The sequence below is a fragment of the Scyliorhinus torazame genome, chromosome 9 (genome assembly GCF_047496885.1).
Source record: "Scyliorhinus torazame isolate Kashiwa2021f chromosome 9, sScyTor2.1, whole genome shotgun sequence".
Taxonomy (NCBI): domain Eukaryota; kingdom Metazoa; phylum Chordata; class Chondrichthyes; order Carcharhiniformes; family Scyliorhinidae; genus Scyliorhinus; species Scyliorhinus torazame.
The window spans coordinates 229,887,270-230,887,606 of NC_092715.1; the positions used below are offsets into that span (position 1 = coordinate 229,887,270).

General features: G+C 46.8%; 1 protein-coding gene and 2 pseudogenes across 11 annotated transcripts; 2 read left to right on the forward strand and 1 right to left on the reverse strand.

The window, feature by feature from the left end:
- Window positions 1–6,445: 6,445 nt before the first annotated feature.
- On the forward strand, window positions 6,446–973,680 carry LOC140429759 (nuclear factor 1 B-type-like). 11 transcript variants are annotated; one of them, XM_072517147.1, is made up of 12 exons: window positions 6,449–6,542; window positions 441,501–442,032; window positions 699,590–699,643; window positions 753,399–753,467; window positions 792,879–792,993; window positions 795,215–795,330; window positions 815,933–816,061; window positions 816,869–817,056; window positions 836,248–836,416; window positions 839,291–839,376; window positions 908,395–908,483; window positions 966,568–973,680. In XM_072517147.1, exons 1-12 carry the CDS (start codon window positions 6,468–6,470, stop codon window positions 966,695–966,697), a joined length of 1,752 nt encoding a protein of 583 aa, XP_072373248.1. In that variant the 5' UTR covers window positions 6,449–6,467; the 3' UTR covers window positions 966,698–973,680. The 11 variants fall into 11 exon arrangements, with proteins under 11 accessions (XP_072373256.1, XP_072373250.1, XP_072373248.1 ...); XM_072517148.1 differs by having other exon boundaries at window positions 6,450–6,542; window positions 836,248–836,389; XM_072517153.1 differs by lacking the exon at window positions 6,449–6,542 and adding an exon at window positions 431,688–431,937.
- LOC140430167 (U2 spliceosomal RNA) lies at window positions 439,549–439,753 on the reverse strand (annotated as a pseudogene).
- On the forward strand, window positions 744,103–745,879 carry LOC140429937 (small ribosomal subunit protein uS2-like; annotated as a pseudogene).
- Window positions 973,681–1,000,337: the final 26,657 nt, after the last annotated feature.

Here is a 1,000,337-nt window from a genome sequence, read left to right on the forward strand (position 1 = left end):
TTCCAAATATTGACTGGAAACGCCAGTACTTTAGATGTGTCTGTTTTTGTCCAATGTGTGCAGGAGGGTTTCCTGACACAGTATGTAGATAGGCCAACGAGATGCGAGGCCATATTGGATTTGCTACTGCGGAATGAACCAGGACAGGTGTTAGATTTGGAGGTAGGTGAGCACTTTGGTGATAGTGACCACAATTCCATTACGTTTACTTTCGTGATGGAAAGGGATAGGTATACACCGCAGGGCAAGAGTTATATCTAGGGGAAAGGCAATTATGATGCGATGAGGCAAGACTTAGGATGCATCGGATGGAGAGGAAAACTGCAGGGGATGGGCACAATGGAAATGCGGAGCTTGTTCAAGGAACAGCTACTGCGTGTCCTTGATAAGTATGTACCTGTCAGGCAGGGAGGAAGTGGTCAAGCAAGTAGTCAAAACACTTGTCAAGAGGAAGAAGGAGGCTTCTGTAAAGATGAGACATGAAGGTTCAGTTAGAGCGCTCGAGAGTTACAAGTTAGCTAGGAAGGACCTAAAGAGAGAGCTAAGAAGAGCCAGGAGGGGACATGAGAAGTCTTTGGCAGGTAGGATCAAGGATAACCCTAAAGCTTTCTATAGATATGTCAGGAATAAACGAATGACTAGGGTATGAGTAGGGCCAGTCAAGGACAGTAGTGGGAAGTTGTGCTTGGAGTCCGAGGAGATAGGAGAGGTGCTAAATGAATATTTTTCGTCAGTATTCACACAGGAAAAAGACAATGTTGTCGAGGAGAATACTGAGATTCAGGCTACTAGACTAGAAGGGCTTGAGGTTCATAAGGAGGAGGTGTCAGCAATTCTGGAAAGTGTGAAAATAGATAAGTCCCCTGGGCCGGATGGGATTTATCCTAGGATTCTTTGGGAAGCTAGGGAGTAGATTGCTGAGCCTTTGGCTTTGATCTTTGTCATCTTTGTCTACAGGAATAGTGCCAGAAGACTGGAGGATAGCAAATGTTGTCCTCTTGTTCAAGAAGGGGAGTAGATATAACCCCAGTAACTATAGACCAGTGAGCCTTACTTCTGTTGTGGGCAAAATCTTGGAAAGGTTTATAAGAGATAGGATGTATAATCATCTGGAAAGGAATAATTTGATTGGAGATAGTCGACACGGTTTTGTGAAGGGTAGGTCGTGCCTCACAAACCTTATTGAGTTCTTTGAGAAAGTGACCAAACAGGTGGATGAGGATAAAGCAGTTGATGTGGTGTATATGGATTTCAGTAAAGCGTTTGATAAGGCACCCCACGTTAGGCTACAGCAGAAAATACGGAGGCATGTGATTCAGGGTGATTTCGCAGTTTGGATCAGAATTGGCTAGCTGGAAAAAGACAAAGGGTGGTGGTTGATGGGAAATGTTCAGACTGGAGTCCAGTTACTAGTGGTGTACCACAAGGATCTGTTTTGGGGCCACTGCTGTTTGTCATTTTTATAAATGACCTGGAGGAGGGCGTAGAGGGCGATGTGTGAGTAAATTTGCAGATGACACTAAAGTCGGTGGAGTTGTGGACAGTGCGGAATGATGTTACAAGTTACAGAGGGACATAGATAAGCTGCAGTGCTGGGCTGAGATGTGGCAAATGGAGTTTAATGCAGAAAAGTGTGAGGTGATTCATTTTGGAAAGAATAAGAGGAAGACAGACTATTGGGCTAATGGTAAGATTCTTGGCGGTGTGGATGAGCAGAGAGATCTCGGTGTCCATGTACATAGATCCCTGAAAGTTGCCACCCAGGTTGAGAGGGTTGTTAAGAAGGCGTACGGTGTGTTAGCTTTTATTAGTAGAGGGATTGAGTTTCAGTGCCATGAGGTCATGTTGCAGCTGTACAAAACTCTGGTGCGGCCGCATTTGGAGTATTGCGTGCAATTCTGGTCGCCGCATTATAGGAAGGATGTGGAAGCATTGGAAAGGGTACAGAGGAGATTTACCATAATGTTGCCTGGTATGGAGGGAAGATCTTATGAGGAAAGGCTGAGGGACTTGAGGCTGTTTTTGTTAGAGAGAAGAAGGTTAAGAGGTGACTTAATTGAGGCATACAAGATGATCAGAGGATTGGATAGGATGGACAGTGAGAGCCGTTTTCCTCGGATGGTGATGTCTAGCATGAGGGGACATAGCTTTAAATTGAGGGGAGATTGATATAAGACAGATGTCAGAGGTAGGTTCTTTACTCAGTGAGTAGTAAGGGCATGGAATGCCCTGCCTGCAACAGTAGTGGGCTCGCTAACACTAAGGGCATTCAAATGGTCATTGGATAGACATATGGACGATAAGGGAATAGTGTAGATGGGCTTTCGAGTAGTTTCACAGGTCGACGCAACATCGAGGGCCGAAGGATCTGTACTGCGCTGTAATGTTCTATGTTCTATCTGCAACGACTGCAGGAAGAAGGGGCATTTTGTGAGGTTCTGCCTGGCCAGAGAACAAAGAACAGCTGACCCGAAAATCAGGCTCTCAGGCCCGCAGGCCTCGCAATGCTGCTGCGCACCGACCCGACACGCCTCCTTCTAATGCGTCATCAGCCTCGTGCGAATCATGGTCGCGGCCATCTTGTCGGCGGCCATCTTCTCGACCCGACAGGCGCAGCCGACTGCGGCGGCCATTTTACGAGTCCGACTCGGCTGAGGACTCGGACTACCCGCGAGTGGGAGCGATCGCCCTCGACCAAACTCGGACAAAACATCTGCAGAACTCTAAGATGCAGGTCCAGGTCAACGGGCACGATACTGCATGCCTCTTCGACTCCGGGAGCACGGAGAGCTTTATCCATCCTGAAACAGTAAGGCGCTGCTCCCTGCGCACCCATCCTGCGTCCCATACCATAACCCTCGCATCCAGGTCCCACACGGTACAAATCAAGGGGTACTGTATCGCGGATCTCTCGATCCAGAGCGCCAAATACACCCGTTTCAAATTTTATATCCTTCCGCACCTCTGTGCCCCCCTGCTGCTCGGACTGGATTTCCAGTGCAGCCACCGAAGCCTGACACTGAAGTTCGGCGGGCCCTTGCCCCCCCCTCACGGTATGCAGCCTTGCGACACTGAAAGTCGCACCCCCCTCGCTCTTCGCGAACCTCACTCCTGACTCGCCACCAGGAGCCGGCGGTACAATGCTCAAGATATGACTTTTATCAAGTCAGAGGTCCAGCGTTTACTGGGAGAGGGGGTCATTGAGGCTAGCAACAGCACTTGGAGAGCACAAGTGGTGGTAGTCCGGTCTGGGGACAAGAAACAGATGGTCGTGGATTATAGCCAGACCATAAACCGATTCACGCAGCTTGATGCGTACCCCCTTCCTCGTATGGAGTGCAAACCGCACTTCTACCGGCCAGACAAGGCTCAGTTCGTGAAGGCCTCGGGGCCCTTTGAGCGACTGAGCGTGGACTTCCCATCCACCAATCGTAATGCCTATTTCCTCACCGTTACCGATGAGTTCTCCCGCTTCCCATTCGCCATTCCCTGCCCCGACATGACCTCAGCCACCGTGATTAAGGCACTGCCCAGCACCTTCACTCTGTTTGGTTTCCCCGCTTATATCCACAGCGACCGGGGTACATCGTTCATGAGCGATGAACTGCGTCAGTATCTGCTCAGCAAAGGCATCGCCTCGAGCAGAACGACCAGTTATAACCCGCGGGGAAACGGGCAAGTGGAGAGAGAGAACGCAACAGTGTGGAAGGCTGTCCTTCTGGCCCTACGGTTGAGAAGTCTCCCAACTACCCGCTGGCAGAAGGTCCTGCCCGATGCCCTACACTCCATTAGGTCGCTCCTCTGCACGGCTGCGAATGAGACCCCTCACAACCGTTTGTTTGTCTTCCCCAGGACGTCTACCTCCGGGCTCTCGCTTCCACCTTGGCTGATGGCTCTGGGACCTGTTCTTCTCCGGAGGCACACGAGGAGCCATAAAACGGACCCCCTGGTCGAAAAGGTCCGATTACTCCACGCCAACCCCAGTTACGCCTACGTCGAGTACCCCGATGGCAGGCAAGATATGGTTTCCGTCCGGAATCTGGCACCCGCTAGATCCCTCACTACAGGCGCCCCTTCCTGCGCCGCTCCCCTGCAGGACCCGGCAACCCCTAAAACACAGCCCCTCCCGGCCCCACTTCCTTTTGGTGAGCACCTACCACGCGCACCCCCTAGCGCCCCCCCCCCTTTACACACCCTGCCAGCACCGGCACCGCTACCCCCGGCCCCACCTATTCTCCCTGTGCCCTGTTCCCCTGCCCCGACCCAGACCGAAGCTCCGACTGCCGTGTTCCCGGACATACCCTCAACCAAGACGTCCGTGTCCACCGCACCACCGCCCGAACTGAGGAGGTCGATGAGGACGATCCGCCCATGAGACGGATGGACGTATGATGGCACTTCACCCCCGCCGGACTCTTTTTTAAACAGGGGGTGAATGTGATGAACGGTTACTGTAACACTGTACCCTTGTCATCATGTAAGGTGATGTTCCCTTTAAGACAGGGCTTGGAACCCTGGGGAACTCCGCCTCCGGCTCCACCCATCTGGGACCCGTATATAAGGGGCCCCCTTGTGGGCGGCGTAGCTGTTAGCACACGTCTCGGCACCAGTCTAGTTCTTTGTTTATTAAAGCCTTCTTTACCGTTTACACTCTAAGCGTCATTATTGAGGGTACCACAAGCAGTCTCACCATATTAACAAATTCTCATTTATTCCTTTTTCCCTTTCAATAAAGACAAGTGTAGAAAATTAAACAGATGGAGTATTTTTTGTGATCCGCAGTTGAGTTAAAACAAGAGGTGATTGTTCAGAATCTCAGTGCAGAAACGGTCTTGTTGTTTTCGGAGGACTAAGTACTGCTTTGAAGTACATTGTTGCATTTGTTCTTATTTACCAAAGAAACAAATGTATGGGACATTTTTCTTTCCTGCAACAAAGAGTGAGATTGTTCGACAAACTGCTTCTCTACTTTGTTATATGGTCCTTCATTCACAATCGCTTTTAAAACTAAAAATTTCTAAACTTTTGCATATTGTACTCTGGCTTTATACAGGTAGCATTTATTAAGTGTATTTTTAGATGATTCATGTGTTAAGAATTTTAGTGTGCAGATGACTTCGAAGATCTACATTATTTATACTTTCTGCATCTCACTTTCAGTGATGTACTGCATTCCATATTGTCTGCAACACGCCAACATCATATTAATATTAGCAGGCACCCTGCTGACTGCGCTTGGCCATTACTGAGAAATTAACTCTTACAGTGTCATTCCTGCATTTCTATTTGTTTCTTCTGTTACCATGGGGAACTTTTACCCACCAATAGTAGGAGAACCAAAAGAAGTTCATTAGCAAGGTCAGAATTAAAAGCCACTCCTTAGCTTAATTGGCCTGTGTTCACATTGCTTCCATGAAAGCTGAAACCGAAAGAACCTGACTGTTACGCTTGAATGCGAGCAAAATAAGGCAGAATAAGTTAAGGAGTGATCAATGCCTATGTACTTCTGGGATTAAAGGCTAAGGGCAGTCTGCTCTTTAGCAGCTAAAGTCTGACTCCTGCTCCTATTCTGAGGAAAACTATGGAAGAGTTGAATACTCGCAAACAATTAGACTCAGATTAATATATTTATTTATAAAACTTGGCAATTCAACTTTCAATGAATACTAGGGAATGCAGTTTGTGAGAAATGAAAAGTTTGACAATACACACATGCATGCAGATACATAGGCACATATGCACATACTCACACACAAAATAAATCTTACTTTGACTTTGTGGTTACAGGTATCCAGAAACAAAGTTGAGTTCAAAAGTGCAATAAAATCGTTCTGCAGACCATGATGAGTACTACATTGTTGCTTCCAGTGCATTTGAACTTCTGTGCAAACCAGTTCCATCTGTCACCTCTAAATATGAAGTAGTAGCCTTTGGCAAAGCAATGTTGAGTCCTGCTGCAGCCACTACCTGTGTGTTCTGAGCTGAGTATATGCTATGTCATCTGAACCATGTCCTGCCAGTGTCACAGAAACTCTTATTTATTTGTGAAGGGATATTAATTCCAGGCAATTAAAGACTCGCTTTGCCATATCGCCCAGATCTCGCAACACTTTTAACAATAAACAAAAGACAAGCATGCAAACAAATGTAGGCAGTTTGTCTTCAAATCCAATGAACCACCCACTCACAAGAGTTTTCAGTCCTTATGCACACAAAAAGCAATTGCCAGCTTTCCCATCCACCCACCTCACCCCCCTCCCCTTCACTGCTACCCCACCACTACCTCAAAAATTCAGATCCATGTCATTATATCTGAGTTAGTGATATTGGTAGTGAGGAAGCTTTTCCCATGATGCAGCCTGATAAGGATTGGCCTACATGTGGCCCAGCATGCCACTGCTGATATTTCCTTGATTAGGTGTCTTATCTTCCACAAGCTGCATCAGATGAAGGCTGCTGACAACGTAATGGCTGGGAAAGCAGCGGACGGCTCCATAAAATGGCAGCTGTGTTATGACATGTCAGCCAGGACTTGGTGGATGGTGAGTTGGCAATGATGAGATTTTTTTTTGTACAAGTGTTTCCCCCCTCCCTCATTGTAACAACTGTTATCAGTCGAAAAGCAGAAGTACACACTTTCTAACTTAGAGCTATGATTCCGTACCGACTTCCCTAAACCACTCGTGGAGTCAGAGTACTACAAGGCTTTGTTTTGTCTCGTGCAGAGGCACAGAACCTTCTATTTTTTTGAAAGGACAGGGAAGACATTAGATTTCTTGGGAAAAATTGCAAATTAAACTATATGCTGCAAATTGGCTAATAGGAATGAGGAGTGGGACTGACTCAAATCAGAATTCTAAGTGTCATAACACTTTTGATTAATTGGTCCTGAGCTGTTTGGCTCATTTTTGGGTCAATGTTCTTCCTGTTATTTGCTTTGAGTGCTATATTCCAAGAACCCCCCACCCCTCCAACTCTCTCTCTCTCACTTACTATCTCTCTCCTTTCTCTGTCTCTCATTCTCAGCTACTATTCAGTGAACTTTACTGGGACTGTGCTGTACAGCCACTCGGTTTGTATTCTGTCATGCAGCCCCACGCTTCAACTAATTTAATGTGCTTTCCTTTATAATGAGAATGGTATTCAAGCCATCACTAATTAATATGCTGTTTGGCCTCATTATTTATTTGTTAATGAGGCCATGTATATTCAGCCTGGGTGTCTTTGTTGTTGAAGAGCAGCTTTAATTGTTTCGAGCTCACATAACCCCCAAACTAAGTCCCATATTTGGAAAGAAAAAAAGCAAGTTGAATTTTAACAATGGTCAGTAGAAGCAAAACTTTTCTTCCTCACACAAGCAATATGTTACATTTTCTGCATGTTCTCATTTGTAATGCACACAATCGTCCCTTGTATACTCACTCTGATTGTGAATGAAGACCTTCTGTCGGGTGACATTCCCTTATGAATATTAATTTCACTCTTAGGCTCTCTATGTCCAAAGGAGTAATTTTCTAATTCCTTCTCACTGAAATTGCTTGTTTGCCTCGATAATTATTATGCTTACTGCATCGTCTGTTTTTTTCACAATTAATACTGTGTTGAGACAATGGGACTTTTATCCCTGTCCGGTTGGTAAGGAGGGGACAAATGGGCTGTGCAACCAAATGCCTATAGGTGGAATGCATCTATCTCTCTGACTGTTATCTTCCTACATTGTTCCAGAAAAGATTGCTCTTGTTTTGCTAAATGCTGCTCAGAAATCTTGTAATATGGAACTTGTGTTTATGGGTCTTTGATTCAATACCTTTTTCTGTTTTGTTGTGTGCACATTGGTTAAAGTGCCTGTGTAAAACCAGACAAGACATGGAATGAGGGGATCTTACTGCCTGTTGCTTGTTGAAATGCTAGAAGAAATTGTTCCCATTCAATACATTTGCATGGAAAAAGCCATTTCAGAAGGATGTAATATTACTTTCAGTTTTCAATTCCTTGTGTTGCGAAGGATTGTTAAGTAATTGGGTGATTGTTTGGATTTTGTCTTTTCCTTTTGATAATGTTCTTCTTTGAAATTTTCAACAAATGCCATTTTTAACTCTGCATGTCGTACTTTGGATGCTGTAGACTTTTCTGTGATATTTGAAATGTAAGTTTTATAAAAGCTTATTTATGCATTATAATGAAATGACCTCTGCAACAAAACTGTTAACACTGCTGATAAATTGCCCAGGTTTAATGAGTTGTGTTCGAAAAGTGCAATTTATAACTATTTGTTACAAACATATTAGATTCACAGCAATGTAGGGCAAAAATTAACCTCATAATTCTCGCTTAGTGTATTTATTTATCAAAAGTTCATTAGTTAAAATTAATGTTCTGATTGTTTATGTTGAAGGTACTGCAACCAGCCAATTTATTTTTGGCTTCTTATCTTTATGTAGGCTGGGTACAATTGGTGAATTGTTCCGTTTCTTTCTAAATTTATTATTTTCTCTGAACTGGATATTGAATTAATGAAGTTACAACAAAGCCCAATTGAAAACTTGAGCACTACTCGTTAGTGCTAAAGTGCAGACCTTGTGGCAGCTTAAGGAAAGTAGATTGAGAATGATTTTTCCTTGTCAACAACTGAGTACAATAATTCTGCCACTTGACAAAAATGTGCTTTGTTTTAAATTATCACCTTGTTGCAGTGTTTAGACATTTTTGTAGAGAATGTTCTTTACCAATAAAGTTCAAATAGTGAATCACTTATTTCTAATTAATCATTCTAAATATTTGCCTTGTATTAATTAGCACACAATGTTATTGGTAAACACACCAAGTATTTAAAGTGGAGCTGATAAGAATGGAGTAACAGAATAATACTTGCATTTATATAACACCTTTTCTCATTACAGCATATCCAACTCTTTACACAGTGAATTGCACCTTAAAGTAGAAGCAAACTTTATATATAATTAATCATATTGATTAATTCTCACTCTCAAAAACAAAACTTTGAGTCATAAAATTTTGTCTGCTAAATGCAATTCATTATTCATTATCTGAACTGAGTTTGCTTTATTTTTGTTTTTGCTCAAAATTGGACCAGTAAGTGGATTAAATTAAAGTGTTGTGCATGAGGAACTAATTTCCACCAATCAATGCTTTATTAATAATGCAGAAAACTACAGAGTGCCCCACATGGTGATAAATTCTAATTTAAACAGGTTAGGAAAGCAGTCATATGGAAGGTTTACTTTCGTCTCCCTGAGGTTAATAATGCTTTCACCCTAGCACTTAAAACACAAACTTGCTTTATTTGTGCACACCTTTCTCATAATGACAACATTCACTCGTGTCTAAATGCCCTGATAATTTTTGGAGGTTAAATAAAGCTGATTTCTCACTTGGGGTGCTTTTATTTCAACATTGTTAAGCTGAAATACCCTGATGTTGTAAAATACCTGAAACAGTAATCTGCAAATTTGGCGTATGAGTGCTTGTGTGTATATGCATGAATGTGTCTGTGCAGAGCTTCCAGGATCAAATCAATGTCCCGAGAATTTCAAAAGAATAAATCATTTGGCAAAGCAAAAGCAAATCTGACAAAAATTGACAAAATGTAATTTACTGGATCACAGATATTTTTAAAAGAAATAAGCACTTTTTAATTTAGTTATTGTTTACTAGTTTATGCCTGTAACCAGAAACCAAAAGAAAGAAATCGGCAAGAAACAATAATATTTCTTCCACTGAAGCATTAATTAAAGGGAGTTTAAATTAATTTTAAAAAAACCTTTTTTGCTCATTGTGTGCCCACATCAAATTTGTATCACTCCAAGAACTTTCTGAAGTCAATTTTCTCATTCCTGTGGAAATCAATGAAAATAAAATAATTTGACTCAAATACAAAGCTTTTCAAAAATTTAATCAGTACTATTTTATGAATATATTACACAATTAGGTTTGATAAGTTTATTATTTCTGTATAAATTAGCAAATTATACCCTTCATAACACTGTTATTACCTTGATTTTTGATCATTTCTGGCTTACAATGTTAAACACTTGCTGTGTTAAGTAGCATTTTCCCCAAACTACTCATTTTCAAACTCATGAGCCGATCTTGTGATAAGTTTTAGCGGTTGATAATTGTGCCTGAATTTAATGCTTTTTATTGTTGCGTCTGGTGATGCTAAACCCCATTGTCTAAAGAATGTTGTTGATGTCCAGTTTTATTTCAATGAGTTTTGAAGGAAGTTGTATGCATCTTCCATCCTGGATTTACAGGATTTCGAATGATTCTGCAAAGCCACAAATCCCTTCGTGAAAGTGCCCTCGCATGGAGGGCAGGTTGGTGACATATCTTTGACACTGTAACTCCAATTCCTTAAATTGCACTTCATGCAAATGTGACCTGTTTCTGGGAGTAATTCTGAGAATTACCCGTGTAACGGCTTGACAAGTCAAAGCATTCCAAAGCACCGCTTACCTTTGTGACCTTGCATGAGATGAATGATCAGTTAATCTGTTTTTAAATATAAAGCTTTAGGGAGGAATGTTGGTTAAAACTAGATGGAGATCTTGACTTCTTTTAATAGTGTCAGGGACATTTACCACTGGAATTGGCATATTTTTTCTTCATGCTCCCACTTGAGAGTCTCTGCTGCAATGAATATCAGAAAATGGTGCCAGCTATGCATTTGAATTTTCAGTCTGGACTCCTGGTGAGCAAGTCTCCCATCCAAGGGCATGAGGATGGAAAATTACCTGTAAAAACCTGCACTTTCTACGAGGGTACTTTTAATGAAGAATGTGTGCCTTTGTAATACCATCGTAGCTCAGTCGTAAGTCCAGAGTGGCACAGAACAGCCACTTCAAAGGTCCTTTAATTGAAATTGGAAAACCTCAAGTGATTAATATTAGAAGTCACGAATTATCACGTAGCAATGGTGACAGGAGCAGTTTTTCTTTATTTAAAAAAAGGACCTCCTTCGGACTATTTACTGACAGCCAGCTTGCTCCTTGCTATTCATATGCAATGCTATGCTGTGAATGTTGAAAGATTCAATGATCCTGACATTAGTTTTCAAAAAGGATTGTTACTAATTAGAAAGAAATCCAATGGCCAACATGAACTGTAGGTGTATGTCTGCCTAAATAACAAAAGTCACTGCATTTGGAGATAACACATGTGTCAACGTGTTTTCAAGGCGGATGATACAGCACAGTAGAAATACAGTTTTTGCTTAACTCTATTATGTGGCTTCTTGCAGTTTTGGATGAAGATCTGCATTATAACAACCAGTTTGCTAGGTAGATACGAGAGTTGTTACAATAATTATTTTCTCCCCTAGTAAATTGTAAGTACCAATATAACATGAATGCTGTCGTGCACAGATTCCTTTTAGGCAAAAACAAATCAGATTATTTCCTCATGGTTCTCATGAACAAGATTAATCAATAAAGGCTCAGTAATATTCACAGCTCATATTTTTGTTTTGTGTGGTGGCAGGTACAGCACCTATAGGAAGTATTAACCTTTGAACAGATCTCCTCCAATCTGTGGAACACAGATTTCCCACATTTACCATCTGTAGCTGGGAGGTGAGAATATTCTGAGGGTGTAAATTTAAAAACTAGCTTTGTATGATTGCTTCATGAGCATTTGACAACATTCATATGACTATCCTTATAATTATTGACAGTGGGTTGAGGAGGATGAATTTGATCTTGAGATGAGCTTCTGACCATATACTAGTACCATCACGAAAACTGCCTATTTCCGCCTCTGTGACATCACCTAACTTCCGCCCTGTCCCACTTCGTCTGCTGCAGAAACTCTCATTTATCTCTTTGTCATCTATAGACTTGGTATTCCAACTTACTCCCAGCTGGCCTCCAACATTCGACCCTGTGTAAAGTCATCCAGAACTCTGCAGCCGATGGGCGCGATCTAATAGCCACGCCCAACTCGGGACACGGCGCAGCTGGTCAATCTTGTGAGAGGCCTCTCATGAGATTTATCCATCTCGCGAGATGTCGCGATCTGGATCCCACCCACAATGGGCAGGACCCAAATTTACATGTTCATGTGTGCAGTCAGGCTCACTTGAATATGCTCTTGCCGGAGTTAAACGCGCGGGATCTAACCTCTGCGCCTTGGAGACCCCGAGTAAGTGCCATTTAGCAGTGGTCTCCACCAATGTGGACCAGGCGGAACTGCACTTGGGTGGGGGAGGGGGTCTCTCCCAGGTGATCAGAAGCCCCTGAGTGGTCAGTCTCTGGGCAGGGTGGTACCCTGGAACCTTTGATGCCATCTGGGCACCCTGGCACTGCCACCCTGGCAGTGCAACCTGGGCACCCTGGCATGGGCATTGCCAGGGTACCAGGCTGGCAGTGCCATGGTGCCCAGGTGGTATACTGCACGTGCTTGGGATCAGGCCGAGGGGTATCCTACACTTATGAGGTGGGTTTTGGGGGGGCTCAATGACCCCTTTATAGGTGAGTTGGGACATTTGGGGCGTCTGGAGGCTGCGGTGGGTGGTCTAGAGATCAGGGCACCATTTTAAAATGGTGCCTCGATCTCCTCCTGTACTGGTGAGCGGAGCTCGTTAGTGCAGGATATGGTATCAAGTGCGGCCTCACTGAGGCCTCAAAATGAGGCAGATAATAAGCAGTTAATAGCGGGGTCGTTCTCGATGCTGGCAGCGCCTGGAAACACTCGGATAAACACGCTGAACACGGGACTCTGTTTCATTTCTGTTAACTCTCGTCCTACATCTCAACTTGCACCTATTAGTCAGGGCACATCCTCATTTCCAAATCCCTTCATGGTCTCACCGTTCCACTCTGTAATCTTCTCCAGCCCCACGACTCTCCGAGACATCTGCAGTCACCTAATTCTGGCTGCTTGAGCGTCCTCAATTATCTTTCTTTTCTTTTTAAATTTAGAGTAACCAATTAATTTTTTTTCCAATTAAGGGGAATTTTAGCGTGGCCAATCCACCCACCTACCTTGCACATCTTTTGGGTTGTGGGAGTGAGACCCACGCAGACATGGGGAGAATGTGCAAACTCCACATGGACAGTGACCCAGGGCTGGGATCGACCCTTGGACTCCGGCACCGTGAGGCAGTAAGCATCCACAATTTTCGACACTCCATTATTTATAGCCATTCCTTCAGTTGTCAAGAGCCTAAGCTATGCAACACCCTCATTGCAGCTCTCGGCCTCTCTGACTGACTTTCCTCCGACCATACATTTCATCGTCGAACTTGAAATCTCCTTATGTGGCTCTGAGTCACATTTTGTTTTATAATGCTTCTTTGATGTGCCCTGGGACATTTTATTATGTTAAAGAAACTATATTAATGTAATTAATGTTTGTTGTTACTGCTGTTGTTAAACTATCAAAATGGATCACACATTACACTGGGTGGTTGATGCCTGATACGGGGAGGCTTGAATTTCCCTGTCATGCAGTTTTCACAATGTCTGGAATAAAGCAAGCAGCTCACATTTGTCTGTCCTGATTTGAGACCAAATCTGCAAGGCTCTCTTGTTGTGAAACATTTAAACCAGGATGATTAAATTGTGCCAAGTTGCAAGCAGGTTGCACATGCAGCTCCTGCAATGGGTCTCCAGTTTTCTCAAAAAGAAACATCTGTAGTGTATACAAACACAATTTAAATTTTGCTGTCAAATAGCATCTTTAAGCTCATTAGATTCTCTTTTAAAACATCGTTGCTGGTCATTTTCTTTGTCACAATGGGTCTCTGTGCCCCGAGCACACTATCATTACCACCATGGAATTAAGTGCAATTTTCCAAGTTACAATGGGCCTTTATGCTACACAGAACACTGCTGTTAACCTTTGAAAATCAACAGGATGCAGGCGGTAGCAGTAAAGGTAATGCTGCTTGAGGCTGAGCGATTGGCAAGAGTTTATATTGTACTGAAGGCTGCTCATTTAATCCAGCCACAAGCTACGATGCGTTTGGCATCCAACAAGCTGAACCGTATCTGTGTTGTGATGCAGGTTCCTGCTCTCAGTTGGTCAGCTTTGAACTAATGGATCAATGCACCCTCCTAAAGGGCAATTTTGGATGTGACTGAGTCACCGCAGCAAAATGTATACTGATTAGAACTGTCTGGAGAACGACTTGCGGTGGCGGCCATGGAGTAAGGGGTCAAACATTAGGTGGCTCCTCCCTGAGGTGGAATTGTTTTGGTCCTTTTACTTTTTTGTGGGGGGCAGGGGGAAAGTGTAAAAGTACAGATTGCAACAAATAAGGGGCAACAGTCAGACCAGGAGAATTCTCGAAGTGCGACAGAGGGACAGACGGCAGAGAGTTCTGTGACGTTGTTGCCGGCACAATGGTCAACGGAACAATTGGTGACTAAACAGAACATCGGATGGCTAAATTTCAGCATCAGAGGAAGGAGGCAACAGAAGACCTGGCCAGGGTGGCCCAGCCAATCCGGGTGGCCATAATGAGTGTGGAGCAAAGGCTGGAGGCGCAGAATGCATCGCTCCACAAAGTGGCTGAATCAGTGGCTGGCCTCGCTGGAGACAGAAGTGCTGCTGATGGCGGAAGGCCAGAAAAAGTTGTTCAAGGAGGCAGAATCTCAGGGTCGTGGGGCTGCCTGATGTGGACTGGGTGCACAGATCGCCAAGGAGGAAGCCAAAAGCGGGAGGGTTGACGAGGAGGATCATTATGCAGCTGCACCGATATCTGGATAAGGAGAAGACTTTGCGTGGGCAAAGGAGACGAGACCATGTACCTGGGAAGACCACACGATTCACACTCACCAGGACCTGGAAGCGGGGTTGGCCAAAAGATGGGCCGGGTTCAGTAGGATCAAAGCGGCCCTATTCAGGAGCAACGTGCAGTTCAGGGTGTTGTGTTTTTGAGGGACAAGGGACTGGGGGACTTGTGAGAACATGTGGGTGGATTCACCTCTGAAACAGATGGACTGTAGGTGCTGGGCTCAGAGAGGGAAGGGAACTGTTTACATTGATGCCGAGTTATAATGTTTGATGTTGTTGTTCTACCTACTGTGTTTAATTAGTAAATTGAGTTAAAATAGAATATGTTGTATCTATTTTTACCCTCCCAGTGGTGGGAGTTGTGTTAGATATGTATGCAAATGTGGGACATTTGGTGGGTAATGGGGAAGAGGGGTGGTAGAGGGGGGGTAACGGAGGAACTTCCCTTCCCACCCACCATGTTTGTCTTGTGTGTGTCTGGGTGGAGGGTGGGACAGGGTTTGGGGAAAAGTTAGACCAGTAGACCATTGTTCTATTATTTTCATTACCTGTTTATCTCTTCTCTTATCGATAAACAGTTTCTTTAATATTTTACTTACAAATCTGGTATCTGTAAGTCATTGGAGCAGTTGAGGCTCAAAGATCTCAGGAGGACATACAAATTAATGGTTAATTCACTAAAGTTGGGACTTTGGGGCCTGTGGAGCTGGAATTGGCCACACACTAGCCCAGGGTTTTGTAAAAACAGCAACCTAAACCAATCCACAAATCCCTGTCCAAACCCAAATCGCCCAACACCTCAACCAAATGCACCTATTCAACCCGGTCAAACGCTTTGTCTGTATCCATTTCCTGGCCTCCCTGAGGCATCATAATCGTCTAATATTAGACAACAGCTATAACCCTTTCATGAACCCAGTTTGGTCTTCCTCTATCAGGACGCCCAGCCAACCCCTGCACCTTCTACTCCTTAACCATCGGGAACTCCAACCTATCCAAAAACCTGATTGCCCTCAACCCCGCCGGGGTCTCTGAACTATACAATTCCCAATGAAAGGCCTCAAATAGTCCATTTACCTCCCCAGACGCATTAACCACCCTGCACCTCCAACCCCCCCCCCCCCCCCCCCCCCCCACCACCATCCCGGTCCCTCATCCGCCCAATCTCCCTCAATGCCGGCTGCCTCCTCAACTGTTGAACACGCAGCCGACTGACTTTTTCCCAAAATCCATACATTGCCCCCTCGCCCGGCGCAATTACCCACTGCCTTCCCCATCGACATGAACTCAAACTCCATTTGGAGTGTTTGGAGGTATGGAAAGGTGGTATAGTGCGGGGTGGGATAGAGCATAGGGTGTCCTTATATGCCGATGACTTATTGTTATACATGTCGGAACCGAGTGTGTCAATAGGGGGAATACTGGAGATGCTTCAGGTGTTTGGGTCTTTCTCGGGTACAAATTAAATCGAGACAAGTGTGAATATTTTGCGGTGTCTCGGCCGGGAGTGGGGGCAGGGGTTGGGGGGCTGCCATTCCGCAGGGAAGGGACTCACGTTAGATATATGGGGGTGCAAGTTGCTTGGGATTAGGGGGGGGTGGGCTCCGTGTGTGCAATATTTCTACTTTGGTGGCGAGGGTGAAAGCTGATCTGGCAAGGTGGGATGATCTCCCTCTGTCACTGGCGGGTCGGGTACAGGCGGTTAAAATGAATGTGTTGCCACGATTCCTGTTTATTTTCCAATGCCTGCCAATTTTCCTGCCAAAGGCATTTTTTAGAGAGATTGAAGGGATGATTACCTTGTTCATATGGAGAGGGAAGGTGGCCAGAATTAGAAAGGTGCTGCTACAGAGAGGAAGGCAGGCAGGGGGTTTGGGTCTCCCGAACCTGATGTATTATTACTGGGCGGCGAGTGTGGAGAAGGTGCAGAGCTGGGTCAGAGGGGTTGATTCCCAGTGGGTCAGAATGGTCAGTTTGTGTAGGGGGTCGGGATTGAAGGCACCAGCAACAGCGCTGCTCCCGACGGCCCCGGAGAGATATTCAGGGAGTCCGGTGATAATAGCTTCGTTGAGAATTTGGAGGCAGTTTCGCCAACACTTCAGGTTGGGGACAGGGTCAAGGGAAATGGCGATTCGGGGGGAACCATAGATTTGAGCCAGGGAAGGGGCATGGAAATTTTCGGAGATGAGAGAAGAAAGGAATTAGGACACTAAAAGATTTATTTCTTGGGGGTCGGTTTGCAGGATTAAAGGAGCTGGGAGCGAAGTCTGGGCTGGAGCAGGGGGAAATATTTAGATACATGCAGGTTCGAGACTTTGCCAGAAAGAAGATACAGAACTTCCCTGTAGAGCTGGCTTCCACATTGCTGGAGGAGGTGCTGACGACAGGGGGACTGGAGGAGTGGGTAGTATCGGCGGTTTACAGGGCTATTTTGGAAGAGGAGAAGGCACCGCTAGAAGGGATCAAGGCAAAGTAGGAGGAAGAGTTGGGAGAGGGTATGGAGGAGGGGTTCTGGTGTGAGGTGCTCCAGAGGGTGAACGCCTCCACCTCCTGCTCGAGGTTGGGGCTGATACAGCTGAAGGTGGTATATAGAGCATACCTTACAAAGGGCTAGGATGTGCCGGCTCTTTGAGGGATTAGATGATGTGAGTGAACAGTGCGTGGGGGCCCCGCAATAATGCCAAGCAAATTGCACCCCAGGTATCTAACGTGAGTCCCTTCCCTACGGAATGGCAGCCCCCCCAACCCTGTCCAAAACTTGAGGATGACCGGAAGGAGGTTATTAGGGTAATCTCTAAAGTGGTGAACGTGAAACTGGACCCAGGCCCTCAGGAGGCCATGTTCGGGATGTCGGACCAGCTGGGGTTGGAAACGGGTGCAGAGGCAGAAGTTGTAGCCTTCGCCTTGTTGATCGCCCAAAGGGCGGGTCCTGTTAGGGTGGAGAGCAACCTCTCCACCCTGTGCCCTGGCGGGGGGGACCTGCTGGAATTCTTGACTCTTGAGAAGGACAAATTTAAACTGAGGGGAAGGATGGAGGGGTTCTGCAATTCATGGGCGTTACTCATTACGCAATTTTGAGAATTGGATTACATTGAACATTGGGGGGTGGGGGTTTGGATGGTTGGGGGGGAGGGGGACTGTACGTGTTCATGGTGACTATGGGTGATTCCTGATTCCTTTTTGTCATTTGTTTATGTTAACATGCAGGCTAATGTTTGGGGGTTTAGTGGGAGGATGGGATCATTGTTATTGATATAGGGATTGCCATTGCATTCGTTACTGATTGCTTATTGATGGGTGTAAATTTGTGAGAAAATGTAAAAAAGGTGGAGAATAAAAATATTTAAAAAAAAACTCTATTTGGAGTTATCCGGGCCGGGAATATCCGCTATCTGGCGGGGCGGAACGTACCGGCGCCGAGGAGTGGCGTGAACCACTCTGGCGTTGGGCTGCCCGGAAGGTGCAGAATCCTCCGCACCTTCAGGGGCTAGGCCGGGGCACGCGGGGTTGGCGCCGTGCCAACTGCGTCGAAGAGCCTCCGCTGGCCTGCAAGTTGGCGCATGCGCGGGTGTGCCAACTGGTTCTGGCGTGATCTCAGCGCATGCGCCGGGGGTGTTCTTCTCCGCGCCAGCCATGGTGGACCGTTACAGCGGCCGGCGCAGAGGGAAAGAGTGCCCCCATGACACAGGCCCGCCCACAGATCGGTGGGCCCCGATTGCGGGCCAGGCCATCATGGGGGCCCCCCACCCCGGGGCCAGATCCCCCCACGCCCCCCCCCCCCCGAGGACTCCGCAGGCCGCCCGCAGATCCAGGTCCCGCCGGTATGGACCTTATTTGATTTACATCGGCGGGACTAGCCGGAAATGGGCGGCCACTCGCGGCACGAAGAATCGCCGGGGCGACCATCGCTAACGGCCCCCGGCCAGCGCGATAAGATTCCCGTCCCCGCCGAAAAACTGGCGCCAGAGAATCCGGCAGCCGGCGTCGACGCGGGATTCACGCCGCCCCCGGCGATTCTCTGGCCCAGAGGGGGGTCAAAGAATCCCGCCCCTTTCTCTTAACAGGTTCCTTTAAGTAGCCTACTTGCGAGCAGGGTAATCCCCACCCGAACATACATAAGAACTAGGAGCAGGAGTAGGCCATCTGGCCCCGCGGGCCTGCTCCACCATTCAATGTGATCATGGCTTATCTTTTGTGGACTCAGCTCCACTTTCCAGCCCGAACACCATAACCCTTAATCCCTTTATTCTTCAAAAAACTATCTATCTTTATCTTAAAAACATTTAATGAAGGAGCCTCTACTGCTTCACTGGGCAAGGAATTCCATAGATTCACAACCCTTTGGGTGAAGAAGTTCCTCCTAAACTCAGTCCTAAATCTACTTCCCCTTATTTTGAGGCCATGCCCCCTAGTTTTGCTTTCACCCGCCAGTGGAAACAACCTGCCCGCATCTATCCTATCGATTCCCTTCATAATTTTATATGTTTCTATAAGATCCCCCCTCATCCTTCTAAATTCCAACGAGTACAGTCCCAGTCTACTCAACCTCTCCTCTTAATCCAACCTCTTCAGCTCTGGGATTAACCTAGTGAATCTCCTCTGCACACCCTCCAGTGCCAGTACGTCCTTTCTCAAGTAAGGAGAACAAAACTGAACACAATACTCCAGGTATGGCCTCACTAACACCTTATACACTTGCAGCATAACCTCCCTAGTCTTAAACTCCATCCCTCTAGCAATGAAGGACAAAATTCCATTTGCCTTCTTAATCACCTGTTGCACCTGAAAACCAACTTTCTGCGACTTATGCACTAGCACACCCAGGTCTCTCTGCACAGCAGCATGTTTGAATATTTTATCATTTAAATAATAATCCCTTTTGCTGTTATTCCTACCAAAATAGATAACCTCACATTTGTCAACATTGTATTCCATCTGCCAGACCCTAGCCCATTCACTTAGCCTATCCAAATCCCTCTGCAGACTTCCAGTATCCTCTGCACGTTTTGCTTTACCACTTATCTTAGTGTCGTCTGCAAACTTGGACACATTGCCCTTGGTCCCCAACTCCAAATCATCTATGTAAATTGTGAACAGTTGTGGGCCCAACACTGATCCCTGAGGGACACCACTAGCTACTGATTGCCAACCAGAGAAACACCCATTAATCCCCATTCTTTGCTTTCTATTAATTAACCAATCCTCTATCCATGCTACTACTTTCCCCTTAATGCCATGCATCTTTATCTTAAGCAACAACCTTTTTGTGTGGCACCTTGTCAAAGGCTTTCTGGAAATCCAGATATACCACATCCATTGGCTCCCCGTTATCTACCGCACTGTTAATGTCCTCAAAAAATTGCACTAAATTAGTTAGGCACGACCTGCCCTTTATGAACCCATGCTGCGTCTGTCCAATGGGACAGTTTCCATCCAGATGCCTCGCTATTTCTTCCTTGATGATAGATTCCAGCATCTTCCCTACTACCGAAGTTAAGCTCACTGGCCTATAATTACCCACTTTCTGCCTACCTCCTTTTTTAAACAGTGGTGTCACGTTTGCTAATTTCCAATCCGCCGGGACCACCCCAGAGTCTAGTGAATTTTGGTAAATTATCACTAGTGCATTTGCAATTTCCCTAGCCATCTCTTTTAGCACTCTGGGATGCATTCCAGCAGGGCCAGGAGACTTGTCTACCTGTAGCCCCATTAGCTTGCCCATCACTACCTCCTTGGTGATATCAATCCTGTCAAGGTCCTCACCTGTCATAGCCTCATTTCCATCAGTCACTGGCATGTTATTTGTGTCTTCCACTGTGAAGACCGACCCAAAAAACCTGTTCAGTTCCTCAGCCATTTCCTCATCTCCCATTATTAAATCTCCCTTCTCATCCTCTAAAAGGACCAATATTTACCTTAGCCACTCTTTTTTGTTTTATGTATTTGTAGAAACTTTTACTATCTGTTTTTATATTCTGAGCAAGTTTACTCTCATAATCTATCTTACTCTTCTTTATAGCTTTTTTAGTAGCTTTCTGTTGCCCCCTAAAGATTTCCCAGTCCTCTAGTCTCCCACTGATCTTTGCTACTTTGTATGTTTTTTCCTTCAATTTGATACTCTCCCTTATTTCCTTAGATATCCACGGTCGATTTTCCCTCTTTTTACCGTCCTTCCTTTTTGTTGGTATAAACCTTTGCTGGGCACTGTGAAAAATCACTTGGAAGGTTCTCCACTGTTCCTCAACTGTTTCACTATAAAGTCTTTGCTCCCAGTCTACCTTAGCTAGTTCTTCTCTCATCCCATTGTAATCTCCTTTGTTTAAGCACAAAACACTAGTGCTTGATTTTACCTTCTCACCCTCCATCTGTATTTTAAATTCCACCATATTGTGATCGCTCTTTCCAAGAGGATCCCTAACTATGAGATCCTGAATCAATCCTGTCTCATTACACAGGACCAGATCTAGGACCGCTTGTTCCCTCGTAGGTTCCATTACATACTGTTCGAGGAAACTATCGCGGATACATTCTATAAACTCCTCCTCAAGGCTGCCTTGACCGACCTGGTTAAACCAATCAACATGTAGATTAAAATCCCCCATGATAACTGCTGTACCATTTCTACATGCATCTGTTATTTCTTTGTTTATAGCCTGCCCCACCATAATGTTACTATTTGGTAGCCTATAGATTACTCCTATCAGTGACTTTTTCGCCTTACTATTCCTGATTTCCACCCAAATGGATTCAACCTTATCCTTCATAGCACCGATGTCATCCCTTACTGTTGCCCGGATGTCATCCTTAAATAACAGAGCTACACCACCTCCCTTACCATCCACTCTGTCCTTCCGAAAAGTTTGATACCCTCGGATATTTAACTCCCAGTCGTGACCATCCTTTAACCATGTTTCAGTAATGGCCACTAAATCATAGTCATTCACGATGATTTGCGCCATCAACTCATTTACCTTATTCCAAATACTACGAGCATTCAGGTAAAGTACACTTATGTTGGCTTTTTTTACCTCTGTTCTTAATCTTAACACCTCGATCAGTAACCTCTCCTAAGTTATATTTCCTCTTAACCTTTCTCCTAATTTTCCTTGTCGTCGAACCCACATCTTCCTGTAACAACCTGCCGCGTCGCTTACCATTAATATTTTCACTTCCCGTTTTATTTCTTTTAGCATTCCTGGTCCTATTCACTGAGCTCCCCTCAGTCACTGTACCTTGTACTGTCGCCCTTTTTGCTTTTTGACTATGGCTTCTCTGCCTTACACTTTCCCCCTTACTGCCTTTTATTTCTGTCCCTGTTTTACTACCTTCCAACTTCCTGCATCGGTTCCCATCCCCCTGCCACATTAGTTTAAACTCTCCCCAACAGCTCTAGCAAACACCCCCCCTAGGACATCGGTTCCAGTCCTGCCCAGGTGCAGACCGTCCGTTTTGTACTGGTCCCACCTCCCCCAGAATCGGTTCCAATGTCCCAGGAATTTGAATCCCTCCCTCTTGCACCATCTCTTGAGCCACGTATTCATCCTCTCTATCCTAACATTCCTACTCTGACTAGCTCGTGGCACTGGTAGCACTCCTGAGATTACTACCTTTGAGGTCCTACTTTTTAGTTTAACTCCTAGCTCCCTAAATTCTGCTTTTAGGACCTCGTCCCGTTTTTTACCTATATCGTTGGTGCCTATGTGCACCACGACAGCTGGCTGTTCACCCTCCGCCCCCCCCCCCCCCCCCCCCCCGCCCCCAGAATGTCCTGCAGCCGCTCCGAGACATCCTTGACCCTTGCACCAGGGAGGCAACATACCATCCTGGAGTCTCGATTGCGTCCGCAGAACCGCCTGTCTATTCCCCTTACAATTGAGTCCCGTATCACTATAGCCCTGCCATTCATCTTCTTGCCCAGCTGCGCAGCAGAGCCAGCCACGGTGCCATGAACCTGGCTGCTGCTGCCTTCCCCTGGTGAGCCATCTCCCTCAACAGTATCCAAAGCGGTATATCTGTTTTGCAGGGAGATGACCGCAGAGGACACCTGCACTGCCTTCCTACTCTTGCTCTGTCTTTTGGTCACCCATTTACTATCTCCCTCAGTACCTTTCACCTGCGGTGTGACCAACTCGCTAAACGTGCTATCCACGACGTCCTCAGCATCGCGGACGCTCCAAAGTGAGTCCATCCGCAGCTCCAGAGCCATCAAGCGGTCTAACAGGAGCTGCAACTGGACACACTTCTTGCACGTGAAGGAGCCAGAGACAGTGGACGTGTCCCTAAGCTCCCACATCGCACACGAGGAGCATGACACGGGTCTGAGATCTCTTGCCATGTCTTAAACCTTTGGTTAACTTCAACAATTTCAATTTCCCCCGCAAAAAATTTAAATAAATAAATAAACAATGAAGAAAAAAATAAATAAATATACCAATGAAAAGAAACAGAAAAACAGAAACACTACTTACCAGTCACTTACCAGGGATAAAAAGCATTTCCTCCCCACCCAGCTTCCAATTCCCACCTCGATTCAAATTCCCAAACTCACTCTTTGCTGTCTCACTCTGGCTGTCTTCTCTGTCTCACTGGAAGCAACCGCTTTGTCCATCCAAATGCGACCGTTTCTTGTGGCCTTGATCTAGGTCCCCTGGCCTCTGCATCGGCTGCTTTCCAGCCTCCCCCCCCCCCCCTTTTTTCTCCGGCCTCCCCCCCCCCCCCCCCACCACCACCTCCCCTCCCTCCCCTGTCTGTTCCCTGCGGGCCTGATTGCTCTCGTGCACCCGCCTTCCCCTGCTCTATTGGCTGTTGGCTTCGAACAGGTCCTGGAACAAGTTGGTGAATGGCCTCCACCTTGTATGGAAGCTCTCCTCTGTTCCTTGGATAGTGAACTTGATCTTCTCCAGGTGGAGAAATTCTAACAGGTCTGCCAGCCAGTCTGCAGCTTTGGGTGGTGCTGCTGATTGCCAGCCAAGCAGGATTCTCTGGTGGGCCAATAGGGAAGCAAAGGCAAGGATGTCGGCCTTCTTCCCCATGAATCATTCTGGCTGGTCCGATACCCTGAAGTCTGACACTCTTGGGCACAATTCCATGTTAACACCTACCACCTTGGGTCATTGCCTTGAAGAAGACTGTCCAAAACCTGACAAGTCTGGGGCATGCCCAGAACATGTGGGCATGGTTGGCTGGTCCTCCCTGGCACCATTCACATCTATCCTCCTCTACCAGGAAGAACCTGCTCATTCAAGTTCTTGTCAGATGTGCTTTGTGCACCACTTCCAGCTGCATAAGGCCTTGCGTGTGTGGAGGTGGAGTTGGCCCTGCTCAGTGTTTTGCTCCAGACTCCCCACCTTATTCCCGGCCCTAGCTCATCCTCCCAATTTTTCCCATGTTCGTCCAGTGGTGTGCGCGTCCCTTCTAAAAGTCGACCGTACAGGTCCCACAATTTCCCTTCCCCAGACTGTCAGCATCCAGTAACTCCTCTAGCATTGTGCTCTTCGGGGTTCATGGGAAAGCTAAGCTGTCATCTCCTTGGGGAGAAAGTTTGTGACCTGTAGATGTAGTAGTTAATTTCTGTTTGGTAGTTCCAGTCTCTCCGTTAGTTCCTCTCAGGTCACTAGTTGGCCCTCAGTGTAAAAGTCTCTAACCATCAGTGTTCTCCACCCCCCCCCCCCCCCGCCCCGTCATGACTGGTGCGAACCTATGGTTGCCGCAGATGGTGGCCATGGAGGACATTTTGGTCAGATCGTGCTGACTCATTTGGTTCCACGTTTTCAGGGTAGCTATCACCATTGGGCTTGTTGAGTGTTTTGTGGCGAGGAATGGAAGCGGGGCCAAGCTAGGGCCCAGAGGGTTGTTCCTGTACAGGAGGTCTCCTCCATCCTCACCCATTCCGTGTCTGGCTCCTTAACCGATCCCCTCACTCTTTCCGCCATGGCTGCCCAGTGGTTGTATTGTAGGTTCAGAAGGTCCAAGTCCCCCAGGTTTCTTATTCTTGGATTCTCCCCGCCCTCCCCTCACACACACAAACGGCATTATCATCTTGTCTATTGAATGAAAAAAGGCCTTGGAGATGTAGGTGGGTATGGACCTGATAAGGATGAGAACTCTGGTCAGGTCACCGCATAGGGCAAGACTTTGTGCTCTCTGTCTCCTCTTCAGATTCCCTTCCAGCTTCTTGCCACTCTCAGGGCAATCAGCAGCGACTCAATTGCCAGGGTGAATTGGAGTGGGTAGAACATGCATCCCTGCCTTGTGCCTCTGTGCAGCTGGAAGCATTCAGAGCTGCTGGTGCTGGTCCGTACGCTCACCTTGGGTGCATTGTACAGGAGGTGAACCCATGAGGTGAACCTTGTCCCCATCCCGAACTGCTCCAGTACCTCTATGAGGTATTTCCACTCAACTCAGTCGAAGGGAGACGATCACCTCTGGTGTTCTCTCCCCAGGTGGTGTCATTATCATGTTCAGCAGTCATCTGATGTTCGCAGTTAGCTGTCTACCCTTAGCAAAGCCTGTCTGGTCCTCTGCGAACTCTTCTGGCACACAGTTCTCCAGCTGCTTAGCCAGGATGTATGCGAGTATTTTCGCGTCTACATTGCGCAGCAAAATGGGTCTGTATGACCTGCATTCTATTGGGTCTTTGACTTTTTTGTGTATCAGCGATATGGTGGCCTGTGTTAGCCTTGGAGGCAGGGTGTCCCTCACTCGAGAGCCTGCAAACATCTCCCTCAGGTGCAGGCTAGGGCCGTCGCAAATCTTTTGTTGAAGTCCGCCGGGAACCCACCGGATCCTGGCGCCTTCCCCGCCTGCATGGAGTTGATGCTCTCCATGACCTACCCAGTCCTAATGGTTCTTCCAGATCCCTCCATCTGTTATCCCCCACAACTGGCATATCCAGTCCATAGAGGAACTGTTTCATCCCGAGTCCCCATCGGTGGGCTCGGAGCTGTAGACGTCCTTGGTAGAAGGCCTCAAATGTTTTGTTGACTTTTTTTGGTTTGGCTCCCAGTCTTTTATCTGGGCTATTTCCCTCATGGCTGCCTGCTTTCTCAGCTGGTCAGCCAGCAGGTGACGAACCTGGTCTCCATGCTTGTAAAAGGTCCCCGTTGGATTTCGGCGGCAGCGGTGCACAGGGGCCCTCTGGGAGGTGAGTAGTGAATTTAAAAACTCTTACCTTTACAGGGGCAGCCCTTTGGATTTCGGCGGCAGCAGTGCGCAGGGGCCTTCTGGGAGGTGAGTACTTACTTTAAAAAGCCTTGCCTTTACAGGAGCAGCCCTTTTGATTTCGGCGGCAGCGGTGCACAGGGGCCCTCTGGGAGGTGAGTAGTGAATTTAAAAACTCTTACCTTTACAGGGGCAGCCCTTTGGATTTCGTCGGCAGCAGTGCGCAGGGGCCTTCTGGGAGGTGAGTACTTACTTTAAAAAGCCTTGCCTTTACAGGAGCAGCCCTTTTGATTTCGGCGGCAGCGGTGCGCAGGGGCCCTCTGGGAGGTGTGTAGTGAATTTAAAAACTTTTACCTTTACAGGGGCAGCCCTTTGGATTTCGGCGGCAGCAGTGCGCAGGGGCCTTCTGGGAGGTGAGTACTTTAAAAAGCCTTACCTGGTCCCGTGTCTGTTCTTCTTTTCTGTTTTATTTGTTTTTATATAAGGCGGGAACCGGAAGTTCGACCCGCGGACCTCTGGGAAGTCCCCCCCCCCACCAACCAATAAATTCTGGTGGAGAGGAAACCCGAGACACTACACGTGTAGTGTCTCCCACCCGCCCTCCTCCTCTAACCTAATAATAAGACCCATTGGTGTGAGGTAAGTGCCATATTATATTATTATTATATTATTAGCATTGTGCAGGTCAAGGTTCGGAGGTGGAGGAGCAGTCTCTGTCAGCAAGAGAACCTGAGAACATCTAAGACACTCAGAAGGTAAGAAGGTAAGTAAGTGATTTTTACTTATTTTCACTTTTATACCTTTTTTCAAATTGTGTGTGTCGGGGGGAAACTGAAGTGACATCACAGAAAAGCTGTGGCCAGAGTGGCTGGTTGGGATTCTACCCTAAATTTTAAAAAAAATTTGAGTATTTGGTAACTAATTAAACATAATAACTTAATTATAAGTTAGAGGGATATCTAAGCCAGAGATCGGAGAGTATTATAGTTAGCTATCGCATTTCTATTAGAAATCTAGTGCTAGGAAACAGATAGTTGACAGTAACTTTGAAATTTAAAAAAATATATATTTAAAAAAAAAAAAGACAAATTTTAATTTTAATTTTAATTAATTGACGCAATGTCAGTTAGAGGGGTGCTGTGCTCTGACTGTGAGATGTGGCAGGTCTGGGAGGCTTCCAGCGTCCCGGATGGCTTCATCTGCAGAAAGTGCACCCAACTGGAGCTCCTCACAGACCGCATGGTTCGGTTGGAGCAGCAATTGGATGCACTTAGGAGCATGCAGGTGGCGGAAAGCGTCATAGATCACAGTTATGTAAATGTGGTCACACCCAAGGTGCAGGCAGAGAAATGGGTGACCACCAGAAAGGGCAGCCAGTCAGTGCAGGAATCCCCTGTGGTTGTCCCCCTCTCGAACAGATATACCCCTTTGGATACTGTCGGGGGGGGGGATAGCCTATCAGGGGAAAACAGCAGCAGCCAGAGCAGTGGCACCACGGCTGGCTCTGATGTTCAGAAGGGAGGGTCAAAGCGCAGAAGAGTAATAGTAATAGGGGACTCTATAGTCAGGGGCACAGATAGGCGCTTCTGTGGACGTGAAAGAGACTCCAGGATGCTATGTTGCCTCCCTGGTGCCAGGGTCCAGGATGTCTCCGAACGGGTAGAGGGAATCCTGAAGGGGGAGGGCAAACAGGTAGAGGTCGTTGTACATATTGGTACTAACGACGTAGGCAGGAAGGGGCATGAGGTCCTGCAGCAGGAGTTCAGGGAGCTAGGCAGGAAGTTAAAAGACAGGACCTCGAGAGTTGTAATCTCGGGATTACTCCCTGTGCCACGTGCCAGTGAGGCTAGAAATAGGAAGATAGAGCAGATAAACACGTGGCTAAACAGCTGGTGTAGGAGGGAGGGTTTCCATTATCTGGACCACTGGGAGCTCTTCCGGGGCAGGTGTGACCTGTATAAGAAGGACGGGTTGCATCTAAACCGGAGAGGCATAAATATCCTGGCCGCGAGGTTTGCTAGTGTCACACGGGAGGGTTTAAACTAGTATGGCAGGGGGGTGGGCACGGGAGCAATAGGTCAGAAGGTGAGAGCATTGAGGGAGAACTAGGGAATAGGGACAGTGTGGCTCTGAGGCAGAGCATACGGGGAGAAATTGCTGAACACAGCGGGTCTGGTGGCCTGAAGTGCATATGTTTTAATGCAAGGAGCATTACGGGTAAGGCAGATGAACTTAGAGCTTGGATTAGTACTTGGAACTATGATGTTGTTGCCATTACAAAGACCTGGTTGAGGGAAGGGCAGGATTGGCAGCTAAACGTTCCAGGATTTAGATGTTTCAGGCGGGATAGAGGGGGATGTAAAAGGGGAGGCGGAGTTGCGCTACTTGTTCGGGAGAATATCACAGCTGTACTGCGAGAGGACACCTCAGAGGGCAGTGAGGCTATATGGGTAGAGATCAGGAATAAGAAGGGTGCAGTCACAATGTTGGGGGTATACTACAGGCCTCCCAACAGCCAGCGGGAGATAGAGGAGCAGATAGGTAGACAGATTTTGGAAAAGAGTAAAAACAACAGGGTTGTGGTGATGGGAGACTTCAACTTCCCCAATATTGACTGGGACTCACTTAGTGCCAGGGGCTTAGACGGGGCGGAGTTTGTAAGGAGCATCCAGGAGGGCTTGGGGGTTTAGACGGGGCGGAGTTTGTAAGGAGCATCCAGGAGGGCTTCTTAAAACAATATGTAGACAGTCCAACTAGGGAAGGGGCGGTACTGGACCTGGTATTGGGGAATGAGCCCGGCCAGGTGGTAGATGTTTCAGTAGGGGAGCATTTCGGTAACAGTGACCACAATTCAGTAAGTTTTAAAGTACTGGTGGACAAGGATAAGAGTGGTCCGAGGATGAATGTGCTAAATTGGGGGAAGGCTAATTATAACAATATTAGGCGGGAACTGAAAATCATAGATTGGGGGCGGATGTTTGAGGGCAAATCAACATCTGACATGTGGGAGGCTTTCAAGTGGCAGTTGAAAGGAATACAGGACCGGCATGTTCCTGTGAGGAAGAAAGATAAATACGGCAATTTTCGGGAACCTTGGATGACGAGTGATATTGTAGGCCTCGTCAAAAAGAAAAAGGAGGCATTTGTCAGGGTTAAAAGGCTGGGAACAGACGAAGCCTGCGTGGAATATAAGGAAAGTAGGAAGGAACTTAAGCAAGGAGTCAGGAGGGCTAGAAGGGGTCACAAAAGTCATTGGCAAATAGGGTTAAGGAAAATCCCAAGGCTTTTTACACGTACATAAAAAGCAAGAGGGTAGCCAGGGAAAGGGTTGGCCCACTGAAGGATAGGCAAGGGAATCTATGTGTGGAGCCAGAGGAAATGGGCGAGGTACTAAATGAATACTTTGCATCAGTATTCACCAAAGAGAAGGAATTGGTAGATGTTGAGTCTGGAGAAGGGGGTGTAGATAGCCTGGGTCACATTGTGATCCAAAAAGATGAGGTGTTGGGTGTCTTAAAAAATATTAAGGTAGATAAGTCCCCAGGGCCTGATGGGATCTACCCCAGAATACTGAAGGAGGCTGGAGAGGAAATTGCTGAGGCCTTGACAGAAATCTTTGGATCCTCACTGTCTTCAGGGGATGTCCCGGAGGACTGGAGAATAGCCAATGTTGTTCCTCTGTTTAAGAAGGGTAGCAAGGATAATCCCGGGAACTACAGGCCGGTGAGCCTTACTTCAGTGGTAGGGAAATTACTGGAGAGAATTCTTCGAGACAGCATCTACTCCCATTTGGAAGCAAATGGTCGTATTAGTGAGAGGCAGCACGGTTTTGTGAAGGGGAGGTCGTGTCTCACTAACTTGATAGAGTTTTTTGAGGAGGTCACTAAGATGATTGATGCAGGTAGGGCAGTAGATGTTGTCTATATGGACTTCAGTAAGGCCTTTGACAAGGTCCCTCATGGTAGACTAGTACAAAAGGTGAAGTCACACGGGATCAGGGGTGAGCTGGCAAGGTGGATACAGAACTGGCTAGGCCATAGAAGGCAGAGGAGTAGCAATGGAGGGATGCTTTTCTAATTGGAGGGCTGTGACCAGTGGTGTTCCACAGGGATCAGTGCTGGGACCTTTGCTGTTTGTAGTGTATATAAATGATTTGGAGGAAAATGTAACTGGTCTGATTAGTAAGTTTGCAGACGACACAAAGGTTGGTGGAATTGCGGATAGCGATGAGGACTGTCGGAGGATACAGCAGGATTTAGATTGTCTGGAGACTTGGGCGGAGAGATGGCAGATGGAGTTTAATCCGGACAAATGTGAGGTAATGCATTTTGGAAGGTCTAATGCAGGTAGGGAATATACAGTGAATGGTAGAACCCTCAAGAGTATTGAAAGTCAAAGAGATCTAGGAGTACAGGTCCACAGGTCATTGAAAGGGGCAACACAGGCGGAGAAGGTAGTCAAGAAGGCATACGGCATGCTTGCCTTCATTGGCCGGGGCATTGAGTATAAGAATTGGCAAGTCATGTTGCAGCTGTATAGAACCTTAGTTAGGCCACACTTGGAGCATAGTGTTCAATTCTGGTCGCCACACTACCAGAAGGACGTGGAGGCTTTAGAGAGGGTGCAGAAGAGATTTACCAGAATGTTGCCTGGTATGGAGGGCATTAGCTATGAGGAGCGATTGAATAAACTCGGTTTGTTCTCACTAGAACGAAGAAGGTTGAGGGGAGACCTGATAGAGGTATACAAAATTATGAGGGGCATAGACAGAGTGGATAGTCAGAGGCTTTTCCCCAGGGTAGAGGGGTCAATTACTAGGGGGCATAGGTTTAAGGTGAGAGGGGCAAGGTTTAGAGTAGATGTACGAGGCAAGTTTTTTACGCAGAGGGTAGTGGGTGCCTGGAACTCGCTACCGGAGGAGGTAGTGGAAGCAGGGACGATAGGGACATTTAAGGGGCATCTTGACAAATATATGAATAGGATGGGAATAGAAGGATACGGACCCAGGAAGTGTAGAAGATTGTAGTTTAGTCGGGCAGCATGGTCGGCATGGGCTTGGAGGGCCGAAGGGCCTGTTCCTGTGCTGTACATATCTTTGTTCTTTGTTCTTGTTCTGGCAGAATTGGTGCATTGCCTTCCTGTTGGATAGCAGGTTAAAGTCCATTCGTAGATTTTTCATGTCCGCCAGAAGCTCTACGGTTGGGGCCTCCGCGTACCATCTGTCGACTTTCAGAAAGGAGTCAATCAATTGTTGCCTAGCCGCCCTCTGTTCTCTGTCTCTACGCCTTATAGGTGATAATTTCTCCCCTAATCACAGCCTTCAGTGCCTCCCAAACGTGGAAGGTGAGATGTCCCCATTCCGGTTGTTTGTAACTTGCCTATGGCCTGTGATATTTTCTGGCAGAACACATTGTCGGCCAAGAGGGCCATATCCAACCTCCATGTGGGGCATTGGGCACGGCTTATCTGCAACCTCACAACCATGTAATGTGGAAACATGGTCAGAGATTACAGTCGCGGAGTATTCCACTCTGACTAACTCTGAAAGAACCGATTTCCCCATTGCAAAGAAGTCGATACTCATGTAGACCTTGTGTACTGGCGAGAAAAATGAAAACTCCTTCTCACCTGGGTGCATGAATCGCCATGGGTCCACTGCCCCCATCTGTTCCATAAACTCAGTTCCCTAGCCATGCCTGTCGGTTTCCCCATTCTGGGGTTCAAACTGTCCATCAGTAGGTCCTGTACACGGGTAAAGTCTCCCCTCATGATCAGTCGGTGGAGCAAGTTATTCCCAATCAACGCACAGGGGCAGGGAAAAAGCTTGGAGGAAATGCAATTCCAATTGGTAGGGGTGAGCTTTCAATACAAGTGGTGCGTGACTCAATACCCAGCTGCACAAGTTGAATCTGGCAAATTTGGGGGAGGACATGAAGGGGGTTTTAAGAGGTGGGACATTCTGCTGTAATCTTTGCTGGAAGGGTCCAGACAGTAATGATGACGTTGTCGCCAAAGTTTCTGTTTGACTTCCAGAACCTCCTGATCTTTGTGCCCAAGTCCGTTTTCAGTAGGGTCAATAAAATGATTTCAAAGTTCATTTGGGTGGGCAATGTACCTCAGTCTAGGAGGGTGTTCCTGAAGAGAGATAGACATAACTGGGGGCTAGTGTTGCCAAGCCTGCTGAACTATTACTAGGTAGCGAACATCACTGAAGCCAGGAAGTGGGCAGTGGGGGAGAGGTTGGTGTTGGGCCGGATGGAGGAGACCTCATGCAGAGGATCGGGTTTAAGGGCACTGTTGCTGGTGCCTCTTCTGTTCTCACCAGCTCCATAAGTCCTGTGATATCAGTGTTGAGGGTTTGGAACCAATACCGGCAGCATTTCAAGATGGAAGACATTGTGCTGTGGCAATCATAGGTTTATCCCGCTGGATAATGGTGTGGGAGTGAGCGGGGTTATAATGCTTCAGGGACCTATTCACTGGGGGGGGGTGTTTGGAGAGTTGGAGGTGGAGTACCAGCTACCGATGGGGAATTTGTTCCAATACCTGCTATTTAGGCACTTAGTTAAGAAGGAGCTGGATTAGTTCCTGAAATTGTCACCTCCATTGCGACAAGACAAGACTCTGTTGGAGGGCGAGATAGGAGAGGGCAGGATCTCGGACATATATGGGGAGCTGATGGAAAGAGAGAGGTACCCGATGGAAGAAGTCAAACAGGAATGGAAAGAGGAGCTGGACGGGGGGAAGGGGATGGGGGTTGTCTTTGAAGCCGGGAACTCAACCTCGTCATGTGCGAGACTAAGTCTCATTCAGTTCAATGTGGTGCAGAGGGCATATATGGCTGTGTCAAAGATGATTCGGCTCTTTCTTGGCATAGAGTGCAGGTGTGGGCCACGTGCAGAGGAGCTGGTGAACCACGTTCACATGTTATGGACATGTCCTAAGTTGGAGGAGTTCTGGAAATCTTTTGCAGAAACAATGTCAAAGATTCTGGGGGTGAAGGTAGCTCCAAGCTCTTAAGTGGCAATATTTGGGGTTTCGGAGGACCTGGGAGTGCAGCGGGAATAGAGGCTGACATCTTGGCCTTTGCCTCCCAGACAGCCCGAAAGCGAAAATTGCTGGGGTGGGGGGGATCCGGCGCCGCCTAAAGTGGGGGTATGGGGGTGAGCGACTTGGCAGTGTTTCTGCACTTAGAAAAGATTGTCATTAGAGGCGGAGATGAGGGGTTCTTCTCGAATTGGAAGCTGTTCATCAACTTCTTTAAGGAGTGATTAAACATCAGCTGGGGGTTTGTTACTATCATTAAAAAGGGGGGCTGTGGGAGTGAGCTAGGATGGAGAGATGGGGTAGTTAAGATATGGGTACTGTTTTATGATTATTGGTTGTTGCTTTCTCTTTTTTCTCCTGCATACATTTGAAAATGCCTCTAATAAAAACATTATTTTAAAAAAAGAACTGTCTGGGACATTGAAAAAAAGAATTAAGGAGAGTAATGGTTACCAATTAAAGTATCGACAGATAACATTACCAGTAGCTATGTTAGTGGACCGGAAACCCAGGGTTTTGAGCTCAAATCCTAACCCAGTAAGTTATGTAGAATCCTATAGAATTTACAGCACAAATGTATTTGACCTATTAGGTCAAACTGATCTCTGGTGGTGCATTCCACTCTGATACAGCTGTTTAATGCTTGGAGGAGCATTAAGTATTTAAGAACAAAGAACAAAGAAAGTTACAGCACAGGAACAGGCCCTTCGGCCCTCCCAGCCTGCGCCGATCCAGATACTGGACGAGATTCGCCGACCCCCCCGTCGGGTCGGAGAATCGCCAGGGGCTGGCGTGAATCCCGCCCCCGCCGGTTGCCTAACTCTCCGGCACCGGAGATTCGGCAGGGGCGGGAATCGCTTCGCGCCGGTTGGCGGCCCCCCCCCCCCCCCGGCGATTCTCTGGCCCGGATGGGCCGAAGTCCCGCTGCTAGAATGCCTGTCCCACCGGCGTGGATTAAACCACCTCTCTTACTGGCGGGACAAGGCGGCGCGGGCGGGCTCCGGGGTTCTGGGGGGGGGGCGCGGGGCGATCTGGCCCCGGGGGGTGCCCCCACGGTGGCCTGGCCCGCGATCAGGGCCCACCGATCCGCGGGCGGGCCTGTGCCGTGGGGGCACTCTTTTCCTTCCGCCTTCGCCACGGTCTCAACCATGGCGGAGGCGGAAGAGACTCCCTCCACTGTGCATGCGCGGGGATGCCGTGAGCTGCCGCTGACGCTCCCACGCATGCGTCGCCCGGCAATGTCATTTCCGCGCCAGCTAGCGGGGCACCAAAGGCCTTTCCCGCCAGCTGGCGGGGCGGAAATCAGTCCGGCGCGGGCCTAGCCCCTCAAGGTTAGGGCTCGGCCGGTCAAGATGCGGAGGATTCCGCACCTTTGGGGCGGCGCGATGCCGGACTGATTTGCGCCGTTTTTGGCGCCGGTCGGCGGACATCGCGCCGATTACGGAGAATTTCACCCCCTTTATCTAAACCTGTCGCCTTTTTTCCAAGGATCTACTTCCCTATGTTCCCCACCCGTTTATATATCTGTCTAGATGCATCTTGAATGATGCTATCGTGCCTGTCTCTACCACCTCCGCTGGCAAAGTGTTCCAGGCACCCACCACCCTCTGCGTAAAATACTTTCCACGCACATTTCCCTTAAACCTTCCCCCTCTCATCTTGAAATCGTAACCCCTTGTAATCGACACCCCCACTCTTGGAAAAAGCTTGTTGCTATCCACCCTGTCCATACCTCATAATTTTGTAGACCTCAATCAGGTCCCCCCTCAACCTCCGTCTTTCCAACGAAAACAATCCTAATCTACTCAACCTTTCTTCATAGCTAGCACCCTCCATACCAGGCAAGATCCTGGTGAACCTCCTCTGCACCCTCTCTAAAGCATCCACATCCTTCTGGTAATGTGGCGACCAGAACTGCACGCAGTATTCCAAATGTGGCCTAACCAAAGTCCTGTACAACTGCAACATGACCTGCCGACTCTTGTACTCAATACCCCGTCCGATGAAGGCAAGCATGCTGTATGCCTTCTTGACCACTCTATCGACCTGCTTTGCCACCTTCAGGGTACAATGGACCTGAACTCCCAGATCTCTGTACATCAATTTTCCCCAGGACTCTTCCATTGACCGTTTAGTCCGCTCTTGAATTAGATCTTCCAAAATCTGCCTGGATTGAATTCCATCTGTCATTTCTCTGCCCAACTCTCCAATCTATCAGTATTTTGCTGTATTCTCTGACAGTCCACCTCGCTATCTGCAACTCCACCAATCTTAGTATCATCTGCAAACTTGCTAATCAGACCACCTATACCTTCGTCCAGATCATTTATGTATATCAAATAAGGTTGAGATTTCTGCCCCCATCTGGCCCTATGGAGATGCAGGTCAATCCAATTGGCAGACAGTTCTGTAGGCCCAACAGCACCAAATTTACGTGGTGGCCCCTGCTAAAACTACAGGCAGTCTCTAAGGAAGATACTGAAGCAGTCCTATGCCAAAACAGTGAGGCATAGACAACGTCTAGGCTTGGACTGAAATGCAGCAAGTCACATTTAAGCCACTGAATCCCCCACTATCAATATCCTGAGGGTTACTAAAGACTAGAAACTGAACTGGGCTAGCAACATAAAGATTGTGGCTACAAGAGCAGGTCAGAGGAAGGGAATTCTGCAGCGGGTAACTCAAAGCCTGACTCTCCAAAACCTGTCAACAAACTACAAGCCATAAGTTAGCAGTATGATGGAATACGCTCCACTTGCATGGATGAGTGCAGTTCCAACAATATTTCAGAAGCTCAACACCATCCAGGACAAAGCAGCCATCCCATCTACTATCTTAAATATTCACCCCCTCTACCATCGGCACACAACAGCAACAGTATGTACCAACTACACGAGGCACTGCAGCAACTCACCAAGTTTCCTTTGACAGCGTGTTATATACCCGCAAAATCTACCACCTATAGGAGGCCAAGGACAGCAGATGCACGGGAACACCACCACCTGCATGTTCCCCTCCAAACCGTTCACCATCTTGACCCGGAAATGTATCCCCGTTCCTTCACTGCCGCTTGGTCAATATTCTGAAACTTACTCCCCAACAGCATTGTGGGTGTACCTACACAAGATCGACCACAACGGCTCAAGAAGGTATCTCACCACCACCTTCTCAAGGGAAATTAGGGATGGGCAATAAATGCTGGCCAAGCCAGCAATGCCTGCACCCTGTAAAAGAAGGAACTATAAATATTGAGGAGATTGTGGAGGCTGGACTTCAGCAAAGTCTGTGGTATTGGCTGCGCCAGGCTAGTTGTTTCCAGGATGGAGGCAAGAGTGGAGCAGGACTAAGAGGCCAGCGGGAGAGCACAAAGAGGAGTATGACCATGTCGGAGTATTCCCCTCTTGCCCAACACCGGCCTGCACCTAGCATGGGCCTCCCTCTACTGCAGGCTAAATAGGGGCAGGGATGGAATGAGGTACTTAAGAATCACAAAATCATGTAAATACTCTGCAGAAGGGGCCCTTCGGCTCTTCTCGTCTGCACTGACATAAAAAAGACCTGACCTGCCTACCTAATCCCATTAGCCAGCACTTGGCCCATAGCCTTGAATGTTATGATGTGCCAAGTGCTCATCCAGGTACATTTTAAAGGATGTGAGGCAACCCACCTCTACCACCCTCCCAGGCAGTGCTTTCCAGACCGTCACCACCCTCTAGGTAAAAAAGGTTTTCCTCAGATCTCCCCTAAACCCTCTGTCCCTCACCTTGAACTTGTGTCCCCTCGTAACTGACCCTTCAACTAAGGGAACAGCTGCTCCATATCCACCTTGCCCATGCCCCTCATAATCTTCTACACCTCAATCAGGTCATCGCTCAGTCTTCTCTGCTCCAGCAAAAACAACCAAGCCGATCCAACCTCGCTTCATAACTTAAATGTTCCATCCCAGGCAACAGAGCAGCCATTAATTGGCCACTTATGAGCCTCAAAGGATGCCAAGAGTGACGGGCCATCCGATGCCTTTAGACCTGCCCTAAATTGGGAGCCAGGGCTAGTCAGGTGTTTAGGTGGCAAATACTAGGCTAGTTGGCCAAATATTTGTTCAGTGAGGTAGGTTTTAAGGAGCCTTGTTAAGAGAGAAAGAAAGATAGAAAGTTGGAGTCATTTAGGGAGGCAATTCCTTGTGGCCTAAGCAGCTAAATGCATAGCCAGCAGTGTTGGAGCAATTAAGATCAGAGATTGCTTAAGAGACCACAATTATAGGAGCAAAGGTACCTCAGAGGGCTGTGGCACTGGAGGAAATAATGGAGATAAGAGTATTGAGGCCTTGCAGGGATTGGAAAACACGGATCTAAAGGAGATAGCTGAAGAAATAGTGGAGGCGTTAGTTATGGGGCGAAATTCTCCAGAAACGGCGCGATGTCCGCCGACTGGCGCCCAAAATGGTGCAAATCAGACGGGCATCGCGCCGCCCCAAAGGTGCGGAATGCTCCGCATCTTTTTGGGCCGAGCCCCAACCTTAAGGGGCTAGGTCGGCGCCGGACGAATTTCCGCCCCGCCAGCTGGCGGAAAAGGCCTTTGGTGCCCCGCCAGCTGGCGCGGAAATGACATCTCCGGGCGGCGCATGCGCGGGAGCGTCAGCGGCCGCATTCTGCCTCCGCCATGATGGAGACCGTGGCGGAGGCGGAAGGGAAAGAGTTCCCCCACGGCACAGGCCCTCCCGCGGATCGGTGTGCCCCGATCGCGGGCCAGGCCACTGTGGGGGCACCCCCCGGGGCCAGATCGCCCCGCGCCCCCCCCAGGGCCCCGGAGCTCGCCCGCGCAGCCTTGTCCCGCCGGTAAGGTAGGTGGTTTAATTTACGCCGGCGGGACAGGCATTTTAGCGGCGGGACTTCGGCCCATCCGGGCCGTAGAATCGAGCGGGGGGGGGGGGGGCCCGCCAACCGGCGCGGCGCGATTCCCGCCCCCGCCGAATCTCTGGTGCCAGATCTCTGGTGCCGGAGACTTCGGCAACCGGCGGGGGCAGGGGGTCGGAGAATCTCGCCCATGATCTTTCAAAAGTCACTGGAGTCAGGGAAAGTCCCAGAGGATTGGAAAATCGCTGTTGTAACCCCCCTGTTCAAGAAGGGAACAAGAAAAAAGATGGAAAATTATAGGCCAATTAGCCTAACCTCGGTTGTTGGCAAGAGTCTAGAATCCATTGTTAAGGATGAGATTTCAAAATTCTTGGAAGTGCAGGGTCGGATTAGGACAAGTCAGCATGGATTTAGTAAGGGGAGGTCGTGCCTGACAAACCTGTTAGAGTTCTTTGAAGAGATAACAAATAGGTTAGACCAAGGCGAGCCAATGGATGTTATCTATCTTGACTTCCAAAAGGCCTTTGATAAGGTGCCTCACGGGAGACTGCTGAGTAAAATAAGGGTCCATGGTATTCGAGGCAAGGTACTAACATGGATTGACGATTGGCTGTCAGGCAGAAGGCAGAGAGTTGGGATAAAAGGTTCTTTTTCGGAATGGCAACCGGTGACGAGTGGTATCCCACAGGATTCAGTGTTGGGGCCACAGCTGTTCTCTTTATATATTAACGATCTAGATGACGGGACTGGGGCATTCTGGCTAGGTTTGCCGATGATACAAAGATAGGTGGAGGGGCAGGTAGTATGGAGGAGGTGGGGAGGCTGCAGAAAGATTTAGACAGTTTAGGAGAGTGGTCTAAGAAATGGCTGATGAAATTCAACGTGGGCAAGCGCGAGGTCTTGCACTTTGGAAAAAAGAATAGAGGCATGGACTATTTTCTAAACGGTGACAAAATTCTCCAAAGGTAAACTTGCAGGTTGAGTCTGTAATTAAGAAAGCAAATGCAATGTTGTCATTTATCTCGAGGCTTGGAATATAAAAGCAGGGATGTACTGAAGCTTTATAAAGCACTAGTTAGGCCCCATTTAGAATACTGTGAGCAATTTTGGGCCCCACACCTCAGGAAGGACATACTGGCACTGGAGTGGGTCCAGCGGAGATTCACTCGGATGATCCCAGGAATGGTAGGCCTAACATACGATGAACGTCTGAGGATCCTGGGATTATATTCATTGGAGTTTAGGAGGTTGAGGGGAGATCTAATAGAAACTTACAAGATAATGAATGGCTTAGATAGGGTGGACGTAGGGAAGTTGTTTCCATTAGCAGGGGAGACTAGGACCCGGGGGCACAGCCTTAGAATAAAAGGTAGTCACTTTAGAACAGAGATGAGGAGAAATTTCTTCAGCCAGAGAGTGGTGGGTTTGTGGAATTCATTGCCACAGAGGGCGGTGGAGGCCGGGACGTTGAGTGTCTTTCAGACAGAAGTTGATAAATTCTTGATTTCTCGAGGAATTAAGGGCTATGGAGAGAGAGCGGATAAATGGAGTTGAAATCAGCCATGATTGAATGATGGAGTGGACTCGATGGGCCGAATGGCCTTACTTCCGCTCCCATGTCTTATGGTTTTATGGATAAGAATTTCAAAATTGAAGTGTTATTTGAATAGTCAATTCTTAAAGTAACAATGCCATGAATGAGTTTTTCAGCAGCAGCGGAGCTGAGGCAAGGTGAAGTTAGCCCACAATATAGAGGTGGAAACAGGTGGTTTTCGAGATGATGTGAATACGGGGTTGGAAGCTTATTCGGAGGTCAAGCATGACAGCAAACTGTCTGATTTAGTTTCAGACAGTTTCTAGAGGGAGGGATTGAGTAGGTTGCCAGGAAACGGAGTTTGAAGTAGCTACAGAAGACAATAGCTTCAGTCTTCCCAGTATTTAATTGGAGGAACTTACTGCTCATGCAGTTGGATATTGGATGAGCAGTCTGAGCACTATGGTTACATTTAAAAAAATGATTTTAACAGATTACCTCTATTAAATTGAAAGCATAGCTGACAGTCACGTTTTTACTGTCCGCTTGAGAATGAACTGATTGTGCCAACACAAACTCTGATTTGGAGTTTCATTGCAAAACTATTTCAGACAAGATTTCTACAATCTAAGAAAAGATCATGGGCGGAATTCTCTGATAATAGGGCTATGTCCCCACACCCGCGGGAAAACAGCCGCAAATCACTCTGGACCTCCCTGGAGAAAGTCCAGAGTGATTCTCCATTTTGCAGGGGGGTGGCAGGGCCCCGGAGTGCTCCTCGTAGCTCCGGCTGCACGTCTGGCCGGGGGTTCACGCATGTGCGCGGCAGCTGCCCGTGGCGGCGGCTCCGCGCAACATGGCGGACCCACACCGCGGGCCGGCGCTGAGAATATAGCCCCCACCCAAGATCGCGCATGCCCGCCGATTGGTGGTCCCCAATCGCGAGCCTGGCCATCCTGGAGACCCTCCCGGTGACGATTCCCCCCCGCCCTCCCACCACTCCGAGCCCTCGCCGGGTGGAACCATGAATGAACCACGGCGGAGTGAACTCGGCCAGTTGTTGCCGGAGAATCGCTACGGGGGCCTCTTTCAATGACCCCCGACTTGCATTGCGTCAATCACGCGCGCCCGACTGGTGGTGATTCTCCGGTTCCCGGAGAATCGTGGGAGTGGCGTTGGTCCCGATTGCAGTTCTGACACCCATTCTCTGCCCCCGCGCCGAGCGCGATTGCAACGCGGAGGCTCGGAGAATCCTGGCCCATGTTTCCCACATTTCCCGGGCGCTATTCAACAAAAAGATTCTGGCCGTGATTCAACAACAAAAAAAATCTATGTCCGTTTTCGGGCCTGTTGAACAGGGCATTTCTCGATGTCTGCAGCGCCAAGAAAGACCCCGCAATTCAACGGCACTTTTCTGGTCTTTTTTGGCTTTGAGGAACGCCCCTTCGCAGCTACACTTTAGTCATTTCCTGGTGAGGTCAGCTCCTCGCGGATCGGGGCGCCATTTTTAAAGGCAGCCCCAACCGATAAACCTCTCAGTGACCCCACGATGAGCTCTGGACCCACCACTTCACCCAACTTACCTCTTCCAGGGTGCTCTTGTCCCCTTCACCCCACATCTTTTGGGCAAGAGCCCCCTGGGCCTAGCCCCTGGCACAGGCAACCTGTCATCTGAAAACCATGGCACTGCCAGCCTGGCACCATGGAAATGCCCCTGGAAGCCTGGCAGTGCCACTGCGCATCCTGGCAGTGTCAGGGTGGCACTACTGTGGTGTCCAGGTGGCTGTGCCAAGGTGCTAGGCTGGCAGTGCCAAGCTGCCCAGGTGCCTTCAGGAGTGCTAGTGCGCCACCTTGCCCAGTCCCCAACCACCCAGGGTTCTGCAATGACATGGAGACCCCCAAGGTGGCATTATGACAGGTCTATGCCACCCTGGCAAGGTCTCCCAGGCACAGACAGTGAAAATCAAGCGAACTCATATCCAGCGAGGGCGACATCCTGAATGCGACATCTCATGAGGATCCATTGAATTTTGTGAGACAGCTAAATCTCAGGAGAGGCCTCTCACGAGATTCAAGGGCCTCACTGCAACACCAAGCGGGCTCAGAGAGACCATTATATCGGCATCTGTAATGCAATTGAAAAAGTTTGAAGTGGGAAAACTTCAGGTGATCTGAACAGTGGGCCTGACTTAACAGTGAAAAAACAGTGTCCCGTTTTGCCCATGTTTAGCCGTATCTTTTTAAAAATAGAATTTACAGTGCAGAAGGAGGCCATTCGGCCCATCGAGTCTGCACCGGCCCTTACAAGGAGCACCCTACTGAGGCCTACGTATCTACCCTAACCCCATAATCCAGTAAACTCCATTTAATATTTTTTGGATGCTAAGGGCAATTTATCATGGCCAATCCACCTAACCCGCGCATTTTTGGACTGTGGGAGGAAACCAGAGCATCCGGAGGAAACCCATGCCGATACTGGGAGAACGTGCAGACTCCGCACAGACAGTGACCCAGCCGGGAATCGAACCTGGAACCCTAGAGCTGTGAAGCAACTGTGCTAACCACTATAATACCGTGCTTACCCCTATGCTACCGTGCTGCTCCCTCTGCTACAGTGCTGCTCCCTCTGCTACCGTGCTGCTCCCTCTGCTACCGTGCTGCTCCCTCTGCTACCGTGCTGCCCCCTATGCTACCGTGCTGCCCCCTATGCTACCGTGCTGCCCCATTTGCTACTGTGCTGCACCCTATACTACCGTGCTGCACCCTATACTACCGTGCTACGCCCTATAGAACATAGAACATAGAACAATACGGCGCAGTACAGGCCCTTCGGCCCACGATGTTGCACCGAAACAAAAGCCATCTAACCTACACTATACCATTATCATCCATATGTTTATCCAATAAACTTTTAAATGCCCTCAATGTTGGCGAGTTCACTACTGTAGCAGGTAGGGCATTCCACGGCCTCACTACTCTTTGCGTAAAGAACCTACCTCTGACCTCTGTCCTATATCTATTACCCCTCAGTTTAAAGCTATGTCCTCTCGTGCCAGCCATTTCCATCCGCGGGAGAAGGCTCTCACTGTCCACCCTATCCAACCCCCTGATCATTTTGTATGCCTCTATTAAGTCTCCTCTCAACCTTCCTCTCTCCAACGAAAACAACCTCAAGTCCATCAGCCTTTCCTCATAAGATTTTCCCTCCATACCAGGCAACATCCTGGTAAATCTCCTCTGCACCCGCTCCAAAGCCTCCACGTCCTTCCTATAATGCGGTGACCAGAACTGTACGCAATACTCCAAATGCAGCCGTACCAGAGTTCTGTACAGCTGCAACATGACCTCCTGACTCCGGAACTCAATCCCTCTACCAATAAAGGCCAACACTCCATAGGCCTTCTTCACAACCCTATCAACCTGGGTGGCAACTTTCAGGGATCTATGTACATGGACGCCTAGATCCCTCTGCTCATCCACACTTTCAAGAACTTTACCGTTAGCCAAATATTCCACATTCCTGTTATTCCTTCCAAAGTGAATCACCTCACACTTCTCTACATTAAACTCCATTTGCCACCTCTCAGCCCAGCTCTGCACCTTATCTATATCCCTCTGTAACCTGCTACATCCTTCCACACGATCGACAACACCACCGACTTTAGTATCGTCTGCAAATTTACTCACCCACCCTTCTGCGCCTTCCTCTAGGTCATTGATAAAAATGACAAACAGCAACGGCCCCAGAACAGATCCTTGTGGTACTCCACTTGTGACTGAACTCCATTCTGAACATTTCCCATCAACCACCACCCTCTGTCTTCTTTCAGCTAGCCAATTTCTGATCCACATCTCTAAATCACCCTCAATCCCCAGCCTCCGTATTTTCTGCAATAGCCTACCATGGGGAACCTTATCAAACGCTTTGCTGAAATCCATATACACCACATCAACTGCTCTACCCTCGTCTACCTGTTCAGTCACCTTCTCAAAGAACTCGACAAGGTTTTTGAGGCATGACCTACCCTTCACAAAGCCATGCTGACTATCCCTGATCATATTATTCCTATCTAGATGATTATAAATCTTGTCTCTTATAATCCCCTCCAAGACTTTACCCACTACAGACGTGAGGCTCACCGGTCTATAGTTGCCGGGGTTGTCTCTGCTCCCCTTTTTGAACAAAGGGACCACATTTGCTATCCTCCAGTCCTCTGGCACTATTCCTGTAGCCAATGATGACATAAAAATCAATGCCAATGGTCCAGCAATCTCTTCCCTGGCCTCCCAGAGAATCCTAGGATAAATCCCATCAGGTCCCGGGGACTTATCTATTTTCAGCCTGTCCAGAATTGCCAACACCTCTTCTCCACGTACCTCAATGCCATCTAATCTATTTACCTGGAGCTCAGCATTCTCCTCCACAACATTGTCTTTTTCCTGAGTGAATACTGATGAAAAATATTCATTTAGTATCTCGCCTATCTCTTCAGACTCTACACACAACTTCCCATCCCTGTCCTTGACTAGTCCTACTCTTTCCCTAGTCATTCGCTTATTCCTGACATACCTATAGAAAGCTTTTGGGTTTTCCTTGATCCTTCCTGCCAAATACTTCTCATGTCCCCTCCTTGCTCGTCTTAGCTCTCTCTTTAGATCCTTCCTCGCTACCTTGTAACTATCCATCGCCCCAACTGAAACTTCACACCTCATCTTCACATAGGCCTCCTTCTTCCTCTTAACAAGAGATTCCACTTCTTTGGTAAACCACGGTTCCCTCGCTCGGCACCTTCCTCCCTGCCTGACCGGTACATACTTATCAAGAACACGCAGTAGCTGATCCTTGAACAAGCTCCACTTATCCAGTGTGTCCAACACTTGCAGCCTACTTCTCCACCTTATCCCCCCCAGGTCACGTCTAATGGCATCATAATTTCCCTTCCCCCAGCTATAACTCTTGCCCTGCGGTGTATACTTATCCCTTTCCATCACTAACGTAAACGTCACCGAATTGTGGTCACTGTCCCCAAAGTGCTCACCTACCTCCAAATCCAACACCTGGCCTGGTTCATTACCCAAAACCAAATCCAATGTGGCCTCGCCTCTTGTTGGCCTGTCAACAAACTGTGTCAGGAAACCCTCCTGCACACACTGTACAAAAAACGACCCATCTAATGTACTCGAACTATATCTTTTCCAGTCAATATTTGGAAAGTTAAAGTCTCCCATAATAACTACCCTGTTACTTTCGCTCTTATCCAGGATCATCCTCGCCACCCTTTCCTCTACATCCCTAGAACTATTTGGAGGCTTATAGAAGACTCCCAACAGTTTGATCTCTCCTTTCATGTTTCTAACCTCAGCCCATACTACCTCGGAAGATGAGTCCCCATCTAGCATCCTCTCCGCCACCGTAATACTGCTCTTGACTAGCAGCGCCACACCTCCCCCTCTTTTGCCTCCTTCTCTGAGCTTACTAAAACACCTAAACCCCGGAACCTGCAACATCCATTCCTGTCCCTGCTCTATCCATGTCTCCGAAATGGCCACAACATCGAAGTCCCAGGTACCAACCCATGCTGCCAGTTCCCCTACCTTATTTCGTATACTCCTGGCATTGAAGTAGACACACTTCAAACCACCTACCTGAACACTGGCCCCCTCCTGCGACGTCAAATCTGTGCTCCTGACCTCTATACTCTCATTCTCCCTTACCCTAAAACTACAATCCAGGTTCCCATGCCCCTGCTGCATTAGTTTAAACCCCCCCAAAGAGCACTAACAAATCTCCACCCCAGGATATTTGTGCCCCTCAGGTTCAGATGTAGACCATCCTGTCTGTAGAGGTCCCACCTTCCCCAGAAAGAGCCCCAGTTATCCAGAAATCTGAATCTCTCCCGCCTGCACCATCCCTGTAGCTATGCTACCGTGCTGCCCCCTATGCTACCGTGCTGCCCCCTATGCTACCGTGCTGCCCCCTATGCTACCGTGCTGCCCCCTATGCTACCCCTTATGCTACCGTGCTGCCCCTTATGCTACCGTGCTGCCCCTTATGCTACCGTGCTGCCCCCTATGCTACCGTGCTGCCCCCTATGCTACCGTGCTGCCCCCTATGCTACCGTGCTGCCCTCTATGCTACCGTGCTGCCCTCTATGCTACCGTGCTGCCCCCTATGCTACCGTGCTGCCCCCTATGCTACCGTGCTGCCCCCTATGCTACCGTGCTGCCCCCTATGCTACCGTGCTGCCCCCTATGCTACCGTGCTGCCCCCTATGCTACCGTGCTGCCCCCTATGCTACCGTGCTGCCCCCTATGCTACCGTGCTGCCCCCTATGCTGCCCCCTATGCTACCGTGCTGCCCCCTATGCTACCGTGCTGCCCCCTATGCTACCGTGCTGCCCCCTATGATACCCCTTATGCTACCGTGCTGCCCCCCATGCTACCGTGCTGCCCCCCATGCTACCGTGCTGCCCCCTATGCTACCGTGCTGCCCCCTATGCTACCGTGCTGCCCCCTATGCTACCGTGCTGCCCCCTATGCTACCGTGCTGCCCCCTATGCTACCGTGCTGCCCCCTATGCTACCGTGCTGCCCCCTATGCTACCGTGCTGCCCCCTATGCTACCGTGCTGCCCCCTATGCTACCGTGCTGCCCCCTATGCTACCGTGCTGCCCCCTATGCTACCGTGCTGCCCCCTATGCTACCGTGCTGCCCCCTATGCTACCGTGCTGCCCCCTATGCTACCGTGCTACCCCTTATGCTACCGTGCTACCCCCTATACTACCGTGCTACCCCCATGCTACCGTGCTGCCCCCTATGATACCCCTTATGCTACCGTGCTGCCCCCCATGCTACCGTGCTGCCCCCCATGCTACCGTGCTGCCCCCCATGCTACCGTGCTGCCCCCCATGCTACCGTGCTGCCCCCCATGCTACCGTGCTGCCCCCCATGCTACCGTGCTGCCCCCCATGCTACCGTGCTGCCCCCCATGCTACCGTGCTGCCCCCCATGCTACCGTGCTGCCCCCCATGCTACCGTGCTGCCCCCCATGCTACCGTGCTGCCCCCCATGCTACCGTGCTGCCCCCCATGCTACCGTGCTGCCCCCCATGCTACCGTGCTGCCCCCCATGCTACCGTGCTGCCCCCCATGCTACCGTGCTGCCCCCCATGCTACCGTGCTGCCCCCCATGCTACCGTGCTGCCCCCCATGCTACCGTGCTGCCCCCCATGCTACCGTGCTGCCCCCCTATGCTACCGTGCTACCCCCTATGCTACCGTGCTGCCCCCTATGCTACCGTGCTGCCCCCTATGCTACCGTGCTGCCCCCAATGCTACCGTGCTGCCCCCCATGCTACCGTGCTGCCCCCATGCTACCGTGCTGCCCCTATGTTACCGTGCTGCCCCCCATGCTACCGTGCTGCCCCCCTATGCTACCGTGCTGCCCCCCTATGCTACCGTGCTGCCCCCCATGCTACCGTGCTGCCCCCCATGCTACCGTGCTGCCCCCCTATGCTACCGTGCTACCCCCTATGCTACCGTGCTGCCCCCTATGTTACCGTGCTGCCCCCTATGCTACCGTGCTGCCCCCCATGCTACCGTGCTGCCCCCTATGTTACCGTGCTGCCCCCCATGCTACCGTGCTGCCCCCCTATGCTACCGTGCTGCTCCCCATGCTACCGTGCTGCCCCCCATGCTACCGTGCTGCCCCCCTATGCTACCGTGCTGCCCCCCATGCTACCGTGCTGCCCCCCATGCTACCGTGCTGCCCCCCTATGCTACCGTGCTACCCCCTATGCTACCGTGCTGCCCCCTATGTTACCGTGCTGCCCCCTATGTTACCGTGCTGCCCCCTATGTTACCGTGCTGCCCCCCATGCTACCGTGCTGCCCCCCATGCTACCGTGCTGCCCCCCATGCTACCGTGCTGCCCCCCTATGCTACCGTGCTACCCCCTATGCTACCGTGCTGCCCCCCTATGCTACCGTGCTACCCCCCTATGCTACCGTGCTACCCCCTATGCTACCGTGCTACCCCCTATGCTACCGTGCTACCCCCTATGCTACCGTGCTACCCCCTATGCTACCGTGCTACCCCCTATGCTACCGTGCTACCCCCTATGCTACCGTGCTACCCCCTATACAGCATCAAGAACGACCCAGCTATCAAACGGGACTGTTTCTTTTTCCCTTGGTGGGCTGGTCTGTGCAGGAAGAGATTGAGGTGCCATTTATAAGTTCCACCCCGATCTCACAATCCCCTTGGACTCCCAACCTTGGCCTCCAAACCATCCCTCAACACCCAAATTACAGATTATGAGGTCCTCAGACCTTCTCTCGACTCACCTCATAAAGGGCACGGCACCCCTGGTACTGCCAGCCTGGCAGTGCCCCTGTCAGCCTGAAAATGCCACCCAGGCACTCTGGCAGTGGCAGGGTGGCAGAACTGCAGTAGGGGTGCTAGGGTACCACCCGCCCAGAGCCTGACCACCCAGGAGTCTCCAGTGGTCTGGATGACCCCTCCATGTGCCACTACACCTGATCCACGTTTGCCATGACAAATTGCCCTTTAGTGTCCAAACAGTTAGGTGTGGTTACTGAGTTTCAGGATTATGATGGAAGCATGGGCCTGGGTAGGGTGCTCTTTCAGAGGGTCGGTGCAGACTAAATGGACCGAATGGCCTCCTTCTGCACTGTGGGGATTCTATGATTCTATTCCATGATATTTAAGTGAGCCTAACTGCATAACTGATATATCTCCACGATCTCACACAGAATATACAATAGGAAACATCAAACTAGCCAATTGATTTAACATGACAAGCCAGGCATCAAACTTCTCTGTTATTGAGACAAACTGTGTATCCATTGCTTCTCCAGTTGTTCCTCTGTGAAGTAAATGCTTTGCAGTAGCTGAGTTAAGTACAGCATGTGCTGAATTCTCCGTTTTGGGATTGGGCAGAAAATCCAGCGTTGGGATCAAAATGATCCCATTCCGATGCTCTGGTCCACCGCTGGTGGCGATTTAGAGGTTCAAGCCCGGGCATTATATTCTCCAAGCCGGTGTGAATCTCTGGTCCTCGGGGCTGGGAATCACATGGCCAAGAATCAGTGCAAGTGTTTACAAATGTGGTCCTGACGTGGTCTCGTGGTGGGCTAAGGGGGTAACTCTTTAAGGGAGTCTTCACCAAAGTCCATCGGAGGGCCACCCTCCACACCATGAAGCAAATCCTGCTGACTCCACCCACAACAGACCCACCCACCGCCTCCCAATTACAGAGACCCCACAAGAGACCCCTACCAGAATCCCACCCATTAGAGATACCCCCACCAGAGACCCCCTTCCAGAGACCCTCACCAGAGATCCCCTGACAGAGACCCCCACCAGAGAGCCATCATAAGAAATTCCCTTGCCTGGAAGTCCCCCATAAGTGAGACCCCTGCCTGGAAGCTAAAGAGCAGTCCAGACAAAGCAGAAAAAAAAAAATCATTGCTTTAAAACTCACCCGTGAAATACATCTGCTGGCTCAGGCTGTGGAAGTAGCACCTGTCAACTCCTGGAAAAGAAAACCAGTAGCTGTGTTTCAACCTCCTCAGATATTTGATGTGTAAGTCATTCATTCACACCTGTGAAATTGCTTTAACTAGGCTCTGATTGACACACCCAGCTGCCTGCCTTGTTTCATTCATCTCCCTTCATGCTTGAGTGACTTTCAAGTAGTCAGCTCTGAAGCAAATCAGTTAAGTGCTCTCACTTCCTTTTTTTCTCTGAAGAAAGCACTCCAGTGCCTTTGATGTGGTTCAGGAGCTGTCAATTATAGCTAGATATTTATAAACATTGCCATTAGTTTCAGGGGGAAGCTAACAGGGATTATGAGAAAAAACTGGCAGCCAACATAAAGTGGAATGCCAAAGTCTTTTATAGGAGTATAAATAGTAAATGGGTGGTAAAAGGAGGAGTAGATGGATTAAGGACCTAAAAGGGAACTTACACATGGAGGCAGGGGGCATGGTTGAGGTATTAAATGAATACTTTGCATCTGTTTTTACCATGGAGATAGATGCTACCCAGGACATGGCGACCGGTGAGGAAATACTGGGCGGAATTCTCTCCGTGACCGGCGCGAATCGCGCCACGCCACCCTGATGCCGGGACGTGACTCCCCACAGAGCAGGGAATCGGCGCCATTGGCGCCAGCGTGGTCGGCGCTGCGCCGGTCAGGGGCCGCTCTACTCGGCTCCCCCGTCGGTTTTCGGCCCGGGAGACCGTAACAAAAGTCTGAGTTCCGCCGGCGCCATTCTAACCTGCTCCTAGCCAGCGGGAACTCGGTGTGGAAGGGTCTGGGGGCAGCCTGTGGGGGGGAAGGGGGGAGGCGGGTCCGACCCGGGGGGGGCCTCCGTTGTGGCCTGGCCTGCGATCGGGGCCCACCGATCGGCGGGCCGGCCTCTCGGGCTGGGGGCCTCCTTTCTTCTGCGCCAGCCCCTGTAGCCCAACGCCATGTTGCATCAGGGCCAGCGCGGAGAAGGGAGCCACTGCGCATGCGCGTGTTGCCGCCGGTACCACTGCGCATGCACGGACCCAACTGGCGCCCAGTTGACGCCAGGATCAGCAGCTGGAGTGGCGAGGGTCGCTGCAGTGCCATGCTGGCCCCCTGTAGGGGCTAGAAATGCTGATCCTGAGGCCATGCTGACGCCGTCAGGAAATACGACGGCGTTTCCGGTGGTGTCAACACTTAGTCTCAGGATCGGAAAATCCCCCCCACTGTCCCTAGAAGGGTTCAAAATTGATAAGGAGGAAGTGTTAATTTGAACTGACAGTTGACAAGACACCGAGACTGGATGTGATGCATCTAAAAATATTGAAGGAAGTGAGAATGGAAATTACAGGGGCACTAGCCATAATCTTTCAGTCTTCCCTAGACTCAGGGAAGGTGTCCAAGGACTGGAGAATTGCAAATGTTATGCTCTTGTTTAAAAAAGATTGTTAGGACTAGTGTGGCAGGGGGATGGGATCCCAAGAGTAGGATCAGATAGGTCAAACTCAGATCAGGAAACTGGAGGTAGGACTTCAGCTAGTGATGTAGAGGATATAATGATAGACTTGGAATTACAGGAGAAGCAATGGTTTAAAAGGGAAAATGGCGGGCTTGAACTGTTTCTACTTAAATGCAAGGAGAATTACAAACAAGGTCAATGAGTTAAGAGCACAGGTAGACAAATGGCAGCAGGGTGTCATTGCTATAACAGAAATCTGGGGGGGAAAAAAATGGCAGCTCAATATCTCTGGATATACAGAGTTTTCAGGCAGGAGAGAGGGGAGATAAAAATGGAGGGGAATGGTTAAGGAATCAATTCCAGTTGTGAGAAGGGAAGATATACTAAATGGGTCAACAACGAGGCTTTATGTGTTGAACATAGAAATAGAAAAGGGGCAGTCACACTACTGGGAGTATACCAGAGGCACCCAAATTGTGAAAGGGAGGCAGAAGAGCAAATGTGCAGGTAAACTTCTGCCTGTAAAAACAAGAAGGCAACAATAGTCGGAGACTTTAACTATCCCAACATCAACTGGGAATCAAACAGCATAAGGGGAACTGGGGGAGAAAAAAATCATGCAGGAAAATGTTTTCAACCAATTCGTGACAAACCCAACGAGTGGAGATACAATTCTAGATCTAGTCTTGGCGAATGAAGAAGGGCAAGTGAATTAAATGACAGTTGGTGACCATATTGTGGATAGTGATCACAATTCAGTTAGAAGCACCAAAAGGAGAGCTCCTAAGTGTGCAAAGTAGACATGTCTCCTCCCAAAATAAGAGTGGTACTGTCAAATCGAGACCCCCCCTGCCCCCCCCCCCGGTTGTCCAGAGGAATACAGGGGAAAAACAAACAGAAAAACAAAGCATCTGATAGGCCTAAAGTACTAAGCACTGCAGATAGCCGGGACGAGTATAGGTAGAGCAGGACAAAGTCAAAAAGGAAATAGGGGAATCAAAGCGTTGGCATGAAAAAAGATTTGCAAGTAAAGTTAAAGAAAACCCAAAGATGTTTTACCAATATGTTAATGGTAAAAGGTTAGATAAGGAAAAAATGGGACCTATCAGAGATGAAGGGGGAAACTTGTGTGTAGATGCAGAGGTTGTGGGAAGGATTAAAAATGAGTATTTTATCTCCGTATTTACAAAGGAAATTAATGATGCAGATGTAGTAGTTTAGGAGGAACACTGTGAGATATTGGATGGGATAATCATAAAGAGAGAGGAAGTACTCGAAGGATTGAAATCATTAAATGTTGATAAATCGCCAGGGACAAATAGATGGTTTCCGAGGCTACTGAAGGAGGTCAGGGAATAGATGGCAGATGCTCTCAGAATCATTTTCCAATTCTCACTAGACACAGGGGAGGTACCAGAGGACTGGTGAAATGTAAATGTGGTTTGATTGTTTAAAAAGTGTTCAAAGGAAATGCCAAACAATTATAGGCCAGTTAGTCCTACGTAAATGGGTAAATTAGCAGAATAAATCCACAGAGATAGGATTAACTGTCACATAGAAAGGCATGGACAAGTCCGAGATAGTCAGCATGGATTTGTTTTTGGTTTTTTAAAAATATATTTTATTAAAGTTTTCAAACACAATTTTTTCCCTTACAAATCAACAAAAATGGTAGCATGATACCTGCTATATAACATTGTTTAAATAATATAGTAAACTAACCAAATAACACGAAGTAATGCTCCTCCCACCCCCTCTCCCCATCTAGAACACAAACCCTCCTCAATCTCCTCCCCGAGCTCTTCTTCCCATTTTCCCTTCAGTTCGTCCACCAGCTCCTCCCCATCTTCTCTCAGATGTCTTCTCCCGGTATATCTCGGACACTTTGCCCTCCACGACCCACACCCCCGAAAGCACCCTGTCCTGGATCCCTTGTGTCGGGAGCAGCGGAAATTCCCTCACCAGTTGTCTCGTGAACGTTCTCACCTGCATATACCTAAAGGTATTTCCCAGGGGCAACTCATACCTTTCCTCAAGCGCTCCCAAACTCGCAAACGTCCCATCTATAAATAAGTCTCCCACTCTCCTGATTCCTGCCCGGAGCCAGCTCTGGAATCCTCCGTCCAACCTCCCTGGGGCAAACCTATGGTTGTTCCTGATCGGGGACCACACCGAGGCTCCCAGCGCACCCTTCTGTTGCCTCCCTTGCCCCCAGATACTTAATGTTGCCGCCACCACTGGGTTTGTGGTAAACTTTTTCGGGGAGAGCGGTAATGGCGCCTTCACCAGCGCCTGCAAGCTCGTCCCTTTGCAGGACTTCATCTCCAACCTTTTCCACGCCGCTCCCTCTCCCTCTATCATCCATTTACGAATCATCGCCACGTTGGCGGCCCAATAGTAGTCGCCCAAATTCGGCAACGCCAGTCCCTCTCTGTCTCTGCTACATTGTAGGAACCCCCTCCTTACCCTCGGGGCCTTCCCTGCCCACACAAAGCTCGTGATGCTCCTATCTATTTTTTTAAAGAAGGCCTTAGTGATCAGTATAGGGAGACATTGGAACACAAATAGGAACCTCGGGAGGACCATCATCTTAATTGCCTGCACTCTGCCCGCCAGTGACAGCGGCTGCATGTCCCACCTTTTGAAATCCTCTTCCATTTGTTCCACCAGCCGTGTCAGATTGAGTCTGTGTAAGGTTCCCCAGCTCCTGGCTATCTGAATCCCCAGGTATCGGAAGTTTCTTTCCACTCTCCTTAGCGGTAGGCCATCTATCCCTCTACTCTGGTCCCCAGGGTGTATCACAAAAAGCTCACTCTTTCCCATGTTAAGCCTATATCCCGAGAAATCTCCAAACTCCCTCAATGTCTGCATGACCTCTGTCATCCCTCCCACTGGATCCGTCACATACATCAGTAGGTCATCCGCATAGAGTGACACTCGGTGTTCCTCTCCCCCTCTAACCACCCCTCTCCATTTTCTCGAGTCTCTCAGCGCTATGGCCAGTGGTTCAATTGCCAGCGCGAACAGTAATGGGGACAGCGGGCATCCCTGTCTTGTTCCCCTGTGTAGTCGAAAATACTCCGACCTTTGCCGATTTGTGACCACACTTGCCGTTGGGGCCCCATAGAGGAGTTTAACCCAGCTGACAAACCCCTCCCCGAACCTGAACCTCCTCAGCACCTCCCATAGATACTCCCACTCCACCCTATCAAATGCCTTCTCTGCATCCATTGCCGCCACTATCTCTGCCTCCCCCTCTGCTGGGGGCATCATTATCACCCCTAATAGCCGTTGCACGTTGACATTCAATTGTCTCCCCTTTACGAACCCTGTCTGGTCATCGTGCACCACCCCCGGGACACAATCCTCCATCCTCGTTGCCAGCACCTTTGCCAGCAACTTGGCGTCCACATTTAGCAATGAGATAGGCCTATAGGACCCGCACTGCAGCGGATCTTTATCCCGCTTCAAGATGAGTGATATCGTCGCCTCCGACATTGTCGGGGGTAGGGTCCCCCCTTCTCTGGTCTCGTTAAAGGTTCTTACCAGCAGTGGGGCCAACAAGTCCACATATTTTCTATAGAATTCCACCGGGAACCCATCTGGTCCCGGGGCCTTCCCTGCCTGCATGTTCCCCAGCCCTTTGGTCACCTCGTCCACCCCAATTGGCGCCCCCAGGCCTGCCACCTCCTGCTCCTCCACCTTCGGGAACCTTAGTTCGTCCAGAAACTGCTGCATCCCCTCTTTTCCCTCCGGGTGGTTGGGACCTATATAGCCTCTCGTAAAAGGTCTCAAACACCTCGTTTATCTTCCCTGCTCTCCGCACCGTGGCTCCCTTTTCATCCCTAACTCCTCCTATCTCCTTCGCCGCTGTCCTCTTTCACACCCTTTTCCCCATATTCATATCTCATCCCCTGTGCCTTCCTCCACTGTGCCTCTGCCCTCCCTGTGGTGAGCAGATCGAGCTCCGTCTGGAGTCGTCGCCTCTCCCTGTATAGTCCTTCATCTGGGGCCTCCGCATATTTTTTATCGACCCTCAAAATCTCCCCCAGTAGCCTTTCCCTTTCTTTGGCCTCCGTTTTCCCCTTGTGAGCCCTGATGGAGATCAACTCTCCCCTGACCACCGCTTTTAGTGCTTCCCATACTACTCCTACTCGGACCTCCCTGTCGTTGTTGGCCTCCAGGTATCTTTCGATACATCCCCGCACCCTTCCGCAGACTCCCTCATCCGCCAATAATCCCACATCCAGTCGCCAGAGTGGACGCTGCTCCCTCTCCTCTCCTAGTTCCAGGTCCGCCCAGTGTGGGGCATGATCTGAAACAGCTATGGCTGAGTACTCAGTTCCTTCCACCCTCGAAATTAGTGACCTTCCCAAAACAAAGAAATCTATCCGGGAGTACACCTTATGGACATGGGAGAAAAAGGAGAACTCTTTTGCCATCGGCCTAACAAATCGCCACGGATCCACTCTCCCCATTTGGTCCATCAACCCCCTAAGCACCTTGGCCGCTGCCGGCCTTCTTCCGGTCCTAGATCTAGATCTATCTAACCCTGGGTCCAGCACGGTGTTGAAGTCCCCCCACCATTATCAGGTTTCCTACCTCCAGGTCCGGGATACGTCCCAGCGTCCGCTTCATAAATCCCGCATCATCCCAATTCGGGGCATATACATTAACCAACACGACCTTCATTCCCTGCAGTCTGCCGCTCACCATCACATATCTGCCACCGCTGTCCACTACAATGTTCCTAGCCTCGAATGACACCCGTTTCCCCACCAATATGGCCACCCCCCTATTCTTTGCGTCCAGGCCCGAGTGGAACACCTGCCCCACCCATCCTTTCCTTAACCTAACCTGGTCCGCCACCTTCAGATGCGTCTCTTGAAGCATGGCCACGTCTGCCCTCAGTCCTTTTAAGTGCGCGAACACTCGGGCCCTCTTAATCGGCCCATTTAGGCCTCTCACGTTCCACGTGATCAGCCGGACTGGGGGGCTGCCCACCCCCCTCCCCTGTCGACTAGCCATCACCCTCTCTGGGCCAGTCCCACGTCCCGGTTCCGCGCACCCACTCGTCCCCCAGGCGCGCATTCCCGCCCCGACCACCTTTTCTTTTACCAGTTCCTTCTCGATCTCCGCAGCAGCAACCCAGTTATCCCCCCTCCCTCCACCCCTTCCCCCCCCTCCACCCCCCGCCCCCCGCTAGACCCCCATCTAGCATGGTTACTCCCCCCATATTGCTTCCGAAAGTCAGCTGACTTCAACTGACCCCGGCTTCTCCCGCTCTCTCCTTGACTCCCCCGTGTGAGGAACTCCCATCCACCTTGCGCCTATCTTACCGCCATCATCTTTCTGACGCGGGAACAAGAAAAAGAAACCTTGTGTTCTCTAGAGCCGTCCCGCCCCTCGTGGCGCAGCTCCCTCTGCCGCCCCACTCCCATTCCCCATCCCCCGCCTGAGTCTCTTCTTCCCCCTCACCGGCGCCCACATTTCTCAATGTCCCCCCCCTCCCCAATTTACATTTCTATATACATCAGCATTGTCGTTTCCCCTCCAACATCAGTCCCTCAGTTCTGATCCAGTTTCTCGTTTTTAATGAAGGTCCATGCTTCTTCCGCCGTTTCGAAGTAGGAATGCCTCTCCTGGTGCGTGACCCACAGTCGCGCCGGCTGCAACATCCCGAACTTCACTTTCTTCTTGTGCAGCACCTCCTTGGCTCAATTGAAGCTCGCCCTCCTTCTCGCCACCTCCGCACTCCAATCCTGATACACTCGTACGACCGCATTCTCCCATCTACTACTCCGTACCTTCTTGGCCCATCTCAGAACCGCCTCTCTATCATTGAAGCGGTGAAATCGCACGATCATCGCCCTAGGTGGTTCTCCCGCCTTTGGTCTCCTCGCAGGGACCTGATGGGCCCCTTCCATTTCCAAGGGGCCCGAGGGGGCCTCAGCTCCCATTAGCGAGCGTAGCATCGTACTCACGTAAGCCCCGCCGTCAGCTCCTTCCACTCCCTCGGGGAGACCCAGGATCCGGAGGTTCTTTCTCCGTGATCTGTTTTCTAGGACTTCAATCCTAGAATGTTCCTCCTGCAGGATGTTTGAGGTGAGGGATGCCGTTAGTGTCCCTGCTGATTTTACCTGCAGGAAGTGCAGCCATCTCCAGCTCCTCCAAGACCGAGTTAGGGAACTGGAGCTGGAGTTGGAAGAACTTCGGGTCATTCGGGAGGCAGAGGGGGTCATAGATAGCAGCTTCAGGGAATTAGTTACACCAAAGATTGGAGATAGATGGGTAACTGTAAGAGTGACTGGGAAGAAGCAGTCAGTGCAGGGATCCCCTGCGGTCGTTCCCCTGAGAAACAAGTATACCGCTTTGGATTCTTGTGGGGGGGGGGGACTTACCAGGGGTAAGCCATGGGGTACGGGCCTCTGGCACGGAGTCTGTCCCTGTTGCTCAGAAGGGAAGGGGGGAGAGGAGCAGAGCACTAGTAATTGGGGACTCGATAGTCAGGGGCACAGATAGGAGATTTTGTGGGAGCGTGAGAGACTCACGTTTGGTATGTTGCCTCCCAGGTGCAAGGGTACGTGATGTCTTGGATCGTGTTTTCTGGGTCCTTAAGGGGGAGGGGGAGCAGCCCCAAGTCGTAGTCCACATTGGCACTAACGACATAGGTAGGAAAGGGGACAAGGATGTCAGGCAGGCATTCAGGGAGCTAGGATGGAAGCTCAGAACTAGAACAAACAGTGTTGTTATCTCTGGGTTGTTGCCCGTGCCACGTGATAATGAGATGAGGAATAGGGAGAGAGAGCAATTAAACACGTGGCTACAGGGATGGTGCAGGTGGGAGGGACTCAGATTTCTGGATAACTGGGGCTCTTTCTGGGGAAGGTGGGACCTCTACAGACAGGATGGTCTACATCTGAACCTGAGGGGCACAAATATCCTGGGGGGGAAGATTTATTAGTGCTCTTTGGGGGGGTTTAAACTAATGCAGCAGGGGCATGGGAACCTGGATTGTAGTTTTAGGGTACGGGAGAATGAGAGTATAGAGGTCAGGAGCACAGATTTGACGTCGCAGGAGGGGGCCAGTGTTCAGGTAGGTGGTTTGAAGTGTGCCTACTTCAATGCCAGGAGTATACGAAATAAGGTAGGGGAACTGGCAGCATGGGTTGGTACCTGGGACTTCGATGTTGTGGCCATTTCGGAGACATGGATAGAGCAGGGACAGGAATGGATGTTGCAGGTTCCGGGGTTTAGGTGTTTTAGTAAGCTCAGAGAAGGAGGCAAAAGAGGGGGAGGTGTGGCGCTGCTAGTCAAGAGCAGTATTATGGTGGCGGAGAGGATGCTAGATGGGGACTCGTCTTCCGAGGTAGTATGGGCTGAGGTTAGAAACAGGAAAGGAGAGGTCACCCTGTTGGGAGTTTTCTATAGGCCTCCAAATAGTTCTAGGGATGTAGAGGAAAGGATGGCAAGGATGATCCTGGATAAGAGCGAAAGTAACAGGGTAGTTATTATGGGAGACTTTAACTTTCCAAATATTGACTGGAAAAGATATAGTTCGAGTACATTAGATGGGTCGTTCTTTGCACAATGTGTGCAGGAGGGTTTCCTGACACAATATGTTGACAGGCCAACAAGAGGCGAGGCCACATTGGATTTGGTTTTGGGTAATGAACCAGGCCAGGTGTTGGATTTGGAGGTAGGAGAGCACTTTGGGGACAGTGACCACAATTCGGTGACGTTTACGTTAGTGATGGAAAGGGATAAGTATACACCGCAGGGCAAGAGTTATAGCTGGGGGAAGGGCAATTATGATGCCATTAGACGTGACTTGGTTGGGATAGGTTGGAGAAGTAGGCTGCAAGTGTTGGGCACACTGGATAAGTGGAGCTTGTTCAAGGAACAGCTACTGCGTGTTCTTGATAAGTACGTACCGGTCAGGCAGGGAGGAAGGCGTAGAGCGAGGGAACCGTGGTTTACCAAAGAAGTGGAATCTCTTGTTAAGAGGAAGAAGGAGGCCTATGTGAAGATGAGGTGTGAAGTTTCAGTTGGGGCGATGGATAGTTACAAGGTAGCGAGGAAGGATCTAAAGAGAGATCTAAGACGAGCAAGGAGGGGACATGAGAAGTATTTGGCAGGTAGGATCAAGGAAAACCCAAAAGCTTTCTATAGGTATGTCAGGAATAAGCGAATGACTAGGGTAAGAGTAGGGCCAGTCAAGGGCAGGGATGGGAAGTTGTGTGTGGAGTCTGAAGAGGTAGGCGAGATACTAAATATATTTCGTCAGTATTCACTCAGGAAAAAGATAATGACGTGGAGGAGAATGCTGAGACCCAGGCTATTAGAATAGATGGCATTGAGGTACGTAGGGAAGAGGTGTTGGCAATTCTGGACAGGCTGAAAATAGATAAGTCCCCGGGTCCTGATGGGATTTATCCTAGGATTCTCTGGGAGGCCAGGGAAGAGATTACTGGGCCTTTGGCTTTGATTTTTATGTCATCATTGGCTACAGGAATAGTGCCAGAGGACTGGAGGATAGCAAATGTGGTCCCTTTGTTCAAAAATGGGAGTAGAGACAACCCCGGCAACTATAGACCGGTGAGCCTCACGTCTGTAGTGGGTAAAGTCTTGGAGGGGATTATAAGAGACCAGATTTATAATCATCAAGATAGGAATAATATGATCAGGGATAGTCAGCATGGCTTTGTGAAGGGTAGGTCATGCCTCACAAACCTTATCGAGTTCTTTGAGAAGGTGACTGAACAGGTAGACGAGGGTAGAGCAGTTGATGTGGTATATATGGATTTCAGTAAAGTGTTTGATCAGGTTCCCCACGGTAGGCTATTGCAGAAAATACGGAGGCTGGGGATTGAGGGTGATTTAGAGATGTGGATCAGAAGTTGGCTAGCTGAAAGAAGACAGAGGGTGGTGGTTGATGGGAAATGTTCAGAATGGAGTTCAGTTACAAGTGGCGTACCACAAGGATCTGTTCTGGGGCCGTTGCTGTTTGTCATTTTTATCAATGACCTAGAGGAGAGCGCAGAAGGGTGGGTGAGTAAATTTGCAGACGACACTAAAGTCGGTGGTGTTGTCGACAGTGTGGAAGGATGTAGCAGGTTACAGAGGGACATAGATAAGCTGCAGAGCTGGGCTGAGAGGTGGCAAATGGAGTTTAATGTAGAGAAGTGTGAGGTGATTCACTTTGGAAGGAATAACAGGAATGCGGAATATTTGGCTAATGGTAAAGTTCTTGGAAGTGTGGATGAGCAGAGGGATCTAGGTGTCCATGTACATAGATCCCTGAAAGTTGCCACCCAGGTTGATAGGGTTGTGAAGAAGGCCTATGGAGTGTTGGCCTTTATTGGTAGAGGGATTGAGTTCCGGAGTCATGTGGTCATGTTGCAGCTGTACAAAACTCTGGTACAGCCGCATTTGGAATATTGCGTACAGTTCTGGTCACCGCATTATAGGAAGGACGTGGAGGCTTTGGAGCGGGTGCAGAGGAGATTTACCAGGATGTTGCATGGTATGGAGGGAAAATCTTATGAGGAAAGGCTGATGGACTTGAGGTTGTTTTCGTTGGAGAGAGGAAGGTTGAGAGGAGACTTAATAGAGGCATACAAAATGATCAGGGGGTTAGATAGGGTGGACAGTGAGAGCCTTCTCCCGCGGATGGAAATGGCTGGCACGAGGGGACATAGTTTGAAACTGAGGGGTAATAGATATAGGACAGAGGTCAGAGGTAGGTTCTTTACGCAAAGAGTGGTGAGGCCGTGGAATGTCCTACCTGCAACAGGAGTGAACTCACCAACATTGAGGGCATTTAAAAGTTTATTGGATAAGCATTTGGATGATAATGGCATAGTGTAGGTTAGATGGCTTTTGTTTTGGTGCAACATCATGGGCCGAAGGGCCTGTACTGCGCTGTATCGATCTATGTTCTATGTTCTAATCCTTTCGATGCACTTCTTATGGAGCGCCTCGTGCGTCTGCATTTTGACCGCCAGGCCCAGGATCTCGTCCTCATTGTCAGTCACCTTCTGCTCCACCACACGGAGCTCTATCTCCTGGGTCTTTTATGTCTCCTTAAGCCCCTCAATTGCTTGTAGCATCGGGGCCAGCACCTCCTTTTTTAGCAGCTCCACACACCGTCTTAAAAATTCATCCTGGTCCGGTCCCCATGTCGTCTGGGCTCCCTCCGCCGCCATCTTGCTCCTTTCTTCCTTCTGCCACTGCCCTCGAGGATTCTTCGAGATCTGGCCCCCGCTGCCGATATTTTTCTTTTTCGCTGGGGGGGCGGGGGGGGGGGAACACCCTGTTGTCTCACCCCACACCGGGTTTTGTCCCGAAAAAATTCCCCGTTGGGGCTCTTAAAAGAGCCCGAATGTCCGTTCGAGCTGGAGCCGCCGAAACCTGCTGGTCATCGCCGCAACCGAAAGTCCAGCATGGATTTGTTAAAGAACAAAGAAATGTACAGCACAGGAACAGGCCCTTCGGCCCTCCAAGCCCGTGCTGACCATGCTGCCCGACTAAACTACAATCTTCTACACTTCCTGGGTCCGTATCCCTCTATTCCCATCCTATTCATGTATTTGTCAAGATGCCCCTTAAATGTCACTATCGTCCCTGCTCCCACCACCTCCTCCGGTAGCGAGTTCCAGGCACCCACTACCCTCTGTCTAAAAAAATTGCCTCGTACATCTACTCTAAATCTTGCCCCTCTCACCTTAAACCTATGCCCCCTAGTAATTGACCCCTCTACCCCGGGGAAAAGCCTCTGACTATCCACTCTGTCTATGCCCCTCATAATTTTGTAGACCTCTATCAGGTCGCCCCTCAACCTCCTTCGTTCCAGTGAGAACAAACCGAGTTTATTCAACCGCTCCTCATAGCTAATGCCCTCCATACCAGGCAACATTCTGATAAATCTCTTCTGCACCCTCTCTAAAGCCTCCACATCCTTCTGGTAGTGTGGTGACCAGAATTGAACACTATACTCCAAGTGTGGCCTAACTAAGGTTCTATACAGCTGCAACATGACTTGCCAATTCTTATACTCAATGCCCCGGCCAATGAAGGCAAGCATGCCGTATGCCTTCTTGATTACCTTCTCCACCTGTGTTGCCCCTTTCAGTGACCTGTGGACCTGTACTCCTAGATCTCTTTGACTTTCAATACTCTTGAGGGTTCTACCATTCACTGTATATTCCCTACCTGCATTAGACCTTCCAAAATGCATTACCTCACATTTGTCCGGATTAAACTCCATCTGCCATCTCTCCGCCCAAGTCTCCAAACAATCTAAATCCTGCTGTATCCTCTGACAGTCCTCATCGCTTTCCGCAATTCCACCAACCTTTGTGTCGTCTGCAAACTTACTAATCAGACCAGTTACATTTTCCTCCAAATCATTTCTATATACTACAAACAGCAAAGGTCCCAGCACTGATCCCTGTGGAACACCACTGGTCACAGCCCTCCAATTAGAAAAGCATCCTTCCATTGCTACGCTCTGCCTAGCCAGTTCTGTATCCACCTTGCCAGCTCACCCCTGTTCCCGTGTGACTTCACCTTTTGTACTAGTCTACCATGAGGGACCTTGTCAAAGGCCTTACTGAAGTCCATATAGACAACATCCACTGCCCTACCTGCATCAATCATCTTAGTGACCTCCTCGAAAAACTCTATCAAGTTAGTGAGACACGACCTCCCCTTCACAAAACCATGCTGCCTCTCACTAATACGTCCATTTGCTTCCAAGTGGGAGTCGATCCTGTCTTGAAGAATTCTCTCCAGTAATTTCCCTACCACTGAAGTAAGGCTCACCGGCCTGTAGTCCCCTGGATTATCCTTGCTACTCTTCTTAAACAGAGGAACAACACTGGCTATTCTCCAGTCCTCCGGGACATCCCCTGAAGACAGTGAGGATCCAAAGATTTCTGTCAAGGCCTCAGCAATTTCCTCTCCAGCCTCCTTCAGTATTCTGGGGTAGATCCCATCAGGCCCTGGGGACTTTTTAAGACACCCAACACCTCATCTTTTTGGATCTCAATGTGACCCAGGCTATCTACACACCCTTCTCCAGACTCAACATCTACCAATTTCTTCTCTTTAGTGAATACTGATGCAAAGTATTTATTTCGTACCTCGCCCATTTACTCTGGCTCCACACATAGATTCCCTTGCCTATCCTTCAGTGGGCCAACCCTTTCCCTGGCTACCCTCTTGCTTTTTATGTACGTGTAAAAAGCCTTGGGATTTTCCTTAACCCTATTTGCCAATGACTTTTCGTGACCCCTTCTAGCCCTCCTGACTCCTTGCTTAAGTTCCTTCCTACTTTCCTTATATTCCACACAGGCTTCGTCTGTTCCCAGCCTTTTAGCCCTGACAAATGCCTCCTTTATCTTTTTGACGAGGCCTACAATATCTCTCGTTATCCAAGGTTCCCGAAAATTGCCGTATTTATTCTTCTTCCTCACAGGAACATGCTGGTCCTGAATTCTTTCAACTGACACTTGAAAGCCTCCCACATGTCAGATGTTGATTTGCCCTCAAACATCCGCCCCCAATCTATGTTCTTCAGTTCCCACCTAATATTGTTATAATTAGCCTTTCCCCAATTTAGCACATTCATCCTAGGACCACTCTTATCCTTATCCACAAGCACTTTAAAACTTACTGAATTGTGGTCACTGTTCCCGAAATGCTCCCCTACTGAAACATCTACCACCTGGCCGTGCTCATTCCCCAATACCAGGTCCAGTACCGCCCCTTCCCTAGTTGGACTGTCTATATATTGTTTTAAGGACCCCTCCTGGAGGCTCCTTACAAACTCCGCCCCGTCTAAGCCCCTGGCACTAAATGAGTCCCAGTCAATATTGGGGACGTTGAAGTCTCCCATCACCACAACCCTGTTGTTTTTACTCTTTTCCAAAATCTGTCTACCTATCTGCTCCTCTATCTCCCGCTGGCTGTTGGGAGACCTGTAGTAAACCCCCAACATTGTGACTGCACCCTTCTTATTCCTGATCTCAACCCATATAGCCTCACTGCCCTCTGAGGTGTCCTCCCGCAGTACAGCTGTGATATTCTCCCTAACCAGTAGCACAACTCCGCCACCCCTTTTACATCCCCCTCTATCCCGCCTGAAACATCTAAATCCTGGAACATTTAGCTGCCAATCCTGCCCTTCCCTCAACCAGGTCTCTGTAATGGCAACAACATCATAGTTCCAAGTACTAATCCAAGCTCTAAGTTCATCTGCCTTACCCATAATACTTTTTGCATTAAAACATCTGCACTTCAGGCCACCAGACCCGCTGTGTTCAGCAACTTCTCCCTGCCTGCTCTGCCTCAGAGCCCCACTGTCCCTATTCCCTCGTTCTCCCTCAATGCTCTCACCTTCGGACCTATTGCTCCCGTGCCCACCCCCCTGCCATACTAGTTTAAACCCTCCCGTGTGACACTAGCAAACCTCGCGGCCAGGATATTTATGCCTCTCCAGTTTAGATGCAACCCATCCTTCTTATATAGGTCACACCTGCCCCGGAAGAGCTCCCAGTGGTCCAGATAATGGAATCCCTCCCTCCTACACCAGCTGTTTAGCCACGTGTTTATCTGCTCTATCTTCCTATTTCTAGCCTCACTGGCACGTGGCACAGGGACTAATCCCGAGATTACAACCCTAGAGGTCCTGTCTTTTAACTTTCTGCCTAGCTCCCTGAACTCCTGCTGCAGGACCTCATGCCCCTTCCTGCCTATGCCATTAGTACCAATTAGTACCAATTAGTACCTCTGCCTGTTTGCCCTCCCCCTTCAGGATGCCCTCTACCCGCTCGGAGACATCCTGGACACTGGCACCAGGGAGGCAACATACCATCCTGGAGTTTCTTTCACGTCCACAGAAGCGCCTATCTGTGCCCCTGACTATAGCGTCCCCTATTACTATTGCTCTTCTGCGCTTTGACCCTCCCTTCTGAACATCAGAGCCAGCCATGGTGCCACTGCTCTGACTGCTGCTGTTTTCCCCTGATAGACTATCCCCCCCCCCCGACAGTATCCAAAGGGGTATACCTGTTCGAGAGGGGGACAACCACAGGGAATTCCTGCACTGCCTGCCTGCCCTTTCTGGTGGTCACCCATTTCTCTGCCTGCACCTTGGGTGTGACCACATTTATATAACTGCAATCTATGACGCTTTCCGCCACCTGCATGCTCCTAAGTGCATCCAATTGCTGCTCCAACCAAACCATGCGGTCTGTGAGGAGCTCCAGTTGGGTGCACTTTCTGCAGATTAAGCCATCCGGGACGCTGGAAGCCTCCCGGACCTGCCACATCTCACAGTCAGAGCACTGCACCCCTCTAACTGACATTGCGTTAATTAATTAAAATTAAAAGTTTAAAATGTTTTATTTTTTATTTTTTTAAAGTTACTGTTAACTATCTGTTTCCTTGCACTAGATTTCTAATATAAATGCGAAAGCTAAATATAGTACTCTCCGATCTCTGGCTTAGATACCCCTCTAAATTATAATTAAGTAATTATGTTTAATTAGTTACCAATGCTTAATTTTTTAAATTTAGTGTGGATTCCCAACCAGCCACTCAGGTCACAGCTTTTCTGTGATGTCACTTCAGTTTCTCCCCGACACACACAATTTGAAAAAGTATGAAAGTAAAAATGAGTAAAAATCACTTCCTTACCTTCTGAGTGTCTTAGATGTTCTCAGCTTCTCTCCCTGACAGAGACTGCTCCTCCTCCTCCGAACGGCTCCCGAAACTAGGCTGCGATCTTTTAAAATCTGAAAAAGAGGAGTTATGAGAAAGGATGTCTGTCATTAAGGTTGATAAATCACAAGGATTGAATGGAATACATCCTGGAATGTTGAGCGAAGTAGAGGCGGAATCTGCGGATGTTCTGTTTATAATCTTCCAATCCTCCTCAGATATGGGGTGGATCCAGAGGGCTGGAGAACTGCAAATGTTAGACCCTTGTTTAAACAAAGGTGACAATGATAAACTCAGCTTGTTCATTTAACCTCAGTGGTGCGAAAGCTGGTACTCCAAGACAACATTTACCATCAATTGGACAATTGTGGAAAGACAACACAGAGTTGTTCAAGGCAGTATGTGTTTTCCCAACGTAACTGAGTGTTTGACAAGGTAACAGGTTGATGAGGGTAATGTGATTGATGTGGTCCGTACGGAGGTCCAGAAGGCATTTGGTACAGTCTCAAGTTGAAGTGCATGTAATAATGAACAGTGACAGAATGGATATAAAGTTGGCTGTTTGACAGGAAACAGGGCGTAATGATGAACTATCGTATTGCGGATTGGAAGGTGTTAGAAAGTACACAATCCCCTCAGTCAATTGCTCTTCCTGATTTATGTTATTGACTTAATTTGGTGTACACGCCACAATTCCAAAATTTGCAGATGACACAAAACTTGAAAGTATTGTTAAACATGAGGAGCGTCGAGATGTCCTGAAACTGAGATAATTGACCTCCAACAACCATAACCATCTTCCTTTGTGAAAGGTAATACTTCAACTAGTGGAGAATGTGCCCCCAATTCCCATTGACTCCAGTTTGCTAGGCTCCTGGATGCCACACTCGGTAAAATGCGGCCTTGATGTCAATGACAGTCAATCTCACCTCACCTGATATATAACGAATATGTGAGAAGATTCTTCTGCTGGAAATCCATTACTCTCCCTACCTATCATCTGAACCCCTTAATAAGGTTACCAAGGCTGTGTTATGATTTCAGACAGTCATTTTGACTTATCTCTCTATTCATTCATCCTGACTTGGATCTTGACACCATTTTCCAATTAGTACTGTACTTCCATTTTCATTGCTAATTTCTGTCCATTCTGCTGCGAACATCCTCTCTTCTGCTGTTCTGTCAGCTTTTTACTGAGCTGTTTTATCAGCTTTTACTGAATAATGTCACTCCTCCACACAGTCTGGTTCATTTGGCCCTACCTCAAGTATAGCTTCTGCTTGCAGCCATTTCATTTTGTGATGGGTATCACATCAGTATTTTAATCTTTGCACCGCCCCTTAAACTTCTCACTATCTTATTTCTTTCATTACTCTGAAGGTCATTATTTCCTTATTACTTCTGACCAACAATGCTGGGAAAAATAATATTTTTTTATCTTCATAATTCCCAAGTTTCTCTTCGCCTCCACAAGTTGCTGTCCGATCTGTGTGTTGTATCATTCACATGCCATAATCCTTTAAGAAAATGGTGGCCGGTTATTCAGGATGCGCTACAGTCAAGGATCTTAGAGCAAAGTCCAAAACTTGACCATCCAGTCCAAAAACTAATCTGCTCAGGAAGTAGTTACTTCTATCAGGTGTAGTGAAAAGTAAATATATGTATTGTGCAATACACCAGAAAAAATACATAACCATAATGCCATGGTCTCCCAGAGAGGTTTCCAACTTCAAGCTAAAACATAGCAAGCAATAACATAAGATGCTTGGAGTTCCTGTAATCCACCTGCCATTACACACTGTTCACTATACAAGGAAGGAGAGTGATCATCACTTGCTGTGAGGAAAGCTCTGGTGTTCCTCATTTTCTGCAAAGGTCTGACTTTCTGTTGACAGCACGCTCACACCCATCCTTTGAACGGGTTCTGCCTTGGGAGCTTTTGATCTTGGACCACTGTGCCAGGTTGGGGGTTGGGGGGGGTGGTGGGGAGGGGCAGTGGAGGGAGCAGACGGGAACAGGGGGTCAGGGTGCAGGCAGGCGCCCAGTGAAGATTAATGTGACAGAGGCTTCACATGTATCAGGCGTTACATATTTTAATAGTGAAATTTTACAGTTCCATTCCCCAGCTACAGGTACTGAAACCCCAGTGCCCACTCAGTGCTCCTCATCATCTTGATATTGCATGGACTACTGCCACATCTCGGTGTGTCTCCAGGTTGCACATCAGAAGTAGAGGCAGCCTGCTCCTTTCCGCAAATTGTGACATTTGATGCCCTTGGTGGACGTCCTCTGGAGGACCTGGAGCCGGAGGGCCCCGGCCGACTTGCCTGTGTCACAGGCTTCACCGTGCTTCCCTGTTCTGCGCCGGACTCAGCTGAGTCTTGGGATCCAGTAGACCTCCAACAGCTGTATTCCTTTGATATTCCTGCCTCCACCTGATGTGTATCAGCAACCGTTTGGTGCTCACCAGATTCTCCCCAGAAGCCAGTCTCTTAATGTCACCCACCGAGGTGTGTGTATCTGCACTGGTGAAAGGTGAGGGTGAAAGCTGTGAGTCATTGATGGTGGTCTCCTTGGAGCTCTCCTTTGAGGCGGTCTCTTTGCTGGCGGGAGAGGAACGACTCCGGATCCCCAGCTTCATCAGAGAGAGATCCTGTGAGACAGTGGACCTGTGGTCAGTGAGAGGGATGGGCCATTTTGTCTGACATGAACTACAGGTCATCTGGGTGAAGGGGCAGTGGGTCCTCATCTCTGTGGCGCAGGCCAACCTCGTTGTCGATGAATGATCTCTCTTCGGACAACCCCATAATATCCAGGGCCTGTTTGTCATAGGGGATGAGGACTCAGATCTCTGACATCCCGTCCTATTAGAACATAGAACATAGAACAATACAGCGCAGTACAGGCCCTTCGGCCCACGATGTTGCACCGAAACAAAAGCCATCTAACCTACACTATGCCATTATCATCCATATGTTTATCCAATAAACTTTTAAATGCCCTCAATGTTGGCGAGTTCACTACTGTAGCAGGTAGGGCATTCCACGGCCATCAGCCTTTCCTCATAAGATTTTCCCTCCATACCAGGCAACATCCTGGTAAATCTCCTCTGCACCCGCTCCAAAGCCTCCACGTCCTTCCTATAATGCGGTGACCAGAACTGTACGCAATACTCCAAATGCGGCCGTACCAGAGTTCTGTACAGCTGCAACATGACCTCCCGACTCCGGAACTCAATCCCTCTACCAATAAAGGCCAACACTCCATAGGCCTTCTTCACAACCCTATCAACCTGGGTGGCAACTTTCAGGGATCTATGTACATGGACACCTAGATCCCTCTGCTCATCCACACTTTCAAGAACTTTACTTCATCTTGCCCTTTTCTGCTTATTATGAGCTATTTTCTCCTGCGGGGAGAAAGAGAGGGCATTGTGAACAGCACTCGTAATGGGTTGGAGGTCTACAGTAGGCAGCATGTGTGGGCACCGCACCTGGACATGAAGGGGTTGTGTTGGTGGGTGCCGGGGGAACAGAATGTCCTACCTCACATCCACAGCATTGAGAAGCCTTGCCAGGTCAGCATCGCCAAAGTGAGGAGCAGGTCTGCGCCCTGCCATAATTCTGTGTTGACTGGGAGTGAGTGGTAAGCGAGCGTTTAAAAGAAGCTTACTCTTGTTAGTGGCGAGAAGCTGAGGTGTGAGTTCAGTGAATCAGATGGCGAGGAAGCCAGTAATGGTGAGAATCGCGTGGGGGATCATTTTTGGCACTAAGTACCATACGGGCCGCGATCTGGTCAACGCCGCTGCCGAGAAACACCCCGCCAAACGTACCCAAAATTACACTTATAAATGTTTCTGTTGAATCGCCCCCATAGACTTTCTGAAATTGTGTCAAATTGATTGTAGCAAATTGTTAATCCATCTTACATCTCTCAAGATTGCTTTTCCCATTGCCTTGAATGGAAAGACCAGGGAAGATGGAAATCTAATGTCATCTAATAAAAAAATTCCATCAAGTTAACCGAACATGATTTGCCTGCATAACAAATCCTTGTTGGCTCTTCTTGAATCATCCATGCCTTTCCAAATGAAAATGTTTTGGGTCTCTGATAATGGTTCCCAATACCCTCCCACCACCAATTGATGCCGTGTAGTTTCCGGTTTATCCTTCTCACTTTTCTTGAATATTGGTAGAACATCAGAAACTCCCCAGTACTCCAGCACTATTGCATCCGCTGGGTAATGAGGGATTCTAACCAACATCTCAGTTGTTTTTACCTTCGCATCTTTCAGTTATCTCAGATACATTCCATCTGGACCAATAGGCTTAACAACTTTTGAGATTATTTTTTATTCGTTCATGGGACATGGACACTGTAGGCTGTGCCAGCATTTATTGACCATCCCTAAGTGCCCTTGAGGGGGCACAATGTAAGTCAATCACATTGCTGTGGGTCTGGAGTCACATGTAGGCCAGACCAGGTAAGGATGGCAGATTTCCTTCCCAAAAGGACATTAATGAACCAGATGGGGTTTTACAACAATCGGCAATGGTTTCATGGTCATCATTAGACTTTTTTTAATTCCAGATTTTTATTGTATTCAAATTTCATCCTCTGCAGTGGTGATGTTGAACCTGGGACCCCAGAGCATTACTCTGGGTCTCTGGATTACTAGCCCAGTGACAATACCACTATGCCACTGCCTCCCCCATTTTTTTAAACCATTACTATTACACCCAGAATTTCCCTTTCTTTTCGACCTCATTTGCTTCCTTCATGAAGACAGTTGCAAAATATTAATTTAATTATTTTGCCACGTAATCTGCCTCAACATAACATCATTTTTTGGGCCTTCCCTAGCTGATCGCTAACAATTTATCTGCTCAAAATATGTTTTCAGATTCACTTTAATGTTGTCCATTAATTAATCTTTCTTTGTAAGCTGACTTTATTTCCCGTATTAATTTTTCAAATCCCTCCTGTGCAATCCGGAATCTTTCTGGTTGTTAATTGAATCTTACTCCTGACATTTATTATAAGCTTCCTTTAATTGTTGCATTTTAACTTTTATTTATTTTACCATCCAAATATTAATTTTGGATGATCTACCCTTTCCCTTCAAATCAACTTGCTTAGTTTTCACCTGAACTATTTCTTTCCGACAACTCTTGATTACTGCCTTAGACGTCTATCTCCTTTTCCAATCGGTCTGTGCTCGGTGCCTCATTTAAATTAGCTTCCCTCGTTGAGCATTTTTACTCTCAATATTTTTTTGATCTATAATTACTTTAAGTAAAATGATGTCATAGTCATCTGTAACATTGTTACAGTTGCCCTGCTTCATTTCCCCAAAATAGCTGCAGCACTAATTCTTTCTGTGTTGGACTGGAGTCATATTGATTGAGAATGTTTTCCTGTACACGCATCAGGTATTTCTCTTCTTCCCGATGCTCTTCTGAGTCCATGTTAGGGAAAAGAAATCTCTCCTAATATTACCACTTTATTTCTCTTAAACAGCTTTGAAATTTTCCAACAGGCTTGCTCTCTCCTTTTCACTATTTGGAGCTCTGTGCAAAATAATCTCTGAAATGACACCCCCTTCAACTCAAGTCAATGATATTTCCCTCAAGCCATCTCGTATACCCTTCCTATTCAGAACTGGAACACCATCATTTATTAATACTGCCAGGCCCCTTCCCACTTCTTCCTTCTCATTTCTGAATACTCGATAACCAGGAATATTACAAACCTGACCTTGTTTGAGTTATACGACCATGTTATGCAAATTAAGCATGCAGCTAATCAAACTTATTGATTGCATTCATGGATGTACATACAATTCAATACATTTTTCATCAATTAAGATATTTTCCTCAATCTGGTCCTTCCAATTTTTGGAATGTTTCTTATTTACCCCTGTTTATATCTCTCTACTCAGATCTCAACTTACAGACATAAAAACACTAGCCGGAATTATCCAGCCATTGCGATTCATTTTTCTCACCAGCAACGCACCCCTGCCCGTGGGTTTCCTAGCGGTGTGGGGTGGCTTCAACGGGAAATTCCATTGGCAAGTGGCGAGAGTAGTGAATCCCGCTGCCAGCGAACGGAACACTGCCAAGAAACACCTGACTGGGGAACTGGAGATTCCAGCCCACTATTTCACTCCAGTTCTGATCAAACACAAATTAATTTAGAGTCCAGGCCTGGATTTTCATCCTCGAGGTAGTAGCAGAATTTGGGAAAATTCCCTGCTTGGCTCGCCGACCTTGGGAGAAATTGGCTGCAAAGAAGGAGTTTTCTTTGCATGGGGTTTAGTGCGGGCTGCGTTTCACCCAGTAACCCAGGAAAGATGTCAGAGGGGCTGCCGTGTGCCAAGGTGTACTGGTTTAAAAGCCTGCCTCGGTACTATGGGACTTTGTCCCTGTTGTATTGAGAAAAGTAAGGCCCCCTAGTTCTCATTTCTCACACCCCTTCATCCCCACACTTCCCATTTTCAATCCATGCCATGACCCCTAATGCCCACTATGCCAAGCGGTTCCTCCATCCACCCCTTGGTTCCTCATGCCCCCATGCCAAGCTATGGCACTTCCATGCCTATTAGTTTTATAGAACTAATAAAATCTGATTGGAGGGCTGTGTCTAGTGGTGTTCCGCAGAGATCAGTGCTGGGACCTTTGCTGTTCGTAGTACATATAAATGATTTGGAGGAAAATGTAACTGAGCTGATTAGTAAGTTTGCGGACGACACAAAGGTTGGTTGAATTGCGGATAGCAATGAGGACTGTCAGAGGATACAGCAGGATTTAGATTGTTTGGAGACTTGGGCAGCAGGATGGCAGATGGAGTTTAATCTGGACAAATGTGAGGTTGTGCATTTTGGAAGGTCTAATACAGGTAGGGAATATACAGTGAATGGTAGAACCCTCAAGAGTGACAGTCAGAGAGATCTTGGTGTACAGGTCCACAGGTCACTGAAAGGGACAACACAGGTGGAGAAGGTAGTCAAGAAGGCATACAGCATGCTTGCCTTCATTGGCTGGGGCATTGAGCATAAAAATTGGCAAGTCATGTTGCAGCTGTATAGAACCTTAGTTAGGCCACACTTGGAGTATAGTGTTCAATTCTGGTCGTCACACTACCAAAGGATATGGGGGCTTTAGAGAGGGTGCAGAAGAGATTTACCAGGATGTTGCCTGGTATGGAGGGCATTAGCTATGAGGAGGGTTTGAATAAACTTGGTTTGTTCCCCTGGAACGAAGGAGGTTGAGGGGCGACCTGATGGAGGTCTACAAAATTACAAGGGGCATAGACAGAGTGGATAGTCAGAGACCTTTCCCAGGGTAGAGGGGTCAATTACTAGGGGGCATAGGATTAAGGTGTGAGGGGTAAGGTTTAGAGGAGATGTACAAGGGAAGTGTTTTACACAGAGGGTAGTGGGTGCCTGGAACCTGCTGCCAGAGGTGGTGGTGGAAGCAGGGACGATAGTGACGTTCTAAGGGGCATCTTGAATGAAAAACGAAAATTGCTTATTGTCACAAGTAGGCTTCAATGAAGTTACTGTGAAAAGCCCCTAGTCACCACATTCCGGCGCCTGTTCGGGGAGGCTGGTACAGGAATTGAACCGTGCTGCTGGCCTGCTTGGTCTGCTTTAAAAGCCAGCGATTTAGCCCAGTGTGCTAAACCAGCCCCAACAAATACATGAATATGATGGGAATAGTGCATATTGCAACAGGTCAGAGTGCCAGAGCTGTCAATCATGCTATGTTTCCCCTGGGGTTCAGCTGTTTCCACATTCTAATGGATGTCTGGAATGCTTAATGAGGCTTGGCTGAGAGTCCAAAATCATAAACAAAGTTAATGTTTCATATTGATGACTTTCCAGTCACAGATATTGCCTGTCCTGAAATTTTACATAATTCTGAAGTAACTACATAACCCTGGCTCAACAAAAACAAAATATCGCAGATGCTGGAAATCAGAAATTAAAACAGAAAATGCTGCAAATACTCAGCAAGTCTGACAGCACCTGTAGAAAAAGAAACAATTTACTGACTCAGTTTTAATCACAGATTGCCAATCCTGATGCAGGTTTGAACTCTGGGTCGGGTGCCCGGAAGTGGTCATGGCAGGACCTTGGAGGAGATTTTTGGGAAGGTGGCCAATTAAGAGGCCGTCTCCAGAAGCTCACTCCAATTCTGAATGGCAGACAGGCTCTGGAGGTGGGAAGAGCACTGTGGAGTGCCCAAGGCTCTGGGTGGCTAGCAGCCCGACTGAGTGAGGTGGATTCTGCCATTGTAAATGTAAAACCATGAGGACACCTCAAATGGAGGCACCTTCTAAAGATGTGTACAAGGAAGAAAATATAACGTGGTCACAGCTGCCAGGCCATCACTGCAAGAGCACGGAAACCTTGCCACAGCATGGCATGTGGCTGCAGCCGTGGTGCTGGTCTGGAACTGCTTGTGTCACAACTTAAAGTAGCATTGGTTAATAAAAAGAAATTAAACAGATGACAGGTTATTAGTTCCACTTCCTAACTCCTGTTTCGATTTTCACTGCCTCACACATTTGCATATATGGCCAACACTAGAAGGATTGAGCTATTCAAAAATTTGAGAGGGGCATTATTATTACCAGGTAAAAATCCACAAACTGACGGTGATCACTTCAACCTTAGCTACAAAGATCAGTCAAATTCCTTCCTTCTGTATCTCGAAGCGAACTTGCATGGCAAGCACAGAAAAGATAAAACAAACCATTTATCAGTCACCTTGGAAGCAAAATGAGGCTTTTCCTACATTTGGATCAGTTTTATCTAATTTGCATGCACTGTGCGTCACTTAACAAATGGTCAGGAGGAGCAGACAGATGCCAGCAGGCGGATTTAGGCACAGCTGAGGTCACCTTCATGGTTTCTGCGTTGCCAGACAATCTCACTGCATGTTGCAACAGGAGGATTGACTGCAGCCCAAGATAGCATATGCTGTTTCAGCAACTGAGGTGGTGTATTTCTATGCTAATATGCTTTCAGAGCACAGTGTTGGTTGGCATGTTAAAGACTTTGTTCGTGAGTCCTATGGAAACACAGACATAGAAAACAGGAACAGGAGGAGTCCATTCAGCCCTTCATGCCTGCTCGGTCACTCAACATTATCATCTATCTCAACACCATACACCTGTGCCTTCCCCATACCCCTTGATACATTTAGAGTCCAGAAATCTACCGATTTCCTTCTTAAATATATTCAGTGATTTGGCCTCCACAGCCTTCAGTGGTGGAGAATTCCACAGGTTCATCACCCTCCGAGTTAAGACATTTCTCCTCATCTCAGTCCTAAATGGTCCACCCTGTACCCTGAGACTGTGACCCCTCCATACTCCCAGAACGCCTTGATCCACTGCAATTCGCATACCGCTGCAACCGGTCCACATCAGACACCATTTCACTGGCCCTACACTCATCCCTAGAGCATCTCGAAAACAAGGACTCCTACATTAGACTCCTATTTATTGACTACAGCTCCGCCTTCAACACCATAATCCCAGCCAAGCTCATATCAAAGCTCCAAAACCTAGAACTTGGCTCCCCACTCTGCAACTGGATCCTCGATTTTCTGACCAACAGACCACAATCAGTAAGAATGAACAGCAACACCTCCTCCACAATAGTCCTCAACACCGGCGCCCCGCAAGGCTGCGTACTTAGCCTCCTACTCTACTCCCTGTACACACATGACTGCGTGGCAAAACTTGGTTTCAACTCCATCTACAAGTTTGCTGACGATACGACCATAGTGGGCCGGATCTCGAATAATGATGAGTCCGAATACAGGAGGGAGATAGAGAACCTAGTGGAGTGGTGTAGCGACAACAATCTCTCCCTCAATGCCAACAAAACTAAAGAGCTGGTAATTGACTTCGGGAAGCAAAGTACATACATAAGTACTGTACACACCCCTGTCAGCATCAACGGGGCCGAGGTGGAGATGGTTAGCAGTTTCAAATTCCTAGGGGTTCACATCTCCAAAAATCTGTCCTGGTCCACCCACGTCGACGCTACCATCAAGAAAGCACAACAGCGCCTATACTTCCTCAGGAAACTAAGGAATTTCGGCATGTCCACATTAACTCTTACCAACTTTTACAGATGCACCATAGAAAGCATCCTATCAGGCTGCTCGGCCCAGGACCGCAAGAAACTTCAGAGAGTCGTGAACACCGCCCAGTCCATCACACGGACCTGCCTCCCATCCATTGACTCCATCTACACCTCCCGCTGCCTGGGGAGTATAATCAAAGATCCCTCCCACCCGGCTTACTCACTCTTCCAACTTCTTCCATCGGGCAGGAGATACAGAAGCCTGAGAACACGCACGAACAGACTCAAAAACAGCTTCTTCCCCACTGTCACCAGACTCCTAAATGACCCTCTTATGGACTGACCTCATTAACACTACACCCTGTATGCTTCATCCGATGCCAGTGCTTTTGTAGTTACATTGTATATGTTGTGTTGCCCTATTATGTATTTTCTTTTATTCCCTTTTCTTCTCATGTACTTCATGATTTGTTGAGCTGCTCGCAGAAAAATACTTTTCACTGTACCTCGGTACACGTGACAATAAACAAATCCAATCCAATCCAATCCAATCCTTGTTCTAGACCCTCCAGCCAGAGGAAAAAACATCTCTACATCCAGTCTGTCCAGCCTGGGCAGAATTTAATACATTTCAATTAGATATCCCCTCATCCTTCTAAATTCCAGTGAATACATACCTATCTCTCCTCATTCAACAATCCTACCATCCCAGAAATCAGTCTGGTGAACTTTTGTTGCACTCTCGCGATTGCAAGAATATCCATTATCAGGCAAGGCTACCAAAACTGCACACAATACTCTAGGTGTGGTCTTACCAAGGTCATGTACAGTTGCAGTAAGACATCCTTGCTCCTGTACACAAATCATCTTTCAATGAAGACCAACATAACATTTGCCTTCCTAACTACTTGCTGCACCTATTTTCAGTGACTGGTGTACTAGGTCACCAAGGCCCCTTTGTGCATCAATATTTCCCTGTCTATCATCAGCTAAATAATACTCTGACATTCTGCTTTTCCATCTGAAGTTGATAATTTCACGTTTATCCACGTTATACTGCATCTGCCATGTATTTGCCCTCTCACTCAATTTGGCTAAATCACCTTGAAGCCTTTGAACATCCTCCTAACCACTCACATTTCCACTAAGTTTCATGTCGTTCGCAAACCTAGAAATATTACGGGCTGGATTCTCCACAGCCCTGCGCCAAATTCGCATTTGGCACGGGGGCGGAGAATCCAATTTCATGCCGAAATCAGGTCCGGCAGTTCTCCGGGACCTGAGAATCAGCATGTTCGCAGAGTACTCCATGTGGCTGACGGGCCATTGCCAGAGGCCCACCCAGCGATCCTCTGCTCCCGGCCTGCCGAGTTCCTGATGGCATGGTTCTAACCACCTATCGCCGTTCGGGAAGCTTGCGTGGCAGCTTTGGACTCAGTCCGGGGCGGCCCTGGTGGGGGGGGGGGGGCGGGGGATCATATACCAGGGGGGCCTTATGGGCAGCCGGGGGACAGATCGGGCCGGTCGGATCTTCGGGCGTGCGGCCAATTGGGAGGGCCTACATTTTGCAGCTGCCTCCGTGGTCCGAGACCGGCGCAGCGGCAGGAGACCGCCGCCGTGCACAAGCGCAGACTCAAAACTGGAAGTGCGGGGTCCATTTTTACACCGGCGTAGGGACATAGTCCCATTTTGGGAGAATCCAGCCCGACATATTTTCCTCATCTAAATCATTGATATATATTGTGAATAGCTAGGGCCTAAGCAGTGAACCCCACTAGTCACTGCGAAAAAGACCCATTTATTCCTGCTCTCCCTTTCCTGTCTACTGACTAATTCTCAATCCATGCCAGTATATTACCCCCAATCCAACATGTATTAATTTTGCACACTAACCTCCTCAATGGTTGTTTATCAAAAGATTTCTGAAAATCTGAAAATAAGGTTAATTCTGAAAATATTTGTTGTGTTTAGTTCTTTGTACTATTCAGAGGAACTCACCAAACACTTTGATCTGTGCAAACCAAGATCCTTTTATTGTGTCTCGGACAGTAGGAGAGCACGTTATCAGGGAGTCTTGCTACTCCTCTGGAACTTAAGCTCTTTCTTTCTTTTTCTTTTTTTTTATCTAGAGGGGATGACAGGGAAGGGAGTGCAATGTTCCTCCTGCAGAACGTTTGAGGTGAGGGACACCGTCAGTGTCCCTGCTGATTTCACCTGTGGGAAGTGCACCCATCTCCGGCTCCTCAGAAACTGTGTCAGGGAACTGGAGCTGGAGCTGGATGAACTTCAGATCATTCGGGAGGCAGAGGTGGTCATAGATAGAAGCTTCAGGGATGTAGTTACTCTGATGAATAAAGATAGCTGGGTGACGGTGAGAGGGTCTGGGAGGAAGCAGTCAGTACAGGGATCCCCTGTGGTCGTTCCCCTTAGTAATAAGTATACCACTTTGGATACTGTTGGGGGACTTACCAGGGGTAAGCCATGGGGTACAGGCCTCTGGCACAGAGTCTGTCCCTGTTGCTCAGAACGGAAGGGGGGAGAGGAGTAGATCATTAGTCATTGGAGACTCCATAGTTAGGGGGATAGATAGGAGATTCTGTGGGAAGAAGAGAGACTCGCTGTTGGTGTGTTATCTACCAGGTGCCAGGGTGGGTGATGTCTCGGATCGTGTTTTCGGGATCCTTAAGGGGGAGGGGGGAGCAGCCCCAAGTCATGGTCCACATAGGTACCAACGACATAGGTAGGAAAAGGGGTAGGGATGTAAGGCAGGAATTCAGGGAGCTAGGGTGGAAACTTAGATCTAGGACAAACAGAGTTATTATCTCTGGGTTGTTACCCGTGCCACGCGATAGCGAGATGAGGAATAGGGAGAGAGAGGAGTTGAACACGTGGCTACAGGGATGGTGCAGGAGGGAGGGTTTCAGATTTCTGGATAATTGGGGCTCATTCTGGGATCGGTGGGACCTCTACAAACAGGATGGTCTACACCTGGACCAGAGGGCTCCAATATCCTGGGGGGGGGGAAATTTGCTAATGCTCTTGGGGAGGGTTTAAACTAGTTCAGCAGGGGCTTGGGAAACTGAATTGTAGCTCCAGTATACAGGAGGTTGAGAGTAGTGAGGTCATGAGTAAGGTTTCAAAGTTGCAGGAGTGTACCGGCAGGCAGGAAGGTGGTTTAAAGTGTGTCTTCTTCAATGCCAGGAGCATCCGGAATAAGGTGGGTGAACTTGCGGCATGGGTTGGTACCTGGTACTTCGATGTTGTGGCCATTTCGGAGACATGGATAGAGCAGGGACAGGAATGGTTGTTGCAGGTTCCGGGGTTTAGATATTTCAGTAAGCTCAGGGAAGGTGGTAAAAGAGGGGGAGGGGTGGCATTGTTAGTCAAGGACAGTATTACGGTGGCAGAAAGGACGTTTGATGAGGACTCGTCTATTGAGGTAGTATGGGCTGAGGTTAGAAACAGGAAAGGAGAGGTCACCCTGTTAAGGGTTTTCTATAGGCCTCCGAAAGGTTCCAGAGATGTAGAGGAAAGGATTGCGAAGATGATTCTGGATAGGAGTGAAAGCAACAAGGTAGTTGTTATGGGGGACATTAGCTTTCCAAATATTGACTGGAAACGCTATAGTTCGAGTACTTTAGATGGGTCTGTTTTTGTCCAATGTGTGCAGGAGGGTTTCCTGACACAGTATGTAGATAGGCCAATGAGAGGCGAGGCCATATTGGATTTGGTACTGGGTAATGAACCAGGACAGGTGTTAGATTTGGTGGTAGATGAGCACTTTGATGATAGTGACCACAATTCCATTACGTTTACTTTTGTGATGAGAAGGGATAGGTATATACCGCAGGGCAAGAGTTATATCTGGGGGGAAGGCAATTATGATGCGATGAGGCAAGACTTCGGATGCATCGGATGGAGAGGAAAACTGCAGGGGATGGGCACAATGGAAATGTGGAGCTTGTTCAAGGAACAGCTACTGCCTGTTCTTGATAAGTATGTATCTGTCAGGCTGGGAGGAAGTGGTCGAGCAAGGGAACCGTGCTTTACTAAAGCAGTCAAAACACTTGTCAAGAGGAAGAAGGAGGCTTATGTAAAGATGAGACATGAAGGTTCAGTTAGGGCACTCAAGAGTTACAAGTTAGCTAGGAAGGACCTAAAGAGAGAGCTGAGAAGAGCCAAGAGGGGACATGAGAAGTCTTTGGCAGGTAGGATCAAGGATAACCCAAAAGCTTTCTATAGATATGTCAGGAATAAAAGAATAAAAGGGTAAGAGTCGGGCCAGTCAAGGACAGTAGTGGGAGGTTGTGCGTGGAGTCCAAGGAGATAGGAGAGGTGCTAAATGAATATTTTTCATCAGTATTCACAAAGGAAAAAGACAATGTTGTCGAGGAGAATACTGAGATTCAGGCTACTAGACTAGAAGGGCTTGAGGTCCATAAGGAGGAGATGTTAGCAAATCTGGAAAGTGTGAAAATAGATAAGTCGCCTGGGCTGGATGGGATTTATCCTAGGATTCTCTGGGAAGCTAGAGAGGAGATTGCTGAGCTTTTGGCTTTGATCTTTAAGTCATCTTTGTCTACAGGAATAGTGCCAGAAGACTGGAGGATAGCAAATGCTGTCCCCTTGTTCAAGAAGTGGAGTAGAGACAACCCAGGTAACTATAGACCAGTGAGCCTTACTTCTGTTGTGGGCAAAATCTTGGAAAGGTTTATAAGAGATAGGATGTATAATCATTTGGAAAGGAATAATTTGATTAGAGATAGTCAACACGGTTTTGTGAAGGGTAGGTCGTACCTCACAAACCTTGTTGAGTTCTTTGAGAAGGTGACCAAACAGGTGGATGAGGGTAAAGTAGTTGATGTGGTGTATACGGGTTTCAGTAAAACGTTTGATAAGGTTCCCCACGGTAGGCTGCTGCAGAAAATACGGAGGCATGGGATTCAGGGTGATTTAGTAATTTGGATCAGAAATTGGCTAGCTGGAAGAAGACAAAGGGTGGTGGTTGATGGGAAATGTTCAGACTGGAGTCCAGTTACTAGTGGTGTACCACAGGGATCTGTTTTGGGGCCACTGATTTTTGTCATTTTTATAAATGACCTGGAGGAGGGCATAGAAGGATGGGTGAGTAAATTTGCAGATGACATTCAAGTCGGTGGAGTTGTGGACAGTGCGGAAGGATATCACAAGTTACAGAGGGACATAGATAAGCTGCAGCACTGGGCTGAGAGGTGGCAAATGGAGTTTAATGCAGAAAAGTGTGAGGTGATTCATTTTGGAAGGAATAACAGGAAGACAGAGTACTGGGCTAATGGTAAGATTCTTGGCAGTGTGGATGAGCAGAGAGATCTCGGTGTCCATGTACATAGATCCCTAAACGTTGCCACCCAGGTTGAGAGGGTTGTTAAGAAGGCGTACGGTGTGTTAGCTTTTATTGGTAGAGGGATTGCGTTTCGGAGCCATGAGGTCATGTTGCAGCTGTACAAAACTCTGGTGTGGCCGCATTTGGAGTATTGCGTGCAATTCTGGTCGCCGCATTATAGGAAGGATGTGGAAGCATTGGAAAGGTGCAGAGGAGATTTACCAGAATGTAGCCTGGTATGGAGGGACGATCTTATGAGGAAAGGCTGAGGGACTTGAGGCTGTTTTCGTTAGAGAGAAGAAGGTTAAGAGGCGACTTAATTGAGGCATACAAGATGATCAGAGGATCGGATAGGGTGGACAGTGAGAGCCTTTTTCCTCGGATAGTGATGTCTAGCATGAGGGGACATAGCTTTAAATTGAGGGGAGATAGATATAAGACAGATGTCAGAGGTAGGTTCTTTACTCAGAGAGTAGGAAGGGTGTGGAATGCCCTGCCTGCAACAGTAGTGGACTCGCCAACACGAAGGGCATTCAAATGGTCATTAGATAGACATATGGACGATAAGGGAATAGTATAGATGGGCTTTCGAGTGGTTTCACAGGTCGGCGCAACATCGAGGGCCGAAGGGCCTGTACTGCGTTGTAATGTTCTATGTTCTATGGTGAGAGTGCAGTGAAAATTTACCATGTTGATTCCTGGGAAGGCGGGACTGTAATATGAGGAGAGACTAAATCAGTTAGGATTATATTGATTGGAGTTTAGAATAATGAGATCTCATAGAAATGTACAACATTTTAACAGGATATGAAGGGAGATTCAGAAAGCATGATCCCAATGGTGGGGAGTCCAGAACTTGGGGTCATAGTTTGAGGATAAGTGGTAAACCTTTTAGGACTGAGGTCAGGAGAAATGTCTTCACCCAGACAGTGGCGAATCTGTGAAATTCACTACCACAGAAAATAGTTGAGGCCAAAACGTTGTGTAATTTCAAGAACAAATTAGATATAGCTAATTATCGGCAGGAAGCAGCATCAAATGAGATATTATTTACATGAGGATGTACTGCAAGTAAAATGCCTGTAAGTTTCAACAGAGAATAATTGAAATGTCAAAAGAATTTTGGTGAAAGAGGTTTAAGTACAGTTGCACTAGAGGAATTGGGTTATCAGTAACTGCATTGATTTGACATTTGACCCTGGGAGTCACAGTACAGCAAAGACCTGGAGGGAATTGTACCACCGTAGCTGAAAGGCTAATTAACAACTGGTGTCCAAGAGACCAAAGATTATGGTGCAGCATAAAATCTCTCATGAATTGAGGATTTAATAGGCCTTCTCGGATAGCCCACAATTGCATCAAAATTTATTTTCAGAGGCGAATGAACATGTCCAATTTTCATTCGATTTGCCTTTGTATGTTTTATTTCTGTAGGTAATTTATGGCAGTCGTGAATGAAACAATTCAACACAGGAACAGGCCCTTCCGGGCTCCAAGCCTGTCCCGGTCATGATAGCAACCTTGGTCAAAACCCTCAGCACTTCCTTGTGCCGTATCCCTCTTTACCCATCCGATTCATGTATTTGTCAAGATGCCTTTTGATCGCCGCTAATGTATCTAATGGTGGTGGACAATTAAACAACTGACTGGAGGAGGAGGCTCCAAATATATCCCCATCCTCAATGATGGAGGAGCCCAGCACCTATGTGCAAAAGACAAGGCTGAGGCATTCGCAATAATCTTCAGCCAGAAGTGTCGAGTGGATGATCCAACTCGGTCTCCTTCGGAGGTCCCCAGCAACACAAATGTCAGTCTTCAGCCAATTCGATTCACCCCATGTGATAGCGAGAAATGGCTGAGGCACTATAGCAAAGGCTATGAGCCCTGACAATATTCCGTCAACAGTACTGAAGAATTGTGCTCCAGAACTTGCTGCACCCTTAGCCAAGCTACAACACTGGCACCTTCCCGGCAATGTGGAAAATGGCCCAGGTGTGTCCTGTACACAAAAAACAGGACAAATCAAATCTAAACAATTACCGCCCTATCAGTCTACTCTCCATCATCAGTAAAGTAATGAAAAGGGTCATCAACAGTACTGTCAAGTGGCACTTACCAAGCAATAACCTCTCAATGATGCTCAGTTTGGGTTCCACCAGGGTCACTCAGCCCCTCACCTCATTACAGCCTTGATTCAAACATGGACAAAAGAGCTGAATTGAAGGGTGAGAGTGACTGCCCTTGATATCAAGGTAGAATTTGATCACGTTTGGCATCAAGGAGTCCCAGCAAAACTGGAGTCAAAGGAAATCAGATGGAAAATGCTCCACTGGTTGGAGTCAAACCTGGCACAAAGAAAGATGGTTGTGGTGGTTGGAGGTCAGTCATCTCAGTCCCGGGACATCACTGCAGTAGTTCCTGAGGGTAGTGACCTAGGCCCAGCCATCTTCAGCTGCTTCATCAACATAAGGTCAGATGTGGGGATGTTCGCTGATGATTGCACAATGCTCAGCACGATTTGCGACTCCTCAAACACTGAAGCAGTTCACATGCAAATGCAGCAGACTTGGACAATATTTGGGCTTGGGCTGACAAGTGTCAAGTAACATCTATGCCACACAAGTGCAAGGCAATGACCATCTACAACAAGAGAGAATCTAACTATCCCCCGCTATCAATATCCTGGGAGTTACCATTGGCCAGAAACAGAACTGGGTGCGCCATATAAATACTGTGGTACAAGAGCAGGTCAGAAGCTAGGAATCCTGTGGGGAGTAACTCACCTCCTGACTCCCAAATGCCTCTCCACCACTTCCAAGGCACAAGTTATGAATGAAATGGAATACTTCCCGCTTGCCTTATAAGTGTAGCTCCAACAAAACTCAAGAAACTCGACACAATCCAGGCCAAAGCAGCCAACTGGTTCAATTCCCGTCTTGGGTGACTGTCTGTTTGGAGTTTGCACGCTCTTGCCATGTTTGCTTGGGTTTCCTCCGGATGCTCTGGTTTCCTCCCACAGCCCAAAGACGTGGTGCAGATTAAGTGGATTGGTCGTGCCAAATTGTTCCTTAGTATCCAACTTATATAGGTTAGCTGGGGTTACGTGGATAGGTTGGGGGAGTAGGCTTAGGTAGGGTACTCTTTCGGAGAGGCGCTGCAGATGCGATGGACCTAATTACTTCCTTCTGCACTGTCGGGATTCTATGATTCAATGAAGTGGTTAATTTAAATGGCACCACTTCCTCTGCAGGGAACCTGTGTTAACAAGGCAAGAAACTGTATCTCTTGTTACAAATATAAAGTTTGTGAGATGGTTATTTTTTTAGACTGGCTCATTCATTTAGGGTAAAAGGGAGGAATTAAGGGGTCAAGTGCCCTGTTCGGTATACTGCGCGACAACAAGCCTGGGTGGCTTGGCTGCTATGGGGTCTGTGAGGCCCAGGCTCTACTGGGAAGAAGGTTCAAGATGTTTAACCTGTTGACAATGGCAAGAGCATTTGTGATGACAGTAGGGCGGGATTTTCTGACCGTTTACGCTGGTGGGAAATTCCAGTCCCACGCCGGCGCATGGGTTTCCCAACGGCGAGGGGTGCTGTAAATGGGAAATCCCATTGAAATCCACGAGACCGGTAGATCCCGCTGGCGGGCCGCCACCCCCACAGGAAAAACATGCACCGGGGTGGTCGGTGAATCCCACCCTTAGTCGCCATCTCTCACTGGGAGGTGTTAGGAATGTTAGACAATTTAAACAGTTATAATCAAAACTGTCTATTTAATTTCAAGACAAAATGGTGGTCTAGGTGGGGGCTAATTAGGCATTTCTATCTGAGTGATTCAAGGTGCCTGGGAGATGTGCTTGGAGAGGGGAAGATTCCATAGCAAATGAGGTGCCATGCTGCTGGCCAGGGGAGCTTTAGCGAAGGCTGAGGGAATTGATGGGGGATGGCGAGGGAGTGCTCAGGAGTGCACGATCTGGCATGTTGGGTCCGTGCACGGCTGCTCCATGTTTTACGGCGCAACCGCTGCAGGTTATTGCCGTGCTCATGCTCATGGACTCGGCCATTCTATAGAACATAGAACATAGAACATAGAACGATACAGCGCAGTACAGGCCCTTCGGCCCACGATGTTGCACCGAAACAAAAGCCATCTAACCTACACTATGCCATTATCATCCATATGTTTATCCAATAAACTTTTAAATGCCCTCAATGTTGGCGAGTTCACTACTGTAGCAGGTAGGGCATTCCACGGCCTCACTACTCTTTGCGTAAAGAACCTACCTCTGACCTCTGTCCTATATCTATTACCCCTCAGTTTAAAGTTATGTCCCCTCGTGCCAGCCATATCCATCCGCGGGAGAAGGCTCTCACTGTCCACCCTATCCAACCCCCTGATCATTTTGTATGCCTCTATTAAGTCTCCTCTTAACCTTCTTCTCTCCAACGAAAACAACCTCAAGTCCGTCAGCCTTTCCTCATAAGATTTTCCCTCCATACCAGGCAACATCCTGGTAAATCTCCTCTGCACCCGCTCCAAAGCCTCCACGTCCTTCCTATAATGCGGTGACCAGAACTGTACGCAATACTCCAAATGCGGCCGTACCAGAGTTCTGTACAGCTGCAACATGACCTCCCGACTCCGGAACTCAATCCCTCTACCAATAAAGGCCAACACTCCATAGGCCTTCTTCACAACCCTATCAACCTGGGTGGCAACTTTCAGGGATCTATGTACATGGACACCTAGATCCCTCTGCTCATCCACACTTTCAAGAACTTTACCATTAGCCAAATATTCCACATTCCTGTTATTCCTTCCAAAGTGAATCACCTCACACTTCTCTACATTAAACTCCATTTGCCACCTCTCAGCCCAGCTCTGCAGCTTATCTATATCCCCCTGTAACCTGCTACATCCTTCCACACTATCGACAACACCACCGACTTTAGTATCGTCTGCAAATTTACTCACCCACCCTTCTGCGCCTTCCTCTAGGTCATTGATAAAAATGACAAACAGCAACGGCCCCAGAACAGATCCTTGTGGTACTCCACTTGTGACTGTACTCCATTCTGAACATTTCCCATCAACCACCACCATTCTCTGGCTGTTTATTCCGTGGAGGCCAGGTGTTTTACGTGGCGCGGCTGCTAGCCCCTCACCGGTCGCAGCACCGGTGAGGGGGTGACGCCATTTCTTTCCATGTAAAACTCCATGATATATTACACTTTGTGGTAATATGTCGTTATTCTTTCATTCTTTGCCTTGTGATCAGCTCTGATCTCCGGGTAAGCGTTCTCCAAGGGCCGCCCGACAACGAAAAATCGCCGAGCAGAAACCTATGGCCAGGTTCCGCACACATGAGTACGGCCTCAACCGAGACCTTGGATTCATGTCGCATTATATTCAGCCCCCACCATCTGGCCTGGGCTTGCAAAATCCCACCAACTGTCCTGACTTGAGACAATTCACACCTCTTTAATCTGGGGTTACCCCTATCTCTGGATCTGTAAAGACTTAATTACCTGCAAATGCTCGCATTCAAAGCATTGTCTGGCATCTTTGACTTTGTCTATATATATGTTTCTGGAACCTACTCCTTCATTCACCTGAGGAAGGAGCAGTGCTCTGGAAGCTAGTGATTTGAAATAAACCTGTTGGACTTTAACCTGGTGTTATAAGACTTCTTACTGTGCTCATCCCAGTCGACATCGAGGATGAGGTAGGAGGAGGGCATGGAGGCTGAGGGCGACGATTGCAGAACATTGAGTTGTACAGCTCCGGTTGCACAGGGTTGTGGCTGGGAATGGCACCGAACTGAAAGATCTCATTAGGATACCATTCATGTCAGGGATCATTTGATTCAGAAACATTTCAGCTGTGCGTTCCGATCCAGGGTGAAGGATATTCTGGAGCGGCAGTCTGACGTCCCTATGCCAGAACCTCCATTCAAGATGCAGCCATCTATTCAGTTATCGCCAATGAAGGATTCACATCTGACCTGAGGTGTTGCCCTCATTATGAGGGGATCCTTGATTTCTTTCATCATCTCATATATAATTTTATCATATTACAAACCAGACCCCAACATTTGCTAGGATACCGGACAGGAACCCCAATAGGTTTTCTTAATTTGTAAAACTGCGAGGAAAGGATACTTTGCTCCAGGGGTGAATTCCACACATGAATAGATATGATATATAAAAACAAACTTTATTATTAACACTATATTGAACAATATCACAGAAATATAGCTTACAATTACCAGTTAAACAATGCTTACCAAAAGAAGGAAATACTTTAATTTCTAACTGATACCTTCTCCATCTCCAATCAAGCAAACCATCACAGGTCAAAAAACACTTTTAAATAAAGTTAGCAAACAGAATTACTTCCCAATCTCTGGAAAGAGAGAATTTTTTGAAAGAGTGCTTGAAGAGAGTGCGGATTCCTTTCAGTAAACAATATGCATTTTCCTGTCTGTCAGATTAATGCTGAACCTGACAGTTTTCTGAAAAATCTGTTGTTTAGCTTACAGCTTACAGAAACTAAACTAAAACTGTCTGCTACAGACCTGGCTCCTCCCATTACTTACATCGGCTTTGTCCGACTCAAATACCGTGATCTAGTTCCTTAAATTTAAACACAATGCCACTAATTATCTACACCCCAGAGAATCCCCAGAAATCATAACAAAATCCCATCAGGCCTCTGCTTCTAACTATAACATGGTTGGACAGAATGATGACCTCATTTTTATGACATCCTAATTCCACTTTTTTCAGCCACAAAGACTACCTGTCTTTTAAACCATGATTCAAATATATATATATAACTGCAGCAGCTACATGCACCCGCCAACACAGGCTTTTAAAACATTACAGCAACCAATACATTTAATTCATGTCGGCAATAAAATGAGTCTCAGAGGTTTGGCTTAAAGTGTTATTATTTATAAAGTGCAAATAAATGGACATTGTGCTCATAGACAAGGAGAGCATCTACTCAGTGCTCTACACTACATGGTGACCTTCACGCTGGACCGCTCTTATAACCTTGGATGAGATAGAGTCAGCCCGCTTACTTGCCATGCTAGTGACTGAGATGTAGGTGGAAGTCGGGATCATTATAGAGGTGCCTCTGGGGCATCTCCAGAGATTTATGCACCTGCATCATTGCAGGGACAATGTCTGTAACTTGGCCCTGCAGCACAGACACTTCCACTGTCAGAGTAGCCAAGGAGGCTGAGGCTGATGATGGTGGCCCGAGAGGGGTGGCACTCACATCCTCATCCATGTCATTCTCAGCCCTTGGCTGCACACAAGATTCCAGAGATGGGGTGCAACTGGCATCCACTCCAGTATCACTGTGCCACCAGCGACATTGACCCCACCATGCTACACATTGTGGCATCCGTGCTATGCATGCCAGTGTGCTGATCCTGCATCCAGTCAGAGTTGCCACAAATACATCTGCATGAGGTTGGCCACACACTCAAAGGCATGCTACATGCACTCAAAATCCCTGAGCATTGGACTCCTCCATTCTCAGCCCATGACCTTGCACTGTGTGGGAGCACATCTGCTGCTGCTTTTCCAGGTATAGTCTCCTTCCTGTAACTTCTGACTTTTGAGGTCTGATATCTGTGCCCAGCTGAGCATAACAGTAACTGTCCTCCATCCTCTGACAGGAACTAACCACTGCCTCCTATGCCTCCAATATCTCTACCTGCCCATTCATGCCATGATCCTCCCCCAGTGGCAAACTTACATAGAACATAGAACAATACAGCGCAGGACAGGCCCTTCGGCCCACGATGTTGCACCGAAACAAAAGCCATCTAACCTACACTATGCCATTATCATCCATATGTTTATCCAATAAACTTTTAAATGCCCTCAATGTTGGCGAGTTCACTACTGTAGCAGGTAGGGCATTCCACGGCCTCACTACTCTTTGCGTAAAGACTCTGTAATCACATGTGAGGATCCACCAGGGGTAAGAGAATCTGAATCTGAATTGGCAGAATATGAGTTTGGAAGGTGTGACGGTGCCTTTTCTGTTTCCGTTTGCTGCTCTTGAGCTGCTGCTTGGGTGAGAGAGGATCCTATGGATGGATATTTGCATCTGTGGGAGACACAAGTAAAGATCATGAGAATTGGCCTTGGAGAGCAGAGGTCTCTGCAGTTCTGAGGCCTTCCAATGGAATTCAGTGTTTGACATGCTATCAGAATGATGACGTGCACTGGACCTCCTCAATGAGCACATTGTAAAAAATGTAAATGTAAATAATCTTTGTTGTCGCAAGTAGGCTTACATTAACAATGCAATGAAGTTACTGTGAAAAGCCCCATTGTCCTCTGCAATCAGCAATCCTGGAGATTTACATTGTTCAATTCTCCAGGGGTGTTATCACTTCCCATCCGGATTCTCTCTTTCTCTCTCACACTGTGTGCTTATTTCTCCTGCAAGGTCAAAACGAGATGAGGCACTGCTGTCATGTCTGGCCAATGCAAGCTCATTCTGTACCTATAGCTGCATATCTCAATGGTGACAGGTCCTCTGCAGCACTATGGCTCAGAGGGGTGATTCAGTGCCTTGGCCATGCACTGCTCCCCTGCTCAGGAGCTGTATGTTCCCTGAGGCTCCGCAGCCGCTATGACTGCTGGACAATGAACATCTAAGGCCTGTCCTGAGGGTTGATGGTACCACTCACTTTGTCAAAGTTCATGAGCTTATTGAAGTACTCCTGACACTAAATGCTGGATCGACTGGTGACTCTTCTGCTGCTCACGTTCACAGTAATGTACTACTCGTCCTGTCTCCTTTGTGTAGATGACCTCCTACCAAACTTTCCCTAACAGTCTCCATTGTTTTCTCCAGCTTTGAATGGCAGAACCAAGGAGCAACTCTGCTTCAGGCTCCAGACCTACTCCCGGCTCCGGACCTGCTCCGGGTTCCAGATCTCCTCTGGGTTCCAGCTCTGCTCCGGACTCCAGACCTGCTCCAGATTCCAGATCTGCTCTGGATTCTGGACCTGCTCTGAATTCCAGATCTGCTCTGGGTTCCAGCTCTGCTCCAGGCTCCAGAGCTGCTCTGGGTTCCAGACCTGCTCAGGACTCAAGATCTGTTCTGGGTTCCAGCTCTGCTATGGCTTCTAACTCTGCTCCAGGTTCCAGACCGGCTCCGGGTTTCAGCTCTGCTATAAGTTTCTGATCTGCTCGGAGTTCCAGATTTTCAAGATTTTTGCTCTCATGAGACACCTGAAAAGGAAAAGCAGGCTGGTTTAACCAGGAACCACAGTTATGGCTGGTCTGAACTGTTTAAATCAGGCCTGTTCTTTCAAGGTCCTGCGTCCATTTCCCTCCCCTCCCTGTGTTGACTAATGGGACATCAAAGCACTTACCCCTGTGAATATAGTGCATCCTTTCCATTTCCCCCTGTTCCCCCACTACCCAGGAGCAGATTGTAACCTGGAAATAGTCCCTAATGTTCAAAAAATCAGCTGTATATGAGAGTAAAATGCTTCTCTTTCACATGATGAGCTGACTGGCCTGGAGTTCACCAGAAACGTGTAGCTGTAACTGTAATGTCCAGTTTCTTCCTGAGGAAATTGAAAGAATTGGGAAATAACAGGCACAAATGAAAGCAGTTGTAACTTTCTGTGCTATTATCACACATCTTTTAAGGTTATGGACAGCAAAGTAAACATCATTTGAGACAAGGAAGATCTGACTTCCATTAACTATGAATGGCAATACCAGCCTGATTATTAGAAAACACCGTCTCATTGAGCACAGCAGTTATTATCAATGAGAGTGACCCAGTTTGCAAACCCATTCACGCATGTGGAGCTGTGATTATTTTAAAGAATGAGATATGTCACATTCTGTAATAGCTAACCTAAAATGCGGTGCTAATGAGTGGCACATAGCAAACCAACTCACGATTTTACACGACCTTCTTAAACACTGCAGTCTAAGGGTTAAGAGGAACTTTACATTAATGAATCAATTATATGATCTGTAGAAGCACCGTAAAGGCAATTACTCAGGACCAATTTGGGTTAAGACACAACAGGGAAGAAAGGAAAAAGACAAAGAAATAAATGGACACCGGCTTTTAATTTAATATATTCTGAGCAAAAGCTTACATTTTACTCTCAGGCACATAATTCCCAGTTCCAGCACGAAAGAAGGCTGTAACTGGTGAAACCAGGTGTCATTGGGTCAGTATTTATCTTGTACACACTAGTTTTATCAGTAACCTTTTGTTGTGACAAATACTTTCATTAATGAACTATCCAGGATGTAAATATGTTGTCCTTTTTATGTTAGGCGGCAGAATATTTGTGCGCTTAAGCTCTGTTGAGAATGCATAACCACTGGACTCACCGATATTCAGCATTTATATGACTGAAGACAGTTTAAACCTGTGTTTATAACTTCCCAATGCACTTTGACCCATGCCCAGATTGGGGAGTGTGCATTCCTTTAATCTAGTTTTCAAAATTACTCGGAAACGTGCTACATAAGTTTCTGCTATTTTCAATATACACTGCAAGTTTTATGTTCATGATCATGTAGCTCCACTCAAAGTTGAAGCACCTTTTCTATTATACTTTAATTATATTTACTTCATCTAAACATTGACACTGGCTATTTGCTTTGCAGTCGCATGTTGAACACTGGGAATGTTGTAAATATGGATAAAAGTCAGATAGTTCTGCAAATGCGTGACAGGTCAGTTAGTTTCAGAAAGAGAAAATGGAGATTATCAATTTGGAGGCGATCTTTATCAGAGTTGACATGGCAAGGGAAGGGAGAGCTTTACATTTTGGACTGCACAACAACCAGATTGTTAGCCGTTTCAGAGGGAAATGTTTTCTTTCAGTTTCTTATCTGACGTGTCTCTTAGATAATCTGAGAACTGAACTGCTAATAATTTACAACGTTATTATGGAAGTATCTCAATTTTGGTTAAAAATTGTTTCCACTGATTAATTAAAAAAGTGTTAAGGAGAAGAACAACTGCAAAATAGCTCACTGCTGGGATCATTTTACTCAAATCTCATCCTTGTAATAAGTCTTTCAGAATTTGCAGCAAAATATTCCATGATATTCATGATCATCATGAGTCTCATAATTATAAGCAAATTATCATAAATTTTTTGAAAATATGGGTTTTTAAGTTAACTTAAAAGTTTAGACAATGACTACTTGTTATCATTTTTCAATGAATGGTTGTTTCAATAAATGCTGAATTTGCAGTTAAATAATTTATGGACAGATAATAGAAATTGTTTTGAGATGTAAATTATTTTTAGTTAAATGGAAAATTTTAATTAACTGTTTCCCTCATGACCAGCCAAAGCTCTTCTAAGTCCCGCTGCACCAGGGGCAAAATTCTCCGAGCCTCCACATCGAAATCACGCTCGGCGCAGGGGCGGAGAATGGGCGTTAGACCCGAGATCGGGTCCAATGCTGCTCCTGCGATTCCCCGGTCCTCGGACAATCGCCGCCAATCAGGCGCCCATGGTCGACACGGTGTCGGTCGGGGGCCATTGAAAGAGGCCACCGCGGCGATTCTCCAAGTGCAGCTGGCCGGTTCCCGCCGGCGTGGTTTTCTCATGGTTCCACCCAGCGGGCACTCGGCGTGGCAGCTGCGGACTCAATCCTGATAGCGGAGAATCCAGCTCCGTATATTTCTTTTTCAAGCAAATCTCTCCGCTTTATATAATTTTGATAAAGAAATAACAAATGGGGATGACAATTCTTGTTACGAGCTCATTAACCGCTTGTTGATATCTACAATTTACTCCTTTTGAACTTGCTGTTGTTCTCTTTGCTTCAAACATGCTGTTAAACTTCGCATGTAAGTGAAGCTCTCCAACTCACAGCTGGATGATTAATTTCTGGAATGAATTTATCTTTAGTAAGATTTGTTCAAAACCTAGCAATAGGTCCAACTGAAGAAAGCGTGAGGTCTGATATCTATATTGTAGTGGCTACAGCCAAAAACGGCTAAAATACCTGTCGTTCTAAGGGTATGATTCCTGCTGACCTTAGTTAATGCCAGGACCTCATTCATATTTCTTTAGCTCCGCCTTCCACCTGCTACCTGGGCAGATGGATAATCAGACCTGTGGGTCATCAGTGACAGAAGTGGGTTAGCCCTGCTGCCTCAGGGAGCAGATGTCCCAGGTTCGATCATGGCTCTGGGTCACTGTCCATGTGGAGTTTGCACATTCTCTCCTTGTTTGCGTGGATTTCACCCCCACAACCCAAAAATGTGCAGGGTAGGTGGATTGGCCACGCTAAGTTGCCCTTTAATTGGAAAAAAATAATTGGGTACTCTAAATTTATTTTTTAAAAATCAGTGACACAAGACTGTAATCAAAATCAGTGGCCAGAATTCTCCAGTCATTGCGATTCAATCTTCCCGCCGGCAGCGCAGCTCTGCCAGTGGGTTTCGTAGTGGCATGGTGTGGTTACAATGGGAAAACCAATTGACAATAGATAGAATCCCGCTGCCGGTGAACAGCCTGTGGTTGAGGAACACGAGGCTGGTGGACCAGAGAATCACACCCAGTGTTATGCAATCAGAGCGGGGCATTGTGGCTAGGGGAGATCAAAAGTTTTCTTGAAATGCTATGTGAAGCATTCCAGCTTAATCTCGCCCACATGGAGTATTAAAAGAGGCACTTATTTTGTGGAGCTGGAAGCTCTCACCTTTCACTGTCATGTTTTTGATTTGATTTATTATTGTCACATGTATTGGTATACAGTGAAAAGTGTTGTTTCTTGCATGCTGTACAAACAGTGCATACCGTACATAGAGAAGGAAGGAGAGACTGCAGAATATAATGTTACAGTTATAGCAAGGTGTAGAGAAAAGATCAACTTAATACGAGGTAGGTCCATTCAAAAGTCTGATGGCAGTAGGGAAGTAGCTGATCTTGAGTCGGTTGGTACGTGACCTCAAACTTTGGTATCTTTTTCCTGACGGAAGAAGGTGGAAGAGAATATGTCCGGGGTGCGTGGGGTCCTTAATTATGCTGGCTGCCTTTCCGAGGCAGCGGGAATTATAGATAGAGTCTATGGATGGGAGGCTGGTTTGCGTGATGGATTGAGCAACATTCACAACCTTTTGTAGTCTCCTGCGGTCTTGGGCAGAGCAGGCTCCATACCAAGCTGTGATACAACCAGAAAGAATGCTTTCTGTGATGCATCTGTAGAAATTGGAGAGAGTCGTAGCTGACATGCCAAATTTCCTTAGTCTTCTGAGAAAGTAGTCGTTGGTGGGCTTTCTTAACTAAAGTGTCGGCATGGGGGGACCAGGACAGGTTGTTGGTGATCTGTACACCTAAAAACTTGAAGATCTCGACCCTTTCTACTTCGTTCCCATTGATGTAGACAGGGGCATGTTCTCCACTACGCTTCCTGAAGTCGATGACAATCTCCTTTGTTTTGTTGACATTGAGGGAGAGATTATTGTCATCGCACCAGTTCACCAGATTCTCTATCTCATCCCTGTACTCTGTCTTGTCATTGTTTGAAATCTGACCCACTACGGTGGTGTCATCAGCAAATTTGAAAATCGAGTTGGAGGGGAATTTGGCCACACAGTCATGTTTCACATTCTTTTAGAATCATATGCACCTGCAGTGAATTTTAAATGCGTCTAATAAATGTACTGTCGGAGCACAACTTTAACATGTGAATTTGGAGTCCAGTGTCTTCATCATGGGACACCCAGTCACAATGATATCTCTGTATATAAAAATTAGAGAGAGTGTACGGATTGGGGTTGCATTGCACATATTACACATTTTAACTGACCCTATCCTGCCCATTGTGGGAGAGGGTATTTAACATTGAGACCCCTGAGGGCTTTCTGATGTGCACAAGTGATCATCCCCAAGCTCAACCATTATTCCATACGTGACCATTGCCTCCCTGATGAAACACAACAAGATTGGATAATGCAGCAACTCAGTGCATGGGCTATAGTACACTCTGGTAATTCCTTTACAGGTCAAACATACTGAAATAAAATATATATGGAGAAAACTTCTGCAGGGGCACTCATGAAATATATAAGCCAGCAGTGTCCACTTCTGAAATATGCTGCTCGCAGGCACAAACTCACACGCAGAGTTCATTTTAACATGTAATTTAATAATTAATACTACTGCACTGTGCATGTGTGATTCATTCACTCATTTTGATTCAGTGTATAACCTGACATCAGAAAAGTCTCCAAGTCATATCTATACAAGTTGCAATGTGTTTCCTGTTACAAATCCCAAGTATGCTCTCGTAATTATTCAGGTCCACCATCACCAGTCTTTCCCCATATCTCGTCAAGTGAGACAAGCTGGATTTTAAATAATTGAACTGGATTTTTAGGGCAATTGATAGGATTAAATTGAACACGGTTTTCTCTAAATTTAGTATCCATTGATAACATGGGTACTAACAAAATACACCATAAAATATCTTTTAATGGACTAAACTCATTTTGCAGGTGAGCACCCGTTGAAACTAGCCAGGACAAATCCCTTATATAATGTGCATGGTTATATATCAGCCATTAGACTCTCCATATTTCATAAGCTGTTGAAACAATGAGGGCTCTCTGACTGTTTTAAATCAAAATGTATTTGCTCCAGCTTAGGAGGGAGATAAAAACATGGGACTGAATTCAAAACGTGGGACTGCCGTAGTCCCAGGCAAAGGTAAAATCTGGTGTCATGACACCGTATGGTGAATCTAATGTCATGACACTGGTCTGCCATAATACAATAGGCAGGTGGGCACCAAAATCACCCACCCACTGCTACGGCTGTGACATTTAGCTGATGTTGTTGATCTTGCTTTTCATAACACATATACATCCAATGGGCATTTCCAGCACCCCTGAAGAGTTTGATGGAATGGGTGGAGAGGTGTTTGGAGGTGCAGGGGTGGCAGATTCGGGAGATTGAAGGAGTGATTCGGACCACAGTGATCGTGACGTGGCTCTGGAGGTGGAGGTGGGGCTCCTCTGGGGATAATCTGTAAAATGTTGAGAGCAAAGATGGGGAAGCAGGAAGAAACCTCAAGAAGGCAGACTTGGATTTCCAAGGGGTAACTTGTGTTTAACTAACTTGCTAGAGTTTTTTGACGAAGTAACAGGAAAGGTTGATGAGTGTAATGCTGTTGATGTTGTCGATATGGAATTTCAGAAGGCATTTGGTCGAGTGCCACACATAAAATAAGGAGTAAAGTTCTTAAAGGAGTGCAGAAGCAGAGGTTCAATGGTGTTATTTTATATTGTCTCTCCATGTCCTTTCTGGCAAAATGCATCACCGCATTGAAACTTCATCAGTCACCTATCTGGATTCTATTAACAAAGCCCTGAAAGACAGTGGGATTTTGGATGTATGAGAGAGTGAGTGTGTGTCTGAGAGAGAGTGAGAGAGGGTGTCAGAGTGAGTGGGTGTATGTGAGAGTAACAGTAAGAACCCTGAGGCTGGCAGCATGCCAGACACACAGACACAGGCTACAGAGCCTGCTCATTTCAGGGACACATTTTCATGCATCCTCTCCTCAACACCCCCCACTTCAAACCCCTTACTCCCTCCCCAAAAACAACAACACGAGGAGGAGGAAAACCCAAGCTGAAAGGCAACCTACTTCCAATCCCCGTGGTCATACTAATTCCATTGAGTCAAGCTCGGAGTGTGTGTCATCAGTGGTGAACGCAACGTCAGTGTTAGTTAAACCCAACTCCTTAGCTCGGCCCTGGTCCCCTATCTCTACCCTGGTAGCCAGGATTAGGGTGTATCTGTCTCCAGCTTAGCTTCATAAGCAAAAAGGCAAAATGGATGTTATTAGTTAGATTTGATGATTAGCACTTTTCAATGGGAATTATTATTAATTACTTTTGAGAAAAATGTTCAGTTTATTGCTTTGCCGTTGTTGTTTTCTTCATATCTTGACTTTTCTTTTTGAAATTCATGTTTAATTTTGTGTCAAACCAGGGGCGGGATTGTCCAACCCGGCGGGGAATCGCCGGGGGCTGGCCTGAACCCGCCCCCGCCGTGTCCTGAATTCTCCGCCACCAGAGTTTCGGCGGGGGCGGAAATCACGCCACACTGGTCGGCGGGCCCACCCCTGGCAATACTCCGGCCTGCGATGGGCCGAAGTCCCGCCGCTGTCAACCCTCTCCCGCCGGCGTGGATTAAACCACCTACCTTACCGGCGGGAGCAGGCGGCACGGGTGGGCTCCGGGGTCCTTGGGGGGGGGCACGGGGCGATCTGGCCCACTGATCTGTGGGCGGGCCTGTGCCGTGGGGACACTCTTTTTCTTCCGCCTTTGCCATGGTCTTCATGGCGGATGCGGAAGAGACCCCCTCCCCTGCGCATGCGTGGGGATGACGTCAGCAGCCACTGACGCTCCCGCACATGCGTGGACTTACGCAGGCCAGCGAAGTCCTTTCGGCCCTGTCTGGCGTGGCGCCAAAGGCCTTTGGGGCGGCTCGACGCCGGAGTGGTTCCCGCCACTCCATCACGCCGGGACTCCCCCCCCCCCCCCCCCCCCCCCCCGCCCCCCCCCCGCCCCGCTGGGTAGGGGAGAATCCCGCCCCAGATCTGAGGCAGCTGCTGCTGGGTTTCTTGTTGAAGGAAAATGAGAGGCTCACAAGAGGCTGATTACATTTTGAGGGCAAAAAGGTTTTGTTTTGCTTCAATGGAAATGGGAAGTGTTGGAAATGCTCAGCGTATGTGACCGCAATTGTGCAGAGTGAAACAGAGGTCAGTGACCCTTCATCAGAACAGATGCGGATTGTGGGCCTGACGTGGTTACTCTGTTTCTCTATCCAGAGATGCTGTCTGGTCTGTTGAATATTTCCAGTTTTTTCGGTTTATATTTCAGATTTCCAGCATCTGCAATTTTCTGCTCTTCTATTACATGGTCCATGCTGGGCATTTGTAAATGTGGTTAGCTTCAGAATCGGAACCACAGAATAATACAGTGCAGAAGAAGTCCTTTGGCCCATCCAGTCTGCACTGATGTATGAAAAACACCTGACCTGCCCACCTAATCCCATTTGCCAGCCTTGAAAGTTATGACGTGCCAAGTGCTCATCCAGGGACTTTTTAATGGGTGTGAGGCAACCCACCTCTACCACCCTCCCAGGCAGTACATTCCAGACTGTCACCACCCTCTAGGTAAAAATGCTTTTCCTCAAATCCCCCCTAAACCTCCTGTCCCTCACCTTGAACTTGTGTCCCCTCGTAACTGTCCCTTCAACTAAGGGGAATAGCTCCCAATCCACCATGTCCATGCCCTCAAAATCTTGTACACCTCGACCAGGTCGCTCCTCAGACTTCTCTGTTCCAACGAAAAAAAAACAAGCCGACCCTACCTCTTTTCATAACTTAAATCCTGATGAATCACCTCTGCACCCCCTTCCAGTACAATCTAAAATAAGAAAATATTTAGCGCTAAATGCAAAGTGTAGTTTTTCTGCTAACTAAACCCACTGGTTTGGATGGAAATAGTACATTATTGCTGGTAAATTGTTTGGTGTTAATTCAGTGGACGATATTGCCATTTTTAAACCTATAAGTGAAACCAAGAGTCATCATGTATGATGCTCATGCCACGGATCTACCTGCGCTGGCTCCAGAAGATGTTGTTCGCGTCCAGTTGCCTGAGGGAGGCTGGTCAGCCCCAGCTGTTGTTGTCAGACAGGCTGCCCCCAGGTCTTTCATTGTTCAACTGGCTGATGGCTCCATTCTACGGCACAACAGGAGGGCGCTGTGCACAGTTCCCTGCCCACCACCTGACCGCACTTCTCCGCATGTCATCATGTGGCCTCAGGACACCTCGCCCCACATGGCCACCGATCTGGCAGCTATCCCACCTGTCCAAGTGCCAGCGTCCCCCCCTCCACCTCTGAGGCAATCGACAAGAATTTGTCACCCGCCACAAGGACTGAATCTATAGACTTAAATCTTGGAAATGTTGTTCAGTTTGCTCTGTATCTGCACACTAGACACCTTCCCATGTACATATGTCCATTCATTCACCACTTGTACATAGTCATGCATGTATATACCGCCACGTTCCAAAATTTATTTTAAAAAGGGAGATGTCATAATATCCACTCATGTATATAATGAGATGCAGACAGGCAGTGATTGACACATTGGATAACCAATGAACACACACAACACAAAACAACCAATCACCAGACAGGACACCACTACTATAAAGCCCACAGGGCATTAAGCCACTCCCTCTCTCACAGGACACAGCTACTGAGATAGTTAGAGTGCACAAGCCAGGGAGCACCATCTCTATGAGGTAGAGAGCTAGTCTGGTCAAGCCAGTAGGAGGTTATCAGTTAGATTAATGGAGCATTAACTCACAGCAGATTATGTACAGCAATCAGGGAGTTCAAAAAAACAGTGTTGGACCATCTCCTGTGTTGGAAGCCTGTTTCTAGTTTCATTGCATCCAGTTGCAGTCAATGTTGAACCAACTCACATAACACATCAAAGACTGTGTTAGTGCTCCTGCTAATAACAGGTAAACCCTTACGAGCCCAGTTCAGTGGCCCGTACAGAGTAGCAAAGAAGCTCGAGGAAGTTAACTATCTAATCGATGCCCTGGATCGGGAGAAAACGTCAACTTGATAAAGCAATGTCACAGCCAGAATTATAACAGTCTGTCCCATTGCCACTGACCTGAGAGATGAGGGTAACAGTGGGGATGGATTGGAGGGAGACATGAGTGAGGCCTACATTGAACCACATACTACCCAGTTAACCAATACGGAAATACTTGCCAACTCCTTGTTCTCTCACCTTGGTGCATAACAGCGAGCAGGTCTGGCAATGCTCTTCGCTGCATTAAAGGCTTATGCAGAGACAAGCCAGGCTGCACAACTATACAGATGCACTTTCTCAGACTTGGTTAGTGAACACAAAACGTATTTATTAATAAGTATCTACAGCAGTCGCATGGCTGTAGCTAGCTCCCATAACGGCTCCGACTTGGAGCCTTTCTCACCATAGGATAAATTCACACTCGGAGTCCAGATTCGTCACCCAGGCCAGCTGACCCTTACTCTGCTGTGTTGCCCTTAATGGGACAATCACTGCAACCACCCTAGCCCTACATGATGTGGATGTGGGAGAGGCCCCTCCAACAAGGCATCATCTCCTTGGCCAAAACCCGGAAAAGAAGGCCAAAGTTGGGGAGGCTGATTGACTGCATGCTCAGGATGCCTGGAATGAACCGATTGACTGAATTTCAGTTAGTCTGAGGCAATGCACCCATCTAACACACAGATGGATTCTCCGATTGCCGCGCCAGAATTGCATTCATGCCAGAGAATCCGTTTTTACGGCGAAATCCAGGGTGGCGCCGTTTTTCAGATGCTCCGCCCCTTAAAAAAGGTGGCATCGCTGAGTATGCCGCATGCCGTTGGGATGGCCTCAGGACGTCACCTAAGGCCCTCCCTGCTGCTCCGCCCCCGATGGGCCAACTTCCCAACGGCCCCTGTGCTCTGAGTTTTCATGAATCTGGCGTGGCGGCTGCGGACTGTGTCCAGCGCCGCCACAGTCGGCGGGGGAGCCATTCCACTGCCAAGGGGGGCTTTGGTGGGGGCTGGGGGACTGGTGGGGGGTGGTCTGGGGGTGGTGAGGGCAGTTACAAGGGGGCACTATCTGGCAGGCTGGGTCCGCATGCAGCCGGCGCCATGTTGTACGGCACGACCACTGCAGGTAACCATCATGCGCATGCACGGCCACAGATCCGGCAATTCTCCATCAGTATCTGCAGGTAAAACCGGGGGCTGCTAGCCCCCCACCGGGCAGAGCATCGGACTTTTTGGTCGTAAGACTAGACATATGCTCCGGACATAGCCTCAAAATCAGAGAATCCAGCCCACTAAATATGAAGCCACTGTGGCTCTCCCACTGAGCCCTGGCATGAAAGAGTCCCACAGCAACAATTCAGCCCTCACACAGACATCCATTACTTGTCTTTAACCTGTGTGTTAGGAAAGCAAAAGTAGTTTTATGGGATTTATATTTGTATTGGTAGACATCAGAAATATGGTATAGTCTTAACTGTGTTTAATTTAACATTTCTGTGCCCAAACGGATAAACGTCTATAGCTAGATTTATGCGGGACAAAGGTGTTTGTCTGTGTGGGGGTTGGTTCCAGTTCCCACTGTGATTCTGTTATGCTTAGAGGTGTTCAGGCGTGAAGAATTAATAGAACTAGCAGGGGTTGCTGAGCAACTGGAAGCACCTGTAAGAATAAAAAAAGTTTTAGGGAGTGAATTTGGAAACTCTCATGTGACAATCATCTGGGCTATTCTGAGAAGAAATCCAGACACTAACTTGAGTTCGGAGAGGAATGTGTATATTTGACCACAGCCAATCTGTGTGCTTAAAATTGATTTTCTGTTAATGAGACAATTACAGTTTAAGATTTACTTTGTAATCTGTGTATTCTTAAAATCTGTGTGTACTTGTTGGACTGAAGGGGAGTAAATGAGTGCTGTATAATAATCCAACTTTAACAAATATTTTTTTCTTTTTAAAACTAATTTGCAGTGTAACTCTGTCCCTCCACATTTTATAAAAAAAAGGTTATAATCTTTTGAGCCAGGGTTCCATTCTGGAATCTTCCTGTCCAATTATAACATCAACTGGGATTGTAACACTAGTCATTCTGTTACATAGAATTACATAGAACATACAGTGCAGAAGGAGGCCATTCGGCCCATCGAGTCTGCACCGACCCACATTAATCCCTCACTTCCACCTTATCCCCGCAACCCAATAACCCCTCCCAACCCTTATGGACACTACGGGTAATTTATCATGGCCAATCCACCTAACCTGCACGTCTTTGGACTGTGGGAGGAAACCGGAGCACCCGGAGGAAACCCACGCGGACACGGGGAGAACGTGCAAACTCCGCACAGACAGTGACCCAGCGGGGAATCGAACCTGGGACCCTGGCGCTGTGAAGCCACAGTGCTAATCACTTGTGCTACCGTGCTGCCCAGATAGGTGGCAGGTAAAAATGGACAAAATGGAAAATGCTGAAAATATACAGCAGGATAGGCAGCATCTGTGGAGAGAGAAACAGAGTTAATGTTTCAAACAAATGACCATTCATCAGAAAGGTCATTGGGACAATGGAGGTTCATGAAATGTAATACGCTTTAAGCAAATTAAAGGAGAAATGGTGGGGGAAAGAACAATAAGGATGGTCTCTGATAGGGTGGACGGCATTCAATGATAAAAGGATTTATGAATCCAGGTCAGAGGGAATGATACTGGGTCCAGTATAGAAGTAAAAAATGTGTCTATCAGAGAATTACATAGGCACAGAAACCGGCCATTCAGCCCAGTCTATTCTGGTATTTATTCTCCACTCGAGCCTCTTCTCATCTTTCCTTATCTAAATCTAACATCCTAACCATCTACTCTCAACACCATTAAATGCTTGTTCAGCTTGCATCTTTTTTAATTACTGGGGAGCTTGGGGATCCCATGGTTCCAGTTGCTTTCTCCCAGGCAACGCCTTAGCCAATCAGAGTCAATTTTCCAACCAATCAGCAGCCTTTTCTCCTACTTTGTAACTTGTTGGATTGTTTGTAGATGTTGGGCATTAATTTGGAATTCACTTGAGCCTCTTTTAAGTAGACACATATGTCCATGTTCTGCTATTTCTGAACATGGACATTTAGTGTCCATAGGCATTCTTGAGACTCTCTGCAACTTGTGATATCTGGGAGGACTGGAGAACATCATTGATTCCGGGAGTGCCATGCTAAACTTGATTTGTTAAGTTTCCTTTGAAATTTGGGGTTTATAGTGAGCTACTGATACCCTTTTCAAATGGACACTTAGTTCCTGTTGATTCTTAATCTTTACGGTTGCTTCAAAAGAAGCATAAATAGACACAGATTAAAACTGTGGTGGTTGGGTTAGGAGGTGTCTGCTTGTAATCTGTAAATAAATATAAAAGTGCATAAAAATTGGCTGAAATTCTATTCTTCAGTCACTGCAATAGAACATTCAGCATCTAAATAGTTAACACACGAGTGTTGAAACAAACTATTTCTTTGTTTCGCATAATAACAATCCTACATTTGTACCAATCCACTGTTGATGACAGAGAATCTTACTTACCTCCTACACAGAACATAAGCATGCATGCTTGTCACGCAAGCATCCATTGAAGTCAAGTTTTTCAGATAATGTTCACTGGTGCTTGTGTTTGACAAGCATAAGAGAAAAAATGAACTCAGTGTCCTTTTCGAGTGATGCAAAGATGGGTGAGATGAGCATTATTTGTGCCTATTAAGGCTAATACTCGTCTTACTTAATGATGGATGAAATACAGAAAGACATTTTGCTATGTTTTTCAATCGAATTATTCTATTATTTTGTCCTATCCTTTTCCACCTGTCCCTCCAACTCTGAACTTATCTTTTTTAATTAGAGGTTTACAAAAGTTTTTCCTGCAGTTTTATGGGGATACACTCAAATTTAATGGCATAATAACAATGAAACTTTATATCTCAATTTATTCAAATGTAAAACCTCAAGAATGGTTTCCATTTAGAAAAGCTGGTGGTAACCATAGAAGCTATATCACAACAACACTAGCCATTATGTTTAAGGTTGAATTGACAGCTAGGAACTTGAGATAAAGATTCTATTGTAATTATCTAGACATATATTATGGTTATGGTTAGATTCAGCTGGGTCCTTACAAAAATCTGTTTCTTTTAAAAAGCCAATGTATGATAGTGTTAAACTTGTTACTTCATAGAGATACAATTATCAAGCTCCAAATCAATATGCCAGCTTTAATTTTCATTAAAGAAAATCCCAGATTACAATGAGCAGTATTTCCTAGATCATGTTGACACAAAAACTATGCTTAAGGGTGCGATTTAATGTCCTTGTTGCGCTTAAGTTAGAGAGCAACAAGGCTATTAAATCACGGGAGAGGCCAAAATCGAGAACCGCACCAGGCACCTTAGCGTGGCAAGAAACCAAGGGCTGAATTCTCCGACACCCCCCCCCCCCCCGCCCCCGCCGGATCGGAGAATCGCCTGGGCGGGTGGGGGGGGGGGGGGGCGTGAATCCCGCCCCACCGCCTCGACGCCGGCTGCCGAATTCTCCAGTGCTGGGGTTTTGGCGGGGGCGGGAATCACACCGCGCCAGTCGGCGGCCGCTGGTAGCGGCTCCCCCGGCGATTCTCCGGCCCGCGGTGGGCTGAGCGGCCACCCGTTTTCGGCCGGTCCCGCCAGGGTAAATCAAACCAGGTATGTACTGGTGGGACCTGGCTCTACGGGTGGCCTGCAGAGTCCTCGGCTGGGCACGGGGGTATCTGGCCCCCGGTGGTGACCCCACGGTGGCTTGGCCTGTGATCAGGGTCCACCAATTCGCGGGCGGGACTGTACCATGGGCCACTCTTTCCCTCCGCGCCGGCTGCTGTCAACCTCCGCCATGGCCGGCGCGGAGAGGACCCCCCTGCGCATGCTCTGGGATGACACCAGTACACGCTGGCGCTCCTGTGCATGTGCCAACTTGCACCAGCCGGCGGAGGCCCTTCGGCGCCGGTTGGTGTGGCGCCAACCTTGCCGGCGCCAGCCGCACCTTCCGGGCAACCCGATGCCGGAATGGTTCATGCCACTCCTCCGCGCCGGCACGGCCCGCCCTGCCTGGTTGGGGAGAATTCCGCCCCAATAATCACTACTTAAGCCTAATCTCCATGCGACCCCCTATCTAATGTCCTCCCCAGCAAGAGATCACGTGGGCACCGATTAGAACACCTTTGTAAAAACATGAAGCTGCCGGAGGGGCTTCTGCGGAAACCAAGGAGGTGAGTAGCCATCTTCGCTCCCAGAGAATGAGCCCGGGGCACTGGGATTGCTGCCCCACTGTTTGGAGGGGGCATGGGAGTCCCCCCGGGGTGTCAGCCTCGGTCAGGGTGGGCTGCCATCGGTGGGTGGGGCTGCGCAACTGGGAAGTGACCGCCCATGGCCTGGGCTGGGCTGGGGGTGTGGAAAAGGGTATCTCAGTGCCCGTGAGTTCACCAGGTCAACCCCTGGATTGTGTGGTCCAGTTCTGGTGGCAAATCCAGTCCCTGATCACCTACCCCACCAACCACCCATGACTACGGCTGACCGGGAGGCTCTGGCTGTGTGGCTGATGGCTCTTGCTAATTGGGAATTTGTCAATCATAATTAAGTGAGCATTTTGCACATCCCAAGTGGATCACCATGAGTAGGCGTGCCATGTATCATGTGGTGACCCAGCATACCAATCAGAGCATGATGCCTGGACACTGCATGAACACTGCAGGAGGAACACCACCGACCCAGGATCATCCGGGGGTGCATGGGCAGGGCATGCTGGGTGGGGAGGGGGGTGCTGGGGGGTTGGGAAAGAGGCATCGAGGACCTCCGTGTCCAGGGAGATGGGACATAGATTTGGATCGTCGCCTGCTTTGCAAAAGAAAGTTGGTCAAGGTCAACAATTTTTATTATTTAACAAATGTGTTCTCAACTGCCCTAATCCCCATACTCCCAAATCCTCCCGCACTCCTCCCCACCTCCCTTACCCCATCCCCACTCCCCCTCCCCCACTGGGAGCGCCAGCGTTCCCTCAGTGATCCTCGATTTGCTCAGCAGTCCATGCTCTACCGTTGCATCTAGGTGTGTCCCCAGGATGGACATCAGAGGTGGAGGCAGCCTGCTGTCTATCATGTCCCTGGCCTTTGATGCCCCTAGTGGGCATCCCCTGGGGGCTCTGGGACTGTAGGGCCCTGAAGCATTTGTCGGCGGCACACGCCCCGCCGTCTGCCCTGTTCCGGGTGCTGACTCTGGGATGCGCTGCTGTTAGTGGGCTGGGTCTCACAGGAGCGGGTGACCACCATTGGCATTCCATAGGGTGGCTCTGGGTTCGCACTCAGTGGACCTTCCAGCCGGTCGGTGCCTATAGGGCCCTAGGTTCACCTTGGGATGGAGGGGCAGCTGGGTCGAGCCCCGGCTGCTCCTCCCGTAGAGGAGGAAGTCCTGGAGTGTATAGGGGATGGTTTTCTTGACCAATATGTGGAGGAACCAATTAGAGAGCAAGCCATCGTAGACTAGGTTACTGTGTAATGAGAAGGGAATCATTGCCAATTTGGCTGTGCAAGAGCCCTTTGGTTGTGCAACCATAAAATGATAGATGTTTTTATTAAGGTGGTAAGTATTTTAAGAAACAAATTTGCAATTTTTATAATAATAACAATAACAGCGATATAAACATAGTACCATAAATATTTCCACCCCCATCACAATCTTCACACGCTCCAACCATAAAACCCCCGCCTTTGCCATTCTGCTCCTGCTGACATTTTCATTTTCCCCGAGAAAGTCGACGAACGGCTGCCACCTCCGGGTGAACCCTAACATTGACCCTCTTAAGTCAAACTTTATTTTCTGAAGACTGAGAAACCCAGCCATGTCACTAACCCAGGTCTCTGCACTCGGGGTCTTCAAGTCCCTCCACATTAATAAGATCCGTCTCCGGGCTAGCAGGAAGGCAATGGCCAAAACGTTGGCCTCTTTCGCCTCGCGGACTCCCGGCTCTTCCGACACTCCAAGGATCGCCACCTCTCGACTCGGCACCACCCGTGTTTTGAGTACCGTGGACATCACCCTAGTGCAAGCATTGTCAAACTTGGGGGCACGACCCATGGGCAGGTTTCGGGAGGGTCGAGGAGCCGCCTGTCGCGGCGCTCCCGATCGCGCAAACCTGCGCGCAACAGCCACAGTTGGTAGAAATGGGTCCCCGGAAAAAAAGTTTGAAGAACACTGCCCTAGCGAAACTCTTCCAAAACCCTCTAAGCTTCGGGCATGCCCAAAACATGTGGACATGATTTTCTGGGCTTCCTGCGCACCTCGCACACCTGTCCTCTACCCCACAAAACTTGCTCATCCGGGCCACCGTCATGTGTGCCCGCTGGACTACCTTGAACTGTATCAGACTAAGCCTGGCACATGATGAGGATGTGTTAACCCTGCTTAGGGCATCTATCCACACACCTGCCTCTATCTCTCCCCCTAGCTTGTCTTCCCACTTGCCCTTGAGCTCCTCCACCCGATTTACCTCCAATTCCAAAAGTTCCTGGTAGATATCTGATACCTTCCTCTCTCCCACCCAGGTACTGGAGACCACTCTGTCCTGTATCCCCCATGGCGGCAGCAGCGGGATGGACAGAACCTGCCTTCTCAAGAAGTCTCGTACCTGCAGATACCGAAACCCAATCCATGCTGGCAATTCAAATTCATCCTCCAAGGCTTTCAACCCAGGCAAGCTCCCGTCTATAAATAGGTCCCCCATCCTCCTAATTCCTGCCCTTTGCCATCTCCGGACCCACCATCCAGCCTACACGGTACAAAGCGATGGTTATCAGAAATCGGGGTCCAAACCGATGCTCCCTCCACTCTCTTATATCTCCTCTACTGCCCCCAGATTCTCAGAGCCGCCATCACCACCGGACTTGTGGGGTATCGGGCCGGCGAGAATGGAAGAGATGCCGTTTTCAGTGCTCCCAAATGTGTGGCTTTGCATGATGCCGCCTCCATTCACTCCCACACCAACCCCTTCCCCACTACCCACTTCCTAATCATGGCTATATTAGCTGCCCAGTAGTAATTACAAACGTTCGGCAGCACCAACACACCCTCCCCCCGACTGCGCTCCAGCAACACTTTCTTCACTTGTGGGTTTTTACCCGCCCACACAAAGCCCAAAATAACCTTATTTACCCATTTTAAAAAGGCCCTCTGGATGAAGATGGGGAGGCACTGAAAGGCAAACAGAAATCTGGGGAGAACCATCATTTTCACTGTCTGTACCCTCCCCACCAGTGATAGCAGGATCATGTCCCATATCTCAAAGTCGTCTACGAACCGGGATAGGTTTAGCTTGTGCAGTGCCTCCCATTCCCGAGCCACCTGGATTCCCAGATATCGAAAGCTCCTTCCTACCATTCTAAGCGGCAGTTCTCCCAGTCTCTTCTCCTGCCCTCTCGCCTGTATCATGAACATCTCGCTTTCCCCCATTTTCATCTTATACCCCGCAAAATTACCAAATTCCCCTAGGATCCGCATAACTTCCCCCATCCCCTCCAACAGGTCATCTGTGTAAAGCAATACACGATGCTCCACCTCCCCCGGAACCAGCCCTTTCCAGTTCCTAGAGGCTCTTAACGCCATGGCCAGTGGCTTTATGGCCAGAGCAAACAGTAGTGGGAGGGGGGACACCCTTGTCTCATCCCCCGATGTAATTTAAAATACCCCGACCTCAGCCGGTCCGTACGCACACTCGCTACACTGGTGCCCGATAGACAACTGCACCCAGTCAATGAAGCCCTCACCAAACCCAAACCTTCCCAGCACCTCCCACAGATATTCCCACTCCACCCGGTCAAAAGCCTTTTCCGCATCTATCGCGACCACCACTTCCATCTCCTTTTCTTTTGAGGGCATCATAATAACATTTAAAAGCCTTTGAACATTGGCCATGAGTTGCCTGCCCTTAACAAAGCTCATCTGGTATTCCCCTATCACCCCCAGGACACAATCCTCTATCCTTGTGGCCAATATCTCAGCCAGCAGTTTGGCGTCCACATTCAGTAGAGAAATTGGCCTGTATGATCCGCATTGCTCTGGATCCTTCTCCCATTTCAGGATCAATGAAATCGAGGCCAGCGACATTGTTGGGGGTGGACTGACTCCATTCTCTCTTGCTTCATTAAATGGCCTCACCAGCAGTGGGCTCAATATCTCCAAAAACATCTTATTGAATTCTACCGGGTAGCCGCCTGGCCCCGGGGCCTTGCCCGACTGCATGCCCTCCAGCCCCTCCATTATTTCCTCAATTTCAATTGGGGCTCCCAGCCCTTCCACCAGATCCTCATACACCCTCGAGAACCTCAACTGACCCAAAAACTGCCTCATCCCCTCCACCCCAGCCGGGGGTTCTGACTCATATAATTTGCTGTAAAAGTCCTTAAACACCTCATTCACCCCACTGGGTCCAGGATCGTGATCCCACCTCGGCTCTTTACTCTCCCCATCTCCCTGGCCGCCTTCCTTGTTCTGAACTGGCGCGCTAACATTCTGCTTGCCTTTTCCCCATACTCATAGATTGCCCCTCTTGCCTTCCTCAGCTGTTCCACCGCCTTCCCTGTAGTCAACAGCCCAAACTCCATCAGTAACCTCTGCCGCTCACTCAGTATCCCGCGTCCGGGGCCTCCGAGTATCTCCTGTCCACCTAGAGTATCTCCTCAACTAACCTATCCCTCTCAGCCCTTTCCCCCTTTTCTCTGTGGGCCCGTATCGAGATTAATTCCCATCTGACCACTGCCTTCAAAGCTTCCCAGGCCATTGCTGCAGAGACCTCCCCGTATCGTTTGTTTCCAGGTACTTCTGGATGGACTTGTTCACCCGCCCGCAGACTGTTTCGTCTGCTAACAGCCCCACATCAAGCCTCCATAGTGGGCATTGTCCTCTCTCCAAGCTAACCCGTGGATCCACCCAATGTGGGGCATGATCCCACACTGCGATTGACAAGTGCTCAGTATCCACCACCCCCGGTATTAGAGCCCTGCTCAGAACAAAAAAGTCGATCCGAGAGTATACCTTGTGGGCATGTGAGAAAAAAGAAAACGCCTTCGCCCTTGGCCGTGCAAATTTCCATGGGTCTACTCCCCCATCTGTTCCATAAACCCCTTCAATTCCTTTGCCGCGGCTGGCACCCTCCCTGTCCTGGATTTTGACCGGTCCAATTCCGGATCGATGACTGCGTTAAAATCTACCCCATGATCAAGTTATGTGACTCTAAGTTTGGGATCTTATCTAACACCCGCCTCATGAATTCCACATTGTCCCAATTCGGAGCATATACTTTCATGAGTACCACCCGCACCCCCTCTAGCTTCCCACTCACAATTATATACCTGCCCCCCCTGTGTCTGACACGATTCTCCCTGCCTCAAATGCCACCCGTTATTAATCAAAATCGCTACCCCCCTGATCTTTGAGTCCAGCCCTGAATGGAATACTTGGCCAACACACCCCTTCCTCAATCTAGTCTGGTCTGTAAACTTTAGGTGTGCCTCTTGTAACATTGCCACGTCCGCCTTCAGCCCCCTCAAATGTCCGGCTCGCCTCTTGGCCAAATCCGCGCCCAGGTCTTGATAAATGCGCAGCTCACAATTCTCCCACCTCCTGCTCCATTCTTTCTTGGCCCACCACAGAACGTGTTCCTTGTCCAGGAATTGGTGCACACGTATCACCATCGCCCTCGGCGACCCGTTAGTTCAGGACTTCTTCGCGAGGGCTCTGTGCGCTCTCTCTACTTCCAGGGCCAAGGGAACGCCTCAGCCCCCATCAACTTCTCCAGCATGTTTGTCACATAGGCCCTCGCATCCGATCCCTCACTGCCCTCAGGGAAGCTGATGATTCTCAGGTTCTGCCTCCTGGACCTGTTCGCCAAGTCCTCCAGCTTCTCCTGCATTCTTTTCTGGCTGTCATTCGTCATCTCCACCTTGGTCTCCAGCATGATTAGGTATTCCTCATGCTCGGACACCTTTTTCTCCACCTCCTGGATCGCACGTCCGTGGATTTCTTGATTCTGCACAACCTGATCAATCGAAGCTTTGATCGGGTCCAGCGTGACCTTCTTAAGGTTGGCGAAGCAATCGTCAAAAAACGTCACCATCTGCCCCGTCGACCACTGTGCCATCTCCCCGTTGCCAGCTCTGCTCGCGTCTTTCTTGAAGAACTTTGTCTTCTTACACGGCCACTTCTGGCCCAATTCTCCATACATTTGGGTAGGGGGAGATGGTTCTCCTCATCATCTCACTCTCCACCGATTCGTCCAATAAAATCCGGGGGAAAACGGGAGAAAAAGGTCCAAAAGTCAATCACAGGCAGGAGCTATCAAATGTGCGACCTACTCCTCCAAGGCCGCCACCAGAAGTCTCAAGATAGAAAGTTAAGTAGTTGATTCGGAGACTAGGGTGCTGAATCGTAATAAAGGAGCTATGAAGATATGAGGCGTGAGTTGGCCTTGATAGATTGGGAAGAGTTACTTAAAGGGATGACAGTGGATAGACAATGGCAAACATTCAAGAAATGCATGGGAGAACTACAGCAACTGTTCATTCCGGTCCGGCACAAAAGCAAAGGGTGTAAGAGGGCCATTCCATGGCTTACAAAGGAAATTAGAAATAGTGTCTGATCCAAGGAAGAGGCATACAGATTGGCCAAGAAAAATAATAGGTCTGAGGATTGGGAGCAGTTTAAAATTCAGCAAAGAAGGACAAAGGGGTTGATTAAGAAGGGGAAAGTGTGATACGAAAGGAAGCTTGCAGAGAACATAAAGACTAACACAAAGAGTTTCTATAGATATGTGAAGATTGGTGAAGAGAAATGTAGGCCCCCTACAGACAGAAACAGGGGAATGCATAACAAGGGTCAAAGAAATGGCTGAGCAATTGAATACATACTTTGGTTCTGTATTCGCAAAAGAGGACACAAATCAGATCCCAGAAATGTTGGAGAATGAAAGGCTTAGTGAGAGGGAAGAACTGAGGGAGATCAACATTAGTAGAGAAATGGTGCTGAGAAAATTGATGGGATTGAAAGTGGATAAATCCCCAGGGCCTGAGAATCTGCATCCCAGAGTGCTTAAGGAGGTGCTCTGGATATAGGGGATGCATTGGTGGTCATCTTCCGGGATTCTATAGACTCTGGAACTGCCCCTACAGATTGGAGGGTAGCTCACGTCACTCCGCTATTCAAAAAGGGAGGTAGAGAGAAAGCAGGGAATTATAGACCAGTAAGCCGAACATCGTAGTGGGAAAAATGCTTGAATCCATTATCAAGGACATTATAGAGGAATATTTAGAAGACAGTGGCAGGATCAGTCAGAGTCAGCATGGATTTATGAAGGGAAAATCATGCTTGACAAATCTGTTGGAATTCTTTGAAGATGTAACCAGTACAGTTGCCAAGGGGGGGGGGGGGGCAGTCGATGTGGTATATTTGGACTTTCAGAAGGCATTTGACAAAGTCCTGCATAAGAGATTATTGTGCAAAATTAAAGCGCATGGGATTGGGGGAAATGTATTGAGGTGGATAGAAAACTGGTTGGCAGAGAGGAAACAAAGTGTAGGGATTAATGGGTCCTTTTCAAATTGGCAGGCAGTAACTAATGGGGTACCACAGGGATCGGTGCTGGGACCCCAGCTATTCACAATATATATTAATGATTTGGATGAGGGAACAAAATGTAGCATCTCAAAGTTTGCAGACGATACCAAGTTAGGTGGGAGGGTGAATTGTGAGGAGGATGCAGGGATCCTACAGCATCATCTGGACAGGTTGGGCGAGTGGGCAAATCAATGACAGATGCAGTATGATATGTATAAGTATGAGGTTATTCACTTTGGAAGCAAAAACAGGAAGGCAGATTACTACCTGAATGGTTGTAAATTGGGAGAGGGGAGTGTGCAGCGGGACCTGGGTGTCCTTGGACACTGGTCGCTGACGGTAAGCATGCAGGTGCAATGGAGGACAATGGTATGATGGCCTTCATTACGAGAGGTTTCGAGCAGGTATGTGCTGCTGCAATTACACAGGGCCTTGGTGAAGCCACACTTGAAGTATTGTGTGCAGTTTTGGTCTCCTTCTCTGAGGAAGGATGTTCTTTCTCTCGAGGGAGTGCAGCAAAGGTGTACCAGACTGATTCCAAGGATGGCGGGACTGTCATATGAGGAGAGATTGACTAGGTTGAGATTGTTCTCGCTGGAGTTCAGAACAATGAGGGGGGATCTCATAGAGACTTATAAAATTTTAACGGGACTGGACAGGTTAGATGCAGGGAAGATGTTACCAATAAGACCATAAGACATAGGAGCAGAATTAGGACACTCAGTCCATCGAGTCTGCTCCACCATTCAATCAAGGCTGATATTTTCTCTTCCCCATTCTCCTGCCTTCTCCTCATAATCCCTGATCCCCTTATTGATCAGAAACCTATCTATCTCTGTCTTAAAGACACTCAGTGATTTGGCCTCCACAGCCTTCTGCAGTAAAGAGTTCCACAGATTCACCACCCTTCTGGCTGAAGAAATTCCTCCTCATCTCAGTTTAAAAGGATCGTCCCTTTCATCTTAGATGGTGTCCTCTGGTTCTAGTATTTCATACAAGTGGAAACATTCTCTCCACACCCACTCTATTCACTCTATCCAGGCCTCGCAGTATCCTGTATGTTTCAATAAGATCCCCCCCCAACCTTCTAAGCTCCAAAGAGTACAGACCCAGAGTCCTCAACCGTTCCTCATTCGACAAGTTGTTCATTCCAGGGATCATTCTTGTGAACCTCCTCTGGACCCTTTCCAAGGCCAGCACATCCTTCCTTAGTTACAGGGCCCAAAACTGCTCACAATTGTGGGTGTGTCCAGAACCAGGGATCACAGTCTGAGGATTCAGGATAAATCATTTTGGACAGAGATAAGGAGACATTTCTTCACACAAAGAATGGTGAGCCTGTGGAATTCATTACCACAGGAAATAGTTGATGCTAAAATATTGAATATATTCAAGAGGCGGCTAGATATAGCACTTGGGGAGAATGGGATCCAGGGCTATAGGGAGAAAGCAGGATTAGGCTATTGAGTTGGATGATCAGCCATGATCGTGATGAATGGTGGAGCAGGCTCGAAGGGCCAAAAGGCCTCCGCCTGCTCCCATCTTCTATCTATCTATGTACATCACTTGGCTCTGCCAGTCCTGGCAGTTCCTGAATGTCTGCAGCACAGTGTTGACGCCCTCAGCGATGCTCCTCAGTGACTGGGACATTCTCTGGAGTATCTCCACAATGCCCACCTGTGACTGGGACACGTTTCCCAGCAACTGGGACATGCTCTGCAGCACCTTGGCTATGCCCATCTGATAATAGGGTATATTCCGCAGTGCCTTGGCAATGCCCACATGGGACTGGCTGACCTCCCCGAGGACTGGGATATGCTTTGGATGGCCTTGGCAATGCCCACCTGAGACTGGGTCATGATCTGCAGTGCCTCATCATTGTCCACCTTGTACTGGGTCATGTCCCCCAGCAACTCAGCCATGGCTGTCACTGACTGAACCACGCCTTGGACACCTCTACTGATGCTGCCGCCATCATGCACCAGTCTCTCCACTGTTGTCACCATCCCAGCACTTTTGGCCTCGGTGTCATGTATTGCCAGCACTATCTCCTGTGCCCGTAGCCTCTGGGACTCCTCCAATCGGCGCTGGACATGCTGGAGGTTCACTGACGTCCCCTTCTTCATTTTACGGCTGCACCCTAGAGCCTGCATCAGCTGTGGGTAAATCTGGTCCAGAGGCTCAGCATCTGACTGGGACCCAGCTGGGTCCTGGGATCCAGCAGACCTCCAACTGCTGTCTCACCTGGGCATTCCTGCCTCCACCTGACATGCATCAGCAGCTGTGTGGTGCTCACCAGAATGTGCTCCAGGAGCCTGTCCACGGCCATTGCCCCCGAGGTGTGTGTCCCTGCGCTGGTGGAGGGCAGGGATGACATCCATGACTCTTCGACGGTGGCATCCTCAGAGCTCTCATCTGAGGTGTTCTCATGGGATGCGCGGGGGAGGTGGGGAGGGGGGGGGGGGGGGAACACCATGGATAGGCTGTCACCGTCAGATGGAGATCCTGCGGGAGAATGGGCATGTGGGAGGGATGAGTCATTCTGTATGGCATTAATAACTCCCGAGCGACAGTTCATCTGGGTGGAGGCCGGTAGACCCTCAGATCTGCACCTTACTCCAACCTCTATGTTGATAACAGATCTGTCCTTGGCCACCGCCGCGACCTGCAGGGACCGTTCCTCATGGGGGTTGAAGGCTCTGATGTCTGGCAACCCACTGCCCATCAGGGCCCTTTCCCATCTTTTGTGGGCAAACGTTTCCTACGGGACACAGAAGGGGCATCGACAGTCATAGGCGTCATTCATCGCAGGAGTGGGGGGAGGGTGCTCGGTGCTTGGGAGGCCTTGGGGGGGTGGAATGAGGAGTATGGGGAAGAGGCATGGGTGCACTACAGGATTTGGGTGGGCGGTGCCAGGCACACACTCCTGGGGTGGGGGTGGGGGGTGGGGGGTGGGGGTGTCTGGCTCCAACTCGCCCATGCAGCCCGGTAGAGGTCGTTGACCTTGGTGCGGCACTGGGTGCCGGTCCTGCTGGTCTCCTTGGCGACATGGCTGCGAGTTTTGTGGGGTTGACTGTGTACGATCGGTTTGAGTGCTGCTCTCCCTTGTTAGCCGGGGGGGCTGGCGTGCGCGGTCCCAGACAATCAGCCGGCGGGACCATCATTTGCGGCATGAAGCCTGTGGGACCTCGTTAAGTGAACCAATTAACATTTTACAGTGGTGACGGCTTCGCTGTGCCGAGCTCCGGGAGCCTTGCGGCAGGTCCCGCTCGCTACCACACTTGGAAAACATTTGGTTAAATCATGCCCTAAATCTTGAGCAGTTTTGCCGGGAGGAGGGAATTATTCTTAATGTATTCAATCGCAACATTAATGTAAGCCGGAATGTCAAAAACTGGCATGAAATAAGTGTATAGGACCCAAGAAAAGCATGAAACATATGTTATAACTCATTTTTTATCTTACCGATGTTCTGGAAAATAAACTCTTAAGCCATTGAACCATCAAATTGGCAACGGTCATCGGAAAGATGACTTTGTGAAATGTTTTCATATGACAGTTTCTCAGAACAATGTGTTATGGGCCAGGGTTTAGAGAACCCCACAGTGTATCATGGAGTTCACCTGACCCACAACTTTTAATAGATTGTGGTATGGGGAATACACGGCCCACTCTACAGGTATGGTACAGAAGAAATGGAAAAGTAATTTTTAAAGCAAAACAATGTTTATTCTATGAACTCAAGTTAACCTTTTTAAAACATGCAGTGAACATCTGAGCAACCATCACTTCAAATACAACCCCCAAAGAATACAACACTAAGTAATCCTTAATAACTTCCCAAACAACATCAAAAAGACAAAAGAAACACCTTTTAACAGAAGCACATTAGGTTTACATTCACTGCGGAGAACATTTATAATTCTGAATTCATCAAATGATCAAGAGATAGTCTTTTCATGGCAGAGAGAACAGCAGTACCCCTGATTTGTCTGGCTTCAGCTCCAACACTCAAAACGAAACTAAAACACACCCCGCAGCAAACAGCCTAAAATGAAAGTAAAAAGCTGACAAACAGCCCAGCTCCACCCACTCTCTGACATCACTGCAGTAATATGAGCAGCCAAACATTTCTTAAAGCAACATTCTCATGACAAATGCATTTGGAAATCAACCCGGGATCAAGACCCACTTTAGACAGCATTGTGCATTAAAAGATCGCCTTGAACAATGTTGTCATGACAAATTTGAATTAAAAATTAAGTTTTAAAAGACATGTTTGAATCAAAATCAAGAATTTTAAATTTCAACTAAGCAAATTACATCGTTCTGAAGAGAGAGCTGGCTAATGATGATTGGATAAATGGACTAAGAGTGTGCTGGTCAACAGTTAAAGAAATTGCTAAATTTTCAACAGTAATACATCTCAGGAGAAAACAAAAACTGAGCAAGAAAGATAAATCTGTAGCTTATTAGGGAATTTAAGGATCATATTAGGTTAAAAGAAGAGGCTTATAATATTGTCAAGAATAAGAGTATGCCTGTGGAATAGGAGAGTTTTTACAACAAACAAAAGGTGACCAAAAACTTGATAAGGGATGATGTGGAGATGCCGGCGTTGGACTGGGGTGAGCTTGGTAAGAAGTCTCACAACACCAGGTTAAAGTCCAACAGGTTTGTTTCAAATCACTAGCTTTCAGAGCACAGCTCCTTCCTCAGGTGAAGGAAAAAGTAGGTTCCAGAAACATATATATAGACAAAGTCAAAGATGCCAGACAATGCTTTGAATGCGAGCATTTGCAAGTAATTAAGTCTTTACAGATCCAGAGATAGGGGTAACCCCAGGTTAAAGAGATGTGAATTGTCCCAAGCCAGGATAGTTGGTAGGATTTTGCAAGCCCAGGACAGTTGGTGGGGGGTGAATATAATGCGACATGAATCCAAGGTCCTGGCTGAGGCCGTACTCATGTGTGTCGAACTTGCCTATAAGTTTCTGCTCGGTGATTTTGCGTTGTCGCTCGTCCTGAAGGCCGCCTTGGAGAACGCTTACCCGGAGATCAGCGACTGAATGCCCTTGACTGCTGAAATGTTCCCCGACTGGCAGGGAACATTCCTGCCTGCCGATTGTCGCGCGATGTCCCTTCTTCCGTTGTCGCAGCGTCTGCATGGTCTCGCCAATGTACCATGCTTCGTCACATCCTTTCCTGCAGTGTATGAGGTAGACAACGTTGGCCGAGTCGCACGAGCATGTACCGCGTACCTGGTGGGTGGTGTTCTCATGTGTAATGGTGGATGATCTGCCACGTCTTGCAGAGATTGCCATGGCAGGGTTGTGTGGTGTTGTGGTCACTGTTCTGAAGGTTGGGTAGTTTGCTGCAAATAATGGTTTGTTTGAGGTTGCGCGGTTGTTTGAAGGCAAGTAGTGGGGGTGTGGGGTGACTTTGGTAAGATGTTTGTCTTCATTGATGACGTGTTGAAGGCTGCGACAAAGATATGGTAGTTTCTCCAGTCCGGAAGTACTGGACGACGAAGGGTATTCCGTCGGTTGTGTCCGTGTTTGTCTTCTGAGGAGGTAGGTGCAGGTTTTTGCTGTGGCGCGTTGGAACTGTCGATCAATGAGTCGAGCGCCATATCGCGTTCATATAAGGGCATCTTTCAGCGTCTGTAGATGTCTGTTACGCTCCTCCTCGTCTGAGCAGATCCTGTGTATACAGAGGGCTTGTCCATAGGGGATGGCTTCTTTAATGTGTTTAGGGTAGAAGCTGGAGAAGTGGAGCATTGTGAGGTTATCCGTGGGCTTGCGGTAAAGCGAAGTGCTGAGGTGACCGTCCTTGATGATGATGACTGTGCCCAAGAATGCAACCAATTTTGGAGAGTAGTCCCTGGTGAGTCTGATGGAGGGATGGAACTTATTGACATCATTGTGTAGTTGTTTCAGTGATTATTCGCCGTGGGTCCAAAGGAAAAAAATGTCATCGATGTATCTGGTGTATAATGTCAGTTGAAGATCCTGTGCGGTGAGGAGGTCTTGTTCAACCTTGTGCATGAAGATGTTGGCATATTGGGGTGCGAATTTGGTCCCCATGTCTGTTCCATGCGTCTGGATGAAGAATTGTTGTCGAAGGTGAAGATGTTGTGATCCAGAATGGAACGGATGAGTTCCAGAATTGGGTCTGGAGATTGGCTGTTGGCGGTGTTGAGTACTGAGGCTGTTGCAGCAATGCCATCGTCATGGGGGATGCTGGTGTAGAGTGCCAAGATGTCCATTGTGACGAGGAATGTTCCTGGTTCAACTGGTCCATGGGTGCTGAGTTTCTGTAGGAATGTCCGTCGTGTCATGACAGAAGCTGGGCGTACCTTGTACGATGGGTTTCAAGATGCCCTCTATGTGACCAGAGAGGTTCTCACACAGGATCCCATTGCCTGATACGATAGGATGGCCTGGTGTGTTGGCCTTGTGTATTTTCGGGAGGCAGTAGAGATCTCCAATGCGGGGAGTGCATGAGATGAGAGCACATAGGGTGCTCTGAAGGTCTGGATCACTTTGGGAGCAGTGACCATAATTCCATTAGTTTGAAGATAGCTATGGAGAATGATAATTCTGGCCCAAAGTTTAAATTCGAAATTGGGACAAGGCCAATTTTGATGGTATTCGGCGGGAACTTTCAAAAGTTGATTGGGGGTGCCTGTTTACAGGCAAGGGGATATCTGGTAAGTGGGAGTCTTTCAAAAGGGTGTTAACAAGGGTTGAGAGTGAGCACATTCCTCTTAGAGTGAAGGGTATGACTGGTAGTAGTAGGGAACCCTGGAAGACTCGGGGTATTGAGGCCATAGTCAAAAGAAAGAAGGAGGTGTATGACATGCATAGGCAGCTGGGATCAAGTGGATCCCTTGAAGAGTATAGGGCTTGTTGGAGTAGAGCTAAGAGAGAAATCAGGAGGGCAAAAAGGGGACAAAAGATTGTCTTGGTCGATAAGGCAAAGGAAAATCCAAAGAGCTTTTACAGATACATAAAGGGTAAAAGGGTGACCAGGGAGAGGGTAGGGCCTCTTAAGGATAACCAAAGATGTCCATGTGTGGATCCACAAGGGATGGGAGACCTCCTAAATGAATATTTCTCATCTGCATTTACTGTTGAGAAAGCCACGACCGTTGGGGAAATTGTGGAAATAAAAATTGGTCTCTTGAGGAGTGTACATATTACAGAGAAGGAGATGCTGGAGGTATTAAAGCGCATCAAGGTTGATAAATCCCTGGGACCTGGTGAAATGTATCCCAAAATGTTATGGGAGGCTAGGGAGGATATTGCCGGCCCCCTAGCTGAGATATTTGAATCATCGACAGCCATAGGAGAGGTAGTTGAAGATTGGAGGATAGCAAATGTTGTGCCCGTGTTTAAGAAGGGCTGTAGGGATAAGCTTGGGAGCTACAAACCAGTGAACCTTACTTCTGTAGTGGGTAAGTTGTTAGGGACAGGACCTACAGGCATTTAGGCAGGCAAGGGCTAATTAGGGAAAGTCTGCATGGCTTTGTAAGGGGAAAGTCATGTCTCACAAATTTGATTGAGTTTTTTGAAGGGGTAATCAAGATGGTAGATGAGGGCAGTGCAGTCGACGTTGTCTACAAGGATTTTAGCAAGGCTTTTGTCAAGGTACCGCATGATAGGTTGTTGCAAAAGGTTAAATCTCACACAATCTAAGGTGAGGTAGCCAATTGGATCCAAAATTGGCGATGGAAGCCAAACGGTAGTTGTGCAGGGTTGTTTTTCAAACTGGAGGTCTGTGTCCAGCGGTGTGCCTCAGGGATCGCTGCTGGGTCCACTGTAATGTGTTATATATATATATAATTGATGTTGATGAGAATGTAGGAGGCAAGACTAGTAAGTTTGCAGATGACACCAAGATTGGTGGCATAGTGGATAGTGAAGAAGGTTATATAAGATTGCAACAGGATCTTGACCAATTGGGCCAATCGCCGATGAATGGCACATGGAGTTTAATGTGGATATATGTCAGATGATGCATTTTGGTAGATAAAATCATGGCAGGACCTACTCAGTTAATGGTAGGGAGTTGGGGAGAGTTACAGAACAAAGAGATCTCGGATTACAGGTTCATATCTCCTTGAAGGTGAAGTGCCGGTGGACAGGGTGGCTAAGAAGGCATTCGGCATGTTAAGTTTTATTGGTCAGAATATTGAATACAGGAGTTGGGATGTCTTGTTGAAGTTGTACAAGACATTGGTAAGACCAGACATAGAATACTGTGTTCAGTTCTGGTCACCCTATTATATGAAGGATATTGTTAAACTAGAAAGTGTGCAGAAGAGATTTATGAGGATGCTACCAGGACTTGATGGTCTGAGTTATAAGGAGAGGCTGGATAGGCTGGGACTTTTTTCCCTGGAGCGTAGGAGGCTTAGGGGTGATCTTATAGAGGTTCATAAAATAAAGAGGAGCATAGATATGGTAGATAGTAAACATCTTTTCCCAGACGTAGAGGAGTCTAGAATTAGAGGGCAGAGGTTTAAGGTGAGAGGGGAGAGATACAAAAGAGACCAGAGGGGAACTTTCTTCACACAGAGGATGGTGAAAATCTGGAATGGACTGCCAGAGGCAGTGGTAGAGGCAGGTACAGTTCTGTCCTTTAAAAAGCAGCTGGACAGTTACATGGGCAGGGTGGGTATAGAGGGATATGGGCCAAATGCGGGCAAGTGTGACTAGCTTAGTGATAGAAACTGGGCAGCATGGACAAGCTGGGCTGAAAGTCCTATTTCCATGCTGTAAACATCTATGACACTATAATGTAAGAAATAAACAAATCCAAATCCATATGAAGTTAGTTCCTAGTTTGGGCTATACATATATATATATAGTATGTGTTACCAATAAACACCGCTGTTCAAGACAGTGCACAGCAAGTTTCCACAAACAGCAGCACGAGGGTGAGCAGATAATCTATTCAATGTAGCATCGGTTGAGGGATAAATTTTGGCCTTGACACTGAAGACCAAAATGCTCTTCTTTGGAATATTGCATGTGAGAGGCCTCAGTTTAATGTCTCACCTCATAAACAGCACCTCCGGCAGTGCAGGACTCATGTGGTACTGCACCATGCAAGTGCTTCCCCCCCCCCCCCCCCCCCCCCCCCACCCTCTTTGTATTTTCTGATCATTATGGTTTGAGTGTAAGATGAATTGTGGTTAAAGTTAGCTGGAGGGGGGGAAAAAAAATCAGAATTCTGTAAATAGAAAAATACATGGTCCGCATTATTACAATGACTTTACTGTAACATCCTGAATAACATAAAAGCACCCCAAAATAAACATAGGTTTCAGACTGCTGGCTGTGCCTTATCCTGTGTGTGTTTTCCACAATGGCTGGATTTGAGTAATAAAACCCACAGACTATGTAATTTCATCAAATGTTTATACACAAGTGGCACTTGTTATCCAATAAACCCCACATCAGGGAATAAAAATATTACATTTCAACAACATTATTTAAAATGCAGAGAATGATGGATTCTGATGATTTCTAGTCATTCATTTTTCAAATGTCACATGAACCAGCCTAAAATAAAACAGTTGTACAAAGTTATGATTAGCGTCATATTTTTCTTTGATTGATCCACTGACTTAAAAATATCTCTACTTTTCAAGCATGATGTATTTTTACAAAACGAGTTGAAATAAATTGTTCAAATTACCAATGAAGAGTGTGCCATAAGCGAGATACTGTAGCATTGTTATAATTCAAACACCTTTGAGATGGTGAGTTACATGGTGGATATCACTGGGAAGTTTACTTATATCTGAATAAACCTTTAATTCCTGATTCTTTCATATTCACTGCAGAACTTTCTACACAATTGAATTTCTCCTTCAGTTAACTCCCTCCCCCACAATGACTGTGCTCTGTCTTACTGCCTTTTCCTTCTGATTTGAATTCTCTTGGCTTGTTCCACAAACCTCCATTGCTTCTTTTCTTATAGTGCAGAACAGATACTGAAAGCTGCGATTGAATTTTACCAGTGTTCTGGGAGTGGGTTGAGTGCAGATAGAGCTTAGAAAATGGCACTGGAAAGTTGTACAAAGAACAATACAGCACAGGAACACACCCTTTGGCCCTCCAAGCCTGTACCGATCGTGATACCACCCTTGCCCAAAACCCTCAGCACTTCCTAGTGCTGTATCCCTCTATACCCATCCTATCCATGTATTTTTCGAGATGCCTTTTGAACGCCATTAATGTATCTGCTTCCACAACCTCCCCTTACAGCGCGTTGTAGTGTAACGTTTTCAGGCATAGCAAGTGTTAACGTGGGACTGGAGAACAGCACTGCCCACAATATGATGTAGAATGGCACCTGATAGTAGACAGGAGATGGAGTTGTTTGTAGAGTCTTGGGTAGAGGTCCTCATGAACCTTCATGACCTCCACCAACACCTAGAGGTCCTTCACGTTGTGTGTTTCATGTTTGCCCTATTATGTATTTTTGAAGTGTTGGGTGCTCTGAGGTACAGACGAACCAACACGGTTGCGATTGGTACAACGCAGTTTTATTCCATTTAACTATTTATACATCAGACTTGGTACTCAGCACGTTGTGACGGTGTGAGTGTCTTGCTATGAGGTCCTGGCCCTGTGCTGTCTCCAGATGGACTGCCCAGGAAGTGTTGTGTTTCTTGTCTTATACTGTGTCTGCTCTTGTCTGTGATTGGCTGTCGTGTTATGTGTGCTAATTGGTCCGTTGGTCTGTCTATCATTATGTCTGTGTTATGATGTATGTTTGAATATCATGACAACCTCCATCAACGCCTAGAGGTCCTTCACGTTGTGTGTTTCATGTTTGCCCTATTATGTTTTTTTTTCATGTACGGATTGATCTACCTGAGCTGCACGCAGAACAATAATTTTCACTGTACCTCGGTACACATGACAATAAACAAATCCAAATCCATATGAAGTTAGTTCCTAGCTCCGAAGTGGCCAGTTGAGGACCTCCACTAGCATTTTACCAGCATCAGGGAAGGGGTGGGGGTTGCGGTCTCCAATGTGTGGAGAGAGCACCAAAGAAACCATAGTAGCTCCCTGTGGGCTCCAGCGATGTGGAAGCCTCCTTTTTGGACACTCTGGCCCAGGGAAGGCTACCACAATGGCAATGGCCATGCCCACATCATTTACCTGGCTATGAGGGTGCACTGCCACTGATGCACTCTCATCTTGGAGGTGTAGTCCCAACTGGGATGGCTGAGCTGTTCACCCTTTGATTGGCCAGCTACACTCAGAGCCCTCTTTTGGCTGACTCAACCCTGAGTGCCCCTGACGATGGAAATGTGTTCATCTTCGTATTGGTAAAGACCAAGTCCAGTCCTTGCAGTGCAGTAAGTGTAATATTGCTTGTCATCTTGCCATGCCTGTTATTCAGTACTAATAATGACCATGTTTTAGCACTAGTTGTGCCTGCTTTGTCAGTACTCTCATGGCTTTTTCGACAATATCATGCATATCAATAATATACAGGACCTGCAGTAATAATTTGGAACAATGAGCAAAAAAGCTGGAGTCAGGCTCATTGGATAGCTTTTTCAAAGAACTGTCACAGTCATCATGGGTCAAATGGCCTTCTTATGTGCTCTGTAGAGCGGCACGGTAGCACAGTAGTTAGCATTGTTGCTTCACAGCGTCAGGGTCTCAGTTTCAATCCCCTGCTTGGGTCACTGTCTGTGTTCGCCTTGTGTCTGTGTGGGTTTCCTTCGGGTGCTCCAGTTTCCTTCCACAAGTCCCGAAAGACAAGATTGTTAGGTGAATTGGATATTCTGAATTCTCCCTCAGTGTACCTGAACAGGTGTTGGGGTGTGGTTACTAGGGCATTTTCACAATAGATTCGAAGAATTTCTCCCTCAAGGAGCGTTTAAAAAAAAAAAATATTTTATTAAGGCATTTATAATTTTTAACAACAATTTTCAAGAGGAAAAACAAGAAAATAAATAACACCCACCCAACCAACAACCACACCCAGCCAACGTAGCTTACAAACACAGTTCCCCAGTCCCCCTTTCCCACTAACTATTTCCCACCTCAACCAATCCCCCATACTTCCCTCTTTCCCTTTACCCAACTCCCCCCCTTTGTATCTGCTGACAAGTTAATATTCCCCAAAGAAGTCAATAAACGGCTGCCACCACCGGGCGAACTCTAGCATCAATCATCTCAGGGCGAACTTGATCTTCTCAAATCAGAGAAACCCGGCCATGTTACTGACCCATACCCCCTCTGAGTCCCTCCATGCCAATAAGATCCGTCTCTGGGCTACCAGGGAGGCAAAGGCCAATACATCAGCCTCTCTCGCCCCCCGGACTCCCGACACACCACAAATCGCCACCTCTGGATCCGGAACCAGCCACACCTTTAATACCGTGAACATGACATCGGCAAATCTTTCCAGAATCCACTAAGCTTTGGACAGGCCCAAAACATGTGGACATGATTTGCGGGACCTCCCGCACGCCGCCCACACCTATCCTCCATCCCTTTAAAGAACCTGCTCATACGGGCGACAGTCATATGTGCCCTGTGGACCATCTTGAATTGTACCAGGCTAAGCCTGGCACATCATGAGGACACGTTAACCCTGCTCAAGGCATCCTCCCACAATCCCACCTCTAATTCCTTGCCCAACTCTTCCTCCCATTTTCGCTTTACCTCCCCTATTGGGGCTCCCTCCCATTCCATGAGTTCTTTGTAAATTTCCGAGACCTTCCCCTCCCCCACTCCCGTTTCGACACTGCCTTGTCCTGTATCCCCTGGGGCAGCAGGTGCGTAAAGCTCGAAACCTGCCTCCGTGCAAAGTCCCTCACCTGCAGATAGCAGAACCCATTCCCTCCGGGCAGCTCAAACTCCTCCTCCAAGTCCCCCAAGCACAGAAAGCTGCCGTCAATAGACAGGTCCCCTAATCATTCGATCCCAGCTCGCTGTTACTTCCGAAACCCCCATCCAGCCCCCCCATCCCGGTGCAAACCGGTTATTGCCACAGATTGAAGCCCATACCGACGCTCCCGCCACTCCCATGTGCTTCCACCACTGTCCCCACCCCCTCAAAGCCGCAAGTACCACCGGGCTTGTGGAGTACCGAGCCGGCGAGAACGGCAGAGGTGCCGTTACCAGTGCCCCTAAACTTGTACCCCTACATGATGCCACCTCCACCCGCTCCCACGCCGACCCCTCCCCCACTACCCACCTCCTGACCATTGCTATGTTCGCACCCATTAATAGTTCCTGAAATTAGGTAGAGCAGGCTCCCCCTCCCCTCGACCCCGCTCCAGTAGCACCTTCTTTACTCGTGGGATTTTACCCGCCCATACAAACCCAGAGATCACGTGTTCACCCTCTTAAAATAAGCCTTTGGGAGCTTTTGAAAAAATATCGATCTACCGTTTCTTGCAAAGTATCATTGAAGGAATTTAATAATTCTGTGCTGAGTGAGTGAATCCTCCAGCATCGTGGGTGTTTTACAACGCGAAAATCAGCGCTGAACCCTCACTGACTTCAACCCCTTTTAAACATGATCGGGGAAGTGCGCAGTCTTCTGATTGATCAGCTTTGGGCGTTGCATTCCAACACTAATCGGACAGTTTGGGCCATTGTTTACAAATGTTGATTTGGGCAGCACGGTGGCGCAGTGGTCCAGGTTCGATCAAGGCTTTGGGTCACTGTCTGTGTGGAGTTTGCACATTCTCCCCGTGTTTGCGTGGGTGTCGCCCCCACGACCCAAAGATGTGCAGGTTAGGTGGATTGGCCACGCTCAATTGCCCCTTAATTGGAAAAATTAATTTGGGTACTCTAAATTTTAAAAAAACAAATGTTGATTTTTTTTTTAGATACTTTCTCAAGCAAACATGTAACTTTGATCTCATAGAACCAGAGATTGGTAATAGCCCAGAAGAAGACCATTCACCCATCGTATGCATGCCAACTATCTATCAGGGAAACTCAGCTCGTTCCACACTCCTGCCTTTCTCCCGAAGCCAGCAAACCTTTTCTCTTTAGATAACTGTCCAGTTCCTCTTTTAAACCCATGACTTGATCGGGCACCACCACATTCTCAGGCATGCATTGCAAATCCTAAACACTCGCTGCGTAAAACAGGTTATCCTCATGTCATCTTTAATTCTTTAGCCAATCACGTCAAATCAGTATTCTCTCAATCTTATGTTGAGGTGAAATCGAAGCAATGTTTACTTTTTCCAATTTTCAGCAAATTTAACAGAAGCTTTTATAACTAAAACAGTGGGTATAAACTGAACCAGTGTAAACTCAGAAAGGTAGTTTTAGGCTCTTTAAGAAGGTGTGTGTATGAATATCAATAGGAAATGTGTCATAAAGAGTTAAAGTTAATTATGTAAATAGACAATCTCCACCATCACAGAAATCTTCCGTCATTGTTTACAAATTTTGATTTCTTTAAATACTTCTTCAGCAAACATATAACTTTGGTCATATAGAATCATGGAATGGTTGCAGTCCAGAAGGACACTATTCACCTGTCATAAATGTGCCCGTGTTTTCTTAGAGAAACTCAGATAGTTCCACTCTGCTAGTTCATATGACAACAGAGTATGCTGTGAGATAGCTCTATGTCAAATCTTGTGCTGAGCCTTGGACTGCACACAGTTAATAGAATATTCCATAAAAGGTTAAATTTACAAACATCCAACATTAGCCTCCCCGTGGACAACCTCATCTATCACCCACAATAATGATAACAGATTGTGACAGCGGAAAAGACAATGGCCGGGATTCTTTGTTTGAGAGCCTATATTCTTAATAATAATCATCTTTATTGTCACAAGTAGGCTTACATTAACACTGCAATTAAGTTACCGTGAAAAGCCCCTAGTCGCCACATTCCGCACCTGTTCAAATACACGGAGGGAGAACTCAGAATGTCCAATTCACCTAACAGCATGTCATTCGGGACTTGTGGGAGGAAACCGGAGCACCCTGAGGTAACCCACGCAGACACGAGGCGAACGTGCAGACTCCACATAGACAGTGACCCAAACCGGGAATCGAACCTGGGACCCTGGCGCTGTGAAGCAACAATGCCAACCACTGTGCTACCATGCTGCCCAGTTCTCCTGCAGGAGGTGAATTGGAACTGATTGCGGCATCACAGGGAGTGCAAATCAGGAAACAATTCACTATTCCTCACCATGCAAATTTATGTATGGTGAGGAATGGGAGGGATTCCCGAGAGAATCCCACTATCAAGCCGCCATTTTGAGCGAGCAGCCTGATAGTGAGGTACCGCAGCCAGCCACTTCCCACCACATTGCAAAGCAGACCCCCACTTCCTCCCGCATCATGAATCGTCCCCCCACCCCTGTATTTTCTGTATCCCCCCTTCCCCCAAGCACGGGGGTGAGCCGACCCGCCTGAGCGCCTAAATAGGGAGCCCCCCTCCCTGGGACACCCTATCCAAAGGGACTCCCCACTGAGACTCACTAACTAGGCAGACCGCACCCAGTGACCCCCTAAATAGGGAGAACCCACAGAGACCCCCGAATTAAAGGCACCCCCCAGAGACATTCTAATTAAAGGATACCCACAGAGAGCCCCTAACCAAAAAGAGTCCCCCACTGACCATGGAAAAGAGACCACTCTCTGGAAGCTAGAGAGCAGTCCGAACATGGCCAGTTAAAAAAACTAGTTGTCCACTCACCTGGAAGCACCACCTGTCGATTCCTGGAAAGAGAAAATCAGTGACCTGTGTTTAACAGCAATTCAGAGTCACTCATCCATGAAGGGAGATGAATGAAGAAAAGCTCACAGCTGTTTTGTGGAAGCTGTCAATCACAGCCCACTATAAGACATGAATGAATGGTTTGCAGCCAAAGGATCTGAGGCCATTGCTTTTCTCTTTCCAGAAATGGACATTGGCGCTTCCTGGTGAGTCTTCCAATAGTTGTTATTTTAACTGCCCCTGCCTGGACTTTCCCCTTAATTAGGGATCTTGGGGGGGGGGGCTTAGTTAGAGGATCTCTGGGGGTCTCCTTTAGTTAGGGGGTCTTGAGGGGGGTCCTTTAGTTAGGGGTCCCTGTGAGGGGTCTCACTATTTAGAGGGTCCCGGGGGGGGGGCACCATATTTAGGGGGTCCCTGCTGGTGTCTCTCTATTTAGGGGATCCGTGGGGGGTCTTCCTACTCAGGGTCTCCTGGGGGGTCTCCCTATTTAGTGGGTTCCTTCGAAGTTCTCCCTAGTTAAGGGGTCCCTTGGGGGGATCTCCTGTTTTGAGGGGTTTCTGGGGGGGAGCGGTGGGTGGGGGGGGGGCGGTCTGGTAGGGGAGGGGTGGACAGGTTGTATATTGTGGGGGGGGGGCCCTTGGATGGACTTTGGGGGCAACTTCCTTAAGGCGTTACCCCCTTGGCCACATTGAGTGCTACTACGTCAGGTTCACGTTTGGTGATACCTGTAGTAATTCCCGCCAACGTGATTCCCGGCCTGGAGGACTGGAGAAACATGAGGGCCCAGAGAATCTGGTGCTAGGCCTGCTAAGTGGATGCAAATGGGTCATTAGGAACAGTAATTATAAACTTTCTAAGGAAGGATCACGCATCACAATCTTTGCACCTCTTATTCGGCCATCCAACTTCCCCCCCATAGAATGTTGCCGGACAGATACTGGCCTATTTAGTCCTAGCTTTCCCCATCACCCTGCAGATTTGTTCCCTTCAGATACATGTCCAATTGCCTTTTGAAAATTCCAATCGCATTTGCTTCCGCCAACCTTTCAGATCCGAATCAAAACAACCTCTGGGTGAAATGATTTCTCCTCATTCTTTTTGGTCTCTCTTTAGAGACCCTCGAGCTAATGGAAACAGCTTCCCGTTATTTGCTCGACCCTTAAAAGTTTGAAAATCTAACATACAGGTGCAGCAAGCAATTCGGAAGGCTAATGGAATGTCAGCCTTTATCATTAGAAGTTTTGAGAACAGGAATAGCAAAGTCTTGCATCAGTTGTCTAAAACTTTGGTTGCAACACACCTGAAGTACTGTGTGCAGTCTTAGTCCCTTTACCTTCGGAAGGATATTATTGCCAGAGAGATGCATAGAACATGGAACATAGAGTGCAGAAGGAAGCCATTCGGCCCACCGAATCTGCACCGACCCACTTAAGCCCTCACTTCCACCCTATCCCCGGAACCCAATAACCCCTCCTAACCTTCTTGGACACTAAGGGCAATTTAGCTTGGCCAATCCACCTAACCTGCACGTCTTTGGACTGTGGGAGGAAAACGGAGCACCCGGAGAAAACCCACGCAGACACGGGGAGAACGTGCAGACTCTGCAGACAGTGACCCAGTGGGGATTTGAACCTGGGACTCTGGCACTGTGAAGCCACAGTGATATCCACTTGTGCTACCGTGCTGCCCACATGCTACCGTGCTGCAGGTAAGATATTTCCCCTTGTTGGGGAGACTAGAACCGGGAGACACAATTACAAAGTAAGGAGGAAGCCACTTAGGACTGATGGTTGTGAATCTTTGAAATTCTCCACCCCAGAGGGCTGTGGAAGCTGTCAGTTTATATGTTCAAATCCGAGATTGACAGATTTATAAATACCACTGACATAAAGGAATATGGAAATAGTATGGGAAAAAGGCATTGAATTGGATTATCTGCAATGACCATATTGAATGACAGAGCAGGCTCAAAGAACAAAGAAAGAACAAAGAAAAGTACAGCACAGGAACAGGCCCTTTGGCCCTCCAAACAATGCCGACCATGCTGCCCGACTAAACTACAATCTTCTACACTTCCTGGGTCCGTATCCCTCTACTCCCATCCTATTCATGTATTTGTCGAGATGCCCCTTAAATGTCACTATCGTCCCTGCTTCCACCACCTCCTCCGGCAGTGAGTTCCAGGCTCCCACTACCCTCTTATTAAAAAAACTTGCCTCGTAGATCTACTCCAAACATTACACCTCGCACCTTAAACCTATGCCCCCTAGTAATTGACCCCTCTACCCTGGGAAAAAGCCTCTGACTATCCACTCTGTCTATGCCCCTCATAATTTTGTAGACCTCTATCAGGTCGCCCCTCAACCTCCGTCGTTCCAGTGAGAACAAACCGAGTTTATTCAACCGCTCCTCATAGCTAATGCCCTCCATACCAGGCAACATCCTGGTAAATCTCTTCTGCACCCTCTCTAAAGCCTCCACATCCTTCTGGTAGTGTGGCGACCAGAATTGAACACTATACTCCAAGTGTGGCCTAACTAAGGTTCTATACAGCTGCAACATGACTTGCCAATTCTTATACTCAATGCCCCGGCCAATGAAGGCAAGCATGCCGTATGCCTTCTTGACTACCTTCTCCACCTGTGTTGCCACTTTCAGTGACCTGTAGACCTGTACACCTAGATCTCTCTGACTTTCAATACACTTGAGGGTTCTACCATTCATTGTATATTCCCTATCTGCATTAGACCTTCCAAAATGCATTACCTCACATTTGTCTGGATTAAACTCCATCTGCCATCTCTCCGCCCAAGTCTCCAAACAATCTAAATCCTGCTGTATCCTCTGACAGTCCTCATCGCTATCTGCAATTCCACAAACCTTTGTGTTGTCTGCAAACTTACTGATCAGACCAGTTACATTTTCCTCCAAATCATTTATACATACTACGACCAGCAAAGGTCCCAGCACTGATCCCTGCGGAACACCACTAGTCACAGCCCTCCAATTAGAAAAGCACCCTTCCATTGCTACTCTCCGTCTTCTATGACCTAGCCAGTTCTAAGCCAGTTCTGTATCCACCTTGCCAGCTCACCCCTGATCCCGTGTGACTTCACCTTTTGTACCAGTCTACCATGAGGGACCTTGTCAAAGGCCTTACTGAAGTCCATATAGACAACATCCACTGCCCGACCTGCATCAATCATCTTTGTGACCTCTTCGAAAAACTCTATCAGTTAGTGAGACATGACCTCCCCTTCACAAAACCATGCTGCCTCTCACTAATATGTCCATTTGCTTCCAAATGGGAGTAGATCCTGTCTCGAAGAATTCTCTCCAGTAATTTCCCTACCACTGACATAAGGCTCACCGGCCTGTAGTTCCCTGGATTATCCTTGCTACCCTTCTTAAAGAAAGGAACAACATTGGCTATTTTTCAGTCCTCCGGGACATCACCTGAAGACAGTGAGGATCCGAAGATTTCTGTCAAAGCCTCAGCAATTTCCTCTCTTGCCTCCTTCAGTATTCTGGGGTAGATCCCATCAGGCCCTGGGGACGCTCAATACCTCGTATTTTTGGATCTCAATGTGACCCAGGCTATCTACACACCCTTCTCCAGACTCAACATCCACCAATTCCTTCTCTTTGGGGAAGACTGATGCAATGTATTCATTTAGTACCTCGCCCATTTCCTCTGGTTCCACACATAGATTCCCTTGCCTATCCTTCAGTGGGCCAACCCTTTCCCTGGCTACCCTCTTGCTTTTTATGTATGTGTAAAAAACCTTGGGATTTTCCTTAACCCTATTTGCCAATGATTTTTCGTGACCCCTTCTAGCCCTCCTAACTCCTTGCTTATGTTCCTTCCTACTCTCCTTAGCTCAATGGGCTGAATAGCCTAATCCAGGTTCTATGTTCCTAGTAGGTCTCCGCATAAACTTGTCTGTTCTAAAGAAAACTTTCTGTCTTTCCTAAATACTGAATATCACTGGGCATTCAGTTCCCATCCCTGGTCACCCTACAGCAATGTCTCCGTAATCCTGATTATATCATACCCGTTTACATCTTTTGTGCGATTAGTTCATTCGCTTTACTGTGAATTCTCCGCGTGTTAAGTCTCAATCTGAATTAGAAAATTGACTGACACCATCATACAGCTAGAACAAAGTATAAACCATTCTGTTTGGCCTTAATTGCAGTGAATCCAATTCACTGTTCCAATTAAATTACCAGATTTATCAAATTTGCAAATCAAGACAATCGAATTGCTCTATGATTTTAAAGAAGTCTTACAACATTAGGTTGAAGTCTTACAACAAAGAAGTCTTACAACACCTGAGGAAGGAGCAGTGCTCCGAAAGCTAGTGATTCGAAACAAACCTGTTGGACTTTAACCTGGTGTTGTAAGACTTCTTACTGTGGTCACCCCAGTCCAACGCCGGCATCTCCACATTAAGATTTTTAAGTTTTATAAATATATTATCCTGGAGTTTCTGCTATGTGTGCAATCAGCGAATGGTACCTCGAATGCACCAGAAACTATACTGGTTTTGCCAAGGTAAGTTACACCCTTGTTTCCATGTAAACTCATTAGTATGCGCAAACAAGAAATTTCCCATAAATTTCATTGTGTGCATTGAAGTAGGATGATCAATTGTAATTAATTGCAATCAATTTGAAAAAGGGAATTCTGCAGAATCACAAAGAGAAATGGCAGGAAAAGAGCCATTCTTCAACTTATTTACAGGAAGCAGGATTGAATTCAACTGTCAACCAACCTCTGCTGTCTTCAATTAACTAATTGATATTTGTGCAGACACAAGGCCAATCAACTGATTTGTTGCTCTTGGTCTTCTTTTTTTCATAAATTTAGGATACCCAACTTTTTTGTTTTCCAATTAAGGGGCAATTTAGTGTGGCCAGTTCACCTACCCTGCACATCTTTGGGTTGTGGGGGTGAGACCCACGCAAACATGGGGAGAATGGGCAACCTCCACATGGACAGTGTCTCGGGGCTGGGACCAAACCCGGGTCCTCAATGCTGTGAGGCAGCAGTACTAACCACTGTGCCACCATGCTGCCCGCTCTTGGTCTCATTCTGAATCAAATTGCTGTGGCAGAAGGGCAGATTGGAAAGGTAATTTTAATTGAAAACCGCTACCACCATAGGTTGTGTAATACTGGATTCATATATGGACAGATTCCTATGTACCAAAGGATCTAGATGCCATGTAATCACACTATCCGCACACCCCTCCACTCCCGACCAACTCCTCCGCTTCCCGCCCGGCTCGCACTCCGATCCTATCCCCAAACGAGAGCAATTCGCAACCGATCAATTAACACGAAAGATCGTATCCACTTGAGAGTGAAGTTGTCCTGGGTACAATTTTTTCTTGTTGCCACCCAGAATATACTTTAACCTTGGTGGAAATCAGAAGGAACCCCAGGCCATCATATTTTGAGACGTGAGCTTTGACAGGCCTGTCTAAAACCTGTACAGACATTCAAAATGCCTGCACTGCCATCTAGGGGTAAATAATTTTGTCACTTTAACAATTATTATAATCAGAAGGAGTTTAGGCAGTAGAATATCTAATCATTGATAAATACTTCCCATTCTCCCTTTGGCCTCTCAGTCACTTGGGGACAGCAGGTAGCTGCTAGTATTCTAATTATAATGGCAGTTAACAATAAAATAAATTTTAAAACACAATTAGAATTCCAGGTTATTACCAGTCACTGGGTAAAACATTCCTTCCTTAAATCCCCCCTGCATGCCTTGGCCAAAACCTTTGACTTGTGCCTCCTTGTCCTTGTACCATCGGTTATTGAACACCTATCCTTTGGGGTGGATTCTCCAGTGCCCAGCACCGCGATCGGGATTCGCGATCAGGTGGAGAATGGAGTGTCCATCGAAAAAATTGGCGGCAAACCCATTGCGATGTTCCAATTCCCCACCAGTGTCCTCAGCACACTGCCTACGCCGCCCCATGCCAGGAAGTCCGATTCACACCCCCCATTATGCACTGACACACACAGCGGGAAATCCACCGGGCGGGCCTCCGTTCAAGTTTTCCCAAGTGTGGCCCTGACGTGGTGGACCCTGAGGTGGGTCAAGTGGGCCAGTGCATAACTACTAAATAAGGTCCCTTCCCAAAGTCCATCGGACGGCACCCCTCTCCCACAACATAAATCCTGCTCCCCCGCTGACAAGTAGGAGCATCTTCCCTAAGGAGAATCCCCCCCCACCCCCACAGCATGCATGCATGGGGGTGACCCTTCCCCCTCCCCCACAGACCCCCACCATCAACCCCCCACCAACCCTCCATCAGACCCCCCATCAGTTACACCCTTTAGACTTCCCCATCAGACTGCCCATCAGTCACCCCCATTAGACCCCCTCAGAAACACACATCAGTCACTCCTGCCTGAAAGCTGAAGAGCAGTCCAGGCAGTACAGTGAGAGGTCACTGCATTTTCAATTACTCTTCCATAACATCTGCTGCCTCGAACAAAAGTGTTTAAAGCAGCTATTACAAGTGTCAGAGGCTTCCTCGAAAGCCAAGTACACTTGAAAGGGTTTCAAATCCTTGACAGCCTTTGAAATGCACACAGCAATATATTTAACTAGCGAGTGATTGCTAGTTTTATTAGTCCAGAGTGCTTGGTGGATTGTTTATCTATCTTTCCCTTCATCGTTGAATGTCTCTCAACCGTTCTGCTTTGATGCTAACCACAATGTTTATAAACATTCTTGCTATGATTGACAACCCCACACCATATCAAAAGGAGCTTTGTGTTAGCACTGCTGTGAATAAGAGGAAGTGAAACTGTCTCAAATAAATGCATATTCTTCCTAAAGTACAGTGCCCAGAACAGGATTTATTACTCTAGCTGAGGCAGAACTAGTGATTTATACAAGTTCAACATAACCTCTTTTACTCCATATGCCTATTTATAAAGCCTAGTGTACTGCATGCTTTATTAACTGCGCTCTCACCTGTCCTGCCACCTTCAATGACTTATGCACATATACACCCTGCCGCTCTGCTCCTGCACCCCATTTAGACTTGTGCTCTTTATTTGATAGTGTCTCTCCATGTTCTTCCTACCAAAATGAATTACTTCACATTCCTCTGCATTACATTTCATCTGCCACTTGTCTGCCCATTCCACTCACCTGTCAGCTGCCACTTGTCTGCCCATTCTTCTCACTCCTTTTGGAGTTTGACACTATGCCCCTTACAGTCCACAATACTTTCAAAAGTATAGATCATTAATATATGTCATGAAAGGCAAGGATGCCAACACTGACGTCTGGGGAACACCATGACAAACTTTCTTCTTGCCTGAAAATAATCCATTGCTACTGCTTTCTGTCATTTAGCCAATTCCATATGTATGTTGCTACTTTCTCTTTTATCCCATGAGCTATAATTCTTTTCACAAGTCTGTTGTATTTAGTGGCTTTTGGAAGTCCATGTACAACATCAACAGCATTACCCTCATCAGCCCTCTTTGTTAGTTGAACACAATTTTTCCTTAAGAAATCCATGCTGGTTTTCTTTAATTAACCCACATTTGTCCATATGACAATTAATTTTGTCCCAAAATATTGTTTCCAGAAGATTCCCCACTATTGAAGGTAATCAGCTTGGCCTGTAGTTGTTGGGCTTATCTTTATACTCCCTGTGAACAGGGATGTAACATTTGCAATTCTCAGTCCTCTGGCATCATCACTGAATATAAGGAAGACTCGAAAACTATGACCAGTGCCTCCACAATTCCCACTCTTGCTTCTCTCAGTATTTTTGGAGCATCTCATCTGTTCCTGGTACATTATAAAGTACAGACAGCCTATGCAATGCAGACGTTTCTGGTGTCTGAATTACCTCCTCTGTGACCATGACCTGCACAGCATCTGCACAGCATCTTCTTCCTTGGAAAAGACAAATGTAAAGCATTAATTTAATACCTTTTTGGTCCCTAATTGGCCCTATTCCTCCTTTTACCTCCCTTTTACTAGTTATACATCTGGAGAAGACATGGCGATTCCCTTTTATGCTATCTGTCAGTATGTTTTCATGCTCCCTCTTTGCTATCCTTATTTGCTTTCTAACCTCCCCTCTGAAACCATGTATATTCAATATGGTTCTCAATTGTATTTTCTATCTGATGTCTGTCATCAGCACACTTTCTCGTATTTATCTCAATTTCTATTCCTTTGTCATCCAGGGTGCCCTGTATTTGTTGGTCCCACCTTTCCCTTTCATGGGAACCTACCTTGACCGTGCCCAAATCTTTGGCGGCAGCCCATTGTTCAGCTACCATTTTACCTTCCAATATTGACTCCAATTTATTCGGCCCAGATCCATTATTACTCCATTGAAGTTGGCATTCCCTCATTTAATTATTCTTACTCTGGGGTGTTCTTTGCCCTTTCCCATTGCCAGTTGCCAGCCTGAACCATAGGATATAATGATCGCTGTCCACTAAGTGTTCTCCTCCTGCCACTTGATCCGTTTGGCCCACCACCACCTTCTCAAGGACAGTTAGGGATGGGCAATAAATGCTGGCCTAGCCAGTAACACCCACATTCCAGGACCAAATTTTAAAACATTATTCCCAGGAACCAGGTTCTAGTAATGCATCCTTTCTCGTTGGACTGTAAAAATACTGGTATAGGAAATTTTCCTGTGCACACTCTAGGAACACTTGCTCCTCTCTACCCATTATATTAGTACTATCCCCAATTACAATCCCAGTCTATGTTCGACTAATTAAAGTCCCCCATTATAACTTTGCATTCCAGAATGATGCTGGAACAGTGAGCAGTTTTAGCTGATGCAAATAGGACCTGGTATTATTTTAAGTGGTCCAGCCAGATCTGATGGTGAATGGCTGAACCAGGCGTTCACTAGAACATTTCTGCATCTCTTGGGCTTAAGTGAGTGGAGGTGAGGACTGTACTGGGGAATGGCCAAGGTGAGAGAGAGGAATTGTTTTATTGGACATCAAAGGTGGAGGTGACGGTGAGGTTGAGTAATCAGTAGCTGTACAGCAATGTTGTCACAAACGGAGGACCAATTAGGATTTTAAAATTGCAGTTTTAAGTGAATTGGGGGATAGCTTTTTCCAGGGACAAAGACAATAGGATCATGGAAGGGGGATGTGGGTTCTGAGTGATACAAGGAAGTGCCCTCTGGGAGTAGTGGGACCATATGAGGTAGTAAGGTCACGGGGGTAGTCATGTGTATATAGGTTGGGGAGTTTAAACTGAGGGAGAGATCTAGGGAGGATAAGACGGCGGTGAACACGGGGAAGGGAGATTTGATGAGTTGAGGTGGAGGTTGAAATCACTGATAATGAAAAGTCATTCAGTGCAGAGGCGAAGGAAGGAAATCAGTGAAGATATCTCATTGATAACTTTTTATCATTCCTGAGAGGGTGGTTTGGAACAATGATTTTGAAAGAGAGAAAATAAATGATTTGGAGGAAAATGTAACTGGTTTGATTGTATATATAAATGATTTGGAGGAAAATGTAACTGGTTTGATTAGTAAGTTTGCAGACGACACAAAGGTTGGTGGAATTGCGGATAGCGATGAGGACTGTCTGAGGATACAGCAGGATTTAGATTGTCTGGAAACTTGGGCGGAGAGATGGCAGATGGAGTTTAATCCGGACAAATGTGAGGTAATGCATTTTGGAAGGTCTAATGCAGGTAGGGAATATACAGTGAATGGTAGAACCCTCAAGAGTATTGAAAGTCAAAGAGATCTAGGAGTACAGGTCCACAGGTCATTGAAAGGGGCAACACAGGTGGAGAAGGTAGTCAAGAAGGCATACGGCATGCTTGCCTTCATTGGCCGGGGCATTGAGTATAAGAATTGGCAAGTCATGTTGCAGCTGTATAGAACCTTAGTTAGGCCACACTTGGAGTATAGTGTTCAATTCTGGTCGCCACACTACCAGAAGGATGTGGAGGCTTTAGAGAGGGTGCAGAAGAGATTTACCAGAATGTTGCCTGGTATGGAGGGCATAAGCTATGAGGAGCGGTTGAATAAACTCGGTTTGTTCTCACTGGAACGAAGGAGGTTGAGGGGCGACCTGATAGAGGTATACAAAATTATGAGGGGCATAGACAGAGTGGATAGTCAGAGGCTTTTCCCCAGGGTAGAGGGGTCAATTACTAGGGGGCATAGGTTTAAGGTGAGAGGGGCAAGGTTTAGAGTAGATGTACGAGGCAAGTTTTTTACGCAGAGGGTAGTGGGTACCTGGAACTCGCTACCGGAGGAGGTAGTGGAAGCAGGGACGATAGGGACATTTAAGGGGCATCTTGACAAATATATGAATAGGATGGGAATAGAAGGATACGGACCCAGGAAGTGTAGACAATTGTAGTTTAGTCGGGCAGTATGGTCGGCACGGGCTTGGAGGGCCGAAGGGCCTGTTCCTGTGCTGTACATGTCTTTGTTCTTTGTTCTTTGTTCTTTGTGTGGAATAAGCTGTGTACTCTAAAGGGGAGAAAGTAGCAGACGGGGGTGGTGAGGCCAAGTTGTGATCTGGCGATAAGCAACACATTGACACCATGACAGTGTTGATAGAGTGAGTGATTGAAGATGAATGCAGGCAGGCAGGCTTGATTAAGGGAAAAGGTGTCGTCACCCCTCAGCCAGGTACTGTTAATGCTATGATATCGCTGCAATCATCCACAATACCTTTTGGGATGGAAAGTATCTGGTTCATAATTGAATGGACATTCTGGGGGAAGATTTCGAAAGGAGTGATGAGAGCTGATCCACTGGCTGAATCCACAGTCAGCAATGGTGGGGAGGTGAGTTGGACAGGATGAAAAATGGCAAGATTAGCCCTCAGCGGGGCAATGGACAGAAACTCAATGGGAAAATGGGATGGTCAATTGGGGTTACTGCTTAGAATGAGCCAGGACTGGGTGGCACATCAAGCCTGAGGAAGGATGCCAAGAAAGGCACAGAGGGCAGCAGCAGGCTTGAGTAATAGGGAGGCAAGTCTGAGATGATGGCAAGAGAGGGAAGGTTACGAATACTGAAAGGATGAAGTAGGGAATTGGGAGAGCAAAAGACCTGAGATAGGAGAAGAAAAAGGAGGCAGATTGCTGGGTTGTTCAGAATGGCAACCAAAATGAGAGGACAAGTTACACAGGAGCTTGGGCTTCCTTGTCACTAAGATTGAGACAATCTGGTCAGCTGCCTTGACTGCGTACCACCGATTGAGCCAAACCTCCTTTGTTGCTCCTCCTTGCTCTAGCCCTAAAGTTAAAATTTTCTCTAGTTTCTCTCCTATCTCCTGTGTCCTGTCTGAGCTCATCTTGTCCATCAAACCCACCTCCTGTTTCCTTGAACAAATTCCCATCCAACTTCCCCTCCTGCCACCATGTTGTCTGAAATTATAGATGGTTCTCTCACCTTTCTCCTCTCACTCTGCATGTATCTGTGCTATAAGACCATAAGACATAGGAGCGGAAGTAAGGCCATTCGGCCCATCAAGTCCACTCCACCATTCAATCATGGCTGATTTCAACTCCATTTACCCGCTCTCTCTCCATAGCCCTTAATTCCTCGAGAAATCAAGAATTTATCAACTTCTGTCTTAAAGACACTCAACGTCCCGGCCTCCACCGCCCTCTGTGGCAATCAATTCCACAGACCCACCACTCTCTGGCTGAAGAAATTTCTCCTCATCTCTGTTCTAAAGGGACTCCCTTTTATTCTAAGGCTGTGCCCCCAGGTCCTAGTCTCCCCTGCTAATGGAAACAACTTCCCTACGTCCACCCTATCTAAGCCATTCATTATCTTGTAAGTTTCTATTAGATCTCCCCTCAACCTCCTAAACTCCAATGAATATAATCCCAGGATCCTCAGACGTTCATCGTATGTTTGGCCTACCATTCCTGGGATCACCGTGTGAATCTCCGCTGGACCCGCTCCAGTGCCAGTATGTCCTTCCTGAGGTGTGGGGCCCAAAATTGCTCACAGTATTCTAAATGGGGCCTAACTAATGCTTTATAAAGCTTCAGAAGTACATCCATGCTTTTATATTCCAAGCCTCTTGAGATAAATGACAACATTGCATTTGCTTTCTTAATTACGGACTCAACCTGCAAGTTTACCTTTAGAGAATCCTGGACTAGGACTCCCAAGTCCCTTTGCACTTCAGCATTATGAATTTTGTCACAGTTTAGAAAATAGTCCATGCCTCTATTCTTTTTTCCAAAGTGCAAGACCTCGCACTTACCCACGTTGAATTTCATCAGCCATTTCTTGGACCACTCTCCTAAACTGTCTAAATCTTTCTGTAGCCTCCCCACCTCCTCCATACTACCTGCCCCTCCACCTATCTTTGTATCATCAGCAAACTTAGCCAGAATGCCCCCAGCCCCGTCATCTAGATTGTTAATATATAAAGAGAACAGCTGTGGCCCCAACACTGAACCCTGCGGGACACCACTCGTCACCGGTTGCCATTCCGAAAAAGAACCTTTTATCCCAACTCTCTGCCTTCTGCCTGACAGCCAATCGTCAATCCATGTTAGTACCTTGCCTCGAATACCATGGGCCCTTATTTTACTCAGCAGTCTCCCGTGAGGCACCTTATCAAAGGCCTTTTGGAAGTCAAAATAGATAACATCCATTGGCTCTCCTTGGTCTAACCTATTTGTTATCTCTTCAAAGAACTCTAACAGGTTTGTCAGGCATGACCTCCCCTTACTAAATCCATGCTGACTTGTCCTAATCCGACCCTGCACTTCCAAGAATTTAGAAATCCCATCCTTAACAATGGATTCTAGAATCTTGCCAACAACCGAGGTTAGGCTAATTGACCTATAATTTTCCATCTTTTACCTTGTTCCCTTCTTGAACAGGGGGGTTACAACAGCGATTTTCCAATCCTCTGGGACTTTCCCTGACTCCAGTGACTTTTGAAAGATCATAACTAACGCTTCCACTATTTCTTCAGCTATCTCCTTTAGAACTCTAGGATGTAGCCCATCTGGGCCCGGAGATTTATCAATTTTTAGACCTCTTAGTTTCTCTGGCACTTTCTCCTTTGTGATGGCTACCATATTCAACTCTGCCCCCTGACTCTCCTGAATTGTTGGGATATTACTCATGTCTTCTACTGTGAAGACTGACGCAAAGTACTTATTTAGTTCCTCAGCTATTTCCTTGTCTCCCATCACTAGATTACCAGCGTCATTTTGGAGCGGCCCAATGTCTTCTTTTGCCTCCCGTTTGTTTTTAATGTATTTAAAGAAACTTTTACTATCATTCCTGATGTTACTGGCTAGCCTACCTTCATAATTGATCCTCTCTTTCCTTATTTCTCTCTTTGTTAGCCTCTGTTTGTTTTTGTAGCCTTCCCAATCTTCTGACTTCCCACTACTCTTTGCCACATTATAGGCTTTCTCTTTTGCTTTGATGCATTCCCTAACTTCCTTTGTCAGCCATGGCTGCCTAATCCCCCCTCTGATAACCTTTCTTTTCTTTGGGATGAACCTCTGTACTGTGTCCTCAATTACTCCCAGAAACTCCTGCCATTGCTGTTCTACTGTCTTTCCCACTAGGCTCTGCTCCTAGTCGATTTCCGTCAGTTCCTCCCTCATGCCCCTGTAGTTACCTTTATTTAACTGTAACACCTTTACATCTGATTCTACCTTCTTTCTTTCAAATTGGAGATTGACTTCTACCATATTATGATCACTGCCTCCTAAGTGTTCCCTTAATTTAAGATCTTTAATCAAGTCTGGCTCATTACATAACACTAAGTCCAGAATGGCCTGTTTCCTCGTGGGCTCCATCAAAAAGCCCTCCTGTAAACATTCAATGAATTCCCTTTCCTTGGGTCCACTGGCAGCATTATTTACCAAGTCCACCTGCATATTGAAGTCCCCCATGATCATAGAACATGGAACATTACAGCGCAGTGCAGGCCCTTCGGCCCTCGATATTGCGCCGACCTGTGAAACAACTCTAAAGCCCATTTACACTATTCCCTTATCGTCCATATGTCTATCCAATGACCATTTGAACACCCTTAGTGTTGGCGAGTCCACTACTGTTGCAGGCAGGGCATTCCACACCCTTACTACTCTCTGAGAAAAGAACTTACCTCTGACGTCTGTCTTATATCTATCTTCTCTCAATTTAAAGCTATGTCCCCTCGTGCTAGACATCACCACCCGAGGAAAAAGGCTCTCACTGTCCACCCTATCCAATCCTCTGATCATCTTGTATGCCTCAATTAAGTCACCTCTTAACCTTCTTCTCTCTAACGAAAACAGCCTCAAGTCCCTCAGCCTTTCCTCATAAGATCTTCCCTCCATACCAGGCAACATTTTGGTAAATCTCCTCTGCACCCTTTCCAATGCTTCCACGTCCTTCCTATAATGCGGTGACCAGAATTGCACGCAATACTCCAAATGCGGCCGCACCAGAGTTTTGTTCAGCTGCAACATGACCTCATGGCTCCGAAACTCAATCCCTCTACCAATAAAAGCTAACACACCGTACGCCTTCTTAACAACCCTCACTGTGACCTTGCCTTTCTGACATGCACTCTCTATTTTGTGGTGCATTTTGTGCCCCTGGTCCTGACCACTGTTAGGAGGCCTGTACATAACTCCCATTATGGTTTTTTTGCCTTTGTGGTTCCTCAACTCTACCCACACAGACTCCACATCATCTGACCCTATGTCGTTTAGTGCTATTGATTTAATTTCATTTCTAATTAACAAGGCAACCCCGCCCCTCTGCCCACCTGTCTTTTCGATAGGTTGTGAATCCTTGGATGTTTAAATGCCAGTCCTGAACCCCCTGCAACCAGGTCTCTGTGATGTCTACCACATCATACCTGCCAGTTACAATCTGGGCCACAAGCTCATCTACCTTGTTCCGTACACTGCGCGCATTTAAATAGAGTACCTTTAATTCTCTATTGACAGTCCCTTTTTGTTTTCTTAGTGTGGTGGACCTTGGTTTACTGAGCCTTTCCATACACTGTGTCATATTTTGTGGGATGGGGACTATCGTAACCTCGCCTGAGTTCTGTCTTTTCGTGCTTTTTTGTATTCCTAAGCAGCTATGTTTCCCACTGATTACTTCACCTCTTGGTTCCCTGACTTTCACTTTCCCCCCAATCTCTAGTTTAAAGTCCTATTGACCACCCTATTTACTCTTTTCGCCAGAACACTGGTCCCAGCTCGGTTCAGGTGGAGACCATCCCAACGGTATAGGTCCCCCCAGTCCCAAAACTGATGCCAGTGTCCCATGAAAAGGAACCCCTCTTTCCCACACCACTCTTTCAGCCACGTGTTAACTTCCCTTATTCTTGCCTCCCTATGCCAATTTGCACGTGGCTCGGGCAGTAATCCGGAGATTATGACCCTGGTGCTGGTGGGGGGTTGGAGATGACAGCTGTGTCGTGACCACGGTGCATCCTCGGAGTTCTCCGAGGTATTCTCCTCGGAATCAGGAGAGGGGCCACCCGGGATGGGCTTGCTCCGTCGACTGGAGGACCTGTTTCAGAATGGATGTGTGGTCAGTGGGAAGGATGGGTCAGTCAATAAGGCAAGAACAACTCACCTTTGAGTCAATAAGGCAATGATAATTGACCGGGTGGAATCCGGTGGTTCCTCACCTCTGCGGCATCTGCCAGCCTCAATGTGGCTGACCGACCTATCCTCGGCCATACCGGTCACTTCCAGGGCCCTTTCCTCAAAGGAGGTGAGGATTCATATGTCTGGCACCCCTCTGCCAGCCTGGGCCTTCTCCCGACAATTATGGGAGAGCTTTTCCTGAGGAGACACAGCATGGTTCACAGTGGTGCAAGAGGGGGTGTGAAGGCAGGATTGGGGGGTTGATAGGTGAGGGAGGACTGGGGATTGCATGGGGAGTTGGGGGGGTGGGTGCTCCCTTGGGGGAGGGGTGTGTGGGTGGGGGCCGTTGGTGTCTACTCACTCGTGCCACCCGGTGTAGGTCATTGACCTTTTTTCGGCATAGAGGCCAATCCTCCTGGTCATACTCTCCAAGCTGACAGCTGCCGCCACCTCATCCCAGGCAGCACTGGCTGTCTTATGGTTCACCCTCCGGGACCCGCGGGGGAACAGGACATCCCTCTTGGCCTCCACTGCCAGATCAGCATCCCTGAATCTTGGGGCTGGTCTCCTGGGTGCCATTGTTGCGAGCCGGCTGGGGTTGGCTGAGCAGGTTCAGCTTAAGTGCTGCTCAACCTTGTTAGCGGGTGTCATAATATACACCAGTATATCATGGTGCAGACACACACACTGATAGACCCACAGTGGGACCAATCAACACACACAACACCGCAGCCAATCACCAGTTAGAGCACACTCACTATATAGACAGAGGGCATCAGAGTTCCCCGCTGATTCGGGATGCACCCTCTCAGAAGGACAGAGCTTACAGCTTACAGCACAGATCTTCACCATGTGCTGAGTGCATAGACTGGTTCAGACAGGCATAGATCTTTAGTTTAATCTAACATCGTGTTAACCCACAGTGAAAGTATGTTCAACAGTTTCTAACTTAATAAAATAGTGTTGCACTATTTTAAGTGTTGGTGTGCATGTGTTCCACGGATCCAGAGCACCCAACACATAAGCGGGGGGCTGGCGAGCGCGGCCCCGGCGAATCAGCTGGTGAGCCGTTATTTGTGGCAAGAAGCCCATGAAGCCTCTTTAAGTGGACCAATTAATGTTGAATTTCATTGCTGGCTTCGCTGGGCCACCCGCCGGGAAGCTTGCGGCAATTCCCACTCGCTACAACACTTAGAAACTTTCCAGAGAATTGCGCCCAGAATGTGTATTTATAGCAGCTTCTGCAACCAAGATTTAATTTTTTGAAGTGCTACAATGGCCATCAGTTCTTATCAGTGAGCAAACACAAAGGCCGCAGTTTATCACCGAGTGCAGCTAGTCACAGAGCTCATCTGCAAGGCTTGGGAATTTGCTGATTAAGCAAATTTTAAGGATTTCATTTAAGTGTTAATCTTTCTGAAATCGAGTCTGGTTTGCATTCAGAGTTTAATTACAACTTAGTGTTAAAGTTAAGTTTCTTCCATTCAGTCAGTGATAAATGAGCTCCTTGTAGCAGAGGCAACTGCTGTTGCTTAATTATGTAGTTAATTTAAACTTATTTTTTGAGCCAGAAGTGTTGGTTCATCTCTGTAGAATATCTGGACTTCTGGCAGCGATCGTGAACAGAGCGGCCGCAGCAAAGACGCTCCCGCACAGCCACAAAATCACGGCTTTTTTGGGGGGTTTTCCCGGGGATTTTTTAAAAAAAATTCTTTAGGCCCCGCGAATTCGGCCCTGCCCAGGCGCCAAAGCTCCGATCCACGGAGCTGGAGAGGAAGAGAACAAAAAAGGAGAGACTGGCCCCGGTGAGCTGCACGTGGAGGAGGAGTGGGGATCGCTCAGAAACGGCCTGGAAGTCGGAGCATAGAGAGGATCACAAGGAGAAAATAAGAATTTTTAAATTCAGCCTTCTTTGTTCCTCTCCTGCAAATTTTTTTTAAAAAGTAAAACTTATTTAAAGGGAAAAAGAAACGTTTTTTTTTTAAAAATCCCTTTTAATTAAAAAAAAAATCGTTTTTAAAAGGATTTTTAAAAAACCCTTGGGGTTTTTTTTTCTTTGGGGGGTAGTACAAAAAAAAAGAATTTCTTTTTCGCACCAAAACCCAGGAAAAAAAGAGAAAGGCACAGACAGAAATATACCTCCAAATAATAAATTGGGGGGACGGCGAGATGTAAGAAGAAACAGCAGCGAAGGCGAAGGAAAAAAGCAGGAGCTGTCGCCGCGCAGGCAGACGACCCCACGGGGCAAGGAGGAGGTTCAGGAAGCGGAAAAGCTGGCGAGCCAAGCAGCGGAGCAGGAACAGGACTCGGCGACCATCCCCCCCCCCCCCCCCCCACGCACAGGGGGAGGAATGGAGAAGTGTGCTAAAAACAGAAATAAACGCCATAAAGGAGGAGATAAAAACGGAGATAAACGCCATGAGGGAGGCACTCAGGACGGAGCTCCACACAATGATGAAGGAGATGCTGGTGGAGACAACAGAAAAAATGCAGCGAACCATCAACGGCCTGGAAAGGAAGGTGGAGGTGCAGGAGAAAACTATTCAGGAGTTAGAGAGGGCCGCCTCGGACCAGAGCGACAGGATGGTAACTCAGGAAACCGAGGTGAAAAGGCTGGTAACGACCCAGGGGAGCCGAAGAGGGAAAGTGGAGGACCAGGAAAATAGGTCCAGACGGCAGAATGTTAAAATAGTGGGTCTGCCAGAGGGGATGGAGGGCAGAGATCCAACAGGCTACGTCACCCAAATGCTGGGCAAGCCAGTGGGAAGGGAGAAGTTTCCAAACCCCCCCAGAAATCGACAGGGCGCACAGATCGCTCCGATCCAGGCCCAAAGCCAGGGAGCAGCCCAGCGCGATTATCGTGAAGCTGCACAGGTTCCAAGACAGGGAAGAAATCTTAAAGTAGGCCCGGCAGACGAAAGCGAGCACGTGGGAATGGAAGACCATAAGGGTGTACCAGGGCATTGGGGCGGACCTGGCCAAAAGAAGGGCTGAATTCAACAGGGCCAAATCAGCACTCTACAAAAGTAATGTGAAATTTGGGGTGTTATTCCCGGCCAAACTCTGGGTAACATTTGAGGGGAAGGAGCTGTTTTTTTAACACCCCAGCGGCAGCGGAGGAGTTTCTAGAATACTAGTTCAGTGACAATACCATCACATTGTTGGAGCAGGTTGAAAGGTTATTTCCCTGCAAAATTATCTCTGTTTCCCTTTTCCTTTATTTCACCCTAGACAACTCTCTGGAAACATGTCCAATTTGTAAACAAACTTTCAGAGCTTCCACATTCGAATTTGCTTGTTACCAGTCACTTATACTCAGAGCTGTTCATCGTGGTTATTTAACACAGTGGTTCTATCAGACTATTGAAATCATTCTAAAGTTCTGCACACAAATTAACCTTGCGTTACAGGGTGGCAAGGTGATGCAGTGGTTAGCACTGCTACCTATGGCACTGAGGACCCCGGTTCCAAAATACTTGGGTGCTCTAAGTTTAACAAAAAACCTTGCATTACAGCAAGCAGAGTGGTTGTCTTTTATGTTTAGCTGTCTTTTAATGAAAGTAGCTGATAACTGATGAATGTTCAATGAATACTTGTCTTTATTGAAAAAGGAGAGAGAAAAAACTTTCGAAAGAAAAAAAGCAGAAAATATAGATATTACAAAGCATTTGCTGCTGGGGATATCAGAGCTCCCTCTAGTGTCTAGCTAACAGGACAAACTTATTTCTGTCCTGACATCACAGCATGGGATAATATCTGTACATTAATAAATTATGTTTCTTTTATTACGACACCCTGGACCAGTATGCAATCAATTCCAGCCTCACTTGACCCAGAGACACAATACAAGTAAATTAACCAATAATTCTTAGAAAAATACCCAAAGTCTTTGCCCAAAAATTAGAGTCGCCAGGTTTAGAAAAATGGAAACAGAGAAAGTAGGAAAAGGAGGAAGCCATTCGACCCTTCGAGTCTGCTCCGCACTCATTATGATCATGGCAGATTATTCAATTCAATAGCCTAAATCGCTTTCCCCCCATATCCTTTGATCCCCTTCACCCTAAGTGCTATATCTAACTACTTGGGAGCACGGTAGCACAAGTGGATAGCACTGTGGCTTCACAGTGCCAGGGTCCCAGGTTCAATTCCCCGCTGGGTCACTGTCTGTGCGGAGTCTGCACGTTCTCCCCGTGTCTGCGTGGGTTTCCTCTGCGTGCTCCGGTTTCCTCCCAAATTCAAAAGACGTGCAGGTTAGGTGGATTGGCCATGATAAATTGCCCTTCGTGACCAAAAAGGTTAGGAGAGGTTATTGAGTTACGGGGATGGGGTGGAAGTGAGGGCTTAAGGGGGTCAGTGCAGACTTGATGGGCCGAATGGCCTCCTTCTGCACTGTATGTTCTATGTTCTTGAAAACATACATGGCTGGATTCTCCATTGGCGGGATCCTCTATTTTACAGTAGCACACATAAGCCTGCGGATTTCCCACAATGGGAAACCCCATTGGCCGGCTGCCAGGATGGAGAATCCTGCTGCTGGCAGGAGTGTGCCGCACCAGAAAACGGGTATGGCGGGATGGAGAATACCACCCATTATGTTTTGGCCTCAACTACTTCCTGTGTTAACAAATTCCACAGGCTCACCACTCTCTGGGTGAAGACATTTCGCCTCATTTCTGTCCTAAATGCGCTAACATGTATCCTCAGACTGTGACCCCTGGTCCTGGACGCCCCCACCATTGGGAACATCCTTCCTGCATCTATCCTTTCTAGTCCTGTTAGAATTTTATAGGTTTCTATGCGATCCCCCCTCATTCTTCTGAACTCCAGCAAATACAATCCTAACCGACTCAATCTCTTGTAAATGTAAACGCAATACCTGTTGTTTTACATCAAGAACTAAAATGAAATATGCAGCAAATACAACGAGTTAACTATTATATAATTCCTAATATGCCACTTTAACTTGCCCCCACCATTTACATACACACACACAAGACAATCAAACACAGAGGGGGAGAAAGGGGTAAAAGAATCATAAGGGAAAATAAAAAACAGGCTTTGTTTCAGATGGTGGTTTCCAGCATCTTACTTCTCTTCAAACTTTGTTTTCAGTTCGTGGCTTGTATTGAGGCTTCTGCAGTTTCAGAAATACAGCACACACAGGCTTTCTGGAGAGAGGTAGCAGAGTCTGGTTTTTGCTTGCAACCTGTAACTAGTCAAATTACTTGGTATCAATAGACTTTTAGTCATCATCATCATTTGTCCTTCAGTGTTGAAGAAGACCATCTTTGTTTGTCATTCAGACATTGGGCTGTGCGGGTGCGAAGTCCTATCTTAGCCCAATAAGGTCTAGTGCAACAGGGATAGGACAATAAGTGGTAGGTAGTTGGGACATTGCTCTCATGGTACTTGCATGCCTTCTGCTTATTTTGAGCTGAAACTATCTGTTGTTCCTCATATGCTGATGCACCATTGGCAATTGCACTTCTCCAGTCTGAGAAGTCCTGGGTAAGGGTCTTCCATGATGCAGTGTCACTTTTGAAGTCCTGAGGGATTTGTTAGACATTCTGGTGACATGATCAACCTATTGGAGCAGTTTTTGTTGTAATATTTTGAAGATGCTGACCATACCGGTTCTCCCGAGGACTTCTGTGTCTGGGACTTTGTCTTGCTACTTGTTGTTGAGAAGCTTGCGGCGGCAGCAAAGGTGGAAGCATTGATTTTCTTTGAGTGTCGCTGGTAGACAGCCCAAGTGTCACTAGAGAAGAGTGGAGAGGACGACTGCTCAGTCGAGCTTGGTCTTGGTTTTTAGGCTCACCCCTCTGCAGTCCCATACACAACGGTGAACCTTTCCGAAGGACACATTGGCCTTAGCAATTCTGGCATTGATCTCATCATCGTTGAGTGCAGCAATATTACCTTTGTATCCGGCTAGTTCTCTGCTAGGGCAGTTCTCTGTTCTGGTCTATCAGTTTGGGTATTGTCCATGAGAGTGCACACATACCATGCATCAAAGGTGAGATGTGTCATATTTGCTTTCTTTCTCTTTATATTGCTACCGCAGAAATGGGAAGCCCATTGGGCCAGGTTTTGGTGAAGCAGGCATGTTTGTGGCACCTTTCCTCGCCCATTCCTCAGACTACGCAGTTGAGCAGTGTTGTCCTGCAAAGGGCAGCTCAGTTGCTCAGGTGGCTGTCGGGATTCATCACCATGTCGACGGGCAGGCAACCCTGTGGCCTGAGCTGCCTGTGTGCGGGTTTGCGGAATCACACCTTCACACCTGCTGCCTTGTCACTCACCCATTGCCACAGGTTCAGCTTTGATAAATGTATAAAGAATGAATTTGATTTAAGTGAGGGAGAGTTGCACACTGTCAGCCTCACTCTCTCCTCCCATGTCCACATGTATTCAGTGGATGGAGAGTCCAGACAGCTGGAGGTAGAACAGGGCATAATAAATGACTAGGATATCTTCAGTGTCTTGTATCGCTCTTCATGCTCCACAACATATTGTTGATTCTGCCTTCAAGACGGTTGTACCTAGTGCTTTCCTTGGTGCTGACCGCCACAAACAGACTTCACATGCTCAGATAGACAAACCCTGTCTCACCACGGGCTTAGGCATGTTGGCTACCCTCACCTGGCTTAGCCTGCGCGTCAGCATGGTTTTCCGGGCTGTGGCCGCTGTCACATGCAAATAGTCACTTGGAGCTGCAGGTCAGAGCTGAGTGTCAGCTGGGGTTCTATACAGGTGACCTGCTCTGAGAAGAGCACAAGGTGATCCCCTGGCAGAGGTACCCGCCCCAACTGTGACATCCATATACCCGATTAGTAGTACGGAACTTGAGTATTACTGAAAAAAGAGACATATCAAAGCTTCTCATCATGCCCTCATCAGGACATTATGCAAGAATACCAGTATAAGGGGCAAACAACAATTTATCCTGTGTGAGGAGAGATTGCTGATGAGCTCGCAAGTGGACTCTAATTGGTATTGTTGCCATGGGGAATGCACCAGTTTATGTTGACTGACAGATAACTACCAACCATGGTTTGAAATTTAAGCCAGGCAGCTTGACCATGATTGGTCAAGGTGTTGCACCAGCGAATGAATCAGCGAATGACAACCACTTCATTTGTTTAGCTGAAACTTGAGCAATGCATGTACATGTTTTTTTTTCTGTTTGCATTGAACAGGGCCTTGCACATTAATATATGTAGCTTCTAGTACTTTATTTTATTTTTTATGTAGCTTCTAGTATCTGTACATGGAAATGGGCCAACTGCGAGCCCGACTGAAGATCTTAAATTGGTTGTCAGTGTAATTCTGACACTAAGGATTATTCAACAAATATTGTCCAATTGCAGAACCACATCTATTATTGGGCATGGTGTTTTGAGTTTTGCCATGGCAGGCTGCTGGATATGATCTGTACATTACCTGTTGCAAACAGCGGCTGGGCCATGCTGTTTGATACAATCCATCCGCCAGTCTTTGGGACGTACAGCAAACATACCTATCATCACACTGGCATTGAGATTCATATATCACATTACTCATCTGCAGAATGTCCTTTTGGCTGGATGGCAACCTCTTGTTAGTGGCAAATACCACTCGTGTTGCGACTACATAGTAGCAGCGTGGAACAGCTAGTTTCACCTGTTGCTCAAACTTTTGAGATATCTTGCTCTTCCACGGTAATCTGAGATTTTCAGGGTTGAAAGTGATGTCTTTAGGCCCGTTCATGATTTTGCATGATGTACAGCGCATAATAATCTGTTCAGGGTCGCCATTATTGAGCAGGATGTTTTTGATGTTTCTTTCAGTATGGCTCAAATGCTATTTGAAAGGTTGCTCATCAGACCAATCTTATAGCATGTGAAATAGTAAGAATCCCAATGCGTAGAATGGGCAGTGAAGGTAGGCTTGTGGTAGACAGTGGGAGAGAACCCCCGGAAGATTTCTCAACTAGTATTTCAAGGAAGGAAAGGGAATTAATTTGGCTGCTTTGTTTCAAATGTGAATTTGTGCACAGGATGTAGCCCATTAAGACATGCCACAAAATTATTACATGCAGCTGCGGATGTAAATATAACAAACGTATCATCTACATATCAGAAATAAGGGTAAGAAGTTAGGTATCATTCCAGAGAAGGCACATTTCTCATGGAACCTGAGCAGATCATTTTGTGCTATATATCATGCAAACTCAGGCGACAGTTGATTGATATTTCTAAGCTTGAATTCTAATTAGCTAAACTTAACATAATAAAAATGGCAAAGAAAGTGATGTGTTGCAGCTGAAGCATGTGGGATTTGATGGACACCAGTTTCATCCATAGCAACTAACTCTGCAGTAAGTGTCTGCACCTCCAGGCACTTCCACAGATGCTGCCTGACCTGCTGAGCATTTCCAGTAATCTTTGGTTTTGTCAATTCTGGTACGTACCAGCCAAACTAAAAAGGTGAACATCATATTAGAAGAAGAGATCACAAATATATAATGAAATTCAAGATAGAAGACACGGCAGTAATTGATGCTCTAATCAAACTTACAAGAGATATAACCCCATAACCTCATGTCTAGATGAATTATAAATATGCATATTGAAAGAACTTTGGGAAGAAATGGCAGAGGCATTACTGCACACATATAAAAATCATTGCATAATGGAATAGTGCCAGAGCACTGACAGACAGCTGACATGATTCTTACATTTAAAAGAACAGAGGGAACGATCTAGGGAACGATGAACCAGTAAGCTTAAGTTGTAGGAAAGATAATGGAATCTTTACTCAAAATCCAATAGAAAAAGATCTGGAAACCTAAATAATAATAAAGAGCAGTCATGCTTAATTAATCTTCTTGAATTTTATGACCAAACAACAAAGAGTAAACAAAGTTAATTAACCATTATTTTCAAAAGTTCTTCAATAAGGTACTGCACTGTAAACTCACAGATAAGGATTGGATTGTCACGTGTACCAAGGTTCGGTGAAAAGTATTTTTCTGCGAGCAGCTCAACGGATCTTTAAGTACATGGGAAGAAAAGGGAATAAAAGAAAATACATAATAGGGCAACACAAGGTATACAATGTAACTATATAAGCACCGGCATCGGATGAAGCATACAGGGTGTAGTGTTAATGAGGTCAGTCCATAAGAGGGTCATTTAGGAGTCTGGTAACAGCAGGGAAGAAGCTGTTTTTGAGTCTGTTTGTGCGTGTTCTCAGACTTCTATATCTCCTGCCCGATGGAAGAAGTTGGAAGAGTGAGTCAGCCGGGTGGGAGGGATCTTTGATTATGCTGCCCGCTTTCCCCAGGCAGCAAGAGGTGTAGATGGAGTCAATGGATGGGAGGCAGGTTCGTGTGATGGACTGGGCGGTGTTCACGACTCTCTGAAGTTTCTTGCGGTCCTGGGCCGAGCAGTTGCCATACCAGGCTGTGATGCAGCCAGATAGGATGCTTTCTATGGTGCATCTGTAAAAGTTGGTAAGGTTTAATGTGGACATGCCGAATTTCCTTAGTTTCCTGAGGAAGTATAGGCGCTGTTGTGCTTTCTTGGTGGTAGCGTCGATGTGGATGGACCAGGACAGATTTTTGGAGACGTGCACCCCTAGGAATTTGAAACTGCTAACCATCTCCACCTCGGCCCCGTTGATGCTGACAGGGATGTGTACAGTACTTTGCTTCCTTTAGTCAATGACCAGCTCTTTAGTTTTGCTGGCATTGAGGGAGAGATTGTTGTCGCTGCACCACTCCACTAGGTTCTCAATCTCTCTCCTGTATTCTGACTCGTCATTATTCCAGATCCGGCCCACTATGGTCGTATCGTCAGCAAACCTGTAGATGGAGTTGGAACCAAATTTTGCCATGCAGTCGTGTGTGTACAGGGAGCAGAGTAGGGGCTACGTACGCAGCCTTGCGGGGCCCCAGTATTGAGGACTATCGTGGAGGAGATGTTGTTGTTCATTCTTACTGATTGTGGTCTGTTGGTCAGAAAATCGAGGATCCAGTTGCAGAGTGGGGAGCCAAGTCCTAGGTTTTGGAGCTTTGATATGAGCTTGGTTGGGATTATGGTGTTGAAGGCGGAGCTGTAGTCATTAAATAGGAGTCCTTGTTGTCGAGATGCTCTAGGGATGAGTGTAGGGCCAGGGAAATGGCATCTGCAGTGGACCGGTTGCGACAGTATGCGAATTGCAGTGGATCAAGGCGTTCTGGGAGTATGGATGTGATGCGCTTCATGGTCAACCTCTCGAAGCACTTCATTACGACTGAAGTCAGGGCCACTGGACGGTAGTCATTGAGGCACGTTGCCTGGTTCTTCTTTGGCACCGGTATCATGGTAGTCTTCTTGTAGCAGGTGGGGACCTCAGAATGGAGTACGGACAGGTTAAAGATGTCTGCGAACGGCTCTGCCAGCTGGTCCGTGCAGGCTCTGAGTGCACGACCAGGGTTCCGAGGGTTCACTTTCAGGAAGGCCAATCTGACTTTGGAAGCTGTGATGGTGGGTATGGGTGAGTTATGGGCTGTTGGGGCACTCGACAGTGGATTGTTGGTTACCTGCTCGAACCGAGCATAGAATGCATGGAGTTCATCGGGGAGGGGTGCGCTGCTGCCGGAGATACTGCGCGGCTTCGCTTTGTAGCCCGTTATGTTGTTTAGTCCTTGCCACAATCGCTGAGAGTCTGTCTGTGACTCTAGCTTGGTTTGATATTCTCTCTTGGCATCTCGGATGGCTTTGCAGAGGTTGTACCTGGATTTCTTGTATATGTCAGGATCGTCTGACTTTAACGCCTCAGATCTGTCCTTCAGCAGGGAGACAATCTCGCAATTGAGCCATGGTTTCCAGTTGTGGAACGTACGTACTGCTTTCTTTAGCACGCAGTCGTCCACACATTTGCTGATGAAGTCTGTGACGGTGGTGGCATACTCATTTAAGTTGGTCGCTGAGTTCTTAAATTTGGACCACTGTCTCCAAGCAGTCACATAAGAGCTCTTCTGTTTCCTCGGACCAGCACTGCACGACCTTCTTAGCTGGATTCTCCCGCTTGAGTTTCTGCTTGTATGCCGAGAGAAGGAGCACCGTCTTATGGTCTGATTTCCCAAAATGCGGTCGGGGATAGACGCCCTTGATTTTTGAGTAGCAGTGGTCAAGAGTGTTGTCGCCCCTGGTGGGACAGGAGATGTACTGGTGGAATTTTGGCAGTACACTCTTGAGGTTGGCCTTGTTGAAGTCTCCGGCCACGATGAACAAGGCCTCCGGGTGTTCTGTTTCGTAGTTATTTATTACTGTGTATAGTTCATCCAGCACCTTCCTCGCTTCTGCCTGGGGTGGGATGTAGACCGCTGTGTTAATGGCTGAAGTGAACTCACATGGAAGATAGTATGGGCGGCACTTCACGGTCAGGTATTCCAGGTCTGAGGAGCAGTAGGTCGCCAGGGTGCCACATCCAAGCACCAGGAGGAGTTGATGAGGAGGCAAACCCCTCCACCCTTCGCTTTGCCTGATGACGCGGTGTGGTCCGCCCAGTGAATTGAAGCCTTCAGGTTGTATGGCACAGTCCGGTGAGGCGGGGGTGAGCCATGTCACTGTGAAACAGAGCACACAGCAGTCTCTTACTTCCCTCTGAGAGGTAAGTCTGCCGTCATGTTCATCCAGCTTGTTTTCGATCGCTTGGACGTTTGCCAGGAGTATGCTGGGGAGAGGGGTCTTGAAACCGCGTTGCTTCAGTCTAACCTGCAGACCCCCGCGTTTCCCTCGCTTCCTCGGTTGGCGGCTGCGGCTGGATGATCTTGGGATCCGATGGGAGAAGTCTGGCCTTGTGGAAGGTAGGTGGTTGTGCCTGGCGGGGTCCAGGGTGCTGGCGAGAACCAGGGCGCTGGTTACGTTTCCGGGGTCGCATCTGGCAGGGTCCCGGGCACTGGTTGAGGTAGAGGGGTTGCTAGGTGGGCATGTCTGTGATCCGGGTGGGTCCCAGCATTCTGCGGGCTCGTGAATACCTTGTAGCGCGTTTGGGTCCTCGCGCGGGGTCTCTGCCATTTCGGGGGTCCTGGGTCGTGGGCAGGGGCTTCCTGAGGCAGGTTGGGCTGAGTCCCGTGGTCTGTACCCTCCCTGGGCGCTCCTGGGATCGGGCCTTGAAGTAGGCCCGGTCGGGCCTCCACGGGGATTTTTCTTTCTTCCATCTCCAGGTAGGTCGGGTTGCTGGGGGGGCCTCTCCGAGTCGGGTCGCTGGGCGGGTCTCTCGGGGTCAAGTTGGGCCGGGTCTCATCATCGAGGGTCAGGTCGGGAGCTCCGGGGTCCGGGTTGGCTCCAAATCAAGGTCAGGGCGTCACTTCCGGTTTGGGCCCGATCCACTTCCAGGTCGTGGAGATCAGGTCGAGTCAGGTCAAAAGGTCTCCACGGGCCTCGGAGGATGTTCAAGCCTGCAAGAAAAGATAAAAGAGAGAGGTTAGTAATAATGTTAGTCTTAGAATTAAATTTTAAAAGATTACAACGAGTATAAGTATAGTAAAAAGTGGATCTGTTGGGGAGAGCTCGCAGAGAGTCGCCTCGCCAAAAGTGCCAGGCAATGACCATTTCCTACAAGACAGGATCTAACCATCACCAATGGGACCCGGGGTTATGGGGAGAAGACAGGAGAATGAGGATGGGAAACATATCAGTCATGATTTAATGGAGGACAGACTCGAAGGGCCGAAATTCTGCTCCTCTGTCTTTTGAGCTTATGGCCCCTTGACATTCAATGGCATTACCATTGCTTAATTCCCCACAATCAACATCCTGGGGTTTACCAGTGATCAGAAACTGGACTAGCCACATTAATACTGTAGCTACCAGAGCAGGTAGGAATCCTACGGCGAGTAACTCACCTCCTGATCCCCCAAGCCTGTCTGCCATCTACAAGGTACAAGTCAGAAGTGGAGTACTCTCCACTTGCCTGGATGAGTGCAGCTCCAAGAACACTAAAGAAGCTTGACACCATCCAGGCCAAAGCAGTCTGCTTGATTCCCCAAACATTCAATTCCTCCACCACCGAAGAACTGTGGCAAGCTTGTGTACCATCTACACGATTTACTGCAAGAACTCTCTAAGGTTCCTTAGACATCACCTTCCAAATTCACGACCACGACCATCTAGAATGACAATAGCAGCAGATATGTGGGAAACCTAACACCTGGAGGTTCCCTCCAAATCACTCACCACCCTGACTTGGAAATATATCGCCGTTCCTTCACTGTCACTGGGACAATATCCTGGAACTCCCTCCCTAATAGCACTGTGGTTGTACCTACACCTCATGGACGGCACTACCTTTTGAAGGGTAGCTAGGGATGGGCAATAAATGCTGGCCTAATCAGCGAAACTATAAATTAATTTTTAACGAAGTGTTACTTCGAGCACTTGTGCTCAACATTAAGTCTGGATTCGGAAGTGCTATTTCACAATTTGCACATGACACTAAATTTAGGGTGAAGAGATATAATATGATAGTGATGAGATTGTAAGAAAATACAGACAGATACTACTAAACCCATGAAATAGATGTGTATTTGGCAAATACATTTTAATACAGATAAGTATGCATTTCGGTCGGACAAATAAGCAGGCTACATACTCCTTGGAAAGTAAATGGGATAGTAAAGCAAAATAATCTGGGGCATTTGGTTGGTCATTGGATTCTGTAGTTCTTCATGAAATCATTGTCGTCTTAAGCATGTGTTCTATTGTCTTGCTGTTGCAATGATGCTCACAGAAGTGTTGATGACTTACTTACAGGGAAAAGGTAGGGGAATGGTACTCAGCCATAATGCTCAGATAAAAGCAAATTACTGTGGATACTTTGACAAAGAGTCACCCAGACTGGAAACATTAGCTCTGTTCTCTCTCCACAGATGTTGTCAGATCTCCTGAGATTGTCCAGTGTTTTCTGTTTTTACTGTGTAAACCATGATGCTCATTTGGTTAACCAGTAGAGACATGGGCTGAATGGCCTCCTTCTGCATTGCAACAATTCTGTGATAAATACCATCCATCCTGGGGAATTATTTATTTTGAATACATTTAGATTGTCTATGACTTCCATTTCAATTATGTTAAAGTAATTAATTGTGCCACTATTATTGCTATTCAGGGAAGGTATAATCCTCATATGTTCCCCAGTGAATATTCAAAGAATGTAATCATTTAGCATGTTCATTATCTTTTGCTCGTCCTAAGTTCCAGATCATTAGTATCTTCATATTTATCCTCATCTTTTCTCTGAACTAACTTACTGTATTTGAAAGACTTTCTCAATTTTTCAATTTTCCCAGTAATTATATTACACGGCACGGTATACATATTCAGCTAGATCATGAATAACGAATCAGCAAATTGATAAGCCAAATTGTGAATCCATTTCTACATTATGTTGTCTTGAACAGTAGCACAGTGGTTAGCACTGTTGCTTCACAGCTCCAGGGTCCCAGGTTCGATCCCCGGCTTGGGCCCCTGTCTATGTGGAGTTTGCACTTTCTCCCTGTGTCTGCGTGGGTTTCCTCTGGGTGCTCCGGTTTCTTCCCGCAAGTCCCGAAAGATGTGCTGTTAGGTAATTTGGACATTGCGACTAGGGGGTTTTCACGGTAACTCCATTGCAGTGTTAATGTAAGCCTACTAGTGACAATAAAGATCATTAATTGTTATTTTATAGGTTCTCTTTGCCCTCCTAAGCAGATTTTGAACTATTTCTACATTCACCCAATGGATCCACGCATGCGCAGTGGCTCCCTTCAACGCGCCGGCCCCGGCGCAACATGGCGCAGGGTTACAGGGGCTGGCACTGACGAAAGGAGGCCCCCAGCCAGAGAGGCCAGCCCGCTGATCGATGGGTCCCTATCGCGGGCCAGGCCACATTGGAGGCCCCTCCCAGTGCCGGACCCACCTCCCCCCCCCCCCCCCCCCCCCCCCCCACAGGCCGCCCCCTGACCCTTCCATGCTGAGTTCACGCCGGGTGAGAGCAGGTGTGGATGGCGCCGGTGGGACTCGGGTTTTTTACGGCAGCCGCTCAGCCCATCCCGGGGCGAGAAACGGTGGGGGCCCCCGCATATAACTGCCCCCGACCATCGCCGCGCCAACCGCGCCGGTGCCAATGACGCTGATTCTCCGCTCTGTGGCATCAGGGTGGCCTGGTGCGATTCGCGCTGGTCGCGGGGATTCTCCGGCCCAGCCCGGGCTGAGAGAATCCCGACCTATATACTTGGCTTCTGATTTCTGTATTTATGAATCTATGATATTGAATTTCATGATCCTCTGATCATTATGCTCCTTGGTGTCATGACTCCCATTTCCTTTATGTTATATGGTTCCAGAATTGCCTCTTGGCTTTCCAACAAGTCTACAACATGAAGCATTCATACATTATGTTTAGTCAGAATCTGGCCCACTTGGGTATTCCCAAATTACATTTAGTTCATGAAAGGTTACCAGGTCAGAACAAATGAGAAGGCAGGTTTTTCTATGGAGAAAAAAGGGGCGATCGGAAAAAAGGAGGTTGATTTACCGTGAGAAATAAGGAGAAAGAACTAAATTTAGGACTAGATTCTGCAAGGAAAAATGTTAAAGAGTCCAGCTCAATAAAAATAGAAGTGTGTTGAAACTTAGTTGGAGGATCAAAGAGTAACCTGGAAAACTGGTAAAATCCTCAAAGTTAGCTGACACATTTTCTCATGAAAATATCCAACCAGCTCCTCATGTAACTCCCCACAGGGTCCAGTTCTTGAACATCTCAGTTGTTCATGAGATAAGGCTTCTCTGTCCATTTTAGGTCTATCTTTTCAGAGTTCTCCATACTTCTGTCTGTTGTGTTCATTTCCATCTTCCAGTCACCATATTTCTGTTATTCACACTTCATTCCAGTTTGCTGAAACAACTTTAGGGGCTCAAATTCCTTCATTCACTGTTATTGGGTGATGAAGTAGCTCTGTTCCTGATGTTTTCACAATGCACACTTTATTACACATTTTCAACCTTTTTGGGCAGCTGGGGATCTGAAGTGGTTTCAAAGCCCTGTCTTATTCATCTTTCCTTAACCTTTCTCCTCTTTGCTTCCCCCTTCCCCTCCACCCACATCTACAGTCTCTGATGTTAGTTTCTCTGCTGTTTGGCCTTTCACACCATTTGTTCTCTCTGGGGACTGCCATTAGCACTCTTTCCCCTTGGTTTCTGTGGCCATTAGCACCCGGTTTCCCTGGGTTTGTGTGGCTATGACTCATCTTTCATTCTCACTCCACAGTATAAATATTTCCCACATTCTCTGTCTGTTAGCTTTGACAAAGAGTCATCAGACTCGAAACGTTAGCTCTTTTCTCTCCCTACAGATGCTGCCAGACCTGCTGAGATTTTCCAGCATTTTCCCTTTCGTTTCAGATTCCAGCATCCGCAGTAATTTGCTTTTATCCAGTATTTGAATGTTTGCTGTGTGAAGCCAGCACTAATTGTGTTGCTCATTGACTGAACTCATTAGCAGGTATCCCAAGTCGGATCTTGTTGGCCCCAATAAAACATCGGCTGCAGCACTGGTTATGGGCCAGATCTTAGCAACTCCAAAGTGTATTCTGAAGTTCACCTGACTTTTAATGAAGTTCACCTGACCTATAACTTTCATGTTGAATTTGGCTAGGAGGAGCACAAGAGCCTTGGCTTCAGGTGTGATTCATCAGATTTACTCGGCGCTTTTAACAAAACAAAGTTTATTATAAGAATGTAATTAACATATATAAAACACAGCAAGAATTTGTTATCAATGACAAACATATAGAAAACACAACAGCTATAGTTATCTATGTATTTAACTCTTAATGAATCCCCCGTCATAATATTCACTCATGTATATAATGAGATGTTTCTCCCCTTCTGCACTGTTAATCCTATGTAATTCTATGTAATGAAGAAGGCAGTGATTGACTCATAGGATGACCAGTAAGCATACAACACAGCACAGCCAATCACCAGACAGGACACTACCACTATAAAGCCAGAGGGCACTAGGTTTCCCGCTCTCTCGGGACCCAGCTACTGAGACAGTCAGCAAGCACAAACACCATGCGGTAGCTAGTAAGTCTGGTCAGGCTACTACAAGGTCACTAGTCAGATCAGTATAGTGTTGACCCACAGCTGAATATGTGCAGCAGTTCATCTAGTTGAATAAAACAGTGTTGGATCTTCTCCTGTGTTAGACGTCTGTTTCTAACTTCCCTGCATTGAGTGCAGTCCACATCGAACCTACCTGCCTAACACATCACCCCCTTAGTAGCTGTTCCAATTCAATACAAAATCCAATAAACCAAAGCCCCTTTAAGTGTGTGGCCCAACACACTGTAATCTCATTTGAATGGGACTGGTCCTTTCCCTGAGATCCAGCCCCCAACCAGCAGATTCAAAACTCCTTCCGGAAAGCAACTCTACCTTCAAAGTTACCAAGGCAGTTTGCCACACCCAATGTGCTTTCAGTTCCCTGGAACAGCTTTAAAATGAAAACAGGGAAACACTGCTTCTCTTCTGAAGTCCAAAGCAACAGACGAAAACTGAAACCCCTTCTCACCTGACAGCCACAGTCCAGCTCCACCCACAAATGATATCACTGAAGCCATGCTACAGGTCATGTGGTAAGACCCAACCTTTCTTAAAGGCACACTCACATGGCACACTGCTTAAAGGAGAAGTAAATGGTACCTGGTAAGAGTGCTGACGGGCATGCAGCAAATTAATTTGACGTGGAAAACACTGAAGAAAGCCATAAAGTGGGAGACAGCAAACTCAAGCGTTTCTAACGTTACACTGGATGTTACAAATGAGGGTGAAAAGGAGGAGAGCTGTCCTATATCGCCAAGGTACAAGACAGCATTCCAGACATATGGGCGACATTCTCGATTTGGGAGACTTTGCTCTCCCGCCAGAGGTGGATCTCACCTGATTTGTGCTTATGCTGGGAGTACAAATCAGGAAGGGATTCCCAATCCTCAGCCATGCAAATTTATGCATGGCGAGGATTGTGAGGGATTTCCAAGGGGATCCCGCTTCCAGTTTGAGTGGGTGGCCCGATAGCGAGGTCCTGAGGCTGGCTACCCCCACCCTGTTTCGCAAATCAGCCTCCCCACCCTTGAATGGCAAATCAGCTGCCCACCCCCCAGATTGTCTGGGTTTGTTCCCCCTTACCGCCAAGTACAGGGGTGATTTGACCTGTCCTCCCCACAGAGACCACCTAAAGAGGGGAACACCCACAGAGACCCTCTAGATAGGGGGACCCCAGAGACCCCCTAAATAAAGGCACTCCCACAGACCCAACAGAAATGACACTACTGTCTGGAAGCTAGAGAGCAGTCCAGACAGGGGCAAGTGAAAATAATTACTGTTGTAACACTCATCTGAGCATCCAGCTATTGGCTCAGACAGAGGAAGCACCACCGGCGGGATGCTCCATTATGCCAGCCGGTCAATGGGGTTTCCCATTGTGGGACAGCCCCATGCTGTTGGGAAACCCCTGGGCTGCCGGCAAAATGGAGCATCCCACCAGCGGAGAATTCCACTCCAAGTGTCAATTACTAGAAAGAGTGAACCAGTGACCTGTATTCAAACCACTCAGATGCTTGAGCTGCAATCTATTCATTCATTTCCATTAGTGGGCTGTGACTGACAGCTTCCACAAACACAATTGTGAGCCTTGTTTCATTCATCTTTTTCATGGGTCAGTAACTCTCAAGTACTCTGACCACAATGTTTACAAACATCAACCACTTTAAAGAGAGTTAAGTGCTGTCAATTTCCAGCTGACTACTTCAAAATCACTTATCCTTGTCTGCACTACTCTCTAGCTCAGTCTTCTTCAAACTTTTTTTCCGGGGACCCATTTTTACCAACCGGCCAACATTCGGGACCCAACCCGGCCGACCTTCGTGACCCACACCGGCCGACCTGCGCGACCCACCATTTTCTCTTACCTTGTTTGCTGCTGACAAAAATGGAGGAAATGGTTTGGGGTCCCTTTGGTCCTCGTACACGCTCCTCCAATGGAACCTGTTGGATGAAGGTGAAGCCTTCCGGTGCCGGAAAGTATGGAGTCTCCATCTGTCCAAAGTTCTGAATTTTTTTCCTGTAAAATTTTATCAAACAAACCACCACCCCCGAACTTGTAAAAGAAAACATAAAATTAGTAAAATAAATGAAAATATGGAATAAACCACCCCCCCCCCCGAACTTGTATAAAAAATAAAGTGAATTAAAAAATTGAATAAATGAATAAAAACCACGACAGAACTTGTAAAACAAAAAGCTGCAACAGTTTAAAAAAATAGCGGCTGCGCTGCGCATGCGTGCCCGAATATCGGCGCGCATGTGCATTTGTGATCATGGTGCGCGCTTGCTCAATGCGGCCACTTTTTTTTACATGTCGCGGCCGCTTGCAGCCGGCGTTATGAAAAGCCGGCTGCTGCGCGGGGATTTGCGCGAGCGGGAGCACCGATGACAAAGGCTCCGCGACCCTCCCGACACTTGCCCGCAACCCACCAGCGGGTAGCACCCCCGACTTTGAAGAACACTGCTCAAGCTGTCACACAGGGGTCTCTTTTCATTGGCGTCTGTAAGGAGACCCGTTCTTTGGGGGTCTCTGGGGGATCACCTTATTTAAGGGGTCTCTGTGGTGGGTTTGGGGGGTGGGGGTGGAGTGGGCAGGTCTGGTATAGTACGGGGGCAGGATGGCAATTGGGTGGACTTTGGGGCAACTCCATTAATGAGTCACCTCCTTGGTCCACCACTTCAGGACACCACTGGTAAACACCAGTAGCAATCCTCATCCATGTGATTCCCAGCCCAGAGGACTGGAAAATTGCAGGAGCCTGGATGGATGCAAATGGGTTATTAGGACTCATCTGCATCCTCTCATGGGCATGAACCCCGATTTCTCCGGCGGCAGAGGGTTGGAGCATCGCAAACGGATCGGGAACCACGCTGCCACCAGTGACCACTGGAGAATTTTGTGGTCAAAAGGCGCAGATAGTTCGCAGGTCAGTGACAGTGGGAGCAGATAGCTGGGGAGGTCAGTGGCAGTGGGAGCAGATAGCTGGGGAGGTCAGTGGCAGTGGGAGCAGATAGCTGGGGAGGTCAGTGACAGTGGGAGAAGATAGCTGGGGAGGTCAGTGACAGTGGGAGCAGATAGCTAGGAGCTCAGTGGCAGTGGGAGCAGGTAGCTGGGGAGGTCAGTGGCAGTGGGAGCAGATAGCTGGGGAGGTCAGTGGCAGTGGGAGCAGATAGCTGGGGAGGTCAGTGGCAGTGGGAGCAGATAGCTGGGGAGGTCAGTGGCAGGGGAGCAGATAGCTGGGGAGGTCAGTGGCAGTGGAGCAGATAGCTGGGGAGGTCAGTGATAGTGGGAGCAGATAGTTTGGCAGATCAGTGGCAGTGGGAGCAGATAGTTTGGCAGGTCAGTGGCAGTGGAGCAGATCGCTGGGGAGGTCAGTGGCAGTGGAGCAGACAGCTGGGGAGGTCAGTGGCAGTGGAGCAGATAGCTGGGGAGGTCAGTGGCAGTGGGAGCAGATAGTCTTGACAGGTCAGTGGCAGTGGGAGCAGATAGCTGGGGAGGTCAGTGGCAGTGGGAGCAGATAGCTGGGGAGGTCAGTGGCAGTGGGAGCACATAGCTGGGGAGGTCAGTGATAGTGGGAGCAGATAGCTGGGGAGGTCAGTGGCAGTGGGAGCAGATCGCTGGGGAGGTCAGTGGCAGTGGAGCAGACAGCTGGGGAGGTCAGTGGCAGTGGAGCAGATAGCTGGGGAGGTCAGTGGCAGTGGGAGCAGATAGTCTTGACAGGTCAGTGGCAGTGGGAGCAGATAGCTGGGGAGGTCAGTGGCAGTGGGAGCAGATAGCTGGGGAGGTCAGTGGCAGTGGGAGCACATAGCTGGGGAGGTCAGTGATAGTGGGAGCAGATAGCTGGGGAGGCCAGTGGCAGTGGGAGCAGATAGCTGAGGAGGTCAGTGGCAGTGGGAGCAGATAGATGGGGAGGTCAGTGGCAGTGGGAGCAGTTGCTGGGGAGGTCAGTGGCAGTGGGAGCACATAGCTGGGGAGGTCAGTGATAGTGGGAGCAGATAGCTGGGGAGGTCAGTGGCAGTGGGAGCAGATAGCTGGGGAGGTCAGTGGCAGTGGGAGCAGATAGCTGAGGAGGTCAGTGGCAGTGGGAGCAGATAGATGGGGAGGTCATTGGCAGTGGGAGCAGATAGCTAGGAGCTCAGTGGCAGTGAGAGCAGATAGCTGGGGAGCTCAGAGATAGTGGGAGAAGATAGCTGGGGAGGTCCTTGGCAGTGGGAGCAGATAGATGGGGAGGTCAGTGGCAGTGGGAGCAGATAGCTGAGGAGGTCAGTGGCAGTGGGAGCAGATAGCTAGGACCTCAGTGGCAGTGGGAGCAGATAGCTGGGGAGCTCAGAGATAGTGGGAGAAGATAGCTGGGGAGGTCCTTGGCAGTGGGAGCAGATAGCTGGGGAGGTCAGTGGCAGTGGGAGCAGATAGCTGGGGAGGTTAGTGGCAGTGGGAGCAGATAGCTGAGGAGGTCAGTGGCAGTGGGAGCAGATAGCTGGGGAGGTCAGTGGCAATGGGAGCAGATAGCTGGGGAGCTCAGTGATAGTGAGAGCAGATCGCTGGGGAGGTCCCTGGCTGTGGGAGCAGATAGCTGGGGAGGTCAGTGGCAGTGGAGCAGATAGTTTGGCAGGTCAGTGGCAGTGGGAGCAGATAGCTAGGAGCTCAGTGGCAGTGGGAGCAGATAGCTGGGGAGCTCAGTGGCAGTGGGAGCAGATAGCTAGGAGCTCAGTGGCAGTGGGAGCAGGTAGCTGGGGAGGTCAGTGGCAGTGGGAGCAGATAGCTGGGGAGGTCAGTGGCAGTGGGAGCAGATAGCTGGGGAGGTCAGTGGCAGTGGGAGCAGATAGCTGGGGAGGTCAGTGGCAGGGGAGCAGATAGCTGGGGAGGTCAGTGGCAGTGGAGCAGATAGCTGGGGAGGTCAGTGATAGTGGGAGCAGATAGTTTGGCAGATCAGTGGCAGTGGGAGCAGATAGTTTGGCAGGTCAGTGGCAGTGGAGCAGATCGCTGGGGAGGTCAGTGGCAGTGGGAGCAGATAGTCTGACAGGTCGGTGGCAGTGGGAGCAGATAGCTGGGGAGGTCAGTGGCAGTGGGAGCAGATAGCTGGGGAGGTCAGTGGCAGTGGGAGCACATAGCTGGGGAGGTCAGTGATAGTGGGAGCAGATAGCTGGGGAGGTCAGTGGCAGTGGGAGCAGATAGCTGGGGAGGCCAGTGGCAGTGGGAGCAGATAGCTGAGGAGGTCAGTGGCAGTGGGAGCAGATAGATGGGAGGTCAGTGGCAGTGGGAGCAGATAGCTGGGGAGGTCAGTGGCAGTGGGAGCACATAGCTGGGGAGGTCAGTGATAGTGGGAGCAGATAGCTGGGGAGGTCAGTGGCAGTGGGAGCAGATAGCTGGGGAGGTCAGTGGCAGTGGGAGCAGATAGCTGAGGAGGTCAGTGGCAGTGGGAGCAGATAGATGGGGAGGTCATTGGCAGTGGAAGCAAATAGCTAGGAGCTCAGTGGCAGTGAGAGCAGATAGCTGGGGAGCTCAGAGATAGTGGGAGAAGATAGCTGGGGAGGTCCTTGGCAGTGGGAGCAGATAGATGGGGAGGTCAGTGGCAGTGGGAGCAGATTGCTGAGGAGGTCAGTGGCAGTGGGAGCAGATAGCTAGGACCTCAGTGGCAGTGGGAGCAGATAGCTAGGACCTCAGTGGCAGTGGGAGCAGATAGCTGGGGAGCTCAGAGATAGTGGGAGAAGATAGCTGGGGAGGTCCTTGGCAGTGGGAGCAGATAGCTGGGGAGGTCAGTGGCAGTGGGAGCAGATAGCTGGGGAGGTTAGTGGCAGTGGGAGCAGATAGCTGAGGAGGTCAGTGGCAGTGGGAGCAGATAGCTGGGGAGGTCAGTGGCAATGGGAGCAGATAGCTGGGGAGCTCAGTGATAGTGAGAGCAGATCGCTGGGGAGGTCCCTGGCAGTGGGAGCAGATAGTTTGGCAGGTCAGTGGCAGTGGGAGCAGATAGCTGGGGAGGTCCCTGGCAGTGGGAGCAGATAGCCAAGTGGTCAGTGGCAGTGGTAGCTGGGGAGGTCAGTGGCAGTGGGAGCAGATAGCTGGGGAGCTCAGTGGCAGTGGAGCAGATAGCTGGGGAAGTCAGTGGCAGTGGGAGCAGATAGCTGCGGAGGTCAGTGGCAGTGGGAGCAGATAGCTGAGGAGGTCTGTGGCAGTGGGAGCAGATAGATGGGGAGGTCATTGGCAGTGGGAGCAGATAGCTAGGAGCTCAGTGGCAGTGAGAGCAGATAGCTGGGGAGCTCAGAGATAGTGGGAGAAGATAGCTGGGGAGGTCCTTGGCAGTGGGAGCAGATAGATGGGGAGGTCAGTGGCAGTGGGAGCAGATAGCTGAGGAGGTCAGTGGCAGTGGGAGCAGATAGCTAGGAGCTCAGTGGCAGTGGGAGCAGATAGCTGGGGAGCTCAGAGATAGTGGGAGAAGATAGCTGGGGAGGTCCTTGGCAGTGGGAGCAGATAGCTGGGGAGGTCAGTGGCAGTGGGAGCAGATAGCTGGGAAGGTTAGTGGCAGTGGGAGCAGATAGCTGAGGAGGTCAGTGGCAGTGGGAGAAGATAGCTGGGGAGGTCAGTGGCAATGGGAGCAGATAGTTGGGGAGCTCAGTGATAGTGAGAGCAGATCGCTGGGGAGGTCCCTGGCAGTGGGAGCAGATAGCTGGGGAGGTCAGTGGCAGTGGAGCAGATAGTTTGGCAGGTCAGTGGCAGTGGGAGCAGATAGCTGGGGATGTCCCTGGCAGTGGGAGCAGATAGCCAAGTGGTCAGTGGCAGTGGTAGCTGGGGAGGTCAGTGGCAGTGGGAGCAGATAGCTGGGGAGCTCAGTGGCAGTGGAGCAGATAGCTGGGGAAGTCAGTGGCAGTGGGAGCAGATAGCTGGGGAGGTCAGTGGCAGTGGGAGCAGATAGCTGAGGAGGTCAGTGGCAGTGGGAGCAGATAGATGGGGAGGTCATTGGCAGTGGGAGCAGATAGCTAGGAGCTCAGTGGCAGTGAGAGCAGATAGCTGGGGAGCTCAGAGATAGTGGGAGAAGATAGCTGGGGAGGTCCTTGGCAGTGGGAGCAGATAGATGGGGAGGTCAGTGGCAGTGGGAGCAGATAGCTGAGGAGGTCATTGGCAGTGGGAGCAGATAGCTAGGAGCTCAGTGGCAGTGGGAGCAGATAGCTGGGGAGCTCAGAGATAGTGGGAGAAGATAGCTGGGGAGGTCCTTGGCAGTGGGAGCAGATAGCTGGGGAGGTCAGTGGCAGTGGGGGCAGATAGCTGGGGAGGTTAGTGGCAGTGGGAGCAGATAGCTGAGGAGGTCAGTGGCAGTGGGAGCAGATAGCTGGGGAGGTCAGTGGCAATGGGAGCAGATAGCTGGGGAGCTCAGTGATAGTGAGAGCAGATCGCTGGGGAGGTCCCTGGCAGTGGGAGCAGATAGCTGGGGAGGTCAGTGGCAGTGGAGCAGATAGTTTGGCAGGTCAGTGGCAGTGGGAGCAGATAGCTGGGGAGGTCCCTGGCAGTGGGAGCAGATAGCCAAGTGGTCAGTGGCAGTGGTAGCTGGGGAGGTCAAAGTGAATAATATCCTTATATCAAATCCTCCTTCCCATATCGACTTTTCCCATTCCGCATTCTCTTCTGATATGCACTTGCAAATGTGGAAGTATAGAGCTGTTAATTTTCCCCTATCCTTGTGATCTTATGCATCACAACCTGATCCTTGTGTCTTTTTTCTTTTCCGACTTCTAAGAACGGCAACTTCTCAAGGCAGTGAAGGAACATCAAGAAGTGAGTGATTATGAACACACATTATTTCACACTCATTGCCACCGTCCCAGATACTAACACTGTGCATATCTGAGAAGGCAATGACGGGCAGGATCTGCACATGGCAGAACACCAAGCAGGTTGGGCTGCAACCAGAGTGCAAGAATAGGAAGGTGGTGCCATGTAAAGGTTATGGAGGGCTCAGATGAACATTTTGATGGGGCAGCCTACTGAAGAATACCAATGGAAATGTACAACTCAATGCTAGGTGCATTGGGAAGCCTGAAAGAAGGTCTCTGGCCACTGTCAAGGAACATAGAAGAGCCCAACACCAAAATTATCAGATGGCTTTGTACAGAGCCTGGGGCCCATCTGTTCCAGTGTGGAAGTGGTGACCAACTTTGTTTACACACTTCTGCAGACAACCAGGATTCAATGTCTGATGGCCAAGGTGACAACTTCCATTGCAATACAAGCAGCTGGAGTGGAAGCTCCAACTTCTTTCATGCAGGGGCAGCTTGCCTCCATCATTGGGTGTGGATCACAGTGTACATGGGACTTGCAAAGTCTCACAGCAATCCAGCAATCTGTCTTCCATTAGATGTCTGGGATTGCTGAGGCCCAAGCCCAAGCGAGTCGCAACGCCCTCAGGAATCAGCATTGTCCTCTCTCAGGAATCAGCGTCCATCCACCCATCCCTAATTCTGAACAGTGCCCTTGCTGCCGCCTGTCAGCCAGACAAATGCTGCTGCCCATGCAAAGATTGTGCAGTCTACAGTTGGGTGTTCTAAATCCAGCATTGATCAAGGTCATCTTCCAAGACTATTTGCCATCTCCTCTACTGAAAGTTAACTATTTTTCACCCACCATGCTGCAGCCGCTGAGGTAACATCGTGCAGGAGCACTAGCACAGGCAAATGATTAAAAAGCATAAGATTTAGAGGGCTTAACAAGGTAGTTGCTGAAGAGACTATTTTCCCTGTCTGAAGAGGCTGGATTGATGGGTTTTAGTCTTCAATAAGGGGTCAGCCATTGTGAACTGAGATGAGGAAACATTCTTCACTCCAAGGGTTGTGGATGCTCAATAAAAGAGTAGATTCAAGACTGAGATTGATAGCTTTTCTAGCATTAAGAGAATTAAGTGGAGTTACTGTCGCAGTTCAGCCAATATCCAATTGAATGGCAGAGTAGATGTGATGGGCCACACTTCCTGTTCATGCTCCTAATGTTATTAAATGTTATTAAAAGATAGTGCTGAGGAATAGAATTTTTCACACAGCAAGGCGTCTATAATATAGTTATTGTAGAGATTATACCAAAGATTCACAGATCAAATTATATTTATTAGCTGGAAATAATCAAAACTAATACTTGATTGAAATAAATGGCTAATTAAAATTATTTTTAAAAAATAGCTGAATAAATATTAAAAGTATCAAGTTTGAAACAAGTCATTTGCAAGATTATTGTAATTGATTTCCAATCTCTAAAAGGTAAACAACTGAAAGTATTGAACATGTGAAACAAAACCAGAAACTGTCGGAAATAGAATGCTGCTCAGTCGAAATTTACAAACAGAAAAAACAAGACAATGTTCTGGATATAATCATTTGTCAAAACTAAAGAATCACAGAATAACAGAATAATACAACACAGAAGAGGCCCTTCGGCCCATTAAGTCTATACCAATGCATGAAAAATACCTGACCTACCTACCTATTTCCATTTGCCAGCACTTGGCCCATGGCCTTGAATGTTATGATGTGCCAAGTGCTCATCCAGGTCATTTGTAAAGGTTGTGAGGCAAACTGCCTCTACCATCCTCCCAGACAGTGCATTCCAGACCATCACCGCCCTCTGTGTGTAAAAACAGTTTCCTCAAGTCCCCCCTAAACCTTCTGTACCTCACCTTAAACTTGTGTCCCCTTGTGACTGACCCATTAAGTGTCTTGGGTTACAGGAAGATATAGATGGGACGGTCAAGTGGGCGGACAAGTGGCTGATGGAATTTAACCCATAATCGATATAGATGGAATGACCCTTCAGCTAAGGGGAACAGCTGCTCCCTATCCACCCTGTCCATGGCCCTCATAATCTTGTACACCTCATTCAGGTTGCCCCTCAATCTTCTCTGCTCCAGTGAAAACAACCCACGCCTATCCAACCTCTCATCTTAACATAATCCTGGCGAATTGCCTCTCCACCCCCTTCAGTGCAATCAAATCCTTCCTATAATGGGGCTGGTTTAGCACAGTGGACTAAACAGCTGGCTTGTAATGCAGAACAAGACCAGCAGCACGGGTTCAATTCACCTACCTGCCTCACCGAACAGGCGCCGGAATGTGGCGACTAGGGGCGTTTCACAGTAGCTTCATTGAAGCATACTTGTGACAATAAGTGATTATTATTATTATTATTATTATTAATGTGGCGACCAGAATTGCACACAGTACTCCAGCTGTGGCTTCACCAAAGTTCTACACCTCAAAAACGACCTCCCTGCTTTTGTAATCTATGCCTCAATTGATAAAGTGTTCCCGATGCCTTTTGCACCACTTTATTAACTTGACCTTCTGCCTCCGAGATCTTTGGACAAACACACCAATGGCCCTTTGTTCTTCGGAGCTTCCCAGTGTCAGACCATTCATTGAATACTTCCTTGTCACGTTACTCCTTCTAAAGTGTATCACCTCACACTTTTCTGGGTTAAATTCCATCAGCCACTTATCCGCCCACTTGACCATCCCATCTATATCTTCCTGTAACCACTTAATGTCACTGTGAACCATGCGGCCAATCTTTTTGTCATCCGCAAACTTACCGATCCAACATAGTCATCTGTGTCGTTTATATAAATGATAAACAATAGGGGACCAAGCACAGATCCCTGTGATATGCCACTGTACACGAGCTTCCAGGATAACATTTGTCTTTTACCTTCAAAGACAGAACATAGAACATAGAAAATACAGCACAGAACAGGCCCTTCGGCCCACGATGTTGTGCCGAACCTTTGTCCTAGATTAATCATAGATTATCATTGAATTTACAGTGCAGAAGGAGGCCATTCGGCCCCTTGAGTCCGCATCGGCTCTTGGAAAGAGCACCCTACCCAAACTCAAAGACAACGATGTATTATCATTTTCTCTGATTGTTTTTGTCAGCTCAGTTATTTTTGTTTATTCGTTCATGAGACGTGTCGTCGCTGGCTGTGTCAGCATTTATTGCCCATCCCTAATTGCCCTTGAGGGGCAGTTAAGAGTCAACCACATTGCTGTGGATCTGGAGTCACCTGTAGACCAAACCAGGTAAGAACAGCAGATTTCCTTCCTTAAAGGACATTAGTGAGCCAGATGGGTATTTATGACAATCAACAATAATTTTCATGGTCATCATTCGACTTTTAATTCCAGATTTTTACTGAATTCAAATTTCACCAACTGCTGTGGGTGGGATTCCACTATGCCACAGCCTCCCCCTCGGTCACATATTCCCCAGCTGTACCATTTGTCCCACTTCCCCTTCCTAGTATATGATTCGAATCGAATTGCAATATGTGTGTGAAGGAAAATAGAGAAGCCAGCTAATTGGTCAATCATTAAAGCTTTGCCTAGTTGAGGCAAATTGAAAATGTTAAGGTTGATGGATTTCTGCTGAACAAGTGCTATGGAACCAAGACGGGTAGATGGAGAGAAGGTTAACCAGGACCTAGAACTGAGGGGCTGAAAGGTATATTTCAGTTCCTATGCTGTTTCCTTCCTAGTAGGAGAATGTGCTACCTACAATGGAATCACTCAATTCTGATAACGGTGTGTTAATTGTTCAAAATGTTCTCCTTTAGGTGAGAAGAACACTTGAATTTTATCGCAAGTCATGGGTACTTTGCATAAATTGAAAGATTGTATTTAAATCAAACCCAGGGAACGGCATAAACCACGAGATCAAAGCTGGAGAAGCTTTCTTCATCATGTAGACCCCAAAGTTGGATTAATGCCTTAAATTTAGTGTTATGCAGATACACAAGTCACAGACCTTTCTCCTGAAATATACCTTCATATATTCGATTTATGTCTGCTTGGCTGAATTTGTGTGCACATGTTCTCTAATGTTAGATTCTGTCAAGAAAATACTGGGTTTGGGGATGAAAATGAGCAAAGAGCCAGCACAGGCGGTACAGGCAGAATGGCCTCCCTGCATGTCGAAAGATTCTATAACTCTATCTGCCAATAACTGTTTTAAAAGTCTATACGGTTTACAGATCTCGCATGTACTAGGATTGCCTGGAATACTGAGTTTTAGACATTCAGTTATAATGCATTTTTTTTTAATGAAAAAATGTATCGCAATACTATGTGCAGCATCAGATATCACAGCTGCCACAGTACAAATTTTCCCAGAGGCTATTGTGGCAGCTGTTGAAAAGTTACTTTCTTGGGACTAAATGCTTCCAGAGATTGAGCCTGCCCAAGAACTCTGGGTAAAGATGGAAGTTGTATATTAACTCAGTCACATCATAGAATCATAGAATTTACAGTGCAGAAGGAGGCCATTCAGCCCATAAAGTCTGCACTGGCCCTTGGAAAGAGCACGCTACTTAAGCCCATGCCTCCACCCTCATGCCTCCACCCTATCCCAGTAACCCCACCTACATTTTTGGACACGAAGGGGCATGTTAACATGGTCAATCCACCTAGCCTGCACATTTTTGGACTGTGGGAGGAAACCGGAGCACCCGGAGGAAACCCACGCAGACATGGGGAGAAAGTGCAAACTCCACATAGGCAGTCACCTTTGGCCGGAATTGAACCCGGGACTCTGGAGCTGTGAGGCATCAGTGCTAACCACTTTGCCATTGTGCCACCCCATCCTCTCGAACATAATTGTTTTCTGAGTCTCATTTACTGGCTATATCTCACTTGCATGATGCTTTCATCCAGCAGACAGCTAAAGTGAATTCTTCTTCATGTAAATCCACAAATTCCTCCAAATGAGCAAAGAATTGAACAAACAGAAAGATCATGATCTCGATTTCCATTTGGTTCTTACATGTGGTTGACATTACTGGTGAATTTTCCAGTCAGTGTGGCAACCAATATTGTCACGATATATAGAATATTTGCTCATTTATACTCTGGGTAATCAGAATCGCAAGAGGAAGCATTGGAATACGATGGAGTTTAAGCAATATTTTGGTGTTTTAAGCACTAAGAATACAATGGTCTTATTTTAGAAGCACCTTAAATGAAACATGATGAAACGGAGTAATCGTCTCTGTTCTGCTGTCAATTCTTATTTACAACTTATTTTATGTTCAGTAGAGTGGCATAATATATCAGCTGCATTTCCTAGTAACCTACTGTTAATCGCTGTCCAATAATCTTTCGGTGCTTGTATAAGAACTGTCATTTTTTTGCTGTGGATATCAGTACTCATCAACAAAATGGATATGCCAGATGTTGGTTGCCACTTAAAAGATCATTATCAATAGGCAAATATACCTGAGAACTGAATAACATCACCTTTATGAAACAAAAAGATATATCCTGGAGTAACATTAAGATTGAGTTTTGATATTCTGCTCACAGATCTAAATAGTTGATCATCATCCAAACCTATTAATAAGTATGGTGTTTTGTAATGGTTCCCAGCTATCCATTATTCTTGGTATGATATTCACAAAAACATTGTAGCAGCAAACATTCTCAGCAAACGCCTATCAACTGACCACCTCTAGCATTATAATATTGAAAGCAACCCCTTTCATATTGTAGCGCACAATGACTTACGAGAGAGACGAGTAGAGATGAAGTCGATGAGGCTTTATTAAGTGAGACTTGTCCCCAGCAGTTCAGCAACAGAATGGAGCGGCGGGGAGAAGCTCGGGTTCTTATACTCCGCCTTCAGGGTGGAGCCAGGAGTCAACAGCCAACCAGGACCCGGGATCTGTCAGCCAATAGCATCACGGCTTCACAGTCCCACATGACCCCTAATACATACTACCACATTCACCCCTTGTTAAAAATGAACCCGGCGGGGTGGTGGTTCGCATGGTGGTAGGGGTTTACAAGGCTGGTCCTGGGAGGAAAAATTTTGGGCATGTCATTACAGTTTTAGCCCTACACTGGGCTATGTACAAGGTTTGTGAAACTATTTACAATATTAGTAAGAGAAAAGCTTTTCGTTACAGTCCAACAACATTCTTGATGTCACGCCGATGCCACGAGTCGAGCGGGCGGTCTGGTCTTCCTCGTCGATCGCCTCAGCCCCGGTGGTGGTGCAGGTGCTTGTTCCGGCGTTGTCGTCTCCGGGAGCGTTTCGGTGTTTGTTCGTGTTTCACTCCTGGGCGGACACGGGAGGAGGACCGATCCTCCCGGGAAGGGGGCGGTCGCGGGGTGCGCCGGTGGCAGGGAGGGGATGATCGGTGTCGGGGGTGTGTGGGTGTTGCCGGCGGGCGCCAGGTCTCGCAGGGAGACCGTGTCCTGTCGGCCGTCGGGGTACGCCACGTAGGCGTACTGCGGGTTCGCGTGGAGGAGGTGAACCCTCTCGACCAACGGGTCCGACTTGTGCGCCCGCACATGTTTCCGGAGCAAGATGGGTCCTGGGGCCGCCAGCCAGGTCGGCAGTGATGTTCCGGAGGAGGACTTCCTGGGGAAGACGAGGAGGCGCTCATGAGGCGTTTGGTTAGTGGCGGTACACAGCAGCGACCGGATGGAGTGGAGAGCGTCCGGGAGGACCTCCTGCCACCGGGAAACTGGGAGATCCCTGGACCGTAGGGCCAGTAGGACGGTCTTCCAGACCATGCCGTTCTCCCTCTCTACTTGCCCGTTCCCCCGGGGGTTGTAGCTGGTCGTCCTGCTCGAGGCTATGCCCTTGCTGAGCAGGAACTGGCGCAGCTCGTCACTCATGAAGGAGGACCCCCTGTCGCTATGCATATATGCGGGGCAACCGAACAGAGTGAATATGGTGCCAAGGGCTTTAATGACTGTGGCCGCTGTCATGTCGGGGCAGGGGATGGCGAAGGGGAAACGGGAGTACTCGTCCACCACGTTCAGGAAGTATGTGTTGCGGTCGGTGGAGGGGAGGGGCCCTTTGAAATCCAGACTGAGGCGTTCAAAGGGGCGGGAAACCTTGATCAGGTGCGCTCTATCCGGCCTGAAAAAGTGCGGTTTGCACTCCGCGCAGATGTGGCAGTTCCTGGTGACTGTACGGGCCTCCTCCACAGAGTAGGGGAGGTTGCGGGACTTGATAAAATGGTAGAACCGAGTGACCCCCGGGTGGCAGAGGTCCTCGTGGAGGGCTTGGAGACGGTTTATTTGTGCATTGGCACATGTGCCGCGGGATAGGGCATCGGACGGCTCGTTCAGCTTTCCGGTACGGTACAAGATCTCGTAGTTGAAGGTGGAGAGCTCAATCCTCCACCTTAAGATCTTGTCATTTTTAATTTTGCCCCGCTGTGCATTATCGAACATGAAGGCTACCGACCGTTGGTCGGTGAGGAGAGTGAATCTCCTGCCGGCCAGGTAATGCATCCAATGTCGCACAGCTTCCACTATGGCTTGGGCTTCCTTTTCCACTGAGGAGTGGCGGATTTCTGAGGCGTGGAGGGTTTGGGAGAAAAAGGCCACGCTTGGTTAAGGGTGGCCGCCAGAGCTACGTCGGAGGCGTCGCTCTCGACCTGGAAGGGGAGGGACTCGTCGATGGCGCGCATCGTGGCCTTTGCGATATCCGCTTTGATGCGGCTGAAGGCCTGGCGAGCCTCTGTTGACAGGGGGAAGGTAGTGGACTGTATTAGCGGGCGGGCCTTGTCTGCATACTGGGGGACCCACTGGGCGTAATATGAAAAGAACCCCAGGCAACGTTTCAGGGCTTTGGAGCAGTGGGGGAGGGGAAATTCCATGAGAGGGCACATGCGTTCGGGGTCGGGGCCTATTATCCCATTGCGCACTACGTATCCCAGGATGGCCAACCAGTTTGTGCTAAAAACGTACTTTTCCTCGTTGTATGTGAGGTTCAAGGCGTTAGCGGTCTGGAGGAATTTTTGGAGGTTGGCGTCGTGGTCCTGCTGATCGTGGCCGCAGATGGTTAAGTTATCGAGATACGGGAACGTGGCCTGCAACCCGTGCTGGTCAACCATTCGGTCCATCTCCCGTTGGAAGACCGAGACCCCGTTCGTGACTCCCTTAGGAAGTGGTATAGACGCCCGTCTGCCTCGAAGGCTGTGTACTTGCGGTCACCTGGGCGGATGGGGAGCTGGTGGTAGGCGGACTTGAGGTCCACGGTGGAGAAAACCTTATACTGGGCAATCCGATTTACCATGTCGGATATGCGGGGGAGAGGGTACGCATCTAGCTGCGTGTACCTGTTGATGGTCTGGCTATAGTCTATGACCATCCTTTGATTTCCCCGGTCTTTACTACTACCACCTGGGCTCTCCAGGGGCTATTGCTGGCCTGGATTATGCCTTCCTTCAGCAACCGCTGGACTTCAGACCGAATAAATATCCGGTCCTGGGCGCTGTACCGTCTGCTCCTAGTGGCGACGGGTTTGCAATCCGGGGTGAGGTTTGCAAACAAGGACGGCGGTTCAACCTTGAGAGTTGCGAGGCCGCAGATAGTGAGTGGGGGCATTGGGCCGCCGAATTGAAATGTTAGGCTCTGCAGGTTACACTGGAAATCTAATCCCAGTAATGTGGGCGCGCAGAGTTGGGGAAGGACGTAGAGCCTGTAGTTTTTAAACTCCCTTCCTTGCACCGTTAGGTTCGCGATGCAGAACCCTTTGATCTCTACGGAGTGGGATCCTGCAGCTAGGGAAATCTTTTGTGTATTTGGATGGATGGTCAGAAAACAGCGTCTTACCGTGTTGGGGTGAATGAAACTTTCGGTGCTCCCGGAACGATCAGGCATGATGTCTCGTGTCCGTTGATCAGCACCGTTGTTGTCGTCGTCTAGAGCGTCCGGGGCCGTGATTGACCCAGCGTTACCGAAGCCAGTCATGGTCGTAGTGTCTCGGCGTCTTCTTCGGACCCCGTGGAGCCGTCGATGCTGGGGTCCTTTGTTGTCATCCAAGATGGCGGCGTCCATGAATCGCACACGGCCGGGGGTGGACAAAATGGCCGCCCCCATGGATCGCACGTGGTCGGGGGTGGACAAAATGGCCACCTCCATGAATCGCATGTGGCTGGGGAGTCACAAGATGGCTGCGCCCATCCCCCCCTCGTGGTGGCCGGGACCCAAAATGGCGGCGCCCGCGGGTCGCACATGGGGCGCTGGGGGGGTTGGGGAGCGTTTGGGATGCGCTGGGCTCGTTCTTCTCCGGGGATTGCGGCGACCCCCCGGGACCGGCACTCAGCCGCGTAATGGCCCTTCTTGCTGCAGCTTTTGCAAATAGCTGCGTGGGCCGGGCAGCGCTGCCGGGGGTGTTTCGCTTGCCCGCAGAAATAGCAGCGGGCCCCCCCGGGATGATCTGGTGCTTTAACCGCGCAAGCCTGTGAGGGAGGGGGGGGGTTTGTCGCGACGGAGGTCCACGGAGCCCAAGGGGCTGCCGCGCGGTCGGGCCCGTAGGCGCGGGCGTTTTGCGAGGCCACATCTAGGGAAGCTGCAATGGCCCGTGCCTCTGAGAGTCCTAGCGACTCTTTTTCTAAAAGTCTTTGGCGGATTTGGGGAGAGTTCATACCTGCCACAAACGCATCGCGAATTAGCATGTCCGTGTGTTAAATCGCGTTCACCGGCGGGCAGCTGCAGCCCCGTCCCAAAATTAGCAGCGCGGCATAGAATTCCTCTAACGATTCTCCGGGACTTTGCCGTCTCGTTGCGAGTTGGTAGCGTGCGTAGACCTGGTTCACGGGGCGAACGTAGATGCTCTTCAGTGCTGCGAGCGCCGTCGGGAAATCCTCTGCGTCTTCTATGAGAGGGTAAATTTCCGGGCTTACCCTCGAATGCAGAACCTGCATTTTCTGGTCTTCTGTGATCCGGCCGGGGGCCGTTCGGAGGTAGCCTTCAAAACAAGCTTGCCAGTGTTTAAAGACTGCTGCCGAGTTCGCTGCGTGGGGGCTGACCCGCAGGCATTCCGGGGCGATCCAGAGCTCCATAGTCCTTTAAGCTCGCTTAATAAATTGTAGCGCACAATGACTTACGAGAGAGACGAGTAGAGATGAAGTTGATGAGGCTTTATTAAGCGAGACTTGTCCCCAGCAGTTCAGCAACAGAATGGAGCGGCGGGGAGAAGCTCGGGTTGTTATACTCCGCCTTCAGGGCGGAACCAGGAGTCAACAGCCAACCAGGACCCGGGATCTGACAGCCAATAGCATCACGGCTTCACAGTCCCACATGACCCCTAATACATACTACCACACATATCAATTACATAGACCCATGAGGAAAGCTCAGAAGCCACAATGGTGGCTTGTATCAGCAGTAATAGAAGGAGACTGCGGCAGTCAAACTCCTCTGACAATGTTCCAAACAATTCAAACCTTTTGAAAATACATGTTGTGTTGTATGGCCACAGTTTGAAAATAGCTTGTTAGAAATGATCAATACTATTAAATAATCTATTTATGTATAAATCACATGACCTACATGAATGTTATGGGTATTTAAAAAAAGACAACTTGTGATATCCAAAGTGCCCATTCAAACTATTCAATGTAAAGTAACATTATTGTATATGGGGATCATATATGTAATGTAGGCACCAATAAATCTCATGAGGAGTCCAGGCGAAATGTTGTTACTCAGAGACGATTGTGAATTTTGCATTCAGTTTGAGACCAAGAAGAGTAGGTCCAAGACTAAAGGCAGCATTCTCTCAAGTCCCTGGCTGAGGGTTTAATGGCAGGTGGGTGGGTGGGGGACGGGGAGGGGGGGGGTGGGGGACGGGCAGGGGGGGGGGGGGAGGGCGGGGCATGGATGTGCGGATGGTATGGGGGGAGAATTCAGTGGGAGAATCAGTTTTACCATGGTGTGAATTTACAGTGGGATCTCCTGTTGGTGCCCACCATGGTGGATCGGGAAACCTGCTGGAGATCGGCATGACACTCATTTGTATCCTATTGGGATGCAGGTGGAGGCCTGATGACCCACGTCCAATTCTCAATGGCACCGGTGGGAAAATGCACCCATTGGAAACTCATCTGGAACAATATGGTATGGTGTCAGCATTCAACTGAACAATGCCTGGGGCTGACTACAGAGTTCAGAATGGAGCTTACCAGCAACACTCAAACCTGGAACACCACAGCAGTGGATGGGGGGAGCATCCTCCGGGGGACCGTCCAGCTTCAGTGTCCCGGAGGGAGCCCATCTTCCAGCCTCATAACCTTCCTAGAGATCCAACCTCTTTGTCAACCTCTTTGTTCTTTCTTCAATAGTGGGTCAGTGATGTTGCCCAGATAGGATGGCAGACTCCGCACCATCGGGCCAGCACTGCCACAGAATATGTGCAAATCATCTGCGTGCATAATTAAGAGATTGGAACCAGAAGGTTTGGCATGTTTCCCAGTCGGCCACCACAATGGGAAACACAATGGTGGCATGTTCCCACCCTTCCATGGGAATATTTCTCCGGATGGGTTCGGGAGAACAGGGGTCTCCTTGCCCCTGGTGTCACACATCAGTGTCTATCGGGATAGCACTGTGCTGCGGGAACCATGCAGCCAACGCAACAAAGAACCAAAGAGGTTCAACTGAGAGTGGAGTGCGATTTGAGGCAGAGGGAAGAGGGTGGGAACTGTAGAAGAAGGGCTGTGATAGGGTGGGGAGGAGGATGAAGGCTCACGATGGCAGGCAGAAGGGCAAAGAGGTGGATGAAGGCAATGAACAATGAAAGGCAGATGGAAGACTGAGGGAAGGGAAGCTGGAACCTGACAAGGCTGCATGGAAAAGCTCGCAAACAAGGAGGTCAAAGGGATACCACATCATTGACTGGAAGAGGATGCATGAAGACGCCAGATGTGGTGGGTACACGGGCACCTCACAGATGATGGGGTCTGTGCGGTGGAAGGTTGAATGGAGGAACAGAGTTCTTTTTGAGGCTGCTAACCTTTTCCCTCTGGATTACATGGTCTGATGAAGACAGGTGGGGCTGGAGAGAGTGATATGAGTTTGCAGGACTGGTAGTTAAATATGGCACCAGGCCCTTAAACCACACCAGCTGACAATAAGCGATGAATCAGCTGCCAGCCTGCCAGGAGAATCGGAGGGGAATCCACCTGTGTATCAACAATGAGGTTCCAAGCGCAAACTTTGGTGCGGGATCCTGCCCTTCTGGCCAATGGGAAAGGCGTCACCATCGCCGCCGGCCACTGCACATGTCTCAAAAACGGAGAATTCCACCATTGTATTTTAGACTTAAATAAGGGTAATTATGTGGGAATGAAAGCTGAACTAGCTAAAGTGAACTTGCAAATGAAGTTAAAGGGTATGTCAATAGAGGTTCAGTGGCAGACATCTAAAGGAATATTTCAGAAAAAACAGAATGCATTCCAACGAGAAAGGGAAATTCCGAGAGGTGGGCCCCACCATCCATGGTTAACTAACGATCTTAAAGACAGTGTGGGGGATTTCCCTCTCCTGTGTTTGGCAGGGGAAAGAACAATGTTAAAGACAGTGAGGGGGTTTCCCCTCCTGTGTGTGGCAGGGGAAAGAACAATGTTAAAGACAGTGTGGGGGATTTCCCCTCCTGTGTTTGGCAGGGGAAAGAACAATGTTAAAGACAGTGAGGGGGTTTCCCCTCCTGTGTTTGGCAGGGGAAAGAACAATGTTAAAGACAGTGTGGGGGGTTTCCCCTCCTGTGTTTGGCAGGGGAAAGAACAATGTTAAAGACAGTGTGGGGGATTTCCCACTCCTGTGTTTGGCAGGGGAAAGAACAATGTTAAAGACAGTGTGGGGGATTTTCCCCTCCTGTGTGTGGCAGGGGAAAGAACAATGTTAAAGACAGTGTGGGGGATTTCCCCTCCTGTGTTTGGCAGGGGAAAGAACAATGTTAAAGACAGTGTGGGGGATTTCCCCTCCTGTGTTTGGCAGGGGAAAGAACAATGTTAAAGACAGTGTGGGGGATTTTCCCTCCTGTGTTTGGCAGGGGAAAGACAGCAGGAGCAGAAAATCCCGCCAGAGGCCCAAAACGCTCTTTACGGTGGCGGTTTTCTCATTGCTATTGTCCCTGGTCCCAAACACCGACCTCATGGGTATCCTGACGTTAAACATCAGAATTCCAATGCATTTACAGCTGATCTCTACACCGAATAATTCTCCCTGCTCCATAATCCATTCAGTCACCCACAGAAAGCCCCTGGTGAGCAGAACCCATCAGAGGGGTTCAGGTGAGTGAATGGCTCAGAGGTGCAGGGGGGGAGGGGGGGGTGGCGGGTGGTGAGGGCCATGCATTGGCTGAGATGTGTCGGGGGGTGTTCGGTGAGTGGGTTCTATTTTTAATTTTTTGTATCCGGGCGTCCTTTAGAAATGACTCCTAATCTTTCAAAGCCAACTTTCTGGCAGGGCAGGATCAATCAGAACCAAGGTTACACTTAGGGACCTGCCCCTTCACTTATTTCCAGCTATGAGCCAAATGGTATGGCAGAGAAATCACAGCGGCTTTAATGCTGTTTCTCACACCTGTTGAGTCACTCTGCCAAAAAAACGGGAAAAATCCTACCAGCATCAAACTTACAAACCTTTGATGGCAGGAACCCCATTGCATCATTGGTGGGGGTCAGTCAGAATTGGAATGGGAAATTCCGCTGAAGTAAAAGCCGTTTGGAGATTCATGTTGGATTCTCCATCTCCACCAACTGTCCCGCTATCCGAAAACAGGAGCAGAGAGTCCCAGCCAAAATAGGTTGATTAAAGATAAAAGATTTATCGCAGGTCACTTTGAAAAGTTCAAGGCAATCAGGCAGAGTCAACATGGTTTTGTGAAAGGCAAATCACGTTTACTCAACTTATTGGAGTTCTTTGCCTTCAGGTGAAAGGGCCACATGTGGTGTGCATAAAGAGGAGTCGATGGATGTACTGTACTGAGATTTTCAGAAGGCATTTGATCAGGTGCCACATCAACGGTTATTGCAGAAAATAAAAGCTCAACTGCAGGGGTTAACGTATTGGCATGGACTGAAGATTGGATAGCTAACAGGAAACAGAGGGCAGCCATCTTTTTCTAGTTGGCAGGATGTGATGAGTGACATGCCACAGGGATCACTACCGCGGCCTCAACTTTGTACAATTTACACAAGTAACTTGGATGAAAGGACAGAAGGTATGGTGTTGAATTTTCTGATGATACAAAGGTAGGTAGGAAAGTAAATTGTAAAGAGGATGTAAGGAGCTACTAAAGAACATAGATTGGTTCAGTGAGTGGACAAAAATCTGGCAAATTGGCAAACGTGGGTAAATATGAAATTGTACATTTTGGCAGGAATAATAAAATACAAGCAAATCATCTAAATGGTGAGAGATGCAATGAGATCTGGGTGCATGAATCACAAAAGGCTGGACTGCAGGTACAGCAAGTAATTTGGAAAACTAATAGAATGTTATATTTATTGCGAGGGAAATTGAACATAAAAATAGGGAGGTTATGCTTCAATTGTACAGGGCACTGAGACCACACCTTGAGTACTATGTACAGTATTGGTCTCTTTATTTCATGAAGGATGTGACTAGAAGCAGCTCAGAGGTGGTTTACTAGACTAATACCAGGAATGGTTGGGCTGTCCTATGAGGGAAGATTGGACAGGTTAGGCTTGAATCCACTGGAGTTCACAAGATAAGAGGCAACCTGATTGAAACATACAAGGTCCTGAGCAGTCATGACAGGGTGGATTTGGAGTGGAAGCTTCCTTTGTGAGAGAATCTAGAACTAGAGGTTACTGTAATCTAGAACTAGGGGACCATTCAAGACAGATATGAGAAGAACTATTCTTCTCTCAGAGGGATGTGAGTCATTGGAACTCTCTTCCTCAAAAGGCAGTGGAAGCAGAGTCGGAATATTTTCAAGGCCGAGTTAGATTGATTCTTGATAAATAAGAGGGTGAAAGGAAGTCTGGGTTAGTGGGAGGTTATAGTCAGATCATTCATGACCTTATTAAATGGCGGAGCAGGCTTGAACAACCTACTCCTATTTGCATCTCGTATGTTTATATGAAACTGGAATTCTATAGCACATGGAGCATTTAAGATGATTAAATTAATGCATTTAAGGGGAAGCTGGATAAGTACAGAAAAGAGAAAGAAATAGAAGGATTTGTCGATGGGATGGATAAAGTAAACTAGGAAGAGGCTTGTGTGGAACTTAAACACTAGCATAATACTGTTGGCCTGAATATCCTGCTATTGGGATGCAAAATTCTATGGAATCCTATATATCTGAGACCAAATTTTCTTTCACAAAAGTCTCTGAAAAAGTAAAAATCTCTCTAAAATTATTGTTGCTGAGTATAATTTCCTGGTCATATTTCATTTATGTGATGCTTTCTTACAGCAGGCCAGGAAAGTGAATTCTTATTCGTGTAAATCCACATAAAGCTGAACTTTTACAAATGGGATAACTGTATAGTTTTGTTGATTTTTGTCTGGTTTCATACGTTTGGGCGCTGCCTTCCTTTTTCAGGCTGTGGATATGTTTTGGACTTGATGAGGAACCAGCTGTCCAATTACAGCTGACTATCTGAAGCAGAGACGAGACCACTTGATCTGTCGGGCCTGATGCAGTATTATGAATTCAGTCTGCCAGAGATAGCTTCTTAGTTCAATGTCATCAGTCACAAAAGCAACATGTAATCTATTGATTGGTATCCCAGTGCTCAATAATGTAACTTGAGAGGTGTAACAATAACACCCCAATTGTGATCTCAACTGAGTATTCATGCCTATCCAATCCGTTTGATAGTGGACTGGGGAAACAATTTGTAAGATGATACAAATCATTGCCAACAACAACAACTGGCATTTGTATGCCAGCTTTAACAAAGTCAACTCTCCTCACATGCTTCACATGAGCTTTATCAAATACAAATTGACACCGAAGCACATAAGGACAAATGACAAAATACTTGAGCAAAGTGGTAGGTTTTGAGGAGTGTCTTGAAGGAACAGTGAGAGGTCGGGAGGTGGAAAGATTTAGGAAGCGAAGTCTGGGCCTTAGGGTAAAGGTGGCTGAAGGCATAGCCCAGAATGGTGGAATGATCAAAATTGGGATGCGTAAGAAACTAGAATTAAAGAAGCGTGAAGATCTCATAGGCTTGTAGGACTGGAGGAGGTTACAGCGATACGGGGGGATAGGGGTCACTTTTTAAAAATAAGGGTTAACTTAAGACACAGATGAGGAAAATCTTTTTCTCTCCAGAGGATCGTGAGGCTCTGGAACTCTCTTCCTCAAAAGACAGTGGGAACAGTCAGTGAAGATTTTATTTTTAAGACAGAGCTCAATAGGTTTTGATTAACAAGAGGGTGGAAGGTTATCAGGGTTGGGAAGGAATGTGGGATTGAAGTTACAATCAGATCAGCCATGATCTTACATAATGGCTCGAGGGGCTGAGTGGTTTGATTCCCGGCTTGGGTCACTGTCTGTGCAAGTCTGCATGTTCTTCCCGCGTCTTGCGTGGGTTTCCTCCGGGCGCTCCAGTTTCTTCCCACAAGTGCCAAAGTGACGTGATTGTTTAGGTGAATTGGGCATTCTGAATTCTCCCTCAGTGTACCCGAACAGGCGTCAGAGTGTGGAGATGAGGGGATTTTCACAGTAACTACATTGCAGTGTTATTGTAAGCCTACTTGCGACACTAATAAAGATTATTATTATGTCCCTTCTGCACCTTCGGCCACCTATCTTGAATCTATGTCCCCTGGTTCTCCACCAAGGTAAATAATATTATCCTGTCCACTCTATCGCTTCCTCTCATAATTTTGTACAGCTCAATTAAGACACCGCTCAGCCTTCTTCGTCCCAAGGAAAGTAGCCTCAACCTATCCAATCTTTCCTTATAGCTACACTTTTCTAACCCTGCCAACATTTTTGTAAGCCTCTTCTGCACTCTCCCCAGAGTAATTCCATCCATCCTGTGATGTGAAGACCAGAATTACATACAATACTCCAGTTGTGGCCTTACCAGTGTTTTTATACAATCCAACATTATCATACAATCCTGGAATCTCTACAGTATAGAACGAGACCCTTTCGCCCATCGAATCTGCACCAACCCTCCTAAAGAGCACCCTACCCTCTCCCAGTAACCCCACATAACATTTTTAGACACTAAGGGGCAATTTAGCATGGCCAATCCACATAACCTGCACATCTTTGGACTGTGGGAGGAAACCGGAGCACCCGGAGGAATCCCATGCTAACACAGGGAGAAAGTGAAAACTCCACACAAACAATCACCTGAGGCCAGGTGACTGGAGAAATGGTTCCATTGTTCAAAAAGGGGTCGAAGCAAAATGTCGAACAATTATAGGCCAGTTAGTCTTACATTTGTGGTGGGCAAATTAGAAGAATATTAGGAGAATATGGTATGTTGCCTCCCTGGTGCCAGGGTCCAGGATGTCTCCGAACAGGTAGAGGGCATCCTGAAGGGGGAGGGCAAACAGGCAGAGGTCATTGTACATATTGGTACTAACGACATAGGCAGGAAGGGGCATGAGGTCCTGCTGCAGGAGTTCAGGGAGCTAGGCAGAAAGTTAAAAGACAGGACCTCTAGGGTTGTAATCTCGGGATTAGTCCCTGTGCCACGTGCCAGTGAGGCTAGAAATAGGAAGATAGAGCAGCTAAACACATGGCTAAACAGCTGGTGTAGGAGGGAGGGTTTTCATTATCTGGACCACCGGGAGCTCTTCCGGAGCAGGTGTGACCTATATAAGAAGGACGGATTGCATCTAAACTGGAGTGGCATAAATATCCTGGCCGCGAGGTTTGCTAGTGTCACACGGGAGGGTTTAAACTAGTCTGGCAGGGGGGTGGGCACGGGAGCAATAGGTCAGAAGGTGAGAGCATTGAGGAAGAACTAGGGAATAGGGACAATGGGGCTCTGAGGCAGAGCAGACAGGGAGAAGTTGCTGAACACAGCGGGTCTGGTGGCCTGAAGTGCATATGTTTTAATGCAAGAAGTATTACGGGTAAGGCAGATGAACTTAGAGCTTGGATTAGTACTTGGAACTATGATGTTGTTGCCATTACAGAGACTGGTTGAGGGAAGGGCAGGATTGCGGCTCAATGTTCCAGGATTTAGATGTTTCAGGCGGGATAGAGGGGGATGTAAATGGGGTGGCGGAGTTGCGCTACTGGTTAGGGAGAATATCACAGCTGTACAGCGGGAAGACACCTCAGAGGGCAGTGAGGCTATATGGGTAGAGATCAGGAATAAGAAGGGTGCAGTCACAATGTTGGGGGTTTACTACAGGCCTCCCACCAGCCAGCGGGAGATAGAGGAGCAGGTAGGTAGACAGATTTTGGAAAAGAGTAAAAAAACAGGGTTGTGGTGATGGGAGACTTCAACTTCCCCAATATTGACTGGGACTCACTTAGTGCCAGGGGCTTAGACGGGGCGGAGTTTGTAAGGAGCATCCAGGAGGGTTTCTTAAAACAATATGTAGACAGTCCAACTAGGGAAGGGGCGGTACTGGACCTGGTATTGGGGAATGAGCCCAGCCAGGTGGTAGATGTTTCAGTAGGGGAGCATTTCGGGAACAGTGACCACAATTCAATAAGTTTTAAAGTGCTGGTGGACAAGGATAAGAGTGGTCCTAGGATGAATGTGATAAATTGGGGGAAGGCTAATTATAACAATATTAATCGGGAACTGAAGAACATAGATTGGGGGCGGATGTTTGAGGGCAAATCAACATCTGACATGTGGGAGGCTATCAAGTGTCAGTTGAAAGGAATTCAGGACCGGCATGTTCCTGTCAGGAAGAAGGATAAATCCGGCAATTTTCAGGAACCTTGGATAACGAGAGATATTGTAGGCCTCGTCAAAAAGAAAAAGGAGGCATTTGTCAGGGCTAAAAGGCTGGGAACAGATGAAGCTTGTGTGGAATATAAGGAAAGTAGGAAGGAACTTAAGCAAGGAGTCAGGAGGGCTAGAAGGGGTCACGAAAAGTCATTGGCAAATAGGATTAAGGAAAATCCCAAGGCTTTTTACACGTACATAAAAAGCAAAAGGGTAGCCAGGGAAAGGGTTGGCCCACTGAAGGATAGGCAAGGGATTCTATGTGTGGAGCCAGAGGAAATGGGTGAGGTACTAAATGAATACTTTGCATCAGTATTCACCAAAGAGAAGAAATTGGTAGATGTTGAGTCTGGAGAAGGGTGTGTAGATAGCCTGGGTCACATTGAGATCCAAAAAGACGAGGTGTTGGGTGTCTTAAAAAATATTAAGGTAGATAAGTCCCCAGGGCCTGATGGGATCTACCCCAGAATACTGAAGGAGGCTGGAGAGGAAATTGCTGAGGCCTTGACAGAAATCTTTGGATCCTCACTGTCTTCAGGTGATGTCCCGGAAGACTGGAGAATAGCCAATGTTGTTCCTCTGTTTCAGAAGGGTAGCAAGGGTAATCCAGGGAACTACAGGCCGGTGAGCCTTACTTCAGTGGTGGGGAAATTACTGGAGAGAATTCTTCGAGACAGGATCTACTCCCATTTGGAAGCAAATGGACGTATTAGTGAGAGGCAGCATGGTTTTGTGAGGGGGAGGTCGTGTCTCACTAACTTGATAGAGTTTTTCGAGGAGGTCACTAAGATGATTGATGCAGGTAGGGCAGTGGATGTTGTCTATATGGACTTCAGTCAGGCCTTTGACAAGGTCCCTCATGGTAGACTAGTACAAAAGGTGAAGTCACACGGGATCAGGGGTGAGCTGGCAAGGTGGATACAGAACTGGCTAGGTCATAGAAGGCAGAGAGTAGCAATGGAAAGATGCTTTTCTAATTGGAGGGCTGTGACCAGTGGTGTTCCACAGGGATCAGTGCTGGGATCTTTGCTCTTTGTAGTATATATAAATGATTTGGATGAAAATATGACTAGCCTGATTAGTAAGTTTGCAGACGACACAAAGGTTGGTGGAATTGCGGATAGCGATGAGGACTGTCAGAGGATACAGCAGTATTTAGATTGTTTGGAGACTTGGGCGGAGAGATGGTAGATGGAGTTTAATCCGGACAAATGTGAGGTAATGCATTTTGGAAGGTCTAATGCAGGTAGGGAATATAAAGTGAATGGTAGAACCCTCAAGTGTATTGAAAGTCAAAGAGATCTAGGAGTACAGGTCCACAGGTCACTGAAAGGGGCAACACAGGTGGAGAAGGTAGTCAAGAAAGCATACGGCATGCTTGCCTTCATTGGCCGGGGCATTGAGTATAAGAATTGGCAAGTCATGTTGCAGCTGTATAGAACCTTAGTTAGGCCACACTTGGAGTATAGTGTTCAATTCTGGTCGCCACACTACCAGAAGGATGTGGAGGCTTTAGAGAGGGTGCAGAAGAGATTTACCAGAATGTTGCCTGGTATGGAGGGCATTAGCTATGAGGAGCGTTTGAATAAACTCGGTTTGTTCTCACTGGAACGAAAGAGGTTGAGGGGCGACCTGATAGAGGTCTACAAAATTATGAGGGGCATAGATAGAGTGGATAGTCAGAGGCTTTTCCCCGGGGTAGAGGGGTCAATTACTAGGGGGCATAGGTTTGAGGTGAGAGGGGCAAGGATTAGAGTAGATGTACGAGGCAAGTTTTTTACGCAGAGGGTAGTGGGTGCCTGGAACTCGCTACCGGAGGAGGTGGTGGAAGCAGGGACGATAGTGACATTTAAGGGGCATCTTGAGAAATACATGAATAGGATGGGAATAGAGGGATACGGACCCAGGAAGTGTAGAAGATTGTAGTCTAGTCGGGCAGCATGGTCGGCACGGTCTTGTAGGGCCGAAGGGCCTGTTCCTGTGCTGTACATTTCTTTGTTCTTTGTTCTTTGTTGAGAGTACACTCCTCAACGGTTTCGACTGTCTCCACCCTCTAGACAAAATCCGTACAAAATCCTCCTTTTTCTTTTTGACGATGTTCACAATACCCCTCGTTATCCAAGGCTCCCTAAACTTCCCATACTTATCCTTTGTTCTCTCAGGAACATGACTTTCCTGAAACCTAATCCTGTGTCGGCCGGCCCCCGTGACATGGCCAACCCACACCGCGGACCGGCACCAAGATAGGCCCCCCCAAGATCGTGCGTGCCCGTGGATGGATGGCCCCCGATCGAGAGCCTGGCCATCCTGGAGGCCCCCCCTGGTCAATGATCTCCCCGCCCCCACCACTCAGTCCGCAGCCGCCACGCCGAGTGCCCACCGGGTGGAACCATGATAGAATCGGCAGGAACTCGGCCAGCTGCACTTGGAGAATCACTGCAGGAGCCACTTTCAATGAACCCTGACCGGCGCCGCGTCGACCGCACGAGTCCGATTAGCGCCGATTCTTCAGGGACCAGAGAATCGCGGGAAGGCAGCGAACCCGATCTCGGGTTTGAGGCCCATTCTCCGCACCCACACCGAGCATGATTCCGGCACGGAGGCTTGGAGAATCACACCCCATATGTTCTTAATCAGTAATGCCCCACCCCTTTTACATCACCCTCTATCTCTCCTGAAACATCCATATCCTCCAACGTTCAGCTGCCAATTCTGTCCTTCCTTTAACCACATTTCTGTGACAGCTACAACATCATAGGTCCCACCTTTTCCTTAACTAACCTTTCCCATTAATATATTGGTAAAACACCTTTGGGTTTTCTTTAGATTTACTTGTTAATCTTTTTTCACGTCCTTTAATTTCCTCACTTTCTTTTTCTGTTTGATCTTCCCCTGGTATCCTGAAGACAAACAGGGGGGTCTTGATTTGGCAGTACCACTCTTATTTTTGGAGCGGACATGTCTACTTTGTACATTTAGGATCTTGCATTTCCCCTGCTTTATCCTTTATCAATGCTGGCCATTCTATCGCAGCCAAATCCCGTCTCATTTCTGCAAAATGTATCTTCCCGCCATTCAAAATTTTTACTCCTGCTTTATCTCTATCCTTTTCCATGGTAATACTGAATTTAACTGAATTGTGATCACTATCCCCGAGATGGGCCGGGATTCTCCGAGCCTGTGCCGGGTCGGAGAATCGGCAGTGACGCGGGAAATTCCCGCCACACCACTCCGAAACGGGGACACGATTCTCCGGCAACCGGAGAATCGGCACCAATCGCGCCCACGCGGCCGACGTGGCGCCAGTCAGGGACCGATGAAAGAGACCCCCGCGACGATTCTCCGGGGTCGACCAGCCGAATTCTTGCCGAGTCCCACCTGAGTGGTTCTAACCTGGTACCACCCAGCAACAGCTTGGACCTGCGAGTGCGGTGGCCGTCCTGGAGGGTGGGGCGGGGGGGGGGGAGGGGGGGATCAGACTCCAGGGGGGGTCCTCCACGGTTTCCAGGCCCGCAATCAGGGGCAACCGATCGACGGGCGCCCGCATCAGGAGGGGGCTTACCTCCCTCTGCACAGGCCGGCTGTAGGGCTCCGCCATGTTGCCTGGCGTGGAAATGACCACCATGCGCCCCCGCAAAATGCAGGGCCGAGTATCGGCGCCGGAGCAGCGCGCAACACTCCGGCGTCATGCTGGCCTCCTGAGGGCTGCTGAATCGATGGGCCAGGAGGCCCGTTAACGCCGGCGTACAGCACTCCGGTGTTTACACCGGTGTCAACACTTGGCTGGGTTTTCGGAGAAACCCGGCTGTTAACTCTCTCTCAGGTCCTGTTAGACCTGCTGAGTGTCTCCAGCATTTTCAAGTTAAAAGGCAAGTGATATTTACTAAAGTATTTTTGCTATAAAAATGGTTGCCCTGGACATATAAACACAAACATCTGAATTTTTGTTCTGTAAATGTATCAGAAAAGATCATAATTCATACCGAGTTTTTATAGTCATCATTCTGCTTGAGGTGGAATAGTTTGAGGACAAAGCAGCCTGATTGATTGCTACCCCTTCCACAAACATTTAATCCCTTCCCCACCAGTACACACTGGTAGCCATGTGTACCATCTACAAGATGCATTTCTCCTTAGACAGTACCTTCCAAACCCACGACCACTACCCTCTAGAAGGACAAGAGCAGCAGATACCTGAGAACACCACCACCTGGAAAGTCCCCTCAAAGTCACTCATCATCCAGACTTGGGAATATATTCGGCCGTTCCTTCTCTGTTGCTGGGTCAAGATCCTGGAATTCGCTCCCTAACAGCACTGTGGTGTACCTACACCTCAGGGACTGCAGCGGTTCAAGAAGGCACTTCTGAAGGGCTACTAGGGATGGGCAATAATTTTTGGCCTATCCAAAACCACATCCCGTAAATGAATAAAAAAGATTAGAAGACAATCTAAACTTTTAAGAAGGTATTATCTTTTTTTAAAGTTCAGTTTCATGATCAGTATCCTCTTATGAAGAGTACCAATGTTAAGAACATTTTCTCAGTTGCTGTCTTTTGATACGTTTGAATATTTTGCAGTGGGGTAGTGGTAGTGTCACGGGTTTAGTAATCCAGAGACCCAGGGTAAGATTTGGGGCCCTGGTTTCAAATCCTGCCACGGCAAATGAAGAAATTTGATTTCAATAAAAATGTAGAATTTAAAGTCCAATGATGTCTATGAAGCCATTGTTGTAAAAACCCATCTAGTTCATTAATGTCCTTTAGGGAAGGAAATCTGCCATCCTTAACTGGTCTACATGTGACTCCAGATCCACAGCAAGTTGGTTGACTCTCTAATGCCATTAGGCAGTTAGGGACATGCATTAAATGTTGGCCCAGCCAGTGATGTGAAAATTAAAAGAAAATATCGAGGCTCGGGTTTTTGCTCCTGAGTTGGGTACTCAGAGGCGGGAAATTTCCCAACTCCATCAACCTGACTCTGGAAAATGTGCCCCAAATGGTCAGTTTTCGTTCTGGGGTGGTAGGTGCTATATAGAGTTTGACCCATTGCCCCAAGTGAGGTCACAGGGGCTGCAGGGTGCCAAGCCGGGCTGTTTAAAGGACCACCAAAGTGATTTGGGACTTCCTCCCAGTTGTAATAAACACAAAACAAAAAATAGCCCACTAGCCCTCACCCTCTTTCACATCCTCCCAGTGCCTCTTCCATGCCAACATATGCCACCTCATGCCTGCTCCCACACCTACACCCCATGGCCTCTCATATGCTACATGCCAACTCTTCCTCTCTTTGGATTCCCATGGCGCTTAAGAGCCCCTATTTCTTTATATCCTCCAGGCCAACTCATTCAGTATTCACCAATGGCGATGCTGACATGAACTAAAATAAAGCTCGAAGCAACCATTATTTACAAAAAACACTCTCATTGATAAAAGCCCAATGAATATATTTAAATCCTTTCAAGGCCACCAACTGTCACTTCACCCATTTGGCCTTTTTCCGGGCTGCGGTGGGATTCCCCCCACGCTGGTCAGGGGCCGTGGCCAGCACCCCCCCCCCCCCCACCCCACCCCCCCAGCGATTCTCCGGGCCCCGATGGGCCGAGCGGCCATCCAGTTTTGGCCAGTTCCACTGACGTGAATTACTCACCTCACGCACAGCGGGACCTGGCAGGTGAGTGTGCGGGGGCGGTCCTCGGGGGGGCGAGGGGGTATCCAACCCCGTGGGGGGGGGGGGGGCACAGTGGCCTGGCCCGCGATCGGGGCCTACCGATCTACGGGCGGGCTTGTTCCATGGGGGGACTTCCTTCCTCTGCGCCGGGCCCCTGTAGGGCTCCGCCATGTTGCCCATGGGCCAACACGGAGAAGTGAACACGGCCGTTCCGCACATGCGTGAACTCGCGCCAGCCCTTCGGCGCCGGCTGGAGCGGAGCCGACCCCTCCGCCGTTCACCTGGCCCCCGAAAGTTCGGAGAATTCCTCACTTTCGGGGGCTGTTGATGCCGGAGTGGTTGGCGCCAGTTTTCCCTCCGGCGTGGTGACTTAGAAGGGAGAATCCCGCCCTAGGTCTAGAATTGTATCTCCTCCAATTGGGTTTGTCACAACTTTTGAAAATATTTTCCTGGACATACTGCATGAATTATTCTCCCTCAGTTCCTCTTATAATGTTTGAACCCCAGTTGATATTGGGAAAAGTCTCCTTCTATTATTGCCCTCTTGTTCTTACAGGGAGAAATGTGTCCACATATGTGATTTTCTAATTCCCTTTCGCTATTTGGGGGGTCTGTAGCATACTCCCAGTATACTAGGCTGCTCCCTATCCACCCTGTCCATGCACCTCATAATCTTATATACCTTGATCAGATTGGTTCTCAGTCTTTTCTGCTCCCGCGGAAACAAGCCTATGCAACCTCTCTTCAGAACTTAATGCTCCATCCCAGTCAATATCCTGTGAATCGTCTCTGCACCTCTCCAGGACAATCACATGCTTCATATAAGGTGGCGACCAGAGTTGCACACAGTACTCCAACTGTAGCATCACCAAACGTCTTTACAACTCCAACATAACCGCCCTGCTTCTGTAATCTGTGCCTCGATTGATAAAGGTAAGTGTTCCCTATGCCTTTTTCACCACCCTATTAACCTGCCCTTCTGCCTTCGGAGATATATGGACAAACAAAAACAGTGACATGCCATTCATTGAATAATTCCTTCTCACATTACTCCTTCCAAAATGTATCACCTCTGGACAAACTCCTGTTGCTTTATAGGTTCTCTCTCTCCAAATTCCTGCTGCTTAATGGGCTCTCTCTGTCCAAGTTCCCACTGCTTTATGGACTCTCTCTGTCCAAGTTCCCACTGCTTTATGGACTCTCTCTGTCCAAGCTCCCGCTGCTTTATGGACAATCTCTCTGTCCAATTTCTTGCTGCTTTATGGACTCTCTCTCTGTCCAAGTTCCCACTGCTTTATGGACTCTCTCTGTCCAAGCTCCCGCTGCATTATGGACTCTCTCTGTCCAAGCTCCCGCTGCTTTATGGACACTCTCTCTGTCCAAGTTCCCGCTGCTTTATGAACTCTCGCTGTCCAAGCTCCCGCTGCTTAATGGGCTCTCTCTGTCCAAGTTCCCACTGCTTTATGGACTCTCTCTGTCGAAGCTCCCGCTGCTTTATGGACTCTCTCTGTCCAAGCTCCCGCTGCTTTATTGACACTTTCTCTGTCCAAGTTCTTGCTGCTTTATGGACCCTCTCGCTGTCAAAGCTCCCGCTGCTTTATGGACTCTCTCTGTCCAAGCTCCCGCTGCTTTTTGGACTCTCTCTCTGTCCAAGTTCCCGCTGCTTTATGGACTCTCGCTGTCCAAGCTCCCGCTGTTTTATGGGCTCTCTCTGTCAAAGCTCCCGCTGCTTTATGGGCTCTCTCTGTCCAAGTTCCCGCTGCTTTATGGACTCTCTCTGTCCAAGCTCCCGCTGCTTTATGGGCTCTTTCAGTCCAAGCTCCCGCTGCTTTATGGGCTCTCTCTATCCAAGCTCCCGCTGCTTTAAAGGCTCTCTCTGTCCAAGCACCCGCTGCTTTATGGACTCACTCTCTCCAAACTCCCGCTGCTTTATGGGCTCTCTCTGTCCAAGCTCCCGCTGCTTTATGGACTCTCTCTGTCCAAGCTCCCGCTGCTTTATGGATTCACTCTCTCTGTCCAAACTCCCGCTGCTTTATTGACTCTCTCTGTCCAAGCACCCGCTGCTTTATGGACAATCTCTCTGTCCAAGTTCTTGCTGCTTTATGGACTCTCTCTCTGTCCAAGTTCCCACTGTTTTATGGACTCTCTCTGTCCAAGCTCCCGCTGCTTTATGGACTCTCTCTGTCCAAGCACCCGCTGCTTTATGGACTCTCCCTGTCCAAGCTCCCGCTGCTTTATGGAGTCTCTCTCTGTCCAAGCTCCTGCAGCATTATGGACTCTCTCTCTGTCCAAGCTCCCGCTGCTTTATGGACTCTCCCTGTCCAAGCTCCCGCTGCTTTATAGGCTCTCTCTGTCCAAGCACCCGCTGCTTTATGGACTCACTCTCTCCAAACTCCCGCTGCTTTATGGGCTCTCTCTGTCCAAGCTCCCGCTGCATTATGGACTCTCTCTGTCCAAGTTCCCGCTACTTTATGGACTCTCTCTGTCCAACCTCCCGCTGCTTTATGGGCTCTCTCTGTCCAAGCTCCCGCTGCTTTATGGACTCTCTCTGTCCAAGCTCCCGCTGCTTTATGGACTCACTCTCTCTGTCCAAACTCCCGCTGCTTTATTGACTCTCTCTGTCCAAGCTCCCGCTGCTTTATGGACTCGCTCTGTCTGGACTCTCTCTGTCCAAGCTCCCACTGCTTTATGGATTCTCTCTCTCCAAACTCCCGCTGCTTTATGGACTCTCTCTGTCCAAGCTCCCGCTCCTTTATGAACTCCCTCTCTGTCCAAGCTCCCGCTGCTTTATGGACTCTCTCTTTCCAAGCTCCCGCTACGTTATGGATTCTCTCTGTGCAAGCTCCCGCTGCTTTATGGACTCACTCTCTCTGTCCAACCTCCCGCTGCTTTATGGACTCTCTCTGTCCAAGCTCCCGCTGCTTTATGGACTCTCTCCAAACTCCCGCTGCTTTATGGGCTCGCTCTGTCCAAGCTCCCGCTGCATTATGGACTCTCTCTCTCTCTCTCCAAACTCCCGCTGCTTTATGGACTCGCTCTGTCCAAGCACCCGTTGCTTTATGGACTCGCTCTCTCTGTCCAAACTCCCGCTGCTTTATGGACTCTCTCTGTCCAAGCTCCTGCTGCTTTATGGACTCGCTCTGTCCAAGCTCCCGCTGCTTTATGGACTCTCTCTGTCCAAGCTCCCGCTACTTTATGGACTCTCTCTGTCCAAACCTCCGCTGCTTTATGGACTCTCTCTCTCTCCAAACACCCGCTGCTTTATGGACTCTCTCTGTCCATGCACCGCTGCTTTACGGACTCTCTCTCTGTCCAACCTTCCGCTGCTTTATGGACTCTCTCTGTGCAAGCTCCCGCTCCTTTATGAAATCTCTCTCTGTCCAGGTTCCCGCTGCTATATGGACTCGCTCTGTCCAAGTTCTTGCTGCTTCATGGGCTCTCTCTGCCCAAGCTCCCGCAGCTTTATGTACTCTCGCTGTCCAAGCTCCCGCTGCTTAATGGACACTCTCTGTCCAAGCTCCCGCTGCTTTATGGACTCTCTCTGTCCAAGCTCCCGCTGCTTTATGTACTCTCTCGGTCCAAGCTCCTGCTGCTTTATGGAGTCGCTCTGTCCAAGCTCCCGCTGCTTTATGGACTCTCTCTCTCCAAACTCCCGCTGCTTTATGGGCTCACTCTGTCCAAGCTCCCGCTGCTTTATGGACTCTCTCTGTCCAAGCTCCCGCTACTTTATGGACTCTCTCTGTCAAAACGTCCGCTGCTTTATGGACTCTCTCTCCAAACACCCGCTGCTTTATGGACCCTCTCTGTCCATGCCCCGATGCTTTATGGACTCTCTCTGTGCAAGCTCCCACTGCTTTATGGACTCTCTCTGTCCAAGTTCCCGCTCCTTTATGAACTCTCTCTCTGTCCAGGTTCCCGCTGCTTTATGGACTCTCTCTGTCCAAGCTCCCGCTACGTTATGGACTCTCTCTGTCCAAGCTCCCGCTGCTTTATGGACTCACTCTCTCTGTCCAAACTCCCGCTGCTTTATGGACTCTCTCTGTCCAAGCTCCCGCTACTTTATGGACTCTCTCTGTCCAAGCTCCCGTTGCTTTATGGACTCGCTCTCTCTGTCCAAACTCCCGCTGCTTTATGGACTCTCTCTGTCCAAGCTCCCGCTACTTTATGGACTCTCTCTGTCCAAGCTCCCGTTGCTTTATGGACTCTCTCTCTGTCCAAACTCCCGCTGCTTTATGGACTCTCTCTGTCCAAGCTCCCGCTGCTTTATGGACTCTCTCTGTCCAAGCTCCCGCTGCTTTATGGACTCTCTCTGTCCAAGCTCCCGCTGCTTTATGGACTCTCTCTCTCCAAACTCCCGCTGCTTTATGTACTCTCGCTGTCCAAGCTCCCGCTGCTTTATGGACTCTCTCCAAACTCCCGCTGCTTTATGGGCTCGCTCTGTCCAAGCTCCCGCTGCATTATGGACTCTCTCTCTCCAAACTCCCGCTGCTTTATGGACTCTCTCTGTCCAAGCTCCCACTCCTTTATGAAATCTCTCTCAGTCCAGGTTCCCGCTGCTTTATGGACTCTCTCTGTCCAAGCACCCGCTGCTTTATGGACTCTCTCTGTCCAAGCACCCGCTGCTTTATGGACACTCTCTGTCCAAGCTCCCGCTGCTTTATGGACTCTCTCTGCCCAAGCTCCCGCTGCTTTATGGACTCTCTCTGCCCAAGCTCCCGCTGCTTTATGGACTCTCTCTGTCCAAGCACCCGTTGCTTTATGGACTCGCTCTCTCTGTCCAAACTCCCGCTGCTTTATGGACTCTCTCTGTCCAAGCTCCTGCTGCTTTATGGACTCGCTCTGTCCAAGCTCCCGCTGCTTTATGGACTCTCTCTGTCCAAGCTCCCGCTACTTTATGGACTCTCTCTGTCCAAACCTCCGCTGCTTTATGGACTCTCTCTCTCTCCAAACACCCGCTGCTTTATGGACTCTCTCTGTCCATGCACCGCTGCTTTACGGACTCTCTCTCTGTCCAACCTTCCGCTGCTTTATGGACTCTCTCTGTGCAAGCTCCCACTACTTTATGGACTCTCTCTCTGTCCAAGCTCCCGCTGATTTATGGACTCTCTCTGTCCAATCTCCAGCTGCTTTATGGACTCTATCTCTGTCCAAGCTACCGGTGCTTTATGGGCTCTCTCTGTCCAAGCTCCCGCTGCTTTATGGACTCTCTCTGTCCAAGCTCCTGCTGCCTTATGGACTCTCTCTCTGTCCAAGCTCCCGCTGCCTTGTGGACGCTCTCTCTGTCCAAGCTCCCGCTGCATTATGGACTCTCTCTGTCCAAGCTTCCACTGCTTTATGGACTCTCTGTCCAAGCTCCCGCTGCTTCATGGACTCTCTCTCTGTCCAAGCTCCCGCTGCTTTATGGACTCTCTCTTCAAACTCCCGCTGCTTTATGCGCTCGCTCTGTCCAAACTCCCGCTGCTTTATGGACTCTCTCTGTCCAAGCTCCCGCTGCTTTGTAGACTCTCTCTGTCCAAGCTCCCGCTGCTTTATTGACTCTCTCTGTCCAAGCTCCCGCTGCTTTATGGACTCTCTTTCCAATCTCCTGCTGCTTTATGGACTCTCTGTCCAGGCTCCCGCTGCTTTATGGACTCTCTGTCCAAGCTTCCACTGCTTTATGGACCCTCTCTGTCCAAGCTCCCGCTGCTTTATGGACTCTCTCTCTGTCCAAGCCCCCGCTGCTTTATGGACTCTCTCTCTTCAAACTCCCGCTGCTTTATGGGCTCGCTCTGTCCAAACTCCCGCTGCTTTATCGACTCTCTCTGTCCAAGCTCCCGCTGCTTTATTGACTCTCTCTGTCCAAGCTCCCGCTGCTTTATGGACTCTCTTTCCAATCTCCTGCTGCTTTATGGACTCTCTGTCCAAGCTCCCGCTGCTTTATGGACTCTCTCTCCAAGCTCCTGCTGCTTTATGGGCTCTCGCTCTGTCCAAACTTGGTGGGTTGGCTGGATGGTTGGCTCATGATGTGAGCAACATCAACAGCATGGGTTCAATTCCTGTACTGGCTGAGGCTATTCATAAACACCTTCTCAACCTTATCCCTCGATGCGGAGATCTTTATTCTACATGACCACCAGGCAGCTCCCACAGGGAAGAGCAGCTGATGGTTCTCCAGGACGATGGTGACATTTGCATCTCTCTCTGTCCAAACCCCTGCTTTATGGTCTCTCTCTGTCCAAACCCCTGCATGTTATGGACTTTCTCTGTCCAAACTCCTGCTGCATATTGGGCAATTATCACAGTTCCCATTGTAGTGCACAAAGACTCCGTGAGACGAATAGAGTGAAGTCGATGAGGCTTTATTAAGCGTGTCTGTTCCCCCGCAGCTCGATAGTAGAATGGCCTGCGGGGGAGGACTCCGGCTTCTTATACTCCGCCTTCAGGGCGGAGCTAGAGGGCAACGGCCAACCAGGACCCAGGATCTGTCAGCCAATGACATTAGGGCTTCCAGTCCCACATGACCCCTAATACATACTACCACATTCACCCCTTGTCAAAAATGAACCCGGCGGGGTGACGCTTCGCATGGTGGTAAGGGTTTACAGGGCTGGTCCTGGGAGGAAAACATTCATATGGCAATACAGTATGTACAATTTTGTCCTGTTTCAACTATTTGCAGAAGGTATCGGGAGAAAAGCAAAATGTTCTTGTGAAAAGTCCATATATTGATTTAGATCGACGCCACGAGTCGGTCGGGCGGTCTGGTCGTCAGTGTCGATCGCCTCGGCCCCGGTGGTGGTGGTGGTGCTTGTACCGGTGTTGTCGTCTCCGGAAGCCTTATGGTTTCAGCTTGGGCTTTATTCTTGGTCGGGCCTGAGGGGAGGGGAACCGATCCTCCTGGGAAGGGGGCGGTCGCGGGTGCGGCGGTGGCAGGAAGGTGTCGGGGGGGTGTGTGTGTTGCCGGCGGGGGCCAGATCCCGCAGGGAGACCGTGTCCTGTCGGCCGTCGGGGTACTCCACGTAAGCGTACTGCGGGTTCGCGTGGAGGAGGTGAACCCTTTCGACCAACGGGTCCGCCTTGTGTGCCCGCACATGCTTTCGGAGCAAGATGGGTCCTGGGGCCGCCAGCCAGGTCGGCAGCGACGTTCCAGAGGTGGACCTCCTAGGGAAGACAAGGAGACGCTCATGAGGCCTTTGATTAGTGCTCGTACGTAATCGCGACCGGATGGAGTGGAGAGCGTCCGGGAGGACCTCCTGCCACCGTGAAACTGGGAGGTCCCTGGACCGTAGGGCCAGTAGGACGGTCTTCCAGACCGTGCCGTTCTCCCTCTCTACTTTCCCGTTCCCCCGGGGGTTGTAGCTGGTCGTCCTGCTTGAGGCTATGCCCTTGCTGAGCAGGAACTGGCGCAGCTCGTCACTCATGAAAGAGGACCCCCTGTCGCTGTGGACGTATGCGGGGCAACCGAACAGTGTGAAGATGGTGTTCAGGGCTTTAATGACTGTGGCCGCGGTCATGTCAGAGCAGGGAATGGCGAATGGGAAGCGGGAGTATTCGTCCACCGCATTAAGGAAGTATGTGTTGCGGTCGGTGGAGGGGAGGGGCCCTTTGAAATCCAGACTAAGGCGTTCAAAGGGGCGGGAAGCCTTAATCAGGTGCGCACCATCCGGCCTGAAAAAATGCGGTTTGCATTCCGCGCAGATGTGGCAGTCCCTGGTGACTGTACGGACCTCCTCTAAAGAGTATGGGAGGTTGCGGGACTTGATAAAGTGGAAAAACCGAGTGACCCCCGGGTGGCAGAGGTCCTCGTGGAGGGTTTGGAGGCGGTTAATTTGTGCGTTGGCACTTGTGCCGCGGGATAGGGCATCGGACGGCTCGTTCAGCTTTCCGGGACGATACAAGATCTCGTAGTTGAAGGTGGAGAGCTCGATCCTCCACCTTAAGATCTTGTCGTTTTTGATTTTGCCCCGCAGTGCATTATCGACCATGAAGGCGGTGAGGAGAGTGAATCTCCTGCCGGCCAGGTAATGCCTCCAATGTCGCATAGCTTCCACTATGGCTTGGGCTTCCTTTTCCACTGAGGAGTGGCAGATTTCTGAAGCGTGGAGGGTTCGGGAGAAAAAGGCCACGGGTCTGCCCGCTTGGTTAAGGGTGGCCGCTAGAGCTACGTCGGAGGCGTCGCTCTCGACCTGGAAGGGGAGGGACTCGTCGATGGCGCGCATCGTGGCCTTTGCGATATCCGCTTTGATGCGGCTGAAGGCCTGGCAAGCCTCTGTCGACAGAGGGAAGGTCGTGGTCTGTATTAGGGGGCGGGCCTTGTCTGCGTACTGGGGGACCCACTGGGCGTAGTATGAAAAAAACCCCAGGCAGCGTTTCAGGGCTTTTGAGCAGTGAGGGAGGGGAAATTCCATGAGGGCGCGCATACGTTCGGGGTCGGGGCCTATTATCCCATTGCACACTACGTAGCCCAGAATGGCTAGCCGGTTGGTGCTAAAAACGCACTTGTCCTCGTTGTACGTGAGGTTCAAGTCTTTGGCGGTCTGGAGGAATTTTTGGAGGTTGGCGTCGTGGTCCTGCTGGTCGTGGCCGCAGATGGTTACATTGTCGAGATACGGGAACGTGGCCCGCAACCCATGTTGATCAACCATTCGGTCCATCTCCCGTTGGAAGACCGAGACCCCGTTTGTGACGCCAAGTGGGATCCTTAGGAAATGGTATAATCGCCCGTCTGCCTCGAAGGATGTGTACTTGCGGTCACTTGGGCGGATGGGGAGCTGATGGTAGGCGGACTTGAGGTCCACGGTGGAGAAGACTTTATATTGGGCAATCCGATTGACCATGTCGGATATGCGGGGGAGTGGGTACGCGTCTAGTTGTGTGTACCTGTTGATGGTCTGGCTATAGTCTATGACCATCCTTTGTTTCTCCCCTGTCTTCACTACTACCACCTGTGCTCTCCAGGGACTATTGCTGGCCTGGATTATGCCTTCCTTTAGTAGCCGCTGGACTTCGGACCGAATGAAGGTCCGGTCCTGGGCGCTGTACCGTCTGCTCCTAGTGGCGACGGGTTTGCAATCCGGGGTGAGGTTCGTAAACAAGGATGGGGGTTGCACCTTGAGGGTTGCGAGGCCGCAGATAGTGAGTGGGGGTATTGGGCCGCCGAATTTGAACGTAAGGCTCTGTAGATTGCACTGGAAATCTAATCCCAGTAATGTGGGGGCGCAGAGTTGGGGAAGGACGTGTAGTTTGTAGTTTTTGAACTCCCTCCCCTGCACCGTTAGGGTAACTATGCAGAAACCTTGGATCTGTACGGAGTGGGATCCTGCAGCTAGGGAAATCTTTTGTGCGCTGGGATAGGTGGTCAAGGAACAGCATCTTACCGTGTCGGGGTGGATAAAGCTCTCCGTGCTCCCGGAGTCGACTAGGCATGGTGTCTCGTGCCCGTTTATTAGCACCGTTGTCGTCGTCGTCTGGAGTGTCCGGGGCCGAGCTTGATCGAGCGTAATTGAAGCGAGACGTGGTTGTAGTAGTGGAGCGTCTTCCTCGAACCCCGTGGAGCTGTCAACACTGGGGTCCGTTGTTGCCGTCCAAGATGGCGTCGGGGATGAACAAAATGGCTGCCCCCATACATCGCACATGGCTGGGGGGGTCACAAGATGGCGGCGGGGGTGGACAAAATGGCCGCCCCCACGCGTCGTACAGGTCTGGGGTGGTCCAAGATGGCGGCACCCTTCCTCCCCTCGTGGTGGCCGGGACCCAAAATGGCGGCATCTGCGGGTCGCACATGGGGCGCTGGGGGGGTTGGGGAGCATTAGGACCGTGCGGGGCTCCCTCATCTCTGGGGACAGCGGTGGTCGGGACCCAAATTGGTAGCGCCGGCGGGTCGTACGTGGGGACGGGGGGGGGGGTTGGGGAGCGTAAGCGGCGTGCAGGGCTCCCTGTTCTCCCGGGACCGCGGTGGTCGGGACCCAGAGCGGCTGCGCCTGCGGGTCGTACATGGTGCGCTGGGGGGGTTGGGGAGCGTAAACGGCTTGCAGGGCTCCCTGTTCTCCCGGGACAGCGGCGACCTCGCGGGACCGGCACACAACCGCAAAATGGCCCTTTTTCCCGCAGCTCTTGCAGATTGCTGCGCGGGCCGGGCAGGGCTGTCGGGGGTGTTTCTCCTGGCCGCAGAAATAGCAGCGGGCGCCCCCGGTGCGACTTGGCGTTTGGACCGCGCAAGCCTGTGGGGTGTCCGGGGGCGGGGGGGGGGGTGGGTTTGTCGCGACTGGTACGTATGGAGCCCAATGGGCTGCCGCGCGGTCGGGGCCGTAGGCGCGGGTATTACGCGCGGCCACGTCTAGGGAGGCTGCTAGGGCCCGGGCCTCTGAGAGTGCAGGACCTGTAGTTTTTGGTCTTCTGTGACCCGGCCGGTGGCCGTTCTGAGGTAGGCCTCAAAACAAGTCTGCCAGTGCTTGAAGGCTGCTGCCACGTTCACTGCGTGGGGGCTGATCCTCAGGCATTCCGGGATGATCCTGAGCTCCATAGTCCTTTTTAGGCACGCTTAATAAAATGTAGCGCACAAAGACTCCGTGAGACGAATAGAGTGAAGTCGATGAGGCTTTATTAAGCGTGTCTGTTCCCCCGCAGCTCGATAGTAGAATGGCCTGCGGGGGAGGACTCCGGCTTCTTCTACTCCGCCTTCAGGGCGGAGCTAGAGGTCAACGGCCAACCAGGACCCGGGATCTGTCAGCCAATGACATTAGGGCTTCCAGTCCCACATGACCCCTAATACATACTACCACACCCTACAGACTCTTTATCCACTTGAACCAGCTCATCAAGAACATTTCCTGCAAATACTTATGACTCTCTTCCCATCCCCCTCTGCCCTTTAAACCATTGGTGTCTGTCTCCACATTCGGATAATCAAAGTTCATTATTATGGTGAAATAATAAGCAAAGTATTGCAGATCCTGGGAATCTAACGTAAATAAGAGAATGCTTTAAATATTGAACAGCATCCGTGGGGAGAAAAACAGAGTTAACATTTTCAGTTCTGTGACCTTTCACCCAAAATTAGGAAAATAAGAAATGTAATGGATTTTGAGCAAGTCAAAGTGAATGGGAAGAAGAGTAACAATAGGGAATGTTACTGATAGGATGGTGTACAGAACGGATTAAATGACAAAAGGCTTCATGGTGCAAAACCAGAGGAACAAGGAATGAAACAAAAGATTTGCTTCGATGAGGTGTGAATGGCAGGTCAGCAGCCAGCTGAGTGCAATGTCCATGGATTAAAAAAGAAACAAAAAAAATGAACCAGAAAAACAAACACAAAATGAAAGCATATTACTGAGCGGAGCAAAATAAACTAACAAGAATTCTCCTCGTAACTGCGAGGGAAGAGGGAAGAGCTCAGCGCTGAATCCCCACTCGCCCAGTAAATGTGACATGTGGAAAGTCTTTCTCGGCTGATGCTCCAGGGCTCAAATCCTTCTGATTGAGGTTTAGCCTGCTGTGGACTGTGTGAGGCTGGCTCACCGGTATCAAGTGTCTTCGGAGTCAGTTTGCTTGTGCGAGCAGCCCAAAGTGAGTGGGAAACACCATCTAAGATGGTTTTTAAAAATATGTTCTTTCATAGGATGTGGATATAATAATAATAATCTTTATCATCACAAGTAGGCTACATTAACACTGCAATGAAGTTACTGTGAAAAGCCCCTAGTCACCACACTCCAGCGCCTGTTCCAGTACACAGAGGTAGAATTCAGAATGTCCAATTCACCTAACAAGCATGTCTTTTTTGGGACTTGTGGGAGGAAACCGGAGCACCCGGAGGATAACCCACGCAGACACAGGAAGAACGTGCAGACTCAACACAGACAGTGGTAGGAAACCGGAGCATCCGGAGGAAACCCACACAGACACAAGGAGAACGTGCAGACTCTACACAGACAGTGCCGTCTGTCCCAGCATATGTTGTCCATCCCTAATTTCCCACAAATGTGTGGCTTTCTAGTCAATTTAAGAGTCAGCCTCATGATGGATCTGGTTCTCAGCCTCATGATGGAAAAGGTTGGCCTGACTGGGTAAGGGTGGCAGATTTCCTTCCTTTGAAGGACATTAATGAACCAGGTGAGTTTCTATGACAGTCGACAATGATTTCATGGTGATCAATAGATTTTTAATTCCAGATTTTTATTGAATTCAAATGTCACCATCTGCCATGGTGGGATTCTAACCTAGGTCCCCAGAACATTATCCTGGGTTGCTGGATTGCTAGTCTAATGGCAATACCACTATGCAATCACCTCCCCAAATATGGACATGAAACTGTTAGTCAACAAGGACCAAAAGGGTAAATCGATATGAACTTTGAAGAGAGAGTTCAGGAGGACATGAAATCATTAAGAGATAAATCGGTGGGGTCGATGCAACCTGCCCAGAGGATTCAGCTTGGTGACTCAGCAAATGTTCTCTGTTGGGACCATCTCCCACACACTGGGCACATTTCCTCCCCCACTGGTGCACTGCAACTCTTTCTGGGTCAGTTGGGAATGCTGGTGTGGGAGATGACTTTTCCCTCCTGCAGAGAGTGTTATAACCCCCGGCAGGAGCCTTCAGCATTTCCTAGAGTCGTGGGAAGTGACCACTGCCCCTCTTGTTAGCGGGAGGGACAACATCCCTGTGCTCCCATTGTGACTGTTGACTGTGCTTTTCCATGAGCTTCCTTGGGAAACAGGTCGAAGGCAGAGAGGTCGGTGATGTTAGAGAATTAAAATGACAAGTGACAGGAAGTTTAGAAACACGTGTGCAGACTGAAGGGAGTGAAGAGCGAATTAGTTACACATGGAAATTCGGTGCAGGGGGAACGAGGTGCTTGTCGGACTTATCTGTACTTGTAAGGTTTATCAACCGTTGTAAAGTTTATTAAGCTAAGGACAAGGAGAGGAAGTGGCGAAGTGGTATTGTCGCTGGACTAGCAATCCAGTGACCCAAAGTCGTGTTCTGGGGACCCGGATTCGAATCCCGCCATGGCAGAATTTGAATTCAATAAAAATATGGAATTGAAGTGACCATGAAACCATTGTTGATTGTTGTAAAAACCCATCTGGTTCTCTACAGTCCTTTAGGGAAGCAAGGGTCTGGCATCCATATGACTGCAGATCCACAGCAATGTGGTTGTCTCTTAAGTGCTCTCAGGGATGGACAATAAATGCTGGCCCAGCCAGCGACACCCATGCCCAATGAATGAATAAAATTAAAATAAAGTTAACATAAGTGAGATACAGTTAAGGCATGGCAGGGTAGCTCGGTCAGGCGGAATGTGTGTCCTGTAGCATGCGACAAGTCGTGGAAGCCACCAGTGACCTAGATGATCACATTTGGAGGACATTTCACCAACTGCAGAAACTTCAACTTTGGGATTTGGACCCGAGCCCCCGACTGGAGTCACTGTGGTGCATCCACGAGGCTGAGAACTACATGGACAGCACATTCAGAAAGGTGGTCAGACTACATGCTAGGAACATGGAGGCAGCAAGGGAATGGATGATTGCGAGGCAATTCAAGAGAACTAGGCAGGTGGCACAGGAGTTCGCTGAATTCCCCTGTTTTGGATGCTGGAGAGGGCATTGGGTCCTCAGAGGAGTGCAGTCAGAGCCACGCTTATGGCACCACGAGTGGCTCAGCCTTCCAGAGACAGAGGAAGAGGAGGGGAAGAGCAATAGTGACAGGGGATTCATTAGTTAGAGGGACAGACAGGTGTTTCTGTGGTCACAGAAGAGATTCCAGGTTGGTATATTGTTTCCCTAGTGCCAGAGACATAGACATCACCAAACGCCTACAGAGCATTCTGGAGGTTGAGAGTGCCCCATCAGATGTCATCATCCACATTGCTACCAATGATCTAAGTGGAAAAAAGGATGAGGTCCTACAGGCTGAGGTTAAGGAGTTAGGAACGAGATTAGTGAGCACACATCAATAGTATTTTCTCCGATTCTCCCAAGGCCCCATGTTTGTTAGTGTAGAAATAGGAGAATACACCTGATGCATGCATGGCTGTAGAGGTGATGCAGGAGGGAGGGCAACAGATTTCTGGGGCACTGTGGAAGATGAGATCTGTACAAGCCGGACTGCCAAAACCTAAACAGGACCAGGACAAATGTCCTTGCAGGGACATTTGCTCGTGTTGTTGGGGAGGGATTAAACTAGATTGGCAGGGAGGTAGGAACCTGGGGCAGATTCAGATAGGACAAATTCGGAGCAGGAGACAGAAAATGAGTGACTGACTCTGCAAGACAGAAGAAGCAAAGGTTAAAAAGTGTGCAGCACAGGAATTTGACAGTGTTAGAAGGTATATATTTAAGTGCAAGGAGTATTGTGAACAAAACCAATGAGCTGAGGGCACAGATAGACAGATGGCAGCATGATATCATTGCTATGCCAGAAACTTGGCTTAACGAAGGTCACAATTGGCAGCGCAGCATCCCTGGGTATAGGGTGTTGAGACAGGTTAGGGAAGGGGTAAAAAAGCTGGGGCTGTAGCATAATTAGATAAAGGATCAATTACAGCTGGGAAAGGATCAAGATAGAACAAGAGTAAAAGTTCTAAATTGGGAAAAGACAGATTTTACAAAACTGAGAGGTGATCTGGCGAAAGTGGACTGTTTACAAATATTAGAACAGCTTGTCGTATGAGGAACGGTTGAGGACTCTGGGTCTGTACCCATTGGAGTTTAGAAGGATAAGGGGGAATCTTATTGAAACTTACAGGATACTGCGAGGCCTGGATAGAGTGGACGTGGAGAGGATATTTCCACTTCTAGGAAAAATTAGAACCAGAGGACACCATCTCAGACTAAAGGGACGATCCTTTAGAACAGAGTTAAGGAGGAATTTCTTCAGCCAGAGGGTGGTGAATCTGTGGAACTCTTTTCCGCAGAAGGCTGTGGAGGCCAAATCACTGAGTGTCTTCAAGACAGAGATAAATAGGTTCTTGATTAATAAAGGGATCAGGAGTCATGGGGAGAAGGCAGGAGAATGGGGATGAGAAAATATCAGCCATGATTGAATGGCGGAGCAGACTCGATGGGCCAAGTGGCCTAATTCTGCTCCTATGTTTTATGGTCTTATTGAAGGGAATAGAATGACAGACCAGTGGAGGAATTCAAAAGCGCAATTCTGCAGGCACAGGGTAGTCATGTCCCCACAAAGAAAAAGGATGGTACTATTAACTTCGAGCCCCTTGGTTATCAGGAAGCATACAGGCTAAGATAAAGCAGAAAAAGAACGCTATAATACTAAGAATAATCTTTATTGTCACAAGTAGGCTTACGTTAACACTGCAATGAAGTTACTGTGAAAAGCTAATGACAGTCACAAAATATGAGTACGTTAGAAAGCCTGGTAGAGGATAAAAATGCAGGTGTGAAGTAAAAAATGAAATCAGGAAGGCAAAGAGAGGATATGAAAGAATATTGACAGGTAAAATCAAGGAAAACCCAAAGATATATTATCAGTACATTGATCAAGATGATAATTTAAGTAAAGGATCGGACTTCTCAGGGATATACAAGATAATCTATGCTTTGATGAAGAAGATGTATAATTCTTAATGAGTACTTTATCACTGACTTCACAAAGGAAAAGGATGACACAGGCATTCCAGCTAATGAATTGGAGTGTGAAATATTAGATAGACAAAGCAGAATGAGAGAGCAAGTACTGGAGGGGCTGGCATCCTTGAAGGTGGATGAATCACCAGTGCCGAATGGATTGGATCCGACTGAGAAAGGAAACCGGGGAGGAAATATCGGGTGCTCTGAGGATCATTTTTCAATCCTCACTACACAGAGATGAGGGACCAGAGTATTGGAGGTTGTTGAATGTTGTATCATTATTTAAAAAGGGTGCAAGAGTCCATTGAACTTCAGCGGTGGGTAAATGATTAGAATTAAGTCTAAGGGACAAGATGAACTGTCACCTGGAAGGGAAGAATTAATCAGGGAATAGTCAGTCTCTGACTCACTAACTTAACTGAATTTTTTTAAGGGAATTGGGCTACAAGGAGGATTGATGAGGGTAATGTAGTAGATGTTTTCTACTTGGATTTCAGTGAAGCATTTGACAAGGTTTTCATGGCAGACTGGACAAAAAAGTAAATACCCATGGGATATCGGGTTAAGTGGCAGGTTGATTCATAATTGCCTCAGTGACAGGAAATGAAAGATAATGATTCATGAAAGATTTAGCGATTGGAAAGTGGTTTTCCAGTTGTGTTCCATAGGGCCCCTTGTTGGGGCCCTTACTGTTTGTTGTATATATTAATAAACTGCACTTAAATGTGCGAGGAATGGATGGCAAATAGGCCGATTACACAAAAATGGACCACGTGGTTGATAGTGAAGAGCATAGCTTTTGACTCCAAAATGATAGCAATGCTTTGGTTGACTGCGCAGAAAACTGGCAAATCAAATTCAAACAAAAGAATTGTGAGCTTTTGTCATTGATAACAGAGATACCACTCCGTCACTGGGGACAGTGCAAGAACTCAGTCACTGGGGACAGTGCAATAACTCCATCACTGGGGACAATGCAACAACTCAGTCACTGGAGACAGTGCAACAACTCTGCCATTGGGGACAGTGCAACAACTCCGTCACTGGGGAAAGTGCAACAACTCAGTCACTGGGGGCAGTGCAACAACTCCGTCACTGGGGACAGGGCACCAACTCCGTCACTGGGGACAGTGCAACAACTCAGTCACTGGGGAAAGTGCAACAACTCAGTCACTGGGGGCAGTGCAACAACTCCGTCACTGGGGACAGTGCAATAACTCCATCACTGGGGACAATGCAACAACTCAGTCTTTGGGGACAGTGCAACAACTCCGTCCCTGGGACAGTGCAAGAACTCAGTCACTGGGGACAGTGCAACAACTCAGTCTTTGGGGACAGTGCAACAACTCCGTCCCTGGGACAGTGCACCAACTCAACCACTGGGGAAACTGCAACCACTCAGTCACTGGGATAGTGCAACAACTCAACCACTGGGAACACAGCTAGCACTCAGTAACTTGGGAAAGTGCAGCAATTCTGTTACTGGGGCAGTGCAAGAACTCAGTCACTGAGGGCAGTGCAACAACTCCATCATTGGGAGCAGTGCAACAACTCCATCACTGGGGACAGTGCAAGAACTCAGTCACTGGGGACATTGAAATTACTCAGTCATTGGGACACTGCTACCATTCAGTCACTGGGGATACTGCAATCACTCAATCACTGGGGACAACTCAATCACTCAGTCACTGGGATCATTTGGGAGGCAGAGGTGGCCATAGAAAGAAGCTTCAGGGATATAGTAACTCCGAAGAATAAAGGTGACGGTGAGAGGGGCTGGGAGGAAGCAGTCAGTACAGGGATCCCCTGTGGTTGTTCCCCTTAGTAACAAGTATACCGCTTTGGATACTGTTGGGGGGGGGGACTTACCAGGGGTAAGCCATGGGGTACAGGTCTCTGGTACAGAGTCTGTCCCAGTTGCTCAGAAGGGAAGGGGGGAGAGGAGTAGAGCATTAGTCATTGGAGACTCCATAGTTAGGGGGATAGATAGGAGATTCTGTGGGAACGAGAGAGACTCGCGATTGGTGTGTTGCCTCCCAGGTGCCAGGGTCCGCGATGTCTCGGTCTGTGTTTTCGGGATCCTTAAGGGGGAGCAGCCCCAAGTCGTGGTCCACATAGGTACCAACGACATAGGTAGGAAAGGGGATAGGCATGTAAGGCAGGAATTCAGGGAGCTAGGGTGGAAACTTAGTTCTAGGACAAACAGAGTTATTATCTCTGGGTTGTTACCCATGCCACGTGCTAGCGAGACGAGGAATAGGGAGAGAGAGCAGTTGAACACATGGCTACATACATGGTGCAGGAGGGAGGGTTTCAGATTCCTGGATAATTGGGGCTCATTCTGGCATAGGTGGGACCTTTCCAAACGGGATGGTCTACACCTGGACCAGAGGGGTATCAATATCCTGGGGGGGAAATTTGCTAATGCTCATCGGGAGGGTTTAAACTAGTTCAGCAGTGGATTGGGAACCTGAATTGTAGCTCCAGTATACAGGAGGTTCAGAGTAGTGAGGTCATGAGTAAGGTTTCAAAGTTGCAGGAGTGTACCGGCAGACAGGAAGGTGGGTTAAAGTGTGTTTACTTCAATGCCAGGAGCATCCGGAATAAGGTGGGTGAACTTGCGGCATGGGTTGGTACCTGGGACTTCGATGTTGTGGTCATTTCGGAGATATGGATAGAGCAGGGACAGGAATGGTTGTTGCAGGTGCCGGGGTTTAGATATTTCAGTAAGCTCAGGGAAGGTGGTTAAAGAGGGGGAGGGGTGGCATTGTTAGTCAAGGACAGTATTACGGTGGCAGAAAGGATGTTTGATGAGGACTCGTCTATTGAGGTAGTATGGGCTGAGATTAGAAACAGGAAAGGAGAGGTCACCCTGTTAGATGTTTTCTACAGGCCTCTGAAAAGTTCCAGAGATGTAGAGGAAAGGATTGCAAAGGTGATTCTGGATAGGAGCGAAAGTAACAGGGTAGTTGTTATGGGGGACTTTAACTTTTCAAATATTGACTGGAAATGCTATAGTTCGAGTACTTTAGATGGGTCCGTTTTTGTCCAATGTGTGCAGGAGGGTTTCCTGACACAGTATGTAGATAGGCCAGCGAGAGGCGAAGCTATATTGGATTTGGTACTGGGCAATGAACCAGGACAGGTGTTAGATTTGGAGGTAGGTGAGCACTTTGGTGAAAGTGACCACAATTCGATTACGTTTACGTGATGGAAAGGGACAGGTATATACCGCAGGGCAAGAGTTATATCTGGGGAAAAGGCAATTAGGAGGTGATGAGTCAAGACTTAGGATGCATCGGATGGAGAGGAGAACTGCAGGGGATGGGCACAATGGAAATGTGGAGCTTGTTCAAGGAACAGCTACTGCGTGTCCTTGATAAGTATGTACCTGTCAGGCAGGGAGGAAGTGGTCGAGCGAGGGAACCGTGGTTTACTAAAGCAGTTGAAACACTTGTCAAGAGGAAGAAGGGGGCTTCTGTAAAGATGAGACAAGAAGGTTCAGTTAGGGTGCTCAAGAGTTACAAGTTAGCTAGGAAGGACCTAAAGAGAGAGTTGAGAAGAGTCAGGTGGGGACATGAGAAGTCTTTGGCAGGTAGGATCAAGGATAATCAAGAAGGGGCAGCACGGTAGCATTGTGGATAGCATAATTGCTTCACAGCTCCAGGGTTCCAGGTTCGATTCCGGCTTGGGTCACTGTCTGTGCGGAGTCTGCACATCCTCCCCGTGTGTGCGTGGGTTTCCTCCGGGTGCTCCGGTTTCCTCCACAGTCCAAAGATGTGCAGGTTAGGTGGATTGGCCGTGATAAATTGCCCTTAGTGTCCAAAATTGCCCTTAGTGTTGGGTGGGGTTACTGGGTTATGAGGATCGGGTGGAGGTGTTGACCTTGGGTAGGGTGCTCTTTCCAAGGTGCAGACTCGATGGGCCGAATGGCCTCCTTCTGCACTGTAAATTCTATGATAATCTATGATAACCGTAAAGCTTTCTGTAGATATGTCAGGAATAAAAGAATGACTAGGGTAAGAGTAGGGCGAGTCAAGAACAGTTGTGGGAAGTTGTGCGTGGAGTCCGAGGAAATAGGAGAGGTGTTAAATGAATATTTTTCGTCAGTATTCACACAGGAAAAAGACAATGTTGTCGAGGAGAATACTGAGATACAGGCTACTAGACTAGAAGGGCTTGAGGTTCATAAGGAGGAGGTGTTAGCAATTCTGGAAAGTGTGAAAAAAGATAAGTCCCCTGGGCCGGATGGAATTTATCTTAGGATTCTCTGGGAAGCTGGGGAGGGGATTGCTGAGCCTTTGGCCTTGATCTTTAAGTCATCTTTGTCTACAGGAATAGTGCCAGAAGACTGGTGGATAGCAAACGTTGTTCCCTTGTTTAAGAAAGGGAGTAGAAACAACCCCGGTAACTATAGACCTGTGAGCCTTACTTCTGTTGTGGGCAAAGTCTTGGAACGATTTATAAGAGATAGGACGTATAATCATCTGGAAAGGAATAATTTGATTAGAGATAGTCAACACAATTTTGTGAAGGGTAGGTCGTGCCTCACAAACCTTATTGAGTTCTTTGAGAAGATGACCAAGCAGGTGGATGAGGGTAAAGCAGTAGATGTGGTGTGTATGGATTTCAGTAAAGTGTTTGATAAGGTTCCCCACGGTATGCTATTGCAGAAAACACGGAGGCATGGGATTCAGGGTGATTTAGCAGTTTGGATCAGAAGTTGGCTAGCTGGAAGAAGACAAAGGGTGGTGGTTGATGGGAAATGTTCAGCCTGGAGTCCAGTTACTAGTGTACCACATGGATCTGTTTGGGGGCCATTGCTGTTTGTCATTTTTATAAATGACCTGGAGGAGGGTGTAGAAGGATGGGTGAGTAAATTTGCAGATGACACGAAAGTCGGTGGAGTTGTGAACAGTGCGGAAGGCTGTTACAAGTTACAGAGGGACATAGATAAGCTGCAGAGCTGGGCTGAGAGATGGCAAATGGAGTTTCATGCAGAAAAGTGTGAGGTGATTCATTTTAGAAGGACTAACAGGAAGACAGAGTACTGGGCTGATGGTAAGATTCTTGGTAGTGTGGATGAGCAGAGAGATCTCGGTGTCCATGTACATAGATCCCTGAAAGTTGCCACCCAAGTTGAGAGGGTTGTTAAGAAGGCGTACGGTGTGTTAGCTTTTATTGGTAGAGGGATTGAGTTTCGGAGCCATGAGGTCATGTTGCAGCTGTACAACACTCTGGTGCGGCCGCATTTGGAGTATTGCGTGCAATTCTGGTCGCCGCATTATAGGAAGGATGTGGAAGCATTGGAAAGGGTGCAGAGGAGATTTACCAGAATGTTGCCTGGTATGGAGGGAAGATCTTATGAGGGAAGGCTGAGGGACTTGAGGCTGTTTTCATTAGAGAGAAGAAGATTAAGAGGTGATTTAATTGAGGCATACAAGATGATCAGAGGATTAGATAGGGTGGACAGTGAGAGCCTTTTTCCTTGGATGGTGATGTCTAGCACGAGGGGACATAGCTTTAAATGGAGGGGAGATAGATATAGGACAGATGTCAGAGGTAGGTTCTTTACTCAGAGAGTAGTAAGGGCATGGAATGCCCTGCCTGCAACAGTAGTGGACTAGCCAACACTAAGGGCATTCAAATGGTTATTGGATAGACATATGGACGATAAGGGAATAGTGTAGATGGGCTTTAGAGTGATTTCACAGGTCGGCACAACATCGAGGGCCGAAGGGCCTGTACTGCGCTGTAATGTTCTATGTTCTATGGGCTCCAAGCAATCGCTCAGTCACTGGAGACATTGCAATCACACAATCACTTGGAATACTACAACCACTCAGTCACTGGGAACAAAATGCAATCACTCAGTCACTGGGGACAGTGGAACCACTTAGTCACTGGGGTAAGTTCAAACATTCAGCCACTGGGGTCACTGTAACAATTTTGACACTGGGGACAGTGCAACCACTCAATCACTGGGGACAGTGCAACCAAGAAGTCACTGGGGACAGTGCAACCAATCAGTTACTGGAGACACTGCAACCATTCAGTCACTGTGAACAGTGGAACAACACAGCCACAGGGGACAGTACAACCACTCAGTCACTGGGGACAGTGCAACCAGTTACTGAAAACACTGCAACATCTCAAGTACTGGGGACAGTGCAACAACTCAGTCATTGGGGAAACTGCAATCACTCAGACACTGGAGACAGTGCAATCTTTCAGTCACTGGTGACAGTGCAAACACCACTCAGTCACTGAGGACATTGCAACACCTCTAGTTACTGGGGCAGTCGAAGCACTCCATCACTGGGGATGGTGCAATGCCTCAGTCGGTGGGGACAGTGCAATCCCTCAATCACAGGGAACATTTCGATCTCTCAGTCACTGGGCCCAGTGCAATAACTCAGTCACTGGAGACACTGCAACAACTCGGGCATTGTGGACACTAAACTTATTTTGACACTGCAACCACTCCGTCACTAGGAACAGTGCAATCACATGGGCACTGGAGACAGTGCAATCACTCAGACACTGGGGATAGTGCAACTACTCCGTCACTGGAGACAATGCAATGACTCAGTCACTGGGGAGTGTGAAACCGCTAAATCACTGGGGACAGTGCAACCACTCAATCACTGCGGTCAGTGCTATCAATCAGTCATTGGAGATAGTGCAATCACTCAGTCACTGGGGCAGTGTAATGACTCAGTCACTGCAAAAGTGCAATCACTCAGTCACTGGGGACAGTGTAATGACTCAGTCACTGCAAAAGTGCAATTACTCAGTCACTGGGGACAGTGTAATGACTCAGTCACTGCAAAAGTGCAATTACTCAGTCACTGGGGACAGTGTAATCACTCAGTCACTGCAAATGTGCAATTACTCAGTCACTGGGGACGCTGCAACTACTCACACACAGGGGATAGTGCAACCACTAACTCACTGGCATGGTTCAATTACTCTGTCACTAGGGGCACTGCAGCCACCCAGTCACTGGGGACATTGCAGCAATTCAGTCACTGGGGGCACTGCAGCCACTCAGAAACTGGGGGCAGTGCAGCCACTCAGTCACTGGGGGCAATGCAACCACTCAGTCACTGGGGGCAATGCAACCACTCAGTCACTGGGGGCAGTGCAACCACTCAGTCACTGGGGTCAATGCAACCACTCAGTCACTGGGGGCAGTGCAACCACTCAGTCACTGGGGGCACTGCAGCCACTCAGAAACTGGGGGCAGTGCAGCCACTCAGAAACTGGGGGCAGTGCAACCACTCAGTCACTGGGGGCAGTGCAACCACTCAGTCACTGGGGGCACTGCAGCCACTCAGTCACTGGGGGCAGTGCAACCACTCAGTCACTGGGGGCACTGCAGCCACTCAGTCACTGGGGGCAGTGCAACCACTCAGTCACTGGGGACAGTGCAACCACTCAGTCACTGGGGGCACTGCAGCCACTCAGTCACTGGGGGCAGTGCAACCACTCAGTCACTGGGGACAATGCAACCACTCAGTCACTGGGGGCACTGCAGCCACTCAGTCACTGGGGGCAGTGCAACCACTCAGTCACTGGGGGCAGTGCAACCACTCAGTCACTGGGGGCACTGCAACCACTCAGTCACTGGGGGCACTGCAGCCACTCAGTCACTGGGGGCAGTGCAACCACTCAGTCACTGGGGGCAGTGCAACCACTCAGAAACTGGGGGCACTGCACCCCCCCCCGTCACTGGGGGCAGTGCAACCACTCAGTCACTGGGGGCACTGCAGCCACTCAGTCACTGGGGGCAGTGCAACCACTCAATCACTGGGGGCACTGCAACCACTCAGTCACTGGGGGCAGTGCAACCACTCAGTCACTGGGGGCACTGCAACCACTCAGTCACTGGGGGCAGTGCAACCACTCAGTCACTGGGGGCAGAGCAACCACTCAGAAACTGGGGGCACTGCAGCCACCCAGTCACTGGGGGCAGTGCAACCACTCAGTCACTGGGGGCAGAGCAACCACTCAGAAACTGGGGGCACTGCAACCACTCAGTCACTGGGGGCAGTGCAACCACTCAGTCACTGGGGGCACTGCAGCCACTCAGTCACTGGGGGCAGTGCAACCACTCAATCACTGGGGGCAGTGCAACCACTCAGTCACTGGGGGCAGAGCAACCACTCAGAAACTGGGGGCAGTGCAACCACTCAGTCACTGGGGGCACTGCAGCCACTCAGTCACTGGGGGCACTGCAGCCACTCAGTCACTGGGGGCACTGCAGCCACTCAGTCACTGGGGACAGTGCAGCCACTCAATCACTGCGGTCAGTGCTATCAATCAGTCATTGGAGATAGTGCAATCACTCAGTCACTGGGGCAGTGTAATGACTCAGTCACTGCAAAAGTTCAATCACTCAGTCACTGGGGACAGTGTAATGACTCAGTCACTGCAAAAGTGCAATTACTCAGTCACTGGGGACAGTGTAATCACTCAGTCACTGCAAATGTGCAATTACTCAGTCACTGGGGACACTGCAACTACTCACACACAGGGGATAGTGCAACCACTAACTCACTGGCATGGTTCAATTACTCTGTCACTAGGGGCACTGCAGCCACCCAGTCACTGGGGACATTGCAGCAATTCAGTCACTGGGGGCACTGCAGCCACTCAGAAACTGGGGGCAGTGCAACCACTCAGTCACTGGGGGCAATGCAACCACTCAGTCACTGGGGGCAATGCAACCACTCAGTCACTGGGGGCAGTGCAACCACTCAGTCACTGGGGGCAATGCAACCACTCAGTCACTGGGGGCAGTGCAACCACTCAGTCACTGGGGGCACTGCAGCCACTCAGAAACTGGGGGCAGTGCAGCCACTCAGAAACTGGGGGCAGTGCAACAACTCAGTCACTGGGGGCAGTGCAACCACTCAGTCACTGGGGGCACTGCAGCCACTCAGTCACTGGGGGCAGTGCAACCACTCAGTCACTGGGGGCACTGCAGCCACTCAGTCACTGGGGGCAGTGCAACCACTCAGTCACTGGGGACAGTGCAACCACTCAGTCACTGGGGGCACTGCAGCCACTCAGTCACTGGGGGCAGTGCAACCACTCAGTCACTGGGGACAATGCAACCACTCAGTCACTGGGGGCACTGCAGCCACTCAGTCACTGGGGGCAGTGCAACCACTCAGTCACTGGGGGCACTGCAACCACTCAGTCACTGGGGGCACTGCAACCACTCAGTCACTGGGGGCACTGCAGCCACTCAGTCACTGGGGGCAGTGCAACCACTCAGTCACTGGGGGCAGTGCAACCACTCAGAAACTGGGGGCACTGCAACCACTCAGTCACTGGGGGCAGTGCAACCACTCAGTCACTGGGGGCACTGCAGCCACTCAGAAACTGGGGGCAGTGCAGCCACTCAGAAACTGGGGGCAGTGCAACAACTCAGTCACTGGGGGCAGTGCAACCACTCAGTCACTGGGGGCACTGCAGCCACTCAGTCACTGGGGGCAGTGCAACCACTCAGTCACTGGGGGCACTGCAGCCACTCAGTCACTGGGGGCAGTGCAACCACTCAGTCACTGGGGACAGTGCAACCACTCAGTCACTGGGGGCACTGCAGCCACTCAGTCACTGGGGGCAGTGCAACCACTCAGTCACTGGGGACAATGCAACCACTCAGTCACTGGGGGCACTGCAGCCACTCAGTCACTGGGGGCAGTGCAACCACTCAGTCACTGGGGGCACTGCAACCACTCAGTCACTGGGGGCACTGCAACCACTCAGTCACTGGGGGCACTGCAGCCACTCAGTCACTGGGGGCAGTGCAACCACTCAGTCACTGGGGGCAGTGCAACCACTCAGAAACTGGGGGCACTGCAACCACTCAGTCACTGGGGGCACTGCAGCCACTCAGTCACTGGGGGCAGTGCAACCACTCAGTCACTGGGGGCAGTGCAACCACTCAGTCACAGGGGGCAGTGCAACCACTCAGAAACTGGGGGTACTGCAACCACTCAGTCACTGGGGGCAGTGCAACCACTCAGTCACTGGGGGCACTGCAGCCACTCAGTCACTGGGGGCAGTGCAACCACTCAATCACTGGGGGCACTGCAACCACTCAGTCACTGGGGGCAGTGCAACCACTCAGTCACTGGGGGCACTGCAACCACTCAGTCACTGGGGGCACTGCAGCCACTCAGTCACTGGGGGCAGTGCAACCACTCAGTCACTGGGGGCAGAGCAACCACTTGGAAACTGGGGGCACTGCAACCACTCAGTCACTGGGGGCAGTGCAACCACTCAATCACTGGGGGCACTGCAGCCACTCAGTCACTGGGGGCAGTGCAACCACTCAGAAACTGGAGGCAGTGCAATCACTCAGTCACTGGGGGCACTGCAGCCACTCAGTCACTGGGGGCACTGCAGCCACTCAGTCACTGGGGGCACTGCAGCCACTCAGTCACTGGGGGCAGTGCAATCAGTCAGTCACTGGGGGCAGTGCAACCACTCAGTCACTGAGGGCACTGCAGCCACTCAGTCACTGGGGGCACTGCAGCCACTCAGTCACTGTGGGCAGTGCAATCACTCAGTCACTGGGGGCAGTGCAGCCACTCAGGCACTGGGGGCACGGCAACCACTCAGTCACTGGGGGCAGTGCAACCATTCTGTCACTGGGGGCACTGCAGCCACTCAGTCACTGGGGGCAGTGCAACCACTCAGTCACTGGGGGCAGAGCAACCACTTGGAAACTGGGGGCACTGCAACCACTCAGTCACTGGGGGCAGTGCAACCACTCAATCACTGGGGGCACTGCAGCCACTCAGTCACTGGGGGCAGTGCAACCACTCAGAAACTGGAGGCAGTGCAATCACTCAGTCACTGGGGGCACTGCAGCCACTCAGTCACTGGGGGCACTGCAGCCACTCAGTCACTGGGGGCACTGCAGCCACTCAGTCACTGGGGGCAGTGCAATCAGTCAGTCACTGGGGGCAGTGCAACCACTCAGTCACTGGGGGCACTGCAGCCACTCAGTCACTGGGGGCACTGCAGCCACTCAGTCACTGGGGGCAGTGCAATCACTCAGTCACTGGGGGCAGTGCAGCCACTCAGGCACTGGGGGCACGGCAACCACTCAGTCACTGGGGGCAGTGCAACCATTCTGTCACTGGGGGCACTGCAGCCACTCAGTCACTGGGGGCAGTGCAACCACTCAGTCACTGGGGGCAGTGCAATCACTCAGTCACTGGGGGCAGTGCAACCACTCAGTCACTGGGGGCACTGCAGCCACTCAGTCACTGGGGGCACTGCAGCCACTCAGTCACTGGGGGCAGTACAACCACTCAATCACTGGGGGCACTGCAACTACTCAGTCATTGGGGCAGGGCAGTCACTTACTCTCTGGGGACAGTACAACCTCTCAGAAACCGGGGAAACTGCAATTACTCAGGCACTGTGACAGTGCAACCACTCAGTTACTGAGGAAAGTGCAACCAGTCACTGAGAACACTGCAACATCTCAATCACTGGGGACAGTGCAACAACTCCGTCACTGGGGACACTGCAACCACTCAGTCACTGGGCGCAGTGCAACAACTCAGTCACTGGGGACACTGCAACCACTCAGTCACTGGGCGCAGTGCAACAACTCAGTCACTGAGGACAGTACAATCAATCTGTCACTGGGCCTGCAACCACTCTGGCATTGCGGACAGTACAACAACTCAGTCACTGGGGGCAGTGCAACCAGTCACTGGGGACAGTGCAACCACTCAGTCACTGGGGACAGTGCAATCAATCTGTCACTGGGCCTGCAACCACTCTGGCTGAAGGAAGTCAACGCTGGAGGTGCAATCTCTGGTAACTTTCCAGTCACTCCGTCATTGGGGACACTCCAATTACCCCATGCGTGCAGGAGATGGAAATCCTCAGTGACTGTGGGTGGCGGAAGGCTGAAGTCTGCCAATCAGCCGGGATATTGCGCTCCAATTGTTGCCCATGTGCCCGGGTCCCAGGGAACCTGCAAGTTGGAGTATTTTGCATTTGGGGGCGCTGCTGTCCATGTTTTCAGCAGAAACACCTCTTGTACGTGGCCAGTTTGGTTGAAACCACTGACTGTTGAAGGGGCTAATTTTCTTTATCTGTTCCCTCTTTGTACTTTACGGCCCATATCATTGAGTAGGTAGGATGATTTTTTTCTTCAATCCTACATCTCCGTCTTCTCACTATTAACGTGAGTACTGCCAAACGTGTACAATTACAATGAAACATAATACCGTGGGATGCGAATGTAATTATGACAGAGGTAAGTATAGTACTCGAGGTGAGTTTGGAATTAACATTAATTCAATAACTGCTTCAACACTGCGGCTCCGATTTTCCAGCTCTCTGTGTGTGGGCTCTGACAAATCTGGCTGTTTATCGCAGAATTTAAATCTTCCATCGGTTGCAAATATTCGCCCTGAAGTTGCATTTAAATGCTCTGCACATTTCATGCATTTCAGGCTGTGGCAAATCACTCCGAGATGTCATGTCACCCTCCATTTGTAAAGACAACTGATCTCCTGATTGCACAATCAAAACTTTTAAAAAGCTTGACTCCTTTCAGTGAATTCGAAGTCAGTGTTGTTTTAAAACAAAATAGTACACGCTCACGAGTCTGACCCTGATACTGAACTCTAAACTGAAGAACAAGTAGGGGATGATTGATTTGACATGTTTGGATGATTGATACACTGCTGTTTGTTTCTGCTCTTAAATCGACAGAAAATAACGATATTGAACAAAAACAACTTGTTTTGAAATGCTCTTTTATTAAACAAATAGAAAGAAATACAGTTTTCTTTTAATCTGGGTTATCGGCAGCTACCTGCAACCTTGCCCCAGGGGACAAACTTCAGCTGAGGACTGAGACCATAAGCATTATGAACCATCAGGGGCATCACTGCTAAATCAGTGATGTGCCCACCTGACGGTTATTCCCTTGCGCCTCAAGCACTGGACACAAAGTTATCAAAGTTGTTCTGGTGTGAGCAAGTAGCAGGTTAATGTCTACCTTCAAATACCAGGCACATCCGAAAATAATGAATAGCAACCACTTGGTTGAAATACATTTCTGGCTGCTGATGCCACTGGAATCTTTCCTCAGTCAATGCCCTCACAGGAGGGAGAAGGTTGGAGAACTTTTTATTGAATAAACATTCAGAATGCCAATTCACCATTGGTGAGCATTGCATATGCAAACAGAACTCAGCATGAGGACCAGAAAATCCTAGGCTCCAAAATCTTGAAAAATATAACTTTGATGCACTTACATGTCAACAGCTAGCATGTGTAGCTTTCCACAGAAACCATCTGCATGGATATGAAATTGGCTAAGGGACAGACAGCAGAGAGTAGTGCTGAATGATTTCAGACTGGAGGAAAGTATTGAGTGGCATTCTGTAGGGATCTATGTTGAGACCTTTGCACTTTTTGATATTTATCCATGATCTGAACTTGGAGTACAGGAGGCATCATATAAAAGTGTCCAGATGACACAAAATGTAGTAAATAGTGAGGAGTTAAGTATCAGACTCCAGCATTACATGGGCAGACTATGAAATGGACAGGCACATTTGGCAAATTAAATTTAACAGAGAAATGTGGTGTTTAATTTTAATAAGAAGTGAAAAGCGACAGTAGAAACTAAATGATTCAATTGTAAAATGGATGCAGGAAGAGTGAGACCTGCGGGCATACATACCACAAGTTACGAAAGTTGACAGGTCAAGTTGAGAAACTTTAATGGCAGAAAGGAATGTGGCTTTCTAAATGGAAGCATAGAGTACATCAGTGAGGGACATGTGCTAAATCTTTTTAATAAAACACTGGTTAGATCCCAGCTGGAGTACTATAGCCAATTCTGGGCACCACACTTTATGAAAGATTTAAGACCTTGGAAAGAGAGAGCATGGGAAATGTTTAAGAAAAATACCAGGGATGGAAGACTGTGGTTATGTGGAGACATTCCAGATGTTGTTCTGCTTAGGTACAGAGTTAAGGGAAGATGTTTAAACTGGTGAAGGGTTTTGATAGAATCAATGGGGATACACTACTTCCTGTGGCAAAAGGGTCATTAACCAGAAGACACAGATTTAAGATAATTGCCAAAAGAGCTAGAGGGGCATGAGGGACATAGTTACATAGCAACTTATTATGATCTGGCATGCACAACTTAAAAGGGCAGTGGAAACAGAAGTACACCATTTAACCCTTCAAGCTTGTTCCATCATTCAATGAGATCATGGCTGATCTGCTACCTAATGTACCTGAACCTGCCCCATTTTCTTCATAGCTTTGGATGACAAAAGTCTATCCATCGCAAGTTTAAAAATTACAATTTGTCTTGCACCAATTATCATTTGCAAAAGAGAGTTCAAAACTATAAATTTTGTGTAGAAGTGCTACCTGATGTCACACCTTAATCGTCTGGCTTCAGTTTTTTGAGACTATGCCTCCCTTGTCCCCAGCTGGGGAAAGTACTTTTGCTCCATCTGCCCTATACATTCACCTCAACATCTTGAAAATTACAATCAAATCACCTCTGAACCATGTAAATTCCAGGGAATATAACCCTAGTTTGTGCAATCTCTCCTTGTAATTAAACTGTACTCCTTCCAGGAACATAAGGACTTAAGAAATAAGAGTAGAAGCAGGTAATTTGGCCCCTCAAGCCTACTCTGCCATTCAATAAGGTCACGGCTACTATGATTGTGGCCTGAACTCCACTTTCCTACCTGTCCTTTAAAACCCTTGACTCCATTATCAATCAAAAATCTGTCTACTTCAGCCTTGAATATATTCAATAATCTAACAGCCATTGCTCACAGGGAAAGAGAGTTCCAAACATTAATGACCCTCTGTGAGAAGAAATTTCTCCTCATCTCTATCTTAAATGGAAACCCCTTATTTTTAAGTGTGCCCTTGGTTTTAAATTTCCCCAAATGAGGTAACGTCCTCTAAACATCTAGCATTTCAAACCCCCTCAGAATCGTATGTTTCAATAAGATTGTTTTTCAAAACTCCACTAAATTTAGGCCCAACATATTTAACATATCCTCATCAGATTAGCCCCTTCACATAGGTTGGTTCAGCTCAGTGGGCTAGACAGCTGGTTTGTGATGCAGAACAAGGCCAGCAGCGTGTGTTCAATTCCCGTACTAGCTGAGAATTCTGAATTCTCCCTCTGTGTACCCAAACAGGCGCCAGAATGTGGGGACTTGGGGCTTTTCACAGTAACTTCATTGCAGTGTTAATGTAAGCCTACTTGTGACAATAAAGATTATTATTATTATCAGCCTTGTGAATCTTCTCTGAACTTCTTAAAATGAAAGTTTATCGTACTTAAGTAAGGTAACTACAACCGTACACAGGTCTCAACAATATGGTTGTAGCAAGTCTCCTGTACTTTTATACTCTACCTCCCTTTCAATAAAGGCCAAAATTCCATTTGTCTTCCTAATTACTTGCTGTACCTGCATGCTGATCTTTTGTGATTCATGTACAAGGACACCCAGATTGTTCCTGCCAAAGTGGACAACCTCATATTTTCCCACAGTACATTCCATCTGCCATTTTTTTGCCAACTCTTTTAGCTTAACTATATTCCTTAGCAGACACTTTGTATCCACCTCAAAACTTACTTTCCTACCTAACTTTGTATCATCAGCAAATCTGGCTACAATAGCCGCTACCGTCATCAAGTCATGAATGTAGATTGTAAATAGTTGAGGCCTCAGCACTGATCCCAGTGATCTTTCACTTGCTACAGCTTGCCATTCTGTAAACAACCCATTTAATCCAATTGTCTGTATTCTGATGGTTAGCCAGTCCTCTGCCCATGCTAATACATCATCCCAACACCATAAGCTTTTATCCTTAAGGTGGAACTTATCGAATGTCTTTTGGAAATCCAAATACACTACATTTATTGCTCCCCTTTATCCACCCTGTTTTCACATCGACAAAGAATTTGAATAAATTTATCAAACACTATTGCCCTTTCACAAAATCATGTTGACTTTGCCTGATTGTATTATGATTTTCTAAATTCTTGCTAGTTTTGGATTCTGTCTCCATCCTTTCTTGAACAGAAGTGTTAGATTTTCAGTTTTCCAATCTACTGGAACCTTTCCACTGTATAGGGACATTTGGAAGATTACAACCAATACAATGACCATCTCTGCAGCAACTTCTTTTAAGACCCTAGGATGCAGTGGCACCAGGGGATTTGTCAGTTCCATTAGTTTTCCATTACCTTTTCTCCAGTGATCCTAATTGTTTTTCCTGCCTTCCCTGTCTTTTGCCTCTTTCCTGTCTTTTGCCTCTTGATTTTCTACTATTCTTTGGGATACTTTCTGAGTATTCTACAGTGAAGTTGGGTATAAAACATTTGTTTATCGTCTCTGCCATTTCCTTGTTTTCCATGAATATTTCCCCAGTCTCATCCTCGAAGGGACCAATGCTCACTCACTACTCTTTTCCCTTTTCTATTCCTGTAGAAGCTTTTACAACCTGTTTTTATTTGTCTTGCTAGTTTACTCTCATACTCCAATTTCTCCCTTTTGATTTTTTTTGGTCACCCTTTGCTGCTTTCTAAAACTCTCCCAATATTTTTGCCGATCACTAATCTGTGCAGCATTATTTGTCTTTTTTCGTTTGACACCACCTTCAACTTCCTCAGATAGCCACAGATGGAGAGAATCTGGTGGAGACTTTCTTCCTCAGTTGAATATATTTTTGTTGAGAGTTTCCTAAGGTGTGGTGGCCACAACTGCTCACAGATTTAATAAAAACTTATTTGATAATCATTGGATAAATAGTTGAAGGGTAAGGTTTGCTTGGCTTTAGGAACAGAGCAGGGGAATGGGATGAATTGGATAACTCTTTCAAAGAAACAATACAGGCAGGATGGGCTGAATGATTTCCTTCTGAGTTGGAACAGAATGCAATGGTTCTACAATGTGTATTGTAAATCTATCATACGAGTATTTTCTGACAATTTAATTCCTCTGATCCGAGGTGACAGTCTTTGCTCAGACATAATACTCACATCTCAGTCCAAAAGTTGTGGGTATAAATCCTGCTCCAGAGACTTGAGCCGATAGTCCAGGCTGAGGTGTCCACCCTTCCAGGTTGGCATAAGATGCACTATCCAACAAAGAGCAGGAGAATTCCTCCGATGTCCTGGCTAATATTTATTCCTCAACCAAACTCAATAAACTAGAAAACTGGGCTGAATTCTCTGCCATCGGGATTCTCCGTTTTGCCAGCAGACTTGGGGTTTCCTGACGGCGTGGGGCTGCCCCACAATGGGAAACCCCATTGACCAGCTGGCAAAGCGGAGAATCCAGATGGTGTGCCACACCAGAAATCTGGTGCAGTGGGACGGAGAAACCCGCCCTTGGTCTTTTACTCATTGCACTCCATTGTAATTCTTTGATGGCTCAATGCTTTGCCTCGTCCTGTGGTGGTGAAGGTCCTGTATAAATGCAAGTTATCTCTTTAAATGCATCTTCATTAAAATCCATAGAATCCCTACAGTGCAGAAGAAGGCCATTCGGCCCACTGAGACTGCACCGACCCTCCGAAAGAGCACCCGACCGAGGCCCACTCCCCTGCCCTATTCCCGTAACCTCACCCAACCTGCACATCTTTGGACATTAAGGAGAAATTTAGCATGGCCAATCCACTTAACCTGCACATCTGTCAGATTCCTGGAAGTAACTGACAGACAATACTTTGAATGTCAGAGCAAAGATCCCTGTAATTAATAAAAATGTCTGTAACCAACATGGAAAAGTTGGTATGATTTAAATTTAGAATAATGGATACCTGGGCATGTTGACAATGTAGTCTAACTGAGGGCATTGGAATCACATCAAAAACAGTGCGAGCAAAATTCAGCAAATACAGCTGTCCTATAAACCAAGAGAGTAAATTGGAGCCAGAGAATTACTCGCCTAGATTAGTTGAGACAATACAGAATTTCAGGGCATGATTAAGTTGGGGTTTTGAAAACATCTGAGACAGGGCAGTATGCCCAATGCTCAAAATGCTAATCAGTATGGTTAAAAACAAACCTCAGTAAACACTGGAATTCATTTCAACAATTAGACTGCGAGAGTTATTCATATTTCCTTTTTTGGTAAAACAGCTAAATTCACAGGACATTCAATGAGAAATAATAGGTAGTCATTCCAGAACTGAAAGAAGAGGCATGAGTGAGGAACATCCACATTCACATTATATTAGGGGCACATAATTAGCAGAATTGACGATCGATAGTAGTCTTCCAATAATCATGCAATCCAGCTTGTAGCGTTTCCATTTTATCTGGGAGTTTTTCACTGTTGTTATATTCGGTTTTGCACGTATGCAGGAGCAGCCAGTGGAGCTACAGTCAGGGTTTTCCATTGATGGCGATGCAAGATGATTCATAACTAAGAACTACATACATTGTTATACATTGAAGAACATAAACCACCTCACACCAATTGTATGAGGTGATACACTTTGGAAGGAGTAATGTGATTAGGAAATATTAAATGAATGGCCTGACACTGGGACGTTCCGAGGAACAAAGGGACCTTGGCGTGTTTGTCCATAGATCTCTGAAGACAGAAGGGCAGGTTAATAGGGTGATGAAAAAGGTATATGGGCATTTACCTCTATCAATCGAGGCACAGACTACAAAAGCAGGGAGGGTTGCAGTTGTATAGAACTTTGGTGAGGCCACTGCTGGAGTACTGTGCGCAATTCTGGTCGCAACACTACATGAAAAATGTGATTGCACTGGAGGGGGTGCAGAGGCGATTCATAGAATTTACAGTGCAGAAGGATTCACCAGGATGTTGCCTGGGATGAAACATTTAAGTTATGTAGAGAGGATGGATAGGCTTGGGTTGTTTTCGCTGGAGCAGAGAAGACTGAGGGGCAACCTGATTGAGGTGTACAAGATTATGAGGTGCATGGACAGTGTGGATAGGGAGCAACCTTAGTTGAAAGGTCAGTCACGAGGGGTCACAAATTCAAGGTGAGGGGCAGGAGGTTTAAGGGGGATTTGAGGAAAAAAGTTTAAGGGGGATTTGAGGAAAAACGTTTTTACCCAGAGGGTGGTGAAGGTGTGGAATGCACTGCCTGGGAGAGGGGCAGATGGGGTTGCCTCACATCTTTTAAAAGGTACATAGATGAGCACTTGGCACATCATAACATTCAAGGCTATGGACCAAGTGCTGGCAAATGGGATTAGGTAGGCAGGTCAGGTGTTTTTATGAATAGGTGCAGACTCGATGGATCAAAGGGTCTCTTCTGCACTGTATTATTCTGTGATTCTGTGTATTGTTCCTTTCAAAATAACCTTCATCCACCCCCATTAAAAAAATATGATGTGGAGATGCCGGCGTTGGACTGGGGTGAGCACAGTACGAAGTCTTACAACACCAGGTTAAAGTCCAACAGGTTTGTTTCGATGTCACTAGCTTTCGGAGCGCTGCTCCTTCCTCAAGTGAAAAAATAGAAACAGTTGCATCCTTCCTCATTTCTTCATAGAATCATAGAATTTACAGTGCAGAAGGAGGCCATATGATTGTAATGCACTTATCACTCTTAGATGGGGTCAAAGTGTGTAAAAATTGGAGATTCACCACTTAGAGTTACTGATCTATGAAGGTTGTTGAGGTAAGCATATCATGAGCATATTATTTCAGCTTGACCACTTACACCACAGTTATCATTATCACAGTGGGTAAACTGTAAGTGCACAGTTTGATTGGCAGCTTCAAGTGATCATAAAATATTAGCTCTTTTTGATTTGGGGATACCAATACAAATATTTATTTTCATAAGGTATTAAGTACTTGAAAGGATTTAAGTATATTGATTGGGCTTTTATCAATGAGAGTGTTTTTTGTAAATGAAAGAGAAAATGCTGGAAAATCTCAGCAGGTCTGGCAGCATCTGTAGGGGAAGAAAAGAGCTAACATTTCTAGTCTGATGACTCTTTGTCAAAGCTAACAGACAAAGTGGGAAATATTTAGACTGTGGAGTGAGAATGAAAGATGAGTCATAGCCACAGAAACCCAAGGAAACCGGGTGCTAATGGCCACAGAAACCAAGGGGAAAGAGTGCTAATGGCAGTCCCCAGAGAGGACAAAAGATGTGAAAGGTCAAACAAAAGGAAAACTAACATCAGAGCATGAACTGTAGATGTGAGGGGAGGGGAAGAAGGAAGTAAAGAGGAGAAAGGTAAAGGAAAGGTGGATAAGATTGCGGGGGGGGGGGGGGGGGGGGAATATATATGAAGAAAGAAAGCAATGGAAAAAGACAGTTAAAATGAAATGGGATGAAAACAAATGGGTCGAGGTGGGGTCGAGCTGATCACCTGAAGTTGTTGAATTCGATTTTCAGGCCGGGAGGCTGTAGCGTGCCTAACCTCCGGTTTCAGATTCCAGCATCCGCAGTAATTTGCTTTTATCCAGTGTTTTTTGGAAATAATGGTTGCTTCGAGCTTTATTTTAGTTCATGTCAGCATCGCCATTGGTGAATACTGAATGAGTTGACCTGGAGGATATAAAGAAATAGGGGCTCTTAAAGGCCATGGGAATCCAAAGAGAGGAAGAGTTGGCATGTAGGATATGAGGGACCGTGGGGTGTGAGTGTGGGAACAGGCATGGGTGGCATATGTTGGCTGTTGGCATGGAAGAGGCACGGGGAGTGTGTGGGGATGTGGGGGGTGAGGGCTAGTGGGCTATTTTCTGTTTTGTGTTTATTACAACTGGAAGTCCGAAATAACTTTTAAACAGCCCGGCTTGGGACCCTGCAGCCCCTGTGACTGTCTTTGTACCTCACTTGGGGCAATGGGTCAAACTCTATATAGCACCTACCACTCCAGAACGAAAACTGACCATTTGGGGCACATTTTCCAGAGTCAGGTTGATGGAGTTGGGAAATTTCCCCGCCTCTGAGTACCCAACTCAGGAACAAAAACCCGAGCCTCGATATTTTCTTTTAATTTTCACATCAATGGCTGGGCCAACATTTAATGCATGTCCCTAACTGCCTAATGGCATTAGAGAGTCAACCAACTTGCTGTGGATCTGGAGTCACATGTAGACCAGTTAAGGACGGCAGATTTCCTTCCCTAAAGGACATTAATGAACTAGATAGGTTTTTACAACAATGGTTCCATAGACATCACTGGACTTTGAATTCTGCACTTTTATTGAAATCAAATTTCTTCATTTGCCGTGGCAGGATTTGAAACCAGAGCCCCAAATCTTGCCCTGGGTCTCTGGATTACTAATCCCGTGACACTACCACTGCGCCACTGCAAAATATTCAAACGTATCAAAAGACAGCAACTGAGAAAATGTTCTTAACATTGGTACTCTTTATAAGAGGATACTGATCATGAAACTGAACTTTAAAATACTTTAAGCGGGATTCCCGGAATTGGCGCGATGGCCCGACGCTGGCGTCAAAAACGGCGCGAACCACTCCGGCATCGGGCCGACCGGAAGTAGTGGAATCCTCCGCTACTCAGCTAGGTGGATGCTTGAGGGGTTGGCGCCGCATCAGCCAGTGCTGATGGGACTGCGCGGGTCCGCACATGCACCAAAGAGCCGGCATGATCCCGCGCATGCGCGAAACCCCAGGTGTATTCTGGCGGATGCGCTGGGGGGGTATATTCTCTGCGCCGGCCATAGTGGAGCCCTACAGGGGCCAGCGCGGAAGGAAGGAGTGCCCCCACAGCACAGGCCCGCCTGCAGATCGCTGGGCCCCGATCGCGGGCCAGGCCACCGTGGAGGCCCCCCCCCCCCCCCCCGAGGTCAGATCCCCCCTCGCCCCCCCCCCGCCCCCTCTGAGGACTGCCCCAGCCAACTTACCTGCCAGGTCCCGGCGTGTGGGACCATGTCTAATCCACACCGGCGGGACTGACCAAAAACCGATGGTTGCTTGGCCCATTGGGGCCTGGAGAATTGCCGGGGGGCCCCTGCCAAAGGCCCCCAACCGGCGTGGCGTGAACCCCACCCTGCCCGAAAACCGGTGCCGGAGAATACGGCAGCCGGCGTCGGGGCGGCGGGGTGGGATTCACACCGCCCCCCAGGGATTCTCCGAACCAGCGAGGGATCGGAGAATCCCGCCCCTGATCTATATAAGATAATAGCTTCTTAAAAGTTTGGATTGATTTCTAATCTTTTTTATTCATTTACGGGATGTGGTTTTGGATAGGCCATAAATTATTGCCCATTCCTCGTAGCCCTTCAGAAGTGGCGAGCTGCCTTCTTGAACCGCTGAAGTCCCTGAGGTGTAGGTACACCCACAGTGCTGTTCGGGAGCGAGTTCCAGGATCTTGACCCAGCAACAGAGAAGGAACGGCCGAATATATTCCCAAGTCAGGATAGTGAGTGACTTTGAGGGGAACTTCCAGGTGGTGGTGTTCCCAGGTATCTGCTGCTCTTGTCCTTCTAGATGGTAGTGGTCGTGGGTTTGGAAGGTACTGTCTAAGGAGAAGTGCATCTTGTAGATGGTACAGATGGCTACTAGTGTGTACTGAAATGAAAATCGCTTATTGTCACAAGTAGGCTTCAAATGAAGTTACTGTGAAAAGCCCCTAGTCACCACATTCCGGCGCCTGTTCGGGGAGGCTGTAACTGGTGGGGAAGGGATTAAATGTTTGTGGAAGGGGTAGCAATCAAGCAGACTGCTTTGTCTTCAAAGTATTCCACCTCAAGCAGAATGGTGACTATAAAAACTCATTGGTAACTCGGTATGAATTAATGGTCTTTTCTGATACATTTACAGAACAAAATTACAGATGTTTGTGTTTATATGTTCAGGGTAACCATATTTATAACAAAAATACTTTAGTCAATATCACTTGCCTTTTTAGTTGAAAACGCTGGTGACACTCGTATCAGCCTCCCTGAACAGGTGCCGGAATGTGGCAGCTAGGGGCTTTTCACAGTAACTTCATTTGAAGCCTACTTGTGACAATAAGCGATTATCATTTCATTTCATTTCACTCAGCAAGTCTAACAGGACCTGAGAGAAAGAGAGTTAACATTTCAGACCAATGGCCTTTCATTTCTGTTTTTATGTCAGATTTCCAGCATCAGCAGTATTTAGCTTTTGTTTTTCCAACTCCATATTTGCACTTGTAGCAAAGCTTCATAATGCAATTTCATAAATGCATTGAAAAGAAAGTTTTATTGATCTGATTTATGTACAAATAAATGACATAACTACTGATTAATGTATCCAGCATTTATTGTGAGGTTATATTTATCTGACTCTGCAGACTCTGTTTTGGGACAGAACACAGAGAGCGATTAACGGTAATCGTTGAATGGAAGATTATTGAATCTACCCATGCAGATCATTCTCGGGAATAAAAAGCGGACTTTTGAAACACAAGGCGATAACTAAGTAAATGTCTGTACACCATGGCTGTGCAGAGCCTGTGTTGGAATAAGGATACAACTCTTGCACTGTGGTATAGTTCACTATAGTGGTTCACTATACCACAGTGCAAGGGTTTTTACTGAACCTATGTCTCGCCAGGTTAGTGCTACAATAGAGGTCAGTATTTAAAGTGTGAGCTGCTTACTGAATCCTTCAAAATAAAAAAAAGAGTTTCCTATTTCAACAGTGAACCTCTAACTTTTAACAATGTGGAGCTATGATTAATAGTCGATAGTTTCTCTGTTTGAGTTCATAAAATATCATGACATCCCCTGAGAGGTTATTGCGTTCTACTTTGAATTTAAACTACATTTTTAGAATATGCAAAGCTAATGCGGGCTTAGTCCCTCCTTGCCAACCAATCAGATCCTGGTAGTTTTGATAACTGTCCACAGCATTCTCATCATTAGCCAAATATTAATCATCCAAAATGTTCAATTATTCAAATTATGTTTCAGAATTTGCCTCTGTATTTGTCTGCATGCTGCCAACATTGCAGCCAATGATAGTCATTGAAACGGACTGAATGAGTCATGGTGGCTATTGTCTGTGACGAATGCATCTCCAAGTGTGATCTTGATGCAAGTACAGAATTTTGCAGACAAAAGAAAACTCGATGAGTTTCTGAAAAATATCATCAAAGTGAAATTCAGTAATCTTTGTGAATGACCACTCTTTTTCCACCGACCTGAATATGGTATGGTTTAGTGAATTTAGCTAACTTATGGAGCACGTACCAATTAACAACATTGGCTTGTGTTTTGCTTGGAATGTCCGAGATGATGAAGTGCTCCTGTGCTGATTCAGTCTCATCGTTTAATCAAAGAGTAGAAGCTGTTTATTGAACAAGGTTATCTGGACAAAAGTTATTATCACTCTTGGCGACATTTAGGAAATTGCATTCTAACTTTTATTGCCTGAAAGCTTCAGCAGATTTGCAGATGAAGTCTATTTTTCTTGGTAATGATGTCACAGGATTCTGAACAGAGTGAACATGCCAGGGTTATCATAGAATCATAGAATTTACAGTGCAGAAGGAGGCCACTAGGCCCATCGAGTCTGCACTAACCCCTGGAAAGAGCACCCCACTTAAGCCCACCCTATCCCCATAACCCTGCAACCCAAACCAATCTTTTTGGGCACAAAGGACAATTTACCATGGCTAATCCACCTAACCTGCACATCTTTGGACTGTGGGAGGAAACCAGAGCACCCGATGGAAACCCAGGCACACACGGGGAGAACGTGCAGACTCCGCACAGACAGTGACCCAAGCTGGGAATCGAACCTGGGACCCTGGAAACTGTGCTAATTACTGTGCTGCCTCATCAAAAGGGATTCAAAAAGAAGAGAGACAGAGGCAGAGAAACAATTAAAGAGATGAAGGTGCAAAGATGGAGTTTGAGTCACATAAACAATCAACGGAGGACAGAGAGTCAGAAACGATGGTGAAAAGAGTGCAACGGAAAGCAGAAAGACAAGGGGCGGGATTCTCCCAGCCCCGCGGCGGGCTGGGGAATCGCCGCAACCGCGCCACACCACTCCGATGCCGGCACGCGATTCTCTGAGGAGCGGAGAATCGCCGTCATTTGCGCCGGTTGCGGGCCGCTGTCCGCGGCCGGGCCGCCGATTCTCCGGCCTTCATGGGCTGAGTGGCCGCGCAGAAATGACAGAGTCCCGCCGGCGCCATCCACACCTGGTCGCAGCCGGCGGGAACTCTGCGCGCAGGGTCGGGGGCAACCTGTGGGGGGGGGGGGGGGGGAGCTCCTTCACCGGGGGGGCCTCCGATGGGGTCTGGCCCGCGATCGTGGCCCACCGATCGGCGGGCTGGCCTCTCCAGCCCCGGCCCTATTTTGTTACGCGACCGGCCCCTGAACCCCTGCGCCATGTTGCGTCGGGGCCGGCGCATGCACGGGTTGGCGCGGCGACCAGTTGGTGCCAGGAAGGTAGGCTGGAGCAGTGCTACACCATGCTGGCCCCCTGTGGGGGTCAGAATCGGTAGTGCCCGCGCCCGTTTCGCGCCGTCATGAAGCGCAACGACGTTTACGACGGCGTGGACACTCTACCTCCATTTCAGAGAATCCCGCCCAAGATTGATAACTGATGAATGACATTAAATTGTCAGATTATAACTTCAGTAGTTTACAATTCTAGGAAAATGCAGAACTAATTTTACAGATTTTTATAATATGAACATTTGTGCTCATCAAAGGAAACTAGAACATTATGCATTAAGCACACCGTATCAAGCGCTGTCAGGAATAGCATTTAACTTTGACACTATGCCAATATCTAGATATATTTGTCACTTGATCATTTCCACAAGTCACTCCATGATTTCTTTGGTCAATAAAATATCAAAGAACCAATCAGAATTTAGTGACATTGTCAATTCACTGCTAATTAATGCAAAATTAGGGACTGGCTTTGCTATGGACCCATTAAATTATCCAAACTCAATTAGGGTGAGGGTTACACCCAGCAGAGGAGACATCAACATGCCAAAGTTCTTCTCAGGTTTTTGAGCTGATAAGCCAATGTGCCGGCTGATGTGTTATCTGACGTGGTGCATGGATGACTGGGGTGGCATTCAGCTTGAGTAGCATCTTGATGCCCATCCCATCAAACACATTGTGGTATTGCGTGAGAATGTCATCGATCTCAACCTGTAGGTTCGCATTGGGCGTGGCAGTCGCAGTGTAGAGGACATGGCATGGACTCGCTGGGCCAGATTTAGGAGTTTGCATGCGTGAGCACCGAGCAGGGATGCCTTGTCAGGCCGGATGATCTTGAATCTTAATGTCGCCTTGATTGCCTTGTGAGATACCTAGCTGACACGATCCACTGGCAGCTATGGCATTGCCATTGTAGTCAAGGAGCTGGCAGGCTGGTGGAAGAATGCTAGGTTGGTTTTGGATACTGTCGAGGTCTGACTGTGATATTAGATTCGCAGACGCGCCAGTGTCCAATTTGAATCGGATGTGACACTGGTTGACCATGATGACAGCACACCACTCATCGTCAGGATCCACACTCAGGATTGAAAGGCGGTTTACAGGCACGGTGGAGACCAGCTCGCGTGTAGTGATGATGCCCACCCGATATGGAGACTCGAGGCTGTCAGCATCGGGGTCCGTCGGGCTTTCGGCATCAGAATCTTGCATGCCTTGTTGTATGCAGTGGACACGTCTGCGCTACAGCTGGGATCGCTGGCTGTTGCTCAGTGGAGCGGACCTGCAGAGGGCCGCATAATGCCCAGGATTTCCACACTGTAGACATCGCCTGCCTTTGGCTGGACAATGCTGCGTTAAATGGGCGGAGCCACAATTTGGACACGTGATGACGCTGACGTCAGCGCGTTCTGTGCGCCGTTGCACATGCACAGTAGGGTCTTCGGCCTCATCGTCCTCCCGGTCATGGCGCGCATGCGTAGGGACGTGGGAAAAGTGCATGAAACGGCCACTCTCCTCGATGCTCAGGCCTTGCATTTTTGCGATGGCCTGCACCCTTTCTGCCTCGTGGGAGGCCAGTTTTTCAGTTTCTGCCACCCTGATGCAGGAGTAGCGATTTCTGGCATGCTCATGGACAACGCACGTTCCGATGGCGACAGAGAGGGTCAACTGTTTGATTTTGAGTAGCCGCTCCCGCAGGGAATCGGACTGGACCCCAAAAACGATCTGATCCTGGATCATGGAATCAGTCGTCGAGTCATAATTACATGACTGCGCTAGGATGTGGAGATGGGTCAAGAAGGACTGAAAAGGTTCATCCTTACCCTGAAGCCTCTGTTGGAAGATGTACCGTTCAAAGCTCTCATTCACCTCGACTTCGCAGTGGCTGTCGAACTTGAGCAGAATTGTCTTGAACTTCGTCTTGTCTTCGCCATCGGCAAACGTGAGCGAGTTAAAGATGTCGATGGACTGATCCCCCGCAGTCGATAGGAACAGCACGATCTTCCTGGCATCCGATGCTGCCTCGAGGTTGGAGGCCTCGATATACAGGAGGAACTTCTGTTTGAAGACCTTCCAGTTGGCGCCGAGGTTGCCGGGTGATCCGGAGGGGGCTGGATCTTTTCCATGCCGCTGGATGGTTGCTTGCTGGTCGTTGCAGATTTACTCGAGGTAGGTTCGTTAGAGTTAATAGTTCCCTGGTACCATGATGTGTTATCTGAGTTGGTTTAACATTGACTGCAACTGGATGCAGTGAGATTAGAAACAGGCTTCCGACACAGGAGATGGTCCAACACTGTCTTATTGAACCTGCTGGTTGCTGTACATAATCTGCTGTGGGTTGACATTCTATTAATCTAAACTGATAACCTCTGTCTGGCTTGACCAGACTAGCTCTCTGTCACATGGAGATGGTGCTCACAGCCTTGTGCACTCTAACTATCTCTGTAACTGTATCCTGTGAGAAGAGGGAGAGTCTTAATGCCTTGTGTGTTTTATAGTGGTAGTGTCCTGTCTGGTGATTGGTTGTTCTGTGTCATGTGTGTTCATTGGTTATCCTGTGTGTCAACCACTGCCTGTCTGCATCTCATTATATACATGAGTGGATATTATGACACCGGCCAATTCTATTGATCTTTATTTCAACATTTCTTATTGTCAAATGGTTTGTGCATTGAACATAAAACAGTCTTGCATTTCTATAGTGCTTTTCATGACCGCTGGATATCTCAAAGTGCTTTTCAGCCAATGAAGTCGTTTGGAAGTATAGTCACTGTTAGAATGATGGAAACATGGCAGCCAACGTGTGCTCAGCAATCTAACAACAATGTGGAAATGAGCAGATAATCTGTGATGTTGATTGAGAGGTAAATTTAGGTCAGGAAAACCAGGGTAATTCCCCTATTCCTCAAAATAGCACTGGCCCAGATCTTGCAGTCGGTGATGGAAGACACTTACCATTTACACTACAGCCTTTCCACCTCCATTTCTGACTCCAGTTAGAATCCAGGTTCGAACACAGCTGAGCAGCCAAATAGCCAACGTAATTCCAGCAAATTGACTTTCTCATCAGAAACTGAAGAACCCTTAACGTCTGTCTTCATTTCATTGACTTACACTGTTTTTAAATGAACCAGTCAACTTCCTAAACTGCACAGCCTTAGCCCTGACAAAGCTCAGCCCCACATATCCCTTCGTATAGTGCTCGCCTCCTCACTCACCCCCTGACAATGTTCACCCCCCCACCTCCACATCAATGCTCACCCCTCACTCCCCACAATACTCACCTCCTCACTCACCCCCGACAATGTTCACCCCCCACCTCCACATCAATGCTTATCCCTCACCCCCCCCAACAATACTCACCTCCTCACTCACCCCTGACAATGTTTACCACTCACCTCCACATCAATGCTCACCCCTCACACCCCAACAATACTCACCTCCTCACTCACCCCCTGACAATGTTCACCCGCCAACTCCACACTAATGCTCACCCCTCACCCCCCAACAATACTCACCTCCTCACTCACCCCCTGACAATGTTCACCTCCCACCTCCACATCAATGCTCACGCCCCCCCCCCCCAACAATACCCACCTCCTCACTCACCCCCTGGCAATGTTCACCTCCAATCTCCCTGTCAATTCTCACCCCTCACCCCCCCAACAATACTCACCTCCTCACTCACCCCCTGACAATGTTCACCCCCACCTCCACATCAATGCTCACCCCTCACACACCCTAACAATACTCACCTCCTCACTCACCCCTGACAATGTTCACCTCCACATCAATGCTCACACCTCACCCCCCCAACAATACTCACCTCCTCACTCACCCCTAACAATGTTCACCCCCACACCTCCACATCAATGCTCACCCCTCACCCCCCCTACAATACTCACCTCCTCACTCACCCCCTGACAATGTTCACCCCCCACCTCCACATCAATGCTCACCCCTCACACACCCCAACAGTACTCACCTCATCACTCACCCCCTGACAATGTTCACCCCCACCTCCACATTAATGCTCACCCCTCACCCTCCCACAACAATACTCACCTCCTCACTCACCCCCTGACAATCTTCACCCCCCACCTGCACATCAATGCTCGCCCCTCACCCCCTCCAACAATACTCACCTCCTCACTCATCCCCTGACAATGTTCACCACCCGCCTCCACATCAATGCTCACCCCTCACACACCCCAACCATATTCACCCCCTGACAATGTTCAAAGCCCTACCCCCCAATCAATGCTCACCCCATCATAAACCCTCAACAATGATCACCTCCTTCCTGACCCCCTGACAAAACCCAGCCCCCCCACATCCCCCCATACAATGCCTATCTATTCACTCACTCACTGACAATATTCACCTGTATATTATCACCCCTCATACCCCCACAGCAATGCTCACCCCTCATTCACTCCCTCACAATGTTCACCCCCCCAACTCCCAGTCAATGCTCATCCCCTCATACCCCCCAACAATGCTCACTTACTTACTCAGCCCCTGACAGTATTCAAAGCCCCACCTCCTGCCAGTGCTCACACCTCCCCAACAATGCTCACCTCCTCACACCCCTCCATAAAATGGTCCAACTCCTCATTCACCACTGAGAATTTTAACCCCCCCCCCACCTCCCACTCAATGCTCACCCACTCACACCAGCCCCCAACAATGCTCTTCTCCTCGTTCACCCCTGACAATGTTCCCAACTCTACCCCTCAGCAATGCTCACCACTGACCTCACGTTCTGCCATTCTGTACACTCCCCCTACTCCTGACAGTGCTAACCCAATGCTGCTCATTTCCCAATCCTAAACAGTGCTCGCCCCCCTCCCCCCTCAATATTGTTACCCAATTCCTCACCATTGGCAATGCTTACTGTCCTCCTGACTCACCCTCACCCTGTGCACCCCAAACATTGCTCATTGCCTCTCCCAATCTGCTCTGAAAATTCTAACATCAACCAGAAATAGAAACATAGGAGCAGGAATCAGGCAATCAGCCCCTACAGCCTGCTCACCATTCAACTAGATTATTGCAGATTGCCTATCTCAATGCCATTTTCCCACACTACCCGCATATCCCTTGACATCACGAGTATCTAGAAATCTATCAATCTTTGTTTTGAATATACTCCATAGGCCTATGTCTCCATATACTCCATAGGCCTTGAGTCTCCATAGGCCTATGTCTTATTCTGAGGCTGCGTCTCCTGGTTCTAGACTCACCAGGCAGGGGAAACATCCTTCCTGCATCTACCATATTGTTCCTGAAGAATTTTTCAAGGTTCAATAAGATCAGCTCTCATTCTTCTAACTCTGCACAGGAGCCATGAATTCTGGAAGGTGAGTGAGAGGGGGGGGGTGCTGAACATTGTTGGGAGGAGAGAAAGCATTGTCAGAGGGAGGCGAAAACTCTTATCAAGTTGGTAAGACATGACCTTAGAATCATAGAATCATAGAAGTTTACAGCATGGAAACAGGCCCTTCGGCCCAACCAGTCCATGCCGCCCAGTTTTTACCATTAAGCTAGTCCCAGTTGCCCGCACTTGGCCCATAACCCTCTATACCCATCTTACCCATGTAACCATCTAAATGCTTTTTGAAAGACACAATTGTACCCGCCTCTACTACTACCTCTGGCAGCCCATTCCAGACACTCACTACCCTCTGAGTGAAGAAATTGCCCCTCTGGGCCCTTCTGAATCTCTCCCCTCTCACCTTAAACCTATGCCCTCTAGTTTTAGACCCCCCTACCTTTGGGAAAAGATGTTGACTATCTACCTTATCTATGCCCCTCATTATTTTATAGACCTCTATAAGATCACCCCTAAGCCTCCTACGCTCCAGGGAAAAAAGTCCCAGTCTATCCAGCCTCTCCTTATAACTCAAACCATCAAGTCCCGGCAACATCCTAGTAAATCTTTTCTGCACTCTTTCTAGTTTAATAATATCCTTTCTATAATAGGGTGACCAGAACTGCACACAGTATTCCAAGTGTGGCCGTACCAATGTCTTGTACAACTTCAACAAGACGTCCCAACTCCTATATTCAATGTTCTGACCAATGAAACCAAGCATGCCGAATGCCTTCTTCACCACCCTGTCCACCTGCGACTCCACCTTCAAGGAGCTATGAACCTGTACTCCTAGATCTCTTTGTTCTATAACTCTCCCCAACGCCATACCATTAACTGAGTAGGTCCTGGCCTGATTCGATCTGCCAAAATGCATCACCTCACATTTATCTAAATTAAACTCCATCTGCCATTCATCGGCCCACTGGCCTAATTGATCAAGATCCCGTTGCAATCCGAGATAACCTTCTTCACTATCCACTGTGCCACCAATCTTGGTGTCATCTGCAAACTTACTAACCATGCCTCCTAAATTCTCATCCAAATCATTAATATAAATCACAAATAACAGTGGACCCAGCACCGTTCCCTGAGGCACACCACTGGTCACAGGCCTCCAGTTTGAAAAACAACCCTCTACAACCACCCTCTGCCTTCTGTCGTCCAGCCAATTTTGAATCCAATTGGCAACCTCACCCTGGATCCCGTGAGCTTTAACCGTCTGCAACAACCTACCATGCGGTACCTTGTCAAAGGCTTTGCTAAAGTCCATGTAGACAACGTCTACTGCACTGCCCTCATCTACCTTCTTGGTCACTCCCTCAAAAAACTCAATCAAATTTGTGAGACATGATTTTCCACGCACAAAGCCATGCTGACTGCCCCGAATCAGTCCTTGCCTCTCTAAATGCTTGTAGATCCTGTCTCTCAGAATACCTTCTCGCAACTTACCTACTACAGACGTTAGGCTCACCGGTCTGTAGTTCCCAGGCTTTTCCCTGCTGCCCTTCTTAAACAAGGGCACAACATTCGCCACTCTCCAATCTTCAGGCACCTCACCTGTGGCTGCCGATGATTCAAATATCTCTGTTAGGGGACCCGCAATTTCCTCACTAGCCTCCCACAACATCCTGGGATACATTTCATCAGGTCCCGGGGATTTATCTACCTTGATGCGCTTTAAGACTTCCAGCACCTCCTCCTCTGTAATATGCACACTTCTCAAGACATCACTATTTATTTCCCTTAGTTTCCTAACATCCATGCCTTTCTCCACCGTGAATACCGATGAGAAATATTCATTCAGGATCTCACCCAACTCTTGTGGCTCTGCACATAGATGCCCTTGTTGATCCTTAAGAGGCCCTACTCTGTCCCTAGTTACTCTTTTCCCCTTTATGTATCTGTAGAATCTCTTTGGATTCTCCCTTGCATTATTTGCCAAAGCAATTTTATGTCCCCTTTTTGCCTTCCTGATTTCCCTCTTAACTCTATTTCGACAATCTCTATACTCTTCAAGGGATCTACTTGATCCCAGTTGCTTATGTACGTCATATGCCTCCTTCTTCTTTTTGACCAGAGTCTCAATATCTCGAGTCATCCAGGGTTCCCTACTTCTACCAGCCTTGCCCTTCACTCTAAAGAGAATGTGCTTACCCTGCACCCTGGTTAACACATTTTTAAAAGCCTCCCATTTACCAGCCGTCCCTTTGTCTGCCAATAGTCACCCCCAATCTACCTCTGCAAGTTCCTGTCTGATACCATCAAAATTGGCCTTGCCCCAATTAAGAATTTTAACTCTTGGGCCAGACCTATCATTCTCCATAGCTATCTTAAAACTAATGGAATTATGGTCACTTGTCCCAAAGTGATCCCTCACTAACACTTCTGTCACTTGCCCTTCCTTATTTCCCAAGTTTTGCCCCCTCTCTAGTCGGTCCATCCACATACTGAATGAGAAATTCCTCCTGAATACACTCAACAAATTTCCCTCCATCCAAGCCCCTAATGCTATGGCTGTCCCAGTCAATGTTGGGAAAGTTAAAGTCCCCTACTACTACCACCCTATTATTCTTGCAGCTATCTGTAATCTCCTTACATATTTGCTCCTCAATTTCCCGCTGACTATTTGGGGGCCTGTAGTACAGTCCTACCAAGGTGATCTCTCCCTTCTTATTTTTCAGTTCCACCCATATAGACTCAGTGGGCGAACCCTCGGATATATCCCCTCTAAGTACTGCTGTGATGTTCTCCCTAATCAAAAACGCCACTCCCCCTCCTCTCTTACCTCCTGTTCTATCCTTTCTATAGCATCTGTACCCCGGAACATTGAGCTGCCAGTCCTGCCCCTCCCTTAGCCATGTTTCAGTCATAGCTATAATATCCCAGTCCCATGTGCCCGTCCATGCCCTGAGTTCATCCACTTTGCCCGTCAGGCCCCTTGCATTGAAATAAATGCAGTTTAATGTAGACCTTCCTTGCTCTCTGCCCTGCTTTCTCTGGTCATGCTTTACACACTCTCCCTTCCTGCCTTTTGTTTCTGTCCCCACTGACTTCCTACATCGGTTCCCATCCCCCTGGCACATTAGTTTAAACCCTCCCCAACTGCACTAGCAAACACCCCCCCGACACGAAACCATGTTGCCTACCACTAACAAGTCCAAATGCAAATAAATCCTGTCCCTCAGTATCTTCTCCAACAGCTTCCCCACCCCTGACGTCAGGCTCACCGGCCGATAATTACCTGGATTATTCCTGCTTCCCTTATTAAACAAAGAGATAACATTGGCTATTCTCCAGTCCTCTGGAACCTCGCCTATGGTCAAAGATGATGCAAAAGTATCTGTTAATGCCCCAACTATTTCCTCTCTTGCTCCCACAGCAACCTGGGATATATCCCATCTGGCCCAGGGGACTTGTCTTTCTTAATGCATTTTAAGTTATCCAACATTTCCTCCTTCATTATATTGGCATGTCCTAGAATATTCACACATCCATCCCTAACCTCAACATCCATCATGCACCTCTCCTTGGTGAATACAGATTCAAAGTACAAACAACAAACAAAGAACAAAGAAATGTACAGCACAGGAACAGGCCCTTCGGCCCTCCAAGCCCGTGCCGACCATGCTGCCCGACTAAACTACAATCTTCTACACTTCCTGGGTCCGTATCCCTCTAGTCCCATCCTATTCATGTATTTGTCAAGATGCCCCTTAAATGTCACTATCGTCCCTGCTTCCACCACCACCTCCGGTAGCGAGTTCCAGGCACCCACTACCCTCTGCGTAAAAAACTTGCCTCGTACATCTACTCTAAACCTTGCCCCTCTCAACTTAAACCTATGCCCCCTAGTAATTGACCCCTCTACCCTGGGGAAAAGCCTCTGACTATCCACTCTGTGTATGCCCCTCCTAATTTTGTAGACCTCTATCAGGTCTCCCCTCAACCTCCTTCGTTCCAGTGAGAACAAACCGAGTTTATTCAACCGCTCCTCATAGCTAATGCCCTCCATACCAGGCAACATTCTGGTAAATCTCTTCTGCACCCTCTCTAAAGCCTCCACATCCTTCTGGTAGTGTGGCGACCAGAATTGAACACTATACTCCAAGTGTGGCCTAACTAAGGTTCTATACAGCTGCAACATGACTTGCCAATTCTTATACTCAATGCCCCGGCCAATGAAGGCAAGCATGCCGTATGCCTTCTTGACTACCTTCTCCACCTGTGTTGCCCCTTTCAATGACCTGTGGACCTGTACTCCTAGATCTCTTTGACTTTCAATACTCTTGAGGGTTCTACCATTCACTGTATATTCCCCACCTGCATTAGACCTTCCAAAATGCATGACCTCACATTTGTCCGGATTAAACTCCATCTGCCATCTCTCCGCCCAAGTCTCCAAACAATCTAAATCCTGCTGTATCCTCTGACAGTCCTCATCGCTATCCGCAATTCCACCAACCTTTGTGTCGTCTGCAAACTTACTAATCAGACCAGTTACATTTTCCTCCAAATCATTTATATATACTACAAAGAGCAAAGGTCCCAGCACTGATCCCTGTGGAACACCACTGGTCACAGCCCTCCAATTAGAAAAGCATCCTTCCATTCCTACTCTCTGCCTTCTATGACCTAGCCAGTTCTGTATCCACCTTGCCAGCTCACCCCTGATCCCGTGTGACTTCACCTTTTGTACTAGTCTACCATGAGGGACCTTGTCAACGGCCTTACTGAAGTCCATATAGACAACATCCACTGCCCTACCTGCATCAATCATCTTAGTGACCTCCTCGAAAAACTCTTATCAAGTTAGTGAAACACGACCTCCCCTTCACAAAACCATGCTGCCTCTCACTAATACGTCCATTTGTTTCCAAATGGGAGTAGATCCTGTCTCGAAGAATTCTCTCCAGTAATTTCCCTACCACTGAAGTAAGGCTCACCGGCCTGTAGTTCCCTGGATTATCCTTGCTACCCTTCTTAAACAGAGGAACAACATTGGCTATTCTCCATTAGGATCTCACCTACTTCCTCCGACTCCGTGCTTTACTTCCCCCCTTTGTCCTTGAGTGGGGCTACTCTTTCGCTAGCTACCCTCTTGCTTATATGTATAAAAGGCCTTGCGATTCTCCTTGATCCTGCTTCTAATGATGTTTCGTGGCCCATTTTAGCCCTCCTAACTCCCAGTTTCGGTTTGTTCCTACTTTCCCTATATTCTTCAAAAGCTTTGTCTATTTTTAATAATAATGATTGCTTATTGTCACAAGTAGGCTTCAATGAAGTTACTGTGAAAATTCCCCAGTCGCCACATTTCGGCGCCTGTTCGGGGAGGCCGATACGGGAATTGAACCTGCATTTTTCCATATGCACCTTCTGTGATTAGCCCATTGTGCCAAACCAGTCCCTAATTGCGTATACCTTATACCTATACACAATGCCTATGCACAAGAATGAGGTCTTCGATTTAATGAGTGAATGAACAGGATCTCCTGTATGTTGAGGAATGTTCCAGGACCAGAGGTCACAAATGGCGATCTGTCTTAACAAAAAAACATTATTGCATCTTATGCCTATAATTTATATGTATTTTGATTGACAATCGATCCACAAAGTAGTCGTGAAATTATTTCTGCAAATGAAGAGTGCTCTTTAAGTTCAGCTGAATTTTTATTAGCAAAGTAATAAAGCTGACTGTAATTTTCAGATATATATAAATCTTCCACGATCAGCAATAGCCTGCACCATTTCCTTAAGTGAATCAATACAGGAATGGGGAGGGCACTCATCGATCTCTGTACTTTGACTTGGCTTTCTTGCAAAGCATATCCTTTATAAGTCAAATACTTCAAATTGTGTCTTGCTTCACAGAGAGGTGATGCAGTGCAGGCCAACTGCAAGTTTGTAATGAATTCTAAACTAATGAAGCATTCCAGCCATAAGAATGTTATTTTACCAAGCAAATTTTATTGTAATTAAAATCACCAGACATTTACATTTATCTAACAGAGGTGCTTGTTCACAATTCTCCAAAACATTTTTCCATATGCACCTTCTGTGAAAGTTGAATGTATTTTCTGTAACATACTTTTTTCTATATTTTCTTGGAATAGAGGCATCTTTGCAAAGGTCAGCATTCATTGTCCTTTCCTAATTATCATTGAAAAGATGGTGGAGAGTCTCTTCAGCTGCTGCAGTCACACAGCACTCCCATCACACGGTTGGAAATATATTGCCATTCTTTTAGCATCACTGGATCAAAACCCTGACACATTTCCAAGTCAGGTTGGGTGTGTGAGTTTGAGAGGAACTTGGAGGTGGTGGTGTTCCCATGCACATGCTGCCACTGTCCAATCCAGAGAATATAGTCGATGGTGTCATCAAACAAGACTTAGCGAGTTATCGCAGTGCATCTTGTAGATAGAAAACACACTGCACCGGTGGTGGAGTGCGCTGGTGGTGGAGGGAATAAATGCTTAAATTGATGCATGGGGCTTATGAATCAAGTGAATGCTTTGTCCTGGATGGTGTTGGGTTTTTTAAATGTTCTTGGGACTGCACTCATCCAGCCAATTGGAAGTTATGCCGACACATACCTGCCAGATACCCTGCAAACGGTGAGAAGGTTTTGGCAAGTGAGGAGATTAGTGTCTTGCCAGAAAGTACACACCCTCTCACCTGCTCTTGTAGCCACAGTGTATATGTGGTTTGTTTATTTAAGTTTCTGGTCAATATTGACCCCCAGCATATTGATGTTAAGACACTCTGCAATGGTCACACCATTGAATTCCAAAGGGAAGTACTTAACCCCACATTGTTGTAAATTGTCATTGCTTGGAACTTTGTGGCCTTGTCAGCCCAAAGCTGAATGTTGTTCAAGACTCACTGCATGCGGCACAGGCTAGGAAGCTGTGTTCTGTACTTGTACTTCCTATTTGTTTATTTTCCTCATCCCTTCTGCAACAGGAGTAGAAAAAAATAGTTGAGTATTTATTTAAAATATACAGCCCCATGTTTATAAAAACCTGGGCCGGATTCTCCATCGGCCGATGCCAGAATCGGGAAACGCGATTGGGCGGAGAATTGGTTTTGACGGCGAAATCATGGCAGTGGCCGGTTTTGCGCCAAATCCCAATTCTCCGTCACCTCGACAGAGGCGTCAATGTGTTCCAGAATGCACGCACCTCCCCTGCGAGAGTCACTGGCACGGGACCCATCACCTCCTCCTCCCTTGGGGTTGCCAATGGCCCCCGGGCTACTACATGGGACGGGAGTGAAAGCAGAGCCATCCCCTGAGGCCCACCCACCAGCTGGTGCTGCCAGACCTGGAGGCCCGCTCTGGTCTCAGCCAGGGCATGCTTGCTCGCGGCCTTAGAGCACAGGGAGGGACTATCTCCGTCTGGGACTACCCCATATCACGCTGCAACTGTGCCACCACCTTCTGGGTCTGTGCCACATCAGCCAATGCCTGTGCCACCTCTCTCTAGGTCTTGGATAACGAGAGATATTGTAGGCCTCGTCAAAAAGAAAAAGGAGGCATTTGTCAGGGCTAAAAGGCTGGCAACAGACAAAGCCTGTGTGGAATATAAGGAAAGTAGGAAGGAACTTAAGCAAGGAGTCAGGAGGGCTAGAAGGGGGTCATGAAAAGCCATTGGCAAATAGGGTTAAGGAAAATCCCAAGGCTTTTTACACGTACATAAAAAGCAAGAGGGTAGCCAGGGAAAGGGTTGGCCCACTGAAGGATAGGCAAGGGAATCTATGTGTGGAGCCAGAGGAAATGGGCGAGGTACTAAATGAATACTTTGCATCAGTATTCACCAAAGAGAAGAAATTGGTAGATGTTGAGTCTGGAGAAGGGTGTGTAGATAGGCTGGGTCACATTGAGATCCAAAAAGACGAGGTGTTGGGTGTCTTAAAAAATATTAAGGTAGTTAAGTCCCCAGGGCCTGATGGGATCTACCCCAGAATACTGAAGGAGGCTGGAGAGGAAATTGCTGAGGCCTTGACAGAAATCTTTGGATCCTCACTGTCTTCAGGTGATGTCCCGGAGAACTGGAGAATAGCCAATGTTGTTCCTCTGTTTAAGAAGGGTAGCAAGGATAATCCAGGGAACTACAGGCCGGTGAGCCTTACTTCAGTGGTAGGGAAATTACTGGAGAGAATTCTTTGAGACAGGATCTACTCCCATTTGGAAGCAAATGGACGTATTAGTGAGAGGCAGCATGGTTTTGTGAAGGGGAGGTCGTGTCTCACTAACTTGATAGAGTTTTTCGAGGAGGTCACTAAGATGATTGATGCAGGTAGGGCAGTGGATGTTGTCTATATGGACTTCAGTAAGGCCGTTGACAAGGTCCCTCATGGTAGACTAGTACAAAAGGTGAAGTCACACGGGATCAGGGGTGAGCTGGCAAGGTGGATACAGAACTGGCTAGGTCATAGAAGGCAGAGAGTAGGAATGGAAGGATGCTTTTCTAATTGGAGGGCTGTGACCAGTGGTGTTCCACAGGGATCAGTGCTGGGACCTTTGCTCTTTGTAGTATATATAAATGATTTGGAGGAAAATGTAACTGGTCTGATTAGTAAGTTTGCAGACGACACAAAGGTTGGTGGAATTGCGGATAGCGATGAGGACTGTCAGAGGATACAGCAGGATTTAGATTGTTTGGAGACTTGGGCGGAGAGATGGCAGATGGAGTTTAATCCGGACAAATGTGAGGCAATGCATTTTGGAAGGTCTAATGCAGGTAGGGAATATACAGTGAATGGTACAACCCTCAAGAGTATTGAAAGTCAAAGAGATCTAGGGGTACAGGTCCACAGGTCACTGAAACTAGTATGGCAGGGGGGTGGGCACGGGAGCAATAGGTCAGAAGGTGAGAGCATTGAGGGAGAACTAGGGAATAGGGACAGTGTGGCTCTGAGGCAGAGCAGACGGGGAGAAGTTGCTGAACACAGCGGGTCTGGTGGCCTGAAGTGCATATGTTTTAATGCAAGGAGCATTACGGGTAAGGCAGATGAACTTAGAGCTTGGATTAGTACTTGGAACTATGATGTTGTTGCCATTACAGAGACCTGGTTGAGGGAAGGGCAGGATTGGCAGCTAAACGTTCCAGGATTTAGATGTTTCAGGCGGGATAGAGGGGGATGTAAAAGGGGAGGCGGAGTTGCGCTACTTGTTCAGGAGAGTATCACAGCTATACAGCGAGAGGACACCTCAGAGGGCAGTGAGGCTATATGGGTAGAGATCAGGAATAAGAAGGGTGCAGTCACAATGTTGGGGGTATACTACAGGCCTCCCAACAGCCAGCGGGAGATAGAGGAGCAGATAGGTAGACAGATTTTGGAAAAGAGTAAAAACAACAGGGTTGTGGTGATGGGAGACTTCAACTTCCCCAATATTGACTGGGACTCACTTAGTGCCAGGGGCTTAGACGGGGCAGAGTTTGTAAGGAGCATCCAGGAGGGCTTCTTAAAACAATATGTAAACAGTCCAACTAGGGAAGGGGCGGTACTGGACCTGATATTGGGGAATGAGCCCGGCCAGGTGGTAGATGTTTCAGTAGGGGAGCATTTCGGTAACAGTGACCACAATTCAGTAAGTTTTAAAGTACTGGTGGACAAGGATAAGAGTGGTCCGAGGATGAATGTGCTAAATTGGGGGAAGGCTAATTATAACAATATTAGGCGGGAACTGAAGAACATAGATTGGGGGCGGATGTTTGAGGGCAAATCAACATCTGACATGTGGGAGGCTTTCAAGTGTCAGTTGAAAGGAATACAGGACAGGCATGTTCCTGTGAGGAAGAAAGATAAATACGGCAATTTTCGGGAACCTTGGATGACGAGTGATATTGTAGGCCTCGTCAAAAAGAAAAAGGAGGCATTTGTCAGGGCTAAAAGGCTGGGAACAGACGAAGCCTGTGTGGCATATAAGGAAAGTAGGAAGGAACTTAAGCAAGGAGTCAGGAGGGCTAGAAGGGGTCATGAAAAGTCATTGGCAAATAGGGTTAAGGAAAATCCCAAGGCTTTTTACACTTACATAAAAAGCAAGAGGGTAGCCAGGGAAAGGGTTGGCCCACTGAAGGATAGGCAAGGGAATCTATGTGTGGAGCCAGAGGAAATGGGCGAGGTACTAAATGAATACTTTGCATCAGTATTCACCAAAGAGAAGGAATTGGTAGATGTTGAGTCTGGAGAAGGGGGTGTAGATAGCCTGGGTCCCATTGTGATCCAAAAAGACGAGGTGTTGGGTGTCTTAAAAAATATTAAGGTAGATAAGTCCCCAGGGCCGGATGGGATCTACCCCAGAATACTGAAGGAGGCTGGAGAGGAAATTGCTGAGGCCTTGACAGAAATCTTTGGATCCTCGCTGTCTTCAGGGGATGTCCCGGAGGACTGGAGAATAGCCAATGTTATTCCTCTGTTTAAGAAGGGTGGCAGGGATAATCCCGGGAACTACAGGCCGGTGAGCCTTACTTCAGTGGTAGGGAAATTACTGGAGAGAATTCTTCGAGACAGGATCTACTCCCATTTGGAAGCAAATGGACGTATTAGTGAGAGGCAGCACGGTTTTGTGAAGGGGAGGTCGTGTCTCACTAACTTGATAGAGTTTTTCGAGGAGGTCACTAAGATGATTGATGCAGGTAGGGCAGTAGATGTTGTCTATATGGACTTCAGTAAGGCCTTTGACAAGGTCCCTCATGGTAGACTAGTACAAAAGGTGAAGTCACACGGGATCAGGGGTGAACTGGCAAGGTGGATACAGAACTGGCTAGGCCATAGAAGGCAGAGGGTAGCAATGGAGGGATGCTTTTCTAATTGGAGGGCTGTGACCAGTGGTGTTCCACAGGGATCAGTGCTGGGACCTTTGCTCTTTGTAGTATATATAAATGATTTGGAGGAAAATGTAACTGGTCTGATTAGTAAGTTTGCAGACGACACAAAGGTTGGTGGAATTGCGGATAGCGATGAGGACTGTCTGAGGATACAGCAGGATTTAGATTGTCTGGAGACTTGGGCGGAGAGATGGCAGATGGAGTTTAACCTGGACAAATGTGAGGTAATGCATTTTGGAAGGGCTAATGCAGGTAGGGAATATACAGTGAATGGTAGAACCCTCAAGAGTATTGAAAGTCAAAGAGATCTAGGAGTACAGGTCCACAGATCACTGAAAGGGGCTACACAGGTGGAGAAGGTAGTCAAGAAGGCATACGGCATGCTTGCCTTCATTGGCCGGGGCATTGAGTATAAGAATTGGCAAGTCATGTTGCAGCTGTATAGAACCTTAGTTAGGCCACACTTGGAGTATAGTGTTCAATTCTGGTCGCCACACTACCAGAAGGATGTGGAGGCTTTAGAGAGGGTGCAGAGGAGATTTACCAGAATGTTGCCTGGTATGGAGGGCATTAGCTATGAGGAGCGGTTGAATAAACTCGGTTTGTTCTCACTGGAACGAAGGAGGTTGAGGGGCGACCTGATAGAGGTCTACAAAATTATGAGGGGCATAGGCAGAGTGGATAGTCAGAGGCTTTTCCCCGGGGTAGAGGGGTCAATTACTAGGGGGCATAGGTTTAAGGTGAGAGGGGCAAGGTTCAGAGTAGATGTACGAGGCAAGTTTTTTACGCAGAGGGTAGTGGGTGCCTGGAACTCGCTACCGGAGGAGGTGGTGGAAGCAGGGACGATGGCGACATTTAAGGGGCATCTCGACAAATACATGAATAGGATGGGAATAGAGGGATACGGACCCAGGAAGTGTAGAAGATTGTAGTTCAGTCGGGCAGCACGGTCGGCACGGGCTTGGAGGGCCGAAGGGCCTGTTCCTGTGCTGTACATTTCTTTGTTCTTGTTCTTGTTTTTGTCTGCGCCATGTCAGCCAGAACCTGGACAATGCCGCCAATATTCTCATCCATGGCCCGCTGTGACACGGCCACGCTCAGAAGCGCCGCTGCGATGCCGAGGTAGCTCTGGCACATGACTGCCTGTGAGAGGGCAACTCAATCCTAGGGTCCGACCAGCGCCTGCACAGAGTGCCCCAGACCTTTCCTATCTCCACCTGATGTAACGGAGCCGCTGTGTGGTGGCCACCAGAAGGTGTCCGAGGAGCCTCTTCACTAAAGTGCCTCACCGAGGTGAGTGTTTCTGGGGGGTCGGAGGGTGTTGGAGACAGCTGTGATGGGAAATCAGTGCCACCACCGGACACGAGCTGTCTGGTGTCTTGGACCACAGGCATATGGCCTCCGTCCATGTCAGTGTCTTTGTCGCTGGTCGGCACATGGTGGGACTCAGGTTATGGCACTGGCTGGGGGCAGGGGACAACAGATGGACGAGCCCAATCTCCAGCAAGTCATGCAAGACACAAGACAAGAGGCATGATTAGACCGCGGGGCGGCGGGGGAGTGGGGGTGGTGGGAATGAGGGTGGCAGTGGGGGCAAGGGTGAGGGTGGAGTGGGATGGGGTGAGGGTGGGGGTGAGGGTGGTGTGGGGGGGTGTTGAAGTGTGTTACGGGGAACCACGACCAAGTGGTGTCTCACATCCTCGGCCGATCTCACCCAGGTGACTTCCCTTTCCTCAGTACCACCAACCTCGTCCAGGGCTCGCTGTTCTGCCGCAGTGAGGGGCCGCAGGTCCGGCGGTCTCCCTTCAGTTTTCTCCCACTCCCGGCGATTCTGGATAGCCTTCTCCTGGGCGGACAAGAAAAAGCAGTGTTAGACAGTCCGACGGGCGCCGCCCAGAGAGTGGGTAGCTGTGGCTCCAGTGGTCAGGGCACCCGGCATGGTAGCCAGAGTGAGTGCCGGTATGTGGTGCAGGGTGGGGGTTCAGATGCCCTCTTGTGGGGGTGGGGGGGGGTGCTCAGTGCCAGAGGCACAGTGCTGCCTGATCACTCTGACCATTCTGAGGGGGCCGGCCGATTTTTTTTCCTGTACTGCAGGCCTTGTGGACGGTGGTGGCGCTGACCGCCTCTGCCACCTGTGCCCAGGCACGGCGAACGGGCTGACAGCCTCCTTCTGGGGCTGGGGTACAGGGTGGCCTGCCTCTCCTCCACAACATCCAGGAAGGTCTCCAGCTCGGCATCGGTGAAGCGTAGTGCCCAGCGTCTTGCTGCCATCTTGTTGGCTGGGATGGTGTGTGTGGGCAGTGAAGTGTATATATGCGGCTGCAGCTTGTCAGCCTCCTGAGTGTCAATCGTGAATCCGGCACCGTTTCTCATTGGAATCGATTGTGTTCCACATGGTGCGGTGCTTGCCCCTCAACAGTTGCAGAATCGGTCTAGCTGTGGTGCCAGTTTTGCTGTTGGTGCCAGTTTTGCTGTTGTGGATCTCCACGGATTCTGCCCCGCCATCAACACTTATTCTCAGCAACAGAGAATCGCGCTGCAGGAGTTTGGGTCAGCCCAATAACCTGCAGTCAGCAGGTTTGTAGCTTCAAAACACGAGTAATCTTTTATTATGAACAGTATATTTAATTAAACAGATAGAAAATGTAGCCGGCTATCTACTACCCATTTGCCAACCTCCCCCCCCCCCCCCCACCCCCTTTCTAACTCACCCAACTCTTGAATCACACACACACAAACAACATAGAGGGGAAAGGGTGGTGGAAAGGGAAATGTTACGATCCCGAAACAGGCCCCAACAGTGGCTCGGATACTTAGTTTTAATTTTAGTTTTAATTTTGTAAGACTGTGGGGAAAGGATACCTTGCTCCAGGAGAGATTTTACACAAAATAGGGACATAGTATATTAAAAAAGCTTTATTACTAACACAGTAGTAAAATATCTTTAACATTACACCAGAAAATAATTTACAATAACCCCTTAAACAATGCTAATCAATACAGTGAATACAATAACCCTTAACCCTTATTCTCACTCAAACAACAAACCAAATCTCATTTCTCAATCTCTAACTGTAAAATATAGTTAGCATTCAAGACTATCTGCTGTACAGAGATGTTCTTTGAGACGAAGAGGTCTTTTGCCACTGCTTTAAAGAAAATAGCTGAATCCTGTCAGAGCCAAGCAGAAACTCTGACTGTATTTCTTCAGAAGCTGCTTCAGCCTGTTTCCACTCACCTTCTAACCACACTCTTCTGAGCTGCCTGTTAATCTATCTACAGACATATCTTTTAACCAAACTGAGATGCTTGGCTTCTGCTCACATCTCCTTTAAAACTCAACTAAAACCTGTTTTTCTGCAAAATTCCTGACACCTTAGCTCCTCCCAGTAACTACATCATCTTGCAAAGCTCTGCGAGTATCCATCATTCTCTTTGATGCAAAGAAACTGGGGCACGTGGTCACCTCGATAATCACAGGCATTGGGTGACCACCTGCTCATATTGGTCTTAGGTCTGCGACAGAGGGTGCAGAGGTCTGTTCCCATCTGTCACAGGTATCAGAACCTTTGGAGGCACCTGTGTTCAGACAGGTGGAGGAAGCTGAGATTTAGCCCACAGACCCTGTGCTGAGGGTGGCTCCTTTGTTGAGGTGCAGCTCTCCTATATGCTCTATTCCATCAATCTTCATGCGCTGTAGGGAGGCAGTGGTTAGCACTGCTGCCTCACAGCGCCGAGGACCCGGGTTTGATCCCGGCCCTGGGTCACTGTCCGTGTGGAGTTTGCACATTCTCCCCGTGCCTGTGTGGGTCTCACCCCCACAACCCAAAAAGATGCGCAGAGTAGGTGAATTGGCCACGCTAAATTGCCCCTTATTTGGAACAAAAAAAAATTGAGTACTCTAAATTTATAAAACAATAAAAATGAAAAAAAAAAAAAAATTATCTTCATGGGCTGTGGACAATTCTGCAGCTGTTTCTGCTGGAGTTGCTGCTCCTGTCACAGCTGCTGCTGGTGTTGCTGCTCCTGTCACAGCTGCTGCTGTTGCTGCTCCTGTCACAGCTGCTGCTGTTGCTGCTCCTGTCACAGCTGCTGATGGAGTTGTTGTCTCTGTCACAGCTGCTGCTGGAGTTACTGTCTCTGTCACAGCTGCTTCTGGAGTTGCTGCCCCTGTCACAGCTGCTGCTGGAGTTGCTGCCTCTGTCACAGCTGCTGCTGGAGTTGCTGTCTCTGTCACAGCTGCTGCTGGAGTTGCTGTCTCTGTCACAGCTGCTGCTGGAGTTGCTGCCCGTGTCACAGCAGCTGCTGGAGTTGCTGCCTCAGTCACAGCTGCTGCTGGAGTTGCTGTCTCTGTCACAGCTGCTGCTGGAGTTCCTGTCTCTGTCACAGCTGCTGCTGGAGCTGCTGTCTCTGTCACAGCTGCTGCTGGAGTTGCTGTCTCTGTCACAGCTGCTGCTGGAGCTGCTGTCTCTGTCACAGCTGCTGTTGGAGTTGCTGCTCCTGTCACAGCTGCTGTTGGAGTTGCTGCTCCTGTCACAGCTGCTGCTGGTGTTGCTGCTCCTGTCACAGCTGCTGCTGATGCTGCTCCTGTCACAGCTGCTGTTGCAGTTGCTGCCTCTGTCACAGCTGCTGCTGTTGCTGCCTCTCTCACAGCTGCTGCTGGAGTTGCTTCCCCTGTCACAGCTGCTGCTCGAGTTGCTGCCTCTGTCACAGCTGCTGCTGGAGTTGCTGCCTCTGTCACAGCTGCTGTTGGAGTTGCTGCCTCTGCCACAGCTGCTGTTGGAGTTGCTGCCTCTGCCACAGCTGCTGCTGGAGCTGCTGCCTCTGTCGCAGCTGCTGCTGGAGTTGCTGGCTCTGTCACAGCTCCTGCTGGAGTTGCTGCCCCTGTCACAGCTGCTGCTGGTGTTGCTGCTCCTGTCACAGCTGCTGCTGTTGCTGCTCCTGTCACAGCTGCTGTTGGAGTTGCTGCCTCTGTCACAGCTGCTGCTGTTGCTGCCTCTCTCACAGCTGCTGCTGGAGTTGCTTCCCCTGTCACAGCTGCTGCTGGAGTTGCTGCCTCTGTCACAGCTGCTGCTGGAGTTGCTGCCTCTGTCACAGCTGCTGTTGGAGTTGCTGCCTCTGCCACAGCTGCTGTTGGAGTTGCTGCCTCTGCCACAGCTGCTGCTGGAGCTGCTGCCTCTGTCACAGCTGCTGCTGGAGTTGCTGGCTCTGTCACAGCTCCTGCTGGAGTTGCTGCCCCTGTCACAGCTGCTGCTGGAGTTGCTGCCCCTGTCACAGCTGCTGCTGGAGTTGCTGCCCCTGTCACAGCTGCTGCTGGAGTTGCTTCCCCTGTCACAGCTGCTGCTGGAGTTGCTGCCTCTGTCACAGCTGCTGCTGGATTTGCTGTCTCTGTCACAGCTGCTGCTGGAGTTGCTGCCTCTTTCACAGCTGCTGCTGGAGTTGCTGTCTCTGTCACAGCTGCTGGAGTTGCTGTCTCTGTCACAGCTGTTGCTGGAGTTGCTGCCTCTGTCACAGGTGCTGCTGGAGTTGCTGCCCCTGTCACAGCTGCTGCTGGAGTTGCTTCCTCTGTCACAGCTGCTGCTGGAGTTGCTGCCTCTGTCACAGCTGCTGCTAGAGTTGCTGTCTCTGTCACAGCTGCTGCTGGAGTTGCTGTCTCTGTCACAGCTGCTGCTGGAGTTGCTGCCCCTGTCACAGCTGCTGCTGGAGTTGCTGTCTCTGTCACAGCTGCTGCTGGAGTCACTGTCTCTGTCACAGCTGCTGCTGGAGTTGCTGTCACAGCTGCTGCTGGAGTTGCTGTCTCTGTCACAGCTGCTGCTGGAGTTGTTGTCTCTGTCACAGCTGCTGCAGGAGTTGCTGTCTCTGTCACAGCTGCTGCTGGAGTTGCTGTCTCTGTCACAGCTGCTGCTGGAGTTGCTGTCTCTGTCACAGCTGCTGCTGGAGTTGCTGTCTCTGTCACAGCTGCTGCTGGAGTTGCTGTCTCTGTCACAGCTGCTGCTGGAGTTGCTGTCTCTGTCACAGCTGCTGCTGGAGTTCCTGTCACAGCTGCTGCTGGAGTTGCTGCTCCTGTCACAGCTGCTTCTGGAGTTGCTGTCTCTGTCACAGCTGCTGCTGGAGTTGCTGTCTCTGTCACAGCTGCTGCTGGAGTTGCTGCCCCTGTCACAGCTGCTGCTGGAGTTGCTGTCTCTGTCACAGCTGCTGCTGGAGTTGCTGTCTCTGTCACAGCTGCTGCTGGAGTTGCTGCCTCTGTCACAGCTGCTGCTGGAGTTGCTGTCTCTGTCACAGCTGCTGCTGGAGTTGCTGCCCCTGTCACAGCTGCTGCTGGAGCTGCTTCCTCTGTCACAGCTGCTGCTGGAGTTGCTGTCTCTGTCACAGCTGCTGCTGGAGTTGCTGTCTCTGTCACAGCTGCTGCTGGAGTTGCTGTCTCTGTCACAGCTGCTGCTGGAGTTGTTGTCTCTGTCACAGCTGCTGCAGGAGTTGCTGTCTCTGTCACAGCTGCTGCTGGAGTTGCTGTCTCTGTCACAGCTGCTGCTGGAGTTGCTGTCTCTGTCACAGCTGCTGCTGGAGTTGCTGTCTCTGTCACAGCTGCTGCTGGAGTTGCTGTCTCTGTCACAGCTGCTGCTGGAGTTGCTGTCTCTGTCACAGCTGCTGCTGGAGTTGCTGTCTCTGTCACAGCTGCTGCTGGAGTTGCTGTCTCTGTCACAGCTGCTGCTGGAGTTGCTCCCACTGTCACAGCTGCTGCTGGAGTTGCTCCCTCTGTCACAGCTGCTGCTGGAGTTGCTGCCTCTGTCACAGCTGCTGCTGGAGTTGCTGTCTCTGTCACAGCTGCTGCTGGAGTTGCTGTCTCTTTCACAGCTGCTGCTGGAGTTGCTGTCTCTGTCACAGCTGCTGCTGGAGTTGCTGTCTCTGTCACAGCTGCTGCTGGAGTTGCTGTCTCTGTCACAGCTGCTGGAGTTGCTGTCTCTGTCACAGCTGTTGCTGGAGTTGCTGCCTCTATCGCAGGTGCTGCTGGAGTTGCTGCCCCTGTCACAGCTGCTGCTGGAGTTGCTTCCTCTGTCACAGCTGCTGCTGGAGTTGCTGCCTCTGTCACAGCTGCTGCTAGAGTTGCTGTCTCTGTCACAGCTGCTGCTGGAGTTGCTGTCTCTGTCACAGCTGCTGCTGGAGTTGCTGTCTCTGTCACAGCTGCTGGAGTTGCTGTCTCTGTCACAGCTGTTGCTGGAGTTGCTGCCTCTATCGCAGGTGCTGCTGGAGTTGCTGCCCCTGTCACAGCTGCTGCTGGAGTTGCTTCCTCTGTCACAGCTGCTGCTGGAGTTGCTGCCTCTGTCACAGCTGCTGCTGGAGTTGCTGTCTCTGTCACAGCTGCTGCTGGAGTTGCTGCCCCTGTCACAGCTGCTGATGGAGTTGCTGTCTCTGTCACAGCTGCTGCTGGAGTTGCTGTCTCTGTCACAGCTGCTGCTGGAGTTGCTGCCTCTTTCACAGCTGCTGCTGGAGTTGCTGTCTCTGTCACAGCTGCTGCTGGAGTTGCTGTCTCTGTCACAGCTGCTGCTGGAGTTGCTGCCTCTGTCACAGCTGCTGCTGGAGTTGCTGTCTCTGTCACAGCTGCTGCTGGAGTTGCTGTCTCTGTCACAGCTGCTGCTGGAGTTGCTGTCTCTGTCACAGCTGCTGCTGGAGTTGCTGTCTCTGTCACAGCTGCTGCTGGAGTTGCTGTCTCTGTCACAGCTGCTGCTGGAGTTGCTGTCTCTGTCACAGCTGCTGCTGGAGTTGCTCCCACTGTCACAGCTGCTGCTGGAGTTGCTCCCACTGTCACAGCTGCTGCTGGAGTTGCTCCCACTGTCACAGCTGCTGCTGGAGTTGCTCCCTCGGTCACAGCTGCTGCTGGAGTTGGTGCCTCTGTCACAGCTGCTGCTGGAGTTGCTGTCTCTGTCACAGCTGCTGCTGGAGTTGCTGTCTCTGTCACAGCTGCTTCTGGAGTTGCTGTCTCTGTCACAGCTGCTTCTGGAGTTGCTGTCTCTGTCACAGCTGCTGCTGGAGTTGCTGTCTCTGTCACAGCTGCTGCTGGAGTTGCTGCCCCTGTCACAGCTGCTGATGGAGTTGCTGTCTCTGTCACAGCTGCTGCTGGAGCTGCTGCCTCTGTCGCAGCTGCTGCTGGAGTTGCTGGCTCTGTCACAGCTCCTGCTGGAGTTGCTGCCCCTGTCACAGCTGCTGCTGGTGTTGCTGCTCCTGTCACAGCTGCTGCTGTTGCTGCTCCTGTCACAGCTGCTGTTGGAGTTGCTGCCTCTGTCACAGCTGCTGCTGTTGCTGCCTCTCTCACAGCTGCTGCTGGAGTTGCTTCCCCTGTCACAGCTGCTGCTGGAGTTGCTGCCTCTGTCACAGCTGCTGCTGGAGTTGCTGCCTCTGTCACAGCTGCTGTTGGAGTTGCTGCCTCTGCCACAGCTGCTGTTGGAGTTGCTGCCTCTGCCACAGCTGCTGCTGGAGCTGCTGCCTCTGTCACAGCTGCTGCTGGAGTTGCTGGCTCTGTCACAGCTCCTGCTGGAGTTGCTGCCCCTGTCACAGCTGCTGCTGGAGTTGCTGCCCCTGTCACAGCTGCTGCTGGAGTTGCTGCCCCTGTCACAGCTGCTGCTGGAGTTGCTTCCCCTGTCACAGCTGCTGCTGGAGTTGCTGCCTCTGTCACAGCTGCTGCTGGATTTGCTGTCTCTGTCACAGCTGCTGCTGGAGTTGCTGCCTCTTTCACAGCTGCTGCTGGAGTTGCTGTCTCTGTCACAGCTGCTGGAGTTGCTGTCTCTGTCACAGCTGTTGCTGGAGTTGCTGCCTCTGTCACAGGTGCTGCTGGAGTTGCTGCCCCTGTCACAGCTGCTGCTGGAGTTGCTTCCTCTGTCACAGCTGCTGCTGGAGTTGCTGCCTCTGTCACAGCTGCTGCTAGAGTTGCTGTCTCTGTCACAGCTGCTGCTGGAGTTGCTGTCTCTGTCACAGCTGCTGCTGGAGTTGCTGCCCCTGTCACAGCTGCTGCTGGAGTTGCTGTCTCTGTCACAGCTGCTGCTGGAGTCACTGTCTCTGTCACAGCTGCTGCTGGAGTTGCTGTCACAGCTGCTGCTGGAGTTGCTGTCTCTGTCACAGCTGCTGCTGGAGTTGTTGTCTCTGTCACAGCTGCTGCAGGAGTTGCTGTCTCTGTCACAGCTGCTGCTGGAGTTGCTGTCTCTGTCACAGCTGCTGCTGGAGTTGCTGTCTCTGTCACAGCTGCTGCTGGAGTTGCTGTCTCTGTCACAGCTGCTGCTGGAGTTGCTGTCTCTGTCACAGCTGCTGCTGGAGTTGCTGTCTCTGTCACAGCTGCTGCTGGAGTTCCTGTCACAGCTGCTGCTGGAGTTGCTGCTCCTGTCACAGCTGCTTCTGGAGTTGCTGTCTCTGTCACAGCTGCTGCTGGAGTTGCTGTCTCTGTCACAGCTGCTGCTGGAGTTGCTGCCCCTGTCACAGCTGCTGCTGGAGTTGCTGTCTCTGTCACAGCTGCTGCTGGAGTTGCTGTCTCTGTCACAGCTGCTGCTGGAGTTGCTGCCTCTGTCACAGCTGCTGCTGGAGTTGCTGTCTCTGTCACAGCTGCTGCTGGAGTTGCTGCCCCTGTCACAGCTGCTGCTGGAGCTGCTTCCTCTGTCACAGCTGCTGCTGGAGTTGCTGTCTCTGTCACAGCTGCTGCTGGAGTTGCTGTCTCTGTCACAGCTGCTGCTGGAGTTGCTGTCTCTGTCACAGCTGCTGCTGGAGTTGTTGTCTCTGTCACAGCTGCTGCAGGAGTTGCTGTCTCTGTCACAGCTGCTGCTGGAGTTGCTGTCTCTGTCACAGCTGCTGCTGGAGTTGCTGTCTCTGTCACAGCTGCTGCTGGAGTTGCTGTCTCTGTCACAGCTGCTGCTGGAGTTGCTGTCTCTGTCACAGCTGCTGCTGGAGTTGCTGTCTCTGTCACAGCTGCTGCTGGAGTTGCTGTCTCTGTCACAGCTGCTGCTGGAGTTGCTGTCTCTGTCACAGCTGCTGCTGGAGTTGCTCCCACTGTCACAGCTGCTGCTGGAGTTGCTCCCTCTGTCACAGCTGCTGCTGGAGTTGCTGCCTCTGTCACAGCTGCTGCTGGAGTTGCTGTCTCTGTCACAGCTGCTGCTGGAGTTGCTGTCTCTGTCACAGCTGCTGCTGGAGTTGCTGTCTCTGTCACAGCTGCTGCTGGAGTTGCTGTCTCTGTCACAGCTGCTGCTGGAGTTGCTGTCTCTGTCACAGCTGCTGGAGTTGCTGTCTCTGTCACAGCTGTTGCTGGAGTTGCTGCCTCTATCGCAGGTGCTGCTGGAGTTGCTGCCCCTGTCACAGCTGCTGCTGGAGTTGCTTCCTCTGTCACAGCTGCTGCTGGAGTTGCTGCCTCTGTCACAGCTGCTGCTAGAGTTGCTGTCTCTGTCACAGCTGCTGCTGGAGTTGCTGTCTCTGTCACAGCTGCTGCTGGAGTTGCTGTCTCTGTCACAGCTGCTGGAGTTGCTGTCTCTGTCACAGCTGTTGCTGGAGTTGCTGCCTCTATCGCAGGTGCTGCTGGAGTTGCTGCCCCTGTCACAGCTGCTGCTGGAGTTGCTTCCTCTGTCACAGCTGCTGCTGGAGTTGCTGCCTCTGTCACAGCTGCTGCTGGAGTTGCTGTCTCTGTCACAGCTGCTGCTGGAGTTGCTGCCCCTGTCACAGCTGCTGATGGAGTTGCTGTCTCTGTCACAGCTGCTGCTGGAGTTGCTGTCTCTGTCACAGCTGCTGCTGGAGTTGCTGCCTCTTTCACAGCTGCTGCTGGAGTTGCTGTCTCTGTCACAGCTGCTGCTGGAGTTGCTGTCTCTGTCACAGCTGCTGCTGGAGTTGCTCCCACTGTCACAGCTGCTGCTGGAGTTGCTCCCTCTGTCACAGCTGCTGCTGGAGTTGGTGCCTCTGTCACAGCTGCTGCTGGAGTTGCTGTCTCTGTCACAGCTGCTGCTGGAGTTGCTGTCTCTGTCACAGCTGCTTCTGGAGTTGCTGTCTCTGTCACAGCTGCTTCTGGAGTTGCTGTCTCTGTCACAGCTGCTGCTGGAGTTGCTGTCTCTGTCACAGCTGCTGCTGGAGTTGCTGCCCCTGTCACAGCTGCTGATGGAGTTGCTGTCTCTGTCACAGCTGCTGCTGGAGTTGCTGTCTCTGTCACAGCTGCTGCTGGAGTTGCTGCCTCTTTCACAGCTGCTGCTGGAGTTGCTGTCTCTGTCACAGCTGCTGCTGGAGTTGCTGTCTCTGTCACAGCTGCTGCTGGAGTTGCTGCCTCTGTCACAGCTGCTGCTGGAGTTGCTGTCTCTGTCACAGCTGCTGCTGGAGTTGCTGTCTCTGTCACAGCTGCTGCTGGAGTTCCTGTCTCTGTCACAGCTGCTGCTGGAGTTGCTGTCTCTGTCACAGCTGCTGCTGGAGTTGCTGTCTCTGTCACAGCTGCTGCTGGAGTTGCTGTCTCTGTCACAGCTGCTGCTGGAGTTGCTGTCTCTGTCACAGCTGCTGCTGGAGTTGCTGTCTCTGTCACAGCTGCTGCTGGAGTTTCTGCCTCTGTCACAGCTGCTGCTGGAGTTGCTGTCTCTGTCACAGCTGCTGCTGGAGTTTCTGCCTCTGTCACAGCTGCTGCTGGAATTGCTGCCTCTGTCACAGCTGCTGCTGGAGTTTCTGCCTCTGTCACAGCTGCTGCTGGAGTTGCTGTCTCTGTCACAGCTGCTGCTGGAGTTGCTGTCTCTGTCACAGCTGCTGCTGGAGTTGCTGCCTCTGTCACAGCTACTGCTGGAGTTGCTGTCTCTGTCACAGCTGCTGCTGGAGTTGCTCCCTCTGTCACAGCTGCTGCTGGAGTTGCTGTCTCTGTCACAGCTGCTGCTGGAGTTTCTGCCTCTGTCACAGCTGCTGCTGGAGTTGCTGCCTCTGTCACAGCTGCTGCTGGAGTTTCTGCCTCTGTCACAGCTGCTGCTGGAGTTGCTGTCTCTGTCACAGCTGCTGCTGGAGTTTCTGCCTCTGTCACAGCTGCTGTTGGAGTTGCTGCCTCTGTCACAGTTGCGATTGATGTTGCCGAGCTGAGTAATCTTGCTCCTTTCAGTTCCAACCAACCGTCAGACTATGTAAACCAAATCGCACAGAAAAATTTCATTGATGACAAGGTGACCTCAGCCTCAGAGGTGTCCAATGCACCAGAAGTTATTGGCACTAAATTTATGTTTTCAGTGATTTTAGGCTAGAGGCTCTGCTGCTGTATACGTCTCTGATTTTCATAGGTCAGTGTTACTCTGCAATGACCTCCAGCCATGCACTCACCTCTGTAAACTCCAGACGCAGCATGTAACTCGGGCATTGATGGGAAAAAGAGAACCCATGGTCAAAATGACTGAATTGCCTTTTAAATCCCCTAAATTGACTTCCCACAAGACATATGGGGACTCCCCACTGCACACGCTGTCCATTCTCGAGAAGGCCCTTTATTATTTCCTGGGCTTTCCCGCCCCGTTCACCTTCAATCCTGCCTGCAACGGCTTGGAAGAAATTCCCTCTACATTTTTTAAGTATTTAATTTGCTGAATAGTGACTTTGGTTACCCTGACTTTAAAATACACTGTATAAATGTAAGTTATTTCTTCCCTTCAATCTTACAATTGCTAGCCACTTGTATGCAATTACAAAGATAAAATCATATATGGACCATGGAATCCTTACATCATGGCAAGAGACTAATCTGCCCATCGAATATCTGCTAGCTCACACAAGTGCTACCCAACAAGTTCCCCTCTGCTGTCCTATATTTCCCAATAATTTATCTTCCAGTATTTGGCTAAACCCCTTTTGAAAGCACTCTCAGGCGGTACATTCCAAATTCTAACCACTCATGTTTTTTCTCATGTCACCGTTGGTTCTTTGGCCAATCACTTTAATTCTGTGACCTCTGGTTCTCAAGCATTCCACTAATGAGAACATTTTATCTCTATCTAGTTTGTTTGGACCTGTCTTGGGTATCTCTACCCAGTCTCCTGTCAAGACCGTTTCTGTTCTGAGGAGAACAATGCCAACTTCTCCAATCTATCCGCATAACTTGTCCCTCATCCCTGGAAACATTCTACTAAATCTTTTCTGCACCCTATCCAGTGTCTTCATATCCTTCCTGAAGTGTGGTGCCCAGCATTGGACACAATGGCCGGATTCTTCAAAACGGCGACTAAGTGTTGACGCCGGCGTAAACACTGGAGCGTTACACGCCGGCGTCAACGGGCCTCTTGGCCCACCGATTCCATGGCTCACAGAGGACCAGCATGGTGCCAGAGTGCTCCACATGTTGCGCCGGCCCCGCGCAACAAGGTGGACCCACACAGCGGGCCGGCGCCGATAAAATAGGCCCACCCCCCCAGACCATGCGTGCCTACCGATCGCGGGCCTGGTCATCATGGAGGCCCCCCCGGAGACTGAATCCTTGCTCCCCCACCAGGACGGCCCCCGCAGCCGTGATGCCGAGCTCCCACCGGGTGGAACCATACGAGAACCACGCCGGCGGGAACTCGACCGGCGCCGTGTCGACTGCGTGCGCGCAGCTGGCGGTGATTCTCCGGTCGCCGGAGGTTCGCGTCCCGGCGTCGGACCGATCGCGGGTCCAACGCCCCAATCTCCGCCCCCACGCCGAGCACGATTGCGGCATGGGGCCTCGGAGAATCCCAGCCAATGTTCCAGGCATGATCAAACCAGCATTTCAGAAAAGTTTATTTTCAATTCCTTGTTTTGTGCTCTATGCTTTTATTTGTAGAGCCCGGGACTTCCTATTCACCTTTAACTGCTTTCTCAAGCTGTCTTGCCACCTTCAATAATTTGTGCGCATAGACCAGCAGGTCTCTCTGTTCCTGCATCCTCTTTACAATTGTGGTGTTGGGTGCTCTGAGGTAAAGACGAACCAACACGGTTGCGATTGGTACAATGCAGTTTTATTCCAACTAGTTATTTACACATCTGACTTGGTACTCAGCACGTGGTGACTGTGTGAGTGTTTTGTTAATGAGCTCCTGGCCTTGTCCTGTCTCCAGATGGACTGACCAGGAGGTGTCGTGTTTCTTGTCTTATACTGTGTCTGCTCTTGTCTGTGATTGGTTGTCGTGTTATGTGTGCTAATTGGTCTGTTGGTCTGTCTATCATGATGTGTGTGTTGTGATGTGTGTTTGAATATCATGACAACAATTGCCCCCGTTATTTTATATTGCCCCCCCTCATCCCTCTTACCGAAATGCATCCTCTCTGCTTTTTCAGCTGGCTAGTAACTGCCTGTTACACCAGCCTGTCCATGCCTTCTTGACATTTATCACCATCCTTCATGCTGTTCACCTCACTTCCAAGTTTCTTGGTAGTGCAGAACTTGAATATTTTTGCAAAGGGTTACATGTTGTCTAAGTTTCCCATCTTGGACCCCTCAGGACAAATGTAAGAATGTCAAATTTCAGACAATCACAACAATTTAAACTACAGGAGAAAAAGGTGCTGATTTGTTGGCTGATTAGCTGAGACGTTGCCACGGAGAAAGCAACGTTACAATGAAAACCTTCGGCAACATCTCTCTTTTCGGCAATATGTCCTTATTTTGTGTCATCTGCATATTTAGAAATTTTGCCCTGTGCACCCCAGGACAAGCTATTCAATTTAACCATAAAAACAATGGTCCTAATACTGATCCAGGGATGGCCCACTGTATACCCTCCACATTGTTAAAAAAAACAACCAATCATCAACACTCTAGGGAAGGCCTAAGAAAATCCTAGGGAAGGCAGTGGCATAGTGGCATCATCACTGGACCTGGATTCAATAAAAATCTGGAATTAGAAGTCTAATGTTGACCATGAAACCATTGTCGTAAAAACCCATCTGATTCACTAATGTCCTTTAGGGAAAGAAATCTACCATCCTTACCTGTTTTGGCCTAGATGTGACTCCAGATCCACAGTAACGTTGTTGACTCGTAACTGCCCCCTCAAGGGTAATTAGGGATGGGCAATAAATGCTGGCCCAGCCTGCAATGACCACGTCCCACAAACAAATTTAAAAAACTTTATTTCCTCAGCTTCACCTTTATTTCCAAGCAGATCATATCGCACTTTATCAACACAATTTGAAAGTTTATGTACCCCACTGCAAATTATCCAACATCTCTGTTACTTCATCAAAAACTCAATCAAGTTAGTTAAATATGATTTTCCTTTAACAAATCAGTGCTGGCTTTCATTAATTTATCCACACTCATCTAAATGACTGCCATTTTTATTCCAAATTATTATTTCCAAAGGTTTTCCCACCGCCAAGGTTAAACTGATGGGTCTTTAGTCCCTGGATTTATCCTGACCCTCTTTTTTTGAACATTTACAATTCTCCAATCATCTGGCCCCATCCCTGTGTCTAAGGAGGATTGGAAGATTATGGCCAGTATCTCAATAATTTATACCCTTACTTCTCTCAGAAAGCTAGGCCGCCTCCAATCCACACTTTACCACTTCAAATAAAGCCAGCCTTTTGCAGTACCTTCTTTTTATCAGTATCTCAACTAAAATATAAACAGAAAGAGCTGGAAATACTCAGCAGCTCTGGCAGCATCTGCGAAAAGAGAAACAGAGTTAATGTTTCCAGCTGATGATGGACATGTGGGGTTTTATGCTACTGAAAGGGAGAGGGCAAGGAAGAACAAAAGGGAAACTCTGGGAGATGGCAGAGGGTGAGAAGAGATAAAATGGCAAAGATGTCCTGGAACAAAAGGCAAAGGAAGTTGCAATGTTTGCACTTTTAAAAAAGAAACAAAGCACTTTTCCAGGTGAGAGCAGGAAATGGCACTGATACAGTGATTGATGGGCCAGAAAAATAGCTTAGGGAGATGGCTTGAGTAGGACTGGAGCAAGGAATGTCCCACAGACCCCACAAAAAAACAGGCACAACTGGACCCATGTTGGTACCCATGGAAACACATTTTATTTATTCAATGAAAGAACAAGTTCAACCAGGCAGCGGAAGGTGGTGGGGGAATTGGGACATGTTGGACCTCTATTCCAATGAAGAAGCAGAGACTTTGGGGGCAACTCCCTGCAAGAGTCAGCTCCTTGGCCCATTGAGAGGTCGACGGTGTCAGGGCCATGTTTGTAAATACCTGTACCAATTCTTGCCCACGGGATTCCTGGTCCAGAGGACTGGAGGTTCACATGGGTTAGAGAATATGGTGGCCGGCGTGTGGCTCGGACCCCTATCCCGCTGCTAGTGGAGGACTGGAGCATTGGCGCTGATCCTGTTGTTTGCCCAAAGCTGGCTTCTGTGCCTGTTTGCAATTCACCCTGTCAGTGTCGCGAATGGGAGAACCAGCCTCTGATATTTGTGATGCTTTTTTTGATCTTCTCCACATTTAAATTACTTGGATGGTTACTTTTTTGTAAAGTGGCAGACTCCTTTTCATTAATATCTCCCCCAGAATTTTGGGGATGATGCCAGTGATACCAATCCTTTATACATATATCTCTCAATGGAGAATTCAACATTTTTTAAAAACGACATTTTATTGAGGTATTTATGGTTTTATAACAATAACAGAAGAAAACCGTGTACATACAAATATAAACATAGTGCAAAGGCCATCTTCCTCCCTCACAGATCCCACCTACTTACACCCTAATCTAAACTAAACTAAACCCCAACCCCCCCCTCCCCCCTTCTGCTGACAGTTAATTTTCCCCAAAGAAGTCGATGAACGACTGCCACCTCCGAACGAACCCTAACATTGACCCTCTCAGGGTGAACTTGATTTTCTCTGGACAGAGAAAGCTAGCCATGTCAGTTAGCCAGGTCTCCGATTTCGGAGGTTTTGGGTCCCTCCAAGCTAATAGTATCCGTCTCGGGCCTACCAGGGAGGCAAAAGCCAGAACGTCTGCCTCTTTCTCCTCCTGGATTCCCGGGTCTTCAGACACTGCGAAAATCGCCACCTCTGGACTCAGCGCCATCCTTGTTTTTAACACCTTGGACATGACATCCGCAAACCCCTGCCAGAATCCCCTAAGCTTTGGACATGCCCAGAAAGTATGGACATGGTTTGCTGGTCCTCCCGTACACCTTGTGCACCTATTTTCTACTCCAAAGAACCTACTCATCCAGGCCACTGTCATGTGAGCCCGGTGAAGGACCTTAAACTGTATCAGGCTGAGCCTGCCACATGTTGTGGACGCGTTGACTCTACTCAACGCATCCGCCCAGAGACCATCCTCTCTCTCTCCTCCTAACTCCTCTTCCCAATTGTGTTTCTGCTCCTTGGTCTGCGTTTCCTCTGATCCCATGAGTTCCTTGTAAATGTCCGAAACCCTCCCTTCTCCCACCCACATTCTGGAAACTACCCTGTTCTGTATCCCCCTTGGTGGTAAGAGCGGGAAGGTTGCGACATGCCTGCGCAGGAAATCTCCCGCCTGCAAGTACCTAAACTCATTTCCACCCCTCAGGTCGAATTTCTCCTCCAACTCCCCCAGGCTGGGGATGCTCCTCTCTATCAACAGATCTCCCATCCTCTCGATCCCTGCTCTCTGCCATCTCCGGAACCCTCCATCTAGCCTTCCCAGGGCAAACCGGTGATTATTGCAGATTGGAGACCAGACTGATGCTCCCATTGCTCCCACATGTCTCCTCCATTGCCCCTAGACTCTCAGGGCCGCCACCACCACGGGGCTGGTGGAGTACCTTGCTGGCGGGAATGGCCAAGGCTCCATTACCAATGCCCACAAACTAGTGCCCTTGCATGATGCCGCCTCTACTCGCACCCACATCGACAGCCCCCCCCCGCCCCGCCCGCCCCCATCACCCACTTCCTAATAATGGCTATCTTCGCTGCCCAATAATAATTACTACAGTTCAGCAGCGCCAGCCCGCCCTCCCCCCGGCTGCGCTCCAGCATCCCCTTTTTTACTCGCTGGGTCTTACCCGCCCATACAGTGATCACTTTGTTGACCCGTTTAAAGAAGGTCCGTGGAATAAAGGTGGGGAGACACTGAAACACAAACGGGAATCTCGGGAGGACGGTCATTTTCACTGTACCCTCCCAGTCAGTGATAACGGGAGCATGTCCCACCTTTGGAAATCTTCCTTCATTTGGTCTACTAGTCGGGTCAAATTTAACCTGTGCAGCCGTTCCCATTCCCGTGCCATCTGGATGCCTAGGTACCAAATGCTTCCCCCTACCACTCTAAATGACAGCTCCCCCAATCGCCTCTCCTGCCCCCTTGCCTGGATCGCAAACATCTCACTTTTCCCCATGTTCAATTTACAACCCGAAAACCCGTCAAATTCCCTCAGATTCCTCATAATTTCTTCCATCCCTTCGAGTGGGTCCGTAACATACAGGAGCAGGTCATCTGCGTATAACAAGACTCTGTGTTCTACCCCTCCCCAAACCAGCCCCTTCCAGCCCCTTGAGGCTCTCAGCACCATTGCCAACGGTTCTATGGCCAACGTGAACAGCAGTGGGAGAGGGAGCATCCTTGCCTCGTCCCCCGGTGCAGCCTAAAATAGCCCGATGTCAACCTGTTCATCCGCACACTCGCCACGGGCGCCTGATACAGCAGCCTGACCCAGTCAATGAAGCCCCGTCCAAATTCAAACCTCCCACAGTTAGGTCCATTCCACCCGATCAGATGCCTTCTCTGCGTCCATTGCGACCACAACCTCTACGTCCCTACCTCCTGGGGGCATCATAATCACATTCAGCAACCTTCTTACGTTGGCCGTCAACTGCCTACCCTTAACGAATTCCATCTGGTCCTCCCCAATCACGTCCGGAACGCAATCTTCGATCCTAGAGGACAAGATTTTGGCCAACAGTTTGGCGTCTAAATTTAATAGGGAGATTGGTCTATAGGAACCGCATAGCTCCGGGTGCTTATCCCGCTTGAGGATCAGTGAGATCGTGGCCTGTGACATCGTCGGGGGGCGCCCCCCTCGCTCCCTTGCCTCATTAAATGTCCTCATCAGCAGCGACCCCAGTATCCCAGAGAACGTTTTGTAAAACTCCACTGGGTACCCATCCGGTCCCGGGGCTTTACCCGACTGCATGGCCTTCAGCCCTTCTGCTATTTATTCCAACCCGATCGGGGCCCCCATCCCTTCTACTAACCCTTCGTCCACCTTCGGGAACCTCAGCCCTCCTAAGAATTGCCTCATCCCCTCCTGCCCAGCTGGGGGTTCCGACTCATACAGCCTGCTATAAAACTCCTTAAATGCCTTATTGACCCCAGCTGAATCTCTGACCAGGTTCCCATCCCTGTCCCTTACTTTCCCAATCTCCCTGGCTGCCTCCCTCTTTCTAAGCTGCTGTGCAAGCATTCTGCTGGCCTTCTCTCCATATTCATAAATCGCCCCCCTCGCCTTCCTCAGCTGCTCCACCGCCTTCCCTGGAGATAACAAGCCAAACTCCGCCTGTAGCCTCCGTCGTTCCCTTGAAAGCCCTGCCTCTGGGGTCTCCTGTCGACCTGAAGTATTTCCCTTATCAGTCGGTCTGTCTCTGCTCTGTCTGCCTTCTCCCTGTGGGCCCGTATCAAGATCAGCTCCCCTCTAACCACCGCCTTCAGCGCCTCCCAGACCATTGCAGCGGAGACTTCCCCTGTAACATTAACATCCAGATAGTTCTAGATACATTCCCTCACCTGCCCGCACACCTCCTCATCCGCTAAAAATCCGTGCATTGGGCACCCTCCTTGCTCACCTGTAGATCCACCCAGTGCAGGTCATGATCTGAGACCGTGATCGCTGAATACTTAGGGTCTACTACCCCCGTCAGTGAAGCTCTGTTCAAGATAAAAAAAGTCAATCCAGAAGTACACTTTTATGCACGTGTGAATAAAAGGAGAACTCCTTCACTCTCGGCCACCCAAATCTCCATGGGTCCACCCCCCCTCATCTGCTCCATCAACCCCTTTAGCTCCTTTGCCATTGCTGGCACCCTGCCTGTCCTTGAGCTAGACCGGTCTAGCCTTGGGTCAATGACTGTGTTGAAGTCATGACCAACTTATGCAAATCCAGGTCCGGGATCTTCCCCAACATCCTCCTTCTGAACTTTACATCATCCCAATTTGGCACGTACACATTCACGAGCACCACCGGTGCCCTTCCAGCTTCCCACTAACCATGATGTACTGACCCCCCACATCTACGCCTCGAATGATACTGGCTTATTAATCAGGATCACGATCCCTTCTAGTCTTAGAGTCCAGTCCGAGTGAAAAATCTGTCCGACCCATCCCTTCCTTAATCTAATCTGGTCGGTTATTCTGAGGTGCGTGTACTGCAACATTGCCACGTCCGTCTTCAATCCCCTCAAATGCGTGAAAACGTGTGCCCTCCTAACCAGCCTATTGTGCCCTCTTACATTCCATGTAATCAGCATGGTCGGGGGGCTTCTCCCCCCCCCCCCCCCCCCCCGATCAGCCATCACCTTTCTTGGGCCAGTCTCCAGCTCGTGCCCCACGCATCAGCAGGCCTGCCCCAGGCAGCCTCCATCCCCAACCTCCCTCTTGTCCCCCAGCAAAAGTCCCTCCCCCCATCAGCAGAACAGTTCCCCCCCCTCCCCCCAGTAACAGCACTATGCGAACCACCCCCTTCAACAAGCATAACATCTGCTCACCCCCCCACTGCGCTTCTGTGAGCTGGCCCGCCCAGCTAGATTGGTAGCCCCCGCCCATGGTGCTAGACATTTTCCCACCTATTGTTCCCTCCCTCCCTCTCCCCCGCTCGGACACACATATGCAAAAGAAAACAATCCCAACCCAATTGCCTTAAAGAAACACACAGATAATCAAAAATAAGATCCAACATCTAAAATTCACATCTCCATCCTCCATCAGTACAAATGCAAACTTTAACACACACAGCTCATCCACAGGCCCCAGATCAATACAGAAGGCATTACAAATAACGTCCAAGAACAAAAACGTCTTTAACATGAACGCTGCAGCAAAGTTCAAACAGCCCTTTCCTTCTAGCGAAGTCCATCGCTTCCTCGGGCGACTCAAAGTAAAAATGTTGCTCCTCATATGTGACCCAAAGACGGGCTAGATACAGCAGTCCAAACTTCACCTTCTTCTTGAAAAGGGTGAACTTTATTTGGTTGAATCCTGCCCTTCTCCTGGCCACGTCCGCGCTCAGATCTTGATACATATGCAGGATGCTGTTCAGCTCCATGTCAGCTCCATGTCTGCCTGGCCCACCGTAAAATACACTCTTTGTCCAGGTACCTGTGGAATCTCACCACCATCGCTTCCTCGCAAGCACTCTATGAGCCCTGTCCACCTCCAAGGGTCGGGAGAATGTCCCGTCCCCCAGTAACTTCTCGAACATGCCCGCTATGTATGCCCCTGCATCCACTCCTTCGGACCCCTCCGGAAGAACAAGAATTCTCAAGTTCTGCCGGTGGGACCGATTCTCTAGAACCGCCACCTTCTCCTGAAGCCTTTTCTGTTGATCTCTCAACATCCCCTCCTCCAACTCCACTGCTGTTTGATGTTCCTCCTGCTCAGTCAGCGTCTTCTCCACTTTCTGGATCTTGAGCATCCAGTCTATGTTCCAGCCGCGCAGTCGATTCCTTAATCAGGTCCAAGCATTCCTGTTTCTGCTTGGCGAAGCCCTCCTGTAAGAACTGCATCAGCTGCTCCGTCAACTGCTGGGTTGTCGAGCCAGGACTTCGGTCGTCCGCCATGCTTTCTGCTAGTGCAGCCTCAGCCCAAGCCTTCTCTGTTCGCCTATTTCTTCCTTTGTGAGCACTCCTGGTCTGCCTCTCCATGCACTGATGTAGGATTCCGCTTCACAATTGCGTCCACCGTCAATTTTCCGAATCAAATCTGACAAAAAATCGGGGGAAAAGGTACAAAGGTCCGACCTGAGCGGGAGCCACCAAATGTGTGACCTACTCCTTCATAGCCGCCACCTTAAGTGATTCAACATTTATTTTAACTGTATGACTTCACAATTCATTAATTTCAAGAGTGACTTATAATTGTGTCAGTAACAGAGTGTATCCATATAACTAAACTGCCACAACCTGGATACAAGTGTGTTGACTCCAGTTCCTATGTGGTGTAGAATGAAAGGGTATTGCAGTGTTTACTGAGGAAGTTATGGCTCCCACCAGAGGGACTCCAGACCATGCACACCACTCAGGCAGAAGGGACAGCAAGATCCCACACCACTCAGCTTCAGTAATGCTACAGCAAATCTTCCCGAAACCCCATTAGATCTTTCACACAGAATTATGATTGTTCGTTTTGTTGCTGACTCTGAAATTAAAACATTTGCAATGCGCAACAGAGCGATCTATTTCGATTTTGTTGCTAAATATTTCATTCATATTCTATCAATAACGCTGTCAACACTCTGTTAAAATAGGCTGCAATTGTAAACTGGGAGTAGTTAAAGGAATACTGCTCAGTCTTGCTTTTATACAACATTTGCTGCAAATGCAACCAGCTAAAGGACGTCCAGTTGTGTTGTCTCCGTGTGAGGGAGATTGTTTTTAATTCACCCTTGACAGCAAACCACAAGGACAATAGTTGACGGACAGGCGCATGTTGTGACAGTGGAAAGCCGGCTCATCAGCACTGCAGAGTTAAGGAACAAATAAATAATAAATCATGTTCAATAAAATACTATTGGAATGCATCAAACATTGAATCATACCTGAGCAGACAAACACAAGGTTATGAATTATGGGTTTCCACATTCATCATTTTGAGTAAGTTGAACGATTAAGTTCTTGGGCAAATTCTGTTTACCCACAAGCATGATATAAAGAAAGCCGTGAAGCTTCCTTTGGTAATTGTTATCCTTGGCACTTTTATAAATTTGAATTCAAACACCAAAAGGTTTATTTTTATATCAATGTATTTTCACACAGTTTGCAGATTTTAGACACTGTACCAATGTATCCTCACACAGTTGCCAGTTTTTATACACTGTACCAATCTATCTTCATAGTTAGCAGTTTTTAGGGGCTGGTTTAGCTCACTGGGCTAAAGCTCTGAGGAGAGAGAGCCGGGACAGCGAAAACAGCGCGGGAGGAGAGAGCCGGGAGATTTAAAAAGCACGGGAGGAGAGAGCCGGGACAGTGCTGGGAGAGGTGAGTGCACAAAAGGTGTGGCAGGAGTGCCTTTAGACATGGAGTGCTGATTGGAACAGAGTGCATCTGAGTTTAGGTGAGTGACTGAGTTTGGGTGAGTGGTGAGAGAGGGCTGTGTTTTTGTTGGTGTTCGGGTTTATCCTTGAGGTTATATTAAAAAAATTATTATTTAAATTAATTAACTAATTGAATATGGCTGGACAGGTGATGTGCTGTTGCTGTATGATGATGGAACTGGTGGATCCCATGGAGACCGTCAGTGACCACATCTGCAGCAAGTGTTGGCTGCTCGAGGAACTTCGGCTCAGAATTGATGAGCTGGAGACCGAGCTGCACACACTGCGGCACATCAGGGAGGGGGAAAATTACCTGGACGCTTTGTTTCAGGAGGCAGTCACACCCGGTAGAATAAATACTGTTAATTCGGACAGTGGTCAGGGACAGAGTGGTGTGACTGCAAGGGAGGCAGGTAGGGGGATCCTGAGTTTAGGAGTTGAGGAGCCTCAGCCCTTGACCTTGTCCAACAGGTATGAGGTACTTGCTCCCTGTGTGGATGAGGAAGAGGGCTGTAGGGAGGATGCGTTGACTGACCACTGCACCGTGGTACAGGATGTCATTCAAGAGGGGGGAGCAAAAAGACAAGTGGTAGTTGTAGGGGACTCTATAATTAGGGGGATTGATGTCATCCTTTGTAAGCCAGATCGAGAGTCCCGCATGGTATGTTGCCTGCCCGGTGCCAGGGTGAGGGACATCTCTGATCGGCTTGAAAGGATTTGGGAGAGGGAGGGGGAGGATCCAGTTGTTGTGGTCCACGTTGGGACTAACAACATAGGTAAGACGAGGAAAGAGGACCTGTTTGGGGGATTATCAAACACTAGGGACTAAATTAAAGAACAGGTCCTCCAGGGTTATAATCTCTGGATTACTACCTGAGCCACGTGCCAATTGGCATAGGGTTGAGAAAATTAGGGCAGTTAACACGTGGCTAAAGGAGTGGTGCGGGAAAGAGGGATTCCATTTCATGGGGCATTGGCATCAGTACTGGGGCAGGAGGGACCTGTACCGTTGTGACGGTCTTCACCTGAACCATTCTGGGACCAGTGTTCTAGCGAATAGGATAAATAGGTTGGTCACAAGGACTTTAAACTAGCAAGTTGTGGGGAAGGGAGGTGTAAAGCTATGGACAGTATAATGGTTAACGGAGATCAAGGCAGCAGGTTATTATGTAGAGATATGGGTTCAAAGACAAGGAAAATTAAGAGAAAGGGTAAGAGGAAAAATAATTTGCGAAAAGTTACTGATCAAGGTGTTAGGATTCATAACATTCACAAAGGAGAAAGTGCTAGAGAAACTAAGAGGTCTAAAAATTGATAAATCTCCGGGCCCAGTTGAGCTACATCCTAGAGTTCTAAAGGAGATAGCTGAAGAAATAGTGGAGGCGTTAGTTATAGAACATAGAACATAGAAAATACAGCACAGAACAGGCCCTTCGGCCCACAATGTTGTGCCGAACCTTTGTCCGAGATTAATCATAGATTATCATTGAATCTACAGTGCAGAAGGAGTCCATTCGGCCCTTTGAGTCTGCACCGGCTCTTGGAAAGAGCACTCTACCCAAACTCAACACCTCCACCCAACACCAAGGGCAATTTTGAACATTAAGGGCAATTTATCATTGGCCAATTCACCTAACCTGCACATCTTTGGACTGTGGGAGGAAACCGGAGCACCCGGAGGAAACCCACGCAGACACTGGGAGGACGTGCAGACTCCGCACAGACAGTGACTCAAGCCGGAATCGAACCTGGGACCCTGGAGCTGTGAAGCAATTGTGCTATCCACAATGCTACCGTGCTGCCCTTAAGAACAAATAAAGCTACACTATATCAGTTTACCGTAATCCATGTACCTATCCAATAGCTGATTGAAAGTCCCTAATGTTTCCGACTCAACTACTTCCACAGGCAGTGCATTCCATGCCCCCACTACTCTCTGGGTAAAGAACCTACCTCTGATATCCCTCCTATATCTTCCACCTTTCACCTTAAATTTATGTCCCCTTGTAATGGTTTGTTCCACTCGGGGAAAAAGTCTCTGACTGTCTACTCTATCTATTCCCCTGATCATCTTATAAACATCTATCAAGTCGCCCCTCATCCTTCTCCGTTCTAATGAGAAAAGGCCTAGCACCCTCAACCTTTCCTCGTAAGACCTACTCTCCATTCCAGGCAACATCCTGGTAAATCTTCTTTGCACCTTTTCCAAAGCTTCCACATCCTTCCTAAAATGAGGCGACCAGAACTGTACACAGTACTCCAAATGTGGCCTTACCAAAGTTTTGTACAGCTGCATCATCACCTCACGGCTCTTAAATTCAATCCCTCTGTTAATGAACGCGAGCACACCATAGGCCTTCTTCACAGCTCTATCCACTTGAGTGGCAACTTTCAAAGATGTATGAACATAGACCCCAAGATTCTCTGCTCCTCCACATTGCCAAGAACTCTACCATTAACCCTGTATTCCGCATTCATATTTGTCCTTCCAAAGTGGACAACCTCACACTTTTCAGGGTTAAACTCCATCTGCCACTTCTCAGCCCAGCTCTGCATCCTATCTATGTCTCTTTGCAGCCGACAACAGCCCTCCTTACTATCCACAACTCCACCAATCTTAGTATCATCTGCAAATTTACTGACCCACCCTTCAACTCCCTCATCCAAGTCATTAATGAAAATCACAAACAGCAGAGGACCCAGAACTGATCCCTGCGGTACGCCACTGGTAACTGGGATCCAGCCTGAATATTTGCCATCCACCACCACTCTCTGACTTCTATCGGTTAGCCAGTTCGTTATCCAACTGGCCAAATCTCCCACTATGCCATGCCTCCTTACTTTCTGCATAAGCCTACCATGGGGAACCTTATCAAATGCCTTACTAAAATCCATGTACACTACATCCACTGCTTTACCTTCGTCCACATGCTTGGTCACCTCCTCAAAGAATTCAATAAGACTTGTAAGGCAAGACCTACCCCTCACAAATCCGTGCTGACTATCCCCAATCAAGCAGTGTCTTTCCAGATGCTCAGAAATCCTATCCTTCAGTACCCTTTCCATTACTTTGCCTACCACCGAAGTAAGACTAACTGGCCTGTAATTCCCAGGGTTATCCCTAGTCCCTTTTTTGAACAGGGGCACGACATTCGCCACTCTCCAATACCCTGGTACCACCCCTGTTGACTGGGAGGACGAAAAGATCATTGCCAACGGCTCTGCAATTTCATCTCTTGCTTCCCATAGAATCCTTGGATATATCCCGTCAGGCCCGGGGGACTTGTCTATCCTCAAGTTTTTCAAAATGCCCAACACATCTTCCTTCCTAACAAGTATTTCCTCGAGCTTACCAATCTGTTTCACACTGTCCTCTCCAACAATATCGCCCCTCTCATTTGTAAATACAGAAGAAAAGTACTCGTTCAAGACCTCTCCTATCTCTTCAGACTCAATACACAATCTCCCGCTACTGTCCTTGATCGGACCTACCCTCGCTCTAGTCATTCTCATATTTCTCACATATGTGTAAAAGGCCTTGGGGTTTTCCTTGATCCTACCCGCCAAAGATTGTTCATGCCCTCTCTTAGCTCTCCTAATCCCTTTCTTCAGTTCCCTCCTGGCTATCTTGTATCCCTCCAATGCCCTGTCTGAACCTTGTTTCCTCAGCCTTACATTAGTCTCCTTTTTCCTCTTAACAAGACATTCAACCTCTCTTGTCAACCATGGTTCCCTCACTCGACCATCTCTTCCCTGCCTGACAGGGACATACATATCAAGGACACGTAGCACCTGTTCCTTGAACAAGTTCCACATTTCACTTGTGTCCTTACCTGCCAGCCTATGTTCCCAACTTATGCACTTCAATTCTTGTCTGACAACATCGTATTTACCCTTCCCCCAATTGTAAACCTTGCCCTGTTGCACGTACCTATCCCTCTCCATTACTAAAGTGAAAGTCACAGAATTGTGGTCACTATCTCCAAAATGCTCCCCCACTAACAAACCTATCACTTGCCCTGGTTCATTACCAAGTACTAAATCCAATATTGCCCCTTCTCTGGTCGGACAATCTACATACTGTGTTAGGAAAGGTTCCTGGACACACTGCACAAACACCACCTCATCCAAACTATTTGATCTAAAGAGTTTCCACTCAATATTTGGGAAGTTAAAGTCGCCCATGACTACTACCCTATGACTTCTGCACCTTTCCAAAATCTGTTTCCCAATCTGTTCCTCCACATCTCTGCTACTATTGGGGGGCCTATAGAAAACTCCTAACAAGGTGACTGCTCCTTTCCTATTTCTGACTTCAACCCATACTACCTCAATAGGGTGATACTCCTCAAACTGCCTTTCTGCAGCTGTTATACTATCTCTAATTAATAATGCCACCCCCCACCTCTTTTACCACCCTCCCTAATCTTATTGAAACATCTATAACCAGGGACCTCCAACAACCATTTCTGCCCCTCTTCTATCCAAGTTTCCGTGATGGCCACCACATCGTAGTCCCAAGTACCGATCCATGCCTTAAGTTCACCCACCTTATTCCTGATGCTTCTTGCGTTGAAGTATACACACTTCAACTCATCTCCGTGCCTGCAAGTACTCGCCTTTGTCAGTGTTCCCTTCCCCACTGCCTCATTACACGCTTTGGCGTCCTGAATATCGGCTACCTTAGTTGCTGGACTACAAATCCGGTTCCCATTCCCCAGCCAAATTAGTTGAAACCCTCCCGAAGAGTACTAGAAAACCTCCCTCCCAGGATATTGGTGCCCCTCTGGTTCAGCTGCAACCCGTCCTGCTTGTACAGGTCCCACCTTCCCCAGAATGCGCTCCAATTATCCAAATACCTGAAGCCCTCCCTCCTACACCATTCCTGCAGCCACGTGTTCAACTGCACTCTCTCCCTATTCCTAGCCTCGCTATCACGTGGCACCGGCAACAAACCAGAGATGACAACTCTGTCTGTCCTGGCTTTTAACTTCCAGCCTAACTCCCTAAACTTGTTTATTACCTCCACACCCCTTTTCCTACCTATGTCATTGGTACCAATGTGCACCACGACTTCTGGCTGCTCCCCCTCCCCCTTAAGGATCCTGAAGACACGATCCGAGACATCCCTGGCCCTGGCACCAGGGAGGCAACATACCTTCCGGGAGTCTCACTCGCGACCACAGAATCTCCTATCTATTCCCCTAACCATTGAATCTCCTACAACTATTGCTTTTCTATTCTCCCCCCTTCCCTTCTGAGCCCCAGAGCCAGACTCTGTGCCAGAGACCTGGCCGCTAGGGCCTTCCCCCAGTAGGTCATCCCCCCCCAACAGCATCCAAAACGGTATACTTGTTTTGAAGGTGAACGGCCACGAGGGATCCCTGCACTGTCTGCCTGTTTGTTTTTTTCCCCCTGACTGTAACCCAGCTATTCTTGTCCTGTACCTTGGGTGTGGTTACCTCCCTGTAACTCTTCTCAATCACCCCCTCTGCCTCCCGGATGATCCGAAGTTCATCCAGCTTCAGCTCCAGTTCCCTAACACGGTCTTTGAGGAGCTGATGTTGGGTGCACTTCCCGCAGGTATAGTCAACGGGGACACCAGTGGTATCCCTCACCACCCACATCCTACAGGAGGAGCATGCAACTGGCCTAGCCTCCATCCCCTCTTACCTTACAGAATATAGCTGCCGTGTGGACTAACTAGATCTCCGCCCTCCGACTCTGCTCCCAGTCAGCTACACTTTCTGTAAACTCCTGGCTCTCTTCTCACTCTTTGCGGAAATGTCGGAAACAAAATGAAAGGAGCACCTTACTCCCTCCTCACCTAACTCCCTCGGTCACCAAACTCTCACTATAGCACTCAAAATGCACCAAATTCAGCACTCCCTCGGTCACCAAACTCTCACTATAGCACTCAAAATGCACCAAATTCAGCACTCCCTTGGTCACCAAACTCTTACTATAACACTCAAAAAGCACCAAATTCAGCACTCAGTGCAAACAAAGTCTGCACTGTAGGGAATCACTTTTATACTGTGAATCGAGACTCTGAAAACTGGCCTAATCCAATTAACTAATTAACAAGCTCCAGCTGCAAGTGCCTACAAGTAGAAGCCTGTTTAAAGCTGATTGAGAATTCACCTTCTTCTAAACCAAACAGCAACTTTTAAGTTAATTAACTAAATAAAAGAAAGACTAAACTTTAGATAAAAATGAAGCCTTATACTCCCTCGGTCACCAAACTCTTACTATAGCACTCAAAAAGCACCAAATTCAGCACTCAGTGCAAATTATGATCTTTCAAAAGTCACTGGAGTCAGGGAAAGTCCCAGAGGCTTGGAAAATCGCTGTTGTAACCCCCCTGTTCAAGAAGGGAACAAGGAAAAAGATGGAAAATTATAGGCCAATTAGCCTAACCTCGGTTGTTGGCAAGATTCTAGAATCCATTGTTAAGGATGAGATTTCTAAATTCTTGGAAGTGCAGGTTCGGATTAGGACAAGTCAGCATGGATTTAGTAAGGGGAGGTCGTGCCTGACAAACCTGTTAGAGTTCTTTGAAGAGATAACAAATAGTTTAGACCAAGGAGAGCCAATGGATGTTATCGATCTTGACTTCCAAAAGGCCTTTGATAAGGTGCCTCACGGGAGACTGCTGAGTAAAATAAGGGCCCATGGTATTCGAGGCAAGGTACTAACATGGATTGACGATTGGCTGAATTCATAATGCTGAAGTGCAAAGGGACTTGGGAGTCCTAGTCCAGGATTCTCTAAAGGTAAACTTGCAGGTTGTGTCCCTAATTAAGAAAGCAAATGCAATGTTGTCATTTATCTCAAGAGGCTTGGAATATAAAAGCAGGGATGTACTTCTGAAGCTTTATAAAGCATTAGTTAGGCCCCATTTAGAATACTGTGAGCAGTTTTGGGCCCCACACCTCAGGAAGGACATACTGGCACTGGAGCGGGTCCAGCGGAGATTCACATGGATGATCCCAGGAATGGTAGGCCTAACATACGATGAACGTCTGAGGATCCTGGGATTATATTCATTGGAGTTTAGGAGGTTGAGGGGAGATCTAATAGAAACTTACAAGATAATGAATGGCTTCGATAGGGTGGATGTAGGGAAGTTGTTTCCATTAGCAGGGGAGACTAGGACCCGGGGGCACAGCCTTAGAATAAAAGGGAGTCACTTTAGAACAGAGATGAGGCGAAATTTCTTCAGCCAGAGAGTGGTGGGTCTGTGGAATTGATTGCCACAGAGGGCGGTGGAGGCCGGGACGTTGAGTGTCTTTAAGACAGAAGTTGATAAATTCTTGATTTCTCGAGGAATTAAGGGCTATGGAGAGAGAGCGGGTAAATGGAGTTGAAATCAGCCATGACTGAATGGTGGAGTGGACTCGATGGGCCGAATGGCCTTACTTCCGCTCCTATGTCTTATGGTCTGATGGTCTTATAACAAAGACATAAAAAACAGCATAAGTGTACTTTACCTGAATGCTCGTAGTATACGAAACAAGGTAAATGAGTTGATGGCGCAAATCATCGTGAATGACTATGATTTAGTGGCCATTACTGAAACATGGTTAAAAGATTGTCACGACTGGGAGTTAAATATCCAAGGGTATCAGACTATACGAAAGGATAGAATGGACGGTAAGGGCGATGGTGTAGCTTTGTTGTTTAAGGATGGCATCTGGGCAATAGTAAGGGATGATATTGGTGCTATGGAGGACAAGGTTGAATCAATTTGGGTGGAAATCAGGAATAGTAAGGCGAAAAGGTCACTGATAGGAGTAGTCTATAGGCCACCAAATAGTAACAGGATGGTAGGGCAGGAAATAAGCAAAGAAATAACGGATGCATGTAGAAATGGTACAGCGGTTATCATGGGAGATTTTAATCTGCATATCGATTGGTTTAACCAGGTTGGTGAAGGCAGCCTTGAGGAGGAGTTTATAGAATGTGCCCGGGATAATTTCCTGGAACAGTCTGTCATGGAACCTACAAGGGAACAAGCGGTCCTAGATCTGGTCCTGTGTAATGAGGCAGGATTGATTAATGATCTCATAGTTCGGGATCCTCTTGGAAGGAGCGACCACAATATGGTGGAATTTAAAATACAGTTGGAGGATGACAAGGTAAAATCAAACACTAGTGTTTTGTGCTTAAACAAAGGCGATTACAATGGGATGAGAGAAGAACTAGCTAAGGTAGACTGGGAGCAAAGACTTCATGGTGAAGCCGTTGAGGAACAGTGGAGAACCTTCCGAGCGATCTTTCACAGTGTTCAGAAAAGTTTCATACCGACAAAAAAGAAAGACGGTAGAAAGGGGAAAAATCGACCGTGGATATCTAAGGAGGTGAGGGAGAGTATGAAATTGAAGGAAAAAACATACAAAGTGGCAAAAATTAGTGGGGGACTAGAGGACTGGGAAGTCTTTAGGGGACAACAGAAAGCTACTAAAAAAGCTAGAAAGAAGAGTAAGGTAGACTATGAAAGTAAACTGGCTCAGAACATAAAAGCAGATAGTAAAAGCTTCTACAAATATATAAGACAAAAAAGAGTGGCTAAGGTAAATATTGGTCCTTTGGAAGATGAGAAGGGAGATTTAATAATAGGAGACGGGGAAATGGCTGAGGAGCTGAACAGGTTTTTTGGGTCAGTATTCACAGTCTACACAAATAACATGCCAGTGACTGATGGAAATAAAGGTATTAGGTGAGGATCTTGAGATGATTGTAATCACTAAGGAGGCAGTATTGGGCAAACTAATGGGGCTAAAGGTAGACAAGTCTCCTGGCCCTGATGGGATGCATCCCAGAGTGTTAAAAGAGATGGCTAGGGAAATTGTAAACGTACTAGTGATAATTTATCAAAATTCACTAGACTCTGGGGTGGTCCCAGAGGATTGGAAAGTAGCAAACGTGACACCACTGTTTAAAAAAGGAGGTCGTCAGAAAGCGGGTAATTATAGGCCGGTAAGCTTAACTTCGGTCGTAGGGAAAATGCTGGAATCTATCATTAAGGAGGAAATAGCGGGGCACCTGGAGGGAAATTGTGCCATTGGGCAGACGCAGCATGGGTTCACAAAGGGTAGGTCGTGTCTGACTAATTTGGTAGAATTTTTTGAGGACGTTACCAGTGCAGTAGATAACAGGGAGCCAATGGATGTGGTATATCTGGATTTCCAGAAAGCTTTTGACAAGGTGCCACACAAAAGGTTGCTGCATAAACTAAAGATGCATGGCATTGAGGGTAAAGTGATAGCATGGGTAGAGGATTGGTTAACTAACAGAAAGCAGAGAGTGGGGATAAATGGGTGTTTCTCTGGTTGGCAACCTGTAACTAGTGAGGTCCCTCAAGGATCATAGAACATAGAACGACACAGCGCAGTACAGGCCCTTCGGCCCACGATGTTGCACCGAAACAAAAGCCATCTTAACTACACTATGCCATTATCATCCATATGTTTATCCAATAAACTTTTAAATGCCCTCAATGTTGGAGCGTTCACTACTGTTGCAGGTAGGGCATTCCACGGCCTCACTACTCTTTGCGTAAAGAACCTACCTCTGACCTCTGTCCTATATCTATTACCCCTCAGTTTAAAGCTATGTCCCCTCGTGCCAGCCATTTCCATCCGCGGGAGAAGGCTCTCACTGTCCACCCTATCTAACCCCCTGATCATTTTGTATGCCTCTATTAAGTCTCCTCTTAACCTTCTTCTCTCCAACGAAAACAACCTCAAGTCCATCAGCCTTTCCTCATAAGATCAGTGTTGGGCCCGCAGTTGTTCACAATTTACATAGACGATTTGGAGTTGGGGACCAAGGGCAATGTGCCAAAGTTTGCAGACGACACTAAGATGAGTGGTAAATCAAAAAGTGCAGAGGATACCGGAAGTCTGAAGAAGGATTTGGATAGGTTAGGTGAATGGGCTAGGGTCTGGCAGATGGAATTCAATGTTGCCAAGTGTGAGGCTATCCATTTTGGGAGGAATAACAGCAGAATGCATTATTATTTAAACGGTAAGATGTTAAAACATGCTGCTGTGCATAGGGACCTGGGTGTGCTGGTGCACGAGTCGCAAAAAGTTGGTGTGCAGGTGCAACAGTTGATTAAGAAGGCTAATCGAGTTTTGTCTTTCGTTGCTAGAGGGATGGAGTTTAAGACTAGGGAGGTTATGCTGCAATTGTATAGGGTGTTGGTGAGGCCGCATCTGGAGTATTGTGTTCAGTTTTGGTCTCCTTACCTGAGAAAGGACATATTGGCACTGGAGGGAGTGCAGAGGAGATTCACTAGGTTGATCCCAGAGTTGAGGGGATTAGATTATGACGAGAGGTTGAGTAGACTGGGACTGTACTCATTGGAGTTTAGAAGGATGCGGGGGGGATCTTATTGAAACATATAAAATTATGAAGGGAATAGATAGGATAGATGCGGGCAGGTTGTTTCCACTGGTCGGGGAAAGCAGAACTAGGGGGCATAGCCTCAAAATAAGGGGAAGTAGATTTAGGACGGAGTGTAGGAGGAACTTCTTCACCCAAAGGGTTGTGAATCTCTGGAATTCCTTGCCCAGTGAAGTAGTTGAGGCTCCTTCTTTAAACGTTTTTAAGAAAAAGATAGATACCTTTCTAAAGAATAAAGGGATTCGGGGATATGGTGTCCGGGCCGGAGAGTGGAGCTGAGTCCACAAAGATCAGCCATGATCACATTAAATGGCAGAGCAGGCTCGAGGGGCCAGATGGCCTTCTCCTGTTCCTAGTTCTTATATTCTTATGTTCTTATGTTTAAAAGCAGAGCAAGGCAGGCCAGCAGCACGGTTCAATTCCCGTACCAGCCTCCCCGAAAAGGTGCCGGAATGTGGCGACTAGGGGCTTTTCACAGTAACTCCATTGAAGCCTACTCATGACAATAAGCGATTTTCATTACATTTCATTGATACAATGTACCAACGCATCTCCACACAGTTACCAGTTTTTATACACTGCTCCAATCTATCTTCACACAGTTACCAGTTTTTATACACTGCACCAATCTATCTTCACACAGTTACTAGTTTTTATACACTGTATCAATCTATCTTCACACAGTTACCAGTTTTTATACACTGTATCAATCTATCTTCACACAGTTAGCAGGTTTTATACACTGTACCAATCTATCTTCACACAGTTACCAGTTTTTAAATGCTGCACCAATGTTTCTTCATAGTTAGCAGTTTTTATACACTGTACCAATCTACACACAGTTACCAGTTTTTATATACTGTACCAATCTATTTTCACACAGTTACCAGTTTTTGTACACTGTTCCAATCTATCTTCATAGTTAGCAGTTTTTATACACTGCACCAATCTATCTTCACACAGTTACCAGTTTTTATACACTGTACCAATGTATCTGCACACAGTTACCAGTTTTTATAACCTGTATCAATCTATCTTCACACAGTTGCCAATTTTTATACACTGCACCAATGTATCTTCACACAGTTACCAGCTTTTATACACTGCACCAATGTATCTTCACACAGTTGCCAGTTTTTATACACTGCACCAATCTATCTTCACACAGTGACCAGTTTTTATACACTGTACCAATCTATCTTCAAACAGTTACCAGTTTTTATACACTGTATCAATCTATCTTCACACAGCAGTTTTTATACACTGCACCAATGTATCTTCACACAGTTACCAGTTTTTATACACTGTACCAATCTACCTTCACACAGTTACCAGTTTTTATACACTGTACCAATCTATCTTCACACAGTTACCAGTTTTTAGATACTGTACCAATCTACCTTCACACAGTTACCAGTTTTTATACACTGTACCAATCCATCTTCACACAGCAGTTTTTATACACTGCACCAATCTATCTTCACACAGCAGTTTTTATACACTGCACCAATCTATCTTCACACAGCAGTTTTTATACACTGCACCAATCTATCTTCACACAGCAGTTTTTATACACTGCACCAATCTATCTTCAAACAGTTACCAGTTTTTATACACTGTATCAATCTATCTTCACACAGCAGTTTTTATACACTGCACCAATGTATCTTCACACAGTTACCAGTTTTTATACACTGTACCAATCTACCTTCACACAGTTACCAGTTTTTATACACTGTACCAATCTATCTTCACACAGTTACCAGTTTTTATACACTGTACCAATCTATCTTCACACAGTTACCAGTTTTTAGATACTGTACCAATCTACCTTCACACAGTTACCAGTTTTTATACACTGTACCAATCCATCTTCACACAGCAGTTTTTATACACTGCACCAATCTATCTTCACACAGCAGTTTTTATACACTGCACCAATCTATCTTCACACAGTTACCAGTTTTTATACACTGCTCCAATCTATCTTCACACAGTTACCAGTTTTTATACACTGTACCAATCAACCTTCACACAGTTACCAGTTTTTAGATACTGTACCAATCTATCTTCACACAGCAGTTTTTATACACTGCACCAATCTATCTTCACACAGTTACCAGTTTTTATCCACTGCACCAATGTATCTTCACACAGTTACCAGTTTTTATACACTGTATCAATCTATCTTCACACAGTTACCAGTTTTTATACACTGTACCAATCTATCTTCAAACAGTTACCAGTTTTTATACACTGTATCAATCTATCTTCACACAGCAGTTTTTATACACTGCACCAATGTATCTTCACACAGTTACCAGTTTTTATACACTGTACCAATCTACCTTCACACAGTTACCAGTTTTTATACACTGTACCAATCTATCTTCACACAGTTACCAGTTTTTAGATACTGTACCAATCTACCTTCACACAGTTACCAGTTTTTATACACTGTACCAATCCATCTTCACACAGCAGTTTTTATACACTGCACCAATCTATCTTCACACAGCAGTTTTTATACACTGTATCAATCTAACTTCACACAGCAGTTTCTATACACTGCACCAATGTATCTTCACACAGTTACCAGTTTTTATACACTGTACCAATCTACCTTCACACAGTTACCAGTTTTTATACACTGTACCAATCTATCTTCACACAGTTACCAGTTTTTATACACTGTACCAATCTATCTTCACACAGTTACCAGTTTTTAGATACTGTACCAATCTACCTTCACACAGTTACCAGTTTTTATACACTGTACCAATCCATCTTCACACAGCAGTTTTTATACACTGCACCAATCTATCTTCACACAGCAGTTTTTATACACTGCACCAATCTATCTTCACACAGTTACCAGTTTTTATACACTGCTCCAATCTATCTTCACACAGTTACCAGTTTTTATACACTGTACCAATCTACCTTCACACAGTTACCAGTTTTTAGATACTGTACCAATCTATTTTCACACAGCAGTTTTTATACACTGCACCAATCTATCTTCACACAGTTACCAGTTTTTATCCACTGCACCAATGTATCTTCACACAGTTACCAGTTTTTATACACTGTATCAATCTATCTTCACACAGTTACCAGTTTTTATACACTGTACCAATCTATCTTCACACAGTTACCAGTTTTTAGATACTGTCCCAATCTACCTTCACTCAGTTACCAGTTTTTATACACTGCACCAATCTATCTTCACACAGTTAGCAGTTTTGATATACCGTACCAATCTACCTTCACTCAGTTGCCAGTTTTTATACACTGCACCAATCTATCTTCACACAGTTACCAGTTTTTAGATACTGTCCCAATCTATCTTCACACAGTTACCAGTTTTTATACACTGTACTAATCTACCTTCACACAGTTACCAGTTTTTAGATACTGTCCCAATCTATCTTCACACAGTTACCAGTTTTTATACACTGTACCAATCTACCTTCACACAGTTACTAGTTTTTATACACTGTACCAATCTATCTTCACTCAGTTACCAGTTTTTATATACTGTACCAATCTATCTTCACACAGTGACCAGTCTTTATACACTGTATCAATCTATCTTCACACAGTTACCAGTTTTTATACACTGTATCAATCTATCTTCACACAGTTAGCAGGTTTTATACACTGTACCAATCTATCTTCACACAGTTACCAGTTTTTAAATGCTGCACCAATGTTTCTTCATAGTTAGCAGTTTTTATACACTGTACCAATCTACACACAGTTACCAGTTTTTATATACTGTACCAATCTATTTTCACACAGTTACCAGTTTTTGTACACTGTTCCAATCTATCTTCATAGTTAGCAGTTTTTATACACTGCACCAATCTATCTTCACACAGTTACCAGTTTTTATACACTGTACCAATGTATCTGCACACAGTTACCAGTTTTTATAACCTGTATCAATCTATCTTCACACAGTTGCCAATTTTTATACACTGCACCAATGTATCTTCACACAGTTACCAGCTTTTATACACTGCACCAATGTATCTTCACACAGTTGCCAGTTTTTATACACTGCACCAATCTATCTTCACACAGTGACCAGTTTTTATACACTGTACCAATCTATCTTCAAACAGTTACCAGTTTTTATACACTGTATCAATCTATCTTCACACAGCAGTTTTTATACACTGCACCAATGTATCTTCACACAGTTACCAGTTTTTATACACTGTACCAATCTACCTTCACACAGTTACCAGTTTTTATACACTGTACCAATCTATCTTCACACAGTTACCAGTTTTTAGATACTGTACCAATCTACCTTCACACAGTTACCAGTTTTTATACACTGTACCAATCCATCTTCACACAGCAGTTTTTATACACTGCACCAATCTATCTTCACACAGCAGTTTTTATACACTGCACCAATCTATCTTCACACAGCAGTTTTTATACACTGCACCAATCTATCTTCACACAGCAGTTTTTATACACTGCACCAATCTATCTTCAAACAGTTACCAGTTTTTATACACTGTATCAATCTATCTTCACACAGCAGTTTTTATACACTGCACCAATGTATCTTCACACAGTTACCAGTTTTTATACACTGTACCAATCTACCTTCACACAGTTACCAGTTTTTATACACTGTACCAATCTATCTTCACACAGTTACCAGTTTTTATACACTGTACCAATCTATCTTCACACAGTTACCAGTTTTTAGATACTGTACCAATCTACCTTCACACAGTTACCAGTTTTTATACACTGTACCAATCCATCTTCACACAGCAGTTTTTATACACTGCACCAATCTATCTTCACACAGCAGTTTTTATACACTGCACCAATCTATCTTCACACAGTTACCAGTTTTTATACACTGCTCCAATCTATCTTCACACAGTTACCAGTTTTTATACACTGTACCAATCAACCTTCACACAGTTACCAGTTTTTAGATACTGTACCAATCTATCTTCACACAGCAGTTTTTATACACTGCACCAATCTATCTTCACACAGTTACCAGTTTTTATCCACTGCACCAATGTATCTTCACACAGTTACCAGTTTTTATACACTGTATCAATCTATCTTCACACAGTTACCAGTTTTTATACACTGTACCAATCTATCTTCAAACAGTTACCAGTTTTTATACACTGTATCAATCTATCTTCACACAGCAGTTTTTATACACTGCACCAATGTATCTTCACACAGTTACCAGTTTTTATACACTGTACCAATCTACCTTCACACAGTTACCAGTTTTTATACACTGTACCAATCTATCTTCACACAGTTACCAGTTTTTAGATACTGTACCAATCTACCTTCACACAGTTACCAGTTTTTATACACTGTACCAATCCATCTTCACACAGCAGTTTTTATACACTGCACCAATCTATCTTCACACAGCAGTTTTTATAAACTGCACCAATCTATCTTCACACAGCAGTTTTTATACACTGCACCAATCTATCTTCACACAGCAGTTTTTATACACTGTATCAATCTAACTTCACACAGCAGTTTCTATACACTGCACCAATGTATCTTCACACAGTTACCAGTTTTTATACACTGTACCAATCTACCTTCACACAGTTACCAGTTTTTATACACTGTACCAATCTATCTTCACACAGTTACCAGTTTTTATACACTGTACCAATCTATCTTCACACAGTTACCAGTTTTTAGATACTGTACCAATCTACCTTCACACAGTTACCAGTTTTTATACACTGTACCAATCCATCTTCACACAGCAGTTTTTATACACTGCACCAATCTATCTTCACACAGCAGTTTTTATACACTGCACCAATCTATCTTCACACAGTTACCAGTTTTTATACACTGCTCCAATCTATCTTCACACAGTTACCAGTTTTTATACACTGTACCAATCTACCTTCACACAGTTACCAGTTTTTAGATACTGTACCAATCTATTTTCACACAGCAGTTTTTATACACTGCACCAATCTATCTTCACACAGCAGTTTTTATACACTGCACCAATCTATCTTCACACAGTTACCAGTTTTTATACACTGCTCCAATCTATCTTCACACAGTTACCAGTTTTTATACACTGTACCAATCTACCTTCACACAGTTACCAGTTTTTAGATACTGTACCAATCTATTTTCACACAGCAGTTTTTATACACTGCACCAATCTATCTTCACACAGTTACCAGTTTTTATCCACTGCACCAATGTATCTTCACACAGTTACCAGTTTTTATACAATGTATCAATCTATCTTCACACAGTTACCAGTTTTTATACACTGTACCAATCTATCTTCACACAGTTACCAGTTTTTAGATACTGTCCCAATCTACCTTCACTCAGTTACCAGTTTTTATACACTGCACCAATCTATCTTCACACAGTTAGCAGTTTTGATATACCGTACCAATCTACCTTCACTCAGTTGCCAGTTTTTATACACTGCACCAATCTATCTTCACACAGTTACCAGTTTTTAGATACTGTCCCAATCTATCTTCACACAGTTACCAGTTTTTATACACTGTACTAATCTACCTTCACACTGTTACCAGTTTTTAGATACTGTCCCAATCTATCTTCACACAGTTACCAGTTTTTATACACTGTACCAATCTACCTTCACACAGTTACTAGTTTTTATACACTGTACCAATCTATCTTCACTCAGTTACCAGTTTTTATATACTGTACCAATCTATCTTCACACAGTGACCAGTCTTTATATATTGTACCAATCTATCTTCACATAGTTACCAGTTTTTATACATTGTACCAATGTATCTTCACACAGTTACCAGCTTTTATACACTGTACCAATCTAACTTCACACAGTGACCAGTTTTTATACATTGTACCAATGTATCTTGACACAGTTACCAGTTTTTATACATTGCACCAATGTATCTTCACACAGTTACCAGTTTTTATACACTGTACCAATCTATCTTCACATAGTTACCAGTTTTTATACATTGTACCAATGTATCTTCAGACAGTTACCAGTTTTTATACACTGCACCAATCTATCTTCACACAGCTACCAGTTTTTATACATTGTACCAATGTATCTTCACACAGTTACCAGTTTTTAGATACTGTACCAATGTATCTTCACACAGTTACCAGTTTTTATACATTGTACCAATGTATCTTCACACAGTTACCAGTTTTTAGATACTGTACCAATCTATCTTCACACAGTTACCAGTTTTTAGATACTGTACCAATCTATCTTCACATAGTTACCAGTTTTTATACACTACCAATCTATCTTCACACAGTTACCAGTTTTTATACACTGTACAATCTATCTTCACACAGTTACCAGTTTTTAGATACTGTACCAATCTATCTTCACACAGTTACCAGTTTCTATACACTGTACCAATCTATCTTCACACAGTTACCAGTTTTTATACACTGTACCAATCTATCTTCACACAGTTACCAGTTTTTATACACTGTGCCACTGTACCAATGTATACACTGTATTTTGTAAGGGCCCTGAAGAATCCAGCACGAGTTTTAAGGATGCAAAATAATAACGTTTATTTATTATAACAATATATACATAACAGTAGCAGTAACTTCCCTTGCTACCTTCTCCTTCCTCCTGGTTCCTGGACTGGCCAGCTTATTTATAGTAGGAGTTTCTCCGCCCCCCTAATTGGGTAAGTTCATACTCCCATAGGATTGTGGGATAGTCATTAGTCCCCAGCCAATCGTCAGTAGGCAGGTTATAACATCCCTCTCCCCCAAAGTCCAAGGAATCCACCGTAGGCCCTGGCGAAGGAAGGCGTCAAACTCGTTTGGCCGCAGGCCGGACGCCATTTGCACGCGGCGCTGGATCAGGCAGCGTATAACGAGACGGAGACCGGCGCTTCCGTGATGAACGGCGCGGTTGTACATCCACGGCCTGTGGCCCCGAGGATTCCCCCTCTGATTCATCCTGTGTCTCTATCTCGGAGTCAGAGTCTGCTGCCTCCGTCATGTCAGCGTCTCTATCCCCATTCGGTCCCGTCACGACCTGCGCAGGCTTCGAGTGAGGCACCAGTGGAAGATTTGGAGGACTACCTTCCCTTGTTTCTGGTCTTTGCCGCTGTTGAACTGAGCTCCGGGGGCGGGGAATCTTTTGCGGGGATGATCTTCTGGACCGGACGTGGTCTACATGTTTTCGCTGGAGACGACCCTGGGCTTGCACTTGGTACGATATAGGGCCCGTTTGGCGAAAGATTACACCAGGAACCCATTGGGCACCACCAGCAAAATTCCGCACGAATACTGGGTCACCGGGCGCAAACTGCCGAATCGGACGATGCCTAGACAATCCCGGTCCCTGCCGTTCTTGTGTGCGGCGTACTTTTGCGCCAATGTCCGGGAAGACCATACTAAGGCGGGTGCGAAGTCTCTGGCCCATTAGGAGTTCTGCGGGAGCTACCCCAGTCACTGTATGGGGGGTGGTCCTGTACGTAAACAAAAACCGAGCCAGTCTCGTGTCCATTGATCCGGAAGACTGCTTCTTTAGGCCTCTTTTGAATGTTTGCACTGCACGCTCTGCCAACCCATTTGAAGCCGGGTGGTAAGGGGCAGTGTGGATATGGCGGATGCCGTTCATCTTTGTAAACCTAGCAAACTCCTCACTCGTGAATGGAGTACCATTATCCGTGACCAGCACCTCGGGAAGGCCATGCGTGCTAAATGATAAACGCATTTTTTCAATTGTTGCGCAGGACGTTGTCCCCTGCATCTTATGCACCTCCAGCCATTTGGACTGGGCGTCAATTAGTGGAAGGAACATGGATCCCTGAAAAGGGCCTGCGAAATCTGCATGTAAGCATGCCCAAGGCCGCCCTGGCCATTCCCAGTGATGTAGGGGCGCGGCCGGCGGAAGCTTCTGATGCTCCTGGTAAATGGAGCAGTTTTGGGCCACCTTCTCAATGTCGGTGTCGAGGCCTGGCCACCAGACATAACTCCGGGCCAACATTTTCATCTTGGTCACGCCCGGATGCCCATTGTGCAAGTCTGATAATATCAGCTCCTGGCCTTTTTCCGGGACAATCACACGCGTCCCCCACAAGAGGATGCCGTCTTCCACGCTGAACTCTGACAGCTTGGAGGAAAATGCCCGCAACTCGCCTGGGAGCTGTCTATGCTGCCCACCATACAGGACTATGTGCCGAAACTTTGACAGGGCTCGCTCCGTCTGGGTCCACTCACGGATCTGTGATGCCGTGACAGGCAAGGTGTCCATAAAATTTAGGGTTGCGACCACCTCACCGGTCGTGGGGGTCGACATGGGGCCGGTTGATAAAGGCAATCGGCTCAGTGCGTCGGCATTTGCTATCTGCGTACCTGGTTTGTGCGCCAGAGAATACTCATATGCAGCAAGCAACAAAGCCCAGCGCTGGATCCGTGCAGAAGCAATGGGCGGTATTGGCTTATCCTCTCTGAAGAGTCCCAGCAGGGGCTTATGATCAGTCACGATAGTGAAATGGCGGCCGTACACATACTGGTGGAAGCGCTTCACCGCGAAAACCACTGCCAGGCCCTCCTTCTCGATCTGCGCATACTTTTTCTCCACTGCAGTCAATGTGCGGGAGGCGAAAGCTATCGGTCGCTCGGCCCCGTTCTCCATCTTGTGGGACAGTACAGCCCCAATACCATACGGGGATGCATCACATGTGACGAGCAAAGGCTTTCCCGGATCATAGTGGGTTAGTAACCCAGACGACGACAATTGTTGCTTTACCCGCCGGAAAGCGGTTTCTTGCGGCTGACCCCAAACCCAGGTGAGATTTTTCTTTAGCAGCAGGTGTAAGGGGGCCAGCGTAGTTGCCAGATTGGGGAGGAACTTCCCGTAATAGTTTACGATACCGAGAACAGAACAAAGATGCGAAGTGTCAGTCGGGATGGGGGCATGTTGAATTGCATGCACCTTCTCTGCGACGGGGTGCAGACCCTCGCGGTCCACCCGATAGCCTAGGTAGACTACTTCTTTTGCCTGAAATACGCACTTTGTGTGACGTAAACGGACTCCAGCCTCCGAAAGGCGTTTAAGGACAGCCTCCAGATTTTCTAAATGCTCTTGCTCCGACGTCCCTGTAATCAACACGTCATCTAGGTAGACAGTCACACGTGGTAAACCTCTCAAAATGCCCTCCATAACACGTTGAAAAATTGCGCAGGCAGAGGATACTCCAAAGGGCAACCGTGTATATTCATACAGGCCCCGGTGTGTGTTAATTGTTACATATGGTCAGGAGGCAGGGTCCAGCTCCAACTGCAGGTAGGCGTGACTCATATCTAATTTTGTGAATGAGAGTCCGCCTGCAAGTTTCGCGTAGAGATCCTCTATGCGAGGCATTGGGTATCGGTCGAGTCGGGAGACTGTATTCACTGTAAGTTTATAGTCGCCACACAAGCGAACTGTGGCATCTGGCTTCATTACTGGTACAATTGGTGCTGCCCAGTCAGCAAAACGGACGGGCCTGATAATACCCAAACTCTCCAAACGAGTGAGCTCCCCTTCTACCTTCTCGAGCAAAGCGTAAGGCACTGGGCGCGCCCGGAAATAGCGCGGCGTGGCTCCTGGTTCAACTTGGATACGGGCTACGGCCCCTTTTATTTTCCCCAAACCAGGCTGGAATACCTCTGGGTATCGTCCTAGCACCTCAGTCAACCCTCCAGAAACTGTTTGGAGGATGTGCTGCCATTGCAACCGCAAATGGCGCAACCAGTCCCGACCATGGCCACGCACTACGATAAGTGGGAAACGCCCCTCCTGGCGTCCATAGACAACAGGGGTCATTGTAGTTCCTGCAATAAAGAACAAAGAACAAAGAAATGTACAGCACAGGAACAGGCCCTTCGGCCCTCCAAGCCCGTGCTGACCGTGCTGCCCGACTAAACTACAATCTTCTACACTTCCTGGGTCCGTATCCTTCTATTCCCATCCTATTCATATATTTGTCAAGATGCCCCTTAAATGTCCCTATCGTCCCTGCTTCCACTATCTCCTCCAGTAGCGAGTTCCAGGCACCCACTACCCTCTGCGTAAAAAACTTGCCTCGTACATCTACTCTAAACCTTGCCCCTCTCACCTTAAACCTGTGCCCCCTAGTAATTGACCCCTCTACCCTGGGGAAAAGCCTCTGACTATCCACTCTCTCTATGCCCCTCATAATTTTGTATACCTCTATCAGGTCTCCCCTCAACCTCCTTCGTTCCAGTGAGAACAAACCGAGTTTATTCAACCGCTCCTCATAGCTAATGCCCTCCATACCAGGCAACATTCTGGTAAATCTCTTCTGCACCCTCTCTAAAGCCTCCACATCCTTCTGGTAGTGTGGCGACCAGAATTGAACACTATACTCCAAGTGTGGCCTAACTAAGGTTCTATACAGCTGCAACATGACTTGCCAATTCTTATACTCAATGCCCCGGCCAATGAAGGCAAGCATGCCGTATGCCTTCTTGACTACCTTCTCCACCTGTGTTGCCCCTTTCAATGACCTGTGGACCTGTACTCCTAGATCTCTTTGACTTTCAATACACTTGAGGGTTCTACCATTCACTGTATATTCCCTACCTGCATTAGACCTTCCAAAATGCATTACCTCACATTTGTCCGGATTAAACTCCATCTGCCATCTCTCCGCCCAAGTCTCCAGACAATCTAAATCCTGCTGTATCCTCCGACAGTCCTCATCGCTATCCGCAATTCCACCAACCTTTGTGTCGTCTGCAAACTTACTAATCAGACCGGTTACATTTTCCTCCAAATCATTTATATATACTACAAAGAGCAAAGGTCCAAGCACTGATCCCTGTGGAACACCACTGGTCACAGCCCTCCAATTAGAAAAGCATCCCTCCATTGCTACTCTCTGCCTTCTATGGCCTAGCCAGTTCTGTATCCACCTTGCCAGCTCACCCCTGATCCCATGTGACTTCACCTTTTGTAATAGTCTACCATGAGGGACCTTGTCAAAGGCCTTACTGAAGTCCATATAGACAACATCTACTGCCCTACCTGCATCAATCATCTTAGTGACCTCCTCGAAAAACTCTATCAAGTTAGTGAGACACGACCTCCCCTTCACAAAACCGTGCTGCCTCTCACTAATACGTCCATTTGCTTCCAAATGGGAGTAGATCCTGTCTCGAAGAATTCTCTCTAGTAATTTCCCTACCACTGAAGTAAGGCTCACCGGCCTGTAGTTCCCGGGATTATCCTTGTTACCCTTCTTAAACAGAGGAACAACATTGGCTATTCTCCAGTCCTCCGGGACATCCCCTGAAGACAGCGAGGATCCAAAGATTTCTGTCAAGGCCTCAGCAATTTCCTCTCCAGCCTCCTTCAGTATTCTGGGGTAGATCCCATCAGGCCCTGGGGACTTATCTACCGTAATATTTTTTAAGACACCCAACACCTCGTCTTTTTGGATCACAATGTGACCCAGGCTATCTACACCCCCTTCTCCAGACTCAACATCTACCAATTCCTTCTCTTTGGTGAATACTGAGGCAAAGTATTCATTTAGTACCTCGCCCATTTCCTCTGGCTCCACACATAGATTCCCTTGCCTATCCTTCAGTGGGCCAACCCTTTCCCTGGCTACCCTCTTGCTTTTTATGTACGTGTAAAAAGCCTTGGGATTTTCCTTAACCCTGGACATTAACCAATGTCCAGTGGTTCCCCCGTGTAGGTAGCCAACCTGGCCTGTGAGTCAGTTAATGTAAGGGTCTGTATACCCTGCTTGATGCGGTCGAATGTCCTCTGGGCGATCACGGAGACCGCTGCGCCAGTATCCAACTCCATCTCCAGCGGGTGGCCATTGACTCGTACTGTCACCTTAATGGGGGCCACACGGGGAGCTGCCACACAATGCAGCTGCAGGCAGTCGTCCTCCGTCTCCATGTCCTCAGGATTGGTCGCCGCAGGTTCATCCACATGGAAGGTACGGCCTCTGGGCTGGTCCCAGTTACGGCCCCTGGGCTGGTCCCAGTTTCGGATGGAACGACGGCGCCTCTGGCGTCCCCAGGACCGCCGTCCGCGACGGGGTCGGCGCCTACAAGTCTGATACGGACATGGCTCCTCATCCATTGGCTCTGGAGAAGGCTCCCTTCGGGGAGGAATGTCCGATGGCCACTGGCGTCGGTCTGGTCGTTGCCTCGCCCAAAGTACCGCAGGAGTGCGGGGGGACGTTTTTGGGCGGAAAGGGTTGCGCCCCAAGGCATGCACTTCCATTCCCTGTAGCTCCTGTACTCCTCGCTCTGCGCTCTCTCGGGACAAGACTATTTGTATTGCCTGTTGAAAAGTCAATGTTGGCTCCGCTAACAACTTTCTCTGGGTGGCCGCATTGTTAATACCGCAAACCAAACGGTCGCGTAACATTTCTGACAAGGTCTCACCATAGTCACAGTATTCCTCAATCCCGCGTAGCCTGGATAAAAAAATCGGCAAGGGATTCTCCAGGGGTCCTCTCAGCGGTATTAAACCGGTAACGCTGGACTATCGTGGACGGGGTTGGGTTAAAGTGTTGCCCCACTATATTCACAAGTTTGTCAAACGTTTTGGTGTCCGGCGCAGCTGGGTACGTAAGGCACCTAATCACCCCAAACGTATGCGGCCCGCATGCGGTGAGCAATATGACCACCTGGCGCTCGTTTTCGGTGATATTGTTTGCCCGGAAATAGTGACGCATCCGTTGTGTGTACTGGTTCCAGCTTTCCAGCGCAGCATCAAAAACATCCAAACGTCCGTACAGAGGCATGGTATAATAGAAAACAACTTCCAACCTGTATCCAACAAAAATCCAGGGAGGTGGCTTCAGCAGTGTAGACAGCTATTCACTTTTACCTTCGTCGCCAGTTTTGTAAGGGCCCCGAAGAATCCAGCACGAGTTTTAAGGAGGCAAAATAATAACGTTTATTTACTATAACAATATATACATAACAGTAGCAGTAATTTCCCTTGCTACCTTCTCCTTCCTCCTGGTTCCTGGACTGGCCAGCTTATTTATAGTAGGAGTTTCTCCGCCCCGCTCATTGGGGAAGTTCATACTCCCATAGGATTGTGGGATAGTCATTAGTCCCCAGCCAATCGTCAGTAGGCAGGTTATAACACTGTACCAATCTATCTTCACACAGTTACCAGTTTTTGTACACTGTACCAATGTATCTTCAGACAGTTACCAGTTTTTATACATTGTGCCAATGTATCTTCACACAGTTACCAGTTTTGATACATTGTACCAATGTATCTTCACACAGTTACCAGTTTTTATACATTGTACCAATGTATCTTCACACAGTTACCAGTTTTTAGATACTGTACCAATCTATCTTCACACAGTTACCAGTTTTTATACACTGTACCAATGTATCTTCACACAGTTACCAGTTTTCATACACTGCACCAATCTATCTTCAGACAGTTACCAGTTTTTATACTTTGTACCAATGTATCTTGACACAGTTACCAGTTTTTATACACTGTACCAATGATTCTTCACACAGTTACCAGTTTTTATACACTGTACCAATCTATCTTCACACAGTTACCAGTTTTTATACATTGTACCAATGATTCTTCACACAGTTACCAGTTTTTCACACTGTACCAATGTATCTTCACACAGTTACCAGTTTTCATACACTGTACCAATGTATCTTCACACAGTTACCAGTTTTTATACACTGTACCAATCTATCTTCACACAGTTACCAGTTTTTATACACTGTACCAATCTATCTTCACATAGTTACCAGTTTTTATACATTGTACCAATGTATCTTCAGACAATTACCAGTTTTTATACATTGTACCAATGTATCTTCAGACAGTTACCAGTTTTTATACACTGTACCAAAGAATCTTCACACAGTTACCAGTTTTTATACATTGTACCAATGATTCTTCACACAGTTACCAGTTTTTCACACTGTACCAATGTATCTTCACACAGTTACCAGTTTTCATACACTGCACCAATCTATCTTCAGACAGTTACCAGTTTTTATACTTTGTACCAATGTATCTTGACACAGTTACCAGTTTTTATACACTGTACCAATGTATCTTCACACAGTTACCAGTTTTTAGATACTGTACCAATCTATCTTCAGACAGTTACCAGTTTTTATACATTGTACCAATGTATCTTCAGACAGTTAGCAGTTTTTATACACTGCACCATCTATCTTCACACAGTTACCAGTTTTTATACACTGCACCAATCTATCTTCACACAGTTACCAGTTTTTAGATACTGTACCAATCTATCTTCACACAGTTACCAGTTTTTAGATACTGTACCAATCTATATTCACACAGTTACCAGTTTTTATACACTGTACCAATCTATCTTCACATAGTTACCAGTTTTTATACATTGTACCAATCTATCTTCACACAGTTACCAGTTTTTATACACTGTACCAATGTATCTTCACACAGTTATCAGTTTTTATACACTGTACCAATATATTTTCACACAGTTACCAGTTTTTAGATACTGTACCAATGTATCTTCACAGAGTTACCAGTTTTTATACACTGTACCAATCTATCTTCACACAGTTACCAGTTTTTAGATACTGTACCAATCTATCTTCACATAGTTACCAGTTTTTATACATTGTACCAATGTATCTTCACACAGTTACCAGTTTTTAGATACTGTACCAATGTATCTTCACACAGTTACCAGTTTTTATACACTGTACCAATCTATCTTCACACAGTTACCAGTTTTTAGATACTGTACCAATCTATCTTCACACAGTTACCAGTTGTTATACACTGCACCAATCTATCTTCACACAGTTACCAGTTTTTAGATACTGTACCAATCTATCTTCACACAGTTACCAGTTTTTATACACTGTACCAATCTATCTTCACACAGTTACCAGTTTTTATACACTGTACCAATGTATCTTCACACAGTTACCAGTTTTTATACATTGTACCAATGTATCTTCACACAGTGACCAGTTTTTATACATTGTACCAATATATCTTCACACAGTTACCAGTTTTTATACACTGTACCAATGTATCTTCACACAGTTACCAGTTTTTATACATTGTACCAATGTATCTTCACACAGTAACCAGTTTTTATACACTGTACCAATCTATCTTCACACAGTTACCAGTTTTTAGATACTGTACCAATCTATCTTCACACAGTTACCAGTTTTTATACACTGCACCAATCTATCTTCACACAGTTACCAGTTTTTAGATACTGTACCAATCTATCTTCACACAGTTACCAGTTTTTATACACTGTACCAATCTATCTTCACACAGTTACCAGTTTTTATACATTGTACCAATGTATCTTCACACAGTGACCAGTTTTTATACATTGTACCAATATATCTTCACACAGTTACCAGTTTTTAGATACTGTACCAATGTATCTTCACACAGTTACCAGTTTTTATACACTGTACCAATCTATCTTCACACAGTTACCAGTTTTTAGATACTGTACCAATCTATCTTCACATAGTTACCAGTTTTTATACATTGTACCAATGTATCTTCAGACAGTTACCAGTTTTTATACATTGTACCAATGTATCTTCAGACAGTTACCAGTTTTTATACATTGTACCAATGTATCTTCACACAGTTACCAGTTTTTAGATACTGTACCAATGTATCTTCACACAGTTACCAGTTTTTATACACTGTACCAATCTATCTTCACACAGTTACCAGTTTTTAGATACTGTACCAATCTATCTTCACATAGTTACCAGTTTTTATACATTGTACCAATCTATCTTCACACAGTTACCAGTTTTTATACATTGTACCAATGTATCTTCACACAGTTACCAGTTTTTATACACTGTACCAATATATTTTCACACAGTTACCAGTTTTTAGATACTGTACCAATGTATCTTCACAGAGTTACCAGTTTTTATACACTGTACCAATCTATCTTCACACAGTTACCAGTTTTTAGATACTGTACCAATCTATCTTCACATAGTTACCAGTTTTTATACATTGTACCAATGTATCTTCACACAGTTACCAGTTTTTAGATACTGTACCAATCTATCTTCACACAGTTACCAGTTTTTATACACTGTACCAATCTATCTTCACACAGTTACCAGTTTTTAGATACTGTACCAATCTATCTTCACACAGTTACCAGTTTTTATACACTGCACCAATCTATCTTCACACAGTTACCAGTTTTTAGATACTGTACCAATCTATCTTCACACAGTTACCAGTTTTTATACACTGTACCAATCTATCTTCACACAGTTACCAGTTTTTATACACTGTACCAATGTATCTTCACACAGTTACCAGTTTTTATACATTATACCAATGTATCTTCACACAGTGACCAGTTTTTATACATTGTACCAATATATCTTCACACAGTTACCAGTTTTTATACACTGTACCAATGTATCTTCACACAGTTACCAGTTTTTATACATTGTACCAATGTATCTTCACACAGTTACCAGTTTTTATACACTGTACCAATCTATCTTCACACAGTTACCAGTTTTTAGATACTGTACCAATCTATCTTCACACAGTTACCAGTTTTTATACACTGCACCAATCTATCTTCACACAGTTACCAGTTTTTAGATACTGTACCAATCTATCTTCACACAGTTACCAGTTTTTATACACTGTACCAATCTATCTTCACACAGTTACCAGTTTTTATACATTGTACCAATGTATCTTCACACAGTGACCAGTTTTTATACATTGTACCAATATATCTTCACACAGTTACCAGTTTTTAGATACTGTACCAATGTATCTTCACACAGTTACCAGTTTTTATACACTGTACCAATCTATCTTCACACAGTTACCAGTTTTTAGATACTGTACCAATCTATCTTCACATAGTTACCAGTTTTTATACATTGTACCAATGTATCTTCAGACAGTTACCAGTTTTTATACATTGTACCAATGTATCTTCAGACAGTTACCAGTTTTTATACATTGTACCAATGTATCTTCACACAGTTACCAGTTTTTAGATACTGTACCAATGTATCTTCACACAGTTACCAGTTTTTATACACTGTACCAATCTATCTTCACACAGTTACCAGTTTTTAGATACTGTACCAATCTATCTTCACATAGTTACCAGTTTTTATACATTGTACCAATCTATCTTCACACAGTTACCAGTTTTTATACATTGTACCAATGTATCTTCACACAGTTACCAGTTTTTAGATACTGTACCAATCTATCTTCACACAGTTACCAGTTTTTAGATACTGTACCAATCTATCTTCACACAGTTACCAGTTTTTATACATTGTACCAATGTATCTTCACACAGTTACCAGTTTTTAGATACTGTACCAACTATCTTCACACAGTTACCAGTTTTTTTCACACTGTACCAATGTATCTGCACACAGTTACCAGTTTTTATACACTGTACCAATGTATCTTCACACAGTTACCAGTTTTCATACACTGTACTAATGTATCTTCACACAGTTGCCAATTTGTATACACTGTACAATCTATCTTCACACAGTTACCAGTTTTTGTACACTGTACCAATGTATCTTCATACATTTACCAGTTTTTATGCACTGAAACAATGTATCTTCACACATTTAACAGTTTTTATGCACTGCACCAATATAACTTCACATAGTTGCCAGTTTTTATAGACTGTATCAATCTATCTCCACGCAGTTGCCAGTTTTTATGCATTGTACCACTGTATCTTCACACAGTTACCAGTTTTCATACACCGTACTAATGTATCTTCACACAGTTAGCAGTTTTTATACACTGTACCAATCTACCTTCACAGAATTTCCAGTTTTTAGATAATGTACCAATCTATCTTCACACAGTTACCAGTTTTGATACACTGTGCCAATGTATCTTCACACAGTTACCAGTTTTTAGATACTGCACCAATGTATCTTCACACAGTTACCAGTTTTTACACACTGTTCCATTGTTGGGAACCTATTAATCGTGAATGTTAGCCTGGATGTTAAATGCAAAGTGCTGCTCCAGATCTCGGGCGTGATTCTCCGACCACCCCCCACGCCCCCCCCCCCCCCCCACCCCGCCCCCCTGTCGGAGAATCGCCGGGGGCTGGCGTGAATCCCGCCCCCGCCGGTTGCCGAATCGGCACCGGATATTCGGCGGGGGTGGGAATCGCGCAACGCCGGTTGGTGGGCCCCCCCGGCGATTCTCCGGCCCGCGATGGGCCGAAGTCCCGCTGCTGGAATGCCTGTCCCGCTGGCGAGAATCAAACCACCTCTCTTACCAGCGGGACAAGGCGGCGCGGGCGGGCTCCGGGGTCCTGGGGGGGGCGTGGGGCGAACTGGCTCCAGCGGGTGCCCCCACAGTGGCCTGGCCCGCGATCGGGGCCCACCGATCTGCGGGCGGGCCTGTGCCGTGGGGGCACTCTTTTCCTTCTGCCTTCACCATGGTCTTCACTATGGCGGAGGCAGAAGAGACCCCCTCCACTGCGCATGCGCGGGGATGCCGTGAGAGGCCGCTGACGCACCCGCGCATGCGCTGCACGGCAAAGTCATTTCCGCGCCAGCTGGCGGGGGCACCAAAGGCCTTTCCCACCAGCAGGCGGGGCGAAAATCAGTCCGGCGCGGGCCTAGCCCCTCAAGGTGAAGGCTCGGCCCCTCAAGATGCGGAGAATTCCGCACCTTTGGGGCGGCGCGATGCCGGACTGATTCGCGCCGTTTTTGGCGCCGGTCGGCGGACATTGTGCCGATTGCGGAGAATCCAGCCCCTCATCTCCATGCACAGATACACCCACAAGGATAATCTGTGACATGCTCACAATCTTTTCAACAGGTTAAGGCATTTTCCCTGAATTTAAATTTATCCTTTGACTTCTGTACATTTTGAAATTTTCCAGAGGTTGCGCTGTCAAATCTCACATGACATTAAAGAACTAGATCGGATTTCTGTGTATTCCCAATATCTCCGAGACAAACAATGGGCGGGATTCTCCGACCACCCGGCGGGTCGGAGAATCGCCGGGGGGCGGCGTAAACCCCGCCCGGCCGCCCCACGATATTCTCCGGACCCCAAAAATCCCGTTGCCGTGAAACGCGCTGCACGCCTCAGAGAATGTCGAGGATTGGTGCAACGCAACGGGCCCCGGACCCGCCCCAATTCTCCGGGCCGGATGGGCCGATGTCCCGCCGATGTGACCATGGGTCACGCCAATGTAAATCAAACCACCTATTTAACGGCGTCAACCAGTTGTGCTGGTTGACGCTGGCCAGCGGGGAGGTAGGGGTCGGCGTGGGGCGGCCGCCGGAGAAGTGACGGTACGGCTGCAGGTGGTGGGTCACACGAGCCGTTGGAGTGTGCAAACCTGGGGGGGGAGCTGGGGGGGAGAGGCTGGGGGGAAGGAGCTTGGGGCGAGGGGCTGGAGGGGGGAGGGCTGGGGGGAGGGGCTGGGGGAGGGCCTGAGGAGGAGGGAGGGGCTGGGGAAGTAGGGGCTGGGGGGAGGGGTTGCCAGGGGGGGAGGGTCTGTGGGGAGGAAGGGGCTGGGTGGGGGAGGGGCTGGGGGTGGAGAGGGTGCGTGATGGAGAGGGTGCATGCCGGGGAGTAGGGTGGGGGCCGGGGAGGGTGGGTGATGGAGAGGGTGCGTGCTGGCGAGGAGAGGGGGGGGGGGTTGGGGAGAGTGCGTGCCGGGTAGGAGAGGGGGGGTTTGGGGAGGATACGTGACGGGTAGGAGAGAGAGGGGGGTGTGGGGAGGGTGCGTCCCAGGGAGGAGGGGTGGGGGGTTGGGGAATGTGCGTGCCGGGGAGGAGGAGGGGGGAGGGGGTTGGGGAGGTGCGTGCCGGGTAGGAGGGGGGGGGGTTGGGGAGGGTGCGTGCCGGGTAGGAGAGGGGGGGTTGGGGAGGGTGCGTGCCGGGTAGGAGGGGGGGGGGTTGGGGAGGGTGCGTGCCGGGTAGGAGAGGGGGGGTTGGGGAGGATGCGTGCCGGGGAGGGGGGGGGGTTTGGGGAGGATGCGTGCCGGGTAGGAGAGGGGGGGTTGGGGAGTGTGTGTGCCGCGGAGGAGAGGGGGGGGGGGGTTGGGAGGGTGCGTGCCGTGGAGGAGAGGGGGGGTTGGGGTGGGTGTGTGCCGGGTAGGGGGTAGGGGTTTGGGGAGGGTGCGTGCCGGAGTGGGGGTGTAGTGTCCGCCTGGCCATGTGCCAGCTGGCAACAGTCGCTACCATGCACCCCATGGCACCTGGCTACGGGGGGGGGGGGGGGGGGGGGGGGATGGGCAGTGGTGACATGTCGTCTATCCCCCCCCACCCCCTGCAGGCCGTTATGTTTGGTCATCACCCAGCGATGTTGGCCGCCGTGGCGGGAGCCGCACTTGTACATGTTGCCCTGGGGGAGCTGGAGTGGGAGGGTGCCAGGGAGGCGGTGGTGGCTGCCACAGAGGAGCGTGCCGCAGGGAGGCACGTGGCAGCCGCCCAGGCTGGAGAGCCACCTACACGACAGGACGAGGAGGAGGAGGAGGTGGTGGTGGTGCCACTGCGACGGAGACGCCCGTTGAGGCCCCGTGTGTACCGGCCCCACTCGTCGTACCAGGACCTCACGGACCGGACATGCAGGGGAGAATCCGGATGAGCCGGGAAACCGTGGCACACATGTGCCACCTGATGGCACACCTGGCACCGCGTGGCACTGGGGGAGGACACCCTCTCCTGCGGCCGTCAACGTTATGGTGGCCTTGAGCTTCTTTGCCACAGGTTCATTCCAGGCGCCGAGTGGGGACCTGCCCAGCATCTCGCAGGCATCGGTGCACTGGTGCATCCATGCAGTGACAGACGCCACCAGGCCATCCAGGATGCCCGGGCTCAGGCTTCGCTGCCATGGCCAGGACGCCCATGGTCCGGGGCGATCGATGGGATGCACGTCGCCGTGCAGCCACCTGCGGATAATAGGGCAGTGTTCACGAATAGGAAGGGGACCTATTCCATGAACATGCAGGTGGTCTGCGATGATCCTGCTCGTCTGCGCCCGGTACCCGGGCAGTGTACATGACTCATTTGTATTGGCGCAGTCAACCCTAACCCCACCATGTTCGAGGGTCGCCCCCCCCCCCCCCCCACCCCCCTCCGGCTGAGGGGCTGGTTGCTGGGTGACGGGTTACCCGTTGTGGTCGTGGCTGATGACGGCAAGACGGAGGCCACAGACTGACGCGGAGTACCGCTACAACGATGCCCAGGCAGCGACCAGGGGTGTGATAGAGAGCTGCTTTGGGCTGCTGAAGTAGCGCTTCAGGTGCCTGGAGCGCTCTGGAGGGGCCCTCCAGTACCCGTCAGATAGGGTCGGCCGCATCGTTGTGGTCTGCTGCGTCCTGCACAACATAGCCCAGGAGAGGGGCGATGTGGGATATGGGGGAAGGGGGGATACAGGAGAAGGGGGGAAGGGAGGCAGGCAGTGGGGGGTCTCATTTGTCACTGCACGGATGGCAAACATTTTGCAGGGTCTCCGGGTGCGGGGGTGTCTTTTGTGCAGTGACGCCGCGCGTGTCCGTGACGGGTAACGCCATCGCGAATGGCGTCACGCCACTACTAGCCCATTCCCGGCCGGAGGATTCGCGACGTTTCGGGGGGCCCGATGCCGGAGTGATTCGCGCCGTTTTTGCCGCCGGGTTCGGGCCATTGCGCCGATTCACGCAGAATTCCAACCAATTTCTGGAATATTATATCCATGTACTGGAAACTATTTCTGGAGTTTTACCTCATTGAAAACTGAAATTAAATGTAAGAAATATTTTGTATTGGATTATCAGGTCCAGTTCCTCAAGCAATGCCTCAGTTGTTCTTCCCATGCCTGGAGGCTCATTGGCATTTGCTGCATTGGCATTTCTTTCTGTGTATGAAAGGATAGATGATTCTGGAAAATCTTGGGAAATCCTGAGCAGGCGGGGGAGAAAGGGGAAAGTAGATCCGTGAAACAAAACTCAAAAGGTAATTAGAAACATTAAAAATAGGAGCAGGAAGAGGCCATTCAGAGGGTGCTCTGCTATTCAAAGAACAAAGAACAAAGAAAAGTACAGCACAGGAACAGGCCCTTCGGCCCTCCAAGCCTGCGCCGACCATGCTGCCCGACTAAACTAAAATGTTCCACACTTCCGGGGTCCGTATCCGTCTATTCCCATCCTATTCATGTATTTGTCAAGATGCCCCTTAAACGGCACTATCGTCCCTGCTTCCACCACCTCCTCCGGCAGCGGGTTCCAGGCACCCACTACCCTCTATGTAAAAAAACTTGCCTCGTACATCTACTCTAAACCTTTCCCCTCGTATCTTAAACCTATGCCCCCTAGTAATTGGCCCCTCTACCCCCAGGGAAAAAGTCCCCTCATAATTTTGTAGACCTCTATCTGGTCGCCCCTCAACCTCCGTCATTCCAGTGAGAACAAAACGAGTTCATTCAACCTCTCCTCATAGCTAATGCCCTCCATAGAAGGCAACATCCTGGTAAATCTCTTCTGCACCCTCTCTAAAGCCTCCACATCCTTCTGGTAGTGTGGCGACCAGAATTGAACACTATACTCCAAGTGTGGCCTAACTAAGGTTCTATGCAGCTGCAACATGGCTTGCCAATTGTTATGCTCAATGCCCCGGCCAATGAAGGCAAGCATGCCGAATGTCTTCTTGACTGCCTTCTCCACCTGCGTTGCCCCTTTCAGTGACCTGTGGATCTGTACACCTAGATCTCTCTGACTGTCAATACTCTTGAGGGTTCTACCATTCACTGTATATTCCCGACCTGTATTAGACCTTCCACAATGCATTACCTCACAATTGTCTGGTTTCAACTCCATCTGCCATCTCTCCGCCCAAGTCTCCAAACGATCTAAATCCTGCTGTATTCTCTGACCGTCCTCATCGTTATCCGCAATTCCACCGACCTTTGTGTCGTCCGCAAACTTACTAATCAGACCAGTTACATTTTCTTCCAAATCATTTATATACACTATAAACAGCAAAGGTCCCAGCACTGATCCCTGCAGAACACTGCTAGTCACAGCCCTCCAATCAGAAAAGCACCCTTTCATTGCTACTCTCTGCCTTCTATGGCCTAGCCAGTTCTGCATCCATCTTGCCAGCTCACCTCTGATCCCGTGTGACTTTATCTTTTGTACCAGTCTGCCATGGGGGACCTTGTCAAAGGCTTTACTGAAGACCATATAAACAACATCCACTGCCCTACCTGCATCAATCATTTTTGTGACTTCCTCGAAAAACTCTTATCAAGTTAGTGAGACATGACCTCCCCTTCATAAAAGCGTGCTGCCTCTCGCTAATCCATGCACTTGCTTCCAAATGGGAGTAGATCCTGTCTCGAAGAACTCTCTCCAGTAATTTCCCTATCACTGACGTAAGGCTCGCCGGCCAGAAGTTCCTTGGATTATCCTTGCTACCCTTCTTAAACAGAGGAACAACATTGGCTATTCTCCAGTCCTCCGGGGCATCACCTGAAGACAGTGAGGATACAAAGATTTCTGTCAAGGCCTCAGCAATTTCCCCTCTTGCCTCCTTCATTATTCTGGGGTTGATCCCATCAGGCCCTGGGGACTTAACTACCTTAATATTTTTCAAGACACCAAACACCTCTTTTTGGATCTCAATGTGACCCAGGCTACCTACACACCCTTCTCCAGACTCACCATCCACCAATTCCTTCTCTTTGGTGAATACTGATGCAAAGTATTCATTTAGTACCTCGCCCATTTCCTCTGGCTCCACACATAGATTCCCTTGCCTGTCCTTCAGTGGGCCAACCCTTTTCCTGGCTACCCTCTTGCTTTTTATGTACGTGTAAAAAGCCTTGGGATTTTCCTTGACCCTATTTGCCAATGAGTTTTCGTGACTCTCTTTTAGCCCTCCTCACTCCTTGCTTAAGTTCCTTCCTACTTTCCTGATATTTCACATAGGCTTCATCTGTTCCCAACCTTCTAGCCCTGACAAATGCCTCCTTTTATTTTTAACGAGGTCTACAATATCTCTCGTTATCCAAAGCTCCTGAAATTTGCCGTATTCATCCTTCTTCCTCACAGGAACATGCCGGTCCTGAATTCCTTTCAACTGACATTTGAAAGCCTCCCACATGTCAGATGTTGATTTACCCTCAAACATCCGCCCCCAATCTAGTTTCTTCAGTTCCCGCCTAATATTGTTATAATTAGCCTTCGTCCAATTTAGCACGTTCACTCTAGGACCACTCTTATCCTTGTCCACCAGCACTTTAAAACTTACTGAATTGTGGTCACTGTTCCCAAAATGCTCCCCAACTGAAACTTCTACTACCTGGCTGGGCTCATTCCCCAATACCAGGACCAGTATAGCCCCTTCCCTAGTTGGACTATCTACATATTGTTTTATAAAGCCCTCCTGGCTGCTCCTTACAAACTCTGCCCAGTCCAAGCCCCCAGTAAGTCCCTGTCAATATTGGGGAAGTTAAAGTCTCCCATCAGAACAAACCTTTGCTTTTACTCGTTTCCAAAATCTGTCTACCTAACTGCTCCTCTATCTCCCGCTGTCTGATGGGTGGCCTGTAGTAAACCCCTAACATTGTGACTGCACCCTTCTTATTCCTGATCTCTACCCATATAGCCTCGCTGCCCTCTGAGGTGTCCTCCCGTAGTACAGCTGTGATATTCTCCCTAACCAGAAGCGCAAATTCTCCACCCCTTTTACATCCCCCTCTATCCCGCCTGAAACATCTAAATCATGGAATGTTCAACTGCCAATCCTGTCCTTCCCTCAACCAGGGCCGGGATTCTCCGCTATCCGGAGGGGCGGGAAAAACCGACGCCGAGGAGTGGCGTGAACCACTCTGGCATCGGGCCGCCCGGTATGTGTGGAATCCCTGCAACTTCAGAGGCTAGGCCGGCGCCGGCGGGGTTGGCGCCACGCCAACTGGCGCCAAAGGGCCTCCAACGGCCGGCGCTAGTTGGCGCAAGCACGGGAGGTCCAGTGTGTTCTGGCGTGATCCCAGCACATGCACACGGGTGTTCTCCACGCCTGCCATGGCGGACTGTTACACTGGCCGGCGCAGAGGGAAAGAGTGCCCCCACGGCACACGCCCGCCCGCAGATCGGTGGGCCCCGATCGCGGACCAGGCCACCGTGGGGGGCCCCCCCCCCCGGGGCTAGATCCCCCCGCGCCCCCCTGAGCTCTCCGCAGGCCGCCCACAGAGCCAGGTCTCACCGGTAAGGACCTTGGGCGTCATTCTCCGACCCTCCAACCGGCACGACGCGATTCCCGCCCCCGCTGAAAAACCGGCACCGGGGAATCTGGCAGCCGGCGTCGGGGCGGGATTCACGCCGCACCCCCGACGATTCTCCGGCCCGGCGGGGGGTCGGAGAATGGGTGGGATTCGCTGACGGCCGACGCTGACATCAGGAAAGGCGATATGGCGGAGAATCGGTTTTGACGCCGAACACATGGCGGGCGCCAGGTTCACGCCAAATCGCAATTCTCTGGTGTCTCGACAGCGGCGTCAATGTGTTCCACTCCGCACGCACAGTAAACGAGGTTGGCATATCATTCGCAGGCCTGACCCAGTATTCTCCGAGGCCTCTGCGATTCTCTGACTCCACTGTGGGGAATTCCCAGCGGCGAGGTTCACTTGTGGTTTTAAAAATCAAGAAACTGGCGCCGTGGCTGCTGAGGGAGAGAGAGCAGGTAGAACAGAGAAGAGGTATGACTGTGGGCTGCCGGTCCTGACACTGTCCAGGCTGGCTGGAGTGGGGGTGGCACGGTAGCACAGTGGTTAGCACTGTTGCTTCACAGCGGCAGGGTCCCAGGTTCTATTCCTAACTTAGGTCACTGTCTGTGTGGAGTCTGCACGTTCTCCCTGTGTCTGCGTGGGTTTCCTCCGGGTGCTCCATTTCCTCCCACAAGCCTCGAAAGATGTGCTGTTAGGTGAATTGGACATTCTGAATTCTGCCTCTGTGTACCCGAACAGGCCGGACATGGTTGGAACCACGCCGTCGGGAACTCGGCCAGTTTTGCCCGGAGAATCATCGGGGGGGGCCTCTGTCAATTTCCCCCCAGCCGCGCTGCGTAATCCGCATGCGAGCAATTCTCCGGGGAGCGGCGCCGGGCACAATTCCCACGTGAACATCGATTCTCCATCCCCGCGCCAAACGCAATTTCCGCGCGGGGCTGCGGAGAATCCAGCCCAAGGAGTTCAGGCGGCCTGCTGTGATTCCCTCTCTGCGACCTGAGTCCCCTTTGGCGGCCGTTTTCCGGGGCGACTGGACCTGGATGGGTCTTACTGCTGCTCAAGTGTTCCTGGTGACCTGGAGCTGCCCTGTTCCGCCCGCAGCCCATGTGATGCACAAGGAACAGGAGGGGGGGGGGGGGGGGGGTGGAATCCGAGGCACTGTGGTGTTCCAGTACCACGCCTGCGGGAGTCACCAGCATGGGCCACATCACCTCCTCCCTCGTGGTGCCTGATGGCCCTCGGGCTACTCCATGGGGTGGGGCTGCGAGCAGAGCTAACCCCTGAGGCTCGCCCGCTATCTGGCACTGCCAGACCTGGAGGCCGTTGCTGTCTTGAGCAGGGTCTTCAGGCTCGTGACCATGGAGCACAGGGAGTGGACCACCTCCGTCTAGGACTGCGCCACATCATGCTGCGACTGTGCCACCAGCATCTGGGTCTGTTCCACGTCAGCCCGTGACTGCGCCATCTCCCTATGAAACTGGGCCACCTCCCTCTGTGTCTGTGCCACGTTGGCCAGTGCCTAGGCAATGCCGCCGGTGCTCTCAGCCATGGCCCGCTGCGACTGGGCCACACACAGGAGTGCCGCGACAATGTCCAGGTGGCTCTGGCACAAGTCTGCCTGTGAGACGACAGCCCTGTCCTGGGCCTCAGTCACCGCCTGCATAGATTGCCCCAAGCCATGGACATGCTGATCCATAGCCAAAACCCTGCCCCCCAAGGTCTCCACCGCCGACCCCACCCATGCGGTGTTGGCCTTGGTGTACGTATAGTTGGCAGCATCTTCTGCTCGTACACATGTTTGGACACCTCCAGCTGCATCTGCAGGTACAGGATTCTCGCTGACAATCCCTCATGTAGCCCCTGGCTCTGCGACGACAGGTCCTTAATCGATGGGCCCGTTTCAGAAGCCCGAAACCTGTCTGGATGACAGCTCGCCCCTGGGGTCGGCCTGCCCTCCACCTTCCACCCCCTTGGATGTTCCTACCTCCCCCTGCTTTACTGGAGCATATGTATGGTGCGCACCAGATAGTGCCCCAGGAGCATGTTTACTAACTGAGGTGAATGTCTCTGGAATGGTGGAGGGTGTTGGAGACAGCTGTGACGGGAAATCTGTGTCATCCCTGGACATGAGCACCCGTCTGTGTTGGTATCGTCCTCGTCTATGGTCGGCACCTGGGATCTGGATGTGGGGGTGGTGTGTGGGGGTGAGGATGGAATGGGTGTGAGGGTGGTGTGGGGTGGGTGGTGGTGTGGGGTGGGTGGTGGTCCGGTGTGACACACGTTGTGGTGTTGGGTGCTCTGGTGCACAGATGAGCCAACACAGTTGTATGTGGTACAACTCTATTTTATTTTAACTCTTATAATACAGTTCGTTCTGGATACTCTGCACGTGCTGTCTCCCTGAGTGTGTTTGGTAGCAGATCTGTCCTGGTCCTCCTCTGCAGCTAATACTGACCACCGGGGGTCGTGTCTGTGCTTTTATATCTTTCTGTCATTGGTTGTGGTGTTGTGTGTTCTGATTTGTCTGTTGGTGTGTCTATCATGATGTGTGTGTTTGAATATCATGACACCCCCCTTTTTACAAAGATATGTGCCTACGTGGTTATAAATATAATTATGTCGTGAGTGCATCTAAGAGTGTGTGTGTGTGTTGTGTACAGCGTGTGTATATGACGTAACTATTTACATGGGGCGATGTCGGGTGCGTCACACTAACAAGGTTGTACCATAACAAAACTTGGATGCGAGAGAAAAAAAAACTTGAACATTGGTCCGGTCAGACGATATCTGGAACAATAAACAACAACAGGTTATAATACAGAAGTGTTTGACTTTTTGAACGTATGAACAGCATTATAAGTCCAGTCTAATGGGTGACCGCCTCAAGAATGGGCTGGTCCTCAAGCCGGTTCAGCTGTGGAGATTTGGGGTCACACTGGTTCACCTTGGACTGTTGAAGGTGATGCTGTTGCCGAAGTCTCTACTTTACCATTTGTTGTACTTCGTGCAGTGCTTGGTTTTTTCATTCGTGCAAATATAACATTCAACATCTTTGTTAGTGGTGCCTTGGCTGTGGTTTGGTTCTGGTGGCGATGGAAGGGGCATGATCCGTGGCATCTCCACAAAGTCATCCTTGGGAACCAGTGGAGGATCCGGCGTGTGCGTACGGTTCAGTTGCGAGCGTGGAAGGCGGCGCAAAGCTCGCTGATTGCGCCCACGCACCAATCCATCCGCCCTGCATGCCAGGAACTTTTTTCTTTTTATGTTTGTGGTGGACGGCATCTTGTAGCCGATGGGTCGTTGCCATCGAAGTAGCACCATCACTAATATCATGCAAGGCGATGACTGTGCCAGATGTGGAAGTTGGCCAAGACCGTGCACGCTGGTTCCGGCCACCTGCTGTGCCGGAAGGGCGACTCCGCAGAGAAACGTCGAAGCATGTCACCTTGGAGAGAGAATTGTTGCTCGCATCAACGTCTGGCGATGGCGCGAATTGGTGTGTCCATCTTGGACCGCCGGTGCTGGTTGCCACTGCCGACCCAGTGGGACTGCCACGCGATCCATTCCCTGTCGCCGTGGCATCCGCCGTCACCGTGAGCGTGCCATCACCGAGGCCGCGACACCGCCCGTCCGGAGCAAGGTCTGGCGAGCGCAAATCAGAGTCGGCGCTTGGCTGCTCCCCATCTGGAGTCCGGTCTGACTTCTGTCGATGCCCCCCGTCCGGAGTCCCAACAGGTTCACTGGAGGCAGCCGAGATTCCCTGAAGCTGCACTTCTGGAGTCGGAACATGCAGGAATGCACCAACCAGTGGAGAGGGTCGAGCCATCGAGGGTGGAAGCGGTGCGCCGCCACCGCAGTCGTCAGTGGTCCCACCGTGATCGTCGAGTGCCTCGGTACGCACTAGGCGAGGTCTGTCACCTTGCACCTTTTGCATGGGAAGTGGGATGCTGTCGTCACTCGTCTCACATCCCGTGGATAGATCCTCATTAGCAGCTTGCTGTTCACTAGGGTTGGGTAAATTGTCAGAGTTTTCATCTGGTGGTGCACACCATGTCGGTGGACTGTCATTGTCTTGCCGTTGTCCTTCATTTGGGCTTTTCTTCTTTGGAATTTTAAATCTTCCCCCAGACATTGCAGAACCTTGTTTATTACCCCCAAATTCTCCCATATGTATGGTCTCGAATATAGGATCCAATGTTTCTATCGACATTGTACTATTTTCCAAAGAACATTCCGTTTCACTTTTCTTCTCAGGTACCTCATATGTATCTTTGTCTAATGTACATGCCTTCATGGTCTCTGGGTCTGATTTTGCTGGGACTGGCATGGTCACAGTCTCTCTTTTACTGTTCTCATTTGCCCACATTATACTCCCCATACATAACTGCTTAATCACTGGGGTTAGTGTGGTACAATGGATAATTGGGTCGACCTTGTCTGCATCTTCACCATTAGTGGAAAGCACACTTGGTTCACTTGAAACTGCTGTGGGTTTTAAATTCGTTATCTGGCTACTCGATGTCGGTGTCCTCAGGATTCTTGCTCCAATGTTCTGCTCATTTATCAGTGGAGTGTGTATAGGTTCAATGCAATTAATGTTCCCCTCAAGGTTTGAAGAGTCATTACTGACTAACTGCTGGTCTCCGAAGTTGGGATTTTGCGGCGTTGTGTTGAAGGGAGACATTTGTCCCTGCTGTAGATATGATTCAGGTTGTGTTATTTCCATTACCTGAGGATCAATGTCTTGTCCATTTTTTCGATCCGTACTAAAACACTGACATTAACAGACAGGGAGCGGTGCAAGCACATGGAGAACGCCCTGCTGCCACAGAGAGCGTGGTCCACGTCCCGCTCAACGTTCCCGACTCTATGAAAGAAGACATGCAAGACTCCAGAGCGCAGTCCTCGCATGAACCAGAAGTGACTCCAGTGTCACAAGCTTCCACAGCAAGCTCGTGGACAGACTCCACAATTGCAGAAATGCAAGACTCCAGAGCGCAGTCCTTGCACGGACTCAGTCTGCTCCTTGCAAGTTAAACATTCAATTAATTTTGTTAGCAAATCCTCAGCATCCTTCTGTGGCTGTGCAGCATTATTAATCTCTGTTCGGCTATAATGATCCTGAAGGTCAGCGCATAAACTTTTTTTCTTCGGGCTTGGATGAGGCGATTCCTTTGGCTTGTCTTCAGTTGGGCTTGAACAGTCTTCAGCGCTGTGCCCTTCATTGTAGCATGAGAGACCGTCATGGTCATGCTGCTGTGTAGTGGAGCATGGTAGGCTGTTATAGCCTTCTTGCTGTTCACGTGAGCATGGCAGACTTGCATCGTCTGCCGCTGGTTGGTCAGGAGAGATTGCTAGACCCTCATGGTCTTGTTCCTGCAAGGACTGCACATTGGAGTCTTGCGTTGCTTCTATCGTGGAGGCTGTCCACAAGCTCTCTGTGGAGGCTTGTGACACTGGAGTCACTTCTTGTTCGTGCAAGGACTGCGCTCTGGAGTCTTGTGTTGCTTCTATCGTGGACGCTGTCCACGAGCTCTCTGTGGAGGCTTGTGACACTGGAGTCACTTCTTGTCCGTGCAAGGACTGCGCTCTGGAGTCTTGCATTTCTGCAATTGTGGAGTCTGTCCACGAGCTTGCTGTGGAAGCTTGTGACACTGGAGTCACTTCTGGTTCATGCGAGGACTGCGCTCTGGAGTCTTGTATGTCTTCTTTCATAGAGTCGGGAACGTTGAGCGGGACGTGGACCACGCTCTCTGTGGCAGCAGGGCGTTCTCCATGTGCTTGCACCGCTCCCTGTCTGTTAATGTCAGGCTGCAGCATCATCCGGTACTGATAAGTTGGAACGTCATATCTGCTGGATTGAAGATCCTCAAATCCGAAAAATGAATCCGCATCTGCGTCGGATTCAATGTGGGGGCCGCCAATGTGCAACACGAAAGGTTCGTCCGAGTCATAGTCGTATAGGACCACGGAGCTATCATTGGGCTCGCGAGGTCCGGAAACACTGTAAAGATCGTCATCGAAGTATTCGAGGTCGGAATCATCGGCTTGTGCGTAGGTAACTGCTTGTCGGAGGGTTCTTCGGAGGTCAAATTCATCTCCTGGGTCAATTTGCGGCAATGTGCTGTCATTCCAGGTGAGGGAAGGTTGTTTTACAGCATTAACAGATTTTTGTTTTTTTGATTTGGGACGTTTCCCTTTTTAATTGGATTTGGGACGTTTCCCCTTTAAATTGGTGCAGTCTGGGGCCTCTGACATCCTGACGCTCGGTATGTAGCACGTAGGAAGCGACTGCGCATGCTCAGATCGCTGTTCCTTTACCGGTGGCCGTTTTCTTGACTGCGCATGCGCAGCATCTCGCGCATGCGCAAACGATACTTCCGGTTCTGCGCACTGCTCGCGCAACTGTGCTAGCGTGATACCTTTAGCAAGATGGCCGCCAACCTCAACCCAGCCCTCTCTCAGGCCCGGGATTTCGGCCTCTGGGAATTCGGGCTCCAGGATCCCGGCCACGAGGTGAGTACTGCAGCTTTTCTTACCTTTACTTGCCGATTGGATTGCGTTTTCTTCACAGTACTTGGAGAATTTGTCCAGGACTGCCTGGTAATCGTACCTTTGCTGCCTCCTGAAGAACCTGAACCTTGTGAATATTTCTCTTGCCGTTGCACCGGCGATGGTGAGGAGAAATTCAATTTTTTCGCTATCATCCAGGTCTTGGAGTTCAGCTGCCACCAGGAACAATTCGAACCATTGCCGGAATCGCCGCCAGTTTTCGCGGAGATCGCCGTAGCACTGGAGCGGCTGCGGAACCGGGAGCTCTATCATTTTGCCTGGGCACTGCTGGTTGTCTCTGTACACTGAGGTATGCCGGCAGGTATCGATCCACTCCTGTACCATGTGGTGTTGGGTGCTCTGGTGCACAGATGAGCCAACACAGTTGTATGTGGTACAACTCTATTTTATTTTAACTCTTATAATACAGTTCGTTCTGGATACTCTGCACGTGCTGTCTCCCTGAGTGTGTTTGGTAGCAGATCTGTCCTGGTCCTCCCCTGCAGCTAATACTGACCACCGGGGGTCGTGTCTGTGCTTTTATATCTTTCTGTCATTGGTTGTGGTGTTGTGTGTTCTGATTTGTCTGTTGGTGTGTCTATCATGATGTGTGTGTTTGAATATCATGACACACGTCTCATGGGGAACCGCAACTCAATGGGGTCTCACTTCTTCGCCCAATGCCCACCTTAATCCCGGCGACTGCACTTTCTTTGAGCCCCGACTACACCCAGAGCCCTCTGCTCTGCTGCGGTGAGGAGTAGCAGGTTTGTCAGTCCCCTCCAGTCTTCTCCCACTCCCAGCATTTATGGCCGATTTTTTCATGGGGGGATGCGGGCAAATATAAAACGAGAGTGTTAGACAGTCTGACGCATGCAGCTGGTGGCTTCAGTGGCCAGAGAACCAGGCTGTGGCGGCCTTTATAGGTGCCGGCAGGTGGTGCAGGGTGGGCGTTCAGCCACCCTCCGGGTGGGGGGTAGGGTTACAGAAGTGTGGGACGGGGGTTGGTGCCAGGGACATAGTGCTGCCTATTCACCCTGGCCGCCCTGAGGAGGGCGTGCAGTTTTTTCCCGCACGAGTGGCTGGAGTGGACGGCGCTGACCACGTCTGCACCTGCATCCCACCACAGCGGCGGCTGGCAGCCCCCTACCCAGGCCTACACGGCGTCGAGGAGAGTCTCGTGCTCGCCGACCGTGAAACATGGGTCCACTCTCCTCGCTGCCATCGTGTTGGCTGGCAGGTGTCTGTGGGGAGTGAAGTGTGTCTGTGTGGCTGCAGATTGTCAGCCTCCTCAGTGTCAGTCGGGAATCCAGCGAATTCTGCATCGTTTCTCATTGGAATCGATCATGTTCCACGTGGCGCCGGTTCAACAGCCGTTGAATCGGTCCAGGTCCAGGTCCAGGTCCAGGTGCAGTGCCAGTTTTGCTGTCGTAGAACCACATGAACCCTGCCCCGGCATCAACACATGGGCTGGATGCTCCGATGAGGCTATGTCTGGAGCATGTGTCTAGTCTTACGATGAAGAAGTCAGCGCTGTCCCCGCACCGATGCTCCGATCGGTGGGGGGGCTAGCAGCCGTGCCACATAAAACCCCCAACATTCCCAACAGAAACGGACAGAGAATTGCTGGGTCTGTGGCCTTGCATGCGCATGGCGATGACCTGCAGCCTTCGCGCCGTACAACATGGCGCCGGCTGCACACGGACCCGGCCTGCCAGATAGTGACTTCCCAGTAACTCCCCTCGCCACCCCCGGACCACCCCCCACCCATCCTCCCAGCCCCTGCCAAAGCCCCCCTGGCCAGCGGAACGGCTCCCCCCCGACTGTGGCGCCACTGGACACAGATCGCAGCCGCCCACGCGAGACTGATGAAACCTCAGACCACAAGTGATCCGCGCCGTCTGGAGCGGGCCTTCAGGTGACGTCCTGAGGCCATCCCAACGGCATGCAGCCTACTCACCGATGACGCCGCTTTGGAGAGAACGGAGTATCCGAAAACAGGCGCCGTCCTCGATTTCGGCGTCAAAAGGGATTTTCCTCCCGATCGCCGAATGCGATTTCAGCGTCGGCAAGCGGAGAATCCCGCACTTAGTCTCAGGAGAATTCCACAGACAATGTTTTGGTCTCAATTACTTCCTGTGGTAACAAATTCCACAGGCCAACCACTCCCTGCAAGAAGAAATTTCTCCTCGTCTCTACCTTAAATGGTCTACCTCGTAACCTCAGACCCATGATACCCCTGGTTCTGCAATCACCCACCATCAGGTACATCTTTCCTGCATCTACCCCTGTCTAGTCCTGTTAGAATTTTATAGGTTTCTATGCGATCATAGAATCATAGAATTTACAGTGCAGAAGGAGGCCATTCGGCCCATCGAGTCTACACCGGCTCTTGGAAAGAGCACCCTACCCAAGCCCACACTTCCACCCTATCCCCATAACCCAGTAACCCCACCCAACACCAAGGGCAATTTTGGACACTAAGGGCAATTTATCATGGCCAATCCACCTAACCTGCACATCTTTGGACTGTGGGAGGAAACCGGAGCACCCGGAGGAAACCCACGCACACACGGGGAGGATGTGCAGACTCCACACAGACAGTGACCCAAGCCGGAATCGAACCTGGGACCCTGGAGCTGTGAAGCAATTGTCCTATCCACAATGCTACCGTGCTGCCCCCCGCCATTCTTCTGAATTCCAGTGAATACAATTCTAACCAATTCAATCTCTCATACATCAGTCTCGCCATCCCAGGAATTAGTCTGGTAAACCTTTGCTGCACTCCCTCTGGAGCAAGAACATGCTTCCTCAGATAAGGCAACCAAGCTTCACACAGTATTCCAGGTGTGGCCTCACCAGGGCCCTGTATAATTGCAGCAAGACATCCCTGCTTCAGTTCTCAAATCCTCTCGCAATGAAGGCCAAACTACCATTTGCCTCCTTTGCCGCCTGCTGTACCTACATGATCACCTTCAGTGACTGGTATAAGAGGTCTCATTGCACATTCAAATATCAAAGAACAAAGAACAATACAGCACAGGAACAGGCTCTTCGGCCCTCCAAGTCTGTACCAGTCATGATATCACCCTTGGTCAAAACCCTCAGCACTGGTTATAGATGTTTCAATAAGATTAGGGAGGGTGGTAAAAGAGGTGGGGGGGTGGCATTATTAATTAGAGATAGTATAACAGCTGCAGAAAGGCAGTTCGAGGAGTATCACCCTATTGAGGTAGTATGGGTTGAAGTCAGAAATAGGAAAGGAGCAGTCACCTTGTTAGGAGTTTTCTATAGGCCACCCAATAGTAGCAGAGATGTGGAGGAACAGATTGGGAAACAGATTTTGGAAAGGTGCAGAAGTCATAGGGTAGTAGTCATGGGCGACTTTAACTTCCCAAATATTGAGTGGAAACTCTTTAGATCAAATAGTTTGGATGGGGTGGTGTTTGTGCAGTGTGTCCAGGAAGCTTTTCTAACACAGTATGTAGATTGTCCGACCAGAGGAGGGGCAATATTGGATTTAGTACTGGGTAATGAACCAGGGCAAGTGATAGATTTGTTAGTGGGGGAGCATTTTGGAGATAGTGACCACAATTCTGTGACTTTCACTTTAGTAATGGAGAGGGATAGGTACGTGCAACAGGGCAAGGTTTACAATTGGGGGAAGGGTAAATACGATGTTGTCAGACAAGAATTGAAGTGCATAAGTTGGGAACATAGGCTGGCAGGTAAGGACACAAGTGAAATGTGGAACTTGTTCAAGGAACAGGTGCTACGTGTCCTTGATATGTATGTCCCTGTCAGGCAGGGAAGAGATGGTCGAGTGAGGGAACCATGGTTGACATGAGAGGTTGAATGTCTTGTTAAGAGGAAAAAGGTGACTTATGTAAGGCTGAGGAAACAAGGTTCAGACAGGGCATTGGAGGGATACAAGATAGCCAGGAGGGAACTGAAGAAAGGGATTAGGAGAGCTAAGAGAGGGCATGAACAATCTTTGGCGGGTAGGATCAAGGAAAACCCCAAGGCCTTTTACACATATGTGAGAAATATGAGAATGACTAGAGCGAGGGTAGGTCCGATCAAGGACAGTAGCGGGAGATTGTGTATTGAGTCTGAAGAGATAGGAGAGGTCTTGAATGAGTATTTTTCTTCTGTATTTACAAATGAGAGGGGCGATATTGTTGGAGAGGACAGTGTGAAACAGATTGGTAAGCTCGAGGAAATACTTGTCAGGAAGGAAGATGTGTTGGGCATTTTGAAAAACTTGAGGATAGACAAGTCCCCCGGGCCTGACGGGATATATCCAAGGATTCTATGGGAAGCAAGAGATGAAATTGCAGAGCCGTTGGCAATGATCTTTTCGTCCTCACTGTCAACAGGGGTGGTACCAGGGGATTGGAGAGTGGCGAATGTCGTGCCCCTGTTCAAAAAAGGAACTAGGGATAACCCTGGGAATTACAGGCCAGTTAGTCTTACTTCGGTGGTAGGCAAAGTAATGGAAAGGGTACTGAAGGATAGGATTTCTGAGCATCTGGAAAGACACTGCTTGATTAGGGATAGTCAGCACGGATTTGTGAGGGGTAGGTCTTGCCTTACAAATCTTATTGAATTCTTTGAGGAGGTGACCAAGCATGTGGATGAAGGTAAAGCAGTGGATGTAGTGTACATGGATTTTAGTAAGGCATTTGATAAAGTTCCCCATGGTAGGCTTATGCAGAAAGTAAGGAGGCATGGGATAGTGGGAAATTTGGCCAGTTGGATAACGAACTGGCTAACCGATAGAAGTCAGAGAGTGGTGGTGGATGGCAAATATTCAGCCTGGATCCCAGTTACCAGTGGCGTACCGCAGGGATCAGTTCTGGGTCCTCTGCTGTTTGTGATTTTCATTAATGACTTGGATGAGGGAGTTGAAGGGTGGGTCAGTAAATTTGCAGACGATACGAAGATTGGTGGAGTTGTGGATAGTAAGGAGGGCTGTTGTCGGCTGCAAAGAGACATAGATAGGATGCAGAGCTGGGCTGAGAAGTGGCAGATGGAGTTTAACCCTGAAAAGTGTGAGGTTGTCCATTTTGGAAGGACAAATATGAATGCGCAATATAGGGTTAACGGTAGAGTTCTTGGCAATGTGGAGGAGCAGAGCGATCTTGGGGTCTATGTTCATACATCTTTGAAAGTTGCCACTCAAGTGGATAGAGCTGTGAAGAAGGCCTCTGGTGTGCTCGCGTTCATTAACAGAGGGATTGAATTTAAGAGCCGTGAGGTGATGATGCAGCTGTACAAAACTTTGGTAAGGCCACATTTGGAGTACTGTGTGCAGTTCTGGTCGCCTCATTTTAGGAAGGATGTGGACGCTCTGGAAAAGGTGCAAAGAAGATTTACCAGGATGTTGCCTGGAATGGAGAGTAGGTCTTACGAGAAAAGGTTGAGGGTGCTAGGCCTTTTCTCATTAGAGCGGAGAAGGATGAGGGGCGACCTGATAGAGGTTTATAAGATGATCAGGGGAATAGATAGAGTAGACAGTCAGAGACTTTTTCCCCGGGTGGAACACACCATTACAAGGGGACATAAATTTAAGATGAAAGCTGGAAGATATAGGAGGGATATCAGAGGTAGGTTCTTTACCCAGAGAGTAGTGGGGGCATGGAATGCACTGCCTGTGGAAGTAGTTGAGTCGGAAACATTAGGGACCTTCAAGCAGCTATTGGATAGGTACATGGATGACGGTAAAATGATATAGTGTAGATTTATTTGTTCTTAAGGGCAGCACGGTAGCATTGTGGATAGCGCAATTGCTTCACAGCTCCATGGTCCCAGGTTCGATTCCGGCTTGGGTCATTGTCTGTGCGGAGTCTGCACGTCCTCCCCATGTCTGCGTGGGTTTCCTCCGGGTGCTCCGGTTTCCTCCCACAGTCCAAAGATGTGCGGGTTAGGTGAATTGGCCAATGATAAATTGCCCTTAATGTCCAAATTGCCCTTGGTGTTGGGTGGAGGTGTTGAGTTTGGGAATGGTGCTCTTTCCAAGAGCCGGTGCAGACTCAAAGGGCCGAATGGCATCCTTCTGCACTGTAAATTCAATGATAATCTATGATTAATCTAGGACAAAGGTTCGGCACAACATCGTGGGCCGAAGGGCCTGTTCTGTGCTGTATTTTCTATGTTCTATGTTCCCTTTATACCCATCCTATCCATATATTTGTCGAGATGCCTTTTGAACACCGTTAATGTATTTGCTTCCACTGGCAGCACGTTCCAGGCACTCATCAACCTCTGTGTAAAAAACCTGCCTTGCACGTCTCCTCTAAACTTTGCCCCATGGACCTTAAACCTCACTAGTGACTGACCCCTCCACCATTGGAAAGAGTGCCTGCCCGTCCACTCTATCCATGACCCTCATAATCTTGTAGACCTCTATCAGGTCGCCCCTCAACCTCTGCCATTTCAATGAAAACAGTCTGAGTCTATTCAGCTTCTCCTCATAGCTAACACCCTCCAGACCAGGCAACTTCCTGGTAAACGTCCTTTGCACCCTCTCCAAAGCCTCCACATCCTCTGGTAGTGTGGTGACCAGAATTGTGCGCAATATTCCAAGTGCGGCCTTACCAACGTTCTATACAACTGTAGCAAGACTTGCCCGTTTTTATACTCGATGTCCCATCCAATGAAGGCAAGCTTTCCATATGCTTTCTTGACTACCTTGTCTCCTAGTGTCACCACTTTCAAAGATCTTTGGACCTGTATGCCCAGATCTCTCTGACTTTCTATATTTCTAAGAGTTTTGCCATTTACTGTACATTTCCCCTCTATGTTAGACCTACCAAAATGCATAACCCCTCATTTGTTCGGACTAAACTCCATTTGCCTTTTCTCTGCCCAAGTCTCCAACCTCTCTATGTCCTGCTGTATCCTTTGACAATCCTCAACACTATCTGTCACTCCACCAATTTTGGTGTCATCCATGAACTTACGAATCAGACCAGCTATATTTTCCTCCAAATCATTTCTGTAAACTACAAACAACAGATCCCTGTGGAACATACCAGCCACTCCAAACTCCCCGAACAGGTGCCGGAATATGGCGACTAGGGGCTTTTCACAGTAACATCATTGAAGCCTACTTGTGACAATAAGCAATTATTATTATTATTAACACCATCAGTCACAACCTTCCATTCAGAAAACACCCTACTACTGCTACCCTCTGCCTTCTGTGACCCATCCAGTTCTGTATCCATCTTACCACCTCACCTCTGATCCCGTGTGACTTCACCTTTTGTGCCAGTCTGCCATGAGGCACCTTGTCACAGGCTTTACTGAAGTCCATGAAAACAACATCCACAGGCCTCCCCTCATCAATCATGTTTGTCACTTCCTCAAAAAACTCGAACAGGTTTGTGAGGCATGACCTATCCTTCACGAAACCATTGCTGTCTTTCGCTAATGAGTCCATTTGTTTCCAAATGGGTATAAATCCTGGCCGGGATTCTCCGAGCCTCCGCACCGCAATCGCGCTCGGCGTGGGGGCGGAGAATGGGGCGGGTCCGACCCCTTCCCGCGATTGTCCAGCAACCAGAGAATCGCCGCCAATCGCGCGTGTGTGTTCGACGTGGCGCCGGTCGGGGGCCGTTGGAAGAGGCCCCCGCGGCGATTCTCCATGGACGATCGGCCAAGTTCCCGCTAGTGATGTTCACGTATGGTTCAACACGGCGGGAGCTCGGAGTCACGGCTGCGCTGGCTGTCCTGGTGGGGTGTGGGGGTGGATCCGTCACCGGGGAGGGTCTCCACGATGGCCAGGCCCGCGATCGGGGGCCACCTTTGGTGGGCGCGCGCGATCTGGGGGGGGGAGGGCTACTTCTTTGGCACCGGCCCGCTGTGTGGGTCCGCCATGTCGCATTAGGCCGGCGCCGCAGGCCCACATCTGTGCTTCTTGACAAACTCATTTGCATCCTTCGGCGCATCAAAGTAATAGTCTCTGTCCTTGAAGGTCATCTGAGATGAGCTGAGTACACCACACCAAACCTCATGTTGCTCTTGTACACCACAGCCTTGGCGTTATTAAACGGTGCCCGCCTTCCCGCCTACTCTGCCCCAACATCCTGGTATATTCTGATAGCCCTCCCTTCTACAGTTTCAGTGGTTCTTCACCCACCTCAGGACCTGCTCCTTATCCAGATATTGATGAAACCTGCCTGTGATCGCCCATGGTGGCTCCCCATATCTGAACTTCTGCCTCAGCTACCTATGGACCCAGACCAACTCAGGAGGGGTTGGAAAGACCCCCTCCCCGCCAACTTTGCAAAATTGTGGACATATAGTCCACCGACATAGAGGGCGTTATTCTCCGACCCCCCCGCCGGGTCGGAGAATGGCCGTTGGCCGCCGTGAATCCCGCCCCCGCCGAAGTCTCCGGTACCGGAGATTGGGCGGGAGCGGGAATCGGGCCACGTGGTTGGCGGGACCCCCCGTTCAATTCTCCAGCCCGGATGGGCCGAAGTCCCGCCCAGAAATTGCCTGTCCCACCGGCGTAAATCAAACCTGGTATTTACCGGCGGGACCAGGCGGCGTGGGCGGGCTCCGGGGTCCTGGGGGCGTGCGTGGGGCGATCTGACTCTGGGGGGTGCCCCCACGGTGGCCTGGCCCGCGATCGGAGCCCACCGATCCGCGGGCGGGCCTGTGCCGTGGGGGCACTCTTTCCCTTCCGCCTCTGCTACGGCCTCCACCATGGCGGAGGCGGAAGAGACTCTCCCCACTACGCATGCGCGGGAAACTTTCAGCGGCCGCTGACGCTCCCGCGCATGCGCCGGGAAACTGTCAGCGGCCGCTGACGCTCCCGCGCATGCGCCGCATTTCCGCGCCAGCTGGCGGGGAAACAAACGCCATTTCCGCCAGCTGGCGGGGCGGAAATCCCTCCGGCGTTGGCCTAGCCCCTCAATGTTGGGGCTAGGCCGCCAAAGATGCGGAGCATTCCGCACCTTTAGGCCGGTGCGATGCCCTTCTGATTGGCGCCGTTTTTGGCGCCAGTCGGCGGACATCGCGCCGTTGGGGGAGAATTTCGCCCAGAGTCCTCCAGATCCTCCGGCATCCCAACGAGTCTTAGGTTTTGCCGTCTGGAGCGATTCTCCAGATCGTCAATCTTGGTCTTTAGCACTTTACGCTCCTCAGCCAGAACTGCCACCTCTGCCTCCAGGGAGACAACCCAATCACTATGGTCAGAGAGAGTCACCTCCACCTTCTGTATCGTCGCCACTTGTATCTCCATTTTGTCCATGGCCCCTCGAATTGGGGCCAAAGCCCCTTCTGTCATGATATACATCAGTATATCATGGTGCAATCGCACACACACCGACACACTGATGAACATACAGCAGGACCAACCAGCATAGACAACATCGCAGCCAATCACCAGTGACAGCATACGCACTATAAAGACAGGGGACACCAGAGTTCCCGCTCATTCTAGCAGCAGCCAGCTCAGAGCACAGAGCTCACAGCCTGCCTCTCAGACATTCACCATGTGCTGAGTGCCTCACCTAGATAGTGATAGGATGCTGAGTGCCTCACCTAGATAGTGATAGGACAGTGTCCACAGATAAACTGGTAATGCACGTACCCAAGCTTACAGTATGTTATTACAGTTGAGTTGTTAATAAAATAGAGTTACACCATCTCCAGCCGTGTTGACCTGTTTGTAGAACAGAACACCCAACACGACATGGTTCCTGGAGTAGACGCATACTCGCCCCTGTGAGACCTACCTGCAACTTATCAGCAATCCGCCATCCTGCAGCATGGAGAACATCAACCCGCCGCCGCCGCTACGCATCGCTGGCAATCTCAGGGTAAATTGGAAGCTTTTTAAACAGCGCTTCCAGCTCTTCCTAGAGGCCACAGACAGGGAGAATGCATCGGACACCAGGAAGATTGCCCTTCTTCTCTCCACGGCAGGGCAACACGCCATCCACATCTTTAACTCCCTTACATTCGCGGACGGCGAGGACAAAACCAAATACAAGACGGTACTCCTAAAATTTGATGAACACTTCAGCGTTGAATTTAACAAAAGCTTCGAAAGGTACCTGTTCCAGCAGCGCTGCAGGGTAAGGACGAGCCTTTCCAGTCTTATTTAACACACCTCCGCATCCTTGCGCAGTCCTGTGGCTATGGGCCCACCTCTGACTCCATGATACGCGACCAGATAGTTTTCGGGGTCATGTCGGACACCCTGCGCCAGCAGCTCCTTGAAATCAAGCAACTCACCCTAGCGACGGCCATCGAGACCTGCGTCCTGCATGAGAACGCCACCAGCCGGTACTCACACATCAAGGCGGCTGAAATGGCGTGGCAGGGGCCCCACGAGGCGGAGTGAGTCCAGACGATCGAGTACCTCCCGGCCCGCGGCCCCGAGGAGGGCAGCCGTTTTGCACGCTTTCCGAGGCCTCCCGCGCTTGTATGCATCGAAAGAGGGGACGTTGCCAGGTGCCTTGCGAAAATCCTCCTCCATTCTCCCGATGGTGAATTTTATCATTTCCACTTTGAGGATTTCCGCGAAGTCAGATAGCCAGTCTTCGGCCTTTGGTGGCACTGCTGATCTCCAGCCGAGCAGGAGTCTCCGGCAGGCGAGTGGGGTGCCAAAGGCTTCCCCTTTCCTTGGAAGGTGCTCTGGCTGTTCCAATACCCTGATGACGGCCACTAGTGGGTATGGTTCCACCCTCACCCCCACAACCTTGAACATGGCATTGAAAAAGGCTGTCCAGTATCCAACAAATCTGGGACATGACCAGAACATGTGGGCGTAGTTGGCTGGGCTCCTTGGCACCGTTCACATTTGTCAACCACCTGTGGAGAGAACCAGCTCATGCGTGTTCTGGTCAAGTGCGCCCTGTGCCCCACCTTTAGCTGCATTAGGCTATATATAGGTACCATACTGTCAGTGTCCCCTCGTCCTGAACCCATCTTTTAAAGGAGGCGTTCAATGTCGCCAGGGTGAATTTATGGTTCTTGCAAATGGGGGCTACCAGTCCATAGTGGTGGCTGAGTTGGTTCTACTCTTTAAGCGTGGCCACCACCACTGTTTTTTTGAGTAGTTGGCTGGGGGGAATGGGACTGTGGCCAGTTCCCGGAGGGACGTCCCCTACAGGAGATCTCTTCCATTTTTACCCATTCCAGTCCTGGTTCCTTGACCCAGCCCCGTACCTTCTCTGCGGTGGCTGCCAAAGATAGTGTTGGAAGTACAGGAGAGCCAGCCCTGCCATGATTCTCCTTCTTTGTAGGAGGCTCTTGCGGATCCTTTACCCACCCCCCCCTCACACACACACAAACGCCATGATTAATTTGTCTAACAGTGAAGAAGGCCTTAAGAATGAAGATTGGGGCAGCACGGTGGCGCAGTGGTAGCACTGCAGTCTCACGGCGCCGAGGTCCCAGGTTCAATCCCGGCTCTGGGTCACTGTCCGTGTGGAGTTTGCACATTCTCCGCGTGAGCCAGCAGGTGGCTGGCCTTGTCTCTATTTTCACAGAAGGGCCCCATGTCTGTCGGAGTTGATGCACTGCTTTTCTAGTGGATTTTTATCCTCTCCGCTAATAGTTTGGTGAGGCCACAGTTGGAATACCATGTGCAATTCTAGTCGCCACATTATAGGAAGGATGTGATTGCATTGGAGGGGGTGCAGAGAAGATTCATCAGGATGTTGCTTGGGATGGAACATTTAAGTTATAAAGTAAGGTTGGATAGGCTTGGGTTGTTTTCGTTGGAGCAGAGAAGATTGAGGGGTGACCTGATAGAGGTGTGCAAGATTATGAGGGGCATGGACACGGTGTATAGGGAGCAGCTATTCCCCTTAGTTGAAGGGTCAATTACAAGGGGACACAAATTCAAGGTGAGGGGCAGGAGATTTCTGGGTAATTTAAGGAAAAGTATTTTTCTCAGAGTGTGGTGATGGTTTGGAATGCACTGTCTGGAAGGGTGGTAGAGGCAGGTTGCCTCATATCCTTTAAAAAGTACTTGGATGAGCACTTGGCACATCATAACATTCAAGGCTATGGGCCAAGTGCTGGAAAATGGGATTAGGTAGGCAGGTCAGGCCTTTTTCATGCGTCCGTGCAGACCCGATGGGCCGAAGGGCCTCTTCTGCATTGTATTTTTTGTGATTCTGAGTAGTTCCACAGTTGGGGCTGTGGAGTACCGCCGATCCACCTCCAATATGGAGTCGATCCGCCCTTGCCTAGCCACCCTCTTCTTTCTGTTCCTGAGAGCCCTGTACGTAATTATTTCTCCCCTGATCACCGCCTTCAGTACCTCCCAGGATGTGGAGAATGAGACCTCCCCATTCTGGTTGCAGGTTACACACAGATCGATGACTTGTGATATTCTTTCGCAAAACATCTTATCGGCAAGGAGGGCGGTGTGCAGTCCTGACCCATCTCCAACCTCGCATCCACGTAGTGCGGACTGTGGTCAGAGCTTATTATTGTGGAGTGTTCCACTGCCACTACCACTGGAAGCACTGCTTTACCCACTACAAAAAAGTTGATACCGGAATATATTTTGTGGATCTAATAATAATAATAATCGCTTTTTGTCACAAGTAGGCTTCAATGAAGTTACTGTGAAAAGCCCCTAGTTGCTACATTCTGGCGCCTGTTGAACCCGTGCTGCTGGCATTGTTCTGCATTGCAAGCCAGCTATTTAGCCCACTGTGCTAAACCAGCCCCTCTGGGGGAAGAAGGAGAAATCCTTCTCCCTCGGATGTGTGAACCTCCATGGGTCCAATCCACCCTTCCCTCACCCCAACATCTGCTCCATAAAGGCTTTCAGTCCCCTTGCCATTGCCAAATTCTTCCCTGATTTGGGGCTGGATTTGTCTGTCCGCGAGTCCTATATGCAGTTGAAGTCTCTCCCCATGATGATTCAGTAGGTGTCCAGGTCGGGGATTTCTGCCATGGTCTTTTTGATAAGTCTGCGTCATTCCAGTTAGGGACGTACACATTCACAAGCACCACAGATGCCCCATCCAGGACCCCGCTGACCATGACATACTGTCCCCCTGTGTCGTCACTGTGAAGGTCGTTGTCCTATTCAACAGTATTGAAATTTTCAGGCCTTGTCTCGCAGCACACTTGGTAAGTTTGTCCTATCAGGTTCTTTTTCGCCTCAGTCGGTCTTTCTCCCTCAGGTGTGTCTCCTGGAGGAAGACTATGTCTGCCCTCAGGCTTTTCAAATGGGCAAAGACTTTGGATCTTTTCATGGGCCGTTGAATCCTCTGACATTCCAGGTGACTATACTGATGGGGGGAGGTTCTGCCACCCCACTCCTGCGGGGTCAGCCATACTTACCACATGGACGTACCCCTGCACGCCAGGGTTTCCCTTTGTCTGGGGGCCATCCAAGATTGTATTGTATCCCACCTGCAACCTGTGCTACCTTGAAGCACGGGTTTCCACTGGGGCAGAAACTGGTTGTAAGACATTGCATGAGATTAATGGGTAGACTTTCCCACTGATTTACCTACACCTCTTATACTGAGGCCCTTGGATTTTCCTTGGTGTTTCCTTACATTGACATGGCGTAGATTAAGAATGCAGTACTGTGGGAGAATGAAGTTTGTGTTCTTCCACCCTGCATACTCTGATTTTATGTATTCGAGCTCAATCAGTCCTATCTATTTGTGGATGCAGAGCTGTGCCAAGTTTCTGTTCAACAAACTTTCTCATAGGATCACACTCCTCCTTTCTATTATCCTTCTGGAGCAGGCTGTTTATTAATACACAAAACAGAGAATTCTTACGTGAAATATGGCAAAAATGGTTGGGTTTGTGTATACATTAAAATTGTTGGGAATGCATATCGCTGCAATTTAATAGGACAGGAATGCACATAAATAAAGTGAACATTTGTGCTCTATTAAAACCTGATTTAATTAAAATACATTTTGTTTGTACTATAAGGAACTTGTTAAAATCCATTAACTTGTGTAATGCAATAAAATGAGAAACAGAAAATGGAAAACAAGCTTGAGTTTCTCCTTCTTTCTTCTCAAATAAAATGTTGTAACTATACTAAGTAACTTACGACAAGGTTCTACCATTAGAAAACTGTCCTAATAACAGTAGCAATGTGGTGGAGGGGACACCTCTATCAGAAACCCCATTCTGTCCTGGGGCACCCACCCCCCTCCCTCCCTCTCCAGTGGCCTCAGGACCTCCGTCCCCACTGGCCTTTCCCCTGATACCCTGATCACCCCTCATTCCCCCCAGGGGGGATCAATATTATTTGTATTTTATTTGTCCAGCTTCTTCAAACACAGACTTGCTACAAAAAGGCAAGATCTTTCCATGGCAGTGTAATCTATTTATGAACATTTTAACCACTCTCTCCAATAATGCCCCTTCGCAAACTGTCACAAATATCCAGTCCTGTTGGCAAGATAAACAGTGGTCTTGGAAGTAGTGAACCACTGACTTTAAGAGCACTTTTAGTACTGATTAGCTCTGGGGCTCGGGTTTGGTGAGTCCTCATCAATAGAAATAAAAATAGAAATGATTAAGAACAGTGACTCTACAGCATTAATTTTCATAATGTATTTGTTCAACCTGAAAGCAACAAGGAAAATAAATCATACTCTTTGTCTCCATCAAGACTTTGCGGTAGTTAGTCCAAAATTGCTACTATTTTTTAAACAGAAATTCAATCACCGTCAAGGGTTGCAATAACTGTGAGCACGTTTTGAAGCATTCAAAGGCAGAGAGTAGGTGATATTCCAATTTCCGAACCCGTCATTGTGATTACACCGCAACAACAAAAAAATGCACTGCATGGCAGAACAGTGGCACAGTGCATAGCACTGCTACCTCACAGCGCCAGGGTCCTCGGTTCAATTCCAACCTTGGGTGACTGTGTGGTGTTTGCACTTTCTCCCCTTGTCTGAGTGGGTTTCCTCCAGGTCCTCCAGTTCCCTCCCACAATCCAAAAATGAACAGCTTAGGTGGATTGGCCATGATAAATTGACCCTTTGTGTTCAAAGCTTAGGTGGAGTTACAGGGATAGGGTGCTCTTTCGGAGGGTCGGTGCAGACTCAATGGATCGAGTGGCCTCCTTCTGCACTGTAAGGATTCTATGATCTATCTTTATGTCTTTACATCACCAATTGCCAAAATAAACCACTGGTGGGGTCCTGACGGCTAATATTCTGACTCTGTATTAAAAACAATGATCATTATTTATTTTAGTCACACTGTGTAGCAAAGCTTTCATATAAAATTGATACATAACTTTCAAATTAAAATGAATATACTGTATTCGGAAATATGAATGGAAGATTTTATGTGTGTTTTTACATTATCATAAAACATGTAACAACATATGGAAACAAGTACGTGTGCAATGAGGCTCATCAGTTGGATTGTAGTATCAGAGCATCGTAAGAAATTCTATTTTGTCGTTAAAGAAGGTGAATTGTGCCCAAATTTATCAACCTCCGATGGTTTCAGAACTTGTGTCAATGAGGTCCTGAGCTAAGTAATCGGTCTAAAACAAAAGAAAACAATTATGCCATATTCAAATAGTGCACTTTAAAAAATATTCGCTTTCCTTGAAATAAACTTGCTGGTATATTTAAATGAATCAACCATATGCAGACAGTTAGTGATATTAATAAACAATGATGTCAGCAGCTCAAAAGAGGTAACAATGAAATATTGAGACTTTAATGGTAGATTTTTGTCTCTAGTACCTGATCGTGTAGCATCACCTACATAGATTGTGGAGGTGAATTCCTCCCAGGACATCTGAATGTGTCAAAACCAAGTGGTGCTGAGCCCCTGCTCAAGAAAACCACCTCATGTCGGTCAAATGGCCTTACTGAAATTTGCATGGATTTGTCAGCCAACAGTATAACTCCAGTCTATCAGCTACTGACCACCATACTCGGGGACCAGCAGTTGAAGTATAAAGCAGCTTTAATTTTGTCAGCAAAACATGGATGTGCTATCCAAAGTTAGTCAGGATCGAGATAGAACATAGAACATAGAAAGTACAGCACAGAACAGGCCCTTCGGCCCACGATGTTGTGCCGAACCTTTGTCCTAGATTAATCATAGATTATCATTGAATTTACAGTGCAGAAGGAGGCCATTCGGCCCCCTGAGTCTGCACCGGCTCTTGGAAAGAGCACCCTACCCAAACTCAACACCTCCACCCAACACCAAGGGCAATTTTGGACACTAAGGGCAATTTATCATGGCCAATCCACCTACCCTGCACATCTTTGGACTGTGGGAGGAAACCGGAGCACCCGGAGGAAACCCACGCAGACACGGGGAGGACGTGCAGACTCCGCACAGACAGTGACCCAAGCCGGAGATCAAAGACGTATGTGTTCATGTCCTTTAAGATGTGTTTCCTTTGTGTCCTTCAGGTTGAAAGATCTTTGAGCTTGGAACTGGAATATATGTGATTTCCAATCGGTTAATGTCAGCATCAGTTACTGCCTGGTCAGGACAAAAGTAAAATTAAACTCCTTTTGATTCTTTGTTAACCATGTCTCTCAGCCCAAGCATCAGCAGATGTTTTCCAATAGCTGTTCTATGGTCTCTCTAAATGAGAACTAGAGGTGATTTTGCACAGTCAGTTTCTGCCACTGAACAGTGAGAATGTGACTGCTCGAATGTATTGTACAGGATGCTTGTAAACATTACAGACAGAGGACATTTTCCTCCGATCAGGCTTTGTTAGATTGGAACCTACATTTTAGTGGCAAAAGCAGAGTCAAAACTTACCACCATAATCCCTTGAAATAATTATTTTTGGCTTTCTTTCCCCGTCCTTTCCTTCTCTAATGATTGCTTCAGTCAATGATGCAGACTGAAAAACATCTGAAAATATGTCCTCATTCATGCAAAATGATGCACGGGCTAATTATCTGAGGCAACTGTGGCACAACTGCCAAAAATTCATTTCAGGATTTTAATTGGAGTCTTGTTTCCTGAAGAGTGCTCTCAGGGTATGAGCCCCATTGAGACACAACTTATGTTTATCAGAGTAGCTGACGATGATGCGAAAATCTGATTATAAAGGGGAAATTGTGGGATTTGGACTGGTGCCCACAATTCCCCACATGAGTTCCTGATCTCAGTCTTGTCTGTTTGGATGTTACTATTGGGCAGTCTCATGCATGATGTCCCTCCAAAACCCTCTCCTGGCTGCTTGCCCAATCAATCCGTGATCTAAAGTGGGGGCAATTTTAACCTAATCCACCCATCAGGATACTGACATAACCAGGTCAGCTACCCTCAAAGTAAAATCAGGTGGGGTGTGAAACGGTGACCTGATCATGTTAGTTTCCTGCCAGGTAAATTGGATTAAAATTAGCTTCCAGTTCTTGGGGTGTAATTTTAAACCCAGTGGATAATTGTTTTGCACTCCTCTCAATTTTAATTTTCATTGAAGTCAATGGAAAACAAAATCTAGTGTTGTGCAAAGTGGTTGCTCAATCCAGTGCTTTCAGTTTCAAGCTGGACAGATGGGTTAAAACTGCAAACAAAAACAGAAAACACTGGACAATCTCAGCAGGTCTGACAGCATCTGTGGAGAGAGAGAATGGAGCTAACATTTTGAGTCTGGATGACTCTATGTCAAGCACCTTGGTTTCTCAATGATAGACAAATCCAAGGCAGACTATCAGAAGGCCGAGGTGAATTTCCTTAGAGGGAGAGAAGGAAGGAATCTAAAAAGGAGAGCCAGCCCAAGTTCCTATTACATACTTCTTAGTGGTTTGTGTATAGTGTGATTTGTGTATAGTGTGATTTGTGGTAGTCAGGATTGTGTCCTTTAACCCATCTCTCAATGAATAGGTGGAACACAGGTCGATACCATAAGAGCTTTTCTAGAACATTAGAATAAAATCATGCTGGCTTTTGGTGGTGAGACATACAATCTTATTTGCAAATAACTTCAAGCAGTCTTATTGTATTATTAATATCCAATGATTAATACTTCCTTCACTTTTGCATAGTGAACCTCATCCATGAAAACTTGATGTAGGCAGTCATGAAGCCTGTGTGTTAAATAGGATGCCTGATGCAGTGTAAAATCCATTTTGGGGTTTGATATCCATGTCCATGAATGCTCTGCTATATTTTCCTCTATGTTAATAGTTGATGTTTCTGGGTAGTGTTCAATTTTTGTACATTTGTTTATGTTTTTTCCTGTTATACTTTGCTTCATTATTGTTGGTTGAAGCTGTCATGGAGATCATACCATATAAATGGATGATGATTTGTGTTTCTTTGGGGAGCCCAAATGTTTTTCATAATTGAAATAAAGAGGGGTTTTATGCAGAACCAGCAGATGCAAGTGCAATGACACCTGAGGTGTTTTGGCCACGTTTGTTACGACTCCAGGATCCATGTTTATAAGTCTCTCCATAGATACTTGGACTTGTCAGAGGACATCTGTCTTTGCCGCCTCTACTTCACAAGGCAGGCTGCCGCAAAGTTTGCCATCTGCTGCACAACATCCTGCAGACAATAACTTGATCATGTACAGCTCTTCTGGTAGAAGTAAAGGGTAACACAGCATGAAGCTTCTGTGTCACTGGATCCTTCCAAGCCACAGCAGGAGACACCTGCCACATCAGGCAAACTGCACACCAATATCAGTCAAGTACGAAACACCACTCTTCAAAGAAGCTTCCCGCTTCTTTATTTTTATTATAAAAAAGGAGAGAGCAGGTGGACAGGACATACTGGTTTCACTGGGTTACCTTCAGTGCTACTTACCTGAGCAAGTATATTGCTTTGCAGCTGCCTGGAAGATACCTAGCAGGCCTTGATCAATAGTAGAAAGACGGACCATGCACAACTATATTTCAAAGGGAACATTGTAGGGTACCAATTTCAAGGGTTACATCAGGGGCTCATATCACCCCCATATGACCATGAACAGAAACAATTTGCATTCAATTAATATTCAGGTTGTATCGGATCACCAAAACATGATTATGCATGTCATTGTCTAAAACCAGAGAGCAGCCATGGTGCTTTTATTGTGCAGCATGTGAAAAAGCACAAAGTAGATGGTTTTCAGAAAAATGTGGCATTCTCTGCAGCCATTGAATTGTCTCCCAGCATCTTGGTGGATGCATCAACAACGTCAACTTGCATTCATAGAGCATCTTCAATGTCAATTCGCTGGTTCTTTATTGGCATCCTTCTTGCTGCAGCTCCTGCGCAGCATCTTCAAACTACAACATCAAAAGGGAGACTTGCTGCATACATGTTTCCACGTTGTTAATTTGTTCACTTTTCTGACACCACCACAACTTTTACTTCCCGGGGCATATTGCAGTCCTTTAAGAGCTGCTGCCTTATTGTACTTTGTGTTCTTCAGTCAAGTCTGCGACATGCCAAGTTTCTCCTGTACCGTAAGTCTATTCAAGATGAGATATGAATTAATTGAAATATATAAGATTATGAGGGGATTTGACAGGGTGACAGGGTAGGTCCTGAGAAGATGGGGGTGGATTCTCCATTGCCCGATGCCAGTATTGGGATACCCGATCGGGCGAAGAATGGTGGGTCGCTCGAAAAACAGGATTGATGGCAGGCACCAGACCTGTTGCAATGCTTTGCTGCCCTGCCGCTGGCCATAGCAGGTTTTCTGATGGTCCAGCAAGGTTTCCCATCTCGGCAGAACCATACAAATAGCTTTTTAGAGCTATTTTGCATGTCATTGGCGGGCATGGCCACCCTTCATCAGCCAGATGGGATGCGCTGGCCCCGCCACTGCCGAGAATCGCGCTGGCGTGATTTGGTGCAAGTATTGAGGAGGCTGGACATGACAGCAGTCTGAAAGTGGCAAAATGGTAAGTACCCTCCAAATAATTGCCGCCAAGGTGTGGAGGGGGGTCCTTCATGGGAAGTGGGTGAGAGGGTGTCACAGGGGGGGGGGGGGGGTGGCTTGTGCTGGGCTGGGAGGGTCTCTGGCCAGAGATCTTCTCTGGGATGGGGCTCGTTTGGTTGCTCTTCCGATCTTAGCCTTTAAAACAAAGTATGTAAAAGTTAAAGTTTTACCATAATAAAGTGAAACCATTTGAAAATGAAAATCGCTTGTTGTCACAAGTAGGCTTCAAATGAAGTTACTGTGAAAAGCCCCCAGTCGCCACATTCCGGCGCCTGTTTGGGGAGGCTGTTACGAGAGAGTCATTCATGATCTCATAAATGCATATCCCGAATAAGAAAATGAAAATGTTACTATCTGCATCCCTAAACCTTTAAAACAGTACAGTAAGAAGCCTTACAACACCAGGTTAAAGTCCAACAGGTTTGTTTCAAATCACTAGCTTTCGGAGCACTGCTCCTTCCTCACCTGAGGAAGGAGCAGTGCTCCAAAAGCTAGTGATTTGAAACAAACCTGTTGGACTTTAACCTGGTGTTGTAAGACTTCTTACTGTGCTCACCCCAGTCCAACGCCGGCATCTCCACATAATGGCTTAAAACAGTAATTCAGTATGTAAGAACTAAAGTCCCGGATTCTCCATTTGGGAGACTATGGGCTGGATTCTCCGTTTCAGCGGCTATGTGTGGGCTGAAACAGAGAATTCCTGGGCATTTTCTGACACCAAAATCGGCGCTGAACCCTCACCAATTCCGGGTTCGGTGAGGGGCTAGCAGCAGTGCTGGGTAAAACTCCCGGCTCCAATGCCAAAAACGGCTGGAGAATGGCCGGGTCCGTGGCCGCGCATGCGCAAGGCGGCAACCTACAGCGATCGCGCCGTACAACATGGCACTGGCCTTACAGGGACCTGACCTGCCAAATAGGGCCCCACAGGACATACCCCACCAGTCCCCCATGGAAGCCACCCCAGCCAGCGGTATGGATCCCGGCCGAGTTCCCGACTGCTTAGACCACACGGTCAGGAACCCGGCCCATTATGGGCGGAGCTTCACTGGAGGGCTGATCACGTGCCAACGCTGCTTCAATGGAGGGGGCGGAGACTCAAAAACCGGCATTGCCACCAATTTGGCGTCGGAAGGGATCTCTGCCTGATCATCGATGATGATATCGGCATCGGGCGACAGAGAATCCCGCCCTATGTTCTCCCGCTGGAGCTGAATTGTACCAGGTTTGCTTGGCCGCTGGAAGCACAAATCAGGCAGCAATTCCCAATCCCTAGCCATGCAACTTTTTAAATGGCGAGGATTGCGAGGGATTCCCTAGGTAGAGAAGTCTCCTGGCCCTGATGGAATGCATCACAGAGTGCTAAAAGAGATGGCGAGGGAAATTGCAAATGCACTAGTGATAATTTACCAAAATTCACTAGACTCTGGGGTGGTCCCGGCAGATTGGAAATTAGCAAACGTGACACCACTGTTTAAAAAAGGAGGTAGGCAGAAAGCGGGTAATTATAGGCCAGTGAGCTTAACTTCGGTAGTAGGGAAGATGCTGGAATCTATCATCAAGGAAGAAATAGCGAGGCATCTGGATGGAAATTGTCCCATTGTGCAGACGCAGCATGGGTTCATAAAGGGCAGGTCGTGCCTAACTAATTTAGTGGAATTTTTTGAGGACATTACCAGTGCGGTAAATAACGGGGAGCCAATGGATGTGGTATATCTGGATTTCCAGAAAGCCTTTGACAAGGTGCCACACAAAAGGTTGCTGCATAAGATAAAGATGCATGGCATTAAGGGGAAAGTAGTAGCATGGATAGAGGATTGGTTAATTAATAGAAAGCAAAGAGTGGGGATTAATGGGTGTTTCTCTGGTTGGCAATCAGTAGCTAGTGTTGTCCCTCAGGGTTCAGTGCTGGGCCCACAATTGTTCACAATATACATAGATGATTTCGAATGTGTCCAAGTTTGAAGACGACACTAAGATGAGTGGTAAAGCAAAAAGGACAGAGGATACTGGAAGTCTGCAGAGGGATTTGGATAAGCTAAGTTAATGGGCTAGGGTCTGGCAGATGGAATACAATGTTGAAAAATGTGAGGTTATCCATTTTGGTAGGAATAACAGCAAAAGGGATTATTATTTAAATGATAAAATATTAAAACATGCTGCTGTGCAGAGAGACCTGGGTGTGCTAGTGCATGAGTCGCAAAAAGTTGGTTTACAGGTGCAACAGGTGATTAAAAAGGCAAATGGAATTTTGTCCTTCATTGGTAGAGGGATGGAGTTTAAGACTAGAGAGGTTATGTTGCAATTGTATAAGGTGTTAGTAAGGCCACACCTGGAGTATTGTGTTCAGTTTTGGTCTCCTTACTTGAGAAAGGGTGTACTGGCACTGGAGGGTGTGCAGAGGAGATTCACTAGGTTAATCCCAGAGCTGAAGGGGTTTGATTACGAGGAGAGGTTGAATAGACTGGGACTGTACTCGTTTGAATTTAGAAGGATGAGGGGGGATCTTATAGAAACATATAAAATTATGAAGGGAATAGATAGGATAGATGCGGGCAGGTTGTTTCCACTGCTGGGTGAACGCAGAACTAGGGGGCACAGAGATCCTCTAAATAAAGAGACCCTTACAGAGAGACACCCTAAATAAAGAGACCCCCACAGAGACCCTCTAAATAAAGAGACCCTCACAGAGACCCACTAAATAAAGTGACCCTCACAGAGAGATACCCTAAAGAAAGAGACCCCCACTGAGATCCTCTAAATAAAGAGATGCCTCACACAGAGACACCCTAAATAGACCCCCACAGAGACCCTCTAAATAAAGAGACCCTCACAGAGACACCAGAAATAAAGAGACCCCCACAGAGATCCTCAAAATAAAGATACCCCCCCAGAGACCCTCTAAATAAAGAGATCCTCAAAGAGTCCCTCTAAATAAAGAGACCCTCACAGATTCCCTCTAAATAAAGAGACCCTCACAGAAACCCTCTAAATAAAGAGACCCTCAAAGGGACCCACTAAATAAATAGACCCTCTCAGAGACACCCTAAATAAAGAGACTCCCACAGAGACCCACTAAATAGAGAGACCCTCACAGAGACCCACTAAATAAAGAGACCCTCAGTGAGACCCACTAAATAAAGAGACCTCCACAGATACATCCTAAATAGACACCCACAGAGACACCCTAAATAAAGAGACCCTCACAGAGACCCCCTGAATAAAGAGACCCTCACAGAGACGCTCAAAATGTAGAGACCCTCCCAGAGACCCTCTAAATAAAGAGACCCTCACACAGTCCCACTAAAAATAGAAATCCTCACAGAGCCCCTCTGAATAAAGAAACCCTCACAGAGACCCTCTAAATAAAGATATCCCCACAGAGACCTTCTAGATAAAGAGACCCTATAAATAAACAGATCCCCCACACAGAGACACCCGTAATAAAGAGACCCTCAGTGAGAGCCACTAAATAAAGAGACCCCCACAGAGACACCCTAAATAAAGAGAACCCCACAGAGACCCTCTTAATAAAGAGACCCCCACAGAGACCCTCTAAATAAAGATATCCCCACAGAGACCTTCTAGATAAAGAGACCCTATAAATAAACAGACCCCCCACACAGAGACACCCGTAATAAAGAGACCCTCAGTGAGATCCACTAAATAAAGAGACCCCCACAGAGGCACCCTAAATAGACCCCCACAGAGACACCCTAAATAAAGAGACCCCCACAGAGACCCTCTAGATAAAGAGACCCCCACAGAGACCCTCTAAATAAAGAGACTCTCACAGAGACCCTCTAAATAAAGAGACCCCCACAGAGGCCCTTTAAATAAAGAGACCCCCACAGAGGCCCTTTAAATAAAGAGACCTCCACAGAGACACCAGAAATAAAGAGACGCCCACAGAGACCCACTAAATAAAGAGACCCTCACAGAGTCCCTCTAAATAATGAGACCCTCACAGAGACCCCCTGCATAAAGACATCCCCACAGAGACCCTCTAAATAAAGAGACCCTCACAGAGACCCACTAAATACAGAGACCCTCACAGAGACCCTCTAAATAAAGCGACCCTCACAGTGACCCTCTAAATAAATAGACCCTCACAGAGACCTGCGAAATAAAGAGACCCTCCAAGGAGACCTTCTAAATAAAGAGACCCTCACAGGGACCCTCTAAATAAAGAGACTCCGGCGGCACGTTGGCGCAGTTGGTTAACCCTGCTGCCTCACGGTGCCGAGGTCCCAGGTTCGATCCCGGCTCTGGGTCACTGTTCGTGTGGAACTTGCACATTCTCCCCGTGTTTGCGTGGGTTTCACACCCACAACACAAAGATGTGCAGGATAGGTGGATTGGACATACTAAATTGCCCCTTAATTGGAAAAAAATGAATTGGGTACACTAAATTTAAAAGAAAAATTTTTGTAATTTAAAAAAAATAAAAAATAAAGAGAGCCCCCCAAAAAACCATGAAATAAAGAGAGCCCCCACAGAGAACTTCTAAATAACGAGACCCTCACAGAGGCCCACTAAATAAAGGGACCCATACAAAGACCAACTAAATAAAGAGACCCACACAGAAACCCACGAAATAAAGAGACCCCCGACACAGAGAGCTCATAATAAAGAGACCCCCTCACAGAGACCCTAAATAAAGAGACCCTCACAGAGACCCACTAAATAAAGTGACCCTCACAGAGACCCACTAAACAGAGAGACCCTCACAGAGAGACACCCTAAATAAGAGACCCCCACCACACACACAGACCCTAGATAAAGAGACCCCCACATAGAGACACCCTAAATAAAGAGACCCCCACACTGAGACACTCTAAATAAAGAGACCCCAATAGAGACCCTCTAAATAAAGAGACCATCACAGAGATCCTCTTAATAGAGAGACCAACACAGAGACACCCTAAATATGGAGACCCACAGAGAGACACCCTAAATAAAGAGACCCTCACAGAGACCCTCTAAATATAGAGACCCACACAGAGACCCTCTAAATATAGAGACCACCACAGAGACCCTCTAAATATAGAGACCCTCACAGACACCCTCTAAATATAGAGACCCACACAGAGACCCTCTAAATAAAGAGACCCTCACAGAGACCCTCTAAATAAAGAGACCCTCACAGAGACCCTCAAAATATAGAGACCCTCACAGAGACCCACTAAATAAAGAGACCCCCCCACACAGAGACACCCTAAATAAAGAGACCCTCACAGAGACCCTCTAAATAAAGAGACCCCCACAGAGACCCTCTAAATAAAGAGACCCCCACAGAGACCCTCGAAATAAAGAGACCCCCACACAGACACCCTAAATAAAGAGACCCTCACAGAGACCATCTAAATAAAGAGACCCCCACAGAGACCCTCTAAATAAAGAGACCCCCACACAGAGACACCCTAAATAAAGAGACCCTCACAGAGACCCTCAAAATATAGAGACCCTCACAGAGATCCTCTAAATATAGAGACCCTCACAGAGACCCTCTAAATATAGAGCCCTCACAGCCACCCTCTAAATATAGAGACCCCCACAGATACCCTCTAAATATAGAGACCCTCTAAATAAAGAGACCCTCACAGAGACCCTCTAAATAAAGAAACCCTCACAGACACCCTCTAAGTAAAGAGACCCCCACAGAGACCATCTAAATAAAGAGATCACCACAGAGACCTTCTAAATATAGAGACCCTCACAACCATCCTCGAAATATAGAGACCGCCACAGATACCCTCTCAATATAGAGACCCTGACAGAGACCCTCTAAATATAGAGACCCTCACAGAGACCCTCTTAATAAAGAAACCCTCACAGACACCCTCTAAATATAGACACCCACACAGAGACCCTCTAAATAAAGAGACCCTCACAGAGACCCTCTAAATATAGAGACCCTCACAGAGACCCTCTAAATATAGAGACCCTCACAGAGACCCTCTAAATATAGAGACCCTCACAGAGACCCACTAAACAGAGAGACCCTAACAGAGAGACACCCTAAATAAGAGACCCCCACCACACACACAGACCCTAGATAAAGAGACCCCCACATAGAGACACCCTAAATAAAGAGACCCCCACAGAGACCCTCTAAATAAAGAGACCCCCACACAGAGACACCCTAAATAAAGAGACCTTCACAGAGACCCTCTAAATAAAGAGACCACCACAGAGACCCTCTAAAAATAGAGACCCTCACAGAGATCCTCTCAATTAAGAGACCACCACAGAGACCCTCTGAATATAGAGACCCTCACAGATACCCTCTCAATATAGAGACCCTCACAGAGACCGTCTAAATAAAGAAACCCTCAGAGACACCCTCTAAATATAGAGACCCACACAGAGATCCTCTAAATAAAGAGACCCTCACAGAGACCTTCAAAATATAGAGACCCTCACAGAGATCCTCTAAATATAGAGACCCTCACAGAGACCCTCTAAATATAGAGCCCTCACAGCCACCCACTAAATATAGAGACCCCCACAGATACCCTCTAAATATAGAGACCCTCTAAATAAAGAGACCCTCACAGAGACCCTCTAAATAAAGAAACCCTCACAGACACCCTCTAAGTAAAGAGACCCCCACAGAGACCATCTAAATAAAGAGATCACCACAGAGACCTTCTAAATATAGAGACCCTCACAACCATCCTCGAAATATAGAGACCGCCACAGATACCCTCTCAATATAGAGACCCTCACAGAGACCCTCTAAATAAAGAAACCCTCACAGATACCCTCTCAATATAGAGACCCTCACAGAGACCCTCTAAATAAAGAAACCCTCAGAGACACCCTCTAAATATAGAGACCCACACAGAGATCCTCTAAATAAAGAGACCCTTACAGAGACCTTCAAAATATAGAGACCCTCACAGAGATCCTCTAAATATAGAGACCCTCACAGAGACCCTCTAAATATAGAGCCCTCACAGCCACCCACTAAATATAGAGACCCCCACAGATACCCTCTAAATATAGAGACCCTCTAAATAAAGAGACCCTCACAGAGACCCTCTAAATAAAGAAACCCTCACAGACACCCTCTAAGTAAAGAGACCCCCACAGAGACCATCTAAATAAAGAGATCACCACAGAGACCTTCTAAATATAGAGACCCTCACAACCATCCTCGAAATATAGAGACCGCCACAGATACCCTCTCAATATAGAGACCCTGACAGAGACCCTCTAAATATAGAGACCCTCACAGAGACCCTCTTAATAAAGAAACCCTCACAGACACCCTCTAAATATAGACACCCACACAGAGACCCTCTAAATAAAGAGACCCTCACAGAGACCCTCTAAATATAGAGACCCTCACAGAGACCCTCTAAATATAAAGACCTACACACAGGCACCCTAAATATAGAGACCCCCACGGAGACCCACTAAATAAAGAGACCCCCCCCACACAGAGACACACTAGATAAAGAGACCCCCACACAGAGACACCCTAAATAAAGAGACCCCCACACAGAAACACTCTAAATAAAGAGACCCCAAGAGAGACCCTCTAAATAAAGAGACCCTCACAGAGATCCTCTTAATATAGAGACCCTCAAAGAGACTCTCTAAATATAGAGACCAACACAGAGACACCCTAAATATAGAGACCCTCACAGTGACCCTCTAAATAAAGAGACCCCCACAGAGACCCTCTAAATAAAGAGACCACCACAGAGACCCTCTAAATATAGAGACCCTCACAGCCACCCACTAAATATATAGACCCCCCACAGATACCCTCTAAATATAGAGACCCTCACAGAGACCCTCTGAATAAAGAAACCCTCACAGACACCCTCTAAATAAAGAGACCCTCACAGAGACCCTCTAAATAAAGAGACCCTCACAGAGACCCTCAAAATATAGAGACCCTCACAGAGATCCTCTAAATATAGAGACCCTCACAGAGACCCTCTCAATATAGAGACCCCCACAGAGACCCACTAAATAAAGAGCCCCCCCCACACAGAGACACCCTAAATAAAGAGACCCTCACAGAGACCCTCTCAATAAAGAGACCCCCACAGAGACCCTCTAAATAAAGAGACCCCCACACAGAGACACCCTAAATAAAGAGACCCTCACAGAGACCATCTAAATAAAGAGACCCCCACAGAGACCCTCTAAATAAAGAGACCCCCACACAGAGACACCCTAAATAAAGAGACCTTCACAGAGACCCTCTAAATAAAGAGACCACCACAGAGACCCTCTAAAAATAGAGACCCTCACAGAGATCCTCTAAATAAAGAGACCACCACAGAGACCCTCTGAATATAGAGACCCTCACAGATACCCTCTCAATATAGAGACCCTCACAGAGACCCTCTAAATAAAGAAACCCTCACAGACACCCTCTAAATATAGAGACCCACACAGAGATCCTCTAAATAAAGAGACCCTCACAGAGACCCTCAAAATATAGAGACCCTCACAGAGATCCTCTAAATATAGAGACCCTCACAGAGACCCTCTAAATAAAGAGACCTCCACAGAGACACCTTAAATATAGAGACCGTCACAGAGACACCCTAAATATAGAGACCCACACACAGGCACCCTAAATATAGAGACCCCCACAGAGACCCACGAAATAAAGAGACCCCCCACACACAGAGACACCCTAGATAAAGAGACCCCCACACAGAGACACCCTAAATAAAGAGACCCCCACACTGAGACACTCTAAATAAAGAGACTCCAATAGAGACCATCTAAATAAAGAGACCCTCACAGAGATCCTCTTAATATAGAGACTGTCAAAGAGACTCACTAAATTTAGAGACCAACACAGAGACACCCTAAATATAGAGACCCCACAGAGACACCCTAAATATAGAGACCCTCACAGAGACACCCTAAATATAGAGACACACACACAGACACCCTAAATATAGAGACCCCCACAGAGACCCACTAAATAAAGAGACCCCCCACACAGAGACACCCTAAATAAGGACACCCTCACAGAGACCCTCTAAATAAAGAGACCCCCACAGAGACCCTCTAAATAAAGAGAACCCCACACAGAGACACCCTAAATAAAGAGACCCTCACAGAGACCATCTAAATAAAAAGACCCCCACAGAGACCCTGTAAATAAAGAAACCCTCACAGAGACCCTCTAAATATAGAGACCCCCACAGAGACCCTCTAAATATAGAACCCTCACAGCCACCTTCTAAATATAGAGACCCCCACAGATATCCTCTAAATATAGAGACCCACAGAGAGACACCCTAAATAAAGAGACCCTCACAGAGACCCTCTAAATATAGAGCTCTCACAGCCACCCTCTAAATATAGAGACCCCCACAGACACCCTCTAAATATAGAGACCCACAGAGAGACACCCTAAATAAAGAAACCCTCACAGAGACCCTCTCAATATAGAGACCCCCACAGAGTCCCACTAAATAAAGAGACCCCCCCACACAGAGACACCCTAAATATGGAGACCCACAGAGAGACACCCTAAATAAAGAGACCCTCACAGAGACCCTCTAAATAAAGAGACCCCCACACAGAGACACCCTAAATAAAGAGACCCTCACAGAGACCATCTAAATAAAGAGACCCCACAGAGACCCTCTAAATAAAGAGACCCCCACACAGAGACACCCTAAATAAAGAGACCTTCACAGAGACCCTCTCAATATAGAGACCCTCACAGAGACCCTCTAAATAAAAAAACCCTCACAGACACCCTCTAAATATAGAGACCCACACAGAGATCCTCTAAATAAAGAGACCCTCACAGAGACCCTCAAAATATAGAGACCCTCACAGAGATCCTCTAAATATAGAGACCCTCACAGAGACTCTCTAAATGAAGAGACCTCCACAGAGACACCTTAAATATAGATACCCTCACAGAGACACCCTAAATATAGAGACCCACACACAGGCACCCTAAATATAGAGACCCCCACAGAGACCCACTAAATAAAGAGACCCGCCCCACACACAGAGACACCCTAGATAAAGAGACCCCCACACAGAGACACCCTAAATAAAGAGACCCCCACGCTGAGACACTCTAAATAAAGAGACCCCAATAGAGACCCTCTAAATGAAGAGACCACCACAGAGACACTCTAAATATACAGACCCTCACAGCCACCCTCTAAATATAGAGACCCCCACAGATACCCTCTAAATATAGAGACCCTCACAGAGACCCTATAAATAAAGAAACGCTCACAGACACACTCTAAATATAGAGACCCACACAGAGACCCTCTAAATATAGAGACCCCCACAGAGACACCCTAAATATAGAGACCCTCACAGAGACAACTTAAATATAGAGACACACACACAGACACCCTAAATATAGAGACCCCCACAGAGACCCACTAAATAAAGAGACCCTCCACACAGAGACACCCTAAATAAAGACACCCTCACAGAGACCCTCTAAATAAAGAGACCCCCACAGAGAGCCTCTAAATAAAGAGACCCCCACACAGAGACACCGTAAATAAAGAGACCCTCACAGAGACCATCTAAATAAAAAGACCCCCACAGAGACCCTCTAAATAAAGAAACCCTCACAGAGACCCTCTAAATATAGAGACCCCCACAGAGACCCTCTAAATATAGAGCCCTCACAGCCACCCTCTAAATATAGAGACCCGCACAGATACCCTCTAAATATAGAGACCCACAGAGAGACACCCTAAGTAAAGAGACCCTCACAGAGACCCTCTAAATATAGAGCCCTCACAGCCACCCTCTAAATATAGAGACCCCCACAGATACCCTCTAAATATAGAGACCCACAGAGAGACACCCTAAATAAAGAGACCCTCACAGAGACCCTCTAAATATAGAGACCTACATAGAGACCCTCTAAATATAGAGACCATCACAGAGACCTTCTAAATATAGAGACCCTCACAGCCACCCTCTAAATATAGAGACCCCCACAGATACCCTCTAAATATAGGGACCCTCACAGAGACCCTCTAAATATAGAGCCCTCACAGCCACCCTCTAAATATAGAGACCCTCACAGAGACCCTCTAAATAAAGAAACACTCACAGACACCCTCTATGTAAAGAGACCCCCACAGAGACCCTCTAAATAAAGAGACCACCACAGAGACCTTCTAAATATAAAGACCCTCACAGCCACCCTCTAAATATAGAGACCCCCACAGGTACCCTCTAAATATAGAGAGCCTCACAGAGACCCTCTAAATATAGAGCCCTCACAGCCACCCTCTAAATATAGAGACCCTCACAGAGACCCTCTAAATAAAGAAACACTCACAGACACCCTCTATGTAAAGAGACCCCCACAGAGACCCTCTAAATAAAGAGACCACCACAGAGACCTTCTAAATATAGAGACCCTCACACGCATCCTCTAAATGTAGAGACCCCCACAGAGACCCTCTAAAAATAGAGACCCTCACAGAGATCCTCTAAATAAAGAGACCACCACAGAGACCCTCTGAATATAGAGACCCTCACAGATACCCTCTCAATATAGAGACCCTCACAGAGACCCTCTAAATAAAGAAACCCTCACAGACACCCTCTAAATATAGAGACCCACACAGAGATCCTCTAAATAAAGAGACCCTCACAGAGACCCTCAAAATATAGAGACCCTCACAGAGATCCTCTAAATATAGAGACCCTCACAGAGACCCTCTAAATAAAGAGACCTCCACAGAGACACCTTAAATATAGAGACCGTCACAGAGACACCCTAAATATAGAGACCCACACACAGGCACCCGAAATATAGAGACCCCCACAGAGACCCACTAAATAAAGAGACCCCCCCCACACAGAGACACCCTAGATAAAGAGACCCCCACACAGAGACACCCTAAATAAAGAGACCCCCACACTGAGACACTCTAAATAAAGAGACTCCAATAGAGACCATCTAAATAAAGAGACCCTCACAGAGATCCTCTTAATATAGAGACTCTCAAAGAGACTCTCTAAATATAGAGACCAACACAGAGACCCTCTAAATATAGAGACCCCACAGAGACACCCTAAATATAGAGACCCTCACAGAGACACCCTAAATATAGAGACACACACACAGACACCCTAAATATAGAGACCCCCACAGAGACCCACTAAATAAAGAGACCCCCCACACAGAGACACCCTAAATAAGGACACCCTCACAGAGACCCCCTAAATAAAGAGACCCCCACAGAGACCCTCTAAATAAAGAGAACCCCACACAGAGACACCCTAAATAAAGAGACCCTCACAGAGACCATCTAAATAAAAAGACCCCCACAGAGACCCTGTAAATAAAGAAACCCTCACAGAGACCCTCTAAATATAGAGACCCCCACAGAGACCCTCTAAATATAGAACCCTCACAGCCACCTTCTAAATATAGAGACCCCCACAGATATCCTCTAAATATAGAGACCCACAGAGAGACACCCTAAATAAAGAGACCCTCACAGAGACCCTCTAAATATAGAGCTCTCACAGCCACCCTCTAAATATAGAGACCCCCACAGACACCCTCTAAATATAGAGACCCACAGAGAGACACCCTAAATAAAGAAACCCTCACAGAGACCCTCTCAATATAGAGACCCCCACAGAGTCCCACTAAATAAAGAGACCCCCCCACACAGAGACACCCTAAATATGGAGACCCACAGAGAGACACCCTAAATAAAGAGACCCTCACAGAGACCCTCTAAATAAAGAGACCCCCACACAGAGACACCCTAAATAAAGAGACCCTCACAGAGACCATCTAAATAAAGAGACCCCACAGAGACCCTCTAAATAAAGAGACCCCCACACAGAGACACCCTAAATAAAGAGACCTTCACAGAGACCCTCTCAATATAGAGACCCTCACAGAGACCCTCTAAATAAAAAAACCCTCACAGACACCCTCTAAATATAGAGACCCACACAGAGATCCTCTAAATAAAGAGACCCTCACAGAGACCCTCAAAATATAGAGACCCTCACAGAGATCCTCTAAATATAGAGACCCTCACAGAGACTCTCTAAATGAAGAGACCTCCACAGAGACAACTTAAATATAGATACCCTCACAGAGACACCCTAAATATAGAGACCCACACACAGGCACCCTAAATATAGAGACCCCCACAGAGACCCACTAAATAAAGAGACCCGCCCCACACACAGAGACACCCTAGATAAAGAGACCCCCACACAGAGACACCCTAAATAAAGAGACCCCCACGCTGAGACACTCTAAATAAAGAGACCCCAATAGAGACCCTCTAAATGAAGAGACCACCACAGAGACACTCTAAATATACAGACCCTCACAGCCACCCTCTAAATATAGAGACCCCCACAGATACCCTCTAAATATAGAGACCCTCACAGAGACCCTCTAAATAAAGAAACGCTCACAGACACACTCTAAATATAGAGACCCACACAGAGACCCTCTAAATATAGAGACCCCCACAGAGACACCCTAAATATAGAGACCCTCACAGAGACACCCTAAATATAGAGAGACACACACAGACACCCTAAATATAGAGACCCCCACAGAGACCCACTAAATAAAGAGACCCTCCACACAGAGACACCCTAAATAAAGACACCCTCACAGAGACCCTCTAAATAAAGAGACCCCCACAGAGAGCCTCTAAATAAAGAGACCCCCACACAGAGACACCGTAAATAAAGAGACCCTCACAGAGACCATCTAAATAAAAAGACCCCCACAGAGACCCTCTAAATAAAGAAACCCTCACAGAGACCCTCTAAATATAGAGACCCCCACAGAGACCCTCTAAATATAGAGCCCTCACAGCCACCCTCTAAATATAGAGACCCGCACAGATACCCTCTAAATATAGAGACCCACAGAGAGACACCCTAAGTAAAGAGACCCTCACAGAGACCCTCTAAATATAGAGCCCTCACAGCCACCCTCTAAATATAGAGACCCCCACAGATACCCTCTAAATATAGAGACCCACAGAGAGACACCCTAAATAAAGAGACCCTCACAGAGACCCTCTAAATATAGAGACCTACATAGAGACCCTCTAAATATAGAGACCATCACAGAGACCTTCTAAATATAGAGACCCTCACAGCCACCCTCTAAATATAGAGACCCCCACAGATACCCTCTAAATATAGGGACCCTCACAGAGACCCTCTAAATATAGAGCCCTCACAGCCACCCTCTAAATATAGAGACCCTCACAGAGACCCTCTAAATAAAGAAACACTCACAGACACCCTCTATGTAAAGAGACCCCCACAGAGACCCTCTAAATAAAGAGACCACCACAGAGACCTTCTAAATATAAAGACCCTCACAGCCACCCTCTAAATATAGAGACCCCCACAGGTACCCTCTAAATATAGAGACCCTCACAGAGACCCTCTAAATATAGAGCCCTCACAGCCGCCCTCTAAATATAGAGACCCTCACAGAGACCCTCTAAATAAAGAAACACTCACAGACACCCTCTATGTAAAGAGACCCCCACAGAGACCCTCTAAATAAAGAGACCACCACAGAGACCTTCTAAATATAGAGACCCTCACAGCCATCCTCTAAATGTAGAGACCCTCACAGCCACCCTCTAAATATAGAGACCCTCACAGAGACCCTCTAAATAAAGAAACACTCACAGACACCCTCTATGTAAAGAGACCCCCACAGAGACCCTCTAAATAAAGAGACCACCACAGAGACCTTCTAAATATAAAGACCCTCACAGCCACCCTCTAAATATAGAGACCCCCACAGGTACCCTCTAAATATAGAGACCCTCACAGAGACCCTCTAAATATAGAGCCCTCACAGCCACCCTCTAAATATAGAGACCCTCACAGAGACCCTCTAAATAAAGAAACACTCACAGACACCCTCTATGTAAAGAGACCCCCACAGAGACCCTCTAAATAAAGAGACCACCACAGAGACCTTCTAAATATAGAGACCCTCACAGCCACCCTCTAAATGTAGAGACCCCCATAGATACCCTCTAAATATAGAGACCCTGACAGAGACGCTCTAAATATAGAGACCCTCACAAAGAACCTCTAAATAAAGGAACCCTCACAGACACGCTCTAAATATAGACATCCACACAGAGACCTTCTAAATACAGAGACCCTCACAGAGACCCTCGAAATATAGAGACCCCCACAGATACCCTCTAAATATAGAGACCCTCACAGAGACCCTCTAAATAAAGAGACCCTCACAGAGACCCTCTAAATATAGAGACCCACACAGAGACCCTCTAAATAAAGAGACGCTCACAGAGACCCTCAGAATATAGAGACCCTCACAGAGATCCTCAAAAATAGGGAGACCCTCACAGTGACCCTCTAAATATAGAGACCCTCACAGAGACACCCTAAATATAGAGACCCACACACAGACACCCTATATATAGAGATCCCTACAGAGACCCACTAAATAAAAAGACCCCGCCACACAGAGACACCTTGAATAAAGAGCCTCACAGAGACCCTCTAAATAAAGAGACCCCCACAGAGACCCTCTAAATAAAGAGACCCCCACACAGAGACACCCTAAATAAAGAGACCCTCACAGAGACCATCTAAATAAAGAGACCCCCACAGAGACCCTCTAAATAAAGAGACCCACACAGAGACCCTCTAAATATAGAGCCCTCACAGCCACCCTCTAAATATAGAGACCCCCACAGATACCCTCTAAATATAGAGACCCACAGAGACCCTCTAAATAAAGAGACCTCCGCAGAGACACCTTAAATATAGAGACCCACACGGAGACACCCTAAATGAAGAGACCCCCACAGAGACCCTCTAAATATAGAGACCCTCACAGACACACCCAAAATATAGAGACCCTCACAGAGACACCCGAAATAAAGAGACCACCCCAGAGACCGTCTAAATAAAGAGACCCCCACAGAGACCCTCGAAATATAGAGACCCACACAGAGACACCTTAAATAAAGAGACCCCCACAGAGACCCACTAAATAAAGGAGACCCCCACAGAGACCCTCGAAATATAGAGACCCACACAGATACCCTCGAAATATAGAGACCCACACAGAGACACCCTAAATAAAGAGACCCTAACAGAGACCCTCTAAATATATAGACCCTCACAGAGACCCTCTAAATAAAGAAACCCTCACAGACACCCTCTAAATATAGAGACCCTCACAGAGACACCCTAAATATAGATACCCACACACAGGCACCCTCAATATTGAGACCCCCACAGAGACCCACTAAATAAAGAGATCCCAATAGAGACCCTCTAAATAAAGAGACCCTCACAGAGATCCTCTTAATATAGAGACCCTCAAAGAGACTGTCTAAATATAGAGACCAACACAGAGACACCCTAAATATAGCGACCCACACAGAGACACCCTAAATAAAGAGACCCTCAAAGAGACCCTCTAAATAAAGAGACCCCCACAGAGACCTTCTAAATAAAGAGACCACCACAGAGACCCTCTAAATATAGAGAACCTCACAGCCACCCTCTAAATATAGAGACCCCCACAGATACCCTCTAAATATAGAGACCCTCACAGAGACCCTCTAAATAAAGAAACCCTCACAGATACCCTCTAAATAAAGAGACCACCACACAGAGACACCCTAAATAAAGAGACCTTCACAGAGACCCTCTAAATAAGGAGACCAACACAGAGACCCTCTAAAAATAGAGACCCTCACAGAGATCCTCTAAATAAAGAGACCACCACAGAGACCCTCTGAATATAGAGACCCTCACAGAGACCCTCTAAATATAGAGACCCTCACAGAGACCCTCTAAATAAAGAAACCCTCACAGACACCCTCTAAATATAGAGACCCACACAGAGACCCTCTAAATAAAGAGACCCTCACAGAGACCCTCAAAATATAGAGACCCTCACAGAGATCCTCTAAATATAGAGACCCTCACAGCCACCCTCTAAATATAGAGACCCCCACAGATACCCTCTAAATATAGGGACCCTCACAGAGACCCTCTAAATATAGAGCCCTCACAGCCACCCTCTAAATATAGAGACCCTCACAGAGACCCTCTAAATAAAGAAACACTCACAGACACCCTCTATGTAAAGAGACCCCCACAGAGACCCTCTAAATAAAGAGACCACCACAGAGACCTTCTAAATATAAAGACCCTCACAGCCACCCTCTAAATATAGAGACCCCCACAGGTACCCTCTAAATATAGAGACCCTCACAGAGACCCTCTAAATATAGAGCCCTCACAGCCACCCTCTAAATATAGAGACCCTCACAGAGACCCTCTAAATAAAGAAACACTCACAGACACCCTCTATGTAAAGAGACCCCCACAGAGACCCTCTAAATAAAGAGACCACCACAGAGACCTTCTAAATATAGAGACCCTCACAGCCACCCTCTAAATGTAGAGACCCCCATAGATACCCTCTAAATATAGAGACCCTGACAGAGACGCTCTAAATATAGAGACCCTCACAAAGAACCTCTAAATAAAGGAACCCTCACAGACACGCTCTAAATATAGACATCCACACAGAGACCTTCTAAATACAGAGACCCTCACAGAGACCCTCGAAATATAGAGACCCCCACAGATACCCTCTAAATATAGAGACCCTCACAGAGACCCTCTAAATAAAGAGACCCTCACAGAGACCCTCTAAATATAGAGACCCACACAGAGACCCTCTAAATAAAGAGACGCTCACAGAGACCCTCAGAATATAGAGACCCTCACAGAGATCCTCAAAAATAGGGAGACCCTCACAGTGACCCTCTAAATATAGAGACCCTCACAGAGACACCCTAAATATAGAGACCCACACACAGACACCCTATATATAGAGACCCCTACAGAGACCCACTAAATAAAAAGACCCCGCCACACAGAGACACCTTGAATAAAGAGACCCTCACAGAGACCCTCTAAATAAAGAGACCCCCACAGAGACCCTCTCAATAAAGAGACCCCCACACAGAGACACCCTAAATAAAGAGACCCTCACAGAGACCATCTAAATAAAGAGACCCCCACAGAGACCCTCTAAATAAAGAGACCCTCACAGAGACCCTCTAAATATAGAGCCCTCACAGCCACCCTCTAAATATAGAGACCCCCACAGATACCCTCTAAATATTGAGACCCACAGAGACTCTCTAAATAAAGAGACCTCAGCAGAGACACCTTAAATATAGAGACCCACACGGAGACACCCTAAATGAAGAGACCCCCACAGAGACCCTCTAAATATAGAGACCCTCACAGACACACCCAAAATATAGAGACCCTCACAGAGACACCCGAAATAAAGAGACCACCCCAGAGACCCTCTAAATAAAGAGACCCCCACAGAGACCCTCGAAATATAGAGACCCACACAGAGACACCTTAAATAAAGAGACCCCCACAGAGACCCACTAAATAAAGGAGACCCCCACAGAGACCCTCGAAATATAGAGACCCACACAGATACCCTCGAAATATAGAGACCCACACAGAGACACCCTAAATAAAGAAACCCTCACAGACACCCTCTAAATATAGAGACCCTCACAGAGACACCCTAAATATAGATACCCACACACAGGCACCCTCAATATTGAGACCCCCACAGAGACCCACTAAATAAAGAGATCCCAATAGAGACCCTCTAAATAAAGAGACCCTCACAGAGATCCTCTTAATATAGAGACCCTCAAAGAGACTGTCTAAATATAGAGACCAACACAGAGACACCCTAAATATAGCGACCCACACAGAGACACCCTAAATAAAGAGACCCTCAAAGAGACCCTCTAAATAAAGAGACCCCCACAGAGACCTTCTAAATAAAGAGACCACCACAGAGACCCTCTAAATATAGAGAATCTCACAGCCACCCTCTAAATATAGAGACCCCCACAGATACCCTCTAAATATAGAGACCCTCACAGAGACCCTCTAAATAAAGAAACCCTCACAGATACCCTCTAAATAAAGAGACCACCACACAGAGACACCCTAAATAAAGAGACCTTCACAGAGACCCTCTAAATAAAGAGACCAACACAGAGACCCTCTAAAAATAGAGACCCTCACAGAGATCCTCTAAATAAAGAGACCACCACAGAGACCCTCTGAATATAGAGACCCTCACAGAGACCCTCTCAATATAGAGACCCTCACAGAGACCCTCTAAATAAAGAAACCCTCACAGACACCCTCTAAATATAGAGACCCACACAGAGACCCTCTAAATAAAGAGACCCTCACAGAGACCCTCAAAATATAGAGACCCTCACAGAGATCCTCTAAATATAGAGACCCTCACAGAGAACCTCTAAATAAAGAGACCTCCACAGAGACACCTTAAATATAGAGACCCTCACAGAGACACCCTAAATATAGAGACCCACACACAGGCACCCTAAATATAGAGACCCCCACAGAGACCCACTAAATAAAGAGACCCCCCCCCCACACAGAGACAGCCTAGATAAAGAGACCCCCACACAGAGACACCCTAAATAAAGAGACCCTCACAGAGACCCTCTAAATAAAGAGACCCCCACAGAGACCTTCTAAATAAAGAGACCACCACAGAGACCCTCTAAATATAGAGAACCTCACAGCCACCCTCTAAATATAGAGACCCCCACAGATACCCTCTAAATATAGAGACCCTCACAGAGACCCTCCAAATAAAGAAACCCTCACAGATACCCTCTAAATATAGAGACCCACACAGAGACCCTCTAAATAAAGAGACCCTTACAGAGACCCTCAAAATATAGAGACCCTCACAGAGATCCTCTAAATATAGAGACCCTCACAGAGACCCTCTAAATATAGAGACACCCACAGAGACACCCTAAATATCGAGACCCTCACAGAGACCCTCTAAATATAGAGACCCTCACAGAGACACCCTAAATATAGAGACCCCCACACAGAGACACCCTAAATAAATTGACCCTCACAGAGACCCTCTAAATAAAGAGACCTCCACAGAGACCCTCTAAATAAAGAGACCCCCACAGAGACCCTCTAAATAAAGAGACCTCCACAGAGACACCTTAAATATAGAGACCCACACGGAGACACCCTAAATAAAGAGACCCCCACAGAGACCCTCTAAATATAGAGACCCTCACAGAGACACCCTAAATATAGAGACCCTCACAGACACCCTCTAAATAAAGAGACCCCCACAGAGACCCTCTAAATAAAGAGACCCCCACAGAGACCCTCGAAATATAGAGACCCACACAGAGACACCTTAAATAAAGAGACCCCCACAGAGACCCACTAAATCAAGAAAACCTCACAGACACCCTCAAAATATAGAGACCCTCACAGAGATCCTCTAAATATAGAGACCCTCACAGAGACCCTCTAAATAAAGAGACCTCCACAGAGACACCTTAAATATAGAGACCCACACACAGGCATGCTAAATATAGAGACCCCCACAGAGACCCACTAAATAAAGAGACCCCCCCCACACAGAGACACGCTAGATAAAGAGACCCCCACACAGAGACACCCTAAATAAAGAGACCCCCACACTGAGACACTCTAAATAAAGAGAACCAATAGAGACCCTCTAAATAAAGAGACCCTCACAGAGATCCTCTTAATATAGAGACTCTCAAAGAGACTCACTAAATATAGAGACCAACACAGAGACACCCTAAATATAGCGACCCCCACAGAGACCCACTAAATAAAGAGACCCCCCCCCATACAGAGACAGCCTAGATAAAGAGACCCCCACACAGAGACACCCTAAATAAAGAGACCCTCACAGAGACCCTCTAAATAAAGAGACCCCCACAGAGACCCTCTAAATATAGAGAAACTCACAGCCACCCTCTAAATATAGAGACCCCCACAGATACCCTCTAAATATAGAGACCCTCACAGAGACCCTCCAAATAAAGAAACCCTCACAGATACCCTCTAAATATAGAGACCCACACAGAGACCCTCTAAATAAAGAGACCCTCACAGAGACCCTCAAAATATAGAGACCCTCACAGAGATCCTCTAAATATAGAGACCCTCACAGAGACCCTCTAAATATAGAGACACCCACAGAGACACCCTAAATATCGAGACCCTCACAGAGACCCTCTAAATAAAGAGACCCTCACAGAGACACCCTAAATATAGAGACCCCCACACAGAGACACCCTAAATAAAGAGACCCTCACAGAAACCCTCTAAATAAAGAGACCTCCACAGAGACCCTCTAAATAAAGAGACCACCACAGAGACCCTCTAAATAAAGAAACCCTCACAGACACCCTCTAAATATAGATACCCACACAGAGACCCCCTAAATAAAGAGACCCTCACAGAGACCCTCAAAATATAGAGACCCTCACAGAGAATCTCTAAATATAGAGACCCTCACAGAGACCCTCTAAATATAGAGACCCCCACAGAGACACCCTAAATATAGAGACCCTCACAGAGACACCCTAAATATAGAGACCCCCACAGAGACCCACTAAATAAAGAGACCCCCCCACACAGAGACACCCTAAATAATGACACCCTCACAGAGACCCTCTGAATAAAGAGACCCCCACAGAGACCCTCTAAATAAAGAGACCCCCACACAGAGACACCCTAAATAAAGAGACCCTCACAGAGACCATCTAAATGAAGAGACCCCCACAGAGACCCTCTAAATAAAGAGACCCTCACAGAGACCTTCTAAATATAGAGACCCCCACAGAGACCCTCTAAATATAGAGCCCTCACAGCCACCCTCTAAATATAGAGACACCCACAGATACCCTCTAAATAAAGAGACCCTCTCAGAGACCCTCAAAATATAGAGACCCTCACAGAGATCCTCTAAATATAGAGACCCTCACAGAGAACCTCTAAATAAAGAGACCTCCACAGAGACACCTTAAATATAGAGACACACACAAAGGCACGCTAAATATAGAGACCCCCACAGAGACCCACTAAATAAAGAGACCCCCCCCCACACAGAGACACGCTAGATAAAGAGACCCCCACACAGAGACACCCTAAATAAAGAGACCCCCACACTGAGACACTCTAAATAAAGAGAACCAATAGAGACCCTCTAAATAAAGTGACCCTCACAGAGATCCTCTTAATATAGAGACTCTCAAAGAGACTCACTAAATATAGAGACCAACACAGAGACACCCTAAATATAGCGACCCACACAGAGATACCCTAAATAAAGAGACCCTCACAGAGGCCCTCTAAATAAAGAGACCCCCACAGAGACCCTCTAAATAAAGAGACCACCACAGAGACCCTCTAAATATAGAGACCCTCACAGCCACCCTCTAAATATAGAGACCCCCACAGATACCCTCTAAATATAGAGACCCTCACAGAGACCCTCTAAATAAAGAAACCCTCCCAGACACCCTCTAAATATAGATACCCACACAGAGACCCTCTAAATAAAGAGACCCTCACAGAGACCCTCAAAATATAGAGACCCTCACAGAGAATCTCTAAATATAGAGACCCCCACAGAGACACCCTAAATATAGAGACCCTCACAGAGACACCCTAAATATAGAGACCCACACACAGACACCCTAAATATAGAGACCCCCACAGAGACCCACTAAATAACGAGACCCCCCACACAGAGACACCCTAAATAATGACACCCTCACAGAGACCCTCTGAATAAAGAGACCCCCACAGAGACCCTCTAAATAAAGAGACCCCCACACAGAGACACCCTAAATAAAGAGACCCTCACAGAGACCATCTAAATAAAGAGACCCCCACAGAGACCCTCTAAATAAAGAGACCCTCACAGAGACCTTCTAAATAGAGAGACCCCCACAGAGACCCTCTAAATATAGAGCCCTCACAGCCACCCTCTAAATATAGAGACCCCCACAGATACCCTCTAAATATAGAGACCCACAGAGAGACTCCCTAAAAAAGAGACCCTCACAGAAACCCTGTAAATATAGAGCCCTCACAGCCACCCTCTAAATATAGAGACCCCCACAGATACCCTCTAAATATAGAGACCCACAGAGAGACACCCTAAATAAAGAAACCCTCACAGAGACCCTCTAAATATAGAGACCCTCTAAATATAGAGACCACCACAGAGACCCTCTAAATAAAGAAACACTCACAGACACCCTCTATGTGAAGAGACCACCACAGAGACCTTCTAAATATAGAGACCCTCACAGCCACCCTCTAAATATAGAGACCCCCACAGATACCCTCTAAATATAAAGACCCTGACAGAGACCCTCTAAATATAGAGACCCTCACAAAGACCCTCTAAATAAAGGAACCCTCACAGACACGCTCTAAATATAGACACCCACACAGAGACCTTCTAAATAAAGAGACCCTCACAGAGACCCTCGAAATATAGAGACCCCCACAGATAGCCTCTAAATGTAGAGACCCTCACAGAGACACCCTAAATAAAGAGACCCTCACAGAGACCCTCTAAATAAAGAGACCCCCACACAGAGACACCCTAAATAAAGAGACCCTCACAGAGACCATCTAAATAAAGAGACCCCCACAGAGACCCTCTAAATAAAGAGACCCTCACAGAGACCCTCTAAATATAGAGCCCTCACAGCCACCCTCTAATTATAGAGACCCCCACAGATAACCTCTAAACATAGACACCCTCACAGAGACCCTCTATATAAAGAAACCCTCACAGATACCCTCTAAATATAGAGACCCACACAGAGACCCTCTGAATAAAGAGACCCTCACGGAGACCCTCAAAATATAGAGACCCTCAGAGAGATCCTCTAAATATAGAGACCCACACAGAGACACCCTAAATATAGAGACCCCCACACAGAGACACCCTAAATAAAGAGACCCTCACAGAGACCCTCTAAATATAGAGACCCTCACAGAGACACCCTAAATATAGAGACCCCCACACAGAGACACCCTAAATAAAGAGACCCTCACAGAGATCCTCTAAATAAAGAGACCCCCACAGAGACCCTCTAAATAAAGAGACCCCCACACAGAGACACCCTAAATAAAGAGACCTTCACAGAGACCCTCTAAATAAAGAGACCACCACAGAGACCCTCTAAAAATAGAGACCCTCACAGAGACCCTCTAAATAAAGAGACCTCCACAGAAACACCTTAAATATAGAGACCCACACGGAGACACCCTAAATAAAGAGACCCCCACAGAGACCATCTAAATATAGAGACCCTCACAGAGACACCCTAAATATAGAGACCCTCACAGACACCCTCTAAATAAAGAGACCCCCACAGAGACCCTCTAAATAAAGAGACCCCAACAGAGACCCTCGAAATATTGAGACCCACACAGAGACACCTTAAATAAAGATACCCCCACAGAGACCCACTAAATAAAGAAACCCTCACAGACACCCTCTAAATATATAGACCCCCACAAAGACCCTCTAAGTATAGAGAACCTCACAGAGACGCCCTAAGTATAGAGACCCACACACAGACCCTCTAAATATAGAGACCCTCACAGAGACCCTCTAAATATGGAGACCCTCACAGAGACACCCTAAATATAGAGACCCATACACAGGCACCCTCAATATTGAGACCCCCACAGAGACCCACTAAATAAAGAGACCCCAATAGAGACCCTCTAAATAAAGAGACCCTCACAGAGATCCTCTTAATATAGAGACCCTCAAAGAGACTCTCTAAATATAGAGACCAACACAGAGACACCCTAAATATAGCGACCCACACAGAGACACCCTAAATAAAGAGACCATCACCGAGACCCTCTAAATAAAGAGACCCCTACAGAGACCTTCTAAATAAAGAGACCACCAGAGAGACCATCTAAATATAGAGAACCTCACAGCCACCCTCTAAATATAGAGACCCCAACAGATACCCTCTTAATATAGACAGCCTCACAGAGACCCTCTAAATAAAGAAACCCTCACAGATACCCTCTAAATATAGAGACCCACACAGAGACCCTCTAAATAAAGAGACCCTCACAGAGACCCTCAAAATATAGAGACCCTCACAGAGATCCTCTAAATATAGAGACCCTCACAGAGACCCTCTAAACATAGAGACACCCACAGAGACCCTCTAAATATAGAGACCCTCACAGACACACCCAAAATATAGGGACCCTCACTGAGATACCCGAAATAAAGAGACCACCCCAGAGACCCTCTCAATATAGAGACCCACACAGAGACCCTCTAAATAAAGAGACCCCCACAGAGACCCTCTAAATAAAGAGACCCCAACAGAGACCCTCGAAATATAGAGACCCACACAGATACCCTCGAAATATAGAGACCCACACAGAGACACCCTAAATAAAGAGACCCTAACAGAGACCCTCTAAATATATAGACCCTCACAGAGACCCTCTAAATAAAGAAACCCTCACAGACACCCTCTAAATATATAGACCCTCACAAAGACCCTCTAAGTATAGAGACCCTCACAGAGACGCCCTAAATATAGAGACCCACACACAGACACTCTAAAGATAGAGACCCTCACAGAGACCCTCTAAATATGGAGACCCTCACAGAGACACCCTAAATATAGAGACCCACACACAGGCACCCTCAATATTGAGACCCCCACAGAGACCCACTAAATAAAGAGACCCCAATAGAGACCCTCTAAATAAAGAGACCCTCACAGAGATCCTCTTAATATAGAGACCCTCAAAGAGACTCTCTAAATATAGAGACCAACACAGAGACACCCTAAATATAGCGAACCACACAGAGACACCCTTAATAAAGAGACCATCACAGAGACCCTCTAAATAAAGAGACCCCTACAGAGACCTTCTAAATAAAGAGACCACCACAGAGACCCTCTAAATATAGAGAACCTCACAGCCACCCTCTAAATATAGAGACCCCCAAAGATACCCTCTAAATATAGACACCCTCACAGAGACCCTCTAAAAAAAGAAACCCTCACAGATACCCTCTAAGTATAGAGACCCACACAGAGACCCTCTAAATAAAGAGACCCTCACAGAGACCCTCAAAATAGAGAGACCCTCACAGAGATCCTCTAAATATAGAGACCCTCACAGAGACCCTCTAAATATAGAGACACCCACAGAGACACCCTAAATATAGAGACCCTCACAGAGACCCTCTAAATATAGAGACCCTCACAGAGACACCCTAAATATAGAGACCCCCACACAGAGACACCCTAAATAAAGAGACCCTCACAGAGACCCTCTAAATATAGAGACCCTCACAGAGACACCCTAAATATAGAGACCCCCACACAGAGACACCCTAAATAAAGAGACCCTCACAGAGATCCTCTAAATAAAGAGACCCCCACAGAGACCCTCTAAATAAAGAGACCCCCACACAGAGACACCCTAAATAAAGAGACCTTCACAGAGACCCTCTAAATAAAGAGACCACCACAGAGACCCTCTAAAAATAGAGACCCTCACAGAGACCCTCTAAATAAAGAGACCTCCACAGAGACACCTTAAATATAGAGACCCACACGGAGACACCCTAAATAAAGAAACCCCCACAGAGACCATCTAAATATAGAGACCCTCACAGAGACACCCTAAATATAGAGACCCTCACAGCCACCCTCTAAATATAGAGACCCCCACAGATACCCTCTAAATATAGACACCCTCACAGAGACCCTCTAAAAAAAGAAACCCTCACAGATACCCTCTAAATATAGAGACCCACACAGAGACCCTCTAAATAAAGAGACCCTCACAGAGACCTTCAAAATATAGAGACCCTCACAGAGATCCTCTAAATATAGAGACCCTCACAGAGACCCTCTAAATATAGAGACACCCACAGAGACACCCTAAATATAGAGACCCTCACAGAGACCCTCTAAATATAGAGACCCTCACAGAGACACCCTAAATATAGAGACCCCCACACAGAGACACCCTAAATAAAGAGACCCTCACAGAGACCCTCTAAATATAGAGACCCTCACAGAGACACCCTAAATATAGAGACCCCCACACAGAGACACCCTAAATAAAGAGACCCTCACAGAGATCCTCTAAATAAAGAGACCCCCACAGAGACCCTCTAAATAAAGAGTACCCCACACAGAGACACCCTAAATAAAGAGACCTTCACAGAGACCCTCTAAATAAAGAGACCACCACAGAGACCCTCTAAAAATAGAGACCCTCACAGAGACCCTCTAAATAAAGAGACCTCCACAGAGACACCTTAAATATAGAGACCCACACGGAGACACCCTAAATAAAGAAACCCCCACAGAGACCATCTAAATATAGAGACCCTCACAGAGACACCCTAAATATAGAGACCCTCACAGACACCCTCTAAATAAAGAGACCCCCACAGAGACCCACTAAATAAAGAAACCCTCACAGACACCCTCTAAATATAGAGACCCTCACAGAGATCCTCTAAATATAGAGACACTCACAGAGACCCTCTAAATAAAGAGACCCTCACAGACACACCCAAAATATAGAGACCCTCACTGAGACACCCGAAATAAAGAGACCACCCCAGAGACCATCTCAATATAGAGACCCACACAGAGACCCGCTAAATAAAGAGACCCCCACAGAGACCCTCTAAATAACGAGACCCCCACAGAGACCCTCGAAATATAGAGACCCACACAGATGCCCTCGAAATATAGAGACCCACACAGAGACACCTTAAATAAAGAGACCCTAACAGAGACCCTCTAAATATATAGACCCTCACAGAGACCCTCTAAATAAAGAAACCCTCACAGACACCCTCTAAATATATAGACCCTCACAAAGACCCTCTAAATATGGAGACCCTCACAGAGACGCCCTCAATATAGAGACACACACACAGACACTCTAAATATAGAGACCCTCACAGAGACCCTCTAAATATGGAGACCCTCACAGAGACACCCTAAATATAGAGACCCACACACAGGTACCCTCAATATTGAGACCCCCACAGAGACCCACTAAATAAAGAGACCCCAATAGAGACCCTCTAAATAAAGAGACCCTCACAGAGATCCTCTTAATATCGAGACCCTCAAAGAGACTCTCTAAATATAGAGACCAACACAGAGACTCCCTAGATATAGCGACCCACACAGAGACACCCTAAATAAAGAGACCATCACAGAGACCCTCTAAATAAAGAGACCCCTACAGAGACCTTCTAATTAAAGAGACCACCACAGAGACCCTCTAAATATAGAGAACCTCACAGCCACCCTCTAAATATAGAGACCCCCACAGATACCCTCTAAATATAGACACCCTCACAGAGGCCCTCTAAATAAAGAAACCCTCACAGATACCCTCTAAATATAGAGACCCACAAAGAGACCCTCTAAATAAAGAGACCCTCACAGAGACCCTCAAAATATAGAGACCCTCACAGAGACCCTCTAAAAATCGAGACACCCACAGAGACACCCTAAATATAGAGACCCTCACATAGACCCTCTAAATATAGAGACCCTCACAGAGACACCCTAAATATAGAGACCCCCACACAGAGACACCCTAAATAAAGAGACCCTCTCAGAGACCCTCTAAATATAGAGACCCTCACAGAGACACCCTAAATATAGAGACCCCCACACAGAGACACCCTAAATAAAGAGACCCTCACAGAGACCCTCTAAATAAAGAGACCCCCACAGAGACCCTCTAAATAAAGAGACTCCCACACAGAGACACCCTAAATAAAGAGACCCTCACAGAGATCCTCTAAATAAAGGGACCACCACAGAGACCCTCTAAATAAAGAGACCCCCACACAGAGACACCCTAAATAAAGAGACCTCCACAGAGACCCTCTAAATAAAGAGACCACCACAGAGATCCTCTAAAAATAGAGACCCTCACAGAGACCCTCTAAATAAAGAGACCTCCACAGAGACACCTTAAATATAGAGACCCACACGGAGACACCCTAAATAAAGAGACCCCCACAGAGACCATCTAAATATAGAGACCCTCACAGAAACACCCTAAATATAGAGACCCTCACAGACACCCTCTAAATAAAGAGACCCCCACAGAGACCCTCTAAATAAAGAGACCCCCACAGAGACCCTCGAAATATTGAGACCCACACAGAGACACCTTAAATAAAGATACCCCCACAGAGATCCACTAAATAAAGCAACCCTCACAGACACCCTCTAAATATAGAGACCCACACAGAGACCCTCTAAATAAAGAGACCCTCACAGAGACCCTCAAAATATAGAGACCCTCACAGAGATCCTCTAAATATAGAGACCCTCACAGAGACCCTCTAAATAAAGAGACCTCCACAGAGACACCTTAAATATAGAGACCCTCACAGAGACACCCTAAATATAGAGACCCACACACAGGCACCCTAAATATAGAGACCCCCACAGAGACCCACTAAATAAAGAGATCCCAATAGAGACCCTCTAAATAAAGAGACCCTCACAGAGATCCTCTTAATATAGAGACCCTCAAAGAGACTCTCTAAATATAGAGACCAACACAGAGACCCTCTAAAGAAAGAGACCCCCACAGAGACCCTCGAAATATAGAGACCCACACAGAGACACCTTAAATAAAGAGACCCCCACAGAGACCCACTAAAAAGAGAGACCCCACAGAGACCCTCGAAATATAGAGACCCACACAGATACCCTCGAAATATAGAGACCCACACAGAGACACCCTAAATAAAGAGACCCTAACAGAAACCCTCTAAATATATAGAACCTCACAGAGACCCTCTAAATAAAGAAACCCTCACAGACACCCTCTAAATATAGAGACCCTCACAGAGACACCCTAAATATAGAGACCCACACACAGGCACCCTCAATATTGAGACCCCCACAGAGACCCACTAAATAAAGAGATCCCAATAGAGACCCTCTAAATAAAGAGACCCTCACAGAGATCCTCTTAATATAGAGACCCTCAAAGAGACTCTCTAAATATAGAGACCAACACACAGGCACCCTCAATATTGAGACCCCCACAGAGACCCACTAAATAAAGAGATCCCAATAGAGACCCTCTAAATAAAGAGACCCTCACAGAGATCCTCTTAATATAGAGACCCTCAAAGAGACTCTCTAAATATAGAGACCAACACAGAGACCCTCTAAAGAAAGAGACCCCCACAGAGACCCTCGAAATATAGAGACCCACACAGAGACACCTTAAATAAAGAGACCCCCACAGAGACCCACTAAAAAGAGAGACCCCCACAGAGACCCTCGAAATATAGAGACCCACACAGATACCCTCGAAATATAGAGACCCACACAGAGACACCCTAAATAAAGAGACCCTCACAGAGACCCTCTAAATAAAGAGACCCCCACAGAGACCCTCTAAATACAGAGACCCCCACAGATACCCACTAAATATAGAGACCCTCACAGAGACCCTCTAAATATAGAGACTCACAGCCACCCTCTAAATATAGAGACCCCCACAGATACCCTCTAAGTATAGAGACCCTCACAGAGACCCTCTAAATATAGAGACCCTCACAGAGACCCTCGAAATATAGAGACCCACACAGAGACACCCTAAATAAAGAGACCCTCACAGAGACCCTCTAAATATATAGACCCTCACAGAGACCCTCTAAATAAAGAAACCCTCACAGAGACCCTCTAAATAAAGAGACCCCCACAGAGACCCTCTAAATACAGAGACCCCCACAGATACCCCCTAAATATAGAGACCCTCACAGAGACCCTCTAAATATAGAGCCCTCACAGACACTCTCTAAATATATAGACCCTCACAAAGACCCTCTAAGTATAGAGACCCTCACAGAGACACCCTAAATATCGAGACCCTCACAGAGACCCTGTAAATATAGAGACCCTCACAGAGACTCTAAATAAAGAGACCCTCACCCAGACCCACTAAGTAATGAAACCCTCACAGAGCCCCTCTAAATAAAGGGACCCTCACAGAGATCCTGTAAATAAAGATATCCCCACAGAGACCTTCTAAATAAAGAGACCCCCACAGAGATCCACGAAATAAAGAGACCCGCCACAGAGACCTTCTAAATAAAGAGACCCTCATGGAGACCCTCTAAATAAAGACTCCGGCCAGCACGGTGGCACAGTGGGTTAGCCCTGCTGCCTCACGGGTCGATCCCGGCTCTGGGTCACTGTTCCTGTGGAGTTTGCACATTCACCCTATGTTTGCGTGGGTTTTGCCTCCACAACCCAAAGATGTGTAAGGTAGGTGGATTGAACACGCTAAATTACCCCTTAATTGGAAAAATGAATTGGGTACTCCAAATTTGAACAAAAACTCTGTTTGAAGTGGTCGTTGGTGATCCCGGTGTGCCATGGAATGGCATGGAAAACCCAATTTGCAAAACAAATTTCTAAGAGAATGTTTCCATGCCTGGATGAATTTTGACTTTGTGGACACAGGGATTCTCCGAAATCCCAGCCAAGTGTTGACGCCATTGTAAACACCAGAGTGGTGTACGCCGGTGTCAATGGGCCTCCTGCCCAGCAATTCGCTGGCCTTCAGGGGGCTAGCACAGCACCAGAGTGCTGCACGCTGCTCCGGTGCCGAAAGGCGGCCCTGCATGGCCGGCGCAGGTCCACGCATGCACGTGACGACTGTCTCCATGCTGGTGCATGCGCGTGGTTGCCATCTCCACGCCGACGCATGCGCGTGGTTGCCGTATCCACGCCGACATGGAGCAGCATGTCGGGGACCTTACAGCGGGCCGCGCGGAAAGAGGTAGGTCCCCTCCAGATCGCAGCCGCTCGCTAATTAGAAATCCCCGATCGCGGGCCTGGACCCCCTGAAGTGAGATCCCCCCTGCCCCCCCCCCCCCCCCACCAAGTCGTTCACCGTGGCCGCGAGTCCAAGCTCCTGCCGGGTAGTATCAGGTTGGAACCACACCTTCGGGAGTCGCTGGAACTCGACCGGAGTTCGGCCCGTCGCCCGGTGAGAATTGCCGTGGGATCCTGTTTCAGCGGCCCCAGACCGGCGCCGCGCGACTGCTCGGGCATGATTGGCGCCGATTCTGCGGTCGCCGGAGAATCGCGAACCGGCGTCGGAGTGGCATGGCGGGAATTTCCCGAGCCCCCTGCAATTCTACAACCCGGCATGGGCTCAGAGAGTTCTGCCCAAGATGTCAATTTCCAGCCCTTCCCACTTGTGGGATCCTCTGGCATTGGAATGGGCAAGCCACAGAAAATGCTGTAGACGTCGGTGGGGCTGAATGATCCTACCACTGGCCAATTACGAGCCCCCTCAGCTGCCAGAAAACATGCCATGGGGGTGGGGTGGAGGGAATCCCGCCAACAGTTTCAAAATCAATGGTCTCCTATTGAAGACTGAGATGAGAAGGAATTTCTTCTCTGAGGTCGTTAAACTTTGGAATTCTCTCCCTCAGAGGTCAGTGGTGGTTTCAACACTGACTATACTTAATGCTGAGTTGCACTGACTTTTGATCTACAAGGGAATTGAGGGTTATGAGTATAGGTAGGAAAGTGGAGTTAAGGCTACAAATAGATAAGCCTTGAATGGTAGGGCAGGCTTGGTGGCCAAATAGCTTTATTTCATATGTTCTTTTTTATTTATTCAAGGGGCTGGATTCTCCGCACCCCAATGCCGAAATCGCGCCCGCGCTGGGGCGGAGAATCCAGTTTGACGGTGAAATCGGGCCCGGCGCCGGTTTGGTGACTCTCCGGACACCGAAAAGCGGCGTCACCAGGGGGTACGCCGCGCCGCCGGGGGCCATTGCCAGAGGCCCGTTCCGATATTGTCCGCCCCTGACTGGCCGAGTTCCCGACAGTGTGGACCTAACCTGCTATTGCTGCTATTGCGTGGCAGCTGCGGACTCAGTCCGCTGCCGCCTTGGTCGGGGGCAGGCCAATCGGAGGCCAGTGGGGGCCTTATAGGTGGCTGGGGAGTGCTTCTGCGAGGTTTGAGGGTCGGGCACGCGGCCGATCGGGGCATCTCTTTCTTGGGTCTGGTTCCACGTTCTGAATCCGCCATGGAACACTGCGCAGCCGCTGGAGGCCGCAGGCGTGAGCATGCACAGCCTCCGACCCGGAAGTGCGGGGACCCATATGCGCAGCAAAAGCTGCGAGGTTTACTCCAGGTTACTGCTAGCCCCCTGTAGGAGTAAAACTCCACCATTTTCATAATGGCATCAACACTTGGTCTCCAGAATGGAGAATTCAGGCCAAGATATATGGGCTATGTTGGCTAGGCTAGCATTCATTGCCTATTTCAAGTTGCCCTCAACAAGGTAATAATGAGCTGCCTTCTTGAACTTTGTGGTGTAGGTAAACCCACAGAACTGTTCAGGAGGGGGATCCAGGATTTTGACCCAGTGACAGCGATATATTTCCAAGTCAGGATGGTGTGCGACTTGGAGGGGAACTTCCAGATGGTGGTGTTCCCATGTATCTTCTGCCATTCTTCTTCTAAAAGGTGGTTTTGGAAGGTGCTGCATAAGGGAGCTTGGTGAGTTCCTGCAGTGCATGTTGTAGATGGTATACATGGCATCAATGATGGAGGGGTGAATGTTCAGGATGATGTGCCAATCAAGTGGACTGCCTTCTCTTGGATATTATCGAGCTTCTTGAGTGTTGTTCGAGCAACACTCATCCAGGCAAGTGGAGATTATCCCATCGTATTCCTGACTTGAGTCTTGCAGATGATGGACAGGCTTTGGTCAGTCAAGAGGTGAGTTAATGCAGGATTGAGAGCTTCTGACCTACTCTTGAAGCCACAGTATTTATATGAGTTGAGTTTCTGGTCAGTGTTATGTTATGGACATTTATTCACAATCAGCAGCTTCATGGTCACTTTGCTGGCATCATCTTTTTATTTTCAGAATTTGCTTTAACTGAATTAAATTTCTGAACATGCCATGGTAGAATTTGAAATCAAAAATTTGCTACGTCACTCGATTAATGGATCAATAATTTAGTTTCTAGAATGAGCACAATATTCGGCTCTTGGAATTTGAGTGTGAGTATGATCAGTTTCTTAGACCCAACCTGGCTCTGACCATCAGGGTAGCCATCGTCAAGATATTCCTGAAGTCATCCAGTTGAGAGAATACCTCTTGGTACACAACCAATTAAGGATAGTGGGTGGGATCTTGAGACTGCTTACCCAATCACAGATCCTGCCACCTGGGAAAGGTGGCTTCCCCGATCACTGCCACTTTTTTGAGGGCAGTGATCGGGGATCTCGATCTTGAGGCACCCTCTGAAGAGCTTAGAATTCAACAGAAAAAACAGTGCCAGAGCTGCCAGGTCACCCCTGTGGCTTGACCCTCAGTGGGAATGTCCTGGTGGCATCCCCAATCAACCCACCAAAAGGCACTGGCCCATTGCCAGGCAGGTACTTTCTGCTGGTGTTAACACACATACAGGAAGATTGCCTGGAGGCAGAAACATGTTGGACTCTGACCCAACCTGCATTTCTCTGAAGTTCATCCCTGCCCCACTTTGAAGCCTGCCCCACGATACCCAGAAATTCCATCTAGCTGGGTTGAAGCAAGTAGGAAGAAACAAAGTAAGTAGTTACAAAAAATAAAAATTGAGACATGTTTTGCATTAAGTAACATGTGAGTTTGTTGAATAAATGTAGCGGTTATTAATTAGGCATATTATAAAGGCTTGGCTTTTGTTTCATCATTGCACGAGTCGCAAAAAGTTGGTGTGCAGGTGCAACAGGTGATTAAGAAGGCTAATCGAGTTTTGTCTTTCATTGCTCGAGGGATGGAGTTCAAGACTAGGGAGGTTATGCTGCAATTGTGTAAGGTGTTGGTGAGGCCACATCTGGAGTATTGTGTTCAGTTTTGGTCTCCTTACCTGAGAAAGGATATATTGGCACTGGAGGGAGTGCAGAGGAGATTCACTAGGTTGATCCCAGAGTTGAGGGGATTAGATTATGACGAGAGGTTGAGTAGACTGGGACTGTACTCATTGGAGTTTAGAAGGATGCGGGGGGATCTTATTGAAACATATAAAATTATGAAGGGAATAGATAGGATAGATGCGGGCAGGTTGTTTCCACTAGTCGGGGAAAGCAGAACTAGGGGGCATAGCCTCAAAATAAGAGGAAGTAGATTTAGGACCGAGTTTAGGAGGAACTTCTTCACCCAAACGGTTGTGAATCTCTGGAATTCCTTGCCCAGTGAAGCAGTTGAGGCTCCTTCTTTAAACGTTTTTAAGAAAAAGATAGATACCTTTCTAAAGAATAAAGGGATTCGGGGATATGGTGTACGGGCCGGAGAGTGGAGCTGAGTCCACAAAGATCAGCCATGATCTCATTGAATGGCGGAGCAGGCTCGAGGGGCCAGATGGCCTACTCCTGTTCCTAGTTCTTATGTTCTTATGTTCTTATGTAAAATGGACATTATTAGAGGAAGTTTCCCCTTCTTGGGATGGGCTTCAATGCAAGGCTAGGGGAAATTTCAGAGAAAAACATGTTCAGCCTGGTGCTTTCCTGTCTTTGAGTGATCTTCCCGGAGGTGGGTCAGTACTGGCAGAGGTTACTCCCCTGTCAGCGGGCCACACAGAGGGGTAACCTGGCAGATGTGACCACTGTTTATTGGATTGAGTTCTATCCTCTTCAGAGTGTGCCTACATCTCCTCTTCCACAGCGGCAATGCACTTTGATTGGGCCTGTAGCATCAGGGACCCGCCCGCATACTTAATTGGACGATGAACTCACAGGCATTCCTCTTAATTGGCCGCGTCAGGGAGATCTTGCAGGTAGGCACCCTGACCATTAAGAGTGGAGTCAGGACCCAGAAACTGTCCTGACACATGCTCCCATTCTAAGAAGAGAAGGTTTGATTCTCTTTTTGATTCTCTGTTCCTGGATCTCGAGAAAATGTTAAAAAAAGATTTTCAGAATAAGGTTGCACTAAAACAATTGTTAAGAAAGAGTCATTAGAACGCAAAAAAAAAATCACAGATGTGCTTCTGAATCTAGCCCCTGGACTTGATAGACTGCCAACTGAAATCTGGAGTCTCCTGCTTAATTAGTTGTATACATTTTCAAGGACTGTGGGCAATTTTCACTACAAGGCACAGATCAGGATGTTGCAGTGTTACCCTTTCCTACTTATTGCCAGCACCTTATGAAAATTAGTAGGTCGTGGTTGTATCAGACAATAGTGTCTTCCTACATCCACAGTGATATCTGGTTCTGTGTTACTAATTTTGTTTAGGTTATTTGATAGTGGAGGGCCGGTTAGCTCAGTTGCCTTGGTGGCTAGCATGAGTTTCAAAATAATGCCAACAGCAGGGGTTCAATTTGTGTTCTGCCTGAGGTAGATTTGGGAGCTGCGTCCTCACCCTGTCCATGGGAGTAGGAGGGAATGACAAAGCGCCACTGATTAAAAACTGCCAGGCAAACAGCTCAGGATGAACAATCAGCAGACAATGAGCCAAAGACCTGCCTTTGGACAGAGCACACATAACACCATTTTTGATAGTGTTGCATTGTGTTGGGCAGATTTTGCACTCTTTAGTTATGGATAGTTTATAAGGGAAATCTGAACTCTTGTGAAATGATTGGCAACTTCTCATGAGTTTTGCAGTTTTTAGCTGTGATTTTGGTGAGGTGCGATAGGGGTCATCAGAGGGTCCATGTATTTGATCATCTGGATGTTCTTCTCTGCACACTTGTAATCCCAATAGATTTGTCAGATGCCCTGTACATAGAAACATAGAAAATAGAAGCAGGAGGAGGCCATTCGCGCCTGCTCCGCTCATTCATTATGATCACGGCTGATCATCAAATTCAATACACTGATCCCGCCTTATTAACCCCCGTATTCCTTGATCCCTTTAGCCCCAAGAGCGACATCTAATTCCTTCTTGAAATTACACAAAGTCTTGGTCTCAATTACTTTTTGTGGTAACGAATTCCACAGATTCGTCACCCTCTGGGTGAAGAAATTTCTCCCAACCTCAGTTATGAAAGGTGTACCTCTTATCCTCAAATTATGACCCCTAGTTCTGGACTCCCCCACCATCGGGAACATTCTTTCTGAATCTAAACTGTCTAATTCTGTAAGAATTTTTTACGTTTCTATGAAATTCCCTCTCACTCTTCTAAACTCCAATCAATATAATCCTAACCAACTTAGTCTCTCCTCAAATGATAGTCCTGCCATCCCAGGAATCAGCCTGATGAACCTTTGCTGCACTCCCTCCATAGCAAGAACATCCTTGCTCAGATAAGGTCACCAAATCTGCACACCATACTCCAGGTGTGGCCTCACCAATGCCCTATGCAATTGTGGTAAAACAACTCTGTTCCGATACTCAAACCATCTTGCTATTAAGGCCAGCATACCATATATTAGGTAACTATGAGGCATTGAACCAAGCATATCCGAATGTCGACTTATCAATACTGGAAACCATCAGGTAACATTTTATGTTGCAATATAGTAGGTTGTTTCACTCACAGCTCGATCTGGCAGTTTTTTATAATGGGTGAAGAGAAATGCATCGCTCCTCAAATTTTACACAATGTGGGAGAAGGACAAGAAAATAGATTTAGGATAGCTGGTTGACGAAAATTGTCATTGTTTTCAGGCGATTCCCTGTGCAGGAAATTCCAAACATCACTCATTTAAAATCTATTATGGGTGGAAATAACATGCATGTCTCCAGATGGTTAGAGCATCACAAATATGTTGTCAAGCAACTAAATAACTTAAAATACTTGTCAAAGCAAAGCCTTACACCTACCCATCTTCCCAACCCTTCTCGTACTCCCCACCTCAGCTCACAGGAAAGGCTAACAAGAAGAGACGTGGCCAAAAAAAGAACAGACATGAACTCTTATTAGTAAATTCATTTAATTTAATACAATTAATTATTTGCAAAGTGAAATCTGACATAAAATCCTCTTCTCATCAGTGAACTATGTTCCTCTGGTTTGTAAGTCAATTTTGCTTGTGCTTTGAATTAGAAAGTGATCATTTGAAGATAACATGTTCTCGTTCTCTGAATACATAATTTGGATAGAATCTTCCTTTAATTTTACATATTGCAGAATATATAATTTTAAATGCATTTCAGTCAGATGGTAGGATGTTATTTGTTTTGGGGGCGGTTTATTTTGAGTGATTCTTTGTGCTAATCAAGGTGAGATATTAGAACTGAGGAATAGAATAATTTTGTCAATCAAGCCAATGTCAAGATGTCTTATATTATATTAGTTTCAGCTCAGCATCAACCCTCAGGTTTATTTTGTCTTTGGTGCCAATTCAGGCAAGAACCCTTCAGAGATAACCAATCATTTGAGGCTGAGGCATGGATACATGTAACAAAATCAGTAGTCAAGTTGTATATAATTCGGGCTGGAGACTGGGGGGTGGGGTGGTGCAGGGGGGCCCAACGCCGACCAGGTTAATCACGTGGAACGTGCATTGGCTGAATGGGCCAGTCACGAGGGCCGTGTGTTCGCACATTTCAAAAGATTAAAGACGGCACTAATAATAATTTACCAAAATACGCTAGACTCTGGGGTGGTCCCGACGGATTGGAAATTAGCAAACGTGACACCCCTGTTTAAAAAAGGAGGTAGGCAGAAAACGGGTAATTATAGGCCAGTTAGCTTAACTTCGGTAGTAGGGAAGATGCTGGAATCTTTCATCAAGGAAGAAATAGCGAGGCATCTGGATGGAAATTGTCCCATTGAATAGACGCAGCATGGGTCCATAAAAGGCAGGTCATGTCTAACTAATTTAGTGGAATGTTTTGAGGACATTACCAGTGCAGTAGACAACAGGGAGCCAATGGATGTGGTATATCTGGATTTCCAGAACGCTTTTGACAAGGTGCCACACAAAAGATTGCTGCATAAGATAAAGATGCATGGCATTAAGGGTAAAGTAGTAGCATGGATAGAGAATTGGTTAATTAATAGAAAACAAAGAGTGGGGATTAATGGCTGTTTCTCTGGTTGGTAATCAGTAGCTAGTGGTGTCCCTCAGGGATCAGTGCTGGACCCACAATTGTTCAAAATTTACATAGATGATTTGGAGTTGGGGACCAAGTGCAATGTGTCCACGTTTGCAGACGACACTAAGATGAGTGGTAAAGAAAAAAGTGCAGAGGATACTGGAAGTCTGCAGAGGGATTTGGATAAGCTAAGTGAATGGGCTAGGGTCTGGCAGATGGAATACAATGTTGAAAAATGTGAGGTTATCCATTTTGATAAGAATAACAGCAAAAGGGATAATTATTTAAATGGTAAAATATTAAAACATGCTGATGTGCAGGGGGACCTGGGTGTCCTAGTGCATGAATCGCAAAAAGTTGGTTTACAGGTGCAACAGGTGATTAAGAAGGCGAATGGAATTTTGTCCTTCATTGCTAGAGGGATGGAGTGTAAGACTTGGGAGGTTATGCTGCAACTGTATAAGGTGTTACTTTGGCCACACCGGAGTATTGTGTTCAGTTTTGGTCTCCTTACCTGAGAAAGGACGTACTGGCGCTGGAGGGTGTGCAGAGGAGATTCACTAGGTTAATACCAGAGTTGAGGGGGTTGGATTACGAGGAGAGATTGAGTAGACTGGGACTGTAATCGTTGGAATTTAGAAAGATGCAGGGGGATCTTATAGAAATATATAAAATTATGCAGGCAATAGATAGGATAGATGTGGGGAGGTTGTTTCCACTAGCGGGAGAAAGCAGAATTAGGGGGCATAGCCTCAAAATAAGGGGAAGTAGATTTAGGACTGAGCTTAGGAGGAACTTCTTCACCCAAAGGGTTGTGAATCTATGGAATTCCTTGCCCAGTGAAGCAGTTGAGGCTCCTTCATTAAATGTTTTGAAGATAAAGATAGATAGTATTTTGAAGAATAAAGGGATTAAGGGTTATGGTGTTCGGGCCGGAAAGTGGAGCTGAGTCCACAAAAGATCAGCCATGATCTCATTGAATGGTGGAGCAGGCTCGAGGGGCCAGATGGCCTACTTCTGCTCCTAGTTCTTATGAATGTGGCCATGCTACAAGAGACCCACCTGAAGGTGGGGGATCAGACGAGACTGAGGCAAGTATTTCATTCAGGATTGGACTCTAAAACGAAAAGGGTGGCGATTTTGATCAATAAGCGGGTGGCATTTGAATTGGGAAGTATAGTGGCGGACTCTGGGCGGAGGTATGTTATGGTAGCGGGAAACTGGAGGGGTGCCGGTGGTGTTAGTGAATATCTATGCCCTGAACTGGGACGATGTCGAATTTATAAGGCGGGTGCTGGGAAATATCCCTGACTTGGACTCTCATTGGTTAATTATGGGGGGGGACTTCAATACGATCCTGCATCCGAGACTGGACCGGTCGAGCTTGAGGTCGGTGAGGGTGTTGGCAACAGCTAATGAGCCCCAGGGGTTCATGAAGCACATGGTGAGGGTGGATCCGTGGAGATTTAGGAGACCGAGGCAAAATAATTTTCATTCTATTCCCATGTGCACACGTTGTACTCCCGAATAGATTTTTAATATTGAGTATTCGGCAATAATGGTGTCGGACCATGAAAATGAAAATGAAAACCGCTTATTGTCACAAGTAGGCTTCAAATGAAGTTACTGTGAAAAGCCCCTAGTCGCCACATTCCAGCGCCTGTTCGGGGAGGCTGGTACGGGAATTGAACCGTGCTGCTGGCCTGACTTGGTCTGCTTTCAAAGCCTGCAATTTAGCCCAGTGTGCTAAACGCTAAACCATGCCCCCGCACTGGGTGGACATATGAGTGAGCAAAGGGGGGGGGGGCAATGCTCGTAATGGAGGCTGGATGTAGGAGTGTTGGCAGAGGAAGAGATGTGTGAGCAGGTGAGGAAGGCCATCCGGGTATACGTGGAGATTAATGATACGGGGGAGGTTTCGGTAGGTATTGTTTCGGAGGCACTGAAGGCAGTGGGCAGGAGAGAGTTTATTTTGATTTGGGCACGTAGGGAGCGGGTGGAGATAAAGAGGTTATTGTAGGAAATCCTGAAGGTGGATAGGAGATATTCAGAGGCCACAGATGCGGGGCTGCTGAAGGAGCGGCTGAGGCTGCAGTTTTGGGCTATTATCTACAGGAATGGCGGTGGGGCAGTTGAGAAGAGTGAAAGGGGCTGTGTATGAGTATGAGGAGAAGGCGAGCAGAATGCTAGCGCACCAGTTGAGGAAGCAGGAGGCGGCGAGGGAGATTAGGAAAGTAAAGGGCACAGGTGGGAATACATTCTTGAACCCGGCGGGGGTGAGCGGGGTGTTAGGGACTTCTACAGTAAGCTATACGAGTCGGAACACCCAGCCGGAGTGGAGGGGCTGAGGCAGTTTCTGGAGAGATTGGAGTTCCCGAAAGTAGACGAGGAGTTGGTGGAGGGCCTAGGGGGCCGCAATTGGTCTGGAAGAGGTAATGGAGGGGCTGGAGGCAATGCAATCAGGTAAGGCCCTGGGCCCAGATGGGTACCCGGTGGAATTTTACAAGAGGTTCTCAGGGGTATTGGGATCACTTGGTAAGGGCTTTTAACGAGGCAAAGGAACTGGGAGTACGCCCCCCCAATGTTCATCTAGAAGCTAACATCTGGATGTTACTTAGTGTGATCATGATGCCTCCAGAGGGATAAGAGGTAGAGGTGGTGGTTGCCATGGTCGCAGGTAAGGCCTTTGATCGAGTGGAGTGGAAATACCTATGGGAGGTCCTGGAGCAGTTTGGGTTTGGGCAGGGATTTGTGGACTGGGCGCAGTTGTTGTATCAGGCACCGGTGGCGAGTGTGCGGATGAACCGGATGAGATCAGATTATTTTAGTTTACACTAGGGGTCGAGACAGGGGTGCCCACTTTCCCCACTGCTGTATGCCCTGGCTATAGTGCCATTGGCAATGACACTGAGAACGTCAACGGTCTGGCAGGGGATAGTGCGGGTTGGAGTGGAGCACAGGGTCTCGCTTTACGCGGGCAATTTACTTTTATACATATCAGACCCGCTGGCGGGGATGAGAGGGATTATGGCAATGTTAGAGGAATTCGGTTGGCTCTTGGGGTATGAATTGAATTTGGGTAAGCGTGAGGTCTTTGCGAACCAAGTGAGGGGACAGGAGAAGAGATTGCGGGAGATGCCGTTGAAGGTGGAATGGGAGCTTTTGGTATTTGGATATCGAGGTGGCACGGCATTGGGAGCAACTCCGCAGCATGATTTTGTCCAACTTCACTGTCATATCCAGCTTCACTGTCATATCCAACTTCACTGTCATATCCAGCTTCACTGTCATATCCAGCTTCACCATCATATCCACCTTCACTGTCATATCCAGCTTCACTGTCATATCCACCTTCGCTGTCATATCCAGCTTCACTGTCACATCCAGCTTCACTGTCATATCCAGCTTCACTGTCATATCCAGCTTCACTGTCATATCCAGCTTCACTGTCCTATCCAGCTTCACTGTCCTATCCAGCTTCACTGTCATATCCAGCTTCACTGACATATCCACCTTCACTGTCATATCCAGTTTCACTGTCATATCCAGCTTCACTGTCATATCCACCTTCACTGTCATATCCAGCTTCACTGTCATATCCAGCTTCACTGTCATATCCAGCTTCACCGTCATATCCAGCTTCACTGTCATATCCAGCTTCACTGTCATATCCAGCTTCACGGTCATATTCACCTTCACTGTCATATCCAGCTTGACTGTCATATCCAGCCTCACTGTCATATCCAGCTTCACTGTCCAATGCAGCTTCACTGTCATATCCAGCTTCACTGTCATATCCAGCTTCACTGTCATATCTAGCTTCACGGTCATATTCACCTTCACTGTCATATCCAGGTTCACTGTCATATCCAGCTTGACTGTCATGTCCAGCCTCACTGTCATATCCAGCTTCACTGTCATATCCAGCTTCACTGTCATATCTAGCTTCACGGTCATATTCACCTTCACTGTCATATCCAGGTTCACTGTCATATCCAGTTTAACTGTCATATCCAGCTTCACTGTCATATCCAGCTTCACTGTCATATCCAGCTTTAATGTCATATCCAGCGTCACTGTCATATCCAGCTTCACTGTTCTATCCAGCTTCACTGTCATATCCAGCTTCACTGTCCTATCCAGCTTCACTGTCCTATCCAGGTGCACTGACATATCCAGCTTCACTGTCATATTCACCTTAACTGTCATATCCAGGTGCACTGTCATATCCAGCTTCACTGTCATATCCAGGTTCACTGTCATATCCAGCTTCACCGTCATATCCACTGTCACCGTCATATCCAGCTTCACTGTCATATCCAGCTTCACTGTCCTATCCAGCTTCACTGTCATATCCAGCTTCACTGTCATATCCAGCTGCACCGTCATATCCACCGTCACTGTCATATCCAGCTTCACTGTCATATCCAGCTCCACTGTCCTATCCAGCTTCACTATCCTATCCAGCTTCACCGTCATATCCACCGTCACTGTCATATCCAGCTTCACTGTCATATCCAGGTGCACTGTCATATCCAGGTTCACCGTCATATCCACCTTCACTGTCATATCCACCTTCACTGTCATATTCACCTTCACTGTCATTTCCAGCTTGACTGTCATGTCCAGCTTCACTGTTATATCCAGCTTCACTGTCGTGGCCAGCTTCACTATCAAATCCAGCTTCACTGTCATATCCAGCTTCACTGACATATCCAGCTTCACTGTCATATCCAGCTTCACTGTCCTATCCAGCTCCACTATCCATCCAGCTTCACTGTCATATCCAGCTTCACTGTCATATCCAGCTTCACTGTCATATCCAGCTTCACTATCCTATCCAGCTTAACTGTCATATCCAGCGTCACTGTCATATCCAGCTTCACTGTTCTATCCAGCTTCACTGTCATATCCAGCTTCACTGTCCTATCCAGCTTCACTGTCCGATCCAGCTTCACTGTCATATTCACCTTCACTGTCATATCCAGGTGCACTGTCATATCCAGCTTCACTGTCATATCCAGGTTCACTGTCATATCCTGGTACACTGTCATATCCAGCTTCACCGTCATGTCCACCGTCACTGTCATATCCAGCTTCACTGTCATATCCAGGTGCACTGTCATATCCAGGTTCACCGTCATATCCACCTTCACTGTCATATTCACCTTCACTGTCATATCCAGGTGCACTGTCATATCCAGCTTGACTGCCATATCCAGCTTCACTGTTATATCCAGCTTCACTGTCGTGGCCAGCTTCACTATCAAATCCAGCTTCACTGTCATATCCAGCTTCACTGACATATCCAGGTTCACCGTCATATCCACCTTCACTGTCATATTCACCTTCACTGTCATATCCAGGTGCACTGTCATATCCAGCTTGACTGTCATATCCAGCTTCACTGTTATATCCAGCTTCACTGTCGTGGCCAGCTTCACTATCAAATCCAGCTTCACTGTCATATCCAGCTTCACTGTCATATCCAGCTTGACTGTCATATCCAGCTTCACTGTTATATCCAGCTTCACTGTCGTGGCCAGCTTCACTATCAAATCCAGCTTCACTGTCATATCCAGCTTCACCGTCATATCCACCGTCACCGTCATATCCAGCTTCACTGTCATATCCAGCTTCACTGTCCTATCCAGCTTCACTGTCATAGAACATAGAAAATACAGCACAGAACAGGCCCTTCGGCCCACGATGTTGTGCCGAACCTTTGTCCTAGATTAATCATAGATTATCATTGAATTTACAGTGCAGAAGGAGGCCATTCGGCCCTTTGAGTCTGCACCGGCTCTTGGAAAGAGCACCCTACCCAAACTCAACACCTTCACCCAACACCAAGGGCAATTTGGACATTAAGGGCAATTTATCATTGGCCAATTCACCTAACCTGCACATCTTTGGATTGTGGGAGGAAACCGGAGCACCCGGAGGAAACCCACGCAGACACGGGGAGGACGTGCAGACTCCGCACAGTCAGTGACCCAAGCCGGAATCAAACCTGGGACCCTGGAGCTGTGAAGCAATTGTGCTATCCACAATGCTACCGTGCTGCCCTTGAGAACAAATAAATCTACACTATATCATTTAACCGTAATCCATGTACCTATCCAATAGCTGCTTGAAGGTCCCTAATGTTTCCGACTCAACTACTTCCACAGGCAGTGCATTCCATGCCCCCACTACTCTCTGGGTAAAGAACCTACCTCTGATATCCCTCCTATATCTTCCACCTTTCACCTTAAATTTATGTCCCCTTGTAATGGTTTGTTCCACCCGGGGAAAAAGTCTCTGACTGTCTACTCTATCTATTCCCCTGATCATCTTATAAACCTCTATCAAGTCGCCCCTCATCCTTCTCCGTTCTAATGAGAAAAGGCCTAGCACCCTCAACCTTTCCTCGTAAGACCTACTCTCCATTCCAGGCAACATCCTGGTAAATCTTCTTTGCACCTTTTCCAAAGCTTCCACATCCTTCCTAAAATGAGGCGACCAGAACTGTACACAGTACTCCAAATGTGGCCTTACCAAAGTTTTGTACAGCTGCATCATCACCTCACGGCTCTTAAATTCAATCCCTCTGTTAATGAACGCGAGCACACCATAGGCCTTCTTCACAGCTCTATCCACTTGAGTGGCAACTTTCAAAGATGTATGAACATAGACCCCAAGATCTCTCTGCTCCTCCACATTGCCAAGAACTCTACCGTTAACCCTGTATTCCGCATTCATATTTGTCCTTCCAAAATGGACAACCTCACACTTTTCAGGGTTAAACTCCATCTGCCACTTCTCAGCCCAGCTCTGCATCCTATCTATGTCTCTTTGCAGCCGACAACAGCCCTCCTTACTATCCACAACTCCACCAATCTTCGTATCATCTGCAAATTTACTGACCCACCCTTCAACTCCCTCATCCAAGTCATTAATGAAAATCACAAACAGCAGAGGACCCAGAACTGATCCCTGCGGTACGCCACTGGTCATATCCAGCTTCACTGTCATATCCAGCTCCACTGTCCTATCCAGCTTCACTATCCTATCCAGCTTCACCGTCATATCCACCGTCACTGTCATATCCAGCTTCACTGTCATATCCAGGTGCACTGTCATATCCAGGTTCACCGTCATATCCACCTTCACTGTCATATTCACCTTCACTGTCATATCCACCGTCACTGTCATATCCAGGTTCACTGTCATATCCAGCTTCACTGTCATATCCAGGTGCACTGTCATTTCCAGCTTGACTGTCATGTCCAGCTTCACTGTTATATCCAGCTTCACTGTCGTGGCCAGCTTCACTATCAAATCCAGCTTCACTGTCATATCCAGCTTAACTGACATATCCAGCTTCACTGTCATATCCAGCTTCACTGTCCTATCCAGCTCCACTATCCTATCCAGCTTCACTGTCATATCCAGCTTCACTGTCATATCCAGCTTCACTGTCATATCCAGCTTCACTGTCATATCCAGCTTCACTATCCTATCCAGCTTAACTGTCATATCCAGCTTAACTGTCATATCCAGCGTCACTGTCATATCCAGCTTCACTGTTCTATCCAGCTTCACTGTCATATCCAGCTTCACTGTCCTATCCAGCTTCACTGTCCGATCCAGCTTCACTGTCATATTCACCTTCACTGTCATATCCAGGTGCACTGTCATATCCAGCTTCACTGTCATATCCAGGTTCACTGTCATATCCAGGTACACTGTCATATCCAGCTTCACCGTCATGTGCACCGTCACTGTCATATCCAGCTTCACTGTCATATCCAGGTGCACTGTCATATCCAGGTTCACTGTCATATCCACCTTCACTGTCATATTCACCTTCACTGTCATATCCAGGTGCACTGTCATATCCAGCTTGACTGTCATATCCAGCTTCACTGTTATATCCAGCTTCACTGTCGTGGCCAGCTTCACTATCAAATCCAGCTTCACTGTCATATCCAGCTTCACTGACATATCCAGGTTCACTGTCATATTCACCTTCACTGTCATATCCAGGTGCACTGTCATATCCAGCTTGACTGTCATATCCAGCTTGACTGTCATATCCAGCTTGACTGTCATATCCAGCTTCACTGTTATATCCAGCTTCACTGTCGTGGCCAGCTTCACTATCAAATCCAGCTTCACTGTCATATCCAGCTTCACTGTCATGCCCAGCTTCACTGTCATATCCAGGTTCACTGTCATATCCAGGTTCACTATCATATCCAGATTGACTGTCATGTCCAGCTTCACTGTCATATCCAGGTTCACTGACATATCCAGATTGACTGTCATGTCCAGCTTCACTGTCATGTCCAGCTTCACTGTCATGTCCAGCTTCACTGTCATATCCAGCTTCACTGGCATATCCAGCTTCACTGACATATCCAGATTGACTGTCATGTCCAGCTTCACTGTCATATCCAGGTTCACTGTCATATCCAGCTTCACTGTCATATCCAGTTTCACTGTCATATCCAGCTTGACTGTCATGTCCAGCTTCAATGTTATATCCAGCTTCACTGTCGTGGCCAGCTTCACTATCAAATCCAGCTTCACTGTCATATCCAGCGTCACTGTCATATCCAGCTTCACTATCCTATCCAGCTTCACTGTCATATCCAGCTTCACTGTCCGATCCAGCTTCACTGTCATATTCACCTTCACTGTCATATCCAGGTGCACTGTCATATCCAGCTTCACTGTCATATCCAGGTTCACTGTCATATCCAGGTACACTGTCATATCCAGCTTCACCGTCATGTCCACCGTCACTGTCATATCCAGCTTCACTGTCATATCCAGGTGCACTGTCATATCCAGGTGCACTGTCATATCCAGGTTCACCGTCATATCCACCTTCACTGTCATATTCACCTTCACTGTCATATCCAGGTGCACTGTCATATCCAGCTTGACTGTCATATCCAGCTTCACTGTTATATCCAGCTTCACTGTCGTGGCCAGCTTCACTATCAAATCCAGCTTCACTGTCATATCCAGCTTCACTGTCATATCCAGGTGCACTGTCATATCCAGCTTCACTGTCATATCCAGGTTCACTGTCATATCCAGCTTCACTGTCATATCCAGGTTCACTGTCATATCCAGGTTCACTGTCATATCCAGCTTCACTGTCATATCCAGGTTCACTGTCATATCCAGCTTCACTGTCATGTCCAGCTTCACTGTCATGTCCAGCTTCACTGTCATATCCAGGTTCACTGTCATATCCAGCTTCACTGTCATATCCAGGTTCACTGTCATATCCAGCTTCACTGTCATATCCAGATTGACTGTCATGTCCAGCTTCACTGTCATATCCAGGTTCACTTACATATCCAGATTGACTGTCATGTCCAGCTTCACTGTCATATCCAGATTGACTATCATGTCCAGCTTCACTGTCATATCCAGGTTCACTTACATATCCAGATTGACTGTCATGTCCAGCTTCACTGTCATATCCAGGTTCACTGTCATGTCCAGCTTCACTGTCATGTCCAGCTTCACTGTCATATCCAGATTGACTGTCATGTCCAGCTTCACTGTCATATCCAGGTTCACTGTCATATCCAGGTTCACTGACATATCCAGATTGACTGTCATGTCCAGCTTCACTGTCATATCCAGGTTCACTGTCATATCCAGCTTCACTGTCATATCCAGCTTCACTGACATATCCAGATTGACTGTCATGTCCAGCTTCCCTGTCATATCCAGCTTCACTGTCATGTCCAGCTTGACTGTCATGTCCAGCTTCACTGACATATCCAGCTTGACTGTCATGTCCAGCTTCACTGTCATATCCAGGTTCACTGCCATATCCAGCTTCACTGTCATATCCAGCTTCACTGTCATATCCAGCTTGACTGTCATGTCCAGCTTCACTGTCATATCCAGCTTCACTGTCATATCCAGCTTCACTGTCATGTCCAGCTTCACTGTCATGTCCAGCTTGACTGTCATGTCCAGCTTGACTGTCATGTCCAGCATCACTGTCATATCCAGCTTCACTGTCATGTCCAGCTTCTCTGTCATATCCAGCTTCACTGTCATATCCAGCTTCACTGACATATCCAGCTTGATTGTCATGTCCAGCTTCTCTGTCATATCCAGCTTCACTGTCATATCCAGCTTCACTGTCATATCCAGGTTCACTGTCATATCCAGCTTGACTGTCATGTCCAGCTTCACTGTCATATCCAGCTTCTCTGTCATATCCAGCTTCACTGTCATATCCAGCTTCACTGTCATATCCAGCTTCACTGACATATCCAGCTTGACTGTCATGTCCAGCTTCACTGTCATATCCAGGTTCACTGTCATATCCAGCTTGACTGTCATGTCCAGCTTGACTGTCATATCCAGCTTCACTGTCATGTCCAGCTTCACTGTCATATCCAGCTTCACCGTCATATCCAGCTTCACCGTCATATCCAGCTTCACTGTAATATCCAGCTTCACTGTCGTAACCAGCTTCACTGACATATCCAGTTTCACTTTCATATCCAGCTTCACTGTCGTGGCCATCTTTACTGACATGTCCAGATCACTGTCATATCCAGCTTCACTGTCATGTCCAGCTTCACTGTCATATCCAGCTTCACTGTCATATCCAGCTTCACTGGCATATCCAGCTTCACTGTCATTCCAGCGTCACTGTCATATCCAGCGTCACTGTCATATCCAGCTTCACTGTCATATCCAGCTTGACTGTCATGTCCAGCTTCACTGTCATATCCAGCTTCACTGTCATATCCAGCTTCACTGTCATATCCAGCTTGACTGTCATGTCCAGCTTCACTGTCATATCCAGCGTCACTGTCATATCCAGCTTGACTGTCATATCCAGCCTGACTGTCATGTCCAGCTTCACTGTCATATCCAGCTTCACTGTCATATCCAGCGTCACTGTCGTAACCAGCTTCACTGACATATCCAGCTTCACTGTCATATCCAGCTTGACTGTCATGTCCAGCTTCACTGTTATATCCAGCTTCACTGTCGTGGCCAGCTTCACTATCAAATCCAGCTTCACTGTCATATCCAGCTTCACTGACATATCCAGCTTCACTGTCATATCCAGGTTCACTGTCATATCCAGCTTCACTGTCATATCCAGCTTCACTGTCATATCCAGCTTCACTGTCATATCCAGCTTCACTGTCATGTCCAGCTTCACTGTCATATCCAGGTTCACTGTCATGTCCAGCTTCACTGTCATATCCAGCTTCACTGTCATATCCAGCTTGACTGTCATGTCCAGCTTCACTGTCATGTCCAGCTTCACTGTCATGTCCAGCTTGACTGTCATGTCCAGCTTGACTGTCATGTCCAGCTTGACTGTCATGTCCAGATTCACTGTCATGTCCAGCTTCACTGTCATGTCCAGCTTCACTGACATATCCAGCTTCACTGTCGTGGCCAGCGTCACTGTCAAATCCAGCTTCACTGTCATATCCAGCTTCACTGACATATCCAGCTTCACTATCAAATCCAGCTTCACTGTCATATCCAGCTTCACTGTCATATCCAGCTTCACTGTCATATCCAGCGTCACTGTCATATCCAGCGTCACTGTCATATCCAGCTTCACTGTCATATCCAGCTTCACTGTCATATCCAGGTTCACTGTCATATCCAGCTTCACCGTCATATCCAGTTTCACCGTCATATCCAGCTTCACTGTCCTATCCAGCCTCACTGTCATATCCAGCTTCACTGTCATATTCACCTTCACTGTCATATCCAGCTTCACTGTCATATCCAGCTTCACTGTCATATCCAGCTTCACTGACATATCCAGCTTCACTATCAAATCCAGCTTCACTGTCATATCCAGCTTCACTGTCATATCCAGCTTCACTGTCATATCCAGCGTCACTGTCATATCCAGCTTCACTGTCATATCCAGCTTCACTGTCATATCCAGCTTCACCGTCATATCCACCTTCAATGTCATATCCAGCGTCCCTGTCATATCCAGCTTCACTATCATATCCAGCTTCACTGTCATATCCAGATTTACTGTCATATCCAGTTTCACTGTCATATACAGCTTCACTGTCCTATCCAGCCTCACTGTCATATCCAGCTTCACTGTCATATTCACCTTCACTGTCATATCCAGCTGCACTGTCATATCCAGCTTCACTGTCATATCCAGCTTCACTGTCATATCCAGCTTCACTGTCATATTCAACTTCACTGTCATATCCAGCTTCACTATCATATCCAGCTTCACTGTCATATCCAGCTTCACTGTCATATTCACCTTCACTGTCATGTCCAACTTCACTGTCCTTTCCAGCTTCACCGTCATATCCAGCTTCACTGTCATATTCATCTTCACTGTCATATCCAGCTTCACTATCAAATCCAGCGTCACTGTCATATCCAGCTTCACTGTCATATCCAGCTTCACTGTCATATCCAGATTCACTATCATATCCAGTTTCACTGTCATATCCAGCTTCACTGTCCTATCCAGCCTCACTGTCATATCCAGCTTCACTGTCATATTCACCTTCACTGTCATATCCAGCTTCACTGTCATATCCAGCTTCACTGTCATATCCAGCTTCACTGTCATATTCAACTTCACTGTCATATCCAGCTTCACTGTCATATCCAGCGTCACTGTCATATCCAGCTTCACTGTCATATTCACCTTCACTGTCATGTCCAACTTCACTGTCCTTTCCAGCTTCACCGTCATATCCAGCCTCACTGTCATATTCACCTTCACTGTCATATTCACCTTCACTGTCATATCCAACTTCACTGTCATATCCAGCTTCACTGTCATATCCAGCTTCACTGTCATATCCAGTTTCACTGTCATATACAGCTTCACTGTCCTATCCAGCCCCACTGTCATATCCAGCTTCCCTGTCATATTCACCTTTTCTGTCATATCCAGCTTCACTGTCATATCCAGCCTCACTGTCATATTCACCTTCACTGTCCTATCCAGCTTCACTGTCATATCCAGCTTCACTGTCATATTCACCTTCTCTGTCATATCCAGCTTCACCGTCATATCCAGCTTCACTGTCATGTCCAGCTTCACTGTCATATTCACCTTCACTGTCATATCCAGGTTCACTGTCATATCCAGGTTCACTGTCATATCTAGGTTTACTGTCATATCCAGGCTCACCGTCATATCCAGGTTCACTGTCATATCCACCTTGACTGTCATGTCCAGCTTCACTGTCATATCCACCTTCACTGTCATATTCACCTTCGCTGTCATATCCAGTTTCACTGTCATATCCAGCTTCACTGTCATATTCACCTTCACTGTCATATCCAGCTTCACTGTCCTATCCAGCTTCACTGTCCTATCCAGCTTCACTGTCATATCCAGCTTCACTGTCATATTCAGCTTCAATGTCCTATCCAGCTTCACTGTCCTATCCAGCTTCACTGTGATATCCAGCGTGACTGTCATATCCAGCTTCACTGTCCTATCCAGCTTCACTGTCATATTCACCTTCACCGTCGTATCCAGCTTTACTGTCATATTCACCTTCGCTGTCATATCCAGCTTCACTGTCATATCCAGCTTCACTGTCATATCCAGCTTCACTGTCATATTCACCTTCACTGTCATATCCAGGTTCACTGTCATATCCAGCTTCACTGTCATATCCAGGTTCACTGTCATATCCATGTACACTGTCATATTCAGCTTGACTGTCATGTCCAGTTTCACTGTTAGATCCAGCTTCACTGTCGTGGCCAGCTTCACTATCAAATCCAGCTTCATTGTCATATCCAGCTTCACTGACATATCCAGCTTCACTGTCATATCCAGGTTCACTGTCATATCCAGCTTCACTGTCATATCCAGCTTCACTGTCATATCCAGGTTCACTGTCATATCCTTGTACACTGTCATATCCAGCTTGACTGTCATATCCAGCTTCACTGTCATATCCAGCTTCACTGTCATGTCCAGCTTCACTGTCATATCCAGGTTCACTGTCATGTCCAGCTTCACTGTCATATCCAGGTTCACTGTCATATCCAGATTCACTGTCATATCCAGCTTCACAGTCATATCCAGCTTGACTGTCATGTCCAGCTTCACTGTTATGTCCAGCTTCACTGTCATGTCCAGCTTCACTGTCATGTCCAGCTTCACTGTCATATCCAGCTTCACTGTCCTATCCAGCTTCACTGTGATATCCAGCGTCACTGTCATATCCAGCTTCAGTGTCCTATCCAGCTTCAGTGTCCTATCCAGCTTCACTGTCCTATCCAGCTTCACTGTCCTATCCAGCTTCACTGTCATATTCACCTTCACCGTCGTATCCAGCTTCACTGTCATATTCACCTTCGCTGTCATATCCAGCTTCACTGTCATATCCAGCTTCACTGTCCTATCCAGCGTCACTGTCATATCCAGCTTCAGTGTCCTATCCAACTTGACTGTCATGTCCAGCTTCACAGTTATATCCAGCTTCACTGTCGTGGCCAGCTTCACTATCAAATCCAGCTTCACTGTCATATCCAGCTTCACTGACATATCCAGCTTCACTGTCATATCCAGGTTCACTGTCATATCCAGGTTCACTGTCATATCCAGCTTCACTGTCATATCCAGCTTCACTGTCATATCCAGCTTCACTGTCATATCCAGGTTCACTGTCATGTCCAGCTTCACTGTCATATCCAGCTTCACTGTCATATCCAGCTTCACTGTCATATCCAGCTTCACTGTCATGTCCAGCTTCACTGTCATGTCCAGCTTCACTGTCATGTCCAGCTTCACTGTCATATCCAGCTTGACTGTCATGTCCAGCTTGACTGTCATGTCCAGCTTGACTGTCATGTCCAGCTTCACTGTCATGTCCAGCTTCACTGACATATCCAGCTTCACTGTCGTGGCCAGCGTCACTGTCAAATCCAGCTTCACTGTCATATCCAGCTTCACTGTCATATCCAGCTTCACTGTCATATCCAGCTTCACCGTCATATCCACCTTCACTGTCATATCCAGCGTCACTGTCATATCCCGCTTCACTGTCATATCCAGCTTCACTGTCATATCCAGCTTCACTGTCATATCCAGTTTCACTGTCATATCCAGCTTCACTGTCCTATCCAGCCTCACTGTCATATCCAGCTTCACTGTCATATTCACCTTCACTGTCATATCCAGCTTCACTGTCATATCCAGCTTCACTGTCATATCCAGCTTCACTGACATATCCAGCTTCACTATCAAATCCAGCTTCACTGTCATATCCAGCTTCACTGTCATATCCAGCTTCACTGACATATCCAGCGTCACTGTCAAATCCAGCTTCACTGTCATATCCAGCTTCACTGTCATATCCAGCTTCACCGTCATATCCACCTTCAATGTCATATCCAGCGTCACTGTCATATCCAGCTTCACTATCATATCCAGCTTCACTGTCATATCCAGATTCACTGTCATATCCAGTTTCACTGTCATATACAGCTTCACTGTCCTATCCAGCCTCACTGTCATATCCAGCTTCACTGTCATATTCACCTTCACTGTCATATCCAGCTTCACTGTCATATCCAGCTTCACTGTCATATTCAACTTCACTGTCATATCCAGCTTCACTATCATATCCAGCTTCACTGTCATATCCAGCTTCACTGTCATATTCACCTTCACTGTCATGTCCAACTTCACTGTCCTTTCCAGCTTCACCGTCATAACCAGCTTCACTGTCATCTTCACCTTCACTGTCATATCCAGCTTCACTATCAAATCCAGCTTCACTGTCATATCCAGCTTCACTGTCATATCCAGCTTCACTGTCATATCCAGCGTCACTGTCATATCCAGCTTCACTGTCATATCCAGCTTCACTGTCATATCCAGCTTCACCGTCATATCCACCTTCAATGTCATATCCAGCGTCACTGTCATATCCAGCTTCACTGTCGTATCCAGCTTCACTGTCATATCCAGATTCACTGTCATATCCAGTTTCACTGTCATATCCAGCTTCACTGTCCTATCCAGCCTCACTGTCATATCCAGCTTCACTGTCATATTCACCTTCACTGTCATATCCAGCTTCACTGTCCTATCCAGCTTCACTGTCATATCCAGCTTCACTGTCATATTCAACTTGACTGTCATATCCAGCTTCACTGTCATATCCAGCTTCACTGTCATATCCAGCTTCACTGTCATATTCACCTTCACTGTCATATCCAGCTTCACTGTCATATCCAGCTTCTCTGTCATATCCAGCTTCACTGGCATATTCACCTTCACTGTCATATCCAGCTTCACTGTCATATCTAGGTTCACTGTCATATCCAGCTTCACTGTCATATTCACCTTCACTGTCATATCCAGCTTCACTGTCATATCCAGCTTCACTGTCATATCCAGCTTCACTGGCATATTCACCTTCACTGTCATATCCAGCTTCACTGTCATATCCAGCTTCACTGTCATATCCAGCTTCACTGTTATATCCAGTTTCACTGTCATATACAGCTTCAATGTCCTACCCAGCCTCACTGTCATATCCAGCTTCACTGTCATATCCAGCTTCACTGTCCTATCCAGCTTCACCGTCGTATCCAGCTTCACTGTCATATTCACCTTCTCTGTCATATCCAGCTTCACCGTCATATCCAGCTTCACTGTCATATCCAGCTTCCCTGTCATATTCACCTTCACTGTCATATCCAGCTTCACTGTTCATATCCAGCTTCACTGTCATATCCAGCTTCACCGTCATATCCAGCTTCACTGTCATGTCCAGCTTCACTGTCATATTCACCTTCACTGTCATATCCAGGTTCACTGTCATATCTAGGTTTACTGTCATATCCAGGCTCACCGTCATATCCGGGTTCACTGTCATATCCAGCTTGACTGTCATGTCCAGCTTCACTGTCATATCCAGCTTCACTGTCATGTCCAGCTTCACTGTCATATTCACCTTTGCTGTCATATCCAGTTTCACTGTCATATCCAGCTTCACTGTCATATTCACCTTCACTGTCATATCCAGCTTCACTGTCCTATCCAGCTTCACTGTCCTATCCAGCTTCACTGTCATATCCAGGTTCACTGTCATATTCAGCTTCACTGTCCTATCCAGCTTCACTGTGATATCCAGCGTGACTGTCATATCCAGCTTCAGTGTCCTATCCAGCTTCACTGTCATATCCAGCTTCACTGTCCTATCCAGGTTCACTGTCCTATCCAGCTTCACTGTCAAATTCACCTTCACCGTCGTATCCAGCTTCACTGCCATATTCACCTTCGCTGTCATATCCAGCTTCACTGTCATATCCAGCTTCACTGTCATATTCACCTTCACTGTCATATCCAGGTTCACTGTCATATCCAGCTTCACTGTCATATCCAGGTTCACTGTCATATCCATGTACACTGTCATATTCAGCTTGACTGTCATGTCCAGCTTCACTGTTAGATCCAGCTTCACTGTCATATCCAGCTTCACTATCATATCCAGCTTCACTGTCATATCCAGCTTCACTGTCATATTCACCTTCACTGTCATGTCCAACTTCACTGTCCTTTCCAGCTTCACCGTCATATCCAGCTTCACTGTCATATTCACCTTCACTGTCATATCCAGCTTCACTATCAAATCCAGCGTCACTGTCATATCCAGCTTCACTGTCATATCCAGCTTCACTGTCATATCCAGATTCACTATCATATCCAGTTTCACTGTCATATCCAGCTTCACTGTCCTATCCAGCCTCACTGTCCTATCCAGCTTCACTGTCATATTCACCTTCACTGTCATATCCAGCTTCACTGTCATATCCAGCTTCACTGTCATATCCAGCTTCACTGTCATATTCAACTTCACTGTCATATCCAGCTTCACTGTCATATCCAGCGTCACTGTCATATCCAGCTTCACTGTCATATTCACCTTCACTGTCATGTCCAACTTCACTGTCCTTTCCAGCTTCACCGTCATATCCAGCCTCACTGTCATATTCACCTTCACTGTCATATCCAGCTTCACTGTCATATCCAGCTTCACTGTCATATCCAGCTTCACTGTCATATCCAGTTTCACTGTCATATACAGCTTTACTGTCCTATCCAGCCCCACTGTCATATCCAGCTTCCCTGTCATATTCACCTTCACTGTCATATCCAGCTTCACTGTCATATCCAGCTTCACTGTCATATCCAGCTTCACTGTCATATCCAGATTCACTATCATATCCAGTTTCACTGTCATATCCAGCTTCACTGTCCTATCCAGCCTCACTGTCATATCCAGCTTCACTGTCATATTCACCTTCACTGTCATATCCAGCTTCACTGTCATATCCAGCTTCACTGTCATATCCAGCTTCACTGTCATATTCAACTTCACTGTCATATCCAGCTTCACTGTCATATCCAGCGTCACTGTCATATCCAGCTTCACTGTCATATTCACCTTCACTGTCATGTCCAACTTCACTGTCCTTTCCAGCTTCACCGTCATATCCAGCCTCACTGTCATATTCACCTTCACTGTCATATCCAGCTTCACTGTCATATCCAGCTTCACTGTCATATCCAGCTTCACTGTCATATCCAGTTTCACTGTCATATACAGCTTCACTGTCCTATCCAGCTTCACTGTCATATCCAGCTTCACTGTCATATACAGCTTCACTGTCATATCCAGCTTCACTGTCATATTCAACTTCACTGTCATATCCAGCTTCACTGTCATATCCAGCGTCACTGTCATATCCAGCTTCCCTGTCATATTCACCTTCACTGTCATATCCAGCTTCACTGTCATATCCAGCTTCACTGTCCTATCCAGCTTCACTGTCATATCCAGCTTCACTGTCCTATCCAGCTTCACTGTCATATCCAGCTTCACTGTCCTATCCAGCTTCACTGTCCTATCCAGCTTCACTGTCATATCCAGCTTCCCTGTCATATTCACCTTCACTGTCATATCCAGCTTCACTGTCATATCCAGCTTCACTGTCCTATCCAGCTGCACTGTCATATCCAGCTTCACTGTCATATCCAGCTTCACTGTCCTATCCAGCTTCACCGTCGTATCCAGCCTCACTGTCATATCCAGCTTCACTGTCATATTCACCTTCTCTGTCATATCCAGCTTCACTGTCCTATCCAGCTTCACTGTCCTATCCAGCTGCACTGTCATATCCAGCTTCACTGTCATATCCAGCTTCACTGTCCTATCCAGCTTCACCGTCGTATCCAGCTTCACTGTCATATTCACCTTCTCTGTCATATCCAGCTTCACCGTCATATCCAGCTTCACTGTCATGTCCAGCTTCACTGTCATATTCACCTTCACTGTCATATCCAGGTTCACTGTCATATCCAGGCTCACCGTCATATCCAGGTTCACTGTCATATCCACCTTGACTGTCATGTCCAGCTTCACTGTCATATCCAGCTTCACTGTCATGTCCAGCTTCACTGTCATATTCACCTTCGCTGTCATATCCAGTTTCACTGTCATATCCATCTTCACTGTCATATCCAGCTTCACTGTCCTATCCAGCTTCACTGTCCTATCCAGCTGCACTGTCATATCCAGCTTCACTGTCATATCCAGCTTCACTGTCCTATCCAGCTTCACTGTCCTATCCAGCTTCACTGTGATATCCAGCGTTACTGTCATATCCAGCTTCAGTGTCCTATCCAGCTTCACTGTCATATCCAGCTTCACTGTCATATCCAGCTTCACTGTCCTATCCAGCTTCACTGTCCTATCCAGCTTCACTGTCATATTCACCTTCACCGTCGTATCCAGCTTCACTGTCATATCCAGCTTCACTGTCATATCCAGCTTCACTGTCATATCCAGCTTCACTGTCATATTCACCTTCACTGTCATATTCACCTTCACTGTCATATCCCGGTTCACTGTCATATCCATGTACACTGTCATATTCAGCTTGACTGTCATGTCCAGCTTCACTGTTAGATCCAGCTTCACTGTCGTGGCCAGCTTCACTATCAAATCCAGCTTCATTGTCATATCCAGCTTCACTGACATATCCAGCTTCACTGTCATATCCAGGTTCACTGTCATATCCAGCTTCACTGTCATATCCAGCTTCACTGTCATATCCAGGTTCACTGTCATATCCAGCTTTACTGTCATATCCAGCTTCACTGTCATATCCAGCTTCACTGTCATGTCCAGCTTCACTGTCATATCCAGGTTCACTGTCATGTCCAGCTTCACTGTCATATCCAGGTTCACTGTCATATCCAGATTCACTGTCATATCCAGCTTCACTGTCATATCCAGCTTGACTGTCATGTCCAGCTTCACTGTTATGTCCAGTTCACTGTCATGTCCAACTTCACTGTCCTTTCCAGCTTCACCGTCATATCCAGCCTCACTGTCATATTCACCTTCACTGTCATATCCAGCTTCACTGTCATATCCAGCTTCACTGTCATATCCAGCTTCACTGTCATATCCAGTTTCACTGTCATATACAGCTTTACTGTCCTATCCAGCCCCACTGTCATATCCAGCTTCCCTGTCATATTCACCTTCACTGTCATATCCAGCTTCACTGTCATATCCAGCTTCACTGTCATATCCAGCTTCACTGTCATATCCAGATTCACTATCATATCCAGTTTCACTGTCATATCCAGCTTCACTGTCCTATCCAGCCTCACTGTCATATCCAGCTTCACTGTCATATTCACCTTCACTGTCATATCCAGCTTCACTGTCATATCCAGCTTCACTGTCATATGCAGCTTCACTGTCATATTCAACTTCACTGTCATATCCAGCTTCACTGTCATATCCAGCGTCACTGTCATATCCAGCTTCACTGTCATATTCACCTTCACTGTCATGTCCAACTTCACTGTCCTTTCCAGCTTCACCGTCATATCCAGCCTCACTGTCATATTCACCTTCACTGTCATATCCAGCTTCACTGTCATATCCAGCTTCACTGTCATATCCAGCTTCACTGTCATATCCAGTTTCACTGTCATATACAGCTTCACTGTCCTATCCAGCTTCACTGTCATATCCAGCTTCACTGTCATATACAGCTTCACTGTCATATCCAGCTTCACTGTCATATTCAACTTCACTGTCATATCCAGCTTCACTGTCATATCCAGCGTCACTGTCATATCCAGCTTCCCTGTCATATTCACCTTCACTGTCATATCCAGCTTCACTGTCATATCCAGCTTCACTGTCCTATCCAGCTTCACTGTCCTATCCAGCTTCACTGTCATATCCAGCTTCACTGTCCTATCCAGCTTCACTGTCCTATCCAGCTTCACTGTCATATCCAGCTTCACTGTCATATCCAGCTTCACTGTCCTATCCAGCTTCACTGTCATATCCAGCTTCCCTGTCATATTCACCTTCACTGTCATATCCAGCTTCACTGTCATATCCAGCTTCACTGTCCTATCCAGCTGCACTGTCATATCCAGCTTCACTGTCATATCCAGCTTCACTGTCCTATCCAGCTTCACCGTCGTATCCAGCCTCACTGTCATATCCAGCTTCACTGTCATATTCACCTTCTCTGTCATATCCAGCTTCACTGTCCTATCCAGCTTCACTGTCCTATCCAGCTGCACTGTCATATCCAGCTTCACTGTCATATCCAGCTTCACTGTCCTATCCAGCTTCACCGTCGTATCCAGCTTCACTGTCATATTCACCTTCTCTGTCATATCCAGCTTCACCGTCATATCCAGCTTCACTGTCATGTCCAGCTTCACTGTCATATTCACCTTCACTGTCATATCCAGGTTCACTGTCATATCCAGGCTCACCGTCATATCCAGGTTCACTGTCATATCCACCTTGACTGTCATGTCCAGCTTCACTGTCATATCCAGCTTCACTGTCATGTCCAGCTTCACTGTCATATTCACCTTCGCTGTCATATCCAGTTTCACTGTCATATCCATCTTCACTGTCATATCCAGCTTCACTGTCCTATCCAGCTTCACTGTCCTATCCAGCTGCACTGTCATATCCAGCTTCACTGTCATATCCAGCTTCACTGTCCTATCCAGCTTCACTGTCCTATCCAGCTTCACTGTGATATCCAGCGTTACTGTCATATCCAGCTTCAGTGTCCTATCCAGCTTCACTGTCATATCCAGCTTCACTGTCATATCCAGCTTCACTGTCCTATCCAGCTTCACTGTCCTATCCAGCTTCACTGTCATATTCACCTTCACCGTCGTATCCAGCTTCACTGTCATATCCAGCTTCACTGTCATATCCAGCTTCACTGTCATATCCAGCTTCACTGTCATATTCACCTTCACTGTCATATTCACCTTCACTGTCATATCCCGGTTCACTGTCATATCCATGTACACTGTCATATTCAGCTTGACTGTCATGTCCAGCTTCACTGTTAGATCCAGCTTCATTGTCATATCCAGCTTCACTGACATATCCAGCTTCACTGTCATATCCAGGTTCACTGTCATATCCAGCTTCACTGTCATATCCAGCTTCACTGTCATATCCAGGTTCACTGTCATATCCAGCTTTACTGTCATATCCAGCTTCACTGTCATATCCAGCTTCACTGTCATGTCCAGCTTCACTGTCATATCCAGGTTCACTGTCATGTCCAGCTTCACTGTCATATCCAGGTTCACTGTCATATCCAGATTCACTGTCATATCCAGCTTCACTGTCATATCCAGCTTGACTGTCATGTCCAGCTTCACTGTTATGTCCAGCTTCACTGTCATGTCCAGCTTCACTGTCATGTCCAGCTTCACTGTCATATCCAGCTTCACTGTCCTATCCAGCTTCACTGTGATATCCAGCGTCACTGTCATAGCCAGCTTCACTGTCATATCCAACTTCACTGTCATATCCAGCTTGACTGTCATATCCAGCTTCACTGTCAAATCCAGCTTCACAGTCATATCCAGCTTCACTGTCATATCCAGCTTCACTGTCATATCCAGCTTCACTGTCCTATCCAGCTTCACTGTCCTATCCAGCTTCACTGTCATATTCACCTTCACCGTCGTATCCAGCTTCACTGTCATATTCTCCTTCGCTGTCAAATCCAGCTTCACTGTCATATCCAGCTTCACTGTCCTATCCAGCGTCACTGTCATATCCAGCTTCAGTGTCCTATCCAGCTTGACTGTCATGTCCAGCTTCACTGTTATATCCAGCTTCACTGTCGTGGCCAGCTTCACTATCAAATCCAGCTTCACTGTCATATCCAGCTTCACTGACATATCCAGCTTCACTGTCATATCCAGGTTCACTGTCATATCCAGCTTCACTGTCATATCCAGCTTCACTGTCATATCCAGCTTCACTGTCATATCCAGGTTCACTGTCATATTCACCTTCACTGTCATGACCAACTTCACTGTCCTTTCCAGCTTCACCGTCATATCCAGCTTCACTGTCATCTTCACCTTCACTGTCATATCCAGCTTCACTATCAAATCCAGCTTCACTGTCATATCCAGCTTCACTGTCATATCCAGCTTCACTGTCCTATCCAGCTTCACTGTCCTATCCAGCTTCACTGTCATATTCACCTTCAACGTCGTATCCAGCTTCACTATCAAATCCAGCTTCACTGTCATGTCCAGCTTCACTGTCATATCCAGCGTCACTGTCATATCCAGCTTCACTGTAATATCCAGCTTCACTGTCATATCCAGCTTCACCGTCATATCCACCTTCAATGTCATATCCAGCTTCACTGTCATATTCACCTTCACTGTCATGTCCAACTTCACTGTCCTTTCCAGCTTCACCGTCATATCCAGCTTCACTGTCATATTCACCTTCACTGTCATATCCAGCTTCACTGTCATATCCAGCTTCACTGTCATATCCAGCTTCACTGTCATATCCAGCTTCACTGTCATATCCAGCTTCACTGTCATATCCAGCTTCACTGTCATATTCACCTTCACTGTCATGTCCAACTTCACTGTCCTTTCCAGCTTCACCGTCATATCCAGCTTCACTGTCATATCCAGCTTCACTGTCATATCCAGCTTCACTGGCATATGCAGCTTCACTGTCATATCCAGCTTCACTGTCATATCCAGCTTCACTGTCATATCCAGTTTCACTGTCATATACAGCTTCACTGTCCTATCCAGCCTCACTGTCATATCCAGCTTCCCTGTCATATTCACCTTCACTGTCATATCCAGCTTCACTGTCATATCCAGCTTCACTGTCATATCCAGCTTCACTGTCCTATCCAGCTTCACCGTCGTATCCAGCTTCACTGTCATATTCACCTTCTCTGTCATATCCAGTTTCACCGTCATATCCAGCTTCACTGTCATGTCCAGCTTCACTGTCATATTCACCTTCACTGTCATATCCAGGCTCACCGTCATATCCAGGTTCACTGTCATATCCAGCTTGACTGTCATGTCCAGCTTCACTGTCATATCCAGCTTCACTGTCATGTCCAGCTTCACTGTCATATTCACCTTCGCTGTCATATCCAGTTTCACTGTCATATCCAGCTTCACTGTCATATTCACCTTCACTGTCATATCCAGCTTCACTGTCCTATCCAGCTTCACTGTCCTATCCAGCTTCACTGTCATATCCAGGTTCACTGTCATATTCAGCTTCACTGTCCTATCCAGCTTCACTGTGATATCCAGCGTGACTGTCATATCCAGCTTCAGTGTCCTATCCAGCTTCACTGTCATATCCAGCTTCACTGTCCTATCCAGGTTCACTGTCCTACCCAGCTTCACTGTCATATTCACCTTCGCTGTCATATCCAGCTTCACTGTCATATCCAGCTTCACTGTCATATCCAGCTTCACTGTCATATTCACCTTCACTGTCATATCCAGGTTCACTGTCATATCCAGCTTCACTGTCATATCCAGGTTCACTGTCATATCCATGTACACTGTCATATCCAGCTTGACTGTCATATCCAGCTTCACTGTCATATCCAGCTTCACTGTCATGTCCAGCTTCACTGTCATATCCAGGTTCACTGTCATGTCCAGCTTCACTGTCATGTCCAGCTTCACTGTCATATCCAGCTTGACTGTCATGTCCAGCTACACTGTCATATCCAGCTTGACTGTCATGTCCAGCTTCACTGTCATGTCCAGCTTCACTGTCATATCCAGCTTGACTGTCATGTCCAGCTTCACTGTCATATCCAGCTTCACTGTCATATCCAGATTCACTGTCATATCCAGCTTGACTGTCATGTCCAGCTTGACTGTCATATCCAGGTTCACTGTCATATCCATGTACACTGTCATATCCAGCTTCACTGTCATATCCAGGTTCACTGTCATGTCCAGCTTCACTGTCATGTCCAGATTCACTGTCATATCCAGCTTGACTGTCATGTCCAGCTTCACTGTCATGTCCAGCTTCACTGTCATATCCAGCTTGACTGTCATATCCAGCTTCACTGTCATGTCCAGCTTCACTGTCATGTCCAGCTTCACTGCCATATCCAGCTTCACTGTCATGTCCAGCTTCACTGTCATATCCAGGTTCACTGTCATATCCAGCTTCACTGTCATATCCAGCTTCACTGTCGTGGCCAGTTTCACTGACATGTCCAGCTTCACTGTCATATCCAGCTTCACTATCATATCCAGCTTCACCGTCATATCCAGCTTCACTGTCGTAACCAGCTTCACTGACATATCCAGCTTCACTGTCATGTCCAGCTTGACTGTCATATCCAGCTTCACTGTCATATCCAGCGTCACTATCATATCCAGCTTCACTGTCATATCCAGATTCACTGTCATATCCAGCTTCACTGTCATATCCAGCTGCACTGTCATATCCAGCGTCACTGTCGTAACCAGCTTCACTGACATATCCAGCTTCACTGTCATATCCAGCTTCACTGTCATATCCAGCGTCACTGTCATATCCTGCGTCACTGACATATCCAGCTTCACTGTCATATCCAGCTTGACTGTCATATCCAGTTTCACTGTCATATCCAGCTTCAATGTCCTATCCAGCTACACTATCAAATCCAGCTTCACTGTCATATCCAGCTTCACTGTCATATCCAGCTTCACTGTCATATCCAGCTTCACTGTCATGTCCAGCTTCACTGTCATATCCAGCTTCACTGTCCTATCCAGCTTCACTGTCAAATCCAGCTTCACTGTCATATCCAGCTTCACTGTCATATCCAGCTTCACTGTCATATCCAGCTTCACTGTCATATCCAGCTTCACTGTCCTATCCAGCTTCACTGTCAAATCCAGCTTCACTGTCGTATCCAGCTTCACTGTCGTGGCCAGCTTCACTGTCATATCCAGCTTCACTGTCATATGCAGCTTCACTGTCATATCCAGCTTCACTGTCATATCCAGCTTCACTGTCCTATCCAGCTTCACTGTCCTATCCAGCTTCACTGTCATATTCACCTTCACCGTCGTATCCAGCTTCACTGTCATATCCAGCTTCACTGTCATATCCAGCTTCACTGTCATATCCAGCTTCACTGTCATATTCACCTTCACTGTCATATTCACCTTCACTGTCATATCCCGGTTCACTGTCATATCCATGTACACTGTCATATTCAGCTTGACTGTCATGTCCAGCTTCACTGTTAGATCCAGCTTCATTGTCATATCCAGCTTCACTGACATATCCAGCTTCACTGTCATATCCAGGTTCACTGTCATATCCAGCTTCACTGTCATATCCAGCTTCACTGTCATATCCAGGTTCACTGTCATATCCAGCTTTACTGTCATATCCAGCTTCACTGTCATATCCAGCTTCACTGTCATGTCCAGCTTCACTGTCATATCCAGGTTCACTGTCATGTCCAGCTTCACTGTCATATCCAGGTTCACTGTCATATCCAGATTCACTGTCATATCCAGCTTCACTGTCATATCCAGCTTGACTGTCATGTCCAGCTTCACTGTTATGTCCAGCTTCACTGTCATGTCCAGCTTCACTGTCATGTCCAGCTTCACTGTCATATCCAGCTTCACTGTCCTATCCAGCTTCACTGTGATATCCAGCGTCACTGTCATAGCCAGCTTCACTGTCATATCCAACTTCACTGTCATATCCAGCTTGACTGTCATATCCAGCTTCACTGTCAAATCCAGCTTCACAGTCATATCCAGCTTCACTGTCATATCCAGCTTCACTGTCATATCCAGCTTCACTGTCCTATCCAGCTTCACTGTCCTATCCAGCTTCACTGTCATATTCACCTTCACCGTCGTATCCAGCTTCACTGTCATATTCTCCTTCGCTGTCAAATCCAGCTTCACTGTCATATCCAGCTTCACTGTCCTATCCAGCGTCACTGTCATATCCAGCTTCAGTGTCCTATCCAGCTTGACTGTCATGTCCAGCTTCACTGTTATATCCAGCTTCACTGTCGTGGCCAGCTTCACTATCAAATCCAGCTTCACTGTCATATCCAGCTTCACTGACATATCCAGCTTCACTGTCATATCCAGGTTCACTGTCATATCCAGCTTCACTGTCATATCCAGCTTCACTGTCATATCCAGCTTCACTGTCATATCCAGGTTCACTGTCATATTCACCTTCACTGTCATGACCAACTTCACTGTCCTTTCCAGCTTCACCGTCATATCCAGCTTCACTGTCATCTTCACCTTCACTGTCATATCCAGCTTCACTATCAAATCCAGCTTCACTGTCATATCCAGCTTCACTGTCATATCCAGCTTCACTGTCCTATCCAGCTTCACTGTCCTATCCAGCTTCACTGTCATATTCACCTTCAACGTCGTATCCAGCTTCACTATCAAATCCAGCTTCACTGTCATGTCCAGCTTCACTGTCATATCCAGCGTCACTGTCATATCCAGCTTCACTGTAATATCCAGCTTCACTGTCATATCCAGCTTCACCGTCATATCCACCTTCAATGTCATATCCAGCTTCACTGTCATATTCACCTTCACTGTCATGTCCAACTTCACTGTCCTTTCCAGCTTCACCGTCATATCCAGCTTCACTGTCATATTCACCTTCACTGTCATATCCAGCTTCACTGTCATATCCAGCTTCACTGTCATATCCAGCTTCACTGTCATATCCAGCTTCACTGTCATATCCAGCTTCACTGTCATATCCAGCTTCACTGTCATATTCACCTTCACTGTCATGTCCAACTTCACTGTCCTTTCCAGCTTCACCGTCATATCCAGCTTCACTGTCATATCCAGCTTCACTGTCATATCCAGCTTCACTGGCATATGCAGCTTCACTGTCATATCCAGCTTCACTGTCATATCCAGCTTCACTGTCATATCCAGTTTCACTGTCATATACAGCTTCACTGTCCTATCCAGCCTCACTGTCATATCCAGCTTCCCTGTCATATTCACCTTCACTGTCATATCCAGCTTCACTGTCATATCCAGCTTCACTGTCATATCCAGCTTCACTGTCCTATCCAGCTTCACCGTCGTATCCAGCTTCACTGTCATATTCACCTTCTCTGTCATATCCAGCTTCACCGTCATATCCAGCTTCACTGTCATGTCCAGCTTCACTGTCATATTCACCTTCACTGTCATATCCAGGCTCACCGTCATATCCAGGTTCACTGTCATATCCAGCTTGACTGTCATGTCCAGCTTCACTGTCATATCCAGCTTCACTGTCATGTCCAGCTTCACTGTCATATTCACCTTCGCTGTCATATCCAGTTTCACTGTCATATCCAGCTTCACTGTCATATTCACCTTCACTGTCATATCCAGCTTCACTGTCCTATCCAGCTTCACTGTCCTATCCAGCTTCACTGTCATATCCAGGTTCACTGTCATATTCAGCTTCACTGTCCTATCCAGCTTCACTGTGATATCCAGCGTGACTGTCATATCCAGCTTCAGTGTCCTATCCAGCTTCACTGTCATATCCAGCTTCACTGTCCTATCCAGGTTCACTGTCCTACCCAGCTTCACTGTCATATTCACCTTCGCTGTCATATCCAGCTTCACTGTCATATCCAGCTTCACTGTCATATCCAGCTTCACTGTCATATTCACCTTCACTGTCATATCCAGGTTCACTGTCATATCCAGCTTCACTGTCATATCCAGGTTCACTGTCATATCCATGTACACTGTCATATTCAGCTTGACTGTCATGTCCAGCTTCACTGTTAGATCCAGCTTCACTGTCGTGGCCAGCTTCACTATCAAATCCAGCTTCATTGTCATATCCAGCTTCACTGTCATATCCAGGTTCACTGTCATATCCAGCTTCACTGTCATATCCAGCTTCACTGTCATATCCAGGTTCACTGTCATATCCATGTACACTGTCATATCCAGCTTGACTGTCATATCCAGCTTCACTGTCATATCCAGCTTCACTGTCATGTCCAGCTTCACTGTCATATCCAGGTTCACTGTCATGTCCAGCTTCACTGTCATGTCCAGCTTCACTGTCATATCCAGCTTGACTGTCATGTCCAGCTACACTGTCATATCCAGCTTGACTGTCATGTCCAGCTTCACTGTCATGTCCAGCTTCACTGTCATATCCAGCTTGACTGTCATGTCCAGCTTCACTGTCATATCCAGCTTCACTGTCATATCCAGATTCACTGTCATATCCAGCTTGACTGTCATGTCCAGCTTGACTGTCATATCCAGGTTCACTGTCATATCCATGTACACTGTCATATCCAGCTTCACTGTCATATCCAGGTTCACTGTCATGTCCAGCTTCACTGTCATGTCCAGATTCACTGTCATATCCAGCTTGACTGTCATGTCCAGCTTCACTGTCATGTCCAGCTTCACTGTCATATCCAGCTTGACTGTCATATCCAGCTTCACTGTCATGTCCAGCTTCACTGTCATGTCCAGCTTCACTGCCATATCCAGCTTCACTGTCATGTCCAGCTTCACTGTCATATCCAGGTTCACTGTCATATCCAGCTTCACTGTCATATCCAGCTTCACTGTCGTGGCCAGTTTCACTGACATGTCCAGCTTCACTGTCATATCCAGCTTCACTATCATATCCAGCTTCACCGTCATATCCAGCTTCACTGTCGTAACCAGCTTCACTGACATATCCAGCTTCACTGTCATGTCCAGCTTGACTGTCATATCCAGCTTCACTGTCATATCCAGCGTCACTATCATATCCAGCTTCACTGTCATATCCAGATTCACTGTCATATCCAGCTTCACTGTCATATCCAGCTGCACTGTCATATCCAGCGTCACTGTCGTAACCAGCTTCACTGACATATCCAGCTTCACTGTCATATCCAGCTTCACTGTCATATCCAGCGTCACTGTCATATCCTGCGTCACTGACATATCCAGCTTCACTGTCATATCCAGCTTGACTGTCATATCCAGTTTCACTGTCATATCCAGCTTCAATGTCCTATCCAGCTACACTATCAAATCCAGCTTCACTGTCATATCCAGCTTCACTGTCATATCCAGCTTCACTGTCATATCCAGCTTCACTGTCATGTCCAGCTTCACTGTCATATCCAGCTTCACTGTCCTATCCAGCTTCACTGTCAAATCCAGCTTCACTGTCATATCCAGCTTCACTGTCATATCCAGCTTCACTGTCATATCCAGCTTCACTGTCATATCCAGCTTCACTGTCCTATCCAGCTTCACTGTCAAATCCAGCTTCACTGTCGTATCCAGCTTCACTGTCGTGGCCAGCTTCACTGTCATATCCAGCTTCACTGTCATATGCAGCTTCACTGTCATGGCCAGCTTCACTGACATATCCAGCTTCACTGTCATGTCCAACATCACTGTCATATCCAGCTTCACTGTCATGTCCAGCTTCACTGTCACGTCCAGCTTCACTGACATATCCAGCTTCACTGTCATGTCCAACATCACTGTCATATCCAGCTTCACTGTCATATCCAGCGTCACTGTCATATCCAGCTTCACTGTCATATCCAGCTTCACTGTCATATCCAGCTTCACTGTCATATCCAGCTTCACTGTCGTAACCAGCTTCACTGACATATCCAGCTTCACTGTCATATCCAGCTTCACTGTCATATCCAGCTTGACTGTCATGTCCAGCTTCACTGTCATATCCAGCTTCACTGTCATATCCAGCTTCACTGTCATATCCAGCTTGACTGTCATGTCCAGCTTCAATGTCATGCCCAGCTTCACTGTCATATCCAGCTTCACTGTCGTGGCCAGCTTCACTGACATGTCCAGCTTCACTGTCATATCCAGCTTCACTGTCATGTCCAGCTTCACTGTCATATTCAGCTTCACTGTCATATCCAGCTTCACTGTCATATCCAGCGTCACTGTCATATCCAGCTTCACTGTCATATCCAGCTTGTCTGTCATATCCAGATTCACTGTCATATCCAGCTTCACTGTCATATCCAGCTTCACTGTCATATCCAGCGTCACTGTCATATCCAGCTTCACTGTCATATCCAGCTTGACTGTCATGTCCAGCTTCACTGTCATAACCAGCTTCACTGTCATATTCAGCTTCACTGTCATATCCAGCTTCACTGTCATATCCAGAGTCACTGTCGTAACCAGCGTCACTGTCGTATCCAGCTTCACTGTCATATCCAGCTTGACTGTCATGTCCAGCTTCACTGTCATATCCAGCTTCTCTGTCATATCCAGCGTCACTGTCGTAACCAGCTTCACTGATATACCCAGCTTCTCTGTCATATCCAGCTTCACTGTCATATCCAGCGTCACTGTCATATCCTGCGTCACTGTCATATCCAGCTTCACTGTCATATCCAGCTTGACTGTCATATCCAGTTTCACTGTCATATCCAGCTTGACTGTCATGTCCAGCTTCACTGTCATATCCAGCTTCACTGTCATATCCAGCTTCACTGTCATATCCAGCATCACTGTCAAATCCCGCTTCACTGTCATATCCAGCTTCACTGTCATATCCAGCTTCACTGTCATATCCAGCTTGACTGTCATATCCAGCTTCACTGTCATATCCAGCTTCACTGTCATATCCAGCATCACTGTCAAATCCCGCTTCACTGTCATATCCAGGTTCACTGTCATGTCCAGCTTCACTGTCATATCCAGCTTCACTGTCATATCCAGCTTCACTGTCATATCCAGCATCACTGTCAAATCCCGCTTCACTGTCATATCCAGCTTCACTGTCATATCCAGCTTCACTGTCATATCCAGCTTGACTGTCATATCCAGCTTCACTGTCATATCCAGCTTGACTGTCATATCCAGCGTCACTGTCGAATCCAGCTTCACTGTCATATCCAGCTTCACTGGCATATCCAGCTTCACTGTCATATCCAGCTTCACTGTCCTATCCAGCTTCACTATCAAATGAAGCTTCACTGTCATATCCAGCTTGACTGTCATATCCAGCTTCACTGTCATATCCAGCTTGACTGTCATATCCAGCGTCACTGTCGAATCCAGCTTCACTGTCATATCCAGCTTCACTGGCATATCCAGCTTCACTGTCATATCCAGCTTCACTGTCCCATCCAGCTTCACTATCATATCCAGCTTCACTGTCATATCCAGCTTCACTGTCATATCCAGCTTCACTGTCATATCCAGCTTCACTGTCATATCCAGCTTCGCTGTCGTGGCCAGCTTCACTGACATATCCAGCTTCACTGTCATGTCCAGCTTCACTGTCACGTCCAGCTTCACTGACATATCCAGCTTCACTGTCATGTCCAACATCACTGTCATATCCAGCTTCACTGTCATATCCAGCGTCACTGTCATATCCAGCGTCACTGTCATATCCAGCTTCACTGTCATATCCAGCTTCACTGTCATATCCAGCTTCACTGTCATATCCAGCTTCACTGTCGTAACCAGCTTCACTGACATATCCAGCTTCACTGTCATATCCAGCTTCACTGTCATATCCAGCATGACTGTCATGTCCAGCTTCACTGTCATATCCAGCTTCACTGTCATATCCAGCTTCACTGTCATATCCAGCTTGACTGTCATGTCCAGCTTCACTGTCATGCCCAGCTTCACTGTCATATCCAGCTTCACTGTCGTGGCCAGCTTCACTGTCATGTCCAGCTTCACTGTCATATCCAGCTTCACTGTCATATCCAGCGGCACTGTCATATCCAGCGTCACTGTCATATCCAGCTTCACTGTCATATCCAGCTTCACTGTCATATCCAGCTTCACTGTCATATCCAGCGTCACTGTCGTAACCAGCTTCACTGACATATCCAGCTTCTCTGTCATATCCAGCTTTACTGTCATATCTAGCTTCACTGTCATATCCAGCTTCACTGTCATATCCAGCTTCACTGTCATATCCAGCTTCACTGTCATATCCAGCTTCACTGTCATATCCAGCTTGACTGTCATGTCCAGCTTAACTGTCATATCCAGCTTCACTGTCATATCCAGCGTCACTGTCATATCCAGCTTCACTGTCATATCCAGCATGACTGTCATATCCAGCATGACTGTCATGGCGAGCTTCACTGTCATGGCCAGCTTCACTGTCATATCCAGCTTCACTGTCATATCCAGCTTCACTGTCATATCCAGCGTCACTGTCATATCCAGCGTCACTGTCATATCCAGCGTCACTGTCATATCCAGCTTCACTGTCATATCCAGCTTCACTGTCATATCCAGCTTCACTGTCATACCCAGCTTCACTGTCATATCCAGCGTCACTGTCATATCCAGCGGCACTGTCGTAACCAGCTTCACTGACATATCCAGCTTCTCTGTCATATCCAGCTTCACTGTCATATCCAGCTTGACTGTCATGTCCAGCTTAACTGTCATATCCAGCTTCACTGTCATATCCAGCTTCACTGTCATATCCAGCTTCACTGTCATATCCAGCTTCACTGTCATATCCAGCTTCACTGTCATGTCCAGCTTCATTGTCATATCCAGCTTCACTATCATATCCAGCGTCACTGTCATATCCAGCTTCACTGTCATATCCAGCTTCACTGTCATATCCAGCGTCACTGTCATATCCAGCTTCACTGTCGTGGCTAGCTTCACTGTCATATCCAGCATGACTGTCATATCCAGCATGACTGTCATGGCCAGCTTCACTGTCATATCCAGCTTCACTGTCATATCCAGCTTCACTGTCATATCCAGCTTCACTGTCATGGCCAGCTTCACTGTCATATCCAGCTTCACTGTCATATCCAGCTTCACTGTCATATCCAGCTTCACTGTCATATCCAGCTTCACTGTCATATCCAGCTTCACTGTCATATCCAGCTTCACTGTCATATCCAGCTTCACTGTCATATCCAGCTTCACTGTCATATCCAGCTTCACTGTCATGGCCAGCTTCACTGTCATATCCAGCGTCACTGTCATATCCAGCTTCACTGTCATATCCAGCTTCACTTACCCCTGGGTATGCCCTTTTGAAAGTCTCCGAACCCTTATTAACTTTGTGTTTCACAGATTATTTCTGCATCTTACAACCCAGCATAGTTCTTTTAAGGTGTGATGGGCAACCATGAAAACAATTTTTGAATTCTGATTAATCAAACCATCTCATAGACCAGGAAAGTTCAAAATCAGAATTATATCACAATATTATATTTGGTCACCATGAATGGATGCTGCTTTTCGACTATCGCGCAATGGTCCCAACTGATCAGAAATAAAATGTAGTTTAAATTCAGAATTAAGTTCCATGTTATGACTCCAGTTATGAAAATGTTATGACTCAAACAGCAAACTTTTAAACGGTGTCAGACAAAGAGAATCTCTTCTCTTCAAAGAAGATTCACCAGGATATCGCCTGGTCTCGAGGGTGTTGGCTATGAGGAGAGTTTGAATAAACTAAGTTTGTTTTCACTGGAAAGATGGAAGCTGAGGGGAGACCTGATAGTGGTCTACAAAATTATGACAGGCATAGAGAAGGTGGATAGTCAGAAGCTGTTCCCAAGGGTGGAAGTATCAACTCCAAGGGAGCACAGGTTCAAGGTGAGAGGGGGAAAGTTTAAGGGAGATGTGCGGGGTGAGTTTTTCACGCAGAGACTGGTAGGAGCCTGGAACGTGCTGCCAGTGGATGTGATGGAAGCAGGCACATCTGCAACATTTAATAGGCATTTGAATGGATACATGAATAGGGAGGAAACAGAGGTATATGGACCGGGTAAGGGCAGAAGGTTTTTGTTTTTGGTTAGGGCATCATGATCGGCACAAGCTTGGAGGGCCGAAGGGCCTGTTCCTGCTTTACTGTTCTTTGTTCTCCACCCCCAATAACACCCAGCAACTTGTAAGGAACCCTCAAATCTTTCAATCTTCCCATGCACTAATCTGTTCAATAAAACAATATATTTTTGCCCAGCTGAAGAAAAACTGTAATATTTAAACTGATTTCCCATTTTAATTTTAAAAACTGCATAAACAGGAAAAGGGATATCGTTTTTCAGCTGTTTCATTGCATCATACATTAAATTATTTAATGCCTGCAAAACTATAGCTGTGATTTTGAATCGTTACAATTAACACATACTATTTACCATGCCTTCTTTTTGAAATGTATTCGATTTTTGAGATATCTAAAGATTTCATAGTGGGATTCAGTGCTTACAGTTTGTAATAGTTCTAACTCCAAAATTTCCCGATACTACAAACCAACCATGGAGCTAGGATCAGGGACAAAGTGCACATGCCCTCACCATTAGTAAATAAAATGCTGTGGATTTTTGAACCCGTATTGCAAAAACTAATGTTCCTTTGAATCTCAGTACATAAGCTCGGACATAGTTAAAGTTATTGTGTTGTTAAACCTTAATATTTACATAACCAGTCACGACTCACAACAAAGTAGCTCCAAATGTAAGCCCTCTATAGCTATTTTATGGATTGAAGGATAAAAAGCAGAAAACAACAGAAGGAGAACAAACCAAAGCTTGTTGCTGTGGGTGATGAGCGCAGGTTGTACTTGTCGAGTAAACTTATATATTGGTAAAATGCAGTTTCGTTGAAGCAGACAGCTGCCCGAAAAAGACAACAGTTTTTAAAATATCTGCAGAATCAGTCTTTGGAAGAGTCAAAAATAATCACCACATTTTAGATCAACAATTTTGAAGATTGAAGTGATCTTTACCTAAATGTAATTTGGAGGACCTGAAAAGAAAAAAAAAGACTTCCACTCACAGAAGTGCCTTTCATAATGTTATGGGCCAGGGTTTAGAGAACCCCAAAGTGTATCATGGAGTTCACCTGACCCACAACTTGTAATAGATTGTGGTATGGGGAGCACACGGCCCACTCTACAGGTGTGGTACAGCAGAAATCGAAAAGTCTTTTTTAAAGGAAAACAATTTTTATTCTATGAACTCAAGTTCCCCTTTTTAAAACATACAGTGGACATCTTAGCAACTTTCATTTCAAATACAACCCCCAAAGAATACACCACTAAGTAATCCTTAATATCTTCCAAAACAACATCCAGAAGACAAAATAAACACCTTTTAACAGAAGCACATTAGGTTTACAATCACTACAGAGAACATTTATAATTCTGAATTCACCAAATGATCAAGAGATAATCTTTTCATGGCAGAGAGAACAACAATACACCTGCTTTGTCTGGCTTCAGCTCCAACACTGAAAACAAAAACTAAAACAGCCCAGCTCCACCCACACTCTGACATCACTGCAGTAATATGAGCAACCAAACATTTCTTAAAGCGACATTCTCATGACACCTCCCCCCAAGAAAAAAAGATAAACCATCAACTTCAAGATGGTTTCATTTTTCACCTTTTCACTATCCTTTTAGAAATGCACACAGTAAACATACATTTACGTTTCAAAAAACAACACACGCAAACAGGTATAATAATATAGTCCATTTTTTTTCCTTCTTCCTCCAACTGGAATCCTTCTTGATTGACAGTCTCTTTGAACAAGAAGGATCTGCACGATCCATCCATTTCTCTACGCCTCGGCATGTCTCTTTAAAGTCAGATGCTTTAGTTCAATCTGATCACAGAGTCCCTTGTACTTCTCCAACACATGAGCATTGGCTATCACAGCTTTCAGGCCGTCAAATGTCTGTTGAAAGTCCGCTGTCAACTGAAATTTTCGACGTGTCTTCAGCAAGTCCATTAGAACAAAGAACAAAGAAATGTACAGCACAGGCACAGGCACTTCGGCCCTCCAAGCCTGTGCCGACCATGCTGCCCGACTAAACTACAATCTTCTACACTTCCTGTGTCTGTATCCCTCTATTCCCATCGTATTCATGTATTTGTCAAGATGCCCCTTAAATGTCACTATCGTCCCTGCTTCCACCACCTCCTCCGGTAGCGAGTTCCAGGCACCCACTACCCTCTGGGTAAAAAACTTGCCTCGTACATCTACTCTAAACCTTGCCCCTCTCACCTTAAACCTATGCCCCTAGTAATTGACCCCTCTACCCTGGGGAAAAGTCTCTGACTATCCACTCTGTCTATGCCCCTCATAATTTTGTAGACCTCTATCAGGTCGCCCCTCAACCTCCGTCGTTCCAGTGAGAACAAACCGAGTTTATTCAACCGCTCCTCATAGCTAATGCCCTCCATACCAGACAACATTCTGGTAAATCTCTTCTGCACCCTCTCTAAAGCCTCCACATCCTTCTGGTAGTGTGGCGACGAGAATTGAACACTATAGTCCAAGTGTGGCCTAACTAAGGTTCTATACTGCTGCAACATGACTTGCCAATTCTTATACTCAATGCCCCGGCCAATGAAGGCAAGCATGCCATATGCTTTCTTGACTACCTTCTCCACCTGTGTTGCCCCTTTCAGTGACCTGTGGACCTGTACTCCTAGATCTCTCTGACTTTCAATACTCTTGAGGGTTCTACCATTCACTGTATATTCCCTACCTGCATTAGACCTTCCAAAATGCATTACCTCACATTTGTCCGGATTAAACTCCATCTGCCATCTCTCCGCCCAAGTCTCCAAACAATCTAAATCCTGCTGTATCCTCTGACAGTCCTCATCGCTATCCGCAATTCCACCAACCTTTGTGTCGTCTGCAAACGTACTAATCAGACCAGTTACATTTTCCTCCAAATCATTTATGTATACTACAAACAGCAAAGGTCCCAGCACTGATCCCTGCGGAACACCACTGGTCACAGCCCTCCAATTAGAAAAGAATCCTTCCATTGCTACTCTCTGCCTTCTATGACCTAGCCAGTTCTGTATCCACCTTGCCAGCTCACCCCTGATCCCGTGTGACTTCACCTTTTGTACTAGTCTACCATGAGGGACCTTGTCATAGGCCTTACTGAAGTCCATATAGACAACATCCACTGCCCTACCTGCATCAATCATCTTAGTGACCTCCTCGAAAAACTCTATCAAGTTTGTGAGACACGACCTCCCCTTCACAAAACCATGCTGCCTCTCACTAATACGTCCATTTGCTTCCAAATGGGAGTAGATCCTGTCTCGAAGAATTCTCTCCAGTAATTTCCCTACCACTGAAGTAAGGCTCACCAGCCTGTAGTTCCCTGGATTATCCTGGCTACCCTTCTTAAACAGAGGAACAACATTGGCTATTCTCCAGTCCTCCGGGACATCACCTGAAGACAGTGAGGATCCAAACATATCTGTCAAGGCCTCAGCAATTTCCTCTCCAGCCTCCTTCAGTATTCTGGGGTAGATCCCATCAGGCCCTGGGGACTTATCTACCTTAATATTTTTTAAGACGCCCAACACCTCGTCTTTTTGGATCTCAATGTGACCCAGGCTATCTACACACCCTTCTCCAGACTCAACATCTACCAATTCCTTCTCTTTGGTGAATACTGATGCAAAGTATTCATTTAGTACCTCGCCCATTTCCTCTGGCTCCACACATAGATTCCCCTGCCTAACCTTCAGTGGGCCAACCCTTTCCCTGGCTACCCTCTTGCTTTTCATGTACGTGTAAAAAGCCTTGGGATTTTCCTTAACCCTATTTGCCAATGACGTTTCGTGACCCCTTCTAGCCCTCCTGACTCCTTGCTTAAGTTCCTTCCTACTTTCCTTATATTCCACACAGGCTTTGTCTGTTCCCAGCCTTTTAGTCCTGACAAATGCCTCCTTTTTCTTTTTGACGAGGCCTACAATATCTCTCATTATCCAAGGTTCCCGAAAATTGCCGTATTTATCCTTCTTCCTCACAGGAACATGCTGGTCCTGAATTCCTTTCAACTGACACTTGAAAGCCTCCCACATGTCAAATGTTCATTTGCCCTCAAACAATTGCCCCCAATCTATGTTCTTCAGTTCCCGCCTAATATTGTTATAATTAGCCTTCCCCCAATTTAGCACATTCATCCTAGGAACACTCTTATCCTTGTCCACCAGCACTTTAAAACTTACTGAATTGTGGTCACTGTTCCCGAAATGCTCCCCTACTGAAACTTCTACCACCTGGCCGGGCTCATTCCCCAATACCAGGTCTAGTACCACCCCTTCCCTAGTTGGACTGTCTGCATATTGTTTTAAGAAGCCCTCCTGGATGCTCCTGACAAACTCTGCCCTGTCTAAGCCCCTGGCACTAAGCGAGTCCCAGTCAATATTGGGGGAGTTGAAGTCTCCCATTACCACAACCCTGTTGTTTTTACTCTTTTCCAAAATCTGTCTACCTATCTGCTCCTCTATCTCCCACTGGCTGTTGGGAGGCCTGTAGTAAACCCCCAACATTATGACTGCACCCTTCTGATTCCTTATCTCTCCCCATATAGCCTCACTGCCCTCTGAGGTGTCCTCCCGTAGTACAGCTGTGATATTCTCCCTAACCAGTAGCGCAACTCCGCCACCCCTTTTACATCCCCCTCTATCCTGCCTGAAACATCTAAATCTTGGAACGTTTAGCTGCCAATCCTGCCCTTCCCTCAACCAGGTTTCTGTAATGGCAACATCATAGTTCCAAGTACTAATCCAAGCTCTAAGTTCATCTGCCTTACCCGTAATACTTTTTGCATTAAAACATATGCACTTCAGGCCACCAGACCCGCTGTGCTCAGCAATTTATCCCTGTCTGCTCTGCCTCAGAGCCACACTGTCCCTATTCCCTAGTTCTCCCTCAATGCTCTCACCTTCTGTCCTATTGCTCCCGTGCCCACGGGAGTGGAGCAATCACGCTACAAAATCTTTGCACAAATGTTCGATCAAATCCACTCATGCTAAGAAATCGCATTATTTCTCTTCGTCTTGAGGGTATTGAAAACTCCTCAATAACTGTTGGTTTCACATCCCGTGTGACCATTCAACCCTGTACGATTGTATGGCCAAGGAAAGTGATTTGGGCTTTTCCAAATTCACTTTTGGCTGGGTTTATCACCAAATCCGCCTCCTGAAGTCGATTGAATAACTCCATCAAATGTTTCAAATGTTCTTTCCATGTCTGGCTGAAAATTACCAGATCGTCGATGTATACAGCACAATTGGGTAATCGTGAAACGATTTTGTTAGTTAACCGTTGAAAAGTGGCTGTTGCGTTTTACATGCCAAATGGCATAACTTTGAGTTGGTATAACCATCTGGAGTCATAAAAGCTGGAATCGCATTTGCCTTTCGGATAAAGGTACCTGCCAGTAACCTTTTAAGTAAATCCAGTTTGGAAATAAAAGCTGATTGTCCCACTTTCTCAATGCAATCCTCCAAACGTGGGATAGGATAAGAATCCGTTCTTGTAACTGCATTAACCTTTCTATAGTCCACACACAACCGTTGGGTACTGTCTGGTTTAGGTACCATCACTATGGGTGAGCCCCATTGGCTGCAACCCACTTCAATTATGCCATTTTTAAGCATATTCTCAATCTCTTTGTTAACCTGTGCCAATTTTAAAGGGTTAAGTCTTTATGGATGTTGTTTGATTGGAACAGCATTTTCCACATCTACATCATGTATAGCCATTTTAGTACTTCCCAATTTATCTCTACAAACTTGCCCACGTGATATCTATAACTCTTTCAGGTCAGTTTGTTTTTCCTCTGGAAGGTAACTCAACAATTTATCCCAATTTTTAAGAACATAATCGTTTTCCAATTTAATTTGAGGTATGTCAAATTCACAGTCATCTGGATTTGGTTCGTCTCTTTGAGTTAGAACAATTAAAACCTCCTCCTTTTTCCCTCCTTCCCTTTCAAAGTACCTTTCAAGCATATTCACATGGCACACTCGGTGAGTTTTCCTTCAATCCGGCGTTTTTACCACATAATTCACCTCACTTAATTTCCTTTCAATCTGATAAGGTCCACAAAACCTTGCTTTTAAAGGTTCACCTACCACTGGTAACAACATTAAAACTTTATCTCCACTGGCAAAACTACGAACTTTGGATTTCTTGTCCGCTACCCGTTTCATCACATTTTGTGCAACTTTTAAATGTTGTCTAGCCAATTCACCTGCACTATTTAATCGTTCCCTAAAATTTGACACGTAATCCAATAATGTAAGTTCTGATTTCTCACTCACCAATTTTTCCTTAATCAATTTAAGTGGTCCTCTTACCTCATGACCAAAAATTTGTTCAAAAGGACTGAATTTGGTTGACTCATTAGATGCATCCCTAATTGCAAACAGTACGAATGGAATTCCTTTGTTCCAATCCTCTGGATAATCGTGACATTAAGCTCTCAACATGGTTTTTAATGTCTGATGCCAGCTTTCTAAAGCTCCTTGCGATTCTGGATGGTACGCAGTTGATTTAAATTGTTTTATTCCTAACCTATCCATAACTTCTTTGAATACCCTTGAGGTAAAATTTGATCCTTCATCTGATTATATTTCTGTGGGTAGTCCATATCCAGTAAAGAATTTAAGTAACTCCTCCACAATCTTTTTAGCTGTAATATTATGTACTGGAATGGCCTCTGGAAACCTAGTAGACACATTCAGTACTGTCAAAAGATATTGATTCCCACTTTTCGTTTTAGGAAGCGGTCCTATGCAATCAATTAGGACCCTTGTAAAAGGTTCCTCAAATGCTGGAATGGGTATTAAGGGTGCTGGTTTTATCACTGCTTGAGGCTTCCCTATCACTTGACATGTGTGACATGATTGACAAAATTTAACTGCATCTTTATGTAGTCCAGGCCAATAAAAATGTTTCCGGATTTTAGCTTGAGTTTTCCTTATTTTCAAATGACCTCTCACTGGTACCTCATGTGCAACTCGCAACACCTCCTTTCTATACCCTACTGGCAATACTACTTGATGAACTTCTGCCCACTTTTCATCCGCCTGTATATGTAAAGGTCTCCATTTTCTCATCAAGACATCACTTTTACGGTAATAACACTCTGGTATACACTCAGATTCCTCTTCCGTGTGTGCTTTCTGATACATCCATTTATTTCTACATCTTCCTGTTGTAACTCCGCCAATTTTCCTGAACTAAAAATATCCGCCTCTTCCTCCACCTGTTCTTGTTCTTTTTCAACCATCTGATCAAAAATCGTTTCTGATAATTGCACTTCACCTTCATCTTCACTCTTTGATTTCTCCTCTTGTCTTAACCTGTGACTTTGCGACCTTGTTACTACACAATCCGGAAAAATCCCAGGATGTTCGTCCTTCAACACTTCAGTTGTCTGATTTTCCACTGGCTTATCCACCACAGTAGGCATTCCTGGACAAGATAGTTTCTCTATTACTCCTACTACCACTTCACCACTCTTCACTGGACTTTCCAACCTTACCTTATATAATTGAACACAACTCCTCTCATCCTGAATTCCACATATTACCACCTTTTCTGATAACATTCTTCCCAAACTACATAACTCCTCATCTCTTACCATTAAAGATTGACTAACTCCCGTATTTCTTAAAATTGTGACTTCTTTACCTGCTCCTCCTGATACACACGTGTAAATTTTACCCACACAAGTAAATTCTTTAAAGAGATCTGGCACCTTCTTATCAATCACCTCTTGATCAGGCTGTACAATCTTTTGCACCTCCTTCACTTCACTTGGGCTTTCCTTTCCCACTTTCACAAACCCCACTGTCTTATCCTGTTTTACCATATCAGCCTTCCCAGTGCTTTTCTTCAATAACCAACACTGACTTTACATGGCCTAGTTTATTACAGTGAAAACATTTGAAACTTTTCATGTATCTTCCACCCTCCTGGATTTCTTTTTTAAGCTGAGGTACACTCTATTTATTATCTCCCATCAGATCACCTTTACCTTTACCACTTGAGTATTTCTCATGTCCCCAGTTTCTATCCCTCACAGGCTGAAACTGATGTCAGAAACCAAGCTTTGATTTATGAACTAATTCATAATCATCTGCCATTTCTGATGCTAACCACGCAGTTTTCACCCTCTGCTCTTCCACATGAGTTCTCACAACATCAGGAATTGAATTTTTAAACTCCTCCAAAAGTATAATATCTCTGAGAGCTTCATAGGTTTGGTCTATTTTCAAAGCCCTTTTCCACCTATCAGAATTACTCTGTTAGATCCTTTCAAACTCCATGTATGTTTGACCAAATTATTTCCTTTAATTTCTAAACTTTTGACTGTAGGCTTCAGGCAATAGTTCATATGCACCTAAGATGGATTTTTTCACCTCCTCATACGTCCCAGATACCTCCTCCGGTAGTGATGCAAACACTTCACTAGCCTTACCTTACAGCTTTGTTTGAATCAGTAATACCCACATGTCCTGTGGCCATTTCATTTGTTTAGCTACCTTCTCAAATGAAATGAAATAGGCTTCTACCTCCTTCTCATCAAACCTTGGCAATGCTTGGACATATTTAAATAGATTCCCACCAAGCCTTCGACTTTGACGTTCTTTCTCACTATCCTCATCACTATCATCCAACTGTACGTTTCATAGAACATAGAACATAGAAAATACAGCACAGAACAGGCCCTTCGGCCCACGATGTTGTGCCGAACCTTTGTCCTAGATTAATCATAGATTATCATTGAATTTACAGTGCAGAAGGAGGCCATTCGGCCCTTTGAGTCTGCACCGGCGCTTGGAAAGAGCACCCTACCCAAACTCAACACCTCCACCCAACACCAAGGGCAATTTGGACATTAAGGGCAATTTATCATTGGCCAATTCACCTAACCCGCACATCTTTGGACTGTGGGAGGAAACCGGAGCACCCGGAGGAAACCCACGCAGACACGGGGAGGACGGGCAGACTCCGCACAGACAGTGACCCAAGCTGGAATCAAACCTGGGACCCTGGAGCTGTGAAGCAATTGTGCTATCCACAATGCTACCGTGCTGCCCTTGAGAACAAATAAATCTACACTATATCATTTTACCGTAATCCATGTACCTATCCAATAGCTGCTTGAAGGTCCCTAATGTTTCCGACTCAACTACTTCCACAGGCAGTGCATTCCATGCCCCCACTACTCTCTGGGTAAAGAACCTACCTCTGATATCCCTCCTATATCTTCCACCTTTCACCTTAAATTTATGTCCCCTTGTAATGGTTTGTTCCACCCGGGGAAAAAGTCTCTGACTGTCTACTCTATCTATTCCTCTGATCATCTTATAAACCTCTATCAAGTCGCCCCTCATCCTTCTCCGTTCTAATGAGAAAAGGCCGAACACCCTCAACCTTTCCTCGTAAGACCTACTCTCCATTCCAGGCAACATCCTGGTAAATCTTCTTTGCACCTTTTCCAAAGCCTCCACATCCTTCCTAAAATGAGGCGACCAAAACTGTACACAGTACTCCAAATGTGGCCTTACCAAAGTTTTGTACAGCTGCATCATCACCTCACGGCTCTTAAATTCAATCCCTCTGTTAATGAACGCGAGCACACCATAGGCCTTCTTCACAGCTCTATCCACTTGAGTGGCAACTTTCAAAGATGTATGAACATAGACCCCAAGATCTCTCTGCTCCTCCACATTGCCAAGAACTCTACCGTTAACCCTGTATTCCGCATTCATATTTGTCCTTCCAAAATGGACAACCTCACGCTTTTCAGGGTTAAACTCCATCTGCCACTTCTCAGCCCAGCTCTGCATCCTATCTATGTCTCTTTGCAGCCGACAACAGCCCTCCTTACTATCCACAACTCCACCAATCTTCGTATCGTCTGCAAATTTACTGACCCACCCTTCAACTCCCTCATCCAAGTCATTAATGAAAATCACAAACAGCAGAGGACCCAGAACTGATCCCTGCGGTACGCCACTGGTAACTGGGATCCAGGCTGAATATTTGCCATCCACCACCAGTCTCTGACTTCTATCGGTTAGCCTGTTCGTTATCCAACTGGCCAAATTTCCCACTATTCGATGCCTCCTTACTTTCTGCATACGCCTACCATGGGGAACTTTATCAAATGCCTTACTAAAATCCATGTACACTACATCCACTGCTTTACCTTCGTCCACATGCTTGGTCACCTCCTCAAAGAATTCAATAAGACTTGTAAGGCAAGACCTACCCCTCACAAATCCGTGCTGACTATCCCTAATCAAGCAGTGTCTTTCCAGATGCTCAGAAATTCTATCCTTCAGTACCCTTTCCATTACTTTGCCTACCACCGAAGTAAGACTAACTGGCCTGTAATTCCCAGGGTTATCCCTAGTCCCTTTTTTGAACAGGGGCATGACATTCGCCACTCTCCAATCCCCTGGTACCACCCCTGTTGACAGTGAGGACGAAAAGATCATTGCCAACGGCTCTGCAATTTCATCTCTTGCTTCCCATAGAATCCTTGGATATATCCCGTCAGGCCCGGGGGACTTGTCTATCCTCAAGTTTTTCAAAATGCCCAACACATCTTCCTTCCTAACAAGTATTTCCTCGAGCTTACCAATCTGTTTCACACTGTCCTCTCCAACAATATCGCCCCTCTCATTTGTAAATACAGAAGAAAAGTACTCGTTCAAGACCTCTCCTATCTCTTCAGACTCAATACACAATCTCCCGCTACTGTCCTTGATCGGACCTACCCTCGCTCTAGTCATTCTCATATTTCTCACATATGTGTAAATGGCCTTGGGGCTGGTTTAGCACACTGGGCTAAATCGCTGGCTTTTAAAGCAGACCAAAGCAGACTAGCAGCGCGGTTCAATTCCTGTACCAGCCCCCCCGAACAGGCACCGGAATGTAGCGACTAGGGCCTTTTCACAGTAACTTCATTTGAAGCCTACTTGTGACAATAAGCGATTTTCATTTAAAGATAGTGACATTTAAGGGGCATCTTGACAAATACATGAATAGGATGGGAATAGAGGGATACGGACCCAGGAAGTGTAGAAGATTGTAGTTTAGTCGGGCAGCATGGTCGGCACGGGCTTGGAGGGCCGAAGGGCCTGTTCCTGTGCTGTACATTTCTTTGTTCTTTGTTCTTTGGGGTTTTCCTTGATCCTACCCGCCAAAGATTGTTCATGCCCTCTCTTAGCTCTCCTAATCCCTTTCTTCAGTTCCCTCCTGGCTATCTTGTATCCCTCCAATGCCCTGTCTGAACCTTGTTTCCTCAGCCTTACTTAAGTCACCTTTTTCCTCTTAACAAGACATTCAACCTCTCTTGTCAACCATGGTTCCCTCACTCGACCATATTTTCCCTGCCTGACAGGGACATACATATCAAGGACACGTAGCACCTGTTCCTTGAACAAGTTCCACATTTCACTTGTGTCCTTCCCTGCCAGCCTATGTTCCCAACTTATGCACTTCAATTCTTGTCTGACAACATCGTATTTACCCTTCCCCCAATTGTAAACCTTGCCCTGTTGCACGTACCTATCCCTCTCCATTACTAAAGTGAAAGTCACAGAATTATGGTCACTATCTCCAAAATGCTCCCCCACTAACAAATCTATCACTTGCCCTGGTTCATTACCCAGTACTAAATCCAATATTGCCCCTCCTCTGGTTGGACAATCTACATACTGATGTTTCCCTTTACATCTGCCAATTTTAACTGACTGTCATGTTTCATTGCCATTTTCTGAAGTTCAAACTCTCTCTCTTTATCTTTTTCCCTGATCTGTATCTCCCTTTCTCTTTCATTTTGTTCTGCTAGGGCTATTCTTTTGTTTCTCCTTTCTTCTCTCTCCTTTTCTTTTTCCTCTCTCTCTCTTTCTTTTTCTTTTGCTGCTCTCTCTCTTTCTTTTTCCTCTCTTTCATATTCAAGCTGCTTTAATTCTTTCTCATGTTCCATTTGTTTAATTTGCAACTTAATTTTTGCCATTTCCAATGAGTCAAACTGTATCTCAGGCAACTTTAAATGCTTAGCCACCGCCATAATTACCTCATCTTTTCGAGAGGTGACTTAATTGAGGCATACACGATGATCAGAGGATTGGATAGGGTGGACAGTGAGAGCCTTTTTCCTCGGATGGTGATGTTTAGCACGAGGCGACATAGCTTTAAATTGAGGGGAGATAGATATAAGACAGATGTCAGAGGTAGGTTCTTTACTCAGAGAGTAGTAAGGCGTGGAATGCCCTGCCTGCAACAGTAGTAGACTTGCCAACACTAAGGGCATTCAAATGGTCATTGGATAGACATATGGACGATCAGGGAATAGTGCAGATCGGCTTTAGAGTGGTTTCACAGGTCGGCGCAACATCGAGGGCCGAAGGGCCTGTACTGCGCTGTAATGTTCTATGTTCTATGTTCTATAACCTGCTCATTGGTATTCAGTTTGGGTTCCACGAGGGTCATTTAGCTCCTGACCTCATTCCTGCCCAAGCACAGTCATGGAGCTGAACTCAAGAGGTGAGGTTAAAATGGCTGCCCTTGACACCAAGGCAGCATTTGACCAAGCATGGCATCAAGGAGCCCCAGCAAAACTCGAGTCAGGGGGAATCTTCATTAATTGGAGTCATATCTGGCACCAAGATGGTTGTGGTTGTTGGAGATTAATCATCTCAGTACCAGGACATCGCTGCAGGCGTTTCTCAGGGTGGTGCCCTAGGCTCAACCATTTTCAGTTGCTTCATCAATGACCTTCGCTCTATCATAAGGTCAGAGATGGAGAAGTTCCCTGATGATTGCACAATTTTCACCACCATTCATGACACCTCAGATACTGAAGGAGTCCACATGCAGCAAGAACTGGAAACCATTCAGGTTTGGACTGATGAATGACAAGCAACATTTGCGTCTCACAAGTGTTCCGGGTGCCTGGTCAACCCTTAACCAAGGTTAAGATATTTGAACCAGACTCATAACGTTTTTAAGTTTTAAGACGGTGCAGAGAAGATAGATTTGTTACTGGAGTGATAATATAAGAAAGTGGGCTTTGTTATTTTATAAACACAACTTTATTGAACAAAAGAAATGAAAACAAGATTTAAACTTTAAAATTTCAATTCTAACACTAACGCATGACCTACAATTTCTTAATTTAACACACAAGGTCCAATTAAACAACACCTGGCATTAAAATACTGTTCTCATTCCACTTACGCATCAGGCAAAGGCAGCACTTTAATTTAGGAAGCAATCTTTCTTCTGTTAGGACATCTCTTTCAGAATCCTTTTTCAAAACTTTCTCTGTCGCAGTTTCGATGACCTGTTTCATGGCAGCTTGCATATTTAAGCTAGCAGGCTTCATGGTCTGACGGGCTGTTCCCCATAGCCTTCCGCTTCCAGATGTCCTGACCTGTCTTCCTGGCTGCTCATCTGCTTCTGCCTTTGCTCACAAAACGATTTATCTCTCTCTCTCTCTCTAAGCTCCACTCAGACACGCAAACAAAGCTTCTCTCCCGAGGTGGTCAAACTTGAATCTATTCTCGTTATTTGGTTGATAGCCCATTCCTGTTTACACAAAAGTCCAGAACTGTGCCATTTATATGCAACTGCCTTCCACTGATAGACCATTAGGTCATCAGACTCTGTTAATGGTTTAATGGCTGGTCTTGCTGGCATGTCCTGAAAGACAATGGGCGGGATTCTCTATCCCGCCGCACCCGTTTTCTGATACGGCGTGCCAACCGCTGGCAGTGGGATTCTCCGTCCTGGCAGCTGGCTAGTGGGGTTTCCCATTGTGGGCACCCCCACGCCATTGGGAAATCTGCGGGCGTGAACGCGTTACTGGGGAAACGGAGGATCCCACCGATGGAGAATCCAGCCCAATGAATCTTTGATGAATCTCATTATGCATTCCCCAACAAGTTTAAGTCTGAATGTGAGCACGTGAGTCAGCCAGGTATAGGCATATCCCTTTGAGTTCGGGCTAACAGCATTTTCCTTTAATCTGTTTAAACCTTTAAATTGTCTGCTTCATTTTTGGACCCTATTTCTGAACCCAATTTTCTGATATCTCCCTATCAAGTGCAAGGCAATAACCAATAACAAGAGAGAATCTAACCATCTCCCCTTGTCATTGAATGGGATTACCAACACTGAATCCATCTCGATTAACCTTGTGAGCTTTTCCATTGACCAGAAAATGAACTGAACTCACCATATAAATGCTGTGGCCACAAGAGCAAGTCAAAGGCTTGGAATTCTGTGGCAAGTAATGTATTTCCTGATTCCCCAAAACCTACCCACCATCTACAATGCACAAGTCAGGATTGTGGTGAAATACGCGTTACTTGAGTGCAGCTCCAACAACATTCCACAAGCTGGACACCATCCAGGACAAAGGATTCCACTTGACTGACACTCCATCACAAACATTCACGATCCCCACCACCAATGCACAGTGGCAACCTTGTGTACCATCTCCAAAATGCACTGCAGGAACTCACTAAGGCTCCTTAAAAAGCACCTTCCAAACCAATGATCGCTACCATCTGGAAGGACAGGGACAATAGATACATGGGAACCCACCTGGAAGTTCCCCTCTGAGCTGTTCACTATCCTGATTTGGAAACCTAATGCCATTCCTTCACTGGCACTGGCGAAGAATCTTGGAACTCCCTCCCTAACAGCACTATGGGTATACCTACACCATATGGACTGCAATGATTCAAGAAGGCAGCTCGCCAACACCTTCTCAAGAACAATTACAGATGGACAATAAATGGTGGCCTAGCCAGCGAAGCCTAATAATTTAAAAAAATTAAGGATAGGCAATAAGTGGTGGACATAGATTTCTAGAATTTACAGTGCAGAAGGAGGCCATTCGGCCCATCGAGTCAGCACCAGCCCTTGTGAATAGCACCCCACAGTTCCAACCTATCCCCGTAGCCCAGTAACCCCAACTACGTTTTTGGACACTAAGGGCAATTTAGCATAGTCAATTCACCTAACCTGCACATCTTTGGGAGGGAACCGGAGTACCCGGAGGAAACCCACACATACGGGGACACCACACAGACAGCAATCCAAGCCGGGAATCGAACCTGGGACTCTGGAGCTGTGAAGGAACTGTGCTAACCACTGTGCTACCGTGCTGCCTTGCTGGTCTATCCAGTGAAGCATCCTGTGAAAGATTTGAAAATACACCTTGTGTGTAGCATAAAGATACAACCCACATTTTAACTTCCAAATTAACAAAAATGTAGAAATATTTATAGAACATCCAATTATTTCTTGTTTTCAATCTTACCCTTTATGCTGATTTCAAGGTAAAGTCAAATTAATACCTCAATTCTGGGGATCTGTGTCTTGAGTGCTAGAAACAACGACATGGTGGTTAGCATTGTTGCCTCACAGTGTCAGGGGCCATAAGACCATAAGACATAGGGGCAGAATTAGGCCACTCGACCCATCGAGTCTGCTCTGCCATTCAATCATGGCTGATATTTTTCTTATCCCCATTCTCCTGCCTTCTCCCCATAACCCCTGATCCCCTTATTAATCAAGAACCTATTTATCTCTTTCTTAAAGACACAGTGATTTGGCCTCCACAGCCTTCTGCGGTGGAGTTCCACAGATTCATCACCCTCTGGCTAAAGAAATTCCTCCTCATCTCTGTTTTAAAGGATCATCGCTTTAGTCTGGGATTGTGTCCTCTGCTTCTAGTTTTTCCTACAAGTGGAAACATCCTCTCCACATCCACTCTATGCAGGTCATGCAGTATCCTGCAAGTTTCAATAAGATCTCCCCCCTCATCCTTCTAATCTCCGACGAGTACAGACCCAGAGTCCTCAACCGTTCCTCATATGACAAGCTCTTCATTCCAGGGATCATTTGTGTGAACCTCCTCTGGACCCTTTCCAAGGCCAGCAGAGCCTTCCTCAGATACGGGGCCCAAAATTGCTCACAATACTCCAAATGAGGTCTGACCAGAGCCTTATACAACCTCAGAAGTGCATCCCTGGTCTTGTATTCTAGCCCTCTCGACATGAATGCTAACATTGCATTTGCCTTCCTAACTGCCGACTGAACCTGCATGTTAACCTTAAGAGAATTGTGAACAAGGACTCCCAAATCTCTTTGTGCTTCTGATTTCTCAAGCATCTTCCCATTTAGAAAATAGTCTATGCCTCCATTCCTCCTTCCAAAGTGCATAAACTCACACTTTTCCACATTGTATTCCATCTGCCACTTCTCTGCCACTCTCCTAGCCTGTCCAAGTCATTCTGCAGCCCGCCTGCTTACTCAATACTACCTGCCCCTCTACAGATCTTTGTATCATCTGCAAAATTAGCAACAGTGTCTTCAGTTCCTTCCTCCAGATCATTAATGTATATTGTGAAAAGTTGTGGTCCCAGTACCGACCCCTGAGGTACACCACTAGTCACCGGCTGCCATCCTGAAAGAGCACCCTTGGGTAGGGTGCTCTTTCCAATAGCCGGTGCAGACTCGATGGGCCGAATGGCCTCCTTCTGCACTGTAAATTCTACGATAATCCCCACTCTCTGCCTTCTGCCAGTCAGCCAATTCTCTATCTATGGCAGGACCTTGCCCTTAACACCATGGGCTCTTAACCTATTTAACAGTCTTCTATGCGGCACCTTGTCAAAGGCCTTCTGGAAATCTAAATAAATCATGTCCACTGGCTCTCCCTTGTCTAACTTCCTTGTTCCTTCCTCAAAGAACTATAACAGATTTGTCAGACATGCCGTCCCCTTGACGAAGCCGTGCTGACTCAGTCCTATTTATCATGCACCTCCAAGTACTCCGCGATCTCATCTTTAATAACAGACTCTAAAATCTTACCAATGACTGAAGTCAGCCTAACCGGCCTATAATTTACCGTCTTCTGCCTCCCTCCCTTCTTAAACAGCGGTGTTACATTAGCCACTTTCCAGTCCTCTGGGACCCTTCCTGCCTCCAGTGATTCCTGAAAGATCATCACCAATGCCTCCACAATCTCCTCAGCTATCTCTTTTAGAACCCTGGGGTGTAGTCCATCCGGTCCAGGTGATTTATCCACTTTCAGACCTTTCTGTTTCCCCAGAACCTTCTCCTTAGTAATGGTCACAGCACTCACCTCTGCCTCCTGGTTCTCCTGGATTTCTGGCCTTGCACTGGTGTCTTCCACCGTGAAGACTGATGCAAAGTGACTATTCAGTTCATCTGCCATTTCTTTGTTTCCTATTATTACTTCTCCAGCCACATTTTCCAGTCGTCCAATGTCTATTTTTGCCTCTCAGGGGCTGATTTAGCACAGGGCTAAATCGCTGGCTTTGAAAGCAGACCAAGGCAGGCCAGCAGCATGGTTCAATTCCCGTACCAGCCTCCCCGAACAGGCGCCTGAATGTGACGACTAGGGGCTTTTCACAGTAACTTCATTTGAAGCCTACTTGTGACAATAAGCAATTATCATTTCATTTCATTTTTCATTTCATTTCATTCTCTTACCTTGTGTATATTGAAAAAAACTTTTCCTTTCTTCCTTTATATTACTAGCTAGCTTGCACTCATACTTCATCTTCTCCCCCCTTACTGCTTTTTTAGTTGTCCTCTGCTCGCTTTTAAAGGATTCCCAATCCTCTGGCTTCCCACTAATGCTTGCCACTCTGTATGCTTTTTCTTTAGCTTTTATGCTGTTCTTGACATCCCTTGTCAGCCATGGATGCATTGTCCTCCCCTTAGCATGTTTCCTCCTCCTTGGGATGAATTTCTGTTGTGCCTCCCGAATTACCCTCCAAAACTCCTACCATTGCTGTTCTATTCTGGGTTCTATTCCAACCTTGGGCAACTGTCTGTGTGGAGTTTGCATATTCTTCCCGTGTCTGCATGTGTTTCCTCCGGGTGCTCCAGTTTCCTCCCACAGTTCAACGTTGTGCAGGTTAGGTGGATTGGGTATGTTAAATCTTTCCCTAGGAGGAGTTACAAGGATAGGGTAGGGATTGGGCCTGGGATAGGGTGCTCTTTCAGCGGGTCGGTGCAGACTTGATGGGCTGAATGGCCTCCTTCTGCACTGTAGGGATTCTATGATGCTATGAAATGTTCTTACACCCAACCCAATGGGAAAGTACCACAAATGAATGAAGATCAAACTCTTTCAAAAATGTTAAGTTAATAATTTGATTTTTCTGAGACAAATGTTGACAGCTGTCCTTTACAAACACTTGAGAGTCCATTTCTGAATTCTTGAATGATTAGTAGTCATTGGGCAGCATGGTAGCACAAATGGATAGCACTGTGGCTTCACAGCGCCAGGGTCCCAGGTTCAATTCCCCGCTGGGTCACTGTCTGTGCGGAGTTTGCACATTCTCCCTGTGTTTGCGTGGGTTTCCTCCACGTGCTCCAGTTTCCTCCCACAGTCCAAAGGCGTGCAGATTAGGTGGATTGGCCATGATAAATTGCCCTTAGTGACCAAAAAGGTTAGGAGTTATTGGATTACGGGGATAGGGTGGAAGTGAGGGCTTAAGTAGGTCGGTGCAGACTTGATGGGCTGAATGGCCTCCTGCTGCACTGTATGGTCTATGTTCTATTTGCTAAGCCACACACAATGGATTAGGGCAGGACACTTTCAGAGAAAAATAAATAGTGAATGTAATCTTCGTCAGTTATCTGCCCGAAGGTAGGTCTGATGTCGAGCACTATAATCTCCAACCACAGGAAGGCCAAAGGAGACAGGTCCCAATTACACCCCAGCTTGAACAAGGATTGAACCCCATGCTGTTGCCACCAATTTGATATAGCCAGCTGAGCTAACCCCCCCACCCCCCTCAAGGAGCCTGAGTTGCTGGGTCAACACACTTTTTGCATGCCTTCAGCTTGGAATAGTGATGTTGAGGTTTCAATCTTCCTTCCATCATATGGCTGAATGGCTGGCCAGGAATGTCTCCTGTTCTTATCATGTGCCATGTGCCAATTACTAGGGGTCACGAGTTCAAGGTGAGAGGGAAAAAGTTTAAGGGCTATATGCGTGGAAAGTTCTTTACGCAGAGGGTGGTGGGTGCCTGGAACGCATTGCCGGCGGAGGTGGTAGAAGCGGGCACGATAGCATCATTTAAGATGTATCTAGACAGATACATGAATGGGCAGGGAGCAGAGGGATACAGATCCTTAGAAAATAGGTTTTAGATAGTTTTAGACAGTTTTAGATAGAGGAAATGGATCGGCGCAGGCTTGGAGGGCTGTTATTTTTCTTTGTTCTTTATTGGTGTATGTGGAATTATTCGCAGGTTGATACTCAACCTGTGTGGCCATGTTATTCATGCAGCTTCATTGGCTATCAAGTCCTGGAGATGCCTGAAGAGAGAATCATTGCATTGCTTTGGGGAAAGGGGAAGGGGAAGACTTGCAAAGAACCAGCCTGGAAACTGTGGACTGAATAACTTCTTTCAGTGTTGTAACCATTCTATCATTCTAAGCATGTGAAGAATTTTCCCCATAATTTGATGCCTTTCTTTCTTTCCTAGCTCCTTACCTTTTTTGTGTAAACGTTACCTTCAAGAAATACTTCAATTATATTATTCATCCTATTAAGGAGGCCCTACAAACTGTTGAATAACATCCATTCAACACGATAATTCACAAGATTACTTGGGAACGAGCAAGTAATCTTTCACTACACATGCGCTTTCTATTTCTTGCGCTTCTCCACTTACAGAAATTAATAAAGTGGTGTGATCCGACAGAACAAACTTGTGGTCTATTTTAAATCTGTTCACAACAATAAAGAACCCTTTTAAATCAGACTTCATGCAATTGGGTGATTGTGCAACAGTTTCTGTATTTGTGTCCATTTGCTATTTAGAGAGATGTCCTTGAAACATCAAAGGTCCAAAAGTGAACAATGATATTGCAAACAAGTTAGCAACAATTATCACTACTTAGTGTGGTTCCATAGTTTTAATAAAATATTATGGTGACCTCCAATTGTCTTTGGGTTTTTTCCCCTGCGAAGTTCCTTATCAGAACTCCCTATCACCTTAAGTGTGTTTAAGTGACCTTTCCCAAACTTTTTTTGTTCTTGATTGACAATACTGTTTTAAATACTTAACGCACCATATGTGTACACTAGGCAGGCTTTTGTCTCCTAATGGTAAATGACCTTGTTTGAAAATACGTTGAACGCATATTTGGATAAAACTTTTCTGAGCCTCTGCGGGTTGCTGGTGGTCTCGGAAAAAGGATTTTGCAAGTTAGGCTTTTTGTCTCACTGTATTAGATGCCGAGCAAATAACGTGTGGGTGGAACAAATTGGATTGCAAGTTAAACCACACACACCAGGCACAATAATCTTCGGGAGCGGGTGTGGAACGACTTAGCAGGAATCGTGAATACGGCAGAAAAAATGTCTGGTTACACAACCTAACTTTAAACAGCCCTCCAGCACACACGCTCTGCTGCATTTCGAGCGAATCGATCAGAAGCAGTGCCCGCCCTTCATTGGTCCGTGGCTGTGTTAAGGGGGAAGAGTGACTGCTGCCAGAATGAGGCGGAGAAACGCAGTTCGTTGTTTACCCGAGACAGTACCGGGGGGGGGCATGTGAAAGAGGGTTAGAAACTCACATGAAACATAGCAGTGGCGGGGAGAGAACAGTGGCACATTGACAAGACAGCAATAGAATCAAAACACTGGAAAAAAAACAGAGGAAGAAAACAGAAGGGGGGGGGGGGGGGGGGGAGAGAACACAAAATAGTTGAAAAGATGACTGTAGAGAAACCCAACATTTAAAATAACAATAGACAGCCGGGGAGTGGGGGTGGGGAGACACGTTGGCAGCAAAAATACACCCTTTCTGTAAAGATAACAAATTGAAAGTGAGAGTGGTTTATGCAGATGGAGTGACCAGGAGACTGACCCAAGTGCAAAAACAAAATCTGTGAGATGGAAGAGAGAGAGCGAGACAAGGCATCAAAAGCAAGGTTTGTAGGCATGGACAGAGAGGGGAAGGGGGCAGGCTTTACCATTGTCCCGCCCAGCCTCCTGGAACTGAGTCAAAATCACAGCCAAGTACAGAATTCCAGCAGAAGGAGGAAGAGAAAAGGATCGCGAGGGGGAGGGGGGAGATTTGGCAAGGGCAAACTGTCTGACTTTGACTTTGCCGCTGTTTTTTTTTAACAAAGTCGAGGTATCGCTTCCGGTTTCCAAAGGCCACTTCAAGAGAGAGAAAAAGGAAAAAGCCTTTGATCAGTTTTTTTGTTGTTGCAGGAGCTCAGTTTGAAGTTGAGGAGAAATGTGAAGCTTTAAGACCGTTGTAGGCAAACTGCAAATTCAATACATTTTATTCCAACACTGTGCAATGGTATGTGTTACAAAAAAAATACTGTATTCGACGTTTTCCATGTTATTCCTTCCTCAGGTCGTGACTTGGCTGCAGTGAGACCCAGCTCTCTCTCTTCAACGCTGGTTTCACTTTGAATTTATTTTATTATGGTTTTTTTCTGGCACTACTACTTGATTGTTTATGTCTGCAATCGCCAGCTTTCTCGATGTAGGTCACGCCGCTATCAGATGTATCTCTAATGCCAGCAATGAATCAGTAGTGGTTGGTGCTTGCGTCCAAAAAACGCTGAGCTTGGCAAATTTCCCGACTTTTAGATTTTTTTTCTCCCCCCCCCCCCCCGGCTCTCTGTGCTTTGGCGCGGCAGCTCCAGAAGAATTTGAGATTGATGGCAAGGTTGTGCTGGCTGAAAGCTTGCAGTCCGCCCTTCCCATTCTCTTCATTTCCCCCTCTCACATTCTGTTTCCATTTTTGAATTTTCATTCTGCACCCCCCCCCCCCCCCCACAACGCACACACACACACCTTGGCTTTTCCTTAATACTTTAAAAAAAATCTTCCCACCCTGACTGTCTAAAGGGGAGGGGGTATTTATGAATATACTGGTTGGGTTGGGGGGGGGTTAGGATTGGTGTTTGACACCACATGCCGATATGGCGTGATCGGAATGCTCATGGCTAGGAGCAAAGTCCGTCCCCCCCCCCCACCGCCGCTGCTATTGAACTTGAGAGAAACTGCCTCTTGCAACTCACCCAGCAGCAGAGGAAGGGCGCTACAGAGAAAGAGAGCTGGTTGGGTGCGGGGTGGGGAGACGCGCTTGAAATGCATGCACCCAGAAACATGAATAGCAGTCACTCCACATTGCACACCAACAACTTCCCGCAACTTTTCCCTACAGTTGTCGGAACCCAGAGGAGTGGACGGGGGGGGGGAGGGGCGGTGGAGGGGGGAAAAAAAACGCTGACTGAACTGCAGTTTCAAACTGCAGTCCACATTTCAGCGCTCTGCTCTGTGCATGACTCGCACTTGGAGACACACACGTTTCAAAGTTTTGCCTACGTTGGCTCTGTCGACCTCGATAGGGCTGCGCTGTTGCTGCACAACACCCCGAAAACGAGAGACCGGGGACATTTGAGATCACATACCAACCGTATTGGGATTTTGCTGCAGATTTTCCTCCTTCCCACAGTTACATTAAAATGCTCAGGCCGTCCACAACAAACAGTAAACAAAACCCGCGCAGGGTTCACAGTGAGCTAGAGAACACGTTAGGTATAAATATTAATCCTGACGTTGGCACAGGGTTTGAAGCCTTTGTTAGCCTGCGCTGGATTTTGAACAATTTGAACAGGTGCACTTTTTTTTTTACAAAAACATCAAATTACTACATGTATTTTCATTGTTAATAATTAAACCTCGTTTAGGTAAGAATGCCTGGATCTGCTGAATCGTGAGCTTTTCAATGGCATTCCCATTGTAGATGCAGTGAGTAACTGAATCGAGGGAAAGTTGGAAACTGGTCGAAGTACAGTTTGATTATAAAGAGTGAAAAGAGGAAGGAAGCACATTTCAAAATTAATGGACTGGTTTAAATTGAATTTACCGTGAAGCGCAGTCAGATAACTTGCAGTAATTAAAAAAGACACCAAATGCAACGAGATCGATTTCAAGTTATCTACCCCGCTGTAAGTTATACTTTGACTGCCATTTGCAAAATTAAGGCAAATTTATTAATGGGGTCCACTCCCGCCCATAACTTCGAATCGCAAATTAAGGCTTTTAAAATAACTTAAGTTTAAAAAAATAAATTCCAGGGCAAAACTTCACTAATTTCTTTGTGGTTGGGAATGTTAACTGTTGCTCAGTCTTATAATAAAAGGAAGAGAAGGAACCGAACTAATAACGGGTGATATTAGCCCGGCGATCAGGTACTGTCCATTCAAAATAGAGGGAAAGTGACCAGATACTCAGAAAGCATAATTTAGACCAGCCCGATGGACAGACATGATGGACACACAGCTTACTACAAAAATGTATTCTAAAAGAAAGTCAGGAGTTGTGCGATTGATTTCCTCTCTTGTAACAACGTTAACCTTCATGATAAATCACTGGAATTATTCTGATTTCACTCAAATCTATACACGTGGAAATGCAGATTTCAAATGACATTCCGGCCCGGGGTGTGGGATGGGGGGGAGGGGGCAGAATAAAAGATTATTAGTATATATCAGTAAACCCAAAACATTAATCTGTGCGAACATCCTGAAAACATTAGTTTGAAGGCGGCACGGAAAGCACACTACAAGGCTGATGGATTAATTCTATTTAGTAAACTCTAATTATCGCCAAAACATGTTGGGATGCTAACAGTGCGGGGTACAGTGAGGATTCCCAATGCAATTACGAACCATGATCATATTTTAAAAAAAAATATACAAATAGCCATTTTATTCCGCGCACGAGTTTTGGGTTGGCTGCGGGAAGTTTGCAGCCAAAGGTGGTGTGTGCGTGTTTGGATGTTGGGGGAACGGGGTTTGAGTTGAAGCTGGGCGCTGATTTTGGCCACTTGCCTCCCCACTGGGGTCGCAGTGAGAGCTCCGCCGCTGTAAGTTGCACTTTGGCTGGTCCCCTGTGATCTGGGGATTTTCCATTCTCTTGTCTACGGCAGGACCTTGGAGCAAAGTCCCCTCGTTGCTTGTAAAATGACACAAATGCCTCGGCAAGCTTTTTCTCTCGAATAAGCCTTCTCATTGTTTTTAAACTGGCGGAAAAGATCAGGGGTTGGTGGTTAGGAATGCGTGTGCGCGCTGTCTGAGAGCAGGGAGGAGGAGGTTATCTGGTAAAGAAAGAAATCTTGGGAAATCGCTGAGGCTGCTTGAGCGGTCCTCAGGGGGCAACCGGCCACCTTTCCTCAAACTGCAGAGGAGAAAGAGGCGATCAGCAATTATACCTGGCTCTGCCTCCCTCCCCCCCCCCCTTCCTTTTCCAAACACCCCTCCCTCCCCCACTCCCTCCCTCCCTCTCCTCTATCAATGCCAAGTCCTGGGACCCAGTCTCTGCTCTGGCAGCTCACGTTTGACTGCGATATCGAATAGAAAGTTTCGCCTTGCACTTGTCCCCTGCCTTGATTTTGGATTGGATGTTGAGGCAGCCCCTCTGCCGCTGCCCCATTCGACTGACTGCAAAACAGATCCAGGATATCCCACTGGAAAATTCACAAAATCTTGACTCCAGATTTGTTTTGGAAAACTTGCCATCGGATCTTTAGGCGCGAATACCGGCAGACTTTGCGACTCCCCACATCAGAGTTTTTTTTTAATCCGACAAGTATATGAATGGATAACACGTTACTCAGAGGCTCCTCTCCCTAAGATCTGCTGGAGTTACTCCTGGGTTTGACTTGTCTTTTTTTTTGGCACCGTGATGATGTATTCTCCGATCTGTCTCACGCAGGTAGTTGTATTTTTTAATAACACATTTTTTTGAGGGGGGGGGGGGGTTGTTTAAGGAGGTTACTTTAAATTCTCTTGCACTTTGCAGAACGTGTTAGCAGATCGCGGGCTACTTTGTTCCCTGAGAGAGCACAGTAACATCTTTCAGCGCAGAGAGAGTACCCAATTCACAGTAAAAGCAAGTGTTAGCCAAGAGTGATTATTCCTGCAGTTTCGGGACCAAACTGGCAGCGAATGGATGGAAATGTGTCACTTCCCAAGACTGGCCCAGACTAAAGAGAAAGCAATGGGTGCAGAAGGACGGTGAAAGTACACCGCGTCTTACAAGGACCTCTGGTCACTTACCTGGGAACTCACCCGCATTCTAGTCATTTCCCTTTCAAACGCTTTTATTATTTTTTTTAATAAAACTCCTTCCGCGATGAATTCCACTTGATTCTTGCCCCTCTCTGAAGTTTTGGCATTACTGATTAAACATGTACCTCGCAGAATAAATAGTTACCGACTCCCAGCTTGGTCAAGAATGTGACTAAACAGAACTAAAGGTTAACTTGAACTCACCAAGGGATTTTTATTGTTGTTGCATTTTTGACGTTTGTATTGAGTATTTGAGGACAGTTTCCGCACATGCCATGGTGTATTTAACGGTCCATAAAAATATGTATATATGACAATTGGCAAAGTGTTTCGCACAATTCATTACGGTGGATTTTAGTACTTAAGACACTGACAGACAGCTTGAAAGTACGTTTTAAGTTCGAAACGTAACGTCTCTTGTATTTTGCAAGGACTTTGTATTAGCAGGTTACTTTTGTGAAGTTCCACATGTTTATTTTTCAACATTTTATTGCTGCTCAACTATTAATGTGGAAAAGTACTCCTTGTAAAATGGCTAAACCTTTGCTTCTTTGAACTTGAACTTCTGAGGGGGTTGAAATACAAATTCGTTTTGCTTAAGTGTTAGAACATTTAATTTTATTCCTATGCAAAGAACTGGCTATAAAACAGTGGTTAGATTTGAAGAATAAAATAGTGAGTCACTCAAATTTGGCAGTATAGATTTTTATGGGGAAAACACTGCAATTGGTTGTATTAGTGTTGTGCAATAATCTGTTAAAGGAAACATTCCTTGTGTGTGTGTGTATAAAATATATTCACAAACTAAAAATTAAGAAAGTTGTATCTGATAGAATGCATATGGAATATTTTAGTCATTTGATTGTTTATCTAATTAGCCACGATTAACCTTTTAATATTTACCCCTGTAAAGCTTTTAAAGCTCTGCAGACAAATACTTTGATAGGTGAGGTGCAAAAATAGTCTGCAAACTTAATGTCCGCTTTCTTTCGTATTGGCATTTTTCATTGTAATTTTGCAATCTGATAGTTTCTATAAATCCGAACATACTCAACAAAATACCTTTTGATCAACAATTACAAAGGCTGCTCTTCTCCGCAAAATGAACACATTTTTGCTGTCAAGGTAGTGGTAAGAACAATAAGAATCCTTTTTCTAAAAGATACCTTAAATTAAGAGACAAAAAAGTCTAGTAGTAATGATTCGGATCACTAATTTGCACATTCAGCCGTTTTAAATTACATTGCTTTGTTTGTATTTTGTCAATTATATTTACCAAAATTATTTTATGGTTAAAAAATTGCAACAAATTAACCAAAGCAATTTAGCCAAATTATTGTGTTATAAGTTTATTTATTGAGCTCCATTTCATTTATGTTTATAGATTTAAAATATTTCTAACGGACTTTATAGTCTTGGTAAAGCTCCTAATTCCAGAACTGCTAAAATAAAGTATAGCTAGCTTGTTTACATAAGTGCTAACTCAAAAGTGAACCTTTGGTTTGTGAGTCATTGACCAGAAAGTTAAAAGGAGTACATCTTTAGCTGAAAACAAATGGAAGTGAAGGCATATTAAATGTGTGAATTGAGCATGAAGATGGAAAATGATGTGGTTTTCGTAATTAAGAACAGTCAGGCACTTGTTTTGCTAACACTTTTGTGTTTCCCGCTTTCTGTTTTGTTTGGCATTCTGAAAAGATTAACTGAGATAGGTTTGTTTTCTGCAAAACGCAACAGCGCAAAAATGCATTCTGAAATATTTCAGGAGCATTATGTGCCAGATAACTTTTGACATAACCATCATTGAAACAAACAGAAATATGAAGTTGAAGGATTTAAGAATTCTAATGGTCACTGCTGCAACAATTCAAGACAACGGATGTTTTGTTCATACTCTTGACGTGAGGCTAATTGTTTGTAGTAAAAAAGCAAGTCACACTTTGAAATTTGGATGTGCATTTTTATAAATGATCTGTGCAGTATTAACTAATACCACTTTATAACATTTATTTCATAATGAAAACCTGCCTTCCTTTGTTATATTCCAATATTCCAAGAATGTCAATTGATGGAGAAGCAATTGATGATCTGAAGTGAATTACTTTTATATAATTTTAACCTTATTGTAGTCTTCTAAGATGCCACATATAAAATAATATCACTTGCATCTTAAGATAAGAAGTAACAATTTGGTCAAAAATGGAGGGAATAATGATCCTTTTGTTTTGTGAAAAGGTATTCAACATCAAAGTAGATATGGTTATGTATTTATGTAAGATGTGGTGGACACATGGGGGCTGGAGAATCTTTATAACAGGTTTACAGCTAGTTAAATAATTATATGTTGAATCTCCTGTTAAGCCTGTAAGTTTCAAAGTTATAAATCAATGCTCTTGCATATAACTGGAATGTGTTTTTACTCAGTACCTGGTGAATTGTTCTAGGTATGCACATAGAAGAAACTATAGTTCGGCTTCAGCCAGTCAGAAGACCTTGAACCATTCTATTTATTGACCAGAATGAACAAATACACATTATTTTAAATTAGCAGCAGCTGAAACGAAAACTACAAAATTCAGTTTTACATTTGTTTGATATTTTGTTAAGAAACTCAAATACGTTCGACTATTTTTATATAACCCACAATTTTGGCAAGGATAAAAATATTTGTGCTTGGACTTCGTTCGATAGTCAAAATGTTTGGTTGTCTTAGAATATAAATACTATTTTAGAGGAAAATTGAAAGCAGCCTGGGTGGGAAAGCATAAATGCTTATCTTTTAGATAAATTAAATGATGAGAAAGAAAAGTCTGAATGCTCAAATGTTTCATTTCTGGTATTGGGCGATGTTAGAAGTACGAATCGCTCAAGTGATTTTAAAAACGTCGTAAAACCTGCAAAGTGGGGTTTAGTTTAAAATGGTCAGTTTATAGTTGAAATATATTTCTGTACAGCATCGGTTATCTATGGCAAACCACCAACTAAAATAACTTGAGTTTATGTTGACTTGTCTTTGGATGTCCAAAGGCAAATGCCACCGGCATGGCAAGGAAACTGTAAGATTATCTTGGCTTAAACAAAAATGCTGTGCCAATTCAAAGTTTGTCATCTCAAAATAAAAAACAGAAAATGTATTAGCTTACCTTTCTTTGGGAGGTAATATTTTAGCTAAAAGGCTCACGAGCTATTTCAAGTTAGTTTTAAATTAGTTTCAGACATTCAGCATGCAGATTTTTTTTTCAGGGAGAATGTAAAGGTATAATTTTGTATATTTCTTAATTTTTCTCGGATTGGAGAGGGAGACCAAAATAAATTGTAAAGTTGCAATAATTTAAATGCAACTCAGTGTATGTTTTAGAGCATTATACACAGGCTAGTATGACACTTCTTAGGTTGAATATCTACAGTGTTATAATGATTGAAAAATCCTGTAACATTTATTAAATTAAATTCCAATTCATAAATTGACAGCAAGGGTAAAGTCATGTTAAAAGCAATCAAAATTATTTTTGTCATATTTTTATTATTTTTAAAACTCATTCAGCCATCTGACAATTAAAAAAAACCCACTTAACCCATTAGAAAGGCAAGGAAAAATGTTCATGATCTGGTTTGCATGGCATAAGAAGAATTTGGAGTGTAAGTGGCTTCTTAAGCACTTTACACGGAGAACAGTGTGCAAAGGTTAAGTGAAGTGGTTCTAATTTATTTCTGCAAGTACTAAACCAACATGATAAACTGCATCTAGAATTACTGAAGTTGAAAAAAAGCTGGGATGGGGGTTGGGAGAGAGTGAGAGGAAGACAGTAAGTATAACATCTATTGTTAATTACTTTTTCTGAGCTACAAAGACAGGGCTCAGAGTGTCTACAGGGGCGAACCCCTAATCCAGCTCCTTGCCTGCTCCAAAAACCAATTCGAATTCAAATTGAATCCAATTCATGGTCCCCACAAGAGAGACATACCAGATCTCAACCCAAAAGGCAGAGCAGATACTGCACTTGATCTTAGCCAAAAGGCCGAAGGGATTTTTGAAACATTGTTTTAAAGTTTGTGACTCCGAGTTTCATGCCTAGATTGCTGCTGGCCTGCTCAGTTTCTTTCCAGTTGGTAAGCTTTTGGTTAAGATCGTTCCAAACCGCCAAAGATAAATTTTTCATTTCCATTTTAAGAGCATTTTGAACATATCTTTACTCTTATTTTTATGCACCTGGCTTGAAACTTAAAATTTCCCTGTAAATGGATAGTTCACAAAGCAAACAATGGGTGTAAAAGGCAAGGAGCTGAAGCGTTATATCCAGGGCTGTGGTTAGCCAGAACAGAGCTGCTATTCATGCAAAAAGAAGTTTGTGGCTTAACTCCTTATTGTCTTATTATTTTATATGAAACCACCAAGGTCGCGATACATTTTATTTTGATTTTAGTTTGTTGCTTTTGTTAGAAAAAATGAAATGCAACAATCAAATTCTCAATTTTTAAATGTACATTGTGTTTATGCAACCGACTACTTTACAGGGTTGTACTTCGAAACAAAAGAGGGTAGAATACTGCCGCATAAAATGTTGTTGGAAAAGGCCCAGGAATTTCTTTTGTTGTTAAAATTTAATTATCTGTTGAAGCAAATGGCTGCGTTAACGTGTACCCAATGAACACGATGGTATACAGTCAAGAAAGTTCCAACATAATATATAGTCTCACTTTGTTAAAAATGCAAATAATTAAATAAAATAAAGAATTTAAATTCAACAAGGAGTGCACTTTAAGAAGCAAATAGTCCATTAGAGCTGCCAATTAATTAGACAAAGCGCTGTTCAAAATAAAATTTTAAGAAACGTGTACAGGAACCTGAGTCACAGCATGTAAATGCACCAAGAATGTACATTGCGTGCCAAGTTGCCATTTTTCATTGTCCAACACTAACTATACTTTTAATAGGTTTTAGAATAATTACTGCAAGCAATCAGTATAGCAAATTAACTGACATTATGGGCCTCATAGTCCATTCTGAAGTGGCACTTTGAGTATATTTGTTCTGTTCCAAAAGGTACAAGGTGTAAACCTGGGAGCAGAAATTGGCTGAAGTATCAATACTTCTGGAGGAGGTTTTACATTGCCTCTTTTATCTCCTACCTAACTGTCTGGCATTTCCAACAAGAGAACTCTCTATTCTTCAACCCTGCTGACCTGCCCCCCCCCCCCCCCCCCCCCATGTCCTGCTACCCCCAATCAACTATGGAAATGTTCCTGTTTTTGCTGGCTAGAATGGAACTACAGTACAGAAATGCCAGAAGATTTGATGAGAATTAAGACTCATTCTAATGGCATATGCTCTGTTGTTTCCAGTACTGTCTTGTTGAGAGCATGGTCAAAAATGGGGTCCATAGGTGCTTTGATGGCTCTGCTTGCATTAGGATTTAGCTATCATATTTCCAGAGTGAGAGGGCAAAAAGATTTGTTCCACTCACTAATGTGCTCACTGTAGTCCAGCTGGTCCTGTTAAACATTTTTGCTTCATTGCTTTAAAATTATATTTATTTTGCTTAGATATCAGAACAGATTTCCATATTCCCAGTGATATAAATGTTCTTGTTTGTTCTTTTTTAAATATAGAAAATTTAATCCCCCTCTGAAAAATCACCAAGCACCAAAGTGGAATGCATCATCTTATTTACACATTTGACGTTTAATTCTTTCTTATTGTAATTGTGACTGAAATAAAATTGTTGCAATTGTTGACTTATTTCTGTTATTCTTTCTTGTGCCTTTTGTATTAAAGGATGAATTCCATCCATTTATTGAAGCACTTCTTCCACATGTCCGTGCAATTGCATACACCTGGTTTAATTTACAAGCCAGAAAACGCAAATACTTCAAGAAGCACGAAAAACGAATGTCCAAGGATGAGGAAAGAGCAGTCAAAGATGAGCTGCTGAGCGAGAAGCCAGAAATCAAGCAGAAGTGGGCATCAAGGTTACTTGCAAAACTCCGCAAAGACATCCGGCAAGAGTACCGGGAGGATTTTGTGCTCACCGTTACAGGCAAGAAGCATCCTTGCTGTGTCCTGTCCAACCCTGATCAGAAAGGCAAGATGCGAAGAATCGATTGTCTTCGGCAAGCTGACAAGGTGTGGCGGTTGGATCTGGTGATGGTGATCCTATTTAAAGGCATCCCATTGGAAAGTACTGACGGGGAACGGCTGGTCAAATCCTCACCGTGCGCCAATCCGCTACTCTGTGTGCAACCGCATCACATAACTGTATCGGTGAAAGAGCTTGATCTGTTTTTGGCTTACTACGCTCAGGAACAAGGTAAGGGGACTCACTTACTGGGTGGGCCTTTATTGGAGAGACACAAACTGATCGTAAATTTTCAAGGTTTAATTCAGGAAAAAAAAATTAAAGACGATCTACCATTTTGAAATTGCATCACGATCATGCACGGCAAAACATTCACAAAGATTACTGATCATACCATGTTACGAGCTTTAGGGTTATGAAATGAAATGAAATGAAAATCGCTTATTGTCACAAGTAGGCTTCAAATGAAGTTACTGTGAAAAGCCCCTAGTCGCCACATTCTGGCACCTGTTCGGGGAAGCTGGTACGGGAAATGGTATGGGCTGGTACGGGTTAGACAGGAAATGTAATAAAATTATTGATGGGAAGCATCTGAATACAGGATACTAAATTTATATACTCCTGTATTCTTTCATAAATATTCATTCTTTGAAAATAATTGTAAAATTGAAATGTGATAACTGCATCAGCTTTCATTTAAGCTTATTTTCCCCCTGGGTTTGCAGCCATAGGTAGAATCTTAATTTCATCTTTAAAAGTAGATACTGAAATGCCCTATATAAACAAGCATTATTGTATTTTTAATCAATAATTTCCCATGAAGATTTTAAGGTTGACCAAAAGTTGTCAAAAGTTTTCGTTTTCAAGAGAATTTGGATGTGCAATATTTTAAGTTCCTTTTTTTTGGAATTAATTTTGCTCCACCCCCCAGGTTTCTCTGTAAAATAAATGTTGGCTGAGAGGCCAAAGCCTTGCCATTAGCTCTCCAGTGTTGTGTGAGACTGGATGTAGTTGACATGTCCACTTATTTCACATTGCCTCCTCTCACAGCTTCCTCTGTGTTTCCTGTACCATAAGGGGAAATCACCATTTTGAAAGTCACTTGGTAGCACTTTTGCTGAAAAATAAGACATGTTGCCAAAGCTTCTCATCTTGCACTCATCAGGACAAATGCATTCTGGTGCTTTGGCAACATGTTTCTCCTTTCCGCATTGAAAAACAGTGGGCTTCAACATACATCCTGCCAGTTTCCAGTGTGGAGCCTTCTTTTGGCCCTCTCATTGAGCTAATGTCTTGGTCACTGGCACAGGAGACCTGGTGAAGCACATGACTCTTGCAGTATTCCTAAGTTTGTCAGACTCTTTCAAATACAAGTGAGAAATTCTTCACTGTTTGAAATCATCGCATGCTGGTTTTTCTCTTAAAGTGCAGAGAAAACGAACTTTCTCCTCTGTCTCCAGATTCGTTCATTGCTTTCCCACATTCCACTTTTGATTCCCTGTAACTGAAAGGATACAGGCTACAGTTAGCTAATGGTTACAGGGTGGTATTGATTCATTTTAAAAACCTTGAGATCTAGCCTTTTACTGCACCTTTCAGAGTGAGTTTTCTAATAATGCAATTCAAGAGGTATGTATGGGAACAAAGGCTGTAACTTTACTAAGATTGTCATGTTGAATTTTCTGAATATAAAGTTTCCCCCACACTGAACCTTGTCTGCACAGTAAACTGGTCAGATTTATGGAAGCTCACTGGGTTTGATTAACCTGTAAACAAAATTAACTATTGGTTATGGACATGTAGGAGAAAACATGAAACTCTTCTTCAATTTTCCCCTTCTTCCTTCCAACAATGAAAATATCCCGGTTTGCTATACAGGCGAAATTGGAGTTGACGATGATGTAAATGTCTCAAATTTGCAAAGTGTGTGTGAATAGATACATTAACCAACATTTTACATTTCCTTTAGTAAATATGCCATCATTTGTAACATTTTGCATCAATGGGCATTTTATTCTGGGAATTTGAATCTACAATATGCCTGGTTTATTGAAGGACAGTTGTGCTTTTTAATAACATTTCTTTCCTCATGCAAACTCTCAGATTCTGTGTCTACGTCCACATGCATTTTTCTTGGCTGATGCTTGATCTCAATAGTTGAAAACAAATAGCTGAAGCATATTTTCCCTGAAAAGCTAGACTCCTTCCTAGCAGTTAAACAGTCTAGCAGCTATTATTGATTATATTTAGTAAGATTGAAGAATAATATACATTTTTATTTTGGAGTCTACTCATGGATACATGCTGCAATAGCAATGGTCTTAACCTCGAAAAATACGACAAAATGAAATCTCCAAAATGTATGAAGATGCCAATTAAAACTAATGATAGAAATTCACAGTGCTACAACACAGAAACTGACCATTTGGTCCATTACATCTATGCTGAATAATATGGCTTTTATAGTCCAAATTAAATGGGCCATGTTTTAGGTTTCTATTTGCCCCTTATCTCTGTCCTTTGGAAGATGTACCTTGCATTCTCATAACATGCATTCGGCTGATATTTTTGTGGAAGGAAATTGCCAACTTGCTGCAGAGAGAAGGTGTGTTGTAGTTTCATTTTTTGTATAAAAGCATAAGTCATGCTCATATATTCCCCTGAGTAAAAACTGTTTGCACATGGTAAAAATAAAAACTAAAAATAGCATCTGGGGGAATAAACACTGTTCAGTTTCAAAAGTCTGTTTCTTGTCTGTGTCAAATGAGGTTTCAAAATATAATTTTTGGTATTTTGGGGCTCTATCCAATGCTATAACCATGTCAAAGGAGCTGGGAAGTTGAAGGGAAGGAAAATAGCGTTGTCCATTCCCTGATCGTGGACCAGCTCTGATAAAGCTAGGGGACATTTCCAACAGATCAGAACTTGTCTTTCTCTCCCCTCTTCCAACTCCGTTCTCCTGCCGCACATTCATGCTGTCAATTTTTTTAACATCTTAGGTCCACAGTTTGCTGTTGCAGCATTTTGCTGCAGTCACTATTTACATATTAATGTGCCATATGGTATTGAAAGTTATTTTGTTTACAAATTCCGTGGGAAACATTTACTATCACAATGTGAGGATTTATAAAAAACGTAAGCATTTCAGATTTTTTTTTAGTGAAGGAAATGCAATGTTTCAAGGTATCTGACAATGTGTAGCGGATGCATTTGCTACCAGTAATCCTTAGTCGACGTCTGGGATTCTGAACTCACTGAGTCAAAAATAAAATAAAGCAAAAAGTATTTAATTTTCAAGTTGCTTCACGTGTTGTGGTATTACTTAATTCTTTACAAACTTGTCTCTTTCCTTCTGTCCCTTGTACATGCACACACAAAAAGAATTGCATACTAAAGCATTCCCTGTTGCTTAATTTGTTTTTCAATTGAGATCTATTGAAGCAAAAGTTCACTAACGGGGCAGAAAATATACACTTAATTAATGAACACTGTCGTTTAAACAATTTGTTCCACAATATCGATAATTTATTTCATAGGCACTGCTTGGATAGAAGTGTTTTCGATTTTGCAAATATTGTCTCCTGTAGTTTCCTGTGTTCAGAAAATGGCTCAGTATTGGTATCGTAGCCTAAATCCAAGAAAGGAAGGCAGAAAGCTGAAAGCCCCAGGTTGCAGACTGGTGTTTTTGATAGACGGTACTGAACATTTTCGTTTGTTTGAAATTATTTGAGATGCACAACAACAAAATTGCAACTTTTTTGGGTTTAAAATTGTTGTATTCTGCAGAGCACGGAAACACGTTTGTGCTGTTTGTGTTTCTGTGCCACTGATTTGCGAGCCACCATTTTGCTCTTCTCATGCCAAGAGATTAAGGCACTTGCACGGAGCCAATAATGGTTGCCAGTGGAACTGGGCTTGGCATCGAAAGCTGATTGTCTACATCTACGATGCCTGTGATTCGTTGGCTGGCATCTGCAATGCAGTGAAGAATACTCAAAAGTTTTTGACCGTTGCTGTTTCTAAGCTGCTGTCTTTTTTTTTGCCACAATTAGAGTGAACTGAGGGAGTGAAGCTTTTTCAATTACAAAAAAAGCTTTAAAACTCAGTGTAGGCTTTGCAATGTCAGCATTATTACCCAAAGTATTGTATAAATGCAGATCTTGTGTACACATTAATATATTTTAATTTTCCCGTGCCAGTATCAATCACAAAATTTAACACTTTTATCTTTATTTTTGTGAACTTGAGAAGCGACAATGAGGATTTACTAAAGAAAATTCTAGTTTTATTGACTGAATACAACTGAAGGAAGAATAAAGTGACAATGGTAACACTTGCTGGGTTTCTGTGCCACTTTTGTTTTTTTCTAGTTACAGATCAACACATTTTGGGCCGATAACATGGGGACAAAGAGAAGATGTGTAGGATATCAGAATAATGTGTCTTAATTCAATTACAAAAGTTAATTCTTCCACGTTCCACCTTCAGAAGTAAATTAAATCGGTCAAGTATTTTATGATGATCGAACATTGGTGAACTAATGAAACATTTCTTGAAATCTTGCACTTCTGCAAGTACAATAGGTGCCAGAAGTGAAGACTCGACCAGAGGTTTCTAGTTCATGGAAGTGCCTTTGGCAAATAAGTTTACTATTGAGGTTAGAGGTGGAGGGGGAGAATTCAGCACTCGTAAGACTTAAAATATATTGGTAGTCACTAGTTTGAGGCTAGTAATCTAAATGAATCGATGTGAAAGTTTAAGCAACAGCAAGATCTGTCCTATTGCAACTGTTAACAAACACAGTCACTGTGCTTGTGACAATTCCCTTTGATTCTGCATATCAGACAGACATTCAGTTTTTCCCCAAATAAAAGTATTTTACAGATTATTTAATAATTTAAATGGAATACAAGTACCAATCTTCAAAACAGTGAACTACTCTATCGACATTTGTCTTCGAGTGAATAGACAGCTGTATAAATTCCAAAATCATTTTTCCTCTCACGAGACTTTACTGCCTCATCCTCCAGTCAAACAGGAAGTGCAGATTGGTCCAGACAACCACAGGGAATATTATTCAGTACTTCATTGGGGAGACCCCGGTCAGGATTTAAACTCACTCAAAATCCAATCACTTGTGCAGAGTTAACATTAGACCCTCTGTTGCAGTTGGAACAGTCAACCGTCATACTCAAGTGTGTTGCAGAACCAGCATCTCCGCATTCCTCAGCTCTGTGGTGTAACAGGCAGTCTTGCAATGGGGACAGCAGCGACATGTGACATCCTTGCTTTGTGTCAAAAAGCACAAAAATCCTTCCTTGTTGATATGGCTAAATGGATATTCTTGCAATGGTTGAACGATAAACATGTCCCAGGGTAACCAAAATCTGCCCAATGATGTGGTGTAATAGCAGTAATAAAACTAATAATGTTGATAATATCTAAGGAACCAATAAAACATGGGGCGACAAAAACAACACAGTATTCGAGGTAGAGTCATGCCAATGCTCTTTCCAATAAAGGCCAACATTCCATTTACCTTCCTAATTACTTACTTTACTTTATGATAACCTTTGATGTTTCATGTACAAGGACACCCATATCCCTCTGAATCACAACATTTTGTAACCTCTTTCCATTTAAATTATATTTTGATCTTCCATTCCTCCGACCAAAGTGGATATCGTCACAAATTCCCTCCATTTGCTAAATTTATGCCCACTCGTTTAACCTGTCTATCCCTTTCCAGGCATTTTGTGCTGAATATTCTTTGGAGCATGGAGGTGGAACCAGAGGCAGGCTTGTTTCTGTCGCTGGTGTGTACTTGTGTAAGCTACATCAGTGAGGGATGGCTACCCTTCGCTAAAACTAACCAAATAGACCAATTGCAGTGCTACTGAGGGCATTCCTGAGATGCCCCCACCCCCATACTCCACTGAAGCCGAAGCCTTGATTCATGGATGGAGGAGGCAGACCATGAGGTCAATAACGCCTCATTTCATTTTTAATGGCCCTTTTGCCATAAACAGCCCCAATGACCAGAGAGCCAGAGCTGTGGCCACAGACTATTCAGTAATGGAGTTCCCCTTCATAATGACAGCCTGGCAACTGTGATCACCTTTTAGTTTTAACATTTCTAAAGTCTTCAGAGGGCACCGCCACCTCTAATTGGATCTCCTGGTTGTGGAGCCCACTCGCGGCCTCTACTTGGATGTAACTCCCAGAGGTGGTCTCTTAATCTGTTGACTCCTCCTAAATCATTTCAAGATTCCATTGCCTGCATTTGCAGATTCCTAACCTGCATTTCAGCCCACCAGCGGGATTGGAAACCATGAACGGAACTCCAGTCCTTTGTATCCTTCTCACAACTTATGTTCTGACATATCTTTGTGTCATCTCCAAATTTGGCTACAATACAGTCGTCATCTTCATCCAAGTCATTAATGTAGATTGTAAATAATTGAGGCCTCAGCACCAATCCCTGTAGCACTCTACTGATAACAGTTTACCAACCTGAAAATGATCCATTATCCAAAACCTAACCAAGCCAATATACCACCCCTAAAACCATGAGGTCTTAACTCATGCAGTAATATTTAACATGGCACCTTACTGAATGCCTTTTGGAAATTCAAATGCATTGCATCTACTGGTTCCATTTTATCCACCCTGCTTGTTACATCCTTAAAGAACTCTAATAAATTTGTCAAACACAATTCCACTTTCATAAAACTGTGTTGACTTTGTTTGATTGTATTATGATTTTCTAAATGTCCTGTTGTTACCTCTTTAATAAAGGATTCCAGCAGTTTCCCAGTGATACATGTTAGGCTAATTGGCCGATTAATTTCCTGGGTATCCCTCCTTTCTTGAATAGGGATGTTACATTTGCAGTGCGTCAATCTGCAGAATCTACGGAAGTTTAGAAGATTTTAACTAATATGTCCGCTATCTCTGCAGCCATTACTTTTTAAGTCACTAGGAAGCAGGCTATAAGGTGCACGAGATGTGCCATCCTTTAATCCCATTAGTTGCTCAGTACTTTTTTCCTGTGATAATGATTGTTTTAAATTTCTTCCTTCAATTTTACCTGCTGAATTTCTACTATTAGTGGCATGCTTTTAATGTTTTATATTGTGAAGAAAACCATTTGTTCAAAGTTTGCCAGTTACTTGTTTCCTATTATTAATTCCCAGTCTTATCCTCTACGGAATCAACATTTACTTTAGCTACTCTCTTCCTTTTATATACAGCATACTGATATTCTTATCATCTTCTCATATTTTTGCTAGTTCACTCTCAATCTATTTTCTACTTTTTTTTTGAGCAATACTTTGCTGGTTTCTAAAATTTTCCCAATCTGCTGGCCTGCCACTAATCTTTGCAACATTGTATGCCTTTACTTCCAATTTTACACACCCTTATCTTCCTCACTTGGCCATGTTTGATCATCCTTCGCATCGCGTCTTTGGGTGGGACTTTCCGTTCCCACCCGCCACTGGACTGGTAATTTCCACCCCAAGTCAACGGACCTTTTGCTGGTCTGTCAAATTTTCCATCCCGACCCCTATGATTCCCGTGGTGGTCGGGATTGGAAAACCCGACCCTTTCTTTCTCAATTAAATATATCTTTGTTGAGAATTGTGACATAAGTCTTTAATGACTTCTGCTGCTTACCTACCATTTTATCTTCTAATCTATCTCCTGATCATTTAGGGCTGAGATGAGGAGAGATTTCTACACTCTTAAGGTTGTGGTTTTTGGAATTCTCTGCCACAGAGGATTGTGGATGCTTCATCATTGAATATATTTAAGGTTGAGATAGCCACATTTTGGTCTCTCAGAGAAGCAAGGAAAATGGAGAGCATGCGGGGAAAGTGCTGTTGAAGCCTCAATTCAGCCAAATCAGATTGAGTGGCTCGATGGGCTGTATAGTTTTCTCCTATTCCTATTTCTTATGTTATATAGGCAGGCAGGTAGGCGGCGGGAAAGACATCTGCAGAATTTTACGGGCCCAACCACCTGTGAACGTGCAGGGGACCAAAACATTCTGCCCACTGCTTTCCTTACCCCATTTGAAATTTCTAATGTCCCAGCTCGTAGTTTAAATCAATATCCTGGTTTGGAGATGGGACAAAGAAAAAGACAAACCAATCATCTACCTGCTTTCATGTGTGATGTCACAATTTGACCTTTTTTTCCATCCACTCTTGTATTGAGAGTGGTCTCTCCACTCTCTCTGCTGCTTGCAACTAGCTCAGGTCTCAGCCTTGGGCCTCACGCTTTATTTAAAGATTCTGCTTCTCTCAGTTGTCTCACAGGTCTGTCCAGTTTCACTGCCCTCTACTAGCCCTTTTAGAATCGTTCTCCTGCCTCGCTTAAGCTGGTTTGTTAACAATTTCAAACAATGAAAATAAGTTAATGATTAGTGTGTGCCTGACATTAATCCAGATATTGAAATTGAGCCATTGTTTTTTTCTTTCTTTAATGTCAGGCTTTTAGTAAGACTTTTGAAGGAGAGCTGATTTCTTTAAACACTTCCCAGCTATTTCCAGTCCAAAACTTGATGAGGGCTGTAATTAAACTACAGATTTAACATTGACCATTGGACTGATTTATAGTCGGCTAAACTGAGAAACATCAAGGAGTAGCTCAAAAAAGCTGGTTGTTTATCCTTTTTAGGTACCTGTATCAGCACAGTGATTTCTTAGCAGCATTCGGGCCCACATTCTGGTTGAAATGCAATCAGGTTATATTGAAAATGTCCTTGTTTCAATATTTTCGTAACTTTAATAAAAGCCCCATAATGTAGATGATTGCACAACTGAAAAGTAGAAATTATTATTTTTTTTGTCCGTGTGACCTTTTATGGGGTTAAATAAAAATTTTATTCAGCGCTTTGTGTTTATTAATGTACAGCTCTTCCCAAGGGGAAGGAAGAGTAAGATGACCATATCCTTTAATTGTGGGTGCTAGTGGAGGAATGGGTGGGTTCATTACCTTTGTACTGGGAATTAAAAAAAAATGTTGTTTCCATTGAATAGTTTGAATCATAGGAGGGGGGAGTGCTTCTGCTACCGTGCTAGCACTGCACTTTAAATGTGATTACACCTGTGCACTTCCTCCCACCTGCAGCCTGGACTCTATTTCCCACACAGTGCATGGTTCAGTGAGTGGCAATGATAGGTTGACTGTCACATCTGCCTTCCCTGTTGATCTCAAGGATGACAGGGGTAGTTGGATCCAGCAGTGCATTTGTCTAACTATTTTTCCCGCATATAATATCTTCCTCCCTTGAGGGTTAATAGCAAAATGTGTTTTGATTGGGGGACAAAATAACGTTGTTGATCGAAAGTGATGTTTTCACACTACTTTCGTGCTTCAGGAAAGCTGCAACTAGTTATCCACTGGAAATGACTGATGCTTGTTTATGTCATGATGTTGAACTGGTTAGGCTGTGACATCCCTGTGCCCCAGAAACATCAGCTTTAATTTACTGCAGACATTTGGAGCTGTATTTACGAGGCCTGCCTTTGAACTCCTTGCCTTAAAGTCAGGACCCCTGCAACGAGAAGCAGTGTGCCGTGTGGAACTTAATTGACCAAAGCTGATTTGTTGAAACAGATTGATCATGCGCACATTCAGCCCTAAGCCTGATGTTACCTGAAGCCCTTGACCTCTGCCGTCTGGGTCACTGAGCGGCCGCCAGCCACTTGACCTTTTCATTGTTAGCAGTGTCACCATTTCCTTCAGTTCTGTGTGGGGATTGCTAACATAGGAGGTCACTGATCTGACTTTCCAACCCAGTGGAGTGTAGACATCCCCTGGGAGCATTTGTGGCTGTTTGATATAGTTTGACTGAAGCGTTTGCTTTCTTTTGGATGTTGACAGAGTCGTGGACAAATTAGAAAGCTTCACGTGCATTGAAAATGACACTGGTTTATTTTATACTCCATGCTGAGTTCGGCACAGTTAAAATACCGGCAGCAAATTTCCCATGTCTTGGGGAGAAGCGGCTGACTCCAAGAAGTGGAGTCAATGAAGTTAAGGAAAAAGGTAAATTAACCCTTAAGAGTTCTTAAGGACATTATTGGAAGGGGAGATAAAGCAGACTCAACGTACCGGAAAATTGCTGTGCAACAAAATATTACATCAATTCTGCAAAATATAATGCGGTGGGCAGCTGTCAATCACTAAGCTCTTTCCCTGGATAACCCAGTGTCTCAACGTTTAGAAACATCCTGTTGTTCAGCAGCAGGCCACATGTGAAAAATCTCTACAAACAACATAATATTTGATACGCACATGTTGAAAGATAAACAGTTATGTCACAATTTAAGAGACCATGCTATCTGGTCACACAAGCGGTTCAACCTTAATAGAAAATACTGGAAAACCCAGCAGGTCTGCCAGCAGCTGTGCAGAGAGAAACAAAGTTAACGTTTCAAGTCCAATATGACTCCTCTTCAGAGCTGGTCCCCTGCTTGTCCCATTCCTCCAGGCAATAGCAAGCACAGTAACGGTTGCCATTTGCTTTTTAGAATCACCCTCCGTTACAAGGTCCCACCTCCAGGCCTCTCCTGGCTCCACGAATTGGATGCAGAACTTGCTTCTGAGCGGTTTAGGGTCTTTACCTTTAAAAGCCATATCATGTCACTAATGTTGAAATTCAGCCAATGGAGTCTGCACATTAGCCATGTATTCATTCACCTTATTTACCCAAAGGGCTTACAGGATTTTACAAGATAATGCTGCTGGAGGTTAACTCATTAAAGAACCATGCATAGTTGTGGTCACCCTCCCTGCTGGGACCTCGGCTTTGAGAGATACTGTGGGGCAAGTGGGAAGAACCCACAATGTCAGGTCTATTTCTCCAGTCCAATCAATTAATCAATAGAACTGGTCAACCAGTGCACTGGAGTACTGCACAGCTGCCTAGATTAGTCTTTGGACTAACCTATCTGTTACAGAGGCTAAATTAAATTCCAATATTCCATACCTAGCCATGCCTCACCTTATCGATCCACACTGATTACTAGACAACTAACAAGGTTGAACCTTTATATAAAGGCAAAATGCCATGGATGCTGGAAGTCTGAAATATGCAGAAAATACTGGAAAAACACGGCAGGTCAGGCAGCATCTGTGGAGAGAGAAACTGAGTTAAAGTTTCGAGACCATACGCCTCTTCTTCAGAGTTTGCTTTTACTGTTAGACTAATACCTGGAATGGGTGAATTGTCTTTTGATGAACGGTTGGACAGGTTGGGCTCATTTTCACTGGGGTTTAGAAGACTATGAGGAGACTTGTTCGACGGAGAGTAAACGCGTTCTCTCTGAACCAACTGGGCAATGGGTATCCGAGTGAGACTATCGTGCATCAGCTGGGAAGATGGCAGATGAAACTCAAGCAATAGACTACACTGGTACAATACCATACACCCTCTGACATTGGTGATCCCTTTATGAGTGCATCCACATCTATCCATCCACCATAAATGGTAGTCCTAGGTTCGATTCCCGGCTTGGGTCACTGTCTGTGTGGAGTCTGCACGTTCTCCCCGTGTCTGCATGGGTTTCCTCCGGGTGCTCTGGTTTCCTCCCACAGTCCAAAGATGTGCAGGTTAGGTGGATTGGCCATGGTAAATTGCCCGTAGTGTCCAAAAAGGTTGGATGGGGTTACTGGGTTACGGGGATAGGGTGGAGGAGTGGGCTTAAGTACGGTGCTTTTTCCAAGAGCCGGTGCAGACTCGATGGGCCGAATGGCCTCCTTCTGCACTGTGAATTCTATGATTCTATGAGGCACACCGCTGGTCACAGGTCTCCAGTTTGAAAAACAACCCTCTACAAACACCCTTTATCTTCTGTCGTCCAGCCAATTTTGTATCCAATTGGCTACCTCAGCCTGGATCCCGTGAGATTTAACCTTAAGGAACAACCTACTATGCGGTCCTTTGTCAAAAGCCTTGCTAAAGTCCATGTAGACAATGCCGACCGCACTGCCCTCATCTATCTTCTTGGTTACCCCTTCAAAAAACTCAATCAAAATCGGGTGACATGATTCTCCACTCACAAAGCCATGCTGACTGTCCCTAGTCAGTCCTTGCCTCCGTAAATGCCTGTAGATCCTGGGCGTCATTCTCCGACCCCCCGCCGGGTCGGAGAATGGCCGTTGGCCGCTGTGAATCCTGCCCCCACCCCCGCTGAAGTCTCCGGTACCGGAGATTGGGCGGGGGCGGGAATCGGGCCGCGCCGGTTGGCGGGACCCCCCGCTCAATTCTCCGGCCCGGATGGGCCGAAGTCCCGCCCAGAAATTGCCTGTCCCGCCGGCGTCAATCAAAGCTGGTATTTACCGGCGGGACCAGGCGGCGTGGGCGGGCTCCGGGGTCCTGGGGGGGGGGCGCGGGGCGATCTGACCCCGGGGGGTGCCCCCACGGTGGCCTGGCCCGCGATCGGGCCCCCTCTGGTCTGGCTCCTCCTCAGATGAGGCCGCATATCCCTCCTCTTCCTCCAGCATGTCACACCACTGCTGTGCCAGGTTGTGGAGGGCATAACACAGCACAACACTCCTACCCATACATTAGGAAGACCGTGCTCAGTTGCCCTCCCTTAATCCACACACTCACCTTCTGGTTGCGAGGAAATCCCCACTGCTGAAACCCAGCTCTCGAATGTTTGATTGTTGGCTGCTGTCTTTGTGGTGCTGATGCCCCAGTGATCAGAGGCAGTGTCCAGGCTTCACAGTTTGATTGGAATGCAAGGCAATACCACTCCTCTGAGACACGTCACCTGTACCCACGAGAATGCACGAGAATCTTTTGTTTACTGAACGGTCAATAGTAACAAATATTTGAAAATTAACAAATCACACTAACCATTAAACAACAAGGAAACATCACCGTTCCATATTGGTACCAATACAAAGCCATATCACCTCATTTTCACAAAATAACCAAGCACACAGGGCTGGATTCTCCAGTCGCTAACGCCGATATTGCGTTCGGCGATCAGCCGGAGAATCCAAGTTTCCGAGCAAATCGGGGTCAGCAGCGCTCTTGCGAAGCTCCACCCCCTCCAACGCGCCGTGCCACGTATTAATGGCCTCAGGACATTGCCTGAGGCCTGTCCCCCAATTCTCCGCCCCCGACCGACCGAGATCCTGACGGCGGATGTCTAGCACGGTCTCACCATCGGGAACTCGGTGTGGCGGCTGCGGACTCAGTCCAGCACCGCCACAGTCGGGGGAGGGCTGATCTGTGGGCGGGGGGAGACATTATTCGGGGATGGAGGCATTGTGAGGTGGTGGTCCAGGGTGCGCAAGCCGGCCGAAGGGGGGACATTTTCACAGATGGGTCCGCAGCGGCCGCCACCATTTGGAACACTGCGGCCGCTGCAGGCCGCCGCCGTGCACATATGCGACCATGGACCCGGCAACTCTCTGGGGCGTATCGGCAACGAGAGTCGGGTGCTCTCCGCTGCCATCCTGCTAGCCCCCAGCAAAATTGGGAATCAGTGGCCGTTTTGCACCAGTTCTTCTGGAGTAAAACGCCACCGTTCCCATGCCGGCATGGGGACATAGCCTCAGAATCGGAGAATCCAGCCCACGGTATCACCTCCCGCAGGTTCCTCAACAGAAATGGAGGCTAAGCCTGAGAATGTGTTATCATGTCCAGAACTTTGTCATAGAAATGACCTGTACATCAATGTGTGACTTGTTCCACGTATCAATGCCATTCCCCGCCCAGGATCCACAGCTGTGCAAGCCCTCCCACACGGCCCAATCTCACCAGACCCAAATCCTGGCATCCACATACCACTGGCGCTCAAAGTGCAGTTCAACACCCTTGACTTCCAGTGTGTTTGACCCACGGTGATGTGCCAGTTACATGCAACACTCACCACACCAGCAACAAAAGCATTCGCAATCTGCAAAAGCATTTCTTCAATGGCACCATCAGGTAGCCCATTTGGATCAATGTCAGCAGCAGGTTCTGGAGCCTCTTCTTGCTTCAAACTGGATTGACTATGGACTCCTATGTCCCTTTAAGCCTGGTGTTTCAGGTCCCAAATATCTTAGAAAAGATTGATCTTCTTTCCGCTACACAAAAGGAAGGACACAGCAACAGCAGCCTCCAGGCATTTGCAACCACCAGCAGGAGCAAGCAGCAAACACAACCTGTAGCTATGAAGTGCTCTCACATCTAAAAAGGCCAATTCCTTATTAGCACTAGTCTTTAGCTGTGCAGCCAGAGGCTGTTCACAGCCGAAGGGAGTTAAAGTGACCGTCAGTATATAACCGAGACCAGGGCTCTATCCTGGAAGTGCTTGGTGGAACAGACAGGCAGCAGTTCTAGTCGTCCCAGTTATGGGTATGCACAATATTGGCAGATGGCCTGTAGGCCCCCAGACGCTGAGCCCCTTATCCTCCCAGCCCAAGGGCAGCCCTCGGTCTAGGGCATCCAATCTCCTGCCCAGGACAGTGACCTGCGCGCCCCTCCACCCCTGAGGCGTCATTCCACCCCACCCCCCAAGCACTGGGGCAGCAGATCCAGTGCACCTGGGCTGCAGCCGGGGAATGGAAATGGCTACTCACCTCCTCAGCTCCCCTCAGCAACCATTGCGCTAGCATCCTGTTTTAAAATAGGAGTGCAAAACAGCGCCCATGTGCCCTCTCGCTGGGGCCGGTTAGTTCTCCAGAGACTCTTAGATTGGACTTCCATCTTATTACTGAGATGGAGATTGCTCTTAATTGGTCTCAACTGGTGTCTCGCCACGTTATGCAGGATTTGCAACCCACCAACGGGAGCGGGGCCATTTAGATTGCAAACTGATTCACGCCCGGTACGGATCCTGATTTTGGCCTCTCCCATGACTTGCACCTGGACCTGCGCTAGGTGCACCACGTTGTTAAATCGCGGCCATGATCAGAGAAAGTCATGAAACCTCCAGAGTGATTTGTGTCATGATGTCAGCAAGTTGAGGGAAAATGGGCTGGTATGTAAATATTAATGTGAACTATATTTGGACAAAGACATAGGGGCAGGTAGGGAGATGCGGTACTTGGGTGTTCAGGGTTGAAAGGGCTAGCGAATGGGACTGGCGAAACAATATCGCCTACATGATGATGTAAAGGACAGACATGGCTAAGAGTTGAGAAGGAGATAGCTCGTGGCTTTTTGGTCTTGTATGTCTGTATAAAGGTATATTCATCCAATAAACATGTCACTGTTCAGACATATCTTTGTCTCTGAAATCATTCCTTAGCCAGTCACAAACAACATACAACACTTGTCACGACTTGAACTTTTGCTTTGAGAGATGTGTGTTTGTTCAAATTTATCGTAACTCTCCCTATTGTGCATTTTCTTCTCTGTGGACTTGTTAAATTTCCAGAACCCCTCTGCGTTTGTGGGAAACTGCTGATAGTCACTGGCAGTTTGCGAGAATTTTGAAATAGCAGTTGCGAGCACCTTTTGAAAATATACGGGAAGGTCACAGGAACAATTTGTGTGGCAGAGAAGACAAGTGTTTTCCTGGGGAGGAAACAAATGAAAGAGCTGTTTGTATCTAATCAAAAGAGCAAAGAGTTTAATAAACTACATTGCATGAATGCATAACCCTTTCAAAGACTTTGCAAGGTGATTATTATTATTAATATGAGTTTGATTTCAAGGCAGCATTTTAAAACATCTAGTGAGTATGGCTAGAATTTCCTCTTTCAATTTTCTGCTTAAAAAATGGGCATGCTAATTTGTAGCATATTTGTTTACCAATGAGTCCCCTCCCCCCAACCCACCCCATATCCTTGTTGACACTCTTAGATTACCTACTTATGGTACTGATTTACCTATTGGGAGAGCTAGAATTAGAGATCGCCGTCCAATTCTTTTCTGCTTGTATTAACTTTCATTTTTGCAATGTAAATAGCATTCATCGATAAAATATAAAGTGGTATTGCAAAAATAAAATGTATTTATTTAGCAAATGCGAAGTCCCTAAGCCAAGCAGTTTCTTTCGGTCCTGCAGTGTTGAGGGCAGATAGGCCCCCGCTGAGCCTGTGGATTGGACAATCTTCTATGATGTGATGCATAGTTTGCTCTCTCCCACAGGGACATACGGGCATACCATTGCCCCATCTGGTGAGGTTGGCCAAGCAGAGGCCATGGCCAGTCCTGAACCTGTGGAAGTGCACCACTCTTTCCTTGGAAGGTTGAAACCAGGCAGCTGTTGGGTTGAGTTTGAGACCATGTAATTGTTTGTCATGTCCAATGATTCCCATTCATTAGTCCAGGTGGAATTAGCGTTGAAATCCTGTGGGAGGGTTTTTCCAGATCGGCCTTCTTGATGGGGGTGGTACCTTGGGTGGGCTGAGTAAATCAGCATGAAGTTTTTCTATCATTTTGTGGTTTAGACATAGACTGTACAGTGCAGAAGGAGGCCATTTGGCCCATCGAGTCCACACCGGAAAGACCAACCCACCTAAGCCCACACCTCCATCCTATCCCCACAACCCAGTAATCCACCTAACCTTTTTGAACACAAAGAGCGATTTAGCATGGCCAATTCACCGAACAAGCACACCTTTGGACTGTGGAGGAAACCGGAGCACCCGGAGGGAATCCATGCAGACACGGGGAGAACGTGTAGCCTCCGTACAGACAGTGACCCATGCCGGGAATCAAACCCGGGACCCTGGAGCTGTGAAGCCATAATGCTAACCACTATGCTACCGTGCTGTCCAAGTTTGTTGCAAGTCGGTGGATATGTGGAGGAGCGATGTTTGCCAGGACAGGAAGCCAAGGGAATGGTATTCAGCGTAATGTTCCAGTAATGATATACATGGTTGCATTCGACACACTTAACTGTGTGTGTGTGTGTGTGTGTGTGTGTGTGTGTGTGTGTATGTGATGAGCCTGACCAAGCAGGGGCGCAGTATTCTGCTACTGAGTTTGAGACTGAGTTCTGAAGTTTGGAGGGTGGTGGCAGCAGCACCCCACCTTGAGCTGGCTAGTTTGGCAACCAGGTTTCTGGACTTGACCTTGGCTGCAGTTTGTAGTGATCTCTGTATGTGTATGGACACAAGGGGTTAATGTGTAATCAGCAGCACCACATGATCACTAGAGGGCCGGACCAACAGCGGTATAAAAAGCAACCACATTGTGTCTCCCTCAATCTCTCTCGGGTGCACTGTGACCAGGACAATATCAGAATAGTTCAGATGGCTAGTGGAGTTATGTATAGTTATTGTAGTTAGATCTTGTTAACCTTATCACTAGTATCAAAGTTAAAGTAAAGAACTCACACAATTATTGTTATAGTTACTCAATAAACCTTTAGTTACTACTGGACGAGTTTGAGTCTTCATCAAGATTCAGAAGACCTCACCATCAACCAAGGATTGAGTAGCACGAGCTACCTGCCACACATGTAACAAAACATGGTAACAGGCGTGTTGGCGTTAAAAGAACTAGTTAGATAAGGTTAGACAACGAGAGAAGAAAATTCAGGCCGAGCATTCGACTGTGGAAGACTTCGCAGCAAAAGGAGTACTTGGCGACTACCTGATTCGATGGAAATCGTTGGAGTTCCATGGCAGCTGGAAATAACCGGTAATTTAAGTTTTAACTGGAAAATATTTAAATAGATTTTCCAAATATGTATCGCAGCTAATGAGTTAACCACGGTCTCTGACGCAATGAAAATAGCACTACTACTCACAGCAGGAGGGCATGAAGCCACAAACATCTATAATTGCTGAAATTACTTGGAAGATGAAGACAACACCAAATTAGAAGTAATACTCAAAAAATGTGATGAACACTGTAACGGTCAGTCTGGTGAGATGCTGAAAAACTTTAACTCTTGACATAAATGCCACAGAAACGGAGGGCCCATCACTGATTTTGTTACAAATCTCAAGTCAATACCACAAGGCTGTGATTATGCTGATTTCAGAGATGCCGTAATATTGGATCAATTAATTTCTGGAATATCTGCTCATAATTTGAGAAAAGAACTTTCACAAAAAACATATTTAACATTAGAAATCACCATACAAACATGCCTTGCTTATGAACAAGAACAAAATAAATACTTTGAGTCTTTACAAAGACAGAATCATTATCTAGAAAACAAAATCCGTAAAAATGGCGCGAAAACTTACCACGAGACGAAGGCAGAATCTCACTTGATGCAGCAGCACTTTTTGATTGGCAGCCATCTTGAGCGAGAGTGTTCCGGCCAGTACGCACGTGCGCACTTCTAAAAAGAAAAAAAATGGCAAAATACACTTGCGCGCATGCGTGAGAAGTCGCGCATGCGCAGATGCGAACAGAGCGCACAGTAAAGGAAAGTCAGATTGCGCATGTGCACTTGATTCCTATGCTTTACATCACGAGCGTCATGACACCAGAAGACCCAGACCACGCCCACTTAAAAAGGAAATGCCCGAAAATTACAAACAAGAATTTTAAAGCTACAAAACACAAATTGTTTTCCTCGAACAACAGAATGACGCCCGAGCCTCCACCCACAGTTAAAGATTACCTCCGCAGCACCCTGGAACAAGCAGTTTGCAGCACCAAAAGTGGAGGGCACAATGAAAAATCCAGAGCAAAAGATTTGTTTCTTGATGATTACTACTCAGAAGATGAGTTCTTCATTGGACATAGAGAGCACAATGACAAATCCGAAACAAAAAGAAATGATTTGTTCATTGAAGACTACTGCTCAGACATGGATGAGTTATTCAGAGTTGATGATCATTGCATCAACAACGCGGTTGAAAAGCTCAACACGACTCTACTCATGGTAGATGAATCCAATAACATGATGCCATGGCAGATCGTCAATACATTGGATGACAGCAATACCCAAGAAGAAGGCAGAAAGCACAAATCGACTCCACAGAGGGAGTAATACAAGCCTCCACAGCGAGCTCATTGACAGACTCCAGAATGGACGCAATTAAACACTCCGGAGTGACAACCGTGCACGAGGCAGACTATGAAGGTCTATCCGTCTTATATGAGCAACCAGCAGCAGACTATGAAAGTCTACCCAGGTCATGTAACCAACAAGAAGACATTGAATGTCTCCCCACTATATGTAAAAACAGTGACAAAGTGATCACACTCGACATACAGAGTGTGCAGGATCACAGTGAGACTGATAGATCTCAGCTCGTCTGTACAGAAGCACAGAATAGGACTACTCATGGGTCCAGTGAGACCACGTTAATTGAAATCTTGAAGATTTTGACTCCAGAAGAGGAGCACCAAGAAACCAAAGGTGATACAAATGAACCAGAAATAACTCCTGAAGAGGAGCATAAAGAGATCACAGATGATTCAAATGTACCGGAAATGTCTCCAGCAGAGGAGCACCAAGGAAGCAAAGAAGAGCAATCAAATCCACCACAAATGACTGATGTCACCAACATCAATACAACATCAGATCATTCTCACAATTCTCAAGAAGAAACGCTCAATGTAACAGACACCACAAAGGACACTGACACAAATAACTGTGACAATTACTCAAATTATCCACACGGAACACTCATTGAGCGCAACAAGAAGCGCAGCAACAACAAAAACTACAAGCACAACAACAAAAACAAGAAGCATAACAAAGACAACAACAAGCACGACAAGAACAACAACGAAAACAACAAAAACAAAAACAACAAGCACAACAAAAACAACAACACGAACGACAACAAAAACAACAAAGACAGAAACGACAATGACACAACGACCTGTACAACATGGTACAACTCTGCACATGAAGGACAATGCAAGATTACACTCCAAAACTATGACAAGAGTACAAACATGCCATCGCATGGCAACAAATCTCACAAATCCACATTTGCTCCACAACAAACGAGTGAACCAGCTTTCAAGAAAGATGACATACAGAATCAATACCACAAGCACAGGAAAAAGTCGAGGTCAGACAACAAAGTGATTCGACCATTCAAACACCTCTTTGATGACTTCTTGGTTACTTAAACACAGGAATACTGACGACATTCACAAAGAAATAACAACATAAACATCACCACTTCAACAACAGAAGAAGAAAGCAACTCAACCGAACAAATTCATAAAGTTTGGACTCACAAATTTTTAAATTAAGATTGGACTCATAAATATTAATTGACTTTGTATAATCATCAATATCATCACAAATTGTACACAGCGTTATGTTTCTACCTGTCTCAAGCAAACTGCGTCCATGTTTGTTCAATTTTCTTTACAACATACAGAAAATATGTAACAGAAGAAAAAGGGGGGATGTAGTGATCTTTGTATGTGCATGTACACAAGGGGTTAATGTGTAATCAGCAGCACCACATGATCACTAGAGGGCCGGACCAACAGGGGTATAAAAAGCAACCACATTGTGTCTCCCTCAGTCTCTCTCTCGGGTGTACTGTAACCAGGACAATATCAGAATAGTTCAGATGGCTAGTGGAGTTACGTATAGTTATTATAGTTAGATCTTGTTCACCTTATCACTAGTATCAAAGTTAAAGTAAAGAACTCACACAATTATTGTTATAGTTACTCAATAAACTTTTAGTTACTACTGGACGAGTTCGAGTCTTCTTCATCGAGATTCAGAAGACCTCACCATCAATCAAGGATTGAGTAGCACAAGTTACCTACCACACAGGTAAGAAAACACAGATGTTTTTAGATGATCCCCTTTTCACAGACAATAATGGAAACCAAATCTGGCTGATTTCAAATACAGCTGTTTTCAACTTGACATTTAGAAAAAATTGGCTGATTATGTTCAAGCATAGTGTAGCAACAACTGTCCCAAAAGAAATAAATTACAGAAGCCTGTAAATGACCAGGCCTTATATTATGGCTAAGATGAATCGCTTTAATCACCAATTTGTGAATTGGCTTAATGTTGCCTGATGATGGACCATGATGATATTCCACCAAGCTGTAATACACAAATAAAGTGATTAACACAACTAGTGGACATTCAGTATTGCATGAGTTATGGAACTGTCTAAAAATACTCAATAACTTTTAGTTCAGTTATACCCAGGCCGTGGACCCTGTTGTCATAACTTAGGTTTAGTGTGAGCAACATGAGAGAAGACTTTTGTTGATTTATTATCTACTCACTAAAAGGGTAATTTTCTCATGGTCAACATTTTTCAAAATTAATTTTGTAATATGTGAATGGACTGAGACCATTTTTGATTGGCAGGTGGCATTAGCTTTGGCATACCATTGTAAGGCAGGAATGAGGAGAATATTTCAAAGGTAAAGGATGATCCGCAATCAACAGAGTTGGCACGTTATAATGGCATTTTTATAAATTGGTACTGGCAAGAGACAGATTGCGCGGGAGGCTAGCCTGCATTGGCACCTATGATTTTATGTGGATTACATTATATCGCAGGTCAGACGGCAGTTGGTTTGAGCATTATTTAGAATCACAGAATCAGAACAGCACAGGAGAAGGCCATTCAGCCCTTCATATCTGTGCCAGCTCTCTGCAAAGGCAATTCGGCTAACACCACTCAACCCCACCTTTTCCCTGTAGCCCTGAAAATTATTCTCTTCAGTAAATTATTTAATTTCCTTTCAAAAGCTGCAATTGAATCTACCTCCACCATACTGTCAGGCAGCACATTCCAGATCCTAACCCCGTGCTGTGCAAATCAATTTTTCCTCATGTTGTCGGGCGGCAGGGAAGCACAGTGGTCAACATTGTTGCTTCACAGCACCAGGGACCCAGGTTCGATTCCTCACTTGGTTCACTATCTGTGTTGAGTCTGCACGTTCTCCCCGTGTCTGCGTGGGTTTCCGCCGGGTGCTCTGGTTTCCTCCCATAAGTCCTGAAAGACGTGCTTGTTAGGTGAATTGGATATTCTGAATTCTCCCTCAGTGTTGGATTTCACAGTAACTTCATTGCAGTGTTAATGTAAGCCTACTTGCGACACTAATAAAGATTATTATAGTGTTTTTGCTGTGCACTTTAAGTCAGTGCCTTTTGATTCTCGACCCCTCTGCCAATGCAAACAGTTTCTCCCTTTATAAATCTATCCAGACCCTTCATGATTTTGAATATTTCTATCAAACCTCCTCTCAACCTTCTCTTGGAGAATAACCCCATTTTCCAAATCTACTGAAGTTGACTGTAATTGAGGTCCCCCGTTACTAGAACCATTCTCGTAAATTTTTGTGTATCCTGTCTAATGCCGTCATATTCTTCCAAAAGGTTAATGCCAGTTTCATCAGAACCATCGCGATTTTATCGTGAAACAGTTCAGTGTCTCCATTCTCTTTCCAGATTGAACTCTGCTGAAAAGGTGTTGAAATGCTTTGTTATTATATTGTGCTGCTTCCTTGACATTTATGCAGGAGCTGAAGCATCTTTACCAACTCAGTGCTGGGCTCTTCTGCTCACAGAGTATATAATCGACTGGAGTAGTCATGAACCATGAAGCATAAGAAGACCTTTTATCTGATGTCTGAGGTTATCTAACATGGCCAGAGATTGTAACGGTTCTACAATGAGTCTATTGGACTAAGGAGGGCAAAAGTCATCTGGGTTCCTGCTTGCCATTATTGCTCATTGCCCTGAGTTAGAAGCGCACATGCTTTGATCTCAAATTTGGCAGAGAAGAAATATGAAAGTTGAGGGCATGGCAAATTGACTCACATGAGCTTTTTCATGTTTCAAATGTACATTGGACCACAATATTAATCAATTCTCACAAACAATGGAAAAACACTGTGGGCGGGATTCTCTATCCCGTTGCACCCGCTTTCTGGTGCGGCACGCCCCCGCAGGCAGCGGGATTCTCCATTCCAGCAACCAGCCAATGGGGTTTCCCATTGTGGGCACCCCCACGCCATCGGGAAATCCGTGGGCGTGAGTGCGCTGCCGGTGAAACAGAGGATCTCGTCGATGGAGAATCAAGCCCTCTAAATTTATCCAAAATTTACATTCAAGATATCTATAAACAACAATTCTGCTTCACTCAAATTGCCTACACTAATTGCATTTAAAAATCCTGGATTTAAGTAATTTGTTATTTATGAATGTGTACTGCATGCTGGGTAAGAGTTCCTTAGCCTTGTGACGTTGCCAATGTCCAGCTGGAAGTTGGAGCATTGGCTGAAAATGTTAATGAGTGGGTTATAAGCCTATTGTAGTCAAGAACATTCAGTTTTAGACAATCTAGAAGGGACAGGTTAACCTATTGGCAGCTTTACAATGACAAACACTTGGCTGGGTGACGGAATATGTATACAGCTGGATTGAAGTGTGTATGAAGCATTCAGAATGCTTTTTAACACCAACCTCCCATCTTGCCCAAACATGAAGAAGCTTGTGTGTAGTGCTTAAAATAAAGCTTAACTTCTTGACAAGCTGAATCAGATCAAGTAGCTTGAGGATCCCATTTTTGTCGCAATTGGAAATTTGACATGTAGCATAAATATATACTAATCAGTCACTATGTGTTATTGGCATGTACGTACTGGATTCTGCCAGTCACCCTATTTTGCATTGGTGTTGTAATTAATGATATCTTGTTCTCTCAAAATAACTGTGTTATTATCTATTAGGAACAAGTCATAATCACAATCTGAGAATACTTTTGTTCATCATATTTTTAAATTTTCTCTCCCTCTCTGTGATTCTCTTCCTGCCCCATATCAGATCTGAGCATAAATGACTTTTATAATCTCTTTGAAATAAAATAGATGACCGTATTCTAAAATGATATGAAAAATAAAGTTTTCTGGCGTGATTTAAAGGCCTCGTCGCACCCAGCTTAGTGACGCGACGAAGCCATTGAATCTGCTCGAAATACATCGCGAGATTTAACGAGATCTCGTGAGATGTCGCGATCTGGATCACGCCCTTGCTGACAATATCCAGATTAACATACTTAAGTGAGCCATTAGGTTCATTTAAATATGCCTGCGCCTTATGGACCATGCATAACTTGCCGAGGGTCATTCGAGGCCCCTGGGTGGTCAGGCTCTGGGCATAGTGGTACCCTCGCATTCCTACTGACACTCGGTAACCTTGGCACTACTAGCCTGGCACTTTGGCACTGCCACCCAGGCAGCGAGGATGCCCGATTGGCACTGCTAGGGTGCCGGACACTGCCAGGTTTTCAGGCTGGCAGTGCAAAGGTGCCCAGGTTCCAGGTTGCCCATGCCAGGGATCGGGCACGGCGCTGCCTTGTCCATAAGTGGTGGGATGAGGTAGGAGGGGGGGGGGGGTGGCTTAATGACCCCTTAAGAAGCAGATTGGGTGTAGTGGGGGAGGGGGCAGTCTTGAGGCTGCGGTGGAGTGGCTGAAGGGGGTTAAAAGATTGGAGCGGCTTTTAAAAATGAAGCCTCGATCCACGAGCTGTCTTCCTGCACTGGTGAGCTGAGCTCGTCATGCAGGAAATGATGTAGGTGTGACCTCAGCAGGCACGGTGTTGCTCGACGAGGCCAAAAAAAAGTCTCGTTAATTAGCGGTGTCGTTCAGCACCGAGAAACACCCTGCTAAACGTGCCCAAAACAGGACTTGTTCTATATCCCGTTAAAATGTGCCGCTCGTCTCACCGTGAGGAAATATCTAGAATCCACTTCCTGACTCCATGGCCAAATGTCTTCCAGTGAATGATTGTCCAAACTAGAATCTTAACCATTCCATTTACATGGTGCATTTTCTCTTTTTTGAATATGAATTGTGTGGGTACCTTTTTGCCTTCTGACCTTATTCTTCATGAAAAATGTATTGGGCTGCAAGCTGAGTTTGCTTGAATGTAATCTGCTGTGTGACAGAGAAATAAACTGCAGTGGCCTCTGGTTTGTGACTGCCTCAATTATTCCTTAAAATGCAGGGCATTTTCCCAGTGACACAGATGAAAGAACACCTAATGGACTGCACTCCTCATGAGTTATTCAGTTTGTTCCTTCAGACTGAACAATTCCTGGGATTTTGGCGGAATCTTTCTATTGAACCCAGAGTCTTGCATGAAGATATCAGCTGTTTTCAAATGTGTATTGCGACTTTTATTTTTTTAACTCAAAGTTATGGCTTAAGAACATTCCAGTTGGTCACCTTGAATAACAAAATTCCATTGATCATTCATAAAAGAAATGAGCACAGAATTAAGTTGATTCTTGTTCAGGAAAAGCAATGTTGGGATTCTATGGGTGGGTTTCTCCGACCCCCCGCCGGGTCGGAGAAGCGCCGGGGGGCGGCACTGAAAATTCGGCGGGGGCGGGAATCGCGCCGCGCCGGTCGGTGGCCCACCCCCCCCCGGCGATTCTCCGGCCCGCGATGGGCCGAAGTCCCGCTGCTGGAATGCCAGTCCCGCCGGCGTGAATCAAACCACCTACCTTACCGGCGGGACTGGCGGCGCGGTCGGGCTCCGGGGTCCTGGGGGGGGGGCGCGGGGCGATCTGGCCCCAGGGGGTGCCCCCACGGTGGCCTGGCCTGCTATCGGGGCCCACCGATCCGCGGGCGGGCCTGTGCCGTGGGGGCACTCTTTTCCTTCGCATCGGCCATTGCGGAACCCGCGTGCGCAGGGATGACGTCAGCAGCCGCTGACATTCCTGCGCATGCGCAGATTTCCGCCAGCCGGCGGAGTCCCTTCGGCCCCGGCTGGCGTGGCGCCAAAGGCCTTTCCTACCAGCCGCGGCACGCCAACCACTCCGGCGTGTGCATAACCCCTCAAGGTGAGGGCTTGGCTCCTAAAGGCGCGGAGAAATCCGCACCTTTGTGGCGGCCCGGCGCCGGAGTGGTTCCTGCCACTCCATCTCGCCGGGACCCCCCGGCCCCGCCGGGTAGGGGAGAATCCCGGCCTATGTTTTTAAATTGAGTAACCAGGTTGTATGATCAAGACTCTCGATGTGGAACATAACTAAAGCTGAAGAGATTAGAAAAGGAACAAAAGGATTTTGTGATTGGGTGTCCCAAAGATTTAGGAGGAAAGTCAGATTAATGGATGATGCCAATGATGTTTAAATGTAGCTTTCCTTAACCATGCTTGTATATTGAATGAGTGTGGACATGTCTTTGAGAGAAATATTTATACTGGGAATTTGGATAGTGCCTGCCTTTATATTGTGGACAATCAGCACTTTAGCTATATATTGAATTTTCTCTTCCCAAGAGAGATTTCTTTGTGTAAAATTCTAACAGGATTAAACAAGTTAGGTTCAGTAAGAATATTCCTGATGGTGGGGAGTCAGGAACTAGAGGTTATAGTTTGAGCATAAGGGTTTAGGACTGACGTGAGGAGAAATTTCTTCACCCAGAGTGTGGCGAATCTGGGGAATTCACGACCACAGATAGTAGTTGAGACAGAAATGTGTGGAATTTCAAGAATGAATTAGGTATAGTTCCTGAGGCTTAAGGGATCAAGGAATATGGGGGGAAAGGCGGGATCAGGGTATTGAACTTGATGATCAGCCATGATCAGAATGAATGGCAGAGCGGGCTCGAAGGGCCGAATGGCCTCCTCCTGCTTCTATTTTCGACGTATGTTTTTATGTAAACAAGTTACATGGTTTTGCTTTCAAAAAGTGTAACAGATGTATGCAGCTAAATTTAGTACTGCTGCTTTATGCTGTGAAAATTGCAGGTGTGTATTTATGATTGGGTTTGCGCTGTCCTTTTTCCAAAGTTATTCACCTCTGCACCAGTCACTCCAAGAGGCAACATTATAGGATTCGCAGACTCCAGATTTAATGTTTAACCAGTACTAAATTGTCCAATATTATTTTAAGCAATTTGATGCAATGAAAATTAACAAATATCAACAGTGAGCCAAATGAAAGATAAATAAGTTATTTCTAAATATTATGGCTGCACAGTAATTGCTAATTTGGAAGAAGTTCTGAAGGAATGAAGCAAAATGTTGTTTATGATAATTGGGAAAAAGCTGAACAAATTGAATTAAACAACAGACTGAAAAATGGCACAGCCAAAGAGATGCAAACTTGAAGTAGGGTGAGGTGGGGGTTGAACTTGGTTGTGTTTATGAGGAAGAAACAAAGTACCACTGTCCTCCTTTAGATAATTTGACAAAGTACCTGTCATATGAGAATTGCAGACATGTGTGACATTTTTCTAGGTGAAGGACTGAAATGTTTACCTAAGTGAGTGGTATGCCAGTGTCCTTGAATGATTAATATGAGCTCCGTAAATACTCTTTTAAAATGGTTTGTGAAATATAGGTACAGTATTTACAGTGACAACTGCTTCAAGCATTTCAAAGTTAGAAGCAAATGGCCACGTCAAAAGAGAAGGAAAAGCATTCAATCAGCTCGCCCTTAAATTTGCTGCAACTCCTTCCTCTGATCATCCAATTATTACCGGGGGTAAGCATGAAATGATTACTAAATGGTCGAATTATTGCTGACCAATTTCAATTTTCTCCAGTGCTCTATATGACCTAAGCTTCAGTTCATTTTATCAAACAGTAGTTATGTAACTGTTATGTGAAGACTATGACAACCAAAAGCCCCCACAGAATCTAGAATTACCAGTTCATATCATACAATAAGAATTAACATGAACTTTGTTTTAAGTTTGACAATAATAGAAAGATTTTGAAAGAAGGGGAGGAGCACAACTTAATTATACATTGAGACAGTGGGAGAACATAAAACGATGTTTCTCTTTCAGCACCTCCATTTATACTGCACTTTATACTGCAGAGGGGCTATTTGCTTCATTGTAAACTGACTTGAAGCTAATTTACATGGAAGCATAAGACCTGGGCTGTGTCGTTCAGCCCTTCAGCATATTTCATCGTTCAGGTCGATCATTGTTGATTGATGCCTTTGTTCCATATCTCTTAGGTAAGGACTCAAGAACATCTATTGATCTCAGCCCTGGAAATATCGATTCACCCAGCATTCACAATCTTCTGGGGGAAGAGAGTTCCACATTTTCACTTTGTGTGAAAAGGTTTTTTTTTCTCATTTCACTCCTATAAAGCCCATCTCTAATTTGAAGATTCATAGATTCATAGAATTTACAGTGCAGAAGGAGGCAATTCGGCCCATCGAGTCTGCACCGGCTCTTGGAAAGAGCACCCTACCCAAGGTCCACACCTCCACCCTATCCCCATAACCCAGTAACCCCACCCAACCCAGTAACCCTACCCAACACTAAGGGCAATTTTGGACACTAAGGGCAATTTATCATGGCCAATCCACATAACCTGCACATCTTTGGACTGTGGGAGGAAACCGGAGCACCCGGAGGAAACCCACGCACACACGGGGAGGATGTGCAGACTCCGCACAGACAGTGACCCAAGCCAGAATTGAACCTGGGACCTTGGAGCTGTGAAGCAATTCTGCTATCCACAATGCTACCGTGCTGCCTAGTTCTGGATTCTTTCACCAGAGGAAATAATAAGCTTGATTCTCCCATTTTCAGACGGAGTGCTCCCACCAGAGGGAAAACCTGAGTGCTTCCTGCTATGTTCTCCCACTTCCAAGTGGGATTCACCCACCTTTAGTGTTTAAAAATATGTATTTTGGGAAGCACGCCAGCCAGCTGCCTAAAAGGCACCCCGATCCCAGCGTTCACAGTCAAGCCCCATAACGGAAATGGTGACACCCCCCCTCTGCTGACAAAGAGAGTACCCCCAATTCCTCAGCTACGAAGGGCATCCTCCCCTCCACCACTAAAATAATGGGTCAACCCCCCCTCCCCCCCCCCCCCCCACCCCCCCCCCCCCTCCAACCACACCATACAGGCATGGAGATGACCTGATTCCCCACCCCGCCGCCCTGCCCTTAGCCCCCCTCCTTTAGGCCCTGCCCCTTGGCACTGCAAATGGTGCACTGCGCCAACAACCTGACACTGACATCCTGGCAGTGACACTCTGGCGTGACGTGTTGAACCCTGAGGTGGGGGTGGGTTAAGGAAGTAAGTCATGTGCCCCTCATCCACTGCCAGGCTGCAAAGGAAGGGTCCGCCAAAGGCCCTGAAGGTTGAGTGGGGTAGGGCCGGGACAAGGGGTTGAACTCGGGACTTTCCCCCATGAGAAGGGTCTAGTGACTAGACTGCCCTTTTTAGCCCTGGAAAATCTGACAATCATTCTTGGCATGGTGATTTCAGATGGCCGTCTGATCAAAATCTTCATTTCTGTCAGAGAACTGTGAAAAATATGAAAAATCTGTAGTGGCCTGGTCACTATAATCTCCATGCCCCCAGACACCTGGAAGACTTCTAAATCACAGCAGCACTCCTTTCTGCAGAAGGGATTTTCTCTCTCAGAAGCTGCAGGTGTGAGAAGACCCCTATGAGGTCCTCTGAGTGGGGATTCCCTTTTGTAGTCTGTATGAGCAGCAGGTGCAGTCTGGCCATTTTGAGCTGCTCTGCAGCTGCCAAGCAATGACATGTAAAAATAGTGTTTTACATAATAACCGGGTTCCCACCCATTCTGGGCATGAAGCCCGTTATGGTCAGCGGGGTGGGGCCAGAGGCTTGCAACAGGTGAGACGGCCAGCGAGAACTCCGATTTTGGGCCGACATGCTGTCCTGCGCCCGATTGTCAATTCAGATTTTGAGAATCCTGCCAAATTCTCTGCGTTCACCCCCTTTAATCCCTTAATTACTTTAGACATTTCAATTCGATCTCCCCTCTATACCAAAGGGAATACAAACCATCATTATGCACCATGCCCTAATAATGTAACCCTTTACATGCTGCAGATCCACCAAAATGATACCATAGTAGAAACCCTGCCCTACAGTGCAGAAGGAGGCTATTCAGCCCATCGAGTTTACATCGGTCCTTCAAAAGACCATCCTACCTAGGTCCAATCCTGCACCCTATTCCTGTAACCCCACCCAACCATTGGCCACGAAAGGGCAATCTAGCATGGCCAATCCACCTAACCTGCACATCTTTGGACTGTGGGAGGAAACCGGAGCATCCGGAGGAAACCCACGCACACACGGGGAGAAGGTACAAACTTCACTTAGACAGTCACGCGAGGTCGGAATTGAACCCGGGTCCCTGGTGCTGTGAAGCAGCAGTGCTAATCACTGTGCCACCGTGCCACTCTGACCAAAACCAAAATATTTTTCCAAGGATTGATGCCCAATAATGAACCCAGTATTCCATAAGGGCTCTAGCCAAACCTCTATACAATTGAAGTAAAATTTCCTGACTTAAATTCCTACCCAATTGAAAGAATGAACAAAATCCTATTGGTCGGTTTAATTATTTTTGTATTTGTGCATTAGCTTTGAGTGATTTATGTACCGAGACATCTAAATCCTTTTTCTGCTCCACAATTTCATCATGAAGAGAATATTCTGATTCCTTTTTCTGAGGTCCATTGTGGATGTACTCATATTTATTGAACTCCTACTGAAAAAAGCTTTGCCTACTTACTTAGTCTGTCTATGTCCCTTTGTACCACGCCCAACCACACACTCACAGTGCCTCCGAACTGCATCTGCAAACTTTGATGGACAACTTTGTAAATTCTTACATCCAAGTCATTAAATATATACATGGGGGACAGCTGAGGTTTCAGCTGATCAATGCGAAGTCCTGTACAAGAGCTGGAAATCTGAAATAAAACCAAAAACGCTGGAAATTACTCAGCAGGTCAGGTGGCATCTGGGGAGAGAGGGACAAAATGATGAAATTTCAACCAGAAATGTTGGGCAGAACCTTGTTGCAGCAGTAATGTCTTGATGTGGGAGCGGAAGCGAGTTGTGCTTTTGCTTGGAGGTGGGATAGCTAGTCACTTGTTGCCACATGGTGTCCAGCCAATTAACTATGCCAAACCGAGGGGCATGACCAATTGTGCAGGAGAATTGTGTCAGGCCATGACGTGGCCTCCTTCTTGGGAAGCCATGCCTTGGCCTGCCTGGACAGTGGCCTCCTGTGCTCAATGCAACACCTCAACCTCCCATCCCCTGGTCCAACAAAGTTCCCCATATAAGGAAAGCAACTGCTACTTACTCCAGGTTCTCTGGGAAGACTACCTCGCATACTGCATGCCACCTTCAGCCCGTTGTGAATCTGAGAGCATATGTTCCTCATTTGCTGTTGATTTAATCACCAATCTACAATTTAATCTGGCGATGCGTTTTAATGAATATGCATGACATGCTAATGCTGGCTAGCCCAGCGTTTATAGCCCATCCCAAATTGCTTTAAGAAGGTGGTGGTCACAGCCTTTCTTGAACCGCTGCAGTCCATGTGATGTGGGTACACCCGCAGTGGTGTTAGGAATGGAGTTCCTGAATCTCGACCCAGCGACAGTTAAAGGGTGGCAAAGTAGTTCCTAGTCGGAAAGATATGTGGCTTGGAGGGGAACTTGCAGGTGGAGGTGCCCCCAGGCATCTGCTGCCTTTTATCCTTCTAGCTGGTAGAGGTGGTGGTTTTATGAGTTGCTGTCAAAGGAGCCTATGTGTGTTGTTGCAATGCAGCTTGTAGATCGTACACACTACTGCCACTGTGTGATGGCGATGGAGGGAGTGGATTTTTAAGGTGTTAGATGGGGTGCCAATCAAGTGAGCTGCTTTGTGCGGATGGTGTTGAGCTTTTTGAATGTTGTTGGGGCTGAACACATCTAGGCAAGTGAAGAGTATTCCAACACACTCCTGACTTGTGCCTTGTAGGTGGTGGACAGGCTTTGGGGAGTGAGGAGGTGAGTTACCTCCCACAGAATTCCCAGTCTCTGACTTGCTTTTGGAGCCACAATATTTATATGGCTGATCTCGGTTAAGTTTCTGGTCAATGGTAATGTGGATAGAGGTGGTTTCAGTGATGTTAATACCATTGAATGTGAAGGGGAGAGGGTTAGATTCTCTCTTGTTGGAGATGGTCATTTCCTGGCACTTGTGTGACAGGAATGCCAGTTTCCACTTTCAGCAAAAGCCTGGATATTGTCCAGGTCTTGCTGCACTTGGACATGGTCTGCTTCAGTTTCTGAAGAGTCATGAAATGTGCTGAACATTTTGCAATCAGCAGCGAACATCCCCACTTCTGAACTTGTGATGGTGGGAAGGTGAAGCAGCTGATGAAGGCCTTATCGAAGACACTAGCCTGAGGAACTCCAGCAGTGATGTCCTGGGACTGAGGTGATTGGCCTCTAAAAACCATAACCATCTTCCTTTGTGCTACGTATGACTCCAAGCAGTGGAAAGCTTTCCTCTGATTCCCATGACTGCAGAATTGCCTGGTCTCCTAATGCCATGTTCGGTCAGATGCTGCCTTGATGTCAAGGGCAGTCGCCCCCCACTACATCTTTTAATTTTAGTGGTGACCCTTGTGAAATCCAAATTGAATGTCAGTCAGCAGGTTATTGGTAAGGGTGTGCTGCTTGATAGCACTGTCAACAATCCCTCCAATCACTTTGCTGATGATTGGGTGGCAATTGGCAAGGTTAGATTTGCCCGGCTTTTTGTGGAGAGGGCATACCTGGACAATTTTCCACATTACTGGGTAGATACCTAACCTGCACATCCCTGGACATTAAAGGGCAATTTCTGCATGGCCAATCCACTTAACCTTCACATCTTTAGATTGTACTGCTTGTATTGGTTTATTTTCCAGCACTTTGTGAATTGATAGAAAATACGAATTTAACAAGTCTGCTGGTATTTTGTACGAACCATCAAAGTCTCATAAGCGTCTTTAGTGCTTGCTTTCATTTTTTCCACAGCCCTTTAGTTATGTTCAATGTGTAGGATGCCCTATTATCTATATTTAACCAACAAAAAAAATTAACTGTGGCTAAATTGTTATGAAATATGATCTGATATTACCTATTATTCAGGTCCCTTTGTTCTTAAAATTATATGCTGCAGTTTACTTTAGGAACTTAAATAGAGTAACAACAGAAGTGACAGAATCAAAGAATGAAAGATGTTGGGCGGGATTCTCCATTTTGGAGATGCCGATGCCGGCGTAGGAACTGTGGCGTTTTATGACGGCAAAATTGGCGGCAAACCCTCACCAGTCTAGCAGCCACGCCAAGTAAAACTCCCGGCTCCCACGATTTAAACGCCTGGAGAATAGCCGTGGCCGCACGTACCCACGGCAACGACCTGCAACGGTCGCGCCGTGAAACAAGCCTCCGGCCTTGCGCGGGACCCGAGCGGCCAAATAGTGCCCGCTTGACACCCGCCCCCCCCCACCACCTCCCACCAATCCCCCCAGCCCTCGCAGAAGCTGCCCGGAGAGCAGCATGGCTTCTGGCTGACTATGGCAGCGCTGGACACAGTCTGTGGCTGCCACGCCGGGTTCTGGACCGCTGAGACCATGGCCGGGATTCTCTGAAAACGCGGCTAAGTGTTGACGTCGGCGTAAACACCGGAGTGTTTCACGCCGGCGTCAACGGGCCTCTTGGCCCAGCAATTCTGTTGCACACAGGGGGCCAGCACGGCGCTGGAATGCTCTGAGCTGCTCCAGCTGCCATACGCGATCCTGCACTGCTCGCTGCGGGTCTGCGCATGCATGCGGTGACCGGCCATGGGTCCGCGTATGTGCGCGGTGGCCGTTTGTGCGACGACGCCGCGCAACATGGCGGAGCCACACAGCGGGCCGCGCAGAAGAAGGTAGGCCCCCCCCCGGATCATGTGCGCCCGCCGATCAACGGCCCCCCGATCGCGGGCCTGGCCGTCGTGGAGGCCCCCCCCCCCGGAGTCTGATCCCCCAACGGCGTGATGTCCGCCGACTGGCGCCAAAAACGGCGCCAGTCAGACGGGTATCGCGCCGGCCCAAAGGTGTGGAATGCTCCGCATCTTTGGGGGCCGAGCCCCAACATTGAGGGGCTAGGCCGCCGCCGGAGGGATTTCCGCCCCGCCAGCTGGTGGAAATGGCGTTTGTTGCCCCGCCAGCTGGCGGAAATGGCGTTTGGTGCCCCGCCAGTTGGCGCGGAAATGCGGCGCATGCGCGGGAGCGTCAGCGACGGCCGACAGTTTCCTGCGCATGTGCAGTGGGGAGAGTCTCTTCCGCCTCCGCCATGGTGGAGGCCGTGGCGGAGGCGGAAGGGAAAGAGTGCCCCCATGGCACAGGCCCGCCCACAAATCGGTAGGCCCTGATCGCGGGCCAGGCCACCGTGGGGGCACCCCCCGGGGTCAGATCGCCCCGCGCCCCCCCCAGGACCCCGGAGCCCGCCCACGCCGCCTGGTCCCGCCGGTAAATACCAGCTTTGATTTACGCCGGCGGGACAGGCAATTTCTCGGCGGGACTTCGGCCCATTCAGGCCGGAGAATTGAGCGGGGGGGTCCCGCCAACCGGCGCGGCCCGATTCCCGCCCCGGCCCAATCTCCGGTACCGGAGACTTCGGCGGGGGTGGGGGCGGGATTCACGGCGGCCAACGGCCATTCTCCGACCTGGCGGGGGGTCGGAGAATGACGCCCCATGCTAGAACCATGCCAGTGGGAACTCAGCCGGTCGACTGTGGAGAATCACCGCGGGGGCCTCTTTCATCGCTCCCCGCCAGCACCGTGTTGGCCGCGCGCGTGTGGCTGGCGGCGATTCTCTGGTCGCCAGAGAATTGCGTCCTGTCATCGGACCAGTGTTGCGGGCCGTCTTGGCGTCATCTCCGATTCTCCGAGCCGGCGCGGGCTCCGAGAATCCCAGCCAACATGTCAACGGTCGGGAACTTGGCCTATCATGGGCGGAGCATCAGGGGATAGCCTCCAGGAGACGCGCCAACACTGCTCCAAAGGCATGCAGCGCGCGATGTGATGACGCCATTTCAAAGGGGGCAGAGGATAGAAAACCTCCATCAAACCGGTGCCGCCCCCGATTCCGGGTCAGGCCCACTAATGACATACAAATGGTGTTTTACTGCATGTGCGTTCCGGACCGCAGTCACGCCGCTGTTCACATTGGGCTGCTAGCGTTGTGTGCAGCTGCATGACTGTCCTACCAGCTTGGGCAATGGAGAATTGCGATTTGACGTCAAATCGGCACCTGCCGCGACTTTAGCGTCAGAACCTATTCTCCTCCCAATCGTGTTTTGCGATTTCGGTGTCAGCCAACGGAGAATCCCGCCCGTTGTCCATTTCCTAATATCAGGATGTCTCAAAGTGCTTTACAGCCAAGGAATTGAGGTACTGACACTATTCTAACATAGGAAATGTAGTATAACATCACCGTAAAGATTATGCAGGTTAGGTGGGGTTATGGGGATAGGGTCGGGGAGTGGGCCTTGGTAGGGTGCTCTTTCAGCGGGTTGATGCACACTCGATGGGCCAAATGGCCTCCTGCACTGTTGGGATTCTGTGTTCTATGTCTTCTGTATGTGCTTTTGGAAGCTGTAGCTGACTTTAAGACAGGTGATAGTATTAACAGTTCTTATGTATGCATTGAATATAGTTCCTGGGCAGTGTGCATTAGGGCAGTGACTTGTTTGCATTTATGTTACAAGTGAATTTGATCATTTTCTTTTTCAAATGGAGTGATCATAATTAGTTACATTTGCCTATCACCTATTTGGCAGAATTTGGAGCCAACCAAATTCTGAGTATTATCAAAATTTCAAGAGTCAACGATGTTGAACACAATACATGAATACAGAAAAAATAGCTGTCATTCTGTATCAAAATGTTCCATTCTTTAACAGTTTTCAAGATTAAGCTATTTTCAGCACCTGAGAATGAATATTTCCCCAAGTTCTAGCTCCCTATATTATACTGTGAGAAGCTGCTTCACAGCTCCAGGGTCCCAGGTTCGATTCCTGGCTTGGGTCACTGTCTGGGCGGAGTTTGCATGTTCTCCCCGTGTCTGCGTGGGTTTCCTCCGGTGCTCCGGTTACCTCCCACAATCCAAAAATGTGCAGGTTAGGTGGATTGGCCATGCTAAATTGCCCCTAGTGTCCAAAAAGGGTAGGTGGGGTTACGGGGATAGGGTGGAGGTGTGGGAATAGGGTGGAGGTGTGGGCTTGGGTAGGGTGCTCTTTCCAAGGGCCAATGCAGACTCAATGGGCCGATTGGCCTCCTTCTGCACTGTAAATTCTGTGATTCTAAGGTGGGATGAGCAATGATACTTCCTGTACCTCTGAATGAGGCACATTTCCCACCCCGTCTACCATTATTCTCAAAATGTGGACCAATGTACAGATTCCATGGTGAATAATTTCTTAGGTAATGATAAACTTAAGCAATTTTATGATTTGATCATCAATATATGAAATGTTATGAACTGAAAAGCATCCGAACCTCGATAATTTTTTCAAAAACCTAACTTTTTTCCCCTTAAGTTGTTAAATTGAGTTGACAAAAACATCTGGAACAAACAATTTCCTGTGAAGAAAAAGGATATTTCTGCCACGCTAACTGTAAGCAAAAGGTAAGTGTTAAAGGAAATGCACCTCATTTAGTGGTTTTGCAGTAATAAAGTTTTATATAACTTATTTGTTTTTGGAAACCATCCAGATGCTGAGCAACAAGTGGAATACAACTGTAAGGAATGGACTTGGATTCTATAAATCCTAATTCTTTCAATGATTTATTGTAAAGGCAGTGGCATTCTTCTGTGTTAATGCACAGCAAAGTAAAAAACTTGGAAAGGCTGCTTTTCACAATGGAATGCTAAACGGTAAAATGCTACAGTATGTTAACTAATATTAATTTCATTTCAGGCCAGAACCTTTTTTTCTTATTTCTTTCCATGCTGCTAATTTCATAAATTGGTCTGAGATTCCCTGGTTCTGGCATGGCAGGTGTTCTCTGACATGCAGACATGGCCACAGTTTGGCGGTCATAATTACAACCCTATGTAAAAAGTATGAGCATGACAAAAATATCTCTTATTTACAATCCTGACTTATAAAATATGCCACAGCATAACCAATGGGAATTATAGGGTATATTCAAAACTGTACATTCTTTTGGGTTTGGAGTAATTAATGTTTCTCTATGGCTTTTTAGGCATTTAACTCTGTCTGTCTGAGGTTCGACGAAACCACAACCACAGTGGTTAAGCTTTATGGTCTCTAGCTTAAACTACTTTCAAAAAAATGCTTCCCAATTTCCCTCTGGCTTAGGAATCCGGTTTAGGACAACCACAATGAACCATTATGATAAAGGACTATTACGAGCTTTGCCAATGTCATATCTCAACTTTGTCTTTCCTTTACGCCTTCTCGGCCATATCCACCATTTCTACATTCAAAGCACAGCTTTTATTTTCTGACTGTGTCAATAAATAAGGCTTATTAGTAATGGAAAATCACTGACCAGTTCATGAGTTTTTGTTTGAATGAGATTATGAGGTCCAATCAGAATACATTTCCTCAACTGTTAGCTAAATGAATATTCATCATTTTCCTTCAGCCATTTGAGCTCCTAAAAATCTTTTGTGCTAATGAACATCGATCCAGAATGAATTTAAATGTGCTTTTTCTGGGGCAGCACGGTGGCGCAGTGAGTAGCACTGCAGTCTCACGGCGCCGAGGTCCCAGGTTTGATCCCGGCTCTGGGTCACTGTCTGTGTGGAGTTTGCACATTCTCTCCGTGTGGAGTTTGCACATTCTCCCCGTGTTTGCGTGGGTTTCGCCCCCACAACCCAAAGATGTGCAGGCTAGGTGGATTGGCCACACAAATTGGAAAAAATGAATTGGGTACTCTTAAAAAAAAAGAAGTGCTTTTTGTGATTAAATTTGAGAAATTCAGGGGCCCGTTTTCAGGTTTGATGTGTCACTTTGCTATCAAAGTTTCAAATGAACAAGTGTTACGGTCATATTGAAGCACAACTGTTTTCTGATTTCCCCTCCACCCCTTCCAACGTTTATCTGTTGATATGTTGGACTAAAGTGTAAGGTTGATATGTTGGACTAAAGGGGTGGGATTCTTCGACTCCCCGCTGGGTCAGAGAATCGCCGGGGTCTGGCGTGAATCCCGCCTCTGCCAGTTGCCGAAATCTCCGGCACCGGATATTCGGCAGGGGCGGGAATCGTGCCGCGCCGGTCAGTGGGCCCCCCCCCCCGGCGATTCTCCGGCCCGCGATGGGCCGAAGTCCCGCTGCTGGAATGCCTGTCCCGCCGGCGAGAATCTGGCCCTGGGGGGTGCCCCCATGGTGGCCTGGCCCCGATCGGGGCCCGCCGATCCGCGGGCGGGCCTGTGCCGTGGGGGCACTCTTTCCTCTCCGCGTTGGCCACAGTCTTCACCATGGCCGACGTGGAAGTGACACCCCCCCTGCGCATACGCGGGTATGACATCAGCAGCCACTGACGCTCCCGCGCATGCACAGACTTCCGCCGCCCGGCGAAGCCCTTTCGGCCCTGGCTGGCGTGGTGCCAAATGCCTTTCCCACCGGTAGGCGGCGCGCCAACCATTCCGGCGCGGGGCTAGCCCCTCAAGGTGAGGGCTTGGCCCCTAAAGGTGCGGATTTTCTCCGCACCTTTGGGGCGGCCCCACGCCGGAGTGGTTTGTGCCACTCCATCCCGCCGGGATCCCCCGCCCCACCCGGCCAAGGTGTAGGGGCTGGTTTAGCACAGTGGGCTAATTGGCTGGCTGGTAATGCAGAACAATGCCAGCAGCACAGGTTCAATTCCCGTATCGGCCTCCCCGAACACGCGCCGGAATGTGGCGACTAGGGGCTTTTCACAGTAACTTCATTGAAGCCTACTTGTGACGATAAGCGATTATTATTATTATTATGTTTCTCGTGATTTCCAGTATGTAAGCCATCTGCTTACACAGGATGGAGATGTCATGACATTGACAACCTTCCTTCTGTTGTTGCATGGTGAGGAAGGTTGGGTTTTATCAAGGTAACAAAGTGTAATTTGGTATGTTTACAGTTGGTTTTTTGGAGTGCAGTCGCCAAAACACATGGGTAAATTCTGCACTGTTAAACTCTCCAAAACATCTTAATATAATAATTATTTAAAAACACTTCAGCCTCACATATATTCCACTATTTACTGCTCACAGGCTTCACACAAGAACGCTGTTTAAATACTGCTTCTATGGCAACAATTCAGTTAGTTCTAAGGTTTTACAATAATTTGCCTATTGGGATGACTTTGTGCTTTTAATAGAGAAGTAGGAAAATGTGGGCTAGAAAGGCACGTAAATTCAAAGAACACTTTGATGCACTTATAATAGGGCACTCAAATAGAGGTCACAACATTAATTATCAAATATAAGCTACATCTTTTTATACTTATTGGAGTTCATATTCTTATGCATAAAAACAGACCCTATTATGATTTTAAGTTCCTCTCATCTCATTCTTTGTCAAGTATGATAATTATCATGTGCTATTTAAAGAGGCAGCATCTATTTCCCCCTATTGTTTAAATCTGCTCAAGTCAGAATAGATAACTGCTTAAAATCTGCAGGCGGTCTTAAAACATGAACTTCTGATATGAGACTTAAGCTGTGATTAAGGTATAAATCAGTACAGAGGGCCCTCGCTCATTAGCTGATAATTCAGAATTTAAAGTAACAAAAAGTAGCTTTTTAAAAATCCTTTTATGGGATGTAGGTGTGGCTGGCAAGGCCAGCATTTATTGTCCATCCCTTGAGAAGGCGGTGGTTGCTTTGTGGTTTGACTTCTATTTTGAATTGTATTTGGATTCTATTCGGGTAACTTGTGGCCTGTTCTGTATTGGGAAGGTTTCCTTCTACATATGAGTGGTCTAACTCTGGTATGTTCCCTTAAAGGCTCTAGGGAAGTACATCTCTCTCTTGTACAGAATATTCCATCTTCTCAGTCTCTTGCGCATGATTGCTGATGCTGTCATTACATCGTGATGCACATCACTACCTCATTAGCATAACTATCAACCCATTATTCTACAGTGGTGAGTTGCCTTCTTGAATTGCTACAGTCCATCTAGTGTTGATACACACACAATGCTCTTAAGGAGTGAGTTCCAGGGTATTGATGCAGCAACGGTGAAGGAACAGCGACATAGTTCCATGTCAGGATGGTTTGTGGCTTGGAGGGGAACTTGCAGGTGGTGGTGTTCCCATGCATCTGCTGTCCTAGTCCTGCTAGGTAGTACAGGTTGTAGGTTTGGAAGATGCTGTTGAAGGAGCTTTGCTGAATTGCACCTTGTATATAATACAAAGTGCTGCCACTGTACATTGGTGGTGAAGGGATTGAATGTTTAGGTTGGTGGAAGGGATGCCGATAAAGCAGGTTGCTATTTACTGGATGATGTTGAGCTTCTTGAGTGTTGCTTGAGTCGCACTCATCTAGCCAAGTGTACAGTATTCCATCACACTCCCAATCTGCGCTTTGTAGATAGTGGGCAGGCTTTCGGAGTCAGGAGGGGAGTTACTCACCTCTGAAAACCAGCCTTTGACCTGTTTTTGTAGCCACAGTATTTTTATGGCTAGTCCAATTGAGCTTCTGGTCAATGGTAACACCCCAGTATGTTGATAATGGGGGATTCAGCAATATTAATACCATTGAATGTGAAGGGGAGATGTTTACATTCTCTCTTATTGGAGATGGCCATTGCCTAGAACATGTGTGGCCTGAATGTCACTTGTCACCTATCAGCCAACCTGGAATGTTGTCCAGGTCTTTCTGCATATGGATCCAGACTACTTCAGTATTTGAGGAGTCATGAATGGTGCTGCACATAGAAATATAGAAACATAGAAAATAGAAGCATGAGGAGGCCATTCGGCCCTTCGAGCCTGCCCACCATTCATTATGATCATTGTGCAGTCATCAGTGAAAATCCACACTTCTGACCTTATAATGGATGGAATGTCATTGATGAAGAAAGTTGGGCCGAGGATACTACCCTGAGGAACTCCTGCAGCAACATCCTGCTACTTGGCTGATTTGCTTCCAACTGCCACCTACTATCTTTTTGTGCTAGGTATGATCCTACCACTGATGTTAGGTTAACCAATTTGTAATTTCTGTTTTCTCCCTCTCTCCTACTAAGGGGCAATTTTGCATGGCCAATCCATCTGACTTGCACATCTTTGGGCTGTGGGAGGAAACGGGAGAACCTGGAGGAAACCCACGCAGAGACGGGAAGAATGTGCAAACTCCACACAAACAGGCACCCGAGGTCAGAATCGAACCTGGGTCCCAAGCGCTGTGAGGCAGCAGTGTTAACCAGTGTGCCACCATGCCGCCCCGCACGTGCAGTATATCCCATCTCTGAATGTGGAGAGCGGAATGTTTCTCAGGTTACGTTCTGCAGTGATATAAATGTATTCATAAAAATTATGGGCTGGAGTCTCCACCCCCTGCAGTGTGTTTCTCGGTGTTGCACCATTCACTGGTGGCGGGATTCTCTAATCCCACTACTTGTCAATGAGATTTGCCATTGAGGCCACCCCGCTCCACAGGGAAACCCAAAGCCAGGGATGTGTTGCCAGTGGGAACAGAGAATCCCAATGGCCGGACAATTCCGGCCAATATGTGGTATTTATTGTATAATCATGGACTGGATTCTCCGCAGCCCCAAGCCAAGGGCGGAGAATCCAATTTCACGTCGAAACCAGGCTTGCCGCTGGTCCGGTGATTCTCCGGGACCCGAGAATTGGCGTGATCGCAGAGTACGCTGTGCGGCTGGGGGCCCATTGGCGGAGGCCCGTCCAATAATCCTCCGCTCCCGACCGGCCGAGTTCCCCATGGCGTGGAACTAACCAGGTATTGCCGGTCGGGATGCTGGCATGGCGGCTGCGGACTCAGTCAACTGCCGCCCTGGTGGGCGACTGGGGGATTGGAAACCAGGCGAGGGGGGGAGGGTGCCTTATAGGTGGCCGGGGTTGCGATTCACGTGGTCAGAACCTCGGCCGCGCGGCCGTTCAGGGGTGTCTAAAGTTTTATGTCTGCCGCAGTCTGAATGTGCGCATGCACGCACTCAAAACCAGAAGTGTGGCGGCCCGTATCCGCATTGAAGCTGCATGAATTACTCTGGGTCCCTGCTAGCCCCCTGCAGGCCATTGAATTAGCTGATCTTTTTTGCAGGAATCTCCAGCATAAAACTCCAGCGTTTTTACGCCAGCGTGGGTACATAGTCCCATTTTGGGAGAATCTAGCCCCATGTGTATTTTAGGACATGTATGTAATTTTATCTGAAATACTGAATCATGAATATCTACAAATTCATTTAGATTGTGGCGACACATAGCAGTGTTTGCTTTGACACTATTTCTTTGTGGATATGTTATTGTTTCTTTGTGTAAATTTACTACAGGATCCATAACATTTCAAATTGCAATTTCTCATTGCTGCTCGGTAGTACAGTGGTTAGCACTGTTGCTTCATCGCGTCAGGGACCCGAGTTCGATTCCCAGCTTGGGTCACTGTCTGTGTAGAGTCTGCACGTTCTCCCCGTGGCTGCGTGGGTTTCCTCCGGGTGCTTCGGTTTCCTCCCACAAGTCACGAAAGACGTGCTTGTACGGTGAATTGGACATTCTGAATTCTCCATCAAGTTCAGATGTTCAGAATGGAGTACAGTCACAAGTGGAGTACCACAAGGATCTGTTCTGGGGCCGTTGCTGTTTGTCATTTTTATCAATGACCTAGAGGAAGGCGCAGAAGGGTGGGTGAGTAAATTTGCAGACGATACTAAAGTCAGTGGTGTTGTCGATAGTGTGGAAGGATGTAGCAGGTTACAGAGGGATATAGATAAGCTGCAGAGCTGGGCTGAGAGGTGGCAAATGGAGTTTAATGTAGAGAAGTGTGAGGTGATTCACTTTGGAAGGAATAACAGGAATGCGGAATATTTGGCTAATGGAAAAGTTCTTGAAAGTGTGGATGAGCAGAGGGATCTAGATGTCCATGTACATAGATCCCTGAAAGTTGCCACCCAGGTTGATAGGGTTGTGAAGAAGGCCTATGGAGTGTTGGCCTTTATTGGTAGAGGGATTGAGTTCCGGAGTCGGGAGGTCATGTTGCAGCTGTACAGAACTCTGGTACGGCCGCATTTGGAGTATTGCGTACAGTTCTGGTCACCACATTATAGGAAGGACGTGGAGGCTTTGGAGCGGGTGCAGAGGAGATTTACCAGGATGTTGCCTGGTATGGAGGGAAAATCTTATGAGGAAAGGCTGACGGACTTGAGGTTGTTTTCGTTGGAGAGAAGAAGGTTAAGAGGAGACTTAATAGAGGCATACAAAATGATCATGGGGTTGGATAGGGTGGACAGTGAGAGCCTTCTCCCGCGGATGGATATGGCTGGCACGAGGGGACATAACTTTAAACTGAGGGGTAATAGATATAGGACAGAGGTCAGAGGTAGGTTCTTTACGCAAAGAGTAGTGAGGCCGTGGAATGCCCTACCTGCTACAGTAGTGAACTCGCCAACATTGAGGGCATTTAAAAGTTTATTGGATAAACATATGGATGATAATGGCATAGTGTAGGTTAGATGGCTTTTGTTTCGGTGCAACATCGTGGGCCGAAGGGCCTGTACTGCGCTGTATTGTTCTATGTTCTATGTTCTAAGTGTACCCGAACAGGCGCCGGAATGTGGCGACGAGGGGATTTTCACAGTAACCTCATTGCAGTGTTAATGTAAGCCGACTTATGACATTAATAAAGATTATTATTATTATTTCTGGATGCTACACTGAGGAAGAAAGTACGAGGCCTGCTACTAACACATTGTGGTATTGTGCAGTACATATACTGCGTAATGCAGGAACTTTAAGATGGAATAAATCTAATGAGAGCAAATGATGTTTAGTGAATTCAGTCATTTTGCAAAATTGTGTAGAATGAACAACACAAAATCAGGCCATTCTTCCCACTCAGTCCATGCCAGCATTGATGCTCCACTCATGCCTCTTCCCAGCATTCATTCAGCTCTGCCAGCAGAGCCTCCTCCCTCATATACTTACCTTGTCTCCCCATAAATCCACTTCTACTGTTTGCCTCAATTACTGCTTGGGTAATGAATTGCACATTCTCAGCACTCTCTGGGTAAAGAAGTTACTTCTGAATTTCCTTTTTGCTTTCTTGGTGACAATCGTATAATAATGGGCTCTAGCCTTACTGTTCTCAACAGATGGAAACAAGGAACTTTATCAGAACCTTTCATATTTTAAAGAACTCTATCACACAACCCCATAGCCGTCTGTTTACAAATGAAAAGATATCCAGCCTGTTCATCCTCTCCTGGCATATACAGCCTTGCGATTCTGGTGTTTGTCTCTCGATTCTTTTCTCATTACTATCACTCATTCTTTGTGAATATCTGTAATCTTTCATGATCGCAGTTGGTTCATTTGCTTTGTTATTAGGGAATGGGTTCTTCCCACAAAAGATTTTTATGAGCAATTTTTGCAGAGGTTCTTTTTTTTTTGACTCAAATACCATTTCACAGATAATAACCAGTTAGGATGTTTCTCTTAACAGATAGTGCTGCCTTGATTGATTCATTTTTAGTGAATGGGTCATTTGTGCCATTTATCATGTTTCATGCCTTATAAACATTTCCCACACCCTATGGGCATGCATCAAGTGTAAGACTATTAATTTTACAGATGTGCATGTGGTTTCCAGATAGTGATTAAGTGGATGGCTTGGAACAATAATGTTTGAAGAGTAGTTAGCCAGCTTGAGAGTCTGTATAATAATGTTTTATTACGGGCAGAAATGTCCAATCATTCTCTTCATTGTCAATATATACAATCTGGACCACAGCAGAATCCCTCGATCTTATTTTTCTGCTTCCTATTGTAGCTCAGTATGCTTATTCAGTGAGTAGCCGAGCCATACAAACCAGGATTGTTCAGGGTCAATTGCCAATCTGTTCCTAGTTAGTTGATCTCAGCCGGGAAATGCGGACAGTTGACCTCCGTGCCTTTGGATAGACACAGGAAATTGGCCAAAGATCCTGTTCCTGATAACTATCCTCTATCGGATGTGTGCCTCTGTAGATGTTGGCTGAGGAAGTGATTGAACTTGGTAGTTGTGGTAGCTTAGCCCCTTTAGGGGAGCGGGCTCCGCAGACCATGTGACTGGCTTGGGGCCAATCACGTGCAAGCATGTGAACCCCGGATCAGTGGGGAGTTTGCGCGGGACCCTAGGACAAGGACCCCAAGCAGCGTGGACCCTGGAGCTGAAGTGACCAGACCTGTTATATTGTGTTCTGTGCCTGTTACTTTGCCTTTCATCAATAAACCCCTTTGTTAACCACTGGAAGCCTCGAGTGGTGTATCTCGAGCCACCACTGCAGTGATGCCTCTCACAGTGTATCAGTCCTCCCTCATTCATTGACGAGGCTCACACATGGAAATTGAGGAAGCCTAACAAGCTTAGGAAGAATTTATTTTCCCCAATGATGGTCCAGCTTGAAATTTATTGAGCTCATTTTAGTGATGGCCTTATTTTCCATTGGAGTTTATTTCTGTAGTTAAAGGTTACGACTGTAAAATTAGTCCCCAGGAAAGTCGGCTGGAAGCCAGCATTGAGGAAGCCTGCTCTGCTGTGTTTAACAGCAGGACTTCTGCCCTTCTGTGGGAGGAAGCCCCGCTCTTGACATTTGTCAGCCAATCTGATTGCCTTGCAACTCCATCAGTCTTGGCAGTGCCAAGTTCAGCAGTGGATGCTGCTGAAACTGCAGCAAGAAGCCTGAAGAAGATCATGGCTTATGATAGGTAAATCCTAGGGTTTGAGGGTGGGGAGGGACGCTAGAGCTCAGAGAGGGACAAGTGGCATGAAAGGAAAGGGGTGACATCTAGGGGGCTATACACTGCAGGGCATCCCTGGAATGAGCTGCCTCGCCCACCTTTTTCTTTGCAGTCCCGCACTCATTATTTAGATCAATCAGCTTGATGACAAGCCGAATTGACCAATCAATTGTTCATTTAAATATGGAGCGTGGCCTGCTGAATTTGGGGGCTACCCACCCAGCATGTTCTGGGGTTGGAAGTGAACTGGCCACCTGACCTATTTTAAATGCACTGTAAATACACCCAGCGGGGTCATGTAAAATCCAGTCGCCGTGTGTTTGCATGTTTGCATTGTGGTACCAAGTCCTTTCATGCTGCACTAAAATGATTCTTCTGCTCTAAGTAGGACTGGAAAACGTGCTCAAAGCTTTTGCATGAAATGATGCTCCTAAATAGTCTGAGATTATGTAACCACAGTAGATCCCTTGGGATTCCTAGAAAGCTGATGTGTGCAATTCTGCACTGGGTACCTATGAGTGACTTCATAAACAAATTAGCAGACGTCATCACTTAAACCATGTATTAAGGCAGGCTTTCTCAAATTACCTTGCTGACTCACAAGAGTGTTCTATGTTAAAGCAACTTAAAGCTGATGAGCATACCCATTCTTCGCTACAAAGTTAAGCAATCAATGGTTTCTGAAAAGCGAGATTCAAACAAATATAGCTGCACCTTGTTCAGAGATCAAAAGCATAAAGAAATATCTCTGAAGGCTTCATACATAAATCCGGTTTACTCTGGAATACCAAAAGTTGAATGATCCCTTTATAAAATCCTTTAGCTGTCATGTGATTTTATGTATTTCTTCAGCTAGTAAAATCATTTGAAAGAGACAATTAACCCAGCCCCGTCATTGTGATTCTGATGTGAAGTGCAATGTAAAATGACACACACAATATTTGTATGATACAGATGAAATTATAGTTTTAATCAGACTATCACCACAAGAGTCGGGACAGAGATTAGGAGAAATGTCTCTGTGCAGAGTTGGATAACTTGGTATGCTTTGCCTCAGGACAATTGAGACAGAGACCATTGCATCTTTGAATGGAAAGTGAGGGCATTTAACCTGGACTGTTCCAGCAAAGAGCTGGATAAGACAGACTGAGCAGCTTCCTTGTGAGCCTCTTTGTTTTTTATCAAGAATAAATTTGACTGAACAGAGATTATTTGACTCCAGAATTTGTGTATTCAATCTGGATCTCTAGGTTGGATTTTATATTCAGTGAGCTGGAGCCCTGGGCAGATGTAGAGTGGGCTTATCTTCTACTTCCGTCTTATCCCACGATCCCAGAGAGATTTAAGTACCCTGAGGTGAAATGTCTGTCCCCTCAGTCAAAAGGCTGTCAGCTCTGTGGCCTCTGCTGGGGCTGCAGCTAGGCACCAGCACTGTTTGTCACTGGAGAAAAATAGCGGGGAAGATATCGCCGAGGCCAGCTTGGCCTGGGGGCGGGGTGGGAGGGAGGGCAGGGGGGAGAGGGGTGCTCAGGGCTGGGTTGGATCGGGGAGGGAAGGAGAGGGGGTTCTGGGGTTTGGGGGGCAGGGGGGCCACTGATCTAAACAGATGACACCTGCCATTTCCCCTGGGTTTTCAATGCATTGTTGGCCTCCGACTCCTCGCATGAAATAGTGATAGAGGCAGCAGGTCACGCTCAAGTGACACTAATTTATCACTTAACGGCCTCAATTAGCAGAAAGGTGGGCAGGCTCCTGCACTGCTGGTAAAACAACAGCGGAGACAGGAGCGCCAGGAAAAGCAACCATGGCATTCAATGAACCTGTGGCAAAACTGCCCGCCTGGGAGTGTAAAATTCTTCTCTCTGTTTTGTTTCTATCTACATCAGGAGCTATACCTGTATCTCTTATTAAACTTAGTTTTGTAACTTAGGATTGAAAAAGTAACATATACTGTGAAGTTTTGGTTGAGATATAGTTACAATATGTCTTTTATTCATGGCTTTTCTGAGCTTCCTCCCCATAGGGATAACCTTTCTGCTCCACCCATTTAAAGGAGGCCAACCCACCACCTTCTTTCCCAGGCTGACCTCTTCCCCATATTGACATCAAAGTGGTGGTGAGGGGGATGGAGGGGGGGCGGTTGTGGTGGGTAAGGCATCAGGCAGCTCATCTGTCCCATGGCCTATTGAGGCCCTTAAGTGGACAATTAATTGCCACTTAAGGACCTTATTCCACTTCTGCCACAATGTTTTGGTTGGCGGTTGAAGGTGAGCTCAGCAGCTTTCGCTGTGTGGGCAGGGTGGACATGCAGGGAGGGTTACCTCCTTTGGGGGTAGAGGCAGGAGGTGGCCCTTGAGTGACATTCTGTGTCCATTGGAGGCACCCTCACCAGATGCTGCTCTCCTTTGTTCCTCCGGCCAGCCTCTCTAACCCTACTTTCCACTTACCAGGATCTCCCAGCTGTGCCTGCCCAAAATTCCTGGATTTACCTGAAGCTTGGAAAACATCTTCACTTCTTTTTGAGGGCTGATATAGTCCTGTCTTCTGGTGCTGCTGGGGCCTGCAGAGCTGCCAGTTAATCAGATTGGGTGACAGTTCACTACGATGAGACTTCCTGTCTCCGAGGGGTAGAATGCTTACTCTGTACTAATTAAGGCCGCCTAAGTGTATTATTGATGTGGGGCAGCGAGCTTTCCCATCAGCGACGTGCTGACCAATTCAGGGTGGGGGGACAGGTAATCCATCCCCCGTAAAATTCACCACATAAAGATGTGTTGTCATCACTTACTAATTAGAATATGTTCTTGTGCCCTGACCGATACGTTACTGCAGGAAACATAAAGTAAAGTCTGTTATTTGGCATAAGCTCAGAAGCATGCTTCAGCACAAACATACATTCAAATAAAACATACATATATGTAAGTCATGGAAAAACACTCTTCACAAAATATGTTAGTTTTCTTCAAAACACTTAGCTGATAGTGACATGTTAACTAATTATGAAATTTTATCAGCTGTGCTTTAAAAGGTGTTGGGCGGGATTCTCTGATCCTGAGGCTGAGTGTTGACGCCGTCGTAAACGCCGTCACGTTTTATGACGGTGTCAACAGGCCCCTAGGAGCAGCGGTCCTGCGGCGCACAGGGGGCGAGCACGGCAGTGGAGAGCCTCACGCTGCTCCAGCTGCCGATACCACCGTCAGAACGGGCGCGCGGTTCCGCGCATTCGCGCTATGGCCGACGCAAATTTACGCATGCTCATGGGTTGCCTTCTCTGCGCTGGCCCCGACGCAACATGGTGGAGAGCTACAGGGGCCCGATGCGGAGAAACATAGGCCCCCACCCAGGATAAGCTTGCCCACCAATCAGTAGGCTCCGATCATGGGCCAGGCTACCCCCAGGGTCAGATCCCCCCCCCCCCCACCAGGCTGCCCCCCCGCAGCATTAATGCCGAGGTCCCGCTGGGTAGGACCCACACGTGAACGGCGCCGGCGGGACACGGCCTATCTCGGCAGGCACTTGGCCCATCGTGCTCGGAGAATCGGCGGACCGGTGTCGGAGAGGCGTCGTGTGAATCGCAACTCCCCCCCCCCGCCCCCCAGCGATTCTTCGACCTGGCCTGGGGTCGGAGAATCCCACCCGTTCACTTTTGCTCTAGTTTCTTGGGAGTTCAATTTCTGACCACTCTCATCTCACATGTGATCATATCTCTTCATGTTGTTTTGTTTTATTGATTTTACCGTTGTGTTCATGTGACAAAAATATATAGAATCATAGCATTTATAGTGCAGAAGGAAGCCATTCGGCCCATCTAGTCTGCACTGGCCCTTGGAAAGAGCACCCTACTCATGCTCACATCCCCACCCAATCCCCAGCAACTCCACCCAACCTTGTTTTACACATTAAGGGCAATTTAGCATGGCCAATCCACCTACCTGCACACCTTTGGGCAGTGGAAGGAAACCGGAGCACCCGGAGGAAACCCACGCAGACACAGGGAGAAAGTGCAAACTCCACACACCCAAGGTCGGAATCGAACTTGAGTCCCTGGTGCTGTGAGACAGCAGTGCTAACCACTGTGCCATCGTGCTGCCCAGCTAATTAGTCACACTCTTTTGTTCTTTCCCGATATTTGAAGGAAACAAAATAATCTTACATTAGGCCATGACATAAGCTTTAGCTGCTGAAAATTTAATTTAATCGTTAAAAAATTAATACTAAATTATAATATAAATTCAGTAGTAATTATTAATCTCAACTGTCTCGTCAAGTAACTAGAAAAATAACAAGGAGTCGCAACTGTTGTGTAAAGTTATGGCTTGCAGGGTGTCTGTTATTCATCTCTCGCCATCAGCAGAACAACCTGGCCTAACTATTAATCTCAATGTGCTTTAAACAGTCTCCATGGTTTTCACCATTCAGGCTAAGAAATACTTTCAGGGAACAAGGAAATTTAAATAGCTGCCTTTTGAATACAAAAAATGTTTTCCCTTCTATATAAGACTGTCTTTTGCAATCTTTCAGTTTCCTGTGCTTTCCTGTGTATATTTATAATCAATAGTTTATTGACTTTGTTTCATTGAATCATCCAACGATGATATTCTTGTGAAACCTTTGAGGTTTATCTTTATGAGTTGCTTTTCTTTGTACTTGCATACTTCATAGATGGCACAAGTTAATTTATAGATGGGAAGGTTCAAAGGTTCTGGATTTTTGTTGAGCACATAGGTATTATTTGATGTCATAAAATACCAAGGGATTGTAAACTAATTTGACACAAACAAATCATGATGCTCAGAGAGATTTAAGGTAAAAGTGTAACCTAGTCGAGCCCAGTCCCAATTATAAAATTGGGCGAGATGCATTAACTATTACAATGGTTTGTTTTGATTATTATGCTGACAATTCAAAATCTCATTGCAATAAATGTCAGTTTGTTCAGATCTGATTGTAGCCGTAGTAATATATTCTTCAAATGTCATCATTGGCTCTGTGACTCACTTGTGAGGCAAAAAGCTGGGCATTTCAGCCCAAAACAGAAACTATCATGTATGTAAACTGATAGCGGCAGGGTGGCACAGTAGTTAGCACTGCTGCCTCACAACCCCAGAGACTTGGGTTCAATTCCGACGTCAGGTGACTGTGTGGAGTTTGCACTTCCTCCCCGTGTTTGTGTGGATTTCCTCCGGGTGCTCCGGTTTCCTTCCACAGTCCAAAGATGTGCAGGTTAGGTGGATTGACCGCGCTAAATTGCCCATTAGGTTGGGCCTATGTAGTGTGGCCGTTCAAAGGGTCAGTGCAAACTTGATGGGCCGAATGGCCTACTTCTGCACTGTAGTGATTCTATTCAATGATTTTATTATATTTCAGCGCAGGGCTGAAGGTGTGCTCCATTTTGAGATGTGCCACCGTCAGGATTAAATTAACCTTTAACTGCCCTTTTCAGACGGATCTGAAAGATTCCAGAGCACCATTTGAAGAAGATCAAAGAAGCTCTTCAGGTGTCCTAGGCTTCATTTAACCCTCAAATAAAACCATAGAAAACTCAGTACTGTTCGTCTGATGTTATTGTGCTCAAATTGACCGACTTGTTTTTCTATGTTAAAATAATGACGATTTCAAAAAAGGGCTAAATTGGTGATGGAATGCTTTGGGACATTCTGAGGTCATGAGAGGCATTATATAATTATGTGATGATGTAACACCAGACCTGCAATCTCTAGTGTGACAACTGCATCAGCAAAAAAAAACACTGTGAACCTATTTCTTTATTAGCCTGTTAACCTTTAAAATGAACTATTCAGAGAAGGAGTACCATTTTTCCCGAATCGTAAATTGAAGTCCAGTTAACATATTTGAGATTTTCTGTTTGGCATTGCAATGTTTACATTTCTAGGATGACAACTAAAATAACAAAATACTAAGGAACACGCAATGAAGCAAACAAGATGCAGATTTTCAACAATATATGTGCTGCACAAGTAACAGGAATGCCACAGCATTGCTGAAAATGGTTACACAGCAAAAGTGCACAATTAAACATTGTTCAGGCTCAGCCAAGCAAGTCAGAGACTAGTTCTAGATGAGGTCCAGAGTTTAATGTTACAATGAAAGTCACGGTGACATCTACTATTGCATTCCTTAATTGCACTGGAAAGCTCAGACCAGGTTTGGGATTTAAGAGCAATAACCTTTCAATACCCCTAAGGTTGTAAAAAGGAAAGAAGGTTTGTGTATTTCTGATCCTATGAAAGTTCTTTAGGAGTCCACATAAAGAGTGGGAAATTGGGCCAGGTAGCACATGTTTCTTTGGGTGCCGTAAGGCCCCGTAGGATTCCAAAGTGACACCTGCGGTGAGCAGTCACACTTCTGTTGTGAAATGCGCGGATGCACTTTAATGGGTTTGTGTGTGTGCATGAAAGGTCCATAGGAAATGTGCAAAGCAATCAACATGTAACACTGATTAAACACCAGCACTACTCTTCAACCTACGCTCTCTCTTAACCTCATACTGCTGAACACCTGCAGCAGGCTGAAGTACCCAGTCCCCCACTCCATACAGGTCAAATTACTGCTTTATTTTGGCAGTTGCTGCAATTCTGTGAAATTTGAGTGCTTTCTATCGTTGGTTAAAGGGTGTGGTCTGACTAGTGCTAAAGTACGTTTTGGTGACTCAAAAGAATGTGCACAAACCAGTTGCTCCCAGATATGGGTGGACCAGTAGATTTTCCTCTTGTCATTGAGCATGACTGTGAGAACAAGCAGAGACTATGCTAGACCAGGAAGGAGGAGGAGTGAAAAAGGGGCTCTCAACAAGAGGCTATATCTGCAGACGGTCTTTCGGGAGGAGATACATTAAAGGAGATGGTGCTAGGGTGCGGCGATGCCCTGCAAGCTGCTTTGCATTCTGGTAGTCAGATCCATGGCTGGAGTCTGAGCTTCTAACGTGGTGAGTTTCAGCCTCCACTGCAACATTCAAACATTGGCTGCTTGTGCTGCAATGGAAGCTGAGACATCAGCTATCAGAAGCTGGACTATGGTCAGGTCTGCAAGTGTTCTCAAGGAGCTGGCCACCACTTCTATGCTGGAAAGGATAGGGGTTACAAGTTCAGCTCAAGGCTCTGTGCAAGTTGGTGCTTGACACCTCCATGCTCCTTGACATTGACCACAAGCTTTCTGGCAGCATTCGCAATGCACCAAGCATTTGGATGTGTACACTCATTAGACTTGTTCTGTAGTTTGGCCCTGCGTTTTTAGCAAAGACTCCTGCCGGTGTGTCTCTCCCCCCTCCAATTAATTCTTCTGCACCACATTCTCATGTAAGAGAATGAAATTGTGAAGAATGCCAAGAAATCTGTGCAGCTTATGTGGCTGTCGTGGTTGAAATATCTGGCAGTGTGTACAAGCTGTGAGATGTGGGTTTGAGGCTTGCAACAGCGTTAAGTGTATGAGAGTGAGGTGAAGGTGAATGTGAATGTGAGATATGTGCCCTGATTGGTAGACATTGTTGGTAGGTGAGTGGGAGTGTGTTGAGTAGCTGAAGCTTGACATTTGAAAATGCATTCAAGGATCTTGGCCACAATGTTAAATTTCCTCCAGCACTATTTCTTGAAGCTACACTTCTGGCATTGACCTCTAACACTATCTCTTATCACTGCTTTCTGAGCATCAGCCCCAAAGGGCCTCCAGTCCCACTGAAGATCCAGGATGTCTCTCTTTATTTCACTTCTTCCACCAAAATCTCCAGAGCAGCATCCAGACACCTAGGTCCACATGCTGTCTTGGGGTTAACCATAGTTGATTATTGTACAACACACTATTCTTAATGATCCCAGTGCTTACATCTGCCACAGTGTATCTTCGCTTTAAGCAGTGCAGGCTGGCTTTAAGTTGTATTTGCAAGTAACCATACAGAGCTCAACTGAAGTGTGCAGCCAATGAACACCACGGCTAGCATTAGCTGCACGCAGAAATGATTGTAATGAGCAGGCAACATGAAGCTGGCATGCTGCCTGTATTTCACTGAATGGGCACAGGGTAATCATGCATTGCAATCCCTGTGTCTCTCTTCAGAGGCTAACTGATTTAACCCCCGGCAATCCAAATTTAAGCTCTGGCCCACTTTATATGAACTCCTGCTGTGCACAATCCATGATTATCCATCCCCCTTAATGAGCACACGCCCCCCCCCCCCCCACCCCCCATTAATGATACATGCTGAAATACAGAATATTACTTAAATCAACCAAAATGAACGAATGACAGAAATGATAAGAGGATATTTCCTTTATTTAAGTTATGTTAATGGCTGGAGCCTCCTCTTTGAATACTGTCCATTACTTTATCACACTTTAAAAAATAATTGAAGTATTGCTGTGCCTGAACCAGTTTTGTCAGATCGGAGTATTCAAGTCAGGATCTGATCTCCCTGTGCTAAATCATTGTTCATTGTGAACAAAGGTTGTTTTAACGTAGTTTAGCTATGCGGAATTCAACATCTGGCCAAATAAAGGTGACTTTTTAGAATTTGTTTTAAAATATGCAGCTTAAAGGTGTGTTCAGGTCTGTACCCTCAACTCAACAAGCTGCAAACCTCCAGTCTGTTCATCATATTGCTTAAAATTTTGAATTGAACTCTTAAAGGCCTTTCCGTGCCCAACTTATGTTACCTTTGGGTTCAGTTGTTTGATACAGTTCCAACCTAGATCATCTGATTATTCAGTTTGTTATGATCTGGTCAGGGACCAGTAGCTTCCATTATAAGTTAAACAAAATTTGAAATCCCAGGTATTTATTAAGAGAATAAAGCCACTAGATTCCATTGCTTTAAACAAACAGACCAAAATCTATGATACAGGAATCACCATGGCAAACACTAAATATTATCTAACCTATATGCTAACATCCCATATTAACATTAGGTAAACATGGAGTAACAGGCAAACTGTGGTTACGATCAAATGCTGAGACAACCAAAGCTGAACCCACAAATTCCCTCAGCAGCCCTCCAGACATCAGTGATAAAAATCCTTTAAACACTCCTTCCTCACAAGGGTCCTCAGTTCCACTTCTTTCGAGATACGGTCACTGATTTCTCATTGACAACAATTCCAACTCAGCCTGATGACCCTCTTGCTTTTCCAGCATACAAACAGCAAACAGGTTCCTGGCAACACGATTCCAACATCCCCCAGCTGTTCAATCTCTTCTCCCGAGACTGCGTCCCACTGGGTTGGCCAGGCTGCTCCCAGGAACTAATCACCTTCACGATCCCATCTATCCAGTTATACTTGAGAAGACAACCATTTCAGTTGCCCTGAACTGACACTGCTCCCTGGCTGTAAGGAGCAAACAATTGCACTTCAGCTTCCTCTGCCCGGATTGATGATTGTCCTGTGAAATCTCCCTCCAGGTTCAACCTCTGAGGCAGGGTCAGATATTTCAATGCTCCGTATGTTCTGCATCTTGAATGTTACAATTTCCAGTTACAGGCCTGCTCCCTGAAAACACATGGACAAAATCCAAAAATTCTTTTCCTCACAACTTCCAAATTCAGAATAACATTATTCAGCTCCACTTCTTGCAGGATTTAACTTGCTCCCCAGCTGGCAGCAGCACTCGGCTAACCTGAATTCTACGGACACAGTCTTCTTCAAAAACGGCATATGTCTTCGTTCTGCAGACTCCTCAACTCTGCCTATGATGATCTAGATGGCATAGATCCAGCAATGTTATCTTCAAGTAACAGAGACAGTCGCAGTAACTGTATATTTGTCTATTCTCAGCCTGCCTGCATTGCACCACTGAAATCATCATCTGAACTCTGCTGGCTCTATGTCCTTTTATATGGTTTTGGTCAATTTCAGTCTCCTCAGAGATTCTGGTTTCCTATCTTGGTTTCAGTCTTAGTTTCCTTAGAAACGAGAAGAGATAAGTTTCCTTTCTCAACTTCTCCTTTCAGTTTCCATTTTTAATTTGGGTCGGTCTTGAAAAATACAGGTTTTGAAGCACAAATGCAAAACATTAACATGTTGCAGTGTTCCAAAACTGTCAGCACCTGTCATTTTGATGCACCTGATAATGCGCGCGCACTTAAAGACTGTGGAACATGAGATAGTGCAGGAAAATCACACAGCAGTTTCATTACAGCCAGTCTTCACAATGAATAACATTGAAATATGTTACATGTCAAGAGCGGCCTGTGTGAATCTGTTCCAGTTCATGGCAAACTGCATTTTGTGGGTAGCGTTTCTATTTCCAACTGACTGTACAAGTTTGGTCTATATTCACCACTAACTGTTTTATTCTCAGTAATTTGTGACATAGGTCAGGTCCTCAATTGCTTAACTTGACATCAAGGACCTTATTGTCAGAACTAAACTGCGTTTAGGGAAATATATGCAAGGGCTCTCGATTTTATGAAACAGATGTGGAAAATCTCTCCTTGTTTGCAAATGTAATGCAATAATATCACCATTTTCTTGTGACTTTAGAAAAATACAAAATGGTGCATGATTCTTCTGGTTCCTTTCCCTCTCCAAAACTATATTCACGTTTGCCAACCAGTTATTCCCTGAGCCCCAGTAACCTTATAGGTTGAAATATCTAACATAGCTAACTTGCACAGCCTCAATTAATTAATTTGATAACGGTTTTAAACAGATGTGAACTTTTGCCATGTTTACTGTCATTCAGAACAGCGAAACAAATGGAGCTGGAATGAAGCTCTATCCAATTATGGCACTTGTTTTCCCTCCTACACTGTGAATGGATCGAGGCCAGATATTTCATAGAGTCCCTACAGTGCAGAAGGAGACTATTCGACCCATCAAGTCTGCACCGATCCTCTCTGCCCTATACCCGTAACCCTGTAACCTAGTCTGCACATCCCTGGCCACAAAACACAATTTAGCACGGCCAATCCACCTAACCTGCACATTTTTGGACTGTGGGAGGAAACCAGAGCAACTGAAGGAAACCAACGCACACATGGGAGAATGTACATCTCCAGACAGGCAGTCATCCAAGGTCGAAATTGAACCTGGGTCCCCGGCACTGTGAGACCGCTAACCCGCTAACTGCGGGTAATGCAGTGCTTACCACTGCATTACCCGCCCGCCCCCCCGCCCATAATAACTAAGCAGTTCTGAATTAGACAGTCCTTAAAAATGCACAATTATCCTGCGAACGTTCAATGCAACACCAACTTTGTGTCAATTAGGGGCAGCACGGTGGCTCAGTGATTAGCATTGCTGCCTACTGCGCCGAGGACCTGGGTTCGAATCCCGGTCCAGGGTCACTGGTCCGTGTGGCGTTTGCACACTCTCCCTATGTCTGCGTGGTTTCACCCCCACAACCCAAAAGATGTGCCGGTTAGGTGGATTGGCCACGCTAAATTGGGAAAAAAAAATAATTGGGTACTCTAAATTTAAAAAAAAACTTTGTGTCAATTAATGTGCACGTACTTCACCTCATCCTCATCCACTGCTGAAGTCCATGTGGTGTAGGTACGCCCACAGTGCTGTTAGGCAGGGAATATCCTAACCTCTATGGAGTAGACGGTGCTTGCCAAGTTAGGAATTGTTATTGTAAGTTTACAGAATGCTCTTGGTGTGTAGTGTGTTACAGATCACTCAGGTAGTCTGAGCTGCTGTGGCAACATGCACTTTAACATCATGTTGTGGTCTGGAGCTATGATAGTGATGGTCGAGTCTCTCACCTTTTTTCCATCACGTGGCGGACCAGGTATCTCACCTGCTGTTACCGCCTGCCATTGGTGTGTGTTGGAAGGATTTTGCAGGTTGATAATCAACCTATTTGGCCATCTCGTGAACGCACCTTCCTTGATCATTGAATCCTGGAGTGGAACCCGAACCCTGAGCTTCTGGCACAGAGGCAGGGACACTGCCCACTGTACCACAGGCCTCTCCAATGCTCTTACCTAATGGTTATTTTCATATACCACTTCACCGTCATCCCACTCTCTTTGGTTCACAAGCCGAAAATGGTGTAAGCAGAGGGCACTTCTTAATTTCACCCCCATCCCTGGTCCACAGTCCTTGCTGTCTCCTATCAGCCAGCCAGCCTGGGCTGCTGCTGCCCTTTCGGAGATGGCACTGATTGTAGCCAGGGGCCTCTTTGTAGACCTAAAATTTCTCAGTGTTGTCCTCCAAGGCCATCTGCAGTCTACTGTATTGAAAGTTAGCAGTTTTTCACCAGCTATTCTGCAGCCACTGGAGCAGCACCGCTTCGGAGCACCAGGACAAGCATCGGCACACAGAAGATGGGCTCTGTGAGAGAATACGCGAGGGTGATTAGTTTAATATTGTGTACACATGGCATAATTGTAGCCAGGCAAACACGGGATAGAGGGAGGATAAGAGCAAGAGGAAGGTGCTGCCTTCAGTTAGCACAGGTATTCCTGCAGTTGGACACATGTTCAACTGTATGAGGTAAAGAAAACCAGTGATTGAGATCTAAAATGGCAGCGCTGGTGTGAGATCAGCATTGCATGCAGATTGCTGCATGATTTTCCACGTCTGCATAGTCTCAGCAGACATTTAACACGCTACTGTCATTGCCTTCACAAATATGGAATCCTGTGATTCACCCAGCAGTGTGCACAATTACCACAGGACCACCTATAGCACCCATTCAACACGCACTACTGGACCTAATTCTATTTGTTTTCTCACAGAGATGGAAGTGAATGTAGATTGAGCATATAATCATGAGAAATTTATTTTGAATTGTAAGTCATATACGACTAGCCATTTAATATATAAAAAACATTTCATGAAATATATATTGGCGCAGATCTTCTGATTTTGAGAACGGTGGGAACGGATGCATCTGCCACCGCCCCCCCCCCCCCCCCTTCCCAAAGAAACACGTTGGGACCCCTTGGAAGCATTGGAATTTCCTTGGAAGTTTGAACTTCCAATGGGCAATTTCCCTGCTCGCCCAGAACCCTTTGCATTGGGCGGGATTTTGAGCCCATGTTAGCCTTCAGCGAAAAACAGTGACACGGGCACAAAATCCCCCGAGTGTCTGGAAACGTGATTCTCGCTGGCAAGATCGCATCTCCCGATTTTCCACGCCCCTCGCCGATGATGTAACTAGGTTCCCACCCTAGAAGGTTGGGATCCTCATTTAAATACATTATAATATCATTAGTGAGCCCCCTTGCCAGGGCTTCCCCCCTCACTGAATACTCATTATTATGCCAGTGTGATTTGCAGCTTATAAAAACGAGAACCTGGCTACATCACCACCAAAGAGGATATCGGAGGTGCGCGCTCAGGTCGCCATTACCCTCCAGGGTGTAAATTGGAGATGGGACGCTGGAGTAGACATGGGGAAACCGAGATAATTGGAACTCGGATCCGGCAGGGTTTTGGTTGCGTCTTTGCATTGTGAGGTTGGGGGAGCGCGGTTTCTCGCAGGCCATAGCGACTCGTCATTGGTGTGGTCCTCAAGGAAATCAAGGAGGGAGGCGAGGAGGGAAACCACAGAAGAGGAGGAGGAAGGAGTCCAGGCGATGACCAGGGCCTGCATGGGGCGGAGGGATTGGGACGTCCTCATTGCCTCTTGGTTTGGTGAAGACTGGGACTAGGGTGTCAAGACCTCTCTCACATTGCATCCTCTCACTTCTGTGCTGCCTGCATGAGGTCATCGTGATGGCCGCACCATTGATGGGCAGGGCGCTAAAGCAATTGACCAGACGATAATGACTTGCAGCGATGACAGAGTAATGTTGCTCTTATCCACTGTGAAATACCTTCCTAATGCTCGCGACTCTACCTTTGTAGCTTCAGCAGCTCTGGGATGACTGAACTCAGGGGCACGTCATGGACTCGGGCCCAGCAGAGCCCTGGGCTTCAGCATTCCTCTGAGTGTCAAACCCCTGAGATGCTCCTGCTTCTGCCTATTTGCATCTTCAGCTGTGAGGTGCTCACCAGTGAGTGACCCAAAAGCCTGCCTACTACCCCCATTCCGACTGAGGTGTGAGTATCTGCACTGGTGTAATATGAGGGTGACAGCTGTCATGCCTCTTCAGTGCTCGTCTCTGAGATGTCTCCCTCGGAGCTGCTTGGGTCCGTGGTGTCCAGGGGCCACGAGGATGGTCTGGGCTGGTCTGCTGATTGACCTGCAATGGAAGAGAGATGGCATTTGTGCGGGACAGGGGAACAAGAGGAGAAAGGTCACTCATGTGAGACTTGCGCCATGGCTGGATGTGTTGAAGGATTTCAATTGTGTCTATGGTCCCCACCTTGTCCTCCGCACAGGAGTGGTCCTGCTCCTCATCGACAAGCTCAAGGGCTCGTTCCTCGAATGGCGTGGGGGTCTTGAGCTCTGGCATCACTCCAGCAGGCTGTGCCCGCTTACGCCAGTTGTGCTTCAGTTTGTCCTAGAATGAGGCAAATGGGGAGTGTAGGCAGGATCATGCCAGGTCAGATGATAATGCACTCTGGCTTGTGTGGGTGGTGAGTGGCAGCGAGGATGTGAGGAGTGTCATAATATACACCAGTATATCATGGTGCAGACACACACACACTGATGGACATGCAGTGGGACCAATCAGCATACACAACACCACAGCCAATCACCAGTGAGAGCACACGCACTATAAAGACAGGGGGCAGGAGAGTTCCCGCTCATTCTAGGAGCAGCCAGCTCAGAGCACAGAGCTCACAGCCTGCAACACAGACGTTCACCATGTGCTGAGTGCATCACCTGGTTAGGATTAGGCAAGGGTCAACAGTTAAAGCTGGTATTGCATTTACCCACAGTTCAAGTATGTTAATATAGTTAACCTTATAATAAAATAGAGTTGCATCACTTCCAGTGTTGGTGACCTGTTTGTGATCCAAAACACCCAACACATCATGGTACAAGGAGTGGTTGCATACTAGCACTTCTGAGACCCACCTGCAACTAATCAGCATTCCGGCATCCTGAAGTATGGAGAACATCAACCCGCCGCCGCCGCTCCGCATCGCCGACACCTCAGCGTACAGTGACAACCAGCAACGATACCCAGGCAAGATGTTCAAGATCCGGGTTCCGCAGCAGCTCCAGTGCCACGGCGATCTCCGCGCAAACTGGCGGGCATTCCGGCAAAAGTTTGAAATCTTCCTGCTGGCAGCCGAACTAGAAGACCTGGCCGATCCTGAAAAAACAGAGCTTCTCCTCACCATCGCCGGTGCCAGAGCAGAAGAAATCTTTAAAAAATTCAAGTTCTCCAAGGGGCAAAACAGGAGCGACTTCCAGACAGTCCTGGACAAATTCGGCAAGTACTGTGAGGAATACACACTCCAACCAGCAAGGAAAGGTAAGAGAAGCGCCAGTACTCACCTCAAGGCTGAAATCCCAGAGCAGAGAACGATTTTGGTCGGCGGCCATCTTTCTAAAGGGACTGCACTTGCGCAGTTGCGCGACGCCACGCATGTGCAATCACGAAAGCGGTTGGCTGCTACTAGAATGAGCGGCAACTCTCCTGTCCCCTGTCTCTATAGTGTGTGAGCTCTCACTGGTGATTGGCTGCGGTGTTGTGTATGCTGATTGGTCCCACTGCATGTCCATCAGTAAAGGAACCGTGATCTGCGCATGTGCAAACGCCTCCTACATGCTACGTCATGACGTCAGAGTCCCTGGACCATGCCCATTTAACGGGGAAACGTCCCAAATCAAAGAAAAAATCTTTTAAAGCTGTAAAACAACCTTCCTCCACCTGGAATGACAGCACAATGCCTCAAATTGAACCAGAAAATGATATAAACCGCCGAAGAACCCTGCAACAAGCAGTTACCTACCACCAAACCGAGTCCGATTCCGACTTCCCGCAGACCAATGACACTGAGGACCCGAGGGAGCCTTTTCGAGTCGCTGTTATAACAAAGACCACCAGCCGCTGTCGGTGCACAGCGTTGATCCGGAAGATGAGCGGTGTGCCACCCTGACGGTCAACCGATCCCAGATACGATTCTGCCTGGACACTGGTGCTTCCGCTAATCTCCTAGCGTGGCCAGCCTTTCAGACCCTTAGGGTTTAACCAACCATTCTTCCATCGACCTGCCAACTACTGGACTACAATGGCAACGTCATTCCTGCTACCGGTTCATGCCAACTCGAAGTGACGCACAACTCGCGAAAAGCCATCCTTCTCTTCGAGATCGTGGGCTCCTCGAAGGACTCTCTGCTAGGCGCACAGGCGTGCAAACCCCTAAACCTCGTTCAACCAGTACACACTCTCTCTCCAGAGGACACGTCTGCCTTCCAGGATGCGGACTTCAGGGCGCAACTCAATGCCATCATCGACCAGCACCGCGACTTTTTCGAAGGCATGGGCACGCTTCCATACACTTACAAAATCCTGCTCAAACAAGACGCCACGCCTGTGGTTCATGCACCTCGCAGAGTCCCAGCACCCCTCAAGGACCGCCTCAAGCAGCAGCTGCAGGACCTCCAGGACCAAGGAGTGCTCTCCAGAGTGACGGAACCAGCTGACTGGGTCTGTTCCATGATGTGCGTAAAGAAGCCCTCCGGCGAGCTTCGGATCTGCATTGATCCAAACGATCTGAATCGCAACATAATGAGGGAGCATTACCCTATCCCCAAGCGCGAGGTGATCACGTGCGAGATGGCTCGGGCCAACATCTTCACCAAACTTGACGCCTCGAAAGGATTCTGGCAAATTGAACTAGACAGGTCCAGCAGAAAGCTGTGTACCTTTAATACCCCTTTTGGCAGATACTGCTACAACAGGATGCCGTTTGGGATTATATCGGCATCAGAAGTATTCCACCGGATCATGGAGCAAATGATGGAGGACATTGAGGGTGTGCACGTCTATGTTGACGACATCATCATTTGGAGCATATCAGTCGCCTCCAGTGCGTTTTCAAACGAATACGGGACCAAGGCCTTCGCCTCAACAGAGCCAAATGTTCCTTTGGCCAGACGGAACTCAAGTTCCTAGGGGACCACATCTCCCGGTTGGGTGTGCGGCCGGATGCGGACAAGGTGGCAGCCATCACGGCCATGCAGAAGCCAGCGGATAAGAAGGCGGTCCTCCGATTTTTGAGCATAGTCAACTTCCTGGGGAAGTTCATCCCCAACCTCACCTCCCATACCACAGCTCTCCGGAACCTGGTCAGGAAGACGACAGACTTCCAATGGCTTCCCGCCCACGAGTGCGAATGGGAGGAGCTTACGACCAAGCTTACCACGGCCCCAGTATTGGCATTTTTTGATCCCACGAAGGAAACAAAAATTTCAACGGATGCCAGCCAATCCGGCATTGGGGCGGCGCTCCTGCAATGCGATGAGGCCTCATCATGGGCCCCCGTTGCATATGCGTCACGTGCCAGGACCCCAACGGAACAGCGCTACGCGCAGATCGAAAAGGAGTGCCTGGGTCTGTTGGCTGGGATCGACAAATTTCATGATTACGTGTACGGCCTCCCCCAATTCACTGCCGAGACCAACCATCGCCCGCTGGTTAACATTATACAAAAAGACCTGAATGATATGACCCCTCACCTCCAGCTCATTCTGCTTAAACTCCGGCGGTACGATTTCCAGCTCCTATACACCCCGGGCAAGGACCTGATCATAGCCGACGCTCTGTCCAGGGCAGTCAACACCCCGTGTGACCCAGAGGTGTTCGTCTGCCAGGTTGACGCCCATGTGGCCTTCACAGCCTCCAATCTGCCGGCCACGGACGAACGCCTTATCCACATTCGCCGCGAGACTGCTTCTGACCCCCTACGACAACGTGTCATGCGCCACATGACGGACGGGTGGCTCAAGAGCCAATGCCCGCAGTTCTACAATATCAGAGACGATCTGGCAGTAGTCGATGGTGTCCTCCTGAAGCTGGACCGCATCGTGATGCCGCACAGCATGCGCCAGCTCGTTTTGGAACAGCTACACGAGGGCCATCTTGGCGTGGAGAAGTGCCAGCGGAGGGCCCGAGAGGCTGTGTACTGGCCTGGCATCAATGAGGACATCGCCAACACAGTGCTCAACTGCCCCACCTGTCAGCGGTTCCAGCCGGCCCAACCACGTGAGACCCTACAACCCCATGAGTTGGTCACGTCCCCTTGGTCTAAGGTAGGCATTGACCTGTTCCATGCGCTCGGCAGGGACTATGTTCTGATTGTAGACTATTTTTCTAAATACCCGGAGGTCGTACGTCTACACGACATCACATCATCGGCGGTCATCCGTGCCTGCAAGGAGACCTTTGCTCGTCACGGCATCCCACTCACTGTGATGTCGGACAATGGCCCCTGCTTCGCGAGCCAGGAATGGTCCAACTTTGCCAGCAGGTACAACTTTGTGCATGTGACATCCCGTCCCCTGCACCCCCAATCCAATGGCAAAGCGGAAAAGGGCGTCCACATCGTCAAACGGCTCCTCTGCAAGGCTGCCGATGCAGGATCCGACTTCTACCTCGCCTTGCTGGCCTATCGTTCGGCCCCACTCTCCACGGGCCTGTCGCCAGCCCAGCTGCTCATGGGTCGCACCCTCGGGACCACGGTACCGTCCATTCACATCCCAGACCTCGATCATGTTCCGGTCCTTCAGCGGATGCAACAGTCTCGTGCACAACACAAGGCGGCGCAGGACGCTCGGGCGACTAATCTCCCTGATCTGGCGGCGGATGACAACGTCCGCATCCATCTTCCGGAGGGTGGCTGGTCTGCAACTGCTGTGATTCTTCGGCAGGTGTCTCCCCGCTCGTTCCTGGTTCGTCTGCCAGATGGTTCCATTCGCCGCCGCAATCGGCGTGCCCTTCGTCTCGTTCCATGCTCGCTACGTGATCCTCCACCAGTGCCACGCCCTCCTGGTGTCCCCAACCTGGACTATGTGGAGATTCCGAATACTCTGCATCCTCCTCACTCTGCCGTGGCCCAGCCCGTTCCTCAGCCGGTGGCTCCTGACCCACCCTTGAGGCGGTCAACCAGAATTCGTCGCCCACCTCAGAGACTTGACTTATGAGTTTTACGATGTTGGACTCTTTGATCTGTTCTGTTCTCCTGTTTCATCGTTCCAGTAGTTTGTATATAATGTTCATTTCGTTGTTGGTGTGACACCCTATTTCTCGGCACCAGGCACCTTCCCGTGTAAATAGATTAGCCTCATGTACATAGTCATGTAAATAACACGCACACACATAGTCAGGTACATTCACTACATGATATTTATTGTCACGCAGGCACATGTTCTTTATATAAAAGGGGGATGTCATAATATACACCAGTATATTATGGTGCAGACACACACACACACACACACACACACTGATGGTCATGCAGTGGGACCAATCAGCATACACAACACCGCAGCCAATCACCAGTGAGAGCACACGCACTATAAAGACAGGGGACAGGAGAGTTCCCGCTGATTCTAGTAGCAGCCAGCTCGGAGCACAGAGCTCACAGCCTGCAGCGCAGACATTCACCATGTTAAAGCTCATAGAATTTACAGTGCAGAAGGAGGCCATTCGGCCCATCGAGTCTGCACCGGCTCTTGGAAAGAGCCCCCTACCCAAGGTCAACACCTCCACCCTCTCCCCATAACCCAGTAACCCCACCTAACAGTAAGGACAATTTTGGACACTAAGGGCAATTTATCATGGCCAATCCACCTAACCTGCACATCTTTGGACTGTGGGAGGAAACCGGAGCACCCGGAGGAAATTCATGCACACACTGGGAGGATGTGCAGACTCTGCACAGACAGTGACCCAAGCCGGAATCGAACCTGGGACCCTGGAGCTGTGAAGCAATTGTGCTATCCACAATGTGCATCACCTGGTTAGGACTAGGCAAGGGTCAACAGTTAAAGCTGGTATTGCATTTACCCACAGTTCAAGTATGTTAATATAGTTAACCTTATAATAAAATAGAGTTGCACCACTTCCAGTGTTGGTGACCTGTTTGTGATCCAGAACACCCAGCACATCAAGGAGCAGAGGAGTTACTGAGGGGTTAAGTTTAGGCTGTAGGGGCTGGTTTAGCTCACTTGGCTAAATCACTGGCATTTAGTGCAGACCAGCAGCACGGTTCAATTCCCGTACCAGCCTCCCTGAACAGGCGGCGGAATGTGGTGACTAGGGCCTTTTCACAGTAACTTCATTGAAGGCTACTTGTGACAATAAGCGATTTTCATTTTCATTTCATTAAGGTGGAGGGGGATGGATGGGATGGGGATGGGGATATGGATGGATGGGGGGGGGGTGGTCAGCATGGCAAATGTTGATGCCCCGAGAAGTGGGTGGGAGTGAGATCTCCGTGGAGGTGTGTGGGTTGTGTGCGGGACACATGAGATGACAGACTTACCCAGACTGCATGAAGGAGGTCATTCATCATGTTAGGCAGTGCAGTCCCGTCCTCTTATGGAATGAGCTGGTGCTCACAACCGCAGCCACAGAGGCTGGCTTAGTGACTTTGCTGGTGGGACCTCTGCCTGATCAAGGGTAGAGGGTCTTCCGGCCCTTATCGACCTTATCCAGCAGCTTGATGAGGGCTCCCTCGGTTAGGCATGGTGCAGTCTTCCTGGCAGGCACTCCCCTGACTGGACTTGGAATAAGTGCCGGGGAGGCGTTTAAATGGTGAGCCCCATTAAGTTGTGTTGGGGCGAGCAAATCAGAGGCTGCCCGCCATGGGCATGGTGTGAAACTTGTGAAAAAACATTTGTGAAAGAGGCTGTATATACGGCGACTTTTCCAGGAGACTGTGCCGGTGGGACTCTCTCCCGTTTTCTCACCCAGAGGGCAGCAACACTTCGAAAAAATATCGGACAATTCTACCCATGGGCTCCATCTCTGCGTTAGTCGGAGATTTGTGATAGTTCTGACTTACTTAGACACAAAACTCCAGTCTAACTCCTGCGTAACTATGCAACTGACTCCCCAATCATTCAGTCTGAGCCCACCCCCCACCCGACGACTCCCCGACTCATACCGACCTGACAACTCCTCCCAACCCAAATTCCCACTCACCCACCTGCCACCCTAACCCACCTACCACCATATCCAACTACCATTCTACCCACCTGCCACCCTACCACCTCACCCACTTCCCTACCTACCCACCTGCCATCCTAAATCCCTTGTACACTTACCTTCTCGACATAGCGTTTCAAAAACACTCGGGGCATTTAAACTCTTTACTTGCCTGACATGGCAGCTCATGTCATACAAAGGGGCTTGCCTTCCCCGATGATCCAGCGCCCTGCAGAAGCAATTCCATTTCAGGTGTACTCCACATTTTTAGAGAAGCCAGGATCGGAAGTCCCGATCAGAAATGCGGAGCCCTGGCATGGCAGCAGAAAGTAGGAGTGATTGTTACTCCTTGGAAGATTTGGGCCATTAATGCACTAACTGAGAGGAAACATATTCACATCCCACAAATGAATGATCTACAAAAAACTAACCCCACAATTTCTGAGAATATGCTCCTCATACCCAGTGATGATTCTAGCCTTTTGAATAATGTGGCTTCATCAATTCCCACAAATTTGTGATTTTATAGTAGCATCACAGATACAAGTTGAAGTTGGTCACTCCTGCAATCTAAGTCTGTCTTTTTGGCGTACATGATCACTGCTTTTGGTGGGTTAGTTGGCTCTTATGTCACATTTTGTTTGTGACCAGTTTCAGGTTGTGCACTACATGTGGATTAGCATATACAACGATTTCAGTGATTTATCAAGCAACAAATGGTTGGTTACGAGGTGGTTGAGACTAAAGAAGTGAGGCATTGAGCACTTGCTGATTGAAAATGATCTTCAACTTATGAATTTAGATTCTCAGACGGATGGATGTTGGAAAGGAATTCTTCTTGGCTCCAGTATATGGCAAGCAAACTCCCCTCCACCCAGAAAAATCATCAGACATCTGGTTATAATTAGGTTCATACAATTTTATGTACAGAACATGAACTGGAATTCAAGTTATCTTTTTAAAATCAGCGTGGGAGGAAAAAGTAAGACAAAGTATAGCCTGTGGCTTCCTGTCAAATGCATTTTAACCTTTTTTGATTGGATGGGAACAAAATGTTTATTTATCTGCTCATCTAATGAGTATTCAGTCACAGTTCTATTTCATTTTGGGGTATTTGATCGGTTTGAGAATTTAGGGCGCGATTTAATGTAAATGAAAGAATCCCATGTCGTCGCCTTTAGCCGGGTGTTCCCTGGCTCTAGCAGCGTTGAGAACGACCCCGCTATAGAACGACCCCACTATTAAACTGGACTCTGCTAATTTTGGGGCCTCAGTGAGGATCGCCACGCCAATGCCGCACTTAGTCTCATTCCCTGCACTAATGATCTTGGTTCACCAGTACATGAAGAAATGACACCCCGATCTCCAGATCTCCCACTGTGGCCTCCAGCCCCCACACCGCCCCAACTCACCTCTAAGGGGGTTATCGAGCCCCCCACCCCCACCTCCACCTCATAAGGGCTGAGCACCCCCAGGCCCGATCCCCGGCATGGGCAAAATGACATTTTGGCTCCTTGGCACTACCAGCCTGGCACCCTAGTGGCACTGCCGGGGTGGCAGGCTGGCAGTGCCAAAGCATCCATGTGGCATCAGCAGTGCCAGGGTGCCACCCTGTCCAGAGGTCGATCACCCTGGAGCCTCTGATCGCCTGGGAGACTCCCCCAGTGCCATTCCGCCTGGTCCCGTTTGTGGAGACCAATGCTAAACGGCGCCCGGCTGGGACCTCCTTGGCGAGGGGATTCGATCCTGGGCACTGGTTAGATCTGGTGAGTGCATATTCAAGTATGTCTAACTGTACACTCAACTAAGCAAATTTAGGCTCCACCCATTGTGGGTGGGATCTAGATCCTGACATCTCGCAAAACCTGTTAGATCTCACGAAGAGTGGCAAACCGGGTAAATCTCTCGAGGACGCCTCACATCCTTGGGCCAGGCGTGGCACTTGCCTGTTAGATAGCACCCATATTCTCCTTTCTCTCCCTGTTTCCCATTTCCACTTTCCACCACATTGTTGTCCTGACAGCACTGCCAGTAGAAACTTCAGAATGTTCTGTGTTTCCTCCCTCTTCGTAGCAGCATCACTTTTGATTTTTTTCAGTCACTGTATAATTTTACTCGATCTTAACTTTTGAGGGATGTGAGAGGAAAATATATATCACTGAGGATGGGTAATATTAATTCTGGACATCAGACAGTTAAGAGGTAATGAATGCAGGAAGGCAAATGGCCTGGGAAGGGAACAAACTGTCCATTGTGTTGAAATAAGAGTTGGACCCTGCACCACAATTTTCTCTGCTTTAGTGCATGCATTTTTAAGCACTGAATTGCAATGATCTTGGGATTATTGAACATTCAGTTAGTGTACTTTGAATCTCCTGTGAAGTTAGGATGCCTGGGATAAGATAACACAAAATAGCATTGAAATCTATGCTGATTCTACACATTTAGACCGGATGAAACCTTATTTTAAAATAGATGGGCTATCCTTCCTTTCCACACTCTAATGTTATTCATCACATGCAAAAATGGCACATTTTCCCCATTTGTCTTCTTGCAGTTTAAAGTAATAACTTAAAAAAATTAGATACTTTAATATGGGATTATTACATTGCACAGAAACAAGCCATGTATATATCTATTTGTTAAATTATCTAGCATGCATTGCAAAGTTTTTGCTCTTTTAATTCCAAAAAGTTCTGTTAAATCAGGCAAGCAGAGACAATAAAACTTCATTTTTTAACACAATTGGATTGAGTATTAAGGCTGAAAGGAACCACATACTTTAATTTGATATTATTTGTGACAGAATCACAGTGTTATCATCACTAGCAATTAGCTAAATAAATCTATTAATTAGAAAAAAAACATAGTTCAAGCACTTCTAATACCATACCAGGACTGCCTTTTGTGCTGCTTGTATGTATGAACTCTCGCTTGCTCTATCTCCATCAACTCCTCAGCTGCTCGGTATGTTGATAACATATCTCTCCAGATGACCCAGAGATTGCATGACAACACTGATTTGGTTAGGAGATTCATTTTCTAACTATTTAACCATTCCATTCCCTCTTTACAGGTGAGGAATACTGATTATTCTGTTCCACAACATGTACTGTCCCACAATAGTGCAACAGTGCAAACTGGGAGCTGATAAAACTCACTCAAGAGCTTGAGTTGAGCAAAAAGCCCCACTTGTAATGGAATGTAAGTGGTGAGAATATAAGCTAACTTGTATTGTACAATAACAAAAAGCAGTTACAATAATAGGACATTCTGAGCTGCACCCAGTATCTTTAAGGGCACCATTGACTTCTACTTGGCTGTGTGGGCATTTATTCTGTAATCCAGATTATCAAAACTACAACATTTTGTCTTCGGATCGCACAATTTTGGAAAGGAGGTTTGGTGGGAATATAGGCTGAGGTTAATTACGTGAATACTACCCTTCATTCAATATGCCAACATTTCCAAAATCTTGTTTCTCTGATGCTTGAAAATGCAAAAATGTAACAAACAGTGACCAGAGGAAATCAACTTAAGTGACTTGAAAATTTCCTTCTTCGCAACTACCTCAACAAAGTATAAACACTGACCATGGGTATCAGTCTAGTTTAAAAACATATCTGCTTTAATACTGGTATTTCCTATTTCTGCCTCTGCCCCTCTGCTTCTGTTACTTTTATATTTGACCATTCCAATATTCACCTGCTGGTCTTCCACCTTCCATAAACTTAGGCTCTTTCAAAACTCTGCCTCCTGTGTCGTGTATCTTAATTCATGCAAAGTCCTGCACTAACTCCTGATCCACCATGACTTTGATTCTCATCCTTGTGTTCAAATCCCTCCATTACCCAATCCCTTTCTTGCTTCCTCAAGACCTACAGCTCTCCATGAAATTTGTGTTCGGCAGTTCTCATCATAGATCATCATCATAGAATTTACAGTGCAGAAGGAGGCCATTCAGCCCATCGAGTCTGCACCGGCTCTTGGAAAGAGCACCCTACCCAAGGTCAACACCTCCACCCTATCCCGACAACCCAGTAACCCCACCCAACACTAAGGGCAATTTTGGACACTAAGGGCAATTTATCATGGCCAATCCACCTAACCTGCACATCTTTGGACTGTGGGAGGAAACCGGAGCACCCGGAGGAAACCCACGCACACACGGAGAGGATGTGCAGACTCCGCACAGACAGTGACCCAAGCCAGAATCGAACCTGGGACCCTGGAGCTGTGAAGCAATTGTGCTATCCACAATGCTACCGTGCTGCCCATTCTGGTTACTTGTTCAGCCTGACTCCATTTCCCCACCATTGCCAGCTGTGCCTTCAGCTGTCTCGGCTGTAAACCCCAGAATTCCCTTCCTACATTACCCCTCCTCTCTTCTACCCTCTACCTCTTCTCATTTAAAGCACTTCTTAAAACCAAATTCATTTACCATGCTTTTGATTACCTGTTCAAATATCTCATTTATCAGCTCGTTCTCAATCTTTGTCCGGTCATGCTCCTGTGAAGCACCTTGGGATGGTTTATGACATTAAAGGTGCTAAATAAATGTCAGATTTTGTCGCACTTTCACGTTGTTTCTGATGTTGCTTTTGTACTTCTCGAATTGCACTCGATGGAGCTGCAGCTTTGGAGACATTTTCAAACACGTTTGACCTTGGGTTTAAAATTATTTTGGTGCCTTGTCACTCTTGACACCACTATGCCACACTGGGGTGAATTTGCCGCCTCCCCAGCCACGTGTTCGTTGGCGGCGAGCTGTCACTTGCAGCGGGATTCTCTGTTCCCGCCACCAGCCAATGGGAATTCCCATTGTGGCCACCCCATGTCGCCTGGAAACCCGCAGACTGGGGTGCGCTGCAGGCGGAACAGAGAATCCCGCCGGTGGAGAATTCACCCCCTGCTTTTGGGGTGTTCCCCCTTCTGTCCTCCACACATAGTGCTGTGCAGTTTTGAAGCAGAATCAGAGAAGACCATGTTTAACTCTATAGTTTAGGCTTTCATATCCAATTTTCTATTGTTATACATAGTCGGATGGCTACTGAGAATGTTGTTTGCAGGCAAACTTCAGTCAGCATTATTTTTGTGGTACACTACAGTTGGTATGTAAATGTGGCAATTTTATGGCAACTTAAATGAAGGTTTCTTGTATTTTCAGGTGGCTCAATTGGATTTATAAATAAAAACAGTTCAGCAGTCAAAATGGTGCAGAATTTGGACCGGTGCCCAGGGAGATCTTACTGGAATAACTTCAAAAATAGAGTGAGCAGGGCATAATTTAAATTTCAACACGAGCCACACTCCAGTATTGTAGCATATCAGTCTTGCAACAAAAAAAGAAAAACACAGAATTGCATTTTTTCCCACGTTGTAATGGGGTTGTATTATGACAGTATAACATCTAAACTCCTGATTATTGATATCCAAAATTCATCTATGCCTATTGTAGTAGCATGGTCCATTTAAGGGGAGAGCCATCGCAGTCCATGTGACCGGCTCGGGGCCTATCGCCCAGGAAACCGCAAACCCTGACCAATGAAAAAAAGCGCAGAGCCCTGGGAGGGGGTTCGCGGGCAGAGTGGACCATGGAGCTAGAGAGTGAAGACATGTTTAGTGACTCTGAGCCTGTGCATAGTTTCCTTTTGTTTGTTACCAATGAATCCTTGTTCAGTTATACTGGAAGTCGTCCTAGTATTGCCTCAAGCCACCACATTAAACTAAACACAAGCATCGTAACTTCTTTTTTAATACCAGAAAATAAGCTGTCTTTTACAAAGTGCTTTACTGAAAGAGGTGTTTAACATTGTAGAGTTCAAATCTGTATTTGATAGGTGAACTTTGGCAGAATCAGTTGGGCTGCTGAACGTGCCATTTTCTGCAGAGGCCAGAATTTTATCAAAGCCCAGGTTGTCCTGCTGCCAGGACTGAAAGTAAAACACAAGTCCGTGTGGATGATGTTGGGACTCCTGGCAGGGGCCAGTTAGGAGGTCGTGGCCAGTTGAGTATGGAGGGTCAGCGGTTTGGTAGCTGTATAACCAGCACGAGACCTACGGGAATGGACCAATTAGCCACCCCGTGAGCCTCGGAGAACAGTAATTTCCCTGCTGAAGGATGGCGGCCCATCAGCTGGAACAATGGACTCTGTCATAGAAGCCGGCCCAGATGGGAGCTGAGCATGAGTAGTCCAGGTCCATGAGTGGGTCCTGGAGTGTACTGTGTGAATAGTTTGCTTTGCAATAAAATACGTTCCTTTACGCCTCTCGTTTTGGACTCCTCTCTGGCTACTAAAACAGCCTTGGCTGACTGGCTCACTGATAAGAGGTGGCCGAGCTTCAGGAAGAAGTAAGGACAACTGCGCGTCGAGGTGCCTGCAATGGCCAGGTAATGTTTTAACTTGAATGTACCGATGACAGTCAGGCAGGACCTTTAATGGTGTAGCCATGGTGACAGCCTTCTGTGGGCCAGGGAACAGCCATAAAAGAAGCACTTTCCCTTACCCAGAAACTGTCGGGAAGCCACTCTGGATGGGTCCACAATGGTTGTACTTGGTAGTAGTGGCCTCTCCTGATGCCAATACAATTCAGGAGGGTGTGCCATGTGGCTGACAGGCTTCATCCTGAACAGCTTCTGCCGCCATTTTGTTTTTGTGAGCTGCTTCCTCCTGTCTCCAGTGGGCTGATAAAACCCAGCCCAGAGTGTGGCATCTGCTCAGGGCAGGTTAAAGCTACAATACAGAGACAGACATCTCTTTGATTGAGGGTCAGTGATAAGGGGCGGGATTCTCTCAGCCCGGGGCTGGGCTGGAGAATCCACGCGACCGGCGCGAATCGCGCCACACCGCCCCAACACCGGAACGCGATTCTCCGCAGAGCGCAGAATCGGCGGCATTGGCGCCGGCGTGGTTGGCGCGGCGCCGGTAGTGCGGTGGCCCCCCCCCCACCACCTGTGATGGGCCGAGCGGCCCTTGGAAAAAACCTGAGTCCCGCCGGCGCCGTTCACACCTGCTCTCAGTCGGCGGGACCTTGGCATGGAAGGATCCTGGGGTGGCTTGTGGGGGAGGAGGGGGGGGGTGGGGGGGCTCTGATATGCCCTGGCCCGCGTTCGCAGCCCACTGTTCGGCGGGACGGCCTCTCTGGCTGGGGGCCTCCTTTCTTCCGCGTCGGCTCCTGTAGCCCTGAGCCATGTTGCGTCGGGGCAGGCGCGGAGAAGGGAGCCACTGCGCATGCGTGCGTTGGTGCTGGTGCCACTGTGCATGTGCGGAACCTGCGGCGCCCACTTCACGCCAGGATCAGCAGCTGGAGCGGCGTGGATTGCTCCAGTGCCGTGCTGGCCCCCTGTAGGGGCCAGAATTGCTGATCCTGAGGCCGTGTTGACGCCGCCAAGAAATGCGATGACGTTTCCGATGGCGTCAACACTTAACTTCCGTATTACAGAATCCCACCCAAGATTCTTCTTTGGTTCTAGTTCCAGCTGCGGGAAGTGTAATGGTGGGAAACACGTGGAAATTGTAACAGAAAGTCTGGAATGTTTGAAAAACAGACGTATATTCAGAAGGATTACAGTAACATAGCATTATTGATTAATTACCTTCCTGAAACAAAAGAAAAGTAGCTTTGATTCCAGTGGCAAATTCATCAAGTCTGCAAACATTTCTTTCAAAAGAGAAACAGAAAATATATCCTATTTTGTTACAGAAGTAATTTGACCAATGATTTTCCATAAGGTTACTCCTTATGTAAAGTAGCCAACCTATTCTGCCAAGTCTGGTGTTCATTTTGCAAAGAAATGTGAAACTTCAGTGCGGTCTGGCAGAGTGATATGTTCTTCCTGTTCTTAACTTTCGTGTCAGTGCTTGTTGTTTCTGGGGGTTTGCAATGTATTTGTTTTCTTTTAAGTTCATTTTAGTGCTGCCTTGTTTCAAGTCATTTTGTATTTATAAATTCAGTGACAGGACCTTTATTACTTTGGCCCAGAGGATGAGTGCGCCGTCAGACATGTTTCAGAGGAAATAAGTTTGTATGTATTTACACACAAAAGATCATCTATTCAACATTATTTAAAGGGGCAATTAGCTTTCAGAGAATGAAGCATCACCAATAATAGATCAGAAGATGAAGAAACATAGGGCAGGATACTCCGACCCCCCGCCGGCTGCAGAATTCTCCGGTGCCGGGTTTTGGCGGGGGCGGCTGCTACCGATCGGCGGCTGCTGGTAGCCCCCCCCCCGGCGATTCTCCGGCCCGCGATACAAGGTTTCTGGCTGCAGGCTTCACTTGAAGACTTAAGAACATGACTTAATTTGACACTCGAGTGCAGTATTAGGGAAGTGCCACGTTGTCTGAAATATTGGGGCGGAATTCTACCAAGCCCCCAGCAGTGGTTTCGATGGTGGGAGAATATGGCGGGTGCCCAGAAATGGGTTTCACATCATGGTGGATGCAAATTGTTCTATCCAACAACGAACTTTGGCGGTTTCAATTAATGTCTCTTATTCAACCCAAACCAACAGAAAAACAGTTCTACCTGCTAATCTGTGGGATTGGGTTTTATGTAAATTGGCTGCTCCCAAATCACAATAGCGACTGCTTAATAAATTGTATGTGGAGCATTTTGGGATATCCCAACTGTTTAAAACAGTGCAATTCTCTGAACCATTTTGTTCTCTGTACCTGAAAACCTGAAACATTGCATAATTGACCTGCTGACGTAACAGTGTATTCATACTACAGATAGCTAGATTGTAAATTATAAGATTATGACTGCACTAATTCTGGAACAAAACCCACATACATACCAAAAGCAAACATTCACAAAGTTCATCATCTAATATACATGTTGTATTCATTATACCAGGTTAGCTTTAAGTTTGTAAAAAAAACTCAAGGCCTGCTTTGACTGTTATGGTACTGGTATTTGTGAAAATATTGCTATGAAGTTAAATGGAGCGAGACTGCTGTCTTATTTGTCAGATGGCTGAGTTCATTTGGCAAGCAGGTGGAGTTATTAAGCTTATGTGCACTTGCACTATTTTTTGATATAAAGTACTCTTTGGGCTCGAAAGGCTTTTCTCCCAGAATAAACAACGAAACACAAAAGCCTCAGCTACAGTAGATAACTTACCATGGATTTGAATATCTGCCAAACAGATGTTGTCTTTGGAAGTAGCCCAGACAAGATTGGGCAAGACAGGCGGCTGATTTGGGGAGAGGTTACACACAATTACACAGCTTTCTCGGCATTGTGCAGGAGGATGCTGGGGTTTCCTCCTGTAAACTATCTTGTGGTTAAGTTGTTGAGCACTCATTCTTTGAGACCCAGCCCTCTATGTGCCACTGAGCAGAGAAAGTCAAGCTGGCCACTTTGGATCTGGTTGCTTTGAGTCAACCCTACATGGTCTCGCTGTCTGGATCATATTAAAGTTTCAGCTTGACTTGCGTTATGTCTAAACTTGAACAGCTCCTTTTCACTGAATGTATTGTTAATGCTTTAAACTCATTTGTGAGAAATCAGCAGAAGTGGGAAAAAAAATCGCCCATGCAGTATTAAACTGTCCAATCTTCTTAGTGAAATATCAAAAGGGAAAAGTTGAAACTACTCACAGAGGGGGCAGAAGAAGGGGACATGATATGTTTTTAATTACTTTGTATTTTAAAATACAGTCAAAACAAAAGTGCAAACTGAAAATTCAGTCAAAACAGTGAAAAACTATGCACATCTTCGAACATTCTGTGGCATGAGCAAGGAAATTGAGTTACTTTTTTTAAAACAGATGTTTTATTGTTTTGTTTTACTTGACAATATTGAACTTGGGAGACAACATTCAGTGCAAACAAGTTAACTAATATGTGTCTCAATCTTGACACCTATGTTCAAACCTTGTCTGAGGAGACTGCTTGGGAAGCAGGAATCCCACACACCCATACGAAACATTGTTTAGGGGAGGTGCCAGAGGATTGGAGAATGGCAAATGCGACACACTTATTCTAGAAAGGGCTCTTCAATTCTGAAAGAAGGTAGAAACGTGATGGGTTTTATGCCACTGAAAGGGAGACGGGAGGAAGAAGAAAAGGGATGGTTTGCTTTGGTGGGAGGACTGCCTAATTGAAGGAGTCGCACACTGCATGGCTTTTGAGGGATGAAATATATGTTACAACTTTGTTCGAAGTGGTAAACTGGTAAACTCTTTGTCCCACTCCTGAAGTGGTTATAACAGATTGAAGTTTAAAAAGGAGGTGACATTGCCAATTCGATAAATGTACTTAACTGTGTGTAGCTTGGTGCAAGAAATAAGCAGTCTGATTGCTTAAGTTAACAGGAGTTAGTTTTATTGTTAAAATTCAGAGGCAAAGATGCAGAAATTATTAACAAATGGTTTAAACTGTATAAATGTGTCCAACTATTCACAAATTCAAAAAAACACACATCCCATGCGTGCTATTGAATCCATAGAATCTATGGTGCAGAAGGAGGCTATTTGGCCCATCAAGTTGGCACTGGCACTCCTAAAGTGCTCTCTCCCTAGGCCCACTCCCTCGCTCCATCCCCGCACATGGCCAATTCACCTTACCTGCACATTTTTGGACGGTAGGAGGTAACTGGAGCACCCGGAGGAAACCCACGCATACATGGGGAGAAAGTGCAAACTCCACATACAAGTCACCCAAGGTTGGAATTGAACCCGGGTCCCTGGCTCTGTGAGGCAACAGTGCTAACCACTGTGCCACCGTGCCGCACCACAAACAAATAAATAAAACATGGCAGAGTGTGAAATCTTCAAACTTAGCCAAGTTAAAGTCAGAAAAAAATCTTCCTGGATTTTATCAGGATGCCTGTTTACAGGTGAAGGCTTCCATGGTAGCTGCTGGTACCTGGGTTTCTCACTGGAGCAGTCAGTCTGCTTGATTCTGTTTTTGGTTGATTCGCTATCCCTGGAAACAGTGGTGTTGGTTCGGAATCCTCCTTTATGAACTCTCGGCGCTGATAGATTTTCAAATCACAAAGGAGAAGTTTCAGAGAAAGAGAGAGGGGGTAAGGTCCTCTGTGCCTCTGGCAGTGTATCTTTGACTATTAGTTCAAAGCTAATATATTTACACCCAAGAACTGTCTCACGTGACCTCTCCCTGGTTTCATTTGTCTCCGAGAGCTCCATAGACTCAGATTTTCCAGCTGTTTTGCCAGTTGGATCTTTCGGTCCCCCAGACAGCGAACCTAGTGATGGGGGGTTGATTCAATGGGAAATCCCATTGACAATGGCAAGACCAGAAGATCCCACCACCGCCAATGCCGAGCCCCCTCCCATCGCTGATAAACACATGGAGGGGGAGGGGAAAATCCATTCCATGTCTCCATAAAGCAGCTTATGTCCTTTGCAAATGCACCATAATAGCTTCTGTAGGCCAGAGTCCTTTGCTTGGCAAAAGAGTTAATTTCAAAATAAGTTTTCTCTCTCTCTGTCTCTCTCTCTCTCTATATACATATATATATTTCCAGCCACATCATTATAAATTAATATTTCATTTCACACACCTCCAACACAAATAATTTGGTATCTGAGTTAGACTGACAGTATATGGGTTTCCATGAGGCACTCTGGGTAATTAGAAGAATTCTATTCCATCATAATCAGTAACCACATGGCTTGGAATAGCTCTCACCACCCATTACCATCAAGCCAGGGAACTAATGTTGGTTCAAGGAGGAGTGCAGCCGAACATACTTAAAAATGAGTTGACAACCTGATGAAGCTGTAATTCATGCATGCTTTATGTATAGACTTAGGCAATCCCACATCGATGGATCATGCCAAAGCTCTGCAGTCCTCTGTGATGTCCAGTTCTGAATTGTGGTAAACAAACAAAAAACTAACAGAAGGAGGAAGCTCCATAATCATCCCCATCCCCAATGATGGAGGAGCCTAAATGACAAGGAGGAAGCATTTGCAATCATCTTGGCGTCTTCCTGAGTTCCTGAGTTCCTTACCTTCAACTCATTCAATTCACTCCACATGGTACTAAAAGTACTTACAGCTGAGGCCCAAACAACTTTCCTGTTGCACTGCTGAACATCAGTGATCCAGAACTAGCCATGCCTCCAGCCAAACTATTCCAGTACAGCCACAACACTGGCACCTACCCCATTTTCAATGAAGTGCAAAATTGTGCTGTGTGTCATCTCCAGAAAAGGCAGGACAAATCCACTCCAGACAATTCTCACCTAATCAGTCCACACTCAAATGGCAGCAAAATAATGGAAAGGGACATCAGGAAAGCACCTGCCAAACCCCCAGCCTCAAGGGCAGCAAGCACATGGGAAATGACCACCTTCAAGTTTCTGCTACCAATATCTTTGCTCCAATCAGTCCTGTTCACCCATCACCCCTTGTTTACCAACTGACATTGCCCCCCGGATAAGCAAAGGCTCAGCTTTGAAGTTTTCAATCTTGTTTTCAAATCGCTCTCTGGCCTTCTCCCCACCCTCCCCTCCCTATTTCCATAACTTTGTCCAATCCCACAATCCTTGAAGATCTCTTCACTCCTCCAGTTCTGACCTCTTGAACATCCTTGATTTTAATTGCTCCATCATTGGTGACCATGCCTTCAGATGCCAGGTTCCTTAAGCTCTGGAATTCCTCTCCATCTCATTTTCTTCCATTACGATGCTCCTAACAACCCAACACTGACCAAGCTTTTAGGCATTTGCTCTAAAATGGCTCCGTGTTAAATGTTGCTTTGTAACCCTCCTTTGAAGCTCCTTGGAATCTTGTGTTATATTAAAGGTGCTACGTGAATACAAGTGGTTGTTGATATCATAGGGCACATTTGGTTTGGTCAGTTTATTGCCTCTGGCTGTACCAAAAAGGCATCATCTTGCTGAGAAGATTTTTCTCCCTAATTCATGACACTCGTTATTTCTGAATAGCTGCATCTGGTGCGAAATTATCTCTTTGATGAATTGTTGGTTCAGTCTACTGTACACTGACTCCACTCTGCTGGACTTGAAGCATTTATCTATTTATCTAACCATTCATACATGATTCATTAAAGTGATCTTTTAACAGCATTTCTCCATTACGGGAAAAAAATTGTAATTAAGCTGAACCGAGGAGTTAGTACTTAAAAATCCAATTTCCCCAGCTTTTCAGAAAGAAACTTCGTGTTGCACGAAAACACATACCTGTGGCTTTCTTCAAAAAAAACCTGCCAAGCAAACGAGTTATTTTCAGCATATTTTTTCAAAAAAACTGGAACTGCTGCAACTCTGGGGAAATTAGTTTAATCAGATGTAAATGATGCGATACCACACTCTTGTGGGATGTAAAGATCATGGGAGGGAGACATCTGGAACGTACTACATGTCTCCAACTAGATAGTTGACTCTCCAGTGAGATTCTATGGTATAATTCAAATAATATTAAGAAATTGCTGCAATATGATAAAAAATATTCCAAATCTCAAGGCATCGGCCTAAAGAGCCTAGAAAAATAGTAAGGATTTCCAAATGTAGTGCTGGTTGTGTGAAACTCAAAATTATCCAAGCTTCTGTACGAAAATAACACCTTATTCTAGAATTTTACTATTTTATACAAATTAATTGTACAATTTTACTATTCAGGTAGTACGATTCCAATTTTTATAATTCATCGTATCCTTGCTGTGACGTTATTGCTGTCACAGTACTCTTCTGCTTTTTGCTGAATTTTGTTGAATGCCTCAAAATAAGAGCAACAAATCACAATTGAGATAAGAAAATAGCTAGAAAACCGCCCATGATAAACAATTAAGGACTTGCTAAAATAATCAATACTGAATGATCAGTCCCTACCAATAAAAACCTATATGGTGAACCAATTAATTCAAGCATTTATTTCTCAGTAAACTTACTTTCTACCTCCAATTTAAGGTGCTAACCAACATAAGCAACTCCCCAAAGCTTTTCCACCATCTACCAATACTCTCCCCTTGTCTGAATGAGTGCAGCTCAAGAAACTTGACACCATCCAGGACACAATAGCTCACTTGATTGGCACCCCATCTACCACCTTAAACATGCACTCCCTCCACCACCAATGCAGTGTCAGAAGTGTGTACCATCTACAAGAGGTATTGCAGCAACGACCCAAGTCTCCTTCCACAGCACCTTCCAAAACCGTGACCTCAACCACCTAGGACAAGAGCAGCAGATGCATAGCAGCACCATCACCTGCTCGTTCCCCTTGAAGACATTGTGACTTTTTAAGGCGGCAAAGAAGGCTAATGGTATGTTGGCCTTAATTGCGAGAGGTTTCGAGTATAGAAGCAGGGATGTGTTGCTGCAATTGTACAGGGCCTTGGTGAGGCCACACTTGGAGTATTGTGTGCAGTTTTCGTCTCCTTCTCTGAGGAAGGATGTTCTTGCTCTCGAGGGAATGCAGCAAAGGTTTACCAGACTGATTCCAGGGATGGCGGGACTGTCATATGAGGAGAGATTGACTAGGTTGGGATTGTTCTCGCTGAAGTTCAGAAGAACGAGGAGGGACCTCATAGAGACTTATAAAATTCGAACAGGACTAGACAGGGTAGATGCAGGGAAGATGTTACCAATGATGGGTGTGTCCAGAACCAGGGTTCACAGCCTGAGGATTCAGGGTAAACCTTTTCGGTAGAGATAAGGAGACTTTTCTTCACACAAAGAGTGGTGTGCCTGTGGAATTCATGAAACACAGGAAGTAGTTGATGCTAAAACGTTGAATATATTCAAGAGGCAGCTGGATATAGCACTTGGGGAGAATGGGATCAAAGACTCTGGGGAGAAAGCAGGATTAGGTTATTGAGTTGGATGATCAGCCATGATCGTGATGAATGGCAGAGCAGGCTCGAAGGGCCAAAAGGCCTCCTCCTGCTCCCATCTTTTATGTATCTATGAGCATGATTTAGATCATAGAACACACAGTGCAGAAGGAGGCCACTCGGCCCATCGAGTCTGCACCGACCCACTTAAGCCCTCACTTCCACCCTATCCCCGCAGCCCAATAACCCCTCCCCTCCCCAATCCTTTTTGGTCACTAAGGGCAATTTATCATGGCCAATCCTCCTAACCTGCACGTTTTTGCACTGTGGGAGGAAACCGGAGCACCCGGAGGAGCCCACGCAGACACGGGGAGAACATGCAAACTCCGCACAGACAGTGACCCAGCGGGGAATCGAACCTGGGACCCTGGCGCTGTGAAGCCACAGTGCTATCCAATTATGCTACCGTGCTGCCCTCAATTTATTGCCCATTCCTAATTTTCCTTGAAAAGGTGCATTCTGGAACGATTACAGTATATGTGATGATTACTTAAAAGAAGATTATTATGTACGTCCACCCACAATGATGTAATGGAGGGAATTCCAGAGTATTGACCTAGCGTCAATGGAGGAATTGGATATATTTCCAAGTCAGGGTGGTGAGTGGCTTGAAGGAAGATTGCCAGGTGGTGTTGTTCCCACATGTCTGCTGCCCTTGTCCTTCTAGATGGTGTCATGTGAGAGTACCTTTAAGAAATGTGTGTTAATAAATGGGCGTGTATATAAATATCTGTAGTGAATTGACTAGGTTGGGATTGTCAGAGAGTGGGTGGAGCTGGATTGCAGTGATGTCAGAGAGTGGGTGGAGCTGGGCTGCCTGTCAGCTTTTTACTTTCGTTTTTGAGCAGGCTGCAGGGTGTGTTTTAGTTTCATTTTCAGTGTTGGAGCTGAAGCCAGACCAAGCAGGTGTGCTGCTGTTCTCTCTGCCATCAAAAGACTATCTCTTGATCATTTGGTGAATTCAGAATTATAAATGTTTTCAGTAGTGACTTTAACATGATGTGCTTCTGATAAAGGTTTTGTTTTTTCAGTCGTATGGATGTTAAAAAGGAAAGCTTGAAGGATTATTTAGTGTTGTATTCTTTGGGGGTTGTATTTGAATCAATGGTTGCTAAGATCTTCATTGTATTTTTTAAAAGGGTTAATTTGAGTTCATAAAATGAACATTGTTTTGCTTTAAAAAAATACTTTTCCATTTCCGCTGTACCACACCTGTAGAGTGGGCCGTGTGCTCCCCATACCACAATCTATTACAAGTTGTGGGTCAGGAGAACTCTGTGATACACTTTGGGGTTCTCTAAACCCTGGTCCATAACAATGGTCATGGTCCTGGAACTATATCGCTGTTCCTTTACTGTTACTGGATCAAAATTGTGGAATTCACTTCCTAACAGCGCTGTGTGTGTACCTACACCATATGACCTGCAGCAGCTTCAGAAGATGACTCATCATCAGCTTCTCAAGGGCAGTTCTAGATGGCCAATTAGTGCCAGTCAGTGCCACCCACTTCTCAAGCACGCATAAAAAGATAAAGTTTGTAAAATGAAATGTTTAAAATTATTCAGTTAATTGTTTACATTTTTTTTAACATGTTAATAAAGTTCATAATGCAAAACCACCAACCTCGAATAGTCCTCGGCGTCAACTTGGTGATTTTCCCCAGAGTAGTTAAGTCACCAGCCGTTTCTGTACATTCTCCAGGTCACAGAATTATATAGCATGAAACCTTCATGAGTAACAATTCCATAATAAATCCATCAGATTTTGAAAATATACAAAGCAGAGACCACGCCATGCGACCTTAAATCACACGGTTCCTGTCTCTGTGCTAACATTAATGAATTTTACAATTTGAGAGTCATTTTCTTTTGTCATGGTCATGAGGTTTTACGAAAGGACCTGTCTGTTTTGTCTTGGCTTGTAGTACGATAGATGAAACAAATAAAAACTTGATTGTGAATGACAGACCTACAGTGAGGGTGCCATGAGAGTCACTTCTGTACTCGGGGAAGTAGATCTGTGTGCAAACTGACACAGAGTTATTTTTTATTCATTCACAAGATGTCAGCCTCACTGACACTTATTGGCTCTCATTACTGAGCTTGGGGAGAAAGTAGTCAGCTTGCCTTCTTCCGCCGCAACCTATGTGTTGAAGGATTGCCCTAGTACTTTACAGGGGTGGATGGGCTCCAGGTATTTGATACAGTGATGATGAATGAACAGCTATAAATTTCCATGGTGTGTGACTTAGGAGGGAGCTTGCATGTGGTGATGTTCCCATTCACTTACTGCCATTATTACTCTAGGTAGTACAGGTGCTCAGTTTGGGAGGTGCTTTTGAAGAAGCCTTGCTGAGCTGCTGTAGTGCCTCTTGTAGATGTGAACACTGCCACCAGGCGAGGAAGTGAATGTTTAAGGTGATGGATTCGGTACCAATCTAATGGGCTGCACTGTCTTGCTGGGTGGAGCTGTACTCATCACAATTCATGTAGATGCTAGAAACGTGTCTTTTTTTGGGGGTGGGTACAGGAGGTGAGGCGTCTGTTCCAGAATACCCAATTTCTGACCTGCTCTTGTAGCTGGTCAAGGAAGACCTCTCCCCATCACATTGTTGATGGCGGTGTGGTCAATGATGTGGTTGTTGAATGTCAAGGGAGATTTGATTAGGCATTGGAGATAGGCTTTGCCTGACACTTGTGTGGCATGAACGTTCCTTGCCACTTAACAGCCCAGATCTGAATGTTTTCCAGGTCTTGCTACATGTATGCTTCATTACGTGAGGAGTGGTGATTGGGTTCAGGGGAAATTCTTGTTGAAATGCATCTGTGGTTACGGTCTTGTGATTGATAAGCGAGCATTTCAGCAAATTCAGTCTGTGTAGTCACAGTGCTGGCATTCCACTGTTTATCTTCAGTTTTCTGTTGGTCACAAATATTTGGACCAGAAGCAAAGGGAGGAAAAAGATGACATATGTCAACCATACATTTGTGAAAATGAGAAAGTCTTTCTGACTGCTGATGGAAGTATGTTTGTTGATGAGTTTCTTTGGGGAGGAATCCTGTGGAGGTGACAAGAGTCCTGGCCTCTGGCTGGAGAGCCGGTGAGAGAGCCCCGCATTGCCTCTTTTCGGGAAGGCCCACTGTTGCCTCTGGCTGGAGAGCCGGTGAGAGAGCCCCGCATTGCCTCTTTTCGGGAAGGCCCACTGCAGCCTCTGGCTGGAGAGCCGGGTGAGAGAGCCCCGCATTGCCTCTTTTTGGGAAGGCCCACTGCAGCCTCTGGCTGGAGAGCCGGTGAGAGAGCCCCGCATTGCCTCTTTTCGGGAAGGCCCATTGCATTTTGTGGCACGTAGGCATCAAGGTCCCATCCACCAAGGACCTCCAGCCACACAGATCTATTGAACAGCAGTCCAACCAGCGAGACAGTGGCTCCTGCCGTTACATCTAGCTGGGGTCCAGGATCATCGTTGGATCCCAAGCTGGAGGTGACTGATGGGGGGCGGGGGCAGGGGGTGGGGGGGTGGTAAGCTGACTGGGGATCTTTGTAGAGGTGGGCTTGGCAGCAAGGGCATGGGGTACCTCTTAACAGGTCACCCCCGCACCTATCACGATGCCCAGTCCCTCGATCAGGCACTGAGTGCCTTTAATTGTGGAACTTCTCACCGGCCCTCCACTGGATCTAATCCTGTTAGAATTTTATAAGTTTCTATCAGATTCCCCCCCCTCACTCTTCTAAACACCAATGAATATAGTCTTAATTGAATTAGTCTCTCCTCATATGACAATTCCGCCAACCCAGGAATCAGCTTGGTAAACCTCCACTGCACTCCCTCCATAGCAAGAACATCCTTCCTCAGATAATGACAACAAAACTACAAGCAATACCCCAGGTATGGAACGTCTTTTTGAAGTTCCATCTGAAGTTCAACACTGAAACTTCCTGAATTCCTCATTCTCTCTGCTGCTTGACTTAAAGATACATGTTCATTAAGCATGCATGGATCAAAAATTACAATTTCCATCAAATTTTAAACACTAACTTACTAAGTTACAACATCCTTTCCTCCTGCATTAAAAAAAAGTTTTTATGCCAGTAATGTTGATTAAATTACTAGACAGTTGGGATCTGAGCCCAGTCTTGAATGCCTTGGCATTGTTTATCAAATATTGTTAAATAGCACTTTTTTCCGTAGAATTTGCTATCTTTTGTTTACGCAGTGGACCAGTGAAAGGTTTCAGTTTGCTGTGCAGGATCCTAATCTTACTACACAGAGTAATAAGATATGGGACTAAAACTGGTTAACGCCAGCAGAGCAAAATCCTCGCCATCCAATGATTTTTCTTCATTTACATCATAGGAAACAAAAAATATTGTGAAAAGTTGGCTCTGATTTTCTATCAGGCCATTTTGATGGCAATGACTTAAACCAATTTTGTCACCATGTGAAATGCATGGTGGGAATGTGGGGAGGTTGAAATTATTTCTCTGCTTTACAACCAGCATGGGCAAAAGGTAATTCCTGACACTTAGAGGACATGTAACTCTTATGTGACTCCAGTTAGAAAAGGCCACAGATCAAATCGGGCCGTTCAAAAAACAAAAAAAGTTGTTCTACCGCAAAGTCTGTTGTTAACCTGGATGCCAGTCAGCAGCACAGCTACATCTGTTAAGTTCTTCTGATCTGCCCAAGATTGCTCTTATCAAAGTCACCAACTTCTCTACGTTTCCCATCATTGATCTGCTTGGTTATGGTGTTCAGCAGAGTTGATCACTCCACTAATGCTGCTGTCTCTCATCTTTGGTCCACTTGAGTACAAAAATTGGCAAGTCATGTTGCAACTGTATAGAACCTGAGTTAGGCCACACTTGGAGTATAGTGTTCAATTCTGGTCGCCACACTACCAGAAGGATGTGGAGGCTTTAGAGAGGGTACAGAAGAGATTCACCAGGATGTTGCCTGGTATGGAGGGCATTAGCTATGAGGAGCGGTTGAATAAACTCGGTTTGTTCTCACTGGAACGACGGAGGTTGAGGGGCGACCTGATAGAGGTCTACAAATTTATGAGGGGCATAGACAGAGTGGATAGTCCGAGACTTTTTCCCAGGGTAGAGGGGTCAATTACAAGGGGGCATAGGTTTAAGGTGCGAGGGGCAAGGTTTAGAGGAGATGTACGAGGCAAGTTTTTTACACAGAGGGTAGTGGGTGCCTGGAACCTGCTGTCGGAGGAGGTGGTGGAAGCACGATAGTGACGTTTAAGGGGCATCTTGACAAATACATGAAGAGGATGGGACTGGAGGGATACGGACGCCGGAAGTGGAGAAGATTTTAGTTTAGATGGGCAGCATGGTTTGTGCAGGCTTGGAGGGCCGAAGGGCCTGTTCCTGCGCTGCACTTTTCTTTGTTCTTTGTTCATGGTGGTAGGAGGGTTCAGCTCCTGGTCTTGCAGGACAATTCTTTTGTCTTACAGACTGAGTACCTACGTACCAAGAAGGATGCATGGTGCTTCATGTGAAGGATCATGGGCGTGGCACCCTTGCACAGTCACTGTGAGCAGAGGGAGGTAAAAATGTCAAGAGGGGCAGCATGGTCGCATAGTGGTTAGCACAATTGCTTCACAGCTCCAGGATCCCAGGTTCGATTCCCAGCTTGGGTCACTGTCTGTACGGAGTCTGCACGTTCTTCCCGTGTGTGCGCGTGGGTTTCCTCCGGGTACTCCGGTTTCCTCCCACAGTCCAAAGATGTGCAGGTTAAGTGGATTGGCCATGCTAAATTGCCCTTAGTGTCCAAAATTGCCATTAGCGTTGGGTAGGGTTGCTGGGTTGTGGGGATAGGTTGGAGGTGTGGGCTTGAGTAGGCTGCTCTTTCCAAGAGCCAGTGCAGACTCGATGGGCTGAATGGCCTCCTTCTGCACTGTAAATTCTATGAGACTGCTGCCAGTGAACCAGGAGAAAAAGGGAGGAGACCATACTCCACCGATATATTATTAGATTATTTTGTAATCCAGTTTAGTTAATCTTTCCGTTCATTTAACCTACGTTGAATCATTAACACTTGTTAAGACAGTAAAGATATTCTATTCCTTGAATTAACCCTTGGTAAAGCGTATCATTTTTGTATAACAGTCAAGTAAATATTTTTGTGCTCTCGTGCATTTTGATGGCTCCTCAACATGGTGTGTTGTACACAGAAGTTTGGAAAATCAGCCATGCCGTCCAACGTGCATTTCAAGTGTGTAAATATTGCAGGTATTGTTCTAATTACATGAGTCGTCATTGCACTGATGACCATACAAGTTTTTTTTTCTGATTTGGTTGTGCATCTGTAACATGGAGGAATATATGTGTTTTTATCTAGTGCAGAATTTTGGAAGACCACTTTACAGAGTTCACTTTGGATAGGGCAAATTTTCCTTCCTCACTCTCCCAACCAATCTCACACCAGAAAGCAGGCAACGTGCACTTGAAGTGCAGTCTTGTCTTGTGTGACCTAAACCCGCTGGATCATTGAATCAACTTCATTAGTCTAGACCAGATGCTTTCCTGATGCAGGCCTGTTTCACAGCAGGGCCTCTCATCCTGAATGGGGAATGGAAGTTGGACTGCCATGGACCGAGCAAAGCAGAGAACATAGAATATAGAACGTACAGTGCAGAAGGAGGCCATTTGGCCCATCGAATCTGCACCGACCAACTTAAGCCCTCACTTGCACCCTATCCCCGTAACAAAATAACCCCTCCTAAATGCGGGTAACCCCTCCTAAAAGAGGGTAAACATCTCCTTCCAATTTTTCTATGGGGAATAGCAGCACTTTCTACATTCAGGATGGTTTAAAACAGCAGGGACAATAATTCTTGGAGCAATCAGTATTTGAGAGAGGTCAGTGCATTATGAAAATGACCTCCAGCATTAAGAATTTCTATATCTAGATCTGGCTGTTTTTTCAATGCTTGTCAGGATGTGTTGAGGACATGCAGCTTTTATTTATCATCTTGTGGTCTGTTGGCCACGGAGATATTAGTCATCTCTGCACCCTTATGATCTTACTGTAAGATTTATTTCAATATTCTAAATGTGTGGTATAAATTGGATTTGTTCTGGCCAGCAGGATGTGATAAATATCTCCACACTTGAGACCGCACATAACTCACTCTTGACTGTACTTTGTGACTTATCTGGTCAACCTCACTGGTGGAGATATTTATCTCAGATTGCTGTTGGCTGTGAGACATACTCTTCCCTTTCATTTGATTCCCAGGTGACACAACACTTGCTGTTTTCTTGTGGTATGCAGTTTTCATTCACAAAGTAGCTTTGTGTAAGTTTTTCAGGAAATCCAAATCTGATCCTTAATGTTCATTATTGAGCAGAACAGAAACAAAAATATTTCAAAAACACATTGAATAATTATTTACAGACACCGTCTGTTTGTTTCTCTTTACTTTCCCATGAGAAAATAACCGTTAGAAATATTTGACCTCTGAAGGGTTAATATTGCAGGTTTGCAGGTGGGTTCTTCTCGCTATAGTTCTGTTCCTTTAATGTATGAATAACTCACCGTGTTTTTTAAAAATGATACCTCTGCATTGGAACATGGGTGTGGGGATATAGGAATATTTCCTCTCCAATGTGGGTAATGCAACCATAGTGGGGTTCCATGTGGCCCACAGTGGGCATTTTCTTCTCAAATGTTTTACCTGAAGAGTGGAAACTGTACAATGAAGATCAGTCTATACTTACAGCATTTGTAATTATTCCGAGAACAAAGGGAGCTGCAAGGAGATACTGATAAGATGGTGAAATGGGCAAACATGTATCAGATCGACTCAATGCCATTGAATACATTTTACTAAACACAAGGTAATAATTATACTTTAGCTTGGAGAAGGGTCGAAGAGGTGGAATAGCAGAAGGATTTGAGGGTTCAGATTTACGAGACATTCAAAGCAGAGTTTCAAGGAAAACCAGTGCATTAAGAAGCTAATGAAGGACTGAGTTTACGGCGAGAGGTACAGATAAAAGTTAAGATGTACTGACAAATCTGTACAAAATCTTTGTGAATGTACAATTGGAATAATTTGTCCAGTTTGAGGCTCCTAGATATAGGGAAAATATTGAGACAATGGAGACGCCTCCTGAGGATAGTACCTTTCACAACAAAATGTACGCATGGGATTTGGAAAATTGGCACTGTTTTTTGTTAGAACAGAGGAGATTAAAGGGTGATTCGAAAGAAGTCCTCAAAACGATGGAGAAAACAAACTACTTTGAGGAATTGAGAGATTGAGAATGAGTGGACATAGATGTGAGGGATTTATGACAGAGAGCAAGAGAAGCTTGGTTACAAAGAGAGATGTAAGTTGGAATCCTGTGTGTAGGCTGGAGCTTCATAAGAGAATGCTCAAGGTAAAGACCAGGCCAGAATTTTATGGGGCCAGCCTGGCCCCATCAAGGTCCTGGTTTCTCATTCAAGTACGTCTACATGGTAGCAACTGTCCTCTGTGACTTCCTGCAGTCCCAGCAGTGGGCACTGCATCTGGCCGTGCTGCTGGAACGAGAGAGTTGCCCGCCATTTGATTGACTCTTTCAGAGTCGGGTATTAAGTCTCGCCTCAAGCCAATTAATGGACATACGGGCAAACTCACCAAGCAGGGGTTGGAAGAAGGGAGGGGAATTACTTTTATGTCGAGGGGGCAGGCAACATAAAATTCAGCCTCATATCACTTTTTCAAAATAGGTTAGATTAAGGAAAGGAGATAAAGGGATATGATACACATTTAGGTAGACTACTACTCATGTGATATAACTTGACATGGTTGATTAGCTTGTCTGTAATATAAATCTTGCTGCTCTAGCTCATTTAAGGAGATGGTGCCACTTCTTTGCGTGTATAACTTGCCACATGTGTCAGCTAATTGCTTAGTTGAGTTGTGCTGGCATCTCTGGTGATAATGGTGTACAAAAGAGGTATGACTGCTGGAGTGCACTGGATATCAAGCTCAAAAACAGGCAGTGTGCCACCAATGGTTCATGGAGCAGATTGGGCGGGGGGGGGGGGCGGGGGGGGGAGTTCTCCTTCTACTCACATGTGCATAAAGTGTACTCCCGGATTGATTTCTTTATTTTGAGCAGGGCTCTACTGACGGGGGTGGTGAACATGGGGTACTCGGCGATCACAATCTCAGACCATGCCCCTCACTGCGTTGACCTACAGGTTAGTAAAGACAGTAATCAGCGCCCGTACTGGACGTTAGACTTGGTACTTTTAGCTGACGAAGAGGTATGCGGGCGGCTGAGGAAATGTATTCAGAACTACCTGGATGACAATGACACGGGGGAAGTTTCGGCAGCAGTGGTCTGGGAGGCATTGAACGCGGTGGTTAGAGGGGAGCTGATCTCGATACGGGCCCACAGGGAGAAGGTAGACAGGGCAGAGATGGACCGACTTGTAAAGGAGATATTACAGGTCGACAGGAGGTATGCAGAGGCCCCTAGGGGCTGGTGTTTTAAGGGAATGGCGGAGGCTACAGGCGGACTTTGGCTTGTTAACCACAGGGAGGGCGGTAGAGCAGCTGAGAAAGGGGAGAGGGGCGATTTATGGGCATGGAGAGAAGGCAAGCAAAATGCTTGCACAGCAGCCTAGAAAGAGGGAGGCAGCTAGGGAAAGCAAAGGATGGGGATGGGAGCCTGGTTGGAGACTCAGCAGGGGTGAATAAGGCGTTCAAGCAGTTTTATAGTAGGCTGTACAGGTTGGACCCCCAGCTGGGCCGGAGCAGATGAGGCACTTCCTATGGGGGCTGAATTTCCCGAAAGCTGGTAGAAGGGCTGGGGGCCCCAATCGGGTTGGAAGAAACAGCGGAGGGTCTTAAGGCCATGCAGTCGGGTAAAACCCCGGGGCCGGATGGGTACCCAGTGGAGTTCTATAAAAAGGTCTCTGGGATATTGGGACCGGTGTTGATGAGGATGTTCAATGAGGCAAGGGAGCGTGGGGTGCTTCCCCCGACGATGTCACAGGCAATGATTTCATTGATCCTGAAACGGGACACGGACCCGGAGCTGTGTGGGTCCTACAGGCCGATAACCCTATTGAATGTGGACGCCAAACTGTTGGCCAAAATGTTGTCCTCTAGGATTGAGAATTGTGTGCTGGAAGTTATTGGGGAGGACCAGATGGAATTTGTTAAGGAAAGGCAGTTTGTGGCCAATGTAAGAAGGTTGTTAAATGTGATCATGATGCCCCCAGTAGGTAGGGAGGTGGAGATAGTGGTCGTAATGGACGCAGAGAAGGCATTTGATCGAGTAGAATGGGAATATCTGTGGGAGGTACTGGGACGGTTCGGATTTGGGCGGGCCTTTATTGACTGGGTCAGGTTGCTGTATCAGGCTCCTGTGGTGAGCGTACGGATGAATAGGGCAACATCGGCTACCCCCTCACAGACCCCCCAGTTAAGGGACCCCTGTCAGGAAGACCCCTGAAAAGAGACCCCGGTCTGGAATCTAGAGCAGCAGTCCAAACAGGGGCAGTGAAAAAAGTTACTGTTGTAACACTCACTTGAGCAATACACCTGCTGGTTCAGACACAGGAAGCACCGCGGGATTCTCTGCTGACCCGCCAGTCGCGCGCGGTCAATGCGGCGCCGGTCAGGGGCCGTTGGAAGAGGCCCCCACGGCGTTTCTCCATGGTCGACTGGCCGAGTTCCCGCCGGCGTGGTTCACATCTGGTACCACCCGGCGGGAGCGTGGACCCACGGCCGCAGTGACGGTCCTGGTGGGGGGGCGGGGGGGAATCTGACTCCGGGGTGGGCCTCAGCGGTGGCCAGGCCCGCGATCGGGGGCCACCAATCGGCGGGCCATCGCGATCTGGGGTGGGACCTACCTTCCTCCGCACGGGCCCGCTGTGTAACTCCGCCATGTCGGTGGCACCCACGGCAAAGTGGGCCGCCGCGCGCATACGCGGACCCGCTTGTGGCCGCTGTGCACATGTGAGGCTGCGCGGTCTGGACATCAGGGCCCCGCCGGCAGCCAGAGCTGTGGGACACACACCGGGACCTACTTGCCCCCTGGAAAACGGGGAATCACCCGGACGTTCGAGGATGAAAGTCCGAGTGATTCTCGCCTGATTTCCGGTGGGCGTGAGGACTTAATCCCCAAAGCGAGAATCCAGGGGTGGGGGGATGAATTGTGCTGCCGGGGAGGGGGGGGAGCAGCCATGGGGCTTCCTGATCGGGCCACCTGCCCAAAATGGCAGAGCCCAAAGGGGCGGGATTCTTCTCAATCGGCGCGATGTCCGCCGACCGGCGCCAAAAACGACGTGAATCAGTCCGGCATCGCGTCGCCCCAAAGGTGCGGAAGTCTCTGAATCTTGAGGGGCCGAGCCCTCACCTTGAGGGGCTAGGCCCGCGCCGGACTGATTTCCGCCCCGCCAGCTGGCGGGAAAGGCCTTTGGTGCCCCGCCAGCTGCCGCAAAACTGACTTTGCCGGGCAGCGCATGCGCGGGAGCGTCAGCGGCCGCTCATGGCATCCCCGCGCATGCGCAGTGGAGGGGGTCTCTTCTGCCTCCGCCATGGTGGAGACCATGGCAAAGGGGGAAGGAAAAGAGTGCCCCCATGGCACAGGCCAGCCCGCGGATCGGTGGGCCCCGATCGCGGGCCAGGCCACCGTGGGGTCACCCCCCGAGGCCAGATCGCCCCACGCCCCCCCCAGGACCCCGGAGCCCACCCGCACCGCCTTGTCCCGCCGTCCCAAAGGTGGTTCAATCCACGCCGGCTGGCGTGGGTTGACAGCGGCGGGACTTCGGCCCATCGCGGGCCGGAGAATCGCTGGGGGGTGCCCGCCAACCATTCAATTCAGCTCCAGCGGGAGGACATAGTGTCCCAAAAGTTTAATTTCACCCTGTATCTCTGCGATTAGGGGCTAGAAAATCACATTTATATTCCTTCATCCTTGACTTCCTGCACTTTCCACCGCTCATTGTTCTGTCCGTTTGACTCCCCAGGGTAGAGGAAGAATGGTAGGTAGCAACAGCCACTCAACAGAAAGAACAACAAAATGGGCATCATGAAGGGAACTATTTTAAAGGCCCCTCTACTTTACAGGGTTTTATCTCTGCAGTCGTGTTGCCTTTGGCAGAACTCCTAATTGTACATGAGATTTGCAGGGATCCGAGAACAGCGGAACAAAAATGGGAACGTGTAAATCTGCCAACAGAGTAAGTGTTCCAGCCAAGAATACATGGGGAGCCAGGCACTGTGTTTGCAGCCTACATCTGTGTACCGCACAGTAGATTTCAGAAAGCGGGCACCTTGCTAAACAAAAACAAATGACAGGAATGGAAACACCAAACTTTAAGTCCTCATGTGTGTATGTATCCAAGAGTTTAATCATACCATTTAGGGTCATATTTAAAAGCTGAATATCCTTGATGTTAAGTGAATGTCTGTTCAGATAAACCTTTTTCTTTTACCCTAAATATTCATTTTTTGAATGAAAAATGATAAAGTATTGACTGGAATTTAACCTTTAAACTTCATCCAAAAATTGAAACCATTGAACTTGTTTTGAAGCTTGTGCAGAAGTGCCCAGCTAAGGAATTGTTAACATAGGGCTTCGGAGCAAGACTAGGCCATTTGGCCCTGCTCCCCCATACAGTAATCATGGCTGATCTGATTATCCATGGAATCCGTAGAATTCTGATAGTGCAAAAGGAGGCCATTTGGCCCATCGGGTCTGCACCGAACATCTGAAAGAACACCCTTCCTCGGACCACCTCCCTGTCCTATCCATGTAATCCCAATGAATCTACAGATCTTTGGACACTAAGGGGCAATTTAGCACAGCCCACTTAGCTACTCTGCACACCTTTGGACAATGTGAGGAAACCGGAGCACCCGGAGGAAACCCACATAGACATGGGGAGAAAGTGCAAAATCCACATAGACAGTCACCTGAGGCCTAAATTGAACCTGAGTCCCTGGCGCTGTGAGGTGGCAGTGCTACCCACTATGCCACTACGCTGCCTCTACTTTTGTAGCCTTTACTTTCCTGACTGCACCCCAAAACGCTCAACTCACTTGTCTATCAAAAATCTATCCAACTCAACCTTGCATCAATTCAAGGACCCAACCTCTACTACTTTCTGGGGAAGAAAGTTCGAAAGGCCCTCTGAGAGAAACATTCTCATCTCTGTCTTCAAAAGGAGGCCTGTTATTTTTAAACTATGTCTCCTAGTTCTCGCCTCCCCACAAGAGGAAATATCCTCCTGGTATCCACCCTATAAAGCCCCTTCCGGATATTGTATGTTTCAATAAGGTCATCTCTCATTCTTCTGAACCTTCCTTCATAAGATAAGCCAAACCATTAATTTCAGGTTGAGTGAATCGTCTCTGAACTGCTTCTAATGCATTTATATCCTTTTCAAATAAGAAGACCAAAACGGCACACAGTGCTCCAAATATGGTCTCATCAAGGCCCTGTGCAGCTGGAGAAAAATATCCTTACTTTTATATTCCATTCCCCTTGAAATAAGTGGCACCATTCTATTTGCCTTGCTAATCATTTGCTGTGCGCGCATACTTTGTGTGAATCATACACCAGAACACCAGATCCCTCTGTACTTACTGAGTTCGGCAGTCTCCCTCGATGCAAATAACGTTTTGTTTTTCTATCCTTCCTACCGTGGATAACCAGTTACCTTTTCCCATATTATACACCATCTGTCAATTTTATGCCCACATAACTCACCTATCTTTTTCCATTTGTTGACTCTTTGCCTCCTCTTGACAACTTACTTTCCTACGTGGGCTGGAACAGTTTGGGGTTACGGGGATAGGGCGGAGGAGTGGGCCTGGGTCGAGTTCTTTCAGAGCATGGCACAGACTCGATGGGCCGAATGGCCTCCTTCTGCACTGTAGGGATTCTATGGATTCTTTCCTGGTGTTATTGGCAAATTTAACCACCGTACATTTTGGTCCCTTCATCCAAATCATTGGTGTAGATTGTAAGCATTTGAGGCCCCAGCACTGAACCCTGTGGCACTCATTCATTGCAGCTTATAAACGCAAAATGAAGTTATGATGTGAGGGGGAACCTATATTACCAGATGGGACTTGAATGACAGTCTGTTTAAATAAAGCCAAGTTTTAATACAAAAGAGCCAGCTTGTCAATATATAGGCCTGTTGTCAGCTCTGAGCAGTTCAGTCCTAGAGGTGGTATATTTTTAGATGTATACGGCAATGTGTAACTATTTACTGATAGGTGGTGTAAGAAAATCTGATTAATTTGAAACCTCTTATGCTGTCATGTGAAGTTTTTTTGCCTTTGTGCATTTGTGTAAACCCACTGATAATTTGAATGTCTGACTGTCTTGTTGATATATTTGATTGTGGTTTTGTCTCAGCATATCACTTAACCTGATGAACTGGTCTTGGTAGGGCAGACGCCTCAGTTGTGTTCTGTGACACTACGGCAGGTAGAACCCAAAAATACTTGATATTATGCCAAAAATTTGGTTATTCCTTGGGTACTATTTCTATTTCAACTTGCACAACTGTGAACAAGCCATTGTTTTTAAGCTGGAATTTCTTGCTTCACAGAAACCAAAGACAACATCAGCTCATACTAATACAGCTAAATTTAAATTGAATTTTCTTTTATGGTGAGGGGGAGTGAGAGAGTTAAAGAATTTCAAGGATGTAGCTTTTATGGGAAAAGTTTTTCTCTGAATAGACAGTTGCTTGTATTCAAGAATTTCTGTCTTTCAGCTCAGTTTTCAATCCTCGTCTTGAAATAATCTCCTTTTTTTAGTCACTTAATTTGTCAACTGTTCGATGATCACTTAAAAATAATTTTATTTATTCATATTACCTTCTGCAGAAGAGGAGTCTGCAACTCAGTAACTACAATGTTTCCATATTGGCTGGAATATGAAAAGGCTCCTAGTTTTATTTCTTTTTTAATGAGAGCTCAGGGTGAATTATAGACATGGGGTAGATCTTTGGAGCAGTTTGCAGTTTGTTATATAATCCAGTTGACTTTCAGCAATGGAATGAAAGTCAGATAAGGCTTTGTAAAGGAAGAGGCTGTCAGACTATACACTGCCTAGAGAGTGGACAAAGAAATCAACCACATACAGTTGTTTGATAATTCAGTCCTCTCTTTGTGCATGAACAATTCAATTTGTCCAATTAAGCACAGTAAATTATGGTGAGACCATAATGCAATAACATTGAATTATCGAATAATTTGAAATGAGCAACTTTGAATTAACGGGAGAAGACTGCATTTGCAACCCACAAGTCTCGAACCAAAATGTGCAGCAGTAATGGTTAACGACAACAAAGGCCTTACCCTGCCATCCCAACAAAGGCCTTACCCTGCCCTCCCAACAAAGGCCTTACCCTGCCCTCCCAACAAAGGCCTTACCCTGCCCTCCCAACAAAGGCCTTACCCTGCCCTCCCAACAAAGGCCTTACCCTGCCCTCCCAACAAAGGCCTTACCCTGCCCTCCCAACAAAGGCCTTACCCTGCCCTCCCAACAAAGGCTGCTACCATCTGTCACTTTGTATACATTTTACTAGATACTTTCTCTCATTTTGTTTTATTCCCTTGTTCCTGCTTGTGAAAATGGCTGTGATGGTGAGTAGGCCACACAAGAGCTTGTTGGTAGTAGAAGTGGGTAATGTCTCGGCTACCAGCGTACAAAGGACACCAAGTGCCGGCAATGCAGAATTGCAAGAAAATTTTCATGTTCTAATTCTTAGGAATTGCAATTTTACAAGACCGGAGCTTTCAGATAGTACATTGCCTTGTGTGTATTTGCAGTGGTTCTCAAACCCCTCAGTTGAACAATCCTTTTGTATAAGATTAGTAATTGTGGAACCCACTCTCTCCCATCCAAATTGTAGTATTATATAATCCTCACAATACAAAAGTATTGCTTGTAATGAGTGTTTGATGGAAGTTTTTAATAAAACTGTTATTTATTTCTAGATATCCATGATATGGGAGTTTGTGCTTCTCACTGCATGTCATCCTTGGCAGGGGCACAGAGAGGATCAGGACCCTCAGAGAACAGGTTCAGTAGAGAGCAGCAGGCCTGGAAAAGCATTAGGCTGAGAGCAAGAATAAGGCAAAGCACAAAGAGGACAGGAGTAGAGAGAAAACAGGAACACAGAAAAAGCAGGAGCACGGAAATAGAGCAGGAGCACGGAGAGAGCAGGAGCACGGAGAGGGCAGGAGCACGGAGAGAGCAGAAGCACAGAGAGGGAGCAGCAGTGCGGTGAGAGAGCAGGAACACAGAGAGAGAGCAGGAGCACGGAAAGAGAGCAGGAGCATGGAGAGAGCAGGAGCAGGGAGAGGGCAGGAGCACGGAGAGAGCAGAAGCACAGAGAGGGAGCAGCAGTGCGGTGAGAGAGCAGGAACACAGAGAGAGAGCAGGAGCATGGAAAGAGAGCAGGAGCACGGAGAGAGCAGGAGTAGGACATTGCAGAAGAACGGAGAGAGAGCAGGAGTGCGGTGAGAGAGCAGGAACAGAGAGAGAGAGCAGGAGCATGGAGAGAGAGCAGGACCACACCGAGCGAGCAGGAACACAGAGAGAGCTGGAGCTGCAGCAGAGAAAGAGAGAGAGCAAGAGCACTAGGAGAGAGTAGGAGTTTGGCACGAGCGCATGAGCATGGTCAGAGAAGGAGCACAGGGAGAGCAAGGGCATGAGCAGGAGCACGGAGAGAGAGCAGGAACACATCGAAAGAGCAGGAGCACAGATTGAGAACAAGAGAACAAGGAGAGCAGGTGCACAGGGAGAGCAGGAGCACAGGGAGGAGAGCAGGAGTGCAAGGACAGAAAGTGGTTTACAGAGAAGAGCAGGAGCACAGAGTGAACTGCAGCACAGAGAGAGCAGGTGGATGGAGAGAGAGAGCAGCAGCACAGAGAGAGAGCAGCAAACTGGTGCGAAATTGTCCGGTATCGGCGCGATGTCCGCCGACTGGTGCCCAAAACGGCGCAAATCAGTCGGGCATCGCGCTGCCCCAAAGGTGCGGAATGCTCCGCATCTTGGGGGGGCCGAGCCCCAACCTTAAGGGGCTAGGCCCGCGCCGGACCAATTTCCGCCCTGCCAGCTGGCGGAAAAGGCCTTTGGTGCCCCGCCAGCTGGCGCGGAAATGACATCTCCGGGCGGCGCATGCGCGGGAGCGTTAGCGGCCGCTGACGGCATTCCCGCGCATGCGCAGTGGAGGGCGTCTCTTCCGCCTCCGCCATGGTGGAGACCGTGGCGAAGGCGGAAGGAAAAGAGTGCCCCCACGGCACAGGCCCGCCCGTGGATCGGTGGGCCACGATCGCGGGCCAGGCCACCGTGGGGGCACCCCCTGGGGCCAGATCGCCCCGCGCCCCCCCCCAGGACCCCGGAGCCCGCCCGCGCCGCCTTGTCCCGCCGGTAAGGTAGGTGGTCTAATCTACGCCGGCGGGACAGGCATTTTAGCGGCGGGACTTCGGCCCATCCGGGCCGGAGAATCGCGGGGGAGGGGGCCCGCCAACCGGCGCGGCACGATTCCCGCCCCCGCCGAATATCCGGTGCCAGAGAATTCGGCAACCGGCGGGGGCGGGATTAACACCAGCCCCCGGCGATTCTCCGACCCGGCGGGGGGGTCGGAGAATCTCGCCCATGGAGAGGGAGCAGGAGCACGATCAGGGAGAGCAAGGGCAAGTCCAGGTGCATGGAGAGAGAGCAGGAGCACATAAAGAGAGCAGGATCACTGAGAGAGCAGGTTCACAGAGAGCGCAGGAGAGCAAGGAGAGCAGGAGAACAGGGAAAGCAGGAGGACAGGGAGAGCAGGAGCAGAGGGAGAGCAAGCATGAGCACGGAGAGAGCAGGAGCACAGACAGAGCAGAGCACAGAGAAAGAGCAGGAGTGCAGAGAGAGAGCAGGAGCACGGAGAGAGAGCAGGAGCACGAAGAGAGCAGGAGCACGGAGAGAGCAGGAGCACAGAGACAGAGCAGAGCACAGAGAAAGAGCAGGAGTAAAGAGAGACAGCAGGAGCAGGGAGGGAGAACAGGAGCATGGACAGGGAGCAGGAGCACAGGGTGAGAGAGCAGGAGCACAGAGACAGAGCAGAGCATGAAGAAAGAGCAGGAGTACAGAGAGAGATCAGGAGCACGGAGAGAGAGCAGGAGCATGAAGAGAGCAGGAGCACAAGAGAGTGCAGGAGCTCAGAGAGAGAGAGTGCAGGGGCATGGTGGGGAGCAGGAACATGGAGAGGGAGCAGGAACAGGGAGAGCGAGCTGGTACAGAGGAGCAGGGAGAGAGAACAGGAGCATGGACAGAGAGCAGGAGCACAGAGAGAGAACAGGAGCACAGAGAGAGAGCAGGAGCACAGAGAGAGAGCAAGAGCACAGAGAGGGAGCAGGAGCACAGAGAGAGACCAGGAGTATGGTGAGGGGGCAGGAACAGAGAGAGAGAGCTGGTGCAGAGAGCAGGAGCACAGAGAGAGAGCAGAAGCAGGGAGTGAGAACAGGAGCATGGACAGGGAGCAGGAGCACAGGGTGAGAGAGCAGGAGCACAGAGACAGAGCAGAGCATGGAAAAAGAGCAGGAGTACAGAGAGAGAGCAGGAGCACGGAGAGAGAGCAGGAGCATGATGAGAGCAGGAGCACAAGAGAGTGCAGGAGCTCAGAGAGAGAGAGTGCAGGGGCATGGTGGGGGAGCAGGGACATGGAGAGAGAGCAGGAACAGGGAGAGCGAGCTGGTACAGAGGAGCAGGGAGGGCGAACAGGAGCATGGACAGAGAGCAGGAGCACAGAGTGAGAGCAGGAGGACAGAGTGAGAGCAGGAGCACAGAGAGAGCAGGAGCACAGAGAGAGAGCAGGAGCACAGAGAGAGAGCAGGAGCACAGAGAGAGAGCAGGAGCACAGAGTGAGAGCAGGAGCACAGAGTGAGAGCAGGAGCACAGAGAGACAGCAGGAGCACAGAGAGAGAGCAGGATATGGTGAGAGAGCAGAAGCACGAAGGGAGAGCAGGAGCATTGGGGAGAGCAGCAGCACGGAGAAAGGACAGGAGCACGGAGAGAGAGCAGCAGCACAGAGTGAGTGAGCAGGAGCACACAGAGAGAGCAGAAGCATGGAGAGAGAGAATCATGGAGCATTGAGAGAGCAGGAACATGGAGAGACAGCAGGAGCACGGAGAGAGTATGAAGATGGAGAGAGAACAGAAGCATACAGAGAGAGAACAGGAGCACAGAGAGAGAGAGCAGGAGCATAGAGAGAGAGAGCAGGAGCACAGAGAGAGAGAGCAGGAGCACAGAGAGAGAGAGAGCACGAGCACAGAGAGAGAGAGCAGGAGCACACAGAGAGAGCAAGAGCACACAGAGAGAAAGCAGGAGCACACAGAAAGAGCAGGAGCACACAGAGAGAGCAGGAGCACAGAGAGAGAGAGAGCACGAGCACAGAGAGAGAGAGCAGGAGCACACAGAGAGAGCAAGAGCACACAGAGAGAAAGCAGGAGCACAGAGAGAGAGCAGGAGCACACAGAGAGAGCAGGAGGACAGGAAGAGAGCAGGAGCATTGGGGAGTGCAGCAACATGGAGAAAGGACAGGAGCATGATATGATGATCATGCCAGGGGACTCAGAGAGAGAGTATGAGGATGGAGAGAGAATAGGAGCACACAGAGAGAAAGCAGGAGCAAAGAGAGAGAGAGCAGGAGCATGGGGACAGAGCAGGGGAACGGAGAGGGAACAGGGGAATGGAGAGGGCGCAGGGGAACCGAGAGGTAGCTGGGGTCTGGAGAGTTAGCAGGAGCACAGGGAGAGAGAGCATGGGCACAGAAAGGGAGCAGTAATACCGAGGGAGAGCAGGAACATGGAATGAGAGCAGGGCAAGGAGGGAGCATGTAGAGAGCAGGCACATGGAGGGAGCAAGGATACAGAGGGAGAGCAGGGGCAAGGAGGGAGAGCAGGAGCATGGAGAGAGAGCAGGGACATGGAGAGAGAGCAGGAACACGGAGGGAATAAGAGCACAAGGAGAGAGTAGGAGCACGAGCAGAGAGAGCAGGAGCACAGGGAGAGTGCATGGGCACAAAGAGGAGATCAGGGGCATGGAGGGAGAGCAGGTGCATAGAGAATGAGCATCGACACAGAGAGACAACAGGGGCATGGAGGGGGGCAAAGAGCAGGAGCAAGCAGGGAGCAGCCTCCAGCTACCATTCATTTGCTTAGGGGGCGATTTTCCCCTGCATTGCGCCCAGTGCACCTCCCACTATTCCCGTAGAATAGCAAGAGTGCCGCTAAACGGGGATTGCAGTGGGCGGCAAATGGAGTGCACTGCTCCCGGCCTGTAAAACCATGCCCTTGCTGAGCATGAATGAGACTTACATATTTAAATTACTATTTAAACTAATTTAAATCTGCACTTTGCCGTTTTAGCCAGAGTCTCCTGGCTCCTGGGATTCACCGCCCCCACCGGCACAGCATGAGGGCGGTGGGACTCACGACTGGTCTCCATCAATGCAGTGCAGATGTGATGATCATGCCAGGGGGCTCGGAGGCCATTGGAGCCCCTGCGTGGTCGGGAGTAGGGGACATTGCCAGGTTGTTATCGCCATTGTGCCAAGGGGAACTGTCAAGGGGTGGTGCCTGAGAGTGGGAATGGCCATGAAGGTGGGGGAGGGGGGACATGAGGGGGGGGCCTGAAAAGGAAGGGGGAGGCATTAAAGGGGGTGGGCTTTCGGTGACCCCATAGCTGGTTGTCGGTCAGTTGAGACAGCAGCCACTGGCCAGCGATGGGTGGGAGGCGCGGGAGGGTTTTCTGCTGGTGAGAGGAGGGAAGGAACTACAGGGTTGTCTGGAGATCAGGAAGCCCTTTAAGGCATTCTGCACATCTCCCTCGCAGCGGGAACCCCCCAAGCTCCAAAAAATGACTGAGTGTGGGTGGATTGCGGTGGGAATCACGGCGGAACAGTCGCTGGGATTTTCAACAGTTTTCCCGCCGAATGACATTTGGACATTTTTTGGGAGAATATCGCCCTTGGTCTTCACTTTGGAACTCTGGACAATCATCCACACCACTCAACCTTAAGACAGACCTCATCGTGGAGCTCCCTGAAAGGTGTGTGAGCATGCCCAGGGGTCCATGGACACCAGTTTGAGAACAAAGGAATTTGAGCGTGGACCAAGTATAAAAACTTCTGAATGACAAATTAATTTGGCTGCTCCAATTACTCATTAGTCTTACAAAGTGAAACATTGCAATAAGTAAGAAAAACAAGTGTGTTCCTATCTTCCTTTGGTGTTACAGCCTCTGGTTGTGTTACAACAAGCAATGCGTTAAAATGCTGCTGTTGAACGGGAGAAAAGGAAGCCACAATTCAGCTTGGAGGCTGACACCTGAAATATCCTTGCTTTTCAAAATTGGTTCAATGCAAATAATACTTTAGTGAATATTTCATTTGTAAATGTGGGTTTTAATGAACAACAATTAATCACAACAAAATTAAATCAGTTTTACTGGCAGTAAATTGAACCATGGCATATGCCATGGTAACGCATGCGCCAATGGAGACAGTCAATCCCTTCACAATGGAACAGATGCTGAACAAAATGTACACCAACTAAAATGAGATAGGGTATGGGGACTGCTCTGGATGCTGGCAATGCATGGCCTTTACAAAGCCAGTAGGCTGGGAGCAATCTCAATGGTTGGCTTCGAGCCCCAGTGAGCGCAGTTGCAATTAACTGCTGCTGGGAAGAGAATGAGCTGCCTGAGATTAGTGAGGAATCCAGCCTGTAACTATGATGGGCAACTTGCCATTAATTTGCACTATGCAAAGACCCCAACAGTCTGTCAGTGATGCTGAAATTTCCAATTTCGGAAGATATCGTGCACATTTTTCTTGCTCAGTTGCTTCATTTTACATGAAAACCATTGTATTATTTTTTGTAAGTTTTTTTTTTTGCTTTTTGTCTCACAAGTAATGCTTTGAGGAAGATAATAACAGCATATTTTACTTTCCGCTTCCTTTGTTTTCAGGTTTGCAAGCAAGCCACCTCTGTTGCAACAGTGCTGTGTCAGAGGTCAATCCTTGAGATAGGAAATTGAACAAAAGGAAAGGCTGACCAGAAACACAATAGCAGATCCCAAGCAGTAAATTATAAGTTTATTTGAACAGACATCAAATGGCATTTGGTAGACAGAACACATAAAATTATACATTTTTTTTAACCAGCACAAAGAAAATAACAGAATGCAGAATGTTTAAATTACTATTCAATCATTTGTCAAAATTAGGCCATTGAACCCGAATTTTGTGAATATTTTGATCTGTTTTTTAAATATTTCTGCAAATATTTCTGGGTTTCTTTCTGTTCTCTCCCCACCAATGTGAAGAATCTCAGAGCCAGAAAGCCTATTGAGTAACCTGAGTCACACAAATTCTATTTTTAAGTTTACAATGTTTTACTTTTGGTACATAAGGAAGATCTGGCTCCTTCATTGCTCGTACCAGCTGAATATTCTTTTCTCATTTTAAACTAGCGTTTATGTTTTCACTCCACCGCACTTTTTTTCAACATCTCACGCTCCAAAATGAAGGGGTCTTAATCTCACTGTTTTGTTACCATAGAATAAACGCTTTATTAATCATGTACACATAGATAAGAGATGATTGATAGTAAATTTGGCACATAAACATAAATAATACTTATCTCAAGGCAGATGTCTGTCATCTGTATGCACAGGCAGTGTTTTCTTTAAATTCAGTCTGACATCGATCTGAAAGATTTCTCACACAGCTTTGTATTACACTTTATGGATGTTTAAATCAATTTTGATTAGATATTAAATGAAAACTTGGCTTTAGGCATGGAACTTTTTCTGTCTTATTAAACTTCAATACATGAGAGGAAGGAAGGCTGTGGGATATGGGACTGAGGAGGTTTAAAAAAAATAAGCATTGGAGCAAAGGGAGATAATTACATAAATGAACTCCCAGATTCAGTTTTCACACAAAAAAAGCTTGTTATCAGGTTCCAAAATCTGGATCAGTGCTAAGATTGTTCCAATCCCCATGTTCCACAATGAATTTGATGACTGATTTTTGTTTTAATCGCCTGCAGCAATGACAATAACCCATGTCTAGACTTTTTTTCTCTTTTTCTTTGTGGCTCTGTTAAAATCTGTATGCGTGTACGTCGCATCATTCACACGTTGCCATTTGTTCATAGTCCCTTGCATGGACATATTGTTCTCACGTTCTCTCGCATCAGCGTACCTGTTTACTGTTAACGTGGCGGCGTTGGCTGCCCATCTGCTGGATGTTTCTTTAATATCAGCCTTGCAACCCAGTCATAGATGTAACACTTACCCAACAAACATGTAATTGTTGCACGGTATCTGTAAGCCTGACAAAATAGGGTTCCAACACATTGCGGAGTGTGATAGAGCTGGATTACAAAACACAGCTGCAGCACTCTGTGTGTTAGTCAGGTTACTGCTGTAAATGGAAAATGATTTTGAACAGAAAATAAAAATGGGCTGATGCTTCAAGGTGACAAGTACTGAGTTAAAAGGTCAATACTGCAATTAAATATATGATCAACATTTTGAATCATTCCTCAGAAACTTTTTGACAAAATCCAATTGGTCAAAGATATGGGGTGGGATTCTCCAATAATTGGGCTATGTCCCCACACCAAAGTCAAAACGCTGGCGAATCACTCTGGACTTTCCTGAAGCAGCCCCAGCTGCTGATACGGGGTCCTGCACCTCCGGTTGGGGATCAGCGCTTGCATACGGCGACTGCGTCGGCCACCCCGTGCGACATGACGGACTCGCACCGCGGAGCGGCACCAAAAAGGTAGGCCTCCCCTGAGTTTGCGCGCGCCCGTGGATGGGTGGCCCCCGATCGATAGCCTGGCTGTCTGTGAGGCCCCCCCCAGTGAAGGATCCCCCGCCCCCCCACCAGGGCGGCCGTGGGCTGACTCCGTAGCTGCCACTGGTCGTTCCCGACATGTAAAACGTGGTTAGAACCACGGCGTCGGAAACTCGGCCATTTTACGTTGGAGAATCGCCGCGGGGGGCTCTGTCAATGGCCCCCGACCCGCGACGCGTAGACCGTGAACGTGCGATTCACGGCGATTCTCCAGGGACAGGAGAATCGCGGGAGCGGCGTCAGACCCGATTTCGGGTTTGACACCCATCCTCCACCCGATTTCGATATCGGACACGATTTCGGCGCGGAGGCTCGGAGAATCTCGCCCAAGGATTTTAAAACAGAAGCTTCAGGATACAGAAAAATAAATGTCCCAACATAGAAGCCAAGTGAAATGTCCTTTGCAATTTAATGATACAAAATAATAAAGTGGTAGGATGGGTAGAGAATTGGCTAACTATCAGAAAGCAGAGAGTGGGGATAAATGGGTGTTTCTCTGGTTGGCAACCTGTAACTAGTGGTGTCCCTCAAGGATCAGTGTTGGGCCCGCAGTTGTTCACAATTTACAGACGATTTGGAGTTGGGGACCAAGTGCAATGTGTCAAAGTTTGCAGATGACACTAAGATGAGTGGTGAAGCAAAAAGTGCAGAGGATACCGGAAGTCTGCAGAAGGATTTGGATAGGTTAGGTGAATGGGCTAGGGTCTGGCAGATGGAATTCAATGTTGCCAAGTGTGAGGCTATCCATTTTGTGAGGAATAACAGCAGAATGGATTATTATTTAAACGGTAAGATGTTAACACATGCTGCTGTGCAGAGGGACCTGGGTGTGCTGGTGCACGAGTCGCAAAAAGTTGGTGTGCAGGTGTAACAGGTGATTAAGAAGGCTAATCGAGTTTTGTCTTTCATTGCTAGAGGGATGGAGTTTAAGACTAGGGAGGTTATGCTGCAATTGTATAGGGGGTTGGTGAGGCTGCATCTGGAGTATTGTGTTCAGTTTTGGTCTCCTTACCTGAGAAAGGACATATTGGCACTGGAGGGAGTGCAGAGGAGATTCACTAGGTTGATCCCAGAGTTGAGGGGATTAGATTATGACGAGAGGTTGAGTAGACTGGGACTGTACTCATTGGAGTTTAGAAGGATGCGGGGGGATCTTATTGAAACATATAAAATTATGAAGGGAATAGATAGGATAGATGCGGGCAGGTTGTTTCCACTGGTCGGGGAAAGCAGAACTAGGGGGCATAGCCTCAAAATAAGGGGAAGTAGATTTAGGACGGAGTGTAGGAGGAACTTCTTCACCCAAAGGGTTGTGAATCTCTGGAATTCCTTGCCCAGTGAAGCAGTTGAGGCTCCTTCTTTAAACGTTTTTAAGAAAAAGAATTTTTTTTCTAAAGAATAAAGGGATATGGGAATATGGTGTATGGGCCGGAGAGTGGAGCTGAGTCCATAAAGGTCAGCCATGATCTCATTAAATGGCGAAGCAGGCTCGAGGGGCCAGATGGCCTCCTCCTGTTCCTAGTTCTTATGATGCCCATTATATGAATACTTTATTCACTGGTAAGTTTTACACTAGAATAGTTGGTATGTGCTTGATGGCAAGAATTTTGGTGATGGCAAAGGGTAAAGTCTGGTTAAAAATGAATAATGATTTGATTTATGTAGGTGAGTAATGTTGTCGCAGGCAATCCTCCAGCCACCTGGTTTGTCCATTACGGTTTCTCCTTGTGCTCAGAGACCAACCCTTGAGTTTATTTAAAACTGTTTCAGTCTAGTGCAGCTGGAAATTCACTTTTTTTTAGAAGAATGTGATCTGATTCAATTGTATTTTTCATCTAAAATTCAAGAACCACATTATAGTACACATCACTGTCATAAGAAGAACTGGAACCCTTAACTGCAGTGAGCCATATACAGGAATGAAATCCCACTGCGGAGGTGCCTTCTCATTGAGAAAATTTTAATCATCGGGTAGCAGTGGAAAATTGAAGGCTGGTTCTCATTTTCTGAGGAACAGGCCTGCTTTGTACTCGATAATTCTTCCAAAATGTTTAGCGTACAGAACAGTGGATACCCAGAAATGATTACAAGACAGTAATCTCCATGCGATTCAGACAACAGCATAACCACAGCCGCAAAGCTTGAACAGTTTATCATCATCATGTGAACGTGAGATGAGATTAAAGATTAAAGTCATGAACAAGGGACAGAGTGGATAGTCAGAAGTTTTTTCCCAGGGTGGAAGAGTCAATTACGTGGGGACGTAGCTTTAAGGTGCGAAGGGTGAAGTTTAGAGGAGATGTGCGAGGGAAGTTTTTTACACAGAGGGTAGTGGGTGCCTGGAACTCGCTGCTGGGGGACGTGGTGGAAGCAGGTACCATAGTGACATTTAAGGGGTGTCTTGACAAATGCATGAATAGGATGGGAATAGAGGGATACGGACACCAGAAGCCATAGAATCATAGAATTTACAGTGCAGAAGGAGGCCATTCGGCCCATCGAGTCTGCAATGGCCCTTGGAAAGAGCACCCCATCCAAGCCCACACCTCCACTCTATCCCAGTAACCCAATAACCTCACCCAGCTTTTTGTTTGGACGCTCAGGGGCAATTTAGAATGGTCAATCCACCTAACCTGCACATTTTTGGATTGTGGGAGGAAACCGTTGCACCGGGAGGAAACCCATGCAGATACAGGGAGAACGTGCAGACTCTGCACAGACAGTGACCCAAGCCGGATTTCGAACCTGGGAACCTGGAGTTGTGAAGCAACTGTGCTACCGTGCTGCTCATGTGGAAGGTTTTAGGTTAGACGGGTAGCATTGTCGGCACAGGCTTGGAGGGCTGAAGGGCCTGTTCCTGTGCTATACTTTTTTTTGTTCTTCTTTGTTCTTTGAACTAATTGGTTGTTTAGATTCCATTTGACCCATCGCATCTGATAGATGTTTTGCTGGGTATTTGCTGGGGGATTCCATGCTGTACCTTTGTTTTAGCATTTACACTGCACAGGAAATTAACCCAAGAAAAGAACATTGAAAAGAGAGCAAACAACATAACCAGTGTACATATATTTTTGCCTGACGTTCAATATGAAGAGGAAAGCTCATTGTGTAACTGGATACAGTGATGTAATTGTTTGTCAAGCGGTTAAAGGTTGAATTTAGCATACAGTATACACCTGCTGGGCTCCCATTTCTGGCCAGTAACATTGTAATCCTGACCTCCAATAGCATAAGATCATTAAAACATATGCAAATGTATCAAAACTTCATTATTCACGAACAGCTCACAAATTTACAATGTTCAAGGTGTTTTGAGCCAGGGTTTAGAGAAGCCCAAAGTGTAGCATGGAGTTAACCTGGCCCACAACTTTTAATAGATTGTGGTATGGGGAGCACACGGCCCACTCTACAGGTGTGGTACAGCCGAAATGGAAAAGTATTTTTTAAAGCACAACAATGTTTATTCTATGAACTCAAGTTAACCTTTTTAAAACATCCAGTGAACATGTTAGCAACCATTAATTCAAATACAACCCCCAAAGAATACAACACTAAGTAATCCTTTAAGCTTTCCTTTTAACATCCATACAACTTAAAAACACCTTTTAACAGAAGCACATTAGGTTTACATTCACTACTGAGAACATTTATAATTCTGAATTCACCAAATGATCAAGAGATAGTCTTTTGATGGCAGAGAGAACAGCAGTACACCTGCTTGGTCTGGCTTCAGCTCCAACACTGAAAACAAAACTAAAACACACCCTGCAGTCTGCTCAAAAATGAAAGTAAAAAGCTGACAGACAGCCCAGCTCCACCCACTCTCTGACACCACTGCAGTAATAAACAGCCATTTCCTAAAGGTACTCTCACTACTGATATTTATATACACACCCATTTATAAACACACATTTCTTAAAGGTACTCTCACATGACATCTCCCCCCAAGAGAAAAAAAACCCCATTAACTTCAAGATGGTTTCATTTTTCACCTTTTCACTATTCTTTAAGAAATGCACACAGTAAATATGCTATTTCGTTTCAAGAAACAACACACGCAAATAGGTACAATAATATAGTCCATTTTTCTTTCTTCCTCCAACTGAAATCCTTCTTGATTGAGAGTCTCTTTGAACAAGAAGGTCTCTGCACGATTCGTCCATTTCTCTACGCCTCGGCATTTCTCTTTAAAGTCAGATACTTTAGTTAAATCTGATCACAGAGTCCCTTGTAATTCTCCAACACAGGAGCATTGGTTATCACAGCATTCAGGCAGTCAAATGCCTGTTGAAAGTCCGCTGTCCATTGAAATTTTCGACGTTTCTTCAGCAAGTCCATCAGTGGAGCAATCATGCTACAAAACGTTTCACAAATGTTTGATCAAATCCACTCATGCCAAGAAATCGCATTATTTCCCTTTGTATTGAGGGTATCGGAAACTCCTCAATAACTGTTGAATTCACATCCCATGGGACCATTCGACCCTGTCCAATTGTATGGCCAAGGAAAGTGACTTGGGGCTTTCCACATTCACTTTTGGCTAGGTTTATTACCAAACCCGCCTTCTGAAGTTGATCGAATAACTCCATCAGATGTTTTAAATGTTCCGTCCATGTTTGGCTGAAAATTACCAGATCGTCGATGTATACCGCACAATTGGGTAATCCTGAAACAACTTTGTTAGTTAACCGTTGAAATGTGGCTGGTGCCTTTTTCATGCTAAATGGCATAACTTTGAATTGGTATATACCACCTGGAGCCACAAAAGCTGAAATCTCCTGAATCCAGTTTGGAAATAAAAGCTGATTGTCCCGCATTCTCAATGCAATCCTCCAAATGTGGGAGAGGATAAGAGTCTGTTCTTGTAACTACATTAACCTTTCTATAGTCCACACACAACCGTTGGGTACCGTCTGGTTTAGGTACCATCACTATGGGTGAGCTCCATTGGCTGCAACGCACTTCAATTCTGCCATTTTTAAGCATACTCTCAATCTCTCTGCTAAGCTGTGCCAATTTTAAAGGGTTAAGTCGATCTGGATGTTGTTTGATTGGAACAGCATTTCCCACATCTACATCATGTATAGCTATTGTAGTACTTCCCAATTTATCTCCACAAACTTGCCCACGTGATATCAATAACTCTTTCAGGTCAGTTTGTTTTTCCTCTGGAAGGAAACTCAACAATTTATCTCAATTTTTAAGAACATCCTCGTTTTCCAATTTAATTTGAGGTATGTTAAATTCACAGTCATCTGGATTTGATTCATCACTTTAAGTTAGAATCATTAAAACTCCTTTTTCTCTCCTTCCCTTTCAAAGTATCTTTTAAGCATATTCACATGATACACTCGGTGAGTCTTCCTTCTATCTGGTGTTTGTACCACATAATTCAACTCACTTAATTTCCTTTCAATCTGATAAGGTCCACAAAACCTTGCTTTTAAAGGTTCACCTACCACTAGTAACAACATTAAAACTTTATCTCCACTGGCAAAACTACGAACTTTGGATTTCTTGTCCGCTACCCGTTTCATCACATTTTGTGCAACTTTTAAATGTTGTCGAGCCAATTCACCAGCTCTATTTAATCATTCCCTAAAATTTGGCACTTAATCCAATAATGTAATTTCTGATTTCTCACTCACTAATTTTTCCTTAATCAATTTAAGTGGTCCTCTTACCTCATGACCAAAAACAAGTTCAAAAGGATTAAATTTGGTTGACTCATGAGGTGCATCCCTAATTGCAAACAGTACGAATGGAATTTCTTTGTCTCAATCCTCTGGATAATCGTGACAATAAGCCCGCAACATTGTCTTAAATGTCTGATGCCACCTTTCTAACGCTCCTTGCAATTCTGGATGGTACGCAGTTGATTTAAATTGTTTTATTCCTAAGCTATCCATAACTTCTTTGAATAACCTCACGATAAAATTTGATTCTTGATCCGATTGTATTTCTGTGGGTAGTCCATATCTAGTAAAGAATTCAAGTAACTCCTCCACAATCTTTTTAGCTGTAATATTACGTACTGGAATGGCCTCTGGAAACCTAGTAGCAACATCCATTATCGTCAAAAGATATTGTTTCCCACTTTTTGTCTTCGGAAGCGGTCCTACGCAATCAATTAGGACCCTTGTAAAAGGTTCGTCAAATGCTGGAATGGGTATTAAGGGTGGTTGTTTTATCACCGCTTAAGGTTTCCCTATCACTTGACATGTGTGACATGATTGACAAAATTTAACTACATCTTTATGTAGTCAAGCCAATAAAAATGTTTCTGGATTTTAGCTTGAGTTTTCCTTATTCCCAAATGACCTCCCACTAGTACCTCATGTGCAACTTGCAACACCTCCTTTCTATACCCTACCGGCAATACTATTTGAACTTCTGCCCACTTTTCATCCGCCTGCATATGTAAAGGTCTCCATTTTCTCATCAAGACATCACTTTTATGGGACTAACACTCTGGTATCCACTCAGATTCCACTCCGTATATGCTTTCTGATACATCCGTTTTATTTCTATATTTTTCTGTTGTAACTCCGCCAATCTTCCTGAACTAAAAATATCCGCCTCATCCTCCACCTGTTCTTGTGCTTTTTCAACCATCTGATCAAAAATTGTTTCTGATAATTGCACTTCAACGTCATCTTCACTCTTTGATTTCTCCTCTTGTCTTAACCTGTGACTTTGCGACCTTGTTATGACACAATCTGGAAAAATCCCAGGATATTTGTCCTTCAGCACTTCAGGTGACTGATTTTCCACTCGCTTATCAATCACAGTAGGCATCACTCCTACCTGCGATCCAGCTATATCATTACCCAAGATAACTGTATTCCTGGACAAGATACTTTCTCTATTACTCCTACTACCACTTCACCACTCTTCACTGGACTTTCCAATCTTACCTTATATAATTGAACACTACTCCTCTCACCCTGAATTCCACATATTACCACCTTTTCTGGCAACATTCTTCCCAAACTACATAACTCCTCATCTCTTACCATTAAAGATTGACTAGCTCCCGTATCTCTTAAAATTATTACTTCTTTTCCTGCTCCTCCTGATATACATGAGTAAACTTTACCCGCACAAGTAAATTCTTTAAAGAGATCTGGTACCTTCTTATCAATCACCTCTTGATCAGGCTGTACAATCTTTTGCACCTCCTTCACTTCACTTGGGCTTTCCTTTACCACTTTCACAAACCCCACTGTCTTATCCTGTTTTACCACATCAGCTTTCCCAGTGCTTTTCTTCAACCATCAACACTGTGACTTTACATGGCCTGGATTATTACAGTGAAAACATTTGAAACTTTTCATTTCTTTTCCACCCTCCTGGATTTCTTTTTTAATCTGAGGTACACTCTCCTTATTATCTCCCATCAGATCACCTTTGCCTCGACCACTTGAGTATTTCTCATGTCCCCAGTTTCTATCCCTCATAGGCTGAAACTGATGTCGGAAACCAAGCTTTGATTTATGAACTAATTCATAATCATCTGCCATTCCTGCTGCTAACCTTACAGTTTTAACCCTCTGCTCTTCCACATGAGTTCTCACTACATCAGGAATTGAATTTTTAAACTCTTCCAACAGCATAATTTCTCTGAGAGCTTCATAGGTTTGGTCTATTTTCAAAGCCCTTATCCACCTGTCAAAATTACTCTGTTAGATCCTTTCAAACTCCATGTATGTTTGACCAAATTCTTTCCTTAAATTTCTAAACCTTTGTCTGTAGGCTTCAGGCACCAGTTCATATATACCTAAGATGGATCTTTTCACCTCCTCATACGTCCCAGATACCTCCTCCGGTAGTGATGCAAACACTTCACTAGCCCTACCTATCAGTTTTGTTTGAGTTAGTAATACCCACATGTCCTGTGGCCATTTAATTTGTTTAGCCACCTTCTCAAATGAAATGAAAAAGGCTTCTACCTCCTTCTCGCCAAAACCTTGGCAGTGCTTGGGCATATTTAAGTAGATTCCCACCAAGCCTTTGACTTTGACGCTCTTTCTCACTATCCTCATCACTATCATCCAACTGTACGTTTCCCTTTACATCTGCCAATTTTAACTGACTGTCATGTTTCATGGCCATTTTCTGAAGTTCAAACTCTCTCAATTGTAGGGAAATCAAAAAGAAACACACAGGCCATGAAATTGGGCTTCCCAGCATTAACAGAGTAAGCTTCATAGTGCCAGTATATTGGGCTCCATAGTGCCAGCAGATTAACCTCCATAATGCTGTGGATCATTAAAGCATCCTCTTGACCAAAAACCTGAAATAAAGGCTACCACCGAAAGAAAAATCCATAATGATGTTATCCAACAACATTTTCAACAATGCACAGAAACATGAACTACCCATTCTTGTCCATTCCCTTGTGCGTGCCTCTATCTGGTGCAGGGCTTCTACAAAGCCATCAGTGGTTGCAGCATGACTGGGGAACGAATGCTGACTTACATTGGGGGAGACTGCAGATGGGCTTTTCTGTATGACCTCAAGATGCTCTGGGCCTTATGGGTCAGGTTTTGGACTCCACCACTTCAGCATGGGTAGCAACAATCTTGACTGGCTGGCTGAGAGGGCACTGGTGGAGGAATTAATGCATTCACTGACATTGACCGGGTGATGTTCTTGAATATTGTAAGGCACTTCCGATATGCCAAAATCCAAGAATTGATCTCCAGGGCCTCCTCCTCCCAGGTATCCCTTGGTGGCCTCCTGGATGCCCAGATGGTCTTTCCTCTATTCCACCTCTGTCGCTAGTGCCTCCAGCACCACAAAATCTGGGAGCTGACTCCTTTCCCTGTTGATCCATCTTCTGTGCTTTTCCTTTCCTTGCCAAGCATTCCAGAGACAGTTACAGTAGCTTCTGTTGCGTGATTGCAGCTCCCCTTCAGCAGAGGCAGCCTAGATGTGCTAGCTGTGCTTGCAGCTGGGCTCGCTGTTGAGTATGCAGCTCGTGAGCAGTGTGTTCTGCACTGGACTATACGCTGAAATCATTTAGATAAGGAGGCGGCGTGAAATTAATATGGTGCTTGCCTCAACGGGACCAGGCATGGGATCATCGTGCATCCCGATCCCCATCCCTGAAAATTAACCTTATCAAATTCCCACCCCCCTCACAATGTTTCAATTGCAGTGTCCACCCACTTCCACTGATATACCTTTTAATTATTTATGAAGCATTCTGCATCAACTTCTCAAGAAACCCTCACTGTAATGTTATAACAGGGTATACAATGTCACTATGGCATAAATAAATGTTCTTCTGTAAGCTTATTTGAGTGGAATGAAAGATATACATAAAAAAAACTTTGGCACAGATTGCTACTGAATTTGGATTTGTGTTTTGCTGATCATCATCATAGAAGAAGATCATAGAATTGACAGTGCAGAAGGAGGCCATTCGGCCCATCAAGTCTGCACCGGCTCTTGGACAGAGCACCCTACCCAAGGTTAACACCTCCACCCTATCCCCATAACCCAGTAACCCCACCCAACACTAAGGGCAGTTTTGGACACTAAGGGCAATTTATCATGGCCAATCCACCTAACCTGCACATCTTTGGACTGTGGTAGGAAACCAGAGCACCCGGAGGAAACCCACGCACACACGGGGAGGATGTGCAGACTCTGCACAGACAGTGACCCAAGCCGGAATCGAACCTGGGACCCTGGAGCTGTGAAGCAATTGTGCTATCCACAATAGTGATTGCAGCTCAAAACTAATCAGTTAATTATAAAGAGCCTTTTTCTTTCCTGTACTCAGATTCCAAAGATATGCTTCAAAATAACATAGGGTGAAATCTTGTGTAGGCAATGGGGGTCTAAGCCACCAGCTTAAAAATAGGGAGAGCCCTGTGTCACCATTTTTCAGGAAGGCCCTTGTTCCACTTCGGCACTTGACATGTCAATGGCAGGCCTGTCCCTGGGATCAAGGAGCCTGAGAGTGTCACAAAGAGAGGGAGGAGAAGCAAGGGCATGGGGGTGAATCACAGTGGGCTCGCACCTTTCTGATGCTGGATCTCCTAGCCAGTTACTGAGTACTATTGAACCGGGGAGCCCCTCCAGAAACCGACAAGCAAGCCACATATTTGCTTGTCATACTCCCCAGGTGGTGAGCCCCCCCACCCCCGCCTGCTGTTTGGTGCAGACCACTGGTGATGGTTTGAGGGCCATAAGTGGGCATGAATTGCCCACCTCAGGGCGTCAACTGGCAACAGAGTGGAAGGGCGTCCACGGGTCTTCCTGCCATAGACTTAATTGGGGGAGGGGAAGGCAACAAGATGGTGCAGTCCCAACCTACAACTCCTGCCTGATTAAATGGCCCCCCACACCACCAAATGCACCACCGAGGAATGCACACCATATGTTTTTTGGGGTCGGGGGGTGAGGGGTGGGGGGACATATTCACTGTGAATGAAATGGGAAAATATATTGGAATTGGGACAAGAGCCAAAACTGTCCAACACACTGATGTTTCGCAAAGTGACATGGTTTGCTTCCATAAGAAGATCCCCCAGAATTCTGGAGGCAATGAGGCAGAGAGGATCTTTCCTCCATCACACAAATAAGCAATCTGAGGTTGAATTCCCTTTCAGTATTATTCTGCACATTGCATTGCTTCATTGAGAGGGATTTTGGCTGAGGCTTGGGAGCAACGGATCGTTTAGAAAAGTCCAAAGACCAAAAGAAAACTGGAACTTGGGGCGGAATTCAGCATTTCACAATGCCATGAACTGCGATTGGGCGGCAAATCAGGCGTCCGGCCAAATTGGAGATCTGCAGCCGGAGCCGAATCGGGCCCATGCTCCAGTCCCTCGCTCGTGGCGATACCGAGATTTGCGCCCTGCACGGCATGTAAAACTTGTATTTGCATGCATTTGAATGTGATTAGCGGGTTGGAAACAGTCAGAAAGGGGGGAGTTCATAACGGGGAACAAAGAAATGGCTGAAGAACTAGATCCGTAATTTGCTTCTGTCCTCACAAAGGAAGTCATGAATAATGTACTGGAGGTTCTGAGAAACACAAGTTTTAGTGAGAAGCTGAAGAAAATTAGTATTAGTCGAGAAATGGTTTTGGGGAAATTAATGGGATTGAAGGCAGATAAATCTTCAGGGATTTATAATCTTTATCCCAGAGTACTTCGGGAAGTGGCCCTAGAAATAGTAGATCCATTGGTGGTCACTTTCCAAAGTCTTTTGAACTCTGGAATGGTTCCTAAAGATTGGAAGGAAGCTAATATAACCCTGGAGGGAGGTAGAGAGAAAACAGGGAACTATAGACCAGTGAGCCAAAGGTCAGTAATAGGGAAGTTGCTAGAGTCCATTATCAAGGATTTAAAGGCAGCATGGTGGCGCAGTGGTTAGCACTGCTGGCTCACGGCACCGATGTCCCAGGTTCGATCCCAGCTCTGGGTTACTGTCCTGTGGAGTTTGCCCCACAACCCAAAGATGTGCAGGATAGGTGAATTGGCAACCCTAAATTGCCCCGAATTTGGAAAAAATGAATTAGGTTCTCTAAATTTATTTATTTTTAAATCGAGGATTTAATAGCAACGCGTTTGGAAAGCAGTGGTGTAATCAGACAAAGTCAGCAAGAATTTATGAAAACTAGTAGACCAGGGAGAACCGGTGGATGTGGTTTATTTAGGCTTTCAGAAGGCTTTCGACAAGGTCTCACAAAGCAGATTACTGTATAAAATTAAAGCGCATGGGATTACAGGCAGTGTCTCAAGATGGACAGAAAGCTGGTTAGCAGACCAAGCTTTTTCTGATTGGCTGGCAATGACGAGTGGGGTACCACAGGGATCTGTGCTAGGACCCCAACTGTTCACATTATATATTAATGATTTTGACAAGGGAACTAAATGTATTAGCTCCAAATTTGCCGATGATACAAAGTTGGGTGGGAGGGTGAGCTGTGAGGAGGATGCAAAGTTGCTTCAGTGGGATTTGAACAGGCTGAGTGAGTGGGCATATGCATGGCAGATGCAAAATAATGTGAATAAAAGTGAGGTTACCGCTTCGGTAGCAAAAATAGGAAGGCAGATTATTATTTGAATGGCTGTAAATTGAGAAAGGTGGATACTCAGCAAGATCTTGTGGCCTCGTGCATCAGTCACTCACAATACAGCAGGCAGTCAAGAAGGCCTTGGTAGGGAGAGGATTTGAGTCTAGCAATAGGGATGTTTTACTGCAATTGTCTAGGGTATTGGTGAAGCCACAGTTTGGGTGTCCTTATCTGAGGATGGATGTTCTTGCTATGGAGGGAGTGCAGCAAAGGTTTACCAGGCTGATTCCTGGGATGGCGGAATTGTCATATGAGGAGAGACTAAGTCGGTTAGGATTAAATTCATTGGGTTTAGAAGAGTGAGAGGAGATCCCATAGAAACTTAGAAAATTCTAAGTGGATTAGACATGGTAGATTCAGAAAGAATGTTCCCAATGGTGCGGGAGCCCGGAACTAGGGGTCATAGTTTGAGGATAAGGGGTAAAACTTTTAGGATTGAAGTGAGGAGAAATTTCTTCAACCAGAGAATGGTGAATTTGTGGAATTCACTACCACAGAAAGTAGTTGAGGCCAAATGCTGTGTAATTTCAAGAAGGAATTCAGTATATCTCTTGGGGCTAAAGAGATCAAGGAATATGGGAAGAAGGAGTATTGAACTTGATCAGGCATGATCATAATGCATGGCAGACCAGGCTCGAAGGGCAGAATGGCCTCTTTCTACTTATCTTTTCTATGTATGCTTCGCTGTATGCTCTGCCCTTCCGCGATGCGCCGTTCCTCTCAGCTGGAAATCTTGTGGGGGTGAATAATTACAAGTATTTACAAACGAAAACTGGGCACCATGGTTGCAGAGAGGGAGTGGGAGGCTAAAGTAACATTGAGAAACCGTTGAAAACTGACGGGTTTACGGAGGGATAGCTGCCCGGGTGGGGATAGTCACGGGTAGTAACTTGGTGGTAAGTTCGTGGATTGGGTGCCTCCCTCAGGATCGGGGTGGCCTGCCACAGCCTGTCTTTTAAATGCTACTTACATACATAAAAAGCAACAGGGTAGCCAGGGAAAGGGTTGGCCCACTGAAGGACAGGGGAGGGAATCTATGTGTGGAGCCAGAGGAAATGGGCGAGGCACTAAATATTCACTTTGCATCAGTATTCACCAAAGAGAAGGAATTGGTGGATGTTGCGCCTGGAGAAGGGTGTGTAGATAGCCTGGGTCACATTGAGATCCATAAAGATGAGGTGTTGGGCGTCCTGAAAAATATTAAGGTGGATAAGTCCCCAGGGCCTGATGAGATCTTCCCAGAATACTGAAGGAGGCTAGAGAAGAAATTGCTGAGGCCTTGACAGAAATCTTTGGATCCTCACTGTCTCCCGGTGATGTCCTGGAGGACTGGAGAATAGCCAATGCTGTTCCTTTGTTCAAGAAGGGTAGCAAGGATAATCCCGGGAACTACAGGCCGGTGAGCCTTACGTCAGTGGTAGGGAAATTACTGGAGAGAATTCTTCGAGACAGGATCTACTCCCATTTGGAAGCAAATGGACGTATTGGCGAGAGGCAGCACGGTTTTGTGAAGTGTCTCACTAACTTGATAGAGCTTTTTGAGGAGGTCACAAAGATGATGGATGCAGGTAGGGCAGTGGATGTTGTCTATATGGACTTCAGTAAGGCCTTTGACAAAGTCCATCATGGCAGACTGGTACAAAAGGTAAAGTCACACGGGATCATGGGTGAGCTGGCAAGATGGATACAGAACTGGCTAGGTCATAGAGGGGAGAGAGTAGCAATGGAAGGGTGTTTTTCTAATTGGAGGGCTGTGACTAGTGGTATTCCACAGGGATCAGTGCTGGGACCTTTGCTGTTCATAGCATATATAAATGATTTGAAGGAAAATGTAACTGATCTGATTAGTAAGTTTGCAGACGACACAAAGGTTGGTGGAATTGCGGATAGCAATGATGACTGTCAGAGGATACAGCAGGATTTAGATTGTTTGGAGACTTGGGCGGAGAGATGGCAGATGGAGTTTAATCCGGACAAATGTGAGGTAATGCATTTTGGAAGGTCTAATGCAGGTAGGGAATATACAGTGAATGGTAGAACCCTCAAGAGTATTGACAGTCAGAGAGATCTGGGCATACAGGTCCACAGGTCACTAAAAGGGACAACACAGGTGGAGAAGGTAGTCAACAATGCATACGGCATGCTTGCCTTCATTGGCCGGGCATTGAGTATAAAAATTGGCAAGTCATGTTGCAGCTGTATAGAACCTTATGCCACACAGGAGTACAGTGTTCAATTCTGGTCGCCACACTACCAGAAGGATGTGGAGGCTTTAGAGAGGGTGCAGAAGAGATTTACCAGGATGTTGCCTGGTATGGAGGGCATGAGCTATGAGGAGAGGTTGAATAAACTCGGTTTGTTCTCACTGGAACAATGAAGGTTGAGGGGCGAGGTGATAGAGGTCTACAAAATCATGAGGGGTATAGACAGAGTGGATGGTCAGAGGCTTTTTCCCAGTGTAGAGGAGTCAATTACTAGGGGGCATAGGTTTAAGGTGCGAGTGGCAAGGTTTAGAAGAGATGTACGAGGCAAGTTTTTTACATAGAGGGTAGTGGGTGCCTGGAACTCGCTGCCGGAGGAGGTGGTGGAAGCAGGGACGATAGTGACATTTAAGTGGCATTGTGACAAATACATGAATAGGATGGGAATAGAGGGATACGGACCCCGGAAGTGCAGAAGATTTTAGTTTAGACGGGCAGCATGGTCGGCACAGGCTTGGAGGTCCGAAGGGCCTGTTCCTGTGCTTTACTTTTCTTTGTTCTTTGTACTTACAAGCTCTTGGCTGCTCACACTGGTGTTTGTGTCCTTTGAATGCTCAGAAGGCTTCTGGTCACCTGCGTGCCCATGCAGGCCACCCTCTGGGCACCCAAATATCCAGCTGTATCATCAAGGACCAATCTCAATTAGGAGCCCACCAGATGTTGGCACTCCTCAGATATGCTGCCCCATTGCAGAGGAAGGTGGGGATCAGCAGAGTTCGTCCCAACCAGAGACCACCTATATCGTGGCCTACGAAACCCTCCTTCATTCTCTGCTCCTCCCAGGGCAGAAGACTCACCAGTGACCCCCACTCCTCCAGATAATTAGCTATCTCCTCCGGGTGAGACTGCAGTGCTGACTGCCTCTGCCACCACCTACCAAGCAGTGTTCGGGAGGGCAGGCTAGAGTCTGCAGCCCATACTGGGGAAGAGGCATGGAGCTGTGGATCCACCTCGGACTCCCGACCTCAAGGGGCAAGTCTTCTCCGAGCCACGCTGGTGGCAGCAGTGAGTGTGTGGTACGTGGAGCGCTTAAAAGCAGCTCCAGCTACCAGTCTCTTTGGCGTGTACTGTGGCACCAGTGGTTAGAACGCCTGCTAGGCTAGGAATTGCTCGGAATTCCCGCCAGCAAATTTCATGTCCTGAATATAGCACTCCCAACGGGAACATGAACCCCACGCAATTCAGTCCTGGCGTCAACACTTAGGGCTGGAATCTTCTGCCCTGCCCGCCCGCCTCAAGATCGCCATGGGCGGGACGTGGACCATGTAAAAACCCATTTCCTCGGGCGGGAGTTTCCGGGCTCTGGGCGGGCACGGCTGGAGAATCCTACCCGTTGTCTCCCAAATGGAGAATTTCTCCCATCGTGTGCAAAACAGGAACAATTGCTAAATGATGCTCTACATTCAGCATACTTCTGCTAGAGATAAACTAACTTCAATATTTCAACTTTCTAGAGAGTTCATTTCTGCCAATCCACTTTGTGACAACTTTAAAAGTGTACTAAGCATCCAATTTTCTGTGCATTTCATCTGTCAATCTCAAACAACAAAGAACAAAGAACAAAGAAATGTACAGCACAGGAACAGGCCCTTCGGCCCTCTAAGCCCGTGCCGACCATGCTGCCCGACTAAACTACAATCTTCTACACTTCTTGGGTCCGTATCCCTCTATTCCCATCCTATTCATGTATTTGTCAAGATGCCCCTTAAATGTCACTATCGTCCCTGCTTCCACCACCTCCTCCGGTAGCGAGTTCCAGGCACACACTACGCTCTGCGTAAAAAACTTGCCTCGTACATCTACTCTAAACCTTGCCCCTCTCACCTTAAACCTATGCCCCCTAGTAATTGACCCCTCTACCCTGGGGAAAAGCCTCTGACTATCCACTCTGTCTATGCCCCTCATAATTTTGTAGTCCTCTATCAGGTCTCCCCTCAACCTCCTTCGTTCCAGTGAGAACAAACCAAGTTTATTCAACCGCTCCTCATAGCTAATGCCCTCCATACCAGGCAATTTTATAAAAGTAACACATGTCCAATATAATTAGAGCAATGCTATTGTACACTACTTTAATGGCATCAGTCCACTTAAAATTATGTTAGTATTGCAAAATACATTTGCTTTCGTAAATATAACTTGATCCATTTTTGTTAGAAACAAATGTTTCATATATCGTTGAAATCCCACAAAAACTTGCATTTACATTTGTCTTATCAACATTCTTGAGCCTTTCAACACGAGATACAAAAAGTCTCAATTAAATGCAACCTTCAGTCACCATATTTTTTTCTTCTTTTCTTCTATTCCAAAAGCCACGGCTCAGTATGAATAAATTGTATTTGCTCACAATGAATAGAGACTCATAACCTTTGGTGGCCTTGTGTCAGGTCATGGTACAGACTGTTGTGGTTGAATCTGTTACGACTGTCACCCATCTCTTTAGGAGCCTGTGTGGTCTTATTGCACTATTCAATGTGCTAATAAGAAATGACAGATAAATATTTTCAGTATTAGGAATGCACACTGGTTAAATGAGCATTAGGAACTGGATAGGGCTCACAATGGGTCCACTGCATTTCCCTCACCCTTTCCACGCTTGTTTCCCCATTTGTACTCATCTCTATAAGGAGAAATTAGCTTTTTGTATAACCTTAATCACAGACGAAGCAAAGTGCAAAGGTGTCAAAATGGACAAAATATGTTGGTTGAATTGATAAGGGTAAGAAAATTATCAACTGTTATGTTTTTACCAGAGATGAACAAACCTCCAAAGAAACTGAAAAGAAAAGGCAAGAAAATAAATTTAAAAAGAAGCCAAAAATCCAGATTAGCACAATGCAAGGCAAGGTTCCTGTGTTGTTTTTCAAACTGAACTTTGAGTATTCCACCCAACATTGCTGCATATCAATAACGTGAAAGAAACAATTTGTGATTCTAGTTTGTTAAGCGAATCTTAATGATGGTTAGAAATGTCAACTTTCAGTAATCTATTGATTAAATATGCCACATTTTCTGCAGGTAATTCTGAAATGGGCCTGTGAAATGAAAGTGCTGTGACCACGAAACAGTTGTACAGTTTGGTTACAGGTCTAATGCGCCTCAGTTTATTTTGATTTAAATTCGGCTGGGTGTTTTGAGTCTCCTGTGAACACTTGTGACAGTGATTGTCTACATTTTGATGTGAGCACCACGACAGACACAAAAAGCTCAGCTGGCCAAGAAAATGGTCCAGAGGAAATAGAGACCAATGATTCGACCACCTTCTCAGCCCATTGTCTTCCTTTGCAGCACATGTGGCAGAGATTGCCATGTGGCAGAGATTGCCATGTGGCAGAGATTACTATGTGGCAGAGATTGTCATGCCACGGTGCTGCTCCAGAGCCACACTGGGCAATGCTTAACGCAGAACTGACCATCACAGCATAAACCAGGCTGTTTGCGTCTGGACAGAACTCATTTCCAGGCAGTTCCTAAATAAACAGCGATTTTATCTGGAGCACAGTTCCCCGTTGGGGCAATGTTTTAATCTGAATAGGTTGGCATGCTGTGCAGACTCTTGGCTCCAGATGTTCAGTTGCTGGTGGGGTTGGGAACAGGTGCAGGTGGGATTTGAAAATTGCCTTTCTGGAGGGCGTGTCAGCGTCCTGACGCCGCAAGGAAGTACTCCAATTATCAAAGTGAGGGAGGGATTGGGAGGGTGGAATAATCAGGCACACTCTCCACCAATTAATAGCCTACTAGGCTCCTTAAGGTGTTTGTTAACCAGCCAGGGAGGATGAGACGGCAATTTTCAAATTGGGAATTTGCAAACTCAAATAGTCTAGTGCACTTTCCCACAAGCTATTGGGCTCAATGCAGAGTTACATTAAAGATTTTTTGCATACTGAAAAAGCTTTAATCTGGGGGATCTTGTTCTGGATTGTGTGAAGTAACTTTCAGTTGACCATTTGACCATTTGAGTGTGTGTGTGGTTAAGTTTCTGACCCTCCAAGGTGCTGCTTTCTCACTTTGGCAAGTCATTGCTGACCCACCATGGCTCCTGCCTGCCTTTGCCGATCACACTCTGCGGGCAGCTCCTTCCTCAGGATAACACTCAGCGCGACTAATTGGCACTAAGCTGACCTCCAGCACAATTTGGGCATATAAAGAAAAATGTCACATGAGCATTGCAGTTGCAGCATCGGGTTGCGTCTTGAAAGTTATCCAAATAACGGGTTCCAGACCTCGGATTGAAACTCTCCTCCTTGACATCTCCCTCCATCGACTTTAGTAGCGTTGAGAAAAGTACCAGTGACTAGTGGTCCATTTTGTTTTGGTTTCCTTCTCTTGTTGAGAAAAGAGGCTTTTAAATTTTAATTCTTTCATAGGATGTGGGTCACTCTGGCAAGGCCAACATTTGTTGCCCATCCCTAATTGCCCTTGAACTGAATGGCTTGCCTAACCATTTCAGAGGGCAGTTAACAGTCAACTATATTATTGTGGCTCTGGTGTCATATGGAGGCCATATTACGTCAGGATGGCAAATGTCTTTCCCGAAAGCTCATGTGTGATAGTGTTGGTGTTTTACAACAATCATGATAGTTTCTTTTTTTTAAAAGTGTTTTTATTGAGTTTTTTGTGGTATACAAAACAAGGGTAAATATGGATAAACAGTAGGTGACAGAGAATCATGATAGTTTCACGATCATTGTTATTGAAACAAACTTTTAATTCCAGATATTATTAATTGAGTTTAAATTCCTGGTGGGCATTTGAGTGTGTATCCCTAAAGAATCAGCCTGGTCCTCGAATTACTAGTTCAGCGACTTAACCATTAGGCCACTATCTCCCCATAAAATGTGTGGAGACGGGTCCTGGGAGTTCCGTGGATGTCATTAGACCAGGGACTAAAATGCTCTTGTCATTGAGTTTTTTTGAACAAGACTAAAATAAAATCACATGCCATTAGTTACTGGAATAGATATCTTTCTTTTTGGCATATGGATAGCAGTCCTGTTTAGTCAAAACAGCAAAAATGAAAACTGAGCCGTTGTAAAAAGTCTTTTGGTACAGAACTCTAAACTTTTGAACTTTGCTTCCAAAGCACCCAATTTTTCATCTGTTTAAGCTGAAATTTCAAGCCTTTGTCTTATCTTTCAGAAACATCCCTCCCCCCAACTTCATTCTCCTCATTATATAAACGGCAGAGAAAATGTCTGAAAGTCTGCCAAAAAATGGTATCAAATTTCATGAGTGGTTGTGCTGTACGAATAAATGCTAACAAAACTAGGTCAGCAGCCAGGCAACGAGAGAACAGATTGAAGTGTTTGTTAAATGTGAACACTCTGCAGGAATGTCAGAATTCTTGCATTCTTATGATGGCATTACAGTGCCAGTGCAAATTTTATTAGACATGGATTTTTTTTCACAAATATAAAGAATGTGCAGCGCACTCCCAAGCTAGAAATGAATTACTGTCCGTTAGTAGTGCTGTGTCTGCATAAATAAGTTGTGGTCTGAGACGTGGAGCGAATTTAGAGTAGATGAACATGAATGCAGAAGTATTCACAGTCTGTGCCAAATGAGGTGGTGATGATGGCTGAAGAGGCTCAGAGAAGGGAGCGTTTTGGCACAAACGCTGCACAGATTGCTTTATGCACTTTACCACAGAGTTTTCTGCCAAGTAGTTAATGTAAGGTAATTAACTTGCTTTTTCCTCGAACTTTGTTTGTGAACACTTATTGTAGTTCCAATCTGTTTGGCTAAACTTTGCACAAGAAAGTTAAGCGCAGGGAGGTGTCTTTTACCTTTCTAGTATTCAACCTGTGAATAAAGGAAAGTTGGTTTAATTGTTGAGGAATTTTTGTTTCTCTGTTTGTTTATTGGGCACGGTGGCACAGTGGTTAGCACAGCTGCCTCACAAGGCCAGGGACCTGATCAATTCCAGCCTTGGGTGAATGTCTGTGTGGAGTTTGCACATTCTCCCTGTGACTGCATGGGTTTCCTCCTGGTGCGGAATCTATACGGAATCACGTTTCCCGATTTCAGCGTCAGCCAATGGAGAATTTCATCCGTGAAGTCTTTGGCACGTTATTCCTCACAGAAGTCTCTGTCACGTTATTCCACACAACGGGCCAGCCTGCACCCCCCTCCCCAGCAGCCGTCGTCCTCCCTCGGCCCCAGCCCCCGGGCTCCCAGCTATCAGACCTGGCCACCCACGCCCACGCCCTCTCCCCTCCCCCTTCCTGCAAGGCACATCACGTGTAGGTGATGGGTGTGAGCGTGCACTCAGCGGGCAGATAGGAGTCAGATCGTGGCACAGATTGGGGAGCACCAGCACTCAGCTCACAGCAGGTTATCATCCTCCTCCTGCCTTGTATATTGACCCGCTGACAGTGCCGACACAAGCCCATCACCCTGGAGTGATGGAATTTAGACCCTGGGAAGATGGAACAGGGCGATTGAGGGAGTTGGGGGGAGGAGGTGGGTAATGGGTGAGAAGATGGGTGGTCGGGGGGATGGGAGGGAGTAGTGTGTGGCGTGGGGGAGCAGGGATGGGAGGCATGGGTGGGGAGGGAGGTGGGTGGGAAAGGGGGAGAGGTGACGCATGCCCTACGCGAAGCAGGCTCATCCTCCAGCCCCTCCTGGTCCGGCTCCTCCTTGTCCTCTTCCTCGGAGATGGCCGCATGTTCCTCCTCCTCCACTTCCAGCACGTTGTCCTGCTGCTGTCATCAGCAAATGTACTGACCCACCCTTCAGCCCCCTCCTCCAAGTCATTGATAAAAATCATAAATAGCAGAGGGCCCAGCACTGATCCCTGTGGTACACCGCTGGTAACTGGTCACCAGTCTGAAAATTTTCCATCCACCACCACCCTCTGTCTTCTATGTGATAGCCAGTTACTTATCCAATTGACCAAATTTTCCTCTATCCCACACCTCCTTACTTTCTTCATGAGCCGACCATGGGGAACCTTATCAAATGCCTTACTAAAATCCATGTCTACAACATCAACTGCTCTACCTTCATCTACACACTTAGTTACCTCCTCAAAGAATTCAATCAAATTTGTGAGGCAAGACTTACCCTTCACGAATCTGTGTTGACTATCCCGGATGAAACTGCATCTTTCCAAATAGTCATAAATCCTAGCCTTCAGCACTTTTTCCATTAACTTACCGACCAATGAAGTAAGACTAACCGGCCTATAATTACCAGGGTCATTCCTATTCCCCTTCTTGAACAGAGGAACAACATTCGCCACTCTCCAGTCCTCTGGCACTATCCCCGTGGACAGTGAGGACCCAAAGATCAAAGCCAAAGGCTCTGCAATCTCATCCCTTGCCTCCCAAAGAATCCTAGGATATATCCCATCTGGCCCAGGGGACTTGTCGACCCTAAGGTTTTTCAAAATTGCGAATACATCCTCCCTCGGAACATCTACCTCCTCCAGCCTACCCGCCTGTATCACACTCCCATCCTCAAAAACATGGCCCCTCTGCTTGTTGAACACTGAAGAAAAGTATTCATTCAACGCCTCTCCTTACTCTTCTGACTCCATGCACAAGTTCCCACTACTGTCCTTGACCGCCCCTAACCTCACCCTGGTCATTCTTTTATTTCTCACATAAGAGTAAAATGCCTTGGGGTTCTCCTTGATCCGACCCGCCAAGGACGTCTCATGCCCCCTCCTAGTTCTCCTGAGCCCTTTTTGTAGCTCATTCCTGCCTAATCGCATCATAATTACCCCTCCCCCAATTATTAACCTTGCCCTGCCGTATGGCCTTATCCCTCTCCATTGCAATAGTGAAAGACACCGAATTGTGATCACTATCTCCAAAGTGCTCTCCCACAAACAAATCTAACACTTGGCCCGGTTCATTACCCAGTACCAAATCCAATGTGGCCCTACCTCTTGTCGGCCTAACGACATATTGTGTCAGGAAACCCTCCTGCACACACTGTACAAAAACTGCCCCATCCGAACTGTTTGACCAATAGAGGTTCCAATCAATATTTGGAAAGTTAAAGTCACCCATGACAACTACCCTGAGACCTCCACGCCTATCCATAATCTGTTTTGCAATTTCTTCCTCCACATCTCTGTTACTATTTGGGGGTCTATAGAAAACTCCTAACAACGTGCCATCTCCTTTCCTATTTCTAACTTCAGCCCATATTACCTCAGTCGGCAGATCCCCCTCGAACTGCCTTTCTGCAGCCGTTAAACTATCCTTGATTAACAATACTACTCCTCCACCTCTTTTACCAGCTTCCCTACTCTTACTGAAACATCTATACCCCGGAACTTCCAACAACCATTCCTGTCCCTGTTCTAACCATGTCTCCATAATGGCCACAACATCACAGTCCCAAGTACCAATCCACGCTCCAAGTTCACCTACCTTATTTCGGATGCTCCTTGCATTGAAGTCGACACACTTCAACCCAACTTCCTGTCTGCCGGTACACTTCTGCGACCTTAATACCGTCCTTAGTACCTCACTACTCTCAACACTGGCTTCCGGACTACAGCTCGTTTTCCCATCCCCCTGACAAATTAGTTTAAACCCCCCCCGAAGAGTCGTAGCAAATTTCCCTCCCAGGATATTGGTGCCCCTCTGGTTCAGGTGCAAACCGTCCTGTACAGGTCCCACCTTCCCCAGAATGTGCTCCAATTATCCACATAACTGAAACTCTCCCTCCTACACCATCCCTGCAGCCACGTGTTTATCTGCACTCTCTCCTTATTCCTCAACTCGCTAGCACGTGGCACCGGCAACAAACCAGAGATGACAACATGGTTTGTCCTGGCTCTGTGCTTCCACTCTAGCTCCCTAAATTCCTGTTTTGAATCCCCGTCCCTTCTCTTACCCATGTCGTTGGTACCGATGTTGGTACCAATTGGTTCCGGCTTGGTCCACGTCAAAGTTTATACAGTTAGCTGCTCGAGCAAACAGGGCATCGATGACTTCACGGATGCACTGGTGGGCTGTTGGTTGGGATATGCTCCACAGGTCCCCGCTCTAGCCCTGGAATGAATTTGAGGCATCGAGGTTCAGAGCTGCGGTGACATTGATGGACACGGGAGCGGGTATCCTCCTCCTCCACATGATGCCAAGTCTCCGAGGACATGGCACAGGTGCCGCTCCATCTCTTTGTTGAGGTGGAGTCACATGAGCCGCTGCCTTGAGCCTCTGTTGACGCTGCTGCTGCCACCGTCTCCGGCATCTGGCCACCAGGCCTGCCAACGCCACCGCGAGGGCAGCTTTTGCGGGGTCCAAGGTGTCCAATTGTAATATCTGTGAGGAATTGGAGGGAGTGTGGGGCTGACAATTAGCTATGGCGTCCATCCAGATAGCCTCGAATCCTGCAAGCATCCCCCACATTCACATCCCCTGCCATCCATCAGGGTGCCATCCAACAGGTCCTGCATATGGCCGCAGCCGCAGCAGTGGCCCCTGGGTGCTAGACCCCAGACCCTGTACCCCAACACCCACTGGTAACTTGACCGGGCACTGGTTCCCTCCTCAATCCACACACTGACCCTCTGGCTGCGGGGATGTCCCCAGTGCTGATTCCCAGCTCTTGGGTGTTCTAATGTTGGCTGCTGCCTCTGTGGCGTTGATGCCTCCGGAGTTCAGGACAAGCGGCCAGGCCTCACAGCCTGATTGGAATGCTAGGCAGTAGCAACCATCTGCCTCATAGCATGCCTACCCACTGGAATCCACTTGGGAGCTGCAAAGTGCTCACATTACTAGAATTGCCACTTCCCCTTTAGCAATAGCCTTCAGTGGGGTAATTGGGTGTTAAAGTGACCATTACCATATTACCACAGACGGGGCACTGTGATGGGAATGTTCAATGGGGCAGCAGCTGGAGCTGCTTACAATATGGGTATATATGATCCGGGGGGTGGGGGAGTCCCACCCCCGACCAAGCCTGACCCCCCCCCCAGCACTGGAGCAGTGGCCCCTGTGCCCCAGGGCTGACTGCCCAATTTCAAAGATGGTTACCCACCTCCTCAAGTTCCCACAGCAGCCAGTTCGCTAGCATCACATTTTAAAAAAGGTGCATTAAACAGCGCCCATTGAACGCTCGCTGGGGAGGCGGTTAGATCATGGTGGCGGTTCGATCAGGAGTCCTTCCGTTAATGGGATGGAGATTGGTCTTAATTAATGATTATTGGTTTCCGACTGCGCCACGGCGGGATCCGGATCTCGCCAATGGGAGCGAGCTGGTTAAATCGGAAACTGATCCATGCCCAGTGTGATTCCTGATTTTGGCCTCTCCCGCTAACTAGCTGGCCTGCTCATTTTCGCGCCCACCGCGACTTGGCCGGTCGATTGCGCTCACAGTAAAATACCCCAAATCTCTATGCGGGAGCATAAGTCAGACAAGATAAAAATCAACACTGAACCAAAGAGTTCTTTGGTAATCTTTGGTTCACTGGTAATCAAAACCTTGATCAAAGAGGCAGATTTTAAGGAGCGAATTTAAGAAGCAGACTGAAATGGATAGATTTTGGGAGGCAATTCTGGGGCTTGTCCTGATACCTTTGGTTTAATCTCGCGGTTTGTTGTTATCTGACTGCATGCCAGTGAAATGTCTTGCAACATTTTACAGCATTAAAAGCAGTGTAATAAAGTTATTCTAATAGTCTGAATTGTGGTATCTGACCGACTAATTTTGATATTCTTTGAGGGGAGGTTTGTCGAGGAATTGACAAAGTTTATTTCATTCCCAGGCAGAGGATTTGGAGGCAGATTTGTCATACTCCCTTGTTAACCATGTTGGGAAATATCAACATGTGAAGTTGGGATGACTCAGCCCATCTTCATGCTCTATGACTTGGAATCATTACAAGTGTAAGCTGCTTGCTCACTGTTGGGGTTGTGGAAGTACGGTCATCTCTGAGCAGTAGGATGGGCATGCTGATCCATCTGTTCAAGTCCAGAATTATAGGTTGGAAAGTGGGGAGAGGGAAGTAGTTTATTTTGTTACAGAGTTAGAGCTTGAATGTCTCTAGGTTACGCCCCAGAAATTTGAAGCTTGTCGCCATCAGGTGTACATCATAGAAATCAGGGGTGGAATTCTCCAGTAATGGGGCTATGTGCCCACGCCCACGAAAAACGCACGCGAATCACTCTGGACTTAGTAAGTAAGTCCAGGGTGATTCTGCGATTTCCAGGGGGCTAGCAGGGCTCCTGAGTGCTCCTCGCAGCTCCGGCTGCCGATACGGGACCCTGCACATCCGGCCGGGGGACTGCGCATGCGCACAGCGGCGGCCTCGGTCGGCCGCGCCACGCGACATGGCCGACCCAAACCGCGGACCTGCACCGGCAACATAGGCCCTCCCCCAGATCGCACGCACCCACTGATCAGTGGCTCCCAATCGAAACCCTGGCCGTCCTGGAGGCCCCCCCCCGGGCGACAGATCTCTCCCCCCCCCGCCCCCAACAGTGTCCGCAGCCGCCACGCTGAGTGCCCGTTGGGTGGAACTATGAGAGAACCACGCCGACGGGAACTTGACCAGTTGACTTTGGAGAATCGCTGCGGGACCTTTTTCAATGGTCCTCGACCGGCGCTGCGTCGACTGGACGTGCCCGATTCGCAGCGATTCTCCGGCGACCGGGAGTGGGGTCAGACCCGATCGCAGGTTTAACGGCAATTCTCCGACCCGAACGCGATTCCGGCTCGGAGGCTCAGAGAATCCCGCCCCAGATTTATTGGATTTTTTGACGAATATTGCTGTATAGGACCATCCCCTTCTTGTTAAAGTAATTGAGCTTGTGGTCAGATAGCTATTGAAAACCAATGACAGTCTGGTAGGTCATAGACAGATAAATGATGGGTTTGGTTAGATATAGCACAATGTTATATTCTCCACCGTGACCTAGAAGTATGTAGTATGGTACGATCCCCACTGAGATCAATAACTTTGAAAAAGGAATTCAATCTTCCGGTAAATGCTTGAAAGGATTACACAACAAAGGTTCAGATTTTAAGACTTTTATTGTGGGAAACTAACTTAAAGCAATGTCACAAAACACTATTCCAGTAGGCAACCGATACACTAAAGATCCCCCATTTAACTATTACAATGATCAAAAATCCTCCTGCCAAGGATTTTCTTTATTCTGTTCCATAAGTGATTATTTCATTCTCCCAAGAACGATTCCAAAACTATTTTCATCTCCTTGTTCCTTTTCTGACGAGGTAACTCTCCAAACTGACTTTTATTGTGAGGGATGAATTGAAAATCTCTCCCTCTCGCAAAGGTTTGCCGTGTTAAGGAACAGTACAGCACAGGAACAGACCCTTCGGCCCTCCAAACCTCCACCGATCATGATGCCTGTATAACCTAAAACCTTCTGTACTTCTGGGGTCCGTATCCCTCTATTGCCATCCTATTCATGTATTTGTCAAGATGCCTCTTAAACGTCGCTATCGAACCTGCGAGTATCTTTCAGCTTAACCTAAACCTTCATGAACTTGGTCTCTTCAATGTGAGTGTGATCTCCCACTTATATTCCATGTGTTAACAATACACACTGCTGCCTTCACCTCTACGCTGTCTCCCCTGCATCTCTCCATTTGCAAAACCGTACATTCCCAACAGCTCCTTGGGCCTTGCAGACTGACATCTATCCACCGTCAGCACAGCTGCTCGGGTCATTGTTTGCAGGTGTGAATTCCTTGCACCTTCTTCCCAGTATTACGACCTGGGCCCCCACCTCCCCCCTTTAACTTTCAATAACGAAACTATCGGGCTTGTTGTCAACAGAATTCAGAACTGGTCACAGATGACCCCCTTCATTCCACTATTTTACCCTAAATTAAAGCGACAGTCCTAAATCACAACAATCTTATAAGCCTTTTATTTGCAACAGGTGGCAAACAGATTATGCAGCAACTACAATCATTGTAATTGAGTAAAAAGTGATGCAAAATGTTTGAAATCAAATACTGCTTAAGGTCACCTAATCTTCTGATTATTCTCAATTAAATTTTAAGATGACTCCACTGTAGTCCAGGGTAAGTACTCGTAATTATTGAACAATAACCCAATTTAGACTCTTCTCTCTCTTTAGACTCCTGGGATCAAAACAACCCTCATATGTAACATGCTAACAGAAATGTTGGCATCTGTATTTTAGATTATAGAGTGGGTGTAGCTGAATCCATGTGACCAACTTGCCAAAGCGAGTTAATAAACAGCTGCCACAAAAAAACTATATAAAATAAACCAACGAAAAAATACTTGTGTGAATTAACCATGGAGTACTGTTAACACTAGGGGCACGATCCAATAACCATGCTGCAGCCAAAAAACAGCTTGCCACGGCGCACTCTAATGTGCAGTTTACTGAAGTACCCGAGGAGTTGGGATCCATCCCCTCTTCCTCGGAGGCCTTAGGTGAGTACAATTCAGCACTGGGCCGCACAAACGGCACTCGTGGGGGTATCCCAGGAGATTCGAGGCCCCCAGATGCATGCCCTTTGGGCAGAGTGGTGCCTTGGCCCTGCTGGTGTCACCTGGGCAACATGGCAGTGCCAACTGGGTGCCAGCCTGGCACTGCCAACTGCCCAAATGGCACTGCCAACTGGCAGGGGCACTACAAGGATGCCAGGTTGGCACTGCCAAGGTGCCAAGCTGGCTTTTTATTGTGTGCTGGTGGTTGGGCCGGGAGTGCCCTGTGTGGTTTTGGCGGGGGGGGGGGGGGGGGGGGAGTGCAGGGTGGTGCCAGGAATCCTCCCATCGTGCTTTGGGGCTTGGGGGAGCTCGGGTGTCGTGTCGGGGGCTTTGGAGATTGGGATGCTGTTTAAAAATGGCGTCCCGCTCTCGCGTTACATTCATGAGTTCTAGCGAGCGGAGCTCCTTGGTAACGGGGCTTTCTGCGGACTTGGTCACGGTTTCCCGCTGAGGCCCCTTATTTAATGCGAGTGGTTTTGTACAACGATGTGTTTCTCGGCACTGCAAGCACGGGAAACACGTGGCTAAACGTGTTCCCATTTGTTAAATCTATAGTTTGGTTTTGTGACATGATCTTACAGAACTATCTATAAATATAGAGATCTCAACATGTTACAATTGCTGTTTGAATGTTAAATTCAATATTCCAGATACTCCCTATCTTGCTTTAGAGTTTGGGGAAAGAATTCATCTTACAGGAATCCGTATGGAGTTGCTAAATACAAAATTCAATCAGCATAGTTTAGAAGAAGTTAGAAGAACAAGAACAGCAGAAACAACTTAGATTTATATAGCACCTAATAAAATGCCCCATGGTGCTTCACAGCCTTGTTACAAAATAAGCCACCAAGTCCAAATAAGGAAACATTAGGTCAGATGACCAAAAGCTTGGTCAAAGAGGTAGGTTTATGGAGTGTTTTAAAGAAGGGTTGTGAGGTAGAAAGGTGTCGGGAAGATATTCCAGAGTTTAGGATCTAAAGGTGTAGCCATCAATTGTAGAGTAATTAAATAAAGGAAGCTTGAAGGCCAGAATTGGATGAGTGCAGATATTTTGGACGGTTGTGGGGTGGGGGGAGATTACAGATATAGGGAGGGGGTGGGGCCAGGGAGGGATTTGTGAACAAGGTTGAGAATGAAGGGTGGCACAGTGGTTAGCACTGCTGCCTCATGGCACCAGGGACCCAGGTCCAAATCTGATCTTGGGTCACTGTCTGTGTGGGGTTTGCACTTTCTCGGTACCTGTGTGAGTTTTGTCCGGCTGCTCCGGTTTCCGCCCATAATCCAAAGATGTGCAGGATTGGCCATGCTAAATTGCCCATTGGTGTCCAAGGAAAAAGGATCATCACCTCACGGCTCTTAAATTCAATCCGTCTGTTAATGAACGCTAGCACACCATAGGCCTTCTTCACAGCTCTATCCACTTGAGTGGCAACTTTTAAAGATGTATAAACATAGACTCCAAGATCTCTCTGCTCCTCCACATTACCAAGAACTCTAACGTTAACCCTATATTCCGCATTCATATTTGTCGTTCCAAAATGGACAACCTCACACTTTTCAGGGTTAAACTCCATCTGCCACTTCTCAGCCCAGCACTGCATCGTATCTATGTCTCTTTGCAGCCAACAACAGCCCTCCTCACTATCCACAACTCCACCAATCTTCGTATCGTCTGCAAATTTACTGACCCACCCTTCCAAGTCATTAATGAAAATCACAAACAGCAGAGGATCCAGAACTGATTCCTGCGGTACGCCACTGGTAACTGGGATCCATGCTGAATATTTGCCATCCACCACCACTCTCTGACTTCTATCGGTTAGCCAGTTTGTTATCCAACTGGCCAAATTTCCCACTATCCCATGCCTCCTTACTTTCTGCATAAGCCTACCATGGGGAACCTTATCAAATGCCTGACTAAAATCCATGTAGACTACATCCACTGCTTTACCTTCATCCACATGCTTGGTCACCTCCTCAAAGAATTCAATAAGACTACCTCTCACAAATCCGTGCTGACTATCCCTAATCAAGCAGTGTCTTTCCAGATGCTCAGAAATCCTATCCTTCAGTACCCTTTCCATGACTTTGCCTACCACCGAAGTAAGACTAACTGGCCTGTAATTCCCAGGGTTATCCCTAGTCCCTTTTTTGAACAGGGGCACGACATTCGCCACTCTCCAATCCCCTGGTACCACCCCTGTTGACAGTGAGGACGAAAAGATCATTGCCAACTGCTCTGCAATTTCATCTCTTGCTTCTCATAGAATCCTTGGATATATCCTGTCAGGCCCGGGGGACTTGCTATCCTCAAGTTTTTCAAAATGCCCAACACATCTTCCTTTTTGACAAGTATCTCCTCGAGCTTACCAGTCTGTTTCACACTGTCCTCTCCAACAATATGGCCCCTCTCATTTGTAAATACAGAAGAAAAGTATTCGTTCAAGACCTCTCCTGTCTCTTCAGACACAATACACAATCTCCCGCTACTGTCCTTGATCGGACCTACCCTCGCTCTCGTCATTCTCATATTTCTCACATATGTGTAAAAGGCCTTGGGGTTTTCCTTGATCCTACCCGCCAAAGATTGTTCATGCCCTCTCTTAGCTCTCCTAATCCCTTTCTTCAGTTCCCTCCTGGGTATCTTGTATCCCTCCAGCTCCCTGTCTGAACCTTGTTTCCTCAGCATTACATAAGTCTCCTTTTTCCTCTTAACAGGACATTGAACCTCTCTTGTCAACCATGGTTCTCTCACTCGACCATCTCTTCCCTGCCTGACAGGGACATACATATCAAGGACACGTAGTACCTGTTCCTTGAACAAGTTCCACATTTCACTTGTGTCCTTCCCTGACAGCCTATGTTCCCAACTTATGCACTTCAATTCTTGTCTGACAACATCGTAGTTACCCTTCCCCCAATTGTAAACCTTGCCCTGTGGCACACACCTATCCCTCTCCATTAATAAAGTGAAAGTCACAGAATTGTGGTCACTATCTCCAAAATGCTCCCCCACTAACAAATCTATCACTTGCCCTGGTTCATTACCAAGTACCAAATCCAATATGGCATCCCCTATGGTCGGACAATCTACATACTGTGTTAGAAAAGCTTCCTGGACACACTGCACAAGCACCACCCCATCCAAACTATTTGATCTAAAGAGTTTCCACTCAATGTTTGGGAAGTTGAAGTCACCCATGACTACTACACTGTGGCTTCTGCACCTTTCTAAAATTTGTTTCCCAATCTGTTCCTCCACATCTCTGCTACTATTGGGGGGCCTATAGAAAACTCCTAACAAGGTGACTGCTCCTTTCCTATTTCTGACTTCAACCCATACTACCTCAGTAGGCAGATACTCCTTGAACTGCCTTTCTGCAGCTGTTATACTTCCTCTAATTAACAATGCCACCCCCCCCCCCACCTCGTTTACCACCTTCCCTAATCTTATTGAAACATCTATAACCAGGGACCTCCAACAACCATTTCTGTCCCTCTTCTATCCCAAGTTTCCGTGATGGCCACCACATCGTAGTCCCAAGTACCGATCCATGCCTTAAGTTCATCCACCTTATTCCTGATGCTTCTTGCGTTGAAGTATACACACTTCAACCCATCTCCGTGCCTGCAAGTACTCTCCTTTGTCAGTGTTCCCTTCCCCACTGCCTCACTACACACTTTGGTGTCCTGAATATCGGCTACCTTAGTTGCTGGACTACAAATCCGGTTCCCATTCCCCTGCCAAATTAGTTTAAACCCTCCCGAAGAGTACTAGAAAACCTCCCTCCCAGGATATTGGTGCCCCTCTGGTTCAGATGCAACCCGTCCTGCCTGTGCAGGTCCCACCTTCCCCAGAATGCGCTCCAATTATCCAAATACCTGAAGCCCTCCCTCCTACACCATTCCTGCAGCCACGTGTTCAACTGCACTCTCTCCCTATTCCTAGCCTCACTATCACGTGGCACCGGCAACAAACCAGAGATGACAACTCTGTCTGTTCTGGCTTTTAACTTCCAGCCTAACTTTCGAAACTCGTTTGTTACCTCCACACACCTTTTCCTACCTACGTCGTTGGTACCAATGTGCACCACGACTTCTGGCTGCTCCCCCTCCCTCTTAAGGATCCTGAAGACACGATACGAGACATCCCTGGCCCTGGCACCCGGGAGGCAACATACCTTCCGGGAGTCTCGCTCGCGACCACAGAATCTCCTATCTATTCCCCTAACCATTGAATCTCCTACTACTATTACTTTTCTATTCTCCCCCCTTCCCTTCTAAGCCCCAGAGCCAGACTCAGTGCCAGAGACCTGGCCGCTAGGGCTTTCCCCCAGTAGGTCATCCCCCCCAACAGCATCCAAAATGGTATACTTGTTTTGAAGGGGAACGGCCATGAGGGATCCCTGTACTGTCTGCCTGTTTGTTTTCTTTCCCCTGACTGTAACCCAGCTACTCTTGTCCTGTACCTTGGGTGTGGTTACCTCCCTGTAACTCTTCTCTATCACCCCCTCTGCCTCCCGGATGATCCAAAGTTCATCCAGCTTCAGCTCCAGTTCCCTAACACGGTCTTTGAGGAGCTGGAGTTGAGTGCACTTCCCGCAGGTATAGTCAGCGGGGACACCGGTGGTATCCCTCACCACCCACATCCTACAGGAGGAGCATGCAACTGGCCTAGCATCCATCCCCTCTTACCTTACAGAATATAGCTGCCCTGTGACCAACTGGACCTCCGCCCTCCGACTCTGCTCCCAGTCAGCTGCACTCTCTGTAAACTCCTGGCTCCCTTCTCGCTCTTTGCGGAAACGTAGGAAACAAAATGAAAGGAGCACCTTACTCCCTTGTCACCGAACTCCCTCAGTCACCAAACTCTCACTATAGCACTCAAATGCACCAAATTCAGCACTCCCTCAGTCACCAAACTCTCACTATAGCACTCAAATGCACCAAATTCAGCACTCCCTCAGTCACCAAACTCTCACTAAAGCACTCAAATGCACCAAATTCAGCACTCCCTCAGTCACCAAACTCTCACTATAGCACTCAAATGCACCAAATTCAGCACTCAGTGCAAACTAATGTTGTCTTGAATGTGTAGATTGAAGCTGCCTCCACCACACTTCCAGGCAGTGCATTTCAGACCCCAACCACTTGCTCTGTGAAAATGCTTCTCCTCACATCACATTTGCTACTTCCGTGAATCACTTTAAATCTGTGCCCTCTTTTTCCTGATTATTTTACAAGTGGGAACTCTGTCCAGCCCCCTCATGATTTTGAACATCTCTATCAGATCTCCTCTTTGCTTTCTTTCCTCCAGGGAGAACAGTGCTTGGACTTTTGGACCTCTCCAATCTACCTCATAACTGAAGGAGTCAGTAGGTGAGGAACAGAGTTTGAAGCAAGGTCTGAAAACAATGGGCTGGATTCTCAGCAGCCCCGCGCCGAAATCGCGGCCGGTGCGGGGGCGGAGAATCCACTTTCACGCCGTAATCGGGCCCGGCGTCAGTTCGGCGATTTTCTGGGACGTGAAAATTGGCGTGACCGCGAAGTACGCCACGCCGCCGGGGGGCCATTGTCAGAGTCCCGCCCAAAAATCCTCCGCTCCCAACCAACCGAGTTCTCGACAGTGTGGAACTAACCACCTATTGCCGGTTGGGATGCCGGCGTGGCGGCTGCGGACTCAGTCCGCGGCCATCCTGGCCGGGGCTGGGGGGTTTGGAGATCGATGGGGCCCTTATAGGCGGCCAGGGATTAGATCTGCAGGGTTAGATGCTCGGTCCGGTGGCCGATTGGTGGGGGGCTCATTTTTCTGCCTGCCTCTGCGGTCCAAGTCTGCCATGGAGCTCGGCGCGGCTGCTGGAGGCCACCGCCGTGCGCATGCGCAGACTCCGAACCAGAGGTGCGGGGGCCCATATCCGCAGCTAAAGTTGCCAGATTTACTCCGGCTCCCAGCTAGCCCCATGCAGGGGGTTAGGTCAACTTTTTCATCGGAATCTCTGGAGTAAAACTCCACCGATTTTACGCTGGCGTGGGGGTATAGTCCCATTTTGGGAGAATCCAGCCCAATGAATTCAATCTTCCCAATATTTAAGTGAAATAAATTTGCTCATCCAGTACTGGATGTTGCACGACCAATCTGAGAATTTAGCAATTCTAAACAATGGAAAGCAAGTAGGAAATTGGGTAAATTGGAGCGGCACAATGGCATGGTGGTTAGCCAGGGACCCAGATACAATTCGGGCCCCGGGTGACTGTCTGTGTGCTGTTTGCACTTTCTTCTTGTGTCTGTGCTCTGGCTTCCTCCCACAGTCCAAAAATGTGCAGATTAGGTGAATTGGCCACGCTAAATGGCCCCTTTGTATCCAAAGGTTAAGTGAGGTTACGGGGATAGGGTAGAGGCGTGGACCTAGGTAGTAGGCCTGCTCTTTCCAAGGGTTGGTACAGACTCGATGGGCCGAATGGCCTCCTTCTGCACTGTAGGCATTCTATGAAAATTCTATTCTATGAATTGACAATTATGATCATTGTACTGTCGGCTCACTGACAATCGCAGTCCACCAGAACGATAGCATGCATTTTGTGCACAATTGCAAATTGATATAACCTGATGTGGGACAGCAGTGCTTCCCAGCGAGAATGCCTCGCTCAACAACTTTGTTTGGTGGAGAGCAGAAATGGTTCTGCAAACAGATTAATTCCATTAACATTAATCAATGATCGGTGGAATGATTGTGTTATTTCTGAAGGACATGATCTAAAACTGTTTGCTTTTTAAGCAAAACTCTAGCCATTCAAGGAGGTTCATGGCCTGAAATACTTTTGAGATTCTCAATAACATCAGGTGGTATTTAAATGCAGTATTTATTTTGTGCTGCTTGTTGGGCCATTCTCACTGAAGCTGATTTTTTTTTTACAAAGGATTCTGTCACCATTATTATAAGCTTAAACATCTTGTTTACTCACCTCCGGTCATGTCCAAATCTTTTTTCTGTTGCCATATTTCAAAATCTGTGGACTTCACGATTAATAACATTTTTTGACAAGAACTGCATATTTAGTGAACAGCCAATATATTTGACCCAAGCAAAAGTGGTCTATATGTAGCTTTTTCTTCTTTCTTCCCCCACCTTCAGGACACGGTGGCACAGTGGTAAGCACTGCTGTCTTACAGCGTCAGGGAACCGGATTCTATTCCGACCTCGGGTGATTGTGTGGAGTTTGCACTTTCTCCCCGTGTCTGCGTGGGTTTTCTCCGGGTGCTCCGGTTTCCTCCCACATTCCAAAGATGCGCAAGTTAGGTGGATTTAGCATGCTAAATTGCCCTTAGTGTCCTAAGGTTGAGTGGGGATACAGGGCCAAAGTGGGGATTGGGCCTGGTAGGGTGCTCTTTCGAAGGGTCAGCACAGACTTGATGTGCTGAATGGCCTCCTTCTGAATTATAGGGATTCTATAATTCTATGACACCAGGGCCAATTGTAACATACCCACCACTGGCCCAGGTTATCTCAGCACAACAGAAGGATCAGGTTCAGGCTTTCCTATTCTTTCTGGCTCAATTACTCACTGGATACCTCACACTACGCCCAACAGGGAGCTCGTAATAAGTGGTGTACAGTAGAACTTTGTGGGACTGGAGGTTGTGTGTTACTTTGAGATGGTTGTGACTATGAAGTGTGTTGAATTATCAAATGCAGAAATGGTGTTGCTCCTTTGAATGAAAGCCAGGCCACAGTTATTCTAACCAAAGATTTTTCATTGCAAATATTATAAGAAACCATGGTAAAAAAAAGTCTTACAGGTGTATTGTAATTGTCTTATATAGCACGTAACACTGTAATTGTTATTATAATAGTTGCCAGTGGAGATCCTTTAGCAATTTACCAACCAACAATTTCAAATTGGATTGTTGAATTGCTGTCAGTATTCACTTCAGAACATATTAATGATAACTGGCTGTAGAATGGCAACCTCTCCACATACAGCATCTGCACCAACTCTTTCAGGGTCCTATTCATCATATAATAGCAAATTGTAAGTTGGAACATCCAGTTTCATTTTAATGTTAAAATCTGATTTAATGGATTGCACTAAAAAACTCAAGTTGCTCAATGTTTCTTGCGCTGTGGTTTTTTTATGTGTTGTTACAACATTGCTTTGCTGCATGAACCTTATTTATTCCAATTCAGGCCAAGCTTATAGAACGCGTGTCTCAAACACCAAGGGACATAACAAAGCTTTGCCTTTTCGTTTGTAAGACTTGAATTCTTCTGAATGATTGACTCTAGAATCCAGAACATTTATGTGGTTTGAAGCACAGCTTGGTTGAAACCGTGACCACTTGGGCCGGAAATTTCACCCCTGGATCGGGAGTGTAGAGTTGGGACAATTTCCGGCTCTTCAAACCTGACCCGGGAAAAAGTGTGTTTCATTTTGATAGGGTTAACGTGGGACTGAGTACAGACACCCCGCCCCTTCACAGTGATATAAGAGAACACATGACTTGCACCAAGGAGTCAGTTAAATGGAGCCGTGCGTTCAAGCAAGCATGGGGACAGTTCCTAGCTTGAACCCTTTACTGCATACAGTTATTGTGGTTAATAATACATACAGTTAACCTACTAAGACTACAAAGACTTCATTAACACCCACCGAGTTGTATCCAACACCTGACAACAAAGTGACTCAGAAGCTCCAAATTCCGTCTGGAGGGCTGGAAATGGAGTCATGGCAGGCGATCCTGGAAAGAGTTCGGAGTCTTCTGAGTGCAGAGGCTCACTGGGTGAAAGACCTCCTGGCCCGACGACACTTTGTCACAAATATCAAAACATGAATAAAGCAATAAACAGCCATCCAACTCACAGCCTTCACACTCCCTATACATCCGCACCTACTTGTTCCATCTCATGACCCCCACGTACCCCCCCCCCACCCCCCAATGGCTCCTCATACTCTCCATGACAACAAATATCAATCTACCCACCCCCATTACCCTTTATAACCCCAGGTCAGCTTAATGCCACCTTATGCCAACCAGTGCCCCAAACCCTCAAACATATGGCTCAAAGGCAAACAGAACAGATGAACATGGAGGTCAGTACCAGGAGTCCAGGCCAAACTTTGACAGCTACTGGCAGGGTGAACATGGGGTCACCCATTTAAGATTGAGATAAGGAAAACATTTTCTCTGAGGGTCATCAACCTTTGGATTCTCTTCCATAGAATCAGTGAGAGCTGAGTCATTAAATATGTCAACGCTGAGTGACATAGATTATTGATCAACAAGTGAGTTCTGGAGGGAAGACAGAGAAGCAGAGTTAAGGTCGTAATTAGATCTGCCATAATTTTATTGAAGGCCCGAGCAGCTGAATGGCCTACTCCTGCTCTTACTAAATAAAAGCAAATTACTGTGGATGCTGGAATCTGAAACCAAAAAGAAAATGCTGGAAAATCTCAGCAGGTCTGGCAGCATCTGTAGGGAGAGAAAAGAGCTAAAGACTTGCAATGTTAGCTCTTTTCTCTCCCTACAGATGCTGCCAGAACTGCTGAGATTTTCCAGATTTTCTTTTTGGTTCCTGCTCTGTCTATTTGTGATCTCTGTAAGGATGGATATATTTTCTGGAGTTTTGCTTGATAAACCTTTGAAGATAGTTTCTTTTGAACTATGAAGGACGAAAGTAATGGAAAAAAAAATCCCGTTTACATTTTTGAGACATTCTCATAATCCTTTGGATTGATTTAAACTCCGTAAAGTGGGTAATTTTATAAATCGATCATTTGTCTAGTTTTTGCAGGGGTGAGAGGATCGGAAAATTCCCTCAGAGGAAGGTTGTAATCTTACCTCATGGCAAGGTAATAACAAAGAACAAAGAACAAAGAAATGTACAGCACAGGAACAGGCCCTTCGGCCCTCCAAGCCCGTGCCGACCATGCTGCCCGACTAAACTACAATCTTCTACACTTCCTGGGTCCGTATCCCTCTATTCCCATCCTATTCATGTATTTGTCAAGATGCCCCTTAAATGTCACTATCGTCCCTGCTTCCACCACCTCCTCCGGTTGCGAGTTCCAGGCACACACTACCCTCTGCGTAAAAAACTTGCCTCGTACATCTACTCTAAACCTTGCCCCTCTCACCTTAAACCTATGCCCCCTAGTAATTGACCCCTCTACCCTGGGGAAAAGCCTCTGACTATCCACTCTGTCAATGCCCCTCATAATTTTGTAGACCTCTATCAGGTCTCCCCTCAACCTCCTTCGTTCCAGTGAAAACAAAGCGAGTTTATTCAACCGCTCCTCATAGCTAATGCCCTCCATACCAGGCAACATTCTGGTAAATCTCTTCTGCACCCTCTCTAAAGCCTCCACATCCTTCTGGTAGTGTGGCGACCAGAATTGAACACTATACTCCAAGTGTGGCCTAACTAAGATTCTATACAGCTGCAACATGACTTGCCAATTCTTATACTCAATGCCCCGGCCAATGAAGGCAAGCATTCCGTATGCCTTCTTGACTACCTTCTCCACCTGTGTTGCCCCTTTCAATGACCTGTGGACCTGTACTCCAGCAGAACTGGATCATTGAGGATGTCTCAAGACTACATTACATTTCCTTTTGACTCAGCAGAATAGGTTGGGATCCAACTAGGGAAGGGGCGGTACTGGACCTGGTATTGGGGAATGAGCCCGGCCAGGTGGTAGATGTTTCAATAGGGGAGCATTTCGGTAACAGTGACCACAATTCAGTAAGTTTTAAAGTACTGGTGGACAAGGATAAGAGTGGTCCGAGGACGAATGTGCTAAATTGGGGGAAGGCTAATTATAACAATATTAGGCAGGAACTGAAGAACATAGATTGGGGGCGGATGTTTGAGGGCAAATCAACATCTGACATGTGGGATGCTTTCAAGTGTCAGTTGAAAGGAATACAGGACCGGCATGTTCCTGTGAGGAAGAAAGATAAATACGGCAATTTTCGGGAACCTTGGATGACGAGTGATATTGTAGGCCTCGTCAAAAAGAAAAAGGAGGCATTTGTCAGGGCATAAAGGCTGGGAACAGACAAAGCCTGCGTGGAATATAAGGAAAGTAGGAAGGAACTTAAGCAAGGAGTCAGGAGGGCTAGAAGGGGTCACAAAAAGTCATTGGCAAATAGGGTTAAGGAAAATCCCAAGGCTTTTTACACGTACATAAAAAGCAAGAGGGTAGCCAGGGAAAGGGTTGGCCCACTGAAGGATAGGCAACGGAATCTATGCGTGGAGCCAGAGGAAATGGGCGAGGTACTAAATGAATACTTTGCATCAGTATTCACCAAAGAGAAGGAATTGGTAGATGTTGAGTCTGGAGAAGGGGGTGTAGATAGCCTGGGTCACATTGTGATCCAAAAAGACGAGGTGTTGGGTGTCTTAAAAAATATTAAGGTAGATAAGTCCCCAGGGCCTGATGGGATCTACCCCAGAATACTGAAGGAGGCTGGAGAGGAAATTGCTGAGGCCTTGACAGAAATCTTTGGATCCTCGCTGTCTTCAGGGGATGTCCCGGAGGACTGGAGAATAGCCAATGTTGTTCCTCTGTTTAAGAAGGGTAGCAAGGATAATCCCGGGAACTGCAGGCCGGTGAGCCTTACTTCAGTGGTAGGGAAATTACTGGAGAGAATTCTTCGAGACAGGATCTACTCCCATTTTGGAAGCAAATGGACGTATTAGTGAGAGGCAGCACGATTTTGTGAAGGGGAGGTCGTGTCTCACTAACTTGATAGAGTTTTTCGAGGAGGTCACTAAGATGATTGATGCAGGTAGGGCAGTAGATGTTGTCTATATGGACTTCAGTAAGGCCTTTGACAAGGTCCCTCATGGTAGACTAGTACAAAAGGTGACGTCACACGGAATCAGGGGTGAGCTGGCAAGGTGGATACAGAACTGGCTAGGCCATAGAAGGCAGAGAGTAGCAATGGAGGGATGCTTTTCTAATTGGAGGGCTGTGACCAGTGGTGTTCCACAGGGATCAGTGCTGGGACCTTTGCTCTTTGTAGTATATATAAATGATTTGGAGGAAAATGTAACTGGTCTGATTAGTAAGTTTGCAGACGACACAAAGGTTGGTGGAATTGCGGATAGCGATGAGGACTGTCGGCGGATACAGCAGGATTTAGATTGTCTGGAGACTTGGGCGGAGAGATGGCAGATGGAGTTTAATCCGGACAAATGTGAGGTAATGCATTTTGGAAGGTCTAATGCAGGTAGGGAATATACAGTGAATGGTAGAACCCTCAAGAGTATTGAAAGTCAAAGAGATCTAGGAGTACAGGTCCACAGGTCATTGAAAGGGGCAACACAGGTGGAGAAGGTAGTCAAGAAGGCATACGGCATGCTTGCCTTCATTGGCTGGGGCATTGAGTATAAGAATTGGCAAGTCATGTTGCAGCTGTATAGAACCTTAGTTAGGCCACACTTGGAGTATAGTGTTCAATTCTGGTCGCCACACTACCAGAAGGATGTGGAGGCTTTAGAGAGGGTGCAGAAGAGATTTACCAGAATGTTGCCTGGTATGGAGGGCATTAGCTATGAGGAGCGATTGAATAAACTCGGTTTGTTCTCACTGGAACGAAGGAGGTTGAGGGGAGACCTGATAGAGGTATACAAAATTATGAGGGGCATAGACAGAGTGGATAGTCAGAGGCTTTTCCCCAGGGTAGAGGGGTCAATTACTAGGGGGCATAGGTTTAAGGTGAGAGGGGCAAGGTTTAGAGTAGATGTACGAGGCAAGTTTTTTACGCAGAGGGTAGTGGGTGCCTGGAACTCGCTACCGGAGGAGGTAGTGGAAGCAGGGACGATAGGGACATTTAAGGGGCATCTTGACAAATATATGAATAGGATGGGAATAGAAGGATACGGACCCAGGAAGTGTAGAAGATTGTAGTTTAGTCGGGCAGTATGGTCGGCACGGGCTTGGAGGGCCGAAGGGCCTGTTCCTGTGCTGTACATTTCTTTGTTCTTTGTTCTTTGAGGGATTCACTGAGCTGAGAACTGAGGAAAAGTGTTGAAAAACACTTTTTATTAAAAAAACAGTAATCATCAGGCAGCAGTATGTAACAATTAGCAAATGCAACTTTGGCTTATTCCCTGAAATTCACAGATACCAATCATCCCATTTCTGATCATATGACTAATGACCGGCCAGGGATTGAAACTGGGGCCTTTCTTGAATCTGTAACTTGGTTATGATTATTGCATTTTTATAATCAATGCTACTTTGTGACAACAGAAGCAGCACATTGCAGGGGAGGTTGTTTTAACCTCTTCCTTCAGCTGAAAGATACAGCACTGTTACAACACAAAGCAGTTAATTTGTCAAACTGATTGAAAGCCAACCAGTACAGGCTATGGGAATGTATCAAGCACAGAGGACAGTTGAGGCTGCAATTTCAATTCTATTTTCCCGAATCAAATTGGAGACTCTACTGCTGCAGTTGTTGGTTTTGCTTTAAGTATTATTTCTGCTTCAAAGAGAGTTAAGTGAAAGGAATGTTTGTGTTTCCAGCTTCCTTGTGCGGTGTGGACGTGAAGAATGATAGGTAGAGCCGTTTCTGATTTATTTGCATTCTGACAATACTGCATTAAAAGTCAGCCGTTTCCTACTTTTGTGTGGGAACAAACTTGTAAACTCAGGCGGAACATATCTTGCGGATGTTGGCCATCAGCTGCAGAGCTGTTGAGCAGGAAGTAGAGTGCCATGGGATTACATTTTCCATTGAACTGTGCTTAACAGCCATCAATCACTACAGTCATTGCTTTTAAATCTTTTTTTTTTGTTTTCAAATTTAATTTCTGTCGTCAGCACTTTCACAATAGAATTTTGATCAGTATTCAGCAATAGGCTCTGAGTTTAGTGTGCTTAGTCAAATAATTTCTGCATATTCAGTGATAATTTATGAATATTCTTCATGGATGTCGAGGCCAATATATAGGTTAATGATTATTTATATATTGCATATATCATAATCTCGGTTGAGACCAGTAAGTTTTTAAAAAAATCTATAAAGAAATCCTCAACTGAGAGCTGCGTTATACACAACCTGTGTTCCGCGCATGGCCTTCACCAAAAGATTCACATCTGGATGGCAGAGATCCACCCACCTTAACTTCAGGTAACAGGGTTCGGCAACAATGGGCGGAAATCTATGGAAGGCGACTGGGGTCTTGCCTGCTGATGAAGGGCTAGTGATCGACCCATGGTGCCTCCTTTGGGGAAGGCCTGGTGAACCACCAGCCAGCCAGACAGTTGACAAGACACTGGCTTTGCTCTGAAATCAGTAAGCATAGGGGAGTGTGATGGATGAAGTTCCCGCCTGCTGAGAGCTGCTGGCCAATCAGAGACCAGCAGCTCTTCCGCATAGTAGCATCACCAGATGACGGCAGCTACTATCAGAAAGATAGCCACCGGAGGCCCAGGATTGAGGAATGATCCAGCTCACAGGTAAGTATGGTGGGAGCGATTTCTCAAGGTGAGGGCCATGGATATGGGGGAGTGGTGTGGGGTAGGGGGGGAGTTTCATAGTAACAGCTGGGGGGGCTCTGAGTGAACCCTCCCCTCATTCTGATGCTGGGTCCCTTGATGAGGCACTGAGTACCCTACAGAAATTTACTTGTCGCATTCCCTGCGTGGTGACAGGTCCGTTTGCAGCTGGGTTAAAACGCAACTGGGTTAATACTAGCAGCAGTGGGATGAGGCCCTTGAGAGATCATAAATTCATTAACTAATATCATGAATTCACCACTTAAGGGCCTCAGTTGGATGCGGGGAGGTATACCACCCACATGCTTTCCCGCCCCAGATTTAATTGGTGTCGATGCGGGAAGGCAGCAGGGCGATCGCCCGCCCAATCAAATGCCCTTCTGACCTCCAAATTACCAGAGGGGCAGAACATTTTGTCCTCTATCTTTGCTTATTATCAGTTTCTGTTCCAGCCTGGCTTCTATAACCTGCCTGTACTGCACCTTTGGATTCATCAGCTAGTGAGCCCAGATGGTTGTGTCTCACTTTTATAGTTTCTTTTTTTTATATAAACATTTTATTGAGGTATTTATGGTTTTATAACAATAACAGAAGAAACAGTGTACATACAAATATAAACATAGTGCAAAAGCAATCTTCCTCCCTCACAGATCCCACCTTTTCTAACACCCTACTCTGGATTGGATTGGATTTGTTTATTGTCACGTTTGCAGTGAAAAGTATTTTTCTGCGAGCAGCTCAACAGATCATTAAGTACATGCGAAGAAAGGGAATAAAAGAAAATACATAATAGGGCAACACAAGGTATACAATGTAACTACATAAGCACCGGCATCGGATGAAGCATACAGGGTGTAGTGTTAATGAGGTCAGTTCATAAGAGGGTCATTTAGGAGTCTGGTGACAGTGGGGAAGAAGCTGTTTTTGAGTCTGTTCGTGCGTGTTCTCAGACTTCTGTATCTCCTGCTCGATGGAAGAAGTTGGAAGAGTGAGTAAGCCGGGTGGGAGGGATCTTTGATTATGCTGCCCGCTTTCCCCAGGCAGTGAGAGGTGTAGATTGAGTCAATGGATGGGAGTCAGGTTCGTGTGATGGACTGGGCGGTGTTCACGACTCTCTGAAGTTTCTTGCGGTCCTGGGCTGAGCAGTTGCCATACCAGGCTGTGATGCAGCCAGATAGGATGCTGTCTGTGGTGCATCTGTAAAAGTTGGTAAGGGTTAATGTGGACTTGCCAAATTTCCTTAGTTTCCTGAGGAAGTATAGGCGCTGTTGTGCTTTCTTGGTGGTAGCGTCGACGTGGGTGGACCAGGACACATTTTTGGAGATGTGCACCCCTAGGAATTTGAAACTGCTAAGCATCTCCACCTTGGCCCCGTTGATGCTGACAGGGGTGTGTGCAGTATTTTGCTTCCTAAAGTCAATGACCAGCTCTTTAGTTTTGCTGGCATTGAGGGAGAGATTGTTGTTGCTACACCACTCCACTAGGTTCTCTATCTCCCTCCTGTATTCTGACTCGTCGTTATTCGAGATCCGGCCCACTATGGTCGTATCGTCAGCAAACTTGTAGATGGAGTTGGAACCAAATTTAGCCACGCAGTTGTGTGTGTACAGGGAATAGAGTAGGGGGCTAAGTACTCAGCCTTTCGGGGTCCCGCTATTGAGGACTATTGTGGAGGAGGTGTTGTTCATTCTTACTGATTGTGGTCTGTTGGTCAGAAAATCGAGGATCCAGTTGCAGAGTGGGGAGCCAAGTCCTAGGTTTTGGAGCTTTGATATGAGCTTGGCTGGGACGAAAGTGTTGAAGGCGGAGCTGTCGTCAATAAATAGGAGTCTGATGTAAGAGTCCTGTTGTCGAGATGCTCTAAGGATGAGTGTAGGGCCAGGGAAATGGCGTCTGCTGTGGACCGGTTGCGACGGTATGCGAATTTCAGTGGATACCGGCGTTCTGGGAGTATGGAGGTGATGCGCTTCATGATCAACCTCTCGAAGCACTTCATTACGACTTAAGTCAGGGCCACCGGACGGTAGTCATTGAGGCACGTTGCCTGGTTCTTCTTTAACCGGTATGACGGTGGTCTTCTTGAAGCAGGTGGGGACCTCGGAGTGGAGTAGGGACAGGTTAAAGATGTTGCGAACAACTCTGCCAGCTGGTCCATGCAGGCTCTGAGTGCAGGACCAGGGATCCTCTAAGCTAAACTAAACCCCCCCCATTTCTGCTGACGGTTAATTTTCCCCAAAGACGTCGACGAACGACTGCCACCTCTGGACGAACCCTAACATTGACCCTCTCAGGGCGAACTTGATTTTCTCTAGACAGAGAAAGCTAGCCATATCTGTTAGCCAGGTCTCCGATTTCGGGGGCTTTGAGTCCCTCCAAGCTAATAATACCCGCCTTCGGGCTACCAGAGAGGCAAAGGCCAGAATGTCTACCCCTTTCTGCTCCTGGATTCCCGGGTCTTCCGACACTCTGAAAATCGCCACCTCTGGACTCGGCGCCACCCTTGATTTTAACACCTTGGACATGACATCCGCAAACCCCTGCCAGAATCCCCTAAGTGTCGGACATGCCCAGAGCATATGAACATGGTTCGCTGGTCCTCCCGCACACCTTGCCCACCTATCCTCTACACCAAAGAACCTACTCATCCAGGCCACTGTCATGTGAGCCCAATGAACGACCTTGAACTGTATCAGGCTGAGCCTGGCACATGATGTGGACGCGTTGACTCTGCTCAACGCATCCACCCAGAGACCGTCCTCTCTCTCTCCTCCTAACTCCTCTTCCCATTTATGTTTCAGCTGCTCAGTCTGCGTTTCCTCTGACCCCATGAGTTCCTTATAAATGTCCAAAACCCTCCCTTCTCCCACCCACATTCTGGAAACTACACTGTCCTGTATCCCCGTTGGTGGTAGGAGTGGGAAGGTTGAGACCTGCCGGCGTAGGCAGTCCTGCGCATGAAGGTACCTAAACCCGTTCCCTCCCGCCAATTCAGATTTCTTCTCCAACTCCCTCAGGCTGGGAAAGCTCCCCTCTATAAACATATCTCCCATCCTCTCGATCCTTGCTCTCTGCCATCTCCGGAACCCTCCATCTAGCCTTCCCGGGGCAAACAGGTGATTATTGCAGATTGGAGACCAGACCGATGCTCTCTTTGCTCCCACATGTCTCCTCCATTGTCCCCAGACTCTCAGGGTTGCCACCACCACGGGGATGGTGGAGTACCGTGCCGGCAGGAACGGCAGAGGCACTGTTACCAACGCCCCCAAACTAGTGCCCTTACATGATGCTGCCTCTACTCACTCCCACAGCGACCCCCCCACCCCCCAACCCACTTCCTAATCATGGCTATATTCGCCGCCCAGTAATAATTACTAAAGTTCGGCAGCGCCAGCCCGCCCTCATCCCGGCTGCGCTCCAGCATCTTTAACTCGCGGGGTCTTACCCGCCCATACAAAGCCAGAGATCACCTTGTTGATCCGTTTAAAAAAGGACTGTGGAATAAAGATGGGGAGACACTGAAGCACAAACAGAAATCTTGGGAGGACTGTCATTTTCACTGTCTGCACCCTCGCAGCCAGTGACAGCGGGAGCACGTCCCACCTTCGAAAACCTTCCTTCATTTCGTCTACTAGTCGGGCCAGATTTAACTTGTGCAGCCATTCCCATTCCTGCGCCACCTGGATGCCTAGGTACCGGAAGCTTCCCCCCACCACTCTAAACGGCAGCTCCCCCAATTGTCTCTCCTGCCCCCTTGCCTGGATCACAAACATTTCACTTTTCCCCATATTTAGTTGATACCCCGAAAACCGGCCAAATTTCCCCAGAATCCTCATAATCTCGTCCATCCCTCCAGTGGGTTCTACACATATAAGAGCAGGTCGGCTGTATACAGCGAGACTCTGTGTTCCCCCCCCCCTCCCCCAGACCAGCCCCCTGAGGCTCTCAACGCAATTACGAGCGGCTCTATGGCCAGTGTGAACAACAGTGGGGAGAGGGGGCATCCCTGCCCCGTCCCCCGGTGCAGCCTAAAATATCCCGATGTCAACCTGTTCATCCGAACACTCGCCACGGACGCCTGATACAGCAGCCTGACCCAGTCAATGAAGCCCCGTCCAAATCCAAACCACCCCAGTACCACCCACAGATAATCCCATTCCACCCGATCAAATGCCTTCTCTGCGTCCATTGTGACCACTACCTCTAAGTCCCTACCCTCTGGGGGCATCATAATTACATTCAGCAGCCTTCTTACATTGGCCGCCAACTGCCTCCCCTAAACAAATCCCATCTGCTCCTCCCCAATCACGTCCGTAACGCAGTCTTCAATCCTTGAGGACAAGATCTTAGCCAACAGTTCGGCGTCTACATTTAGTAGGGCGATAGGTCTGGAGGACTCGCATAGCTCCGGGTCCTTATCCTGCTTCAGGATCAGTGAGATGGTGGCCTGTGACATCGTCGGGAGGAGCTCCCCTCGCTCCCTTGCCTCATTAAATGTCCTCATCAGCAGTGACCCCAGTATCCCAGAGAACGTTTTGTAAAACTCCACTGGGTACCCATCCGGTCCCGGGGCTTTATTCGACTGCATGGCCTTCAGCCCTTCTGCTATTTCTCCCATCCCGATCGGAACCCCCATCACTTCTACCAACTCTTCGTCAACCTTCGGGAACCTCAGCCTCTCTAAGAATTGCTTCATCCCCTCCGGCCCAGCTGGGGGTTCCGACTCATAAAGCCTGCTGTAGAATTCCTTAAACGCCTTATTGACCCTGCTGAATCTCTGACCAGGTTCCCATCCCTGTCCCTTACTTTCCCAATCTCCCTAGCTGCCTCCCTCTTTCTAAGCTGCTGTGCAAGCATTCTACTGGCTTTCTTCCCATATTCATAAATCGCCCCCCTCGCCTTCCTCAGCTGCTCCACTGCCTGGAGATAACAAGCCAAACTCCGCCTGCAGCCTCCGTCGTTCCCTTAGAAGCCCTGCCTCTGGGGCCTCCGCATAACTCCTGTCGACCTGTCGTATTTCCTTCATCAGTCGGTCCGTCTCTGCTCTGTCTGCCTTCTCCCAGTAGGCCCGTATTGACTTCCAGATAGTTCTGGTTACATTTCCTCAGCCACCCACACACCTCCCCATCCGCTAAATGTCCCACGTCCAGCCTCCAGCGCAGGCGTTGGCCACCCTCCTTGCTCACCTGTAGGTCAACCCAATGCAGGGCATGATCTGAGATCGTGATCGCTGAATACTCAGTGTCCACAACCCCCGTTAGTAAAGCCCTATTCTGGATGAAAAAGTCAATCCAGGAGTACACTTTATGCACATGCAAGTAGAAGGAAAACTCCTTCACTCTCGGCCGCCCAAATCTCCATGGGTCCACCTGTCCTTGAGCTAGACCGGTCTAGCCTTGGGTCAATGACTGTGTTGAAGTCATGACCAGCTTATACAAATCCAGGTCCGGGATCTTCCCCAACATCCTCCTTCTGAACTTTACATCATCCCAATTTGGCACGTACACATTCACGAGCACCACCGGCAGCCCCTCCAGCTTCCCACTGACCATGATGTACCGACCCCCCACGTCCGCAACTATTCTTCCCGCCTCGAATGACACTCGGTTGTTGATCAGGATCGCGACCCCTCTAGTCTTAGAGTCCAGCCCCGAGTGAAAAACCTGCCCGGCCCATCCCTTCTTTAATCTGACCTGGTCAGTTACTCTAAGGTGTGTCTCCTGCAGCATTGCCACGTCCGCCTTCAGTCCCCTCAAATGCATGAACACATGTGCCCTCTTAACCGGCCCATTTAGCCCTCTTACGTTCCATGTGATCAGCCTAGTTGGGGGGCTTCTCGCCTCCCGCCCCCACTCCGCCGATCAGCCATCACCTTTCTTGGGCCAGTATCCAGCCCGCGCCCCACGCATCCACCGGGCCGCCCCCAGGCAGTCTCCGTCCCCGACCTCCCTATTGTCCCACAACAAAGGTCCCTCCCCCATCAACAGAACATTCCACTCCCCCCCCCCCCCCCCCCCCAGTAACAGCACTATACAAACAGCCCCCTTCAACAAGCATAACATCTGCTCACCCCTCCACTGCACTTCTGTGAGCTGGCCCGCCCAGCTAGCTTGGTGGCCCCTGCCCATGGCGCCAGACATTTTCCCACCTATTGTTCTCTCCCCCTCTCGGACACACATCTGCAAAAGAAAACAATCCCAACCCAATTGCCCAAAAGAAACACAAAGATAATCAAAAAGAAGATCCAACATCTAAAATTCCCACCTCCATCCCCCATCAGTACAAATGCAAACTTTAACTCACAAAACTCATCCGCAGGCCCCAGATCAATACAGAAGGCATTATAGATAACGTCCAAAAACAAAAACTTTTTTAACCATGAACGCTGCAGCAATGTTCAGTAAAAACACCTCAGTCCGCTACCAGACCTTTCCTTATTGCGAAGTCCATCGCTTCCTCGGGCGACTCGAAGTAGAAATGTTGCTCCTCATAAGTGACCCAAAGACAGGCTGGATATAGCAGTCCAAACTTAACCTTCTTCTTGAAAAGGGTTGATTTTATCTGGTTGAACCCTGCCCTTCTCCTGGCCACGTCCGCGCTCAGATCCTGATTTATACGCAGGATGCTGTTCTCCTATTTACAGCTCCGTGTCTGCCTGGCCCACCCTAGGATACACTCCTTGTCCAGGTACCTGTGGAATCTAACCACCATTGCTCTCGGGGGGGGGGGGGGGGGGGGGGGTCACCTACACGCGGCTTCCTTGCTAGCGCCCTGTCCACCTCCAAGGGTCGGGTGAACGTCCCCTCCCCCAGTAACTTCTCGAACATGCCCGCTATGTATTCCCTTGGATGCCTCCGGGAGACTCATGATTCTCAGGTTCTGCCGGCAGGACCTGTTCTTTAGATCCTCCACCTTCTCCTGAAGCCTTTTCTGTTGGTCTCTCAACATCCCCGCCTCCAACTCCACCGCAGCTTGGTGTTCCTCCTGCTCTGTCAGTGCCTTCTCCACTTTCTGGAGTGCCCGGTCTTGAGCATCCAGTCTGAGTTCCAGCACCGCAATCGATTCCTTAACCGGTCCAAGCATTCCTGTTTCTGCTTGGTGAAGCCCTCCTGTAAGAACTGCATCAGCTGCTCCGCCGACTGCTGGGTCGTCGAGCCAGAACTCCGGTCATCCACCATGCTTTCTCCTCAGCCCAAGCCTTCTCCTTTCGCCTGTTTCTTCCTTTGCGAGCACTCCTGGTCTGCCTCTCCATGCACTGATGTAGGATTTCTTGTCACAATTGCATCCAACATCAATTTCCAAATCAGATCCGACAAAAATCGGGGAAAAAGGACCAAAGTTCCGACCCAAGCGGGAGCCACCAAATGTGCGATCTACTCCCTCATACCTGCCACCGGAAGTCCCACTTTTATAGTTTCAACCATAAGTTTTGGTTTCCAATATCAGTTTCAGTCTGAGTTTCCTTATAGGAACTGGGAAGGTCAGTTTTCTTTCTTAGTTTCCCTTTGCAGCGAGGGTCTGTCTCAATAAATACCAGCTTCAAACCCATGGGCTGGATTCTCTGTTTCAGAGACTAGAATTGTCCAGAGATTGTCCAACCCCTCGCCGATTCGGAGAATCGCCGGGCGGGGGGGGGGGGGGGGGCGCTGTGAATCCCGCCCTGATGCCGGCTGCCGAATTCTCCGGCGGCGGTTTTTTGGCGGGGGCGGGAATCGCGTCGCGCTTGTCGGGGGCCGTTGGCAGCGGCCCATCCGGCGATTCCTTTTCGGCCAGTCCCGCCGGCGTAAATTACACAAGGTTTGTACTGGCGGGAAGTGGCTCTGCGGGCAGCCTGTGGAGTCCTCATGAGGGCGCAGGGGATCTGGCCCCGGGGGCACTCTTTCCCTCCGCACAGGCCGCTGTAAAGCTCCAGCATGGCCGGCGCAGAGAAGAAACCCACTGCGCATGCGCAGGAATCATGGCAGCAGTTCTGGGAACACGCTGGCACTCCTGCGCTTGCGCAGCTCGCGCCTGCCGGCGGAGGCCCTTTGTTGCCGGTTGGAATGGCACCAATCACTCCAGCGCCAGCCTAGCCCCCGAAGGTGTGGAGGACTCAGCACCTTCCGGCTGGCCCAATGCCGGAGTGGTTCACGCCACTGTTTCGCGCCGGTACGGCCACCTGCCAGATACCGGAGAATCTCAACCTATGTTCCCAAGCCATCGTGCAAACTCTGGCCTTTTATGCTAGAAAAACTGACGTCAAAAGGCCACATATTCACAGCCCCGCAGGGGGCTAGCAGGGGGCCACCGTGAAGCTCGCAGCTCTAGCTGCGGTTACGGCCCCCGCACCAGAGGCCACGCATGCACACGGCGGTGGCCTCCAGCGGACTCAGACCACGGAGCTGGACCGCGGAAATAGTGCCCCCGATCGGCCGCAGGCCGACCCAGACCGCCCGCTCAAAAATACCCCGGCCCCATATGAGGCCCCACTGCCCTCCGATCGTGCCCCCCCGACTGAGTCCACAGCCACCATGAGTGGTCCACGCCGTCGGGACTTCGGCCAATCAGGGGTGGAGAATAGTGGGGCGGGTCTCTGGCCGCAGGGGTTACACGGGACGGCGTACTCGGGGAGTATGCCGCTTTTCAGGGGCTGGAGAATCGAGGAATGCTGGTCCTGACTCCATTTGTAGAACTGGATTCTCCGCCCCGGCATCGGACACGATTTCGGAGTCGGGGTTGCGAGAATCCAGCTCATGGATTCCATTGTACATTTTTAAATGGCTCATTATTGGGTTGTTTCATATTAATTTGTTTCTTTTTCTTAAATTATTCTTTTACCTCTAATTTTTAAACTCAGTTTCCTGTGTTTTCTGTAATCAATAACATTTCATAATTCAGTTTGAAAGTGTTTGACGTTGCATTGCTAAAAAGATGTGAGAATATGGGAAGAGAGCCAAATGTAAAATGAGAGTGTAAGCTGTGTTTAGTCAGCCATTGGCAATGCCCACAGATATATCAGACTATACATTGATCCTACTTAATATTCAGTTTCCTTCTAACACACAAGGTATTTGATGGTGGAAAGCAGAAGTATGTGTACCTTTTAGAGAGCTATTGGACAAGCTGTTACTGCATATCTTGGAGCATGTTAAGGTGGAACGGTGGCATAGTGGTTAGCACTGCTGCCTCACGGACCCCAGGTCGATCCCGGCCCCGTGTCACTGTCTGTGTGGAGTTTGCACATTCTCCCCTTGTCTGTGTGGGTCTCACCCCTGTAATCAAAAAAGATGTGCAGGGTGGGTGAATGGGGCAAGCTAAATTGCCCCTTAATTGGAAAAAAGAATTGGACATTCTAAATTTATTTCAAAAAATGTCTTGGAGCATGTTAAAAATGGTAACATTTCATAGCTGAATTTGATTGGAAGATAAGGATATATATTTTAAACTTTATTCTGATACGCTACAAAAAGCTCACATCCCCTGACCTGCAAATTTGCACAAACTGCCATCTTTAGCTGTCTCCACACAAATGCACGAATCATAAATGTTCTAAACAAAATTAATGTGGCCTTTTGCAAACTTGGGTAAATGATCAAAGGGTATTTTTACACTCATTCCTAATAAAGTATTGACCTTGCCAGTGGTTTAAACTCAATCTTCCTTTAGTATTGTGTATGTTAAACTTAACTTTAGTATATTCTTTCTTCTCCCCATGATCTAGGTACTCAAAGATGCCAGGTATTCAGTTGCCACATGCTAATTGTGATTGGAATTGGTACTCTGTAGATTTTTGAGGTGCTTTTCTCATCTACTCGCACTTTTATGCCTCATTTGTATTTCCACCTGCTGCCGATTTCAGTCAACAAAGAACAAAGAAAATTACAGCACAGGAACAGGCCCTTCGGCCCTCCCAGCCTGCGCCGATCCAGATCCTTTATCTAAATCTGTCGCCTATTTTCCAAGGATCTACTTCCCTCTGTTCCCCGCCCGTTCATATATCTGTCTAGATGCATCTTAAATGATGCTATTGTGCCCGCCTCTACCACCTCCGCTGGCAAGGCGTTCCAGGCACCCACCACCCTCTGCGTAAAAAACTTTCCACGCACATCTCCCTTAAACTTTCCCTCTCTCACCTTGAAATCGTGACCCCTTGTAATTGACACCCCCACTCTTGGAAAAAGCTTGTTGCTATCCACCCTGTCCATACCTCTCATAATTTTGTAGACCTCAATCAGGTCCCCCCTCAACCTCCGTCTTTCCAACGAAAACAATCCTAATCTACTCAACCTTTCTTCATAGCTAGCACCCTCCAAACCAGGCAACATCCTGGTGAACCTCCTCCGAACCCTCTCTAAAGCATCCACATCCTTCTGGTAATGTGGCGACCAGAACTGCATGCAGTATTCCAAATGTGGCCTAACCAAAGTCCTATACAACTGTAACATGACCTGCCGACTCTTGTACTCAATACCCCGTCCAATGAAGGCAAGCATGCTGTATGCCTTCTTGGCCACTCTAGCGATCTGTGTTGCCACCTTCAGGGTACAATGGGTCATATGCTGACTAGAAGCAGCGCTGATGATTCTACCATTGGAACAATTAAGGTAAGTGGGGCAGTTTATATCAACTAAAGCTGATCGTGAGAACACCATGCATTCAGCAATGGCTGTACTTTTATAATTTAAATCACCTTTAGAATCAGCACAAGTAGTCCAAAGTAATTGACTGTGTCTGAGTCTGCGTGATTCTATTAGATGCATGCCCTGTGAATATAGAAACTGCAGCTACACTCATAGAACATAGAACATAGAACAATACAGCGCAGTACAGGCCCTTCGGCCCACGATGTTGCACCGAAACAAAAGCCATCTAACCTACACTATGCCATTATCATCCATATGTTTATCCAATAAACTCACTCCTTCTGTTCATTACTGATAGTTTATAGATATGGAAATGGCAACAAACATTTGTATCATCATGTTGATTTTAGTTTTGCAACACAATCTGAATAACTTTTAAAAAGAGCATACCACGCAAGCTATTTATAGCAAGGTTTTAGTGATTCATTATTTTCTACTATAAGAATGGTTATGGCCAATGGTAACATTATTGTTAGTGAAAAGAAACATGTGCATAGCTGGTTCCCCCATTGCATTCAAATTATCATGAACAGATTTCATCTTGTAATTAGGACACCCCATTAATAGGTTGCCAGGTATATTGCATATAAAGCAGTACATTGGATTGACGTTCTTGGAAATAACAGGGGGTGTAATGCTAGTCGGTAATTACAACATCATTTGGAATCCATTTTGGGAATTGTAGATTCTTCGGTGAGGTAAATTGACCAGCAAAGGAGGCCCATATACCAAAGAGGCGTGTGCCACCGCAGACTTCTCACAAGTTAATCAAAGTTAAATGATACACGTAGTCAAATCACCTGTCAAAATCAGCCTCAGAATTTATTGTTACAGCTGAAATATTTCACAAAGCTTTTCAGGTGATGTGTATGAATCATTTATGATGCATCAGTCAACCAATTCTGTGTTTAGGAAAAGAAAGCAAACTGTGCTTAGAAGTCAACACTACACAAAAAGGAAATGGCCGAGTAAACATCAGCATAACGGCCAGATGTGCATGGGAAGGTGGAAACCGAAATCGGAGATTCAGCCTCTTGCGACTGTTTTGCTAATCAAGTAGAATATGGCTGATCTATAAACTCTATTTCCCAATCTTTGACCCATGTCCCTTGATAACCAAACAAAAATCTGTCGATGTTCGCCTTAAAAATTTTCAATTGATGCAGCATCCACAGCCTTTTGGGCAAGCGAGTGCCAGATTTCCACAAGCCCTCCCTTTGTGTGAAAAACTACTTCCTGATTTCACTCCTCAATAGTTTAGTTTGAATATTAAGATTGTGTCTCCTTATTTTAGATTCCTTATGGGAGGAAACAATTTCACCTTATCTGCTATACAGTGGTTAGCACAGTTGCTTCACAGCTCCAGGGTCCCAGGTTCAATTCCCGGCTTGGGTCTGCACATTCTCCCCGTGTCTGCGTGGGTTTCCTCCGGGTGCTCCGGTTTCCTCCCACAGCCCATAGATGTGCAGGTTAGGTGGATTGGCCATGCTAAATTGCCCTTACTGTCTAAAAAGGTTGGGTGGGGTTACGGGGATAGGGTGGAAGTGTGGGCTTCGGCAGGGTGCTCTTTCCAAGGGCCGGTGCAGACTCAATGGGCCAAATGGCCTCCTTCTGCACTGTAAATTCTATGATTCTATGAAATCCATTTATCATTTTAAAACCTTCAAGGAGACCACCCTTTAATCTTTTAGGCTCAAATGAGTACAATCGACGTTTATGCAACCTGATCTCAATCCTTTAAGTCCTGACATCGTTCTGGTTTGATTGTGCTGCATTCACTCCTCAGCTAAGTTATTCTTCCTGGGTGGGGCGCACTGTACTCCACAGAGGGGGTCTGATCAAGGTTCTATGCAATTCAAGAATAACGTCTGCCCTTTTCTGTTCCAGCCCCCTTGCAGTAAAGACCAACATTCTACTCGCCTTTTTGACTACAACCACTTGCCTGTTCTGCCAGTCATAGTACATTCCTAGTACCCCTACCCTCCTCTCCAACCTCCCAACCAATTATCAATGCATGTCACAAGGTTAATTCCAAGTCCCATGCTTTTATTTTTACTAAAGTGTCTTATTTGGAATTTTAACAAATGCCCTTTGAAAGATGAGAGACACAACAGTGGGCTGGTTTAGCACGGGGCTAAAGAGCTGGCTTTTAAAGCAGACCAAGGCAGGCCAGCAGCACGGTTCAATTCCCGTACCAGCCTCCCCGAACAGGCACCGGAATGTGGTGACTCGGGGCTTTTCACAGTAACTTCATTTGAAGCCTACTTGTGACAATAAGCGATTTTCATTTCATTTCATTTTCATTTTCAATTTTCATTTTTCACATCCGATAGACACTCCCCTATGCCCATGCAAGTCACTTCCTCAGAAAAATCAACTCGATTCATCATCTATGGTCTGTCCTGGATCCATGTTGATTCTCTCTGATCAGTGCTTTTCCATATGGCAGCTCCAAGCCAAACAGAGCAAAGAAACCCCTGTTTCAGGAACTACGAGCGGGATTCTCCATTGCGAGTCCACCACACTACCGCTGTCAGCGAGGATGGAGAATTTGGCACTCAGCCAAATCTCCATTCACTGCAGCGGGAACAGAGAATCCCGCCTGGGTGAAGGAACAGAGAATCAAAGTCTGTCTCTTTTATGACCACCCTCCCTGCCCAAAGACAGCTGTGTCCCTTCAATGGAAATCTGATTTGTTTTACGCTGAAGTGCAAAGGGTGATGTTTTGTCTACTCTAAGCATTTGCAGAAGTGCAAAATGTACAATATGGCAACTTGGGAAACTGGTTAACACCCTCAGGCATCTTAGGCTTGTGTTATCTTTTATAGCAATCACATGGATTGCTAAACAACACAGATTTTCTGTCGAGCACCGTAATGCCATTTAAGTTAACAGATGAGGTGATGAAGGAATGTGAATGAACAATAAATGCATAGTTGCTGTTCAGATGCGAAGTGCAAATTCTTGTAATGTGGGAAAAATTCCTTTAATGTTAAATTAATTGATGAACCTGTTTCTAATATTGGCAATAAATCGACACAGAATGATCCTTGACTGAACATCTGTTCAGTGAATAAAACACATGGCTGCGCGGTGGCACAATGGTTAGCACCGCTGCCTCACAGCTCTAGGGCCCCGGGTTCAATTCCAGCCTTGGGTGACTGTCTGTGCGGAGTCTGCACTTTCTCCCCGTGTCTGCGTGGGTTTCCTCCGGGTGCTCTGGTTTGCTCCCACAGTCCAAAGATGTGCGGGTTAGGTGGATTGGCCGTGCTAAATTGCCCCTTCGTGTCCAAAAGGTTAGGTGGGGTTACTGGGTTACGGGGATAGGGTGAAGGCGTCGGCTTGGGTCGGGTTCTTTTTCCAAGGGCTGGTGCAGACCCAATGGGCTGAATGGCTTCCTTCTGCATTGTAAATTCCATGAATCTATGAAAAATGGTTTTCCACCTATTCCCACTATGTCAACTCCCATTGAAGGAGGACTGATGAGAGATGGGAGGCATAATGGTCACTTCGCCACATTTATGAGATTTTGTTGTGCCAATTGCTTCATTGCTTCAAAACTTTGATGCTGGCAAGGAGAAAGATTTCTGAAGTTCATGAATGAAAGCCAGTCTTCTTTCATTTAGTTTTAAATGATTGTCCGGTGATTTTTCATGCTCAGAGTAGGTTACTCGAATTATAATTCAAATTGCACAGGTTAACTTTCAAAATGAATTGCACAAATCGTATTAGCTTCCAAAGTAAAAGCAAATTGAAAAATTCTATCAGATTTGCATTTTTTTAAATATGAATGTTTGCAATGAAATGAGGTGCAGCAGATCAGATTGGCATTATGCCAGTCTCACCTTAGCTGTTGTCCAGGCAAGACGATGTGCCTCGCCACAGATCTGACGAAACATTGGTCTGAGAACTAACTCCAAATGACTAACTCAGAGCCCAATTAGCAACATTCAGGCGATGTAAATGCATCAGGTACCCTCAACTATTAAAATTATAAAACACAACCATGCACAAAGTGTGTGAGAAATTGTGTCAGTACAGGTGCTTTCGTGTTTGAGTGCATTGTACAGTGGAATATCTGGCCGAGAGACAGCTGTAACCTGCAGAGATACCTGATTGCAGAGCTGTCCTTTTCAGCTTGTGATGATTGAAAATCATGATAATTATAATAATAGTGTGAGATTAGTCAAAGTGGCTGGCAACAATCAGTGCTAATAATAACTAGCAAAATGCTGCTGATCTTTTCTTCTGCCTCACTCATAGGCCCTATCCTGATTGGTAATGCCACTTTTGCCAACAAGCCAAGGTGGCTAGAATCCCAGCAACACATTCAGTTTTTATTTGATCAACTTTCCTTTCAGCTAGTTTTAATCATGCATTATCTTTATTCTTCAAGGCCAGTTTTGCAAGTGTAAAGAAAATTTTAACTGCTTTTGGGGAGAAAAATTACATTACATTATTGAGCTTAACATTATTTTACAGTGGATAAAATAGTTTTTCTGTGTATAAATTAACTTATGTTTTAGTTGTCTGGGTAGTAGCATTAGGAATTCGCTCATGAGTACAATGCAGCTTTGAGAAATATATTTGCAATTCGCTGAAATATAGCCCACTGCATTGTCCTGGAGACAGATCATTTTTGGTGAATGAATGGCCATGAATATCACATTCTTCTATTGCATGTTGCAGATGTAGTAAATAGTTTTTCTCAGAGTCAGGCAGCCAAACCAAACTTGATGATAGTGGGTAAAAGGAATATGAGCGAACAGGTCTTATCAAGTAACCTGATACTGGAAAGCTCGACAGAGCCTCAAAGGAGGTGTCTATGGGATGGGCGCGGGTTTAGGCTTTTTGGCGCTCAACAACTTGGAATTTATAAGAGCACATCAATCCAATAAATGATTTAAGAGACAGTGGCATGGATTCTCTGCCGCAGGTAACAGGTGTCCCGATGCGGTGGGGGATTGGCCGTCCGGGGTAAAAACGGGGGGGTGCTAATGCGTTTGCAATACCCCAGCCCCCGACTGGCGACGGGTTTGGGGTTCACGCCCACGTGCCAGTGGGAGGATGTAAATGTGTCCTGATGACCCATTTGCGTCCACCTAGTGGGCCGGGCACCAGATTCCGCAGGCCCGCGTGATATTCTGGACCTCTGGACTGGGAATCATGTGTGTGGGAATCACGACTGGTATTTACCAACGTGGCCCTGACATGTGGACCAAGGGGGTAACTACTCAAGAGAGGGCCCCCCCCGCCCCCCCACAATGCAAGACCTGCCACCCCAAACCCCACCAGACCCCTCACCAACACTACCTCCCTGGGACTCCCCAAATAGGTAGACCTCTCCAGAGACCCCTGAATTGGGGGAACCAATGCCCCCCTATATAGGGGGATACCCACAGAGACCCCCAAATAAAGGAACCACCCACCAGAGATCCACTAAATAAGGGGACCCCCCACAGACACCCCCCCCCCCACCCCGCCCAGAAAAGAGACCCATATCTGGAAGGTAGAAAGCAGTCCAGTCAGAAGCAAGTGATAAAAATTACTGTTGTAATACTCGCCTGGGCTGCTGGCTCAGACAGACGAAGCACCGCCTGTCAATTCCTGGAAGGAGTAAACCAGTAACCTATGTCTAAACCCCTCAGCATTTTGAGCTGCAAGCAATTCATTTATTTGCCTTTGTGGGTTGTGATTGACAGCTTCCACAAAAAAAGCTGTCAGCCTTGCTTCATTATCTTTTACATGCTTCAGTAACTCTGAAGTGCTCTGACATTTGTTTACAAACACCAACCATTTCAAAGAGAATTAAATGTTGTCAATTTCCAGCTGAGCACTTCAAAATTACTCAAGTATGAAGGGGGCTGATTAAAATGCTTTGTGATGTGGGGGAGCTGCTTTGTGATGAAGGGGGGTGACCAACTGCGGGACCTCGCTATCGGTCTTCCCACTCAAAATGGCGGCCCGTTATCGGGATTCCCTCGGGAATCCCTCGTAATCCTCGCCATGCATAAATTTGCATGGTGAAAGACAGTGAATTGGGAGGTCAAATCAGTTCCAATTCATCTCCGGTGGGAGAACATAGGCCGGAATTCTCCGATTGCTGCTATTCACTCTTCCCGCCGGCAGCGCACACCCGCTCACAAGTTTCCAGGTGGCATGGGATGGTTACAATGGGAAATTCCATTGACAAACAGCGGGAAGTTAGAATCCTGCTGCCAGCAAACGGCGCGTCACTGAGAAACACGCGGGTGCGGAACGTGAGAATCCAGCTTATAGTCTCCCAAACGAAATATCGCGGCCAGTATCAAACTAAAAGGAAAGGCTTACAAAAATGCAAGGAAAAGTGGAAATCCAGCTGTCTTTGAGTTGTAAAAAGCAACAACGGAATACAAGAAAGTAAGACGAGGTGCAGAACGGGAATCCTCATTGCAAAACGGATCAAGGCTAGCAGCACTGGGTGGGATTCTCTGATCCTGAGGCTAAGTGTTGAGGCCGTCGTAAACGCTGTTGTGTTTTACGACGGCGTCAACAGGACCCCAGGAGCAGCGATCCTGAGCCCTACAGGGGGCCAGCACGGCACTAGAGTGACTCATGCAGCTCCAGCTGCCGATACCAGCGTCAAACGGGTGTCGCGGGTCTGCGCATGCTCGCTGCGGCAGGCGCAAATTTGCGCATGCGGCTGCGACCGGCGCGAACCCGCGCATGCGCGCTAGCTTCCTTCTCCACGCCGGCTCTGGCGCAACATGGCGGAGAGCTACAGGGACCGGTGCACAGTAAAAGAGGCCCCTACCAGGAGAACCCGGCCCGCCAATTGGTAGGCCCCGAACGCGAGCCAGGCCTCGGTGGAAGCCTCCCCTGTGGTCAGATGCCCCCTCCCCCCCACCAGGCCGGATGGACGCCGAGGTCCAGCCGGGTAAGACCACATGTGAATGGCGCCGGTGGGACTCGGGCTATCTTGGTGGCCACTCGGCCCATCCCGCGCAGAGAATCGCCGGGGGGGGCTGCGTAGAGCGGCCCCTGATCGGCGCCGCGTCAACTACGCTGGCGCCAATGGCGCCGATTCTCCGGTCGCCGGAGAATCGGCGGGGCAGAGTCGCGTGAATCGCGCCCGGCCCAGCGATTCTCCAACCCGGCCCCGGGGTCAGCGAATCCCGCCCAATATTCCTATAATTATAATTCAAGTATAATGCCCCAAGTCTGGCCATCTGAAAACCAAAATCCTCCAAAAACTGGACATTTTTATCTCATTGAACATAGAACATACAGTGCAGAAGGAGGCCATTCGGCCCTCGAGACTGCACCGACCCACTTAAGCACTATCCCCGTAGCCCAATAACCCCTCCTAACCTTTTTGGTCACTAAGGGCAATTTATCATGGCCAATCCACCTAACTTGCACGTCTTTGGACTGTGGGAGGAAACCAGAGCACCCGGAGGAAACCCACGCAGACACGGGGAGAACGTGCAGACTCCGCATAGACAGTGACCCAGCGGGGAATCGAACCTGGGACCCTGGCGCTGTGAAGCCACGGTGCTAACCACTATGCTACCGTGCTGCCCACGCTCGGTCCACAGAATACAGTGAAAGGGGCAAAAAATTATAATAATTGCAAATCCTTAGAAATACAATATGTAATTATCTGGGTGCTTACATAAATCACATCATTGAAACCACTGAATGGTATTTTCGGCACCCTCACTCTGAAGCCTGGATATTAAATACAGCGATTAAATATAAAGAAATAGCCTCACTAAGAAGATCTTGCATGTTAATACATGTTCCAGGAGGCTTCGCTGACCTTGAAAACAAAAGATGGAACAACTTCAGGCCTGTTCAGAAACTTGAAAGGGAAAATGACCATCTTTATCACTTGTCTACTCTCATCTGAACTGGTGGGTAATCCAAAATCCTGGAAAACCCAAAATCCCACATGGGCTGGATCTTTTGATTGGAAAGTTGCAAATGTAACTCCATTGTTTAACAAGGAAGGAAGGGAGTAACCAGGTAACTCCAGACCTGGCAGTGTATTATCAATTATGGAGACAGCAGTGGAACCTGTTCATGGGATAGAATGACTGAGCATTTGGCAAGTGCCAGCTGAGCAGGGGGGTCAACGTGATGGAGTGAAGGGGTGAGTCATGCCTTCTAATTGAGTTGCATTTTTTAAAAGGTGCCACTGACATGATGGACAGGGAAGTGTCTATGGATGTCCAGAAGGTATTTGTTTTGGAAATCTTGCTCATGGTTTATATTGTTTTAGAATATGACTTTTAGTTTTTGGAATTAAAGTTTTGGAACATTCATTGTCCCCTTTGCTTTTGTTGAATTGAAAATGGCACAGTGCCTGGACATAGTCTTTCTATTTGCAGAAGACAGGGTCTTTGACTATATATAGCATATGTCAAGCGTAAGTGAACCACGTTCCGATTTCAGCTGATAATATTAAATTGGTTGTTAGTGTATTTCTTGGTGCAATCAGGAGTGTTCAGTAAGTGTTGTCTAATCGTGGTATCACATCTAATGTTGGGTACTATGTTCTGAGTTTTGCAAACAGCTGAAGTGACACGCTGTTTCATGTGGACCACCAGTTGTTGGCCTGTATGGCCTACATACCTGGCAATATATCACCTTACTCATTTGTGTGAATGTCTTTTTGGCTTGACGGCAGCATCCTGTTTGTGGAGAATACTACTCGTGTTGCTACTGCTAGCTTCATCTTTTTATTCTTCCAGTGTAATTTGAGGTAGACTGGGCTTTTTTTCCAGGTGTGTCGGCCACACCAGTCCCAATGATTGGTGGACCGTATCAAACAACATGCCCCTTTGGCTGTTTACAACAGGCAGAGTACTGACCAGACTCAACCAGCTCTAGCTTGTAAAACTCAGAATATAATGCCCAACATTAGTTGTGATTCCCTGATTGGACAGTACCTAGTGAACAGTCTTGAGTGTGTAAGGAAGTACACTAACAATCAATTTAAGACCATCAGTTGGGTTTGCAATATGGCTCAATTACATTTGCTCGAAGCTACATCATTTCATTTGCAGGGCCTTGCTCTCTGCAAACAGAAAAAACGTCTCCAGGCATTGCACCTTTTTCAATTCAACAAATGCAACTGTTACCTGGTGCATTTCCTGTGGCCAATCAAAATCGACTTGCCTTTTTAAAATTTAAAACAAAAACTTGGGGGTTAACATTCAGAATGGTAACACCACAACCAATCAGAGTCTACCTGCCAACCAATCAGCAGGACAAATTGTTGTTTCTTTTGAAATGTGATATTCCTGCATCTGACCTGATGGTGGCATGGACAGGTTGGGCCGAAAGGCCTGTTTGCATGCTGTACACCTCTATTTGAGTGCTTTGACGGCATGTCTCTTTCTTCAGCAAAACTCTTCAAAATTTAAAATTATTCAGCATCCTCAGACTTTCAGAGGAGAGCTTTGTAATTTTTTATGATATTTATAAAAATGTGTTTCTGTACATTACACCAAAATGACCTAGCTTTATGTTTATGCCTTTTTGTGGCTTCTATGACAGGAGGATATAGTTTCTTTGGAGTCATTTTAGATGCCTTAGATAGATCACCATTTAACGCAATGGAAGTTAGTTGCCAAAGCAGAAAGCACCGATAATGCAAATTCTTTTAGCCCAACCCAGTTAAGGCAATCACTTTTGTGGTGTCTGCCGTTATTCGCAATGAGGTTTCTCAGGCCTCGGGGATTACAAACCAGTCAAACATGTTTTATGATCAAAACAATGCATCTTCCAATTCTAATAGCTATGTCACATTTTCACTCATTGTTAGTTGACAAGCTTCTTTACACTAAATAAAATTGGATAATGTAACATGGACATTAAAGTACTGTAAGTTGTTTACAAATTTGAAAAATCCAGTGGTCGGAGGATAGCATGTCATTGGTACATTTGTGCTGTCCAAAACCATATTTTAATTTCAATCAGTGGTGCACCCCACTCTCCCACAATCCCCAACCTCACCATCCCCTTCCACCATCATTCCCCTGTGCTTGGGCCCGTCCTCAAGCCAAGGCAACTGAATGAGAGTAGTACCGGCTGCAGCCAGTGATGCTGCTGGGTACACAAGTACTGGCAGCCTCCAATTGGTCAGCAGCTCGTGACAGGTGGGACCTCCACCTCCAGGGTCGTTGATACAGGGGTAAGGCCCACTGCTTGGCTGTTGAGTGTCTCGGTGACCCAAGAAGAGACAGGCATTCCTGAAAATAGACATCTGGGGCAGGATTCTTCGTCCCGCCAGACCCATTCTCTGATGCGGTGAGCCCCCGTCAGCAGTGGGATACCCCATCCCAGAAGTCGGCCAATGGGGTTTCCCAATGTGGCCACCCCCACATCGGGAAATCCGCGGGCACGAGTGTGCTGCTGGCGAAGCGGAGGATCCCGCCGATGGAGAATCCCGCAACTGGAGTCTTACTCGCTCTCTAGCCAGCGACCGAGAACCCCATTGCTTCCCCAAGATTTGATAACTCTGGACTCACCTGCCAGGAGAATTCGCCTCTCAGCAGCTACAACTTGCTCGGAATTTTACATGTTTCAATTCTTTCTTCTACATTCGAGAGACTATTGCTCCATTCTACGCAATCTAGGATTCAATTTCATGAAGCTTTGCTGCATCCACCTCCCCTCCAAGAACACAAACATCCTTCCTTTAGTAAGGGGACCAAAACTGTACACACTATTCCAAGTGTCATCTCATCAAAGCTCTATATAATTGCAGTAAAGACTTCCTTTTTCTCTTCAGCCTCCTTGCAATAAAAGCTTCCTCATTGCTTGACATTTCAACGTAGTTAGAATTTTGGCATTCAATAGGTATAGTTCACAAAACTTAAACCAAACAAACAGCATCTTAATTCACAATATTTCTGCATAAAGTACAAACTCCAAAGTTTGCATTGCGACTGCCCTGTTAGAAGTGTCAAGGGCTAAAATGCTATTGGATTAATCTACTGTCACAATATAAGGATGGACTTTACTATAAGTCCTACATTAAGCCACTGGCCAAGGTGAATCCTTGGGGGATTTCTGGAGCATCTGATGATGCAGAGATAGGAAGTAATGGCCTGGCTGTGATTGGAATAACAAAAACTTGCACATATATAGTGCTTTTTATATTAGTTATAGGTGTTAAGCCATGGCTCAGTGCCTGTGAGGCTGAGATTGTGGCTCAAGTGCCAGTCCAGAGACCTGAGTTCAGTACTCAGAAACTCATCTTTTGGATGAAACATTGAACCAAGGTCTGGGCTGCTTTCCATGTTGGGCGAGATTCACCAGCCTCCCAGCCAAGTGTTTCTCGGCAGCAGGAGGCGGTGCAGCACTCACTGGTGGCGGGATTCTCTGCTCCTGTCGCTGTCAATGGGAATTCCCATCGCAGCCACTCCATGCCATTGGGAAACCCGCAGGCGGAGGTGCACTGCCAGCAGGACCAGAGAATCCCGCAATGTGAACGGTTGCAAGGTTCCGACACATGACACTATTTTGAAGACGAGCATGGAAATTTTCTTGGTCTACTGGTTAATATTTATTCCTCAGCCAACATGATTTGATCATTATTATCCCAATTCTGATTGTGGGAACTTGCCTTGTGCAAATTGGTTACAGCCCTTTCTTACATAATAACATGATGTGGAGATGCTGGGGTTGGACTGGGGTGAGCACAGTACGAAGTCTTACAACACCAGGTTAAAGTCCAACAGGTTTGTTTCGATGTCACTAGCTTTCGGATTGCTGCTCCTTCCTCAGGTAACCCCAGGTTAAAGAGGTGTGAATTGTATCAAGCCAGGACAGTTGGTAGGATTTCACAGGCCAGATGGTGGGGGATGAATGTAATGTGACATGAATCCCAGGTCCCGGTTGAGGCCGCACTCATGTGTGCGGAACTTGGCTATAAGTTTCTGCTCGGTGATTCTGCGTTGTCGCGCGTCCTGAAGGCCGCCTTGGAGAACGCTTACCCGGAGATCAGAGGCTGAATGCCCTTGACTGCTGAAGTATTCCCCGACTGGAAGGGAACATTCCTGCCTGGTGATTGGGGCGCGATGTCCGTTCATTCGTTGTCGCAGCGTCTGCATGGTCTCGCCAATGTACCATGCTTCGGGACATCCTTTCCTGCAGCGTATGAGGTAGACAACGTTGGCCGAGTCGCACGAGTATGTACCGCGTACCTGGTGGGTGGTGTTCTCACGTGTAATAGTGGTATCCATGTCGATGATCTGGCACGTCTTGCAGAGATTGCCATGGCAGGGTTGTGTGGTGTCGTGGTCACTGTTCTGAAAACTGGGTAGTTTTCTGCGAACAATGGTTTGTTTGAGGGTGCGCGGTTGTTTGAGGGCAAGTAGTGGGGGTGTGGGGATGACCTTGGCAAGATGTTCATCATCATCAATGACGTGTTGAAGGCTGTGAAGAAGATGACGTAGTTTCTCCGCTCCGGGGAAGTACTGGACGACGAAGGGTATTCTGTCGGTTGTGTCCCATGTTTGTCTTCTGAGGAGGTCGGTGCGGTTTTTCACTGTGGCGCGTTGGAACTGTCGATCGATGAGTCGAGTGCCATATCCCGTTCGTACGAGGGCATCTTTCAACGTCTGTAGATGTCTGTTACGCTCCTCCTCGTCTGAGCAGATCCTGTGTATACGGAGCGCTTGTCCATAGGGGATGGTTTCTTTAATGTGTTCAGGGTGGAAGCTGGAGAAGTGGAGCATCGTGAGGTTATCCGTGGGTTTGCGGTAAAGCGAAGTGCTGAGGCAGGAATGTTCCCTTCCAGTCGGGGAACACTTCAGCAGTCAAGGGCATTCAGCCTCTGATCTCCGGGTAAGCGTTCTCCAAGGCGGCCTTCAGGACGCGCGACAACGCAGAATCGCCGAGCAGAAATTTATAGCCAAGTTCCGCACACATGAGTGCAGCCTCAACCGGACCTGGGATTCATGTCGCATTACATTCATCCCCCACCATCTGGCCTGCGAAATCCTACCAACTGTCCTGGCTTGATACAATTCACACCTCTTTAACTTGGGGTTACCCCATCTCTGGATCTGTAAAGATTTAATCACCTGCTAATGGTCGCATTCCAAGCATTGTTTGGCATCTTTGAATTTGTCTACATATGTGTTTCTGGAACATACCTCTTCATTCACCTGAGGAAGGAGCAGCGCTCCGAAAGCTAGTGACATCGAAACAAACCTGTTGGACTTTAACCTGGTGTTGTAAGACTTCGTACTGTACATAATAACAATCACTAAACTTCAAAACGTACTTCATTGACCTGAAGCTTGAACTCATGAAAAGTACCATATAATTGCAATTCTTCCTTTGTTTCTTTACATGGAAAAAAACTCCAAGGCATTCATAAAGGTGTAAGGAAATTAAATGGATGTTGAGCCAAAGAAAGGTCGATATGATACAAGGTGATCAAAAGTATGGTTAAAGCATTCGGTTTAAGGAGGAGTGGACAATGGAGAGGTAAAGGGTTTTAAGAAGAGAATTTCAGAAGACAGGTGGCTAAAGATGATAGGGCACAATTTAATTGAAGAAAATGTAGTTCAGTAAAATGTGTTGTTCTGTTGGGTGTATTGTAAGGATAAGTCAATATTTAGCCAGATTTTGCTGGAGTGGTGCATTATATAGCATGTTCTGGTGGAGTGGGGAATTTTGCAGCATATTCTGCTGGAGTGATGCATTATGCCGCATATACTGCTGGAGTGGTGCATTATGCAGCATATTCTGCTGGAGTGGTGCATTATGCAGCATATTCTGCTGGAGTGGGGAATTATGCAGCATGAAGATGGGTTTCCCTTTCACCTTGGTAACCCGACTTGTTTCGGGCCTATTTATGTACATGGGCGGCTCCATGTTGCTCACCTGACTGCCTGTGGGGCTGCTGACCCGCTGGTCCTATGATTGGGCCTCAAGCCAGAAACCTGGGTCTGTACTCATTGTAGTTTAGAAGGATGAGAGAGGATCTTATTGAAACGTACAAGATACTGCAAGGCCTGGATAGAGTGGACGTTGAGAGGATGTTTCCACTTGTAGGAAAAACTAGAACCAGAGGACACCACCTCAGATTAAAGGGACGATCCTTTAAAACAGAGATGAGGAGGAATTTCTTCAGCCAGAGGGTGGTGAATCTGTGGAATTCTTTGCCGCAGAAGGCTGTGGAGGCCAAATCATTGAGTGTCTTTAAGACAGAGATAGATAGGTTCATGATTAATAAGGGGATCGGTGCTATAGGGAGAAGGCAGGAGAATGGGGATGAGAAAAATATCAGCCATGATTGAATGGCAGAGCAGACTCGATGGGCCAAGTGGCCTGATTCTGCTCCTGTGTCTTATGGTCTTATGGAACCTGCCTGCCACCCTTAATTGGATAGCAAGTGTAGAAGCGGCTGATTAGGAGTTTACGTCAGTGGGAGCTTGACCACCATAGGCAGGATCAGTGTCCCCATATGGGCCAGACATCAAGCTCCCAATAGTCATCTGACAATTCAGTCCAATGAGAGGGAAAGAAAGATTGGTTTAAGGGAGAAAAAAAGTCAGTCAGGGAAAGTAGAGAAAAAAAAGGGTAGGATTTTCCACCCACCCCATCACGTGTTTTGGGGCAGTGGAGATTGCCCACTATTGTCCGGTTAATGCGATTTCTTGTTGAATGCACCCCTCGCCATTGGGAAATTAGGGATGTGCTATCGGCATGAAAGTCTGGGAAAATCTGGCCAAAATCTCTAACAACCATTTACTAAGTGTGAAAATGAGGCTCCCCAATTTCAGTTCTCTACTTCCTGTGTTAGGTTTAAGAGCATTGCAGGAACATCATTCCCCGAAGCACTAGGGTCAATTGGCTTTTAAATACTGGCCCGAACTTTTTGTGGTGAGTTTAGTTGGCAATTAATGTGAAGCTACAGCAATATCACGATTCTCATGGAGAGTTTGAGGGCAAGCTGCTATTTTCGAGAAGCTGACAGTTAAGTGGAGTAAATCATTCAGGAACTTGGTAGCGATTCGCAATTCCTTGGGTATCTTCTGCGCCATAAGTTGCTGGATGATTTAACATTAATAACAGCAAGAACCACAAAACCTGCTGTTATTTTGGCAGCACAGTATGGCCCATTGTGTTTCAGAACTAATGTAAACGCCTCCCACCCTCACCAATACTCTAGAAATACAAACTGTTGCCACAAGACCACCTAGGTTCCGACAAAACTTGGTGACATATAAACATGTACAATTATCTCATCAAATTGGCATTTCTATATATTAACATAGGTCTCTGAAAGTACTGTAGGAACAAGTGACTTAACCACATACTCATATATATCTGGGAATTCCATAGTTCAATAAATCTTTCAAGATAAAGGCACATATTTTAGTTCAGGAGCCCACCTACATGTTGGGTAGCATAACAGTCTTGAACTAATTGTATGTTTTAATTTTCTTATATTAAAGCTCACAATGGACCCCCCTCAACATAAATGTCTTAGTTCTGTCTGAGCCACAGCTCCTCCCACTGCTTCTAAACATTGTTTGTTCCAAGCTGTTTTGACTTGCAGTTACCTATCGTCATTTTGTTCAGACCATGGGAAAAAGCCAGAGGCGCTCTGCTTTTTGTGTATTAGCATGCTGTACAATAGAAAGGATTGCATTATTTCAGCATGCATTGCCGTACCATGTGAAATTCCTTTTAACCCCCTGTTTACCACTGTGATGGAACTTCCGATCTTCTTTGCATAATATTCTGTTTTATTCTTATCTGCAGAAGTCATAAAATCAGAATATCAGTATTTAGGAGACAGAAGCTTGTTTTAAGGTTACTTGTCAAACTTTGAAACCACCAATCTAGCAATAACAAAGACTTTGGCCTACCCTCATGCTTCAGCAGTGTGACCTTCCATCATTCATTCTGGTGAACGATTACAGAGCTGAAACATTAACTCTGTTTACTCTCCACAGATGCTGACAGGCGTGCCGAGCATTTTGCTGCATTTCCGTTTTAATTTCAAATTTCCAGCGTCTTCAGTACTTTGCTTTTTACCTCCCCCGATGGTCAGCCCAGGAACACAGCTCAAAACAATGATGATTAAGACACTCTGTCCATTTTATTCACCAGCTAGTGCTTTAACTGCCAGCTTCAAGCAAAAGCCTGCCCAAATCTGCAGTCCTACTTGACCTGACACCTCCAGGAAATAAATCCTTTACAGTTTTGGACCCAAAGAACAAACAAAGATCAAAGAAATGTACAGCACAGGAACAGGCCCTTCGGCCCTCCAAGCCCGTGCCGACCATGCTGCCTGACTAAACTACAGTCTTCTACACTTCCTGGGTCCGTATCCTTCTATTCCCATCCTATTCATATATTTGTCAAGATGCCCCTTAAATGTCCCTATCGTCCCTGCTTCCACTACCTCCTCCGGTAGCGAGTTCCAGGCACCCACTACCCTCTGCGTAAAAAACTTGCCTCGTACATCTACTCTAAACATTGCCCCTCTCACCTTAAACCTATGCCCCCTAGTAATTGACCCCTCTACCCTGGGGAAAAGCCTCTTACTATCCACTCTGTCTATGCCCCTCATAATTTTGTATACCTCTATCAGGTCTCCCCTCAACCTCCTTCGTTCCTGTGAGAACAAACCGAGTTTATTCAACCGCTCCTCATAGCTAATGCCCTCCATACCAGGCAACATTCTGGTAAATCTCTTCTGCACCCTCTCTAAAGCCTCCACATCCTTCTGGTAGTGTGGCGACCAGAATTGAACACTATACTCCAAGTGTGGCCTAACTAAGGTTCTATACAGCTGCAACATGACTTGCCAATTCTTATACTCAATGCCCCAGCCAATGAAGGCAAGCATGCCGTATGCCTTCTTGACTACCTTCTCCACCTGTGTTGCCCCTTTCAATGACCTGTGGACCTGTACTCCTAGATCTCTTTGACTTTCAATACTCTTGAGGGTTCTACCATTCACTGTATATTCCCTACCTGCATTAGACCTTCCAAAATGCATTACCTCACATTTGTCCGGATTAAACTCCATCTGCCATCTCTCCGCCCAAGTCTCCAGACAATCTAAATCCTGCTGTATCCTCCAACAGTCCTCATCGCTATCCGCAATTCCACCAACCTTTGTACCTTGACCCAAATATTTTTCAATGGAAAAATAGTGCCCATTCTGAGAAAACCGCCATAAATGTTATGTCCTGTGATATGATTCAGCGCCGAGCACACAGCCGGGAAATAAATTCCTCTTCATCCCTGTTGCTGGCAAGAAAATATTCCCCTGTGTCCTGCAGCAGGAGTGGACCATATTGACTCTACGCCTCTACAACTCAAGGCTTCCTACTAGGCTAGGAAACTTAAGATTTGAATTCCCCCACCTTGCTCCAAAATACACCCCTCACCCAATCGTTACCAGAGTCTCAAAGGTAGATTTGCAAGCACAAGTGAGACAGTCATACCCCAGCAGCCATTGAAACCTAGGTCCCATTCCATATATTCATTAAGGAGGCAGTGATATAGTGGTATTGTCGCTGGACTGATAATGCAGAGGCCCAGAGTCATGCTCCGGGGACCTGGGTTTGAATCCCACCATGGCAGATTGTGAAAACTGAATTCAATAAAAATCTGGTTAAAAGTCTAAAAAGTGACCATGAAATTATTGTCGATTGTTGTAAAAACCCGTCTGGTTCACTAATGTCCTTAGGGAAGGGAATCTGCCGTCCTTACCTCGTCCAGACCTACAGCGATCTGGTTGACTCTTAAATGCCCTCAGGGATGGACAATAAATGCTGGCTCCGTCAGCGACACCCATGAACGAATAAAAAAAAAATGTAGTGTCATGTGTTATTTGCACAACAATGGACCATCCAGTTGGTAGAGGAATCGTTGAAATGAATTAACTGGAGACTGATTTCTGTGAAGGGGAATAGTAAGAATGAGGGACAGCAACTCATCCTTTGGAGAGGGTTTGGGAATTGACCACAAAAATTTATGATTCTGAAAATCAAGACATAGCAGTATGATATTTTAAATATCTCAAAACGGTTGGAGCAAAGTGGACCAATCTCTTTATTTAAAATACCCCAAGATCATTTGTTGTTGTGGAATCAACCAAGAGCTCTCTCAGAATACAAGCCAACTGCTCTCAGACCAAAATCAGTTCAGGATGATCAAGGTGCAGATACACAATTTTTAGACATAGGGCGAGATCTTCCGGCTGTTCACGGCGGTGGGATCTTCCGGTCCTGACAGTGGTGCACCCCCGCTGTGGGATTCTCGGTGGCATGGAGTGGATTCAATGGGAATCCCATTGACAGCGGCTGAACCAGAAGATCCCAGCATTGTCCTAAATCGGGCTGTATCCCACTGGGAGGCCAGAGAATCTCACCCAAAGATGGCCTGAGCAGAGCCAAATATCATGGGCCAAGGGGCTGAGTGGGCACACGTGGGAATGAGGACAAGGAAGAATTTATTGTAAACATAGAAATATCCCCCCTCTCCTCACTTGTCATAGATTTTTTGGCAGCGGGTATTAATACCACAGATGACTAAGTGGATGAGGCACAACGTACCAATATATCCTTACAGCACGCCACAGCACACATCCAGTGCAAACCTTACGCTCCATCATAGAATCATAGAATCCCTACAGTACAGAAGGAGGCCATTCGGCCCATTTAATTCTGCACCAACCCTCTGAAAGAGCATCCTACCTAGGCCCACTCCCCACTCCCCAACACGTCCCCGTAACCCAATAACCCCACCTGTTGAACACTAAGGGGAATCCACCAAACCTGCACATCTTTGGGCTGTGGGATCTGGAGGAAACCCTCGCAGACACAGAGTGAAAGTGCAAACTCCACACAGACAGTCACCAAAGTCGGAATTGAACCCGGGTCCCTGGCGCCTTGGGGCAGCAATGCTAACCACCGTGCCACCGTGCCGTTCCATCTTTCAAATCAAGGGCGACATTCTCCGACCCCCCGCCGGGTCGGAGAATCGCCGGGGGCTGGCGTGAATCCCGCCCCCGCCGGTTGCCGAAGTCTCCGGCACCTGAGATTCGGCGGGGGCGGGAATCGCGCCGCGCCGGTTGGCGGGCCTCCCCGCTCGATTCTCCGGCCCGGATGGGCCGAAGTCCCACTGATAAATTGCCTGTCCCGCCGGTAAGGTAGGTGGTTCAATTTACGCCGGCGGGACAGGCAATTTATCAGTGGGACTTCGGCCCATCCGGGCCGGAGAATCGAGCGGGGAGGCCCGCCAACCGGCGCGGCGCGATTCCCGCCCCCGCCGAATCTCAGGTGCCGGAGACTTCGGCAACCGGCGGGGGCGGGATTCACGCCAGCCCCCGGCGATTCTCCGACTCGGCGGGGGGGTCGGAGAATGTCGCCCTTGATTTGAAAGATGGAACGGCACGGTGGCACGGTGGTTAGCATTGCTGCCCCAAGGCGCCAGCGTAAATTGAACCACCTACCTTACCGGCGGGACAAGGCGGCGTGGGCGGACTCCGGGGTCCTGGGGGGGGCGCGGGGCGATCTGGCCCCGGGGGGTGCCCCCATGGTGGCCTGGCCCGCGATCGGGGCCCACCGATCCGCGGGTGGGCCTGTGCCGTGGGGGCACTCTTTCTCTTCCGCCTCCGCCACGGTCTCCACCATGGCGGAGGCGGAAGAGACTCCCTCCACTGCGCATGCGTGGGAAACTGTCAGCGGCCGCTGACTCTCCCGCGCATGCGCCGCCCGGATATATCATTTCCGCGCCAGCTGGCGGGGCACCAAAGGCCTTTTCCGCCAGCTGGCGGGGCGGAAATTCCTCCAGCGCCGGCCTAGCCCCTCAATGTTGGGGCTCGGCCCCCAAAGATGCGGAACATTCCGCACTTTTGGGGCGGCGCGATGCCCGTCTGATTTGCGCCGTTTTGGGCGCCAGTCGGCGGACATCGCGCCGTTTCTGGAGAATTTCGCCCCCTATTTTCAACAGCTCTCATCAAAATGGAGGTTCCCTGCTTTATAGGACTTCACTGGATTGATTTTAAATACTGAACTCTCTGCAAAAAGAAAACTCCCATGTTCACATTCCTAATCAGCATGTACACTGATCTAAGAAGGTAGTACAGTCTGCTCCTTTTATTCAGGCCTGAGGGAGAATGATTGCAAATATTCTTCCTGATCCTCTGCTGTCATATTTCCAGGTTGAGCAGTCTAGAAGTCACAATGAACCTCAACTGTTTCCAACTCTTGTAACAAACAGGGCGATTTAGCTGTATAAATGTTAGACGCTACTACTACTTGGTTCAAATCCAAAGGATTTTGGCCTATTCCAAGACCTCCCAGCGAAAAACAGAGTGAAGATCGGAAACTGGGATGTCTTTAGCAATCTCCTTGAACTATTAGTTGTTTACAAACCCCCAGGAAAAGCCAAAGATTGTCCATCAACTTCCACAATAATATCACATAAATAACTCCAGTCTGTTCCCTTCCACTGAAAAGGAAGAGAGAAAATGGGATGGAGAACTGAGAACCAGAACACGGGCATCAATTAATCAATTTCTTGATTGATAAGGGGATCAGGGGTAATGGGAGAAGGCAGGAGAATGGGGATGAGAAAATATCAGCCATGATTGAATGGCGGAGCAGACTCAATGGGCCGAGTGGCTTAATTCTGCTTCTATGTCTTATGGTCTTATAGAATGGGAAGAATGGTGAGAAGTATGAGACAGCTCTTTCGCACCACTATCTGCAACAGGTTCTGCGCGTTTCAACTCAAGATTATGCATACAAATTTCAATGAGAGTATCTGTGGAGCAAAAATTTGCAGGACTCAGGAAGTGGATGGCACTAGTTGAATTGCTCTTGCCGAGCATCAGCACGGACACGGCGGGTTGAATGGCCTTCTTTCCAAGACATTGTGTTGGCATTTTCCAGCTGTTCTGGCAGGATCTTCCGGTCCTGACGATGGTGCACTCTTGCCACAGGTTTTCCTGTGGCGAGGGTGCATTCAATGGGAAACCCTGTTGACAATGGCGGGACCAGAAGATCCCACCACAAGACAACACTAGAGGCAGGCCACCTCTGACACTGTGAAACACATGGAAAATCCCGCCCTATGGCTTCATCCCATAGTAAAAGACAATTCTTGTGGAAATTAGGAGCTGCAACACCTCACTATACATAGCCATGGAACACAGCCACCTTTGGTTCAAATGCATCGAAAATGTAAGTTCAGCTTTGGTTCAAAGTTAATTGCAGTACAGGTTTGCTCACACACCCTTGCTTCATTGCCAGGTGGTGCCCTGAATTTAGATTTGGGTTGCACCTATATTATCACTACATTGTTGATGAATTCCATGTAAATTAAAGAAATAAATCGGTCATTCTCACATTGGCAGGTTGAGGCTAGTGGGGTACCATAATGATGAGTACTTGGGCCCCAGCTATTCACAATATATATCAATGATTTGGATGCGGGGACAAAAGTAGTAGTTCCCATTTTGTGGATGACACAAGACTAGGTGGAAATGGGAGTGGTCCTCAGGAAGATGCCATGTGGCCTCAAGGGGATTTGGGCAGATTTGGTGATTAAGCAAGAACATGGCAGATGGAATATAAAGCGCAACACTGAGGTCATCCACTTTTGTCGGAAGGACAGATGTACAAGGTATTTTTTAAATGGTAAGAGATTAGAAAGTGTAGATGTACAAAGCGACCTGGGTGTCAACCTCAATAAATCACTTGAAGCTAACATGCAGCAAGCAATTAGGAAGACTAATAAAATGTTAGCCTTTGTCACAAGAGGGTTTGAGTACAGGAATTGCAAAGTCTTGCTTCAATTGTATAGCACCTTGGTTAGACCACAACTGGAGTACTGTGTGCAGTTTTAGTCCCCTTACATTTGGAAGGATACATAGAGGAAGTGCAACAAAGGTTCCCCAGACTTATTCCCGGGATGGTGGGACTGTCCTATGAAGAGAGATTGGGAAAACTGGGCCCATATCCTCCAGAGTTTGGAACAATGAGGGGTAGTCTCATTAAAACCTGCAAAATACTTAAAGGGATAGACAGGGTAGATGCAGGTAAGATGTTTCCCTTGGTTAGGGAGTCTGGAATCAAAGGGCACAATTTCAAAATATGGGAGACTTAGGACCAAGAGGGGTGGGGATCTTTGGGATTCTCTTCCAAAGATGGCTGTGGAAACTCAGTCATTAAGTATGTGCAAAGCAGAGATTGGCAAATTTCTAAATATCAATGACATATTGCGGCATGTTGGCGCGGTGGTTACTGCTGCTGCCTTATGGCGCCGAGGACACGGGTTCGATCCCAGCCCCGGGTCACTGTTCGTGGAGTTTGCACATTCTCCCCTTCTCTGCGGGTGTCACCCCCACAACGAAAAAAGATGTGCAGTATAAGTGGATTGTTCATGCGAAATTGCCCCTTAATTGAAAAAAAAGAATTAGGTACTCTAGATTTAAAAAGATACAATGGCATAAAGGGATATGGGGATAGTGTGGGGAAAATGGCGTTGAAGTGAATGATCAGCCCTGATCGTATTGAATGGTGGAGCAGGCTAAATGGGCTGAATAGCCTCCCCCTGCTCCTATGTTCCTATTAATTAAGAGGAAACCTAAGGAGCATCTGTACAATAGTAATCTGGTAGATTGGGATGAATGGCCTTCTCCATTTGTGTGACTCGACACTTATGTTCCAAAGAGCATGCTGGAGCAGAGACTTTTTTAGCGAGAGACTTCCTGCACTGGAGGTGATAGCTTTTGTTTTGGAGAAAATTTTACTTCAATAAATCTACTTCACTGAGTTGCTCCTCATTTGTAACACCTGCCAAAGTAAGTCAAAAGTAAATAATTGTAAAGTGCTTGGAAGAAAAAGGGAAGCGGGGCAAGCTTTGAAACCAATATAACCTCATTTGTTCTTTTTCCAAAATTGAAGTCATGCAGAAAGACCACAAACAAAATCTGACATGCCAATTGATTCTTTTTCAACTGTGTGGTGACTCATTGTCAAGCTCAACACAGCTTTATCTCCACACCCAATTCATTCAGCCTTATCTTAACTAACTGTTGCTTATAAAGTGATTGTGATATACCCAAATTATATCTTATTGATGACTAATGCTAAACTCTGACGTACAATTCTTCACAAAGGTGTTTTCTCAACGACTCTATTGAGTTTAAGAGTTTGGCAAACATAATCTGAAATTCTAAGAATTGAGGCCAGTTCCTATGAAGAACTCAGCTGTCGTCAATGAGTGGGCTAGGTAGTGAGGTGGCCTTTTAAACTCTGTGAGCCTCAATTAGGCTTGGACGTGAGTCACTACGGTATTTCAGAAATGTATCCATTTCACCCTATGCAGAGGAATTATTTTTGCCCAAATTTTGTTCAGTGGAACCACAAATGAAATTTCAGTTTGCTCTCATTGTTACAGCTGCCTTCAGTTGTACCTGGCTATTGCTGCACTTTGAAAATTTACAAAACAAAGGAGAGTTGTTCTAATAAATAACAATGTATCACCCTGAAGAGCAATCTAGAAACATTCCGAGTTATGCTACCCAACTTAAAACCTAACTGCAAACTGTGAAGCGATAAGAGTATTTGGCTAATTGCCATAGCCCTTCAATTGCTTGCCAAAAGACTGCGCAGGTCTGGCACATATCTCATTGATCAAGGTTTGGGGTGAATGTGACTTCTTACTCTGCCATTCCAGACATTTTTATCCAGACATTGGATGAAATAACTGCATTGTACATTCCTTTTGAAACCTTCTGTAGGCTGATAGTGCCTGTCCACACTGCTGACTAAAGACTGAGTGATTTTGAAACATGTAGTTAAACCTGCAGCTTGGTGAAGGCTCTTTACTGAATGTGGATGATCAAATCTCATTGTGCCTATCACTGGAAAGAAGATACCAATAAAATAATGAACCAGGAGGGAGGAAAAAAGTTACTCTCTGAAGCTTTCCCCATACCACATGATGGCTGGAGCATCATGACTAAACGTACCCCGACAGCAGGATGGGCGAGCCATGAAAAACGATGTAGACTTCGACGGGACTGGAAGATCCCACTGATGGCCGATGGTGAGCTGCCCCAATACGGGAGTGTCACACGGGAGGGTTTAAACTAGTATGGCAGGGGGGTGGGCACGGGAGCAATAGGTCAGAAGGTGAGAGCATTGAGGGAGAACTAGGGAATAGGGACAGTGTGGCTCTGAGGCAGAGCAGATGGGGAGAAGTTGCTGAACACAGCGGGTCTGGTGGCCTGAAGTGCATATGTTTTAATGCAAGGAGCATTACGGGTAAGGCAGATGAACTTAGAGCTTGGATTACTACTTGGAACTATGATGTTGTTGCCATTACAGAGACCTGGTTGAGGGAAGGGCAGGATTGGCAGCTAAACGTTCCAGGATTTAGATGATTCAGGCGGGATAGAGGGGGATGTAAAAGGGGAGGCGGAGTTGCGCTACTTGTTTGGGAGAATATCACAGCTATACTGCGAGAGGACACCTCAGAGGGCAGTGAGGCTATATGGGTAGAGATCAGGAATAGGAAGGGTGCAGTCACAATGTTGGGGGTATACTACAGGCCTCCCAACAGCCAGCGGGAGATAGAGGAGCAGATAGGTAGACAGATTTTGGAAAAGAGTAAAAACAACAGGGTTGTGGTGATGGGAGACTTCAACTTCCCCAATATTGACTGGGACTCACTTAGTGCCAGGGGCTTAGACGGGGCGGAGTTTGTAAGGAGCATCCAGGAGGGCTTCTTAAAACAATATGTAAACAGTCCAACTAGGGAAGGGGCGGTACTGGACCTGGTATTGGGGAATGAACCCGGCCAGGTGGTAGATGTTTCAGTAGGGGAGCATTTCGGTAACAATGACCACAATTCAGTAAGTTTTAAAGTACTGGTGGACAAGGATAAGAGTGGTCCGAGGATGAATGTGCTAAATTGGGGGAAGGCTAATTATAACAATATTAGGCGGGAACTGAAGAACATAGATTGGGGGCGGATGTTTGAGGGCAAATCAACATCTGACATGTGGGAGGCTTTCAAGTGTCAGTTGAAAGGAATACAGGACAGGCATGTTCCTGTGAGGAAGAAAGATAAATACGGCAATTTTCGGGAACCTTGGATGACGAGTGATATTGTATGCCTCGTCAAAAAGAAAAAGGAGGCATTTGTCAGGGCTAAAAGGCTGGGAACAGACGAAGCCTGTGTGGCATATAAGGAAAGTAGGAAGGAACTTAAGCAAGGAGTCAGGAGGGCTAGAAGGGGTCATGAAAAGTCATTGGCAAATAGGGTTAAGGAAAATCCCAAGGCTTTTTACACGTACATAAAAAGCAAGAGGGTAGCCAGGGAAAGGGTTGGCCCACTGAAGGATAGGCAAGGGAATCTATGTGTGGAGCCAGAGGAAATGGGCGAGGTACTAAATGAATACTTTGCATCAGTATTCACCAAAGAGAAGGAATTGGTAGATGTTGAGTCTGGAGAAGGGGGTGTAGATAGCCTGGGTCACATTGTGATCCAAAAAGACGAGGTGTTGGGTGTCTTAAAAAATATTAAGGTAGATAAGTCCCCAGGGCCTGATGGGATCTACCCCAGAATACTGAAGGAGGCTGGAGAGGAAATTGCTGAGGCCTTGACAGAAATCTTTGGATCCTCGCTGTCTTCAGGGGATGTCCCGGAGGACTGGAGAATAGCCAATGTTGTTCCTCTGTTTAAGAAGGGTAGCAAGGATAATCCCGGGAACTACAGGCCGGTGAGCCTTACTTCAGTGGTAGGGAAATTACTGGAGAGAATTCTTCGAGACAGGATCTACTCCCATTTGGAAGCAAATGGACGTATTAGTGAGAGGCAGCACGGTTTTGTGAAGGGGAGGTCGTGTCTCACTAACTTGATAGAGTTTTTTGAGGAGGTCACTAAGATGATTGATGCAGGTAGGGCAGTAGATGTTGTCTATATGGACTTCAGTAAGGCCTTTGACAAGGTCCCTCATGGTAGACTAGTACAAAAGGTGAAGTCACACGTAATCAGGGGTGAGCTGGCAAGGTGGTTACAGAACTGGCTAGGCCATAGAAGGCAGAGAGTAGCAATGGAGGGATGCTTTTCTAATTGGAGGGCTGTGACCAGTGGTGTTCCACAGGGATCAGTGCTGGGACCTTTGCTCTTTGTAGTATATATAAATGATTTGGAGGAAAATGTAACTGGTCTGATTAGTAAGTTTGCAGACGACACAAAGGTTGGTGGAATTGCGGATAGCGATGAGGACTGTCGGAGGATACAGCAGGATTTAGATTGTCTGGAGACTTGGGCGGAGAGATGGCAGATGGAGTTTAATCCGGACAAATGTGAGGTAATGCATTTTGGAAGGTCTAATGCAGGTAGGGAATATACAGTGAATGGTAGAACCCTCAAGAGTATTGAAAGTCAAAGAGATCTAGGAGTACAGGTCCACAGGTCATTGAAAGGGGCAACACAGGTGGAGAAGGTAGTCAAGAAGGCATACGGCATGCTTGCCTTCATTGGCCGGGGCATTGAGTATAAGAATTGGCAAGTCATGTTGCAGCTGTATAGAACCTTAGTTAGGCCACACTTGGAGTATAGTGTTCAATTCTGTTCGCCACACTACCAGAAGGATGTGGAGGCTTTAGAGAGGGTGCAGAAGAGATTTACCAGAATGTTGCCTGGTATGGAGGGCATTAGCTGTGAGGAGCGATTGAATAAACTCGGTTTGTTCTCACTGGAACGAAGGAGGTTGAGGGGCGACCTGATAGAGGTATACAAAATTATGAGGGGCATAGACAGAGTGGATAGTCAGAGGCTTTTCCCCAGGGTAGAGGGGTCAATTACTAGGGGGCATAGGTTTAAGGTGAGAGGGGCAAGGTTTAGAGTAGATGTACGAGGCAAGTTTTTTACGCAGAGGGTAGTGGGTGCCTGGAACTCACTACCGGAGGAGGTAGTGGAAGCAGGGACGATAGGGACATTTAAGGGGCATCTTGACAAATATATGAATAGGATGGGAATAGAAGGATACGGACCCAGGAAGTGTAGAAGATTGTAGTTTAGTCGGGCAGTATGGTCGGCACGGGCTTGGAGGGCCGAAGGGCCTGTTCCTGTGCTGTACATTTCTTTGTTTGTTCTTTGTTCTTTGGGGGGGAGAGTGGTGCTGGAATGTTCCAGCCTTAGAAAGACACAGTCCTACACTGACTCGAGAATCCGATTCCTGCAGTAGAGTGCTTTGTCACGGCTCTTTAACTGAGTCTTAGGTCTGGATTTTCATAATCTTTCAGCAATTAACTAGAGTTAATCAGATATAAGCACAACAGGTTTACTTATTCACTGCAACTATCAGGCTGCAAAGCCTTCAAATGGTGCAATTGAAGAGCTGCTGCCCTGGTCATGGTGAGAAACTGGTGTCCAGAACACTTCCTCTGAGGTAATGTTTTCACTGCTTTACAGGTGATTGCCAATTTTTTGGGAGTCAGCTCATCCATCTTGTACTTCACTCACCTTTGTCTGACCTTCCCTGCTGCCAGCTCCACGTTGGCCTGGGAGCACCTTATGCAGGCCCATTTCAACCTCTGATGAGGAACAAAAGGAGCAGTACCAGCAACACCAACAGTGACACCAGCAGTTGCCTTCTCCTCGGCTACGTGCTGCTCCACACGGTAAAGGAGATCCAGCTCAAAAGGAGGCGATACCACCAAAACACGTCTATAGGCAGAGGGTCAGCTAATTTGATGTGTGAACATCAGTGCTTCAGGCATTTTAGGTGCTGCTTTTAGGGCAGGTCATTAGCTGCCTCCTGGAACAAGACCACCTTGCCAGTGGGTCAGATGCTCATGTACTGCCAGTGGTCGCTATACCAAAGAGAACCACCTTCCTGGCGCTCTGCCTCTGCCTGAACTTGTGCGCACTCTTCTACAAGGAGAAAAGGTTATGGGAAATCGGGAAATGGATTGTGCAGCATGGAGGAAATGACAGCAATTGTAGAGGGTTATCTTGAGGCATGGTGTGAGAAGGCAATAGGCTAAGGCGATTCTCTATATGGGGATGTGAAGTGTCTGCAGAGACCCCCACCATGGATCTGTTGGTAGCACTCTTACCCTTTGGTCAGAAGGTTGTGGGTTCAGATCCCACTCCCAGCCCTTGAACACAAGTCTGACATTCCAGTGGAATACTGAGGGGAGGCAGTGGTGGAGTGATATTGACACTGGACTTGTAATCCAGAGACCCAGGATAATCCTCTGGGGATCCAGGTTCGAATCCCACCATGGCAGATGGTGAGATTTGAATTAAAAAAAAATTATCTGCAATTAAAAGCATTGCCAATTGTTGTAAAAACCCATCTGGTTCACTAATGTCCTTCAGCGAAGGAAATCTGCAGTCCTTACCCGGTCTGGTCTACATGTGACTCCAGAACCACCCAACAATGTGGTTGACTCTTAACTGGCCCCTTGGCCAAGCAAGCCACTCAGTTCAAGGGCAATTAGGGATGGGCAACATGCGCTGGCTCAGCCAGCGACACCCACATCCCAAGAATGAATTAAAAAAAAGAAAGTTCTTGGGCGGGATTCTCCGACCCCCCCCGCCGGGTTTGGGCGGAGGTGGGGTTCACGCCGCGCCAGTCAGGGGCCGTTGGCAGTGCCCCCCCCCTGGCAATTCTCCGGGCCCCATTGGGCCGAGCGGCTGCCCGTTTTCGGCCAGTCCCGCCGGCGTGAAATGGACATGGCCAATATTTACCCCTCAATCAACATCACTGTTATCACATTGCTCTTTGTGAGAGCTTCCTGTGCTCAAATTACTGCTGTAGTTGCTGCAGTATAACAAAATGGCTGTGAAGTCCTTTTGGATCACTTGAGGTCATAAAAGATGCTGTATAAATACAAATCCTTTGCAGTGAAATTGCTTAAAAATCCTAAAACATTGTTTTTCATGGTAGAATGTAAAGAATGAAGGAGCACAAGTGACTGGACTGCTGTCTCCTCATTCCTGAATGCTCTCATCTTGAGAACAGGGTGGTAGTGGAAGGAAAACAGCAGACATTATTTGCTGCATCTTAAGATGGTTGGGCTTAGGACACTAACTATCTTGAGGAACTTCTGCAGTGATGTCCTGGGACTGAGCTGATTGACCTCCAACAATCATAACCATCTTCCTTTGTGCCAGGTGTGACCCCAACCAGCAGGAAGTTTTCCCACGATCTCCACTGACTTCAGTTTTTCTAGGTCTCCTTGAATGCATACATGGTCAAATGCTGCCTTGGTGTCAAGGACAGTCATTTTCACCTCACTGTTGACGATGTTACGTTCACTCAGCATAAAGTGGCCTTATTTGAGGCTGTTTGTTCAGAGAAGGGTCTGCTTTGAAAATTATATTCGTGGGGTTAGGAAAAGAAAACAATCCTTCCCTTTACACCCCCTGCCTCTTGATGAGCAAACTGGTAGCTGATCAATCCGAAAGCTCACAAAGATCACCCTGATTGAGAGTGGGTTCCCAATAATTTGAGTGGGCCTGTAGGCATTAAAATGCACCCTCTAGGGTGGCACGGTGGACCAGTGGTTAGCACTGCTGCCTCACGGCATCGAGTTCGATCCTGGTCCGGTCACTGTCGGTGTGGAGTTTGCACATTCTTCACGTATCTGTGTGGGTCTCAGCCCCACAACCCAAAAAGATGTGCAGGGTAGGTGGATTGGCCATGCAAAATTGCCCCTTAATTGGGAAAAAAAAGAATTGGGTGCTTCAAATTTAAAAAAAAACTAGCCTCTTTTTCTTCAAATTTTCATTTTCAACAAGATGCTCAGTTCCGGGGATACTAATGTTACTGTAAAATAATTCTTGACTAATTCAGTTGCAGCAACTAATACAAATGTTGGAGATACAAAATATCATGAATCCAAGGGTGATCGGGTCCATTTCTGCATCTCAGGCATGTCAATTATTGATCAATCTCATGGACACTGCTGTGAGCAGCTCAATAGAAAACTGTAGGATCATTAAAAAGTGTTATTTTTATTTTCTTTGAATGTCTTGGGTTACAGGAAGATATAAATGGGATGGTTAAATGGGCAGAAAAATGGCAGATGGAATTTAACCTGAAAAGTGTGAGGTGATATACTTTGGAAGGAGTAATGCGACAAGGAAGTATTCAATGAATGGCCTGACACTGGGAAGTTCTGAGGAACAAAGGGACCTTGGCATGTTTGTCCATAGATCTCTGAAGGCAGAAGGACAGGTTAATAGGGTGGTGGAAAGGCATACTGGACACTTGCCTTTATCAATCGAGGCATAGATTACAAAAGCAGGGAGGTCATGTTGGAGTTGTACAGAACCTTGGTGAGGCCTCAGCTGGAGTACTGTGTGCAGTTCTGGTCACCACATTATAGGAAGGATCTGGTTGCACAGGAGGGAGTGCAGAGGTGATTCATGAGGCTGTTGCCTGGGATGGAACATTAAGTTATGAAGAGAGGTTGGAAAGGCTTGCGTTGTTTTCGCTGGAGCAGAGAAGACTGAGCGGCAACCTGATCAATGTGTACAAGATTATGAAGTGCATGGACAGGGTGGATACGAAGCAGCTGTTCTCCTTAGTTAAAGGGTCGGTCAGTTACAAGGGAACACATGGGGTGGGATTCTCCGCAATCGGCGCAATGTCGCCGACCGGCGCCAAAAACGGCGCGAATCAGTCCGGCATCGCGCCGCCCCAAAGGTGCGGAATCCTCCGCATCTTGAGAGGCCGAGCCCTAACCTTGAGGGGCTAGGCCCGCGCCGGACTGATTTCCGCCCCGCCAGCTAGCAGGAAAGGCCTTTGGTGCCCCGCCAGCTGGCGCGAAACTGACTTTGCCGTGCGGCGCATGCGCGGGAGCGTCAGCGGCCGCTCACGGCATCCCCGCGCATGCGCAGTGGAGACCATGGCGAAGGCGGAAGGAAAAGAGTGCCCCCACGGCACAGGCCCGCCCGCGGATCGGTGGGCCCCGATCGCGGGCCAGGCCACCGTGGGGGCAATCCCCGGGGCCAGATCGCCCCGCGCCCCCCCCCAGGACCCCGGAGCCCGCCCGCGCCGCCTTGTCCCGCCAGTAAGAGAGGTGGTTTGATTCTCGCCGGCTGGCCAGGCATTTCAGCAGCGGGACTTCGGCCCATCGCGGGCCGGAGAATCGCCGGGGGGGGGGCGCCAACCGGCGCGGCGAGATTCCCACCCCCGTCGAATATCTGGTGCCGGAGAATTCCGCAACCGGCGGGGGCGGGATTCACGCCAGCCCCCGGCGATTCTCCGACCCGGCGGGGGTCGGAGAATCCCGCCCATGTTTAAAAAAAAATAAATTTAGAGTACCCAATTCATTTTATCCAATTAAGGGGCAATTTAGCGTGGCCAATCCACCTAACCGCACATCTTTTTGGGTTGTGGGGGTGAAACTCATGCAAACACGGGGAGAATGTGCAAACTCCACACGGACAGTGACCCAGAGCCGGGATCAAACCTGGGACCTCGGCGCCGTGAGGCAGAAGTGCTAACCACTGTGCCACCGTACTGCCCTTGATGAGGGGACCCATGTTCAAGGTGAGAGCAGGAAGTTTACCGGGGATTTGACGAATAACTTTTTTACCCAGCGAGAGGTGATGGCCTGGAATGCACTGTCTGGGAGGGTGGGAGAGGCGGGTTGGCTCACGTTCTTTAAAAACTACCTGGATGAGTCATAAAATTCAAGGCTATGGGCCAAGTGCTGGCAAATGGGTTAAGATCGTCAGGTCTGGTGAATTTCATTTGTCGGTGCAGAGTCGATGGGCCGAAGGGCCTCTTCTGCACTTTTATTTGGTGATTTCTTTGCTCGTTAGTTATAAAACTATTAGAGATAGGTTTGGGAAAAGGCTATTTGAGTGGGTGTAGCGATTTGAGATACAAGGGGCGGGATTCTCCGACCCGCCGCTCCGACGCTGGCTGCCGAATTCTCTGCCGCTGGTTTTTTGACGGGGGTGGGGATCATGTCGCGCCGGTCGGGGGCCGTTAGCAGTGGCCCCCCCGGCAATTCTCCGGGCCCCGGTGGGCTGGGCGGCCACCCGTTTTCAGCTTGTCCCGCCGGCGAGAAATACACAAGGTCCATACCGGCAGGTCTTGGCTCTGAGGGCAGCCTGCGGAGTCCTCGGGGGGATGCGGGGGGATCCGGCCCCGGGGTGGGGGGGTGGGGCCCACGGTGGCCTGGCTCGCGATCGGGGCCCACCGATCTGCGGGTAGGCCTGTGCCGTGGAGGCTCTCTTTCCCTCCGCACTGGCCTCTGTAAAGCTCCGCCATGGCTGGCGCAGAGAGGAAACCCCCTGCGCATGCACAGGGATCATGGCACATGCGCCAGAACACGCTGGTGCTCCCGTGCATGTGTCAACTCGCGCCGGCTGACGGAGGCCCTTCGCCACTGGTTGGCACGGCGCCAACCACTCCAGCTCCGGCCTAGCCCCCGGAAGTGTGGAGAATTCCGCAACTTCCGGGCGGCCCTACGCCGGAGTGGTTCACGCCACTTTCTGCCGCTGGTACGGCCTTCCCGCCGGTTGGGGGAGAATCCCAGCCAAGGTTCGTGATGAAACCTTCAGGATTATGTCCAATCAGAGTTGGAAAATCTATTTGCGTCTTTGTTTTGTGGACCAAATGAGGGAGAAGGAGAATGGCTGGGCTCAGCATCAGCTGAACATCTTCATGTTGTGAGCCATGGCTGCTTTCCATCACCAGCAGAACGGCACAAATTAAATATGTGAATGCTTGGATTGTATAATTGAAACACTGTGGGCGTCATTCTCCGACCCCCCGCCGGGTCGGAGAATGGCCGTTGGCCGCCGTGAATCCCGCCCCCGCCCCCGCCGAAGTCTCCGAAGGGAGAAAAGTCGGCGGGGCGTTAATGGCGCCGCTGCCGCAAAGAATGTCACGGGTCTGCGCAAGGCAGCCGATTTTCGGCCTGCCGATATTCTCCCTTCCGGATGGGCCGAAGTCCCGTCGACGTGATGACCGTTCACGTCGACGTGAATCAAACCTCCTTTTCATCGGCGTGACCCGGTGCTCCAGGCTCACGCCGACCAGCGAGGAGGTGAGTGACGGCCTGGGGGGTTGGCTCTGGGCAGGAAATGGCGTGGCCGCAGACTGATTGCGTGAGGAGAGGTGTGTCTCGGCTTGTGTGTGTGTGCGGCGGGGGGGGGGGGGGGGGGTGGTTAGAGTAGGCTGGGCTCCGGGGGAGTGCCGGGAGGGGGTCCGTGCCGGGGTGGAGGTTGGGGGTTGTGGAGGGGGTCCGTGCCGGGGTGGAGGTTGGGGGGGGGGTCCGTGCTGGGGTGGAGGTTGGGGGTTGGGGAGGGGGTCCGTGCCGGGGTGGAGGTTGGGGAGGGGGTCCGTGTCGGGGTGGAGGTTGGGGGGGGGGTCCGTGCTGGGGTGGAGGTTGGGGAGGGGGTCCATGCTGGGGTGGAGGTTGGGGGGGGGTCCGTGCTGGGGTGGAGGTTGGGGAGGGGGTCCGTGCCGGGGTGGAGGTTGGGGAGGGGGTCCGTGCCGGGGTGGAGGTTGGGGGGGGAGGTCCGTGCTGGGGTGGAGGTTGGGGAGGGGGTCCGTGCTGGGGTGGAGGTTGGGGAGGGGGTCCGTGCCGGGGTGGAGGTTGGGGGGGGGGTCCGTGCTGGGGTGGAGGTTGGGGAGGGGGTCCATGCCGGGGTGGAGGTTGGGGAGGGGGGTCCGTGCTGGGGTGGAGGTTGGGGAGGGGGTCCGTGCCGGGGTGGAGGTTGGGGGGGGGTCCGTGCTGGGGTGGAGGTTGGGGGTTGGGGAGGGGGTCCGTGCCGGGGTGGAGGTTGGGGTGGGGGGGTCCGTGCTGGGGTGGAGGTTGGGGAGGGGGTCCGTGCCGGGGTGGAGGTTGGGGAGGGGGTCCGTGCCGGGGTGGACGTTGGGGGGGGGGTCCGTGCTGGGGTGGAGGTTGGGGAGGGGGTCCGTGCCGGGGTGGAGGTTGGGGGGGGATCCGTGCTGGGGTGGAGGTTGGGGGTTGGGGAGGGGGTCCGTGCCAGGGTGGAGGTTGGGGGGGGGTCCGTGCCGGGGTGGAGGTTGGGGAGTGGGTCCGTGCCGGGGTGGAGGTTGGGGGGGGGGTCCGTGCTAGGGTGGAGGTTGGGGAGGGAGTCCGTGCCGGGGTGGAGGTTGGGGGGGGTCTGTGCTGGGGTGGAGGTTGGGGGTTGGGGAGGGGGTCCGTGCCGGGGTGGAGGTTGGGGAGGGGGTCCGTGTCAGGGTGGAGGTTGGGGGGGGGGGGGTCCGTGCCGGGGTGGTGGTTGGGGGGGGGTCCGTGCTGGGGTGGAGGTTGGGGGTTGGGGAGGGGGTCCGTGCCGGGGTGGAGGTTGGGGAGGGGGTCCGTGCCGGGGTGGAGGTTGGGGGGGGAGGTCCGTGCTGGGGTGGAGGTTGGGGAGGGGGTCCGTGCTGGGGTGGAGGTTGGGGAGGGGGTCCGTGCCGGGGTGGAGGTTGGGGGGGGGGTCCGTGCTGGGGTGGAGGTTGGGGAGGGGGTCCATGCCGGGGTGGAGGTTGGGGAGGGGGGTCCGTGCTGGGGTGGAGGTTGGGGAGGGGGTCCGTGCCGGGGTGGAGGTTGGGGGGGGGTCCGTGCTGGGGTGGAGGTTGGGGGTTGGGGAGGGGGTCCGTGCCGGGGTGGAGGTTGGGGTGGGGGGGTCCGTGCTGGGGTGGAGGTTGGGGAGGGGGTCCGTGCCGGGGTGGAGGTTGGGGAGGGGGTCCGTGCCGGGGTGGACGTTGGGGGGGGGGTCCGTGCTGGGGTGGAGGTTGGGGAGGGGGTCCGTGCCGGGGTGGAGGTTGGGGGGGGGTCCGTGCTGGGGTGGAGGTTGGGGGTTGGGGAGGGGGTCCGTGCCAGGGTGGAGGTTGGGGGGGGGTCCGTGCCGGGGTGGAGGTTGGGGAGTGGGTCCGTGCCGGGGTGGAGGTTGGGGGGGGGGTCCGTGCTAGGGTGGAGGTTGGGGAGGGAGTCCGTGCCGGGGTGGAGGTTGGGGGGGGTCTGTGCTGGGGTGGAGGTTGGGGGTTGGGGAGGGGGTCCGTGCCGGGGTGGAGGTTGGGGAGGGGGTCCGTGTCAGGGTGGAGGTTGGGGGGGGGGGTCCGTGCCGGGGTGGTGGTTGGGGGGGGGTCCGTGCTGGGGTGGAGGTTGGGGGTTGGGGAGGGGGTCCGTGCCGGGGTGGAGGTTGGGGAGGGGGTCCGTGTCGGGGTGGAGGTTGGGGGGGGGTCCGTGCTGGGGTGGAGGTTGGGGAGGGGGTCCGTGCCGGGGTGGAGGTTGGGGGGGGGGGGCCGTGCTGGGGTGGAGGTTGGGTAGGGGGTCCGTGCCGGGGTGGAGGTTGGGGAGGGGGTCCGTGCTGGGGTGGAGGTTGGGGGTTGGGGAGGGGGTCCGTGCTGGGGTGGAGGTTGGGGGGGGGGTCCGTGCTGGGGTGGAGGTTGGGGGTTGGGGAGGGGGTCCGTGCCGGGGTGGGTGATGGGAGGGCAAATGAGTTGGTCCACCTGGCCAGGTGCCAGCCTCCAACAGTTGGACCCATGCGGTCCATGCCACCTGGCTGGGGGGAGGAGGGGATATGGGCAATGATGACATGTCGTCGTTCCCCTCCCCCCCACCAGGCCGTCATGTTTTCAGACCCACAGCGATGTTGGCCGCCGTGGTGGCAGCCGCTCATGTCTATGTTGCCCTGGATGAGGAGGAGGAGGAGGAGGAGGAGGAGCGTGCCAGAGAGGCGGCGCAGGCTGCCGCAGAGGGGCAGGCGGCAGCCGCCCAGGCTGGAGGGACACCTGACCGACAGGACGAGGAGGGGGAGGAGGACGTCGTGGCCCCACGGCAACGGAGGCACCCGAGGGCGCCCCGTGTGTACCGGCCCCGGCAGTCATACCAGGACCTCACGGACCGGGAATGCAGGAGGAGACTCCGGATGAGACGGGAAACCGTGGCACACATCTGCCACCTGCTGGCACACCTGTCACCGCGTGGCACTGGCGGGGGACACCCTCTCCCCGTGTCCGTCAAGGTTACGGTGGCCCTGAACTTTTATGCAACGGGGTCATTCCAGGCACCGAGTGGAGACCTGTCCGGCATATCACAGACATCGGTGCATCCGGGCAGTGACAGATGCCCTTTATGCCATGGCGCACCGCTACATCCGCTTCCCCGTGGACCGGGCCAGCCAAGATGCCCGGGCCGTGGGCTTCTCTGCCGTTGCCGGGTTCCCCATGGTCCAGGGCGCGATCGATGGGATGCACGTCGCCGTGCGGCCACCTGCAGAGAACAGGGCCGTGTTCACTAATAGGAAGGGGATCTATTCAATGAACGTACAGGTGGTCTGCGACCACCGCATGATGATCCTGCACGTCTGCGCCCGTCACCCAAGGCAGTGTACATGACTCATTCATGTTGTCGCGGTCATCCATCCCCGGCATGTACGAGGGACGCCATCCCCGGCTGAGGGGCTGGTTGCTGGGCGACAGGGGCTACCCATTGCGATCGTGGCTGATGACGCCTATACGGAGGCCACGCAATGAGGCGGAGAACCGCTACAATGATGCCCATGTAGCGACAAGGGGAGTGATCGAGAGGTGCTTTGGCGTGCTGAAGATGCGTTTCAGGTGCCTGGACCTCTCTGGGGGCGCCCTCCAGTATCGGTCAGATAGGGTCGGCTGCATCATTGTGGTGTGCTGCGTCCTGCACAACATAGCCCAGCAGAGGGGCGATGTGCCGCAGGCAGAGGAGGGCGGAGTGGAGGAGCAGCAGGAAGAGGCCCAGTCCTCCCCAGATGAGGGGGATGGGGGCAATGGTCAGGGCAGACGGGGTAGACACAGGCGGGTGGCTGTCCACCGTTACCGGCTGGCCCAGCGGGCACGGGACAGACTGATAGACGCCCGCTTCACTGACTAGATGGGCGTGGGAATCGGGTAGTATGGCCACAGACCGCACACCATGACAACAGCCGACCACCCACACCCCCCACCCATCCACCCACCCAGCACCCTCACCCCCCTCCCCAACCCCACACACCCCACCCGCATGCACACCACCCCCCCACCCCCAATTGCCGATCCACCGGCGGCACAACGGGCCGGGCTCACCCAGTTGCGGGTGGACGCGTGTCTATCGCAGGCCATGGAGGATGATGACAACCCGCCTCCGATGAGCTCCTGGCTCTACATCGTTGGACTATGTCTGACCCATGGCCACAGTACCACCATCCACCCTGACCATCCCTGCATGCGGCTGTGACACTGCAGCGCACGGACCCATCCTCTGCCCGGGGGATGTTGATGGCGGCCCAGGGGGAAGGGGGCAGACTCACCTGGGGCTGAGGTAAGACCACCCGTCACACACACACTTGCGCTCAACGTACATGACACGCCCGCACACTTTGGACAGAGCACAAAGGCAGCTTCGGTAGGTGTAACATTGACTTTAATAACCAAAGGAGTTCATGCACGTGCCCTAGCCCCTAAAACTCATCTGTGCCCTGCACCCGTGCCAACTTACTCAGTGTCTAATTGTTTGGCCTTACGGGCCCTTTGACTACGTCTACGTGGTTCCCCAGACGGTACAGCAGAACTGGAGGTGGACTCCTGTGATTCCTGCCCTCTGACACCGGATCCCTTTGGCGGCCGTTTCCTGAGGCGTCCTGGCCTAGATGGGCCAGGCTGCGGCCCGGGCGACTGGGATGGCGAGCTGCCAGCCTGTCCTGCCCGTTGCCCACCCGATGCACCTGGGACGGAAGGGGGGGAGTCCGAGGTGTCGCGGTGTACCAGGACCTCCCCTACAGAGGGAGCCGGGACGGACCACACCACCTCCTCCTCCCTCGGGGTGCCCGATGGCCCCCAGGCCTCTACATGGGTGGGGGATGCGAACGGACTGGCCATCCGACGCGCCCCCGACATCTGGCGCTGCCAGTCCTGGAGGCCCGTGCTGGTATCGACAGGGGTCTGCAGGTTTGCAGCCATGGAGCCCAGGGGGTTGTCGAACCCTGTCTGCGACATTGCGACGCCAGCTCGCACATGGCCACTGGCGCCGATGCCCTCAGCGATGGCCTGCTGAGACTGGGCCATGGCCTGCTGAGACTGGGCCATGGCCTGCTGAGACTGGGCCATGGCCTGCTGAGACTGGGCTATGGCGTTGAGCGCCTCTGCCATCTGGCGCTGGCACTGGCTCATGGCCTCCTGTGAGAGGGCAGCCATTTCCTGGGCCACAGACGCCGCCTGCACGGAAGGCCCCAGGCCTCGCAAACCGTTCCCCATGTCTGACACCGTCGCACCCATTGCCTCCACCGCGGACGCCACCCGTGCGGTGTCAGCCTGGGTGGCACGCATGACCGGGACCACTCCCAGCTCCTGGACGCGGGTGGACTCCTCCACCTGCGACCGCAGCCGCCGCAAGCCACCCGTCACCCTATTCGCTCGTCTCCGTGTCGGTGGTTGCATCGGATCTATGTGTGGGTGTGGTAACTGCAGGAACCCGGGATCCATCTGGGCGGCAGATGTTCGCTTGGCCTGGGCTGCCCTCCGACCGCCCGGTCCCTCTGCTGCTCCTACCTCCACCTGCTGTACCGGGACGGCTGTGTTGTGCGCACCAGTGAGTGTACCAGACGCCTCATCACTAAAGTGCCCAACCGTGGTGAGTGTTTCTGCGATGGTGGAGGGTGTTGGTGACAGCAGTGGCGTTGTGTTGTGCTCTTCGTCCCACTCTGAGTCCATGGCACTTTGGGGTGGGGGTTCGTCTCCACCCATCCACTCTGAGTCACTGTCCGGTATTTCGTCTTCCCGGGTAGGGGTGTCCTGGGTAGTGCTGTCCCGGGTAGTGCTGTCCCGGGTAGTGCTGTCCCGGGAAGTGCTGTCCCGGGTAGGGGTGTCCTGGGTAGTGGTGTCCCGGGTAGGGGTGTCCTGGATAGTGGTGTCCTGGGTCGTGGTGTCCTGGCTCGGATGTGACGGGGGCCTGTGGCTGCCCCCCTCATCGCTGGGTGGTCGCTCCCGCACGTGACGGGGGTGTCGTCTCCCTGTTGCTCCAGGTCTCTCCGTCTCCCGTGGTGTGCGAGGGGCATCCTGCGGGCGTCGCATGCTGGAGGGTGCGGGTCTCTCCGTCTCCCGTGGTCTCCGAGGGGCATCCTGCGGGCGTCGCATGCTGGAGGGTGCGGGTCTCTCCGTCTCCCGTGGTCTCCGAGGGGCATCCTGCGGGCGTCGCATGCTGGAGGGTGCGGGTCTCTCCGTCTCCTGTGGTCTCCGAGGGGCATCCTGCGGGTGGTCTGCATCTGCGGGGATGGGTGCCTGGACGTTTGGTCCTGCGATACACAATGAAGCATGCATGGTTAGACATCAGGCAGTGATCAGGTGATACGGGGGAGGGGGATATAGGGGAGGGGGGATATGGGGACGGGCTGTTGGTGGCTCACTTGCTCGTGGGGCCCCGACCTCTGCATCAGCAACCTCCCGGTCCTCAGGTCCGCCAGCCAGTTCCAGGGCCCTTTCCTCGTGTACGGTAAGTGGCCTCTCATCAGCGGGCCCTCCTCCAGTCCTCACATGCTCCCTATTGTTGTGTGCGCGCTTCTCCTTTTGGGGGGGGGGGGCTGGTGGCAGGGGTAAAAGGCAACAGTGTTAGGCAGGTATATGAATGCACGCCATCGGTTGCGCGTGCATTGCAGAGGTTAAGGTTAGGGCTGGATTCACTTGGGGATATGGGGGATATGGGGAGGGGGGATATGGGGGAGGGGGGATATGGGGAGGGGGGATATGGGGAGGGGGGGATATGGGGGAGGGGGGATATGGGGGAGGGGGGATATGGGGAGGGGTGGATATGGGGGAGGGGGGATATGGGGGAGGGGGGATATGGGGGAGGGGGGATATGGGGGATATGGGGGAGGGTGGATATGGGGGATATGGGGGAGGGGGGGATATGGGGGAGGGGGATATGGGGGATATGGGGGAGGGGGGGATATGGGGAGGGGGATATTGGGGATATGGGGGAGGGGGATATGGGGGAGGGGGGATATGGGGGATATGGGGGAGGGGGGATATGGGGGAGGGGGGATATGGGGGATATGGGGGAGGGGGGATATGGGGGAGGGGGGATATGGGGGATATGGGGGAGGGGGGATATGGGGAGGGGGGATATGGGGGAGGGGGGATATGGGGGAGGGGGGATATGGGGGATATGGGGGAGGGGGATATGGGGGAGGGGGATATGGGGGAGGGGGGGATATGGGGGAGGCTCACCCTGCCTGCTCTGACGAGGTCGTTCACCTTCTTGTGGCACTGGGTGCCTGTCCGTGGTGTTCGGGCCACAGCGGTGACGGCCTCTGCCACCTCCCTCCACAGACGCCGGCTGTGGCGTGGGGCAACTCTGCGGCCGTGCCCGGGATACAGGGCGTCCCTCCTCTGCTCCACCGCGTCCAGGAGCGCCTCCACATCGCGTGACTCGAACCTCGGGGCTGAGCGACGGCCAGCCATCAAGTCGGGTGTTGCGGTCGGGTGTTCCGGTCGGGTGGGGGGGAGCAGCGCGGCCTTATGAGCCGTCACGCCGTGCAGCGCGTATGATGCTGCACGGCGTGAACCACTGCGCAAGCGCGGATCCCGTTACGTCGCTGCTAGCCCATTTCGGGCCGCAGACTATCGGCCCATTTTTATGACGTGACGCAAGTGGGATTTGCGCCGTTTTTTGCGCCGATCGGCGGAGTTTCCGCCGATAACGGAGAATTTCGCCCTGTATGTTCGGAGGAGAAGAAGACAGGGAGAGCAATGGCAGCCCAGCAAAAACTAGATACTCCATTGCAAAACATCTTTTGTGTCTTTGTGAGCCGTCCTGCTTGCTCAGCATTCATATCACCAGTATCCTGATCCCTGTGGAAACAACTCCACTGACTCATGCAGGGAGAATATATGCTAAAACAAAATTAAGGCCAAACTTGGTTTAAAATAAACATCCACAATTGTTTTTGTTTTTTGTGAACAAACTATTTTATTGCGGTATTTTGGGCATATAGAAAAAGTGACATTGTACAGTACAAAAAAAATAAGTTAAGACACTAAATATAAATTAAACATAGTGCAAACCACGGCTCTGTTGACGCATGGACCTGCCTCAATATCCCCCTATTCTACTCCACTCTACCCTTGCTCCCCCCCACCCCCCCCCCACCCCAACATCCACGATTGTGACCCACCATTATCGCTGTTGTGGTACCCAGCATAAAATATGGTATAGGGAAGAGGCTATAGACCACATTGAAATATCAGGTAGCAATGATACCCCATCTTCTTGTCACATGTGACTTACCGGGATAAAGGTTTGAGTTTGATTCTTATGATGCTGCTCATTGGTAAAAATGAAAACTAAAACTTGTGTACCTCCCTCTCTTTGTGTAACCCAGGATCCTGGTTGTATATTGTCTTAATTATTTGCATATGTGTCCCTCTGCTTCTTTCTTTCTGTCATTCTGCTCGTCCTTCACTCTTTCTTCCTTCCTCCTCTCCTCCTGCTCTCTCTGTAGGTCGGAGACACATTATCTCGCTGTTGCCTCTGTGAACGGCCTGTGTCTGAGTTTTTTCATTTTCTTTCTCTCTTCCCACTTTCTGTGTACATCTGTTGTGCAGTTTGGCCTTGAAATTACACTTGCAGAGATTAGCATAAGAACACTTAATATGTTTGTATTAACTTCCCTTGTCCGTTAATTCTTTGATTAAATAGTGGACTAAGGAATTTAACACAACCGTGTTAAACATTCCGACACTAATCTTTGCACTGGATAATTTCTAGTCCTTTGTGGTGGGGGGGTTTCTGTGTCGATCTTCCTGTATCTCTGCCAAAATGTATACTTTTTTTCCTTAGTTCTTCTCTCTGTCTGTGCGTTCTTTACCATTTGAATGTTGTTTTTCTGATTTTCTTTGGCTTCTTTGGCTATTTTGTTATAAATCCACTTCTTTACATTGTGATTGCAATTTATTATTTGTTTAATTTCTGACTTCCTACCCCTGGGTGGGAGACCGGGGTCAGATTGCTTTCGAGAGTAGCAAGGCTGAGTGAATCCATGCGAAGGTCATGTAGGGACTGGATGAATCAGGTTGGGTGAGAGGGATTCTGGACTTGGTGGCATTTAAAAAGGAAAATAAAGCTGATGGGAAGTAAGATAAAAGAATTCAAACTCAGACAGCTAAGAATAAAAGGGGAGTAACGCAGTGGTGACTGTTAACCTTTTTGATAGTTCACATGGATACAATGCTTGTCAAACCATGTACCTTTGCACTTAAAAGCAGAAAATTCTGGAAATACTGAGCAGGTCAGGTAGCATCTTGGGAGAGAGAAACAGAGGTGGCGTTTCAGGTCGATGACCTTTCATCAGAACTCAAAATTCTCTGTGCGAAACGTTAATTCTGTTTCACTCTCACAGGTGCTGTTTAATCTGCTGAGTCCTTACAGAATTTTCTGTTTTTTATTTTGAATTTCCAGCATCTACAGTATTTTGCTTTTGTAATACTCTTTGCACGTGTGCCAAACCCTTGGCCACAGTCCAGGGCACAGGTCAGCGATCTTCCTGTCATTTTCATAATGGAACGGTGGAAAGACGAGAACCAACTGCCCTGGAAACAGTTTCCGCACTTCAAGTCTGAAACACAACTTTAACTTCTGCACCAAAACTCGGGGTGAGGCAATGCATCACTTGCGTCCGAGATAGGGGTGTGGGAACAGTGAAAAATAAAATAGAAGTACACAGAGAGAAAGAGTTAGAAATTATTTTATGCCGTTGATGCTGTTGAGGAATTAATGGTTGTGCTGTGATTGGTTTGTGGTGACTATGGTGATTAGTACAAATGGAGATATTGTGAAATTTTGCAATAATATGAGATAAATCTGGGTTGTCTTCCTCTAACAATGTGCAGCCAACACACATTGTGCTACCTTTCTTTTAGTCACTAGGATCATGACTTATTTGACTGTGCATAGGTCCATTGGCAGCTTGGAGCTTCAAAACTTTACACTTTATTGATAAATTTATAATGGCATAACCATAGGTAGCCATGATGTGGAGATGCCGGCGTTGGACTGGGGTGAGCACAGTAAGAAGTCTTACAACACCAGATTAAAGTCCAACAGGTTTGTTTCGATGTCACTAGCTTTCGGAGCGCTGCTCCTTCCTCAGGTGAATGAAGAGGTATGTTCCAGAAACATATATATAGACAGATTCAAAGATGCCAGACAATGCTTGGAATGCGAGCATTAGCAGGTCCTTCCAGTCGGGGAACACTTCAGCAGTCAAGGGCATTCAGACTCTGATCTCCGGGTAAGCGTTCTCCAAGGCGGCCTTCAGGACGCGCGACAACGCAGAATCGCCGAGCAGAAGCTTATCGCCAAGTTCCGCACACATGAGTGCGGCCTCAACCGGGACCTGGAATTCATGTTGCATTACATTCATCCCCCACCATCTGGCCTGCGAAATCCTACCAACTGTCCTGGCTTGACACAATTCACACCGCTTTAACCTGGGGTTACCCCATCTCTGGATCTGTAAAAATTTAATCACCTGCCAATGCTCGCATTCCAAGCATTGTCTGGCATCTTTGAATCTGTCTATATATATACGTTTCTGGAACATACCTCTTCATTCACCTGAGGAAGGAGCAGCGCTCCGAAAGCTAGTGACATCGAAACAAACCTGTTGGACTTTAACCTGGTGTTGTAAGACTTCTTACTATAACCATAGGTAGGTTAACAAAAAGAGGAAAGAAATGCGTCTTTGTTGTCATCAACATGTGCACTAGCAATCAATGTCAAGGCATACAAGGCACTGGGCCAAGTGCTGGAAAATGGGATTAGAGTACTTAGGTGGCTGCTTTTAACCGGTGCAGATGCGATGGGCTGAAGGGCCTTTTCTGTGCTATAGGGGAGGCAGTGGTGTTGTGGTATTGTCACTGGACGAGTAAACCAGAGACCCAGAGTAATGCTCTCGGGACCCAGATTCAGATCCCCCCACTGCAGATGGTGAAATCTCGAATTAAAAAGTCTGGTGAGGACCATGTTGATTGTCGTAAAAATCCGCCTGGTTCACTAATGTCCTTTAGGGAAGGAAATCTGCTGTCCTTACCTGGTCTGGCCTGCATGTGACTCCAGCAATGTGGTTGACTCTTAACTACCCCCTCAAGGGCAATTAGGGATGGGCAATAAATGCTGACACAGCCCATGAATGAATTTTAAAAAACTTCTATGGCTCTATAACATGATCCCAATGTAAAATGAAGGTAAAATCTTTGATGTTAAAAACCTTTGTGTGGATCAGAATGCTTCACACCATTGTGAAATCATTATGTGATTTGGTCCCTGTGGTTTCTCATGTGAAGTTGCATAAAAGTATAATTAGGAATGGGCAGCAAATGCTGCTGTTGCCAGCGATGCAACATCCCATGGAAAATGTTTTTAACAAATCATAAGGTCATAACAAATAGGAGCATGAGGAATGAGCATTGGCCCATCAGGCCTGCCCCAATATGTATTAGGATCGTGGCTGATCTGATTGTGATCTGAACTCTACTTTCCTGCCAGGCTCCCATAACCTTTGGCTCCCTTGTAAAACACAAATCTGATAGACTCAGCCTTCACTATGTTAAAAGACCCCACCCACCAAGCCTCCAATACTCTCTGGGGAAGACAAACTACCTTCTGAGAGAAGAAATATCTCCTCATCTCAGTCTTAAAAGGATGATCCGTTATTTTCAAAATGTGCTGCCTGGTTCTAGACTTCCCCATAAGGGGAAAACCTCTCTTAGCATCGACCTTGTCAACCCCCCTCAGAATCTTCGATGTTTCTTAACTTATTTAAACCTATTCCAGTTCTAACTTCAGTTCTGATGAAGGTTCTTCGATCTAAAACCATAACATTGTTCCTGTCTCCACTGATGTTGCCTGACCTATTAGGTATCTCCAACAGTTTTATTTTTATTTCTTTCTTTAAAATAAATTTAGAGTATTCAATTCTTTCTTTTCCAATTAAGGAGCAATTTAGAGTGGCCAATCCACCTACCCTGCACATCTTTGGGTTGTGGGGCGAAACCCAATCAGACACGGTGAGAATGTGCAAACTCCACACGCACAGTGACCCAGGACCGGGATCAAGCCCGGGTCCTTGGCGCGATAAGGCAGCAGTGCTAACCACTGTGCCACTTGCCACCCCTATTTTCTGTTTTTATTATTCATATCAGTAATATATTCCCTGGAATTTAGAAAGTTAAGTGATAATTTTGATTCACAGTTTCAAGATATTAAGGGGAACTGATAGGGTAGATGGGAGAAATGATTTCTGGGGAATCTTGGACTCGAGCACAGCCTAAAAATTAGAGCCAAACCATTCACTAATGAAGTTTGGAATGACTTCTACACACAAAGGTTGGTAGAAATTTGGAGTCTCTTCTGCATGTGGCAGTTGTTGAGTCAGTTGTTAATTTTCTATCAGCAATTGAAGGATTTCCAGTAACTCTGGGACAAAATCAGGGCATTAACTTATGTCAGCCGCAATCTAATTGAATAATGGGACAGGCTCAAGGGGCTCTACACCTATTCCTATGTTCTACATGGCCCAGCAGGATCAGACTGTTCAATTGGGTTTTGAGTAAATATTAAACTGTTCACAATGATGCTCAATAAAAAGTAACTGTAAGACAAGCTTCTGCACATGTATCATTCAAGTGGAGTTTTATATTGCCTCAGTTTGGATGGGGGTGAGGCAGTGAATGAAAATTAAAGAATGAAGACAAACATTGTGCAATTAAACTGGAGTACTTGCCAGAATGATGATCCTATTTTCAAGATAATGCTTATGTCAGCCTGACTTTGTCAAAGCCAATTCAAGAGGAATTCCACTTTTGTTTCTCTCTGAGCATCAATGTGCTACCCATGACTGTAAACATTTAAATGTACTGGAGGCTAAGCATACAGTGCGTGATAGGGAGAGTACCAGGGAAAATTATGAATGCCGAGTCTATTTTTATATTAACCAGGGAGAGCTGCACGTGCTGATCCTAAGGACTCATCATTTATTAGGGCAAGTCATTGAGTTTAAATTGGGTGCCAAGGTATTGTCTGACTCCAGAATAGCAGTATTTTTGGCATCAGCATTCACAGCATCGCCAAGTTATTCGCAACTGCTTTCTGTAACAACAGTTCCACACAATTAGCTTGGATCTTAGTTCATTGTTTGACAAGTAAGTGCCAAAGTTATGATCTGTCTGTTAAAGCCAAAACCAAACGTTGAACAGAACATATCCATTGAACTTTTACCCTTTACCAAGTTGGACAAAAGCCACTACCAAAGTGTGTGTGAGTGTAGATTGCTGGCAGGTTACTCCCATTTCCAGCATGTAAAATTCAGTTGTTGGACACTGACTTGATTCGCAAGTTGAACCGTATCATAACTAATGGTTCCTTCATGCAATGCCTTTACCTGGAATCAACCTTTAGTGTTGCAGATAATTTATAATAGGTTACAAAATGCCATTATTACGTTCATTGATGCCAAAAGCAAGAAGAATGTGCTTTTTATGTGATTGGAGCAGCTTTTTCACACCAAGACTAAGAATGGGAAGAGAGATGTTGTTTTATTGTTCACCATAACTGTATTACAAAGAGAGACCCGATATGTTCCTTCCTAGTAATGCCGAGTAACACTCTTGACTCTTGAAAAGTATTGTTTTCAGAATATTCCCACTTGTTTATGTCTTTGGAAGAGCTGAGATCAAGAGGTAAATTAAAGAGGATTGAATAAAGGGCATCTTAAGACTTAAACTAATTATATATGCCACAACATGGGATAATTCATGTTCAAATACATTACTTTCTTTAATATTTTTTCTAGTGTCCCGATTAATGTATGAAGGTAACAGCTTAGATTGCATAGTCCATGGTAGAGGACAGATCTGAATTTTGGGGAGAGTTAAACTTGAACACTTGATCCTGAGTGATAGTTTTTTTGAATAAAAAATGAAGGTAGTCAATTTAATTCTTAGCAGGAAACGCCCAACTGGTCTGGGAGCATAGTATGTCCAGCTACTTAGAGGGATAAATGCACATATGTGAAATGAAGTATATATTTCTGCAATGCTACACGATGCAAGTAGGTTGCACAATGCAACCTTGGTTTTGTGGCATGAGTTTAGGAATCTTGACTAATTAGTAAAGAAAGTAAATGTTGCAATGCAAGCAACAAATGCTTGTTTTTTTGTCAATTCTTTATGGAAGCATTTTATGTACATAATACGCTAATCTAGTGGTTATAACCTGCAGACTGAGTGCAGATCAGTATAATTTCCAATTCTACCAATTTTAAACCAATGGCAGGACACGGTTCTGGGAGTTTGCAGCTGAGTAAAAGCAGAACTTTACTCCTATTTATTTTGGAAGTTAAGGTTAAGCTACTGACCAGTGTCAAAAAAAAATCAGCATTAGTTGAGCACGCATATTAAGGTATCTTGGCCCTAGGGCAGCATGGTGACACAGTGGTTAGCACTGCTGCCTCACGGCGCCGAAGTCCCAGGTTCGATCCCGGCTCTGGGTCACTGTCCGTATGGAGTTTACACATTCTCCCCGTATTTGCGTGGGTTTAGCCCCCACAACCCAAAGATGGGCAGGTTTGGTGGATTGGCCATGCTAAATTGACCCATAATTGGACAAAAATAATTGGGTACTCTAAATTAAAAAAAAAAGGTATCTTGGCCCTTTGCATATTGTATCATGTTTAAAGTATAGAAGGAGACCATTCAGCCCACCGGGTCCATGCCAGCTCTCTGCAAGAGCAACTCACCTCGTCCCACTGACTGTCCTTTCTCTGTAGCTCAGTAATTTTATTTCTCTTGAGACAATTATTTAATTCTCTTTTGAAAGCCGGGATTGAATCTACCTCCGTTGCACTCTCTGGCAATTCAACCACTCACTGCGAAAATACTTCTTTCCTGATTGATTCTTTTGTTATTTGCCTTAAATCGTGTCCTCAGGATTTCAACATCAACCAGATTCACTTAGTTCCCAAGCAGAAGTGCATGAACAAATCAAAGCTGTGCAAGCTGGATGAGCCCTTTATTATGGGGTGTATTTCATATGAGGATGGGAAACAAACGTTGGCTGCCCCATGGTGATAACACACTGCCAGAGGCCTAAACAAGCAAAGAGTGGGACTTGTTCCTCTGAATCGGATGAAATCCTGCCTTCAAGAGCTGCCAGAGAATCTGATTGACCGGCAGTTCTAGCAGTCCCACCTGTGCAAGAACACTGCTGGTACTACAAGCTGTCCATGATGAAGAGAGCAATGGGTCGCGAGATTTTGGGCAGTGAGGGTTCAAGCACCCGAGGGAAGGATCTAGACGGGTGTGTTAGGGAAGTGAGGGGGGTGGGGGCATGAGGAGTATCATATTCTGTGGGTGGGTTCATCCAATGTGCACAGGATACCCCCAGAAGGATATACACCTGTTCCTTCCAGCTTTTTCTACCCACTCCCACTTGCCTACCCACGCTAACTGCATTGTACCCTCTGAACAGGTGCCGGCATGTGGCGACTAGGGGCTTTTCACAGTAACTTCATTGCAGTGTTAATGTAAGCCTACTTGTGACAATAAAAGATTATTTTTAAAACATTTTTTTATGGCGTCGCAGTTTAATATTTTGGTAAATTGGCTTGTTGGCGAGCTTAATTGCTTGTTCTGGATTTTTCTTCTGAGTGGCGGTCGGGTTACTGAGTTCTGTGCCATATGGGAGACCTCCATATTGATGTCAGGTTTGTGGCCCAACGCCATCATGCCGGATTTTGCGCATGCACGAAATAGCAGCAATCCCAATTTGCAAATGTAAAATTCCGGCCTACGTAATCCTTTCCCTTTACAAATCTCATAAGTAACCAATCTGAATATATCGTACACTATAAATGTACAAAGGACAAGGCATCTTCCAAGCAGTAGTGTGAAACATAACCTTTGTTCACATCAGGGCTGTGTTTATCTGCAAAATTAATGTTCGCACATGGCTTTGAATTGGATTGGGCAGACAACAAGACCATGTTCTTTCCAACGCAGAGCAAGACAGAAATTATTGTATTTCTTTTAAAAAACAGTTATGGGGCTGAGCTTGAAATGCTGGTGCAAAACTGTAAATGCTAGGTGCATTCAGTGACTGAACAATATGCAGTCTTGAACTGCCTACTGGCTAATGCACGGTGCAGTAGTCTCTTTCCTGCTGTGTCCTGGCAGCGTTTCAGACTCCTGACCTGGGACTGCTCCAAGAACGTACTGTAGTGCCACATTACTGCAAACATGACTGGATTGAACTAGATTCAACTTTGATGGAAATTGTGGCGCATTAAAAAGCTGTGTATTACCAATCAAAAGTGGTAAAGTAGGTCTTTCATCAAACAGAGTTTGTCTTTATTGTGATCGACTGCTTATTTAAAGAATCCTGATGCATATGTTTAAATTGGATCTCCTATAATTAGCACTATTATGAAGCTTCTTTTTATTTCTAATCCTTTCTGTTAAAACTCTCAGTACTCATATTTGTCAAAAGCTCATTCTGACGCTCGTGACTTTCGCTCTCAGAGAGTTCTTGCTTTTAGCTGGTCCACACAGCATCTCCCAAAACTATTTACCTGTTTGTCATTTTTATCAATGACCTAGAGGAAGGCGCAGAAGGGTGGGTGAGTAGATTTGCAGACGATACTAAAGTCGGTGGTGTTGTCGATAGTGTGGAAGGATGTAACAGGTTACAGAGGGATCTAGATAAGCTGCAGAGCTGGGCTGAGAGGTGGCAAATGGAGTTTAATGTAGAGAAGTGTGAGGTGATTCACTTTGGAAGGAATAACAGGAATGCGGAATATTTGGCTAATGGTAAAGTTCTTGAAAGTGTGGATGAGCAGAGGGATCTAGGTGTCCATGTACATAGATCCCTGAAAGTTGCCACCCAGGTTGATAGGGTTGTGAAGAAGGCCTATGGAGTGTTGGCCTTTATTGGTAGAGGGATTGAGTTCCGGAGTCGGGAGGTCATGTTGCAGCTGTACAGAACTCTGGTACGGCCGCATTTGGAGTATTGCGTACAGTTCTGGTCACCGCATTATAGGAAGGACGTGGAGGCTTTGGAGCGGGTGCAGAGGAGATTTACCAGGATGTTGCCTGGTATGGAGGGAAAATCTTATGAGGAAAGGCTGATGGACTTGAGGTTGTTTTCGTTGGAGAGAAGAAGGTTAAGAGGAGACTTAATAGAGGCATACAAAATGATCAGGGGGTTGGATAGGGTGGACAGTGAGAGCCTTCTCCCGCGGATGGATATGGCTGGCACGAGGGGACATAACTTTAAACTGAGGGGTAATAGATATAGGACAGAGGTCAGAGGTAGGTTCTTTACGCAAAGAGTAGTGAGGCCGTGGAATGCCCTACCTGCTACAGTAGTGAACTCGCCAACATTGAGGGCATTTAAAAGTTTATTGGATAAACATATGGATGATAATGGCATAGTGTAGGTTAGATGGCTTTTGTTTCGGTGCAACATCGTGGGCCGAAGGGCCTGTACTGCGCTGTATTGTTCTATGTTCTATGTTCTATTGTTGATCCTGAAAGCTGGAATTGTTGAAATCCCTGATGTTTTCTGTTTGAGAATTGAGCTTATTGCATGATGTAAACAAAAGTACAAATCCTGTGACTTTGACAGGTTACAGAACAGACACTGATTACAGAGCTGATATAAGTTACAGAATAGATACTGGTGATAGAGCAGATACCGATTACAGAGCATAAGCTGATTACCGAGCATATAGAGGTTACCGAGCGGTGACTGGTTACAGAGAAGATACTGGGTACAGAGAAGTGACTGGTTACAGAGTAGATACTAGTTACAGAGCAATAACTGGTTGCAGAGCAGGTTACCGAGCGGTGACTGGTTACAGAACAGGTACTGATTGTAAAGAAGATACAGCTTACAGAGCAGATACTGGTTACAGAGCAGATACTGATTACATAGCAGATACTGGTTACAGAGCAGTGACTGGTTACATATATAGGTTACAGAGCAGATACTGGTTAGAGAGCAGATACTGGTTGCAGAGCAGCGACTGGTTACAGATACTGGTTACAGAGCAGATACTGATTACAGTGCAATGACTGGTTACAGAGCAGTGCCTGGTTACAGAGCAGTGACTGGTTACAGAGATACTGGTTACAGAACAGATACCAGTTCCAGAGCAATGACTGGTTGCAGAGTAGTGGCTGGTTACAGAACAGATACTGGTTAAAGAGCAGATACTGGTTACAGAGCAGATACTGGTTACAGAACAGCGACTGGTTACAGATACTGGTTACAGAGCTGATACTGATTACAGTGCAATGACTGGTTACAGAGCAGGTACTGGTTACAGAGCAGTGACTGGTTACAGAGCGGTGACTGGTTACAGAGCAGTGACTGGTTACAGATACTGGTTACAGAGCAGATACCAGTTACAGAGCAATGACTGGTTGCAGAGTAGTGGCTTATTACAGAACAGATACTGGTTAAAGAGCAGATACTGGTTACAGAACAGCGACTGGTTACAGATACTGGTTACAGAGCTGATACTGATTACAGTGCAATGACTGGTTACAGAGCAGTGACTGGTTACAGAGCAGTGACTGGTTGCAGATACTGGTTACAGAGCAGATACCAGTTACTGAGCAATGACTGGTTGCAGAGTAGTGGCTGGTTACAGAACAGATACTGGTTACAGAGCATTGCTGGTTACAGAACAGTGACGTGTTACAGAGCAGATACTGGTTACAGAGCAGTGGCTGGTTACAGGGCAGTGACTGGTTTCAGAGCAGGTTACAAAAGAGTGTCTAGTTACAGAATAACAACTTACCTGACTGCACAATACCTACCCACCTACAGTAAGAAGAGTCCGAGCCTTAGCAATGAACACAACCTTTTTTTTGTCATGAGGCTGCAGCACATTCACATGAAATCCTTCCCTCTCAGTGCCCATTTTCTGCTGTGACAATAAATCTTTGGGGTTTTCTACTTTGCTTCATGGTAAACAGTGAATGTTTTCAAAAAACCTTATTTTCAAAAATGACATCTATTAATAAACCTGTTTTGTACACTTAATATGTTGAAGAATCATACAGCTCAGAAGTAGGTCATTTGGCCCATTGTTCCTCTACTGGTTCCTTTGCAATTAGTTTCACTCCCCTGCTCTTTCCTCATAGCCCTGCAATGTTTTCCTGTTAAAGTATTTATTCAATTCCCTTATGAAAATGAGAACAAATCTGTTTCCACCATACTTTCAGTCAGTACATTCCAATTCATGACAAGAAATTCTCCCTATCTCCCTCCTGGTACTTGGATGCCAAACTAAAAAAAGTGGTCATGGTAATTGTGGGTGAGGTGTCACACGCAGGGCACCACACATCAAACAATCAAGGGCAGGTGGTTCATGATTGTTCAGTATTCTTTGGTTATATGTGAGGCTCCATCACTGTATGGCTTCTCATCAAATTTACCCTGTAGCACCCAATTAGAAGGAAGGAAACCATTCATGTTGTGCTCATTCGCTCTCTAAACACAAGTGATGGACGTTTAGGATAATTAACAGAATGAAAAACAACAACGGGAGAGACACAATCGACTGGTTGGGATACTTTCAGGAACCAATCAGACTCATTTGTGCAGTGGATGGCCTCACTTGTTGGTCATACAGAAACACGTCTCCTTATCCAGAACCAGAAAAGCCAGGCAACAATGCCTATTAAGCAGCAAAAATAACTTAGCTAAATGGGAATGTAATATTAAAAAAGTTTGAACGAAGCAACTTGAAATTAAGAGGGGTGAACTGTCCTAGCTTGCAGGTCTGACTGTATATCCTGGCCTATGTTTATTGATTTCAACTTGTGTTTATGAGACCTGCAAAGAAAATTAGGGAATCATAGGATTATATGTCAGGTCAGCACTGAGCTCGCATTATGTACTCAACCTGTACAAATAGATTGATCTACTTTACAGGGAATGTCTAGATTTCCAGGAATCCATGGCTGCAGCACAGATACTAAAGTTAATGATTTCTGTATTACTTTACCTATATCTGGTTTATGAACTTGCAGAATGAGAGACAATCTGCAGATTCATAACAGACAGGTGCTTTGCTCACATTTAATTACATTGAAAGCCCTTTAATAACTTTGGAAAATTCCACCCTTTGTGTGCAGTCATTTTCTCTCAGTAGGTTTATTTAAAATATTCGGGACCAGAGATTTCCTATTCATAGAGTCCCTACAACACAGAAGCAGGCCATTCGGCTCATCAAATCTGCACCAAAACTACGCAAGAGCACTCTACCTGGGCCCACTCCCCCGCCCTATCTCCGTACCTCCATGCATTGATCATGGCCAAACCAGCTGACCTGCACATCTTTGGACTGTGGGAGGAAACCAGAACACCCGGAGGAAACCCACAAAGAGAATGTGCAAACTCCACACAGGCAGTCACCTAAGGCTCGAATCGAACCCAGACCCCTGGTGCTGTGAGGCAGCAGTGCTAACCACTGTGCCACTGTGTTAGCAAAGTTATGCAAATGTTGGATAGCATTGATATTGTAGTTATTTTAAGAACCTTACAGCCATATTGGCGCCACAATGCCCACTATTTCATACATTGGTGAACCACTCCGGCGTCAACAGCCCCCGAAAGTGCGGAATTCTCCGCACCTCCGGGGGCCAGGTGGACGACGGAGTGGTTGGCGTCGTGCCAGCCGACGCCGAAGGGACTGCGCATGCGCAGACCGCCCGGCATATTCTGGGGCATGCGCAGGGAGTTGTCTTCGCCACGCCGGCCATGGCGGAGCGCTACAGGGGCCCGGCGCGGAAGGAAGAAGTGCCCCCACGGAACAAGCCCGCCCGCAGATTGGTGGGCCCTGATCGCCGGCCAGGCAACCGTGTGGGTGCCCCCCCCCCCGGGTCGAATCTCCCCGCCTCCCCGAGGACCGCCCACGCATACTCACCTGCCAGGTCCCACCGGTGTGTGAGGTGAGTGATTCACGCTGGCGGGACTGGCCAAAAATGGACAACCGCTGTCAATGGTCCCTGACTGGCGTGGCGGTGATTCAGCCCCCGCCCGAAAAACTGTGCCGGAAAATACGGCAGCAGGCGGCAGGGCGGGATTCGTGCTTCCCACCGGGGATTCCCCGACCCGGCCGGGGGGGGGGGGGGTCGTCTCTAACCAAGGCATGGGATCTAACTCCCTCGCCTTGTGACCTCTGGCGAACGCCGTTCAGTACTGGTCTCCACAAACAGGAACCAGATGGAATGGCACTCATGGGGGTCTCCAGGGGATTGGGTGGTCCAGGTGCATTACCTCTGGGCAGTGTGGTATCCTGGCACTGCTGGTGCCAGTTGAACATTCTGGCAGTGCCAGTCTGGCAGTGCCACTTGGGTGCCAGCCTGGCATTGGCAGGGGCACTGACAGGGTACCAGGCTGGCACTGCCAAGGTGGCAAGCTGGCATTTTTTGCGCAGTGGTGATCGGGCCGGGGTGTGCCCTGTGGGGTAGTTTAGTGTGACTATGTGCATTCTTATGTTCAGTTGGGGCTCGGACGTGGTTCGGGGGTCATGCCGGGGGCTCGAGAGATTGACCTCTCGCTACACTGAGGAATTTGGGCGAGCGTCCTTAATGCAGAAAACGGGCGAAGAGCAGCCTCGTCGGGGAGTTTGCCGCTGAGGCTCTCGGTCTACCTGGATGGGCGTTAGATAGCGAGGTGTTTCTTGGCGCTCCCAGTGCAAGGACAAAATATGTTAATTTACCATTTCTCTTTCCAGGCACTGGCAGCCCTTCTGTGAATTTTCTGTTTCTTTATTCCAGTTTTTTCACTCTCTCTTATAAAGAAAAGGTTGGCCTTTTCTGATACCTTCAGTATTTGGCAGAAATGCTGTTTTTACAATTTAACAGGAATATTCTTTTAAGCTATGTTTATTTTTTTGTATAAAAAGGACTATGGCTGCTGAGAATTGCATCTAACTTTATTTACAATCCATCCCTTTCATTACGCAAGTGGGGGTTCTACCGTGAATATTTTCTTCAAGTACAAATTAAAGAGAGCATGTGAGCTATTTGTTTACTAGACATGCATGCTGTCCATTTAGTGTCTTCTCCCACTGCTTATTGACCTGAAATATATGTAAAATACTCATTTGCTCCGAATTCTTTGTGAAGTGGCCTTTTCAGAAGTGTGGTAGCAGAGCAAGTAATGATGGGAAATAGTTTTTAATGGGGTTGTGTCATTGGAAGTATGCATGCCTATTTTAATTTGTTTACAAATGCTTGATTCCGTGGCCTTTGTGGCAACACATTTTCGTAATGTTGTTTATAATGTCATTATGATCAGCCTGAGGTACAAAAAACAAAGAACAAAGAAAATTACAGCACAGGAACAGGCCCTTCGGCCCTCCCAGCCTGCGCCGATCCATATCCTTTATCTAAACCTGTTGCCTATTTTCCAAGGATCTACTTCCCTCTGTTCCCCGCCCATTCATATATTTGTCTAGATGCATCTTAAATGATGCTATCGTGCCCGCCTCAACCACCTCCGCTGGCAAAACGTTCCAGGCACCCACCACCCTCTGCATAAAAAACTTTCCACGCACATTTCCCTGAAACTTTCCCCCTCTCACCTTGAAATCGTGACCCCTTGTAATTGACACCCCGATTCTTGTAAAAGGCTTGTTGCTATCCACCTTGACCATACCTCTCATAATTTTGTAGACCTCAATCAGGTTCCCCCCTCAACCTCCGTCTTTCCAACGAAAACAATCCTAATCTACTCAACCTTTCTTCATAGCTAGCACCCTCCAAACCAGCCAACATCCTGGTGAACCTCCTCCGAACCCTCTCTAAAGCATCCACATCCTTCTGGTAATGTGGCGACCAGAACTGCATGCAGTATTCCAAATGTGGCCTGACACAAGTCCTATACAACTGTAACATGACGTGCTGACTCTTGTACTCAATTCACCATCCGATGAAGGCAAGCATGCTGTATGCCTTCTTGACCATTCTATTAACCTGCGTTGCCACCTTCAGTGTACAATGGACCTGAACTCCCAGATCTCCCTGTACATCAATTTTCCCCAGGACTCTTCCATTGACCATATAGTCGGCTCTTGAATTGGATCTTCCAAAATGCATCACCTCGCATTTGCCTGGATTGAACTCCATCTGCCATTTCTCTGCCCAACTCTCCAATCTATCTATATTATGCTGTATTCTCTGACAGTCCCCTCGCTATCTGCAACTCCACCAATCTTAGTATCATCTGCAAACTTGCTAATCAGATCACCTATACCTTCGTCCAGATCATTTATGTATATCACAAACAACAGTGGTCCGAGCACGGATCCCTGTGGAACACCACTAGTCACCTTTCTCCATTTTGAGACACTCCCTTCAACCACTACTCTCTGTCTCCTGTTGGCCCAGACAGTTCTTTATCCATCTAGCTAGTACACCCTGAACCCCATGCGACTTCTTTTTCCATCAACCTGCCATGGGAAACTTTATCAAACGCCTTATTGAAGTCCATGTATGTGACATCTACAGCCCTTCTATCATCAATTAACTTTGTCACTTCCTCAAAGAATTCCATTAGGTTTGTAAGACATGGGGCGAGATTCTCCGACCCCCCGCCGGGTCGGAGAATCGCCGGGGGCTGGCGTGAATCCCGCCCCCGCCGGTTGCCGAATTCTCCACCACCGGATATTCGGCAGGGGCGGGAACCGCGCCGCGCCGGTTGGCGGGCCCCCCCTGCGATTCTCCGGCCCGGATGGGCCAAAGTCCTGCTGCTAAAATGCCTGTCCCGCCGACGTAAATTAAACCACCTATCTTACCGGCGGGACAAGGCGGCGCGGGCGGGCTCCGGGGTCCTTGGGGGGGCGCGGGGCGATCTGGCCCCAGGCAGTGTCCCCACGGTGGCCTGGCCCACGATCGGGGCCCACCGATCCACGGGCAGGCCTGTGCCCTGGGGGCACTCTTTCCCTTCCGCCTTCGCCACGGTCTCCACCATGGCGGAGGCGGAAGAGACTCCCTCCACTGCGCATGTGCGGGAATGCCGTCAGCGGCCGCTGACGCTCCCGCGCATGCGCTGCCCAGAGATGACATTTCCGCGCCAGCTGGCGGGGCACCAAAGGCCTTTTCCGCCAGCTGGCGGGGCGGAAATTTGTCCGGCGCGGGCCTAGCCCCTCAAGGTTGGGGCTCGGCCTGCAAAGATGCGGAGCATTCCGCACCTTTGGGGCAGCGCGATGCCCGACTGATTTGTGCCATTTTGGGCACCAGTCGGCGGACATCGCGCCGATACCGAAGAATTTCGCCACAGATCTTCCCTGCACAAAACCATACTGCCTATCACTGATAAGTCTATTTTCTTCCAAATGTGAACAGATCCTATCCCTCAGTATCTTCTCCAACAGTTTGTCTACCACTGGCGTCAAGCTCACAGGTGTATAATTCCCTGGATTATCCCTGCTACCCCTCTTAACCAAAGGGACAACATTAGCAATTCTCCAGTCCTCCGGGACCTCACCCGTGCTCAAGGATGCTGCAAAGATATCTGTTAAGGCCCCAGCTATTTCGTCCATCGCTTCCCTCACTATCCCATCTGGACCTGGGGACTTGTCCATGTTCATGCCTTTTAAAATACCCAAAAATTCCCCTTTCCTTATGCCGACTTGACCTAGAGTATTTAAACATCCATCCCTAACCTCAACATCCGTCATGTCCCTCTCCTTGGTGAATACCGATGCAAAGTACTCAAGTACTTAAGAATCTCACCCATTTCCTCTGACTCCACGCATAAATTCCCTCTTTTGTCTTTGAGTGGGCCAATCCTTTCTCTAGTTACCCTCTTGCTCCTTATATACGAATAAAAGGCTTTGGGATTTTCCTTAACCCTGTTAGCCAAAGATATTTCATGACCCCTTTTAGCCCTCTTTATTGCGCGTTTGAGATTTGGCCTACTTTCCCGATATTCCTCCAAAGCTTTAAGTCGCCTAGATCTTAGATGTATGCTTCCTTTTTCATCTTAGCTCGTCTCACAATTCCACCCGTCATCCATGGTTCCCTAATCTTGCCATTTCTATCCCTCATTTTCACAGGGACATGCCTGTCCTGCACTCTAATCAACCTTTCTTTAAAAGACTCCCACATTTCAAATGTGGATTTACCCTTAAACAGCTGCTCCCAATCCACATTCCCTAGCTCCTGCCGAATTTTGTTATACTTGGCCTTTCCCCAATTTAGCACTCTTCCTTTAGTCCATGAGTCTTTGTCCATGAGTATTCTAAAAATTAAGGAATTGTGATCGCTATTCCCAAAGTAATCACTGACTGAAACTTCAACCACCTGGCCGGGATCATCCCCCAATACCAGGTCCAGTATGACCCCTTCCCGAGTTGGACTATTTACATACTGCTCTATAAAACTCTCCTGGATGCTCTTTACAAATTCTGCTGCAACTACGCCTCCAACACAACATGAGTCCCATTCAATGTTGGGGAAGTTAAAATCTCCCATCACGACCACCCTATTGCTCTTACATTTTTCTATAATCTGTCTACATATTTGTACCTCTACTTCATGCTCGCTTTTGGGAGGCCTGTCGTAAAGTCCCAACAACGTTACTGCACCCTTCCTATTTCTTAGCTCTACCCACATTTCCTCAGTGCTCGAATCCTCCATAGAGCACCCCTTAATCACAGCTCTTCCCTGTCTACTCTTCCCCTTAGTCACAATGAGTTTATTATCTAGTACCTTACTGGTTTTAGCTGCTGCCTCTTTACTGACCTCTAACTTCCTAATCTGGTTCCCATCCCCCTGCCACATTAGTTTAAAACCTCCCCAACTGTATTAGCAAAAGAACCCCCTAGGACATTGGTTCAAGTCCTGCCCAGGTGTAGACCATCCGATTTGTAATGGTCCCACAGCCCCCAGAACCGGTGCCAATGTCCCAAAAATCTGAACCACTCCCTTCTGCACCATCTCTCAAGCCACGTATTCCTTCTGACTATTCTTGAATTTCTACTCTGACTGACTCATGGCACTGGTAGCAATCCTGAGATTACTACCTTTCAGGTCCTATTTTTTAACTTATTTCCGAACTCCCTAAATTCTGCTTGTAGGACCTCATCCTGTTTTTTACCTATATCGTTGGTGCCTATATGCACCACGACAACTGGCTGTTCACCCTCCCCCTTCAGTATGTCCTGCAGCCGATCTGAGACATCTCTGACCTGCGCACCCGGGAGGCAACATACCATTCGGGAGTCTCGTTTTCGACCACAGAAACGTCTGTCTACTCCCTTTACGATTGAATCCCTAATGACTATAGCCCTGCCAGTCTTTTTCCCGCCCAACAGTATCCAAAACGGTATACCTGTTTTGGAGGGAGATGACCGTAGGGGACACCTGCACTGTCTTCCTGCTTTTTCTCTGCCTTTTGGTCACCCATTCCCTGTCTCCCTCACCAATCCTAATCTGCGGTGTGACCAACTCACTGAACGTGCTATCCACGACCTCCTCAGCATCGCGGATGCTCCAAAGTGAGTCCATCAGCAGCTCCAGAGCCGTCATGCGGTCTAACAGGAGCTGCAGCTGGACACACTTCCCGCACATGAAGGAGTCAGGGGCATCGGCCGCGTGCCTGAACTCCCACATTGAGCACGAGGAGCATAACACGGGTCTGGGATCTCCTGCCATTTTTACACTTTACCGTAACTGATTACAAATATAATATCAAATAATGAATAAGTGAAAGGAATAAAGATTTTACTTACCAATCACAATACTTACCAACACACAAAGAGTTAAATTTCTCCCAGCTACTGTTAATTGGAGCACTTTCCTTACCAGCCAATCAGGTTACTGCTTTGCTGTGATGTCACTCTTCAAATTTATCCCCAAAGACCCTGTGGCCGCAGTTTAAGCAGCGAAGCAGCTAGTTTAAATACTCACCGCTCGACTCTGTAGCTCCGCCCACTCGAACAGCTGAATTCCCGCCGATAAAACTCGAATCCGCGAAGCAGCTAGTTTAAATACTCACCGCTCGACTCTGTAGCTCCGCCCACTCGAACAGCTGAATTCCCGCCGATAAAACTCGAATCCGCGAAGCAGCTAGTTTAAATACTCACCGCTCGACTCTGTAGCTCCGCCCACTCCAACAGTTGAATTCCCACCTAAAAGACTCAAATCCGCGAAACAGCTAGTTTAAATACTCACCGCTCGACTCTGTAGCTCCGCCCACTCCAACAGCTGAATTCCCGCTCCTTTCGTAGTCCGCTTTCATTTCCCAGGGCTGGATTCTTCTGCCCCGCCTGCCGCAAGACCGCCACGGGAATGCTGCTTTGTGTAGCATAAGCTGCTTCCTTGATGTATACTTTGACAAAGGAAGCTCCAGACTATGAAATGAGTTCAACTTGTTTATTGAACTATTAACACAGTTCTTAAATGAGTTTGACTCTCTGCTAATCTAGCTGTAGTAACTCAGTCTATTTTTACCAGCCTGTCTTAGCCACGTGCTGGGTGTGATGCTGTTGATCAACCCTGATGTACTCTCTAGATGTCTGTCTGTGGAAAGAGGCAGAGCATGTGTGCCCTGTCCTTTTATATGGGTTGTGAAGTGCCCCCTTGTGGTAATGCCACCTCTGGGTGTCCTGATTACCCATTGGTTGTGTCCTGTTGTAATGACCCATTGGCTGTATGTCTGTGTGTCATGACATCTCTGGTGTTCCCTCTAGTGGTTACTTAGTTGTAGTGTATTTACATTAACCCCTTGTGTATATACAGTGATGCATATCACCACATCCCCCCTTTTTTCGTGATACCTATTTTCTGTACTTGGTTAAAGAAAATTGAACAAAATAGGTAGATAAGTGATGACATGTACAAGTCATGATGACAGTGATGATTATACAATACCAAATAATATTTATGAGTCCAAAGTTCATGAATTTATACAGTCAAGTGGCTTTCTTGTTTTGTTATTGAAGTGTCGATGTTGATGTTGTCATTTCCTTGTGAATGCTGTCATTGTCCCTGTGCTTAAGGAACCAAGAAGCCATCAGGAGGTGTTCAAATTGTCAAATCACTTTGTTGTCTGATTTGGACTCTTTTTTTCTCTCCGATGCTTGTGGTAGCGATTCTTGATGTCATCTTTCCTGTCCAACCTGAGCTGGTGTCTGTGTTTGCAGTATTGATGCCATATGTCAGCTGCCTTGAAAGCTAGTCTGCTTGTTTGTAGTGTAGCAAATGTGAATTTGTAAGATGCTTTATCATGCTACCGTATGTCTGCACACTTGCCATTGTCTTGAGCTGTGCTGTCACAGTGTCCTGCATTTGCAGAGTTGTACCATGTTGTACCAGTCGTCGTTCCAGTGTTGTTGGTTTTGTTGTGCTTGTTGTTGACGTTGGTGCCTTTGGTACGCTTCTTGTTGTTGTCTGTGTTGTTTTTGTAGGTTTTGTTGTTGTGTTTGTTGCGCTCAATGACCATTCCAAGTGGAGAATTCGAGTCCTTCACAAAGTTACTTGTGTCCGTGTCCTTTGTGGCATCTGCTGTTTCATTGAGCGTTTCGTCTTTGATTCCTTGGTGCTCCCCATCTGGAGTCATGTCCAGTTCACTTGAATCATCTTTGGCTTGTTGATGCTCCCCGTCTGGAGTCCGTTCTGGTTCACCTGAATCATCTTTGGTTTCTTGATGGTCCTCTGTCGGAGTCATTTCAGGTTCACTTGAATCATCTTTGGTTTCTTGCTGCTCCTTGTCTGGAGTCAAAATGTTCAAGATTTCATTTTCTTGTGGAGAGGCTTGAGTGGATGAGGTTTCAATTGACGTGGTCGCACTGGACTCACGAGTAGTTTCACCTGGATTGTCGAATGCCTCTGTGCATATGAGCTGAGATCTGTCAGTCTTGCTGTGATATTGCACATCTTGTATGGGAATTGTGATTCCTTCATCACTTGTCTCACATACAGTGGATAGACCTGCAGTGTCTTCTTGTTGGTTAGATGAGCTGGGTAGACTGTCAGAGTCTTCTTCTGGTGGCTCAACTAATCTGGGTAGACTGTGATAGTCTTTCTGTTGTTCACGTGAGCGTGGCAGACTTGCATCGTCTGCTGCTGGTTGCTCAGATAAGGTGGATAGCCTTCATGGTCTTGTTCATGCATGGACTGCGCTTTGGAGTCTTGAGTTGCTCCCATTGTGGAGTCTGTCAACGGGCCCGCTGTGGAGGCTTGTATTGCTCTCTCTGGAGTCTGGCATCATTCCCTGTGTGGAGTCGTGCATTGGTCTCGCTGTGGAGTCGATCTGTGCGCTCTCAACGGAGTCGTGCGGTGGTCTCGCTGTGGAGTCTGTTATCACTTTCTGTGTAGAATCGGGGACTCTTCGTGGTGCGTGCACCACTCTCTGTGTGGAGTCGGGGACTCTTCATGGTGCGTGGACCACTTTTCGTGTGGAGTCGGAGACTCTTCGTGGTGCGTGGACTACTTTTCGTGTGGCGTCGTCTTCTTCTTGGGTATTTAACCGGTTGCTGTCATCCAATGTATCGACGATCTGCCATGCATCATGGTATTGGATTCATCTACCATGAGTTGAGCTTTTCAACCGTGGCGCTGATGCTTGTATGATCATCATATCCGAATAATTCAGCCATGTAGCACGGTAGCATGGTGGTTAGCACAATTGCTTCACAGCTCCAGGGTCCCAGGTTCGATTCCCCGCTGGGTCACTGACTGTGCGGAGTCTGCACGTTCTCCCCGTGTGCGCGTGGGTTTCCTCCGGGTGCTCCGGTTTCCTCCCACAGTCCAAAGCTGTGCAGGTTAGGTGGATTGGCCAAGCCAAATTGCCCTTAGTGTCCAAAATTGCCCTTTGTGCTGGGTGGGGTTACTGGGTTACGGGGATAAGGTGGAGGTGTGGACTTGCGAAGGGTGGCTTTCCAAGAGCCGGTGCAGACTCGATGGGCCGAATGGCCTCCTTCTGCACTGTAAATTCTATGTAATGTCTGAGTAGTATTCTTCGATAAACCAATCTTCTTTTTTTGTTTTGGAATTGTCATTGCGCTTTCTGTGTCCAAGGAAGAAATCATTGTCTGAGTAGTAGTCATCAAGGACTAAATTATCTCTTTGGACGGTGCTAACTGCTTGTTGCAGGGTTCTGCGGAGGTTGATTTCAACTACTGGTAGAAGTTCAGGCATTGTTCTGTCTTTCGAGGTGCAAGAATGGTGTTTTGCGGCTTTAAAACTCTTCTTTTTAATTTTCGGACATTTCCCCTTTAAGTGGGCGTGGTGACGCTCGTGACGTAAAGCATAGGAATGGATTGCACATGCGCAAATCGCTTTTCCTGTACTGTGCGCTTTTTTCGCAACTACGCATGCGCGGCTTCTCGCGCATGCGCAATACACTGTTTTGCCGGTTTGGTCGTCCCGGGAACTGCGCATGTGCAGACTGGGCCGGCTGGATACGTGCAAGATGGCTGCAAATCAAAATTATAGTTTTCTTCTATTGCAACGCTACCTCTGCCTCATGGTGAATATTGGTGCCAATTTTACCGATTTCTTTTGTGTTTACCTCGCTGTAGCTTTCAAATTTGTCCAGGACAGTCTGGAATTGCGTTCTGTGCTGCCCTTTGGAGTATTTAAAGGAGTGGAAGATCTCTGTTGCATGTTCACCCGCAATGGTGAGTAGAACAGCAATCTTCTCAGCATCGGCCACGCCATTTAGGTCGGATGCTTCCATGTAAAGCTGAAATCGTTGCTTGAATGCACACCAGTTGGCACTGAGATTGCCGTGGTACCTGAATGGATTAGAAACTGGAATCTCGATCATCGTGCCTGGGTTCGGTTGCTGGTTGTCACGGATTTTGCAGAGTTGAACTAAATAGATTGAATAGGCACTCCTGGTATCATGTTGTGTTGTGCTGCTTCGTATAGCATAAGCTGCTTCCTTGATGTATGCTTTGACAAAGGAAGCTCCAAACGATGAAATGAGTTCAACGTGTTTATTGAACTATCAACACTGTTCTTAAATGAGTTCGACTCTGCTAATCTAGCTGTAATAACTCAGTCTATCTTTACCAGCCTGCTCTAAGCCACGTGCTGGGTGTGATGCTGTTGATCAACCCTGATGTACTCTCTAGATGTCTGTCTGTGGAAAGAGGCAGAGCATGTGTGCCCTGTCCTTTTATATGGGTTGTGAAGTGCTCCCTTGTGGTAATGCCACCTCTGGGTGTCCTGATTACCCATTGGTTGTGTCCTGTTGTAATGACCCATTGGCTGTATGTCTGCATGTCATGACATCTCTGGTGCTCCCTCTAGTGGTTACTTAGTTGTAGTGTATTTACATTAACCCCTTGTGTATATACAGTGATGCACATCACCACAATGCTGACAATGGAAAAATCCATTGACCTCGGGCGGGATTTTCCGGTCGATGTGCGAACGCAGCTGGAGAATCCCGCTGTCTTCTTCCAGCGATTTATAGAGCCACTTGTTGCAATGTGTATTTTCAAAATTATCGCAAGACGTTCTACTTAATTTAATTCTTAAAGTCAAATAGCTGGTAACTGGCTGAACTGAAACAAACCAATTTTGAAGACAATTATATCCCGTATCATCAAGAACAAAACACTTGCATTTGTTTGTCTGGTGGATTTTCTTTTCCATTGATTTTTGGGGTGGGATTCTCCGTCCAACAACGTTGGAATCATGAAATACGATCGGGCAGAGAACTTGGCGTCAGCCAAAAACCGAGGTTGGCACCGGGCGCCAAATGGAATGCCACGCTCTGGTCCCTCGCCAGCAGTGTGAATGTGTTCTACGCGCACGCCAGCATGGCCATGCAAATTGTACAGTAAAGGCCATTGGCATATCATTATAATAATAATAAGCTTTTATTGTCACAAGTATGAAGTTACTGTGAAAAGCCCCTAGTCACTCCATTCCGGCGCCTGTTTGGGTAAGATGGCACGGGAATTGAACTCGTGCTGCTGGGTTTGTTCAGCATCACAAACCAGCTGACTAGCCCACTGAGCTAAACCAGCCCTTTGCTAAACCAGCCATTTAAGGGGCGCAACTTGGCATTTTCCGGGCCTTCTGCCATGCTCTGCCTCTGCCAGGAGGAATTACCGATGGCGAGGATTGCTTGTGGTATTTAAAATCGGGAAACAGGCAGCGTGACTGCTGAGGGTGCGAGAGGGGTACAAACAGTGTCCAACATCGCTATAGTGTGCAGCCAGGGGGCATCTGCCGGGGGTGTAGCGGGGGCAGCTAAGGGGGGTGCCGTTGGGTCAGGGTGGCTGGGCATGGACCACCATTGCTGCAGCCATGCAAGGCAGCCATGCGACTGTGCACCCGCTGACCGCCCACTGTGAACTTAGTGCCACGGGTTGTTTGGGTGCCCTCCAGGCCACACCCCTAGGTACCCTCTTGTCCCAGCCGACCCATTCACAGAATCGGCGTGTTCCAGGACAACCAGTGCCATCATCTTGGCTGTGATGATGGTCGGCATGCTTTGGAATCGCACGAGTTCTACTTGGAGCCGGTGCTAGCCCAGTAACGGGACCGGAATAGCTCCAGGACTGGCACCGCTTTCGTCCATGTAGAACACTCGCGATTCAGTCCTGGCGTCAGGAAATAGTCTCTCAAACGGAGAATTCCACTCTTGGTGTTTATAATTTTCCAGGCTGGAAGTAAAATCTTTTCAAATGCACTTCAAACATGTTTTGGTATTTAGAAACAGTCGTAAAAGTTGCAAAACCTCTAACATCTCATGGAAGGAAAAGAAAAATGCTGATAAACATTCATCCCTCAATTATCTTTTATTTTTAAATTTAGAGTGCCCAATTCATTTTTCCAAATTAAGGGGCAATTTTGCGTGGCCAATCCACCTAGCCTGCACATCTTTGGGTTGTGGGGGCGAAACCGACGCAAACACGGGGAGAATGTGCAAACTCTACATGGCCAGTGACCCAGAGCCGGGATCGAACCTGGGACCTCGGCGCTGTGAGGCAGCAATGCTAACCACTGCGCCACCGTGCTACCCTCAATTATCTTTTTGACAAAAATGTGTGATGTGCTGGTAATGAAATATTTTCTGTCTTTGCGCACTCTGCATTGGGTTCAAAACACTTCAGGTTCCCCCTGGACAATTACAGTAATATTGTTTAACCTTTCACGCCAGCCTCAGCAAACACTTTGCTGACCAATGCTGCCACATAGTTATGGTGCATGTTTTGGACAAACAGTCACTGTGTTCCAAAATTATGAGCTGTGCCCACATGCATTGTATAACCTCAGCTGTAGATTTGAACAGTGCAGGGAGCATGTTAAGGTGTGGGAATGCAAACTTTAAAGAGAAGAGGACAATCAAAGGCTAGACTCAGAATATGAAGTCAAATATTCTGAGAGCCTAAGAAGAAGATTAGAAGTGATTGCAGCCCAGAAGCCACATTTACCGCAGCTAATAGGAAGGGGGCGGGACGGGGGAGTTAATAAGTGAAAGATGAAGGGAAAGAAACAACAAAATGTGAGTGTGCAGATCAGTGGTGGGATAGCTTGGCAGCTGTTTGATACTTCCAGAGCCAGTGTTATCTGAGGTGCTTGGAAGGGGAGTGGGAGATCCTCCATAGCCCAATCCCATGGGCAGTAGTGAGGCACCAAGGAGGAGAGTGCAGGTTTTAGTTACAAGTTACTGTCGCTTGCTGTTCAATGATTACGCAGCTTGTTAACAGCAGGAGTGTCCTCAGGTGCAACCTGACAATCTCACATCTGCAGTTCCTGCTCCTCTCCTAAGCATCTCAGGTGGGAGCATTCCCATTGGAAACCCACTGGTGCCAGTTATGATGCCGGTGACAAAATTAAAATTGTACAGTTGACACAAAAGCTCCAGAGAATTGGAATGTCTAGCAGGAAAAAGAAACACACAAAAAATGACAGAATTGTGGCTGGTGCCTGAACAACATTGACATTGATCAACGATTTCATAAGCATCATATGGAAACAATGCCCTACAAGTCTGAACATCAGGAAACTGTGTGCAGGATGCCCCTGTTTCACTGAAATAAACAGCACATTTGTTTGAAGTGAACACTCCTTACGTTCATAGTCCTCGTGGTTCTGGCACAACACTGCAGCACAAGGCTGGCACAACTTGAGTGGGATGGACAGCTGGCTCATTGTACACCGCAATGGACAGTTGGCCTTTGGTACACACTCAGAGATGACTGCTTGGGCAGGTTTACAGTTGAACTGGTAGCGATGGAATAATTTCATGCCAAGCTCAAATCGAAATTTTAGACATAGATTGAGTGAAAAAGCTTGTTGAGAGGATTTCAACTGGGTAAAATCATTTTGTAACCCAACTCGTTAGAACCAATACTGGGCTGCCTGAGACTTCCACCGCAAATCTGGTGCTGCCTTCCAGAACCCTGTCAGCATTTTGCATTGTGTTCTGGGTCAGTGAAGAAACCTAGCGGAAATAGTCTAATAACTAGCGAGAGGCTGATGGTGAGACTTACAATGTGTTCCAGGAAGGGCCAAACTCACAAATTGACCATATTCAACCATATATTTTTGTACAATCTCCTGAAATGTGTGTTTAACTGGAACTATATATTTTTAAAAGTGCAGTCTTGCTGACCATAATGATATTCCCTTGTATGCAGGATTTACAAACTGTTATGAACAGGAGAGGGATTAATTTAAGCAGCCCTCATTTCTTCTCTCGCCACACATCCATAAACAAAAATAATTTTTGGGATTTTAATTTTCCCCTTTATAAATGGTGGTGTGTTTCCCAACCCTTCAGCTTTGGTGTGATGCACTCCACAGTAAACCCGAGATAGGATTAATTTAATGGAGTAATTTATTTTCACACATTCAAACATAGGGATTGTTAAAGAAAGATTTCCAGGGCAAAGGCCACAGAGCAAAAACTTAGGGCGGAATTTTCTGGCCCTTCCTGCTTGCGGGATCTGCCAGTCATGTCGAAGGCGACCCTCTCTGCAGTGGGTTCACCATGGCGAGTGAGCCATAGGAAACGCCTTAGACCTCAGCGGGACCAGAAGATCCCACCGGCAGCCAGTGGGAAGCCTCTGCCACCACCGTCGGCAAACATGTCACTGGGGATGGGGAGGGGGGAGGGGGGGGGGGGAGAGAGCCTTGGCCTTATTGCTTCATGGGTGTCCAGAATGGAAGTCCAGTAGTGTATTCTTTCACAGAAGTTGGTAGGTTGATGACGGATGCTGGATAATTAACTTTTCCAGTAGAGATGACTTCCACGAGAGGAGAGGCACATCAAGATGAATTAGTCTTCTATGCACTGGTTCAGAAGTTCCAGTACAAACAAAATCCATTTGCTGCAGTCTTACCTATTCACTTAATCTTTGTGATTTTATGCTTCCATCAGTACTGTTAACTACTGCCTATCTGTGTGTCATTGGCAAACTTCAATATGTGGCTGCTTGTCTCATCATCAAACTTGTTAATAAATACAGGGAGTAGTTGAGGCTGTAACAATCCCTGTAGGATTCCACTGGTCACATACTGCCAATTAAACTGCCTGCTTATTATTTCCACAGCATGTTTCCTGTTGTTCAGTCAGTTTCCTAACCAGGTCAATAATTTTTACACATTCCATGAGTAACTTTAGCTAACTTGTAAGTGACTTTTTCAAATACTTTCAGGAATTTCATATAAATAACATCCATAGACATTTCAGTCCATAACGTTAGACACCCCCTTCAAAAATTCAATCTGGTTCGCCAGGCATATCCTCCAATTAAATGCTACTTGTGGAGCCAAGTAAAAATCCTCAGTGGGGCAGGTTTGAATCCTTCACCACCTTCCTTCCCAGCCAAAGAGGCCGACTATGTTTGTGTTGGTTCTCTTTGAGCCACCCCAGCGATAGGCCCTGTAGGGGAGTCAAGAAGATTAAGGTGTTGATGAGAACTGGGACAACTGAGCAAGTGCATCAGCACAACCAACCTTATTGGTGACAGTGCTTGACAAGCCACACCACACATTGGGCAGGAGTCTCTCCCATGCCTCTAACCTGAGGAGGATAAAACTAACAAATGACTCTGCTCTTCTCGGCTTCCTGCGATGGCCTGCTGCGATGGTACCTGCACAATGTCCAGTGCTCCCTCCTCCATGACTGTGAGTTGGTGCATTCTGCTCCCGTCTGTGCCATCTCCTGGGTGTTGTGAGATCTCCTACAGGATGAGGGTAGGATGATGCATGACTGTTCTTTTCCAACCATCAAAGCATGATAGTCACATGAATTGTTGCACTCCTTGTGCTGTCGCTTTTTAATTTCTCTGCATGTGTGTGTCGCTCACATCTCAGTGATGTGATTCAGCACTCACTCTGACAATGTTAGGGAGTACTGTGGGCGCACAGTCTGGTGGGCTCATGTTGCTGTGTACTGAGTTAAAGACCTGTTGTCCGAGCGCGCATTCCACACACTTTCCCACATCGTATGAGGTCATTTACGCACTTGTGACACTGGACTCATGGCTCCCTGGTCACGCCTCAGCTGCTGACCTTCTCTGCCACCTCCACCATGCCCTTTTGGTCTTGGAGGGGGGGTTCTTTTCAGCCAAAGGCCAGGAGGCAAATCTCTCACCTCTGAGCCACAGCCTTGGTGAAGATCTGTAGATAGACATCCAAAAATCTGGGGCTGCATATGCCTACCGTCCCCTTGCAACACAATCCCGTTCCTCTCCATGGGTAGTCACCTCCACAGCAAGTGGCAGACTCAGTCATGGCGAAGCCCGCCTTTCCCAAGGGCCCTCACTGACTGCACCCTGCCTTCCATCCGTCTTCAGGCAAATTCAACCATTTTCATTTGAAAATTCCAAGTGGAGACCTGAACTGATCTGGTGGCTGGGATCCTGATCCAGAATTTAAAATCCTGGCCTTGGGGTTAATATACACACATTCTGTAAATTGTTAGGTGGTTAGCATATCATAATAACTACTGGCTTTATAAATGGGGGAATATAATATTGAAGCAAAGAGGTCATTCTAAAATTTTACAAATCACTGGTTAGGCCTCAGGTGCTGCATTGTGGACAATTCTAAACACCACACTTTGGTGAAGATACAAAGGGTACAGAGGAGATTCACTAGGACGCTACAAGGGATGAGGTGAGATTGGAAAAGTGAGGAATGTTCTCATTGGAATAGAGAATTTCAAAATGATGAGAGGTCTTGGTAATATAGAGAGAGAAAAGGTGAATGGATCAATAATTGGAGCTCATCGATTGAAAATAATTGTCAAAAAATCTAGACAGGAGAGGTGGAAAAAGATTTTCATTCAAAAATAATCAGGATCTGGACCACTCAGGGCTGGATTCTCCAATTTTGGAGCTATGTCCGGAGCATGTGTCTAGTCCAATAAGTTGACGCCGCCCCTGCACCGATGCTCCGCCCGGTGGGGGGCAGGGTCCGTGGCCGCTGGCTGCGCACGGACCCGGCCTGCCAAATAATGCCCCCCCGTAACCCCTCTCGTCAACCCCGGACCAACCCCACCAGCCCCCCCAGCCCCCGCTGAAGCCCACCCTGCAAGGCAGAACGGCTCCGCTCCCGACTGTGGCGCCGCTGGACGCAGTCCGCAGCTGCCACCCGAGGTCCCCGAAAACTGTGAGCACACGTGCCCCACGGCGTCGGGAAGTCAGTCCATCGGAGTATCGGGGAGGGCCAGGTGATGTCCTGAGGCCGTCCCAAAGGCATGCGGCGTACTCAGCCATCATGCCATTTTTGAGGGGGCGGAACATCTGAAAAACGGCACCGCCCCCGATTTCGGCATCAAAACGGATTCTTCGGCCTATCGCCGAATGCGATTTTGGCCTCGGCAATCGGAGAAGCCCTCTGTGAGGAGATGGAAGCTGATTCCATGAGTCATTTTCAAAGGGAGTTGGACAAGCTTGTGGATAAAAAACTGGCAGCATACGGGCCAAAATGGTCAGAACGTGGGACTCAGCACAACTATTTGTTCAATGAGCGCGATGGAGCAAAGGACTTCTCTCTGAAAATTTCTACGCTTCTATAGTCCATTGCAAGTTGGTTTCATTTGAGAAGAATTTCAGTTGAATCAGCGTTTGAAAAGTAAGTAATTTCCAGCATCCACAGCATTTTGCTTCCAATTTCTTGTCAGTGTTGTTTTACTCATGGTGCCTACATTCTTGTGTTCTGCTTTAATGTAGATCTTTAATGTGGGTGGCACGGTGGTACAGTGGTTAGCATTGCTGCCTCACAGCACCAGGAACCCAGGTTCAATTTCAGCCTCGGGTGACTGTGTGGAGTTCGCACTTTCTCCCCTGTCTGCATGGGTTTCCTCTGGTTAGTCCGGTTTCCTCCCACAGTCCAAAGATGTGCAGTTTAGATGGATTGGCCATGACCCCTTAGTTTTCAGGGATGTGCAGGTTAGGTGGGGTTATGGGCAATGGGCCTAGTTATGGGGCTCTATCAGATGGTTGGTGCAGGCTAGATGGGCCGAATGGCCTCCTTCTGCACTGTTGGGAATCTATGGTTCTGTTCAGTCACCAAGCTGACTTTTCTGTTGAACAGTGATCCTTCAATTCCCTCGGGTGACTCAAGGAGTAATTTCATTCTGGTAGATATGAAGGACTCAGTAGGTAACTAAGGAATGCTTAATTATATTCAATGCCTGGGAGCAAGCTTCTTAACTCAAACATGACTTCATCACCTTTGAGGCTTTCAGAATATTTTATTCATGGGGCAAAATTATTTGATCCGTTGATTCTATCCTATTTGATTTCAATAAGATCACAAATGTATCCAACAGCATTTAAAGCACATAATTAATTTTAATGAGATGGGCCGATTTTCCTGCAAAATCTAATCAATATAAAATCCCCACTGTCCATATGCCTCCTTCAACCTAGACCATGGAGTCTACATGCTGTAGCACCATTGCTGCCACAGTATAAACCCATATCTCCGGAATTGGATTGCAGTCCCTTCTCTTTTCTGCTGAGTGGCCCAATGGAAAATGATATGATTCTTTGCTAGGTTGTCTGGTATACTTGATGCTCAGGCTCAGAATATGTGACAGGGTAACTCCCATAAACCTTGGACCTGTGCAGTGGAAAGACTGCTACTTGTGATGTTTCTCCCCGCATTAACTTAGATGCTGAAAGCAATTTTGAGAACTTCAGTCCCTTAATTGCTTTGTTCATTTTTTCCCCCATTGTTTGTTATCCTCTATTAAGTCACGCAAATGCAGTTTTGTGGCCATGAGGGTGGCAGGCCAGATGCTCACAAACAGCTGTATCACTGCCTGCCGAGAGATGTGTGAGTGAACTGAGGGATATGTACCATATGATTTTTTTTTCACCCCGTCATATGACTTCACTTGACAGTTCCCACTGGTAGCCGAGCCAAGATAAGGAACTGAACGATTTGGGAAAAGCAAAAGTCCCCTTGTGTGAGCCGTTTCTTTGAAGTGCCCTGTAAAGTACAATGTGAAACTAATCTAATCTGTGGGTTTGCTACGACTTGTGTACCGATATGTCAGAAAGAAAACTTGACAATTAACGCTTCCATAACATGAAGTACAAATGTCTGCATTGGACATTGTGTCTGATTGCCAGTCCTGGGAATGTGAAACAAGGGCTACTGTGTACAGACAAGCATGCTTTGTATTTGGTAATTTGCCTTTCCTCCTTTCTTTTGATAGATGAGAACAATTAAAAAACAGCGAGTCAATTATGTGTGGCATTAAACGCATCAAAATGCATTCTGTGTACTGTTTGAATAGGTTCTATTTGGGGTGGGATCATCAGTGGTCTGGTGAGGTTTTTTACAGAAGGGAAGATTGGTCTCAAACCTTCTCCTCCCAACCATTAACCCCCCCACCCCCATCCTCCACACCCAACCAAAGCATTTGCGGAATTAGATAAAGAGTACAAAATCTACTCAGCTTTAATTATTTGATTTTGCAATAGCTTTTAAATAAGTCACTGCTGGTTTCTCCATTCTTCCAGTGAAAGTTAAACATGTCCTGGGCATGTTTGCCTGTTGCACTGAGGAACATCAAACAGCAATTTGAAAGTGTTTGTTAAGGTTGAAAGTCACCAGTTTTCAATTTTTTTAAAGTATGTGGCAAACCTTGTCCTTTTGTATGGGTGAGGAATGCACAATTTTAAGAAGATCGTTCAAATTACGTGACTTAAGTCCATTTGTTTGGAAACAAACAAAAGATTTACTTGCTAAGCACCTTTTAAAATAATAATACACTTTCCCAGAACAGGCCTGTGGATTTAAAGGTCAGCACTAGGGACAAGTCCGTCCTTTAACCTGTTAACCTGTACTCCCTGTGGAGCATTACACTGAACAGGAGTCGTTCAGAGGGACAGTTGTCGGGTTTGTGTTAGGACAGAAGGTTAGAGTTAGACTGCAGATGGTCAGTAACCATGTAGAATGTGGCAGGATATGCAGTAGAATAGCATGAAGGAATTTCTAAGTGAGGGATCATTGAAATTCATGGGCGGGATTCTTCCCTACCCGGCGGGGCGGGGGGTCCCGGCGGGATGGAGTAGCGTGAACCACTCCGACGCCGGGCCACCCCAAAGGTGCGGATTCCTCCGCACCTTTAGGGGCCAAGCCAGCACCTTTAGGGGTTAGGCCCGCCCCGGAGTGGTTGGCGCCCTGCCGGCTGGCGTGAAGGCCTATGGCTCCACGCCAGCCGGGGCCGAAGAGACTCCGCCGGCCAGCGGGAGTCCGCGCATGTGCGGGAGCGTCAGCGGCTGCTGACGTCAACCCTGCACATGTGCAGGGGGGTCACCTACGTGTCGGCCATCGCGGAGACCTACATGGCCGATGCGTAGTAAAAGAGTGACCCCACAGGCCCGCCCGCGGAACGGTGGGCCCCGATCGCGGGCCAGACCACCGTGGGGGCAACCCCCAAGGCCAGATCACCCCGCGCCCCCCCCCCCCCCAGGACCCCGGAGCCCGCTCACGGTAAGGGAGCTGGTTCAATTCACGCCGGCGGGACCGGCATAGCAGCAGCGGGACTTCAGCCCATCGCGGGCCGGAGAATCGCTGGGAGGGGGCCTGCCGACCGGCGCGCCGCGATTCCCACCCCCGCCGAATCTCCGGTGCCAGAGAATTCGGCGGCCGGCGGGGGCGGGATTCACGCCGCCCTCCGCCGATTCTCCGACCCGGCGGGGGGTTAGAGTATCCCGCCCACCATGTTTTTCAATCAAATGCCTAGAATTTTAGTGGTTGCTAAATCAGTAACACAGTTCCAGCATTGGGAACTACAACACATAATACGAACAGCTCTAGATAAATATGTGCTGTACTGACAGCATGAGTGTGACGCACATGGATCTGTAAAACCAATTTTTAGCAGGAAGACTGTGGACATTTTTACGGTGTTGTGGATAGTATGCGGACACAAGGTTTATATTGCAGCACACTTCAATCTCTTAGTCATTGTGTAAAAAGGACACCACTGACTTCTTAGTTATCTTGGAAAAGGGTCACCACTGTACCGATAGAGCCCAAAACACTGAGGTCGTATTAGTGAGAGGCAGCACGGTTTTGTGAAGGGAAGGTCGTGTCTCACTAACTTGATAGAGTTTTTCGAGGAGGTCACTAAGATGATTGATGCAGGTAGGGCAGTAGATGTTGTCTATATGGACTTCAGTAAGGCCTTTGACAAGGTCCCTCATGGTAGACTAGTACAAAAGGTGAAGTCACATGGGATCAGGGGTGAACTGGCAAGGTGGATACAGAACTGGCTAGGCCATAGAAGGCAGAGGGTAGCAATGGAGGGATGCTTTTCTAATTGGAGGGCTGTGACCAGTGGTGTTCCACAGGGATCAGTGCTGGGACCTTTGCTCTTTGTAGTATATATAAATGATTTGGAGGAAAATGTAACTGGTCTGATTAGTAAGTTTGCAGACGACACAAAGGTTGGTGGAATTGCGGATAGCGATGAGGACTGTCTGAGGATACAGCAGGATTTAGATTGTCTGGAGACTTGGGCGGAGAGATGGCAGATGGAGTTTAATCCGGACAAATGTGAGGTAATGCATTTTGGAAGGGCTAATGCAGGTAGGGAATATACAGTGAATGGTAGAACCCTCAAGAGTATTGAAAGTCAAAGAGATCTAGGAGTACAGGTCCACAGGTCATTAAAGGGGCAACACAGGTGGAGAAGGTAGTCAAGAAGGCATACGGCATGCTTGCCTTCATTGGCCGGGGCATTGAGTATAAGAATTGGCAAGTCATGTTGCAGCTGTATAGAACCTTAGTTAGGCCACATTTGGAGTTTAGTGTTCAATTCTGGTCGCCACACTACCAGAAGGATATGGAGGCTTTAGAGAGGGTGCAGAAGAGATTTACCAGGATGTTGCCTGGTATGGAGGGCATAAGCTATGAGGAGCGTTTGAATAAACTCGGTTTGTTCTCACTGGAACGAAGGAAGTTGAGGGGCGACCTGATAGAGGTATACAAAATTATGAGGGGCATAGACAGAGTGGATAGTCAGAGGCTTTTCCCCAGGGTAGAGGGGTCAATTACTAGGGGGCATAGGTTTAAGGTGAGAGGGGCAAGGTTTAGAGTAGATGTACGAGGCAAGTTTTTTACGCAGAGGGTAGTGGGTGCCTGGAACTCACTACCGGAGGAGGTAGTGGAAGCAGGGACGATAGAGACATTTAAGGGGCATCTTGACAAATATATGAATAGGATGGGAATAGAAGGATACGGACCCAGGAAGTGTAGAAGATTGTAGTTTAGTCGGGCAGTATGGTCGGCATGGGCTTGGAGGGCCGAAGGGCCTGTTCCTGTGCTGTACATTTCTTTGTTCTTTGTTCTATGTTGTCATCAAAAACTGACCTAGCTCATATGTCAAGGCATTGTTTAGTAAAAGTAAGCTAATAATTGTTTCTCTGTGCATTACTTACAACAATTTTATTAATCTGCTGAAAAATTAGTAAGCTTGGCTGAAAGCTGAGACAGCCATTAGGGTGCTGAAACAACTGTGCCCCAAGGAGAACATTGCTTGATTGACAGCTCCTGTTCGCTGATCCCTTGTAAATTTCACAATGTTTATTTACACAGGATAAAGAGGTTCCAAGTGCTTACCATTTCTGCTAATGATATTTTAAAGGGTCTTGATGGGTGACAAGTTTAGTGCGCTGTAGTAAAAACAATTTTTCTGAATTACTTTTGTAAAAGCTTTTTTACATCCTATTGTCACCATAGGGTTCACTGGTTCTTTAGAGTGTATAGTGGACAAATGGACATGGATGTGCCATAGCTTGGCATGGAGGCTATATGGGGCCATGAGTGTGGGTGGAGGGGCAGAGCTTGGCATGGAGGTACTGATGGACCATGGAGAAGTGGGTGGAGGGCATGAGTTGGCATGATTGGGGCATCGGGAGTGTTCAGAGGTGAGGGCTAGAGGGCCTTAATGATTTTATTATAATTGGGACAAACTTCCACATCTGGGTCCCGCTTTCAATTCAGAAGCTAATTCATACATACCTTGAGGAACTTGAGTACAAAGCTGCAATCTGAAATAAAATTTCTAGACCTATTTTGTGAACAGCTGCTTTTTGAGGAATGGAGGCATGGCAATATGGTTAGAGAAGTGGCCAAATATTTGCTTGAAAGGTGTTCCCTTCTGAACAATGAGTGGTCATGCATTTGTGGTCTGATATTAGTTTTGAGCCACTGTGCATGTACATAGTGCCAAAATGAGTAATATTACATGTGCACCCACTACAAGTCTCTCTCCAGCCATCTGTTCATTTATATGGTGTACTTAGAATAGTTCACTTGCATCGCACATTTGAACTTTCTTTAACTGCCTGTTATTAGACACATCAGGGAATGTTACTCTGCGACTGAATAGATCTGTAATTAACAAAAGCGGATGTATGTTGGGAGGAGTGTCAAACCTGAGCGGTATACCAAACACAAGTTGTTTTTCCCCCAGAAAGTGTCAAGGGAAATTAACACTGTGTATTAGTAAAATAAGGAAGGTATTATTCTTCACAAGAATGTGATGAAATGTACAGTAATAGCAACATCCGTTCTGTTAATTTGAGATTAAAGCTCTGTTGAATTAGATGAACACCCAGCCATTTAGCCAAAAGGCTTTGTTTGTTATTTATTTATTCATTTGTGTATTTTACAAATGATTGAGAGACATAAGCTGTAAATTGTATTTGTATGCAAATTTCAAAAATATACAGTGGAGTGTTTAAATAGGAGATTGCTTTCAGTAAATTCTAACCTTTTATCTGACTGAATAATTAAATATGTTATGTATATTTAAAGTCCTTGATAAAACTAGAAAACTGGTCACTTCAATTTTAATTGAATGGAATCCACTGGAAGTATTTTAACCCTTGGAAATGAGTGGTTCTATGGACAGCATGGTGCCGCAGTGGTTAGCATTGCTGCTTCACGGCGCTGGGGTCCCAGGTTTGATCCCGGCGCTGGGTCACTTTCTGTGTGGAGTTTGCACATTCTCCCCGTGTTTGTGTCGGTTTCACCCACACAACCCAAAGATATGCAGAGTAGGTGGATTGGCCATGCTAAATTGCCCCTTAAATGGAAAAAAGTGAATTGGGTACTCTAAATTTATAGAACAAAAAGAAATGGGTGGTTCTTAACAGTGCTTCCCTTCCTGACATGTAGTAGTAATAGGAATATCTACAAGAGATAGATTGCTGTGATTCAAGAAAGCAGCTAACCAACATCTTCTCAGGGTCAATAGGGATGGGCAACATTGATACATAGAAGATAAGAGCAAGAGGAGGCCTTTTGGCCCTTCGAGCCTGCTCCGCCATTCATCACGTTCATGGCTGATCATCCAACTTAATAGCCTAATCCTGCTTTCTCCCCATAGTCTTTGATCCCATTCTCCCCAAGTGCTATATCCAGCCGCCTCTTGAATATATTCAAGGTTTTAGCATCAACTACTTCCTATGGTAATGAATTCCACAGGCTCACCACTCTTTGTGTGAACACAGTGATGTGTTGCTGCAATTATACAGGGCCTTGGTGAGGCCACACTTGGAGTATTGTGTGCAGTTCTGGTCTCTTTCTCTGAGGAAGGATGTCATTGCTCTCGAGTGAGTGCAGCAAAAGTATACCAGACTGATTCCAGGGATGGCGGGACTGTCATATGAGGAGAGATTGACAGTCTCTTATGTTTGTCCAAAAGAGTTTATGCTGAATCCTCAGACTGTGACCCCTGGTTCTGGACACAACTATCATTGGTAACATCTTCCCTGCATCTACCCTGTCCAGTCCCGTTAAAATTTTATAAGTCTCTATGAGATCCCCCCTCATTCTTCTGAACTCCAGCGAGAACAATCCCAACCTAGTCAATCTCTCCTCATATGACAGTCCCGCCATCCCTGGAATCAGTCTGGTATACTTTTGCTGCACTCACTCGAGAGCAATGACATCCTTCCTCAGAGAAGGAGCCAGAACTGCACACAATACTCCAAGTGTGGCCTCACCAAGGCCCTGTATAATTGCAGCAACACATCACTGCTCCTGTACTCGAAACCTCTCGCAATGAAAGCCAACATACCATTAGCCTTCTATACCACCTGCTGAACCTGCATGCTTACTTTCAGCGACTGGTGCACAAGGGAACCCAGGTCCCGCTGCACCCTCCCCTCTCCCAATTTACAACCATTCAGGTAGTAATGTGCCTTACTGTTTTTACTTCCAAAGTGAATAACCGCAGTTATCCAAATTATACTGCATCTGCCATTGATTTGCCAACTCACCCAACCTGCCCAGATCATGCTGTAGGATCCCTGCATCCTCGTCACAATTCACCCTCCCACGAACTTTGAGATGTTACATTTTGTTCCCTCATCCAAATCATTGATATATTTTGTGAACAGCTGGGGTCCCAACACTGATCCCTGTGGTACCCCACTAGTTACTGCCTGCCAATTTGAAAAGGACCCATTAATCCCGACTCTTTGTTTCCTCTCTGCCAAACAGTTTTCTATCCACCTCAACACATTTCCCCCAATCCCATGCGCTTTAATTTTGCACAATAATCTCTTATGCGGGACTTTGTCAAATGCCTTCTGAAAGTCCAAATATACCACATCGACTTGCTCCCCCTTGTCAACTGTACTGGTTACATCTTCAAAGAATTCCATCAGATTTGTCAAGCATGATTTTCCCTTCATAAATCTATGCTGACTCTGACTGATCCCGCCACTGCTTTCTAAATGTTCCTCTATAAAGTCCTTGATAATGGATTCAAGTATTTTCCCCACTACCGATGTTAGGCTTACTGGTCTATAATTCCCCGCTTTCTCTCTACCTCCCTTTTTGAATATTGGAGTGACGTGAGCTACCCTGCAGGGACAGTTCCAGAGTCTATAGAATCCCGGAAGATGACCACCAATGCGTCCACTATTTCCAGAGCCACCTCCTTAAGCACGCTAGGATGCAGATTCTCAGGCCCTGGGGGTTTATCCGCCTTCAATCCCATCAATTTTCCTCACACCATTTCTCTACTAATGTTGATCTCCCTCAGTTCTTCCCTCTCATTAAACCTTTCATTTTCCAGCATTTCTGGTATCTGATTTGTGTCCTCTTTTGTGAAGACAGAACCAAAGTATGTATTCAATTGCTCAGCCTATTCTTTGTCCCTTATTATGCATTCCCCTGTTTCTGTCTGTAGGGGGCCTACATTTCTCTTTACCAATCTCTTTCTCTTCACATCTCTCTTTAAACTCTTAGTGTCAGTCTTTATGTTCCCTGCAAGCTTCCTTTCGTACTATACTTTCCCCTTCTTAATCAATCCCTTCGTCCTTCTTTGCTGAATTCTAAACTACTCCCAATCCTCAGACCTATTATTTTTCTTGGCCAATCTGTATGCTTCTTCCTTGGATCAGATACTATTTCTAATTTCCTTTGTAAGCTATGGATTGGCCCTCTTACCCCCTTTGCTTTTGTGCCAGACAGGAATAAACAGTTGCTGTAGTTCCTCCATGCGTTCCTTGAATGTTTGCCATTGTCTATCCACTGTCATCCCTTTAAGTAACTCTCCCCAATCTATCACGGCCAACTCATGCCTCATACCTTCATAGTTCCCTTTATTAAGATTCAGCACCCTAGTCTCCGAATCAACGACTTCACTCTCTATCTTGATAACAAATTCTATCATGTTATGGCTGCTCATCCCCAAGGGGTCTCGTACAGCCAGATTGGTAATGATTCCCTTCTTATTACACAGTGCCCAGTCTAAGATGGCCTGCTTTCTAGTTGGTTTCTCCACATATTGGTCAAGAAAACCATCCCGTATACACTCCAGGAATTCCTCCTCTATGTCAAATGCTGGCAAGAACACTCAGATGCATGAATAAATGCAAAGGGGTCAGAAACCTGACCCCAAATAGCCTCCAGTCTGCCCATCTCTGGTTTTAATGGAATGGGAATGGGGGAGTGACAGGGTGAAAAAGCAACCCTTCCAGGAGGTGGTGTGGCAATTAAAATATTAGAATGAAGCTGTGTACCTCATAATTTTTTTAAAAAATGTTTTTATTCTCCATTTTCACATTTTCCTTCAAAATTTACACCCCACCAACAGGCAGCAAATGGTAACAAGTACAAAGTCAATACCCTTAACATCAACAACGATCCCATCTTCCCACCACTCCACCCAACTGTCAATATATGCATCCAATAAAACAAACCCTCCCACGGTGGAAAGAAAAACAAAGGCGAAAAAGAGAAAGGAGTCCGGAATCGCCTATGGCCACCATTAACCTATAGAGCACCCCCCCCCCCCCCACGACAACACTCGATGCCATCCAACCTCCAAAAGAGTCCCGTAAATGACACCCAAGAGTTGTAACCCCTCCCTCCCAAACTCCTCCCCTCCACCTCCTCCTCCAAACCTCGGTTCCTTCCCCCCAACTTTCCACGTCGGCTAGACCCCTCGGACTCTGTTCTGTCAGGCTCCGATAGCCGCAGCCCCTCCCCCCACCTCATCCCCGTTCACTGGCCAGCTTAAACCGGCCAGCGTGGAGGCCCCCGCCCGGGTCTCTTTCCCCCTTCCCCGGCCCCAGGAAAAACCCAGAAGTCCCCTTTAGCACACAAACCCCGCATACACACCCACACCCCAAAGAACCCTCATTCCGACTGAAAGTCGCATTTCTTCCCTTGTCCAAATATAGACCACGTTGGCTCCTATAGCCCATACACCAGCACACAGTGAAACAGAAAAGAAAAAATACAGTCATGAGGCTACATCGGTACATGACCATTTCTCAATTCTGCCACAGTCCTTCTGCCTTCGCAAACTCCTCCGCTGCTTCCGCCATCCCAAAATAAAAGTCCTTGAACTTGTAGGTCACCCTCAGCTTCGCTGGATATACAATGCCGCACTGCACCCTGCTGACGTACAGTGCCCTTTTCACCTGGTTGAAGGTAGCCCGCCTCCTCGCCAGTTCCACCGTAAAGTCCTGGTATACAGCTCCAGCCAACTGCACCACCCGCTTCTGCTTGGCCCAGCACAGGACCTTCTCCTTTACACTGTACCTACGGAAGCACGGAGTCACTACTCTTGGCGGCTCACTCGCCTTTTGTACAGGCCTCCACGACCGATGTGCCCGATCCAGCTCATATCGGGAGGGATCCTCCCCCTCCCCCAATAGGTTCGCCAATATCATGGCAAAATACTCAGTCGGCCTCGGTCCTTCCACTCCCTCAGGCAGCCTCACAATCCTCAAATTCTGTCGCCTGGATCTGTTTTCCAGGTCCTCCATTTTGCCTCGCAGATCCTTGTTGATCTCTATCACCTTCCGCATCTCCTTCCCCATCGAGGTAAGTTGACACTGCGCTGCAGTAATGTCTCTTCCACTTTCTTCAGCGCCCCACCTTGCTCCCACACCTCCGCCACTGCGCTCGCCACCACCGTCCTCACCGGGGTAATCGCCTCCTCCACCAGCACTTTCAAAACCGCCCCCATCTCCTTCCTCGTTACCTCCATATGTTTTGTAAACTACCTTTCGAATTGCATGGCCATCACCTTAGTTATTACTTCAGCCTTAAGCAATGCGGCCTCCCCTGGTGCTCCAGCCTTCATTTTCTTTACTGACCCCGCGGTGACCTTTCCACTCCCCGAAGGACTTTCAGCTGCTTTTTTCACGGCCGTTTCTTTGCTGGTCTTCGACATTTCCCTTCTCTGTGCTGTCTGCCGACTTTTACTGCCTTCGCTGGCCCTAGGACTGGGCGTTAACCCCCGACAATGCCGTTCCCGAACGGGAGCCCTCCAACGCGTGACTGCCTCTCGCCCGTCATCACCGGAAGTCGTGTATCTCATAATTAACCACCATTTAAAATCTAACCTTGGCCACACGCGTCCCCAGAACCTCAGGAACGCACTAACACAAGGAAGGAGAACGGAGGCAAGCACCTTTCCCAGTTTACCTGTGTCACCAAATCCTGATGACTAGGCATGCATCCCACCCCTCTCTCCAACTCACCTCACCCATCAACCTTTCGGATCTCCCCAGGCCACCTGAATTCCTTCTGACCTACCCCAACAAGGCCCACGATCTCCCCTCCGATCTTCGGCACTCCAGCCTTTGCTTGTGCAGATCTATCCCGAACCTGGATCCTGATCATTCCTCTGGCCTCTTGTCTCCCACCATCCTGGCCCCACTGACCCTCCAATCTTTCTGTTCCCTGTCTCCATCTTTTCCATTCCCTGCTGTGGCCCAACATACCCGCCCGCCAGCCAGCTTCACAAATAGGCATTAAAAGAATATGTTAATTAGTCCTTCCATTAAAATTAGCAAGTCCTTCAAGAAAACCATTCCTACAAATTTCCCGAAGCAATTCCCCCCCCACCCAAAATATAGCCTCCCCACCTCTGACTAAAACTTCCAACCCTCCGATGATGATTCATTCCATGTAGTATTTCTAAAAATTCTATTATGGGACGTCGGCATCGCTGGCTAGACCAGCATTTTGATTTTTGCTCTCTCACCCTTTCCGCACCCTGATGGTGCATAGGTCAGACTTTTATCTGTTTCTGTAGCGAATTATTCCTGGAACAGATCGCTAATCTGTCACCATAGCTTGAGGGGCATTACACCACATCAAGCATAGCCACACTCTCTCACACACACGCAAACTAAGGGGCAATTTAGCTTAGCCAACCTGCATAACCTGCACATCTATGGACTGTGGGAGGAAACTGGAACATCTGGAGAAAACCTGTGCAGACATGGGGAGAAAGTGCAAACTCTGCACAGACAGACCCCAGGTCAGAATCGAACCCGGGACCCTGGCGCTGTGAGACAGCAGTGCTAGCCACTGCGCCATTGTGCCACCTCAGCATTTTTATTGCCCTGGAGAAGGTGGTGACGAGGCACTTTCTTGGACTGTTGCAGTCCATCTGATGTAGGTACACCCTCAGTGGTCTTTTGGAAGGAGTTTGCAGGATTGGGTGTGTGACTTGGAGGAGAACGTTCAGGTAGTGCTGTTTCCAGGAATCTGCTGTCCTTGTCCTTCTAGATGGTTGAGGACATGGGGCATTGATTCTTATGGAAATAGCATAAATACCCTGCTTTATATAGGAACATAGCAAATCTATGACCGAGAATCTGTGCTGTCAAAATACAGCAATCCAGCCTAATCTTACTTTTGATCTCCTGGTACATAGCTTTGAAGGTTACAGACTTAAATGTCCTAATATTTTTTTTAAATGGGATGATTGTTCCTGTATCTACCACTCATTCAGGCAGTGAGCTTCAAACCCCAACCATATTCTGAGTGAAAAGTTTTCTCTTTGACTCCTCTTTAATCTTTCTGCCACTTATTTGAAATCTCTGCTACCTAGTTATTTACCCCTCTACAAAACGTAAACTGGTCCTTCCAATCTACTTAATCTATGTCCGTCATAATTTTGTACATCTCAATTAAATCTCTTCTCAACCTCCTCTCTGTTGAAGGGAACAAATCCAGCTTTCCCAATCTTCCCTCGGAGATAAAATTCTCCATTTCTTCCAACAACGCTAAATATTTTCTCTACCCTCGTTATTGTGATTACAATAATGTGGTAATTTGAAATGTACAATTATCTAGCTGTGTTTTATACAGTTTCAGAATAACCTCGCAAACATTATATTCTGTACCTTAGCTAATAAAGGAGAGTACCCAAAATGCCTTCCTGACCACCTTATCTATTTGTCTAGCTACATTCATGGATCTGTGAATCTGCACGCCAAGATCTCTGTTCATCAACAGTTAATACTACCCAGGGAGTTGGTCATGTAGTAGCAATGCAGTAGGCCCAGGCTAATATTCTGGGAACATGGGTTCAAATCCCACTATGGCAGCTGGTGGAGTATCAATTCAATGAATACATCTCAGATATAGTGACAATTATCATTCATTGTTGAATAAAGCCATTTGGTTCATCAATGTCAGATAGGGAAGGAAATCTGCCATCCTTACCTGGTCTGGCCTACTTGTGACTCCAGGCCCACAGCAATGTGTTTGATTGTGAACCATCTTCTAAAATGGCCTGGTGAGCCACTCAGTTCAAGGACAGGTAGGGATGGGCAAATCCAGTGGTGCCCAGATCCCATGAATGAATAAAAAAGCTATTTATTTTGATTCCCTTGGTTGTCCTTCCCAAATGTCTTACCTCGCATTTGTTTGGATTGAATTTGATTTGCCACTTGTCTGCCCACCTGATCAGCCAATTGACATCTTCCTGCACTGACAGCCTACAGCTTTCTTCCTCACTCTAAAAGACAGGCAGCTTTTGTGTCATCGGCAAAATTCTTCATTATGCCTACATTTAAGTCAAAATCATTAATACATATATACCATGAAACTTTGTACTGAGCCTTCTGAAACCTCACTGAAGAAAGCTCAAAGAACACTGTCAGCTATTACCCTTTTACATCCAGCTGCTAAGCCAATTTTGAATCCAGTTTGCCACTTGTTCTTAGAATCATAAAACCGCTACAGTGGAGAAAGAGGCCATTCGGCCCAGTGTGTCTGCACCAACTCTCTGAAAGATTACCATACTTAGGCCCACTCCCTCGTCCTATCCCCATAACCTCATCAAACGTGCGCACCTTTGGACAATAAGGAGCAATTTAGCATGGCCAATCCACCTAACCTGCACACCTTTGGACTGTATGAGGAAACCGGAGCATCCGGTGGAAACCCACACAGGCCCGGGAGAAAGTGCAAACTCCACACGGACAGTCACCCAAGTCCCTGGCGCTGTAAGGCAGCAGTGGTAACCACTGTGCCACCGTGCCACCCTTCAAATCCATGGACTCTTAACTTTATGACCAGTCTGCCATGTGGGACTTTGTCAAAATCCATGTACATCAAACCACAATACTCATCAGCCCTCCTTGTCATCTCCTCAAAAAATTAATTAATGTTAGTCAGAAAGAACCTTTCCATAACAAATCCATGGTAACTGTCCTTAACTAATCTGTGCCTTTCTAAATGATGATGTTTGCTGTCCTTCAGAATTTTTTCCATCCCGGCCCTGGGTTATTGTCCATGTGGAATTTGCACATTCTCCCCATGTCTGCGTGGGTTTCACCCCCACAACCCAAAGATGTGCGGGCCATGCTAAATTGCCCCTTAATTGGAAAAAAATAAAAATAATTGGGTGCTCTAAATTTAAAAAAAAGAATTTGTTCCAATAATTTGCCCACCACTGAGGTTAAACCATCAGGTCTACAATCATTCAGTCTGCCATTTTCTCACATTTTGAACAATGGTACAATGTGATCATTCCTCCAATGATCCCCTCCCCCCGCACGAAAACCGGCGCCGGAGAATACAGCAGTCGGCGGCAGGGCGGGATACACGCCGCCCCCCCCCGGGGATTCTCCAACTCGGCGGGTGGTCAGAGAATCCCGCCCATATCTGCTCTAATCTGCTTCCCCTGAGGTTCACGCTCTTGGCTTACAAAAATTCCACTTCAGTGGCGTCAGCAGATGATTTAAATTTCAAGAGCACATGCAGCAAAACGCTAAAAGTGAAGAAAAGTTGAGCCCTTCGCCAATTGTATCACCACTGACTAAGCAGCATTTCATGGGAGATGGTGATAATGCCGTTGGACTTGTAAATCCAGAGACCCAGACTCACGCTCTGGGGCATTAATTTGAATGCCACCATGACGGCTGGTGGAATTTGAAGTCAGCTAATAAATCTGGAATTGAAAGCTAGGCTCAGCAATGGTGACTATGAAACTATCATTCATTGTCACAAAAACCCACCTGGTTCACTAATGTCCTTTTGGGAAGGGAAATCTGCCATCCTTAGCCAGGCTGGCCTACATGTGACTCCAGATCCACAGCCTCTTAACTGCCCTCTGAAATATCCTAGCAAGCTATCAGTTCTAGCGTAATTAGAAGTGGGAAATAGATGCTGCAATGCCCACATTCCATGAAAGAATGAAGAGAAAAAAATTTGCCACCATGATTGCCGCCATGGATGAATTCAGCCAAGATCAGAGCTTGAATGTGGGGCCATTTTGGTCTGTGGGTTTCGATTACACACTTGATAAACTTGCTGAACTGTAGAGAGCTATAAAAAACCAGGAACATTCTGTATTCTGTACTTGTTGCACTGAAAAATGACACGCCTAGGCTAAGCTTTCAAAGTGAAGTAAAGAAGTAAATTGTAGTTTTAAAAGATTTGTTATCTGAGACTCACTTTAGTGGGATATTGTTTACCAAGTCACTTGAGTTTTAAGTGATCTTGACTGATTGGATAATCTGATTCTCTCATTTTCTCTGATAAATGATTGGGATGACATCTATAAAAAATGTGTTTTTTTTTAAATGGTAGATGTTTACTTCTATTATCCTGTAGATGGTCATGGAAAGGACGTTTATGGTGCAGTTAGAATAAGTGGCAGCCTTTGCCCCAAGTTATGAACAGAACTATTGAAAGCTAGATATCAACAATTTATATTTTATGAATATATTTATGTTGCTCTCCTCTTGTCAGGGAGTGCTTCAGAGCATATTTGCTTTGTTTGGCCCCTTGTTCCGCACTGTAACCAATCACTGTTTGTCGATGTACCATTTGTCAATGTTCACTGTTGATTATTCTTTTGTCTACTATGTACGTACTGTGTACGTTCCCTCGGCTGTGGAAAAATACTTTTCACTGTACTTCGATACATGTGACAATAAATCAAATCAATCAATCAATTAATCAATATGAAGTGGAATGATTGAGACCAACTTGGAAAATAAGGTGTGGTGGTGAAAAGAAGGTTGGGAGGAAGAGATCAAACTTTTGAGAACTTTATGAAGGGAGAATGGTGACAAGCAAAAACTGTACAGGCAGATTCCAGACAGCAGGGACAGAGTTGATGAAACAATGGCCTGTATTGGTGGAGGATAGAGAACAGGGAACTGTTAAAAATTGGAAGTCAGATGAGTAGACAGTAAGGACAGACCCATAGAATAATATTTGTTGGGGGAAAGCTCTGATATATTCTGAGGATGTGCAGGAAGAGATTAGGGTCACATTTCTAAATGCTGCCCTGATCTCTCGACCCCCCTCGGACACACCCTCAGTGGAATTTTTTCCTGACCCAAAAAGATATACAAGTGACACAGCAGGACATTGTTCTATATTAAACTTTACTGATGACATTTCCATAGTCACGACACCAATGCGGTTTATAAGGGCAAATTGTGCTCTTGCATCCCACGAGGAGCGCAGAGTAAAAACAAAGCATGTATGTCAGCACACTGTTAATGAATTCTTAGTTTTATGGCACTTTCATGAAAAATTTGGAGAACTACAGTCCATCCTGTTGAGCAAGGCTGTATATGAAGAGCATAACTTCACTAAATTTACCCTGTCGTGCTCTGTGGAGTAATTCATCATGATGACTATCATTATGCTTTCAACCATTAGTCCCATTTGATGGCACATGTTTGTCTGATATTTCTTCTAATAGTTAATCAATGCTGTATAACAATTTGAGCTTGATGGGATTCTGTCGCTATATCCACCAGTCCAGGAGAGATCTGTTTCCCTAATCTCTTGATGCACTCGAAACCGGCTAGTTTTGTGCTGATGTCTACTAGTTCTGCTGTCACAGATAAATAATAAGTTATTATCCAATTTATCCATGCCTTCAAGCATTTTAAAGATCTTAATGAATTGGCCTGTGCCCTCCTTTTAATTATTTTTCATTTTGTCGTGGCAAAGCACAAGATGGTCTTTCTTTATATTGTGAATAAATCCATCCACTTTTCTCCTGACATCTCAATGAGTGATTGTTTGATTGCCCTATAACTTTGTGCGGTGCATTTACTGTTAATATGAGCATGTCACTCAGATCTGACACTGCAATTATCTTATTGGGACAGTGGAGCTGCTATTTCAAATTTAGATGTCCAAATTAACTTACTTGCCATTTTAACTTTTTGGAGACTACAATCATTTAAACCAACATGTTTATTTAAAAATGTCACTTCTATGAATGCATATAGGTATTTTTTTGTACATATCTCTACAATGCACGCATGCACACATTTATATCTGGCATCATGGCAGAAATATTTCAGTTCAAATAGTTGTGCATTGTGTTCAACAGAAATGAAAACTGAAATGTAAGCTGCTGACATCACTGCAGATATTCAGACTTGGCTAACTGTGTGTTAGGTGGAGGAAGTCTGCAAAATTAGATGTTTATATTGACACAGCTGTAATGTTCAACATCCTGGTCTTAGTGTTTTGTAATTATGATATTTCTGGCAAATTTATCTTTATAAAATTTGTTGCTAGTGCCAAGAGAGTTTTGGCACTCTCAGATCTTTTGGCAGGCACACTGTACGTGTGCTTAGCGTAGGTCATATCTAAAATGGCTGCCAAGCCTTTTTCTTGAAATGTCGACAGCCTGCATACAGTGTGGAACAGCAGCCAAGATTGGTTTTAAGCAATTCATTGTTCTTAATGAGGCACAAAAAGGCTAGGAAAGCAGGAATTGGCAAGGCAGGATAATTTTCAACATCCGTGAAAGTCTCAACAAAACTGATAGTGGGAAGAAAAGGACACCTCCTTGAGAATATACAACAAAGAGTCTCTGAGAGAAGCTTTCATTTCTTCCTGATAACTGTTATCAATGTTTGGATAAGAATAATGAAAATATTTTTAGAAAAATTGTAGAGCCATTGTCACCTTTAAGTGATTAAATATATGCAACGCTGATTGGCTGTTGCGGGGAGTGATTTGCCTCAGGTGCAGTCACTGTGACTAGAAGGAGCTCTCAGTGAGGATAGACTGCGGGGACAAGTTGAGGCAAGTATCCCGCAGAGGGCGGCAGAGCGGCGACGCTGGTTGGCTGTTGCGGGGAGTGAATTGGGGAAAGCTGCTGGCGGGTGAGTTTCTAGAACTAATGGGCGGAATTCTCCCCCCCCCCCCCCCCACGCCGGGTGGAAGAATCGCCGGGGCACCGCGCGAGTCCCGCCATGCCGCCCTGGCACCCGCATGCGATTCTCCCCCCCCCCCCCCCCAAACCAGCGCGGTGAGAATCACGGCTGGCCGCTCGGAGAATCGTCGTTTGTAACGAGCGTGCGGCGATTCTCCGGCCCAAATGGGCCAAACGGCCTGCCCAACACGACAGATTCCCACCGGCGCTGTCCACACCTGGTTGCTGCCGGCGGGAACAGCGCGGGAACGCTGGGGGGGGGGGGCAGCCTGTGGGGAGGGGAGGGGGGTTCCTGCACCGGGGGAGGGCTCAAAAGGGATCTGGCCCGCGATCGGTGCCCACCGATCGGCGGGCCAGCCTCTCTGAAGGAGGACCTCCTTTCCTCCGCCGCCCCGCAAGATCCATCCGACATCTTCTTGCGGGGCGGCCGCGGGGAGGACGGCAACCGCGCATGCGCATGTTGGCGCCGGTCAAACTGCGCGTGTGCGGATGATGTAAATTACACGGCGCTGCTCTTAGCCCCCTGGGGACGGGAGAATAGGGGGCTGGGAGCGGCCTCCGACGCCGGAGTGAAACATTCCGGTTTTCACTCCGGCGCCGGGACTTAGTCTCCCGATGGGAGAATTGCGCCCAATATATTTCAGGCAGTGGCTAAACCCGAGACAACTTAATCCAGGATAGTCAGCACGGATTTGTGAGGGGTAAGTCTTACCTCATAAGTTTGATTGTATTCTCTGATGAGGTAACTGAGTACACAGATGAAGGTAAAGCAGTTGATGTCGTATACATGGATTTTAGTAAGGCGTTTGATAAGGTGCCCCATTGTCGGCTCATGCAGAAAGTAAGGAGGTATGGCTTAGAGGGAAATTTGGCCGATTGGATCAGTAACTGGCTATCACATAGAAGATAGAGGGTAGATGGTAAATTTTCATCCTGGAGCCCAGTCACCAGCGGTGTACCACAGGGATCAGTGCTAGGTCCTCTGCTATTTGTGATTTTTATCAATGACTGGATGATGGAGTTGGAGGTTGGGTTAGTACATTTGCTGATGAGACCAAGAATGGTGGTAGTGGATAATGGGAGGGCTGTTGTAGGCTGCAAAGAGATATTACAAAGAACAAAGAACAAAGAAATGTACAGCACAGGAACAGGCCCTTCGGCCCTCCAAGCCCGTGCCGACCATACTGCCCGACTAAACTACAATCTTCTACACTTCCTGGGTCCGTATCCTTCTATTCCCATCCTATTCATATATTTGTCAAGATGCCCCTTAAATGTCCCTATCGTCCCTGCCTCCACTACCTCCTCCGGTAGTGAGTTCCAGGCACCCACTACCCTCTGCGTAAAAAACTTGCCTCATATTGATAGGATGCAGAGCTGGGCTGAAAAGTGGCAGATGAAGTTTAACCCTGATAAGTGTGAGGTGATTCATTTTGGTAGAACAAATGTGAATGCCGATTACAGGGTTAACGGCAGGGTTCTGAAAAATGTGGAGGAGCAGAGAGATCTCGGAGTTCATGTCCATAGATCTCTGAAAGTTGCCACCCAAGTGGATAGAGCCGTGAAGAAAGCCTATAGTGTGTTAGCATCTATTAACAGGGGGATTGAGTTTAAGAGCCGTGAGGTTATGCTGCAACTGTACAAGACCTTGGTTAGACCACATTTGGAGTATTGTGTGCAGTTCTGGTCACATCATTGTAGGAAGGATGTGGAAGCATTGAAAAGAGTGCCAAGGAGATTTACCAAGATGCTGCCTGGATTGGAGGGTAGGTCTTATGAGGAAAGGTTAAGGGAGCTAGGGCTTTTCTCTTTGGAGCGAAGGAGGATGAGAGGTGTATAAGATGATGAGAGGGATAGATAGAGTGGACGTTCAGCTACTTTTTTTTCAGGTGGATGTAGCTGTTACAAGGGGGCATAACTATAAGGTTCATGGTGGAAGATATAGGAGGGATGTTAGAGGTAGGTTCTTTACTAGAGAGTGGTTGGGGTATAGAATGCACTCCTAGCTATGGTCGTGGAGTTGGACACTTTAGGAACTTTCAAGCGATTATTGGATAGGCACATGGAGTGCACTAGAATGATTGGGAGTAGGTTGATTTGATCTTAGTTTCAGACTAGTTCGGCACAACATCGTGGGCCGAAAGGCCTGTACTGTGCTGTACAGTTCTATGTTCATATGGATCAGTGAAAATGCTACAATAGTGTTAAGAACATGGGAGTGAACCTGATAGTGATGCATGGAATCAGCTCCAATTTTAATTGTGCAATGTTAGTACTGATAGCAATGATTGATTGGAGTAAAATGCATTATCAGTGATCCATGTGCTAACTTTCATTCATAAACAATAAGAAATCGTAGAAATATTCCATTGTTCCCTTGGTAGGATCACAGTTACAGGTGTCTCTTTCTTCCAGTGGGCGAATTCAGCCATACTCTGATTAGTTGAACTGGTGTTAAAATTACCTCAGTTTTTTCAGTGTGTAACATAAACACGAAGCCAGGAGTGTTGGCCAAAAGGTTGGTCAGAAAGTGGGGTTTCACAAGGGTCTTAAAGAGTGAGTGGATGTTGTTGAGGCCGTGGGTAGTAGATAGGGTGCTTCCGTCACTAATGGTGGGCATAGGGAAAGAAAGTTGCTCTGAAGGCCAGGATTCCATTGTTATGCGGCTGAAGATGGTTACAAAGATGGGGAAAGACAAAGCCATAATGGGAGTTAAGCATGAAGATAATAATTTTAAATTGTAGCCATTGAGGGACCAGGTGCTAATGTAGCTCAGCAAGGACAGGGGTGGCAGGTGAACAGATATGGGTCTTACTGGGGTGAATGGCAATTACTATGATTTGGGAAATGGGGCAGACAGCTAAATCACTTCAGTGCTCAAGGTCCTAAAGCCACATGCTGCCCACAGTTCCAGTGTCTCATCATTTTCATCTTTTGCCCTCAACAATCAGGTGTGCCTGCTTTTACACTGAAAACTTTATTTTATTCAAACGTGGCCTTCTTTGGCTTAATTTTAAGTCACATTAATATGACGGACAAGAAAGAAACAATCACGAGAATGGCTAACACAGCTTTCCCTTTGTAGGGATCCGGAGCTTGTATTTATTAACATCCTACACGTGACTCCAGTAAAATCCCTGTGGTGTTCAAAGAAGTTATAAATAAAGTGCCTTCCTTGAAAACCTAGATTTGTATTCATGAACACATCTGTAGCACTTGCAGCTAACAGCTGCTGCTATTACAGTCCTGTGTTCCTAAGTTATTTGGTGCAGTGTTCAGTCTGAGTTGCACTGCTGCTGTTGAGCTTAAAAACATCTGGTGAAGTTATGAATAGTTACTCGAGTCCATTTGGTGACCTTCTTGATCTGCAGTACTGCAGCTTTAAAATGCCCATGATGCGCTGATTTCAGCTTTAACACCGTGTTCCATCACATATCGAGATGTTCTGTCCACAATGACCTTACACTTGAGAATGTGCAAATTCAAGCTCATTTTATTCAAATCTCCAACCATCCTTTTCGGGAAAATAAGCTAATGCAGAAATGGCATGAAAGTCGTATTAGTATTCTCTCCACACTGGCATTGGCTTCTCCCTTTGTAGCAAGTTTATTCCATCAGGCGATACTGCTTATACTGAATGCAGGTTTTATTAAATTATATAAATTAAGCTTGAGAATATCCGCGGTTAATTAATTTACTTTCATTTCTATTTTAATAACTTTACAGTGTGTGCATGCGTGTGACGGAGAGCCTGCTATACATGAATGCCCTGCCAAACAATGCTGTGCTTACATAATGCAGGGATAGGGTTTTCCCACTGTTTCTGGTTTGGCAACAGAGTCAATTCAGCCAGCCTGAAGGCTATGTGCCAAGAAGAGACATGGTCAGCAGCGTGCTTCCTGTCAACTGCTTTATTCCCTTTGTCTTCTTCTTGGCCTCGCAGTGCTTGATAGTTATCGAATGGCCGCTTTGCCAGAGAACTGCATGGATGGAAGGATGATTCACCTAAACTAAAGATTTATGTTTCAGTAGAGATCCTTTTGTGAGAACATATTTGTAAGTATGCAGGATATTTCAGACAGTATAATCAGGTTTCTTTGAAAAATTTGTTGCCCTAGCTAGTCATGATTGCTGGGAACATTTGTGCACTGACTGTTTTGATCGCCGTAAGACTGCCTGATAACAGCCTCCTCAACGTCTGTTGTTGTCCACTATGAGCATGCCTTCGTCCATCTCCTGACCAATTTTCAACTTTGTGCTGTATACACATGTGAATTTTACAGAACGGTAGTGGAGGTTTCTTGTATTCGTTACTTTGCCAGACAAATTTATCATGTTAAGTGGCCGCCAACACAAAATAAGATGAAAATTAATAGTGTTGGTGGAGTGGGGGTCGGACGGGGGTGTTGAGGTAGCAGAGGACCTTTGAAACAAATCCTACAAAGATGAGATTCAACATGAGAATAAGCGGACACACTGTGAGGAACAGTAAGGATAGAAAATGCTTATAAAATGTTGCAAAATTTGTTCGAAGGGATTGGAAGATGGGCCTACCATACACTAGCCATTGGACTAAACTTGGAAACTTTCTCAACCTTGTAAATCAAGAAAGGTGTAGTATTTGTACCATAGCTATTATATTACATATTAATCCCAGTTCCTATCATAAATATCTACATTGCAGCACTTTTGCATTCTGAAAGTCCAATATCAGAATTACAGCAACCAAGTAGAGAGCCCCATCACCTCAGAAAATGCTAGTCCCAAGAAACAGAATGATATCTGACCATGAAATAAAATGATAAAACATGGAACCTGAGAAAGAGTAACGAGGTTAGGTAAGTGCATTTATTGTACGTCCCTTAGTTGAATTATTCACAAAAATATCAAATGTAAAGGGAACAGCAATTTATACGAATGAGAAGAGAGTGCTGATTGATTGGCAAGTGAACTCTGATTGGTAGAGGTGTTGCCATGAAGAATGCACAAGTTGATGGTGACTGACAGTTAACTGCTAATCATTTTTTGAAATATAAACCAGGCAGATTGACTCTGATTGGTCATAGCATTTCCCTGAGGAGTGAAACAGCAAATGGCGGTCACTTACTTTGTTTAGCTGAAACAGGTGCAATGTGTGTACATGCTTTTCCTGCCTGCGCAAAACAAGGACTTGTGCATTAACATATGTAGCTTCCAATACACACAAATATGCTACACTATGAGCTCAAATGATCATTTAAATTGGTTGTCAGCATAATTCTCAGTGCACCAATGATTATTTGTTCCTGATGTATTGCAGCATTCAGAATCCGTTGAGATTTTACTTCCTATTTTATAAAATGCCATATCCAGCTTAATCAGAAGAACATCGTAAGATAAATGCAGATAAGGCAGGCCAGTTGGTCCATCTTTGCTTTTCCTCTGATGTTTTCATTGCATCATCAATTGGACCTGGAGCTATTCAAAGGTGTCTGTTGTCATCACACTTACTGCTGCAAATATTGATCACTCTACATCAAGTGCTTAACATTTTTGAAACTGGGCTTTCAGTCATAAATACCTGTCCACATCATCCTATTTTTATGTATTACCTTGTAATAGTGCTCCAGATTTACCTTTGGAAACGCATTTGATATTTTAAATACCTCTAGAATGTTGCCAGTCAGTTACTCATCTGTCAGTGCATAAAAGAAGGTTTAGTTTAAGTCTTACTTTATAATTCTGGAATCTGCATCTACTTGGTCTGTATAGTCAGGTTCCTATGAAACAGTATACTTTCTGAGTCTCTTGGGAAAAGTCACCCATAATAGCTTTGACATTATTTTAGTTCAGAATCAGATGCAGCCAACTATGGTTATAATTAATTAGTTAAGCAGCAATGCAATAAACTTCATCATTAAGATGTTTACTGCCAAGATTTCTAGCATATTATATCACTCTGCATTAACATGTTTCAAATAAAGAAAAAAATATTCATTTATATAGTGCCTTCCATGTGCCCAGGACATTCTAAGGATCCCACACCGCACAAACTACTTTTGAAGCACAGTCTCCATTAGATTGGAGGCAAACATGTCACCCATTGCCTTATTTTAGGTGTTTAATAGGCTGAGAGAAGTTACAGAAGTTGCTACTTTTTGAATTTGCAGTCATTTGATTAAGGTATGCAGAATGACTAATTATGCTTGAGCTCAGGTTTAGGGTGGAGATGCTGCTCAGTGATGCATGAATAAACAAGTATTTCACGGCTCATTGATAGAAACCACAAGTTACAAATACCCTACCACAACAGTATCATCACAAGTCAGCACAGGACTAGATTTTTTCTAAAGCTAATTGAGTAGATTTTAATCATAGAATCATAGAAGTTTACAGCATGGAAACAGGCCCTTCGGCCCAACCAGTCCATGCCGCCCAGTTTTTTACCATTAAGCTAGTCCCAGTTGCCCGCACTTGGCCCATAACCCTCTATACCCATCTTACCCATGTAACCATCTAAATGCTTTTTGAAAGACACAATTGTACCCGCTTCTACTACTACCTCTGGCAGCCCATTCCAGACACTCACTACCCTCTGAGTGAAGAAATTGCCCCTCTGGGCCCTTCTGAATCTCTCCCCTCTCACCTTAAACCTATGCCCTCTAGTTTTAGACTCCCCTACCTTTGGGAAAAGATGTTGACTATCTACCTTATCTATGCCCCTCATTATTTTATAGACCTCTATAAGATCACCCCTAAGCCTCCTACGCTCCAGGGAAAAAAGTCCCAGTCTATCCAGCCTCTCCTTATAACTCAAACCATCAAGTCCCGGCAACATCCTAGTAAATCTTTTCTGCACTCTTTCTAGTTTAATAATATCCTTTCTATAATAGGGTGACCAGAACTGCACACAGTATTCCAAGTGTGGCCGTACCAATGTCTTGTACAACTTCAACAAGACGTCCCAACTCCTATATTCAATGTTCTGACCAATGAAACCAAGCATGCCGAATGCCTTCTTCACCACCCTGTCCACCTGCGACTCCACCTTCAAGGAGCTATGAACCTGTACTCCTAGATCTCTTTGTTCTATAACTCTCCCCAACGCCATACCATTAACTGAGTAGGTCCTGGCCTGATTCGATCTGCCAAAATGCATCACCTCACATTTATCTAAATTAAACTCCATCTGCCATTCGTCGGCCCACTGGCCTAATTGATCAAGATCCCGTTGCAATCCTAGATAACCTTCTTCACTATCCACTGTGCCACCAATCTTGGTGTCATCTGCAAACTTACTAACCATGCCTCCTAAATTCTCATCCAAATCATTAATATAAATCACAAATAACAGTGGACCCAGCACCGATCCCTGAGGCACACCACTGGTCACAGGCCTCCAGTTTGAAAAACAACCCTCTACAACCACCCTCTGCCTTCTGTCGTCCAGCCAATTTTGAATCCAATTGGCAACCTCACCCTGGATCCCGTGAGCTTTAACCTTCTGCAACAACCTACCATGCGGTACCTTGTCAAAGGCTTTGCTAAAGTCCATGTAGACAACGTCTACTGCACTACCCTCATCTACCTTCTTGGTCACTCCCTCAAAAAACTCAATCAAATTTGTGAGACATGATTTACCACGCACAAAGCCATGCTGACTGCCCCGAATCAGTCCTTGCCTCTCTAAATGCTTGTAGATCCTGTCTCTCAGAATACCTTCTAGCAACTTACCTACTACAGACGTTAGGCTCACCGGTCTGTAGTTCCCAGGCTTTTCCCTGCTGCCCTTCTTAAACAAGGGCACAACATTCGCCACTCTCCAATCTTCAGGCACCTCACCTGTGGCTGCCGATGATTCAAATATCTCGGTTAGGGGACCCGCAATTTCCTCCCTAGCCTCCCACAACATCCTGGGATACATTTCATCAGGTCCCGGGGATTTATCTACCTTGATGCGCTTTAAGACTTCCAGCACCTCCTCCTCTGTAATATGCACACTTCTCAAGACATCACTATTTATTTCCCTTAGTTTCCTAACATCCATGCCTTTCTCCACCGTGAATACCGATGAGAAATATTCATTCAGGATCTCACCCAACTCTTGTGGCTCTGCACATAAATGCCCTTGTTGATCCTTAAGAGGCCCTACTCTGTCCCTAGTTACTCTTTTCCCCTTTATGTATCTGTAGAATCTCTTTGGATTCTCCCTTGCATTATTTGCCAAAGCAATTTCATGTCCCCTTTTTGCCCTCCTGATTTCCCTCTTAACTCTATTAATGTCAGTAGTATTATGAATTAGAAGGCAGTTGGTCCATTGGATGTTTAGGATTGTCCGCAATCAATGTTAGATGTTGGTTAGTGTCAGAATATGTCAAAGTATGCAGGTGTATAGATAGATGGAAATAAATAACAAATTTATAAGGACTTTTCAATCTGAAAATTCCCCTCGCCTAATTTCATTGGTTGTTGATTGAGCTGAGCGTGTTTATGAGCAGCAATTAGACATCCTGGCTTTAAGCGGACAGACCAAACCCCTCGCTCCCACCCCCCCAGCCTGGGCTGCTTCAATGGGAAATCACATTGACAAGCGGCGGGAGTAGAAACTCCCGCCATCAGCGAGCGACCTGGCGTCTCCCGCTGCCGGGAAACATGCCCAATATTTCAACCCGCCATCTTTTGTCTATGGCAATGAATGGTTTCTGAAGAAATTATCTCAGCTGACCACACGCTGTTCAGATTTCTAACAGTTGACTGTTTAAAACCACTACCTGCTCAATTTTCGTTGGGAAGACTTTTTTTTAAAGAATGTAACAGATGTTTATTTAGCTTTTATTCCCTGCTTTATCTATTTTTGATTATACCTGTGATTGTTTTCCTGTATTTTCCTTTGTCACTGCGACCTTGTTTATTTACTTCATCCATTTTCTACAATCATCCGCTTGTTTCTTTATATAATTCGTAATTTCAGTTGTACATGTTCCATCATTCTTTTTTTCTTCCTCGCTGCATTTTGCATCTGTCAGGCGAAGCAGAGAATTAGACAGTGGAGTGTTCGAGAATTGTGCCCATGGCAAGAAACCGTGTGTAACTTTGCATCCCCACTTGGGCATATCTTAAAAGAAACAGACAAATACATCTCTGTTTCAATCTGAATGTTTTAAACAAACATGATTGACAATCAGCTTGGCATTGTTCAATCCACAATGTGGTACAGTCTGTTTAAGATGTGAAGAGTGAAGTACTTTGCCATGCCATTACAAGACCGTAAATGAACACTGTATTCTTTACCCCGAAGAAATAGGAGGCTTTCCAGTTGCAAGTGCAAGGAAAGCAGGATCAGATTTATTTTTCAAATATTGTTCTGTGCATTCTTGTTGTCTTTTGGACCCCTGATGTTGGTAGTGATCACACTTTAAGCTTAGAAAGATGTTTATTATTTGCCATGCTGCCTCGTACAAAAGAAGGGCCAGATTGAACTGGTTCTGTTAGACTTCACGTGACACTCTAGTGCTGCTGTGAAAAGTAGCTCTCTGGAACAAGAACAAATAAATATTAAATCCTGGCTTATTAGTTCCTAGCCTTTGATAGATATTTACAGATAATGCATCAAGATATAACATTGAGCATTCAGAAAAAAGTGTCCATTTGTAAAAGTTTCCCTTTTTAAAAATTAAATTTCATTTTCATATCCAATGCCACTTTACATGTCAATGATTATGCCCCTCCCATTTAACAACATGATCCAAACTTCACCAGTCGCTTGTTAACGTCACATTTTGTTTTATAAGCTTGGTAGAATGTTCAAATGCATTTTTCTTTTGCATAATTAACTACACATCAACCCAGTTAGAGATTGCGTTTTGTAATCCCTGTTTGATTTAATAGGCAGTGTTGCCAGCATCTGGAGACAGATCTGTCTTGGATGAGTTAGTAAACTATTTAAATTGCTTTGAAATCTAGTTACTTAAATTTTAAACATTTATTTTACATTCTTTCCTTTTCTTTTTTTTTGCCAGATTCAGGTCATGCAGACAGCCCCAGTCACAGCGAGTCTACAAAAAATACTCCAGGTATGTGAATCACTGAAAGCTGAGGAAAGATTTTAAATTTTCATTTGAAATGTAAGAATTCGGCATAGTACACTTCCAGAGTGCAGTGCGACCCTCTCCTTCGTTCCCCATATTGACACTATCTCATATTCCGACTTGTGCTGTGCAATTTGTGCACTTTCTCCTGTTGTGAGATTATCGGTTTCACTGCCTGAAGACAGCGCTGGAGTAGATTTCAATAAAAACAAGCTGGAATTTTATATTAGTGGACTGTATTTCCCCCTTTACATGGTGTCAGCACGGAAGCGGTTACGTTTCTGTGAGCTCAGGCTCTGCTCGTCTTTTAATCCTTTGTTTTATCCAAGTGCACATTTCATAGTTTTCTTTTTGGGGGATATATGTCCCTGGATGACACTGATTGGAGTTTTGCAATGAAGATTATCACTGAGGTGTGGAGAATGGGACGCCATCCCTTTAATCAGATGCAAATAGATTCAAAAGGCCCATTTGCATCCTCCCGTCTGTGCAGGACGTGTAACTCGCTGCTGCCTCGAGTGGGATTCGGAGCATCGGAATGGGATAAAAGCCTGGGGCGTCATTCTCCGACCCCCCAGCGGGTCGGAGAATGGCCGTTGGCCGCCGTGAATCCCGCCCCCACCGGTTGCCGAGTCTCCGGCACCGGATATTCGGCGGGGGCGGGAATCGGGCCGCGCCGGTTGGCGGGCCCACCCCGCTGGATTCTCTGGCCCGGATGGGCCCAAGTCCCGCCGATAAATTACCTGTCCCGCCAGCGTGGATTAAACCACCTTTTGAACGGCGGGACAAGGCGGCGTGGGCGGGCTTCGGGGTCCTGGGGGGGGGCGCGGGGCGATCTGGCCCTGGTGGGTGCCCCCACGGTGGCCTGGCCCGCGATCGGGGCCCACCGATCCGCGGGCGGGCCTGTGCCGTGGGGGCACTCTTTCCCTTCCGCCTCCGCCACGGTCTCCACCATGGCGGAGGCGGAAGAGACTCCCTCCACTGCGCATGCGCGGGAAACTGTCAGCGGCCGCTGACGCTCCCGCGCATGCGCCGCCCCGAGAAGACATTTCCGCGCCAGCTGGCGGGGCAACAAAGGCCGTTTCCGCCAGCTGGCGGGGCGGAAATTCCTCCGGCGTCGGCCTAGCCCCTCAATGTTGGGGCTCGGCCCCCAAAGATGCGGAGCATTCCGCACATTTAGGGCGGCGCGATGCCCGTCTGATTGGCACCGTTTTGGGTGCCAGTCGGCGGACATCGCGCCGTTTCAGGAGAATTTCGCCCAAGGTGTGTCAAACCCATTTTTTACCCGCCTTTCAATTCTCCGCTGCATCGGGAACCTCTCCCTGGTTCAGCAGAGAATCCATCCCATTGAGTTGATTTTGTGAAATGTGGGGCAGGATTCTCTGTTCCATCACGCTGGTGGGATACTCTAGTCGTGCTGCAGTGAACCGAGATATGGCTCAACGCCAAATTCTCTGTTCTCACTGGCAACTGTTGCAAAGCGGACTCACAACGGAGAATCCCGGCGGTGGCCTGTGCACAGTTATACTCCTTTTTTTTATCATGTGCTGTAATCCTTGTGATTATGGAAAGGGAGGGCTTTTGGGACACCACGTACCTCAAATGATGAAGAACAATACAGCACAGGAATGGACGTTTCGGCCCTCCAAGCCTGTACCGGTCATGATACCACCCTATAATGAAGATGAGTGGAGCCACGGCAGGGTGAGTGTGGAGTTGGGTGGTAAGGTTGGTTAAGTCCTCACTGAGATTGAGGATAGGCCACAGTTAGAGCAAACCTTTTTTTTTGTCATAGAATTTACAGTACAGAAGGAGGCCATTCGGCCCATCGAGTCTGCACCGGCTCTTGGAAAGAGCACCCTACCCAAGGTCAACACCGCCACCCTATCGCCATAACCCAGTAACCCCACCCAACACTAAGGGCAATTTTGGACACTATGGGCAATTTATCATGGCCAATCCACCTAACCCACACATCTTTGGACTGTGGGAGGAAACCGGAGCACCCGGAGGAAACCCACGCACACACGGGGAGGATGTGCAGACTCCACACAGACAGTGACCCAAGCCGGAATCGAACCTGGGACCCTGGAGCTGTGAAGCAATTGTGCTATCCACAAGGCTACCGTGCTGCCCAATTTGTGTTTTAATGGGGTTCTTTGTTATTTTGAGTTGAAGAATCTGTGTTTGTCTCCTTCAATGGCCCGGGCAGATTATGTATTCCGGTCTCAGCTGGGTTTCTTCTGACCTTCTGAGGCTGGAGTGTTTTTTTGAGGTATTTTTCCTTTTGAGTTATTAGTACAGGAGGAATTAAGTAGTGCTGCTGAGGTGGGTTTGGTCAATCCTTGACTGATTTATTAAAGAGAGAGACTGTTTGCCATGCCTATACATTTTCAGAGTCCTTCCCTCATGTGGGGTAAGTTTAATGGGGGAGTTAGGCATATTCCTCCAAGTGGTCTTATATGGTGTGTTTCTGAGTGTCCTCCTCGTTGTGGTTGGGTTTTCCGTGTGGAAACAGTGTTTGTGTCTTTGCTGAAGCAGCGCTGGCATTTCCCTTAATAGCCTTTTTGTGATGGTGTACAATGAAGAGCGGTGGCTAATAATCCTGGCTGAGCTCAGGTGTTCTTCTCTTAGGGTTTTTTTTCTTCTCTTCAGCTGGGTGAGCGGTGTGTAATAAATCCTAACCTGGTCTGGTGGTCTGGGGGAGGGTCCTCCTATTGTCCCGGAGGTGGGGGGTGGGTGGGATGTGCAAGGGATTCGGCCTCCCCAGGGCGGCTAATTATTGCGTGTCTTCACAATTCTTCTTCTCTTCAGTGATTGGTCTCCCTAGCTGGCGCTGGCGTAATCTCTTTTATTTTTAGTGTAAATGGGGGTGGGGCATTGCCCTGGGTGTGGTTATTGAAGTGTAGGGTCGTTTGGGGTGTGCTCGAGATTGTGATTCCTGTGTATCAGAATGTACTGGGCTAGGTCAGGTCCAGGGCTGTAATGATAATAATAATCTTTATTGTCACATGTAAGCTTACATTAACACCGCGATGACGTTACTGTGAAAAGCCACCTGTCGCCATATTCCGGCGCCTGTTCGGGTACACGGTGGGAAAATTCTGAATATCCAAATTACCTAACAACATATCTGTCGGGACATGGTTGGGCTATGGTTAGTATCCTGTTGCCCCCTGGAGCTTGGGATGTCCTTTCTCGAAGGCATCATGAGAGCCTGGATTTTGCTTCTTCTGTGCACGAGGGCTTGGGTTGAGATGAGTCCTGTACTTTGGTTGATATCCTGTTGCCCTGCCTGAATGGCCGGGTCAGTTTCTTGTTTGAATGAGCAGCTTGTTAATGAGTGATAGGTGTGCACCAGGGGAATATGGACCCATGGTGAGATCCTGATCCTTTGTTATCTTGTGCTCCACTCCTGGTAGTTCTAGTTCTCTTTCCATTTATGGTGTTGTTGAGAGGTGTTGATGGCACTGATCATAATCCAAATCTGTTGCTCGCTGGTTCTCTCTGTATAATTGTGTGGAATGATGTTGGTTCTGTACTGAGCCTGAGACTGGGGTTATGTTAGGTTATGTGACAGATATGAGACACGCTTTTAGAACTGGGGTTCTCATGTACTTTCATTGCATGTTTCCTTTATTTTTGGGATTACTTGCTTGCCTGAACATGGTGCAAAAAACTTATCGTGAACTCTCGTGGCAATTGCGAGCAATTGTTGCGTGGGAAGGCATGCATTATTTTACATGTCTGCCCCTTGTTGCCTGGTTGGCCTTTTGAGGCATTAAGTTCTGTCTAATAATTGTATTGTTATGACATCCTAGGCAAGTACGCGTTTAATTTCGACCGGAATGATAACCCAAGTGAATTAACCAATAATTCTTCTAAAAATACCCAAAGTCGTGGACATTCATGGTGGTCATCTGCTGACCGGTCGCACACAGGGTGGCCCCTGCTTGAAGTTTTGGTTTTGTTCCTTTCTATCCGATTAATGGGCTCTTTGGTTGGAAATTGTGTGAAATAAGTGGTGGGAATTTAATTCTCCTCTGAGGTGGAATGACGATGGGTTTCTGCGAGGGTGCTGGCGGCAGAATCTATGCATTGTAGGCGTGCCAGAGGGTATGGAGGGAGCGAGTGTCATAGCCTACGTCTCGAAGATGTTGGCAAAGCTGGTGGATGAGAGGGTCTGTGAGAAGGCCCTGGAGCTGGACCGAGCACATCGATTGTTAAGTCAGAGGCCGAGAGCGGGGGAGCCACTGAGGGCAATGATAGTGAGAATGGACAGATTCATAGAATCATAAAATCATAGAATTTACAGAGCAGAAGGAGGCCATTTGGCCCTCGGGTCTGCACCGGTCTCGGCAAGAGCCCATGCCCCCACCCTATCTCCATAACCCAGTAACACTGCCTAACCTTTTGGACACTAACGGGCAATTTAGCAAGGCCAATCCACCTAACCTGCACATCTTTGGACGGTGGAGGAAACCGGAAACCCAAGGTAAGGCAGTATGCTAACCACTGTGCCACTGTTCCTGGAGAAGGAGCATGTCTTGAGGTGGGTGAGGATGATGAGAGACTGTACCTGGGAGGGCCAATGGATCCGAATATACCAGGACATTGGTGCGACCTATTGGTGCTAAGTGGCTGTCTGGCTTTAATTGGGCCAAGTGGGACTTTTTCGAAAGAAGATTTGGTTCAGTGTGTTGTACCAGGCCAAATTATGGGTGACTTTTAAGGGGAAGGAATATTTTTTTACGATGCCCGAAGAGGCACACGGTTTTATTAACGGGCATGGTTTGGAGGAGGGTTGATTGAGGGAAGGTTCTTGATGTTTTGGCTTCTGAGGTGTTTGTATAAAACTTACCAATGTTTATTCTGTTTTCACATGTTGGTCATTTTGGTATTTTACGATGTTTGAGGTTGGGTCGGAGTCCTGGGTGGCTCTGTCCTTTTGGTAGTGGGGGGGCGGGTTGCGGGGGGAGGGCCGGGCCCCCACCGAAGGCTGGAGGTGGGAAGCATTGTGGGGGGTGCAGCAGTTTGGGTGATATGGACGGGGGCCTTTGTTTTGGTCTTGACGGAGGTTGTGTTTCTTCAGGAGACACATGCAGGTTAAAGGCCAGGTGAGGTTCAGAAAGGGATGGGTGGGTCAGCCGACCCATTCAGGATTTGATTCCAAGTTGAGAGGGGTTACTATTCTATTTAGTAAAAGAGTGACATTTGTGATGGCTCGGGAGGTGTGGGATCTCAGGGGTCAATTTGTGATGGTCTGCGGGGTTTTGGAGGGGGCGCCAGTAGTGCTAGTAAACGTTTGTGCACCTAATTGAAATTATGTGGTGTTTGTTAAGCAGATGGTGGCAGACATTCTGGATGGGGACTCGCATAAATTAATAATGGGGGACGATTTCAACATGCCTGTTAGATGCTCGGTTGGGCCACTCGAGCCCGCGGACACTGGTTAGGTCAGGAATGGCGAAGGAAATGGAGGTGTTTATAGACCAGATGGGGTTGGTGGATCCTTGGAGGTTTAGACATCTGGGAGGGAGGGAGCTTTCCTACTTCTCCCATGTGCATCGGGTGTATTCCCATATAAATTTTTTCGTGGTGGAAAATTTGACTCTCCCAGGGATAATGGGGCAGGATATGGGACGATCGTGGTTTTGGACCACCCGCCACATTTTATGGATGTGAGGCTTTGCATGGACCAAGTGCAGGGACCCTTGCGGAGGATGGACTAGGCGCTACTGGCAGATGAAAAGTTTTCTGGAAAGATGGTTTCAATAATTAAGGAGTACATAGAAGGTCTCACCCTCCACGTTATGGGAGGCATTGAAGGCAGTGGTATGGGGGGGTTTGTGATCTTGTACAAGGCTTATAGAGATAAGTTGGAGAGGACGGAGAGGCAGCAATTGGTCGCTGCAATTTTGGAATTTGGCCGGTGGTACTCTATGGCCCCGACCAAGGAGATCTTCTCGGAGCGGAAATGCTGCAAGGGGAATTTGAGTTGCTGACAGCAGGGAAAGCAGTGGACCAGCTTTGGAGAGTGAGGGGAGTCCTGAATGAGTATGGGGAGAAGACCAGCCACCGGTTAGTGCATCAATTGAGATGACGAGAGCTGCGCAGGCGATAGTACAAATGAGGGCTGAGGGGGGAGTTGATGATGACGCCGGAGAGAATTAATAAAGCATTTGCGATGTTTATCGGTGGCTATATAGGTCAGAGCATCGGGGGAGCGGGGTCAGAGTTGGGGTGGTTTCTGGACGGGCTGGTATTCCCGGAAGTTGAGAGGGAGAAGGGCAGGGATTGGAGGCATCGCTGGGGTTACAGGAGGTTATGGAGGCGATTGCATCAATGCTGTCATGGAAGATGTCGGGGCCAGATGACTTCCTAGTTGACTTTTACAAATGTTTTTTGGCGGAATTGGCCCAACATCTCCTGGAGATGTTTCCTGATGTTGGCGCGGGCGGAGCTGCAGGCCATGTTGTCTCAGACATCAATTTTGTTTATTCCCAAGAAGGATAAGGACACGGTGGAGTTTGGGTCATAAAGGCCCATATCCCTTTTAAACACAGACGTGAGGGTGCTTGCTCAGGTAATGGTGAGGTGGTTGGGGGTGTGTGTCCTGGATATGGTGTCGGAGGATCAGGCAGGTTTTGTGAAGGGAAGGTAATATTAGATGAGTATTAAATGTGGTTATGGCATCACCTAAGGGCAGGGTGTCGGAGGTTGTTGTGGCAATGGATGCGGAGAAGGCTTTCGATAGGGTAGAGTGAAGGTATTTGAGGTTGTGGGGAAGTTCAGGTTTGGGGCCACGTTTATCCCACGAGTGTGGTTGTTATATGCGGCCCCCACAGCTAGCGTTAGGACAAATTTGATTCATTCAGGAGGTTTCCGGTTACACAGTGGTACAAGGCAGGCCAATTGCACTCCAGGCATCAGGGGAATGATCGGGTGTTGTAAGGGAAGGCAGGGAGCATGGAGTCTCATTCTATGCAGCTGATTGTTGCTCTATATTTCCAATCCATTGGATTGTTTGGATTGGAGAGGTTTGGCGCATTTTCGGGCTATATATTGAATATGGCCAAAAGTGAAGTCTTTACGGTGTGCAGATGCCGGCGTTGGACTGGGGTGGGCACAGTAAGAAGTCTTACAATTCCAGGTTAAAGTCCAACAGGTTTGTTTCGAATCACCAGCTTTCGGAGCACAGTTCCTTCCTCAGGTGTTTTATAAAAGAAGCGGCGGATTGGGGGAGGCTAGCGCTCCTGAATTTGTTGTATTATTACTGGGCGACGAAGGTGGGTAAGGTCCAGTGATTGGGGGGGTGAGGGGGAGGAGGGGTGCTGGTTGAGGAGGCGCCGTGTGTGTGTGGGCAGGTTTGAGGGCTTTGGCTGCGGCGCCCACCGCCGCTCCACTTACCCCGGGGAGATATGCAGTGAGTCCGGTGGTGGCTTCATCTTTAAAAGTCTGGAACCAGCTAAGGTGGTATTTTGGTGTGTGCGGTATGCCAGTGCTTGCCCCTATTTGTGGGACTCACCGGTTCACCCGGGCAGGGATGGATGTGACATATAGGCGATGACATCGAGGAAGGTTAGAACGGGTGAGGGACTTGTTTGTGGAAGGAAGGTTTGCGATTTACAGGAGAAACATGAGTTGACGGGGTGGGGAGGTGTGCATTGGAGAAGTTCGGGTATATACAGTTGTGGGATTTTGTGCGGAAGGAGGTGCCCTCGGTTGCCAGAGCGCACGGTGTTGGACAGGTTGGTGTCGCCAGATTAGTTGGGGGATGGGAAGATCGTGGATATTTACAGATGGCTGGTGGGCACAGGAAAAGCAACAATTGAGGAGGTTAATGGAAGTGAGAGGAGGAGCTGTGCATGGAGTGATATTATGCACCAGATGAATGCAGCGTCCGCCTGTGCTAGGTTGGGTGGTCCTAGTGGTGCACAGGGCTCACATGACTTGGGCACAGATGAGCGGGTTCTTTTCAGAGGTAAAGGATAAGTGTGAGAGTTGTGGAGGGGGTGCCAGCAAATCATGTTTGCATGCTTTCATCATGTCCAAAATTGGTGGGGCTTTGGGACCTGATACTTGAAGCATTATCAAAAATTATGGGGGCTGAGATGTCTGCGCCCTCTGGTGGCAATCCTTGGACTGTTGGAGCTGCCAGAGCTGTTGGACAGGAAGGGGTGGGGGTTCATATGGTGGCCTTTGCCATTCTAATTGCCCAGTGGCGAATTCTACTGGAGTGGAGGTCGGTGGCGCCACCGAGGGTGTCGGCGTGGTTGGGGGTCAAGCAGAATTCCTTAAGTTAGAAAGGATTATGTTTTCCTTAGGAGCTTGGAAGGTGGGGGGGGGGGGGGGGGGGGGTCTGGGCAACATGGAGATTGTTCTTGCTCCTGTTTGAGGACGTGTTTGTTCGCGGGTTCGGGAGGAGGAATGGGCGGTGGGTGTTAAGGGGAGAAAAAGGAGGAAAAATGTCAACCTGTGTGGATTGTGTTATGTTTTTGAACGATTATGTATGCATGTTTATGTAAGCTCTGGTTTGAATAAAACCATTTTTCGAAAATAAGTAAATAAGAATACCAAATTGCTGCCCAATAATTACACTCACCAGGTTTGTAAATGTAAATAGAATTACTGTTTATTTATACCAAGAACTATAATGAAATACACAGCAGAAATAGTTGGTTAACTATTAACTAATACCTAACTCCCACTTTATCCTGCCCCCACCCTCAATACACACACGAGGGGTAAAAATCATATGTGTAGGAGGGAGGGTTTCCGTTATCTGGACCACTGGGAGCTCTTCCGGGGCAGGTGTGACCTATATAAGAAGGACGGGTTGCATCTAAACTGGAGAGGCATAAATATCCTGGCCGCGAGGATTGCTAGTGTCACACGGGAGGGTTTAAACTAGTATGGCAGGGGGGTGGGCACGGGAGCAATAGGTCAGAAGGTGAGAGCATTGAGGGAGAACTAGGGAATAGGGACAGTGGGGCTCTGAGGCAGAGCAGACAGGGAGAAGTTGCTGAACACAGCGGGTCTGGTGGCCTAAAGTGCATATGTTTTAATGCAAGAAGTATTACGGGTAGGGCAGATGAACTTAGAGCTTGGATTAGTACTTGGAACTATGATGTTGTTGCCATTACAGAGACCTGGTTGAGGGAAGGGCAGGATTGGCAGCTAAACGTTCCAGGATTTAGATGTTTCAGGCGGGATAGAGGGGGATGTAAAAGGGGTGGCGGAGTTGCGCTACTGGTTAGGGAGAATATCACAGCTGTACTGCGGGAGGACACCTCAGAGGGCAGTGAGGCTATATGGGTAGAGATCAGGAATAAGAAGGGTGCAGTCACAATGTTGGGGGTTTACTACAGGCCTCCCAACAGCCAGTGGGAGATAGAGGAGCAGATAAGTAGACAGATTTTGGAAAAGAGTAAAAACAACAGGGTTGTGGTGATGAGAGACTTCAACTTCCCCAATATTGACTGGGCCTCACTTAGTGCCAGGGGCTTAGATGGGGCGGAGTTTGTAAGGAGCATCCAGGAGGGCTTCTTAAAACAATATGTGGACAGTCCAACTAGGGAACTGGACCTGGTATTGGGGAATGAGCCCGGCCAGGTGGTAGATGTTTCAGTAGGGGAGCATTTCGGGAACAGTGACCACAATTCAGTAAGTTTTAAAGTGCTGGTGGACAAGGATAAGAGTGGTCCTAGGATGAATGTGCTAAATTGGGGGAAGGCTAATTATAACAATATTAGGCGGGAACTGAAGAACATAGATTGGGGGCGGATGTTTGAGGGCAAATCAACATCTGACGTGTGGGAGGCTTTCAAGTGTCAGTTGAAAGGAATTCAGGACCGGCATGTTCCTGTCATGAAGAAGGATAAATACGGCAATTTTCGGGAACCTTGGATAACGAGAGATATTGTAGGCCTCGTCAAAAAGAAAAAGGGGGCATTCTTCAGGGCTAAAAGGCTGGGAACAGACGAAGCCTGTGTGGAATATAAGGAAAGTAGGAAGGAACTTAAGCAAGGAGTCAGGAGGGCTAGAAGGGGTCACGAAAAGTAATTGGCAAATAGGGTTAAGGAAAATCCCAAGGCTTTTTACACGTACATAAAAAGCAAGAGGGTAGCCAGGGAAAGGGTTGGCCCACTCACTGAAGGATAGGCAAGGGAATCTATGTGTGGAGCCAGAGGAAATGGGCGAGGTACTAAATGAATACTTTGCATCAGTATTCACCAAAGAGAAGAAATTGGTAGATGTTGAGTCTGGAGAAGGGTGTGTAGATAGCCTGGGTCACATTGAGATCCAAAAAGATGAGGTGTAGGGTGTCTTAAAAAATATTAAGGTAGATAAGTCCCCAGGGCCTGATGGGATCTACCCCAGAATACTGAAGGAGGCTGGAGAGGAAATTGCTGAGGCCTTGACAGAAATCTTTGGATCCTCACTGTCTTCAGGTGATGTCCCGGAGGACTGGAGAATAGCCAATGTTGTTCCTCTGTTTAAGAAGGGTAGCAGGGATAATCCAGGGAACTACAGGCCGGTGAGCCTTACTTCAGTGGTCGGGAAATTACTGGAGAAAATTCTTCGAGACAAATTCTTGGAAGCAAATGGACGTATTAGTGAGAGGCAGCATGGTTTTGTGAAGGGGAGGTCGTGTCTCACTAACATGATAGAGTTTTTCGAGGAGGTCACTAAGATGATTGATGCAGGTCGGGCAGTGGATGTTGTCTATATGGACTTCAGTAAGGCCTTTGACAAGTCCCTCATGGTAGACTAGTACAAAAGATGAAGTCACACGGGATCAGGGGTGAGCTGGCAAGGTGGATACAGAACTGGCTAGGTCATAGAAGGCAGAGAGTAGCAATGGAAGGATGCTTTTCGAATTGAGGGCTGTGACCAGTGGTGTTCCACAGGGATCAGTGCTGGGAACTTTGCTGTTTGTGGTATATATAAATGATTTGGAAGAAAATGTAACTGGTCTGATTAGTAAGTTTGCAGACGACACAAAGGTTGGTGGAATTGCGGATAGCGATGAGGACTGTCAGAGGATACAGCAGGATTTAGATTGTTTGGAGTCTTGGGCGGAGAGATGGCAGATGGAGTTTAATCCAGACAAATGTGAGGTAATGCATTTTGGAAGGTCTAATGCAGGTGGGGAATAAACAGTGAATGGTAGAACCCTCAAGAGTATTGAAAGTCAAAGAGATCTAGGAGTATAGGCCCACATGTCACTGAAAGGGGCAACACAGGTGGAGACAGTAGTCAAGAAGGCATACGGCATGCTTGCCTTCATTGGCCGGGGCATTGAGTATAAGAATTGGCAAGTCATGTTGCAGCTGTATAGAACCTTAGTTAGGCCACACTTGGAGTATAGTGTTCAATTCTGGTCGCCACACTACCAGAAGGATGTGGAGGCTTTAGAGAGGGTGCAGAAGAGATTTACCAGAATGTTGCCTGGTATGGAGGGCATTAGTTATGAGGAGCGGTTGAATAAACTCGGTTTGTTCTCACTGGAACGAAGGAGGTTGAGGGGCGACCTGATAGAGGTCTACAAAATTATGAGGGGCATAGACAAAGTGGATAGTCAGAGGCTTTTCCCCAGGGTAGAGGGGTCAATTACTAGGGGGCATAGGTTTAAGGTGAGAGGGGCAAGGTTTAGAGTAGATGTACGAGGTAAGTTTTTTACGCAGAGGGTAGTGGGTGCCTGGAACTCGCTACCGGAGGAGGTGGTGGAAGCAGGGACGATAGTGACATTTAAGGGGCATCTTGACAAATACATGACTAGGATGGGAATAGAGGGATACGGACCCAGGAAGTGTAGAAGATTGTAGTTTAGTCGGGCAGCATGGTCGGCACGGGCTTGGATGGCCGAAGGGCCTGTTCCTGTGCTGTACATTTCTTTGTTCTTTGTTCTTGAAAGGAAAATATTTTTTGTTTCAGATGGCCCTTAGCATGCTTTCTTCACAGTAAGCTAGCAGATTAAAGTCTGTGTTGCAGGCTTCTCTGTAGACTCATTTGCTCAGGTTTTCTTCAGTTTAGAAATACAGTACTCCCAACTTTCCTGGAGAGGCCTCTTACTCTTCTCATCAAACTTTGCTTTCAGTTCGTGGTTTGTCTTCAGGTCTCTGTAGTTCCAGGAACGCAGCACCCAGAGAATCCCGGCCAGGCAGGATAAAAGGGGCCGGCTGTTCACTTTTTTATTTTGAAATGGCAAATCGTCCTGAGCAATTAATATTTTTCAGCCCGCCTTGTAATCCTCGGCCTTGGCCATGGAAACTGTGTTTCCTGTCTTGTTGCACTTCCATCTTCTTTGCTACTCAGATCCACAGAAAGGCATTTGAACTTTTGCAGAGTTGAAATTCAGTGTTTTGTTTGTAAAGGTTTCCTCACCTCTGTATCTGTTACTGTTTAAGTCTAAAGTGCGACTGCTCCACAAGCTGATTGCAGTCCCTGATTGCAAATCTGCTAGAGATCAACCCTGTTCTGCTGAGAGCTTGGTTATATCACAACCAGTTAGTTGCCTCCAGAGAGTTTCTGATAATAACCCTGTGATATTTGTTTAAACATTTTCACTGTTATCTTTTACAAACCCTGTTGTAATATATGTTAATTATTTATTAAAAGGAAGAATATTTTTTCTTGACCCAGTTGTGCTTACCAAGAAGTTCTAATTGGATAGTTTTCATTACAAAGTAAAGTTTGACTTTGGAATAAAGAAGTATTTAAGTATGTTTTATACGTCTCAATCATGGTATTGTATATCATTAAGAAGCTGCGTTAATAAGTGCAGACTGATCTTCCAAACCCATTTTCATTAGTGCAAAAGTTTAATGCGAGTGGCACAGTGGTTAGCACTGCTGCCTCACAGCTCCAGGGTCCCAGGTTCAATTCGTGCCTCAGGTTACTGTCTGTGTGGGGTTTGCACTTTCTCCCCGTGTCTGCGTGGGTTTACTCCGGGTGCTCTGTTTTCTTCCCACTGTCCAAAGAAATGCAGGTTAGGTAGGTTGGCCATGATAAATTTCCCTGAGTGTTCAAGGTTAGGCGGGGTAACTGGGTTACGGGGATAGGGTGGAGGTGTAGGCTTTCCAAGACCAGTGCAGACTTAATGGGCCTCATGGACTCCTTCTGCACTGTAAATTCTATGATTCTATGATACTATGAGAAAATATACCCACTTACGTGTAAATTTCCAACATAAAGTTACATTTTATTTAGCTTTTGATGGGTCCTTTTTGGGGATTTTTTAATAGCTGTAATTTGTGGCCTCCCACTGAGTCTGACATTCTTATGATGTGATTACTTTAATTTAAAAAAACGTTGACATTTTTTTGAAAACTTTCTAATAGATGTGTGTGGTTTCTCGTCAGTGGAACAGCAGATGCATTTGTTGTCATGTTGGATAGAAGCTTGCAACTTGATCCTTGATTATACTGACATTTGGGTGGGGGAATACAAGAGAAATTTATAAAATGGATTAAATTTTAATTAAATGTCAACCAACTTTGATGAATTTAATGTGCATTTTTCATCCAAGTTTACATGTCAATACAGACCTTATTTTTTGTATGACTCATTCAGAATAAATGATTGAAATATTTAATCTCTCCTTCCAGCTTCAACATGTTGTTCAGAGCAATAAAATTTCAGATTTTTTTTGTGTTCTAGAGATGATTCTTGATTGGTGATTTTGCAATTAACTATTTCAGTACACCTTCATTCTCCAATGTTTGTCGCAGTTCATTCACAAATGGCCACATTTACCATGTTGCAGATAGGGTGGGGAACAATCTGAAGAGATAGAACTGAATATTATGCTCCTGACCATTTGTTTTCGCATTAACTTATGTAACAGTGTCATAGGGTGCCATCGAACGGCCTCTTCACGCCTCTCGCAAGATTTGCGATGCTCGGAAAGCATTGCGAAATCGAACGGGATCTCGCAAGATGTTGGGATCTGGATCTCGTCCTTGCTGAGCAAGATCCAAATTTACATATTTAAATGAGCCATTAGGCATGTCAGCACCACTTCTCCCGAGGCCTGGGAATGAACGCCTGCACCAGGGAGACCAAGATGTTGATCAGCACTGACTGGCCCACACAAACATGGACCAGGCTGAATGGCATCTGGGGGAGGGGGCTCTCCAAGGCCATCAGAGGCTGCTGAGTAGTTGGGTTCTGAGCAGGGTGGTACCCTGGCACTCCCACTGCTGCCCAGGCACCTTGCCACTGCCAGGCTGTCTGGGGCACTGCCAGGGTGCCAGACTGGCAGTGCCAAGGTGCCCGGGTGTCAGTTTGCCCATGCCAAAGATTGGGCTCGGGTGCCCTGCCCTTATGAGGTGGGGTGAGGGGGGCTCAAGGACCCTCTCAGAGGAAAGTTGGGGGTGTCCGGAGACCACATACAGAGTCCAAGGGGGGGGGGGGGTTGAGAAATCGGAGTGGCATTTAAAAATGGCACGTCAATCTCTTTGCTGGTGCAGGAAGTAAGGTAAATACAGCCTCGGCAAGGCGTTCCCGACTTGAGGCCCATTTGATAACGGGGTCGTTCATGATGCTGAGAAACACCCCGCTATACGCGCCCACAACAGGACTCTGTCTTTTATTTCAGAGTTAGATCGTGCAATAGAGTCATTATTATTATGGCACAGGAGGAGATCATTCAAGTATTATTGAGTCCAGGCCGTGTCTCTGTATAACAATTGGAAGAAATAGTGTGAAAATTGAAAGGGAGGAGGTACTGGAAAGTTTGGCTGTACGTAAGGTCGATAAATCACTGGGTCCGAATGGTTTGTGTTTCAGGTTGTTGAAGGACATCGGGGTGGAGATAGCAGGAGGACGTGCCTTACTTTTTCAGAGAATTGGAGAGTGGCAAATGCAACAACAGTATTTAAGAACAGTCCTAGCGAGTACTGGCCAGTTTAATATTAGTGGTGGGTAATTAAGGAAAACATCGAAAGCACTTGGAAAGGTTTGAGTTAACCAAGAAGAGCCTGCATGGAATGTAAAAGGCAGATTGTTCTTGACAAATCTTATTGAATTTGTTGATGAAACACAGAGAATATTGATGAAGGGAATGCGGTGGATGTTGTCTCCATGGATTTTAAGAAATCTGTTACAGACAGTAGGGGATGCATTTGAACAACCCTGATTTCTCGTCTCGCCACTTGCCCATGAACAGAAAGTTTTTGATTTGTGGGTAGCACAGTAGCATAATGATTAGCACAGTTGCTTCACAGCTCCAGGGTTCCAGGTTCGATTCCCCGCTGGGTCACTGTCTGTGCGGAGTCTGCACGTTCTCCCCGTGTCTGCGTGGGTTTCCTCCGGGTGCTCCGGTTTCCTCCCACAGTCTAAAGACGTGCGGGTTAGATGGATTGGCCATGTTAAATTGCCCTTAGTGTCCAAAAAGGTTAAGTGGGGGTTACGGGGATAGGGTAGATACGTGGGCTTGAGTCGGGTGCTCTTTATAAGAGCCGGTGCAGACTCGATGGGCCGAATGGCATCCTTCTGCACTGTAAATTCCATGATCTATGATTTTCTAGCCCCTTGATAAGCAGTGCTGTATTTTTAAGCCCCTCAGTTTTGGTGTGATCAAATTTTCAATCAATAACCCCACAGCAAACTTGAGATCGGGTGTACTCAAAGGGACTAGTTTATTTGCACACACTCAAACTGTGGGAGTTAGGTCACCACGTTGTCCTCTGTGCACTCATACAGTAGAAGATGGATAGAGAAAAGAAAGATTTAATAATAATAATCGCTTATTGTCACAAGTAGGCTTCAATGAAGTTACTGCGAAAAGCCCCTAGTCGCCTGTTCGGGAAGGCTGCTACGGGAATTGAACCCGTGCTGCTGCCTTGTTCTGCATTACAAGCCAGCTATTTAGCCCACTGTGCTAAACCAGCCCAGATTTACAGGACAATGACCACAGAGAAAAGAATTATTGATTCACATGGATCCAGATGGTTAATTGAAAGGAAGAGGTGGCACGGTGGCACAGTGGTTAGCACTGCAGCCTCATGGCACCGAGGACCCGGGTCCTGGGTCACTGTCCATGTGGAGTTTGCACATTCTCCCCGTGTCTGCGTGGGTCTCATTCCCACAACCTAAAGATGTGCAGGATAGGTGGATTGGCCACACTAAAGTTGCGTTGAATTGGAAAAATGTAAAAAACATTTTAAAAAGAATTGAAGGGAAAGATACAAGGTCCTTTGTCCTAGCAGATCAATAGACTCCAGTTGGACAGTCTGACTTATGAAATGCTCACTTTGAATTTGGTCTCTGCAGCTAAAAACTGGTCTCTTGTGTTTCTTCTCCGGCCATTGGGATACTTTTTTCCCCACTGGTGGCACATCCCCGCCTATGGGCTTTCCGGCAGCGTGTGGTGGCTTCAATGGGAAATCCCATTGACAAGCAGTGGGAAAAGAGAATCCCGCCACCAGTGAAACGTGCGCCACCGAGAACCAGGCAGCTACGAAACCGGAGAATCCCACCCGGGATGTAAGTTTCTTTGAAACTTCCAGGTAGCTGCTTTTGTTGAGGGGGTCACAATCGGACATATATTCTTCCATTTTAAAAGGTCGTTATCCGTTTTAAAATTTTTTAGCAATAGCCATGAGGATATCTATTTCGATCTGTATAAAAATGTACAGACTTAGCACAATCACAATGCATTTGACTAAGCATCACATACACGATTGGTTAACAAAATTGGCTAAAGGATGAAGCAGAGAGTCAAAGTAGTTCAGAGTAAAAGTTCACAATTTGCTGATGGTATCAAACTTAGCGGCATGACAAGCATTGAGAGTACAAATTGTCTGCAACAGGGCATAGGTAGGCTAGCAGAACGGGCAGTCAAGTCGCAGACAGAATTTAACACAGAGATGTGTGAGTGATGCATTTTGGCAGAAGCTATAGTGAGAGCCTATTTAGATGTTGATGTGTTGGGTGTTCTGGATCACAAACAGGTCACCAACACTGGAAGTGGTGCAACTCTATTTTATTATAAGGTTAACTATATTAACATACTTGAACTGTGGGTAAATGCAATACCAGCTTTAACTGTTGACCCTTGCCTAGTCCTAACCAGGTGATGCACTCAGCACATGGTGAATGTCTGTGTTGCAGGCTGTGAGCTCTGTGTTCTGAGCTGGCTGCTCCTAGAATGAGCGGGAACTCTCCTGTCCCCTGTCTTTTTAGTGCGTGTGCTCTCACTGGTGATTGGCTGCGGTGTTGTGTATGCTGATTGGTCCCACTGCATGTCCATCAGTGTGTGTGTGTGTGTGTCTGCACCATAATATACTGGTGTATATTATGACAGACATAATGGCACAATTCTGAAGAGGGACCTGGGAGGTTCATGGACTTAAATTTCTGAGGATGTTACTGACAGGGGAAAGCAGTGAACTGAAACCCCCAAATTTTTCTACTTTACTTCTTTAATCAGTGTGGTTTAATTTAGATAATGCTGAGGTGTGTGCCCAAACCTCCATCTGTGTATGGTTAGTTCTTACAAAGTCACTACCAGCAGACTTTAACAGATTTTAAACCAGGTGCATTCATTATTCATACACACTTTTCCAGAAAAGGATTATTGCTACTTGACACACACCACATGCACACAAGAAAGATAGAGTAAAAGAAAAGGGGTATCACTTCAATGAATATTAAGACCAATCAGAATAGTTAATACTTCACATTTTGTCAGCTCAAGTTCAGATGAGTCCATAGCTGAAGACAGGATTTCATGAAGTTTCTTCAGAGCAAGAGATAAGCAGCATTTAGAACAGACAGTCTTCAATGAATTTCATAGAATTTACAGCGCAGAAGGAGGCCATTCGGCCCATCGAGTCTGCACCAGCTCTTGGAAAGAGCACCCTACCCAAGGTCAACACCTCCAACCTATCCCCATAACCCAGTAACCCCACCCAACACTAAGGGCAATTTTGGACACTAAGGGCAATTTATCATGGCCAATCCACCTAACCTGCACATCTTTGGACTGTGGGAGGAAACCGGAGCACCCGGAGGAAACCCACGCACACACGGGGAGGATGTGCAGACTCCGCACAGACAGTGACCCAAGCCGGAATCGAACCTCGGAACCTGGAGCTGTCAAGCAATTGTGCTATCCACAATGCTACCATGCTGCCCGGTAATATTTGTATCCAGAGGACCAGTTTCCCTTGCCATAGAATCGCTACAGTGCAGAAGGAGACCTTCGACCCATCGAGTCTGCACCGGCCCTGTGAAATAGCACACTTCTGAGACCCATGCCCCGCCTTATCCCCTAACCCCAACTAAACCTTTGAGCACTAATGGTCAATTTAGAATGGCCAATCCTTCTAACCTACACATCTTTGGACTATGGGAGGAAACTGGATCATGCGGAGGAAATCCATGCAGACACGGGGATGAATGTGCAAACTCTACACAGTTAGCCAATGCCAGAATTGAACCTGACTCCTGGTGCTGTGAGGCAGCAATGCTAACCACTGTGCTACCGTGATGCCCATCTAGGCAAACTCAGGATATTTTGGAAACGGGTTTTCAAGGAGGCTTTAAACTCTCAGCTATGTGGCTTGGTAGAAGGCTAGATGTTTTTGCCGAACTTCAGCAGTCATAGGTGCATGGTAGCACAGTAGATTAGCATTGCTGCCTCACGGTGCTGGGGACTCAGGTTCGATTTCGACCTTGCATGACTGTGGAGTTTGCACGTTCTCCCGTGTGCGTTTGTAGGATGCTCCTTCGGATGGTTTGTGCGGACTCAATGGACCGAATGGCCTCCTTCTGCACTGTAGGCATTCGCTGATTCTATATCCTTCCGATGTCTCTGCAAAAAAGCAAGCAGGGCCGAGAATAAAAAGCTTTCAAAATTTAAAGGATTTTGATCATGTTATGACTGGCCATTGATACATGGTGAAAAGCCATTGACAGTTTGTTCATGTTAACAAAGTAGCTCCCACCTCCTGATGCGCAGCAGTGACAGATGGAGATCCTTAGCACCTCCTTGTGCATAACCAGTTTTGTTAGCTTTTGTTGCCTAGCTCAGTGTTTCTCAAACTTTTTTTCCGGGGACCCATTTCTATCAACCGGCCAACCTTCGGGACCCAACCCGGCCGACCTTCACAACCCACACCGGCTGACCTGCGCGACCCACCATTTTCTCTTACCATGTTTGTTGCTGCCAAAAATGGAGGAAATGGTTTTGGGTCCCTTTGGCCCCAATGGTGCCTTTGGTCCCTTTGGCCCCCCAACTTGTACAAAAAAGGCTGCGACCATATCAAATAAAATGCGGCCGCACTGCACATGCATGCCCGATCATCGGTGCGCATGCGTATAGTTTTGCGCATGCGCAGCGATGATCGGGCATGCTTGCGCATGCTGCCAAATTTTTAAAATCTATTCCTGGCCATTTTGAAGGCTGCTCGCAGCCGGCATTATTAAAAGCTGGCTGCTGCGCGCTGTTTTGTGCGATCGGGAGCGCCGCGACGGACGGCTCCGCGACCCTCCCGACACCCGCCCGCGACCCATCTGCGGATCGCGCCCCCGAGTTTGACAATGCCTGGCCTAGCTGACCTGGCATCAGAAGGTCTGAGGGCTTATTGTCCTTGGTGTTTTGGAGTAAGTACTGACAATGGCAGGTGCGACATTACACAATAGTGTTGTCCAGGCATTTTCATTGTAATCCATTTTTAGAAGCTTCCAGGAGCTTTGAGAATTTGCAGTTCCAAAGGACAGGTGTCCTGTCACAGCCATCTTAAAGAGCAACAGTGTATTTTTTAAAGAGTTTAAAAATATGTGTAATGCTCACTCCTCTGCTCAGTATGACAAAGATAACAAGACATTTTGAGAGGGTGGCAGAAAAGCACATGGGATCTGGGGTTTGATAAAAAGAGGTATTGAGATCAAAAGCAGGAAAGTTATTCTGGACCTTCATAAAGCTGCCGCTTAGGCCCCATCTGAAGAAATGAGTCCAGTTCTGGCTAGCACGCGTCAGGAAAGATGTGAAAATCTTTGAGAGGATCTAGAGGAGAATTACCTGAATTGCTCCAAGGATGGGGGGGGGGGGTGGGGGGCAGACGGAGGGTGGGGGGGGTGGGGGTGGGGGGGGGAAGGGGGGTTAATTACAAGGCCAGGTTGAAAAGGCTGGGGTTGTTCTCCTTGGAGCAAAGGAGATCGAGGATCAGGTATAAGATCTCTGGATTCCAGACATTGCTGGACCTTTCTGGCTCCGCCCTGCCCCACCAGCAGTAGGCCACAGAACACAGAACATACAGTGCAGAAGGAGGCCATTCAGCCCATCGAGTCTGCACCGACTCACTTAAGCCCTCACTTCCACCCTATCCCCATAACCCCGTCACCCAATAATCCCATCTAACCTTTTTTTTTGGACATTAAGGGCAATTTAGCATTGGCAATCCACCTAACCTGACGTCTTTGGACTATGGAAAGAAACCAGGGGCGAAATTCTCCGTTATCGGCGGAAAGTCCGCCGATCGGCGCAAAAAACGGCGCAAATCCGACTTGCGTCACGTCGGAAAAATGGGTCGATAGTCTCCGGCCCGAAATGGGCTAGCAGCGACGTAACGGGATCCGCGCTTGCGCAGTGGTTCACGCCGTGCAGCGTCATACGCGCTGCACGGCGTGGCGGCTCATAAGGCCGCGCTGCTCCCCCCCACCCGACCGGAACACCCGACCGCACCACCCGACTGGGTGGCTGGCCGTCGCTCAGCCCCGAGGTTCGAGTCACGCGATGTGGAGGCGCTCCTGGGCGCGGTGGAGCAGAGGAGGGACGCCTTGTATCCCGGGCACAGCCGCAGAGTTGCCCCACGCCACAGCCGGCGTCTGTGGAGGGAAGTGGCAGAGGCCGTCACCGCTGTGGCCCTGACACCACGGACAGGCATCCAGTGCCACAAGAAGGTGAACGACCTCGTCAGAGCAGGCAGGGTGAGCCTCCCCCATATCCCCCATATCCCCATTCCCCATATCCCCCCTCCCCCATATCCCCCATATCCCCCCGCCCCATATCCCCCCTCCCCCATATCCCCTCCTCCCTCATATCCCCCATATCCCCCCTCCCCCATATCCCCCATATCCCCCCTCCCCCATATCTCCCCTCCCCCATATCCCCCCTCCCCCATATCCCCCCTCCCCCATATCCCCCCTCCCCCATATCCCCCCTCCCCCATATCCCCCTCCCCCATATCCCCCCTCCCCATATCCCCCCTCCCCCATATCCCCCCTCCCCCATATCCCCCATATCCCCCCTCCCCATATCCCCCCTCCCCCATATCCCCCCTCCCCCATATCCCCCCTCCCCCATATCCCCCATATCCCCCCTCCCCCATATCCTCCCTCCCCCATATCCCCCTCCCCCATATCCCCAAGTGAATCCTCCACTTAACCTCTGCAATGCACGCGCAGCCGATGGCGTGCATTCATATTCCTGCCTAACACTGTTGCCTTTTACCCCTGCCCCCCGCCCCCACAGGAGAAGCGCGCACACAACAATAGGGAGCATGTGAGGACTGGAGGAGGGCCCGCTGATGAGAGGCCACTGACCGTACACGAGGAAAGGGCCCTGGAACTGGCTGGCGGACCTGAGGACCGGGAGGTTGCTGATGCAGAGGTCGGGGGCGTACTAGCGAGTGAGCCACCGACAGCCCGTCCCCATATCCCCCCTCCCCTATATCCCCCTCCCCCGTATCACCTGATCACTGCCTGATGTCTAACCATGCATGCTTCATTGTGTATCGCAGGACCAAACGTCCAGGCACCCATCCCCGCAGATGCAGACCACCCGCAGGATGCCCCTCGGAGACCACAGGAGACGGAGAGACCCGCACCCTCCAGCATGCGACGCCCGCAGGATGCCCCTCGGAGACCACGGGAGACGGAGAGACCCGGACCCTCCAGCATGCGACGCCCGCAGGATGCCCCTCGCACACCACGGGAGACGGAGAGACCTGGAGCAACAGGGAGACGACACCCCCGTCACGTGCGGGAGCGACCACCCAGCGACGAGGGGGGCAGCCACAGGCCCCCGTCACATCCGAGCCAGGACACCACTACCCAGGACACCACTACCCAGGACACCACTACCCAGGACACCCCTACCTGGGACAGCACTACCCAGGACACCCCTACCCGGGACAGCACTACCCAGGAAGACGAAATACCAGACAGTGACTCAGAGTGGATGGGTGGAGACGAACCCCCACCCCAAAGTGCCATGGACTCAGAGTGGGACGAAGAGCACGACACAACGCCACTGCTGTCGCCAACACCCTCCACCATCGCAGAAACACTCACCACGGTTGGGCACTTTAGTGATGAGGCGTCTGGTACACTCACTGGTGCGCACAACACAGCCGTCCCGGTACAGCAGGTGGAGGTAGGAGCAGCAGAGGGACCGGGCGGTCGGAGGGCAGCCCAGCCCAAGCGAACATCTGCCGCCCAGATGGATCCTGGGTTCCTGCAGTTACCACACCCACACATAGATCCGATGCAACCACCGACCCAGAGACGAGCGAAGAGGGTGACGGGCGGCTTGCGGCGGCTGCGGTCGCAGGTGGAGGAGTCCAGCCGCGTCCAGGAGCTGGGAGTGGTGCCGGTCATGCGTGCCACCCAGGCTGACACCGCACGGGTGGCGTCCGCGGTGGAGGCAATGGGTGCGACGGTGTCAGACGTGGGGAATGGTTTGCGAGGCCTGGGGCCTTCCGTGCAGGCGGCGTCTGTGGCCCAGGAAATGGCTGCCCTCTCACAGGAGGCCAGGAGCCAGTGCCAGCGCCAGATGGCAGAGGCGCTCAACGCCATAGCCCAGTCTCTGCAGGCCATGGCCCAGTCTCAGCAGGCCATGGCCCAGTCTCTGCAGGCCATCGCTGAGGGCATCGGCGCCAGTGGCCATGTGCGAGCCGGCGTCGCACTGTCACAGACAGGGTTTGCCAACCCCCTGGGCTCCATGGCTGCAAACCTGCAGACCCCTGTCGATACCAGCACGGGCCTCCAGGACTGGCAGCGCCAGATGTCGGGGGGGCGTCGGATGGCCAGTCCGTTCGCATCCCCCACCCATGTAGAGGCCTGAGGGCCATCGGGCACCCCGAGGGAGGAGGAGGTGGTGTGGCCCATCCCGGCTCCCTCTTTAGGGGAGGTCCCGGTACACCGCGACACCTCGGACTCCCCCCCTTCCGTCCCAGGTGCATCGGGTGGGCAATGGGCAGGACAGGCTGGCAGCTCGCCATCCCAGTCGCCCGGGCCGCAGCCTGGCCCATCTAGGCCAGGACGCCCCAGGAAACGGCCGCCAAAGGGATCCAGTGTCAGAGGGCAGGAAGCACAGGAGTCCACCTCCAGTTCTGCTGTACCGTCTGGGGAACCACGTAGACGTCGTCAAAGGGCCCGTGAGGCCAAACAATTAGACACTGAGTAAGTTGGCACGGGTGCAGGGCACAGATGAGTTTTAGGGGCTAGGGCACGTGCATGAACTCCTTTGGTTATTAAAGTCAATGTTACACCTACAGAAGCTGCCTTTGTGCTCTGTCCAAAGTGTGCGGGGGTGTCATGTACGTTGAGGGCAAGTGTGTGTGTGAGGGGTGGTCTTACCTCAGCCCCAGGTGAGTCTGCCCCCTTCCCCCTGGGCCGCCATCAACATCCCCCGGGCAGAGGACGGGACCGTGCGCTGCAGTGTCACAGCCGCATGCAGGGATGGTCCGGGTTAATGGTGGTACTGTGGCCATGGGTCAGACATAGTCCAACGATGTAGAGCCAGGAGCTCATCGCAGGGCGGGTTGTCATCATCCTCCATGGCCTGCGATAGACACGCGTCCACCCGCAACTGTGTGAGCCCGGCCCGTTGTGCCGCAGGTGGATCGGCAATGGGGGGGGGGGGGCGGGGTGGTGTGCATGCGGGTGGGGTGGGTGGGGTTGGGGAGGAGGGTGAGGGTGCTGGGTGGGTGGATGGGTGGGGGGTGTGGGTGGTCGGCTGTTGCCATGGTGTGCGGTCTGTGGCCATACTACCCGATTCCCACGCCCATCTAGTCAGTGAAGCGGGCGTCTATCAGTCTGTCCCGTGCCCGCTGGGCCAGCCGGTAACGGTGGACAGCCACCCGCCTGTGTCTACCCCGTCTGCCCTGACCATTGCCCCCATCCCCCTCATCTGGGGAGGACTGGGCCTCTTCCTGCTGCTCCTCCACTCCGCCCTCCTCTGCCTGCGGCACATCGCCCCTCTGCTGGGCTATGTTGTGCAGGACGCAGCACACCACAATGATGCGGCCGACCCTATCTGACCGATACTGGAGGGCGCCCCCAGAGAGGTCCAGGCACCTGAAACGCATCTTCAGCACACCAAAGCACCTCTCGATCACTCCCCTTGTCGCTACATGGGCATCATTGTAGCGGTTCTCCGCCTCATTGCGTGGCCTTCGTATAGGCGTCATTAGCCACAATCACAATGGGTAGCCCCTGTCGCCCAGCAACCAGCCCCTCAGCCGGGGATGGCGTCCCTCGTACATGCCGGGGATGGATGACCGCGACAACACGAATGAGTCGTGTACACTGCCTGGGTGACGGGCGCAGACGTGCAGGATCATCATGCGGTGGTCGCAGACCACCTGTACGTTCATCGAATAGGTCCCCTTCCTATTAGTGAACACGGCCCTGTTACCTGCAGGTGGCCGCACGGCGACGTGCATCCCATCGATCGCGCCCTGGACCATGGGGAACCCGGCAACGGCAGAGAAGCCCACGGCCCGGGCAGCTTGGCTGGCCCGGTCCACGGGGAAGCGGATGTAGCGGTGCGCCATGGCATATAGGGCATCGTCACTGCCCGGATGCACCGGTGCACCGATGTCTGCGATATGCCGGACAGGTCCCCACTCGGTGCCTGGAATGACCCCGTTGCATAAAAGTTCAGGGCCACCGTAACCTTGACGGACACGGGGAGAGGGTGTCCCCCGCCAGTGCCACGCGGTGACAGGTGTGCCAGCAGGTGGCAGATGTGTGCCACGGTTTCCCGGCTCATCCGGAGTCTCCTCCTGCATTCCCGGTCCGTGAGGTCCTGGTATGACTGCCGGGGCCGGTACACACGGGGCGCCCTCGGGTGCCTCCGTTGCCGTGGGGCCGCGACGTCCTCCTCCCCCTCCTCGTCCTGTCGGCCAGGTGTCCCTCCAGCCTGGGCGGCTGCCGCCTGCCCCTCTGCGGCAGCCTGCGCCGCCTCTCTGGCACGCTCCTCCTCCTCATCCAGGGCAACATAGACATGAGCGGCTGCCACCACGGCGGCCAACATCGCTGGATGATCTGAAAACATGACGGCCTGGTGGGGGGGAGGGGAACGACGACATGTCATCATTGCCCATATCCCCTCCTCCCCCCAGCCAGGTGGCATGGACCGCATGGGTCCAACTGTTGGAGGCTGGCACCTGGCCAGGTGGACCAACTCACTTGCCCTCCCATCCCCCTCCTCGGCACGGAACCCCCCCCAACCTCCACCCCAGCACGGGCCGCCCCCCCCCAACCCCCAACCTCCACCCCGGCACGGACCCCCCCCCAACCTCCACCCCAGCACGGACCCCTCCCCAACCTCCACCCCAGCACGGACGCCCCCCAACCTCCACCCCAGCACGGACCCCCCCAACCTCCACCCCAGCACGGCACGGACCCCCCCCAACCTCCACCCCGGCACGGACCCCCCCAACCTCCACCCCAGCACGGACCCCCCCCCAACCTCCACCCCGGCACTGCACGCACCCCCCCAACCTCCACCCCAGCACGGACCCCCCCCCAACCTCCATCCCGGCACGGACCGCCCCCAACCTCCACCCCGGCACGGACCCCCCCCAAACTCCACCCCAGCACGGACCCCCCCCCCCCCAACCTCCACCCCAGCACGGACCCCCCCCAACCTCCACCCCGGCACGGACCCCCCCCAACCTCCAACCCAGCACGGACCCCTCCCCGCAACCTCCACCCCGGCGCGACACGGGCCCCCCCCAACCTCCACCCCAGCACGGACCACCCCCAACCTCCACCCCGGCACGGACCCCCCCGAACCTCCACCCCAGCACGGACCCCCCCCCAACCTCCAACCCGGCACGGCACGGACCCCCCCCCAACCTCCACCCCAGCACGGACCCCCCCCCAACCTCCACCCCAGCACGGACCCCCCCAACCTCCACCCCAGCACGGCACGGACCCCCCCCAACCTCCACCCCGGCACGGACCCCCCCAACCTCCACCCCAGCACGGACCCCCCCCCAACCTCCACCCCGGCACTGCACGCACCCCCCCAACCTCCACCCCAGCACGGACCCCCCCCCAACCTCCATCCCGGCACGGACCGCCCCCAACCTCCACCCCGGCACGGCACGGACCCCCCCCAAACTCCACCCCAGCACGGACCCCCCCCCCCCAACCTCCACCCCAGCACGGACCCCCCCAACCTCCACCCCGGCACGGACCCCCCCCCAACCTCCAACCCAGCACGGACCTCCCCCCGCAACCTCCACCCCGGCGCGACACGGGCCCCCCCCAACCTCCACCCCAGCACGGACCACCCCCAACCTCCACCCCGGCACGGACCCCCCCCAACCTCCACCCCAGCACGGACCCCCCCCCAACCTCCACCCCGGCACGGCACGGACCCCCCCCAACCTCCACCCCAGCACGGACCCCCCCCAACCTCCACCCCGGCACGGACCCCCCCCCCCCAACCTCCACCCCGGCACGGCACGGACCCCCCCCAACTTCCACCCCAGCACGGACCCCCCCCCCCCCCAACCTCCACCCTGGCACGGCACGGACCCCCCCCAACCTCCACCCCAGCACGGACCCACCCCAACCTCCACCCCGGCACGGACCCCCCCCAACCTCCACCCCAACTCGGACCCCCCCCCAACCTCCACCCCGGCACGGCACGGAGCCCCCCCAACCTCCACACCAGCACGGACCCTCCCCCAAACTCCACCCCAGCACGGACCCCCCCCCCCAACCTCCACCCCGGCACGGCACGGACCCCCCCCCAACCTCCACCCCAGCACGGACACCCCACACCTGCACCCCAGCACGGACGCCCCCCCCCAACCTCCACCCCGGCACGGCACGGACCCCCCCCAACCTCCACCCCAGCACGGACCCACCCCAACCTCCACCACGGCACGGACCCCCCCCAACCTCCACCCCAGCACCGACCCCCCCCAACCTCCACCCCGGCATGGCACGGACCCCCCCCAACCTCCACCCCGGCACGGACCCCCCCCAACCTCCACCCCGGCACGGACCCCCCCCAACCTCCACCCCAGCTTGGACCCCCCCCCAACCTCCACCCCGGCACGGACCCCCCCCAACCTCCACCCCAGCACCGACCCCCCCCCCCCAACCTCCACCCCGGCACGGCACGGACCCCCCCCAACCTCCACCCCGGCACGGACCCCCCCCCCAACCTCCACCCCGGCACGGACCCCCCCCAACCTCCACCCCAGCATGGACCCCCCCCCAACCTCCACCCCGGCACGGCACGGACCCCCCCCAACCTCCACCCCAGCACGGACCCCCCCCAACCTCCACCCCAGCACCGACCCCCCCTCCCAACCTCCACCCCAGCGCGGCACGGACCCCTCCCCAACCTCCACCCCGGCACGGACCCCCCCTCCAACCTCCACCCCAGCACGGACCCCCCCCAACCTCCACCCCAGCAAGGACCCCCCCCCCAACCTCCACCACCGGCACGGAACGGACCCCCCCCAACCTCCAGCCCAGCACGGAACCCCCCCAACCTCCACCCCGGCACGGCACGGACCCCCCCCCAACCTCCACCCCAGCACGGACCCCCCCCCAACCTCCACCCCGGCACGGACCCCCCCCCCCCCCCAACCTCCACCCCGGCACGGCACGGACCCCCCCCCAACTTCCACCCCAGCACGGACCCCCCCCAACCTCCACCCCGGCACGGCACGGACCCCCCCCAACCTCCACCCCAGCACGGACCCCCCCAACCTCCACCCCGGCACCGACCCCCCCCCCCAACCTCCACCCCGGCACGGCACGGACCCCCCCCGAACTTCCACCCCAGCACGGACACCCCCCAACCTCCACCCCGGCACGGACCCCCCCTCCAACCTCCACCCCAGCACGGACCCTCCCCCAACCTCCACCCCAGCAAGGACCCCCCCCAACCTCCACCCCGGCACGGAACGGACCCCCCCCAACCTCCAGCCCAGCACGGACCCACCCCAACCTCCACCCCGGCACGGACCCCCCCCAACCTCCACCCCGGCACGGCACGGACCCCCCCCCAACCTCCACCCCAGCACGGACCCCCCCCAACCTCCACCCCGGCACGGACCCCCCCCCCCAACCTCCACCCCGGCACGGCACGGACCCCCCCCAACCTCCACCCCAGCACGGACACCCCACACCTGCACCCCAGCACGGACCCCCCCCCCAACCTCCACCCCGGCACGGCACGGACCCCCCCCAACCTCCACCCCAGCACGGACCCACCCCAACCTCCACCACGGCACGGACCCCCCCCAACCTCCAACCCAGCACCGACCCCCCCCAACCTCCACCCCGGCATGGCACGGACCCCCCCCCAACCTCCACCCCGGCACGGACCCCCCCCAACCTCCACCCCGGCATGGACCCCCCCCAACCTCCACCCCAGCTTGGACCCCCCCCCAACCTCCACCCCGGCACGGACCCCCCCCAACCTCCACCCCAGCACCGACCCCCCCCCCCAACCTCCACCCCGGCACGGCACGGACCCCCCCCAACCTCCACCCCGGCACGGACCCCCCCCCCCAACCTCCACCCCGGCACGGACCCCCCCCAACCTCCACCCCAGCATGGACCCCCCCCCAACCTACACCCCGGCACGGCACGGACCCCCCCCAACCTCCACCCCAGCACGGACCCCCCCCAACCTCCACCCCAGCACCGACCCCCCCTCCCAACCTCCACCCCAGCGCGGCACGGACCCCCCCCAACCTCCACCCCGGCACGGACCCCCCCTCCAACCTCCACCCCAGCACGGACCCCCCCCCAACCTCCACCCCAGCAAGGACCCCCCCCCCAACCTCCACCCCGGCACGGAACGGACCCCCCCCAACCTCCAGCCCAGCACGGACCCACCCCAACCTCCACCCCGGCACGGACCCCCCCCCAACCTCCACCCCGGCACGGCACGGACCCCCCCCCAACCTCCACCCCAGCACGGACCCCCCCCAACCTCCACCCCGGCACGGACCCCCCCCCCCAACCTCCACCCCAGCACGGCACGGACCCCCCCCCCAACTTCCACCCCAGCACGGACCCCCCCCAACCTCCACCCCAGCACGGACCCCCCCAACCTCCACCCCGGCACCGACCCCCCCCCAACCTCCACCCCGGCACGGCACGGACCCCCCCCGAACTTCCACCCCAGCACGGACACCCCCCAACCTCCACCCCGGCACGGACCCCCCCTCCAACCTCCACCCCAGCACGGACCCTCCCCCAACCTCCACCCCAGCAAGGACCCCCCCCAACCTCCACCCCGGCACGGAACGGACCCCCCCCAACCTCCAGCCCAGCACGGACCCACCCCAACCTCCACCCCGGCATGGACCCCCCCCCAACCTCCACCCCGGCACGGCACGGACCCCCCCCCAACCTCCACCCCAGCACGGACCCCCCCCAACCTCCACCCCGGCACGGACCCCCCCCCCAACCTCCACCCCGGCACGGCACGGACCCCCCCCCAACTTCCACCCCAGCACGGACCCCCCGCAACCTCCACCCCGGCACGGCACGGACCCCCCCCAACCTCCACCCCAGCACGGACCCCCCCAACCTCCACCCCGGCACCGACCCCCCCCCCAACCTCCACCCCGGCACGGCACGGACCCCCCCCCAACTTCCACCCCAGCACGGACACCCCCCAACCTCCACCCCGGCACGGCACGGACCTCCCCAACCTCCACCCCAGCACGGACCCCCCCCAACCTCCACCCCGGCACGGCACGGACCCCCCCCAACCTCCACCCCAGCACGGACCCCCCCAACCTCCACCCCAGCACCGACCCCCCCCAACCCCCAACCTCCACCCCGGCACGGACCCCCCCCCCAACCTCCACCCCGGCACGGACCCCCTCCCGGCACTCCCCCGGAGCACAACCTTCTCTAACCATCCCCCCCCCGCCGCACACACACACACAACCCGAGACACACCTCTCCTCACGCAATCAGACTTGTGCCACGCCATTGCCTGCCCAGAGCCAACCCCCCAGGCCGTCACTCACCTCCACGCTGGTCAGCGTGAGCCTGGAGCACCGGGTCACGCCGATGAAAAGGAGGTTTGATTCACGGCACGGACCCCCCCCAACCTCCACCCCAGCACGGACCCCCCCCAACCTCCACCCCGGCACGGCACGGACCCCCCCCAACCTCCACCCCAGCACGGACCCACCCCAACCTCCACCCCGGCACGGACCCCCCCAACCTCCACCCCAGCACCGACCCCCCCCCCAACCTCCACCCCGGCACGGCACGGACCCCCCCCAACCTCCACCCCGGCACAGAACCCCCTCCCAACCTCCACCCCGGCACGGACCCCCCCAACCTCCACCCCAGCATGGACCCCCCCCCCCAACCTCCACCCCGGCACGGCACGGACCCCCCCCAACCTCCACCCCAGCACGGACCCCCCCCAACCTCCAGCCCAGCACCGACCCCCCCCCAACCTCCACCCCAGCGCGGCACGGACCCCCCCCCCCCAACCTCCACACCGGCACGGACCACCCCACCAACCTCCACCCCGGCACGGACCCCCCCCAACCTCCACCCCAGCAAGGACCCCCCCCAACCTCCACCCCGGCACGGCACGGACCCCCCCCAACCTCCACCCCAGCACGGACCCCCCCCCAACCTCCACCCCGGCACGGACCCCCCAACCTCCACCCCAGCACGGACCCCCCCCCAACCTCCGCCCCGACACGGCACGGACCCCCCCCAACCTCCACCCCAGCACGGACCCCCCCCCCAACCTCCACCCCGGCACGGACCCCCCCCAACCTCCACCCCAGCACGGACCCCCCCCCCAACCTCCACCCCAGCACGGACCCCCCCCCAACCTCCACCCCGGCACGACACGGGCCCCCCCCAACCTCCACCCCAGCACGGACCCCCCCCCAACCTCCACCCCGGCACGGACCCCCCCAACCTCCACCCCAGCACGGACCCCCCCCCAACCTCCGCCCCGACACGGCACGGACCCCCCCCAACCTCCACCCCAGCACGGACCCCCCCCAACCTCCACCCCGGCACGGATCCCTCCCCCAACCTCCACCCCGGCACGGCACGGACCCCCCCCAACTTCCACCCCAGCACGGACCCCCCCCCAACCTCCACCCCGGCACGGCACGGACCCCCCCCAACTTCCATCCCAGCACGGACCCCCCCAACCTCCACCCCAGCACGGACCCCCCCCAACCCCCAACCTCCACCCCGGCACGGACCCCCCCCCCAACCTCCACCCCGGCACGGACCCCCTCCCGGCACTCCCCCGGAGCCCAACCTTCTCTAACCATCCCCCCCCGCCGCACACACACACACACACAACCCGAGACACACCTCTCCTCACGCAATCAGACTGCGGCCACGCCATTGCCTGCCCAGAGCCAACCCCCCAGGCCGTCACTCACCTCCACGCTGGTCAGCGTGAGCCTGGAGCACCGGGTCACGCCGATGAAAAGGAGGTTTGATTCACGTCGACGTGAACGGTCATCACGTCGACGGGACTTCGGCCCATCCGGAAGGGAGAATATCGGCAGGCCGAAAATCGGCTGCCTTGCGCAGACCCGTGACATTCTCCGCGGCAGCGGCGCCATTAACACCCCGCCGACTTTTCTCCCTTCGGAGACTTCGGCAACCGGCGGGGGCGGGATTCACGGCGGCCAACGGCCATTCTCCGACCCTCTGGGGGGTCGGAGAATGACGCCCCAGAGCACCCGGAGGAAACCCACGCAGACACGGGGAGAACGTGCAGACTCCGCACAGACAGTGACCCAGCGGGGAATCGAACCTGGGACCCTAGTGCTGTGAAGCCACAGTGCTAGCCCTTGTGCTACCGTGCTGCCCGCCACTTTATTTTTGCACCAAGTGCTGGTCTATCTGCCAAGAAGTGACGGCTGTGCAGTGGCGAGCTGCAAGCCAGCTTTCTCTCCTGAGCCAGCACTTGGTGTAAAAATGATAAAATTCCACCCAATGAATGGTGGAACCCAGTGGCTTCCTTCTGTGCCATAAATAACTCCAGGACTCTATAATATGTGGAGCTACTTTCATGGACCTGCTCACATATCTGCACCCCATCTGCTGTCCCTGCATATCTTTCAAAACTGTGCCATTTACTTTACATAACCTATCCCTATCCCTACTGCAAACATTCATTACCTCACACTCATCTGTATTAAATTCCATCTGCCAATTGCCTGTCCATTCTGCCAGCCTATCCTTGACGTATTGCAGTCAATTTGTATCATCTTCATTGTTTGCACTAAGTTTGGTATCATTGGCAAATATTTTAATTTTACTCTCTCTTCCAACATCCAATATATTGATCAAAAAAGCAGTGCGCCTCGCACTAATCCTTGAGGAATCCAGTCTCCATTCGCCAACGTCCTCTGGAATGAAAAATAACCACTTACCACAACTCGCTATGTTTTGACCTGAAGCTGATTTTTATCCAAATAACATTGACCCTCCTATTCCATCAGCTTCAATTTTGGTGACCAACTTTTATATGGTACTTGCTCAAACACTTTCTTACAATGGATGTTGACTATATGGATTTTATTTGATTCATCAACTTCCTCTGTTACTTCATCAAAAAATGGATCTGCCTTTATCAATTCCAACTCAATTCCAAGTGGCTGTTGATTCTTCCCTTATTATTATTTCTAAAAGCTTACCCACCACGGATGATAAAATGACTGTCCTGGACGAGGAATTTTCTTCCACCCTTTCTTGAATAAGGGGGCACGATCACATGGCCGGTAAATCTCACGAGAGGCCTCCTAGCTAACATGCTCAACACGAGGCTCTGTTTCATTTCCATTAAATCGCCCCCAGGGTGTCACATTTGCCACTCTCCAATCCTCTGCTCCCCACCCCCCACCCCATTCTTCAGGAAGGTTGGATGACTAAGGCAAGTTCATCCGTTATCTCCACTCCCATTTTCCTTAACAACCTGGAGCAGGCTGCTTATCTACTTCAAATATAGCCAGCCTTTCCAACACAACTGCCTATCAGTTTTCACCCATTTCCGCTAAGACCGCTATTTTATCAACATCCTCTTCCTAATTAAATATCAGTAGAAAGTACTCATTCAGAATTTTAACCTTGCCCTGTGCTTCCAAACAAAAGTCACCTTCTTTGTCCCTAATAGGCCTCCCCCAGCTTTTGACTACCCATTCACTATTTGCAAGCTGGTCGAAGAATTTTGAGTTTCCTTTGATATTAACTGCCTTCCTATTTTCACATTCTCTCTTTGCTGTTTTTTTTTACTTCCCCTCTCAACCTGTTGTTTTTGATCTGGTTCTTGCTTGAAGAATTAATCGGACATGCAACATGCACCTCTTTTTGTTTCATCGTATCTCTATCACCCTCGTATTCCATTTCCCTCATGTTGGAATGTACCAAACCTGTGCCTGATAAATCCTTAAGGATCACCCATTGTTCTTGTGGTAACTTGACCACAAAAAGGTAATTGAAACGCATTGTTAATAAAGTTGCAAAATAAAGTTAATCTTCTTTAACATATAAAAATAACAAAGTTTAAAATACAGTATGGCCTCAAACACGGGGGCAGTTAGCTAAGTATCGAAATAACAGTAACAAAATGGAATTAGAACTAACAACACTTAAATAAGAATATACACAGGTAACAACAGCAACCAATGATGTCACAGCACGTACTGATGACATCAGCAATGGATTTAATTAGGAAGATGCATAATAATAACACTCTATAACAGTTCTGTAATTGGTTTTCCTATTATCCTATTACAGCACGGTAGCACAGTGGTTAGCATTGTCGCTTCACAGCTCCAGGGTCCCAGGTTCGATTCTTTTTTTAAATTTAGAGTACCCAATTTTTTTTTCCAATTAAGGGGAAATTTAGTGTAGCCAATCCACCTAACCTACACATCTTTGGATTGTGGGGGTGAAACCCACGCAGACACGGGGAGAATGTGCAAACTCCACACGGACAGTGACCCAGGGCCGGGATTCGAACCCGGGTCCTCAGCGCCGTAGGCTGCAGTGCTACACCACATGCCACCCCCCAGGTTCGATTCTTGGCTTGAGTCACTGCCTGTGCGGAATCTGCATGTTCTCCCCGTGTCTGCGTGGGTTTCCTCCGGGTGCTCCGTTTTCCTCCCATAGTCCCAATATGTGCAGGTTAGGTGGATTGGCCATGCTAACTTGCCCCCTAGTGTCCAAAAAGGTTAGTTGGGGTTACTGGGTTACAGGGATGGGGTGGAGGTGTGGGCTTAGGTGGGGTGCTCTTTCCAAGGGCCGGTGCAGACTCGATGGGCCGAATGGCTTCCTTCAGCACTGTAAATTCTATGATTCTACCTTTGGTTTCACAGAAACATAAAAAATATGAGCAGGAGGAGACCATTCAGCCCTTCATGCCTGCTCCACCATTCAACATGATCATGGCTGATCCATCTCAATGTCATACACCCACACTTACCCCATACCCTTGACACGTTTAGAGTTTAGAAATCTGTCTATTTCCTTCTTAAATATATTCCATAACCTGCCCTCCACAGCCTTCTGTGGCATAAGATTCCACAGGTTCACAAAACTCTAATCTCAGTCCCAATTGGTGTGCCTCGTATCCTAAGACTGTGACCCATTGCTCTGAAACCCCAGCCAGAGGAAACAACATCCCTGCAATCCAATCTGTCAAGCCATGTCAGAATTTTATACCATTCAATTAGAACCAGTCTCATTCTTCTAAATTCCAGTGAATACCCAGTCGACCCAATCTCTCCTCAGAAAACAATCCTGTCATCTCAGGAATCAGTCTGGTAAACCTTCTCTACACCCTTTATAAACAAAATATTCTTTCTTATGTAAAACTTCACACAATACTCCATAGGTGGCTTCACCAAGGCCCTGTACAGCTGCAGTAAGACATACTTGCTCCTGTACACAAATCCTTTTGCAAAGTAATTGTTTAATTTCTCTGCCATTTCCTTGCCCTCTGTCATAAATTCTCTTGTTTCAGACTGTAAGGGACCTACATTTGTCTTCATTAATCTTTTCTTTTTATATACTTGTATAAGCTTTTACAGTCCGCTGTTATATTACTTGCAAGTTTACTCTCATACTCTATTTTCCCACTCTTAATCAACTCTTGGTCCTACTTTGCTGAATACTAAACTTCTCCCAATCCTCAGGCTTGCTACTTTTTCTAGCAACTTTATATGACTCGTCTTTGGATCCAATACTATCCTTAATTTTGTTTTAACCTGGCTAGATCCCTTCTCATCCAAATGAAATTAACCCTCTTCCAATTTAGAAATGTTAATTTAGATTGTTCTTTGTTCTTCTCCAATGTTAATCCAAATCTTATGATATAATAGGGAGAGATTAAAGATTCCAGAACTCTTGAGGTACAGAGGGATCTGTGCATCCTGGTATTTGAATATAATAAAGCTAGTATGCAGGTAAAGCAAGGGATTGGGAAGGCAAATGGAATGCTGTCATTTATGCAAAGGAAATGGAATGTAAAATTAAGGATATTTTGTTACAGTTGTATAGGACATTGGTGAGATCACGGGAGGGATTCTCCGAGCCTCCACGCCGGGGCCGGAGAATGGGCGTCAAACCCGTGATTGGGTCCGATGCCGCTCCCACAAATCGCCGCCAATCGGGTGCGCGCAGTTGACGCGGCGCTGGTCAGGGGTCATTGAAAGAGGCCCCCGCGGCAATTCGCCGAGTGCAGCTGGCCGAGTTCCCGCTGGCGTATTTCTCTCATGGTTCCACACGGCGGGAACTCAGCATTGTCGGCTGTGGACTGGGTCCGCAGCCGCACTGGTGGGGGGTGGGAGGATAATTCACAGGGGGGTGCCTCCAGGATGGCCAGGCTCTGGATCGGGGGCCAGTGAGCCGCGGGTGCGCGCGATATGGGGTGGCCTATCTTCTTGCTGCCGGTCCGTGGTGTGGGTTGGCCATATCGCACGGAGCGGCTGACACAGGCCGCCGCCGTGTGCATGCGCGGACCCCCGACCAGAAGTGCAGGGCCCCGTATCGGCAGCCAGACCCGCAAGCCCCCTGGAAATCGGAGAATCACCCTGGACTTTCTCTAGTGATTTGCGTGTGTTTTTTCGCTGGCGTGGGAACATAGCCCCATTATTGGAGAATCTCGCCCCACATTTAGAGCACTGTGCACAATTTTGGTTGCCTTATTTAAGAAAGGATATAAATGTGTTAGAAGGAGTTTAGAGAAGGTTCACTCAATTGATACCTGTGATGGAGGAGGTTATCTTGCGAGGAATGTTTGGACAGGCTCAACCTGTATCGATTGAAATTTAGCAAATTGAAAGGTGATCTTATTGAATGGGTTAGTTAACTCAATTAACTGGACGGCTGGTTCGTGATGCAGAGCGACGCCAACTGCACGGGTTAATTTCCCATACCGCCAAAGTTATTGATGAACGCCCTGCCTTCTCAAACTTGCCCCTCACTTGAGGTGTGGTGACCCTCAAGTTAAATCACCACCAGTCAGCTCTCCCCCTCAAAGGAGAAAACAGCCCATGGTCATCTGGGACTATGGCGACTTTCACATTTACTTATGAAACGTACAAGATCCTAAGGAGGCTTGACATTAGGGGTGGTCTCATTTAGATGGAGATGCAAAGAATGTTTTCTCTGAGGGTCGAGGACCTTTGCAACTCCCTTCCCGGATATGGCGGAAGCCGGGTAAATTAATATTTTTAAGGTAGAACTGGATAGATTTTTGACTAACAAGAGAGTCAAAGGCTATCGGGGGGTCTGCGGAATGTGGAGTTGACGCCACAATCAGATTATTGAATAGCAGAGCAGGCTTAAGAGGACGAATGGTTGGCTCCTGTTCCTATTTTGTTCCTATTTTGTATGTTTATGCAATCACTCGTGCCCAAGTGTCCGCTCTGTAGTGATATCATGGTTGAGAACATTACACCCTCCACTCCACTCCTGTAGACACTTGATCACGTGGCCCACTTCATTCCTGAGCACAAATCCCAAAAACCTCCTTAGATGGACTGAGAACATACTGGTCAAGTAACACATTCTTGCACACATTTCTGGAATTCACCGCCCCCGCCCCCCACACTCCTTATCCTTTATTCTAACATTATGCTAATTGAAACTGCTAAATGATGCCGAACTTACTGTTTGACGGCCTACTATTTCTCAAATAACAACTATTTTTGAGTAAAAGCAAAATACTGCGGATGCTGGAAATCTGAAATAAAAGTAGAAAATGCTGGATGAACTCAGCGGGTCTGGCGGCATTTGTGGAGAGAGACACATGGATAACATTTTGAGTTTGTTGGACCCTATTTGACCCCAATGGACTGACAATGTTAACTCTGTGTCTCTCTCCACAGATGCTGCCAGACCTGCTGAGTTTATCGGGCATTTTCTGTTTTTATAACTTTCTTTGAGAACTGCGCATCTGTTCACAGTGAATAGGTGTATTACAATTCCATGTGATTTCCAGCTAATTCCTGATTAGTTTTCTTCACGAAAATTAAAAGCTATACTTCCACAGGATCTTTGGTCTGCTTGGAATGATTTGACGGTCTTCACCTGAACCATTCTGGGACCAGTGTTCTAGCGAATAGGATAAATAGGTTGGTCACAAGGACTTTAAACTAGCAAGTTGGGGAGAAGGTAAGTGTAAAGCTATGGACAGTATAATGGTTAATGGAGATCAAGGCAGCAGGTTACGTGACAGGTTATTATGTAGAGATATGGGTTCAAAGACAAGGAAAATTAGGAGAAAGGGTAAGAGGAAAAATAAATTGCGAAAAGTTACTGATCAAGGTGTTAGGATTCATAACAAAGACATAAAAAACAGCATAAGTGTACTTTACGTGAATGCTCGTAGTATACGAAATAAGGTAAATGAGTTGATGGCGCAAATCATCGTGAATGACTATGATTTAGTGGCCATTGCTGAAACATGGTTAAAAGATGGTCACGACTGGGAGTTAAATATCCAAGGGTATCAGACTATACGAAAGGATAGAATGGACGGTAAGGGCGGTGGTGTAGCTTTGTTGTTTAAGGATGGCGTCCGGGCAATAGTAAGGGATGATATTGGTGCTATAATGGACAAGGCTGAATCAATTTGGGTGGAAATCAGGAATAGTAAGGCGAAAAGGTCACTGATAGGAGTAGTCTATAGGCCACCAAATAGTAACAGAATGGTAGGGCAGGCAATAAGCAAAGAAATAACGGATGCATGTAGAAATGGTACGGCGGTTATCATGGGAGATTTTAATCTGCATATCGATTGGTTTAACCAGGTTGGTAAAGGCAGCCTTGAGGAGGAGTTTATAGAATGTGCCCGGGATAATTTCCTGGAACAGTATGTAATGGAACCTACAAGGGAACAAGCGGTCCTAGATCTGGTCCTGTGTAATGAGGTAGGATTGATTAATGATCTCATAGTTCGGGACCCTCTTGGAAGGAGCGACCACAATATGGTGGAATTTAAAATACAGTTGGAGGATGACAACGTTAAATCAAACACTAGTGTTTTGTGCTTAAACAAAGGCGATTACAATGGGATGAGAGAAGAACTAGCTAAGGTAGACTGGGAGCAAAGACTTCATGGTGAAGCAGTTGAGGAACAGTGGAGAACCTTCCGAGCGATCTTTCACAGTGTTCAGAAAAGGTTCATACCGACAAAAAAGAAAGACGGTAGAAAGGGGAAAAATCGACCGTGGATATCTAAGGAGGTGAGGGAGAGTATCAAATTGAAGGAAAAAACAGACAAAGTGGCAAAAATTAGTGGGAGACTAGAGGACTGGGAAGTCTTTAGGGGACAACAGAAAGCTACTAAAAAAAGCCATAAAGAAGAGTAAGGTAGACTATGAAAGTAAACTGGCTCAGAACATAAAAGCAGATAGTAAAAGCTTCTACAAATATATAAGACAAAAAAGAGTGGCTAAGGTAAATATTGGGACTTTGGAAGATGAGAAGGGAGATTTAATAATAGGAGACGGGGAAATGGCTGAGGAGCTGAACAGGTTTTTTGGGTCAGTCTTCACAGTGGAGGACACAAATAACATGCCAGCGACTGATGGAAATAAAGATATGATAGGTGAGGACCTTGAGATGATTGTAATCACTAAGGAGGCAGTATTGGGTAAGCTAATGGTGCTAAAGGTAGACATGTCTCCTGGCCCTGATGGGATGCATCCCAGAGTGTTAAAAGAGATGGCTAGGGAAATTGTAAACGCACTAGTGATAATTTATCAAAATTCACTAGACTCTGGGGTGGTCCCAGAGGATTGGAAAGTAGCAAACGTGACACCACTGTTTAAAAAAGGAGGTCGTCAGAAAGCGGGTAATTATAGGCCGGTAAGCTTAACTTCGGTTGTAGGGAAAATGCTGGAATCTATCATTAAGGAGGAAATAGCGGGGCACCTGGAGGGAAAATGTCCCATTGGGCAGACGCAGCATGGGTTCATAAAGGGTAGGTCGTGTCTGACTAATTTGGTAGAATTTTTTGAGGACGTTACCAGTGCAGTAGATAACAGGGAGCCAATGGATGTGGTATATCTGGATTTCCAGAAAGCTTTTGACAAGGTGCCACACAAAAGGTTGCTGCATAAACTAAAGATGCATGGCATTGAGGGTAAAGTGGTAGCATGGGTAGAGGATTGGTTAACTAACAGAAAGCAGAGAGTGGGGATAAATGGGTGTTTCTCTGGTTGGCAACCTGTAACTAGTGGGGTCCCTCAAGGATCAGTGTTGGGCCCGCAGTTGTTCACAATTTACACAGACGATTTGGAGTTGGGGACCAAGTGCAATGTGTCAAAGTTTGCAGACGACACTAAGATGAGTGGTAAAGCAAAAAGTGCAGAGGATACCGGAAGTCTGCAGAAGGATTTGGATAGGTTAGGTGAATGGGCTAGGGTCTGGCAGATGGAATTCAATGTTGCCAAGTGTGAGGCTATCCATTTTGGGAGGAATAACAGCAGAATGAATTATTATTTAAATGGTAAGATGTTAAAACATGCTGCTGTGCAGAGGGACCTGGGTGTGCTGGTGCACGAGTCGCAAAAAGTTGGTGTGCAGGTGCAACAGGTGATTAAGAAGGCTAATCGAGTTTTGTCTTTCGTTGCTAGAGGGATGGAGTTCAAGACTAGGGAGGTTATGCTGCAATTGTATAGGGGGTTGGTGAGGCCGCATCTGGAGTATTGTGTTCAGTTTTGGTCTCCTTACCTGAGAAAGGACATATTGGCACTGGAGGGAGTGCAGAGGAGATTCACTAGGTTGATCCCAGAGTTGAGGGGATTAGATTATGACGAGAGGTTGAGTAGACTGGGACTGTACTCATTGGAGTTTAGAAGGATGCAGGGGGATCTTATTGAAACATATAAAATTATGAAGGGAATAGATAGGATAGATGCAGGCAGGTTGTTTCCACTGGTCGGGGAAAGCAGAACTAGGGGGCATAGCCTCAAAATAAGGGGAAGTAGATTTAGGACGGAGAGTAGGAGGAACTTCTTCACCCAAAGGGTTGTGAATCTCTGGAATTCCTTGCCCAGTGAAGCAGTTGAGGCTCCTTATTTAAACGTTTTTAAGAAAAAGATAGATACCTTTCTAAAGAATAAAGGGATTCGGGGATATGGTGTACGGGCCGGAGAGTGGAACTGAGTCCACAAAGATCAGCCATGATCTCATTAAATGGCGGAGCAGGCTCGAGGGGCCAGATGGCCTACTCCTGTTCCTAGTTCTTATGTTCTTATGACTCTGGAACTTCTATTTTGTTTGAAACATTTTCATTCAGTAATAATTAGAATCTTAAAATACTGACTATTTTTTTAATGAGGATGTGATCCATGTATCTATATTTGATTCTCCTGTGACACACACAGAGTTATTTTCAATATAATTGACAAATGCTTGAAACATTGAACACGACACTGTGGAGGAGATGCTGTGTTAATATAAGACCATAAGACATAGGAGTGGAAGTAAGGCCATTCGGCCCATCGAGTCCACTCCACCATTCAATCATGGCTGATTTCAACTCCATTTACCCGCTCTCTCTCCATAGCCCTTACTTCCTCTAGAAATCAAGAATATTGTATTGTATGTTTTCCATACTCCCCATAGATGTGTCTATTATTTTTTGATTTTTGATTTCATTTTAGATTTCCAGTATTTGCAGGTTTTTATCGTTGAATAATTATTTAATGTTACCATCTTCCTTTCTTTAACCTCTGGCTCCTTCGTCACAAGTTTTATTCATTTCGATTTATAAACAATGTATTTGTACAGTTTTTAGTGAATGCCTTTGTACACTGTTAAAAACCTTGTTAACACATTTCTGTAAGTTCACAACTTAATAAAAATTGCACATACGGGAATTTCAAACTCCATGCGCTGGGTTTACGCATGATATGGGGGCTGGAGTGCAGGTGGGTGGAGGTGCAAACAGCAGGGAACTTGTTCAGATAATTAAAAGGCCAAATGAGACCAATAATCAGAGGCTGACTGCCCATGGGCCTTGGGAGCACAGCAGCTACCTGAAGGCAGCCTTCTTGTGGCAGATCTGGCAGCCAGCACTCTAGGCTGTCTCTGAGGAAGCCCCTCCCACTCCCAAGCTCTCATGGTCATGTTTTTTTTTCCTTCAAATGTTTTAAAAGCACTGGGAGGGCATCTCAGGATTGAGGTACCCTGTCTCTCCCTTAACTGAAATGGCAGGCTGCAATGCTGCTGGTTCTCCTACTGGCTTTCCAGCTTTGACAACCTCACAACGTCCTTAATTAGATGGCAAATGTTTCTGCTGGCCACGAATTGGCCAATCAAGGCAAAATGAATGCTTGGTGGCTGCTCCTAACACAGTGCTGGTATAATGGGGTGCTGGGGTCTGAACTTGATGCCAACATCGGGGTCCTGAACTAAAATGTAAAATCCTATCCCGAGCTGTCCCTAGAATTTTTCTAATATCCATTGTTCTTCAAAAACGGGCACAAACCCAAAAAAGTTTGGTTAGCACTGCTGATTAGTGCTGGTTAATTATGGCTAGTGATGGTTAGCAGTGCCACCTCACAGTGTCAGAGACCTTGGTTTGATTCCAGCCTTGGGTCATTCTCCCCGTGTCTGCGTGGGTTTCCTCTGGGAGCTCTGGTTTCCTCCCACAATCCAAAATGTGCTGGTTAGTTGGATTGGCCATGATAAATTGTTCCTATGTGTCCAAAGGTTAGGTGGGGTCATGGGGATAGGGCATGGGCATGGACCTAGGATGAGTGCTCTTTCAGAGGTACCGCCAGAGGTAGCAATAGAGGCGGGTACAATTGTGTCTTTTAAAACGCATTTAGATAGTTCCATGGGTAAGATGGGTATAGAGGGTTATGGGCCAAGTGCGGGCAACTGGGACTAGCTTAATGGTAAAAACTGGGCGGCATGGACTGGTTGGGCCGATGGGCCTGTTTCCATGCTGTAAACTTCTATGATTCTATGAGTAGGAATTCTATGGTTTTAAGAATAGCAATCTATTGAAAATTAGCATTTACACATTGAGAAAATGTCAAAAATGAAGTGCACACAAAAATTCTTGGATTATAACTTCTAAAAAAACAACCAATTATATTCCAGACTAGCAGGAATCTTGAGAGTTCTGGTTCAACACTCAGCTGATTTAGTGAATTGAAGGCTCCTGACCTGGACACAGCTAAAATATGTATCCAATAATGAGTAACTTTCGATACAGAGTTTTTGTTCTCTGAATAACTTTCTGTTATCGTGTTTGGATTGTTTGCAGAAGGATTTCCCTGCCCAATAAGTGCTCTTTGTCACTGTGGGATTTTTATGGGTCTTGCTCACTTTTGTTTTATGGACTTCAGTGTAATTGGATGCCACCGTGTCAGGTTACTACTGATCACCACTAGACAAAGGCAATTGTGGTTATCTGCTTTCTATTACAATTTCTCCCTCCAATTTTCTCCTTTTCCTGCTCCTGAAGGCAATAACTCATTCAGTATACAGTTTTGTAGGCATTTGGTGCCCTCTGGTACTTCATTCAAATGATGATTATTACCAAGGAATGCACCAGAGACGGAGGGGTGGGAGGGGGAAAGAATTATTTGATGAATCAGGTCAATCTTCCTCTTTCCTCTTTTCACCAGGATTCACTGAATGCCATTTGATCCTTGAAATCCTGATTGATTTTTTTTCTTTACCCTAGTGGAAGCCATCAGCTCATGGGACCTAGGATTTTCCTGGTCTGCATAGCTCAGGACCAGAAATAATGGTACATTTGCCCACTCAACTACCAGAATATCTTTGTGTTGTATGCTTTTGAATAATATTAAGCTGATCCGTTTTCATAGAAATCTTACAATGCAGAGGAAGGCCATGTGGCCATCGATGCTGCACTGTACCTCCGAATGAGCAACCTAACCAGGCCAACTTCCCCACCCTACTCCCGCAACCCCACGCATTGATCATGGCCAATCCACCTAACCTGCACATCTTTGGACTGTGGGTGCACCTGGAGGAAACCTAACACAGACACAGGGGGAATGTGCAAACTCCACACCGGCACCCAAATCCTGAATCGAACCTAGGTCCCTGGTGCTGTGAGTCAGCAGTGCTAATCACTGTGCCACCGTGCTGCCCAACAATCAATTTTTCCTATGATCTTACACTTGCAGAATTGTTCAGCCCCAGATATTCGCACACATACTTGATGCAAGGACTTTCTGTTAATTTACATATTTCACTTCTCCCACAAAGCCTTCAGATTTTGGCTATACTTAGGAGAGAGATGCTTCAAAAACTACGAGTGAACAAATTAGCACAAAAGAATGCCTCTTTCATTAACTGTCTATCTGCAGATCAACTTACCCAAGAAATCTGTAAACACTGTACGCTTTGTCTACAGAGGAAGTTGGGTTGAGCAATGAAGAGTTAAGGCCTATAGCCCTCAGCTAGTAATTTTACAGTCTGCTTTTTATTATGTGGAGCTGCCAGCATAGCGTTTCTGAGTGTTTCTGAGTATCTGGAACTTTGCCTGTGCTTCAGAAAGGCACCAATCCTATACTTTCTAGTTTCCTCACCTGAGACTGGGAAAAGAGGCAATCCACAGCATTCTGTGCACTACCGTGCAGCAAGTATCATTCTTTTAACTTTTTCTCCTTTTGACAACTGTAAAAAAATGTTTAACATTGCATATCAATATGTCCATCATTGATGCTTGGGGGCAGTTGTTGGTATGTCAGGTGTGTCTTTTGCGATCTATAGTACGTCTTTGCACTATTCTTCAATTGTAGCATGGTGGAATGCTGCACAAAGGTAATAATAATAATAATCGCTTATTGTCACAAGTAGGCTTCAATGAAGTTACTGTGGAACGCCCCTAGTTGCCACATTCTGGCGCCTGTTCTGGAATTGAAACCGCGCTGCTGGTCGTGTTCTGCATTACAAGCCAGCTGTTTAGCACCCTGTGCTAAACCAGCCCCAGGTAATTGTGATTCCATGAAGAATTTCTGCCAAATTCAGAGTGGCCACTTTGTCAAATTTGACCTTTATTACCACAAGCTAAAAATTTGACTGCTCATTCAATGTGAAGTTTGTCTGCACATGGTATCTAGCATTTTGAGGGTTAATCCTGTGTTGTACAAACATATATCCTGAGTATTTCAACAGCCGGTGATCATGGGTCTGAAGTGAAATTGTTGATTTTCACATGAGCAGTGCTCAAGAACTTCTCTACAGTTGATGTTGATGTCACCCATTCTCCCAGCAACAGCTCCACATTTCCTCAGAGGCTCCCAAATCCTAACAAGTGGCAAAGGAGAAAAATCACAACTTTTGAAAGGTGAAAATTGATGGATATTCGCAACAAATACAAAAAGCACAGACTGGTGTTATATTCCACCAAATGCCATGAACAAGAGGCATAAAATTCTGGTCGGGCTTTACCCCAGTGAAAGATTGGGATTGACACTGGAGTTATCCTGCCACTTTCTTATCAATGTTGCACAAGGAATCACATTCCACTGATACAGGAGCGACAGTACAAGGGCAATATTCAATTCCTTTGAATTCTGTGAATTATCAAGACCAGCGGATTTTAAAGTGTGGCGAGAAAGAGTGAGATTTCCCATCCAAGAGTCTGTGAGAGGAGCAAGACTTTAAGCATGGCGAGAGAAAGCCAGAATTTGCTTTGCTTCCAAGAATTGGTGTGACGAGAGGGGCTATCCTGTAATCAGTTTCCAGTCAGAACTCCCATTTGGTAAGAAAACTCGAGCTTTGACACCATAGCTGGAAGGAGATAGGTGATTAACCCATGAAAATTTCCTGTTTATGTTAACGAGGGAATTTCAATCAAGGTAACTGCTTTCAGGAAGCCCTGTCTGTTGGTGGTGATGGACCCGTGACAGGATCATCAGCCCTCGTATGTTGTCAACCTCACCACTGCCAAGTGCCACACTGACTCACCCCTGCGTTATGTGGATATCGCAGTCTCATGTAACAACAAGGGTGCTCACTACATGTCTGATGTGGTAGATGTGGCCCGGGAGGTTCTGCGTCTGAGTGGCATCATTAGCCGTGAACAACCATGGGAGGTGATGCGTGATCTGTACTCCTACAGCGATCCCGATAAGATCTAGAAGGAGGAACAAGATGCCGCAGAGAAGGCTGCTGGTAAGGGTTACCACGGAGAATGGACCCTTCCCATTGAAGAATTTGTTCCGCCTGAGGTTACTGACTGGTCTGAGGGGGTTCAGGTCATCTGTGCCCTTTCAGCAGTTTGCAGCTATTACTGGTAAAAATCTGGCTGAGATGCTGGAGGCGGCAATTCAATATGTGAAGCCGGTAATATTCACCAGTGAACCAGCTACAAAGAACTGGAGTGCCCAGCCTACTGCCGAACACTGGTCTGCTGCTCCTCCTGCACAGGCTCCAGAATGGGCTGGTGCTACAGCTGATTGCTCCCAGGACTGGGCTTGAAGTTTAACAGAAATCTGACCTGTCCTATCTGCATTTGGTTGAAAAGAAGGAAATTAAAGTGACTTGTTTTTAAAAAAAAAGATATAAGCACACAGGACTAAAGACGTTATTTAAAATGTAATCAATCAATAAATAAATTAATTAATGAAAACATAAAGATGGCAGGGCAGGTGATGTGTTGCAGCTGCAGCAAGTGGGCGTACCTAGACACCAATGTGATCCAAGGCAAATATGTCTTCAGTAAGTGTATGTAACTCAAGAAACTTCGGGTCAGAGTCATTGAGATGGAGGCCATGTTGCAGTCACTGCAATGCATCAGGGAGGGGGAAAAATACCTGGACACATTCTTCCAGGAGATGACCACACTACTTAGGATAATGTAATGATTTGGCCCATGGTTAGCGCAGGACGGTGTGACTGCAAGCAAGGAAGTTTTGGAAATCGAGAAGGTTTGTGGAGGAGCCTCAGGCATTGCAATTGTCCAACATGTTTGATGTTTTGCAAACTGTATGAATGAAAACATGGGCTGCAGGTTGAATGAATGAACTGACTATGGCACTGCAGTACAGGAGCCATTCAAGTGGAGAGGAGATAATCAGAATGCATAGCCAAAATTCTTTGCAGTTGAGAATGAGAGTCCAGAGGGCTGTGTTGCCTGTCCAGTGCTTGGTTTGGGACATCTGCTTTGGACTGCAGAGGAATTTGTGGTGGAAGGGGGGATGTCCAGTTGTTGTGGGCCACATAGGACTTAGAAAGAAGTTCTGCTGAGAGAATATGAACAGCTAGGACCTAAATTAAAAAGTAGAACCCCACAGATAATAATCTGTGGATTATTAGCTGACAACCCCCACATGAAAATTAGCATAGGGTAAATACAATTAGAGCTTTGAATGCTTGTCTGAAAGATCGGTGTGGGAGAAATGGGTTTCATTTCATGGGGCAGTTGCACGAGAACTGGGGAAAGTGGGAGGTGAACCATTGGGATGGTCTTTACCTGAACCGTGCTGGGACCAATGTACTGATGAATCATATAACAAGGGTAGTAGAGAGGATTTTGAAGTAAATGGTGGGGGTGAGGGATCAAGTTAGTGAAGATGCGATAGGTTAAAGGGATTGGACACAGCAGTATGCGGGTGAAAATGGGAGTTGAGGGGAGCAACCCCAGAAGGATTTTAGAGGCTGCTGGATGTGGAGGTTGTCTGGACAAAAGATCGGTCTCTGTGCTCCAGTACGTGGTTGAAGACATAAAACAAATGGATAAAACAGCAAACATCCCTCAACCCCGACACTCCCTCAACCCCCATACAGATGCCACCTTATGTCCCCCCCCCAACACACCCATGGCTCCTCATATCCTCCATGCCAACATATACCCTTACACCCACCACCCTTTTCCTCACAACCTCCATGCCAATTCACCTAGTGTCTACTATGGGCACACCTGATGCCCCATGCTGAGATTAAATAACGTTCTTGATGCCTTAATGTTGAGGGCAGCACAGTAGCACAAGTGGATAGCAGTGTGGCTTCACAGCGGCAGGATCCCAGGTTCGATTCCCCGCTGGGTCACTGTCTGTACAGTGTCTGCACGTTCTTCCCGTGTCTGTGTGGGTTTCCTCCGGGTGCTCTGGTTTCCTCCCACAGTCCAAAGACGTGCAGGTTAGGTGGATTGCCCATGATAAATTGCCCTTAGTGACCAAAAAGGTTAGGAGGGGTTATTGGGTTATGGTGATAAGCTGGAAGTGAGGGCTTAAGTGGGCCGAATGGCCTCCTTCTGCACTGTATGTTCTATGTTCTGTTGAATGAGCCAACAATGACTTTCAGCTCAGTTTCTGAGTGAACACAAACACCAGCATCTTCTCCATACTGAAACATTATGATGGAGGTTGGAGTGGTTTGAGCTCCACTTTCCTATCAGCTCCCAATATCCCTTGATCCCGGAGAGACCAAAAGTCTGTCTATGTCAGCCTTAAATATAATTAGTGATGGTGCATTCACAAGATTGCCAAAGATTCACAATCCCTTCAGTGAAGGAATTTCTCCTCCTCTCAGTCCTAAATGATCGGCCTCAAATTCTGAAGCTGTGTCCTTTTGTTTCATATTCTCCAGCCAGAGGAAACAACATCACGCTGACTATCCTGTCAAGACACTTCATAATCTTGAATGTTTCAATGAGATCATCTCTCATCCTTGTACATTCCATTGAATATCGGCCCAATTTACTCATTCTCTCATCATAGCAAAACCATCTAAACCAAGGGATCAATCTAGTCCACCTTTGTTGTATTGCCTCCTGTGCAATTATCCCCTTCCTTAAATACGGAGACCAGAATTACACACTGCATTCCAAATGCGATCTCCCAAAGATTTCTTTATTCTTGTACTCGATCCCCTTTCAATATTGCCAAACATGCCATTTGCGTTCCTAATTGCGTGCTGTACCTGCATGCTAATTTTTTATGTTCCTTGTGTAAGTACATCAAAGTCTCTCCGGCTATCAACATTTACAAGTTTCATACCTTTTGAAAAGTATTCTGCTTTTCTATTCTTCTGATCAAAGTGAATAAGCTCACCTTCCCCAATTATACTCCCATCTGCGATCTTGTTATCCTTTCACTTAACCTGTCTATAGGTTCTTTACTCAGAGAGTGGTTAGGGTGTGGAATGGACTGCCTGCTGTGATAGTGGAGTCGGACACTTTAGGAACTTTCAAGCGGTTATTGGATAGGCACATGGAGCACACCAGAATGACAGGGAGTGGGATAGCTTGATCTTGGTTCCGGACATTGCTCGGCACAACATCGAGGGCCGAAGGGCCTGTTCTGTGCTGTACTATTCTATGCTCTATAACACTTTGTGTCTCTATAGCCTCTTGTGTCCCCCTCACAGAACAAAGAAAATTACAGCACAGGAACAGGCCCGTTGGCCCTCCAAGCCTGCACCGATCATGCTGCCCGTCTGAACTATAGCTCCCTACCATATCATTCTATTCCCATCCTATTCATGTCTTTGTCAAGACCCCCCTTAAAAGTCACTATCATACCTGCTTCCACCACAATCCCCGGCAGCGAGTTCCAGGTTCCCACCACCCTCTGTGGATTAATCTTGCCTCATACATCTCCTTTAAACCTTCCCCTTCGCACCTTAAACCTATGCCCCCTAATTGACTCTTCCACCCTGGGAAAAAGCTTCCTTGAAGCTCAGCACAAGATAACAGTTTATCCAAAACAATTTATAATGGTCTGAAGTAAAATAATTAACTAAATGTTGTTGAACTTGCTGGTGTGAATAATGTTATGGAGTTCACATAAATTTGTTCCAGTCATTTGCCGCAGTATATCAATATGGAAATATATATAATTGTAAATAGAGGAACTTATGTAAGTAGAGACAAAGTTGTAGCAGACGTTTTCTGTTTGTATACAAATTGCAATATTGTTCACAGAAATTGATGAAGAACCAAGTTTTTAGAGCATTGTTCAGGTCTTGGTAAACATGACTGAATGAAACATGACAGGATTAAGTGAGGAAAATATAAACAAAAGTGGGCTTTGAACTCTGACATGGAACTAGCTTCACAACTGTGTAAGTGTTTGACGTCAAACCATCACCCTGAGACCAATGTGAAGAAGAAATGCAGAGGAATCATTATCATCTTAGTTTTGGTGCAGTGGCCAATGTTATTTTCCTCTTAACACAAGAGGAGAGAGCAGTTCAGGTATTCAGAGTACACTGGAATCTGAAGAAATAACCCAAGCATGATGTTGAGTGCACCAGTCAGTTATTTGGTTTGACAGAGTTACAATGAGTTCAGTCTCAGAAAGGAACATTGTGGCAGGGCGTGCAAACTGGTCCATTGATACGAATCCAGCTGATGTAGCTACTGGATGGGAAGGTCCCAGAATGGAACCATGGCTCCATAGACCATAACTTTTACTTTTTTATTTTAGAAATGTGGATGAACAGAGTCACAGGACTGACTATCAGCTTTTTACAAAAGAATACAACAGTTATTAAATATGAAAATATTGACTATATTATAATACTCTTTCACTCCACCTATATCTTCACAGATGTACACAGATTTTTAAGGATAACACAGGTTTAAAAATATCTTAAATTCTGATGTTCTTGGTCAGTCCACCACCCCTGTAAACCAACAGATCAACTGTGGTCAGACACACCACACTCTGAAACCAAGTGGCAGGTATCACCCAATACAACATCTGTGGATTTCTCCTCAAATCCCTGCAGAAACTTATCATGCTGTGAGCCAGCCAACTTGTCTCACTGGAACTCCGATTTCCACATCAGTGTTTCCAAACTCCAGTCTCAAAAAACAGACTGTAGAATCTTCTCCCAAACAATACTTTCTCTCAGGTGCTTTCACCAATGATCTGTATCCAGGATTTCAAACTCTCCTTTCAGCATTCCTCTGCCTTGAATTGCCATGTGCATTCAAGCTACCACACAATCGCTCAGTTATCCAGCCAAACCAATAGAACACCACTGCTTCACAGGCTGATTTGAGGTAACCAATCTTAGGATTACTTCAGGTATCTGGATTCTCGCTCGCCAACTTCACAAGGTCTGTTCCTTTCGGCTCTGGCTTTAACTGGGATGTTCACTAAACTTTAATGAACAGAACCTTGTTCAGTTTCCAGTTCCTTATTGCCCCTTTGACTTCAGTCTCCCTGGGAGTTCTCTTTCATTCGCTGAATTCTGGAACTATCTTGTTATTTCATCCTGGACTTACTCCATTGTTCTGCCTCTTTGCTTCTGGCAATGTTTGTGAGAGATGCTTTCTCTCCAACTACCAAATGTCAACTGTCTTAGACCCATAGGCCCAGTTTACTAAACTAAAAAATTCTTCTAACTTAAAAACTGGCCCCTCGTTGCTCAGTAACTTCCTAGTCTTTCTTTAAGCTCTGTTTACTTTCATGTGATAAATTCTCCAATCACAATGCAGGCACAGTTTGAAATTAAACTAAAATCTCAATACATGCAAGCGCCTTTGTTTAACATGTTCTGTATAGAACCTTAGTTAGGCCACACTTGGAGTACAGTGTTCAATTCTGGTTGCCACACTACCAGAAGGATGTGGAGGTTTTGGAGAGGGTGCAGAAGAGATTTACCAGGATGTTGCCTGGTATGAAGGGCATTAGCTATGAGGAGAGGTTGAATAAACTCTGTTTGTTCTCACTGGAATGACGGAGGTTGAGGGGCAACCTGAAAGAGGTCTACAAAATTATGAGGGGCATAGACAGGGTGAATAGTCAGAGACTTTTTCCCAGGGTAGAAGGGTCAATTACTAGGGGCATAGGTTTAAGGTGCGAGGGGCAAGGTTTAGAGTAGATGTACGAGGCAAGTTTTTTACACAAGTTTTTTACACAGAGGGTAGTGGGTGCCTGGAACTCGCTGCCGGAGGAGGTGGTGGAAGCAGGGACGATAGTGACGTTTAAGGTGCATCTTGACAAATACATGAATAGGATGGGAATAGAGGGATATGGACCACGGAAGTGTAGAAGATTTTAGTTTAGGCGGGCAGAATGGTCAGCACAGGCTTGACGGGCCGAAGGGCCTGTTCCTGTGCTGTACTTTTCTTTGTTCTTTGTTCTTTATGGATCTAATTAAAGTTTTAACTCATTCTTACGCAGAAACATACAATTAAACTCATTTAAATCTATACCTTATTTCTAATATCCAAAAATACAAATATAGATCAAATAACACCACCTCTCTTTCCTGACACCATGAATATAGGAAAGGGGTAGTTCATTTAAATCCTGGGTGATCTATATCTAAATCCTTTCAAACGGCTTGGCTTCATATCCTCTTATACCCTTGTTCAGCGATATTCATGTAAAATAGTTGAATGTTATTACTTGAATCCCGGGTGGCAATACCAAAGTGCCAGGCTGGCAAGTGTCAAGGTGCCCAGGTGCCAGCAGGAGTGCTATGGTGCCATCCTGCCAAGAGCCTGACCGCTTGGCGGCCTCTGATGTCCTCCTGGGAGACACCACCCCCCTCCCCCAAGCACCGTTATGCCTGGTCCACGTTTATGTGCACCAGTGCTAAACGGCACACTGACAAGGTCTCCCAGGCACAGGCATTAGTTCCCAGGCCTTGGGAGAATCGTGCGCAGCCATATTAAAGTTAGCCTCGTGGCTCAATTAAATACGTAAATCTCACCCGGCGAGATCCAGATTGCATCCCTAGCATTGTAAACCTCATGATAAGCCTCTCACAAGATTCAATGGCCCTGTTGGGTCACCGAGTCAGGCACGACGAGGCCATTCGTTCATGCCCATAATTGCGCATAAACAGAATTTACCTGCTCCCCTCCATCATTTGCGGTTCCTGCATGAGGTGTTCTCCATTGCCCCACCCGTGTGTATTTTTCCTGTAGAATTTTGGAGTTGCACTGACAGCCGGTCCAAGAGCATGCTATTGAAATAACCCTTCAAATTCTGCTGGGTTTTCAGTACACATCAGTGGAAACCCTGAGCCGCAGTAATCCAGTCTTCTTTGCAATTGCTAACAATATTCAGGACCTCTGTCATTGTGGCAGCCCTTCTGGGCAATGCTACTTACGGTACCCTATTCATCATTATTTACTTAAGCTGACAAGAGTGTATACATAACAGAGCATAATATACAGGAGTGTAAAGATAGCACTGTTAAAGAAACGGAAATTGCTACACATTCATAATCACCATTTGACTTTATTCTGTGTTTCATAATGTTTCTGTGATGACAGGATCAGCTCATTTTGTACAAACAATACCTCAATGGAATTAGACCTAAAAGAAGTTGCTCCTGGCATGAAAAGACTCACCTGATGAAGGAGCTATGTTCCGAAAGCTAGTGATTCCAAATAAACCTGTTGGACTTTAACTTGGTGTTGTAAGAGTTCTTACAGTGGAATTAAAAATGACATCTTTCCTGAATGCAAAGCTACACAACATTATTCTACATTAACCACCATTCATTGAGACAACTTCACTCTCTTTGTGTAGTCCCTTTTGCAGTTTGCAGTCCATAGTAAAATGAAAATGGCATCTTCTCTGAAAATAATTGTATCCCAACTTATTTTTCAATTTTCCAGTCTGGCTAGGACATTGTTACCATCCTATCCCTGTTCTACTCTGGTTTGGAATGGCTAAGAAGCCCAGTTGTTGAACTTTTCACAAGCATTCTTTTAATTAGTTTACCAGCTATGATATGTACTCAAGGTTTCACTGATATGAGTAGCTATTTTTCAGCTCTGGTTCTGTTGACGAGCAAGCACACCCATCAGGCGAAGCTGAAGAATAGAATGTTTGAAGGTTTGAGCCCAGAGCTGTGGAGAACTGCCATTACTTAGTCTCCTAATCTGAGCCGATTATTTACAAAGTGCCCTTTTTCCTGTCACTGTTTATTTAAAAGAATGGATATCCTGCTCAAGCCCTTTCAATAGGTGAAGTAGTTTGACTGAATGATAAGACACCCAAAATAATTATTTTCCCTTCTTTTTTAGCATACCTAGAAGACTGCTTTATAAAATCCGGAGTCTTCAGCATTGGAGAACTTGTTCGAGTGTCACGAAGTAAGTATTACTTCGAGTTAGGTTTCATCTTAGAGAACCGATTCCCCATTATGCAACTCTCTGCTAGTAATTGCCAGGTACAAACTGATTCAAGTAATGCAGATTAGTGTTTATGTTTTGTAATGTGCTCAACTGTATTTATCACATGTTTCAGCTGAAGTTGAGATTGAAAACCTGCCAGCAGGTAGAAATAGTAGTTTTTTCAAAGGCAAATCCACTGTTTGTGTACAGAAGGCTGTTTTTACGTTTGACATAACTAAAAGTGCAAACAATATAGTGTTGGGCTAGCATTGGGAATAACATGGAATGCATCTTTCCTATCTCAAAATCATCAGAACAAATTCCACAGTGACAGATATTGTAACACAAGCTAAATTACAGTCATTTTGCTGTTTGCAGCAAAATTATACAGAAACAAGAATAAATCAGCAGATATAACTATTGCAGGATAGAACAAAAGTTTCAAAACACCATTCTCTTCAGTAAGTTCTGACCATGAGCCTACTTTGAGAAGTAATCTTGTTGAAGTCTCAAGTAGTCTCCAATACATTGTATCCTCATCGACTGGTTGGTAACCTTTCAGACAAATTGCCTTTCCTTTATACAATTCATCATATTCCACCACCACGGTGAGGAGAAAAATCTAGTGCATAATGCCACAATCAAATGAAACTGAACGGCTGGGACATCAACCTGCGATAGGTTACTTGCCTTTGCTAATTAAGTAGCATGGGCGGCACGGTAGCACAGTGGTTAGCAATGTTTCCTTTGACACTATTACTTTGTGGAAATGTTATTGTTTCTTTGTGTAAATTTACTACAGGATCCATAACATTTCAACATTGCAATTTCTCATTGCGGCACTGTAGCACAGTGGTTAGCACTGTTATTTCCCAGCACCAGGGACCCGGGTTTGATTCCCAGCTTGGGTCACTGTGCGGAGTCTGAACGTTCTCCTCGTGTCTATGTGGGTTTCCTCCGGGTGCTCCAGTTTGCTCCCACAAAGTCCCAAAATACGTACTTGTTAGGTGAATTGGACATTCTGAATTCTCCCTCAGTGTACACGAACAGGTGCCGTAGTGTGGCAACAAGGGGATTTTCACAGTAACTTCATTGCAGTGTTAATGTAAGCCTATTGTGACACAAATAAAATTAATTATTATAAGGAAAGATTAAAGCAAAATACCATTCAAAATTAATTAAAGCTGTAACACTGCTAATTACTTCTTGTATTGGCACGCCTGAACCAAAAGAAACTTGAAATCATAAATACTTCAATAAACGAAGCCTAACCCAACAAGATGTTTCGAACCCCAGAGAAAACGGTAACTTTTTAAAACATATTTCAATTCCAATTCCCAGTGACTGACCTAAAGTGCTGCAATCCCCGTAGAGACAGATAAGAAACTCAAACTTCCAGTTAATAGCGGAACAAATGACATGACAGGATTTCACATTGTAAAATGTTTAATGTAACAAATTAAAATCACTATTGATGAAGCACTTTTTTCAGTAGCCTATATTTGAAATTACAGAACAAACCTTTTAGCACAACCAGAAAAAACACAATCAGTTTTACTTTAAACAGCCCTCTCAGTAGGCAGTAAATTCTCCTAGAATTAGTCCAAAAATGATATTTAGCTCCCGAAAATGTATTTCTTACTTATTCCTTTACCAGCCTGGACACTTGTAACCCCAGAACTGCCCTTCACAGTAAAAGTACTTCTGGAGATCGTTCCTCTCATACAAGCTATATGAATCGTCCAATCTTGTTTTACCTCCTCACATATTTGATCTTTTCAATCTGAGTGTGGGTTTCCACCCATATTTGGGAGCAGTGGACTATAGAGACTTCCAGGCTCCAACTGCTCTCACTTTCTCTTCCATGCTCTTGTAAGCTAACTGTGCCTGTGCATTTTCAGGGATGCCATGGAAATATTTCCTCATTCAAAGCCAATTTCCATGGCAGTATGAATCATATGGGCCTTGTATCCAGGCATAAGGGATGATTAAGTATCCTTCAGATCCCAACTCTCTTTCATCTTGGATAGTTAAAAGGACAGTTATTTACAACCTGCCATTATTTACACCTTTCTGGGAATTTGGAAACTCATAGTCCATCCACTGTTAGGACATAGCTACCTCCACCACTGTCTGCAAGTTTGAATACCTTGCACCTTCTTCCCAGTAAAACAATTTAGGCCTTCTTTAACAGTCCATCACCCAGACGTGTTGTGATGCAGACTTTAGTACAGGTCACACAACTCCCTTCATGTAAACTTGTAAACCTCAAAATTGTAACAGAGGAATGGTACAAGATTTCACGTTTTAAGACTTTATCATAGAACATCATAGAATCCTTACAGTGCAGAAGGAGGCCATTCAGACCATCGGGTCTGCACCGACCCTCCAAAAGCACACCGTACCTAGGCCCACACCCCGCCTTAACCCCACCTAATGCTTTGACACCAACGGGCAATTTAGCATGGCCAATCCACCTAACCTGCACATCTTTGGACTGTGGGAGGAAACCAAAGCACCCAGTAGAAATCCACGCAGACAGAAGGGAGAACATTCCCAAGGCCGGAATTGAACCCGGGTCACTGGCACTGTGAGGCAGCAGTACTAACCCACTGTGCCACCCAGGTTTTACTGTAACAGAAAAACTAAAAGCAACTTTGACTAGACATTATCTAATAGGCAACTAAAACTCAAAACTACAGAAGAGCGAATCCTTATTAATGTCTTGATGTTGTAATGCGACTGAAAATACCATGCCACATACAATCCGGGCGGAATTTACCGACGGGCCACCAATCCCACCCATTAGTACCTCCACGGGTTAATGTTACTCCTGCTTCCAATGGGTCCATTGCCCCCTGCTTTGCCAAGTCGTAATGTTGACAGATTGTTAAAAGGAACTTCCCTCAGTTTTTGTGGAATTTCCAAACTGATTACTCGCAGTAAGGACCACTGCAGTGATTTCTCCTCCCACCGTTACCAGGACAAATGTTCCTGAATCTTTAACTTGCCATTGGGTTCACTCTCTTGAATCAGAGACCATCCTCCCTCTCATGTTCTGGAGGCTCCCACAGGACTCGTAGCCTTCTCCACAGTGCTTCCCACCCCAGCTGCAGCGTTGTAACTCAGAGAGAGCTCCTTCTCTCTTTCAGTCCAAAAGCTGGGCCGATGTGGTGGGCCTCCTAGGGGGTCGTGTGTGTGTGGAACAGCCTGTGCAAAGCTGGGTCTGTGTTTTTACCATTGGTTACTCTGGAGTTAGAAGTGACTTTGTTCCTCTAACTCTTCCAGAGTAAGTATCAGGGTAAAACTAACATTCGAAGTTACGACTTAGCTAATTTCAGTTGGATGGTTCCCAGCCCAGTGTAATTGTCCAGAGGACATTTGCGCTTCTGGACAATCCGGGTAAATCCCTATGTGCGTACTTCCTGAGGGATTCCCTACTGCATCGTAGGGGTACCTCCAAAGTGCGACGCTGGAGAACCAAGAAGTTAAGGGCCAGTGTTCCCCTTAAGCAGTGCATGTGCGTGGACATGAAGAAATCCGGAATGTACCATGCATTACAATAAACAAGCTGCTCACAGTAGTGAGTTCTGGCAAGTGAGAGGGGCAGAGCATCATAAAAACATAGAAAATAGGAGCAGGAGTGGCCATTTTGCCCTTCAAGCCTGCTCTACCATTCAACATGATCGTGCCTGACCCTCTATCTCAACACCATGCTCAAGCACTCTCTCCATACCCCTTGATACCTCACAAGCCCCCGTGGCAAGAGCATAAGCGACTGGAGAGAGAGCAGGAAAGAGTGAAACTGTGATTAGAGGAATAAAAAGCATGGGAGAGAGGGAATTTGTGATTGGAGTATAAGCGAGTTCAAGCAATTGGAGGAGGGGAGATCTGCCTGGAAGTGAGCAGTATGTGATGAGAAGGCGATGAGCTGAGCAAGGCATACGTGCTTACGAATTAGGACCAGGAGTAGGCCACTCGGCCCCTTGAGCCTTCTCCATCATTCAGTAAGATCATGGCTGATCTGATTGTGACTTCAACCCCACATTCCTGCCTCCCAATGACTTTTCATCCCCTCGTCAATCACAAATCTACCGAGCTCTGCTTCAAAAATATTCAAAGATTCTGCTTCCACTGCCCTTTGAGGAAAAGCGATCCTGAGATTCTCAATTCTCTGAGAGAAAAAGATTCTCCTCATCTCCATCTTAAATGAGCAACACCTTATTTTAAAACAGTGACGCCTGGTTCTAGATTCTCCGACAAGAGGAAACATCCTCTCCCCGTCCATCCTGTCGATATATTTCAATCAAGTCGCCTCATTCTCTTCTAAACTCTAGTGGACCCAAATCTAACCTCTCCAACCTTTTCATAAGACGTAAAGAAATAGGAACAAGAGTAGGCATTTGGTCCCTCGAGCCAGCTCCGCCATTCAATAGGATCATGGCTGATCGGACATTCTTCATGTCCACTTTCCTGCTCTTTCCCCGTAACCCTTGATTGCCTTGCTGATCAAGGATCTATCTATCTCAGCCTTAAATATGCACAAGGACTATGCCCCCGCCCTTCTGCGCCATGAAGTTCCAAAGACTCACAACCTTCTGAGAGAAGAAATTCTTCCTCCTCTCAGTCTTATATTGGTTCTCTTTATTCTGAGACTATGCTCTTTGGTCCTAGACTGTCCCAATAGGGGACAAATCCTCTCAGCATTTACCCTGTCAAGCCCCTTAAGAATCCTGTATGTTTAAATGAGATCACCTCTCTTCTAAATTGCAATGAGTCGAGGCCCAACCTGTTTAACCTTTGCTCATAAGACAATCCCTCCATACCAGTAATCATTCTCATAAGACAATCCACCCATTCTTGGTATTTGACTAGTAAATCCTCTCTGATCTGCTTCTAGTGCATTTACATCTTTAATAGAACTAGAACAGTAGAGCACACTACAGGCCCTTCAGCCAATGATGTTGTGCCGACCATTTATCCTAATCTAAGATCAACATAACCTACACCCATTCAATTTACTGCTGTCCATTTGTCTGTCCAAGAGTTGCTTAAATGTCCCTAATGACTCTAACTCCACCACCTCCGCTGGCAGTGCATTCCACGCACCCACCACTCTCTGAGTAAAGAACCTACCTCTGACATCTCCTCTATACCTTCCTCCAATCACTTTAAATTATGTCTCCTCGTGACAGCCATTTCCACCCTGGGGAAAAGTCTCTGGCTATCCACTCTATCCATGCCTCTCATCACCTTGTACACCTCTATCAAGTCACCTCTCTTCCTTCTTTGCTCCAGTAAGAAAAGCCCTAGCTCCTTTAATCTTTCTTCATAAGACATGCCCTCCAGTCCAGGCAGCATCCTGGTAAATCTCCCCTGCACCCTCTGCAAAATATCCACATCCTTCCTATAATGAGGCGACCAGAACTGGACACAATATTCCAAGTGTGGTCTAACCAGAGTTTTATAAAGCTGCAGCAAAACCTCGCGGCTCTTAAACTCAATCCTCCTGTTAATGAAAGCCAACACACCATACGCCTTCTTAACAACCCTAGCGACCTGAGTGGCAACTTTGAGGGATCTATGTACGTGGACCGCAAGATCCCTGTGTCCCTTTCTTTTAAATAAAGGGACCAATACTGTACACAATACTCCAGATGTTGTCTCATCCAAGTCCTATGCAACTGAAGCATAACCGCCCTACTTTTGCAATCAATTCCCCTCACAATAAATTATAACATTCTATTAGCTTTTTGATTACTTACTGTACCTGTATATTAGACTTCTGTAAATCATGCATTCGGACACCCAGATCCCTGTACACCTCAGAGCTCTGCATCCTTTCACCACTGAAATAATAAGCTTCTTTTTATTCTTCCTACCAAAATGGACAATTCACATTTGCCCACATTGTACTCCATTTGTCAGATTTTAGTCCACTCATTTAATCCATCTATGTCCCTTTGGAGCATCCTTATGACATCTTCATAATTTACTTTCCTACCTAAATGTGTCATCAGTAAATTTAGCTAGCACACCTTCAGTCCCTTCATCCAAGTCATTAAGATAAATTGTAAAAAGATGTCCCCCCCCAGCTTTGATCCATTTGGCACATAACATGTTGCATCCTGCCAACTAGAAAAAAAACCCATTCATGCCAACTCTATTTCCTGTTAGCTAGCCAATCTTCAGTCCATGCCAGCATGTTACCCCCTACTTTTATTTCACGCACTAACCTTTAACTGGCACCTTATCAAATGCCTTCTGGGAAGTGAAGTGCAGTACATCCTGTAGCCAGTCAGCTTGTGAGCCAAATGGCTGAGCCAGATTAAAGTGATGTGGCCTGCAGATTGTCTGGTAGCCAGCCCTGGATATAGAATGAGACTTAGAAGTGCCATTATTCTGCAGTTCTCAATGGACCTAGTAATAACCTTCAGCCAAATGGTTCAAAAAGTCACACAGCAACAAAAGGTCACAAACTCAGTGTGTACGGTCCATCATGGCCAGATAAATGTACACAGTGCAGGGTAATGTTGATAAATAAATTTAGTCTCAATGGATACCTATTGCTTTCTGATCAGCTGATTTGTAATGCAGATTAGGTGATTGATCATACGTATTAGACATGGCCAATGAACATTTGCCTTAAGCATTGACTCAGCCACATAAACCAGCCTAGAAATCATAGGTTCATTGAGGCTGTCTAGGTCAATGGATAAATGGATGAGAAACCAGCTTTTGGAAGTTTGATTTCATTATTTGGTGAGATGAATGAATTTTTATGATTACTAGCCGAGCTTATACTTTCAAGTATTGTCCTTCCTGCTGCTCCTTTTAAATTTCACCAACTCTCCTGAAAGTGCGAACTCTCCTGCAATGAAAAAGGAGCTAACAGTGTAGCAGGTAGATGCTTGAGTGGTGGGGGGTGAATGGGACAGGTATGAAGAGAGGGAGAATTGGACATGCGTGAGGAGAGGGAGAAGATTTATGAGAGAGGAGAGGTAAGGTGGGATCTGTGCTCATTCAGGCAAGTGGAAAGTATTCCATCACACTCCCGATTCATGTCTTGTGGATTTGCGGAGTCAGGAGGTGAGGTACTTGTCTCAGAGTTCTCAGCTGTGACTTCCTTTGGTAGTCGCAATATTTATATGACTGACCCAGTTCAGTTTCTGGTCAATGTTAATCCCCAGGATGTTGATAGTGGGGCAATGAGCGACAGTAATACCATTGAATATCAAGGGGAGATTATTAGATTCCATCTTGTTGGAGATGGATCTTGCCTGGCACTTTTGTGGCAAGAATATTACTTGCCACCTATCAGCCCAAGCCTGGTTGTTGTCCAGGACATGCTGCATAATGGCATAGAATGCTCTAATATCTGAGGAGTTCCTGAACATTGTGCATTTCCCACTTGTGACCTTACGATGTAAGGATCTGAAGGTGGTCTTTGTTAATGATATTATTATATATTAATGTTATGTCCAAAAGGTTAGGTGGGGTTACTGGGGTTATGGGGATAGGACGGGGAAGTGGGCCTAGGTGGTACCTTATTAGAAGGTCGGTGCCGGCCCAATGTGCCGAATAGCAGTGGAAAGTGGAACTACCTAGGACTCACCCTACTCTCCATCGCTGGGAAGATCATCACCCGAATCTTCGCTTGCTGCCTTCTGCCAATCTCTGAAGAAATCCTTCCAGAAAACCAGCATGGCTTTCGACCAAACAGCACAACAATGGACATGATTATTCACTGCTCGGCAACTTCAAGAGAAATGCCGGGAGCAACATAAACCACTCTACATGGCTTTCATTGATTGGAGCAAGGTTTTTGACCCAGTCAGTCGGGAAGTGCTATGGAAGATCCTGTCCAGAGAAATTCAGCAAAATCCTCTGACTCCTCCTTGACAACATGTCGGTGACAATCCTCAACGATGGAAATAAGATAGAAATCTTTTATGTCAAGACTGGAGTCAAGCAGGGATTGTCATAACCCCCACCCTTATCTTCATCTTCATCACCACCATCTTTCACCTTGTCCCCAGTGAAGTGGACATCGTCTACAGGATGGACGTAAAGTCTTTCAACCTCAACCAGTTGAAATCCAAGAACTGGACACTGATCTCGCTCGTGGAACTTCAGTATGCAGATGACATCACCATCTCCACTCAAGACGAGAATCGCCAAGCCATGCTTGACACATTCAGGGATGCATACTGAAGAATTGGTCGCAGGCTCAATCTCAGTTCCTTTACCAACCTGCCCCAGGACAAGAACCCTCCATCAAGATCAACAGAGAGACCCTACCAAATGCGGAACATTTCTCATAGCTGGGAAGCCACCTCTCCTCTGAGGCTGAAATCGATGTGGAGATCCAACATCATATCCAATCCACAAGTGCCTCCTTTGGGCAGCTAACGACGAGAGTCTTTGATGACCATGACATCGATGCTGCCACCAAGATCTTTGTGTACAAGGCAGTCGTCCTCTCAACTCTTCTATATGGCTCAGAAACTTGGACTACATACAGAAGCCACCTCAAATCCCTGGAGAGTGAATGGAAGTTGTCAGACACAGATTTTCTGCATTAGCTGGGAAGACAGGAGTACTAACATCAGAAGGAGCCAAGAGCAGCAACATCGAAGCCATGATCATCCAAAACCAACTTAGCTGGGCTGGCCATGTGCTTAGGATGTCGGAGTCCGAACTGCTAAAGCAAACCTTCTTTTCCTAGCTCAAGGAAGACTTCTGAGCAAGACAAGACAAAGGAAGTGTTCAAAGACACTCTGAAGTCTTACCTCAAGAAATACAACATCAATGTCAACACCTGGGAGACCCTTGCTCACAAGAGACCTACTTGGAGGAACCTCCTGATTGAAGGGACACAATTCTTTAAGAACACCAAGAGGAGGCACAGAAAAGGAACCTGAGAAAGGTTCCTGTTCCCGTCCCAGCCTCCCTGAACAGGTGCCGGAATGTGGCGACTAGGGGCTTTTCACAGTAAGCAACATTTGAAGCCTACTTGTGACAATAAGTGATTTTCATTTCATTTTATTACATTTCAAAGGAATACCAGCGATCTAGAATTGAAGGACCGATCCCACCTCCCGGAAACACCTTCCAAATGTGAGGTTGGGGATGTGGTTTTAGGATCAGACTCATCAGCCATGCAAGGACCCACAGAATTGATGACCAGAAACACAAAAGTTTCTTAGGTGGACAATCATACTCATTAGCGAATGATTGCCAAAGAGGATAGGTTGAGTATTACCTCTGCTTTTATACACTCAGAACCCACTGATCATTGTCCCATATGGTGTACACAGAACATAGAACAGTACAGCACAGCATAGGCCCTTCAGCCCACAATGTTGTGCAGCCCATTTATCCTAATCTATGATCAACCTAACTTACACCCCTTCAATTTGCTGCTGTCCATGTGCCTGTCTAAGAGTTGCTTAAATGTCTCTAATGACTCTGACCCCACCATCTCTAGTGCATTCCACACACCCACCACTCTGTGTAAAGAACGTACCTCTGATATCTCCCCTATACCTTCCTCCAATCACCTGAAAATGATGTCCCCTCGTGACAGCCATTTCCACCCTGGGGAAAGGTCTCTGGCCATCCACTCTATCCATGCCTCTCATCACCTTGTACACCTCTATCAAGTCACCTCTCTGCCTTCTTCGCTCCAGTGAGAAAATCCCTAGCTCCCTCAACCTTTCTTCATAAGACATGCCCTCCAGTCCAGGCAGCACCCTGGTAAATCTCCTCTGTACCCTCTCCAAAGCATCCACATGCTTCCTATAATGAGGCGACAAGAACTGGACGCAATATTCCAAGTGTGGTCGAACCAGGGTTTTATAAAACTGCAGCAAAACCCTGCGGCTCTTAAACTCAATGCCCCTGCTAATGAAAGCCAACACAAAGACACTCGCCTTCTTAACAACCCTATCAACCTGGGTGGCAACATTGAGGGATCTATGTACGTGGACCCCAAGATCCCACTGTTCCTCCACACTTCCAAGAATCCTACCTTTAACCCTATATTCAGCATTCAAATTCGACCTTCCAAACTGAATCACTTCACACTTATAAAGGTTGAACTCCATGTGCCACTTCTCAGCCCAGCTCTGCATCCTGTCAATGTCCTGTTGTAACTTGCAACAACCATCAACACTATCTACAACACCCCCAACCTGCGTGTCATCGGCAAACTTACTAACCCAGCCTTCCACTTCCTCATCCAAGTCATTTATAAAAACCACAAAGAGCATATTAACCTGGTTCACACTGTTCTCATGAGCAACAAGGTCCCTCTCTCTCAGAGGTCCCAGAACAGACCCTTGCGGGACACCACTGGTCACCGACCTCCAGGCGGAATACTTTCCATCCACTACCACTCGCTGTCTTCTTTCGGCTGGCCAATTCTGTACCCAGTCAGTCAAATTCCCCTGTATCCCATGCCCCCTAACTTTCTGAATGAGCCTACCATGGGGAACCTTATCAAATGCCTTACTGAAATCCATATACACCACATCCCATGCCCGACCTTCATCAGTGTGTCTCGTCACATCCTCAAAGAATTCAATGAGGCTTGTGAGGCATGACCTGCCCCTCACAAAGCCATGCTGACTATCTTTAATCAAACTATGTTTTTCTAAATAATCATAAATCCTATCTCTCAGAATCCTTTCCAATATTTTGCTCACCACAGGCGTAAGACTGATGGGTCTGTAATACCCAGGGATTTCTCTATTCCCTTTCTTGAACAACATTCGCCTCCCTCCAATCATCCGGTACTACTCCAGTGGAGAGTGAGGACACAAAGATCATCGTCAATGGCGCAGCAATCTCCTCCCTCGCTTCCCGTAGTAATCTTGGGTATATCCCGTCAGGCACAGGGGACTTATCTATCCTGATGCTTTTCAAAATTTCCAACACATCCTCCTTCTTAATGTCAACCTGTTCGAGTATATTAACCTGGTTCACACTGTTCTCATGAGCAACAAGGTCCCTCTCTCTAGTGAATACTGAAGCAAAGTATTCATTTAGGGCCTCCCCCATCTCCTCAGACTCTAGGCACAAATTCCCTCCACTATCCCTGATCATCTTATTTCTCACATAAGTGTAGAACGCCTTGCGGTTTTCCCTAATCCTTCCCGCCAGGGCTTTTTCATGCCCCCTTTTAGCTCTCCTCAGTCCATTTTTGAGTTCTTTCCTGGCTACCTTGTAACCCTCTAGAGCCGAGTCAGATCCTTGCTTCCTCAACCTTACATAAGCTTCCTTCTTCCTCTTGACTAGAAGCTCCACTTCTCTTGTCATTCAAGGCTCCTTCACCTTACCATTCCTTCCTCGTCCCAGTGTGACAAAACTATTCAGCACTCGCAGCAAGTGCTCCTTAAAAAATCCCCACATTACTGTTGTGCATTTCCCCAAGAACAATTGTTCCCACGTTATGCTCCTCAGCTCCTGCCTAATAGCAGTATAATTTCCCCTCACCCAATTAAATGCCTTCCCATACTGTGTGTTCCTATCCCTCTCCATGACTATGGTAAAGGTCAAGGGTTGTGGTCACTGTCACCGAAATGCTCTCCCACCGAGACATCTGACACCTGGCCTGGTTCGTTGCCGAGCACCAAGTCCAACATGGCCTCCCCCCCCAGTCAGCCTATCTACATATTGAGTCAGGAATCCTTCCTATATGCACCTGACAAAATCTGCTCCATCCAAACCATTTGCACTAAGGAGGTTCCAGTCAATATTAGGGAAGTTGAAGTCACCCATGACAACAACTCTGTTACTTCTGCACTTTTCCAAGATCTGCCACCCAATCTGCTTTATCTCTCTGCTGTTATTGGGGGGTCTATAGAAAACTCCCAATAAAGTGACTGCTCCTTTCTTGTTTCTGACTTCCACCCATACTGACTCAGTAGAGAAACCTTTCTCAACTACCTCCTTTTCTGCAGCTGTGATGCACTCCCTAATTAACAGTGGCACTCCCCCTCCTCTTTTACCTCCCTCCCTATTCTTCTGAAAACATCTAAACCCTGGAACATCTAACAACCATTCCTGCCCCTGTGAAATCCATGTCTCCTTAATGGCCACAACATCGTAGTTCCAAGTACTGATCCATGCTCTAAGTTCATCTCCCTTATTCCTGTAATTAATTAGGTGAATAATCTGATAAACAAGTAGATGATATTGTACAAATACCGATATCAAATCGAGGTGGCCAATAAAAGTAACAAAAACAAAATACTGCGAGTGCGGGAAATTTAAAATAAGAGAACATCCTGGAAATATTCAGCAGGTCAGGCAACACCTGTGGAGGGAGAAACTGTGTTAAGGTTTTAAATTATTCATCAAAACTGGGAGAAGTTTGAAGCATCGCAGATTCTAAGCAGAGTGCAGAATCGGGGAATGGTTGGAGAGGTTGGGGTGTGCCATGGGATGGTGTGTAAGGATGCAGGGGAGGAAAGAACAAGAGAGAAGGTCATTGATCGGGTTGAAGGAAGACCTGATTAGATAATAGAAGGGATGATGGTTCCATGACAAAAGACGGAATCAATGGGATGAATAAAGAAACAAAAGATTGGTCTAGAGGAGCTATAAATGGCAACAGCAAAACCATTACCAGTGCCTGTTCTTGGGGAAAAATTAGCGCATTTTATTCAAATAATAAACTGAAATTTTGTACCCAGTGCTGGATTATTAGGGTTGTAAACTGCTGAATTTAAAGATGAGTTCCATGAGCTTCTGTTGAGCTTCATTAGAACAGTGTCGGAATCCAGGACAGAGGACAGAGTGAGATACAGATTTAAAATGGCAAGTGATCAGAGGTCGCACTTATAGATTGAATGATAAACAATCACGCATTCGGCACTGGTTTAGCACAGTGGGCTAAACAGCTGGCTTGTAAAGCAGAACAAGGCCAGCAGCACGGGTTCAATTCCCATACCAGCCTCCCCGAACATGCGCTGAAATGTGGCAACTAGGGGCTTTCCACAGTAACTTCATTGAAGCCTACTTGTGACAATAAGCTAGTATTATTATTATTTGATATCCTCAATGTAGAGAAAACAGTATCTTGAGTATCGTGTACATATACAAAGTTAAAAGAACTACAAGTAAATTGCATTTCCTCTGGGAAGGAGTGTTTGAGACACTGGATGGTGGGATATGAGGAGATAAGGGGCAAGTGCTGCATCGCCAGTGCTTGCATTGGAAGACACAGTGGGAAGTAGAGTGGTCATTGGGGATAATTAGCAAGTGGATCAGGGTTTTGTGGGACAGTAAGTGTTCATTCACTCATTCCGCGCTGGCAGAGGTACATCACTTTCCTCACTCAGCTGAGTTGTCACTTTGTTGAAGTTTTGTTATTCAGTCTACTGTGCAACTTAACTATCTTTAAAATGAAACATTAAATTGAGGCACCGTCCAACCTCTCAGGTGGACAAAATATTCCATACCTGCCATTTTCAGAAGATGAGCAGGAGTGTTCTCCAAGAAACTTGGCCAACATTCTTCTCTCAAACAGCATGACTAAAACAGATTTTCTGCTCAACTATCACACTCTTACCACAATTTCTGTTCATTGTAGTAGTGACAATAATTCCAAAATACTTAATTGACTTCAAGTGTTTGAGGATGTCCTTCGGTTGTTAAAAATGTTCTATAAATGTAAGCTATTTCCCGTTTTAATCCTTAAACTTACTCAACAAAAACTGACTCAAAAATGCTTTTTAAGTTTTTGGACAATTTTCTTTCCTTTCCATATATTTTCCACCTGCTTCTGCAATGTCTTTCACCATGGAGTTAACACATATTCCAGTTACAATGGAAATCCCAAATCTATAGAATCCTTCACCGTAACAAATTCAGTTTTATTGCCATGAATATTCCACTGCTGCATAGTGCCGTAATGTTGCTAAGGACTAACTGTTCCTTTGAGGTGCATGTCATGATATCCACATTAGCATATCATCGTGCAATCACACACACACTGATGGACAGGCAGTTCACCAACCAGCACACACATAACATCACAGCCAATCACCAGTGAGAGCACACGCACTATAAAACAGGGAACACCACAGTTCCCGCTCATTGTACCAGGAGATAGCTCAGAGCACAGAGCTCACAGTGCGCCACTCAAACATAGACCATGTGCTGAGTGCCTCACTAAGATAGTGATAGGGCTGGGTCCGCAGGTTAGCTGGTGAAGCACGTACCCAAGCCAGCAGTTAGTTGTTACCGTTGTTTAGACAATAAAACTACAGCCGTGTTTGTGCATCAGGAAACCCAACACGACATGATACCATAGTGGACGCTAACCAGCGACTGTGACACCTACCTGCACCCTTTCAGAAATCCGCCATCCCGGTCCATGGAAAACATCAGCCCGCCGCAGCCGCTGGTAATCTCGGCGTAAACTGGAAGCTGTTTAAACTGCACTTCCAGCTCTTCCTAGAAGCCACAGACAGGGAGAATGCATCGGACACCAGGAAGATCGCCCTCCTCCTCTCCACGGCAGGGCAACACGCCATCCACATCTATAACTCCCTGGCATTCGCGGAAGGCGAGGACAAAACAAAATATAAGACGGTGCTTCTGAAGTTCGAGGAACACTTCAGCGTGGAAGTCAATGAGAGCTTCGAGAGGTACCTATTCCTGCAGCGCCTGCAGGGTGAGGATGAGCTTTTCCAATCTTACTTGACACGCCTCCGTATCCTCACGCAGTCCTGCGGCTGTGAGGCCACCTCCGACTCCATGATACGGGATCAGATAGTTTTTGGGGTTATCTCGGACACCCTACGCCAGCAACTCCTAAAAATAAAGCGCCTCACTCTAGCGACTGCCATCGAGACCTGCGTCCTCCATGAGAACGCGACCAGCCGGTACTCCCAAATCCAGGCGGCCGAAACGGCATGGCAGGGGTCCTACGAGGCGGAGTGGGTCCAGTCGATCGAGTTCCTCCCGGCCCGCGGCCCGGAAGAGGGCGGCCATTTCGCGCACTTTCCGAGGCCTCCCGCGCTTGTACGCGCCAAAAGAGGGGACGTTGACGCAGAGGGACGTGATGCGCAGGCGCGATCGATGTAGGACCATCCCGCGCATGCGCGGTGGCGAAACGAACGCAATGAACGCCATGACATCACGACGTGCGGCAACTGTGGCAATGTCCGGCCAAAGCGCGATAATGCCTCCGCTGTGGGAGGATGGGCCACTACGCTGCCTGCTGTCGAGCAGCTCAACCTGCCAACTCCCAACAATTCCGCCAGCCTCGCAGGGCCATGCGGGCGATTCAGCCCCCATACACTGAGTCATATACTGACAGTATGCAGACTAGCGATACCAAAGACAGGGAGCCCTTCCGCGTTGCGGTAATCCACAAGAACCGGATGTCCCCAAGTCGGAACCATCAGCCGCTGCCAGTACACAGCATTGATCCGGGCGATGAGTGGTGTGCCACCCTAACGGTCAACCGATCACAGATCACATGTCGCTTGGACACTGGTGCCTCCGCCAATCTCCTCGCAAGGTCAGCCTTCCAGACCTTGAAGGTTAAACCACCGATTCTGCCATCCCACTGTCAGCTGGTTGACTACAATCGAAACGTCATCCCGGCCACAGGGTCCTGCCAGCTCGAGGTTACACACAACTCACACAAAGCCACATTGTCGTTTGAGATAGTTGGATCCTCGAAGTATTCTCTGTTAGGCACACAGGCGTGCAAGATCCTCCACCTCGTTCAGCGGGTACACACTCTGTCTCCAGCAGTCACGTCCGATTTCCCGGATGCAGACTTTAGGGCACAGCTCCACTCACTCCTCGCGCACAACCAGGAGGTTTTCGAGGGCATGGACACACTGCCCTACACGTACAGAATACGGCTCAAACCGGACGCCACCCCGGTCATTCACGCACCTCGTAGGGTCCCAGCACTACTCAAGGACCGCCTCAAGCAGCAGCTGCAGGACCTGCAGGACCAAGGAGTGCTTTCCCGGGTCACGGAGCCAACGCCATGGGTCAGCTCCATGGTATGCGTCAAGAAGCCCTCCGGCGAGCTCCGGATCTGTATCGACCCAAAAGATTTGAATCACAACATTATGAGGGAACACTACCCCATACCCAAACAAGAAGAAATCACGAGCGAAATGGCTCGGGCAAAAATATTCACCAAACTTGATGCCTCAAAGGGCATTTGGCAGATTAAATTGGATCAGTCCAGCAGGAAGCTGTGCACTTTCAACACTCCATTTGGCAGATACTGCTACAATAGGATGCCATTCGGCATCATTTCAGCCTCCGAAGTGTTCCATCGCACCATGGAACAGAGGATGGAGGACATCAAAGGGGTACGCGTCTACGTAGACGACATTATCATCTGGTCCACCACACCACAGGAGCACATCAGTCATCTCCAGCGTGTCTTTGCACGGATACGGGATCAGGTCCTGCGCCTTAACTGAGCTAAGTGCTCTTTTGGCCAGACTGAGCTAAAGTTTTTGGGGAACCACCTCTCCCGGTCGGATGTGCGGCCGGATGTCGACAAAGTGGCAGCCATCGCAGCCATGCAGCAGCCGTCAGACAAGAAGGCAGTGCTGAGCTTTCTCGGGATGGTCAACTTCCTGGGGAAGTTCATTCCTAACCTTACTTTGCACACGACTGCTCTTCGCCACCTGGTCAAAAAGACAACGGAATTCCAGTGGCTGCCCGCACACCAGAGTGAATGGGAGGAGCTCAAGGTCAAGCTCACCACAGCCCCGGTACTGGCGTATTTCGATACCACACGGGAAACAAAGATCGCAACTGACGCCAGCCAGTCTGGCATTGGGGCGGTACTCCTGCAACGGGACGACACCGCATCTTGGACTCTGGTCGCCTATGCGTCGCGGGCCATGACCCCCACAGAACAGCGCTATGCGCAGATTGAGAAGGAGTGCCTAGGCCTGTTGACTGGCATCGACAAGTTTCATGACTATGTATACGGTCTTCCGCAGTTCACTGTGGAGACCGACCATCGCCCCCTGGTCGGCATCATTCAGAAGGACCTCAATGACATGACTCCTCGCCCCCAGCGCATTCTGCTCAAGCTCCGGAGGTACGACTTCCAACTTGTCTACACTCTGGGGAAGGATCTCATCATCGCAGATGCTCTGTCCAGGGCGGTCAATACACCGCCCGACTCGGAGGGGATCGTTTGTCAGGTCGACGCACAAGTAGCCTTCACATCGGTCAATCTGCCGGCCATTGATGCACGACTGGCCCACGTTCGCCGTGAGACTGCAGCTGACCCCCTTCTACAGCATGTGATGCGCCACATGACGGAAGGGTGGCTCAAGGGGCAGTGCCCACAATTTTACAACGTTCGGGACGACTTGGCCGTCATTGATGGTGTCCTCTTGAAGTTGGACTGGATTGTGATCCCACACAGCATGCACCAGCTTGTCCTCGAACAACTGCACAAAGGCCATCTCGGTGTTGAAAAGTGCAGGCGGAGGGCCCGAGAGGCTGTGTACTGGCCGGGCATCAGCGACAACATCGCCAACATGGTGCTCAACTGCCCCACCTGCCAAAGGTTTCAGCCGGCGCAACCCCCTGAGACACTTCAGCCCCATGAGTTGGTCACGTCCCCCTGGGCGAAGGTGGGCGTGGACCTCTTTCATGCGCTCGGCAGGGACTACATTATTCTTATTGACTACTTCTCAAGTTATCCGGAGGTTATACGCCTGCACGACACGACGTCATCAGCTGTCATCCGGGCATGCAAAGAAACCATTGCTCGCCATGGAATTCCGCTCACCGTCATGTCTGACAACGGGCCTTGCTTTGCGAGCCAAGAATGGTCTTCATTTGCCACTTCATACAACTTCACACACGTGACGTCCAGTCCCTTGCATCCTCAATCGAATGGCAAGGCAGAAAAGGGCGTCCACATTGTGAAGCGGTTCCTCTGCAAGGCTGCTGATGCCGGATCTAACTTCTGTTTAGCCCTGCTGGCCTATCGCTCGGCCCCACTGTCCACTGGCCTCTCTCCAGCCCAGCTGTTGATGGGTCGCACCCTCAGCACCACTGTGCCGTCCATTCATGTTCCTGACCTCGACCATGCTCCAGTATTGCGAAGGATGCAATAACAGCGTGCTCAGCAGAAGGTGGCAATGACGCTCGGGCGACTAATCTTCCTGCCCTGGCGCCTGGAGACAACGTCCGCATACACCTACCGGAGGGTGGCTGGTCGGCAACCGCCGAGGTTCTCCGCCACATGGCTCCCCGCTCATTCCTGGTTCATATGCCTTGTGGCTCCATTCGCCGCCGTAATCAGCGGGCCCTTAGTCTGGTTCCGCGCTCGCTACGAAATCATGCACCAGTGCCACGCCCTCCTGTTGTCCCTGATGTCGACTTTGTTGAACTTCCGGCCACTCTGCCTCTTCCTCTCTCGCCCGTGGCCAGGCCCATTTCTCAGCCGGTGGATCCTGACCCACCCTTGAGGCGGTCAACCCGAATTCGTCGCCCACCTGAGAGACTTGACTTATGAGCCTGTTGGCACATTGGACTCACTGAATTGTTTTACAGTACTGTGAACGAGTTTCTTTTCTTGTCGTTTATTGTTCCAGAAGTTTTCTCTTGTCATTTGTTGATTGCATTTGTTCTGTTATTGGTACGACCTCATTGTTCTGTTGCACCTGACACCTTCCTCTGTATATAGTTTAGCCTCATGTTGTAAATATTGCACACACGCACTCAGTACACATTTCTATTTATTAGCATGTAGGTACATATCCTTTGTGAAAAGGGGGGATGTCATGATATCCACATTAGCATATTATGGTGCAATCACACACACACTGATGGACAGGCATTTGGACCAACCAGCACACACACAACATCGCAGCCAATCACCAGTAAGAGCACACGGACAATAAAACAGGGAACACCACATTTCCCGCTCATTCTACCAGGAGATAGCTCAGAGCACAGAGCTCACAGCGCGCCACTCAGACATACACCATGAGCTGAGTGCCTCACTAAGATAGTAATAGGGCTGGGTCCACAGGTTAGCTGGTGAAGCACGTACCCAATCATATTCCCCTCCCCACCTTCTCTGCTTTAAAGAAAATAATCCAACCCTATCCAGTCTCTCCTTATCGGTCAGGTGCTCTATCCCAGGCTCCTTTGTCTTGTTTCTTCTTCCAAAGTGCATCACCTTGCACTTATCAGGGTTAAGTGCTATCTGCCACTGCCTCTGCCCATCTGACCAACCCATCTGCATTTTCCTGTAACCTGCGACCCTCTTCTTCACTGTTACGATTCTTGGTGTCATCTGCAAAATTACTTATCATTCCCCCCACGTTCCCGACTATATCATTTATAGATATATATAACAAACAATAAGGGACTCAGCACTGATCCCTGCGGTACATCGCTGTACACTAGCATTTAATTACTCAAGTAGCCTTCTACAACCACCCTTTGTGTCCAATTGCTGAGCCAGTTTCGGATACAACGGGACAGGTTTCCTTGAATTCCATGTGTTTCAACCTTCTCAATCAGTCTCCCCATGTGGGATCTTGTTAAGCGCTTTGTTAAACTCCATAGAAACTACATCAACTGCACTTCGTCCATCCACACATTCAATCACTTTGTCAAAAAACTTCTATCCCAAGTCAATTCATGCCTTCCCAAGTGGAAATCAATTCTCTCCTTCAGAATTTTCTGAAATAGTTTCCCTACCAATGACTCACAGGTCTGTAATTCCCTAGTTTATCTCTACTACCTTTCTTGGAAAGTTGATCAACATTAGCTGTTCTCCAGTCCTCTGGCACCTCCCCCGTTGCCAGAGAGGAATTAAAAACGTGCGTCAGAGCCCCTGCAATTTCCTGCCTCGCCTCCCACAGCAGCCTCAGATGCAATTCATCCGGGCCTGGGAATTTGTCTATTTTAAGCCCATCAAAGCCTTCAATACCTCCTCACTTCCTATGTCAAACCGCTCAAGGTCCTCACAGTCCCATTTCCTGAATTCTGTATCTATGTCGTCCTTCTCCCTTCTGGGAGCAGAGGAGCGGACCTGGGCGGGACATTGCGCAGGACACTGCGCGGGACACTGCTGCGGGTAGGACAGCTGCTTGTCTGTTTGTTTATTTCAAAATTGAAAAAAACCCGGTAAAGTGACATCGCAGGAGACTGTGACCTGATTGGTGGAAAGGCAGACTGGGCTAAATTTGAATATTTGTGGAGTGACTAGTTTTAATTTGATTTAAATTACTATTTTTAAGTTGATTTAAATTACTATTTTTAAAATTTGACTTAGATAACTATTTTTAAGTTGATTTGAATTACTATTTTTTAATTTTTTAATCTCACTGAAACAACTGTTTTGTGTTGATTTAAATTACTATTTTTAAGTTGATTTAAATAACTTTTTAAATTTTAATTAAATAACTTTTTAAAATTTCAATTAAATAACTTTTTAAAATTTCAATTAAATAACTATTTAATTTGTTGTCAGATCAAGCAAGATAAATATTCAGGGATAAACATAATTAATCCACGGGCAGTACGGTAGCCTTGTGGATAGTACAATTGCTTCACAGCTCCAGGGTCCCAGGTTCGGTTCCAGCTTGGGTCACTGTCTGTGCGGAGTCTGCACATCCTCCCCGTGTGTGCGTGGGTTTCCTCCGGGTGCTCCGGTTTCCTCCCACAGTCCAAAGATGTGCAGGGTAGGTGGATTGGCCATGATAAATTGCCCTTAGTGTCCAAAATTGCCCTTAGTGTTGGGTGGGGTTACTGGGTTATGGCGATAGGGTGGCGGTGTGGACCTTGGATAGGGTGCTCTTTCCAAGAGCCGGTGCAAACTCGATGGGCCGAATGGCCTCCTTCTGCACTGTAAATTCTATGAAATAGTATACAGGAGATTGGATATAATCCGACACAAAAACATCTTTCTAAAGTTTAATTTCAAAAGTTTAACTTAAAGGAATAAATCATGGCAGGACAGCTCCAAGGCGAGGTCTGCTCCTCTTGCTCCATGTGGCAGGCTGGGGACAGTTCCAGTCCCCAGGGTCAGCATGACCTTAGAACCTTAGTTAAGCTACACTTGGAGTATAGTGTTCAATTCTGGTCGCCACACTACCAGAAGGATGTGGAGGCTTTAGAGAGGGTGCAGAAGAGATTTACCAGAATGTTGCCTGGTATGGAGGGCATTAGCTATGAGGAGCGGTTGAATAAACTCGGTCAATTACTAGGGGGCATAGTTTTAAGGTGAGAGGGGCAAGGTTTTGAGTAGATGTACGAGGCACGTTTTTTACACAGAGGGTAGTGGGTGCCTGGAACTCGCTACCGGAGGAGGTGGTGGAAGCAGGGACGATTTTGACATTTAAGGGGCATCTTGACAAATACATGAATAGGATGGGAATAGAGGGATATGGACCCAGGAAGTGTAGAAGATTGTAGTTTAGTTGGGCAGCATGGTCGGCACGGGCTTGGAGGGCCGTAGGGCCTGTTCCTGTGCTGTACATTTCTTTGTTCTTTGTTTGTTCTTATGTGTGCAGGAAGTGTCTCCAGTTACAGCTCCTGGAAGCTCAGAGCTGGACCGGTGGCTGGAGACACTGTGGAGCATCCACAAATTGGAGAGCATTGTGGATAGCATATATAAAGAGGTGGTCACACCGCAGGCTCAGACTCCGCAGGCAGGAAGGGAATGGGTGACCACCAGACAGAGAAAGAGAGATTGAGGCAGGTAGTGCAGGAATCTCCTGTGGCCATTCCCCTGCAGAACAGATATACCGCTTTGGATACTGTTGAAGGGAATGGCCTCTCCAGGGAAAACAGCAACAGCCAAACTCATGGCACCACGGTTGGTTCTGCTGCAGAGGGGAGGGGTGATAAGTGTGACAGTGCAATAGTTATAGGGGATTCAATTGTAAGGGGAATAGGCAGGCGTTTCTGTGGCCGCAAACGAGACTCCAGAATGCTTTGTTGCCTCCCTGGTGCTGGAGTAAAGGATGTCTTGGAGCGGGTACAGGACATTCTGGAGGGGGAGGGTGAACAGCCGGTGGTCGTGGTACACATCGGTACAAATGACATAGGTAAAAAAAGGGAAGAGGCCCTAAAAGCAGAATACAGGGAGCTAGGAAGGAAGTTAAGAAATCGAACCTCGAAGGTAGTGATCTCAGGACTACTACCGGTGCCACGTGCTAGTCAGAGTAGAAATGACAGGATATATAGGATGAATATGTGGCTGAAGGGATGGTGTCGGGGAGGGTTTCACATTCCTGGGGCATCGGGACCGGTTCTGGGGGAGGTGGGACCTGTACAAACTGGACGGGTTACACCTGGGCAGGACTGGAACTGATGCCCTGTTTGCTAGAGCGGTTGGGGAGTGTTTAAACTAATGTGGCAGGGGGATGGGAACCGATGCAGGAAGTCGGATGGTAGTAAAACAGGGACAGAAACAAAAGGCAGTAAGAGGGAAAGTGTAAGGCAGAGAAGCCACAGTCAAAAATCAAAAAGGGCGACAGTACAAGGTACAGTGACTGAGAGGAGCTCAGTGAATAGGCCCAGTAATACTGAAAGGAATAAAACAGGAAGTAAAAACATAAAAGGAAAGTGACGTGGCAGGTTGTTACATGAAGATATGGGTTCAACGACAAGGAAAATTAGGAGAAAAGTTAAGAGGAACAATAACTTTGGAGAGGTTACTGATCAAGGTGTTAAGATTCAAAACAGAGGTATAAAAGCCAACATAAGTGTACTTTACCTGAATGCTCATAGTATTCAGAATAAGGTAAATGATTTGATGGTGCAAATCATCGTGAATGACTATGATTTGGTGGCCATTACTGAAACATGGTTAAAGGATGGTCACGACTGGGAGTTAAATATCTAAGTTTATCAAACTATTCGGAAGGACAGAGTGGATGGTAAGGGAGTTGGTGTAGCTCTGTTATTTAAGGATGATATCCGGGCAATAGTAAGGGATGACATCGGTGCTATGGAGGATAAGGTTGAATCAATTTGGGTGGAAATCAGGAATAGTAAGGTGAAAAAGTCTGATGCATGTAGAAATGGCACAGCAGTTATCATGGGGGATTTTAATCTACATGTCAATTGGTTTAACCAGGTCCGTCAAGGCAGCCTTGAGGAGGAGTTTATAGAATGTATCCGCGATAGTTTCCTAGAACAATATGTAATGGAACCTACGAGGGAACAAGTGGTCCTAGATATGGCCCTGTGTAATGAGACAGGATTGATTCAGGATCTCATAGTTAGAGATACTCTCGGAAGGAGCGATCACAGTATGGTGGAATTTAAAATACAGATGTAGGGTGAGAAGCTAAAATCAAACACGAGTATTTAGTGCTTAAACAAAGGAGATTACAATGGGATGAGAGTAGAGCTAGCTAACGTGGATTGGGAGCAAAGACTCCCAAAGACTTGGTGAAACAATTGAGGAACAGTGGAGAACCTTCTAAGTGATTTTTCACAGTGCTCAGCAAAGGTTTGTACCAACAAAAAGGAAGGACGGTAGAAAGAGGGAAAATCGACCATGGATATCTAAGGAAATAAGGGAGAGTATCAAATTGAAGGAAAAAGCATACAAAGTGGCAAAAATTGTTGGGAGACTAGAGGACTGGGAGATCTTTAGGGGACAACAGAAAGCTACTAAAAAAGCTAAAAAGAAGAGTAAAATAGATTATGAGAGTAAACTTGCTCAGAATATAAAAACAGATAGTAAAAGTTTCTACAAATATATAAAACAAAAAAGAGTGGCTAAGGTAAATATTGGTCGTTAAGAGGATGAGAAGAGAGATTTAATAATGGGAGATGAGGACATGGCTGAGGAACTGAACAGGTTTTTTGGGTCGGCCTTCACAGTGGAAGACACAAATAACATGCCAGTGACTGATGGAAATGAGGCTATGACAGGTGAGGACCTTGAGATGGTTGTTATCACGAAGGAGGTAGTGATGGGCAAGCTAATGGGCTAAAGGTAGACAAGTCTCTTGGCCCTGATGGAATGCATCCCAGAGTCTAGGGAAATAGCAAGTGCACTGGTGATAATTTACCAAAATTCACTAGACTCTGGGATGGTCCCGGCAGATTGGAAATTAGCAAACGTGACACCACTGTTTAAAAAAGGAGGTAGGCAGAAAGCAGGTAATTATAGGCCAGTTAGCTTAACTTCGGTAGTAGGGAAGATGCTGGAATCTATCATCAAGGAAGAAATAGCGAGGCATTTGGATGGAAATTGTCCCATTGGGCAGACGCAGCATGGGTTCATAAAGGGCAAGTTGTGCCTAACCAATTTAGTGGAATTCTTTGAGGACATTACCAGTGCGGTAGATAATGGGGAGCCAATGGATGTGGTATATCTGGATTTCCAGAAAGCTTTTGACAAGGTGCCACACAAAAGGTTGCTGCATAAGATAAAGATGCATGGCATGAAGGGTAAAGTAGTAGCATGGATAGAGGATTGGTTAATTAATAGAAAGCAAAGAGTGGGGATTAATGCGTGTTTCTCTGGTTGGCAATCAGTAGCTAGTGGTGTCCCTCAGGGATCAGTGTTGGACCCACAATTGTTCACAATTTACATAGATGATTTGGAGTTGGGGACCAAGGGCAACGTGTCCTAGTTTGCAGACGACACTAAGATGAGTGGAAAGTGCAGAGGATACCGGAAGTCTGCAGAGGGATTTGGATAGGTTGAGTGAATGGGCTAGGGTCTGGCAGATGGAATACAATGTTGACAAATGTGAGGTTATCCATTTTGGTAGTAGTAACAGCAAAAGGGATTATTATTTAAATGATAAAATATTTAAAAATGCTGCTGTGCAGAGAGATCTGGGTGTGCTAGTGCATGAGTCACAAAAAGTTGGTTTACAGGTGCAACAGGTGATTAAGAAGGCAAATGGAGAGTTGTCCTTCATTGCTAGAGGGATGGAGTTTAAGACTCGGGAGGTTATTCTACAATTGTATAAGGTGTTAGTTTGGCCACACCTGGAATATTGTATTCAGTTTTAGTCTCCTTACTTGAGAAAGGACGTACTGGTGCTGGAGGGTGTGCAGAGGAGATCCACTAGGTTAATCTCAGAGCTGAAGGGGTTGTATTACGAGGAGAGGTTGAGTAGACTGGGACTGTACTCGTTGGAATTTAGAAGGATGAGGGTGGATCTTATAGAAACATATAAGATTATGAAGGGAATAGATAGGATAGATGCGGGCAGGTTGTTTCCACTGGCGGGTGAAAGCAGAACTAGGGGGCATAGCCGCAAAATAAGGGGGAGTAGATTTAGGACTGAGCTTAAGAGGAACTTTTCACCCAAAGGGTTGTGAATCTAAGGAATTCCTTGCCCAGTGAAGCAGTTGAGGCTCCTTCATTAAATGTTTTTAAGATAAAGATAGATCGTTTTTTGAAGAATATAGGGATTAAGGGTTTTGGTGTTCGGGCTGGAAAGTGGAGCTGAGTCCACAAAAGATCAGCCAGATCTCATTGAATGGCGGAGCAGGCTCGAGGGGCCAGATGGCCTACTCCTGCTCCTAGTTCTTATGTTCTTATGTTCTCCTGAGTGAAGACAGATGGGAAGTGTTAATTTAACACCCTAGCAATGTCCTGCGGCTTCACACACATTGCCCCCTTGGTAGTTGTAGGGGTTTCTATAATTCGGGGAACAGATAGCATCCTTTGTAAGCAGGACCGAGAGTCCCCCATGGTATGTTGCCCACTTGGTTTCAAGGTAACTCTAACTGGCTTGAAAGGATATTGGGGAGGGAGGAGGATGATCCAATTGTTGTGGCCCATATTAGCGCAAACACCATAGCCAAGACTAGGAAAGAGGATCTGTTTGGGGAATACCACGAACGAGGAAAAAAATTAAAGGACAGGTCCTCAAGGGTTATTATCTCTGGATTATTATCTGAGCCACGTGCAAATTGGCATAGGGAAGAGAAAATTAGGGAAGTAAACATGTGGCTAAAGGAGTGGTGTGGGAAAGAGGGGTTCCATTTCATGGGACACAGGCATCAGCTTTGGGACAGGAAGGAACTATGCCATTTGACGATCTCCTCCTGAACCAATCTGGGATCAGTGTTCCAGCAGAAAAGATAAATAGGGTGGTCACAAGGACTTTAAATTAGTAAATGGGGGAGGGGGAGGCCTCAGGGGGAATCAATACAGTTCCAAAAACAAGTTGCAGGGCAGAGAGTAAAGAAATAGTCAGGAAGCCAACTTCAGGAACTGAAGCTCATGGCAAAACTACTAGAAGGATACTGGTTAAACCAGAAGAGAAAAATAATAAACAAGTGAATAAAGCATCTGTGCTGAGGGACAGGTTAGGGGATATAACCCAAAGTTCTGCATACCAATGCACAGAGTGTGAGGAATAAACTAGATGAGCGATAGGCGTAAATTCAAATTGAAGATTATGATGTAGTAGCTATTACAGAAACATGGCTGCAGGATGGCCGAGACTGGGAACTAAATATACCTGGTTATAAAGTTTACAGGAGTGACAGGGAAGATGGCAAAGGGGGTGGGTTAGTCTCACTAATTAGAAATACTAACACCTCCATGGTGAGGGAAGATTTAAAAAGGAGAAAGCATCCAGTGGAGACCGTTTTGGTGGAACTGAGGAACGAAAAAGGACCTAAAACTGTAATGGGTGTTGTATTTCGACCCCATGGGTGGCAGTTCTGAGGTGTTAGATTGCATAAAGGCAGAAATTAGGTTAAACCAATCAACATGTAGATTAAAATCCCCCATGATAACTGCTGTACCATTTCTACATGCATCTGTTATTTCTTTGTTTATTGCCTGCCCCACCATAATGTTACTATTTGGTGGCCTATAGATTACTCCTATCAGTGACTTTTTCGCCTTACTGTTCCTGATTTCCACCCAAATGGATTCAACCTTATCCTCCATAGCACCGATGTCATCCCTTACTGTTGCCCGGATATCATCCTTAAATAACAGAGCTACACCACCTCCCTTACCATCCACTCTGTCCTTCCGAAAAGTTTGATACCCTCGAATATTTAACTCCCAGTCGTGACCATCCTTTAACCATGTTTCAGTAATGGCCACTAAATCATAGTCATTCACGATGATTTGCGCCATCAACTCATTTACCTTATTCCGAATACTACGAGCATTCAGGTAACGTACACTTATGTTGGCTTTTTTACCTCTGTTCTGAATCTTAACACCTCGATCAGTAACCTCTCCTAAGTTATATTTCCTCTTAACCTTTCTCCTAACTTTCCTTGTCGTTGAACCCATATCGTCATGTAACAACCTGCTGCGTCCCTTACCATTAATGTTTTCACTTCCCGTTTTATTTCTTTTAGTATTCCTGGTCCTATTCACTGAGCGCCCCTCAGTCACTGTACCTAGTACTGTCGCCCATTTTGATTTTTGACTATGGCTTCTCTGCCTTACACTTTCCCCCTTACTGCCTTTTATTTCTGTCCTTGTTTTACTACCTTCCAACTTCCTGCATCGATTCCCATCCCCCTGCCACATTAGTTTAAACTCTCCCCAACAGCTCTTGCAAACACCCCCCCTAGGACATCGGTTCCAGTCCTGCCCAGGTGGAGACCGTCCGGTTTGTACTGGTCCCACCTCCCCCAGAACCGGTTCCAATGTCCCAGGAATTTGAATCCCTCCCTCTTGCACCATCTCTCGAGCCACCCATTCATCCTCTCTAGCCTGACATTCCTACTCTGACTAGCTCGTGGCACTGGTAGCAATCCTGGGATTACTACCTTTGAGGTCCTACTTTTTAGTTTAACTCCTAGCTCCCTAAATTCAGCTTGTAGGACCTTGTCCCGTTTGTTACCTATATCGTTGGTGCCTATGTGCATGAACACTTGCAGAAAATAATCAAAACAGTTAATGGAATGCTAGCATTTACATCTCAAGGATTGGAATATAAAGACAGAGCAGTTATGCTGCAGCTATACAAAACCCTGGTTAGACCCCACTGGGAGTACTGCGAGCAGATCTGGGCATGACACCTTTGAAGGATATATTGGCCTTGGAGGGAGTGTAACATAGGTTTACAAGCATTATACCTGGACTACAAGGGTTGAGTTATGAGGAGAGATTACACAAATTAGGCCTGTTTTCGTGAGAATTTAGAAGGTTAGGAGGTGATCTGATCAAAGTATTCAATATATTAACAGAGAAAAACAGAGTCGATAAAGGTAAACTATTTCCACTGATTGGAGAGTCAAAAACTAGCCAGACCATTCAGGAAGCACTTCTTCAAGCAAAGGGCAGTAGAGATTTGGAACTCTCTCCCACAAACAGCAGTTGGAGCTAGAACAATTGTTAATTTTAAACCTGAGATAGTTTTAGATTTTTGTTGAGCAAAGATATTAAAGGATATGGGCCCAAGGAAGGTATATGGAGTTAGGCCACAGATCAGCCATGATCACATTAAATGGCGGGACAGGCTTGAGGGGCTGAATGGCCTCCTCCTGTTCCTATGTTTTATATGTCCCTATGTTCCATTCATTTCTTCTGCAGTATCCCTGTCCAAAAATGTCCATTGCTGCCTCTTGGATGAGGATATTCTTGAGGGTATGATCCAGAAATCTGGTGTGGAGTCTGGCAAATTACTGCTCCAACACCCTTTGCAGAGATTCAATTTTGTAACACATATCCTGAATATTCTTCCTCCGGACACACTGAGGATCCTTGGTGGTCCACATATCTCACTCCACATAGATCACATATATTGCCATTTCAAGCTCAAACTTAAAAAATATAGTGACAGCCTGAGCTCCCACTAGCACCAAACTCTGTCAACAGTCAAATCCACTGTACACAAATGTTAATTATAGAAGAATAATTGTGTCCAACTATACATTAATGTTGGCATCCTTTCAACCTGAATTCTATTGAAGTTAAGCTCCATACTCTTCTGGCCCCTCACGCTCCTCTGGTTTCTCATAGCTTCTCATTGGCTTCATGCCATGCGCTGCATTGAATTTCACCTGACATTTAGTTAGCCAATCTATTAACTTCCTTATGTCCTGATGAATTTGCAGATGATCTTTCATATACTTAACCACAGTCTGTTAACGTGCCATTTTCAATTTTTGATACAATATTGTGCCTCCATGCCCTAAGTGCAGATCATTTGTCTATACTGGGTGGGATTTCTCCAACCCCACTCCTGCCCACAGTGTGTTTAGTGGAGGCGCTGCCATTTTGCCTGTGGTGGGATTTTCTGGTCCTGCCACTGTCAATGGGGTTTCCCCTTCTTCCCACCCTCCGCCGCTGGGGAACCTGTGACAGAGACCCATCGTCGGTGGGACTGGATGACCCTGCTTGCGGGAACGGGCATAATATCCCGCCCACTATGAAGAACAATGGTTTCATTATTGATCACTTCAGTACAAAAACATTTCTCTCTGTTTTCTATCTTTTAATTAACTTCCTGTCCACGCTGCCACATTCCTTTAATTTGTTAACCAAAGAATTTCTGAGCAAATACTATTTTAACCATTTATTATAATCTCTAGGAGTATATCCAATGCCAATGTTAGGCTGACAAGTTAATACTTACATAGTTATCAATTTCTCCATTTTAGAACAGAGGTGTTATCCTGTCAGCCTTGCAGCCCTCTGCTACAATTCTAAATACAAAGCATTGTGGTCAGAATATCTTCGCGGGAGTTTAGAAGAATGAGGAAGGATCTCATAGAAAACGATAAGATTCTAACAGGACTAGACAGGTTCGATGCAAGAAGGATGTTCTCGATGGCGAGGGAGTCCAGAACCAGGGGTCACAGCCTGAGGATGTGGGGTAAACTATTTAGGACTGAGATGAAGAGGAATTTCTTTACCCAGAGAGTGGTCAGCCTGTGGAATTCTTGACCACAGAAAGCAACTGAGGCCAAAATATTGTATGTTTTCAAGAAGGATTTAGATATAGCTCTTGGGGCGAAAGGGACCAAAGGATATGGGTGGAAAGCAGGGACAGATTACTGAGTTGGATGATCAGTCACAATCATAATGAATGATGGAACAGACTTGAAGAGCCGAATGGCCTCATCCTGCTCCCATTTTCTATGTTTCTATATGCTGTTACCTTCAGCATTCACGGAAGTATGTCAGCACAGGCCACACTTTTTCTACTTTCAACAAATTCTTAAGTACTATTTCTTTGTCTGTATTGATCCCATTTAATATCATTACCTCTTTCTTATTGCTTTCCCCCCCACTCCTCTGTACCTGAAAACTAGACAAATTAATCATCTGACATGTTCATTGTTCCTTCATGCCGTGAGATGAAATTGAATACAGAAAAGTGCAGGAGATGCATTTTGCCAGATGGTCGAGGGTGAGGCAAGATATACTTCATGACACAGTTCTAGTGTACACGGTCAGAAGAATCCGGATGGTCCATGTGCACAGATGGTGACTGTGGTGGTTTTAGTATGAAGTCTGCAGGCCTCAGAGATTCAACAAAACAAAAAGCTTTGTTCGACGATGTTAACACTGCTGGCTGCTATGTTACACTGCAAACAGCCAATAATGTCACGTGATCGGCTTCTTGACGTGCCTCTGTTCCACTGCAAGGCTGCTAGTGAGGAAAGAGTAGAAATACCATGACGACATACCAATTTTATCTCCCTTTAAATGAAAGGTCCCTGACCCAATAAACAGTATAACATTAACAATCAATCAACAACAATCAATATGTTAGATGCTTTGGAGGCTGTCGTTCTCTGTGTGGTTATTGGTGAACCTCAGACGTCTGCCTTTTAGTACTTGCTGCAGTATTCCTGTTTGTGAGCAGGAATTGGCTCAAGTATTTAGACAATGAACCTTGTTCTCTAGTTACCTTCAATTAATGTTTCATCGTCTGTACAAAACGTCCTGCCAGCCCATTTGTGGCAAGATGATAAGGGACAGATCTGATGTGTTGAATTCCATTCTCATTCAAGTAGTGTACAAACTCTTGTGAAATGAACTGCGGTCCATTATTACTCATGAGTTGTTTAGGGTAACCAAATCAGTTGAGGATTTCACCCCAGGCGGGATTCTCCGCTTGCTGACACCGATTTCGTAATTGGCAATCGGGCAGAGAATCCCCTTTTACGACCGAATAGGGGGCAGCACCTGTTTTCAGAAGCTCCGCCCCCTCCAAAACAGCATCATCGAGGAGGACGTTACCTGAAAGCCCTAACCCGATGCTCTGCCCCCGATCGGCCAAGTTCCAGACCACATGGGGCACGTGTGGTCTCAGCGGTCGGCAACCCGGCGTGGCGGCTGCGGACTGTCCAGCGCAACCACAGTCGGGCGGGAGCCATGCTGCTAGCCGGGGGGGGGGGGTTTGGTGAGGGCTGGGGAGACTGGTGGGGGGTGGCGAGGGGGTGTCCGGGGGGCACTACCAGGCAATTTGGATCCGCGTGTGGCCAGTGCCATGTTGTACAGCGCGACCAATGTAGGCCGGTGCTAGGGCCTCGCCGACTTTTTCCATGTAAAGCGCCACAGGTCCTCCGGACATAGCCTCAAAATCGGAGAATCCAGCCCCCTATCTCCCGATTGTTTTCTCTGCTGATGTTGTCTTCGTGAAGGCTTCTTGAATGAGAAACATGCGCCCTTCAAACAGTCCAGCATAATCAATATGAACCAATTGCCAGGCCTCTTCTGGACATTCCCAGGGGTATAACGGGGCTAATGGCGGCGGATTCTGCAGATTTTTGCTCTAAAACAACACATTCCTGAATTCTCTTTGGTTTCGTTATCTAGCCCTGGCCACCACTTCTGGCCATCTCCATCATCCTTTCAATACCACAGTGGCCTTCATGTAATCGATTTCGTACACATTTTCTTAATAATGATGGAATGATGACTCTCCTTCTCCAGGGGAAACAACATGCCTGTACACATAATTCAAGTCTTCGAGCGGAATTTGGCTATAAGCCGGGGTTTGCTCCTGATGTCTTTCCTCGAAGCACCGTGCCCGTGACCTCACAGCACTGGATCATTTCTGTCAACTTGTCCTGTGGCTACAGGAGTGTTGTCCACTTGCTCAAAGTAGGAAATGTTCCCACACTGACTCATTATCGACAAACTATTTGGTAAAAGTAGTTGGGAAAGTCCACCTGTGTTCCCATAAAGGTTTGACTGACAATTTTTGATCATGTCTGTCTGCCGACAAAAGCAATGCCCACATCTGCAACCTTTTCACTACCATTGATGGAATCCTGTTTTTTTCATCATGGGTAAAATCGGCGTGGCCCAATCACTCATATTAATGGGTTCAAGGACTCCCATTTTGACCAGTCATTCTAATTCTTCCTCTACCTTGGATCTGATTGCATATGGCGCTGGCCAGTAGTAAGATTTTGGATGGACCAGATTTGGAATCTGTCATGAGATTTACCTCAGCCCAGTTTAATCTGATCTTTTCCAGCCAAACTCTTCCCATTCGTGCTGGACAATTTCCTTTGACTATGTGCGAGGACAAATCTGCCATCTATACATTTAATTGTACTTTTACGTCAATACTGCCCCTCAACGCAACCACTCCTCCAGGAGAGGTTTTTAACACCATCTTCAGAGCAATATATCGGAGCTTTTTTTGAAGAACAGATTCTGGTACCAATGAGATGGCTGCCCCAGTCTCCACATCCAACTTCACCGACTGATCAACAGTCTTTACCACTGCTACTCAAAAATCAAGGGCACCCACCGTTCCATCCCCTGACCACACTTTGGAAAATCTGACCATAAGCAGAAGCTCAAGTGGGAGAATCCAGCTAAGAAGGTCGTGCAGTGCTGGTCCGAGGAAACAGAAGAGCTCTTACATGACTGCTTAGAGACAGTGGACTGGCCAATATTTAAAAACTCAGTGACCAACTTAAATGAGTATACCACCACCGTCACAGACTTCATCAGCAAATGTGTGAACAACTGCGTGCTAAAGAAAGCAGTACATACTTTCCCAACCGGAAACCATGGCTCAATTGCAAGATTGACGCCCTACTGAAGGATAGGTCTGAGGCATTCAAGTAAGGCGTTCAAGTAAGACGACCCTGACCTATACAAGAAATCCAGGTATGACCTCTGGAAAGACATCCGAGATTCCACGAGAGAATATCAGACTAAGCTAGAGTCACAGACTAGCATTATAGACTCTCGGCGGTTGTAGCAAGGCCTAAACCTAATGGGCTGCAAAGCGAAGGCGAGCAGTATCTCCAGCAGCAGGTCACACTTGCCCGATGAACTCTAAGCATTCTATGCTTGGTTCAAGCAGGAATCCAGTGATCCGGTGTTGAGTGCCCCAGCAGCCCATAACACACCCATACCCACCATCACAGCTTCCGAAGTCAGATCGTCTTTCCTGAAAGTGAACCCATGGAAGGTGACAGGTCCGGACGGGATCCCTGGTCATGCACTCAGAGCCTGCGCGGACCAGCTAGCAGATGTGTTCGCGGACATCTTTATCTGCCCTACTCCGCTCCGAGGTCCCAACCTGCTTCAAGAAGACCATCATCATAACAGTGCCAAAGAAGAATCAGGCAACGTGCCTCAATGACTACCGTCTGGTGGCCCTGACATCAGTCGTAATGAAGTGCTTCGAGAGATTGGTCATGAAGCGCATCAACTCCATACTCCCAGAATGCCTGGATCCACTGCAATTCGCATACCAACGCAACCAGTCCACAGCAGGCACCATCTCCATGGCTCTACATTCATCCCTAGAGCATCTCGACAACAACAAGGACTCTTACATCAGACCCCTATCTATTGACGACAGCTTCGCCTTCAACACTTTCATCCCAGCCAAGCTCATATCAAAGCTCCAAAACCTAGGACTTGGCTCCCCACTCTGCAACTGGATCCTTGACTTTCTGACCCACAAACCACAATCAGTAAGAATAAACAACAACATCTCCTCCACAATAGTCCTCAATACCGGGACCCCAAAAGGCTGCGGATTCAGCCCCCTACTCTACTCCCTGTGCACACATGGCCGCAAAATTTGGTTCCAACTCCATCTACAAGTTTGCTGACGATACGACCATAGTGGGCCGGATGTCGAATAAGAACGAGTCAGAATACAGTTGGGAGATATAGAACCTAGTGGAGTGGTGCAGCGACAACAATCTATCCCTCAATGCCAGCAAAACTAAAGAGCTGGTCATTGAGTTCAAGAAGCAAAATACTGTACAGACCCCTGTCAGCATCAACGGGGCCCACGTGGAGATGGTTAGCAGCTTCAAATTCCTAGGGGTGCACATCACCAAATATATGTCCTGGTCCACCCACGTCGATGCTACCTCCAAGAAAGCACAGCAGCACCTATAGTTCCTCAGGAAACTAAGGAAATTCAGCATGTCCACATTAACTCTTACCAACTTTTACAGATGCACCATAGAAAGCATCCTATCTGGCTGCATCACAGCCTGGTATGGCAACTGCTCGACCCAAGACCACAAAAAACTTCAGAGAGTTGTGAACACAGCCCAGTCCATCATACGAACCTGCCTCCCATCCATAGACTCCATCTACACCTCCTGCTGCCTGGGGAAAGTGGGCAGCATAATCAAAGACCCCTCCCACCCAGCTTACTCACTCTTCCAACTTCTTCCATTGGGCAGGAGATGCAGAAGTCTGAAAACACACACGATCAGACTCAAAAAAGCTTCTTCCCGCTGTTACCAGACTCCTTTTATGGACTGACCTGATAACACTACACCTCTGTATGCTTCACCCGATGCCGGTGTTTATGTAATTACATTGTGTACCTTGTGTTGCCCTATTACGTATTTCTTTTTATTTTAATTTCCTTTACATGTCCTTTAATGATCTGTTGAGCTGTTTGCAGAAAAATACTTTTCACTGTGCCTCGGTACACATGACAATAAATCAAACCAAACCAGTAATGGACTGGCCCAGTAACGGTTTGTTTCACCAGCAATAGCCAATGCCTTTAATGACAGCTCATCTTCATCTGTGAATTGAGTTTCTTCTCACGTCCTTTTTGTACCACGTGGATGCTTTCTCCTTTATCCCGTTTCACATTTTATTTATTCTGCTCTTGCTTTTTGCAACTTTTGCCTAAAGCTTGTTTCTTTTTCCAACAAGTGTATGCAATGTGGCCCTTGCTGCCACAGTTTCTGTACAACACACAATTTTTGATTGCACCAACAATCTGCTACTGAGTGTCCGGTTTTTGTACACCTATAGCAAGTGCGAGTCTATGTTTGCATTTGAGGTTCAGTCAACATCTTGTGAATTCTTGTGCTTGAACTCAACTGCTGAACTTCTTTGGCTGCTAATTCCATGGATAGAACAACTTCAAAAGCTTTCATTAAGGTCAGGTTGCTTTCGGTTAACGACCGATTTTGAAGAGCTTCGCTCCTGAAACCGCTGACTAATGTATCCCTGCTGGTATCATTTAACACATCCCCGAATTTGTTGCAAACTTTCCAATCTATTCACCTTCTTCTTGGTTGTGCTTATTTTTTTATTTAAAAAATTTTAGAGTACCCAATTTGTTTTACCAATCAAGGGGCAATTTAGCGTGGCCAATCCACCTACCTGCACATCTTTGGGTTTGTGGGGATGAGACCCACGGAGACACAGGGAGAATGTGCAAACTCCACACGGACAGTGACCCGGGATCGAACCCGGGTCCTTGACGCCATGAGGCAGCAGTGCTAACCACTGCGCCACCTTGCAGCCCTTGTGGTTATGAAACCTTAATCTTTCCTCGATGACTAAAGGTTTTGGTGAATAGTGGCCCTGTATTATTTCCTCTTTCTTCATAGGCTTTCGTGCCTGACATTTCAGGTTGTACCAGACTCCTCAGGAGGTTAAATGGTCAGGAATGTTGGGACTGCTATCTTGTTCACATCAACAAATAAGTCACACTTCTCTGCATATGAGCTCCATCGCTCAGTATTCTCATCAAATGGTCCCAAGGCACCAAACACTCCCGCTATTTTTCACTATGGAAGTGAATGTGCCACAAATTTCTAGCACCACCTTGCTTCCTTTCCCCCCAAAACGAGGCAAACCTGAGCTCAGCCTGTTTTCCGTTCATGTTTCAGAACGCCCCTAGCTCTAAGTTTGTTGTTGCAGGGTATGTGTTGCTCACAGTACTCCTGATACTATTACGGATCGTTTGAGACAGAACACTTGGCAAACTTCTTTCCAAAGTTGTGTTCATCAGATTACTCGATGTTGTTTCGGTCCCTCCGGCGACGGAAACCTTTGTTTGGCCCCACCGTTGCCAGCTTTCATGTACCGATGATTTTAAATATTCATTTTTCTTATCAGGTGCCTACATATGCTATTCCACTTCTATTTCAGGCGCCTACAAACGGTATTTGTCCACCTCGTCGCCAGTTTTTATGTGGTGGTTTTAAAATGAAGCCGGCAGGCCTCAGAGGTTCAAACAAAAGAAAAGCATTAATTTAGAAGATGTTAGCACTACAGGCTGCTATTTTGGACTGTCAAGTTACCCACACAAACAGCCGATGATGTCACATCTTGAAGTGCCTCTATTCTACTGCAAGGCTGCTAGTGAGGAAACACTCGAAAAATCATGAATGCACAACAGTGACATGAGATATTGAGAGAGCATTTATCAATGCCTTTGGCACAGATGTGCAAAGATGTGCAGGTTAGGTGGATTGGCCATGCTAAATTCCAAAAGGTTAGGTGGGATAATGGGTTTACTGGGATTTAATGGATTGAGGAGTGGACCTTGGTAGGTGCTTGTTCAGAGGGTTGGTGCAGACTCGATGGGCTGAATGGTCTCCTTCTGCACTGTAAGGATTCTATGATTCTACATGGACTTCATAAATAGTGATGTTGCGTTCAAAAGCATGGAGTTATGCTGAACTTTCAGAAAGCTATTATTAGGCCACAATGAGGTTTTTGCATCCAGCTCAGGTTCACTATGGGCTGGATTCTCCGATTTTGAGGCTCTGTGTCCAGAGTATGTGTCTAGTCTTACGACCAAAAAGACTGCGGCACCCCCGTGCCGATGCTCTGCCCGGTGGGGGGGGCTAGCAGCCGCGCCACGTAAAGCGCCCGGTTTCACCTGCAGATACGAATGGAGAATTGGCAAGCACGTGGCCGCACATGCACACGACGGCGACCTGCGGCTGCCGCGCCATACAACATGGCGCCGGCTGCCGCGCCATACAACATGGCGCCGGCCGCATGCAGACCTGGCCTGCCAGATAGTGCCCCCCTGTAACGCCCCTCACCACCCCTCACCAGTCCCCCCAGCCCAGCCCCCTCCGAATCCACCCCGGCCAGCGGAACGGCTGCCCCCCCTCTCCGACTGTGGCAGCGCTAGACACAGTGCACAGCCGTTACGTGAGGTCCCCTAAACCTGAGAGCACACGCGACCGATGCCGTCGGGAAGTCAGCCCATCGGGGGTGGAGCATCAGGGGAGGGCCTCAGGTGATGTCCTGAAGTCATCCCAGCGGCGTACTCAGCGATTATGCCATTTTTGAGGGGACAGTACAGCCGGAAAATGGCGTTGCCCCCGATTTCGCCATAAAAATGGAATCTCCGGCCAATCGCCGAACCCAATTTCGCTGTCGGCAATCGGAGAATCCAGCCTTTTATTTTAGCATGAAGGTCTTTCCAGGGTGCAGAAGAGATTTGCCAGAATGGTTCCCGGGATGAGGGAATTTAGCTACACAGTTATGTTGGAGAAACTAGTGTTATTTTCCATGGAGCAAAGAAAATCAAGGTATAAAGTTTGGATAAGTTCGGAAAAGGAAAGCTGTTCCCATTTGCTATGGCACAAGGACTAAGAGATATAGGAAGGGACATGAATATTTTTATGCAACAAGTGGTAATGACGTGGAACTCGCTGCAAAGAAGGATGGGAATTGGATGGACATTTGAAGAAAATAAAGTGTCAAGGCTATGGGGAATTGGACTGATGAGGTCGCTCTGCGGAGAGCTAACATGGACTTGATAGGCCAAATGGCTCATTTTTCTGCCATGATACTTCAAGGGCTCAGACTCCATCAGAGTTCTTTTTAGCTTCAATGGTCCCAACTTTTAAAATAATTATTATTTGTTTTTTAAATATATTTTGAACATGTTATTATTCCATTTACTATCACTGTCAATCTATTTTGTTTTGCTCATGAGATGAATGCCACTTGCAAGGACAGCATTTATGAGCCATCCATAATTGCCCCTGAGATGGTGATAGTAAGCTGCCTTCTTGAACCGCTGAAGGCCATGTGGGGTAGGCACACCCGCAGTACTGTTAGGGAGGAAGTTCTGAGATTTTGACCAATTTTTAGCTTTTGGAATCAGTTTTTCTTTCCCTCTTTATTTATTCCACCTAATTTTCTTTGCACAATTGGGTGGCACAATGGTTAGCACTGCTGCCTCACAGCACCAGAGGCTGCCTCTGCCATTTTATCTGCCCATGAGCCCTGAGAAGCTCCCCGTCCCATCGACATATCTCTAATGTCCACCTTCTTTCCCTTGACTTTTCTGGGCATTTCACTCATATAGGATCCATATCGCATTAATTATATGGAATTTAAAAAGAAAATACCCCCTCAATCTGAGAGAAAAGGCAAAAAGTGCAGTACTCTAGCTGGAGCCACCTCTTGCATGTCTTCCCCCCTACATTACGCCACCAGAAGTCCTCAGGACAATTGTGCTGGGCTGCGAACCATCCGATATAAGCCATTTGAATCGCTAACTTCGGATGGTTTTGTCAATTTTACCCTGATAGTTACTCTTAAAAGAGTTGGACGGAAAATAAATCGCTACTAACTCCAGAGTAACTATGTAAACACCAAGACCTAGCCTTGCATGAGACACCCCCACACAGACAACCCCATCACTTCTCGGTTCGACCCTCTCCCATATCTTCTAGAGTTTCGAAGAATGAAAGGTGATCTCATTGAAACCTACAAAATAGGTAAAAGGAATAGACAGGGTAGATGCAGGTAAGGCGTTGCCCCTGGTTGGGGAGTATGGAACCAGGGGCCACATTTAAGCTCAGTCATTGAATATGTTTAGATTCAAGATTGACAGATTTCTAAATATGAATGATATAAAAATTGCATGGGAAAAAAGCATTGAAGTGGAATGGATGATTAACCATGATCGTATTGAATGATGGAACAGGCTCAGTGGATGAAACGGCCTCGTGCTCCTATGTTCCGATCAACAAATTTATGCTGATTTTCCAGAAATGTTTATAGATTATTTTACATGATTTTACATTATTTTAATTATTAAATTGCATTGTTGAAAAGAAGTCAACATAATTTAATGATTGTAGTTTAACATTTGTGTAGTCTTAACAAGCAGCACAAGCATAAAATGTAGGTTGTCATGAAAATTCACAATTATTTTTCACTTTCAGTGGCTATAACCCAAGGAAGTGGGATTAGTTACAACCTTGCAGAAATTCAAAGCCAGCCATTCTACCATGACATCAACTCTGGGCTCCAGAGGTCATTGTCTTCTCCACCGGGCAGGTAATTCCTTTGATTTTAATGATGTAGTTAGTGGCTTGAGAAAAAGCTAATATTGTGTATGTTGATCTCTTTTCTGTCATTTGGCTATTGTTCTTGGAAGAAAAATTAAGTTGGAATATTTTGGTCATATGTTATGGGCCAGGGTGTAGAAAACTCCAAAGTTTATCATGGAGTTCACCTGACCCACAACTGTTTATAGATTTTGGTTATGAGGAGCATAAGGGCCTACCTTTCAGGTGTTATTCAACAGAGGCCTTAAGCACTTTTAATCAAAAACAAAGTTTATTCTATGAATTCAGTTAACATTTCTATAAACACACACAGTAAGCATCTTTATCAACTACAAACATGAATACCCCACACAGCTACAGTTCTCTCTCTCTCTATATATATAACACCCTTAATAACTTCCCTTTTTAATTTGATAACAACATCCAATAAGCCATAAAAACTCTTTTACCAAAACAGTAGGTTTGAATTCTTTCCAGAAAACAGTTATCACTTTTACTTTATCAAGTGATCTGGACACCTTTTAACATGCACAGAGGGAAGAGAAGCCTTCTTTGTCTGAATCCAGCTTCCAACTGTGTAAACCGAAAGTAAAACTCAGAGCCACAGCCAGCTCCCAGCTCAAAACAAAAGTAAAAACCCAGAGCCACAGCCCAGCTCCACCCACACAATGACATCACTGAAGCCATTTGATAAACACACATTTCTTAAAGGGACACTCTCATGACACATACCGTACTTTTCCTGTCCATGTAATACTGCTGGTTAAAATATAGCTGTATCCTACCTGAAAGGAGATGACCCTCCATCACTGCTAATTTGAAGTTTAGAGCTCAGAGAGGACCCATCAACTTTGTTTTTTGAACAAAAACGTTGCAGTCCCTGAGCAGCGTGTACCTGATGCCAGCAGAATTACGTCAAGATATAAATGATGGGCAGAATCCTCCGGTCCACCAGCCGTGTTTTCCGGTATGGCGCGCCCCGCCGGCAGCGGGATTCTCCGTTCACGCAGCCAGCCAATGGGGTTTCCCATTGTGGCCTCTCACTCCGTCGGGAAAACCGCGGGCATGGGTGCACTGCTAGCGGACCGAGAATCCCGTCGACGGAGAATTCCGCTGGTGGAGTTTACAGTGTTGTAAATAAATCTTGATGCAAGAGAGCAGATTTGTAGATATGCTGCCGGGTTATTACAGTACTGTGAAATCAAAGCGATATTTAAGATCAAACTATTTTGTAAAATTCAGATTGCACAATTGAGGCTTTATGCTTCAAGAGGCAAAAATGTAGACATTGCAAACTGAGTCATAAAATGGATCACTTTTCAAACATCACCTGGAAAGAAAATGTATCACATTTTCAATTTTTAACCACAACCAAATCTGTTCTTCAAATGTAATTGTTTACAAATGTAACATTTGATATTGTGGAACATTTGATATGCTGAAATGTAGTTAAACCTGATTGAACATACAAACCAGCTGTGAGTTTAACCTGGGAGAGAAACAAGTTTGATTATTTAAACTGCATGAACCCCTTTTAGTAAAAAAAACAATCGAAAAACTCCATTTTACTTCTTGTTATATTGTACACTTGTGTGTAACTATGGAGAGAGGCATCTCAGGATAATATAAGCATCTATCAGTGAGTTTTTGTTTTGTAAATTAGTTTTTGTCGTTCATGAGAATTACATTGTCACAAACTTAATTCCTTGTAACGGAGTGATGCCTGACGGACAACTGGAATGCCTCTATGTTACCACATGTTACAACTTTTTATACTTTAAAATTGTAAATAGCAGCAGACATTTTGAGAGAAACCTCTCCTGCTGTGACATCATGAAGTTCTGCTACACCAACATTATGAATGGAAACAGCTAATTGTCGCTAGACAGAAATTTCATGGGGGTCACAACAGGGGGAATTCTACAAACTATCTGTTTTCAGACTACCTTGAAGTAGCTGTTCGAGAACATAAAATGTCGGAGCAAACAATGACGGAGACACACCAGTGAAAATGCAGATGTCTTCCTTTATAATGTTGTGACAACCCAGTGGAATTCTCATTCCCTTTAGGGAACTATGCAGTAACTATAATTGTGTTGAGAATCTGGGTTTGATCAAGCATAAATTTTGGAAAATGCACTAAAATCATTCTGAGAAGATTGATAAGTTTAGCTCCAAACCTTTAACTGATTTGTGTATTTATTTGCTAGCAAACGGCCTAAGACGATCCCCATTGATGAGAGCATAGATACCAGTCCAACAGAATTCTATCCTTCTCCCAGCTCACCAACCAGTGTCAGCCGGACATGGCATGAAAGAGATCAAGGTTAGTTCTTCGAGTGAGCTTGCTGAAGTTTAATATATCATGCTAATTACTAAGATATCTCCACAAATACATGACATAGAATGAGATTAAACATAACGAGCTAAATTTTCATTTGGGGGTCAGGAACCCAATGTGGCGATCAATTCCGGATCTGGATTCAAACCTGTTGGAAGATATATTATAGATTGTGGACATGATGGATTAGGTTATTGCTGCATTTTATGAAATTGTTGGCATGTGCTGGGAGTAGAGTGGAAATCACAAAACATGACAGTATGTGGCACCTCTGCCTTCAAAATGGATTTTCTCTCCTTTGAAAAATGGGATCCATTATGCGCTGTTCATTATCTTATCTCCTCCACCCTCACCTCCAACAAGAGGCTTGAGGAGCTTGTTTGTTTCTCTGTCATTGAGATTGAAACCGTGGCTGGAATTCTCTGGCTATTCTCTGGCGGTGGGATTCCGCCACCAGCTGCACCCTGCTACACACGGGTTTCCCGGCAGTGTGGGGTGGCTACAATGGGAATTCCCATTGATAGCATCGGGAGCCAAAAATCCCGCTGTCAGCGAATGGCACGCCACCAGCTGGGAGGCCGGTGAATCCCACCCCATGCAAACAGCAGCCTCGACTACATCTGTCTCTTCACCTAGCCCATCAGACCAAACCTGCCCATCCCTGAAATTGCATCTTTCTCTACTTTCTTTGTTATTTTTGTCCATGCCCTCCTGATCTTGTCCATGAGACTGCTCCCTTGACTCTATTTCCACGAAACTGCCTGGCCACCCACCTTCACTTCCTGGCTTCCATGTTAGCTGATATTATTACAGTTATCTATCTTGAAGTACTATTCCACGCTGACCCCCTTCAAATCTGTCCTCATCACCCTCTCCTCAAAATATCAACCCATGACCTGACACTTCCACCCTTACAAACCACCACCCCATCTCCAACCTCCATTGAGAGGGGGGGGGGGGTGAGGGGTGGAATACAGCAGAGGACAAAAATTCATATCACGCTGCCATAAATGTGCAGCAGAATCTTCTACTGGTGTCCCATATGGCAGGTCGGAAAACCCATCAGAGCCTGGTGTGAACCTCATTTGCATCCCCATAATGGAATGCAGATTAAGATCTGACTGTACACGTCAGATTCTCATTGCCGGTGGTGGGAAAACACACCAGCGTGAAACACGTTTGGATGTCGGGACTCACCTGAATAATGCCTGGGGCTGCCTCTGAAGTTCAGGATGGAGGTAGCCCTCAACCCTGGAACACCATAGAAGTGGGTTGGGGGAGCATCTGCAGGTGGATTTCCAGGTTAGGTATCATGGAAGGGGTGTATCGTCCAGCCTCCGAATGTTCTGGAGATCTATCTTCATTCTTCAATAGTTCACGGCGAAAAGGACCCGGGTTCTATCCCGACACTGTCCGTGTGGAGTTTGCACATTCTCCCAGTGTCTGCGTGAGTCTCAACCCCACAACCCAAAGATGTGCAGGGTAGGTGAATTGGCCATGCTAAATTGTCCCTTAATTGGAAAAAAAAATCAATTGGGTACTTTAATTTAAAAAAAAAATCATTCTTCAATAATGGGCAGTGATGTTCGGTGCCTTTTCAATATGGCACCTGGACACAGTGGCGGACCACACACCATCCAGGCCTGCCCTGGCATAAAGCACCCATGTCCATAATTAATGAGGTTGGCGCCAGAAGATTTGGGCATGTTTTTCCCATTGGCTGCCACAGCGGAGGACACTCCAAGTTCCCAGTCCTGCCACGGCACTTGGTCACAAAATGGGAGAATTCCATCCTGAATATTGGCCATTGTCCTTGACTCCTGCCGTTTTGAGGCGATTATGAAAAATGTTTCCTTCTGATGTAAAGGAATTTCATTGTGATATTATAAAAATTGTAACAATAACTCTGAAATGTTCAGTGTCGTGACATACATTTCAGAGCAACAAGCTTCTGCATTACAACATTTAGCGCCTTCAGCAAAATAAACTGTCATAAAGTCCTTCACAGAAGCATTATCAATCACAACTTGACACCTGGCCAACTGAGGTATTGTGTTGGTAATGGAACCAGGTGTGTTCCAGCCAGCTGGGCATAATGTTGGAGGAGCATGGTGTGGTCAACTTTGTTCAGTGTTTGCTTTTATTATTCTGCATTGGCAGGTCAAAAAAGATGATCACGCATAGTTTACCAGAGTCACAGTCAGATAGGATATCATTTGTAATTTTGGCAAAGGTCATTTCAGTGCCGTGGCAACAATTTTAATATGCGTGCAAAATGTTGTTCATATCTGTACTACAATATGAAGCACATACTGGGCACAAGAATAAAGTTAGTTATTTCAGTAGCTAATCCATTGCCTATGCATGTTCAAGGAACTGGTTAGTACAAACAATTTATGAATGGGATTTCTTTTGCTCACTTTGGAGATTTTTCTACTTACATGGTCCTACTACACAACACATTTTATGGCATTTCAAGTAAACGAGGATAAAAATGTGCAATTTGTTATTGCTGCATGGAGTGTGTATGGCCCACATTTTGCAATATTAATGACAGCTAAACTGTCAGTGTTTTCCACCATTATTTTCCTGAAAATGTCAGCAAATTCTGGAGTCTGTATTTGTGTTGTCAGTGATTCCACACTTCTCCAGATGGCGTGCAGTTCAGGTAGTCCCAGAATGCAATCAATTATAAATCATTGTGTCGTGTTATTCACCCTGGGGTAACACGGACTGCAACAGGATGCAGGTGAACGGTAAAGCACACACCAAACGTAGGCGTTGATTCAATACGATTTATTGAACTTCTGTAACAATGCACACAGCTGGCTGTGGGTTGACACTATACTACTCTAAGTGTACTAACTCTAACTTACCAGACCAGGCTAGCTCTGATCCACGTGTAGAAGGTGCTGACTGATATATACACCCTGACTGTCACTACAGTTGTCACCAGTGGAAAGAGGCGGAGTGCTGATGCCTCGTGTGTTTTATAGTTGGAAGCCCCCCTCTGGTGTTCTGTCTGGTGATTGGTTGTGTTCTGTCTTTATGTTGATTGGCTAACCTGGGTGTCTGTCACTACCTGTTTTTACCTCATGATGTGCATGGGTGCAAAGTATGACATTCCCCTTTTAAAAAAAAATTGTCGGTTGCTTAGAGCATATACAACATATTTACAGATATAATTATTTACAGAAAATGGCGAGTGAATGCATATGTACATGTAAGGTGTCTAGCGTGCAGATACAGAACAATATGTCCAAAGGAAATATTTATAAGTCCAATCTCTGGGGCTGGCGTTGGAATCCTTGTCGAACGCCTGAGAGGTGGAGGTGGGGACGACGGCGCCTTGACAGGCGGGATTGCAGCCAGATTGGTGGTCTCGTGGAGCGAGGTGTCCGGAAAAGGCCTAACGACAGAGAATGTGAGATCCAGTGGTGCGCAGGCAAGCTTGCATAGTGTCCTTCTGTTGCGCCATTGGATCCATCAGCAATGCGAACCACGAATGACCTGGGAGCAGCCTGTTGAACAACAGCAGCTGGAGCTGACCAGCCTCCACCAGGCAACTTGATGCGATCAGCATCTTCCGGAGAGAGCACAGGCAAATCAGTAGCATGAACATCGTATGTCAGCATTTGCCGGTTTCTGAGTTGCTGCACCATTTGCAGCACTGGGAGGTGATCCAGGTCAGGTAAATGAATAGCCGGAACAGTCGTCCGCAGGTCACGTTTCATAAGGAGTTGTGCCTGCGACATACCGATGGACAGAGGGGTTGCCCTGTACACCAGGAGCGCAAGGTTAAAGTCAGAAGCTGAGTCTGCAACCTTGCAGAGCAGTTGCTTCACGATATGGACCCCTTTTTCGACCTTACCGTTAGATTGCAGGTAATGCGGGCTCGAGGTAATGTGCTTGAACTGGCATAGCTTTGCGAAGTTGGACCACTCTTGGCTGTAGAAGCAGGGACCATTGTCACTCATGACCGTGAGCGGAATACCATGCCTGGCAAATGTCTCCTTACAGGCCTTGATGACAGTCCTTGATGTGAGGTCGGACAGTTTCACCACTTCGGGGTAACTCGAGAAGCAGTCATTTATAAGCACGTAGTCATGCCCATTGGCTTGAAAAAGGTCGATTCCCACCTTAGACCACGGAGAGGTCATGATCTTGTGTTGCTGGAGTGTTTCTTTGGGCTGAGCAGGCTGGAAACGCTGGCAAGTCGCACAATTGAGGACCATGTTGGATATGTCCTCGTTGATGCCAGGCCAATAGACAGCCTGCCGGGCCCTGCGCCTGCATTTCTCGATACCGAGGTGTCCCTCGTGGATCTGTTTGAGCACTAAGCTCTGGAGGCTGTGAGGAGTAACAAAATGATCCAGCTTGAGGAGGATCCCTCGACAACTGTTAGGTCATCCTTGACATTAATAAACTGGGGGCATTGCCCTTTCTGCCATCCATTTGCAAGGTGATGTATGACCCGCTGCAGAAGAGGGTCCTTGGCAGTCTCTTCTCGAATGTTGACGACTCGTTCATCTGAGGCCGGGAGGTTGTTGGAACACAGTTGCACCTGTGCATCAAATTGGCGGATGAAGCCGACCTGTTCACAGGGCGAGGTGATGGCGCGAGACAGGCCATCCGCAATGATTAGCTCCCTGCCCGGTGTGTAAACCAATTTGAAATCATACCTGCGGAGTCGAAGGAGAATGCACTGAAGCCTGGGCATCATGTCACTCAAGTCCTTGTGAATGATATGGAGCAAGGGTCTGTGGTCAGTCTCTACTGTGAAGGTTGGTAGACCGTAGACGTAATCATGGAACTTTACAATACCGGTGAGAAGGCCCAGGCACTCTTTCTCTATCTGAGCATACCTCAGTGGCCCTGGACGCATAGGCCACTGGAGCCCAGGACGAGGAGTCATCCTTCTGGAGGAGCACCGCACCGATGCCGTCCTGGCTGGCGTCCGTGGAGATTTTTGTCTCCCGCTCTGGGTCAAAAAACGCTAGCACCGGAGCAGTGGTGAGCTTTGCCTTTAACTCAAGACACTCTGCTTGATGTGTGGGTTGCCACTGAAAGGCAGTGGACTTCTTCACCAGATGCCTGAGAGCCAAGGTGTGTAATGCGAGGTTGGGAATGAACTTTCCCAAGAAGTTAACCATACCCATGAAGCGGAGTACCACCTTTTTGTCTTCCAAGGTCTTCATGGTGTTGATGGCCTTGACTTTGTCCGAGTCCGGTTGCATGCCCTGCTGGGATATTTGATCACCCAAAAACTTGATTGCTGACATGCCAAAGGAGTATTTGGCCTTGTTCAACTTGAGGCCGTTGGCATGTATGCGTCTAAAGACTTGTTGGAGACGAGATATGTGTTCCTCTGGGGTCGTGGACCATATAATGACGTCATCAACATAAACCCGCACACCCTCAATGCCCTCCAGCATCTGTTCCATGATCCTGTGAAAGATTTCAGAGGTTGAAACAATACCAAACGGCATGGGGTTGTAACAGTACCTTCCGAAAGGTGTATTAAACATGCAGAGCTTCCTGCTGGACTCGTCCAGTTGTATCTGCCAGAAGCCACGCGATGCATCTAGCTTCGTGAAGAATTTGGCATGTGCCATCACACTGGTTAGCTCCTCCCACTTCGGGATCGGGTAGTGATCCCGCATTATGTTTCGGTTAAGATCCTTGGGATCAATACATAGGCGCAGTTCTCCAGAGCACTTCTTCACACAGACCATCGAGCTGACCCAGTCAGTCGTTTCCGTCACTTTAGAGATTATACCCTGGTCTTGGAGATCCTGCAGCTGTGCCTTTGAACGGTCCTTCAGAGGAGCCGGCACCCGGCGTGGTGCATGGATCACAGGCGTGGCATCAGGCCTGAGTAAGATTTTGTAGCGGTACGGCAGCGTGCCCATTCCACTGAACACATCCGGGTATTGTGACAGGATTTCGTCAATGTCAGCCTGAAGATTCATATTGGCAGAGGACGTGGAATGTACGCGCTGGATGAGATTGAGTAGCTTGCATGCATGGGCACCAAGCAAGGAAGTCTTGTCAGGCTTGACGATTTCGAATCGCAGTGTGGCTTTGATGGGCTTGTTGGAGACATGCAGGTGACAAGACACTAACGCAGTGATGGCATTGCCATTATAATCAAGCAGCTGGCAGGCCGGTGGAAGAATTTTTGGCTGCCTTTGGATGCGAGCAAGATCTGTTTGAGATATGAAATTGGCTGAAGCACCAGTATCCAGCTTGAACTGGATCCTGCATTGGTTGACTTGTACGACAGCACGCCATTCGTCCGCAGAATCCACGTTTGAATCCACGCTGAATTTGAGGACGCCTTGTCACACGTGGTAATGATGCCTCACACGATATGGGGACTCCGGGCATTCATCCTTTGGATCCGTGGTGTTACCAGGTTCCGAATCCAGCAGCTCTTGCTGCACACTTCAAACTCATTTGCGTTGGAACTGGGATTGCTGGCCCATGATCGGAGGTGCAGACCTGCACAAGGCTACATAATGGCTCGGCTTCCCACAATTTAAACATCGTCTGCCTCTTACAAGGCATTGCCGCTTTAAGTGGGCGGTGCCGCAGTTCGGGCACGTCGTGACGTTGACGTCGTAATGCTCCATGCGTCATCGCACATGCACAGTGCGGTCAGCCACTGCTTGCACCTGTCATGTTTTTTATTTTTAGGAGCTGCTCCCGCAGGGCGTCGGAGTGGACGCCAAACACGACCTGATCCCTGATGAGGGAATCAGTGGTGTCACTGTAGTTGCAGGATTGTGCTAATATACGGAGATGAGTTAGAAAGGATTGGAAAGGCTCATCCTTACCCTGAAGGCGTTGCTGGAAGACATAGCGCTCAAAGCTCTCGTTCGTTTCGACTTCAGAGTGACTGTCGAATTTGGCTAACACGGTCTGGAACTTAGTCTTGTCCTCGCCGTCGGCAAAAGTGAGCAAATTGAAGATTTGGATGGCCTGGTCCCCCGCAGTCGACAGGAGCAGCGTGATTTTTCTGGCATCGGACGCATCCTCGAGGCCCTAAGTCTCAATGTAGAGATGGAATTTCTGCTTGAACCCCGCCAGTTGGCGCCGAGATTTCCGGAGGGGCCTGGATCGTCTCCATGCTGCTGGAAGGCACTTGCTGGTCGTCACTGAATTATTCAAGGTAAATTAATTTGATTAAGTAGACTCCTGGTATCCTGGTATCATGTTGTTTTATTCACCCTGGGGTAACACGGACTGCAACAGGATGCAGATGTACGGTAAAGCACACACCAAACGTAGGCGTTGGTTCAATACGATTTATTGAACTTAAGGCACAGCAGGCTGTGGGTTGACACTCTCCTACTCTTAAGTGTACTAACTCTAACTTACTAGACCAGGCTAGCTCTGATCCATGTGTAGAAGGTGGTGACTGATATATACACTCTGACTGTCACTACAGTTGTCACCAGTGGAAAGAGGCGGAGTGCTGATGCCTCGTGTGTTTTATAGTTGGAAGCCCCCCTCTGGTGTTCTGTCTGGTGATTGGTTGTGTCCTGTCCTGTATGTCGATTGGCTAACCTGAGTGTCTGTCACTGCCTGTTTTTACCTCATGATGTGCATAGGTGCATATTATGACACATTGAACTGACAAGAACGTCCACTCTTAGGGTTGGGTTTCCGCTGCTGGGGTAGGTTGTCCAAGTTGGGCAGACTTGCCCCAGTTTTAAGGGCTGTGTTGCACCCGCTTTTCACTCAGTGTGGAGGGTGGGGGGGTGGATAGAGTCAAGCCTGCCAGCCCTGGAAACAGAAAATAGGCGGCCTCAGGGACGGGTGAGTTCTGAGGCAGGTTGTTTAGAAGACCCACCTCTGTTCTCAAGGACTTTGTCCCAGTTGTTTTAAAAGTCCCTTCTCCTGCAGGCAAAATGGGATCTGTTGGAAATGGGTTGAATCCAGGTCCTACCTATCATTTTTAAAGGTCTCCAGAGTCGGGCCGACTCCACAGAAATCCTTCCTTAGTTTATCTGTAAAAAAAAAACCTTGGAAAGTGTTCAATGACATACAGCTGGGTATGTCAATAACATACTAAGTTCAGAATTTTACTAAATAACCTCACTGAGCTTGAATAAATCAATTTTGTAATTGTTTAATGTGTATCTTTTTCAATTATAAGAAGAATGTCCATATATTATTAGTGTATATTTCAATTTTGCTTATAATAATATTTTAGGTCCTATATTAATTCCATATATAAGGGTGGCATGATGGCACAGTGGTTAACACTGCTGCCTCACGATGCCAGGGACACGTGTTCGATTCCAACCTCGGGTTACTGTCGGTGTGGAGTTTGCACATTCTCCCCGTGTCTGTGTGGGTTTCCTCTGGGTCCTTCGGTTTCCTCCCACAGGTGTACAGGCTCGGTGGATTGGCCATGCTAAATTTCCCCTAAATGTTCAAAGGTTGGGTGGGGTTACAGGTGGGGGATTGGGCCTAGGTACAGTGGTCTTTCGAAGGGTCAGTGCAGACTCGATAGGTCGAAGACCTTCTTCTGCACAGTACGGATTTTATGATTCTAAATGCTCTTAGTTTTTTATTTTGCTGTGTGCAAAATTTTTAAATTTAAGGTGAAGGGATTCTCTGATGTTTACTTCCTGATTTGCTGTCTGTGAGAATACTTAGATATGATTGGCTGCTTAATGACAACACTGTTGCGTGACGGCTTTCACTTTGTGCTAGATACAAGCTGATGACAGGAAAGGGGATGTCTGCCATAGAGATCACTAGATCTCAGTGGACAGCTTTCTTCACAGTGCTGTTGTTTTCCTGCTGGCCACAAAATCCAGCCCAATATAATGTACAGAGCCTGTTACAGACTCAAAATGCATAATGCAATGCTTTTGTGCTACTTTGTTTGGAATCCTTTATCATTTTCTTCAATGCTATTTTAAATGTACATTCATGTTTTGTCACATTTGGCTGCAAAGAGTTTGCAGGTGTTCAGGTGAATGTTCTTGCTTGTCTGGGCTAATAAGATTATATACCTGTTTAACAGGTGGCGAGTAATTTAATTGACAGTACATTCAGAGCTTAAAGATGACACCCAGGTGCAGAAACAAAGACATTTGATGGTGTTTTTTTCTTTTTTTTAAATGCTTGCATTTTATTAAAGTGATTTAAGGGTTTTGAGTTCTTCCAGACTGCTTTCTACTTGGAAACAAATTTTAAGCGTGTTTTTAAGTACAATGCATTTACTCACAATCGGGTTCCTGTCTAAACTACACTACACATTGAAATAGGTACAAATTCTGTTTAACCAGAATTTAATTAGAGAAAGTTTAAATGGAGCAAAATTAAAGTGCATTCTCTCAGTAAATCCAAAGAAAACCAAAATGCCATTTCAAATTAAATATAGTGGAGATTCTTGGGGATAAGGAAGATTAATGGAACTGCAGTTGTCAGGTATCTCATGCTATTAACCCTTTAAGTTCCGTACTTTTGCAGTGGCCTTGCAATGGCCTATCTTAATTACTGAATGGTCTTTTCAAAATATATTCTTATCCGATAATTATATTTTTAAATGATCAACAGCAACGTTTTAACCTCTATAAAATAGAAACCTTATTTATATTTCAACACTTAAGAGTTCAGTGCTGAGTTAAGTGAGATTGAGTGCAATGTGAAGGTCCCTCTTAAGTGATGACTCCTTATTAGATTTTGATTTCTTTGACCTGGCTGGGTTTATTTCACTAAAAGCAAATGACTGATTAAAGCAATCTCCAAGATGGAAAAGGCAAAAAGTCAAGGAGTTATTATAATTTGGTATGGAGTATGACAAATTGAATCTTTGTCAGAACAACAGTTTCAATTTTGATAGTTTTCTCCCCCAAAACCTCTCTGTTTTGCAAGGAATGGTTCCGGAGAAATATGATGGGCGTGATTTAATCCATTCTGGTGCCCTGATCTCTCAACCCCCCCACCGATGTGACCCCAGGACTCCCCCAATACCTCAACTCAGCTGTAAGGGGGTCTTCAGGCTCCACACAACCCCACATCACAGGGGCAGTTCACCCCTGGTCTGATCCTTGATGCGGGAAAAATGCCACCTGGCTCCTTGGCACTGCCTGGACACCCTGGGACACCCAGGGTGGCACTGCAAACTGCCAGGGTTTGCCAGGCGAACAGTGTAAATGTGTCCAGGTGGCATCAACAGTGCCAGGGTGCCACCCTGCCTGGAAGCCGACCACCCAGGGGCCTCCAATCACCTGTGAGACACCCCCCCAAATGAAATTTTCCACCTGGTCCCCTTTTGTGGGGACCAGTGCTAAATGTAGCTCAGCTGGGATCTCTTTGGTGAGGGCTGGGTGGCCAGATCTGACGTAATCATAGTTAAGTGAACTTTTAAGCTCACTTGACTAAGCAAATCTGGATCCCGCCTGTTGTGGGGGAATCCAGATCATGGCATGTTGCGAAATCTCGTTAGATCTCGCGAGGTGTAACGACCATCGTGAATTCCTAGGGAGGCCTCTCCCAGGATCTACCTGCCGCATTCCGTCCTGATTCCGGCTGGACAGGGCTGGTAAATCACACCCGATCTCTTTTTTGGATGCAGTTTTGATGTTTTAGAAATGTTTCTGTTGGTTTTGGGGAGCCCAATCTCCGAGCATTGAATTGAGATACAGGATGGAATTTTCCAAAAGTTGCAGAGTGCTGGATGAGGCAAGAAAATCAGTGTGAAACTCGCTGTTTTCCCAGCTGCCTTTTGTAGCCAGATCAAACTTTGGATCCTCGCTGTCTTCAGGGGATGTCCCGGAGGACTGGAGAATAGCCAATGTTGTTCCTCTGTTTAAGAAGGGTAGCAAGGATAATCCCGGGAACTACAGGCCGGTGAGCCTTACTTCAGTGGTAGGGAAATTACTGGAGAGAATTCTTCGAGACAGGATCTACTCCCATTTGGAAGCAAATGGACGTATTAGTGAGAGGCAGCACGGTTTTGTGAAGGGGAGGTCGTGTCTCACTAACTTGATAGAGTTTTTCGAGGAGGTCACTAAGATGATTGATGCAGGTAGGGCAGTGGATGTTGTCTATATGGACTTCAGTAAGGCCTTTGACAAGGTCCCTCATGGTAGACTAGTACAAAAGGTGAAGTCACACGGGATCAGGGGTGAGCTGGCAAGGTGGATACAGAACTGGCTAGGCCATAGAAGGCAGAGAGTAGCAATGGAAGGATGCTTTTCTCATTGGAGGGCTGTGACCAGTGGTGTTCCACAGGGATCAGTGCTGGGACCTTTGCTCTTTGTAGTATATATAAATGATTTGGAGGAAAATGTAACTGGTCTGATTAGTAAGTTTGCAGACGACACAAAGGTTGGTGGAATTGCGGATAGCGATGAGGACTGCCGGAGGATACAGCAGGATTTAGATTGTCTGGAGACTTGGGCGGAGAGATGGCAGATGGAGTTTAATCCGGACAAATGTGAGGTAATGCATTTTGGAAGGTCTAATGCAGGTAGGGAATATACAGTGAATGGTAGAACCCTCAAGAGTATTGAAAGTCAAAGAGATCTAGGAGTACAGGTCCACAGGTCATTGAAAGGGGCAACACAGGTGGAGAAGGTAGTCAAGAAGGCATACGGCATGCTTGCCTTCATTGGCCGGGGCATTGAGTATAAGAATTGGCAAGTCATGTTGCAGCTGTATAGAACCTTAGTTAGGCCACACTTGGAGTATAGTGTTCAATTCTGGTCGCCACACTACCAGAAGGATGTGGAGGCTTTAGAGAGGGTGCTGAAGAGATTTACCAGAATGTTGCCTGGTATGGAGGGCATTAGCTATGAGGAGCGGTTGAATAAACTCGGTTTGTTCTCACTGGAACGAAGGAGGTTGAGGGGAGACCTGATAGAGGTATACAAAATTATGAGGGGCATAGACAGAGTGGATAGTCAGAGGCTTTTCCCCAGGGTAGAGGGGTCAATTACTAGGGGGCATAGGTTTAAGGTGAGAGGGGCAAGGTTTAGAGTAGATGTACGAGGCAAGTTTTTTACGCAGAGGGTAGTGGGTGCCTGGAACTCGCTACCGGAGGAGGTGGTGGAAGCAGGGACGATAGTGACATTTAAGGGGCATCTTGACAAATACATGAATAGGATGGGAATAGAGGGATACGGACCCAGGAAGTGTAGAAGATTGTAGTTTAGTCGGGCAGCATGGTCGGCACGGGCTTGGAGGGCCTAGGGCCTTTTCCTGTGCTGTACATTTCTTTGTTCTTTGTTCTTTGTTTTGTTCAAACAGCACTCTGTGCAATTTCAAATTGCTGGTGGGGATCGCACAGCCAGCCTGGTTGGGTGATGGCGGGGTTGGGGGGTGGAGGGTACGTTTGGGGGACAGCGGCCTGAACTCACTGGCAAAGTTAGAATTCAGAGCTCGGTGAGACATTTTTAAAGGGTGCCCTGATCTCAAATTGAAGTTAAAAGGACCCCACCCCCCCACCATTTTTTTCCAATTAAGGGGCAATTTAGCGTGGCCAATCCACGTACCCTACACATCTTTGGGTTGTGGGGGCAAAACCCACGCAAACACGGGGAGAATGTGCAAACTCCACACGGCCGGTGACCCAGAGCCGGGACCGAACCTGGGACCTTGGCGCCGTGAGGCAGCAGGGCTAACCCACTGTGCCACCGTGCTGCCCCTGGGCAGCCCCATTCTAAGTGTCTGCCCCCTCCCCTCCCCACCATGCCATAAGACTGTAAGACATAGGAGCAGAATTAGCCATTCGGCCCATCGAGACTGCTCCGCCATTCAATCATGGCTGATGTTTTTCTCATCCCCATTCTCCTGCCTTCTCCCCATAACCCCTGATCCCTTTGTTGATCAAAAAACTATCTATCACTGTTTTAAAGACACTCAGTGATTTGGCCTCCACAGCCTTCTGCGGCAAAGAGTTCCACAGATTCACCACCCTTTGGGTGAAGAAATTCCTCCTCGTCTCTGTTTTAAAGGATCATCCCTTTAGTCTGAGATTGTGTCCTCTGCTTCTAGTTTTTCCTGCAAGTGGAAACATTCTCTCTACATACTCTATCCAGGCCACGCAGTATCCTGTAAGTTTCAATAAGATCCCCCCTCATCCTTCTAAACTCCAACGAGTACAGACCCAGAGTCCTCAACCGTTCCTCATACGACAAGCTCTTCACTCCAGGGATCATTCTTGTGAACCTCCTCTGGAGCCTTTCCAAGGCCAGAACATCCTTCCTTAAATACGGGGCCCAAAACTGCTCACAATACTCCAAATGGTGTCTGACCAGAGCATTATATAGCCTCAGAAGTAAATCCTTGGTCTTGTATTCTGGCCCTCTCGACATGAATGCTAACATTGCATTTGCCTTCCAAACTTCCGACTGACCCTGCACGTTAACGTTAAGAGAATCGTGAACAAGGACTCCCAAGTCCCTTTGTGCTTCTGATTTGCTAAGCATCTTCCCATTTAAAAAATAATCTGTGCCTCCATTTCTCCTTCCAAAGTGCATGACCTCACACTTTTCCACATTATATTCCATCTGCCACTTCTTTGCCCATTCCTAGCCTGTCCAAGTCCTTCTAAAGCCCGCCTGCTTCCTCAATACTACCTGCCCATCCACAGATCTTTGTATCACCTGCAAACCTAGCAACCGTGCCTTCAGTTCCTTCCCCCAGATCATTAATGCATATTGTGACAAGTTGTGGTCCCAGCACCGACCCCTGAGGCACACCACTAATCACTGGCTGCCATCCTGAAAAAGACCCCTTTATCCCCACTCTCTGCCTTCTGCCAGTCAGCCAATCCTCTATCCATGCCAGGATCTTACCCTTAACACCATGGGCTCTTAACTTATTTAACAGTCTCTGATGCGGCATCTTGACAGAGGCCTTCTGGAAATCTAAATAAACCCACGTCCACTGGTTCTCCTTTGTCTAACGTCCTTGTTACTTCCTCAAAGAAGTTACTTCCTTTGTCAGACATGACATCCCCTTGACGAGCCATGCTGACTCAGTCCTATTTTATCATGCACTTTCAAGTAATCCGCGATCTCATCTTTAATAATGGACTCTAAAATCTTATCAATGACCAAAGTCAGGTTATCCGGCCTATAGTTTCCTGTCTTCTGCCTCCCTCCAATCTTAAACAGCGGTGTTACATTAGCCACTTTCCTGCCCTCTGGGACCCTTCCTGTCTCCAGTGATTCCTGAAAGATCATCGCTAATGCCTCCACAATTTCCTCAGCTATCTCTTTTAGAACCCTGGGGTATAGTCCATCTGGTCCAGGTTATTTATCCACCTTCAGACCTTTCAGTTTCCCCAGAACTTTCTCCTTAGTAATGGTCACTGCACTCACCTCTGCCCCCTGATTCTCCTGGAGCTCTGGCATCCCACCGTGAAGACTGATGCAAAGTAACTATTCAGCTCGTCTTCCATTTCTTTGTTTCCGATATTACTTCTCCAGCCACATTTTCCAGTGGTCCAATGTCTATTTTTGCCTCTCTCTTACCTTTAATATATTGAAAAAAACTCTTCCTGTCTTCCTTTATATTACTAGCTAGCTTGCACTCCTACTTCTTCCTCTCCCCCCTTATTGTTTTTTTAGTTGTCCTCTGCTCGCTTTTAAAGGCTTCCCAATCCTCTGGCTTCCTATTAATCCTCGCCATGCAGAGGCAACCACTCTCTACCCCCTTCCACCGTCACCCCGGCCCAATGCACATTATCACATAATGGGAACCCCATCTAATGCGGTTCCCTGGGGGCCCCGCCTGCTGGCATTGTCCAACAATGTTCCTCACCGCCCGGGGGGCTATACTCACCACCACACGAACAGAGGTGAGTACCAGGGCAAACGGGCCCTGAACCTTTCACCTGCATTCTACTCCTAAAAGTGTTAAAGAAGCAGCAATATCTTGTGTGGAGATACATGATTGGTTTGTTACAGCTTACGCTGTTACAGATAACAATGGCAGTATCCAGCTAGATTGGGAAACGGTAATTCCAAAGTGATCTTATTCACAGTGTCATTTTTGAAGTACTTAGCAACCTTATTCCTAAATTAAAGCTTCTGCTTGAAGATCCCACTGTGTTGTAACATAAAAATACTCACACTCACAGTGGGCTTGCTGTTGCACACCAAGTTGTGTTGTGCTCGAGATGCAATCTGTCTAAATTTCTGGCTGTATATACAAAGCATTCTGATGAAAATGCCCCTTTAAGTATTATATTGCCTCACCTTGCTGACAAATTTAGAGTCTACTTGTTAACTGATAAAGTGGAATATGAGTCGATCTTACCTCAGGCAATTTATTAATGTTTATAATTTTTATGAATAATTTAAATTATATTAACAGTGACTAATGCTAACATTTGCCAATGTATTATTTCAATTTTTTAAAATAAAAACTTTACCTTTATGAAAGGGAGCTGTGACAACCAAATGATGGCGTTTATATCTTTTATACCAGTTTTGCATGCTAAAACTTTGTGATATAAAGCAGAATGAATAATAATTACTGGTGGATAAACTAATATGCCCTAGCTATTCTAAACCTTGCACAACTGACATTTGTCAGTGAGGCACGATTCCTTTTGACAAAGTAGTAAGATGTACTTCAGCACTATGATAAATTGTTAGCTGTAATAAGCATAGCCAAATCACACAAAAATTAACTGTAAATAGGTTAGTAATGCACTAGTAAGAAGGATAACATTGATTAAAGGACCTGTGGCCTAAAAGAAAAATTAGGAGAATAGAGTAATAAAACTATACAGGAAATAGATATTAAATGGAGAGTAGGAATATCTGGGAGCAATTATAAATCTGTAATCTAATCAAGCAGTTTAGAATTCTATGAACACTCAGATTAGATTATAGCCTTCAAATCATTTTAAGTTATCTGTTATTTTCATAAGATGGTTTTGTTCAGTTTTTAGTTAGCTTTTGCAACGTCGGCAGTTTCCAGTCATTATGCCAACTCCATGGGTCAACTGGCAATTTTACATTAGATTAGTTGTGGACTCCAGGTGAATGGTGCTCAAGGACACGCAAATGGATTCCAGATATTGCTATCCTGTTTCTGGTGTATCCGCTTATCATTGGTTACAGTTGTATAGCCAATGGAAAGAGGTGCTCAGATTGCATGGCTCTCACTGCCACTATTTAGGCCCATGAAGTGCTTAGTGGCACTGAAAATAAAGTTTGCACTCTTTATATTACAGCATGTGATTGGATAAGCCACTGCTGACTGCCACCAGCACATTATCAATATAATGATCAAGCCTCATGGCACCTTCATACTAAATGAACAGGATTATGTTGTCATTCTTTTTTCATGGATTTGAACAGAGGGGCATGTGCTGTGCTCTTCATTTCCTTATCAATGAAACAGGATTGACAGAGCTATTGACTCGTAGGATTCCCAGAGCTCCAGTAATTGATGGAATGTGTGTGGCAATAAGGGCCACATATCCCAGCCTCCCCTATTCTATGGACAAGAAAAACCTTCATTTGATTAATGTTCTGCTACTATATGATGTCAGTCACAGTATCCTGCATGTTAATGTCCAATATACAAGAAGCAGATGCTCCCATGTGACAAGCACTTGTGTGGAGCTTCAACCTTTGAGGTTGCTTGATGGGTGGGGTCTATTGGGGGGAGGGCAGTCATTTTCCAGGGGGTGGTCAGTTGGCAGGGGAGAAGGTGGAGTTGATCGGGGAAGGAGGCAGATTGTTCAGGAGGGGAGCAGAACTGACTGAGGAAGGGAGTTGGTTGGGGGACGCATCAATTTGAGGGGCAGGAAGGTGCGTCTAAAAGGGTAGGAGGCAGCCGGGTAGATGCCTGATCCCAGTGGTAAGCCCTGGGGCCTGGGGAAATGGGGATGGAATGTCAGAGGTCTGGGGTGGGGGCGTTGGGGAGGGGCCAGAGACCTCAGGACGTGGTGGGGGCAGGTGAAAAGCAGATTGCTGGTTTTGGTGTGGGGATCAGGGCCTGAAGGTGGTGTGGGAATCCGGTCTGATGCGGGAGGTCCTGATTATGGTGCCTTCACAGGCTATGACCTGGAACCAGGTTTCAAGTATGAAGCTGCTCACCTTCTGGATTAGTCAAATCCTCTCCTTGAGGAACTGCCGGGTTTCCTAACCTGGTAGATAATTGTTAATATTCAAAAGTGGATCTACAAGTTCCACCCAGTTTCCTTGGAGCAGATTGTTTCCAAGCTCAGTTAAAACCAGAAATGTTTTGGTTGGAGGTGGGTTTGGGGCAGCAATCAGATTTTTGAGATTTTAACTCTACACCCAGGTCAACTTTGAACTTTTCTGCCTTGAAAAGAAGCATCTGAGACATGATCCTTCCTTCAATTCCTTTCCCCCCCCCCAGTTTTTCCAACTAAGGGGCAATTTTAGCATGGCCAATCCACCTACCCTGTACATCTTTGGGTTGTGGGGGTGAGACCCATGCAGACTTGGGAAGAACATGCAAACTCCACATGGACAGTGACTCAGGGCCAGGGTTGAACCTGGGTCCTCGGTGTCGTAAGGTAGCAGTGCTAACCACTGAGCCACCGTGCCGTCCTCTGAGACAGGATCCTATCAATAGATGAACTTTATAAACAATTCAGGGAAGAGAAACAGTGGGTGCGATCTGCCGGCTGCATCGTGCCCGAAGGGGGGGCAATCTACCGTGCAAACGGTAGATGCTGGGTGAGGCCTCCTGTGGATTTCCTGGCAGCCACTCTGGAAGTGCTAACCTGTGCTGGGGGGCATGTCCTTTCCCCCTCGGGGGCGACACTTCCCTTTTTGTCCCCGGGGAGCACCCCTTGACTGAATCCCATTTTACAAAGCTGTTGGAAACCTCACATTGGCGAGGTTTGAATATTCAGTGAGGGGGAGCATGTGGCGGGGTGGCTGGGTAATCATATTTTTTTACTTGTATTAAAATTCATTACCAATGACATCACTGGCGAGGGACAGGGAAAATCTTAAAAAGTGATCTCACCGGCGAGAACCGCATTTGCCGAGCCTCTCTGGATTTTCCGCCCGCACCGCAATTTTCTCTGATAGCGAATGAGTGCTGACTTTATAGATACAGAACATTACTTAAACCAGAGATGGATGCAGGTTCAAACTAGTAAAAGGCACATTTAAGGCTGATATCAGGAAGTTCTCGTTCACATAAAGAGTGGTCAACATGTTGGCTCATGATGAAGGTGAGGACATGTAGGCAGCACGGTAGAACAAGTGGATAGCATTGTGGCTTCACAGCGCCAGGGTCCCAGGTTTGATTCCCCCCTGGGTCACTGTCTGTGCGGAGTCTGCACTTTTCTCCCTGTGTCTGCGTGGGTTTCCTCCGGGTGCTCCAGTTTCCTCCCACAGTCCAAAGACGTGCAGGTTAGGTGGATTGGCCACGATAAATTGCCCTTAGTGACTAAAAAGGTTAGGAGGGGTTATTGGGTTGCGGGGATAGGGTGAAAGTGAGGGCTTAAGTGGGTCAGTGCAGACTCGATGGGCCGAATGGCCTCCTTTTGCACTGTATGTTCTATGCGGAGTTAAGGAAAAATAACTGAATCCATAGAAAACTGGTTTACCAAAACGATAGGAAGTAGAGAGTAGGAATAGAGGGTCATTATTTAGATTGGAGAAAATAGCAGGCCGACACGGATCAGTGCTGGGACCACCAACATGCAAAACCTGCATGACGAATTTGGAGCTAGGAATAATTTTTTAAAGAATCTTTATTGTCACAAGCAAGCTTACATTAACACTGCAATGAAGTTACTGTGAAAAGCCCCTCGTCGCCACATTCAGGCACCTGTTCGGGTACACGGAGTGTCCAAATTACCTAACAGCATGTCTTCTGGGACTTGTGGGAGGAAACGGGAGCACCCGGAGGAAACCCACACAGTCATGGGGAGAACGTGCAGACTCCACACAGACAGTGACCCAAGTCGGGAATCGAACCTGGGACCCTGGAGCTGTGAAGAATAGTGCTACCCACTGTGCTACCGTGCTGCCCTGGTAACTCATTCTCAAAATTTGCAGATGATATCAAATTGGGGGATATAGCTAACCATGAGGATGATTGCGACAGCATAGAAGAAAACTTTGCAGACTGGCAAATTAATTTAAATATGAATAAACATGAGGGGCAGCACTTGGGTGAGTAAAATAGGAACATCACTTACCTCTCAGAAAATGAGAAACTTTCAACATGGGTTTTCCTTCCTATTTTGACACTTCTGACCACCGGAAATTGGGGGGGGGGGGGGGGGCGGGAGGAGGACGGGAATGCTCTCCCTCAATTTCTGCCTTGTTAAATGATGCACCTGAAATGATGCAATAAAATCAGCTACTTTCTCCGCAACCTGAAAATGAATTCTCCAGGAGTGCACCGTGCATGACTCGTATCTTGAGTACTTTATTTCTAGATTAATATTCCCAGATAATTAGCACAAGCTGTAGCTCATTGATAACACCCGTACCTCTGAGTTGTGAGATCACGGATTCATTCCAGAAACAAGTACATAATCTGGACTGACATTCCACCGAAGTACTGAATGAGTGTGACAGTGGACTCTCAGCTGAGAAGTTAGACCAAGGTTCCTATCTGCTCCTAAGGTGGGCAGCAAAGAACCATGGTACTATTCAAAAAAACGCAAAGTAAATTAATTCTCCTGATGTGCTGGTCAATATCTATTCCTTAATTAACATAATGATCCGATAACCTATTTTAATTATCTCATTGTTGTTTGTGGGACTTTGCTGAACATAGATTGACTGTTTCCTACACTGCAACAGTGACCGCACTTCAAAAAAATCAATTCATTGACTCTGAAGGAGTTTGAGGCAACTTTTCTTTTCTTCATTCTTTCATGGGATGTGGATGTCGCTGGCTGGGCCAGCGCTTTTTGCCCATCCCTAATTGCCCTTGAAGGGAATGGCATACACGACCATTTCAGAGCAGCTAAGAGTCAACCGCATTGTTGTGGGTCTGTAGGCCAAACCGGCTAAGGTTGGCAGATTTTCTTCTCCAGAGGGCACTAGTAAACCAGGGGTTTTTTTTTTTTACAACAATCAGTGACAGTTCTTATGGTCACCATTAGTAAGACAAGCTGTATATTCCAGAATTTATTAATTGAATTTAAAATCAACCTGATGGTGTGTGGTGGGAATTGAATTTGTGTCTCCAAAGCATTAATCTGGAACTCTGAGCAACTCATCCAGTGACAGTACTACTATAACCACTCTCTGCGTTTAGCATTTTCAGTTCCCATGTCCTCTGCGTTGATTGATACATTTTGGGTTGTGATTTATTACTGAGCCAATCAGCTGCACATGTGATACCTTTCAAGGGGGCCTCTTCAAAGCTTAATGAAAACATTTGCCTTATCAGAGCTGTCAAGTAGAATTTTATCAACTGTCTTCCCTTGTTTCCACTTTAGTTTATCACAGGCAGAATAACTGAACTGAACAAGACTGTGGTAATGGTGGCTTCACCTGAAGTTTACTGACAGTGCACTTTTCTCAGGTGGTCCAATAATCCTGAATATTAGTATTTACTTCTTTTCATATTTCTGTCTGTGACTTGGTAGAAATGGCATCTCCTACAATGAAGAAGCACGAGAAGCCAATGTATAGTGGCCCCACATCGCCACAAGGTTCATCACCGCGACTGAGCACTTTCCCACCGCATCATCACCCTGGCATCCCAGGACACAGTGGTAATTCAGTTCATACTTTTAATACTCTGCATTAAATAAGTACAAATAAATTGAAAAATACAGTTGCATCATTCTCTCAGGCACCTGTTGATGATGCACAGTGTTTTTGATCAGTACAGATTTTAAGCTTTATCAGCTTGGGGAGATTTCATTTCAACCAAGGATATGCCATTTGACTAGTTTTAATGAGTGCAGAATACAGATGAATACAGAATACAATGGTGCAATTCAGTAATGCATTCAGTGTTCGTCATGGTCAGTATTCAGAACTTTGTTGTCTCATGTCCACTTGTGAATTGAGTTGTGCTCGATATCTAAATGTCCGAGGAGAAACCTAGCAGTTTGCTACCACTCTGGAATGGGCCTTCTGATGAATTCAATAACACAGCCCAAAATAATTCTGTTGAAGGGAGGAAGAATAAGAGTACAAAGAAATAGACAGCATTAGGCACTACCTGTACTCTACTGCATTGATTTGCACACTGTTTTCTGCGTACAGACTCAACATCAAATATAAATGATTTACTATTTTTGATAAAGAGGGAGTTAGTTTTTAACTTGAAGATCCGGTGTTGATGATTACAGCTAGTAACTGGATAAGAGTCCAATGTTCTTGTTTTTAAACAAAAACTTTACTCAAGGGGGGGCGAGGGTGCCTTTATTAAGTCAATGTTCAACACAGAGATAGTACTAGCTGTTACAGAAACTGAAAATATCAGCATTGCCAATATTGTGTTGAGCCCAGCATTGTGCAGAAATTTCAAAGCATAGAAAATCTACTAATATTTAATTCTTTTCAATTTCTAGTCATCTCAACGAGAAGCCCACCTCCTCCGTCACCGCTACATTTTTCAGCATCCTCCATCCTCCCTCCTGCTCCCAGTAGCTACTTCTCACATCCAACAATCAGATACCCACCACATCTTACCCCGCAGGAGTCGGCAAAGAACTTTGTACAACTTGGCTGTGGCCCGTCCAATCCACAAACAAGCCAGGTTAGTCGCTTAATGCTGGATTATGAATGTTTACAAATTTGAATAGACAAATAGAAGACTGTCATTTTTAAACAATTGTGTTGAAAGTACAGGCTGACGAACGATATTTTGTTTATTTCTCCAATCCATTCGATCTTGGAAATAGAAATTGACTGCAAAGCAAAAAACTATACACTAAAAATCCACTTCCAACTTGTCATGCTTTTGCCATTGATATGGAGATGCGATTTACTTTTCATTTGAAGGGCTTTTCTGGCTGGGGTGGGTGGATGTTGGGAGTACACAAGAGAAAGGGCCGAAACAGGTAGCTTTGAGAAACGATTGACCAGTCAGTCCAGGTGGCTGCTGACACAAATGTTGCTGTCATCATCAGCTGCAATGATATGGACCCGTGTTTAGTATAAATCGAGACCTTTTGGCCCATGAGTTTAAATGGTTTCAATAAATCAAAAGTGGAAATCAACTGCCAAAGCGTGACAGCTGCTGCAAGGAGTGCAAAGATCCTCAAAACTTTCAACGAATGTTAATGTGAGCTCTAACATTTATATACATTAAGATTACAACAGCACCTTTGGTTGTCTAATCATCTGACCCCTGATGTTTTGTTTGCTGTTACAATTATATTAATTTGTGATTGCCTGTATGTATTTATGACATCAGCAACAACTTGCATTTATACTGCACCTTTAGTGTAAAAAAAATCCTAAGTTTTTTATCATTGGGAAATTTAGCCAGAATACAATTCTAGGTTTCTTCTCTGAAACCACTACATTATGATGCATTTCAATCAGTGTGTTTCTGTGTATGGTTGCAGAAGCCTTTTTTCACCACTCTATTACTCCCATCATTATTAAACTACAATTACCTCCTATTCACTCATGACATTAAAGCTCTCAGGGCTCGATTTGGTGACTTCGTTACGCCCAGTGTAATGGTCGAGGACAGGGCAGAGTGGTACCCTGACACTCCCCTGGCACCTGGCAGTGCCACCCTGAAACTACCTGGGTGCCAGGAGCACTGCCAGGGTTCCAGGCTGGCAATGCCGGGGTGGGGGGGGGGGGGGGGATTGCCAATTAGAGGAAAGTTCCAGGGGCCTTGACAAAGTTGGAGGGTGAGAGGGGGTCCTAAAAGTTGGGTGAAGCAGGGGGTGGAGATCAAGGCTGCCGATCAAAATGGTGTCCCGATCTGAGAGCATCCATTCCTGCTAGTGAGATTAGCTGGCCAACAAGAAATCATTCCAAGTGCAGTCTCGAGAAAACCCCCCAAAACCTATCCAACAGCAGACATAGTTATAAGTCCGCTGAATTGCGCCCCCTATTTCTGTTCACAAATCCCTCCACAGGCTCGCTCCATCTGAACTGGTCAATTTTAGCCAGTCATTTGTCGCAGCCCACACATTGCAACCCCCACATTTTAAATTACTGCTCTCACCCAACAGCCTCCTCCTTCCCACTCAAGATTACGGCTGTTCCCCATTTCCTCCACACCATTCCATTCTTGATTACTGCTCCTCCACCTCCCTATTCTCTTCCCCCTTCCCATTCCTGATCATTGTTCCTCTCCTCTCACCTTGCTCCTCCCAATTTGTATTTCTGCTCCTCCGTATTGCCTCTTCTCTCCACCATCCAAAGCCATTATTTAAGATATATGCTTTGGAAGATGTTCAGCACCCTCTTCCAAGTCTGATTCACCTTTCTGCCTCTCCTTAAAAGTCCACTTTCAAAGCCTTTGATGGAACTTTCAGTCCTGCAGCCCTTAAGCATTCCAAACTCCTGCTCAACATCTGCCTTTGGCCGATGTAAGGCACTTGCAGCTGCCTTTCGGAGAAAGGGATTTTGAGTAAGTGTAAGTTCTTGTCGTTGCTGAATTTTACAACTGGCCATCATTTGCAATTGAACAGCAAACTTCTTTACTTATTATTTTCTATTTAGTGAGGTGGTCAGAATCCAAGTCATTTGAAACTAGACCCTTCCGTTCTCTACCACCTAATCCAAAATGATTTCTTGAAAAATAATGGTTACATTTCATGTTAGCAGCATGGTAGCACAAAGAACAAAGAAAAGTACAGCACAGGAACAGACCCTTCGGCCCTCCAAGCCTGTGCCGACCATGCTGAACTAAAATCTTCTACACTTCCGGGGTCCGTATCCCTCCATTCCCTCCTATTCGTGTATTTGTCAAGATGCCCCGGAAACGTCACTTTCGTCCCTGCTTCCACCACCTCCTCCGGTAGCGAGTTCCAGGCACCCACTACCATCTGTGTAAAAAACTTGCCTCGTACATCTCCTCTAAAGCTTGCCCGTCGCACCTTAAACCTATGCCCCCAAGTAATTGACCCCTCTACCCTGGGAAAAAGCCTCCGACTATCCACTCTGTCTATGCCCCTCATAATTTTGTAGACCTCTATCAGGTCACCCCTCAACCTCCGTCGTTCCAGTGAGAACAACCTCTCTTCATAGCTAATGCACTCAATACCAGGCAACATCCTGGTAAATCTCTTCTGCACCCTCTCGAAAGCCTCCACATCCTTCTGGTAGTGTGGCGACCAGAATTGAACACTGTACTCCAAGTGTGGCCTAACTAAGGTTCTATACAGCTGCAATATGACTTGCCAATTTTTATACTCAATGCCCTGCCAATGAAGGCAAGCATGCCGTATGCCTTCTTGACTACCTTCTCCACCTGTGTTGCCCCTTTCAGTGACCTGTGGACCTGTACACCTAGATCTCTCTGACTGTCAATACTCTTGAAGGCTGTATATTCCCTACCTGCATTAGACCTTCCAAAATACATTACCTCAAATTTGTCCAGATTAATCTCCATCTGCCATCTCTCCGCCCAAGTCTCCAAACGATCTAAATCCTGCTGTATCCTCTGACAGTCCTCATCGCTATCCGCAATTCCACCAACCTTTGTGTCGTCTGCAAACTTACTAATCAGACCAGTTACATTTTCCTCCAAATCATTTATATATACTACCAACACCCAAATATATATCTGCCCCCCCGCAAGTCTCCACCCTCCCCACCTCCCAAACAGATGTCTACTTATGAATGTAAATAACTGATTTTGTATTTCTCTCGTGTTGTTATCTTTTTTCTTTTTTTTTTCTTTCCCTTTGTGATTTGTGTGTGTGTGCCTTTCTCTTCTATTGCAGAGGTAGATTGGTGGAGACTATTGGCAGACAAAGGGACGGCTGGTAAATGGGAGGCTTTTAAAAATGTGTTAACCAGGGTGCAGGGTAAGCACATTCCCTTTAGAGTGAAGGGCAAGGCTGGTAGAAGTAGGGAACCCTGGATGACTCGAGATATTGAGACTCTGGTCAAAAAGAAGAAGGAGGCATATGACGTACATAAGCAACTGGGATCAAGTAGATCCCTTGAAGAGTATAGAGATTGTCGAAATAGAGTTAAGAGGGAAATCAGGAGGGCAAAAAGGGGACATGAAATTGCTTTGGCAAATAATGCAAGGGAGAATCCAAAGAGATTCTACAGATACATAAAGGGGAAAAGAGTAACTAGGGACAGAGTAGGGCCTCTTAAGGATCAACAAGGGCATCTATGTGCAGAGCCACAAGAGTTGGGTGAGATCCTGAATGAATATTTCTCATCGGTATTCACGGTGGAGAAAGGCATGGATGTTAGGAAACTAAGGGAAATAAATAGTGATGTCTTGAGAAGTGTGCATATTACAGAGGAGGAGGTGCTGGAAGTCTTAAAGCGCATCAAGGTAGATAAATCCCCGGGACCTGATGAAATGTATCCCAGGATGTTGTGGGAGGCTAGGGAGGAAATTGCGGGTCCCCTAACCGAGATATTTGAATCATCGGCAGCCACAGGTGAGGTGCCTGAAGATTGGAGAGTGGCGAATGTTGTGCCCTTGTTTAAGAAGGGCAGCAGGGAAAAGCCTGGGAACTACAGACCGGTGAGCCTAACGTCTGTAGTAGGTAAGTTGCTAGAAGGTATTCTGAGAGACAGGATCTACAAGCATTTAGAGAGGCAAGGACTGATTCGGGGCAGTCAGCATGGCTTTGTGCGTGGAAAATCATGTCTCACAAATTTGATTGAGTTTTTTGAGGGAGTGACCAAGAAGGTAGATGAGGGTAGTGCAGTAGACGTTGTCTACATGGACTTTAGCAAAGCCTTTGACAAGGTACCGCATGGTAGGTTGTTGCAGAAGGTTAAAGCTCACGGGATCCAGGGTGAGGTTGCCAATTGGATTCAAAATTGGCTGGACGACAGAAGGCAGAGGGTGGTTGTAGAGGGTTGTTTTTCAAACTGGAGGCCTGTGACCAGTGGTGTGCCTCAGGGATCGGTGCTGGGTCCACTGTTATTTGTGATTTATATTAATGATTTGGATGAGAATTTAGGAGGCATGGTTAGTAAGTTTGCAGATGACACCAAGATTGGTGGCACAGTGGATAATGAAGAAGGTTATCTAGGATTGCAACGGGATCTTGATCAATTAGGCCAGTGGGCCGACGAATGGCAGATGGAGTTTAATTTAGATAAATGTGAGGTGATGCATTTTGGCAGATCGAATCAGGCCAGGACCTACTCAGTTAATGGTATGGCGTTGGGGAGAGTTATAGAACAAAGAGATCTAGGAGTACAGGTTCATAGCTCCTTGAAGGTGGAGTCGCAGGTGGACAGGGTGGTGAAGAAGGCATTCGGCATGCTTGGTTTCATTGGTCAGAACATTGAATATAGGAGTTGGGACGTCTTGTTGAAGTTGTACAAGACATTGGTACAGCCACACTTGGAATACTGTGTGCAGTTCTGGTCACCCTATTATAGAAAGGATATTATTAAACTAGAAAGAGTGCAGAAAAGATTTACTAGGATGTTGCCGGGACTTGATGGTTTGAGTTATAAGGAGAGGCTGGATAGACTGGGACTTTTTTCCCTGGAGCGTAGGAGGCTTAGGGGTGATCTTATAGAGGTCTATAAAATAATGGGGGGCATAGATAAGGTAGATAGTCAACATCTTTTCCCAAAGGTAGGGGAGTCTAAAACTAGAGGGCATAGGTTTAAGGTGAGAGGGGAGAGATTCAGAAGGGCCCAGTGGGGCAATTTCTTCACTCAGAGGGTAGTGAGTGTCTGGAATGGGCTGCCAGAGGTAGTAGTAGAAGCGGGTACAATTGTGTCTTTCAAAAAGCATTTAGATGGTTACATGGGTAAGATGGGTATAGAGGGTTATGGGCCAAGTGCGGGCAACTGGGACAACTTAATGGTAAAAAACTGGGCGGCATGGACTGGTTGGGCCGAAGGGCCTGTTTCCATGCTGTAAACTTCTATGATTCTATGATTCTATATCACATCCTGTGTACATATCGGCAAATATACTTTGTTCAAAAACCCAATAAAAAAAACATTTAAAAAATATATACATACTACGAACAGCAAAGGCCCCAGCACTGATCCCTGCGGAACAGCACTAGTCACCACAGCCCTCCAATTAGAAAAGCACCCTTCCATTGCTACTCACTGCCTTCTATGACCTAGCCAGCTCTGTATCCATCTTGCCAGCTCACCCCTGATCCCGTGTGACTTCACCTTTTGCACCAGTCTGCCATGAGGGACCTTGTTAAAGGCCTTACTGAAGTCCATATAGACAACATCCGCTGCCCTACCTGCATCAATCATCTTTGTGACCTCCCCTTCACATAACCGTGCTGCCTCTCGCTAATACGTCCATTTGTTTCCAAATGGGAGTAGATCCCGTCTCGAAGAATTCTCTCCAGTAATTTCCTTACCACTGATGTAAGGCTCACCGGCCTGCAGTTCCCTGGATTATCTTTGCTAGCCTTCTTCAACAAAGGAACAGCATTGGCTATTCTCCAGTCCTCCGGGACATCCCCTGAAGACAGTGAGGATCCAAAGGTTTCTGTCAGGGCCTCAGCAATTTCCTGTTTAGCCTCCTTCAGTATTCTGGGGTAAATCCCATCAGGCCCTGGGGACTTATCTACCTTGATATTTTTTAAGACGCCCAACACCTCATCTTTTTGGATCTCAATGTGACCCAGGCTATCTACACACCCTTCTCGAGACTCAGCATCCACCAAGTCATTCTCTTTGGTGAATACTGATGCAAAGTATTCATTTAGTACCTCGCCCATTTCCTCTGGCTCCACACATAGATTCCCTCGCCTGTCCTTCAGTGGGCCAACCCTTTCCCTGGCTACCCTCTTGCTTTTTATGTATGTGTAAAAAGCCTTGGGATTTTCCTTAACCCTATTTGCCAATGACTTTTCGTGACTCCTTTTAGCCCTCCTGACTCCTTGCTTAAGTTCCTTCCTACTTTCCTTATAGTCCACACAGGCTTTGTCTGTTCTTAGCCTTCTAGCCCTGACAAATGCCTACTTTTTCTTTTTGACGAGGCCTACAATATCTCTCGTTATCCAAGGTTCCAGAAATTTGCCGTATTTATCCTTCTTCTGCACAGGAACATGCCGATCCTGAATTCCTTTCAACTGACATTTGAAAGCCTCCCACATGTCAGATGTTGATTTACCCTCAAACATCCGCCCCCAATCTCGGTTCTTCAGTTCCCGCCTAATATTGTTATAATTAGCCTTCCCCCAATTTAGCACATTCACCCTAGGACCACTCTTATCCTTGTCCACCAGCACTTTAAAACTTACTGAATTGTGGTCACTGTTCCCGAAATGCTCCCCTACTGAAACTTCTACCACCTGGCTGGGCTCATTCCCCAATACCAGGTCCAGTACCGCCCCTTCCCTAGTTGGACTATCTACATATTGTTTTAAGAAGCCCTCCTGGATGCTCCTTACAAACTTTGCCCCGTCCAAGCCCCTAGCACTACGTGAGTCCCAGTCAATATTGGGGAAGTTAAAGTCTCCCATCACAACAACCCTGTTGCTTTTACTCCTTTCCAAAATCTGTCTACTTATCTGCTCCTCTGTTTCCCGCTGGCTGTTGGGTGGCCTGTAGTAAACCCCGAACATTGTGACTGCACCCTTCTTATTCCTGATCTCTACCCATATAGCCTCGCTGCCCTCTGAGGTGTCCTCCCGCAGTACAGCTCTGATATTCTCCCTAACCAGTAGCGCAACTCCTCCTCCCCTTTTACATCCCCCTCTATCCTTCCTGAAACATCTCAATCCTGGAACGTTTAGCTGCCAATTCTGTCCTTCCCTCAACCAGGTCTCTGGAATGGCAACATCATAGTTCCAAGTACTAATCCAAGCTCTAAGTTCATCTGCCTTACCTGTTATACTTCTTGCATTAAAACATATGCACTTCAGGCCACCAGTCCGCTGTTTTCAGCAACATCTCCCTGTGTGCTCTTCCTCAGAGTCATACTGGCCCTATTCACTAGTTCTCCCTCAATTGTTTCACCTTCTGACCTATTGCTCCGGTACCCACCCCCCTGCTATACTAGTTTAAACCCTCCCGTGTGACACTAGCAAACCTCGCGGCCAGGATATTTATGCCTCTCCAGTTTAGATGCAACCCGTCCTTCTTATACAGGCCACACCTGCCCCGGAAGAGCTCCCAGTGGTCCAGATAACGGAAACCCTCCCTCCTACACCAGCTGTTTAGCCACGTGTTTAGCTGGTCTATCTTCCTATTTCTAGTCTCAGTGGCACGTGGCACAGGGAGTAATCCTGAGATTACAACCCCAGAGGTCCTGTCTTTTAACTTTCTGCCTCGCTCCCTGAACTCCTGCTGCAGGACCTCATGCCCCTTCCTGCCTATATCATTAGTATGAATATGTACAACGACCTCTGCCTGTTTGCTCTCCCCCTTCAGGATGCACGCTACCCGTACTGAGACATCCTGGACCCTGGCACCAGGGATGCAACATACCATCCTGGAGTCTCTTTCACGTCCACAGAAGCGCCTACCTGTGCCCCTGACTATAGAGTCCCCTATGACTATTGCTCTTCTGCGCTTTGACCGTCCCTGCTGAACATCAGAGCCAGTCATAGTGCCACTGCTCTGACTGCTGCTGTTTTCCCCTGATAGGCTACTCCCCCCAACAGTATCCAAAGTGGTATACCTGTTCGAGAGGGCAACAACCACAGGGGATTCCTGCCACTGACTGCCTGTCCCTTCTGGTGGTCACCCATCTCTCTGCCTGCACCTTGGGTGTGACCACATCTCTATAACTCCTATCTCTGACGCTTCCCGCCACTTGCATGGTCCTAAAGTGCATCCAATTGCTGCTCCAACTGAATCACGCAGTCTGTGAGGAGCTGCCATTGGTTACACTTGCTGCAGATGTAGTCGATCAGAATGCTGGAAGCGTCACAGATCTGCCACATCTCACAGTTGGAGCACTGGACCTCGCTGAGTGACATTTAAGCACTAATTAATTAATTTAAAATAAACACTGAATTATTGTTAGATTGAGTTACAATTAACCAAATGGCCCTGATGCTAGATGATTTTTACTGTAAAATTAAATGCTAAATACCTATCTCTGCCCTCAGGTTTAGTTACTCTACTATCCAGTTAATCAATTAGATTTTTTTTTGCAATGTTATTTTTTTTTTCAAATTTAACAGATTCCCAACCAGCCAATCAGGTCACAGCTTTACTGTGATGTCACTTAGTTTTCACCCCCACACAATTTGAAAAAGTAATTAAAAAATCACTTACTTTCCCAGGGTGCTCTCTGGTTCTCTCCCTGCAGATTAACAGTTACAGGCCAGAAGAAAGAAAACAAATGGTCGGGAAAAAGCACCTTCTCCCACACTGCACCGAATTACCTCACTGCACCAAATTACCAAATTCCAATTCCCACTCTGGATGTGTCTCACTCACTCAGGCTGTTTCTCCTTCACCTGCGCTAACCAGTGGTTAGCACTGTTGCCTCAGGGGCTGGTTTAGCACAGGGCTAAATCACTGGCTTTGAAAGCAGACCAAGGCAAGCCAGCAGCACGGTTCAATACCCGTACCAGCCTCCTCGAACAGGCACCGGAATGTGGCGACTTGGAGCTTTTCACAGTAACTTCATTTGAAGCCTACTTGTGACAATAAGTGATTTTCATTCATTTCATAGCACCAGGGTCCCAGGTACGATTACGGCTTGGGTCACTGTTTTCTCCATGTCTGGGTGCTCCGGGTGCTCCGGTTTCCTCCCACAAGTCCTGAAAGACGTGCTGCTAGGTGAATTGGACATTCTGAATTCTCCCTCTGTGTACCCGAACAGGCGCCGGAGTGAGGCGACGAGGAGATTTTCACAATAACTTCATTGCAGTATTAATGTAAGCCTACTTGTGACAATAATAAAGATTATTATTATTATTAGACAAGACTATTTTCCAGCAGTTATGATGCTTGACCTACCTTGCAGCATGTGACATGAAGAGAATCTTACTACTTTCATTGCAGTGAAAAAATTAAATATCAGCGAATACAGGATAATGATGGGTATGTTGGGAATAAGGAGAAAGCCAGAGTGTTTTTCGTGTAAAGGATAATAAACTTCTGAAATAAGATACCATTGAAGACTTTTGAAATAGGTAATGTAGATACTGTCAAGAGGCTATGATGAGAAATTGTTGAGGTAATGTTGATCCATGAAAAGGAATTGGCTTGTGCAGTCGAATAGCTTTTTCCTGCTCTTGAAGTTTCATGTACTCTTAGTGGAAAAAAATCTTGTATGTTGTCAGTTATTACAATGTTATTTTACAAATTACACATCGCTAGGCTCTTTGTTATAAGTAGTATGTTCTGGCTGAATAATTTCTTCTTTAAAACTTGAGTTTCGGTTCTGACTCGAATTACATTTCAACAGGAACTGGAGAAACGCTATCTTTGCGCAGTAGCCACTACCAGCAGCCATGTAAGGGTTAAATAGTTTGTTAAATCTATCCCATATTCGTTTATAACATGTAATTAGACCACACGACAGGAGGAAATTATGAAGGATGAGTTGAATATTTCCAATTGTTAAATGGCAAACTGCCATTGAATCCACTGCTAATCTAGCCTTTATTTATTTCCTATAAACCTTTATTAAAATATTTCATAAATTAACTCTAAATTAAGTCACTGTGTAAAAAGGGGAACCTTATAAATTTCAGTCATTGTCTCAACCGCATCAGTTTGGGTAGGATTACATTTTCGAAGAGAAAGAAGGAAAACAGATGGAGGTCACAGGCTAAGTTTCATTTTAGGAACTCTTGTATTGCAAGTCATATAAATGAAGACGTTGATCATCCAGTTTTATTGATAAATGGATTTTGTTTTATGGCAGCTTGTGATAATTCTGCAGCTGAGGAATATGGTAATGGAGTGAAGTGGAAAAAATAACTGTAGTTACTATTCAGACTGAAAGTTAAGTCACATTCTAAACCGCGTTTACGATCAAATCTAGAGAAACATTTGGACGTCATCACATTTGGAAATAACATAGACATAGAATTTACAGTGCAGAAAGATGTTGCAAAAAATCTGTAACCCCACCCCGAGTCCCAAGGGTTAAAGATAGTCATAACTCAATTCTGAGTAAAGCTCTTGTGCACGAGCTGCTGAAACACACTGCCACTTTGTGTCTTATTGAATTGTTTTATCTCATCAATATTTATCATATCACTTGCCAACAACGATAACTAGAGCAACGGGTTGAAGCAGTATTTTCATTTTGTTTGGTATAAAAAAACATAGAATTTGAAGCATATTCTGACTGTGTGGTCTCGCTGAGAAAGCTTTCCACTGAGTCCCATTTCCCTCTTCTAACTTTTTATATTTTACAAATGTCTATCCGATTCTCTTCAAGTTATTCTGAATTCTGTTTGATACTATTTCCAGTTGAATACTCTATGCCCCAACTACTTTTACACAAATAATATTTCTTTTAATTTCTCTTATTGTTCTTCTGACCACGATGTTGCTGATAATTTTGATCATTTGATTTGTCCAAACACTTTATGCACCTCCGATTTCCTCTCACCTTCTTTATTCTGGTGAATTTTGCGTCGCAGACTCATCTGTTTCCTTTTGTATAATACTTTTGATCATTAAATCATGGACTGGTTACAGACTTTGTGTCCTGTCTTGCCAGGTCTGGCTCTCTTCAAGAACAGTTAGCTAGTCCCACTCCTTTGCCCCTTCCATAGTCCGGCAATGTTTTTCTTTCCGGGTGTTTATCTAAATCCCTTTTGAATCTGCCTCCACCAACATTTTGACCACTGGATTCTGTACTCAATGTGTAAAAAAAAAAGTTTATTTTATGTCACATTTGGCTTCAAAACCAATTTTCTGCAAACTCTCCCAAGTGCATTATCATTTCACTTGAAAAAAGGACACGTGCAATATAGTCTCAGTATCGAAATTAACCCCAATTTTTAATGTTCAACCCTGATTTTCAAAGTGTGGTAACAAAATCTAAACATCATCAAAAAACACTCATTTATGCAATTCGTTGTCATAAGTCAACACATTCCTTGTTCCCAGTTTTTCTACCACAAGACAACAGTCATAATTTATATGCTAATATATTCTGTAATAACTCCATGATTTGTTGTGGATGGTTTTTCTCTGTTTGAAGAAATAAAGTTGCTAAGTTACACTTTGTTCCAGCATGAAACTACTCATGCAGCGGTCACTAACCTGTTTTGCCGTGTTTCCAATGGCCTTGAATGTGAGAGACACGTGCAAAATTTTAAGGTCTTCAATTTTCCAGTTGAATTGCTCCTCTTTCCTTCCTTCGTTCAACTATCTCTTTCCATTCTCTTATTCATAGGGAGGGATTCTCCAATCTCGTCCATGACGGGACCCGTCGAGAGCGGAACATTAGGTGTTCCAGCCAAAACTCCATTCACTTGCAGTGGCAGTGGAAAATCCCGGCCACGAATGAGGATGGAAGATTTCGGCCTTAGTCTCTCTCACTCCCTCTCTCACAATTACTTTATATTTCCTTCTTCTCACCTCCTTCATTAAACATCCAGCCAATCAAGTTACATAATGATGAAGGGATGTGATTAAACTTGACAGTATTTATGTAAACAAATATTGAAGTTTTTAGCTGAATTGTCATTGTGTTATTAAGCATAAAGGTTTATTGATGTCAAATCAGTTGTCTTTGTTCGCATGAAAATGTGCCCCTGTTTCCTTGTTAAATGGTTTGTTCTGAAGTCAATCTAGACCCTATTTTCATGATAGGCATTCTTTTAACACAAGCAATTATGGGGCGTCATTCTCCGACCCCCCAGAGGGTCGGAGAATGGCCGTTGGCCGCCGTGAATCCCGCCCCCGCCGGTTGCCGAAGTCTCCGAAGGGAGAAAAGTCGGCGGGGCGTTAATGTCGCCGCTGCCGCGGAGAATGTCACGGGTCTGCGCAAGGCAGCCGATTTTCGGCCTGCCGATATTCTCCCTTCCGGGTGGGCCGAAGTCCCGTCGACGTGATGACCGTTCACGTCGATGTAAATTAAACCTCCTTTTCATCGGCGTGACCCGGTGCTCCAGGAGGTGAGTGACGGCCTGGGGGGTTGGCTCTGGCCAGGCAATGGCATGGTCGCAGTCTGAATGCGTGAGGAGAGGTGTGTCTCGGGTTGTGTGTGTGTGTGTGTGTGTGCGGCCGGGGGGGGGGGGTGGTTAGAGTAGGCTGGGCTCCGGGGGAGTGCCGGTTGGGGGGGGGGGTCCGTGCCGGGGTGGAGGTTGGGGGGGGGGGTCCGTGCCGGGGTGGAGGTTGAGGGGGGGTCCGTGCTGGGGTGGAGGTTGGGGGGGGGATCCGTGCCGGGGTGGAGGTTGGGGGGGGGGGGCGATCCGTGCCGGGGTGGAGGTTGGGGAGGGGTCCGTGCCGGGGTGGAGGGGGGGGGGACCGTGCCGGGGTGGAGGTTGGGGGGGGTCCGTGCCGGGGTGGAGGTTGGTGGGGGATCCGTGCCGGGGTGGAGGTTGGGGGGGGGGGGGGTCCGTGCCGGGGTGGAGGTTGGGGAGGGGTCCGTGCCGGGGTGGAGTTTGGGGGGGGGGCCGTGCCGGGGTGGAGGTTGGGGGGGGGGATCCGTGCCTGGGGTGGAGGTTGGGGGGGGTTCCGGGAATGCAGGAGGAGACTCCGGATGAGCCGGGAAACCGTGGCACACATCTGCCACCTGCTGGCACACCTGTCACCGCGTGGCACTGGCGGGGGACACCCTCTCCCTGTGTCCGTCAAGGTTACGGTGGCCCTGAACTTTTATGCAACGGGGTCATTCCAGGCACCGAGTGGGGACCTGTCCGGCATATCGCAGACATCGGTGCACCGGTGCATCCGGGCAGTGACAGATGCCCTATATGCCATGGCGCACCGCTACATCTGCTTCCCCGTGGACCGGGCCAGCCAAGGTGCCCGGGCCGTGGGCTTCTCTGCCGTGGCCGGGTTCCCCATGGTCCAGGGCGCGATCGATGAGATGCACGTCGCCGTGCGGCCACCTGCAGATAACAGGGCCGTGTTCACTAATAGGAAGGGGACCTATTCGATGAACGTACAGGTGGTCTGCGACCACCGCATGATGATCCTGCACGTCTGCGCCCGTCACCCAGGCAGTGTACACGACTCATTCGTGTTGTCGCGGTCATCCATCCCCGGCATGTACGAGGGACGCCATCCCCGGCTGAGGGGCTGGTTGCTGGGCGACAGGGGCTACCCATTGCAATCGTGGCTGATGACGCCTATACGGAGGCCACGCAATGAGGCGGAGAACTGCTAGAATGATGCCCATGTAGCGACAAGGGGAGTGATAGAGAGGTGCTTTGGCGTGCTGAAGATGCGTTTCAGGTGCCTGGACCTCTCTGGGGGCGCCCGCCAGTATCGGTCAGATAGGGTCGTCCGCATCATTGTGGTGTGCTGCGTCCTGCACAACATAGCCCAGCAGAGGGGCGATGTGCCGCAGGCAGAGGAGGGCGGAGTGGAGGAGCAGCAGGAAGAGGCCCAGTCCTCCCCAGATGAGGGGGATGGGGGCAATGGTCAGGGCAGACGGGGTAGACACAGGCGGGTGGCTGTCCACCGTTTCCGGCTGGCCCAGCGGGCACGGGACAGACTGATAGACGCCCGCTTCACTGACTAGATGGGCGTGGGAATCGGGTAGTATGGCCACAGACCGCACACCATGGCAACAGCCGACTACCCACACCCCACACCCATCCACCCACCCAGCACCCTCACCCCCCTCCCCAACCCCACCCACCCCACCCGTATGCACCCCCCCCCCCCCCCATTGCCGATCTACCTGCGGCACAACGGGCCGGGCTCACACAGTTGCGGGTGGACGCGTGTCTATCGCAGGCCATGGAGGATGATGACAACCCGCCCTGCGGTGAGCTCCTGGCTCTACATCGTTGGACTATGTCTGACCCATGGCCACAGTACCACCATCCACCCGGACCATCCCTGCATGCGGCTGTGACACTGCAGCGCATGGTCCCGTCCTCTGCCCGGGGGATGTTGATGGCGGCCCAGGGGGAAGGGGGCAGACTCACCTGGGGCTGAGGTAAGACCACCCCTCACACACACACTTGCGCTCAACGTACATGACACCCCCGCACACTTTGGACAGAGCACAAAGGCAGCTTCGGTAGGTGTAACATTGACTTTAATAACCAAAGGAGTTCATGCACATGCCCTAGCCCCTAAAACTCATCTGTGCCCTGCACCCGTGCCAACTTACTCAGTGTCTAATTGTTTGGCCTTACGGGCCCTTTGACTACGCCTACGTGGTTCCCCAGACGGTACAGCAGAACTGGAGGTGGACTCCTGTGATTCCTGCCCTCTGACACTGGATCCCTTTGGCGGCCGTTTCCTGGGGCGTCCTGGCCTAGATGGGCCAGGCTGCGGCCCGGGAGACTGGGATGGTGAGCTGCCAGCCTGTCCTGCCCGTTGCCCACCCGATGCACCTGGGACGGAAGGGGGGGAGTCCGAGGTGTCGCGGTGTACCGGGACCTCCCCTACAGAGGGAGCCGGGACGGACCACACCACCTCCTCCTCCCTCGGGGTGCCCGATGGCCCCCAGGCCTCTACATGGGTGGGGGATGCGAACGGACTGGCCATCCGACGCCCCCCCGACATCTGGCGTTGCCAGTCCTGGAGGCCCGTGCTGGTATCGACAGGGGTCTGCAGGTTTGCAGCCATGGAGCCCAGGGGGTTGGCAAACCCTGTCTGTGACAGTGCGACGCCGGCTCGCACATGGCCACTGGCGCCGATGCCCTCAGCGATGGCCTGCAGAGACTGGGCCATGGCCTGCTGAGACTGGGCCATGGCCTGCAGAGACTGGGCTATGGCGTTGAGCGCCTCTGCCATCTGGCGCTGGCACTGGCTCATGGCCTCCTGTGAGAGGGCAGCCATTTCCTGGGCCACAGACGCCGCCTGCACGGAAGGCCCCAGGCCTCGCAAACCGTTCCCCATGTCTGACACCGTCGCACCCATTGCCTCCATCGCGGACGCCACCCGTGCGGTGTCGACCTGGGTGGCACGCATGACCGGCACCATTCCCAGCTCCTGGACGCGGGTGGACTCCTCCACTTGCGACCGCAGCAGCCGCAAGCCGCCCGTCACCCTCTTCGCTCGTCTCCGGGTCGGTGGTTGCATCGGATCTATGTGTGGGTGTGGTAACTGCAGGAACCCGGGATCCATCTGGGCGGCAAATGGTCGCTTGGCCTGGGCTGCCCTCCGACCGCCCGGTCCCTCTGCTGCTCCTACCTCCACCTGCTGTACCGGGACGGCTGTGTTGTGCGCACCAGTGAGTGTACCAGACGCCTCATCACTAAAGTGCCCAACCGTGGTGAGTGTTTCTGCGATGGTGGAGGGTGTTGGTGACAGCAGTGGTGTTGTGTCGTGCTCTTCGTCCCACTCTGAGTCCATGGCACTTTGGGGTGGGGGTTCGTCTCCACCCATCCACTCTGAGTCACTGTCCGGTATTTCGTCTTCCTGGGTAGTGCTGTCCCGGGTAGTGGTGTCCTGGGTAGTGGTGTCCTGGGTAGTGGTGTCCTGGCTCGGATGTGACGGGGGCCTGTGGCTGCCTCCCTCGTCGCTGGGTGGTCGCTCCCGCACGTGACGGGGGTGTCGTCTCCCTGTTGCTCCAGGTCTCTCCGTCTCCCGTGGTGTGCGAGGGGCATCCTGCGGGCGTCGCATGCTGGAGGGTCCGGGTCTCTCCGTCTCCCTTGGAGTGCGAGGGGCATCCTGCGGGCGTCGCATGCTGGAGGGTCCGGGTCTCTCCGTCTCCCGTGGTCTCCGAGGGGCATCCTGCGGGCGTCGCATGCTGGAGGGTGCGGGTCTCTCCGTCTCCTGTGGTCTCCGAGGGGCATCCTGCGGGCGGTCTGCATCTGCGGGGATGGGTGCCTGGACGTTTGGTCCTGCGATACACAATGAAGCATGCATGGTTAGACATCAGGCAGTGATCAGGTGATACGGGGGAGGGGGATATAGGGGAGGGGGGATATGGGGACGGGCTGTCGGTGGCTCACTTGCTAGTACGCCCCCGACCTCTGCATCAGCAACCTCCCGGTCCTCAGGTCCGCCAGCCAGTTCCAGGGCCCTTTCCTCGTGTACGGTCAGTGGCCTCTCATCAGCGGGCCCTCCTCCAGTCCTCACATGCTCCCTATTGTTGTGTGCGCGCTTCTCCTGTGGGGGGGGGGGGGCAGGGGTAAAAGGCAACAGTGTTAGGCAGGTATATGAATGCACGCCATCGGTTGCGCGTGCATTGCAGAGGTTAAGGTTAGGGCTGGATTCACTTGGGGATATGGGGGAGGGGGGATATGGGGGATATGGGGGAGGGGGGATATGGGGAGGGGGGATATGGGGAGGGGGGGATATGGGGGAGGGGGGGATATGGGGGAGAGGGGATATGGGGGAGGGGGGATATGGGGGGATATGGGGGATATGGGGGAGGGGGGATATGGGGGAGGGGGGATATGGGGGAGGGGGGGATATGGGGGAGGGGGGATATGGAGGAGGGGGGATATGGGGGAGGGGGGATATAGGGGAGGGGGGATATGGGGGAGGGGGGATATGGGGAGGGGGGGATATAGGGGAGGCTCACCCTGCCTGCTCTGACGAGGTCGTTCACCTTCTTGTGGCACTGGGTGCCTGTCCGTGGTGTCAGGGCCACAGCGGTGACGGCCTCTGCCACCTCCCTCCACAGACGCCGGCTGTGGCATGGGGCAACTCTGCGGCCGTGCCCGGGATACAGGGCGTCCCTCCTCTGCTCCACCGCGTCCAGGAGCGCCTCCACATCGCGTGACTCGAACCTCGGGGCTGAGCGACGGCCAGCCATCCAGCCGGGTGTTGCGGTCGGGTGTTCTGGTCGGGAGGGGGGGAGCAGCGCGGCCTTATGAGCCGTCACGCCATGCAGCGCGTATGACGCTGCACGGCATGAACCACTGCGCAAGCGCGGATCCCGTTACGTCGCTGCTAGCCCATTTCGGGCCGGAGACTATCGACCCATTTTTCCGACGTGACGCAAGTCGGATTTGCGCCGTTTTTTGCGCCAATCGGCGGACTTTCCGCCGATAACGGAGAATTTCGCCCCTGATGTTAGAATTTCACACTTTAAGAATATTTGCTTAATTTCCCATGTAACAAGATTCAAGTTAATTCTTATTTGTTCATGGGATATGGGCAGCACCGACGCACATTTATTGGCCATCCCCGATTGCCCTTCAGAAGATAGCAACGGCTGCAACCCGTGTGGTGTAGGAACACCTTCAGTGCTGTTAGACAGTGAGTGTGAGTATTTTGTCCTAGCGACAGTGAAAGCATAGCGATATATTTCCAAATCAGAATGGTGTGTGGCTTGGAAAGAAAGTTGCAGGTGTGGCATGGTGGCACTACGGTTAGCACTGCTGCATCACAGTTTCAGAGACCCGGGTTCAATACCAGCCTTAGGTGACTGCCTGTACGGAGTTTGCACTTTCTCCCCGTGTCTGCGTCGGTTTCCTCCGGGTGCTGCGGTTTCCTCCCACAGTCCAAGGATGTGCAGGTTAGGTGGATTGGCAATGATAAAATGCCCCTCAGTGTCCAAAAGGTTAGGTGGGTTATGGGGTTAGGGTGGAGGCGTTGGTTGCTCTTTTCAAGAGCCGGTGCAAACTCGATGGGCCAAATGGCACTGTAGTAATTCTATTCTTTTCTATGTTTGTGTTCCCATACACCTGTTGGCCTTGTTCTCCTTGGTGATACAGGTCTGAGGTTTTGAAGATGCAACATTTCCTAATATCCAATGTGCATACTCTGAGGATATATGTTGGATGGCGTAGCCCTTAAGTCGGAGTACAGTGCTATTGGAGAATTATTTCCTTTAAGGCTTGAGAGCGATATAAGTTGTGTCAAAATTGTCTTGATCTTGCCCTCACTGTGCGGGGTCCATATTTCCATTTTTAAATGAACTGTTAGCTTCACTTAAATATGTCTCTGCTGGAGTATCCCACGGCCCGCGATCGAAACCCCGCACCTGGGGAAAACTTGCCGTTTAGCACTGGTGTCCATAAACATAGACCAGGCATAATGGCATTGGTGGGGTCTCCCAGGTGATCAGAGGCCTAGGGTGGCCAGGCTTTGAACACGGTGGTAGCCTGGAATCCCTGATGCCACCTTGGCACTGTCATGGTGTCAGGACAGGCAACAAGCCCAAGAGTGCCCTGCTGTTTTGAGGTGGGGTGAGGGAGGGCTTGACGACTTCCTGATCAGTAGGTTGGGGGGGTTCCCCGAGGCCGCGGTGGGGTGTCGAGAGATCGGGCGGCATTTAAAAATGGTGCCCGATCTCTTCCTGCACTGATGAGCGCAGGAAGTGAGGTTAGCACAGCCCCGGTGGGGCGTTCCCTGCAGAGGCCTCACAAAAAGACAAAATCCCGTTTGATAGCGGGGTCATTCTTGGCACTGCAATCTCCAAGAAGCAACCCGCTATTCGCACCCAAAACAGGACTTTTTTCCGTTAAATCACACACCTAATATAATTGTATGAGGCAGAAAGTTGACAACTATTAAAGAAAGTAAGAATTTTGGGGAGATATTGAAGACCCGCAAAGAGCTGGGCTTATTTTTTAGGAAGCTTTGGAAGGCACAGTAGGTTGTAGTAAGGAGAAGATGTTTTCAGCTGTAAACCATGGGCATAGTAATTGTCTGAACGGCAAACAGCAAAACTAACATTTGCTCGCTCTGAAAAATTATACTTGCAATTTTTCGACTTCATACCTGCTATGGAAAAGAAATGCCGCCATACACTGATCCTGTATTTCTGTGTTCTTTTTCACAGCCTAATAGTAGTGGCCAAGTAGTGGGCAAAGTGCCTGGTCATTTTACTTCAGTACTGGCTCCCTCACCTCATCATGGCATGTCCAGACCGGTGACCCTGGCCATGTCTTCAGACACTAAACCCATCACTACATCAACCGAAGGTGAGGCAACATCATCTCCATCATCCAGTAAGTACCATTAATATAGATGAGGTGTTATCCCTGCGATTATATCACTCTCCCCTCAAACCCTGATGCAAGAATAGAATTCACACTCCTGAGGTAAACCGAATAATATCTACAAAATTATTTTTCTCAGATTAAACACATTTTGTTGTACAGTTTTCTTTAAACTTGTGTGTTTATCTCTCATTTGCATTATTAAAACAGAACCTAAACTATGCAAACATTATAAAGAGGCAAGCATTTAAGAGAGCCAATTATGATTAATTCCCATGAATTGAGATGAATTTCAGAGAGGGCAGCTTATTTGACCATTAACATTTTGGTGCTTTCTAAACAATAGTCAGCATTGGACCAAGTTATAATTATACTTGAACTTTTGATTTTGCAGCATTAATAAATTATTGCAGCAAATTTGCTTTGTGACAGCTGCAGCCTACAGTTTAAACAGTGTTATAAGCTTTGATTGATCACAGCAAATTTCAAGAGAGCGACTCTCAGACTGTGCTAATGATGAAAATCAGATGTGCTGGAACGTGCTGGGATTGGCCATCTCTTTCCCAGGTCCTGTGGTTAAACTGCCACAGTGTGTTCTGTATCTCTCTCCCTGGGTGAAATTAACAAAGACTCGCTAATGTGTTTCGTGGGAGACTGTCAGCAATGAAATAGGAGAACAATGTCTTCTTTTGAGGAAACCTCTAGACAGCTGCGACTTGTGCACTAATTGATTTGCCGTGCCTTTGTAGCTTCTCAGCTGTTCAAACCCATGTCTGGTCACATGTAGACTACAGGTAGTTGTCCTGTGCCCAAGAATTAAAGGTGAGCGTACACTATGTCGCAACTATGTTTTTTTAATGTTTTAAAGTGCAGCACTTTTGTTGTGAGATTTAATGAGGCAATTCGACTGAAGTATTGAGTGTGTTGAGATTTGTAACACGTATATTTCTAAAAGGTTTTCTGATTCAAATTCAGTTACAAAAATAAATTTAGTACAGGACTGGAGCTTATACTTTGTGCTTAATTCCTTAAAGGAGATAGCCTAAAAGCAGCAATGCCCCCTCCAGTGAATAGCTGACCAGTACAGACCAGGAGAGACCCAGTTCATTCCCTGTCAGTGTTCAGTTAGCTGATCACATAGTTGTGGGGGAAAGGCCACACGAACGCATCAGGTTGTCCTGAGTTTTCCTCTTTGGGGAAATTAAACTTTCCCACGGCTGCTCCCCCTCATTGTTACTCAGTAAGTTCTGCTGTCACTGAGCACAAGTTGTGATACCCCTGTAGTTGAACAGACCGCCAACACTTCATAGTCAAATCTCACTCACTGATATTGGCTGCTTGGGAAAAGTACATGGCTATAGACTGTGCTCAAGGAAGGAGACAAGACTATCAGAAAAGAAAGCATCGAATTGGTGCAAAAATATAAAATTGTCTAGATTTTTGATTTATTTCCTGCTTACTAAACTTCTAAAATTTTCTCCCAAATTTCCGTTTAATTTCATCCATTGAAAAAAATTTCATTTTTTTACCCTGTTACACTCTGGGCAAGATTCTCTGGCCCTTCACGTCAGCAAGATCATCCGATCCCGACGGAGGCGACCCTTTACAGCGGTTTTCCTGGCAGCAGGATGGCTGAGCCGTAGGAAGCACCACAGACCTCGGCTGGACCGGGCAATCCAGCCGGCAGCCAATGGCGGGCCACCTCTGCAACCGGACCTCTTGTCTTTGAAAATTTAACTTTTTCCATTTTGAGCAGTTAAAGAGTAAATGTTACAAATTCACACTCAATGCACGGCATTGGTGAAATCAAATAATTGCTGACCTGTTGAAAAACTGTTTAAAAGACCGACAGCCCATAGGTTCTACTTGTTAACGTGGCCCATTTATTTTCTACCACTTTTACGTGGGGCCACACGAACGCATCTTGAAAGTTTACTGAAATATATAAAGATTGACGCAGCCAGTTCAAACTCGAAAGCTAGGTGAAGTTCAGAAAACAGAAACTAAACAAAGAATACGTGCATGAAAGAAAGGAAGTGGCCCATGCTGGCACCTTGCTCTCCCTTCTAATATATATTTAAATGGAGCAGACTTTCAAAAAACATGCAATGAAGCATTTCCACTTGAAAAGCACTTTGTTCAGTAGTTGCACAAATGCATTCTTCATCTTGATTACAAAACGGGTGCCATACCTCCCAATCCTCTCTGCCCTTAAAAAAAAAATTACAGCTGTCGGTTTTGTTCAGAATGTCGGTTTTCTCGAAAGAAGAAATGTTCCTTGTTTCACTCTGATGGTACTTATCCAGCAGTTAGCAGTAACTGTGACAGGCGATTCCTTTAACCTCCACAGGTTGGACTGCACTGTTCTCTGTGTACTGAAAGCGAAAAGCACTCTGTACACTGAAATTTGGAAATGCAATCTGACTATGGCAAAATCACGCATTGAAATATAGAGCATAGGTCAGTCTTGAGGTTTCAGCCATGTCACATTGTAATGGAACAAGATTCATTTTGTTAAACTAATGAGGGCAGCATTCATACGACATTCCACTAACTGTATTTTTTTGTGCACGTGTTAACTCATTAGAGAAAATGAATTGATGTCTCTAAAATATCTCCTGATAAGTGTATAGTAAAGAAAAAATTCTTTGCTAGTATTGCCAGAAATAACAGCTACACTATTATACCTGCAGCACTGTAAAAGACTTGGGTAGCACTGACTTAATCCACTTTTACAAAAATAGATTCTGCCCCCTTATTTGAAAGGTTTGCATGACGAAAATTTTGCTTTAATAATGCAATGGAAGGCTTAGATATTACATTGATGTTAGAAAAAACAAATCTAGTGCCTTGTGTCAAATTTCTATCTTTGTTTCCAATCAGCCTATACAGGTTCAGGTACGCCCCCAGCCAACCGACAGTTTGTTGGACTTAGCTCAAGGGACCCAGCCTTCCTCCACCAGCAGCAGGTGGGTACAATTCCTATCACTGTTTGGCTAATAGTTCCAGATCCATTACATTACTGCAGTGTCAATATTCTAAACCTTTGATGCCAGAGAACAGCAACTAATGGTATGAAATCAGGAGGAAAGGTTAATGTATCTCCTTCTTTTCAAACGATAACTGCCACCTTCCCAAAACACCATGGGATATTGTTTCCAACGTGAAGTTGAATTTGGCTTCCACTGGCTCACTATATTTCTAGGATAAGTAACAGTTCATGACGGCTTAATTGATCATGTGGTTATACTGTTCTACATTGGGCTGTGATGCTATGGGAGCCTTACTGTTTAAGTGTTGGGTGGCAGGTGAATGCTAAATATTGTGATCGGTCGAGGTCTTAAACATACAAACATTTTCAAATTGGATGTTTGTTCATCAGTTGGCACTCTTGTTGGATTTTAAAAGAAAAGGCAACGCCATTTCTCAGAATTAACCCTCCTTTTTACATCAGGTAGGCACGGCAGTAAATTAATTTATTTTGCTCGGCTCCCCTCTTTTGAGGGAAGTTCGATTTTGTGTGGAAAGTGGAACATTTCCATGAAGGGCTGCAGTATTAGCTATTCCCCATGAACCTATCAGCCTTCTTCCATTGAAGCGACATGTGATCTCAGTTGTCCACCCAAGAGTGATTTAAAAGTGAACTTGACTATTCACACCTGTTAATTATCAATTCGACATCCAGCAGCTGCACAGACTTTTACTGTCAATTTTCTAGTCCACGCTAAGGTCCCAGCGATCATTCCCTTCCATATTGTAAACAAACGTGTCATTGGTGACAGTGAGCTGGAGGAGAAAGATGCTCTTCTGAATTGGACATGCTTCAATCTTCACTTGGACTGTCACTGGAACGGAAGTCTATTTGTCACATTGCACACAATCTCTGCCCTCTGGTCAGCATTTGCAAAGCATGAATAAAAAATAAGGAGGGATGCGAGTCTGAGAGACATCCTAGATTACACATTACCTTTAAACATTGCTCCTTTGCTTAATCTCTCATAAATGTATGTGCTGTTTGGGTAATTATGGTTTTTGTACCACTTATGAAAGAAGAGCTGTCCATGACTTTGCTGAGACAACAGCCCCATCCCCTCTTAAATACTGAAGTCGTACTCAATTATCAATTAAATCTACATTTGTGTCATATTAGTGTGAGGCTTCAGTTTGGAGAGGGAATAACTCTATGAAGAGTTCACTGATTAACATCACATTCTATTAAAAAAATGAATAAGAGGACCAAAATGTAGAAGCTTTTTGAAGTATGGTTGAATAAAAATATCAGACTTCATAGGCCATGATAAATTGTGAAAGTATTATACTGTTGACGGCTTCAACATTAATTTGGCACTGAAGTGCACGTATGCATCCATGATTGCTTAACCAATATCTCTTTGCCAGAATAACATTCTGGATACTCATTTTGGAACTTCTGTGCCCAACCACAAAAACCACAAAGCAATAATTAGTGGTTTTGCCTCTCCATCCTTCTCTGTCATACTGATTGCAGTCACTCTCTGCATTTTCCCTTCTAATTTATTTGATTACATTTTCATTTAAACAATCTTTCAAAACAAAAATCATGCCCATCTAGATTTTGCCTTGTAATTTTCTCGGGCTGGATTTTTAATCCAGGATCGGGATACGGATAGTTCCAGGTCCCGACCCAGCATGATGTGCTTTAGATATAGCTCCTGCAATATTTAATGCTGCAGCTAATTAAAGTGCATGGAGAGGGCTTGCTGTTCAATCAAAAAAGACAGGAAATCAGGCCTCCTCCCACTGTCATTGGTTTTAACCCAGGCCCCCCCCCCCCCCCCCACATTACTCACCTGTTCCTGAACCCTCCTTGATAGGCTTCGGATCAAATATCGGCAGCAGTAGCTTCCCCTGTGATGCTGCCGACAGGAGAGATCCTGGTCTCTGATTGCCCGGGGTCCTTGATCTCGGGGCAAGGGCCTCTCTAAGTGCCTGAGTGGCACGAGATGGGGCGGGCCTTCTTCAAGAGAAGGGCTCGCCAGCTCTCCAGCCAAATGCCCGAGACTCGTGTCATCCCCACAACAATCCGCCCTACATTTAAAAAATAAATTTAGAGTACCCAATTTTTTTTTTTTCCAATTAAGGGGCAATTTAGCATGGCCAATCCACTTACTCTGCACATCTTTGGGTTGTGGGGGTGAAACCCACGCAGACACCGGGAGAATGTGCAGTGACCCAGAGCCGGGATTTGAACCCGGGTCCTCAGCGCCATAGGCAGCAATGCTAACCACTGTGCTACGTGCTGTCCCCAGTCCGCCCTACTTAATGAACCTACCCAGGTTACCACTGAAACAGTGATCTGTGCTTGTTCAGTACACGGTCTGCACGGTGCTCTAAGAGATGGCAATGCTACTGGAAGCCTCAACTCTTCCCACTTCTCACGCAGTGTCTCTCAAACATCCCTTCATTTGCAATATCACCTTTTTCCTCCGATGGATTCTACCAAATCAGGAACCATCCATGTTTCTTTTCTTCCTGCTGGAATTCCGGTAAGCATATTGGTGAAGAGCACATGGGGCGCGATTCTCCGACCCCCCGCCGGGTCGGAGAATCGGCGGGGGCTGGCGTGAAACCCGCCCCCGCCGTGTCCCGAATTCTCCGCCACCAGAGAATCGGCGGGGACGGGAATCACGCCACGCCGGTTGGCGGGCTCCCCCCCGACGATCCTCCCGCCCGCGATGGGCCGAAGTCCCGCCGCTGTCAACCCTCGCCAGCCGGCGGGATTGAACCACCTACCGTACCGGCGGGAGCAGACGGCGCGGGCGGGCTCCGGGGTCCTGGGGGTGGGGCGGGGCGATCTGGCCCTGAGGGGTGCCCCCACGGTGGCCTGGCCCACGATCGGGGCCCACCGATTGGCGGGCGGGCCTCTGCCGTGGGGGCACTCTTTTTCTTCCGCCTTCGCCATGGTCTCCACTATGGCGGAGGCGGAAGAGACCTCCTCCACTGCGCATGCGCGGGGATGCCGTGAGCGGCCGTTGACACTCCCGCGCATGCGTCGCCCGGTGAAGTCCTTTCAGCGCCGGCTGGCGTGGCGCCAAAGGCCTTTCCCGCCAAACGGCGGGGCGGACATCACTCCGGCGAGGGCCTAGCCCCTCAAGGTAAGGGCTTGGCCCCTAAAGGTGCGGAGAATTCCGCACCTTTGGGGCGGTGCGACGCCGGAGTGGTTCCCGCCACTCCATTACGCCGGATTCCCCCGCCCCTCCGGGTGGCGGAGAATCCTGGCCATGATTCATAGCACTGATTTTTTGTTCCCCAATGCTATCCAATGTGTTCTTGAACAAAAGTGATAGAATCTTATTTGATCATGTTCCCTCTAGAAGTATACTTCACTTGTGGAATTCAATGGATGGTCAGGCGTTTTACCTAAAAAGCCTTCCCATCAAATTTTAAAACATCGCGAACAAATCAATTCTTCTCGGAATATTATCGTAAATACCAAACACAAAGCAACTTTATAGTTGACATTGGAATTGCGGATAGCGATGAGGAGTGTCAAAGGATACAACTGGATTTAGATTGTTTGGAGACTTGGGCGGAGAGATGGCAGATGAAGTTTAATCCGGACAAATGTGAGGTAATGCATTTTGGAAGGTCTAATGCAGGTAGGGAATATACAGTGAATGGTAGAACCCTCAAGAGTATTGAAAGTCAAAGAGATCGAGGAGTACAGGTCCACAGGTCACTGAAAGGGGCAACACAGGTGGAGAAGGTAGTCAAGAAGGCATACTGCATGCTTGCCTTCATTGGCCGGGGCATTGAGTATAAGAATTGGCAAGTCATGTTGCAGCTGTATAGAACCTTAGTTGGGCCACACTTGGAGTATAATGTTCAATTCTGGTCGCCACACTACCAGAAGGATGTGGAGGCTTTAGAGAGGGTGCAGAAGAGATTTACCAGAATGTTGCCTGGTATGGAGGGCATTAGCTATGAGGAGCGGTTGAATAAACTCGGTTTGTTCTCACTGGAACGAAGGAGGTTGAGGGGCGACCTGATAGAGGTCTACAAAATTATGAGGGGCATAGACAGAGTGGATAGTCAGAGGCTTTTCCCCGGGGTAGAGGGGTCAATTACTAGGGGGCATAGGTTTAAGGTGAGAGGGGCAAGGTTTAGAGTAGATGTACGAGGCAAGTAGTTTACGCAGAGGGTAGTGGGTGCCTGGAACTCGCTACCGGAGGAGGTGGTGGAAGCAGGGACGATAGTGACACTTAAGGGGCATCTTGACAAATACATGAATAGGATGGGAATAGAGGGATACGGACCCAGGAAGTGTAGAAGATTGTAGTTTAGTCGGGCAGCATGGTCGGCACGGGCTTGGAGGGCCGAAGGGCCTGTTCCTGTGCTGTACATTTCTTTGTTTGTTTGTTTGTTCACACCAGTGGGATCTTCTGGTCCAGCTGATGGCGCCCCTCCACCACAGGTCCCCAGTGGCGTGGGTGAATTCAATGGGAAATGCCATTGACAGCGGCAGGACTAGAAGATCCTGCGGCCGCCTGCTGCCGACGAGAAACACGCCGCAGGGAGGCCAGAGAATCTCATCCCACATCTCATCACTGCAGCAGAATGCAAAGCCATTGGCCCGGACTCTCCGATCCGAGTTCCAAGCCCCGCCACCACTGCCAGCGAGAACGGAGAATTTGGCTCTCAGCCAAAACTCCTTTCTCTGCAAAGGGACCGGAAAATCCCAAACAGACAGAGAATTCCGGCCATCGAAGCAAGATCTCAAACCTCAATCAGTGAGTTCTCCGACTGAGTGCTGCTTGGAATGCACTTTTATTATCTATAGTAGCCATGGCAAATAGTCTCCAATCAACTTACAACCACCAAAAACAGGCACATTAAAAATATATTTCTATATTTCCCTCATACAATCAGCCAAGCCCCCAACCCAGCCCTACCTCCATCAAAAACGTGCAAGTTATTATTTTAATTAAAAAATTCAAATTTCAATGAACTTTTAATGGATTGAAGAGGCCTTTCTGGTGATGTACATTTCAGACACAATTAACTTCAGACACAATGGGCGGGATTCTCCGAAATGGAGGCAGAGTGTTCGCGCCGTCGAGGTTCATGATGGCGCGAAACGGCCCCTATCCCGACCGATTCAGGGCCCGATAATGGGCTAGGAGCGGCGCCACATCATTTACGCGTGCCAGTCCTTGCCGCCGCGTAAAGGCGGCGGCGCATACATGACGCGGCCGGGACCGCATAACTGGCGTCACCCGCGGATGCGTGGTTGCCGTCCTCTCCGAGTCCGCCCCGCAAGAAGATGTTTGACGGATCTTGCGGGGCTGCGGAAGAAAGGAGGTCCTCCTTCAGAGAGGACAGCCCGACGATCGCTGGGCACCGATCGCGGGCCAGACCCCATTTGAGGCCCCCCCGGTGCAGGATCCCGCCTCGCCCCCCCCGCAGGCCGCCCCCCCAGCGTTCCCGCGCTGTTCCCGCTGGCAGCGAACAGGTGTGGATGGCGCCGGGGGAACCCGCCGTTTTGGGCAGGCCGCTCGGCCCATCCGGCACTGAGAATCGCGGGGGTACCGGTGAATTGCCATTTTGGCTGTCTCGGGCAATTCACTGGACCGCGCCGTGCAAAACACGATTGTGCCGATCTGGCCGCTGCCGTGAATCGCGTGAGGGCGTCAGACCGGCGTGGCGGGAAAATTTGGCGACCCAGGCGATTCTCCAAAGCGGCGCGGGAGCGGAGAATCGCGCCCAATAACTTTATTAGCTATGACTGATTTCAACATTATAGTGAAATTTTCTAACATATCTAATCCTGGTGTTATCATACTACGGAACAATGAATCCAGTTACAATTTCACTGTAATTCCCTTCCATACTGTGGTGCCCTCTCAAGCAGAAAGATCCATCAGTTCAGAGGCTTATGCCTGTAGTTTTTAAAATTCTTGGTGGTCTTTACCAAGTTGCCCAAACTGGGTGGACAATCTTATGTCCAACACCAATCAGCGTGTGAAACAATATCACAATGTCCTGAATGCACAAACTTTAATTGAGGTCTATCCTATGTGTTGGCTTTTTTAAAAATTCCCAAGGGGAGAATCTAGAACTAAGAGCCACTGTTTAAAAAATAAAGGCTAGACCACTTAAAATGGAGATGAGGTGACATTTTTTCACTCAGAGGGTCATGAGTTTTTGGAACTTTCTTCATGAAAAGGAAGTGGAAGCAGAGTTTTTGAATATTTTTAAGGGTGAGGCGGATAGCTTCTTGGTAAGCAAGGGGACGATAACTTATTGGGGGTAGGCGGGGTGCAGATTTAAAGTTACTATCAGATCGCCGTGATCTTATTAAATGGTGAGTAGGCTCATGGGGCCGAATGGCTCCTTGTCCATGTGTAATTTCGATATTTAATCAAAAGAATACACAGAATGAAAATTGAACTGTGAAACCACTTTTATCAACGAACAACTTTAAAGGTTTTGTTTTGCATATGATCAATAGTGTCAGAATACATGAGCTAAAGCTTGTCTTTAAAGATAAAGTGAACAGAAATAAATTGAATGCTGACACTTGGTGATGCTCAAGGGGTTAACCTTTCTGGAATATTAACATGGATATGATTTACGAGAAAGCTTTTATTGCTCATCAGCTTCAAAGTGTTAGATACTTATTGCCTTGTACTTATGCAGCAAAAAAAAATGAATTGAATAAAAATAGAAAGTCAGGGTCAAAATAAATCCAAATATTCATCATTTTATATTAGCCAAGAATTTTTTAAAATGCTGATGGGGAGAATAAGCTGCACTGGGAAAAGGTTCTTTTAACACTAGCTATTTTAATAGATGGTGACCCTTAAAATAAATAGCGTTAGCTGTGTAACCTTTTCTCTTTGTTGTGGCTGCCTGCATTGTGATTTATATTTCTGTGGTATGATATCATACGACTATATGACTCTCTTATGATATGGCTCAGTGGCTTTAATGCCAAAAAAAACCTGGAATTTTTTTGCGGATGAATTGTGGACAGTTAAAGCCATTAGTGGGATAGCTGTGTCTCTTTACTGTCTCTACTACAACAATGTAATTTCAATAAAAATGTGTTCAAATGGTTTATAACAAGCGGAATTTAAGATTTTATGCATCATTTAGCTTCAGGAATGGAAGCTGTGTTGCTTTGAAATGCTTAACTGCCGTGATTTGCTAATTCTACGTGCAATAATCCTTAATTTTGAAAGTGCCATGCAGCTCCGAGCTACTAAAATTAGGTAGTAATGCTTTAACTAAATATACTGTGGCTGAAAATGTCAATTGGACAAATAATGTATAGAGAGTGTAAACGCTGCCTGCCATGTTCCTTTCATCAATTCATATTGAATAAAATTTCACTATTTGTCTAAACAAAGGTATGTGTGTTTCTATAGGGTCAATCTATTAACTTTGGATAACCATATGGGCTCATTTAGTGCTTTTGTATAGATATATTAGTCTCTGAAAAGCTGCTGTGTTGAATCTGGCACTTTGTTAGCAAAATAATGCAAACTTGTAGCAAAATGCATGGACAAAGAGAGGACATGGCTTATAGTTTTCTAACTGTTTTGAGTTCTTTCATCTGTCTGAATAAAGGGAGTCTGAATCTTGACGTGAACCTATAGTCATGGTCTCAGTCTGGCATCAGTGACTTGGTGGTTAATCAAGCAGCATGAGGTAGTTGGTGGCAGCTTGTTGCAATGGCTATGTATAACTAATTAGAGCACACAGAATGATCTGCCACACTGATCGAAACAGCAACAAGCAAAATCAGTACACTGCTTGCTCTGTCTGCATATGTAGTTAATTGGGCAGTCAGGTTAATGAGCAATTGTGCATTTGTAATGATTAGAAATGAATAACAGCCACACATTAAAAATCACAAGGAATCTAACAGGCCAATTGCACCAGAAGCACAGGTTAGCACATTTTTACAGTAAAATTACTGTACATTGACTTTAGGAATCACATTTGTTTCAAGACAGATTCAACTATGGAAATGGTAACAAGACACATACCATTCTTCCAAACTGTAGGAAATAATGTCAATATGTGTTTGTCCTCTCATGTTAGAAAGCATAGGAGTGATCCTTTTTAGTATGAAAAACCCTTCTCTGCCCTTTACTGCCTTTTTACATCGAAGGATTTTCCAAAGCCCCAAAAATACTTTTTGCCAAGACAAAACACTGTGAAAAATGGCTTACCTTATTTCTACTTGCTGCTTAATGTGTCTCCCTTTTGACCAGGAAAGTGAAATCTGTAGTAGTTAGAGAGCGGCACGGTAGCCCAATGGTTAGCACTGTTGCTTCACAGCGACAGGGACCCAGGTTCGATTCCCGGCTTGGGTCACTGTCTGTGTGGAGTTTGCTCGTTCTCGCATGGCTGCGTGAGTTTCCTGCTGTTAGGTAATTTGGGCATTCTGAATTCTCCCTCTGTGTACCCGAACTGCGCCGGAGTGTGGCGACTAGGGGATTTTCACAGTAACTTCTTTGCAGTGTTAATGTCAGCCTACTTGTGACAATAATAAAGATTATTATTATTACGAACACCTGAGAAGAACGTGGATAATGTATGAACCTGCTGGTGAAAGGGTTCATTTCTGCAATGCCCTGCTTAATTCAATAAAATGGAACACTTCTCAAATTTTCCGTGCAATCCGCTTTGCAAATGATAAGACCTCATAGTCTTTGCAAAGCCAACAGGATCATAGTAGATATTCCATCACTGGTGGATTTCAGAATGCACTTGGGTTGAAATCAGAATTATCTTGATCTATATAGTCCAGCAGGGAATGTTAAAGAGGATGTCATTTGCATTTGGCGGTAGGAATTTCAACATTCATTTTGCCAGTGTTGTTAATCGGCAGAGAAATATCTAGGTCAGAATAAATTAGCATTCCGAAAATTAAATTCGACTTCCTAATGGTCCCTCCTCTTGGTAAGAAAGACATTTTGAAATGGTTCCCCCAATAAACTGGGATTGATATGAAGCTGAATGAAAGGGTTAGACCAATAGTTGATGGATTGCACTTGAAATAAAGATCAAGATCCCTGCTTCTACAGTTAGTTGAATTTTTAAATGAGCTTTGATTGTCTGATAAAGTTCTGGGATATTTCTGTCAAGATTGGACATGATCCATGTGATTGATGACATCATCATACTGGAGAATAGAATTGGTTGTATAAATTGGAAAACGTACTAAAAAACATATTACTCTCCCACTCCAAATAACGGACTACTGTCACACTCCAAAAAACATATTACTCTTCCACTCCAAAAAACATACTACTCCTCCCACTCCAAAAAACATACTACTCTCACACTCCAAAAAACATACTACTCTTCCATTCCAAAAATCATACTACTCTCCCACTCCAAAAAACATATGCTCTACCACTCCAAAAAACATACTACTCTTCCACTCCAAAAAACATATACACTGCCACTCCAAAAAACATACTACTCCCCCACTCCAAAAAACATACTACTCTCCCACTCCAAAAAACATACTACTCTTCCACTCCAAAAAACATACTACTCTCACACAACAAACATATACTCTTCCACTCCAAAAAATATACTACTCTCCCACTCCAAAAAATATACTACTCTCACACTACAAAAAACCTACTACTCTCACACTCCAAAAAACATACTACTCTCACACTCCAAAAAACCTACTACTCTCACACTCCAAAAAACATACTACTCTCACACTCCAAAAAACATACTACTCTTCCACTCCAAAAAACATACTACTCTCACACTCCAAAAAACATACTGCACTCACACTCCCAAAAACATACTACTCTTCCACTCCAAAAAACATATAGGGCGAAATTCTCCCCCAACGGCGGGATGCCCGCCGACTGGCGCCAAAGCCAGCGCCAATCAGACGGGCATCGCGCCGGCCCAAAGGTGCGGAATGCTCCGCATCTTTGGCGGCCTAGCCCCAACATTGAGGGGCTAGGCCGACGCCGTAGGGATTTCCGCCCCGCCAGCTGGCGGAAATGGCGTTTGTTTCCCCGCCAGCTGGCGCGGAAATGCGGCGCATGCGCGGGAGCGTCCGCGGCCGCTGTCAGTTTCCCAGCGCATGCGCGGGAGCGAAAGCGGCCGCTGTCAGTTTCCCGCGCATGCGCAGTGGGGAGAGTCTCTTCCGCCTCCGCCATGGTGGAGGCCGTGGCGGAGGCGGAAGGGAAAGAGTGCCCCACGGCACAGGCCCGCCCGCGGATCGGTGGGCCCCGATCGCGGGCCAGGCCACCGTGGGGGCACCCCCCGGGGTCAGATCGTCCCGCGCCCCCCCCCGTACCCCGGAGCCCGCCCACGCCGCCTGGTCCCGCCGGTAAATACCAGGTTTGATTTACGTCGGCGGGACAGTCAATTCCTGGGCGGGACTTCGGCCCATCCCGGCCGGAGAATCCAGCGGGGGGTCCTCCAAAAAACATATACTCTCCCACTCGAAAAAACATACTACTGTTCCACTCCAAAAAACATACTACTGTTCCACTCCAAAAAACATACTGCTCTCACACTCCAAAAACATATACTCTCCCACTCCATAAAACATACTACTGTTCCACTCCAAAAAACATACTACTCACCCACTCCAAAAAACATACTATTCTCACACTCCAAAATACATTCTACTCTTCCACTCCAATAAACATACTACTCACATACTCCAAAAAACACACTACTCTCACACTCCAAAAAACATACTTCTCTTCCACACCAAAAAACAAACTACTCTCACACTCCAAAAAACAAACTACTCTCACACTCAAAAAACATACTACACTTCCACTCCTAAAAACATATACTCTCCCACTTCAAAAAACATACTACTCTTCCACTCCAAAAAACATACTACTTTCACACTCCAAAAAATATACTACTCTCCCACTCCAAAAAATATACTACTCTCCCACCCCAAAAAATATACTACTCTCACACTACAAAAAACGTACTACTCTCACACTCCAAAAAACATACTACTCTCACACTCCAAAAAACATACTACTCTCACACTGCAAAAAACACACTACTCTCCCACTCCAAAAATCATACTACTCTCACACTCCATAAAACATACTACTCGAATGGGCCGAAGAATCCAGCGGGGGGTCCCGCCACCCGGCGCGGCCGGATTCCCGCCCCCGCCCAATCTCCGGGAGCGGAGACTTCGGCGGGGGCGGGATTCACGGCGGCCAACGGCCCCGTCTGGGGGTCGGAGAATGACGCCCATAGTCTCCCACTCCAAAAAACATACCACTGTTCCACTCCAAAAAACATACTACTGTTCCACTCCAAAAAACATACTACTCTCACACTCCAAAAAACCTTCCAATCTCCCACTCCAAAAAACATACTACACCCCCCACTCCAAAAAACATACTATTCTCCCACTACAAAAAACATACTGCTCTCCCACTCCAAAATACATTCTACTCTTCCACTCCAAAAAACATACTGCTCTCACACTCCAAAAACATATACTCTCCCACTCCATAAAACATACTACTCTTCCACTCCAAAAAACATACTACTCTTCCACTCCAAAAAACATGTAATCTCCGACTCCAAAAAACATCCTACTGTTCCACTCCAAAAAACATACGACTCACCCACTCCAAAAAACATACTATTCTCACACTCCAAAATACATACTACTCTTCCACTCCAATAATCATACTACTCACATACACCAAAAAACACACTACTCTCACACTCCAAAAAACATACTTCTCTTCCACTCCAAAAAATATACTACTCTCCCACTCCAAAAAATATACTACTCTCACACTACAAAAAACTTACTACTCTCACACTCCAAAAAACATACTACTCTCACACTGCAAAAAACACACTACTCTCCCACTCCAAAAAACATACTACTCTTCCACTCCAAAAAATATACTACTCTCACACTCCAAAAAACATACTACTCTCCCACTCCAAAAAGCATTCTACTCTTCCACTCCAAAAAACATACTACTCTCACACTCCAAAAAACATACTAGTCTTCCACTCCAAAAAACATACTACTCTCACACTCCAAAAAACATACTACACTCACACTCCCAAAAACCTTCCAATTTCCCACTCCAAAAAACATACGACACCCCCACTCCAAAAAACATGCTATTCTCCCACTACAAAAAAACATACTACTCTCCCACTCCAAAATACATTCTACTCTTCCACTCCAAAAAACATACTGCTCTCACACTCCAAAAACATATACGCTCCCACTCCATAAAACATACTACTCTTCCACTCCAAAAAACATACTACTCTTCCACTCCAAAAAACATATACACTGCCACTCCAAAAAACATACTACTCCCCCACTCCAAAAAACATACTACTCTCCCACTCCAAAAAACATACTACTCTTCCACTCCAAAAAACATACTACTCTCACACAACAAACATATACTCTTCCACTCCAAAAAACATACTACTTTCACACTCCAAAAAATATACTACTCTCCCACTCCAAAAAATATACTACTCTCCCACTCCAAAAAATATACTACTCTCACACTACAAAAAACGTACTACTCTCACACTCCAAAAAACATACTACTCTCACACTGCAAAAAACACACTCCTCTCACACTCCAAAAAACATACTACTCTCACACTCCAAAAAACATACTACTCTCACACTGCAAAAAACACACTACTCTCACACTCCAAAGAACACACTACTCTCCCACTCCAAAAATCATACTACTCTCACACTCCAAAAAACATACTACTCTTCCACTCCAAAAAACATACTACTCTCACACTCCAAAAAACGTACGACTCTCACACTCCAAAAAAACAGACTACTCTCCCACTCCAAAAAACATACTACTGTTCCACTCCAAAAAACATACTACTGTTCCAGTCCAAAAAACATACTGCTCTCACACTCCAAAAACATATACTCTCCCACTCCATAAAACATACTACTGTTCCACTCCAAAAAACATACTACTCACACACTCCAAAAAACATACTATTCTCACACTCCAAAATACATTCTACTCTTCCACTCCAATAAACATACTACTCACATACTCCAAAAAACACACTACTCTCACACTCCAAAAAACATACTTCTCTTCCACACCAAAAAACAAACTACTCTCACACTCCAAAAAACAAACTACTCTCACACTCAAAAAACATACTACTCTCCCACTCCATAAAACATATACTCTCCCACTTCAAAAAACATACTACTCTTCCACTCCAAAAAACACACTACTCTCACACTCCAAAAAACAAACTACTCTCACAATCAAAAAACATACTACTCTTCCACTCCTAAAAACATATACTCTCCCACTTCAAAAAACATACTACTCTTCCACTCCAAAAAACATACTACTGTTCCACTCCAAAAAACATACTACTCTCACACTCCAAAAAACATACTACTCTCACACTCCAAAAAACATACAACTCTCACACTCCAAAAACATATACTCTCCCACTCCAAAAAACATACTAATCTTCCTCTCCAAAAAACATACTACTCTCACATTCCAAAAAACATAATACTCTCACACTCCAAAATACATACTACTCTTCCACTCCAAAAACATATACTCTCCCACTCTAAAAAACATACTACTCTCCCACCCCAAAAAACATACTACTCTTCCACTCCAATAAACATACTACTCTCAAACTCCAAAAAACATACTACTCTCACACTCCAAAAAACATATATTCTTCCACTCCAAAAAACATACTACTCTCACACTCCAAAAAACATACAACTCTCACACTCCAAAAACATATACTCTCCCACTCCAAAAAACATACTAATCTTCCACTCCAAAAAACATACAACTCTCACATTCCAAAAAACATAATACTCTCACACTCCAAAAAACCTTCCAATCCCCCACTCCAAAAAACATACTACACTCCCACTCCAAAAAACATACTATTCTCCCACTACAAAAAACATACTACTCTCCCACGCCAAAATACATTCTACACTTCCACTCCAAACAACATACTGCTCTCACACTCCAAAAACATATACTCTCCCACTCCAAAAAAATATACTCTCCCACTCCAAAAAACATACTACTCTCACACTCAGAAAAGCATACTACTCTCACACTCAGAAAAACATACTATTCTCACACTCCAAAAAACATACTACTGTTCCACTCCAAAAAACATACTACTCTCACACTCCAAAAAACCTTCCAATCTCCTACTCCAAAAAACATACTACACTCCCACTCCAAAAAACATACTATTCTCCCACTACAAAAAACATACTACTCTCCCACTCCAAAATACATTCTACTCTTCCACTCCAAAAAACATACTACTCTCACACTCCAAAAACATATACTCTCACACTCCAAAATACATACTTCTCTTCCACACCAAAAAACATACTACTTTTCCACTCCAAAAAACATATACTCTTCCACTCCAAAAAACATACTACTCTCACACTCCAAAAACATATACTCTCACACTCCAAAATACATACTTCTCTTCCACACCAAAAAACATACTACCTTTCCACTCCAAAAAACAAACTACTGTTCCACTCCAAAAAACATACTAGTCTCCCACTTCAAAAAACATACTATTCTCACACTCCAAAATACATACTACTCTTCCACTCCAATAAACATACTACCTCATACTCCAAAAAACACACTACTCTCACACTCCAAAATACATACTTCTCTTCCACACCAAAAAACATACTACTCTTCCACTCCAAAAAACATATACTCTCCCACTCCAAAAAACATACTTCTCTCCCACCCCAAAAAACATACTACTCTTCCACTCCAAAAAACATACTAATCTCAAACTCCAAAAAACATACGACTCTCACACTCCAAAAAACATATATTCTCCCACTCCAAAAAACATGCTACTCTCCCACTCCAAAAAACTGTTCCACTCCAATAAACATACTACTCTCAAACTCCAATAAACATACTACTCTCACACTCCAAAAAACATACTAATCTTCCACTCCTAAAAACATACTACTCTTACATTCCAAAAAACATAATACTCTCAAACTCCAAAAAACCTTCCAATCTCCCACTCCAAAAAACATACTACACTCCCACTCCAAAAAACTTACTATTCTCCCACTACAAAAAACATACTACTCTCCCACTCCAAAATACATTCTACTTTTCCACTCCAAAAAACATACTACTCTCACACTCCAAAAACATATACTCTCCCACTGCAAAAAACATACTACTCTTCCATTCCAAAAACCATACTACTCTTCCACACGAAAAAACATGTAATCTCCCACTCCAAAAAACATACTACTGTTCCACTCCAAAAAACAGACTACTCTTCCACTCCAATAAACATACTACTCTCATACTCCAAAAAACACACTACTCTCACACTCCAAAAAACATACTGCACTCACACTCCAAAAAACATACTACTCTTCCACTCCAAAAAACATATACTCCCCCACTTAAAAAAACATACTACTCTTCCACTCCAAAAAACATACTACTCTTCCACTCCAAAAAACATTCTACTCTCACACTCCAAAAAACCTTCCAATCTCCTACTCCAAAAAACATACTACACTCCCACTCCAAAAAACATACTATTCTCCCACTACAAAAAACATACTACTGTTCCACGCCAAAAAACATACTACTCTCCCACTTCAAAAAACATATACTCTCACACTCCAAAAAACATACTACTCTTCCACTCCAAAAAACATACTACTGTTCCACGCCAAAAAACATACTACTCTCCCACTTCAAAAAACATACTATTCTCACACTCCAAAATACTCTTCCACTCCAATAAACATACTACCTCATACTCCAAAAAATACACTACTCTCACACTCCAAAATACATACTTCTCTCCCACACCAAAAAACATACTACTCTTCCACTCCAAAAAACATATACTCTCCCACTCCAAAAAACATACTTCTCTCCCACCCCAAAAAACATACTACTCTTCCACTCCATTAAACATACTAATCTCAAACTCCAAAAAACATACGACTCTCACACTCCAAAAAACATATATTCTCCCACTCCAAAAAACATACTACTATTCCACTCCAAAAAACTTACTACTCTTCCACTCCAATAAACATACTACTCTCAAACTCCAATAAACATACTACTCTCACACTCCAAAAAACATACTACTCTTCCACACCAAACAACATACTACTCTCACACTCCAAAAAACATACTAATCTTCCACTCCAATAAACATACTACTCTCACATTCCAAAAAACATAATACTCTCAAACTCCAAAAAACCTTCCAATCTCCCCCTCCAAAAAACATACTGCACTCCCACTCCAAAAAACTTACTATTCTCCCACTACAAAAAACATACTACTCTCCAACTCCAAAATACATTCTACTTTTCCACTACAAAAATCATACCACTGTCACACTCCAAAAACATATACTCTCCCACTCCAAAAAACATACTACTGTTCCATTCCAAAAAACATACTACTCTTCCACTCGAAAAAACATGTAATCTCCCACTCCAAAAAACATACTACTGTTCCACTCCAAAAAACATACTACTCTTCCTCTCCAATAAACATACTACTCTCATACTCCAAAAACCACACTACTCTCACACTCCAAAAAACATACTACTCTCACACTCCAAAAAACATACTACTCTTCCACTCCTAAAAACATATACTCTCCCACTTCAAAAAACATACTACTCTCACACTCCAAAAACATATACTCTCCCACTGCAAAAAAAATACTCTTCTCCCACTCCAAAAAACATACTACTCTCCCACTTCAAAAAACATACTATTCTCACACTCCAAAATACATACTACTCTTCCACTCCAATAAACATACTACTCCCATACTCCAAAAAACACACTACTCTCACACTCCAAAATACATACTTCTCTTCCACACCAAAAAACAAACTACTCTCACACTCCAAAAAACATACTACTCTCACACTCCAAAAAACATACTACTCTTCCACTCCAAAATACATTCTACTCTTCCACTCCAAAAAACATACTACTGTTCCAATCAAATAAACATACTACTCTCACAGTCCAAAAAACATACTACTCTCACACTCCAAAAACATATACACTCTCCCACTCCAAAACACATACTACTGTTCCACTCCAAAAAACATGCTACTCTCACACTCCAAAAAACATATATTCTCCCACTCCAAAAAACATACTACTCTCCCACTCCAAAAAACATACTACTCTTCCACTCCAATAAACATACTACTCTCATACTCCAAAAAACATACTACTATCACACTCCAAAAAACATACTCTTCTCCCACTACAAAAAACATACTACTCTCCCACTCCAAAATACATTCTACTCTTCCACTCCAAAAAACATATAGGGCGTCATTCTCCGACCCCCCAGAGGGTCGGAGAATGGCCGTTGGCCGCCGTGAATCCCGCCCCCGCCGGTTGCCAAAGTCTCCGAAGGGAGAAAAGTCGGCGGGGCGTTAATGGCGCCGCTGCCACGGAGAATGTCACGAGTCTGCGCAAGGCAGCCGATTTTCGGCCTGCCGATGTTCTCCATTCCGGATGGGCCGAAGTCCCGTCGACGTGATGACCGTTCACGTCGACGTGAATCAAACCTCCTTTTCATCGGCGTGACCCGGTGCTCCAGGCTCACGCCGACCAGCGTGGAGGTGAGTGACGGCCTGGGGGGTTGGATCTGGGCAGGCAATGGCGTGGCCGCAGTCTGATTGCATGAGGAGAGGTGTGTCTCGGGTTGTGTGTGTGTGTGTGCGGCGGGAGGGGGGTGGTTTGAGTAGGCTGGGCTCCGGGGGAGTGCCGGGAGGGGGTCCGTGCCGGAGTGGAGGTTGGGGGGGTGGGTCCGTGCCGGGGTGGAGGTTGGGGGTTGGAGGGGGTCCGTTCTGGGGTGGAGGTTGGGGGGGGGGGGTCCGTGCTAGGGTGGAGGTTGGGGGTTGGGGGGGGTCTGTGCTGGGGTGGAGGTTGGGGGGGGGTCCGTGCTGGGGTGGAGGTTGGGGAGGGTCCGTGCCGTGCCGGGGTGGAGGTTGGGGGGGGTCCGTGCCGTGCCGGGGTGGAGGTTGGGGGGGGGGTCCGTGCCATGCCGGGGTGGAGGTTGGGGGGGGTCCGTGCTGGGGTGGAGGTTGGGGGTTGGGGGGGGTCCGTGCCGGGGTGGAGGTTGGGGGTTGGGGGGGGTCCGTGCTGGGGTGGAGGTTGGGGGGGGTTCGTGCTGGGGTGGAGGTTGGGGGGGGGGGGTCCGTGCCGTGCCGGGGTGGAGGTTGGGGGTGGTCCGTGCCGTGCCGGGATGGAGGTTGGGGGGGGGTCCGTGCCGTGCCGGGGTGGAGGTTGGGGGGGGGTCCGTGCCGGGGTGGAGGTTGGTGGGGGGTCCGTGCTGGTGTGGAGTTTGGGGGGGGGTCCGTGCTGGTGTGGAGATTGGGGGGGGTCCGTGCCGTGCCGGGGTGGAGGTTGGGGGTTGGGGGGGGTCCGTGCTGGGGTGGAGGTTGGGGGGGGTCCGTGCTGGGGTGGAGGTTGGGGGGGTCCGTGCCGTGCCAGAGTGGAGGTTGGGGGGGGGTTTGTGCTGGGGTGGAGGTTGGGGGGGGTCCGTGCTGGGGTGGAGTTGGGGGGGTCCGTGCCGTGCCGGGGTGGATGTTGGGGGGGGGGGTCCGTGCTGTGCCGGGCTGGAGGTTCGGGGGGGGTCCGTGCTGGGGTGGAGGTTGGGGGGGTCCGTGCCGGGGTGGAGGTTGGGGGGGGGTCTGTGCTGGGGTGGAGGTTGGGGGGGTGTCCGTGCTGGGGTGGAGGTTGGGGGGGTTCCGTGCCGTGCCGGGGTGGAGGTTGGGGGTTGGGGGGGGGGTCCGTGCTGGGGTGGTGGTTGGGGGGGTTCCGTGCTGAGGAGGGGGATGGGAGGGCAAGTGAGTTGGTCCACCTGGCCAGGTGCCAGCCTCCAACAGTTGGACCCATGCAGTCCATGCCACCTGGCTGGGGGGAGGAGGGGATATGGGCAATGATGACATGTCGTCGTTCCCCTCCCCCCCACCAGGCCGTCATGTTTTCAGACCATCCAGCGATGTTGGCCGCCGTGGTGTCAGCCGCTCATGTCTATGTTGCCCTGGATGAGGAGGAGGAGGAGGAGGAGGAGGAGCGTGCCAGAGAGGCGGCGCAGGCTGCCGCAGAGGGGCAGGTGGCAGCCGCCCAGGCTGGAGGGACACCTGACCGACAGGACGAGGAGGGGGAGGAGGACGTCGCGGCCCCACGGCAACGGAGGCACCCGAGGGCGCCCCGTGTGTACCGGCCCCGGCAGTCATACCAGGACCTCACGGACCGGGAATGCAGGAGGAGACTCCGGATGAGCCGGGAAACCGTGGCACACATCTGCCACCTGCTGGCTCACCTGTCACCGCGTGGCACTGGCGGGGGACACCCTCTCCCCGTGTCCGTCAAGGTTACGGTGGCCCTGAACATTTATGCAACGGGGTCATTCCAGGCACCGAGTGGGGACCTGTCCGACATATCGCAGAATTCGGTGCACCGGTGCATCCGGGCAGTGACAGACGCCCTATATGCCATGGCGCACCGCTACATCCGCTTCCCCGTGGACCGGGCCAGCCAAGATGCCCGGGCCGTGGGCTTCTCAGCCGTGGCCGGGTTCCCCATGGTCCAGGGCGCGATCGATGGGATGCACGTCGCCGTGCGGCCACCTGCAGATAACAGGGCCGTGTTCACCAATAGGAAGGTGACCTATTCGATGAACGTACAGGTGGTCTGCGACCACCGCATGATGATCCTGCACGTCTGCGCCCGTCACACAGGCAGTGTACACGACTCATTCGTGTTGTCGCGGTCATCCATCCCCGGCATGTACGAGGGACGCCATGCCCGGCTGAGGGGCTGGTTGCTGGGCGACAGGAGCTACCCATTGCGATCGTGGCTGATGACGCCTATACGAAGGCCACGCAATGAGGTGGAGAACCGCTACAATGATGCCCATGTAGCGACAAGGGGAGTGATCGAGAGGTGCTTTGGTGTGCTGAAGATTATCATAGATTATCATAGAATTTACAGTGCAGAAGGAGGCCATTCGGCCCATCGAGTCTGCACCGGCTCTTGGAAAGAGCACCCTACCCAAAGTCAACACCTCCACCCTATCCCCATAACCCAGTAACCCCACCCAACACTAAGGGCAATTTTGGACACTAAGGGCAATTTATCATGGCCAATCCACCTAACCTGCACATCTTTGGACTGTGGGAGGAAACCGGAGCACCCGGAGGAAACCCACGCACACACGGGGAGGACGTGCAGACTCCGCACAGACAGTGACCCAAGCCAGAATCGAACCTGGGACCCTGGAGCTGTGAAGCAATTGTGCTATCCACAAGGCTACCGTGCTGCCCGAAAGATGCGTTTCAGGTGCCTGGACCTCTCTGGGGGCGCCCTCCAGTATCGGTCAGATAGGGTCGGCCGCATCATTGTGGTGTGCTGCGTCCTGCACAACATAGCCCAGCAGAGGGGCGATGTGCCGCAGGCAGAGGAGGGCGGAGTGGAGGAGCAGCAGGAAGAGGCCCAGTCCTCCCCAGATGAGGGGGATGGGGGCAATAGTCAGGGCAGACGGGGTAGACACAGGCGGGTGGCTGTCCACCGTTACCGGCTGGCCCAGCGGGCACGGGACAGACTGATAGACGCCCGCTTCACTGACTAGATGGGCGTGGGAATCGGGTAGTATGGCCACAGACCGCACACCATGGCAACAGCCGACCACCCACACCCCCCACCCATCCACCCACCCAGCACCCTCACCCCCCTCCCCAACCCCACCCACCCCACCCGCATGCACACCACCCCCCCCCCCCCCCATTGCCGATCCACCTGCAGCACAACGGGCCGGGCTCACACAGTTGCGGGTGGACGCGTGTCTATCGCAGGCCATGGAGGATGATGACAACCCGCCCTGCGATGAGCTCCTGGCTCTACATCGTTGGACTATGTCTGACCCATGGCCACAGTACCACCATCCACCCGGACCATCCCTGCATGCGGCTGTGACACTGCAGCGCACGGTCCCGTCCTCTGCCCGGGGGATGTTGATGGCGGCCCAGGGGGAAGGGGGCAGACTCACCTGGGGCTGAGGTAAGACCACCCCTCACACACACACTAGTGCTCAACGTACATGACACCCCCGCACACTTTGGACAGAGCACAAAGGCAGCTTCGGTAGGTGTAACATTGACTTTAATAACCAAAGGAGTTCATGCACGTGCCCTCGCCCCTAAAACTCATCTGTGCCCTGCACCCGTGCCAACTTACTCAGTGTCTAATTGTTTGGCCTTACGGGCCCTTTGACTACGTCTACGTGGTTCCCCAGACGGTACAGCAGAACTGGAGGTGGACTCCTGTGATTCCTGCCCTCTGACACTGGATCCCTTTGGCGGCCGTTTCCTGGGGCGTCCTGGCCAGGCTGCGGCCCGGGAGACTGGGATGGCGAGCTGCCAGCCTGTCCTGCCCGTTGCCCACCCGATGCACCTGGGACGGAAGGGGGGGAGTCCGAGGTGTCGCGGTGTACTGGGACCTCCCCTACAGAGGGAGCCGGGACGGACCACACCACCTCCTCCTCCCTCGGGGTGCCCGATGGCCCCCAGGCCTCTACATGGGTGGGGGATGCGAACGGACTGGCCATCCGACGCCCCCCCGACATCTGGCGCTGCCAGTCCTGGAGGCCCGTGCTGGTATCGACAGGGGCCTGCAGGTTTGCAGCCATGGAGCCCAGGGGGTTGGCAAACCCTGTCTGTGACAGTGCGACGCCGGCTCGCACATGGCCACTGGCGCCGATGCCCTCAGCGATGGCCTGCAGAGACTGGGCCATGGCCTGCAGAGACTGGGCCATGGCCTGCTGAGACTGGGCCATGGCCTGCAGAGACTGGGCTATGGCGTTGAGCGCCTCTGCCATCTGGCGCTGGCACTGGCTCATGGCCTCCTGTGAGAGGGCAGCCATTTCCTGGGCCACAGACGCCGCCTGCACGGAAGGCCCCAGGCCTCGCAAACCGTCTGACACCGTCGCACCCATTGCCTCCACCGCGGACGCCACCCGTGCGGTGTCGGCCTGGGTGGCACACATGACCGGCACCACTCCCAGCTCCTGGACGCGGGTGGACTCCTCCACCTGCGACCGCCGCAAGCCGCCCGTCACCCTCTTCGCTCGTCTCCGGGTCGGTGGTTGCATCGGATCTATGTGTGGGTGTGGTAACTGCAGGAACCCGGGATCCATCTGGGCGGCAGATGTTCGCTTGGGCTGGGCTGCCCTCCGACCGCCCGGTCCCTCTGCTGCTCCTACCTCCACCTGCTGTACCGGGACGGCTGTGTTGTGCGCACCAGTGAGTGTACCAGACGCCCCATCACTAAAGTGCCCAACCGTGGTGAGTGTTTCTGCGATGGTGGAGGGTGTTGGTGACAGCAGTGGCATTGTGTCGTGCTCTTCGTCCCACTCTGAGTCCATGGCACTTTGGGGTGGGGGTCCGTCTCCACCCATCCACTCTGAGTCACTGTCCGGTATTTCGTCTTCCTGGGTAGTGCTGTCCCGGGTAGGGGTGTCCTGGGTAGTGGTGTCCTGGGTAGTGGTGTCCTGGGTAGTGGTGTCCTGGGTAGTGGTGTCCGGGCTCGGATGTGACGGGGGCCTGTGGCTGCACCCCTCGTCGCTGGGTGGTCGCTCCCGCACGTGACGGGGGTGTCGTCTCCCTGTTGCTCCAGGTCTCTCCGTCTCCCGTGGTGTGCGAGGGGCATCCTGCGGGCGTCGCATGCTGGAGGGTCCGGGTCTCTCCGTCTCCCGTGGTCTCCGAGGGGCATCCTGCGGGCGTCGCATGCTGGAGGCTGCGGGTCTCTCCGTCTCCTGTGGTCTCCGAGGGGCATCCTGCGGGCGTCGCATGCTGGAGGGTGCGGGTCTCTCCGTCTCCTGTGGTCTCCGAGGGGCATCTTGCCGGCGTCGCATGCTGGATGGTGCGGGTCTCTCCGTCTCCTGTGGTCTCCGAGGGGCATCCTGCGGGCGGTCTGCATCTGCGGGGATGGGTGCCTGGACGTTTGGTCCTGCGATACACAATAGAACATAGAACAATACAGCGCAGTACAGGCCCTTCGGCCCACGATGTTGCACCGAAACAAAAGCCATCTAACCTACACTATGCCATTACCATCCATATGTTTATCCAATAAACTTTTAAATGCCCTCAATGTTGGCGAGTTCACTACTGTAGCAGGTAGGGCATTCCACGGCATGAATGAAGCATGCATGGTCAGACATCAGGCAGTGATCAGGTGATACGGGGGAGGGGGATATAGGGGAGTGGGGATATGGGGACGGGCTGTCGGTGGCTCACTCGCTAGTACTCCCCCGACCTCTGCATCAGCAACCTCCCGGTCCTCAGGTCCGCCAGCCAGTTCCAGGGCCCTTTCCTCGTGTACGGTCAGTGGCCTCTCATCAGCGGGCCCTCCTCCAGTCCTCACATGCTCCCTATTGTTGTGTGCGCGCTTCTCCTGTGGGGGGGGGGCAGGGGTAAAAGGCAACAGTGTTAGGCAGGTATATGAATGCACGCCATCGGTTGCGCGTGCATTGCAGAGGTTAAGGTTAGGGCTGGATTCACTTGGGGATATGGGGGATATGGGGGAGGGGGGGATATGGGGGAGGGGGGATATGGGGGAGGGGGGGGATATGGGGGAGGGGGGGATATGGGGGATATGGGGAGGCTCACCCTGCCTGCTCTGACGAGGTTGATCACCTTCTTGTGGCACTGGGTGCCTGTCCGTGGTGTCAGGGCCACAGCGGTGACGGCCTCTGCCACTTCCCTCCACAGACGCCGGCTGTGGCGTGGGGCAACTCTGCGGCCGTGCCCGGGATACAGTGCGTCCCTCCTCTGCTCCACCGCGTCCAGGAGCGCCTCCACATCGCGTGACTCGAACCTCGGGGCTGAGCGACGGCCAGCCATCCAGTCGGGTGTTGCGGTCGGGTGTTCCGGTCGGGTGGGGGGGAGCAGCGCGGCCTTATGAGCCGTCACGCATGCAGCGCGTATGACGCTGCACGGCATGAACCACTGCGCAAGCGCGGATCCCGTTACGTCGCTGCTAGCCCATTTCGGGACGGAGACTATCGACCCATTTTTCCGACGTGACGCAAGTCAGTTTTGCGCCATTTTTTGCGCCGATCGGCGGACTTTCCGCCGATAATGGAGAATTTCGCCCATAATCTCCCACTCCAAAAAACATACTACTCTCCCACTCCAAAAAACATACTATTCTCACACTCCAATATACATACTACTTTTCCACTCCATTAAACATACTGCTCTCCTACTCCAAAGAACACACTATTCTCACACTCCAAAAAACATACTTCTCTTCCACACCAAAAAACATCTAACTCTCACACTCCAAAAAACATACAACTCTCACACTCCAAAAAAGATCCTACTCTTCCACTCCTAAAAACATATACTCTCCCACTTCAATAAACATACTACTCTCACACTCCAAAAAACACACTACTCTCACACTCCAAAAAACATACATTCTCCCACTCTAAAAAACATACTACTCTCACACTCCAAAAAACACACTACTCTCACACTCCAAAAAACATACATTCTCCCACTCCAAAAAACATACTACTCTCCCACTCCAAAAAACATACTTCTCTCCCACTCCAAAAAACATACTACTCTCACACTCCAAAAAACATACTACTCTCACAGTCCAAAAACATTCTACTCTCACACTCCAAAAACATATACTCTCCCTCTCCTAAAAACATACTACTCTTCCACTCCCAAAACATATACTCTCCAACTCCAAAAAACATACTACTCTCCCACTCCAAAAAACATACTACTCTTCCACTCCAATAAACATACTACTCTCAAACTCCAAAAAATATACTACTCTCACACTCCAAAAAACATACTACTCTTCCACTCCAAAAAACATACTACTCTCACACTCCAAAAAACATACTACTCTTCCACTCCAAAAAACATACTACTCTCACACTCCAAAAAACAAACGACTCTCACACTCCAAAAAACATATATTCTCCCACTCCAAAAAACATACTACTCTCACACTCCAAAAAACATACTACTCTTCCACACCAAACAACATACTACTCTCACATTCCAAAAAACATACTACTCTCACACTCCAAAAAACATACAACTCCCACACTCCAAAAACATATACTCTCCCACTCCAAAAAACATACTAATCTTCCACTCCAAAAAACATACTACTCTCACATTCCAAAAAACATAATACTCTCCCACTCCAAAAAACCTTCCAATCTCCCACTCCAATAAACATACTACACTCCCACTCCAAAAAACATACTATTCTCCCACTACAAAAAACATACTACTCACCCACTCCAAAATACATTCTACTCTTCCACTCCAAAAAACATACTACTCTCACACTCCAAAAACATATACTCTCCGACTCCAAAAAACATACTACTCTTCCACTCAAAGAAACATGCAATCTCCCACACCAAAAAACATACTACTCTTCCACTCCAATAAACATACTCCTCTCATACTCCAAAAAACACACTACTCTCACACTCCAAAAAACATACTACTCTTCCACTCCAATAAACATACTACTCTCACACTCCAAAAAACACACTACTCTCACACTGCAAAAAACATACGACTCTTCCACTCCTAAAAACATATACTCTCCCACTTCAAAATACATACTACTCTTCTACTCCAATAAACATACTACTCTCATACTCCAAAAAACACACTACTCTCACACTCCAAAAAACATACTACTCTCACACTCCAAAAAACATACTACTCTCACACTCAAAAAACATACTACTCTCACACTCCAAAAACATATAACTCTCCCAATCCAAAAAATATACTACAGTTCCACTCCAAAAAACATACTACTCTTCCACTCCTATAAACATACTACTCTCATACTCCAAAAAACAGACTACTCTCACACTCCAAAAAACATACTACTCATCCACTCCAAAAAACATACTACTCTCACACTCCAAAAAACATATAGTCTCCCACTCCAAAAAACATACTACTCTACCACTCCTATAAACATACTACTCTCATACTCCAAAAAACAGACTACTCTCACACTCCAAAATACATACTACTCTTCCACACCAAAAAACATACTACTCTCACACTCCAAAAAACAAACTACTCTCCCACTCCAAAAAAAATACTACTCTTCCACTCCAAAAAACATACTACTCTCCCACTCCAAAAAACATACTATTCTCACACTCCAATATACATACTACTCTTCCACTCCAATAAACATACTACTCTCCTACTCCAAAGAACACACTACTCTCACACTCCAAAAAACATACTTCTCTTCCACACCAAAAAACATCCTACCCTCACACTCCAAAAAACATCCTACTCTTCCACTCCTAAAAACATATACTCTCCCACTCCAAAAAACATACTTCTCTCCCACTCCAAAAAACATACTACTCTCACACTCCAAAAAACATACTACTGTCCCACTCCAAAAAACATACTACTCTCACAGTCCAAAAACATTCTACTCTCACGCTCCAAAAACATATACTCTCCCTCTCCTAAAAACATACTACTCTTCCACTCCCAAAAACTCTTCCACTCCAAAAAACATACTACTCTCCCACTCCAAAAAACATACTACTCTTCCACACCAAAAAACATACTTCTCTCACACTCCAAAAACATATACTCTTCCACTCCAAAAAACATATACTCTCCCACTCCAAAATACATTCTACTCTTCCACTCCAAAAAACATACTACTCTCACACTCCAAAAAACATACTATTCTCACACTCCAAAAAACATACTCTTCTCCCACTCCAAAAAACATATAATCTCCCACTCCAAAAAACATACTACTGTTCCACTCCAAAAAACATACTACTCTCCCACTCCAAAAAACATACTATTCTCACACTCCAATATACATACTACTCTTCCACTCCAATAAACATACTACTCTCCTACTCCAAAGAACACACTACTCTCACACTCCAAAAAACATACTTCTCTTCCACACCAAAAAACATCCTAACCTCACACTCCAAAAAACATCCTACTCTTCCACTCCTAAAAACATATACTCTCCCACTCCAAAAAACATACTTCTCTCCCACTCCAAAAAACATACTACTCTCACACTCCAAAAAACATACTACTCTCACAGTCCAAAAACATTCTACTCTCACACTCCAAAAACATATACTCTCCCTCTCCTAAAAACATACTACTCTTCCACTCCCAAAAACTCTTCCACTCCAAAAAACATACTACTCTCCCACTCCAAAAAACATACTACTCTTCCACACCAAAAAACATACTTCTCTCACACTCCAAAAACATATACTCTTCCACTCCAAAAAACATATACTCTCCCACTCCAAAATACATTCTACTCTTCCACTCCAAAAAACATACTACTCTCACACTCCAAAAAACATACTATTCTCACACTCCAAAAAACATACTCTTCTCCCACTCCAAAAAACATATAATCTCCCACTCCAAAAAACATACTACTGTTCCACTCCAAAAAACATACTACTCTCCCACTCCAAAAAACATACTATTCTCACACTCCAATATACATACTACTCTTCCACTCCAATAAACATACTACTCTCCTACTCCAAAGAACACACTACTCTCACACTCCAAAAAACATACTTCTCTTCCACACCAAAAAACATCCTAACCTCACACTCCAAAAAACATCCTACTCTTCCACTCCTAAAAACATATACTCTCCCACTCCAAAAAACATACTTCTCTCCCACTCCAAAAAACATACTACTCTCACACTCCAAAAAACATACTACTCTCCCACTCCAAAAAACATACTACTCTCACAGTCCAAAAACATTCTACTCTCACTCTCCAAAAACATATACTCTCCCTCTCCTAAAAACATACTACTCTTCCACTCCCAAAAACTCTTCCACTCCAAAAAACATACTACTCTCCCACTCCAAAAAACATACTACTCTTCCACACCAAAAAACATACTTCTCTCACACTCCAAAAACATATACTCTTCCACTCCAAAAAATATATACTCTCCCACTCCAAAATACATTCTACTCTTCCACTCCAAAAAACATACTACTCTCACACTCGAAAAAACATACTATTCTCACACTCCAAAAAACATACTCTTCTCCCACTACAAAAAACATACTGCTCTCCCACTCCAAAATACATTCTACTCTTCCACTCCAAAAAACATACTACTCTCACACTCCAAAAAAGATACTACTCTCACACTCCAAAAAACATACTACTCTCACACTCCAAAAAACATACTACTCTCACACTCCAAAAACATATACTCTCCCACTCCAAAAAACAGCCTACTCTTCCACTCCAAAAAACATATAATCTCCCACTAGAAAAAACATACTATTCTCACACTCCAATATACATACTACTCTTCCACTCCAATAAACATACTACTCTCCTACTCCAAAGAACACACTACTCTCACACTCCAAAAAACATACTACTCATCCACTCCAAAAAACATACTATTGTTCCACTCCAAAAAACATATACTCTCCCACTCCAAAAAAACATACTACTCTTCCACTCCAATAAACATACTACTCTCAAACTCCAAAAAACATTCTACTCTCACGCTCCAAAAAACACACTACTCTCACACTCCAAAAAACATATATTCTCCCACTCCTAAAAACATACTTCTCTCCCAATCCAAAAAACATACTACTCTCACAGTCCAAAAACATTCTACTCTCACACTCCAAAAACATATACTCTCCCACTCCTAAAAACATACTACTCATCCACTCCCAAAAACATATACTCTCCCACTCCAAAAAAACATACTACTCTTCCACTCCAATAAACATACTACTCTCAAACTCCAAAAAACATACTACTCTCACACTCCAAAAAACATATATTCTCCCACTCCAAAAAACATACTACTCTCCCACTCCAAAAAACATACTACTCTCACACTCCAAAAAACATACGACTCTCACACTCCAAAAAACATATATTCTCCCACTCCAAAAAACATACTACTCTTCCACTCCAAGAAACATACTACTCTCAAACTCCAAAAAACATACTACTCTCACACTCTATAAAACATACTACTCTTCCACACCAAACAACATACTACTCTCACACTCCAAAAAACATACTACTCTCACACTCCTAAAAACATACTAATCTTCCACTCCAAAAAACATACTACTCTCACATTCCAAAAAACAGAATACTCTCACACTCCAAAAAACCTTCCAATCTCCCACTCCAAGAAACATACTACACTCCCACTCCAAAAAACATACTATTCTCCCATTGCAAAAAACATACTACTCTCCCACTCCAAAATACATTCTTCTCTTCCACTCCAAAAAACATGCTACTCTCACACTCCAAAAACATATACTCTCCCACTCCAAAAAACATACTACTCTTCCACTCCAAAAAACATACTACTCTTCCACTCCAAAAAACATGTAATCTCCCACTCCAAAAAACATACTACTGTTCCACTCCAAAAAACATACTACTCTTCCACTCCAATAAACATACTACTCTCATACTCCAAAAAACACACTACTCTCACACTCCAAAAAACATACTACTCTTCCACTCCTAAAAGCATATACTCTCCCACTCAAACAACATACTACTCTCACACTCCAAAAAACATACTACTCTCACACTCCTAAAAACATACTAATCTTCCACTCCAAAAAACATACTAATCTTCCACTCCAAAAAACATACTACTCTCACATTCCAAAAAACATAATACTCTCACACTCCAAAAAACCTTCCAATCTCCCACTCCAAGAAACATACTACACTCCCACTCCAAAAAACATACTATTCTCCCATTGCAAAAAACATACTACTCTCCCACTCCAAAATACATTCTTCTCTTCCACTCCAAAAAACATGCTACTCTCACACTCCAAAAACATATACTCTCCCACTCCAAAAAACATACTACTCTTCCACTCCAAAAAACATACTACTCTTCCACTCCAAAAAACATGTAATCTCCCACTCCAAAAAACATACTACTGTTCCACTCCAAAAAACATACTACTCTTCCACTCCAATAAACATACTACTCTCATACTCCAAAAAACACACTACTCTCACACTCCAAAAAACATACTACTCTTCCACTCCTAAAAGCATATACTCTCCCACTCAAACAACATACTACTCTCACACTCCAAAAAACATACTACTCTCACACTCCTAAAAACATACTAATCTTCCACTCCAAAAAACATACTAATCTTCCACTCCAAAAAACATACTACTCTCACATTCCAAAAAACATAATACTCTCACACTCCAAAAAACCTTCCAATCTCCCACTCCAAGAAACATACTACACTCCCACTCCAAAAAACATACTATTCTCCCATTGCAAAAAACATACTACTCTCTCACTCCAAAATACATTCTCCTCTTCCACTCCAAAAAACAGTACGAAGTCTTACAACACCAGGTTAAAGTCCAACAGGTTTGTTTCGATGTCACTAGCTTTCGGAGCGCTGCTCCTTCCTCAGGTGAATGAAGAGGTCTGTTCCAAAAACACATATATAGACAAATTCAAAGATGCCAAACAATGCTAGGAATGCGAGCATTAGCAGGTGATTAAATCTTGACAGATCCAGAGATGGGGTATTGGAGACGCAATTCTGCAACTCATCCGCTTCATTCTGGATCACAATTTCTTCACCTTCGACAACAAGTTCTTCATCCAGACGCACGGAACAGCCATGGGGACCAAATTCGCTCCCCAATTCGCCAACATCTTCATGCACAAGTTTGAACAGGACCTACTCACCGCACAGGACCTTCAACCGATGTTATACACCAGATACATCGATGACATTTTTTTCCTTTGGACCCACGGCGAAGAATCACTGAAACGACTACACGATGACATTAATAAGTTCCATCCAACCATCAGACTCACCATGGACTACTCTCCAAAATCAGTTGCATTCTTGGACACACTCGTCTCCATCAAGGACGGTCACCTCAGCACTTCGCTTTACCGCAAACCCACGGATAACCTCATGATGCTCCACTTCTCCAGCTTCCACCCTAAACACATTAAAGAAGCCATCCCCTATGGACAAGTGCTCCGTGTACACAGGATCTGCTCAGACGAGGAGGAGCGTAACAGACATCTACAGACGTTGAAAGATGCCCTTGTACGAACGGGATATGGCACTCGACTCATCGATCGACAGTTCCAACGCGCCACAGCGAAAAACCGGACCAACCTCCTCAGAAGACAAACATGGGACACAACCGACAGAATACCCTTCGTCGTCCAGTACTTCCCCGGAGCGGAGAAACTACGTCATCTTCTTCACAGCCTTCAACACGTCATTGATGACGATGAACACCTTGCCAAGGTCATCCCCACACCCCCACTACTTGCCTTCAAACAACCGCGCAACCTCAAACGAACCATTGTGTGCAGCAAATTACCCAGTCTTCAGAACAGTGACCACGACACCACACAACCCTGTCAGGGCAATCTCTGCAAGACGTGCCAGATCATCGACATGGATACCACTATTACACGTGAGAACACCACCCACCAGGTACGCGGTACATACTCGTGCGACTCGGCCAACGTTGTCTACCTCATACGCTGCAGGAAAGGATGTCCCGAAGCGTGGTACATTGGCGAGACCATGCAGACGCTGCGACAACGAATGAACGGACATCGCGCAACAATCACCAGGCAGGAATGTTCCCTTCCAGTCGGGGAACACTTCAGCAGTCAAGGGCATTCAGCCTCTGATCTCCGGGTAAGCGTTCTCCAAGGCGGCCTTCAGGACCCGCGACAACGCAGAATCGCCGAGCAGAAACTTATAGCCAAGTTCCGCACACATGAGTGCGGCCTCAACCGGGACCTGGGATTCATGTCACACTACATTCATCCCCCACCATCTGGCCTGCGAAATCCTACCAACTGTCCTGGCTTGAGACAATTCACACCTCTTTAACCTGGGGTTACCCCATCTCTGGATCTGTAAAGATTTAATCACCTGCTAATGCTCGCATTCCTAGCATTGTTTGGCATCTTTGAATTTGTCTATATATGTGTTTCTGGAACAGACCTCTTCATTCACCTGAGGAAGGAGCAGCGCTCCGAAAGCTGGTGACATCGAAACAAACCTGTTGGACTTTAACCTGGTGTTGTAAGACTTCGTACTGTGCTCACCCCAGTCCAACGCCGGCATCTCCACACTCCAAAAAACATACTACTCTCACACTCCAAAAAACATACTACTCTCACACTCCAAAAAACATATAATCTCCCGCTCCAAAAAACATACTATTCTCACACTCCAATATACATACTACTCTTCCACTCCAATAAATATACTACTCTCCTACTCCAAAGAACACACTACTCTCACACTCCAAAAAACATACTGCTCATCCACTCCAAAAAATATACTACTGTTCCACTCCAAAAAACATTCTACTCTCACGCTCCAAAAACATATACACCCCCACTCCAAAAAACTTACTACTCTTCCACTCCAAAAAACATACTACTCTTCCACTCCAAAAAACATGTAATCTCCCACTCCAAAAAACATACTACTGTTCCACTCCAAAAAACATACTACTCTCCCACTCAAAAAACATACTATTCTCACAATCCAAAAACATATACTCTCCCACTCCAATAAACAAACTACTCTCATTCTCCAAAAAACACACTACTCTCACACTCCAAAAAACATACTACTCTTCCACACCAAAAAACATACTGCTCTCACACTCCAAAAAACATATTACTCTCACACTCCAAAAAACATACTACTCTCACACACCAAAAAACATACTACTCTTCCACTCCTAAAAACATATACTCTCTCACTCCAAAAAAACATACTACTCTTCCACTCCAAAAACCATACTACTCTCACACTCCAAAAAAATATACTACTCTCCCACTCCAAAAAATATACTACTCTCACACACCAAAAAACATACTACTTTTCCACTCCAAAAAACATACTTCTCTCCCACTCCAAAATACATTCTACTCCTCCACTCCAAAAAACATACTATTCTCACACTCCAAAAAACATACTACTCTCACACTCCAAAATACATTCCAATCTCCCACTCCAAAAAACATACTACACTCCAACTCCAAAAAACATACTACTCTCTCACTCCGAAATACATTCTACTCTTCCACTCCAAAAAACATACTACTCTCACACTCCAAAAAACATACTACTGTCACACTCCAAAATACATTCCAATCTCCCGCTGCAAAAAACATATACTCTCCCACTCCAAAAAACATACTACTGTTCCACTCCAAAAAACAAACTACTCTCCCAATCCAAAAAACATAATATTCTCACACTACAAAATACATACTACTCTCCCACTCCAATAAACATACTACTCTCATTCTCCAAAATACACACTACTCTTCCACTCCAAAAAACATACTACTCTTCCACACCAAAAAACATACTGCTATCACACTCCAAAAAACATATTACTCTCACACTCCAAAAAACATACTACTCTTCCACTCCTAAAAACATATACTCTCTCACTCCAAAAAACATACTACTCTTCCGCTCCAAAAAACATACTACTGTTCCACTCCAAAAAACATACTTCTCTCACACTCCAAAAAAACATACTACTCTCTCACTCCAAAAAACATACTACTCTTCCACTCCAAAAAACATACTACTCTTCCGCTCCAAAAAACATACTACTCTCACACTCCAAAAAACATATACTCTTCCACTCCAATAAACATACTACTCTCCCACTTCAAAAAACAGACTGCTCCCACACTCCAAAAAACACATACTCTTCCACTCCCAAAAAACATACTACTCTCATACTCCAAAAAACATACTACTCTCACATTCCAAAAAACATTCTACTCTTCCACGCAAAAAACATACTACTCTCACACTCCAAAAAACACATACTCTTCCACTCCAAAAAACATACTTCTCTCACACTCCAAAAAAACATACTACTCTCTCACTCCAAAAAACATACTACTCTTCCACACCAAAAAAATACTACTCTTCCACTCCAAAAAACATACTTCTCTTCCACTCCAAAAAACATACTACTCTCACACTCCAAAAAACATGTCCTCTTCCACTCCAAAAAACATACTTCTCTCATACTCCAAAAAACATACTACTCTCACACTCCAAAAAACATATGCTCTACCATGCCAAAAAACATACTACTCATCCACTCCAAAAAACATACTTCCCTCATACTCCAAAAAACATACTACTCTCACTTTCCAAAAAACATACTGGGCGTCATTCTCCAACCCACCAGAGTGTCGATGAATGGCCGTTGGGGGTGGGGCCCATGCCGGGGTGGAGGTTGGGGGTGGGCTCCGTGCCGGGGTGGAGGTTGGGGGTGTGGTCAGTGCATGGGTGGAGGTTGGGGGCGGGGGTCCGTGCCGAGGTGGAGGTTGGTGGGGGGTCCGGGGAGGGGGATGGGGGCTCCGTGCCGGGGTGGAGGTTGGGGGGGGAGGTCCGTGCCGGGGTGCAGGTTGGGGGGGGGGTCCGTGCCGGGTTGGAGATGGGGGGGTGTCCGTGCCGGGGTGGAGGTTAGGGGTGGGTCCGTGCCGGGGTGGAGGTTAGAGGGGGGTCCGTGCCGGGGTGGAGGTTGGGGGGGGGCCGTGCCGGGTTGGAGGTTGGGGGGGGGGTCCGTGCCTGGGTAGAGATGGGGGGGGTCCGTGCCGGGGTGGAGGTGGGGGGGGGGTCCGTGCCGGGGTGGAGATTGGGGCTGGGTCCGTGCCGGGGTGGAGGTTGGGGGTGGTCCGTGCCGGGGTGGAGGTTGAGGGGGGTGGGTCCGTGCCGGGGTGGAGATTGGGGGGTGGTCCGTGCCGGGGTGGAGGTTGGGGTGCGGGGGGGTCCGTGCCGGGTGGAGGTTGGAGGGGGTCCCTGCCGGGGAGGCGATGGGTGGTCCGTGCCGTGGTGGAGGTTGGGGGGGGGGGGTCCGTGCCGGAGTGGAGGTTGGGGGGGGGGTCCGTGCCGGGGTGGAGGTTGGGTGGGGGTCCGTGCCGGGGAGGGGGATGGGGGTTCCGTGCCGGGGTGGAGGCTGGGGGGGGGGTCCGTGCCGGGGTGGAGGTTGGGGGGGGTCCGTGCCGGGGTGGAGGTTGGAGGGGGGTCCGTGCCGGGGAGGGGGATGGGGGGTCCGTGCCGGGGTGGAGGTTGGGGGGGGGGGGTCCGTGCCGGGGTGGAGGTTGGGGGGGGCCCGTGCCGGGGAGGGAGATGGGGGGTCCGTGCCGGGGTGTAGGTTGGGCGGGGTCCGTGCCGGGGAGGGGGATTGGGGGGGGGTCCGTGCCGGGGTGGAGGTTGGGGGGGGGGTCCGTGCCTGGGAGGGGGATGGGGGGTCCGTGCCGGGGAGGGGGATGCGAGGGCAAGTGAGTTGGTCCACCTGGCCAGGTGCCAGCCTCCAACAGTTGTACCCATGCGGTCCATGCCCCCTGGCTGGGGGGAGGAGGGGATATGGGCAATGATGACATGTCGTCGTTCCCCTCCCCCCCACCAGGCCGTCATGTTTTCCGATCATCCAGCGATGTTGGCCGCCGTGGCGGCAGCCGCTCATGTCTATGTTGCCCTGGATGAGGAGGAGGAGGAGCGTGCCAGAGAGGCGGCGCAGGCTGCCGCAGAGGGACAGGCGGCAACCGCCCAGGCTGGAGGGACACCTGACCGACAGGGCGAGGAGGGGGTGGAGGACGTCGCGGCCCCACGGCAACGGATTCACCCGAGGGCGCCCCGTGTGTACCGGCCCCGGCAGTCATACCAGGACCTCACGGACCGGGAATGCAGGAGGAGACACCGGATGAGGCGGGAAACCGTGGCACACATCTGCCACCTGCTGGCACACCTGTCACCGCGTGGCACTGGCGGGGGACACCCTCTCCCTGTGTCCGTCAAGGTTACGGTGGCACTGAACTTTTATGCAACGGGGTCATTCCAGGCACCGAGTGGGGACCTGTCCGGCATATCGCAGACATCGGTGGATCCGGGCAGTGACAGATGCCCTATATGCCATGGCACACTGCTACATTCGCTTCCCCGTGGACCGGGCCAGCCAAGATGCCCGGGCCGTGGGCTTCTCTGCCGTGGCCGGGTTCCCCATGGTCCAGGGCGCGATAGATGGGATGCACGTCTCCGTGCGGCCACCTGTAGATAACAGGGCCGTGTTCACCAATAGGAAGGGTACCTATTCGATCAACATACAGGTGGTCTGCGACCACCGCATGATGATCCTGCACGTCTGCGCCCGTTACCCAGGCAGTTACTCCAAAAAACATACTACTTTTCCACTCCAAAAAATATATACTCCCCATCTCCAAACCATATACTACTCTCCCACTCCCAAAAACATACCATTCATCCACTCCAAAAGATATACTACTCACCCACTCCCAAAAACATACTACTCTTCTACTCCAAAAAACATACAATTCTTCAACTCCAAAAAACATACTACTATCACGTTCCAAAAAACATACTACTTTTCCACTCCAAAAAACATATACTCTCCCACTACAAAAAACATACTACCCTTCCACTCCAAAAAACATATACTCTCCCACTCCAAAAAACATACTACCCTTCCACTCCAAAAAACATATACTCTCCCACTCCAAAAAACATACTACTCTTCCACTCCAAAAAACATACTACTCTCACAATCCAAAAAACATACTACTCTCACACTCCAAAAAACACACTTCACTCACACTCCAAAAACATATACTCTCCCACTCCAAAAAACATACTACTCTCACACTCCAAAAAACATACTACTCTCACACTCCAAAAAATATACGACTCTTCAACTCCAAAAAACATACTACCCTCACACTCCAAAAAACATATACTCTCCCATTCCAAAAAACATACTACTCTTCAACTCCAAAAAACATACTACTCTCACAATCCAAAAAACATACTACTCTTCCACTCCAAAAAACATACAACTCGCCCACTCCCTAAAACATACTACTCTTCCACTCAAAAAACCTACTACTCTCACATTCCAAAAAACATACTTCTCTCACAATCCAAAAAACATACTACTCGCCCACTCCCAAAAACATACTACTCTTCCACTCAAAAAACATACCACACTCACACTCCAAAAAACATACTATTCTTCCACTCCAAAAAACATACTACTCTCACACTCCAAAAAAACATCCTACTCTCCCACTCCAAAAAACATACTATTTTCACACTCCAAATTACATACTACTTTTCCACTCCAAAAAACATATACTCTCCCACTCCAAAAAACATACTACCCTTCCACTCCAAAAAACATATACTCTCCCACTCCAAAAAAACATACTACTCTCACACTCCAAAAAACATGCTCCTCTTCCACTCCAAAAAACATATACTCTCCAACTCCAAAAAACATACTACTCTCCCACTACAAAAAATATACCATTCTCACACACCTAAAAACACACTTCTCTCACACTCCAAAAACATATACTCTCCCACTCCAAAAAACATGCTACACTCACACTCCAAAAAACATTTACTCTCCCTCTCCAAAAAACATACTACTCCTACACTCCAAAAAACATACTACTCTCACCCTCCAAAAACATATACTCTCCCACTCCAAAAAACATACTACTCTTCCACTCCAAAAAACATACTACTCTCACACTCACAAAAACATACTACTCTTCCACTCAAAAAAATATACTACTCTCACACTCCAAAAAACATACTACTCTCACACTCCAAAAAACAGATACTCTTCCACTTCAAAAAACATACTACTCTTCCACTCCAAAAAACATACTACTCTCACACTCCAAAAAACATACTACTCTCACACTCCAAAAAACATACTACTCTCACAATCCAAAAAACATACTACTCTCACACTCCAAAAAACACACTTCTCTCACACTCCAAAAAACATACTACTTTTCCACTCCAAAAATTATATACTCCCCATCTCCAAAACATATACTACTCTCCCACTACAAATAATATACCACTCTCACACACCAAAAAACATACCATTCTCCCACTCCAAAAAACATACTACTCTCCCACTCCCAAAAACATACCATTCTCCCACTCCAAAAAACATACTACTCTCCCACTCCAAAAAACATACTACTCTCACATGCCAAAAAACATACTACTCTTCCACTCCAAAAAACATACTACTCTCACACTCCAAAAAACATACTACTGCTACACTCCAAAAAACATACTACTCTCACCCTCCAAAAACATATACTCTCCCACTCCAAAAAACATACTACTCTTCCATTCCAAAAAATATACTACTCGCCCACTCCCAAAAACATACTACTCTTCCACTCCAAAAAACATACTACTCTCACACTCCAAAATACATACTACTCTTCCATTCCAAAAAACATACTACTCTCACACTCCTAAAAACATACTACTCTTCCATTCCAAAAAACATACTACTCTTACACACCAAACAACATGGTCCTCTTCCACTCCACATAACATATACTTTCCAACTCCAAAAAACACACTACTCTTCCACTCCAAAAAACATACTACTCTCACAATCCAAAAAACATACTACTCTCACACTCCAAAAAACACACTTCACTCACACTCCAAACATATACTCTCACACTCCAAAAAACATACTACTCTCACACTCCAAAAAATATACTACTCTTCAACTCCAAAAAACATACTACCCTCACACTCCAAAAAACATATACTCTCCCACTCCAAAAAACATACTACTCTTCAACTCCAAAAAACATACTACTCTCACAATCCAAAAAACATACTACTCTTCAACTCCAAAAAACATACTACTCTCACAATCCAAAAAACATACTACTCTCACACTCCAAAAAACACACTTCACTCACACTCCAAAAACATATACTCTCCCACTCCAAAAAACATACTACTCTCACACTCCAAAAAACATACTACTCTCACACTCCAAAAAACATACTACCCTCACACTCCAAAAAACATATACTCTCCCACTCCAAAAAACATACTACTCTTCAACTCCAAAAAACATACTACTCTCACAATCCAAAAAACATACTACTCTCCCACTCCAAAAAACATGCTCCTCTCACATTGCAAAAAACATACTACTCTTCAACTCCAAAAAACATACTACTCTCACACTCCAAAAAACATACTACTCTTCCACTCCAAAAAACATACAACTCGCCCACTCACTAAAACATACTACTCTTCCACTCAAACAACCTACTACTCTCACATTCCAAAAAACATACTACTCTCACAATCCAAAAAACATACTACTCGCCCACTCACTAAAACATACTACTCTTCCACTCAAACAACCTACTACTCTCACATTCCAAAAAACATACTACTCTCACAATCCAAAAAACATACTACTCGCCCACTCCCAAAAACATACTACTCTTCCACTCAAAAAACATACTACACTCACACTCCAAAAAACATACTACTCTTCCACTCCAAAAAACATCCTACTCTCCCACTCCAAAAAACATACTATTCTCACACTCCAAATTACATACTACTTTTCCACTCCAAAAAACATATACTCTCCCACTCCAAAAAACATACTACCCTTCCACTCCAAAAAACATATACTCTCCCACTCCAAAAAACATACTACTCTCACACTCCAAAAAACATGCTCCTCTTCCACTCCAAAAAACATATACTCTCCAATTCCAAAAAACATACTACTCTCCCACTACAAAAAATATACCATTCTCACACACCTAAAAACACACTTCTCTCACACTCCAAAAACATATACTCTCCCACTCCAAAAAACATACTACACTCACACTCCAAAAAACATATACTCTCCCACTCCAAAAAACATACTACTCCTACACTCCAAAAAACATACTACTCTCACCCTCCAAAAACATATACTCTCCCACTCCAAAAAACATACTACTCTTCAACTCCAAAAAACATACAACTCTCACACTCCAAAAAACATACTACTCTTCCACTCAAAAAACCTACTACTCTCACATTCCAAAAAACATACTACTCTCCCACTCCAAAAAACATGCTACTCTCACATTGCAAAAAACATACTACTCTTCAACTCCAAAAAACATACTACTCTCACACTCCAAAAAACAGACTACTCTTCCACTCCAAAAAACATACAACTCGCCCACTCCCTAAAACATACTACTCTACCACTCAAAAAACCTACTACTCTCACATTCCAAAAAACATACTACTCTCACAATCCAAAAAACATACTAGTCGCCCACTCCCAAAAACATACTACTCTTCCACTCAAAAAACATACTACACTCACACTCCAAAAAAACATCCTACTCTCCCACTCCAAAAAACATACTATTCTCACACTCCAAATTACATACTACTTTTCCACTCCAAAAAACATATACTCTCCCACTCCAAAAAACATACTACCCTTCCACTCCAAAAAACATATACTCTCCCACTCCAAAAAACATACTACTCTCACACTCCAAAAAACATGCTCCTCTTCCACTCCAAAAAACATATACTCTCCAACTCCAAAAAACATACTACTCTCCCACTAAAAAAAATATACCATTCTCACACACCTAAAAATACACTTCTCTCACACTCCAAAAACATATACTCTCCCACTCCAAAAAACATACTACACTCACACTCCAAAAAACATACTACTCTCACACTCACAAAAACATACTACTCTTCCACTCCAAAAAATATACTACTCTCACACTCCAAAAAACATACTACTCTCACACTCCAAAAAACAGATACTCTTCCACTTCAAAAAACATACTACTCTTCCACTCCAAAAAACATACTACTCTCACACTCCAAAAAACATACTACTCTCACACTCCAAAAAACATACTACTCTCACAATCCAAAAAACATACTACTCTCACACTCCAAAAAACACACTTCTCTCACACTCCAAAAAACATACTACTTTTCCACTCCAAAAATTATATACTCCCCATCTCCAAAACATATACTACTCTCCCACTACAAATAATATACCACTCACACACACCAAAATTCATGCCATTCTCCCACTCCAAAAAACATACTACTCTCCCACTCTCAAAAACATACCATTCTCCCACTCCAAACAACATACTACTCTCCCACTCCAAAAAACATACTACTCTCACATGCCAAAAAACATACTACTCTTCAACTCCAAAAAACATACTACTCTCACACTCCAAAAAACATACTACTCTTCCACTCAAAAAACCTACTACTCTCACACTCCAAAAAACATACTACTCCTACACTCCAAAAAACATACTACTCTCACCCTCCAAAAACATATACTCTCCCACTCAAAAAAACATACTACTCTTCCATTCCAAAAAACATACTACTCGCCCACTCCCAAAAACATGCTACTTTTCCACTCCAAAAAACATACTACTCTCACACTCCAAAATACATACTACTTTTCCACTCCAAAAAACATATACTCTCCCACTCCAAAAAACATACTACCCTTCCACTCCAAAAAACATATACTCTCCCACTCCAAAAAACATACTACTCTCACACTCCAAAAACCATGCTCCTCTTCCACTCCAAAAAACATATACTCTCCAACTCCAAAAAACATACTACTCTCCCACTGCAAAAAATATACCATTCTCAGACTCAAAAAAACACACTACTCTTCCACTCCAAAAAACATACCACTCTCACAATCCAAAAAACATACTACTCTCACACTCCCAAAAAACACACTTCACTCACACTACAAAAACATATACTCTCCCACTCCAAAAAACATACTACTCTCACACTCCAAAAAACTTACTACTTTTCCACTCCAAAAAATATATACTCCCCATCTCCAAAACATATACTACTCTCCCACTACAAATAATATACCACTCTCACACACCAAAAAACAAACCATTCTCCCACTCCCAAAAAATATACTGCTCTCCCACTCCCAAAAACATACCATTCTCCCACTCCAAAAAACATACTACTCTCACAGTCCAATAAACATACTACTCTTCAACTCCAAAAAACATACTACTCTCACACGCCAAAAAACATACTACTCTTCCACTCCAAAAAACATACTACTCGCCCACTCCCAAAAACATACTACACTTCCACTCAAAAAACATACTACTCTCACACTCCAAAAAACATACTAGTCTCACACTCCAAAAACATATACTCTCCCAATCCAAAAAACAAACTACTCTCACACTCCAAAAAAACATACTATTCTCCCACTCCAAAAAACATACTTCTCGCCCACTCGCAAAAACATACTACTCTTCCACTCCAAAAAATATACTACTCTCACACTCCAAAAAACATACTACTCTCACACTCCAAAAAACAGATACTATTCCACTTGAAAAAACATACTACTCTTCCACTCCAAAAAACATACTACTCTCACACTCCAAAATACATACTACTCTCACACTCCAAAAAACATACGACTCTCACACTCCAAAAACATATATACTCTCCCACTCCAAAAAACATACCACTCTTCCACTCCAAAAAACATACTACTCTTCCACTCCAAAAAACATACTCCTCTCACACTCCAAAAAACATACTACTCTCCCACTCCAAAAAACATACTACTCTTCCACACCAAACAACATAATACTCTCACACTCCGAAAAAGATATACTCTCCCACTCCAAAAACATACTACATTCACACTCCAAGAAACCTTCCAATCTTCACTCCAAAAAACATACTACACGTCCACTCCAAAAAACATACTACTCTCCCACTCCAAAAAACTTCTACTCTTCCACTCCAAAAAACATACTACTCTCACAATCCAAAAAACATACTACTCTCACACTCCAAAAAACATACTGCTCTCACACTCCAAAAACATATACTCTCCCACTCCAAAAAACAAACTCCTCTCACACTCCTAAAAACATAATACTTTTCCACTCCAAATAACATATACCCCCCATCTCCAAAAAATATACTACTCTCCCACTACAAAAACTATACCTCTCTCACACTCAAAAAAACATATTAATCTCCCGCTCCCAAAAACATACTACTCTTCCACTCAAAAAAACATACTACTCTCATGCTCCAAAAGACATACTACTCTTCCACACCAAAAAACATACTACTCTTCCACTCCAAAAAAATACTACTCTCATGCTCCAAAAAAATACTACTCTCATGCTCCAAAAATTATATACTCCCCATCTCCAAAACATATATTACTCTCCCACTACAAATAATATACCACTCTCACACACCAAAAAACATACCATTCTCCCACTCCAAAAAACATACTACTCTCCCACTCCCAAAAACATACCATTCTCACACTCCAAAAAACATACTACTCTCCCACTCCAAAAAACATACTACTCTCACATGCCAAAAAACATACCACTCAACTCCCAAAAACATACTACTCTCACCCTCCAAAAACATATACTCTCCCACTCCAAAAAACATACTACTCTTTCATTCCAAAAAAACATACTACTCTCACATTCCATAAAAACATTCTACTCTCCCACTCCAAAAAACATACTACTCTCACACTCCAAAAAACATACTACTCTTCCACTCCAAAAAACATACTACTCTCACACTCCAAAAAACATACGACTCTCACACTCCAAAAAACATATATTCTCCCACTCCAAAAAACATACTACTCTTCCACTCCAAGAAACATACTACTCTCAAACTCCAAAAAACATACTACTCTCACACTCCATAAAACGTACTACTCTTCCACACCAAACAACATCCTCCTCTCCCACTCCAAAAAACATACTACTCTCACACTCCAAAAAACATACTCCTCTCACACTCCAAAAAACCTACTACTATCCCACTCCAAAAAACATACTACGCTTTCATTCCAAAAAAACATACTACTCTCACATTCCATAAAAACATCCTACTCTCCCACTCCAAAAAACATACTACTCTCACACTCCAAAATACATACTACTTTTCCACTCCAAAAACATACTACTCTCACAATCCAAAAAACATACTACTCTCACACTCCAAAAAACATACTGCTCTCACACTCCAAAAACATATACTCTCCCACTCCAAAAAACAAACTCCTCTCACACTCCTAAAAACATACTACTTTTCCACTCCAAATAACATATACCCCCCATCTCCAAAAAATATACTACTCTCCCACTACAAAAAATATACCTCTCTCACACTCAAAAAAACATATTAATCTCCCGCTCCCAAAAACATACTACTCTTCCACTCAAAAAAACATACTACTCTCATGCTCCAAAAGACATACTACTCTTCCACACCAAAAAACATACTACTCTTCCACTCCAAAAAAATACTACTCTCATGCTCCAAAAAAATACTACTCTCATGCTCCAAAAATTATATACTCCCCATCTCCAAAACATATATTACTCTCCCACTACAAATAATATACCACTCTCACACACCAAAAAACATACCATTCTCCCACTCCAAAAAACATACTACTCTCCCACTCCCAAAAACATACCATTCTCACACTCCAAAAAACATACTACTCTCCCACTCCAAAAAACATACTACTCTCACATGCCAAAAAACATACCACTCTTCAACTCCCAAAAACATACTACTCTCACCCTCCAAAAACATATACTCTCCCACTCCAAAAAACATACTACTCTTTCATTCCAAAAAAACATACTATCACATTCCATAAAAACATCCTACTCTCCCACTCCAAAAAACATACTACTCTCACACTCCAAAAAACATACTACTCTTCCACTCCAAAAAACATACTACTCTCACACTCCAAAAAACATACGACTCTCACACTCCAAAAAACATATATTCTCCCACTCCAAAAAACATACTACTCTTCCACTCCAAGAAACATACTACTCTCAAACTCCAAAAAACATACTACTCTGACACTCCATAAAACGTACTACTCTTCCACACCAAACAACATCCTCCTCTCCCACTCCAAAAAACATACTACTCTCACACTCCAAAAAACATACTCCTCTCACACTCCAAAAAACCTACTACTATCCCACTCCAAAAAACATACTACGCTTTCATTCCAAAAAAACATACTACTCTCACATTCCATAAAAACATCCTACTCTCCCACTCCAAAAAACATACTACTCTCACACGCCAAAATACATACTACTTTTCCACTCCAAAAACATACTACTCTCACACTCCAAAAAACATACGACTCTCACACTCCAAAAAACATATATTCTCCCACTCCAAAAAACATACTACTCTTCCACTCCAAAAAACATACTACTCTCACACTCCAAAAAACATACTACTCTCACACTCCAAAAAACCTACTACTCTCACACTCCAAAAAACATACTACTCTTCCACTCCAAAAAACATACCACACTTCCACTCCAAAAAACATACTACTCTCCCACTCCAAAAAACAGACTACTCTCACATTCCAAAAAAGATATACTCTCCCATTCCAAAAACATACTACACTCACACTCCAAAAAACCTTCCAATCTCCACTCCAAAAAACATACTACACTCCCACTCCAAAAAACATACTAATCTCCCACTCCAAAAAACATTCTACTCTTCGACTCCAAAAAACATACTACTCTCACAATCCAAAAAACATACTACTCTCACACTCCAAAAAACATACAACTCTCAGACTCCAAAAACATATACTCTCCCACTCCAAAAAACAAACTCCTCTCACACTCCAAAAAACATACTACTCTCCCACTCCAAAAAACACACTACTCTTGCACTCCTAAAAACATACTACTCATCCCATCCAAAAAACATACTTCTCTCACACTCCAAAAACATACTACTCTCACACTCCAAAAAACATACTCCTCTCACACTCCAAAAAACATACTACTCGCCCACTCCAAAAAACATACCACTCTTCCACTCCAAAAAACAGATACTCTTCCACTTCAAAAAACAGAGTACTCTCACACTCCAAAATACACATACTCTTCCACTCCAAAAAACTTTCTCCTCTCACACTCCAAAAACATACTACTCTCACACTCCAAAAAACATACTACTCTCACACTCCAAAAAACATACTACTCGCCCACTCCAAAAAACATCCCACTCTTCCACTCCAAAAAACATACTACTCTCCCACTCCAAAAAACACACTACTCTTGCACTCCAAAAAACATACTTATCGTCCACTCCCAAAAACATACTACTCTCACATTCCAAAAAAGATATACTCTCCCACTCCAAAAACATACTACACTCACACTCCAAAAAACCTTCCAATCTCCACTCCAAAAAACATACTACACTCCCACTCCAAAAAACATACTACTCTCCCACTCCAAAAACATTCTACTCTTCCACTCCAAAAACATACTACTTTCACAATCCAAAAAACATACTACTCTCACACTCCAAAAAACATACTACTCTCACACTCCAAAAACATATACTCTCCCACTCCAAAAACATATGCTCTCCCACTCCAAAAAACAAACTCCTCTCACACTCCAAAAAACATACTACTTTTCCACTCCTAAAAACATATACTCCCCATCTCCAAAAAATATACTACTCTCCCACTCCAAAAAACATACTACTCTTCCACTCCAAAAAACATACTACTCTCACACTCCAAAAACATACTACTCTCACACTCCAAAAAACACACTACTCTCACACTCCAAAAAACATACTACTCGCCTACTCCAAAAAACATACCACTCTTCCACACCAAAAAACATATACTCTCCCACTCCAAAAAACAGACTACTCTCACATTCCAAAAAAGATATACTCTCCCACTCCAAAAACATACTACACTCACACTCCAAAAAACCTTCAAATCTCCACTCCAAAAAACATACTACACTCCCACTCCAAAAAACATACTACTCTCCCACTCCAAAAAACATTCTACTCTTCCACTCCAAAAAACATACTACTCTCACAATCCAAAAAACATACTACTCTCACACTCCAAAAAACATACTACTGTCACACTCCAAAAACATATACTCTCCCACTCCAAAAAACAAACTCCTCTCACACTCCAAAAAACATACTTCTTTTCCACTCCTAAAAACATATACTCCCCATCTCCAAAAAATATACTACTCTCCCACTCCAAAAAACATACTACTCTCCCACTCCCAAAAACATACTACTCTTCCACTCCAAAAAACATACTACTCTCATGCTCCAAAAAACATACTACTCTTCCACTCCAAAAAACAGGCTACTCACATGCTCCAAAAAACATACTACTCTCACATTCCAAAAAATATTCTACTCTTCCACCCAAAAAACATACTACACTCCCACTCCAAAAAACATACTACTCTCACACTCCAAAAAACATACTACCCTCACACTCCAAAAAACATACTACTCTCACACTCCAAAAACATATATACTCTCCCACTCCAAAAAACATACTACTCTTGCACTCCAAAAAACATATGCTCTACCACTCCAAAAAACATACTACTCATCCACTCCAAAAAAGATACTCCTCTCCCACTCCAAAAAACATACTACTCTCACTATCCAAAAAACACACTACTCTCACACTCCAAAAAACATACTACTCTCACACTCCAAAAAACATACTACTTGCCCACTCCAAAAAACATACTACTCTTCCGCTTCAAAAAACATACTACTCTCACACTCCCAAAAACATACTACTCTTCCACTGCCAAAAATATACTACTCTCCCACTCCAAAAAACATACTACTCACACACTCCAAAAACATATACTCTCCCATTCCAAAAAACACACCTCTCTTGCACTCCAAAAAACATACTTATCGCCCACTCCCAAAAACATACTACTCTTCCACTTCAAAAAATATACTACACTCACACTCCAAAAAACATACTACTCTCACACTCCAAAAAACAGATACTCTTCCACTTCAAAAAACAGAGTACTCTCACACTCCAAAATACACATACTCTTCCACTCCAAAAAACTTTCTCCTCTCACACTCCAAAAACATACTACTCTCACACTCCAAAAAACATACTACTCTCACACTCCAAAAAACATACTACTCGCCCACTCCAAAAAACATCCCACTCTTCCACTCCAAAAAACATACTACTCTCCCACTCCAAAAAACACACTACTCTTGCACTCCAAAAAACATACTTATCGTCCACTCCCAAAAACATACTACTCTCACATTCCAAAAAAGATATACTCTCCCACTCCAAAAACATACTACACTCACACTCCAAAAAACCTTCCAATCTCCACTCCAAAAAACATACTACACTCCCACTCCAAAAAACATACTACTCTCCCACTCCAAAAACATTCTACTCTTCCACTCCAAAAACATACTACTTTCACAATCCAAAAAACATACTACTCTCACACTCCAAAAAACATACTACTCTCACACTCCAAAAACATATACTCTCCCACTCCAAAAACATATGCTCTCCCACTCCAAAAAACAAACTCCTCTCACACTCCAAAAAACATACTACTTTTCCACTCCTAAAAACATATACTCCCCATCTCCAAAAAATATACTACTCTCCCACTCCAAAAAACATACTACTCTTCCACTCCAAAAAACATACTACTCTCACACTCCAAAAACATACTACTCTCACACTCCAAAAAACACACTACTCTCACACTCCAAAAAACATACTACTCGCCTACTCCAAAAAACATACCACTCTTCCACACCAAAAAACATATACTCTCCCACTCCAAAAAACAGACTACTCTCACATTCCAAAAAAGATATACTCTCCCACTCCAAAAACATACTACACTCACACTCCAAAAAACCTTCAAATCTCCACTCCAAAAAACATACTACACTCCCACTCCAAAAAACATACTACTCTCCCACTCCAAAAAACATTCTACTCTTCCACTCCAAAAAACATACTACTCTCACAATCCAAAAAACATACTACTCTCACACTCCAAAAAACATACTACTGTCACACTCCAAAAACATATACTCTCCCACTCCAAAAAACAAACTCCTCTCACACTCCAAAAAACATACTTCTTTTCCACTCCTAAAAACATATACTCCCCATCTCCAAAAAATATACTACTCTCCCACTCCAAAAAACATACTACTCTCCCACTCCCAAAAACATACTACTCTTCCACTCCAAAAAACATACTACTCTCATGCTCCAAAAAACATACTACTCTTCCACTCCAAAAAACAGGCTACTCACATGCTCCAAAAAACATACTACTCTCACATTCCAAAAAATATTCTACTCTTCCACCCAAAAAACATACTACACTCCCACTCCAAAAAACATACTACTCTCACACTCCAAAAAACATACTACTCTCACACTCCAAAAACATATATACTCTCCCACTCCAAAAAACATACTACTCTTGCACTCCAAAAAACATATGCTCTACCACTCCAAAAAACATACTACTCATCCACTCCAAAAAAGATACTCCTCTCCCACTCCAAAAAACATACTACTCTCACTATCCAAAAAACACACTACTCTCACACTCCAAAAAACATACTACTCTCACACTCCAAAAAACATACTACTTGCCCACTCCAAAAAACATACTACTCTTCCGCTTCAAAAAACATACTACTCTCACACTCCCAAAAACATACTACTCTTCCACTGCCAAAAATATACTACTCTCCCACTCCAAAAAACATACTACTCACACACTCCAAAAACATATACTCTCCCATTCCAAAAAACACACCTCTCTTGCACTCCAAAAAACATACTTATCGCCCACTCCCAAAAACATACTACTCTTCCACTTCAAAAAATATACTACACTCACACTCCAAAAAACATACTACTCTCACACTCCAAAAAACAGATACTCTTCCACTTCAAAAAACAGAGTACTCTCACACTCCAAAATACACATACTCTTCCACTCCAAAAAACTTTCTCCTCTCACACTCCAAAAACATACTACTCTCACACTCCAAAAAACATACTACTCTCACACTCCAAAAAACATACTACTCGCCCACTCCAAAAAACATCCCACTCTTCCACTCCAAAAAACATACTACTCTCCCACTCCAAAAAACACACTACTCTTGCACTCCAAAAAACATACTTATCGTCCACTCCCAAAAACATACTACTCTCACATTCCAAAAAAGATATACTCTCCCACTCCAAAAACATACTACACTCACACTCCAAAAAACCTTCCAATCTCCACTCCAAAAAACATACTACACTCCCACTCCAAAAAACATACTACTCTCCCACTCCAAAAACATTCTACTCTTCCACTCCAAAAACATACTACTTTCACAATCCAAAAAACATACTACTCTCACACTCCAAAAAACATACTACTTGCCCACTCCAAAAAACATACTACTCTTCCGCTTCAAAAAACATACTACTCTCACACTCCCAAAAACATACTACTCTTCCACTGCCAAAAATATACTACTCTCCCACTCCAAAAAACATACTACTCACACACTCCAAAAACATATACTCTCCCATTCCAAAAAACACACCTCTCTTGCACTCCAAAAAACATACTTATCGCCCACTCCCAAAAACATACTACTCTTCCACTTCAAAAAATATACTACACTCACACTCCAAAAAACATACTACTCTCACACTCCAAAAAACAGATACTCTTCCACTTCAAAAAACAGAGTACTCTCACACTCCAAAATACACATACTCTTCCACTCCAAAAAACTTTCTCCTCTCACACTCCAAAAACATACTACTCTCACACTCCAAAAAACATACTACTCTCACACTCCAAAAAACATACTACTCGCCCACTCCAAAAAACATCCCACTCTTCCACTCCAAAAAACATACTACTCTCCCACTCCAAAAAACACACTACTCTTGCACTCCAAAAAACATACTACTCTCCCACTCCAAAAAACAGACTACTCTCACATTCCAAAAAAGATATACTCTCCCATTCCAAAAACATACTACACTCACACTCCAAAAAACCTTCCAATCTCCACTCCAAAAAACATACTACACTCCCACTCCAAAAAACATACTAATCTCCCACTCCAAAAAACATTCTACTCTTCGACTCCAAAAAACATACTACTCTCACAATCCAAAAAACATACTACTCTCACACTCCAAAAAACATACAACTCTCAGACTCCAAAAACATATACTCTCCCACTCCAAAAAACAAACTCCTCTCACACTCCAAAAAACATACTACTCTCCCACTCCAAAAAACACACTACTCTTGCACTCCTAAAAACATACTACTCATCCCATCCAAAAAACATACTTCTCTCACACTCCAAAAACATACTACTCTCACACTCCAAAAAACATACTCCTCTCACACTCCAAAAAACATACTACTCGCCCACTCCAAAAAACATACCACTCTTCCACTCCAAAAAACAGATACTCTTCCACTTCAAAAAACAGAGTACTCTCACACTCCAAAATACACATACTCTTCCACTCCAAAAAACTTTCTCCTCTCACACTCCAAAAACATACTACTCTCACACTCCAAAAAACATACTACTCTCACACTCCAAAAAACATACTACTCGCCCACTCCAAAAAACATCCCACTCTTCCACTCCAAAAAACATACTACTCTCCCACTCCAAAAAACACACTACTCTTGCACTCCAAAAAACATACTTATCGTCCACTCCCAAAAACATACTACTCTCACATTCCAAAAAAGATATACTCTCCCACTCCAAAAACATACTACACTCACACTCCAAAAAACCTTCCAATCTCCACTCCAAAAAACATACTACACTCCCACTCCAAAAAACATACTACTCTCCCACTCCAAAAACATTCTACTCTTCCACTCCAAAAACATACTACTTTCACAATCCAAAAAACATACTACTCTCACACTCCAAAAAACATACTACTCTCACACTCCAAAAACATATACTCTCCCACTCCAAAAACATATGCTCTCCCACTCCAAAAAACAAACTCCTCTCACACTCCAAAAAACATACTACTTTTCCACTCCTAAAAACATATACTCCCCATCTCCAAAAAATATACTACTCTCCCACTCCAAAAAACATACTACTCTTCCACTCCAAAAAACATACTACTCTCACACTCCAAAAACATACTACTCTCACACTCCAAAAAACACACTACTCTCACACTCCAAAAAACATACTACTCGCCTACTCCAAAAAACATACCACTCTTCCACACCAAAGAACATATACTCTCCCACTCCAAAAAACAGACTACTCTCACATTCCAAAAAAGATATACTCTCCCACTCCAAAAACATACTACACTCACACTCCAAAAAACCTTCAAATCTCCACTCCAAAAAACATACTACACTCCCACTCCAAAAAACATACTACTCTCCCACTCCAAAAAACATTCTACTCTTCCACTCCAAAAAACATACTACTCTCACAATCCAAAAAACATACTACTCTCACACTCCAAAAAACATACTACTGTCACACTCCAAAAACATATACTCTCCCACTCCAAAAAACAAACTCCTCTCACACTCCAAAAAACATACTTCTTTTCCACTCCTAAAAACATATACTCCCCATCTCCAAAAAATATACTACTCTCCCACTCCAAAAAACATACTACTCTCCCACTCCCAAAAACATACTACTCTTCCACTCCAAAAAACATACTACTCTCATGCTCCAAAAAACATACTACTCTTCCACTCCAAAAAACAGGCTACTCACATGCTCCAAAAAACATACTACTCTCACATTCCAAAAAATATTCTACTCTTCCACCCAAAAAACATACTACACTCCCACTCCAAAAAACATACTACTCTCACACTCCAAAAAACATACTACCCTCACACTCCAAAAAACATACTACTCTCACACTCCAAAAACATATATACTCTCCCACTCCAAAAAACATACTACTCTTGCACTCCAAAAAACATATGCTCTACCACTCCAAAAAACATACTACTCATCCACTCCAAAAAAGATACTCCTCTCCCACTCCAAAAAACATACTACTCTCACTATCCAAAAAACACACTACTCTCACACTCCAAAAAACATACTACTCTCACACTCCAAAAAACATACTACTTGCCCACTCCAAAAAACATACTACTCTTCCGCTTCAAAAAACATACTACTCTCACACTCCCAAAAACATACTACTCTTCCACTGCCAAAAATATACTACTCTCCCACTCCAAAAAACATACTACTCACACACTCCAAAAACATATACTCTCCCATTCCAAAAAACACACCTCTCTTGCACTCCAAAAAACATACTTATCGCCCACTCCCAAAAACATACTACTCTTCCACTTCAAAAAATATACTACACTCACACTCCAAAAAACATACTACTCTCACACTCCAAAAAACAGATACTCTTCCACTTCAAAAAACAGAGTACTCTCACACTCCAAAATACACATACTCTTCCACTCCAAAAAACTTTCTCCTCTCACACTCCAAAAACATACTACTCTCACACTCCAAAAAACATACTACTCTCACACTCCAAAAAACATACTACTCGCCCACTCCAAAAAACATCCCACTCTTCCACTCCAAAAAACATACTACTCTCCCACTCCAAAAAACACACTACTCTTGCACTCCAAAAAACATACTTATCGTCCACTCCCAAAAACATACTACTCTCACATTCCAAAAAAGATATACTCTCCCACTCCAAAAACATACTACACTCACACTCCAAAAAACCTTCCAATCTCCACTCCAAAAAACATACTACACTCCCACTCCAAAAAACATACTACTCTCCCACTCCAAAAACATTCTACTCTTCCACTCCAAAAACATACTACTTTCACAATCCAAAAAACATACTACTCTCACACTCCAAAAAACATACTACTCTCACACTCCAAAAACATATACTCTCCCACTCCAAAAACATATGCTCTCCCACTCCAAAAAACAAACTCCTCTCACACTCCAAAAAACATACTACTTTTCCACTCCTAAAAACATATACTCCCCATCTCCAAAAAATATACTACTCTCCCACTCCAAAAAACATACTACTCTTCCACTCCAAAAAACATACTACTCTCACACTCCAAAAACATACTACTCTCACACTCCAAAAAACACACTACTCTCACACTCCAAAAAACATACTACTCGCCTACTCCAAAAAACATACCACTCTTCCACACCAAAAAACATATACTCTCCCACTCCAAAAAACAGACTACTCTCACATTCCAAAAAAGATATACTCTCCCACTCCAAAAACATACTACACTCACACTCCAAAAAACCTTCAAATCTCCACTCCAAAAAACATACTACACTCCCACTCCAAAAAACATACTACTCTCCCACTCCAAAAAACATTCTACTCTTCCACTCCAAAAAACATACTACTCTCACAATCCAAAAAACATACTACTCTCACACTCCAAAAAACATACTACTGTCACACTCCAAAAACATATACTCTCCCACTCCAAAAAACAAACTCCTCTCACACTCCAAAAAACATACTTCTTTTCCACTCCTAAAAACATATACTCCCCATCTCCAAAAAATATACTACTCTCCCACTCCAAAAAACATACTACTCTCCCACTCCCAAAAACATACTACTCTTCCACTCCAAAAAACATACTACTCTCATGCTCCAAAAAACATACTACTCTTCCACTCCAAAAAACAGGCTACTCACATGCTCCAAAAAACATACTACTCTCACATTCCAAAAAATATTCTACTCTTCCACCCAAAAAACATACTACACTCCCACTCCAAAAAACATACTACTCTCACACTCCAAAAAACATACTACTCTCACACTCCAAAAACATATATACTCTCCCACTCCAAAAAACATACTACTCTTGCACTCCAAAAAACATATGCTCTACCACTCCAAAAAACATACTACTCATCCACTCCAAAAAAGATACTCCTCTCCCACTCCAAAAAACATACTACTCTCACTATCCAAAAAACACACTACTCTCACACTCCAAAAAACATACTACTCTCACACTCCAAAAAACATACTACTTGCCCACTCCAAAAAACATACTACTCTTCCGCTTCAAAAAACATACTACTCTCACACTCCCAAAAACATACTACTCTTCCACTGCCAAAAATATACTACTCTCCCACTCCAAAAAACATACTACTCACACACTCCAAAAACATATACTCTCCCATTCCAAAAAACACACCTCTCTTGCACTCCAAAAAACATACTTATCGCCCACTCCCAAAAACATACTACTCTTCCACTTCAAAAAATATACTACACTCACACTCCAAAAAACATACTACTCTCACACTCCAAAAAACAGATACTCTTCCACTTCAAAAAACAGAGTACTCTCACACTCCAAAATACACATACTCTTCCACTCCAAAAAACTTTCTCCTCTCACACTCCAAAAACATACTACTCTCACACTCCAAAAAACATACTACTCTCACACTCCAAAAAACATACTACTCGCCCACTCCAAAAAACATCCCACTCTTCCACTCCAAAAAACATACTACTCTCCCACTCCAAAAAACACACTACTCTTGCACTCCAAAAAACATACTTATCGTCCACTCCCAAAAACATACTACTCTCACATTCCAAAAAAGATATACTCTCCCACTCCAAAAACATACTACACTCACACTCCAAAAAACCTTCCAATCTCCACTCCAAAAAACATACTACACTCCCACTCCAAAAAACATACTACTCTCCCACTCCAAAAACATTCTACTCTTCCACTCCAAAAACATACTACTTTCACAATCCAAAAAACATACTACTCTCACACTCCAAAAAACATACTACTTGCCCACTCCAAAAAACATACTACTCTTCCGCTTCAAAAAACATACTACTCTCACACTCCCAAAAACATACTACTCTTCCACTGCCAAAAATATACTACTCTCCCACTCCAAAAAACATACTACTCACACACTCCAAAAACATATACTCTCCCATTCCAAAAAACACACCTCTCTTGCACTCCAAAAAACATACTTATCGCCCACTCCCAAAAACATACTACTCTTCCACTTCAAAAAATATACTACACTCACACTCCAAAAAACATACTACTCTCACACTCCAAAAAACAGATACTCTTCCACTTCAAAAAACAGAGTACTCTCACACTCCAAAATACACATACTCTTCCACTCCAAAAAACTTTCTCCTCTCACACTCCAAAAACATACTACTCTCACACTCCAAAAAACATACTACTCTCACACTCCAAAAAACATACTACTCGCCCACTCCAAAAAACATCCCACTCTTCCACTCCAAAAAACATACTACTCTCCCACTCCAAAAAACACACTACTCTTGCACTCCAAAAAACATACTTATCGTCCACTCCCAAAAACATACTACTCTCACATTCCAAAAAAGATATACTCTCCCACTCCAAAAACATACTACACTCACACTCCAAAAAACCTTCCAATCTCCACTCCAAAAAACATACTACACTCCCACTCCAAAAAACATACTACTCTCCCACTCCAAAAACATTCTACTCTTCCACTCCAAAAACATACTACTTTCACAATCCAAAAAACATACTACTCTCACACTCCAAAAAACATACTACTCTCACACTCCAAAAACATATACTCTCCCACTCCAAAAACATATGCTCTCCCACTCCAAAAAACAAACTCCTCTCACACTCCAAAAAACATACTACTTTTCCACTCCTAAAAACATATACTCCCCATCTCCAAAAAATATACTACTCTCCCACTCCAAAAAACATACTACTCTTCCACTCCAAAAAACATACTACTCTCACACTCCAAAAACATACTACTCTCACACTCCAAAAAACACACTACTCTCACACTCCAAAAAACATACTACTCGCCTACTCCAAAAAACATACCACTCTTCCACACCAAAAAACATATACTCTCCCACTCCAAAAAACAGACTACTCTCACATTCCAAAAAAGATATACTCTCCCACTCCAAAAACATACTACACTCACACTCCAAAAAACCTTCAAATCTCCACTCCAAAAAACATACTACACTCCCACTCCAAAAAACATACTACTCTCCCACTCCAAAAAACATTCTACTCTTCCACTCCAAAAAACATACTACTCTCACAATCCAAAAAACATACTACTCTCACACTCCAAAAAACATACTACTGTCACACTCCAAAAACATATACTCTCCCACTCCAAAAAACAAACTCCTCTCACACTCCAAAAAACATACTTCTTTTCCACTCCTAAAAACATATACTCCCCATCTCCAAAAAATATACTACTCTCCCACTCCAAAAAACATACTACTCTCCCACTCCCAAAAACATACTACTCTTCCACTCCAAAAAACATACTACTCTCATGCTCCAAAAAACATACTACTCTTCCACTCCAAAAAACAGGCTACTCACATGCTCCAAAAAACATACTACTCTCACATTCCAAAAAATATTCTACTCTTCCACCCAAAAAACATACTACACTCCCACTCCAAAAAACATACTACTCTCACACTCCAAAAAACATACTACTCTCACACTCCAAAAACATATATACTCTCCCACTCCAAAAAACATACTACTCTTGCACTCCAAAAAACATATGCTCTACCACTCCAAAAAACATACTACTCATCCACTCCAAAAAAGATACTCCTCTCCCACTCCAAAAAACATACTACTCTCACTATCCAAAAAACACACTACTCTCACACTCCAAAAAACATACTACTCTCACACTCCAAAAAACATACTACTTGCCCACTCCAAAAAACATACTACTCTTCCGCTTCAAAAAACATACTACTCTCACACTCCCAAAAACATACTACTCTTCCACTGCCAAAAATATACTACTCTCCCACTCCAAAAAACATACTACTCACACACTCCAAAAACATATACTCTCCCATTCCAAAAAACACACCTCTCTTGCACTCCAAAAAACATACTTATCGCCCACTCCCAAAAACATACTACTCTTCCACTTCAAAAAATATACTACACTCACACTCCAAAAAACATACTACTCTCACACTCCAAAAAACAGATACTCTTCCACTTCAAAAAACAGAGTACTCTCACACTCCAAAATACACATACTCTTCCACTCCAAAAAACTTTCTCCTCTCACACTCCAAAAACATACTACTCTCACACTCCAAAAAACATACTACTCTCACACTCCAAAAAACATACTACTCGCCCACTCCAAAAAACATCCCACTCTTCCACTCCAAAAAACATACTACTCTCCCACTCCAAAAAACACACTACTCTTGCACTCCAAAAAACATACTTATCGTCCACTCCCAAAAACATACTACTCTCACATTCCAAAAAAGATATACTCTCCCACTCCAAAAACATACTACACTCACACTCCAAAAAACCTTCCAATCTCCACTCCAAAAAACATACTACAATCCCACTCCAAAAAACATACTACTCTCCCACTCCAAAAACATTCTACTCTTCCACTCCAAAAACATACTACTTTCACAATCCAAAAAACATACTACTCTCACACTCCAAAAAACATACTACTCTCACACTCCAAAAACATATACTCTCCCACTCCAAAAACATATGCTCTCCCACTCCAAAAAACAAACTCCTCTCACACTCCAAAAAACATACTACTTTTCCACTCCTAAAAACATATACTCCCCATCTCCAAAAAATATACTACTCTCCCACTCCAAAAAACATACTACTCTTCCACTCCAAAAAACATACTACTCTCACACTCCAAAAACATACTACTCTCACACTCCAAAAAACACACTACTCTCACACTCCAAAAAACATACTACTCGCCTACTCCAAAAAACATACCACTCTTCCACACCAAAAAACATATACTCTCCCACTCCAAAAAACAGACTACTCTCACATTCCAAAAAAGATATACTCTCCCACTCCAAAAACATACTACACTCACACTCCAAAAAACCTTCAAATCTCCACTCCAAAAAACATACTACACTCCCACTCCAAAAAACATACTACTCTCCCACTCCAAAAAACATTCTACTCTTCCACTCCAAAAAACATACTACTCTCACAATCCAAAAAACATACTACTCTCACACTCCAAAAAACATACTACTGTCACACTCCAAAAACATATACTACTCTCCCACTCCAAAAAACATACTACTCTCCCACTCCCAAAAACATACGACTCTTCCACTCCAAAAAACATACTACTCTCATGCTCCAAAAAACATACTACTCTTCCACTCCAAAAAACAGGCTACTCACATGCTCCAAAAAACATACTACTCTCACATTCCAAAAAATATTCTACTCTTCCACCCAAAAAACATACTACACTCCCACTCCAAAAAACATACTACTCTCACACTCCAAAAAACATACTACCCTCACACTCCAAAAAACATACTACTCTCACACTCCAAAAACATATATACTCTCCCACTCCAAAAAACATACTACTCTTGCACTCCAAAAAACATATGCTCTACCACTCCAAAAAACATACTACTCATCCACTCCAAAAAAGATACTCCTCTCCCACTCCAAAAAACATACTACTCTCACTATCCAAAAAACACACTACTCTCACACTCCAAAAAACATACTACTCTCACACTCCAAAAAACATACTACTTGCCCACTCCAAAAAACATACTACTCTTCCGCTTCAAAAAACATACTACTCTCACACTCCCAAAAACATACTACTCTTCCACTGCCAAAAATATACTACTCTCCCACTCCAAAAAACATACTACTCACACACTCCAAAAAACATACTACTCTCACACTCCTAAAAACATATGCTCTACCACTCCAAAAAACATACTACTCTCACACTCCAAAAAACATACTACTCTCACACTCCCAAAAACATACTACTCTTCCACTGCCAAAAATATACTACTCTCCCACTCCAAAAAACATACTACTCACACACTCCAAAAAACATACTACTCTCACACTCCTAAAAACATATGCTCTACCACTCCAAAAAACATACTACTCTCACACTCCAAAAAACATACTTCTCTCACACTCCAAAAAACATACTACTCGCCCACTCCAAAAAACATACTACTCTTCCGCTTCAAAAAACATACTACTCTCACACTCCAAAAAACATACTACTCACACACTCCAAAAAACATACTACTCTCCCACTCAAAAAAACATACTATTCTCCCACTCCAAAAAACATACTACACATCCACTCCAAAAAATATATTCCTCTCCTACTTCAATAAACATACTACTCTCACACTCCCAAAAACATACTACTCTCACACTCCAAAAAACATACTATTCTTCCACTGCAAAAAACATACTACTCTCCCACTCCAAAAAACATACTACTCTTCCACTCCAAAAAACATACTACTCTTCCACTCCAAAAAACATATGCTCTACCACTCCAAAAAACATACTACTCATCCACTCCAAAAAAGATACTCCTCTCCCACTCCAAAAAACATACTACTCCCACACTCCAAAAAACATACTACTCTCACACTCCAAAAAACATACTACTCTCACACTCCAAAAAACATACTACTCGCCCACTCCAAAAAACATACCTCTCTTCCGCTTCAAAAAACATACTACTCTCACACTCCCAACAGCAGTTCTGTAGCAGAGACTTCATGACACTATTTTGGTTTGCCCTGGCCAAGTGTGATTACTATTAGTTGTAATATAATTTATTGATCATACTCTTCAATTTGTCTTTAATATAATTTATTGTTAAATTACGGGATCGGATGTCGTTCTGGTTTTAATGCTTTTGAGTTATTTAAACAGAATTGCTGGTCACTTTATTTTTGACTCTTCCGCTATTCTTTTGCATTCCTGGGTTGCCTTTGATTTACTTAGCTATTTTCTTTGAGATGGATTAGCTTCTGGAAAAGGACTTACAGAGAATGCAGCTTTAATGATAACAATGAATGGAACACTACATCTATGCACCACAGCCCTCCCGCAGCATAGGCAACTGCAGGAGTGGAAGAAGACTGCTGCAGACAATCAGGATCCCACATGCTCCAAGTTCTCATTGGGTCTTAGGTTATGTTTGACAGCTTGACATGAAATCAAATCACTGGACTGCCAAGGTGAAGGCCGAATGTAAAGATATAGGAGGAGGGAAGTTGGGTCACATTCCACATACGCTTCATCTGAAGGAAATTGGGAAAGGAAGCTGTAGTCAAAATACCAATAGTCCATGGGAAAAAACTGGCTTGTTTCATTTTGGTGCCGTCCTGCCCCTTCCAGCAATCTAAACAAGATCTGCCTATTCTCTGTCCTCCTTTCAATTTGCTTTGTGGTTTTTGAGACAATTACAGTGTTCATTTACATAATTTGAAGAGTTTTCTACAATTATTGCAAGAGATAGCATTTGAACATGTACTGGTGTCCGCTGTCTAATTCAGAATTGTAGCCCGGCTGGTGAATCAACAGTTCCATTTTGACCCCCAATACATTCCCCACCAAACTTTAACTCTAAATTCGAGGGCGTCATTCTCCGCCGGCGGGAGTCTCCGTTTTGCCGGCGCCCGGGGGTTTCCCGGCGGCGTGGGGCTGCCCCACAATGGGAAACCCCATTGACCGGCCGGTGTTACGGAGACTCCCGCCGGCCGGTCGGCGCAGAAATGTGGCGGGGTGGGTAGGAGAATTTCGCTCCTTATCTTTTTATGTGCTGTTGCATTTCCTGTGATCAATCATTTTAATATGTTTGTTGGTGCTATACAACTGCTTTGTAGCACCTTTTAGAAAGGGATGACATTGCTCTGTGTAGGGGCTAACACATGCTAAATATGTGTAGTAATTTAGTACATTAGGATCAAGGAATTAGGATATCTTTGTCCCAAAATTCCTCCTGGAACAGACTGATGTACTGCTAATAATTACTTTTTGGCTTGCGAGACACTAATTACATTTGCAAACATCTACACCTCCAAACCACATTGTATTAATCATGACGACTCTGAAGGTCGCAGAGCCAGCAGAGGACCAGCAGGTCAGAGCAGAAGACATTTCAGAGAACAAACAAAATTGTTCGCTTACAGATGGTGCACCAGAAAATGATACTGTACAAGTTGGAAGTGAAAACTTAGCAGAGGTATCTGAGGAGTATACTAAGATGCAAAGACGTAACTGAGCAGCATGATCCTTCCAATTGGCTATTCGGTTCTGCTTCACATATACTCATCCTAAGACACTTGAGCTTTCACAAAATGCATAGAAACGTTGCTCTCCTGTAAGTACAGGGCAGAAATATTAAATACCAATTAAATGACTGCACATACACAAGGAAATGTATATTGATATGTCTGTGGGGGGAGGGCGTGTTTGGAAGGGGGAAGGTGAAGAAAATATTTGTGGTCAACATCCTTATTTTGAAATCACAATAAGATGAGGTGAAAAATCCACAGCTACAAGTGAAGTTTTACAGGAAATGGATGGGAGAAGGCAGATTTATTTTGGTTTCTATTTCCCAGCTTATGATTGATTAAAGTCCAGAGTCTCTGCTCTTGTTTCTTTTTCAAGGAGCCATTTCAGCATCTTTCTACAGAAACTCCAGGGAAATTCACTTCTCCTAGTGCCCCATATCATTTTTGAATGTTCGTCCAGATCATTGGAATGGTGGTTTTGTGAAAATACATATTTCCTTCAGAGGCTTGTAGTTCCCAACTCTGCATTTGGAAGTGGGTTAGGATTGAGGAGGCGAAGGAGAGAATTGTGGGCGCGATTTGACGGGACAAAAATAGAGTTCCGTTTTGGGCGTGTTTAGCAGGCTGCTTCTCAGCACCTGCAGCACCAAGACCGACTCCACTATTTAACAGGACTTGGCCATTTTTTTTTGGCCGCGGCGAGCAAGGCCCCGCCGATGCCACACTTGCCTCATTTCCTGCACTGACAAGCTCAACGCGCCAGTGCAGGAAGACGATTCAAGGATTGGGGGTGCCATTTTTAAATGCTGCCTGATCTTTCGAACGCCCTCGGCCCACCCCCCAGACCTCCCCACTGCAACCAACATACCGCTTAGGAGGTCCTTAAGCCCCCTCACCCCACATCTTAAAGAGTAAGACATCCTTGGGCACGATCCCTGGCATGGGTAACCTGACACCCGGGCATCTTGGCACTGCCAGCCTGGCACCCTGGAAGTGCCCATGCCAGCCAGGCAATGCCACCCAGCACCCTGGCACTGCCTGGGTGGCATTGCTAAGGTGCTGGGCTGGCAGTGCCAAGGTGCCTGAGTGCCAGCGTGAGTGCCAGGGTACCTTGCTGCCCAGAGCTTAACCACCGGGGTGGGGGGCGGGGGGTGCTGTGGCTGGGAGACCCCCCCCAGGTGCCCTTACGCCTGGTCCACATTTGTGGAGACCAGTGCTAAACAGTGCCATGACGAGGTCTTCCATATGAGGCCGTTTGTTCCCGAGTCTCGGGAGAATCCGGCGTAGACATATGCACCTAATGGCTCATTTAACTATGTTGGGTGAGATCCAGATTGTGATGTCTCGCGAGATCTCATTAAATCACGGCGTTTCGAGCTTCCTGAATCTCGCGGGACATCTCTCGTGAGATTCAACGGTCTCGTCACGTCACCAAAGTGGGCGCGACGAGACTGTTAAATCCCATCCAAAAGTCTACAAAAGGTGCCAGCATGGTGGTGCAGTGGGTTAGCCCTGCTGCCTCACGCCGCCGAGGTCCCAGGTTCGATCCCGGCTCTGGGTCATTGTCCGTGTGGAGTTTGCACATTCTCTCCGTGTTTGCAGGGGTTTCGCCCCCACAACCCAAAGATGTGCAAGGTAGGTGGATTGAACATGCTAAATTGCCCCTTAATTGGAAGAAAATGAATTGAGTACACGAAATTTATTTTTTAAAAAGGTTTGGCTGTCATACGTGGGGAACTAAATTTGGGCTGGAAACATACTACTTGATTCTTTTAATAACACACAATTCACTATTGACCAAGCCAAGAGTCATGAAAACGTATTGACTTTTGAAGGTATAGTAGAATTTGAGTTAGGGCACCCCGACATTTTTATGTCAGAACAATGAGACCTAGTTTCTAATAGTATTGACGCAATATGATACACACGTAAAAAATATACTTGTATCGTTAGATAATGGGTTTATTGGAAAACCATGGTGGCAGGTGCCAAGCTATGATGACGAAACAAATAAAACAAGTAATCACATTTCATAACATAATCATAGACAATGATTAAAATAAATAATAGAAGGATTACACAATTATAATCATTTCAGTATTCAAACAATTACAGTGGCCGGAATTCTCTGTCAATTCACGCTGACAGGATCCTCTGGAACCGCTGCAGTGAACGGAGCTTAGGCTGAGCGCCAAATTCTCCGTTCTCGCTGGTGGAGGGGTGAACATGGATCGGAGAATTCCGGTCAATAAATTGCAAAATGCAGTTCTCCTGAATTTACACATTGCATTTTGTATTAAAATCAATTGATCATATTTCAGCAGGCTGAGTTTGTTAAATTCTCAATCATTTACATATTATTTATAACTTTTACAAAATAGGGGATTGGACTGTCTCATAATTCTATATCTTGTTTGCAGAACCATCTATTTTCTCCTGAACTCCATTGCACATTGGTTATGGCAATGGGAGACGGGATTCAAGAGTTTTCTAACACTGTCCAGACGGAGCTTTTCCACCTTTCAACAAAGAAACACATATTTAGTTGTTTGAATGTGTCAGAGTAGCTTTGGTGCCTGTTACATAGGATCAGTTTTCAGTGCTTGTTACTGAATACTTTCGAGCTTGTTCACACGCACTTTTTCCTAAGTCCAGCATTCTAAACAGGAGCTGTATATTCAACAGTGGGTCTTGCATAACTGTTAAACAAAGTGAATAGGTCAATGTAACACACGTTGTGATGCTTAAGAAGATGTAGCACGTGGAGTCTTCCATTTAGCTCTCTTAAGCATTTCATACATTTGGCAATTACATACCTGATATCCATTAATAAAGCAAATAACACAATGTATAAGTGTGCAAATTTCTCTCCTTAGAACAAAATTTCTTTTAATTCAGGCATTTAAGAACTACAGCTTTAGTGAAACATCTGCATAGAGATTTTGCATAGCAAATGCATATTAAAATATTTTATTCGAATTTGGATTGGATTGAAGATATAGCTTGGGGTTCTATTTCCTCTTGGCCCTTTCATCTCCATGTGTGTGTTGAATATCAGCATTTGCATGATATATCTATATTAATAAGCTTAGGCTTTTACCATGTTTTGAAGTGCTCCCCATTTACCCTGTCTGCCACCAAGCACAAATTTCATTCCTTTGTAATTCAATAGAATAAATAGTAAGACAAAAGGAATGTAGGTAAATAGTGAGAAACTATTCCCACTTGAGAGCATCAAGAACTAAAGGACACAGATACAAAATAATTGGCAAAAGTAAAGATGTTAGGAATTTCTTTTTCATCCAGAGGGTGTTTGGAGTCTGGAACAAACTTCCTGAGGTGGTGATGGAGGCAGGTTTAATCGAGGTATTCAAAATTGGATTGCTATCTGAAAAGAGAGAACGTGCAAGGTTACAGGGAAAAAGCAGGGGAGTGGGGCTAGCTAGATTGCTCTTTGAGAGCCGGTGCAGATTCGATGGGACGAATGGCCTCCTGCCTGTAAAGACTCTGCAATTCTGCCTTTTGATAAACATATTTGATTACATCGAGACTTTCATTCTAAATAAGTAGATGTTAATCCCACCAGTTTTTTTTCTTTGTTTATGGTTGCAGTGTCTTCCATATGGACTTATTGTCATTTTATATTTCTTGTGAGGGCATCCATTTTCTTTTTTATTGTCCAGTGATCTCATTGGGCCGTGTACCTGAGTGTTAGGCCAATTCTCACTCCGTACTGTCACCAAAAAAACTGTGAACGTGTTCTGTACTAAGTTTGTTTTAAATTTCGTCTCTCCCCTGAATCACCTGCAGCTGGTCTCCATTTGGAATCTTCTCCAGCAGAGTAACTGAGACAGGGAAGGCAATGTCACGGAAAGTCCAGTCTCAATGCCTTATAGTTGAATACCAGCCGACGCTCTCGGCTTAATAAAGAAGATTGGCCAATTGAGGTGCTTGTACAAATGTACCATAACATGGTTCAGCAGTCGTAGGAGAGGAAAGGGAAAACATAATAAAATAAGATTTTATTACATTAAAATGATACAATAAAACCTCTCATCTAACAGATAGAATTCAACATAAAAGATATAGGATTTTGTGTGAGGAACTTGCAATTGATCTTTGTTTTTTTTTTTGCCTTGTCCTGTCTTGTCACCTTTCACTTTTGGAATGTATGTTCGATAGGGACCGTGCTGAAATCATTGACAGACATTACCAACCATCTTTGTGTTTGGGCAGGAGGGAGAAGTTAATTTTCTGTTAAACCTTTTCATCATTTTGTTCTCTAATTTCAGGTTTTAGAATTCAGCAATATTGAAATGCCATAATTTATATAATTTTTAAACAGGCCTCCCTTTCGCTGAGTAGAGCTACAGAAAGGCATTTAACACAGTAGAATTGAACAGTATTAGAAACATAAAATACAGGAGCAGGAGGAGGCCATTCAGCCCTTCGAGCCTGCTCTGCCATTCATTACATGACTGATCATTCAACTCAATAGCCTAATTACGCTTTCCCCCCATATCCTTTGATCCCCTTCACCCTAAGTGCTGTATCTAACTGCTTCTAGAAAACATACAATGTTTTGACCTCAACTACTTCCTGTGGTTACAAATTCCACAGGCTCACCACACTCTGGGTGAAGAAATTTCTCCTCATCTCTGTCCTAAATGGTCTATCCCATATCCCAGATTGTTACATCTGGTTCTGGACACATCCACCATCGGGAACATCCTCCTTGTGCCTACTCTATCTAGTCCGGTTAGAATTTCATAGGTTTCTATGAGATCTCCCCTCATTCTTCTGAACTCCAGTAAATACAATCCTAACCGATTCAATCTCTCCTCATACTTCAGTCCCGCCATCCCAGCAATTAGTCTGGTAAACCTTCACTGCACTCCCTCGAGAGCAAGAGCATCCTTCCTCAGATAAGGAGCACAAAATTGCACAAAATATTCCAGGTATGGCCTCACCAAGGCCTTGTATAATTGCAGCAAGACATCCCTGCTCCTGTACCAACATACCATTTGTCTTCCTTACCGCCTGCTGTATCTTCTGCATGCTTATCTTCAGTGACTGGTGTACAAGGATACCCAGGTCTACTTGCACATTCCCCTCTCCGAATTTATGGCCATTCAGATAATAGTCTGCCTTCCCGCTTTTGCTACCAAAGTGGACAACCTCACATTTCTCCAAGTTATGCTGCATCTGTTATTCATTTGCCCACTCACTCAACTTGTCCAATTCACACTGAGATCTCTGCATCCTCCTCACAGCTCACCCTCCCACCCAACTTGGTGTCATCTGCAAATTTGGAACTAAGAACGAGTGATATAAATCACTTTTCTTTAAAGAGTGTAGCAGGATTTGTTTTAGAGATCACAAGATATGAGACTTTTAAGAAATCAGAATAGAAATCTTTGAGGATTTTGATGGGCTTCCTAGAGTTATTAAACAGTTTAAGATTTGAGAAAAAGATGTTGCATTCATTCACTAGTCCTACCAGTATCTTGTAACTCTCTGACAGAGTTGGAAAATGGATCTTAACACTGATGAAAAAAAAGTTGGGAAAGAACCAGTTAATTGATAAAAAATGGAGATAGACATTCCTTCTGGGTGAAAACATGCCTGTATATAATTAAAATTAATGTTCAGCTAAAATCATGCAGTTTGTTTCAGAAGTCAATGAGAGGACCATCACACATTATGTACTAATGTTTTTTGGATAATTGACATACTACTTCAGTTGTACCCATTGAATTATTGTTAGTAATGACCTAGCATTAAACTCTCGATACTTTTACTTATTGTCAAACATATTTTGGTTTACACCCTATAGTGATACTGCACGCATATTTCTTCATTGTTAAATAAAATGTTAAGTGCAACTTCCTGTTTAAATTATATGTAGTAAAATAGTTGAATTCACGGACTAATAGCATTACGAATTTTCCAATTTATATAAAGCATTATAACCACTCTGTAATTTCTATTTTGTCTCTTCATTTTATTATTTGCTGTTTATGTTGACTCACTCACTCGCACACTCTTTCTGTACATGTATGTTTCACTCTCAGTTATTGACCATGGTGTATACACTATATACAATCAGTGTTTGCAATATGGGCATGTCTGTCCCATAAAGTTTTATCAAGTGCTCCTTGAAACTGACAAGGAAGTTGAATCTTTCTTGGTGCCATTTATGAGAAAAAGGCAAAGACCTTTACAGCTCCCAAATGCTGTTCTCAAACAAGGCCGAGGAGTCATTTGATTTGAAGCTCCCCCCGCCCCCAAAGATCAGTGTAGCTTTTGTGTCAATTCCTCAAAACAATGTAAAGGGTTGTGAGACTGGCAGAAGTTAATTCCCAGTTCTTGCAGTGCAGGTTGTTCCTTTAAGGAAATAAAGTAAAACAGAAAATGAACTTTTTATCTTGTTAACCTTTACTCTATCTGTCTGGAATGTTGAACCAATGTGGTTAACTTTCTAATATTTCTTGATTGAAATCTATGTTGCATCTTAATCAGACTAATGCCTTTCTTAATGGAAGTGAATTTTTTGCATGTATTCTTGGAGTCTAGTTCTGCTCGATACCCAATCTCACTGATAGGTTTCAATTGACAGCTGAGGATTTGTGACTGGACCATGAATCAAAACGGCAGGCATTTATACCCCAGTGCCACTGACGATACTTTGGGAATTGCTTGGCAAAGGTAATATTTTACATATTTCTAAAATCTACACCTGCATATCAAAAATGAAACTGCATTATTTCTTCTTGTTGTCTAGCCTCAAGCCTGTTTGAAGTTATTTGGTGCAAATCTATACAGTCAGCTTCTACCTCAGCATTTTCTCACTCTTGGAGTACAGGGGATTTGGAAATGTGAAACTCCTTGAATTTTCCCACATTGCTTGAGATAAACATGGCTGCCACCCTTTTCTGAGAATTAAATGAAAAACATCTGTTCAAAATACTCTAAGAAGTCTGAAAGAAAGCTAGCACAGCAGAAATTTTAACTCTTCAACGTTTGGTGCTCATAATCACTTTGATTATGATTTTTACAGAAAAAAGTATGTACATTTTAAACTATTAGTTTGCTTATCAGGAAAGTAGCTACAGTACAGTATACATGAGAACTGGTGTTTGACGCTAAAGACCTGTGATACATAGGTTCCAGTCCCATCCTGCTGAGCTCCAGATCTCAGCTCTTAGGGAAGACCAAATGGAGTCCCAGGGCTAACAAATGGAGAGGAAAGGCAAATCAGGCAATGCACATTCTGGCACTTAGCTAACAACATAGGCAGTGGTCTCAGAGTTGAGCATATGTCAACCTTAGTCATAGGCAGTGCATGACCCAGGTGATTCTAGTTGGGGAGAATTCTCTGGAAAATAGCTTTTAGAGAATACATATGAACTGCAAGGAAACACTGAGTGAATGTTCCTTTGGCTTTGAGAATTAAGTGAATGCATTTCTTAATGTACTGGTACTTACAAGAGAACAGGAATAATAAACCGCAGTGAAATGCTATGAAACCAAAATTAAATTCTCTTTGGAGCAAAATTGGCCGTCAAAGATTTCTAAAGTAGACAGCTGCAGGCCAGCAAAGAGGGATATTGCAATCTTAAAATTACAATCCTGATTTATATTTAAGAGGAATTACTATTTTTTGTTACGTTTTTGCAAAGTTAACAGGAAGACCCCAGGCAGTTAAGATCTCCTGGAGTCGTTTTATTAAGGACATACATGAAGCAGGGACAGAGGTTCTGGACACAATTGTTCACTAACAGAACATTCAATACCAACTTTATTTCTCTTTTATTTATAAACATGCATTCTCAAATTAATATTTAATAGTTTACAGTTACAAATTCAGCATTTTCAAAATATAGGACTATATTCCATTGCTTATGCATTGAGTGTTTTTGTTCCAGGTTGCCGTTTAGATAATAGGGCAACTTATGCTTATTTCACTCATGACGTTTATGTGTTTTCTGTGTTATGTAAAGTTGGTAGTGTGTAGGCTTTTTAATAGTTTGATGAGTTCTGTTAACATTGCATATAAGGTGTGTTTTGTTTGCAAGTGTAATATCTATATTTAATGAATTGTGCAATACAGCTTGGTTAATTGGTGGCCATACATTGAGGCTATGTGCTTTAAACAAAACAAATTATGTGATCAGTAGGGTTTGAGTGTTCTAGTCAAAATTTAAATGTGTTTCTGCTTCTGAATCATACTTCCATTCAGAAAAAGTAGTATGTTATGACTGTGTTTCCAGTCAATAACCTGCCACTTTATTTGCCATTTTGCAGGAAGCTTCCTAGCCTTCTGTACATTTTTGTTAGTTTCTAACTGTTCAAGTGAAGGCCTTCCGAATATTGAGTGATGGGAGCTGGTCTGTGTACAGCCAAATGCAAAAGGAAATCCAGTAATGCATTTAAAAGGTTAATCCTTTTGCATGTAGCATCAATAATCTTATTTATTTTCCTCTACTGAATAAAAATAAATGTTTCTGTTTGACTATTCTGGCAAATGTACTGGGTCAGCACTTCCTGCCATAAGTTTATGTTACTGCAGTAACTTACATGAAACTTACAGTGAAGCAGCTGTTTCATGCTGCACTCTGGGCGAGAATGTTTAATTCCATAATTGTATTTGGAAAAACTCAAAAGAATGCCTTCATGCTCTTGAAAATCTTTGGAAACATCTAGATCATATGCCTAATTACTCTTTTTTAATTTCTCATGATTGTAATTTAGAATTAGAGAATATTGTAAAGATTTTTTTTCACTTGGATCAAGATAAATTAAATTGTAAAATGTGTGCGCCAGAAAAATTGGTTGACAAAGATAATTTGAAAAACCTGTAGCCAAATAATCTCAGTGTAATTTAGTAAAATCCGACATCATGTGGGCAAATCCATCAAATTTTCACATGAGTCTAAATATAATTTCTTGACTACTCCTCTCCGGAACTTAGATGTAAGACGCCCAGACATGTAAATGAGAAAACAAGGGTCAACAATCCATTAAGAAGCCATTACATAATCTAATTTAGACCATAATCCATAAATTAACCACACTGCATACTTGAGGTGTGCTTGTGAGAAAAAGTTTATATTTGACTAGATGGGGAGCTGATGCATGAAGAAGATTATTTGTTCCTCTCTAATCATGGTCACGTCGCAAGCTGTCTGGTAACCAAGGGAAACCAGACATGATGTAATTCCAGATTGAACTTGAACTACAGGGACTTAAAAAAGGGGAACAATAGACCAAAGCAATCAATAAAGTCTAATTTCCACACGATTATGTTTGGTGCTTCAAGTTAACCGTTATGGAAATGTGGATGGTACAGTGCGAAAGATGATCCACAGACAGGGCGCTAAAGTAAAGAAACAACTTTGCATTGACAGTTTCCAGCAAATCCCAAGATTTGAGATGGATTAGAAACTTTGCACTCTGCAGTAAGCTGTTTCATTGCTCTGTGGGCTCTTTGTTCCCTGAGGTAGGACAGACTTAATCTTTAGTTTCCTGTCAGATGACTTTGGCAGAGACTATGTGGGGGAGAGCAGAGGAGGAGCTTACTGCATAATTCAAAATGCAAAACCGACATCGCCCAGCACAGTGTGAAAACTGTTTTAAGGTGGAATGTTTTCACTTGGTTGTAGACTTTTCCCGGGGGTCCAGCTGTGTGTAAGGTGGGAAATGGATTAAGGAAGAAAATATGACTTGAAGAAGTCCAGCAGTTGAGACGCAGATTTCGCTCCATGTGAATTACAGATTCCAGTCGCTGAGCTGGCCAACATTCAAAACCGACAAATGTGGCCTTACGACAGTTAAATTAAAGTTGTCCCTCCTGAAAGTAAATGAAGGTTTTGAATCTGAGCCTCTTCGCACTACAGCCCTATCTGAAATAATAGTGAAAGGATGTAAGTGAAACTTGACAAGGGGTATGCCGAGGAAAACAAACAAGAAATTCCAAACAAAAATCAAATTGTAGCTTATTAAAGTAGTTTTCAGTTTTCCTTCATAAACTCATTTGAGTCAAACAGTAACAAGAAGTTGGCAAGAGATAAACATTTCAGAAAACCCATGTGCCTGACTAATTATCTTAAATCCAAGAGCTCGTGGGCAGGAAATGTTTATGTTCATTTATGTTAGAAACTGTAGCTGGTGTCAAGATTGTGGATGACATTGAGCAGTAAACATTTTTTTTAAAGTTCAACATCTGTGACGTTTTGTATCAAAAATGAATGATTCTGTGCTCTGCAAACAGCACTTCAGATATATAAATAGAGTAGGCTTTACCGTGGATTATGTAGTTCTATTGTGACATCTTAGATAAACTATAATTTTTTTCTTTTATCCTTTAGTCTTTTTAAAAATTCATTCATGGGATGTGAGTATCGCTGGCAAGGCCAGCATTTATTGCCTACCTCCATTTACCCTTGACAAGCTCGTATAATCTCCTTTCTTGAACAATTCTCGTCAGTAAGATACTTTCCTCTGGCTGCATGTGAGCAATCTAATGGTCAATTTTAAAGTTGCGAACCCACACCAACTTTAAAGTTAACAAGAATGTAAAATAAAAACAGTTAGTATTGGAAATATCGATAGTTCAGGCATTATCTGTGGAGAGAGAAGCAAGGTGAATGAGGAGAATTTTACACCTCATGTGTATTGAAATGGGGGGAGGCATATAAAATAATGCAAGTGGTTAACCCACGATTTTCCCATACAGCTCTCAGCCGTTACCCATATTAACATGGGCAGGTAAGGCCTGCACACTCTCCCACCCAAAGGCCTATGGAGGCCCGTAAGTTGCCAGTTAGAGGCCATCTAATGGCTTCTTTCTGCCTCAGCCTCCATAATATGGGGGAAGGTAGAATGTTCCCAACTCAGGGTAAAAGGCAGGAATAAGAGGGCTGACCTTCTGGGGGCACTCCCTTCAAGATAGTTACCCCTCACTTTTTGCCTCCTAACCCTGGCCTCTTGAACCTGACCTCCCAACACCCTTTCTCCCCGATCCTTCCTCGTCGAAAATCCCCAGACTTACATTATCCATGGTCCTTTCTTGGGACTCTTCTGTTGTCCAAGCAACAGCCATTACTGCCTTCTAGTGCTGCCGGGACTACTCAGTGCCGGCCAACCAGATTGGCCAGAAGCTCTCGAGGGTGAGACTTCCTGTCCACGAGGCGCAGAAGTCTCACTCAAACCTTGCTACGGCCACCACCACCATCTGATTACAGTGAGAGCCCTTTGTTTCAAAGTTAAAGAGCTGCTGACCAACATTTCCACTGGTGGGTCGTGAACAAAATATGTTCCCCTGTAAAATTCCCCTAATTTTCAGGACAGTGACCTCTCATCAGAATGCAAGAATATCTCTGCCTCGATCAATAATAACAATTTACTCCATTTCTTATATCTATTTCTCAATAAACAGAAAAATAAAACGTCATCAAACAAGTGCAAAAAGTTATTCGGCTCTGTCCAGACATATGACAAGAAATTCCAAAATACATTGTCTGGGATTTTCCTGGCCATCCAGTGACAGAATAAAAGGCAGGTGGGGGGACCAGTTAAAGTGCCAGGATTTGTGTCAGGAAGGATACCTGACACACACTCACATGGTCAGGCCAAATTTCCTAGTGGCAGGAATGGCCGCAGCTCGGCCGTCCACTGATAAGAGGTGCACAGTCAATATACCTAGCAGAAGGACCGCGTTCCACTCAATTTGTTTTTTCTCAGAGAGATTGTGCAGGATTTTCAACCCCCACCCCCCACCCCCCCCACCCCATGACCCCCGAGGCATGTTTTCCAGTGGCGGAGACAGCTCACCATTGGCCAAAAATGGAATCTTCCGGTCTCATCTATGGCACTTTGTGTGCCTCATCCATCCCGCCGCAGGAAGTCACCTTCAGTTGGACTGGAAGATAGACCTGGCGGGATGAGCCGGAAAATCCCACCCATTGTACCTTAAAAGGTCAACACAAGGATTGTAGTGGCTGTTGTTGCTGGAAAAGACAGTGTTTTACCAGAAAATGTAATGAAGCAGTTTTAAAGAAGCTGGAAAACCTCCTGACCCTGGTGGACTGTTGACAAAAAGGTCACATGGTGGTTCACGGCTTTGGAAAAAAAAAGTTTGTTTTAAAAGCTGGCAGGCAGGTTTTGCTCTTGGGGAGAAAACGAGAGGTTTAGCTGCTTGGGTAACAAGACAACATCTCCTGAAGTTCTGGACACAGTCGAAAGCAAAAAGTGAATGGAAGTTGCTCCAAAGTCGCTCAACGCTCTGAAATTGGCTGACTGCAAGTTTTCCATGAGGTCTGCCTGAAAAGTAATGCAAGAGTCATCAATTTTTTTTTTTTTGCAGAGCAGTGCTGAGAGAAAATGTATAACCCAGACACAGTTTCAATAATTCTATCATCCATCATTTTATGTGTGTGTGTATCTAGAAAGAGTAATGATTACACTTTCATATTTCATACTGTATGTTCGCAAGTTTTGCCTTCTACTTGACAAGTCTAGTTTTATGATAAACTAATAATTTTCTTGTTTATTAAAGGCAGCACGGTATCACAGTGGTTAGCACAGTTGCTTCACAGCTCCAGGGTCCCAGGTTTGATTCCCGGCTTGGGTCACTATCTGTGTGGAGTCTGCACGTTCACCCCGTATGTGCGTGGGTTTCCTCAGGTGCTCCGGTTTCCTCCCACAGTCCAAAGATGTGCAGGATAGGTGGATTGGCCATGATAAATTGCCTTTAGTGTTGAAAAAAAGGTTAGGTGGGGTTACTGAGTTATGGGTATAAGGTGGAGGTGTGGACTTAAGTGGGGTGCTCTTTCCAAGGGCTGGTGCGGACTCGATGGGTGAAATGGCCTCCTTCTACACTGTAAATGCTATGATTCTATGAAACCTGGGCACTGAATGGTCATCCTGAGATTCCTAGGTAAAGCAAATATTTCCCCATCGAGTCAGCTGTAGGAATCATTTAATTATGTGTTGTCACCCGTGGAGTAGTGGAACTAGAGAGTAGGCATTGCACACGTCCCATTTCAATCTTAACAAATTAAGTGGTACTGTTTATTGAATATCGCTGGGTGAGTAGTTTCTGGATAAGGAACCACTGCTTGTTTTTTTCAGATTACAAGTCTCAATGATTTTCTAAAAATAATGATTCAGTGATATTTAAAAGCAAAGGAATGCTTTTCTGACTTGCTACCTGGACGTTCTGGTATATATGAAGCAGCCACATAAAAATGGCACTATTATAACTAAAACAATTCTAAATTCTATGTAAAATAGGCAGCCCAATAAACGGGAATTAGAACTTCTACCTTCACTTGGCACATTTGCAGCAGCAGCCAACTTCACTGTGAATTTTCTGGATGTACAGGTGCAATGGGGTGTCTGAACTTGTTGAGCAGTTGGAAAATGTGTTCAAGATTATTGCTTGACTAGTGGAGCAGCTGTTTAGCCTGTATAAATAGTTCAGTCCGGCCCACAACATCTGTGGTGTGTACAATATCTGTGAAAAATGGAAGAATGCTGAAGATTTACAGTTCCAGATCTGCAGATTGCAGGAGACATGAGAACATGAAGAGGCCTCTGCGGAGCTGAAGGATAAGTTGTCTATGAATCAATCTGAGGAATGGACAGGAAAATGGAGTTGAGGCCGAAGATGAGGGGCGAATGGCCATCTGGTCTACTCATGATCCTAGCTCTTATGTTCGTTTTGGAGGCCTTCATCCAGGACGTTAGTGTAGCCGAATGTACAAAGAATGATCCAGAAGGATGTTCCAGGTGACTGTTAGATTCAACAACATAAAAAGCTGAGGTAAGCAATGAAATATTAACTCAAGTAAACATCGCCTGCCATATCTGGTAGCTATTAGGTTCTACATGTCATGCGAGTTTGCTTGAATATCTTCATATCAATTCGATCTATGAAGTTGCTGAAGCAAAGAGATAGGCCTGGAATTTTCTGAGTTAAACTTTAACAAGTTATAATTCTTGAAACAACGGCCCAGACTTTTGCTTTCAGGTCGGGGGCGTAGAGTTGGGAGAATTCCCAGTTCTGCAAACATGATCATTAAATATGGCCACCAATAGGTCCAATTTTAATTCTGGATAGCAGGCAGACTGGATTAGAAGTCAGGCCCACCACCCCTTACAAGGGTCTGAGGCAGGCTGGGTGGAATCTGTGCTCCAGCATCATTGAATTTAATTTTAAAAAATGATGATGGAAGCAAAATAACAGCTGTCAGCCCTCAACCCCTACATGCTCCCCATGCTCAACCCTCGCCCTCTAAGCCACCCCATGTCCTCCCAATCACCCCCTTTGGTTTCTCATACCCGCTATGCCTGTACATGCCCCTCCCAATGGTCCTTTATAGCTCCCAGATCAACTTTCTGTCAACTCATGTCAACTGATGCCCTGCACTCCACCCTTTGCCCTTACACTCTCCATACCAATTCACCTTGTATCCACCATGGGCAAACGTCCAAGCCATGCTGACATGCAATAAAGTGAGATGTCCATTGATTATGTCACTATTTTAAACCAAAAACACTTTCATTGATTTTTAAAAAAAACTCAATATCTGGAAATTCCTTCAACTAATCTTTTATAAACACAAACATTTCTATTCTTGAACCACTTGGAGCTGTCAATAAAACTGCTCACCCCACTATGATAATAGTTTTTCAATAATGAAATATCAAACACTGATTTTTATAATTTAAAGCCCAGCAGAGTTAAATCCACTGGCAGACCTGACAGTTCCAGTAGGTTCTGACAGTCCTTTGATACCTTGACAGTTCCTTACCAGTTCCAAATAATTCATGCACTTTTTATACAGTCATGTTTACTTTTAACAATCCCAAAGGGTCCTTTATCTTTCCTAGAGGGTGCCTTACCTCTCCCAAATGTGTCCTGGAACAATTTCAATGGGGTACCTTATCTCTCCAAAATGGTATCCTGGCTATCCAAACTAATCCCCCACATTCAGACCAGCTCTTACATGACCTGATCTGCAAACATCGGGTTTCACATTCCTGGGTAACCAAATTCCCACTTCAGTCGAGGCAGCTGATGATTTAAATGGTCTACTACCTCAGTAAACTGCACATGCACAAACCCCCGCCCAATCAGTCTTGGAAGAAATTCCATATTTATGGGCAGGACTCAGGATCTTTGGCCACTTTATTATTATTCTGCTATTTTTTCATCACGGAGAGATTCTCAGTCATGGGGAAAGTCTTGATAGGTAGGTAGCACTGCCAAATTCTAATCATCATACTTAATAACTAGATAACTCAGGACCAAAATTGGAGTCCGCTAACTTCTAGACAACTCTCGCATCAAGCAATCCTCCGCCCAGGATTAATTCATATCTCGTACAGCCGGACAAAAAATAGCGGAAGCCAGATTTCTGCGGATGAGGAAAATTGAAGAATCGATATATTTACACAGTTAACTGACAAGTACCATGCACTTAAGCAGCTTTCAAATGTTCTTTCAAACTCCCTTTAAAAGGGGCACGGTGCATTCAGGGGGATTCAAAAAATATGCTGCTGCATATTTGCTTATTCATTCTATATTTTTGTATATTTATTCTTCCCTTTCAGAAAAAGGTCACTTTTATCAGAAGGTCTAGAATCCAGGTGTTGAGAGTGGAATTTAGAGACCCAGCAAACCAAAGCTCTCACTCTTATGAAAAGGCTATGCTGGAGGAGGTCACCAGCTGGGATGACATGGTTTGGATAACATGCAAGTTGGAAGAGAAAAATTTGCTTCAGGTTTGTACAATTATCCTTGCATTCCTTCTTTATGCAAACATAAGGCAGTGACTATGGTGAGCTACACCATGAGTTCTGTACTAATATGAACAACTTAATAACAACCATGCACGTTGATTAATGTGTCCTTTGCTTCTTATTGCAGGTAAAACCACAATCCCAAGATCAACAAGCTGGGCCTTTTGACACCAAGTCGTACCACATTCTTAACATCTTCAACACTTGAAACACGCACAAGTTCAGGCACATGTGACCAGATTTTCAAATAGCCACAAGGTCGGGATCTGGTTTGGGCCTGATATCAAAATAGCGGTCCTGAAAATCATTTCAAGATCCTGCCACTTCCAGGATAGTTTGAAATTTTCAAAGGGCCAGCGGGGGAAGGAACACAAAGTTTGCACCTTTAATAAGTAGCCCATTAAGCTCCTTAAGGTGCTTGTTAAAGGGCCGATAGGGTGCAGAATGGAATTTTTAAATGTTATTTTGGCTTACCCAAAATGTCATCTGTGCATGACAGCACAGCTGCTGGGCCAGTGCAAGTGCTGGCCTTACATTCTCCGTCATGGCCTCATTCATCTCCATCATCACTGCTGACCCTGTAAGGCGCTATCTGCTTTCATTGGCAAGGCAGCGGCAGCCCCAAACATGGCTGCCACCTGCCTTTGCCCCTGGTCCCAGGCAGGCAGCTCCCACTTCCAGGAGCTGTGAGATGCCAATAATCGGGTGCCAAGTTAGCCTACTCAATTAGGTCACTTGAATTTAAAAACAGTGTCGCAAGAGTGATGGAGTTGTGGCGCAGAGTCAGGACCCAGAATCCATCCTGCTGTCCGGTTCCTGATCCCGCTTTGAAACTCTGGCCATACACTCAGGAGAGCATGATTGGTTCAGAAAATGAAGCCCACAGAATAGGCCTCTTCTGGTGGTTGGAAGAGGACGGGCTACTGCTGAGTGGAGGCAAAAATCACCAGAGACCCCTCTGAGCCACTTGTGATTTTGAACTCATAAGGTCAGCTCTGAAACGCAAGACGAGGAGCATAAACGTGTGCACTGGTAATTCGCCTCCTTAAAGGATGATGCATAGTTGTGCGCTGTGGCAGCGAAAGGTTTCTCTCTTCTGCAGATAGTAACACGGTGTATCTCCAGGACTTTGGTGATGAATGTAGTCATAGTGCCTTTCAAAGAACTTCCTACTGCTTCAACACAACTTTCACAGTGGATATCATTAATGAGATTTGGGCTGGAAAAAAAGTGGGATTAAGTCGCATTTTGTTAAACTGGGGCTTAACAACTGTGAAGGAGTCCATGTAGGATACATGTATCAGTGTGTTTTAATATGATTTGATCTTGGGAGAAGTTGAGGGAACATTAAAAAAATCGCACAGATATTCCACGATTGCTCTGGTATTACATAATTAACTGCTAACTCAGATCCCCAATATTACTTACTATGCATCATCTCTTAGCCATGACTGTCCGTTCCTTCAGTTTGAAGGATATTTGTCATAAAAAATTAATTGTAAGGAAAGGTGCCTCAGAATCTGATTTCTAATGGATACTTTCATGTCACCAGTGAGTAGTAGTGAAAATGCCATTTATTACATTTCGTGAAGGAAACACACAGCAATGATTAAATTCAGGTTATATTATAGTCCGCAAATTATTTTGTCTTGTTACTCGTAGCAAATCTGAACAAATTAGTTTGGCCCAGGTCTTCATACCTGATTTGAGTGCGGGGAGATAGGCAAATTACCAGCTCTGCGAATCTTACCCTTAAAAATGGCAGCCTCCAGTTGGTCTTTTTATTCCAAGGAGTGGACTGGATTGGACTGCCACCCCGGAACAAGTGCAGAGGCTTCCAGGAGCAGATACAGGCTCACAGAAAGCTGGCCTCTGTACTCTATTACTATGTTATTTCAAAAAAGATATAAACAAAAAACAGTCCCCAGCCCTCACCCTTCATCTCCCACACATGCCTCATCCATGCTAACGTATGCCACCTAAAGCCCCCATCTACCCTCATACCCCTTATGAGCCCAACATTCCCATGTCCCTTCATATCCTCATGCCACCTTAGTGCCAACTCATGCCAATCTAGATTCCCACACTCACTACCCTTCACAATTAACCTGTCAATATCAACGCACGTTATATCCTTTGACAGTTCCTTGACAGCTTTTCCATTTCCTTGATAGTTCCAATCATGTTTACCTTTAACAATCCTTAAGGGTGCCTTACATCTTCCAGTTGGTGCTTTATCTCTCCCAAAGGTGCCTCAAGGCCATATTCAAATGGGTATCCTATCTCTCCAAATGAATCTGCCAAGAACAAACCTCCTCAAGGCGTTAAGGGTAAAGTAATAGCATGGTTAGAGGATTGGTTAATTAATAGAAAGCAAAGAGTGGGGATTAATGGGTGTTTCTCTGGTTGGCGATCAGTGGCTAGTGGTGTCCCTCAGAGATCAGTGTTGCGCTCACAATCGTTCACAATTTACATAGAATGATCTGGAGTTGGGGACCAAGTGCAATGTGTCCACGTTTGCAGATGACACTAAGATGAGTGGTAAAGCAAAAAGTGCAAAGGGTACTGGAAGACTGCAGAGGGATTTGGATTGGTTAAGTGAATGGGCTAGGGTCTGGCAGATGGAATACAATGTTGACAAATGTGAGGTTATCCATTTTGGTAGGACTAACATCAAAAGGGATTATTATTTAAAAAATAAAATATTAAAACATGCTGCTGTGCAGAGGGATCTGGGTGTCCCAGTGCATGAGTCGTAAAAATTTGGTTTACAGGTGCAACAAGTGATTCAGAAGGTGAATGGAGTTGTGTCGTTCATTGCTAGAGGGATGGAGTTTAAGACTAGGGAGGTTATGCTGCAATTGTATAAGGTGTTAGTGAGGCCACACCTACTTGTGTTCAGTTTTGGTCTCCTTACCCGAGAAAGGACGTACTGGCGCTGGAGGGTGTGCAGAGGAGATTCACTAGATTAATCCCAGAGTTGAAGGGGTTGGATTACGAAGAGAGGTTGAGTAGACTGGGACTGTACTTGTTGGAATTTAGAAGGATGCAGGGAGATCTTATAGAAACATATAAAATTATGGGAATAGATGGGATAGATGTGGGGAGTTGTTTCCACTGGCGGGTGAAAGCAGAACTAGGGGGCTTAGCCTCAGAAAAAGGGAGAGTAGATTTAGGACAGATTTTAGGAGGAACTTCTTCACCCAAAGGATTCTGAATCAATGGAATTCCCTGCCCAGTGAAGCAGTTGAGGCTGCTTCATTAAATCTTTTCAAGAAAAAGATATAGTTTTTTGAAGAATAAAAGGATAAAGGGTTATGGTGTTCGGGCTGGAAAGTGGAGCCGAGTGCACAAAAGATCAGCCATAATCTCATTGAATGGCGGAGCAGGCTTGAAGGGCCAGATGGCCTACTCCTGCTCCTAGTTCTTATGTTCTTCCCTGGTCTATTCTGCACACTCCGGGTTTCATACTCGCCTCCTTAAATTGTGCTTGCATATTCCTCGGCCTGACTTCAGTCCCATGTCACAAAATGTTCGGGAGCGGAACTTCAAATTTCTGGCCATTTCTCAGATTTCCAACATGCCGGAGAGCATCTCCAGTGCAGGGAAAGTCTGGAGCTTTATTTTTAGACATGATGCAAAACATCCTTACATATATAGTCATTAACCTTGGCTTACATTTTCATATGTGAATGTGTTTAAAAACTTGCATACGGAGTGTGAAAATCTTTTCTGCCTGAACATATTCTATCCAATGTTAAATGCAATTAATGGCTCTTTGTATTTAGCTTGTAGATACAATTATAGTATTTAAAATTGTTTGTAATGTTTTAAGCAAATAATAACTGGAAGCATAAAGGATTTCCTGAAATCTACTAGCTATTCTGGTCTATAACAAGGGTTTTCCTCCCTGTATTTCTCTTATGGTTACCCAAAGAGGTCTTGTGGTAAATTTTAGATACATTGTGAAGCCTTAAATTTAATTTTGGTACCCTCCATATAATATCAAAAAGTGCGAATAAAAGCATTTCAAATAGAAATAGCATGAAGAAATAGCATGAAGCTCTTTAAAAAAGAGAGCATTCATGATCAAAGAGCCATGCTGCTTTGATGGATTAGCAGGGTTGGGAAGGATAACACAGACCTGTGGCCATTTCACTACGCCCTTTTCTGAGAGAAGATTGCTGCAGCCAAGATTCTAACTGAGTCTCAGGCCAGAACTCCAAACAGATCCTGATGGAAACTGGTAGCTTTGGTCAGGATCCGAAATATGTTCCTATCTTCATTGCACTCCTGGTTAACTTACATAGGGAGTGGACCATTGATCCTGCAAATCTATGTTTTTATACTAGTCATTCCAAATGGGCATGGCCTTGATTTTCCATTGGCCACTTTGTGACACTCATTTTCAACATGGGAGAAGGGGAAATCTCTTTCCTTGTGGTACACCTGGAATAACACTATTTTCACATCCTTACAGTTAATGAGCTGCCTAGCTGTTGCAAGTGGCAAAAATGTTGATTCAGCATTGCAGTAGAGGAAATATGCAAAATTGCAAGATTTACAAATTGCGGGACAAAATGTTTTGAACAGCCCAATTCACTGCGCCATCCATATAGGTCTGAAAACATGGGGATGCTTCTTCCCATTGACAAGTGAACCAATGTACATCCAAGAGTAACACTTTATCGGAGTAGGAGTTTGCTTTTAATCGTTGTCAGTCACCTTTTACACTGGATTTTTTTTTGAAGAATTTATTTGCAACAATGTTATAGCATGCACACAGAAATTTAATTGCAGCAATGTTATAGTACAGCACACTGAAATAATCTGATTAGTTTCCTATGTATGGTCTGGTTGAGGATAAAAGATGCACCAACTTATGTTGGTTTTGGGGTGGAGGGAAAGGGAAAAGACCTAGGGCGCGATTCTCCACTCCCGCGCCGGTTGGGAGAATCGCCTGGGTCGCCAAATTTTCCCGCGATGCCGGTCCGATGCCCTCCCGCGATTCACCCAAGCGGCAAGAACGGCCCCGTCGAGTTCTGCATGGCGCAGGCCGGAGAATCGCCCAAGATATCCAAAATGGCGATTCTCCGGCACCCCTGCTATTCTCAGGCCCGGATGGGCCGAGCGGCCAGCCCAAAACGGCGGGTTCCTCCCGGCGCCGTCCACACCTGGTCGCTGCCGGCGGGAACAGCACGGGAACGCTGGGGGGGTGGCCTGCAGGGGGTGGGAGGGGGGATCCTGCACCGGGGGGGGGCCTCAAATGGGGTGTGGCCCGTGATCGGTGCCCACCGATTGTCGGGCCGTCCTCTCTGAAGGAAGACCTCCTTTCTTCCGCAGCCCCGCAAGATCCGTCTGACATCTTCTTGCGGGGCGGACCCGGAGAGGACGGCAACCACGCATCCGCGGGTTGGCACCAGCCAACCCGTGCATGCGCGGGTGATGCCAGTTATGCGGCGCCGGCCGCGTCATGTATGCGGCGCCGCCTTTATGCGGCGCCAAGGCCTGGCGCGTGTAAATGACGCGGCGCCGCTCCTAGCCCATTATCGGGCCCTGAATCGGTCGGGATAGGGGCCGTTTCGCGCCATCGTGAACCTCGACGGCGCGAACACTCTGCCTCCATTTCGGAGAATCCCGCCCAAAATCTGGAATTTCCCCAATCCATTGGAAGGCAGAGAGGTTACAGGAAAGTAAAGGAAACCCCATCAGGATGCTCCCCCATGTTGTTCCACCTCCTGATGACTTTTGTCGGAGCAGGGCAGCCTTGGGAATGGGCAGCCCGCTCTGCAGAAGCAGACAGTCAATAAATTCCAATTAAGGCCCGAATCAGGGGCTATCATTACCCGCCGACTGGAGTTTCCCAATGTTAGATAGCAGCTTCCATCCAGTAGAGGCCATCCTGTTCTGCAGGTCTGCTCATTGAACCTCCTTATTTTAAAAATGTATTTCACAAAATGTGGGCATCGCTGGCTGGACCAGTATTATTGCTCCTAATTGCCCTTGAGAAGGTGAGCCACCTTCTTGAACCGTTGCAGTCTGTACTGTGTAGGTCTATCCATGCTGCTGTTAGAGAGGGTATTCCAGGATTTTGACCCAGTGATAGTGAAGCGGACCTGGCAGTGCGCAGGCCTGGAGCCCGGCGAGACGGACCGCCTCCTCCTGACATCAGTGTGCTGTCCCAGGACTAAATTTGTATTTAAAAACGATGGAGTCTTCCCACCAGAAGCGGCGGCAGAGAGCCGGTCACATGCCCAGCACATACACTGACATCACATGCCCTGTATGTCCATGGTCAGGGTGCGAAATCAGAGAGGAGAGATTCCTACATTTTGTAGCAATCAGCAAGCAAGCAACTGTGAAGAGAAGCTGAAGATGGGTAATTTTGTAATAAGGAATAGAGGGCCAGAGAAACAAACAGGCCTGGATCTCGCAACTGAATCTGCTGGAGAAAACTGCTGAGGAGAGTCCACGGCAGGACAAAGCAGTGCTGGTGCAAGCTGTATCCAGAGATCCATGACCTCTGGTGAACAACCCATTAAGAAGAAACTGAAATCAGGAACAAAGCAGTATAAAGGTGATTTCCAGAGGTATTGCTTTGTTAATTTGCCAATACAAATCAGGATGCAAAGCCCATGGGTATTATGTGCAGGAAGTACTGAAAATCTAACCATATCTTACCTTGCAGACATCTTTTCAATTCTAAATGAACTGTATCCAAATTACAAGGGAAAGATGATGATTGCTATTTGCACTGTGAAGAAATAGAGGCTTTCCAAAAGTCATTGAAAATTTGGCAAATGCGAGTACAAAGCCAAAACTACTACATGTTCCCCATACTGCTACGACATTCGAAGAAAACAATGTTAGTAAGGGAACCGTCAATAGACTGGCAAGCCATATTTAGAATCATAGAATTTACAGTGCAGAAAGAGGCCATTTGGCCCATTGGATCTGCACCGGCCCTTGGAAAGAGCACCCTACTTGAGCTCACGCCTCCACCCTATCCCCATAACCCAGTAACCTTTTGGACATTATGGGGCAATTAAGCATTGCCAATCCACCTAAACCGCACATCTTTGGACTGTGGGAGGAAACCGGAGCACCCACGCAGACACGGGGAGAAAGTGCAAACTCCACACAGTCACCCAAGGCCGGAATTAAATCCGGGACACTGGATCTGCGAGGCAGCAGTGCTAACCATTCGTCGCATCTGGCTGCGCTGACCAACAGTTTTTGTCGCTACCTTCCAGAGAAGTTTCCAATTTTGAAAGAGAAGAAGTGGGTGAAAAATCCTTTTGGGTTTGAGGCCTTGGAGTCAATGATTAACTTATAGCTGACTCCAAATAAAGAGACTGAACCTCTGCGCCTCACCTGTGACAGCACATTAAAAATAGGCCACAAGCCCATGAGGCTGTCAGCATTCTGGAGTAGCGTCTCTGAGGAATGCTGAGTAAAACAAGTATTTGGTTGCTTTTCCCCTCACAACAACCTACATGTGTGAGGTGGGAATTTCTGACCTCACAAAGATGAAGACAGCACAAAGGAACCAGCTGAAGTCTGCACCTGATATGTTCATTGCCCTCTCCTCTTGTGAACCTGATTGGAGTGAGATCATGAGGACCAAGCAGGCTCACCTGTCGCATTAAAGATAAGCAAGAATGTTTCCAAGGTCGGCTGACGTGGGTCGTGTAGGTCAGCTGGCATGGATCCTGAAGGTTGGCCAGTTGGTAAAAGTGGTTCCAGGGAATAAAAGTTTGAAAACACTGCTATAGAATGTCACGGGGAGATGTTTAGGATCTCTCCTGTTGGAGATAATCATTTCCTGGCACTTGTGTGTGGGGTGAAAATGTTACTTGGCATTACTTATCAGGCCAGGCCTGAATATTGTCCAATGGACATGGACATAACTGATTCAATATTTGAGGAATTGTGAATGGTGCTGAACATGGTGCAATCAGCGATGATCAATGAACATTCTTACACCTGACCTCATGATGGAAGGAAAGTCATTGATGAAGCAGCTGAAGATGGTTGGGCCGAGGGCAACACCTGAGGAATTCCTGGAGGGATGCTCTGAGACTGAGATGATTGGCCTCCAAGAACCCCTGCCATTTTTCTTTGTGCCAGATATGACTCCAACCAGTAGAGAGTTTTCCCAATTGCCATTGACTCCAGTTTTGCTTGTGCTCCTGGATGCCATACTTGATGTCAAGGGCAGTCATACTCACCTGACCTCTTGTGTTCAGCTCCTTTGTCCATGTTTGGAGCAAGGCTGTACCGAGGTCAGGAGCTGACTCTCATGTCTGGAAAATTCCAGACAATATGCACTGTTGATGCTCCCTTCATGAAATAATTAGAGAACTCGGGCGGGATTCTCCGAACCCCTGCCAGGTCGGAGAATCGCCCGGGGGGGGGGGGGGGGGGGGGGGGGCGCATGAATCCCGCCCCCGCCCGCTGCCAAATTCTCCGGCGCCAGGGATTTGGTGGGGGCGGGAATCGCGCTGTGCTGGTCGGGGGCCGTTGGCAGGGGCCCCCCGGCGATTCGATGGGCCGATTGGCCACCTGTTTTAGGCCGGTCCCGCCGGCGTGAATTACAACAGGTACTTACCGGCGGGACCTGGCTCCGCAGGCGGCCTCGGGGGGGGGGGGGAGATCTGGCCCCGGGAGGTGCCCGCACGGTGGCCTGGCCCACGATCGGAGCCCAGTTTGGGTGGTGGAACGGGAAAGTCTGCCCCCCCCCATTAAAATCTACCCATAGAATCATTACGGAAGAGAAGGAGGTAATTTACCCATCCAGTTCATGCGAGCTCTCTGCAGTGCACTATAGTCGGTCACATACTCTTGCTCTTGGTCTGGAAATTGACTTCCGTCAAAAGCTCACGCAAATTAAGGAATTTTTGATGTCATTCATCATCTCTGCTTCCACTATCGCAGACAGCGAGTTCCACATCTTTACTTCTCGCTGCATGAAATGTTCTTCCTCACATCCTCCCTGCATCTCTTGCCCAAAACCTTAAATCTGTGTTTCCCTGGTCCTTGTACTATCAGCTAATGGGGACAGCTGTTCTTTGTCCACTTTATCTAAACCGGTCAGAATCTTGTCCACCTCAATCAAATCGCTTCTCTCCTTCATTTTCTCCAAGGAGAGCAGCCCCAGCACCTTCGGCCCAACATTATCGTAATAATTCCTCAACCCAGGCATATTCTGGTAAAGCACTTCTGAAGGACCGTCACTCACATCCTTGTTAAAATGTGGTGACAAAAACTGGCTGCAGTACTCTAGTTGTGGCCTAACCAGGTTTTCCTGGCGGCGTGGATGGCTTCAATAGGAGGTCTCATTGACAAACGGCAGGATTCTCTCTTCCCACTGTCAGCGAACTGCGCATTGCCGAGAAACATGCGGATAGGCGACCTGAGAATCCTGCCCGGAATTATCATCCTGATTCCTGACTGTATTGGTTTGTGTTACAGCAGGTTGAATTGAATAGGAACTGCCAGGAGGAGCTGATTCTGGTCATGTTGGAACTGGCACCTGAGCCACATCCTCCCTTCATTTTTCAATTCTTTACATTTTATCTGGAAATAATAACTTAACTCTCCTGTTGCTTCCAAATCTTGAGCTTTCTTATTACAACAAGCTCAGTTTTTCTTCTTGCTCCTCATTTCTGCAAAGCTGCAAAATTTTAGCAAGATTTGGCAACTAATAAGGATTACACATTCCTTAGGAGATCTCACTTTTCTTTGATTACCGTCCTTAAGTGCATTTTAGATTTAGTAAAAGCAAGGCCAATGGACTAATAATTGAAGAAAAGTCCGTCATCAATATTTTTCACTGGTTTGATGGTTTTTGTTCTGAAAAAATCAAAAGAATATCAGAACTTGTGATATTTTCTTGCAATATTGTGTTCCTTCCAATTCCGTCCTCAGATACTCACCCAGAATTAATGGCATTCAGTGTTTCTCCTTCATTCCTTCTCAGTTGCCTTTTTTAAAACAGCAAATAGATTCACGGGATTTTTAAAAAAAGCATCAAGACCAAAAAACAAGTAACTTCGAGCAAGATATGCATCAGTTTTAAAAATTCCTTTGATAGAAAATGCCATTTTAATTGCCGTAGTGTGCTCCAGTGATTGAAGGCTGGCGTTGGTTCCACCTACTCATTATATACAACAGCAAAGTCAAACTCAGTGGCATATCATCCTCACTCAGGACACATGCTTTAAAGGGCTGGAACTCCCTCAATTGCATTCACCTTAACATGCAGAAATCATCAAAGTCAGCGATATAACAGGCCAGATCCTTGTTGGTGCATAAAAAAGCCACAACATAAAAGCCAGCAGATGATTGGCCACCTTCCAACATTCAGTTCAGATAATACTTTAAGATGTGATACATCAGGAGGTGATAGGAAATGCACAAGGGAAGTGTTAGTGTTAGTTTTCTGGCATTAACCTGGAGAGAGCAAAAAATAATTTATTAAACATAGCTGAAGTTTGGCTTCTGTTTAATTGGCTATTTTAGCTATTTTGTTACTTGTGTGTTTGTCAACAGCAGTGATAGAAGGATAGAAGTGTGCTCACATCTGCTGATACTGCAGGATATTAATTGAAGTTTACCAGGGAGCTGGCACATTCATGTAAATTATACCACTAGTACTGATACTTGCTAGCCTGCAGGGCAATGTGCTGGGAAAATGTGAAAAATGATTTTGTTTTTGCTTTGTAGTTTGGCTTTTTTTGATCGACCAGTAAAATTTGATTAATGTATTGTACTGAATAATCAAGTATCATTAGGAATAGTGAGTTGAACTGCCTTCTTTATTTACATCGTTCTATGTAATTGCTCAAGGCATCGTCAATTAAAGTTAAAGTTGATGCCGTAGCAGTGTGAATTTCTGATCGAACTGCGTGGGTGCCCAAATAGCAAGTTCTCCACATCAACTCGCTTGTTGGGGGAGGCATTGAGCGGTGACAAAGTGTTTTCGGCAAAGGGAAGGTGGGAAACATTAATGAGCAACTCACTGTGGCCTTCAGTAGTTAGTTCCGTAGCGAGTGAGACAGAAAATGAGATGTTTAAGCGTAGCAAATTATAATAATATGGATTCCACAAATGTCCATAAGTAAGAAAAATGAATCTCAGGAAATAATTTCAGGAACTTTGATCACATGACAAAAACGATAATCCAGATGCCCTTGTATAGGACAACATGCCCAAATCTGCAAGGAAAGCCGACTTGTTTATTGTGTTTTAAAAGAAAAAGCTTAAATTTTAAAAGCAAAATATTAGGAGGCCATCAACTATTTCAAAAGCAATTAATTGCATTTCAAGTGTATTTGCATTATTTTTAGGCAAGCACGATGTTCAATGTATTCCCGCAATACCAAAAGTATCACAAGCCTTATCGGAGATGGACTTGAGGCACAGGAGAAAGAAATTGGGGTAGAGGTTCTTTTTTAGGTGAATCGGCATTTTGAGTCCAAATTGCACTCAAAATTGTCAACGTTTTCTGAAATCAAGTTACAGTTAAGTTTCCATTCAAACGCCTTTGAATAATCACAAAGTAAATTATTTCACAAAACGGTGCAGTCGGACTAGAACTTTAGAATGTAATTGTTTATTTTCCTCCTCTTGAATTAAAAAATATCCTTGATATATTTACGAGTGGTAACTTGGTGCAGTTATATGAATACAGCTGGAAATGTATTTAGTTAAAAAAAAAGCATTTTCACAAGAGCGTAACTCCTCCAATTGCGGGTGCCCAGATTTTTTGTAACTGAAAATGACTTCAATAAACAATACCAGATGAGATGTATCCCAGGTTGCCGTGGGAGGCAAGGGAGGAAATTGCAGCAGCTCTGACAAAAAATTTCAAATCTTCTTTGGCCACAGGAGAGGCGCCAGAGGACTGGAGGCCAGCAAATGTGGTGCCATTATTCAAGAAGGGAAGTGGGGACGGACCAGGAAATTACAGGCCAGTGAGCCAAATGTCAGTGGTAGGCAAACTACTGGTAAAGGTTTTGAGGGACAGAATTAATCTCCACTTGGATTAATCAAGGATAGTCAGCATGGTTTTGTGAAAGAGAGATCATGTCTTAGAAATTTTTTGAGGAGGTGACTAGGTGAGTAGATGAGGGTAGTGCATTTGATGTAATGTACATGGACTTTAGTAAGGCTTTTGACAAGGTCCCATATGGGAGGTTGATGAAGAAGGCACAAACCCATGGGATCCAGGGTATTTTGGGAAACTGGATCCAAGTCTGGCTCAGTGATCGGACAGAGGGTGGTGGTTAATTTTGTGACTGGAAGCCTGTGTCCGAATGTAGGAGGTATGATAAGTAAGTTCGCAGATGACACAAATATTAGTGGGGAGCAACGCCTCAGATTACAGGGCGTCATAGATGGGCTGGTTAGATGGACAGAAGAGGTGCAAATGGAATTTAACCATGAAAAGTGTGAGGCAATGCATTTTGGGAGGACTAACAAGGCAAGGGAATGTACAATGAAACCTAGGAAGTATAGAGGATCAAAGGGAATTTGCTGTCATGTTCACAGATCTCTAAAGACAGCAGGCCAGGTGGTTAAGAAGGCCTAAACGATTCTTGCCTTTATTAACCGAGGCATTGAATATCAGAGTGGGGAGGTTATGCTGGACCTAGATAAAATGCTGGTTAGGCCTCAGCTGGAGTACTGTGTGCAATTCTGGTCACCACACTATAGAAAGGAAGTGCTAGAGAGGATGCAGAGGCGATTCACCGTAATGTTGCCTGGGCTGGATCATTTCAGCTATCAAGAGACACTGGATAGGCTGGGGCTGTTTTCCCTGCAGTAAAGAAGACTGAGGGGGGACCTGATTGAGATGTATAAAATTATGAGGGATATACATAGGGTGGACAGGAAGGTACTTGTCCCCCTAGTTGAGGGGTCAGTAATCAGGGGGCATAGATTTATGGTAATGGACAGGAGGTTTAGAGGAGATGTGAGGAAAATCCTTTTCAACCAGAGGGTGATTGGAATCTCGAACTCACTGCCTGAAAGGGTGGTGGAGGTAGGAACCCTCACAACTTTTAAGAAGTATTTCGATGAGCACTTTAATACCATTGCATTCAAATACTGGAAAACGGGATTAAAATATATAGGTGCTTGTTGAGGATGGGCCTCATTCCGTATTGTAAAACTTGGATTTCATGTAAAACTCTATGAATACAGAAATTTACTAGTCATTAAATTCAATATATTTTTAGGGTTAGAAACTTTTATCCTGTGCCCATCAGTGCCCTTGCACTTAAAACAAATTTTTAAAAGTCTCCTCAAAGAGTCAGAAGAAGGTGCAATTAGCAGAAATTTGCTGTGCTGATTAATGCCATCTAGAGACTTGGTTTTGTGTGTGGAGGGCTCACTCCCAGACTGATGTTTTTCAATGTGCTCTGCACTAGATGCAGCTTGATTTGAGATTACTTTGTGCCTGGTTTGTCCGATTTAAGGCAAACTGCTCTGGAAAAACCGTTACAACATGGGAAACTGTAACTCCTTGCATTGATGACTTACCCATGGTGTATTGTCATGTGTTTTGTGAGGAAACTATAAATCTTTCCAATTTTTTGTTTCAAATTCTTTTCTCCCATTTTGCCAGTATTCATCAACCTGTTAAACATTAAGCATTCTTGCTGCTTCCTTTTTCACTTTCTGGCTCCTGTGTGATCGTGCATCTCCTCCAAAGAAGGAGACAATCTAGGCCACAAACTGTTCTGAATTGCTGCTGCCAATTTGAGAAGGCATATGCAAAGTGAAGCTTGTCAGTGGAAAAGGGAATTTCAAAGAAAATAGATTTTAGTTCTGTTATCTCCAAGTTGAACCACTTCTTTCTGTTAGGATATGGGTTCTTTAGATGTCTCAATGAGGAGATCTTGAGACTTGTATGTTTAAACATGGTCCCATGGGACTGTTGTCTCCATGTGCTCCCAGACTGTTCTCTGAGTCCCTTACCATGTGACTCTACATCATACCATGGGCAATGCCATTTTCCAGTCCCACATTAACCATTGCTCTGCTGAGCACCTTTACATTACCATGCATGCAGACACAATATCACAACTTCCCTTTTTCTTCTCCAAAGAAAATGTTCCTCCCTTCTAACCGAGTGTAACATTACAATGTTTTACTTGTTGTTCCTGCTCCCCCATCTCAAGTCTTGGACTTTATAAGCTCAGACGGGCTTGAGGCTTGACAGTCCTTCCACATCTTGGTCTGTCATGTTTTGAGGAATGGTTGCACTATTCTTTGTTTCTGGTACTTGGCTATCTTTATTTGATTCCCCTTTTGCACTCCATCGAGTTACTTTCTCTGTATTAACAACTTGTCTGCTTGTTTCAGACACGGTAGGTTTGTCCAAAGGGAATATGCACTCGATTCATTACAAATTCACACTAATTCCTAGAATGTATTCAAATTATCTTTTTCCGTGGTATCAGTTATGTTCTCACTGGACATACATGTTTTGCAAATGGAACCTTCATTTCTACTTGTAGGGGGATGGTATAGGGAGGTGACCTGCTAATGACATGCTTTTTCACAGTAACTTCATACTTGTGACAATAAAAGATTATTATTAATGGGATTTACAAACTTTCATGGCAGGAACTCTACTACATCATAGAAACATAGAATTTACAGTGCAGAAGGAGGCCTTTTGCCCTTGTAAAGAGAACCGATCTAAGCCCGCACCTCCACCCTATCCCCACACCTCCACCCTATCTCTGTAACCCCACCTAACCTTTTTTGTTTGGACACTAAGGGCAATTTAGCATAGCCAATCCACCTAACCTGCACATCTTTGGACTGTGGGAGGAAACAGGAGCACCCGGAGGAAACCCACGCAGACACGGGGAGAACATGCAGACTCCGCACGGACAGTGACCCAAGCCGGGAATCGAACCTCAGACCCTGGAGCTGTGAAGCAACTGTGCTAACCACTGTGCTACATTGCTGCCCATATTGGCAGGGGCAATCTTAATGGGAAATCCCACTGACATCTAAACCGTTTTGAGACTCCCCTTGGAGACCCCTCTCCCTCCGACTTTCCCACCCACCAAAAATAGGGCGGAAATTCTCTTCTCTGCCTTTTCTTTCTCTGCCTGCCACAAGAACTTTGGTCTTGTCCTTCATTTCGGATTCATTGATGACAATCTCCGGTGAAGTCTTAACTTGTTTCAGTTCTGTAATTTTGCTACTCAGAGCTTTGTTATCTGCTCACAGCTTGGACATTTCTATGGTTTTTCCTTTCAATGCTTCCTCTTTTTCATTCAACTGCTTCTTCATCTCTTCAGTCTGATTCTTGTAGCGTTCAGCTTCCTCGTGGAATGTGGAGCATTACTGAGTCTTCTCAGCCAACTGATTCTTCAGCTTGTTCAGAGTGACGTGACACTCATTTTGGTTCTCTTTGTAATTTTCTGGAGGAAAAAAACCTTGATAGAAGGAATTCTTGTGACATGCAAAACTCTGTCAACAGGTTTTGCCTTTCTTTATGAAGCTCGCTTCGTAGAGTCGCCTCGAGTTTCTTCTGCAGTGCTTCCACTCTGCTGTTCCAAGACTTTCATTTCTTCACGTTGCTGAAAGATCATGCATTCTTTTTGCATTCGATCTTCAAGGGCACTTGACAGTTTTTTCAACTGTTTAATTTTCTTGTTGCCTTCTTGCCAACTCACTGTTGGCTTCAGTGCAGTGTTTCTTTGCTAATGATATTTCCATCGCAGCTTTTTCTGAAGTAATATTCAACATCTTTTTTAGCTTCTCGTGTTTTTCTATTCATACACATTGATTCTTCAATGAGTCTTTCTGGGTCACAGCTTCTTTACCTTTTCTTTCCACCCGCTGCTTTGCCTGGCTGTACATCTGGTTGAGTTTTCTGAGCTCCTGCTTTGATCTGCCAACTGTGGAATTGAGGATCGTTATTTCCTCCTGACACCTTTATGTTGTCTGTGGAATGTGTTTTATTGATCTTGAGCAGCTTGGTTCATGGAGGATTGCAAGTTTATTGTGCATTTCCAAAGATATTGAAGAGTCATACAATACAGGAGAGACAGACAATTTGGACCATCAAGTCTGCACTGACGAAAGGACAATAAATCAACACTAACCCACTTTTCAGTACTTGGCCCATAGCCTTCAATGTTCTGGCATTCCAAATGTTCACCCACGTACTTTTTAAAAGCTGAAGGGCTAGATTCTCCGTCCAGCGACATTGGAATCGGGAAATGCGATCAGGCGGAGAATCGCGCCTTGGTCAAAACAGAGGATGGCGACGGAATGCCCATACTCCGGTGCCTCGACAGCAGCGTGAATGCATCCCACGCCCCATGCTAGCGCGGGCATTCAACTTGTACAGTAAACGCCATTGGCATATCATCAACGGGCCCGACTTGCCAATTACCCCCGCGATGCTCCGCCTCCACCAGGAGGAGTTCCGAAGGAGAGGTTCGCTTGTGGTATTTAAAATCGGAAACAGACACTGTGGCTGCTGAGGGATGGATAGGGGGTCCGAAAAGTGTTGAACATCGCTCTAGTCTCTGGGTCGCTGTCTGTGTGGAGTTTGCACATTGTCCCCGTGTTTGCCTGCGTTTCGCCCCCACAACCCAAAGATGTGCAGGCTAGGTGGATTGGCCACGCTAAATTGCCCTTGATTGGAAAAAATGAATTGGGTACTCTAAATTTTTTTAAAAACATCGCTATAGTGTGCTGATAGTTGTGCCGCTGGCTGTGGGACGTCTGCCAGGGCTGGAGGGAGTAGCGGGGGCGGCCAGGAGGTGAGCCGTGGGGTCGGGGTGGATGGGCACGGAACACCATTGCCACAGCCTAAAAGGCAACCACCCAGCTGTGCATGATGCTGACTGCCCACTGTGAAGATAGCGCCACAGGTTGTATGGGTGCCTTCCCAGGCCACCCCCTAGGTTTTCTCTGGCCCCTGCTAACCCATCAATAGGATGGGCATGCTCCAGTGCAACCAGTGCCATCTTCTTGGCCGGGATGAGGGTGTGTGTGGAGTGGAGTGCCTCTATTTAGCTCGTGCTTGTCAGGCTGTCCAGTGCCAATCTCGACCCCAGTGTATCAAATGCTGGAATGATTTGGAATTGCACTAGTTCCACAATAGCGCCATTGCTAGCCCATTAGGATATCCTGATAGCGCCACTATCATGCACATGGAAGACTTGCGATTCATCCCGGCATCAGCATTTAGTGTCTCAAACGGAGAATCCAGACCAAGGTTTCCTGCCTCCCAGGCTGTGCATTCCAGATTCTCACCATCCTCTGGGTGAAAAAATGTTTCCTAAAATCCCCTCTAAACTTACTTCCCCTCACCTTAAAATTATGCCACCTTGTTATTGACCCGTCAATTAAGGGGAACATCGACTTTTTTATATTCGTGCATGGGATGTGCCAACATTAATTTCCCATCTCTAATTTCCCTTGAGGGGGCAGTTAAGGATCAACCCACATTGCTGTGGATCTGGAGTCACATGTAGGCCAGACCAGGTAAGGATTGGATTGTACATTTCCTTCCCTAAAGGACATTAGTGAACCACATAAGTTTTTACGACAATCAACGTGGTCGCCATTAGACTTTTAATTCCAGGGGCGAAATTCTCCGGAAACGGCGCGATGTCCGCCGACTGGCGCCCAAAACGGCGCAGATCAGTCGGGCATCACGCCGCCCCAAAGGTGCGGAATGCTCCGCATCTTTGGGGGCCGAGCCCCAACCTTAAGGGGCTAGGTCAGCGCCGGACGAATTTCCACCCCGCCAGCTGGCAGAAAAGGCCTTTGGTGCCCCGCCAGCTGGCGTGGAAATGACACCTCCGGGCGGCGCATGCGCGGGAGCGTTAGTGGCCGCTGACGGCATCCCCGCGCATGCACGTCCGCGGATCGGTGGGCCCAGATCGCGGGCCAGGCCACCGTGGGGGCACCCCCCGGGGCCAGATCGCCCCGCGCCCCCCCAGGACCCCGGAGCCCACCCGCGCCGCCTTGTCCCGCCGGTGGTTTAATCTACGCCGGCGTGACAGGCATTTTAGCGGCGGGACTTCGGCCCATCCGGGCCGGAGAATTGCGGGGGGTGGCCCGCCAACCGGCGTGCCGTGATTCCCGCCCCCGCCGAATATCCGGTGGTGGAGAATTCCCCAACCGGCGGGGGCGGGATTCACGCCAGCACCCGGCGATTCTCCGACCCGGCGGGGGGTCGAAGAATCTCGCCCATGATTTCTATTGAATTCAAATTACAATATCTGCAGTGGTGGGATTTGAACCTGGGTCCACAGAGCATTACTCTGGGTCTCTGGTTAACTAGTTCAGTGACAATACCACTATGCCACCGCCTCCCTTTCCTATCATCTCTGTCCATACCGCTCTTAATCTTATACACCTCAATCAGGTCCACCCTCCCCATTCTCTGCTCTAAAGAAAACAACCCAAACCTATTCAGCCTCTCTACATAGCTCAAATGTTTCATCCCAGGCAAATCCTGGTGAATCCCCTCTACACCTCTCCAGTGCTACCAGATCCTTCCTATTGTGAAGCTTTAATAAAAACGAGAGGAGCCAGACGAGTGACATAAAGAAGACATTTTTTTATAATAGTTCGATTCCCGGCTTCGATTCCCGGCTTGGGTCACCTGTCTGTGTGGAGTCTGCATGTTCTCCCCGTGTCTGTGGGGTTTCCTCTGGGTGCTCCAGTTTCCTACCACAAATCCCGAAAGACGTGCTGTTAGGTAATTTGGACATTTTGAATTCTCCCTCAGTGTACCCGAACAGGTGGACAAATATGGCGACTAGGGGCTTTTCACAGTAACTTCATTGCAGTGTTAATGTAAGCCTACTTGTGACACTAAGAAAGATTGTTGTTATTACAATATGTACTGTACACAAAGGGGCCCGGTTACACTTCACTGGGTCCTCTCTTTCTACCGGTCGGTTCCTATCTGGCTGACCCTATATACACATGGTAATAGCCCCGTAGTTAGCGGGGGAGCTAATACGCCTCGAGCCACACGGGGAAAACAATTAAGCCAGCCCCGTGTGCTCCATGCAGGTTATTACAAAGGCGACCAGAATTGCACATTGTACTCCAGATGTGGCCTGACCAAGGTTTTGTACAGTTCCAACAAATAGGGCATGATTTATGGTGACTATGGGACCATAGTCCCATAGCGAGTGTGTTTAGCCGCATGTTTCCCGGTGCTCACGGCATCGAGAAACACAATGCTATCTAACGTCACATAGCCCCGTATTCTGCACTGAGGAGCTCCACTCGCCAGAACTCCTCAGTGTGGTGAAATGGCGTCCTAATCTCTGGAGCCCCTGACGCGATCCCGGAACCCTCCAAAACCCCATATCAATATGAGGGGCTCCCCGGGCCCACCCGCCCCGCACCCCAACAACGGTGCAGGGGAACCCTGGCCCAATCGCCGCCGCATGCAAAATGCCAGCTTGGCACTGTGGCAGTGGCAATCTGGTATCCTGGCAGTGCCCTTTGCAGCCAACAGTGCTACCTGGGCACCTTGGCAGTGCCAGGCCGGCTCCCAGGTGGCTTACTAGTGTCATGCCATTCATTAATACTCTGTTGGCTTGTTACTCCTTCCAAAGTCCATCACCTCGCACTTTTCAGGGTTGAATTCCATTTGCCACTGAACTGCCCATCTGACCAACCCATCTATATCTTCCTGCAACCTAAGGCCATCTTCCCCAGTATTAACCACCTTGCCAATCTTCATGTATTCCATAAACGTACTTATCACTCCCCTCTCCCCACCGCAATCTCATCAATATCAAATATATATCCACAAACACTAAGGGATGCAGCATTGATCCCTGTGGTACATCACTGGACACCGGCCTCCAGTCACACAAAAAAATTTCTACCATCACCCTCTGTCTCGTATCACTAAGGCAGTTTTGGATCCAACTTGCCAAGTTACCCTGGATCCAATGAGCGATTACTTTCTTTATCAGTCTCCCATGTGGCACTTTGTCAAAGGCTTTGTTAGAAATCCTTAAAACTACATCAACTGCACAACCCTCACCTACACAAACAATCACCTCTTTGAAACATTCAATTGAATCTGTTGGGTATGAACTTCCCCTGACCAAGCCATGCTGACTGTCTCTGATCAAATTTTGCCTCTCCAAATGATGACTAATTCTACCTTCAGAGTTTTCTCCAATTGTTTCCCTACCATTGATGTGAGTCTCACTGGTCTGCAATTCCCTGGTTTATTTCTACCACGTTTCTTGAAAAATGGAACCATATCCAGTCCTGAATATTCATTAGCTGTCTTCCAATCCATTGGCACCTCCCCTATGGCCAGATTGGAATTAAAAATTTGGTCAGAGCCCCTAAAAATTCGTCCCTTACCTCCCATTGCATCCTAGGATACAACTCATGCCGACCTGGGGACCTATCCGCTTTTAAGCCTGCCAAAACCCCCAATACCTCCTCACTTGTTATGTCAAACTGTTCAAGAACCTCACAGTCCCTCTCCATGGATTCTGAACCGACATCCTCCTTCTCCCTGGTGAAGGCAGATATGAATTACTCACTTAATACCCTACCAATGTCCCCTGGCTCCGCTCACAGATTACCCCCTTGACCCTAAATGGGCCCGAGCTTTCCCTGGTCATCCTCTTTCCCCTTATTATACTTCTACAATATCTTGGGATTACCCCTTATCTTACCTGCCAGTTCTTTTTAATGACCCCTCTTTACTCATATTGCTTTGTTAAGTTTCCCCCACACTTTCTATACTTCACTGAAACCTTCACTGATTTGCTCCTTTGTACCTGCTAAAAGTTTCTCTTTTCTTTCTCATCCAGTCCTGAATATTCTTGGACATCGAGGGTTCTCCGGGCTTGTTGCTTTTACATTTCACCCTAAATGGAACATGTTGGGCCTGTATTCTCCCCATTTCCTTTTTGAATATCCCTACTTTCCGCTGTAGATTTTCCCACAAGATGCTGTTCCCAATCTACTTTGGCCAGTTCCTGCCTTATCCAAATGAAATCTGCTTTCCCCCAATCCAAAATCGTTTGTTGCAGACCATTGTTTTCATTTTCCATAACAGACTTGAATCGTACTGTATTGTGGTCACTGTCACTTAAATGCTCCCCACTGCCACTTCAAACACCTACTGGGTTTCGTTCCCAGAATTAGATCCAGAACTGCGCCATCCCTCGTTGGATCTTGTACATATTGACATAAAAAGCTCTCCTGAATACATTTCAAGAAATGTATCCCCTCTCAAGCTTTTATACTAACCAAATTATTGTTGGGGGACTTGAAAAATATGCTTGAATCTTGCACTTCAAATCTTCCAATTCAGCTGTGATGTGAACATTTTCCTACAGAACAGCTTAATCTACTTTTTGAACATTTTTCTTCTTTTGAGTTCCCTCATACTCATAGAATGTACAGTGCCATTCGGCCCATCAAGTCTGCACCGGCTCTTGGAAAGAGCACCCTACCCAAGCCCACACCTCCATCCTATCCCCTTAACCCAGTAACTCCACCCAACACTAAGGGTAGTTTTGGACACTAAGGGCAATTTAGCATGGCTAATCCACCTAATCTGCACATCTTTGGATTGTGGGAGGAAACCGGAGCACCCGGAGGAAACCCACGTAGATACGGGGAGAACATGCAGACTCCGCACTGACAGTGACCCAATTGTGCTAACCACAATGCTACCGTGCTGCTCTAACTCCTGGGGTCTTCAGTTGTCCTCTCTGGGGCCTCTTGACGCTCTTGGTGGAAGGTGCACATCTCTAGTCTGGTGTCAGTTCTTCATATTTTGGGATACTGTTCTAGAGTTTATGCATTTAACTGCCACCTTTCTTACTGCCATTGACCACACCACCAATACCACTGCTGACATCATGTCGTAATATGGGTTTGTTAGATGTCTCATTGAGGAGATCTTATAACATGTATGTTTAAACATGAACACTTTATTGGTAGTCTTTAAATATTTACAGATCTAAAGCATGGTCATGCATGGAACTGTTGTTTCTATGCAGGCTGGTTCCAGAGTGTTGTTCTGTTCTGAGTCCCTTACCATATGACTCTACACATCATATGGTGGGCGGTGCCACTTTCCAGTCCCACATGAACCCTTGTTCTGCCGAGCACCTTTACATTACAATGGCATGTAGGCACGATATCATTTTGGATTGTGGAAGGAAACCGGAGCAACATCTCTCCTCGTGGGATGCAACTTTTACGGACTAGGCAGAAACCAATGATATTCTTGCCTGTGGAAGCATAAAAATGATGGGGTGTCCTGATACACAACCTGCCAACCTCCCGTTTGACTATCAAGACTATCCCGCTAAAAAAGTCCATGGTCTATTTCAGAAAGATTCAAAGGTTCTGCACTGACTGTCATAAAGTGGAAAAGAACATTTGAAATGCAGAATGGTTTGATAACATTCAAGAAATAAACAGGTTATCACCTTCACTTATTGATTGAACACACGTTTGTGTCTCATCAGTTGATTACAATTGTCTGAAGAATGAAATGTTTCCACTTTGTGAAAAGTGACAGCAAAAAATAGATAATTGACAACCATCTATCACATTGTCCAGATAATGCCATTCAAGAAAAGCAACACTGCCCACAGGATTTCACATTTTGAGCCAGGCAGCAAGTTGGAAATATACTCCAATGATTAATTGGCCAAATCAATTGTGACAGGCTGCAGATGAACCTGTGTTTTTGTACATCAAGGATTAATATTCTGCCAAAATCGCATTCCTATCTTAACCTGGTTAGGATCAGGTTTAGATCTAGATTGTTTTAGTTGCAAATGTTGCAGTGGTATTTGATCTGACTAGAATGGGCTGTAAGCTTTATTTGTCCATGGTCCTGGTCCTGCAATGAAATGACCAATGAAACCGTGAGCACCTCCATGTTAAAATACTGCATTGCCAGCTCTTAAAATGGATGCCGTCAGTCAGTCACGTGAGTGTTCCAAAAACCTCATCCCAAAGCAGTTCCAGAACTCAATTGTCTTTTGAGGCCAAATAGCTCTATACCATTTCCCTTCAAGTCATTACCATTAAAGGAAGCATGTTTGGCTGCAAATTTTTCACAGATTACTGGAATAAAGAGAATGGCAAGAGATTTTTTTTTTCTTTGGGGTGGAGGGGGAACTAAACATTCCCACATTGCAAATCCATCAGAGTGAGCAACTTATTATTTTTAATTCTTTGCCAAATTGACACAGCATCCACTTGGAAGCAATTTAATCTATTAATGCATTGCTCTTTAAATACTTATCCATGTAAGTTTGTAAACCGATATTCTTGAGAGCTTGCAGCAAAAGGTATTTCTTCGGTGTTTAAAAAGGAATAGTCCAACTTTCCGTGAAAATTTGTGTTGCTTCTTTTTATCCTCTTGATTATAGTCTTCTTGGAAAAAGGTAATATTATACAGACCTGCTTTACACTTCAGGAGGAACATGTTGATTATTCAATTCACATTTAAATTGTAATTATACCATCTGCTCAGATCCACCAACACAGCCTTAATTACCAATTAGAAGTAAATCTTGGCAAACAGTAAGCATCTTTTTTAAAGTGGAAATTAGGCCTGTTTTGTACTTTGAAAAAAATCTACTCTTGCATTAAGAGTAAGAAGTTGAAATCACTTACATTGTGAATTTATTGCATACAATAAATATTAAATACTGTGTCTTCTGGTGATGCCCACACATGCATAGGTCGAGCCTGATGCCGTATTGTTTTTAATTGGACTTGTAGCATTGTATTCTGAGAGGGCGAACGACTGGCCAAACTGCTGCTGCCCACAAGAAATCCAATTTTCTTTCGAGTCTGCACCATATTTTCTAAGACCAACCTCTACACAGTGTTTATGCAGAGTTTATGAATACCAGTTGTGTTATAAATATATTTTCCTCTGTGCATACATCTCAATGGGATAACTATTGGGATAACTTGAAATATGGTGTTCAATTCCGATCGCCACACTACCTGAAGGTTGTGGTGGCTTTGGAGAGATTTCAGAAGTGGTTTACCAGGATGTTGCCTGGTATGAAGGGCGTTAGCTGTATGAGAAGAGGTTGGATAAACTTGGTTTGTTCTCACTGGAATGACAGAGGTTGAGGGGCGACCTGATAGAAGTCTACAAAATTATGAGGGGCAGGGACATAGTGGATAGTCAGAAGCTTTTTCCCATGGTGGAAGAGTCAATTACTAGGGGGCATAGGTTTAAGGTGCTAGGGGCAAAGTGGGTGCCTTGAACTCGCTGCCAGAGGAGGTGGTGGAAGCAGGTACAATAGTGACGTTTAAGGGGCGTCTTGACAAATACATGAATAGCATGGGAATAGAGGCGTATGGGTCCCAGAAGTGTAAACGGTTTTAGGTTAGACGCCAGCATGGTCAGCGCAGGCTAGGAGGGCCAAATGACTTGTTCCTGTGCTGTAATGTTCTTTGCTCTTTGTTCTATTGAAACACTAGTATCCCATTTACATTGAAGTGCTACTATGAGCTGAAATGGTTCAGCTATATGGGGTGGCACTTGGTTGTACATTGCATAAGATTGTTTTCAAATGGTGATTGTGACACTGTTTCTGCATGGGAACCTTTCCTAGTACACGGGCCAACAAATGAAAATTGTACTGATGAACTAGCTGGAGAGTCAAATTGAGAGCTCAACCAACCATGGCGGTATTCTGTAACTCTGGAGGCAAATTCCTACTTCAGACGTGCCTCGCACGCACTTTCTGTTGAAGCCTGCTTCATGAGAAAAATGGGGCATCAAAAAGATCATCTCCCAAACCTTAAAATCAGTGAATTGATGCAGTGGAACTTTGCTGAATTACATTTTATTCAACATATTCGAACATCACGCAGGGATTATTTTGCAAGCAAAGAATTATTGAATTTTCAGAATGGGTGTATTGAGGGAAAAATGCAACTGAAAGTCATGAATTAATACAAAATTGGAAAACTTTCTCCATTACATTCACTTTCATATTGCCAGAGCAAAGAACTGCTACACCAACAAGCTTTCGACCCAGTTGGTAGAAGAGATAAAGGAAATGAAGTGAAAATCGCTTATTGTCACAAGTAGGCTTCAAATGAAATTACTGTGAAAAGCCCCTAGTCGCCACATTCCAGTGCCTGTTCGGGGAGGCTGTTACAGGAATTGAACCGTGCTGCTGGCCTGCCTTGGTCTGCTATCAAAGCCAGCGATTTAGCCCTGTGCTAAGCAGCCCCTTAAATTAAAATCCTTCCTTTTCATTTTTTTCCTTTTTTAAAAATAAATTTAGAGTAGCCAATTATCTTTTTACAATGAAGGAGCAATTTAGCCTGGCCAATTAACCTACTCTTCACATCTTTGGCTTGTGGGGGTGAGACCCACGCAGACACGGGGAGAATGTACAAACTCCACATGAACAGTCACCTGGGGCCGGGATCGAAACCAGGGGCGAGATTCTCCGACCCCCCGCCGGGTCGGAGAATCGCCGGGGGCTGGCGTGAATCCCGAAGTCTCCGGCACCGGATATTCGGCGGGGGCGGGAATCGCGGCGCGCCAGTTGGCGGGCCCCCCCGCGCGATTCTCCGGCTCGGATGGGCCGAAGTCCCGCCGCTAAAATGCCTGTCCCGCCGGCGTAGATTAAACCACCTACCTTACCGGCGGGACAAGGCGGCGCGGGCGGGCTCCGGGGTCCTGGGGGGGGCGCGGGTCGATCTGGCCCTGGGGGGTGCCCCCACGGTGGCCTGGCCCGCGATCGGGGCCCACCGATCCGCGGGCGGGCCTGTGCCATGGGGGCACTCTTTTCCTTCTGCCTTCGCCACGGTCTCCACCATGGCGGAGGCGGAAGAGACTCCCTCCACTGCGCATGTGCGGGACTGCCGTCAGTGGCCGCTAACGCTCCCACGCATGCGCCGCCCGGAGATGTCATTTCCGCGCCAGCTGGCGGGGCACCAAAGGCCTTTTCCGCTAGCTGGCGGGGCGGAAATTCGTCCGGCGCCGACCTAGCCCCTTAAGGCTGGGACTCGGCCCCCAAAGATGCGGAGCATTCCGCACCTTTGGGGCAGCGCGATGCCCGACTGATTTGCGCCGTTTTGGGCGCCAGTCGGCGGACATCGCGTCGTTTCCGGAGAATTTCGCCACAGGTCCTCAGTGCTGTGAGGCAGCAGTGCTAACCACTGCGCCACCATGCCGCTCCAAAATCCTTCCTTTCATTAACTCTAAATAGAAGATTGGAGCTTTTTTTTACAGTAACAATTGAAGTTTCATGATTTATTAGTTGCTGAATTGCAAGAATCCAGTTGTTTCATGGTCACCATTCTTAATTCTACCTTTACTTAGTTGAATTGAAATTCCGCAACAGCCACAGTGGGATTTGAACTCACATCTCTAAGGGCAGAATTTTAGAGGTGACAGGGTTTCCTGCCCCATCGTCCAAACGCCGGCGGGGATCTGGCTGCCCTGCAACCAATTAACACTTAATTGGGTGGAGGTGAGATAGCTGTTACCGAGCAACAACACCTATCGACATATAAGGCATGCAAGGAGTAAAACCTTGCAGGATCCACTGTGCTTTGCATCCTACAGGATTTTAATGTCATTGCAAGAATTTATGGGAGGCGATTGTCACCTTTTCTTTTGCAGGACTACAGTCCACCCACAATCTAATTATTTTTCAACTGCAATACAATTTTAGAAATCCAGAATATAACACAGTTTATATGATCACATTGCAAGTTTGGAGATAAAGGCCTGAATTTTCACACCTGGGGCATGGATGCAGAGTTGGAAGAAGTTCCTGGCTTTGTGAGCCTGAATCCTGAATAACTGCCTTGTACGTTTTGATTCTTGATCCAGGGAAGTGGGATGTAATGGGAGTTGTACCACACCCCATCACCCCTCATACCCTGCATGCCCCTCCACCCACTCCCGATGGTCCTTCCTAGCCTCTATACCAACTTAGTGCCAACTTATGCCAATGCATGTACCCATCCATCATCTTTTGGCCTTGCACCTTCCATGCCAATTTACCCAGTATCCACCATGGGCAGCCCCCCAGGCCCCATGCTGAGATTAAATAATTTTCAACTAACTATTCAATATTTAAAACAAACACGTTAAATGATGAAAACCTATTCACTACATTCAACTTTCCTTAATATCCTATTAAAACAAGCATTTGCATTCAGTGTACCACTTCAAAGACTTTAAAAGCAACTATACTTGTCAATCAAACAGTGATGTGACTGGCATGCCATTTTGATAATGATAGGTTGTGAAATCAGTCATACTAATCCTACAATGCTAGCCCTTCGGCCTATGTCAATAGACTAAGTGAAATAGCACGTACTGATTATTTTGACACCAGACAAGTTATTTTCCAAATATTTAAAGGGTGGATGATTTAAGTGCCTTGACTGTTCCAATCAGTTTATCTAGTTTTTTATGCACATTCATGTCTATTTTAGAAATCCGAAATGGCACCTTACCTATCTCAAAGGACACCTGTCCTCTTCCAGGAACCATATCCAGGATACCACACCTCTCCCTCTCCAAAGAACTGGAAGCTTAGATTCCATCCTGGTAGACCCAAAGTGTTCATGTTGTGTTTTGAACATCCAATTAATATAAATTGGATCTGACTGGAAAGCCTTTGGCTTTGGACCTTCAGCACCATTTCAACTAAGTTGCAAACCTTCTCCATCTATGTGCAAATTCAGGCCAAAGTTTGTCATGCATTTCTTTAATGAAGAATGCCCTTTTAGTAGTTTGACTCTGCAAGAAAGTTTCTGATTAAAGGAGAATTCAAGCTCTATCATAGTATAATACCTATGGTGACTATTTTATTAATTGGGATCATGCCGATTCTCTTTGAACATTATTTACTTGACAAAGGTATCAATTTTTATGTAGGGAAATCACACTCACTCACGATGTTTATGGAACTGATTAGAGGCGTAACGTTGTCTTGAATTAATTCATGTCCACCTGTCTGCCATGTGGGTCCACAATGGAATGAGTAATATGGATCTGGTTGAATTTTTGATTTCTTCTTTCAGTAAGGTAGTAAAGCAATGCATTTAGTTCTTTGAAAATGCCAGGGTTTCCAGCATTATTTGAGAACCATAGTCAAGCAGTTGATGTCCAACCACAGGCTAATTTCCCCCAGATGGGAGGTGAGAACAGCCTGTGTGCAGTCATGGTTTCCCAGCAGATTGAAACTTCAATTATTTAAACCACATTCACAGAAACTGTGTTTAGTAAAGGTCATTTACCATTAACCCTTGGAGATTATGTGGTGTAAACGTAATGTGGGTAATGTGCTCCTGGTGGTTATGTTTAGAAAGGCAATCCCTTAAAGTTACATCATTTTATTAAAAAGCTTGCACTGTATCTTTGTGCAGTGTTAGTTTACAGTAATCTGATTCTTAGGCCAATCCTGGGTCTTCCTTGTCCCTTTTCTTTCTTTTTAAATCTACCCTACAGCATTAAAAATGTGCAATTATGTGTACAACATTGAATGAAATGAATCTAAATGAGGAAGTAGGAAGAATGCAGTGTTCGATGTTTTCTAACGATGTATCTAAAGGTCAGAAATTACCTACAGCCTTGATTGTTGAGAAACGGACACAATTGAAACAGAGCAGTCAGAGCACCCTTTAAATGCTATCATGGCTACTGTAAACAGCTCTCGTTGATGATTGTGTGAGTTCATAAATAAATAAGGCAAGTAGTGTCTTTAAGCATGGCGAATTTTGACCTGTTAAGTAGTATAGCATAATTGTTTATTACTTTTGAATTGCTGCTTGGATGAGTTAGTCTAAAGAATTGGCCACTTTTGTTTATTCTGAAGGAACAAGTATTTGATACTTTTATTCCCAAACCCAATTGTTAGATTAATCATGAATGAAGATGTCTGCTCTTTAAGTGTAAATAATTAATTTAGACTACTTTTAAAATTCTTTCTTATATGATCTCATTGATCTGATGAGGTCAGCTAAATTATTCCTTGTGATACTGAACATAGAACTGTTCAGCACAGTACAGGCCTTTCGGCCCACGATGTTGTGCCGAACTAGTCTGAAACTAAGATCAAATCAACCTACTCCCAATCATTCTAGTGCACTCCACATGCCTATCCAATAACCACTTGAAAGTTCCAAAAGTGTCCGACTCCACTACCATAGCTGGGAGTGCGTTCCACGCCCCAACCACTCTGAAAAGAAAACCTACCTCTGACATCCCTTCTATATCTTCCACCATGAACCTTATAGTTATGCCCCCTTGTAACAGCTACATCCACCCAAGGAAAAAGTCGCTGAACGTCCACTCTATCTATCCCTCGCATCATCTTATACACCTCAATGAAGTCACCTCTCATCCTCCTTCGCTCCAAGGAGAAAAGCCCTAGCTCCCTCAACCTTTCCTCAGAAGACCTACCCTCCAATCCAGGCAGCATTCTGGTAAGTCTCCTTTGCACCCTTTCCAATGCTTCCACATCCTTCATATAATGAGGTGACCAGAACTGCACACAATACTCCAAATGTGGTCTAACCAAGGTCGTGTACAGTTGCCGCATAACCTCATGGCTCTTAAACTCAATCCCCCTGTTAATAAATGCTAACACACTATAGGCTTTCTTCACGGCTCTATCCACTTGGGTGGCAACTTTCAGAGATCTATGGACATGAAGTCCGAGATCTCTCTGCTCCTCTACATTCTTCAGAACCCTGCCGTTAACTCTGTAATCCGCATTCAAATTTGTCCTCCCAAAATGAATCACCTAACACTTATCAGGATTAAACTCCATCTGCCACTTTTCAGCCCAGCTCTGCGTCCTATCAATGACTCTTTGCAGGCTACAACAGTCCTCCACATTATCCACTACTTCACCAATCTTGGTGTCATCAGCAAATTTACTAACCCAACCTTCAACTCCATTATCCATGTCATTGATAAAAATCACAAATAGCAGAGGACCCAGCACTGATCCCTGTGGTACGCTGCTAGTGACTGGGCTCCAGGATGAAAATTTACCATCTACCACCACCCTCTGTCTTCTATGTGATAGCCAGGTACTGATCCACTCGGCCAAATTTCCCTCTATGCCATGCCTCCTTACTTTCTACAAATGTGAGGTAATGCATTTTGGAAGGTCTAATGCAGGTAGGGAATATACAGTGAATGGTAGAACCCTCAAGAGTATTGAAACTCAAAGAGATCTAGGAGTACCGGTCCACAGGTCACTGAAAGGGGCAACACAGGTGGAGAAGGTAGTCAAGAAGGCATACGGCATGCTTGCCTTCATTGGCCGGGGCATTGAGTATAAGAATTGGCAAGTCATGTTGCAGCTGTATAGAACCTTAGTTAGGCCACACTTGGAGTATAGTGTTCAATTCTGGACGCCACACTACCAGAAGGATGTGGAGGCTTTAGAGAGGGTGCAGAAGAGATTTACCAGAATGTTGCTTGGTATGAAGGGCATTAGCTATGAGGAGCGGTTGAATAAACTCGGTTTGTTCTCACTGGAACGAAGGAAGTTGAGGGGCGACCTGATAGAGGTCTACAAACTTATGAGGGGCATAGACAGAGTGGATAGTCAGAGGCTTTTCCCCGGGGTAGAGGGGTCAATTACTAGGGGGCATAGGTTTAAGGTGAGAGGGGCAAGGTTTAGAGTAGATGTACGAGGCAAGTTTTTTACACAGAGGGTAGTGGGTGCCTGGAACTCGCTACCGGAGGAGGTGGTGGAAGCAGGGACGATAGTGACATTTAAGGGGCATCTTGACAAATACATGAATAGGATGGGAATAGAGGGATACGAACCCAGGAAGTGTAGAAGATTGTAGTTTAGTCGGGCAGCATGGTCGGCACGGGCTTGGAGGGCCGAAGGGCCTGCTCCTGTGCTGTACATTTCTTTGTTCTTTGTTTGAGCCGACCATGGGGCACTTTATCAAACACCTTACTAAAATCCTTGTATACGACATTAACTGCTCTACCTTCATCTATGTACATAGTTACCTCCTCAAAGAATCCAATCAAACTTGTGAGGCAAGACTTACCCCTCACAAATCCATGCTGACTATCCTGGATTAAGTTGTATCTTTCCAAATGATAATAAATCCTATCCCTCAGGACCCTTACGAATAATTTACCTATGACCGAAGTAAGACTAACCGGTCTATAATTCCCAGGGTTATACCTATTCCCTTTCTTGAACAAGGGGACAACATTCACCTCTCTCCAGTCTTCTGGCACTATTCCTGTCGACAGTGAGGGCATAAAGATATATTCCATCAGGCCCAGGGGACTTATCTATCCTCAGGCTTTTCAAAATTTCTAACACATCTTCCTTCCGAATATCCACCTCCTCCAACCTACCAGCCTGTATCACACTATCCTCCTCAACAACATGGCCCCTCTCCTTTGTGAACACTGAAGAAAAGTATTCATTTAGGGCCTCTCCTATATCTTCAGACTCCATGCACACGTTCCCACTACTGTCCTTGACCGGCCCTAACTTCACCTTGGTCATTCTTTTATTCCTCACATAAGTGTAAAAAGCCTTGGGGTTTTCCTTGATCCTACCCACCAAGGACTTCTCATGCCCCCTCCCAGCTCTCCTAAGCTCTTTCTTGAGCTCCTTCCTAGCTATCTTATATCCCTCAAGTGCCCTAACTGAACCTTGTTTTCTCACCCTTACATAAGCCCCCTTCTTGCTCTTCACAAGACATTCATCCTCTTTTGTAAACCATGGTTCCCTCATTCGACCATTTCCTCCCTGCCTGACAGGGACATATATATCAAGGACATGCAGTATTTGCTCCTTGAACAAGCTCCACATCTCAATTGTGCCGATCCCTGACAGTTCCTGTTTCCATCTTATGCTCCCCAATTCTTGCCTAATCGCATCGTAATTACCCTTCCCCCAGTTATAAACCTTGCCCTGCCATATGTTCCTATCCCTCTCCATTGCTATTGTGAGAGTCACCGAATTGTGGTCGCAATCTCCAAAGTGCTCTCCCACAACCAAATCTGACACTTGGCCCAGTTCATTACCCAGTACCAAATCCAATGTGGCCCCGCCTCTTGTCAGTCTATCCACATATTGTGTGAGGAAACCCTCCTGCACACACTGGATAAAAACAGCCCCATCCAGACTATTCGAATTATAGTGGTTCCAATCAATATTTGGAAAGTTAAAGACACCCATTCCAACTACCCTGTGACTACCGCACCTATCCAAAATCTGCATTGCAATCTTTTTCTCCACATCTCTGTTACTGTTTGGGGGCCTATAGAAAACTCCTAACAAAGTGACCGCTCCTTTCCTATTTCTAACTTCAGCCCACACTAGCTCAGTAGACAGATCCTCCTCAAACTGCCTTTCTGCAGCCATTATACTATCCTTGATTAACAATTCTACTCCTCCACCTCTTTTATCACCTTTATCACTTTATCACCTCACCTTCGTTTGCACTGAGTGCTGAATTTGGTGCATTTGAGTGCGATAGTGAGAGTTTGGTGACCGAGGGAGTGCTGAATTTGGTGCATTTGAGTGCGAAAGTGAGAGTTTGGTGACCGAGGGAGTGCTGAATTTGGTGCATTTGAGTGCGATAGTGAGAGTTTGGTGACCGAGGGAGTTAGGTGAGGAGGGAGTAAGGTGCTCCTTTCATTTTGTTTCCGACATTTCCGCAAAGAGTGAGAAGAGAGCCAGGAGTTTACAGAAAGTGTAGCTGACTGGGAGCAGGGTCGGAGGGCGGCGATCTAGTTAGTCCACAGGGCAGCTATATTCTGTCAGGTAAGAGGGGATGGAGGCTAGGCCAGTTACATGCTCCTCCTGTAGGATGTGGGTGGTGAGGGATACCACCGGTGTCCCCACTGACTATACCTGCGGGAAGTGCACCCAACTTCAGCTCCTCAAAGACCGTGTTAGGGAACTGGAGCTGAAGCTGGATGAACTTCGGGAGGCAGAGGGGGTGATTGAGAAGAGTTACAAGGAGGTAACCACACCCAAGGTACAGGACAAGAATAGCTGGGTTACAGTCAGGGGGAAAAAAACAAACAGGCAGAAAGTGCAGGGATACCTCGTGGCCGTTCCCCTTCAAAACAAGTATACCATTTTGGATGCTGTTGGGGGGGATGACCTACTGGGGGAAGGCCCTAGCGGCCAGGTATCTGGCACTGAGTCTGGCTCTGGGGCTCAGAAGGGAAGGGGGGAGAATAGAAAAGCAATAGTTGTAGGAGATTCAATGGTTAAGGGAATAGATAGGAGATTCTGTGGTCGCGAGCGAGACTCCCGGAAGGTATGTTGCTGATATTCAGGACGCCAAAGCGTGTAATGAGGCAGTGGGGAAGGGAACACTGACAAAGGAGAGTACTTGCAGGCACGGAGATGGGTTGAAGTGTATATACTTCAATGCAAGAAGCATCAGGAATAAGGTGGGTGAACTTAAGGCATGGATCGGTACTTGGGACTACGATGTGGTGGCCATCACGGAAACTTGGATAGAAGAGGGGCAGAAATGGTTGTTGGAGGTCCCTGGTTATAGATGTTTCAATAAGATTAGGGAGGGTGGTAAAAGAGGTGGGGGGGGTGGCATTATTAATTAGAGATAGTATAACAGCTGCAGAAAGGCAGTTCGAGGAGTATCACCCTATTGAGGTAGTATGGGTTGAAGTCAGAAATAGGAAAGGAGCAGTCACCTTGTTAGGAGTTTTTCTATAGGCCCCCCAATAGTAGCAGAGATGTGGAGGAACAGATTGGGAAACAGATTTTGGAAGGGTGCAGAAGTCATAGGGTAGTAGTCATGGGCGACTTTAACTTCCCAAATATTGAGTGGAAACTCTTTAGATCAAATAGTTTGGATGGGGTGGTGTTTGTGCAGTGTGTCCAGGAAGCTTTTCTAACACAGTATGTAGATTGTCCGACCAGAGGAGGGGCAATATTGGATTTAGTACTGGGTAATGAGCCAGGGCAAGTGATAGATTTGTTAGTGGGGGAGCATTTTGGAGATAGTGACCACAATTCTGTGACTTTCACTTTAGTAATGGAGAGGGATAGGTACGTGCATCAGGGCAAGGTTTACAATTGGTGGAAGGGTAAATACGATGTTGTCAGACAAGAATTGAAGTGCATAAGTTGGGAACATAGGCTGGCAGGGAAGGACACAAGTGAAATGTGGAACTTGTTCAAGGAACAGGTGCTACGTGTCCTTGATATGTATGTCCCTGTCAGGCAGGGAAGAGATGGTCGATTGAGGGAACCATGGTTGACAAGAGAGGTTGAATGTCTTGTTAAGAGGAAAAAGGTGACTTATGTAAGGCTGAGGAAACAAGGTTCAGACAGGGCATTGGAGGGGTACAAGATAGCCAGGAGGGAACTGAAGAAAGGGATTAGGAGAGCTAAGAGAGGGCATGAACAATCTTTGGCGGGTAGGATCAAGGAAAACCCCAAGGCCTTTTACACATATGTGAGAAATATGAGAATGATTAGAGCGAGGGTAGGTCCGATCATGGACAGTAGCGGGAGATTGTGTATTGAGTCTGAAGAGATAGGAGAGGTCTTGAACGAGTGCTTTTCTTCTGTATTTACAAATGAGAGGGGCCATATTGTTGGAGAGGACAGTGTGAAACAGATTGGTAAGCTCGAGGAAATACTTGTTAGGAAGGAAGATGTGTTGGGCATTTTGAAAAACTTGAGGATAGACAAGTCCCCTGGGCCTGACGGGATATATCCAAGGATTCTATGGGAAGCAAGAGATGAAATTGCAGAGCCGTTGGCAATGATCTTTTCGTCCTCACTGTCAACAGGGGTGGTGCCAGGGGATTGGAGAGTGGCGAATGTCATGCCCCTGTTCAAAAAAGGGACTAGGGATAACCCTGGGAATTACAGGCCAGTTAGTCTTACTTCGGTGGTAGGAAAGGGTACTGAAGGATAGGATTTCTGAGCATCTGGAAAGACACTGCTTGAGTAGGGATAGTCAGCACGGATTTGTGAGGGGTAGGTCTTGCCTTACAAATCTTATTGAATTCTTTGAGGAGGTGACCAAGCATGTGGATGAAGGTAAAGCAGTGGATGTAGTGTACATGGATTTTAGTAAGGCATTTGATAAAGTTCCCCATGGTAGGCTTATGCAGAAAGTAAGGAGGCATGGGGTAGTGGGAAATTTGGCCAGTTGGATAACGAACTGGCTAACCGATAGAAGTCAGAGAGTGGTGGTGGATGGCAAATATTCAGCCTGGAGCCCAGTTACCAGTGGCGTACCGCAGGGATCAGTTCTGGGTCCTCTGCTGTTTGTGATTTTCATTCATGACTTGGATGAGGGAGTTGAAGATTGGTGGAGTTGTGGATGGTAAGGAGGGCTGTTGTCGGCTGCAAAGAGACATAGATAGGATGCAGAGCTGGGCTGCGAAGTGGCAGATGGAGTTTAACCCTGAAAAGTGTGAGGTTGTCCATTTTGGAAGGACAAATATGAATGCGGAATACAGGGTTAACGGTAGAGTTCTTGGCAATGTGGAGGAGCAGAGAGATCTTGGGGTCTATGTTCATACATCTTTGAAAGTTGCCACTCAAGTGGATAGAGCTGTGAAGAAGGCCTATGGTGTGCTCGCGTTCATTAACAGAGGGATTGAATTTAAGAGCCATGAGGTGATGATGCAGCTGTACAAAACTTTGGTAAGGCCACATTTGGAGTATTGTGTACAGTTTTGGTCGCCTCATTTTAGGAAGGATGTGGAAGCTTTGGAAAAGGTGCAAAGAAGATTTACCAGGATGTTGCCTGGAATGGAGAATAGGTCTTACGAGGAAAGGTTGAGGGTGCTAGGCCTTTTCTCATTAGAACGGAGAAGGATGAGGGGCGACTTGATAGAGGTTTATAAGATGATCAGAGGAATAGATAGAGTAGACAGTCAGAGACTTTTTCCCCGGGTGGAACAAACCATTACAAGGGGACATAAATTCAAGGTGAAAGGTGGAAGATACAGGAGGGATATCAGAGTTAGGTTCTTTACCCAGAGAGTAGTGGGGGCATGGAATGCACTGCCTGTGGAAGTAGTTGAGTCGGGAACATTAGGGACCTTCAAGCAGCTATTGGATAGGTACATGGATTAAGGTAAAATGATATAGTGTAGATTTATTTGTTCTCAAGGGCAGCACGGTAGCATTGTGGATAGCACAATTGCTTCACAGCTCCAGGGTCCCAGGTTCGATTCCGGCTTGGGTCACTGTCTGTGTGGAGTCTGCACGTCCTCCCCGTGTCTGCGTGGGTTTCCTCCGGGTGCTCCGGTTTCCTCCCACAGTCCAAAGATGTGCGGGTTAGGTGAATTGGCCAATGATAAATTGCCCTTAATGTCCAAATTGCCCTTGGTGTTGGGTGGAGGTGTTGAGTTTGGGTAGGGTGCTCTTTACAAGAGCCGGTGCAGACTCAAAGGGCCAAATGGCCTCCTTCTGCACTGTAAATTCAATGATAATCTATGATTAATCTAGGACAAAGGTTCGGCACAACATCGTGGGCCGAAGGGCCTGTTCTGTGCTGTATTTTTCTATGTTCTATGTAATCTCACTGAAACATCTCAACCCCGGAACCTCCAACAACCATTCCTGCCCCTGTTCTATCCACGTCTCCGTAATGGCCACAACATCGTAATCTCAGGTACCAATCCATGCTTCAAGCTCACCAACCTTATTCCTGGTGCTCCTCGCATTGAAGTAGACACACTTCAAACCACCTTCATGCCTGCAGGTCCACTCTTGTGACCTTGGTACCTTCCTCAGTACTGCACTACACCCCCCCCCCCCCCCCCCCGAAGAGCTGTAGCAAATTTCCCTCCCAGGATATTGGTGCCCCTCTGGTTCAGGTGTAACCCATCCTGTTTGTACAGGTCCCACCTTCCCCAGAATGTGCTCCAATTATCCAAGTAACTGAAACCCTGGGGCTGGTTTAGCACACTGGGCTAAATAGCTGGCTTTTAAAGCAGACCAAGGCAGGCCAGCAGCATGGTTCAATTCCCGTACCAGCCTCCCCGAACATGTGCCGGAATGTGGCGACTAGGAGTTTTTCACAGTAACTTCATTGAAGCCTACTTGTGGCAATAAGCGTTTTTCATTTCATTTTTCATTTTCAAACCCTCCCTCCTACACCATCCCTGTAGCCACGTGTTTAACTGCACTCACCTGTTCCTCACCTCGCTCGCACGTGGCACTGGCAGCAAACCGGAGATGACAACACGGTCTGTCCTGGCTCTCAGCTTCCACCCTAGCTCCCTAAATTCCTGTTTTACATCCCCGTCCCTTTTCCTACCCATGTCGTTGGTACCGATGTGTACCACGACTTGTTGTTGCTCCCTCGCCCCCTTAAGGATCCTGAAAACACGATCAGAGACGTCACAGACCTTGGTACCCGGGAGGCAACACACCAACCGTGAGCCTCTATCGTTGCCACAGAACCGCCTCTCTGTACCTCTAACTAGAGAGTCTCCAATAACTAATGCTCTCCTGCTCTCCCCCCTTCCCTTCTTGGCCACAGAGACAGACTCAGTGCCAGAGGTTGTTGTTAGGTTATTTAGCATAATTTATTTGTTTTCTGCAAAGTACTTTGAGCAATGGACATTAGACTTATCACAGGATCATAGAGCTGGACTTTACCTGTACCCGCGGGGGCGAGTCTTTTGCAGGGGTTACATGTAAAATAGGGTGGGTGGTGAGCCCACCCTCTTCCCACTCCCCCTGGGCAGGAGGTGAAATCGGCAACCAAGCCATCATATGTAAATTAATAATTCAAGGTCAATTGAGCTTGTTAATGAGCCAATTGACCCCTGAAAATACGTGGGCGATGCCATAACGCAATCAGACGGGAGTGGGCAGCTGGGCTTTGTTTAAAAAAAATGTTTTTAGATGGCGGGAATGAAGGTGGGTTAGTATCTTTGGGTGGGCTGCCGTTTGAGCATTGGAGGTAGCCCACATAAGATAGAACCCCCCCGCTCTGTTCCTTCCAACCCGCCTGCTCTCCAAAACCCACCACCACCACATTTCCTCCCTAGGAGCTGGCCAAACACTCACCACCCCAGGCTTACCTCTTTCTAGGATCCATTTGGCCTTTTTCTAGGTGCTGGTTGGCACTACCGAGACTGTTGGAGCATCTGGCCAATCGAATTGCCTGACAGCTCTCTGAGAGTGGGACCTCCTCCCCACTCTCTGCCAATTAAGCCTGCCCACAGAATGCTCTAGCTATGGCTTGTGCTGACATGGAACAAACCAGCCTCCAGTCGATTTTCCTTCCGGTGATGGGGGTGAGGGATTTTGGGGGGGGAAATGGGGATGCAAGCTGTCTGCCTCCCTGAAATATGAAGCCCATAGAATCAAAGTACAGAAGGAAGCCATTTGGTGCATCATTCCCTAATTTCTAGAGCTCTTATAGAATCCCTACAATGCAAAAGGAGGCCATTCGGACCATCACACCTACACCGGCTCTCTGAAAGACCACCCAACCAAGGCCCAATCCCTCATCCTATCCCCATAACCCCATCTAGGGGCAATGTAGCATAGCAAATCTACCTAACCTGCACATCTTTGGACTGTGGGAGGAAACCGGAGCCCCCAAAGGAAACCCATGCAGACACGGGAAGAACGTTCAAACTCCACACAGACAATGAGCCAAGGCCGGAATTGAACCTGGGTCTCTGGCGCTGTGAGGCAGCAGTGCTAACCACTGTGCTACCGTGCCGGCCCCAACTTTTAACTAGGATAAGCAAAGCCTCACATGGACGTGATTTTAACCCTCCACCCACCCCATTGTACCAGTGCACCTCCTGCTATTCCCAGAGACTATTGGAGCAACTGGCCAATCGAATTCCCTGCTTCTCTAAATATCTATTTCAATGAGATATATCTGATGGATTTCATAAGTTTGATTGACAAAAGCTTCAGATTACAATATGTGATTTGTAAGAAGAGAAAGTGGCAATTGGACAAAGTGTGCTCCTTTTGTCAGATTAACTCATATCTATTTTCTCACTATATCGTTCAAATCACTTCTCTCTCAAGGAGGCCAGAAACTGTCTCTTAAGCCCATTGACATGTGGTCATAAATGTGTTTATAACCATGACATCCTTGTCCCTCTCTTTTTCAGTAATGTAGCCATTTCACCCCATCTTCCCCATCTCTGATCCTCTGACCCTGGTCACTGGTTCTTTTCCTGTCCCTATGCTTTATTGTTAGCAGCTTTGCCTTCAACAACCTATCTCCCAAACTGGGGGATTGCCTTTCTAAATCCTTTCCATGTCCGCTCATGCAAGAGCCTCCTTAAAATTCCCTTCTTTAATTAGCTTTTCAGTCAGCCAATGTATTATCTCCTTCATTGGATCAGCATCTTGACTTACGTTTTTTTATAAATTTGGAGTACGCAATTTTTGTTCCAATTAAGGGGCAATTTTGGCTTGGCCAATTCACCTATCCTGCACGTCTTTTTGAGTTGTGGGGGTGAGACCCATGCTGACATGGGGAGAATGTGTAAACTACACATGGAATGTCCCGGGGTGGGATCGAACACAGTTCTCGGCGCCAGTGCTAACCACTGCGCCACTGTGCCGCCCTAACTTCCGGGTTGACACTGAGCCAAAAAGGGTCTTTGGGATGAGTGGGGGTCATCATTGGGTGTATGACGGGCTACAGGGACTGGGTAGGAGGGGTACACTGAGTCAGAACATTTTCCAGATCCTCAAACCCAACCAAGGCCTGGAAAGTTGAATTTGTGTTCCGAGTGGAGGGGATGGAAGCTGCATTAGAAGTGAGGCACCCAGCCCTGAACTGAGTATCCAGGCTGCCAGGAGTGGGGGGCAGCTAGGCAGAAAGCCTGCCTTTGTGCACCAGCAATTTGGTGAAGTTATTGAAAAGATTAACAAAACAAACAACAGCCCTCACCCTTCACCCCCTCCCACACTTCCAATGCCCCATCCATGCCAACTCATGCCCCAACTTGTAGCCTCTGATACCCCATGCCACTCTATGCACCTCCACCCATCCTATATGGTCCCTCATATATACAATGAAAGCCCACGCCTCCAAATCATCCCCATGAGCCTTTATAGTCCAGTCCCAACTCTTGCCAACCCATGCCCCACCCACAAACCTTTCCATTCCTCCCTCCTTTCTATTTCACCTTGTATCAAGGGAACACTTCAGGAACCATGCTGACATATAATAAATTCATGTGTCTATTGATGAAGTCACTATTTTTAAAAACTCCTCATTGATTAAGAAACATACTCAATACATTGACATTCCTTCAACATCTTTCAACTAATCTCCAAAGAAAACAAACATTTCTAATCTACAATCACTTAGAACTGTCACTCAAATTGCACACTTAACATTCACACCACTGTGATAATGTTCGGATGTAAAATCAGTCATGCAGCACAAATCCTGCAATGATAGTCCTCAGACTGATTAGGGTTAGGGTTAGACAGTGAATTATCAACACTTTTAAAATGCCATACTTCTTTTGCTTAAAACTCATCAGAGTTAAGTCCCTTGACAGCTTTGTCAGTTCCAATGAACTTTGACAGTCCCACTATGTTTTGACAGTTCTTTGACAGATTTTACAGTTCTTTGACAGTTTTAAGGTTCCAAAGAGTTAATGCACTTTCCATGCACAAGCATGTCTATTTTTAATAATCCTAAATGGCACCTGACCTATTCAAAAGGGTATCAAACCTCTCCCAAAGATGTCCTGGGACCGTATTCAAGGGGGGGGGGGGGGTAACCGTACCTTTCCAAAAGGGTACTCTGGCTAGCCAGGTGAAACCGCAAGGTTCATGCCTGCTCGTTACAGATCAAATTTGCACACTTTGGGTTTCAGGCTCCTACCACGCCAAGATCAACATTACAATGTAAGGGGAATCAACAAAATTATACTGTATTTATACTCTTCTCATACAGTATAAATGTCTTGATTTTCCTTGTGATGCAGTCTAGTGAATGTTCCGGTGAGGACAAGACAAAAAGCTTTGACAAAAACAATCTTTTTTTTAGTAATATTAAAATTCTTTCGTGACATTGAACATTTTCAGTTAAGCCACCTCACATTCACTTCTTTTCCAAAGAATCCAAGTTGAAATACTTTAACTTTTCCTCATGACTTAAATTTCTGCTACAGCGAAACACCTTCACTGATGGATGCTGATTCATTGTACATACATATTTCATGTTTCAATATGCATCACTTTAGCTATGTACATTAATATCCTTTAGTTTGTCTACATAATTTGTGTGTGTCCATCAATTGCCTTTACACTAATTATCTGGGAATATCTTGGAATTGTTAATTAATTTTCTTCTATTTTTATAGTGATGATGAATACTGTGAACGCTGGTTATTGTTCACCAGAGATATTTAAGAGCCTTTTCTGCTGTCTATTGTCAAGTTAGTTTTCAGTCTGACTGAATAAATTTAATTTGTTCCATAACACTTTGTGCCGAGGAGGGCGAGGCCCTGATTATCATAAATTTGAATTAATTTAAATATGCTAGAACAGATTAACGCCATTGCAGGCGGAAATCACTACTGGTTTCCAAAACAGAAACCAGTTGTGATGACCATACCAGAGGCTCGGAGGTGAGTATAGCCCCTGGATGGTGAGGGACATGGCTGGACAGTGCACACTGGTACAGCCCCCTGGCACCCTGTTTGCACTGTCGGGGGTGAAGCCTCCAGCAGACCCCATTGGAGGGGTGGATTCCCACTATGTGGGGATGCCAGCGATGCTGGGTGGGTGATGGGGGGCACTGAAGCCCCAACGTCAACGATGTTAGGGGTGGGAGACACTGAAGTCCGATGCTGGTGGTGGGGGAGCAGGGCCTTTACTTAGAGATCAGGGCACCCTTTAAAAACGGTGTCCCAATCTCTGTAGAGCCAGACAAGTCGGCTCTGAGGCCCCACACCACCAAGGTGACATGGCAAAATGCACTCCCACACTTTTTTTTAATAAAGTGTCAGAAAACCTGGAGAGAAAACCTGGCAAACACGCCGGTTTTCAGTCAGAAACTGACCCTTCGATATTTTGGGGGGAAATTCCACCCTTAATTTCCATTTAATGCAGTATTTTCTCATAAACTGCATCCATTGACGTAGTTTGCTACTCAAAGAATTTTGCTGGATTACTAAAACATGAATTTCTACTTCTAAGTCCACACAGTCTATTTCTTATAAGGTCAATATACTTTAAGCAAGACACAATTGTTCCTGAATGTATTTCACACCGTGGATGTTAGGCTAATTCTGTAATTCAGATAACAATTGGAATAGCAATAATTTTTTTCAAGTACTCTGCCACAACTCTTGTATTATTTGAGCTCCTTCTAACTAATAATTAGAATATCATGCAAGGTTATTCATTTATTTGCTTAAAAATACCACGGTTTAGCCCATCTAAGCCAGGTGTCCAGTTGACACTTTTCCCTTGAGTTTCTCCCCAGCATATGTTTTACTGACCTCAACATATGTTGTAGATTCCTGAGGTGAAATGATTGGATCTGGTATTCGTCCACAGTTTCTTTCAGTGAAGGCTGGTATTGACAATTTTCTTCAATGCTTTAATGAATTATTGATCTGCTATAATATTTATACTTATCCTTCAAAGTGCCTGTCTGGTGTCTACTTCTTATGTAACTGAAATATACTTATACCCTTTGTGCTGTTGTATTTTCCCAGTTTTATTCATTTTGGTTGACTTTTTGCACTTTCCATTCTCCGCCACACTTTGGTATTTCCATCAGAAAATCTAGCCTGTTACAAAATCCACCAGGAATTGCAAACATAAGGTGGTCCGATGAGGTTAGTCGCCTCTCACCCCACGCCTGGCTAAAAGGTTGGAGAGAGGGGAGCTCACCCACAATCCTGACTGCTGCCCAGTGCATAAGTATTACACTCGGGGGCAGCATTAATTACTTGTAGGTGACACTTCTGCCCCTATCGCAGGAGTAAGTCCTGCCTTATAGAGTTAATAGACAGTCGGATGACCAGGAACTCTGTAGTCCCAGCAGCAACTGGCGGAAGCAGACGCCACTGCTGGGACGACTGCCAGTCTCAATGAAGAGGAGCTGGGATTCCGAGGTAACCCCAGGCTATCACCGAGACCTACCTTGAGAAGGCAGGCTAAAGGAGGAAGTATGACATTTGGGGGAGAGCGGAGCATGGGTGCCTCCGGTGGACACACGGGACAAAACAGGTCCCCTTATGCTTGCCGAACACCAGCCCATGCAGCTAAAGCTGCCGGGTTCCTGCGTGACATGGACCTCTCCCTTCCATGGGTAAAGCACCTTTAGGGGTGGGATAAGGCCCATAAATTACCATTAATTGGCCACTTACTGGCTTCAATTTTCCCATCCAATGACAGTTCCATCCCCCATATAATTTCAGACAAGTTGAGGACGGGTGGGTAGCCGTTGCATTTTACAAGCCCCTTGTCTTCCAGCAGGTGAGCGTAAAATCCAGCCCGGTGTAACTTTTCATTCTCTAATTCTGATTCTCATTTAATTCTTCTTGGAATTAATTTCACAACCATCACAGCTTTCTCAGCTGAAGTCTCGAACACCTGTGCTAATTTTAGTGTCGGCCTTAGTTTAAAAGACACACAGTCGTTGACCAAAGATTATGGGATGGCATGACATATCACTGTTACCTTGTTCTTTTATTCTCCCCATATTTTAATCCTTATTTTGGGGATTTTGTCACTGCTGGCAAAAGAAAGATTGATTGCTTATCTCTAGCTACCCTTGAGAAGTGATGGTGAGCCATTTTCTTGAACCGCTGCTGGCTGTTTGGTAAAGGTGTTGCCACAATACTATTAGATAGGGGGTTGGATTCTCTTCCGGTGGGATGCTCCGTTTTTGCCAGCAGCCCGGTGGGTTTCCGACGGCGTGGAGATACCCCACAATGGGAAATCCCATTGACCGCCCAGCGAAATGGAGCATCTCGCCGGCGTGCTGAACCACAAATCTGGTGCGGCGGGACAGAGAATCCAGCCCAGGGAGTTCCAGAATTTTGATATAATGACAATGAAGGAACGGCAATATATGTCGAAGTGGGAATGGTATGTGACTTGGAAGTGATGGTTTTTCCATGCACCTGTTTCTGTAGGTGGTGGTGTTCTACTATTTGGGATTTTCATCAGTGCATCTCAGAGGTAGCACAGATTGTAGACATGGTACACAGACTGATGTTTCGGCTAAGATTGTTAATCAGTATTGCTTAACTGCTGAATATCAAACCTAGTATTTACTTTGTGTAAGATTAAGAAGCAATCAAAGTAACTTTACACACAATTTCATAGAGGGTTTTCCCTTCCGTACCTGATTGTCTCCCCTCTGACATATTAAAATTACTCTTAATCATTATCATAGCCTGACAAACGCTCCCTGCTTAGTTTTAACTAGTAGTCAATCATACTTGGTAGATTTTATGAATAGTCTGTTCCTTATTTTCTTTTTATCCAGATGCTACTGCCATCTTTGATATTACTGTTAAACCCACCCTCTTGAATACTATGCTGAATGATTGCTACACTGCTGAGGCACTGCCTTTAAATTACAAACTTAAAGGGAGGAATAAAATAACAAGGAAGCTAATGAAACTAATGATAATTGTGAGGAATATAGAAAATGCAGTGGGGAGGTGGGAGAACAAATTGGAAGGTCTGAAAGGAAAGCTGTATAAAGGTTAGTGGATGATGTAAAAGCAAAGATTAAAAGCTTTTCAGGAGACAGAAGGTTGGAGAGTAGTTAGCAAGGATATTAGTGGATGGTGGGGATTCTCCTTTGCGAATCCGTCCCGCTACCGCTGCTAGCGAGGGTGGAGAATTTGGCGCACCGTTTGCTAGCGGCAGGATTCTCTACTCCCGCTGCTTGTCAATGGGATTTCCCATTGAAGCCATCCCAAGCTGCCGGGAAACCCGTGGGCGAATGGACGGAGAATTCCAGCCAATGCGTGATGTTGATGCTCCGGAGCACATAAAACAATTGGAAATTGGTTCTGGGAAAAATAGGCGGAACTGCAGATATATAAGAGATGTGAGTGGAGATAGCAGGTGCTCTGGCCACCAGTTTCCAGTCTTAATTATGAAAATTGTGCTACGGAATTGGAGAGTAGCCAGTGTAATACCTTTGTTTAAGAAGGGCGAGAAGGATAACAGGCTAATAGGGCATCATTGGTCTCGTGCCAATTGTGGGCAGCCATGCAGAATCCAGAATTAGAGATGAAATTATTTAGCAGGGTATGGTAAAATATTGGCTGCTGAACAAAGAATTTCAAATCCATTTTAAAATATCTAGTGTGGATTTTTACAGCCCCTCCCGCTGCTGGGAATTTTCAGTCTCACCATTTTGGAATGGCTCACTGCATTTAACCCCCTCCCGCTCTCTCCTCCATCGCTACAGGGCTGTAAAGTTCCGCCTTGGAAATAAAAAGCTGCTGTCTGTAAAAGTAACCATGAAGCTATAGGAATGAAAACCTGTTCCCCAATGCGGTGGGGGGGGGGGGGGGGGGGGGGGGTGGCGGGGGGTTGGTCCAGAGATTGGGGCATAATGAGCTGAACTGAACTCATCAGTGCAGGAAATAAAGCCCAAAAAACCGGAGATGGGACTCGGTTTCTCCCCTCCCCCGATAAATCCAGAATGTAGTATGTATTTTGTGTATGTATTTTAGGGTGTTCAATTATCTCTTTCACAAGATGTTTGTTTGTTAGAAAAACTTAGGTTTATGGCTTAAGCCAAAATGTTTCAGCATGGGCAGACTATTGGCAGAAAATAGGATCTGAGAGTCGGTGCTCGTTTGAAATTTGTTAGTAATTTGGTCTTGGGATGGTCAGCATTACTGTAAAATCTGAGTGCATATTTGAGTCTACATTTGAGTTATGAGCTCTGGTAAACATTGAGAAAGACTGTAAAAAGAGACTTTAAGAAGTCATAGACAGATAAGTAGAATGGGCAGATCAGTGACAGGTGCAATTTGATATTGGTGAGTAAAAATGTGTATCGGTACTGAAAATACATGGGGAGCAAAACAAATAATGGGAATATGGACTCAATAAAAGGATGTTAAAGGCATGTCCAAACAAAGGAACATGGTTTCAAATGGATAGTTCCATGAAACTTGCCTGCAAGTAGGTAAAACAGGCAAAATATAAAGGGAAGCAATTTATACAGACTGTATAGTTGATTGCTGGGAAGCATGGCGGGATTCTCGGCCGGTCAATGGGGTTTCCCATTGTGGGGCAGCCCCACGCCATCGGGAAACTCCCGGGTGCTGGCAAAAAGGAGAATCCCGCTGGCGGAGAATCCCGCCCCATGTTTCCCGGGTGTTTATTTGCTGTAACCTGTTTTGATACATGTTTGTAATAAAATACATTAAAAAAGCAGAACAAAATCGAAACAGAACAAAATCGAAACAATGTGCGGGGTTCTCTGGCCTCCGAGACTCGTGTTTCCCGGTGACAGGAGGTGGTGCGCCATTTGCTGGTGGCGGGATTCTTTGTTCCTGCCCCTTGTCAATGGGAATTCCCGCCCCTTGTCAATGGGAATTCCCATTGAAGCCATCCCATGCCACCGGGAAATCCACAGGCAGAGTTGTGCTGCCGACAGAGATTTCCACCGTCAGTGAATGGCCAGAAAATTCCAGCCAATAGCCTTTTGGGATTTTATATATAGGATCACAGAATAAAAGATCAAAGTAACAATGATATTTTTGTACAACATTGAGTTAGACGATAGTTAGATTTTTGTATTCTCTATTATAAAATGCACATTAAAACCATAAAGAACAGACAGTAGATGATGCCAGAGGTGGAAGATCAGCCATGAGAAGAGACTTAAGGCACTGAGGGTATTTCCACTGGGACAAGGAAGGCTAAGAACAGAATTAATGGAGATGTTTTAAGTTATAAAGGATTATTAGAGTGAACAGGAAAAGGTTATTTCCTCTGATAGGGTATCAGCAATGAGAGATCATCCATTTTGCATTGTCACCAAGAGAGTGAGAAGAGCGATAGGGGAAAACTGACTGCTTTCCCACAGGAAGGTTTTGAATTTTTAATGGGAAATTGGAGAAATATTTGAGCAAAAGAAGGTACAGATCTAAGTGAAGAGACCATTGGTGTTAAATTGCTCTTACAAAGTGATGGGACAGACATGATGGACTAAGTATCCTAGTCCTGTGCTATGAATCTTTTTATGACTTAAGTGTAACGGTTTACAAAACAGATATTAGTTATTTGACTTTCCAAATTCTTTAAAATGAATGACACATGATTTTGCCTGTAATTGTGGCTAAATGTCATATTTAGGGAAGAATTAGCCTGTCCTGTGGCAGGCAGCGGACAGAAATATTTAAACTGATTTTAAAAATGTTGTTGAAACCGTTCACTTTATTAGCCAAACTGAGGTGTATTGAAATAAAAAACATAAAATCACAGTAGTATTAAGTACTCAGCAGGTCAGTCGGCATCTGTGGAGGGAGAAACAAAGTTAAAACATTCAGGTCCATGATCTTTCATGAGGACTATGGCTGAATTCTACAGGAGGTGGGGGGTGATGTGTATCACTCGTCTGTTGCAAGACATGTCAATCCTGAACAGACCAATGCTAAACAAGGCCGCCCTTAATAATAATTATTGTCATAAGTAGGCTTACATTAACACTGCAATGAAGTTACTGTGAAAATACCCGAGTCACCACATTCCGGCGCCTGTTCGGGTACACAGAGGGAGAATTCAGAATGTCCAATTCACCAAACAAGCACATCTTTCGGGACTTTGTGGGCGGAAACCGGAGCACCCGGAGGAAACCCACGCAGACACGGGGAGAAGGTGCAGACTCCACACAGACAGTGACCCAAGCCGGGAATCGAACGTGGGCCCTGGAGCTGCGAAGCAACAGTGCTAACCACTATGCTAACCACAATGCTACTATGCTACCGTGCTGCCCATAAGGAGTTGAGGGTGGGACTTCTGGCCCTCAGTGGGAGGGGAACGGGGTGCCTGCCCTTGAGAGCTGCCAGCTGATTAGATTGACATTCAGCTCCAGCAATCCAAACAGTGCTAGAACTCAGCAGTGAGTGCTGCTAGGGCTGCAATTAGTCCCCAGGATGAAGAGGACACGGCAAGGAAAGTCCCAGGTTCTGGACAGGGAGGGACCGGGGATCGGAGGGAGTGGGGTACAGGGTGCTTCGTCGGAGCTGGGAGATATGTTTTGGTGGGCAGACAAAAAATATTTGCCAGATGGGGGCTACCTCGGATACGCACAGGATACGCCCCCCCCCCCCCCCGAACAAAGGGCATATCACCGTTCCTCCCTGCCGTGTAACCGGTTGGATTAGAAAAATGGCCTTCCAATGGCCACCCGGGTGGGCTGCCAATTTTGTTGCCCTCCAACCTACAGGGATCGGCAGGAAGGTGATAGGCTATCCATCCAGAATATTTTACCAAACCCCCCCTGCCAAAACACACCTGAGGATTGGGGGGAGGGGGTGGGGGGGGGGGGGGGCGCGGGGGGGGGGGGGGGATGGGATGAAGGTAAAATGCTGCCATAGGTTTCGTTGAAATCCTTCAATATAACTCAAGCTTGTGGAGATGAATGTGCCTGAGTGAACAATAGCCTAGGAATGGATATTACCAACATTAATGGGAAATTGCTTGATGTATTAATGCAATATTCCTTTGTGTGTTAACGTAGTCCAGTTAAAATGAATAGTTCAACACCTGTATTTAAATAGCTGTCAAAGGAATATTATACAGAATATCTTAGACTATTCATATCAGCAATAACTTCTAAGTTACTAATTTAGTAGTTAATATGTTGTACGTAAATCAAGTATATGAATTGATTGATCTGGTATCAAACCTACAATCCTAAAATAAGCTGAATTTATTTACCTGTGTTTTTTTTTGTTTTACAGTCCTGGTACTTGGGCTAGTTTGGTCCCATTCCAAGTGTCAAATGGGACCACCATCCTGCCAACGAATGTTCAGAATTACAGTTTAAACTTCATCAGTGAACCCTTCCTCCAAGCAGAAACAACAAACTGAGGACAACAAAGATCAAAAGTCATCTGTGGATCAAAAAGAAATGTTTTCAGAAACACAGACAAGTGATTGCTGCGTTCACAATCACCAAATTCTTGCAAGCTTAAAATCTGCATAAATGGTATTTCATCAGTGATAGTAAGAGGGTGATTTTAGTCCTTGGATATAAGGTAACAGACCACGTCCAAGAAACCGGCCTTTATTGAACAATGGGATCCACTAGGGGACAGTTGTTTAATTTCCAGATCTGACAAACTTAATACACTTGTTAGCTTTTAGATGTTTAAGAGTTTGCATGTTTAGGCAATTAGTGGGGTTCAGGTATCTATTTTTTTCACTCAGTCCAAGAGTAGTAAAACTACAGCCCAGTCCTCCTGATTGAGGAGGTTTGACTTGTACGATAAAGGCTGGGTGAGGAATGTACATGTAATTTTGTGTTTTCTACAAACTGTTGTCTGAGGGGACAAAAAGCCCACAAAGCACACAATTAGTCTATGCACACTATGCTACTGCAGAAAACAAAACAAAAAGACTTAGGTGCAGTTTTACTGGATTTAGGTTTGACGATTGGCTCACAAACTGTTTCTTGTCACTGAACCCTTTTTCCTTTCACGTAATTAATTAACGCTTAGTATGCAAATCTGAACAGAACAAATTTGATAAAGAGACAGCATTTGGAAAAGCACCATAGTGCGGTTTTAAGCAGTAATAGTCCCTCAAAGTTTCAGATGCTCTGTAATTATCTGAATACAAGAATGAAGCTCACTGATAGTTTTATGTTGCCCTTAAAATATCAGTAATTCTTTAAAAAAAACACTTAAGAGGCAAGTGCAATTTAACATATCTGATTGAGGGGATTAATGTAAGTCCTTGTGCCCTAGGACTCTAAATTGAGGGGATGTAATATAACCTTTTAAATAATTCTGAACAGTTTTTTTTTCGCCCCCGAAGAATGTGTATTAATTAAGGGAAAAAAAAGAATGACACATCCTGCTGTGACATGCTTGCTTAGGAAGGCAATTAAACAGAATTGAAAACACTGCACTTGATTCCTTATACTCCATTACCTCTGTGGAGTTTAAAAATATATAATATATATATATGTATCAGGTGTGTCAGGAAAAAAAAGCATGGCATAAACAGTTTCCACGAACACAAGACACTAACGCGAAAGTGTCTCATGGAAGGTGTTGGTGAACAGCACCGCAGTTTACAAATCAATGGCCACAGGGATGCAGCCGCTAGGTTTTTCGCACTCTACCGAGTAAACACTATTTTTAATCACAGGGTGCCGAGTAATGCATGGTGCTTCTCTTGCACAGTTCGCCTTGCTATCTGCCCGATAGTGCTAGTGGCAGGACTCCAGTGTGCATGGCAAGTCAATTTTGCCTCTTCTGTTTCTCTGTAACTCTAATAGATCTCTCCTTGATTTGCACGAAGTTATATAGTCCACATTACGTGCCTTGCCTTGGAAATAAAACAGTGACATCACTGCACACGTTTGCTGCATATATTATAGCTCATCCTATGAAATCTACCATTTGTATGAAAAAAATTATTTTGTACTCCAGAGGACAGTGTGACATCACTAATTGTCGATATTCAAATACTTTGACTTTGTTATCTCATTTATAAAGCATATCATGGCTGTGTATAGTTGGTGCTTAAAATTTTTAATCAGCCAGTAATATTTTTCAGTATTTTTGGCAAGTTTTTTCTATTAATCTTTCATGTTTTTCATCTTTCAATTACTTGTTTGGGGGTTTTTGAACTTGTAAGAATTATGCAATACCAAGTTTTGTCTAAATAGGTAAAGCTTTTAGCTATATTGATTATCACAAGTTAGTATGCAGATTAGCTGATGTAAGCTTTTTTTTTCCATTTTAATTGACCAAAGTTGGCGCTGCTTTCTATGCAGCATGATAGGTCCTTACAAGATGGTTAGGGGAGGATGTTTTGGGGAAGGCGGACTTTTCTTTAAGAACTCCACAGCACAGCCATTCGCCAAACACAGGCTGCAAAGTAACTATTCTTTCGACTGTGACAAACTTTCAACTTGGCCCTTCATTTGACTTTCCACCTGGGGTGCAAGATTAACTCATTAAATTTTTAAAAATTAAAATGTTGTCATTTTCACAGGAGACGGGCTTGACTTGAGCTTCAATATTTATTGAGGAGCTAGGATTTTCTCTTATGGAAATTTTACTTTGGCAGAGCTCTATGCTTCCGCTGATCCCAGAACCCTGAAGCAGAACTATGGGTCTTAGATCTTCCTTTCATGGTCCAACACAAGTGACTCAATAAGGCCATTTCTCCTCTTTACCCCGGACGTAAATAATTGTATCCAGTCACAAACCAATCAGTAGTGCTTCACACATGAAATTATCTGACTTTTGCCTCTCTGCTGTTCTGCTCAATTCAGAACAAGGTGAACTTCTTCCACTATTCCATAGGGCACAGGAATTTGACTTAAAGAGATTGGCTTTTATTTCCTCGGTATCATCGGTTGCTGGCTGTTGAGTTTTTACCATTCAACCATAGGCCCAATCATCAGGAGCAATAAAAAATACAGCTGAATTTGTAAACTCAACGTGATATTAAAATATAATTTTAAATATTTTAATCACAGACACTGCTTATTAACCCTAAACTGAATGCAAATCTATGTTGTTTAATTGAAATTACAGTACTAGCAAATATCATAAAATACAAATCTCAAGGCAAAGTTTTCTTAACGTCTCTTAATTTAAAAAAAAAACCTACTTAGAAGTATGTTGAAGAACTTGCTTCAACCTGTTTTATCCCATTCCAAAATGTTTGTGTGAGAAAAGAGCGCTGTTACCCCTTAGGATAATGAGAAGGCAGTTTCCTGAGAACTAACTAAAAGAGATGGGAGGGGTTTGCAACTCAAATCAAGTCTCTACCCTCCTCCTTCACCAGAAGGCCAAATCTGAAAAATCGTAGCCACCCCGTTCTATATGCACTGTTTCTGCCTTTTCTTGAAGTGCTTTGCAGTCTTGGCCTTTGGTGTTGTCACTGAAGTGCATTACCCCAGAGTGATTTGAAAGTGTAGGCGCAATAGGCTGGGGGGGAGGGGATGGGGGGGGGGGGGGGGGGAGCAGTGTAGGAGACTTGTATTGGAAAGAAAATCTGACAAAACAAATATCTATAGCAATAGCTGTGGGAGTATGATTGAGGCACGGCAGCTCATTGAATAAGTGTTAGTAGATTTGTTATGGTTATGTAATGTGAGGGGAGACAAAGAGGAGTCTTGAAAATGAGCCACCTGCCTTGCAGACTAATTTGTACACTGTATAGTTTTGTTAAGAACATTTTAAAGTAATTACCCTTTTTTGTAATGCAAAAATTTTTTTAATGAGTTAATTGGGGGAAGAAATGATTATACTGGCTTTTGAAAAAGCAGTTTATTATGCCATTTTTAAGAGAAAGAAAATCCTGTCTGGAAACTGGACTTGAGTTAAAACTCTCCAGTTACCTAATTTATATATTAAAAAAAGACTGTCCATATGGTGAGCTTGTGTAATCCTATGCTTGAAAAGTGTAGGTTCCTAATTTTTAATCCAGTTTTAAATGGAGAAAAGTTATATTTTATGAAGGTTATTTTGTTGTATTTAGTGTTGAAAAGGTTGGTTTTCAGAAACATTTCATAATGTCGGAAGGAATACTGTCTTTTTTTAAGTGTGTATGGCCTCCAGTAAAAGTTTGTGTGAGTTTAAGTGTTGGTATTTATGATTAGAGTGAAAGTGCACAAGCGGTTTGGCAACACATCCAGTACAGGCATCCCAACCAATGAATCCACCCAGATAGGATTCCTGATTGGTCACAGTTGTAGCCGACTGCAGTACTCTGGGAACCTATCTCGGGACTCTTGGCTGTGACACTGGTAAGGAGTTTGTTTTTGTTGCACACCAGTGCGTTGCACTTGCACCAGACAAAGATTACGGAAAGATATCCCATATACAGTGTACAGTATTCTGTTTTTGAAAGGACAATGCAATGTTGCTGGCAGTTAGGTCCCAAGACGGATACCAGACATGGTTTACATATTCCTGTTAAAGTCTGCTGCTGATCGTAACCAGCTGTGTGCTTCGCCAATCTTCTTCCATTTTGATAGCAAAATTTGGACCCGATTTTCTTTAATATGTAGCACATGCAAATTCAGTAGAAAGAAACGAAGAAAACCGAGGAAGAAAAGCGCTATTTGATTCTTTCACATTTGCAATGTTTAAAACTGATTCCACACATACCTTCAAACCAAATTAGACCTTGAACATTTTTTCTTTATATTTTATTCTTTTCGAACATGCAGTTGGCAACTACACAGGCTTCACTGGAATATGCAGCAGGACAGGCTACATCATTGGTTTAATAAAATAAAAGGAAGCCCAGACCACGGATGTTGCTTTCTTTTGACCTGTATAAATGACATTTGTACTATTTCCCTCTCGGCGGCAGAGGGTATGATGCAGGTGCCATGGCAGCAACTTCTTGTACTGTTTCCATCCCACAGCACTTTTGCTAAATTGTTAATAGTTAAAAGGGGACTTGTTGGAAATGGTCAATTTTCACCTTTTTGTTGCAATTTTTTTTCCCTACAGGATGTATTTAATAATAAAAAAAGAAAAAAAAAGTTGCGTTAGGTATGAGTCTCTGGAAATATCTGTGTTTTAAGAGTTTACTGTATGTTTCAATTTGTAAAACTGGTCTCAGTGTCAGTGGTGACACTCACTTCCCTAAATTATGCCGAGCTACTCTGATAAAAGCAGCATTTTCCAATCAAATCAACATTAAGTTAGGGTCAGTTGAATTTATTTTATTTGCAGACAATATATGAGATTTTCTTTGGTAACTATAGACAATTATAAAGGTCCTTCTGACCACTTAACTGAAAGGACTGGCTTATGATACAAGACACTTTAGTATTATAGCAATGACAAACTCCACTATGAAATATTGGCCAATAATATGTTGCAGCGTGTAGGTTAGTCATGGCATTTGCTTTTGTTCCACATTACAATCTACATTTAATAAAAGCAAAACCTGCTGGAAACACTTAGCATCAGTGGAAAAAAGAAAAATATTAATGTTAAGGTAGACCCTCAGAGGCCTGACGAAGGGTTACACCTGAAATGGTCCTTTGTTAATGTTCTGAGGAAGAGATAAACCTGAAACAGTCCATTGTCTGATTTCTCATGATCTCCTAAATGTTTCAGCATTTTCGATATTTGTTTCAGATCTCCAGTATCTGCAGTAGTATTTGATTTTCCTTTTATTATCTGCGTATAATACACACATCAGTAGGTTCAAAATTAAATTTGCACAGTGTAGATTAATTGTTAATGCCTAGGAATTCTAAAACAGTCTCACAAAAAAGGCATTGTTTCTGTTTTAAGCATCCCTTTCTCGGAATGACAGGAATCAAACTTTAGTTGTCAAAGAAAACAAAACGTGATTTAAAAAAGGACATGGTTCTGAGAATTTTCACATTCTTGTGTAGATGTGACATATAAATATGTCTCATTAGATACAGTACAATTGGTTGGGATCTTGCAGGGTGAGTAGTTTTGTTCGGTAGACTATATAAGTAAGTATAATGCACATGCTAGGTAGACCACACCCTGACACAAAGTAATTTTTTCTCCTCCAAAATACTCCTCCATACAGCAAATCTCAGCACCCCTTTTGCCTGCTAAAGTCACAAGGATAACTAGTTCTGATTAAAGTAAAGAGTAAGAAAATTCTTATCTCATGTTGCCTGATTGGACTAAAAATTCCAATCATACTATAGGATTTGTACCATCCATTGCAGTGAAGCTAGACATTTCCAACAATTGCAGGGTCTTTGTGTTTAAGAGGCAACAGTCAGGTCCGCTGACACTGAAACCACTTTCATCACGGAACTGTTGTGTTTCTAAAGAAATAGCATGATGCATTTTTATTATCAAAACTGTGCTGCAGGGACTGATGTGTATTATCAACTGAAGGAATCTTGTTACAGCCCTGGTCACTACAGTAATGTACGTTCCACAAATGGAGACCATGGGATGTGACATTGACTTATGTTAATGCAAAATAAGGATTCGAAACAAAAAAAACCAGCATATGTTTACCAAAAATGTCAAACAAGCAGTGCCTGTTTAATCTTGCAGCCTCTGTTGAGTTCAGTTGTAAATCTATTCATTCAGACAACTTGTTTTCTGCAAAAGTGATCCAACTTGCAGAATATAAGGGTAATTCCTGCCCAGCTGTCAGCTTCCAAGAGCTTGTTTACCTGCTCCATGTTCACAGAGGCAGTTACACATATATATATATTGCATTGATGTGTGTAATAGCCTGAAGTTCCATTTAAGTCTTGACACTGCGCATTGTACAGATATTCTTTTCATCGTGAGTGTGGCTCCCAGTCAATCTGCAAAGAGCTCTTTCCAGATGGGAATTCTGAGAGGATTCTTACAAAGTATTGTAAGAACTTTTTGAGATATTTCTCTTGAGATCAACTTTTGTAGGACTGTGTGTTTCCATAGATACATGATGCTACATTTAGTACAGTAGTAGGTAACAAGTAGTCAGTAAGTGCTTGCTAGCCACGCACCAGGGTTGTTCCATTTTGAAACTTGTGGGGTTTCAATCCTATATACGCAGCGATAGTTGCCAAAAGGAAAAACACAGAAAGGCTACTGTAAGCATGACAGACCGTGTTCTCTGCTGTGCTCCCTGTTTGAGTGCAGGTGTTGGGATGGTTCAAAGCTGCTGAGATCCTTGCAAACGATCAATCCATTACAGGGCCTAAGTCTTCACAAGTTTCAAACTGGTGTAAATTCAGCTTGACTTATGTGATTGTAACTGTTATATCCAGCCTATACTGCTAGCAGCTGCTCATACTGCAGTCAATTACTGGAAGTGGATATGTTTCCTATGCAAATAAAGAAAAAACAGTTTAAAAATAAAAATGAGCTATGCTACAACCATTGGTGTTATGTCTCTGTTCATTTCTGAGTTGATAAGTGATCTGCTTTTAATACAGCTGCACTGGGCCAAGAACTGTTGGTTAATGAAGTTTCAAAGTTTAAATATTCGGTACAAAACCAAAGGTAGCTGTTTCATGTTCTGACTGTAATTAATCTGACTGTAATTTAAGTTGATCAGTAGAAGCATCATTGGGATAGAAATTCATCTTGGATGGTGACATTAAACAGATGGTATTAGGTTGACCCACTTGTCGCACACAGCACCTGATATTCAGTTCCATTTCAGTCACTGGGGTTAATTAGCAGGCAGAAAAGCCAAAAATGCTGCAAATCGTAGAATCCCTACAATGCAGAAGAGTCTACACACCAACCCTCCGAAAGAGCACCCTACCTGAACCCACTCCCCACCCTATCCCCATAACCCCACCTATCGGCACATCTTTTTGTCTAAAGGTTAGGTAGAGTTATGGGGATAGGGCAGGGGAGTGGGCCGAAATAGGGTGCTTTTTCAGAGGGTCAGTGCAGACTCTATGGGCCAAATGGCCTCCTTCTGTACTGTAGCAATTATTCTATGATCTTTGGACACTAAGGGCAATTTATCATGGCCAATCCACATAACCTGCACATCTTTTTGACTGTGGGAGGAAACCGGAGCACCCGGAAGAAACCCACACACACATGGGAGGACGTGCAGACTCCCCACAGACAGTCATCCAAGGCCGGAATTGAACCCGGGTCCCTGGTGCTGTGAGGCAGCAATTCTAACCACTGACACTCTTAAAATGAAGCACTAAACCAGATGTCTTCAACCCATCAAGATAATTTTGCTGAACATCCAGATGTGCGGAATCATAAAAACAGTCACAGAAACATATATAGAAAATAGAAGAAGGAGGAGGCCATTCGGCTCTTCGTGCCTGCTATTTCTTATGATCATGGTTGAGCATCAAGTCCAATACCCTGATCCCACCTTCCCCGATACCACTTGATTCCTTCAGGCCCAAGAGCTATATCTAATTCCTTTTTGAGATTACAGCAGCTGACAATTTGACAATGGTGGGATTCAAACCTACTTCTCCAAATAGACTGGAGACTAAATCCAGCACCCTAGGCCACTGAGCTCAGCATGTCAGGCAGCGTTTGTGGAGAGAGAACCAGAGGGCAGGATTTTTCAGATGGTGTACCCTGCCAGACAAAACATCAGAGGCGAACTCCACCCCACCATCCCCGATGGCCACCCCAAGACCAATGAACATTCTATGGAACATTAATTGGCTAGAGGTGGGCCTTCTGCCCCTATCTGAGGAGAACATCCCACCTTAAAATGGTGCAATAGAGCCTGATTGGGCAGGTGCTCTAGTCTCAATAGTGCCACCAGGTGTGATGGCCACTGCTGGGAAACGTACCAGGATGCAGGTAAGTCTGGGGATCTCCTTAATTGTCTGAAAACCCTCCAAGTGCCTGTTGATTTTTTTCTTCTATGGATTCCAGTGCCTTACCCACTATTGATGCTAAACTAACTGGCCTGTAGTTGCTAGAACTCTCCTTGCACCCTTTCTTGAATCCACTGGCCCCTCTCCAATGCACTGTCACCTCCCTCTTATTGATGGAAGATTTAAAGATTAAGGGAAGCCCTTCCACTCTCTCCACTCCCACTCCCTTTAGCTAGCCATCTGGACCAGGTGACTTACCTCTCCGAGGAATAGCCAACCTTTCCAGTACCTCCTCTATTCCAAATCTCTCATGATCCACTGAATGTTTCCACCATCACCACTTCTACCGATTGTTACAATTCTCTTCCTTCGTAAACACTAAAACAAACAACTAATTACGTTTATAACCTTGCTATGTGCCACTTCCTACATATCACCCACTTTATCCCTACTGCCTCATACTGTCTCTTTGCCAGTCTTATTTTTCTCTTTACATCCTCTCTCAAATATTGTATTTCCTCACCCAAAGGATTCACCTGACAAACATCATACAGCTTCCTTTTTGTTTCATCATATTCTCTATCAAACACATCTTCCAAGCAGCCTATTTTATTTGGGTTTTCTTTCACCCGAGTTGGAATGTACTTGTCCTACATCAAAGCATCTCTTCCTTAAAGATCCCATGTATTGTACCTGTACACGTTTTTACCATCAGTCTCTGGTTGCATTTTACCCTGAACAAAAGGACAAAGAACAATACAGCACAGGAACAAGCCCTTCGGCCCTCCAAGCCTGTACCAGTCATGATACCAACCTTGGCCAAAACATTCAGCACTTCCTTGTGCTGGATCCCTCTATACCCATGTTGAAATTTCTTTTAGTGAAATTAGCCATTGTTCAACTTATAAGGTCTGTATTAGATTGTTCTTTGCTCTCAAAATCTTATGATGCGATGATCACTCTTACCCAAATGGCCCACCTCATTTTCCAGCACCTGCTCTGGCAATGCTTCCTTTCTAGTTGGATTGAGAACCTATTGAGAAAGGACACCGTCCTGAACACTTTTCAGAAATGTATCCGCCTCTTTTACCCTTCACTCCTACATTGCCCCAATCGATATTTGGGTAATCAAAAAAAACAGTATCATAGAACCATAGAAAAGCAACAGCACAGAAAGAGGCTATTTGGCCCATTCCTGTCCAAGCCAGCCGAAGGACACCCACCTTCCTGAACCTGGTCCATAGCCCTGTATCTTACAGCACTTAATTGGATTGGATTGGATTTGTTTATTATCACGTGTACCGAGGTACAGTGAAAAGTATTTTTCTGCGAGCAGCTCAAACAGATCATTAAGTACATGAAAAGAAAAAGAAAATGCATGATAGGGCAACACAAAGTACACAATGCAACTTACATAGACACCTGCATCAGGTGAAGCATACAGGAGTGTAGTATTAATCAGGTCAATCCATAAGAGGATCGTTTAGGAGTCTGGTAACAGCGGGGAAGAAGCTGTTTTTGAATCTGTTTGTGCGTGTTCTCAGACTTTTGTATCTCCCGCCTGATGGAAGAAGTTGGAAGAGTGAGTAAACCGGGTGGGAGGGGTCTTTGATTATGCTGCCCGCTGTCCCCAGGCAGCGGGAAGTGTAGATGGAATCAATGGATGGATGGTAGGTTTGTGTGATGGACTGGGCTGTGTTCATATTCAGGTGCAGATCCAGGTACTTCTTAAAAGAGTTTAGGGTCTCTACCTCCAACGTCAACTCGGGCAGTGAATTCCAGACACCCACTACCCTCTGCGTAAAAATGATCTTCCTCATGTTCCGTTTACACCTTCTGCCACTTATCTTGAATCTATGTCCACTGGTTCTAGAATTTTCCACCAAGGGAAACAATTTTATCCTGCCCACCCTACCTCCTCCCTCATAATTTTGTACATCTCAATTAAGTTATCCCTCAGCCTTCTTTGGTTTAGCTCAGTTGGCTAGACAGCTGGTTTGTGATGCAGAGCAAGACCAGCAGCATGGATTCAATTCCCATACTGGCTGAGGTTATTCATGAAGACCCACCCTTTCAACCTTGCCCCTCACCTAAGATGTGGCGATCCTCAGGTTAAATCACCACCAGTACTCTCTCCCCCTCAAAGAGGAAAGCAGCCTGTGGTCATTGGGGACTGTGGTGACATTATACACAACATCCGCTGCACTACCTTCATCAACGCTTCTTGTCACTTATTCAAAGAATTCACTAAAATTTGTGAGGCACCACCTTACTTCAACAAATCCATGCTGACTATCTCTGACTAGTCAATGTCTTTCTATGTGACAGGTAATCCTTTCTCTCAGGATTGCCCGCCATTGACGTAAGACTAACTGGCCTATGTTTGGCATTTCCTTCGATCCCTTTTTAAGCAACGGAACCACGTTTGAATTTCTCCAGTCCTCCGGTACCTTCCCCGTATTTCGTGAGGATTGGAAAATTATCCTCAGAGCATCTGCTATCTCCTCCCTGACCTCCTTCAGTAGCCTTGGAAATAATCTATTTGGCCCTGGCGACTTATCAACTTTCAAGGATTCCAACCCTTTGAGTACTACTGTCGCCAATCTATAATTCTTGCACATCCTTAAAAACCTTAAAGGCATAACTAGACAGATTTGTGACAAGCAAGAGGGTGAAAGTATATTGGGAGTAGGCAGGAATGTGGAGTTGAGGTTGAATCAGATCTGAATGGTGAAACAGGCTCGAGGGGCTGAATGACCTACTGCTGCTCCGAATTATTTTTTGATGCAATATTTTTATTAATTTTTAGCATTTTAAACATAAAAAAGAAAACACCCCCCCCCCCCCACAAAAACTAGTACAAAACAAAAGACCCACAACACAGCCCAGCCCCCAAAACTGTACTCCCTCCGCCCCACTCCCGAGCAGCTGACGGTGACCACCTCTTTGAAATACAAAATGAACAGGCGTCAGCTTTTGTAGAACCTCTCAATTGAACTTTTTCAAGTTGTGGGAATTCCATTAAGTCCCCCGGCCTCACTGAGGCACAGGTCGGAGAAATTGACCTCCAACCCAACAGCACCCACCTGTGAACAATGAGCGAGGCGAAGACTAAAACCCCAGTCTGTTGCTCCGGCAGGTCCTACACCCAAATATGGCCCCAAGGGAATTGCAAGATTGCCGACGTGGTGCTGAAAAATGAGCACCAAAACCTCTCCAACTCAAGGCAAGACCCCTCCCGTACCGCTCGCACTTGCCCACCACTCCCTCAAACAACCGGCTCATTCTTGATCTCATTAAATGTGCCCTATGCACCACCTGTACCTGAATCAACCATAATTTCACACACAAAGAAGTGAGACACAGAACATACAGTGCAGAAGGAGGGTCATCGAGTCTGCACCGACCCACTTAAGCCCTCACTTCCACCCTATCCCCGTAACCCAATAACCTCTCCTAACCTTTTTTGGTCACTCAGGGCAATTTATCATGGCCAATCCACCTAACCTGCATGTCTTTGGACTGTGGGAGGCGACCGGAGCACCCGGTGGAAACCCACGCAGACACGGGTAGAACGTGCAGACTCCGCACAGACAGTGACTCAGCAGGGAATTGAACCTGGGGCCCTGGTGCTGTGAAGCCACAGTACTAATCACTTGTGCTACCGTGCTACACAAATGGTGCAACACTTAAGGACACACCCCCTCCTCCAGAGCCAAACTACCCGGCTGCTGACCCCTCTGAAGCACTGTTATCCGAATTCTGGCCACGTTGCCCCTCAGGTAAACAAATTGATCAATAGCTCCCACTCCCAGAAAAAATGTTTTTGGCAAAAATACCAGCAAGCACTGGAATAAAAATAACAACCATGGTAAAATATTCACCTTTATCGATTGAACCTGGCCAGCCAGCGACAGAGGGAGGCTATCCCACCTCTGTAAATCTACCTTGACCCTCCCTACCAGGCGCGTGAAGTTCAATTTACGGAGCCAGGTCCAATCTCAAGTCACCTGCACCCCCAGATACCTAACGTGGGGGGTTGCAGTTTTATGTGCTAACTTGGGAGGTCACCACATAAAACTGCAACCCCCCCAAATACGCACCCTTCCCCGATGGAGAAACCGAAAAGCATGCGCTCTTCTCCAAGTTCAGTTTGTATCCCAAGAAAGCCCCCAAATAGAGTTAACAGCCCCATTCTATGCCTCATTATGGAGAATGGGTCCAGATGTACAATAGGAGGTCATTGACATATAGGGGAACCCTATGCTCCACTGCATCTCCCCCCAACTATCCCTCTCCATTTATCTGACTTCCTCAACGCAATGGCCAAAGGCTCTAATGCCAGCACAAACAGGTGTGGGGATATAGGGCACCCCTGCCTCAGTCCCCTATATAACTGGAAGTATCCCGAATTCAGATTGTTCATACAGACACTCACCTTGGGCTCCCTATCGGGCATCTTAACCCACAACACAAACTTGGGCCCTATCCCAAACAGTTCCAACACCGTAAAGAAGTAACATCACTCCATCCTATTGAAGACCGACTCCGCCTCAGCACCACAATAACCACCTGCTCCCACCTTCCCGATGGAGAGAGCACCATGGTCAACAAATTCCACACATTCGACAACAACTGCCTGCCCTTTACAAACCCTGTCTGGTCCTCCTGCAGAAGACATTCCTCCAACTTAAGCGCCAGCACCTTAGCAAGAATCTTGGCAGCCACATTTAGTAGAGATATCGGCCGGTATGATCAACACTCTACTGGGCCCTTATCTTTCTTCAATAGAAGTGAAATGGAAGCCTGCCTCATTGTCTCCTGGACCTCCGCCCCCCCCCCCCCCCCCCCTGCCACCGCATCCTCAAACATCTCCACCAACCTCGCAACCAGCTGGTCCACAAACATCTTATAAAATTCCACCGGGAACCCAGCTGGGCTGTCTGTCTATCACCGTCCAAACCTCCTCAATCCTCCTAATTTATATGTAGTTTGTTTCCCTATCTCTCCTGCACTATTTGAAAGCCTTTCGAATACCTCTAGTAGTGTGATCTTGCCCTTTTGCTTCTCAAATCCAATCAAATTAACTCTGTACTTGCCCCACTCGGCCACCCCTCTTTTTAACACTGCAATGTCTTCACTAATCAGTGCTGCCACCCCAACTTTATCTCCATCTTTTCTGACTGCTTTATATCTTTGGATATTAAGCACCCAGTCTTCACTATTTTTAAGTCATGTTTCCATTATTGCCACTGCATTATATTCCTTCACAGCTATTTGAGCTTATAGCTGACCAACCTTATTCACCACACTCTGTGCATACATGCATTCTAATCCTGTCTTTGTATTCCTCATAGTACATCTTAGTCCACTCCTATCTAATATGGTACTACCTCCTCCAATAGTATCCAACAGCCTCACGTTATTCACCATATTCATCATCTTTATGCTGGTGTTCATACACAAACCAATTTAGTTTAAACCCTCCCAACTGCACTCGTGAACCTCTTTGCATGGACATTGGTCCCAGTTCTGTAGAGATGCAGCCTATCCCTTTTGAATATGTGCCTTCTGTCCCAAAACTGGCCCCAATACACCTAGAATCTGAAGCCCTCCCTCCTACACTGTGCTTCAAGCTACACATTGATCATCTCTATCCTCTTATTCCTACTCTAGTTAGCACATAGAAGTGGGAGTAATCCAGAGATTACCACACTTGAGGTCCTACTTTTTAACTTCCTCCCTAGCTCCTGAAAATCTGACCTTAGGATCTCAATAGCTTCCCCTCAATATTGTTGGTATCAACGTGTACCACAACGTCTGGCTCACTTTCGATTGTACATCCTCACCCTGGTGACCGTTACCCTGGCAACAGACCATACAGGACTCGTGACAATGACAAATGTGGAAATATTGTGATATGAGGGGAAGCTGATGATAGACTTTGAGAGGATATGGATAGGTCAGTGAAATGGGTGGGATGAAATTTAATGCTGAGAAGTGTAAGAAATACATTTTGGGAGGAAGAATGAGGAGAGACAGTTTAAAACGCAGGGTATAATTTTAAAGGGGGTACAGGAGCAGAGCGATCTGGTGGGTGGGGGGGGGGGGGTAAATGTTCACAAATGAATGAAGGCAGCAAGGAGTTTGAAAAAGTGATTCAGACAGCATCCTTGACCTGGGCTTTATAAATTGATGCATAGAGTACAAAAACAAAGACACTGGGTACAATTCTCCAGCCTCATTACATTCTCTCTCTCAAGCGAAACGAGGCCAGTGAATAGTGGGAGAGGCCAAAAACGAGAACCGCGCCAGGCGCCAAACAGTTTGAGAGCAACTGGTCCGCTCCCGTAGGCGAAATCAAAATCTCGCCATAGAGAGTCGAGAGGCCAATTATTACCACTTAAGCCCAATTTCCATACAGTTAATGGGGGCCACCCAATATCCAACGGCTTCCTGTTATTCAGCGGCCTCCCCAGCAAGTGTTCATGTTGGTACCAATGAGTATTCTTTTTGAAAAACTTGAACCTTGTGAAAGGGTTTCTGTGGGGAGCTGAGGAGCTAAGTAGCCATTATTGATCACAGGCAAACAGCCAGGGGGCACTGGGATTGCCACCCCACTGCTCGGTGAGGGGGTGAGGGATCCTCCGCAAGGATAGGCTTTCATAAAATGGTGGGGGGAGAGGCTCAGTGGCCTTGCGGTTAGGACTGCGGAGCCAAGGTCCCAGGTTTGATCCTGGCTCTGGGTCACTGTCCGTGTGAAATTTGTACATCCTCCCCGTGTTTGCGTGGGTTTCGCCCCCACAACCCAAAGATGTGCGGTAGGTGGATTGGCCAACTAAATTGCCCCTTAATTGGAAAAAATGAATTGGGTACTCTAGATTTATTAAAAAATAAATAAACAATAGGGTGGGGAGGGGGGTTGCTGGGGGAGGCAACCAGCGGGCAATCGCTCATGGCAACACCATGCCAACCGCTGGAACGGTTACCCATTCCGGGGGCAACCCTTGTCCTTGCCCATCTGCCCCAACCACCAGGCATAACCCCCAACAACTGCCAAGGTCTCTAGCCGTGCGGCTGAAGGCTATCGCTAATATGGAATTGGCAATTGTGGCTAAGTGAGCACTTCACACATCCCAAGTGGATTCTGGTGGATGGGCGGGCCATGTCGCATGTGGGAGTCATTGCCTAGAATCCCAATAACCTTGACGCCTGGACACTGTGCTGGAACCTACGAGAGGCAATACCACACATGCAGCAGCCAACATCTGAACAAGGGGATGCGACACAGCTCCGGGGACATGTCCACGGCCAGAGGCTGGGTGAGTGCGAGGGGGGGAGGGTGCAGGGGATGCCTGAAGAGATGGGCAAAGGGTTCGGAGGTCAGCCCGCATTGCGGAAGCAAGTGACATTGGCATCATAATGGTTGTGCAAAAAGGTGTTGACTGTGTTTTACAAACTCCCTCTCTCCTGATGGTGCCACCCCCACCCCTCCAACTCCCACACTCCCCTTCCCTACATCTCACCACCCCTGCCTACTCCCCCAAGCCTCACACCCCTCCCCACCCCCGACCAAACCCCCACGCAACCTCCCCCAGTGCCCTCTGTGATCCTCAACGTGCTTGGTCCTCCGAGCTCAACCACTATGTCTAGGAATTTCCCCAGGATGCACATCTGAGGTGGAGATAGCCAGCTGCTTACCTCATCCTGTGGCCTTCAATGCTCCGCGGGTGTCCTGTGGGGGCTCTAAGGCCGGAATGCCCGGCTCACTAGTCGGCGGCACATGCACAGCTGTGCTGCCCTGTCCTGTGTGCTGACTTTGAGTCGCAGCCTCATCAGATGGGTGGAAGTCAGGGGAGCTGGTGGCCACTCCATGGGATGGTTCCGGGTTGGCACATAGTACCCCCTCCTCCTGCTCAGTGCCTACAGGGACCTGGGTTCACCTTGGGCTAGAGGGGCAGCTAGTTGAACCCCGGCTCTCCCTGCATCATCTGCTCTCCCAGCCCTGGCGGTTCTCCATGGTCTGCACCATTGTGTTGAATCCCTTGGCGATGCTCCTCAGTGACTGGGACGTGCTTTGCAGCACCTCGGCATGCCCACCTGCGACTCAGACAAGCTCCGCAGTGCCTCGGCCATGCCGATCTGAGAGTGTGATGTGTCCAGCAGAACCTCATCAAGGTCAGCCTCGTACCGGGTGACATCCCCCAGAGAGTCGGAAATTCTGCCAAGACCCTCAGCCATGGCCGTCCCCGACTGCCCGATGCCTTGGACACCTTCACTTATGGTGCCGACGTCCTGCATTCGGCTCTCCGGGATGCAGATGCCACACTTGCAGTGTTGGCCTCCGTGCCACGCATTGCCGGCGCCATCTCCTGAACTCATAGTCTCTGGGACTCCTCCAAGCGGCTGTGGATCTGTTGGAGTGATGCTGACATTTTCCCCTGAATGTCCCAGCTGCTCCAGCTGCTCCAGGTACCTCTCTACCATCGGCTCAGCATCAGGCTGGGTCCTGGAATCCAGCAGCCCTCCGACTGCTGTCGCACCTCGGGGGTTCCTGCCTCCACCTGATGTGCATCAGCAGCAGCATGGTGCTCACCAGATTGTGCCCCCGAAGCCTTTCCACTACCATGTCCCACCGAGTTGTGTGTACCTGCGTTGGTGGAAGGTGGGGTTGACAGCTGTGCTGCGACTATAACAGTTGCGTCCTCGGAGTCAGGTGAGGGGGCCGCCCGGGATGGGCCGGTGCCATCAGCTGGAGGACCTGCGGGCGAAAGGACATGTGGTCAGTAGGAGGGATGGGTCAGACATGTTTGACAGGTGTCCCCCCCCCGTCCCCCCGGTTCCTCACCTCTGCGACATCCGCCAGCCTCCACGTTGGTGACCAACTGTCCTCGGCCATCCCAGACACCTCCAGGGCCCGCTCCTTAAAGGAGGTGAGGATTCTCACGTCCAGCACCCCTCCGCCAGTCTGGGCCGTCTCCCGATGGTTATCGGAGAGCTTTTCCTGAGGAGACACAGAGGGGGCATCGTTAGCCATAGCATGGTTCACAGTGGTAGGAGGGGGTGTGAAGGGAGGGTTGGAGGGGATGAAGAGAAAGTGGGTGGAGGGAACGTTAGGGGTTGAATGGAGAGTTGGGGGGTGGATGCTCCCTTGGGGGGAGGCGGGGGTCGTTGGTGTCTACTCACTTGTGCTGCCCGGTGTACATCTTTGTCCTTCTTACGGCACTGAAGGCCGGTCCTCCTGGTCACACACCCCGAACTGACAGCTGCCGCCACCTCATCCCAGGCAGCACTGGCTGCCTTGTGGCTGACTCTCCAGGACCCCCGGGGGAATATGACATCCCTCCTGGCCTCCACAGTGTCTAGCAGCCTCCCCAGGTCAGCATCCCCAAATCTTGGAGCCGGTCTCCTCAACGCCATTATTGCGAGTTTGCTGGGGTTGGCTGAGCAAGTGCAGCTTAAGTGCTTCTCAACCTTGTTAGCAGGGGAGGGGGGGGGGGGGGGGGGGTGCTGGCGAGCACGGTTCTGGTGAATCAGCTGGCGAGCCTTCATTTGCGGCGAGAAGCCCATGAGGCCTCGTTAAGTGGATCAATTAGTGTTGAATTGCTGGACAGAGCGCAATTTGCAACGAATCGGGTGCCACAGTAACACAGTGGTTAGCACTGTTGCTTCACAGCGCCAAAGACCCGATTTCGATTCCCGGCTTGGGTCACTGTCTGTGTGGAGTCTGCACGTTCCCACGTGTCTGAGTGAGTTTCGTCCAGGTGCTCCGGTTTCCTCCCACAAGTCCCGAAAGACGTACTGTTAGGTGAATTCTCCCTCTGTGTACCCAAACAGGTGCCAGAGTGTGGGGATTTTCATAGGAACATTATTATTATTATTATTCCCGCTCGCTACCACACTTAGACATTTTCCCAGAGAATCGAGCTCATTGTGGTGAATCCTGGTAAAACACTAATTCGGCCTCGACTGGAAAATTGTGTCCAAATCTGCACAGCACATTTAAGCAGGGTTGCAAAAAAGATTTACTGGAATGGTTTGAGGGATGAAGGTCTTCAGTTACATTTACGGATTGGAGATGCTGGAGTTGCTCTCCTGGGAGAAGGGGAGTTTGAGAAGAGAATTGATAAGACGTATAAAATCATGAAGAGTCTGGACAGAGTAGATTAGGAGAAACGGTTTCCATTGGCAAAATGGTAAAGAACCAGGGGACATGGATTTATACTGCTTGGCAAATGAACAAAATTTGATAGGAGCAAGTGGTTAGGATGTGTAATGCTTGCTGGAGGAAGATTCAAGCATGGCTTTCAAAAGTGATTTGGATAGTTATCGGAATCAAAAAAATAATGTGGGGAAGCACGGCAGGTTGGGACTTGCTGAATTGCACTTGCCGAGAGCTGGCATCATTTCAAAGATTCTTCTGAGATGTAACCCTTCCATGATTCTTTGATGTTCCAATTGCTGTTTATGGGAGCTTGCTGTATGTAAATTGTCCCTTGCTGCCTGGTGGATCTCCCAGAGCAGTTGGTCAAGCTCTCGTGCCTTGCCCTACCCCTCCACCAATACCCAGTTTCTATTTCCACCTCTAACCCTGCCCAGGGGGTTTGGGTGGTGTGGCTGAAGACTTGCCCTCTCGATGATGCAGGGATGCTGGACAAGGATGATAAAGCAATGTGGACACTCCAGAGGAGAAGAAAGCTCATCACTGGCAGCTGAGGGATTTTTTTCTATGATCAGTCTCAGGATGTTGGCATCATTAATTAAATAGCCATTGCTTGTATTCATTGATTGTTGGTAGTTAGCACCGCTTAACCATTACAAGTTAGCATTGATTGACCATCTTCAGTTGACATTGAGAAGAGAGCAGCGATGAGAGCCCCTTTCCTCACTCTCTGGGAATTAATGAAATGAAAATCGCTTATTGTCACAAGTAGGCTTCAAATGAAGTTACTGTGAAAAGCCCCTAGTCGCCACATTCCGGCGCCTGTTCGGGGAGGCTGTTACGGGAATCGAACCATGCTGCTGGCCTGCCTTGGTCTGCTTTCAAAGCCAGCGATTTAGCCCTGTGCTAAACAGCCCCAGTCTTTTGATGGAACTTATGAGATGCAGATTATCTGGATGCTGAATGGGCAGAGAGTTAAGATGTTAAAGGGAGGGAATTTCTCTGAAGTTAGGATGAGGGAATTTCCCTGGTGTTAAGGGCTGGCTGATGAAGCCAGAGCTTCCACTGCAACACTCAGATCATGTCAGACTTCTGTTGGTGTTGCAATGGAAGCTGGGACATTGACCATCACACTGCATTATGGATGGTTCTGCAAGTGGTCTCATGCTGGATACGATGGGCTGCAAGCTCTGCATAAGGCCCTGTGTTAATTTGCTTCTGGAATCCTTCATGTTCCTTGACATTGTGTGTGTACTTTCTGGAGGGTCTCTGAATGCATCAAGGTTTTCATTATGAAACGTGGGCCCAATTTAGACAGCACTTGGAGCTGACTAGGATGTCCCCCATCTGCAGCAACCACAGATCCCCCCCCCCTCCCCCCCCCCCACCTTTAAGAAATGGAGATGGGACAGGGGCACACTGACAGTTAGGGACTTTTACATAGCGCAGAGACTGGCGGCACTGAACAAACTGACGGAGGAATTGGAACTGCCAAGAGGACAGGAAATGAGTCACCTGCAAATGAAGCACTTCCTCCGCAAAGAGGCAGTAGGGTACCCCGGGGCATCGGAGACCACACTATTAGAGGACCTGATAAACACAGACAGTAAAGAATCTGTGGGAAAATGTATGGACACTTACTGGACAGAGTCTGAACACGACTGGACGAGACCAGACGGAAATGGGAGGATGAACTGGGGAAAGTGGTAGAGTGGGGACTCTGGAGCAAAGCACTGAGCAGGGCCAACTCCATCTCCTCCTGCACAAGGCTCAGCCTAATGCAGTTCAAAGTGGTGCATAGAGCACACCTAATCAGAACCCAAATGAGCGGTTCTTCCCGGAGGTGGAGGACAAATCTAAACGGTGCCAGAGGGGCCCGGCCAACCACATCCACATGTTTTGGGCTTGGCCCAAACTTACTGAGTTCTGGACAGCCTTTTCTGAGGCAATGTCCAAGGTTGTGGGGGTGAGGGTGAAGCCGAGCCAGATGGTGTCAGACTGTGTACAGGAAAACTCAAGGGAGGGCGGCATGTGGCGCAGTGGTTAGCACTGGGACTGCGGCGCTGAGGACCAGGGTTCGAATCCCGGCCCTGGGTCACTGTCTGTGTGGAATTTGCACATTCTCCCCATGTCTGCGTGGGTTTCACCCCTATAACCAAAAAGATGTGCAGAGTAGGTGGATTGGCCACGCTAAATTGCCCCTTAATTGGAAAAAAAAAATTGAGTACTCTAAATTGTTTAAAAAAAGGAAAACTCAGGGGAGGGAAAAGACAAACCTTTCTGTATGGTACAGTGAATGAACACGACCAGCAATGTACATAATTGTTTATAATTCTTGAAAATACCAATAAAATCTTTTTTTTAAAGGATTTCATTATGTATTTTCCTGCAGCCTACCTTGTTGGCACGTTCATCTGAATCCTTTGCAGCAGAATTCTCATGCAACCTCACCCCCTGCCACCTGCACTAACCTTGTCGCTACTTTAGCTGCTGGTCACTATTACCTGTTGCCTTGCCACATGTAGATGCCACCGTGAAGCTAAGTTAGACAGTGAAAGTGTCTGAGCTGGAGGCTGTGCGTGTGATAATTAATGACAGTGTTTCTTCTTCACCACTTTCTGCCTGCTCTTCCACTTTTTGCTCTTCTTCCACTGCCTGACCAAGTTGCAGTTCTTGGATATCTGAAAGGGGAAGGACACATGTGTAGGGTTATGGTGAGAGAGCAATGGAAAGCAGGAGATCCATCTAAAGCTTGAAAATCAGAAGAAATTGTGGGCTGAAATTGACGCACAATATAAGGAGGATTAGGTAGTATGGTAGCATCAACTTTGAGCCATGGGCAGCACAGTGACACAGTGGTTAGCACTGCTGCCTCACAGCACCAGGTACCTAAGTTCAATTCCTGCCTTGCATGACGGTATGTGTGGAGTTTGCACTTTCTCCCCGTGTTGTGTGGGTTTCTTCTGGGTGCTTCGATTTCTTCCCACAGTCTAAAGATGAATGATGGTGATTGGTGGTCGGTGAATGATTGGAATATGGAGCATTGAACAGTGTGGAGATAATGGTGCAGTGCATGGGATATAGCATTCAAAACACCTTCACTGACCTTAACCTTGTGTGAGGTTATTGAACATTTTGTGACATTTGCATTCAGGACCTTGGGGTTTGACTCCTGTTATTGATCACTGCAGCTGCCTCTTCTCACTGCTGTTGCAAAATTTATCTGGTAGACCTTGTGGCTAGACAACATCCCCCCAAGACACCCAGTAGCCTTGGAGGAACTTCTATCCCCAGTTATACATAACTTATCTTAATTCCTGCTCAGATTCTTTTCACCAAATAGTTCCAGCACCTGTCCGAGGCACAATGTGCAGGTTGGGTTTAAATATTGTGGCCGAGCATTAATTGATGCGAGCATCACACAAACTTGTGTTTTTCCCCACTGAAATGTTCAGCCACTCGGCAGTGTGTTTGGCCCAGAATGTACGCATCGATCAGTGGAATTAGTGGCAGCAGGCTGTGTAACATTACAATTCTAAGTGCTTTTGACTTTATTTTCAGGAAGTATACTGGAAATGGGCAGATAGATTGTCCCTCCCTATATTTTTATATATGCATGACTTGCTGGGCTCTTCCAAGCTATCAGGATCATGCACTTGCTGTGGGATTGGTCGGGATGGCAGGCACACCTTCCGTGAATGAGTGCTTTGGAGTTTATTGACATAAACCTGGGATCTCGCATTGCCATTTTATTGTCTGGTCTCAGCCACGAACCCCCCAAATAATTGAATTCAGTCTCACAACTTGCCATTGAGGGATTTGAACTCGTTCTCTGGAAGTTTACCAGCTAGTACCATGACTCCCCTACACTACCATACAAAGAGTAAAAATATTCATAGAATTCCTACAGTGCAGGAGGAGGGCATTCGGCCCATCGAGTCTTCACCAACCCTCTGAAAGAGCACCCTAACTAGACCCACTCCCCCGACCTATCCTTATAACCCCACCTAACCTGCACATCTTTGGACATTAAGGGGCAATTTAATATGGCCAATCCACCTAATTTGCACATCTCTGGACGGTGGGAGGAAACTTGAGCACCCGGAACCCACGCAGACATGGGGAGAATGTGCAGACAGTCATCCAAGGCAGGAATTGAACCCGGGTCCCTGGTGCTATGAGGCAGCAGTGCCACCCACTGTGCCACCAGTGGCCAAGGTTTTACTCCCCTGCCACAGCCTGTCTCCCCCACACCCCCGGTGGATGTGGTAAGCTATTTAAATTACCATTTACTTTGGCAGAATCGTAATATCCCACTGGGCAAAAGGGGCCATATAGTCCTGACCAGTGAGTTTACTCACTTGATGAGAATCATATTGGAGATGACAATTTGCAGCAGCCAATCTGCATTAAATACAATCAGATTAATTTTATTGAATGACTCTGCAGAACAGAAACAGGAGTCAATTTGTGACTTCACCAACTGCACGCTAAGCATTGCCTGAGCGAAGTCAAAGCAGTATAATTGAGGGAGGGTGGAGGGGGGAAACAGTGGAGATGGTATTCTGTTAATTTAACTGAAAGGACAATCAGGGGTTTCTGTTGGGGATGTGCAGTATATACTGTTATACTCTCCTTTCCACACTGACCAGATAGTGATTAATTCCCAGGCGATATGGACAAACTACTCTATTACTTTTAAAGTAATTAATTTTGAAGATTTTCAGATCGCTTAATTTGATTCAACTAATAAGATTAATCCGTGAACTTTGCAAGTGCAGCTCAAGATAATTGCTATGGCAACAGCTTAAAAATTAAATTTGGGATCTGTCGTGAGCACAAAAAGGCCAGAAAACTCACGAATGCTTATTTAAGGTTCTGCCAAACTTCCATAATTTAATGTTCATTCCAATGTGCTCCCGGATGACAGTTAAACTTCTTGAAGGAGATAAAGTTCCACATGACAATGAAGAAATGGTTTGTGAAGTTTCATCACCGAACTCTCTCCTAAAGAGAGCAGCTAACATAAACAGGGTTCTGCTGCAATTCAAAGTGCGGCTCAGTTTCAAATTGGTAGCCGCAGCAGAAATACACATGTAAAAACGACGTTGCCTCCACAGGCAAGTGGGGGTTCAATTGGAGCAACCGAAGACATGCCACTCGATTCTCTTCTATGTTGCCAAGCAACTGGAAAACCTTGACCTATCACCAGATCTTCCACGGGGCCCTTTCTGGGTACTGTATGCGAGTTGGATGATCTCCAAAAAAAAATCATCAAAGCGCATGACAGATTCTGGCTCTTCAGCACTCCTACCATCATTCCAGAATAGACCTGAATTGTTTATTTTAATAAAATAGTTCATAAGGATTGAGTTATCGCCTGAAAGTTCAAGAAATTTCATGATGTGTTAAAAAATGTGGGTACAGGAAGTACAATGAATGATTTCAAATCTGTATCCCTTTAAGATGGCACATCATAAAAAAAATAATTTAACAGTCGAAAATAAACAACTATACGAGCACCAGGGACTCCAATACATGTGGACGGATGAGCGAGAACGTCCTTGGAGTCTTCTCATTCCGGTAATTGTTGTATGATTCCTTACTTTTAACATCATAATATTCAGCAAGTCTACAATAAACTGAAGCCACTCTACTCTATTACATAGAATTTGCAGCACAGTTCATCCCGACAGCTCAATGCCAGTGTTTGCGTTCCACAAGCTACACAATTTTACTGTGCTTTTTTTCTGCTTTCTCTCTCAGGCATCTTGCTAGCTTTCCTATGCGGTGGCTCAAGGCATACATTGGTTGCTTCCAGTAGTTAACAAAGGGGTTTATTGATTGAAGGCAAAGGCAGTTAAGGAATAGGCACAGGACAGTATACAACAGTCTGAACACTTCTGCTCCCTAGGTCCATACTGCCCTGGGTCCTACAGCCAGGGTCCCGCGTAAACTCCCCATTGACCGAGGTCTGAGTGATTCTGCATGATTGGCCCTGAGACAGTCACGTGGTCCATGGACCCCTCCCCCCTTAAAGGGGCTGTGCTACCACAGCATCTATGCTACTTTTATCAACCACTCTATTTTACTGTGTTTTAGAGTGCAGTGGGCGGGATTCTCCAATAATGGGGCTATGTCCCCATGCCCCCGAAAAAACGCACGTGAATCACTCTGGACTTAGCTGGAGAAAGTCCAGGGTGATTCTCCAATTTGCAGGGGCTAGCTGGGCCCCGGAGTAGTCCCCACAGCTCTGGTTGATGATACGGGGCCCTGCAATACCGGTCGGAGGTCCACACATGCACACAATTGCGGCCTGCGTTGTCCGCCCCATGCGACATGGCCGACCCACACCGTGGACCGGCACCAAAAACATAGGGCCCCCCCAGATCGCGCGCGCCGCGAATCAGTGGCCCCCAATCTGTAGCCTGGCCATCCTGGAGGCACCCCGTGAATGATCTCCCCACCCTGGTGGCCGCAGGCCGAGTCCGCAGCCACCACACCCAGTTCCTGACAGGTGGAGCCATGAGAGAACCACACTATCGGGAACTCGGGCAGCTGCATCCTGTGAATCGCCGCAGGAGCCTCTTTCAATGGTCCCTGACAAGACACCCCGTCGACTGCGCGCGCGCGATTGGCGGTGATTCTCTGGGGAATCGCTGGAGCGGCATTGGACTCTATCTCAGGTTTGACGCCCATTCTCCGCCCCCACCGATCGCGATTTCAGCGCGGAGGCTTGGAGAATCCCGCCCAAGGTTTTTACTTACCTCTGAAATTTTAATGAGTTATATTACTTTAACCACAGTTTCTATAATGCCCTTTTAGTTCCTCTATTCCTCCCTTCACATTCTTATTTCTTTGTGGATTGAAATGCTGTTGCATGTTCCCTGTTCTGAAAGTTTCTCGAATTTTTGGGATTACCTTACTTTTATCAGTATATTCATGTAGTTGCTGGATTGGCTTGCAGTAGCTCTAATTTTTCATAAATTTCCCTTAAGTTCCCATTCAGAGCAATGTGATGCAATTTGAACTGTTATTCTTAAATGGCTGTGCAGCAATGTTGGATGAATACCATTAGTTTTTTTCAAAATTTGCAATTGAGGTTTGAATAATGGTGTTTTATTTTTAACTAGAGTTTCTGCCAAGTATAAAACCTGAAGTCTTTTACATTAATTCTTTTGATAATGCTAGAATCGTGCCTGTCTGGCTGTATGTATGTTGCAATGTTAACACACTGAAAGAATTTTGAAATACCCAGAATTATTTCATGTATTGCTAATTGGAGCTAATTATTTTATTTCACTCAGGGTAATTATTTATAATTATTTACTGCTGTGTTAAAATTGGAATGTGTGGAATATAGTAAGTTGCATTCAAATTCTCTGTGCCTGCTTGAACTGCAGTTTTCCACCTGGTGGTAATTGGCCAGCAGATAGTTGGCATGTGAGTATACAGTACTTGATCTTTGCTAAATCGTGGCTCACGTTGTTCCATTAAGGTATATATATATTAAATAATATTCCAATTGCCGGCTAGGTGGATTGCCTGTGATAAATTGTCCCTTAGTATCCAAAGATGTGCAGGTTAGAGGGGGTTACAGGGTTACGAGGATCGAGTGGGGGAGTGAGTCTCGGTAGGGTGCTGTTTCAGAGGTTCGGTGCAGACTCGATGATCCGAATGGCCTCTTTCTGCACTGTAGGGATTCTATGCTTCTTATATGTGTCATAAGTTAATGATGTGTACTTCAAACAATGCAGACTATATTATAAAATTCCCTATTGTATTGAAAGTTTGAGAGAGAACACAAAGGAACATAAACATATGGCAATGGGCCTCTATGGGTGAGCAGAGGAGCAGACATATGTAATGGATGACTGTGTTTATTTACGAACATGTTCACCCTGATACTTTTACACTGCTGCTCTGATTTACAGACGGCTTACTGGATCAAGTCTCTAACCAGTTTGCCCACAAACCAAACAGATCCATGTGTCATTGAGCTCAAACCAATAAATAGCATTACTCGGTAAAATAGTGGCACAATGTGAGATTTGTGAATGCCCCTCCCTACTTTGTGTGTTCCATGTATTGTGGGTTTAAACTAAATGGCACCATATCATCAGTCTGTTATAAATTAGAATGTTTACCAACCAAAATAATTTGTGAACTAAGGTTTGGGAACAATTAGGGTAAGTTATTTATTCTTGATTTTCTCGCAATTCAAAGTTCCATGGCTACATTTTCATCAATTGATGTAAATTAGGATGAAAAGATGACACTAATCCTGATACAATAGTAATGTGCTAACTGCATTCAAATTCCCTGGCTTATCTATTTGCATAATTATTCATAAATCACCTTGACAGATTTCATATTTCTTCTCTTGATAGTCAATGCTATCACCATCACTAAATCCCCCACTTCCAACACATTAAGGTTACATTAACCAGAAAGTGAACTGGGCCAGCTACATAAATACTGCGGCTACAAATGCAGGTCAGAAGCTGGTAATTCTGTGGCTGGTAATTCTTCTGGCCCCCCAGAGCTTGTCCACTATCTAAAAGAATTCAGGAGTGTAATGGTAAACTATCCCCGTGTCTTGATGAATGCAGTTTACTCAAGAAGTTCAACAGTATCCAAGACAAAGCAGGCCAGTTGATCAACAACCCATCCAACGCAATAAACATTCAATCCCTCCGCTGTCAGTGCACAGTGGCAGCAGTGTGTTCTATCCAAAGATGTATTGCAGCAACTTGCCAAGACTCCTTCGACAGCAACTTCCAAATCCACAACCTCTGCCACATAGTAGGACAGTGACAAGGCTCCCCTCCAAGTCACAGAGTACTGGAACTTGGAACTATATTGTGGTTCCTTCACTGTCACTGGGTCAAACCCCCTTCTCAACAGCGTGCCTAAACCAAATGGACTTTCGGTCCACAGATTCAAGAAGGAGGCTCAGCACTACCGTTGCAATTAAGGACAATTTAAGCTGCCTTGTTGCCGATTTATCTCTACTACTTTTTTGTGGCTCTGTTCCAATTAGGGCAAACAGTGGATTTGCCTTCTTTCTATATTGTCTATGTCCGAATGCTTAGAGTCGCCAGGTATCAAATGATACCACCACAAGTTTCAACCGGCTATCAATCAAAGAGCCAGTTAGTTAGTTCAAGGTCAAGGGTACTTTATTTACATACAATCAATCATGCAACATAAACACTACTAGTTAACTACACCTATTACTAAGACAACCTGTACTTAACTTCGGGCACCCGGTTTAGGTCATGAAACAATGGGTGCTGTTCAATTCTGGATCTCTTGGGTTCGAAGGGTAATTGCTGCTCAGCTTGGCTCATCCGTCTGGTAGTGGGCGTTGAACTCGAACTTGCTTCTGGTGTTGCTGCAGTTGGCGATGGCCATGACCAGGGTACCAAGGCCAAAAGAGAGTGAACATATGGCGAACTCTTCCTTTATACTCGGTGGCTTTCAAGCTCTTTTGGGCGGCCCTTCAATTTGGGCCTTACTAATTGGGTGATCCCTGATCACTCCGTTCGATTCCTTAACCAATAAGTGGGCGGGGATCTGGATGACTGGGCATGTCTCAAACGGTCACTGACCCCGTTGTTTGCATTTCTCTTGGACAGGGAGTGGCGCCGAAATGTCTGGGACTATCCCGGTTGCTGGAGTACCAGTCCTTTGTGTTGGGAGAGATGTGCCATCACCTGCTAATTGACCAGATTAACATGCTAATAGGACGGAGTTTCAATGCCATCTGGACTTTGCTGACAAATATGCATTTCAGGCTCTGAGCCTGCCTGACTCTTGGCTTGTCCATTTTACCCATCAATCTTTGGGAGTTGCTCTGTACTTAGTTGGAAGTGGCCATCCCAGGTGGCTATACTCTGTCCTCTTGATCCACAACGCGAAGCGTGAAGGATCACAATACTGGGTCTTCTTTGTTCTCTTGGAATGCCGGGTACCCTTAACCAAGGACAGGTTCTACTCTACCCTGTCCTTTGGGTCCAAAAACATTTACCTAATTTCCCTAAACAACATATGTCTAAGAATCTCTCGGGGGCCATTTAACATTCAGTAAAAGGGGAACCTCTAACTGCCTCTAACTAGACTACACTCATGCTGCTATTTACAATCCAAAAACTCATGTTACAATACAAAAAATATGCGACAGCAGCAACACATTTTTTCCTATCACTGACACTTGCGTAAACAGAAAAATAAACTTTATTCACAAAACAACAACCGTGGAATTTATTACAAAAAGGGTTATGAAAGAGGGTGGGGTTTGCTGGAGTCCGAGGAAAGGGGCCCTGAATGTATATACTGGGGGGCGGGAGGCTCTCTATCTCCATTTCCGCAATCTAATTGTCTGAATGATATTGTACAATATGGTTATTACTAATAAGGCCTCCACTGTGTAGGACAGTGAATACCGCTTGATGAGGTTCTCACACCATGCGGGGGCATCGGTGGCTGGGTGTGTGTGCGGTGTAGTGTCCGGATTGTGGGTCGATGAGCTGAGTGGGCGGACAATTTCTCCGTCCTCTGCAAACTTGTTTTTCCAACCAAGTGTTTCTTACATGTAAATAGTATGTGGGGGCATAGCAACCGAAGGGTTGCCGGGAAGGGCAAAAGTAGTGGCAAAGAGCATTCTTTAAACCACAGGGCACAGAAAAATACAAAAAAAGAGTTTTGAGACCAAGTAGTCGAATGGGGTGGTGCGTATGGGGTGCACCACCTGCGCACCGCAGGACAAGAATGGGTGGGATCCCCAGGTAGGGCGGTGATCAGTGCTGTTGCTCCACTACCCAGGCTTGGCTGACCAAATGTATAGGGGGTCCCCCGGCAGGGCGGGGATCAGTGCCGTTACTCCACTGCCTGAGTGACCTTCCAAGAGCGGAATGAATTTATATCTGTATGGGTTGCCGACACACTTGTTTCACTAACTGCTATGTGGCGTCAGACGAGTAATTATGGCTGGATCAAGAACTTTGGTGTGAGACCGAAAGAAGAAACTGTATCAAGAAATTCAGTGAGATCGACACGAGTAGTCGCACAAATAAACAAACATTCAACATTTAAAAATAACAAATTAAAGAAGAAAATCGGGCAGGCTCCATCAGAGTACAGGATACCATAGATCTCCATCGGTTCCTGACTCTCATCCTGACTGGACACCTCAAGATTCCATTTTGAAAAGATTTGCAAAGGGGTTACCATGGTGGGAATCAGACTCGTAGCTGTCACCATCTCCCGGGTGCCAAAGTCTTTCATGGAGTTTGCGTGCTAATGCGGCGTGTGCCGATGTGGGGTCCATTTCATCATTTCTCGTCAAGCGACAGGAATTGTCACGGTGCCAGTGCTTCATGGTCTGTAGGGAGGTTGTCAGGGAAGGTGTCGCTATCGTCGGGTGGCGGGCCAGGTTCCGGAGTGGGCAGATAAATTATTTCAAAGGGGCTGGGTGTATCGTCGTCGGGCTGTTTGGGCATGTGGCTCACAATTATATCTGAGGTGACTTATGGTTTGATTGACAGGGCCACCAGCAGCAACACAAATCAGAAAGGGCACTCAGATTTGTGGTTCCTAGCGGGGGAGCGTACTTCCCACAGGTGCGCCATAAATATGTCAATGATCACACCCGTAGATTACCCTGAGGTTTTCATCAAATGAATGTGCAGCTGCTGCGCAACTAAATATAGATCTTCATGCAGGTGTGCATAAAATTCTGGGCAATTATGCTTTCTTCCTGCGGCAGTACACCCTCACTGATTTCCACACACCTGGAAGCAGAGTTACCAGGGTTACTGGCCACATGGTGGCAAGGGGAACTCACTTGTACTGACACACCTGGCGGAAACCCGAGGAGTGAATCTCCAGGGTGGTATAATGAATGCCATAACCAGACTGAATGTGTTGTTGCATAAGCCATCAGCATGCTTCTGCAGCCACTGCAGTTCTAGAGATTTCCTTCAGCAAGTACAAACTAGCACCTGCACGATGGCTGTGGTGTGTTGCACTCGGCGCAAAATTGCTTGGCAGTGCAATTTGAACTGCAGGAGGTACAGGACGCAGAACACAAAATTGCTTTGGAAGTTTCAGAGGAGGAGGAAGACAAGATGGAGGAACCTAAAACAACAGAAGGTAATGACGGCCATGGAAACTATAGAACCCCTACAGTGCAGAAGGAGGCCATTCAGCCCATGCAGTCTGTGCCAACAACATGGAAGAGCACCCCACACAGGCCCACTCCCCGTCACCATCCCTGAAACCATCCCCAACCCGCACATCTTTGGACACTAAAAAGCAATTTAGCATGGCCAATCCACCTCACCTGCACATCTTTGGGCAATGCACACACTCTGTTGCCCAGGATATCCTAAATATAAGCCTGATTCACTTTGATTCCAAGAGTGCAACCATCTCACAATATCATTCAAAAGCCATTTTTGTAACCCCCAACCCCACCCACGATTATCACTCCTGTCATTAACACAAACAATCTCACAAACGACCAACCACCCCTTTCATATCCCCCTTTCCTGCATTTTTCATCATCACTAAACAATTGAAAAGCTCTAATGTCGGCCAGCAACCAAGAGTGGGCAGCACAGTTGAATGGTGTAAATGTTTATTCGCATCAATTGACAAAATGAGACTTAACTGTTCAAGATAAGTCAGGTACCCACTTACATACCCTCGTGCAATTACAAATCTTTACTCTTTTTCCTACTGCCTCCAGCTTGTAGCTTTTAGCCAAGTTGAGGCAGGCAGCTCACATCACTTCACCGACTGAGAAGAGTTACTCTTGGCTGACCTCCGATGGTTTTTGAAGCTTGTGAGAACCCTGCCAAAGGTTGCAATTGGCTGGATTCTCCGTCGGCCACTGCTGATAGCAGAGTTCCCGATGTGGCAGAGAGTCCTGCATCAGGGATAAAACAGGATCGGCGCCCGGTGCGAATCCATTTCCAATGCTCCACTCCCCTGCTGGAGTCGGGATTGGCGAAATTCTCCCCCAATGGCGCGATGCCCGCCGACTGGCGCCAAAAACGGCGCCAATCAGACGGGCATCGCGCCGGCCCAAAGGTGCGGAATGCTCCGCATCTTTGGCGGCCTAGCACCAACATTGAGGGGCTAGGCCGACGCCGGAGGGATTTCCGCCCCGCCAGCTGGCGGAAATGGCGTTTGTTGCCCCCCCAGCTGGCGCGGAAATGCGACTCATGCGCGGGAGCGTCAGCGGCCGCTGAGAGATTCCCGGCGCATGCGCGGGAGCGTCAGCGGCCGCTGAAAGTTTCCCGCGCATGCGCAGTGGGGAGAGTCTCTTCCACCTCCGCCATGGTGGAGGCCGTAGCGGAGGCGGAAGGGAAAGAGTGCCCCCACGGCACAGGCCCGCCCGCGGATCGGTGGGCCCCGATCGTGGTCCAGGCCACCGTGGGGGCACCCCCCGGGGTCAGATCGCCCCGCGCCCCCCCCCCAGGACCCCGGAGCCCACCCACGCCACCTGGTCCCACCGGTAAATACCAGGTTTGATTTACGCCGGCGGGACAGGCAATTTCTGGGCGGGACTTCGGCCCATCCGGGCTGGAGAATCCAGCGGGGGGTCCCGCCAACCGGCGCGGCCCGGTTCCCGCCCCCGCCCAATCTCCGGTACCGGAGACTTCCGGGGGGGCGGGATTCACGGCGGCCAACGGCCATTCTCCGACCCGGCGGGGGGTCGGAGAATGACGCCCGAGGTTTGCAACCCGCGCCAATGGGAGGATGTCCTCCCCTTTCAGAATGCTCTGCAGCCGTTCAGTGGCATTGCTGACCCTGACACCAGGGAGGCAATATACTATTCTGGAGTCACATCTGTGGTCGTAGAAACACCTGTCTGCACCTCTCACTTCTGAGTCTCTGACCTCTATTGCTCTTCCACTTTTATGCCCCCCCCCCCCATTGTCTAGTTGAGCCAACTTGGCTTGGGCTGCACCCCCAGAAGAATCATCGCTCCCACCGTTTTCCAGCACATATAAACGGTTCTTGAGTAGGATGTACTTTGTGACTTTTTAACTACCTGCCTGCCTCCCTTCTTCAGACTGCTGGTCACCCATTCCCTCGCTGAATGCACTTCCCTAAGCTGCAGGGTGGCCATGTCGTAAGCCCAACAAGTCAGTTAGTATTTGTTTTGTCAGTGTAAAAACATGTATTCTAATCACATATGCAATGGAAGTGATGGAATCCAACATCTACTCTTCATCTAGTTTTCTTAAAACTAAGTGATTTCAACATTTCCTCTTGCACTCTGCCCACGCCCCTCACCGGGGATTTTCTCCAACCATTAATCTGATAAATAATTCATTAGCTTGAAACACCCAGGTTTAATTTCCATGGCAGAACAGAAGAATTGATTTTGGATATGACATTCATTTTGATTACCTTTGTCCTCGTCTCGGATGATGAGAAATAGCATACCAACAGCTGATGCTACTTTTTCATTTTCAATGGAGTGAAAAGCCAACATTGCAGCTATTCTGCCCCTTGTTTTTGCTGGTGTGATTGTCCCTGAAATATTTCAGCATGTATCTAACTATTTGATGGGAAATTGTTTCAATTTGGGAGCACAAAAAGGTAAAACATTCACAAATATCCTAATTTCCCAGTCAGAGATCTTCCAATTGGCTTGTCTCCACCAATCTCATTGGTGTTCTCTCCCAGGTCACTATGATTCACTTTGAGCTGGAGGTTTTCTTGCTTTCTTTCAATAAGTAGGAAGTATGGCTTCATTCCTTTTTTAAAAATGTTTTTATTAAGGGTTTTTCATAATAGACAGAGCAAAATGAGCGTGGTCATACACAGAAAATATATGCATCAGTTATCTTTCATTCCATACATCAGTTACAATGTCTTGTTTTTCAGCAGGTGCTTAGTTTTAGCTAGATCCCCTCTCCCCCCTTTCCTCCTCATCCCCCTCCCCTTCTTGTGATCTGGCGTACCTCCTTCGTTAGTGGGGCCTTCCAACCTATTCCTGTTGGGGTGGCATGGCGCTACATATATTGTTATGTACTGGC

Excerpts from the sequence above, each read along its gene's own strand:
- LOC140429759 (XM_072517147.1), top strand. The coding sequence starts at position 6,468 with ATGGCTGGGAAAGCAGCGGACGGCTCCATAAAATGGCAGCTGTGTTAT. Across the intron at positions 839,377-908,394 it reads CCTTCCTCCACCAGCAGCAG|CTGAGGATTTGTGACTGGAC; the intron begins GTGGGTACAATT and ends TTCAATTGACAG. Across the intron at positions 908,484-966,567 it reads TTGGGAATTGCTTGGCAAAG|TCCTGGTACTTGGGCTAGTT; the intron begins GTAATATTTTAC and ends TTTGTTTTACAG.